At 33.0% G+C, this 1,126,818-nt stretch overlaps 17 protein-coding genes, 4 long non-coding RNA genes and 1 pseudogene across 38 annotated transcripts; 12 read left to right on the plus strand and 10 right to left on the minus strand.

Annotated features, from left to right (window-relative positions):
- Nucleotides 1–8,553: 8,553 nt before the first annotated feature.
- Nucleotides 8,554–746,808, plus strand: RapGAP1 (Rap GTPase activating protein 1). 5 transcript variants are annotated; one of them, XM_072520469.1, is made up of 8 exons: nucleotides 8,554–8,625; nucleotides 195,730–195,904; nucleotides 664,982–665,329; nucleotides 727,472–727,893; nucleotides 728,124–728,402; nucleotides 738,476–738,908; nucleotides 739,663–740,016; nucleotides 741,114–746,808. In XM_072520469.1, the coding sequence occupies exons 1-8, from the start codon at nucleotides 8,615–8,617 to the stop codon at nucleotides 741,252–741,254; spliced, it is 2,163 nt and encodes a 720-aa protein (XP_072376570.1). In that variant the 5' UTR covers nucleotides 8,554–8,614; the 3' UTR covers nucleotides 741,255–746,808. The 5 variants fall into 5 exon arrangements, with proteins under 5 accessions (XP_072376570.1, XP_072376569.1, XP_072376572.1 ...); XM_072520468.1 differs by lacking the exon at nucleotides 8,554–8,625 and adding an exon at nucleotides 26,208–26,674; XM_072520471.1 differs by lacking the exon at nucleotides 8,554–8,625 and adding an exon at nucleotides 135,584–135,601.
- LOC140432526 (enolase-like) lies at nucleotides 353,584–355,135 on the plus strand. The gene has a single exon (XM_072520473.1). It carries the CDS (start codon nucleotides 353,705–353,707, stop codon nucleotides 355,040–355,042), a length of 1,338 nt encoding a protein of 445 aa, XP_072376574.1. The 5' UTR covers nucleotides 353,584–353,704; the 3' UTR covers nucleotides 355,043–355,135.
- LOC140432528 (uncharacterized) lies at nucleotides 675,356–676,997 on the minus strand. Its single transcript, XR_011949812.1, has 2 exons — nucleotides 676,626–676,997; nucleotides 675,356–676,133 (listed from the first exon to the last, which is right to left on the minus strand). It is a non-coding gene; the product is annotated as an uncharacterized lncRNA (long non-coding RNA).
- Nucleotides 746,809–749,743: 2,935 nt separating the features above from the next.
- On the plus strand, nucleotides 749,744–757,857 carry LOC140432527 (ADP-ribose pyrophosphatase, mitochondrial). 4 transcript variants are annotated; one of them, XM_072520477.1, is made up of 4 exons: nucleotides 749,744–749,866; nucleotides 750,200–750,450; nucleotides 750,932–751,182; nucleotides 757,440–757,857. In XM_072520477.1, exons 2-4 carry the CDS (start codon nucleotides 750,204–750,206, stop codon nucleotides 757,788–757,790), a joined length of 849 nt encoding a protein of 282 aa, XP_072376578.1. In that variant the 5' UTR covers nucleotides 749,744–749,866; nucleotides 750,200–750,203; the 3' UTR covers nucleotides 757,791–757,857. The 4 variants fall into 4 exon arrangements, with proteins under 4 accessions (XP_072376578.1, XP_072376577.1, XP_072376575.1 ...); XM_072520476.1 differs by having other exon boundaries at nucleotides 749,753–749,866; nucleotides 750,190–750,450; XM_072520474.1 differs by having other exon boundaries at nucleotides 749,771–749,923; nucleotides 750,190–750,450.
- A 2,567-nt stretch (nucleotides 757,858–760,424) lies between these two features.
- Nucleotides 760,425–764,823, minus strand: LOC140441229 (uncharacterized). The gene is made up of 5 exons (XM_072531818.1): nucleotides 764,517–764,823; nucleotides 764,302–764,447; nucleotides 764,100–764,243; nucleotides 763,769–764,044; nucleotides 760,425–761,318 (listed from the first exon to the last, which is right to left on the minus strand). Exons 1-5 carry the CDS (start codon nucleotides 764,695–764,697, stop codon nucleotides 761,232–761,234), a joined length of 834 nt encoding a protein of 277 aa, XP_072387919.1. The 5' UTR covers nucleotides 764,698–764,823; the 3' UTR covers nucleotides 760,425–761,231.
- A 2,356-nt stretch (nucleotides 764,824–767,179) lies between these two features.
- LOC140432529 (uncharacterized) lies at nucleotides 767,180–821,730 on the plus strand. 4 transcript variants are annotated; one of them, XM_072520478.1, is made up of 9 exons: nucleotides 767,180–767,363; nucleotides 767,416–767,530; nucleotides 767,634–767,741; nucleotides 784,324–784,478; nucleotides 798,295–798,543; nucleotides 803,542–803,789; nucleotides 808,298–808,451; nucleotides 810,589–810,825; nucleotides 812,525–821,730. In XM_072520478.1, the coding sequence occupies exons 1-9, from the start codon at nucleotides 767,296–767,298 to the stop codon at nucleotides 812,742–812,744; spliced, it is 1,554 nt and encodes a 517-aa protein (XP_072376579.1). In that variant the 5' UTR covers nucleotides 767,180–767,295; the 3' UTR covers nucleotides 812,745–821,730. The 4 variants fall into 4 exon arrangements, with proteins under 4 accessions (XP_072376579.1, XP_072376580.1, XP_072376582.1 ...); XM_072520479.1 differs by lacking the exon at nucleotides 767,634–767,741; XM_072520481.1 differs by lacking the exon at nucleotides 798,295–798,543 and having other exon boundaries at nucleotides 767,181–767,363.
- Nucleotides 821,731–824,872: 3,142 nt separating this feature from the next.
- Nucleotides 824,873–828,134, minus strand: Trmt112 (tRNA methyltransferase subunit 11-2). The gene is made up of 2 exons (XM_072531830.1): nucleotides 827,923–828,134; nucleotides 824,873–825,244 (listed from the first exon to the last, which is right to left on the minus strand). The coding sequence occupies exons 1-2, from the start codon at nucleotides 827,998–828,000 to the stop codon at nucleotides 824,948–824,950; spliced, it is 375 nt and encodes a 124-aa protein (XP_072387931.1). The 5' UTR covers nucleotides 828,001–828,134; the 3' UTR covers nucleotides 824,873–824,947.
- A 1,644-nt stretch (nucleotides 828,135–829,778) lies between these two features.
- Nucleotides 829,779–837,648, minus strand: LOC140441243 (uncharacterized). The gene is made up of 2 exons (XM_072531843.1): nucleotides 837,151–837,648; nucleotides 829,779–831,705 (listed from the first exon to the last, which is right to left on the minus strand). The coding sequence occupies exons 1-2, from the start codon at nucleotides 837,383–837,385 to the stop codon at nucleotides 830,798–830,800; spliced, it is 1,143 nt and encodes a 380-aa protein (XP_072387944.1). The 5' UTR covers nucleotides 837,386–837,648; the 3' UTR covers nucleotides 829,779–830,797.
- Nucleotides 837,649–840,433: 2,785 nt separating this feature from the next.
- Nucleotides 840,434–887,661, plus strand: LOC140432530 (nose resistant to fluoxetine protein 6-like). The gene is made up of 13 exons (XM_072520482.1): nucleotides 840,434–840,585; nucleotides 844,636–844,716; nucleotides 856,038–856,189; nucleotides 858,064–858,302; nucleotides 860,773–860,870; nucleotides 863,496–863,689; nucleotides 863,847–864,022; nucleotides 871,499–871,664; nucleotides 873,733–873,926; nucleotides 875,929–876,076; nucleotides 881,110–881,290; nucleotides 886,250–886,392; nucleotides 887,369–887,661. The coding sequence occupies exons 1-13, from the start codon at nucleotides 840,564–840,566 to the stop codon at nucleotides 887,507–887,509; spliced, it is 1,935 nt and encodes a 644-aa protein (XP_072376583.1). The 5' UTR covers nucleotides 840,434–840,563; the 3' UTR covers nucleotides 887,510–887,661.
- LOC140442499 (cyclin-dependent kinase-like 4 pseudogene) lies at nucleotides 882,269–883,337 on the minus strand (annotated as a pseudogene).
- A 5,057-nt stretch (nucleotides 887,662–892,718) lies between the features above and the next one.
- On the plus strand, nucleotides 892,719–943,453 carry LOC140436326 (nose resistant to fluoxetine protein 6-like). The gene is made up of 12 exons (XM_072525045.1): nucleotides 892,719–892,956; nucleotides 897,763–897,914; nucleotides 901,725–901,960; nucleotides 903,916–904,022; nucleotides 910,944–911,137; nucleotides 911,393–911,562; nucleotides 918,873–919,041; nucleotides 923,160–923,353; nucleotides 923,409–923,556; nucleotides 934,363–934,552; nucleotides 940,636–940,778; nucleotides 943,343–943,453. Exons 1-12 carry the CDS (start codon nucleotides 892,893–892,895, stop codon nucleotides 943,451–943,453), a joined length of 1,878 nt encoding a protein of 625 aa, XP_072381146.1. The 5' UTR covers nucleotides 892,719–892,892.
- Nucleotides 943,454–946,758: 3,305 nt separating this feature from the next.
- On the plus strand, nucleotides 946,759–948,321 carry LOC140432531 (uncharacterized). The gene is made up of 2 exons (XM_072520483.1): nucleotides 946,759–947,007; nucleotides 947,336–948,321. The coding sequence occupies exons 1-2, from the start codon at nucleotides 946,863–946,865 to the stop codon at nucleotides 948,082–948,084; spliced, it is 894 nt and encodes a 297-aa protein (XP_072376584.1). The 5' UTR covers nucleotides 946,759–946,862; the 3' UTR covers nucleotides 948,085–948,321.
- Nucleotides 948,322–953,950: 5,629 nt separating this feature from the next.
- LOC140432532 (rab-like protein 3) lies at nucleotides 953,951–955,132 on the minus strand. The gene is made up of 2 exons (XM_072520484.1): nucleotides 954,561–955,132; nucleotides 953,951–954,420 (listed from the first exon to the last, which is right to left on the minus strand). Exons 1-2 carry the CDS (start codon nucleotides 955,012–955,014, stop codon nucleotides 954,158–954,160), a joined length of 717 nt encoding a protein of 238 aa, XP_072376585.1. The 5' UTR covers nucleotides 955,015–955,132; the 3' UTR covers nucleotides 953,951–954,157.
- Nucleotides 955,133–959,877: 4,745 nt separating this feature from the next.
- On the plus strand, nucleotides 959,878–977,529 carry LOC140432533 (uncharacterized). Of its 3 annotated transcripts, XM_072520487.1 has the most exons (3): nucleotides 959,878–960,273; nucleotides 964,096–964,752; nucleotides 972,930–973,499. In XM_072520487.1, the coding sequence occupies exons 1-3, from the start codon at nucleotides 960,039–960,041 to the stop codon at nucleotides 972,944–972,946; spliced, it is 909 nt and encodes a 302-aa protein (XP_072376588.1). In that variant the 5' UTR covers nucleotides 959,878–960,038; the 3' UTR covers nucleotides 972,947–973,499. The 3 variants fall into 3 exon arrangements, with proteins under 3 accessions (XP_072376588.1, XP_072376586.1, XP_072376587.1); XM_072520485.1 differs by lacking the exons at nucleotides 964,096–964,752; nucleotides 972,930–973,499 and adding an exon at nucleotides 974,820–977,529; XM_072520486.1 differs by lacking the exon at nucleotides 972,930–973,499 and having other exon boundaries at nucleotides 964,096–968,260.
- A 2,979-nt stretch (nucleotides 977,530–980,508) lies between these two features.
- Task7 (TWIK-related acid-sensitive K[+] channel 7) lies at nucleotides 980,509–992,064 on the minus strand. The gene is made up of 6 exons (XM_072520489.1): nucleotides 991,946–992,064; nucleotides 991,642–991,886; nucleotides 991,187–991,404; nucleotides 987,272–987,553; nucleotides 987,048–987,166; nucleotides 980,509–985,571 (listed from the first exon to the last, which is right to left on the minus strand). Exons 2-6 carry the CDS (start codon nucleotides 991,766–991,768, stop codon nucleotides 985,304–985,306), a joined length of 1,014 nt encoding a protein of 337 aa, XP_072376590.1. The 5' UTR covers nucleotides 991,769–991,886; nucleotides 991,946–992,064; the 3' UTR covers nucleotides 980,509–985,303.
- A 142-nt stretch (nucleotides 992,065–992,206) lies between these two features.
- Nucleotides 992,207–1,004,263, plus strand: mRpL37 (mitochondrial ribosomal protein L37). Its single transcript, XM_072520488.1, has 5 exons — nucleotides 992,207–992,565; nucleotides 992,944–993,282; nucleotides 997,895–998,181; nucleotides 1,000,288–1,000,457; nucleotides 1,003,984–1,004,263. The coding sequence occupies exons 1-5, from the start codon at nucleotides 992,390–992,392 to the stop codon at nucleotides 1,004,230–1,004,232; spliced, it is 1,221 nt and encodes a 406-aa protein (XP_072376589.1). The 5' UTR covers nucleotides 992,207–992,389; the 3' UTR covers nucleotides 1,004,233–1,004,263.
- A 7,948-nt stretch (nucleotides 1,004,264–1,012,211) lies between these two features.
- On the minus strand, nucleotides 1,012,212–1,046,894 carry Idi (Isopentenyl-diphosphate delta isomerase). Of its 6 annotated transcripts, none has more exons than XM_072520509.1 (3): nucleotides 1,037,661–1,037,683; nucleotides 1,036,394–1,036,680; nucleotides 1,012,212–1,014,692 (listed from the first exon to the last, which is right to left on the minus strand). In XM_072520509.1, exons 1-3 carry the CDS (start codon nucleotides 1,037,665–1,037,667, stop codon nucleotides 1,014,231–1,014,233), a joined length of 756 nt encoding a protein of 251 aa, XP_072376610.1. In that variant the 5' UTR covers nucleotides 1,037,668–1,037,683; the 3' UTR covers nucleotides 1,012,212–1,014,230. The 6 variants fall into 6 exon arrangements, with proteins under 6 accessions (XP_072376610.1, XP_072376605.1, XP_072376604.1 ...); XM_072520504.1 differs by lacking the exons at nucleotides 1,012,212–1,014,692; nucleotides 1,037,661–1,037,683 and adding exons at nucleotides 1,031,847–1,033,791; nucleotides 1,046,823–1,046,894; XM_072520503.1 differs by lacking the exon at nucleotides 1,012,212–1,014,692 and adding an exon at nucleotides 1,031,847–1,033,791 and having other exon boundaries at nucleotides 1,037,661–1,037,718.
- Nucleotides 1,034,951–1,036,084, plus strand: LOC140432546 (uncharacterized). The gene is made up of 2 exons (XR_011949815.1): nucleotides 1,034,951–1,035,392; nucleotides 1,035,842–1,036,084. It is a non-coding gene; the product is annotated as an uncharacterized lncRNA (long non-coding RNA).
- Nucleotides 1,046,895–1,052,180: 5,286 nt separating the features above from the next.
- On the minus strand, nucleotides 1,052,181–1,053,033 carry LOC140432537 (uncharacterized). Its single transcript, XR_011949813.1, has 2 exons — nucleotides 1,052,732–1,053,033; nucleotides 1,052,181–1,052,677 (listed from the first exon to the last, which is right to left on the minus strand). It is a non-coding gene; the product is annotated as an uncharacterized lncRNA (long non-coding RNA).
- Nucleotides 1,053,034–1,069,181: 16,148 nt separating this feature from the next.
- On the plus strand, nucleotides 1,069,182–1,071,736 carry LOC140432538 (uncharacterized). Its single transcript, XR_011949814.1, has 2 exons — nucleotides 1,069,182–1,069,387; nucleotides 1,069,767–1,071,736. It is a non-coding gene; the product is annotated as an uncharacterized lncRNA (long non-coding RNA).
- A 3,354-nt stretch (nucleotides 1,071,737–1,075,090) lies between these two features.
- Nucleotides 1,075,091–1,076,072, plus strand: RpS20 (ribosomal protein S20). Its single transcript, XM_072531855.1, has 2 exons — nucleotides 1,075,091–1,075,208; nucleotides 1,075,654–1,076,072. Exons 1-2 carry the CDS (start codon nucleotides 1,075,206–1,075,208, stop codon nucleotides 1,076,014–1,076,016), a joined length of 366 nt encoding a protein of 121 aa, XP_072387956.1. The 5' UTR covers nucleotides 1,075,091–1,075,205; the 3' UTR covers nucleotides 1,076,017–1,076,072.
- A 7,590-nt stretch (nucleotides 1,076,073–1,083,662) lies between these two features.
- On the minus strand, nucleotides 1,083,663–1,111,695 carry LOC140432539 (kinesin-like protein KIF23). The gene is made up of 3 exons (XM_072520490.1): nucleotides 1,110,571–1,111,695; nucleotides 1,095,898–1,096,900; nucleotides 1,083,663–1,087,925 (listed from the first exon to the last, which is right to left on the minus strand). Exons 1-3 carry the CDS (start codon nucleotides 1,111,617–1,111,619, stop codon nucleotides 1,087,719–1,087,721), a joined length of 2,259 nt encoding a protein of 752 aa, XP_072376591.1. The 5' UTR covers nucleotides 1,111,620–1,111,695; the 3' UTR covers nucleotides 1,083,663–1,087,718.
- Between the last annotated feature and the right edge of the window lie 15,123 nt (nucleotides 1,111,696–1,126,818).

Genomic DNA, 1,126,818 nt, shown 5'->3' on the forward strand with positions numbered 1-1,126,818 from the left:
ACATTAAAAAATAAAATTTATTAAGTCCACGTTTCGATTTCGATTTAACATTTATTTGTGTCAGCAGAAACGAATGTATATTTAGAAGAATTGTAGCGTCACTATTTTTGACTTTGATGCCGGTTATGTCGAAGATGGTTCGACATATCAAAACGCCGTTTTCAGATTTTGATTCAGGAGACAAAACTATATATGAATCCATTGATAGATCGTCCCCAATATTGCATAGGCGACAACGCACAAAGGAACATACTTTGCGGATGTAAAACGAAAGGTTTTCTTTGAAAATGATGAAAAAAACTTTTTACTATTACATATAAGTAATATCCAATTACGAAAAATAAGTACTGGAAAACTACATAGGTACAATGAGTAAAATGGGTTACAGTTTTTCATTTTTAAAATATTCCATTTTGTTTATGTAATTTCGAATAATTTCGTATCTTTTATTTATCATTGCTACTCATTTCCACATCAAAAGCTAGATCCATCTTCAACCGGATGGGGGCCTTCTTCAAGTGCCACAACCTCTCTCTTGCTGTAAAAGTAAGAATGCTGCGATGCTACGTCTAATCTGTTCTTTTTTATGGCGTTGAATCGTGGACCTTGAACGAAGATATGTGCAGAAAATTGGAACCATTTGAGATGTGGCTGTATAGGAGAATACTTAAAATCCCGTGGACTGACCTAGTCACCAATGAGGAGGTCCTCAGAAGAATAAAGAAGAACCGAGAGGTACTGACCACCATAAAATCTCGAAAGTTACAGTACTTTGGACATATTATGTGAAATGAATCCAGATATGCCCTTCTATAAGCCATCCTGCTAGGAAAAATATTTGGACAACGGTGTCCAGGAATTACATGATGGATTTTTCAGACCTGTCGAGGGTCCATCCAAAAATGCTTGTCTTGATGAGGTGACTGACTTATCAATCCATGTTTTTCATTTAGTATGACCGGCGTTAATCCAAGTCTCATCTAAATAATATATTTTACGATTGCCATTCCTATAATCTTTTATCTGCCTTAAAAATTCTCTTCTCCAGATTACAAGGTCATCTCTCTCTGTAAGCATACTGTTCCTGCCACGTTTTTCAAATTTGAATTGAAGTTTTTTCAAAAGCTTGTAAAAAGTAGTACGTTTGAAATCAGGTAGATTGGGTCTACGTTGACCTGTTGTAGAACTCTATCTATCGTGGGAATTTCATTTCTAAAAAAGAATTGATGCACTATTTTTCTTATCGCTCTAATAACTTTAAACACAGAACTATCCGATACTCCAACTTTATCGGCTATTTTTTTTCTCAACAGCGGACAATATTAACGCCAGATTTTCTTGTAACTCGTGTTTATACACGTTTACAATTATTTCTTTAACGTTTACGCTTAAATGGCCTTTTTTCAATCTCTTTTTGGGGGGAGTTAAAGGTATGTTTACGAGTTCATCGGCAAAATCCGTGTCCGACATATTAATTTGTTTTAGTGACTGTGTATACAAACCTGCAAAATATTATTTACAGGCTAATATTCTAATAAAATAATAGATAATAGATAGATAATAGATAATTGTTGTAGACGGTTGCGTCAAGCGTTGTTTATAAGAGAACGGTTCATGCTACACAAAAAATGCTTATAAACGCACCATAGAACAAAGGAAAATATTCAGCATCATTTGACATCGGATTGAGTATACATTCAATCAGCTATTTGGTTAACATACAAAGTATATAAGTACATAAGGAGAAAACATTTTTTTAAATAATTTCGTAGTAAAAACTTCTTGGAAAGGTAATGTAATAATCGAAAATGACAACTAGAATTTGTAAGTCTGTTCAGTAGGAACTTGTGTATCCTGTATAATTATTTTTTAAAATAACAAAGCATAAAAATTAAGATATCAAAGAAATAATAATACCGTACTCCCCCAACAAGAGTATTGAATTAGTATTTAAAAATTCCTAATTTCCAAAGAGTTTTTAAATTTATAAAGCAAGTCTCTAGAGACTAACTAAAAGCCAAAACCATGATCCCCAATCTACCTAACGTAATTAAAATTAATTCTCGTTCTTCGGTGTCCCATTCATTCTTTTATAAAATCTATGGAATATCCACGTGCGGGAGAACCCCTCAAATTCCATCGTAAAGAGCAAGAGGATCCTATTTGCCCATAATTCCGCATAGGGGAATTCGTAGGCACTCGCTAAAACTATTCTTTACGCAACTATAGAGATGAGACGGGCGCAACAAACGGTTACATATAAATACATACAGGTTATTCTTAAAATCGTTCATTTTTATATAACCCTATACTGTAAATATTTGTTTATAATTCTTTCATTTTTGTAAAAATTGGTTCACTGAATTAGGTCATCAGGACATAATTATAATCAGATTTTGATTGGCAGCGGAGTCAGCAGAAGTGTAGTTAAACCAAGCTCTCATATTGTTTAACCAGGAGATGCGTCTTCTTCCGCGACTCCTTCTACCCTGTATTCTTCCTTGTATCTAGTCTTGACTCCTTCTTCCCTGTAATCTAGTCATAGAAGGGGTTAAATGCTTTATCAATGGCAGTTTCTTATATTGAATTGGTTGTACTACTCCGATATCAGTGAGACCGTCAAAAATGTTTGACTAAGTCAAATATCAACTCTTTGGCTCTTGATATTCTGCATTTAATTCTGATCTGAGTGAAATTTGCTTTTTTTATCTGTAACTATAACAATTTGTTAAAACATTTAATATCCATTATATTAAAGGTTTTTGCTGCTGATTTTCAAAAATTGCTGCTGTACAAATTGCATATCTGTTTGCTAAACTAAAAAAGATTATTATTAAAACTAAATTGGAAACGACGGAATAAAAATAATTATCAATATTACAATTTCCACTAATAATATTAAACAAAGCATCAAACTTAACTACGTTATTAATTAAATCTGCCACTTTGATAGATTTTATTGTGCAGCCTTAATTTGAAAGGTTGATAATAACTAAGACTGCATTTTTGTGACACTACTAATAACTACCTTGTAGTAGTTATACACTGTACAACTACTACAATGTAGTTATTAGTGTTCTTTTACCGTTTCCGTAGATTTTCTAACCAGGGAAGTCTTCCTTTCTCGTATTGAACGGTATTTACCTATTTACTTTTATTCTTACCTTTCACATTGTTATAATTGATATTTTTAATGATAATATGTCTCAAAGCAGTAAGTAGTTTCAATTTTTTTAATTGGTTTGCTACATATGCATACCTACTCTCTCATCTGGACTGAGTTTGTATCTGTCTTGGAGGTTTTCTGCACGATCCGCATATTTGATTTTTCTAAGAATAATTAGTTACTGCATTATTTATATTTCTCTTCCAATAAATACCGAACTGAATCGACAAGATCACGCTACTCTAAAAATCCTTTCCTTATCGCTATATCTTCTATTATTTCATATTTTATTGTTATTATCGTGCTCTATCAATAATAAATCGACACGTCCAAATAAATATAAAATGTCATTTTTATAACAATTAATTATGACTTAATTCGATATAAATATAATCTTTAGACTTAGAAATAAAAATTTTAAATCCTTTTTATACAATAATAGATCTGTATGAATAATAATACGCACGTGAGCGCCCCTTCAAATATAGAGAATATAGTAGGAGATTATTTGAAGTCGCACATTATGACGAAACATAATCGAATGGAAGGAAATAAAAATTTTGAAAAACATAAATATAACAACTGAGAAAATTTTTTGTTAATGTCTCAGTCATCTTCATTATTCAATGGAATATTTACGATAACTGCTAGAAAAAGTTAAAAGCAAAAAGTTGTAAAAAGTGCTGATTCAACAGATCACAAAAAATAAAAATATGAAAATGAGATGAGTTTGCTTCTTCCTAATCTGAACAAAAGGCAATAAAAATCAAATTTAGATGTAAAGGCTGATAAGATAATGATCAACAAAATAAATAATTGAAAATAAAGTTAGTAAAATGGTTGTTTATAGCCAAGATGTATTTACTGGCAAGACTGTTTTGTCACATCACTCAGAGACATGTTTCTTGGCTCTTCAAATACATCAACGGTCTCTAACACTAAACTCCTTTTAAAATCAAGAGAAATATTACAAAATTTATACATAGACCTATATTGAAAAGAAAAAAAAAATAGCTTTAAAAAACAAATAATTTTGCATAAGTTTTTGTATGCGCTGAAGAAAAAATTATGTTACGTTTTCTCTGTTTTGCTGTATGCCTGTGAAAGTTGGACAATGGACTTTTGCAGGGCAAAATATCAGTTGGAAAATGCCAGAACTCGTGGCTGAAAGACCTGAGGAAATGGTTTGACCACTCCATTATCAAAGCTACTATAATTGCCATTTGGATTGCCAATCTTCGAAAGGACACGGACACAATAAGAAGAGAAGAAATAAAAAATACGAATGCAAATTGAAGTAAAACATTAAATTTCAATGTTGTTTTATGAAACCGAGTTGAAAGCATTAAACAAAATTAAGTATAAATCTTCTAAAAGGACTGGGAATAAAATTCCCATAGGTTTTTTAAATAATTGTATGGGGCTATTTGGGTTTTTTCTCCTCCATGCGAGTCTCATTTTTTTCTTATTCTGGTAAAACTACACACAACTCCACAAAGTTTATTAAAAAGATAAACCTGAAGAGTTTATTAAAAAGATAAACGATGCTTGTGTGTTATCAATGAAGCCTGAAATGAAGATACCTCATGGGTCAAAGTAATTTTGTATCGTTATTGAACATTACGTTTTCGGTAAATTAATATAATAATGTTTCGGACAATTTTTTGGAAATCATTATCATTATCAGCCCATAGTTGTCCACTGTTAAACATAGGGCTCCTCGAAAATCTTCCATTTAGATTTATCGTGCGCGGTTGCAATCCAGTTGGTACATATTTTCTTTATGTCGTCAGTCCATCTCGTGGATGGTTTTCCCTGGTTTCTTTTATCCACTCTCGGTCTCCACTCCAAGATTTTTTTGGTTCATCTATTATCTTTCACTCTAGCGATGTGTCGTGCCCATTTCCATTTAATTTTATCTCTCTCAACGTTATGTCCAACAATGATCTTTCCATTCTACTTTGCGTCAGTTGTAATTTTCGTGCAGATGTCTTTGTAACAGTAAGTGTCTGTGCGTCATATGTAAGAACCGGCAGGACACATTGATTAAAGGCTCTTCTTTTTAAGCTGATAGGTATATCACCTTTAAAAATATTATAAAGTCTTCCATATGCTGCCCATCCCATAGTTGTTCTCCTTAGCAGCTCAGTAGTTTGATTATATCTGCTAATTTTTACCATATGTACAAGGTATATGTAACTGACAACAACTTCAATTTCGACGTCTTCTACTTTTCTAACTAAAATTCGTCATCATTTTGTTTTTTGGTAATTAATATTCAGACGTACTTTACGTGCTGCATCGCTGAGTTCATTTAACATATCATTGGCAATTTTTAGGTCATCTGAAATCAGGACAATGTCATCTACGGATCGTAGATGACTAAGCATCTCACAATCAATATTTATTCCTTTATTTATCTCTTCCAGTGATTTCAAAGTATGTTCAAGTACAGTAATGAACAACTTAGGTGACATACTATCTCCCTGTCGAATACATCTCTGGATATGTATCCCTTTGGTAGGACCATGCAGATCTATAGTTTTTGTAGCATTGCTGTATATATTTTCTATTATGTTGGTATACCTATGATTAATTCGACACTCTTCCAATGCCTTTAGAAGTGCGTGTACTTCGATAAAATCAAACACTTTATGGAAGTAAAATCGGTAAGATAGTTTCGATAGTTTCACTTTATGGAAGTCTATAAACGTTAGATTTAGAGGTCTATCATTTCTTTTATGCACTGTGAAGCATGTTTCAAATTTTTTTAAAATATTCCCCTTAGAAAATTACTTTCGCGGCACCTATGTCTATATATTTTATTAGAAGCCTTAAAAATAACCCAAAAGCAACGAGCGATTCGTCATGCCTCTTTTTAACAACGAAATAATTCGCCAAATGTTCTCTGCTCTTTTTATTTATCATTTGTTAAATAGAAACCCTTCCTAGTAACAAAGAAATCAGTTTTCTATCTATCTATTGAAAACTGATTTCTACCTTCTAAGAAAAGCAAAGGTGATGGTTTTCGATGAAATTATAATTCCTGTCGGGAGGAAGTGGTTAGGTTAGAAAAATGACCACACTAGCCTTGTCATTTAAGTATCATTTTCGCGTGGCACTCTTCGGCCAAAACTCCCACTCTTTTTTTATCCTTAGTTTGTCTAAAATCAGAATTCGAATACATTTTCGAGTTGGTTCCTGTGGTAAGCGGTTTGTTTCCATCAAACGGCTTTAAGTGTATTTTCAATTCACCCTTATCTATATATCTTCACACGTTGCTTCCTATATTAACTATTTTCCCTGTTGTCATAAAGACGTCGTAAAATTCGAAGAAACGAAGTCACTTCTGTTTGCCGTTCGTCTCTACTATTCTTCTCTACTGTTAGTCTCTACTGTTCATCTCTACTATTTACTACTACGTTCATCTCTACCGTTCATCTGTACTATTTACTACTACCTGTACTGCTACCTGCATTACTACTGCGTGATCTTCTTGTTCTGCTGCTTCTCTTTCTTCCTTTTCTTTCTGCCTACATCAATCTGAGAGATTGCGGATTGAAACACCGTAATTCGTTACTGTACCTGAATCATCCACGCCTCTTGAGAAGTCCCAATGTACCTGTTGCAAGGGCGACGCGTCAAGTGTCTTTATTATTGAGACCGTTCTATGAAAGACGTCATAACCTGTGCCTACTGGATGCAACTTATATTACAGGGAAAGGTCTACGAAAAGAGGGGACCAGGAAGAAGAAGAATATCTTGGCTCCAGAACTTACGAAAATGGTTTTCCGTGACCACTTCAGGACTATTTCGAGCTGCGGTCAATAAAGTTGTATAAATAATTCAGAATTGCCATGCTAGTAGCCAACATCCGTAACGGATAGGCACCACAAGAAGAAGAACTGGCTGCCGGCTAAGCATAATGCAGATTATCCAATTGTGAGTACTGACATTTTTACCTATAAATGTCAATATATAAGTCAATAGAAGTTGATTTACGACTTCAGTTCAGTGACTTTGATTATTTATGGCTAACTCTAACCGAACGAACTATTATCAGTATAAAACTACAGTATAATATATACGTATAAATTACGAACAATTTGTTTTATGTGTAGGTTATATTTATGATAAATTTTATGCATAGATTTGAGGTGATCACGATCAAAAATTTAGTAAATGTTTACGTATTCTCAAGGCATAAAAATCACTTATTTAACGAATATTGATGTAGATACAATTATAAAATTCCTTGCTTTTTTTCCTATTCTTGAGAATACTGAATTATTCGTAATTATTTTTCAAGAAAGATATTTTTTGTTGTATTCAATAATAAACTGTACAATCACTTATCTCGTGCTAACTGTTCAGTATAAATTTATATTTTTGTGCATGGTGTATCTCTTTCAGGCATTGTTATTGATTTATATTACTATTTGATTTATTATATAAACAGTGTATATGTGTCGAAATATTAAATGTGTACCGCACAATCATAATACCTTTTCTCTCACGGTTTACTTTATTCTCGCGTGATTATCTTAACTGTACCTTACTTTTCTTGTTATCTTATTCTATATGTCTTAATGTTTCCGTTCTCTTATCTTCTAACCTCTCTTCTCTTTATCTTCTAACTTCTCTTCTCTTTATCTTCTAACTTCTCGTCCCTGTATCTTCAGTACGTCTCTAACTGATTCTTTATATTTGAGCTCTAATTAGAGCCCCGACCAAGAGACCTCTACCAGACTAAAGCCCGAGCCTAGTACCGTTCTTTGTGTAACCTCTAATCTGTCATTAAAGAGGGTACAACTGTAGGTGGTCATTTGTACCATAGTTAGAGCGAAAACCAGCCTGTTCTCTTGGCTGATACAGTTCAAGTTTTGTTTCCAATCGATTGGTTATTATTCTGGTGTACATGTTATTATGTTTGCTAGAAATATCTTATCGGTATATTATAAAAAAACAGTGATTTTTTGTCGCTGTATATCTACTACCTGATGCTGTTTCAAACATTGCTCATACTCGATTGATTGTTATTGTTATCATTAATTGTAATTGTGTTAGCCTATTATTTATTCATTATTTTTATTTGTGTATTTAATATAAACCACAATAAAAATTAAAATACTTTAATCAAATAATGCATTACTCAGATTTATTAAAGAATGTAATATTTGTTATGAATTAAATTAGCTATTTGCTGTCAGTTTATGATCAAGCGGAAGCAGGAATTTTTGCGGTTTGGTATACATTTCATGATAACGAACCTCAAGCTGACATAATGTCCTTATTGTTATTTCAGTCTGCTATAATCAACCTACGGATGCATAACCGCTAATGGTGTATTTTTATTTTTTTTATTAGGAATATACCCGTACAATAATTTCAGTATTTCACAAGTTTTTAAATTGAAGGTATTGTTTTAAATATGAAAGTTTTTCAATTATGAATAACAGGTAATTAAAAAGTTTTTTTACTTTTTTGTCTGGTGTTCTCTCACATCTTAGTTGTTAATCTGGCGTAACCTTTATTTTCTAGAACTTCTGTTATTTTTTGACATTCTGATAATGGATTATTAATATGATCAATGATTTAGCGATCTAGCTCGACTTCATTTACAGACCAACTTTATTGTAATCTTGTTCAAAATTAACTATTCTCTGGGCATTAATAATAAGTGCTGACATTAATATAGGGACAGATACGGTACCCAGATACAGTTCTAAAGTCTCTTTCTAGGTGAACGTTTACCTACGAGAGGAATGGGACAGAGGAAACACATAATCCAGGCTCTAGGAATATACCTGGTATACAGAAGATAAAATTGATAAACAGACGGGTCTAAAATAGTAGAAGGATCGGGTGTAGGAATCTACAGTAGTGGTGGAAATGTAAATAGTTCTATTCGATCAGGAAAATATACCTATTTACCTAAATACTAAATATTTTAGGCAGAAGTTTATGAAATCTTGCATTGTGCAAGAGAAATTAACATGGGGGCTTTCGAACTGGAATAGGATCAATATATGTCAGCTACAAAATATTTCGGTCCAGAGCAGTTGTGTATAGGCCAAAAAGTACTGTCTACTACCAGAAAAAGCCTGGAACGAATTAAACAGACCGCTAAAAGGACTGAAGTACTACATAAAACTAGCAAGAATTAGCTCAAAATTATAACACACTTTCTTCCAATGAGACTGTTTTATGAAGACTTGCAGACTATGTAGCTAGTAGAGAACCTGAAAAATTTAACCATATTTTATGACTGCGAGGCTGCTCATTCTGAAATCTGTAATGAAGATTATAAATAAATGTATGGTGAACAATAAGCCAATTAATAAATATAAGGTTGAATGCTCGAATAAATGAACTTTGATCAGATAAAAGGCATATATCGAGCACAGTTTAATTAAATCTTGCCCAAGTACTTTCGATCCCTAGATCATCTTCAGGGGCATCTGAAATAAGCCAAGAAACGTTTTTTATAACCAAAGAAATTGATTAACTTCGATAAAAACTCGAAGTTTTACGGTTGAAAAAAGGTTTTTTATATGATTAACGTTTATAGACTTACTTCGTCAATTGTGGCCTATCCGGCAAGAACAAGATGTCATAAACATATAATTGTACATTACACTACACTACAAATAGACAAACAAACACTTTAAAATAATTTAAGGAGGGCTACATTGCTTGAAGAAGTCGGAGACAGAATGGCTCCTGATCTAACGGAAATGTTGGGGTGACATGTGACAAATGACAACTTGGATGAGCAGTCACAATCATAGATATGTGATCTGCACCTTTTACAATTCTATGAAACTAAGTATTGACCAAAGGTCCAACTGACACTACTATAGGAGGTCACTGATGAAATATAAAATTATATAGAATATTTTTAAGTAGATTGAATAATCCAGATCTCACACTCAAACATGTCTGTAATAATTAAGGTGTTAGTTTGAGAGCAACTGAAATAGACGAAAAGTAAGAATGCAAGAAGCAGACTAAACAATATGTTAAACAGTGGGTGGTTGACTACAATAAAATGGTCTACCAAGCACTATCTGTAATATAGAAAGGAAGAGATCTGACTATGTAATTAAAATACTAATAATTGAAAATCAAAATGGAAAGCAAAATATATAAATGGGGTGTAATCCAAGTAGTTCAGTTGAACCCACAGTCAATGGTATAACTATAAAATTACTATGGATGTGCTCAGTGCAGGAAGTCTAAACAGTCGAGCTGGGTCCCCCACGAGGTGAAGCTGTAATAAAGTTTTTAAAAATAGGTTTAAATTTAGTACAATTTAAATTAATTTGAGTATTAAGACAGTGAGAGTTTTCATTCGTTTCCCTTGTAATCTCCAAATCTTCCAATAAATCCAACTCCATATAGTTTTTCTTTCTACTAATGTCATGTAAGATAGATGAACCAGTGTTGATGTTAAAATTGTGTTTACTGGATAATAAGTGTTGACCAAAACTTGAAGAGTTTGGTCTTTTCAAATGTTCTGAAACTCTAGTGGATAACTTTCTAATGGTTCTACCTACATAAGAGGCATCACAATCATCACATTTTAATTTGTAAATACCACTTTTGTCAAGTGTGTTCATCCTATCTTTGGTGTTGATTAAGAAGGAACCTAAGGTGTTGTGTGACTTGAAGGAAATTTTGATGTTATCGATTGTAGAAGTAAAAAGTTTAGATATTTTATTGGAAATGCTGCTAATGTAGGTGAAGGAGAAATATCTGGTGTTATTTGAAGCAGTAGGTTGAAGAAAACATTGTGATGAATATGCAAGCTTTTCTGCAATTTTTAGTTTAGCTCTATTTAGAAGCTTATAGATAATGTTAGGATCATAACCATTATTGAAAGCAATTTGTTTAAGAGTGTTAAGTTCTGAATTAAAATTATCATTAGAAAGTGGAAATTTGAGTAACCTATGAATGTAACTGTTGAAAGCAGCCATTTTATGTTGGGTTGGATGATTAGATGTATCATGTATAACATGATCTGTTTGGGTAGGTTTTCTGTAAATATTGTACTCTAAAGAATCTTTATTACGGGAAATAGTCATATCCAAGAAGTTCAACTTTTTATCAGATTCTGGTTCCAGAGTAAAAGAGATGTTGGGATGGAGGTTATTAAGATCATCCAGAATCTGTAAAGCATCATCTTGGGTTCCCTGTATGAGAGCTATACAATCATCAACATACCTTGACCAAAAAACTATTTTGTTGTTGTTGTTAACAAACTTCTGTTCTAAGCTGTCTAAGAAAATGTCAGCCAGAAAAGGTGATAGTGGAGATCCCATTGCTAAACCTGTTGGTTGTTTGTATATTTTTTGATTGAATTGAAAGAAGTCCTGATCCAGACAGAATTTAAGTATAGTTAAGATAGCATCTTTGTCTTTTGCTGATATGTTGCAATTGTCTAGAAGATTGTGTACTAAAGGTAATGTTTCATCTCTTGGTACAGAAGTAAACAGATTGGAAACATCAAAAGAAACTAAATAAAAACCCTCTTCTATCCTAATGTTATTTAACCGTTCTATTAGATCTAAAGAATTTTTGATGGAGAACTTAGGTTTAAAATTAGTGATAGACTGAATTGTGTTGTAAATAAACTCTGATAAAATAGAAACTGGAGTATTACAAAAACTTACTACCGGCCTTATGGGACAATTGTGTTTATGGATTTTAGGAAGTCCATATAACCTAGGTGTTATAGGATTAGATACAATTAACTTTCTGTTGTTATATTTAGTAATAGTATCATTAAACAATTTGACCATTGCTTTTGTTTTATTAATAAAGGTGTTAAGTGGATTTTTTTCCAAAACTACAAAACTGTTATCTGAAAGAAAAGATTCTACTTTCTCTATGTATTGAATTTGTTCTAAGATTACAACACAATTACCCTTATCAGCCTTGCTGAGTACAAGAGAATCTCTATCAATTTTTTGTTTAATTGATTTTAGCAAATCCTTTTGTTTTTTAAAATTATGGTGATTTCTATGAAAATTGCGTTTGTACTTACATTGTAAGTACAAACGCAATTTTTTTTTTTTTTGTTACTTCAACAACAACAATGTAAGTACAAACGCAATTTTCATAGAAATCACCATAATTTTAAAAAACAAAAGGATTTGCTAAAATCAATTAAACAAAAAATTGATAGAGATTCTCTTGTACTCAGCAAGGCTGATAAGGGTAATTGTGTTGTAATCTTAGAACAAATTCAATACATAGAGAAAGTAGAATCTTTTCTTTCAGATAACAGTTTTGTAGTTTTGGAAAAAAATCCACTTAACACCTTTATTAATAAAACAAAAGCAATGGTCAAATTGTTTAATGATACTATTACTAAATATAACAACAGAAAGTTAATTGTATCTAATCCTATAACACCTAGGTTATATGGACTTCCTAAAATCCATAAACACAATTGTCCCATAAGGCCGGTAGTAAGTTTTTGTAATACTCCAGTTTCTATTTTATCAGAGTTTATTTACAACACAATTCAGTCTATCACTAATTTTAAACCTAAGTTCTCCATCAAAAATTCTTTAGATCTAATAGAACGGTTAAATAACATTAGGATAGAAGAGGGTTTTTATTTAGTTTCTTTTGATGTTTCCAATCTGTTTACTTCTGTACCAAGAGATGAAACATTACCTTTAGTACACAATCTTCTAGACAATTGCAACATATCAGCAAAAGACAAAGATGCTATCTTAACTATACTTAAATTCTGTCTGGATCAGGACTTCTTTCAATTCAATCAAAAAATATACAAACAACCAACAGGTTTAGCAATGGGATCTCCACTATCACCTTTTCTGGCTGACATTTTCTTAGACAGCTTAGAACAGAAGTTTGTTAACAACAACAACAAAATAGTTTTTTGGTCAAGGTATGTTGATGATTGTATAGCTCTCATACAGGGAACCCAAGATGATGCTTTACAGATTCTGGATGATCTTAATAACCTCCATCCCAACATCTCTTTTACTCTGGAACCAGAATCTGATAAAAAGTTGAACTTCTTGGATATGACTATTTCCCGTAATAAAGATTCTTTAGAGTACAATATTTACAGAAAACCTACCCAAACAGATCATGTTATACATGATACATCTAATCATCCAACCCAACATAAAATGGCTGCTTTCAACAGTTACATTCATAGGTTACTCAAATTTCCACTTTCTAATGATAATTTTAATTCAGAACTTAACACTCTTAAACAAATTGCTTTCAATAATGGTTATGATCCTAACATTATCTATAAGCTTCTAAATAGAGCTAAACTAAAAATTGCAGAAAAGCTTGCATATTCATCACAATGTTTTCTTCAACCTACTGCTTCAAATAACACCAGATATTTCTCCTTCACCTACATTAGCAGCATTTCCAATAAAATATCTAAACTTTTTACTTCTACAATCGATAACATCAAAATTTCCTTCAAGTCACACAACACCTTAGGTTCCTTCTTAATCAACACCAAAGATAGGATGAACACACTTGACAAAAGTGGTATTTACAAATTAAAATGTGATGATTGTGATGCCTCTTATGTAGGTAGAACCATTAGAAAGTTATCCACTAGAGTTTCAGAACATTTGAAAAGACCAAACTCTTCAAGTTTTGGTCAACACTTATTATCCAGTAAACACAATTTTAACATCAACACTGGTTCATCTATCTTACATGACATTAGTAGAAAGAAAAACTATATGGAGTTGGATTTATTGGAAGATTTGGAGATTACAAGGGAAACGAATGAAAACTCTCACTGTCTTAATACTCAAATTAATTTAAATTGTACTAAATTTAAACCTATTTTTAAAAACTTTATTACAGCTTCACCTCGTGGGGGACCCAGCTCGACTGTTTAGACTTCCTGCACTGAGCACATCCATAGTAATTTTATAGTTATACCATTGACTGTGGGTTCAACTGAACTACTTGGATTACACCCCATTTATATATTTTGCTTTCCATTTTGATTTTCAATTATTAGTATTTTAATTACATAGTCAGATCTCTTCCTTTCTATATTACAGATAGTGCTTGGTAGACCATTTTATTGTAGTCAACCACCCACTGTTTAACATATTGTTTAGTCTGCTTCTTGCATTCTTACTTTTCGTCTATTTCAGTTGCTCTCAAACTAACACCTTAATTATTACAGACATGTTTGAGTGTGAGATCTGGATTATTCAATCTACTTAAAAATATTCTATATAATTTTATATTTCATCAGTGACCTCCTATAGTAGTGTCAGTTGGACCTTTGGTCAATACTTAGTTTCATAGAATTGTAAAAGGTGCAGATCACATATCTATGATTGTGACTGCTCATCCAAGTTGTCATTTGTCACATGTCACCCCAACATTTCCGTTAGATCAGGAGCCATTCTGTCTCCGACTTCTTCAAGCAATGTAGCCCTCCTTAAATTATTTTAAAGTGTTTGTTTGTCTATTTGTAGTGTAGTGTAATGTACAATTATATGTTTATGACATCTTGTTCTTGCCGGATAGGCCACAATTGACGAAGTAAGTCTATAAACGTTAATCATATAAAAAACCTTTTTTCAACCGTAAAACTTCGAGTTTTTATCGAAGTTAATCAATTTCTTTGGTTATAAAAAACGTTTCTTGGCTTATTTCAGATGCCCCTGAAGATGATCTAGGGATCGAAAGTACTTGGGCAAGATTTAATTAAACTGTGCTCGATATATGCCTTTTATCTGATCAAAATAAGCCAATTATTTAGCCAAGTATTTATCACTATCGTCTTCAGCTAGAATGGCGTGGTCGTCAGCGAAATGTATTGTGAATCTTCAATTTGGGATGCCCATATTGCAGCACTTTCTTTTCCACACTGAAAGCAATTCATTAAGATATATTTAAAGATTATAGGTGCTATACAGCAGCTTTGCTTTAGAATCTTACTAATAGCTGCTTTAGAGAAAATATGCTGTTCATACCGGATCTGCTTACAATAAAGTCATTTTGGTCTTCTACATCTATCATCTCTTTTTCAATTTTATATTTTATTATTTTTCCAGAGTCTTTAGAGTGAATTTATGACATTTTGGCACCCTGTACATTGAACAATTTTATCTCTTTTTTGTAGCTGTTGTTAATATGTGCTTTTGTCCTCTCTAGAGGTAAGTCATATCCTTTATAGAATAAGGTGAAAACATACGCTAGTTATTCCCGTAATAGTGGGCTGTGTTTTACTAATTTGTTTGCTATACCTTGTGGTCCTTATGCTTTTCCATTTTTTAGAATTCGTATTGGGTCTTCGACTTTTCGTACTATTATTTCATTATCTTCATCGTATTCCAATGTATATGTTGTTTTAATGATGTTAGTGAATTGCAGTCTTGTTTCATTCAGCAGTTGTAAGTAATGTTCGATCCAAGATTTTCTTTTGTTAAATCTATTCTACTTGCTTCTATTTTGTTTGTTCTCAGGTTTTTTACCCTTGTTCGGGTCTTCCCGGTGCTTCTCCAGATCTTGTTGACCCTATATATTTTTTTAACCCTTCGCATTTACTTTTCCAGGAAATATTTTTTGTTATAGTTATTAGATTTTTTACTTTTCTGTTTGATCTTGCATATGTTCGTCTATCATCTAGCTCATTTGTTTGCAGCCATTTTTGATATGCGTGGTTCTTGTTATGTACTGCTTTAGCGATGTCATTTGTACACCACAATATAGTATCCTTTTTTCCTTGAAACCGTTCGAGCACTTCATAATCTGCTTCATTGATTTTATTTATTATCTCTTGGTAACTATTCTGGGTCGAGGAGTAGATCAGGTTTGTTAATTTTTGGCTAAGCCGTAACTTAGATCGTACTCTTCTCCGATAACTTAGATCGAACTTAGCCGTAACTTAGTCGATACTGCAGCTAATATTTTGATATTTACCATATAGTGGTCAGTTCCGCACTCCGGTCCTCTTACTTAATACTTTTAAGTCTTATACTTTCAGTATAATCTTCTACTATTAATTTTTTCTTAGTTTTCGAATTTCTGGTAAATATTGCCTCTTCCAACAAATTATTTGATCTTTTTCTCTAAACACAAGTTTTTTCATCGTGCTTCTAACAACTGTTAAGTCTAATTCCTTAAAAATGTCCCACAATTTGTCTCTTGTAAGGTTTAGTAGAGTTTTTTCACTATTAATGTCTGCTAAAAGTTTGTCAAAGATCTTATTAAATTATTTGTTTTACAATATCGTCTATTTGCTTAGGTTTTCTTCCTGTAGACTTTTTCCATGCTTTTGTAATAGTTTTTTAATTTTGTTGTTTCAAAAGTCTACCTGCCTCAAAACATTCTTCCATCCTTCTCTGTCGAATGTCTGTCTTCTCCGTGTCCTTACTCCAATCTCCATTAAATCGTCCGGCATATCGTCCAGATACCTGAGTTTATTTAGGTCGCCCCCTTCTTCTTCTTTAGACAGGCCTATTTAGCATGGTTATTTTAGAAGGACCCTTTCATCCATTCGCCTAACGTGGCCCGCCCATTGAAGGCGGTTTAATATGATGCCTTTTCTACAGACCCTGTTCGTTAACTCCGCCAATATCAATACTTTTCTTTTAAAAATTCGTAGTAACTCTTCATCTCAGGTCATCATTGCTCATGTTTCCGATCCGTAGGTGAGCACTGGGCGTATTATTGACACATGTTTCGCTCTTAGTTGAGAACCTAAGCCAAAATAACATATCTTATTTCTTTGCAGTGTTTTTTTTTGCAGTCAACCAGTGATCCTAAGTAGCAGAACTCTTCCAGCGTTTCTATAGTTTCGTACTGCACCTCTAAGATATTATGTTGCATATATTTTGTTTTCTGTGAGTCAGAAGTCCGATGTTTTCTGCGGCATTTTTAATACGTGTGAAAGCTTCAACTGCTTTATTTCGGGTTCTTCCAATGCTCACGGTATCATCAGCATATGCCATTATTTGTATACTATGGGTCTATATCATACATATTAAGTTTATTCTCGAATCTCTCATAACCTTTTATAACGCTAGATTGAACAGCGTGCATGATAGCGCATCTCCCTGGCGCAGTAGTCTGTTAGTTGTAAATGGTTTTGAAATATCCCCTTGTGCTCGCACTTTACATTCAACTTTTTCTCATTGTCATTTTAATTAATTCTACCAATCCTTTTGGTATTCCAAATTCGAGCATATCCGAAAATTATTATTGAAGTTTGTCAACAGTATCGTACGCTGCCTTAAAATCTACGAAGATGTAATGGCAGTCTATGTCGTACTCCGTCGTTTTTTCTAATATTTTTCTGATGGATGATATGTGATCAATGATAGATAAGTGTTTTAAAAAGCCTGTTTGGTACGATTCTACTATATTGTCAGTATACTGTGCCAATCGTTTGTTAAGTATCAAGGACAACATTTTGTATGCCGTATTAAGAAGGAAAATCTCTCTAAAGTTGGAACAGTCAAGCACGTTTTCTTTTTTTGTGTATAGGGCATATAATTCCAGTATTCCAATCTTCTGGTAAAGCGCATTCTTGCCATACCTGTATTAATAGTTTGTGAACGAGGGTTACAAATGTTTGACGGCCACGTTTAAATATTTCTGCGAGTAGGTTATCTGCTCCGGGTGACTTGTTTCTGGCTAGAGACTAAATTGCTTTATTTATTTCTTCCAAAGTTAATCGTTGGTAGCTCAGTTTGCTCCTGTTCTAGTTCTAGTTCTATATCATCTCCACCTTCAGTTCTACTTTCTCCATTAAGTAGCGTACTAAAGTGTTCGTGCCACCTTTTCAGTACTTCTACTTGGTCGTTCAGAAGGATTCCATTATGATTCCATTATTGGTTCGCTTGTGGCTTGCAAACTTTTCTTTTTGTGGCAACCTGTTTGTAAAATTTCCTGTGTTGGTGTTCTCTATTTAATTTTTCCATTTCTTCGAACTCTTTATTGATTTGTTGCCGCTTATTCTGTTTGTGCTTTTGTTTTTCTTCTCTTCTCTTTACTCGATATTCTTCAATATTGCTCTTTGTCCTTCTGTTGATCATTTTCAGATATGCGTCATTCGTCTCTTTGGTTACTCGTTTACATTTGGGTACCTCACCCAACACATCATCTGCCGTCTTCTGCAGCGTGGTTTTTATAAACTCCCCATTTTTTGTAAAATTCAGTGGGATCTTCTTCACTTCTGGGATGTTCTGATAGTTTACGATCTAAGCATATTTGAAAATTTCTTACGACGTCAGTACACTTTAATTTATCAACATTATATTTTTATATATTTGAATTATAAATTCCTCCACCTCAAGCTTTTCTCCGTTGTAAGGATGTAGTGGTGTAATGTAATCTGTTTGACTATTTCTGTCCAATTATCTCTCTACTGTGCGTGTTATTTTGCTTCGGAGAATGAGTAACCAGTTATCTCCTTTATTTGGTCCGCCCATCGTACTTTAGATCTTCCTCTAGATCTTTACCCGCTACGTTACCTTCAACTATCATTCTCTCCATACCTTCTCTTCTTCTAGTTATATGTCCAAAATATCTCAGTATATTTTGCTTGATAGTTGTGATGAGTCTAGTTTTTATGTTAAGTACTGCTACAAAGAAGGATAGGTCTCACATTGGTAGATTGAATAACATTTTCAAGTCTGTTATCCTAGTTTGTTTAAAAAGAAAAGTTTTTAACCAGTGCGTTTTACCGGTTCTTACATATGGTGCAGAAACACTGACTCTGACAAAAAGAACAATAGATAAAATTAGAGTTACACAACGTGCTATGGAAAGATCAATATTAGGTATTACCATCAGAGATAAAGTACCAAACCTAGAAATAAGAAGAAGAACAGGAGTCACAGATGCAGTGGAAAAAATAGCCATGGCTAAATGGGCTTGGGCCGGACATGTTGCCAGATTAACAGATGATAGATTGACCAGAAAGATTCTGGAATGGCGACCAAGGCAAGAGGCATATCGAAGCAGAGGACGACCACCGACTAGATGGACGGATGATATCAAGCGCGTCACCACAAACTGGATGCAAGAAGCACAAGATAGGAATAGGTGGAAAATTTTACGGGAGGCCGACGTTCAGCAGTGGACAAATATAGGCTAACTGATAAAGTAATTAAATTACCTGACCAATTCGTAATCTGCTATGATTCTTATTTCTGCCTGGTTGTTTCTGATTCTGTCGATGATCATTACTTTGGTTTTCTGCACATTTATTTTCAAACCATATTCCGTACTAACCGTACCTAGTCTATTCAAAATTTGTTCCAGTTCTTCTGGTGATGACTCCAAAATGAGTCCGCTAGATGCAAAACTTTGTATTTACTGTATAAGTCAAACCGAGTTATTTGCAAAAAACTGATAAATTTAGCAAAAAACCTTAGACATAATAAATGGCACTTTTTTGTGATAGATAAATGCTTTATTAGGTAAAATATAATGATTTTTTTCTTAGAAAAGTTATTGGGTTTGCTAGAAAAGGAAGAAAAATTTGAAAATACCGAGTTTTGCAAGTGAACTATGTAAATACAGATTTATGCAACTGACATTTGCAAATACATGATAATAATCAACCATTAACGATATTAGTGGTTGTTATATTAGTCTGTTTTCTAAACCTAGTGTGTTAGGAATAAGGAAGAAAGCATGTGGAAGTAAACTTTTAGTGAAGTTTATTTTTATCCAAAGTACAAAAGGTATTACAAATTATAATATGTATATATTTATATTAATTCCTAAACTCTAAGTTCCTCTGGGTCCTCATCATCAATATGATCATTTTCTGCAGCACTCTCGTTATTATTTGCTTGTACGCCAGTATCTATAATTTTATAAAATTTGAGATCCGGCTGGTCTCTCCAATTTTCACCAAAATGGTTTCTAAGGAGAGTGCCTATGGACGATTTATCTCCTTTCATTGAACATCCAATCTGTTGTAACTTTGGTTTCAATAAAGAAATCTTTTTCACTTTTCGTATTATAGACTTGCTGAACCCTATGTCAGAACGATAAAATATTTCCCCCCTTACCGTAGCCATATAATCTTTGTCCTTAGAAAATATAAATCGTTTCGTTGCATTACATTTAAAATGCCACTGGGAAGGTTTTTTAACAACAACGTCACTCGTCTTTCTCCAGTCTGATATCTGCCAGTCTTTACCAAGTCTCAGCACCTTTGAGTGTTTTCCAATTATGTCTTCATATTCTTTTCTGTTTATTACAACGTTCTTCTTTTTTATCTTCCTTTCTATCATACCGAAAATCCTATCTGGTAGCAAAAAGGAATGACCAACAACAGGAAACGTAAACTCCACTTCCTTGATGTGACCAGGTGCTTCATAAACCAACCAGTAGATTATCATAGACATCATCGTACTATTTTTGTTCTGTCCACCACATCCATAAGCAAATAGGTGAACTTTTTCGATTTGATTTTTAAAGTTGAATTTTATGAGAGTATCATGTACAGCAGAGGCAACAGCATTTGAATCTTTTGGATGTTCAAACTCCAGCCACACATATGACGTCACATTTGCAGAAGAAAGATGGGATTTCGAATTTCCAGCCACGATGGTGAAATTATAAAAATTTATTTGCTGTGAGAAATAAGCCGCCTGGTCGGGAAGCTTTGGCAAAGAAAGATTTTTTTGACAATCAAAAGAAAATATTTGTATGTTATGATTTGATTCATTTTTTAACAAAGAATAAAAGGCTTTAGCTCTTAACGTATGAACTCTCTGCTCTGTTATAACCTTTAACTTTTCTTCTTCTGAATTTTCTTTTCTCAAAATTTCCTTCGCTCTGAGACATGCAGAACAAGCATCTACTAAGGGAGTGCCGAATGATATGTTGTAGTGTTCATTAACGTATGTTCGGAAATATGATAACTTTACGGAATGATGTATGACGTTGACAATACATTCTGTAAAGCTTTGTAAAATTCAGATCACATGGTAAATACAATCTACTCGATCGTCCTCTATTATAATGACTCTCTGCACCGTTCAAACGCCCCATAAATGTTTGGATAGATAATTTTATTGGATCAAATCTACCTTTTGTTGTATCTCCCCCTCTTCTCTCTTTTGGTATTTCACCCCGGATAACAAACGTTCTTACAACACGCTCTATTCTTTCAGAACTTAAATGAGTTATTCCAAGAAATGCTGTCTTGCATACTCTTAAAAGTCCACCCTCTACTGTAGGAACAAAATATTTAATTGAAATTCCATGTAGGTTTGTACCTGATCTCTTGGGCTTTTGACCTTCACAAAATTTCAGCAAAAAAATATCTTGTTTTATTTTGTCAGTTGTTGAATACAGATTATTATGGAAACGCTGAATGTCTCGCATCTTTAAATCTATACAACAATACACTTTCTTTGTATGGTTACAGGTGGGAAAACCGGGTAAATCCTTAGGTTTATGCCTAAAAATATTGACAATAAGTCTCAAACCTATCTAGTTAATTGTAGACACCTCTTACCTCTTAAGTTTCATTACATTTCGTTTCCATTTTTCTGTTTGTACAACTCGTTTTCTCCCTTTTCCTTTTTCACAAGGTCTAATATGCACATGAAGATCCATAATGTTAATTATTTGCAATAAACTTGGTGTTTTTAGTGCTCAAATAACAAACAGTGAAACCGGTAATGGCGAATGATGGAATAATTGACATGTGCACATGAGACGTGTCATGTGACTCAAACAATGTAAGCGATTAGCCAATTGCAATTACACAGTTATGCAACTGGAATAGGCTGACAAATACAGAGTTTTGCGTCTGATTCAAGATTTCTAATGCCTTTGTCTTAGTAAATACCTTACTTTGCTGCTGAATTTCTACATCAGCAGATAGCTATAACATGTGACAAATAACTGTCAGCTAAAACTCAATTTTTACAATTTTTGCAAATACAGAGTTTTGCATCTAGCGGACTCAAATAACAGTGTCATCAGCATAACGTAGGTTTTTGATTTTTCTTCCTCCTATCGTTGCTCCACCTTGCCATTCCTATGTAGTATAATTTGTCAATCTAAAAAATGAAAAGAGATCAATTTACCAAGTATCAGCGTTTTGCCATTTTTCTACGATTTTTAGTACTGTCTTCTTAGTTGTCGTAAAATATTAACATCATACCATGAAATCATAAAGCAAATGTTAAATATTATAGATAAAACCATAAAATAAAAAACATTACCGAGTAATCGTTTTCCTTTCTTTTTTTTTTTCTTTTAATATGTACATAAAAGACTCGTCAAAGCACTGTTGTTGATGTTAATAAATTCACACATTTTAAACAATTAAAATTAAGTTTTATAAACGATACTACATTTTTAAATAATATTGCTATTACTTATTTTTAATATCCAATTTTTTAATTATCGTTTTGATGTTATATTCTTATAACATCTTAGTTTTTAGTTACCATATAATGAAAATAGTCTATAATATGTATATTTTTTGTTTCAGGTAAGCCAATCCTCGTCTTTTATCAAAAACATCTAGTAAGTATTAAAACCATATAATGATCTGTAACAAAAAGAAAATACAATATTAAGTATTAAAACATTTTATTTATAATTACTATTTTTATTGGAAATGAGCCACAATTTAAGTTTAGAATAAGTTTATTTTTGACGTTTCGATTTCCACTTCGGAAATCGTTCTTAAAATACAAAACATTAATAAATTAAACAAATTTTGTTTCTATGTTACTTGGAGAAGAAAGAAAAATTCTTCTAATAATTTATTTTTATTTGACTCATTCATATTCATATTGACAATTCAGACATATATTATACATTTTAAAGTAAACGGCTTTAAACTGATATTGCCAATATTGTTGAGTTGCGTTCCTTGGACGACTTTATCATAAGATAGTTCATTCGATTACATTAAATCAACTTGAACTTGAGAATACCCGTTAGGAAACTCATAGCATGTAATTTGTCTTTAAAAAGACAACCACATTTAATGATGACAGTAAAATTATTCTGTTAGTGATTCTATAGAAAATCATGAGGAAAAAACCAGGAAAAAAACCTCATAATTCTATCCCGACATGGTAAGTATTTGGTCTTACATTTAATTTCCTCTCAATAAACACCAAACTCTGATTTTATATGTATGTTATTTATTAACATAAATGATGTATTCTCGATATGTTATTGACTTAATAATAGTGGTATTTTCTTATTATTGATTTACTCCTTTAGTATGGGTAACCAAATCCTACTGCATCGTTCCGATTCTTTGATTTTTCTCTGTTTCTTTAGGACTATATCTACTCAGGTAGGTATCTTTCCATTGAACCCTATGCTCCTTTTCCCATGCGTGTTTACATATTTGAGATCTATCAAATTCTCTATTTTTAATATAAGATTGACTTTTGACTAATTTAATGGTCTTGATGTTTCACCTACATAAAAATGATCGCATTCACAATGTGTTTTATAAATACAATTCTTTGTTCTTTCTTGTTCATTGTTATATACACGGAAGACTATACAAAAAAATAGGAGAAGATATAGATGACACCCAGTTTGACTTCAGAGAAGGACTAGGAACGAGGGGGGCCCTGTTCGCTTTTAACGTTCTCGCGCAAAGACGACTAGATATGAACCAGGATCTCTATGTCTGCTTTATAGATTATCAAAAGGCTTTTGATAGAGTACAACATCAGAAACTCGTAAAACTGTTAAAAGAAAAGAATGTGGATAGTCGAGATATACGCGTTATTTCAATCTGTACTGGAATCAAAAAGCAAAGGTTAGAATCGAAAATGTCGAAACAGAAACAATGGAAATCAAAAGAGGTGTTAGACAGGGTTGCGTGCTGTCCCCATTGTTATTCAATCTGTACAGCGAAGCTATTTTTAAGAAAGCAATATCAGAGGAACAACAGGGTATATCAATAAACGGAAAAATCTTAAACAACATAAGATTCGCAGACGACACCGCTGTTTTTGCAGACAGTCTAGAATCATTGCAACGCTTAGTAAATAGATTACATTAAGTCAGTATCAAATATGGACTACAAATGAACGTTAAGAAAACCAAGTTCATAATTATTTCTAAGCAACATACAGTAGGAAAGCTAGATATCGAGGGAAAACAAGTAGAAAGAGTGAATAACTACAAATATCTGAGAACCTGGGTAAATGAAAACAATGAGCAAGGTAGAGAAATAAGGACACGCATTGAAATTGCAAGACAAGCATTTATAAAAATGAAAACAATGTTTGTTAATCGAGACCTTCCTCTGGATCTGAGGATAAGAGCCTTAAGATGCTACGTGTTCTCGACTTTGTTGTATGGAATGGAAAGCTGGACACTAAAAGTTGATAATATAAAGAAGTTGGAATCATTTGAGATGTGGTGCTATAGAAGGATTTTGAAAATACCATGCACCCAACGAGTTACAAATGCAGAAGTGTTAAGAAGGCTACAAAAGGATTGCGAGGTCATAAAGCACATCAAAACAAGAAAGCTGGAATATTTAGGCCACATTACCAGAGGTGCGAAATATGAGATATTAAGGGTCATAATGCAAGGTAAAATCAAGGGTAAAAGATCCATAGGAAGACGAAGAATTTCGTGGCTGAGAAACCTAAGAGAATGGTATAGTTGCAGCTCAGTAGATCCTTTTAGAGCAGCCGCCAATAAGGTACGGATAGCTGTGATGATAGCCAACCTCCGATAGGAGAAGGAACTACAAGAAGAAGAAGTTCATTGTTAGGTTTAGTCTTAAATAAAATAGATCTCAATGTGTTTGTTGTTTTGAATGCTTTAACAATCCTAAGAGCTTTTCCTTTAATAACCCTAAATACAACAGTTTTTTCAAATTTGGTAGATTTTATGGCTTATTGAATAGAATTTATTTCTAAGGAATAGCCGGAACGACCTCAAAGACCTAAATTAAAACAGTTCTAGAGTGTGCTTAAATTCTACCTGAGAATATTAATAGTATCATGGATTAACCACTAATGAAAAAGTAGTAGAGAGATTGGCGACAAAAAGACAAGTGATCGATGATATCTAAAATAGGAATAGTGCAATAGTTAAGCGAAATCATTGAAGACGTACAAAATATATGTTTCTGCAGCAGATAATTTAAAAAAAATGTTGCGTGAGACTAAACACATAACCAGCGTAATTTAAGAGCTTGAAATGACGATTGAGTATTTATAAAAGACGAGGTAAAGGAAGCTGAAAAGTTCTATGAGACCAAATGACTTCTTTATATTACCTATTTAATAATTAAATTATTTCTTTAAAGAAATTATATATGTATTAAGAATATGACAAAGACAAAATACGTTATCAGAATAAAAAGTAGTTCGTACAACGTACCTGAAACTGGACTTAAGAGATTAAGCTGGTTAGGTGTTCTATTTTTTCGACAATATTATGCTCCGTGTAGGTATGGACCATCAACGTAGCAACTATTCAGAAACGGTAAGCATTCGAATTATTGGTGTATAGTGGGCGAGAATTCCGAAGAGATCCCGATCACAGTAAGCAGCAAACGACGAAGTCGTGCGATTAATGAATATGTTAATGAGAATTATACAAAACCATCAAAACAAAAAACCTGCAATATCTGTGAACCATTATCTGAAGAGCAATATATACTTTAAATATTATACATACAAGAAAATCTCCACGGTAGGTGAAATATATGAAGAAAGAATCCCATGCCTGCGTAACCTAGAAATATAGGTACATCAAACGCATAGGTATAAAAATCAAAACGATAATTTTCAGTTTCACAGTTTTGTGGTATAATTTTATAAAAGATTAACAATTGCATTTTAAAAAGTATTTTTAATGTCAATTTGGACATCCAAAGGGTTATATGTTCATTCAATCAACAACCTATCATTTCCAATTTTAACCACAACAAACACGCCCATCTCTAGCATTCGACGACATTAGATCTGCCACTGACTGCTGGCCCCTCGCTTGCCGATTCAGTAACAAACTTTTCAGTGTTGAAACAGACTCGGAGGAAGGAGGTTACGAGTCTTCCTCACGCGCCGATATCACACGTGCTGTCGTCTCGATCAAATCGATCTACTGTGGTATAAAGTGAACTTGATCTTTTGTTACTTGCTTGAAAAACATGTAAAAGCAATTAACGAGTTACAAAATGGTGGGAACCTAATCTGCATCTGAGAGAAACATTCTCATCCCTTATATTTAGGATTAACTTTAGTGCAAGTGTCCGGACCAAATATTTTAAAGGCTTATTGTGTGTAGTGCTGCGACTGTTTATCAATGACTTAAAACCATACAGGTTTTTATGTAGTCGTTAACTTAGTTCTTGCCGTCGATTTCTTGTGCAATATTTGTGTTGTGATATTAGTCGTAGTTTGAAGGGTTCTAGATGGGTCTGAAGATGAAATATTTTTCTTCTGGACACCGGGAATCTTACACATTGATAGTGAGAAAAAGGCACATGAAAAAAATGTAAGTAACATTCATTTGCATTGAAGTTAAAATGGTATTTATTTGTTATTATCAATAGTTGTATAGGTTTCACCGGTTTTATCAATTACGTAAGAGTTTCAACCATGTCTTAAGTACTTATTGTAAAATAAGAACTTCCATTAATCTATGGCCCAAACACTTAAAATGATGCTGAAAAGTATTTATTGTTCTATTTAAAAATCACTTATAAAAGGTACATAATTAAAAAGACCCTTTCGGGATACATCACAACAGAACGTTTCCGGGTAAAGAAGTCCAAAGTGTGTTGTTAAAGTTTAAGGATACGGTTATTTATTGTTTTTTCGTGTTTTTTCTTCATAATTTTTGAATAACTTATTTAATTTTCTAATAAGAGACAAATTTGCTTTGATTTGTTCGTCGAGGTTTTCGATTCTTTACCATTTTTATGAAGATACCATTTGAAAATTGGACCAACCAATGAGTTCAAATTTATTTGTCTATTACAAATATTTGCGATTGCATTTCTCTATGTTTATTAAAAAGTTCATGGGTTGATATTGATATAATACTTCCCTATTTTTAGCTACAATGCGAAGTTCCTCGTAGTTTTGCAGTCATGATGACCTTTGAAGTCCCAGCAGACAGCAGTTTTTATGCCCTATATTCTATATTTCTATTAGTAGTTGCTAAAATAAAGAAACAAAAATTACCAAATTAATTGTAGACTTTTGTGGTTTATGAAATAAATATTATCGAGGAACTAAGTATGTACAATCTGTTTTTTTCTTTGTATCCATATCTTCAGTTAACAGTTTTCAATGGGTAGATTTATAGCTTTTCTTTTTTTTTTTTTAATTATTCGCTTATATAACTAAGTCTCATGTACAGTGGAGGCGCAAGTGTAAAATTTGTTGGTTATCTATTAGTGTTAATGACCAAAAATCTATATTTTTCGCTATTTTAGAAAGCTTTGACGACCGAAAATCGTTGAAAACAATTCTTAAAAATTCAGGAGTTCATTTAAATTTTTGAAAAAAATTTCGGAAGACGTAAGACTTGCCAAAATAGACAGATGGATATTTTTCATTGTTTCTGACTTTGAACTCTTATGTGCTGCCCACTCATGACAACTTATCCATTGTCGCTGTAATCAAATAATTTTCTGGTTGAGTTTTTTAGTAAATAGTTTAATACCTACTTGATATACTTTAAGTTTGCGCATTTTGGAGACCCTAAGGAAATAGGTCTACAAACTTATTAGTTCACCATTATGTGAGTATTAAAACTAGGCTTATTTTCTTGTGGGTCATTCAGAATTATGCCTGTATTTTTTAATTTGTTAATTTTCATAGATTGCATTAAAGATAGCTAAGACCTTTATTTTGAATGTGAAGATTTGAAATTCGTCATTAAAAAAGCCTTTTTGTGTTCTGCTACACGTTTGTCAAAAGTTCTACCAGTTTGACCGATATAATCTTTTGGGCCGTCGCCACATTTACATTTGTATACACCACTGTGTAAGTGCTTTTTCTTTTATCTCTTGTTGTTCTTAATTTATTTGCCCTTTTTTATGTGTTTGGCTATTTTTATTAATATCTTGCCTGTGCACACACTATAAATTGAAAACCTGCTATGGCATGTTACACAGATTAATAGAAATTGTATGTCAAAAAACAACTTTGAGATAAAATAGAATATTATTAAGCAAATAGCAATAAACAATGGGTACGACGAACAAACAGTAAATAAAATTTGAAATCAAAAACTATATAAGAAAGCCCTGAAATTAGTATTTCCGCCACCAGAGAAAAAACCCAGTACCTTCTGCTCGAGCTCGATTACATATACAGGCGAGATATCAACAAAAATAGCCAAATACATAAACAAAAAAGGAATAACAGCAGCTTCTAGAACAAACATTAACTTTGACAAATATATTAAGCACTTACACAGTCGTGTATACAAACAATGTGGCGACTGCCCAAAAACTTACATCGGTCAAACTGGTAGAACTTTTAACAAACGTATAGCAGAGCATAAAATGGCTTTCAATAATACCTTCACCTCATCTTTAAGTCTTAAGCTATCTTTATTAGAATCTATGGAACTTATTACAACAATTTAAAAAAGACACACAAAATAGATCACTTGAGAAAAGCACTCTGTCGAAATAGCTATAGTGATATCTAACAAGTTAGAGCGTACTATGATGGCACACCTTAGTAGCATAGGACATGAGTTTACTTTACATAGAGAGCCTAAAGTTTATTATACCATAAAGAAATAAAAAAATGTCAATAACCAGATACATTTATTTCATACATAAATACATTTAAAACATTTGGGGCAAAAAAATTCCAAATAATTTTGAAATTGTCACTGGGTTATGACATTATCCTAACGATTATCAACTATGTCATAAAAAACTCGGTCACTAATAATTTTCTTTAATCCATTCTTTCTCGCCACCAAAAACTACACGGAAAACCACAATAAACCACTTTTTTTTCTATTATAGCTATCTGCATATCCAAACATTTCTCCTGTAAAAATCTCGATTAATTTGTACTTTGTAATATTTACCCCGGCTAGAAAATTCTGTTTTCCATTATTATTTTCGGCAACGTACCACCACCCTTTCGTTTTAGATAATTTTTTCCCCGATTGAATAGTTGAAGAACTGCTTGTCGTCTACTAAATTATAAATACCAACCATTTTCAAAAGTCTATTATAAAACACCTATATCCTATTTCAATAATATACAAATCTCCTTGCCACACAGCTCACTGTGACTGTACATTCTGTTAGTGTAACACTTTATTGGTGTTCTGCAAGTAATATATGTTGCGAGGTGTTCAAAGGTAGTTGCATCTCAGATCTAGCCGTGTGTTGTAGATAGAACGTACAAAATAGCCATATCATATCGGTTGTCTATCTAACAGTCCTATCTATTTAATCACACTTTTTAATTTTTCCAATTTTACTTTTATATCTTTGAAATTATTTTGGTTGTTCTTCAGCTCAGCAGCTCTTGTGTACCATCAGCCTACCAGTCACCCCTGTCTATGTGTATGTAGTTAGAAAATACATATTTTTTGCGCGCTCTTTTGATCACAAACGTTGTGTAGATTAGACTGTAGGCGTCTTTTCATTTCGTGCTTAATAATTTTATCAGTATTTTGTTTTAAAAAGATAACCTTTCTTATCACAAGTATCGTGTTTGTATATTTTCTTATTTTTCTTTTTCGGTTTTTCTCTTTGAATTACTTATCTGACTTCGCGATATTTTAAAACCGAATAAACTTTTCAAAAAGATTCTAATAATATTGAAAAAAAAACAAACCTACATATTAATACTTACTATAACAAAAATTTGTGAAGTAAACGATTGTAAAAGATAAAAGAATGAAGCCTCATAGGTAGAAGAAAGAGATCTAAAGCATTGTGGAGGAATAAAGTAACCTAATTCTTGTTAAAACTGGTTATGAGAGACGGAGAATGGAACCTACAAACATATGGGTTGAGCTATGGAAGTCATTGGATAAGATCTAAGAGAGTGATTATTCTTTATTTGAGAAAATAAATACATATACATTCACCTTTTATAAATACATTCATTCACCTTTAAATAAATACATTCACCTTTTATGACTACGGCACTGGGACTCTAAGGCTACGTTATCCCGAATAGAAATTGCAAAAATATTCGAAAAATTATGATTTCAGCAAAAGTAATTGAAGTACTTATGTAATTAACAGTTTACAACAGTTGTTTAAAAAGGAAACGATTTTATTGTCAATTCAGTATTTTATAAAAATGTTTAGTCCGTCGGAAGAACCTAGTATGTACGTCTCGAGGAGTTATGGGTGACAAATGTAAAAACATCTAATAAACCTATAACGAATATAAAAAACATAAAAAATTCTGGTTTGTGTAATAAGCTGGATCGGAGTGATGTAGATATAATTTGTCGTAAAATATATGCCATGTATGAGCAACAAATTTTATTTTAAAAATCCCGGGGCAAAGACTCAAAAAAGGTGACTAAAAAATAAAGTGTTGCCGTGACACGCTAAGAAAATGCCTTCTGCAAAACGGTTTAAAAGTGAAAAAATTAGTAAACGACAAGTTATTATAAAATCTGGCTATTTAAAAAGATTGAGGAATTTTTAATGAGAGTTCATAAATATAAAAAAGTAGAAGAATAAATTGTTTATCTGGATCAGACGTGATTTCATTCATACAAATGAAGTTGCAAATAAAATGATATATTGGTTTTGCGGCTCAATACACAACGAAAGCTCAATCAAAAAGTGGTAAACAATTATGATTATACACGCAGCAACAAAAAATGGTTTTATACCTAAGGCTTTAGCATTATTCTTTTGCATGTCCATCTTCTTTGCGAAGGTTGGCATTATCAATGATGTGCATACTTTCGAGACTACTGTATAAGATGGTTTTTGGTAATATTGACCATGTGCTGGGATTATTTAAACAGGAATGTATTGTCTTTACAGTCAGTAATGTTTTTTGTATGTCTTAACACGTCGGCATTGGTGATTCTGCGATTCAACCAAAGCTCAAAAGCTTATATTTTATTCATATTGTTAGTCTTTAGTATCCATGATTCTATGCCGTAGTACAGCACTGACACAATATATCGTCTATAAAATAGTTCCGGCTATGAGCACTGATCATCTCAGATTGTTAACTGGGCTTCCGTTAGTTTTAGTGACATATTCCTCCATTGCTTTATTCATAAAATCTTACGAATATTGAAAAGATTTAGCGAAAGCCGAAAACCCTGAAAATCTCCTCTCTTTATTTCTATATATTCAGTTTTGTTTTTTTATATCTATATGACTGCTTTAGCTTGATTATCCAAAGCTTACCTTTTAGCTTTATAATTCAATGCTTCGTCCGTATCATCCAAAAATATTAACGACTCCTTTGTTGACTGCCATGACGAGATCACGGCAGAATTGTTTGGGAATCATATATTTAGCCTTTCTATAAACCTATACCAAATATTACATTATCATCTATAATTCGTTATACACCTTTTTTCTCTTGATTTTTTTAAAGACTCTTCTTTTTGCCTTGGCTCAGTTTCTCAGTGAATTCAGTAATAAAGCAAATTATGCTGAATGGTTAATTTTAATTTATATGTTAATGCAAATCTTGACTTTTTGCTGTTCCTGTTAATCTTCATTACAAATTTAACGGCCACTTCAAGGGCATGATACTTGAGTAATTTCTTCAGTAAATAAGGAAGAGCTTCTTCTTAAGAACGGCGTTATTTTTTGAATTCGTTCGCAAAAATTTGTCGCGTTAATAATTTGTCGATTGAATCATTACGAGGAAAAACCGTGGAACTTCCATTATAGTTGAAAAGGCAATAATTATTACCAGCAGAAAAATGGTGATTAAGTAGGAACTCTCATTCAGAAAATTTCAAATTTAAATATCCATGACCTTACAGGCCAATAAAAACTCACCTCCATTATATGCATTATATGAAGCATTTAGGAACGCAATAGACTTCACTCCTACCGATTAAAGTGAAAATATATGAAAAATCGGTAAGATAGTTTCGAAACAAATTCAGATTTCTGCTTTAATCTGAACCTTCTATAAATGCAAGGTATAACAGACGTTGATAAAGATGTTAATAGAGACATGGGGAATCTAAAATTTGCATTCCACGACATGTCTATCAACTAAGCGGAAATCCTTAACGAATTGGTTTCTTGTACTCATACAGAGTAGATCCGAATAAAATGAAAAAGACAGCAAAGATTTGATTTCACGTACAAAGCGTCTATGTATCTGTTGATACGTATTTTGACTTAATAAGTCTCATCAGAACAGTTATTCATAGCCGTTCTTAGCATAGCGTGTTTTTCACGCCTTGTTATTTTTTGGGTTTTATAATAATGCATCTGCTGGCTTCTTTCTATGTATTTCTTTATGTATTCCAGTATTTTCCAAACCCAATTTTTTATTCTTTTTATATCTCATTATTTTCATATTTCCAACTTATTGTTATTGTAACATTATTGCGCGTTAATTTGTGTTTTACCCCAAATACTCTATCTATATACGAGGTTGCGTTCCTATTTTTCTATCTCTATTTATTAATATATGGTTTAATGTGCATATTTCTGAAGATAGCGTCATTATTATAATATAAACAGTCCTTGTTCCTACATACATAAACTAATTCCATTTTGTTTCGAGTAGATATTTGTTGTGTTAATTTTCAATCTATGCTTTTTTATTAACATTAGATAGTTAGAATAAGTACGTACTGTTCACTACAAAAGTGAAGGAAACTGAATATTTTCGAACATTGTTCAATAACAATTAGACCAAATCTCTTCCGCAAAAACTTTTATTTAAGTATGACTTCGCAAACAGAAATTGCAACGCGGTAAATGACCTAGATATCGTGTCGACATGTTTAAAGAAAACAAGCAGAAAGAGGATGTTACGTTAATAGCTGTTATAGAATTTAAATAAAAGTGTATTAAGTTGCTAAACTTTTAACAGCTGACAACAATTTTAGTCTTTAGATATAAACATCTGTATTTTCGCTTTTTTCATGTACAATAACACCAATTTTACTAATAATTTTAACTTTTACAGAATTTTGTAAACTTAATTTGGAATCAAGTAAGATTATATGAATATAGAGAAATGTTAGTGCTAAATGGGTTTTATTAATCAAGTCGAAACGCCAAGTTGTGATTTCCCTTAGATTTTATTTTCCTATTTAAAAGATATCACCACATAAAATTATCCCGATTTTTCTGACATAAAGTCAATGGCGCAACTTCAGCGCTTCTTTTCACTTCTCTGGTGAATTTAAAGACATTTTATTTCCATTTTCCGAATTTAGTTTTTAATAAAATACTGAAGCTATTGGACTCAAATGCTATAAAATTTTCTCTCCCATTTATAATTCCCATAAGCGAACAGTTTTTTATTACTTTAATAAAAGTATAAAATAATGTGTAAGGAAAATACATATCTTCCGTCGGACGCGGCTTGCAAAAAGGACAAAAGAAGAAAAATGGTTTTGATTAAAAAATTTTCCCTGGAGATGTAATTTTAATCCAACCATATTACTTACTTCTAAAAAGTCATCTATTCCCTTGACCCTGAATGAAAAATGATCTAGTTAAGTCATCAAGAAAGCTCACAAAAGCTGAATATATAATAAGAACACTTGTGAAAGTAAAGTACACACCACAAGGGCGGCTAATTTTTCTCACCATTAGACTATGCAAAAATCATTTCAAGTTCAACCACTTTAAAACCTGCGTGTGAAGGCAGGAGCAACCTGTAAACTAGATTAAGTGCATCGTTTTTATTGTGTGAACTTGGGGATGTTTCTAACGGTCAAATACGAACTTTCTAGCTAGATAATAAGATATTCGAGATGAGTGGAAAAGTGGGGACTATAATCGTTTGTATTATAAAGTATATTTGTATTCAACTGTGTAGAACTAATGGGCTTTAATACATAAAAAATAATATCTAGTTTGTTTGGAACTTGTTTAGAACTTTTAGAATGGAATTTAAAGCTATGTGTTTATTTTTATTATCTAGGCATTACAATTCATTTAAAAACATCAGATACGTCCTTTGTTCATTTCGTTTGTTGCTTTAATTTTTATTTCCAATAGTTTGTTTCTTTTTGTTAGACTTGGTTGACGCTCTGACTTGTTAATGAATTAGCTACTGAGCAGTTTGATCAAACAAACGAAGCAGATACGAGTTTTACTTATTTTAAGTATTGTTTATGAAACATATACTCTTGGTGGCTCTAATAATAACAAAAAATAATGCTACTCAGTTGCCAATATGATTATTAAACGTTGGATCGTAGACAGACAAATATGTGGTACATAAAAAGAAGAAAAGCAATGGAAATGAATTATTGGAGAAGATGTTGCCAACTCACTAGAAGAGATAAAGTAAGGAATACTGAAATCAGAGAGCGAATGGGCATAGACATTGACGTCCTGGAAACTACAGAATGCAAAAGGCTGAAATGGTATGGCCATGTAGAAAGGATGAATGATCAACGATGGCCAAAGAGAATGTTACAGTGGATCCCCACCAACCGCAGGAAAAAGGGAAGACCAAGAAGATCGTGGAGACAAGAAGTAAAAGGTGCAATGGAAGATAGGGGTCTACAAGTAGATGACTGGAACGATCGCAAGCGTTGGAAGCTAGGTTGCGAGAAACGGCGGCAGCTGTAATAAACTCGTTATATATATATATATATATATATATATATATATATATATATATATATATATATATATATATATAAAAGAAGAAAAAGATTAGCTACTTTGTTTACATGCTAAGAAATGAAAAATACTAGTTGTTGCGATTGGTTATACAAGGGATAGTTATATATAGTAGAAAAAAGAGAACCGGAGAGGATGCACGTTCTGGTTGAAAAATTTAAAGCAGTGAAGTGGAAAAACAACAATAGAATGGAAATAAAATGGGCTGTGACGATCGCCAGTATCCTTAAAGGACGAGTAACACTAAGAATATGTGGTAAAATATTTTTTACTAAGTGACCATCCACTCACTTTTAATAAACTCTTGTTTGTTTATTTATTTTTCTACTACATTTTAGAATAATTATTGTCTAACTAAGTGAAAAGAATAGTAAAAGGAAAGATAGGGGGAAAAAGAGGATTAGAAAGGAAAAGAATATCGTGGCTCAAGAATATACGACAATGGACAGGGCTAAATTTTGAACAGCTGAAGACCGAAGAGATTGCAATTGTAGTAGACAACCTTCATTGAGGAGGGGGGCATTTTAAGAAGAAGTTGCCTAACTGTTGTCATCGTCCTTCGCTCCTCCCATTTATAAATTGGTTTTTACCATCTGGATTATGGGTATGGTACCATGCTTCTTTCAAGTTCGTTAGCATGCTCCTCCGTCCAAGATTTTAAATTCACTATATCTTTTTCATCTTAAGCTTCTTGTTATTTTGATAATTCTGGATGTTAAAATCAATTTTTTATATAGGTATGTCTTATATATGTTTTTAAATATTAGTTTCTTATGATATATTGCACAGTTCTTTTGAAACCTTTTCTTTAACTTTGTATCTGACGCTTTTATAACACACAATTATATTCTGATTTTTTAGACTTACTTACTTAGGTATCTATAACATATTTTTCATACCGAATATTCTTTTTTAATTCTACTATAAAAAACTTGCAACATTTTTTTTTTCACGGTAAAATATTTTAAGTTTATAGTATGTACCTACTTCAAATTTTTTATTGAGTTTCTTACTTGGATTAAAGCGAATTAAGGCGAATCTGAGCATAGCGTCTTCTTATTTATGACCATTTCTTTATTGCCCATCCGATACGATCGTTATCAGCTTATCCCCTTTCAATCTGCACCAAACATTAATGCGATCGTTATTTTCTAACCACAACATAATAGCAGCTATGTTTTAGTGGGTAATTTTAAAATGCTTATATATCAGAAAATAAGCCTAAGTGGACATCATATATATTGACATAAAAGCGGCTACAAAAATAATTCAAGAGAGCTTTTAAAAGAATATTAGGTAAAACAAAAGAAAATATGGGATAAAAAGTTATTTAGAGATTACGTTTGTAGCCCAAAAGTTTTGTGTTTAGATAAAAAAGATTTTATTTTTCCAAAATACTTATTCCAATTTAACTCAGGCTCTATGCGTGAATATGAAATATAAAAAATTATTAAATATTATGTGTTTATGGGATTGAGCCACAATTATTGGTTGAGATTATGATGACAATCACATTTTTAATTAACTAACATTTGACGTTTCGATTTCCACTTTGGAAATCGTTCTCAAAAAACGTTTTTTTGTACAAATTATGTTAAAATGTGTATAACCAAAGATTTTGTTATTCGTTTTCTATTATATAACCAATAACAAAATCTTTGAATAAACACTTTAATGGCATTATACTTGAACAACTTTTTTATAAAAAGAAATATGTATTTTTGAAAAATAATTATTTATCTTTTATCACCTAATGTTCTTGGATTTCCACTAATCCATTATGGTTGCCTAGCTTTACTATAATGATAGTAAAGAGCACTTTAATATATGATCCCGAAGTTTGTTTTCTTTCCCAACACCATCATTACGCCCATGGTCCTAAAGGTTGGTCAAACCCTGGCAGGACTAGAGAGGTTCCGAGAAGGTCTAGGTTCTTCCAGGAATCCTCAGCTAAGCCTATTAGATCATTAGTAAATTCAGCTATTTAATCGCAACAAAACATTTTTTATCCATGTATTTGCCAACTGATTTTTTGCCTTACTTACTAATTAATGGTCGACATTAGTTCGATAGTGTTTATGTCACATTTTTTATTGCGTAAGTAAATATGTTCATATGTCCATTTTAGATTTGTGTTTATTACTTCAATAAATAGTTACAAAGTCATACCTATTCCTTTTCCTCCCACCAAAGAGAAATCAGTAAAAGACGGCATCTAATGATTAATTTCGACACAGTGTAAATATGTCTCTTTTAAAAATGATTTACCTTATATACTCTTGGAATTTTTATAGACTGGTAGTGAACCCGAAGGTGCGCCATTTGTATCGTACCAGTCAATGCCGATAGTGTGAGTGTGTGTGTAGTCACATGTGGTCGTCCATAATCGTAACTAAGTATAATTAGAAATGTCGAACAAGCACGTACGAGTTACGACCATTATAAAGCAATGATGTCTTCACACCTGGAATTCTATCGGTTTACGATGATTGTCTCGCACCAATAATTTCCCACGATAAACGATAATAGTACATCGGAATACAAAAGTAGGAAATACAAAACATTGGTATTTGAAAATAACTTACATTCGGTCTTTAAAAAGCTGAGTACATGTATTTTTGTTTATGTGAGTGTAACTTACAAGAAACGTGTTTACAAGATGGGTGTAAGTATATGTAATAACGAAAAATATATATCAGTAAATAATCAATAAAGCTAATTATATACAAAGTAGATTGTACTGATTTTGGAAAAAAAATTATATTGGTCACACATCCAATACCTTCACAGGAGAAATATTTTTCACAAAATCCGCAAGAAAAATAATTCATCAAACATTACAGCTTTAGCAAACCAATCTTTGTAAAGCATTCATTCTTTTGATTAGGAATATAGACATTGTCAGTATAACAGGCTGTTTAATAAGTTTTGCGGTTCGATAAGTATTTGGAGACGTATGTAGTAGTTACTGAAGTATTTTACATTTAATATTTATTTTTTACATAATATGGTTTGATTTAATTATATGTTAAAACTATTTAAAATCTATCTTCATATTTTTAATTTCCTTTCTACTTAGCCATAGGTTTTCAACTTCAGAGAAATACACTTGTTAATTGCCTTATGAATTGTATACGCAATTTGGTATCACGGCCGAAGGTAACAGTTTTAAATTCCTTATTTATCAGGGTATGCTTCCCCTCCTCGAGACCACCCTCAAGCGAGAATCCTTGATGGTGGTGGTCTTAGTACCTTTTATCCATAAACACACAGAATCAATTACTAGTTAACCAGAGGTCGAGATGAACACAACTACGCGCCTACTATAACTGCTTCTCGCAGTGGTATCACGTGTGTTCCTTCACGGCGTCGCGACGTCATCCACCGAATTGAGATACTGCCCTAGCTACAATTAAGTAATTCACGTTTAGGCAAATAGTAAGTGCTTTTCTTTGTACAGATAACATTTATGATTTACGCCAAGTGTTTTTTGATATTTTATAATTACATATATTCTATTCAATTATTTATTATTTTAATTAAATAACCAGCGATTTAAAAAAATCCTAATAAAAAAATAAGAGATCGTGTAGTGAATGAATTTTTATTTTTGGAAGGTTTAAAAGCAATGGAAATTTATGAACGAATGTTGAAAATGTATAAGGACTCTTCACCTTCAATTAGTACAGTAGAAAAATGACTTGCTGAATTTAAACGTACTCGTACAAGCCTTGAAGACGATCCACGTCAAGGACAAAAACATCAACAACACCAGAAATCTTGAAAAAAATACAGGAAAAATACGTATTGGAAAATCTTCGAGTGACTTACAGAGATTTCGTAGAAGCCCTAGGCATCTGATTGGGCAGTCTAAACAATATTTTGACTAAAGTATTAGATTTCAGGAAGCTTTGTTTACATTTTCATTCGCATTCGCTAACAATGGAACAAAAGCACATTTGAATGCGACTTTCTCAGCAACATTAAGAGCGTTTTCGAAAAGATAAAGTGGATTTTGTACGTCAATTCAACATTCTTGAATGAGATTTGCATCTAGAGAGCATTATCCTGAATCAAAATAAGTGTTAGCATCAGTTTTTTGAGATATGAAAAGAATTTTATTTGTGAAATAATTGCCTACTGGTAAAATAATAAATTCTGAATATTATTAAAACCTTTTAGATCAGCTTAAATGAAAAAATTTATGAAAGAGACCCGTTTTACAAAAGAAAGAAATCCTTTTTCATCAGGACAATGCACCGTGTCATATGAGCATTTTGACAATAGCTAAAATCCATGAATTTAAGTTAGAATTATAGGAGCATCCACCGTATTCACCAGATTTGGCCCCTAGCGACTTTCATCTGTTTCAATACCCAAAAAAAATTATGCTTGGAAAGCGTTTTTCATCAAATGATGAGATCATAAATTGGAATCTCATTTGAACAAGTCTATTGATGTTGTGTATATGTTGTGATGATGAATAATAGAGTGTATTTTAAACCATAAAATTGTGTTTTTCTTTTCAAACCGCTGAACAATGGAATAGCCTACTATGTATAATAGAATTTAGTAAGTTAGTCACTAGATATGTGCAGCTATATTCGTATCTTCGTTTATATTTTATCGATTATTTTGCGGAATCTCAATCCTGTCAATCATATCTGTTAGGTATTTTGATGTTTTATCGAATATATTTGTTGTTTATTTGTATGATTGTAGTTTTATTAGTTCTTAATACTTATAACATAGAGTTTATTAAAAATTACGAATTATTTCTTAACCCCTTAACGTACACATTAATTTTAAAGTTATGGTCAAAAAATGATCGAATTTTTTTTTTAGCGAAAATGTTTTGTTTTGGTTATAATTGAATAAAAAAAATATTTTCAGTGGCGTAGAACCTTTACTTTTCCTGGGGGGCTAGGCGAAATATTTATTTTTGTTTTCATACATACACTAATAATAAACACATTATATATGTATATGATCTTACTAAATTACTATAGATAATAGTGGCGCACTCTTTTTTGTATGCAAATCCATTGAAATTTAAAAATTTTGTGCAGAGGAAACACTGTGAATAGGTAAATAGTAGTATGATTGATATGAAAAATACAAATAATCTAAAATATTGACACACACAATATGGTATTTTAGATGAATTATAATGAAATTTAGTAAAACAAAGAATATACGCATTACTCTAACCTACCGATTATTATATGCAAAATTTACTTGCCAAACAGTATAATAATATGATGAAAATAGAGCACAAATTAGTTCAAACGCAAAAACAATAAATATCGACTTCAAACGACTTTACACCGGCAAGACAGAAGGCTTGTATAAAAACAAAAGTTCGACAATAATATCGGTTACCAATGGTGACGATTGCAAGTTATGAGATAATAAATATATTTTAAAGTAACTTAATACTGACTGAGTCATCTATTTTATAATAGAAAAATAATTTAGATATATGCTTACATAAACATAAATATGTCCCTTTATACAAATATCCGCTTCGCGCGAGAGCTTAAAAAATGTTGTGGGTAAAATAACTGGCGCCCGTGTCCCAGACGAGCGCGTACAAAATTACCAGTAAGGCGCGCCCGTGTCTGAGACGGGCACGTACGTTAAGGGGTTTTAATACTAAACCGATAAAACCAGAATTTTTATACAAAATTGTATTGAAAATTTACTGTTATGTAATACCATACACAAAATATAGATAAATATTTAATAATCCTTGATAAACCCTTGATAAGGTATTCCTGAAAATAATACACTGAAAACTAGACAAAAAACTAGAGGGAGATCTGGATGATAGCCAGTTCCGATTCAGAAAGAGAGTGGGCACGAAAGAAGCGCTTTTTGCTTTTAATGAGCTCGCACAAATATGTTTCAAGATGAATCAGGAGCTTTGTGTCTGCTTCATGATTTTCAGAACGTATTCGATAGAGTTCGACATCAGAAACTTGTAGGACTACTAAGAAAACATCATTTGGACAATCGAGCTATACATATTATAACTTAAAATTGAAAACGTCGAAACAGAAGATATAAAAATTAAAAGGGGGCTAGACAGGGATACGTATTCTCTCCATTGTTAAGGAATCCTTATCTCTAAGGAAGCATTATCTCGCAGAAATTCTTGGAAGCATTTGAAATGGCATTGAGACAGACAAAAGAATTGGGAAGTTATTCGAGCTATAAAATTGAGAACATTAGAATATTTAGGCCGTATTACCAGAGATGATAAGTATAAAGTACCAAGGCTTATCATACAGGGAACTTCTTTCTTCTTAGGGTGCCTGTCCATTTCGAACGTTGGCGATCATTCTGGCTATGATGACTTTGTTGGTTGCTATAAGGAATAGCTGTGTTGAGCTCTTTCTATAGCATGCTCTCAGGTTAGTAAGCCAGGATATTCTTCTTTGTCCTGGGCCCCTTTTACCTTCAATTTTACCATGCAAAATGCATTGGAGTAGCTCGTATCTGCCTTGATTTCTCATTATATGTCCCAAGTAATGCAGTTTACGGCCCTTGACGATGTTGACCAAATCTGCGGTTGTGTTCATCCTCCGCAGTACTTCTTCATTGGTGACTTTTTCTGTCCATGGTATCTTCAGAATCCTTCCGTGCCCATACAGGGAACGACCAAGAATAAAAGAAGCATAGGCTGAAAATGGATTTTCTGACTGAGAAACCTTCGATAGTGGTATATTTGCAGCTCAATAGACCTTTTTAGAGCGGTTGATGAAGATACCAATGGCTATTATGATAGCTCCCCTACGAAAGGGGAAGAAATCACAAAAAGGAGACTATTTAGTACTACAATTTGCTTTATCGTTATTTATATTTTTGTACTAAACGATAGATTGCCTAATTTTCTCTTTCACAGCACTATATTGGGTAAACAAGTCTTCCAAATATGGCGTAGCAGGTAGAATTCATTAGATTTGTTACTATGTTGTATTTAAATATACAAACAAACCGTACTTTAAGATCTAGTGAGCATTAAGTGGTACCAATAAATCTGAGCATTTCTGTGCATTGGGCAAATCAACTAGTTAGTTTCTCTGCTGAAACATTCTTACATTATATGGGTATAAAAAGACTGATATTAGCAATTTAAGCTTGAAACAGATGACTCAACCGTCACCTGTCATTTATACCGTTCTATTCTTTTAATATCTAACCTTAATCTAGTAAATTACTTTTTAACTTACATTTCTTTTACAGCAGTTGTTTTCTTTTCACCAAGAAAAAACTTTTCTTTAAGAATTGCTCTAGTATATGTTATTATCATTTATAAAAGCTGCAGTATCTGTAAGTTGTTATTAGATTGTTAATTATCTCTATCACGTTCCACAATTTTTACGACTAGAAACTGATTATGTGTATGGATATACGAAAAGTTGTCTCTCTCACAAGTTAATCTTGCGAATATGATTATAAACTTTTGTTAATTCTATCTCGACTGAATAAAAAATACTATTATACACATTGTTTAAACCAAATTTGCAATACTCTTTTCGGAGGTAAGTATATCGTCAGTGTTTAACACAGTGTACTAACTAGATATGCAGAATTGGTCAGAATTATTGAATCGTATTATTCAAAATATAATACAAATCAGTCAATAACCATATGAAGCCAAACCCTTTTATGTCTAAAAACATGGAACAGTAAACACTATTTGTACAAATAACATTCCGATATTTTTTTCAAACCAGTGCGTTCATTAGATACAAATTTGTTCATACGAAATAACAGGTTGATATTTTTTGGATATTGACAAATAAAACATTTACATAAAAAATTTAGACAATTGTAAAGGCCCCAATTCAGAGTCTTGAGTTGTGTGAAGTTTGTTTAGTGTTTTTTTTATTATTGAGGAAACACGGCTGCTTTCTTTTATTTTTTTAACTATAAAGATACTACGACTGAGGAAAAAGGGGATGAAGAGGGAAAAGACAAGATGGTCAAGAGAGTGAGCTTCTAAAAAGAAGCCAGTATTCCCACGTCTCGTTACTAAAAGAGGCGAACCAGATGACTGGCGCAATTATTTGCGAATGGACACCTCACCCTTTTGTCAATTGCTAGAGTTGGTAACACCATCCATATTGAAATAAGACACCTCATGAGAAAAGCCATTACACCCCATGAAAGACTCACAGCAACTCTCAGATATCTTACAACAGACCGCAGCGTCAAGGACTTGGAGTTCACAATCATAATATCCAAACCAGCGTTAAGCCAAATAATTCCTTAAACCTGTAATGCAATCTACTTGGTTTTAAAGCATAACTACTTAAAAACTTTTATACAATTCAATAAATTCCCCGAGTAAATCGTGGGTGCATTGCCGCAAATCTGACATTATTAAGCTTTTTTTGGGGAAAATGAAACGAACTGCAGTGGAACTAGTCATCAAATAAGTCAAGTTCGGACGACTGTCTGAATATGTATTTTCACGTAACGTTTTATCCTATCAGTTCTCGCAAAACTATGCTTCTCCCATCATTTCTACGATCTGACCTTGGATTTCATTTCGATTCGACAAGACGTACGTTTTGCTGTTTACATGCCACGTTTTATTGTATAGGATGTGTCCTATCCAACAAAACGTACAATAAGACGTAGCTTGAAAACGGGCCTTTAAAATGTACCTAATATCCATAGAGTTATTCTTTTAGAAAATAAACATTTTTTAATTTACAATAAAAATGTGATACTTACACCACATTAATTATTACTTTATGCAGTGTTCTTCTATTTGTCATTTTAGTCCATGATACTATAACAAACTATGTTTATTTTTAAATTTTTATTCATATATCGCATCATTTGATGGATGGTTGATTAAATTATATCTTCGACTTCGTCAGAAAGTGTAAGTCTCTTTTACTACAACACACAATTTTTGAAATCATCCGCCACTCCGTACTAAATTCTTAATTTTAATATTCACTGCGGCAATATTGTTTCAGTCTGTATTGTTCGTTCAGGAGTATCCCAAGTGACCAGAGCGCTAGTAATTTATGTTTTTGTTGTCTAAATTTTGACATCGTTTGGAAGTGGCTACACAACCAAGCTGGAGTATTCATGATACACTAAGTTATTCATCTGTTTCTTAGTTATAATAGACACAACTTTATTCTTCGCTTATTACTTGGTAGTTGTTTATTCATATTCTGGCAACTGTGCGTTAGTTTTGCAACCATATATTTTCTTTGCTAACTGTATTCTATATATGAACTTTTTTTTATTATATAATTTTTGTATAACTGAGACATTTTTTTAATTATAACATTCAATATTGGGACTGGACAATATTGAACGGGCTATATATTCAGTGCTTCTAAATTAATAATTCTTCAGATGTGATATTTAATACCATATTTCGAATTTCTCGATGGCATTTCTTCATATGTTTCTATCTTGACTCATACAAAATTTGTTTATTGATTTAGTATATCTTCCTTGGTGTTTACTTATCTTTTGCTACAGGCACTTTTTTGATATGTTTTTATACTGGGTAATTATTATTTCTGTGTAGAATTCTAAATAAACTTTAAATCTAATTATATTTATATGCTTTCTTATTTTGGTATTAATCAGTGCCCCTAAAACTTCCCTCAATATGTTTCTCACTATTTTGGTCATTTCACTTATACACCGAAGCATTTTTATTTCTTCAATATGCAACATTTAGTACAGTACGTAAGTTTCTGGTTTGTGGTTTATTGTAATAGACTTTTGATTTCATGTAACTCCACAGGAAAAAGTCTAGAGGTGATAGATCCAGCGACCTTGCTGGCCCTTTATAAAATTGTGTCTTTTAATTTAACTCTAGGAAAGGCAAGTATTTAAAAATTTAGGTAGGTCACGTACCTGATGCAAAGGTGCTCTTGCTGAAATCAGATAGTTTCATTAGGTAAATTTGGATTATTGACATATGAAAACATGTTTGCAAGGTCAGCTTTGTCAAATAATGTTCTCTTGTTAGATTGTCTTGGAAACGAAGGTCCAATGATTCTGTCATTGATAATCTCTGCCCGTACATTTACTTTTTGAGGATGTTGCGCGTGTGTCTCATACAATGTAGGTTCCCTTGGCTTCAATATCTGAAATTTTGACGATTCACTGTATCATGTAGAAAAAATGTAGCTTCATCGAAAATAAAATGTGGGTTTTGGTTACTTAAATATTGCTTATTTTAGAAAACTGCAGTCGGCTATCCTGTTCCTCTTCGTTTACTTCTGAATGTAGCTGAATTTTTGAGATTCTATTTTTTTTTGTTTTTTTTTTAATACGTAATACTGATCGTCGAGAAACTCCAGTATCTACTTCAATTTGTTCTGAATTACTGTGAGGATTATCATGTGGATACACAGTGAGGACTTTGGAATATGATTAACAGATTTTCTAAATTTTAAAAAATTCTGTTCTGTTTCACTTAGGTGAGCCATAATTTAATATTCGAAAGCAAAAAGGGTACTACTTAATTGCCTATTCGAGCATCGAAATCCCCCAATATTATCATCTTACCTCTGACTTGATCTACTACTTGTTATAATTGGTCATAAAACGTTTCCCTTGTTGTATGAGGCTTGTTATTTTCTGAGCCATATACTCCGATGATGTTCAGGTCATCCTTTTCTATATTTATCTTTGCTGTTACAATCCTTTCTGATATGTATTGACTTTGGTGTGATTTTGGTACCTTTAGTGTATCAGGAAGGCTACAACACCTTCTTCGGCCCTGTTTTCTTTTGCTACTCCACTGTAGATTAGTATGTATTCACCTAATTTTGATTGTCTTTTTCCTTTATTTTTTGTTTCCTGTAGAGCACAAATGTCTGTTTCTTTCTCTTTCAGCAATTGCGTTATTTCTTGGTCTCTTGAGTTCTGAGCGATCTGATATTCGAAGTAGTAATTCTCATCTGGATTTTGCATATTTTTCGCTTCTCCTTATTTCTTGCTGTGGTCGTCTTCTTTGTATCAATTTGGTTCATAGGCTGTACTTTGTTTCTATGAGCAGCATTCGCTTTTACGATTGGTAGCTTACTAACCTTCCCAATCACCCTCCACATTTTATCCGGGCTTGGAACCGGCTGTGGTAACCGCAGAGCTACTCAATCCACTCCGCAATCATCCCAGGCTGCCTGAATTAAACAATATGGAGAAATAAAAATATCGGGAAAGAAATGAAAGGCAGAATTTACAAAACAGTCATCAGACCAATAATGACATACGCAACAGAAATGCGACCTGGCACAGAGAGGACAAAAATGATCTTAGAAACAGCAGATACGAAAACACAAAAAAATTGAGGGTAAGGCACTATGAGACAAAGCTAGAACTACAGATATGCGACATAGATGCAAGGTGGAGAACATCAAAAACTGAGTAAGAAATAGAAGAGTAGAATGGAACGACAAGAGACGGTTCCACAATAGGAAGACGATCAGTAGGAAGACCACGAAAACGATAGAACGACAACTTACTAGAGGCACATTGAAATACAGACAGAGTCATAAAAAGAGGAAACTACATAAAAAGAAGAAGACAAAGAAGAAAGCACAAAGGACAAAATTGACAACTAAAACCAATGCTCAAAATTAAAAAAAATACAATAGATATGGTGCGGTTACCTTTATTTTTGCTGTTTTAAGTATTTACTTGAGAAAGTCATGGATTTAAGCATAATTGTAATTTGATTTAATTTAAATAAAATATTTTTTTCTTATACGTAGAAAATAAAACCCCTTTTAATTAGGTAAGGTGTCACATGGTATCCATTTCTATTAAAAAAAATTAATAACTGTATTATTCTTAACATCTTGACATTAAAATGACTGACTTAATTTCGTTCTTTTAGAGGACATATGAATCGCCTCAGTGATGCCATGTCGGACTAAGCTAAGATTCTTCGTTCTTTCCATCATAAGGATTTTGCCTTCTTTATTCTACGACCTTTTCTTAGTAAATTTTGGCAGAATAATCTAATACTGCTACCGACGTTCATCAATTTTCTTATAGGGAATTCCTTTCTGATTTTCACTGTTTTCCACTGATGGATCCCCTATACCGCAAGATTTTCAGATTTTTCTCGTATTATTTTCATGTATATACCTATCATTTTCATGTATATATTAAATAGAATATGAGACATTATTAATAAAAGAGGTATTTAGTTTTAACAGAGTACCCCATTTACCAAAATGTTATCTTTTCCGTTTGGACCCCTCTGTTCGCCGTCTCTGTATTCCCAGGCCCTACAGGCATTTGCATGCACTGACCGAGAGCAAATTCTATTCAGAGTGATTAATACAGTCGTTATTACGTAGTGGTTCTAACCAAAACTTACGCAACCTGTTGGGAGGACCCGTCCGCAAGACGTAATCGCCTTCAAGGGCTTTATTATTTTTTTTGTGGTCTGAATTTGTTTTGAGCAGTAAAGGTGGCATCGACCTTAGTAGTCCAGTAGAATTAATAAGATATTATCCAATCGAGTATGAACAGTTATTTACGCCGTGAGCTTAATGTCTTAAACGCCTATAGTTTTTATCCAATACTGATACGTATTAATCTAATCTAATTTAGTTATATATTCCATTTTACTCACAATCTGTCATTAGCAGTGAAGTTTCAAATAGTCATATCTATAATTGGATAAATTTGGAAGGAAATTTACACATGCTAGCCGAAAAAGTACTTTCATAGCTAGCAGGGAATGTAAAGTATAAGAACTCCATAGATTATTACTGATCATCGCAATGTGTTTTGATTCCCAGTTAATGCTAGTAAGTTCTTATTTAAAAATACTTTAATACAGTTGATTTATGTTTCAAATCCGTCAAATTCTATCTGTTTGTTATAATTCGGGTATCTTTGAATATTTTAACCATTTCAATATTGCATTTTTTCTTTTATATCTTATATTTTACGTAATTTAACCTTCATAATTTAACCTAATCAGTATTTTCAAATGCTTGCTTCTTTGGTAAATTTCTACCAATGAGAACTCCCGATTTCAAGTAGGGGATCTAAAAAACCTACGGCTAGTAGCTCCGTATCAATTAATTGAGACATTAGGAAAAACGTAGATGATATTGATTCAACAGTGGCACTATATATTTTATGATTATTTTTAATACGAGGGCCAATAATAGCAACCATAATACTATATACTTTAAGATTTATGGAAGGAGTCCATATTTAGATCAAATATTGCAGACTGACACATAGCAAAAATAGCTTGTAATTGTAAAAGTCGCTAGTAAATCGTGGATTTACTAGAGTAAACTACAATTTGAATATGTTTCAGATGAAAAAGTTATGGAAGATTTTTCAATATTTTATCTTGGATATCTCGGAAAGTGGGAGGCTGTTCAGCAAGTTTTACGGTTTGATAAGGAAAATACAATTCAGTATAGTCTCCCTAAATATTAATGCCCTTGTTTCATTTATGAATCTCATCCCTGAAGTGAGAATCTGGAAGGGCTGCAAAATACGCTTCCATAGCTGTTATAACATCATTATTTGATGAAAAACTCAATGGAAGTCGCTAGGGGTCAAATCTGGTGAATACGGTGGATGCTTCAACAATTTAATCTTTATTGCATGAATTCTAGCCATTGTCAAAATGCTCATACAACACATTGGTGCATGTGGTGCATTGTCCTGATGAAAAAGGATCTTTTTTTTCTGCAAACCCGGTTTTTTTCACAAGTTTTTTTCTTCAGCTGGTCTAAAAGGTTACAATAATATTCAGAATTTATTGTTTTACCAGATTGCAAGCAAGCCACAAACAAAATTCCTTTCGCATTCGAAAAAACTGATGCTTGCTTGGCCGACACGAACTTGTTTCGGAGCCAAAGAAACAAGTTTACACCACTATTTAGCCTGATGTTTTGATTCAGGATCATGGTGATACACATAAGTATTAACTATAGTGATGAATCGACTCTACTTTATCGACATCTACTGTATTCTTTCGAAAACGTTCTAAATGTAGCTGAGAAAGTCGCATTCGAATGGGTTTTTGTTCCATTGTTAGCGAATGCGGCTTCCATTACGACACAGCTTTCTGAAACTCAATATTTCAGTCAAAATATTGCTTACACTGTCCAATCAGATGCCTAGAGCTTCTACTAAGTCTCTTTCAGTCACTCGACGATTTTCCAATACGACATCCTGCATTTTTTCTACGATTTTTGGTGTTGTTGCTGTTTTTTGGACGTCCTTGACGTGGATCGCCTTCAAGGCTTGTACGACCACGTTTAAATTCATCAACCCTTCTTTCCACTGTACTAGTTGAAGGCGAAGACTCCATATAAACTTTTAACATTTATTCATAAATTTCTTTTGCTTTTATACCTTATAAAAATAAAAGGTAAATCAATGCACGATACTGTAAAAAAGTCACTGTAGTGTGACAAGTCGATAATAAATTTCTTGTAAACACAACATGAATGGATATATTGAACTGAAACTTCACATATGTTCATATTAGGAGTGTACCAACTTGAAAAATCGGATAACTTCGAATGTTCTGAAAATGTGGTATTTAAAAGTTGAAGATATCTGCAAAACAATAACGTAAATACATAAAGTTACCACTGTAAATACTGTTTTTTTTTTGGCAAATAACTTTGCAATCCAGCTGTCGTCAGCTGAAAATCGTGCAGGATATGTTTCTACAAAACTCTTAAAGATCCTGACTGAGCTAAGAAGGTAAATAGTAAAAATATTAAAATATTTTTAAATAACTTTCCCACGGAAATTTTAATATACATTAGATACATAGTGTCAAAATTACGCAGTTTTTTAAAGTAAAAATAAACATTAAGATTCATTACGACAGTCAAAAGAAAGTTCTTTTATCATTATTATTTGTGTGTTTATCGTGATCCTTTCTCTTCGCAGTATTAGAATATATTAAATAACCGGTTGTTTGTTTACAAAATCTGAATTATATCAGTATTTAATTCAGAGTTTGAATTAAGTAAGACGATTTCAACATAACTATAAATGCTCCTCAACAGTTATTGTAACGAAAGTAAAATTGTTTGATTAGATCTGGGCACGCCTGGTAATTATTTTACATAAATTGCATCACGTGGATCCTGATTTTTCGCAAAAGATGTAAATGTTAAGTAACTCAAAATGTAGGTAGGCAATCTCAGTGACTCCCATTCAATGGCGATTGACGATAATTATAAGCTTCAATTTTATGTCTTTTATTATTAATATACAAATTTGAAAGATTTACAAGTTACCTTGCGTGTCCAAGTTTAAGGTCAGGTATTTAAGCAATACGGTTATTATTTACATCTGTACTGTCAGTTTCCTCTCCGCTATTATGAAGATTATAATAGTTCGAAAATTATTTATTTGTATCAGTTTTGTCTTGAACTTACGTGAAATTAGTTCTTTTTTGCTAACCAGGTAATAATTTTCATTTTAGTGGAAGGTTGCTTTTCTAAAAGAACACTGTAATACAGAGCATTATCTATAACAATTAATGATAGCTCTTCTAAATTGGGAATTAATTGTTCACGTATCCATTTAGAAAATGTCATTGTTCATTTCTATATGATAATCAGCCACTTTAGATTTTGAGCTAAATAATAAACTTGCTTCAGTAACAAATCTTTTTGAAGAACCAGCGTGAACAAGTATAAAACGATTGCCATCATACCTTTATGGTTTACATATACTTGTAACTCTTTTGTCTTGCCAGGAAATTGTTTTCTTTAACTAAATATTGATTAGAAAATACCTTTAAATTCACATTGAAGAAATTGGTACTTTCTTTGTTGGTACATGCCGTACAGTGTGTTCCTTACTGCTATTTTTGATCCCTCAAATACATCGGTTGTCTTTTCAGATGAGGTCTACTTTTTCGTGGCTTTGAAAGGATATAATTATTATTTTCTTTCATTTTATAATTGTAGGACTGTCCGTCGTGATATTTTTAATGCAGCAGTTACTCTCTTATATAAAGGATTGTTCAATGATAAGTATTTTAATATACCAACATACATTTCAATATAATTAAATTACCTGTTAAACAGGTAAAAATGGCTCCAAAGGCCCTCTATTCATTTTTATTATTCGAAATATTCCAACAAATTTAAGTAATTGTGCTTGAGAATTTAATGGTTTACCAGACACACAATATTTCATATTACTTCGTTGACGGGGTTTTAGCCAGATTTAAATAACTAAATATAAATTTAGGGGTTAGAATTTTTTATTTCTCGTCATTAGCTAATAAATCAATACTTACCCTAATAAATCAAACCCAAAGGTAACGGTTATTCGTAATATAAAAATAATTCGTGAAAAATGTCATAATTGTGCAAAGATCCGGCGATGGACTGTACATAGGTGTGTCAGAAACGAAATAGATGTAAATAATGAAAATGATTCTCTGACTTACTTCAGTCCTTTTATTTCGCATTTCTCTTTTAGTTTGTGTAAAGTTGCAGTTTTGTACCACAAGTTTAATTTAATCGAAATTAAGTAACTATAAGAAATAATCCTTAAACATTGACCTACGTAATAAAGCTAAAATATACCTACTTTCAAAATAACATTTCAATAGACTTAATATTACTTAATTAATTACTTTAAAAAATCTTTTTAAAGTTCCCTCCGCCTGTGACTACTTGTTTTTTTTTTACAAAAAGATGTGTGGTCTCAAATTAGGAAGATACTTTTATTTTCTTACTGTTGACGTTCTAGCTATAAAAACAACACAGCCTTCACTCCTATTTAATAACAGTGCTGTCAATTTCCGCTGTCCTCTTAACCCGTAAATATAGTTTTAGATTAATTCATTTACAAAATATTTTAAATAGAATGTTGGATACAACTGCTTATTTAATTGTCAACCAGCGTGGGATCCGCCCAGGCTCATTGTACTAAAATGGTATTGACCCTGACAATTTTATCTGTTCTTGCATCCGGAAACCTTTCGGATTGTTTATATTATATATAAGATCTTCTTACAATTGCAATAGTATTTCTTGAAAATATTTTAACAAAAAGAAAACGCCATATCATATCATTTACATATCAGAGGATATAAATAAAGCGAAGCTATAGAACAAAAAACATTATTTTAAATTAATACTTTGAAAGTTTTTTTATTATTTAGGTTCTTAGCTTTTGTTGTGTAATTCAATTCAAAGTTTTCAATCTACTACTACTACTACTGCTACACGAATGTGTATAAAACAAGGACACGTTAAAATGTTAAAAAACTTTGATCTCGAGTAACTTTTTTATTTATGGCCTAGATTGTCATCATACAACTGCCTTAACCCTTTCAGTCGAATTTTTTTTTCAGGATCGGTATGGAATTTAGAACTTTTTTTGTTTAAAGCGTATAGTTTTGCAAAAATAAAAGTGATTGACATTCATTTTATCCTTCAGATCCTCTATTTTGTCCGGGACATATACGTCCCAGTCAGATTTTTTTGGAACATATATGTGGGACTATAATAACTCATCAGACACCAAATTGTTACTTTATTTTGGTAAAGAAAAATCGAAAATACAAATGAAATCTCGTATTTTGAAGGATAAAAGGACTAAAACAAAGATCAATATTTATTGTAAATGAAAAGTTGTGAAACATGTTTTGCACAAGGTACATTGCAACTCATAGTATGTGGTTCGTTTTTCTTTTTTCTGAGAAGAACATCGTTGACATCTTCTACGGTCTTTCCTTCGATAGGTAAATGATCTCCCACATTGAACATTTTTTTTGTTTCTTTGCTAGAGGACGTCCAAGTGAAGTCGAGGGTATTCTTTTAACAGCAGCATGGCCTCTTTCCAATGAAATAACTTCCTCAGCTACACTAATTATTAGAAAAGGCAAAAATAGTGTTTTTTTTTTCTTTTTAGATCATTGTGTAGTACATGACAATTTCCTACAGCCATCATCAGAAAGCGAAAAAATACTTTATTTCACCATTTGCTAGACTTTCTATTAAAGTCATACAAGCCCAAAATATGATCTGTTAGGTCCACACAGCCCATTTTCTTATTGAACAATTTGTCGAGAAGTTCAGAACATCGCACATTCATTTTAGAGCTATTCTTCAATTTTTGTTTTAAGTCTACTTGCTTATCTCCAAAGCAATTGCTTACTGCTAACAAGTCTTTAGTATATTACCATCTACAAACTATGGTGCCGTGGTTATTTACTCTGAATGCTAAGTCACCACTTCCCAACAAATTTAGGTACATCTACTCTCGTTGCAAATATTGTTCCAATTGTTGGATAAGATAAGACATCATCTTCGTCCCTATTGCTTTCTTCTTTCACTTTGGTCACTTATCATATGATTCTCTTCATCCATCTTATTGCCCTCAGAACCTAAATCTATTTCAAGATGCGCTCGTTCTACTTCTCCTTCGCATCCTCATGGATTGTAGTCTCCATTGGAGCCACTAGTCTCAAAAGGATTGACTTCTTCTGATTCTGTATCGCTGCGTCAATATCTTTTTACTCATCTAGAACAAAACAGGACTTTTGGGACACATATAACCCACCATAACACAAAATATTAGTTTTATTGAATATATTTACCTTTTTTGTAGGTAGCTTCACTTACAAAAACAAATTCGCAACAACAGTAACAGCGCACAACTGTCTCTGTGGTAATCATCAACAAAACTACATAAACACATTCCACAGATCAACATCACGGGAAAATACAGCGCGAAAATGGTTCGCAATATTGCCGCTTACACAAATTATGCTTTTAAAATTGTTATTTAAAGAGTCGGTTACGATAAAAATTCATGTAAAACGGTTCAGATTTAGTCCAAAAGACTTGATGATTTCATGACTGGGGTACATACGTCCCATCAGACTCGAAAGGATTAATGAATCGGTAGTTAATATGATTACAGACCAATTTGAGAGATTTTTCTGCAAAACTTCAGCGAAGTTGAGTTAAATACTAGAAGATCAGCTAGTGGTCCAAAGTAGCTTTTATGCCAGCGGTTGCAAAGACTGGCGTTGGTCTTTCGTCGCATCTGGCGTCAGAATCTTAATTGATATAATATCCAGTGGTAAGAAGTCATGTCTTCAGATAGTAAAAAGTGCGCTTGGAGGCAAACGCACTTAGAGAGTAACTTCAGCTTTTGTTTCGTCATAGAGGAAGCTAATGGTACTGACACAACTATCAATAAAATATCTTACTGTACTGATTGCTCTTGAAGATGGAGCACTGATAACAAAACTACATAAAATTAAGGTTGAATTAGAGAAATAGAGATGTGCAATAATTTGTCCCAGCAGTATATTTGAATGCTAATTCGTGGAATTCATCGGATAATGAAAATCATTCCAAGCAGAACTGGCAATCTTCGATATTAACAAATTTACATATTACAATAAAACAAAAACTTCCACAAAATTTATTATATCTTATCACTACAGCTGTTTCGGCGGAGTGCCTTTCTCAAGTGATCTATTTTTGGTACGTGTTTACAGTTTATAGTCTTTAACTGAATAGGTTGAGGATGGGAGAACTGTTGGTCTCAAGTTGGTCATTCAAAATAGTGTCTGTGTTTTTTAATTTGTTAATTTTCATAGATTCTCATAAAGATAGCTACCAGCTTTTAGAACAAACAACTTAGGCAAATTAATTAAAAACAACAAGAGCCAAAATAAAAAGCACTTACACAGTGATGTATACAAACTTAAATGTGGTGACTGCTCAAAAACTTACATAGGTCAAACTGGTAGAACTTTTGACAAACGTATAGCAGAACATAAAAGTATAGCAGGGCTTTCAATAAGAGAACAATAGATTCTACATACCCACTTCACCTTCTAGATCATAATCATTTTTAATGACGAATTTCAAATTCTTCACATCCAAAATAAAGGCCTTAAGTTATCTTTATTAGAATCTATGAAAATTAAAAAATTAAAACATAGACATAATTCTGAATGACCAACTTGAGACAAACAGTTCTCCCAAAATTTTGTGGAAATTTTGAAAACAAAGTTTTCAGTGTTTTATTGTTATATAAAATGAATTTCCATCAAGTAACGGTCGACTCCATCACTTAATTTGTATCCTATTATTTTTTGCTTCAAAGTTGTTTCATAATAATTAAATGTCTAAATGACTAAATTAAAAAACGTGAAAGGAAAGCACTGAAAGTTTCAAGATTTACTTTGGTTAATTTATATATTGGTATATTTTTGAAAAGCTTGTAAGTACCACTATTCCAGTCAGTACTTAAATATTATTTTTTCTAAAATAAAACATTTCATTTTTGAGATTGATACACTTAAATTTCATGTTGGCTTTCTTACATTATTTAATATTTCCAAATAATTTCTTGAAGATGGTCAGGTTATGAATTTTAGATAAAATATCTTCGCCTTTAAATAAGGGAAATGCCCTTTTGCTATCTAACGAGTTTTATTGAATCTGTAAAAGCACATCCAAAAGAAAATATTATTTCGAAGGAAGTAAATTCTTTTGCGTTTTCAAAGCATAAATCCCTCAAAACGGCGATTTTAGGCGTCCCATTCCGAAATGTCTTATGATAAAGCACCTTCTAACAGAAAAACACGACTCCTGCAACAGTGGCGTTTCTAGGTATACTCGTGGAAATATATTCGAATTAGGTGTTGTACATTTTTCTCCAAAAAATTGAAAGATCTAACAATTTAATTCTTATCTTTGAAATAATTTCGAAATTATTACATATCATTTATAATTAAATTATATTCAGATCTATTCTGTAACTTTTAGCAAATCGAATAGAAATGACCAAGTCGAATCGTAATTACCTGAAATCGGAATGTTGGATATCTATCGCGTCGTTTTTGTGTTTGGATTGGCATTCTGTAACTCACATCGTAATCGGTGTAAATCGAAAACGTGAACTTCTACTTGACGCGCTCAGAAGTTGGTGGCAACCCCGCACTAAAAAGAGAAATAAGTGTTCTGTGACGTTATTTTACTGGAAAGGTTAGTGCGCGCGAAAAATGTATCAAAAAAGAAGATTATATTTCAAGCTTGTCGTCAAGTAGTTTTGATTTGTTTTGGTTAAGTTTAAAAAGTTCGTTACAAGAATACAAAATGCCAAGCGGAACACCAAAGAAAAAGACATCTGCTGAGCAGTTAAATTATTTAGTAAACTTTATCTAAATAAATAACACCACAGACTAAAAAATGTCAGACTAAAAAAGTCAACAAATAAATGTCAAAACAAACGTCAAGACCAATTTCGATGTCGAAATTTGATCTCGACAGAGCTTGTCTACTCGAACTCAATTTCTACACAACATTCAGATAGTAGAGGTCGAGATAAGTTACAGAATACCGATTCCTACAATTCCGATCCGACTTGATGACCTCTATTCGATTTGACTCATTTCTATTCGATTTGTAGTTACAGAATAGGGCTGATTATTGTTTTTTTTTTTTGGGTTTATATGACTGCGAACGCTGAATCCATTCTCCAAAATGTATTATAATTAACTCGATAATTGGGAAAACAATGTTAACAATACATTAGTAGATGAGGTAATAGCACAATGTTTAAACTAATTTTCTCTGTATAAAAATATACTTAAATTTGTTCTACTTTTTACGTCCTTTATTAATACAACTTAACTTCGAATTTGATTTGAACACGGGTTTTTTCTATCATTTGAATAAAAAACCAATATCATATTTATTGCGTCGGTACTCCTTGGAAGCGGGCTGCAGGCTTGTAGTGATATAATAAGTAACTCAGGATAATGAAGATCATTTTACACAGTAACAAGGCATATACCCAACATAATATAGACTACAGCCAACCAAAAAGTTTATGTACAAAAGATATTGCTGTGTTGTGCTGATATGAGAACATTCAAGTCATTGGGATATCTTGATCTCCCTTCATGAAACCTAGATCTTTGAAAAGCGTCAGCACCTAAGGTAAGGTAGTCCCGGGGGGGGGGGGGGGTTAGCAATTATTACAGCTATTCTTATTTTTTAGGCTACCTCCCTTAACAACTCAATCGAGGTGTAGCCAATCACAATAATCACAATAACCATGAGGTTCTTTGTCTTCCTCGATCTCTTTTCCTCTTTTTTATTCTGCATGATCAGCTGAAGTAGGACATATGGGCGTGAACAGCTACTGACTTTGGCTTTGACTTTTTGTACAATTAGGGGTTTTCCATACATCTCCATTACCTCTTTATTTGTTCTTCTTCGCCAGTTTCCTTTTGCCGTCCTAATACCACCAAAAATCTTCCACAACATCTTTCTTTCCCAAATCTCGATTTTCTTTTTATCTTTCTTATTCATAGTCCAAGTCCCTTAGGCATACACTGCCACTGGCTGAATAACTGTTTCCTATTCTCGAATTTTTGCTGCCCTGCGTACATTTTTTGCTTTTAGAATATTGTTTAATCAGCCTATTGCTCTACTTCCTTTTAATAGTCTCTTTTCTATTTCTTTTTCTTCTTCTCATTTATTCGTTATTGTTACACCCAAATACTCAAACTGGCTGACATTTTTAATTTTGTAATCATTTTGTAATATATATATATACCCGGTATTTAGGCACCTCACCCTTCCGGTAGGGATCTATGGAGGAGTATCACTGAGCCGCAAGCCCTTATCTCTTGCCGTACTGCTCCAACATAGGCCGATCAGACACCAGCATATTCTAGTCTAAGCCGCAGATTCATTTAGAATTTTAAACTGCTGCGTTAGCGTTTTTGTTTTCTGTACACCGAGCTGGGAATCGAACCACTGAACCACTCGCAGTAAAGCGAGTGAGAACCGGCCGCCCAGCCCGCTTGGCTATCTGACCGGGCATATATACAACCCAAATTTTCTTGCTTCATCTTCAAAGTTCTTAAATATGTGTTTAAGTTCTTTTTTTGTTCTTGTAAAGAGGACTACATAATCTGCGTACGCTATACATTGCTGTTTATAGTGGAAAATAGTACCCTTAGTTTGGATCTTACTTTCTCTCATTATTGCCTCCAAGACAAAAATAAACAGATCAGTAGAAAGTGGATCCCCTTTTCTTAATCCTTTTGTGACCGAAAACAGATTTGACATACTTCCTTCTATGACCACTCTATTGTTTGTACTTGTTAGCCACATTTTCAATAATGTTATCAACTTTTTTGATATTCCTAAATTTTGTAGACCCTAATATAACTTTTCCCGATCGCTAGAGTCGTACGCCATTAAAATAAATTAAGAGCATGTGGAGTCCTAGGTTTTGTTCGTAACTGTAATTTTGTATCAATTTTAAGGTACATATTTGATCGACTGTCGATCTTCCTGCTCTAAACCCTCCTTGGTATTCACCTACTCTGTCATTCTCGTATTGTTTCAATCTATTACGTATGATCTTCGCTAATATTTTGTATACAACATCCAGTGACGCTATTCCTCTGTAATTTTTACAAAGATTTCTGTCACCTTTGTTATGTATTGGGCAAATTACGGCATTACTCCATCTCGCTGTCATTTCCTCCTTTCTCCACACTCTCAGTATCAGATTACATAGCTTTCTTTCCAGTGTGACCTCTCCTTCCTTTAAAATTTCCGCCAGGATTCCATTCTCCCCTGCGCTTTTACCGTTTTTAAGCCATTTTATTGTTTCCTTTATTTCCTGTTCTGTTGGTTCCTCTACGTACTCCTTATCATTATCCTCTGACTGGCCCATTGCCTCATCTGTTTTCATCCGTTCTTCATTATTTAGCAGTTCTTTAAAATATTGTGCCGATCTGTTTAATTTCTCTGCATTATTTCCAAGTAGCAGTCCTTCTTTATTCCTACACAACATTGTTTGCGTGTTATTTGTTTGTCTGTTTCTCTTCACTTCTTGATAGAAATTTTTTAGAATATAAAAAAAAACAATACGATCAAAAGCTGCAAGAGATATGAGTATCTTGGAACCTTATTAACGAATGTAACTACGAGTAGAAAAGATATGCAAAGAAGAATTGCTCGCTGAAACGATGCATGCAAATACTAAACTCATTGGCGTTGATAAATAGAATAAGTTTCAAAAACACAGGGAATTAAAAATAAAAAAATAAGGCTTTGTACAAATATTATAAAAACAACAAAGTCAAAAAATCTAAGGAAGTAAACTAAAATGAGGATAAGCGATGATCTATGGCCAATGAAAATACCAACCTTGCGCTACGAGAAAAAGGGAAAAGAGAAAGACCTCTAATTTAATGTAAAAAAGAAATGGATCTTGTTATGCTGGAGAGATAAAGAGAAAAGGGTGATTGGAAGGGTAAGAAAAGCTGGAAACTGAAATTTATGATTTCTCATATATTTTTTTATATATTTTATTTTATTAAAATAAATTTGCTTCTCAAAACTTCTAGAGCGTTTCCTAAGATCGGACATGGAAATGTAACTACTCGTATATTTCGAATTTTATAATGTATATAATAAAGATATTGTTACAAAAACGCATGTTAAATATCAAATATGATATATCATATTCTTATATATCAAATATATATCAAATAGAAAATAGTAGAAAAATAATAAAGACGATTGTGGCTTCCAATGTCAAAGTTGATAATCTAAATAAAAATAGTTGTATCTATATGTATGTATAGTCACATTCAGAGATTAAAGTATATTAAAAATACTGTGCCAAACGCGACAAAAATATAATTTAATTTATCAAAATAGCTTCTTTTTAAATACTGTTACATATTAGACATTAGCTGCCACTGCTTCCGCTGTATTCATAACCTAAGAGTCCATCTCAAACACAAGTAATATCTTTTTGTATCGTGTTCCTCCTGTGGAATATCTGAATAATTTAAAATAGATTTGAATAAATTAGAGTAAAATTCGATTCTTTTTGATTTCGTACGGAAAAGCGACCGCGCTCGAATACTGATGGTGTGTTTAGGGCTAAAAACCAGAATCCAGCCGTTTATTTTTGCAATTAACTGTTTGGAATTGATGGAGGAATTCGTTAATAAAAATTATTTCGTTCGAACATGTTTTATTCATATCGCGATATTTCTGTGTTTGTTTATGGAACTCTTTAATATTTTTAAAAACAACAACTGTCGTTTGACTGAAACGATAACACGAATAATTAAAATAGCATTTAAGGCGAGTAACTAGTATATAGGGTAAAACATACGTTCAGAGACTTGCCTAAAGTGTTTCTTCTAAAGGCTAATGAAGAACTAATATGTCTGTAATATATGTAGGTTAAAGGCTACAGTGATTGTCCAATAAGCATTGGAGTTTGATAAATGCGTAAGGCACTAATTTTTATTGAAAATCATATATTTAAAAAATACACTAAATACTAGACTAAAGCTCTTTATGACTCAGTGTCATTTATTGTTTAAAAATTTTAATATTTATAAAAAAAGTTTTATTCTTAGATTTTACAGTGATTGGTCTAATTCGTATAATAATTGGCATGGTAAAGTAGATAGTAATTGGCCACCACTAAGAGGCTAAGGTAATACCCTACAAATTTTTCTTATTTATGTACCCTACCTGCGTATTTTTTTATGTATTTTAATTTTCGTTAAAAAACCATTAACAATTATAAATAATTTTAGTTGTTAAACACTAATTTGGATTCAAAAATTTTTTAAATGCAAGAAATTCCAAACCAATTACAATGTTATCTTGTCAAAACAAACGTTGCACCAAAGTTCTTCATATCGGAGGATTTCATCTTATTTTTGGAAATACATTTTATTAACACACGTGTAGCATAGTCGAGTGTATATAGTTTTGTTCTTAAATGGATTAGGAGCAGATGGGTGATAACCATATTCGTGTTAATGATTCTTTTCGTATTATCTACTTCATCTTCACTGTTTCACTAATCAGTCTTCTTTTTGGTTTTTTCTGGCACAACAGTAAGATAACTTTCGATGTTTTCAGGGCTATCTTGAAAGTTTTTGGCAATGTTTCCGTTACGTTCAGTAAATCATCACCATCGGTTGCGTGTATTATTTTAGATACCTGATTGCTTGTACATCAATTAACAGTTACATTTAGAGAAAATTTCGTATCGGGGTCATTGTTTTCTATATCACCTGCTATGCTTGTGACATCTTCTGGATCTATATTATTTTTAAAAACAAGTTTAACGTTAGTATTGTTTGGTGATCCTTCTATATCATTATGTTTAGGCTTTCTTTTGATTGCTCCTTTTTTTTATTCGTTTGTTTTCCAAATCCATCTTTCTAGACCTGCTTCTTCTTCTGAAGTTAATACTGGGTTAGGTCCAAGAGAAACTTTATTATTAAATTTGACACTTTAAAACTGAACTGTTGGTCGAGGAATCTGATATAACTTAGAAGCTTCTCTTTTACTCATACCAACACCTGCACAGACCTTTGGCATGTTTTAACTGAAAAAACAGAATGGGATAGTGATTGGCCGCGTTGAAATTGAGTAATTATCCTATGGCTAACTACTGTTTACTCTTAGAGTATGTAAAGGTAACAGTAAGAATAATAATGTAATTTACAATTGCCCAATTTTATCTAAAACAAATTATATATGAAAACTTATTTTAAAAATTTATCACAGTAATTGGTCAACTGTTCAATCAAGAACTGTTTATATACCTAAATTATTGATAATAACTATTGGCATAATAAATTTGCGCGTTTTTTTATTATCTAAAAATGGTTGGTGCCTAAAATTTGATTAGTTTAACAACTATTGCCTAAATTATATCTATATCTAAAACGATTCAGTTTATAATGGATCAAAGACAAGTGTACAATCCTTAAAAAATTCGTAAGGACCTGTGAACAACTAAAATGGCGACAACAAGAAGTGACTACACCCTTTAAGCACTCTATTGTCACTGTAGCAATACGAAACTTTAGGTGAACATTAAACGACGTTTTTAAAATTATCTTTTAAATTTGATTTATTTCAGTATCAGCAGAGATTCTTAATATGTATAAATTTATGTTAACTTGGCCAATCACTATAGCATGGCCAACGACTGTATCATTTACCCTACGTTTGTAATATATGTATATCTCCTTTTGATGTTTATGTCTTAGTAACTCTTCGACTGCATCGCCTTTCTACCGTGAAAATTTAGGGCCATGACAGACGGAGCTTCCGGCACTACCTGTCTGTAGCGACTCATTCATCAAGATAGTTTAAATTAGGATTATACTGTTATCACGTTGTGCGAAAATTAACAATTTTGGTGATCAGGTTGCCCGAGCGTTAACCAAGAAGCTACTACACTCAGTAACCCTCGTCTGTCATATGTCACATCAGTTTCACTCCTAAATATTGGTCTGGCCATCTTTTATTGCGTTAAATACCTACCTAACAAAATTTTTGATTTTCCTAATTTTGATCATGTCCGGGTTTAACTGCAAAATGTATTTATAATATAAAATTTGCTTCTAAAACTTAAACGATTGATCTCAAGGCTCCATCCAATCATAAATAATGATTTGATAAATAAAATTGTTATCTAAAGTAATGTGTGTTTTCTTCATGCCATATTTAGTAATTGTATTCATCTTTGTAATTGTTTTGATTTTATCAAGCTTAAAAACACTTTGTATAACCCGCTTTTCTTAAAGAAAACAAATACAACGTCACTTTAGCATTATTTGTGTTCTCTAATATACGTATTTATTGTTTGATGAACTAGAACAACAAGAAATAAACGTAAACAACCCCAGCAAACGAGCTAGTAGTATTTGTTATTATAATGTCCCTCAAGCAGTTCTTATCTTTCTTGTTAATGCGATAACATAAGTTTCCGGAAGAGTTTCAACTTCTTGGATGACACACACTTAAACACAATGTGCATCTGTCTCATGATTATAGTTCTTTCTAGACTTCTTGCCTTCTGGTGTTCTACTTTTAGTCGAGCGGAACTTAAGGAATAATTGGATTTGTCTAGCAACTCTAGCACTGTAATTCAAATATTTTTAGTGAAATAGTTGGTAAATATACTTTACGTTTTCATATTCAACATTGATAATTAAATGGATATTGCAAAAGTTTCTATAAATAATATAGCATGACTAGAAAGTTTGTAAAATTAAAACAGATTCTTAATTAATTATTTTATTTAAGTAAAACTGGACTTAACATATAAAAAATTACTTATTTTTACAACTTTTACTCGCTAATGAATAATTGTATTTGTATTTGTATGGAGAGAAAGATGGCATTACAGGAAGAATCTTTTTGTCACAAAAAATAAATAATATATAATTTAAAATCAAAGATATCTACACATATCTACTTTCATTTGGACTTAAATCCGGAGGATTTGTTGGCTACGAAATGTTTGCTATCCTGGGTCCAATTAAGTTAATTGTTACTTTTGTAAACGAGGATTTCTGAGACTTAACTGTTAAGCCGCGTTTACACGATGACAATTGGCGAGACAATTGTCATTGGACAATTGTCATCACGTGGTTGCGGATTGTCGGAGGCCAGTCCAGTTGAACAAGAAGATTTTTATACGGGGCCAACTATTGCCATGGCAGTAGACAGCTAAAACATGGCCGACTGCTCGTCATCTCTGGTGTCCGTTGAGAGAACTGGCAAAAAACAAGACAGCACTACTGGCCTACACCGTTCACACGGCGCCAATTGTCGCGACAATTGAGATTTCGAGTGGTGGGGGCTCACTGGGCGCAGCTCATTGTCCTTAGTCTACTCCCAGAGACAATTGAATTTTGGGCCAATTGTGAGGGCAGTTGGCAAGGTAATTGGAATGAAGTGTTTAGACGAAGACAATAATTTCATGCCAGTCAGTTGTCTTCTGACAATTGTCTCGCCAATTGTCATCGTGTAAACGCGGTTTAAATGTAAGCTCTACCCAAAATCAGTGGTTTACCGTTTTCGATGCCAATAAAAATTCTGGTACTTTTGTGTACCAGATGTGTTAATGCGTGTCCGTAACTTCTATATTTCTTGAATTTACCAATATATTTGGCTAGTTTATTACATCTCCTTTGTATATGAAATAGTTTATGTACGTGTTTTGAAAGATGTATTATCAAGAAAGACATGTCCATTGCGTTCACTAAGCAATTATTGATTAACTATCGGGTTAGGTATATAGTTCTAAATTATTTTAATATTTATTTTAAAAAACTACATTTTAAAATTAAATTACAATGAAGACACAAATTAACTAAATAAAGAGATTTAACGCTTACTATAATAGAAACATAAATACCATAATAGAAATCGTATTTAAATTTATAGGCCCTTATTTAAAATTATTTACGCAAACATAAATAAAATAAAAGCTTTGATCTTTTTTACTCCTATTTAACTGCAGTAGCTATGGCATGACATGCTTTTATGGGGCATATAAATTCTATCCGCACCAGAAAAATTTATGATTGTTTCAGTTTTATCTAAATTCTTTGTAGCATGTTAGCTCTAGTTTTAACTTTTATGCCAACATTGTGAATTATAAAAACAGCTTCTACAAATTATTTACCTGGATAATATTTCAGGTATTCTTGATAGTCCAGTTTCTGAAAAATATTCACGTTTGAAAAGCGTCAGTAGAATTTATAAAGATGGAATATGAACATACTCCAAAACTTCGCTTTCGCAGACGACATGGTTCTAGCAACATAAAACAGTAACGTAAACAATAACATAAAGTAACGTAATTAAAAAAAAAGAGCTAAAAGACAACCAGAAGATTGAGGAAATCGACAAAAAAAGTCTAGAGGTCCACGGAACAATAACTGAACAAAAATTAACTGTTCTAACGAAAAACATGAATTGAGCTTTGCATAAAAATGATGAATGAGTCAATAAAAGAAGCAAAAGTACAAGATCATTAAACAATATGTCAAAATTCAAAGCCACCTCAAGGAAAATCAAAGAGAAGCTCTGTAGAACTGTCATAAGACCGGACACATTGTACAGATGTGGACTATAGACACTGAACAAAGATTTAAAAAAGAAGATTCAAAAATCGGAGTGGAAAATTTCCCGCTCATGCCAATTTTATCTTCTTCTTCCTATGCCGTCCCCATTAACGGAGGTTGCCGACCACATTTTTAAAAGCTTCTCTGTCTTTTGCAACGTGGAATAATTCGTCTACAGTCATGTTTGTCCAGTCTCAAATATTTCGCAGCCATGACTTCCTCTTTCTACCTATTCCCTTTTTGCCATCGACTCTACCCTGCATGATGACCTGCAGAAGACTATATTTATTATTTCTTAGTATGTGTCCAAGGTATGCAGTCTTGCGTACTTTTATCGTTCTCAACAATTTTTTGTCTCGACCCATCCTTCTCAGCACTTCCTCATTGGTGACCCTGGCAGTCCATGGAATTCTCAACATTCTCCGGTATATCCAAAGTTCAAAGGCTTCAATCTTTTTAACTATTTGCGCTTTTAGTGTCCATGTTTCTACCCCGTACAATAGTTGCGACCAGACGTAACATTCAACAAACCTCAGTCTCAGCGCAGTATTCAGATTTTTGTCACAGAACAATTGTTTGAATTTTAAGAACGCTGCCCTTGCCATTTCTATTCGTACCCGGATCTCATGGTCTGGATCTAATTCTGTGTTGATGTAAGCTCCCAGATATTTATATTTTGTCACTCTCTCTATTTGCTGTCCACCAAGAGTTAGTTGTTCATTATTTATTGGACTCCTTGATACTATCATAAATTTGGTCTTATCTGTGTTGATGTCAAGTCCCATTTGAATGCATTCACTATTTATTGCATGTAGTAAAGTTTGTAGTTCTTCGAGACTCTCAGCCATAATTACCGTGTTATCTGCAAATCTCATGGTGTTTATGATTTCTCCACCAATTCTTATTCCCTCTTTTCTTTCCCAAGGCTTTTCTGAATATGACCTGTGAGTACACGTTGAAAAGCGTCGGAGACAAGACGCATCCTTGCCTAACCCCTCTCGCAATCGTTATATTATTTGTTTCTATATCGTTCACCTTTACTACTGCTTTCTGGTTCCAGTATACAGCCTTAATAAACTCAATGTCTTTTTTGTCTAAATTGATGTTTTTTAATTCATCTATTAACTTCATATGCTGCACTCGGTCAAATGCCTTCCTAAAGTCTATGAAGCATACATATGCACTCTTGTTATATTCCCGACATTTCTGCAAGAGTACCGTCAACGCAAATAATGCTTCTCTTGTACCCATGCCTCCTCTGAAGCCAAACTGAGTTTCATCTATCTGCTCCTCACATTTCTTATAAATTCGGTTTTGAACAATTTTCAAGAGAATCTTTAAAGGGTGGCACATTAGGCTTATCAATCTATAGTCATTACATGATTTGGGATTGTTGTTTTTTGGTAGAGGTAAAATTATCGATTTAAGCCATTCTTCCGGGATGTTGCCCTCTACATATATGTGGTTGAGAATTCGGGTGAGTCTCTTTATATTACCGTCATCTAAGGCTTTTAACAGTTCAACTGGAATTTGATCAGGACCCAATTTTATGCAAACCATTATTTGCTGCTTCCAACCATCTCTTTCTTGATCGTCCTCTTCTCTCTCCCCATTTCCCTTTCATATAATATTCTTGTGATATTTCTTTTGTGACACTCATATCATGTGTCGTAGCCATCTAGCTCTTTGGACTCGTATTTTCACTAAAATCTTTGGTTTCCCATACATCCTAATTGCCTTCTTTTTTTTTGTCTCTTTCAAGTTTTCTCTCTCTTTTTTCTTCCAATGATTTTTCTTATAATCTTTTGTACCCAGATCTCTATCTCTTTGCCCCCTGCCGGTTTATAATCCATGGTACAATCGCATGTAATGCCGTTGATTGTATAATTTCAAAGTTGTGCAATTTTGCTGTCCTTGACACATTTTTTGCTTTTACTATCACATTTACTGATCCCACCGTTTTTCTTTTTCTTCATCTTTTATCTATTTCATATCATTTGCTTTCAATAGTCGCTTCTCTTTTTCTCTTTCTTAAATAATATTCTCTTTCGTCTTATATCCTCTTATGACCAACTTCCTTTATCTTTTCTTCTTTGTAACGATGTAGTGGCGTCATGTAATGTTTGACTATTTATGTCCACTTCTTTCTCTCCTATGCGTGTTGTTTTGCTTCGGAGAATGAGTAACCGGTCATGTCCTTTATTTAGTCCGACCATCGTACTGGAGATTTTCCACTGGATCTTTTACTCTCTACATTACCTTCAACTATCACCACTTCCTGCCTTCTCTTCTTCTAGTTATATGTCCAAAATATCTCAGTATATTTTGGTTGATAGTTGTGATCAGTCTAGTTTTTATGTTAAGTTCTGCTAGAATTGAGTTATTTGTGCGAGGGGCGGTCCATGGTATGCGCAACATTATATGGTAGACCCACAGTTTAAATGCCATTATACGCTTTGAATCGGCTTTTTTTATTGTCCAAGTTTCTCATAGTTTCTCAATTTGGCGATAGGAAATATCAATCTTTTGTGTTTTTTGTGATGTCAGTTGTCTTCAAAATTTTTGTGAGTTTGGCTGTTGCGGATCTGGCCATTGTGATGCGTAGACGGATCTCGTCTTCGCATCCTCCACTGTTAGTAATAACGGAGCCTAAGTAATTAAATTTCCTGACCACTTCGTCCTTCGTAACCTGCCATGTTTCTTATCTCTGCTTGGTTGTTTCTGATACTATCTATGTGTTGCGTTCTGCACATACGATGACCTCAATATAACAATTGGGGTCATCCTGAAGGGGGAGAGAAGATATTTTGTTCAATCTAGAACACGCTGGTTGCCCCCTTTTGGATTGGGTATGTATATTAAAATAAAAGAAATGAAAACAAGTGGACTGTATAAAACTCTATTTTAACACGAAGTAAAAGCAATCATAAATATACATAACCCAATATACCTACAATTATAAATAAAGAAGAATATAAACTTAAAAGAAGAAGAATATATGTAGTACAAACTTACACACAAAAAGAGAACCATAAACAAAACAAAACTGTCGATTGTATATATACCACGTTATAGATAGAAATAATATAAAAAAAATAAAAAATATGAATATATATGTCATATAAAAACAAATTATTAAACTCAATGCAAAGTATACTCATAATACACATTATGAGTTAATATTAGGTAATAAAATACACAACACTGTGATATATATACAAAAAGAATAGTGAAATTATTATAATATAAAAAATATACAAATCTACATAAAGGTAATGAAATGTTCTCAATCAAGTTCAATCGCGATCGCGGCACAACAGATAAAAGTTCGAAGCAAATATGACATCTATATACCAAGTAAACGTACTTGATATATGCAGCAACAAAATTATGGTGTATTGTAGCTTACCCCATAAATCACAGCACCAACCGCTATTACCAACGTCTTCATCGACGTACACCAGGAACCACAAAATTCATGCAACTTGTCTGCATCAAACCGACTTCCTCGGTCAAAGGACCGATGCAAAGTGTCGTAGGTACCTTTTACCCAAACGCCCATACACATGTGTGTGGTTTGAGAGATAAAACTCGACTCTGATTTTGACCGCAATGAAGTGTCTCGACGCGCTGATCTTAACTTCAAAAACACATATCCTTATCTGGCATATGGAACTCGCCCTGCTTATCTCGCAGATGGCTCGTCTTGGAATGTTTAGCCCTTAAAACTGCTGTGCCCTTGTACACGCAAATCTCGTTTAAATATACGGGGAGAATCGAAACTATTAAAATGTCTGTCAATTTATTACAAATGTTTATATATCGTTGCGAAACTGCAACATTCTCCCCGCGTTGGCATACGTGCCAATAAAACACAACTGTACTTTGCACTCCCGACGCACTGTACAAATTCCGAAACCGTAAACACTTCTTCGGTTACGAAACGAACGCCACACTTACAATCCTACAAAGCTATACATTTACAAAAGAGCACAAAGAACAATAACTTATACATACAACAATAAACTTATACAACAAACGATAATAGGTTACAAATACATAACTACATACTAAATATACATCACTACAATTATACAATTCTCAGTACTATACATAAAACGGATTTCCTCTCTTATAGGAAGTGCATTCCTCTATTATCCTAGGATACAATACATGAACTTGACGCCATCGAGATGTGACTACTCAAGCGAATCCTCAGGATATCATGGACGGACCAGTTAACCAACGGGACCGTATGAAAAAGAACGAGGAAAGAAAGAAAAGTGATGTATATCGTTAGAAGGCAACAATCAGGATGTCTCGGACACCTATGAGAGACGGCACTCAATATAAATACTACAAATAACCTTCTAATAGTTCTCGACAAGCAAGGAAATGGGAGAAGACAAATATCCTGGTTAACAAACCTAAGGAAATGGTTCTCCGCAACAACAACTAAGTTAAGGACAAACAAACAGAATATTTATAGCCCGAATGACCACTAAAATATTCGAAACGAATAAGCAGCAAAGACAAAAGAAATATCGTATGAATTATAACACTATCCCTAGATATTAGCAATCTACCTGGACAGACATAATCATGACGAAAATGTAAAATGAAGAAACTCTATTCTTTCATAAGCTTTATCCATAAAAGATAATTATGATAATTTAAACAACAATAAGCAAATTATATCAGGTTGAGACTCAGCTCCATCTCATAAAAAGGCAGTGAATGAGCTAGTAGTAGACTTAGTCAATTAGAATAAATCAGGCCTGTTTTTTTACATAAAAAGGCAATTTTGAAACGAACGAAAAACAAAGGTGGTGCGACTTCTAAGAATTCTTTGTACTTTAAAGAATTCGTACAATGTCAAAAGAAAATGTCTTAACTCTCCAAACATTAAAACCGTTATTTTTATAACGTGGCGCAAATACATGAACAAAGAATATGAATAAAGCTACGCAAGCTTTAAGCAAAAAGTATATCCCATAATCTATGGCAATAAAAAGAAATCTCGAACAGGTAACACAATGATAGATGGGACTCTCAACATTATAAAATGTGCAACAACTAAGTCCGAAATGATGTCTACAATTGGACGTACCTTGGAGCCTTACATGTCCCAATACGTGTATTTCAAACATCTTTAAAACAACTAGATTGTTCGAAGAAAGAAGAAAATGATGCTTTTGAGCATAAGGAATGGTATCATTCCTCAACATACCGCTAACTTTCGCACGGTGAATAATTTCCTCTGGAAATAAATTCCAAATATCCAACTGATTATCCGGATTGGTAATACCGGATGGCAACGATTCCAATATACGAGGAAACGAGAAACTTTTTAAGTCTTGAATAATAAGCAATTCTGCTTGCTTTTTAGGAACGTTTCTGATGAAACAAAATACAAATGCCTTTACTCGGCGTAAACGAGAAAGATAGGAGTACATTTTAAACATATGTACCCCGAATGCTAAATCTAGAGATGGGTGTAATGCCACTCTAGGAACTTTTGACCCAATTATGGTCGCAATATCTAAGGTAATAGCTTCTTTAAAATTGTCTCTGTCACGAGACGACAAGAATTTTGGCTCACAATGCCAAGATTTCGATCGATCAAGTGTATCGGGGTTAGCTCCCCGCGAATCTGTATTGGCAGCGTCATCAGACACCCCATCATGGAAGTCGTGCAAAGAAAAATCCTTGGGCAAGGATTGAATATTAGAATGGACCTGAGGTCCAGAGAGATGTATATTATTAAAGGAGAGCCCCGTAGAAGAACTCGCGTTTGTTTGAGCGTCACGAGTCTTGTAGGACTCTCTATCATTTACCACTGCAACAGGTGGAAGGGAATATGCAATACTGCTAAGGCCCGTAGGTAACGCCTTAGGGACAGTATCTACATGAGCTAAAGTCGAGGATAGCTGACCTGACGAACTAGGCGCCATCACACGAGGTATTTGAGACGTGGATGTCTCGAAAGAAGGTTGAGGTTGTGAAAAAGATGAGTCTTTTAACATATAATTTTGAGAAGATTTAACTACATTGAGTAGATGGCATAAATCTGAAATAAGTGTGGGAGGTCTTTCCCCCACATGTAACCTAGAAGAACAATGGGATGCACTACCTACTTTATAATACGTAAAGGATGAGAGGACGGGCTCCCATATTATAAGTGCCATTGCCTTACAAAACAAATCGTCTACAATGTTTCGATCCTCGCTATCTTCAGCGGAATCTACCAATAAGTTCTCGATTGCATCCTGTGCGCATTCATATTTATCATACTCAACCTGTAAATACTCACGACGAACTTTCAAAAGATAATCAATATCGACCAATGAAACATTTTCTGCAATCCAATTACAGTGACGAATAATTGCATTCTTTGCAGACCGTCTCTTGAATTTGAGGGTATCCATTGTTTAGACAAAAATGGAGCAGCTTATATTTAAAACTCACAAGACAAACAAGAAAAAGATTTTGAACGAGTAAAAGTAATTGTAAATCTCTGGATTTTTTAAAGAAACAAACCAAAGAGATATTTGTAATAGTCGAAAGCAGGTCTCTATAATAAGACAACTACAAAAAAAATAAAAAAGAACAGTCTCCACAGACCAGGTATCTTATCAAGGAAAAGATATATCCCAACATAAAACGATTACAATCTGTTACTAATGTCCCTACAATCAGGAAAAATTAAACAAAAAAATGGTTGTAATAACCGAAAATACTTTTTCCACCCTCACAAACACTAACGAATACAAAAGAAAAAATGTCTCTACAGACTGGGTATCTTTTTTCATAAAATAACTACCCCAATGTAAATGGTTATAGTAACCGTAATAAGGTCTCTAGCATAAGAAAACCCTAAACAAGTAAAAGTAAGAATGTCTTTCGGCAGACTGAGTATATGCTTAGACAAAAGAAATACTCCACTAAACGCACTATGAAAAAATCAGCAAGAAATGGGTATACAAACCCGAAAAAGGTCTCTGTCATAAGAGCACCTTTAAATAAAGTATATAAAAAGAAATAGTCTTTCGACAGACTAGTTATCTTTCAGTATAAAAGAAGTCTCAATGTAAGATGGTTATAAAAACCTTAAAAAGGTCTCTGTAAAAAGAGCACCTTGAAAATTAATTAATGTAAAGTACAAAATCGTCTTTTTGCAGACAACTGGATATCTTTTAGTATAAAAGATATACCGTAATGTAAAATGGGTATAACAACCGCAAAAAAGGCCTCTGTCAGAAGAGAACCTCAAAAAAGCAATGTAAAAAAAGAAATAGTCTTTCGGCAGACTAGGTATCGTCTTTCGGCAGACGAGTAGGTATCTTTTTACATAAAACAAATACCTGACTATATAGTTATGATAACCGCAAAAAGGTATACAGTAAATAAACCTTGTACAACGTAAAAAGTAAAATGTCTTTCGGCAGACTGGGCAACTTTTCAGATAAAAGAAAACCCGACTATACTATGGTTGTGATAACCGCAATAAGGTCTCTAGCATAAAAGAACCTCAATAAAGAAATAGTCTTTCGGCAGACTAGGTGTCGTCTTTCGGCAGACGATTGGGTATCTTTTCAGATAAAAGAAATACCCCAACTATGCTATGGTTGTGATAACCGCAATAAGGTCTCTAGCATAAGAGAACCTCGACAAAAAATAGTCTTTCAGCAGACTAGGTATCGTCTTTCGGCAGACGACTGGGTATCTTTTCAGATAAAAGAAATACCCCAACAAATAGTTATCACAACCGACTAGGCTCCTACCATAAGGAACCAGTGAGCAAGACAAATAAAATTGTTATCATAATTGATAAGGTCCCTACCATAAGGAAACCGTAAACAACGACATATTAACTAGTTATCATAACCAACAAGGCTCCTACCATAAGGAAACCGCAACTACACATGAAAAGAACATGGAAAAAAGGTATCTACTATCAGAGAACCCTAAACAAACAAAAAAACAGAAAAAGAAGAAGAAAATCCGGCTCGAAGGACCATTATGTTGCGTTCTGCACATACGATGACCTCAATATAACAATTGGGGTCATCCTGAAGGGGGAGAGAAGATATTTTGTTCAATCTAGAACACGCTGGTTGCCCCCTTTTGGATTGGGTATGTATATTAAAATAAAAGAAATGAAAACAAGTGGACTGTATAAAACTCTATTTTAACACGAAGTAAAAGCAATCATAAATATACATAACCCAATATACCTACAATTATAAATAAAGAAGAATATAAACTTAAAAGAAGAAGAATATATGTAGTACAAACTTACACACAAAAAGAGAACCATAAACAAAACAAAACTGTCGATTGTATATATACCACGTTATAGATAGAAATAATATAAAAAAAATAAAAAATATGAATATATATGTCATATAAAAACAAATTATTAAACTCAATGCAAAGTATACTCATAATACACATTATGAGTTAATATTAGGTAATAAAATACACAACACTGTGATATATATACAAAAAGAATAGTGAAATTATTATAATATAAAAAATATACAAATCTACATAAAGGTAATGAAATGTTCTCAATCAAGTTCAATCGCGATCGCGGCACAACAGATAAAAGTTCGAAGCAAATATGACATCTATATACCAAGTAAACGTACTTGATATATGCAGCAACAAAATTATGGTGTATTGTAGCTTACCCCATAAATCACAGCACCAACCGCTATTACCAACGTCTTCATCGACGTACACCACGAACCACAAAATTCATGCAACTTGTCTGCATCAAACCGACTTCCTCGGTCAAAGGACCGATGCAAAGTGTCGTAGGTACCTTTTACCCAAACGCCCATACACATGTGTGTGGTTTGAGAGATAAAACTCGACTCTGATTTTGACCGCAATGAAGTGTCTCGACGCGCTGATCTTAACTTCAAAAACACATATCCTTATCTGGCATATGGAACTCGCCCTGCTTATCTCGCAGATGGCTCGTCTTGGAATGTTTAGCCCTTAAAACTGCTGTGCCCTTGTACACGCAAATCTCGTTTAAATATACGGGGAGAATCGAAACTATTAAAATGTCTGTCAATTTATTACAAATGTTTATATATCGTTGCGAAACTGCAACACTATGATCATCACTTTGGTTTTCGGCATATTTTTTTCTGACCGTGCCTAGCCTATATTATGTCATTTACTAGTTCATTTTTATTCCATATGGTTTTGGTTAATATTGCTACTAGCTTATTTTAATTATATCTTCTTGCTGTAGAGTTTAGATATTCTTGATGCGATGAAAAAGAGGGCGTGAAAACAGGTTTCTGTCTGAAAAATATTAAATTTATGCCATACCAGTGATCTTCGAAAATAACTTTGTGTATCATGACAAATAGTCTTAAGTGCATCAACCGAAGCAGTCGAACAAAAGTCAAAGGGCCGTTTTCCCTTTGACACTATGAAATTGTCAATTTGGCGATAATAAGAAATGGTATGAACATTAGTGCCTATACATATAAATATATCTGCATTGAAAATAAGCGAAAGAAATAAGAAAAGTGTCGACGGACCGAAATTTTGAGGCGTTAAACGTATCGGACATCCGTAGTATGTTAATTTCCCTTCTACTAATTTAATTTGTAAGATCTGCTAGTTTTCTTAGAAATGCTTAATGAAAACTATCAAAAAGTGATGTATGCTTAGAGAAAAAATACATAGAGCGTTTTTGCAACTGGACTACTGTAACGTTATCGATCTTGTAGTAAATTTATAGTTCTCTGTTGTATTTTTTTCTTCTGTATGTAATAAATATTTTACATAGATTAGTGAATAGTGCTTTTAGCGTGTCTAGGAATTATAGTAATCATCTCATGGTACGGGTAATTGTATTTTCTTAAGTGAAAAATAAAATTGACCTTTAAAAAAAGTATAGGTTTAAAATTATATTTAATTAAATATGAGCTGTATATCGAGGTTATTACAACCACTTAACCTATTTATTTTAATACTGAAAAGAAATAAATTATAGAGAAAATCTCTGATCTAATGTGTTTTTAATATTTGAGCCTAATTTATAAGTTTTGGAAGATTCTTAATGATGTTTTTCGTGATATAAAATTATTGTGTGGTAAGCTTTAAATTATTACTAAATTAAACGTTAACAGTACACTTATAATGTATTTCTAGTTCACTCAATTTAGTATATTGTTTAAGCTTCTTTTATTCATTTCATAGTGGTTGTATTCTAGTTTTATAGAGACGCGAAAAGTGCAGAAAAATATCACACAATCGTAAAAAGATAACATCAAAACATCACGTTATTTTATTAGTATCAATTATCATTGTTTTAAATGAAATTTCACCTTTATTGAGTTCTAAATAATACACCGCAAATTCCTACATTTTTTAATCAAAGACCGGTCTATTCCACATTCAGCTTATAAATAAACATTTTTTTGTTTTAAAAAGCTTAAATGCTTTAAAAATATTTATCCACTACTGAAGCGGTGCACTTTTACAGTACCGACATTGTATTTTATTGGATATAAAAGACTTCATATAGTATTTTATTGCTGATAAAGTATACAGGTTTGGAGGCACCCGAATACCAAAGAAGTTTGCATTTGCCCGACTTTGATGTTCTTTGGCGCTTTTTATTCAGAATTAAAAATGTTAGTTATGTCTAGGTTTGATAAAAATGGAAAAATATTTGCGTTGTACGTTATATTATAAGTTTAAACAGGAGATTAAGAAATGTGTGCTATTATTTGAAATATTTTATTATTCCTTTAATTTACTTAGATAGTTTAGAAACTTTTATTTGTCCTTCACGTTTTCCTTGTTTTATTATGATAAATTTTGAGTGTTCATAGGGTCTTTTATAATTTAATTCATATCCATATCTTATAAATTTACTTGTTCCACGACTTTCCCTGTTCTACGACGATCCCTTTCCCTGAATGTCACCTCTAAAATTCTCAAACTCCAAATAAAAATAAGCTTTTACAAAACGGAAGAAAAGACTGAGAGGAATAAAACGAGAGAGTTCATGACGAGAAGAAAAACTTTCTTTCGTTCAAGTTTCAGGAACTACAAACAACTATCCCACACATTAAACAACATAAAGTTACTGGTCCAGAAGATATCACAATAGAACAGAAACCGTTTCGGGCCTACTACGAACCAATGGGTCTTAGACATGGACCAATATGCGGAGAGCTACAACTTTCCCAAACTTTGGAAAAAAACATTCTCCCAGTCTCGCTGTTATTCCACCTCTACAAAGTGTTCAAAAGGAAGAGAATTGCCCAGATTGTGGACGAAAATATTATCCGGGAACAAGTTGGTTTTAGACTTGAAAAGTCTGATTTGGACAACAAATAGGCACTGAAGCTTTCTTCATCAGAATCATCATTAACCGTCAGAAAATATAAGCCTCGACATACCACCTCACTAAAAACTTCCACTTGACAAGCTTAATCAATATCTTGTAAAACAGAAATTTGTTTGTATTAAGTTCTGCAAGGAAATAAGAGTCGGAAACCAAAAGAACAGAACTGTTTCACGCCAATGCAGTGTTTTGTCTTCTACAAGATAATGTTTATACCAATGACCAGCCAAATTTACCAACCACCAGAAGTTACAGTTATGCGGATGAAGCGGTGGTATCCAGTAGCCAAGCGAGAACTTCTAACGATATAGAAACTGAACTATCAGATCCTAGAATAGCTGTTCAGGTATTATGTTGTTAACCATCTTAAAGTGAAATCTGACAAAACAAAGATTTCTCTGTTTGTCCTGTTTAACAAAGAAACTAGAAGATAACTGAATGTAGCATGGTGTATAATTAGATTGGAGCACTGAAACTACCCTAGATAAAGCAGTGTTAAATTAGACAAGACACCCTCATTAAAAAAATATTTTCTGAGCGGAAAAACAAAGTAAGTGCGAGGAATAACATCAACCAAAAGTTAACATGCTTAAAAACGTAGCCCCAATGGCGTAGCCCCAAGTATTGAGAATGTCAGCTGAGGATGTATAATTACGTTTCTACTGTGACTCGCCTCAAATAAAGAAACAATCTTATACAACGGACTAAACGCAGTGCACTATGGAAAGAGAGAGTGTGCCAGATACAGTTATCCCCCCAGTAGTACCTAGATATCAATTGTCGTACACCAAGTGAAGCACTCACCAACAGACTAAGGTGAGGGTGTCAAACTGCAGTAGTAGGGCATGCTGTGGATGGCCGTCATGACTGTAGAACCCGATGGAGACTTCATCTAAGTTGATAGTTAATCTAAAAAATTCTGATCCAAGGTTGTTATGACTCTCAGTAATATTTAGTAGTGTAAAGCTTCTTGCTTTCCGAAATAGTTCGGAAAATCAAACACGCTCAAGGCCGGCATAATCGATTCAATAAAATACATGTTTTTAATAATTTTTTGAATTTTTTCCAAGTAACCATTGCATTGGCGCAACTTAACATCTAGTTGTCCTTGGTTAAAATCATGCAGTTATGGTGTCTTCTCTCACTGGCATTTCAGTTGGGAAAATTAGAAAGATCAATGGCCCTAGCACCTTGCAATGTTGTCATCGTATCTAACTGAGTACCTAACAAGTACCTAACGATTATTATGAATGCCAAGTATTATTTTATGAATAAGTAGTTATTAATAGTTAACGTATTTTTGAATTTTAACCCTGAAACGGACACACCGGACTCTGAGACCTTTAGTGTCACATTATGCTGAACTTTGGCAACCATGTTTGAGCTACGGTTCTCCCCTCCCAAATATGCTTCCACCAACTACCGAGGCGAGTAGCACGAGCAACCACGATTAGTATATGTTCTGCAACTAGGAACAAGTCGGTGTTTGAAAGTGCTCCGGTTTCACAGGCCGGGTATTTCGCATTACGCCAGTAATAGTAGCATCAGTATTTTCTTTTAAGAATTAAAATATAAAATTATGCATCCAAAATCAAAGTTAATGTTTCTATGTAGATATTTTTGAGCCGGGTTCCTGAGATCGGATGTTTCCTATTATATACTATAGACACATGTTTCTATTTAACAGCTAAGACTAACCTGGATGTCTAATATTGAGTCAAAGGCTTGTCAGATATCAAAAACGCTAAATTATAGAACTTGTTTTCCTGCACAAGTTTAGCGATTTGGTTGACGCTTCTTTAAACTTAGTAAATTAGTGTTTCCGAGAAGCCAACTGTTATGTCATATGTCAAAAACTCGGTTTCTTTGTTTATACTTTTAATAGTAATGATTTGAAAAGTTTATAGGTAGGAGTCTATTGAAATTTTTTTCTCGCATACTCATAAAGTTACAAAATCTGCATAATCTACTGCAGATACGGACCCGGAGTGTGACTTAAGAATATATCTAACGAAGTTTATCGACATATTGAACTTTCAATTAAATCATTTATAGTGTATAGTGGCATATTTGTAGAAGACACCTGGTAGAACAGGTATCAGTTACAGCTCTTCCGACTGCTCGGGGCGCAACGTGATACCAAAATCCAATAAAATATATCAAACGGTTTATCCAATTAGTAGGCCATAAAAATAAATCATGCTAATTCCCAATAATACAATGGAGAAAAAAAATTTATTACATAAGATTGTCTGAAACGAGTTCAACAATTTTGTATCAAAGCGCACGATTAGAAATTGTTTCTGCAAGGCATTCTTTTGTCTACCGACCGTGGAATTATTAATGCCATCAATCATATGCAATTAATATTCTGAAATAAATAGCTTTTTGTTGCAAGTGAAATCGTGAAATCGGTATCGAATGACCAGTAATAAGAAACTGTTTTTTATTCGAGAGATAACGCGTAGATAACGATAACGATGCTATTATTGTATACAAGGATGGTTTCCTTCGAGGTTTTGTAGAACGATAAAAATTGACAATTTACAATATAACTAATAATAAGTTTAAGTGTTTGTTAATTGGTAATATTTTAATAAACAGTTGCATTTGTTGAAAATAATAATACGAGTAGGTATAGCGAAGTTATTTGAAAAAATTAATAGACGGGTATCCGCTTGAATTGCTCAGATAACCTCGTTCAAATAGTTTCAAAAGGTATAAAAAAAGTAATTGAAATCATAGGCCCGATGATTGGGATAAAAATCCTAACCAATTATAATCAACCGACATACATAAAAACATATCTTCTTGTTCTAAGTTCAAGCCAGACTCTCTGGTATCTAGTCGTAAGGCCTTTGTGCCGTACCTTTTTTTTTTCATAAAACTCTAATAATCCGGTCAACTAAGATCAACAGTTTCCTTATTGGCAGTTTTAGGATCTCTTCTGGTTCAATCGTCAGTAGGCCAGTGAATTCTTGCCTCATATCTTGAACGACTATGTCCAGTCACCATTTCAGTGAACGTTTTAATCTCTCGATTATTGAGGTTCATCAAATTGTCCTAGAGTTTTTTTATCAATATTTATAAATATTTTCTTAGTCTGGATTTGCTCTTGAGTGGCTTTCCATTTTTTTTATGATTCCCTATCAGCCACTTCTGAATTGGTTTTTTGTAGCATCTTTAGTGATGCCACAGAATGGTTATGGGTCTACAAATCTGCTCGTTTATTCCCAGGTAAAACCATGTTAAAGACATTTTATTATCTTTTACCAGGTTGTTAAGGAGATCTTTGCAGTTCCTCATCAGTTTTGATTTGATAAGAGGGTTTTTTACTGCCTAAATGTTAATTCTTTTAGTTTTGGGCTCTTCATCCATGATTTCGTTAATGTAGGTCACGCAAAAACTTCAGCCTAGAACACATCATCATCCAGCCTCAAGAGTCCACTGCTGAACATAGGCCTCTTCTTCATGTTTCCAACCCCGTCTATCTTGCGCCGCTCTCATCCAGTCACTAGAACACAGTGGTATATTAATTGACCTAGGCTATAAGATTTATTATAATTATGTCTGCCCAAAACAGTGTTAAGTCCCAATAATATTTGGAACTTTTTGTTCTCGTTATGGTATAATTGTGTTAATCTTCTTAGTAAAGATTAGTTCTGGTGTCATCATATATGAGTTCATCATAAAAATGGAGTCCTGAAGTATAATCCCAGTAGTATTTGTGTGGCTGTTCAATACATAATTCAACCAAACTATTGTTTGCTTTAAACCTCAGGATAGTCATAAAGATTACCGCCGAAATATTATTATATAACTCCAGCGGAGAAAGACCTGTGATAGTCTCTAAACATGCCGTTCCTGTACTATTCAAGGCTCCTGTTAAATTTAGAAAGCGCTTGTCTTTATAGGGTAGTTATAGTGGTCGTTTAAGATTTCAAAACCGTCTTTCGTGTGTATAACCAACAGATTGATTACCTTTGGTTTCAAACCCTAGGTTTTACCAGAAAGTGTTGGTTATATTGTTAGGCCCCTAATTTAGTTTGAGAAGGGTTCACAGAGAGGTTGTCTTTGAGACACCAATTCTCCTGAGGGTGGAGTCCACCCTCAGGAGAATTGGTGTCTGAATAAACCTGAGGACACCCCTTAGTTGCCCTCAGGTTTATGGCACCTTGATACGTATCTGTGGATATTATTCTGCTCTGAAGCATCTGAATAATCCACTTGCATGTTGTGTTGTTGTTGCAACGCCTATGTTTAAAAATCCAACAAAGGTGTCTTTTTTTGCTGTAAACTTTTTTTGAGTTCCGACACCAGTTTGTGCAGGGCAGCTTCACCTGATTTCCCTTCTTGATACGCCCATTGCTGCTGGTGCAATGGGTTTTCACTAAGATTATTTTTCTTGATGTATTCATTTAAGATTTTTTCCATGGTTTTCAACATGAATTAAGATTTATGGACCTGTATGATTTTGCTACGGTGTAATCTGTTTTTCTGGTTTGGGAATAAACGTTACCCTTGCTCTTCTCCAAGATTTGGGAATATATTCTAGAGCATGGCTGGCTCTAAAAATATATACTTTTACTAGTAACATTTGAAATACGTAACTGATATGGCAGGAATATCATTTTGTTTGACGTTTATATTTCAATATTTGAAAGCGTCTGGGTGTTCTGGTCTTTTTAGTTAGCATTATTTAGCGACATTTAGGAAACAAAACGGTCTTGAAGTTGACACCACAAAGATATCTAACCTTTTGTAGCTAACAGCTGGTCTGTGAGACCGTTGATAATAATTATTTGCTATATTTTAAGAACTCTCGCACCGTCAGGCTTATTGTTCCTGGTAGCTGGTATCTTCAAGGCTAAAGTACATCTTTTCAGTATCACATAGACAGCGATAGAGCATTTACGCGTTTTAAGTTAGCAGTGCTAATTTGTATGTTAGCTTTTGTATTACTTACTTGTATTGGAGTATAAAAAATGTAACTTGGTTTTACATAATATACAGAACATGATACCAAGGTTGTTTATCAAAAATTTTTGATATCAACTCCTTGAAAGCCATGTGAAAAAGCGTCTAACATCTCCAGGACTTGCAAGAACAGAAAATGAATGAGATTTGTAATATTTTCGACACTTAGCAGGGTCCACACAATATTACATTTTTGGTAGATGTTTTTATTATCCAACATAAACGAAAAATAATTAATGTGTCTAGTGCACTTGACACGTATTTGTACTGAATGTGTGAAAAATAAGGAATAACTTTATTAACAAAAATTCAGTTTCAGGAAAGAGCTTTTATGTTTTATGTTACTTCCAAGGCTTTTACAAATATTTAGTAAATTTTCAGAGAAATTGTATTTTCCTTTTTACTTTTTTTCTTTTTGGTAAATTGTTATTGAATTTTATTAAAAATACCTAAAATATTGTTTTATTACTATATTAACAAAGAAACATTCTGGTTAATATCATTTTAGAAATAGATGTCACAATTTTGACATGTCGGTCCCTGAGACCCCAGTTACTTTCTATGTATGATTAGAACATTTATCTCCGGAAGGTTTAAAGTTCAAAGGCCTTTACTTTAAATTTTTACGATTCCGGATACCAAACTTTACTCATAATTTATAATGATAACAATAGTTATTTATTTTGTGCGCATTGTTTTCCCTCATATGGCATATGCTACGTAAATATGTATATTTCTACATAATAAATACGAAATTTTACTCTTACCATAGTAATATAGGTGTAGCATTTCATAATTACAGTCCAAAAAACAGGATTTTAATTTACTGCATTCTAAAAATAATTACTAGCTTTTTATCTCCTATAACAACCCCTTTTTGTTTTTAAGACCCATTTCAAGAAACCCTTGGGCAACAAGCAGAAACCCGACAACAATAAATTCCATCTGGCGGGAATCAATACCTGAGATTTAAATAATGCTGCTAAAGATTTTCACAACAATCAAAACGCCGTTAATTAAAGGACTTAATCACCCAATTAGGGCTTTTATCATCTAAATAATTTTAATTGACATTCGAAAGATTGTTCTGCCGTGATAATTGTACCTCCCGAGGTAGGACATAAAAGCCTTTCACGAGAATATAATAATAGTTATGCTAATTTGACGTCCTTAGGGAAAAATATTATGTGGTGTATTTTGTTTTGCAATAATGGGACATTTTTTACAAGTGCATGTAAAATAACGGTTATTGGTTAATATTTTTTAACACTTGCAGCTTATATCGCTTAATTTTTTTACGACTAAATTAAATCTAAAGAATCAATTACATTATTTTTAGTCATCTTCAAATATTTTAGTTTGCTCGTTATCTTATCATGTTTGTGCCCCATTTTGGACTACAAAGTTATCATCAACTGTTAAAACCACTTGTCATTTAGGTCCGTTTAACGACAAGCATGCTTATTTATAATAGCAGCGATATCGACTACTCCAATCGCTTCCGTAGAGATCATACTTGACCTCCTTTCATTACTTATATGGATGAAGAAGGCGCATAAGACTCTAGGAGGAGAAACAGGAGAACTGCAGGAGGAACGATACCGGGACCAAATGTAGAGAGATAATCAAAAATCATCCAGAGTTGGAAATGGTACCAGATATATCGAAGCCGTTTACCGTTTTCTTTCCAGGCAGGAACGAATGGAAGTCAAATAAAACAAATCTCATAATGGCAGATCAATGCTGGTACACAGAGGTCTCTAAAACCGATGAAGGAATTGGAAATAGAGTATATGGAAGGAAACCACGGCTAAGCCTTAGTGAAACCCTAGGTAAATACTTCACTGTCTTATGAACAGAACAGAAATTTACTATAGCGAATTGCCCGCAGGAACAGCAGGAACAGATCTATAAAAGTTATATCGAATAGCCAGGTGGTATTAAAGGCAACCTCACACTGTGCAAAAATTGGAGAGGAATAACCTTGCTTACTGTCATAAATAAAATTTTTGCGACCATCATACTGAAAAGAATAACAAACAAGGTTGAGTTTCGAGCTAATCAAGCAGGCTTTAGGCCAGAATCCTCCTGCATAGACCACATTAATACTGTGAGGGTAATAATGGAACAATCGGTTGAATGGAACACACCCCTATACATGGTTTTTGTTGATTTTGAACGTGCCTTTGATAGCTTGTCTCACGCTGCTCTATGAAAAATTTTAGAGCTAAGAAACATCCCGCAAAAAATAATTTCTATTATAAAGTCACTATATACTGATGCGAAATGCAGTGACGAATTCAACGTACTTACTGGAGTTAGACAGGGATGCGTGCTTTCTCCGTTTCTTTTTAACATAGCTATAGACTATGTTCTCTCCAAACTAGACTCCGACACAAGAGGGATACAATGGACGTTAACCACACGCCTAAGCGATCTAGAATACGCGGACGATATCTGTCTATTAGGTCAAAGGTTCCAAGATCTGGCTTACCAATTGGAAACACTTTTCACTGAAGCCAATAAAATAGGTTTGAAAATCAATATTAGTAAAACCAAGTCCATGAGAATAAAATAAAACAACACACTATTTACTATCGACAATATGCAGATTGAAAATGTGGAAAACTTTACGTATCTTGGAAGTGTCATAACAGAAAACGGAGGTACAGAAGACGATATTCGTATGAGGATACGAAAAGCTCACCAAGCTTTCAGCACGCTCAACCCTGTTTGGAGATTTGGCGAGTATACTACAAGGACAAAGATCCGAATATTCCGATCAAATGTCATGTCTGTTCTACTCTACGGATGTAAAACCTGGAAAGTGACAAACACCCTCACAGACAAACTGCAGGTCTTTGTTAACAAATGTCTACGAAGAATTGTTCGTATATTCTGGCCTAACACCATCAGAAACGACGATCTGCTACACCTGACCGAACAAAAGAGGGTACAAAATGAAATTAAGTCCAGAAAGTGGGGTTGGATCGGTCACACACTCCGAAAAAATAGTTGCAGTATCGCAAAGACTGCCCTAGAGTGGAATCCCCAAGGGAAAAGAAAAAGAGGTCGCCCAGTACAAACTTGGAGAAGATCCATCATGGACGAGATAAGAGGCCAAGGAAAGTCTTGGAATGAGGTGAAGGCCTTAGCGCAAAATAGAACCCGATGGCGCGTTTTCACTGAAGCTCTATGCTCCACTTAGGAGTTCAAGAACCTTATATATATATATATATATATATATATATATATATATATATATATATATATTAAAGGCACTGGAATTGAATCGAATTGAAAAGTAACAAAATAAGTTTACTCTGGGTGCCTGGACATACTGGTACTGAAGAAAATGAAAAAGCAAACCTACTTTCCAGAAGAGGACCAAAAAATATTGATAGGCCAAACCTGTCGTTGGAATAGCAAGAAGCACAGCCAAAAGAACGATATCGGACTGGATTAAACGGATGACATAACCACTGGTACGAACAAATGGATAATAAACATTCGAAAGCTTTTATATATGAACCTTCGAAGAAGAGATCTAAAGATCTACTAGGAATGAATAATAATAATCTGCAAATTATCGTAGGTCTCCTAACAGGACACTGTCGTCTTAAGAGAAATATGAATAAAATCGTGGTGACACAAAAGGCGGAACATTTTTTGTGCAACTGCCCAGGGTTGGATAGGATAAAGTTCAATACGTTTGACCATTACCGAGCATTAGGTCGAGTGGAAGGGTGGTTAAGCGTCCACTCATATTGAACCTAACCGAATGTAACCTTGGTTCGCTTAGTCCTTCTTGCCATTCAAATATCAATTTCGACACCAAAAATTAGCAGTCATTGATACTATTCTTGTCTTGCTCTTGTACGGATCAGGAATAAGGTTGCTCATCTTCCTATATTACTTTACACTGTATTTTACAGATTATTTCTTGCATGGCATTCTTTTTGTCTTTCTCTATCTCTGCAAACATTTCTGGGCGTTGATCTAATCAACAATTGTACTTCATTCCTTTTTATCATGGGAGATATCCATTTCCTCTCTCTTCTTGTAAGCTTTTTAACTTCTTCAGCTTCTTCTTCAGCCTGTTTGCATCCACTGATGGACAAAGGCCTCCCCATGAGTTCTCAAATCTTCTCTGTTTTGTGCTATTTGGTGCCAGTTTTCCCCACTTTTACTTTGATGTCGGCTATTCACCGTTTTTGTGATCTTCTCTACTACGACTGTGCTCACGTGGTCTCAAATGTACAGTGTTCATTTGTAATTCTTCCAATTATATCTTCATAACTCTGTAAGTGTCACGGTCTTCATTCCACAGGTCATAACTGGTAGAACATAACTGTTGAATACCCTTTTCTTTAAATTTATTGGTCATCTTTTTGTTGTTCAACACAACACTTAGTTTGCCAAGTTTGATCATATGACCTACGTATATATACTCTTCGGCCTTTTTTGATCTCACTTCCATCTAAGTCTGTTGTGATATTTCGATTTGACATCACTTTTGTTATATTTGAATTTATTTTTAAACCGGTTTTCGCAGATTCTTGTAGCAAGTTATCTAACCATACAGTATTATTATATTTAGTATTTCGTTTGTTTTCATTATGACTTAACAAATTTTATTTTAAAAATTGTTTCACCATAATTTTACACCAGCCATTTTTATATATTTGCATTAGCAGTAGCTATCAGCCACTTTTTTCATTGCTTTTTTTTTTTCATCAAATATCAATATTTCTTTTTTGTTTCTTTTCTAATGGTTATGTAATTTTAATATTTTGTATTCTTAAATAGATGGTGTTCCGTTTTTATTCCGTGATTTCTCTAACTCACGGGGCTGCATCAATTCATAATGTTTTAAAATTAATTTAAAACTATTTTTTTTCTTTTTTTCTTGGAGAGTGTGTGTAACAACTTTGTTGCTTGTGTGGTTGTAAGTCTGATAAAATTAAACTGCGGTTAGAAGTACATCAGTGACAAATAGAGGACTGATTATAAGGGGAATTCCTTGATAAATGTTATGAATATGACTAGTTCTTTTTATAAAAATATTAAAGAAAACATTTAGTTGTTGGTTTAGCTTTACCCGTTATTAGTAATTTGGTTAATGGTTTATTTTGAGTCTTATCTACTATATGGGTTTTTTTCTGCACTGTGTTTTTACGACTTTCCTTTTGTATGTTACTTGATGCATTAACAGTAACTTGTAATCATTTCGTTGATTATGTTTCTTTAACAACTATGTTTTGTTGCACTTTTTTTAATTCCTATTTTGTTTTAGAAAATCCTTAATTTCTCGTCATGTATTATCCTGAATTAGCAAGATATGTATTTGATATAGGTAAATTGCAAGTGATATATAATATTAACCAATAAAAGTCGGCGAAATTTTAAGTATCTGTGATAATATGCTTCGTTGACTACTAAAAAGAATATTGTCTTATAGAAGGCAATGGATTGTGTAAGTTGGATAAATTTTTGGTCCATTTTAATAGAAATGACTAGACCGATACACCTGGATACACTAATTAAAAATCTGTACTAGTTCAATGAGGCAACAGTACGCCTAGAATAGAAGTTTTTAAGCTAAGCAGGGAGAGGGGTTAGACAAGGATGCATTTTATCACCTGACTTATTCAATATTTATAGTTCACATGACATGAGAATGACTAAGAAGGATGGGTCGGTAGAGTAACGGTGGCTGGTAGAAAAATCTCCAATAAAATCTAGCCTGTGAATCTTCGAATGTGTTAAAAAATTTGTTTTAATCATTATTTTATGTAATTGACCAGGTTATTAAAATAATTAAGACAGATTTTGTTGCATAGCACACTTTCGATATTTAAATGCGTCCTGTTATATTTCCTAAAGAGAAGATCTCAAACTTTAACAAGAATTTTTAAGTATTGAGTTTGTATGTGGTTTGCAGTATCTTTTCTTCTCCTCCTCCTAAGTGCCTTATCTGTTGAGGTTGGCGATCAATATGGCAAATTTTTCTCTGTTCTGAGCTTTATGAATTAATTCATTTCCTTTTGTGTGGATCCATTCTATGATGTTCCGTAGCCAAGATTTTTTCTTTCGTCCTATGCCCCTTTTACCTTCAATCTTGCCTTCTAATATTACCTGGAGCTGCTCAAATTCCCTATGGCGCATTATGTGTCCTAGATATGACGTCTTTCTAATTTTGATAGCATTGACCAGATGAGGGCGTGTGTTCATTGCTCTCAGTACTTCTTCATTCGTAGTTCTGCTGGTCCAGCTTATTCTTAGCATTCGGCGGTACATCCAGATTTCAAATGAATTTAATTGGTTGACGTCATACTGTTTTAATGTCCAGGTCTCACAGCCATATAGTAATAGAGACCACACATAACACTTTAGTGTTCTCAATCTTATTGAGACTGATAGCTTCGGGTTACAGAGCATTTTACGCATATTCATAAAACCAGATCTTGCTATTTCAATGCGTCTGCTAATTTCTTTTGACTGGCCCAGTTGACTATTTAGTTCTCTGCCCAGGTATATGAAGCTTTGGGAACCTGAAGGGTGATACCATTTATTTGTATGTTAGGTGTAACTTGTTCATGGGGGTTTTTGTTGATCTTTTCTAATGAACTAAAATTTATAGATATTTCTCTGTATATCAATGGTACCAACATGCAGATCACATTAAAGATTATTTTTATGTGGCTGTAGGTCAATGCTACTTAAATAAGAGTTTTCGATATTATATAAATTAGGTGTGAAAAGATCAGCTAATTTTTAGGTGCTTACTGAGCTTTTCTAGGTTTTTTCGCTCTTGTCTTATGAGATAAACGTTTAGTAGCTAGGTATTTGGGTAGGCCATAGTTAGAATAGTTTGTGAGAATGATACGTGTTTTTATTTCTATTGATATATTGTTGTTTGGGTCAGCTGCTTTACATATACCCAATACCATTCTTTCTGGGAATGGAACTACTATCTACTACAGGTGTGTTACGGCTTCTTAGTTCTTGCCTTGGTGCTTCTGGTAATGGTCTATTAAATATAGTTGCTTTTTAGTACTATTCTCACTTTCATCAGTAACACTAAACTGTACCCACATTTTTATTCTATATCCTTAGTTACTAATAACAGCTACTGTAAGAGATGTAAAGGAATCTTGTAAGCAATATTTTATACTTTTTAATTTATTATTGTAAACCTGTTTCCTTGAGAGTCTTAGATTTTATCAAATATCATGTTTGAAATATAGCTTAAATTATAAAATAAATCATTTCTATAACATCTCGGCTTCCATTTCGAAAGCCATTTTTTTAGAAGTTCTGCATACTTTATCCCTCATATAATTTCTAATTCCTTTACTACGATTACCTCAAGTTTAACATTTAATCCCCTCACACTTTCTTTTTTAATTTCAAACTTCGCTGGTTCTCACAAAGGCAAAGGGTTAGCGAAGCCTCAAAAGGGGTGAAAGGACCACACAATGACCTGTAATTGTTGAGTTATGTATGAGAATGAGCTTTTGTAATCGCAGGGTCGTTGTACTTTCTTTGAGTTTGAGGAAAGTTGCAGCGAAATTACGATAGGAACACATACAGAAAGTTCCTACTGTATTATTTTCGTTTCCGTACAGGACCAGTTTTGGAAGTTCTTTTAAACTAAAGCGGGATGATTGCCAGGTATGAGTTTAATGATTGTGGGACAAGATATGTTTTCGTATGGTAATTTCGTAACATAAATACGTTGCTATAAATGTATATGTAATATGTCAAGAAAGGAGGTGAATAACCTAATATATAATATTTTGTTACAACCACTTCTCTATGTTCAATAAATTTAACAATATATTTAAAGTACCCATCCGATATTATGAAACAAACAATTATTTGTCTAAAACTTGTACTCTTATTAACTTAAAATTAAAGTTAAAATCACTAAAAGTTTTAATGAAATATCTTAAAGGTTGAGCACATGTAAAGGACCTGTTCAAGGGGCGAGTATAACACCGCGGTTTTATAACTCGTCGGGTCGGTGAAGCTCGCTAGTGTACCATTGCAATATTGCAATTTTATATATCGACGAGCCTGGCTCGCGGCTCGTTATGTTTATCATAGTTTTTACCTGGCTCGTCAAATAAAACCGCGTGTCGATCACGACCGGACAGCCTAGTCGGCAGTTTTTGCCAGATTTTTTTAGTTTTCGCGTTATAGGGCGTGAGACAATTCTTGCCTTTTTTCTATCCAATTTTTAATTCAAACTCTAGGGCGTTTTCGCTTCTTTTTTATTATTTCGCGGTATGATACAGCGTGATACACAACAACTGTAGACTTCCAGCAAGACATGTTACTACAATTCTCATTCAAACACGACTGTGTTGCTCGCTAGTTTATCAACACCAACGAGCCGCGAGTAAAACCGACGTTCTTTAAAACTGCGGTATAGATTCGTACGTCGATCACCCCCTTAAGGCTCGGGCACACACGACGCGATCTGCCGCGGCGGGCAGCGATCCAGCGATCGTTGAGGCGGTCTGCGATTGAGAAAATCACTTAAAAGGCGATATCATTGTGAGCAATCCAGTATACTGGTTCCTTTGTAGAGAATAGGTCGTTCTAGTTTCCATAGTTCTTAGCAAAGCGATAGGCGATTCTCTGTGAATGTGAAGCGATAAAGACTGGCTCGCTACGAAAGATCGTCCTTTATGTGACGGTGATGCAGGACAAGTAGAAGACCGCCGGCCTTGGTCAGATATCGCTGCTTGCGGCGACAAATCACGTCCACTGTTGGGCACACTTTGGCCTTAAGGGAAATATGCACCAATATTTCTTCTTAGCACCTTGTTATAGGAGCGCTAATGTCTTCGCTTTATGGTCGATCGGCCCAACCTGACAACGACACTACCATGGACTAAATTATACAAACGAGATTGCTGTCAGCGAGTCCACGTTATCCCAATGGCAAGCGTTGTTGGCGTGGCCGGTCATATTAGTAGCGCGCAGTTCACGCGTTGCACATAGCCAGAATCTAATTAAACGGGGCGTTGACAACGCGGCCAAAGTCATTTTAATGCGACGCAACTACTGCCACTTAGAAATTGGAAACTTGGAAAGTTACGCGCCACTGTTTTCCGCGTAATCCACCCATTAGCTCTCGTAGAATAGAACAGCACTCTAAAGCTAAGCGCGCACTGGCATGCGCGCAACAGATGATGAGTCATCGGTACGCCATGTCGGGATGTCCTGAAAATCATTCTTTCGGACTTTTAGAGGGCGGCGGAGAATCATCACAAGGAAAATCAATGTTAATGTTTTTTGAAAAATTATATATGTATATTATAATGCCTGATTATCAAAACTAAAGATTATTATTAAAAAACACCTTCTTCGACGACCTGACCTCATATTCAGGTAGAGTTATTTTACATTTTATTTATTTTATTTTTAACATTTCGTACATTTTAATTCATGTTCTTCTTTATTAATGCCGTAATATCCTTTATTACACTGTATAAAGCTTGTCAGTCTGTAGTAATTTGTCGCTTACATAAAATAATGTGCATATGCATTTTGCAATGAGCTCTCTACGAAATTCATGTTACAGCCATATGTTTTCGTGCCTTTTTATGGACCTGACACGAATACAAATACACACTCACGGGTCGTTCTGTCTCATCATTGATTTATTTTTCAGTTTTACTTTTTAAGTCCACATTCTACATTGCTGCATGTTAAAAAAGTAGGTATCTTAAAATTTAGAAACAGTGGATACACAGCGGTTCATCAAATAGTGAACTTAGTACTGTATTAAGTAACAAAAAGTTGTTTTATCATTATATATTTAGAGCTAATAGTAATAATAAACCAGTAAAATACTTTTTTACATTTTTTAAATGAAGGAACATCATCAGTAAATGGTTTTAACTGCGTCTTTTTAACTGCTATAGATTTTTACTTCAACCACTTCCCTATTTGATTCAATTATCAGTTAAAAAAGTTTATGGAGGTGGATAGTAAAGAACCATTACGTTCTTCTATGTTCATTTTCCCATGGATGTTAACATAAAATGCCAGTGGTTGGTGAGATATTAAACAATAATAATGTAAACATATCAAGAACAATAAGAGAAAGAGGACAAGAGGGATTTTAACCTTCTATTTTTAATTTTTTATAGTATATATTAACAAAAATAAAGTTCATAGCAATTTATCTTCTAGAATAATAAATATAATTGAGCAAATTTTGATTATGTAAAATAGAAATCATTTCAACTTATCATATATTTACTTTTTGACCTATTTTATACATTGAAATCAGTAAAAAGTGTGTTAACAGCTAAACATGATTATCGTGATAAAAGCGAATATGTCGGTGAAAATATTTTAGTAAATATTACATCGGATATCTTTGAACATTTAAATATGCATACAATTGGTTATTATGGTTTGCTTTCTAAGAATTAAGATAAGACCTTTTAAACAGGAAGAACATGTCAAACATAATATATATTTTGGATAAATAAAGTTACCAATATTTATGTTTTGTCAGAACAAATTATAATAATATTTTTAAATGAATTTGTAAAAATTGAGCCCAAAATTGAACTCTTTGAAAAATAGTTTAGACTATTTTGAAAAAAATGACTTTGCTTTAATATGTTTTAATATTTTATGTTATTAAAAAGTGATTAAGAATAAACATCTTATTTTCTTTTAATTATAAGTGTTATAAGTGTTTTATATCTATAATTCATTTACTATTTATTTATTTACATTTATGTGTTCCTGTAACTGTTTTGACTGATTATGTGTTTCGATTTTACGCAAACAGATTGTCACATAGTACTCTCAGTAGTTGGTACTTAACTTTTGCTTAAGTGATAATTTGTGCTCTGTACTCTCAAATGGTCATTTCTTATGTAAGTATCCATTGGTTAAATTAAATTAAATTGACATTTAGAGGCAGGCCCTAGAGCATTAGCCGGTGCTTTACGTGGTACAGAATAGTATGGTACTTCAGTTTGAGTACTATTCGTCCTTCTCGGTTCACTTCTCCAATGTGAAAACATGATAAGGCGCGACACAGCTCTGCTTTCGATGACCACTCTGACTTGACTCAAATATAATAAACAGGCAACCCTCTTTTTTGATCTGTATAGCAAATATAAAAATAGAACATTATTATTTGACTAATATCTTTCTGTATGTGCGTATGTGTGTATTTTTGGCACACCATAGTATCCATAGTTTTGGTACTCTTTTTTTCTTCGTGTTCATAGATTTTTCATTTGAAAATGTTTTCCACATTATTTATGTCTATAATATTTTTGTTTTTATGACGAATCACTAACAAGTACTCATTATTTTTGTGTACAAAAATATAGCATACGTTTCTAAATAAATGTAACCAAAATATTTTTACAATAAATGTAATTTCATTACAGTTTCGTTTCACAACATCAAAAAATCCGTTGATTATTTAATTTCTGTGAAATATAAACTTTCGGTTTAACAATAACGTCAGATCTAAACTTAATCAGAAATATCTTATCAGTTCCAACTCTATCATTTCAGTTCTAGGTAGTATCATAATTATTTGCTAACAGACTTAATAGTTATTATCTATAACAATATTACTAAATCTAATCTGAAATAAGCACAAATTATTATTGAATTAATAGTATCAATACTACCGTTACGAAAAGATACAAGCTCACACGGAATAGTTACGATAAACAAAATATTTTATGTTAAATATGTTTATACGGGGTATATTACATTTTACATTTTTCTTCATTGAGTAGGATAAGGATAGGATAGGTTTCTTTCATGATTATTGATGCATCTTTTCATTGTACTCTCTGCTCGTTATCTCTGGCATGTTTGCATAACTGAGATTTGTAGAATCTCTGTTCTTGTTTCATGCCCGTTTATCCTGACACTTAGTGGTCTTGCGGTTTGTCTCACATATAAATTGTTGCATTCACAGTGTATTTTATAGATGCAGTTTTTAAAACTTTCTTGTGTGTTGTTGATTGTCTTGATTGTTGTCTTGATTATTGTCATCTTTGAATACCTTCTTATGATTGTTTCTACATTGCTTATGGTGTTTTGTTACTTGTTTATAAATTACACGTAACAAACACAAAAACATTAAGAAAGATAAAAATAAGAAAAAGAAATGAGCTACTTTGGACACATACTAAGAAATGAAAAATATAAGTTAATGAGATTGGTTATACAATAGAAAGTGGAAGAAAAAGGAGGACCAGGGGGACAACGCATGTACTACTGGTTAAAAAATTTAAAGCAGTGGAGTGAAAAAACAACAATACTACTGCAGACAGAGTAGGAAAGTAGGGATGCAAATAGGCCATGACGATCGCCAATGTCCTTTAAGGAAGAGACACACAATGAAGAAAAGGATAAATTACAATGGGTTGTCATTTTTTGTCAAAACCTTGGTTAGCAGGTTTTTTTCTTCCTCAAATACATTTTTATTGAAGCCACTCTCTTAAAATTATTTGATTTTTTGTGTTAACGTTCTGGATTGAGTCGTCGTATTGCATATCCTGTGTCTTCTTTTGTGATTAACACACCCAAAAAGGACGTGAATTGTTGTTTTTTTTTTCATGGTGAACGGAACAATAGATTTTTATTTTCAGTTAAGTTATACAAAAATTACTTTTAGTTTAATTATTAATTGAATCAGTTTATTTATTTAGTATATTTTTATGTATCATCTGACTAACGATTTTATTTTTGTTCTAGGTAAGTTTTGAATCGATGGTCGAGAAATATTTGTAAGTTCTTTCACATAATAAATTTACACAAATTTATCTTTCTTATCAAATATATTAGGAAATAATTAGATCGGTTTAACAGAAATGTTAGTGAAACTATCCTGAAATCATGTCCTGGTGCAACAATCCTGAGTTGATCTGATGCTCAAATTTTGTTCCACTTCGCATCTGATCGACCGAGAGATGAATCTTTGGTTCATTTTGCAAAGCGGATTCATTAAGTGATGTCTAAATTTTTAAATTTTCAATTTTCTTACCTATTGTTTTGTTTTTGATTTTTTTTTGAGTGCCAACAATTGTACCTTGTATGAGTCTTTTACTTCTGTTTGTATTTCTTTATGTTGTTTCTGAATGAAATGGACAATTTTCCAATTGTTCTGTTATATAGATCCAGTTATTATTTAATTTGTACTCTCAAATTCATCTTTAAACAAATATTATACATAATATATTCTTGTTTTGTCCTGTTAAGTTTTAAACATTTTTTTAAGAGCCGTATCCACTGTTCCATTCTTTGTTTTAACGCCTTCTAATATTGTATTCGTTTTTTTTTCTATCAACTGCCTTATCATGGAAATTGCGTTTGTTTCTTCACGTATTCGTGTGTCAATTACTCTCTCCCATATTTTCATGGTGTGACTAAGTAGTTTTATGGTCCTCTAGTTTGTTGAACATCTCTTTATGAACCATTTTTTTGTACACATATCTTCTCTATTCCCCCTTTCTCGATTTGTCCCACCTTAATTGTATTAAATAAACCCCATAGTTTGTTTTTTACACTGATACTACGATACTGATTCTCTAGATATATTATCTGGTCTAACTGATTTACTTTTCTTAATTGTTTTGTATAGTTACTTAAACAAATTTCTTGTTTGTTATTTGGTTATCATTACTGTTACTTTGTCGGTCGCTGGTACTGACTTTCTGTTAAATTATTCGGTTAATAAATCCTTTTGTTTTTATTTATGCTAACCTACATGGTTCTTTAATATAATTGATTTATACGTTAACAAAAATTTACAATATGTGGTTAACTCTAGACAATTTCTGTACATTCTATAGCTAAGAGCAAAATAATGATATGAAATGAAATATGAGTCGTCAATGAATTACACTTTTTACAAAATCTGTACAAGTCGCTCATTGTCATCGCCATGTATAGAAACTCTTGACATTAACCGAAGCTATTAACTTAAATTCATTACGTCACATTAATAACTGGCCTTCATTAACAATGGCACAAATAAGAACGTTTGATAAGACAGTTACATAAATACGGTTTCCATTCATATTTGGGCGACATTCATGATAACAATACAGTTATTAATTATTTTGCATAACAAAACAACAATATAACTATGTTAAATATTGAATCAGATCCGGGTTCAATTGTGGAGAATAAAATAGTCAAAAATTAAACAAAATATTTGTAAAGATGTTACTTAATGCTTCTTCCTCTTTATTTTGTTCTCTAGTCTATTCCTTCTTCAGGTACATGCTTTACTGTGATGCATATTACCAGCTAGTTCGAGACCTATTAACAGGGTTTCCTAATGGTCAGCGGCTAGTAAGTTTGTTTTTAAGTTTATTCGCCGATTTGATGCCGTCCATTCCGCATATATTTCGCAGTTTTTAGTCTCTACAAATCTTGCCCGTTTTCATTTTAAAAGTTTTTATCCTTGTCTATCTTTTCTGCTCTCGTTTATGACCGCTATAATTGTTAGATGTGTAAATCCTCAAGTATTGAACTGCATTATTTGTTCAATGCTTTTGTTTAGTTACGATCTTCTGTGGCAAAGGATTTTTAGCGAATTCATGATCTTCTTTTGTCCTTAATATCTTTGTGCTGAACTTTTTGTTGTAAATAGCACTAGCGCTATAAAAGCGAGACTATTAATATTATTTCTATGGTCACATGTTTAAAATTACTCGATTAGATTGAACATCACAAGTGAAGACTTTGCTTGGTCAAAATATCATGAGTGTATTCGCTCGTTGACAAATAATAAACACATTCACTGCTTTGTCACTATAATATATAGGTATAATAAGTTTTTATTTTAACGATATACCATATCAATAGGTTAGGTTGGAGATAGAGAGAAAGAAAAGAGAGAGAGAGGGAGAGAGACAGTAAAGAGAGAGAGAGAGAGAGAGAGAGAGAGAGAGAGAGAGAGAGAGAGTAATTGATAAAGTATACGTAAAGATAACGAAATATCCGAAAATCAGTTTGGATTTATGCAAGGTAGATCAACATCTGCTAAAATCTGCTAAGAAACTGGAAACAACGCAATGCAAAGGGCAATGGAACAGTGGATCAGATTTACGAAAGATCGAGAAAGATGGAAGCAATTGGAAGAGACCTACATTCAGGAGTGGGTGGAAAATGGTTAACGAACAAGAAGATTACCGAATAACGTGGAAATAGATGAAGGTATACGCAGTAGAGTTAGAGCGGGATAGATGAAATGATAGCAGACCAATGGTGGTGTGTGACACAAATACTCACAGAACAGCATAAAATTAAGAATTTATATTTAGGAGTATCATCAAATGATGTCAAAATGAGAAATCATGGTTTAAGTCATGGGATGTTCAAAGTCGCAATGATATTCATCCAATACGGATGTACATCCTTTTTCAGCGTTCTATTAACAAATATGTTGCCAAATTGTTCGTGTCTCTCATAAAGCTATTCTTTCTTTCCCAGGAACATCATATGTTTCAACTGCTTTACCTTTCTGTATGTTTTTAAATACTTTGAAGTACTTAGGCACCTCGATTGTTATTTTGGCTATTACTGCTATTTTCTTTAATTCAACCAATTTCTTGTAAAATTCTTCAATTAGTATACTGCAAAAGTATTCTTTCATTTTCTTCTTGCTTTTTATGGTCCCAGTGTACAATTAAGGCATGTACATATGCGAAATTATTAAAATAATTTTACAGTTTTATGACTGTATCATAGGTGTGTTTCAAAATAATTAGGAGAGGTAATTAAATGTTATACAGACAATACCTAAATCAAGTTTATAAAATCGCTTACCAATATTACTGTTATATACACTGATTATGAGTTTTAATTTGTGTTTAGCGGATTAGCCGTAATTATTTACGTTAATAAAATTTAAATATTCATAAATCAAACTAAACTTCCTGTAATTTTAGCCTTCCTACGTATTGTTTTGTTACTGTGTCTTTTTGAACAGTCGTTCACTAATAGAGGATACAAGAGCATCTATCTTTTACGGGAACCAAAATAAGAAAGATCGAAAAAACACGTGTATTCTATAAGGGCACCAAAATCAGAGAGCGCGAAAAATACGTCTGTTGTCTACGGAAGCCAATATTCAACAGAAAGCGATTTTATTTTTCATTGTCCAAAAAAATCTGTGTTTCTTGAGAATGGGGTTAGTAGGAACTATTACTAAGGGTTGGATTAAGTGATGATTTTGATATTGAGGTTGCTAATTATGGAATGACACAGCGAAAAATAAATTGCTTTTTTGGCATGTGAAAAATTGAACGCTCAGTATATTTGTGTATATTCTAGTCAGCCGTACAACTATTCTAGTTTATTTTTATTCGTTTTCTTTAAGATCCACGTTTTGGATGCATATGTGGCTATGGGAAAAATGAGTGCCCTTACCAGCCTTAGTTTTGTGCATATTGTTATGCTAGAATTTTTCCAAATTGTTACCAGTTTCATCATAGCCGTTCTAGCAATAGTCAAACTTCTAGCTATCTCCTTGTCACACCCTCCGTCATTTGTTATTAGGGACCCCAGGTATATTTACTACTTAAAAAGATTATTCCGAGCTCTGTCTACTATCATGATCTTTGCCTTACTCCTATTTAGCTTTAGTCCATATGTTTTGCTTTTCTCTTTCAGACATCTCATTATGTCTTCCATTTCTTCTTGATTTGCCGCGATTAATATAATGTCATCAGCATATCTTAAGTTACTGATTTTTTGACCTTCTACTGATATTCCACCCTTCCCTCCTTCTAGTACCTTTCGCATAATGTGTTCGCTGTAGATATTAAACAGTGTTGGCGAGATTATTCATCCCTGCCTGACACCTGCCTTTGTTCTGAAATGATCCGAATGGATGTTGTTTATTTTTATTGTGCACTTATTATTTTCATATAGACTTCTAATTAGTTGAATTAAGTGGTGAGGTGTTCCCATTTTCGCTAGTATGGACCATAGCTGCTGCCATTTGACTTTATCGAAGTCCTTTGCGTAATCCACAAAGCACATAAGCATAGGAGTATTGAATTCACGAGTTTTTCTATTAGCTGTCTGACATTAAGGATATGTTCTCTTGTGCCTTTTTCAAGGACAAATCCCGCTTGTTCTTCTGATATCTGAGGCAATAGAAAAGCTTTTAGTCTTTCATGTATTACATGAAGTAGAACCTTGCTTGCATGGGATATTAGGGTTACCGTTCTGTAGTTGCTGCAATCTAGCGGAGTTCCTTTTTTGAATATAGGAATGAAAGTGGATGTTGTCCAGTTGTTGGGCCACTCTCCGGCTTCTCAAATTTTTTGCAGATCATATGCATAACATTTACTCCAACATCTCCAGTCTCTTTTAAAACTTCTGCGGTGATCTGGTCTGCACCAGGAGATTTTCTATTTTTTAACTTTTTGATTGCTTTTTCTACCTCTGACTTTAAAATGTTTGGTTTGGTTTAATATGCCATGCGGTAAATAAAAAATAAATTCTCCGCTATTGATACGTTTTTTGGTAAAACTCAAAATAACAGCTAAATTATTCAATAACTTACGATACCACGCGTATGACTCATTTAATTATTTTTTTTTTTGGCTGGAGTATAGATCTTGGTATCTAATATAGTGTATGAGTGATATATAGGGTATAAATAATTATGAGCAAGAGTAGTGGAAATAAGGAACAGATCATACAACTACATCGTCCTGATATAGTTCCAAATGCGACAGAAATAAGGAACATAAATAGACCGAAAACGGAGGAAAGTTATTCTAAAAGTTTAGCCGTTTACTTATATATAAAAAAATCTTTTAAGACTTTATTATTGCTGATTTACTGGCTATCTACTATACAATTACGTATAACTTGTATTAATAATTTGTGATTTGGTCCTGCCCTGCGCAATTTATATCAAGTACCCGGTTATTTTGTTGTGTACCATATTCATAAATCAAATTAAACTTCCTGTAATTTTAGTCTTCCTACGTATTGTTTTTTCATTGTCAAAAGATACCAGAGGACATTTTTGTTCTATCCAATTCATGGCAATATATACATACATGATGGTGGTTAGCTGTTCTGTACACTACAAAAAATAAGAACAGTTTAAATTACACATGATATGTCAGACTGCTCTTCCTATATACATAATAATTAAAATTATTGACAATTGTTTCGCCATGTAGATACATAAAGAGATAAAGTAAATTTTTATATGTCAAATATCTAATTAATATAGAGCCTTGCTTATAGAGTCATGTCATAACACTGTCTTTAGTCTCTTTATAAAGAGACTAAATAATAATAATAAATTTATAACTTTGTAGCTATAAATTTATCCTTCAACTGTTATCAATCCATCAATGAAATACTATTTTCACATAGAATATTAGAATGTTTAACAAATACGTATCGAATAAAAGTGGTTCATTCAGCTAGATTTTTGTTTCCTTCAGAGACTGGGCAAAATGTTTTAACCAGAAATAGTAAATCATAATATACCAACTCAATCATATATATATATATATATATATATATATATATATATATATATATATATATATATATATGTAATAAAGACTGGTTTATTTTAACACTCTACAATCCTACACGTTAATTTGATAATTTATGTTCTTTCTGAAATATTTTCTGCAAAGCTGTTTTGAGTTTTATGACACGTTTAAGAGACCCTGAAAACAAACAGTAGCTTTATTGATTTTTATATTGTACGAGCTATTGATAGATAAAGATTTTTCAAAGATATTATCGTAACAATAGCTAGAGCATAGACAAACTATGTAATGTTAATTAAGTGAGAACTGTAACATTAATTAAGTGCGAGAATTCTCCTTCAAATTTCTCATACATCCTCATTGACAGTTCTTATATTTTTCTTTCGACAGAAGCTGGCATAATGTCCTCTTCGGTGACAATTCTTACATACCACACTCTGTCCAGGATATCCTTGATTCCTCTGCATTTTCTCACATGTATTTTTTTAGGTTAGGACAGCTACTAATTTTAAGCACTTAATTTTTACCTGTGTGCGTGACTGACTCACTAGACTTCTGACACCATGTTAGTTTCGTAATACTTTGAATATTCTTCTTCTTCTTCTTCCTCTTTATAAGCAATTCTGCTTGTTCATTGGAGGATTATTACCTCTATGAAAGGTTGTCACTCCATCTTTTGCGCGTTCGTCCGATACTTCTTCTGCCGATTGGTGTTTTATCTCTTGCTATTTTGACGACACGGGTCTCCTCCATTCTGCTTATGTGGTTATTCCATTCTTTTTTTTTCTATTTTGTGTCTATTCGTTTATATAGTGTACGTTACATTTTCTTCTAATGTCTTTACTTCTCTTTTGATCTCTCAGCGTATTTCCTGCAATTCTTCTCAGTACTCTCATCTCTTTCCAGTAGTCTTTGCGTTGTGGATGTGTCGGGTCTTGTTTCTGAGGCATATGTCATTATTGGTCTTGCACTGGCTTTATAAATTCTTGATTTCATCTCAGTGTTAATGTGTCTGTTTCGTCATGTAGTGTTATTAAGGCATCCTGCCAGTCTATTTGCTTTTTGTACTTGATCTCTCACTTCTTTGTTCAGGTTTCCATAGCTATCTACCTATCTAATTAGCCTTCTTCGGTCCATCTTTGGACATAGGCCTCCCCAATCTTTTTCCATTCTTCTCTGTCTGTCGCTATAGTCATCCACCTAGAGCCCACGTGCTTCTTGATATCATCTGCTTATCTCATTGGGGACCTTCCTCTGCTTCGTTTATATTCCCACGGTCTCCAACTTATAAGAATTTTGTTCCATCGGTCTGCTTTTTGTCTTATATTGTGTCCGGCAAATCTCCATTTCAATTTTGCAACTTCTTGTCTAACATCCCTCACTTTTGTGTTCTCTCTTATCCACTCGTTTTTCTTTTTATCTATTAGTCTTATGTGCAACATTTTTCTTTCCATTGCTCTTTGGGTTTTTATGATTTTGTCCATGTTTGGTTTTGTAAATGTCCACATTTGGAAACCATAAGTGAGAACAGGGAACTATTGTTTTAGATTTCTGAGATGAGATTGTCATATTAAATTCTTTTGCTCTTATGTTAAATCTGTGGACCAGTCTTTGCAGACTATCTTCATCTTGGGCTATCAATATTGAGTCGTCAACCTAACAGAGTATTTTGATTTCTTTGTTTCCCATTGAACAAATTGAAGAGCGTGGGACTCAATGAATCCCCTTGTTTTATTCCGCTGCCTTTTTCTATAGGTTGTGTAAGTTGTCCATCTATTCTGACTTCCATTTTGTTATTTTGGTAGATGTTTTCGATAGTTTTTATAATATTTAAGGGAACTTCTCTATTATACAAAAGATGGATTACATCTTTGAGTCTTACTCTGCCAAACGCATTCTTTAGGTGAATCAGACACAGAAATGCTGGTCTATTATACTCTAGTGATTGCTAAGTAATTTGCTTTATAACGAATATTGCATCTGTATACGATTTTTCACTATAAAATTTTTACGATTACGAAAATTTTTACGATTTTTACGATAAAATCTGTATACGATTTTTCCCTGTTGTTCATCTGCTAAACTTAACCTCTGATTTATTAGCACTTGTAAAATTTTAGTTTTAAGTTTTAGCGTAGTATTTAATAAGTTTATACCTCTGTAGTTTTCTGGCTGTTTTTATCTCCTTTTTTGAATAGTAGAATTAGTTCGCTCGTTCTCCATTCTTCCGGTATTTTATTGTGTTTTATAATAATTTTATTATTCTGTTCTGTTCAAAACAAAGCAAGGAACAGAACAGAATGGCGGAAAATCCTAGAACAAGCCAGGACCCAGAAAGGGTTGTCGAGCTACTGATGATGATGATGAATAATTTTATTAATTAATGTTGTTAATTGTTCTGTCATTTGCAATATTATACATTCCTATTACTAAACTTAAATAACAGGTTTTTATTAAGATCCCTTTAGTACATGTGTTAATTATTATCATTGACATGATAATCAGTATATATGCATATGCCTGTACGCCTTAGACAACCAACGATGACCACATTGGTAGTTCAGATTGCCTAATAACATCATATAATAACAATTTGTAAGAATTATAAAGTCCTACATATTGGTAAGGCAGATTTAGCTTGTTCCCTTTTGTAAAATTTGTAAATGTAAAAGAAAATATATACAAAATATAAACATAATTAGGGTAATAAGAATAATTTTCCAATCTTCCAACCAAATATTAATATTATTTTTAGTTTAGTGTAGGTTTGTGTTCCCCTTTTCTCTGTAAATTATCATACATTTCCTTCCATTAAATGCAATTTATTGTTTTGTTATTTACTGAACCATTATTCTTAATAGTTTATATTCTACTTTCTATGATTTACAACTCTTGTTCATTAACCGCTAAACTAAATGTAATATAGGCAGATCTACTATGACATCGAAATTCTTTGTTAAGTAACCGACTAGAATGCGTTAATCTCTTTTCACAAAGAACATATAAATGTCAGTTATTGTTTCGTTTGATTTATTTGATGCTACTTTTACTAGCATCAATTTTTGCAGTGTACGAGTACGTACTTACCGCGAATGTCTTTGTTAGTTGTATGTATATTCTGATTTACGAGCAGTGTTACGAAAATTATTGGGAGAGAGTTGTTTATCCACATTAAAAAGACGCTTCCCACGCTTCTATAGATGAGAAATGATTAATAGACACTAAGTGGTATAACTGACTTGTGGACGCGTTACGGCTTGTCGAATGCTCTGACGAGAAACGTAAATATAGTACAGGTTATAAATCGAAGTATGTGTGTGTTGGATGGTGAAATGAATAAACAGTGGAGATTGGACAAAAAATAGCAATAATTATAGCAAGATAAAATATAAGACAGTTTTCTGTGATGATATATCCTGTAATGACAAAAGTGGAAAAATTGTCACGTCATCAAAGACGTGATGTCTCTTATACGTAACAGCTCTTAATACCTTGCGTATTTGTTTTTATTTTATTTATATTTTTCTCCTATAGGATAAATCTTTCTTTTTTTTATTTATATTAATGTGTCTCAGCAACAAAGGCCATTGACACGGTTACAAAAATAAGGATTACAATATATTTAAACAGAATTACAATGTGAACAATATGCTAAAAACAATATCTATATGGCGCAGTATAAATGACAGTCTTTGAGAAACATTATCACATAATAAAAGTTACTATTGTCTTTAAGAGTGGCTGTTAGGTCTTCATCCAGTGTGTGTAGTTTTCGAGTGTTGGTGTATGTGACAACAACACAGATATTGCAGATTTGGCACCAAGGAGGATTGCTTTGACTCGGTTTGATACTAAGGTAGTCATTGCAAGATTTAAAGTGTTGGATATTAGAATGAACGTAAATTATTCGTGTTAGAATATCTATCACATTAAAAAATTATATATCAAAAGTCTCCGAAACTAAAATAAATCGAAAGATTATGGAATATTAACAATTTGCGCATTCTCAGGTTTATCATATGGAAATACATACGATCTCCTTCCCATCTCGTCAGTTGGCCCACCTATAGAATTTGCAGTTTATGGTGATTACAAAAGAAAAATGTTAAAATGGATAAGAGAGCATAAACATATGGGATATCATACAATGGAGTGATGATTCCAGATTTAAAGTGTGTGTGCGGAGACAGCTGGAGTTGCGTTATTCGCAGGAAAAATAAGGCTTTTCATCCCGACTCTCTCAAGATAAAAGTCAAATTTCCTTCGAGTATCATAATCTGAAGCGGTTGGAACAGGTTTAGAGCAGAGGGTGCTAAGAATCCCCGGAAAAAATCAGGCTACTACAAAGAGAGGAAATTACTCTTAAATCAGGACACGTATTTTATTTTAGGGTGAAGAAAACACTTCAAATGGTGGAGTAGGATTCATTATACATAGAAAGCACACACAAAATCTAGTTAGAATTATCAGCATTAGCCCCAGGATTGTATATTTCATCTTCAAACTAAATGTAAGATATTACCCTTGAGGTAATCCAGACATATGCTCCAACGACTACCCACTTGGATGAAGAAATTGAAAAATTTTATAAAGACGTAGAAACAGCGTTACATGCCACACCAGCATATTACACAATAATTATGGGCGACTTTAATGCGAAAATGGGGTTTAAACAAGGTGTTGCAGACGTAGCAATGGGTAAGTATGGATACGGCGAAAGAAATGTACGAGGGCAAAGATTGCTGAAGTTCTGACACCAGGAAAATTTATTCATGATAAACTCTATTTTCAATAAAAAGCCTCAGCCTAAATGGACATGGATCAAGCCCAGATGGTAGTGTCAACAATGAAATAGATTATGTCATAACAAACAGAAAAGAAATAATCAAAGACATAGAAATACTCAACAAATTTTCAATAGAAATCGACCACAGATTATTCCGAGCTAAGATACTATTAAATGTCAATTTGGAAAGAACAAAGATGATCCTAAAAACAAGAAAAAAGAAAAGGGTTCCTCTAGAAAACAACGATCTGTATGAAGATACACTAATCATACATATACAACACTTGCAAGACGAAATAGAAGATGTAAATCAAGAAAATGATGGCATAATGAAGGCACTTAAAAGAAATGGAAAGGAACTGCTGCCCGACCGTTCCGACTCATAAAGAAAAACTAAGCCAAAATAACAAAGAGCTAATAGGTAAAAGAAGACAGCTGACGGAAAAATATGGCTCCAACTACATAACAATGAAGAAATGAAATAAAGATATCTACCGGTCAATCCGAAAAGACGCAAGAGAAAACAATACAAGAGAAATAACTAAAATAATTCAAGAAAACAAAAGTTTAAAAGTTTTGAGGCGAAATACGAACAACATAGGCAACAAAAATATGTACAAAATAAAAACAAAGATGGACACATTACTACTGATAGAACCAAAATCCTTGAGGTTGTCGAATCCTTTTATCGCGAAATGTATGAGAGCACCGACGAAAGGCAAGATCAGCCCCTGTCCAAAATCACAAACCAGGGATCAGAAATAATGCTAGAAATAACTCCATACGAAATCAAAACTGCACTTTTAGAAATGAAAAATAACAAATCCCCTGGCGATGACGGAGTAGTGATCGAAGCGATTAAACTAGGTGGCAATAAAATTATCCAGACTTGAACAAGCTTTTCACCGAATGCATCTACCAAGGAAAAACTCCTTCTCAATGGAATAATGCAGCCATTACTTTATTACAAAAGCAAGGAACATAACATATTTAAAAAACTACCGTCTTATCAGTTTGCTTTTACACATATATAAACTTTTCACAAAAATTATCAAAAAAAAAGACTGGACGCTAAATTAGACTTCTCCAGAGAACAAGCTCGATTTAGATCGGGATACAGCACTAACGACCATTTACTAGTGATAAAGAACCTATCAGGTTCTTTATCACTGAGAAGTCTGCAGAATACAACAAACCATTGGCACTGATATTTGTCGACTACGAGAAAGCATTCGATACCATAAGCCATCAGAAAATATTAAAAGCATTGAGAGAGTGACAAATAAACCAAGCTACACTAACATAATCAAATATATCTACCAAAATGTCACAGCTAGTTTAAGACTATCTGAACGAGAAACAAATAAATTCTGTATACAGCGAAGTCAGAATAGCCATGTTGATTGCCAACGTTCGGAACGGACAAGGCACATGAAGAAGAAGAAGAATACAGCGAGGAGTACGACAAGGCTATTCACGGCGCTTTTAGAACATACTGGAGAGAAGTTGTCATTTGAGATTTGCAGATGACATCGTCTTTATAGCCGATCGTATGGATGATGCAATAATAATGTTTGAAAAATTATTTCACGCTTCCTTGGAGGTCGGACTAAAGATTAATATGAGCAAGACGCAAATAATGACTAATCTGGTGCTAAATCGAAATATTGCTGTTGATGGAAGGGATATTGTGTAGACTTCATCGTATAAGTACCTAGGACATGAAATTCGGTTGGGCAGAGATAACCAGACATGTGAGCTCCCACGTCGGATAGGATTAACCTGGGCAGCGTTTGGTAAATTAAAATATGTATTTAAATCGGAACTACCCATATGCCTCAAAAGGAAAATCTTTGACCAATGTGTGTTAGCTGTACTCACTTATGGAGCGGAAACATTAACACTCACAAAAAAGGTAGTTAATAAGATTCACGTGACTCAGATGGCTATGGAGCGCCAGATGTTGGGTGTCTCTCTGAAAGACCAAATACCAAACGAAGAAATACGTCGTAGAACAAAAACAACAGACGCTATCGAAAAAATCGCGTCGTTAAAATGGAATTGGGCAGGACACGTCGCCAGATTATCAGTCAACCGATGGACAAACGGTATTTTAGAGTAGAGACCAAGGCAAGAAGCAATACGGAGTAGAGGACGCCCACCAACTAGATGAACTGACGACCTGAAGCGTGTTAGACAAATGGAAAGAGCTGAGGGAGACCTATGTCCAGCAGTGGACGCATATAGGTTGATGATGATCATGATCTGGGGCAGCATGTCGTCTAAAGGTGTGACAAGTTGTATTTTCTCAATGGGATTTTAAATACGGACAAAAAGTTGAAAATTTTAGAAGAATCTCATTTACCGATTTATGGAACAAAGTTTAAAATCAGCGGAAGATTTGTCAACAGGACGGTGAAGATTTTCATAACTCAAAAAATATTTTAAAATGGATTAAAATGAAGATTAAGGTGTAGCATTTCTGGAATCTGTTTCGAACAGTCTCGACTTGTCCCTGATAGAAAGTTTGTGGCGCGAAATAAAAAAGAGGAAACATTGAGGAAACATCCTGTCAGGTCCGTCCACAAATTGAAGTAAACATTTAAAAAATATGGAATTCATTTACATCAGAATTTTGCTAGAAATAGGTAAAAACTATGTTTCGAAGAATTTTGGATGTAATTAAAAATAAAGCGGATGCCATTTTTCAGTCAGAACTTTCACATTTTTGGTTAATATTACATTTTGTAAGCGTTTTTTTCTAATTTTGTTTAATTAATCGTTTTCAATCATTTGCAAAATATGTTCTATAATTATGGAAATCCAAAAATGTTATTTAATGAATTAAAACTGTTGAAGTGTACGCTGAACTTTTGTTCTCTAAAATTTAATTTTCCTTTCAATCTAACGTTGGCCCAACTGGTATGGAGGGGGCTCATAGGACGTGATTTTGGCAATACCAACTTTACTATGCTAAAATAATTTTATAAAAGCAGTTTTACACACGGATTGATAAAAGTTTTTCAACCATATGTTAATTCTCCAAATTCCCCATATTAGCTTAAACCGAAATAGACAACGCATAAAGCTTTTATTTATCCAACATCACAAAAAAGGTCTGTTTTATGCACGTTTAACTCGGAATTGCCTATTTGATATTCACAAGAGAAATTAGTGCTGAGCTTAATTTCTCTGGGGGCCTTTTTTGATTAAGCTAGTCTCCTGTGCAAAAAAAGTTTTATTCAATTCTGCACTTTATATTTCACGTGCCCTTGATGATAGCCCGCGTCGGTTGTAAAGTTTGCTGTTTAGTTTTTGCCATTACGAATTTATTTAATAACTTTTCCACGGGAATTTTATTCGAGTTTTATTTGGATTTTGTGGACGTATACGAATTTATTAGTTTATAAATTTGAATACTTTATTTTGTTCGGAACAACATTTGTAAAATATAATTCATCCTTTAGTTGAGTTTATTTAATAAATTGACTACGTTTTAATAAACAGAAGATTTCGTAACGCTATCAAAAGAATCGCAGCATATCCAGGTGCTGATATTGCATCCGATCATAATCCGGTAATAGCAGATGTGAGGTTAAAACTAGCAAAAATTAAGAGAACAAATACAAACACCGGCACGCCTATAAATACAAGAGAACTGATGAGAGACGAAAATCTGAATAAGAGTTATGCAAATCAAATTAATGAAAGAATGCGAATAATAGAACAAAATGATGATATCGAAGAGATAGTCAATGATATTAAAGGAACGATTCTGGCAGTAAACAGGGAAGTTAAAACACAGATCAGAAAGAGAAAGCATAACGAATGGATGACGGACGAAATTATGGATCTAATGGAAAAGCGAAGACAACATAAATAACAACGTAATCAAGACAAATACAAACAGATACACAGAGAAATTCGCCAGAAGGTTAAGAAAGTAAAAGAACGTTGGATGGTGGAAAGGTGCAACGAAATAGAACAATTGCAGGAAAAAGGAGATAGTTTTGGACTACATAAGAAGATCAAAGAAATATCGAATATATACAAAAGCCACCACAGAACAAGAATACGCAACGACAGAAACGAATACATATAGTCAGAAGAGGAGATAGCAATGACGTGGAAAGAATACGCAGAAAGACTTTTTAGTGACGAAAGACCAACACAACCAACGCGCAAACTTCCTTCCGAAAACGTATCAGGGCCATCAATAATGCGAAGTGAAATAGAATATGCAGTTAGAACCACAAAGATGCATAAAGCAACAGGTCCAGATGAAATTAATATAGCAGCAATAAAACTACTGGACGAGGAGAATATCGAAATCTTGGTAAAGCTGTTTAATAGAATTTATGATACTGGTTACATTCCGCGAGAATGTCTGCAGTCATCCTTTGTGATGATCCCAAAAACAGCTAATGCCACAAAATGCAATGAACACCGCTTAATCAGTTTAATGAGTCACTTCTCTTCCTTAGGATATTACACTCAAGAATGTACAAGATACTAGAAGAACTTCTGCGGGTCAACACAATTCGGTTTTAAGGAAGGACTAGGAACAAGAGAGGCAATTTTATGTTTGAACACCTTAATACAAAACTGTTTAGATCAACGAAAAGATGTCTACCTCACCTTCATCGACTACGAGAAGGCATTTGACAATGTTAAACATGATATCATGATGGAACTACTACATAGGGCCAACATTGACCAGAAGGAGATCAGAATTATTCAGAATCTATACTGGAATCAAATGGCAAAGGTGAGGATTGATCAAGACCAATATACGGATGAATTTGAAATCCGGAAAGGTGTCCGCCAAGGCTGCATACTTTCTCCGATGCTTTTTAATTTATATGTTGAAAATATATTTGCGGAAGCATTAGAAGACACGGAATTAGGCTTTAAGGTGAACGGCATACCAATTAGGAACCTACGCTATGCGGACGACACAGTGATTATAAATGATAATTTGGAAGATCAGCAGTTATTACTTGATAGGGTGAATAGGGTAGGTAAAAAACATGGCCTCAAAATCAACATTTTGAAAACGAAATATATGGTCATTAGCAGAAACCCTTCAGAAAACCCGATAATATGCATAGGTGATGATCGCATAAAACGCGTGAAAACTTTTAAATACCTTGGCACCACAATCAATGACCAATCGGATCCACAACAAGAGATAAAAACCCGAATACAAATGGCAAGACAAGCTTTTGTGAAATTCAGACCGCTCCTATGTAATCAAAACCTAAATTTCGAAATACGCTACAGAATGGTCAAGTGCTACATATGGTCCATCTTGCTTTATGGCATGGAAACGTGGACTTTGAAAAAACATCTCTCAACAAACTTGAAGCATTTGAAATGTGGTCATTGAGAAGAATGATGCGCATACCTTGGGTGGATAGAGTTCGAAACGATGACGTCCTTAAGAGAGCCGGCGTGGAAAGAGAACTCTTTGAATTAATTAAAAAACGCAAGATTGGTTACCTTGGGCACATATTGAGAGGAGCAAAATATGAAATACCACAGTTAATTCTACAAGGGAAGATCGAAGGTAGGAGAGGAGCCGGCCGCAAACAATTATCCTGGTTAAGGAATATTAAAGAATGGACAGGAATACACAATACAGGGGAGCTGTGTCACGCCGCCAAGAACAGAATTCTAGTAATGAGATAGTCGCCTACGCACTTTGGTGTATGGCATGTTAAGAAAAAGAAGAATAAATGGACTTTCAAGTTTGAACCGTCCGTTTTTAGGGTTACATTAACCAACCTTTCAATACATATAGAATTAACTGCTTGAGAATGAATACTCTCTTAAAATGGTAAAATATACGTGTGATTTTTAAAATACATATCTAAACGTGGACTAAGGTGGTTTGTTGGTCATAGTAACTCAAGCGATGTGTAATACCGCATGACAAGAAATTTAAAACTTTAATTGTAATAGAGAAGATCGTTGAATAGTACCTTAAGTACTTAACATACTAGAAGTGTAACTTTTATTCGTGATGTTTATCGACTGCCGCGATGAAATAGGTTGGTTTCTAGATTAAAAAGGAATATTCCTTTCTTTAGCTGCCCTCTCCATTACTGAAGATTTGTTATCAGTGCGGAAAGTTGATCTATTTCGTGTGCTGTTTTTAGCAGTGCTTGTGTATGCCTACATGTCTAATCAGTAGCAATTTTTATCAATGAACATTTTCTTCTTCCCGGGCCTATTTATCATTCAACATTTTTCTCTTTTTGGAACGTAGTAATTTTTCTCCTTAGAGTTTTCTATCTGTTATCATCATGTGTAACAATCTTTATTACTTTTTGCGTTCTATCCATGTGATCGTTATCATTTTACGCAATAACTACATTTCAAACGCTTTTTTTCCTCGTTGGGAAAAGAGTTTTTTTCATTCATTGGGAGGCTGATTTAGCACTTTCTATTTAACTTCATATATTAAACTCATGATCCAGATCGGTTTTTGGTCAGTAGGAGGTATTCAAACCTGGGCGCAAATATGCTATTTCCTATTGCCTTTACGTTAGCATAGCTTTGTGAAACATTATCGAATAAAATAGGGAATTTATAACGTGTTCATATACAGTAAACCTAGTAAAAAACTAAAGGGTGACCAGAGTTGTAAGTCTTTAAGGTTTCCGGAAGTAGTAACATTAAAGGTTGCTTGTTCTGACACCAGATCATCAATAGTGTACAATAATACAACCAAATACAAATGCAGTATTATATCCAGAACTACTATTGTAAGTATTTATTGCCCTGGCACTACTGCTGTGGCAGATAAGCTGCACTGAAAACTACCAAATGTATATCTTGGGATTTCGTAACAGATTGGAACTGCAAACAAGCCCTTAAGCAATTGACGCAGTACAGAAAAGTAACTTTGTCATGGGTACCAGCAAGTAACTACTGGTTGCTTCGATTACTCCTTCCATCGGACCGGAACCAGTATATATAGTGAAACCTTTGAAAATGGTAAAAGGAACTTATGTAACCTCCAGGAAAAATAGTCTATTTCAAAGGCAAGCCAAACGGTTATTACAACCTTCCATCCACGCAAAATCATCTCAGAGCTTTAGTAAACTGAATTCTGGCAAAATGGGGAGAGCAACTTTCAGTTTTTGCGAAAAATGTAGAATAAATGTAACTGCTGGACAACTGTTCGCAAAATTATCTTAGAGCTTTAGTATTGCGAAAAATGTAGAACAAATGTAACTGCTGGATAACTGTTCGCTTTCGCCACAAATAGCTGGAAATAGTCTTTTTTGATAAAAAAAAGGATGGACGAAACAGATGATGGTATGATGATTAGGATATTTTCTTGAATATTGATAAGTGTAATTTTTAATATTAACTTTAATAAAAAATCGTCTTTCTTTCTCATCCCTTTAATTATATATTAATTTGATATAATATACGATACTTTAAAAAATTTTTTTGATCAAAATTCCGCCCGAACATAAAATTTTGCTACGACAGTATTTATTCACGGTGGAGTTACCAAATTCAGACTTACCAAATTAAGTATTTCTTCTTAATAAAGCTTAAATAAAGCATGTACTTGGATTTAGCCTTGCTTGTAATCTGTTTTTTTTTGTTTATTTCTTCAACAAGAAATGAAATCCATTTTCTTATTTTTTCTCTTTAAGTTTCGAGTTTATTGGTTGAAATCCGTAACTTAAAGAACCTATTAATTCATAGCATGTACTATCTTCTATCTAATAAAACCTCAGCGCATTCTCAGTCCTCCCTACCTATCGTTACGACAGCTTATCTGTCAAACTCATCGAACTGAATTACCGTCATACCCATGCATCTACACGGTTATGAACAAAATCGTTTAGTTACCCTAATTAACTCGTGTATTTGACCGCAGATGTTGCCCCTTCGTTTTTTTTTCCAATGGGCTTCTGACCACGAGCCTGTTATGTAAGAATGGGAGGATGGTTCGTGAACAGTATTTTTTATGGGCGTTATTATCGTATATTCTGGGTTGCCAGACATGTGCTTGATGATGCAAGAGATGCAAATTTTTAACGGTGTTGCTAGCTGTATCGGTTTGTTTTTAAACTGTGTATAAAGTTTCCGATATACAATGAGGTAGATTTTTGCGTTTAAAATTATAAATCAATAGAAGAACAAATTGATTATTGCAAATCAATGTGTTCCTATCATGACAATGTAATTGAATGACGGCAAAATTTAGAGCAACTGTATAATATACATGCGAACTCGAGAGATAAGTACACAAGTATTAAACAAGTACAAAGAAAGTATAATACAATAAGATATAAAATAAGAAGCGTGCTTATCCAAAATTTCCTTTGCCTCCTTTCCCAATCTCTCTCTCTCTCCCTCTCTCCTTCTCTCATCCTCTCTCTACCTCTATCTCTCTCTCTCTCTCTCTCTCTCTCTTTCTCTCTCTCTCTCCCTCTCTCTCTCCCACCCACAACTTTTTTTTTCTTCAAATCTCTAAAATATTCAAACTTCTGGAACAAAGTATTGTGGCATAAATAAATTGATTTATTTAAAAGTTACGATAAGTTTTAGTTTTACTGGTAATGACGTCATGTTTATTGCTAATTTTTTCTTTAAAAATTTGTGTCCTGAACACTTTTATAGAATCTCATTTTAAAGCTTATTTTGATTTTAGCGCTTTCAAAAAGGTTTGCCTGTTGTTTTCTGCACATGCGATGACGTTTATATAACATATAAAGCCATCGGAAAGGGAAGATAATACCTATTTTCAATCTCGATGGTTTCTCCCTTTTGCATTGGGTATGTATATTCCCATAGAAAAATAAACGCAAGAGGACTATATGAAACTCTATTTAAAAACAAGTAAAATCAAAAGATAAATATATATAATCAAACATACATTCAAATATAATGAAACATAAATATACCTATCTACTTTAAATATTATGCGATACGAAAGCCAACATTTTAATTATAGTTGAAATGAGTTTAAAAAAATAAACGAATTAGCGTAAAAACACAGCTGTTCTGAAAACTAAATATTACGAGACGAATTGTGGATATCTATATCACACAAACCAAACCGCCCGTCTACAAAAGAAATTATGAGTATGCTAAAATATGATGCGGCAGGAAAGAACAATGACTTTAACAGCTGATTCCCGCATAAATATCAATGTAACGCAATTAGATGATTTTGTATATAAGACAAATAATATATTATAAACTATATATAGATACAAATGTCCAACAAAACTATATCTGTTATACAATGCAGCAAATACGTGCTTAAATAAACGTAAAATGTTTCATTAATAGCGAAAGATAAATGTTCCAAATACAGGTTAAAGTGTCTTAGTTCGCGGAGCAAGATTTAATAGGGTTCAATGCAGAAAACATGAATTTGTAGCAATTTTAATTATACAAATACACCCGTACTTAATGAGACAGCAATCAGTGTAATTGATGTATAATAGATTATGTACTTTACCACGTGGAGTAAAGGTAGCGAAATGCTAACATGTAGCAAATACCCCTGTCATCTTGGCAGGTCAGGAACAAAAGTATTGTTAATGTCGGAGCAGCCTCCACCCCTACTGGATGTAACGATTGTCTGTTACTCACTTATGGAACTCATCTTTGTTGGCTGAACAGCCTCCACCCCTACTGGCTGGATCGACTGTGTATAACTGACTGATACTGACTGAGCAGCCATTGAATCAAGAGTTGTTTTTTTCCAAGTTGACGCTACGTGTGGACGATAATTACCCAGCGATCTGCACTTTTAACGAAAGTCATTCATTTTTCTATCGTTCTTTGTTAACATACAAAAAAGAGTCTTTGGTCTGCAACAATGTGTTTCTTGTAATCGTTTATTATTCTATAGCATCTGTGTTTTTGTACGCGAAATCTTAGCTAAATATTCGGGGAGAATCAAAACTAATAAAAAGGCTGTTATTATTTTACCAATGTTTATATACAGTTGAAAAACTTCAACATTGCCCGATAAATTGCTCGTTTTTCAGACATTTAACGTTGAAGCTTCATTTCATGGACCTGTAACTCGCTCTATATTGTGTCTAGAACAATAACAAAAATAGAATTTCTTTATTTTTTTATAAACTTAATAAAAATGTTTTCCTGTATACAACGAAAGGTTTTTAAGTAATTCGAGAAAAACCTAAAATTTAATTACAAATAACTCAAAAAGTATTGGGCTCACAAAAAAAATGTACTCAAGATTTTTTGCTTAAAATTGTATTATCTATCATTTTCTGAGATTATTTTGACGTTTTAAATTTACATTCTTGTGACGGGGTGGCATTCACCCACAGGGGAGAAGCACATATCGTCACTATAGAACTTTTGTAATTTAATGTATTTTACAACTCATGTCAAAATTTCAAGTCAATCGGTGCAGTTTTAAAGAATTCGTAGCGGAAATTGCTCAGTCACTGGACTATGAGGATTGAATTCGTAGTCGGTGTCATTACTAGTGAAGTTCCAGTTAAATGATATTTAAAGGCGTTATTATAATTAACCTTAAATAAAGCTGATTGTTACAAGTGGACAGTTCTATGTTTAAATTTGAGAAAGTTGCTTGGTCTTTTCCCGCAATACCTATTTAAATCAAGTGGCAATAAAATAAAATATTTTATGGGATTTAATGTTTGATATGATTTTATAGCAAATATATTTTATTGCAACAGCCGGAATTTCAATACCTTTGGAACACAGTCTCGATAATATTAAAATTATAATGCGAATAAAAAATGAACTCGTACTGCTATCAACAAAAAATATAGAAACAACTTTTTTATGTGTGCCATCACACGTTGGAATCAAGGGAAACGAAGCAGTGGACCAACTTGCGAATAAAGTCAAACATGCTAATATGAAACGACCACAAAAGCTTCTATCAAAAAGCATATTACCAATTTATGGCAGAATAACTGGAATTCCACATCCAACCAATTAAGAAGATGTTAACCTTACTCCCACTCAAACGTAGTGAGCAATTAATAATCGACTGCAATTAGGACATACTATACTAACCCATATTCACTTAATAAATAAAGAACCTATCCACTTCCGTCACAACTGCAAGATCCCAATCACTGTTAAACATATCCTGTTAGAATGCAAAAGATACATCCACGAAAGAAGAAAAAATAACCTCACTACCAACATGAAGGATCTACTAAGCTGCCAGTTGAACCAAGTCCTGAAATATTTAAAAGACTTTATATATTTAATAAAATATATTTAAATTGTATGCATTGTAAGAAATTGAATACTTGTAATTTGTGTTTGTACTCCTTGCTAATAACTTACTGCTACAGTAGTTAATTTAATGATATGTTGCATGTATGTATATATTAAATTTAAAAAAATTATCCCTAGCAACTTTTCTATGATTCAGTCTTGACCTTAAACGCTTACTGTATAATTCGAGTACATATTAACTTATGAAGGATCGTGGGTTTTTAGTTTAATCGTTTTAGTACTGTTATTTACATTCCAGATTAATTCATGCAACTACCTTGATTTTGTGTTAAGGAAATATCATACGATTTCCAAGATAATCAAAATAACACAGTAATGCTTCAAATCATAGTTTTATAATAACTACTTCCATAAAGTGTACCCCACTTTTTATTATATTACCTGTTTTATGGTAACTTTTAACCAGGGCCTTGTAAAATCATAATTGAGACAGTTTATAATTACGGCATACTATCAAAAAATATTATCAATATTGTTGGGCGAACGGAAAACGCTGTAGGAGAGGCATTAAAAGAATCAGCTACAAAAATGGGTTTAAACTACAAATAAAACTCTACAAAACAATAATACGCCCAGTACTAACATATGGTTCAGAGACCTGGACTCTAACAAAAAATAATGAAAATATGTTAGGTTGGTTCGAAAGAAAAGTAGTAAGGCAAATTTATGGAGCAGTGAATGACAATTGAGTGTGGAGAAGACGATACAACTTCGAACTTTATAGAATATACCAGAAACCTGACATCGTAAAAAATATTAAGATAGGACGTCTGAGGTGGATGAGGCATGTAATGCGAATGGAACAAAATGACCCAGCTAGAAAAACGCTCCTTGATAGATCCACTCAGTTGCTATCATCAAGTCCTCGTAGACACTTCGTCTCAGGACCAGCAACTTCATGTAGAGTCATACGTCGCCATGTTACCATATCCACTGGTAACTCTAACATCATAAAATATAATACCAAATAATGTAAACCAAATTGTAGTAGATAAATTTTTTTTAAACGGGTTTTTACCCTGATATTTAGTGGCTCAAAACATGTACACCTAGACACTGATGATGGAACATAGTTTCCGAAAACGTTTTGTCTTCATGACATAGCCCGTTTGGGTTTTCAATTTATATATAACTCGTTTTCATCGTTCTTGGCGTGTGCCTGAAATAAGCTACTACGGAATTTTTAATATTCGTCTCTCTCTGATACACAGATGCGTAATTCAATTGTGCGAGTCACGTTCGTCATGGTAAAGTGCGATGAGAAGGGAATGAAGAGACCACTCACGTCTCCCAGTATAGTAGCAATAACACCAATACGTTTGGCCGATACGTTTGGCCGATACGGTGTCGGTGATAAGTTCGGCCTCTTTACGAATACAGATAGCTGGCAGTGACGTGTTTTTTTTTAGCATGTTACCCTGATCTGTGCAGGTTTGAAGTAGCTGATGAAATAGTTTTTATAAGTAAACAGTTTTTAATTAATTAATAGTTTGAGCTCTTACTGTGTGGAATTCTATTACATAAAATAATACTCATTGTTGTGGAATTGTTGGAATTTGTTACGAACAGTTTTACTTATTATTTTTTGTTGTGGATAACTAATTGTTCTCTTTAATAAAAAAAATGCCGGGAAAAACGATAACAGGAGAAATGCGACAATTTGTAGTTCATTTATTGGAGTATTTCAAAAAAGAAAAAGAAAACAACGGACCTTTGCTTTCGTTATCATCGGTACATGAACGAGTAGCGGACGCTTTGAAAATCAGTCTTCGCACAGTGACAAGAATAAAGAGTGAATACAAGACAGGGGCAGCTCTTACTACACCAGGAGAGTCACGTAATGTACAAAAAAAAAGACTAATGATGTCAGCGATACTATAAAAGGAGAGATTAGAAATGTACTGTATGGCATGAAAGCAAAAGGAGAGCACGTTACAATTAAAGTTCTAAATACACAATTAAGAAACAAGCATCTCTATGACGGTTCTGATACAAGTTTGTGGCGTCTTATGAAAAATTGTGGGTTTTCATACAAACTAGAAAATAGTAGACGAGTGCTATGTGAGAAACCATATATTGTCTCCAAATGACTGTATTTTTGAGGCATTATATGAGAAATTTCAAGAGAAGTCCAAGCCCACTTCAGTTCGTTTTTTTAGATGAAATATATTCCTAAAAGGGGCATATAAACGTACTTGGCAAGATGACTGTGTGAAAAGCATCAGAAAAGGACACGAAAATACAGGTAAACGCTTTGTTGTTTTACATGCCGGAAGTAGGCAAGGATTTGTTAAAGATGCTGGATTACTGTTTTCTACGAAATCGAAGAGTGCAGACTATCATGATTCTATGGATAAAGAGTCTTTTAAAAAGTGAGTCTCCGAAAAGCTGATACCAATGTTGGAGGAACCATCTCTAATTATTATGGATAATGCCTCATACCATAGCTCTTTAATAGGAAATTTACCGAATGCCAGTTGGAAAAAATCGGACTTACAAGAATGGTTACGAGCGAAAAAAATAATTTTTGACGACGATTCGGGCAAGACAGAGCTATTGAGTCTTTGTCGCCAGAATAAACCACAAAATACCAGGTACGTTATAGACGAGCTACTCCAAGAACATGGACGTGGAGATGAGACAGTGAAAAAAGTTTGGGGCGATGCATTAGCTGAGGCAACACCTGCAGTGTGGGCGAGTTGTGTTAACCATACTGAAAAATTAATTCAGGACGACTGGGCAAAAATGGTCACATATGATGAAAATGAAAGTAGGATTATCATCGATTTCGCGGAAGATTCCAATGATGAAGACAGTTCCAGTGAAGACGCTGACTGATTAGCTAATTAATCAAGGTCAGTACGTTGTAACAGTTTAGAATTCGCTACAGTGCTTAAAACTTAAAAAATTTGTATCATTTTTTAATTAAAGTAGGTTAAATAATTAACACTTTTTTGGGTATATTTCAAAATCCTTTTAAAATGTACTTCTCGTTATATCCTGTCCTATTGTACTGCAAGCTAGAAAAATACTTCTTCGCAATTTATACGTACAGTCTGTCCCAAACCCTTCTTTCCGTGCGTCACTAATTTTGACGTCATATAGGATTTTAAGAATGTCGAGAATTATTGCATGACATTTTAGTTAAATTTGACAGTTGCAGGATCGTAATCTCTCTTTTTCTAATCGAAAATAATTTAATAATTTTAATATTAGTCTTTGTTCTTTCTCGATATATTTCGGCATATTAAAAATATTTTTATGAAAATAACTACAAAATTAAATTTTCACTGTAAATTTTCATCGTGAAAGTACTGTCACGATCGAGACAATCTGCGTCAAATTATATTTATGCGCATCGTTGATTGGATATCTATTTAGCGTATTCTAAACTCCAACCAATTATACATCCGTAAGTAGAATTAGCTTTACGATAAATAATTTTCTAAGTTCTATGTATAATAATCACAGACTCACGTTTTTTTCTGTCACTTCTAGCTTAATGTGTTAGAGAGAATTCGATCAAATATGACGCACTGAAAGAAGGGTTTGTGACGAACTATATATTCCGTTATTAGAAATTTAATGAAAAATAATTTATAATTTTCTTTTGTAACTATTATTTCGTTTGACATGCTACATTTTGCTCCGCCACTGGAGGAGGTAAACGAATCGAGCTTAGACAAGGAAAGACAGATGAAACAACTTATTGCAAGTGTTTTTACACGCACACGCCAAGAACGATGACAACGATTATATACCTTTTATAAAGGATTTTTACTTAAATTTTTTGTGATACATGGTATACAGCCAGCTACAGGAACTTAGTTTCTTTGTGGATATATAACACTCTCCTTAGTACTTTAGCAGCTCTTACTTACAAAGTTGCAGAACATTTAGTGAGATACCCCAAGAAGATATCGGCCACTTCATCAGAATGATGTCTAGCCGTGTCAATGAGTGTTATAAGAAATCATGGATTTTTTGGATAATCATTTTACTATAATAGTACGGAACACTGAACATTTATAACAAAAATTTTTAAAATCCGATAAATATATGTATATATTTACCTATTTTGTCACAATTTCATGCCATTTCAAATTTTTCTTCCACTATTTCAATTAAAAGTTGTTTGTTTTAATAATCTGTAAATAATATATATCTCCTGGCCAGAAACTCATACTCTCTGGGCAAACTTTGATTTTATAATTATTTATTTTATAATGCAAATATATAATTCTGGTATTTGGTTTTGTTTGAGGGGAACGGAAATTGTTTATGGATTGGTGACGACAATTAGAACTGGATAATACGAATATTTTAGATTAAGTATAGTAATAAAGCTTGTTAATTGATTTATCGGACAATTAGTTTGGAGATACCCCTTATTACAATATTTCTACTTAACGTGATATTAACCCAGAAGGTATATTATCTTATGCTCGAAAGTAGGCTGAAGCATCCTCGCCTATATCAATTTGCTCACCTATAATTTCACTTTCGATAATAAATGGCCATGCAACCAGTAACATAAAGGTAGATATGTGTGTCAGCACGATGATATCGTCACGTTACTACGCCGTCGATCATTGGTATGGCATTCTTGTACGTAGAGCACCCTAATCAAAGTAAAGCGACCCATCATACACAGGGCGTTGCATTTGCATTACTCTGTACTATTAGCCTGTCACGATTCAGTCTAGATCGTGACACATAATTAGTTCTTCTTCGCCTGACTCGCTGCAGTGTTCCGATGATGAATTTGATGCGTTAGCGTTTGTGGAACGACGAGATTCTCTCATATTCTCATATTTTATTTTCTTGTCTTAAAATAATAAATCTCAAGTGGTATACGGAAGAAAATGCAGTTTACGTTACCCGGTGAATAGATTTGATATTAGCTACTTAAAATTGTTGGAAAAGAAAAAGTTTAATTAATAACGAACGAATATTAACCAAAGAGTAAAATCGTAGAAGGTATGTTTAAAATAAGTATTTAAAAAAATTCAATAAGAGAAACCAAAAACAAAGTTATCATATTATGTTCTGGTATAAAAGTCTTCTTTGTGTTTACAAAGAACGCGTTCTTCTTGACAGTAATATACTTGACTTGATGTTTTGGTTTGATGTATTTTTTTAAACTGCAATTTTATAATCTTTCTATCACGACATTATGTAAGAATTTTAATTAAGCGCTTTCTATGTTTAAATTGAAATAAAACAAAGTCCGTATGAGATATCATCTAAATTTTTTATTCGTTTGCAAGGTCTCTCGTCAACTGGAATTGACGAACAAGACTTGCGAATTATATCAGAACTATATTGGGACCAAACGCCATAATTGAAATCGAGCACACAACATCCGAAGATATACCTACGAATCCGACGAGGAGTGCGACAAGGTTGCGTCTTATCACCACTATTATTTATGCATCAGGTACGCTGATGATACCGTCCTAATAGCAAGCAAAACACAAGAACTACAAGATATAATAAATGCGGTAGTTCGTTATAGCGAAATGTTCGGTTTACATATAAATGTTTCCAAAACTAAAGGCAAGGCCAAGGGATAAATAATAGAACAGTAACTTCCATAAAATATTTGAGAGCAAATATCAACAGCCTTCTTCTTCTTTTTTGTTGGTTACGCGCCTGAATAGTTCAATTGAACTGCATCCAAACCATTCCCGGAGATTGCGTAGCCACGAGATTTTACGTCTTCCTACGCTTCTTCTGCCTTTGATTTTACCCTGCAATATATTCCTTAGTAGTTCGTATTTTTCACCTCTCATGATGTGTCCCAAGTATTCCAATTTCCTGATTTTTATGGAATTTAAAACTTTGCATTGTTTTCCTAGTTGTTCGAGAACTTGTTCGTTTATTTTGCGATCCATCCATGATATTTTCAAAATACGTCGGTAACACCACATTTCTAATGCTTCTAGGTTTTTAATGTTGGATTTTTTAAGTGTCCAAGCTTCAACCCCATACAAAAGGGTAGAGAAAATATAACATCGAAGCATTCTTATTCGGAGCGATATATTGATATCGCTCCGTCGATATCAATATATCGATATTATCTTATGCTCGAAAGTAGGCTGAAGCATCCTCGCCTATATCAATTTGCTCACCTATAATTTCACTTTCGATAATAAATGGCCATGCAACCAGTAACATAAAGGTAGATATGTGTGTCAGCACGATGATATCGTCACGTTACTACGCCGTCGATCATTGGTATGGCATTCTTGTACGTAGAGCACCCTAATCAAAGTAAAGCGACCCATCATACACAGGGCGTTGCATTTGCATTACTCTGTACTATTAGCCTGTCACGATTCAGTCTAGATCGTGACACATAATTAGTTCTTCTTCGCCTGACTCGCTGCAGTGTTCCGATGATGAATTTGATGCGTTAGCGTTTGTGGAACGACGAGATTCTCTCATATTCTCATATTTTATTTTCTTGTCTTAAAATAATAAATCTCAAGTGGTATACGGAAGAAAATGCAGTTTACGTTACCCGGTGAATAGATTTGATATTAGCTACTTAAAATTGTTGGAAAAGAAAAAGTTTAATTAATAACGAACGAATATTAACCAAAGAGTAAAATCGTAGAAGGTATGTTTAAAATAAGTATTTAAAAAAATTCAATAAGAGAAACCAAAAACAAAGTTATCATATTATGTTCTGGTATAAAAGTCTTCTTTGTGTTTACAAAGAACGCGTTCTTCTTGACAGTAATATACTTGACTTGATGTTTTGGTTTGATGTATTTTTTTAAACTGCAATTTTATAATCTTTCTATCACGACATTATGTAAGAATTTTAATTAAGCGCTTTCTATGTTTAAATTGAAATAAAACAAAGTCCGTATGAGATATCATCTAAATTTTTTATTCGTTTGCAAGGTCTCTCGTCAACTGGAATTGACGAACAAGACTTGCGAATTATATCAGAACTATATTGGGACCAAACGCCATAATTGAAATCGAGCACACAACATCCGAAGATATACCTACGAATCCGACGAGGAGTGCGACAAGGTTGCGTCTTATCACCACTATTATTTATGCATCAGGTACGCTGATGATACCGTCCTAATAGCAAGCAAAACACAAGAACTACAAGATATAATAAATGCGGTAGTTCGTTATAGCGAAATGTTCGGTTTACATATAAATGTTTCCAAAACTAAAGGCAAGGCCAAGGGATAAATAATAGAACAGTAACTTCCATAAAATATTTGAGAGCAAATATCAACAGCCTTCTTCTTCTTTTTTGTTGGTTACGCGCCTGAATAGTTCAATTGAACTGCATCCAAACCATTCCCGGAGATTGCGTAGCCACGAGATTTTACGTCTTCCTACGCTTCTTCTGCCTTTGATTTTACCCTGCAATATATTCCTTAGTAGTTCGTATTTTTCACCTCTCATGATGTGTCCCAAGTATTCCAATTTCCTGATTTTTATGGAATTTAAAACTTTGCATTGTTTTCCTAGTTGTTCGAGAACTTGTTCGTTTATTTTGCGATCCATCCATGATATTTTCAAAATACGTCGGTAACACCACATTTCTAATGCTTCTAGGTTTTTAATGTTGGATTTTTTAAGTGTCCAAGCTTCAACCCCATACAAAAGGGTAGAGAAAATATAACATCGAAGCATTCTTATTCGGAGCGATATATTGATATCGCGATTACAAAAAAGTTTTCTCATTCTATTAAAAGTTGACCATGCAATTTCAATGCAGCATCTTATTTCCTTTGTCTGATCAGTACCTTCTGTGATCTGTAAGATATTTGTTCAATTTCTGTATTATGTAGTACTAGCTTAACTTTCATGTTTTGTGCTTTTGTAAATATCATGAACTTGGTTTTCTTCACATTTATTTTTAGTCCATAATCGTTGCAATATATATTTAGTTGTTCAGCAAGGTGTTGCAGTTATTCTAGTGTTCCTGCCAGAAGGACGGTGTCGTCAGCATATCTTATGTTATTAAGTGGCTCACCGTTTATTATAAGGCCCTCACTGACTTCGGCAAGCGCTAATTCTGAGATGGCTTCACTGTATAAATTGAATAACAAAGGTGATAAAATACACCCTTGGCGGACCCCACGGCGAATCTGGATATCCTCGGTTAGTTCATTTTCAACTTTCACTTTTGCTGTTTGATTCCAATAGAGGTTACATATGATTCTAATGTCTCTACTGCCTATGTTTTTATTTAATAATATTTCTTTAAGCCGATTATGCTGCACTCTGTCAAATGTCTTTTCAAAATCAATGAAACAGGCATATACTTCCTGATTTAAATTTAAGCATCTCTGCGAAAAAACACTTACTGCAAACAGTGCATCTCGTGTTCCCAGTCCTTTCCTAAATCCCATTTGTGTATTACTTATGCCTTCATCTAATTTCTTATGTATTCTATTGTGAATTACTTTTAAAAACAATTTCAAGACATGACTCATTAAGGCTATGTTGCGATGTTCATTGCACTCCTTTGCATTGACTTTTTTGGGTAGCAGTATGAATGTTGATTGAAGCCATTCTTTAGGTAATATACCTGTTCTACAGCCAGTGTAACAGCCAATGTAACAAAAAAAAAAAGAAATTTTGTCAAGAATCGAACAAGCTAGGACTCATGAACATAAAATTTTTTTTTACAAAATCAGACTGGATTTGCTTGATATGCACTTCGCTTGTGCCGCTGGTTAATAATCAAACTCCGTGCGAAAACAAAACTGATTTTATTTTGAATTACACAATACAATATATAAACGCTTATTAAGTATTATGTCCGCTCGCTCTGAATGCTCTTTCACCGATCTCGTCTCGTATTTGAGTGCTGTCTGTCGTCTTTGGGGTGCCTTAAGGGACTCGCCTTATCTTCACATATGGCACAATATATCTCCCTACGCCACTATGTTGCCGGATTGTAAAAATGCATAAAATGAACTTGAATTAGATAGAGGCGTGAACATGGCCCCCGCCTTGGCAAACACTGCCAACAAAATCGTCTGCTAACGCTAAATGTTCAAATGTTTAAACTACACTTAGTCCGAAACGGGTAGCGGACACACCTTGGAAAAAGAACGAGTTATAATACCATTGTCTGTCTTTATCCTAAAAACTCTGGCTACACCATCACTGCCGCGTAAAAGTTCTATCACGCGACCTAACTTCCACCTTAATGGAGGTAAATTGTCCTCTTTCATGAGCACTAACGTGTTTTCCGCAACTTCACCGTTAGTAGTAGTCCATTTCGTGCGTTTTTGTAGTTCGGAGATGTATTCTTTGTTCCATCGTTCCCATATATGCTGAGAAAGCTGCTGAATATGCTGGAATTTTGAGAGCCGATTAACTGGAACATGACGCAAATCTGGATCTGGATTGGTAATAAGTGGTCTTCCGATGAGAAAATGTGCAGGAGTTAATGGGGAGAGATCATTTGGATCACAGGATAAAGGATGAATCGGTCGGGAATTTATTATAGCTTCAATCTGCACAAGCAACGAATAAAATTCCTCGAACGTTAAGTGCGCGTTTCCCAAAACCCTATGCAAATGATGCTTAACTGTTCTTACTCCGCTTTCCCACAGTCCGCCAAAATGTGGAGAATAGGGAGGTATGAAGGACCACGAAATATTATCCTTTAGCAAGGATTCTCTTATCGCGGGAGTGTGCTGCTCTAAAAATTTTCTTAACAATTTTAACTCCGAACTAGCTGCTATAAAATTGGTTCCATTGTCGGAAACCATCTTTTGAGGCTTGCCTCTTCGTGCAATAAATCTTTTAAAGGCCAACAGAAATGATTCCTTAGACAGTTCTGTAACTAATTCTAAATGTATGGCCTTCGTACAAAAACAAATAAAAAGACACATGTAACTCTTTATTAGTTTACAACCTCGACCCTTTCTATCGCGAATTAAGAAAGGGCCCGCATAATCTACACCTGTTACAATAAATGGTGGGCCACCTGCGAGACGCTGGGCAGGTAGGTCACCCATTATTGGCTGAATGGATTTAGATTTTAATCTAAAACATTTTACACATTTGTGTACGGTACGTCGCGCTAAATTTCTTCCTGATAACGGCCAGAAAGTTTCTCTTATAGTTGCAAGTAAAAGCTGAGGACCAGCATGCATAAGATCCTTATGAAAATGATTAAATATTAACGATGTAACTATATGATCTGCCGCTAAAATGATGGGATGTTTTTTGTCATACGTAAACTCGGAATGCTTTAAACGCCCGCCTACTCTCATGATGCCCTGATCATCAAGAAATGGAGATAAATTTATGAGTTTGCTGTTTTTATCTAAAGATCCCTTTTGGTTCAAATGCTTTATTTCATTAGAAAATGACTGTGATTGACACAGTTTTATAATACGATTAAATGCAGAATGTATCTCATCCAAAGAAAGGGGTTCAGAAGTTCTTTCCTTATTTTTACACATGCGGATGAATCTGAACACATACGCAGCGGTTCTTTTTAAACGTAAAATATTAGAGAAGCGCTCAAATGAAAATACTTCCGTATTCTGTGTTTCATCAAGTTTATTCGTAAAAACCTTTATGTTTTTCCTCGTTTCGCTTGTTTCAGTAGGGACAACTTGTAAATTTGGCCATTTATCTGAATCTTGCACGATCCACTCCGGTCCATGCCACCATAAGTTGCACTCCATTATTTTATCTGGTTCCACGCCTCTGGACACTAGATCTGCAGGATTATCCTTGCCTGGCACATGACGCCACTGCGCAAACGAAGTGGTTTCCTGGATCTCTGCTACGCGGTTACTAACAAACGTCTTCAATGCATTGGCTGCTGTTTTCAACCAACTAAGTACTATCGATGAATCTGTCCAGAGGTAACACGTATCGAATTGCACATTTAATGAATTTTTGACCTTATTGGTCAAACGCGATAAAATTACTGCTCCACAGAGCTCTAAACGCGGCAAGGTAACTGGCTTTAAGGGCGCAACCTTGCTTTTTGCACATAATAAGAATGAATACGACCTGCCTAACGAATCGGTAGATTTAATGAATATGCAAGCACCGTACGCCTTTTCTGAGGAGTCGCAAAATCCATGAAGTTCTAGTTTGACCTTACTAGAACATATAACATGCCGAGGTATTTTTAAATTGTTTAAGCTTCCTAATTTATTCCTAAACTGTAAATAATTATTTGCTAAATGCTCCGGTATGGGATCATCCCATGAAAGACGCTCGAGCCATAGTTGTTGTAACATAATTTTCGCTATGATGGTACACGCACTTAATAGACCCAAGGGATCAAAAATTTGAGCTATGTCCGATAATAAAGTTCGCTTTGTGATTATATGGCCTAGAGATGAACTTATGCTATAAAACAGAGTATCTGATTGTGGTGAGTACAATAATCCCAAAGTTTTCGCCTTCTCGTTTTCACCGAATTGAATAACGGAACCCGTAGTTGAATTATCCGGTATATCTCTTAATATTTCAGGATCATTTGAATAGAATTTACGCAATGTAAATCCTCCGCCTTTGAGGACCTCAAAAAGTTGTTTACATGCTTCGTGCGCTTTCTGTTTTGAATCAAAACCTGTCAAAAGGTCGTCCACATAAAAATCGGATTTAATAATGCTAGCAATGTTAGGATTTTTAGCTTCTTGCTCCTCTGCCAATGTCATTAGACATTTAATCGCTAAGTAAGAAGAGCATTTCATACCGTACGTAACTGTTTGTAACTGAAATATTTCAATCGGTTCTTCCGGATTATTTCGCCATAAGATACATTGTAAGGATTTTTGATCATCTGCAACCAATATCTGACGGTACATTTTTTCTATATCCGCACTAACTACATATAAGTGTGTTCTAAAACGCAATAAAATGGAGAGTAAATCATTTTGTAAGGTTGGTCCGGCCATTTGAATACTATTTAATGAAATGCCGTTTGTAGTTGGCGCACTACAATCGAACACAACGCGCAAACGTGTCGTCAAAGAATTTTCTTTTAAAACTGGATGATGTGGCATAAAATAAAATGTAGTATTTACCCTAAAGTCTGTTGCCGCTTCCGTAATTCTGCATAAACCTTTCATATGTCCTAATTCTTTATATTCCTGGATGAATTCGCTATAAAGAGTTTTAAGATTGGCATCTTTATTCAATTTACGCTCGAGATTTAAAAATATATTTTTTGCTTGACGAAATGAATCACCGAGTGAACTTATCGATTCCTTGAATGGCAATGATACTATGAATTTGCCTGTCGCGTCGCGTTTCACCGTATCTTCGAAATGTTTTTCGCATGCAATTTCTTCGCCCGAGCGTGCAGGTTTTCCATTGAAAACCTCTTCAAGTTCCCAGAACTTACTTAGCTGTTCTGTAACTTCGATTGTGTTTGTGAAATTACACTTAGTTATTCGCTTTTCTGATGCTTTGTTTTGGCTGATATACGGCCCTGCTATGATCCAGCCAAACATTGTTTCTTGCATGAATGGTTTATTTTTACCTAAACTAATTCTGTTTGCGCCCAGTATTTGCCAAAATAGATCACTTCCTATCAACAATTCGACCCTTTGTGGTTTATGAAAATAATTATCCGCTAATTTTAAATGTTTAGGTAACTGCAAATCGCTAATGTTTATTTCAGATGCCGGCACGCACCCCGTAATTTCTGGTATTACGAAACAATTTAAAGTTTTATGAAAAGTTATATCGCTACGCGACTGTATATTTATTTCGCATTTCAATCGAACGGGAGATGCAATATTATTTATGCCCATGACTGATATGTTCGCGCTTGTCGTTTTTAATCTAAGTTTATCGCATAAATTTTCGGTTATGAATGAGCTTTGTGAACCGCAATCTAACAAAGCTCGCACTATGTATGCCTTACCTTGGCCGTCAAAAATATTAACTAATACTGTGGACAGTATAGTTTGATCTGCAGCGCTAACTGCCGAGACTGACAAATTGGTAGTGTTTAAACTACCTTGTATATTATCTGCAGATTGTATATCGCTCGTGTTTTCTACCGGTTGATGAACTAAAGCTGCGTTCTGTTCGCTTGACCTATCTGGATGCAATAACGTATGGTGTTTTGACGCACATTTCTTGCATGTTGATTGTCTACACCGCTTATAGAAATGTCCAGGTTTAAGACAATTCGTGCAAAGATTGACCTGTCTTACTTCATCAAACCTGTCCCTTGATGAAAGTTTTGAAAATTCGCCGCATTGATAAATGTTGTGTTCCCCTTTGCAAATAGGGCAACACTGTGTATTATCCGATTTATTTAAAGTTCCCTGTGATGAATATAGACCGCGAATGTTATGTGAATATTTCGTATTCCGTGAATACGCGCCCGCCTGAGAAATATTTCGTGTATTTTGCTTTTCAGCTTGATTTACCTCAAGAGATTCTAAGAGGTCCGCCCTTGATTTTAAAAACGTTTTAAAATCATCAAAACTAGGAATTTCATTATGTGTCTTGCTATTCTCCCATGCGCGTAAAGTCGATGTATCGAACTTACAAGAAATAATATGAATAAGGAGTATGTCCCACGAATCAGTAGGTAGCCCTAGCTGCTTTAACGCGTATAAATGTTTCGAAAAAATGTCAACTAATTGCCGCAATTTATTAGATGACTCTTTATGTATTGGCTCTATATTAAATAAGGCATTAACATGATTGGAAATTAATAATCTCTTATTATCGTACCTTTCCCTAATTAATTTCCACGCAACTGCATAATTTTCGGCGGTAAACTCTAATGTTCGTATGACCTGCGCCGCACCGCCCTGTAATGAACTTCGTAAATAATGAAAACGCCTTATATTGTCTAAGTACTCATTTCTGTTAACTAAAGATTCAAAAAGATCTGCAAAATCTAACCAATTATTATAATTACCATCAAATTTTGGTAACTCGATAGGTTTAAGTTCAATACAATGCCCTGTATATGAATTCTTAGAGCGCTCACTTGCTTTATCGCTTTCTATACAAGCTACTTGTTGATTATCGCGAATGATTTTTCGCGCTACCGCTAATTGTGAATAATATTTGTTATAGAATTCTTCGCGCTCCGTATATTCATCCTCTAATAATTCAAATTGAACCGTATTTTCTATTTGCCCCTGAACTTCATCGAATTCGCCCTGTAAATGTTCTATATTATTTACCATTGCAATAGCCTGTAATACTTCTAAATCTGAAATCGTTTCACCCTTAGTTATTTTATCATTTAACGCTAATATAAATTTCGAAAATATTGTGAGTTTGCATTTAAAACCGCCCCTTTTTCGCTTTAAATTCTCCATAATTTTATAATGAATTATACAGTAAACAGAAACAGATTATAAATCGCTTGATATTCGACCCTAACGTTCTCAGAATTATCACATGTGCAGAATAAAGGTACAAAGACTGATAAATAAAAGGAAATGTGAAATGGATATGCTCACCAAAATATTGTATGTTTATTGTAACAGCCCTAGCCTCCTGGCGCCAAGGATATGCCTCAGGTCTTCACAGATTTTAAACCCACAGTTGTCCAATTATGTAACTGTCTTAAGAACAACGTTCGACAGTCTATAACGCGCTCGGGCCACTATGAATGCACTATTTCGCCCGCTAATTTGATGACACAAATATGAGTTCGGAATTCGGTGAATTTACACTGTTTCAACACAAGAATTTGATGATTCGGCTCGAATAGACCATGGATTTGCTTGATATGCACTTCGCTTGTGCCGCTGGTTAATAATCAAACTCCGTGCGAAAACAAAACTGATTTTATTTTGAATTACACAATACAATATATAAACGCTTATTAAGTATTATGTCCGCTCGCTCTGAATGCTCTTTCACCGATCTCGTCTCGTATTTGAGTGCTGTCTGTCGTCTTTGGGGTGCCTTAAGGGACTCGCCTTATCTTCACATATGGCACAATATATCTCCCTACGCCACTATGTTGCCGGATTGTAAAAATGCATAAAATGAACTTGAATTAGATAGAGGCGTGAACACAGACCTTAGTCTAGAGCTTAGAATTCGAATGATGAGATGTTACGTTTTCTCTGTTTTGCTGTATGGTTGTGAAAGTTGAACAATGGAATCTAAAACAAAAAAAAAAGAATAGATGCCTTTGAAATGTATATATACAGACGGATGCTGAGAATTCCATGGATACAACAAATCGTGAATACTAATGGTGAGGTGCTTCGACGCATGAGTAAACAAAAAGAATCACTCGGCATAATCAAAGAGAAAAATACAATACTTGGGTCATTTGTTGAGAGGTGAAAGATATGAATTACTCCAAATCATATTGGAAGGTAAGGTGTAGGGCAAAACAACAGTTGGAAGACGCCAGAACTCGTGGCTGAAAGACCTGAGATGTTTTGACCGATCATCCACAGAAATATTTCGTGCAGCAGTTTCCAAAGCTACAATTGCCATTTGGATCGCCTACCTTCGAAAGGAGACGGCGCAATAAGAAGAAGAAGGTATCTCGATGCCATTATGTATATAATATCATCATTATGAGCCCGTTATAATTCCACTGCAGGATATAGGCGTCCATTGTTGCACGGGCTTGTGTAGTAAGGATCCAATTTTTCATAATTATTGGCAAATCATCTAGCCATCGTGTTGTAGGTAGTCTTCAGCTCCTGGGTAAATTGAAATTTGTGCAGATGCAGGCCCATGTCACGCAAAATTGGCCAAGTTGTGGTTTATGAAAGGCTGAGATCTTTCAAACACCAGTGGTAGATTTCAATTGACTAGCTTACAATACAAAAGCCACGTGGCGACTGCAGGTAGATAGAGTCTTAGTACCGCAAATAGGCACCGAGGGAACGGCACTTGATGATTAGCCAATTACAGCAATTAAAGTAAAAATACGTTGCATGTTGAGCGACAGGTAATCTCAACCACAACGGCAGGACGTTTTGGTAACAGAACAACGGCAAACAGAATTGGCATTAAAGTCTACAATAATATTAGATAATTTATATTAGAGGAACAGTTACAAGATAGATAATATGAATACACAAACTTACCGACTAAGTCGGATCTTCTTGTGCAGGAGCTGAGACGAAAGTAAACTAGTCTTAAGTTAGTTCGATAGTAAGCGCTTAGATATCTGTCGATAACGGGAATTTAGGCTCTTGAATAGTAATGAAGTACTAACGGGAATTTAGGCTCTTGAAAACTTTAGTAATGAAGAAATCGAGACGTGACGCGCCCCAGGGTTTTCTTAGCCATAGGCGTAGCAAAAAAAGTTTTTGGAAGGAAATAATTGGGCGAAACGCACGGAACGTTGTTTTTTTTTTATATAAAAGCCATTTTTATAAAAAAAAATTTACTATTTGCACGTGTTGTTGTGTACTACGTATATCATGGTGATTTTGTAAAATGGAATAAATATATAACAGCCAATTTGTCAGATGTAGCTTCAACAGTATGGCCGTTACCAACTGCCACAGATCGAAAGCCTCTGTTGACAAACCCTATATATCTCTCTCTTCAATGGGGCTACAACCCAAATCGAACCTTGGCCTTCTCCAAACTATGCCTTCAACCTTGCCGGTCCCGCGCCGATCTTCTCCAGGTTCTCAAGTCTAACAAATTTTGCGCGTCCGCTCGCACTTCATCCTCCCAACTTTTCTCCGTGGCCTCTTTGAACAGTTGGTAAAGTTCATGGTTGTACCTAGATCTCTATACTCCGTTTTCGTTAATAGGTCCAAATATCTTTTTAGGACTTTCAAAGACTTACTGGTATTGGTCTGATACTCTATATATAATGGATTTTATTCTTGCTACTTGCTACTTGCTACTTGCTCTTGCTACTTGTTTTTTGCTGATGTTTTTTGTTATTTTTCCTTGTAAGATATATACATTTTCTAAAAGGTACTATATCATTTTTTCTTCCGATTATTTCCTCATTATTAAATCTAACTCAATTAATTTTCCATTATTTCCGGATTTATAGCGTTAATGCTATCCGGTCGAAATCAATAAATGAACTTCACTGAGCGATAAGTTTTCATCTCTTACCGTTTTCCTCATCCATCTGCAGACTCGATTTCACTCGTGATATTCAATTCAAAACAGCAGACATATTTTAGTTAACATTTCCAGACTGCTTAAATATCTGCTCAAGTATGCGTTTCTGAAGTTCAGTTTTTCTTTGACGTAAAGACCACTTCAGTATTTCACACTGTTTTCTTGGAGTTCGAACGATGTATTAGAGTCTGCACTCATAAAAACAGCCGAAAACAAAGTGATTTTATATACCACTAATCTACATTAATGGTAACCTCTAAAAGTAGATTGATTGTAAAATTTTTAATCTATTCTATATAGTTCAGGACACAATACATTTGTTAGCCTTACCTCCTACAACCAGTTGGAGCACTAACCTTTATAGTTGGTTCTTCGAGCGCTCTCGTAAGAGCTAAATTAAAATTTCACTTAATCCACACCCGCTGGCCTCCTATGACGCAATCCAATATACAATTACCCCAAGACAATCTACTTCTTCTGACCAAACTAGGAACACAATTGTCTCTAGTTGTTGAAGTAGTCATCACCCATTACACGTTTGACGGACAGGCGAGGAGTTTGAAAAGATAAAAGTGAGAATGAGCTTTTCAAAGATTTATTACGAAACATTTCTGCACGTCTGCGACTAGCAACGTTACTGGCCATAAATACTGTAATTAAGAATAATTGGAATGATTCAAAAACGGTAGGAGATCGAACTAATTAGTCGAAAGATAGGGAATGGACAAGATGAAACAGAATCGAATTGGCAGTGGAGTTGGATTATTTTTAAAGCAGGGTCGATGAACTTTAAAATTCTACATATTATTTTGTTAAAAATTTCTAAAATATTTTGAAAGAATTTTACAATTTATAATAAAATAGAAGCATATAAATATATGACAAAAATGGAAAACAAAAGGTCATAATTTAAGTATTAAATATTAATATTAATATTTATTTGGTTTAGTAGAAATATTTGCGTAAGTATTATGGTTTCAACATTTTGTTCGGAAGCTATTTTCTTGTGGCATGTTATGGCTTGTTATTATTTATTTTCTTTAATGAGAATAAACCACCGTTTTAAATTGAAAATACGTTTCGGACAAAATATTCTTAAGCTCAGTGAATCGACATTAAATACATCGTGTAATCTAATAAAATCTTATATTGGAAATATGGACAAAATGAGTTTAAGCTAAATGCTTATAAAATAAACGATATACCGTACTTCAACACACTATTGCCGCACACCCTATGTAGCAGTATTTATTTTTCTACTGTAGTCTACATTTTTTTTGGGCGGTCTTTATGAAACGGTGGAATTTTTCAAAGAAATTTGTATGTATGTTATAAACGTCATATTATTGCTTCTTTCTTCTAGTCTGACAATATTTATTTTTACGGCTTCATTTATACTACATTTCAAGAAGTTTGGACTATTTAGGATTATGGATGAAAGATTTGACTTAAACGGTCCACGTGGTAAGTATTTCCTGATAAAATAATAATAATATTCAAAATTTTTCTTAATGAGAAGATTAAACCATATTACAGTGTAGTCAAGAATTATAGCCATACTCATAATAACTGTCGTCGATATCTTCATTTGGATTGTTAATGATGACTGGGTTAGTCGCTTCGATACGATATTTACGCATCATCGTTTTTTTTTTCATAGCTAATGTTTATGTTGCTATAACAACTGTTTTGAGTAGATAAAGTATCACTTTAACCGCAAGGGTAGATAAAGTGACACTTTAACAGCAAGAGTAGATAAATTGTTTTAACTTTTTTTATTCAATAAAATTTACAAATTCAAACACATTAAGGATTAAAAACAACTGAAATTTTACAATTAACATTATTAGAAATATATATTTTTGTTTTTTAGAAAACTTTGTACACAAAACGCAACAATATTCTCCGCAAAAACCAAAACGTAACATTTGTTTGACATTTGTTGACAGAGTAATTCATATCCCTAGCAACGGAGCAACACAATTGCGATTTTTGTGCTAAAAATTACAATTTTCTTCGAAATTCTATTTTTCACCTGAACTTGAAGTCTTGCTATAGAAAAAAAGGTTATATTGCACACGACGAATATAAAATCGCATTATCTTCTCGAGCATAATTAGCGTCTCGACTGACGTCTCGACGCTAAAAATCGCTCTCGAAGATAAAGTACAATTTTATCGTCGTGTACAATAAATAACTATTATTTTAAGTACTGTCCATACTAAATGAAACTTTAGTATACCGTAAATATACTTTAATTCGGTTGCATAGAAACTTCTTAAAAGATAAAAATTAGATAATGTATTAGAACGTAAATTGTTGTCATACTTTTTAATTCATAAATATCGGAACTAGTAGTTAGCTAGGTTTTATCTGATAGTGTTCCACAAAAGCTTACATTAAAAACATAAATGATTTATTAACTTACACGCTGTCAGTGTGATTGATTGTTGCATTTTAAAAGTCAGTCGAATGTGAATTAGTGTGATTTTGATTAATGCTGTGTTTTAAGTAATCCAGGAAGTCAGTGAATGTAATTTCGGTTGACTTATCGCAAGTGACATCAATAAGTTGGTTCGTAATACTTTATAATTGGGGATTAAAGATGCAATCTATTGAAAATGCAACGATAATTTTATCTGTCTATTACGTTTAATGATATAATGAAGCATGTTTAGTTTCAAATGTTATGTTATTATTAATTCAACCAAAATTACGTACTTAGTTGTTTATTATTTTATTATAATTTGAGTAAATAAATTATTAAATATTTATCTTAATTAGTGAACTTAATTAAAGGCAATAAGGCAATACGAGAACTTTTAATCATGTCTCTAAGATTGACACCATTTAGACGTATCTGAATGCCTTATTGAGATTTAACTTAAAAAGAAATCAAGGAAGGTGTGTAACTAGTAGGATAAGAAGGTTGCAAGGAAGAAATAGTCGACAAGCGTGACTGCTCGGCAAAGACGACAATAATGGATTTAATAGGTTTGATTAATAGGAACATCGCAGATAATCAAGAAAATAAACAAACTAATACTTTTATTTCGGATATACGAGTACCCTAAATTTATTCTCTGTTGCATTACAGGATATCTAAACTTAAACAGACAGTTAACCAAACAACAATGCCATGATACACTAATCCTCGGTGTTCAATATACTCAATCAGCGCCACGGCTCGTAATCAAAACCTGTAAGAATTTTATTAACTCTCCAGTCCGATCCTCACAACTGTAAAACTGCATTTATAAATATGTAAGAAACATATTTCCACTTTCCGTTTCTCAAAATTTTATATGCCACACGGAATGCACACAAGAGGTGTGTATAAGTTGAAATAAAGAGGAATTTAACAACATATTCACTTAAAAAGAAGTTATTCTCAACTATAAATAATGCTTTACAAGGCGCAACTTGGCGCCCAGCGTAGGGGGCCAATGTGTAACAATCTATAAACCAATGTATAAGAGGGGAGTTTCTATCTATAACTTGAGTGCTACTTTCTCAACAATAAAATTGTCATATCAAGTATCGTTTTATATTTACACGATTACACGATTGAAGTGCCATTTTATTGTTGAACAATTAGCACCCAACATTCTTCTCTCTTCTTTTTATTCGTCGTTCTATTATTTTCGTGGTCTTCCTACTGATCGTTTTTCTATGGTGGAACCATCTCTTGTCGTCTTTACTACTCTATTTGTTGTCATTCGGCTTATACGATCGTTCCATTCTACTCTTCTATTTCGTAGCCATCATATTGATGCTACATCCCTTAGAGGGCCTCGACCTTCTCAAGATTTCTACGCCATTCTGTTCTGTTTCATGCTTGCATTTTCCAGTTGCCGACTCCGATCTTCTCGACATCTTGTGTTACCTCCTCCATCCACCTCAGCTTTGGTCTACTCCGTCTTCTCATTCCCACGGGTTGCGCTGTTTTTTTTTAGAAAAGAATCTTTTTTATCATGTTCGATTTAGGGGACCGGGCTACATGTCCTGCCCACTGCAGGCGGTTTCGCTTAATTATAGTGGTAATATCTTTACCACCAAACGTCTATTTCGTACCCAGTCCTTGATGTTCTCCACCTTGCATCTATGTCACATATCTGTACTTCGAGCTCTGTCCATAGTGTTTTACCATCAATAATTGTTCTAAGTGTTTTCATCTCTACTGTTTTTAACATCCCTTTTGTCCTCTCTGTATCAGGTCGTGTTTCTGCCGCATATGTTATTATTGGTCTGGTAACTGTTTTGTAAATTTTGCCTTTCATTTCTTTCCCGATATTTTTATTTCTCCTTCTTTTTTGCTCTATTCACTTGATCTTTCACTTCTGTTTCGAGCTTTTCGTAGCTACATAATGTGATTAAATTCCATCACTTGTTCTATTATCTGACCTTCCAGCTCCAATTTACCTCTTAGTAAATTTGCTGTGATGACCATGCATTTTGTCTTTTTTGGAGAGATCTTCACTTTGAGGGAGTAGTATTACGTCGTCTGCATAGCAGATTATTTTAAGTTGTTATTTTTCCCATTTGGTATCCTGTTTTAGTTCTTACTTTTTTTATTATTTCATCCATAATCAAGTTAAACAATAGAGGACTCAGGCAATCTCCCTGTCTTATCCCATTGTTAGCTTAAATAGGGTTAGTTAGTTCTTCTCTCTACTTTTATTTTTATTGTGTTGATTTGGTAGACATTTCGATCGTTTTGATTATTCCTAGAGGTATCTCTCTTGCGTACAATAAGTGGATAACGTCCTTTAATTTGATCTGATCAATTGCCTTATTAAAGTCCACGAAACATAAATATACCGGTTTAAAATCTAAAGTAGTCTGTAGCCCATGTTTCCTGCCGAATATTTTTCATTTTTATTAGTTTGTTCATCTCTTTTCTTTGTCCTCTGCTCATTCTCCATATTTCTTTTTCTGTTTCAGAAGTCGTGTTCCATTCCATCTGTTTTGATAAGCTCTGCCAGTGTTTCATTTTTATTTGTCTAACTAAAGTATTTGTTTCATTTCTGATTCGTTTATAGTGGTTGCGTGCCTGTTGTGTTTGTTGTGTTTTGTATTTTAAGAAGGCTTTCTTCTTTTCTTCACATTTTGTCTTCACATCATCTCTAAACCATGGGCTTTTCTTTTTTGATATGGTTGTGTTCGTTACTTTCCTCTCTCTAAGTGATTCTATTGCTGCGTTTATTATATAGCGCCCAATGTTATGGGTAGTAATTGCACTCTTATATATTGGTTGTTAGATTGTTACAAGGTAGAAATGACAGACCTGGTCCTATTAAAAGAAGAAGAACAAATTATATGACAGAACCCAGTACCACATATAACAAAATCTGTTCCAAATTCATGCAGGTGTAAAATGGAAAATATTATTGAACGTGTAAAGAGAACAAGAGGAGAGGAATGACCATATAGACAGAATGGCGAGTTAGGCGATTACTGAGATGACCACGAAATCTCTGGAATCATAATATGCCGGAAGCACAGTACAAAAACGGGCAGAATATTATATGTCCATATAAAAGAAGAAGGAGAATAAACCTTTCGCCGACGGACAGAGGGACAGCACAAAACTAAAGTATCATTTTTTTTTAATTTCTATTTTGATCCAATAACTTTAACTCCACATTTTATAACTATACGTACTTAATAGATATTGAAATGGAAGGCATCATCGTATTCCGTACATACATGACAAGACATAATTATTAATAAATCTTCGTTTACCGCAGATATTCCTACAATAACAATCATTATTAATAAACTCTCCTTCCTAACTTCGTTTAATATTAACAATAAACGATGACATAAAAATCGTCAATCACGACTTTCGCGTATTTGTCTCCGTATATTTTCTAGCCAGTTAGTTACGTGATCATAACATAACAAACAAGAAAATCGTTACCATTGTTTAGCAGTTGAATCCCGTTTCGTTTCGAAGGAGCCGATCATCATCGATTTATTACGGTTTTAATAATTGGCTATCTAAAAACAAAAGACGTGAGCGAAACAGGTGCTTGCCGTCCGGCGACGAAGAGAATTAAAGTGCTTGTACTGGATGTCCCAAACAATAAATAAATTAAGTACTTTCATTCTATTATAATCGTATTAAATTCATATTGACCACTTCTTTTAGAAATTTTTTATTACTCTACAAATGTCGCAGTTCTTTCATTACCGTCTGAATTATAGCATCTTTCAAGTTATACCCCATCATAAAGTTTAATAAGCTTGTTATATCTGAGCATCAATTTGGATTTATACAAGCAGATCAAAGACATACGTAACATTTTCATGCATTTTGGTATTTATTGATATTAAGTAAGTATGTGAGAGTATCTTGACTGGTCGGAATGATTCCTCGATAAAAAAGTAATTGCTGGTGAGTATGCCAAGATTATAATGTTAGGAGAGATATTTTTGATGGGCTCACAACTAATGTTAAGATAAATTTCATGTTTGTTTTATTTAATAAACACCAATAAGATGCTTAAGAATATTACAATTTGATCAAACAATATGATCAATAAGCAACTTTTTTAAGGACAAACTCACTAGTATCCCTTATGCTCTGTTAATTTATTGGACAAATAATAGCCTGTAGTATCACTTGCAATATACTGTGCTTTTCATTTAACTAACTCGAAAGGTTTCTTTCTCTTGAGTCTTCTAGCCAGATTCGTGTGGCAAGGAGCTGGATGGCCTCAACATTGACGTATTGAAAAAGTCGTTGTTCGTGACTCTTGGCAAATTGTTCAATGGTCTTATCAGAATCCGTTTGCACGTCCCTATGGAGGTCACTGTTCCTCTAGTTCCAAGGATCATTGACAATGCTTCTTACCGCTTTGTTTTGGAATCGCTGGATGATGCCTAAATCACTCTTACTAGCACAACCCTACAGCTGGATGCCATATGTTCATATAGCTTTAAAAATCTGTTTATACAAAAGTATTTTGTTGTAGACTGGCAGGTTAAATTGTCTTCCCAATACCTAATACATTTTTTTGTACTTGATGTTAAGCTGTTCTCTTTTTTTCACCTGGGACCTTCAGCGTACCCTAGCGTCTAATGTAATACCCAAATACCTTGCGGTATCGGCATATGGTATCTTGAGTATTATTACATTATCAGGACTGTTTTGTTTTTTCTTGTTTGTAAAATTAATGTGCACTGATTTCATTTCATTTAATTTAATTCAGCAGCATTTAGTCTAGTCCAGTTGTTAAGTCTGTTATAATAGGTTTGTAAATTTCTTGTTGCTTGTTCGTGATCTTCACCCACGGTCAACAGGGAAGTGTCATTCAGCAAAGGTAGCTATTGTGTTATGATATAATTCAGGGATATCACTAGTGTATAATAGGTACAGGATTGGTCCTATCACACTACCTTGTGGTTCACCAGCATTGATTTCTTTTAATTCCGAGTAGGCTCCTTCTTGCTTAACCCTAAAAATTATATCTGAAATATACACTCACGGGTACGAAAACGAAGCACTTGCATTTTTAAAATTAAAACTTAAAATTTTAATTCTCTTTAAACTTTTATTATTATACTAACGTAAACACAAACGAAAATTTAGAAAAAAAAAAAGTAAGTAAATGTTGTAACAAGATGACGCTCAATTCATGAAAACTTAAATTATGTGTCCGGACAAACTGATTTTAATAATGAATCTTTCCTCCACGCCTAAAATCAAATAAGAAATGTCCTGTTGAGGAATAAGTTCCCATTCCTGTAAAAGGGCTTCTTGTAACTGATTTAAGGTTAAAGGGGCACGAACACAACTTTGTATCTTGCGCCCAAGCATGTCCCAAATAATTTCGATTGGGTTTGCGTCTGGACTCAATGCTGGCCAATCCATTAGAGGAATGTGTACTTTATTTAAAAAATGTTGAGTGATTCTCGCACTGTGAGGCTTGGCATTATCATGCATCAGAACAAAGTCATTTCCAACAAAACCAGCATAAGGCACAAAAAATTCTTGGATAATTTCATCAATGTATCTGGCAGCTGTTATGGAGCCTCTCGGAAGGATCTACAATTCTGTACGTGCCTCTAGAGAAATTCCAGCCCACACCATAATTGAGCCCTTTTGATAGCCTATCCTAGGACTGAAGGTACATTGTGCAAAGCGCTCATGTGGTCTTCGCCACAATCTCTCTCTAAAACGTGCCTCCAATTATTTACAGCAAAATGAGTATGGTTTCTGGCAAACTGAAACCGCACAACTCAATGGCGCCAGAGAAGCTGTAGGCCTGTTGCAGGTCTGCGACGTCGTTAATTTGCTTCTCCAAGCATTCGTCTAATTGTTCGTTCATTTACGTTAGTATTCCGGACGTACTGAAGTTGATCGGTTCCAGGTCGTCTAGTGTAAGCTCCGGTTGCCGTGTAAGAAACGTTTAAAAATACGGTGCACAGTACTATTGGATATTTGATACTTTTGAGGAACATTTCGCTCACTTCTTCCGTCTTCAAGCAACGGAACAATAGCAGCCGCTGTTTCGGGATTTAGAACCATAATTAAATCAACGCAATTCAACTTCAAATTGTGTTTGACCCTTATTTCGATTTGACAGTTTACTTACATCAACATAAACTAAAGAATAACAATAGAATACCAACAGCTACCTTTGCACTTTTAAAAGTGATAAGAATAGTATATTCTTTATTTCTAATTTTTCATGCTTTTTTTTCGGATAAGCACTTAAGTTTTATTAAAAATTATTTAAAACAGTTTGTTTGGTTTGTGGTTACGTTATTATAATAATAAAAGTTTAAAGAAAATTAAAATTTTAAATTTTTAATTAAAAAATGTAAGTGTTCCGTTTTTCGTGCCGGTGAGTGTATGATTCCAATAATTCTGTGTATTTATTTAGCAAAGTCAAGGCAGCAAGGCAAACTTTCGAGTTGAACCGCGTCGATTATCATTTCGCCAAACTTTCGACATCCTCTTTAAAGTCTTCTTCAGGGCTTCCGAGGTCTCGGTCTCCCGAGTTCCCAGACACTACTAAACTGATCAATAACCAATGCACTTGTAATACACTAATAGTGTAAGATGTAGTCTTAGAAGTTATAAATAACAAATTATTCACTGATAATTTCAAAAAAACACTCACCAGTTATAAACATACTAGTCAACAACAATCTAGTTGAACAAGTGAAAAGGTTTAAGTATATAGGCTGTTGGATACATGAAACCTTAGACCAAGAACAAGAGGTTAAATGTAGAATAGAACAGGCAAGAAACACCTTCTTAAAGATGCGACAGTTACTCACTACCCGTAATCTTGATTTGTCCCTACGATACCGCATGATAAAGCGTTATGTATATAGTGTACTATTACACGGTGTGGAAGCTTGGACGTTAACAGTCAGCTCGTTACGACGTTTAGAGAGCTTTGAGATGGTATTTCGTCGTATGCTGAAAATTCCATGGACCGACCGCGTTAGAAATGAAGAAGTTTTAAGGCGTATGAATAGAGAACGTGAACTCACAGAAATTGTCAAGAAGCGTAAAACGTCTTATCTTGGACACATATTTAGACACGACAGGTATAACTTCCTTCAGCTTATTATAGAAGGGAAAATAGAAGGCAGACGCGGCCCTGGTAGACGACAAATGACCTGGCTGCGCAACATCAAAGATTGGACAGGATTAGACTTTCAAAGTTTAATAAGGAAAGCCCAAACTAGGGAAGACTTTGCAGAGGTCATCGCCAACCTTCGCTAAGAAGACGGCACCTAAAGAAGAAGATTCACTGATAATAGTATTTGCTGAAACGTTTTAATAACAGTAAAAATTTTTGATATTAACCTAATTTTTTATAAAAAAAATTAAGTTCTGGGTTGCAATAAAACAACTGTTGAGGGCTGTGTCTTTATCGTGAATAAAGAAGTGTCTATATAAATAGTTTTTTATTATTCAAGTTCACCGGATGGTACAATAAATATTTTGTACATAAAAACTTTTACCTAAAGGTATATGAAGCAACAAATATTATTTTACTTAAATTATGTCGAAGGCATTTTTCGGGACGCTCTGTATATATAGCTTGAGCAATCCTTGTGATATGTTCTATCAGTATCATAGTATCACAAAGTTATTAGTCGGGGCTGTATATCATTCCATCGGTAATTGGTCTATTGTTAGTTGGGATTCGGTCTTCTCTTTCTTTCGTAAAATAAAAAGCGATCGACTGAACGTATACCGTTATACGCTCGACAATTTCTGTCGACTAATCGATGACGAGCGAGACCCACATGATGCTGGTGACTCCTCAATCGTAACGTGATGCTTAATGGTTACTCGATTTGAGTATTTGTTCTTAATTGTTTGTCGATGCGAGGAGATTTGGAGACCACTTTGTATCCGTGGACAGTGAACTTAAGATCAAAGTGTCAGATAATTTAATGGGCTCATTTAGTTCGATCGAGTCCGGTTGGAAGACATGTGTCTCAAATTTGTGGCATGAATGAAAAAAAAAACGCTTTAAACTGTAGATTTTAGAGAATGAATTGGTGCATTGAAATGTTAAATAAGCTAACAACTAAGTCTCATATTACTCTATTTTTGTGGAATATTTAAACTTTCAGGATTCACCAGCAAAAATAATGTATCGTTTCACATTACAATTGAGCAATTAGGTTGTGTATTTTGTACATTCATCAATCAATTTTCTTACTATCATAGTCGAGACTATCAGTTATAATAAAATATTTTCATACTGAGAAATAAAAAATATGTGTTGATGCTATTGGTTACACAAGGAAAAGTGAAAAAAAAAAGAGGGCCGAGGAGACGATGATCGTCTCGGTTAAAAAAATTTAAGGCAGTGGAGTAGAATAACAACAATATAACTCTAGAACTTCTGCAGACAGAGTAAAATATGCCGTGATGAGCGCCAATGTCCATAAAAGATAAGGCACACGAAGAAGAAAAAGAAAGTCTTCTAACACGAACACTAAAAAACAATTTATAACATTTATTTATCTTACCGTGCAAATTTATATTTTAGACTGACTCCTACAGTCTAATTTATCTTTATATATAGTCGCTTCAGTAGTTTCAGAATCTCCTGAAGTCTCTCGACATCAGGCCAGAGGTATATCTCGATCGAACGCCGAAACGTTCGATTAAGGGCGTAGCATGGGTGCTCGCGTAACATTGCCTGTCTTTAACGGGTGGTTCCTCCTGGAACCTTGTCGAGACTGGAACTGGATGCTGGTATCCTTTCGATACTGGACCCTTTTACCACTCCCAAAGTTGGCAAGGCATAAAAGTGACAAGGGACAGTTTTCGCCTCGCCCGGTAACCATGCGGATTAAAACAGACTAGTACTTGGACTTCGGTGTCTTTAAAGATTTCCTCTACCATATTTCATACAACCTTCCAGTAAATCGGTGGGATTCTAGTTTTGGCATTGCTAATTCTTGAACGTTGGACTCCAGCACGTACTTACATAATTTAATATCACCTGCACGTGCTCCCAGACATCTTGGTAGGTGAGTTGGTCATGAGCAGAATCTTTTGTTAACGGATAGAAAACTTAATTTCAAAGTTTTTCCGGGAGCTGGTAGTTGGCATTGGAGTTCTGCAACTTGATCAAACTTCCTTCGAAAGATGGATGACAATCCTTGTGCGTTTCTAATACTGACCGGAATCTTGGATATTCAAAGCTTTTTTCCGGGAGCTGTTAGTTGGCATTGAAGTTCTGCAACTCAACCAAACTTCTTTCGAAAGATGGATGGCAATCCTTGTGCGTCTTTAATACTGGCCGGAATGGTATGGTCCAGTGAGTAGTCATCGGGAAGTACGAGTAGATGCTGTTTTTCTTTAGTAGTAACACCATATCTTGCTTTACTGGTACCTCCATAAATTCCTCAAACGTAAGGTGAGGTACTTCTTGGACTTTGTTTACTTCCACTTCTTCATCTACGTCATGGTCTTCTTCAATTGGCGCCAGCCTGTTATGGTGTACTATCGTTGACTTTTCTCTCGGAATCTTGTTTATTCGGTTGATGACATCGTCAGTTTTCTTCCTAATAAGGTACGGACCTTCCCAGAACTGCTGCAACTTGGGAGAACAACTCTTTCTCTTCTTTGGATTACAGAGCCAGACTTTTTCATTCTTTTTAAATCATTCCTTTTCAGCTTGGGTATCGTAACATTTTTCATTCCATGTATAGAATATAAAGTATTTTTAAGTAACATTTCATTATATACAGTAATTATCTCTAATAACTTTTTCTTTTCTAACCTTAATAAAGACCAAATTCCAGCTAAAATTGTGATCGTTAACGCTCCTTCTAACTCAAATATATTTTGCTTTATTTACTCCCTTATTTCGAAACTACCTCATTTCAGTTGATGTTCATACTAGTAAATAATGTGCAAACTTTTGAGGGTAATTTCTGCAGTACAAGAGATTTTACATGCGGACCGTTAGATAATCTAATAAGCTTATTTAGTTGGATTGAGTTTGTGTTGAAGGATCGTGCCTTGTCTATTTTATTGTCTGCTTGACTGTTTTATTCTGGAATTTTCGTTGTTCTATGAATTTGTCCAAATAACACGACTCCACTAGCTCTTTATTTCCACAAATACTTGGCAAAACATAATTTGTTTAACTTAGCAGAGTTTTTAAATATTAATTTTCACGGGTGTTTTTTCTTATACTTCTGATTTCGCATTTCTCTATGAAGCAACGTGATGGTCTATATGTACTACATATATGATGCGGTGAAGTAAGTGTCCCTCATCCCTACTATGTATTTTTAGCACATAAGCAAAGGCTTGGACAGATCGGTTTTTTTAGTATGCTATTGCATCAAAGTTTCGAACTCTGGAGGATATCTCTTCAGTTAACAGTCAACTTCCATTTTTTTAATTATAAAGTAATTATGTGACATCTCACTTAAAAGCTTTAAATAGAAAGCCTTTTAAAACAGATCTAATATTTACCTGACCAACATATGAATGGATTTTTGTTCGTTTCACTGAATTTTTTTAGATGGTAGAGGTGATTTTGTTTCAAATAGATAAATAAAAAATACTTCTAAAAAGTTAAAAAGTACAATTCAAATTTAATGAAGTAGAGTCAAGAAATCTTGGTGGTTACTTTATATGCCTCCGTTGACCAATCCCTTTTGCTGGACAAACAGTGGCTAGATAAGCTGGGCCCACAGCTGTATAGTGGAGCGTAGCTTCGTTTGACTGAAATTTTACGTTTTTAAAAAGTTTTTGTGAATGCATTGTAATTATATCATTAATTGCCAGCATAATCTCGGTCTTATTTAAATTACAGTTAATAAGTATTGGGTTTACAATATAGTTATCTAATATGCCTACCCAAACGTTTAGTTTGCTATAACTACTTGATCGTCCGCGAAGCTTATGTAAGGTTGTTTCGTCGTTTTATAGTATACCAATTCCACAACATGTCTCCCCCATTTCTTCATTGCTTTAGTGCCTCATTCAAGTAGATTTTGAAGCAACCTTGCCTTAGTCGCTTAATTACCCTAAAATTTACCCTTTTGATCAAAGACTGTTGTGGTATCGTTATATTTCTTTCACAAGTGTCATATTAATAAATGAAAAGACTGATAGGTTTCGTACACACTTATAATAAACGAAATAATGAAAAAGAAAAGAATTTTTGAAGTTTCTTAACTTTTATTTTCTATCTGAGCGCTTTTAGCATACAAAGCCATCTTCAGAACTATGGTAAAGTTTTTAAAAAGTACCACTACTTCACTTTAACCAATTTTGGTGGGAAAATCGACAATTTTCCTTTAAGCTATTTCTTTAGGTTAAGATATTTCTTTGAAAAACACACATAAAAGACTGTACACTGAACTCCATAGAAAACACATAAAAAATTTTGGTTATGGTATGGGTTGGAGTTGAAGCAGCAGGTAGAATCTATAGATTCTTGACTACTTGAAACTTGACCATAGCTCTGAAGATGGCTTTGTAAGCCAAAAGCGCTCAGCTAGGAAATAAATGTTTACACACTTCAAAAATACTTTTCTTTTCCATTTTTTGATTTGTAATATAAATGAGGTTTTTAGTACTTGTCATAGTCTACGAAGGGGAATTGTATCATAACCTCTCATCAAGTCCACAAATAATAGATGAGTTGGTCTACCCCTAGCCATTCTTTTTTTATTTTGTTGCGTTGAAGTGTAGATGTAATCGATACAAGATCATCCAACTCGAAATCCTGTTTGCTGTTCCAGTTCAAGTGATTCATATTCGTTTTCGACTAGGATTTTCATAATTTTTCTGTACAATCCACTAAGAGTGCTGTTGACTGAGATGCAGCAGTAGTCTTGCAGTTTGCTTTTTTCTTTTGTTTCTGGATCGTTGTAATCCATCCTTCTTCACAGCTTTCAATTATATCTCCGTTTTAGTTCTTGTCTATTAAAAGTTTTGTCAGCAGATTAACAAGCGTAGGTGTTGCACTTTTCAAAAGTTGAGCAGGAATTCCTTCTGATCCATAGGCTCTTTTATTTTTCGCGGTTTTTATAAGTTCCCCAGTTAGGCCATCTTCGATGTTAATGTTTTGGCTCATGAATATGGAATATTCTGGATATTTGTTGGAGATATTCTAGTCTGGACCGTAGTTCTAATGCTTAGTGACTTTTTAAAGTAGAATTTTGTATAGACTAACAAACAACTATAATATAGCAATTACAGGTAAGTTGTAAAACGCTACAGAAATGGCAGAGTATGAAAATTTTCCAAGACAGTTACGTAAATATTTGAAATTAAAAGTATTGATTAAATTATACATTTGTGAGTCATCAAACGAAGTTTTGAAACAGTAGAAAAATTGGAACACACGAGCTAAACTATACTAGTTGGACTACGAAATGGAGAAGGATGTTAAAAAAATATCAACAATCCTTAAGATCTGAGGACAAGAAATATAAAATATCCTATAAAGTAGCACAGGCTAGAGTAGGGAGACAGATATATCGTAAAAAATTAAATATAATAAAAGAGAAATTAAACAAAATAAATTTATGCCTTGCAGGACGTAACGCTGGAATCGCATAGCAAACATAGGAAATTTAAAGCAAAGAAAAATAAAGTAGTTTACCACAAATATAAATGAAAGTAGATGTATGACAACGACCAAATCGCCTCTGAGAATTACAGTTAATGAAGTAAAATAGATAGGCAAATTATAAAAACAAAAATCTTCTGGACCAGGAAACGTTCCAGCAAAATTAATCAAATGTGAACCGGAATCATTTTCCTATCATCTTATTCAACTCTTTCAAGTGTGTATTAATACATTAGAAATGTTTCTTCTTCTTCTTCTCGTAACACTACAACCCGGGGTGGGTTTTGGCTGACTGCACAACTTGCTTCCATCTTCAACGGTCGTCCATAATAGTTGGGTCAGTGGTCAGTCCCATTATTCTTAGATCTGACCATATATTGTCTCTCCATCGCATTTGTGGACGTCCTAAGGGTCTTCTTCGTGGCTTGCTTCTAATATGGGGGCTTCCTCCCATATTAATTTGGCAAGGCGGTTATTAGGGAGTCTATGGACATGGCCAGCCCATCTAAGACGTTGGGATTTAGTCTCTTGAACTATATCGCTCGCTCTATACATCTGCTTGACCTTAGCATTTGTTCTCATTCGGTAGTGGTTGCTATTAATGTCGTGATAAGGCCCAAAGATTCTTCTGAGGATTTTCCTCTCAAAACATCTAAGTTTTCTTTCGGTTTCTTTGGTCAGGATCCACGTCTCACACCCATACATGAGCACCGGTCTAATCACCGTTTTATATATTCTAATCTTTGATGTTCGTGTTAGGCTTTTAGATTTAATAGTATTGTGGAGGCTGTACAATTGTTTGCTGTTTGCTGCCTGAATTCTTCCTTTAATCTCTTCCGCGATATTGTTATCTGCAGTGATTGTTGCTCCGAGATATTTAAAACTCCACTCTTTCAAAGTTAGAAATGTTTGAAGAATGGAAACGTACATAGCATGGAAGTATACTTTTGTAGCAACGAAGTGAAAGTATGTACAGTATGAAACGCAAAAAAAATGACTGCTATAGCTAACGTATATCAAACCTTTCATTAAACAAGACACTTTTTGTGTTCAGCTCTTGATTGTGGGACATTTGTGCAAAACCCAGTCCTTTTATGTATACTATATATTCTCAGTACTTGTTTTACTCTGTACACCCACCTCATGACACTGAGCATTTCACAAGCGACATCTATAGCTGTATTTTCCATTTTGTATTTCCTTTAGATATGTATAACGGTTTCTTGACCCATTTTGCATTTACTACAGCATGATTTATCCATACTTCCTATAATTATTTAGGTTTTTTGTGGTTATTAGATTTGCTACAATATTTATAAACTATGTATTTTTGATTAAAAGTATCCATTTACAGTAATTGAAGACATGTGTCTTGATCTTCTTCTTCTACAGTCATTCCCTATCTTAGAGTCTCTATCAGAAGACTTGGTCGGTAATTTTTCAGATCTTCCGGATCGCCTTTTTGTATGTCATTATAACCAATGCTCTTCCTCATTGGTCTGGATATCTTCTTCTGTTAGGCGCCTATTAATTTTAGTTCAGGTGTGCATTCCTTTAATTATATAAATTGTATACTAAAGACTAATTGTCTAATTAATCAAATAGTTTAAATTATCTGTTTAAAGGTACTTGATTGTTTTCTAGGAATAAGGTACAATGTAAATATATTTCCTGTAATAGACGCTGTGTTTAAAATCAACTGGTATAATTACAAATGCATACATTTTTTTTTAAATTATGTATCGTAAATTTTAACATAATGTGACCTCCCACTTGAAAACAAAAAAAATGATACTCATCAAAAAATGTAATTAAGGACTTCTAAACCCACATCGGACGTGTCAAAACATGTGCACATGCCATTGCCACAAAACTCTACTTAGATATATGTCTATACTTTTATTTTTGAGCAAACGCAGACCGAGAGTATTCAAAAACATCTGTTGCCCTTATAGTAACGTCAAATTATATTTTTTTAAATAAAATTTTAGAAAAGGATTTCCTTAACAAAATTTATCTGTTGACATATTTTCAATTATTATTTCTATCAACAGTACATTTGGTATAATTTTTAGAAAATTTAGTTATTTTGCCTACATTCATTCAATAATAGTTTTATTTTTTAATGGTAAACAACCATTTTAATTTTACTATAGATAGTTTAAAGGATTATAAATCTTTCATTCTTGGTTGACTTGATCCTTTTCTTTTCCTCCTTTAAATGTCATATTCCTCTTAGAACATCAATGACTCATTTCATTATTCATACTTTTTATGTATGTACTAAAGCTCAGAATAGTGACTTTTTTCTTTTACCCTAGCTGCTTTACCCTTTCTTCCCTATTAGATACAATGTTTTTTTCATTACATAAACGGCATTTATGTAGCCTCCAATTAAACATTGCTTCGGAAAAAGTTATAAGAGAGTATGGGGAAGAGAAACCATTGATCTCCATAACCCAAGAACCAAAATGTGTTATAAAAACCGAAGCTTGATTGATGAAACATAGTCGGAATATTCTGATTCTTCTTGTTGATGGTTTCAATATCGTGTAAATATTTGATTTAATAAATGTATACCGGAAATCCACATTTATACAAGTTTCGTGTTTTACATCTGACATCAGTTCGTATCCATGTCTGAATATTATATAAATAATTACTGATGATATAGTAATAAAAAAAGCTGAACTTGTCTGCTTAGTTATGCATCTATATTTTTAATGCTCTTTCAATAAACATTTAATAACCAACTGAGCATAATAATACTCATCTTCAAATCTTCAGAAAAGAAGAAGGTCAGAAAATTACAGAAGAATATTACTACTAAACACAATTATTAAATTATTTCCCGCAATATTCAAAGATAAACTAAAAGAACCATGTTGGAAAAAGTATTTAGTATTTACTTAAATATTTGATTTTTTAATATTCTTAATATTTTAATATAATTATGACCTTATTTAAAAGCTACTTTCATATTTTTTTTATTCCCAAGAATTGGCATATTCAAACATTTGTCAAGTTCAGAGAACCACGTCGTTAATTATCTCGAAAGCACAAAACTTAAAAAAAAAACAAATTTGGTAATCAAAAATGGGTATGTTGACGTAATTTTGTACCAAAAACTCGAGATTAGGCTAATTTATACGGGAACGTCAAGTGTACCCATTCTGGAAAATATCCCCGGACCACCTAGGTAAGAGGATTTATCCCTACCGACAAAACCGAGCAAAAGTACCTCTACCTCCTATCTCCTACCACTACCAGCCAATTACACATTTTAACAAGGAGTAAACGTTTCTCTTATGAATTGATAATAGTTTATGAGTTATGCCAATCTATTTTTTTATTATTTACATTTTTATATTTTATTTCATTATTTACTATTTTAATTCATTAACCAGCTATTCTGATATTTTCTAGCTAAACAAACTAAAAGAAACTAATAGAAGGAGTAGTCGAGGAACAATAGCAGTAGGAGTCTTATCAAAGTGACAATTGGGTGACTATATCTAAGAGATGTAGTTTGTAGCAACAGATACCTTGTAGCAGTCAGTAAAGTTAAAATTTATAAGACTTGCATTAGACCCATTGATGCATAAAGAATGGAAACGGTAAAAGACACTAATAAAACCAAAAGTATACTTAGAAAAGAGGGCAAAGATAACGTCAATGGTATAGTCTCGTTAGAATAATGTAGGAGATAATTACTGAGACTTGCGCTAGAGAAAAAGCCAGTTGGCATATGCCTGCAAGGAAGGTTACCGAAGAGATGAATAATTGCAAGTTAGCAGTCCATCCTAAAATCAACGAACTTAAATAAAAACTATTTTCTCTAGGAAGCCTGAATATGGAAAGAAATTATGTTTATTATTATATGTTGAAAACAGCTGCAACTCATACATATTGTTAAAATATTGTTTAAAATTGTGTTATTTTTGTATATTTCATATTAATTTTATCAATACCGACACAATTTTCTCTTAATTGCTTGCGTGTCCAATTTTTTTATAATTTAATTTATCCGTACTATTACCGTAGGAGTTAAAATGAATGTTTCAATTCCATATGGCTCCGCGTGTTGAATTAAATTTCATTAACTTAGTTAAATGCATCCAACATCATCCATATTGCACTTGAATATATTAAAATTTATTTAAATTAATGCGCCGGGCGAACAAGAGGAATTTTTATTTGGGTTCGTTATAAAGTCAAATGAAATTTGGTCTTTTATTTGTAATGGGTAAGGTTTGATGGTATGGACGGAGGGTGGAAAGGTTTGAAGATGGAACGTGCTAGAAATTAAACGAGTTACATTTAAATATTGTAAAATTATTCAGCTCGTTTCGTTCTGCGTCGAAACATGTGTTACTGTTGGAAAGGTAAAGTAGGGACCAATTACCATTTGTTTAAACATGATGAGGATGAATTATAAGCACAGAATATTATGTACCTCCCTGCTTTTGTAATTATTCATTAACCCTAATTTCAGAGAATAATAATTATGTAAAGTTATCTTTAAATCCATAACGGCCTGTCCTAAATAATCTCTTTATTTTTCTTCACGTGTGCCTTTGTAGTTGTACATTGTCAAATAATTATAAACATTCTTACATTATGTACCTATTTATTTGGTGTAAGCGTATTTTTTATCATCCATAATTTCCTTTTGACATCTCCTCTGCTCGGTTGATAGAATTTGTTAAAATTTTAGTTTTACTACATTGATTATTTAAATTACTACATAGTTTTACTATATTGTTACTAAATTTAAATCGGACAATAGGAAAATACCAAAAAAAGTTATAAATGTTCGAAGTTTGGACTTTATTTATGCCAACGTCTGCATGTAGTAAACTACAAGTAGTAAACTTGATAAATATTTGAGATGTGGTTATATCGGGGACTAAGATTAATACAAAACCATTGAAACATGGAAATTAAAATCAGCGGATTGGGAAAAGTACACTAGTTTGATAACTGAACGAATGAAAGACTTCAAAATATTAGAAGATATAAACATTACAATAACAAATTTTAATGATATCCTAATAGATTCAGCCAGAGAAGCGATTAGAAAAACTAAAGCTACCACAAAAACACCTCTAACCATTTGGAATATCGAAATAGAAACTTCTTTGAAACAAACAAAACACTCCTTTAATATATTGAAGATATTTTATGCCCTCTCAATATACCGATTACACTAGACGAGTTAAACGAAAGCCTAGTCAATTCTAAAAAAAACTTCTTCAGGACCTGATAATATTCCAACAATATTTATTGAGAAACTACCTGAAACAGTATAGAAAATTTTAGTTGACATCTTTAACAATATTTACACAAATAAAACGTTTCCTTCATTATGGCGTCAAGCAAATATAATTCCTTTTTTAAAAATGAATAAGCCAAAAAACTTACCATCCTCCTATCGTCCAATATCTCTCACCAGTAACATTTGCAAAGCAATGGAGAGAATATTGAGTAAAAAACTGAAATGGCACTTAGAAAAGAAAAAACTTTTTACTCCAATACAAAGCGGATACCGTTCAGAAAGATCGACAGCTGATAACATTGTTGCACTAGAATCCGAAATTTATAAAGCATTTACAAATCAACAAAAAGTAATTGCAATATTTTTCGACATCAAAAAAGCTTTCGACACAACATGTAAGCATTATATTCTCAAAATTATGAAAAACTGGAAAATAGATGGTAACTTTCTCGCTTTCACCAAAAACTTTCTTCAAAATAGGTCCATACAAGTAAAAACGAATGGATTCATATCAACATCGAAATCACTCCATAATGGAATTCTTTAAGGATCGGCCTTAAGTCCACTATTATTCTTAATCGCAATAAATAATATAACAAACCACATAAAGCTTCCCGTAAAAGCTAATCTTTTTGCTGATGATCTAGTAATATATGTTAAAAGTAAAATTATAGAACTAGCTACGTAAATTTTACGAACATTAAACAGCTTAGAAATGTGGTCTTTAGAGACTTTTTCAACTGAGAAGACTAAAGTAGTAATGTTTGACAAAGGAAGAGCAGAATACAACTTAAACTTGTATCTAAATGGTCATTCTCTGAAACAAGTCCGCGAAATCATATTTTTGGATGTAATATTTGACTCACAACTCACATGGACTTCACATATCAACAATTTGATCAAATCCTGTTAACAAAGAATAAACTTACTAAGAGTTTTATCCAATCATAAATGGGGTTCAGATACTAAAATTCTTCTTTATTTATATCAGACATTAATAAGAAGCAAACTCGACTACGGATGCATCTGTTATGAAACAGCAAATAAAAATCAACTAAAAAAACTGGATGTTATTCAAACCACATCTCTACGACTAATCTTTGGAGCCTTTAGAACTACTCCAATAAGAAGCCTTCAAGTGCTAGCAGAAGAAATGCCACTATACCTCAGAAGACAATATATATCACTATGCTACCCTTCAAAAATTCTAAGCGCAAAGGATCATACCTTTCTCGCAAGTTTAATATCGGAAGAATCACTAGAACAATACACAAATTACACCACCAAGACAGTACCATTTTACGAATGAGTTAAAAGATTACCGTATTATATCAATCAAATCACCTTGGCACCCATAAAAATATACCAGACACCTCCCTAGACAGTTTCTTTACCTATAGTAGACGTCTCCTTACTTAATCATGATAAGTATTCACACATTTCTGCTGAGGTCAGGCTTCAGTATCATGCAAATTTACTCAAATATTCCACTTATAAATTGTTTTTTACTGACGCCTCCAGATTGCAACGGAGTAGCAGCTGCTAATGTATCAGAAAACGTAATTGCTACCACTAGATTAACTGACGGCTGTAGTGTTTATACCGCAGAGCTCCAAGCAATACTTGATGCACTAAATCATTGTAAAACCATAAATGAAAAACAAATACTAATATTATCAGATTCATTAAGTTCTTTACAGGCCATTAAACATGTTTATCCTACACACATGAATCTATTCCTAATTAAAGACGCGTTGCAACAGCTCCAATTTTCTGGGAAAACCACATCATTTATGTGGGTCCCATCCCATGTCAGAATAACTGGTAATGAGCTAGCAGACAAAACAGCGTTTGAAGCAATAAACAATGTGAACATTCCGACTACAACAGGTATACCAATATCAGATACTAAGACTTTATTCAAGACTCATGTGAATAAAATCTGGCAAGAAATATGGGATCAAACTAACACAAATCTTAAAAGCATCAACCCAGACGTATCTCCAAAAAATCTTCCTATCCCACCAAAACGAAAAGACCAGGTAATTATCAGCAGACTCCGACTTGGGCATACACGACTTAAGCACGGCTACATAATCTCCAAAGAACCACTACCAATGTGCCAAAGATGCCAAACACCTTTCACAGTCAACCATATAATAATAGAATGTCCAGAGTACACCTCAGCCAAGGCGATATTCAAGATACCCAACAGCCTGAAAGAAACACTGGTTACAAAATTCAATGAAGTTCTGTCTTTTTTAAATTACTGTAAACTCTATAATAAATTGTGATTTAGTTTTGTTACATTTACATACATTTTTTTGTAGGTAATGATATCTGAATGTTAATAAGTACTTTTAAAAAATCAGATAATATAACAGATACACAAAAATTCACTTGTTTTTGCACCAAAAATTTGCTTGTTTACGGTAGCAGTCGATAAAACAAACCGATTTATATGCTTCATTGATTCATTTTCATTGAAATTCTCAAAAATGATTGATGTTGCTAATTTTCTTTATATCAAATACATGGCCAGTCAAAACGCAAGTAGGTACATTATTTTCTCAGTAATTTTAAATAGAACACCCTGTATTTTATATCACTATCGAAAAGTACCATTACATTCTTCAATTTTTATTTAATATTCCCTTTGTCTAAAGTTATTAGGTTTTGAGATATTTTCATTTTTTATAGTTTATTTTTATGAACGAGAGAGTAATTAGCATAATTTTAACTGGTAGCTCCGACCACCCCATGGGCGTGCTCAAGATTAATTGAAAAATTACTTTGAATAATTGTAAAAAATAAATGAATTATTTCAGTGTTATAAAGTGTTATGTGTATGTAAACAAAAGTGACCTCTTTTATCACACACTATATTAGAACTGACTGGCCTACATTAAAAAGGGTTTTAAAAAATTCACATTTTTTTTAATTTTTGAAAATTACAAAAGAGAAAAACAGTTTTTAAAACCGTCTAAGGTATGTTAAATAGATGAATAAAAATATTAATATAAAACTTACAGCTACTTGTTACAAATCCAAATCAGATTCAGAAGATGAACTTTCAGAACCAAGATTTATAATAACTGGCTCGATCATTTTATCAGTAATATTGTCCAGCTTCCACATTTTTTCCTCTTCTTTAATAGTGTGATTTACTGCCTTTTCCCAGTTTTCAGGTTTTACATTATTTACGGCCTCCAAAAACAACTGTTTAACATCATGAATTTTAAAAGTGGTATTTTTTCTTGAAACTTCACTCTTTATCTGTGCCCATACTAGTTCAATCGGGTTTAATTCACAATGATATGGTGGGGATCTAAGTACTGTCATTCCACGATTTTTGGCAATTTCATCAATTTCGTATTTTTTAAATTTTTCTTTATGAAGGGCACACAACGAATAAAGTTCCTTTCTTATAGATCCGGGATGGTACGTAATATTTTTTGAACTCAGCCAATTCTGCAAGTCTTTTTTTAACCACTTGGTTGTGGGCAGTCCTTCTATAAGTCTGGAGTGATAACTTGCATTATCCATTACTATTACACAGTTCTTAGGAAGAAGATCTATCATTTGTTCGAACCATTCTTGAAAGACATCAGCGTTCATGTCTTCATGGTAGTCACCGGTACGAGTTGATTCAAAAGTTAATAAACCACCTTATCAGCCTGCGTCCCTTTCCTGATGGTGGGTTTAAACCAGTAGATAAGTTATTTACAAAAGCGTGCCTTTGACTTGTAACAGTTTCATCCTGCCAAAATTTATTTGGTGTATGACCCTCGTTGATCCATGTTTCATCAAGATAAAATATTTTTCTTTTTTGGTTTCTCATTTCCTTTATGGTTCTTAGAAAATGTCTTCTCCATATGACAATATCGCTTCTTTCTAATAAAATAGACTTTCTGGGATTCTTTTTCCAGCGGAAGCCTATTTCTTTTAAAAGTTTCCATAACGTACTTCGACTCATTTCTGGGTAATCCTTATCATCTCGAACTAAGACAAGAACTTTATCCAATGTTGGAAATTCTTGTCTAAAGAAGAATTCATGCACTTTCCGTCGAAGTCCTTCTTTAAAATGATATTCTATTTGAAATTTTGGTTTCCCTGGAGCATTACGTGGCATTTGAAAACTACCACATTTCTCTTCTTTAATAACTCTGTAAATCGTAGATTTCCCAACACCAAGTGTACTGCTAACTAACTCAACGGTCTCATCAACACTTTCACATAAACGTTTGTCTGTAAATGATTTAAAACAATTAAATATTAATGTTTTTTCATTAACTGTTAGAGGACCAATTTTTCGGCGTTTACACGGCACTTCCAAATTTTCCATAACACTATTATACACAATAAACTGCACCTTGCAACTGAAGTACCTACTTTTAGTGAACTGTTAAGAATTTTGAATACGCCACTTGGACCTTCCTATATACAAAATGGAAAAACCCACTATCACATTTTCTGTGGAATAAGTTTAGAAGGTAATTATCTAGTCAATTACTGTCGTAAATTCCTGGAATTAAAGAATTAAATGTTTGATTGTTGAAACCCTTACTTCGTGGAAGGAACTCATTTCAGATAAAATAAAACGTTTTATTTTATCTAAAGAATTAAACTTTATTTTGCAAATAGGTAGGTACTTATTAAACTTTTATTGGTTATATATAACCAATAAAATAAACATCTTACATTTCTTGCAAATTCATTAGTACCTGTTAACCTCCATCACTCCGACACTGGCAACCTTATTTAGGGATTACTAATCCTCACAACTATTGTATTCTATTCTGCTCCAACCTTTATACCTGGTGGTCATACTCAATTTAAAATTGTTTTCCTATATACTTCTGTAAACTTGTTGACAAATATCTGTTTTTCATTGAGTCACCCGTATCAACAGTTTAGGGATTTGCATACATAATTTATTGTTTTATTACTCTCTCATACATAAAAATACACTATAAAGCAAATTATTAATTAGGTAAAAAATTGTAAGTAAGCCTTTACTGAATTGCCTAAAACTGACAGTTCACCATAATTGTTTGTGTATAAACTTACTAAATAAAGATGAATTTTACTGTTAATAAAATGGTACTTAGATATGATCGTAAGAATTTATCATAAACTTTATACTCTTGTAATATGGAAGTGAAGAAGATAATGAATATAAAATAAAATGTAATTTGGTCTGCCACTATGTTATCGAACACTCTGTAATATTCCAGCTAATTTTGTAATATGAACCTCAAAGTTGCCTACAATTTGTGTTCAATCACCCTGTATTACAAAAGACTTAAAATAGCTTAGAGCGGTACTCGATCCTAAAAATAAAAACTTAAACCCTAACATCAATTAAGTATAAATATTTCTTAAGAAACCTAACTCTTTCTTAAGAAACTATTTTATGTCGTGTTAATTAAACATCCATTAAATGCCAATTGCCTTCTATAAAGCTTCCCAAAAATTACCGCTTTAGTAATAATATAAAATACCTTTACGGTTTGTTTGGAAAGATTCTAAATAATCACCTTTAAAGGTATTGTCATAATGTTATAAAGTTCCGTTATCGCCTAGAACCGACCGTTATCTGTCTATTTTTAAATATTCTAAATAATCTCTTTTAAAAGGATACCATTAAGGGTCACCTAAAGATAAGGGCTAAAAAGAATTCTGAATACCTCGGTCCAAATTCGGAAAGAGTACTTTTGCCCAGGAAATTTTTTTTGTATATAAAGACAGCCTACCGTTTCAATTCTTTTTGTTTTCGGTGTTGCAATCAAGATGTAAACGATGATTCTATGTGTGTTCCAGATCCCTTTCAGGGGAAAGATCTTTTTTGTACCTGTTGTGTCTTCTTATATTTTATTTTTGCATTTTCTTATCCACTTAGAGTCCAAGTTCATCCTAGTTCATCCTAGGATGGAGACCACATTCATCCTAGTTCATGGCGGTGCTCTTATCTCAGTTTAGACCACGGGCTTAGTCCAATCTCAATATTGGGTCGGTATTCCTAATACTTTGCGGAACTCTCCTCAATTAAAATGCTTTTACGGGAAATCTATGCGTGTCGGAGTATTTAAAGTGTCAGACTACCATGAAGTTGTTGTATTTCCCAACCTATTGTAAGTGCTTTTCTTTCATCAATTTCAAGAAAGCCATGTCAAGTGGTGTGCCGCCTTCATATTAAGAAATCTGGTTACTGATATAAGAGACTGCATGTAATTACAAAACCTACAAAAATTTAATTTAAAACCTTTTTTTTCATTGTTTTTATTGTCTGATGTTAGTTAATATTTTTGTGCAGTCACTATTTTAAATCGAAATGGATTAACTAAACAATAAATTTTGTGTTCTTTGCACTTATGTCACTTAATTTTCCCATTTGATTATATGTATTTTTATTTTTAACACATAGTTAATCTATTGCAAACAGAACTTCTTCTTCTTCTTCCTCTTTATAAGCAATTCTGCTTGTTTATTGGCAGATTATTACCTCTATGGAAGGTTGTCACTCCATCTTTTGCGTGGTCGTCCGATACTTCTTTTGCCGATTGGTGACTTATCTCTTACTATTTTGACGACACGGGTCTCCTCCATTCTGCTAATGTGGTTATTCTATTCTTTTTTCTATTTTGTGTCCATTCATTTATTTTCTGTACGTTACATTTTCTTCGAAGTCTTCACTTTTTTTGAACTCTCAGCGTATTGACTGTAATACTTCTCAGTACTCTCATCATCTCCGCCGTATCTAGTACTCTTTGTGTTGTGGCTATGTCGGGTCTTGTTTCAGAGGTATATGTCATTATCGGTCTTACAGTGGCCTTATAAATTCTTGACTTTATCTCAGTTTTAATGTATCTGTTTCGCCATATAGTGTTATTAAGGCATCCTGCCAGTCTATATACTTTTTGTACTTGATCTCTCACTTCTTCGTCCAGGTCTCCATAACTGCTCAGTGTAATTCTTAGATATTTTATTTCTATTACTTGTTCAATACTGATGCCATCAATTTCTATTTTACATCTGGTTGGTTCTTTGCGACTACTAATGTTTTAGTTTTCTGAGATGAGATTGTCATATTAAATTCTTTTGCTCTTATGTTAAATCTGTGGACCAGTCTTTGCAGACTATCTTCACCTTGGGCTATCAATATTGCGTCGTCTGCGTCTGCAACATAGTATTTTTATTTCTTTGTTTCACATTCTGTATTCTCTTCCTTTCTTAACGCTTTTGATGATTTCATCCATGATTAAATTGAAGAGCATGGGACTCAATGAGTCCCATTGTCTTATTCCGCTGTCTATTTCTATAGGTTCTGTAAGTTGCCCATCTATTCTGACTTCCATTTTGTTGTTTTGGTATGTGTTTTCGATAGTTTTTATAATATTTAGGGGAACTTCTCTATTATACAGAAGATGGATTACATCTTTGAGTCTTACTCTGTCAAACACTGTCTTTAGGTCAATCAGACACAGAAATGCTGGTCTATTATACTCTAGTAATTTCTCAGTAATTTGCTTTATAACGAATAAAAGAAATTAGGTCAGTTAGGACCGTTTTCATGTATTTATGCGTTTTTAATTTAAGACTTTTTTGTGTATATACCTTATGATATTTAATATTTTAAATAATATGTGCACTTTTCTATTTTTTTAATATCTCATTTCTATTTTTTGGGATTTAAATATTAAAAAACAGTGACGCACTTTTTGACAGTAGAGTTATTCTCTTCCCTGTTTATTTTATTGTTTTGTGTCTATCTTTATTGTGCTTCTTACCTCTATAAACGATACTACCAAGACGCAACGGTTCCTTCGAGTCACGTCATACGTATAATTATGACTGAACTAGCCAGGTATAAGAACTAGCTTTATCTCGTACTATCTCTTAGTATAATACGTCTTCCATCTTTTGCGTTATTTTGCTGTATTTCAAATAAATAAAATAATTTCAAATTTTAATATTTAATTATTGCAAAAAAAACCACATGTGGGATTCGAACCCTGAGCGTCTGCGTGAAAGTACGGTACTCTTACCATTAAACCACCAAGCTTCGATAATTCTTTAGTGACAAGATTGTATGCGACGTACCAAATCATAGTAAATATTATTCTTGATCAATAATGTAATTTTGGGTTAAAAATTACTACTAACTAAACTATTTTTACTTACATTTGCTTTATTGCCTTCAATAAGTTTTTACTTTATACGAAATTAAAAAAATGTTAATATTCGACGTCATACATATACTTATAAATAAAGTCAACTAGCTCATAAGCTAACATCCAAAGGCGGAAAACTATCGATAGTCCTAATGTAATGTAATGTAAATTATAGGTTTCTATGGATAACTTCCCACTTCTACTACTTTCATCTCTATTTATTTCACAACATATTATGTTTTCTATCTTTTGCGTTATTTTTCCGATTCTTAAGGCACTCATCACTGTATTTATGTACAAAAATAAAAGAGCTTATTTACAAAGCATAAAAACGAATTTGTCATCTTCATATATAATTTGGTAAACAGCAAACCCATTCCTCACTGTATATTCTTCCCCATTTTTTCCGCTTCACTGTATTCAAAGTTCGTCGTATTTAGCAGTTAGCAGATCATATAGACCGATAGCGACGGAAAAGGCATACCAGGCACGGGAGATCGCGGAAATAGAGGAACTCCGAATTGAATGTTATAGCACACGTCATCCATCCACCCGTTGTGCCTTGATATTTGTGTGCGTGTGTATCTATAGAACCTCACACATAAGGGCACAAGGGAGTGAACTACAAAGCACTTCTGGAATTTATATTGAAATCGGAAACGTATAGAGATGTGTGTTGACTGCGAAACCCTCAAAAATGTAATTCTATAAGGGATGAGTAATAATTCTTTCTAAAGAAAAGTCTATTGTTGTATTAAAGTTGTTTATGGTCTGTCGACTGGAAAATAATTTAATTCCTCAGCAAACTCTTCTTAGCTTAGTTTTATTTTATTATCTAGGCCACTTTTTATCGATGTTTTATACAGTTCGCTATAAAATATCTAATGTAAGGTTTTAGATAGCGAAAAAATATAAATTTCAGCATTATAAATCTTTTTTCCTTTAATTTCTGTTTTTCTTTGCAGTAGGTAGTTTTATTGCTTCTCAAATATCGGGATTAATTACTCTATCTACTGATATTTGACTGTATCAAATGAAAAAGTGTAACTGAACTGTTTTCAACCACAGTCATTTTCGAGAGAACGTTAACGGTTACTGTGTTAAAACGCCTTCGAAACTTAGAATAATGCTTTATTTTTTACGCACAAGTTTTACAGGATTTCCACCCTTTTTCGGTGATTCTTGTATTGGTTTTCACGGTTCTCTCGTCTTGTCCTCTACATATTTCATATATTACGTAATTACTTCCTTAGGTATTGTTCACAAATTAAGAATTTTTATTTCCTTAAAGTGGGATAGTTCCCGGGAATTGACTGTATGCAATAGTTGTTAAAAAACTTTTACATCGAAGTGCAAACTGTTGTTGTAGTTGGTATATATTTAAAAATTAAATCAAAAATCCAAATGGATTACAATAGTTGATTTTTTGTTCAGAACGAAAATTTTCATCTTCAGTGAACTTTAAAGTAATTGCGCTAATAATGGCATCTCTAAGTAGTGGGTGAGTTTAAATTGAAAACTACATACATACATAAAGTTGGCGATCAATACTGAAAGTCTTTAAAATTGAACACACTCCCCAGAACTCTTTCGTCCTTTAATAGCTATAAATCGACAACATTTCCGGATGTGGCAATATTATGTAAACTGTTTTCCGGCCAAAGCCACAATACCGACTGTTAAAAGGTATTCTACTAAATGGTTACCGGCTAAACAACATCAGATATGCAGATGACACCATAGTATTTGCGGACAACTTAGAAGACCTACAAGTTCTTATGAACAAAATCACGTATTACAGTCAACAATATGGACTCAATATAAACGTTAAAAAGACAAAGCTTATGATAATTAGCAAGAAAAGGATAACAGAAGGTCAACTCTACGTCAACCAATCCCCTGTAGAAAGAGTGACGCTCCACAACTACCTCGGCGCCATAATAAATGAAGAATGGACCAACAACCAGGAGATTAGAGCACGCATCGGAAAAGCTAGATCCACCTTCAATCGGATGGAGGCCTTCTTCAAGAGTCACAACCTCTCTCTTGATACAAAAGTAAGAATGCTGCGATGCTACGTCTTCTCTGTCCTTTTTATGGTGTTGAATCGTGGATCTTGAACGAAGATATGTGCAGAAAACTGGAAGCATTTGAGATATGGCTATATCGGAGAATGCTTAAGATCCCGTGGACTGACCGAGTCACAAATGAGGAGGTCCTCAGAAGAATGAATAAGAATCGAGAAGTACTGACCACCATCAAATCTCGAAAGTTACAGTTCTTCGGACTTATTATGCGAAATGAATCCAGATATACTTTCCTTCAAGCCATCCTGCAAGGAAAAATATTTGGAAAACGAGGTCCAGGAAGAAAAAGAACATCTTGGTTAAAGAACCTCAGAATCTGGTTCAATACAACATCTGTGCAGTTTTTCCACGCTGCTGCAGATAAGATAAAGATTGCCATGAGGATCGCCAACATTCGTAACGGATAGGCACATCAAGAAGAAGACGAAAAAGTTCGCATCATCGAATCGCAATCGCAAACTTTACACATTTCAAATACTGGGTGCCTCTAATCTTGCCGGCAAACATCTATATCATGTTACGTCTCACATACTTCCCTTTTGCCCTCAAGGGCGTCTGGTGTCTCAGCATTATTTAGTTAATATTTTACAGTGGCTTTACTAACGAAACATATTATGAAGAATACTTTAAGAATGACTTTCTACATTGAATACTTATATTAAGAATGACTTCCTACATTCGGTCATTCTGCTACGAATCCGACTCGGATTCTAACTGGTTCTGTATCCATGGCTTCATAGATTCAGCGCACGTTGATGTGCTCAGGGTCTTTATGGCATCCTGATTTTTTCACATCATATCTGTCATTTGGATTAACATCTACTATCACATATAGTCCTAGATATTTCTTCATCAGCTTGAGTCCACCACCAAACTGTCTTCTCTTAATTGCCACTAAGTCTCATTTTCTATACATTCTCGGCTTTTTTCTTCGTAAATCATACCTGCGCTTGTTGTCCTCGTGAATTTTGATTAAGTGACGTCTACTCTCGTTCCTTAACATCTCTCGATCTTCATCATATTTAAGTAGAATATTGTTTCTTAAGAGAAACTCATCGTAAGCTTCCGTAGCAAGTATTTGCTTTAGTCCTTGAATGTGATCATCAGCTTCTTGGGCCTGCATTACCCTGGTTCTTCTACTACTGATGTCTCATTTATTATCATTACTATAGGGTATCGACTGAGAGCGTCTACGGCGTCATCCTTGTTCCCTTTCTGTATTCTAGTTCGTATTGATAATCTTTCAGTAACAAAGCCCACCTCGCAACTCTGGTAGTTAAATCTTTTTTATTCATTTTCTTAGTAAATGCGGAATAATCCGTTACTATCTTAAATTTGATTTCGAGTAGATAGATACGAAATTTTTTCACGTCTTCAATTATAGCCAAAACTTCTAACTCATAACTTTTATACTTTTTCTTGGCTGTGCTTGTTTTCTTGCTCATATAATAAACTGGATGAAATTTATTATCCTCTCTTGATCTTTGTAGAAGACAAGCTCCACATCCATGACTGTTGGCATCTGTGTGTAAGTGATAAATTTCTAACACCGCACCGGCTGATTAGTTAACAACTCTTTAAGTTTCAAAAATGTGCTCCTTTCTTTTGATCCAAACTCAAAGGTTTGATTTTCTCTAAGTAGATCACTTAATGCTTTAGCTATCGTAGCATACAAATTGACGAAAGTATCCATCAGAACTAAAAATGACTGAATATGCTTAAAGTTCTTTGGTTCCTGGAATTTTTTTATGGCCACTGTTTTTTCATCTGATGGTTAAATTCTGCCGTCCTAAATAATATATCCAAAAAAAGTTACTCTTTTCTATAAGAATTGGCACTTTTTCTGGCATATAGTAAATTGCTATATTCTTGGATGTCAGCTCTCTAAGTGTGTAGCTAATAAATCTTTGGAACACTGCAGGACTATTACACATTCGGACACTTCAAAAATTCGTATTGTCCGTCTGGGGTGACAAATCCAGTGTATTTAATACTATCTTCCTCTGTGGGTACATGGAAAAATCCATTCTTGAGGTCTATTGTGCTAAAATATTTTGCGCCTTGTACCAATCCAATACGTCTTTTATTAAAGGTAATAGAAACCTATCAATTATTATATTCTGGTTACGTTTTCGGTAGTCACCGCAAACTCTGAGCTGTCCGTCTTTCTTTTTGATAAGTACAATTGGACTTGCAAAATCGGATGTAATAGGTCTAACTATTTTTTTTTTCTCGATCCCTTCCTCTGGTGAGGTTCATAATTTTTGACTAATTCTTTTATTTCCATTATAATATTTGGGTCTTTTATATGTTCCAGTTGTAGATTACCATTGTGTGTCGTCTCGTCTACTGCGATCCTCATTATCATATTATCTACTTCTTTTTTCCATACAATAATTCCATCTTCGGTTTTGGTAACCACCTCTGCTTGTTTTAATATATTGTTTCCAAGAATAACCTCAACGTGTAGTGATCCTTTTGGGATTACATGAAATAAAATATGAAAATCTTTGCCTTGAATTTCTACTATTTTGTTAAAATAACCTAAAGTTTTAACCTTAATACCTCCTAATCCATTTAACTCTACTATATTCTTCATAAGAAAGACGTTATATTAAGCATGGCTTACTACATGAATATAGATTAAACTGTCCGGGAACAGTATGTCCCTACTCGAAACATGCTCTCACATCAGTTTTTGTCTGCAATAGACCCTGCCAACTTAATTTTATATAATAACCTTATAACATAATAATTTATATAACATAACCTTATATTTTAATCAGCAATATTACAATTACTTGGTATCTGTGCATCTTAATAATACATCATTGGGTTGATTAAATTTATTCATTGGGATTATCTTATTTCTATCAGTTTTATATAAGTTTTATTAATATTTGATTAATCAATCTATTTATTATTATGATAATATGCATTCAAGTATTATTATTATTTAATATTGTAATGACCAATGGTTGCTTTATAATTGTGATGAATGAAATAATGATATTTTGATTTATTTTATCCAAATGATAAAACGATTTAAAAATACTAAATTAAAAAAAAATTATTGATTCGTCTCGGTACCGAAACAACTTTCGAAAAAGCGTGTATAGCAAACCGTTTGAGGGAAGTTTTCATTAATTTGCCACCCTATATGGGGTACGCGAAACTCTCTCTCTGATGGCTCTTCCAATTTCATTCGATAATTGAGGGGTATTTTAAAGTAAATTTGTGGGTATGTGTCCGACATGACAGGCGGGATAAAATCGGTGTTCAGAGCTGGCGACTATGAAATCCTGGATTCGGGGAGATTTATGATGGCATATGGGCATAAGGTTGGCGACACTTACTAAATCGTAATGAGGAACGATACGCTAGTTGAACTAAACGTGCAAAAATTGCTATCTATAATGCTTAAGTATAGCGCATTTAGTAGAATTAATTGCTTAAAGTTGATCCAAGTTTAAATTATTAATAAAACTTTTATATCCGTATATGATTTATTGAAATAAATGTGCAAGCAAGGCAATATAAATAAAAAATAAAGTATTAGTGTTACTGCTATGATATAAATTTCTATGAAGATTAGCTGTATTTATTGTTTAGAAGTCTTCTTCGATACAAGCGTTATATAAGTCCATAGACTCATAGTGTATTACCGCCATTGTCTACCATTATTTAAGAAAAGAACATTCTACTAGTAGTCCCGTCTTCTGTATATTGACCTATTTTTGAAATATTCTTTAGAATTATAGATCACAATCTTTCCATATATTTGCTATTAGCTCTTTCATTATACATCGCAAGTGTTCTAAATTTTATTCATCTCTAAAATATATATTTAGTATATTCATAGTACCTACAACACATGTGTGAATAAGTGAATGTATTCATTACTTTAGCTCAATCTTTACCTTATTTATACTATTCAAATAAAAGCCCAATATGGTATCACAATCAACTTACTTATTATTTTTTATAGAAAGTACAGTTTAATCTATTTAATAGCAACGTAAATATTTATGCAACTGTGCGATAGTTGTAAAGAGTACACAAAATACCGAATAAAAATGCATTTCCCCTTTACTTTCAATCGACAAAAATATCTAGCATCTGCTTTTATCAGTACGTCACTGAGTAAACCATTAATTTGGGTTGCTCTATCCGAGAAATCTGCTCATTACTGGTTATTTAGAAGCAGCTGGCTAGATATTGCGGAGTGCGTGTCGGCTATTTGCATTTTTTTAATAGAAGTCGCAGAAATTGCCCCCATAGTTTTAATAATGGGGCGTTTGGGGGTGTTTTCGGTTGACTTTATGATGGTTTAACGCATTATTTAAACCCTGCCGTGGAAAATGATCCTATTTATATATTTTCTAGAGCTATTATTTTACGTTTTGGTATAGCCTGCGCCGAAATTATGGGTAGTTATTTCGGGTAAATGGCTGACATTTTCTTTTTCCGCAAATGTCCCGGGAAAGTAATTTCAGTAGAGTTAATTTTAAGGTCTCGGCCCTTATTAAATAAACTTATAGTATAGTATTTCTTTATTTTTATAAGAGCGGTCTCATATTAGTTTGAAGGTTTTATTTTTTCTTTGTTTTTAATAAATATGTCTTAACACACACAAAATATGTATAAGAAAAATAAAGTTGTTGATATTGTTCAAGAAGTAAAATTAATAGAATAAACGAGGTTTTGAACTATACGAAATCTAGCTGACTAAGGCTGGCAGTAAGATTTCAGAGTCACCTTTACTGATATCAGAAATAAACAATGCCTTAAAAAACCGAAAGGCGCCAAGGAAAGCCAGCATTCTGAGATGTTAAAATTAATGAAACCCTAACATTTACGTCAGCTCAAAAACTTACATCGGTCAAACTGGTAGAACTTTTAACAAACGTATAGCAGAACATAAAAGGGCTTTCAATAATATAAAAACAGATTCTACATATTATGCACTTCACCTTCTACATTATAATCATTCTTTAATGGCGAATTTTGAATTCTTCACATCTAAAATAAAGGTCTTATGCTATCTTTATTAGAGCCTATAAAATTAACAAATTAAAAAATACAGACATAATTCTGAAGGACCAACTTGAGACAAACAGTTCTCCCTTCCTCAACATATTCAGTTAAATACTTTAAAGTGTCAACACATACCAAAAATAGATCACTTGAGAAAGGCACTGCCGAAACAGGTGCAGTGATAAGATATTATAATAAATTTTGTGGAAGTTTTGAAAACAAAGTTTTCAGTGGTCTATTGTTATATAAAATGAATTTCCATCACGTAATGGTCAAATCCATCACTTTTAAAATAAATCCAAATGGTAGTAAGACGGTATTTATATTATATTAGGAATATCTTGCAAAAGATCCTTCTTCAAGAAGTGATATCAATTTTGAAACTTACTAACAAAACTCTGTCACTATATACAACAATTTCTATGTTCATCACGTGTTCCACTCAATTAATTAGTCGCCGAGACAAAAAACAAGTTTATTGCTTTTATGAAATTATTCGTAGCAATTAAAGGATGTTCTTAAGTTTCACCTTTTATACGTTCAAGCTCTTTTATTGCCAGTTTTTATTTACTCTCCGCTTTTAAACCTATACCAAAAACCTTGAAAATAATCTCTTGAACTATTCTTTATATGAATAATTTATCAGCAGAGTTTTAGAAGAAAGTCGAACAAGTAACATACCTATATAACCATCACAGTAAATGTCAAAACAAGAAGAAATATGCGGGATGTTATATTTTATGATTCTCGTCTCTCTCTTTTTAATTCATTAAGAGTTTTAGACATATTTCGAACCCTGCTATGTAATTTGATATTTTGCTTGAGTTGAGTTTTGTATCTGTAAAAAGTAGTAAAAAGTTATATACTTGATTTTTTATGTATCCTCTCAATTTAAAAGAGGTTCTAAAATCAATATTAAACTACCACAGAGCAATCAGTATAAAAGTTTTATTAGTTTCTAAATTATTTTTATATGAATAACTAACTAAAAGTATTGTTTTCTAGATTATTACAAGATTTATGTCCTCATCATATTATCAATGAACAGATCTGTAACGGTCAATTAAATTTAGTTACAAATTTTTCCATGTTCTGCAATTTCCGTCCTAATTGAAGTTGTAACAAATCCGAAGTAACAAATCTAGTCGTGTACTTAGTACTAAAATCATTTAACCGAGTCCAGGTAAACTTATATACGCATTAAGAAACATAAACCCAGATCCTAAAAATATTACTCTAATCAAAAATCTATACTACAATCAAGCAGCGGTCGTAAAGGTAGAAGACAGGGATGTGTACTATCACCACAATTGTTTAACGTGTAGTTGCTGTATAGTGTAGAAAAGAACTAAACGTGTAAGAATAGGAAGGAACATTATTAATAACACAAGATTTGCAGACAATACTACAATTATGGCAGGAAATATAGAAGAGTGACACGTCCTTTCAAGTATCAATAACATACGAATAACTTAAAAAGAAAGTTAAACAATAGAGAGAGTAAGAAAGTATACATTAGAGAGAGTATACAGCTAGAGAAAGTAAATACGTATAAATAACTAGGAGCAATCATAAACTCCTAATTAGACCCAGATGAGGAGCTAAGATCAAGAATAGAAATAACCCCAAAAAGGATTTCTAAAATGTAACTCAATGTTCATAAATAACAAATTAAGTTTGGCCATTAGATTGCGGTTCGTAGAATGCTATGTTTGGTCGCAGCTGCTATATTTGGTAGTAACTTGGACGTTGAAATCCCAATCCATACAAAAATTAGAGGCATTCGAAATGTGGCTTATTTCTAAAATCACAAACGAAGAAGTATTAAGAGGCATTTGATACAATATAAAACTATAAGATAGTTGAAATAAAAAAAAACATTCTACCTGGGTCACATAGTTCAAAATGATAAACACTCTCTCTTACACTCTCCTACACAAGGAAGAATAGATGAAAGAAAAGATGTGGGAAGAAAAATGAAACCTTGACTTGTAACAATTTATATTTGCTTATAGGGGAGTAAAAGGGGGGACTAAACCATCACTGAGCTTGGAGATACAGTATGCAAATAAATTGAAACGTTTGCGAATGACTACTTGTGTTTTGGTTGAATATCAAAATACTTCTGAATCAAAAAATACTTTCAGAGATGTCCTGGGCAACATTAAACAAGAAGGTTCCTATAGAACTATTTACAATTAAAACGCCGACTGCTCATCTTCCGCTCAAAACCATGTCGGCCCTCGTAGCCCTAAGGATGCTGTTATCAAATCCCTTGACAAAGAAAATAGCTTTCAACAAAACGGTGAATAACTCACTAGACAAAGACTGTCACATAGAATTTCGAGCTCACATCACCTTCTTCTAACCAAAACTCATGGAATTAAGCGAAAATTAATAAAAAATGGTTTTTAAAACTCTCTACGATAACGATGTTTCTCCGTTCAGATCCTGAATTGTGCTCCTCTACCGCCACACACCCCGCGTCAATCGGGATTTCTATTTTGCGATGCTTTGGATTCGATATTGGACCTTAAAGCGCTGGGCCTTCAAATTTTTGTAGGAACTTATTTAAATTAAAACGGAGTTAAAACGAGGTCGAACTCGACATTTACGTAGTCAAGATTTTCCCCAGATGATTCGGCAAATACACTTGGATAAACAAACTTCAGGTCGCTGTGACGTACCAGTCAGTGGCGTTTAAGTAAACAACTTCAGATCACTGTTACGTACCAGCCAGGGGCGTATCAAATAAAATTTATGTATTTGATATTTAAATAAATAAATTATGCTACAGGCTGAGTAATATCAGGTATTGGACCAACCTCAATGTAGAACAACTATTTCACGTTGCAAAAGATAGGGGAAGCGTTTAAAGAAGTGATCGGAAACCTTTGTTAGAAGACGGCACGAAAAGAAGAAGTACTTAAACTTTTTATCTTGTTCAAATTATATTTAAGTATAGAAAAAAATAATGAGTTAAAAAATGTAATAATCAAAGTGCTATATTTATTATTATTATTATATTTATAAGCATTCATCTTTGATGCAGTAAAGGCCTATTACTCTGTCGGTTTGAAATATTAGCCGTGTCTATCTCGTCTTTCAAGTCGTAAAGACAGATGGTCCATTCAATTGGGAAGTTTGCGAAGTGTTATTTACAAATGTTACAAATTCATATTATATATTATATCGACTGGGGGTGTAAGTCAAGTACAATCTACAACTGTGACTTAGTCTCTCAATTACTACTACTACTATTCCTCCTAGGATTTTCACAGCTTTCACTGTATTCCTCTTTTCAGTTAATCCTTCTCTCCAGCTCTATCTTTCCTGCCAATCTGCATCTTGTAGGTTTCTTCTCAATTTAGGCTTATTTTCATTCCATTTATTGTGTACGACTGTGCTAATTCTCCAAGTATAAAACTAGTCATCTTCATCTTATTCGATAATAACTTAATTATTCCCGAAAGTTTGGAGTATAGATATTCCTCTCGTACTGTTATGCACATTTCTTCGCATTTTCTTTTCCATTGTGTTAAAGTTTTCTCTAGGAATAAGTTGAACAAATTGGGAGATATAGAGCAATAATCATTTGTCTTAAATCTTCTTCTTCTTGATGTGCCTATCCGTTACGAATGTTGGCGATCATCATGGCAATCTTTATCTTATGTGCAGCAGCGCGGAAAAGCTGCACAGATGTTGTATTGAACCAGATTCTGAGGTTCTTTAACCAAGATGTTCTTCTTCTTCCTGGACCTCGTTTTCCAAATATTTTTCCTTCCAGGATGGCTTGAAGGAGAGCATATCTGGATTCATTTCGCATAATATGTCATGTTCATTCTTCTGAGGACCTCCTCATTTGTGACTCAGTCAGTCCACGGGATCTTAAACATTTTCCGATATAGCAACATCTCAAATGCTTCCAGTTTTCTGCACATATCTTCGTTCAAGGTCCACGATTCAACACCATAATAAAGGACAGAGAAGACGTAGCATCGCAGCATTCTTACATTTATATCAAGAGAGAGGTTGTGATTCTTGAAGAAGGCCCTCATCCGATTGAACGTGGATCTAGCTTTTCCGATGCGTTGTCTAATCTCCTGGTTGTTGGTCCATTCTTCATTTATTATGGTGCCGAGGTAGTTGTAGTGCGTCACTCTTTCTAAAGTGGATTGGTTGACGTAGAGTTGACCTTCTGTTATTCTTTTCTTGCTAATTATCATAAGTTTTGTCTTCTTAACGTTTATATTGAGTCCATATTGTTGACTGTAATAAGTGATTTTGTTCATAAGAACTTGTAGGTCTTCTAAGTTGTCCGCAAATACTATGGTGTCATCTGCATATCTGATGTTGTTTAGCCGGTAACCATGTCTTTTTGGTAACCGACTTTGTCTTAAATGGGCTGTTTAATTTGTTTTTAAACTTAATGACTACTTTGTTTTCATTGTGGAGTGTTTCCCCTGCTTTTCTTAGTTTTTGTAGAACTTTTCTTGTATGGAAATTGTTCATTGCGTCCCCCAGTTCTAGGCAGTGAGCCATAGGCATTCTTGAGGTCTATTTCCAATTCTATACTGAATTAACAGGCATTAATTTCCTTAAACGGTAGAAAATTTTTAAGATAGTTACAGTTTATTATATTTTATGTTGCCACTATAGCTTATCAATATTAATTTTGAAAAGGGCCACAAAAAAATATTTTAAAGCTAACTAAAATTTAAAAAATACAGCAAAATATAATATTTTTCACAGATAAATGTCAAAAAGTTCGTAATAACCCATGTTGACACTCTCTCTGCATTCTGATAATCTTTCCACAACCATTATTGTATACCGACTTCGTCTGAATATCTTGTCTCCCCTGCCAGAAATCGGATACGAACTAGCAGTGCGGAAGCAGTAGAAATGTCTACAGATCTTTGAAAATATGAAAAGCCCTTCTGAATCGAATCTATTTCGATACAATGACGCTTTTCTGTGGGCATCACCGTAAAATCATAGCTAGATTTTATTAAGCGCAACAAAAGAGAGCAACGGAAGTAGAATCGGACTGGCTTGGATTTCGCATTACATTTAAATTTAGATAGAATAAATGTTTACTGAGGAAGACATTTACTGGTAAATTGACCGAAAATGAACATGAAGTAACAGACACGGATCAAATAAACATAACTGCAGTGAGTTAGTCAAAGATATTTTTCACCCAAACTGTTTAACGCAGATTGCAAGCAGCAGCAAACACAATGTATTTAAAATTAAAATCCAACAATTTAATAACAACATATTGATAGTTGCAAAATAATATTACACACAACGCAAAAGTCTAAGGATATTTTAATAATTTGACAATACCAATGACAGAAATTTTATAACCATATAAATTTGCTTATACTATAATTGTTGATACAGACACTCACTTCTTATCAAAAAAAAATTGTAAAACTGATAGCAATACGTGTTTTAGAATGTTTTTTATAAGGGACAAAAAAATCATTCTTGCTTATTAGGCGAGTTAAAGATATTGTCTTTTTACCATGCAACGACAACATTTAACGTTGGACGAGATGAATAGAGCCATGGGCCTCCTTCAAGCTGGTATGCGACTAACTCAAGTTGCTGACCAGCTGAATGTCTCCCAAAACGTCGTAAGTCGTTTGTGGCATCGGTTTAGAGACACTGGGAGTCCAGCCGAGCAACATCCAGGACGTAGTCGCTCAAGACCGATATTTAATTTTAAATGCCAGAAGGTAGCCAACCATCATAGCACCCGAGCTGGTTAATGAATTACAGCTTGCACATAATGTAACAATTAGCAGCAGTACTGTGAGGAATCGTCTCCATGAAGCCAATCATCGTAGTGGGCGACTACTGAGATGTCCACTTCTATCTAGAGGCAATCGCGCTGCAAGATTAATCTGGTGTCAAGAGTTTCAGAATTAAACTGACAATGGTTGGGCCACAGTTTTGTTTAGTGACTTTAGTGACGACTCTATATGGATTTCATCCAGATTCTCGTCGGACAAGAGTTTAAAGGCGACCCGAAAATGGAAAACGATTACGACATCTTCAAGAAGTGTATGCATACAGAGGTGGTACATTATTCGTATGGGGCGGAATCATGATTGACGGAAGAACTGACCTCATTTTCCCACGTGGCTTTCTCAAAAGTCAGCAATATTTGGACACTATTCTTGAACCTTTTGTGCGCCCGTTTACTGCTGCTGTTAAAGAGAAAATTTTTACTTTATGAATGATAACGCTCGACCACATGTTGCGCATATTGTAACAAACTGGTTGGATAACGAGGGTATTGATGTATTGCCGTGGCCAGTACAATCACCGGACTTGAATCTCATTGAGCATGTATGGGACATGCTCCAATGAAGAATTACTCCACATATGGGCAATATCTACAATGAGTTTCAATTAAATGAGCTTCTGAGAGAACAATGGACACAACTACCTCAAGCAGACATTAACAATGTGATTCGGAGCATGAACAGTAGATGTAGAGCTATGATAAACCAACGTGGTGGCCATACTTTATTTTAAGTTTATATTTCTTATTTTTGATATTTTATGGTGGTATGTGAAACATGGGTGATTTGCAATATTTTTTTTGCTCCAATTTTCTGTATTTTTTGCAATGTATGGTTTTTGACATATTAAACAACAATTTAAACTACAAATTTTTATTACTTTTTTTAAGTTGATTACAGATAACCAAAATACGTCTGTTTATAAAAATATCCCTAGACTTTTGCGTTGTGTGTATATAGAACAATACAAGAAAAAATAAGTTTGAGCATTTAGGAATACTTTAAAACGCATCTTGATTTTTGTTGATAGGACACTTAAATGAAGAGATATCGAATTTTTACCGTCGAGCTGATACAAATTTTATTGACCATTGATTTCGCGCGCGTAACTAACATTCAAAATCGACGGTCGCTTCAATCGTTGTTTCTTAGAGAACGGTTCATTGTACGGAAGAAGTGCTAATAAACAATATTGTTTAAAATTATCTTAGCTACATTTTTTATTTAAAACATTTTTGCTGCGGCGTGCAGATTATTAGTAAATCGATTTTTTGGGGTCTCAAAATCAATATTTTCGGCAAAATTCAGCTTGTTCGTATGATTTTAACGGTTCAACTCTCTGACGACTTAACTAATAATAAACTGTCATTAACCGGACATCCTTGTATACTTATAAGATTTTCTACACGATTAACGTGAGCGTTAACTGTCAGGTATACTGCGATTAATTTGTAGAAAACTGCATAATGCATAACTAAATTACTACATACTCAATTAAATAAAGGAAGCTGAATGATAAGTTTATTTTGAGTTCTTCTCTTTTTTTACAAATTAAAACTACCGATTTGTACTCTCATAGGGTTTGTTTATGTTAATTAATTCCGTTAATCATTTTAGGGGTCATTACTGATCTGAATACGTCCCTGAAACGACGTGAGAGTGGATTTGTTATAAGCGACCGGATCCTCGAGTGTCATTTTATTACCAAAGTGTCATTTTATTATGGCCATAAATATTATTCGAAATGGAAAAGCTATTGAGTTGAATAACATTTACAGATTTCGGAAAATGTAGGATTTATCATCTTTGTTTCATGTGGAGAACGAATAGGGATGTAGAAAGCAGTATTCAAGAGGGTGTTTTGTACCATTTGTATCATGTCTAAAGCAATTTATTAATAATACAGCTATATTAATATACTGAATAAATCATTGCGTTTATATAAAAATAATAAATTGTGTATGAATTTGGAGGAGTGTATACCTAGTATAATATTTTTTGTTCCCAGGTGAATGTATTAATTTGAAAATATCAATAATAAGGCGTGTCCAAAAACTGATTTTACGGTATTTAGTCTTTTCATTTAGACAAAAATTTGTAAAAATCAAGTCAATTAAATACTAAACCAAGTTTTTCGTTTTTTCCCATCTAAGAAAAAGGCCAAAGACTAGAAACTTATTCGTTTATGTATCAATCGTCTAACAGTCTCAAAGGATTTTTGAGGTTATGTGACAGTAATGTTGGATGAAACTGTATGTAAATCTTATTTCAGATTATTTATGTAAATTGTAAATAAAGTGTCGGCTGGTGATCTTAAAAAAAGGTACTAGATTGATAATGGTACATATTGTTTGTTTGGTACAATAATTGTGGACAGCTGGGACGAGTTGACAGTGGTTTGCGTACATCGGAAATCTTGCGGCATTGCCAGAATAAATTAAAATACATAATTTTGACAGGTGCAGAATTGACATTACATAAATTCAAGTAAATATTAAAAAGACATAATAATTTTTATTTTTTTTTTTGCCCCATTCCTCTCCTGGGTAAATACCCAATCGGAAAGGTACTTTAGGCCTGAATATGGGACCCATTTGGTCATAAATCATCTTACATTCGGTATCTCTAATTTCATTTATTATGTTGCTATGTCCTGATCTAACCGATACGTTGCTCATAACCGATACTGTACATATCCTTTTTTTTATCACACTTTTTAACGATATAACAGTGTTTTGTAGTGTTTTAAATGGTTTACTGGTTTTCATCATTTTCGCATATTGCGCAGTCACGAATACGGAAATGCAACTTTCTTTCCTTTTAATTTCTTTTCCTATTCTCTGTTGCACCTGTTAATTTCTAACTCAGTCATCTCATGAGGTTTTTGAGATTTGGTATCCCAAAATATTCCAGTTCTTTGTTGGTCTCTCATTGAGGGAAAAAGCAGAGGACAAAAAATATACTTCACAAAGGGAACTGCACTGCAAAGATGGCAAGATATTTTTAATGCCAAACGTCGATCATTTTATTATTTATGTATATTTGCTCTTTATTGTTGTTTCTTTTTGTAAATATTACCTTTTTTTTAAGTTATATGTACTGTGAGTTCTCTTTTTTTTAGGTTTGTTGGTTCTATAACGTATCTTCTGTAACGTAACTTCTTTTGTTGTGCTGTGATCTTTGCTAATGTAACTCCCTTATTCTGCATCTGATTTGATTAGATATTGAGTTTCATATAAATTGGGTTCTTCAGCCATCAAGTTTGTCAGATTTTGGTTTCCTACAGAATTGGTCCGTGTTGGATTAATGAGCTTACTAACGTTGCCGAGCAAATTATACCATGAAGGATAACATTTATATTGGCGTGACAATATTTCGTACCATGGCAAATATGAGAGGTGATAAAAATCTCCAACAATCAGAAGTAAATGGTATTGATGCATGAATTTTATGACATCTTGTGTCGTGAAGAAGAACCGCTAGCATTTTAGTCACTAATAACGCTATCATTACTAGATCAAATAATGGGGAATGATATTTAAATTATCAAAATCTTTATTACTCATATCTATTTTGATGATCATTTTTGCCTTGGACATTGATTCATTTTGCCTTCCAATTCATTTTCACTTAGGCCTCTCAGGGAAAAATATACATTTCACATAAATCTGAAACCTCTATGTGATAGGATGGTTTCTTTTCTTTAAGTTTACTATTTGACAATGTCTATAATATTCCTAGAAGAACCAATGGGTAAGTATGGATATAGAGAAAGAAATGGACGAGGGCAAAGATTGCTGTACCAGGAAAATTTATTCATGATGAACTCTTTTTCGATAAAAGCCTTAGCGTCAATACACATGGATCAGCCCAGATGGTAGTTTTAAAAATGAAAATAGATTATATCATAACAAATTCTGGATTACCCCAGAAAACAACGACCTGTATAAAGATACACTAACCAGACATATACAAGACTTGCAAGACATAATAGAAGATGTAGATCAAAAGAAACGGAAAGTGAGTGCTGCTCGATCGTTCTAACCCATAAAGAAAAACTTAAATAAAGATATCCACCGGTGAATCGGAAGAGACGAAAGAGAAAACAATACAAGAAATTACTAAAATAATTCAAGAAAACAAAATTTTTGAGGCGAAATACGAACAACATAGGCAACAAAAATATGTACAAAATAAGAAATAAAGATGGAAACATTACTACGGATAGAATCAAAATCCTTGAGGTTGTCGAATTCTTTTATCGCAAAATGTATAAAAGCACTGACGAAAAGCAATATCAGCCCCAGCCCAAAATCACAAACCAGGGATCAGAATTAATGCCAGAAATAATCCATATGAAATCAAAACGGCACTTTTAGAAATGAAAAATAACATTTTCTCCTGGCGATGACGGAGTAGTGATCGAGGCGATCAAACTAAGTGGAAGTAAAATTATCCAGGCTTTGGTCAAGTTTTTCACCGAATGCATCTACCAAGATAAAACTTCTTTTCAATGGAACAATGCAGTGATTATTTTATTACACAAACAAGGAGACATAACAGATCTAAAAAACTACAATCCTATCAGATTGCTCCCACACATATATAAACTTTTCACAAAGATTATTAAAAAAATACTGGGCGCTAATTTATACTTCTATAAGCCTAGAGAACAAGCTGGATTTAGATCAGGATACATCACTAACCACAACCTGCTAGTGGTAAAAACCTGGTAGAGAAGTCTGCAGAATACAACAACCCATCGGCATTGATATTCGTGAACTACGAGAAAGCATTCGATACTATAAGCCATCAGAAAGTGGTAAAAGCATTGCCAGAATGCCGATTAGAGCATCGCTACACTAACCTAATCAAATATATCTTTTAGAACATACTTGTAAGAAGAGAGATACGAACGAGCGTGATATCAACATAAATGGAGAGAATCTTAGTCATTTGAGATTTGCAGATGACATCGTCCTTATAGCTGATCGTATGGATGATTTGCATTGTATAAGTACTTGAACATGGGTTGGGTAGAGATAACCAGACACGTGAACTCCTACGTCGCATATGATATTTAAATCGGACCTACCCATGATTTCACGTGAATAAGATTCGCGTGACTCAGAGGGCTATGGAGCGTCAGATATTGGGTATCTCTCTGAGAGACCGAATCCCAAACGAAGAAATACGTCTTAGAATAAAAACAACAGACGCCATCGAAAAAATCGCGTCGCTAAAATGGAATTGGCCTGAACACGTTGCCAGATTATCAGACAACCAATGACCAAAACGTATTGTCGAGTGGAGACCAAGACAAGAAGCATTACGGAGCAGAGGTCGCCCACCAACCAGATGGACTGACGACCTGAAGCGTGTTAGCAGTAACTGGATGTGCGCACAAGACAGAGACAGATGGAAAGAGCTGAGAGAGGCCTTTGTGGATGAAGATGATGATGATATTCCTCATTTTGTCATAACATTTCCAAATTTAGTTTCTTCACATATGCAATTACTGTGTGTATCTTTATGTTGGTTATTATGAATTCTATTTTTTCCTACTTTAACGTTTTTATATCATTTACTTGTAACTCTACAGAAAATAGTACTGCTCTGGTAAAAATAATCTAATAATATTAAACATCACTTCTTATTTTATACTAAAACATAAATTTAACACATAAACAATAAAAATTTAAGTATTATAGTCTTTTTATAGCATCATTTTTTATAGTGAGTCTTATCTACTTTAAGTAATTTGTCGTAAACAAGTGTATGCTGGGCCACAGTTTTATGTAAGAGGTCATTCAGAATGTTATTGACTATATACATTTAAAATTAAACATTTTTAACAAGCTAAAGATAAAGTTACACATAAAATTAAAAAAAAGCTAAAAACGGAATGAATTTTTGATACATTAGTAAATAAAATGGAATTTTAATAACGAAAGATGGCCTTGTTGATATATCTTTAACAAAGCTCTTCTTGAATGAAAATATCATTTCCTCTTGTGGGCAATAACTTGTTGAAATATCTGTTGTAGCTGTAGTAATCCGAAAGGGAATATTTATGGTGTGAAATCAGATAATCTCGTCTATAATTTTCTGTTCTGGATTGTTTTTTAACTTTTTTTAACCCCATATTGCATGAACTTTAAATATTGACACTAAAAATCAATTCTTGTTTTGACATAGATTTACTGATAAATTTAAAAATTCCTCTAGACTAATTTTTTGAGAAATATGGAATATGTAAGCTGTAAGCAACATTAGTAGGCCAAACAAAGATATACTACTCTGGTAATAATAATAACGCAAATCACTGGAACGGAGTAACAATATTAGTTGACAAAACTACCCAGAAATTTGAAACTGGTTTCTTACCCATCTCGAAAAGAGTTATGATGGTAACACTAAAAACAGCTCAATCTAGAGTCAATATAATTCAAGTATATGCTCCCACAGCAGAAAAGTCGGATAAAGAGCTCGAACAGTTTTATAATGAATTAGAACAAGCTTTAGAAGTAACCAAGTCTAGAGACGTTACAATAGTCATGGGAGATCTAAATGCAAAAATCAGTAGAGGAAGTAAGGTGATTTTATTGGAAACTTTGGACTGGACACCCGTACCGAAAGAGGAGACAGATTGGCTCATTTGTTATTCGAATTTTAAGTTTATACTTACCAATTGTATATGAATTAATTATCTCACAATTCTATTAAAAAATTAAGGGAACTTTGTTTTTAGAAATAGTGTAAACTTACTAAAATTTGCAAGAATTTGTACCGCCCACATGTAACCAATGTATGACGACAACATTTGAAAACTTTTGCTTCGAAGACTTGGTTTGATGTACTGATATGGGGAGTTAAGCGATCATTTTAATAGAATATGTTTTTGACTACACAATATGCACTTTAAAATCACTAAAAGGTGAAAAATTAGTTTTCTAACTGAATTTAATTTCGGTGTTGTCTAAAAGCAACGCTATGCAATATAGAGTTAAACTCTTGTGAATGTTTAATATAGAATGTTTAATTAGAAATACTCTTTTAAATTGAAACAAACTTAGCAGAAAAATGAATTGATATTTTCGCCTCTTTAATTTCCTACTGTATTGTTTGACTTATTCTGCATTATATAATATAATACTTCAGAACATATTTGTATATATTTATTAATTTTTTATTTAAACAAATAAGTCCTTAAAGTCGCTTAGACCTACTATATACAGAATAAACTTTCTATTTAATTGTAGTGTTAGACAATGTAAAAATTTTTAAATACCTAATTTTCGCGTTTATTTTTTAGAAAAGCATGCCTGCAACCAAATACAATAAACCATAAATTTTAACGACACGTTATATTTACTTTCTTTTATTCAAACCTCCAAATTAAACATGATGCCATCAAACTAAACAACGTACTAAAAAATTATTTCCCGAGGACTAAACATCCGATCTCCATAATCTAATATTCCACGTCGTCGTACCCCATAATTTGCCTGGCAGTCGACCGATTGTTCTAAATTAGCATAGTTTCCTTCCTCGTGGCTAGTATAACTACCTCTACCTTCCTTCAAAGACTAATCAAATTTAGATCTCCTCGGAGCCGACTTACATAGAGATGATAGGTAATGATGTAACAAACTACTAGTTCGGTAGCCATACGTTTGCCGCACGGATATCTAGGCGAGGATGCTGATTTTGCTTAGAGATCAAGTTTATTTGCCAGCAGAAATTTATATAACTTGGGTAGTTAGACGGTGAACTTCTTATCATAATATTTTGCGTTAGAGCCGTGAGTACAAATTATACCGAACTTGTAGAAGAGTATTATCGGCATCTTTGCCGGGTTCTTGTTTACTTATTTATATTAAAATTACTGTATACTGTTGATATGATAAGATGTGTAGTTTTATATATTTTATACATTTTTTTATTTCCTTAGGTGCTTTACGATTAAATGTTAATTTTTGGTTCTAATACTGCTTAAACGGGAAGACCTAAAATTCGCGTAGTCTATAATTTTTATAAAAAATTTTAAAACTGCATATAAATCACAGAGGTTCTGAGCGGAGGATCCTCTTCTTTAAATTAAAATTTTCTGTGGATTAAGTTTTTGTATTAAAATATATAAATAACTTTCTCGATCATCCAATATTATTCCTAAAATGTATTTTCCATAAATATGGAAAGTTTGAATATACATGTGAACAATTTTCCAAATTTGTTCTTCTTTGTGTTCACTGTAAGTCACTGCTTTTATATTTAAGTATTTTAAACAACGGAATTTTCTTGTCCTGTTTTTTTTTATTACACGTTATATATTTTGTCTTTATCTATAATATTTTTTTAATAGTCTCTCCTTCAGCAACTGTCTCTTTTTCAATATTCATATTTTCTTGCTATTCAGTAGGTATAGTCAAAAAATATGGCATTATTTGTTGCTAAACTTCTTTACTTTTCAAGTTCAGATATTCGACACTGTATATTCGCTCTGTGCAGCTGAACAAGTATCGCCCTCTATTGGTTATTATATCATCACTATAAGTTTTAAACCATTGAAAACATTTATAAATCTGCAGTAATAAAATCAAAAATTTCTAATTAATCGTAAATATTGTCTGTATATTAATTATTTATATATAAATAACTTTATCGTAGTATTTATGAATTACAAATAGATTTGTTGACAGTTCAAAATTTGTATATTTTTACAAGCATATAAATTAGATTTACACATAATATTATAAACATTTTACTATAATAGCTTATTATGTACGCGTTTTTTTTTGTTTTGAACAATAATATAATAACAATTTCTTCTTCTTCTTCTTCAGCCTATATTCGTCCACTGCTGGACATAGGCCTCTTCCATTTACTTCCATTGATTTCTACTCTTGGCAATTTTCATCCACTGCTTGCCCGCGACTTGTTTGATATCATCTGCCCACCTCTTCTGTGGTCTGCCTACTCCTCGCATGTTCTCTCTTGGTCTCCAGTTTTTTAATCTCTGTGTCCATTTTTCGGGATATCGGCAATCTTTGTTCTTTTACGAATGTCGATATTTCGAATCCTGTCTCTCAAACTAATCCCTAGCATGGCCCTCTCCATCGCTCTTTAAATTGTACTGAGCTGCTCTAAGGTTTTCTTTGTTAAGGTCATGGTCTCCACAGGCTCCAGTCCATATGTAGTTACAGGCAAGATACATTTGTCATAAACTCTACGTTTTAGACACATTGGTATATCTTTATTCGTCAAGATAAAGCCGAAAGCTACCCAAGACAATTGTATGCGTCTTTTTATTTCGGCCATTTGGTTTTCTTTGCCGATTTTAGTGGTATGTCAAAGATATATATAGTGGTCTACATTTTCAAGACTGACGTTGTCAATAACAATATTAGTTTGTATATTACTCATTATTTTTGTTTTCTGAAGGTTCATTTTAAGACTATTTTATTTGACTGCTGATTTAATTCCTTGAGCATTTGCTCCAGTTCCTTGATGTCTGTACTAAATAATACTATGTCGTCCGTAAATCTCAAATTACTCAAACATACACCATCAATGCTTAGACCTTTTTGCTCCCAGTTGAGCTGTTTGAATACATTTTCCAATGCTAAGGTAAAAAGCTTTGGTGAAATAGTATCACCTTGTCTAATACCTTTACCAAGACTCATTTTTTCAGTTTTTTCATCTTCATTGATTTTGATGTGGAATGTGGCCTGTTCATAAATGTTTTTTATAAGTGTAGTGTACCGTGAGTCTATTCGAGCATCCCTCAGGGCTGACAAAAAGGACCAAGTTTCAATACTATCGAAAGCCTTGTGAAAGTCAATAAATGTCATATGTAGAGGTACATTATATTCTGTGGTTCTTTCTACCAGTGTTCTGTTGGTTTGTAAGTGATCGTTAGTACCAAACCCCTTTCTAAATCCCGCCTGTTCAACCGGTTGATATAAATCAAATTTTTGTGTTATGCGGTTGGTTTAGCAATTTGTATAAGTTTGACAACAAACTTATAGGTCTGTAATTTTCAATATTAGTAGTGTCTCCTTTCTTGTGTAAAAGTATTAGTAGTGTAAAAGTATTTCTTGTGTTAAAGTATAGTAATAACAATTTATATATTTTATATTTAATATACCAATTTATATAATGCAGAATTTATTCGTACTAAAAACGAATTTCAGTAATTATTTCAATATTGAATTTTTTGAGATCCTAATTCTAACCTCACTTTTGCAATTTTAAATGCAGATTTACTGTTGCAAATATATAAATTATATTTATATATTATTATAATAGTATTATTATTTTACGGAAAACTAGTTAATACGTTTTAACAATATATGGAATTTAATTTACAGTAATCATTACATAAAAGCTTTTTTCTATATAAATCAGACCTTATAGCTGCAATCCACAGTTCACATTAATGCTTATTATTATTTTGACTCGAAAATCAATAAAAAGTGCAGCCACTTTTACTGTTTTTGTAACAGTTTGCGATGCAACAAATATTACCTACTATAATTTTGAACAATTATAATATAATATAAAGTACAATTATAAATTATAAAAACCTTAGCTATGCTTGCCGTTATGCTATAGTAATTTACGTAACAAGTTCCGAAATTGATGTTTTACAAGACGAGTAGGAAGTTTCCAGGACGAGCCGTAGGCGAGTCTAAAAGGCGACAGTATATTTCATTGTATATTTCATTAAATATTCCAGTTATTATTTTTATTTGTTCTGCATCTAATAGTTCAACAGTTCTGCAGGAATTTCATCCAGTCCCGGTGCCTTTCCATCTTTCATTTGTCTTACGGCTGCCGTTATTTCTTCTGGTAGGATTTCGGGACCTGGATTTTCTTTAATGGTGGGCTCTTGTGTTGTTCTAAGGTCATGGAAAAGCTTCTCCAAGTATTCTTTCCATACTTTCTTTTTATCTTCTTTGGTTATGGCAAGATTGCCTTTATCATCTGTTATTTTTCCGCTGTTGCGTTTTCGGAACTCTCCAGCTACTTCCTTCACTTTTCGATGAACATTGAAGTTATCATATCGACTCTGATACTCCTCTATTTCTTGGCATTGTTCTGTTTTTTTTTCTCTTTGGCTTCTCTTATTTTTATTCTGACGATGGTATGTATTCTCTTATATTCTTGGAGATTTTCTTTGTTTTTTTTTCTCTGATACATAAGTTCAAGTATTTCATCGGTCATCCACGATTTTCGTTTCTCTGTATCTTTCTTCAGGTGTTGTTCTTTAATGTCACTCACTGTTTCTTGTATGATGGTCAGACTTTTCTCTATAGTTCCTGCATTTTTACATTTTAGCAGCTTTGTATTGAGGTTTTAACTCACCTTCAGTCGAACATTGGGATCTTTCAGTTTTCTAACATCGTACTTCTTCATCGACTTACTTGTAACCTTCTTCATTCTGACTTTGAAATCACCTACAACTGGTACATGATCAGAATTTATGTCTGTCCCCGGGTATGTTTTGACAGATGTACAGCTGTTTCTATACCTCTTATTTACTAGCATGTAATCAATCTCATTTCTTACAATCCCTCCCACAGAATCCTGTGGAAAATTCCAGGTGTACAGTTTTCTTGGGTGTAGCTTAAACCAGGTGTTCATTATTTCTAATTCATTTGCTTCCGCAAAAATCTCCAACGTATCTCCCCGATCGTTCCGGTTTCCTAGACCAAATGGTCCAACTGCAGATGATGTTTTGCTGGCCCCAACTTTGGCGTTGAAGTCACCCATGACAATTGTTAGGTCTTGCTTTTTCAACCTTTTCACGACTTGATTAATGCTATGGTATAGTTCTTCTATCTCTTCTTCTGTTCCTTCTGTTTTAGAAATTATATTGATGTCGATTGGTCTTGCTTTAAGTTGTATGAGCATCACTCTTGCTGAGATTGGGATGAAGTTGTCAACAGATTTTGCCACTTCTTTTATCAATATAATGCCGACACCCAGTTCATGTTTGCCGTTATCTGTTCCAGAATAGTAAACGCGGTGTGCCCGATATTTGCGGTTCCTGAACCTAGCCAACGCATTTCGCTTATTCCCAGAATATTTAATTTCATGTGCCATTTCTCTTATTGCATTATATAATGAATATATATATATGTACTTGTAACCATCAAGATTTAACTTTTAGGCGTTTGGCGCCAATATGTAACCTTCGAACGACCCACCAGAAACAATGGGTGCTAATGGGTAACAATATAACTCACAACTTTCTTTGGAAGCTAATTGTTAGGACTCATCTAGCTCAGTCTCTCAGGTGTGAGAATGTCTTATCTTAAAAGTAAATCTGAAACATGAGTTTGGCTGGGACAAATAAACTAAGATATTAACTAATCATATTTATTGTATATAAATAAAATATAAAATTGAAATTTTAATATTAAATTAAAAAACAGAGCAAATTTTGCCTACAACTTTACATAAAAATTTTAAAATGATACTTATGTCAAATATGACAAATATGTTTATCTTCAAGTAGTTAAACAGGAATGTAGAATGTAGTTGTTGGTTTCAAATGTAGCTAAATCTTGATACTTGCATATATGTATCAGGTGGCCATTGAGTTCTGAATAGCAGTTGCAGTTGTTATTGCATGTGTTTCAAAAAGTCCCTGTGTGGTAGACGAGGCTCAGGAAGTCTCACCCGTGTGGTTTGGATATGTCACCAAAAGGTGGACAAGAAAAAATTAATAGGGCCAAAATACCCAGAGAAGTATTAACGATATAAATATATTTTCAATAGAATCAATTTACAGCAATCAAAAGGCTTTCACAGAAGTCAAAAAGTAACCAATTAAAAAGAGAACATAATCGGTTCTGAATAAAGGAATAGAATATTAAGTGAAAATTAAAATTGAAATTTAGATTATGGCAGAATATTTAGTAAATAAAAAGTTGATCGAAGAGTTAAGAGCCAACTATTTGTAGAATAAAAATAGTAAAATAAAAGAGACAAGTTAATAAATGAATAAATTACTATTTAAATGGGAATAAGCCACAATTAAAGGTTAAAGTACGTTTATTGACGTTTCAATTTCCACTTCGGAAATCGTTCTTGAATGAATAAAATGAATAAAATCGAAAGAACTTGAAATAAAATAATTATGTAAAGAAAAATAACAAACATGTGACGTTTATAACGTTACATAAAAAATATCTTTAATACATTTGACGACAGGAGTGTTAACACTTTTTTTTGGATTTTTGTTGGATTCAAATGAACTCCCAATAGAGTTAGATTGTCTTATATAACTATACTAAATTAAAAATTGACCTTTCCATCTCCTCAAGGTAATCATATAAATCGCCAGTGTGTCATAAAGAGTCTATAAATTTTAATACCATACTATATATTCTCCGACTTTCCCCTTAAATCTATCAAAGGACGAAGGTTCAGGTGAATCGTTACTCACTTAGGGAGTTACCTGGATGCTCTAATATTTTCTGAAAACAATTTATTCCAAAATGATGTTTTTAAAAAATAAACTCGTGGGCGTTACCAAAAAGATATCGTAAAAGTAAGCTTCTTTTATATTTCTTTGCTCTAAGACAAGAGCAAGCTTCAATTTTAGATCCTGCATGACTTTAAAAAATACCAGAGATTCGATTTTAATTTTGGGTTATTTTACTATATGTTATGGTGTTTTGTATAAAACTTAATGAGGTCGCTGGTTAAATGATATTCGATAACTAATAATAACGAAAAATGAAATAATTTGTTTGTAAGTAAATTAGCGAAAAATAGCAAATGTTCGTAAATGGATATGTAAAATACAATGCAATTCAAATAACAATTGGCATATTTAATATCTTATTGTCAATTCTAAATGAGATTCACTTACCTTTTGTCTGTGGTTGGGCCTCGCTCGGAGTCTAAGGTCTAAGGGTAAAAATGGGATGCACACCCGATGCTGGTTTGCTTGCTTGTGTTCTTGACGAGAGGTTGGTGTGGAGTGGCCGATCATACGAAACAAAATATGTATGTACGCGAATCCATTGGGGTGGTTCTTCTGTTCTTAGGACCTCCGTGAATAGCCGTAAATTAAGCTTAAAGTGGCATTTTAAACTTTCTACACAAAGAATGGGTACGTTTCCTTAAGGACTCTGAAGTGTTTGGGTTGATAAATGTTTCCCAAAAACATGTTGTTTTCAAACAAGTGAATTCTCAGAACTTGACAATAATTAATCAGCCAATTTGAGTTCGAGAATTTAAAGGATGAACTAAAGCCATATTATACTTAGCTAATATACTATGATTAAATAAAAGATTTAAAACTAAATAAGGTCATATTCTGAATATTAAAAATAAAATATTTAAATGAGTCTTGACACTTTTCCAAACATATGGGTTATTTTTACATAATTTCGTGTTCGAAAAATTTAATTTTAGTTCCTAGCTCTACATAAACAGACTTCCTAGTTAAAATAAAAAAACAACCATTTTTAATGCCAAATTACTCCAACTCTTTACTCTCTTTATGGCTATGAACGAAAGTTGACCAACACGGCCGCTTATCCCCTGCCTCTGGCGTTCTATCGCTTAAACTCTTTGAAATGATACCGTTATAGCTCGCAGGTAAGTTGATCCTTAAATTACCCAAATGAATTTTTGGCTTGGCGAGGATCTGAAGGAAAGCACACAGCGCAACTAACCTAATTTATTGCTTTAATAAGACGCAATTTATGGAGGGTAATGTAATAAAGAGAGCTTCAGGGGGGTCCATTGATGCACGAACGTCGTCAAAATTATGTTGGAAAATTTTGAACACCTTCCATTATTGTGCTACACTTGAAAGTGCTTGTAGGCTTAATGGTTATTACCGTGCAATTTTGGGTAATTATTAAGGGGCAAAAATTATAAATAACAGCCACTTTTCTACGTCAGTTCAATAACACAAAAAAAAAACAAAAGCATTGAATATAAATATTTTAAGATTTTACCGTCATGTCTGCAATTGATTTGAATGGTGATTATTATATTTTAAATTATTTTTTAAAACGATTACAATATACCAAAACTAAATGTTCATTCTATTGATTTCTTCTCAGCTTAAATTTTTGCATTTTACTTCTTAATTGAAAGCTTTAACGAGAGAATTTTTTGTTTAGAAATAGGTCTCTTTTCGTTAATGCTCTTTACTGCTAAAATAAGTCTTTATATATTATATTAAAGTTTCAATCTTGATCTGTCGATTGTTTTTTCAGTAACAGATACTGATATACTGTTATCAACCTCCCCTGGCACTAATTACGTTTCAAAAATTAACCTTTCGCTCAACAATTACAACAAAAGTAAAACCAACCACCAAATCTTGAGACAATATTTCCTAAAGCTGATCAACAAAACTCATATTATGAGATTCTCCTTTCAGTTGCATCTATAACTGAGATATAAGTTGGATATTCTGTAACAGCTCCAAACAGTATTATTAAGAAGTTTCGCCTTCCACAAAAATAAAGACAAGATCACTGCAATATGTACCGACCTGATCTGTCCTTTATCAACTTGAATATAAAACTATATATTTCGAACATCCTTTAGTTCATACCATACATGAAGCAACAAATCGCCTCACTTCTATAACAAACAATGCATTCATTTGGACTCTTTCTCACGTTGGCATTTTAGGTAATGAGACTGCTGTAAAGAAAGTATTTACCACCAATTCAAACATCAAAATACCAACACTCCAACATACCAATTTCTCCTTCTTTCTCTTCTTCTTTTTATATAAAAACAGACTGTCCGTTTTTCAATGTGCCTCCAGTAAGTTGTCGTTCCATCGTTTTCGTGGTCTTCCTACTGATCGTCTTCCTATTGGGGAATCGTCTCATGCCGTCTTTACTACTCGATTTGTTGTCATTCGGCTTATATGATCATTTCATTCTACTCTTCTATTTCTTACCTAGTTCTTGATGTTCTCCACCTTGCATCTACGTCGTATATCTGTACTTCCAGCTCTGCCCCATAGTGTGTTTTCATTTCCGCTGTTTCTAACATCCTTGTTGTCCTCTCTGTGTCAGGTCTTGTTTCTGCCGCGTATGTCATTATTGGTCTGAGATTCTGCCTTTCGTTTCTTTCCCGATATTTTTATTTCACCATATTATTTCATTCAGGTAGCCTGTGGCTCTGTTTGATCTATTCACTTGATCTTCCACTCCCGTTTCCAGCTTTCCGTAGCTAGATAATGGGATGCCTAGATATTTTAAACATCACTTGTTCTATTATTTGACCTTCCAGCTCCAATTTACATCTTAGTAAATTTGCTGTTGTAATCATGCATTTTGTCTTTTTTGGGGAAATTAACATGTTAAATTTTCTAGCGGTTATATTAAATCGGTGCAGTATACGTTGTAATTCATCTTCACTTTGAGAGAGTAGTATTGTGTCGTCTGCATATCAGATTATTTTAAGTTGTTTTTTTGCCATTTTGTATCCTTTTTTAGTTTTTACTTTTTTTTATTATTTCATCCATTATTAGGTTGAACAATAGAGGACTCAGGGAATCTCCCTGTCTTATCCCATTGCCGACTTCGATAGGATCGGTTAGTTCTTTTTCTACTTTTACTTTTATTGTGTAGTTTTGGTAGATATTTTCGATCGTTTTGATTATTCCTAGAGGTATTTCTCTTGCATACCGTAAGTGGATGACGTCTTTTAATTTGACCCCTTTAAATGCCTTCTTAAGGTCCACGAAACATAGATATGCCGGTTTGTTGTATTCTAATGATTTCTCTTGGACTAAAACCTTGTTGTTCTTCTGCTAGTGTTATAATTTCAATTAGTTTATTTGTTATCACTTTGGTTGTTAATTTTAGTGTTGTGTTTAATAAATTAATTCCTCTGTAATTTTCCGGGTACGATATGTCTCCCTTTTTGAAGAGAGGTATTAGGATGCCTGATCTCCATTCTTGAGGAATTCTGTTTTGTTCTATTATTTTTTCAATTAGTTTTATTAGTTGTTTGGTCTGATCTGGTCCTCCGTACTTTAGGAATTCGGTATTCTGTCCTCTCCTGGTGATTTTCTATTTTTTAATTTCCTTAATGCTTCCTTTACCTCTTCCTATTACTAAGTAGTTCTATAATTTTTACCAATGATATTGCCAATGATATTACCAATGATATTCTTTCAACGTCAACATCAAGAATTATAGATTTTCCTTGATATACTTGAAAATGTATCAAATAGTCCATTACGGTATTCAGGTTCCATACCTTTTATCCAAACCGTATGGTTTCCCTCTTAGAAACTGTTGACAACGGTGTTTTCCGTAATATTTGACCATGCTATCTTTAAAAGATAAATCATTTTTGGCAACAAGATATTTACTAATCTTTTTTTTTATTTTATTTAGAAATGGTTTTTTTTTGAGAGCTTGTCACCCTAATCCATATTTTTATTGGAAGTGCAGAAACCTCAAAATCTGCTAGAACCGGTTGTGTCTCATAGCGTTGTATAAAAGTTCGTTTCTGTTATCAAGACCTTTCTTCCAACGTATGCGTTTACTACGAAGATTATTACAACCACTAAGAATGAGCATGTCAATAAAACATTTCATTTCCTCGAGTGTGACCCCTGGATCAGATACTTTTTTGTTTCCTGGATCAGATATTATTTCTTTATCGATAAACATCTCCTCAACAATCGATTTGTTTAGAAACAATGAGTAATTCATCATTATCATCATCATCATTATCGGTGCTACGACCCTATAGTAGAGCCTTGATCTTCCAAACTCTATTTCGCCAGTCAGCCTTATCCATTACCAACCAGTTTGCTGTATCTATTTTTCTAGAATCTTCATATAGACCATCCTTCTATTTATGTTTTGCCGTACCTCTCCGTCTACTTTCGATCGGTTGGCTGTGATATAAAGATTCGTCTAGTTTGTTCTGTTGCGATCTTGCTAGAAGTCCTGCCCATCTTAGTCTTCCTATATTTATGAGAGATATCACGTATTTACCAGCAGATATGTTTGTATTTGTGGTGTATGTCATGGTTAATAATAAGTAATTAACTTTAGCAAATTGTCTTTCATTATACGAAATCTTTTTGGTATGGAAATCCCACAGATCAGAAACTTTTCAGTATGGTATATGTGTTGGTGACATTAATGAATTCCAACTTTCCATCTCAAAGATTGTGTTGAAACTGGTCCGTAGAAATATACTGTTTTTGTTGCATTCCTCTAGCAATTTCATTTTCTGCATCAGCAAGTATAAGTAACTGACGTTTGCTCAAATGGTCAAAATTTCCGCCCTAGTCCGTAAGAGTATCTGGATTCAGTGGTGCTATATAAACTGTCTCTATGAAATAATCATTTATTTCGTCGTTTTCTCTAGAAGCAACATTAACTACTGCTTGCACTGTTAGTCATCTTTGAAGAATGGCATGAAGAAGGGCTCTCTGAAACAAAACATACGGCTTGTTAAAATGCCGTGTAATGAAACAAAGCCTTGTAACAAAAAGGAGAAGAAATTCTTCTTGGAAAATCGCTACTTAGCGTTACAATGGAACAAAAAAAATACTAGCCTAATAAACCTTCCATGTAAAAATATCAAGTTCAGTGTACATTCAAAACATTAACTGTATTTACTATATGTATATACTGCATATCTTACCTGTAATTGTACTATTTTTAACGTTTATTGATTTATTTTAATAGTTATTTATTGTAGAAGACGATAAAATTGTACTTTATCTTCTAGAGCGTTTTTTAGCGTCGAGACGTCAGACGAGACGCTAATTATGCTCGAGAAGATAATGCGATTTTATCGTCGTGTGCAATACAACATTTTTTTCTATAGCAAGACTTCAAGTTCAGGTGAAAAATAGAATTACAAAGAAAATTGTAATTTTTAGCACAAAAATCGCAATTGTGTTGTTCCGTTGAATTACTCTGTATCCAATATAAAATCAATCCAGTACCTCGAATCAAGTGTTTAAGCAAACGAGTACAAGTTGTGATGCTCCAAAAATAGATATTTCTAATAATGTTAATTGTAAAATTTCAGTTGTTTTTAATCCTTAATGTGTTTGAATTTGTAAATTTTATTGAATAAAAAAAAGTTAAAACATGTTGTCTACTCTTGCTGTTAAAGTGTCACTTTATCTACCCTTGCGGTTAAAGTGATACTTTATCTACTCAAAATATGATAATTATACTTACTTTTTATCGATGCAATACATAATTTTGGCGGTCTGTTTTTTGACGTATTTAAAGGAACACAATTTCGAAACGCACAAATAATAATAAATACTAAACAAACTATTTCGAACGGGAACGTTTCTTTACACGAATTGATTGTTTTTGAGCAAAAATTCATACCATTTGCGCCAGGACATCTGATTACATTGCGCCACTATATTGTTACATAAAAGTAACGCTAGGAGCTAATGGATTAATGGTTAAAATTTCAAAAAATATTTACCTTTACATTTGCTCCAGGTTTAAATGTTTTTTGTCCTAATAATGACCCAAATGCTGTACCCCCTGTATATTACACAGCTAATTTAATTGTCATGTAATCATCGCTGTATAACAAAAGGCCGATCACGAACCTTTCCCGTTGTCGACGCCGTCGTTTCAACTTCCTCGCGTAATCTTCAAAGGGACTGCTCCAACGATTAGTGCAGCGTCATAGACACTGATCGCTGAATACCATTAATTTCTAAAACAAATTCTAATCTCGGCAACATCCGATTATCGCTTCCTGGATCTCGTGAACGACTCGACCAACTTTATTTCCCTGCTCAGATCGAAGGTGGGATAACATCGGCTCTCGCAGAGCTGTCGTTCTATTTACAACTTTGCACTGTTGTACAAGGGTCAAGAGACTGTGAAATTTATGGCAAGGAATTCTTTTTAAGTCTACAGGGTGAAGAATTAATTTACTTTTAATATTCTATACAATTTACTGCATTATATAAAAAGATGTTTATCAGGGCAGCTCAGCTGATATTGGCTTTTAATTTTGTATTCAGTATATCTTAGCATTATTTTCTCGATTAGGATGTTAATATTTTTCCAGGGTTCTTATTGTCCTTGCCAAGTTGGTTTGCCATCTTTCTCTATTCTACATTGCTCAAATTGCACTCGGAAATTCCATAGTTTCTTCATTATGTCAGTCCATCTGGTTGATGATCGCCCCTTGCTTCTCTCCCGCTACGGTTTTCGCTGGACCATTAGTATCTCTATATTGTACACATAAATGATATGATCGAATAATATTAATATCCTTGTATATCCTTAATACAAAGGTAGGGATACGTTGTATCAAGAATTGATGAGTTTGTCCTTCTAGCTGTCCAAAGTATACAAAGCACTCTTCTCCACAATATTATAATATCTCAAATGTGTCAGTTCTTCTCATATCTACTATTTTGACGGTCCAAGTTTTGGAGGCATAACCGGATTTTGGGAAAACAAGACTTTTTACGAGATTTTTTTCGTACAGACGTGATTTCTATCAGATACGTTAACGGTTTAATCATATACAGGGTGGTCTTTAAGTAATTGTACAAAAAGAAACAGTAGATTTTACACTTGTTATTATGCAGCTGATTTATAAAATGCGATTATCTCGAAAACTGTTGAGTTTGAAAGTTATTAATAAGTATACCTTTTGCTATATATACCTCGCGCTAACTTGAAGGGCAAAAAAGTTAAGCGCAAATGTATGCCACATATGTGGCATATGTGGCGCCCTCTAGCAGCTACATCAAAGTGTGCATCAAATTATAATTTTTCATACTTAAGAGCACACAGTTGTAAATTTTTATACATAAATGTTCAAAAACATGAAAGTTATACCGAAAAATAAAATTTTAAATTTCCACTTTAAACACCCTGTATCTTTCTTAATATCAAGATTTTATTAAAGCAAGTTGGTATAAATCGTAATATTTTAAAATGTAGAATCTATTGTTTCTTTTTGTACAATTACTTAAGGACCACCTTGTATATAAAAAACATAAAAACCAAAGAAAAGACATCTACGAGTACGATGAGCTATAAATGATATGAACCTAAATAATAATATATAATATCGTTTTCGGAACATCTAAATAATGTCAGTAACTAAATTAATAACACATTACGAGAATTGATATGTTTTTTAATAACAATATTTACTCAGTGAAGTTTATTAATCACTTTTTTTTGTTTCAGGAGACAACAGAGCAATACAACCTGGCACGGTAGTCCCGTTTCGGGGGCTCAAAGTCCGAAAGCAACGCCTGAGAGGTTGAAGGGCACCACTCAAGATCTTTTCGAACTCCTCGAAAAAGCCCAAAGATCCAGAATCGACGACCAAAGATGTATGCTACCTGCGTATTTTAATCAGGTTTGTACATTTAATTTTAATAGAAAACCATAACAACACTTTTTTATTTTGTCGATCTAGTTTTTTTCATTGTGCTTGCATATAATTTGCAGGGTTATAATGTATACCTACAATCTTGTCGTAATTGATTATAAACATTTACGTTTGGGTGCCAATTCTGTAATGTCAATTTCATCTTCAAGAAATTATTTTTTGTGTTCCACCCTAGTTTCTTCATGTACAGCGTTTTCCGTTTTCCCAACAATATTGATATCATCAGCTTAGGTAAGGATTTGCACTGATATATTATATATTGAACCAATGGTTGTGATTTGTGACATACGTATTACTTTTTCCAGAGCCAGATTAACAGTATACAGGAGAGAGGGTCTCCCTGGCGCAGCTCGTTGTTTGTTTTATAAGATTCAGACAGTTTCCCCTGAATTCGTACTCCACATTCAACTTTTTCAAGAGTTAGTTTTGTTAAAGTTACCACCTGATTTGGTATTCCTAGCTCTTTCATTTTTCTTCTATTCACTGAGTAGTAAGCTACTTTGTAGTCTATAAATATATGATGAGTATCAATGCCATATTCCAGTGTTTTTTCTAAAATTTCGTTTAGGGTTGCAATCTGATGAATTGTCGGTTCCTCTGAAACCAGCCTGGTATTTTCCTACTATTCGTTCTGCATATGGTGCCACACGGTGACAGTATTCATTATCAAATTCAAAGATCTCTTCTTGTTTGTGTATGGTGTAAAGTATTTCAATATTCCAATCATTGGGGAGGGATTTTTGTGTCCATATTTCTTTTATAAGCTGCTGTAATGCCATTTTGGTATCGTGGTTACCTTCTTTATATAGTTTAGCTGGGAGATTATCTATTCCAGGTGATTTGTTTCTGACTAGTTTTTAACTGCATCTTTAACTTTAAGAATCGTTGGTGGTTATTCTCCCCTCTCGTCTGTTCCTCTTACCACATCTCTTTCTTTTGTTAGGTTGTCTTCTTCTTCCTCTATATTAAGTGCTTGGTTAAAGTATTCTATCCATCTATTTAATACATCTTTCCTTGTTGTTAATAGGTGGGCATTCTGACTTCTGCATTGTCTTATGGTTGCGTTGAATTCTTTTCCTTTAAGGTTAACTTTCTTATAGAATTCTCTGAATTCTTTCTCTCTGTTGAGGTTTTCTATATATTTAAGTTCCTTATTTAAGTGGTTTCGTTTCGTGTTCCTCTCAGATCTTTCATTGTTCAGCTATATCGGCTTTGAATGTAAGTTTTTGGTCCAGTATTACTTACATTATATTTTTGGTAGGTATGTTTTCGAGATGAATATCAGCTATCTTTTCTTTATATTTTTCTGCTCTCACTCCGACAGTCTGTCTTTCCCATTCATCATTTTCACAACCATACTCTTCACAAGGTTCTAATTGTTATCGCTACGGGCTACCGGGAAATAATTCAACCAGGCGCTCTTCTGTAATCCTCGTCTACTGCAAGGAAAATAGTTTACAGTTAATTATCAAAGAAAAACTGTAAATCAAACGCGAACCAATAGAAACAGGACATCTTGTCTTGAGGATAATGGACCAGACTCATTTGGGCTACAAAAACTTGCAAGAGTTGTTGAAAATAGATTTTACCAGTATTATTACCAATCACTATTGATGGGAAAATACTCAACTAAGAATGAACTTTGTCAACTCTAATTCAACAAGATAGTTTTTTGTGGAAACGTTTGTTACTCAAACACAAAAAATAACATTTTAAAAATTAGCTATGTTATTTTAAATTGAAGAACATTACATTTCTGGATTTATAATCTACTATTAACCACTACTAATTAAGGATATAATAATCTTCCGTATTTTTTATACGAACAACAGGATAAATTTGATAAAAAGGTGGTTCAACCAGTTCATTGCTTCCTGCATAAAACAAGTTTGACTTTATACTACTCATCGGTGAGCAATGTTGTCCTAATAAGTATTAATTATATTATGAAAGTATTGTAATTATAAAAAATAATGAATACTCGTTCAGGCAGGTGTAGTTTTAATTGATTTTAACACAATCAAATTATTACGTAACATCCTCGCGGTGTGTAGTTACCGAAGGCGAATTAAAGCTATTATTAACTATCAATAGCAATAAAAAGTTGATGGTGTTGGTAGTCTATTCGAAGAGGCCAGCTGGCGATGGAAACACGAGGTGTGGTTGCTTTATATTACTGTAGAATTATTAAGAATGCTCTAGATCTTCCTAAATATGTGTGACCTTTAGAAGGCTCAACATACGTATTGTCAATCCTTTACAAAATGTTAAATTTAGCAATACAATTGATTTGAATGTAGTACTACATACACTGATCAATACTCTTAACGGAATAACTTTTTTAATGTAGAAGCTAGCATAACAAACTTCTCTTGAGTGTTGAAACGGCATAAGCTATAGTCATTAATGCCCAGTGTGTACCTAAAGCAAAAAAAAATGAAATATGTTTTTAAAATACTATTAAGTATGCTGGTTTACTGGTTATGTAAACACCTCATGAATACGTTTTACAGAGAAATATGACTCCAAAACATGAGCTTCTTCTTATTCTTTTGTCCTTCTGTTGGATTACTTTAAGTCATCGTACGCCTACCGCTAGAGGGCTGTTAAATGATTTGAGAATCTCAAATTACACTAAGAAAGTCTGATTTAAAACTCAAAAGTCAAAATCTTCTAACGGATGATCACAAAATGGCGCGGCTGAGATTTGTAAAAAAGCATGTTGAACTGGAATCTTGTACTTTTCACAGATGAGTCTGTGTTTTGTGCGATGAATGATACCTACATGTTGTTTACAGTATAATAGACTATCTACTAGAGCAAGAAAATGATTATAACCTAGACGTTTATTCGTCTTTTAATAACCATAAAAAATCGTTTGATAGCGTTACCGATGGACAATTAAAAAAGCTGTGAGTAACTGCACAATAAAATCCTTATATAAACATGTCAAATCTATACTATAAATCGTTAATGTCAACTAAACTAAAAAAGAACAGAATATCTACTAATTATCTGAGAAGTAAGAGGTTTATGGTTATTATATTGTCAAATATCTTAGTAAGAAATGCGGTTAAAGATTATTATGATTTATTCCGAAATTAAAGAGCAAATTTAAAAGCTTAATTTACACCCAAAAATGTTTAAAATTTCATCAAATTTTTCGTTCTTTTTTTGTCTGGACACTAAATACCATAGTAGTTTCTATGTACGTTTTCTTAAATGGCACATATTTTGTTAAACTTTTTTTTAAAGACTGTAACCCAAGTGTTATATATTAGTCCAGTCGTCAGAGATTTGACCCCTAAAAATCATAAGAACAAGCTGAATTTTGCCGGGAATATCAATTTTGGGACCCCAAAACAGATGCAAAAAAGTTTACCACCGTGACCCCTGGGCTTCCCCATAAAACTCCCCTCGTAGAGTGAAAAAACTCAAAATAATCGTGATAAAATGAAAAAGACAGAAAAGATTTGATTTCACGTACAAAGCGTCTATGTATCTGTTGATATGTATTTCGACTTAATAAGTCTCATCAGAACAGTTATTCATAGCCGTTCTTAACGTGAAAAATAATCTTCTCTGTCTTATTAGGAAGCAACAATAAAATGGCTTCGCTATGGACGCAACAGCGACATCTGATAGAAAAATCGGTAAGATAGTTTCGAAACAAATTCAGATTTCTGCTTTAATCTGGAGCGTTCTAAAAATTGCAAGGCATAGCCAGACGTTGATAAAGATGTTAATAGAGACATGATGAATCTAAAATTTGCATTCCACGACATGTCTCCTCAACTAGGCAGAAACCCTTAACGAATTTGTTTCTTGTACTCATACAGAGTAGATCCGAATAAAATGAAAAAGACAGAAAAGATTTGATTTCACGTACAAAGCGTCTATGTATCTGTTGATACGTATTTCGACTTAATAAGTCTCATCAGAACAATTATTCATAGCCGTTCTTAACGTGAAAAATAATCTTCTCTGTCTTATTAGGAAGCAACAATAAAATGGCTTCGCTATGGACGCAACAGCGACATCTGATAGAAAAATCGGTAAGATAGTTTCGAAACAAATTTAGATTTCTGCAATCAAACATCCTCGAGCTGGATGAATTAGGGTGCATAAACAGTATTAACTGTGTCTTGGTGGGGGTTTGAGCATGACTCTTCATTTATTGCACCATTTTAGGATTGAGTTTAGGTACATCTGATCTTTATCGAATACAGATTGCTCTCCGAAGTGCCATAAGGAGGTCCTGTGAGAAACAGAGCACTGTTATCAGCATACAGGTTTATGTTATCGAATCGACTAATGGGCTGTGAAGAAACGGATGTTAACAGTTTGCGGCTTTGAGAAGAACTACTTATAGTGAATGTATGATTGTCCGAAATGGAATCGGCAGTCCAGCTTGGTGAAGTTTCACCTCTAAGAAGCCTTATAGAAAATCTACTGGAATTTTTCTATTTTCACTGTCTCATTAAACCTACATGAAGCCATAACATAGTGCATTATTTACAAATGTTGTGCAACGAATCATAATTGCGGAGATTTTAACGTAAAATCTATTTCTGTGTAAAAGTTCTATTGGACATGACAAGCGAGTTACATGCAATCTAGGAAAATTATAAACTGCGAATCTAGATCTTCCATAAACAAATTCAAAATTTCTTTATGGAACAAGATCTATATTTCGAAGAACCTACACAGATGAAGCTAAAAAACACAAAGACATAAAGGGTTTTTAGAGTTCTTTGACTTCTTGCTTAACACATAATTAATCTTATCACAACTTCCGCCGAAGAAATGAAGTACAAAAATTAAGTAGTGAAATCATATTGATTATTTTCACAAACGCGCTTCAAATATCTCATCTAAAACTTTGTCTAATTTTGTGGGAAACAAAGAAACCCATTAAAGACAACGTTACAGCAAAACACACAATCGTTTTAAGAAAACAAGAAAACGACTTGGTATATGACGAGAGAAATTTTTTTATGAAACTGAAAGGTAAATCGTATAAAATCGTCGTAAGATCAGCTACTATATTAAGCATCAAATGCGGGTACTTATTCAAAAGAAAGAAAAATAAAAAATGGGTCTTGAAGAAATAAAAATATTTAGATAGAAGAGTGGAGTGACATAACACTATGCCAAAATGAATGAGCATAGGTTAAGATGGTTAGGGCACATTGAGTGCCAAAATAATAATTTTTTATAAAAATAATTGCTAAATATCCCCTTCCTGGGAAAAGAAGAAGTAAACAGGACGTGGTGAGAGACGATTACACAAAACACGTAAACGTCAAATCAAGTTAAAACAAAACAGACTAATGCATCAGTAATAAAAAAAACCATCACCTAATGCCATTCATATCCATCGCTTATATTAAATCTCATCTCATAAATTATGTTAAATATTTGATTTATAATTCATCTTTCTTCTATCAATCATTATACCGTTGTAGCGATTAAGAAAATGCATGTTACTTGCTTATATTGCATTTCAGTTGGTTTGTTAATAACTTTCTACCCATGAGGAATTCCACTTTCATTAAGTGTTATCTAATTCCAACATTGATTTAGTGACTAATTTATGCGTATGAAGGTAGAGGTGGTCTATACAAATTTGGTAACTGTTCCAATTTTCATTACATATGTTTTAATCTTAAGATAATTTATGCTTTTTATCATATAACTAGCAATATAAACAATATATGCTCATTTTAGCTCTGAAATTGTAAAATCGAAATTAAATTCCGGTATAGTACTACTATACTACGGTATTGCGAGAGGGGTCAGGCAAGGATGCGTCTTGTCTCCGACGCTTTTCAACGTGTCCTCACAGGTCATATTTAGAAAAGCCTTATGGGAAAGAAAAGACGGAATAAGAATTGGTGGAGAAATCGTAAACACCATGAGATTTGCAGATGACACTGTAAGTATGGCTGAGAATATAGAAGAACTACAAACTTTACTAGATACAATAAAGAGTGAATGCATTCAAATGGGACCTGACATCAACACAGATAAGACCAAATTTATGATAGTATCAAGGAGTTCAATAAATAATGAACAACTAATCCTTGGTGGACAAATAGAGAAAGTGACAAAATATAAATATCGGGGAGCTTATATCAACACAGAATTAGATCCAGACCAAGAGATCAGGGTACGAATAGAAATGGCAAAGGCAACATTCTTAAAATTCAAGCAATTGTTCTGTGACAAAAATCTGAATACAGCGCTGAGACTGAGGTTTGTTGAATGTTACGTCTGATCCCAACTATTGTACGGGGTAGAAACATGGACGTTAAAGTGCAAATAGTTAAGAAGCTAGAAGCCTTTGAACTTTGGATATACCAGAGAATGTTGAGAATTCCATGGACTGCCAGGGTCACCAATGAGAAAGTGCTGAGAAGGATGGGTCGAGACAAAAAATTGTTGAAAACAATAAAAGAACGCAAGACTGCATATCTTGAACACATACTGAGGAATGATAAATATAGACTTCTGCAGGTCTTCATCCAGGGTAGAGTCGATGGCAAAAAGGGAATAGATAGAAAGAGGAAGTCATGGCTGCGAAATATTCGAGACTGGACAAACATGACTGTAGACGAATTATTCCACGTTGCAAAAGACAGAGAAACTTTTAAAAATGTGGTCGCTAATCTCCCTTAATGGGGACGGCATAGGAAGAAGAAGATAGTACTACCATCTTTCTAAAAGACTTATTATTATTTAGTTTAGAGGGGTACTATTGTTGGAGGTGTGAAGTTTCATAAACAACACGCGTTAACGCATCCATTAAGCTGGGATCTGATAAAACGTGGAGCGGCGTTCTTTACCGGCGAAGAGAAATCGAAAATACGTAATTAAAAAAGACAAATGTAAAGGCGGCAACCAACGTGGAATGCCGTTTTTACCCTGAATATTTATGGTTTACGATCCCTGAGATAGGGCAAAACTGTCTATTTGTGGCCAGCGCATCCAGTTCCGTCGTTTGTCTGTAAATTTACACGGTTCAAAGAAAGTTGGAAGCTGATGAACAGCACGTACTTATCCCTCCAACCCTTCCGACGTGACTAGGGACAGGTACGATTAGTATCGTGGTAATTTAACTGTGGAGTGGTCTAAGTTGTATTGGAATTTTTATCATTTTATATATTACCCAACTTATTAAAATTTTGACCGGCAACACTGGTGGACTAAAACCTTGATCTTTAGGGGAAACGCTTTATAGGGGTAGTTATCAAAAAGTAAATATTTATTAATTTTACACTAACATGGAGTGCCAACTGTGTTCTCTTTTCTTTTCACTAATGTCTATTTTCTGTTTCTCTTTTCTGACATGAACCAGCGAAGAGCATCTTTCCACGTTCTATGAAAAGCCGGCTTAAAATATCTCTACGTTTCGAAGGTTGTTATTTTGTTATCCTTGTTTTTGTTAGGGACAACGCCTACACTTCATATAGTAAAGTTATAAAATACTTAGAATTCCACCCTTTATTTTACTATGTAGATTGTAAAAAACAAATATGTTGAATTCGGCTAAAAATTTGAACATTCGCTGCTGTATATCTTGTTCTTTCACCACTTTGTTAGTTCACCATAGTGATACAATAATTGCTGGTATCAAGATAATTGGATGGAGACATAAAAATATCGGGAAAGAAATGAATGGCAGAATTTACAAAAACAGTCATCAGACCAATAATGACATACCCGGCAGAAACACGACCTGACATAGAGAGGACAAAAAGGATGTTAAAAATAGCAGACATTTTAACACTTAGAAAAATTGATAGTAAAACACTATGTGACATAGCTAGAAGTGCAGATATATGACGCAGATGCAAGGTGGAGAACATCAAGGACTGGGTAAGAAATATAAGAGTAGAATGGAACGATCATATAAGCCGAATGAAACAAATAGAGTAGTAAAGACGGCAAGAGACGGTCCTCCAATAGGAAGACGATCAGTAGGAAGATCACGTAAACGATGGAACGATAACTTACTGGAGGTACATTGAAAAATCAGAAAGAGTCTACATAAAAAGAAGAAGAAGAAAAGGATAATTGTAGGCCACATAGTTACCAAAGCAGACTTTTTACAGTAATCTTAAATAAATAATTTAGTCTCCTTGCAATCCAGATTTGATACCAAATGATTTATTGAAACTTAAAAGTAGAAAATGCTGACATTTCGTCTATTTCGAAGACATAAAGCGAAGTGTTTAAACAAGTTAATGTTATACAATGATTACTTTTTACAAAGAATATGAAATATCAATACATGTATGTCTGTATATTTAAAGTAGATTTTCATAGAAAACCATGTTCCTAATTTTTTAAGTATATTAAATTATATAATTATTTTATGATTTAATTTTTATTTTAACTAACTATAATATTTGATAACCGTAGTTTTTAGAATTTCCTTTTTTCATTGCTAACTTCGTTTCGGAAGATTCGCTATGTAACCGTTCCAAAAATGTTTTCCACCTCAATTCCATTAAAAGCATCCAACCAAAACAGTAGTACCCCATTAAATTAATGTTAAATAAATACGAAATTGTTAGATTAATATGTAAATCGAAGGTTTTGTTCTGCTTTTCATAAAAGATTAACAGCCTTTCCGTGTCTTTGGTCATGTTTATTTTTTGTGTTTCATTTGTTGATACAGTTGTCTGGAAATGAGCACCCCATGCCGTTTGTTACTGAAAATAGGATTAAAAATACATAACAACCGCTATGTGTGAATGAATTGAAAAACCGGAAATTACGTCAAAAACACAAAATCGAACATATTGAGGCATTGTTTTATGATTTAAATCAGTTGGTTTTTGAATCTTTTACACAATATTTTCGGACGAAAGTTATACCTAGTGTACTTTATAACAGTCAGTCATGTAAATAACCAAAGTAAGTTAAACAAAATTTAATTGTTCCTGCAGCTATTACTTTTTTGTTTTTTGCTTCAATATTTGTTTATACAAAATTACGACCGATATGATTTGTTTCTATACTTCTACAGTGATTGGTTTTGACCTTTGGCTTGTAATAATTTTAACGAGAGGTTTTCATCACTCTGTTTACCGAAAACCCACCCATACCAATCGTTACTTGTATGCAAACTCTCATTACCCACCTTTATAAATGAATTCAGTCTTAAATACCCTTGTCTACAGATCAATACCCTTTGATAAGGCAAGTAGATCCGCTGAGCTCTATTTTTTAAACAAGCCCTCATTCAAAATGATTACCGCAAAAATCACATCAATAAGAGCTTCCGCGTGCATCAATCTCCCATTCAATCTAAACCCTTCAACTCAGACTTTTCATACCAAAGCTTTTCTTCCTTATATCAAAAGTTTCACTGACAAAAGCGACAAAATCCTTAAATCAAGACATTGTATTAAAATCTTTAAATCAATACTTACATGTACTGCCTCAGTATATTGTTTGTTGAGAAGCTTTTTCGTGATCTGCCATGTGGCCATTTCGTGCCATTTCGTGGTCTACCCATCGCTGTGGAGATCTGCCTCGTTGGCGTTGATTCTGAGGCCTTCCTTGAACCACCAACCGCTCTATTTTGTGATCACTTTGAAGGATATGACTAAAGAACTTAAAAATTCTATAGTTAACACTACTAGAGAGGCGCTGATTGGGTTTAATTTCATTTACAACCAAGGGATTCGTGCGGCGAGCCGTCTATGGAATTCGAAGCAGTCATCCCCATGTTCACTTTCAAAAGCGTCCAGGCGTCGCGCGTCGTCTATGTTGACTGTCTATGTTTCGCATGCATAGTAAAATATGGAGAAGACCAGAGTTGAAACGAGACTCTTCTTGTTTGTCATAGTAATGTGACGATCACTCCATACCCCGTTTAGTCCAGTCATTGCTGCTCTTACTAGTTGTATGCGTCTTCGAATTTCGGGTTCAGAACTGCCTGTGTTGTTAATTAGAGCTCCAAGATATACCATAGAGGAGACTCTATGATCCCGCCATAATTTGGGTTTCAGGAAACTGTTGTTGGCAATCAATAACCATGATTGTGGGTTTGTTATAGTTAAAAGTTAATATCATCTTGATACGAGCCACATTATTGATTTTAAAAACACCAGAACCATAGCCTCCATATCCACTTCTATAAACCAAGAATTATCTAAAAAGCAACAGAGATTGAAAAACTGCCAACTTTTTGTAATAAAGAGATGTCGGCACCTGGTTACCTTTCACATGGACACAGACCTGTCCTATAGTCTGCTATCGTCTGCTTCACCTACCAATTCAAATCCATCCGTCAGGAATCTTCGCGCCAACCAGCATCCATACGCTACGTCAGTGAACCACGTCATCGTAGTCGGTATAAATGAACCGTCGCCGTCCCCAATAGCAGTACTGCAGCTATTAGTGAACATTGTAGTGTATGTCGTTCGTTTTTACTGAACTAAATACCATCCTGATACACGTTTTACCTCTGGATACATTAAATATTTGAGATACCGTGACCAATAGTCGATCTTTCTCCTAAAGAAACTATAATTGAAGCGAAGGATGAGGGATGATTTCACACGCAGGTCATCTGTGTCAAAAAAAATTACGATCCAAACCCGGAAAACGAATTATTGATAATTGATATCATTTTTCATTTTTTTTGTGTTGATATATTTTTCTTTACATATGCTCATATTGCAAAATTTGAGAAAGAATTTTGATGTCACAATTAATTTTGCCTTGCATTTTTTATTTCGAAACTTTCAAACTAAGATAATTCCTATATAAATGCATCGTAACTTTATACGGTAGTGAATGGCTTCAAATTTAAAGCGGAGGGAAGTTTGCCTGTTCTTCCAACGGGTTACCCGATACGGGATATTGTTTTACTGCTATGAAAAGGGACATATCTGTCTGTTGTATGCAGTTTCAGTATAGTATTAGGTAAGGATGATGTCTAGACTGAGATAAACGCACTGATAGTCAGATTGCTAAAGCCAATATGTATACCTCATGAAATATAAACATGAGTCAGACTAAACTTATTCAGTTTATATTATTCTGAAATTGTTTTCTTCTGGATTTTACTTATTATATATATATATATATATATATATATATATATATATATATATATATATATATATATATATATGTATATATATATATATATATATATATATATATATAATTTTCATAATATCAAACAAAGGAACAACGGAGGAAGATATAAAAAATAGACTAGGACAAACAAGAGACTGCATACGAAAATTGAACCCGGTACTATGGGATAAGAACATCAGCATGAAAACAAAGAAAAAAATATATAATACCATGACAAGAAGTATCCTCACTTATGGGTGTGAAAATTGGACAATAAATAAGAAAACCAAAAACAAAATAAGAGCAACAGAGATGGAATTTCTAAGGAGAAGCTGCAGAGTAACAAGAAGAGATAGGATAAATAACATGGAGATTAAGAGGAGAATGGGCATGAACTCCGACATAATAGACTACATCGAACAGAAGAGGTTAACCTGGTACGGACATGTCAGAAGAGCAGACCAAAATGGGTGGATAAATAGAATAACAGAGTGGAGCCCGATAGGAAGAAGAAAGAGAGGCAGACCCCGAAGATCTTTCAGAGATGAGGTGGACGAAGCAATGAGTAGAAGAAACCTACAGGAAGGGGACTGGCTAAACAGGAAAAATTGGAGAAAACGGTTGAGTGAAGGAATACAGTGAAAACTGTGGAAATCCTTGTATATATATATATATATATATATATATATATATATATATATATATATATATATATATATATATATATATATATATATATATATCGAAGACTGAACAAATAAGAGAAGGACTTTATTTATAAAATATTTTGGGAAAAAAACTTCTATTTGAGTGAAATATATTTCAACACACTAAATGCTAAAATGAATTATGAATTATCACAAATTTTACGTCGTTGATACAAAATTTCTGATGTTTCAGACATGCAAACATGAGTGGAAATATAAAACTAGACAAACACTGGGTCTAGATTCACTGATTTTGAGAAGCCAGACGTTAAAGTCCAGAAACCATTAGATAGTGTGCGTGTGATGATTTTGTAGGAAGTGCAAGGAAGCGGTGTGCTAGGTTCACTATTTCATTTAGTATGATGATGTATACGTCATTTACAAGTTATAGGGACATGGTGAGCAGGCCATTTATTCAGGATCTAAGAAAGTTTTTTCGTGCCAGGAACATTCTAATGAATGGAGAGTGGTTCCAACAAGACCTGTCATACCGCTTGACAGTCTATAATTATGCTGCAAGAAACCTTTCCATGACGAATCCTTTTCATCACATTCCTCCGATCTGACACCATCTGATGTTTACATCTGGTGAATTTGTTAAACGAGAAAATATTCAGCTGTCACAAATCTGTGGTCATATAAACAATGTCCACAGTGCAATAAAGCACATTTTGAACCATTTTCTTGTTATTCCAAAAGCTTAATAGTTTCTAGTACTGTATATTCTGGTGCATAATTCGCAATTAGGTGAGCTCCAAATTGTAATGTAACAGTGACGTCAAAGGGATTTTAATTAACTTCTGATGCGGTGAGTAGAGCATAGCGGTCTAGAATCGTAACATGGACCTAACCTAAAAATGACTCCATGATATTATATTGATTTTATGAGAAATATTAGCGGAAAAGCTCTACAGGAACGATATGAAACTTTAAATTGAAGTGTTTTTATTACATAACAATTAAATTGAAAAATTGAAGGATGTGATTTTATCGTAAATGTCGTTAAAACTTATTGGTCTGATCTAATCAAAATATGCTAATACCATTAGGAAAGCACAAATCTATCTATGTTAATCCCGTAATCCGATTATTAAAGTTCAATGCACGTAAAATATGATTAATAGAATATTTAATGGTGTATTCTATGAAAATAATGTGTTTGTACAAGAAATATTATACAAAGAGGCGTACTCTAAAGGTTTACTACCAAGTATCAGTCATGACTACAGAATTCGAAACTACAGCCTGTTGTGTTTTTTGTTTATAATTTGTTTACAATATTTATTTATTGTCTTTATGCATAATTTTTGTATAAGCCCGCTACTTTTACGATTCTTAGTCAAAACATACTTATTATAAATTAGTTCGTGGTATTTAAATACTGATCTACATATTGTTTAGATATACTGTCTATGTGTAGATATATAACGTATACATTATGGTCCTGCAATCAATTAAAGAGGGTAACTCATTCGCAAAACTCAAATGCTAGACCCGAAACTATTGAACAGCGGCGTAGATTCCAGCGGCGTCCTTATTTAGTTAATTTTTTAGGGATGAATTATTTTATTAAAAAATAGTTCCATTGTGATGTCTCTGTAGGTACCTTTGTTAAATATTTTACATCTTTATTCATAGGCACAACAATTATATCTACTATCGTAAAGAAAATATGTGCTGCGAATACGATTGTGAAGATCATATTACCATCGAATTCTTACATGTTTTCATATTACATTTTGGTTGATTGCTGAAAATTAAATGATTTGGTATTATTTAATATTTTATTGGGGATTAAATATTAAATAGGGCATAAACAAATTTAAGTTCTAATGTAGACAAAACATTTAAGTTGCCTTAAGATAGATGAATGATGATGCCATAAGAGGAAACGCCACTGAGTAAAGAATTAACGATTGTGATAATTTGTGACGACCAAATTTTAATTTGCTAAAACGTATCGTGAATACGTCTGTTATTACATCTGGTTCACTGTGCAGGACCGCATATTACAAATTAAAATGTAAGGGAGCTATTACAATGATGTGAAACCATACTTTTTTAAGGTTCCTATTAGTAAACGGCGTATTTGATTTGCAACTCGTATCATTAGTAGATTCTGTTACATGTATGCGTCACTCTCCTCTATTTCATGTTGTAGTAATAGGAAAAGTGGCTAATATTTTTAATGTTTAAACTGTAAACTTAAATAATAGTTCAATAAAACTGTTCTTAAACACTAGGGCCAACATACGAACCAGATTTGTTGAAACCTAAATAGTTATTTCTAGAAATTTAAACAAAATAGCCAAATCGTAATAATGTTGGTGGTAATTCCATTCATTGGATGAATGGTAAAACATTCAAACTGCAGTAGTAATAAAACAGCTATGAAAAACCTCTCCAATTTATACTAGAATGTGTTACGACACTGGCATACTAATGACTCCCTTATTTATTAGTTTAGTTTTAACTTTCACTATAAAATGTAGTGTAAATTATAAAATAAAGTGTTTGTTATAAATGACCATTCGCCGAAACGTTTGAACAATATTAAAAATGTTTTATTCTTTCCAGATCGATAAACCAAGAAACCAAGCTGACCAATAAATTTAATATTGAATATATTATTTATAAAAAATCTTCTTTCACCAGTAACGACAATTTGATGTCCGCTCGATGTTTAATTGAGGTCACGTTTTCGTTACGTTTTCCCGGATATTAAAATATGAAATTTACGAGCTTTTCACTGAAAAATAAATTACCAGGCGAGAGTAGCTTTTCATTAATTGTGATTTAATCCAACTGGCAATGATTTGCAGATGCTGATTTGGCATTAATCTTTCAGTTTTGCAGCCGCTGTTCACAAATTTACCGGCGAGTGTTACAACGGTTCCCGCTTGTCCAGGAACGTGCCAAGAAAGTCAACGAGCTCGATCATGTCAAGTAAAAATCGAGTAAGAGTTGCTATCTGAAATTTTTCCTTGACAGTGAATAAAAGAAAATTGAAAAGTGTATGACATCTATAACTAAATAGTTGATGAAGTCGACAAATAGTTGTAAAAAATCGATAATATAAAGAAGTTTTCAAAAAATTTATACCTTCTTGATGTTTTGCCTGAATTACCAAATATTGTGAACCGTCATATCTCTCGAAGAAACGATTCTCTGAATGAAAGGGCTTAAAACATGAAAAATGCTTCAGTTAAAGCAAACACTGGATTGTGGTAGAATTTTAAAAAATTAATACAAATATTAATATTAATTTTTTTAAATTGTACCACAATCCAGTGATTGCTTTAACTGAAGCATTTTTCATGTCTTAAGCCCTTTCATTCAGAGAATCTTTTCTTCGAGAGATATGAGAGATAAATTTTTAAGTGTTGGTGTAGATTTAAAAAGTCTCTATTCAATCCTGACGCTCTGGAGCGAGTGTGGAGGTCATGGTAATGTCGTCTATTGTTCGTCTCCAAAGATCTTTGTCCCTGGTCATTTCGTTTAACTCATGCATAGGTCTTTTGCATAATCCTATATTTTGGTCGATCCATCTTGTTGGGGATCTTCCTCGTGATCTTCAGGCTTCTACCTGTTTGGATAATAAGTCTTTCCATGTTTTCTTTGTCTGCTCCCATAACATGTCTAAAGTATTTTAATTATTAAAGATTGTTTTTGCTAGAAAGTCATTTGCTGACCTTTAGCTCATTTAAAATTGAATTATTTGTCCTGTGGTCGGTCCACGGAATTCGTAACGTTCTTCTCCAACAGAACATTTCAGTGAAGTCTATCTTTTTTCTTTCCGTCCGTATGTGAGTAATGGTAATATTAAGCAGATGATCAACCTCATTTTTAGAGTTCGTGAAATTTAAGAGTCCTTCCATATTTTGGCCATCTATGTTTTATTTCTTCTTGAAGTAACCCTGTGTTTGTAATTAATGATCCTAGATATAAGTATGAGCTCACAAACTCAAACCGGTCAATCGTAGTTATCCAGTATTATAATCTTTGTCTTTGATATATTTAACTGCAAACCAAATATTTGACTTCCGTTTTTAATCAGTCGAATTTTAGAGATCAATTTACTCTACTTGACTATTTGTAAGAAGGTACTTGACTATTTGTATATATTTGTCATCTTCAAAAAGTTGGTTATTTATTTTTCGCCATTTGAGATGTCTTTTTCCCATCCTTCAAGCGCTCTTCTCATAATATGGCTCTCTGTATATATTAAATAATTATGGAGACAGTATTGTGCGAAGATGGAGGTATATTTGTCCTTACACTTCGTCCTGATGCCTTTGTTTCGCGCACCAGTCATAGTTCGCTGGTTTTTCTCTTGGGGAACAAGTTTTGTCCTTAGGGAAATAGGTTCATGATCATCGGTGATTCGATAGACTGTGTTAAACTTTCTAAAGTGAGACTAGCGTGAACAGGAGCTTCGAGCTCACCTAATACTGGATTCGAACTAATCTCAACTTCCCCCTTGAATATCGCTGGGCCCATAACGAAAATGTCGAAACAGAAACAATAGAAATCAAAAGAGGTGTTAGACAGGGTTGCGTGCTGTCCCCATTGTTATTCAATCTGTACAGCGAAGCTATTTTTAAGGAAGCAATATCAGAGGAACAACAGGGTATATCAATAAACGGAAAAATCTTAAACAACATAAGATTCGCAGACGACACCGCTGTTTTTGCAGACAGTCTAGAAGCATTTCAACGCTTAGTAAATAGATTACATCATGTCAGTATCAAATATGGACTACAAATGAACGTTAAGAAAACCAAGTTCATGATTATTTCTAAGCAACATACAGTAGGAAGGCTAGATATCGAGGGAAAACAAGTAGAAAGAGTGAATAACTACAAATATCTGGGAACCTGGGTAAATGAAAACAATGACCAAGGTAGAGAAATAAGGACACGCATTGAAATTACAAGACAAGCATTTATAAAAATGAAAACAATGTTTGTCAATCGAGACCTTCCTCTAGATCTGAGGATAAAGGCCTTAAGATGCTACGTGTTCTCGACTTTGTTGTATGGAATGGAAAGCTGGACACTAAAAGTTGATAATATAAAGAAGTTGGAATCATTTGAGATGTGGTGCTATAGAAGGATTTTGAAAATCCCATGAACCCAACGCAGAAGTGTTAGGAAGGCTACAAAAGGATTGCGAGGTCATAAAGCACATCAAAATAAGAAAGCTGGAATATTTAGGCCACATTACCAGAGGTGCGAAATATCAGATATTAAGGCTAATAATGCAAGGTAAAATCAAGGGTAAAAGATCCATAGGAAGACGAAGAATTTCGTGGCTGTGAAACCTAAGAGAATGGTATAGTTGCAGCTCAGTAGATCTTTTTAGAGCAGCCGCCAATAAGGTACGGATAGCTGTGATGATACAAATAGTAGAGACATATTATTATCTGGGAACCTGGGTTGATGACAAAAATGATCAAAGCAGAGAAATCAAAGTCCGAATTGAAACTGCAAGGCAAGCATTTGTGAAAATGAAGACAATGCTTACCAACAGAGACCTTCAGTTGCATCTCAGATTGAGGGCTCTAAGATGTTACATATTTTCTATCTTATTATACGGAATGGAAGCTTGGACATTGAAGAAACAACACATAAGGAAAATAGAAGCGTTCGAAATGTGGTGTTACAGAAGAATATTAAAAATTCAGTGGGTTCAAAGGATTACCAATGCTGAGGTACTACGACGTCTAAATAAGGAGTTAGAAATTATGAACAGCATAAAAAGAAGAAAACTAGAATATTTGGGTCACATAACCAGAGGAGAAAAATATGAGCTGCTGAGAATTATTATGCAAGGAAGGATCCAAGGAAGAAGAAGCATAGGAAGAAGACGCATCTCCTGGCTGAAGAACCTTAGAGAATGGTCTAACTGTAGTTCACTACAACTTTTCAGAGCAGCAGCCAACAAAGTGACCATAGCCGTTATGATATCCAACTTCCGATAGGAGATGGAACTTTAAGAAGAAGAAGCTGTGATGATAGCCAACCTCCGATAGGAGAAGGAACTACAAGAAGAAGAAGGGCCCATAACGGTTTCTTAAAAGTAAGAAATCGCCCCCTTGACCCTTGACTTAAATGAAGGTCTGTTTCATTTCGCAGCTTTCAACTCTCCGCTCATTGGTAAAATTACCTGAGTAGGTTGCTTGCATTGCTGTTGGGATTTTTCGGATAACTGATAATTTGGAAATTACTAATAATCGTTTCATTGTTATGATTCTTTGACGACTTTAGAAGCTTATGTCTAGAAAGTTTTTCTGAATACAAGCTATCGGCGCCAGTACAGATTATTAAATGGTACGAAAGAATTTTATAAACAACAAATCTAAACCTTAAAACTAATATACAGTGTGATATGATAATATGATACAAAATGGAATAAAAATATTTAATGTTGTTGTTACTCAACAAGTATACATCCTTATCTGACACCTTGTTTTGAATGAAATTTTTTTATGTGTCAAGCACTTTCACTATTCCAGTAGTGTGTTCTTATAGGTAGTTCAGTTATAAGCGAAATTAAGTTTTGTGGTTCGCCTACTTTTTTTAATATCTGCCATAATAGTTGCCATTTGACACTGTCGAACGCTTTGCGATAATCTATAAAATAAACGTATAATGGGATATTGAATTTAGTAGATTTTTTTATTATTTGTGTTGGGTGTGGTAAATAGCGTGGTAAAGATCTGATAAAAGAAGCTTTGTAGAATCCTAATTTTTCTTTTTTCGTCTTCTTTTCTTAAAGGCGTATACTTTTCGAGGCATCGCTTTCTTCTTAAAATCCCCTCTCCTCAATAAAGGTTAGCTACTACAATTGCTGTACAATAAAATGACAAATATTTCGATGTTTCCTTCGCTGATTAATTTTAACATTTCTGGGTATATCCCATTTGGATCTCGGCTCATATTTATTTTAAGTTGTTTGATGGCATTTATAATTTCGGTTTTCAGAATTTCTTGTCCTTCTTTATTGTTTTTTTATCATTTTCATCATCTTCATGGTTTTTAAAAACTATTTTGATATAGTTTTCCTATTCGTTTATCTTCGGTCAATTCAGATGTATTGCCATCCGTGTTCAGCATGGTGTGTTTTGGCAGGCATCGTTTTGAAAAGCTTTATTTCATCAATAGTGTTCTTTGTGATTTCCGATTCAAGTATTTTTTTCTAATATATTCACTTTTGTTGTCTAGTCGATAATTTTCGCAAATGCATATAATATGCACTGTAATTCCTTTACGTCATTTGCAAAGATGACCATATCATCTGTATATTCAATGTAATTAATGATACTTTCGTTGTCTACAATACATTCCCAACTTTTGATATCTTCTTTTGAAATGTGACTTTGCGGTAGACGTTCCGTAATCAGATATAATACATTTAGCACGAAAGTTATTGGTATCACAACCATATCATCGAGATACGTAGAGACAAAGATTGGTAGTACTATTAAATTAAGTATATAATATTTATAATCTATCATCGTAATATGATATGTCATATTGAATATGTATTTTAAGCATTTATCCGAAAATAGAAACATGCAGCATACAGCTGTTCATCGAAAGAAAAATAGATGGCAAACACACTTCAAACAGAATATCTTGGTTAAAAACTTTAGGACGAGACGTATAAAATATACAGGTATATTTTCATATAAGTGGTCAATTTTCTCATGGTCTAAATACTACCCTGCGTGTGGTAAGAAATCCATCCTTGCAACGCATTGCACATATCAGTAATTATACTATACATGTCTGTTTATGGTCGCAATTTGTGTAACATTCTGTATCTAGAGGTGCTAAAATATGTGCCGTAATATCGCCTAACTATCTCTCGTTATCGCAGCTTGTCCTCCAAACGGCACAAGCATCCTATATAACAAATAGAGTGCCAAGCCATAATTATAGATAAGTCAAGGGTAGATATACAGCCGGATAATCTAGGACCTAACGAGTCTTCCAATTTAGTGTCACATTTGAATGTACGTATATATTTATTACCGATGCAATATCTGTTGCTGACATACAAAATGTACATTTCACTAACCCTTGAAATATGCCATATTGATGCTATAAACAAAATGTAATGAATGAAAAGCGGACAAATGTCATGGATCATTGATATCTAGAAAATATTCCAACAGAGATATTAGACCCAGAGTTGCAGACTATAAAAAAGATACTCGAATAAGTGAGACTTTGCACATTCGTCATTTAATTTATACAAATTAAATCACAAATAAGTGGTCGATGTGAGAATTGGTATATGCCAAATTAATCACTGCATTTATTAAATCTAACTAATCTTAGTTAATTAAACTATTAGTTTATATTTAAATTTGTAATTGTTTAAATAGAGTTGGATTTTTAGGATTAATTCAACCATTTATTGATTTTAAATTATTTATTAAATAACAAATTAAGGATAAAAAAAAATACCTTCAGTCATCGCACTAAACTCTCTGTACAAGTTCGACTAAATGCTTTCACTAAAACTAAATGAATAAGTACAAAAGACCCATCAGAGCTTTTACACAGCCGCTTAGGCGTAGGCCCTTATGGCAGGTCACATAGAGAGCACATCGCGGAACTTGAACATCGAGATCATGTGCAACAAACATGGGCTTGGTGTCCAGACCACTCGAATATCAAGCCGTTGAGGAGAACAAAATTTATTTTGCCAAATCGGCAACTGAGTGCACCGAGCTTACACAAAGTTACGACAGAGAGTCATCAACTTAGGTAGGTAACTTCTATAAGGTAAGATGGGGCAAGTGCGAACGAAAAAATTCATAGTTAATATTCATTTAACTACAAAAATTGCCTCTTTCAAATTAAGATTTTTTTAAACTTCTGTCATATAATTGTGATTATTAACCGACCAATTAAAACTATTTAGATAACAAAAATACATTACCTACCAAATTTGCCTATACATTTTTTTTCGCAAGTACATGTTACGCACTTGCCCCACTGATCCGGGGTAAGAGCAGAATGTGCCATTATTTTTGCTAATAACAATAAGTGTACCATACGGGGCTAGTGCAGAAATCCTACATATATGTAATTTTTATTCTTTATGCTTAACTTTAATAAAATATTAAGAAAAAAATGCTACGAAATATTTTTCAAGAGAGAGTCAAAACAATTTCAGATATTTTGACTGAAAAATATTTATTTAAAATAAAAACATAAACTAAACGTACCAGAATGAATAAATCCTGTTAACAGTAACAAAAAATAATAATAATTGGAAAAAATACTTATGCTATGCTTCAAACACTTCAGGTGCAGTCTCAAAAATATACTTTTCGTAATCAGCAGTTATTGATATTTTTGGAACAGGTAGTTTTGTTTCTATGTCCGACAGTAGAATAGTGCAGACATCGTTGGGTTTTAAAATAAAATGGCACTTATTTGTGAGCCTTTTCAAGCCTGTTACTTCGGCTTCATCACCATTGATCAGTTGTTTCACCAAACAAACATATTTGAACATTTTCTTTTTTCCAGGAAAATTTACTAATACAAAATCCCCAATTTGTATTTTGGTAAATGTAAGTTTGTCAGTAGGGTTTTTTTCATCAAACTCTTCCAAATCACTTTTGCTTAGCTCGTCAAATTCAACAATTCTGTTTTCGCTTGAATCACTGTACCAAGAACTATTATCATTTTCGGAACTGCTTTCAGCAATTTTTTTTTGTAAATCTTTTTAATTTTTTTTTCTGGTTTATATTTTTTTGTTGTATTTGAACTTAAAATTTTTTCAACATCGGCTCTTGTTATCACCTCTGCACCCAAGCACACGCGTTTTCTTTTCTTCGAATTAGAATTGTTTTCACGTTTGGTTGACCTCAATAACAACTCTTCAAATGAAACATCCAGAATCTTCTCAGTTTCTTGAAATGTTTGTATATCTGTCGAGCTGGAAGTTGACTGTGCTTCGACTGTGATTGGATTTTCATTATTTTTTGCTGATGTACTAGGCAAAGTTAAGTCAGGACCATCAAACCTAGCCACGTTACGGGTTTTTTGCCAACGTTGGAGAGCCACTGGGTCAAATAAATCTTGCTGAATAATATTCCTATTCAGCGGAACTATTCCTGCTTTAATGAAACCAGTCACTAATATTTCGGGCCTGGTTTCCTACCATATTTCTCCTATCATCTTGGAAAACATAACTTTTGTTACAGCGGCCCTGACATTTCTTCTCTGCCATTCAACAAGTTTAGCATCCCAACGGGTCTTCAGTGATTTAAATACACACAAATCTAAGGGCTGGAGTACATGACTGGTGTGAGGAGGAAGCTTAAGTATCGTAATATGGTTTTCAACAGCTATATTTATGACATCTGCTCCAAGATGACTCGCGTGTCCGTCGTAAATTACTAATACCGGTCGTTCTGAACCAATAAACTTTAAAAAAATGTTTTCAAAATAGTTTCTAAATACAGTTGTCTCCATCCACCCTTTAGGAGTGGCAGCGTAGGTAGTATCTAAAAACTCCGTGCCACGCGGAGCAGTCCACTGGTCCCAAACATGTTTACCTTTGAAGACAATAAGCGGAGGTGCTTTTTTGCCACTTGCGCTGCAGCACATAAGAACAGTTGTATTTTGTTTGCCAGGCCCACTAATAGTTCTTGTGGATGGAGCTCCCCTTTGTCCGACAATTTTTGTTTTTGACGGATCTGTGCAAAAACTGCTTTCATCCAAGTTCCAAATTTGCGACGGGCGTTCTTGTAAACCAAGTTCTTCTATAACGTTTTCAAGTAAATCAAAATAGTTGTAGATCAGGAATGGGTCAAGGTTTTTTTTTCTAGCAAATTCAACACTCTGGGGTTTTTTAATAGAGAGGTTATGTCTACGCTTGAAATTAAGAAACCAATCTTCTCCTGGTTTACCATCTTTAAACAATGTCTTAATGTTATTCTCTTTGACGAAGTCAGCTACAACCTGCAACACTTCTTTTCTAGAAAGGCCAAAACCCCATTTTTCCATAGTACGAAGGCCATTTGCTAGTTTTTCTTCTTCCTGTTCTTCCATAGCTGGAACTTTTTTGTCCTCTCCTACCTTTAAGGTGATCATGGAGAGTACTTGTTGGAATTGTGTACACTTCAGTAGCTCGGTATAAAGTCATTTGCCCAGATTTAATTGCCGACAGTGCAATTTTTAAACTCTCTTTCGTATATCCTTTGCCCCTGCTACTTCTGCGAATGTAATTTCTCACCATGGTGGAACTAAAAGCATAAAGAAAAACTGTGTGAGATTTGGGGCAAGTGCGTAATATGTGCCGCTCTTACCCCACAATTTTATCCGCACTAGCCCCGACTTTAAAAATACGTGGGGCAAGAGCGGTACAACAATAAAAACTGTCAAAAAGTAAATATTTAAAAAATATATTATGTTTATCATAAACTATTGTGCCTAAGATACTTACCTACCAAAAATAATATAAAGATGTTCACAGATTCGGTAGATATAAATGGATTAATTTTTATCAGTGACCTTGCTCGAGAAGTTGCAAAACACAAGTGACACTACCGTACCTATAACATCAGTGAAACGTAATAAAGCAGCTCGCTGTTGTTAAAGACTGTTGTCACGGGTATTAAAGATACCAAATAATAGATGGCAGCCCATATTTCAACAGTGATAGGTTTTTATGATAATGTTCTGCACTTGCCCCGATAATGTACTTGCCCTATCTTACCTTATAGAGTCAGTAATGTAAATAGAAAGAAAAGCCGATATGTGTGCTACTCCTACAAATAGGTGGCCTAACTACAGTCATAAGAAACAGAGGGTGTTCAAGATCATAAGAGGGTGAAGTAACTTTCAAGATCATAAGCCACACGTAAGTCATACGTTGGGTAAGGGTGAAGAAAAAGCCTGGGAGTCAGATAGGTACCACTACACAGTGAGGTGAGACCGGTTTGTTCTTCGGACACGTGGATGGCACTGTACAATGGTATACACATGTTTCTAGGGGTAGGGTTGATCACTATGTGTGTATGTGTGTGTGGACGCACCAAACCTTTAGAATTTGTATGATGTAAGTTTAAACTCGTCCAATGCAATGTAGCAAGGCTAACATCAATCAGTGAAGTGTGCAAATTAGTCAAATCAGTTATTAGTTTTTAATTTAAGATAAACCTTTGGGAACATCTAGGACATAAATGTAGTAGATTTGGTTATACACAAAATGTTGGTTAATCGTAGGATTAGGTGCGTAAAATTATTTAGTTTATATATAATTAAAAATATAAACATAGCCAAAATATCACAGACTTACTTATAAAATTAATTGGAATATCTTAAATATTCTTAATCTAGACACCCTTTGTATTCCTAATTTGCTTTTTGGCTTTCAAGTTTTTTGTACATCATAATCCACTTGTTGCCCTTGATAATTACAGCTCATTTCTTGCCATTGTCGAGAAAGGGTCGACGTCACTGACAGACGCGTTTAAGACATCATTAAACACGTTTTGACTCCAAAAAGCACCTTAATGAATTACATTGTAGTCTGTGTATTATTAAAAATTAACTTTTTGCATACCACGACAAAAATGCTTAATCACGACAGTTAATTTGTTTTACTCTATACGCGAGTCATTACACGGCCACTTAAAACCAGAATTTTTTGTTGCGGGTCGAAAATACAGCCGTCAATGTCGTTTATGGAGATAAAGGTCAAAAACTCTTGACGGACTTTTTAAGAGATGCGTTCAATTTTGTATCCCTCTGGAATTTTTTTAAAATATTGAGCCTTGTTCTAATGCGATCGACAGCTAACACGAAAAGAACACATATATAATATTTATAATATTTTACACTTGGTTGCCATTTCAGTTATTTTGCATATCATAAATATCAATACGTGACATTTACAGTCCATCTAATTTACAAACCGTTGCACGTCATCGGCGTCATAGCCCGTGACGTCACATGATACCAACACGAAATATTTAGGCGGTAGGTGTGTTCTTTTTTAGAATCACTTTGCCGATTACACTGGCATTACAGCCACTAGACATATTTTATTATATACGCGTAGAACTAATATTTAAAGATTTCTATTAATGTTAACTTAAAGAAATAGACAACAATATGTTTCATTTAATTTGTATAAATGCATTATAAAGCGTTTTTATGAAGAACATTTGTTCGGAACACACTGTAACTGTAATCGAACGAAGGTGAAATTTTGGCATAAATTGGTAATACTTATTTGACAGTTGCGGTGTTGACACTTTTTGTACTTTATTATTTTAAATTTTAAAGTGAATACCTCTTGTTTTATATTTTTACCTATTTAATAAAATCTGTTCTTTTTAGAACAAAATTAGTGTGTTTTATTTCAAAAATGTCACGTAAGAATTTAAATAGTCGTTGTAAAGAGTATAATAATAATTATGTGACCTATTTGATTTAAAATGGATTCAGGATTTTTTTATACTTTGGCAATTATGTCAACTTCGATCTCTGACGTAGATAATGACGTGCAACGGTTTGTAAATTAGATGGACTGTATATCATTATGGCTGTGCATATAATCGTTGTTTATAAACGGATAAACTAAATCTACAAAAATTTGAAGACAAAGATTGTAAACAAGTTAGAATATTGTATAAATATGTGTCTGTAGTGTTCAAGTTGCTAAAATTCCAACCAGCGTTATTTTTATCTAATTGGGTTTTTTATGGCTGATATAAAGCGCCAAAAATAGAAAAATGAGTAATGTACGATGATTGATGTTTGTAATTACTGAACAGCTTGTTCCAAATTTTCCGATTCTTTGTTTAATGTTGTAACATGTAGTTCTCTATCTGTCCCTTTGTAGCTTCATTTCTCTTCGTGGGTCATTGCAGCCCAAACAATTTACCTCCATCTATTTCGGAACATCATATCGTCTCTCCAATCTTGTATTCCCACGATATTTAAATCTTTTAAGATGTTATTCCTTCGTCAGAAGGGGTCTGCCCAAGATCTCTTGCCGATTGGCTTCTCCTCCCATATCCGCTTAATCATCTTAGTTTGGCTGGCTTTGGTTTTATCACTTTGAATATTAAAACTTTTACGAGCAAATTCGTAGATTTTTTCCACTGTTTCTTGCAAATTTTGTATGTACGTCAGGGATGAACGTTCTTTTTGGCAGGAAGGCAATCTTCCGAAGATAAGACATTGAGCAAGCTTCATTTCTCTTCCGGTGATCATCGGCGCTGGAAAATAACCAATCACTTTATGTTCGGAACTATAGATAAAATTTTGTCCTTAATAAGAATGTAACTCTAAAAGATTTCATGTCTTGATACGACGTGTGTTATGAATGCTTCTGCTATTTTAGACGCTTCTTGATTAGAAAGAGGTGCAATTTCTTGCCATTTTGAAAAATACTCCATTGCGACTATTATGTACCTACCTGTTTTCTCTCTCTGTCGTCAAAAGTGGATCGAAAATATCAACTACAAGTCGTTCAAAAGACTGTCCGAACATATGCTGTTCCATTTTACCACAGGCTCTTGTTTTAGCACCTTTTTTAGTGTGACATAAATCGCATTTTTTACATCAATCGTCTACATGTCGACGATAATTGATCCAGTTAAATCTGGCAAGGGTTCTTTTGACTCCAAAATGTCCTCCAGGAAGGCTGCGATGACGTTCGTGCAACACACTCGATGTGTTGCAAGATGTCACACTAATAGTGTGACGGGCTTCTTGATATCGACCTAGGCGACCTACTGACTTTGCTTCTTGTTTCCTTGCCTGGGATCGAGTTCTTCAATTATTTTACAAATTTCTCATTCTTCTACAAATAAAGCATCTTCTGTTTTCAGTTTGTGGTTCCATAAGTGTTCCTGATGAGAGTTCAATAACTAGAAACACGTGTACAACAATGGTGAAGTTCGAATTGAAAATAAATGCAATTGACTACATTCATTTCAATGTCTTTTCTTTACGTAAAGTGTGCAAAAGATGCTGTTTTTTAAGAGTAAACTGTAGATGTATTGTCGGAATTAGAGGTTATTCCTCACGTCGTCCAATTGCCTGCAGTAAGCTTAAATTTGCCGTTGACTTAATTCTCTATCGAAGAGAGGTCTTTTGACTTCTTATTGCTTCGTATAGATGTCGCTGCTAGCGACACTCAGGCGTGTTATGTTACTATATCGAATATATATTAAATATCTTATCTCCCTCTTCAACTCGTTTATTTTAAATTTATTTTAAAAATAAAACAAATTCAAGGTACCTCCATCAGCTGACAGGTACACCTTCAATTTTTTAAATAGTACAGGGGGTCATATGAAGATTTATTTAAAAGAGTGTCGAAATCTGATTTAAAAGATATATGAACTAATCATTTTTGCTTATTTATTAACTGATTAGATAGTAGTTTTTTGTTTTTTTTTTCTTCTCCATTTACGACAATCAGCCTTTATGGACCGTTTTTACCTGTACTATTTTACTTTATGTACTTGGCCTATTATTTGTTTCTTAAAATACTGTTAAAAATATATTAATATTGTCTAAAATGGAACTGAGCTGTAAGACCTGGCCTGTTTTAGCATCGATACAAATAGTGTTTCTTTCGAAATGACCAACCTTCTGATTTTTAACAACCTTTTATACTGAACACACAAAATTAATTAAACGATACAAGTATCTACCGAAACTGAATAAAGGAAAATGAATAGCGTGCGCGTTCGTCTACGTTATTCGAAACCTAATAGACATTTTCAATTGGCTCCTTCGACCAAGACCATCTACTTTGTTCCCTATTCTACGGTCTGTTGACTATTCGTCCCGTCTTAAAGCCGTCACACAAGGAGATCAAAATACAAGGGATTTACAAGAAATAATGTTTGTGCTTGGAAAATGCTTTACTTAAACAGAAAGGTATACTATAATATTGAATTACAAAGAAAATCATAAATACTTTTATTAATTATCCCATAACCTTTTGCTGAAGTTTTTTTCATAGAAACAACTAAGGCATATTTAAATAAACTGGCCCTATGAACTGCACTACCAATATACTGAAACGTATTTAAAGTATTTCTCTTCAAAATATGTACAGTAAAACTTCTGCTAACGGGCACCTCTCCATAACGAAACAATTCTGCTGAACGGACAGTTTTAATAATATATATTAATTTCATATGTGGATAAATAGAAAGACCCCTCCGAACAACGGACCCTCTTCACAACGACTCCTATCAAAATTTGCCTTCGGTTTTTCTAAGAAATTATTACCTGCCAACAACGGCCAGTTAGGTAGAGATAGTTCAAACACTCCTGACCATGGAGCTGCGCGAAGGCGGAGTCAAATTCACGTAAAGGCAGAAAAGTTCTATTGTAAGTGGAATTATACAGTGCATATTACAATGCGTTTCGCATGGAAGTGGGGACTAAACCAAATTTTGTCTACTGCGCCGTGGTCAGGAGTGCTTGCACTATCTCTAAAGGAGATTAAAAGATTAAAATTGGAAATTTTGGCTGTGAAAATCCAAATATGTATTAAAGAATTGCTAGGAAAAGTGAATAAAATTGCTACTAGTATTATGTTTTTTTTTAATAAATGATGAAGAAAGGATATAATGTAATTACTGTATGGTATTTTTTATTCTAAAAATAATTAATTACATTTTTTTAATAAAAAGTGGATTTAGCTATAGGGTGGGGTAACTTTGCTCCACCTCATAAAAGCAGGAAATTTTGTATGGTAACATATAGTTGAAGCAAAGTTAATGGGTTGCTTATATTAACCTGGCTCCATAGATACTATTTGAGCAAAAAAAAAACTAAAAAGAAGGCAGCGTTATTTATTTGAAAATAATAAACAATAATGTGTTAATAATTATAACGTGCACTTAATTCAGAAATCGTAAAAGTTCCCCTTTTAGAAACTTGTTTTAGAGTAGTAATACAGCCTAGTACATCAGTCCATAGGTAAGTCAGTTCATCGTTTTTTGAAGGCCACTTCCAAAGTTTGAGAGATTTTTCCATTGCGCTAATGGTGACTGTTTTATCATCAAAAGCCATAATGCGCCCGGGGTATAGGTGGCTTTCGTAAGAAGACGCTACAAAACGTCCCACTTTTCGAACAACACTTTCAAAATTATTATGTTTTTCTTTGTCTTCTAAAAAATTTACAAATTCATTTTCAACTTTTTTCTCCCTGGCAAGCTCTTCAAAGTCTACATCGTCCGATGAATTGTCATCAAATACCATCTCTTTAGCTCTAAAGTGAACAATATTTGATTCCTCATTGGAAGATTCGTCAGGAGTTATTGGTTGCTTATTGGTATTCATGCCAGAGGTTCATTCTTTCATATCTGCATCGTTGTCTGCACAAACATTTTTTCCAGCTGTAACATTAATTTTTTTTTGCGGTGGAACGACAGTTGCGTCGCATTTTCGTGGTATTCGGCTGAGCACTTCCTCAACATTCAGGGGAAATATTCCGCATTTTCGAAACTCTGCCTCTAAATTAGATTTGATTTGTGGACCAAGCAAGTCCATCACTTTTGACAACAATGGAGGAAAGTGTTGCTTTTGTATATTAATGTTGTGGATGCTATCTTCAGTACTTTTTCAATCTGACAAAATTTTTCGCCAGGCTATTTTTAGGGACCGAAAGAAAACCACGTCTAGAGGTTGCGTCACATGTGTACTGTTTGGAGGCAGACAAATTAAATGAATGTCGTTTTCACGACAGTGCATGTACTGTAATATGTGAAGAGAGGTCGTCTCATAGTAATACCTTTTTACCATTCAGCTTCCTAAACCTAGGTACCAACTGGAATTCAAGCCAATCTGCAAAAATATTTGCATCGAACCATTCTGAGCTGCTGGCGTTGTAACGACATCCTTTTGGTCCATTCTCAGCCCAAGTAGTCGACATTTTAGCAGCCCGGTAAACAACATAGGGCGGTAAAAGTTCACCTTCGCCGTTTCCACAGAACATAATTGACACAGAACATAATTAGTTCTGGATACCTTGTGGCAACCTCTCTTGACAATGACTTTCTTTTTGCCGGGATCATCAGTGAGATTAGTTTTATCACAATTCCATATATTTGTTGGAGAAACGGCGTTCATCCAGCAAATATATGAAACTAACTAACTCCATTGCCAGATTTTCGAAAAAGCTTCTCAATATATTTTTATCAACTCCTGCTCGTACACAAATTTTTTGATCCAACACCCTTCAAAGAAATTATCCTTGAAAATTTTGGCATCTCTGACCAAAACGGTGACTCACAACGGTTTTAATAATTTTTGATAGTGTTTCTCAGTTCCCTTGCGTTAATAAGGAACCCATACTCTCCCATATAAATCAGGCAATTGACAAATTGGTTATCGCTTAAACTTAAGTTTTATAAGTACCCAAACTTATCAAACGTGCAACCAAGTTCTTAGGAAATAAGCAATAGATAATTATAAAAATGACTTGCATCGTATCAGTTAGCTTCAAACCTATTTAAAGCTAAGTTCCCCACTGAGGAAAAATACGCGCGACTGTGATATGTGCAAAATTTAAGGCTGGAAGCGTCTTCTCGTTGAAATTTTCCAAGATATTTATAGATAGTCTTAGACTTCCCAATGTAACCCGGTATGAGTCGCATTCGCAATCTCTTTTTGTTTGGTCTTTTCGATGACTCACTTCGGCCGTATGCGTTCATGAATGTCGTTCACATCTATCGGAAAGAAAAGTAAAAGACGAAAGACGACTGAAAAAAAAATCTCCGGGTCCTTCTTCGTCATAATTTTTATTTGCTCGAGGCGCTCCGATCGGTATCTGATCAGTTGCGATCGCGGTGAACCGGTGATCCGTACAATTTTGCGATTTCGTCAGAGCACGTTTTTTGTATTTTAAAGAATTGTTCGGAAGATATTATTAAATGTTTTACCTTGGGAATAATAGAGAATTCGATTGGAGATTAGAGGCAAAGGTAATACTTTTAATTTGTAGCTTTTAAGTAACTGTAAATTATTGCTACGCTGTGAAAATTTATATCGAAAGGTGAGTTTGTAGATATCGTGTTTCAGGTGATTTAGTGATTATTTAATTATTGTTTGCTAGTCCCATTTTAAACAGTTATTTGTATAATTACAGGTATCTCGATTTTTAAACTTCTTACGGCGCCATCTATATAACTAAAGGTTAGCTAAACATTGGCATATTGTTCTCCATATGTATCTGTTTGTGTCAATATACAAAATTTCTTCCCTGATCATTATTTAATCTGTTCATCTTTGGTCTTTGAGTCAGTCGAATACCTAATACTTTTTATGCTCAAATATATTTAAATTACATTTCACATTTTATTCTTTCTTATTAACATAGTTACTAATTAATAATTAGGTACTATTACTATGTCTCTGTATGTTATTGATTTATAAATACCCTTTTGTATGTTCCTACCTGTTATAATGATTGATATGCGTCTGCAATTAAATTTTTTGTTTTCTGATTAATTATTAGTAATAATAATTATCTTATTTTTAGAATTACTTTTTTGAGGAAAGAAGTCTTTTTCTGATAGTTGCAAAGATTTTAATGCCCAATCATTTCTTCTGCTTTTTCCTTTCGTTGTGTTTTCTCAGTGGAAAGTCTTTGTTATTATTTTTGTTCTGTATAATTTGTCTCATAGGGTCTTCTAGAAGTAATTTTAATTGTCCTACTCTTGGCATAATATTCCAGTATTCAATCCATTTCTTTAAACAATTACTGCTACTGATTCCATAGATCGGTTCATGCCCATCAAAAATGATTATGTTACTTATAATTATGTTGTACTATATTCTAGCTTGTTGTGCTGTATTTTCTTAGCCAATTCATGATAGAATATTAGATTTTCATAAGCATATTTTCATTAATATATTTTCTATTCAGTTTTCTAGTAAAAGTAGAAATTAAAAGTGTTATAAGAAAAAGTAGTACCTTTGTAAAGAGTTTGTTTCTCCAAATTATATGATTAAAATAGTCTCACTTCTCGTTTATTGCTTCCTCCGTGGTACTTTATTTACTATTTCCTTTATATACTTGCTTGTGTTCTATCTTCGAATGACTTTAACTGAATGTGCAGATTCTCGCTTCGTCTTTTGGCAGCCCTGTCATAATATTGTAATATTTTTATTAATCTAATTTATTGTCTTTATTTATTATCAAAGGTTCTACATTTATAACACTTACAAGTTTATTTAAAGTCTTTATTTGTACAATATAACTAATTTATTTCACACTAATAATTGTATAATTTATTTACATTTATTACAATACGTGCCTTACATTAAAAAAAAACTCGACGCGATGTTATTTTTGAGACTATAATTGGTTTCAAATGAGTGTAGAGTAATAAATCATGAAGTGTCATAAAATTTGCCTGAATTTCGGTGTCGTCATGGGCGTAGGCAAATGGACGGATGTCAACTTCGTCGTCAAAAATTGATGTACCTCAAAATATCATATTTTGGATATTTTGTGATAACCAATTTTATTTAATTTTTCGATTAACTTATTCTTCAAACTCGTATTCCATTATATGGTCATTAAAGCTAATTACATTTTTATTTATAAAAACAAATTCACTTCCCTACTGAACGAATAAATTATAATCCCTCGTTTATTTTATTATTATCATTCGACATTCGACATTCGAGTTAGTAATTGTTACTACACCAATTAAACGTACAGTAATATTGTGATATAGAAATAGTGAAAAAGTTATAAAATGGCGACATTTACTCCAAAGAAAAGAGGTGTAAAAAATTCTCCGCTATCTGTTAGTGAAAAAGTTATAATTTTAAATGTATATGATTGCATAAAACACGATCACCCTAGTTTGTCTGTGCAAGAAAGTGTTGAGCGATGTGCCCGAATGACTGGAATTGGACAGTCCACGATTTTTAAATTATTGCGAGAAAGAAAGATATCAGGCCAGTTAAGTCCATGCAAGAGAAAATCAGGAAGACCAATAAAAATCTTAGGTGAAGACACCAAACGTGACATTCGAAGAAAAGTTCATTCGTTTTATTTTAAAAAGGAAATACCCACCCTTGACAAAATACTAATGGAGATAAGCCAAGATAACGATATTCCTTTGATATCCAGAAAACTTTTATGGAAAACTTTAAAAAGTATGAATTTTTCCTGGGAAAAGCACAATCGAAAGGCACTATTACTGGAAAGTGATGAAATCATTTGCTGGAGACGAAAATATTTGAGAACTATAAAACAGTACCGCAGAGAGCACAAGAAAATTTTTTATCTTGATGAGACGTGGATAAACGAAGGTTATATAGTCCAAAAAATGTGGCAAGATAAAAATGTAACAAGTGCTCGCCAAGCTTTCATAGAAGGCCTTTCGACGGGTATTAAAGTGCCTTCGGGAAAAGGGAAGAGGCTTATAATTGCTCACATTGGAAGCGAAGAAGGATTTTTAAAAGAAGGTTTGTTAAGCTTTGAGTCGTGTCGGACGGGAGATTATCATGAGGACATGAATTCGGATGTCTTCGAAGACTACTTCGGGGAAATGTTAAAATTTCTTCCAGCTGATTCGGTCGTGGTTATGGATAATGCAAGCTACCATTCAAGGCGCATAGAGAAGGTACCAACTTCAGCTTGGAGAAAGCAAGAAATTATTAACTGGCTGTCAAATAAAGGTATTCAGTTTGAGACGAATTCAATAAAGAAGGAACTACTAGCCGTAGTAAAACAACATAAATCTCGCTTCATAAAATATGCCGTAGAAGATGTAGCAGAAAAGTATAAAGTAACTGTGCTACGCCTACCGCCATATCATTGCGAATTAAATCCCATAGAACTTATATGGGCACAAGTTAAAGGATATGTTGCAAGGCACAATACCACATTTAAAATGAAAGATGTCAAGGTATTGTTTGATCAAGCCATTATGGAAATCACATCAGAAAACTGGCAAAAAGCAATCCAGCATGTTTTAAAAGAGGAAGATAAAATGTGGGAACTGGACAACTTGGTCGATCAGGTGGTTGACCCTATAATTATAACACCAGGGGATGATGACAGTTCTTCGGATGAAGACTATAGTGATGTAGAATTGTAATAACGTATCCAGTAAAGTTTTTGTAGTTTTTGTGAATAAATTGATTTAAACTCCCCACAAGTGTTTCAATATGTAAAGTTCATTCGTGTGTGTTTGTGAGTATTTCCCGATTTCGGTTCGTATATATTTTATTGTTACATTTTATATTTTTTTAATAACACTGTTCTGCTGTATTACATTTTTATTTCCTTTAATATGATTTTTAAGAATGCATATTCTTTTGTCAATTAACCCACTAGCGCGCCTCTGGCTCAGTGTTTATCTGTCGATAACAATGGACTAATCCCTTAAAACAGGGTGATACCTACCTGCTCTTTATGAAACGACAGAATTTTGCAATGCGGACGGAATTTATTGACGGATTATTGACGGATTACCCTGTAGCGCTTTTGAATACTTCATGAGATTTTATTACTCTACACTCATTAGAAATAGATTATAACTGTCCTCAACAAAATTCCCTCTTTAAATATAAAATGCCGTTAATCGAGAATGCCTTCGAATTCGGACGGCGACCCTCTCGACTATTCAGGTTGACAAAACAGGTCTTTCAGTTGAGTGGCGAAATTACTAGAATAGAATAGAATTAGAAATAATGTATTTACAGTTTTATGCGTTATAATATTTATCGTAACAATATCATCTGATTAATAACAATATTGAATTATCTGTTTAAATTTTTTGACACTTCTCGTTTTAAAATAATTTCATGTAATAGTTATTTATGTATCAAGGGCATTAAGTAGATGTTTATGCCCGAGGGCGACTGTCTTAAAAACTCGAGGGCATATGGTGCGAGTGTTTGTAAGTCTCCCGAGGGATACACATCTATTAATGCGCATGGTGTATACAAACTTTTATGTAGTATATACTAGTTTGTTATCGTATTCACAATCTAAAATTTTTCAAAATTCAGAAAATTTATCATAGTAGATTGAGAGGGAGCAATACCATCGTTAGGATGAAACATATAATGAGTGAAAATGTCAGATCTATCTATCACCAGATCGTCCCAGAATTGCCAATTTTATGTGAATTCTACTAAATAATGTTATGATATTATAATAATTTAATTCCATATTTCGTAACTTTAATAATAAATGTTATTAAGAGGATATCAATTTTTTTCTCTTTATGCCTGTACGGGCCACAAAGTATACTATGTATACTATTATCATTAAATTTACCAGCAAATAATATTTATTTATATTTTATTATTAATATTTAGTCTGAATTTGACAGGTTTGTCATAAGAAAGCAACGTATGATTTGTTAATATGTTACAAGGTGCTCGTTAAGTAAAAGTACGAGTATTATATCTGATTTAGAAGATCCCACGCGTTGCGTATTCCTTTGAATATTTTGTGTAATGCAAAAACTGTAACCGAAGGATTGTTGCCTACCTAAAGTCTGTAGCATTTTCGTTTCATCGCGTATATAATAAAACACCGAAAAAGGTTTTTAATCTTTTTGTGTCTCTAAGATTGATAATGTAAACATTTGTAGACTGTTTATAATAATTATAATTGCTTTTTCGATTGATCTTGATTCCGCCTAGATTTTTACGCTGGTAATAAACAAAAAATTTTCCGCTGATACGGGGAAGAGAACGATTTTTGAGGTTATTACTACTTAATGAACTGGCTGCAAAAGCAGTCGATTTCATTGTTGAAGCCATGGAGAATTTTGTCGTCGGAAATTCGTTAGTGTAGCAGTCGGAGAGAACTAATTGGGGTCTGAACGAAAAAACATCCTTTTCGGATATAAGAAAATTTAATTTTAATTTAAAACTATGGTTTATATCATCCAAGCAAACCGCAGTTTGTATTAAAGGAAAAAGATTATGATAAACGGCCTAAATTGTGTGTTATTAGAGGTCTCATTTCTTTTATTTCATAAATTCTAATGAAACAGGCGTTTGTTCTCAAAAATTCATTGGATTGTCAGTGCGTTGTAGATTAACTATTGATGTATAGATAAATTATAAATTAATAGGAAATTCAAAAAAATTAAAAACAATAAACATGTTATCAATAATATGATTTAATAATAGTATGACTCCAAAGTTACGCATAGAATTTCAACATTCATAAAATTCCAACATTCCATTTAAAATAAGAAAGCTTACAGCGATGTTCAATCTGAACAAAGAAATATTTATTAAAAAAAATAATAAATTAAAAGGAGGAGCATCTGTTACCTTCCCTCCTGGTCAAAATTTTCAGGAATATACGACAATAAAATATTGAAAACGTCTAATTGAAGGAAAAACTACATGATATATTGTTTTCACGTTCAGAGCGTTTGTGAATAGCCGCTCTGAAGATTCCTTTTAGGATGAAATACGTATAAGCGGATACACAAACGCACTGTACGTGAAATAAAATCTTAACTGTCTTTCCTTTTATTTCGGTATACTCTTTATGAGTACTAGAAACCAATTCGCTAAGGATTTTTGCTTAGTTGAGGAGATATGTTGTGGAATGCAATTTTAGATTCCCCATGTCTCTAATTACATCTTTATCAACGTCTGTTTTGCATTAAAGCAGAAATCTGAATTTGGTTTCGACAATTAGAAATCTTCGGATTTCGTTTTCTTGACTTCTAATTGAACTGTATAGTATAGCGTCTGAAACAATTTGAACGGGAGAAATTCGAAATCAATAGAAATTTTAGGTAAAACAATTTGTAAATACAAAAAATGCTTAGAAAAAAATATAAATATTCAATTTGTCTTTATAATTTTATTATAAAAATATATTGACTCATGTAGAAAATATAATTTAAGTTAGCTTTGCGCGAAAGAGGGGAACTTAACTGGCCACGGGATACAGGAGTGGACACGGGACGAGACAGAGAAAATAGCTGCGGGACGGGACAAGAGCCTATCCCGCGTCTTGCTGTCCTGCGTGAAACCCTAATTTTCTCCTTTTTTTTTATTTATGTTTACTCTTTTGGTTCCTAGCGCATCACGTGCTGTTAATAATACATTCGTTTCTAGTTTTTCCTCTTGTGTGGAAGTTGCGTAGATTGAACAACTAACCATTGGTATTACTGGTTTCAGCTTGAATAAATAAGTGGTTCTCAGTAACTTACCCGGAGTAAAAAAGGAGACAAACTTCCACAACCGTAAAATCGTCAATGAGGATCTGTTTTGCTTCCAGAGTTTCTCTTCATATCGTTTATGGGTTTATACTGTGTAATATTTGAGATAGAACATCAACATATTCATTAGGATATGTAGTATCACTATAGTTAACCTAGAATGCATTTATTAGATAGTGTCGTAAAATGAAATATTTAAAACAAAACATAGTTGATAGTATATAATTTTTAACCATTTTATAACATTTTTTTTTAGAAATACCAAGATTATATCATTGTAGTTACCTTTACATAATTTTATAAATTTATGTTCTCAAAGTAGAACAGCATCTTTAAATAATGACAATTTACCATGACCGTAACAATGTAGATAGTTTACAGCATCTTTTCTCCGGCGGTTGTTTGGATTTATCTTTGTTAAAGGGGTGATAATGCGTCCACTTTTATGAAATTGCACCTTTTGTATCAGATCGTATGGTTCTTGTCGCCACTATCAATTTTGATCGATACTTGGTGGAAACAGTTTTAACGCTTTAATAATATATAATCGATATGAGTGAAATAGTGGTAGTACAGAAAAAATATAAATTTTATTTTTATATTATTTTTCTTTGGATTTAAGTTTTAAAGATTTAAAAAATAATTTAAATCTTGTATTTATAGGCAGTCCTTGAGAGAGCAAATGCTGCTCGCGAGCTGCTTGATAACATCAAATGTAGAAAGATGGCCTATTTTGAACACGTAATAAGGGGAGACCGATATAATATTCTTCAACCTATTATGATGGGTAAAATCGAAGGACGCAGAGGAATTGGTAGAAAGCAGGCCTCTTGGTTGAAGAATATTAGGGAGTGGACAGGAATGAGGAAAGCTGAGCAACTCTTTAGAATAGCTCAAGATAGAAACAGTTTCGCCATGTTAATGGCCAACGTCAAGGGGACTTGATAGGGCACGTTAAGAAGAAGATTTATATGGGATTAAACCACAATTGACTGTAATGAAAATTACATTTTCAATTTTTTTTTTACATTTTGACAAGAGACTACCAAGGAAGAACACTACCATCCCACTACAGCAGGACACCGCTCCTGTACTGAGTCACAAAATATACAAAAAAAGTACCCCTCAAACCAATTTGCAGCTGCGTGGATTCTCCTTGCCTCAAGCTGTCAAAGTTCCTTCTAGATTTAATACCACGATTAGCACATAACACGAACAATTGTGTAAACTTGCAACATTTTCTGCAAAAACTAGCAGAAATAAATTACAATCTAAACAATATTTGGTAAGTCAATCAAATTCACCATGGAAGAGAAATCAACAACTCACTACATTTTCTAGATGTGTTAAGTACAAATGAGGATAGGGTAGGTATGTAATAAAAGCCTACAGAAAATCAACCCACACCAATAGATAATTACATTATCACTCACACCAAAACATAAATATTAAAACCGAAACCATCAAATATGATAGATAGAGCCCAAAACACCTTCTCCAACAAAAATGCATAATGTACCAGTTGTGAAGCTTTTATGGGACTTTGATGGCTGCCCTCATTGACTGGATAATGAAAGTTTTGGATCTCCTATCATCTTCTTCATCTAATGTGAGTAAAATAATACCAACTAAAGCATACATTTTACATTGATGGGCTTCTGATATTATTCTAACTTTGTCATTAACAGCCCAATGTTTTTGGTGGGTATGTACAGATCCGCTCCACACTGTAGAGAAACAAAGCGAAAGGACGACGTGTGTAGAACAGTTATTTGATCTCCTCAACTGATTTCATTTGGCTCGGGTATTATTATGTCTTAAGGATACTTTTTATTTTGTGTCATGACAGTTTAAAAGATGGACTATTTAATTGCACTTTCAGGTATTTTGTTTCAAACGAATGTTCCAAGGGACTACTCTCTCCAAGTTATGTTAAGCTTCACAACAAACACATCGGTTCTTGACGAGATGAATAAAAATAAATATGAGTGTAAAGAGACGCGTCTCTCCACCCTCATTTACAAGGATATGAAGATTTTTTACGAGAAGCTTCTATACTGGCGTTTTGTATTTTTTTCTCCACAGTAAAATGCTGAGGCGAGCTTCATGGAACTATCGCCACAAGATGCATCGTCACATCACGAGTAGCTTTACAAAATAGCGGTTCTTCACATCGATTCACTACTCCCGATCAATTCGTTTCTATTTATCATATATTTATTATAAGCAGATTTAAAATAATATAATAACAGATTTTTATACTAGCAGGTTTTACTAACAAAATACAGAAATTAAATGAAAAGTAAAAAATTAAAAGATTATATGTCAATAAAAGATTCGATTTGCAACGATCGTCAAAATTTAAAAGTCATAAATGCCATGCGATTATTAACAACTTGGAATCGTCTGTTTAAACTTTAAACACACTTCTCGTTTTAAAATAATTTCATATAAATGCAATTAGTATTTTTTAACATATTATTTATTTTATATACCTAATAATTTATTTTACTGTCATGATATTTATTTACATTTTATTATAATTTAATATTTCGTTTGAATTTGACAGGTCTAATAGAACTAAATAACGTATGTACAAAAAAGGTGTACATTATGTGAAATTATGAATATAATTTCAGTATATTAGGACTGTATTACATAAGGCTGGTTCAAATAAATTACAATGTGTAGTAAAGGGTTATACAGATTATAGCAAATCAAGTCATTAAACGTCTTACCAATACTTCTGTTGCACACACACTCGCGGTATTTATAGGTTTTCACTAGCGGTTGTTCTTCATACGGGGAAATTGTCCGGGTTACCGGTTTCTGAACACGTGTGAACACTGATATCACGAGATAGAGCACATTTGCGTCTGTATACGATTTAAAACAGTATTTGCGGTATTTGTCGCGTAACTTAAAGTGGGTGAAAGGGAGAATGTCTGTTGTTACCAGCAGTCAACAGTAGAGGGAATACCACTGTTGCTAACGATAGTCAACAGGGAATAGAGAGAGTCTGTTCCCAGCGATAGATAACAGGCAAGAGCGTCTTTTTCGTTTGCTATCTTACAAGCTATTTCGAATTAGGTGGGAAGTATTATCAAGGGTTGGACTTGGTTAAAAATTTTATAATTGAGTTGAAGAATGATAGGATGTAATACAGCGAAAAATGAAATGGTTTTTCGCATGTGAAAAATTGAACAACGCATGCTTTGATAATACGTCTACAGGTGGCGTTAGGAGCAAAACTAATAGTTCATTAAAGTATTTGAATATAATACAATTTATTAAAATTATAAATAATATTTTTTTTTATTAACTCCAATTTAAAAAATTATAATCTACCCAAAAATAAAGAATAGTAAGTAATTTGTTTGTTTCAGTGTAGGAGCCTCGTTCAATGGAGAGTTCCTTCTCTTTATTTAGCAACTGTAAATGTTACTCATTTATTATGAGTAGTCTTATTAAAAAGTATTTAAGTTAAAAGGAATAAAATTATAAAACACAATCACAACTACATATCAGATAATTAAGATAGAATTTAAAATACAGTTGGTTTTGCTTAAACATTAAATCTGTTTGGTAGATCATTTGGTTTAAAACGTTTCAGCCTACGCACTTCAATATTGTCATAGAATAACTGCTTCGCGAGTACATTGGGATGTACTTTTCTCCGTTCACCATATTTGACACTGTAACTTGCTACAACTTCTTTTACCGAAGGCTCTTCCAGCTCTTCCCTCTTTCTCTATAGAGGAGGATGTACCATACCATGGAGCATTTACTATAAACCTTAACACTTTATTCTAAATTGTATGTGTAAATTTAATACCCAGTTGTTTTCTTTTGGCAAAGATGTGCTTCTGCTTATCAAGATTGATACCTAAGTATTTTGTGACATTTGCCTTACTTAATTGCTTGCCATTAAGTGTGACTGGAACCTTGTTTCACCTTGTTTCATTGTGAAGGTTGCATGTGTTAACTTGGTCTCATTTGCTCTAATTATGAAAGAAAGGATATGGCAATTGTTTCTTTATCTTATAAAGTAGACCTTCATGCCAAACCTTATCGAAGGCTTGACTGACGTCTAAGAAGGAAGCGTTAACTTTCCAGCGCGTAGAAGATCTTTTTTACTATTCTGTGGACCTGTTCGATTGCCCCATGTTTTAATCTGAAGCCGAATTGGGGGTCCGGAATAAGTCTAGTTTTTTTCTATTTTATATATTGATAAGATTGATTGGAATCAATCTGATCAATAAAATCTTTTTGAATACCTTTGATAGAATCGGCAACAAACGTATAGGTCTATAGGATTTTAGGTTTTCTGGTTTTTTTTTCAGGTTCTGGTGTTAGTATCATCTGTGAAATTTTCCATTGTCTCGGAAAGTAGCCTGTTTTGATGATGGCGTTGAAAATTTTCTGCTAATATTTGTATCCTTTTATTGTACATTCTTGCAATAGCTTGGCTGTTATCAGATTAAACCCTGGGAGTTTTTTGGTTTTATAGTTTTCATGAAAATGAAAAAATAATAAGTTAATGAAATTACTTTATTCAATTTTAAAAATGTTATTTAGCTTTTAAAAATATAGAAAACATAGTATACTCGTTTTCATCGTTCTTGGCGTGTTCCGGAAATAAGCTACTACGGAATTTTTAATATTTGTCTCTCTCTGATACACAGATGCGTAATTCAATTGTGCGAGTCACGTTCGTCATGGTAAAGTGCGATGAGAAGGGAATGAAGAGACCACTCACGTCTCCCAGTATTGTAGCAATAACACCGATGCGTTTGGCCGATACGGTGTCGTTGATAAGTTCGGCCTCTTTACGAATACAGATAGCTGGCAGTGACGTGTTTTTTTTTAACATGTTACCCTGATCTGTGCAGGTTTGAAGTAGCTGATGAAATAGTTTTTATAAGTAAACAGTTTTTAATTAATTAATAGTTTGAGCTCTTACTGTGTGGAATTCCATTACATAAAATAATACTCTCGACACCTTAAAAATTCCAGTTTATTATAAATTAACTCTCTCTCTTCCGATACCCATTGCAATAATGACTTGTGGCATTGTTCTTGAATGAGCTGGCTAATAGGTTTATAATTGTAGCAATTACCATTGATATTTTATGTTGTTTTAGTCGATTTTAGTCAGTCATTGTTGGAATTTGTTCCGAACAGTTTTACTTATTATTTTTTGTTGTGAATAACTAATTGTTCTATTTAATAAAAAAAATGCCGGGAAAAACGATAACAGGAGAAATGCGACAATGTCTAGTTCATTTATTGGAGTATTTTAAAAAAGAAAAAGAAAACAACGGAACTTTGCTTTCGTTATCATGGGTACATGAACGAGTAGCGGACGCTTTGAAAATCAGTCTTTGCACAGTGACAAGAATAAAGAGTGAATACAAGACAGGGGCAGCTCTTACTACACCAGGAGAGTCACGTAATGTACAAAAAAAAAAGACTAACGATGTCAGCGATACTATAAAAGGAGAGATTAGAAATGTACTGTATGGCATGAAAGCAAAAGGAGAGCACGTTACAATTAAAGTTCTAAATACACAATTAAGAAACAAGCATCTCTATGATGGTTCTGATACAAGTTTGTGGCGTCTTATGATAAATTGTGGGTTTTCATACAAACTAGAAAATAGTAGACGAGTGCTATGTGAGAAACCATGTATTGTCTCCAAACGACTGTATTTTCTGAGGCATTATATGAGAAATTTTTTGAGTCCAAGCCCATTTCAGTTCGTTTTTTTAGATGAAACATGGATATTCCTAAAAGGGGCATATAAACGTACTTGACAAGATGACTGTGTGAAAAGCATCAGAAAAGGACACGAAAATACAGGTAAACGCTTTGTTGTTTTACATGCCGGAAGTAGGCAAGGATTTGTTAAAGATGCTGGATTACTGTTTTCTACGAAATCGAAGAGTGCAGACTATCATGATTCTATGGATAAAGAGTCTTTTAAAAAGTGGGTCTCTGAAAAGCTGATACCAATGTTGGAGGAATCATCTCTAATTATTGTGTATAATGCCTCATACCATAGCTCTTTAATAGAAAAGTTACCGAATGCCAGTTGGAAAAAATCGGACTTACAAGAATGGTTACGAGCGAAAAAAATAATTTTTGACGACGATTCGGGCAAGACAGAGCTATTGAGTCTTTGTCGCCAGAATAAACCACAAAATACCAGGTACGTTATAGACGAGCTACTCCAAGAACATGGGCATCAGGTTTTGAGATTGCCTCCATATCACTGTCAATATAATCCGATTGAGTTGGTCTGGGGCATTTCTAAACAATACTATGATCGTCATATTGGAGAACATGGACGTGGAGATGAAACAGTGAAAAAAGTTTGGGGCGATGCATTAGCTGAGGCAACACCTGCAGTGTGGGCGAGTTGTGTTAACCATACTGAAAAATTAATTCAGGACGACTGGGCAAAAATTGTCACATATGATGAAAATGAAAGTAGGATTATCATCGATTTGGCGGAAAATTCCAATTATGATGACAGTTCCAGTGAAGACGCTGACTGACGCTGAAGGTCAGTACGTTGTAACAGTTCAGAATTCGCTACAGTGCTTAAAACTTAAAAAATCTGTATCATTTTTTAATTAAAATCGGTTAAATAATTAACACTTTTTTGGGTATACCTATTTCAAAATCGTTTTAAAATGTACTTTTCGTTATATCCTGTCCTATTGTACTGCAAGCTAGAAAAATACTTCTTCGCAATTTATACGTATAAGTATTCCGTTATTAGAAAATTAATGAAAAATAATTTATAATTTTCTTTTATAACTATTATTTCGTTTGACATCCTACATTTTGCTTCGCCACTGGAGGAGGTAAACGAATCGAGCTTAGACAAGGAAAGACAGATGAAACAACTTATTGCAAGTGTTTTTACATGCACACGCCAAGAACGATGAAAACGATTTTACAAAGCTTCGCTCTAGTCTACTGTACCGTCTACTGTAACATCTTTATTTTTTTTTGTAATATCACTCATACCGACATGGAGCCGCTAATGGTCCTAGAAATTTGGTCTTACTAGATGGACTGACATAGTGAGGAAACTACTGAAAATAAACTTTGTCAGTCCAGTATGAACAATTTGATATAGAAAATGATGGAAAGCTAGTGTCAAAAGTTCAAAAAATCAATTTTACCTATCAGTGAAATGTTTGTTTATGCAAAATAATGCTGCTCTTCACTTTGTTTTCATTAATAGTTGTATAATACTTCATTTAGCCATAAATAAACACATTCGTATTTTACCAACCCCCAAGCAAAATTTTTCATATAAACGGTAATTAAACTTCTTTAAAGTATCTACTTCTTACTGTGCCGTACTCAATTTTGAGCGTACACAGCTCCTCTGAAATCTGCTTCTTTAAAACCGTCAAATATTTGAAGTATCAGTATCAGAAGGAAAATTACCCTTTCACCTGAATGTGGAGTAAGTGTAGAATAAACTTTTTTTAATTGCAAACACGTATATAGCTGTGGTTATAAACGTTTCTAAACCCCCATATTACTTTAATTTGTTAAATAAGACAAATTGCTCTTGTCTGTTTATATTTAGTGCTTCCCGGAACCTTATTATATAAAAATCAGTCAAAGTTAACGTTATTACGCTTGAGGTAGTTCTATCATTACTATCCCGACCTCCGCATCATTATAACTATATTTTTCCGTGCAACGCAGCAAGCCGTTCTTCGATCCCGCTTCACTGAGTCTGACGTAAGAATTTCAATTATACATCACTCATTTTATTCTTAATAGAATACTAGCACAAGAATTTGCAATTTTATTGAGTAGGTAACCAGTACAAGTAGGAGCTGCACAAAGTGGGTGTTTCGCATAAATTATAAGATGGAGTAAACATATCCTTGAATAAAAAGCGCGTTTGCATAAAACTTCTCGTGTTTCATTAACATATTGTTACATAAATTGCAAAATGTGCATCTCGATATAAATTCGCTTAGTTCCAGTAAAATCATCAAAAATTAACTAGAATAATGGACCTAAGGCATCGCAAAACATTTTCTGTGGAAAATACTTATTATTAAATAATTTTTATCTCATCTAGTCATCAATGAAAAATAAAAAAAAATAGTCTAAATACTTGAGTGTGTTTATGTTTATTTTAAAGTGAAGCTTGTATACTAGCGTTGTATTACTTTTTTTCTATAGTAGAATGCCGAGGAGATCGTCACGGAAGTAGCGCCACTACACGGAGTCACGGGATAGAGCCATGAAATAGCGTATTTCGTGACTCTACTTCTACTATAGAAGCGTCCTGTCAAGGCGCTGTAAACAGTTGGAAGAGTCCATTTACACGACAAAGGGAGTACATTATACAACATATAAACTTTTTTAACTTTAATAAAATCTATATTAAGGATATTAAATAACAATGGTTGCATGTAATTCTTAAATAATATTTTTGAAGCAAAGCGTCTATACTAGCGTTGTATTACTTTTTTTCTACAGTAAAATGCAAAGGAACTAGCGCTACAAGATAGCGTCGTCACGGGTAACGTCATAGAATAGCGTTTCTTGACATCGATTCACTACTCTCGATCAATTCGTTTCTAGTCATCATATATTTACCATAAGCAGGTTTAAATTAAAAACTTCATGAAAAATAACTAACAAAATATAGACATTCAATCAGAAGTTAAAAATTAAAAGAATATCTGTTAATTAAAGATTTGATTCGTAACGATTGTCAAACTTTAATACAAGTTATAAATATTATCTGATTAATAACAACATTGAATCATCTGTTTAAATTCTTATAGTAATTCTCGTTTTAAAATAATTTTATATAAATACAATTATTATTTTTAAACATATTATTTAGTTTATATAATATATTTACTATCAAATGATATTTATTTATATTTCATTATTAATATTTGGTCTGAATTTGACAAGTTTATCATAAGTAAGTAACGAATGATTTGTTATTATGTTACCAGGTGCTGTTAGGAGCAAACATAATAATTTATTGGATTTATAAAAATATAAAAAATAAATAAATAATAAAATTACTTTATTTAATTTTAAATATATTATTTAAATTTTAAAAATATTTTTTAATATAACTTGTTATTTTTAAAAATCTTATTTAGTTTATAATAATCAAATTTACTATCACATGATAGTAATTTATATTTTCATAATTTCATATAAATATAATGTCATATAAATACATGTTTGATTTTTACAATTATCAGTTCGACTATTGTATTATAGTACGATAAAATAAGTTCAATTAAAGAGTTAAAGAATTTAGTAAAACATTTTCATATTTTTTATACAGTCACAGCGAAAGAGTTTATTTGTGTACCTATCGAGGGGGTGGCCGTGAGGTATATAAAATGACATGACCATAATTTGTTATTTTAATTTTTGAAATGTTTCGTATTTTTTTGTACAGAAAACGTAAAAAAAATCTTACTAACGAATGCGTTCTGCATCCAAAGTTGAACATTCATAAAAAAATCCACTAAAAATTGATGAATGGTCAATGGCAGTAATTTATTTTGTGATTGTTTTAATGTGACCTACTCTTTTATACATATTTTAGTATTTCCTTACAATATCTTTAAATATTTTTGGCAAAAGCTTTCTTAAAACCTTGTAATATATCGTATTCCAGTCGCGTAGTTTTATCTTATAAATCCCAACCTTTTGTATATACCTATTATTTACACAATATCTCAAGCGCCAACTCTAGGCGTCAGTCAATCTATCATCGGTATAACAAAAACAATTTGAAGCAAACTTTTTCTATACACATACCTGATTTATTTTCGAATTTACAAAACGGCAAAACCGTAGAAAAATAGTAAAAATTCTCCCCTCGGTTAAAATTACTATAAAAGGCTCGATTTTTCCCAGACACAATGAGAATTATCTTGGACTCTTAGTTAATAAAAATTATATCTGCTCCTCAGTAGGACATATCGTTCGACGCTCTCTGCGCATATCAACTTGTATTTCTTAGTTACGACCATCATATCGCTGTTCTTAGTTAATAAAACCATATCTCGCCTTAGCTACAACACACACAATTAAATACTTGCTGACGTAGCAAATATTGTTTAAACTCAGTTTAAAAAAAAACATCTTTATAACAATTTTTGTAAAAATCAATTGTGCTCAAATAAAATAAAAGTACTCACAGTCTACAATATTTCTTCAACATCGAACTATCGAACTATACTTTACTTCTACGAAGATCTACACAACAAGCTCTTTTTAGCTCTTAATACCTCCATTTTACGGTCTACGTATTACCATCACAATATAGAAAGTTATGTGCCTTCTTAAAACATTAAAATAATACATACGAAACAAAAAATTAAAAGCTTGATTTTATTTTTGTATGACTTTATTATGAAACAACGTGTTTTTTTAAATAAAATTTGGTGGTTGTGTTATGTGATGTTGAGGATTGCTGATTTTTGATGTGACCAAGGCCACAATTTCTTTGTGTTCAGTTAAATAAGTATGTTTGGGAAAGTATTTAGTATTTATTTACATATTTTACATTTAATATTTTCATTACTGTATTATAATATATTATCTTGTTTAATTATATATTCTAACTACTTATTTACTTACCTACGTAAAAGATTACAGTATCTTATTTTTCTTCTATTCAGTAAACTCTGATTGTCAAACTGGCTAAGGTAATCTGTTTTTAAGTTCAAAGAAATTCACTTATTGTTGGGAATGTCAAATTTATGCGAAATTGTATACGCAATTTGGTATCAAGGCTGGGCGACTGTTTTAAAACTCTGATTTATGTGGGTTCGCTTCCTGTGGCCAACCCTTAGAATTTTTCGGTGCGGATTTTTATCCTTACAAATGCTTACAAAGAGATCGAAACGAGTCATCATATCTATAATCCAGTTTATCGGAGACGCGCTGTTTTCTTTTCACCAAGGGGCTCAGCCAGTATTTAATAATACACCATACTTAAACGATAAGTGTTTTTTCTTTGTATTGATAACAATAATGAGTTACGCCAGGTATTTTCGTAATATTTCAATTAATGGCTAATTTATTCACAATCAAAATATTGCATTTTTTTTCGTTATTATTCTAATGATTTAACCGGCGACCTCAATACGTTTTACAGAAAACAGAGTATGCACACTAAATTTTGTTGTTTCAAGGATCAGTGAATCAAATCTACAAGGAATGCGCTAACTAAAAATATATTTTTTGTCTAAAATTTCGGCTTCCAAATGGGATCCCATTTGAAAAATTTCTTTTTCTTTTAATTATAAAAATCATCTGGTTATTAAAAATATCCGATACACATGAACATATTTTTATTTTAGAAAAAGTTTTTTAGTAACTTCTAGAAATAAAATTATTTGATTATTATTATTTATTATTATTTGATATTTAATAGCTTTAATTTAAAACATTGCACATATTAACATTTTCCTATTTAAGGCTGCATACGCACTTTAATAGTCCTAAGTGTCTCTATTAAAAATGTACACTGGAATTTGATAGCCCAATAAACAACAATTAACTGTTTCTTCACAACAAGTCTGCGAGACGCCTCAGTATAATCGAGAAATTACCCATAAATCACTTTTAGTTGAGATGAGTGCCGTCTTTAATTTCCAAGTTGACCAAGAACCAACCAGCTAGTTCGCGACAAGATTTAATTGACATTTATGCAGCTTGAACGCAATTAAATTTTGAACTCTAGAGATGTCTCGTCACTTAAAAGTGACAGCGTCTCCGAAAATATTGAACAATGATTCTTTTACATTAAGTTTAATATTGTGCAAGCAAAAGTTCTTGTTTAGATCGAAAAAGAATTTGAATTTCTTCACTTTTGAATAACAATATCCTTAATATTTGTTTGTAAGAATTTCAATTGAATCGGTGTAAACAAAAGCGGTGTAAGTCATGAAAACCATTTTTGCGGAAAACTGGAAAAAACTGTATAACTCTTAAAAAAATTTAAGAGTGTTTTTGACACTTTTAGATATAATATAAGATATTCCTGAGTACAAAATAATGTGTATGATATAAATATTCAAGTTTTGTCGACTTAGAACTTTTTTGTTTACATTTATAAAATGATGCAAAAAACCTTCATTTTGTTTAACAAAATATATTTAACCCAAAAAAATACAATTTTAAGTAAAAATTTAAAATACAAACATTCATAAATTTTTTGAATGCTTCAGAATGCCATGTTTCTTCCTATTTAATGTGACGTTCATCTTCTCCAGCATTGAGATTATCAGTTGTTGTCCACTCCATTAATTCGTAATAAAAATGTCTGACACTATCAGCAACTATTAGGTCTATAGGTTAACAGCTTAACAATATCTTGGAGCTTCAGTTTTTTAAGTGGTACTTTACCGGATGGATAACAAAGTATTGTGGGAAATTCAATTGATTGATTACTGACTTGAAGAAAGTTTATAGGTTTGTTCCGATAACGTCCATCGAGGAGCAGAATGTGGATCTGATCACCATTTGCTTAAAGCGTCACTACTATTTACATTTAAAGGAAGCCAACGACAAAATGAAAACGAAAGTTCAATGATACTGCAAGACATTTCAACAAAGAGATATAATCTACAAGGTTTTGAAAATGAGTCTACCCAGTTTCTGTATCGAATGAGGTTGAATCTGAAATTGCACGATGTTTGTTACTCCTCACCAATTAATACGTACAACGAAATTATGGAAGCTCTTGATGAAGCTGCAATGGAAGCTATTGGAGAAGTGGATAGCAAAAAAAATAGAAATGAATGGTCGAATAAAGAAATAGAAGATCTTGTGGGGAAGAAGAAGAATATGTATAACAAATGGCTAGCAATAAAGGACCCTTACTATCGACAACAGTACAAAGGCTTAAACAAAGAAGTAAAAAAAGAGGTAAATAAAGCCAAAAATGAGATGTGGAATAAAGCCTGCGATAACGTAGAAAATTTTATGGGTACAGCAAGAAGTAAAGAAGCCTGGAAAACAATTAGAGGTAGTAGAACAGATAGAAAAGAATGCAGTAGGTTAACTCTAATAGCCCCAGAATTATGGGTCGAATATTATGAACAAATGCTGACAGAAGATCGAACAGAATTCCAAGATATTGGCTACCAAAAATATGATATTTCCTACCGCGAAGAAACTGAAATAACACCAGAAGAAATTAAAAAACACGCCAACGCTATAAACAATGGAAAGGCTCCAGGACCTGGCCCTGACAAACTATTTCAGCTATTGGCTTATACTTTAATTTATTCCTGAGAGGAGAAGAGCTACCCCCAGAATGGAAAACTGCATATATCAGCAATCTATACCAAAATAAAGGCGACAGAAAAGATTGTAAGAACTACCGAGGGCTTAGTGTAACTAACTCCATCTGTAGAGTCTACGGGAAGATAATTAAAAGCCGAATTGAAAATTGCTGGGAAGACGCTGAAGATCAGAGTGGCTTTCGTACTGGTCGTTCTTGTATAGACAATGTGTTCTGCCTAAAACAAACAATAGAAAAGCGTTTGGAACATAATATGGAGACACACATGGTATTTATTGATCTTCAAAAAGCGTATGACAGTGTCCCATTAGCCAAGCTATGGCAGGTGCTAGAAGACAAGAATATTTCACCGATTTACATTAATGCTGTAAGGGAGTTGTACGATGATATGACGAGTGTAATAAAGAATGGACAAAAAGTGACAAAAAAGATAAAAGTGACCAAACGACTTTGGGCCAAGCCAAGGCTGCTGCATTGCACCTACACTCTTTAAGATTTATTTTGTGGGGGTTTTGGATATTTGGAAAAGAAAATGTGAACCTATGGGTGTTAAAATTGGAGACCATACACTGTACAGCTTGCATTTTGCTGATGACCAAGTAATACTTGCAGAAGATCAAGATGATATCCACTACATGTTACGAAAAATAAATGAAGAATATACTAAGTGGGGCTTATCAAATAATCCATCAAAAACAGAGTTCGTAGTAGTGGGAGGTGAAGGAAAGCACTTAGAACTAGGAAGCAAACAAATTCAAAATACTGATAGCTATAAATATCTCGGTGTAAACATTACAAACAATGGTCGGAATACAAAAGAAATAGCTACTAGAATTGGTCAAGGAAATTCAGCAATACGTCAACTGAATAGTATACTTTGGAATAACCACATCACCCGAAACACAAAAATTAGGATATACAAAAGTATCATAGAAAGCATTGCTACATATGGTTCAGAGCTTTGGGTAATAAATAAAAATAACGCATCCAAAAAATACAATTTTATGTAAAAGTTTTAAATACAAACATTCATAAATTTTTTGAATGCTTCAGAATGCCATGTTTCTTCCTATTTAATGTGACGTTCATCTTCTCCAGCATTGAGATTATCAGTTGTTGTCCACTCCATTAATTCATAATAAAAATGTCTGACACTATCAGGTATATAGGGTAACAGCTTAACAATATCTTGGAGCTTCAGTTTTTTAAGTGTTACTTTACCGGATGGATAACAAAGTATTGTGGGAAATTCAATTGATTGATTGCTGACTTGAAGGAAGTTTATAGGTTTGTTCCGATAACCCATCAATAAAATACCTACAAACAATCACACCTTTAGCTGTTTCATAAGTAAAGTGCACTAAGTAACTTGTGCCAAAAGATATCTTATCCTTATCCTCTTGTTTCCGTCTTTTTATAGTAGGTTGGCCGCCAATGGCTAAAAGCAAGGGCTAAAAACACTTTGTTTAATGTATGGTTCTTATTTTGACCTCCACAGTTATCCGAATAAATGTGGAATTCCGTAAACTGAGGAGGGGCAGAGTTTAAATAATTGTATGCAAAGGATCAAACCTCATCTGGATTTTTTCTGGCGGCCCCTTTGTGGTATAGATAAATATGAGACTTACTGCTTTTTACATCGTGAATGCAAAACACATTTACTGTTAGTTGTCTTAAATAGAAGATTTCCTGTCCTGGAATCATAGGCAGTGGAATATTTTGCATGTAATCAAAAGCTATTGCTAGCAATATACCAAATGTTCAATTTTACTAGTTTCTTCAATTTCTACAAAATTTCAATTATGGGTCCAATGAAAACTTTCCAACTGGTATTTTGGAAAATCTATAAGTAAATACCTAACTCTGAGTGGAACATTACAGTTGTTACATAAAGATGGGTTAGTATGACCATGGAAAAGTTGGCCATATTCTATGCCGAACGATAAGACGAAATAGAGTAACTACTTGTTAAGTTCTGTTGGGGATTTGATATTTCCATAGATTTATAGATGTTTGTACTTTCTGAAGTTTCGATGTTGAAATGTTCAACTGTTATTGCCACAAATTTTTGACCTTTACTTTAACAAATGATTTTAAACCATTTGGCACTACATTCCTCACTTCCGTCGCGTTCACTAGTTCTTTCTTGTTGGGCTATGCGATCCGTTGCTTCATTTACTGGGAGGCCAGTGTGTGAAGAAACCCATATAAATTATACAGTATGATTGTTCTTTTTATATAGCTGGTAGTATTTTTTAATTAAAAGTGCAATTGGATGTATCGTATAAGCGTTGGTTAACGGTTACTAAAGTTAATATGAGTAAAGGATTGATAGATGGCGTGTAGTTAGCCTGTATGTATACTGCTTAGAAATGGTAGTTTATACTCAAGTGTAATGTTTGGAGTAACAACAGCTGTCCCAAATCCAGTATGTAATGGATTTGACCGTTACTTGATGGAAGTTCATTATATCAAGCAATAAAACACTAAAAGCTTTTGTTTTTAACTGCTTGCTTCAACCGTTTGCTTTCATACTGACACGACTATACACAATTCATCATCCCATCCTATACAACATAAATTGGCAACAAACAACAACTTAGTAAGTATATTAAGAACAACAAGAGCCAAAAGAAAAAGCACTTACAAGTGGGGTATACAAACTTACATGTGGCGACTGCCCAAAAACTTACATCGGTCAAACAGGTAGAACCTTTAACAAACGGATAGCAGAGCACAAAAGGGCTTTCAATTATAGAAAAATAGATTCTACTTCGCACTTCACTACACATTATTAGAATCTATGGAAAATAACAAATTTAAAAATACAGATATAATTCTGAATTACCAGCTTGAGACAAACAGTTCTCCTCTCCTCAACTTATTTAGTTAAAGACTATAAAGTGTTGGACGCATAACAAAAATAGCTCAGTTGAGAAAAATCACTGCCGAAATAGCTGTAGTGATAATTAATTATAATAAAAATTTGTGGAAGTGTTGAAAACAAAAGTTTTTAGTGTTTTATTGCCAAATCCAGTAGTTGTTTTGGAGCATACCGTATTTTCTGAAAATATTTAGGATATTTCAGATTACGGAATGCTTATTGTTCAAGGTGGCAGAGCCGTCGGTCGTAGAATGGTGGTTTTACGTTCCTATTCTTAGTGAATATTTTATTTCGAGTTGGATTTTTCTGATTGGAATAAGCCGAAACTTTCAATTAAGCTCTTGCGGCTGTAGTTAATGCCGTGGGTTAAATAATTTCAAGTAAGTTGATTAAAGGATGATTTTTTGACAGATGAATATATTATGTGTCCATAATCAATTTGAATCGATCGAATATTTTATAAATATGGATTGATCAGCTATAGTTCTTTTCATAGTTTTTATTAGAAAGAGTTTTCATGTTGTTTATTATCTTATAGGTAAAAAAAATTTAAATAACAAATAAAAAATTTAAATAAATTTCTTAGTACGGATATGTCTTATGTGACGTTGTCAAAAATCTACACTGTAGTTTATGAAGAATGATGTAGTGATTAGTAAAACAAGAAAAATGAAAAAAAAAACACAATATTATTTGAGTTCTGGAAATGCCTACTGATGCTGTGTGATCATGTAAAAAGAATTAAAGAAAACATATAGCCCAGAAAGATATTAGAATGAGTGGCACCACTAAGATGCAAGAGAGGAAAGACAAGCAGGAGCAGAAGGAATAATATTCAAGAAATTATAGACGTGAGGTAATTAAATGAAAATTTCAAACTACTGCTTCAATAATTGATTTCTAACATTCGGAGCCTTATTTATATTAATTAATATTCGTTTAATTATTTTACCTACCTCTACCTATAAAGTACTTACATTATGTACTTACTCACCAAAGTACAAATCTGAACGTAAATGTAGGGTAATAAAATACGATCGTAAATATTTTTAATACTAAAGATCTTTATAAGGATACAACCGGTCGTTTCATTCAGAAAGTTGTAAAATATATTTTAATAAAAGTTTAATAGGCAAAGTACATAAATACTATCCATATTTTTTTGTGAATTTCTATTTATGTAATTTTGAATAGACCAATCTAGTTACTAGAAAATAAGAATTTTTGCGTCATAACTGTATAGACGGGTTTGACATTTGAACTATATTCATTCGATGATATTGAAAAATATTTTTTGTAATACTAAAAACTGATTTTTTTAAAATTTAATAAGAGTATTAGCAAAAATTGTTGATATATACAATTTATTACTGTTTATAATAGATACTATTTATTATAATAATTATATTTTAAACAAATAAATAAAAAAATGTATCAATAAAAGCGACTTAAGAAATGGTTTGTAACGGGTGTTTTTTTAGGGGTATAGAAATGTAAGTTAGCAACACTGTTTTAACTGTCGGCTATTTTGACAGCTGTCAAGTGATTTATGTTAAGTTTGGTTTGGAATTTCAACATGAATAGACTTGGCGCCTGAACAACGCTTCCAAATTGTGCAAATTTATTTTTAAAATCATGGTTAAGTTCGAAATACGTATCGCGCACTACGTCCATTTTATGATCAACATAGTCCACCAGAGCAATTAAATCCATTAACCATAGAACGTTTTCGCACCACGTTTACTCTAAATGATAATGCGCATCCATGGAGACGTCGAAAGGTCTTGATTTGCGTGCTTACAAAATCCAACTCGTTCAGGAATTGAAGCTACATGATCATCTAGCAGTTCGTAGATGCGGTGGGCCCAAAACAAGATTGCTGTTGATCCCGATTTTCATAAACGAATTTTGTTTAGCGATGAAGTTCATTTTTGGTTGAATAGCTAGTCAACAAACAAAACTGCCAAATTTAGAGAGACGATAATCTTGTATATTGAGTGTATAGTGAGAAACCATTACATCTAGAAAAACTGCCTGTTTGGTGTGCATTATGGGCTGGTAGAATCATTGGTCCGTATTTCTTCAAAAACGATGCTGTCCAGAAGGTTACAGTCAATGAAGACTGCTTTAAAGCCATGATTACCGACTTTTTCATTCCTAAACAATGAAGTGACCTCCAAGATTGTGTGATTTAACACCGCTAGACTATTTTCTGTAGATATATGTGAAGTCGCTAGTCTACGCCGATAAGCCTGAAACGATTGACCACTTGGAAGACAACAATCGCCGTGTTATTGCCGATATACAGCCATAAATGTTGTAAAAAGTAATCGAAAATTGGACCTCCAGATTAGACTACTTCAGAGCCAGCCGTTGCAGTCATATGTTAGAAATCATATATATATTATAATGTCAAAAGATTAACTTTCAAATAGTCAATTTCATGTTAATTTATAAAAATCATCTTTATTTTATTCCATTTCAAAGTTCTATACCTCTAAAAAAAACATCCTTTACATCCCGGAGTTATTAGCTGCTTTGTTTTGAATGATTTTGCAATGCAAAATGCGATAAATGTTAACGAACTAATAAGTTGAAGTTGCTATATGCGATACCCAAATATATATAAAAATGCTTTAGTTACTTGTCCATAAAGGTAGAACTTGTGGATTTTTTAAGCGGCTATGACCATGAAGATATCTGCGCGTCGGCTCGTCTAAAATTATGAAAGTTTGTACTTTCTGTAATTTCTTAGTTATTCGTTAAGAAACTCTTCTACAAAATATCGTTTTAATAAGATAGGTAAGCTTTTGTCATTTTACGGAACTTGGGGAAAGATGTTACAGATTTAAGTTATAAAGGGAGATGGTTGTATAATTTTTTTGCCGAATATAATATACATAGATTCCTTTACTAACTCAGTGGACGGGATCGGTAAATACACATCAAAGGTTCGGTTTGTGGTAGAGTAGTCAAGATTAGGTCTTGCTGGCAAAAAATGTAGGTTTTTACGAAATAAGCAAACAGTTTCTAAAATATATAAATAGTAAAGGAGTAAAGGGAATGATCTGGCTGTTATTAAGAAGCTATGGTTGAAGAGCTCCTTTATAGGATAATGTTACTGCCTTATCCACGTTAAAAGGAAGCAAATTAGAGTCGGACCAGGTTTTTATTTTATGTAGATGTAGATCAGAAGTTACAGTTGCATGAAAAGTTTGAATATTAAGAGTTCCTTCAGGTGATAATGGTATCACATCAGCTAAAAGAAAAATTTTAATTTAAATTTTCCATCGATTATTAAATGAATGATGTCATTTATGAAGTTAGAGAAAAGTAGAGGACCCAATATTAAACCTTGTGGTACTCCACGTACAATGCTTTTGTGACTAGACTCAGTATCATTTGCTCTAACTACATAGTTGTTTCCCAAGTGATATTTAATCCAATTAAAAAAAACCTTGAATTCCTTATAAATTTAGTTTCTTTATTAAAATGTCGTGATTTACACAATCAAAAGCTTTGGAACTGTCACAAAAAAACAGTAGCAGTGTAAAGATTAATAGTTACCGGCGTTACCGCATCGCCTTCGATAATATTTGATCGTAGATGAACGAATAAGTGTAGACTACGGTCTACAAACCCGGAAATGAAAAAAATTGTTAGAGATACATCATTCAAAGCGGAGTTTTATAAGGATAAACAAAAACAAAAAGGATAATGATCAATCAAACTTCAATAAATGTTTATATTTGTTGTTATCGTACGTAATTCAACTTAACCAATGAATATAACATGAACATATAGTTTGCGAACAATACCCACTACTCTTTTATCAAACAGTCTCGGTAAAAGTATAAGCCGTCTTGTAAGTAAACAGAGACAGTAAATTTTCCGCAATCTGAAATAACGAGTTAAATTGTCAATATTTATGACAAACAACCCGTATTCAGCTGTACATTCGATATCGAAACAAGACGTAATTCTGTCGATTTTCGCCCACGTCGTTCCCATATGTGTAAAGGATTTTTTCTTTGTGACGGTAATAAAAATGGGTCATGACGGGCGTGGGAAGAAAAGAAAGGAACAGTAATGGTGTGCCGCCGCTCAAGCCGTAAGAAGATTAAATGTTGTACACTGGAAAAGCTTTTGGCAGTTTGTATCTAAACTCACCAAATGATTTGACAGGACTGAAAACTCGTTATAGTTGGGAAATCACTTAGTTAAGTCCATGCTTATATTCGTTGATCGTTATTTGTCTGTATTGAATTATATGTACATCAAGTATACCATGTTTAATTTATGATATGTATTTTTATGTTAAATTTACATTGTGTTTGTGGAATTTTAATTTTGACAATTTTATTTAAAATATTTGTTTTTTTGTTGACATTATTCGCTTTAGTGGTCATTTATTCGCTTGGTCCCATTATACCCACTCAAATATCTATTGATGATGATAATATTCCCGTCCGAATTTTCTGGTTTATTACAATTATCGTAATTATTAGATTTGTTAATATTAGTATTATATGGGGCTTCATTTGTCAATGATTTAGATATCAGCAGATCCGCGAAAGCATGTTTTTATTGTATTATTAATTATTAATTGGCAAATTTTACTTTCTCTCTAAGATGCGTAAACAAAGAACGGCTACCGTACGTGAGCAAGATAGTAGATAAAAGTTTTAGTTATTTAAATATTTCCAAATGAATTCATGGAAATTCGGTTAGTTACAAAAAACTCGTTTTAACCTATTAAGGTTATTAGCGGAACAATAACAGTTAATTAGAGTTTGTTTAGTAAATTATATATAGTAAATATATATATATATATATATATATATATATATATATTGTGACAATTAGGGTTTATAGAAAATAATTTATAAGTATATACTACATAATATTAGATATTTGGTTGTTTTAAATAAGTTATATACTAGAGAATTTAATAAGAATATATTTATGTGAGGGCATTTTTAAGAAATTAGCATATAATAATTGTAAAAAGTTGTATTTTAGTAATTATAATGTGGTAGATATATGTAAGTGAGCCATGTGCTTAGGCAACACACTATACCCTCCATTCCTAAGTGTCATTTTAAGAATTTTACGAATATAAGTGGGGTTATATTGTTTGAAATGTGTATTTTATTAAATTAGAGTGTTAGTTACTAATTTGAATGTTTATTCTGATCTGAAAAGCCTAAATGTCAACAAAATTATCAATGAACATTAACGAATTCTCCAGAGTGCAGAGTGTGACTGTGTTTATGTTGGAACATTCTGGAATAATGATTATGGCGGTGGATCGAACAGATATTTTTTTCGAGAACATCTATATAGAAGTTAATAGAACGAATGGAACATGATCTCTTACCAGATGGTTCTGGAATATCAAAAAGGATATAAATACCCGTGATTTGGATTCAAGATGGAAGTTTTTAGTCTGAAGTCAAGCAGTCAAGCAGTTTTTAGTCTGAAGTCAAGCAGTTTTAAGTTTTTTAGTCAGAAGTCAAGCAGTTTATTATGAAAGTTAGTAGAAGATAGACACAATTAATTAGTGAAGTCAATTGTTCACAGTTTTAGTAAGTCAGTCAAGCAGTTTTATAAGAAATATGAAAGTTAGTTGGAGATAGTCCAATTGTTTAATAGTGAGTTAAATGAAGATTAAAAATGATGCATATATTTAATGCACATTTATAATTATACACAAATAATTATTGAAGATTATAAAAGTATATTAGAAGAATATTGGATGGACATTGGAAGGAATTAAAATTATATTATGATTGGAGATTAGTATAAATCAACTTATAATAATTGGATATTGGTATATTGAAAAGAAGAATAAATATAAATGGTGTTTGGTTGGTGGTGTATAAATGCTGGTGCAGAAAACTATATCTTAAATTGGTAGACGCTGATAATTGGAAAAAGTAATTTCACAAAAAACAAGGATAACTGAAGTACGAAGACATTCAGTGGTGATTAGAATCTATATAGTGGAAAACAGTTCATTTAGGCATTCAGTGAAAGAAAGGTACAAAATTTTGTTAATATAATTTAGTTAATGTCATAACAATTTCAATTTTGAAGATAGTTTGTTTAAATTTTACATTGTCTATAGAATTTAATTAGTTTTATAAGAGTATCAATTTAAAGATAGTTTATTTTAAATTTACATTGGCTAGGTTAGATATATATGTGTGTTTCATAATAGTTATAATAAAGATAATTTAAAAAAGTACTTACAAGCTAATTCTTTGAGAACCGCGATAAAAACCCTATATATTATATTATTAAAAATACTCATTGCTCATCATTCAAACAAAAAAACACATCATAACAATATATATATATATATATATATATATATATATATATATATATATATATATATATATATTACAGGATCCAACTTGTAAATACAATACATTTTGGAGACGGCTTTCGCCGTATTCCCGTTCTCCTCCGCCAATCCTCCCGGTCCAAGGCATGCTCGTCCTACAAACTCTCGATTCCATCGCTCCTCTAATTCCTTCATTCCATGAACGTCGAGATTTACCTCTATTTCTTCTTCCAGGGGCTTCCATCTGTGAAGTTTTTGGGGTCAGCGTTCGTCAGGCATCCTCAATAGGTGTCCAAACCATTTTAAACCTCTTCTTTCTATTCTGTCAATGACCGTTTCTGTAGCATTCATATTATTTATTATAAATTCGTTAGTCTTCCTTTCCAGCCTTGATGTTCTAGCACTTCTTCTCAAATAATCCATTTCAGAGCCATAACAAAGAACTGATTCAACCATGGTTTGCCCTATTCTTTTTTTGTTCCTTTACAATTTGACATACCTGATTAATTCGGTGTTTAATTTCGGTTTCTCCCAAGCCATTCTTATCAATGAGTGCACCTAAATATTTAAATGTTTCCACTTGTTTGATTTCCACGTCTATCAACACTTCCAACCTTGCATCTGAATTGGTAACTAAATATTCTGTTTTCTTTATGCTGACTTGTAACCCTCATTTAACATGTTCTCTGTATAGACGCTTTATCATAAATTCGAGATCAAATGAATCTTGAGCTAGGACGACTTGGTCATCCGCAAAGTTCAGGAAGAACAGTCATTTCCTATGGAGATTCCCATTCCCTGGCAGTGGTTTTTCCAATTTTGAACGACTGCCTCAATATCTAAATTAAACAGTAAGGGTGACATACTGCATCCTTGTCTTAATGATTTAGTTACTTTTATCGGCTCTGATAGTCTATTTCCGATTTTTAGGTAAGTAGTGTTATCCCTGTATACTTCTGTGATTATTCCTAAAAGGTATTGACTAATGCTGAGTTGTTGTAAAGCTTGCCACAATTTAAGTCTTGGAACTGTATCATACGCCCTTTTTAGGTCGATGAAGGCTAGATGTACTTCGGTACCAACCGCTATTCTTTTTTCTATTAATTGTTGGAGTATAAACAAGTTATCAATGCAAGATCTACCAGGCGTAAATTCACTTTGGTCTTCGCTAATTAGATGTCCTACATCATCTTATCATCATCCCACAAACAATCTCCCGAAAGTAGGTAGGGCACTTAATCCTCTGTAGTAGTTAGGAGCTTTTCGATTACACTTTTTAAAGATAGACACTTGGTGAGCGGTTTTCCATTCAGATGGTACTTAGAAGTAGTAAATTAAAGTCTCTTAAAAACAAAAGTAGGTTATCTATAGCCTTTTTTGAATTTAAATTATCTTTAAGATTGTTTAATAAATGGTATTTAATTCTGTGATGATTAAAATTTTCGCACTTTTGCACTAGCACATGTTTTACCGTAAAGGGTGAACTTCAAACATCACAAATTAGGCGTTCTTCTTTTTTAAACATATCCAAGTCGTAAACGGAAAAGAATTATTTGGTTTCGTTTGGATACCTCGGGTGGTTGCCATGGTCCAATCTTATTTTTTATCTCCTGAAGCTTTGATGGTGTGGATTTCCATACATTGTTCCGGTTCTTGAACACGTGCTGTATGAAGTAGCTTTTTAGATCCATACTTACAGATTGGGGTGATATGGGGATACTGTTGTCGTTTATAGCTTCTTTGTTATTTTTGTCTGCTGCTTCGTTACCCGTTATTCCAACATGTGATGGGACCCAGAGAAACTTGATGCTTGTATCTTTAGTATGCAATTTATTTAGTTCTTCCTTTATTAGTAAATCTAATGGAACCTGCGTGTATATTTTCCTGATTTTTAGTTTTAGACGCATCTGCATAGTATACTGTGTAATCGGAATGGGAGTTAATTAGATCTTTGAAGAGTTGTATGATTAAGATTAAAGTTGGTGCTATTTTTTTGGAATTGTAATAGGCTCCAATTAACAGTAGGAATTTTTATAAACCAAAGTGAAGATAAAGATAGATTTTTGGGTTACGGATTTTGTTTTAAGAATTCTATAATATATTTTAATTTACATGTTTTCATACAAAGTAACATTTAACAAACACATTTTTACAAGCAAAATGAAATTCCTGTAGTTGGCTGTACACCACGAATTACAAAAGTTTTATTTAAAAATCCTTTAAAAAAGGTATATAAATAAAAAAGACCCTTTCGGGCTACATCACAGAACGTTTTCGGACTAAAAAGTTTATCATCAGTGTAATTTTTTGTTGGTTTATTTCTTCGAGTAAAAATTACCGTCTTTATCTCCAGATTTCTTAAGTTCTTCTGCCAGTATTATCTAAATTAAATAATGAATAAAATACATTTATTCTTAACCGAACAATTACAAAAAATACTAGTTTATTTTAAATTTTTATAATACATTTCTTAGTGTATAGACGTGTATATTATTATTTAAATTGTATCAAACAGGTGATTTGCATGACCTTGGCCAATTCTTCGACGATGGAAACTAAATCAGTCTTTTTATGTATTTTTTTTAACAGACACATATTATAGTTATATAAAAAGTAGTTTATTCCAGCAAAAAAAACAATTATGAACAAAATGAGGCAAAAAATGCAAAAAGTATATCTATATTAAAACTAGTGCATAACCAGAATATTGTATAAATACCAGAATGATTCAGTCTTCACTTCAAGTACTGTTTCAAAAATATTATTATCAACTAAGGCTATGCTTATAGTGGACGAACAGACATTCTGACGAATACGAATGATTTTTCAGAAACGGGTGAAAGTGAATGCAAATTCTGACGAAAAATGTTAATCTTCACAGTTTCATTGTAAATTTTCAAGATGAACAATATTAATACATTAGAGACTGATAATTACTTTCAGGAGAGTGCTTTGTTAAAATTTTTGTTTACAACGGATGGAGGGAAATATGTCAATAAATTATTTTCCACAAGTGAAATGAACGGATAATTCCACTCTTCATTTCAAGAGCTAACAGAAGAGCAAAATAAGTTTACAGAATATTTCAGAAATGTTAGCAGAAACATTTGACTATATTCTAGCAGATAACATGGAAATTATTACAAAGCAGTCAAACGTCAAATGTCTGGAAATGTATATCAGCAGAAGAAAGACTAGGTATAACACTAAGATACAAATTTAGTTTATTGGAATGTTAAAACAAACAAAATCATTGCCAAAACACGGATCACAAATACTAAAGATTACGGTCTATGATGCTATATCGAAAAAAATGATGCTGTATTGTCAAGCTGTTCTTATGAAGCTCTACTTGGTCTAGATGAAGTTGAAAAGACTGTATATATTGGTGACGGGTTATTAAGGATTATAGTGTATTATTGGTATTATCCCGTGGAAGGACTTTTAAAATACGATAAATGGCGTGAACCTGAACTTGGAGTAAACTTATCATAAAATGATAGTCAGCATCTTCTACACTTTTGTCTGCAATCGTAGACGCTTCCTATTTTCACATGAATTCTTCTTTTATTTTTTGTTCAGTATACAAAAGGTTTTAAATTGCAATTAATTTAATTGCTTCAGATCGTTTCGTTTGAGGTGTGATGTTTAAAGAGTCAGTTTTTGTTTCTGTTATCGGCTTAATACTTTCGTCATGTTTTAAAATTATGTCATCATCCATATCGTCTTCACCAACAGATTCAAATTCTTCATCGTCGGCTTCACGTTGAGTTTTTGTTTCTACAGTGGAGTCCCAGTAATCCGAAATAATTGGTACCGAACCTATTTCGGATTACCGAATTTTTCGTTTTAAACAGATTTTCTTAAAACACTCTTTTAATAAAAAACCTATCATTAAATACAGTACTTTCGTTTTAAACACAATAAGAGCCTATGATAATAAGAAAGAAGTAATGAACCCTTTGGTAGAAGCAAAAGTCTGGCTGCTAAGGAAGAACTAACCGCTCCAAGTTTTAACATCAGCAAAAAATGGGTAACAATTTTAGCATGTTGCAATGCTGCAGGTACTCACAAACTACCTATTAAATTTATTGGAAAGTCGGCCAAACCAAGGGCATTTAAAAACATGAATGTCAGTTCTCTACCTGTGTACTACAGGAATTCCACAAAAGCTTGGATGAACGCACATATTTTTAACGAATGGTTTAAAAACCAATTCGTTTCAGAGGCTTGCCAACCCTTGCTCTACTTGTCATCGACATTGCAACGTCTCATCCGTCAAATGGTAAATTAGTTTGTGGAGATATAAAAGCTGTTTTCCTACCACCAAACGTTACCCCGCTCATACATCCAATGGACCAGCACATTTTGTAGCATGTGAAATTGTTATACAGAAAAGCAGCACTTAAGCCGACTAATCAGTGATAAAGATAAATTACTGTTACTATTAGGACAACCCAAGAACATAGATATAAAAGATATTATTTACTGGCTTGGAAATCTGTGAATGAGAAGGTTATAAGAAACTCCTGGAAAAAAATTTGGCCATGCCTTACTTACGAAGAAATGCCAGATCTAGAGGCTAAAGAAACCAATGTGTTAAAAGACTGTGTGCAAAATATTCCTGGCTTTGAAGGGGCGAATAACAATGATGTAGAAGAATGGGTGCAAATCAGCAAAGCAATGAAATGGTTACAGAAGAACCTTTAAAACCCTATAATGAAAGTGATGAGGACGAACATATCAAGAGCAAACAGCACGTAACCTAAACAGCCGCTGTGTGGGCTAAAGCAAAGAAATTTAACTGATGTTTTCAAAAAAAAAAAGTAAAATTTGAAAGGTTTATTACAGTTAAGTACTTAAAATAATATTTTATTGTCATTTTTAGATATATAAAGTAGTGGTTCTTAGGATAACTCCATATTTATTTTCCACAAATCTATTGCCAAATTCTGTTTCGGATCAAGCGGATTTTCGGATTACCGAAGTTTGGATTAGCGGGACTCTACTAAATAAGCATTTATTTTTAAAGACCAAAGTTAGTAATTTTTCAATATCTATTTCTGAACAGGGTGGATGAATACAAGATAGCGAGACAAGCACTTGAATACCAACCTGAAGGGAAAAGAAAGAAAGGAATATCAGACCACAGCTGGAAAAGAACTTTAATCAGAGAACACGAAAAGTCAAAAACAAGCAACAAACGGGAGACCAAAAATAGAATAGAAGCAATCTTACACTTTTGGCCAAGAAACGCACAAGCGCCAAATACTCCAAAAGAAGTAATGACACTAAAGAGAGAGATAGAGAGAGAAAGAGAGAGCGGAAGAGAGAGAGAAAGAGTTATTATTATAATTATAGTTAGTTATTATAATTATAATTTATTTTCATATTTGTTTAATGGTAAGCAGATATCCAAGGTATTTTATGTTTAAAGGCCTAGCAATATATTATATTGTTTATCTATGTAACTTTGCTAGATTTTCGATACTTCCAACAAGTCCATAATTTATATACCAATTTTTATTACAATTTTTTCCTTCCATACCTAGATAATTGTTGAAAGCTTTATAATAAATTTCTGTTTATATTTCAGTGTGTGTACGGCTCCCATCAGATACAATTCTTTGTTATATAATATACATAATTTATTATGCATTGATGAGTTTAAATACCACATAAATTCACAAAAGTCCAAAAAAATCGAATAAGCGATTAGTTTTTTGCAAACGAGATATACTGCTCTTGTATAATATAAAAACGAAAATGTATAAATATTACGTAAAAACTGATGTAATGACCTAAAACAGTCGTTGAATTATGAATATTCAAAATATTTAGATCATTCTAAACTATATTCTTATAACTTTTAATTTAAAAACAGTTTGATATAATATTTCAAATCAGTTTTTCTAGTCTCAATAATATCCTTGGATTAGCCTATCTCAGTCTATCCTCGTCCGCGACCATCTGGAGCTGGTTTTTTAAAATGTCACAAACGGTATTAATTTCCTTAATTTGTTTACGTAAATGTGTATTTTGTTGGTGTCAACCTTGTTCTACTTTATGAAACGTATTATTTATCAAAATATGATGCTATAAAACAGTCTAAAACTCGGAAATCGAAGGTCTGGTAACTAATATATATTATTTTCTTTTTCAGTTAAATGTGTAGATATTGTAACAAAGTATAATTTTTCGTAAGGACATCAAATAAAAAGTTTAATTGATGTGAAATTAATTAAATTGTGAAAAGAAATAAAATAAGACTTACTCCTCAAACTAATCCAGGATAGTTTGAACTATGTTATACAAATCACTAATTAATAATTCTTGTACCGGCATCATTTAATTTACTAGGTACCGTTAGACCTGAAGGTGCATAGCAAATTGTAGTATGCGAAAACGGTCGTTGGTGGTATAATTAAATTGATTGTGAGTAAGTCTTATTATTTCTTTTCACCTATTTGAAATGGACTCACACAGGCAACACATTCATAATTAAATTGTATTTCTAATTAGCCTTCTTTGGTCCATCTTTGGACATAGGCCTCCCCAATCCTTTTCCATTCTTTTCTGTCTGTCGCTACGGTCATTTGGGGCCTTTCTCTGCTTCGTTTATATTCCCATGGTATCCAACTTATAGGAATTTTGTTCTATTGGTCTTCTTTTTGTGTTATATTGTGTCCGGCAAATCTCCATTTCAATTTTGCAACTTCTTGTCTCCCCTCAACATCCCTCACTTTTGTTTTCTCTCTTATCCACTCGTTTCTCTTTTTATCCATTAGTCTTTGTCTTTCCATTGCTCTTTGGGTTTTTATGATTTTGTCCATGTTTGCTTTTGTAAAAGTCCACGTTTGGGAACCATAAGTGAGAACAGGGAGTACGCATTGATTGTATACTTTGGTCTTAAGATGCTGTGGATATCTTTTTATTTTTAAAAATGTAGCTTAGTTTGCCAAATGCCGCCCATGCCAGTCTAACTCGTCTTTTTATCTCTGCTGTTTGGTTTTCTTTGTTAAGTTTTATAGTTTGACCCAGATATATATAATTCTGAACTTGTAATTAAATTGTAATGGAATTAAAATATTTGAACAATAATATGTACAACTCAAAATTAAAGCTTTTTAAGTAAAATTTTTATATTCGTATATTATGAAAGTTTCAAACTCATCTACGATCTTCCCTTTCCTCTGTTAAATTCAGTTGACTATGAATATAATATCTGCTTATTTCATACCCATAATTTTATCGATTGGTATGCTGCAAATTTTATAGTTATCCCACATGACACATCTTCTCTTCTTGTGGTGAATATATAGATATTGGTGATCAACATGGAAATTTTTAATTTGTCTACAGCTGCTCGAAAGAGGCCTACGATCATTATATTGAACTAAGTTCTTATGTTATGGAATAAGGAAATCCGCCATCCTTCCGGACTTCGTTTACCAGACCCAAAACCCCTTCAATAACAAACTGAAGTAAACCAAATCTCCCAATGATTCTTATAATAGGTCTAAAGTAGTTTCCGTGTTTTGTCGTGATAGGCACTCCACGTTCTTTTCCCGTTCTGAAAACTTCAGAATTCGTCACTCGATCGACCTATGAGATCCGCAGTTTTCGTCTGTAGCACCACGTATCACATAATTTTAATATTTAGCTTTATTTATACTATTAAAAGATACGTTATAGAATTATAGTTGAGGATATATCAGCAAAAAATTGTATTTATTAACTTTGTCAGACCACCTCTAAAACCTAAAACAGACCATTCTAAAAGTCTGTCTTCGTTTACACTACGGCATGAGATATTTCGTATAGAGAGAGGAAAAGAGACAGGGAGATAGAGGGAGAGAGAGGGAGAGAGAGACAGATAAGAGGTACTGGTCTAGATAGAGAGAAAGAAACGCCCTAAGCACTCTTTACAAGTGCGAATTTTGCTTACATGCTATTGTTGTTTTTTTCATACCATTTTAATTGGATATGCTGTTATATTTTTCTATTTTAAATAGTTTTAAATAAAATAAATCGTTCCCAAGACGAAGAACTCCATGGTTTTGTATGGAAGTGAAGGAAAAATGTAAAAAAAAAAGAAAAAAGCTTACTTGAAAGGCATGTCAACCAAAACATAAGAGGCATACCATAATTACAAGACGTAAAATAGAAATTGATGGCAATTACACTGTCCAGCTGTGGAGACCTGTACAAAGAAGTGAGAGATCAAGTACAAAAAGCAAATGGACTGGCAGGATGCCTTAATAACAGTATATGGCGAAACAGACACATTAATACTAAGATGAAGTCAAGAATATAAAGCCAGTGTAAGACCAATAATGACATATGCCTCAGAAATAAGAAACAACACAGCCGCAACGCAAAGTCAATTGAAAACGGCAGAGATGAGAGTACTGAGGAGATTTACAGGAAATACGCTAAGAGATCGAAAGAGAAGTGAAGAAATTAGAAAAAAATGTAACGTATAGTGTATAAATGAATGAACACAAAATAAGAAAAAGAATGGAATAGCCACATAAGCAAAATGGAGGAGACCCGTGTCGTCAAAATAGCAAGAGATAAGTCACCAATCGGCAAAAAAGTATCGGACAACCGCGGACAACCTTCCATAGAGGTATTAATCCGCCAATGAACAAGTAGAATTGCTTATAAAGAGGAAGAAGAAGGAGAAGAAATATATATATGAATGTAAAAGTTTAGACCACCGAAGACCACCAAACATCTCCTAACTGTTTTCCCTTCATGTGATAGCCTACAAAGTGTAAGTAGTGGACATACATATATATTTTCTTTTTGCTTAGCTTTTTCCTTATCGCGTTTATAATATAAGATAATAAATGAAGAATTCAAATATTTCCCGATCGTGTTCAACAGTCTCTGTGCAAATTGATCTGCATTCTTCATAAATGCCTTGTTAACTTTATTTTAATTTAATCTTTCTATCGATTTCCATTGTCCGATACACCTCTCCTACTATGATACTGCACATGGAAATATTGCCTTACTGATGAATAAGAGTGATGATAAGATCTGAGCTGTATCCATATTTGTTAATTTGGACCTTCTATTTATTTATGTGTAAAGAAATTATTAGTTTAAAATTAACAAAATTGTGTTAAAATATATCGGTTAGCATTTAGCTAGCATAAAATCTAATAAATTATTCATTCTAATTTTGTAATTAGCTGCCTTAATTTGAATCAATAAAAATGTCACCTTGCCGTTCCTTTGTAAAAAAAATATTAATGACAGGACTAATCTTCTTAAAATAAAAAAGATTTTACTGTCTGGTAATTAATTTGAATCGTTATGTTGAGGTCATTTCACCCACATGAGGATGTGATTGGCAAAATTTATAAAATAAAGTTTTAATCAACTGACTAATTAATTTTGTTAATTAAGTTGTATTTGCCCATGCTCCCAATGGACCCAATGTACTGAATATATCATGATATCACGTAAATAGTATATTTTCCTGTTTTTATTTAAAACAAATCTGGACACCTATCAAACAAGATGAACTAAACATGTTGATGTTTATTTAACTATGTGTTAAAATCATCAGATAAAATCAGAGAATAATTATTACATTTTGTCGTTGTGTGTAAGAACAAGAAAAACCAGTAGCCTGAGAAAACCTGTAATTGAGCGCATCTTAAAAGCGTGTAAGTCTTGCAATCATAGATTTGAACGCTCGAACTTTTTGGCGTAGATAATAATTATTTGTTTCAAATACCTCGTCTGAAAGAAAACGATCTTATGATTTTATTAAGTTAAAGTTGAATCTACTTAGAATTATACCTGTTTTTTTAGATTTTAAATTGTTTAGTTTTGATTTTCCAATTTCATTGTACACACTAGATAAACTTCCACACACTAGATACAATTTTAATTTCCATAACAGTTTGCTCGATGTTGGACATGTTTTTTCTTATTTTATAGTACCTCACTATAAAATCTGCAGTTTTATATATCAGTAATGAATTGTATATGGGACTCTAAAGCTTGTATCAATCAACTCAATATACACTAAAGTTTATTAAGATGAATTAGATTGTCACCATCTCGGTCTTTTTGCTTCAGTTCTGTTGTTTTTATGATACTGTAGACGTACTTTAACCGTATATAAAACTCGAATTCCAATTTAGTCTGATTTTATTACCATTTCAAAAGTTACGTAGGATACCGAGAATAAGGTAAACTGTCTCATTAGTTGGAAGAATTAACGAAAATAGCTATTTTAATTGGGTGCATTGAGTACAGCCGTGTTTGGACATCGTACCAAAAACACTGAGCACAATTATGACATGTCTCGTGTAACAATTTTACGAGACCGTATTTTGTTTTATGTAAAGCACGTAAAGAAGAAAAATATTTTGTTTTCTATAGTATTGTTAGGTTAAAAAGTCTAAAGAGATCTTGTTAAATAACTATAATAAATAAATTAAATAACAAAAAAGGATCACTACGTTCATAGTTAGTCAAACTCACATTTGTGCATACATTTAGAATTAGGAGAATACATTGATAGTAGGTTGCCAGTCAAAAAGTGTCCGCAAATATTTTTAATTTAATTAATAGTAGTTATTTTTAACAAAAAATTTATTTCGTTCATTTATTTTTTAAATAAAATACGCTGCTCACGACGTGTATGCATATTTTTTATATCAAATTACAGCAATTTTTTTCTTAATATAATGTAAGTTTGCCGGAGAAAAAATATCGCAAATTAGGGTCGCCAGCTGTTAAAAACGCGAGGTGTCAAAGATATGCAAATTAAGCAACAAATTAAAACACTTCACCATTGTATTTAGGTATATAAAAACATATAGTTAAAACTTTTACAAGTGTCGTCAAAATGTATACAGTAGCATAACGTTTTCGATCTAATCAGATCATCTTCAGTGCCTTATGTAGTTGAAGCTAACAATGAATTTGTGGCTATGACATCCATATATGGGTTTTCATCTTTCCAAAATTAAATTATATGGTGACTCTAGGTCGATGACATTGGATAAAATTTAATACTTGAGGGGCTACATGTCTCCCTGCTCGGTTTTTAACACGTGGTTCTTGTCAGTTAAAACGACACAGACCAACAGAGTTTCAACTACATAAGGCACTGAAGATGATATGATTACATCGAAAACATTATGTTACTGTATAAATTTTGACGACATTTGTAAAAGTTTTAACTATATGTTTTTATATACCTAAATACAATGGTGAAGTGTTTTAATTTGTTGCTTAATTTGCATATCTTTGACACCTCGCGTTTTTAACAGCTGGCGACCCTAATTTGCGATATTTTTTCTCCGGCAAACTTACATTATATTAAGAAAAAAAATTGCTGTAATTTGACATAAAAAATATGCATACACGTCGTGAGCAGCGTATTTTATTTAAAAAATAAATGAACGAAATAAATTTTTTGTTAAAAATAATTACTATTAATTGAATTAAAAATATTTTCGGCCACTTTTTGACTGGCAACCTATTATCAATGTATTCTCCTAATTCTAAATGTATGTACAAATGGGAGTTTGATTAACTATGAACGTAGTGATCCTTTTTTGTTATTTAATTTATTTATTATAGTTTTAGCTATATGTTTTTATATACCTAAATACAATGCTGAGGTGTTTTACCTTCTGTATGGTTTTTTTAAACGATGGTATACAGCCAACTACTGGGATTTTCCCATTAATTTTTATACCTATAGTATTTAAAATCCAATAGCTATCTTTCATTGTTTATATATTGTTTATAAATAAAAATTGTCGTTTATTCTTTTGCATATTTTGTTTATTACATTGTTATCACCAAATTTATCAAAATCAGTTATTAGATACCTGTATCAACGAGTGACGTGGGAAAATCGTTAGTTTCCTGATCTAAAAAATTTTTTGCAAATTTGCAAAATTTTTAGAACCAAAAATTACTTTGCAAAGGAATTGTAATTATTAACTATACAAAGAAAACAAAGTAAAAGATATCGTTTAGCATATAAAAAAATAAAAGTCCGGCTATTACACGGCCAAGTGCACATGAAAAAATTCGGTAAAAACAATATGTAGATAGAGACCACAAAGACCAAAAAATTTTTCGGTTTTGTTCGTTTTCAATTGATATTTCTTCTCCGTATTTGGGACTAACCGCAATGAATGATCCTGCACTGACAAAGAGTAATGAATTTGTATAGAAATTTAGGCAAACTTAGTTTGGATAACGTTAAAGGGGGGAGGTATCATCGAATAATTCGCGACGAGACTTGATAAGATTAGTTGTTGCCTGTTAGATATTTAGTGGATATAACAACCCATATCAAGATGTCTACCTGTTTCAGATATGGTGTAACAGTTCGTCAACTCTATTTGTGTTTACGTAGATTAATTACGACGTTTAATTTAATTCCGGAAGGTAATTTCCGTCCTGGTATACAGGTTGTCTTAGAGTTTATGTTTCATATTCTAGATTACTGTAAACATAATTAGATGTTTTTGTGCTGCTTGGCAAAATGCTACAACTTTTGAACACAACAGTTGAATCTAAATATCTAGCAAGAATGAGACACAAAGTCCAAGTAAATATACTATGGTGAAAGTGCCAATAAACCGAAGATTTTGCACACAAAATATACTGACCGAAAAGACAAAGCAGTAACTTGTTAAAAACAGCTGAAAGGGACTTGGTAAATAATTATCTTATTAATCTGAAAGCAGGGCAAAGTCTGTTTCTTGTGAACCCAATAAATCCATGATTTTAATTTAATTGCCTGTTGTTCCGTCTCATTATAATTCACTTTATGTTATTGTCGATTTTATTTTATTATTTTTGATTCATATCGGTAATTCTTAAAGTTTGGGTAAATTAGCTTCCAGAAATCTATTGAAATATTAAAATGTTTGTCAGTTTTACATATTTCTGTTGAAAGTTTGTCGATTAAACCCTCTCTTTAGAAAGTAGGTACCCGGCAAATCCGTCGGCTATTGTTGCCGCAGCCGCTGCGTCTGTAGATGGTTCTGATAAGGACAATATCAATAAATTTGTAATGTACGTTATTTCCAAAAGTTAAAATTTTATAGTTTTAAGAAACGACCTCCCCTCCCCTGGGGCTTGTGTTAGACGTTTTGTAATGAATTTTTAGTAGTAGCATTCGACACTCAGTTCTGTAAACATGTAAAGTTAAGCAATAAATAGTTCTATGCAAAATGTCGTCGTAGATTATTTTAATTTAATAAAATAATATTTTATAGCAAATATATCCCAAGAAAAACTATCGTCGTTACACCTGTCGTTAAAAAACTGTACAAATGAGTGAAAAATGGTCTAAATAACAAACAGTTTGTAGATTTTCTAATAAAAATATTTTAACTGAAATATTAACTTACTTTTGTGAATAAAATATTTGGAATAAAGTTGATAAACATAAATTCTAGGAATGAATCAGAGCTTGATCTTATCGTTGTTTATATTTTAAAATAACTAAATACAAAAGGAATAATGAAACTGAGTTACCTAATCAGTTGTTAAGATAATTAAAAAAAAAAATTATATTCGCCAAAAATCTAAAGATTATTTTGAAATTAAGTTATGCTAATAAAAATATTGTCAGTCAATACGATTCTATATCTAAAATTTCATACATTTTAATTTAGATCATACATGTACTAGTATTTGTATCTATAGTGTAGTAATATCTATAGAATTAGTATACACATATCTATAAATGATACTATGGTAAATCAGAAATAAAAAAAGAATAAATCCATCCCAATAACTTTTATTAAATATTTTCTTTTTGTTATAGGTATGAAACACATCATTACTTTTACGTTAAATAGGTAAGCTATTACATTTATATAGATTTTAAAATACAAAAAATTATATTTATAGCAAAGTGCATGATGATGAAACGGGTTCTTCAAATTTTGGTGGATGCGATTATCCTTCACCATATTTTAGAAATTATAAGAATTCAAAGTGAATAAACTCATACAAGCCGATTAAAAAACTGCACTAGTTTTCGCATTCGAAACTATTCAATCTATACGAAAAGTATGAAAAATACAAAGAAATATATTGTTTAGTTTTCTATTTTCCATACTTCCATTGTCATCATCCATCAAGAACTGTTCCATTTTGCATGTTATAAATAGGGTTTTACGTGTATAGGATTGCTTCATTAAATGTGCATTCTAGATGTCTTTTGTCTTTCAAATATTCACGTGCTTTGCATTCTCCAAGGAGGAAGTTGTTTCCTGCCAATGAGAGGCCGGCAATATCCCCTGCTGTTTGCATGTCATATCAGTCAATTAAGTTGTTTTATCTAGTTTTAGCATAACTTGCTTTCTTGGTGGAAACTTTTTAAAACTTTGATCGTGGCTTAGAAAGAAATGATCTACTTCATCCAATGTTCTTTATCTCTTTTGCTCGATTTTGATTTTCAGGTATTCCAGGATGTTCTCACTGTCATCAGGTTGTTCCGCATTGTTGGGTTTACTTTTTTTCTTTTTGCAAGATACAACATTTTCCATAGGACCTCATGGACCTATTCCTATTTGCTACTTCTTTAGTTTATTTCCTCTGTCAATTGCTGGATTGTCGGTTTTGGTATTTCTAGTTCTTTCAGTGCCTCAAATATCTTTTTATTTTGACAAAAAGTGGAATATTGTATAGTTTCATGTTTACGAAACAACGTTTGTATTCAAGGAGTGCAAAAAAGGTAAAACTGAAACTTTTCTAAGCGACTTACTACTTTTAGATCTCTCTTCATATTCTTTTGTCTCTTTATGTAAATATTATAAATTATTAATACCCATTATAAATTATTGTATTTTGAAAATATTCTATAGCTGAGTTATCATCTATCGGACGAATATTAAAGGTGACCAAGAAGCATAAGCGATGGCACCACACACTAAAATCGCAACAATGCGGAGCATGTACTGTAAAATTGTAAAAATAAAACTGTAAAATTCGTCTTTCTACGCTGTCTCATGATCCTGGCTCGGCCATTATTTATACCTAAACAGAATCGAGATTTATTACTAAAGACTAAAGTTTTCTCCAACTCGTCCTAGTTTTTCTCCGAACAATTCTATGCCCCACCATTCCTTTTCCTCCAAAACACATATACTCTCTTTTCGACCTACTGACCTTAACTCCTTTTTCTTTAATATCCCTTCTCCAATCCTCTAACTTCTTCTATAACATGTCTTTGCTCTCCTCTACCTATACGATCATATCAGCAACGAGCATTGATCAAGGAAACTCCCCCTTACTTTCTCTGTCAGTACAACCGTAACAAGATTACAAAGCACGTGGTGTTCATGTGTATCAAGGTATAAAAAAATGCTTATTAAAAGCTTAAAACTGTTATTTTAAAGGAGATCTTTTTCGGAATTGAGTCATTCCATCATCAGTTTAATAAAAAGTTGTTAAAAACATTGTTTGGCCACAGAAAAACATTGGAAGGACATCAGTAACAAAAACAATCCTTTATCGACTTACAAAATGTAAGTCGATAAAATCTCACCAGCTCTGGGGGTCATGTAAGATGCCCCCATTTTTTAGTTTTTATTAATTAACGAAGTTAACAGTCTATTGCATTTACCTTTGTAAATTCCATGAGGATTGTTGGTTGGTGATGATTGGTGGCTTTCGACCAGTAACTTACCGTATCTTTGTCCTCAAGCTCTTCCAGCATTCTACTCTTAATGATTTGCAATATACCTGCTAGTGGAGAATCATTCTCTTAGAGCGTCAACGTTAGGTGACGATGCCCAATACCTTAACACAGTATCTAAACTTCTGCGAACCTTTTGCTAGGCCTAAGAGAAGTTTGACTTCTCTTAGGCCAACTATCCGCTCACTATCAAACTCATTCTTTTGTTGGACATTTGTCTAGATATTGTTAACGACTTTCAAAAACTCCAAAAACCGCCCACCGCTAAATTTTGATCGGTACTTAATTTAAAAACTAAAAATTTATTGTTTTTGCCCAGATAAGCAAATTTTATTAAAATATAATAATTTATAATGAGTGTTCGGATTTTGTCACTTAGTATATTAATAAAATTTTAAAAATTACTTAACTGTGTTTATTGTCTAATATTATCTAATAAAAAATAATATTCAATAATAACCTGATACAAAATGTAGGTTACTTTGTCTCCGAAGAGTTTTGGTCGGTAGATCCTATGCATAATTCATTGAACTTTAACACAAGACGTAATAAAAGAACCTTCCAATCGTAAACCAGAATGTACTTGCAGCATCTTATTATATTTTCGAAATGGAAAGGCAACCGTATGCGCACTTTATAATTCCATATTCAATGAAATGAAATAAAAAAAGTGGACATGTAACGATAATGAACAAGTAAAGGTCAGCCTTCGTAACTCATGCAATATTAACGTAACCGGTCGCCCACCACCAGCGCTCCGTCTGAAGAAAAGAAAATGAATTAAAGTTTTATTAGAAGTGGATAATCGCCCAATCAACGTAAAATAAATTGAAATATGTTTTCATCGTTCATTTTATTTACTTTGGCAAATTAAATTATATCCTTATTGTGTAAATCATTTGCATCGTGAATGCTTCGGTTTTTATTCGATTTCTTTACTGCATTGGAATTAATTAATTCAATGTTTTATCATATCTTTGGTGTAGTACATTAAAGGTGTTAACGATAAGTTAAAAAAATAGTGTGAAAGCTAATGTAGAAGACAAAAAATAGCATTAAAAATGACAGGTCTAGTAATAAGAGAATTTAATCTAAAAAAGTATATTGCATTTACAGATTTAGTCGAGGCAATGAAGCACAAAAATCGGCTCAACCTTCGAAAATCGGCGCGGTAAGACGCATTGAGATACAGTTTGGTATATTCGATTCGTGAGAGCTTCATCCAGTTTTGTAAACTAATGCGATCATGAAGAAATCAAAAATTGCATTTGGAAAACGCATTTTCTAGAGTTGCAAATTTAAAAAAATTTTAACGCGGCAAATATTAAATAAAATACGTCCAGTTTTGCTACTAGGGAATTTTAGGGGTCGCTGAACACGAATATCATGACGGCGGAGGTCTTCGATCTACCTGGTGCCCAGGGTGGACAGTACATACCTCGTCTTTGGGAGTTTTATGCAGATTCCATACAAAATCATTCGAAACTCGTTTTTCGGGGGTTTTCGAAGTTGCTGAACACGAATATCATTTCAGCGACGATGCAAAACGCAATAAAAATTTGATAAATATACGTAAAAAATTTTTAAAAAAATTATTTAAAAAAATTATAAAAAAAAACAAACAACCATTCATTATTTATCGAATCACAATGTTATGTGTTGTCGGTAATTAAGCGAAAACTTTATCTTATGTTTTATTTATCTTACACGTAATAAGGTTAATATGCAAAAAAATTATACTAGTTTGTTTTATTTAATAAATAACTTTAACAATATAAAAACAAATGCGTCAAAATGTGCACGTGAGCGTTTATACTATTGCTGTATACAATGAAAGTAGGTAAAGAACCCCTTACCTGAAGTAGCTTAAAAGTAGTATCAGTGCTACCAACTTTTTTAAAGGCAGTGCTACCAATTTTACTATAAAAAAGAGGGTCAATTTAAAAAAAATCCAGTTTTTTTTAAATAAGAGTACACGTAATCTACAAGATTAATCAGCATTATTTCTAGGTCACCTGGTCCATCCTAGCTTTTTTTGACATAAAATGCCCACTTTTTTGTTGTGGCTACACAGCACAGCATTGACTCCGCTTTTCACTAACTGCTCACGTCCTTGTGGTAGCTACAATGCACAACACTATCTAAGCCCTGCACAACCTCACACATTACACAACCTCAAACGGTTCAGTCCTCTTGAGCCTTCGAATCTGGGGTTGGTTGACAAGAAGCTGAAGTGCCTCATGGTTAAGATGCTTGTGCAGCCTCTCTTCATATCTCCTGGCGACTTTCTTAATTTCATTTGGAATAGATTCGACTTTAAAGTCTCTAAACGTAAATCGTCATTCCGAACTTACCAAGGAGCACCTACAATATTCCTTAGTATTCGGTGTTGGGGCGTTTCTAAATTTCTATAATTACTTTTTTTGATACATCCCCATAATTGTAGGCCTTAGGTCCACACCGGTTTCAATATCTGTTTGTAAATCAGTACTTTGTTCTGGATGAAAAGTTGAGAGTACCTACCTATCAGCCAATACATATTTTTGTACTTTATCTTCAACTGTTCAGTTTTCTTTTTAACATGCATTTAAACCAAGGTATTTCGCTGTTTTCTTATTAGGAAAAATGCTGCTGTTTAAGATAATTGGAAGATAATTCATTTTCTTGTTAGAAAAGTTAATATAAACTGATTTCTGTTCATTATACTGTATACGCCATTCTTTTGACCAGTTTTCTATGCCATTAGTTGCATTTTGTAGGTTAACCGTAAATTTTTCTATAGTTGCTTGTATTGTCAGAACTGCTGTATCATCAGCAAATGAGGCTACTCGAATGTTTTCTCTCTCAGTAATACCAGATTTATACAAAAGGTATAGTGCTTTCCATTTATCTCTAAATGTTCGCTGGTGTAGGTATGACTACAATATTTCAACGAGTTGCATAGGAAATATTTTCTTTAGCTTCATTAACAGACCGTCGTGCCACACTTTGTCAAATGCTTTTGCGATATCCAGGAATACTGCTGAACAAATTTTGTCTTCTTCCAATGCTTTTTCTATTTCAATTATTATTCGATGAATCTGGTCAACTGTGGAGTGTTTATTACAAAATCCTAATTGGTGTGTCGGAATAGTATTTTTTGCTCAATTATATGGTTCATTCTTCGTAGTAGCAATTTTTCAAACACCTTTGAGATTATAGATCGTAAGAAGATTGGCCTGTATGATGTTAATTCATTCCAGTAAGCACAATTTTTAACTTGAATTTTTGGTAGGTGCCTTGTTGAAGAAACACATTTCCAAGAAGTGGCGACAAAAGTAGAGTATTAAATGACGATAGAGAAAAGAATATTAAAACTTGATTGATAGGTTGCTAGAGGTCCAGGGAAGAAATCTATTGAATTTTGGATTAATACTGTCAAACGAAAACTGCGGAAACTATGACTCTAACCAAGACTACGCTTTCAAAATTGAGAGTGGCACAGAGACGAATGGAACGATCTATACTGGGAGTGACGTTGCGGGACCGAATAAGAAACGAAGATCTGCGAAGAAGGACGAGTATTGCTGATGTTGTGCGAGAATACATGACTCACGATGGACGAGTAAAATAACACATTGGAGGCCAAGAGCAGACAAACATATTAGAGGAAGACCACCTACACGTTGGGCTGACGACATCAGGCGTATCACGAAAAATTGGCAACAAAATCGCAAAGAATGGAGGAGTTTAAGGGAGGCCTATGTCCAGCAGTGGACGTGATAAATGAAGGCTTGATGATGATGATGACTGTCAAACGCCTTCGAAGTTACCGATATAAGATTAAAGGGTTTCGTCACATTCAAGAGATCTATCGGATTCTTCACTATTCCGTTGTATCGGTCTGTTTGTCGTAGATGTAAATTGATAGGGTTATTGTAAATAAAATAAATATTGGCCAATTTATAAACACTTTCAGGTTAAGTAATTATCAAATCTAAAATGTAAGTTTCATTAATAAAATAATATTTAACGTATTAAAACAAAGTTGAAATAATTAAACCAAAAAAAATAATGGTAGACGGAGCATTACCCACTACATCTTTTATTTGCAATTATACTGATCTTGAGAAACCCACTTCTGGGAATCAGCGGGAGAATTAAATTTATTGTCTCGTTTTTTCTTTCTTTTGTTTTTTCCTTTTGCTATCCGATACTGTCACAACCGATTGGAAGTTAAATTGGACAGGTTGTGCAGATAACGCTATGAAGGATAAATTTTAGGCTTTTAAAGTAAAGGATAACGTTATACAATTAGACAAGTAAAAGAAATTTATGGAAAAAGCAAATATTGTGACGAGTTAAAAAAACTTTATTTATTGGTATAGTGAAAATAAAAATTTCCTTGTTTCGAGTTTAAAATCAATTATACAGTGTTGATATTTTCAAATATATTACGAATCTATTTCGTGTAGTATACAGTCGAGTAAGTCAAAAACGTATGTACGGTACATTCCAATTTGTATGTACTTGTTTTCTTCGTTATTTGTATGCAAGTTTAGTCCAAAAGCAATTATGTAAATTGTGGATAATTTCATAAATATGATAATCATCATCATCCAGTCCCATTTTCACATCCATTGTTGGATATAGGCCTCCTCCAAACGTCTCCAGTTCTCTCTATCTCTAGCTGCTGCAATCCAATTTGTTTCTATTCTCCTTAGGTCGTCGGTCCATCGGGTGGGTGGTCTGCCTCGACTTAGCTTGTCGGCTCTTGGTCTCCACTCCAATAATCTCTTCGTCCATCTTCCGTCTTCCATTCCAGCAACATGTCCAGCCCACCTCCACTTTTGTTTATTGATTCGCAGTATAATATCGTCTACACCAGTTCGTCGGCGTATCTCCTCATTTCTCACGCGATCTTTCAAGGTCAGGCCCAGCATTGATCTCTTCATTCGCCATTGTGTTACCCTCAGTTTTTCGGCAGTAGCTTTCGTTAAAGTTAGGGTCTCTGCTCCGTAGGTCAAGACTGGTAAGATGCATTGGTTAAATGCCTTCCTTTTCAGGTGAATTGGGGTATTTGTTTTAAAAATGTCTCTCATCCTTCCATATGCCGCCCATCCCAACGTGATTCGTCTATTTAGCTCGCAGGTTTGATTGTCTCTGGTTATTCTGATTTCATGACCCAAGTATGTGTATTTATCGATTAATTCTACCTTGTTGTTATGGATCTGTATCTCTTCGCTGGGATCCATATTGGTCATCATTTTGGTTTTCTCGAAATTTATCTCCAACCCAGTTTCTTGTAGTATGTAATTCAGTTCTTGGAGCATGTCTTTGATCTCTCCCAGATTATCTGACAGAAGCACGATATCGTCCGCAAAACGTAGATGGTTTAATCTTTCTCCATCGATGGATATTCCTTTCTGTTGCCATGTTAGTCTTTTAAATGCATACTCAAGAACGGTAATGAACAGCTTTGGTGCCATGGTATCACCTTGTCTGACTCCCCTTTTTATCTTTATTTTATTAGTTGCTGAATGTAGACTTATAGTTGTTGTGGCATTTTCATATATATTTTTAACTATATTACAATATCTGTGGTCGACCCTGCTGTGCTCTTAAGATGGACGGTAATTCCACTGTATCAAACGCCTTTTTAAAGTCTACAAATATCAATGCCAAGGGACGGTTATATTCGTTAGTTTAAATATGATAAAGACCCCATAAAATACGTTGTAGAGACTTACAAGCAGGTCTAGAAAATGGGAAACATAAAGCTCAAACACTACAGAAGTTTGTAACAAAAGTTACTCATCATATTTTCAGTGCTTAGTTAAATCGTTAAAGCTTCTCATTTAGTCTTTTTGATGAAGTCCGACAGCCTCGAAAGTGGTCTTTGGTCTAGAATTTCTGTGTAGTTTTATGTTTCGTGTACTTTTGTTAAGCCTGCAATCGTTCCTTTCTGGAAACACGGTTTCTGTATTTCTGGTGTGGCCAAAATTTAAGCATTTGTATGCAGCCTTGACATGCTTCAAATTACCTGGAAGACCTTGACGCTATCAACAATTTCTGTGAAAAATGCTTGCAGCACTGATATCTTCCATGTAAGTGACACCCAACCTACTTATCTCTTGCCTTTTAAACGAACTATTATCATCCCTATTTCCTGTGCTTCTTAAAATGGTATGCTTGGGTTTAGTGCTTGAGCATTTAGCATTTTGCTTTGAGATTTTGTCCATCAAGGATGCTACCTTTGCTTAATTTGATTGACATATCTCCAGAAGCTTAGGCGGTCACATCTTATACCCCTAATGTTCCAACCTCCACAACCATTTTAATATTGCAACAATAAAAAAGTTCAACGTGTTAAAGAATGACTTTAGGTAGTAATAAGACGATCGTACACAGTAACATTAGGAAGGCCTCGTTGCTCATTCTCGGAGGAGTCATTAGAGACGGGTAAGGATATGAATAGGAGATATATAATTAAGTCATTACTCAAACCAAACTATTAATATTAACCTGCTTACCTATAGAAAGCAAAGAATAGTCAATAAAATAAAAAGAAATTAGCCATAAACTTAAAAAAAATTTATTTATTCAATATTATAAAAAAAGAGGCGTATACTGACAACAATAATCTAATCACTAAATAAATTGCGGTGCTCGGTTAAATCCAAAATAAACGATTCTTCAAAAAGTAAATTAATCGTTACCTAAAATTTCAAAATTGGTAAATAAGGAATAGTGACCACAATTTTGTCAACCTTTTTGGTATGTACGTAACATTTAACTATAAATTACACATAAGATAAAAACGAATTTCACTAAACCGTAATCGGTGTATGATCTGCTCTACTGCTAACTTCGCCTCATTTTCGTCTACAATGTAGACAGTATATTCATATGACATAGGGTCTCTAGAGGATTAAAGGGTTTTAGACCTTAATAATCGAGTTTTACAATACTTTAAGTTGTATATGATTCATTTTGCTACTCACTACTTTACTACCGAAGCAGACTCGTGAACGACTATGAAAATCATTTCTAACTTACTAGACTTTTTCTTAACGTGATTTATACTCCTGCTGTACCATTATCTTTAAAATTTCACTAAAATAATATATATGTAATATTTGTCACCTACCTATATGGTACATTTCCGTGATAGATAGGTCTTCTAGGAAAGCTAGAAAGCTGTCGCGTCGTTTCGAAAAATTTAAATATAATTGACTTCAATTCTTTTTCTTGGGGACTATGTTCCTAGGGAACTTATGCAACCACCTTCTTCTTCTTCTTCTGCTTCCTCAGCTTTTCCCTTTTCAGGGGACGCTATTCCTTACTCTTCGTCGCCACATATTTCTGTCCGTCGGGTCTTCTTCACCTAAACCTTTTTTTCTCAAGTTCTCTGCTACACATTCCTTCCATCTTTTTCTAGGTTTTTCTTTATATCACCTTCCATCAACTTCTAACAGCTCTATCCTTCCTCCCATATACTTGACATAACCAAACCATTGCAGTCTTTGTTCTCGAATATTTTTTGAGGCTGTAGTCACCCTGGCTCTTTCTCTTATCAAGTCCTTCCTGATCTTTTACCTTCTAGTCTTACCCAACATCCATCTTAACATTTTCGTATGCAACCACCATGCTTAGAATATTCCTATATCGATCTCGATCTTGAGTTACGTATTGGTCCACTGTCGTAAATTTCTCAACCAGGAGATTTTCTTGGACCTTATCCATTTCTGTCCTTTAATTTTACCATTCATAATTAGCCGAAGGAACCAATATCTTGGTCCCCTGATTATATATCGAAGATATTCTAGTTTACGTCTCAACCACATGACTTCAATAGTAACTAAATTGTTAACACATCTTTAACTTTGATATTAAATATTTTGAAATAAAATTTAAAACAAAATTTATAGTACATTAACGAATAAATATATTCTTTTTTCTCTAACGTAACAGTTGGAAGGTACTTTTAAATTGTAAGAAAGGTAATTTAATTATAAAAGACTTTTATCAACGTATAACGACTCATTAAAATGTTATTATCAAACTCTTAATCTTAAAAGAATCTCCCGATTTTTAATTTTTCTGATTTCTTATCGTTTCTCTTCGCTTCGTCTTCAATTGGCCGAGATCAATTAAGCGATTAGAAGTTAAGTTTTAATTGCATTTTTTCTTGGTAGGTATTTTCAATAAAAATTCCTCAATTCGTAGGGCAAATTTATATTCGAACGCGTATTTCTTCTTAGTATGATACGGTCACAGTAAAAAGGAGTTGACTTCTACAGCGTCGTAGTTTGAGTTACTATTAAAAGGATTATTAAATTTGAATTTTTTTTCCAGAATAGAATATATGAAATTTTTACTGCTTGTGCAACCGATTTCTTCTTCTTTATGTACTATGTCCAATATTATGCTTATATAAATATCATATCAATCTCGCAAGTGCTTTAACCATGAAGTCTTTCTTCGTCCTAGATCGTGTTTGGCTGCTATTTTTCCTTGCATAATATTTTGTAGCAATCTATATTTGAGGTATCTCATTACTTGTCCGAAATACTCCGGCTTCCTCTTCTTCGTGCTTTTTATAATCTCGTTGGTATTGCTGAGACGTTCTCTTATTATGAAGTTTTAAATCTTCTCTACCCAAGAAACTTTCAAAATTCTTCTATAGCATTATTTAGCATACCACATTTCCAAAACTTCAAGGCGTTTGAGATCACTTTTATGCACAGTCTAAGACTCAACACCATAAAGTAAGACCGAGAACATAATAATTGTTTCTCTGCTACATAATTTCCCTTTTGAAAGCTGCTTTGGCCTACTCAATATAAAATAAATGGTCCCTTTAGTTGTAAATAAATCACGAAATTCCTGCATAAAATGAAATCGGGAAAGGCTCCTGGCTTTAATGGCATTCATGATGAATTTCTAAAGGTGCAGATTTACGAGACAAAGGTTACAATATTTCAAAGTTTTTCTCCAACATTCTTTTAACACTTTACAGACTTTCTGAAAGATTATATAATAGGATTAACCAAACGATTCTCTAACACATAGCTAGGAACAAGCAGAGCTAGTACCAAGCAGAATTTCTACAAAATCGAAGCTACGCAGACCAAGTACTCGCGTTGACTAACCATGTGGAAATTGGATTTCAAAAACATTTAAAAAACATCTAGTGTTTTCATTAGTTGATTTGCTGTAAACGATACTGTGTGGTGACAAGGAGTAATATATAAATGAATTCGTGTTATTGCACCAAAAAATATTACTAATGATATCAATTCCATGTGATCCAACACATAGTTTTAAGTTATGGGTGACAAAACTAGTACTCAAATAATAATAAACTGAATAATGGCCTCCCACAAAGATCGGTGGTCATTTCCTGCTCCTCAGTCTTTACCTAGTTATGATACGCAGATGACTGGGAGCTTTCTGCAAACCATAATTAATTAGAGACTAGAGTTGATGGCTTCATTTATAAATAAATTGAACAGCAAAGGGTTCAATGAGTATTCATAAGCTGTTCGTCAATTCTCACTTCTATCTTGTTGTTTCCATATATTTTTTAATTGTTTTAATGATGTCCAGAGGAATTTCTCTATTATACAAAAGACGAATTATAGCTTTGAATCTTACTCTTTCATATGTATTCTTCGAGTCGATCAAACGTAAAAATGCGTGTTTATTATACTCTAATAATTACTTTCTTTATAACGAATACTGCATTTATACACGATTTTCCCGTACGAAAACCTTGTTGTCAATCTTATAATTGTGTCCCCCGATTTGTTCGCGTAGACTGTCTTTATTGCCTAGTGACAAACACAGATGTACTTTAAGTTGTTTTTATTAACTTTCAGTTCAAGTCTGTTAAAAGTCTGCAAAACGCAGACGCCAAGTTTTGAGGCATTTCAGTTTTGTGTTACGATGGCAGCGGACGTTAAATAATTAGTTTTTTTTAATACGGTTGTGTGGCACTCGCATGTTGCGGTAAGTCTTATCCAATTTTTTTATTGTTTAATTATAAAATATATGAAGATTTTTTATCTTTCTAGAATTTTACTACTGGGCATTTAAGAAGCCGCCCTCGTTATCATTTCATCAATCCTGCTGCTTGATGAGAACGGATCCCGATCTTTTTGAGGTCGTACCGGTTTTTTTGCGTTAGAACACATAGTCCTTTGATTTGAATAATTTTAATTCACCTACTGGCTTATTAAAAGTGAGTGCGTAAATATTTGATTCAGGCATTTTATGTTACAGTTTTATGTTTGATTAAAGATACATTTATATAATTCATTTTATGACTTAATTCTTATTTATTTTGATTATTAAGACGTTACATATTTATGTTGAGAAATTTATAAGTATGAATTATAATTTTTATTTAAGAATATTACGATTAATTTGTAATGTGTTATCTTCGAACCCAAAAAGCTTTTTTTCAGTTAACAAATTGTGGTCTTAGCCCTTGAAATTTAAAGTTTCAAGAAATTAATTTTTTTTGTATTGTCGTTTTATTTTGATTGTATCGAGAATCGCAATTTATTGAGATATTAGATCATTGATGTCGTATGTCTTTTTTTATAGTAATAAATAAATGCATTTTTTTAAGTTTATAATTTTTTTTTGATGATTTTATTTGATTGACGATATCATTTTTGGCATTATATAGGTAATCATGCCAATTTTAATATTTTTGTTTATGTAATGATTTGGTAGATTTGGTATCTTTTATGGAGAATCCTTTATAATTCTTTGGTTAAGATTTATTGACGCTCGTCTTCACAGTTTAGCTGTATTCACTATTTGTTGGTTTTTTTTTAGTGAAACTGTTGTCTATCCGATATTTATCTATTATCGATCTAGTATTCCTATTCTTACCAACCCAATGATGCTTCAGAGAATGAGCAACGAGTTTTTCGTAAAATATCTTTCTACGACATCACTTCTTTGTCCACCTTAATCTTTTTTATCATTACAATATCTCATTTTTATGTGTAATTTTTTTATTCTTTAGCCTCTGAACTGTTTTTTACACTTCTTATGTGTTTATATTAACTTCTTTGTTTGTGGTACTTTCTGATGTTTTTGTTTCTAAGCGAAATTATTAATTTGCATGCAGCTTCTTTAGATATTCAGTCGCTTTATCGTTTTCTATGTGTTTCGTCAGGTGTATTAGCTATGTCACCTCGGTTCATTGACCTCTTACAAAATACCATGTTTCTTTTTGTAGAAAATTAATATTTTCGTTTGATGTATTGAAGCTTTTTTTAGCAATTGCAACTTTTTCTCTACACCACTGGTTTTTGCAACAGAAAAAGAGTAATAAAATGTGAAATATGATTGGGCCGTCGTGCGTCCAGCTAGATATTAAGAGGCCGTATTTATTGATGGGTTTCGATTAATTTTATAGGCGTATAAGCAATATCTTCAGACGAATTAATTTTGCGAGTGTTTTTCTGCATTATGGGGTCATTATTCTCCCATAAACGATTATCTAAATAAAATCTATTCAAATACATTTTATTAGGTCAATCCAATTTTATTACTAGTGATTGCGTACTCGGTCAATGTGTATTGCTATCTGGTGTTTCTAATAAAATTTTAATTAGTATTGTAGTGAGTTTACTGTAGTTTAATTTTTACTACCGTGGTTTGTTTTTAATTCATTTACCATTTTAAAAACGATTACAAGAACATGAAATATACAGCGTATCTGGGTCTCTCATGAAAATAGGCATACAAGCAATATATAAGCACGACCACAACAGAACAATCCTCCTAGACGAATCCTGTTATAGATAGATATAGATTTGATTGATTTTAAATCAGTTCTCTGGCCTTTACAGAATGCATTCTGATATATCTTGTATGTACAACTTATATCTATTTTCTAGTTGTAGACGTATAGGTAGCACAAAATTTAAGATAGAGGACTGGCGTGAATGATAATTCTAGGAAAAATGGTGCGAAAAACTGGCTACGATTGTCAAATATTAGACTAGATCACGAAGAAGACCTGTTAAGGTCGAGGTCTTGGTGTGGAACTACAGCACCACTGGTAAAAGCTAAAAGCTTTTGAAACAAATAAGCCTAATAACCTGTCCTAAAAACAGACTAAGGAGAAACCTGTAATGGATAGTAAATTTAGTGTGTATAAATTGAACATTTAAATATTTTATTGTTTTTTCGGGCGTGACAACTGAATCTAAAATAAATTAAAAATAATAATCAACTTTATACTCTTAATTAATTAAAATCACTTCAAATTGTATCTGGCCTACTTCAAACAACATCGACTATATACTATTAAGTTTACATTGGCATCAGATCTAGTTCAGTTAATAAGAGACCAATGCAGAAGCATTCTGTTGATGAGATCACTTCACTGTTCAAACCGGTTGTGTAGAATGTAAAATAAACATTAGTAATACGTATATACATTTTGCTATTGCCTCTTCTGATTATCCGGTTGAAAATCCACGGGATAAGGCATATCGTCTCCGGGAATACAAGCGGATAGCGTATATTTAAGCAGCACGGTGTACATAAGAGGATTCTGCCGACTAGAGGCGCATCTCCCCTGAACTAGTACTTCAATAGGAACAATATGGAAGTGGGAATCAAACGAGTCGATAGATTATCTCGAATTCATTATTAACAAAAATATGAACACATATTAAGTCAATTTTGACGATGATTATTTTCATCGTGTCGATTTTGTATGGTTGAATGAAACTTAACATAAATAAGCTGCTTCGAGGCTCGAATGATAATTATATACACAAGAATGTCACAAAAATATTGATCATAAATTATTAGATTACTATATTTAGGGATGAAAATAAGTCGATTTAGCCAAATTTACCTATATAAAAAAATGCAGCCACAAAAACTTTACGGGATGTTACAAAATAAAACAAATTTTTTTGTTGCTCCAAAATGGTTTAGGTTTTTTTATGAGTATAATATTGGATTAAAAACGGGAAGTTATTGAAATGAAATACTTATTTTACAACTTCTTTTGTCTTTTAGTATTTGTTTGTAAAATCGTAAATGTATAAGATACTTTTTTAAACGACAAGCTAAAATAATGCAATATTATTGTTCACAAATATCAAATTTATTATTTGGGTAGGCAAATTGTTGTTGTGTTCTCTATCTTGGCAGTGGTTTGACAGTTATTGTGAACGAAAATTTTGTTTGAATTAATTTGATTGAAAATAAATATTACACTTTTTCTGAAATGGCAGATATGCACTTAGTCTTAGGTAAGAATAACAACTATGGAAATATTAATTGTGGCTACCTTTTTCTTCATTTTTTAATCAGGTGAATGTCAGGGAAATGGTGCGGCAGCAACAAGGCGTAATTTAGATAAGTACCATAATAGAAATTTTCCCGACAGGCGCGTATTCCTAGCAATTGATCGCCATTTAAGAGAAACTGGGACTTAAAAAAAACTTGTGCGTAGTAACAGTGGTCGTGCAAAAAACCGTGCAAATAATAATGCTATTCTAGACTGTATTGATGAGCACCCAGAAACAAACATGGAAGTGATAGCTGTTGAATTAGGAATATGTTGTAGGAAAGTGTAAAGAACGGTTAAGGAACAGTTGGTACTCACCTCTTCCATGTAACAACAGTTCAAGAATTAATTCCACAAGACCATCACAAACATATAAGATTTTGTGATTGATTTTTAGAAGCAAATAGACGGGACATAAACTTTATCAAGAATATTTTATTCACCGACGAAGCAACCTTTACAGAAAATGTAAATTGTACAATGGTAGTTGTCAGTAATTATTTAGTAGGACCAGTATTTATTCCTTTAATGTAAACGGAGAAAATTATTTATCATTTTTACAAAACGATATGTCTCTCTACTTGGAAAATGTACCGTTAGCGATGGGACAAAGTATGTGGTTTTTGCAGGATGGTGCTCCACACCATTATAGCGACAAGTTTAAAGCATTTCTATTTCAACAATATCCAGCACGTAGGTTAGGAAGAGGACCCGATGCACCAACTAAATAGGCACCGCGCGGTCCAGCTTAATCCAATGGATTTTTGTTTTTGGGATTTTGAAAGATTATGTTTATTCCGTGGAAATAATAGTGCAGAACAAATAAGGAACCGAAGTTTCGAATTTAAAAATCGAAAAAATATATTTTTGTTACCTTGGTTTTATTGGCAATGGTACACTATAATATAATATAAAAAGTTTTAAGTCCAAGTTTGTAGTTTTTTTATTAAAATCATTAAAGTAAATGTGGCGGCTGCAGCTCAGCGGCAAAGATACTGGCATATCAAGCGAAACGCAGGCTTCTCGGCACCGACAACGAAATTTTTAATTTCTAAAAATTATACGAATTGTCACCGTCTTTCGGTGTACACGTAATCGACACTAGTTACCTAAAACAGTGTTGTGGCTAAACTGTTACCTGAAACATGGCTAAAAATGCCGTATGAAATCCCCTGTGGGAGTTTTTTGCCTTATGAGGCGCGGTCCCCTGCGAATTGGGGTTGCTCTCTGGGTATTCTTAGAACCGATTAGAACAGTACGAAATTATTATTGTTATTATTATTATAAGTAAATGAATTTAAAAAATCGGAGCAGAGTTTAACGGAGTTCCTAATTAAAAGCCTTTAACAAATATCTAGTGCCATTATATCGTCATTTAGAATTATTTAGATTAATTTAGCTTTCGTAGGGTAAACAGTAGAGGTATCTACCACTAGAAACTATAGCCATTGACTTTATTACTTCGCCTTGAAATTATTAGGCAATTGAAGAACGAATTAAAATATTTCCAAGCAAGGAATCACTACCAAGGAAACAAATCATTAAATGGAACAATTTAGCCCAACTCTACTTCAGACGCATATGATAAACGAGCAAAGGGAATAACACGAATATAAAAATTTTATTAAAAATTTATATGTTTTGAATTGTGGTATATTCTTATGTCGTCATGTATTCACATGTTCGGTACGCGGCAGAAACGAAGCGTCAACGTTTATTTCGTTTTATTTTTATATAAAACGGATCTCGTACTGCAAACGGATATTGGGGGAGAATAAAAAAAGATATAATATTAAAGATAATGTCAAAAATACAAACGAATTAAAGTCATATAAAAAAAATATGTACAAACTGCATTGGAGGCCACCCAGTAGCTCCAGTGTTAGTTTGTAACAAGGTTAGAGCTATGCAAATATTGGTTGCCAGTGGTTCATAGAATAATTAGTTTGGTTATATTTTAATCTTTTTTTTTATTTTGATGTGGCATCTCTAATAAAATTGGCAATCATCAAGGAAATACGCATCTTGGATGTTACTGCCGAAATAGTTCAATGGGGCCAAACCACACACTCAAATTATTTAACTTCGAGATATGTCTTCTCGTCAATAGCATTTTAATAGTCTTTAAAGGCATTGTGATGTTTCTACCACAGAGAGCTTTCTTCATATTTTGAAGAATTTTGTTAAATTTCTTTTTGTGCTTGTCCCATTCTTAATACTTTCAGCTATTAGGACTGTATCATCTGCAAACCGTATGTTGTTGCAGCAGATCCTTGTCTCATTTGATAATTCATTTCCTTTCTTAAATACAGCTTTCTGAGTGTAATAGAAGTTGTTATTAATTTGGATGTCATTGGAATGATAGGTATATTGGTTGATTGACATTCATACATTTTGTATAAGTATGTTTATGGCAAATAGCGAGTATCTCGTTCCCATCGCATTTCTAAATCCAAATTGGGTTTCGCTAATATTTTCCTAAAATATTTCATAGATTCCTTCAGGAATATTTTTAGTGTGTGGCTCATTAAATTGATTGTTCGATAATCTTGACATTCCTTTGCATTTTATTTTATGTGGCAATGCTATAAAAGTAGATATCAGCCAGTGTTTAGGAATAATTCGTGTACTGTATAATGTATTCTATAAATGAAGCAAGTCCCAATATTTTGCTCTTATTTTAGTTTTATTATCTTTACTAGTATTTAATCGGGGCACACGACATTGTTGGTTTTTGTTAGTTTTATGGCTTTTAGATCTTCTTCCTTCGTTATATCTTGTACACTTGGTACAAGACTTGGTGAAACGAAGATACAAGTGGTTGTATCTTCGTTTTGTACTAATTTTGGTATTTTGTCTAGGAATAGCTCTTGGATATACTTCTGCATCTCTTCAATCTGTCGCTAGCGTCTAGTGGAGTTTTTTCATTCTTGTCCAGCAATATGTTATTTCTTTTTCTAATGATCATGCCATTTAATTCAATGATTTTTTAGGACCATTTAGGTGATCGTATTTTGCTGTTAACTACTCTATCTTTTTGCATTTTTTTCAGACCCTTTCCTTTTTGCTTTTCTTATTTTTCCTCTTTATATAGTGTTATATGCTTAGGTGCCCTTTTTGTAGATTCTTGTTCTTTTCTATGTGTTCTAGAATGTCATTTGTTATCCATCCATGTTTACTCTGAGTTTTTTTAAGTTGTCTCACATGGGTGCACTAGATCATCCTTTATATATATCCTTTATATAAGTTAAGTTAATGCTAAATCTTCCTATTACTGAATTGTGGTCCGATCTTATATCAGCGTATGAAGTTTTTGTATCTCTTGTTAATGAGCAGGTACTCAATTTGTTTTCATATATGTAATATTATTTTGCTTGTCGGCTGGAGATATCCATGTATATAGTCTTCCATCGGGTAGGTCTTAGTAGATGTTCGTTACTGCAAATTCTGTCTCTTGGAAAAATTGAGCTACTTTTCTCCGCTTTCATTCTGAGTTGCTAGTCTAAAATTTTCAATTAAATTTACCTTTCCTTCCTTTTCCAATTTTTGCATCTAAATCACCCATAACTATTGTGGCATCTCTCGTTTTGGTTGTGTCTAATGTTTGTTCTACTTTGTTCTAAAATTTCTCGAGTTCGTCATCTTTGGATGCAGTGGGTGCGATTACTTGAACGATATTTTTCTTCGTTTGATCTGTTATTAATGTTACCGGTATCACTCTCTCCGAGATTAGCAGACATCCAATCACATATTTTTAGACAGATTTATCAATTCATGTTGCTACTACGTTCCAGTGTTTCTTGTTGTTATATTTTGTAATTGTTATTAACTGTTTCTCCTTAACTGGGCCGTCTACTTTCGCCCAGTATGTTGATGTTGTCTCTGCATTTCTTGAACAACGTTATGGACTCTTCCTGATTCATATATAAACCTAACGTTCCATGTTCCTAATTTTATCTTACATTTTCTTTTGTGTTTGTTACGTGAGATGCTGTTCCCCGTATTTTTATCACAAGAGTTTTGCTGGATAACAACATGGGGGACCTTTAATATAATAAATAAACTGTAAATAGCTGCAAAATAAGTTTTTACTTCATATCAATCTGTATAACAAGTTTGATACAAATAGACTGCATAGCCTCCGAGATTTAAATTTTTTGGCGAACAGACAGACCAACAAAAATATCATTACATTTTACTTTATAGACAGACGTATCTACCGATAAAATATCTGAAACTATGTATCTTTTAAAGTCTTAAATACTATATCAAAGATTATAATATTGTACCACTGTAGCTGCATTTAGAAGAAATAACCGTTTTTTAAATTGCTCCCCTTTCGCGTTGCGAAATGAGAGTTTAGTAAAGTTGTCGTGTTGAACCGAGTCTTTTTTACTGCAATTTTCTTTTCTTCTTGGCGGTCCCAGTGCGATTTATCGACAATTTTCTTTCGTCGAATTGTCGAGAACCGTCACTTATTTTTGTTTATTTTTCGTTCCTTTGATATTAATGAGAAATTTTGAGCCCTTAATCTTGAAAGGAAGAAAAAATTGTAATAAAACTTTGTTTCGCTATTTTAAAGGAGACGCGGATTTTATAAGAATTTTAAATTAAAGAAAAATTCGATAATTTCATCGTGTGATGTTTTATTTTGAAAAGTGTGCTTTAATTGTATTGCCGAAAGAAAATACCATTTTTTTTTTAATTTATATCTACTGCTTTTTTACAATCTTTTTATATTTTCACCTATAGAATTTTTCGTATAAAAATGAGTGCACGTCATTCAAGATTTACGACGTCAAAACCCCACAGCGTTGCCAAAACATCAGAATAGGTGAGGAATTTTTAAAATGTCAACTTTTTTAAGATACAATACACTAGTCAATTGGATTTTTAAAATGAAGAAAATAATCACATTTTAAAAATTTCTTTTTTCACTTGTCAATAATGTGGAAACGAGATACGGATTTAATCCATATTATAAAAGATCACATAAAAATGTATATATAGTTTTAAATACATTTACAATACTAGTGAGGCAGTAAATAAATCAATAACTTTTATTATGTAATATTGCATCTAAATTTGGGAGAATTCAGTGTAACATTAAAAAGGACAGGGAAGCCTGTGTGATAAAAAGGAAAAAGAAAATGGTATATAAAAGAAAGATTGAGTATTGTTAAATGATTTGATAGAATTGTGAGAATGTAAAGCGGACAGAAAGCTCAACTGATTTATAAAATGTCAGGAATGGATTCGATAACATTCGCGAGAACCTAATCGAATTGCATTATGAAGAGACTCTCCAAAAAAAGTGAAGTGTGCACCAAAAGCAAGAAAATATTCGGTCTCGAATTATCAACTACCATTTTTGAATTATCTCAACTTTAAAAATAAACTCTTCTTCTTCTTCTTCAAGTGCCCTGTCCGTTGCGAACGTTGGCTATTAACATGGCAATTCTGATCTTATTTGCGGCGCTTCTGAATAGTTCGACCGATGTGAGCCCGAACCACTTCCTCAGATTTTGGAGCCACGAGTGTCTTCTCCTGCCTGGCCCTCGCTTACTGTCTATTTTTCCCTGGACAATCAATTGCAGTAGACGGTACTTATCGTGTCTCAATATGTGGCCTAGATATTCAAACTTTCTTTGTTTAATTGTATTCACGATTTCTTTCTCCTTTCCGATTCTTTGGATTACCTCTGTGTTGGTGACATGTTCGGTCCAGGATATACGAAGAATGCGTCGGTACACCCACATTTCGAATGCTTCTAGTTTTCTCGTGAGCGTCTCCGTCAGCGTCCAGGCCTCCACACCATACAGTAAGATCGGAAAAATGTAGCATTTAACTAGACGTAGTTTTAGGGGAAGAGACAAATCCCTGCTTATGAGGAGCTTTTTCATATTGCTAAATGCTGCTCTAGCTCGTTCTATTCTCGCCTTAATTTCTGTGGCCTGTTCCCATTTTGCATTTACGTTGGTGCCAAGGTACACATAAGATTCTACATGGTCAATTAGTATGTTACTTATCCGTAACTGTCGAGCAGGTTGTTGCTTTTTGCTTAACAGCATCCACTTTGTCTTCTTGAAGTTGAGGCTCAGGCCGTATTCCTCACTAACTGAATAAACTCTTTCCATTACCTGCTGTAATTCGTCTATGGTACTGGCAAGGATCACCGTGTCGTCGGCATATCTTATATTGTTTGTTAACTCGCCGTTTATTTTTATGCCCTCATTTGCATTTTCCATACATTTATTAAATATTTCTTCGGAATAAATATTGAATAGGAGTGGGGATAATATACAACCCTGACGGACACCTCTTTTGATCTGCACACTTTTAGTGAGTTCGTTGCCAATTTTTGCTCTTGCTGTTTGACCCCAGTATAGGTTTGCCACAATTCGAATGTCCTTGTCGTCAATACCTGTCTTTCGCAGATTATCTATCAATTGTTCATGATTGACATTGTCAAATGCTTTTCTAAAATCCACAAAGCACAAATACACGTCCTTATCAACGTCTCTACACCGCTGTATAAGCACCTGGAGAGCGAAAATTGCTTCTCTAGTTCCAAGTGCTTTCCGAAAGCCAAACTGCGATCTATCAATATTTGACTCACATTTATCATATATTCTTCTATGAATGATCTTAGTGAACGCTTTAGTGACATGATTAATCAAGCTTATAAGCCGGTAGTCATCACAGATCTGGGCCTTTGGTTTCTTCGGGATTGTAATAAATGTTGACTGCAGCCAGTTCTCCGGGATTTTACCGCTATTATATATGTTGTTAAAAAGTTCAACTAGATTATCAAGGAACTGTTTGTCTGATTTAAATAGGATCTTTAATATTTCGCAGGGTACATTGTCCGGACCTGCTGTCTTATTGTTTTTTAGTGCTGCAATGGCATCTTTCATCTCCGATTTAAGGATTGAAGGTCCTGTTTCTCCTTCTCCATATAGGTGATCATCAGTCCTGTCAGATGCAAATAATTTTTCTATGTATGATTTCCATGTTTCTAAGATCGTTGATGGCTCCGAGATAAGATTTCCATCGCCATCTTTTTATGCTGTTGGGTGACTTATTGAATTTCCTCTTGTTTGTCATTGATTTTATTTTTTTGTGCATATTGTAACTGTCGTATTTTCGTTCGTATTGTTCTATTTCCCTGCATTCGTTGGAAAACCATTTTTCTTTGGCTTCTCGAATTTTCGTTCTTATGATTTTGTGGATCTGCTGGTATTTTTCTTCATTTTTATTCTTGAATTTACGTCTTTCATCCATCATATCCATTATCTCATCAGACATCCATTCGTTCTTCTTTCGTCTGTCACGCTTTAATAGAGTCGCGCATGTTGTTTGGATTGCTTCCCTCGATTTATCCCATCTCTCTATTATGTCCGACGTGTTCTCGTTAATGTCGTTTATTTTCTTTCCTAGTTGTTCTCGTACTTTTATTTCGGTTTTTGGGTTAGTGAGTTTCTTAATATCAATTGTGTTTAAATTAGATCTTTTCTCGAGCCGTTTTACTCTCATGACCATTCTGCATACCAACAGATTGTGGTCCGTAAGAACATCGGCACCTGGGTACGTTTTTGATGATTTTATCATGTTTTTATATCTTGTTGGTACTGCTATATAATCTATCTGATTCCTTATGATGTTGTCAGGTGAGTCAGCGGGGGATTTCCATGTGTAAAGTCGACGTTTGGGGAGCTTGAAGAGTGTATTACTTAATAGCAGGTTATATTCCTGGCAGAAGCATATAAGTCTATCACCTCTATCGTTTCTCTCTCCTAGGCCGAAGTTACCCACGATCTCATTCACCTTGCCTCTGCCAACCTTTGCGTTAAAATCTCCCATCACTATTGTTACTTCATGTTTTTTTGTCATTTTCATCAGGCTTCCCAGTTGTTCATAGAATTCTTCGCTGGTTACCTCATCTTTATCTGCCGTTGGCGCGTATACCTGTAATATGTTAATATTCACCGGTGTTGCTTGAATTTGTAAAAGCATTATTCTATCTGAATGGGGAGTGAAAGATTTTACTGCCGAATTAATACGTGGGGCAACTATTATTGCGGTGCCGTTTCTGTGATGTGTTGTGTCGTTTCCAGCATAGTAAACTTTATATCCAAGTATATCGCATTGTCCAGAGTTTTGCCAGTGTGTTTCACTAATTCCCAATATATCAATTTTTAATCTTTTCATCTCTTTTACAATGTTATGAGTTTTGCCGCTCTCGTACATACTTCGTACATTCCAAGTTCCAATCCTTAGGTGTTGAGGACTTGCTTCCTTTTTTTAAAATAAACTAAAATGTTTAAACTTATTTTTCAATATTCGCATTATCCAGACACATCCACAAGGTAAAGAAAATCCACACATAATATACATTAATTATAAAAAATATAATTATTTATTTATTAACGGTTACCACCCAATTACATAGAATAATATATAATAATATTCTTCAATCACATAGAATAAAGTCAAGGTATATTCCCCTACCATTTAGAATATTCAGTTCATTGGCGAACGTTTAACAAAATTACACTTATGAAACTTGACTGTAACATTTGAAAATAACGGAGTAAATCTGGAAGGAATATTAAAATCAATTAAAGGCAACAGGTTATTCAATAAATCAGTCAGCCTCAATAAATTCAGTTAATTTTGGAATGAAGTAATTTATGAAGAAACTTAGTATCTTAGACTTCCCGTCTATCACAACAACATCTGCATACATTAAATACCAAGGATCTCCCCTTGAAGTTCAGCTGTTTTCTGATCCAGCGTGAATGAGAGTAAATACAGACTTACCACAGAACTCTGATAAAGCCCTACTTTTACAGTTTCTTTCTCTTTTACTCTAAGTTTTGTGTATGTATTTATAAATACAATTTATTAATATATAGTATATTGTGAATCAAATTGTGTAAGAAATCAAAACATAAACAAAATTCGTACTCTAAAAAGCAGCAACACTGTAAACAATTTTACCAAACGCTGAACGAACTGTCATTGAAATTTAAAGTATTCTCGTATTTGTAGGGTACGATTGTCTAATCCATTTAATTAAAATTATAATTTTGTGGAGTATTAAACTTAAACAGTTATTTCATATGTAATATTCATATTCAATTGTTTTTCGACCTCAGAGAACACAAAATATGTGAAAAAAAATTATGTTTTTCATTCAGTTTGTATTTTGTATTTTTTAGCGCAATATTTATTCCACGATTCTTGATACGGTTCTGTATACTGCTAAAATTAAATCATTCTTGTTTTTATCGTTAAGAGGATTATTATTTTAATTAATCCTTTAATATTTATGTAATTAGCTTTATCTCTTTTGTTTCATTATTTATAATAGAACAGTATTACTCCTCGCATAAACCCGACTTTGATATCAAAGTATAATAAAGTTTCTTTTACGTTTTCCATTTTATTTATTTCCAAAAAGTAAATACGTTGTTAATTATTACAACATCAAACAAGATACACAGTGTAATACTCTCTTTTTCATGTTGTTTCATACTAATTGTAAGCGTCATTAAATCAACTTTAACCAAAAAAGTTTATTACAAAGCTTTTCTTAGTGAAGCTCTTAGAGGTATGTTTTAATTACGATGATTCGCTTAAATTTTACTTGTGAAACAGTGTGTAAAAGAGATAATATAAAAGGGCAAGTCTAGCGGTTGGACTAGCATACACAACTATATCTGTGCATGATCAAAAAAATGGAAAGGAAGAAAGACATCTGAACCAACGGCAGAGGTAAGAGTAAAAGATGCTGGAAGTTGAAGCTAGAAAAGTAGGTCAGACTGTATGGGTTAAAATGCGTGAGTCAGACTGTGGGGAAGGAGGAAATGCCCGTTTAGGAGTGATGCCTTACTAGGAGTGATGAGGGTTTCTACGCGCTACCTAGAACGAGAGAGGGAGCCTCCTTGCTGATGAATGGAGTGTGGATGTGGAGGAATAGAGAATGAATAAATGAAGGTAGTGCTTCGGAAGTGATGCCGACCTTACAGCGGCCATTCCGCTTCTAGATCGCTGGATGACTGAGGAGGGTCTGGTGTAGCAGGTAGGCGTTCGGCGTAGACTTGGCGACGAGAGTGCATTTTAAAGTACCTCGGGAACGAACGCCGGGAGTACGAAGAACGAATCCTGCACTAAGGTCAGTCAGGCGGCGTCCTGGACTGAGATATCTTTAGAAGATTGCAGACCCCCCTCTATAAAGACGAAAAAAAGTTCATTTTATGAATATTGAAGCAGTAGGTCCATAATTGCCGCCTGTAATAACAAATTCCTGCGGTAAAGTCTTCATCAGATCGAAACAGATTGCCGAAGCGTTTTCTTTTTTTTTTTATCATTTCAGTGTCTTTTTAAAGAAAACCTAGCACTCTTCGCCTTCTTTTGATGAAGTTCTTTTTTAGTTTCGAGTTGTTTACCTACTTGATTCACTATTGGCTGCCTTTATTTTGATTTCAAATAAATCACACTTCTTACAACAGTCACAAATTGGTGGATGAAAGTGTGAATTATATTCCTTGTTAACATTTCTCCGAAAATAAAATAGGATAGGAGATTCTGTTTTTCACCTTTATATAACTCGTACATTTACTCTTCTTGTAACTTCTTCATCGAAATTAATATCAACAGAATAAATATATTTTACAATAATTAAAAGTCACAGTGACAATTTACCAAAAGATATCAATATCAAAAGAGAAAAATATCAATCAAGAATGATTTCTAGCTGTCAGCAGCACAGTGGACTAATCGCGCATAGTCCACTTTGCTTCTCTAAGATCCTATCAAATATGGAGTTCCAAAACTACTTTAGTGCAGCCATCTAGTAACAAATTGCACTCATAGCCTCAAATATAGTTGTAGCAGATCTTATACATAGGACAAATAGGGCATAACTTACAAAAATCCTGTACGTATATTCACTAATTATTTTCAATAATTCTATACCTAAAGAAAACAAAATTGTTTAGAAAAATGTCCTATAAGAAAAATAACAATCATGAGTTTGTTAGAAAAAAAAACAAACAAAACAAAAACTACATAAAAAAGCTCTGAAATTAGTCTTTCCACCAACAGAGAAAAAACCCAATACTTTCTGCTCGATTGCATATACAGGCAAGATGGCAACAGGCAACACATAAAAAAGAAAAAAATAACGCCAGAACATTGCTTAATGGCGTGCCCTCCAAGTAAAGACTTGGCCGGACCCTGAGCTACCTGGCCTTTCGGCATACGCTCGTTAGTGAAACCTCTGCCCCTACGAGTCAGACACCAAAGTGAAGGTGCCACGGGGCGCATACCAAAAACGTCCCGTGGGTCCCCCCGTGGGGGTACCCCGTAGGGTTACCACGACACGTCTACTATACGCGACCCGCGGGGGCTCCACCTTCCCCGTAGTACCTGTGTTGTGAGTACCTTGCCTACCCGTTACTCCCACACTACGGGCGGGTAGGTTCGGCAGGCGGAGGAATTTCCACCTCACACGTAGACAGGTCGCCGCCGAGGATCTCTCCTCTACCACTCTTGGATCTCCTGGTGGGTACGTGCCGGGGCACCCACACCACGCCTGACCGAAGTCAGGAGAGGTATATACGGGCCCAGCTCGTTCAACCTCACCAGGCTCTTTTGGAATGGGAGTAGAGTGGTCACACGAGAGTCTCGTCTCGGATACTAGGAATGTAGACCGGTGACCGTGTCGCCGAAGCGACCGTGTGCGTTTCTACCAACCCGACACCTCAAGCGACGGCTCTCCACCTCCCTATTCCTACCCATTAGTCGCCTCTTACGACAGGCAGGGCTTTCTGACCCCGGTCGTATTCCTATCTCTGCGAGACCGGACGGAGAACGCCAGAACAAATAACAACTTAAGGAAATATATTAAGAATAACAAGAGCCAAAAGGAAAAGCACTTACACAGTGGGGTATACAAACTTACATGTGGCGACTGCCCAAAAACTTACATCGGTCAAACGGGTAGAATTTTAAACAAACGGATAGCAAAACACAAAAGGGCTTTCACTAATAGAAAAACAGGTCCTACTTACCCGCTCCACCTTCTAGATCATAATCGTTCTTTTAATAACCAATTTCTAATTTTTCACATTTAAAATAAAAACCTTAAGTTGGATGACCAACTTAAGACACACAGTTCTCGCCTTCTCAACTTATTCAGTCAAAGACTATAAAGTGTTAAACGCATAGCAAAAATAGTTCACTTGAGAAAGGCACTCTGCCAAAACCGCTGTAGTGATAATAAATTATAAAAAAAATTGTGGAAGTGTTGAAAACAAAAGTTTTCAGTGTTTTATTGCTTGATAAAATGAACTTATATCAAGTAACGGCCGAATCCATCACATATTTTAATTTTTAGTATTAATACCCACTGTAACATATCAGAGAAAACCCGTTGTTTTGTTATTGATAAGTATAATTAGCCAAAAAATTTTTTTCCCGTATTCTGTACCTTCTAAGGATATAGGAAAAATTTTTAATCAAAAAAATAAAAAATTGGGCAGTGTAGGGTTAAAAAGTTAGATAAATATTTGCCTTCAAATGATGACGTCATTGAATCACTGACTTATTAAAATGAGGATTTTATAATAAATCAATAATAAAAGGTTGAATTTGGAGAATATACTGTTGAACGTTATTGTAAAGTTTAAGCGATTTTTTTTAAATTAACCGTAATAAAAATATTATACAGCATTTAGATAAAATGAAAATACACTGAATTTCCATTGGATAATTCAAAATTATTACCCGCTAAATCATTATGATAGCGCACGCTGCTCCTCTATTATTTTTCCCTCCTCTCCCAGAAGAAAACAGTACAAACGACATTCTTTTATTTTATATCCACCACGAACACAAAACTAATGGCCAATTCCGATGAATTACTGCCAAAAAAGTTGCGTCCAAAACCGGAAAAGAAGCGAAAAGGTGCAAACAATTTAATTATTGGTCCGATGTCTTGATTTATTCGACCGAAAGAAAATTAATATACTTAAGTGGTAAGTTCGCATCTTGGGAATCCAAAGCGAAAAACTTGGGGCATAAGTCTGAAAGAATTATTACGATGGCTCCTTGAGGTAGATAAATGGAAGCCTCCCTTGGCTCTATGTGTACGGAAATTTTCTGTTTTAGGAATATGTGTGGTTTATAGTACAGTGACTTGATTTGTATTTTACAAAGAGGATAAAATGTCATATAAATAAAAAACTTTTAAATCATTGTCGTACACTATTCATTCTCTTATTCTTTTTTGTTATTCCTGTTGCGGTTTTGTCCTCCCTACTTCTTTCCTGATAATGGTTTTTTTTCTTTTGTTCCATTTGCAGTTAAAAACTCAAAGTTGGATATCTTCTTGTCTGCACTTTTGGTTAGATGAGAAATGAACAGTGCTAAACTTAATGTCACTGTTATTGTTAATGGCATTCTTAGTTCGCTTGATATGACACATCTCGAGAAACAACGTATTTTTATAATTAGTTAACAATTGCAATAATTTCAAGTTGTCATAATCAAACTCGTGGTCTGTTTTTATAAAGTGTTCGACAACAGCGCGTGTTGTTTCTTATTTGACAGTCACTTTTGTGCTAAGTGATTTGCAGTTTCAATCACTGACCGGTTTGTCTAATATCCCTGGCAACCTAACACTGTTATTGATATATGACAACATGATTGATAACATAAAGAAAAATAAAGAAAATAACTATATATACGGGGTGGTGAATCATCAAACGGGCCATCGGAAACTCAATGGGAAATTCTAAATTGTTGAATTCCTGCTTCCCTAATTATTTTACACCAAAAGTCAAGAAAAACTGTTTGTAGAGTACTGAAATATGTATCGAAAACAAATGTTAAAATTGTTCTACGAATTAAACGTATTCCAAAATTTTGCAAGAATATAATACATTTTTCAGACCACCCCTTAAAGTCAGGCCAGACACGTTGCAAGAATGTGTATGACATGTTGCGTTTGTTCATATTGATGCTTCTGATATTTGACAATATTTGAATTGTCAATATTTTTATTTTCTGATTAAATTATAAACAGCAAATTTTCACAAATACTACTACTACTAGTGAACAATAAATAGTACTTTGTCAACAATAAATTATATTGTTTACAAAAAGTTAATAAAATGTACTCAGTTCACGAAATACCGCAATAATGTCGTATTCAGGCAATAGTGCGAGCACTGCCAGATCTTTATTTAACGGAAGATATTATAATACACTTTATTCTTCTTCTTCTTCTTCTTTTTGGCTTTTATTTTACTGAATAATCAGCCAGTACATTTGTTTTGTTAATTTTTGGGCCACTGTCGTGAGTTTGAGAATATATCTCATGCCCTATTATTAATTATCAGTGAATATACTTAATATAGACATTTTATCTACATATTATCTATATTTTATTTATGTCTCTATTGTAATTGGTTTAGATGTTTAGAATGTTTAGATGTTTAGATGTTTAGAAGAAAGAAGAAGAAGAAAGAATATATGTCTATGACTACGCCAGTTTGCTGTCAAATTATAAGCTTTATCATTTTTAAGTTGAACAAATCACCAATTAAAATTTCTACAAGAGATTTCTAAAAAAGAAAATCTATTTTCTTATATTATTCCTGTGATAACTAAAAACTCACTATACCACTGGGTCTGTCACCTGTCTATGTAATAAAAATTAAATTAAAGTTAATTATTAAAGCTATAGCATTTGTTTATATTAATAATGATTTTACAAATAACAAGAACAAGCTGTCGAAACATTGACACCAGTGAAGAAGAGGGAGGCTAACATTGTGTAGATTTTTGTTTTGTTGATGGAACATGTTGATTTTATAAATGTTTTAGATAGACATTACTGATATTTTATACATTATATAAATAACAATATACGCAGCGACTTACTTGTTTTGTGGCCGTTACAGTTACCTTTTCTCGCCGAAAGGACAAAAAGCCTCCCAACTAAATTTCAAAAAGTTAAACCAGAATCTAGATTCTGGATTTATGGATGTTATACATGTTTTAAGTGATATTGGATTTTATGGAGGCAGAGGCAGGTGGAGAGTGGGATTTATGTTATTGCGTTGCGTTTTTCCACTTGGAAAGTACGGGGGTTCCACTGAGATGGAAAGTAAAGAGCAAAGTTATGTGCTGGTGAATTTACAATGAATCTTAGGGACGGAGAAGTGTACGATATAAAATTTTGATTCATTTAAGTGCGCGATATGAAGACGGCGAAAAGTTTATATTGTTTCACTTGGAAGCTACTTCAAAGAAAAAGGGGGAAATATATTGATATTTTAACCTATAAAACAAAAGTGTTTACGCGAAGAGGTAATGGAACCTAATGACAAAATGGTATAATGACAAAACATGGTATATTTTGTTCAAAAAATTATTTTATATGTAATTTTTAAAATTCTCACAATAACTTTTCGCTAATCAGCTTCTCTATCGTTCTCTTTCTCTCTCTCTCTCTCTATCTCTCTATCTCTCTCTCTCTCTCTCTCTCTCTCTCTCTCTCTCTCTCTCTCTCTCTCTCTCTCTCTCTCTCTCTCTTTCTCTCTCTCTCTCTCTCTCTCTCTCTCTCTCTCGATGTTGCCTAACTCTGCTAATAGATAGTTTTTCAATTAGTTTATTGTAACTATCTTGGACATGATGATTATTTTGACGTCCAAATCAAACTAATCTTGATTTGTTTATAATTTGTTTTAATATTTAGGGATTCTCCAGTATTCACTGCCTTCCATCGCTAAACCGTTTCCATCTCTCTCTGTTGTCCCATTCTTCATCGTTTAGCTTGATTGCTCTTACTCATGGCGTCGTCTACTTTGTTCCTCCAGGATCTTCGAGGTCGTCCTCTTTTCCTCCTTCCTATGTGGCTCCATTCGGTTATTCCCTTTATCCATCTGCTGTCGCTAGTTCTTCTTACATGTCCATAACACTTTAGTGTTTTTTGTTTTATATATGTTACTATGTCTGTTTCTATTGATGTTCTTTGTTTTATTTCATCATTACTCCTCCTATCCATTCTTGTTAATCTGCAGTATCTTCGCAGGCATTCCATCTCTGTTGCTACTATCTTACTGATAGTAGCAACTTGCCTTTTATAGCTTGCTGTATCTTTTCTCGCAGTATCTTCCCATATAATCTTCCTATTGATGATATTACGCTTATTTATTCTGTAGTTTTCGCATTGTTTTCTATCTCCTTTCTTAAATATAGATGCCATATGTCCTCCCTTTATGGCTTTCTTCCATTCTTGTTAATCTGCAGTATATTCGCAGGCATTCCATCTCTGTTGCTACTATCTTACTGATTTTGCCTTTTATAGCTTGCTCTATCTTTTCTCGCAGTATCTTCCCATATAATCTTCCTATTGATGATATTACGCTTATATATTCTGTAGTTTTCGCATCGTTTTCTATCTGCTTTCTTAAATATAGATGTCATATATGCCTCCGTCCATTCCTTTGGGAGCTGTTCTCCATTTATGGCTTTCTGAAATATCTATTTCATTATCCGGTGTTATTTTTTTAAGCCGTACTTTATAAGCTCACGTGAGATGCCTCCAGGTCCCGGTGCTTTCTTATTTTTGATTGCTTTTATGGCCGTTCTCATTTTCCTATCTGTTATTTCTATTTCTTATTGTGGGGATCTTCTTCGCCTGTTTTCGTTTCCAATGAATTGTGGTCTTTGTTCTGTTAACAGTTTCTTGTAATAGTCCTTCCATTCTTTGTCCTCTATATTTCCCAATTTAATTTTTACTTTTGAGTTTTGTTTCAATCCTCTCAGTACTTTCCATGACTCCGAAGTTCTTGTACCTCCTATGTATATTTCAATATTTAAGCAGGTTCTTTCCCATTCTTCATTCTTTTGTTGTGTTATTTGATTTTTTACTTCTCTATATTCTTTATAAACTTCATCGTTGTTTGTAGTCAGCCATTTTTGTGTATAGTTATTTTTTTTAATTATTCTTTTTGTTGGTTAATTTATTTCATAATAGTGCTGTTTATTTGTTATAATATAACAAATAAACAGCACTATTATGAAATAAACATATTATGTTCTTTCTCTCCAAGGTCTTCGAATGCTGCTTGTTTTATACTCACCTTTATATGCTTGTATATTTCTTCGATGGTATCTGGATTCTATTAATTTTTGGTCTAGACGTTGTTTGTATAGTTCTTTTATTGATTGTTATTGGAGTAGTTCTATATTGTATTATTTTTCTCTTATAGTGTTCAACGGTCTTTCTGTAGAGGGGTCTTGTTATATTTCCAATTAATGCCCATTTTTGCTGTCAGTAGTTTATGGTCAGTTCCACATTCTACACCTCTTCTGAATCTCACATCTTTTATCTTTATTGTGGTATCTTCTTTGACTATTACGTAGTCTATTATCGATTTTAGCTTTCGTGTTTCTTGCGTCCATGTATATTTATGAATAATTATAATCTGTCAACTAATAATAGTTTATATAGTTTAAAAAATGTTTAGACTAGCTACCCCTTTTGTACATGTGGTTAAAAGAGTTCAATGCAATTTAGTTGACAATAGTATGTTGGTAAATAAGGACCATACGATTAAGAGACGATTCCAACAACAAAATACTTGCCAACCGTTGGAATTTGTCACGTTAATCTTCCTGGCCTTTAAAATGGATAGTAAAAATAGGATAATTTTTCCGATTTTTGGCAATTGCTGTATATTCGATTAACATAATATTTTTGCGTTAATCAAATTTCGAGTTTCCTCATTTGCCGTATGTAGTATTATAAGAATTAGACATTTATGAAAACCAATAATAATTTTTAGTCAGCTTTTGTTATATATATTTTCAGGTTCGATATATACTTTGTTTACCTCGCTATAGTGCCCATTTTAAATACATTATACAAATAGGTTAGTCCAATTTTTTATTCGGTACGGCCAACACTGGCGAATATATAATTTAACGGAATAGATTTTTAATGATGGATGGACCGCGTCACTAACACGCAAGTACTCCAAACTTTAGACAAAAGATGCGAAATTCTAAATGAGATAAAAACTAGAAAGATGGAATACTTGGGGCACATTGTGAGAGGTGAAAAGTACGAACTTTTAAGAAATATCATGCAGGGCAAAATTAAGGGCAAAAGAAGTGTGGGAAGAAGAAAAATATCGTGGCTTCGTAATCTACGTGAATGGTTCGGGTGTAGTTCGATTGAACTTTTTAGGCGCGCTGCTAACAAAGTCGCAGTGGCCATGATGATTTCCAATCTCCGTTAGGAGTGGCACGAGAAGAAGAAGAAGATTTTTAATATAATAGTTTTTGTATTGTTTGTTGTTCAAATGTATCATTTATTGTTAATAATGACAAATAAAACAATATATTATTATTTTTATTCACTCTAAAATAAGTATGTTTAGTCCAATATAATTCAAAATGTATTTATTCATAGTTATTAACAATTTTTTCATTATTTCCTGTTCATTTTGATAGCCGAAATTGAGTAATCGGAAACTGGATCGTGCGTAAATTAGCGAATGACAGGATTAGCGTGAATCTGCGGGATTTTCATTTATTTTTCGGGAAAAAGTAAATTAACAGTGGATTTAGTCTTTATGAATAATTACGAATTTCGCTTTAATTGTGATTTATTCAAATAATTCTGGCAGATATTTATTGGTGTAATAAAGCGGAAATTGTTTAGTCTGTGTACATGCTGGGTTATTTAAAATGTTATCAAAAAATTTATAAATATATCAACTAATTGTTATACTGAACAGTTATATTTAAGTAGGAAATGTTCGAGAAAGGTTTTATGTGCCAGTAAAATCATTATCATTAAATACCAGTAAAGTTCTCATATTTTCGATGTTCTACAAATACTCAAGGAAATAAGTTTTTCTCATTTTGTCTATTAAGAAATAGAAAAACCTTCAAAATGGTATATTCTAAAATTTTTAAAATTAATTTGTTGCTCTAAAAACCGCAAAAGAAAGCAAAATTATGTAAAACCGTTAATTGTTTAAAAAAAACTTTTATAAAAATCAACTTACACTTTTAAAGCGGAGACTTTGTGCTTAACAACCTCTCAAAATTTCAGCTCGATCCACCAGTTTGAAAGTTTCTGAAGTTGTTTATCCCAGAGGTAATTTTTTTGTAATATTTACAAAATATTTTACAGAAATCAAATTAGACAAGGCGAAAAGCTCAGATTCGTTCGGAAAAATATCCCCATAAATTTTTTTTGCATATTCACTTTCATGAGATACCCTAAAATATGGTTCAAGAGGTCGCCCAGGCGAAAAATTGTTCAAATTTTTTTACATTTTAAATAAAAAATTTTAAAACAATTTTTTTTTTATTTTTTTGATCATTTTGAAAAAAATAAGTTTCTTGTAGTTTTTCTGTAAACTTGATCGTATTCGAGGAATAAATAATTTAAAACAGTGCAAAATTAAGATTTTCAAGGCTCAAAAACACAGGTAAAAAACATTATTTTTGATTCACCAAGACCCTTGAAACTTATTTTCCGATATCTCATAAAAGTGATCTCATGGAAATATTTTTCCGAACGCATCCGAGCTTTGTCTAAATGCACTATTTATTTGATTATAATAATTACTATATAATACTCAATGTATGTACTGAATTTACCATTACACTGTCTAGCTTCTACGTAGTAGGCAACCGACACGACGTTGCGATCGACACTCTACATTACAGAACTCCACAATGCGTGCTACTGACCATCATATATATTTTCGTTGTTTCAAAAGAGATGGCGCTCTACGTCTAGAGGACTAGAAAATTTACGAAATTAATATTGTATGATATTAAGTCTTCCATTTTATATCCAATATTTTATTTTAAATTAATAAAATTATATAATCAAAAAATATTAATTGGCATTAAAATAATATAAAATAATATACACCAGCTAATATAAGTGACAATGTTTATCAAATTATAATTCTTGTAATTTGTCAATTTCAATTATTATTTATTCATAGAATTATAAACAAAACTTTACTTAAAAAATAATATAAATTTTCTTTTATCCACGTGTTTCTTAGAGGCTTATATTTTGAAATTCCAGATTACCACAAATTCTATTTTTATTTTGGTTTGATCTGCTTTGGATTCAATAAAAGCTGATGTTGGTGATGTACATACACACAACCAAATTTATATAAAGAATATTTATTTTCGGTAAACTCTTGAAATGATTAATTTAAACCACTTGTTGTAAGGTTAATAACATAAAAAATTTCTATCTGAAACGAGTTGTTTTTATTTTATTTTGTTTCTTTTTTAGTAGTCAGTGTAACCACCCCTAACCCTTATGTAAGCTTCAATTTGCGTGGGCATGCTATATTTTGTTGTGGCAGGTTGTTCCATTCTTCAAAAACAGCTTGTACTAGCATTGTAGTGATTTGTGGATTCTGCCGGTAAGGCGTAATTCGTCTTTTAAGCATATCTCACAATTGCTCTATAGGGTTAAGGTCGGGTGAGCAAGCAGGTCACTCCAGAACGGTGATATCTTCAGCTTCAAAGAAGTCTATAATCACTCTGCTGGTATGTGGAGGTGCATTATCATGCATGAAAATTAATTTTTCCCCCATTGGACCTCTCCAGAGCCTAACTACAGGTTATAAACCTAAATCAACATACCTACGAGCTGTTAAAGGTAGTTGGATGAAAATTAAAAAAGTTTTTTTACTGATCATAATGCCTCCTCGGAACATGACACTTCCTCCTTTATATTTGTGATCAGATCTGGTAATTTCCGTTTTTGCTTGTCTTCCCCGCTCTCTAAGTATACGAACTCGTCGATCATCTGATTTTTCACAAATCCTCGTTTCGACTCAAAATAGCACATTTTGCCAATTTCTAATGTTCCAATTCTTTTTGTTAAAGGCACCAATTTAAGCGATCAATATTGAGCTATCTCGATAACTCGGAAACCCGTAACTGTCTACGGGTCCTGTAGTCTAGTCCTTAGATGCGAAGTCTTGTTCTTATCATTTCAGCTGAAATACTTACACCTGTAGCTTCCAAAAGTTGCCTTTAGAGCTGTGGGTAAGAAATTGTCGAGTCTCTTTTAGCTAATTGGCCAATGAAACAATCATGGCGAGCCATTGTTACTTTTTGACCACTTTGTCTTAGTCTATTCTTAAGCGTTATTAATTCCTGATACCTAGCACAAATTTTTGACACCCTTGTTACGCCAACCACTGCCGCTATGTCCCTCTGAGACATTCCTTGTTCCACAAGACCAATAATCTTTTCCCTTTGCACCTGCGTTAATCCCACATAAGGCATACATATTTTCGTTTTTGAGCGCAAAAGTATGTTTATTTATTTTCGTTTAATGTACAACTAAAGAAAATAATCTATAACGTACCGAGCTGTGTTATCTAATTGTTTTATCGGTTTATTAATTTTCAATAAAAACCTTTATTCCTCGAAACAATAACAAGTTTTTTCAAAAGAAATAATTATTGGTTTGAAATACATAGTGATTCCATATAAGTTTGCTTGTGTGCCTATGTAAGCTCAAAAATTTTCACTTCAAAATTGATAAGGTATATAAGTTCTAAAAAATAAATATAAAATAATGTTCTAGATAACAAATAACAAAAAGGAGAAATAATTTTTAGAGAATAAACACTTGAGCGAAATGTAGAAATCTCAATAATGATTAACTAGTTAATTTCTGTTATGTACAAGTCTGTATATACATTACAGAAATTAATATCAAACTCACCTGGCTTCCGGGTTAAACCGCGTCGATTTTCACTACACGGATCTTTCAACATCATCTCTGATGTCTTCTTCAGTTCTTCCGGGGTATCCCAGTCCCTGAGATCTAGATCTCTTCACTACAGTGTTCATCACTAGTGAACTCAAGAAACATAGCTAACAATGTTAAATGCTCTGCAACATCTTAGATAACAAACAAATCACAAAACCATAAATATCTGATTGATGAACTTACCCAATCTTACAAGTTGTTAGGATTGTAAGAATGAAGAACTTGCCATATATGTTGCTCTGTTTCTTTCGTTCCTATTTGGAATTCTTCTCTGAAAATTTAGTTGCAGAAGTGGAGAAGTTTACTAGAATGTTAATTATTTGAGTTTCTCATATTTATAAATACAGTGCATTTCAATGTACCCAATACATTAGATAGCGGCATAAATTTTTAAAATGGGGAACTATATCATTGATGGATTCTTAACGAAAGCATGCTCGATTAACATTCACTTTATAAATAAAATGCTGAAAACTGTTGTTTCCTATATCTTCGGAAAATTTTAATTATTAAACTATATTTGTTTCGGCATTATCTTACGTTTTTCTAGCGAGAAACATGCATTAAGAGTTATATTTTACAGAAATTTAGAAAACATTACATCCCTGAATTTTTTTAGTTGTTTTCCATCTACATTTGAGATCTCGTTACACTTTGCTCTGTTGTATTTTCTTCTGTTTTACAACTTTAGCCAACTCATTTCTTTTTCGTTTAATTTCTGCTATTTTTAAAGAAATGTATCTAAATCTTATGGCTGAAAACTAAGAACCTACAACTTTACGATTATTGTTTAGTTTATTTCAGTACACTCCAAAATTTCATTTGTATTCATAGACAGCATTGTAGTTCTCCAGATTCTACACATTTTGATTTAATCTATACTTGCCATTATTAAGTTAATATTACATACATGTTTTCTTCGTTTTAAGTGTAAGTAAACAGTAAAAAAATTGTGAAGATGGGTGAGATTTTCTTTGTAAATACTTTATTTTAAAAGAAAGGAAAGAAATCTAAATGCGCTATATTATATAGATTCTATATATCTACATTCCTTGTATCGGCATCATTAAGTAACCTGTCTTAAGTGCTGACGACGAACAACAAATTTTAGTGTTGGAAACTGGTTGTTTAGGGTAAATTGAATTGATTGTGAGAAAGCCTAATATTTATTTCTTTAACCGTCTTAAAATGGACTCACATGTCCAACCGATTCATTACTTTAGGTTTTCTTTATACCTAATTTTATTTTGCGATAATTTCTCTTCATCTATATTACCTATTGTAGGTATTTTTTTGTATGAACTTGTTATTTGTCGTTGCCATCTGAAAATATTTTTTTTATCACACCATATTGACTTACAAAAAAAGAACACAATACTTTAGTTCTCTATTTGTATTTACGAATCAATTCGAAGTAATTTTTTCTTATAATAACTCTGTTATTGAAAGGTTAAAGCGTTTAAAGTAAACTTCTGCGTCTAGACAGGGCTTTAAATTGAATAGGATATTTAACGATAATTTCCCAAAGAAGAATCAACAATTAGCGTCTACTGAAAACAAATTATACAGCAAAATACCATTTTCTACATTATCATAAACAAATATTAGTTTAATGGAAGGGTGTCGATCGAATTCAAATTTGTTCACTGAATCGAATGTCTATGTACGGAGTGTCTTCTAAATAGAGTGAATAGCTGAGAGTATTTGGTTACTATTTGGTATTATTTACTGTTTGTATTGGGAATTTAACCACAACTTTAGTTTAAAATACGTTTAGTGTAAAAATGTGGAATGCTTCACAATTTTGCGTGTTGTCATTGCGTTAAGCGTTCCACATTTTTAAAATAAACGTATTTTAAATCTATATTGCGTGCAATTCCCTACAATATTAAAATGGCAGAAGAAAATAGCTTCCGAATCATATAAAAATAGTTTAAATTAAAATTTCTTAGTACGAATCTTAGTAAAATTTTGGCATTTTAGCAATTTAATATTCCTTGAATAACATTAAAAATGGATAATCTCCCGACAATGTAATAAACTTGATCTATGAGAGACAAATGAACACCCCGAAAGATTAACATAATTGGCATTATACAGCAAGATTGGCTCACCTACACGTCATAATGAACCAAACTAAGAAACCGAACGCCACACGCACTAGTGAGTATCAGACGATGAGTTTACTTATCCATATATTAAAATTGTTTCTTAAGGTTACATATACACCACCGACAGTAGGCCAACCTTAAAAAAGACATCGGAGATATCTTATTTAGAGACAAGCGTTTGACACACAACATATTTACACAATGATGCTTAAATGTAAATCAGAATATCACAGCAACAGAGTGACACAATGATTTGCTAAATCTGTTTTTTTTTGGTAACCGTCTGTTGTTAACTAATCTGGACTTCGTGTAACCTTCTGGCGCAGCTCTAGTGTTAGGGTTTTCAGGTCGCTCAAGTCGTCCTATCATGACTTAACTACCACTTACGTAGCCGTGACCGACGGCTACATAATGTGCTACGATTTATGTACCTTCAGAAGAACGCTGGTGACTCTATATCAGAAATTGGACATTTTCTGGTGTCAGTGTTGTGGATCGAATCCGAGCCCTCCGGTTTGGTAAGCCGGTACCATAGCCACTGAGCTACGGCCGCCATATTATGTTGAATTAATATTCTTCTTCTTATAGGGAACTTTGGCGACTAACATGCTTATAACAATCTTTTATTGGTGTAGATCTTACACTACGTGTAATTGGTCTACTGTTTAACCTGTCCACTGTCGCAAATTTCTCAACCAGAAGAGTTTCTTCCGACTAAGACGATAATATAGAAGATTGGATGATATAGACATTAATATCAACAAAACTAATGTCAGGATACTCAGATGACACGGTACTTTCTGCTTCTAATGAGGAACTACTTTATAACCGTAGCATTCGATCAATCTGGGCTAAAACAGAACACTTCGAAGTTTAAATTTATGGTTGTCATTAAAACAAAGCTACAGCGAATAATGATAGGAACGTATGAAATGCAGCTAGAAATAGTAAACATCATATATTGTGTACTGCATATTTTCCACATTGCCATATGAAGTGTATAACCAGATTCTTGCAAAGACACTATTCAAAAAATTGCAAGCCTTTGCTTGTATTATGAGGTTTTTGAAAAAACCTCATAATACTATACCGATATTGAAAGTATTTGATCGTGTATTTGGTTTACCTTCAATAAACACCAAATTCCGATTTTATATGTTTGTTATTTAAAAAACATCAATGATGTATCCTCTATATGTTACTGACTTACCAATACTGGTATTTTCTTTTTAATAACTTCCTCTTTCAATATGGCTAACCAGATCCTACTACATTCTGCCGAGGAATTCGCGACACAATTGGTCTCATTTAGCATAATTAGAGCTGCTTCTTTGATTTTTCTCTTTTTACCATCCGATTCTTTTAGGACTATATTTGAATCATTCCATTGAACCCTATGTTCATTATCCCATGCGTGTTTACATATTTGAGATTTATCAAATTCTCTATTTTTAATATAGGATTGATGTTCACTTATTCTAACATTTAATGGCCTTGATGTTTCACCTAAATAAAACTGATCGCATTCACAAGGTATTTTATAAATGCAATTCCTTAAAACTAAATAACTAATAAACAAGATTCGAAATCTAGAATATTTCGGTCATGTGATTAGATTTTCAGAGACTTATAGTAAGCTAAAAAACTTACTTAATTTACCTAATTAAACACATTATAGAACCAACAATTCTATAATTTAGGTATATTGATTTTTACTTATAAAGGACTAACTGGGATGTACAGATTTACTTCAGGTATTTTTCTTTTTTCGCTCAATTCCTTCATTTCCCTTTAATTTTTAAAATTAAATCACAATTCATATAAATAATTCTACTGTTCATAACTTTTTGTACTTTACCGCCAACCCCTTTGGATAATACAGGTAACACTAACCGATTTTCCCGTATGTCAGGACATAATCAGAAATCTAGAATTTGAAACAGTGCTGAACAAACAAAACGATATACACACATACATAATAAAGAGGAAGTTGATAAACTTCATAAAGTTGCCACTCCCATATCTGTTGTTGTTACCCCATACTCTCCAAAATAGGCCAGAATAAAATCATTAACTCCAAAAATCTTACAATATATATTACGTATAAAAAATTAGTGCGAAATTGGTTAAAAACTGTAATACTAATCGATAAGAAAGGTTTCATCTAAAAAAATAATATACAAATATCAAATAAATAATATAAATATGTAGGAAATACATTGTGCAGATTTATCCAGCTTACACAATCAAGGTTTTTGAAGATAGTACTTGAAAAATGACCAATAATATATGATCTTCCAAAATTCCAATCCAAACACTCAATTTTTGTGGATACTGCTGACACACAAGCACACTAAAATGCTTATTTTCCTGAAACCAATAACGTACAACCTATGGATTGCGATCCTTGTGAATTATAAAGGAGGACTCGTCTGTAAACAAAATATTCTTCAAAAAATTATTATTTTCATTGCGTTTCTCCATCAGAATTTTCACAGAATTCCATCCGTGTAAAATGATAATCAGGAAATATTTCTTGAGTGGTCTGCACTTTTAAACAATGGTAGTTGTTTCTTTTCAAAATATTACTCTTTGTTTTTCCCTCACTGCTTTGACCCTGTATGTATACAATCACAAGAAACGCTGCCAAGAACCGTTCGGGAGAAAGCACAAGTACAAGTAAGAGACGTTACTACCTGACTTGACGGAAATCCACTAACAGTTCATATATCTTCCGCGGAAATCATTTACTGCTGGTACCAATGAAGAATTATTCACACAACTGGATTGAAACTGTGAAGGTTTATTATTAGCAGGCAGCTGCAACTGTGAAGAAATATTGCGTGAAATGGCTGGGTCTTCATAGATATCTGCGATTGAGACGAAATATCATTGTGTAAACTAGTCTCATAAATCACTTTTTCTATATTTAGTCGGAGCTATCTATACAGGGTGGTCCTTAAGTAATTGTACAAATGAAAACCGTAAATTCTACACCTTAAAATATTACGATTTAAGCTAACTTGCTTTAATAAAATATTGATATTAAGCAAGATACAGGGTGTTAAAGTGGAAATTTAAAATTCTATTTTTCGCTATAACTTTTACGTTTGTAAATATTTTTGGACAAAAATTTATAATTGGATGCTTTAAAGCAGGATAAATTATAATTTTATACAAACTTTAATTTAACTGATAGAGGGCGCCACATATGCCACATGTGTGGCATAGATTTGCGCTTAACTTTTTTGCTCTTTAAGTTAGCTCTATTTGTGTTAAAAGATATTAAAGATACATTATTTTTACAAGGAAAAGGTATACTTGTTAGTAACCTCAAAATTTAACCATTTTCGAGATATTAGCATTTTATAAGTCAGCTGCATAATAATTCTTAGTTGTAATATTTGGCGGTAAAGCACTGAATACCTGTAGATAAGCATAATTCATAGTTTATTCGTATTACAACTCAAAGATGATAATGTAACATTACAAAATTTTTGTTATGGCTGCTAAATGTCTTATAGTTGCCGTGTCCGTATTCAGACGTTGGCCGTCATCATGTTTACAATTTCCTTTTTCTATCGCTTCTTAAGTTTCTATACCTACTGGCGTTGTATTACTTTTTCCCTATTGTAAAATGCTGAAAACCCAAAATATGTGGTTTATGGAAGATGGTACACCACCACATTCTAGAGAGAAGGTAGTGAGAACATACAAATATAACTGTTCTGAACGTTGGATTGTGGCATTCATATTCCTTGGCAATGTGGTAAGATATTGATATAATTATTTAATTTATAAAAAATCCCAAAAGAATACTTATTATTCATTATGTAAATTGTTTACCCATTTTTATTAGGACAATTAGAAACTAAAGCCCAGGTATTAAATAACACATATGTGTCTTGTTTCATAATACTTTTGCTACCAATATAACCTTAAAGACTCAGCATTTTTACAAAAACATTATCGTTGGCCTAATAACCGATATTGTTATAAATATAGTAAACGCACAGGTAATTTAGTTCAGCATAATATTAGTTCGTTAGTTAATCATAATAAACCATTTGTTCGAGATGTAATTATAGTTACTCGTAAGCTGTAACGTAATCATATAAATAAGTAATGTCATCGATAGGTTATTCCGTATTTATATGTTTCCGTGTTATTCCAATGAATCAGATACATCACAGTTTAATACATTATTTAACCTCTGCGACAAATAAGATATAGTTCCATAATATACCATAAGGTTTGGATATGTATCCAAAAGAATATATTCATCCATTATACATTATAGCCACCACGTAGCCCAGAATTTAATCCGCTTGATTTTGGTGTATGGTCCGTATTAAAACAACGTGTCTATAAGAATCCCATTAACATTCGCAACCAACTAAAATGTTTGATGTAAAATCCTATTATTCTGTTTTTGTAAAATCCTATTATTAATTATCCTGCTGATATATTTAATATTTATTTTATTTAATATTTCGTTAACTATTATTATCTTTAGTTAAAGATATTTTATACCAAAATTTAGATTTATTAATGTTTTTGTCTATTTTTCCTTCGTTGCCTGGAGTAATTGCCTTAAATCAGAATTATGCAGCTGATTTGTAAAATGCGATTATCACGAAAACTGTTATGTTTTGAAGATATTAAAAAGTATACCTTTTTTTTTGTTAAAATAATCTATCTATCATATTTTTTGTCACAAATACAGGTAACTTAAAGAGCAAAAAAGTTAAGTACAAATTTATGCCACACATGTGGCATATGTGGCGCCCTCTATCAGTTACATCAAAGTGTGCATCAAATTATAATTTGTCATATTTAAAAGTACCCAGTTGTAAATTTTTATGCATAAATCTTTACAAACATGAAAGTCATAGCGAAAAATAGAATTTTAAATTTCCTCTTTAACACCTTGTATCTTTCTTAATATCAACATTTTATTAAAGCAATTTGGCTTAAATCGTAATATTTTAAAGTGTAGAATTTACGGTTTTCGTTTGTACAATTACTTAAGGACCACCCTGTATATGTGGCTCGGAAGTACGAATGGATCTATTTCGTTATCTCGTTGATTGGTTGTATTAATATGTGCAACAAATTTCAAAATAATATTTTTTTATTAATTTTAAAATTGTTGTTTACTAACACTTGTTATAAATTCCTCGATTATGTATGTCTTCTGTAAACATTACTGTGTTTGGGCTGGCATAAAACTCCTGTTCCGTTTAAATGTACCAGTTTTCGAACTGCTGATAAAATATGGTCCAATCTGCACTTCGTGCAAAACACAAAGTTTCGATAAAAATTTGTTTGCTGTTATGTACATCAACCATTTTATGAGAATGTATAACAGAAATGTTTTGTTTCGAATATTCTAAACATAGATATCTTGAGCAAGGGGACTGGCTATATTGAAAAGTAACTATGTCGTTCCATATGTTTTATGTCGTAAATTATTATTTTCCCAATACTTTCTTGGGACAAACAATCATCGAATTTGTACTGGGTTCAAGAAAAAAGAACGTTTTGCATAATATGTTGAACGCTCTGTTTCGCTCGTTTAGTCACTTCTTTGCATCTCTCCGACGACGCCTCCCTGTTTACACCCCCTTTGTACCCTTTTTCGGGTGGCACGTAGCCAAATCCATTCGCTTTCTTGTTAGGTATATCAACTTTACTTACCCTTTTCGCTTATCAAGAAATATCTGTGGAGACCTAGGAGTAGTCTCGGGGATACTAAACAAGATATGAGATCAGGAGCGGAGATAGAAATTGTGGAAATTCTAAGAAAATTCGGATGGTTTTTTTATTAATCCTTGTTTAACTTTAAACAATGTTTAATTTATATAACATAAATATTATATTAGAATCATTTTATTCGTTTCATTAAGAATTTGCCTTATATTTTTAAATAACATAAATCTAATAGTTTTGCATGTAGATTCTGTATGTAGATTTTTTATAAAAGTTTTTACCGGTTCCTCTATTGTTCATCTTTTATTTACGTTTTTATGTTATTCAATTAGTTAGATTTGACCAAATGACCAATAAATCGTTTAGTTGTAACCTTAATCACTAAAAATATTCTAAAACTAAGAACCCATTATATGGCGGGCTTAGATCTTGGTATAGGTCTTCTGTGTTGGTTCTATGTAAAGTAAGGAAAGCTGGGCGTTGTTTAGATTATTTATTCCAAAAACTTTTCTGCTTTATCATGGATTTGTTATAAGTCTAACAAAGATTTATGTAAATAAAGATAAAAATTCTTCTTCACATGACATATCAGAATTGTTCGACGTCACCATTGCGAAGGCTTCTTGATCTTCCGCCACGTGGAATATTTGTCCTGCATTTGATATTTATAATTGATATTGACCATTGACAATTGATTGATGTTTAACCAAGAAACCAGTTTTCTCCCTACACCTTTACAGCCTTCTATTTTATTGCACCGTTTAGACATTTTATTATGAATTTAATTTGTTTATAAATTGTTATTTAAAATAGAGTTTATGGTTGAAATTAATATTTTTCATTATTTAGATATGGATACCCAATATTAGGCTCATGATAAGAGTAGACAGAACGAGTCTGTTGCGAGTGGCATGCGCCTACAGAACTGTATCTTTGGCGGCCTTGTGGACTATCACGGGTTGTGTTCCTCTGCAAGTGTTAGCACTAGAAAGGAGACATCTCTGCGAGAAAAGAGAGCATTTGATAACAGCCATAAAAAAAGAAGCGAGGGAAATATCAATGGAAAGATGGCAGGAAGTGTGGTAAAACAAGGAAGATGTTGCCAAGTGGACCAAAATGCTGATTCCGAGCCTAAAGATATGGATAGATTGTCTGTTTTAGGGCGTATCTTCATAGGTTCAGAAAGACAGATACAGATAAATTGCTATACTGCGAATATTCCGACACTGTTACTCACACAATGCTGGAGTGTAATAGATATACATTGGAGAGAAACTGAATGTATAGAGAAATAGGTATGAACTCTGTGAATGTGAGAGAGATGATCGTGAAGATGACGGGAAGTAAGGAGGGATCGAATATTATTGTTGTTCTCAATTAAATCTGAATAGTAATTAAAAAGAAAAAAGAAGAAGAGAAACACCAACCGAAATAACGACAGAGATAAGATCTAGATAAAAGAAGGGAGTGTTCCAAAAATATCGTCAGCCTTCAACGGCCATCCCACTTTCGGAGTACGGTACGTGCGACAGTCACATCGAGTTAAAATCTAAGGAGAAGCTATGAGCATATTAACGTGTATATTAAAAACGGCGTAGGTAGGCGTGGCTAACGATGATACCAATATGGCGGTGGGATCATGGCCGGACTCAATAATATTAAAACTACTATTAAAATATGACTAGTTATTCAGAAGATTTAATCATAATCTAAAAAAGTGCAATACATTTCTAATAAACTATGATTTATTTATCCCGCGGTAAACACTAAAAACACGATATATTATACATAAAGATAAATTAATACAGTCAAATACTATTAATTTATTCTCTGAAGTACGGGCCATTACTTTGTTTACATATTTGTATAATAAATTGTAGAACGTTATTCCTGAAGATTTTTTATTAACATTGCTTCTGCTACTTCCACTAAGTTGAGAACAAGAAACCATTATTATGCACTATCACAATATATTATTACAGTTATAGTTTACAGTTACAGGTTACAGTTATAAAAGTATTATAAAACTAAAAATATTCGAAAAACAACAAACGTAAACAAACATATACGATCTGTTAAAAGTGTCAAAACAATCTTAACAATATGGCCGAAGTGAGGTCGTTTTTAGTCACGTGATGCCCTCTCCAAAGATTCTAACTCGATGGACAGTCAACTGCACACAAGTAGGGGAGGGTGGTTTTAGTTGGTAGGCAGGATATCAGATACCTGAATCTTTGGCCCTGCTATCTTTAGTGCTTTAAATTAAACTAGAACCCAAATTTTATGGACTCAAAATGGAAATAAAATAAAAAAATTTCGATGTCCAACCAAGCCAGCCTCCCACCAGGAAAATTCTAAGTGCGCCACTGCATTCAGGCCCGGTATGACATTTCCTAAAAAATGAATTTGTTTCTGCAAAAGATATTTTAAGTATTAGCAGTCACGTAGTTCAAATTGGCACAGTGAGTTCTATTTTCTGCCATCCAATGTAGATGGCCTAGGTATTTGTCTACGACAAAAAATTTCTGTCTTTTGAGTTTGTCTTTCTATCACTATCTGATGAGCTCCAATAAAACGAAAAATGTCGATGCACAAACTTTTAGACGGTACAGAGTGGGTTCTGAAACTGTTTTCTTGGTGGCATATTTAAGTTTACTATTGATATTAAACCACAATTTATTGTAATAAGAATTACATTTTAAATAAGTGATGATAATTACATTTTACATTTGTTTTTAATTATTCGCTTATTTACCAATTCGGAAATCGTTTTCAAAGGTCTTTTTTAATTAAGAGATTATGTTAACCTGTAATATTAATCGATTGGGGCTTTTTGGCAACCAATGCAGGTTGACATAATTCCTTTTAAAGTCAAAAACGAATGTAAAATGTATTTCTCGTTAAAATTAATTGTGGTTTGATCCCATATAAACAAAAAAAGGTATATTCATGATTTCTACAAGCGCAATACGCCGTCCTATAAAGAGAATTATTATACAATTGATTTTAAATATCCGATTGATAATTCAATAGTTCCTGCTTATAGTAAAATGCACGCCACTGTGAGATAAATAAAGGCATGTTTCGCGTTCGGACCCTTTTACTTTTATTTTGTCGTGTCGATTTCTTGCTTTGAAACGATGTACACACGATAACGGCGGGGACTGCGAAGTAGCTGATGCGTAAATTCTTGGAAGGGTAACAGAGAAAGGGTTTAAGGGACAAGGAGAGCGACACGTGTTCCACCAAATGGATTATGCGATAATGAGAGTGGAAGGTGCGCTTCAAAAGCGGTTGAAATAAAACTACAGGATGTCTTGAGGGGCTTCGCGAAATGTGACGTGTGAGACGAGATATTATATTTTTTTGGTTTCGGTGTATTGGTTTCAATAAAGTTAGAAAGGTGGCATGCAGGAGTAAAGTGACCTTTGTGAAAATGATCACACAATGATACCAACAAATTAAAAGTGTTAGGATTTCATCCTAAATTCGTATATACTACCGAATCGAGGATCTTGAAAACAAGTGTCTCCAAAAGTTAAAAAACAATTGAGAACGATCGAATGAATGTCATTTCATTAAAAATCAAGTTATAACCGAAATAAGAAGATGAAATTTGGTGCCACCATAGTGTGGTTGTTGGTCTCTCTCTCTCTCTCTCTATCTATCTATCTCTCTCTCCCTCTCTATCTCTCTCTCCCTCTCTATCTCTCTCTCTCTATCTCTCTCTCTATCTCTCTCTCTATCTCTCTCTTTCTCTCTCTCTCTCTCTTTCTCTCTCTCTCAAATATTTTTTTCAAATTAATTGTAAAGTACGTAACTTTTGCGATACCACAAAAAGATTTTTTTTAGAGAAAATATTTCAGGGTAAAAATAGCAAGGGTAGTATTGTTGTTTTTTTTTTTCACAAAAAAAATAAAAAATCTGCATTTCTTATCATAACTTCTTTAGTTCATATGCTAGAGAGTTCGTCAAAGTTAAAGTGTCCGTTTTTCTAGGTGGAATTTAAAATTTTTCGTTAAATACGAAATTTTCGCCTTCAGCGAGTTTTAACTCAGTTGTATTAGGCTTACAGCGAAAATAGAAAAACCTCTTTGATTTTTTTATATCCTAAATTTGATCATTTAACAGTTGTTTCGATAAAATGTAAAGTTTTTGAGTTATTCGTGAAAAATTGATTGAAAACAAGAAAAATTTAAATTCTACATCACGAATAAGTGTTGATTTTTCGAAAAAAAACTTTATAGAACGTTGTTTTTACACGTTTGTTGAACTTTTTTTTGTAAATAGAGATTAATTACAAAATGTCATTAAAATCGAGGCGTGTTGATTAGTCAGGAGCCAGGGGGGGCTTCAGGGGGACTTTATGACCGCTCGGAACCTTAACGTATTTTTATGTTTTTTGTGTGTCGATTCAATTTTTCGAGAGTACCAGGCTAAAAATAGGTCAGATAATTTATTATTAACAAATTAATTCTTTAAATAATTGTATCTCATAAAATATTAGAGATATTTAATTTTAACAAAATGAAATTTATTCCTTTTGAAAAAATGAACAAAATGGCGTTTGGTAAACTCATGATTCGATCGTTAGAACCGGAAATATAACAAATTAAAAACAATTGCAAAATAGGCATTCGAAGGGCTTTTCCAAGTATAACATAGCTTTTATATGTGCGATTAAATTTCAAAACCCCTCATTTTAAAGGTAGTTGTTTCAGCTTTAAAAAAACTTATTATTATCTTTATTGATAAAAAAGTTGATCATGATATCAATTAAACATTATACATTTCACTAAAAAGTTGCGAAATCATTTGTTTATAAGAGATTAAAACAAAATTAAGCTATAATCTGGCTAATGGAAGTTATAGAACACTAAAAATCATATTAAGCTGCTTTGTAAATGTTTCTATGTTAATGTTTGATCAAGATATGAAACTTTTAATAACGCGCTCTGAGGCGTACGTTCAGATCGCTGCGAATGCGGGTGCGCGTAAATCAATTTTCAATATCTCGTCAAAAAATTCATATAGAAACATTTACGAAAGCTTAAAATGTTCGTTTTGAATTGTTGTATAGTTACCAACAAGTTTTTATTCGCTGCGAGTTGACCGTGCGAATCACAGCGCGTTATTAAAAGTTCCATATTTTGGTCAAAAATTATTAACATAGAAACATTTTTATCAAAGCTTAAAATGTTCATTTTGAGTTGTTCTGTAACTTTGATTAACCAGATTAGCCAAGTTTATAGCTTAATTTTGTTTAAATCTGTTATAAACAAATTAATTCGCAACTTTCGTGAAATTTTTAATGTTTAGTTGTTATAACTTTTTGGTTAATAAATATAAAGTAATTTTGTAAAGTTTTTTTAAAGCTGAAACAAATACCTTTAAAATTAAAAGAAAAGTGCCATTGAATCGAATTTTCAATTTTGTTACACAAAATTAATTTAAATATATCTAATGATTTAGGAGATACAATCGTCTAAACAATTAAATTGTTAATAACAAATTATCTGACATGTTTTCAGCCTGCTGATACCGTCTAAAAATTGAATCTACGCACCAAAAAATGTCAAGTTACCGAGGGGACATAAATGTGCATACTCAAACCCCCCCTGGCTCCTAGAGTAGATGGAAATCGGATATTATACCATATTTGTGCCATGATATACTGAACTATTATTATTTATCAATAATTGGGTCATTTCTTGTAATGAAAGTCATAAAAATAAAATACTTTTCTTTCGCCTCAAACTGGTAGTTTTTCAATACTAATTGGTTCAGAATTATAATTTCTAATGTTTTAACTGACATATAATTTAATGTTAGTCATTAATTTGCTAATGCTCATTAATACTGATATTAATTTAATTTTATTATTGCAAAAAAATTTATTTAATAATGAGCGTACTTCAGGTAGAGAAAGCAATGAGCAGATGGTTACTATCGATAGCGACAGTTTTACTCTTGTTCTTCTAAATGATATATTTTCAGGAAAAGTCGTACAACATTCACTTTAAGTTTTAAAATGTTGGTATGTCTTATTCATTCTCTTGCTTGCTCTTGAGTTATTAGAAAAGTTATTTATTTCAATGATTTATCATCTAGACAGTTCTAGGTAAATTATATGTATACATTTGATTTGTTTAGTAATTTTAATGGTCTTATTTGACTTTAATGACAGTATTGATGATGGTTCAATTCGTTGTAAGTTTTGTAACCTTATTCAATATTTTCTTTTCTTTAAATTTTACTTTGGTTTTATAGTATTTGTTGTGATTTCTCAACAAAGTATTTCGTCGTCCAACTTGTAAAATTTTTTACAATTTTAAAATATTGTAATTTTCAAATCCACTCCGTACGAATATCATATAGACTTATTATGTTTAATACTATTTAAATTTACATTTACAAAACCATTGCTAAAATATGGAGCAAAAACGTGGTCACTTCACAAAATGACCAAGAATGGAGTTAAACATTTCGAGTTAAAACTCCTAAGAAAAATATATACATAGAGGAATAAAAGAAAAAGGCCCAAGCAATTTGATTAACCCAGTCTGAGAGACTTGCACACCCCTTAGAATGATATTCGGGTGTTACAATTCATTGGAGCGAGGTGTATTGATTCGTGTTTTTAGAAACCACTCCATCGCGCTCCAATGCTTCAGGCCATCTCTTTTCCCCCTATAGTACTCTGATGCGCGATAGGGGCTCACTATCAGCCAAATGCTTTTCGTGTGGAAGTCCTGGGTACAAGAACTCCAACACGGTATCCTAACCCGATTAATGCAGGCTAACGTGAGAGGCTCTTTTCCTGATTTCTGTAGTGATGTGGGCCCTTCGTGTCCAGGTTTTGGGGTTTTGTTAATTTTTTTGCATGGCTGTCGCCGTTTTGTTAGTATTTTTTTCTTTTCTTTCTTTTTTAATATGATTGCTTAAGTCTTCTCTGAATTGATTGCTATTTTCCATTGGATACACCATTCTTCAATGTAATCCAATGCTGTCTGTAGATTCTTGACCGCTACTTCTAAGTTTCTGTGTTTGGTCGCAATCGCTGTGTCGTCTGCATAAAGGCTGAGTAATGTTCTTGGGATTCTTGGAACATCTGCGGTAAAGACAAAGGCATGTGGCGCAGGGGTTACAACTTTAAGTTGTATAAAAGTTTTGGTTAACCTGACGTTGTAAAATGTATTACGGTAGCACGCCTTAGATGGATAAGACATGTAATTAGTCGATTGAAAAGTGCAACAGTCAGAAAAGTTTTTGACCGAAGAGGACCGATAGGATAACGAGCCAAAGGAATACCGAGACTTAGGTACAATTAGAGAATTATTTAAAATCTATTTACTAACCAAAATACCAAATTAATTTTTCAATGGACGACGATCAGAAAAATGAGAACCCAGACGAAGAAGAAGAAGAGTTTTGAAGCGTATATAAAAAACTGTGAATATGAATGTATTAAATGATAATAAATATTAGCAATTTTTATGTTATACTTGTGGGAGTATAAAAATACTACACCGATTAGCCGCGTCATGTTTATTGGACTTTGTATTTCTTTTTAATCTTTATTTTCTTAAAACAATATCCATGTAGTGCCACTATATATTAATGACCATATATTTTATTTTATAACATCTTTAGTGGCTCGTACCCTCTGGTTTAATCTTCTTAAAAGGGTTCGGTCCATTAGTAAAAAAATAAAGTGGTCTTGAAAGGGTTAATCTTGCATGCGAGTTCAAGGGGACACAAGAATTATATTTATTCGAGGTTTAGTCATAACATTTAGACTGTTTACTGTCGCTCCCCCAGTAGGAAAACCTTTAGATAAAAACGGGTTAAGTTAAAATCGTTAGTATACCACTAAAAGTAATTAAGATTTAAATCTTTCTTTTATAGCTGAACAATATTACTTATACGAATACTAGGATATTATTTGAAACTCTTTATTATAAATAATTATAGATTATATTGGGCCGTAATTATTTTTATTATTCTTATATTACTCATTTTATTTTTCTTTGACAGACATGCACTTGACTCAAAGATTGTTATTATTATTAACATTATAACACAATGCAGTATCTTATAAGTTTACAAAATTATTTGGGAACTGTCATAAGGGACCAACTAGATCCAGACCTAGAAATAAAACTCAGAATAGCAGTGACTAAAAGTACTTTTATCAAAATGAAGAAATTTCTTTGCAATAATTATCTCAGTTTAGAAATAAGACAAAGAATAGTTAAGTGCTATATTTGGTCTATACTTATGTAACGAGCAGAATTGCAGACATTAAAAGTATCAAGCATAAACAGAATTGAAGTATTGAAAATGTGGATTCATATACGGATACTGAAGATACTTTGGACAGCAAAAAAACTAATGAGGGCGTACTAGGGAGAGTCAACAAGATAAAGAATTGTTAAAGGACTTCTGCTTTTCATTTCTTTGTGACCTTAGAACCTGATGCCCACTTGACTGTAAACCTGCAATTTAGAATACGTCCCATTTATGTGTAACAAAGATCCTTGTTTATACATTTTTATCAATGTGACTTTAGCATGGTGTTTCTTGTTAATTATTATTTCATAATTTTTATAGCTCTTTTTATAACACTACTCGCGACATTGTAATACATTGCAAGCTGACAATGACTCTTCTAATTTCATGAAAACAAAGGATCTCGCGGCTCATTCGAGAAAAAAATATATTTCTTTCATTGCCTAAAAAACCAACAAAGGTTAATAAGACTTGAAAAGAAACAATAAAGCCACTGATTAATACTTTCTTGTGAAAAGCACCAGGCGGGCGGAAATCCTGCATTTTTTAACATTTCCCCTTCTCGAGTTCCACGTGCTTCCGAAGTTCAACTCTTCCGGACTGCAATTTCCTTTGTTGTCCGATGCCCTTATTATTATGAGGGTCGTGCGTCGTTGAAATAAGAAAACGTAAGGCATATCAGGTAACTGGGTTTTCTAAAGGAAAGTCTACCTACTTTGAGAGCAAAGGGTTAAATTTCAAGGTCACGATTTAGAGGCGTAGTTTTTAAAGTTTATTTTAAATATTAGTAGTCTGAGAAAATGCTGCAAAGTACCCTGACAAAAATTGGATTGACAGAACTTAAATATTATTTCATAAAACCAAACACTTTTTTTTCTTCTGTTTTGTATATAATTTTGTGGACAGTTGTTTTGTGATTTTGTAGTACATATCTGCCTTGCCTATATGTATGGGTCTTTTAAGGTCTTTTAATTAAGATTTACTTCTTTACAATGGCATCATGTTAAGTTTTGGATATATGCGATAAGATAATAATAATAATAATAATAATATCCATCCATCCACACAGTGCAGTAAAGAGAACAACATTACCGAGATATCAAAGAGGAAGAGGACTTATGGACATAGGTGAGCAACTAGATAAACAGATTGCTAATTCAAAACTTATTTTCAGCTGCAGTAGATGATGCAATGCCGCTTAAACTGAGGGACCAAGAAATACGCATAAACCACCTGACTAAGCAGGAAAAAATGCGCACCTGGATGATTAAACCTCTGCATGGGCGACATCTCAATAAGATCAGCCAAGAATATGTCGATAATACAGCGTCGAACTATTGGTTGACATCAGGAAAGATGTTTCCCGAGACTGAGGGTTTCCTACTTGCCATTAAGGATCAAGTCCAAGACAAATGCCGATGTGGATTCCAAACCCAAGAAACCATGAAACATTTTACCGAGGGCTGCCAGGCGTTTGTCGGTACTGATTATAAAGAACGCCATGACGCAGTAGGAAAGATTATCCACCAAGAACTAGCTGACAAACTGGGGACTTCTCCAAACCGACCATCTTCCTTACTATCAATACGTCCCTGACAGAATACTTGAAAATGATAACTACTAGCTATACTGGGACCGCACTGTGCTCACACACCAACCACTGGTACATAGTGGACCGGATCTTATACTAGTCAATAAACTTACTAGGCAAACAACACTTATTGATTTAGCGATACCTAACGCCATTAATTTTTGGGAGATACTCCAGCATACCAAGTCACCTAGGGCTCGATAATACGGAAAGAGTCCCACCAGAGCTTAATCCTTTTGATACATAATTTAACTTGATATATTGATGATACATTAGCCTCATTCTGTTATTTCTAGTACTCGTCGTGCCACAGAATATTTTGGTTTTTTTTTTGTGTGAGGCTGGCTGTCTTACAACATGCTAAATGTAAAAATTAACAGAAAACCCCAAAACTGACTCATCATACGGCAAGATTTGTACTGCGCCTGTTTGCCCCCCCAATTCCAGAGATGTAATGCATGGTACAGTAAGAAAAATGTTGAATAGGTGATAACTCAAAGTACCTGCAAACTCTGTAGATTTGGAAACAAAAATATATGCAATAGAAAGGGACTCAGAAATTATTGATTCTTCTGAGTCTACAAATAATAATATAAAAGAATGAGCAGAGAAACGAACTTGGTGATAGACTGTGTCTATTGCCAACATAGGTTTCATGGACCTAAATCGGGGGCCTAAAGCCTAACCTTCAGAATTCTAAGGCAGTTTTGGCAGAACTTTCAGTTGCTGTCTGCTTAGCATAAGAGCGTTCGGGATACTAAGCTAAGTTAAAGCTCTGTTAATTGTTGAGGCTATATGCCTAAGAGGGAGGAACTAAAAACAAAACTCGAAGGTTATAAGGGAGAAAAAAAAAGAGAGAATCAGTAATTTTACGTATGTGCAAGTTCCGTTTTGTTGAAAGAAGAAAATGACTACGAAAAGAAAGAAATAAGTGCTATAAAAATATGTTATTAAAGAAATTAATAGGAACAAAAAGAAGCAGCTTAAAAGAGGAGAACGGAAAATGCTAACGAATATTTTGAGTGCGACAAAAAAAAAGAAAGGCTGATAAAGAAGGAAAAACCAGGAAGTCTAATCTATAGTATAAACTCTAAAAAATCACAACATATAGTCACAAATAATTTGATGGTTGAGGCACATCCAACGTATGACAGGACAGGGGATATAGTTATATAGGAAGCCATCTACGGTTCACCCTTGAACAATATTATCGTTTTCATTCTTTACGTAGAGAAAGAAATTAAAATGAAAGTTAAAGATTGCATTTCATTTCCATACGAATTATTCTACACGTGTTTCGAGTTATTCAACTTCTCATCAGGAACACTTGTGGAAGTTCAAACTGAAACGAACTGCAGTCTAGTATTTGGCCATTATAATTAAAATAACAGTCTGGTACGCTAGCAGCTGCATCTATAAGAAGTAACAAGAAGTCGGGAGAACTCTCTTTAGCAAATTAGGTGCTAGGAATATCCTTTTTACTCCAACATGCATCTCCCGACTACCAAAGGTATTGGTACTTACAAATACTGTTAACATTAACTTCTGCACTATCATCAATCAGCATACATGGTATCGCTACTGCTACCCGCTTTTAAAACACTTTTGAAACAAAAATTACTTTTTAATTCACGCTATTTAATTTTCTTCTGCCGTTAAAATTCACCAGAATTCAATCTCTTTTTTCTTCAGAGGTTATTCTTTTTACGAACAAGAAACTGCCTTTTTCTCCCCTTTCAAAACCCCATCAAACATACAAATACCCCTACCATCTATATTTTCAACCAATAATCTTTTAGTTTTTCAAACAACAAACAGAATTCCCAGTTTCTGAGAAATCCATTAAATTTATATTTTTCTTGTTTTCGATACACATCCAACAATAGAATCTGTATAAATTACTTTCTCAAACTTCGATTCGACAAGACAAGACAATAGCTTAATACGGTTAATCGCTGTTTTATAATCCCCATATCGTTAACAACGATTTTTTATAGAACATTTAATTCTACCTATTTTAAATTTCACAATTTAGTATGTAGACGTCGAAAATAAGTTTATTTCACTTTCAACACAAATAAAACCTTATATGAATATAATTTCATTCTATAATTTTTAATATAAATATTTTCATAACAATATAAAGAAATGATGAAAAAAATATGACAAAAATTAAAAAAGGTCTATTTTTGATTTAATTAAAATTTTAAGATTATTTTTCTAGATTTTTTACATTCTGATGCGAAGAATAAAGAAATCAATCTTTTTCTACTATAGATCCCCGTATATTAATTCATACCAGTCGCAACCTTGACAAACCCTATATACTTTCTAATAAGTTCACATATACCGCTGACAGAAATCGCTTATCGATGTCTGTTCCTTGGATAATGGAAAAATAAGCAGATGCCACCTGGTGAAAAATGATGTGACAACTTGATGATGATTCGTCATATTTCATGCGAAACCCAATAGATATCCATCATACTTTGTTCAATTTCCTCGGATTTAAGTCATTCTGTACGAAAGATGTACACAGATTGGAAATCACATTTTCAATTTTCGAAGTTTTATAAATGACTTCTCGGTATGACAAATTGAGATCACAGGGTTTATTGAAAAAAGAATTTTTAGCAAAAAGACGGGTTAGATAATGGAATAAACTGTAAGGAATTTTAGATGCTTCATATCTCAGTAAAATGTTGAGAAAATATGCGGAAGAAATTCTTTAAGATTCTACTACAATGCAAGAATCGTTTAAAAATGAATACATATAGTTATTTCAAACTTTAGTATTCGGTTGATAGATTAGAATAAAAATAATAATCATCTATCTATATAAAAGGCTAGGATGACAAGTCACACGAATAATACGAAAAATATTGGTTGCTGTAATTAAAAGATAAGATTTAGTAAACAAAATAATTTAAAGCTTTATGTTAGTTTAGATTTTAAACACCTAGCGCACTTAGGAAAGAAATTTGAACTACCAACTGACATGAATAATGTTATCTGGCAGATAAAATGTAAAATATTTATCTGCCAAATAAAATACAGAATAAGAAATTATCTGGAAGATAAATTGTGTTTATTATTATATTGTAGGTTATCCCGAAATCAAAAATATAACCTAAATATTGTTGTTTAATGTGGGTGAGAGATATGGATCCGGTATTAGAAGATTTAATGAAATCGAAGAAGATAAAAAGACCAGTCCTTTCATGAAAAAAGTTTATTATTTTAAAAATAATTTTTAGTTCTTTTGAAAACAAACGCTGAAAAGAATTACGCTGCTTTATGTATGTAGATCGATTTCATAAGACGACTTTTGTTGCGTCATACTTAATCTTTCTATTACTATCTTCTTCTTAATACCTTTAATAAACTTATTACAATTATAAATAAATATTAGTTTTCGTGTTTTTTGGTATGTCAAAATATTTAAATTTGTATATATTCATGTTTTATTAGAATTTGTTTATTTTTTATTGATTTTACTGAATTTTAATTAGAGTTTCATATAGTCCTCTTCCTTATTATTTCTCTATTGTAATATAGATACCCACGATGAAAGGGAAAAATCAACGAGTTCTAGATTGAACGTATATATTTATTCTCCCTTTCTGATGGCCTCATATGTTATATAGAGCTCATCGTATGTGCAGAAAGTATAGTACATCCACTAATAATTTTCCAACATAAACATGCCTCATTCTGGTATTAAAGAGACCGCCTTTCAAATCAAGGTTGTCAGACATATTTCCTAAAATTCCTAAGGTTATATTTAAAAAATATTCTCTATTCTCTATTCGTTATTATTCAATTGCTAGTCAACGAACGACACTCTTAAAAAATGATATGAACATATTCTCAAAAAATATATCTATAAATTAATTAACTAGGTACTAATATTTACATGGACTCTTCACTAATGAATTAAAGCAACCGTGAACGTTGTATATATTACTTATGCTCTAAGTAATTTTCGAATATCGGCAACATTGTAGTCTGGAGAGAATTTGGACCTTCGATCTATCTTGACATTGCCATGTTGGTGAATTTAGCGGTAATACTCTTATAGATATAATGATCGACTTTTAAGAAATCAGACAACTTTTAAGAATCCAAGTTCTCAAAAACGGTTACAAGAATTGTATTATTTTTTTCCAAATTTCATTGATTTTATACCTTACCTGGAAACATGAAAAATTGCAGATATATTAATATGTTATATTAAAGTTACATTCAGTAATTTTAAACTCATGCATTATGGCAACAGCGAAGCGCAAAGCGATAAATCGTAATGAACACCTGTTTGTCTGGCTATGTGACACCCTAAAATATTCCTTTTTGCAACCAGATATCACAGGCGGAGGCATTATATTTTTCTAGAATGGCATTTTGGAGACCATTTGAAACGAATGATCAAGATGCATCAACTTCTGTGTTATCAATAAATAATGACAATTATTTTAATGACAGCCCGGAATTAAAAAATAAAGATTTGCACGTACAATCCCAAAGAATAGTTTTAAATATGTATGAGTGTTTGAAAAAAGAAAATATTGGGATGGCTGATAATGCAATTGTTTCGAAAATTCATATATTAACAAAAATCGGGTATAAGACGATATATACAATTAATAAATTATGCACTTTTACAGATCATTCCTTAAAACGAAAGCGACCAAATAAAAAATTGGGTAGGATTGACACTGCTGCAAAAGACGTTATTCAGCTTACAATTTTTACAAAGAAAATAGAGTGCCTACTTTAGAACTGATTCGTGAAAAATTGAGAGATTTCCCTGAATATAATTATACATCTTTGGAAACACTGCGCGAGATTTTGATAAGTTGTGGATTTAAATATAAGAAATTAGATAATCGAATGGTAATAATGGAATCTCGGCGTATTCAAACAGAATTCAAATGAGTATAATTCAAACAGAAACATAATCTATTTAGACGAAACCTGGTTCGATACGCATGATGTTGTCAAGTACGGCTGGGTTGACAACACAAACAAGTGTGCGTTAAATACACCGTGTTCACGAGGAAAACGTGTTATTATTCTTCATGCCGGAAGCAAAGATGGTTTTGTATCTAATGCATTGCTATTGTCGGCCAAAAATATAACAAAGTCTTCTGCCGATTATCATGAAGATATGACAGCCGATTTATTTGAAAAGTGGTTTGTTGAACAACTCTTGCCCAATATTCCGCCGAATTCAGTGATTGTTATGGATAATGCGTCGTATCATTCCCGCATATTAAATAAAATACCTAATAATAACACGAAAAAGGACGAAATTTTAAAATTTATGCAACTTAAAAACATCACTGTTCCTAAAAAGATTCCAGTAAAGAAAGAATTAATTAGAATGATCAGAAGTCGGAATTTTAAAAACGAATACGTTATTGACACCATTTGCAGCAGGCACGGCCATACTCTTTTGCGATTACCCCCATACTATTGCATTTTTAATCCAATTGAAATGGTTTGGGGTACCGTAAAAAAACGATTGCGAACATATAATCAGTCACCAACATTAAGCGCAGTGGCCATTGAGAATATTCGAGAAGTAATTAGTGGCATTAATAGCGATGTGTGGAAAAATTGCGAAGCTCATGTTTTAAAAATATCACCTTTTTCTGCTACGGAAAATATTGCCCCGATTTCTCACCAAAATCAATGTTGAGACTTTAGTTTAGATACTTTTGAATCTCAAAAATACTCATTTACATATTTTTCAAGCCTCGAAAATGCATATTAGGTATCGCATTTTTCGGATTTTAAATCGCCTTTATCTGCAAAACTATTAACTTTTGAGAAAAATGACATAGATCTTATTTAAAGTCACCCAAAAACCTAAAAAATATTTCTTGGAGCACAAAAGGTGATATTTTGAATTTGTTTAAACAATTTCTGCCCAAAAATTGAGAAATTTTCCTGAATATAATTATGTAAAAATTAATAAAAATTATATAATTTTTCTTAAAATATGCGTTTGATGAACTGATCCCTTTTCTTAATTTCCACGCCAATGGTCGGCATTGGCATCAAAGAATCTCAAAAGCCGACGCTTGGCAAATTGACATTGGAAAAAGTATAACAGTTTCTGCATTTCAAAACGTCATCTCCTCATCTCAAGAACATCTCAATATAATAATTCTAATCACTAACACTTCATATATATATGCGTACGTGCTTGCATTTCCTAAAGATCGATTTTGTACAAGATAACAAATATATCTTTTATACTTCGAGTTTTTATTCGTCGTATACAAACCTTAGAAAATGCTCGTTCGAAAGCCCTCCCTCTACAATATTTATCAAATGTGCAACCCCTTTATTCTTTAACCGCAAAAAGTACAGTTTTGTCGGGTAGCGGCACTGGAAGATCATATATAATCCCTAATCACCCCTTTCCAAAGAAGAAGTGTGTTTAAAATTGCACGCCAACCGTTTTGTCGTTTACTTAATAACTCTAAAAGCGAGGAGCGCACCTTCACCCCATGAAATATTCACGTACATTGCCAGCTTGTGTTGGTTACTCCTCATAAGGATTTCATGTATTTAGAGAGCACATGGGACAAGCGAAGATACTGTGCTCGCTGTTTTTTTTTTGTTTGTTTTTATTTTGCAAAAGTCAGAGTTGCTGAATGTTAATAGAACCCAGAGTGTAGTAAATTTTGTTTACGGAATTTTTTAATACTAAATGATAAAAAAATTCAAAGTCGAGTGTAGTATTTGATTTTATGTAATCTTTTGGGAGTACCATTGAATTTCTATGCTTGGAAACATAAAAATGTAAAACTTATGAAGCAAGATATAATATAAATAGCAAAAAAATTTATTCCAGTTCACGATTGTAGCGTTTTAAAAGCACCAATTAAACATTATTACTAAAATTTTAAATTATTTTTTACTAAAAAATTACCAACATTAATAAAAAATTATGGTAATGGGGTTTTATATATTATTTGAAATATTTTAATGTTGATTGGTAATCGCTTATTGGTAATATCATCTGCGTTTATATTTGTTGTAGTTCTTCCTCTAAATACCATTTTCTCAGACACTACCAAATATTCCTCTTAAGATTCGTCGTTCAAATACGAGTAAAAGGTCTTCATGTAATTCAGAGATGGCCCATTTAAAATGTATAGAACTATAACAATGACTGAATTCCATTCCCAGGCAATGGTTCCCTATATGAAGCTATACCGCCTCATCTTCGACGAATTGGCGTTTATACATGCGAGTACAAAACCAACCAATATACCAAGTTATTGAGGAAGCCAACATTAATCTACTCCATTTCATGAAACCGACAGCAAAACAGCAAGAACTAATGTACAAAAAGTTTAACATAACCAGCCCATGGTCGTGGGAATAGACTGCTCTGAAAAATATGGACATGAACCACATTATCGATGTTATAAGGAATACCAAATCATATTTAACTTTACTTATACAGTGATGAGGGTCTTACCACCCGGCTTTTTAACGTAAGAGATAGAAAACACAGTTACCTTGTAAAATAAAAAGAGATAAAACTCGTAGAGGTGAGAAATAATCGATAGAAACCTATAATTTACATTACATTACATTACCACTATCGATAGTCTCACACCTTTAGACGTTAGCTTCGAGCTAAATCACCTCGGTCATAATTATTATGTGTAACGTCGTATGTGTGACGTATTTCCATTTTTTAATTTCTCATAAAGTAAAAACTGATTGACCACAATAAAGCAAAAATGTGAATAAAATAATTTAATTAATAGTGATTATTTAATCTAAAGTTTTAAATTATTAACCAAGAATAATTTCTACTATAATTTGAACAGCAGCAGAACAATAACCCAAACTGTCACTAAATAATTATAAAAGTCTGGTGGATCAGACTTCAAGGCACGATGTTCTCATCCAGGCGCTCAGGGTTCGAATCCAACATGGAGGTTTTACTTTTTTAAAAATTAAAATTTGAAATTATGCAGATATTATATCGTTTTGCTTTAAATCACTAAACATTTATTTCAGTCTTTATTAGAAGTGTTTATAGTAAAACATGAAAATCTTATTGAAAAAACAATGTACTTTCGAAAATAAAGTAAAAATTCTTCAAACATAAAAGAACGTTCTAAATAAATGTACTTACAAAAAATGTTTAAATAGGTAGAAATTCTATAAAAATATTATAAATAAACGTATTTTATTCTAATGAAATGTATTTACAAAAAATGTTCGAATAAGCCTCCATTAGCAGCAGAACAGTAACCCAATCCATTATAAAAGTTTCGTCTAACATTATTTAATGTTTCTGGACTAATACCTCTCATTGAATCAAAGATCTTTTCTCTTAATTCTTGGGGAGAATTAGGCCTATCGTCTTCAATTCCATATAGTTTGGACTTGATATATCCCCACATAAAAAAATCACAAGGTGCAAGATCAGGTGATCTTGCAGGCCAAAAAATATCTCCGTGACCACTAATCAATTGATTATGAAAAGTCGCACTGAGATATTCACTGACGATGCGAGAATTATGTGCAGGACAACCATCGTGTTGAAACCATATGGAATCGAAAGGTATTGCTAAATTACGAAGGGTTGGGACAAATTGATTTTGCAGAAGTTTATAGGGACCATGTCTTTTCAAAATTTTACCTACTCTAAATCTTGAAATTCCATATTGTTCTCCGAGACGAGATGTTGATTGGATAGGATTTTGCTCAATACTTGCACAAATCAAAGTGTTCCTTAGTTCCAAATCTGGATTTACCTCCTTTCGTCTACGAACTCCTCTTGGAGCGAACACTGATCCATAAGTAAAAAAAAATACGGATAATAGACTGAATTGTTGATCGTGCTGGAGCCGGCCTATTTGGAAACATATTTTCAAATTGTTCTCTAATCATATGGTCTGATAATCCATTCACATGCCAGACAACAATTTGCACTTTTTCCTCGACCGTTAAAACCATTTTTACGAATTGTTTTTTCAATAAAAAGTTTCTGTTTACCGTGCAAAAACACTTCTCGATATGTTATTATTTAATGGCTGAAGGCTTGATGATTTGGTTAGCTGTAAAGCAGGTAGCTGTTCGCGCGCATCCATTCGTATAATTATGACTGAAGTCAAATAGCCACGTCTAAAACTAGTTTATCTCGTACTATCTCACAACTTAATCTATCTTCTATCCTTTCCGCTATTTTGCCTGGTGGTAAGACACTCATCACTGTATAGAGGATAGTCAGCATCTTATTAACACATTAACCTTAGTATTACTGTATATACCAGAAAAACGAAAATATCGATACTGACACAGTACAAGTGTCAATGTTTTTGACAAAATCAGCCGCAGCATCAGACAAAATATCAGAAACAAATAATTACAGAGAATGGACTTTATTTATTTATTTAATGTATGGAATACAATAAGAACACATAATTAAAAACAATAGAAAATGGTAAATGGAGTATTACAAACGAACATCTTATATATTAATATAATCTAAAACATTTTTGGTTGCATTCAGGAACTCGTCAAAAACTCAAGGAAACCGCCTTTGGGGGCATTCTTTAACAATGTGTAAGGTTTCAGCATATCTACCACTGCTTGTTCTTATTCTGTTCAGCGTTGTCCATGTATTGCAGTGAAGTTTAAATCCTGGTTATTTATGATCGATACAGGCCATTTGGTGTACTTCCGGTGGTAAGTCGCTCTCTCTCTATCTTCTCCAGGCGTTAGGTAAGGCTGAAATGTTCCTAATGTAAGGAGGTGGCTTTTAACAATGGAGAATATCTTTAGCGCAATCTATTCATTTCAATATCAAACTTGTATACTTGTACAGAATGTAAAGCCAAGAGTTCAGTGTCTAATTGTACCTGAGATCATTCGCATTGAGCTATACCGAGAAAGCATATTCAGCTGCCGAGTATACAAGTCAGAGAGCGGATAATCTGAGTACGGAGGTTAAGGAATCTCATGTAGTGCCACATAGCTTTTGGATTATATTATTTTTTGTTTTTAGTTTTGCTGCCATTCTTTGTAGGTGTTTTTTAAAACTTAAAGTTCTGTCAAAAGATACTTCAAGATATTTTTGTGTTAAGTTATGAGTAATTAGTCTGTTTTCAAAGTGGAGTTTTCAAACGGAGAGTTTTTTGTTATCTTGGACATTATTTAGATGGAAGTAGCACACTCCGGTTGCATTAGGCCGTATTCTCCATTTGCGGAAGTATTCCCCCATAATGGCAAGGTCATCCGTAAGTATTGTTTCTGTAACATTCCTATTGATATGTCTTGCTGCAATGTTCCAGTCGTCAGCGGAGCCAAATTTCTGCGAAATGTCCTTTGGTGGGTCCACGATGTATAAATCGGCAGTATATTGCTAAGCTTCAGTTGCACACTTTTAAAATTGCCCATTGTGACTTAAAAGGGTCTGTCGATGAGAATGCTATATCAATGAGTTTAGTTATTTTTTGACACTGAATGGCATGGAGTAGTGTTCAGATTACTTCTTATCTTCAAACGATATCATTTGCTGCTAATAGGTCAATGAAAGCGACAAATTTTTGAGATGTTTTTGAAAAACTGCTTCAATATGTGTTGTTAGAGTTAGGATCTGATCTGTGTAACTGCGGTTGGGTTTGCACCCCGCTTGCTCAATGGGTATAAATTCAAATATGTTTCTACTAATTCTGTTGTAGATTAAGCGTTCCAACAGTTTATATATACAGCCCTGCAGTACCTGCTCAGCAGGTCGGTAATATTTTAAGGCTGATCTTCTGTCTTTCGTGGTTTTAATATGGCTAAAATGAACGTCGTTTTAAGTGAGTGGGGAATTTCTCCTGATTGTAAGATATCTGTATAGAAATCAGCTAGCCATTTCCTAGTATATTTGCCACAGTGAAGTAAAAATTTTGAATTGTAGGTGGGCATGCAGACTTTAGTATTTTTAGTTCTTGTTTTACTTTTGTGGTGTGGTCACGATCTCTAGGTGCTCTTAAGGTTGCTACAATGTGAGAGGCAACTTTGTTGGGAACGATTGGTACTTTGGCTATAGTTGTATGTCTGCTACTAACAAGTTTTCTAAGTAAGTGATTTGCCACAATTATAGCCTATCTTTATTAATGCAGAATACTCCTTAAACAGAACAAATCTTTTCATATTAATTTTCATATCCTTTGGTTCTTAAATTTTATAAAATGTAATTTTCCAATGAACATCTGAGAAGGTCTTTATCTTCTAGAAATGAAGTTTGCGGTTATTTTCGTATTTACATAAATGCTGTATGTACCATACTATCATAAAATTATTAACACTTATTATTATATGATTATAGGTATATATTATTAATAATTCAATTTTACCCTAGCTATTGTTAACGTTATTTAATCTGTGTAAATTTAATCATTAGATTATTCTAATTTTTGTCAATGATATGGTCTGTATGTTCTCGTGGTCTATACAACATCTACCGTACTATCGGCAAACCCATAGAAGGCGTCAAATACCGTACTCTTGTACTTTTTCCCATGCGTACCTACACAACCATTAAGTATCATCATAGAGATAAATAAAGAATGGGCGATGGGGGCCTTCGTCACGGAGTGATGCCACCCTTCGGTGCCAGCGACTCCACCGCCTACCGGAAGGCTGAAAGGCGGATGTGACTTTCTCGGTCCGATGAACGCGTGCTTGCACGTTAACGGATAATCGTCTTGTATATTTTGTGAGAACATGACGGTCTTATATGTATTCCTAATACAGTTATATGCTTTTCCTTTGACGACGATTAAGTCTTTTGTCGTACACGTTGGAGAAAAGAGTTAATTAGTGATAAAGACAAAGACTGTCGAGGTTTACTTTGTTAAGTTATTTGGAAAATAGGCTGCATAAAAGGGTGATTATGTTGAACAACGATTGCAATATGATTTTTAATCATGAGAATATTTCTTTAAGGAGAAATATGTTTTTGCATTGTATTAACTAGTATTCTCATTACGTGCCCCAGCCAGCGTATTCGGTAAGCTTTTCTAACCCCGGGTATATTATTTTTTTTTTGGACAGCTCTCTAAGTTCTTTAAATAATTACCGATATTTAAATACGCTCTTTGAGATTTACTTAATAGGGTAATTTCTAATGAATGTGTATTGATATTATATTAAAAAAATTAGCTTTAATTTCATATAAAAAAAAACATGCATATACGTCATTAGCAGCGTATTTTATTTAAAAAATTAATAAATTTTCGTTCAAAAATTAATTACCATTCATTCAATTAAAACTATTTGCGGCCACTTTTTGACTTCCACCCTGTTATCAATGTATTCCCCACTCTTAAAATGTATGTAAGAATGTGAATGTGATTGACTACGTTATGAACGTAGTGGTCTGCAGTGGGATTCCGTACTAATAGGCATTTTTAATTCGAATCAATATTGTAATTGCACCATAAAATCAGAACTTGCAACTTGTATAATAAACTATATTTTGTTGGAAGTCAATGCAAAAATATATTCTTGTCCTTATTTAATAATAAGATCCTTATTAGTTGTTTACGTCGATTTTGCTTCTCAGATTATTAATCTCTTTGATCTGATGATGAGTAAATCATTAGTCCTTTTATCAAGGTGATCTCTCGATTACCTATCTGTATTACACAGCTTACTATCTGATATATTTTATTGTTGTTTTGTTTCTGCTTTTTTCTAACCTGTCCATGTATAATTGAACCGTTCTTTTTAGTCTTTCAAAAATAAGTTTTTGTTATGATTGTTCTGGGACAATTTTGCTTACGGTTATTTATACTTCTTATATTCACATTGAGTTTTGTTGGTGGAAATAGTAAAATTAAAGTGCCTGCCTATCTGGAGAAGACTAGGTATATCGTTTAGCAGTGCTTTTGAACTTTAGTAGCATAACTTGCTCATAAACTGATCAGATATTATATTTCTTTTCCGTTGAGCTACAAACAAAAAAATAAGCAAACATTTGGATGTTGTCAAGAATGTTACCATAACTATACTTTAAGCTGCAGTGTTTATATCACCGAAGCATGTCTTGACTTTAAATAAAAGTTACATAGAAACTTTAATAAAAATTTCTAACGCTGATAATGGATATAATCGGCAAAAGCCATAATGGCATTTTATTTTCAGTTCGAAAAGGCCGCTACGTAATGCAATTTCAAGTGGATATCTATCCCATTTGATTTCAATTTATCCGAGGAATATTCAATTTCCTCTGTACAGCAGCTTCTAGAAGGAGCATCAGACTTATAATCACGAAACAGTGCTGAGCTTTGCAATTTAAATTACTGAACCGCATAAACTGGTCCGGTAATTAGTAACCGCCCCCGTTCTATCGTACCAAGACTAATCGAGTTAAGACTCTGGATAATGAGAATTTTCCGAAAATATATCTTAGAAAATTATCTGATAAGGATAAAGGGTTTTATTAATAATATCTCCAACGATGCTAATCCACGAATTTGAAACTTAAATAACGGTAAGAAAATTGGATAAGTATGGGGATATAACGCCAATGTTGTGCATCTGTTTTCTGTTGCGTGTATTCCGACAATCATTAATAACTCACTTAACAGAAATCAGCAGTCAATATGGATTGGAACATTAAGTAATATCAAGTTTAAACAAAATACGAATTACAAACTTATAGTATATGTAATAATACGATTACTCTTTTAGTAGGTTTAAATTTTAGCAATTTATCAATAATTTAATATTTGAAACGGCAGTTACCGAATGAGCCCAAAAATTATTATTTTAATAATAAATTAATTGATTAGATATATTGACCATTCGTTAACCATAATATCGTAATTAAATTTATTTTTGGGTATGTACTCCGCTTTGTTTACAAAACATGGTGGATATAATTATTTGGCAGTTTGTTTAAGGGACATTTTACGTAAAATTATTTACATGAATGAATATAACGGTTCAGTTACCTATTAATTTCTTCTGACGCCCTATAATATACACATCGAAATATGTGTATCAGTAAAACTAGAAAAAACCCTCTAAATTTTGAATTTCCATTCACTTCTTTACGTCATTTGAATTATAGCTATAAACCATAAAAATTGTTGGTCAGATAGTTAAGCAGGCTGGGCGGCCGGCTTCTCATTCGCTTCACTGCGAGTGGTTCAGTGGACGTGGGTTCGGTCCCCAGCTCGGTGTACAGAAAAACAAAAAGTCTAACGCAGCAGTTTAAAATTCTAGATGAATCTGCGGCTTAGACTAGAATATGCTGGTGTCTGATCGGCCTATGGTGGAGCAGTACGGCAAGAGATAAGGGCTTGCGGCTCGGTGATACTCCTCGATAGATCCCTACCGGAAGGGCGTGACGCCTAAAATACCGGGTATATATATTTATATATATATATATATATATATATATATATATATATATATATAACCATAAATAATATACTTAGTGTAACGTAAATTGGACCCTTAAGATCTAAGCTGGGAATAAATATAAAAAAATTCGTCTCTGCAGTGATAATTCACACAACCTTAGATCTCAGACAGCATCTGCTCGCGATCTCTTGGATTTCGACGTCGCAGACGATTATTTCAGCCTAGAGGAATATGCCAGCGGCATTTGAAATTTGTAAACAGACATTTATTGTTCCTACTTGTTAGACGCAGTTCTAAAAACATTATTCGGGGCAATTAAAACTGGATGAGTAAAACACTCATAGTATGTCTTCCCGTTCGAAATTCAAGTGCTGCTTCTTCGAAGAATTGTAATACGTAGATTAAAACTTATATGGCATAGAAGTGCGCGAAGATACCAACAAAACGAAACAGATTGTAAGGGTTGCCGAAATGAAAACCCTAAGAACAATAGTGGGCAAAACAAGAAGAGACAGGGTGAGAAATACATACGTATACGTCAGAGAGCAGTGCAAAATTCAAGATATTGTAAGATGGGGAAGGCAGCGTAAGAGGATGTGGTACAATCATGTAAGACAAATGCCCTAGAAAACAACCCGCCCGGTTCAAGTCCTCCCAGAAGACTACCTAAAAGATGGAGGGATAGTTGGCAATCTACCTCCCAGGAAATTAACCAGAGGCAGCTTCAGAATTAAACAGATCGAAAGATCTCCAAGAAATAGAAGAAGAAGAAAATTAAAACTTTATACGGAATGGAATTTGAAATACGTGAATTAAAACTTCGCAGAGAACGGAATTTAAAAATGCTACAATATTGTTTTAGTTCGGAACTTACTTTCCGATTTTCTTGTCTGATGAGTGAAGTGTTCCGGGAAAATTAGGGGTAATACGCTCCAGAACCAACGAAGTCACAGAGGAAAACCGTGTTATACTCGGCTTAATAAAGTGATACCCAAAGTTTGGAGAGAGTATTTACCATAAACTTTTTTACCGAGATTTACCATAAACCTCTTAATATGACAAACGATTAGAAAAAGTTACTGTAATTTCATCCGTAAAAGTACTAACATTAAGTAATAATTTTTCACGATACAATGTTATATTGATCCAGATTGTTTAAGATACCTCCACATTGTCGTCAACTACTACATCGTCTATTTTTTTCATTATATTGCTCGATGTCTGATTTTGCAAATAATTCCTTTGTTGCTATAGTCAAAGCCACAGTTAGAATGCAGTGTTGTTCTTACAGCGCGCAGAGATGACGCTCATGTCGTTAGGTGTGTAGTAGTTTGGCGATAGACTAAGAAATCAGGACCGTACGCGCTTCGTTTCAAAAATATTTACCCATTAATTTAACTGAGATAAATAAGAGAAAAAACAAATTAATTTTATAAAAAATGCCTGTATACATAAAATATTTAATATCTCGTAAATACTTATATACATATATATAAAACAAAATGCAAGTAGTTTAACCTATATGACACGCTAAATATATATACCTAAAATGCACAAGAAGACTATAACTCAAATGTACTGTATGTCCATTACTAAAAAAACAAATGAGCATTCAATCTGAGATATTTCTCGTTAATTAATACTATTCGTAATCCTCATCCTTTGAATCATCTCCTATATTAATTATCACCGGTTCGGTATCTTCCTGCAAATTGTCCACCCCAAACATTTTTTCTTCTACTTTCTTTACATGGGCCACTTAATTATGATACTGCTCTTTAGATACGCGTTGGTAGCTTCTTTTATCAACCGTTCTATCGTTTTTTCTTTAAAGTCGACGTTATTTGAAGCTACATACCGTTTCACTTGACTCTGTACCATGCTCGCAGTTTAAAATTTTTTATAAAAAAATAGGCGAAACTACATTATGGTTGGCATCAGGAGAGAAAATGATGCCAATCATTCTCTCTCCTGATGCCAACCATAATGTAGCTTCTTCTATTTTTTTTTTATTTTAAACTGTTTGTCCTTGTGTAGTGTAGTGTAATGTACAATTTTATGTTTATAACATTCCATGATTGTTGGATAGGCCAAAATTGACGACATTACCCTAAAGATGCTCTAATTAGCGAAAGTACTTGGGCAAGATTTAATTAATAAACTGTGCTCGATATCTGCATTTTATTTCATCAAAGTTCATTTATTCCAGCATTCAACTTTTTATCAATTTTATTGAAAAGTAACAAGAATTTTAGATAATTATTCTCTATTAAATCCTTATTATAGTATTCAAGCCAAAACATATCTATGAGAATATCTGTTGAGGATGACCATTCGTGGTTCAATCACTTCAAAAGTGTAGAATGCCAATACGTTTCTTTTTCCTGGCATTTTGGTGATTATTCGCTGTAGCACTGCCCACAATTATAATTGTTTTACTTTTCTTTCAGTTGATAAATGTAAATATATGTATGGTTCCAGATTTCGTGTTTTATATTTCCGTGTAAAAATATAAAGTTGCCTTTTTTAAAGTATAAACTACTATAAGATCAATACTACTCAATGTATTTGTTGTTACTGTTGCTTAACATTTTACTTTAAGAAGATATATGAGCGATATCCACTTAATAATTAAAGTGTTGTGTTATTATAAATAACAATTAGTGAACTTATTGGAGAAAATCTGTAAGTAATTTTAATCTAATTAGATACTTACTTCACAACAAGTTCATATTGTTTATATTACCTGATGTTATTAACAAACGAAAATGGATGATGTTAATAGTCCAGGGCCGTCGAGGCCCCAAATGTTATTGACATCACATAAAACTTCTTCATAATCTGCAGCGTTAATTAATTCAACTCCAAAATTCCCATCCAAGAAACAAGCTATTTTATATAATGCTCTGGAAAATGCCAAACTTGAGGAATATCTACTTGCACTGGGAAACATTATAGAACCAAGATATATTATTTTTTCATCACGAATTTCAAATCACCGTATTTGTATTTACCTAGCTAGTGAAGAATTAGTAGAAACTGTCATGAATGCTGACAACGGAAGAATAACCATCAATCAACAAATAATTTATGCTCGACGCTTAATTACACCAAATGAAAGATTACTAATCTCTAATGTTTGCCCTAGTATTCCTCACACTTTCATAGAATCTGAACTTAAAAAGTTAGGCCTCAATTTATTAACTCCAATTAATTTTTTACGAATAGGTACAACAAACCCAGAATATAGACATATACTAAGCTTTCGAAGACATACATTTATCTCTCCTTTAGAAGGTACATTAATTCCTCCCTCAATTGTCATAAACCACGAACAAACATCTTATCGTATTTTCTTATCTTTAGAAAAACAGATGTGTTACTATTGTAAACAATCTGACCATTTTGTAGCAAATTGTCCATCCTGTACAAATCCAAATCAAAACTTAACAACAACAGTGCCAACTACTACTATAAATACAGTAGTTAATACTCTTCCACATGACGTCCCGACCACATCAGCCTCTTCAGCGAATACCTTATCCTTACAATCCTCGACTATACCTTCTTCATTAACTACACCAATATTAACTGCATCCCAAATATCACCCTCAACATCACTCCCAAGCTCTCAAACTACATGCACAGATACAAATATAACAACTACCCAATTATCAACAACACCTAATGTTTCACAACCTCATACATCAATCCCAAACTCTTCTTCAACACTAGCATGCCCTATCAATAGCATATCAATAGATACAACTGATACACTTGAAATAACTAATACACCTATTAAAGAAGTAAACACAGCTAAGCGCAGCCTTGATGAAATTTTATCCCCACCTTTACAAGAACCTAAAGAAAATTTCACAAAACCAATACAAAAACTTAAAAAATCCAAAACTATTGATAATTCTGAGACTATTGCTAACAGTATGGAACCCGTAAAAGATTTTATTACTAATAAACTTATAACACCGATATTAAATTTTGAACAACTAACTGATTTTTTTGAAAATGCTTTAGGATCTCCAGATAAATTGAGTCTATCTAAAACTTATACAGAAGACACGTTAGGCTTACTTAATCTGTTAAAAGAGATCTATCCTCACATTATATCAAAAAAAAATGAAATCGCGATGTACTAAAATAATTAATTCAATTACTCGACAACTAAAACCTCAGCTCGATAGCGACTCCTCCATAGAACCTTCTACATAAGCTCACGTTCAAGTCTATTTTACAGTGGAATTTGAACGGTTATTATACCCGTTTAGAAATGTTACAATTAATAATTGCTCAAAATTCACCTTCTATAATTTGTCTACAAGAAACTCATTTTAAAAATAACAAAATTCATAATTTGAGAAATTATACAAGCGTATCTAAAATTAGGCAAAATCAAGAACATGCCAGTGGTGGAGTTTCAATTTTTATCGAGAATTCCTATGAATATTGCAGTATTCCTCTAATAACAAATCTAGAGGCTGTAGCGGTGTGCTTAGTAGGTCCACTAAAAGTTAACATCTGCAGTCTTTACATCGCACCTAATTCTGATCCAAGTATAGCAGATATTTCTAATCTTTTATGTCAGATTCCTACACCTCGAATTATACTGGGAGATTTTAATGCACATAATTCATTATGGGGCTCAAAAAAATTGACAAAAATGGGAAGAAAAATAGAAAATATCCTAAATAATCTTAATTTAAATCTACTTAATGACGGCAGGAATACTCGATATAATGCTGCAACAGGAGAGTTTTCAGCAATTGATTTGTCAATTTGTGAACCAAACTTGCAACCTAGTTTATCGTGGGACACTTTACCTGATCTATATGGAAGTGATCACTTTCCCATCTTAGTTGACAATCTGTTGTACCATAAGCACAATACACACATCACCAAATGGTCCTTAAATAAAGCCAACTGGACACTGTTCTCAACATTGATCTCTTCATCAGCTATGAATCTTAGAAAAATGTTAGACTCAGAACAAGATATTGACGAGAAAACATTATTTTTCAATAAAGTCATCATTGATGCAGCGAATAAATCCATTGGAAAAACAGCTATTCATCCAAAACATTCACCTGTACCGTGGTGGAACGATGCGTGCAAACAGGCAATAAGGAAATCTAAATCGGCTTTTAATAGATATAAACGATATAAAACTACTGAAAATCATTTAGAATTTAAAAGAATAAGAGCTAAATGTAGATTTATTATTAAAAAAAGCAAGCAAGAGTCATGGCAAAAGTTTGTTTCAGAAATCAATAGATCTACTCCAATTGGTCAAATCTGGAACATGATTAGAAGTATATCTGGAAAAAATTCACAACACTCTATAAAGTACTTAATAAAAGACAATCAGACATTTACGTCCGAATGCAATATATCTGAAATAATGGCAAATCAATATTGTACCGCTTCTAGTGATGAAAACTATTCAGTAGAATTCTTAAATAAAAAACGATTTGAAGAAAATAAAGGAATACCAATAATCAATGACACTTCACCAATAAACAATCCTATAAGCTTGACTGAACTTATTGAAACTCTTAACTCCGTTAGAAATACTAGTCCAGGACCAGATAATATACCTGTGCTTTTTCTACAGAACCTACCACTAGTAGGCCAAGAACTATTATTGCAACTATTCAATTTTATATGGATTAATAAGGTATTCCCACACATATGGCACTCATCAATCATAGTTCCAATACACAAACCAGGTAAACTTAAATTTGAAGCAGAATCCTATAGACCAATCTCTCTCACGAATGCAATGTGTAAGTTGCTAGAAAAGATCATTGCTAATCGACTCATGTGGTATATTGAACATAAACATCTTATTATACCCGAACAAAGTGGATTTAGGAAAAATAGATCAACATTAGATAACTTAATATCATTGGAATCAGAAATTCATGAAGCATTTATATGTAATCAAGAATGTTTAGCCATATTCTTTGATGTAAAAAAGGCTTTTGATACAGTATGGCGCTACCATATTTTAACCACACTCCACAATTGGAAGATTCACGGTAACATGTTTGCTTTTATTTCAAAATTTCTACGGGAACGATATTTCCAAGTTCGAATCAATAACCATTTGTCTGAATCTAAATTACAGAAAAATGGAATTCCACAGGGCTCGAATCTAAGCGTAGCACTATTTTTAATTGCTATTAACAATGTTGTGTCGGACTGCAATCGCACAATTAAAACTTTTTTGTATGCTGATGATCTGGTAATTCTAGCAAGAAATAAAAACATATTATCGGCTCATAATCGTATTTCTGCAGCTCTTAAGTCGATAGAATCGTGGTCTAACAATATTGGGCTCCAGTTTTCCAACACAAAAACAAAAGCTATACATTTTTCACGAAAATCAAATCCACAAAAGCTCCCAAATCTATTTTTAAACAATTCTCCTATAGAATATACAAAAGAAATAAAATTCCTAGGGATGCAACTGGACAAAATTAAGTTGGACAAGTCATATACACTCGCTAAGAGTATCGTGCCAAGCTGGACTAAACATTATGAAATCTGTGTCACATAAAAATTGAGGAGCAGATTTTCCAACTCTAATAAATTTATATAGAGCTTTAATTAGATCAAAACTGGACTACGGATGTCTTGTGTATAACACCGCAAACCAAGCATTGCTTAAAACTTTGGATACTCTTCAGAGTTCAGCCGTTAGACTTGCTCTAGGAGCATATTGCACCAGTCCTGTGGACAGTCTACTCTGTGAAGCTGGAGAGCCACCCTTAAACCTAAGAAGAAAATACTTAACTCTATCGTATGTCTCGAGTATAAAATCTAACCCAAAAAATCCAGCTCTTCATCATGCTGTTGCTAACAGGTTCCAGGAGGTCTATCGAAAAAGAAATAGGGGTCCTTTACCTTTCTATGAACGAGCTAATAGATACTTATTCGATTTTAATATTGAACTACCTCCCATTTATCCTATCTGTGAAATAAATTTATGTTTTCCTTGGGTTGTTCCCTCTCCGCTTTGTAACCTTAAACTTACAGCATATAACAAAAATAACGTGATACCAAATTTTTTTAAAACTCACTTTCTCCATGTTCTTACACAGTACAAAAATTACCATTTTATATACACAGACGCATCTAAGACCATAAATGGAGTAGGAGCATGCTTTGTGACATCCCATGAACATTCCATCTATAAATTGTCTCCTAAGACAAGTATTTTTACAGCAGAACTACATATTTGCCATCAATAAGGCCCTAACCTATATTCTAGAAAAAAAACTTCCCAAATCTCTTATAATATCTGATTCACTTAGTTGTCTGACATCAATTTCTCAGATTTATCCCTCTCATCCAACATTGCAGCAGATTAAGTTAATTTTATACCGTATATACCAAAACAATTTGACAGTAGAGTTCCTCTGGGTACCGTCACACGTTGGAATAGATGGTAACGAAAAGGCAGATAGTCTAGCTAGGTCCGCAGTAACCAATACAACCGCATCAGTGGAAAATCTAACGGTGCATTTGGATTTAAAACCTTACTTAAAATCAAAATTGTACGATGTTTGGCAAAACCAATGGAATAGAAGCACCACTAAATTGATAGAAATAAAATCTTCCGTCCTTCCATGGAACTCCTGGCCTTCAAAGCGACAACATCAAGTCCTATTAACACGTCTCAGATTAGGACACACTTCTACTACACATGAATACTTGTTGAAGAAAGAAGAGGAACCAGTGTGTTTTGTTTGTGAATGTAAAGTGACAGTGAAGCACATTTTGATTGAGTGTCCAATATACTCAGTGGAAAGAATATATCATCATTTTCCAAAAACATTAAAAGAACTTTTAGGAGAATCTAAATACGTAGCTGACTTGATAGAATTCTTGAAAACTATAAACCTTTTCAATAAAATTTAATACAATACATTAATAATTAAAATATATATTGTATACATTATTATGTAATTGATATTTTGTATATGCCTATGTATGTCTTTATCACTTTTGTATAACCCTAAGTGGTTGAAGCAAAATGCTGTCAATGATCAAAATAATTTAGAATTAAAATATCTTGTCACTCTACCTTTGATGTCCAGATAATTTTTCATGCGCAAAAGTTATGTAGAAAGATGTTTCGAGGCTGCTGCGTTTAAACTATGATTGTAGATTTTAATTAAATGGACAGTACAAATTATTATAACAATTATTGTTTTTTTTTCAGGTACGTCATTTACTATTGTCAGTGATAGAAAAATATTTTAGTAAGTATAACAAATTTGATTACATCATTACAGTATAACAATTTTTATTGCATTAATCACTCCATATTTTTAAAAATTAAATAAAAACAATTTTGTCAACCAAATAGTCTAACTAAATATCAGAATTTTGTAAGCGTGTAACGTGTCTTCACTTTACAATTTATTTATTTTGTGATTAACTTGAGACATCCTATGTAGTCACCTATTTCTCTTTGAAATAATATTCACGATATTATTTTTATGACCGATTTGCGAAATTTCTGCAAAAATAAAAAAATTCTTATTTTGAACTAATCTAAAATAATCTGTTTTAAAGATGTTGCCGTAATGCCGTAAATAGCACCATTGCCGTTATGTTCATCCTATGTCCAAGTTGCCATTTTACGTCTGCAGCAAGATGTATCACTACTCTGTTTGTCAAGAGACCCTTTTATTATTGATATTACAGGCCCAAGTTGACCAGTTTCGTCATCAATATCATTCTTAGTTACGACTTGTATTTTGCAAATCTTATAAATTACGATCACTATTAAGATTCAATAATGTCAGAGGACTAATCTGACATTTCCTGTCAACCCTAATCTGATGGTTAGCGATGAACAATTTGTGGACATCTTTCAATATGAGACTGAGTAATACATATTATATTGTAAACAGGTACTGACATAGATTTAATTTTTTATATTCAATATAACATTACGTTTAGTTCTTATAGCCTTCTTTCTTCTTCTAGTGCCCACTTTACTAATAAAGGTTGGCTATAACCATTGCAAATTCGTCTCTATCTTCTGCTGTTTTTAAGAGCGTCTATGTTTTTAGCCTAGTCCAATCTATGTCCTGTCTTATGTGTCGTCTACCAGAACCCCTTTTTCCTTCGATTTTACCCTTTATAATCAGTTCTTATAGATACTAAATTTATATTATTTACGTATGTCATTTAATTGATATTTTATTTGTAGTCTCTAAATTTTGATCATGATTAAAGGCGAAATTCTTTAAAAATCTGCAAAAATATGTGTCATTATACTTGCATGCAAAGTTTCATGAATAACGTCTTTTTTGTTTCAATATTAGTTGATTTAATACCTTTTAGTTTATGAATATTTAATTTGTCTCTCCTTTTTCCGATCTCCTTTTACTTTTATTGAATATTCTTTCTTTAAACCGTGCCATAAACAAATAGTGATTTACTCCACTGGAAGACCCAGCATCTAAAAGATTGGGCCAGTAACTTTTATATTAAAATTAGGCGTTCTAATTATCATCATCATCAGTGGTGCTACAGCTCTAGTTGAGCCTTGACCTTCCCCAGTCTATTTCGCCAGTCGTTTCTGTTCATCGCCAACCGTTGCCAATTTGCCGCGCCGATTTTCCTTGCTTCCTCGTCCACACCGTCCCTCCATCTCAGTCGTGGTCTGCCTCTACTCCTATTTCCCACTGGGACCGATAATAGAGTTCGTCTGGGTGGGTAATTTTCATTTGCTCTTGACACATGTCCAGCCCATCTAAGCCTACCTATTTTTATGAAGGATATTACATCTCTACCATTTACTATTTTTTTATACTTCTCGTACAATTCGAAATTATATCGCCTTCTCCAAATACCATTCTCACAGAATGCGCCCATTATTCTTCTTAGTATCTTCCTTTCGAAGACGAGCAGAAGATTTGCGTCTGTTTTGGAGATGGTCCATGTTTCTGACCCATATTCTAATTATCACCATATCTAATAATATATACAGATCCTGCACACTAGTGTTGTCACCAAAAAGTATCATCTCTATATCTTAATTTGTTAATTGTAGCTCAATTGACAATCATCCTTATGTCTTCGATGATATCATTAAAGATAAATTTAAAGTTTTTAATGAACATCAACCGGATATAACTGTATAATACTATTTGTTGAATTAATTTATATTACTTCCAATGTCCGTTGTATTTTTTGTATTTATTCATCATTCTTAGTGATATTTATTTTTAGAGATTTTATTACTCTCTAATTGCTGTAGTTTGATTTTTATTGGTGCTGTTAATTATTCTTAATTTTTTATTCTATTAAATAATTCTAAAAACTATGTTTCCTATTTATTTTACCCCATTTTGTGGTATACTACTTTCTCCTTCTCATATTGAGGAAGAACTCGAAAGAGATAAATAAGAAACACCGTTCACAATCTCTCCAAACACCTTCCACCTACCTCGAGGATAAATTTTAACGGAACAAGGTCCGGAAATAGTTCGTCGTTTTCTAAATATCCCCTTTTGTGACATTTCCTCTAAAATGTGAGACATTTGTGCCGTTGTACAACACGGTCGTAGATAGGTTTCCTTCGCATTTTTTCCGCAAACTTTCACACGCTAATAGCTGTTATAGCTCTCGTACGCTTTGTACAGCCGAAGGGTATGTACGAATCGAGTTAGTGCGCAGAATAGAGCGGTTTTTTAACGGAAATGTTTTCACAAATCAGATTAAATAAAAATGAATAGAAAACTAGAGTTCCTTTTTTTTAGAATATGCCGTTGGTGATGTTGTGTGGTAATCTATATGTACAAACAGATTAGAGCAGAAATTAAAATAAATAAAAACTTATTTTTCAAACTTATTTACGTCTTTTATTATCTATTTGAAGTAATATTTTTTGGTGAGTACTAAAGATTTCCTGAATCATTACAGTTAAGATGTATTTTATCTTTCTTTTTTCCTGATCGTAAATTTTTAATAATACTATAGGTGAATTTCCTTTGTTTCTCGCTTTAGGATTAATAATATACTTTAATATAGTTCAATCCATTCGGTGAATTGCCATTTTCAATACACTTGATTTTTACTGTTTTATAATTGAATCTACATTACGGAAAGTTAAAATTAAAATGATACTCGGGGCAGGTGAAGTATTATTCCTAAACAGAAACACTTTGATTATGTGCACTTTTAAACATATGTTTAATGTGCCAGTGTCATCTTGCCCGATTTTTGTGTTTTTTTTTGGTTTTTTGTAGGTTACCTAAGAGAAAAATCATAAATTAGTACAATGTTTATATTATAATATTGAAAAAATATAATATAAAGTTTGTCCACTTAAAGCAACTATTCGTTGCGGTTGTCCACGAGTTTTTTCGAGCTACGAACTGTCTTCTTAGTGTGTTGTTATGTTATTTTTGTATGTTTTCTCTCTGGTGTTTTGTTTTCTTTCTGGTGTTTTGTTATTTTCTCTCTATTATATGTTTGGTGTTATTCGATTATTTGTTGTTTCGGTCTTTTGTGCTTCCATCTGTGGAAAGCTTCATACCTCATCATCTCTGGCATTATGTGACTTGGATGGTTCTCTATCTCTGCGAACTTTGTTCTTGCTTTATCTTTCATCGTGTCTGTCACTCTGATTTGTTGCAATTGAAGAGGAATTTTTCTGCGACGTATCTTGGTACGTTGGCTGCTTCTCCTAGGCTGCAGTTGTCTGCCGCTATTTTCTTTTTGTATGTATTGCATATGTGTCCCCATGCGAGATATGCATATGTTAGTATAGGAAGGATTATACTATTTATTAGTCTTAACTTCGTTTTCATTCTTAGTTTACTTTTCCTTCCTGCTAGGTCTCTTATTGACGCTTTGACCATGTTGGCTTTTTGTACTGTGGCGTCTACGTGTTTACTGAACGTGAAGCCTTTGTCCATAATTACTCCGAGGTATTTCGTTTCGCTTTTCCACTCGACGGGATTGTTTTGTACAGTCACTTGTTCTTCTGGTTGCTGGTGCCTCTTTTTCAAAAGTACAGCCTGCGTCTTTTCGAAGTTTAAAGCTATTTTCCATTTTAAACTCCATTCTTCTATGTTGTCTAACGCTGTTTGTAGATTATTTACCGCTCTGTCTATGTTTCTATGTTTGGCCGCTATCGCTGTGTCGTCGGCATATAGACAGTAATATACCTGGTGTTCTAGGTATGTTTGTTGTGTATATTGTGTACAATAGAGGTGACAGTACCGCTCCCTGTGGTACTCCAGCCTCCGGGTTTCCGAGTTTGGACAGGACTTGTCATATTCGCACTCTGAAACTACGATTGCTCAAGTACGAAGAGATTAGTCTTGTCATTGCTCCACTGTAAGCGTAACCTCTCATTTTATAAATCAGTCTTTTATGCCAGACTCTGTCGAAAGCTTTGCTTACGTCTAGGAAGGCAGCTCCTGTGTATTGTTTGTCGTTAAATTCAGCTGCTATGTACTCTCTTAATCTGAGTACTTGTAGCTCACTGGAGTGCTCCGATCTTAAGCCAAATTGTGCTTCGGGTATCATATCTAGTCTACCTGTTTCAGCTTGGAGTCTGCTGAGTAATAAAAAGAATTGAGAAAGTGGGCCTCTTTTATACGTGGATAATGTACCGTTAATGTCCCGCAGTAGGTTTAGTAACGGGACTTTTTTGCCATTTCGACAACACGTTTAAAGGAATTATTTAGAATATTTGCAAACAAACCGTAACAGCATTTTATAATAATACTAAAGTGTTTGACCGTAGGTAGTCAAAATATAGCGGAAACATGGCATAAAATAATTTCTTGAGAAATACTTTCTTGAGCAAAAATAAAGATATATACTGATAATCCAGTCGTCAAACACCAAAATGCCACCCAACCTATAAAAATCATACGAACAAGCTAAATTTTGCTGAGAATGTCAATTTTGGGACCCAAAAAAATATGCAAAAATGTTTACCACTCCTACCCGGGCTTCCTCCTAAAACCATCCTCGTAGGGAGGGGAAAACGGAAAAAAATCGTATTACCAAGAATCTGTAGGCCGTAGAAAAAAATATTTCAAATGAAAAATGTAGATCAGATAGTTTTGAACAAAAATGTTTATTAACACTTTTTGTGTAGATTGAAACCGTTCTCTTAGAAACAACGCTTAAAGCGATCGACGGTTTTGAATGTCAGTTACGCGGGCGAAATCAATGTGATATCAATTTTGTATTAACTCGACGGTGAAAATTCAATATCTTTTGATCAGTGTCCTATCGAGAAAAATCAAACTGCATTTTAAAAGTGAAGAATGCAGCTTTTGTGTGTAATTTTTGTATTTTGCCGTAAAGAAAGTTATTGAAAAAGTGTTGAATAAAATAGCGCATTGAGTGATTTTTGCCATTTTTTTACGATTCTCATGAGATCAATAAAGTTTATTACTTTCATTGACCGGTCACTACGGAATTTCCGTTGTTAGAGCTGAATCTTCGAAACTTATAGTATGAAATTTCGGTTTTGAGTTTTGGCAACAAATGTGAGGTATTTGAAATATGACTAAAAAACGAGTTTAAACTTTCATATCACAAACGATTCAAAATGTTTAAAATTGCTTTTTTCAATTTCGCAAGTACATTTTTTAGAATTACACAACTTCAGTTACAAATACCAGTTAATACCGTATTGATGGAAGCATTTTCTATGACATGCGATCATTTGTGATGTGAAAGTTTAAAATCTGTGTTTTTAGGCATTTTTCAAATGCCTTATATTTGTTACCAAAACTCAAATTCAAAATTTTATATTATAGGTTTTAAAGATTGGACTTTATTAATAGAAATTCCTCTATAACCGGTTAATGGAGTTAATAAATTTTATTGATCTCAGGAGCATCGTAAAAAATGTCAAAAATCCCGCAACGTTTATTTATTGAACAGATTCCTAGAAACTGGTCTATATTTTTTATTTGAAACATTTTTTTTTCGGCGTACAGGTTCTGGGTAAATCGGTTTCCCCCCTGTGTAGGGGGTTTTAGGGGAAAGCCGTGGGGTTGGAATAGTAAACTTTTTTGTATATCTTTTGTTGTCCCAAAATTGACATTCTCAGCAAAATTCAGCCTGTTCGTATGATTTTTAGTTGTGAAATCTCTGACGGCAGGACTATGAGTTTTATACGAAATTTAAAATAAAACAATTTAGAAAAAACATAACGTATCGGCTTTTCGACACGTAGTAAATGGTGTAATCTAAATGGTCTTAAATACTAAAACCTAAAGTTTATTGTAACTAATCGATGCCTATTGCGTAAATGGTACTACATATAGTTTTAGACATATAAGGACGTCTAAAATGTACTATTGCCCGAATATAAATAAGAAATATCGTCATAACATAAGCTGTTGAGTCGAATAACAGTGTGCATATAATTTTAATTGAAAAATTAGAATTTAAAAGCTATTCGGGAGTAAAAACTTATACTACAGCTATTTTTACTTATACATCAATGTAAATGTAATAAAAAAGTTTTTACATTATCTTTTTGGCTATTTAGAAAGGGGAAACCAGCACATGACGATTATTATGCCAATTTGTTGCTACAACTCAGCCACAAGGGTCTCACTTGGTCAAGAAAAAAGCATATTTACTATCAAGATAAAGAATTCGACCCAGCTTTGTGATCTGTCTTCAAATCCGAACAAATTCCTGGGTGATAAGAAATTTATATCTTTGCAACTACCGTATTGTAACTAATTCGAGGACTTGAATATCGTAGCAATTTCGAATATTGCCAGACTAAGTATGTTAAACAAGCTAATAAAAATTATATTGTAAAATAAAACGATATTTGAAAACTTGAGTTTTTGTTGTTAGACCACAATTACCATTGTAACAAACCTCAACCACAACCAAACTTATAGCGGTAACTACGTATATTAAGTTTGTAACCTCTAAGTACATAAAAATTTAACGAGTTTTAAATTTAAACTGTCAATAATGATTGTCAGTATAATTTTTTTATATAAAAGTTTTGATTGTCTAATAAGCCTTTAATGTCAAATAAGTGTCAAAATTTATGTAATCATTTCGCAAGATTCTAAATACTTCCATACTAATATAAAATCAATACCAAATATCGTAAGCCTATAAATATGTCATGTCAAAAGAAGGTATCCGGAGAAAACAAAAATATACAAAGTATTTTTGCAAGAAGCATTTTTGACTCAAGAGGTAATCCAACAGTAGAAGTAGACCTTAAAACAAATCTAGGTTTATTTAGAGCTGCAGTACCTTCGGGAGCTAGTACAGGTGTCCACGAGGCTCTTGAACTTAGAGATGAAATTAAAAACCTCTACCATGGTAAAAGTGTTTTTCAAGCAATTGAGAATATTAACGATATAATAGCTCCCGCTCTTTTGGAAAAGGATTTTGACGTTTTGGAACAGGAGACAATTGATAAATTTATGATAGCATTAGATGGAACAGAAAACAAATCAAAATTGGGTGCGAATGCTATTTTAGGTGTTTCACTTGCTATTTGCAAAGCTGGAGCCGCTAAAAAAGGAGTTCCGCTTTACAAGCATATTGCTCATCTAGCAGGTAATCGCTCCATAATCCTACCGGTTCCTGCCTTTAATGTTATTAATGGTGGATCTCATGCTGGAAATAAACTAGCGATGCAAGAATTTATGATACTTCCAACAGGTGCGTCGTCTTTTTCTGAAGCTATGAGAATGGGTAGCGAAGTATACCACCACCTTAAGAAAGTTATCAAAGATAAATTTGGTCTCGACGCTACTGCAGTTGGGGATGAAGGAGGCTTTGCTCCAAATATTCCTAGTGCAGAAGATGCTTTATCACTGATAACAGCGGCCATAGACAAAGCAGGTTATACTGGAAAAATAGAAATAGGCATGGATGTAGCAGCTTCCGAATTTTACAAAGATGGTCTTTATGATCTTGATTTTAAGAACCCCAACTCTGATAAAAGCCAATGGATAAACCGTGATGAACTATTAAATATATATCAATCTTTTATAGGGAAATTTCCTATAGTTTCCATAGAAGATCCCTTCGACCAGGATGATTTTGAAGCTTGGAAATCAATGACTGGAAGTGTTCAAATACAGGTTGTAGGAGACGACCTCACTGTTACTAATCCAAAAAGAATCCAAATGGCCGTAGACGCAAAAGCCTGCAACTGTCTCTTACTAAAAGTCAATCAAATAGGAACAGTAACTGAATCCATCGAGGCACATAAACTAGCAAAATCAAACGGTTGGGGCACTATGGTATCTCACAGATCGGGAGAAACCGAAGATACGTTCATCGCTGATCTTGTTGTGGGTTTATCCACTGGACAAATCAAAACTGGAGCTCCCTGTAGATCAGAACGTTTAGCTAAATATAATCAATTGCTACGTATTGAAGAAGAATTGTGTGTTTCTGCAACATATGCAGGAAGAAATTTTAGGAACCCTTGTGTGTAGTGCAAATCACTACTGCTTTTTAAATTCCAATATTTGAATTTACTATATTTATATAACAATTTTTGATTCAAATAAAAATTTTTTGTTATACGATGACATGTCTAATAGGTTTCTGCCGTTCGGGACAGTTTTTAAAAACAATTTAGTTCAATAAAAATTACTTCGTACTATTAAAACTTCGCATTGCAAGAATTAAAATATTTATTCGACTTTCTTACACAAAAGCAGACTTTTTGAAAGTATTTTTAAAATTTCTAATACTCGTGGTATAAAAGTTCCATCTTGGAAATATTCATGATTATATTTGGGCTCAACATAGTTTTTAAATATTCTAATGGTTTCTTCTTCAATATTTCTATTAGAAATTTGAATGTAAAATCGTTTTCTATTAGAAAATATTACATTATTACAATATTACAATTTGATGATCAAAATTATTAATGGGTTTTTCGGAAATTTGCATGCCTAGTATAGGGTCTTCAATACTAGTATGAATGGTTTTCGGTCATCGTCACTCTCATTAACATATTTATTTTCTTCTCTATTTTTGTGAGTAGCATTTTCTTCAATGTAATATTCTTCAACATTTACCATCATAGAAGCGTTGTCGTCATCATTAATTTCTGTGAATTTGTCATTGCTTTTTTCCCTGTATTTAATGAATTCGTTACAATGAATTTCGATTCCAGCTAGAGAATCTACATTTGCATTACAGCTGCCTTTTTTATATTCGATTTTGTAATCAAATGCATCAAGTTTTAAGCGCCATCTTACTATACGCGAGTTTGGTTCTTTAAGTGGCATAAGCCTTATGTGTGCAAAGGCTTATGATCTGACTAAATTTTAAAACTTTTACAAAATAAATAAGACCTAAAATACTTGCTTGTTCATACGATAGCAAGAAGTTCTCTCTATGCTACTATAATTTGGCTTAGATTTAATTAAGGTCCTCGAAGCATAGGCAACGGGCTTATCTTGACTTACTATTTGTGATAAAACTACACCTAATGCTACATTGCTTGCATCTGTGGTTATGCAAATGAGGAAGAACAAGTCCTTAAAATATATGAAAGCAAGCTGTAAATTTGATTAATCTAGCCTACAAGAGTATTGTAAAAAGGACTTCATTTAATAACAAATAGATATACGAAGCTAAGTAGATTTCCGAAACCAAATTTCTCGAAATTTTCTGACTTTATTTCATACTTTACACATTATTTCGTTTGCAGTATTTTTGCATTTCCCAGTCCAAAACGTTTTACTATTTCTATAGACATTCAAATATACGAAATTAAACACTTTAGATCTGATAACATACACCAGCCACACAATTTTATTTTTTGTGCAATGATTTATAGATAAAAAGACTAAAACCGCCCATGTGGAAAAATTTCCCTTTAATTCCGCGATTCTCCACGGCGCGAACAATGGAATGGATCTTATTCAAATTCAAATGCAGAGAGAAAGCCATTCAATAATCAGATATGCATGATATATACATGTATATGCAGAGTCATCTACAAGTACCTATATACGGCCATGCGAACGGCTTCAATAGTGTATTACGGCAATGTTGTGGCTAATCTCCCGCTGACGAACTTTAATTGAATGTAAATATATAGTGTTCAGTGGGGTGAGTGGATGGGGACACAAGTTAAATTAAAACTCTAGATAATATCTTTATATTATATATCGACAGACACTAAATAAAATATGAGTTATTTTCACAAATGCCCCTACAAATTATCACAAACAAGATGATGCTTTTTATTTATTACTATATAGTTTATTACTATTGATAGTAGACATTGTCTACGAATTACGAATATTTTGCGTTAAAAATCGAAATATCGGTTTACTTCCAAGAAATATAGTACTTATTATCACTTCTGCAACTTGCATTCGTTGTTCTTCTTTCTTTTAACCCTTGCATGACGAACCTTTTATTAGAAACAGCAAGGATCAAGGCGGGTTAAAAAATGTCCACATATATATTAATCAAAAACGTACTTATTTATCAAATATAATTTAAAAATAAAACTTTTACAAATAAAAAAGTATTCCTTATGGAATAGTTAAAAAATAAGAATTTATAATTTACCCGGAGTCTTTGGCTTCAGTTGAATTGGCATTCATTGGCAGGATACACAAACATTTGACTTCTTGCTGTGCTTACCGAATACATACTTCTGGCATTTTGAACAACTATGGTTGTTTTTGCCAACTTATTGTTCTTGTCTCTTCTAAATTTTGCTAATTTGCAACACGAATGGCATCGTCCCTTGCAAAAACAAACGACGACAATTGCTTTTATTTTCATTGCAATTTGGAAAATTAAGAATAAATAGAGATTACGCATTGATAGCTGTAATATCCGATAAAGAAAAAAAACTGAGAGTGGTCATCTTTGTGTCGACCGCTTCGACGTGTATTTTCTCGCCGTCTGGTCTAAAGTCTCAACACTTCCCTTAGTCTCATTATAAAAAATATTGATATTTGATTTTTTAATGTATTCGTATATTACACCATCAGAATGCTGGGTTGATAGAAAGAAAAGTATTTTTGAATGCTTCTGACGTGTTACATAAGAAAGAAGAGTAACTGGTGAGTTTCCGAACATGAATACAATTGAAGACCTTTGGGACCAGAAGGGGACATGCCACCAAACAATATTTTGGAGAAAACATAATTTTAAACTTATTTTCAAATCCTGAAATCCAATTTTTACATTTTTCTCGGAAGTAAGGTCCACAATCGTTTGGAAATATGGTATTAAATACACAATAAAAGTAACACAAATGTTTGCTTTGCTTTTGCTTTTATTACTGCTTTAACGGTTTTTGAACATTTTTCGAAAAATTATGACGCTTATCCCCTTTTGTATAAAAAAATATATTGTAAAAAATAAACAATAATGTATAATGTATAAAATGTAACAATAAAAAATTCAGTTGTCAATATTTTCAATATCTGAAAAGTCGTCCAAAAGTTCAATGTCTTTCAATGGTTCATTATCAGCATCTGGTAGAATCTGTCGGAAAGCACCAATTTCTTCATAAAATTTGGGTGGGAAATATTTTCAATCTCTTTTTTTAGTGGAATAGACCCACTGTATTTTGATTTCAAATCCTTGGAAAGTAAAATTGACTTCCTCAAACCTTTCTTTTCAATATTAACTGCCTTATAGCCTTCATTTACAAGATGTTTAATATACATTATGTTAGGTTGTTCAGATAAAAACTTGAGGCTTAATATTTTGGAAAAGTTAACTTTTTCTTTGTCATCTGTATGGCTTTTTTTCGTAATCTCGCTTTGTAATTTTTTAAAAGAAAAAAAAAAAGATTGTTTCAGTACAACCACCTCAAGGTAGTTTGTTCTTCTACATTTTCGTACCAATCGTCTTGAGTATACACTTGTTTTAATCGATGACGCTTATACTTTTCAATTGCTGCGAAATCACGGTCACTTGGTAATCTTGTATATCCTACTACCAAGTATTTGTGCTCAATAGAAGTGAAAATGCATTCTATAGTAACTGTTGCCATAAAAAAATTAGAGGGCAATTTTTGTTTTGGCTGCTGCAAGTATCTGTGTACAGTATAAGCTTATCAGTAGTGTGTTTATTAGTTTGAAAGTGTTTATATAAAATGCTGGCAATATCATCGCTACCTCGCTTGGCAATATTTTCTGGCCACATGTACATGTAGGCCTTTCCACTAATACAATCATGGATGCCGAGGTTATAAACCCATGCCTTTCTTGAACAGAACGCTGCTCCCACTGTTAAATTTGGCACTGGCATAGCCTGTTGTAGGCCAAAGCTGATAACCATTGCATTTCCGGTAGCTTTAGCCTCCTCTGTGTCCTGTTTCATTAGATCCTACATGGCCTGGGCACGTCTTTGATGTAACTCCAAATCAATTTTCAATGTATTTGCAATTTCTTTGTCAGCTTCATTATTAATTCATATATTCATTGCATTACATACTTTACAGGTATCGCTCTTAGGTAACTTAAAACCTATATTAAACTCGGAGCAGAATATGCGCCTATATTTATCTTGGGTTACTGTCACAAAATTATTTTGGCGGCACCCCTCAAGATAATAATCATGGTATAAACTAGAAATTGACAGAACTTAATATAGGTAGGCTTTTGTTGGGTTTTTGCCTGCTGTAGTGACTTGTGTATTTTGGTATTAAATTAATATTCTATCTAACATTTTCACAGTGTTCTTCTGGTATTTTCTTCTTATTGTTGTCATGCCTACCTCTTTCATCTGACTTTGGACGCAGATGACCATCTCGTTCGATGGTTTGTAGAATAGCTGGATTAGTAGGAAAAAATAACCTACCCACCACTTAGATAATTTGGGATCTAGGCTATTCTAAAAACTAGGCTTCCAGGAATCTGGAAGGGTGTACAGCCTTAAAAGAGTTCGAAAACCCGACTGGCTAGTAACTGCACAGGTGCACGGAATCAAGGATCCCAACCGACCAGAGCTTGAATATGGCGCACACTGCCAATCGGGTACACCTTGTACAATCAGCAGTCACTATTCGTCAAATCAGAGTACGCACTCTAAAAAGTGCTCGTATTTCTGATCCAACGAATATGGATTCCCAGCTCTACCAACGAGGAGGTTTGTACTAGGATGATTTTATGTAGTAAGGATGAAACACGACGTTCACCCAAACGCAAATAAAACTGAAGGTCGCTTAACAAGAGGTTTGGATAACTCGAGTCGCACACTCTTCAGCCAATTACGCCTGGCGAACGACGGGCCAAGCAAAACCACAATTGCAGAACCAATTTGGAGTAGAAGCACCTGCTTTATTTTGGTCAACCATTCTTTCAATACTTTTTTATTGAAATACCGTGTATGGCAAGAAACTCTTTCTTACAAATTTCAATTTCATCTCCTTTTATTTTGACTCTATATTTAACGGAAACATTTCTGGATGAATAAACTCGTTTTGTTTTCTTTGGGTAACTTCTCTTCTTTGGAATTACTTTCATAGTTGGGAATAGGTAACTACTTTTCATAATTACCCAGGTTTCAAAAGGCATTAAATATATCATTTTACTTGTTCGCCAAAAACTGTCTACACTGTTTTGTGCAACCGCAAGGTGCACCTAATTTTTTTGGTTCTATAATTGTCTTCCCTTTTGTATTTATATATTCACAACCTAGATTTCTTTTAGTTTTGCGCTTAATTTTTTTATTTCGTTGGGTATATATGTGTCTCCATCTAGAAGGCGCCTTCTTTTCTGTAGTTGGCAAGACACCTCGAGAAGTCTGTGGGGTATAAACCTTTTCATTTTCCTGCAATAAAATAGGTATTTTACTAAAAAGGGATAAGCCACAAAAACCTTTAACACAATCCTAATATTTTTAGGTTTGAAACATATAACATAAGGGGACAAGCCACACATTTAATGAACTTACTGTTCCTATGTTTATATTTTCTGAATCGCTGCTACTTCCGGACACTGTGTCGTCTTTTTCATCTTCGCTTTCATTTAAAAATGGTACTTGGTCACACATGCACGAGAGTGTTACGCCGCCATTTTGATTTCTACTGTGGCTTATCTTCTTCTGTTGCAATATAACGTAATGGTGACATAACGGGACTTACTACAGCGGCGCCATCCATGAGAAAACAGCTGAAATTTTCTGTTTGGGACATTAATATGGTTTTAAAGTGTGCGACTTCTACTTTAACTCATTTTTGACGACATTGTGGCTTGCCCCTTCTGGTTCCAAGGTCTTCAAGTGTCTTCCTTCCGTTTTCTTAAGGACATCCGGTATATGCCTGCGATTTTGTTGGATAGTGCCAACTAAAGTCAGACCGAAATCTTTGTAGAAAGCTCTACAGCAGTGTAATATCTGTCCGTCGTTACGTTACGTCTAGAGTTTCGAATCGGAGACAGCAATCTTTTTACTATTCCCTGTGGACCCCTAGATGCTGGTGTGCTGCCTTCATATTTTCCTGCATACGTAAAACGTAACGAGTTGAACAATCTGCAAGTATTCGTATAAGAACACCATAATAACCAAACTTTTCCTATATGAACCCTTTGAACGGACATCTGTCCCGAAATACAGATAACATTTCGTCTGTTACGACGTTTATACCTGGTGTAAAATATTTCAAAAATGTATCGTTCAGCAAATCAAACATTTTACGTAAGGCTGCAAACTTGTCTGCTGTTTCCTCTCAGCTCTGGTGGTTTTATCGTCAAATCTTAAAATTTTTTGTCACTTCTCGGAATCTGTTTCGACTAATCGGGGCAATATACGATGATCTACGGAATTTTTTAGATCACAAATCGTGGTAATCTAAGTTGGTGTCATCGTTAGCTCCCATCAAATCCCTTCAATCCCTTCAAATGAAAATACCAAGTAAAGCTAAAATCTCGGTATCATCTGTTTTTTGAACAGCTGCAATATATTTTCTACTTGCCTTTGTGTCGAAGTCCTGGTTGCTCAAGAAAAATGTTTGGTACAGCTCGCCACATAGGGCGTGGTTGGTGGGCTAAGTAGATTCTTCCTGACTTTGATTTGTATACATGTGGCGTATCACAGTTTTCGTCTTCAATGTCGTCATCTTCGTTGAATACTTCCATATGGTCTTGGTTTTCACTCAGATCTGAGTCACTGTTGCCTCAAAATCAGAGAGTTTTGCCACCACTTCTTCTAATTATTTTTACGTTAAATGTTTATTCATTTTTAGTTTTCTTTTCACATACACACTATAACGAAAAATGATCTAAACTGTGCTAAACCAACGGCTAAACAAAACAGAAGCGCGAGACAACAACCTAACAACAATTGTATGTAATGCAATGTTGTGGATACTTTTTACCCACCCTTGGTCCTTCTAGGCTTAATCATTCAACATTGATTGTTGCTCTCCGCGATAGCCGGTCGTACAGCGATCTTATTGAATCTACTATAATAATAACTACTCAGGTAGAAAATATGCATTTCACCTTATATTAATTGAATACATTTTGTAAAGACAATAAATAAAGCAATTCAATTGATACGTTTTGACAACAAAATAGTCAATTTATTTTCTTATTAACTGTATTTCGTCTTCTGTGTAGTCTTTTTCTTTTTCCTCCTTTTGTACTATTAGAACTCTGGTCTGTTAATTTTTCAACATATCTTCAAGTCTCCTTCCTAACAATATATTATTGTCTATCATCTTCACAATGATTTTTCCACACGTTCCTTGACCCTTGACCATTAATCAATCTCTCGGTAAATTCATTAATTGTTAGTAGCTTATATAGTAGTTAATATAGTTATACTATATTCTACTTACTCAATCGAAACATTAGCCACAATGTTATGAAATACCATAGATGGAAGCTCAGAATCGACTTGTCTCCCGATATACGAAATACCAAGGGGCAATAATTGACGTTTATGTTACCGTAAACGGCGTTTAATGAACTGGTAGTTTAACTGTCGAGTATTGGCCATTGACTACCGTCCGAGAGCCACTTTAGCTACATGCAGGTAATAAATAGATGGTTCGAAATTTTGGAGTGGAGATACACTGGAAAGTGCCCTATTAAACTGTCAGGTGAGTAGCTATACGCGATAGAGGAGGAGACATCGCTTGACTGTTGCAATATTGTATTAATTTCCAAGCGCGTCATTGGTTTCATAGAGCAGGTGATTACACTGCACATAAATTGATGGTAAAAATAACAATTAAAAATAAAATTAGAGATGTTTGAATGTAAACGATATTGTATGATACAAACAGCTGCAAGTTTAAAGAAAAGAATTAAAGATTCTTACAAAAAAAAAGTTGTACAATTTTTCCCTAGTATTTTTGTTAGATTTAATTCTTTTGATCAAATTAGTTAATGTTGTATTCTAAGTTAATGTATAAGTTATATATGTCTCAGTTTGCCAGTAAATGACCGTTTTGGAGTATAATTTTTTGATTTGCTTGAAAATTTGGATTTAGGTTCCTCTTACCCTCTTCACTTCACTTTTGGACTTGAGCCCAGGGCTGCTTTTGTTTGGAGGTGAAAGCCACCCGTTCTCGAGGGTGGGTGGAAAACAAACGTTCAAAATAAATCTGGAAATTGGTAAATTGACTAAATTTAAACAACTTTTGTTCCATACAGTTTTTTCACTAAATCAACACTTTTTGAGTTATTTGCGAGTGAAAATGATTATCTTTTAAAATAAAACACGTTTTCAGACGTTTTTTCGCAAATAACTCGAACAGTAAGTATTTTATCGACAAAAATATTCTTGGCAAAAATGTAGCTCATAAAAAACAAAAAAAAATGGTGTACTTATGAAGTCTGTACGCCCAATAGACTTAGAGTTGTAGCTCATCAAAGGTGGGTTCTTATTTGTCAAATTCCAAATCGAATATTTCAACGTGAAATAATTAAGAAATGAAGCACTTATCGGGAAAAACTGATCAAAACTTTTTGAAAGTGTTTAAACAAAGCTTTATTTTTTGCCGTCATCTCTTTTATTGAGATAATTTGGCCTTTTCTCAATTTTTAGAGCTTCTCGGATAATTCTTAGTTCTGGAGTTTTCTCTTATCTTTCGGAACATTATATACATTTTTTTTTCATATTATTTTTTTATGTATCTCCGTATTAGGTATTTTTCCATTGCTTAGATTAATTATTGCTAAATACCATTGTATATGAGGCAATTTATTTAATATTCTGGTCGTAACAAATTAAATCAAGAATTTTTGTATAAATTTGTATAAATTGAATGGATTACACAAAAACTAAAATTTGTATACTATGACACATAAAACACTTTTGTTTTAGTAACAGTGAAATGAATACACTAAAAAATTTAAATGATTCATTTTCATATCAACACCTTTAACCTTATATGATCATATTTCGTTCATAGGAAGCTAGTTCATTCCTAAAACTAACTTTAAAACAAAGGTATTTTTGCAAGCCTACTGGAGGAATGTTAAATATTTAATCTTCCAATGAATAATTTTAGATTCCACAGCTGTCTCTAGTCTGATTCAAATCTGCTTTATTTTGATAAAATGAACGGAAAATCAAATTGTTTATCCTCTCGTCCCTCTTTCTCTGTCGCATTCTGTTTAGGCCGTCAAACGGCACGTCGAACAGCGGGTAAGCGGGTATGCTTCGGCCGGCGATGGAACGGCCAGCAGGTGCAGGGTGTTTATCGGAAACGGCATGTGCCGAGACCTGACTCTAGGCCAGATGTCTGCCCCCGCGCAACCATCATTCGGTATTTTGGGGCCATATAATTATATCTAGATGAGCACATTGAGGATGTTCGAGATTTTGGGTCATTTCTACGAATGAGTCTAATGAAAAACATCAAACGGAAGACGAATGTTGGGAATGGTTAATTCTTTGAACTAAAGAAGATGGGATGAGATTAACTATGGTATACATTAATAAGTGTACAGGTTGTGCTCTTTTAAACATTTATAAGACAAAATGTATAACACACAGAATTTAAAGTCGTAAAAATATTTGTAATTTTCTTGTAATTTGAGGTGTTTTTCTTTCAGTTTTCAATGTTGAAGAGCCATGACTTGCTACAAGCATATTGTAATATTGTGTTTATCATATTGTGAAAGTACAAGCTGAATATAGCCGCAAATGTCAACCATAAAATAAAATATTTCGGTTTGGTAGTGTTGGGATGTTTTTATAATGCATATGTTGTATTCTTCAAATATAAAGAGAGAAAGCTTTTAAAAGGTACATTTTGATTAAACTATTTTATGAATTCTGCAATTTTTAATTTATATGAAACAATAACGAGTAAATATTTGTCTTTATCGAGATTAATTGCAAACATCTATTGCAATCTGCAACCGCTGATTTGACGATTGCCAAATCTATGTTGCCAAAAAATGTTTCTAATAATTAACTGCAATTAATCTCTAAAGAAACAAATATTTATTCATTCTTGTTTTATATAAATCAAAAATTACAGAATTTATAACATAATATAATCAAAATGTACTTTTCTAAAGTTTTATATCTTTATATTTTAAGCATACAACATATACATTATAAAAACATGCCAACACTGCTAAACCGAAATTTTTTGTTCCTTCTTTGACATTTGCGGCTGTAATCAGCTTGTATTTTCTTTCGGTAAACTCAACCGATTATACACATGTACCCTAAATGTGTCTGTCCTCCATATACCACCAGGTTATAATACAGTATTGCCCAAAATAAACAGTACTGAAACTGAAACATAGATATCTCTTTGTGCGCGCTGTCATATTTAAATTAACTAGTATAGACCTGTCAAGTAATCCTTAAACAATTAATTATTAAGGCCTAATTGTTAAAAATGGTGTTAAGTACAGAGGGGAAAGTGTTTCTTGTGAAGCATTATTTTCGCTCATACGAATCGGCCGACGTAATAGTGCAAGTCTGCAATACGTGTGTGATGAATTCACACAACGGTTTAATAAACGTTCTCCAAGTAATGCTGTAATTTTGAAGGTTTTTGAAAAGTTTAGAAATACGGGTAATGTATTGTGCCAACGAAAAAGAAACTCAGGGCGTCCCAGGACAGTTGACAACAACGATAACCATGAACGTGAATGAACGTGAAATTGTAACACCCGAATATCATTCTAAGCCCCCTTTCAGACGAGGATACTGTATCCGAGATACGCGTATCCGAGACGCAGATATTACATAGACTCATAGACTACATACATAGACTAATATGGTAAGAAATAAATATGTTTTTATTATAAATACATAGGTATTTTGTTTCATACGTATATAGTTTAGTTTTAAAAGTTTGCTAATTGAAATTTTGATTATTTAATGAATATAAAACTACATTATTGTGAAAGGAATACGGTCATTTTTTTAGGGCGAGGTAAACAATTTACAAATTGGAGATAAGTACATAGATTTATTTTAAATTTAAGTCATAGACTTTAACTTTAACTTAAAGTCATAGTAAGCCGTTTTTTGACGAAATACTTTTACGCATAGTTGTGTCTTTTTTACTCAATTGAATTTCTAAAATTTTATGAAGTTCTTCAAACGACTTCACAGACATTCGAAAATAATTAAAAAACTTCGATGGATCTTGCAATAAATCTTGATACAGCAAGTTATACGTTCCCTTGGTTTCTCTTAATTCTACAATAGGATGAACCCACAAATTACGTCGTCTTTTCAGTTTCTTTTTCTTTTTATTTAATATGTACCACAGCATAACATACTCTTCTACATCCATAATCCAAAAATATATCCGCACTGCACTGCTACTATTTTCATACTGACGAGCATGCCCGTGAATCCGATACAGTAGCCATCGAAAATTCTGTATCTCGCATACAGTATCTCGCATAAAGTATCCTCGTCTGAAAACCCTCTAAGTGGTGTGCAAGTCTTTCAGACTGGGTTAATCAAATTGCTTGCAAACTTAATCAAGAAAATATTAAATATTCAAAAAACATTTCACAATTTATCATAGTCACAGCTAACTTATCAAAATAAAATTCATGTTTAATATACAATATTGGATATTGGATAATAATGCATATGGAAGAAAATATGTCTATACTTTTCGTATATGTAAATATTTAGAAAAACGTAAATTGCATTTCGACCGTCCTAAATATATAAATATAAACGTTTTTCACCTCATAAACTAGCTTTTATGTTGTTTGAATAGGCGTTTTAGGTAATGTTTTCAACACACCACGTGGATAAATGAATGTTCATTTATCAATAGGCATTCTAACCTAGCTGTCCTTTATCCGAATATATTTTTAAATTAAATTATTCTCTCAACACAAAAAAAATTAACTGTAAACAAACACATTTATCGTTCGTTAGGCGCAATACAAAATTCAATTACCGGAAGGTGCCAACTCAATTTCTCAAACTCATGCATCATCACCTTATAAAGCATCCTCTCTTCTCTCGGCTCACCTCGTCTTTTAACTCCAGCATAGCTTGCTCACTGCAATGCATCAACTTTAGAGCTTAGTCGGTCGTTGTTTTAAAAATAAAATTTAAATTTGTGTACAGATGGTGTTTACTATTTTATATAGGGAGGAACCAACATGACTCACGTCTATCGGTTGTGTACTATTGCAGACAGTAAATGATTTATTAAAAAGTCTTTCAAGCTGAAGCTCTCCCTTTATCTTTACTACTTGGTCGATTTGAATATGTTATGTTACATTCTTTTTGTCATAATCTGTGGCATAAAGGATAAAGATTGAGTCTTTGGTTACCCATCTTTAAAAAGTCGGCTGTTCTTGATTGCTCTATTCTTGATCGAATTTCTTAATTATAAGAATATCGAAGCAAATATCGAAGATAATCCCTCAAAAGAAGCGCTGCCCCGTTATGAAATATCCTAACGTTCCTGTTGAATGTAGGACCACACGCAAAGAACGTTATTCCCCTCTTTGATTATTTCTTTCTATAAAAAGCAATAGTTCTTGATTTAATTTAATTTCCCATTGAGCATTGCGATGTAGTTGAAGTCGATGTGTCTCCAGACTCCTGGTCAAGGCTAAGCTATTATTTTCTCATTTAATTAGGGACCAACGACGGTCCACATATATTTCTATGTGGGCCAGAAGGTAATATTGATCTCCGGTATATTCCAATGTGGGTCCGAAGTTAATGTAGTCCAATTTGGGTCTTCGGTATATTCCAAAGCCAGTCTTCGATATATTCCTAAGTATGATTCAAAGTCAATTCACCGTTAGTCCGACATAATCTTGAGTATGGCAATCGAGTTTCTTTCTGGTGAATATGGAGTCACTGGTGTATCCAGGAATTGGCTACACAGGAGGCCAACGTCTTGTTAACTGCTTTCCAGCTCATATGTGTTACTCACTTTTAAGAACTACCTAGACCATAATCTAGCAGTACTGAGCAACGAAGCCTTCAAGCCTATCGTATACCGGTGCCCTAAGATTAATTCTTCATAATGTAGATCAGTTTAATACGGAACACTGTGCGCCTATTAAATACTAGCGACGCAACGTACTAGATTTCATTGTTTGCATTCGAGATTACACAGTTGCCATTTTACTACTATCGATAAACATAAAAATAGTAAATTATTCAACAAAATAATAAATTTTTATAAAACAACGACTTAATGCAGCCAAAGATCTACGGTCACTGACTTATTTTATGAGAACTAAAGAAATTCATTTGGTTAACTATTATAGTTGGATACTCTATATTATAAACCATCTTATTTAGCAGATTTTGTCTCACCGTGTAAAGCGCATGTATAATTTTACGTAGGGACATGACATTTATTTCTGTCTACTAATCTATTTACGAAAATATCGCTTTCTCCAGTGATCCGTTCTGGAATTCGGAAATGTAGTGCGTTCTATTAAAAGTGAATATTTTAAATTCTGTTTTAGTGTCCCTTGTGAAACCAGGAATATTTAATTTCATGTTTTATAGCCAGCTTTAAATAGAAGGAAACTACTTTAGAATGGTAAACATATTTTGTATTTCTTCATTATAGAACCACCAAAACATTTTATCACGATTTTTAGTACAGATATTATAGAATACGCCTTTTTTTTAATCAATCATTTAACATAATCATTAGAGTATATCAGGGGTGTATCCTATCATCGCTGCTTTTTAACACTTATTCGAAACATATTTTCAAAGAAGATCTAGAAGATTATGATGAAGGTATCATCTATTGGGAACGTCTTACTAATATGAGACATGGAGATGATACAGTTTGTTTTCTCACACAATTTGGAATATATAACCATTAATGATGATATGAACCAGAGTTACAAAGATTAAATAAGAATAATGAAAAAGGTATCGAATGTAGACGAAAGAATACAGAATATAAAGAAAAATTAATACAAGAAATAGAAGAAAGATTTCAGAAAAATGAAATATGGTCGTTTTATTAAGAAGTTAAAAAAACTTAAAGGGAATACCAGAATGACAATTCATACATAAAAAAAAAGAAGATAAACACTCACTAGTCAAAAAGAATCAGTGATGGGTATATGGGAGAGGTATTTTAGTGAACTAATGAAAGGGCGAAATACAGATGAGAATGAAAATTTCCGTATAGAGGATGATGTCATAATAATAGAACTGCCTAATGAAGGAGAGAATAAAAGAAAGTATAATCAATGGGCTCAAAATAACAAAACGCCATGAGAAAACGAAATAGCTGCGAAAATGCTGAAGAATGTAGGGAAAGAACTACAAAAAAGGATTTATAGCCTTATCAAGAGGATATGGGAAGAGGAAAATATGCATAAAGACTGAAACAAAGCTGTATTATGCCCCATATACAAAAAGAGGATAGATTGACATGTGACAATTACAGATTGTTGCTTTGTTCGATACTTGGTACAAGGTTTTAGCCAGGATGCTAAGGTAGATACTTCAGATCAGATTTTTATACTAAAATAAGTCTACGTGCTATGAACACAAGGTAATCCTTTATGCGTTGTTCATAGATTTTAAACAAGCGTATGATAGGATAAGAAGGAATAAAATGTATAAACCACTGAGCTCCTTGGGCATACCCGCAAAACTGGTTAGGTTAGTGAGAATCACTCTGAATAACACACGAAATCATGGAGAGTATAGAGAGGTTTCTGATCTAATGAGCTGAATGACGAATTGCAGTGAACAGAGGTATTAGACAAGGAAATCTATTATCTACGGTGCTTTTTAATTTCGTATTAAAACAATAATTAGAAATAGCCTAGTTATAATCGAGTTAAAACAACCGGATCTTCTTCAACAATGAACATTAATGTCTGGCCTTCGCTGGTGATCTTACTATTCTACCGAAAACAAGAAAATAATTAATAAAAATTATAAAAAGATTAGAAAAGGAGTTAAAATATTTTGACCTAGAAATAAACCAAAAAAACTTAAGATATATAATATTCGAGAATACAGAGCAAAAAGGAAAAGAACAATTTACTTTCATATCTAATGAATCGAGGAAATATAATTTTGATAGAATAGTCCATTTTACTTATCTGGGGGTTATTATGGAATATGCAAGAATGGGAGCTGAATGCCAAATTGGCAAAGTGAAATAAAAAGATGGGAAGTTACTGATGAAATTCAATATTCAATATATATAACGGTAATAAAACCCACAGTGACGTATGATAGTGAAGTGTTGACAACGAAAAAAGCAAATACGGAGAAATTGGAAAGACGGGAAAGGAAAATGCTCAGAGGTATAATACAGAGGCAAAAACACAATGGATAGTTGGGTTTGATGAACAAACAGGGGAAATATATAACGAACCAAGCATCAGTTGCTTCATAAAGGCACAGGGAGTAAGGTGATGAGGCAAGTGATGAGAATGGTAATCATAAAACGGGCCCAATCACAAAAAGAAGGAAAGGATGACCCATACAAAGATGGTTTGGTAGCGTACACGAAGATCTCAGAAAAGGGAGAATTGATTGTTGGGAACAAAGAGCAACAAACAGGGATGAATGAAGAAGAATATTAAATCAATTTAGTAGGCAAGGAGCATGATTGAACAAGAAGCCACCCTACGTGATACAAGTTTTGTTATATATAAGTATTAAATTAATTGTATTTTAGCCCTAGGGCTTTAATCAGTGGTGATTGGAACTTAACAGTAAAATGGCAAAGTATATATTTATTAGTAAACGACCAATATCAAACGCACAATTAAGGCCCTACACATTAAAAGGGTTGAAACTTAACACGTAAAATAGAAGTCGATTATGAGAAATGAACAGCTATATAAACTGCTGCAGTTAATTTTATCCAAAAAAGTTTAACGCACAAGGGAACCAGGAAGGGAAGCAAAAAGTATACACTGTGTATGATGATATAGAAAATCTTTGTGTTTGCATATCTTTTTTAGGGAGAAAACAGATAATTTACTTGTACTCTACGTCAATTTTATGCTTATATAGTGACATAAAACTATACTCTGTGAAAAAATGACCCTTCCATACTTTACATTTATTCTGTCTCTCGACCTTATTGCCGTATATCTTTATATGTTTGTGCTACTCTTTGGTTTCAGTGTTACTTTGTACGATCTTTCTTCTTACTTGTAATAGTTCTCTGTCATTTTTATATCATTCTTGTATAATAAATTCCTCTTTATCAAACTATTTTTGATATTAAATGTTCGTTAATATTTAAATCTCATAACTATATTTCTACGAATAAATACTAACTTAATATTACCTTAGCATGTAACAATGAATTATAATATAGGGGCAAAATTTGTCCAGTGTCATTATACAATCTATACCCAAAATATTATTTATACCTGAGTTATCCCGTCCCAAGGTCAATGGAGTGGCGCCAATTGTTTTTGTTTTAACGGTCCAAGCCCCAAATGTGCTGCACAATGGCTAGATTAAATAAGCAATTCCTACTAAATCCTCTCTCGAAACAATACACTTTTCTTATTCTTATACCTGGGAGTGGGAACGAAACAGATATAATAGGTATATAATATACATTATATATGTTTTTTCGATTAAATTACAAACTGGCAATAACGTTGTAGAACATTGTTAGAGTTACATATGGTCAGTATTAACTTCCATATGTATATGTTCACCTAAAAAGTGGTTATCGGCAAATGCAGTGTCATGACCACTATGGATCTTTAAAAATCATGTTGGCATATTCATTAAAATAGTTTTTTGACAACCATGTTAAATCGGGAAACAGTCGATTTGCTCTACAGTCTTAGATTTTTAATATTGTTCTGAAGCTATTTTCTTGTAGCACCTTAATGCAATTTACTATTTTTATACTAATAAGCTACAATTTTACTTTAAAATGAAGTTTATTTGACGTATCGATTTCCAACAACTACTTACTTTTATTTCCCTTCTTTGTTTTAGCATTATTTTGGTTTTTTCAGACAGTTTACTATGTTCATTTTGTTGTTGCGGCCCTCCGATTTCTTTGACACTATTAAGGATGATTTCCATTAATTGAGAGCTGCCGATTTCATCATTTTGTTCTTTGGTAGTGATCTGAGTTTTCTTTTAGATTGTTAATATTTATACCGGTTGCTGTTGGTTTTAACACAGATCGCTGCCTGTTTGAAATGTATTTATTACAATGACATATTTTATTGTAGCAATCTTGTTGTTTAGAATAGAGTCAATTTCGTTCTCAGTGGTTCCATTTGGTGCTAACCAAGTCCATTTTCTGTCTGTTTGATTTTTTCTTAAAGAATGTATTTGCAATTGGCATGTTTTGGTAGTGTGCAAACTGAACCAGTCTTTCTCCCCTTTCATTTCTCTCACCGATTCCATACTTTTGTACGACTTTTTACTTGTCTTTTCGTTCTCAGTGGTTCCATTTGGTGCTAACCAAGTCCATTTTCTGTCTGTTTGATTTTTTCTTAAAGAATGTATTTGCAATTGGCATGTTTTGGTAGTGTGCAAACTGAACCAGTCTTTCTCCCCTTTCATTTCTCTCACCGATTCCATACTTTTGTACGACTTGTTACTTGTCTTGTTTCTCTTTCCTACTTTCTCATTAAAGTCATAACTAAATACTTAAAGTGATTTTTATTGTTATTTAACTTTTCGTGTATGTTACTGTAGAGTTCCTCTATTTCTTCGTCAGTGTGAGTAATTGTTGGGGCGTATATTTGTATAATTTGTATATTCTATATATTTGATAGTTGTAACGTAATAGCTAACTATCCGAGGTACTAGTTATTTCTACTACTCTTCGTTTCCATTTTTTGTTGATTAAGAATCCAATACCGCCTGTTCTGCTCGTTGATGTGCCTCGGTAGTAGAATGTGTTTCCTGACTCTAATTCCAATAGTTCTTCATCTTTTTGTCTTACTTCGCTGATTCCTATAACGTTCTATTTTATATTTTCAGTTTCTTTTTCCAGTGCTACAAGTCTGGATTGATTTGATAGCCAGCGGCAGTTATAGGTCGCTATATAAAGCATTGTTATTTTATTTGGGTAGCGCTTTAACTCCGCAGATTTCAGGGTTATTTGCGCCTACGGAGAATGAGGGCCATGATTTAAGCGCGTAGGCGCAAAATTTCGGGCCAATGCTTTTTAAATGCAATCATTTTTTTCGAATCCTGAGAAAACTAATAAATATTTTTGAAAATTTTAAACGCAGAATGAAAGATTGCATTATTACCGAGGGCCGAAAGTCCCTTAGAATAAACAAAAAGTTTTTTTGAATGAGGTATTTGAAATTAAAAATCACACTAAATTTTCTCTCTTTTTTCACCCTTGTAACTTATTAAAATAAACATTATAGAACTTTTCAGGGACTTTCGGCCCTCAGTAATAATATATTCTTGCATTCTGCGTTTAAATTTTTCAAAAATACTTATTAGTTTTTTTAGGATTCGAAAAAAATAAATGCATTTAAAAAGCATTGGCCCGAAATTTTGCGCCTACGCTCTTAAATGTCTCGTTCATGTTAGGGGTTGTGAGGCGTACTTTACCACGCTGGTAAGCTACGCCTCAATCCTCATGTCTTAATCCTCATTTCTCTAACGCCAGAACTTGAGAACGACTTTACCGATTTATCTTTTTTTATAGCTTTCTAATAATTTGTGGGAGGCTCCTACGAAAAGAAAATTGCTCAGAAAATTAAAACATTTCCGAAAACGTCACAATTATGTAAATGCTATTCAAATCCCATTCATTTTTTGACTCAAATAGCTAAGACAGGACAACGTCTGTCGGGTCAGCCAATAAAGATTATAAAATTAATGTTTTAGTTAGGTTCTAGCAAAATGTAGAAAATAATTTTGTCATTAATCTTATTTTTACCTAGACATTTCAGGAGTAAACGAGTCAATTTATGTATGTATTATTGACTATTACTTCTACAAAAAATATATAATTACAATTATCACTATTTCATTATAATACCCCCAAAAACATTTACAAACCATCCCTGTGTACTACTGCTTGAGCTTAAAGACCTCTTCGATAAGTTGAAAAGTGGCCATACCAAATATTATTTGTTTATACGTCCGAAACTCTACAAATGCTCTTAACCTGTCAAGTATCGAGTTTCCTTATTGCTAAATAGCACTTATAACCAGATTGTTCTCCTCTTTTATCTCGATGTGTCGTTAACGCTCTTGCCGCCTCGCTAAGAACATCCGGTTTATAGTTACATTTTACTTTTCAGAAAATGAAAGTAAGTGGGAGTCAATCGAAATAAATGAAAACTGTTTTTCTTTTAAATGTATACTGCCTATTTATTACACGATTGAATAAAATTGTATTTATGATCGTATTTAACTATTTGGGTTCGGTAATCAAATCTTACTGTGTGAATACAAGAAATCAATTCGCCAAGTATTTTTACTTAAATGAGGAGATATGTAGAATGCAATTTTTAGATCCTCCGTATTTCTATTACGTCTTTAGCATCGCATGTTTTGCTATGCAAATTTATAGAAGGCACAGATCATCCAAATCGAACCCATTTTAATGTTGCTTCCTTTGACGGAAAAGATTTGTTTTCACGTTTAGAGCTTCTGTACCAGTTGCTCTGATGAGTCCTGTTAGGATGAAATACTTATAAGCGAATATACAGAGGCCCTATACGTGAAATCAAATCTTAACTCTCCTTTCTTGAGCTTTCTTGAGCGCCAACTATTTTTAGAATAAAAATACAATTGAAATAAAATAATTATTGAAAATGAACAAACATGTGACGTTTATAAGGTTACAAGCTGTCTACATCTCCATAGAGATATCATCTGACTGAACTACTAACTTCATTTTGCTTTATTTATTGAAGTGTTTCATTAGGCTATGGCTTCTACAGAAGATTGTTACTTCAACACTTACGCGGTTGACCAATACTTCTTTTACCACTTGGTGATTTGCCCGTTGCTATTTTAGCGACTCTTGTGTCCTCCATTCTCCGTAAGTGATTATTCCATTCTTTTTTCCCAGTTCCCAGTTTCCCAGTTTTCCCAAATCAATATATTACAAGGAAAATCAGCACTTTTCCTTGAAATAAAATGTTGATGTAATAGTTTATTATTAATCAATATCTATTTTTCAAAAATTTAATATATCTTTATAAAAAGATAAAACTACAAAAACATTAGTGTTATTGAACTTTAAATACTCATCATGGATGTTAAGTGTCTCTAACTCGATTATTAACAATACCGAAATATATTTGTACCATTACGGTACTTGCTTGGTAGTAAAAAACAATCATTAGATAATACTTTATTTCATGGGTACCTATTGTTCAATCGATACAGTTATGCTTTGATAAAGACTTATTTCAGGAGAAGAGTCCCTTGGATAACTGAAATATTCCACCAAAAAACCAAACATTGTAAACATGCTTGGATATTATTTATGTATTTATGCATTACGTCACAAACTCTCAAAAATTTATTTCTAAAAGGATTTAATTTTAATATTGTTCTGAAGCTATTTTCTTGTGGCATTTTAAATTAATTACTATTTAAATGGGAATAAGCCACAATTAAAGGTTAAAATACGTTTATTGACGTTTCAATTTCCACTTTTTCGAGAACGATTTCCGAAGTGGAAATTGAAACGTCAATAAACGTATTTTAACCTTTAATTGTGGCTTATTCCCATTTAAATAGTAATGGGTTTAATTTTCCTTTATGTTTTTGTCAATGTTCAACAAAGTTCAATAATACGATTGATAGTTTGTAAGAATTTTTCGTCACTCACTTTTTATTATGTGATTTTTGGCCAACTGTTTCGTTGGCATTCTTCTTGTTTTCAACTGTCCCATAATACAGGGTGGCGCACCGAAAACGAAACAGATGCATTTACTGGCAGATGATTCCTTTTTAAAAAAAAACGCTTGGACCCGTCGATTTTGTTATCGATGGGGAAACAAAATTGGCATAAAATCGCATTAACATTTGCAGCCCCCTAAGCGGGGGTGGCACCATCCCTAAAATCTTAAATGGAAAGGGGGGTCGAATGATCCATCATTTAAAAGGTTTTTCAACTCCCTTTACAATGATGTAAAATTCATGTACTTCAATTTAGTAGTTTTGGAGATTTATTGATTTAAAGTTTAAATACATCATCGTAAGAGGAGATCAATACATAGCAGCAAAGTTGTTAAAAAATAAAGAATGAACTGACCTGTCAGCCGAGTAAATGTTGAAAATGACCACCATTACTTTCCATGCAATAATAAAGATTTTGCTGAAAACGTTGCCGGACATTTTGCAATATTTGAGGAGTAATTTGATGGCATTCATTCACAATTCTTTGTCGTAAATCTTCTAAGGATGTTGGCTGAGTAGCATAGATTTTGCTTTTTAAGTAACGCCACAAAAAGAAATCCAAAGGTGATAAATCTGGCGATCTTGGGGGCCATTCAACGGCACCTCTTCTACCAATCCATTGACCTGGAAAGGTCTGATCTAAATAATGCCGAACTCTTAATGCGTAATGTGGTGGGGCACCATCCTGTTGGAACATCAACATATTCTCAACGTATCGACCATCATTCTGATTTTCAATTATATTTGTTAGCGCAGGATCTATGGCATTTTGCAGTAATTCCAAATACATTTCACCAGTCAAATTTCCAGGTAAGAAAAAAGGACCAACCAAATGATCGCCAAAAATGCCAGCCCAAACATTTAATTTTTTGGCTGCTGTGTGTGTACCTCATGGTAAATTCTGGGATTAGAGTCCGACCAATATCGACAATTATGACGATTTACTTCGCCATTTAAAATAAAAGGAACATTCGTCGGAAAAGCAAATGTTAAATAAAAATTGTTCATCGTTTGTAATTCGTTCACTCATAACTTCACAAAATTCTAATCGCTTATCAAAATCGTCTTCATTAAGTTCTTGTACAAGGTGAATTTTATACGGATGAAAATTATGGGCCTTTAGAATCCGTTGGATAGTACGTCGACTAACACCACACGAAGTTTGCAATTTGCGGGTACTTAATGTAGGATCTACAATAACTTGCCCTAAAACCCCCACTTCTGTTGCTTCGTTCCTTATAGGATTTTCAATATTACGTTTTTTATTGGCGACTGATCCAATTTCCCGAAATTTAGCTACAAGTTCTAGAACATATTTTCGGTGCACATTATTGTTCTCATGTCGCTCATTAAAAATTTGTGCTGTTCTATTAGCGCACTGATTATTTCCGAAAAATATTTCAATAATTTCTACCCTTTCTGCCGTGGAATATACCATGGTTAATTTATGTATAAAGCAATAAATGATATTTTAACAACAAAGATTGGTCAAATCAATCGCAAACTAATATACTATTTCCTATTTAAAATAAGTACGTGGCATTCTCTACTTATCTTTCTTCAAGAAACAACTTTTTTTGTCACAAAGGACACTTCAATTGCTATTTTTATTATTAATAAACCATGGGCGTAGTAAATAAAAGCATTTACTTATCAATAAAATGCTTTTACTCAAATTTCTTCTGAAAGAAGTACAAACTAATTTGATGTACCTATTAAAGTCTACTTTCAACTTTAAATCAATAAATCTCCAAAACTACTGAATTGAATACATGAATTTTACATCATTATAAAGGAAGTTGAAAGACCTTTCAAATAATGGATCATTCGACCCCCTTTTCATTTAAGATTTTAGGGATGATGCCACCACCGCTTAAGGGGCTGCAAATGTTTAAAGTGATTTTATGCCAATCAAAAAAGGAATCATCTGCCAGTAAATGCCTCTGTTTCGTTTTCGGTGGGCCACACTGTATAACTGCTTGTTAACATGCAGTTTCATATAATGGGAATGGTATATATTATAAGTTTCAAAAGGATTTTGTAGATCTTCAACCAACAACCTGAATGATTTTTTGTATATATTTTGGGACTAAGTTTGTTACGTGATTCTTGGTTATTAATTACCATATCGATACAGACAATATATTGGACAGTATCCTATACATTTTTGGAGATTCTGCATATTTGCATATTCTACATAGACGATATGAGAGGGAGCAATGTCTAGTGAGAGCACCATTGATTACCCCGAGTTGAGTTTTCTGAAGCTCTAAGAGTATTTTTGTGTAGCGAGTAGACAGTTGTAAGTTTATTTTCCGAGTAGGCTACACTAAGTTCCTTTTTCCATTTCTTTTAGATAACGAAGAATGGTTCTACTTAAATAAAATTAGTACCAGCACCTTGTTTAGCAAGACAATTAGCACATTCTTTATTATCTTCCTAAAGTCTAGTCGCACACCTATAATAAAATTACTTTATCATGCTTAGCTAGCTGTTTAAGACACTGTTTGCATTTCAAAGCTCTCTATCGTACTCTATCAATCCTCACAACTTAAGCCTTCCCCATTTTCTTTCATAGTATTCTATAATTTTACAGACAAATTGTACGTTTGAATCAACGTAATGCCAGCTTTAAAGTACTTTACAGACAGCTAGTTTTGAAATATATGAGGTACAACAAAACGATAACAAACAAAGTCACTATATAGTGACGTTTTAACTATTTTAAAAATATCTAGATGTTTTCGTCTGCACCAAGTTTCGAACTCGTACCTTCTACGTGACGAAACGGAGTGCAAAAAGAAAGTTAACGCAGTTGTAAGATTTTTTTAATTCAGTAAACGAGAATAAGTAGCTGAAAAATATGAACGTTTATAGCTTCCTATTACTTATTATAGGATAGAAACTATGCAAGAGCTAAACTCCACTTATGAGAAAAACCTTGTAAGAAATTTTATAAAATTGTTAAATTTGAAAAGAAGGATGCCACTAGCGTAGGCGATAAAGAATATTTTCGCAAAAATGAATCACGAAGCACTACAAAGTTGGATGGAAAGCACTTGGTGCTGTTGATCATTTCAATAGAAATGGCAAATAATTTCTTCAGTTTAAACTTAAAAAGTGACATGAGAGTTACTGTCCAATTCCATAAAATCCAGCTTGTACCCGTTAGTGTCGGAGAACGAAAAATTTTAATGATGCATTTAAAAAATATCTTTGTTGGAATTTTTTTAGGTAAGGTGTATGAAACTATCTTAATGCGATGTTGGGAATTTTTATTGAAAGCAATAAAATGCGTTATGGTCAAATCGACTCTCAAGTGTATTCGTTTGTTATCTGACAAATTTGGAGGACTTCGGATAAAAAGTAATTACAAATATTACAGAGAGAACATTGACACCGAACATTGACAATGCAATAAGTTTAGAAAATAAGAAAAATTATTGAATTTAATTATTGTGTATGTTTAAAAATGTATTTTATTTTTTTATTAAAATCTACAGCTTAATTAATATTGGGACAATTTTAATAATTATCATACATAATGTAGCCAACAAGAAAGTGAGGAAGAACGAATGCAACATATCGAATATTCCTCCCCAAAAAATACAAGTCTTGTTTCAAGTATTAGATTCAAAAATACAGTAGACCTTGTCGCAGGCCTCTAGTTATTTTAAAGCTGTCAGAGACATGATCTTTTATTATAACTTTACTTTTGGTTTCATTCAGAAGGGAGTTAGTTAATCGTATTATTTTATCTGAAAAGTCAAAATATTTTAATGTGTCGATCCAGTTTTATATGTTTATTGTGTCATATGCTTGTCGAAAATCAATGTTACATAAACGGACTGGTGAGACCTGACAGATTATTTAGCGGTATATCTCGAATGTATATTATTTTTTTTTTCATAAAAAATGTGTAGATATTCAATACCTAACCTCAAAAGGTACCTATTTTTACTAAAACAATTTTTAATTGAAGGTGATTACTTGGCAACATCGCACTCAACGAAGCTCTTAACGATAACTTTTCAACGAAATCATATTCCACTTATCAATTTTGCAGAGGCGTACCAAAAAAATTTTTAATTATTTAAAAAGGTAAAAGAAAAAAGAAATTCATGATTCATGATTTTAATTATTTATTTAAACACATACGTAATTACCTAAAAATTAAATCTAAGACCGATATAATTATTAAATTATCATATGTCTTTTGACAGGTATCTTATAGTTGTCTAACAAATTAAAGTAAAATTTTATTCTTATTAGAGAGTACCTAATACAGATATTCAAAAAACAGGAAACTTTGAAAAATACTTATTTTTTTATTAGGCTAAACAATCTGAAATTTTAACATACAATCTAGTCATTACACATCATTCTCTATTTATAGAATTGCTGTGTGCTGTAAATGTTATATTTGTTTTTTTTAACTTAATTTGAAAGTTTCCTTATGTTTATTTGTTTATATAAATATAAAAATATATTATGAAGTTCATATAAATTAAAATGAAGTAAGCTAAACTATTATGATGTAAATGCGTGTATATAGTAGTGCATTTGTTTATTTCAGTAAATTCTCGAAATATGAAATGAAGATGGCACTAAATACTAAAGAGTTAATAGCTTTGTTAGAAGAAGACTCAAATTGTGAAAATGCTGACTCACTTAATGTGGTTTATTTGCCGCCGAGATTAGATTAGAAAATTTCTGATGTAGAAGACATTGATGGTAATATTATTTGTGAAGAATCAATAAAATCGGATATTGCAGGTACATATGAAATTCAAGTGATTGGGAATTCTGACGATTCTGATTATGATATTCCTCTGAACCACAGATAAAACGTTCAAAGAAAAAACCAGGCAAAAATAGTAAATCCAAATTTGTCTAAAGTTGTAACAACAGATACTCCTTCGTGCTCAGTAGTAATTCAACATCAGTCTGATTGATATTTAGACAATATAAAAGCCAACCATGGCTGCAAGTCATATATTGAAGTTTTTTTCATCTTTTTTGATAAAAAAGTAATTGACAACATTCTATATTTTACAAATATTTATGCATCGCAGAATAACCGTCACGATTTTGAAATGAATAACAATAGAAAAAAAATTATTAGCATAATGTATAATAGAACAACAAGGTTTTACAAGAGGGCGGTCTATAACAGATGCAGTATTCATAATAAAACAAATAAAAGAAAAAGTCATAGAGTTCGGCATGCCAGCGTATATTTGCTTCATTGATCTGACGAAGGCGTTTGACAGGGTTCACCTGGGAGACATTCTAAATATATTAATAGAAAACAAAACACCGACCAACATAACAAAGATAGTCCATGACCTAAATAACAACAATGTAACCAAAGTTAGAGCAGGAGACCAATTCACTGCAAATATTCCAACACCTGGAGGAATTAGACAAGTCGACAGTTTAAGCCCCTTCTTGTTTAACCTACTCATGGGCAAAATTATAAACAAAGTAACATCTCTCAATCTCGGATACATAATGGGCAACAAAAGAATTGGTATGGTGTGTTACGCAGATGATGCAGCAATTATTGCCGAATCAGAAGATGATTTTTAGAGACAGCTCTTTCGGTTCTTTCAAATAAGCCGCCAACTAAATATGACCATTTCTACCAACAAAACTAAATGTATGACAATAGCAAAAGATCCGCTCAGATGTAAGTTAGTGGTTGAGAACAACTCCATAGAACAGGTGATGCAATTTAGATATCAGATGCATAGATATATCAAGCAGATACGACCCAGTAAAGAACCTAAGGAGTCAGATCAACAAAGCATCCGCATTATCGGGATGTCTGCGGGAGATAGTCTGGTCAAATCCGTATATGCGCACAGATAGTAAAATTAGAATCTACAAGACTTGTATACGACCCACCATGACATATGGCATAGAAGTGCGCGAAAATACCAACAAAACGAAACAGATGCTAAGGGTTGCCGAGATGAAAACCCTTAGAACAATAGTGGGCAAAACAAGAAGAGACAGGGTGAGAAATACAAACGTTAGAGAGCAGTGCAAAATTCAAGATATTATAAGATGAAGAAGGCAGCGTAAAGGGATGTGGTACAGTCATGTAAGACGAATGGATGAGAATAGACTCCCAAAAATTGCACTAGAAAACAACCCGCCCGGTTCAAGACCTCCAGGAAGACCACCTAAAAGATGGAGGGATAGTTGGCAATCTACCTCCCAGGAAATTAACCAGAGTCAGCTTCAGAATTAAACAGATCGAAACATCTCCAAGAAGTAGAAGAAAAAGAAGAAGAAGTATAATATCTGGTTCACACTCTGCTTCAAGTTGATATGCATTGGTCAAAGGATGAGGATAAAAAAGTGCACATAATAAGAGAAAGCATGAGCCAACATTTATAATTTATAATAGTGAAGAAATCGCTACATCAGTGTTAAACTTAGTACATGGACGTCAATCTAAACTTGCTTCACCAGATGAAACCAGAAGAGACGATAGTGCAAGAATGTAGGATGTGCAAAAGTAATACTATTTATTTATTTAAAAGGTGTAGAATGCATCCGAATGTTTTGAAAATTTTCACTTTAAAATTTAATTACATTTAAGATACAATTATGTTCCTTTATTAAAAATTGTACTGTTTTCCTTGAAAATGAGAAAAAAAATCTTTTTGGTTGTAAATTAGTCTTAATTTATGTGTTTTTAATCCAATCTAATAAATTAATTGTCAAATTTCTCTTTGTATATTGAGCGGCCGTTAATGGGTTAATACTATATAAATAATAAACTTGCCTTAAATTTACTTTACTTACCTCAAAACTAAAATAATAAACTAAAATATCATATTTCTCTCATTCCCATTCTTTCTAACTATACACTAGTGAATCGCACCAATTTATATTGTTACGGGGGCAAATTTTATAAAACTTATCTTACTTTTATACTTATTTACATGGGCGAAGCATACACAATAAAAATGACCCCGGTAAGAATTTACTGCTGACCTTTACGCTACCGTTTAGTTTAATTTGTAGATTAGTCACCTTTAATTGAAAATTGTCCGACTATAGAATATCACGCAATTTTGGCAAATAGTTCAAGTTCAAAAAAAGAGTTTTACCCGGACTGATACGCCCCACCCGTTCAACAGAGGGTTAAATATTATATTAGGTATGCCACAATATGATGTTAGATATACCACAAGAAAGTAGTAGTAGTTTCAGAACCATCCTAAACTTGTCTAGAGGTACTATAAAATTAAGAAGAGAAATGGAAGACTAAAATAAAAAGGAGACTCATAAGAACTAAAGAGACTTAAATTCGATAAAAACAAATTTGGTGTTCAACAACACATATTTCCTATTTAATTATTTTTTTATAATAATAAAAAATAGATATATCATTAAAGTTTTATTAATCTAACCACCAATTATTAGCATCGAAAGTGTTTCATCTTACTAAAAAAACTCGTTACATTTTTCTAAGTTGTTTGCATATCTATTTCGTTTTCTTGCTAGTTACGTGATCGTAAGTAATGATAGCCCTAATATTTCTCATTTGCATCAGATACTTTACTATTGTTGTTTGTAAATTAAAAGATTATAATAACTGGTCTAAGATAATTCTGTTATTTTTCACAAATGACCTTTTACAAACAAAACCAAGCACCTTGGTCTAAATAAGAACTATCAGTTTTCCCAGCATTGTTATCCAACTGAATCTTTTGTGGCCTCACTTAACAAAATAAGAAAGACAATGATTTTTAATGAAATTCATATTTGTTTATACAACTAAAAATACCAAAGACAATGGTTTATAGTAATAGGGTAGTAATACTTCTTGTTTAATTGAAAACGTTCTCGCGAAGATTACGAAACTGGGTTACGCACTTGATTAATGACCGTTCCCACAGATATTTCATAAAATTATTATGTTCTGCTTGGTTTCGTCTGTTATTTAAAAATTACTTACCGTAAAAGATACATAGATATTATATTTCAGAAGATATTTTTGTTATTTCTCTCCGAATTCACAGAAACGTAGCATCACGCCTTGTGAAGTTTATAATATTGTGTGAAAGGAAGCAACCTTAAACTGTGAGATAATCATCAGCTTGATATTATAGTTTGGTTTGTTTTATAAACGTATTCCATGTAGTCCAACGAAATAAACTAATACAGTAAAAGAAATTTAAATATGTGTTTCGAAAATTTCTTTTACTTCACTCTATACAGATTGAACCAATTTAAAACGGAACATACAATTTAATATATGTCTGTTTGAACTGCATTTGAAATAGTGGACCAATATAAAACTTGGACAAAAATAAATACATACCCGGTGATAGACATTGTATAAAATATCGTTCAACTATCTGTCTCCTTTAAAGGAAGAGGAGCTTGCCTAATAGTCGGAGAGATAGAGCCGAAATTTTGAACTGATCAGTAATATGACATTTCTCTATTGGAATATATTCATTGTAACTGGGTTAAGACTTTGCCTTACAGGCGGACGTCCCTCGTGGTACAGGGGGTGGCTATACAGGGATTAAGTTGAAATTTTTTTCGGAAAAATTAACGATCGATAATATGGCTGAAAATTTGCCCAGAGTAAGATCTTGGTATAACTAGACGAAATCCCAAAGGGCGGTCGCGAGAGTGGATACATAAGGGGTGGCGGACAGGGGTGAAGTTGCAATTTTTTGGGGAAAAATTAACGATAAGTAATATGTCCGCCATTTTCATGGCTTATTATTTAGCCCCTAAAAACTCTAAATCCAAAAGGGCGGACAGCTGGATTGGTACAGAGAGCCACAAAACGGGGTCAAATGTACCACTTGCCTGCGCATTTTAGGTCTCGGTAACAATTTTCAAACTGATTTTATTATGATATTTTTATACCGATTGATTTGAAAATTTGTATGCTCACTTCTGTTACTATTCTGAGAAGCGTCAAGTAGAGTTTTCCTCAAAATTTTCCAAAAAAATTTCCGTAAATGAAAATTTTCGTAATTTTTTAAGGTAAAATCTAATTTGTAGAATCCTTTCAATTTTCTGTAAGTTATACCATGATTTTTTTCCAAAAATTTTCAAACAATTTTTCCGATAAGAACAAAAAATTTAGAAAAACTTCGTCATTTTTCTCACTCTCATTGATGTTATCACATTCATCATCTTCGTCACTTTCACTTTCAATAATATCACATTCATTATCTGCTTCATTTTCAATCACTACTTCTCGAACTGATTCTGGCATCTGAGGTCCACTAAACCATTTGAATTTATATGTTTCATCTTCAAACTCCCAACCATGTTCTTCAACAGTCAATTCTGTTGGTACTTTTTTATGAGCATTTGTCCAAATATTTGAAATATAATGAGCTCGCAGTAGATGTTGGTGTAATTCATCTTGACATGGTGGTAAGCTTGAAGCATCGAAATTTTTTAGTTTTTTTTTTAAGGCTCGTTCACATCATGCAACTTATACTGCCGGTTAAATAGTAAAAATCTGACATCGTTTACTTTTCTTTTTGGAATTGTTCTCGTCAGTCCTGTTCCATATAAGTGACTAAGGTTTCAAAAACTTCATTACAATCGAAGTCAGTTTCACCAAGTTGAATAAAAGAATCTTGATACTTATTACATTTAGCGCATGCGTCTAGAATTACTGATCTAAATGAACGCGCATCATTATTATTTTAATATTTTAAAATAATAATGATGCAAAATTAATGTCCAAACAGCATTTGTAAAATTATAATTAACTAATGAAAAAAAATTCAATCAATTTGAAACTTAAAAAAAATATTAAAAATATCACAAATTAAATTTCAAAACTTAAAAAATTGATAATTCCACTATTAAATTGATTTTTATTAATAATTATTTGTAAAATGTTAAAGGAATTCTACAAATTGAATTTTACCTATTGATAAATAGAAATAATATATTTTGTATTTGATTATTAATGTAATAATAAATCAAATTTTTCTTATATCTGAACAATCATTATTTATGCAATATAAATTTAAAAACCTTTTTATTGTAATAAAAAATAAGTAAAATTACTATTTGTTATACCAAAAATATTTAATAGTTAACATTATAAATTCGGCTCTATCTCTTGGACTATAAGGAAGCGATAAGTGGTTTGACAGCATAATAACTGCTTGTTTAGTTAGTTTTTTCAGTGATTCTAGGCAACCTATTTGGGTGGAGTTTTGACTTGTTCTTGAATGAGTTCCGAATCCAGTAGCCCGCTGAAGTATTGGATTTTTATAATATAATTATTTGAAAACCTTTTGTTGGCCAACCACCTAGAGCGGAGTTGAGCCGAAATACATTGATTTCGTATGTTCCGTTTTAAATTCGTTCAATCTGTATATAATAATAGTCTTATATCCACGTCAGAGCAGGTGGACTGTAGTAGGGTAGTTTGTTAAAAAAGATAACGGGGCCAGTTATAATAGGCTTCAGCTGTTTATTATTATCCTTTGTTTCACCCAAAATATCCGTTTTATGCAGACTGCTATACGAGTATCTTCAAACATTTGTTTAAAATACTGATATTTTCGTGGGTGCCAGAGATCAAATCCGGACCTACCGAATGATAGACAAACACGAGTATCGTGTTAAAATATATATATATATATATATATATATATATATATATATATATATATATATATATATATATATATATATATATATATATATTGTGCAAATATGCAAATATATTCACGGCCGAGCGATAGGCCATTAGGAATAAATGAGTGTGCTGGTCCCAATCTCTCTGATGTTCTGATACAAATTTGGACAGGTGTTTACCCATCGTTCCGTTCATCCTCTCGACCATTCCATCTGATTGAGAATGCAGGGGTGGTTCTGATCTTATTGACAATTGACATCAATCAATTGACAAACGTTTTGGAAGATTGTTGACTAAAAGTTTCGCAATTGGTCGGACTGGATCTCCAAGGAAACACCAAATCGGCTGAAGAATTCTTTAACAAGTACCTCAACAACGGTAGCATCTTCTTGATTTGGTATCGCATAGGCCTCAGTCCATTTCGTAAAATAATCCATGGCTACCTGGATATATTTATTGCCATTATCTGTTTCTGGAAATGGATCTGCAATGTCGATTGCTACTCGTTCTCTAGGACCACCAACATTGTACTGTTTTATGGGTGCCCTCTTTTTACCAACTGGACCATTAATGGTTGCACACAGTTTACATTTCCGGCACCATCTTCTTACATCATCTTCACAGTTCACCCAATCGACTCATTCTCGAACCTTTTGCAGAGTCTTCGTAATACCAAAATGTCCACCTGATGCACCGTCATGCAACTGACGCAATACTTCTAACACTTTACTTTTAGTTTCAATCAACTGAAACTTAGATTCTGTACGATCATCGTTCTCATAGGTTCTATACAGAAGATCATCTTTTAGTACTAGGCAATTCCATTCCGTAAGACTTTACTTCTGGACTACATGCACTAATGTTTTGCCAAGTAGGTCTCTCACTTCGATGCATCCAGTTCAATACTCTTTTTATACATGGATCATCTGCTTGGGCGTCTTGTAACTGTTGAGGCTGCCATTGATCATTAACGACGGTGGTTCGTCTCACGGGGCAAAGTCGTCCCTCTTATTTAAGACTGTGATTACAATTTGCACTGCATGCCCTTCTTAACTGAGCAACTGTACCTCGGGATAAGCCAACCGCACCATACGAGCAACATCTGCTTCAAATTCTTGCAAATTTTCACTTGCTCGTTAAATTCTACTTCTTAGTTGTGCCTTGTAGACTTGTTGTAGATGGGCATCTCCGTAACGTTTGTCTAGTCGAGTGAACAAGGTCTGGTAATAATTTTCTTGGCACTTAAGAATCTATCTTAGGCTACCACCTCGTAAAGCAGCAATCAAGGAACTATCCTTTTTTTGTTCTGTCCAATGATTGGCTGTCGCAATAGCTTCAAATTGTCTAAGGTATATGCACCAAGAAGACTTCCCATCAAATGGTGGCAATTTGAATCTCATATGATGTGTCGTTTTGTCTCTCGGTGATTCTTCTTTCATTGCAGGATCTAAAACTACTGCATTAACTAGTGGTAGAACTTTCGTATCGGTTACCATGCTCTCTAACTGTTCTTCTCTTCTACCTTATCGAATGTTCTAGAAACTTCTTCAAATTTGTCGTTGTTCTTTCTAGAAGTTTCTTCCATCATTTGAGAAACATTTTCAAATTTCTCGTCGAATCTTCTAGAAACATTTTCGAATTTATCATCAATTATTAGAGAAACATTTTTAAATATGACATCATTTTTTTTAGAACTTTCTTCGATCATTTGAGAACCATTTTCGAATTTTCCATAAATTAGTTTCGTTAAAACAGCTTCTTCTGCTGATTGAAACTGAATGTTTTGAATGTCTGTGGGTCATCTTCATTTTTGTTGAGAACATCCTTCAGTCGCTCTTGGAGGATCTTCTTGGACCCGCTGCAGTCTTCATCGCGTTCTCACGCCTTCTCGCGTGCTCACACAACTGTTTTATTGAAAAATTGATCTTACGGTTAGGAACTGCAATTGTTTCTTTTCATAAGACCTTTTATTTTGTAAGATAAGTTTTATTGGGATATATGGTAAATAATATCTCATTTAAAAGTCATTTTCGACGATATAGGTTTAAAAGTAAATATTTTAGTGTATTTTTATTATTCTACAGTTTGCTTAGTATATAAATTTAGTCAGTATTTAGCTAAAAATAAGTTGTAAGTAGAATATTTTTCTATTATAATTCTTTGTTACAGGTATGCTTCTCAGAGTATAATTGGTATATACTACAACTACAAACACTATAATATTCTCCTGTAAGTAGAAAAATTGTTCTTTCAAGTTTTGTTTATGATATTCTTTGCCTGGTCGTTGGTTATGATGATCACAAAGTTATGAGGTAGATAATGCATTTTGTATTTTACGAATGACGGCAAAAATTTCGAACTACATTTAAATTAAATTGATAAACCAAATAATATTTGAATTTTATGTTAAATTGAGTTATTTTTATGTGATATAAGTGTATACTTTGCTATAAATTTACAAATCAACAACAATTATAGGTACTGCATTGATTTTCTTATCATTATTATTTTGTACATTTATTTCAAAGTTATGGAAATCCCCTTGTAGATGGAAAATTTAATATCTCGTCTTTACCGACCATTAAGACCTTCGAACAAAAAACCACACGAAAATGAATATCTCTTAGAATTTACATCGACATCTCAAAAATCCCCAGACGTATTGTCTCGATTTGTTCTCGGTTCATTCTCGACTTTGCAACTTCATCTCTCTGTTACATTTTCACTCTTTTCATACCAAGACAAAGGCCTAATCAAGAAACGAATTTTCAGCCAAAGGAATAAAATGCCTCATCTCCATTATTAAAATACTCTTCTCCACGGACTGTTCAATAGTTCCGCCGACTGTAATCAGGGTAGGTAACTGGTAGTGAAAAAACTGAAAAACGAAAAAGAAATATTTCCTTGGATGTCAAGTTTAAAAGATAAATTGACTTTTCTACAGAAGGGATATCATTTAATAATTTAATTTTTGTTAATCTGCGCGAGACCTCAGAGTAAAAATATAATTAGTGTTGGTTTCCACCAATAGTTAGAAAAGTAGAAACTTAAGCCAGAAAATGAAAATAACAATATACAAATCCCTTATACTGCCAGTGTTGACATATGGATCGAAAACATTGACCATCTCCAAGACAGACAAACGGTATTTGGAAGAGTAGATGCAACTATGAGATATACCACAAATACAAACAGATATCTGATGGTAAAGACGTGATATCTCTCATAACAATAGGAGTACTAATACGGGCAGGACATCTAGAAAGATCTCAGCATAACAACTTTCCTAGACGAATCTTCATGTCACAGCCGGTGGGAAATAGATGGACAGGTAGGCCAAAACTTAGATGGAAGGATGGTGTAGACAGAGATTCTAGAAAAATATATGCAGCAAACTGACAACGGTTGACAATGGATAGAGCTGACTGGCGAAATCGACTTAAGAAGGTCGAGATTTTTTCTATAGGCTGTAGTACCAATGATGATAATAAGACGTTTTTCAATTACTGGCACCACGAAGATAGATATGTTTGCTGATGATTTAATATAGAATCTTGAATCTTGATTCTATATAGAATATAGAATCTTTCTCTTGTTTAAAAGTCATGTCCTTTTTTTTTCAAGCCCTTCTCTCTATTCGGATTGCCGAATATAGGCCTCTCCTAAGTCTTGCCACTCATCTCTGTTGTTTGTGAGATGTTTCCACATTGGTCCTGCAGTTCATTTAATATCGTCGCTCCAGCGCATTTGCGGTCTTCCTCGTGGTCTTTTGGCTTCATATGGCCGACAATTCCCGATTTCTTTATTCAATCAGCCATCCTTAAGACGTTCGTTATGTCCAGCCCATTTCCATTTCAGTTTAGCTGCCTGTTCGACAGCATCTTTTACTTTTGTTCTATTACGAATGTCTTCATTGGTTTTATGGTCTTTGAGTGAGATACCCAGCATCTGTCGTTCCATAGCTCTCGGAGTTTTTCTGATCTTCTCCATGTTTATTTTAGTGAATGTCCAGGATTAAGCTCCATATGTAAGTACAGGTAGGATACAGGAATTAAACAGTTTGGTAGCAGTCTTTGAGGTATATTTTTATTTTAAAGTACGTATAAGAGTCTTCCGAATGCTGTCCATCCCATTTTTACACGTTTGCTTATTTCGGTAGTCTGATTTTCTTTGTTTACCTTGACATTTTGACCCAAATATGTATATTCATCTATGTGTTCTATCTCTGTCCCTTGGATGTTTATCATAGGTTTGTAATCTTTGTTTGACATTAGACATTTCATAAGACATGTCCTTCTTGAACCTTGATAATTAATTGCAATGTCTTCTTTTAATCTACTGCTGATACGAATAGCGGCAGTTTTCTTCTTTTTTTCGGAAGTCGTTTATTAAAAACCAGCCGTACTACAGTCAATTTGCTAGTAATAAATCTTCCATTTATTCATGATAACCATTCTGGAATTATGTATTAGCTTGTACAGGTCTAGTGGATTGGTACCGGATATTTTTGTAGTCACTTGGTCTCCTGAAGGATTTGACGCGTGTGATTTAGTGCTTTTATTTTAAAAAATAAAGTTGTTTGTTTTAAAAAAAACTTCGATCTCTTAGAACACCTCTCAGAATAAGATTAATCAATTAGGTGTAAGAGCTTGTACAACATATAGAGTAAATCTTTGCTTTGTGTAAATCAGAAACTTTTTCAATATAAAGTAAAAGGGAAAAGTAAAGATTTCTGGTGTATAATAATATATTTTATTAAAAATATTTCAAATGTATCCAAAATGATTACAAAACTTCAAAACATTTTTGGTCTAGTCGGACAATCATCAGTGAAAAGCCTGAAAGTATATTTTCACTTTAAAATGTCACAAACATAAGGTAAAATGACATAAGCATAAGCTATTTCATACCTACATCACTAACAAATAACCCTCATTTACCAAGCCTGTCCATACAGACACTGAGAACTTTTTCATTCCATACATACATTTAACCATCACCTAAGAAGGTACTGCAACTTTATCGAAATATACAGACACACTCAGATATCTGGACCTTATGGGTGTATTTGAGTTGCTTATAATAATTGTATATATAATAATAACCAATTAATATTAATTGTTTCAATAATCAAAATTAATAATTATTTTTCTGTCTGTCTGTCTGTCTGTTTTTTTTTTGTTTTTAAACATGACTGCTTGAGTTTTTTCTGAGTTGATGGCTATTTTCCATTGGATACTCCATTCTTCTATGTTATCCAATGCTGTATGTAAGTTGTTTACAGCTGCATCAATGTTTCTGTGTTTAGCCGCAATTGCTGTGTCATCTGCATAAAGACTGAGAAGTGTTCCTGGTGTTCTTGGAACATCGGCGGTGTATATTGTATACAGTAGAGGTGACAGGGCCGCTCCCTGTGGCACTCCGGCCTCTGGAGTTCCGTGCTCGGACAGGACTTGTCCTACCCGAACGCTAAACATCCGGCCACCCAAGTACAATGAGATTAGTCCTGTCATGGCTCCGCTGTATCTATAGCTTCCCATTTTGTAAGTCAGTCCTTCATGCCAGACTCTGTCGACGGCTTTGCTTACGCCTAGGAAGGCTGCTCCTATATACTCGTTGTCGTTGAATCCAGCTGTTATGTACTCTGTCAGTCGGAGTACTTGTAGTTTGCTGGAGTGTTCTGCTCGGAATCCAAACTCAAATTCAGGATTATACATTGATTCTATTCAAGCAATTAACTTGCTTTTGGTAGCTAATAATATAATTTTCACAATTAAATTTAGTTTAGTTCACCTAACTAACTTAATTTTCATTCACTTTAATTTTAAATATTATAACACTATTATTTTTTTTTTTTTAATTTATTACACACAATTTCCTATTGGGCTATTGTTTGATTGGTCCCCAAAAATCCACTTTCCGTTGTCTTGAGGACCTGTCAATCTTAACAAAAAATTTTACTTCCTTTCCGACCTATTCAGTTGGCTGGTTCTTATGGTAATAGTAATTACGTAGCTAGTTTTAAATGTAAGTATTTTCCACATGTTTTGTAATTTAATAGTCCAAATTTTATCTTATGTTTGTAACATTTAAAAGTGGAAATATACTTTCAGGTTTTTCATTGATGTCATCAAACTGAACCGAAAACGTTTTAAAGTTTTGTAATCCTTTTGGATAGATTTTAAATATTTTTAATCAAATATAGCATTCTACACCAGAAGAAATCTTTACTTCTGCTTCTAGGTAACTTTTTTTCATTATATTAATTTAATATGATGTAAAATATTTCGTTTATTTAATAGCCTAAAAGGTTCTGAAACAATTTTTTTGTGGAATGTTTTTTCATTTGTACAATAAGATCAAACTAGCAAAAATGTCTGGCATAAATCTTGTTACTCTCTTTATACATGCTGCAGCTCGAGTGCCCTCTTTGTCATAAGCACTTCACTAATAATTAAAAAGCAATGTTTCAAAATAAAATAACCCAAAATTTTCATCGGCCACTTGAATGTAAGCACTTTAAAAGTAATAGTTTTTACTTGTGTTTTTGAGCTCTAAAAAGCGGCATTTTTCGTTTTTTTTTTCTGTTTTAAATTGTTATCGAAAACGATCATCTTTAGAAAAAATATTGCACGTGATTTTTTTGTTCGGCATGTTGTTCCCTTTGTTCTCTTTTATTCAGAAAACAAAAAAATGTAGATTTTTACGATTTGTTTAAATAAATTAGGACCACTTCTTTTACCTTATTCCGGAGTGCCTCACGAAAGTGATTATTCAAACATATCTCATGGGAATATTTTTTCGAACGAACCCGAGTTTTTCGCCTGGTCTATTTAATTATAGTTCCCTGCAGTGAAATATAAATGTAAACTTTTTTCACTACGTTTCTATTTATTATTAAATTTTTCTGCTTTTTATTACATAAAGGTTGTGTCCTAAAAAGCAACAATAAAAATTACCGGTTTAGTCTGTATACCCAAGCGGCCTTCGTTTATTACTTGATTTGTCAATATATGCAATGATTCTAGTGTCATAATTGGAGTATTAATTACATGTTTACAATCTGTAAACTACAAATCTTGAACTTCGATGAACCCATCATTCAAATCTCCGAACTACCTTGTTTTCTAAACACTCATAAATTTTTACACTCGAAAAGTTTAAAAGCTCCGAATTTCAGCGATTTTCTCCGAAGCTTGCTGTTCCACTTGCTGCACGGCCTGCGATTGGCGGCTCGAACTCGAGGTAAGGCGCACTCCACTTTGCGAACCGCGCTCGCTGTTCAAATGTTCAGTTTGTTATTCGGCTTGGTTGTGTGTTAGCTGTAAGCGAAGGGGTTGTTGGATGTGCGCTCTTTCTTACGTCAGTTATTTCTGTTTGAGAATTAAAAAGCCTCGTGTTTTGCCAAACAATTACCGACTACGTGATTATGTGACTTTTTAGGCTAGTTTCTAAGCAGTGACACACTTTTTGTATGTTTTTCAAGGTGTGAGTGTTAAGTGAAGGAACTGTCTAACCTTGAAACTTGTTTATATTTGTTTGGTACTAATGAGTTGTGATCTTGTGGGGATGTAGACGTGCATTTCGGTATTTTAAGAATCTTAAAAAAGGGTCTTGATGAGGACTCTATCGGAGACGGACAGGAACACCATACCGAGGGGGTGGGTGAGACAGGCCGTTATGGGGGTGCTCAGGTGGAAGGACGTACCACCGCCGCCACCTGTCAGGACAGACACTTTACATAAAGGCATCATGTTACAGGTAATGCTATCTTCTTTTTGGTTTGTCTGTAATATCTAGACATTGTTTAAACCTAAGAAAGACAGTAAACAAAAAGTAAACCAGCTCTATTAAAGTTCTTAGACGTTCAGAATTGAATTGAAATAATTGATAAACATAAGAAATAAACGTAAATATTTTCATTAAACGAATTTGCTAAAAATCGCGTCATATGATCCTAATATCCATATTGGTTTATTGAGAAGGATATTATATTCTTTGAAATTATAATCCTCTAACTAGTGATTATTAGGGAAAGATTCTTAGAATTCAAATGCGATGGCAACATCTGTAAATCTTTAGTATCAAATTTCCCAGTTTTAAGAAATTGGGATTTGTATACCTGCTGGGGATTATTCTTTTATTTTTATACTGGATGCAAACAACAATAACAACATGAATTGGTCTTTTCCAAAGAGTCAATTTATTATTAGTCATAGAATTTTATATTATTATACATATTATATTTACAGTTTATTAGATAGTATTAGTGATTTAAAAAGTAGATTTTGTTAAATTAAACTACTTCCTGTCTTAAGTCCGCCGAAACGTCTTTAAATTTTTTGATTAATTCACAAAAAGTTAACTAAACACCTACAAGCAAATAGCTTATTTATTATGTATGAAGAAAAAAAAACTATAGATTATTAAATTCATGAAAACTTTTAAACGTTCACACTATTTGAAAATGTTTTCAGTTTTCTTTGATGGTTAAAATTTGTTAAAATCTTCATTTTAGATTTTTGAACCAATTTCAACCAATCAGTATGTTTATTTTTTCAGTGGTTAATTGTTTATAATTTCTTATTTTATTTAATTTATATTATTTTTAATTTAATGTAAGTAGCTACCTACCTAGAAATTTTTTACTTTTGCAATTTTAGTCTGAAATTTTCAATTGAAGGTACTGATATTTTATTAACAATGATTTAAAATCATCAATCCACCTGAGTTTGGATTTCTACATTTGTGTTTGTCACATATTGCACAGTGGTTATACATATCTAGGTCCGAACAAAATACATTTCAAACTACAAAAAGTACGTTCAGAAAAACATAACTTAATGTTGTAGTGATCCCGTTTAATTTAATATAACGAAGTTACAATTCGGAAAACTAATCGAAATGCTTAGAAAATAACATTTAGATGATCGAGATATAAAGATAATAGTCAATTTTTACTGACAGTATTATCAGAGGAATGTCAAAACGGATACAAATCCGTATGTGGAGTCCAACAAAGCTACGTACTATTACTCTTGTTCGGCTTGTATTTTGAAAAAGTCTTCCAGCAAGAGTTATATGAAAGACAACAGTATAGTACCCTTCTTAACGAGTTGTGAAAAAAATTAGATACTGAACATTCTATAGAACACACTGGAAGTCTTCTAAAAACTTTTAAACTACGTGATAAACAAGAGTAGATAAGTGATACTGAATGAAATTGAACTTCTAGCAGACAAAGAAACGTATTAGGTGTTTTGGAATGTGACAGATAACCCCTAGAACGCACTTGGCGGCACACGCAAGTGATAATGCCTGGAATAGAACCAGCTCGAGCTAATTTGATAAAACTAAAGACTGTATATTCAGAATCATAATGAGTGTGTTTGTACTCTAAATTGCAACACCAACTATGTCAGTATAAAACAAGGATTACGTCAGGGATGCCTCCTGTCTCCGCTTCTCTTTAACGTTTATGTGGAACATATTATTAAGGAATCTCTAGAAGAACGCACAGAGGGTGCCAAAATCTACGTAATTATCATCAATAATCAAAGATACTAAGGTACTGACTGAATCGAAAGAACATCTACAAATACTAATTAATGTCCTGTCGTAATCAAGTGCCAGAATGGAACTAGAGACAAACTCCTCAAAAACTAAAACTCTAGTTTTTGACTGTGGAACTTACGAGTAAAAAAGCGCTAAAATAGTTATCGACAATACTAACATCCCAAACGTTCACAGCTATATATATCTAGGAAGAGAAATAAACACTAAGCTGGACGACTTTAAAATATTATGAGACGTATTGAAGTCGCCAGGACCTATTTGGACAGGTAAGATTTCGGACACTAAAATGCTACGTTTGGTCCTTACTGCTGTATGGATGTGAAACGTGGAAAACTAAGTTGTAAGATTTAAAAAGGCTTAAAGCGTTTGAAATGTGGCTCTACAGACGTACGCTAAGAATCAGCTGGACCAGTAGAAAGACCAGAAGAAAATGTATACCCAGCCCCACAACTAGTCCAAACTGTTAAGATGAGAAAAAGGGCTTGGTCATATCATCCGCCATACTGAGTATGAGCAGTTACAACTAATCTTGGAGGGAATGATAGATGGAAGAAGAAGTATAGGTTGAAAGAAGTGAGAATATAAATGTTGAGAAGAGCGCCTACGGAAATAATCTAATAGACGCAGCCCAAGACAGAAATGAATTTGTCGTCATGGTTGTCAACCCCAACAGAGATGGTATATAGGAGGAGGATATATGTAGCAGCGATATCAATTTACCTTTAAAACCTCGCTTTCTCAGAAGTTTAGATTTCCAAACACAGAAGTGTTACACCGACTAAACACAAAAGTCCTCAACAAAAGTTATACCGATCATCATTATATCGTTCTTTCGGAAATATGTATACTACGAAATACCAACTGCATCAGCTTGTTATACAGGATAAAGATTGATGCTAAAAAGGATTCCGGTTACCGCAAAACTTCTTGTCTAAAGAACTTACGACAATCATATTGAAAACAACACAACAATACTTTGTAGAAAGTCTGTGCACAAAGTCCAAATAGCGCTAATGATCGACAACCAAGAAGAATTTATTGAGTTTGAACCCAAAGTACATTGTGAATAGTTTTATTTCTGTTTCAAATATTTGAAAATATTTCGTCATTTTGTTAGTAATTAAAAGGATATTGGAAATATAAATATGTCTGATACATTGATATGAAACTGAGTTGCATTTTTGAAAATCGTACTCATCATAAAACATCTCATTATCATTTCAAAACGTAGGTCTGACTATTGAGATTTTGTCTTCTAATGACAGTGCAACTTTAAAATCACTTAAGAGGTCTATTAGAAAAGAAACTAATCAAGAAACAAATCGAAGAGATACCAGGCATATTCGCAAATGACTGAAATGTGATGAAATCTCAACAATTCGAAAGGAAAAAAACACCACAATCTCTATTAAGCAAAACTTATGCAATTATTAATATCGATACTTGTCATTTACATAATGTAAATAGCATTTTACAAATAAAAGTTGAATGTTTATATATTAATTAAATGTTTTTGCAGTTCAAAGGTGTTTATATTACGATATGTACATATATACTACGTGCACCTGTGTAACTGTTATGGTTCAAAAATGCAAAATAATACATCATAATTTTATGTGTATTTCAGATATTTTCAATTTAAATTCATGTTTAAAGAATTTTTATGTATGAGAGATGAAAATACTCATTACGTTTATATATATATATATATATATATATATATATATATATATATATATATATATATATATATATATATATATATATATATATATATATATATATATATATATATTATAGAGCCTTCAACTCCCATTCGTCTTCTTTTTTTATTTATTGTAATTCTCTCTGCATAACTGACCGTTATATTTCCGTTTTTTCCCTATTTCGTGACTCCATAGTATGCCGTGTTCAAAGAGCCTATCGTTCTTCTATCTTGCGTTTATCTTCTAGTTATTTTTTGATCATCTTTTTCAGTCAAGTTGAAAACCACATGTGTAATGGTCACAGGACATAATTATTTTATTATCTTCTAATTTGATGTTTGTTATATCGTATTATATCTATTGGTAGATACTAAGTTTTTGCTGTAATAATTGCTCATATCGTTTAACCTTTTATATATATATATATATATATATATATATATATATATATATATATATATATATATATATGATTAAAAAAATTTAAAGGCCCCTCCACCACGACAACCTTTCACGGCTCTCGGAGTGGCTCTTTGTACTTAAAAAAAGTTTTTTGCTCTTTGTATTTACTACTTTTCTCCCGCTGATGTTTTGGGTATGAATTCATTAGAATCATGATCATCGTTGTCTAATTTTCTGGTTTTTGTTTTTGGTCATTTTTTCCGTTCCATTAACGATAGGTGGTCAATTGACCGCAGAATATTGAATTCCTACCTGTCTCATTATATTTTGATAATAAAGCATAACATATTTTAGATATAGAATGGTTTTGCTTTACTACTATATTGTATAATTCCAGTATGTGATGAAAGTAAGAAGAGATTTTTGTTTCAAGTTTTCAGTCTAAATATGTCGAAGAGTATTTTTCTGTGACACAGGATAAAACTGTCTCTACACTTGCCAATATTTACATAGTTTTTAAAACTAAATAAAACTACTTTAAATGCACCTATAAAATGTTATTTACCTCAACTTATGCCCCGAATAAGGCTTAGAGATAGGAAATCGCAATACGATAAAAGTTAGAGATGAGCTAATCAGGAAGAACTGACGAAAGATGGAGAAAAGAGGTAAGAAAATAAAAAATAAAATCCCAAAGCAAGATGTAGATAGATCAGAAACAGAGCTAGCGGAATTCGTTGAATAAGCAGAAATTTAATTGAAAACGTGTTTTATTTAAAATAGGGATTTTAAATAAAAGAGAACGATTTCCGAAGTGGAAATTGAAACGTCAATAAACGTACTTTAACCTTTAATTGTGGCTTATTTCCATTCAAATAGTAATTAATTTAAAATGCCACAAGAAACTAGCTTCAGAACAATATTAAAATAGGAATATTTAAATGCTAAAAATCAGCTCTCGACGTAACAATAATTCGTAACAAAAATAATTCCAATATACCTAAATAAATTCAACTCTGCATTGCAATTTAGAAATTGTTTGGAATATATCATTGTCATTTCAATCAATTACTATTTAAGTTTATTGTTTTTGATATAAAAAATATTTGTGTCCGTATTGTCTCCGTAAGTTCTAATTCCACCGGAAGTTGTATCAGTGATTCCCTTTTGATTACTGCAAAAGAACAAATTCAGTTGTCGAGTCGTTTTTGTTATTATTAAAGTTTTTGCACAACCATATCGTATGATTATATTGTTACAAAACTTGTTTCAGCGTTACACGTGTGTGGATCAATATGTTTTGCTTCAAATAATTATTATAATAAAATGTTACAAATAATTCTATATAAAATTGTTATTGGTATATTCAGTGAGGAGAAACTTCAATTATGCAGTCCAATTGTTTTATTTTTTGTTATATTTAGACACGAGTAGTTGATTTAATGAAAATAGGGTTTCTATAATTTTCTCGGTGTTAGCGTTATTGGCTCAGAAGATTTTCTATATATGAAACTCGAAGATCCCTGTTTGCTTCGTTGCTATCGAAGCTTTTCATAAAAACTCTAAGCTTTATGGTCAGAAATATATGATTATTATAAATAATAATAATATGGTATGGAATTTTTGCCGGAGAGATCCTTTCTGATTGTTCTGGCACCAATTGCATCTTTAACCTCAAGTAAGCTAGTAACTTTTAAGTAGCTAGTGTCAATGCAAACTAGCCCATGAGGACCGACGGCTTTACTTGCCCTTCAAAGAACAATAACGGCTCGTATCATTTTTAAAAATGAAAATATCGTTGTTGGTGTCGAGGATCGAACTCGTACCCTCTGGCTTAAGCTGGAATCCAACGGAACGTGGAGTGCCAGTTTTCGCCCAAATACGGTTGGCACGCGGTTGGACGGGACTCTTCACGCCGACCGTAGATGGCCAACTCTGCCCTATTTAACAGCGCGTGAACTAGCAAGATTAGAGCGAAGTGTGGCACTCAGCTTACCAGCTGCAGCAGAATATATTTATCCATTAGTAGGTAAATATATTTCGCATCATCTTTTAACAAGTGATGTATATTCTCAGTAGCAAACAAAAAATTGTTTTATTTTCCGATAGCTGATCAATGAAGCAGTAATCTACAGATTTCAAATTAGAGTTTGATTTATTGTTCATTGAATTTATGATAATTTATTACTATGATTTTAAGTTATAAAAATAAAAGCTATGACAGTGAAAATAAACCGTTTATAAAAGTATAAAACATAAAGCAAACTCGGGAACTAAAAACCCATTCTGATAATAAAAAACAACAAAACGATGATAGTGCATATAGCAAACATTAGTGTTTATCACAACCATATTGACTAATTGTTACATTTTTAACCTTTACCGATAACAAAATAGCTGGCTTCGAGTAGGAAATCTTGTGATGCAAGCAGGTCAAGAGCGTAGGACCTTGGGGACTTCTTATCCACTTTTTAATACTACACGCTCTGGGTTAACAGTGGCATATAGACTGTCCCGATTTATTAGAATATATTGGAAAACTTCAGTAGTTGTTTTAATATTTGGCACTTTGAAACTTGAATAATAATTGATAATATTTAATAAAAATTATGTTACAACCAAAAGAGAAGTATATAAATAAAAAAAACATATTACGGCTTATTTATAGGTCGTAAAATTTGTATGTAAAGTTTTTTTTTGTTTTCCAAGGATTTTTTCTAGACTAGTCTTTATTTATTTTTCTGAAGCTATTTTCTTGTGGCATTTTAAATTAATTACCATTTAAATGGGAATAAGCCACAATTAAAGGTTAAAATACGTTTATTGACGTTTCAATTTCCACTTCGGAAATCGTTCTCAAAATACAAACATTACTAATGTGAGAGTGAGAGATAATTTGAGAGAGACAGAGAAGAATAAGAGGTTCTACATGTCAATTATTCGCCCAGTTTTTACATATAGAAGTAAAACGTGGACTTTAAATCAGCGGGAAATAAATAAGCTGCTGGTATTTGAAAGGAAGGTTTTTTCTCAGAATGATATTTTGTCCTGAAAGTGATGAATTGACGGGAGAGTGGAGAAGGCGTCGCAATGCTGAATTGATGACTCTATGGTACTGAAAACATCGTCAGATATAAAAAAAGCTAACTTGATAAGATGGGCTGGTCATGTGGTAAGATCAGAGGAAGACAGAGTACTAAAGACAGTGTTTTTGAGAGACCAGACGGTAGAAGATCAGTAAGCAGTCCCAGAAAAAGATGTAAGGATGATGTTAAAGTCGATTTGTCTAGGATCAGAGTACAACAATGGGTAATGGAAGCGCAAGATCGTAGAAGAAGGGGTTATAATAGGCGCGGCTAAGACTCGCCCTGAGTTGCAAAGCCAGTCAAGCAGAAGGAGAAAAAGGGAGTTACAAATTCCAATTAATTATGTGCACAAAACGCTTAAAAAGTAAACAAAATATATTCTATTAAACTTTTACAAACATTTACATTGCAATTCGACTCAAGCTTTCTTTAATTTCCTTCCTCACCCTGTAAAGCTAGGAGGAATGTAATAGAAAGGAGTATATACATATTTTTTTGTGTTTTGATGATGAATTACTGTGTTCGTCTTTTCTATTTACAACTTGCACAGTTTTTTCTATAAAACTATTCAGTTCCCAGATTTTTTAAAGAGCTTTATGTGGTATTGTGCTTATCACAGAATCTTTTACATAAGCCCATACAAATTCAATACGGTTTAATTCGCAGTGGTAGGGAGGAAATCGAAGTTTTAGAATGTTTAGAAACCAATATTTCTGTACATTCACAATTCCCAATAACTCTTTTTTCAACCCATCTTTCTCAACCAGTATTTGTACTTTTTTCCAAGCCTATTTTCAAATTTTTTTGAATGGTAAGAGGCATTTTTCAAAACGTTTACAAAATCTGTTACAATTAGCTTATTTGCTCAATATATTCGTCAATAATATTCAGTATTTATTTCTTTGTGTTAATCAGCTGTGTTACCTCCTGTACTACCGATATGGGTATTATTTTTTTACTTTAACAGAGCGCTGCTTTTGTTCTCGTAGGTAGTCCATCTAAAATGCTTAAAACCTACTTTTATTCAAATTTTACCAAGCTTACCTCTCTTTATTTCAGGAATATCTTCATTCACTGCATTCAAAATTTTATATTTCTTTATTAAAATAGAAGAAAAGTTATTCGTTGATAATTTTTTTAAGCCTTACTGGAGATGGATTTGGTTGCTTTACGATTTCACCTTTTCTTCCACATATCAGCCCGTAGGTGCTCAAATTTTCAATTCCGGTAATCTTAAACATATTTCCATTGTATAGTCGACACAATTTGCAAGAATTTAAATACATTTAAATAAAAAATTATGTTGGTTTATAAATAAGGCACATTTAGTTTAAGTAGTTTTAAGTTTAGTTTTGGTAAGGCAAGTTTACATGGAATGATTGCCGGAAGAGTTTCAATTTTTAACACTATAGACGTTTATTATTTACAATGACACGAATTAGACTATTTTCCCGGCAAAAAGAAAATGTTCTCGGGAGGAGTGCTTAGCAAAGCGATATTTAGATAATTACAGAATAGGGAGGGGATGGAAATTTCAAATTAATTAGCCGTATCTATTAAGAATAGCAATAGCCTTGAAAAATCTGTATCTGGGGCTTTGCTATAAATAAAGGATCTGTTTTCCGAGAATAATAAATAATACTTTCTCATTTAACGGTTTTAATCGTCTAGTTTTGCCATATTCAATTGAAATTAGGACAATAGTCTGTTCTGTACCCCTACTTCTTCTTTAAATACTTCTGCAGTATTTGTAGGTTATTTGGCAGAAATCTAACCAGTTTTTATAAGTATTTTATTTTGGCACTTTTCTATTGAAATAATCAATTTATTATTGAGTTTTGAAGTTGAGCATATTATTCGTAAACATTAATAAACCGTACTTCTATAAATAGAATAAATTTGACGAATAGCCTCTTGATTACTTTAATTCTCTGCCTCATTAAATTCAAATAAATAAAGGTTAATGGGAGTTTTTGTTAGTTTGCCATTTTCCTGATCCATTTAACAACAATACCATGATGTGTTTTGTTGTTATATAGAAAGTGGTTAAAACATGAATTCCAGACTTACTACCAAAAAACTTATCATAAGTTAAAATACTAATTACAACTTTACGACTTATTAATATTGACAATTCAGATATATTATACATTTTAAAGGATTATAGATGACCTTAAAATTATATTGTCAATTTTTTGAGTTGCGTTCCTGGGACTACTTTATTGAAAGATAGTTTATTCGATTACATGAAATCAACTTTAAGAATACTCGTCAGAAAAATCATAGCATGTCATTTGTCTTTAAAAAGACAACCGCATGCAATGATGACAGTAAAATTCTCCGGTTAGTGATCCCATAGTAAATCATGAGAAAAAACTAGAAAAAAATAGTTTGGTTCATAGTAGGTATCATGAGCTGTTTTCTTTTTTTTATCCACCATACTTTCCTTTTACCTCGGACCAAATTGGTCCTAAATTTTTACTTAGATTATATTAATTGCAAAGGCTCATTTCTTAATAACATCACCTAACTATTTAATTTTCTAGTCTTGTCAGTATAAATAATCCTTTCAAAAATTTTCAGGTGTTTACTCAGTAGATCAGAAAGTTGACTTTAATGCTACAATACCCGTTTAAAATGTTAAAGAATCGGTGTCAGAAACCAATATTCAAGTAATAGTCCAATCGTCAGAGATTTGGCCCTTAAAAACCATACGATCAAGCTGAATTTTGCCGAAAATATCAATTTTGGGACCCCAAAAAGGTTTACCACTTTAACCTCTGGCTTCCCCCTAAAACCCCCCTCGTCGGGGGGTTAAAAACGCAAAAAATCGATTTAAAAAGAGTACGCCGTAGAAAAAAAAATTCAAATAAAAAATGTAGCTGGTATAATTTTGAACAAAAATGTTTATTAGCACTTCTTGCGTAGAATCTCTCAAAAACAACGCTTGAAGCGACTGGCGATTTTGAATTTTAGTTCCGCGCACGATCGACGGTAAAAAATTGATATCGTTTGATCAAAGTGTCCTATCGACAAAAATCAAAATGCGTTTTAAAGGTGAAGAGTGCAGCTTTCGTATGAATCTTTTGTATTTTGCCGCAAATGAACTCAGTTTCTATAAAATTGTTCGATAAAGAAACTTTGCATTCTTGCCATTTTTTACGATTCTTCTAAGACCAATAAAATTTATTAGTTTCATTTACCGGTCGTTATTAGTAGTTGTAGTGAAATTTCCATTCATATAGACCAGTCTTCAAAACCTAAAACAGGAAAATTCGATTTTGATTTTGGCAACAAATATGAGGTATTTGAATTATGACTAAAAACGCAGAATTTAAACTTTTACATTACAGATGCACGTCACGGGAAATGCCTCCAAGAAGACGGTTTTGCGTGTAATTTATATCAGAAGTTAAGTACTTTTGAAAAACGTACTAGTGTAATTCAAAAAGATCAGTTTTAAACGATTTGGATCGTTGCGTTTTTTAAGCATATTTCAAATGCCTCAAATTTGTTGCCAAAACTAAAATTTCATGCTATTAGTTACTAGGTTCTAGTTATGGAAACTTAATCGTGGTCGGTCAATGAAAGTAATACATCATATTGATCTCATGAGAATCATAAGAAATGACAAAAATAGCGACACGCTTATTTATTTAATACCTTTATAAAAACTGAGTTCATTTGCGGCAAAATACAAAAAATACATACAAGATATTGAATTTTTACCGTCGAGCTGATACAAATTTTATTGATCATTGATTTTGCGCGCGTAAGTGACATTCAAAATCGCTGATTGCTTCAATCGTTGTTTCTGAGAGAACCATTCATTCGACCTTTTCATCTCTTTACGTGGGGGGTTTTAGGGAAAAGCCAAGAGGTAAAAATGGTAAACTTTTTTGCATCTTTTTTAGTGTCTTAAAATTGACATTTTCGGCAAAATTCAGCTTGTTTTATGATTTTTGGAGGTTCAGTGGCATTTTCGTCTCTGACGACTGGGGTATAAGGGAATTCTCTTCAAGAAACTTTTTAGATAATTAAAAAAACGTTCTTTTTATTCTACAAATATATTTAGGTTCTCCTACGTTATCGATCCATAATTTACGGTTCTTTCCTTCTTCTTTCTTGGTGCTTCCATCTTTGTATTATTTTTACAGCGTGGTCGTCTAGCATACTTTATCAACATCCAAGCCAATTTGACCTTTGTGACTTGAAAATCTACCTAACTAAAAGATGCTCGTATAAATAATAGTTGCGAATAAAAATAAAGTCTGATAAATATGAACTAAAAAAGCTGCTTTAAAAATTAAACAAACGACATAAAGTGCAAAACGACTTTTGATAACAATCATCATTATCACACACTACAAGAAACACATACATGTTTTGCATTTCCGGTAAAAATATCGGTATTTTCTATTCCTGCCATCATGCCATCATCACAATAACGCCTGACCATTGAAACACAAAAAAGGTAGTTCGTGCTCCATCCTTTGCTGTATTCATCCAACAGTCAAACGACATATTTTCATAATGCGAATTTTCATTAGTCGAAGAAGCCTCTGCACGTGTAAACGCTGGTGTTGGAAGAATAATATTCATAGAAAGTTTTCTAATAAAATGTATTTGTAAAATTTAACTGTTAGTGTTATTATATAATATTATTATACCTCTGCAATCATAAAAACTATAACGTCACTACCCATTACGATGCCACAGGAAGAATTTTTAATTTAATACTGGACGATAACGCGCCTCCATTAGTTGGGCGTCGATTTTATAGTACGAAAACGGCTATTGAAGGTTTAATTAACATCTTCCTAAAAAGTATGAACCTAAAAACACAAAATACATTTTGTCTCAAAATTTATAACCCGTTATATAAACGACAATTATTGTTTCATTAAAAAATGTGGTGCATTCATTAGGATTTGTTTTGTTTGAATACAAACAAAGTAACAAATCTGCTACGGTCTAATACAAGCTCTGAATAGCAGAAAAGTGAAGGTTATTGTGCCCACGCCTTGCTATCTAGATTTAAAAAAACTCCATTGCACAATAAATAACTAGTCACGTCAAAAATTTTAAACGAAGAACATAAAAAAAACTTGGAATGAGAGAAAGCACAATAATAATTTTTCGCCAGATGGAGGTTCATTGACTGCATTTGTAAGGTAACTGAATTATTCCATTTAAGGAGATTCAATTAAAAAAGTTCCATATACACTCAGAAAAAACTGTAAGATAATTAAAAAGGAAACTGTTTTGAATCGATTTATTCCATATTTTAGAAAAATGTACTTTCACCGTATTTGATAACGTGGCTTTTCTGTTGAAGATAGGTACTAAAATAATAAAATCACTTAGTGGTTTTGGATATATGCCAAATACGGTTTATAAGCAGGACATTTTACAGCTATTGTCATACTTTAGAGTCCTCGTTGAAATTTGCTTCATGTTCTTTTCTGTCTTTTATATAAACTGCTACTCGTTATTTCTGCTGAGTTTTACTATATCTCAGACTTCAAACTAACTTTCCGAACTTTTTACTTTATATCGAAGTGTGACATAAATTTAAATTTTAACATTTTTTGATTTAAATAGGTACTTTAATGTTAGAAGATAATTTATATTTACTTATATTTTACAAAAACACTATTTATTTACGATTACCATTAGACAATAAGCTTCTGCTACATGAAATTCTCACCAAACTTGGTGTTGTTGATGTTAATGTTATTATTCAAAAACTTATCCTGCAAATAGATGCTTAATGCTAATATAAAATCAAATTTTGCAAAGTAGTAATATAATATAATAATAAATATCAAAGACGCCTTGGAAAGATGAATTAGAACTAGAGAAAACAAACGGGAAAGGGGCAATCAGCAAAACCATCTGCAGCAAAATCTGCGACCAAATCTTCGTCATACAGGCCGATCCCTCTATTACCCATATGATCGAAGGTATTTGAAAAGCTACATTTAAAAAGGTTGAAACCAATAATTAAAGAGAAACAAAATGGTACTTCTGTAAAAGTAGCGTAAATGAAGGGGCAGAAATGAGGATAAAATAATGAAGTTTCAAAACTCAGATTCATGAATGAACCAACCTTGACATGTATTATCGTGCATATCGACAACGTGCATGTAATCACTTTGGAAGGCAATCCATCCATCCAATGGCGCTACAGCCCAAATCGGGCCTTGGCCTCCTTCAACAGGCTTCTCCAACCATCTCTATTTACCGCTGTTCTTTTCCATGAACGCGTTCCCAGGCAGTTCCTGGCATCCTCATCGACTTCATCTTCCCATCTCTTTTTAGGTCTTCCAACAGGTCTTTTTCCCTGCATTCTTGCATTTAATAATTTTCTTTGGAAGGCAATACGGAAATTAAATCGCCCTTAATTAAACAACCCTCGTATTCAAATATGTAATGGAACATGGACTAGGAGCAACAAAGAAAAAGCCGAAGCGTTTGCTGATCACCTGGTAAATGTGTTCTAGCAAAACACTCCAGACAATAACAACCTTGACATAACAAACGAGACAGAACAGTTTTTGGAATCATCTTATAAACTTAACTATTCGTAAAAAAATTCGCTAGCAAACAAGTTCACTAGAAGTTCAGAATTGAACCTCAAAAAGTGTCCTGAGTACGACCTGATTAGAACGGACTATTACCCCATTCCATGGAAAGTAGCACAAATTATTGTAAATCCAGGTAAACCTACAGAAGACAATAAGTTATATAGACCTATTAGCTTACTGCCTATGATGTCAAAGGTTTTTGAAAAACTATTGTTGTATAGGTTACAACAAATTCTTGCACAACGCCAACTATTACCTAACCACCAGTTTGGATTTAGACAACAACATGCCATCACTGAGCAAATACATAGACTCTGTAATTGTATACATGCAGTTCTAGAAACAAGGAAAAACTGCCCACTGGCCTTTTTGGATCTTTCTCAAGCCTTTGATAGAGTTTGGCACACTGTTCTACTCTACAAACTTCTCAAGAGAAATCCTTCCCTTAAATTATTTCTTTATCCTTAAATCCTATATCCATGACCAGCATTTCATAGTACGACATTACGATTAGTACACAAGTCTAAATCCAATCAAATCAGGGGTTTTCTGTCTGATAGATACAACCGATCTACCTAGGAGCAACGATATCATCTTAACAACGTACGCAGACGACAAATCAATTTTCGCTTCACAACCAAACCCCAACATTGCTTCCCAGCTACTACAAGTCAATCTTAACAAAATACAAATTTTGCTGAGACAGTGGAGAATAAAAGTAAACGAGAGCAAGTCAATCCATATAACATTCACTAATAGAAAAAACGCATGTCCACAAGTTTTAGTTTATAATCAGTCACAAAGCCAGTATGGACTTATGGGATCCAGCTGTGGGGATCAGCGTCTAGGTCTAATGTAGATGTCTTAAAGAGGTTTCAATCAAGTCCTGCGCATTATTAAAAATTGCACCATGGCACTATAGCAAAACGGTAATGAACTGATGTACCTAATATGTTTATTACGCATGAGTTTCAAGTCAAGACTTTTAAATAATACATCACAAATTGCTCCCAAAAAAATGCCATGTGGCTTGAAAACTATCCTATGATATGAAAAGCTGAACAATTTTGTTGGTTATACATTCTTTTAACAAAATTGTTAAATAATCTTTTTTGCGAACGATTTCTTGAGTGGAAATCGAAACATCAAATTTTTTGTAGTAAAAAATTTAATTATCATTACAATCAATTGTGACATCTAATATAAACACAATGCCAAATGCAAGAATGTCACAAGAATACAATTTCAGAACCTTATTTAAGGTAATTTTGGTTACCTACATGCCAAATTAAAATACTTATGTCTTCTATAACTCCTACATACGGTATTAATGTTTAAAAGCTATACAAGCTTTGCGTAATACATACAAAAACATAAATTTGTTAAAAATGTTTTTTAGTACATTATAAAATTTTTAGGTCCCCGATACGCTGCTACGTGTGTGCAGTGAACGTCCGGGTTGAGTGATATATATCTCTCTAATTTGCGACTTCGATTATCTACTGGTCACCGTTGTCATGTTTTATGAGCTACTTTAACAAGTCCTTTATTCTATGACTATTTGACTGTATGTGATTTATTAATTATAGAAGATGATAAATTATCTATAATCACAACCTGGCAACAGTGTTGTCGTTAAAACTCAATGTTCATTTCTCAGAATTCAGTGCCTAGAATATTGAAACTTTTCTTTAACTTTTAAGGATTCTTTATACATATATTCTCTCTGTACTTTTCGCTACAAACAGTTAAAAAGTTGTGGCAATCCACTTTGGATGCCATTTTTTTTTCGTTAACATATCTTTATTTTCGATTATGGATGATCACATATTAAGGACCATACATTAAATACAAATGCATCCCAATATAATATTTTAGTTGTAACGGGATCAAATACTTCCTACTGCATTATAACATCTAATGACAAGTTAATCCTGAGCGTTATCGCAGAAGCTGGATTGTATCAATATTCGTATCTCCCATTTCGAATTATACGTCCATCTGAAATAGAACCCGGGATTAATTTTTATTTATTTTTAACAAATTTCCGGATGGCTTTCGTGTTATCAAGAATAAATAAACGGAAATTTTTATTTTTTATTTATTTATTTAATACTTGAAATTACCTATGATATAAAATCAATATCAAAAAGTTTAAAAAATGGGAATAAAAATCTTACATACTAAAAATATAAGAAGACCCAATTCAGCAATACCAATATACATATCACAAAGCAATAGATCTTTTTAAGTAAGTTAAAGTTATATTGAAAATAACAAACATTGTGGTAAGGTAGAGCTTGATGGGGAACATTAAAGTTAATCTGGCTTTACAGGTTTGGACAAGCAATAAATCCATGTATGTCTTATATATAAATATAGCTCCTGACATATCACGACGGTTCTTGAGTGAGGGTAAAGATAATTGTTGTTCGATACGGGAATAATCATGATTTTCATTAGTAGTGTGGATATGGTAAGCACAATATCTCAGAAATTTATTCTGGACTCTTTCTATGGTATCAATATTGTTCTGAAAATAGGGCGACCAAATAACTGAACAGTATTTCAAAATAGTTCGAACTAAGCAACAATCTTGTTGAATCAATGGAAAAATACTTGCAATTCCTAGTAAAGAAACCAAGAAGTTTCGTTGCCTTTATTGAAATAGTTTATGTCGTCACAGAAAGTAAGCTTCTCATCAAAAATTACACCCAAATCCCGAATAGAAGAAACATAATTCAGTGGCTGATTATTAAAAAAAATATTTAATATACTTAGCTTGTTTCAATTCTTTGACTTTACGAGAAAAACTTATGAAACAACATGTTTTACATTTAAGTGGAGTTTGTTCTGATTGCACCAATGTTGTAGTCTCTCTAAGTCATCTTGCAACAAGGCTTGATCTTTTAAGCGATCTATAACTTTCCAAAATTTCAAGTCATCTGCCAACATCAGAAAATAGAACATTTTCTAATTAGGAAACAGGAAGTGATGTCGTTAACGAAGATATTAAAAAGAAGTGGAGAAGTGTGGCCTCCTTGAGGAACTCAAGATGTTACTGAGATACTGTCAGGCAGATGACAACCTATCTTGACTCTTTGACTCCTACCAGATGTAGAGTTTTTAATTCAGCAAACCTGACAAGAACGCTTACATTCATTAATTTGCCCAAAAGTATTTGGTGTTCTACACGATCAAATGATTCGGAAAAATCTGTGTATATTGCATCTAACCGTTTACGGTCTTCCATTTGAGATAATATATCAGATTAATAGCATACCAAGTTTGCTGCAGTGGATTTTTTGCTATGAAAACCATGTTTGATTGAGGTATTAAGCCTTTACATAACCAAGAAAGTTGCTCTGCTATAAGACAGTTGAAGAGCTTAGAGATTGCAGTTGTATACAAATGCTACGACAATTTTCAATGTTGTGTTTCTGACCATTTTTAAATATAGGAACAACATAACTTTCTTTCCATGAAGAAGGAAACATAGAGGTTTCCAGAGAACTATTAAACAATATAACAAACGGCTGCAGACACACTTTTTAATAAAAAATTAGACATTCTATCTGGGCCAGCAGTATTGGCAGCTCATTTATGCCATTAAAAATATCGGTCATGGTAATCTTAGAAGGACAAATATTTGTACTAAAGTTGCTATTTAATATGCATGTAAATGGATGGATATGTACGTAAAATATACACAAAAATACACAGTTTGGAAGAAGTTCATAAATAAATTAGCTAAGTCTTGACCATTTGTATAATAATATATTAGATTATACATTTTATACAAATAACATTTGTGTAAACTTTTTGCATTCTTTTTAATGTTAGACTTTTCTTTTTTAGTCTATTTTTCATGTTTATATATATATATATATATATATATATATATATATATATATATATTTAACTTAAATTTTATATTGTATGTTTGGTAGTACATTGTAAAAAATTGTGATATATTAAGGTCAAACTCTTCTTGTAGGAATGTGATATTTTAACTCGCTTTACTTTGCCTTTTTTAACCTTTTTCACTAATAATTTTATTCAAAAAACATACAGAACCTACTATAGTTATTTTTCTTTTAAAAAAAGAGGTTAGTCTTTGTATGTGGGTATATTTTATTTTATAAAAACCCTTAAAAGGGCAACATTACAAGCACGAACGTTTTCGGAACAACTGTTCCATCATCAGGTTAAAATGCAGGTTAACATGCCTGAGCCACCAAAATATTTGGGTAAAAACCCTTTAAATTGAAAAATGTTACCGAAGAATGTACATGATGTTTATAATATTATATGATGTTTAATATTTTAATTAGATTTTACTTCAGGTAACATACACCCATGCTTAAGTGAGTTCCAGTGTCCGGAGAGTAAACCTCTTCAAACGGACTACGGTTGGCAACTGATTGATCAATCAGTTGCCAACCGTAGTCCGTTTGAAGAGGTTTACTCTCCGGACACTGGAACTCACTTAAGCATGGGTGTATGTTACCTGAAGTAAAATCTAATTAAAATATTAAACATCATATAATATTATAAACATCATGTACATTCTTCGGTAACATTTTTCAATTTAAAGGGTTTTTACCCAAATATTTTGGTGGCTCAGGCATGTTAACCTGCATTTTAACCTGATGATGGAACAGTTGTTCCGAAAACGTTCGTGCTTGTAATGTTGCCCTTTTAAGGGTTTTTATAAAATAAAATATACCCACATACAAAGACTAACCTCTTTTGTTATACGTGGTATACAGCCAGCTACAGGAATTATTTTCCTTGTGGATTTTTCTTTTATTTTTCCCACCATTTTTCCACATTTTTATGGAATATAATATTTTTATTTCCTGTGGAGCATTTTTATATTAACGCGTACTAGACTAACCAGGCACTTGACTACATTTAACAAAATTGTTACATTATGCTTAGAAGTTTAAGTACGCCACCGACACCAATTCAAATTTTGTAACACATATTGGTTTTAAATATTTATACAGCAAATATCTCTACTAATGTAAATTACAAATGCAAATGACATAAGTAACTCAAGTATGTTGCGATGTTTCGAAAGACGATGAACAGTTATGTCTCCTACAATAAACATACATACCTTGAATTGGTGGGTTAAATGCGAGTTAATGGGAACAATGTGCATTGTGTTGAAGCGACAACCTTTTAAACTGTTGAAAAATGTTTTTTTGTTGAATATTTGTGGTAAAATTATAAAAGTAGAATCGAAATAATCACATATTTTGAGGATACGTAAAGACAATATAATATAGAGGCGGCATCATCGAGTGCTTTAATTTTTCAATGAGAATTTATAGATATTCGTATTCAAATATAAATAAAAGAAACATAAAACTGTAGTTATAATAAATTAATTAATTTTGTGGAAGTTTTCACAAGCGTTGAACAAAAGTTTGTGGTTTTCAAAATGTACCTGAAACAAGCATCAAAATATGGAAAAGGAAATGTGAGAAATCCAACTAAAGAACAGTAAAACTTTTGTTTGTTTGTACTTTGTTTCGCATGCGATATGATCGAACAGGACCACAGTGAACTACATAAAAAACATGATAAAGAACTCATAGAAGAATGCAGTAAATGAGGACTGAAGAAAAACATAAATAGAACCGAAACTTTGTACAACTGGATCTTATACTACAAAGTGGAAAACGCATCAGCCACCGTATACATAGCTACATAGAGAGTAATGTCGTTGTTAAATGGAATCCTCAGAATAGTCCAGAAGAGAGCGGATAATAAACAACTGTATTGGACAGATAATAAAGGTAAGACACAGTATCGTAGACGATTTTAAAGAAGAATAAGATATAGATATATATAGGTGGCGACTGGGTATCCAAAGACATTGTGGAACGTTTCAAAATCGAATTATATATGTTTGATAAAACCACGTTGTTAAAAATGTAAAGATATAAGAATTATTGACAAAATTGTTCGTATCTTACGAATTTATGCTGTAATTATACGGTCAATATCAAAAATTGGAAGTTATCTTACCAATGAAATATCTATAAATATAAAACTAAATCAAGTTCAAACAAAAAAAGTAAAACCATTCGTGTAAGCTCCTAGTTCTCGTATTTCCGCTCGCGTTTGTTTTTACAATTTCCTTTTCGAATTTAAGGAAACCATAAAATCAATGTTGTATCAACCAACATCCTGTATTTACAGAATCATCCATCACCGGACAATCACATTAGTTGATTTACTGATACAGCTTTAGTTGAAATTGGAAATTATGTGTCTAACCGAAATCGAATTAAAATATGCTCGAATAATACAGTTACAGAATTTTTCATGGTATTAAGCGATGCTGAGGATGTAAATAATCAGAAATGTATTTAAAATGCATCAATTTTACAACCAATAATTAGTATTCTGCTACCAAAAAGTATATGTCATATATTACACTAATTAAAGTTTAATTTAATTGTTTGTGGACGCAACAATTGTTACAAAAAACTACAACATGTTGTAAGTCGACCATATCTAACTATGTAAACACCTTAGCTACTACTCAACACTATCGATATTTATTACAGGATCAGATATGATTCCAAAGGTTATGCTTATATGGATTTGTGGAATGGCAAAATAGAATAAAAGTTATTACCAATTAATGACAAAAAAAGGAAGTGTGGGAAGAAGACGAAGATAATGACATGAGTACCACTCATTAGCTCAAGGTAGGTATCAAATGAAAGCCCTCAAGTAGTAGATCGATTTTGGCGTATCTCCATTTGCAAGTGAGGTTTCCTGCCTAATCGAAAAAAAGCTTAGGGAATTAACCTAAAAAAATGACAGAACCTCGATTAGCACTTTTGTACTTCACTATGCGATACCAGAAAGAAATATGTGTAACTTTGACTTACAACAAATATTAAATAACATTGTTTAATACATTTTAGTTATAGTATTAGGGGCTTAATTTTCAGCAGTGAAATTGTTTATACTATTAAAATTATAAATGATATAAGCAGTGAAACTTTATAGAAATCGTAAACCACACGGAAACTGCGCCATGTCGCCTGTATACGAAGAAAACTGATATTTGCCTAAATAAATGCAAAAACGTGGTACACTTACTACAAGATTAGAGATATCAGAAAAAAGTAAACCACTCAGTTTTTACGAGAATTAAATGATTGAATTCGGCGATGATTTCTAATTTAAATTCAAAAATGGCTACTTTTAAAGGAAATTGTTTTCCCCAAATTTGTGTTTTCCAGAAATATTTATCTAGCGCATAGTTGGAAGTTTTGTCCTTTTGATTTGAATTTTAGCAATCAAATATTATATTTATTTATGTATAATTCACCACAATTGTGCACAAAGCGGCATGGCAATCTACACTACAAACTAAACGCAAACCAACATGTACCACAAATGTTCCCCTGCACATTCGGCAACTCATTGATGAAAAACTTCATGCGAGGAGAACCTGGCAAAGATCTAGAAACAACATAGATCAAACAACGAAACCTTCAAACATTACGTTACAAACCATACAGCAAATGGCCAGACATTATGGAACGCCACTAAGAAGCTTAAGAAATCATACACAACTATCTCTCCCATCTGTAAATTAAATTGTAAATGGGCTCGTTTTAACAAAGAGAAAGCGGACGTCTTTGCTGAATAACTTCCTCGCAATACTTACTATGCTAACAGTTTTATTTAATCGAATGCTAAGCTTATCATATTTTCCAAAAATATGGAAATTTGCTGAAATCATTATGATCCTTAAGCAAGGAAAAGAGTCCAATGAAGTAACATCTTGTCGACCCATCAGCCGACTCCCAACCTTAAGTAAAGTTTTTGAAAGACTGCTGCTACAAAGGATATACGCAGATCACGAATTTCTATTATTACTACCAAACATCCGTTTGGTTTTTCGGAAAATCATTACACTGCCCAACAAGTCCATCGAATGATGAATGAAATATCAAAAAGTCTTGAAGAAAAGAAATACTGCAACGCTGTATTCTTAGATATCTTACAAGCATATGACAAAGTCTGGCATAGAGGTCTGCTTTACAAAGTAAAAATAGCACTATCCGGTAACTATTTTCTCCTAGTCAAATCCTACACATCAAATAGATATTATTTGTAAAATACAATGACCAATAATCCAACCTCTGTCCTAATAACTCCGGAGTCCCCAGGGTATTATTCCCACGGTGCTGCTTTTCTCACTCTACATAGCCGATATACCACAGACTAATAATACTACAATCGCTTCCTTTGCTGACGACGTAGCAGCAGCGACTAGCTGTAAGCGAAGATCCCATACACGCCTCATAAGACCTGCAACATCAACTCAGTAATTAGTACACAAAATGGCGAACAAAAGTAAACAAAACAAAATCAACTCAAATATCTTTTACCAGTCGCCACAACAAATACCCACCAGTAAGAATGGACAATGTAAAAATACCAACAGTAACAGACGCTAGATACTTTGGCCTCCATCTTGACCAACGTCTCACTTGGAAGAAACATATCCAGACCAAAAGAAGACAGCTGGACTTATATGCGGGAAATTCCGACAAATGTATTGGCCCCCTAGACCAAAATCAAAACTCAACATCCAAAACAAAATTCTTCTATACAAAGCCATACTCAAACCTATCGGGTACTACGGACTATCATGGCATTTCGCACTTTCGATACCGCTACTCTAAAGAGGTCAACAGCTCTCAAATTGTTTAACCAACTACACCTATAGGACTGTGCAAAGCCAACGTCGCTGAATATCATCCAAAGATTTCAGTCTAATGTGCTAAGATCGATAGTGCGACTACGACTACGAATTAAAGATTAAATTCATCAGAGAAGAAATCCATCGAGCCACCGAGCCACAAAATGAACGTACCATTCACTAGGAAAACGAACTAGTAGGGGAATTATTCAACAATGGTCTAGCCACAAGGAGACTAGATAGAATCTGGCCCCAAGACCTACTTCAAAACTAAACAAGAATAGAATAAGGTGAGACATCATCGAATGTCTCCCTTTCACGCCCAAAACCAGTAACACATTTACTTAATACTCTGTAATAATGTAGATTGTAAATAAACATAGTTTATTGTTATAATTAATATAAAAAAAATTGTTTATATTAATATAGCAGTAGCAGATTTGTTTCAAACTGGTAATAAAAATGCGTGCAGTAACCCCATTCAAATAATCATAATTACTGTTAAAGTAATTTGATTGTTTGTTCAAATTGAAGATCTCGGTGATAATCTCAATTCTCGAAGGAAATTACCGTTTTTATTTATCATAGTACCTTTTTGATTTATTTGGTGTACCTCGTCAGCATCACTAGTTGAAATTGGAAATTATGTAACCGAAATCGAATTAAAATATGTTCGAAATAATACGGTTAGCACTTGTTTTTATTAATATAAAGTGGATTGGATTTTAATTGTCAATTACTTGGTCTGTATAGACACATACCCACTCACATGCACACAAATTTCGGCCGTTGTTTGATTTGAAACAACCACTCCATATTGAAATCGTGCATTAAATACCGCATTTTAAGCCCAGTTTGTTTATAAAACAATAGGGATTGATTAGGAGTTTATTTCGGCAGCTAATGCTGATTTGAACTTTTCGACATTATGCTCTGTGATGACCTCATGCGAACGATAAGTCGAATATAATAAATAAATGAATTTATATAATATAATATTAGTATTTATTGGGTTTAGGTTCCAAGTAATATTAAGTTTGAAACTAGATTTTATTGTGCCATTGATATCAACGTTTCGGCAGGTAACCCTTGCCTTTGTCAAGATTCTAAAATGTACAAGATTGAGAATAAAAAGTTATTGTAAAATATATAAAAAAACTCAACAAAACGCAAAGCGAGAGTAAAAATTGATATCTAATATCTCATGGTTTACTGTCATTAATATATAATTATTTTTACATGGGCATATCATTGGTGTTTTACCTGAATTTCTAAAAACTTCCACTGTAGATTACGGAACATGAGTCCTGCTGCAAACAGAAGAGCTTTTATCATCGCTTATAAATTTTATCAACTGAAAGGGCTGATGTTATTGGAGGAATCACATATTAAAATATTTTCAGAATAAATAATAATTTTCATCTAAAATCACATTTTATATCTGCGTTTGTGAATTTTTATCATCTTGTATCATTAATAAACGCACAGTATATTAAACTTTGATCAAATGAAAGGCAAATATCGAGCATAGTTTTTTAAAACGGCGAAACTACATGTTGATTGGCATCAGGGGAGAGACATTCTCTCTCCTGATGCCAAGAGAGAATCATTCAAGAGAATCATTCTCTCTCCTGATGCCAATCAACATGTAGCTTCGCCGTTTTAAAAAAAATTTAAACTGTTTGTCCTTATGTCGTGTAGTGTTAATGTACAATTTTATGTTTATGACATTCTCAAAGATTATTGGATAGGGCAAATTTGACGAAATGCCCCTGAAGATGATCTAGGAATCGAAAGTACTTGGGCAAGATTTAATTAATAAACTGTGCTCGATATCTGCCTTTCATTTGATCAAAGTTCATTTATTCGAGCATTCAACCTTATATCACTGCACAGTATATTATTCTTCTGAAAATAGAATATTCCGCTGTCTTAACCACTCCTTCACTTCGTGTTTTCTGCACCTCATAGTGGGACATTTTTTTAACTTGGTCATTGTGATATGGTGCGTTGAGAGATAAGATTGATTAAGATCTGAGTGCAAAGACAAAATAAGGAATCAAGACTTAAGGAAAAGAACAGGTATCAGTGATGTCGAACGTATAGACAAGCTGAAATGGAATTGGGCAGGTCACATAGCGAGACTGAAAGACACAAGATGGATCAGAAAACTAATTGACTGGTGCCCAAGAGAAGACAAACGCAGCAGAGGACGACCACCAACACGCTGGATGGACGACATTGGATGAATATCCAAGAAATGGCAACAAGAAGCACAGAACCGTGAAGAGTGGCGAAAAATGGGAGAGACCTATGTCCAGCAGTGGACAGAAGAGGTTGCATGATGATGATAATGATGAATCAATTTTTTATAATTATTATAGTTCATTTCGCTGTAAGAATCTTCAGAGGTACCAGATTTAAATTGTAAACATGCTTTTTTAATGAAACCCATATCGCCGCCCGCGTGAACAATAATCAGCCTCTACCCTTTGGGCATTGGCTTGTGTAAACCTTTGTTGGTCTCCCCAGTTTTTGTAATGGGTATGAGAGGAATGGATATAAGTTTTACTCATATAATTTATAAGCCGATTTTCTTCCCTTTATTCCTAAGAAAAATTTTCCGAAGCACTTGTATATCAGCTTTTTCTACTAGAATTTTCCTGTTATTATTTGCTTTAATTCATCAAATCTTACATCCTTCTTTTCAAAATTTCATGTGACATTTTGGGATAGATTTCAGACTGATTTTTTACCACTTCTCGCTTCATGAAAGCAATTACATTGACTGCTACCTCCCGTATTGTTCCACATCCCATGTTAATAATTTAAAAACTCAAATCAATTACAATAATAGCTCTTCCAACACAGGCAAAAGAAAAAACAATATTGTTTTTCGTAAACTGTACAAACAACTCGCTTTCAACGAAGTTTTATTTGACAAGTAGTTCATAAGGACTCAATACCTCCGGAGGTCTGGTTTAGTACTAAGGTCTGTTATAATAAAATTTACTAACTTTAAATTTTTTTTAACTCTATTCTGCTTATAAAAGCAAGCTTTCTTAATTATGAAGAACCTGCACAGATTTCCGATTAAACAGTTGTACATTTGTTGTTAAAGATACACTAAACAGTTCCCAATATACCTCTAAGATAAACGTGAGAAATTTCGTATTCATTGGGTTACTGGCAATCTTATGATTGTCGATATGATCATCATCTGTGAGAAATACTAATACTGGTTATTTGTAGCGAATATAATTTGAGTAAGCGGCAGAGTTCATGTTAAAATAAAAATAGTAATACCATTTTGGTTTATAGTATGTGATTTTGTGACATAAAGGTATGAAAAATATACAATTTTGTTATTATATTAATATACAATGTTGACTACTTCCTAGTGTTTCTGTAACATTAAGTTTTATAATTTATCTATTCTGTATATTAGCTGTACATCGTGGATGGTTCCGCCAATTTAAGTAGTATCCAATTTAAGATCCTTCCCAAGGGTAAGGACAGCTTTTGTATTAATAGGAAATTTCTTGAGCTTTAAGTTCAGGTTCTTTTTCTTCTTTGTGTGCCGTGCTTGTATTCAAGCGTTGGCTATCGTCATATTGACAAGCTGATGAAATGATTCTCGGTCGGCAGCTAGATAAAACAGTTCCTCGACCGTTCGACCTGTCCATTGTCTAATGTTACGCAGCCAGGACAGTTGTTTTCTTCCGACTCAGCGTTTTCCTTCGATTTTGCCCTGAATGATTAACCGAAGTAAGCGATATTTAGGTCCTCTCATTATATGACCGAAGTATTGGACCTTTCTCATTTTGATGATGTTGATCAATGTTCGCTCTCTGTCCACGGGATTCTGAGCATGCGACGGTAACACCATAACTCAAACGCTTCTAATTTGTTAAGATTTTTTATTTTTGTTGTCCAGGTTTCACATCCATAGAACAAAGTGGACCAGACGTAGCACTTCAATACTCTTAGACGTGTGGTCAACGACAGACTTCTAGTGCATAATACAGAACGCCAGTTAATAAAGTTTTTCCGTGCGAGTTCTATTCTGGTCAAAATTTCCTCGTCACTTTCAACCCTGCAGTCAATCCAGCTACCCAGATATCTAAAGTGTTCCACCCTTTCCAGGATTTTGTTATCTAATCTTAGTACTGAGTCTTCGATATTAATTTTTCCGACCACCATCCATTTTGTTTTTTTTTTTGCGTTGATTGTTAAGCCCTTTTTAGTGCATTCGTTGTTTACAGGGTTTGAAGATCTTCTAGACTCTCTGCCATTATTGCGGTGTCATCGGCGTATCTGATGTTGTTAATAATTTCACCACCGATCTTAACACCTTCGCATCGATTATTTAACGCTATTTCAAAAACTGGTTCAGTGTAGGCATTAAACAACATCGGTGACATAACACATTCCTGTCTGATACCACGCTTAACAGAAACTTTAGCTGAAACCTCTTGGTCCACCTTAACACAAGCGGTCTGATTGTAGTAAAGATTTTTAAGCAATCTAATGTCATACGTGTCCAGACCAACTGAGTCTAAGCATAGAAAATAATAATGTATGTGGTACTCTATCAAAGGCTTTTTCGAAATCTATAAACTCAATGCTCTTTTGTAAGAGTATTTGCATGCAAAAAAGAGCTTCTCGAGTACCCATACCGTTTCGGATAGTAAGTTCAGGTTGCGTTTAAAAATTTTATTAATACACAAAAAGTACACGTGTTTTTCTGTTATTCATATTTCAGTGACCAATATGAAATTTGCGCAATTAAACAACTGGAAGAAAATGTCTGGCGAAGATGCAAAATTAGTTAAAATAGCAAATTTAGCATGGTTGCCCATTTGGGTCATACCAACATCAATGCTCTTGATCGATATGTCCTGCCTAAGCGTCTTTTCTCACGTCTTTTTTGGTCTTTCCCCTTACTCCTTCTAGGACTTTGCAAATTACCACTTCTTCGCATTGGGTGGTTAATTAATTAATAAAGATAATTTAAAAAATAATCTCTATATTCAGTCTTTCGTATTATTGTGTAAATTGAAACTTAACTTGAAAGTGCCATCACTTGAATTTGCTGACAATACATATAAGGAAAAACTACTTACAATAGCTTTGAGCTGTACAATAAAATGAAAGTTGACCTTCTGTGTAATCAACTCTTGAATACACGGGGGGCTTCATACTTAGCTGAGGGGAAACTTATATTTGGATTAACTCGGGAATACGTTTGGAGCTAACTTAAGATTTACTTAATTTCCCGATTATCTGATCCATCCAGTGAGAATAGATAAGGACTAAGCACTGAACCCTGATGCAATACGACTTTCAGATGAAACACTTTAGTCTTTCCCACACCTATCCTAATACAATCTTCACGTATTCACCGGAAACTTCTTTCTTATTAAACGTATACCACAAAACCCATCGAGAAACTCTGTCATAGGCTTTTCCAAGATCAGTGAATTACAAGATTTTCGTATATTCCTCAACTGACCTGATTTATGTGTTCTGTTCTCCTAATGGTATTTAAATTTCACATTTTTAACATTTTACGTTATTGTTTTTCTTCTTTCATTCTAGACTCCCTCCTTAAGAACTTACAAGACACCTCTCATTAAATTTGATGCTGGGATCAAACAACATATACTTAATGGGGTATTGTCTTACCTTTCATGCCGATATGTGTTACATATATTGTACTTGTCCTGATTATGAGGTGGAAATTGTAAATCTTGAAACGGGTGTTATCAACATTCAGTAAACAGATTGTCAATAAAGAATTTCTTCCTTCTTTTTTGTCTGAGTGTAACAAATCTTTATCGGCAACGCAATATCACACCGGGAAAAAATGTAGATAATCATTATTGTTTGTAATTTCTTAATAAAAAATGATTAAGCTATACAATCTACCTAGCATACCAAAGAAATTAACGAATAATTTGGTATTGTAACGAAAATTAAACTCACGGTTCTTATTTACATTGATTTTTGAACAAGTTGTACAAATCCTACATCTATTGTACAAACTATTCCTTAATAACTACCCGTAAAAATTACTTCGAACAAGTTCTAATCAACGTAAGTCATTCCATCGAGAATATTTAATACGTCTCGCCCAGGTTCAATCTCTAACTTAAATAGATTTTTGTTAAATAAATGTTTTGTTAGGTTTTTAACAAATGTAGGAATGGATGCCTTTGCTTATTTTTACTGTAGGTACCTACGTTCTCATTAATGTTTGAAGTAAATTGTTAGCCAAGAAATTATGAATTTCTTCCCAAATTCGTTATTTGGAATATTGCCTAAGGGCCCTGTTATACGAGAGCGAATGTCGTCGTGTTAGTAGCGCCGCGTTTGCGTCGGTCCAACCGGACAATGACACTACCTTGGAATAAATTATACGAACGACATTGCCTCGGCGAGTCAACGTTATCCCGACGGAAAGCGTTATTAGCTCGATCGGTCACATTAGTATCGCGCGTTGCACATACGTAGTGCTGACAACGCGGATAAAGCGATCTCAACGCGACGCAACTATAGTCACCTATAACTTGGAAATTATGCGACCGGTTTTCCGTGTTATCAACGCGACGGCACTAGCGCTTGTATAACAGCTCCCTAATTAGCTTATAGTCATAATATGCTCTTTCAAGGAATTATTTCATCCTTTAAAATTATGAAAAGGTAAATTTTCAAATGGGAAAATACCACTGCTCCTCCTTCTAGTATTAAGTAATTTAATTACCTGATTTGTTTAAACCACGATTTTTATAGATATATAAAACTATACTAATGCATAAACTCACCCTTATTTAATACTGAAAAGTACAAAAGCCGCCACAATCACTCGTTCTATCGATAGAGCTTCAATTTGGAATTTTGAAGTGTAAGAGAAAAATTGCACATATTGTTGCGGTGTCTTTTGTTTTTATCGATTCGGTATGATAAATTAAATTTCGCTGCAACTTTTTCAAATTCTAGACATGTCGCCGTAGTTGCAGGGAGTGGAGGTAGATAATAGAATTATGGCCGAAGATCGATATTCAATAATATGAGCATTATAGTATCCCATTTGCGTCGAACTTTGGAACGGATAACCTCCATTGTCCTTATTAAACTGTATATTAACGTCAGAAACAATGAAAACTGCAGTATAGACAATACTCACTAGTGCAAGGCAGGACAAATGCGAAAAATGATTGTGTGGAATGAAGGGAGGTAACTTTACGGAAGCGCAATCCATAGTACGGTTTACGAGTAAAGCACGACTTACTATTTATAAAATTTTATAAGGTAGATAAACGAACATAAATATGCAATAAATACTAATTGGAGATTTTTACAGTTTTTTAATTCTAATATATGAAAACTGTTTCTATTTGTCATTCACACGAATGATTTTTTTATCAGATAATAATCAAAATATTTAAAAAAATTAATTTTATACCAATTTAATACTAACTAAAAAATTAAACAATGATATCCGCGATAAAAAATTGCAACAGATGCCATAGGAGTAAACCAAAATTATTTTAAATGATCAATTGTCTCCACATGTCAGTCTATTTTCTAAATAGGTAGGTAAAAAAAGACTTACAATTGGTGTTTTGGCTAAAACTTAATGAGGTTGCTGGTTAAATGATTAGAATAATAACTAAGAAAAATGCAATATTTTGATTGTGAATAAATTAGCAATTAAGCCTAATTTAAATATCCCAAAAATAGTTGGCCTAACTCATTGCTGTTATCTGTATAAAGAAAAAAAGAGTTAATCGTAGCAAGCAGTAGAAGAGTAGCATCTGCGCGTCGTGACTCAAGGGACGCACTGGTCAAACTAGAGGAGATGTTTACATCGCGATGCCTCCATTCAATTTGTTTGTTAGCATTTGTAAAGATAAAAATTCGCAACCTACAAATTCTAAGGGGTGGTCACAGAAAGCGAACCCTCATACATCAGAGTTTTAGAACGGTCGCCCAGCTTTGATACCATATAACAGATTCGCATGTGTTAGCCAGTTTGACAATGAAAATTTACCTTATAAAATAAAAATAATATACTGTAATCTTTTAAAGTAAATAAGTAGATAAAACATATAATTAAACAAGATCATATTATAATACAGTAATAAAAATATTAATAACAAACAAATATGTCGGAACTATAGAGGAATATCGTTAATAAATACAACGTACAAAATTATATCCATAATACTGTCTAGAAGGCTAACTCTATACGCAAAGCGGATTCAGACCGGAAAGGTCGACCATAGACCAGATATTCGTCCTACGCCAGGTGTTGGAAAAAAACTGGGAATTCAACCGCGATGTACACCAAATCTTCGTGGACTTTAAACAAGCTTACGATGCTGTTAGCAGAGAAGCATTGTGGGAGACTATGGTAGAAATAGGAGTACCTGGAAAGCTGGTACGATTAGCGCAGGTGAGCACAGAAATTGCTTCTGCACGGATCAGAATTGGCAGCACCACGTCGGAAGAATTCCTCATTGACACCGGGCTTAGACAAGGAGATCCTCTCGCCCCCCTGCTATTTAATTTTGCACTGAAACATGCGCTAAGGAAAGCTCAACCACAACTGACAAACGGATTTGCCGCCCAAGGATCAAAAATACTATTGGCGTTTGCGGATGACGTGGACACAATTGCACAATCCACCAGAAATGCAAAAGAAGTTTTCACCCTATTCGAAAACGGAGCCAAGGAAGTTGGTCTGAAGGTCAACGAGGACAAGACCAAGTACATGTTGGTTACGAAGAACCCAAGACCAAGGGTTAGACAAAACGTAACAATCAATGAATACAACTTTGAAGTCGTCAAAGAATTTAAGTACCTGGGAGCGATCATAACATCTGGAAATATATATGAAAAGGACGTGGCAGCCAGGATCATTGCAGGAAACAGGACATATTACTCTTTAATGACCGTATTTAAATCAAAAATACTCTCAATACCAGCAAAAATAAGAGTGTACAAGACAATAATTCGTCCCACAATAACGTATGGAAGCGAGACATGGACTCAGAACCAGCGGGAAACGACAAAATTACTGGTACTGGAAAGAAAGATATTGCGGACTATCTATGGGCCTTGCAGAGACGAGAGAACAGGAGAATAGAGAAGAAGACACAATGATGAACTCCACACAGTATATGGAGATGAAAACATAGTACGCTACATTAAAGCAAACCGAATAAGAAGGGCGGGCCACGTACTAAGATCGAGTCACGAAAGACTTGGTCGCACAAGAAAGAGATGGAAGGACGCAGTATCCAGTGATCTACGCAAAATGGGAATACAGCAATGGGAAATAGCTGCTCAGGACCGACAACAATGGAGGGAAATAGTAAACGTGGCCAATACTCACATAGAGTTGTAGAGCCAAATGATGATGATGAATAAAAATATTGAATGTAAAATATATAAATAAATACTAAATACTTTCCCAAACAATTGGTTTTATTATACATTGAACAACCGGTCTCGCAGCTCTACAATTTCCAAGCCATCGTCAGGAGCCCGACTAAGTCGTCTTGTAAGTTTTGGTCGATTCTTTTCTTATTTATTTATAAAATTATTTTATTCTGTATTTTTTCTAATTTCCTGAATCCTTTATATTTAATAATTTCATATTCTGGTGGTCCTAATATCTACAGTTATTCCATTCCATAATCGCCTTGTAAAGGTATCACTTCTCTTTCGTCCTGTTAACGATTCATTTTAATTTCTCCGCTTTTTTATATTCTGTTTTAATGACTCCTTTGATTTTATTGGACATCTTTATTTATTACCATTGTGGTGGTCTTAGTAGTATTTTGCCTTCCCAGTTCTTCTTCAGGATATGTCTTCTTCTTTTCTCTAACCACTTTCTTATTTCCTGTACATGATCTTAAGATCTTATTTTTTACTTCAATTCTAACAATAATCCTCAATTTTACGCTTACTTTCACGTACGGTTGAAAATGTTTCCAAAAGTGCTATAGGCCTCCAATGCATTTTAATCATTTCAGTTCCGAGATTGCAAGTCGTTGTTCTATTTGGTCTTTACAAATATTATTAGTATTAAGTGATCAAAAAAAAAACAAGGGAAGACTATTAGTTGCAGACCAAATCTAAAGAGGTTACCAGTATCAATGATTATATAACATAAAAGTTTATAACTATTGTAGACTGTACATGTACACCTAGTGTATAGTTGTAAGGGTGTTTAGTATATTCTATGTAGCAAGAGCTATGTCAATATCGTTGATTCGTATCTCTTCTGTGTTTTGTTTATTGGGCGTGTTGAATAAAGGGCGAAAGGATGCTCAATGCATGGAGGCAGGACGTGATGGTATCACTGTATAAAGATAAAGGGACATTCAGCACTGTAAGATTTATAGAGAAAATTTGAAAGAGAACTGGAGAGTTGAGGAGGAAGACATCGGTAGAAGAAAAACAGTTTGGGTTTATGCCAGGAAAGACAACTGATACCCTGCTTGATTTGAGACAGTTGGAAATGTATGGACAGGGGAACGGGTTCCTGAGAAGTATGTAAGGCTCGTGAAGGATATGTATAATGGAGCGTACACCAAAGTAAAGGACTTCTGTCGGATTGATCGAAAGTTTTCCAGTGACGGTTGAGTCCTTATCTGTTTAATCTTGTTATGGATGTACTGACAGAGAAGGTAAGGGAATATATAGGTTGGTTGGTTTAACTGGAAGCGAATACAGGATACTCCGTGGTCCAGTAGTCGTAGAATGCTAGAAGAAAAGATATATAAGAGTATGGTGAGGCCTGCGTTGGTGTACTGTGAAGTGTGTCCCATAAACAGGGTTAGGGAAAAAAAGAAGGCCGTAGCTAAAATGACAATGTTATGGTGGATGTTGGGTAAGACACGATGGACAAAAATGAGTGGGGAATAAGAGTAAAGGACGATATGTCCTGAAAATAGGAAAGCTGAGGAAGAAGAATGGAGAATTGTACGCGCTTATCTTGAAAAGTGGTATAGCTCTAAGGGATTATATATTTGTGGAGTTTAATTTAATCCTAGTTGCTGTATAAATATGATGGTTGTCGTCCATAGTAACTATATGTCAGTAATAGTAACAAGTTCTTTAAAAATAAACTTTAAAAATATGTTTTGTGAGCCACATTGTATATTTATGTTAAACATTATCGAAAGTAATTATGACGTTCAGGTTAGGATATATGTGGTTATTTATATCTTTATTATTGTTACAGCTTATGAATATTTATAACGTAGTCGGCAATATGTAATTTTACTTAAACCGGTATTGAAGGATTTTTTCGACATTTACACTACTACAAGTGGTTTTACACCATGAAATATTAATCGTGTAGTTCGTTAACACTACAAATGTTTATATATTGTTCGCTATAAACTAAAAAAATACAACATATAAATATATAAAGTTTTGTCGAAGAGCAGAAACTTCTTATCATTTTTGGAGTAGACATTTTTCCTTCTCTTCTTGTGTTATCATTTCAAAACCCTTGTAATTAATAACTCTCTTAGTGAATTATACATACAACAAAACAGCTGCATTTAAAAAATCACATAGGCTATTTAATAAAACATATATAGTACATTCTCTATACAGTCTACACCTAATTGATAACTTTACTTGGGCTCTGTCCCACACTGGTCTGTAAATAACGAAGAAGCTGATTATGCTCATGAAGCAATACAAGTTAGTTTTTTACTCGACACATTGCACATTCATCATATTTCTATTTAAAACTCATTAAAATATGAAAATTCTTTTTTCCGATAATTGCATGCAAAATACCCACTAATTGTGAAATCAGCGTGTTTTCTGAATTTTTTATCGAACTCATTAAAACCTAATCTGCTTTTTACAGCGATATAATTTTTATATATGCATTCATTGGGATTTTTCGTCTGGATGGAAAAACATCCGATACCCACATGTTATTCCGTCAAAAGCCAATTCAAATAGAGTAATAATCGTGGTGTCAATAGTCACTAATTTGCTGGATTTTTCAAAAAGCGAACATATTTGAAAATTTGTTCGCCTATCGGTCTTTAGCCTCGTGTTTTGATTGAATAATAATTTGATTTCTGGTCGCTAGCAATCTGCGACAGGGTTTGATTTTTTCAAATATGTAAATTAAACTTTCAGTATGACCAAAAACATGTAATTGTCTGTAGAGGCCTACACAATATGTTTGACAATCTACAATTTTTGTTTGAAACTCTTTCCTTCTGACTGTTTTTATCAAATATTTCATTGGAAATGGTAGATCACAGCTATAAAATGAACTTCTTTATTGTATGTTTCGGCTACCTGATTTAAGATGGTTTTAAAATCAAAAAGCAGAAAATTTCTTTAACTGAAAAGTTGTATTTTAACAAATAGAAATACCAAAATTAATAAAATATAGACGAACGTATAACTTGCAACAGTGTTTATATAATAATTTAATACATTCGCTAAAAAATTTTTTTAAAACAGGAATAAAAAATGTATTTACTTAAATCACCAATATTTTTTGTTGTTGAATTTTTGCTTCTTGTGTTCCCTTTTTTGTACTAACACTAGATATGTGGACTCTACTGTAATTTGGGTACTATGTCCGTTCTTCTTGTCCAAGATAGTGCTTTTTTATCTGCCTATTTCTAGTCCAATATTTTTAGCCCCACTTTTCAGTTGTGTACATACATTGAAACCCATTATTACTTAAGTTAAATATATTATTTTACGAATTGTTAAGAAGACTGGACTGATGAGCCACAATAGATCTCTTAGGTCGAATGGAAGGGCGGTTAAGCACTCACTTACATTGAAACTAAACTTCACTTAATTGATGAATTGTCTATAAGTTTCTCATATTTTTCAAGCCGGGTTTAATCTTGATAACATTGGTAATGAGTTTTGTCGCCATAGTGGTCTGAAGTTTACACTCTTCTTCACCTTGGTTCTTTGTTTTACTAGAGCCATTGCTGCTGTCTTTACCAAAAGTATTTACTCTGAGTCTACAAGTTATATCATTTTTATTCCTTCCATTTAGTTCTAATCTTTTAGCGACTGTATAAACTTAGGTTGGGGGCAAATCTAATACATCTCTAATACTATACGGCATTTGTTTAGGTAATTTTTGAATTTTTAAACGAGAATAATGTTTCTTTATAACTCCAGTCATCAGAGAAAATGTTACTGATCCTCTAAAAAGCATACGATTAACCAAGAATCTGTAGGCCGTAGAAAAAATGTTTCAAACAAGAATTGTAGCTGGGATAATTTTGAATAAAAATGTTCTTAGCACTTTTTCTGTAGAATGAACCGTTATTTCAAAACAACGCTTAAAGCGACCTGCGAAGTAAATTTTTTTAATACAATTTGTAGTAACCCGACGGTAAAAATTCGATATCCTTTGATCAACATATCCTATCGACAAAAACCAACACGCATTTTAAAGGTTAAGAAGGCAGCTTTCGTAAAAAATTTTTGTATTTTGTCGCAAATGAAGTCAGTTTCTGTAAAGCTGTAAAGCTGAAATATATAAATGTTACCCGATTTTTGCGATTTTTACTATTCTCGTGAGATCAATAAAATTTATTACTTCCATTGACTGTTCACTATGGAATTTTTATTATTGGAGCCTAATTTTCAAAACATTTAGCATGAAATTGTGATTTTGAGTTTGGCAAGAAATATGAGGCATTTGAAATATGCCAAAAAACGCTGAATTTAAACTTTTACATTACATATTATCTAAATGTTTAAAATTCCTTTTTTTCGATTGCACAGGTACGTTTTTCTAAACTACACAAATTCAGCTAGAAATTCCAGCCAATGCCGTCTTCGTGGAAACATTTTCCGCAATGTGAGCGTTTGTAATGAGCGTTTAGCGTTTTTAAGCATATTCAAACGTCTCATAGTGGTTGCCAAAACTCAAAATCGAAATTTTATATGTTTTGAAGATTAGGCTCCTTAGCTCCATTAGCTCAATGTAAGTTTTACAGCGATGGCAAAAATCGTGCAACTTTTATTTAGTTACCGCCTTTATAGAAACTGACTTCATTAGAGGCAAAAAACAAAAATTGTATACACTACAATTGTATATACTGCTGCACTCCTCACCTCTATAAACGCATTTTGATTTTTGTCGATAGAGCACTCTGATTTTTTCAAAAGATATCGATCAAAAGGTATCGAAAAATTCTAATGAAGAAGAATTATTACACATCTTGCTAGAAAGTTACAGTGAGATAGATGAGTTGAACCGACCAATGTTTCTTACAAACCTAGTGGATACTGTTCCCAAAATAAAAAAAATAAAATAAAAAAAGAGTTTTCTCATTATACCATTGCCAAGCTTGTGTGTTTGAACATCTTTTACAATGTTCCTGGTGCAACTAACTACCTTTATCTTATACCCGGTTATTTCACAATAATTATGATAATAATTACTAATAATTCGATAAAAATGAAACGAGGAAATACTACAAATCCTTAAATATTAGCCGTCGAGAATTTAAACCACGATTAAAAATTTGTAAAGACACTAACGGTGAAATTCTACATGATAAAAACTCAGTTCTTAACAGATGGGCACAACATTTCAGCGAACATCTAAATATAAACGATATTGAAGGAGAGTACAATATAGAAAATGAACAAAATATACAACGTCAACTACACAGTGAAGACCCAACAAGAAGAGAAGTGTCAGATGCGATCCTAAAACTCAAAGACAATAAAGCCCCAGGAATCGATGACATCTGTTCGGAAATGTATAAAAAAGGTGGTGATCAACTTTTTGCAGCAATCCATAAACTAATAGTACTTATATGGCAGAATGAATGGGTACCAGAAGAGTGGCTGAAGGGAATAATATGTCCATTGCATAAAAAGGGGGATCAACTGGAGTGTAAGAACTATAGAGGCATTACTCTGTTAGCATCTGCGTATAAGATCTTCGGCAATGTATTATCTGAAAGACTTAAACATTTTACAAAGGATATTGTTGGTCAATATCAATGCGGATTTACTGCTGGAAAGTCAACTACACATCAAATTCAAGCACATAGGCAGATTCTAGAAAAGTCATTAGAATATAACATAGAAACACACCATCTCTTCATTGACTTCAAAGCAGCCTATGACAGTGTGAAAAGAACTGCATTATATAATGCAATGATAGACTTTGGGATCCCACCTAAGTTAGTTAGGTTGTCCCAACTAACAATGCAAAACGTAAGCTCATGCGTTAGAATTGAAGGAGAAAACTCTACGTTCTTTGACATTAATAATGGTCTAAGACAGGGGGACGCGTTGACGTGTTTCCTCTTTAATATTGCCTTGGAAAAGGCAATCAGACAATTAAATATTAGAATGAATGGAACTATTTTTAAAAGATCGACGCAAATTCTCGCATTCGCTGACGATATAGTTATAGTGGGCAGAAGTATGAGAGACATGGTGCAGTGTTTTACAAGGCTTGCGGACGCAGCAAGTGAATTAGGACTTGTGGTAAACGAGGAAAAAACCAAATATATGTTGGTTTCTAAAAACCCTCGAAATATCCAACAAAGAATTCAAATTAACAACCATACCTTTGAGCAAGTCAAAGAATTTACATATCTTGGATCGCTAGTAAACGCAACAAACACGACAAGCGACGAAATAAAAAGACGCATAGCAATAGCAAACAGAACTGTTCACGGCCTCCAGAGACATTTAAAAAATAAAAATATAAAACGTGCACTAAAGCTTAATATATACAGGACCTTAATAAGACCAGTTTTGATATATGGGGCTGAAACGTGGATCTTATCTCAAAATGATAAAAGACTTCTTGGTATTTTTGAGAAAAAAATTCTTAGAAAGATTTTTGGGGCCGTAAATGAAAATGGGCTATGGCGTCGAAGATACAACTTTGAACTGTATCAGTTATACACCGATCCAGATATTGTGAAATTCGTTAAAGTGCAGAGACTTAGATGGGCTGGACACATTGCTAGGATGTCAGATCACGAATACACGAAGAGATTAACATTTTCAAAACCAGAGGGCACAAGAAGCAGAGGACGACCACGAATGAGATGGATTGATGATGTGGAAGAAGACCTACAGATTCTAGGGGTTAGAAGATGGAGGGAAGTTGCCAGGAATCGACAGGAGTGGCGACTTCTTTGTGAGCAGGCCAAGATCCACAACGGATTGTCGAGCCACTTATGATGATGATGAATTACTAATAAACATTTATTAATTATCTTATAGGAGTTTTATTAATAAATAAGTTTCAGTTCAGAGTATAAGTCTCAGGATCGACCATCTGCACGCAACGCGCAACGTGTTGGGTAACTGACATTTAAAATCACCGGTCGCTTCAAGCGTTATTTCTGAGAGAATGGTTCATTGTATACAAAAAGTGCTAATAAACATTTTTGTTCAAAATTATCTCACCTACCTACATTTCTGGTTTGAAACAGTTTTTGCTACGGCGTACAAATTCTTGGTAAATCTATGTTTTCCGTCCCTCCACCCTACGAGGGAGGTTTTAGGGCGAAGCTCGGGGGTAGGAATGGCATACTTTTTTGCGTTTTTTTTAAAGTACCAAAATTGACATTTTTGATAGTAAATTCAGCTTATTTGTATGATTTTTAGAGGTCAAATCTCTGACGACTGGACTATATGTACAGTTGAGTCTAATATAGCTGTAATAATATATGTTTAGTTAATATATGTAGAGCCGTATTGTTTAAACCTTTAAGGACCCTAAATGTCCTTCTTGAAATTGTTTCGCTTACTCTTTATCTGCTTGTAAGATCCTAGAGGCTTGAACGTAAGTTTCTGTTGGTCAATAGGACAAAGATTACTAAAGTTACGCTTCCGGTCAACTTGGACAGAGGAAGATAGTCTTGAAACTTGGTATATAATTCCATTAGAACATACGAATACAAGGTGTATCAAATTTGGGGTCAAAAGGTACAGAATTTACAAAAAACTGGTCCAATATCGTGGAATAACATTATATCCATAGACATGTAAGTGACTAATATTTTATAGGTTAAAAAGTTGGTTCGCACTTAATTCTCTATCGTCCCTTAGGTATTCCATTCTATCGGTTTATTTTCTTCGTAAAATGTGTTTTTTATTGGCCTTTTTACAAATACAGTTCGTTTTGATATTTTATGTAACTGAAGGTCCAATTGATATGAAAGCTTTCTGAGATCTTGACTAAATCATTTTTGCAACTTTTCTTCTCTTTTAATATTAATATTTCGAAATGATTTCGCAATACACGAATAAATTTCTAACGAAAAGTGAAAAGACATAATTTACTTGATACTCCAACAGAATCTACAAACTCACTGCAAACACAAATTGATTTTAAAAATATAAAGTCCAGAATTTTAATTTTTCTCCACTTCTTCGTTGCGTTTCCAAATATCCATTAAGCTTAAAAAACGTAATCCTAGATTTATGTTTAACGCCCTAAAGCTATTAATTTTAATAGCTTCGCTACTTAACTGCATCGTTGCATATTTTCCTCGCTAAAAGAAGTAAAACCACTCTTATGACGTCATTTTTGGCTCATTATAAACTACGGTCCAAAAGACTACTGATATTCACTGACTAAAATGCCTTTACTTACAAATCCTTGCAGGAAGTCATTATTGAGTTTACATATACATATTTATGTATACGATATACCTTATGTTTTGATCTAGAATGTAGATGAAAGACGGTAAAAAATGCATAAGGTTAAATGTTGACTGTAAAAATGAATTAAGAACTTACTTAAAAAACGTTACATGAGTTGCCACAAAAACTATGATCCTTTATGTCAATGTTATTTCAATTTAATAATTACAAATCATTTTAATAATATTTTAACCTCTTCATAATCAATTTAACTACAAATTAAAGAGACTGTAACATCCCCATAAAATTAAAATGTCTTCGATCGTTGAACTATAACAATACACCCGATGTCATAAATTTTTCATCACCGTTCAGATGCAATAATCTGGACTAACTGAAGAGAGAAACCGGCAAATAAAATATCATATGATGTCAAGAAGGCACTAAAAAAAGCTGCTCCCGAGATATGGTCCATTTAAATGTAATATAACTGATAAAATAATTGATCTAAATATCTAATAAAAAAAATAGTTAAATTAACGTGAAAGAAAGAAATAAAATAAATGTACGGTGGTTTAAAAGTCAGTGGAAGGAATAATTAATATTTAAACAAAAAAGAAGAATTAGACAGTTACAACATTGTTGAAATAGGTCATGTATTGAACGTGTAAATGGAAAGTGTTCATAATTGTGTCAAATGTTTCGGAATGTTCGGAATGTTCGGATAAAATATCTAGAAAGGAGTAACATTGTTTAAAGCAGCATCCTAGTATAGAAGAAGAAATGCTGATGTGATCTATCTTATAGCAAAATTAACTAAAGCGAGTGGAATAAATTTCGATAAGTGAAAAGTAATGGTGTAAATAAAATGGGTATTATCAGTATTTTTGAGATGCGTTCCGGAAAAATTTTATTAAAGGATTTTTCGATTGATTACATGAAATCACTTTTTTAAATACCAACATTAAGTTAATAACTGTTTATGTAGGAAATATAGATATAGCTGGTTAATTAAAACCGTAAACAAAAATGAAATGTATATGGGAGTAAATATACCAACAGTCAATTGGCGACACGATTATCAGCACAAAGAATTTATTTAACTAACCACTTACCCTTTATTGTTGTAATTATCGTTGTGTACGAACTGATTAAATATGAAATGCATTTTTGTGGTGTCAGCCGTAGTAAAAAAAAATAATGTTTCGCGTACACTCTCTCAAAAATACGCGAGTTTTTGCCTCTCTTGCAAGAGGTAAAGATTTCATGTCAAGAAAGTCTTATCGAATAAAAAGCCAAAAACACTTGCGAGTTTGTTGATAATGTTAAAATATATGATTAGGGGCAAAGTTAATGATGTTTCCAACACACGTGTTTAATGTTTTAATTTTATATAATTTCTTTTCTTCAAAATTGTATCCAAAAATATTAGGATTTTGTGTAGATTATGAGAGTAAAGAATATGTAAAACTGAATACTTACTGTGTTGGGGTAGCTGAATAATATTTTGGACTGTTTTTTCTACTGATGGTCTTTTTAAAGACCAATTACATAAAATCATTTTTTTTTTCTGTCATATTTGGCCAAATGGAACTACTACAGGAAATAGGAATACCAGAAACAATAATAAATCTGATGAAAGAACTCTTCAGTTGTACAGAAAGCCAAGTCCTACATAAAAATCATAACGTCTGATCCAATAGCTGTGCTAAATTGAGTAAAAAAGTCTGTGTTTTATCCTCCCTATTATTCAACATTGTACTAAACTCTGTTGTAACAACGTAGATTATATATGTCTCTTAGCATATACAAAACAGGACATGTCATTCCTAGTCGACAAATTACAAGAAGAATCAAAGAAGGTTGGTCTAGAAATAAACATCAACAAAACCAAAGAAATGCCATTTGGCTCCAGGAACAACCTATATTATGATCAACAACCAACAAATTGAGAGAGGGGTGGAATTAGTATATCTAAGCAGCATAATTGACCGTAACGGTGGTACAGATCATTTCCCGTAATAGCAGAAGGTGGACGTTAAAAGTTTTCTATGCTTTGTTAAACGTTTGTGCAATTAACTCCCTAGTGATTTATAAAATGAACATTAATGATTATAAATTAAAGCGTCACCATTATTTTGAAAAATCTTGGCATGCCACTGATAGTAGCTGAGTATAAGGAATAAAGGCAATAAGATCCGCGGCTACCGAGAATATTGCGCGGGGACCAAGCAATAAACCTTCAGATTGTGATGAAGCTTTGCCTAAACGTCAAATGACGCATAAATATGTGTGATTTGTCCCAAAACAAAATATAAAAAGAATCACTACGTGTCTTATATTTGCAGGAATTTTTTTTGTTTGGCACCTTTCAAATGTGATATTTGCGTTAACGAGTTAAGTAGTCAATTACTGTACAAAATTGTGCTTGTGTTTATATTAATGTTATGTGTTATGTTTATTTTCAATATAAATGTTTTGTTTTTTGTTGAAAGGTCTGGACAAGGTCTGTTTAAGTTGCTATTTTTTTTTTTAATTTAATGGCCGATTTTCGGCCATTAGCACGAGGCACCGTGGATACAATTATAAATGTACAATTACATTATTATATACTATAGTTATATATTATTTAATAAGTTTTCTAGCTTCAGGAACTGGATAGCTGTGATGACTTGGCTCTGGTTCGATAATATATCTGTGATGTCGCCCTCCATGCCCAGTTCTTGGCGTCGTTTATTGTAGTGAGGGCGGTCCACAAGGATGTGTAGAACGCTTAGTGGAGATTGGCAATAGTGACAGATTGGCTTAGGTGCAGAATTCATTAGGTGACCATGTGTTCATCTGGTGTGACCGATACGCAATCTTCTAGCAACAACCATCTCATTTCTAGTTTTACCAGGGATAACGAACCGCTCAATCGTATGATCTATTTGGTGTAAAAATGTAGTGGATTGGTTCCAATGATTCTGCCAGTAATTTCGTACGAGTTTCTTTATACTAGTTTTTAGGTCACTGGCAATTTGTATATTACGTGGTGTACAATTGGATACAGCAGCTTCTTTGGCAAAGCGATCGGCGTTGTCGTTACCCATAATCCCGATGTGGGAGGGAATCCATATGATAGTGATATGGATGTCGTGGATGATAAGATTTTGGTAAATATCATGGATTTTTTCTAGAAGAGGGTGATTAGTAAATAGATTATTGATGGACTGGATAGAGGCAAGGGAGTCTGTACAGATGGCAATATGTTGATTGGGTGCTGTACAGAGTTTGAAGGCTTGGTAAATAGCATACAGTTGTTGCTATTTTTGTTATTTTGGAAATGTGCACTAAATTTTATCTAGTTTTACAATTTTTTTGAATTTGTTTATTAATACACCTAATAAAAAATATAAGTTTTTAGTACAAATACTCAATTATTGTTTTGTGAGACGTATTGTACCATGTCGTACCCCACCACACCAACGCAGCGTTAATTAGTGGGTACAATAGTAATGGAATTTATAATTTGCTGTGTTTGTTATATGTGATATTGTCCGATATCATTAATTAACCTCCAAAAAAAAAACAGCAAGATTTTTGGAACTCGAAATATTTTTATATTTGCAAACCAAAGGAATAGATCAGATTTTTAATATTATATGCATTTTTAACAGCACCCCATAATACATACGTTAAGTTTGTAACGCTAAATCGAGGTTCAGTTGATTATATCTGCAACATTCTTAACAATATACAATAATTCACTTCATTGAAACTTGTTTATTCTACTTACTCACATTGTGAAAGGATCTAAACGAGACTTGACATTTTAAAGTAATCGAAATTAATCCGATCAGGCCCTGACCGTTATGCAGATCGAATGTTTCTGTCTGATATTTGACAACGGTTAATACAAACTCATTCAGCCTCAATTCCAATACTGTTAATAACCTTGGGGGCGTGGTGTTGTGGTGAAATATATTTTTCCATTCACTTTTTAAAACACTGATTATGAACTGATTTATATTCCACACGCATTCGAGACCAACATGGACTATTTTTTTATGAAATGAATTCTCTCCAAACAGTATTTTGTAGCATATTATTTGTGTTTTATGAAACCACCTACAGAAACAATAATTGGAAAGATAATATATTATTCTGTTGCGGAGATAGCCACATATTTCACTTCGGTTTTTGTTCATACATAGCTTCTTTTAACTGTCTCGATTACGTATGTATTTTGTTGCACATCGAGTGTGTTTTATGTGGAATTTCGAGGTGTAGGTTTTATTCACTAGTGTTATTAAAACTCGAAATTGCGAATATTGTCAAAACTAAATAAACGATTTGTCTGTCGATTGAAGTGAATTCTTCCAAAACATGTGAAATACTTGTGAAACATGTGAAATAATTAGGAGGTGTTGATAAAGCATTGCTAAGACTAAAGCATAGTATACAATTTTTGCTTCCTCTTCTGTTAAGCATTATTTAAGCGTTGTATAATCTGTATTTTATAGGAAATTACCGATCTTCGTGAAAATTATTCCGGTAAACGTTTTATTCGTCTCATTTTGAACTCATTTGTAGGAATCTCCTGTGGATTTTTTTTGTTGAAATAACTTTCCTTTATTCGCATTAGTTATCACGGGAATTGAACCAGTTGTTCAGCGTTGAGTTAGATCGCTCCTGTGGGTCGAAATTTTACAAATTCTTATCTAGTGCTTATTGTTGATGGTGGCTGAAACTTTTACCAAACTTTTCTTGCGGTGTAAACACCAAATTCGGTTTATTCGAATGTCTTATAAAAATGAACTGTAGTTTTGTCGATCATAAACGATTTATTGCGTGATTTTTACCATTGGCTACTAAATATATTAATACTCTCAGTATTTATAAACTATAAAGAAACATTTTTGCTAAGGCGGTTTTTCGAGGAACTGCTTTGATAACAAACTGAATGTTTGTTTGAGTTCTTCTTGATATATATGTGTTAGTTACCCAGGCGGCGTCTTTTGACACCGCGTCTCATCTTTGCTCATCATATATTTGCTTCTTTTTTCTCTGAAAATACATTGTAGATAATTTATTTTAGTACCAATTGTTCATTTACATTCTAAATTAATTGCCAAATTGCACAAATTAAACTTGTGAATCAAAATAGATAGTTCCAATGTTATCATACTCTTTTAAAATTGTCGATTGAGTCTATGAGGATAGTTTTATTGAAACGTATTTTAATTTTTTCAGGTAAGCTGAGTTTAAGAAGTAAAAATGAATTACCGTAAGTAATAGTAGTATATTTTTTGCTTTTGTTAATACTGGTTTTGAATATAGATATTATATCATCTAAAAATTTGAATATGAAACCGGTAACTTAAAAACATTCGTTTTTAGAGGGGGAGAATGTTTGGAAAAGTATTTTTTTTTACTTTTTAAAAAGCGCCATTTTTAAAATATGGCTGCCCGAGCGGCGGAGATACAAGTTGGCAAAGTTGATATTCGAAAAGAACTTACCGAAATCTATAAAATTTCTAATTTTCAAAACTCCTGGAAATCTTTTCGGGTAAAACTACCAAATTACTGAACTATCTCCCATTTTGAAAATTTTAGAACTTAACTACGGATTAAATATTGTGTTAAAACCGTTTACGTGAAACGGTATAGTGAACTGTTGCCTATATTATAACAACTACAAATAGTTCTTCAATATAATAATTACAAAAGGTTAAATAAAAGATTATTCCTCGATCTTGTGTGCAGAATTACGAGTTTGTTTAGAAAGAATAGCCCACTAGGTTTCTATATCTTTGTATTCTCGATAATAGCGGTCACGATATTCGGAACTGCAACACTTTTGCCTCAGCTTAAGAACAAAATGTTCTATTGACACAAATCTCGAGTGAATCAGCGCCTGTGTGTAGAAAGTTTTATTCAAATAACATGTTATTAATTTATACCTACCTGATATAGACGTCACATGCGTCACAAACGACACACGTTTTTTGTTGTTTATTTTTAGTTGGAATGAAGGTATGTATAATCAAGCAGATGGCAGCGGGAACTAATAAAGCGTTAATTGGATTAAAATTGGGTGTTTGGATAAAATTAGAACCACAATACCTAAATAAAGACATCTGGAATAGTTTCTCTTTGACTATTTTTATGTTAAAACTAACTATTTTTTACAAAGTAATGCAGTATTAATTGGCAATCATAGTTAAAAATATATCCATGAAGAAAAACTATGAGCTAGGGAAAGTTCATTTAAGAATTAAAATAAATCTAATTAATAAAAGCGAATAATTAAATGTGCTGGTAAGAGAAATTAATGTCAAGACAAAAAGTGGACAAAGCAAAGTGGAACAATTGGATGGATGAAAAGATTAAATGGGCCTGCTCACTAATTTCGTAGCAAATCTACATTCTAAAATGAATCTTCTTTCAAGAACAATGCAAAATACATGTAATTCATATAGTCTAAAGACTAAACAACGGTAACTTTAAAGCAAGTGCGTTATATTTACATTATTGGTAATAATATAGTGCATATTTCTAGACAACAATTAACTTCCATCCAACGAAAAAGTCGGAGTTCACAATAAATAAATGTAGTACTAAATATGTGTAAATTGTTGAAATCAATATTCTCACTTTTTACTTTTAGATATTTTACATGTCTTTAGGTACTAAAGATATACATATTTTATGTACTATATAGACATTAGAGCTAAATGGAGCTGCTTTTCTACCGATTTACAGTTCTAGAACTTCTCAAGGATATCGTCAATGTATCGCTGTATCTTGATATATGATTTATTCTGTAAAGTGATAAAGGGTGAGTGTGTAGCTAGTCAATACCGACCGGTAATGGTGGATACGGAGATATAGGAGATAAAGGTAGGACACCAGAAAGTTAAGTGGTGGAAGTTAAAGGATAAGGATTTGGCAATAGTCTTTAAGAGTAGAGTGCTGGACGAGCTTGAGGAAAAAGATAGCCAGATAGGAAGCCAACAGTAAAGTTGTGGTGCAAGTGGTAGAGGAAGTTCTCTGAAATCTGGTAAAGGACCTCCTAAAGACAAAGAAACTTGGTGGTGGAACGATGAGGTGCAACAGAAGGTTATTGAGAAGAAAGGAGCTAGAAAGAGGTATGGCAGATCTACTAAAAGAGAGGAAGATAAGGATATATACAAGGTGGCAAAAAGAGAAGCAAAGCGCGCTGTATCTACTGCTAAGAAAAGATCATCTGCACAGCTGTATGAAGAGTTGGGAGAGGATGAAAAGGTTATACAGCATTGCTAAAGCAAGGGACAACTCAGCAGATTAAGAGTGTGGATGGAATAGTGTTAAGAACCGATTTTGAACTACAGCAAAGACGTATTGAGTACTTGAGTAAGTTGCTAAAGTAACGATATACAAGAGTGTAGTGAGACCTGCGTTGGTGTACAGCGGTGAAGTGTGGCCTATAAAGAAGATCCAGGGAAAGAAAATGGAAGTAGCTGAAATGAAAATGTTATGGTAGATGTTGGGTAAGACTAGAAGGGACAGGATCTGAAACGACTTGATTGGGGAAAGAGCCGGGATGACTGCAGTCTCATAAAAGATTCAAGAACAAAAACTGCAATGGTTTGGTCATGTCAGACGTAGAGATGAAAACTATGTGGGACTATGAAGGACTGTATCCTATGAAGGATACAGCTCTATCCTCTATATCTATCTATATCCTATGAAGGATAGAGCTGTTAAAAGTTGATGGAATAAAAGTTAAAAGAAATCCGAGGAAAAGGTGGAAGGACTGTGTGGCACAGGACTTGAAAGAGAAAGGTTTAGGTGAAGAAGAGTCGATGGACAGAAATGAGTGGCGACGAATAGTAAGGAACAGCGACTCTTAAAAAGCTTGATAAGAGAAAAACTGCGGAAGAAGAAGAATATGTTAAGGAAGATTGGGGAAAAGCTTCATTATTGTTCTACTTATTTGTTGGTTACAATTTGTTCTATCCTTTTCTTGTCAATATTCATCACTATATTAATATGGTATGTAGTGCAAGCTTTTTATTGCCTTTGTTTCGGCTGACTCGGTCAAAAACTTTTTCGAAGTAGATGAAAGCTATATGGCTATCAAGGTTTTGAATTTGCTTCGTTTTTCTATGAATCGTTTAATTATAAATATGTTATCACTGCATGAGCGCCTTCTTCGGAATCTATTTTGTTCTTCTTGGATAATTAGTTAGTTAATTTATTGTTTAGGATTTTTGCGTAGAATTTGTAAGCGATAGTTAGTAAATTAATACCTCTTTAGATTCTGCAGATTATACTCGAAAAAATGTTAATATTTTTAAAAACCTGCAACTATTATGTAGCTATTTATAGTAGTAGAACAATATAACTATTCCACGCATTTAGATTGAAGGTATCTAAAAGATTTAAACAATGATGTATTTAATTTAAACAAATAATTGCACATACGTAATGACAGATATCAATGTATTTTTTCTATTAGTAATTTGGTATGTAGCGGTTTAATATGAACATCGGAATTTGATGGAATGACGCCATTTCATTATAAAATATACTTGCTTATTTGGAAATAATAATTACAACTATAATAGTATTTAAGCGGTATTATAAGCCGCAAGGCATAGTTCTAAATACGGATATACAAAATACAAATTTAGTTTCATTATTTAGTTGACTATTGTTTTTGATGCGTATTAAAACTTATAAGTATCTATACATTTGTTATCAGTTCCTCCAAAATCTGTTACAAATATAACTTCATCGGAGAAATAGTTTTGCAGTATAATGTAAAACATTTATAACACCCATTGTACAATATTAAATTTTAAAAATATTTTGTACAGTTATACAGGGTAGAAAAATTACGAAATGACTGAAACAACTTACAGGGGTAAATCAATTAATAATGTGTTAATGCACCTCTTTGGATGCGCTTGGGCTCTCTTGGGTTTAGATGGTCAATTTTCCCTGGACATCTCGTTCCATGCCCTAATTATCTTTTCCCGAAATGCTCCCAAAGTTGAGGAGGATGCTCTAAATTAAGAAGTCTCTGACCCATGATGTCCCACACGTATTGAATTGGCGATAAATCTGGACATCTTTGAGGTCAATCGCAAAAATAAAAATTGGATGTTGGATCGTATGAACGTAGGTTATGAGATGTGGCTTAAGAATTTCTTCTTCGTATCGGTGAGCTGTCATGTTCCCTCTGACGAAGACTAGAGATGACCTTGAAAGATAAGCGATGGTACTCTACACTATAACCCCAACAGTGCGGTGCACATGCCATTCGATAATAAGCTGTGGATTTCATCTTTCACCACGTCGTCTTCTGACCCTGGCTTGGCCATTATGCATCCCTAAACAGAATCTACAGTCATCACTAAAAAAAAACCACTGTCATAACTGTATTAAATACTTATGAGAATTAACAATTATTTAATGTTTATAGGTACTGGTATTATTTTTTTATGTCGAAATACGTTAAATGTAAATTTATCAATTAATTTCATAATCTGTGTATACGGTACCTGTGACGGTGAATGAATGCTTCTTCTTCTTACCAGTGAACTGGACTAATTGGACAGCCTCTGTTTATACTGGGGATGGGTGTTCAGACGTCAAAAGATTCGTGTCTCTTAAGTATGCCAGGGACGGTGTCTCCAGGACCGTATTAATTCTTAATACACAAATAAAAATATGTGTGGAAGGACGGAATAACCACACATAGTTGTACTACTTAGTAGAATGTATAATTCGCCGCTATGACCAGTAAACGATAGGAGGTTACATCCGCTGTGGGAAGCATTACTCAATTCAGAGAGCAGAGGAGTCCAACGTGCAAAAGTTAGCCATGCCAAAGCTAGAGTGCCGGATTTGAGGGTTGTCCGAAATTTGGTGGTACTAGACTGTTGCAATCTGCATGGTTACTGGGGCGGAGCGAAAACCGCCCCTTGCCACTTTTATACAACTGGTAGTTCTAAAGGAGGGTCCAGTTGCCAATACTAGCATTTAGTTTCAGTCCCGACAAGTTTCCAGGAGGAACCATTTCTTAAGGAGGGGGCAATGTAATGCAGGGCCTTATCACATTGAATAAACCAGGAAGAACATCAACATTCATAATCATTTCACCTCTGGCTGCTCAGATAGATGTTTCGATGAAGTAGAAAGTAACTTTTTAACCTGTCTGCAGGAACTGGTAGAATACTACAACGATAATTCCTTAAGACCCTGAGAAAACTTAAGTATGTACTTACCATCTAAAGAAACCTTAAGATAGAAGAAAGTAGAGGATTGCACAGAACCAAAATACTTATGGAGGATAATTTGAGTTCACCATACAAAAGCAAAAAATTTCTTCTAGACACAAAATTCTAACAAATTGGAATATAGCTGTTTTTTTTTCGTTACTTGCCGAATAGTCGCTTTAGATCAAATACATAGAACTAAAGCAAGAACAAAGAAAATCTTTGATGCAATTTTTTTGTCCCCCATAGGTTTTTTGACGTGACAACGTCTTAAATTAGGTTGTGGCTCGGAGTCATTTAAGAAAAAGTGTAACGCCCGCTCACGTCTGTTACAGTGAGTCACCGAACGAGAGAGAGGCCCGCCGGACCGGCGAATGCCTTACGTCTCTCTCCCACTCAAACATGATCGGTCCGCTGCGCGCGGCACTAGAGAATTAGGCGCGTTGAATCGCTAAAGTTGAAAATCGTTGAAAGTATCGTCAGCTGTGTCTGTAGTGAAAATGTGGAGTGCTTACAGTGTCCTATTTTAGGGGGAACCACCAGTATCAGATATAATTTTAGGAAATTACCTAGGGACCTATATTCTTTTATAATATTGCTATGGATTTATCCATTTAATATTGAGCAATGATTGTAAACATTCTTTATAGTTTAAACTTCAATGAAAATTATTAACTGTGTCTAAAGACATATATGATATGAGGTATTTTACCCAAGAGTATTAAGTATAATGAATATACATAAAAACATAATTTTGTTTTCTTAGGATTTAACATTTTGTCAGCACATTGTCTCAAATTCACACTTAAATCAATATGTTTTTACTATTAGGTCTGTTGAATGTTTGTTCTTTACACAAAATTTAGTCTATACTTCATATTTATTAAAGGCGGTAAAATATACATTACAATTCAGTTGTTTATAAACCACTTTCAAAGCATAAAGAACCTTTTAAGCTTTGTTTATATTATTTTGTGTATATTAATTGAGTTAATTGGAGTAGCCCACTTTGATACAAAAATACAGTCAATTTATGGATATTTCAAGGTGACAATCTAAAAAAAGCTGATTTCCTCCCATGCATTTTATTAGAAACACTTGAAATTTAAAAAAAATTTAAAAATCGTAAGATGTAAGACCTTAATCGTGAGATCGTGAGATCGTGAGATTTGTCTTCAATTCGTGAGTAGATTCGTCATTTACAACAACTACAACAATAAAGGTAAATAATTGTACACTAATATTTCATTATCGTAAACTATGATTGATTGATTAATTGTTAGATTGACACAAAAGTTGAGAAACTGAGTTTATAGCGGCAATTCCTTGTTCCTATTGTGCAATTTAATAATATTCATATCAATAAATATTCTACCGAGAAAAAGACGTTGTCACGTAAAATCTTCGCCCGTAAAACCGACTTTACAGGCAACCGATTTTTTTTTTGTTTTTTTTTATGGCCTTGGCATAGCTAATTGACCAGACTATTTTTTGTAATTTGTATTCACAGAAAATACAATCAGAGTTCGAGTTAGTACTAAATGTAAGTTTGAATTTTTTTTTTTAATTTTATTTTTATTTATTATTTTTTTTTATTTCCTTATATTACTTTTTCATATTGTATGTAATATGTATATATATTTTTTATTTTGTTTTGGTCATCTTTTGTAATAATTTTATTTTACATTTTTATTTTTTTTTTTTGTTTTTTTTTTATATTAAAAGGTTTATTACATGATTGGTATGTTCGCAAATTGCTTACAAGTTTCATCTTAAATCTATGGTTAGTACATTATATTGTTTAAAGTTTATATTTACAATTTCTTATTAACTGATAAATACAATTAAAGATTTCTACGTTTCCAGAGAAAATTAATTCATTTATGTGAAATGGGAAACAGACATTACGTTTTCGTAAGTTTTCATATAAACATGTAATATTTCCTTGTTGGTTTACACATTCTAATAAAATATGTGTTAAGTCTCCATATTTACCACAAGTACAGTTTGGAGTGTCTGCTAAATTCATTTTGTACATTCTTGAAGGTGTTCGAGCATGATTTGACCTTAGCCTATTAATAGTTTTAATAAAACTTCTGTTGGACTCTGAATGAAACCAACTTTTTTTGAGAAGTGTGGGTTGCCAATATTTAAAGGATGACTGACTTTCGGATTCCGTATAATTGGCTTGCCATTTTAATTTGAGCCCATGTTTATTATATACATCTATATCTGACACCGATAGAATATTGTTGTCTATGGTTTCTCCGCTTGATAATGCTTCTTTTGCCAAAGCATCTGCTATTATATTACCCTTTATTCCAGAATGGCCTTTGATCCATGCGATAATAACTTCTCCTCCGAGCTTTGAAACCTCGTAGTACAATTTTAAAATCTCTATATCAAGATGAGTCAATTGCTTGGATTTATTTGTTACACATAATCTTTCTACTGCACTTTTACTGCCTTTAAATATTACACAGTTCTTCATTTCCTTTGTCAAAGCGTGAGAAAGAGCAAACTTTAAACCCAGCATTTCGGATGTGTAGATGGTGACTTCATCAGGTAACCCCCCTTAGGTTGGAAAATAGGTATAGACAGACTGCTAGTGCTGCTGCGTCATATTTGAGTTTGTACACATCTATGCATGCCTGATAATGATAGCAAACGAGCTTGAAATGGCCATAGATAGTATGCTGGTGTTTACCGATTTAAATGCAAAGACTGACAAATGCTCCTATGACATACACTGTCTTAAATACAACTAAGCTACAAAAAGCTTTTGTGGAATATACAATTTCATCACTGAAAATAATTTAACATTCAGTTATAATTTCAACTGCAAAAACAGTTAAGAATTTCCCTAACCTAATTTCGGTTTATTTTATAACTGTGGTGGTGTTATATTATTTTCTACCTTTACAAATATGATACAAATAAAACTTTTTGGTGTAAGTTAGGATTGAAAAGAAATCTTCTAGAATACATTAAACGTACTTCGTTTCAACTTAATGGTGGCCCTTAAATTGATGCAATTTTAATTCATCGAAGCGCTTCTTTCAAACTAGATCTCCCACATATTTTCGTGCAATCTTAAAAAAATGTAAATTCTTGAAAAATGCTCACATGAAACTGTTAGGTGAGTGACCTCCATTTGAACTATTGTAAAGTTCAGAAAGTCGAGTTTGTGCATGAGTTCTTTGTTTTCTCAATAATTTCGGTCACGATATTTTGTTACTTGGTTTCGCGCGTTAGCCATATTTACCACAAAATAGAGGTGAACCGGTTCAAAAATAATCGTTTATTAGGAACGGTACCACTGAGTCGAAGAAATTGATTCTGATTGTGTGAAATTTATGCTGTCCGAAACTTTCTTTGAATGCGCCGATTATAAGTCGAGCAAACATTTCGTTTATCGCTCGGAACTCCGACTAGGAAATGAGGAACGTCCTTAGAAAAATTAATTATGTTATTTGAGATATGGTTGCAAATTTATTGTACAAAAAATAATCGCAAGATTTGACAACAGTAAAAGCTCGGTCGAAAATAGCGAACACAGATTGCTGCAATCTGTAGTATAATAGTTAGTAGTCTAGACCGGAAATAATGAAATGAATGATAAACGAATTAAAGTAACAAGTTTCGAACGAATAGTCAATACCAGGGAAATAGATTATGAAACGGAAACTTTAAGCCGAGTAATATTAACATAAATTTTTTAAAAGAGTTAACGTCTTTGAGAATAGTGGACTTTAGCCAGTCCCCTTCCTGTAGGAAGGGGACTGGCTAAACAGGAAAAATTGGAGAAAACGGTTGAGTGAAGGAATACAGTGAAAACTGTGGAAATCCTTGTATATGTAAGAATAGTGGACTAAGCCTTGTATAATTTGTTGTTAATTGCTGTGTAAAGAAGTAACAAAATGATAATCGAAATAAATTAATTGATTTGAACCGAAGACCAAGAATCGAATCACTAAAACAAACGGTTTAGTCCATTTATTTGACAGAAACAGTAACATTATGCATGTCCATGATACATCCAAAGGAAATAATATAAAACAAAACTAAAAGCTTCTTGTAAAAAGACGACGCGACGATGCGGTGATTACATTCTATGATGTTATTGTTTATAACAAATAAAAATTAGTCATCAGATTATTTAAAATAGTTTTTTTTATAAAATTCTTCATATAACCAATTTTATCATCTATTTTAATAGCTTCCAAAAACCTCAAAACCACACGATTAACCAAGGATAAAGGAATTATTATCATCACCACATGACAGTAGTAGGAAGTCGGCTCCTCTTATCGTATCCTTGACCAGCATTCTGTGATTTCAATAGCATTAAATTAATTACATAAACTACTCAGATTGTTTATACAAATTGTCGTCGATGTTGCTTCTTTAAATAAACAAGTTGGCTTTGCTTTGCCTCGTACGGGACGACATTGACATAGAAAGAAAATTAATGTGAACTGGTGAAAGATGGTAATATTTTTAGAAAGATTTTATTTGCGTTTTCCTCACTTGTGCTTGTTCATTGGATATGACCTAATTATTAAATGAGAATTATATAAAAATGATTTTGGTATTATAGATCAAATAGGTGATAGATCAACTGTTTGATCAAAGGTAAAAGTGATTTGATTTTCACCCATATTGGCTGAGATAAAGAATTTGTAGATCGAGTTTTGTTCCATGAAAGACTACCATGAAAAAATGACTGTTTTTTTTTTCGATGATTATTTTGGTAAATGGTTACATTTCCTGTCGATCGAGTCTGTCCTAGTGATTTAAAATGCCAGTTACCATTTAAGATTAAAGGAATCATTACCCAAGAGTAGCTGGAAAAAAGAGCTGTTAGATTGATTAATAGGCAAAGAAATAATGTTCGAAGAAGGAATACTCAAAAAAGAGCTTCTACAGATAAATTACATTCACCAAAATATAAGAAGTAAACTGTAGATGCAGTAGTAAAAGAACGTGGAGTTATGTTGTTGCGATTATCACCTTATTGCGAACTTTATTAATCATATTGAACTAATCTGGGCTCAAATAAACAGATATGTGACAAGAAATAATACCACATTTAAACTTGAATAAAATATAAATGTACTTTCTGACCATGGAAGAGATCACATTTTTTTCTATTCTCGTATTGCTATTGATTTTGAAAAAATGTCTTTCTTCAGAAGTTTTATTCAAAAATCCTTTATGAAAGTTTTATAATTATTAAAAAGACTCTTTCGGACTACATCACAGAACGTTTTCGGACTAACAAGCCCATCATCAGTATATTTACTAGGTGTATATGAGTCAAGCCACTAAATATTTGGGTCAAAGCTGGTGTGTTGTTAAAGTTTTTAACAGAGACCCTGCATGGTAACATAAGAGTCCCAATTGGGGAGACAACGTCTCAGTATGGCCTTTAGATGGCAACTGATAGTTGTCATTTTCAGGTAAAGTTGGCAAAACTCTTTGTAACCCTTCTTCGGAATGATCGGAATTCATATCTTCGTAGTAGTCACTATTGTTCTTAGACTCGAACAAGAGCAATTCACTTTCATCAAACCCATCTTTAGAACCGATATGTAACTCAATAAGTCTTTTTCCTGTTTCAGTCATGTAGATAGACCTTTTACACACGTTTGCCGAGCACTGGTAATTGATATATCAGTCTAAACATTGCCATCAATATGGCCAGCGTTGACACAACTCTCATCTAGGTAGAAGATACTTCGATTTTTCCAGTTATATTGCTTTATACATCGCAAGTATCAACGCCTCCAAGATATTATCTCATTTTTCTCCTTTAACACCTATTTCGGATATGATTTATTCACAGTATTCAACTTTTTATATTTTTTAACATTAAAAATCATACTCACCGAAAATTAATTAATTTCAATACTTTTTCAAAAGTAGTCTTCTTTAGGATAGAGAAAGCAAGATCTGCATTTCAAAGAATGGCTAAGCTATTTAAATGCCATGATTTATCTTCTTCTTTACGTGCCTCATCCCTAAGGACATTGGCGATCATTATGGCCCATTTGACTCTATCTGCAGCCGTTCTGAAAACTTCTATTGAAGTTTTCCCACTCTATTGTCTCAGATTCTTCAGCCAGGACGTGCGTCTTCTCCCCGGTCCCCTTTTGTCTTCCACCTTCCCTTGTATAACCAGCCGCATCAATTCGTATTTCTAGTTTCTTAGTAGGAGAAAAATTAATTTGCTTTTATCATATTGCGCACACCGTTGCAAATCCATTCGTCTACATACTACATACCATATCTCTTAATCTTGAACCGTGCATCCTCATTGGTTAGTTTTACAAAATCACTAGCGAATATTGGCTAACGAGAACAATTTTTTACCAAAAGCGGTGTCCGTATTTTTAATTAGTCGTTTTATGTTAGTCGTTTGTTAATGAACCTGCTTTGAACATTTAGATCGTTACTTGGCAAGTGCATCGCTGATATCCATAATATCATAAACAACGTACAAAACAAAGTTTGTAATTTTTTTGTATTTTAAAATTTTTATCACAATCTGTAAGAAAAACCAAGATTAACAGGAATTTTGTTTTTATACAACACATAATCAATTACATTCAAAAAATATTAAAGAACTGTTAAAAAAATATTAAGAAAAAACATTTTTGGATTTCTGGAACAAGTTAAATTCTTTAATATGCACATGATTATGGTTTTCTTCGTTAATACATTCATAATATATTTTAATAATTTTAATAAATTGGTACAATATGTATACTTCCCCTGAATTAATAAATTTATCATCATCTCTAAATTACTTGCGTCAGTCTAATTAAAATAAACCACAGGAGAATAGAATTTGTTCACTGTTGTTTATTTTCCTTGTATCGAGTTTGAAGGATATTTACCGTTTGTAATTTTGATTTTAATAGAATATTAGTAAAGTTTATGTGGTTTTTGTTAAAATAATCAACAAGAATCAAGTCATACACAGATGTCGGTCTACACACAAGGTTACCAAGTAAATATTTTTGCAATTAAACACAACATAATTGTTTCCAGACCAGCCTTAATGTTGATTTAGTATCCTGTTTGTATATTCGGAAAAACGTTTTCTTTGTTTTGTTGCCCTCTGTAGGTTATTATCGTCAATACTTGTTTCTGGGTTGTTTCGAATGATCAATGAAGTTAAAAATGCAACTGTATTCAAGTAGGACCAAAAAAATGATCTAATAATTCATTATTGATTTAATAAATGTGTTTTGTTTTTTTTCTTGGACATTATACTTCCATTCAGGTGAGCAATAAATACTAGTTTTGTAGAAAGTACTTTCACGTTTTTTTATTTATTTTTGTAGGTTGACATATATAATTATGCTTTTAATTGATTATCATTTCTACATTTTGACTGCATTTTAGTTTAATTTCACCTTTCGGTTATTATTATAAACTTAATTTTTTTAAACTTTTTGGGCATAAAACCACTATTTCAGGTTGGTACATATTTATTGCTTTAATTTAAACTTACTAACAGTGAGTTTTAAAAGCTTCTATATTCTTTTCAACTGTCCAATATTGTATAGTTTCGGCACCAATACGATTTCGACATAATATTACCCATCGTGACTTCTTTATCTTTTCGTAATAACTGTGACTTGGAGACTTCTTGCTACAAATACTTCTCTTGAGAATTCTTTCAGTTTCATAATTAATTCCCTAATTAAATATGATGAGTAAGGTCTTGAGTCTTTATCCCTTCTATTAACAAATGGTTTTAGTGTCGTATTTTATTATTATACGTAGAATTTGGTTTTTGATTTTTGAAAGAAAAATGGAAAATTCTCACAATTTCAAATTTTTTTCGTAAGAATGTTGGTAAATCTACACTTTCTTTCTTCTAAAGCTGAGATCTCACAGAACGTGGAGCGGCGTTCTTCCTCGGTGAAGAGAAACAGAAAATATGTAACACAGCACGTACTTAACCCTACTGCCCTTCTGACGCAGCTTAGGTCTGATACGGTTTGTGTAGTGTAATTTTACTATAAAGTGGTTTAACGAAGTTCTGTTAGAATTTTTATCATTGCGTAAATTACCCAACTTAAACCAACTAAAATTTTTACCGCCATCACCAGTGGCCCACAAGATATAAAACTAAGCTAAACCCTCGATCTCTAGGGGACACGCTCCATTGGGGTAGTTATCACAAAGTAAATATTTATTAAAATCATAGTAACGTGGCAGGCCAACCCTATTTCGAGCTGCTGTGAATAAAATAAGATGGGTCAATGTGATCGCCAACATCAGTAGAAAATAGACACCTTTAGAAGAAGATAAAAATACAATTCTTCTGATTGTGTTTGTTTCTATAATTAATGCTTTTCAACCCAGTATCGGGCTACGGATACAGCTGTTAAATTTCTAAGTCCTAGGTCATTGCAGGCGGTTGACTATGATGAGTACTTCAATGACACAAGTCCAAAGCTGGGGAGAGAAGCAAAGTACTTTGGAGTAATACTTGACCGGAGACTTAATTGGAATTAGCACATAGAACGAATAATCAAGAGGCAGGATATATCAACATCATAAATGGACTTGCGATACCTTGTGGATGAAGACTACTGACCATATGGAGGATATATGTAGCTCCTTTCCTGGTGGACGTAATATATGTGTCCAAATGTAGGTCGTTTTCTATAGATCCAAAGTACCTTTCTTAATGAAAATCTGTCCAGGGAGGGATGGGGAAGGTCGAGTACAGAAATTTATAGTATTGGTGGAAATATAACCAATTCTATTCTACTAGGAGAATATGCCTTTTTATTGTAGGCAGAGATTTATAAAATCTTGCATTGTGCATTAGAAATAAAGTATGTTTTTAAGCAGACCAATGTATGCGCAGAGAGTCGAGCGGAAATGAGAATCTCAGAAACTAGGTAGTCTCTAGGTAAGTGTGGGAATGCCAAGAGAAATCGATAGACTGGCGGAGCATAACAGTTTCACAGTGGTATTGGTGACAGGTCATTAGCAAATATAATTTAACGAAAAAGCTGATGAATTGGCTAAAATGATCAACTAGAAAATACTTCTGTCCAGAGCCAGCCTTGCCAAATAGCACTGTGCGCGACCAGAAAAAGCATTACATCATAACTCCCACTGGGTCTAGCACGTGGAAAACTGTGTATTGGATGGACATAATAAGCTTTCTTATTGAACATGCGTCAGTCAAGGGACAGCTGCATACAATGAGGCTACTTCATGGAGACTTAAAATGCAAACTTAAGGGCATGTAACCTGAAAAAGTCAACCATATTTATCATGATTCCGAGGCTCTAGATTGTAGGCTTTAAACTCTTTTTGGAGCAACTAAGTTATTGAAGACATATGGTACCTATCCACTAGACCTGTACAAGGAGGTTTCCATAAATTTGGAATGGATATTATGAATAAATGCAAGATGTGCAATACGAAAATTGACTGCACTACCTCTGACGGCTACGATGACGATAGACGGCTTCCAGGAAAGGAAAAATATGATTGACATCAGTTTGGACATCAGGAAAATATGATTCAGAGTTTGCAAGAAGTACAGAAATGTTTCCTACTTTGAATTTTCCCATATTCGCAGAGTTTCAATCTTTGCATGCCGTTTAATCAGATTATATTTCACGAGACAACGCTGGTGCATATGCGGTTGAGAATTTGCCACGTTCTCCAATCTGGTGCAATCTTCAGTCCGTGCGGCAATCCAGATGCAAGGAGAACATTCATGAGTTCGATTTCAATGCTTCTCTTTATTTATGTCGGCTGGTTCCTGGTGGTTCGTTCTTTAAGATGGCATAGTGGATGTATTTCATTTTCTCTTTATATTGGATGAATTATAGGCGCTCTTTTGGCTTTTTAAAATCAGCTGTCATACAGCTGCTTTACAGTAAGGATAAGGTAGTCGATTCATATAGTTTCATTTAATGCAGTGAAGACTTCTCGTACCTGTCTAGACGTACTCCCTGTACTGCAGGTATATTCTCCCACAGAGAAGCATAAGGATTAGGCTGTTGAATTAAGGAATTTTGTGTTTGCACCACATTTACTATCTGAATTTGCGAGGGGAGTTGTTTCTCGTCATACCTTTTTGTTTTGTATTTTTTCAGTGACGTTTTTATTTTATATTTGGCTAATATTTGTTGTTTAGGACGACCACAAGATAGTTTAGATATGTTGGTAGTAAATTTCTAAAAAAGTTCTTAGCGGGGAGTGCTTTGGCTCGTCGTTTATGTACAAGTAGAAAGCATACGTATTACATGAAATGAAAATAACTGACCTGCGTAAAATCCAAGTGTGTGAAACCATGAAATAGCCTTGTTATCATGGTCTCATTTTACTTAACTTGTATTTAATTTTTATTATTTTATTTCGTTTTATTTCCATTGATTTAATATGATTAATGTTAAAATCACACGAAAAACGCATATTTCTTTATTAAGAAAATATTTCCCACTCTACATATATGTTTTCCGCCGCTCAACCACCGGGTGTTCAGTAAAGCATATTCATAAAAAATCCGGAATCCCCGAAGGCGGTATTTCCAGATGTGAGTCCGGTCATCAAATCGAGAACGCGAGCAAGGCGCAGGCAGTCGTTTTAAAAGGACCAAAACAACACAAACGTAAAATCGAGAGAGAAAAACAATGTCCTCAAAACATCCGCGAAACGTGTGAAGCATTTGCGATGGACCTTTCGGAGTCGCCTTTATTTTAAAACACACTGGCGTGTCTACAAACTTGAATTATGGCTCGTTAAAGGCGTTTAACTATGTACAAGTACTGTAAATCTTGGTTGCAGGTCCTGCATTTAACTGGTATTTTTAAAACTATAAAAAGTATTAAGTACATAGTATTTTGACGTATCAATAATATTTTAGACACTCAAATATTTTTTAAATTATACTCACTTATTTCTACATTTATTTTTTGATTCATTTATAATTAATTATGATTAGTGATATAACAGTACATTTATTATTGTTTTATTAATATTAACAATATTTGTTTTCCTTATTGAAGCATTAAGCCTTGGAAGATTTGATTCTTCGAACCTGAATTATTTCTTCCAGTTCATTGTACAAATCGTTGTTGGAATCTTTATTTCGTCTAGGAGGAGGTTTTTAAGTTCAACTGTTGATAGCGACATCCTGTTTAAATGCAGAATTTCTTCTTAGGAGACTAAAATTAATCGAGTGTGTAAATTTCGATTTCCTCTCTGATGATACGTGGATAGTAGTGTGACTTACTCATTACCTATGTTTCTTTAAGTCAAAATTGATGGTTCTCGTGTGTGATGGGCTGATGTGGTCTTGAGCACAGCTCCTCTTGTGTTCAGTTAAACGAGTATTCATTGTACGCTTTGTTGGTCCAATATACACCGAATCAAAATTATAAGAAATACTTACGAATTTCTAAAATGGACAACGATTTTCTGGGATATTTCGTCGACCTTATACTTTCTTGTACCGTTTTCTTGAATATGACATCGTGTTCTTATAAGATTTGGTCGATTCGATCTGGTAACATTTTTAATACATGGTAAGAAAACTTTTTTTGTCCAAGAATGTCCAAGTTTTTCATACAAACTTCTAAAGCATGAAAAAATATTTTAGAAATTTAAAAGTTTACCTTCCCTATAACTCAGATCATAAAAGAGTCATCCCCATAACGGATTGAACACAATGGCATTTTATCGGATAGTTGTAAAACTTGTTCGAATTTTTTTTATGGGAAAATATGTAATAACCTGGCTTACCAAACATTGAATTTCGTTCATGCAACACTGTTAGTCTGTTCGTAACTCTGGAAATTAAGAAATCCTACTGGAAGTAAAGAATGGTTTTTCTACTCAAGAAACAATTTCAGATCACGGCTTGTAAACCCCGATTATAACGTATAATTACAAAACATCGGTCGTAAAAGCCTACATTCCTTTATTGTAAAGTTTTTAATTTTTAGTCTGGAAAAACTCTTCATTACTATACATTACAAATTTCAAATATCTAAGCGGTTGTTTTACTGGAAAACTGAAGTGATACTTTGAGGAATGAGATTCTGTGTTTACGAAGCATATTCAAAACAAAATTACGGGAATAACCTGGGCAAAGAATTTAAGTAATAACTGTAATATTGATCGCTGACATATATTCTGTAAAAAAGAAGCCGGTGCTCAACCATTCGACTATCCTTATGGTAACCGCTTTATTTAGCAAATAATGTTTTCATATAACACTCTCATTTTTTTATATATGTCAAGTTCTCTTCGGAAATTGAAAATTTTCGGAAGACTCTCATACGTACTTAAAAATAAAAATATACCTCAAAGACTGCTAACCAAAGTATCTAATTCCTGTATCCTACCTGTACTTACATTGGAGCTCAAACCTGGAGATTCACTAAAATAAACATGGAGAAGATCAGAAAAACTCAGAGAGCTATGGAACGACAGATGCTGGGTATCTCACTCAAAGACCATAAAACCAATGAAGATATTCGTAATAAAACAAAAGTAAAAGATGCTGTCGAACCGGCAGCTAAACTGAAATGGAAATGGGCTGGACATAACGAACGTCTTACGGATGGCCGATGGAATAAAGAATTCGGGAATTGGCGGCCATATGAAGCCAAAGCACCACGAGGAAGACCGCAAATGCACTGGAGCGACGATATTAAAAGAACTGTAGGGTTAATGTGGAAACGTCTACAAACAACAGAGGAGATGAATGGCGAGAATTAGGAGAGGCCTATATTCGGCAATCTGAATAGAGAGAAGGGCGAAGAAAATTCAATATATATATATATATATATATATATATATATATATATATATATATATATATATATATATATATATATACTTATATATGTATATGATGTGATATTGATAAAATAAATTAATATATACCACATAACAATACACCAAAATATATAAATCGCATTATGTGAAAACACAAGTAAATAACTCCAGGCATTCGTTGTGTTCTATTCTGATTAAACTTAGGGAATGGAATTTGGAATATAGTTAATTAAATGCTCCAATTTTGTCGAAATGTTGTAAATCACCGGCACAACGGCTGCATTTGGCAATTTCGATATAACGGACACTTGATAGTGTTTACATTGACATAAAACGCTCTGTTTGGTATATATAAATTAATTATCCGAATAGCAAAATTGGTCTCTACAATGTCACTCTTGCTCTAAATGGAACTATTGAATCGATATTTGATCAAAACTATAAACAATAACCCTAGTGTTAAAGTGTTCTCCTTCGTCATGATATTTTAAATACGGCGCCGTTGTCTCAGGCTTGAACTTCATTTATATAATTTAATCAACCACTTTTCTTTCTTCCCTTTGCATATCGGCCTCAGTTCTAATACCATCATTTTGTGCCATGCTTTTTGGGCGCTCTATCTGTCTGGTCGTCCGGATTTAGTGATTCATCCAAAACTGCAACTGATTCGAGAAAACTGATAAGGTTACAGTATTAATAGTTACGGAGTGAAGGGGGGAGTTTATATATAAAATTAAATTAATTTCAATCAAAATTAAATATATGTCCGGTTTTAAAACACTAAGACATAATGTATACTAGTCTTTTTAGCGTTTTATCCCTTTTCTACTTAAGTCTTGTTTTTTTTTAATCTGCATTTCTCAAGGACAATTAAAAAAAAAATTCGGTCTTCGACACGAATTATCTTTTATTTTAATCTTTTGTCTAACCCTTTCAAGTGGTTGAATCGTTTTTCCTTTGTCAGCAGTTTGTTTATATTCGTTTTATCGAAGTAGTGAAATTTTTTTTTCGTAAAACTTCAAAAAACGGTATTCAGAAAGTAGGGCGCTAGGGTGGGTGATGTGCTGCCGTGTATGTACGGCATCAGCATGGTGTATTTGTGGATCGTAACGTACATGAACGATACTAGTAAGCAACATGGACAATGTAGAACGTACTATTACGATTATAGCTCTTTAAAGATGTAAATACTAGTACAAAAATGTACGGTGACACATCATGAACGATGAATATTAATTTGGGTAATAGTACGGCGCTCGCTCATCAAAGCTGCAAATGAAAATCGTACTTTTACGGCAACAGTATCGAAAGGGTTAACTTACTGCTTTTCTGATGTAAATATCGCTAAAATTCATATTAAAGAAAGTACCTGACCCAGCAAATTCCACAGCGAATACAAATGGCATTAGGTGATAGAAAACTTTGAATTTTTGAACTGGTTTTGCCCTTTATTTTTGTCCTATATAGTTGAGATAATTCAAATTAGATTTGGTTCACAATTAAAAATTCTTCAGAGGTACCTACATAAATACCTGTCATTGTAGCAATAAGTTCCTGCACTTTCCTTATAGGCCAGTAAATGAACATGAAATAAGGCGATACTCTGTAATTTTCCTTGTCACCACTGAATTGCATGAAAATTTGTATTTAGGCACCTCTTACCCTCCACTTAACTTTTGGACTTGATTTGTATAAAGCCTAAATTAAAGCGGGTAATTGATTCGAATCATGTTTTTATGAAGTGAATAAATATCAATTAATATTAAACAATATAATTTAAGATTTTATCACAGTTTAACCCCTAAATCAAACCCCCTACATTAGTTATAATTAAAACAGTATCATAGAATACCTTGTCTCCACTGATTTGCATGGAAATTTGGATTTAGATTATACTCACCCTCCACTTTAAAATTGGACTTGAGTCTTTGGTTGCTTTTTATTTTTTTAGGGGTTTCTTTTTATTTACGACCCCTATTAGAAACAAATCATGTAATCGTAAATTCAAGCAAATTGGAAATATTTAATTGTACATTGACAATAAATTTAGATTTCTTTACTGTTTTACAATTTTTTCCCACATAATTTTTATTCTTATAAAAAACACTCCTTCTTTCTTCTTTTAATGGGACTACAACCCTTTGTGAGTCTTCGCCTGCTTAACAATGTTCTTCCATTCTGCCCTGTCGGATGCTTCGCCACTGCCTGATGTTCATGGTTTTAAGATCCCTCTCTACGTCGTCTATCCGTCTTTTAGAGGGCCTTCCTCTTGTTCTGTTTCCTTGGGGCTTCGATCTCTGGACTACTTTTACAGCTCGATTATCTGGCATTCTTTCTAGGTGACCAAGTCAGTTTAGTCTTTGTGCCTTTACAATGATCGCTGCATTGGGTTGGTCCACATATCTTCCTTAGAATTTTGCGCTCAAATATTCTCAGTTGATTTTCATCAGTGGTTGAGAGGGTCCACGTTTCACATCCATATGTGACCACCCATTGCGAAGAAATTCGAATAGTTACCGTATTTTTTTTTCATTGACACTTTAAGTACAATAATTTTTTTAATTAAAATATGAAATATTTATTTTATTTCAACTTAAAAAAACATCCTTTATTCGTTTGTAAGGATGGATGAAAGTAAAAAAAAAACAAAACGTTCAGAAAAGCAAAAACTATATTTTTTTAGTCCATACGATTTTTTGTATCACTAATACTTTTTAAGTTATTTTGAAACAATTACATAAACAATTTAGCTACCTTTAATTATAAATCTAACAGATATTTTTTTTATAGGTACGTAAAGGTGTTCAGTTACATAAAGGTAAAATATGGGTAAGTTAACAACACAACAGTCTTAAATGTGGGTATTTCTAAAACATTAATAATTTTACATATTATCAGGTTATTACTATTCATTTATTTACTTATATAATTATATGTCATCTGGTATCTTACTTAAAACAAAACCATTGCGATGTTCCATAAATTGTGTAATATATGTTTACCACATGTTTTTGAATGCAATAGTTATTTTGAAATTATTTTCCGCATACTCAGTAGCAAAATTTAACAAAAATTACACGACAAATTAGTCGACACTTTGTTACAAAATTATTTACAAAACTATATAAAAAATATTTAAATTTTCTTTGTTTATGGTCCGGTATCATGGGTACCTTCTTGTATGCATGAAAGGGTAGATTGTTGAAAATTATTCTATCTTATGTGTGCTGTGTGCTTTTGATTCTTCAAGCGCGAAAAGCTATTTGTTTATTGCTTGCTAACTTAATGAAAAAGAAAATTTCTTCCATTTTTTTTCAATAGTAAATTGTCAAAATAGGTTCGAGCGTTCTATTTATGTGCAGCTTTTAGAGAAATATGCACTATGTAAAATGTGATGAGGACTAAAAGTTAGACTAAAACTTCTATTTTTCGACTTAAAATTGTCCTGCGAGTAATATTGAAACCATTTCCGAATTACAAATTTTTCATCACTTTTAATCACTTCGAAACGTACATTTGAAAATGCATTTTTCTTGTTTAATAATGAAATTTTTATTTCAACATCATCACTTTAGTTCACAAAATTTCGTAACGCTCTTATGAATCGAATGCAATCGAAGTTTCATTGAGGTCCTTCCAACTGTAAACAATTGATAGGTTTATTACTTCATTGCTTCGTCTATATTGTAACATTTTACTTGCTACAGCACATTTGATATTTCTGGGCTGTATAATATACTATTTAATAATGAATAAATAATATACAACCTTCTTAAATGAGCAATCTAGTTATTGTGACAATCACAATCATATAGATATGTATGGGACATACATTTTGAGAAAAATTTAACTTTAAATTTCCAGTCGATCTTGGGGTCTGGCATAATGTCAAACAAATGATGGTTTTATTAATACATTAATATTTAAAAATAAATTTCTCAGGGTGGGATGTCAACACAATACGTCGACCCAATTTTAAGAGAAGTTTTGGATTGTGGAAGTTTTATACCCAAAGATGTACACCGAATATGCTTAAGTTTATTAACATCCCTCATTTTCCTAAATCTTATTTTGCCAATACTGCGCTACTTCGATAACCCTTTCTTTGGCTACGATTAAGTCCAGGAGAATGCATTTTTCCTCAAGAATGTACAAACTAAGTGCTGAGGGTTCAATATTTTCCCACAGTTACATCTGTTCCACGTAACATTTCCCACTGTTTCCCACTGTTACATCACGTAAGGCTTTTATGACCAGGAAACCAGTTTTATGCAACAGAAACCTGTCGATGAATATTCGTAAGAAGGTCCTGAAATGTTATGTGTGGTCCATTCTATTGTATGGTTGTGAGACATGGACGTTAAAAACCACAATGCTAAACAAGTTAGAAGCATTCGAATTGTGGTGCTATTTACGAATCCTAAAGATATCGTGGGTTTCGCACACTTCCAGTGAAGATGTTCTTCAAATGATCAATTCAGAACGCCTGCTTATAAACACCATAAAGAGGAGAAAAACAGAATACTTCGGCCATATAATTAGAGGACCTAAATACCATCTACTTCGCCTTATAATACAAGGAAAAGTGGAAGGAAAGAGATGGATTGGTCGAAAGAAACTTTCATGGCTGCGTAATATTAGACAATGGTGTGGTTCCACAGTAGAAGAATTATTTCGCGCAGCAGCCGACAGAGAAATGCTTTAAATTTGGCTTTCATCATAACATGTTGGTTCTAAGCCAATTTAGAGATTTCTTGACTAAAGTATTATTAATGGCTTCTCGTGCTTAATTACCCTGTTTGAGAGTAAACTGCAGCCAGTTTTTCTTTGAGATCGAGACCACCAAAAAACAAAGTTCCCTTTCAAAGTTGAAGGCGAGGCTGTTAAGCAGTGGTTTTAATTCAGCCGTGGAACTCATGAAAACTTCTACGAGATTTCATTCTCGTTGGATATCTTGTTTGGTGTGGAATAATTTCCGGTCTCTTCTTTGCAATTTCAGAAACAGCGGTGCATGTGGACAAAGCGGAACCAAATTCAAACTGCTAGTTTGAATTTGGTTTCGACAAAGTCTCTGCTGAGGTCTTTAGCATACCTGGAGCTTTCCAAGTTGTTCCAGTTAACTTTCGAATTATGATATTTTTTGAGAAAATGTATCTATGTATGTATCAAATTTTTTGTATTTTGGGAGTGACTTAAATATAAGAGCTCGATTCCAGTCTTACATCAAGATATTTTGGTTTTTTGCTGTGATCTAATAGCTCACATTCCCATGTATGTTCAACTTATTATAGCATACCGGTTGTTCACTTGGTAAACGCACACTTGGCTTTTTGAAGGGTTTGGATTTAGAAAGTTATTATTATAGTACTCTATTATAGCCGACATGTTCTTTTCTACTCGTAATATTTTCCCCGGACAACCAATACCGTATCATCAGAACAGGTAAAGCATCTCGTTCCAGGGTGGCTTGGCTTGGCAAGTCGTTTATATACATGTTATATAGGAGGGGTTCCAATACTCTTCCATGAGGAAGAATCTTTTTTATTCTTCCAACGACTTTTCTTTGATTGCAAGGTAATGTAGAACGGACGTTTTGAAAAATGTATTAATTAAGCACCTTAATCTGAAATCCCTTGTCATATTGTACACTTTTACCAGCAATCTTTGATGTTAAAAAGTATCAGAAGCAACTGTTATTCACTGTAGTTCGTTTTTAAGAAGTGTAAAATTTAAGTGTACAATAATAGAAAACGAAAACTTTTGTCCAATTTTTTTGAAGGAATGTTTCAATTAAAAAATTTAAGTTCACGAGAAATCATGCCAACATATATCATCTGCGAGTTGTTTGAAAATGGAAAACAGACCGTATAATTACCAATCATAAGCGTATAATTACGAAAGAAACTGGGCTTAAAAAATGTATGAAAGCTATGTACATTGCGAGTAATTGCTAGGAAATACACCGTATGTGGAGATAAATATTATGATAAATCATAAAAAGTTAATAATAATTTGAAAACATGTAGTGGTTGTAGGCGGTAGAAAGTTGTCATGAATCATTTATTTGATTCTATTCTTTTACAGTGGGTGAGACTTTTAAACGTTATTGAGTGAATCTTTCATAAAAAAGGTTGGACGTGGGGTTTAAATAATAATAAATTTAGGTGAAGAAAATTATAAATGACACCTAGACTGGTGTTTTGGCGTGAGGTATAGAATTATAGTTGTGACCTTTTTCAAAGATTATTGATTAAAAAAATTATATGTTGCACTTGTGGGAGTGCCAACTACGTCTATCATGTGTTATTAATGTGACGATACCAGTTTATTTGTTTTTCTTTTTTTTTTCATTATTATTTGTTGGTTTCTTATTTCTGTATCTTCGTTTTTATTCTACTCCGCGTTTTGTTTTTCGGCTATCTGTTTATAACATAACATTAAATTCAAACCGTTAGTTTGAATTAAATCAACAGTGACTAGAACGAATAGTGAAGTATAATAATAATAAAATGAATACAGTCCGCTTTTCAACATGAGATTCCATCACTATAGTTTATTTATAGGAAGGTGTTGCTAGCCCTTTGCTTAACTCTCCTTTATTAGGACTTGGGATCGGTAGTGGGAAAGTCGAGCTACTAGATCCACCCAGCGGGCATCACAGGCGAAGTTAGGATGTAGCGGGTAATGATAGGTACAAACAACATAGGTTGTATAGGGGCTAGTGATGCGGAGAGACGTACGATGCTCAGATGATTGTTGCTCCTAACTGGAAAACCCGAGTCCAGAATAGAACGGTATGGGACAGGAGATTTGAAAATGTCGAGGTCCTCTGCGTTAGCGTCGACCCAACCAGACAATGACACTACCATGAAGTAAATTATACGAACGACATTGCCGTCGACGAGTCCGTGTTGTCTCGACGTCAAACGTTGCTAGCGCGACCGATCGCGTTAGGACCCTGTTATACGAGTGCTAATGTCCTCGCGGCAGCAGCGCCGCGTTAGCGTCAGCCCAACCGGACGATGGCACTACCATGGAGTAAATTATACGAACGGCAATGTCGTCGACGAGTCTGCCTTATATCTAGCGCTAACAATGCGGACAAAGTGATCTCAACGCGGCCCAACGACAATTACGTATAACTTGCAAATTATGAGCCTTATTGTCATCAACGCGACCTAACAGCTCCCTAGGATGAAGTACCAAAATAATAATAAATATAGCTATTCTGAGAGTTCCTGTTTTATAAATATATAGAACTATTATGTGTATTAATATTTCCAATAATTCGGTTTCAAATAAACAATTTGGTATGAATGGAATGTAGTACAGTTGTATTGTTTTAAATTAAATTACAATTTACGTTTATATCGATCATTTGAATTAAAATAATTCGCAAATCTGTGTGATTTTATAAAATTTAAAGTGCTACACTGTTTGAAACGCAAGTCAGAGGTAACTTCAATAATCCATACGTTTTTCAAATATTACATAAAATTATGAACTTCAATATGTAAACAGAAGAAAAAACGGAAGAGAATCATTAACATGTGTAAGAGATGTAGAATCAGGAATTTAAGAATATGCACGGGGACATAAAATTTGGCTGTAACCGAAGTTTTAATGAAGAAACTTAAAACTTTTTCAATGTGGTGTTACAGGCAGAGTTCTCGGACCTTCTGGATATTATATTATTACAAATATCGAAGTCTTACAGAGAATGAAGAAAGAATACGAAACTAATAACAATAAAATTAAAGAAACCAACATGTTTTTGACCATGTTATGAAAAATAATATAGTCTGTTACAAGTAATAGTTCAGGGAAAACTCAATCTCCAAATTAAGTGTGTCTTGGAGCTGTAAATAAAGGGAGAATTACCATTTTGGTCAACTACGTCCGAAACTTACCACAAAAGGAGAACTTATACAGCGATTGAAAGAGGATGTACTGATAGGAAAATTGAAGTAAAATATGGAAAAGAAAACGACAGATAAAAAGCTTGATTAAATTAGTATTAACATAATCCTTCTTTTCAACACACTTACCATATAACTTAATCACTGAGTCGCGTGAAAAAGGGTCGCTTTAAAATGTTAACAAATTTCGATCTTACGTAATTTTTTATTTATACATGTTTAGTTTTGATGATATTTTTCTAGACAACCAAAAGGGAATTTCTTCTAGATTAATTCATATCATTGAAACTTCCAAATAAAGCCTGATTTACACACGTAGACATAAGGAAAGGCGAAATTATGTTTCTATTATCTAGGTTTAAGACGGTAAAATATAGCTTTTGCATGTCACTCAATTCTCTCCCTCTATGCAATTTCTGCATACCTGCAGACCCTGCGGCATGTTATTCCACTAACCTCGAAGTAAATTTTTTCTTAGATAGTCTTTCACGTCCAATACGTTTACCTAGAGATTTTCAGACATTCTTAACATATTTTATAGCAGGGAAGCAGGGTATTTCTCTATTTCAACTGTAATAAGATATTATGTAACACACAATGTGGTTTTGCTTTGTCTTACATGAGAATAAGTTCCATTGATATTTCTGCTACCTATTAGTCCCCGTCTATACCTAAGGCCGGATCTAAAAGTACACTCTATAAATATTTCGCCCGTTCATCTCCATACGCACTTTTTATCTCCAGAAAATGCATACAAAATGTAATTCATCCGTGATAACGTATTGCCACTAGGCATCATGTCAGCCAAGATCAATCTTGCCACCTGATGCAGTCTAAGCACTTTAGACAACTAGCTGGTGTACAAGCCTTTAACCCTAATTTGTTTAACCATCAATGTACCGTACTTATTTCTGTTACTTGAACTTTGTGAAGTTAATTTTTGATCTGCACTAATGTTAAGTATCAATGTCGTAGACACTCAAACAAATAACCTTGCTCAGCATCCGAATCTTATATTTTCTACCTCTTACAGACGTTAGTTCATTGCAGCCAGTGTCCAGACATTCAAAAACTTTATTCACTGTAGGTTGGTTTAAATTAATAGTAACATAATTTTGTATTTTCTCGTATAATCAAAATTTGTTGGTAATATAAATGAGATGTTTTTATGCATCTGAATGTATATTATTTAATAATATTGTCATTGAACCGACGCATGTTCATGATAAGAGAAACGCCATGAATACCTTTTTCGCTTTTTTTACTTCCATAATATCATTTATATACAACAATAAGTACTAGAGAGTATCACATTTTCTAATTATAATTAACACAACGAGAAAAAGTGAATATATTTTATATGTACTTAAATCTAAGTGATTATCATTTAATGGTAGATTGTGTTGTCAATGAAAACAATAGCAAGCATCCTTCAAGTTGCCATCGGGTGAAAAGAAAAAAGTGTTCAATAGAAATTCGTTTAGAGAACAATATGATTTCAAACAAAGCAACATATTATTTACTTAATTATATAATAAAACAATATGTCATCAGTTTCAGTGAAGTATAAAAACATTATAAAACAGTAACTTGGGTTTTTAAATACCTGTGTTTCATTGCTAATACTCTAAAATTTGAGCAGTAACGGCAACACATCGTGCTAGTTGATATACTTATAGTATGAATAGACTTTCAATAGCGCCTACAAAGTTATGAATGTATGTTTTCTTATTTTTATCTTGTTCATACATAAATTTTCTTAAACTTAATAACAATTGAGAGCACTATTGTGACGGTCTTCTGCAGTGCTCCGTGTTAAAATGACTCTTTTTTTAAAAAAGTGATAGCACGAGTTAAGTGGAATTTGAAGAATTGATTTTTTTTTATAACGTATATTCATCAATATATTAGTTATAAACATTCTACTAATAAGCGTCTTTGGGGTTCGAAATATGAATTGACTTTAGAGTCAATGTCAGTCCAATGACTGGACCTCTGGTATGGAACAAACATGACATTCCGATAATATACTATATACATACACTTCACATTTACAAGTAATACAAAGTTAATGCATACATCCAAATATACGATCTAAAAGAACCATGGAATAGTAAACCAAAAAGTAAAAGATACAATTATTGTCCATAGTAATCCACAAAGGCTAGTCTGGGAAAGGACACCCGAAGGATTATATATAAAATTTCAACTCAAAAACTTACATTACACAAAACTACATAGATCAATTAAAGTGAGTAGATGACTTTTTTAAATTTCAGATTTTCTTTGTGTTTTTATATATTATGTACACCATCAATTCCTTTTTAATTAAATTATTTTAATTTAATTTAATAATCAAGTGTCTGAAATTTATTTTCGCTACCTATATAAACTGCTTCTGATATGAACACACAAAAAATACCAAGACCTAATTTTCAATACGCCCCAATGGACAACCCTTTTCTGCTCTTTTGACGTAAAGTCGATTTTCGGTACCATCAGCCGTCGATGAACATTTTTCAGAAACCTCGCCGATATTTTTATACCGTCCTTAACGCCCCAAATGCCATCACATCTCCATCAGTGCAAGTGGATAACCGGCAGTTGTTTATTTTTATCCCCGGATTCCATGATGACATATTAGGATTTACGTATCACTTCGTGAACGAGGCAAATGAAATCCCTGGTGTGTGCTTATATATGGGGGTGTTTGTATTTCAAGGGTGACGATTTACTAACAAGACAAGTAGTTGAACAAATTTATAATTAATGATTTAGGATGTTAAAAAATAAACAAAATTACTGATGTTTAGAAATGATAGTAAAAGTTATTAAAAAACACCGGAAATGAAGTAAAAGCTAATAAAGAAGTAAAGGATCTTCTTCTTGTAGTGCCTTCTCCTATCGAAGATCGGTAACAATTTTGGCAAATTTTTCTGTATTTGAAAGTAGCAGGACACATTTGCCGGCTTTGCCTGTATGAGTGACTGTCTGACTGTATGACTGAAGACATAGGGCATACAGAAGTAACGTTATAGCAGTTTTGATACCAATTCATACACGGAAAGTTTGACGAATTGTGCTCCTTTCGCAGTTTATTTATATATTCGGCGCGGCGTCTCAATTCATCAAAGCAGTAGCAAAGCTCTTGCTGAAATCTGTAAATCTTTTACACATTTCGTACAGCTCAAAACGACAGAAAACGACAGTCGTTTTCGTTTAAGGCTACCAAAATAGGTGGCGCTTTTTGCAGCTACCGCTGGAGAAGAACAAGGTTGCACTTGCCATTGTCAAGTCAGGTAGTAACGCATATTGCTGGTGCTTGAAGTAAACTGACTCTCCAAGCAAGCAATTTGATTAAAGCCAGCCTATGAGAAATGTTCACCCCTAAGAATTACGTTCGGGTGTAACAATTCATTGGAGCGAGGTGTGTTAACTAGAGTAAATACAGGAGTCACCCCACCGCACTCCAATGCTCTAGACCATCCCTTTCCCCCCTATAGCACTCTGACCTGTCCGTGTGTAGGTAGAAGGGGTTCTACTAGTCGATCTTGTTATCTGATGTATTTTAAAATTATTCTTTAATACCGTTTTTTATGTTGTTGGAAGTCTGTGAGCATCACCTCTTTAGTTTAGACTGTTTGGTTGGTCTGTCCGATGTACGATTTTTCAGTCCCCATATGGAATCTTGTATACTCCTTGATTTTTTAACTATATTTGAACTCTCTCTATTTTTTCTGTTGAACCCGTTACATATTGGCTTAAAACCAATACATACTTTCTCAAACCAAAATTATTCCACGCGTAGTCAAACCCTAAAAACCACAGAAAACACACATAGCTCCGGCGGAAATATTGAGTGTAACATAATTAACCTCTACGGGAAGGAAATTCTACGTGATATCAGACGAAAAACTACTGTCGAAGCGAAGTAAGTTGTTATGCAACCTTACGTTTTTAGAACGTTGCTGTGACAAAAACACTATACCGATTTCTATGAAGCTGAATTTCCACAAAAACAACTACAAAACCAAAAACATCTTAAGAAAGGCAAGCCTAGCGCTTATTAGAGAAGCGATCCATGAAACCAGACGAGACAACGACAAAATAAATTCAGACTCATATTACATATGCATATACAATTCAAAAATATTCAACAGCATCTTCGACTTCTCTGTTAACACATTACAATATAAACATAGCTCTGAGGAAGCTGGTTGACTTAAAAACGGGATTCCTAAGATTTTTAAAACTAAAAATTGTAGGTACTTGGATCGAAGTTCCTAAAGTCATAATAGGTCTAAAAGACAGCATAGTATATAACAATAAGTCAAGGTAAAAATCTCACCAAATAATATTAATTTGAAATGATCATTATAAATACCTATCTTCCCCTTCTTCATTAGTTGCTCTCTCTCCTACCGAAGGGTATCTGTGAATATGTATCTAGACATTTGAAATGTCCTATTAGACTAGGCGGGATCTGTAGAAATTCAGACCATAATGGACATTTTCCATAGGAAGCTATTTTTTTGCTGGAATCCCTTCAGGATGTGCCCAATATCGATAATCACGATATGCGCCAGTCGCAAACCCTGTGCTAAATTTTTTATTTAACAAAATCTGAAAACAATTGAAAATTTCTCATTTTTTTGCTCCTATATTTGTTTATAATTCGGAAAATATTGATCATAGAGAAAAAATTATAAGAAGTTAAAAGTTTCGTTATTTAATTTTACACAATATTTCGTTAGCTAGAAATTGAAAATTTAATGTTTATTGTTGAAAAAATAGCAATAATTGGAAAAAAAGTAGAAAAAAATTAAGTTTACCCTTTAAATGTTTTAGACTTTCTAAACTTGACTTACAAGCTCCATATTCCGCATAGAAGAGTTTTTTAATATGTTTAAAACGTGTACTAAATTTTGTTAAGATCGGTCGGATAGGTTTTGCATAATAATTTTGCAACACAGCCTACTGGAAAAAAATCTTAAATTTTCAAATTTATAGTAGGCCCTAAATAAGACTCTCAGATAGTTGCAATTTTTTTATGTATAAAGGAAGGCTCAAACTTTCAAACGCTTTTTGTAAAATTCAAATCGGTTCACTATGAGAGCCTAGAAATTTTTTTAAAGTTTTAAACATTTTTAGGCTTATAAACAAATTGAATAACTTTACGAGCTTTAAACATATCAATTTCAAAATTTATACACTTAAAGAACATTAAAAGACGCTTCTTTAAAAAAAATACCCTCGTCTTGTCAAGTACTTTTTATATGAAAAGTTTTACGTAATGCGCTTCATGGCAACATCCATAAAAAAGACAAATAAAATCATTATTCAGAAATATTAGTTGCAAATGTAAAAAACTTTGTACAAAAACATGCAGTTGTATCAAACATGGTCTCAAATGTTCTGACTATTGTCTTCACTGCAATGCTCAGACATGTAAAAATATTGAACACAGTAAAATATTGGAAGAAGTTGAACAATATATGTATAAGGAGTCGATGGATTCCTTAGATTTTCTAGAGACACAAGATAAAGCTACAGATGAAGGAGAAGAAACATTAAATTTACAGATCGAGGATGAAGATATTGAAATGGAAAGTGAAGGTTTTGAGGAAGAAATAAGACCTGACGATTCTTGTCCTTCCAAAAAAAGAAGAAGTCTATAAAAAAATTATTGAAGATTTAGTCAAAATAAAGTTTATTTATGAAAAAAAAATTCTTTTTTCGTTCGCCTTTGTTTTACCAATTTAAATTATTTATTAACAATTTATAAATACATATTTGTTAACTAAAAGTAACAATTTACTTCAATGTATAAATTGCAAGCTCAAAAAAAATGCATGAAGAAAAAATGCAATTACTTGTTTAACATACAATTGTTTATTGCAAATTTCCCAATTTGCAATTAGAAATGGTATTTGAAAATATGACATTTGAAATCCTTGTCGTCCAAGACATCGATTCAAAAAAAAAGAGCAAAATGGGTTTACAAGAAGCCGAGATAATGCAATTTTTAGCGCGCGCTATGATTTTAAACTCGCTGATTCACATTTCGAGTGAATGTCCCCCACCTCATGCATTCCGAGCAACATTTTACGCGAAAACGGTTTTTTATTTGTCTTTTTTATGGATGTTGCCATGAGGCGCATTACGTAAAACTTTTCATATAAAAAGTACTTGACGAGACGAGGGTATTTGTTTAAAAACGAGCCCTCTATCACTTATGGTTAAACATCAAATGTATGCCTTTGACCTTCAATATCTCGGCAACCAGTAAGCCGAATGTATCTTTTTTTTAAAGAATCGTCTTTTAATGTTCTTTAAGTGTATAAATTTTGAAATTGATATGTTTAAAGCTCGTAAAGATATTCAATTTGTTTATAAGCCTGATATATATAAAAAATGTTTAAAACTTTAAAAAAATTTCTAGGCTCTCTTAGTAAACCAATTTAAATCTTACAAAAAGCGTTTGAAAGTTTAAGCCTTCCTTTATGTGTAAAAAAATTTGCAACTATCTGAGGGCCTTATTTAGGGCCTACTATAAATTTGAAAATTTGCGATTTTTTTACAGCAGGCTGGGTTGCAAAATTATTATGCAAAACCTATCTGACCGATCTTTTTCGAAAATTTTACACACATTTTAAACATATTAAAGAGTTTTTCTAGGCGGAATATGGAGCTTGTAAGTCAAGTTTAGAAAATCGAAAACATTTAAAGGATTAACTTCATTTTTTGTACTTTTTTTCCAATTATTGCTATTTTTCAACAATCAACATTAAATTTTGAATTTCTAGCTAACGAAATATTGTGTAAAATTAAATAACGAAACTTTTAATTTGTTATAATTTTTTTCTCTAGGATCAAGATTTTCCGAATTATAAACGAAAATAGGAGCAAAAAAATGAGAAATTTTCAATTGTTTTCAGATTTTGTTAAATAAAAAATTTAGCACAGGGTTTGCGACTGGCGCATATCGTGATTATCGATATTGGACACATCCTGAAGGGATTCCAGCAAAAAAATAGCTTCCTATGGAAAATGTCCAATCCAAAACAGATCCCGCCTAGACTATATATCCTTTAACCAGAAGTACGTTATTCTTCTCTTCCTCTGAACCCGCTTTCGCTTAATCTTGTTCTGTATTATGCAACGTGGAAATTTCGTATTTCTCTACTGATCAATTAGTTGATGAATAATCTATCTTCTTATTTTAATAATGCTTTTGAGTTCTCTATTTCCATCATTTTCATCATTTTTAACAAACACTGTCACTCATTTTGCGTTGTTAACAAAATCTTAGCATTCTTCCACATTTATAAGGCTTTCAATAGTCTCGTACTATTTATATTTATACTGAGAATCATGTATCAAATAATGTTTAGTAGCATTTTCGTTTGCTGAAAGGCTAATCTGGATTTTATATTAGCTGTCGCAATTCAACCTTATGATCAAGATTGGTTAATATTGCATAAGCAGACAAGTTATTGAAACTTGGGTAAGAAATCTATTTGCTTATTGTACAAAAAGATTCTTAGAATTATCCCTATCTTCGATTTACCATCTTCTTTATATTGTGTATGATTGATTTTCTAATTGCTTATTTTCTTTTTTGTTCTTTTCAGTAATTATACATATTTGTTTTTTATCAAGAAAAAATAGTCACCTTCTACCAATACGTTTAGCAAAAGTAGTACTAGGAATTCGTTGTCACGAGTATAAATTACTAAACAACTTTTTTACTTAATTTTATTTGTAAACTGTGCTTGTCGGGATACAAAACTTCAACCCATGAATCCACCGGTGCGTGATAAAATAAAAGTCGTTTTTGGTACTTAACCCAACACCTGCTTACACATCCGCTGCAATAGCCACCCCCGTGTTATTCTTGTTAATGGAATTCACGAGACAACAATAACCGTTTCCTGTGACCTAAAAATACCAAATTTTTTGTGACAGCCAGTACCACTTGAAGAATGGTAAATCTACTAATTTTCACATGCAACAGGTAATAATCTAGTGCAAATATAGGTGTATTTTATTTTTGAAATTTCAACGTTTAAGAAAAGTTTATTTTTTGTTATGCTAAATAGCATATGCGAGGAAACGTAGGTGCATGGTCTTTACACTGCGTGGGAAACGAAAAGGGTGGTTGTGTACAACTTTATATCAGTTTTGTCGATCTCAATCCTGAAACACTATACTGTGAATTATCCTTCGTTACCCTTTATTATTAAAAACTTTTATATTTCGTACACGAAAAAAACTTGTGCCCCTACAAAACATTGTATCCTATATACAACGTTTCCGTTGATTATAACTAACTCAGAGGTTCTTAGAGGTAAATTCGACCTTCACCAAAAATTTAAACAAATCTACAAAAAATTCTTAACCACTTCGAGGTCGAGCATAGCTAACTAGCCACAACTAATAAACATAATAATTCTAATTAACAATAAAATAGCAAAAACTAAATAAAAATCATATAATGCTGTCGAGAATTTTGTGAAAGTGTTCGGTAATCTGAAGATTCCGATCAGATCTAGCTCTGTTATAACTTCCGCAGATCCACAGAGATTTAAGCTAGGTAGTTGTATGTCCACTGACCAGACTACACGTTGGATGATCTTGTAATTAGACGTAGGTGCTCCAGTATTATCCAGCGATAATAGAAATGCTTTATGCTCTCCTGGAAGGCCTGAACAGATAAACAAGTATGGAAAACAAATACGTACTCACAATTTATTCTGAATGATAGCTCAGAAATCCGTTATTAAATTAAAAATAAAATTCCAAACTAAAAAATAATTGAATTAAAATATATATTATCTATAAGTGAACTCTAGAGTAACTTTTGCGAAAGCGCAATACCTATAAAAAATATTAAAAGCAATATAAAAACCAGATTCACTTGTTCGACCCAAAGAATGCAAGTTAAAACCATGAGAGAAGATATATCTTTATCTTCATGTGAAAGGGACCTTTTGAGAGATTAGATATTGTTGATGATTGTGATATGTAAAGCAAGGCGGCATCATAACCAGTCTCGTTGTTCTGATTACTATACACGAAGATCTACCAAACTGCACACTGTCTACTGCCAAACAGACGGTGCATCTACCTATAGCCTCTGCGCTATCTCCGGCTGTACAAACCTCTACATGTAATATTTTGAGAACGAAGCACTTAATCTCTCAACCACAATAGGTAAATTTAAAACCAAAAATATGAATGCGTTAGATGAACCACATTTAGTCACATGGAAAATCCTAACTCCCCAATATTCAAGAGCACCTAAATTGCATCCAAAATAGAATTCAATTCATATTGGAACTAAAGTCGAACAACCAATTCATTCAATTCAAAACAACATTTAGGTGAAACTAAACCAACCCAGATAGATGTATAAATGTCATCTATAAGTGTCATATTTATTCATCGCAAATACAAGGAGTTGCCAAGACCCTCGTCACAAGATGCTTAACGACTAAATCATGACTCTAACAAAAATAGGCAAACATAAAGTACACTTTTAATCAAATTTTCTACAATCAAAACACAGAAAATATTCAAAAACTTTCATCTCATACATCAGGCAGATACAGACATAATTGTATTGTTTTAACGCTAAGCAATCCAAAGGACATCTTTCCGTTAGAAAATCCAGCAGTCTACAGCATATTCTACGAAAATTGTGACCAAAAATACATAGGACAAGTCAACCGATGAATATCTGCTTGACTCAATGAACACAAGCTAGTAAGATTTAAGAAACCCAGCCTTACACACACGAACACACCCCCAACACAAAATAGACCTTCTTTTTCATGTTTCTAGACAGTCTCTGGGTCATCTAAAAAGTCTGGAGATAGTTTGTACTAATTGGTAATTCAGTTTTAACCTCATATAAAGTAGCCTATTACTAGCATTTCAAAAAAAATCTTAGTATATTAATATTATCGTATGTTTGCAGATTTATATATAGATACAGGATAAAGAATGAATGGTACATTAATATAGAATTCAGTTTTTTAAATTCGCAAGTAATATGTATTCTGGTTTTAAAAAAAGAATGATCTTAACACGATATATTGAATACGTGACTGCTCAAAAACACAGTTCTTTTAAAATTGACGCAAAGCGCTAGCTTTTAAAAGAATTTACAAGAAGCATTTTCGCATTTTTCCTCTTTTACTTCTTACATCAAACTTTAGTTACTTTGAAATCCGGCGTGACATTCGATTTTCCCTCTTGCCATGGTATCAAAATAGGATTAATTTTATGGTCATTATTTTTCCTTTGAAGTAATTTGTGTACCGAGGATTTTTTCCTTTACTACATTTATTAATTCCTTTAATATTATAATCCTATAAAGTATGAAGCTGTAATTTGTAAAAGTACGGGATTCTTTTGTAGACGAATTAAGAATTACTTCATTAATTAAAATAGTGAATAATATAATTTTAGTTGTGCAACGTAAAGAAGTAAGGAGAGTATCATATTTTGATTTCAAAGCGTCTTTTGACATATCGCAATCAGAAATTTTATATTATTTGTAAAGCCGAAGTAAATACGCCTCAAAGTACGGTTTTCTCTACCTTTGATTGCTTTCACATCAAATACCACAAAGTTAGTTTGAATTATAAGGTTTGTGTAGATGTAACTGCTTACTACTAGCTGTTGTGTTCAATTTAGTTCTATCAACTACCTCAATTCACTCGTGAAACAGACATACAAACATACAAATCTTAGTAAGGCCAGAATAAAAAAACTGTACCGCACCAAAGGACCAAGTTTCGTGGTCTCCAGTGTTACCAGATAGAAAGACTTTTCCCGTTTAGCATTTCATAACACATAGTGCAAAACATCCGAAAAACCTGTAAACTAAAGCTGCAAGACTATGATTGTGTCTAAATATATATGTGTCTAGATATATATGTGTCTAAATTTCGTTATTCTATTAAGTAAAACCTAAATCACACTGTACATACATTTAAATTTTTATAAATATATTCTAAAATAGCTTACTACGCATTCAATGCAACTTATGCTACGCCGATAATAAAAGCATATCGCTTACCGAGATAATATCTTTTTATAAACATTTAGAAGTTCTACCGAAGATGTATTTAAAATAATATGTGTGTTATGATCATTTTGTAAATTCTCTGTACGAAAACAACCGTTAGCTATAACAAATTCATTGAATCTTCTTACACGTCTACGGCTTGTCTACTATCGCGTATTGTTTCGTTAAATATCCAATCTGCTCTGTTTTACTAACTTGTCGCCGATTAAGAAATATTCTAATGTTCCCATCGAAAACAGACCATACGAAAAAAATAACTGTACCCCTCTTTAAATATTTCTTTTTATAAAAAGGAATATTTCTTAATTTAAATTCATTTCCCAACGATGTAGTCGATAGTGTTACGTTTCCAGACCCCTGACAAAGGGTAAGTCTAGTATTTCTTTATTTTTTGTTGTTTTCTTTTTGCCTATTTTTGACTTTGTATTTTCTTATTTAATTAGGGTCCCAAGTATGATCCGAAGTACAATCTAATCTTAATCCAAAATTTATATCGGTCCAATGTTAATCCAACGACGGTCTCATTATTTTCCAATTTGGATCTTCGGTTTATTCCGAAGAAAATTCACCGCTGGTCCGACATAATCTTAAGTAGTCTCGTCTAGTCCCGATGCAGTCTAGTTCCCCCTGCTGAACATGGAGCCTTCAGAAATTGGCTATACAGGAAGCCAACACAACGCCATAAATTTTTCTTTTGAAGAGCTGTTCTCTTCCCTGTTTCCTTTATGTTGTTATATATTTATTCTTTCTGGTGTTACTGACCTCTAAGAATGACCCCGCCCATAATCTACCAGTACTGAGCAACGCAACCTTCGACCCTATTATGTACCGGTGTCCTCAGATTAATTTTTCATAATCTAGATCACCTTAGCATGATACAGTCTGTAGAATATTATTGGTATTGCTGGTTTTTTATCTGGATTTTATTGAATTTAGTATTCAGCCACCTGTCATAAATTTTACATTTAAGTTTTACATTTCTAAGAGCTTTTGCCTGAAAAACTGACGTTACAATTATAAATAGACCAAAATGTGATACATAAAGAACAATCTCCCAATAAGTTTGTTGACTAAAAATATATCTTGTGGATTTTTATATTAAAACTATATCACCCGTATTCTCTAGAACTGTTAAAGTGTTCAGAATTAATGTATAAAACAATACATAAACTGAATAATATGTATTTATGGGGTTGTGTTGTTCATCCACATTTAAATAAATATTTTGGATAATTAGTTTTAATTCCAACAAATTTAATTTTTCACAAATTTTAATTTAATTTAAATTCCATTTAATTTCTTACCGATTTAGAAGGTTCTATTCAAATCGAATTGATTCATGTTAAGTTCGTTTTTACGCCTCATATATGCTGATGAACGAAACTAACACTCCAATAAAAACCGTATGCATTTACCCCCTATGATCTATTCTTTCATTCTGAATGGCGTTCGCGCCATATTAATAGGTCTCTGGCTTTTAAACTGCAATGGCTGAAAATCGAAAGAAAAACATAGTTTTTTCGGTCTATTTGTTTCATCCAACGGTTGCTTCCCACACGGACTTTCATTTCTACCATTAACAGATACGTTTTGTAATTTACTTTTAAAATCCAACAAATGATTGAACAGGTTTGTGGATGTCGGTAAAAGGAAGAAAATAACTTTAAATACTTAACTAATACTATATACAAAAAGGGACAATATGACTTTGGTGGTAAACTGAACAAGTGTGAATCATCAGTACAATAATATATTGATATTTAAATGAAAACAACTAAAAAATAAATCAAAACTAACAAACTCAAGCAAGAACGCTATATTTGCAAAATGCTAATTTGGCCAGTGTTCTTATGTCACCTCGGGGGAACAAATTAGGGTCTAACCACCTTCTGATATCCCCGGGTGCTCTGTAGAGGGCTTCGAATATCGCAGTCGAGAGCTCCTATACCCAAGTCCATTTACTGGGTATGGACTTTTATCTTCGGTGTCTTGCCTTGAAAAAGGCAAGATATGTCTTACATGACAATTTCTTCGTCGAAATAAAAACACCAAGTTAAGTTGAAACAATTCTCAGCCACAGAGTATGGAAAATAAATGCAGGAAGCAGAGCCCCGAGAGCACTAAGCTCTCGGAGTGCCTGTGAGGAACTGACCTGGCTGACCTGAAATGCGCCAATATTTATATGCGCTGTTCGAGCGATAAATATGGATTTCCAGGTCAAGAGCCAATGGGAAAATTCGAGGCGGGGCGATGCGAGAGACTTGGATTCTGAAGACTGATACGGTCAATCGCCTAGAGGCTTTTGAGATATGGTTGCATAGAGGAATGCTCCGAATACTCTGGACAGCGATGCATATCATCGCTGTCCAGAGTATTCGGTCAGAGTCATACAAAGTCATGTTAAATAGAGCAAGTGCTGTTTGTGAATTATTAAATAAGACAAACACACCTAGGGCATGTTCTTAGAAAAAAGCGATACAGGACAAGAGAGGAGAAATATTGGAAGGAAGCTGATGTCATGGCTCAAGAACATTAGGTTAGCAGAACCTCATATGGCACCAAAAGAAGAAGAAACAACAACGATAAAAACGAGACAAATTATATAAAACAAAGTGTATAGACAAATTGCATTATTTTAGATTTATCCTTAAGTCATTGCTTTCTTACCTTATTATTATTTTGTTTTGGAACAATTTATGTATAATGTATAATGTATTCCGTCAATTATATTTGCTCTTTTTTTCTCTTTTCAGTGGTTTGCATAATTTAAATGTGTACATGTATTTGATATAACTGTTACTTATCACTATTTGCATTTTACGAGCCTTCTGTTAATTTTGGTATTATTTCTTCATGTCTCCAACTAGAAGTGTGTAGCTTATTTATTTTCCAGTTTCATCATCATCATCAACCTGTATGCGTCCACTGCTGGACATAGGTGTCCCTCAGCTCTTTCCATCTGTCTCTGTCTTGTGCGGCTTGCATCCAGTTACTGCTAACACGCTCCAGGTTGTCAGTCCATCTGTTTCGTGTGGGCCTCCTCTGCTCCGTAGTGTTTGTTGTCTTGTTTTCTACTCGATAATACGTTTTGTCCATCGGTTGTATGATAATCTGGTGTGTAAATGCTTTTAACATTTTTTGATGGCTTATGGTATCAAATGCTTTCTCGTATTCCACGAATATCAGTGCTAATGGTTTGTTCTATTTTGCAGACTTCTCTGTCAGGTTCGTTATCACTAGTAAGTGATCATTAGTGCTATATCCCGATCTAAATCCAGCTTGTTCTCTAGGCTGATAGAAGTCTAATTTAGCGTTCAGTCTTTTTTTGTTAATTTTTGTGGAAAGTTTATATATGTTAGAGCAAACTGATAGGACGATAGGTAGTTTTTTAGATCTGCTGTCTCTTGTTCCATTAAGAAGGAGTTGTTCCTTGTTAGATGCATTTGGTGAAAAACTTGACCAAAGCCTTAATAATTCTATTTCCACCTAGTTTGATCGCCTCGATCACTACTACTCCATCATCGCCAGGGGATTTATGATTTTTTATTTATAAAAGTGCCGTTTTGATTTGGTACGGAGTTATTTCTGGCATTAATTCTGACCCCTGGTTTGTGATTTTGGGCAGGGGCTGATCTTGTCTTTTGTCGGTGCTCTCATAGATTTCGCGATGTATGAGAAAACATCGAAAACTTGAGGTTGTCGACACCTTTTATTCAAGACACTGGGTTTTCCAGTTTATTGAATACTAAATTAAAAGATAATAAATTTGCAAAATGCACCAAAGACTTTTTTATCAGAGAAAAATTGCAACCTAAAAAATTTAACAGGTGATAAAAACCAATATACTTCAGTGCGTTTTCGATTTTGTGTTTGGGACATTGCTAAATATCTGTTAGGTCTGCTTGCCATTATGCTAATTTCAGTACTGATTTCAGAACTAAAAATATTAGTTGCGCGAGTCGATTTAGTATGAAAAATGTGTGTTTGTGTTTGCAACTATCTTAATTTTAATTAGCATATAGGAATGCGATCTACCAATTTTGTATTGATAACCTACCAATAAAGTTTGTTTTATGATTAGAGTAAACAAAATATACAGGTAAATAATAACTGTGAAAAAGAAGCTACGATTATGTGCAGTATCTTTAATTGTAATAATGATACTAGCAATAAAGAAAAAAAAAACATATGCTTCTTAAAAAAAGCGTATATGGTGAAAAAAAAATCGGTTGCCTGTAAAGTCGGTTTTACGGGCGAAGATTTTACGTGACAACGTCTTTTTTATATATTATTTTATATATTATATATTATTATATTATTATATTATTATTTTATATATTATTTATATTTTATATATTATATTTTTATATATTATTTTATATATTATTTATTTTATATTATATTATTGATCTTATTATTTTCTACAAAATTTATTTGAAAATTTTTTCGATATATCAATTAGTTGCGGAGATATCGATCATTGAGGTTATTGTTTGCTACCAGTATTTTATATATTTATTTTTTTTCAGTTATAAAAAATTACTATTTCCAATTGTGTCTACCAAGTATGGTCACATGTATTTGCCTACATATTAAATAATAATAAGTACAGATAATGTTATGTGACGTTCACTTCTGATTATATATATTTTAATATTTTTAATTTTAAAGAATCAATTTGAAAATCAAAACACTTATTCAGATCGAAGGTTCAAATTTTTGCTAAATAAATTTGAAATTAATTAAAATTTGTAAATGTAAATGGTAAAGTTGAAAATTAAAACATTTACTAAAATTGGAATTTGAAATTCTTGCTAAACACAGTTAAATTCTAACTCCGCGCGTGGTGATTGGTCGGTTTAGTTCGTTTGTTTGGTCGCCCTGTTTTGACAGGTTAGAAGTTATAATTTGTTATTTTAAATGTTTGACTAGCAATACGCGCTGTTTCTTCTCAATCGACTGAATTACGATTGATTGCAGAGTGATTTAAACTAATAATTTACTTAACACTATCAACATTTGTCAATAGTATGACATAACCTATAAACTCAGTTTCTCAACTTTTGTGTCAATCTAACAATTAATCAATCAATCATAGTTTACGATATAATGAAATATTAGTGTACAATTATTTACCTTTATTGTTGTAGTTGTTGTAAATGACGAATCTAAGCACTCCACATTTTCACTACAGACACAGCTGACGATACTTTCAACGATTTTCAACTTTAGCGATTCAACGCGCCTAATTCTCTAGTGCCGCGCGCAGCGGACCGATCATGTTTGAGTGGGAGAGAGACGCAAGGCATTCGCCGGTCCGGCGGGCCTCTCTCTCGTTCGGCGACTCACTGTAACAGACGTGAGCGGCCGTTACACTTTTTCTTAAATGACTCCGAGCCACAACCTAATTTAAGACGTTGTCACGTCAAAAATCGATCGAGAGAAGAGGGTTAGGCAAAGGAATATTAAATATGTTGAATGAAGAATTATTAATAAAAGACCCTTTGTAAATTCAGTACTGAATTTAGCATAATGGCATAATTTAGCATACCTTACACAAATTTTCATGCTACCGCAAATACTACTGAAAATTTTCTATCCGATCTCTGTCAATAAACTGTGATATAGGTATATTATAGTGTTGCTTATTTGCTGCGTTGCAATGTTCATTTCTTGGACTTCCAACCGTATCTAAACTTATCACAGGTTTCAATAGGATTTAGTGAAGTTGTACTACAACGATTAGATATATCTGTAATGGTTTTTACTTCTTTAAATACTGCTTGGATTATATAATTTTTTTATATGGTTTTCAGTACTATCTTATCTACCTGCCAATTTTTTTGCCTGTGCATACCTTCTATAATACACTTTAAACATTTAATAGACCAAATTTAAAAAATTAAAATATCTGCTTATGTATCGTGCCCTCTTTGTATCGATTGTTGGACACGGGCTGCCAGATTTCGTTCACTGGTTTCTTTCTAATTAAATAAATTGCAGTACGGGTATCCAGTAATGATTCGTCGCCAAAGCCGCGTTTCTTGTGGAATAGTGTGTACCGGGTTGACTATTGTCTACAAATTGCGTATATAAAGTTGACATTTGGATTGCTTGATTTTATGTTAAGCTCAATTTCTTCTAAACGAACATATACTCAAGCAAAAGTTTTGGGACTATTTTATAACTAAAAAGTTAGGTAGATTAAAATGCACAAAGATGACATAGCTATAGTATTCCCTCTACCCATTTCAGTTAGAAAGAACACATAGAAATTTCTTTAGATTGTTAAATAATTTTGGGGGAAGACGAATGCGAGAGCATATTAAGAATGTTGCCTAATAAATTAATTTGTGTATCTAATATTTATTAATTTTTTAATAACTTCAATTAAGGTTTCAATTTTAAATTCAACCACCTCTAATATATCTTATTAATAACGTAATATAAAAAGCTAATTATTACTATTAATAATACATATAAGACATTGATTATTTTCCCTTTTATAGCAAATACGGTAATGGCAAGTTGTTACACAACCTAACGGATTATACAAGGACATGAGAGCAACTTGTATCTAACAGGATTAAGAATAGTTTTTTTAGATAGTATTATATCAACGAATAATCAGCTATTATATAATCAAGTAACACATTGATTTATTTATAAAATAAGTTTTTATTTGATAGGACCCGTTCAGATGGAATAGTTGTTTAGACCTCTGAAATCAAGGTTTTACTGGAATTTTTTATAGAACGGCCATGAACCTTCTGCCTCTTCCGATCCTTAATTTTCCCCCCCTCTCTTTGTAATCCCAACATCTTGTGATTATTGTCCCATATATTCTTTTAACGTTTTCCCCTTCGGTATTTTATCATTATGAGTTCGCTGTTTTCGTCCTCTACAGAACTATATTCTCCTAGTCATCTTCTCTGAGGTCTCTATCTATCATAAAATTTCCTATGTACGTTTTCCATCTTATAGCACATCTTCCTCTCCGTCTTCCTCCCGATGTGTCCCAGGCCAATATTCTTCTCGACCACCTTTACTCTGGTATTCTTTTTATATGCCCTTTGTATATGCAGCGCTTTATTTTTTAACTTTTTTGTAATTTAGCATTTTACTTCCATTCTGTTTTATATTTTGTTGTTATTATTCTATCCTTTCTGGTGATTTGTAGACATATTCTCATAAAGTCAAATTCAACTGTTCTTATTTTATTTCGTATTGTTATTGTCATTGACCATACTTCCGCCCCATATAGAGTAATATTCTTCACTATGCTGTGAAAGATCTTTTTTTAGTACTGTAGAGTACTGTCATGGCTTGTTTCCCCGTGCTTATTATTGACAACCAATACTTAAAAGCCTTACAACTCTTAATAATCTCTTCTTCTAAACTTAAGTTTAAATCTGGAACCTCGAATCTAATACATAAGTATTCGGTCTTACACAGTGGCAGCCGTAGCTCAGTGGGTGTGTTACTGGCTTAACAAGCTGGAGGGCCCGGGTTCGAATCCTGGCACCGACAAAATTTTCAATTTCTAATTTAACTGAGCTGCCACCGTGCTTCGGAGAGCACGTAAAGCCATCGGTCCCGGCTACGAAAGTAGTCGTTAAGTCATGTTAGGGGCGCTTGCGCGACCTGAAAACCCTAACACTAGACCTTAGCCAGAAGGTTACATGAACTTACTTTTTCGGTCTTACACATATTTATCTTGAGTCTCCATAGCTCATATTCTTCCTTTAATTTCCTTATCATATATTCCACGTCCTCCCTGTCTTATGCAAAAGTGATTTGGTCATCTGCAAAAAAGTGAATATAATATTTTTTCTTGTACTGGTTGTTGCAGTTTCGCAGCTGTATCTAAACAGTGGTTAAATATTAATATTAATTTGTAACCCTTTATATTTCACTATATTTGAATGTAGATAGATTTATGTATATTTGTCTTTTGCTTTTATTTATTTCTAAATAGAGTTTTATATAGTCTGCTCGCTTGATATTTTTTATGGTAATAATACATAACCAATGCGAAAGGGAGAACGCACCGAGTTCGAGATTGAACATAATAAATATTCTCTTCCCTTTCTGATGGCTTTATATGTTATATAAAGGCCATCTTATATACAGAAAGCAACATTGTTATGTCCATTGTTCCGCATTTTCTATACCATCTTTCAATTTCTTTACCATAAAACTTTTGATGGACTTATTTCATTTGAGTCCAGTATTACCTATTTTAATATTGTAAGAATGCATTATTTTCCTGATTTATCCAGCATACATTATCGAGGGCGATGTGGAAACAGTTGGGGCTGTCTGTTGTCATACTACGTTGGTACATAAGAGCTATAAATCGAGGAGGAAAGCAAGCCATTGACTGTTGCTAGAAATATTTGCTTGCTTTGCTATATAATAAATATTGAATATAAACAATGGTTATACCTTCAACAAATAAAAAAAATCATATCAAATCCTGAATTTTTCCATTAGCATAGTCGATAAATATTCAGCAAAAGGAAAACTTTTAAAAGGAACTAAACACTGTCGGTTTTCCTGTTTTGCGGGTAAATACGAAGCAGTAATAAAAAAAAGCCGTTAAAGTTTAGTGCTCCTTACTGCGGACATCTAACATATTTTCGTCTAAATTACTACTTTATGGCGTATATAGAATAAAGTTTCTACTTCCTATCAACAAATTAATATCACGGAAGCCATAAAACACCCATCGGCATTATATTGCTCCTTAATAAAATACAACTTGAATGTTAAGTGATAGATCTGATTAATAAATAATAAGGACGGCGGCGCAAGTAAACGAGTAGTAAATATGAAGCCGATTTAAAACACACTTTCTTAAGTTTACTGCTATTTAGATAAATAGATCGGATTAAATAATGATTAGGGAAGTGTTTAATTCGTCGCTGAGCTCGTTCAGCTTACAACTGTAATAGTATATAAAAAATCGGATCCTACTGCTTTTTTTAGTTTGAATTTTGGGATTTCTTTCACTTAGTGCACTAATTTTATCTAAAACCAACAACTCTTATCTAGAAATTTTAATATTGTACACAAAACAAAAATACGTTTTGAATTGCTTACAGCCAGGATAATAAAGTCTTTCTAAGACGAATCGTTTGTTTTGATCTCATTTTTTTTATCCAATTAAGAGCGTGAAGAATCTTACATTTGGATTGAAGACTCTTCATCATCCAGTCTGGTCCTTCGAGCACGACATGAACCAACGACCTATGGATATCGCATTATATGCAGTGTCTTCTGTAGCTTACAGCAGCTTGAAGAGTCTTCTTGAATCCAAACGAATTTAAAATGTATTGAAAGTAATGAACAATTATTACAGTTACATTACATACATTATTACAGATAGCGCTGTGGCTGTTAGCGCCTTAAAAATACGAGTGGCTTCGAAAATATAATATAATTCTTAACAATAATACAATAATTCCCCAATCTCTTAAGGAATTAATCTAAAATGATTAACAATCTAATATTATTAAAATGCCTTGCGTTAACAGGTGGAAGTTCGTAGCACCTGTGATAAAATATGATAAAATGATGAATTATACAAAAATGATGAATTACTCAAATACATTACACGTTTCAACTGTTCAACTTTAATAAAAAGAAAAAATCCGAAGAAACTGTAAAGAGAATGAAAATGGTGATATCAGCGGAGGAGATTTAGTGGACGAACCCTGGTACAACAGATATAAAATATGGTGGCTTGAATTGGGCCTGTAAAACTTTTTATCTTTTATAATACTTATCACATGTCCAGCAACTTCTTTATACTCTTGTCATTTTTCTAACGACTTTCCCGCTTGTTAATCTCTTTGTTGACTGTTAACAACTTATTTTGTCTTTTCTGGATCTTAGTGGTTTTTCTGACTTTTAGGGAAGGCGGCGTTCTGCATCCTATAAGATCAATTGTGTCCCTTTTCCTGCCTTCTGTGGTTAGAACAGCTCACGCAGTCCTCTTATTCTAAGGAAGTTTGGTATATTTAGAAGTTTTATGTTAGGTAAATTCCTAGAGAAGAGGCAGTCCCCTGTAGTGTTTGCCTTGCCTCCGGACCCTTTCCTTTTATATCTAACTATATTATATCAATAAGTAATTTTTTTTGTTTAAAATAGTTTTACAGGTTAACAATTAAAAACAAAATAATGATACGTTGATACGTTTAAAATTTAAATGAACAATTAAACAAAAATTTTCCTTCCCTGTTTCTTAAGTAATTTATTAAACAATCTAAAATGAATGAGTCACTCGGATATTGTGTTTCGTCATTCGTATTTTTTGCTCATGGCTAAAATACTTTCACAAAATTAATTGTTTAAAAGATACCTTGTGTTTTAAACGAAACTAGACTATTTTGCTCTAGTTTTGAAGTTAGGTCGTGGTATAAAATTTCTGTTTAGAAGAATATGATTATTTTTCGTTTTATGATAAATTTTGAAATCATGATTTTATGGATGTTCTACTTTTAATGTTAATGTATTAAAAAGCTACAATAAAAATACGATACAATAAAATAGAGTTTTGCATCAATGTGAGCAAAAAAGATATCTTGCAATTTTTTTCTAAGGTTGATCGTTTTCGAGTTAGAAACAATTTAAAATTAAAAGAAACCCAAAAATGACGATTTTCAAAGCTCAGAAACACAAGTAACAAATATTATTTTTGAGACCTTTAAGTGTCTACAAGTTAAAACCTTTTTTTATCAGTTCCTAGTGAGTTTTTTTTGGGCTTGTTTTACCCCAAAACATTGTATTTGTAGTTTTAAATGAAGCCCTATAACAGGGCAGGTGCTTGGACTGCCACGCGTTTGGACTACAAATTATTATATTAAGTAAATGCAACTTGTCGCGTTCTCGGCGCTTTTGTAATTTTTGAATATAACCCAGTACCTTCTTCTTCTTCAGTGCCTTATCCGGTCCGGATATTGGCGATCATCAAGGCTATCATGGTTTTGTTGACTGCTCTGCGAAACAGCTCCGCTGAGGTCATCCCAAACCAGTGTCGGAGATTTTTCAACCACGAGATACGACGGCGTCCCGGTCCTCTTCTGCCAAATACTTTACCCTGCATAACAAGTTGAAGAATTCGATATTTTTCTTCGTTCCGCATCACGTGGCCGAGGTACTCAAGCTTACGTTGTTTAATTAAATTAAGCACTTCTTTTTCTTTTGTCATGCGCTGTAGGACCTCAACGTTGGTGACATGGTCCACATAAGATATTTTTAGTATCCTTCTGTATATCCACATCTCGAAGGCTTCGATTCGTTTTTCAGTGGCTTGCGTCAGTGTCCAGGCTTCAACTCCATATAGTAATACTGGAAGAACGTAGCACCTCACTATCCGCATCTTGGTTCCCAAACTGAGATCACTGCAGCACAGCAAGGATCTCAACTTAATAAATGTAGACCGTGCCATTTCAATTCTGGATCTAATCTCTTGAGCGTAGTCCCATTGTACGTTGAGGGTAGTTCCAAGGTAAGTGAATCTGTCGACTCTCTGGATCTCTTCGCTACCTGCCATTAGTGCCCCGGGATCTAAATTTGTACGGCTGACAACCATGAATTTAGTTTTCTTAATATTAAGGTTCAGTCCGTATGATACGCTCACAGTTCGCACTCGGTCTAGTAAGGCCTGCAGATCGTTTAGGCTGGTTGCTAGTAACACAGTGTCATCGGCGTAGTGGATATTATTGATGTATTCACCGTTCACTCGGATTCCCATGTCTAGGTTTGTGAGGGCTTCATTAAAAATCTCCTCAGAGTATATATTGAAAAGAGTCGGCGATAGCACACATCCTTGCCTTACTCCTCGCATGATCTTCACTTGGTCGGTCAGTTGGTCTTCGACCTTGACTTGAACACGCTGGTTCCAGTATAAATTCATGATGATCCGAATGTCCTTCTCATCCAATCCTACTCTTTGTAGTGCGGTGACCATCTTCTGGTGCTGACAACGGTCAAATGCCTTTGCGTAGTCAATAAAACAAATATAGACATCACAACTGACATCGCGGCATCTCTGAAGTAGGACTTGTAAGGTGTAACCCAGTACCGAATTGTATAAAAGATTTGGATTTAGGTTCTACTTACCCCCCACTTTACTTTTGGACTTGTGCCGTTAGTTGCTTTTTATTTTTAGGTGTTAAAACTACTCCTATTATAAAAAAATCGTATAATTTTAAATTAAAGCGGGTAATTTGATGGATGAATAAAAGTATGGCTGTGCCTTAAATCACATTATGTATATCTTACAATGCTCCAGTATACATAGGCATTCTGATATCTCCTAAAATATGGTTTTTCACTCATAACTCGGTTAGTTTTTAAGCTACGAATTAACTAAAAAAACAGGTTTTCTTAAGGGTTTAGCTTAAGTTTTGTAAGATTATTTAATTTATTTTTTTAAACCCTTATTTTTAAGTGGGTTATAGTTAAAAGAGTTTGAACGAGTCTCTAATCATGAGTGTATGCAAACTTTGAACAGCCATATCTTAACTAATTTTTGTCTTATAGAAAAACAAAAAAAATATGTTCAGAACAGAAAAACCGATATTTTTTACTCCTCAAGATTTTTTGTATCACTAATACTTTTTAAGTTATTTTGAAAAAAAAGCCATTTTTTTAGGTAAAAACAGTATTCTAAAACTGCGAGATGTTGTGTATTTAATGAAGTACAGACTAACAAAACATAACTGTTTATTTACTTATAAAACGGTTACATATAAATTCAATTAATTATAGCAGCGTGGACATTCAGCGCTGCTCATCGACATAACAAAACCTCACCCAAATCTGTCTAATTTTTCCGAAGTGTCTACTGTTCCGATGCAGGATTAATATACAACACGAGAGACAAATGTGGGCTCGATTTATTATATACATAAAAAATCGGGCATTTTATATTTATTTTTTAATGGAATATTAGATGTGATATTGTGCAAACACAAAATATTTTTATCGTCCTGACTTAACACGAATATTATTTACTCGCCACTACAAAAGCATCCTCTGAACCACTTGTACGTATGAAAATCAAATTGAATGTTCAAAAGACCTTTGATAAAGTCGTCGAATATATTTAAAATGTAGTTGTGGTGTAACTAAAGGAGAGTGCAAGTTTGCATGTACTTTACTTTGTTGTACACAAACACCGACTTCAAAGTTTATCCGACAGGCCAAAACATGTCTAAAGAATATTCCGACATCAGAAAATTGATGTTACTGGTCCCGACATTTAATATATGCGACGGAAATAGTTCCCTCATTGTAGCAAACTTTCAACCGGGGTTCGACAAATTATTATTGGATGGTTCAAAACTTTTGTACCTTTTGTGAGCAAACGTAGAATTACTTATAATAGAAACGGATTACAAAAGTTTTGAGACGCTTTGTAGCAGTTAGATCAAATATTAACACTCTGAAGGTACATATAAACTGAATATTTTATAGATTAAAACGCATTACCGATACCAATAGTAGTTTTTCAAAATTGTTTTTTTTTTATTTTAAAGTATTGGATTATCGTAGGGTAGACCTTGAAATAAAAATTTCATCGATTGGTAGTTTAGTGACTGTAGTTATACAAAACAATTCAAAATAAACAACATAACCTAACTTAATTATAATTTTCTGATTTTTTTAAAACACAAGTTTAAATTTTAAAAGGACAACTAAAAAACGTACAATCTCTCTAGGGCCTTTACTTTTGTAAAATATACAGGAGAGCTATGTATCTAAAGGAGCTAATAAAAAAAAGAAGGTCATTTAAATTTCATTTGTCAATTTTTGGTTTATTTTAAGTCTTTTCAAAAGTTCTTAAGCATAAGAAAACCTCCAAAATAAATTAGTATAACAAATTACTTACTTTAGAATCAACTTTTTTATTGTTGCTGAAACAGTGACTACCTTTAAGAATGAATTTATTCAAATAACTTCTAATACACTTTCGGTCGAATCTCAAAAATTCAATCATAAAATTGTAAAACAATTATTGGTACATTTATAAGAAGAAATTGAACAAAATTGCTTTTTTAATAGACATAATTCTTCACCCATTTCGAGTTACGTCCCAGAACAGGTGGTCGTTGAATGTTTGGGGATGCATTGTAGGATCATATGTTATTGGACCTTACTTCTTCGACCGAACGGTTACTGACAATGAGTATCATACGTTTTAAACAGACGAATTGCCTTGCTTGTTAGAGCATATTCCCTTGGGACTTAAACGAAACATGTCACGATCTGTAGGACTAACTCCACTGAAATATTTGTTTTTTGGATACATTAAGAATATAGTACACAATAACGAACCCGGAATAATATGTAAATTTGTAAACAAAGTGCCTTTGCCAACGTTGGACCTCAAATGCTACAAGATGTTCGACAGTCCTTTATCAACAATATACGACTGTGTCTTGAATATAATGGGCAACATTTTGAACATTTATTAACATAGTTAATCATGCATTTATGAATATACAGTACGTTCAACCAATTTGAACCTCTAAACGATTAATGGAATTCGCAGTAAACTTTTGGTTGTAGTAAAAGGCACGGTAAACTGCACTGGAGTTCTCCATAATCTTTTTAATTATTTACTTTGTTTAGAATATTTTTGTCTGTATTATCAGTTAAAGTTAATTTGTAAAAAATGAGGAGCAAAAATTCAAATGGAATTTGAAATATTATTGTTTATTTGGCTAATAAGGAATGTATAAATATAATGGTTAAGCTTATTATTAATAATAAGGTTAATAATGGTTAACCTCATTAATTTTTCACATTTATTTACAGTTTTGGCCCATATTTCTGAAGTTGCAGTTTTAAGAGCTTCTTGCTACATTTTCCTAACTGCATCGTCATTGTATCCACTGCATCCAACGTGATTATCATAATACGTTTTACATATACCCTAGATGTGTTCGATGGGATTAAACTGGCAGTAATACTGCGGTAACCGTAGTACTTGATGTCCATAACTTGATACAATTTGGTGAACTATATAAACTGTTGGTTTTTCATTACTTTTCGAAATTTCCAGTAACTCTGATTTGAAGGCGTATTCCGAAAAATTGATATTATTTTAAACTAACCAATTTTTTATGCTCGGTACGTTTCACGACTGTTTTGTTTGTTTCTCCAAAATCTCCGAATGGTAAGGTGCATTATCTAAAACTATAACTGATGGTTCACTCTGACTAGGTAGCAGTTTCTCCTCAAGCCATTTAACAAACATATTTTCATGGTAATTAGCAGATTTTGATTTTGAAGAAAAAATCAAATCTGCGTTTTTTATAAAGCCTTCTTTCCCTCCTGCATGAAGAATGATGTGTGTTTTGCTTTCGTTATCTGTGTGTTTTATTGATTTTATGCTGTCGTCTTGCCAAATTCTTTGAATTCCACCATTTGCAAAATATCAATCTCTCATCTAAGTATACGAATGCTGAATTTTCAGATTTAAGTCTAGCATATTCTCTCAAAAATTTAATTCTTTTGTAAACCACACTACTCTTTTCGCATAAAAATAACCTATTATTTTCTTTTTTGAATTTAAATCCTAAATCTCTCAACACTTTCCAAAGGCTAGTCATCTTAATTTCAGAAACTTGTCTTTCTCTTATTTTGGCCAGTAAAGTATCTAAACTGACATGTTGATTGTTTTCACGCATTCGATGCAAAATATTGCGATTTTCAAATTTTTCTCCATCAGGTAGGTCAATGCTCCTAAAATGTTTACGAGTTGTTTTCTTGTCTTCGTGATACTCAGTCACAGTAAGATCTTCTTGAGAATCTCTGACAGTCTTGATTACAGTTTTTAGCTTATTTTCACTTATCCCGAGTGCGTCACAAACGCGTTGATTTATACATAATAATGACTTGAAAGGTCCACCATTGTCTCTTTTCGTGGTAAAGTATTTATGCACATTTGCAATTAACTCATCAATATCCAACTTACGTCTAGGCATCATGGTCACTTGAAACTTGATGTTTATTAAAAAGTTTAGATTGTTATTATTATTATTTTATCAATTTACTAATGTTTATATTTTGAGAACGATTTCCGAAGTGGAAATTGAAACGTCAGTAAACGTACTTTAACCTTTAATTGTGGCTTATTCCCATTTAAATATTAACTACTTTAATATGTCACAAGAAAACAGCTTCAGAACAATATTAAGTTTAGAAATGGTTGGAAATCGTACATAAACAAATTAAAATGTTTCCCACAATTATTTTATTTTTAGTACAAGTATTTTCAGTTAAAAATAAAAAGTTAAATATATTTACCAAAACCCTAACTTTAACCCGTAATTGCAGACGTCTCAAAAACGGTACACTTTAAGACATATGGTCAATCTAACCAACACTATTTAAATTGACAAAATGTTCTAGTTTACTCCGAAGTATTTTTTTAACGAAAATTAAAAGTGATATTTTAGTACTTTGTATATCTACTTTGAATATAAATTATCCTAAGCACTAGTAGTATTTGTTTCAAAACAAAGTTATTAAACAAGTAGGTGAAAGAAATTTACGTTAAATAATATTATGCAAGAATACTATTTATTAAATAAAAATATGCAAAATTAAGAACAACGGGTTAATGACACATATATTTATTTTATACCTAAAATTTAGCAAAGTTTAACATATTTTGATTTAGTTTATAAAATTACATAGATTATAATATTGTTCTTAGTTATATTTTAGTAGGTGCACAAAATTTATTAATAAAAAATCTGTAAAAACATAAAATCTATAGTTCTTCTCTAAATATCTTCAAAACAAAATATGCTAGGTATGTACAATGTAAAATGTAATAAAAGGTTGAAATATTTTCTATAAAATACAAGGGTGTTCCATTTAAGCAAACTGAGAAAATGTATTATAAAATAGTGATCGCAATGTATATTGTATGGTTAGATGTTAAAGATAATTATTTAAAAATGACACTACACTACAAAAAATTTTACATGTGATTAACGTTTTTAATACCTTGGAAACCAAATCCACAGTCCTTTAAATATTACTATTTTTTTCAATAAAAGTGTAAATATTTTAAAAATTATTAAAAAATGTATTTAAAAATGGTTTAATATACAAGGTGTTTTATGTAAAAAAAAACAAAACTTTGGTCCATTCCATTGTTCTGACTGACTCTGTATCGAAAATAATTTGAAATTAAACATCTTTGATATACATCAGTTTTGTTATTAACATTTTTATATACTCCATAGTTTAGCCATGACAAAAGAAAACCAGAGGATAGGAGCACTTTATATAATAAAATGATTTTTTTATCTATCTTTATATAATTTTATAAAGGGCCAACTACATAAATATAATTTTAATTTCCGTTTTAATGAAGAAAATATCTAGCATATTTAGAGACGAGCTTGGAACTAGATTATTCCCCAGCTTTGATAATTAGATAAGTTCTTAAATCTTACTCTAACAAAGTTTCCGAACGCTCGTTTTAATTAGTTACAAAACTATGGCCGAATAACTTCTATTACATATGCACCGCAAGTAATGAGAATTTGTTAGCTTTATCAGATTTCAAATTTATCCTCGTAGACCAGTGAATGAATATAATAAATTGTCAAAATAAGCGTAAAATAACTCTCAAAGAGCCAATAAGTTTTTTAATTACTACGATTACTAATTAAATGTGCCCCTTTAGGTCAATATCCATATATTATACAGTACACAAAAACCGATAATATCATTGTAGCAAATTCGCAGCGATGCCGATGTAAGAAAAAGAAGTTAAATTGTTAAATTAAATATGAGTTAAAAATGACAAAGGTGACCTAGAATTTATGGCTAAAAGTTTCTTTGAAGAATACAAAGAATGTAGTCTATACTCGAATCGGTCAAAAACACAATACCATGCATTGGGTGCCCAACAGTAAATCTAATCGTATTAGACCATCCTTAATTAGCTACAGGAAAAATTACCTTTGGAAACAAAATTAGGAAATACAATTAGTAATATCAAAACCAATGTAGATATAAAATACGGTACGATAGTAACAGCATTGAAACCTATAAACTCTGGCGTACCTCAAGGTAGTGTGCTTGGTCCACTCTTATATCTATTATACACGGCCGACCTACCCACTTCTGATCAGTGTTCCTTGGCAACATTTGGTGATTACATTGACATCCTCTCGTCGCACACAAATTCGATCGAAACATCTAGAAGGTTACAAGTCCACTTAAACACCATTCAGATGTGGTTAAGAAAATTGCGAATCAAGGTTAATGAAAGTAAATCAAACCATGTAACTTTTACAACTAAACGTCTGATATGTCCACCTGTACAACTAAACAATCAAGATATACCGCAATCCGATAATGCAAAATACCTTGGTATTCTTCTTGATAGACGACTTACTTGGAGAAACCACATCTTCAATAAATAAAAACAACTCGGAGTAAAATTAAGATAACTTTCCTGGCTACTTGGAAGAAGATCTGAACTATCACTTGAAAATAAATTATTAGTGAATCCATCTGGCCCTATAGCATTCAACTGTGGGGGTGTGTAAGCGAATCCAATATTAAAATTCTGAAGAGGTTCCAATCGAAGGTCCTTAGGCAGATTGTTAATGCACCATACTACGTCCCTAATGAAGTCATATTTCGTAATCTCTCAGTAAGTGTTGTGCGCGAATAAATAAAAAAATATAATGATAGGTATTTAAAGCGGTTAGAAATTCACCCAAATTCTAGTGTGTTAAACCTACCGGACAAAAGCAGGGAAGTGAGAAGACTTAACAGACACAACCCCTTGGACTTACCAGATAGATTTTCATAAGTAAATTCATAAAGCAATTCTTACATCTTACCAAAACAGAAAACTGGAGAAACTACAAAAAGAAGTAAAAAGGCTATCGAATAAAGCAAAAGAATCGGAGAAGTGGAATCATACAGGAAAACTCATTACTGAATATAATAAACAGATAAGGAGAGCGAAATAAACAGATAAGGAGAGCAGAACAGAAAAGGGAGTATTGCAGGAGGTTTTGCCAGAATATTTCTAGTGCCAGCGCTAGAATCCACAAGATTATTTCCAAGGATTCGGCACAGGCTTACTTAAAAGAACTGATGAACCGTTGCCAAATCTAAAAAGGAAACTACTTCCCATGTTCAACAATTATTATTGAGCAGACTCGGCCTGAAAACCTAGAACGGCCTAAACGTTCTAGGAAAGAAGACTGAAAATTCTCTGCAATAAACGTCAAACCGGAGAATGTGAAGTGGGCCATAAACCAAATTCTCTCTATGATGCAGCAATTCAAAAGGAATACACTCTACCTTTTGCGACTGGATCAAAGCAATGCTGGAAAAAAAATCTGGTTCTAACAGACCTGCAAGGCGACAGGAGAGCAGATTTTGGCCAAAACATTTAACAGATGCCCACAGGGAGGAGTGTTAACCCTCTTGGTAAATTCTTCATCAATACAGGAACTTAGTATTATAAATTTGGAATATCAGGACATAACAATAACAGAAATAAATAATAAGTCCCAGAAACCCTATAAACATAAGTTAACATGAAATTTGATAAATGTCTTGTTTAATTCTTCTCAAAATTAGTCGTTTCAAGCGTTTCAGACAGTTTTTCATGCAACTTAGATCTTATTTTTAAAACTGAGAACTGTAGGTAACTTTCATCTATCATCCATCATTCGAACCATGGACGTATAAATTTTTTTTTAATACAATTAGATTGTTTCTACTATTATATATATTATATTATAAGTTGCAAAAGAATTTCTCAGTTCCTCTGAATGAAGTATCTTAAAGAACGCAATGATTTGTTTGTATAAAGAGTGTTAAAATGCAAATTTTGTGTGTTCCAGTTCCTACACTATTCATAAATTTCCATTTGGGTTATCAAACAGGAAGATAAATATTTATGTTTCTTCATTTCAAATAAACTCACAAAGCAAAAAATTAGGTTGTCTCTATTTTTAATTTAATTAGAACTGTAAATTTTCTAACAGTGAATTTTAATTAGTATCAGTTCTAGATTATTTGCTTATTTATTCGTGTAAGGGTATTAGATGAAACAACAGTAATTATTTAAAAATTTATTTTACAATTACTTATCTTATTATTTTCTTTTGAAAACAGTAAAATAATTTCATGCAGTTGCTTTTAGTTCCGTTAGGTCATCAAATAGAGGAAGTTTGAATGTATTTAGAACTTTAGATTGTAAGGTTTAGAAAATGCCATCTGTGTGACCTCCTCTATAACATATAAAGCCATCAGAAAGGAAGGGATTATATATGTTCAATCTTCAACTCGGTGGTTTCTACCTTTCGCATTGTGTATGTATATTACCAATAGAAAAATAATAAGCCAGTAGACTATGTAAAATTCTATTGAGAGACAAGTAAAATCAGAATACAAATATACATAAATATACATATGTACATTCAAATACAATAAAATATAAATAGCTACAAATTTAAATATTATGTGATACAAAACCGATACGACAACCAATATTGAATGAGTTTACAAAAGGTAAACGAATTTCCGTAAAAACACAGCTCTTTTGAAAACTAAATGTTATGAGACGAGTTGATCATATATAATATATCACACAACCCAAACCGCGAGTCTACAAAGGAAATTTTGAATATGCTAAATATGATACAAGAAAGAACAATGACTTTAACAGCTGATTTCTACTTAAATATATTACAACGAAATATAATGATTTGAAACAAAATGCAATCGAGAGGGAAATAATTATATTATATGCAGTTTAAATGTAATATTTATAAACACATGTTAATAACAATTATCAACAAGTAAAATGTTCAAAACACAGTTCAATTAAAAGGTTCAAAATCGCTACATAATATGAAATAATTTAGCACCAAGTAAACGTACTTGATCTATGCAGCAACAAGATATGGTGTATTATACTTTACCCCAATGAAATGATAGCACCAACCGCTATCGAAAAATCTTAACGACATACAGGAACCTCAAAAATTATTGATGATGGAGCAGCCTCCACCCCTATTGGATGGAACGACTGATGGTGACTGAATGCTTGACGGTAACTGACTGTCACGGCCGTTGGGCCCAGAGTTGTTTTGTACAAGCAAACGCTAGGTGTGGGCGATAAATACCCAGCGATCTGCAATACTGTGAAATCTAATAATTTTATAATAAGAGCTCCAGTTTTTGGTTAACACCCAAATAAATTCTTGTGTAAATTTGAACTTTGAAAGCATGGAGATGCAGATCTTTAGTAAGTATACGGCCGTAGACAGCTTCGTGAAATTTGCAATTCTTGACCACGACGCCGAATTAATGTTCCTGGATTTTCACCAACACTCTCACCCACTGCTTCGATATTGACATTTGAGCGGTTTGTTTTTGAAAGACCAGTGTGTTTATCATCACCAACTGATCCATTCTCGCTGAATTTTTCAAATAATCTCTTCAGTTAAAGAAGTTGAGTCAATATTCCTACCATATTTTGTACGATATTTTCGAACTGTGGTCACCAAACTTTCATTATTTTTAAAATATTGTTCAACACAGAAAAAACGTTGTTCTCTCGTATAACGCTCCATTTTTACTAACCCTAAGCTGTCAGCTGTCAAACTATTTGTTTTCTTTTGTTGCCAACATTTTACTGCGCAACTGGCGGCAAATTCAAATCTTACGTGAATATATATATATATATATATATATATATATATATATATATATATATATATATATATATATATATATATATATATATCATCATCAGATAATATGAATATTTCGTTATGTATTATTCAAAGCTATTGTTCTAAAAATACACAAAAAGTTATGTTTTGTGTACCTATGTGATTTTTGCTCGGCTACTGCTGGCTGGGGCCTTTTGTACTTCGTTAATGAAAAGCTCGAGTAATCCATTAGAAGTTCGTTTAGGAAGTAAACTTTTGTATAATTATTACAAAACCTCCAAGATAAAAAGAATTATTCTAAATGAGTTAGCGAAGCAGACTTTCAATTGTCACGTTCTTCGCGTTTTGTCAATAACAGGTGAGTCACTCTATTCAACAGGTAACAAGTAAAATGAAATACTTTTTAGTTCCCGCCCTACCTCCCTTCGAACAAACAATTGACTGTGCCTTAACAACGAAGCATTGTTTGTATTCGTTTTGAAGCGTTCACCTGAAGGTGTTTCTGTAGCAAAAAAGAGTGCGCGAATGATTATGGAAATGAGGCCACAAGATATACAACAAGAGGCTAGGTCTGTGTTTGGAATTTATTGTACGGTAATCCTTTCATCGAATTTGAAGTATTATATACACTGAAACACAGGTTCTTTAGTATTGTTCTTTTTTAATACATAATATTTTAATTGGTGATGTTGGAACGGTACATTACAAATAATTTAATTACAGATGCATTATTATCATTCTTGTTACCTGTATCGTTAACGATCGTTTTTTTTTTATGTCCCACCGTCCCACCAAAACCGTCCGTTTTCCCGTCGCCACGTACAGATTAAATACCCCTACGGACTTATCCTTGATACCCCAGACATTGGAACATTAGATCATTTGTCATATCTGGACACCAATTGTAATAGAAATCATTTGAACAGTACACTTGAGGAAAAATAAGACGGTGGATGTACAACAAACAAAAACAAAAATAGCTAAGCATGTAGGGACCATACCAAAATTGTTGTAATGTCCGTATTTAATAGCGGAATGTATCTAAATGTGCCGATGCAAATTACAGAATTTAATCATTGTTTGAAAAATAATCTACTATAATCAATTGCCGGAAAATGAGGTCCAGATCGAAATTGAGTTGTTCCTTGAAATCTAGACCGATATTTCGAAAATCCTCGACATTGAACATCCTGACTCCGAAATCTTTGAAACTGGTACCCTAAAACATCAACTGATTTATTTCCAACCCCCGCAAATAAAGTGTTATAGCCAATAGATCACCAACGTACGATAATTGGACTCAGTACTATGTAGATGAAAAAATTGTTTAACTTTCATTACAGAAGAAAGGTTCGTCCATACAATGTATCATAAGACAGGTCCGGTGTACTTTTGTTTAAGCTAGTCTGATGAGACTAGATGGCGCATTCGATGGAAGTGCCATGTAACATGTAACATATTTCGTCCAATTAATGCTAAGCGCGCACTGGGTCAGGACGGTACAGTACGGACGCTATGTACGCTCCACACAGTTTTAGATGGATGCGCCGACTGATTCAGTCAGTATAGGGCGGAAGGTCGGTAGGAAACGCTCTGGCATTAGTAAAGTATTCTGGATTAAGCAAATTGAGTAGTTCAGCGTAGTTTTACACCAACATAATTAGCTTACAGACCTTCACCATTATCAATCACTTAAACAATTCAACTGAAACGGCCGAAAATCTATACTGATCACTGCGCTCTCTACCAGAAGAGCTGATAAGTCATTGGTACGACGACGTGGCGGGTTGTCCTAAAAATCTTTCTTTCTGACTTTTCGAGGACCTCAGAGAGTGCGGATGGATCGTCCTGTTCCGACCGTGACGTCCAAGTGCGCGCATCACAAGAGAATTCAATGCTAATGTTTTTTGAAAAATTCCGTTCGTACCGTCCGACCGTTCCGTCCCGACCCAGTGCGGGCTAAGCTTTTAAGTGACTCATCAGCTGTTCTGGAAGAGCGCGCTTTGATCGGTACGGATGTTACGCCGTTTCAGTTGAATTGTTTAAGTGATTGATAATGGTGGATGTCTGTAAACTCATTATGTTGGTGGAAAACTACCCTGAACTGTAAAATTTGTTTCATCCGGAATACTTTCCTTATACCAGAGTGGTTCCTACCGACCGTCCGCCCAGTACTGCTACGGGCCATATCAGTGCGTCCAGCACCCTCAAAATGTGCGGAGCGTATGTACCGTCCCGACCCAGTAAGCGCTTCTCTTGGAAAATAAATACCTGGTGGTAGAAAGCATATAGAACAAAGAGTATCTATAACGTTGCAGCTGCAATATAAGTATCTGATATTTCGTGCTATGGAAGAATGCTTACAGAATGTTATAGGACTAACATTATTGAATTTATTAAAAACAAAAACCGTTAAAATTAGTGTAAATTTATATTTATATATACCCGGTATTTAGGCGTTCGACGCCCTTCCGGTAGGGATCTATGGAGGAGTATCACCTAGCCGCAAGCCCTTATCTCTTGCCGTACTGCTCCACCATAGGCCGATCAGATACCAGCATATTCTAGACTAAGCCGCAGATTCATTTTAGAATTTTAAACTGCTGCGTTAGCCTTTTTGTTTTCTGTACACCGAGCTGGGGATTGAACTGACATCTCTCGCATTGAATCGAAGGAGAAGCCAGCCGCCCAGCCCGCTTGGCTAATCCGATCGACTAAATTTATATATCTGTTATAAAAATTAAGGAAAATTGACTATCTAGATCTAGAATGTTCCTATCTAGAATAGAAAAAGAAACGGAAGAGATGCATATCCAAAGATAATTTCACATGTATTTCGGTAAGATGGAGTGTCAAAGTAAGAGATCAAAGAGGATTATAAAATTCTCATTTTTGTTTTTGTAAACAAATGATATGACGTAAGCTGTACATACATGCTAAAATGTATTCGACGAAATTACTCCAATATTTCTTAAATAAATCACTTAGCTTGAAGGATTTCTGCCATCAACATTGTAGTCTAAAATGTCTACTCTATATGTAATGAAAACCATTTTTATTTTACTAACATGCCATAAAATTGTATACCTTTAAATTTTTCATGTATTCAGGAGTTATGATAAATCGATTGAAATATATTAACTCCCAACTTTTATTAATACTCTTACTTTATGTACGGGGACTATTCTAAAAATGTTAAGTGATAGAACTTATCACTTTATGAAGATACGTTTTATAAAAACGTTTTATTGGAAATCTAAAAATGATTATGATAATGGTTCTTCTGATAGTTTGTGTTAATTTTAATTTACCACTTTCGCCACCCAAAAAATATGAGCTTGATTTTGTGGTAAACGTAGCATACAAAATAATGTCAGAATTTATATTAACACAGGCAAAACACAAAACAAACGCACAATGTCCCAAATCCCTCCATCAGCTACGACATCTACAGAGGAACCTATTTTCATAAAATCCACAAGGAAGATGAAATTCCAGTAGTTAGCTGTATACCATAAATCATAAAAACGTTTATTTAAAAAAACCTTTATAAAAGGTATTTATATTCTCAAATTGCCTTTTCGGATTACATCACTGAACATTTTCGGATTAATAAATCCATCATCAGTGTAGTTACCTAAAATAAGTGTCAACACTTTAATTAAAGCAAACATAAATATGAAATTTTGACCAAGGTTAAAGATCACTTATATACCAGGTATACATGAGGGACGCTACTTAATATGTGAGTAAAAACCCTTTAAATGATGTTAACTTTATTGATATATAATAACGGATTGATTACGGCTGTCGCCGCTTCTCCGCCCCCAATTTCCATCTTTTTCTGTCTATGCAGTTGCCTCTTCTAAGTCTCTTGCCGCCATTGCTTCATCAATATCGTTGCGCCAACTTCTCCTTGGTCGTCCTCTCTTTCTTCTTTCAGGAGGGATTCATTCCAGTATTCTTCTAGGCCATCTGTACTCTGGCATTCTTTTAACATGTCCGAATCAGATTAATTGGTTTCTTTCTACGTCATCAATGATATTTCGCTCCATTTTCATTTCGTTTCGTATTTGTTCGTTTCTAACTCTCTCCAGTTTCGATCTACCGCAGCTTCATCTCAGATAATCCATTTCTGTCGTCATAAGTTTGTTTCTATTAGCTTTGGTGACGTCCCATACTTCCGAACCGTAAAGTGTAATACTTTGGACTATACTACCGTAAATGTGTTTTTTGGTTTCTCTTCGAATTGTTTTTTGTCATAGAAGAGTGTTTAACGCACGGGTTGCTGCTCTGCCCTTGTTTATTGTTTCCCTGATTTCACCTGCGCTATTTTCCTTGTTGTTGAAAATGACCCCCAAATATTTGCAGGATTGCACGCCTTTAATTTTGTCGTCTTCCAAGACTAGGTCACATATTTCATCTGTTCCCACTGAGAGATATTCACATTTCACATTTTGTCATATTCATGTTTAGACCTACCACCTCATATTCTTCTTGCAGTTTTCTTACCATACAACTATCTTCGGCAATTACTACCTGGTCATCCGCAAAGAAAAGTGTATAGAGCGTGTATTCTTTCACCGTTATTCCCATGTTTCTACATTTTTGTACCCATTTCACTAAGGATCTGTCCAAATAGATTTTAAATAAGGTGGGTGACAGACAGCAGCCTTGTCTTAGTCCCTTTGTTGTTTGAAAAGGAGAGCTATCTTTATTGATAATTAATATATATTTGTTGTTAAATTTAATGATGTTGTAGTTTTAATTTCATAACACCAAAAAATAAAGAGAAGAAAGTCAAATCAGATTAATATATCAAAACAAAAACAGTAGAAGAAATGCTAAGTTACACTAAAACATTATTTGATAACCCAAACTCCAATACCCTGTAACATACGAGCAGTTATTAGATTTTTTGAAAATTGTGAGGGCTCCCAGACCTGTTGAGTATCGCCAAAATTTATACAGCAGAAACAGCAGGGGTCATAATATCTAATAACTAAAATATACCCCTAAGACCGAAAAATTAAAGGAAAATGCACTCGAATAAGAAATAAAATATTAAAGTAAATCAACCCGGACCTTTAAACAGATTATTCAAGATCGACCTTCAAAACTAGATGAAAAATCTGGATTATTTTTGTTGCCCAAGATTAAAAATTGTTGCAGTGCAAAGGATTTTCTGGCATTAAGAACTCATTTAATATTAATTGTAAAAAATATGCCTTCTTTTCGGTGTTTTTATCAATTGAATTGAAAGAATAAACTTTTTCTTCTTTAAGTTCCTTCTTCTATCGAAGGTTGGAAATCATGATGGCTATGCGGACTCTGTTGATTGCCGCTCTAAAAAGAATAAACAATTGGACTTAATGGTGACATTTCAAAATCCTGTTATTTAGAGAATACTCCTCGTATATGAATATTACAGAGCAACTGCTCGATATTGATGTTTTTGTAATCGGCTACGAAGGGAGCTCTACATGAAGTGTAGTTGAATTATTTATTAACGTACACGTCCAATGCCGTAACAGGTAGTTAAACTGCGATTTCTAAAGTTGTATTAAACTAGGATATGTCTGATTAGATATTCGAAATAAGGATGAATACGTTCCTCAAACTTTACAGTCACCAATTAAATGCAAAAGTACAACAGAGACATATAGGTTGAACAAAATTTTAATGTTTTGTGAACAAAACTTTTATTTAAAAAACCTTTATAAAAGGTATAAAGCGAAAGTGTCTCTATGGGTGTTCGATAGCAACTCAGTTGCTCAGTTTTTGATCTTATGATAACTGCTAAGTCGTCTATAAAGACTATAACTTGCTGTAAACAAAGTCTTGAGATCTCTCCCTCTATTAAGTCTTTATTTTGTGTTTTATTTAATGTTAGTTTAAGTGTCGAGTCGGTCTATAGTTCTGTCATAAACTCTTATAATTCCTTGTCACATACGTCCGATTGCGGCCGTGTGCGTTAGTGAAGTCAAAGTCAGTCTCTTTACCGTCGAAATATTCCACGAACTGATTCTATCGATGCAGAGGTGGCCTTCGAGAATTTACGCAGTTCTCGTCGCTCGATAGGCTGTTTTCGAGGATATTTTGTTCTTATTATACAAGCTTTCTGTATTAGTATTGGCGATTCTACGTATAAGTGCGAATTTTTCTAAGCGATAATTATTAATGGAATTAGTAATGGTGATATTTGTAATTAAGTGGGTTTTTAAGTTAAATAAAGTTAGTTAAGTTGTGCCTCACTTAATCTCTGAACCCACAGAACAACGTAAAAATATACATAGTATAATACATATACAGCACAGTACATTACATATACATAGCAGTACATTGTAGTATCTTCTACTGCTCTGTATTTCTCTGTATATGTGAACAAAACATCTATGAAATCTTAGTTCAGAATAAACACTTGAGGTTTTTTCCTCATTGGCTTACAAACATATCATGATTGTCATTTAGTGTTTATTTTTACTCAGGACTCATTTTACTTGTAGACACTTGTAGTTTCTTATTCTTAGTGGGCGGTCACAACGAGGCGCCGACCCTCGTTCCGACCATAGGATTGTACCATATTATCGATCGCTAGGTAAAATAAATGCATTATTTAAAATGCGAGCGTTCACTGTCACTACTATACTCTAGGCGAAGATACGATGCGATGGTCTCCGTTATGAACGTACCCTTAGATATTCCAATAAAGGTTTAATAAACTGCCAATCAAAAGAGATTTTGTCTTTGTAAAATATTAAGAAAAAATTAATAGAAAGTATAAAGTATGTATTCTCATTATATTTCATTCTTTACGTTTATTGTATATTAACTCTTTTATTTAATTTTTTCAAAGATATATTTTATATTTATATTATACTTTTTATTTTCAGGTATGTTCTTGGATATTTAATATCACGCATTACGTAAGTAACTATTCATTTTCATAATAAACTAAGTAGAGTGTGTCGTCGGATAAAATTTCATCTCTGAAAAGAGTATTAAATATCGTTTTACATGTATTATCTAAATACCCACATATTTCTTCGTACACCTGCTCACAGCCGTAGCCTGGAAAGCGTGTGGTTTTTGACGCAACACAACATTTTTGTAAAAAGAAATATTGTGGCAAGACTTTTTTTACTAAAACCTGTTTATGTTATGGGTCATCTAAATTTAAGTTGTCACAATTGTGCATAGTTTTATCTAATGATCAAAATAGTAGAGTAGTGTAGTAAGTTTTAGGAACGACAAAAAAAATTCAGTTTAGATATGGTATATCAGTCCGGACAAAACGTTATAATCGTGTAAAATATAAAAATTCATTTTATGGCGTACGTATTTGTTCAAAGTTACATTGGTTCTCATAAGAATTGAAATAGCAAAGCTGATGGATTCTACCAATAGTATTCCTTTACAAAATATTCATCATATTTATAAAACGTATATCGTTTTAATGCCGTTCAGTGTTAATTCTAATAACAGTACTCTTTGTAGACTTAAGGCTTGGACACACCTGTCATACAGCCTTGCGATCCGACTACGATTACACAGCCGGACTCTATGACAGGGGAATTGACTGCGTTTTGGGAAAGACGGAGGCTACACCTATCAGTCGCGTGAAGAATCCTACTCCCACTCTCTGTTGTCGTCTCCGACACAGATTATACACCGACATTGCCGACTATTTATATTCTTTTTAAAATTTTCTGTTTATTTGGTACACCTTAAATTTATAAAATTAGTTTACATAAATGGAATAGAAAAAGATTTTATGTGGAAGCCGCTTATAAAATAAAAATGTTTAAAATTTTTTTCTAATTTCTAAAATATAATTTTACTTATTTTACCTGGAGAGGGTAAAATCACTACAAAAAACCTTGCTTTCTTCCTAAACTGAGGTAAAAGCAGAATATTAGAAATATAAACCTAACCAGTATCTTATTTAGTCCAGCAGTATAAAATAATAATAATACTATCTTACCTTAAAAATACTGTTAAACGGTGCTCTTCTAACATATGGGCCTTGCCTGGACAAAGTATCTTTTGAAGTTCAGTTCCAACTCATTGAACGTGTAGATCGGCATTCTGAAGTATTAAAAAAATTTAATCGCGCTATCCAACAGATGAGATAAAAGTATAACAAACTCTCCTTATTCTTGTTTTTTTTTTCAAGCATTATGTATGTATGTACCCAATATTTACGTTCACTACTCTCTATCAACAATTTTTTTGTTATTAGGGCTTTTTCATTCACAAAATAGCTAAATCTACGGTTATTGAAACGTTGCAACATTACGCGCAGAGTACCTTCCACGATCGACTGACAAGATAGACTATGTTCGGAAGGCTGAATGAAAGGTGTGTCCAACTGTAAAAGCCTTTATGTGCTACATTCGCATTAACTCTCTATCAGTTGTTATAAGGACACTAGTCGCTTTGTAGTCACCATGTAACTGGTCTCGTTGGTTTCACTTATGGAGTATGCATACAAAATATTCTGAAGCTGCCTCTGGTTAATTTCCTGGGAGGTAGATTGCTAACTATCTCTCCATCTTTTAAGTGGTCTTCCGGGAGGTCTTGAACCGGGCGGGTTGTTTTCTAGGGCAATTTTTGGGAGTCTATTCTCATCCATTCGTCTTACATGATTGTACCACATCCTCTTACGCTGCTTTCCCCATCTTACAATATCTTGAATTTTGCACTGCTCTCTGACGTTTGTATTTCTCACCCTGACTCTTCTTGTTTTGCCCACTATTGTTCTTAGGGTTTTCATTTCGGCAACCCTTAGCATCTGTTTCGTTTTGTTGGTATCTTCGCGCACTTCTATGCCATATGTCATGATCGGTCGTATGCAAGTCTTGTAGATTCTAATTTTACTATCTGTGTGCATATACGAATTTGACCAGACTATCTCCCGCAGACATCCCGACAATGCGGATGCTTTGCTGATCTGACTCCTTAGGTCCTTTACTGGGTCGTGTGTGCTGGATATATCTATGCCCAGATATCTGAATTGCATCACCTGTTCGACGGGGTTGTTCTCAACCACTAACTTACATCTGAGCGAATCTTTTGCTATTGTCGTACATTTAGTTTTGTTGGTAGAAATGGTCACATTTAGTTGGCGGCTTATTTGAAAGAACTGAAAAAGCTGTCTCTGAAGATCATCTTCTGATTCGGCAATAATTGCTGCATCATCTGCGTAACACACCATACCAATTCTTTTGTTGCCCATTCTGTATCTGAGATTGAGAGATGTTACTTTGTTTATAATTTTGCCCATGAGTAGGTTAAACAAGAAGGGGTTTAAACTGTCGCCTTGTCTAATTCCTCCCGGTGTTGGAATATTTTCAGTGGATTGGTCTCCTACTCTAATTTTGGTTACATTATTGTTATTTAGGTTATGGACTATCTTTGTTATGTTGGTCGGTGTTTTATTTTCTAATATATTTAGAATGTCTCCCAGGTGAACCCTGTCAAACGCCTTCGTCAGATCAATGAAGCAAATATACGCTGGCATGCCGAACTCTATAGCTGTTTCTTTTATTTGTTTTATTATGAATACTGCATCTGTTATCGACCGCCCTCTTGTAAAACCTTGTTGTTCTTCAGCCTTTCCAATTTGTCCTTAAGAATACTCGTGAAAAGTTTTTTCGTTGTATTTAAGATGGTTATTCCTCTGTAAGTTCTTTTTTAAATATGGGGATTGTGATGCTCTTATGCCATTCCATTTTTTGATATTTATTGATATATCCTGCTGGTTTAGGAGGTCTTCACTGATATTTTCATCATTGCCGCTTTTATCGCGGCCGTAACTTAGTCACTATGTTACTCGATTAACAAGCTGAAGGGCCAAGTTTCTATTCCCGGTACAGACACCAGAAATTTTTCAATTTCTAGTTTAAATGAGCCGCCACCGTGGAGCTGCCACCACTTCGGAGGACACGTAAAGCCGTCGGTCCCGGCTACGAAAGTAGTCGTTAAGTCATGTTAGGGGCGCTTGCGCGACCTGAAAGCCTTGACACTAGACCTTAGCCAGAAGGTTACACGAGCTTTATTTTTTACTGTCCTTTAAAGTACCGTAATAAGGAAGTTTCTCACAGGGGTTATTTGTTTTATTTAACACTTTATATAAATATACAACAATCATATAGAAAACATCATTTTGTCTTATGTATTTTTGTATAGTAACAATAAAATTGGATACATAATAATAGAGAATGACTTCTTGGCAATGACTTTTACAAATTTCTCATTTTTGAGATTTTTTTGGAGAATAGTCTTTTGGATAGTCCATTTTTTTATGTTACGTAAAGAAGCCATTTGTCGTTTTCCAGTAAAACGTCTGACATCTTCTCGATATCGTAGAGTCAGATATTTCGCATGGCGAGAATTTTCATATTTTTAAGAGATGTTTCTGGTCTGTTCTGTTCTATATTTGATTTCTTTTCTTGATCTGGATCTAAAATTTTCTGGTAAAAATCCTAGGTATTTATACTTATGAACTTGAATATTGTTCATCTTCTCTCACTACTCTATTTTACAAAGTTTGCAGTTTTTGTTTTCTTCTAACAACCAGTACACATTATACAAGTTAACTTTTATACCTTCTTCTCCTTGAGTGTCAAATATAAATTGAGTAATACTGATGAGAGTCTAGTCTTGCCTAACTCCCTTTTGAGTAAATACAATTTTAATATTTTCCATTTCTGTTCTAACAATAACGTTTTTGTTTTTGAGCAAATATATAAGTAATTAGCTGTTCTCCAGTATTACAGAATGAAACAGATAAACCACAGTCCTACAGACTTAATAGTAAGTAACGATTCAATCTGAAATGTTACGTACAGATAAAACATTAAATAATGTTTTTCTTTGTTTTCGTTGTGGTAATTTTCCATATCTTCATAAAAAAGTTGTTTTATTCAGTTTTCCAAGAAAAATTTAAGACAGTTAAATTTTAATTTATTACTTGCTACGTTTACCGGAAAATGAGACGTTTTATAGTCAAATTTAAATAGTTATACAGTTTTAAGACCGAAATTACTTAGTTTTGAAAAGTTTTACGCTTGCGAACATTTTTATGAAAATCTCTTGTTTGCAAAGTTTTCAGGTATTGAGGATGCTAGTACGCTGCTGTGTTATTTGTTCAGGTTAGCGAAAGAGGTTTACGATTGGAAAACAACAATCGTAATAAAAAAGAACTTTTTGACCTAATCATAAACGTAAAAGTTTTTTGAAGCAGGCAATTTTTCTTGATATTAAAAGAATAATTATAAAGCTAGAAAATTAAAATGCATGTATTTTCCATAGAAAAATGCAAAATACAGCAAGCTAGGTAAACTGAGATTGCATGGGCATGAAAACTAATTTTCCCTCATAGACAGGATTCCGCGATATTTAGATTAGATTCTGTAGCATGTGCAGGTAATCACCAAAATATTCGTCAGATACATAATTCCGTGTTAAACAGGTTCCGGTTCCTTCAAATTTCAGCGTATCTTATTGTAGGTTAATTCCAGAATTTCAACAATTTTTACCTCTCTTTAATGTCCTATCGTGTTGTATATGTGGACACCTTTTACTGAACTTCTTAGGGGTGTCCATCTCAATCTTCTAATTTATTCTGTAGATAAACGGAATATACGGTATGATTCGCCTTAAAAAAATGGCGATCGAAACATATTTTACCTTTGTTTTTTTAGCAAACAGATACGTCGAACTACTTCTATAATGTTCTTTATTTCTTCACTTACGATGTTTTACATTTCTTTGGTGCACACCAACTGTAAGAATATTTGGTTGCATATGATACCCACAATATTCTAATGCCATGGCCGTATTCGTCGCCAATCTTCTTTCAAGTGTATATTCAAATTTTAATTGCATTATTGTGAAAGAAATGTAAATGTAAATAACTAAGATTTTTATGAACTTTCCTATTTAGTCAACATTAATCAATGAACAATTTTAGTAGGGAATTATATTTACGAAACTTTAAAATAGGGACAAATTCTCTTATCTCATAGCACTTAGGATATAGCAATTAATTTTAGAAATATTAATATGTACCGTCACTGCATTGTGCTCTGGTTTTCACTTGTAAGTAACTTAACTAAAAGACTTTATTTCCTTGATTCGCCTAACCAAATTCTTCTTGTCCAGAACTAGATATCAAATTTTTCAATAGTTTTTTGAACAGTGTCCGTTTCCAAACTGGATTGAAAAATTTGTAGATCCTTCCTGAAAGATAACACACAATTTTTATGCCGTATGGATGTATGATATATAAGTATTATTTTCACTAATTTTCACTAACAAGTAAGTATTAACTCTTCTTGTTTGGCTTGTAAAAATAATGTGTACTGAATTCGTATTTTTAACATAATTCTCCAGCAATTAGTCCACTTAATTTTGTTAACACAGGTCTGCAGTTTCCTTGTTGCTTCTTTATAATCATCAGTTACAGCCAGCATGGCCATATCACAAGCAAATGTGGCTGTTGTGTTATCTACTGATTTTGAGATATCACTAGGGTATAATTTATACAGGTTGGTCCTAAAACACTACATTGTGTTACTCCTGCATTAAATTTTTTTATGCATGCATAGTATTTACCTACAGAAAGACTAGGAAACTGAGGTGGAAGATCAAGTGAATAGAGTAAACAGAGCCGCAGACTGCCTGAATGAACCAGTATGGAAAATAAAAATATCGGGAAAGAAATGAGAGGCAGAATTTACAAAACAATCTAATCTATTTATCTATCTAATTAGCCTTCTTCGGTCCATCTTTGGACATAGGCCTCCCCAATCCTTTTCCATTCTTCTGTGTCAGTCGCTATAGTCATCTACCTAGAGCCCACGTGCTTCTTGATATCATCTGCCCATCTCATTTGGGACCTTCCTCTGCTTCGTTTATATTCCCACGGTCTCCAACTTATAAGAATTTTGTTCCATCGGTCTTCTTTTTGTCTTATATTGTGTCCTGCAAATTTCCATTTCAATTTTGCAACTTCTTGTCTAACATCCCTCACTTTTGTTTTCTCTCTTATCCACTCGTTTCTCTTTTTATCCATTAATATTATGTGCAACATTTGTCTTTACATTGCTCTTTGGGTTTTTATGATTTTGTCCATGTTTGCTTTTGTAAATGTCCACGTTTGGGAACCATAGGTGAGAACAGGGAGTACGCATTGATTGTATACTTTAGTCTTAAGATGCTGTGGATATCTTTTGTTTTTAAGAATGTAGCTTAGTTTGCCAGATGCCGCCCATGCCAGTCTAACTCGTCTTTTTATCTCTGCTGTTTGGTTTTCTTTGTTAAGTTTTATAATTTGACCCAGATATATATAATCCTGAACTTGTTCTATTTCATCTTGTCCGATCCTCATTGTGATGTCTTCATCTGTATTTGTTATGATTTTGGTCTTGCTGAAAATTCATCTTAAGGCCTATCTTTCCAGCTTCTACGTCCAGTTCTTTCATCATTTCAAATAATTCAAAACAAAATCATTTCAAAATAAAACAATCATCATACCAATAATAACATACGCGGCAGAAACATGACATGACACAGGGAGGACAAAAAGAATGTTAGAAACAGCAGAGATGAAACACTTAGAAAAATTGATGGCAAGATACTATGGGACAGAGCTAGAAGTACAGATATACGACATAGATGCAAGGTGGAGGACATCAAGAACTGGGTAAGAAATAGAAGAGTAGAATGGAACGATCCTATAAGCCGAATGACAACAAATAGAGTAGTAAAGACGGCAAGAGATGGTTCCCCAATAGGAAGACGATCAGTAGGAAGACCACGAAAACGATGGAACGACAACTTGATGGCGGCACATTGAAAAACAGACAGAGTCGTGTCTACATAAAAAGAAGAAGAAGAAGAAGAATCATATTAAGTACTATGCCACACTTTAGCAAAAGCTCGAACCATTTAATGGAACACCGCCACGTAAACTTTTTTCCTTCTGGTGATCTGTCTATTATGTCCGTTCCTATATATGTACTTGAGTTATAGTAGAATTGCTTTTTGTCTTTGCTCTGTGCCATGTATCCCATGGACACATGGATCAACTTTGGAAATAAGGAGCGCAGTAGTCGCAGAGCAAATCTCACGTCTCATAGTGTTGTAAAACACGCGGCTGTCTAGGGATTTGCCTATTGAGCATGATGTGTGTGAGTGTGTATCATTTTCAAACAAAAAATCCATAGTTAATTAGTTCTATGTTTTCAGTTGATCTGTGGGTGTTTATTTGGTTATCCACACGCCGAAGATTACGAGGAAAATCCCTAACAAGATAGATCAATCAAATTACAGGAATATACAAAAGATCCATGCATGAGTTTAATTAAATAATCAGAGACAATGATCTTTAGAGACGGACAATACACGACATCACTATGACCAATAAACTCCCTCAAGGTGGTCAGGATTGAAGAGAGAGATTTGGTTATACCTTAATACCTTACTTCTTCCTCAGCTCTTGCCTTTTCAAGGGTCGCTGTTTCTTACTCTTCTACACCACTCATGTCTGTCCATGGTGGCTTCTTCATTTTAACTTTTCTCTCCCAAGTCCTGTACTACACAATCCTTCCATCTGCTACTTGGTTTTCCTCTATCTCTCTCCCCCTCAACTTCTAGCAGATTTCTTCTTCTTCCACATAGTTCTCGTTTCTACGTCCTACGTGCCCAAATCATTGCACCTTAATACCTTGATTATAGTTATGGTAGATCGGGGCAAGGACCATTTATGAACACTTCAGACACTTAGACCTCCTAAGGCGAGTTCACCCCTATCATGCGAACTATGCCCATAAGGAACTGTTCTTCGACGTTTTTAGTGACCAGGCTGTTCCGGACTTCCATATCTGCTAGACTCAGCAGAGTCTTCAAATCTGAACTCTTCCGAACGGCTAATCCTTTAGTAACGTCGTGGTCTCACAGAAAGCCATAAGTCTGTTTAAGGGTATCTCCTTTATTTGGATCGGCTGCATAAAGGCCGAATCCAGGATCAGATGGACCAGTGCCGGTACTTCCAGATGACATGTGAGGAGGTTTCACCTTAATACCTTACGGACGTTCGCTAAGCCATTGGAGGACGCCTTGTCAGAGATGATAATTATCGTTCCTAGTCTGTTTTTTTTGGGAGTCCTACTCAGTACAGAGTTCTCCCTTATATTCTTAGACCTGGACGGAGAGTATACAGCTCATATAGTTAGTATCTCAAATGATAAAGTTAACAAAATTTTAACTGAAGAATTAAAAATAAAAAAATGCTCGGGGCACTGGTACGCTTGCTCACGCCATAATAAAAAAAGGAATCATAGGCGCCAATATTAAATCTGTTACAAAAACTGAAAATACTCAAAACAATGAGATCACAAAGGGATTTTATAGAAATATCTTGGTCGACTGCTTATAAAATGTACAGAAAGCTGCACTTAATTACAAATCTGGCCAAAATTGAGGAAATTTATGAATATATTCTCGTATTGAAGTAAAATATAAAACAAGCCTCACATGAACTGAATTTTATTTAGTATGAAAAATTAATCAGAAGTCAACTTATAATTCAAATATGGTTTCATTCTTTTTTAATCATCAAAGAGAAATTGAAAATATTTTTATAAAATTATTGACATAAATCTCAAAGTTATTTCAAATGTTTTTAATGAAATTTTTTGTTGGTTTACTTTAACAAAACGCGGCGGATACAAAATATCGGCGGATATAATGGAATGTTGTAAATTTTAATCTAACCGCATTTTTGTACAAAGCTGTGTTTAAGAGGAACAATCACGACACAGTTTCAATAAAGCAGAATTTATGACTAACGACAAGTTATTTACGAAATCGTGTTGTATTTATTGATAATTAAAATTGTGGAAAAAGCTCTGCTTAATATACACAATGTGTTTGTTACCTATATTTAATACAAGACCTAAAAACACAATATTTATTTCAGGATTACAGGAGAAATATTTTGATTTCTAATTTGGTAGGAGTCTGAAAGGATATAACGAGTAACAGTAAACAGTAAAAACAACAAATGATTTGTCGGTTTATGTGAAAGAGTTAAATTAAACATTAAAAGAAACACTAACGAAATGAACAAATAAGTACTGCCTAAAACAGCAAAAGGGGAATAAAATGCCACTACTACACAAAGACATTGCATTTCAATAATTTGCAAAAGAGAATTGCATCAAACAATTCAACAACACAAAAGCTTGAAAAGTCTTAGATAAAAACTAAACAAATATAAAAAATAAATTAGAAAATTAAAAAACTAAAAAGCGGAACAAAATCAAATGGAATCATCGCAATAGCCATAATTATATTAATATCCGACGAGACAAAAAACGAGACGAGAAATTGTTAATTAGTTCAAAAATGAATAAAATGAGTAAAGTGAGTAGAGTAGAAAGTTCGTTTAGAAAAAATATAAAACTTGTTTAACTTATGTCTATATGACAACATAATCCGAAGTGAAATAACGTTTTCATGATCTTAATCTACAAAAGGGAATCTACGAAAATAAATAGCTCTATAGGTATACTGTAATAGTTATTTTAACTTATTTCTGGTTTTCTAAATCATTAAAAAATGACCAATTTAGAACGTTGATTTATTTAAAGTACAGATATATTTATTAGACTAAACTCCTAAAATATAATTGCTCTTATAATATATGTAGTCCACCTCATTCTTCTAAATGTTTTTAGAATTTAGTGGAATTATCGTTCTCTCTCAAAGTAATCGCTTACAGACAAGAGAACAAATTCAACATCTATGAACCATTCTCAAGGAGATCTTCTTCTTCTTAAGGTGCCGTGCATTTCTGCGTAGGCGTCCACCGTACATCGTCTTGTCAGGTGAGATGTTAAATAGTCAGGATTAAATAGTTCAGTTTTTATCAGCATTGCGAAGCCTTTCATAGCTGAGGATTCCTGTCCATTGTCGAATATTGCGCAGCCAGGACATTTTGTTACGTCCCAGACCTCTCCTACCCTCTATCTTCTCTTCGAGTATCAGTTGCTGAAAAGTATATCTTTCTCCTCGTAATATGTGTCCCAAGTATGCAGTCTTCTTACTTTTTACATAACTAAAAAGTTCCCTATCCTGTAAGCCCGCTCTTCTGAGTACTTCCTCATTTCTGACCCTGTCCGTCCATGATATTCTAAGCATTCGACGCAGGCACCACATTTCAAACACTTCAAGTTTGTTAATGGAACTGGCCTTTAACGTCCATGCTCTCATTCCGTACAAGAGAACAGGCCACACGTAACACTTAAGCATCTTGTATCGGAGGTTGAGGTCTAATTTGCGATCAGTCAGAAACTTACTAAGCCTCAAAAAAGCATTTCTGGCTTGTTCAACTCTGCTCTTTATTTCATTCTCGGGGTCCCAACCCTCGTTCAGCAAACAACCCAAGTATTTAAATTGCCTGAACTGTTCGATTTTTTCTCCAGAGACATATATCTTTGCGTTGGGGTAATTATTTCTCGTTAGGAGATCTTAAGTAACTATTTAGATTACATTGCACCTATACAGATGTGCCAAACTTAATAACATAACATGTACAACCAGTGCTTAGTTTGTCCAAAAAATGAAGATTAAAAAAGCATTTACTCTGAAAATAATCAATCCAGCATCTTTTCCGCTACAGCATGTGCTTTATATAAAGCCCTTGAATGGTCTTCTGAAAACCAGTGGAAAAAAATTGTCGTGTGTACTGATTCATTATTAGCCCTTTCGATACTGTTGCCGTAAAAGAGCGATTTTCATTTTCAGCTTTGATGAGCGAGCGCCGTACTATTACACAAATTAATCTCCATCGTTCAGGTTCTGTCACCATACATTTTTAATTATTTACATTTTTGGAGAGCTATAATCGTAATAGTACGTTCTACATTGTCCATCTTGCTTACTAGTATCGTTCATGTACGTTACGATCCGCAAATACACCATATTGATGCCGTACATACACGGCAGCACATCACTCACCCTAGCGTCGTACTTTCTGAATACCGTTTTTTTAAGTTTTACGAAAAAAAATGCCACTACTTCCATAAAACGAATATAAACAAACTGCCAACAAACGAAAAACGAATCAACCACTTCAATATAAAGAATGTAAATTACTGAGTGGCTGTCTCGATCGCGAAATGTAAAATTTTCCCGGCGCCGTATATGAGCAACGCGCAACCGATACTTGGCTCGTAGCGAAAGGGTTAGTATTAAATGCATTACAAAACTTTAAAGTCACAATTAACAGCAATATATTCCTATTAAAAATTTTTCAACAGTTACTAAAATTTTCAGCCTCGTCATATCATGTTAAATTCGTATGATTTAAGGGACATTTAGACGTATTGGATAATAGTATTGCGGATTCAATAGCTAAAAATCCACTAAAGCACCCATATATATATTGATTGAAGAATTTAACACATGTGATCTCATTGGAGATGTGAAACAGCATATTAAATTTAAATGGATGGACGTTGGATTCAGTTCGGTGAAACTACAAGCACTAATTTGTTTATTTAAATTACAACCAACAGTAGCTGCGAACCAATTTTACAAAGTTGTTGCACTAAGTAGAAATACAGTGTCGACCATCCTAAGATTAAAAGTAGATCATGGATGTTTTCCGAAGCATCTTTTTAATCACATATTCTTTAACTGTCCCTTATATCTCAATACAAGTACGTGGCTGCTTCAAGAATTGCTAATGGCAGGATAATACAAAAATGTTTAAATGGTATTTCTGCAAAAAATTAAATTGGTGTGAAGGTGTGAATGAAAAATTTGATCGTTTGAATGGATATTTCCTTTGTATGAGTATCTATTTGTTGCCCACATATCTAACCGTGGTTTATGTCTTGTGTGTTATAAGTCGCTTTGATCAACTTCTGAGCGTGAAAAGTCTCCTCCCTGTACAATTCTGAATGAATGAATACTAATATTTGTATGTAATTACGTGGCTAAAGGTTCTATACAAAAAAAATTACAAATATATAAAGTTACAATAGAATCTTCATTACTAGCAAAGCATATTGAACAGCTAAAAGTAAAAAACACTGGGGACCGGTTCCACACCATCGTTGGGGAACAACTGAGAACCATAAAGCTAAAGGAAATGTAGATGGAGGCTGGACAAAACTTAGGACATATTACACGCTACTACAGAAAAAATATTCATAAAAGAAAGAAAATATTAAAGGAATGACTAATAGGACAAAGTGTTCAGAGAGGTGAGAAAGAAAAATTATTATCAAGCGCACTAGGAAAACGATAGACTAGAATATCAGGTCAAGCGAAAAAAAGACACAAATGAAAAAAGAAAATTGCCGGGAAATATACCATCATAACTACAAAAAGTAGCAGGAGACCAATACATGTGTTGCGTTCTGCACATACGATGACCTCAATATAACAATTGGGGTCATCCTGAAGGGGGAGAGAAGATATTTTGTTCAATCTAGAACTCGCTGGTTTCCCCCTTTCGGATTGGGTATGTATATTCAAATAAAGAAAAGAAATGAAACCAGTGGACTGTATAAAACTCTATTTTTAACAAGAGGTGAAATTAAATGTAAATACACATAACCCAATATACAACTATAAATAAGGAAGAATAAAAACTTAAAAGAAGAAGAATATATGTAGTACAAACTTACACACAAAAAGAGAACCATAAACAAAACAAAACTGTCGATTGTATATATACCACGTTATAGATAGAAATAATATAAAAAAAAATAAAAAAATATGAATATATATGTCATATAAAAACAAATTATTAAACTCAATGCAAAAGTATACTCATAATACACATTATGAGTTAATATTAGGTAATAAAATACACAACACTGTGATATATATACAAAAAGAATAGTGAAATTATTATAATATGAAAAATATACAAATCTACATAAAGGTAATGAAATGTTCTCAATCAAGTTCAATCGCGATCGCGGCACAACTGATAAAAAGTTCGAAGCAAATATGACATCTATATACCAAGTAAACGTACTTGATATATGCAGCAACAAAATTATGGTGTATTGTAGCTTACCCCATAAATCACAGCACCAACCGCTATTCTGTCGATATAACGACGTCTTCATCGACGTACACCAGGAACCACAAAATTCATAATTGCAACTTTTTTACATCAAACCGACTTCCTCGGTTAAAGGACCGATGGCAAGTGTCTTAAGGTACTCCCCAAACGCACACACATGTGTGTGGTTTGAGAGATAAAACTCGACTCTTCCTATTCTTATCTCAAATTTGTATCATTTTGCAGATGGCCCGTCTCGTAATATGTAGTTTTTAACACAGATGCACAATTGTACACGAAATCTTGATATACGGGGAGAATCAAAACTACCACAAAGTCTGTTAATGTTATATAAATGTTTATATATCGTTGCGAAACTGCAACATTCTCCCCGCGTTGGCATACGTGCCAATAAAAATAACTGTACTTTGTACTCGCGACGCACTGTACAAATTCCGAAACACTTCTTCGGTTTCAAAACGAACGACACACTTACAATACTACAAAGCTTTACATTAACAAAAGAGCACAAAGAACAATAACTTATACATACGATAATAGGTTACAAATACATACAACAATAAACTTATACAACAAACGATAATAGAATAGAAATACATAACTACATACTAAATATACATCACTACAATTATACAATTATCAGTACTATACATAAAACAGATTTCCTCTCTTATAGGAAGTGCATTCCTCTATTATCCTAGGATACAATACATGAACTTGACGCCATCGAGATGTGACTACTCAAGCGAATCCTCAGGATATCATGGACGGACCAGTTAACCAACGGGACCGTATGAAAAAGAGCGAGGAAAGAAAGAAAAGTGATGTATATGATTAGAAGGCAACAATCAGAAAGTCTCGGACACATGATGAGAGACGTCACTCAATACAAATCCTACAAATAACCTTCTTATAGTACTCGAAAAGCAAGGAAATGGGAGAAGACAAATATCCTGGTTAACAAACCTAAGGAAATGGTTCTCCGCAACAACAACTAAGTTAAGGACAAACAAACAGAATATTTATAGCCCGAATGACCACTAAAATATTCGAAACGAATAAGCAGCAAAGGCAAAAGAAATATCGTATGAATTATAACACTATCCCTAGATATTAGCAATCTACCTGGACAGACATAATCATGACGAATATGCGAAAATGCAAAACGAAGAAACTATATTCTTCCATAAGCTTTATCCATAAAATATAATTATGATAATTTGAAAAGCAATTAGCAAATTATATCTCAGGTTGAGTAGAGTGGAGTAGTAGACTTAGTCAATTAGAATAAATCAAAATTGCGATAAAGAAATAAAGAGAATAGATAAAATACGAACATTTATGCTATTCAATAAACAATGCTTTCTATACATAATAAGGCAATTTTGAAACGAACGAAAAACAAAGGTGGTGCGACTTCTAAGAATTCTTTGTACTTTAAAGAATTCGTACAATGTCAAAAGAAAATGTCTTAACTCTCCAAACATTAAAACCGTTATTTTTATAACGTGGCGCAAATACATGAACAAATAAAGCTACGCAAGCTTTAAGCAAAAATATATCCCATAATCTATGGCAATAAAAAGAAATCTCAAACAGGTAACACAATGATGGATGGGACTCTCAACATTATAAAATGTGCAACAACTAAGTCCGAAATGATCTCTACAATTGGACGTACTTTGGGGCCCTACATGGCCCAACTGTACGTGTGTTTTAAACATCTTTAAACCAACTAGATTGTTCGAAGAAACAAGAAAAGGATGCTTTTTAGCATAAGGAATGGTAGCATTCCTCAACATACCGCTAAATGTCGTACGGTGAATAATTTCCTCTGGAAATAAATTCGGAATATCCAACTGATTATCCGGATTGGCAATACCGGATGGCAACGATTCCAATATACGAGGAAACGAGAGACTTTTTAAGTCTTGAACAATAAGCAATTCAGCTTTCTTTTTACGAACGTTTCTGATAAAACAAAACACAAATGCCTTTACTCGGCGTAAACGAGAAAGATAGGAGTATATTTTAAACATATGTGCCCCGAATGTTAAATCTAGAGATGGATGTAATACCACTCTAGTAACTTTTGACCCAATCATGGTCGCAATATCTAAGTTTTTATCTTCTTTAGAATTGCCTCTGTCACGAGACGACAAGAATTTTGGCTCACAATGCCAAGATTTCGATCGAGCCAGTGTATCGGGGTTAGCTCCCCGCGAAGCTGTATCGGCAGCGTCATCGTCAGACACCCCATCATGTAAGTCGTGCAAAGAAAAATCCTTTGGCAAGGATTGAATATTAGGATGGACCTGAGGCTCAGAGAGATGTACATCATTAAAGGATAGCCCCGTAGAAGAACTCGCGCCTGTATCAGCGTCACGAATCTTGTAGGACTCACTATCTTTTACCACTGCAACATGTGGAACGGAATATGCAATACTGCTAAGGCCCGTAGGTAACGCCTTAGGGACAGTATCTATATGAGCTAAAGTCGAGGATAGCTGACCTGACGAACTAGGCGCCATCACACGAGGTGTTTGAGACGTGGATGTCTCGAAAGAAGGTTGAGGTTTTGAAAAAGATGAGTCTTTTGACATATGATTTTGAGAAGATTTAACTACATTGAGTAGATGGCATAAATCTGAAATAAGTGTGGGAGGTCTTTCCCCCACATGTAACCTAGAAGAACAATGGGATGCACTACCTACTTTATAATACGTAAAGGATGAGAGGACGGGCTCCCATATTATAAGTCCCATTGCCTTACAAAACAAATCGTCTACAATGTTTCGATCCTCGCTATCTTCAGCGGAATCTACCAATAAGTTCTCGATTGCATCCTGTGCGCATTCATATTTATCATACTCAACCTGTAAATACTCACGACGAACTTTCAAAAGATAATCAATATCGACCAATGAAACATTTTCTGCAATCCAATTACAGTGACGAATAATTGCATTCTTTGCAGACCGTCTCTTGAATTTGAGGGTGTCCATTGTTTAGACAAAAATGGAGCAGCTTATATTTAAAACTCACAAGACAAACAAAAGATTGTGAATGAGTAAGGGTAATTGTAAATCCCTGGATTTTTTACAGAAACAAACCAAAGAGATACTTGTATTAGTCGAAATAGGTTTCTACAATAAGACAACCACAAACAAAATAAAAAAAAGAACAGTCTCCACAGACCAGGTATCTTATCAAGGAAAAGATATATCCCAACATAAAACGATTACAATCTGTTAGGTACTTATGTCCCTACAATCAGGAAAAATTAAACAAAAAAATGGTTGTAATAACCGAAAATACTTTTTCCACCCTCACAAACACTAACGAATACAAAAGAAGAAATGTCTCTACAGACTGGGTATCTTTTTTCATAAAATAAATACCCCAATGTAAATGGTTATACTAACCGTAATAAGGTCTCTAGCATAAGAAAACCCTAAACAAGTAAAAGTAAGAATGTCTTTCAGCAGACTGAGTATATGCTTAGACAAAAGAAATACTCCACTAAAAGCACTATCAAAAAATCAGCAAGAAATGGGTATAAAAACCTGAAAAAGGTCTCTGTCATAAGAGCACCTTGAATAATGTATATAAAAAAGAAATAGTCTTTCGACAGACTAGTTATCTTTCAGTATAAAAGACGTCTCAATACAAAATGGTTATAAAAACCGTAAAAAGGTCTCTGTAAAAAGAGCACCTTGAAAATTAATGTAAAGTACAAACTCGTCTTTCTGCAGACAACTGGATATCTTTTAGTATAAAAGATATACCGTAATGTAAATGGGTATAACAACCGCAAAAAAGGCCTCTGTTAGAAGAGAACCTCGAGAAAGCAATGTGTAAAAAAAACGAAATATGCAATAAATGGTTATAACAACCGCAAAAAGAAGGTCTCTGTCAGAAGAGCACCTGGAACAAAAAATGTAAAGAAGAAATAGTCTTTCGGCAGACTAGGTATCGTCTTTCGGCAGACGAGTAGGTATCTTTTTACATAAAAGAAATACCCGACTATATAGTTATGATAACCGCAAAAAGGTATACAGTAAATAAACCTTGTACAACGTAAAAAGTAAAATGTCTTTCGGCAGACTGGGCAACTTTTCAGATAAAAGAAAACCCGACTATACTATGGTTGTGATAACCGCAATAAGGTCTCCAGCATAAGAGAACCTCGACAACGAAATAGTCTTTCGACAGACTAGGTATCGTCTTTCGGCAGACGACTGGGTATCTTTTCCAGATAAAACAAATACCCCAACATACTATGGTTGTGATAACCGCAATAAGGTCTCTAGCATAAGAGAACCTCGACAAAGAAATAGTCTTTCAGCAGACTAGGTATCGTCTTTCGGCAGACGACTGGGTATCTTTTCCAAATAAAAGAAATACCCCAACAAATAGTTATCACAACCAACTAGGCTCCTACCATAAGGAACCCGTGAGCAAGACAAATAAAATGGTTATCATAATTGATAAGGTCCCTACCATAAGGAAACCGTAAGCAACGACATATTAGCTGGTTATCATAACCGACAAGGCTCCTACCACAAGGAAACCGCAACTACACATGAAAAAGAACATGGAAAATAGGTATCTACTATCAGAGAACCCTAAACAAACAAAAAACAGAAAAAGAAGAAGAAGATCCGGCTCGAAGGACCATTATGTTGCGTTCTGCACATACGATGACCTCAATATAACAATTGGGGTCATCCTGAAGGGGGAGAGAAGATATTTTGTTCAATCTAGAACTCGCTGGTTTCCCCCTTTCGGATTGGGTATGTATATTCAAATAAAGAAAAGAAATGAAACCAGTGGACTGTATAAAACTCTATTTTTAACAAGAGGTGAAATTAAATGTAAATACACATAACCCAATATACAACTATAAATAAGGAAGAATAAAAACTTAAAAGAAGAAGAATATATGTAGTACAAACTTACACACAAAAAGAGAACCATAAACAAAACAAAACTGTCGATTGTATATATACCACGTTATAGATAGAAATAATATAAAAAAAAATAAAAAAATATGAATATATATGTCATATAAAAACAAATTATTAAACTCAATGCAAAAGTATACTCATAATACACATTATGAGTTAATATTAGGTAATAAAATACACAACACTGTGATATATATACAAAAAGAATAGTGAAATTATTATAATATGAAAAATATACAAATCTACATAAAGGTAATGAAATGTTCTCAATCAAGTTCAATCGCGATCGCGGCACAACTGATAAAAAGTTCGAAGCAAATATGACATCTATATACCAAGTAAACGTACTTGATATATGCAGCAACAAAATTATGGTGTATTGTAGCTTACCCCATAAATCACAGCACCAACCGCTATTCTGTCGATATAACGACGTCTTCATCGACGTACACCAGGAACCACAAAATTCATAATTGCAACTTTTTTACATCAAACCGACTTCCTCGGTTAAAGGACCGATGGCAAGTGTCTTAAGGTACTCCCCAAACGCACACACATGTGTGTGGTTTGAGAGATAAAACTCGACTCTTCCTATTCTTATCTCAAATTTGTATCATTTTGCAGATGGCCCGTCTCGTAATATGTAGTTTTTAACACAGATGCACAATTGTACACGAAATCTTGATATACGGGGAGAATCAAAACTACCACAAAGTCTGTTAATGTTATATAAATGTTTATATATCGTTGCGAAACTGCAACAACATGGTCTATCTGAAATTAAAAAAAGGATGACGAAATGTTAGTATGTTTTAAAAGAAAGCTATTGCATATAAACTGGGTAGCATAAATGATGGCGACTGGAGAAAAAGCACTCACTTCGAATTGTGCCAGATATGCAGAGAACCTAACATTGTACAATTAACCAAACTAAACTGCCTAAGACGGCTAGGCAATGTAATTTGGATGAAAGAAACCCAAAAAAAACACTGTTGACACTGGTGGCGGTAGCTAACTTGAAGGAAAAAAGAAAAGTAGCCATTGCCAGGAGGGAAAAACGTGCTAATATAAAGAAGAATGGAAGAACGTTCTTGGGTAGAGCAGGTAGAACAATGGGCTGCAGAGCCAGAAAATAAGAAACGATGCTGGTAAAACCAATAGCTTTGGTTTTACCAGCATTCAGTACATAGACTAATGATATAATCTAGACAAATGGCACAATAATCTACCACAATATCTCACATCCATAAAGCTACAGAAGTCTGCTTTTTCACTTAAAATAATTTCTTTTCAACTTTTGAAAGTACAACAATTTTCAGTGGCAAATCTGTTTTCAGTTGAAACGGTTGAAAAAAGATAGAACCTCAAAATTATTTATTTATCTGAAATATGACGCAAAATTTGGTTAGCTAATATAGAAGTATTTTACTATTATATTCAAATCAAAAAAATGCCATTTGCGTACACTTGAGCTCCATAATGATTAAGAGTACGCATGTAGTATTTAAGATTACGCATCAGAACGAATCTAGCAATGATATAAAACAAAGGGACCGATACTTTCATATGCTGAACAAGTCTGATCCCTTACAAATCCCAGACTAGATCCAACTATCATCAAACGACGCTTTGTTCTGCTACAATAGGTATATTGAGAGTTTGGTTAGAGCTCGTCGATGGTTGGCGGTTGTTATTAACGTACAATGTAAGTTTTGTTTTCACTTTTAGCTGTCTTGCTACTTTTTCTTTTATATTTTCTTTTAACTTTATCTCTTGAGCTCTTTCTCGCAATCTTGCAGATTCTTTTTTCTGTTTTTTACGTTTTTTTTTCCATTTTAGTGCTCTTTTTAAATTCTTTTGTTATTTTCTCATGCCACCTTTTGGAAGTGGTTAAATAGAATTCATACCAAAAATTGATTTATTTTCGACCAAGAATCCCTTTCTGCCAAGGATCTGTTAAAACCTCCTTGAAGCGTCCAAGCAATACTCTTGTGGTACCTTATAACAAACACAATTGACTTTAAAAAATAATATATCATAAAATATAATATAATACGCCTCCTACCCGCATCTTTTAAAAATTTCCATAAGGTGCATTCATTATCCCAAAGCCCCTTGCAAACTTCTCTATAACTCTTCCATCTTGTAATGTAATAATAATTTAACTAACTAATCGTTTAAAAACTGTATGAGTTTAAGGATACGTTCATAACGGAGACCATCGCAATCCTCACCTAGAGCATAGCAGTGACAGTGAACGCTTGCATTTAAAATAATGCATTTATTTTACCTATCGATCGATAATAGATACGATCCTATGGTCGGAGCGAGGGTCGGCGCCTCGTTGTGAGCGCCCACTAATAATACCTAAAAATTCTATTATAATTAATAAATCAAAAATGTTTTACACTTTGCAAAAAAAGGATAAGTAATTTCCATGAGGCTAAGAATACACAATGATGGAAACAGTATGCAGGACTGCGTATTCACAGGACAGTTTATCTGTTAGTTAATAATTTAAATCCGCTTACTCTTAACCAACTGCGAACCCTTACCCTATATTATCACCCCATCTGTATTGGAAATAATATGAAAATAGTTTTCCATTCATCACCAAAATCTTATTAAAAATATGATGTTCAAACTTAATTACTTATTTATCTCGTATTTCCAATTTAAGATCATTCGTAACAAAAGTTTCATATTCGTCATTGTAAAGGGAATCTCCGTCGTTCTAGTTGTTTTATGCAATCCCTCGGGCTGCGACTGGCGTATGTGGACGTCTTGAATTTAATAAAAATTCTATCAAAGTCCCCATATAAGATTGTTTACGCAGACAATGGCAATAATAAAGAATTCAATTTCGAGGACATATTTCCAAGGAAACGATATTGCTATTAAATGTGTAAAAACGATGATTTTAGAACTTTGGCATTCAATAGGTTCCATAAGTTTTTTAGGTGAAGCAAGTTTTCAAATATGTGCAGCGGAACATTTTTGAATGTTTTTAAATAAATAAGTTTTAAATTAATATAATTAGGATATCTTTATGTATGTAACCTTCACGAACGATTATACTCTCTAAATATTTTTTATTGTAATTAAGCATATCTTGTTCGATTTCTTGTTATAAAAAGTAATTATTAAATTATATTTTAATCAAAAATATAAAACGCTTTAAGTAGTCAACAAGGAACACGTGTGTATATGTATGTGTGTATATGTGTGTACGTCAGCTTAATACCCAATTAACAATTTTTTATGTTCTCTCATCTTAACTTCCTTATATAGAGGATCTCTAGGCGGAAACAAAACAACGTTATGAGGCATTGCGTTAAAATTTGGTTTTTAATTCCGCCATTCCCCCCCTGCAAGGATAAGAACCACAACAAATTTTTAAATGGCACTGGAGTTCGAGGAAAATGTTGTTTTAAAGTGCTTGCAATTCTCTTTACAATAGTCCTTGGACTTTAAAATTTCGTAGAGATATATATTTTAAAATTTAAGTTACTTATCTGAAGCATAAAGCTTATAGTATACAAGGTATACTACACTATACATCCTGATGACAATGCAGTAAAAGTAGGCAGCGCAATGATAAATAAAGATATAATTCGACATTATGAGGAGCTAAAATAAACCACTCAAACTCAAAATTAATTCCGAAATTACTGTAAGCTCAATTTATAGTCATTTTAAGCATTCCATTAAAAAAAGGTAGGGTATTCTCGTAGCTCCTTTACCTGTTATACACATACGACATACCTGAACTAGAAAATGATACTATTTCTGCCTTTCCAAATGATACTGTTTTCCTAGCAGTAGCTAATACCATCAAAGAATCAGCAGAAAAAAAGGTTGTCAATAAATAAAATCGATAATTGGACTAAAAAATGGAGAATCAAACTAAATGAATCTAAATCAAATCACGTTAATTTTACAAATAGAAAATTAAAAATATTCCAATTAGAATAAATGTTGCCCAAATACCACGTGCATCTTCCGCAAAATACTTAGGTATCACACTTGATGCAAGATTTCGTTGGAAAGTCCATATCAAAAAGAAAAGGGAGGAACTAGGTATCCGTAACCCGTACAAGAAAATGTATTGGTTGATAGGAAGAAATACAGCATTATTCATACATAACAAACAAATGTTGAACAAACAAATACTGAGATTAGTATGGACTTACGGTTGCCAACTCTGGGCCTGTGCAAATTTAAGTAATATGCAGATCATCCAGAGATTCCAGAATAAGGTATTAAGGAACATGGTTGATGCTCCTTGGTACATCAGAAATGTCGACCTTTGCAAGAACCTTGAGATGGAAGATGTAGATAAAGTTATCAAGAAGATGATAGGTAGTCATCAACAATGACTCCATAGTCATGTTAACGTAAAAGCCACCCAGCTCCTCAATATTACTGGATTAGAAAGAAGACTCAAACGAAGAAAACCATCTAGTTTAAAAGCGGAGCATAGTGTTATGCTCTGCTTTTAAACAGTTTCCGCTTTACCGACCTGTTATGTCATTCGAGCCACATGACCATCCTAGTTTCATTTCAGTGTTGCTATTTTCTCTATAGCATCAGCCACTCCTGATGGATCAACACCAGCAATAAACACTGATTAAAAGTTTTTCTTTTCAGATATATTGCGAAGTCGGGACGATTTGAAAACATGGTTCAACTTTCTGAAAGCTGACCAAGTCAGTTTTATACGAAAAGACACAGAAATGAACAAAAAGATAGATGGGTAAAATTACCAAAGATAAGATAAGATAGGGAACAGGGCGCCACTTATTTTTTTGGGGTTTAAGGAGAAAATTAAGAAACCTTAGAAAAGAAAAGAGATAAGGAAAGATATTTAGGTTCAGAGATCAAACCCAAGAAAAGATATCACAATTAATTATTGAATAAATTTGGTCAACAGTCTACATAAACAAAAAATAAATATACAAGATATTACACTTACTTACCTACGAAACTTAAGCCTGATCTTTCTACTGGTCAAAGGTATAGTTATATTTAAAGGTAAAAAGCAAATATATCAGGGAACTTTGTTAGGAGTCGACAAATAAAATACATACACAAAACAATAACAATATATTAAACAACAACAAAATTACGACGCTGCTGAATGCAACACAAGTAATAAAAATACACAAACAACTATGAAATGGTGGTAGGTATACATATAAAAAAATAGCAGAAATATAATTAGAAAATACCTTTACAAAGATATAAGTATAACACAATCATGCACAAATAAAGTTTGGGCGTATCTCGAGATATTACAGCAAAAATGAATAAAAAATTATAACAAACACAAAAGATAACAAAAATTAATAAAAATTAAATTTACAAAAATACAGAAAGATTACAGAAATGAAAACATAAAAATTTATCCAAACCGCACTTGGTTAAGTCGATTATTTGGTTCGTAACAAAAAAAATATAGAATGTTCTTTAATTGACTGCAAAATTCAGTAGCTACTCTCAACTACATTTGAAGACATGTATGAATTTGAGATACGTCCAGATAATGGAAGATGATATGATGCTATACCATGTTACTTGCCCAGATAGGTGGAGATATTAAAATTATGTCAACTTACAGTAATTCCTGGTGACTGCTGCTTTAAGTCACTGAAGTTAATACTGTACTGGTATTAAACACTGAATTTATTTAGCTTAAAGGTGCTTTACAACTATACTTAAACTAATATAGTGTAAGATAAAAAAACTCTAATAAGCAAGTGTATACACACTTATAAAGAAAATGCACAGAGACGGTAAGGTAGCAGATACGATAATGTGAACTAAGCGTCTTAACTCGACGAATGCCCACCGATAAGTGACTTGGTTCCTCTAAAATTTTACCAAGCTACCCAAGAAAAGGTGAGGGTATCTTCCCCCCAAAAATGATAGGCCAGCCTGTATCTATTTCTAAGAAGATAAGGTTCTAATTAACATTGAACATAACGGTATACTTCTACCTACAAACGTGATGGAATATCAAATCTCCTAGATTAGGTTTTTCCCGAAAAACATTACAACGGGCGTTCGACGACAATTACCGAATTTACGACAAAGGACCCGGAAAAGGATTAACTAAGGATTCGCCAGACCGGCGTCTTTAAATAAATACTTAGGTAGATTCTTCAGTCATATTCCGGTAGTTTTCCAATAAAAATTTCTGATCGTAAACACGACCATCAGCGTATCCTCCACATGGGTAAAAGGAATTAAAATAATTAATATTTTAATTATATAAAAAAATGTTACAATTTTCTAATTTTTTGTATAACAAATCTCGTAACCTAGGTATTTATAGGTCATTAACTGGTCTAGGGATCTTGTTCCTACGTACATGTTTTCACCGACTACAAGATTTGTCATAATCTGAGTTTTAGACATGTTTAGGTCTTTTTAATTACTCTTATAAAGAGAAAAATTTACAATAAATATTATTTAAAACTAATTCAGTATTATGTAATTGTTTTAATAATTTTAATAGTTTAACTCAAAAAGTTCAACTCAAAAAGTTTCATACAAAAGTTGCTACAGTCTTCAAACAAGAACAAGTAACTTCATTCTTGCAGCAACTGTAAAAAAGACATGAAAAATGAAAAAAATCATATATCATTGCACAAACTCACCAGAAAAGTCTGAATGTATTTTTATTTCCGAGATCTTAAAATTGAAATACAGTTTGATCGTATGAAAGGAAAAAGTCAATTTATCACGACTTGCGGCAATGAGAAATAAAAACATCGCATAGAGCAAACGGTGAGAGATCGACAAGAACTAAATTGGTTTTAAAGATGTTTTAAGGCTTTTTTATTGAGTCTACGAATACACGTATTTTTATTTCACATCAGTATCTACTGCACTCGAAAATATTACAGGAAGAGCAATTACATAAATACGAAAGGAGGGAAAAATTGCATGGACGTTTAAAATGTGTATAAAAGATCCTTTGATAGCGTAGCGATGAGAGAATCTGTATGATACAGTAAACAATACCACAACCACAGTTTTCCACCGTGTTTAAGCTTTACCAGTGCCACTCCATCCTTGTCAGGGACTTTATTATTTTTGTTTTCCTTTTGAAACCTCTTTATTTCTGATTTATTTATTTCAGCTTGGAGTTCAAGTTTATATTTTTCGTTTTCCTTTTAAGTTGTTTTTGTATTTCTTCTTTTTTTTATATATCGCGCAGGAGTAAGATTAAATTGTTACTATGATTTTGTCTTTCATACCTATTGGGTTTTTCTAATTTCCTCCTTTGTTTTTAGGAAGATGTATTAAGTTAGATGTACTCAACTGACTTCCCTTATCCTTCTTTATCAAATTGTTTCTCCTCTCCTTTATCTTTGAGTCAATTATCTGATACACAGGTATTTTACTTTTGGATCTTTTTGCTACTAATTTTACTACGTTTTTCATTATTGTTGTTAATGTGTCGATGACTTCATTTACATATCTGTTATTAGAGTTCATTTATTGCTTGACTTATTCATTTATTCTTCTTCTGGTCTAGAAGGTGAAGTGCGTATGTATAATCTGTTTTTCTATTATTGAAAACCCTTTTATGTTCTGCTATACGTTCGATAAAAGTTCTACTAGTTTGACCGATGTAAGTTTTTGGGCAGTCGGCACATTTAAGTTTGTATACACCACTGTGTAAGTGCTTTTTCTTTTGGCTCTTGTTGTTTTGAATATATTTGCCCAAGTTGTTGTTTGTTCTAAAAGCTGGTGTTATTCCTTTCTTTTTTATTTGTTTGGCTATTTTTGTTGATATAATGCCTGTATATGTAATCGCGTTTTTTCTCTGGTAGTGGAAATACTAATTTGAAACCAAAAGTTTTCAGTGTTTTATTGTTGTATAAAATGAATTTACATCAAGTAACGGTCGAATCCATCACTTTTATGGTTTGTCAGTTTTTGGAATTTCAGTTATTCCTTAGTTCTTAGTAGCTCAAAAAGTTTTTTAAGTGTACGGTATCAGTATATCTAAATCTATGAAACGGGCAATTCGATTTTTGGATTTTTACTTTTCTATTAGCTGTTATAGTGCAATAATTATGTTTTCTGTATCAGACTGCCACACGATTTTTAACACTTTAGCATTTTATCTCACTATATTATGTTTCTTCTTTATATCACTCGGCCGTGTAACCGTTTTTGGTAAATTAAAGTTATAATAAAGTTTTCTAATAAAGTTATTTCTTTGTACATTACATACTCTCAATTGCGGTCTAGCTTTAGCAAATAATATTGTTCGTTATTGGTTATAATCCTTCCTACATCGCATCGGTCACTTTATCTGTTTTAAAATGCATTGGAATCGATATTTTAAATATTGCTAACAAAGTGTAAAGGTTATTAGTCTCGTTATATTAGTATATCCTCTTTTATTTTGTTTTATAATTAATAAAGTTTCCACGTCGAGCCACAAAACGCTTCCTTATTAAAATGTTAATTAATTATCCTTATGAACAGTAAATAACCTGTAATATAAAGAAATTCTAAGTACCAGTACTGGAGTTGATAAATATGGCTTTATTTATTACCGGAGTGAATAATACGTTCAACGGAATTAAGTGTTTGGATAATAATTCCGTCACAATTTATATAATTTATAAGGTATGAATTATTTGCTTTGCATTTAAATGTTTCCTGGGCATATTATACGACCTTCAGTGTTGTTTACCTCATGTGACAACCGGTGAAGTACGAATTTTGAACTTCTTTGTGTGTGATCTTCATTGACTTGTTGTTAATAGAAATTTATAGGATTCTCAAATTTATTGTGATGGAATAGATCAGGTACAGGAGGACGTTAAGAGTCAGTGTAATAGTCTATCACATAAAAGTATGATTCAGTTTGAGGCAAGATATTTTACTGCTAAAAGTTAAATAATACATACTCGCATCTAGTTATCTTGTTCTCTTTATCTATTTACGTCGTCGCACGTACATTTGTATCTCAGGTCCAACTATTGTAACATTTTTTTATATAATTAAAATATTAATTATTTTTATTCCTTTTACCCCCGTGCTGATGGTCGTGTTTACGATCAGCAATTTTTATTGGGAAACTACCGAAATATGACTGAAGAATCTACCTACGTATTTATTTAAAGACGCCGGTTTGGCTAATCCTTAGTTAATCCTTTTCCGAGTTCTTTTTCATAAATTCGGTAATTGTCGTCGAACGCCCGTTGTAATGTTTTTCAGGAAAAACCTAATCTAGGAGATTTTATATTTCATCACGTTTGTAGCTAGAAGGGTACCGTTATGTTCGATGTTAGACCTTTTTACCTTCTTAGAAATACATACAAGTGGCCTATGATTTTTGAGTGGGAGATATCCCTTCTTCCTTTTTTTGTAGTTGGGTAAATTTTTGCAAGAAAGTTTTACTTCTCGGTGGGCACTCGTAGAGAAAAAAAGTTACTTTTGGTGGGACAGTCCTTGCGTAAGGACTAGATCTTACTGTATCTCTATTATCGTACCGTTCTCTGTGCATTTTCTTTATAAGTGTGTATACACTTGTTTATTTGAGTTTTTTTTCTTATACTATATTAGATTAAATATAGTTATAAAGTACCTTTAATGTTAATAAATTCAGTGTTTAATACAAGTATAGTATTAACTTCAGTGAATTAATGCAGCAGTCGTCAGGAATTACCGTAAGTTACTATAATCTTAGTTCTCCACTTATCTGGGCGTATCTAACGATCACACATGTCTTCAAATGTAGTTGAGAGTAGCTACTGAATTTTACAGTCAATATTCATTCAATAAGTAATAATTATGAACATTTAAGTCTCAGTTCATCATTAAATAATAGTACGAGATAGCTAATCGACTTAACCAAGTGCGGTTTGGTTAAATTTTTATGTTTTCATTTCAGTAACCTTTCTGTATTTTTGTAAACTTAGATTTTATTAATTTTTGTTATCTTTTGTGTTTGTTATAATTTGTATTCAATTTTTTTTTGCTGTAATATCTCGAGATACGCCAAAACTTTATTTGTGCATGAGTGTATTATATATCTTTGTAAAGGTATTTTCTAATTATATTTCTGCTTATTTTTATATGTATACCACCATTTCATAGTTGTTGGTGTATTTTTATTACTTGTGTTGCATTCAGCAGCGTCATAATTTTGTTGTTGAATATATTGTTATTGTTTTATGTATGTATTTTATTTGTCGACTCCTAACAAAGTTTCCTGATATAACCATAACTCTGAATATTTACTTATTATATTAAATTATTATTATACTTTTGACCAGAAGAAAGATCAGGGTGATTAAGTTTTGTAGGTAAGTAGGTATAATACCTACTAGGTAGGTATAATATACTTGTTATTTGTTTCTGCAGAGTGTTAACTAAATTTATTTAATAATTAACAGTTGATATCTTTTCTTGGGTTTGATCTCTGAACCTAAATATCTTTCCTTATCTCTTTTCTTTTCTAAGGTTTCTTAATTTTCTCCTTAAACCCCTAAAAATTAAGTGGCGCCCTGTTCTCTATCTTATCTTATCTTTGGTAATTTTACCCATCTATCTTTTTGTTTATTTCTGTATCTTTTCCAATATCTCTTATCGTATCTTTACTTATTTCGTCCGTTGGACCCTTTCCTGGTTCCAAAAGCTAGTTTCGAACCCACGACTCGCTCTCCACCAACCATCTGGCTGCCGTCCGCAGTGTCTCCATTGATGACCTTTCTAGCACCTTCCAAAAAAGGATTCCGAGGTTACACTATTAGACCAGGGAACTAGCGATTTTCCCATGACACTCGTTGATACAGTTGATACTCGTAACAACTGCTTTTGATAAATTTGATAATAGCAAGTAATAAACAAAATGTGCAAAAGATTAAAGGTCATTTTTTACTTATAAACAATATATAAACAATATAAGATCGCTATTTAATTTTAAATACTAAAGGTAAAGATCGGTAAATAATATGGAAAAGTGGCACAATTTTACTGAAAAAGTGTAGAAAATTCTTTAAAATCAGGGTTTATACAATTATGTTTGTTAATGTATTGCTTAACTATTGCAAAAATAGCTTCAAAAGTCGATTTTTTGAAAATTATTAATAAGTTTTCTAAAAATGCACAAAAAACTTCGATTTCGTTTGAGAATAAGGACAATATCACAAATATTCAGCTTTAAAAATTTCAAGAAGTTTCACTTAATAGTTATTGCAAAATTAAAGTCTTTAAAAGAAAAGCGATTTTACTATTTAAAAAACTGAATTGTTAAACTTAAATTTATAAAAGTCGCAATATCTCCGGTTCAAATCAACAAAAATTGATGATTTTTTTAATTTGGTGTACCTCGTGGCATAGCTCATAAAAATCAAGTTTATTTTTAAAGATGTTAACAACAGTTGCCGATATGGTGTCTTGATCAAAATTATTCCATATATTAAATATTCTTTTTGGCAACAAGTTCACCCTGGACCTTGCAGTAGTTTGTTCCCTCTTTAATTTGTAACGATGGCCTCTTAATCTTTCGTCTTGATTTAAAGTGAATATGATGTTTAGGTTTCCAAAATTATGTTTAAGAATACGGAAGACCATAATTAGGTCACGTCGAATCTCGTAAGATGAGCCATGGATAGTCTATCTTCATAGTTAGGTCTTATACGGCCGTATGCCAGTCTTGTGGCTTTACGCTGAACAATTTGAAGTAGGATTTTATCGCGACTGAGATCTGGATTCCACACTGGCCCGGCAAACTCAAGAATAGGTCTAACGTATATTGACTAAAGTTTACTAACAGAAGTTAAAGATATACAAAAAATTGACACTGATGATGGAATATGGATTCCGAAAACGTTTTGTCTTTATGACATAGCCCGATTGGGTTTTTTAATTATATACATTTTATAAAGGATTTTAATAAATTTTTTGTGATACATGGTATACAGCCAACTACAGGAATTTAGTTTCCTTGTGGATTTTAAAGATATACGTGTAAATCATTTACGGATCAAAAACAGTTTCGAGTTTGCATGTTTACACACCGACACTATGTGATCAGACCAACTTAAGTCACTATTAATTATCACTCCGAGATCGTTGTGGGAGGTTACCGAGTTTAAGGGATGTTCATTAATAAAGTACGGCAGTGATGGGTTATTTTTGCCGATATGTAAAACAACGCATTTTTCAATGTTAAGCGGAAGTAACCATTTTGAGGACCATTTGAATATTGCATCAAGATCGTGTTGAAGAACATGTTGGTTAATAGTTGGATTTACATATAATTTCGTTTCATCAGCGTAAATGGAAACCTTACTGGATACAATGAGCGGAAGATCACTAGTGTAGACACAAAAAAGTAGCGGTCCAAGTACTGATCCTTGTGGGACTCCACTCTTGACTGGCTTATCTAGTGAGTGGTCTCCCCCAACACAAACCCTGAAGTATATGTCTCATAGAAAATCATAAATCCAAATTTTTAACTTTACGCGGATACCATAGTGATCTAATTTAGCTAGGAATCGACGTTTTAGAACACGGTCGAAACCTTTGGAGAAGTCTAAGTAGACTACAAGACTACATCGACAGGATGCCGATTGTTTAAAGATAATGACCAATCATTTACACAATTAAGTAAGTTTGTGATCGTTGAACGACCTTTGATAAAGCCGTGGTGTTGGTGAGGGATGACATTTTCTTGAAGAAGAAAGTCAAACATAGCTTCCGAAATAATTGATTCCATGACCTTGCCGACAATAGGAACCAGGCTGTTTAGACGATAATTATTTTAATCAAGTTTATTTTCCTTCTTGAATATAGGAGTAACCGAAGCCAATTTCCAGGACGAGGGGAGAGAACCTTGATTAAAAGAAGCATTTATTATTAGAGATATAAGGATGTCTACAGATTCTGCACATTGTTTGAGGAAAAAGGAGGTGAGTCCGTTTAATCCAGGTGATGAATTATTACGTAGTTTCCATAAATGGTGTTTAATTGTATCCGGTGTGAACGATATATTGTGTATAAAAACCTGAGAAAAGAATAACGATAAACATTCCGAAGATTCGTTATTCGAAGAACATAAAGATCCTTCAGATTTTAAAGTAATGGCATAAAGCCTTTTGAAGATAAAGATGTGCGAATGTACCGATAAACTTTTTTACCATTACCACTTGCAATAATAGATTCTACAAATTCTGTTCTTAACTTTAGCTATATTGCTTGACTAGGTTAGAAAAATTATGGTGGGCGAGGAAATCATCAATGGAACCATGAAGTTTATATCTTCGCCAAAGCTTTCGCTTATGTCGAATTAACTGGGTAGCTGAGAGGTTAATCCAAGGTTTTAGTCGATTTCTGTATAGCTGCCGGTCGGTTGCATGATCAGAAATTGTTGTAATAGCAGTGTGAAGAAAAGAGTCCTACATTGACAATGGATCAGAATGATTAAGAAAAATAGATTGCCAGTTTAACTGGGATAAAACTGAATTTAGATTAAAGAAATCAGTAGTGGCATACGTTATAAAATTATTTTTGCAAGACGGTGTTAAACTAAATTGAATGTGAGCAGTAATAAGCGAGTGGTCAGAGAGACCCACAGGAGAGGACACAAGTGTAGAAATTAATTGATCGTCATTTATGAAAAATAAGTCTAAAATTGAAGGATTATTGTTGGCTCTAAACCTTGTGTAATATATATTAGTAGAATAGGTTATCAAATAATAAGCAACTTAAATATTATTTATGTATTATAGTTATAAATACTTAAAATATCTTTTAACAATAAATTTTGGATAAAATTTCGGCAGTGTGTTATTATATACATTATACCACGATCCTTTTATTATACCCTGGTATAATCAAAGCTGTTGTATTAAGGCGGCATCGTCAAATAAGTCCCCCCTACCCCATAATAGCGACTGTAAGTTCAGCGGAAGCTGCTATATTGTGCTGAAGGTTCACCTGTAGAACCCTGAAGTCACTCTTTTCTGAGTCATCTTCTGGGCCATCTCGTTTTGCCATCTCTTTTTGCCATCTCGATTGTATTTCTACAAGTTAAGCGAAATGCTCCCAGACACGATACTGCGCCCATACCATGCCAAGTCTATAATCTTCCAGAGTTGGCCAGCTCTCTGACTAGTTAAGTTATGAGTTATGACAGTTAGTAAATGCCTTAATGATATCAGCTAATTTTTCCTACAAAAGTTATCGCATATTTCATTCTTTCTATATATAACTTTCATCGTAGCCGATAAATTTGTACGATCGACATGTTATTTTATCACACGATTAAACTTTGATTTCGTTTACTTCAGATTAATCTTCTAATGACAGATTGCAAGGCCATCTATCTTTTCCAAAAATAACTAATAAATACATCAACTACGAAACAGATAAACAAGAAAAGACGGATAGATAGTCGCGTATAGTTGGAACTTAAATAGAAGCTTGTTGAAAAACTAGTCATAAATTTTGTATTCGGATGTATCGAAGGCTATTAAAAGTTCTGTTACGACGAATTGGATAAACAATAGGAAATACTGGAAGAAATCTGACGAATAAATATTATTGGTTTAGTAAAATATTTACAGATTTATAATCTTGTTTGCTGTTGACTTTTGAGTATACATTTTCAAACAAAAAATTCAACAAAAAAGTTTTCGAAAGTAAAATAAAAGATTGTGAAATATTGTGTTGTTTGATCGAGTTTTTCTTTGCGTTATTATAGATACTAAAAACCAAAGCATAGGTAAACTGAAATGTTCTGAAATCGCTTAAATGAACTTCTCTGTAAATTATACACAAGTAACTCAACTTGTTTCGATTGAATATCTAGACCTACCCCAACAAAAAAGTCGGCATGACATTAATGTGGACTAAAGTTTAAAGTTAACATTAAAATTGAGGGACTTTAGAATACAAATAATACTAACTGGGAAGGTTTGCTCACGCGACATAGTACAAAAACGCAAACCACTTGCGTGAATAAAAGTAATTATTTCGAAATTCCAAATTTACTTCATCTAAGAGGTTTCCATTTCCCGAGAATTATTACTTTTTCCTTGTATTTTTGTAGAGTTTATTTCAAAACTTACTATGTACCGGAATTATCGTGAGAAAAGTTTGACAGTAATTGGTTAACTTTATACATTTCGAAGATTTATAATAACTTTACAGCAAAGTTACAAAACGATATACTTGGGTAATGTGTATTTGATGTCTTAATTTAAAGATGTAGGATTTTTTGTTTTCAGCCTTTATTTATTGTTCTCCTAACTTTTTTCTATTTTAATTAAAAAAGTAATATATTTCTTAATTGAAAAATAAAATAATGAATTTCCTGATGTTATTTAATCTCGAGTCTATCATTATCTCTTTGTTTCGTAACTTTTTTATATTCTTTTGGAATCCTATTAAAACCGCGCCATAGTTTGTGCTTAACTTCAAAGTTAAATGTGCAAGAGAAAATATAGAGGGATACTAAAACTTTTTTTTAAGTATACGTTGTAGAAGAAAACCTGAGAGTTTAATGTAACCGTTAAAAATTCGACAAAAAAATAATTTGCTTGAAAAATCTTGTAACATAGTTTCCCATATTCCCATTTCTATATATATATATATATATATATATATATATATATATATATATATATATATATATATATAAATATTCGAATTCCGCAGTCCGCTGTTCCCAGTCCGAACTGTCTAGTAATTATTTTTTTGCGTTAGTTACTTTTTGACAGACTAGAAGTGGCTGGAAATTACTATACAACCAAGCGCACGTACTCATAGAAAATATTAATAGTAAACAAACTAAATAGTAAATAAAATAGAACTTTAAGAATTACCGACAATCAATATTTATTTATTTGCACCGTATAATAAATAGTTATGTTAAATTATAACAACAGAAATATATTTTTTAAATATATCCTACCAACAATTGTATGGGTTTAGTATACACTTTCAGTATTTATAATAATTCTCCTTTTTTCAATGAAAAAAGTCTGTAATAAAAGTTTATTTAAGCTGTTAATACTGTGATCTAGGAACTTTTGTGTTGTAGGTTTCCAGCTATGAATCTGTCAAAATATGCCCGAGCTGAGCGAATGGACCTTAATAATGTTAATATACTAGTTTGTACACAAACTACAGGTATAATACAGTAATAGTATACCTGATTTTATTTGGAAACATGATTATTTCTCTTATTTGACATGCCACAGAGATTTAATGTATATCACAGAACTCGACTCATTGTAGTAGGAGAAAGAGTGGGGCAATCATTGAGCATTGATATACCACAATTAGAATATCCTATCAGGATCATTAAGGGGGACTCCGGAATAAATGGAATCATCACTATTAATATAATATATGCATATGATACTGTGATATTAGCTGAATCAAAAGAACTAGATGGGCTTGGAAATTAATTCTTCCAAACAAACATTATATTCAATAAAACTGCTCAAAAGCAAACTAAAACCAAAACGTAGCCTGCATCACCATTGAGAAAATACAGAGGTGAATTGAAATAGGAGGATGCGTTAAATGCTCATAAACCAAAAATTAATCAGATTAGGTCCCTAGTACTATACGAATGCGAACCATGGAAACCGAATCAAGATGACATGTGTATGTACCGAGACATATTGTAAATAAGCTGGACCAACAGCGCTAACGAATAGGTAATAAATTCCATGAAGACAGTTCGTATCTAGTGCAACTAGTAAATTAAAAAAAAAATCATGACTTGGACACGTAATGTGCCATAAAAACAAACAACTTAACTCAACAAGCCCAAGATAGAAACAATTGTCAGTTTGGTCGCCAAGCCCAATCGTGGAAGCACTTAGGAGGAGGAGAATATAGTGAAGAACGTTTAAATAAAAGATTCAAACTGTATATATGATATAAAAGGATACAAAAGATTATATAAAAAAGCTTCTATAAAAAAAAACGGAAAAAATCTTTGCCTCTAAAAGAAGGTTAGCAATGAAAATTTAGTTAGAGTGAAAAATTCCTCTAGGATTATCCAACACAAGATTCTGTTGTCTGCCTATTGATGTTTTTCTATGTTTGGTCCCATTCTAAAGCCCATGATGTAGCGCAGAACATTTTCTATGGTTGCCTCCTTATAACGGATTCCGTTTTCTGATTATGGATTTTTTTCTGTGACTATCTTCTTCAATAATAAGTATGTATTGTAAGCTGTTCTTGCTATTTTTGAACATCAAGTCTCAACCAGAGACCCTTTTGCCCTTTGTTACTTTTCAATTTTATTGCTCTATTCTTGTTCTACCTCTGGATAGTAGTATTCTTTGCATGCATATGACGTGAACCATCTCCATAGATCTTTGCGTGTTCCCTTAAATAATTAACTCATTAAATCAAAATACACTGAATACCGTCCTGAGTTGCTGTACCCTTGTCTTTTCCTTGATTTTTGGGATTAACCTATTAACCTATAACCTCTAGGAACTTTAAGTACCAACTCCATAAGCTGATGGATACTCCATAACTGTAAACTCGAAAAGAAAATAAATAAATCCTTGCAAGATTACTAATCTTAAACTTCTTATTATCACCATGTACGATATCGTGAGATTAACTAGGGTAAAATAGATGTGGGTTACGTCAGCCAATAGAACTCTCATTTTAAATTGAAATGTGTGTAATAATGTATATAAGTATCTCATTATAGTTTTACATTCGGTTGTAGAATTACAGTACTGCAACAATTAATGTTGTATATGGTGTAGTTATCAGACTACGTGCTGGAAATAATCGTTACGTTTACTAAACACATTTTTGTTTCCGCCGCAAAAAGACAGGCACTGAAATTTATATGCAATAGTATTCTGAGGAATTTGAAATGCATCCCAAATATAAATTAATAGACCAGGAGCACGCCAAGAATTAAAACACTTAAAAAAACGGGTGTGACAGTCCTGTGGGACTGCCGGTGGAAGTTACACTTCTATACACGCATTCGCCGTGACAAATTTATTTGGGAGTCAATCTGCACAATCATTACATATGTAATGCTATAGGTAAGACATAGCAGAAGAAGAAACAGAATTAATAACAACTTATTAACAATTAATAAACAACTTTTGACCTGTAATAGGAGTATAATAAATGAAGGATTGAATCAATATTTTGATGAAAATGTATATTTTTATTTTCATATATGTATGAAAGGAGTTGAATGCAAAAATTTTTTTACACATACTCTGCAGTAAAATTCATTATTTATTTTTTTATTAATATAATAATACAATACAAATTAAAATGCAATATTCATAAGTATTTCAAAATGACAATAATATACATAAAAAAATACACTACAATACAATGCAACATAATTCAATATAATAATACAATACAAATTAAAACGCAATATTCATAAGTATTTAAAGATGACAATAATATACATAACTTTTCTACTTACGCATATATGTTTAATTTACCATATAATAATATTAATAAAAAAGTCCTTCCCGACTGGGAATCGAACCCCGGTCTCCAGCGTGACAGGCGGGGATACTGACTACTATACTACCGAGGACATGACACAAACGTATTTCAAAATTGACAGTTCTGGATCATACAGTGATTTATTGAGATTATTATTTTGAAATACAAAAGACTAATATAATTATGAACATTTAATAAATAATACAAAACATATCACACAAATAATAATATTAATAAATATTTTATTATATATTTAATATATGTATATATATCTTTATATAATACATATAATATTAAATTATATATACAAAAGGAACATTTTTATATTCGAGAGAGGAAGAGAGAGAAGATATATCTTCTGTCGCTCTCTTACTCATTATCTTACATATGTAATGATTTCACAGATTCACTCCCATACAAATTACCAACGTGGAGCGCGCGTATAGAAGTATAACTTCAAAAATTGATATTTAATTAATTTGTGTATACACATCCATTATATTTACGACTTTACAACGTTTGATATATTGCTATTCTCAGTCGCCATTCGTTAATGTCATTCCAAGTATCTTCTATGCCAGTATCAGGCCCCTGGTGCCTGTTATTTCTTTGTCGATTCTACATATGCAACTTTTTTTGGGTCGTCCTCGTCTTCTATTTCTAGATAAGTAACTGAACCATAGAAGTTGTTTGTAGATTATATCATCTTTTTATTGCATGCTTTATAATATCTCTTATTCTGATATTCGTGATTTTTCCATTCTTGGTTTCCTGCTGCCCTCCTTCAACGGTCCATTTCAGTACCTTCTAACCTTTCCTTTGTTCAGTCTTTTAATAATCATTAAATGTACGCAATAATTGAACTGTATGCAATAACATTTCTGGTCTTTTATTATTGCGTCTGGGTTCCTAATACACATGTACTTAGTTTTTTCAAATTTAGCTCTAATCCATATCAATATTACCTTTACTAGCCATTAATGGTTCAATAAATTGTCTTGCTATATCTATATATAATTTCTAATATTTTCATTGTGGGACAATACAATTCTACTCCATTTTTTTTGTATATATATATATATATATATATATATATATATATATATATATATGGGGCTCCATTCGGTTATTCTCTTTATCCATCTGCTCTAGCTAGTTCTTCTTACATGTCCATACCACTTTAGTCTTTTTGGTCTATATATGTTAGTATATGTGTTTCTATTGATGTTCTTTGCTTTATTTCGACATTATTTCTCCTGTCCATTCTTGTTACTCTGCAGCATCTTCGCAGGCATTCCTTCTCTGTTGCTATTATCTTACTGCTGTTTTTCTTGGTTATAATCCAATTTTCAGCCTCATATGTCATAATACTTCGCACTTATGTTTGATAAATCTGTGTTTTGTCTTCATATTTAGGTGTCTATCCCACCATACTGAGTTAAGGTGTCGGATTTCTGTTCTTGTTTGTCCTAATCTTTGCTTCATTTCTTCCTCTGTTGTTGCCTTTTTCGTAATTATAAACCCCAAGTATTTGAATTTTTCCTTTCCTTTGATTGATCAATCTGTAGATCTTCTGTTTTTTTCACTTGCAGATAGGTACTCTGTTTTCACGAGGTTAATATCTAGGCCAGCCTTGGTATATTCTTCTTGTAGTTTCTTCATCATGTAACTGAGGTCTTCTTGGTCTTGTGCAATTACTACTTCATCGCAAAGCTTAACTTATATAGGTATTCGTTTCGTACCGGTACTCCCATGCCTTCGTATTTTCTTTTCCATGTAGTCAAGGCTTTCTCTAAGTATATTTTGAATAGGGTTGGAGATGTGGAACAACCCTGCAGGAGCCCTTTTGTTGTGGTGAAGTCTCCTATGATTCTTGTTCCCATTTTAATGTACACTTTATTTTCTTTATACAGAGCTTTTGTAGCTTCTATGAGTTCCGTCTTTCATAAATTTCCGAATTCAAAATTTGTACATTGCCTCCCATAGTTCTGACCTTGGTACAGAGTAATACGCCTTTGTCAGGTCCACAAATGTCAAATGTATCTAATTTTTGGTTTTTTCTTTTCCAACTTCTTTGTTCCAGTTTGTATACATATGCGGTATATGCATAATCTTCCTATTGATGATATTACGCTTATTCCTCTGTAGTTTTCCATTCGTTTTATATCTCCTTTCTTAAATATAGATATCATATATGACTCCGTCCATTCCCTTGGGAGCTGTTCTCCATTTCGGCTTTCTGAAATATCCATTTTATCATCCGGTGTAATTTTTTTGAGCCGTACTTTAAAGCTCAGGTGAGATGCCTCCAGCTCCCGGTGCTTTCTTATTTTTGATTGCTTTTATGGCCGTTCTCATTTCCCTATCTGTTATTTTTACTTCTTGTTGTGGGGATATGCTTCGTATTCGGCTGTTTACTTTTCCAATGAATTGTGGTCTTTGTTCTGTTAACAGTTCCTTGTAGTAGTCCTTTCATTCTTTGTCCTGTATATTTCCCAATTTAATTGTTTCTTTTGAGTTTTGTTTCCATCCTCTCAGTACTTTCCATGACTCCGAAGTTCTTGTACCTCATATGTATGTTTCAATATTTAAGCAGGTTCTTTCCCATTCTTCATTCTTTTGTTGTGTTATTTGTTTTTTTACTGCTCTATTTTTTTCTCTATATTCTTTATAAACTTCATCTTTGTTTGTAGTCAGCCATTTTCTGTATAGTTGCTTTTTTTCTTCAATTATTCTTTTTGTTGGTTCATTTATTTCATAATAGTGCTGTTTATTTGCTATTGTTCTCTCTCTCCAAGGGCTTCGAATGCTGCTTGTTTTATAGTCGCCTTTATATGCTCGTATATTTCTTCGATGTTCCCGTTTCTGATTATTCAATCTCTTATTGATTGTTCTTGAAGTAGTTCTGTATTGTATTTTTTCTCTCTTATAGTGTTCAACGGTTCTTCTCTATAGGGGGTCTTGTTATGTTTTTTTGTCCATTAATTAATTGTTTAAGTTCTTTAGTGAGCGTAAAGGCAATACTGATTCATTGTCCTGTTTTATCTTAAATTTTGAGTCATCGTTTATCGTTTTAACAGTTTTTATTATTTGAGTGTTAATATTAGTTGTTTCTAGCGCTTTCCACAGCTTTCAATTTGTTTGAACTTTTCCAGCTAAATATTATGTTCACTGTATTGGTGACTGCAATACCTCGATAGGTATCACATTTATTTGTACATCCTTTCTTAAATATAGTCGTTAAGTACATTTTATTTCAACGCTTGAAGAACTTCTTGTTTGTTTATACAGGTTTGACATAGTTTTTTCAAGTGGGCGAATACTTTGTTACTTGCTATTTTTATTAAATCTCCCCGTATGACTCCAAGACCAGGTGATTTATATATATATATATATATATATATATATATATATATATATATATATATATATATATATATATATATATATATATATATATATTATTAATTAAATATTTTCAAAATATAAAAAAGTATAAGATATGCACATCAACAATCTGGTGTAAAAACACTTATCGGATATCCCGTATATTTCAATTACTAATTGAACTTGTATGTATCTTACATAACTGATAACTATTTGATTACGAGATTAGATCATTACACTGTGTGGGTTTGTTGTTCTCTTTGGTGCCAGTTTAATTGTTTTTGAACCAGTAAAACAAACCGTTAAATACGTTAATTAGGTAAATATTTAAAGACAACTAACTTTAATTGAATGCATCAAAGATTGCATCATTTATGAGTTCTGATTAAAGGGATCAAACGGCGCCAAAAATATACTTATATTTTTATATCTACGTGTGAAGACGTCTTTCCAATTTTCGCAATACATTGATGTTTAAGCATAGTCAAAAGTTGGGGCAATTTGTCAAAATAAACTTTAACTTTTTCAATAACATTGCTTACTTACAGTACGTCTAACTCTTTTAGAGCTTAGCTTGTAGAGGTATTTTGGCACTTTTGAAGCCATGTAGCTTCTGGGCATTTGTTTAGTCATACACAGATCCCAATTCAGCCTCTTCTAAGGGAACGCTTTTTAAGATTTTCTCTTAAATCTTGTATAAGATTAGTATCTCAATCAGCCTATAGGTCACGCTCAAGAGAGATATAGGACGGTAACTGGCAGCCTCATCTTCAGGTTCACCAGGTTTTAAAAAAGTTTTTATATTTTATGGACGAGATCGTTTTCTAGAACACATTAAAAAAATTCTAACCACCGTTTAGCGAAAGGGCCGCTGTGCTGTGGATCAAAAATTAATTCTGAACTTTGTCAAGGACTTTCACAGTTTTCACACATATCGTTGGTATCCATATCATCCAATTTAGGACAAAGAAAGTTGATAATCATCGATCTATAGCGCTCGACGTTGACGGTTATGACCTGGCTTACTCTTAAAGAAATATGGACCCATGACGCCGCCAACCTAAAATTCACAGCTGTGCATCTGGATTGGCATCCTCCCAAGTTCGACAATTCTGTTTGTTGACGTACACATTCATTCAAAAATGGGCCTCATCGATGAAGATGATTTTTCGATAAAAATTAGGGTCAGTTTCCAATTGTTCCAGATTCCTTTTCCAGCAAACACACATCGCTGTCTGTGCTCATTTATCTTCAGCTCCTAGTCGAATTTTGTACAGGTGCAGGTCCACGCTACAAAATTTGCCAAGTTGTGCTCTGTGAAATGCACAGTTCTTGTGAGTTACGTGAAATCGAAGGTCTCGGATTCGTCTGAACATTCTCACGGACAGTGCCAATGTTTCGATAAACCTTGTCGACGTACAGACACCCGCCTACGGGTGTTAGTTGATTGTCTACTAAACTAGTGAACTCATTTTTATCCACCAACCTGCGAATAGTACTAGCGATAGGACAATTATGGGAACCATAAAATGGACAAAGCGCTCTTAATGTTATAAGAAGAGAAAACCCCTTTTTGGTACACATTTACACAACACTTTTACCATTTGCATGTGTTGTACGCTATATTCATCCATGGTGACTTCACAAAACAGATTAAAGCTTTGTGCAGCAAAGTGACAACCAATTTTTAAGATGAAGCTTCAACATTATAGTTGCTACCAACTGTCAAACTTAAGAAGTTCTCATCGGAAGACCTCATAGAACACAATTCCCAAGATGGAATCCCAGTCAGATATATAATATGCATTATTATTTATACTCTATCATTATATAAGTCTTCCGTTTCCCCTGAAATATTTAACAGGATAAAATATTAAAATTATACATTAATATTATAGTGGAAGCTACAGGCTTTGGAAAAAGCGTTCGAAATATCCTTCTCTTAATAACCGCCATCAAATATTACACAATACTAATCCGAATAGCTCGGAAAGGAAGGAAACGATTTAAAATTTTAAACCTCTAACAAATGATCACCTTACGGTGCCGTTTTTATATAAAAATCCGAAATTGTTTACTTTGAATTATGCAAAATGGGGCGGAAGTGAAGTAATAATACATTTAATTTTGTAATTTGCATATCTCTGATAAACTTTCTAAGTTAATAATAATTATTATCGTCGAAGTTCAATAATCGCAGTTAAATACCAACGGATTTTAAAACATTACATAAGATATTCGCAAGTTTTAGGCCAGTTCCTGTAATATACTTATTTTATTAAGTGTTACAGTGAGCTTAAAAAAATCTTGCCAAAGTCGTGAAACTTTTGACCTCTCCTATAATAATATATTAAAACATTCAACCTTTCTATTCTGTTTAAAATTATTGCATTATTGTATCATTCGTTGACTCCTGATCTTTGAGTTGTTTGTGTTGTATAATTTCCTGAATTTAGGAAAAATACATAATGCATTTTATCCTCATTTAGCTTCTTTAAATTGATCTGTATCTTTATGTAATCAAATATCGTTTTAAAGATTTGGCTGTTATTTTTAGTTGAGTCATATGTTTGAGTTAGTCTTATTTGAGCTTATAGATCTTTTCACGCTGCGACCAGAATAATATTTTGGTATTAAAAGATCCTCTACAGTCTACATCTATGTTTTAGTCCAAAAAATGTAGACTACTGTTTAAATTGTTAAATAAAATTGATTAGTCGCTGGTTAATCGTGGTGGTAAATAATTGATCGTTAGGGTGAAGAAATAACTTGTTGACGAAATCGCTTGACACGTTCTTTATTATGCTCTTACGGCAACACATGTAAACATACTGCCTGTATAAACTTTCAACGGCTTTGTCTAGGCCTTACAAGGTTGCCGTCTTGCAAATTAAAACTTATGGCTAAGAATTTTCATTTAAGTACATAAAATAAAATATTTTTAAACAAATTCAAACAACTACTAAGAAAGCGTATGGTTTTTCATAGAACTGCCTTTATTTGATTTCTTCTCTTTGGTTGGTGTTTTTACTTTGGGATTTTGCGGAAGTCGTAACTGCGGATGAAGATGATGCAATTTTAGGTGCTGACTTCTTTTCAAATTTCTTCGCCTTGGCCGGCCTTTTCTCTGTCTTTGATGCGGCTTTTTAAGCTTTACTTTCTTTACAGATTTTGCCTTTTCGCTGGTAGCAGAACGTTTGGCAGCGACGGCAGTTTTTTTCGGTTTGGTTGTTCCTCTAGCTTTCTTTCGTTCTTCTAAACTACGCTTTGCAGGTCCAGAAGATAACGATGAGTACTAGGCTTGGCAGATCAAGGATATGACGATGAGGACTAATCTTTGCAGATTAAGTAGATCACGATGAAGTAGATGCTAACTAGAATGATCCTGGCGCTCCTTTTCCTTTTGTGTTCATTAACGATTACCTAGTAGCAATAGCAGCTTTTTAAATATTTTTTGATGAATGGTGCAGCTTTTTCCGCATCTACTTTGTTGCCCAACATTTATATGTCCATTATGTGACTACAGACTATTATTTTGCCAATAAATTTGCCATGTACTAAGATGACCAGATCATCTGTAAAGTCCATGCTGTCTCTGAATATAGCCATCAACCCATGCATAGTAAAATGTCTAACACTTAATGTATTTATTTTGCAATTCCTCTTTATTCGCTTATCTTTTAGAGAGTGTACAAGCTACATATTTATACAGTAAATTAAATTTTTTTTAGTGTCTTTAAATTATCTTGTGTCTCGTGTCTATAAATTTATTTACTGTATATTTTTCGTATTTTTTCGTCATCATTACTCTTTTCGAAACACGTGTTCTGGATATTAATTCTAAGATAGACTTTGGTATAACTCATAACATATAGCTTCCGTAATTTGAAACAAATAATTTTAGTAAAGGTTGCAGAGGCAACATTTACTGGATATTACTATTCAAGCCACATTTTTACTATTAAGCTTCCTCTAACGCTGGCCTAATGTTAATGAGAATATACATCATAGGTGAAAGGCAGATTTGTAGTTGTACTTAGAGTTAATCGTTTGTTATATAGAAAGCAACAAATATGATTGATAAACAACAAAGATTTCAATATAAGGTTATGGGAAATGGAATAAAAAACACCATATGTTACATATTACGCGGTGCATCATCTGCTGTTGGGAAATAATCGAATTAGGGCCGCTTCCGGCACGATTAAGTCAAAAAAGTTAATTGTGTGAATTGTTTGTTTTTCTGACATTTTTTTTATTGTTTTAATGAAGTATCTTGTTACGTTGTTAGTTACACATCATGGTTATATATTGATTCAATTATAATATTTACAGTTACCGTAAACGGTGTATATGAGATACTTAAAGTTCAATAAACGAGACGAGAGAGACATTACATAATTTCTTATTAAAGTCGTATATAAAGGTATTGATATATATATATATATATATATATATATATATATATATATATATATATATATATATATATATATATATATATATATATATATATATATGGCATGTCTCACAACAAGGAAAAAAACACAAAACAATACAGGTATATCGATGAAGGGCAACCGTAAATACGTATTGATGGCTACTTTCCAAAGAATTTTTGGGTAGGTAACGATGTAGTGTTTTGTTTATTCTTTTGTATGGTTATTTTGTGTGCAATAATTCGTCTATCTAAATGCTGTCGCTTCTGTCCAATATATGTTGGATTACAATCCTTACAATTTAGTTTATAACTAGGTACATCTAATTGACTGTATTAACTTTGAATGTTGAAAAATATTTATTGGACGTTTTTATGAATATATGTCCAACATTTATGTTATCTAGAACTAGATAGCATTTTTGACTATTATGGTAATGATATATAGGTAGTTATTTTGTGTATTGGTGGTACTATTGTTGCTGTTTTTTTGAGGTAATGCTATGTAAGCTATTGATGTTTTAAAATGTTGATAAATTTTTATTGGCAAATCTTCTTTTTTAATAAGAGGATTTTAAGTCTTTATACATATAACTGTATAACTTATATATAACTTTCTACGTTTTGCATCGTTATTTTCAAATCGACCGTGTTAATAGAATCACTCTGTCATTTCCGAACATCTCTCATTCTCATCAATAGGACATACCCATCCGTCAATAGTCATCATAATGACGGCTGGCAAATTATCATTCGCTCAACAATCACCGTTGATGAATTCTCACGGTAATTTCCCTCCTATCACGATTTTCTTCAATTAACCATTCAGATTCAATCAATTAAGACTGATTCAGTGGGTTCTACAACCCTTCGCTTTTGGTCTCGGCCCCGTTTAGTCCAGCTGCTTTTTAAACAAAAACCATTCAATTCAGCATTCACACGAATGCAATCGTCAATGAAATCGGGTTGATATACCACTTCGGATGTAAATCGGCATTTTTTAAATCAAATTATGTCTTAACGTAACGCTTAGATATTACGACTACTAAGCAAGAAACTTCTATATTCTTTTTTTTCTGCTAATATTATCGTACTTGATTAAGGATAAAACTATGTCCAGATAGAAATATCAACTTGTCTTAGTTTTTCGTTATTAAAACCGTTAAAACCTTTTAAAATTACAAACACTTGGTTTTCGCTAGCAACGAGAAAATTATATATACAAGGAAGTCCTAAAAAGTCGAATTTTGAAAATGTGGTTCGAAGTGAGATACAATCTATATTTATAAATAAGAGATCTACTGTAGCTGTATCTATGAGCATCGTACTATCAGTGTAACTTAAAAAAACTATTTACTTAAGTAGACAAACAATCTAGGCCATTCTGTTCGTGTCGGACGAGGTTGGGAGTGGTTCTTTCTAAATTCATACACAATCTGTTTGTATGATCTACAAAATGAAAATGAAATGGTGCCATTCCTTAAAAGTTTACTCTAGTAAGGAAACGAGCTCAGACAAAGAAATAAAATGAAAAATTTAAAACATAGCTTACCTTTATTATTTTGTAACGAACAAAAAGTTAATAAAAAAGTTATTAAAATATTATACGTTAAACAGTTACGTCATTCAAGAAATAAACATATGTGTTTCATATATTAAATTACAAATAAGAAGAGCTTATACGAAATTAAAAGTAAAATCATGTCGTAAAAAAACAAACATTTTATATCTTGACATTAGATTATGAATGAGAAATACTTATACGAAAATAAAATAACTATAAATACTTTATCCCAAATTTCGAAATTCGTTCACATAAAAAATATATTTGTATATTATGTAGAATGTAGATATTTGTTTTAATTAAAAGATCTATAATAAATCACTTCAGTTCATAGATATTCTTTACTTTTCAATAAAAAAATATATAATGGGTACAACCTGAATTATCCAAATGCTTGTATGGCTTGTAGAAAGCATATAATTTTTACCAACTAGGTACTCAGGCTGGGATTTCAGAACGTTGAATCTATCGGTAGCAGAAATATAATATCCACCATAAAAATATATAGGATTTGGCTGCTAAGCAAACGGGATATACTTCGAATTGTTGATTTTAGAACACATACCGTAAATCCATAGCTATTTAGATGACCTCGGGCCAATAAACATAGTTCTGGCAAATATTAGGGCTCCCGGCAAGGGTCTAAAATAAATATTTATTTGAAAATATTAAAGAGAAAAGCATTTTTTCGGCTTACCTCGTCAAGAGACCACTCAAACAGAATTTCGTCCTGTCTGTTGGACGTTCAAAGAGAGGAAGGGAGATGATTGGCGAGGAGTTTACGAACGCTCCAATTTTGAGGCGGCCTAGGTGGGAATCATTAGGACTACAGTTTGATCCTTCGGGTGATCCTATATGCTTCCGCACTCGGCGGATAGATGGCGTGAGCAATATTAATTTGAATATTTACTAGGAATTATAATAATAAATTTTTTGAAACTTTTGAAAGGGTAACATCAGGAGCTGATGCAGTGATGAGTAAGAGCATACGTTGTAGACTTCAGGTTATTAGTAGAGCTTGGTGAACAGAACCAATAAATATTTTGGTTGAATTAAGACTTTTTCGAGTACTGCAATTTGTTGACAACAAAGGTTCAGTCCAGCTCCATTTCTTCATTCGAATGAGTTAACTTACTCTCATTTGTAACGGCATTTAATATGACTTCGAAATCTTTATGAATTCTGAGTTTTCTGAGTTTTTACACTTAAACCATTAAAATCTCCAGATGTCCAGTGAGGTCATTGTTTTAAATACTGAACCTGTGTTAGCTTACCCCCCTTATTACCTCCTAACACTGCAGGGATACAAATAAACTCATCACCCCCTTTATCTTGCACGTCTATCATCCAGTTCTATTTAGACCAGCGCTTCTCTTGTCTTCCCTGGGTCTCACTTTGGCAGTCACTTGGGTTATTGAATTGATCGATGATATTGAGTTGACTGAATTGATCGAGAGCAGTGAATCGATGTGAAGAACCGTCATTTTATGACGCTACCCGTGACGACGCCATCTTGTGGTGCTAGTTTCGTGACGACGTCATCTTGTGGCGCTAGTTCCGTGATGCTCTCCTCAGCATTTTACTATAGAGAAGAAAGTAGTACAACGCCATTAAAAAAGCTTCGCTTCAAAAACACTGTTGTATTTTTTGTTTCATGACACATTCTTGAAATGAATCGCTATCAAGTAACCGCCAATTCATAAACATTACTTACTCTGTTATTTGAAGAATATCTACAGTTCTTTATATTTCTTTACATTTGATCTTTAGTTTGCCAAAAATAAATAAATAAAATATCTTATTCTAAAGAATAGAAGATCCAAATCTTACAAATTAGATGTTATAAATATAGTAAGTGACCGGTGTAGAGATTAAGCCACCTGATTACTATCCCCGTTGATATGTTTGCCTGTTGCTCTCGAAATACGATAGAGACTTTCGAAATGAACGATTGAAAACACGAGCAAAAGGCGTAAAATAAATAACGGCGTCGCCTTATATTCCGTCGTTTTTCTCTCAATTACAAGTTTATGGCGTTTGTTTTAAGGGATAAAGTAAAAGAATAGATCTCGTTTCGAACTCTCTTTACTTAGTGTACGATTGTAGTCAGTTTAAATTTAATTAAACACTTTAATTAAAAAATCTTTAATCTTGCTTGAAAATAATACGGCTCAACTTACAGTTACGGAAATCAAATATCGAAAAGATATTTTCTGAGATAAGTAAACTAATTTTTAGCAATATAAACAATAAAATAACTTGATAATCCGATATATACGTTATTCTAATACTATTCCAAATCGCAATACATTTCTATTAGAGTGCCCTCCTGCTAAAATATTATCTTTGGCTTCTTTCTCTATTTTCATTTTTGGGTAAACTGGATTATTCATTGCTTAAACATGGCCGTAGCATCTTGACTTAAAAGTGATTTCTGTAGTTTTACATGAGACTACTTTACATGGAACTCTTTTTGGAACTCTCTATTTTTACTGATTTTTGTAGTTTTGTTTCCTATAATAATTGTAATTTCCGGTAGTCCTTCCGTCTATCCATTCATCTGCCCATGTGTTTGTCCATGCTTCCCTCCGTCCGTCCGTCCATCACTCCGTTCGTCCATCCGTTCATCCATCTGTCCGCCCATCCGTTCGTCCATCCGTCCGTCGTTTTGTTCATCCTTCCCTCCGTCCTTTTGTCCGACCTTCCGTACGTCATTCTGTCACTCCTTTCATCCTGAGAGGACGCAGAGATAAATGACTTTTCTGACTCTGTAAATAGGTCTGAATGGCCCCAATCAAGTTCCTATACTTTAGTATATTAAGACAGACCTGGTAGAACTTACTGTTAACTTACTGTTAATAATCTTTATACAATAGTTTTGAGCATAGGCAATAGTAAGCAGGCCTAACTTTATCGGTGGTTTGTGTAGACTTGCTAAGTATAGCAGACTCCGGTACAACAGGTATAGAACGACGGCTCTCAGAGAAGAAAAACATACTACCGTCACATGCATATTAAAGGCAATGTGTTAAAATATATAGAATAGAACTTACCAAGCGGATGAATCAGCTCTTTTCATTATAATCTTACCTAATGCATCATTCATTTTGAGAACGCCATGTTCGTATATGACACTCTATATTACAACAACCCGCACTGTTCGTAATTTCGTACATATTCTTTTGAATTTGTTATTTCAGCTGCCACCTAACGTTTTGTGTATATTTTAAGAAATGCAAACTTTTGTTAAAAAAACCTTAAAGTAGCTTTAGAATTTTCTGTATATAATTAACAACTAACTTAATTGGCGAGTGCATGCATTTTCTACAATGTAAAACTTGAGGAGAATTTTAAATTCCCTTTTTCTCGTTCTAACCTTCTAATTAACGAAGTAATATCAAAAGATGTATTTTAATCCATGTTGCAAACTATAACAGGCTTTAGAAAGGAGTGGGACTTAAAAGTTTTTAATTACCAGGAACTCTCTTTTTTCATCTAATCAATTAAAATAATTACGTAAATTTTTCAACCGTGTCTACTCGTAAAAATTCCTTTAGTTAAATACACTTTAAAAGGCCATATATAGAAAAATTTTATACCTAACATGAAAATATTTTTATCTGTGTCTTTTTTGTTTTAAATAATAACTAGCGGACCAACTCGACATCGAGTTTTGATGTAAGTTTTGCTGATATTTAAGAGCGGCGGAGTCTAACGATCCATCGTTTCCGTCGCCTGGTGTAAATGTTCCAAAAATCCTAAAAATAAACTGTATCGACTATTAATTAAATTGAAAATCGATACAGTAGTTTTTTAGGATTTTCAAAAAGATTTACATTAGGAAACGGAAACAATATGATTGTTAGACTCCGCCCCTCTTAAATAAAAAACGGAAGTAAAACCGGAAGTAACTTTTTTTTTTGCATATTTTAGATTGTAAAATGCCACGTTTAAGAAAAAGAAGTCGGTTTGAGAATTCTAACTAACTAACTAACTAAATTTATATTTAAGTATTATTTAAATTTAAAAAATACAGAAAACAGTATGATGCTCTGCGCTAGTCTACACTACCGCCTACTGTTCCTCTTTTTTGAGAATACTCCACAATTTTACTTTATAATAAGTTTATTTTTTATTTATTTATTTAAAATAAACCTAATTTAAACTAAAATTGTGGCTTATTCCCAACAAAATTAATAATATATTTCTAACTAATAAATTAAAAACAAAGTAATGCTTACCTCATTAATTAATTCTTCAAGTATTAAACTCACACACGCTGCACTTGTTGGAAACAGAATACTTTCTAACTGAACATAAAAATAAAAAAATACCAACTCATCAGATAGTGTAAAACAGACCCCATAAATTAAAATCGGAGACAGGAGGATCCCGAATTTTGAGTGGTCATTATCGTTATTCCTTAAGTGGAAACACTTGTTGGTGCATTCCAGCATTCGAGAATTGACGCGTTGTTGCATTGTGTATAATATTGAATTCCTACAAATTGTACAAAGTGTAGACGAGTTGATTCTAAAAGGAGAAAAAATGGAATAAGCACATAAGTATGGAGAATGGAGGACAGTTATAAAAATAGACATTTTCCTTAAAGATATCAATCCGCCAATGAACAAGCAGATGTTTTATATAGAGATGAAGAAGACGAATAAATGCTTAGTGACATAATGCGGATTTTGGGGCAAGTATTGAGCCAGTGAAATTCTATAAGAGCGTTTCTGGTGTTTTACAAAATCCTAAACTTCCTGCTTTAATTAAAGGGCAATATGTGGTGTAAAGACCCCTCGATTGAGTGCCTATGACAGAAAGTCCTAGTCTGATTTTGGAAGAAGTGACCGAGCTATAAGAGACCCTTTTTTATTAAAACTCTGTATCAACAACTTTGTCACACAATCTATGTATTTCTGCATTCGTTCTTGGTTGTTACCATATACCTACTCATTTATATATTTTTGGTTTTCTGATCTTTTTTTAATGTTTATAATATTCTTTTACTATAGGCACATCTATTAATTTTATGAATGCCCAGCTAAACCTGTCGAATGATTGAAGGAAAGGAGATTTCACTTGACAATAATAATTTGGCAGGAAGAACTGCCGAATAAGGAAGAACTGCCGAAACAATGAAATTTCCCTCTTATTTGTCCTATCTATAAAAAAGGAGACAAACCGGAGTGCCAAAACTATAGAGGTATAGCACTATTAGAAACAGTCTATAAAATATTTGCAAAACTTATTAGAAGATTAGTAAAATATGATAACAAAGTGAGTGAAGAATACCAGAATACCAACTAATGATAAAATAAGTATGTTAAAATTAATACAAAATAACAGCTACGAACAACTACATTATGCTATTTATCGATTTTAAACAAGCATATGACTCCCTAAATCGAACGATGCTATATGAGACCATAAGAACATTAGAAACAATGGAAGGAAGCTTTTCAAGACAGTTCACAATTAATAGAGGTTCAAAACAAGGGGATCCTCTATCAACGAATTTATTCAACCTAGTATTAGAACAAATCACAAGAAGATCAAATATTAGCACAAACAGGACTATTTTCAATAGCAGGGAACAGTGCATAGCGTACGCGGATGATGTGATACTAGCGAGAACAAAAAAAACATCTAGAAAAATTTTTCCAGAAATTTGAAGAAGAAGCGAAAAAATACGGATTAATAATAAACATATAGGAAACATAAGAAGAGACATAACAAATAATAACAAATATATCAAAATGAAAGGAGCAGAACTGTCTATAGTTTTGAAAAAGACCAGAATTTGAATACATAGGAGTAACCATAAGGAACCCGGGAAAAGAAGAAAAAGAGATAGACAAAAGATTAAGGAAGGGAAGCAGAGCGATAGCGTCACTAAATTCATTACTGAAATCAAAAAATGTGTCAAGAACAGCTAAACTGCGAATCTACGAGACAATAATCAGACCCACAGTGATGTATGCAAGTCAAACGTGGATTATGAACTAGCAGGAAGAAAAAAAAGTAGCGATCTGTGAAAGAAAGATGCTCAAAAGAATCTTAGCAGAAGTAAAGACGGCAGAGAATATTTGGAAAGGGTGAACAAATAAAGAAATAATGAGGATGTATGGAAAAACAGCAATTACGGCAAAAATATGAGCCCAAAAGAGCTAGATGGCTTGGTCATATTATACGAATGCCAGAGAATCACAATGTTAAAACAATACTGAAGGAGGGAGAAATGAGAAAAAAAGAAGAGTACGTCCAAAGAAGAAATGGTTGGAAGCAATAAAACAAGATTTGTCAGAAATAGGCTTCAGAAATTGGAGAGAGAAAGCAAGGGACCGAAAAAAATGGAGGGAAATAACCAAAATTTTAGAAGCCAGGGGCGTACAAAGCCTAAAGCGCTATTTTATATAGATTCTTGGTTGTTATTGTAAGTCCGCTTTCTTCTAAAAGTTTTTTATAGTTTCCTTCTTGAAATTATTAATATTCATTTTGTATATTTTTGATTTTCTGATCTTTTTTTAATTTTTACAATATTCTTTTACTGCCTGCACGTCTATTGATTTTATGAATGCCCGGCTAAACCTTAGTTTTTTCTCCATGTTTATTCTAGATTAGTACACCCACATAAAAAAAAATTCTACTTCGTTTTGTTCTTATGAACGAATAACTACGTGAAACCATTGTCACTGTTTCGAACCTCTCTGGGCACGGGTAATGTTTCTTTAAATAAAAAGAAAATCCTAAACAAATTCTTATGTCTGCGTGAATGGTACTCGTGCGACAGATACAATAGTTTAGATATTAACGACTTGTAAAATCAATAAAGCCGACTTAACACAGTAATAATGCATATATTCAACATATACACTATACAAAGCACAACTCACAAAAGATCTCTATAGAAATACTACTCGTAGTATCCTACTTAGATAAAGAAAAGTTGAAATTATGTATATTATAATAGATTGTAGATTATAAAGTAAAACAAAACGTCGAACGCCTAGAAAACGATGAAGAGACAATGATAAATGATGACTCGAAATGAGATGTTGTAAGAGATCCACCAACCAACGCACCAGCGTAAATTTGTGTTCCTTTTCTTTTTTTTTCAATCTTTTTAGTTGCGTATATTACATCATAATAAAACAATTTTGAGAATTTCTAACAAAAATTTTTTCCAGTAAATTAACGCTTAAACGAACCTTGAGATATTTAAATTTTCACTTTCTACTTTACCAGTAAGAGTTCATGATCATGGCTGTTTTTGTAATGGTAGAGAAATTGCGCGGACTTCCTTCATTTAATACGGAAAGTGAATAATAAAATGCACCGATTTGTCGTTACCAGTAAAAGTTTATAAAAAAATTCACGTAAAGGTACGTTGTAATGATCATTCTAGCTGTACTTTCACAAGACAGCATGTAAAAAATTATCGCATAGTTTGTTGAACTACTTAAATCGCATTAATTAGTTAGACTTTAATTTTAAATGGAATACAAAACGATTTGAGAATGTATTTGTGGTACTTTATGTAATATATTACATTATGGCAACATAAGTGCATCGTTGTTTTGATCGATCACACGATTTTTTTTGTAATCGGTATTATATTTAAATATTTAAATTAGTGAAGTCGATTTCGAAAGAAATAAATTGTTTTTGGCGTTGGGTTGGTCCCGCAAAAACCGGGTTCTCCAAAATCATCTTAATGCTATTCTCAGCGACTATTGATACATCTGGAACTGGTGACTTTACAAAGGTGTTATGTCATTTTTTTTCTGAAAAACTTCACTTTAAAATCCCCGCTCATATTCTTTTCTTTCATAACAAGCCCAACGTAGAACTTACTATTATGGCTGTTTAATTTATATTCCACTAGTACATAATCATTGTTAATGGGTGACCTATCCGGATCTATTAATTTGTCTTCATTAAGAATGAACATGTCTTCAATGGAGTCCAAGTCGTCATAAGTCTCAAAATAATTGACTACATCTTCTTCAGTTGAAGACTGAACGTCTTCGATTTTTTTTGGATTTCTTCGTAGTGTCCTTATTAAAGTGGGTTATTTTCCGTTTCCATTTCTCTTTTTACTCTTTTTACCGCCGTTTTATTGGCAATTGCAGTAATTTCTGGAGTACTGGTTGCTATCATACTTTTTCCTCTTGCTCGACCGTTTCTATTGTTTTTCCTACTCCCTGCCTTGGAAAATCCTCTAAAATCTTCAGGTTTTTTACAGGACCTTCTAGGTCCGCATAAGGAAATTTTTACATTACTGATGGTAGTAGAAGTACTGGGGCCTTGAGAGTTGTTATTGAAACTTGAGGAGTTGGCATCTGCATCGATTTCCATTGTTGAGTTGTTGATTTTTTCAGCAGGAGCATCGCCTGACCGTGGATCCTCTTTTACCTGACAAGTAGCTGGCAAGTTCACCATTGGTCGATCGGTAACGTAATTGCATAAATAATCGTCATCGGTGAAAACATGTCTGTCATATGGGTAAATTAATTTTAAGAAAACAGGGTTTTCTTAAAAGGCGCAGTGATGTTTGATGGAGCATTATTCCTCTCTCGTGAGCAATCTTTACAAAACCAGCAACATTGTAAATATTTGCTGTCTGCCCAGGATGCTGCATCATCCAAGTATCTATTACATCATTGTAATACGTTTTGAATGGCTTAAACACTCCAACGTCTAACGGTTGCAATTTATTGGTGGAATGTGGTGGAAAAGTTAACATAATCACTCCATTTTCTTTGCGCAAATTAAGTGCCTCCAATGATAAATGACTTTCGTGATTGTCGTATAATATCAGAGTGGGCCATTGCATGCTGCTTTTTGAATGGTGGATGAAATGATTAATAACTTCAACAAATAAACAGAAGTAATCCAGCCTGGTGGATTTGCCAAACCAAGAGTATCAGTGGGGACTTCCTGCACCATGTGAGGCTTAAAGCGTACACGTGGAAATATCATGACGGGGGCATACAGTTGCCGCTCTCTGAGATGAAACAACAGGTTGTCACACTAGTACCCTTCTCACCACTAGTGCACTTGCTGACCTTCTTAGCTCCGTTTTCGGCAAATATTTTTTGAGGCTTCTGAACTGTGCATGTGCCTGTTTCGTCCAGATTAAATACTCGTGTTTTATCTGCAAAGTAAGGATTTTTGCATACTGCTTGCAAATTGTCAAAAAACACTTCTACATTTGCCCTTGTGAAAGAAGTATTCTAGCTCGCGACAAACTACATCCCCGTTCTTTGACTGAGCGATGGATTTCTTTTCAAAAACCCATAGAACCAATCTTGTCCTTACCGATTTGTTGGCGTCCCATAAAATTGGATATTTATTTTATTTCGGCACTCTGCCGAAAGAATTGTAGTGATAAAATATTATAATAAATTTTGTGGAAGTTTTGAAAAAATTTGTTAAAACTCTTAAATTTTACTAAGAGTGTAGTTGAATGTAGTGTTGAAAACATTGTTAAACCGACAAAAATTAACTAATGGTGTTAAGCAGAAGACCATGGATGATTTGTGTGAATAATCATTGAAGTTTATAAACAGCGAAATTAAACAAACTGCCACTGAAACTCTTATTGTAGAAGATGTACATTTGATTAGAAAAAATATTTATGCTGGCAGAAAATAACTTCTTCCCAAAATTCTGAAGAGCGTGCAGGAAGTACATGACTCATTGACTCCGTGGAACAGACAACCAATCAAAAAGTTCAGTTTTTATTTAAAAATGATCCGGTACTAAAATTTGTTGCTTTTTCTTGTGTATCCAACTTAACATTTTTAAGTACATTTAAAGAAGTTTATGTTGATGAAACTTTTAAATACTGCACAAAATTTGTTACTCAACTATTTACAGTTCACGGACTCAAAAATGGTCACTATGTGCCGTTGGCATTCTTTTCAAATAAGTTAGCAAATTCATTTGTATATATATTCAGGAATTCTACAGTATTCACTGCCTTCCCTCGCTCAACCGTTTCCATCTCTCTCTGTTGTTCCATTCTCCATCGTTTAGGCCTCTCTTACTCATGGCGTCGTCTACTTCGTTCCTCCAGGATTTTCGGGGTCGTCCTCTTTTCCTCCTTCCTATGGGGCTCCATTTGGTTATTCTCTTTATCTATCTGCTGTCACTAGTTTCTTTTTTGTTGTATGTATGTTAGTATGTCTGTTTCTATTGATGTTCTTTGCTTTATTTCGTCATTACTTCTCCTATCCATTCTTGTTACTCTACAGCATCTTCGCAGGCATTCCATCTCTGTTGCTACTATCTTACTACTATTTTTCTTGTTTATGATCCAATTTTCAGCCCCATATGTCATAATACTTCGCACTAATGTTTTATAAATCTGTGTTTTTGTCTTCATATTTAGGTGTCTATCCCACCATACTGAGTTAAGTTGTCGGATTGCTGTTCTTGTTTGTCCTAATCTTTGTGTAATTTCTTCCTCTGTTGTTGCCTTTTTCGTAATTATAAACCCCAAGTATTTGAATTTATCCTTTCCTTTGATTGTTACGTTGTCATCAATCTGTAGATCTTCTATGTCTTCTTCACTTGTAGATTAGATAGTTTTCATCAAATGTGAAATTCAGATGTGACTACCTTAAATCATTTAAAGGTGGAGTGTCAAGAATTGAACCTAAATTTTAGCTGATCCATCTGAACAATCGTGGTGGAGAAAAGTTTAAAAATACTGGCTACTGAGTATTCAAAGGACAATGACGTTGGGTAATACTTAAGATATATTTTTGGTCTACCTTTCCTAGATCCTTTACACGTAGCGTAGGAGTGTTTTGCTTTAGATTTTAGTGAGATATATACCAGCACAACAATTTGCTGACTACTTGGTAGACAACTATATTTCTGAAGAGGCAGACTTATGTGGGCGGAAAACAGTTCATCACTTGAGCTTACATCCAATGCCTGTGAAAGTTTCCATTCTAAATTTAATTCGTTGTTATGTATGGCATATGTAATACACATTTAGACAAACAGAGAGTAAAATATAGACTAAGGAATAAGAAATATGGTGATAACAGAATGCAAACGAATGGAAAATCCCATCGCATAACAATTTATTAAAAAACGGAAGTAATCTAGTCAATAATAGAAAAATATCTATCAAACGTGGTTTCGAGAAAACCTTTAATGTATAAAATCAGAATATGTGAAATATTCATAAGTTTTTATTTATATTTTTTTATTACAGGTATGTACCACAACATCTTGGTAGATGATACTACTAACGAGTAAGTAATTTTTTAAACTACAAACTATAGAACTATAGGATTAAACTATAAACAATTTCAAAGCAACATTTTTTTAGTTAAATTACACATGTTCATTATCTTTTACAAAGCCATACCAAAATAAAAACAATCACATCGAAAATATTTAGTGGGGTGTGTCAATGATAAGGTTATTGATTTTTAGTTACTAATCTGATACCAGTATTTAATCTGCTTGACAACATAAGAGTGATCCTAACTATACCTTACATACTAATTACAAAATTATTAAATTTAGTTAAAACTGTACATAGATAATAACGGTATAATTAATTGAATATATAAATATTCTGAGAAATTAAGGCACTCAATATTACGCAAAAATTTAATATATGTAGTTAATCATCCCTAAAATGAGATCCGCACAAGCAGAACACGAGAACTGTTATTTCACCGTATTTTCTCATGATAATTTTACTGTATGCAGGTATATTAAAAGCCTTATCATATATTTTACTTAATTGACGATAAATTAAAGCTAGTAAAAGATGCCTATGTTGTTCTAGTCTATATTTTTAAAGGTGTTTTTGAATCTTCAAACTCTAAGTACGTACTAAGGTATTAACAAAGACAAAAAATATCTAAACCTTGATACGGGATATCAAGATATGTTTTTAACTAAAAAAAGTAACTTTATAAAAGTCGCAAAGAGCAGAAGAATGTAAAAAACAGTATAATTTCTAACATAGGGGACAAACAAAATCCCAAATCACTGTTAGTGTGGTTTAATCATCATAAAAGGTTTATATTTAACTTTAGGTATAATCACGTTGTTTGAAATTAAGAACCAAAAAAAAAAGTTACCAACGTATTCACGTGTGACTACTTAAACGGCTCACAAGAAAAGAGAACTCAAGAAGTCGTTGCAATTCAAAGTGTTAATGATTTTTTGACATCGTCAAACAATCACGAAATGATATCTCATTTGACTTCAAAAAATAAGGCGATAATTTCAAAATTTATAACATCTTGATACCAACACATTACTTGATACCAACAACTCACATTACTCGCTAGTAATGTGAGTTGACAAAATTAATATTGTTTGCATGCTTCATACATCTCTATCATTGAATTAAATATCACCATAACAATAGTAGATGATAACACAATTTGTCTAAAAAGTAAACACAAAGGATTCAAGAAAATAAACCATAGTAACTACTCTGTGGTTCACTATACCAATCAAATCAATGCCATTACAATACATACATCAAAATCCTTTTGTTTTCTTCTCCAATTTTGTGACTTATATATAACCCTTCCACAAGTATCCTTGTGAACTACATTTCTATTTTTATTTCAATTCACGGTATTACCCCTTTTTTCGATGTATATATATTTAATAGATGAGTTCTAACTTCCAGTATTTTCTGTTGAAGCAATCATCAGTTGTTAACTATCCAGTGGTAATTACATCTTCGACATCTTCTCTCTAGTATTGTCTTGGTCCAACTCTTTTTCTTCTAGAGTGCGGAGTCCACTTTTCTATTCTTTTTGGCCATATTTTCGGACATTCTCTGCAGGTGACCGTATGAGTTTAGTATTTTGGTTTCAATTGTGTCAATGTAATTTCAATTTCTCTCCGAATATCTTCGTTTTTCACCCTATCAAGTCTAGTGATTTGGCAACAGCGTCTCCAAGATTTTTTGTTTCTTTAATTTGTATCATAGAATTCAGAGCCGTACAACCCAATACTTTCTATTACTGTTTTATAAATTTGTCGTTTATTTTCTTTTGTTATTTTATTATTCCACAATAGTTCGTGTAGCTGTCTAATGGCTGATCTTGCTTGGCCAATCCTAGAATGTATTTCTTCGTTACTTCCTGCCTTTGATGTTATTTGGACCTTCAAGTATTTAACAGTTTCAGTTGATTTTGTAGACTCTATAAGACGCTAGTCTTTTTGGTAATGCAGCTATCGGGAAAACCATCACAATAAAACACCTAAGGTGGATGGGCCACGTTATGCGGATGGATGAAAGTGATCATTTTAAAATAACCATGCTAAATAGCCCGGTCGAAAGAAGAAGGGGGCGGCCTAAACTCAGGTAGCTGGAAGATGTGCGGAACGATTTAAGGGAGACTGGAGTAGGCGGATGGAGAAGATAAAACACTCGGCAGGGAAGGATGGAAGAATGTTTTCACAAAGGGCTGTAGCGCCAACTGATGATGATGAGTTGATTTTATAGTTCCCATTTCAATCTGCAGGCTTTCTGGATTTTCCAGTTTTCTAAGCACTCGTATATCAGTCTATATCACTCTTGTTTGCCGCTATAAAGGTTTGGTCGTCAGCGAAATGTATCAATCTTCCGTTTTCGATTGGAAGGGCAATATTACAGCACTTCTTTCTCCACACTAAGAGCGCCTCATTTAGATATATTTTGAAGAGTGAAGGTACTATTCAGCAGCCTTGCTCTAGGCTCTTGCTAATAGGAATTTCTCTGGTTAATTTGTTTACAATTTTAATTATACCATCATATTTTTGTAAAGCTGTACTGCTTTTATATTTTTTTATTCCTTGTTTTTCCGTTGCTTCCCACAGCATTGAAAGTGATACACTGTCTTATTTTTTTGTCAGATCTGTAAAAACTATATGAGTTAAAAAGTTTTGGGCTAATTTTTTCTCAATAACCAGCTTTTGAGGCAATATGCCGTCTATAATATGATATGCCTGCACAAAGGCCATTTTGTTCTTCTACATCTATCTGTCATGTCTTTTTCAAATTTTATTTTTTATTATTTTTACATAGACTCTTTAGAGTGAGAGTATACATGTGTAGAGAGTGAGTGAATTCGGACATCGAATTCAGGATTTGGCTATTTAGACACTGGCATGGGGATTTATAATTTGTATCTACGTCATACCTATTACCAATTCGTCTACGCAGAAATCCCTTCTTGATTTCCTAATACTCCATACTAGAGTAAAATGTAAAATATAAAGCATCGAATTCAGGATTCGGCCCAAATCTGTGTTTTGCGTGCGATGTAAACGATGTTAAATCGTTTTTCAGAATGTGTCAGTATTATATTTAAGTGGATTAGTTTCCAGTGAGACCTTCAAACACTGATTTCAAATGACAGAAGCTGCAAACATGCGGCACAAAACAGAGGTTATGTTGGTTGGTTGTCATTTAGGTGTAGTGGTCGCGGTCGATACTGTACATTTTGATCTGTACTGACCATATATTGGTCAGTACCGCACTCCGGTCTCTTAAGTCTTCTACTTGTATGTTTGTTTCTTGTTTTGTAATAACATAATCTACAATTGATTTGGTGTTTCTCGTTGGTTGGACTCATCTATATTAATGTTGGTAGAAGGCGTTTAAGATTTTTAGAGAATGCTAGTCTCAGAATTGGATTAACTGTTTTACATTTTCATTTGTTTGGTCCCGTATTTTCTTACGACTTTGTCATTTGATTTTTTTCGCTCCCTTCCCAAGAAAAAAAAATGGATAGAATAAAGAATATCAACAATAAGTTAAATAATTATGGAGCCAACAATTTAATATTACCTTTAGGTGTAAATTTTTTTTATATATTATGACTCACATGTTAGCTCTATTGTCTTGCTTGCAGTCTAGTAGCATAGTGAATTACAAACAGAGCGGATCCACTAAACATATTTACCAAACAAATATAACCAGCTACAATTAACCGATTTTAGAAAGAAAATTCATTGTACCATAAATTCCTGACCTACCTCTGTGTTGTTTAAATAATAAATTGGCCCTTTTAGGGCATCTCTCGGTATTTACCCATTCTCTCCTTGGCTCAGCGAATCCGTATTATTTATATGAACACTTACAGCATCTGGGAGCTCCTCTCAAAATATTTACACACCTATACCCAAATTCGCAAGAAAGTAGCTCGTCTGTGTCAATAATTCAACAGAAGTTAAGTGAAAAGATGAATAAACGTGAGATAGGAGAGAATTTGAATATTTTTGATACTTTTATTTCTCGAGAGAGAGTTTTTACCACCTATATATAATATTTTATCCTTGAAACTGGAAAAATGTCTGTACTTTTTATCGTCACAAACAGCATCCTCAAAGTATTAGTGTCAGTTTAATTTCTCAGCATATTTCTCAGAAAGAATATTGAGAGTTTAGGGTTAAAAAAACTGAATATGATACACTGATTTAGTAAGGTTTCTAAAACTGTTTTCTTTTGTTTGAAACTGTAGTCTGTTTGATGTTTCGATTTCCACTCAAGAAAGATTATTTTAAAAAATAGTGAGGTGTATTTTTATAACTGAAAATTGTTTGGTTTATATTTTTCAAACATAACGGGTGACTCACTTTACCCTCAATCTTTTAGGTACATAGCAATGCTTTGTTACAAACAAAACCTGTTGTTACAACACCTATTTTAACTAGATAATAATTTTTACAAACAAAATTTCGGACTAGCCATTAACTTATCCTTCTTCTCTATTCTTCTTCTTAACGGGCCCCATCCCTAAGGACATTGGCGATCATCATGGCCCATTTGACGTTATCTGCAGCCTTCTGAAAAGTTCTATTGACGTTTTCGCACTACATTGTCTCAGATTCTTCAGCCAGGACGTGCATCTTCTCCTCGGTCCTATTTTGCCTTTCACTTTCCTTTGTATGACCAGCCGCATCAATTCGTATTTCTCGTTTCTTAGTATGTGACCAAAGTAGCTAATTTTTCTTTTCTTTATAGGGTTGAGTATTTCTTTATATTTTTTCATTCTTCGTAGCGTTTCCGCATTTGTTATGTGTTGTGTCCAAGATATTTTTCACATTCTTCAACAAACACCACATTTCAGAGGTAATGAGTTTTTTCTCTGTCGTCTCTATAATTGTCTAGGCATCAACTCCATATAACTGCCAAAGAACACGTAGCATCTCAATACTCTAGTTCTAATTTCGATGTTGACTTTTCCATTGCATAATATTGCTTTCATCTTATTAAAAGCACTTCTAGCTATCTCAATACGCCGTTTTATTTCCGTACTTCTATCCCATTCTACATTTAGTTCGCAAAATGAGTACTGATATCTGTGCACCCTGCCTAAAAGTTTTCCTTTAGCATAAACACTGTCTTCCTCAATCTTGTTCTTGCTTACCACCATGATTTTTGTTTTATTTGTATTCAGTGCCATTCCATACCTTTCGCAGTTTTGGGTAATGCGATCAACCAAGATCTGTAGTTCTTCTCTGCTGTCCGCAGTGAGTATTATGTCATCTGCGTATCTAAGATTATTCAGAAGTGCTCCGTTAATAAATATGCCTTCATTGGCGTCTTCTAATGCCTCTTTAAAAATTCTTCTGAATACATATTAAAAAGTAAAGGGGAAAGCACACATCCTTGTCTTACTTCATGATTTATAGGTATTTCTTTCGATTTTTGTTGGTCTATTCGTATTATAGCTTTCTGATATCGGTATAGATTGGCAATGATTCTCACGTAGTCGTCATCTAATTCTGTGTTCTGCAGTATTTTTGCCATTCTTCGGTGTTGTACTTTGTCGAAAGCTTTTTCGAAGTCGACTAGACATATGAATACGTCGCAATTGACATCCCGACATCGTTCGATTAGTGTTTGTACAGTAAATAATGCTTCTCTGGTGCCAAAGCCTTTTCTAAATCTCAATTGGTTTTCAGCTATTCTATCATCTAGGTTTTTATAGATACGTTCGTGTATCACTCGTAAGAACACTTTTAGAATATGGTTCATCAAGCTTATTGTCCTGTGCTCTTCATACTATATTGCGTTTGATTTTTTGGGTATTGGAATAAATATCGATATTAACCATTCTTTCGGAATCTCTCTTGTATAATAAATGTCATTAAATAATTCTATTAGTGTGCCCATATGATTTTTTGTTAATATTCTTAAGATTTCTGTAGGTATTTCATCTGGTCCCATGGCATTTTTTATACGTTTTAGCGCTTTCTCAATTTCCTCTTTGATGATTGGTGGCCCATTTCTTCCTCTTGGTTCAATGACCTCAATTTTCTCGTCGTCTTCGAATAGCTCTTTTATATATTCTTCCCACCTGTTTATTTTATCTGTACATTCCGTTATCTTGTTATTTTTATCCATGATATTTCCGATACCCTTCTTCTTGTATATGCCAGCTGTCTCTTTGATTTTCCGGTGTATGTTAAAACTGTCATGTTGTTTATCTAACCTTTCTATTTATTCACACTTTTCTGATAACCACAGTTCCTTAGCTTCTTTGATTTTCTGTTTTATTATTTTATTAATTTTTTTGTACTGATGTTCATTTTTATTCTTTTTTCCATTATCAGTTCTTTTATCTCTTGTATGATCCATTGTTTATTTTTAGATGATGTGTTTTCTTGAAGTTTTTGTTTTGTGATATTTCTTAAGATCTCCTAAGATAAAAAATATAAAATAAAAATAATATAAGAAGTTTACTACTCACAAAACAGCTCATCAAAAAAGTATATTTTGACTATAAAATCGATTTGTATGTCTCCTGAAAAATTTAGGTTTTGTGACTTATCTGGATTTGAATGTTTGCTTCTAAAATATTCTTGATATTTGTTATTCAAGAATCTCCATTTCTGCAATTCTCCCGCACTAACTCATTCGTACTACAAAATTAAAATTCACGTAAACGTTAAAGCAACTTTACTTTAAATTTGTATATTTACTTGTTCTATCTACCTCTCGGTAGTAAGTTTGAAATGAATTTCAGAGCTACATCCAGATGCTAACCCAGTTAATATTTTCCTCGCAATAAAACGAAGTTGCATTGTACTCGAACAAACATGTCGAGAAACTTTTTCCGAGGAAAAACAGAAGTATGACTTCGACCAACAATAATCCCAAATGGCTTATCGTCCTCAAAATATGAAACGAAACGAGAAAAGAAGGAGATAATAGTTACGATTGAAGCAAACTGAACAATTATACGAGGACCGTTTGGCTCGAGAGTTTCATAATTTGCTGTTATTGTAAGAACACTACAAATTTTAACAGGCAACTAGAGAGCTCGCTGCTAGATTATATCATAGATTTTATCAATTTTCTTTAGTGGCTTTTCGCCAGGCCAATGAAAGCTTAATTGAAATTTTAAAGGGTAGCACACTAGAGCTCTTAAATTTTATACGGTTGTGCATTTACAATTATAATAAAATTTTATTTTCAATTAGGATAAACGTAAAAGGTTTGTATTTCAGAGGTATCTTCTTCATTGTGAATCTATTCTAAAAACCAAAACCACCCACTTTTCTAACATTAAATACATAAAATTTTAAAATCGAATTTTTGAAAGTAGTATTACATAATATATTGGATTTTGTATTTAATTTCCAACCAATTAATACAAAATTGTGTACAGGCAGAAAACTGGAAGTGGTGTTATTATGATAGTTAAAAATATCTCCGGTGTATTTTTTATAATGTATTATAGTATATCAGCAGTCTAACGATTCATAAGGACCTACACCTTTGCTTTGTAAGAGATGAAATATAACTTGCAGCCACCAAACATGTAACGATAACTCCGTTATCGCTTGCCAACAGCTAGCCCTCTCCCCGTGTCTCCGCTCTACCACCAACAACCGACCGCTACGATGTGCGCTGGAGATAGAACACAAATTGGCACCCGATTAAAAGTAAAAGGTCGCTTCATCCAGAAGCACAGGCGACACAGGATAAGTAAGTAGGGCCACGACAGATAAGTCGTGGATATATCGCTTGTCCAAAGATGAATTATAGCACGAAGCCAAAAGGGTCGGCTTAGATTCCAAAGGATTTAAAGAGCAACCGAATAGGAACCGCATAGCAGCCTCCCATTTAGGAACTGCAAAAACCATTTTCCAAATAACGCAAAAATACTACTGGCCTAAGATGTTTGATCATAGTTGCGTAACTTGAGGGAATGGTACGGATGCAAATCAATTGAACTATTCAGAGCAGCAGCATCTAAGATCAGAATAGCCATGATGATTGCCAACCTCCGTCGCGGAGATGGCACGTGAAGAAGAAGAAGAAGATGTTTGAACAAATAGCACACTATGTTAGAATCTGTGAAAATGCCTTCAGTATAAACCATCTTAGGTGCAACCAGCAGGAAAAATGCAACCATCCACTGTAGAAGAGCCTTGACATAGTGTCTCAATTGATTTAATGCGACCATTTCGAAGACAAGGCGAAGAAAAAGGGAACATTTTCGGGATACTATTTCAAGACCGGTTTATAAAATGGGTTATCGACGAACCGATAAACACCTTTGAAATCTTTACACCATGAAAAATTGTATGCTATGTTTTTTCCAGTGAGAAGAGGGTGTAACGATAACACTGCCGAACGGCGTCATTGCTTGACTTTCTGTGTGCCTGCACGCCCATTAACAACTGACCACTACCATCGAAACACCTGCCAAAAATTTAAAAATTTAAAATGCCGAGAAAAATGACAACTAAGTTCGATCCGAAATATTGTTTTGGCAAGAATTTCTACCCCGTTCTCTGAGTACTAATCAGAGACCACCATCCTTTTCTGTTTCTGCGATCGAGTATTTATCGATCGCTTTCGTCCTACACGTCGCCGGGCAAAGTATTGATCAGCCGCTTCCCGGTCTGTGGTATTGACTAAAGATCTTCATATGCCCTACCCATCCGAACGCCGTTAGCTTTTATTTTCCGATCACCGGCATCAACATCAAGGACCACAACCTGTTTGTATTGTTTACGTGGATTCGTTTTATTATTTTACATATTGTATTTTTTTGCTATTTATTTCAATATATTTTTATTTCTGATGTATGGTCTGGAGTCTGGTGTCAAAATAGAGCTACCCGTCACAAACGTGATGCCGCCCAAAAAACCATGATAACGAAAAACGACTCCAGCGAACTTGGCCATAAGACTACAACAGTGAAATATACTTATAAAGTAAAACATAAATGCATGTATGCTTAAACCACTTCAGGTTTAAGCAAACAGCTACCTTACTTGAAAACTATATGTGGAAGTTGATTGTAAATAAACAAATAAACAGTAAAAATGTATACTTAGAAACAATTGTATTACAACACTAACCAGTACTTCAGTATTTTTTGAGCAAGATGTATTTTCGAAATGGACGACTCGTATTTAATATGTCATTTTACAAATATAAAGCATCTTTACGTATTTTCCATGTCTTCCTCTACTTAAAAAAACTATATTCGGTGGATTTCTTAAATTAATTTTAGTAGGAACATTCTTATATTATTTGATTGCAACTGCTTTGAATGTCGTGAAACATACAATAGGTCTCGATAAAGTAAAAAGCAAGAACAAACATTTTGAGATATAATAATTACACCTGCTTCAATACCGTGAAGTTATTTAACCCAGTTATGACACACACAGTATAATAAAGATTTTCAATTATCACTAAGTTATTATGGTTCAACTAGATTATTAGTGCCAATTATCAGTTAACAATGTTTTTTGCACCAATAACGATAAATAATATGTCAATATAAGCAAGCACTTTGGGCTACACTGAGCAAATAGAGTAGGTATCTATCTGTTTTTCTATTTACCTGATGTCACATCGAACTGTTGTTTTCCTAGTTAAATGCTAGCGGTCTAAAAAGCGAAAATACACTAGACACGGTCTGTAAGATAGGTACGAACAGTTATCATAAGAAAAAGCAGTTTACGAGTATACTGATTCTGTCGTAAAGTCTCTAACTTCGCAAATGTTGACCTAGTAAATTGTGTCGGTATTAAGAAGAGGTTATAGTGCGGTGAATTTACTGTCGGGTTTATGACCCTACGTTTACGGCCTATTCCGAAGGAGTTTCTTCTGCTCTCTTGTTTTAAATAATCAATTAGTTATGGAGCTTATTTCCTACACTAGAAATCAAACTATGGAATTAACAACATTGAGCTAGCAAAATATAAACAAATAGAAAAAACTATAGTTAATAAAATATATAAACTATAGTTAATAAAGAAAGCCAGTTTAGCAAGAAGAATATATCTGGGGCCTGGTTTACTAAGGGTGGATGTCACAAAACAAAAATTTTACAGGTGAGCCCAAAAACCATGTTTTAAAAGATACTATGTACATTTTACCAAAGTCTTTGTCAGGAAATACTACATTATTGTATCGAAACTAACACTATATTCTCAAGGATAAAGCTAACATACAAATGAAATGGAAAAAATTAACACAAGCTACAAAAAAAATGGCGACGGACATGCGGCTTTTGCACTTTAAAAAATACGGAAGTCCTATCAAATAACTTCAATATATTTTATGAAACATTTTATAATGAAATAAACATACTAAACTGACAAACAAAACATAAACTTAAAGAAAAATTAAAGGAACTGGTTAATGATTTTCTTCACTCTCCTTGCTCTGGCCATGAGAAAAATTTCCACAGTATTCTCTTGGTATCTGAATAGAATATCCATTGTAGAAGATCTTACAGTGACCGATATTTCTGTGTGAAAATATGTCTCAGACTATTTAATAAAACAGAAATAGTGTCAGGAATAACCCAGACCTTTCGGGATTGTCTAATAAGGCTCACTTTTTAGAAAACGGCATCATGAAAACTAGTTTTGTAATTTACGACTCCTGGAAGCTCCTTTATAAATTGCAAATGGACAACTTTCTGGATCTTGTTGGCTTATGTTTATGTATATTATCAGGTGAAGACATGGATGTATCCATGTTTCTTAAAAATTTCTCTCCTGTGGACAAAGTATTAAGAAACATTATTTTATACACAGAGATTATTTCATTTCTTAGTATCATCTGTAAAACGATATTCGTAACTAAGCTTCCGTCGCTCTTGTCTAGTATTTCTTATTTCTTGGGCGGTTTCTAAAAATAGGAGCAGAATTTACTGAGAGCAACAATTTGTTTTCGCCGATCCTAACTGTGTAAGGCCCATAATTTGCTATAAATTTTGCTACGATCAACCGCACTCAGTTTATCATAGCATTTTTTTCTGCAGTGACACGGTGGTTTTGTGTCTTCTTTTCAACAGCATGACCTCTGCGATTAACATATTTCTCTCCCGCCAGTCTCTGTTTTTTTCTTAAGTTCTTTTCCCATTGTTCTGGTTCACATTTCCGTTTCCTGGATTTAATTTTTTCAGACTATTTGCTACGTCTTCCTATTCAATTTCATTATTATCTATTTCTTTGTTGCCCACTTTCTCATTGCTCATTTTCTGAAACAAATTTCGAACTGCTTTGTTTTTTCTGTCATTCATAAAACTTGCCATCTTCTTCTCCACTGGGATAATAGTTTTGATCAGTCTCATTATCAGAAGAAAATGGTTCACTGTCAGAAAAACGAAGTACATTTTCTGAATCACACTGTACAATACTGTACATGTTCGAAGCAGTAGTTCCTCCAAAAGCGTTACCCAAAAACACAGTTAAGGTTAAACAAAATTTTTCATTCTCGACAAAAACTCCTTCAATAATTCTAATTTTGCGCTACTACTATTACATTTATTTTAGTCGTATTTTATTTAATTTATTGTTTAAAAATCCAATTTCTCTGAAAACAAAAATTGTTACGAAACCATACAAGAATCATAACAAAATCCAGATCATCGATATATTTTTCTTTTGTATATAATTTACTTTTACTTAACAATATTGCCAACAAAAACTAGAAATTTAATCACATATATTTTCCTCAAATTTATATACAAGCTATAATTATAAATAAATAAAGCTCTGCTCGTAACGGGGTTACGCAAACACAATCTGAAAAATAGCAAAAAACTTTTGTTATATAACACAATACTGAGAAAATATCTCAAGAGTTAACAAGCTGTAGGTAAACAGTAGTTGACTACTTTGTTCTAGATTTCTCTCGAATTAAATAGCAATTTGTTTGTACCAATTGGCGAATTTGTTGCTTGATTGATGTGAAGTGAACACAAATAATCAGACAATAGGATATTTTCGAAGAAAAAAGAGAAATGAAGGAATTGAGTTTCGGTTTTATGTTAAAACCAATTTGTAAATAAAATAGTGAAAATATTTTCAAATATTTTTGTTAAAGATTTAAAGCATGTGGCCCTCACTCCCTCTAAGGGTAAAATTTACGCATGCTAGATGCCTACGGTATCAAAAGGATCGAGCTCTGGGTGGACTCTTGTGTTATCGAGACCTAGTTTACATGGTAGCGTATTTTCTACAAATTTTCTGAAGTTCGTGCACCGTTTTTTGCATGGTCTTATAAATATGTTCACTAAGATCCAACTGTTCGATGTTCTCTATAAAGCTCTTCGTGATGATACCAGTAGTTGAGTCCTTTATATCCGTATAGTCAGATAAGTAATCGTTGTGTCTGCTTTATTTGTCCACTAATACCAATGTGACCTATTATGTGCTACTGATTGGTCACTCTATTCTCTGACCTATTATGCACCACTGGTTGTGCACTTTGGTCATATTGTTTAGCTCTGTTCGTGTTCGTGGACCATCCATTTCGTCATGGAAAGCAGAAGCTTTTAAGCCTGTAGTCAGGTCACGAACAAATGCATCTCTATGCGGTTTAATGGACGTGTCTACCTATTCTTTTGATATGTTGTGGCCTATGTTTACCTAGGACTCGTCTAAATAGACGATATTGAATGAATCGTAGGTAACGACGACGCCATGAAATTATCTCAATTAAAATCAACTTTCTACACCGTTTTTCAAACTTAAAACTCGATAACGCACAACAAACGATATGGCGTGCTTCTTGAAAAATTGGAGAATGCTTCGCAGCGTTTACTGTAGCCAAAACAGATTAGATTGTCGGTGATTTATTTCCCCGAAAGAATTTTTCGGGTATTCTACGAATACCGCTTTCTTCTGTCTCATCGTATTTATTTTTACGAGATGATACAATTTTACCGATTTCAGGCTTTTTCTTCAGTTGTTGGTGACCAGCATGTATACTCCTGGCGTACTTTGTAAATACTACTTTCAGAAATACCACTCATTTCGAACACAAGCGTTATTATATTTGATAATGAATCATTACTACGGCGATCCAAATGATAGTTCGTAAGATTAATGATTATCTGCTTTTATGAAACACTGAAATCTAGCCTGCGTTTCTGTGGAACAATTAGGTACATGCGGCATTACTAAATTTATCTAAACTCGTAAAAAATTACACAACCGACACTATAGAAATAATCGCAATTTTGAAAGTTACTGCAACTCTAACTAAATTTATCTAAACTCGTAAAAAATTACACAACCGACACTATAGAAATAATCGCAATTTTTAAAGTTACTGCAACTCTATAGATTGTAACACTAATCAGATCATTATGGAACACGTTATAAAGTATGTTTTCTAATAATAATAATTATGAACCTATTAAAATCCCATTATTCATTATGGCACTCATTAAAAAAAATGTTTACTATCCATGTAATTACTCAAATTCCATTTCTTCTAATATGTATATACTAAAAATCTAATTTTGTGACTGAATTGTTGAGAATCTCTGATTGTATGTTTTTCATACGGTTGCTGCCGTGAAGAGCGGCAATGTTGTTAAAAAAATTCTTATTTAGTTTGCATGGTCCTATCCTTCCGACACTTATGCCAACGAACCCTAGCGATGAACAGGAAAATGAGTTTGAACATAAATAGCAAAATAAAAAATAAGAATATGTACCTAAATATTGCGACATGGAATGTTCGAGGAGTATACGAGGAGGGAGCATTAATTAACCTAATAGAAGAACTAAAAAAATATAAAATACACATCTTAGCACTACAGGAAACACATTTAACTGGAAACAACGTCGAAAAGATTGGCCCATACACGTTTTATACAAGTGGAGGCAATAATAGAATTTTGGAGTGGGTTTTCTGGTACATGAAGACGTGGAGCAGGTAAAACGATTCGTAGTAAAATCTGACAGAATGTGTGCAATTAGAATTAAAGTAAAAAATAACATGATATCGTTGATAAATATACATGCTCCAACAGAAGAAAAAGAAGAAGAAGTGAAAGATGAATTCTATGAAGAATTAGAGTCATTGTGTGAAGAAATGCCCAGACAAGACACTAAAATTATTATAGGCGACGCCAATGCAAAGGTCGGAAGAGAAGATATATATAAAAACATAACAGGGGGTGAAAGTAAACATTTGAATACAAATGATAATGGACAGAGATTAATCACATTCGCAATTGAAAACAGGATGAAGATAATGAGTACCCATTTTAGGAGAAAAAATATATATAAAGGAACGTGGAAAATTCCGGGGTCAAATGGAACTAATCAAATAGACCACATCTTAATACAAGAGAAGTTTGCGAATTTAATAACAAATGTGAAAACGTGCAGAGGGGCTGACGTAGACTCAGATCATTTTTTGGTTAGAGTTAATATGAGAGAAGCAATAATTAAAAGGCATAAACGGAAAAAGAAAGTGCAACGTAAATTTAACTTTGAAAAACTGCGAAAATTTGAGGTAAAGCAGGACTATCAAAAGGATATACAAGAAACCTACGCTAAACAACATAGTACTACTGTGAGTAACATACAACAAAAGTTCTTGAAAATGACAAACACTATAAAGGAAGCTACGTCGAAGAACATACCAAGAGCAAAAAGATTTAGAAAAAACCACTGGTTCAATGACGAATGCAGAACACAGTTAAAAAAAAGATCAGATTTGAGATTAAAAAGTTTACGTTCGCAAAAACAAGACGACCTAGAAAGGTATGCCGTACAACGAAAAAAAGTAAAGAGAATCCTAAGGGAGCGGAAACGAAAGTATATGGAGAATAAAATTAAGCGCATTGAAGAAAATTACAAGAAAAATGAAATAAAAAATTTTTATAAAGAAGTAAAATACATTAAAACTGGGTACCAGGGAAGAACGATGAATGTAAAAGATAAGCAAGGAAACCTGATAGTGGATGAAGACCAAATATGTGAAAGGTGGAAAGAATATTTCGAAGAGATACTAAATGACGAAGTGACTACTGAAGAAAATTGTTATGTTCCTAGACCTCAAATAGTAATAGAAGAAATACCAAAGCCCACAAGAGAAGAAATTGAAGAAATAATAAAAGATATGAAAAACCAAAAAAGTCCCGGGGAGAGCGGCATTGTGTCAGAGAACATAAAATATGGAGGAGAGGTCTTAAAAACAAACTTGGTGAGCTAATACTAGAAGTATGGGATGCCGAAGAAATGCCTCAAGAATGGAATAAGTCGATTATAATTCCTATACACAAAAAGGGAGATAGAACTGAATGCACAAACTATAGAGGAATATCCTTATTAGAAGTAATGTATAAAGTACCCGCCATACTAATTAAAAAACGATTAGAAATATATATAGAGAAGAATCTAGGAGAATACCAGGGAGGATTTCGGAAAGGAAGAGCAACAACCGATCAAATTTTTATGCTAAAACAAATCCTGACCAATTGCTATGAATACAACATTTCAGCACAAGTACTTACTTTTTATTGATTACAAAGCTGCCTACGATACAATAAACAGAAACAAAATAATAGAAACACTAAAAGAATTCCAAGTGCCAGAAAAAATAATAAGATTAGTAAAAATGACAATTAGACAAACCATTTGTGCTGTGAGATGCAACGGTACAGTCTCAGAAGAATTCGAAGTAAAAAAAGGTGTTCGCCAAGGAGACCCGTTATCTACATTGCTATTCAATATAGTTCTAGAAAAAATTGTAAGGATTAGTGGAATAAATAGGTCCGGTACTATTTTATACAAGGAGCACCAATTCTTAGCATACGCTGATGATGTGGTTCTCATTGCAAGAAATGGAAAAGAACTATCAAATATAACAAAAAGACTGATTCGGGAAAGCTCTAAAATGGGACTGAAAGTTAATATTAATAAATCGAAGTACATGGAGATCTCGAGCAAAAAAGGAATAAGCACCAGGGGATCCTTTAAATTGGAGGTGGAGAATGGATCAGTTGTAGAATTCGAGAAGGTGGATGAATATATGTACTTAGGTACTCTTATTGATCAGACATGTAAAGAAGAAACTGAAATCAACCTGAGACTGACCAAGAGCAACAGGTGTGCTGGAGCCATGAGCAAAATAATTAAGGCCAAAGATATATCTCGTAATACAAAAATAAGAGTATACAAAACTATAATTAGACCCACAATGCTATACGCTGCTGGACTATGAACAAAACCGTACAGAACACATTGGAAGCATGGGAAAGAAAGATACTTCGCAGAATATTTGGTGGAAAAGTAGTAGAAGGAGAATGGAGAAGACGAACTAATGCAGAAGTGTATCAGTTGTATGCTAAACCTACAATAACAAATGTTGTGAAAAAACGTAGACTAGAATGGCTCGGCCATCTAGAAAGAATGCAAGGTAATAGACTAGTCAAGAATATTGCTTGGAGAGTACCTGAGGGCAAAAAAAAGAGAGGAAGACCAAGAAAGAAATGGAGAGATGCAGTGATGGAAGATGTCAGAGAGATGGGAATCAGAGATTGGAAGCTGTTAGCTAAGAATAGAAAACGATGGGAATTTATCCATCCAGCAATGGGCCTAAAAGGCCTGTTAACGCTGTACATACATACATCCTTCCGACACTGCATCGTATGTCTGAACTACGCAATAGGTAATAAGGTAGTAAGAAAGGCTTCTGTGGAACATTATGTATATTGTTGTCGAGCGTTTACTTTTATACCTGTCGGTGCTCCTTTCAATGTTTACTGGATTATTTCTTTAGAATACGTTCTTTAGAGGATACACAACCCTATCTGACACCTTCAGTCTTTATTTTTTCTGAAAATGGGTTTTTTTACTTTATTAGCACAACTTTCTGATTATAATAGGGGTGCCTGATGATTTGGATAGCTCATATATACTTATTTTTCTTAGTAATAATTGAATTAACATAACTTGTACATTTTATTAAAAATATTGTAGATCATTAGTATAAAAAATTAATAAAAGAAATGTTTAATAATTCAATAATATTTTTTTAACATTCCATCTTTTTTTTCTACTAGCCTTTATAGAGATTTGTCTCTTCCATTTATTCCATCCATTCACTGTAATAAAAAAGCTGTGTACTAATTCCTCTCATAAAGTCTAAAGGGCGCCTATAAACCTTCATTTCCTGTTGAGGGCTAATCTACGCATCACGTTAATTCATCCAAAATATAACCAGTGAAAGGAAGGACATTATAGGCCAGTTTTAAAATATTATATTTAATAGGCGCTTACTTTTGGCAGCACGCTCTTTACTTTTTCGTTTTTTTTGTTTGCATCGATTTTTCGTTTTGTTTGTAACGTATTTCTTTGGTTTTTCGATGTCTTCTTTTCCTGAAAGCGTGCAGAAACTACTAATATTAATCTTGTGCTCATTTTGCATTTCCAGCACCATTTTTTTCTGTAAGGGCTGCTCTTTAGCGGCTGGACATAGTTTATTCACTTTACCTATGTTGTAGAGATGTTTCCTCAGTTGACAGTGTCCAGTTATCATTTCTGCGAATGTGTTCAGCCCTCGTTTACTAAGATTCACTAGACTAGCCGAAAGCCTTATTAATTTTATTTATGATTTTCTTCAAGTGTTGTTTCCTGTAGAGCTTTTTATTTCTTGTTATTACTATTGTATCCATTTTTGAATTTCTAACGGAATCTTGCGTGGTCTACAGATTGGTTTTGGTCTGGACCTTCAAAGATTTTTCTTGAACTTTGATTTGTCGGAGAATCTGCTAGTTTGTTCCCTTCGACTCATTTATGCCGTTACATCCATGTTAGAAACGCTTGATTCTCGAGTGCCAGTTAATTAAGGACATCCTTAGTTTTTTACCAGCTTGTGATTTGGTAAGGGGATTCTTTATAGCTAATATAATCTTGTCTATCAGTAAACACATTTTGTAATTTCAGCCTGTAGTCTTCTAATGATTTCATCGGTGACGGCTATCAGCAGCGATTGTCCCAAACAATGTAGAGTTTTGTCCGAAACTATAGTATTTGCTGAATTTAGTTGACTATAGTACATTCATTTAGCAAATTCCCATCTGTAAATATGAGCACGTGTTGATATTCGCCGTCTCATTCGTCAAGAGGCTATTAAATATAATTTATTACCTAAAGCCAGACAGATTCTCATGTTACAGATCCAAACTTGCCAGCATTTTAAATTCAAATTGTATCGTGTTGATTTTTAAGTTAATATATTGTGTTACATTTATGTTATAGTTATTGTTAAGTTATTTACTGGTCGTGTTATTTTTTAGAGTTTAGTTTAATGGTGATATAATTAATTAAATTTCAAGAAATTCTTACACTAACAGTTTCAAAAGTAAATATTTTAAAAAATCATATGATACACATCAGTACGACCCTGTTTGGCTTTCACGTGCGTCTATTGACAATTGGGAATTTGTAAAATGAATACGGTTTATCGTAGGACCTTTCTATATAAATCGTTACCATAGTTTCGCCACCTTTCCAATATTTCGCCAGTATCGGGCTTACCTTCCTTGTTGATTCTAAATAACACCCTTAATGGGCATATAGTATCGGATCACTTTTTAAAAACTACCTATCACTTGTCTTGAAGGTCTTGTCATTTCAAAATAATTTTTACTTCATTCTGTCAACAGTTGGATTTGGCCACTAAGGGTATAAGGTCCCCTTTTTGAGCTGATAATTTGTACGTTCCCTTAAAAAATGGTATCCCTTATCCTTAAGTATTACTCACATTTTTAATTTAACGTTCACAATTTTACCCTTTTGTTTTCATTTTTAAGTAGTTATACTTATTTGTAGGTTTTTCACTGATGATGATCTGATGGAATCCAAAAAAGTTATAAATATATTTTGGATAATTGTAAGATTTTAATAAAAACTTTATAACATTTTACAAAGGAAGTTTTTACTTCATTGTAAGTTTTTTTTTCTGCCTATTTTAGTTTATAAACATTTCCTGAACAAGCCTAAGCAAAAAGGAAGTGCAAACACTATAAAGATCGGCAAATTAATTCATACAAATAAATACTTCTTTAGAAATATCAGTCACGTAACACGTAACTACTAAGCATTCAGCTCTCGGTGACTCATTTTGCATTTGAATGGAAAAACCTTGGACGAGGGTTTGTTTGTATCGCTTGTCGCTGCTAAGAAACCACATAACTGCTTATACGGCGTCCGGTTCTAGGCAAGTGAAAAAAAAGTAAATAAACAAAAATAAGATATGGGGTTTTAAAATTCTATCGGTAAACTAAGTCTTCTTGCATAATAATTTGAATCAGTGAGAAGAGAAAGTGGACATGTCACAAAAATCAAGTTAGCGGTAAATAAGAAAAAACTTCCTCTATTGAAAACTATCTGGTATCTAACACAATTTTAATTACCACTATGTAGAGAAATCCACCACTGATAAATATTGATACAAAATTTAGTGAAGGCATTTATAAGAGAAGAAATATTTTTTTATTGGACATATCCGGTTTTTACATATTATTATTTTGGGATTTGATATAAACAACACAACACAAAATACCAAGATAAAAAGGAGTAAGTCAAAGTTCGTCATATTCATCTTCACCTTCTGCATTTGGCCATGTAAATAAGAAATCATAGATATCTTGGATCCAGAAATGTTCCCATCCAAGTAGGCTGCAAATTTAAATAGATGTTCTGATTTCTTTTTTAATCGGAACTCTGATTTGAGGATAGGCTAAGTTGACAGGCAGTGACTTTACTTTGGTGCTTGTAGAAACATTAAATGTATGGTCAGCAATTCCATCAATAAATTCAGGAGCAACAATTTGATATTTTGCATGCAAGTTACAAGAAAAGGGCATGAACTTGCTGATGCTCTTTGGGAATATACCTACCTAGTGACCCTTGTGATAAAACATTTCTTTTTTAATATCTCATCCACCAGGACTTATAATCTTTGATAATCATTCTCGATCAGATGGACAGTGAAATTTCTTTTAGTACTAGCAGTTATAATGAGTTCTACAGACTCTTTTAATATGTAAATCCTATCAGCCTTCCTTACTGTTCTCTTTTCTACAGCAAAGTTATGGTCACAAGGCATGCACGAGTGACCACCAATAGGGTAGTTTGGTTCACCCTTTCAAATCTTCTGAGGTCTATTAAGGCTCTAGTAACCCCTAAAACTGTGTGGTTTTTGATTTGACCTTCAGCTCCATCAGAGAAAACGTGAAAGTGTTTCACTTTCTCAAACACATACGTTTTAATATAATCCATTATGAAGGAACACACCTCGTTAGAGCTCTTTTTGTCCAACCCTTTGTGATATACGTAGAAGTAGCTTTTACGGGTTTTAAGATCATGTATTTTAAACACACTGACTGTCAGTTGAGCCAGGTAAAATGTATCTTGGATAGGTGTTACTGGTAGAAATAGATTTTGCATATAGTCAATGCATATTCCTCCTACTGACGAATCCACTTTGGTCTTACTGATTTATTTTAGCAAAAACTTTTTAGATCTATGTACATGCACCATATTTTCAGCTATTGCTACCCTCTTAGCACTATCATTCAAATCTTGGGACTTTATTATTTTTAGATCTATTTCTTCGCTTGCTCTAGGTGTCAATCTGAGGCCTAGCAAAGCGTAACTGATAGAAGCTCTATCAACCGACTTACAGCAGACTTAAAAATGCAGATTCACAAACAGAATAAACTTCTGTACTTGTCACTCTGTACGAAAATGAGTGTTTGTGTGGTTTTCTCCTGTTATCTCCAGTGGTCTAGGACGCCGTTGGGCAACTGTCAATATTTTAATAAGGGACTAAAGTAAAGTTTGTGTAACCTTCTGGCTAAGGTCTAGTGTTACGGTTTTCAGGTCGCGCAAGCGCCCCTAACATGACTTAACGACTACTTTCGTAGCCGGGACCGACGGCTTTACGTGCCCTCCGAAGTACGGTGGCAGCTCAGTTAAATTAGAAATTGAAATTTTTGTCGGTGCCGGGATTTGAACCCGGGCCCTCCAGCTAGTTAAGCCAGTAACATAGCCGCTCAGCTACGGCTGCCACAATAAGGGACTGAATATAAGCGTCTTGAGCATTTTTGTTGTCTAATTTATAAAATTTTGTAAAAATCTCTTCTATACATTCACGAGGAATCGCAAGAAAGAATTTCTTCTTACATCTAAAATGTACTCGTAATAAGTCTGATGAGAATTAAATGTTTAACCAAATTTGAGGTTAATAAAATCATACCGGCATGGTTCTCCGATGGTTTAGCTTGGAATAGTACTACTTTTATAATCAGTATACTCTTATCCAGATTGTCTTGTTTTTTTTATTAACAACCTTCCATCACTCTGGATTTCGCCTTTTTTTTACTTTTTAATTCGAGATTCTCATCTTGTACACCTTCCATAGTGATGAATGACAAATGTATATTGGGACGAATATACGTAGTATTCATAGATAAAATTACACCTAGATTGGTAACAGGGATAGTCAAGATCAAATCACGTTCGGATTTCGCTCCCATTCGTTTGGTGGCACTGCTAGTCTAGTTCCTGCGCGGAGGGAGTGTGCTGTGGTCAATTCAAAGTTGAGTTTAGACAAAAACGGCGCCATATTTGTATTTGTTTTATTTTTTATAATTTATTTTATAATTTAAAATTTTTTATATAAGTAGTGCAAAAAGGTACAATTTTAGACGATTTTTTATTATGGCATCGAACACATTATATGGAATACCAATGGAAAAACGAAGAAATGAACAAAGAAGAAGATGTTGTGTTCCAGATTGCATGGATACTACTAGCAAGCATTACCGTTTTCCAAGTCCACGAAATTATATGGATATGTTTGATAAATGGGTGAGTGCTTTTAAGAGTCCTAAATTGTAAATTTATGCGACTAAAATTGTAGTAAAATGCCTTTTGCAGAATTAGACTTTTATTCACCTAAAACTTGACATAAGAATGACAAAACAATTATTTAAATACTGACCAGTTGTTGTCAGACATTCAACATTAAGAAAACTAAATTATACTACACTTGGCTTGTATTATTAATATTTCTTGTAACACATATAACATTTCTTGTAACATTTTTATAAATAAAGGTTTTATTCTATATTTTATTTTTTAATTTTTTTAATCACTTTGACATTTTAATGTAATGGAAAATAAATATAGTCTCAACATAACAAGAAAACCCAAAAAGTATACGAAAAATCGATTTTCCTTTACTTTAAAATGAGTTCACAATCCTAGGCAATATTACTAAACTTTTGAATTTAGCGCCATGTATATATAGTTACACTCCCGGTCACTAGGTGATGCGCCAATTATTGTTTTATTCGTTAACACGGAAGTTTCAATAATTTAAAAAAAAATGCCTATTTATGGACATATTCGCTTTCTACTCTCACCGATTCATTTAAGGGCGGTGTTAATACAGAATATCATCAACTTATATGTTTCGTTGTACAGCTTCCTTCTCCGAGAAATACTAAACGCCTTCTTCTTCTTGTGCTTTTTATATTAGACCCTAGGCGTCTTGTTGTCTGATCTAAAGACTTAGACGTAGACGTATTTGACGGTATGTTTTGTATTTTGAGGACGATTTCCGAAAAGGAAATCGAAACGTCAAAATAAACTCTTGAGTCTTATTCCCAATAAAAAGGGGAAATCGTAAGAAGTCACAATAAAAAAGCTTCAGAATAATAGCCACACTAATTTACAGTACCATTCCTACTGTATATAAAATATTTTACATAAATAAAAGTCCCTATTTTACTCTAAATTGCTGATTTTATATTTTTTATTTGGTAGGCTTTGTTTGGCCTATACATTTACTTGGCAATGAATGCATTAAGGTTTCCCAGCTATTGTTTGCAGGTGTTGAAATAAGCAAAATCTCATTTAATCCTATTACATTAACGGTATTTTTATTCAAACTAAAAATAATAAATAGGCTTATATCAATCCTCTCTTCGCTCTTTTGTGATTTTATAGGACGCGCCATGGGTAACAGCTAAATGGCGTCTTTTACATAATCCTCTTTTTATTTAATTCCAAATCGTCAAGACAACTTAATGCTCTTGCCAACTCGGCAGTATTTACTAGAATAATCCACTAGTCGTTCGCCGCAGTTGTAAATTCAACAAAAGAACAATAAGTTTCGAATAGAGGCATATAAAAGCTACGTTTTCTCACCAAATCCTCGGGTTGTTCTCTCGCTTCATTCGGATAATTAACGGTCTTGTATTTATGCTATTTATGCCTTTCCACGAAAGCAGAAGGCATTGAAGTTTAAATTTTTTAGCAATATTTTTTATTTCGGTATTTCAATGTTAAGTTTTTGTCCTAGTCTTGAAAATGTTGTGCTGTTTAAGAAATATAGTAACATTTCTTATTATTGCCACACGTGTACAGTTTCATTATAGAGTTTTAATACGTTACCTCTTTTCATGCAACTTTCCTCACTCATATCTCTAGATACATGAGATTTATTCTCATATATTTCTTTTTTTTGACCGTGACTTTTTGGAAGAGTCATATGTGGATAGGTCTCAAAATTTCGCTATCCTCTTAAATGGCTTATTCAGGAACATATGAGTTTAACTTAAGTACTCAACTTACCCAGAGGCGAAAAACGTTAACGTGTCCAAAGGTGAAACGCAAATCTACGTTTGACCATCCAGGGATTGAAGTTTCACCTTTGCAGACGTTGAGTGATTGAGTTAGTACTCATATTAAATTGAGAAGAAAAATTCAAGTAAATAAAACTTCCACGTCCTAAAACTTATAACTAGATAACGATAATAAAAATGGATTATAATGAATATAAAAGCTTCCAAGGAAGCGATTATCATTCTGAAGGAGGTGTACTTTAAACTACACTGATTTTTTAATCGATGAACTACTGTAGAACTTTTATTATTAAACAAATCGATATAGCTGCTTCCACAGTGATTATTTTTTTGCATTATTAAGTATAGATGTGAAATTTATTTTTTATTCCTGACCACTTTTTTTTATTTGACTGTAGGTCGTGTTTTGCATCCTAAACATTGCACGAATACAGATAGTCAAAAATCTTTGAAAATGCATTACATTTGTTGTAGTTACTCAAATAAAATCTGATCAAATAAATTAGGATCTAAAGTAGAGCAAGATATAATCGTGGAAAACCCCCTTTTCTACTTTGAACCAGTGCCAAGTTAACGAAACTGTAATAAAATAAAGCAGAACAACCTCTTTGATATTAGTCGCCGTCGTCGAAGACTTCCTACATTTCTAATGTTTATTTATATGTTGCAAGAGATGTGTTTCAACTCACTTAACTAGGTTAATCTATTGTTATTTCGTGTTTGTAATAAAATTTGCTGATTCGTTTAAGTTATTACTTAAAAATATGCTGAGTACTTCCTTATGCTGCCCACGTTTTTGTTAATTTCAACAAAAAAATGTAAACGACATGCGATCTTGAAAATAAAACAAAACTTAATAGATGAAGAAATTGTCGTACAATATGCCAATATCCTTCGAATGAATTGAAAAAAAAATTGAAGTTGAATATTAGTTACTTATATAACAAAATCAGAATATATTAATAGCATCACTAGTTTTTTTTTAATTTTTCAAAATTCAAAATTTGATTATTTACATAAAATGTGAAATTGGTACCAGACCACACCAGTGTCGTTAATAAAATGGTAACAATAATTTTTGTGTTAATTCAATTAGTCAGTTTAACGAAAGTAAGCATAAATCATACAATAACTTTTTATATACATGTCAACTGAATTTTCAAAGGAAAAGTAATGTTCAATGAAGCCCGATTCATTTTCCTTAGAATGGCCTCTTAACCTGGGATGGCTAGCATATCTAATAGACCACTATTCTACCAGGTATTACCTGCCTATAACAGACCAAATTGCCAATGCCCAACAATGTTATGGAAAAAGATTACATTTTACATTATTTAATTATTTAATTACATTAGGACAATTCACTAATCGAAAAAAGGTATTTCACCAACATCATTGACACGAGGCTATGCTTGAAGAATAATTTCCTTATCATATTGGTTTTCTCAGCACAAAATTAGTAAGATTTGGATCATGATAAAAGAAAACATTTAAAAAATATTGTATTGTTGCAGGTGACAAAATACTGATAGCAAGAGAAACGGAATATAGAGAAAGCAAGAAAAATTTAAACGACCAAAAAATTTATTTAATTAAAACAAAATAGACGATATTATCCAGAAAGAATAAAAATATCGGTAATGAATAAGGTGAATAAAAATGCATACTCATGAGAAAAATAGAGATGCTCTGTTTAAAATGTTTGAAATTAAAATTATAATAATATTTTTTATGCTGAAAATGAGAGAAGAATATAATATACAAAGACACTAGAAAATATTTGACAAATTTAAAGAATAAAATTCCGATTAAGTACGTAAAAACTTTATTTACTTTATTATAAAATACATAATTACAAAAATTAACAAATAAGATATTAGTGTAAGCATCTGTTTAAGAAGATTAAAATCTATCAACAAATCAGTTATAGAAGTAATGTGGATAGTTCACTCTTCTTCCCTTCTTTTTCTTCTTTTTATATAGACATGGCTCTGTTTTTCAGTGTGCCTCCAGTAAGTTGTCGTGTCATCGTTTTCGTGGTTTTTATACAGATCACCTTCCTATTGGGGCCCGTTTTTTGCCGTCTTGACTAATCCAATTGTTGTTATTCGGCTTATAATATGATCCGTTCTGTTATACTCTTCCATTTCTTTCCCAGTCCTTGATGTTCTCCATCTTGCCTCTTCGTCGTATATCTGTACTTCTTGCTCTGTCACATAGTGTTTTACCATCAATGTTTCTAAGTGTTTTCATCTTTGCGGTTTCTAACATCCTCTTTGTCCTCTGTGTGCCAGGTCGTGTTTTTGTCGCGTATGTCATTATTGGTCTGATGACTGTTTTGTAAATTCTGCCTTTCATTTATTTCCCGATATTTTCATTTCTCCATATTGTTTCATTCAGGCAATCTACGGCTAGGTTTGCTCTATTCACTTAATCTCCCACTTCTGTCTCGAGCTTTCCGTAGCTAGATAATGTGATGCCTAGATATTTAAACTCCATCACTTGTTCTATTATCTGACCTTCCAGCTTCAATTTAAATCTTAGTAAATTTGTTGTTATAACCATGCATTTTGTCTTTTTCGGGGAAATTAACAGGTTAAATTTTCTGGCGGTTATATTAAATTGGTTCAGCATAAGCTGTAAATCATCTTCACTTTGAGATAATAACATTGCGTCGTCTGCATAGCAGAGCATTTTAAGTCGTTTTTCTCGCATTTGGTATCCTTTTTAGTTCTTTTTTTTTATTATTTCATCCATAATCAGGTTAAACAATAGAGGACTCATGGAATCTCCCTGTCTTATCCAATAGGGTCAGTTAGTTCTTCTTTTACTTTTACTTTTATTGTGTTGTTTTGGTGGATATTTTTGATCTTTTTGATTATTCCTAGAGATATCTCTCTTGTATGCGATAAGTGGATAACGTCATTTAATTTGACCCGGTTAAGTGCCTTCTTAAGGTCTACGAAAGATAGATATGCCGGTTTGTTGTATTCTAATGATTTCTCTTGTACTTATCTCTTTATGAATATAGAGTCGGTGCATGATCTTTCCAACCTAAAACCTTGTTCTTCTGCTACTGTTATAATTTCTTCCAGTTTATTTGTTATCACTTTGGTTGTTAATTTTAGTGTTGTGTTTCACATTTCAAATTAATTCCTAAACTGCATCTAAGAAATTCAAAATACCCAGACATTATTGTCTATCGCAGAGATTTTCCTGTATCCCCCATAATTACGATAATAAGTGTTTATTTTTCGTAACTACTTTTAGTTTTGTGTATATGTATTTGATTTTACCTCGTATAAAAATATAATTTAAACTGGAATTTTCTATTTACCCCAAATAATTTTTTGATCTAAAGTCTCTCTTTAAAATTAAGCAAAGCCCCGAATATTCCCTGTGAGAAAATTCTTAGAAAAAGTTCTTGGCCTTTTTCCATTCATTTCAATTGGAGCGATCAAAGTTAACAAGTAATTAAAGTTTCAAAATGTTTAATAACGTAGAACTCTCAGCTTCAATACAAAGTTCATCTAACAAGTTTTGGGGAAGTTGTAAGGAGAAATAGTCGATTTTCTTCATCTTACTTACCTTTTTGCCCTCTTTATTCGTAGTACAGTTGGATTTTTCGGTGCAATAGTAAGTGATTATTTCCAACTAAAATAAAAAGTATATTTCATACAGAGTAACTTATTGTGCCAGGGCCAAACTATGACACTTTTTTCTTTCTTTGAGGCTGATTTGATAGTAATAGGTTGAAGACAAACTCGAAGGCAGAAAGAGACAGAAAGACCAGTATACGTAGGCCAATCCACGAATATTAAACTTGATGTTACCTACGTATATCATATTGTTGCCAGAGCTCAAAATTTTAGACATAAAGAACATTATTATTTAAGTGCATTCAGGTATTTATATGAGTGGTCTTCTGGTTAAGGCCATGTTTAAATCCACAATGTTAACAGCTACTATTTAGGTGTTTTTACTACATAATGGCGAACTGTGGGAAGTGGTTCAAAACTCTCGGATCTGGGTTACTTAAAACGGTTTACGTAAAACAAAATCAAAAAGGAAGTAGACTATAAAAAATAAATTGTATTAAATGAAAATGCCACATTATTTCTTTAGGTATCTTTTATTTATAATTAACTGGAAGATAAGGAAAACTCAGAGGATCCTAGATGTTAACGAAATTATTTATGATAACTAGGAACAATATTTTTCAGTTTTTCTGAACAATTATATAGAAAATAAACAATTACACTTACCTCGTATAATCTTTCTGTACACTTACATGAATTATTTATTTATCATCTAAGAAAAGGTAAGACTTGAAAGAGTAATAAATACAATATTGCTACCTAATAACAAAGTTTATTGCTGATATGATGAAAAATTCAGTTAGATAAAGGTTAATACAACATATTAACAAAATGTCCAATAAAACGAATTAGGTTTTTAAACAAATATCTTTAAAATCAAGTACCTTAATATTTGAGTAAAGTAGTGTTGTTTTATATTAAATGATGTCCAAATTAAATAGGAAAATTGGACAAAAATGGCTCAACATTACCTCAGTTATTAGCATATCATGATATGTAGTTATAAAAACTTATTGTTTATTAAAATATACGTACAAATATAAACAACAAAGTATCACTAGAGTGCTGAATATAAAAAAAATTAAAATACCCAACTTTAATGTACTAAAGGATTTTTTTAACACTTCTACTAAACACTGACAACTTTTTTATTTGTTCTTGAAGAAGGGCAATAGCTGTACCATCTACCTCCACAGAAAATTTCAGCATACAGTAAACTGTTTCGTCAGAAAATTGTTATAAAATAATAAAAGGACTTACGGTTAGTCCTTACAGACTACACACCACATACAAACTAGACTGCAGCAAAACATTCTACACCATAACCAAATGTAAAACGACCAATCAAAAAGATAATGTTGAAAAAATAGAAGTAAATCTCACTTTCTTACGGCATACTGATAATTCTTTAAAATGCTGGCACAGATAATTTTCTAGACCTACCTGGGCCAGTTGATCTTTTTTACTTCTACGTACCTGTCTTTCTAGTACAAAAGCACCCGATATTTGAGACCCTCGAGTACCCGAACCCAAGTGACCAAAATCTTTTTGGTTCTTTTCCCCAGTGGCTCTGCGTGTTGAATTTCGATTTTACTATAGTAAAACAATTTTCAGTTGAAGGTGACTCATCCACAAATTGAACGGAGAGCTAACGGCAAAAATGCTAAATTTCAGAAGTAAACCTTTACCGGCACTTACCGGGGTTATTTTTATTGTGTATGCTTTGCCAATGTGGATAAGTGAAGAGTAAGATTGTTCCATAAAATTTCCCCCCGTAACAATATACCTTCTGCATACCGGTGCGATTCGCGAGCACTGAATAGTTAAACAAGTTCGTTGAATACTTTAAAACATCGGTAAACATCAACACTTCGCTGGTCTATATATTTATGTCCTTGGAAAGAGTGTGTTTAAATTCAAATATGGTTATATAAATTAATCAATACATTTTTCCTCCCCTGTATTCATCCGATCCTTAATAGTACCGCTGAGGCTCGGGAATACATCTCGCTAAAGACAGAAGAGCGTAAGTCGTTGAGAAGAAAAGACGCAACCCGCTAGTGACCGAGGCATTTATATTGAATTCGTTTTGTTCGTTGTTTCGTAAAGTAGTGCAAATCATGGTAATTAGCGGTAAGTTCTTCACCTAGTTTTACCTCAACTTTTAAATTGTTTTTTGATTGTTTATTGCAACCATTTAAATTTTGATAATTATTTGCACCTATGAGTTAAAGTTCATTTATCTTGCCAGAGCTATCGAAGGAATAGTTCGCGTTAATTTAATTACTATTAATTCGTAATAGTACATTATTTGTTGAATCCCCACAGAGTGAGAATGGATAAAATAGTTTATTCGTTCGGATTCTTCATCATCTAGTGTCGATATCTGCATAGGCGTGGTGTGTTCTGTTTCTTGTGAAAAGCAGAGTGTCTGTAGAGTATATGAAAATTTAAAAAATACATTTCGTACAGTGGAAGCTGTAGCTTAGTGTTTATTTATAACGGAAGTATCCTCGTCTACAATTGAACACATTGTACATGAAAAAGGTAACTGGGATTGTGCAAGCTCCAAAAGTACATTGGACCAGTACCAGAAAAATTTTATACACACTACTATTCATTCTTTCTTTTTTGAGAATAAGGCGCCAACCTTTGAATCCATTAGGACAAAGGTAATGGTGAATGATCTCATTCCAAAAATGAGCAAATTTGTGGACGCTTTATCAACACAGTTACGAGGACCAACGGGTAAGGGCAACGACTGATTGTCTCCCATATAGGTAGTGAGAGTGACTTTTTAGACGATACTGTACTAATCTTTTTTTCCAAAAAAACGGGTGATTATCACGAAGGCATGGAAGCCTAACGCTTTAAAAAATGGTTTGAATCCCTTCTTTCACGAGTCGAGCCAAATTCGGTAATAGTGATGGATAACGCTTTTTATCACAGCCGATTAGTAGAACATCTGCCAACTATGGCTAACAGAAAAGCAGACATGCAGAGTTTGAGCTTATAAGTGTCATTAGATACGTGACAGATATCGACAGCATGTTGTAGATACAATGGCTCGTGCTAAATGCATCACCATTTTGAGAATTACTTTACATACCCCAAAATATTCGTTCCGAGCATAAGGTGACGATATTGTACTACATAATTTTCTCACTTCCTTTTTAATCTTGCCTAGTTCTGATTTTTTTTCTGTCCTGTTCTTATTGGTAATTTTTAATTCGAGTACAATGTTTGACAAATTGTATTCTTGTCTATCTAATCCAATTTCTTATAAGAATAAAATTAATATAATCATATAGTGTTGTTAACTCAATCAACTGTCCTTTTTTAATCTATGAAGAAAGCATATGCCTCTTTTATCATGTCCATACATTTTTGAAATATATAGTAAAACCTCCGTTAACCGAAATAATTGGGGGGGGGGGGCGTTTCGGATAACAAGAATTTCGGTTAAAAGGTGATTTCGTAATGTTTTCTAATAAGTAAATACAGAATAAAGTAATACAATTAAGGAAAATGAACAAGTTTAACATGCTTTTTTAAAGAAATATTCTATTTTCTTTTGCGTTTTTGTCTGACAACGATGTTTTGCAGCTATATCTCTCCATCGTTCATTTGCAGAACGTCATGAGTTTGCCTCATGCGATTGTTCGACGAAACGTAAAGCAATCTGACAAGGACAAAACTTTATGCAATGACAACAAAAATTAAGAACCTAGTCGTGTCCCTAACTAATTAGGCCTACTGTATAAAATTCTTACCTCTAAGGCATTGAAAATCATTGAAGGCAGCATGATACCGCCGACCGCGAGTCGGCGGTCTGTGCTGCCTGTTGTCTGTTAAGTCGTCATCTTCGTCGTCTGATACGCTCAGGTTGTCTGGATGAAGAACCATATCAATGATGTCCTGGTCGATGAATTCACTTTCTGAGTCATCGGCTGCTAACTACTCACGTATCTCTTCTTGGTTATTTTCGTCAGCTCCCGGCAAAATTTTTTATTATAAATGTTTAATTTTTTCTGTCAATTCTTTACCATTACCTTCTTCAGGATCGTCAATCAAAATCCCATCAAAAAGTTTGTTCCAGCATTTGAAGATTTGATCTTGGCCCATGACTCAGCACACCAATAAACAACATGTTTCATTGTTAAAGATTTGAGAATCAACAGTTTTGGATTCATTTGTCTTCTGTAATAACAGATGTCTTAAGAATGTTCCTCTATAATGTCTGTTGAATGTCTCTATTACTCCCTGGTCTAACGGCTGAATTAAGCTCGTGACATTCGGTGGCAAAAATCTGACAATTGTCACCATTTTGTAGATTTTGACGGTGGGTTGGCGCATTGTCAACAAGCAACAATGCTTTGATGGGAACGTTTTTTGATTTTAAAAAGGATTTTACACTTGAGACGAATTCATGTTAGAACCATTCTGAAAATAAAGTGGTCGGCATCCATTAGCTTTTTTGGTCTCTATAAAAAGCTGGAAGTGCTTTTTGGGAAATATCTTTTAGAGCTCTTGGTTTTTTTGATTTTCAAACACACATAGGCATCAATCGGTGAGTACTTTTTATTGACGAAATTATTGAAACAGCCGTTTCGGTTAAACGAGGTTTCGGTTAAAAAGGTTTCGGTTAAGGGAGGTTTTACTGTAGTTGATTCGCTAGATGATGCTTATCTTCAGAAAAATAAAATTTATTATTTTAGAATAATATATTTAAAAGCAATAATCCGTGACATCAAATTTTTTGTAAAAAATATTACTGAAACATAGTATAAGGCTTTCAGCAAGAAGTGAAACTATTTCAGTTTAAAATTATTCCTCAGAAAATTACCCGCGATATTACACACTTGTCTGAACTAAACGAATCTCATTATTTTCCGCGTATACCTGAATGTAGCAAGTCACCGTAAAATTAAGTTATTTTTTTATGTTATCATCTATTATAGCAATGCTTTCTAAAAGCTACCTGCTTGTTATTACTCTGGTTAATAATGTGGAAGATAAGAGCTACTCAAGAGGAATAGCTAAGGTCCTATAAAGTTTTACGATAGTACACACAGATACGGGCGACCGGCATTAGTCCAAACAATATATCTTTGTATCAAATTACTGTTATTTTTTTGGTGATGAACGTTTTAGATAAAATGTTAATGTTTTTACTTGGACGCACAATAACGAGGAATGCGACTAATGATAATTGTGATTTTGAAACAAAGCAATTTTTCTGTATATTGCCGTTTAAACATTATAATAAAGATCAAAAGATATCAACGGATACAGAAACAGCAATAATAATAATAACGAAATAATGCAAAATATAAAATAATATACGCAAAATATGCAAAAAAATGTAGTCTCTTTTGAAAGTAGTACGTCGCTTGTTTCTGCTTCTTGAGTGGAAAACGTGTTTCTTTATTTTATATTGCACTTTAAGCAGCATCAGTTTTTCAGCGAATAGCGCGTCGTTCTGGTCCTTTAGCTATTCTAGAAGCTTATTCACGTGACACAAGGCCGCTTAATTAGTTACTCGTTCACTAGGTACAAGCTCCTCTTCTTCATCACTTTCCCCGTTTTCTCCTCGGCATTTTCTTAAGATGTCTTTATCCATTAAATGCTCAAATTTCCAGTCCTAACCTCTCTTGCAAGTTTGCTGCGTCCACATTCTCTCCACCAGGTACTGAGTTCATTAAACTTGTAAGGACAGGCAGTTCATTTTCATCTTCTCCAACTTCTAGTTCGACACAATATTCGATGTTTGGTAACAGTTTTCTCCATGAGTCTACAATTGTTGAAGACTTTACTTCTTCAATTTTTGAGCGAAGCAACTTTGTTCTGTAATTTCTCTTCATAGAGCAAAGACGCCTTGGGCCATAGGTTGAACTAACGCAATCATGTTTGGGGGCAAAAATTTGGCCAATATTTTTCCGTCAGCAGACTTAAGTATGTGCGTTTCAGCATGTGAGGGGCGTTGTCAATCAACAACACAGCTTTGCAAATTGTTTGTTTTTAAATGTTTTTTGACTTCTGATACAAATTTGACTTCGAACCACTCTTGAAATATTTTTTATCCGTCCACCCTTTCCTTTGGTTGAATTAATCAACAAGTAGTTTTTCTGCTCTACTGCCCTTAAAAGATCCAGGTTTTTTTGCCTTGCCAATCACCGTCAACTTCAATTTGTGATTTTCTGTAGCGTTGCCGCAAGACATAATCGTGATCCGTTCTGGATTTATGGTCCCTGCTTTACCTTCACTTGCAAATGCTAGCGTCCGAGTTGGAAGGCATTTCCACAGGAGGCCCGATTCATCTGCGTTATAAATTTGTTCGTAGCTCAGATCATTTGAAGAAAGGAACTCTTCGAATTTACTTTTAAATTCCTCAGCCCCCTGTTGGTCACTGCTGAGCTTCTCTCCATGAAGTCCTATCTCCTGTATCTCATGGCGTTGCTTAAAGCGAGTCAACCAACCAGATGGTGCATCAAAATCCCCTTCTAAGCCCAAAACGTCAAGAAACTGTTTTGCTTTTACAGCAATTATTGGATCTGATATGGGTGTACCCATGTTACGAACTTGGGCTATCCATTCTAACAACGCCATAATTAATGCAAATGAAAGAAGTGTGTCCTTTTGTTTTAAAATGTCTCGCACTGTCGACTTACCTATACCGTACTGAAGACACATAAGTTTACGAGAAGCACTTTTTTCAATTTTACGCATGAGTTCTGACTTTTTAATCATCAACACAACTTTTTTTCTTTTCTCGGACATGATAACAAAACGACAAAAAAATGCAGTGTTTGCAATGCAATGTTGTCATTCTTTTACATTTCCATATCTGGCACATTCCACAAACGAAACTCTCACCAGCAAAATTGGAGTATACTCTCAAATGAATCCACTATAATAATTGGGGACTTTTATTTGATATATATCTTGACTTTGAATGCGACTGTATATTATATTATAAGTACCGTATAAATACATTTTTTGTCCGATAACTTCCAGTGCCATAAACAAAATTAACGTAATGTAAACCTAGCTATTATTCTAATAAAAACCTTTATTTTTAACTAAAATATTCGCTTAATTAGAGAAAAGCTTATCCTCGTACTAGCACCGTAATCCTTTCCGTGCCCGTCTGCTATTATCATACGGGACATTGGATGTCTGAAATCTTGTTAACACTCCAATTTATGCACATTGTTGCGGGCAATTTTGTGCCGACAATTATCTAACAAAATGATAAACGCATCGGAATACTATCGTTGATTATTGTGGAAAACCGCCCGCCCTCGATGCTGACAATTGTTTTAAGCCGTGATACTGATAGACCGAGAAAGATGACACAGTATACTTGAATGAGATAGTTAATACCCATAGTTATATAAAGACAATATAAAATAACAATGTAGGAGAAATTTGTAGGAACAACAGATCATAACCGAAGAATATTTTGAATTAGAACAAAATGTTTATGTCACTTGTGGTCTACTGCAGTGTATTTATTAAATTTTTATAGGATTGTTATTGTTCAATGTGAAAAATAGACCAGTCAGGATCTGTTTAGGGTTGGTTTTAGTAAGCCTGACCTTAGATTATTGTATCTGGAAATGGAGATCAAATCAGTGTAGGTACTTGACCGAAATGGTAGGAAGCAGGTTACGGTAATCACACAATAAGCAAGCATAATAATAAATCCAAAGGGTGGTAGAGGAAAATAATTGTATAATCAAGCCTCATACTTTGAAACTGCGATTTCTGTTGAAAAAAAAATTGAAACAATTGTGACTTAAAATTGTAAATAAATGTCTACCAGGTCTGGGTTCCAAACACCAAAATAACAAAAAAGCAAAAATGGATACTGGATCACACCATTATCGTACCATTTGTTGAATACAGCTTCCTCACAAAAATTATGTTTGGGCATTGTGACAACTCAAGAAAAAACACACGTCTCAGACTATAGCTACTCCAGCCCAAAGAAACATAGTCAATCATCAATTATTTTAAGACTTTAATGGAGAGCTAATTAATTAGACTAAGGAGACTTGGGTCAGCGCCTTAGCAACATCACCGGTATCATCACTAGGATGATTCATGGGAGATGATCTCACCTGGGTTGACAGCTCTCTAAGTATCTTGTTAACTGTCCAAACAACTACGTATGTAAGTGAATGAAAGGGGTACATGATCTAAAGCCAAGCGTTTCCAAGAATTTGGCGACGTTTTGGATAACAGAAATGAACCATAATCGATAATCAAATCTGTTCTACCTCATTTTTAATCTGCAAAGTTAAACGCATAAATTAAGACCATCAATAACTTGTTAATATCACAATAAAAATTGAAAATATACTAAATAACATTCCACTTCTTTTTTTCTGCTCATTTTAACACGGTGATTAAAGCATAACTATTGCGACATATTTATCGGTCAAACTAACACTTAAACGTGTATTGTTGACTAGCTTTATTGCAAAAATTATAGTGTGAACGTGACAATCACTGTGTAATACCGATGTAGTCTGCATGCAGGTGTTAATATTAACTTCTGCATGTTTTGGCTGTTATAAATTCGCACCTTCCACTTGATCTTTGTTTGAACGAATCGATTTGATTTACTGCCAAGAATTCTGTGTTGGGTTTTGATGGGCTGATTAACTTCAGTTACATACGTCTAGAAAACCGTGTGTTGGTGCCGGTGTTGCGGATCAATTCAATTACTAGACTGGCTGAATAATTTCCGGTTTGGCGTGTAAGCTCACCTGACACCAATGAATTTTTGATAGGTTTGTAACATAAGAACGGATGTCACTAAATCTTTGTTTCAAAGGAAATGATTGTGATTGATAAATTAAGAAAACTTTTTGGAGATATTCTACAAATTGAGTTTAAATGTATTATTATATATTAATAGATATTTAATTAAGAATCAACCTTGCTACTTTGTTTATTGATGTAGAGTTCACACGTTTCTGATTGTCTGCTTGTCTATAGTACATTTGAAAATTATTGAAAGCATAAATTTTATAGCAAAGGTCTAATTACAGGTCTGGTCAATGCAGAACCGTACGATACGTGCGATACCTTCTTATCTGAATTTTCACTCGACTTTAGTATGACCACCCCGACAAAGCTCAAATAAAATACATCATAAAATATAACTGAGCAAACCCTAAAGGATTAAGCAATAACTGAACACCTCAGTGATAGAGAACAAAAAATTACTTTAATATAAAAAAAAAACTAAAATGTCAATATTACGTACCCACATTAATTTTTATAAAAATACTAAAGATTGGTTTATGATTTATGTTATATTGGGTTTTGTCTCACGTGCACTAAAATTTTTGCTAGCGATAATTTTCAAATGTACTATAACATGGTCGTAGTGTGTATTTTCTTGTCTATATTTTATCTATGTTACGTTCTCATTCTTAGTAGAGCACTAGCTTAGTAATAGGACGTTTGCTCTATAAATATTGTATATCACCCCTATTTATAATGTGGGGTTCAATTGCTACTTCTTTGTCTTGAATTTAACCTATTTATTTCAGATGATCAGATTCTACCATGGATTCTACCATGTATGATAAGTTTAATGAGCCATTTGCTTAAGGTGTTTCTTCGCATCCTTCACACAAGAATGTTCAGACAGCTGGAAGATCTAAGCGGTGAGACACAATTTGGTTTCAAGAGCGGACTGGGTACACGTGAAGCAGCGTTCTGCTTGAATACGCTTGTACAAAATGCTACACGACGCTAACATTGACGAGAAAGATATAAGAGTTATCCAGAATCTCTATTGGAATCAAAAAGCACGAGTGAGACTGAACAAATCAACCAACACAGAAGAATTTGAAATTTGAAGAGGGGTGCGACAGGGCTGTATTTTTTCTCCTATGCTCTTCAATTTCTATGTGGGGAACATTTTTGCAGAGGCACTGGAAGGCCCTGAGTGTGGAATAAAGGTAAACGGGTTCCCGATAAATAACATTCGTTACGCCGACGACACCGCGATAATAACAGACAACGAACATGATATGTAGTTGATGTTAAATAAAATAAACACCGTAGGAAAAATTTATGGCTTGAAGATAACTGTTGGAAAAACTAAATGCATGGCAATAAGAAAAAACGCACTTTTAAGAATACAACGGCAAGTAGTTAATGCTCCAATCGATCAAGTGAAAACATTTAAATACTTGGGAATGATGATGAATGACCAATGGGATCCTCAAGAAGAAATAAAATGCCGTACCGAACAAGCAAGACAAGCTTTTATCAAATTTAAACCGCTTCTATGTAACCGCAATCTTTCCTTCAATCTCCGCTACAGGTTGGTTAAATGCTATGTATGGTCCATATTGTTATACGGCATGGAACCATGGACGTTAAGAGTACCTTCCATTAATAAGTTGGAGACCTTTGAAATGTGGACGTTGCGAAGAATGTTCCGCATACCATGGACAGATAGGATGAGAAACGAGGAAGTCTTAAGAAAGGCAAATACTGGAGAGAACTACTCAATTTGATCAAGGTACGAAAAATTGGATACCTCGGCCATATTCTGAGAGGAAAAAAATACGCAATCCCTCAATACTTGGGAATGATGATGAATGACCAATGGGATCCTCAAGAAGAAATAAAATGCCGTACCGAACAAGCAAGACAAGCTTTTATCAAATTTAAACCGCTACTATGTAACCGCAATCTTTCCTTCAATCTCCGCTACAGGTTGGTTAAATGCTATGTATGGTCCATATTGTTATACGGCATGGAACCATGGACGTTAAGAGTACCTTCCATTAATAAGTTGGAGACCTTTGAAATGTGGACGTTGCGAAGAATGTTCCGCATACCATGGACAGATAGGATGAGAAACGAGGAAGTCTTAAGAAAGGCAAATACTGAGAGAGAACTACTCAATTTGATCAAGGTACGAAAAATTGGATACCTCGGCCATATTCTGAGAGGAAAAAAATACGCAATCCCTCAACTAATCATACAGGGAAAGATTGAAGAGAGGAGTAGGTCGCAAACAAATGTCGTGGCTACGGAACATAAAGAACTGGACAGACATAAATAACACTGGCGATCTTTTGCATGCCGCAAAAGACAGACGTCTTGCCTAAGTCCTTAAAATGTGTGAGTAACAGTGTCGGAATAGGGTTCTGGGGGGGGGGGTTAACCCCCCAAAACCCCCACTGGGTGCGCCACTGTGTCTAACATAGAGTCTTGTGTATGATGGAAATGTTGGTGACTACCTGCATATTGATAAATCCTAAGCTCGAAAATCGTTTTAGGATCATACAATTATTCTATTTTACCTGGGTTCAAGTGTAATATTAGAATAACGGCATAACTCGCACAAAAACTGACGAAAAAGTGTATACACGGTGCAGCCAAGCTATCATAATGGATATTATTCTTTTCCAGTGTGTTTTGATTTAATTTTGGGTTGATTCGGCGTCCCTGAGCTCTTCATTTTCATTTAATGGTCTCTTGCTAATTCTAGGTAGTTATTTATGATCCGTAATTGCATTATGCAGAATACCTTATAATTTTATTGATACTTCAATGGAATTCGATTATACTATTATAGTCTAAACTGCAACAATATTTACATAGTTTCCTCCTTTTTCTCCGTTTTATTACCTTTGAGTTTACATAATTTTACTAATCATTGACTGATTCTTAGATCAATTACTTAGTAAAAGTTGTCCGCAGAGTATTGCCTGGTCTATTGTTTAACCCAGATGATGTGATGGAATTTTTAACTTTCGACCGGTCGCTTCCTGGTGACGCGACTCATTCAATATGGTTTGGTCGGCATTGTACATTGCACCGGACACGAACTGCAATATTGAGGAAGCAATTTGGTCAGACGATGTTTTTTTTTTCTCTCACACAAATAGTTATTTCGTGTTTGCAAGTTTTTTGCGATAACAACGGATCGCCTATATTATTATATAAGCCGATGTGCTCTAAATAAAAAACAATACTCTAAATAATTCTAACACTACATTTTTATTTATAAAACGCTGTTCTATAAGTGCTGCGGTTCGATAAAAGAGGACGTTGCTACTAGCCTAATTTTTTTTATGTTATTACACTATTTATATGAATGTACGTGAAGTTTCATTTCTATCTGTCAAGACATTTTTTGCGTACAAGCCGTTTGGTATCGACTTGTCAGAGTATATTATTACAATGGAAAAAATCAAGAATCGTGCAAGGAATAAATTTTTATTTTTGGAAGGATTAAAGGAAAAAGCAAAGGAAATTTATGAACGAATTTTGAATGTGTATAACGACTCTTCGCCTTCAACTAGTAAAGTAGAAATATGGATCACTGAATTTAAATGTGACCGTACAAGCTTTGAAGACTATGTAGGTCAGGGACATCCAAAAATAACAACAACACCAGAAATCGTAGAAAAAATACAGGATATCGTATTGGAAAATCGGCTAGTGACGGAAAGAGATTTAATAGAAACCCTAGGCATCTCATTGGGCAGTGTATAACTTGTAGACCACTATATGGACGTGCACTGAGGATGACATGACTGTACATGCTTGAGTATCTCTTGTAGATCAGATTCTCTATCCAAACTATCACTCTTCTTGTATCGGGGTAGACACAAAACCTAGCTTTATCTGTAAATAACACAGAACTTTATTCCTGTAAGCCCCAAGGCACATGTTGTGCGCACCTTTGTGAATCCACGATTTTCATGACAACATGGGAAACCTCAATGGATGTCTGTCGACGATCCTCACACACAGTTGCTGTGGGTATTTTCTGAGACACCGCAGAGTTCACGTGCAATTATATGCACATTTAGACGAGCTAATCCTACCACATACCGATCCTGTCGAGGTAGTTGCACGTTGACGACCTTCATGTCTTTCAACGACATTATTAAATTGTTCATGTCGACGCCACAATCGCGAAATCACGCTCCGAGAGGCATCAAAATGACGTGCAACATCAGCTTGTGAAAGACCAGCCTTAATCATATTCACTGCACTTACCATATGAACATGTATTAATTGCCGGCGCTCCATGACTATTGTTGCATTTAATAATCTTGTTTTAATACAATTTTAAAGTAAATACAGACTATCTTTAGCAATTAATTGTACGAATTTTAGATGCTGCGCTGTCACTTCTGCCTGATCGAATGGTATACAGGGAATATCCATAAATTACGTCGTAGTGAAGATTGAGGGGCGGCTTTGCTTATTACGATGGTAGACGACAGGATACGGGGAGGTGGGCAGTGTATATCCGACGTCATTTGGTGTGTTTAAGTTTGTCGCTATTGTCTCATCATCAGCAAGTGGTTGGTTAAAGAAAAAGACTTCTAAATTTATTAATTTATACACGGCCTCATAGAAACTCAGAAACCAAGAGTTCCTTCAAAATTAAAAAAAAACACGTCAATTTGTATTGGGAGGGGGGCGAATTTTCATGCAAAAGTCTTACGCTCAAATGTAACCCTCTACTGTCCCGCATCAACCCCCCGTTTTTTTTTTTAGCAAGTGTAGTCGAGTAGCACATCATTTGAAAGGTATTTTTTTTTCTCTACAGCACACTATATATTTTTTTTAATTGTTGGAAAAACTTTGAAGATCATTTTGGATTTAACTAATTTATTGGTTGAACACAGTAATAATAAAAAACATAAAATTTCAATAAATTAACCAATTAAATGTTCGAAACGACCTCATGTGACCTTCTCCAGGCGGAGTGGCGTATATTTTTTATTTTAGGTATTCCCACAAAAAAAACTCCGAATTCGAAAGATCCGGTGATCTGGCCGGCCACTCTATTGGACCCCTTCTACTAATCCAACGCCCTGAAAAACGTCGATTCAAAAATTTTCTTACGCGTATATCATAATGTGGGGATGCTCCGTTTTGTTGGAAAGTCAGTTCATCCTCTAAAAGATTATTATCAGATTCCAATGTGTCACTGATGAGCGAATCAATAACGTCTTCTAACAAATTTAAATAATATGTTCTGTTGAGATTTCCTTCAAGAAATAACGGTCCAATAACGTGATTCCCTAAATTGCCAACCCATACATTTAATTTCTGAAGTGTTTGTGCATGTATATCCATGTATAAATGAGGATTACTGTTACTCTAATAACGACAATTATGTATATTTACTTCACCATTTACATTAAAGTATACTCGCCGGAAAAACACTTATTGTACAATCGATGTTGGTTGTTATTTAAGGTTTCACTAAATTCTTCACAAAATTGAAGCCGATGATCAGGATCATCTTCGTTTCATTGAAGAAGTAATCGTATTTTGTAAAGGTGAAATTTATTGGATTTTATAATTCAATAAACACTAGATGCTGATACACCGGATGCATGAGATAGTTGTCGATGCATGGTTGTCGATGAGATAGCTGATACGACTGTCGATTATCCTTTTGTAAATGACCCAATACCGCCACTTCAACTGCTTCATTTCGCACTCGACGGTATACTTCGTGCTTTGTGTTGTTAACGTCACCTACAGCTTTAAACTTATCAGTTATAAATGTTTAACGTAGTGGTGACTTAACGTTTTTTTTTTTTTGGTGAGATCCTTGCCGTAGCCTTAGCACACTGATTATTTCCGTAGTATAGCTTAACTGATTCTATTCTTTCTTCACTAGAATATCCCATTTTTGTAAACATTAATATATATCTCTGATTAATCAGTCGTTGACAAATCTCAAATCAAAGGTAACTTGATAAACACAAAAAAATTTGTATGAAAAAGTGATATTTTTAGAAAAAGAAAAGAAAACATCTTCAACACAGTGGCGTGTTGATATCGATTTGCAAGTTGATTGAATTATTGTATTGGAGGTCACTAAGAACATTTAATTAGTTAATTTGGTGAAATTTTATGTTTTTCTTATTATTACTGATATTCAACCAATAAATTAGTTAAATCCAAAATTACCTTCAAATTTATTACGTAAATTAAAAAAAATAAAGTGTCGTGTTTCGTGTCGAGAAAAAAATTACTTTTCAAATGATGTGCCACTTGACCACATTTGCTATTTAAAAAAACTCGGGAGTTGGTGCGGGGCAGTAGGGGTTACATTTAAGGGCATAAGTTTTGCATAAAAATTCGTAACCCCCCTAATACAAATTGACGTGTTTTCTTAACTTTCAAGTTTCTGGAGGGGGGTCAAATTTTTGTTGGAACACACTGATATGTATGCTATAATGTTAAATACGTATATATTTCTTGACTAAATACTATGTTCATATTTTTTTTATTAAATTAAATTACTTTTAAGTGAATTATTAAACTTAATTACTTGTTCTTTGCACAAATTAATGCACTTCTTAACTTTGGTTTAATTATTTCATCATAGAGAAATCATATTAGACTGAAAAATATTGATGTAGATATAAGAATTTTTAGATGTATTTTTCTACATTTAACAACGAGAATGATATAAAATAATAATTATATTCTCATCTGACATAACTTGTGTCAATATGAGGCAAATATTTGCGAACATAAAACTTCATAAGCATTAGGACAACATTGTCTATTTGTCAGTTGTGAAAAATTGCATTTTCGTCGTAAATATCCTTGACTACAATATACCCTATCACCATATATTTTTCAACATTTTTTTGTTCAATTTTTCTGACGAAAATTAATTTTTTGTAAGTACATTTTTGTTGATAGGTTAGTTGCAAAAAATTGCATGTTTGATGTCGCATCGTTTTACTGCAGTAATCTTGTAATGAACTATTGATTTTAAACAAAAAAAAAGCTGAGTAAAAAATGCTGAAACAGGTTAGCACAGAAACAGATCATCTCCTTTTTTGAAATATCGGCCAACTGGTCGAGTACAAGCAACGGGCCGTCATCTCACTGAACAACTTGTACTTGTAATGTACGAACGGTATATACAGACTAAAAAGTATTGAATTCTTAGAATAAGAAGAAAAAAAAACGCAGACGAGACGATTCGAACACGATGGATGAATAGATGGTTTTGCTTATTGCCATTATTGGACACGAATCATTTAAAAGATACACGTACCGGACGGGGACAAACCGTCTTCCTTTCTGTTATTCAGCACGAACAACCAGAGGCGGCACACAAAAGGATACTAGATAAAAATCAAAATAACCGAATCTTACAGAAGCATCTGAGATTTTCAAAATCTATTTTGTAGAGCTAGTATTTTTTTATGATTCATACAGCAACAATTGGATATTGGATATTCCCCTGTATAGGTATGAAAATATGATGGCAAGACACGGTCATATGGGACATAATGCATCTAAAGGGGATTAATATTCATATGGCCCGAGATACAAATGTGGAGAAATGTATTCCAAGAAGCCGACCACGCATAAGAGTAAATCTAAATAAAATGCTATAATAATAGCATTATAAATAGCTATTTGGCGGCATTGAAATTAATTAAATGATTCTAATATGCCCTAATGAGTTTTCTATAGTAAGTATAGTATATATTATAATATTATTTGGCTCGTCCTCTATATTTCATGCATAATTGCCTAATTCGTTGTCAATATTCTTGTACTAGTGGTTGAAGAATTGGGATAAAACTTAGAGATCGTGAATTCTAAACTTGACGCAATGAGAAACAAATATCTTCTTTGTCGAATTGGTACGACAAAAAAACTGTTTTTGATTGAATTGATTGTAAAATGGCAATGTCGAATTTACTTTTCTGCCTGAAAAAGGTATTATTATAGCACTATCCAGCAACAACTTCAGGTCTACCTAAAAGCAGACAATCAAAAATAGTTAAAAGATTTATAAGCAATTTGCAAAAGTCTAATTTATTAGATTAATTAAGATCAAAATACGCTGAGAGATTGAAAGAGAAGTGAAGACATTAGAAGAAAATGTAACGTACAGTGTATAAATGAATGGACACAAAATAGAAAAAAAGAATGGAATAACCACATAAGCAGAATGGAGGAGACTCGTGTCGTCAAAATAGCAAGAGATAAGTCACCAATCGGCAGAAGTATCGGACGACCGCCAATGAACAAGCAGAATTGCTTATAAAGAGGAAGAAGAAGAATTAAGATCAATACATTGAGATCTATTCTGTTCAAAACCAAGCTTAACAACACATAAGGGAGGTGAAAGAACTGCAGCTATAGAATACCCTGTGAATGAACCACAAGACCGCGAAGTGTCACGATAAACGAGCACGAAACATACATCAAGAACAGAGACTTCGACAGATCACAGATATGCAAACATGCCTAGGATAATGAGCACAGAGTACAATAGAAAGATGTATCAAAAGTAATGAAACACTGACAAACAAAAGAGGAAAATCAAAGAAGCAGTCGTATCTCACTTAATGAAGAAAAATGTGTAGCAAACCCGTAAGCAGCATGTCGCAGGCTCTGGTTGCCAATACTAAAAGAAGAAGTCGTGTGAAGTAAGAAATATATTGATTTAGCCGTCGTACAGCAATTAGAATGGAAAATCTTCTTATTTTGCTTTGTTAACAAACTTTACACATTGGATAGATGTAAATACGTTTATTAATAACTTTTTACCAAATTCTAATAAATAATTATTGTAGGACCGATGATGTACACAAGTTGGAATAATTATCTACCTTGCATCCCCCTGCATTCCAGCTTTATAATCTAGTATGTAGGTTATTGTTATATAAACATTTTCTATGTAGTCATTAAGATTTTAGGTTCTAAGATAGATAAACATATTATTTTTTATGATAAAGGGAGTTGTTTCAAAAATATTTCTGTTCTCCTTATAAGAAGCGTATATGCCTTACAGTCAGCAGCAAGAATACAGGTCATAGACACATTATCTATACATACAAATATACAACACATAAACACACAACAAATCAGAATTTGATATCAGCCCAAGGTGAAACAACTCAAAACATGGCTATATGCCAGCAACATCAAAACAAATATAAAATATAATTTTCATTGCAATCAATTGTGGCTTAGTCACATATAAACATAATATTTAACTTAGGCATGCCACAAGAAAACAGTTTCAGAACCTCCTGGTAGCTACCGTGATTCTATCATTAATAATTTAAATTTTTTCGTGCACTCTCGTATTAAAGTTAGAATTATTTCGACTGTTCCTTAACTTAGGCAATTACGTACATTATATTGGCATGGAGGGGAGGCTACTCTATGGAAAAAAAATTCCTGTTTCTAGCCCAAGAACATATTCCAGTCTACTTACTATATAAAAGCTGTTGTAATTTGCAAATGTATTGTTTTTATTTATTTTCCAATTGTTTACATTTTTTCATGATTGACTCACGAAAAGTATAAAAATTTCTCGATTGCGGTCTGTTCTTAACCAGTTTAGTGTAATTGAAAACGTATATATCTACAAAACATCAGACAAAAAGTGGGGAAACTAATATTTTAACAGCCACATTCATAATCGGCGAAGTGAATATGGAGGTTTTTTTAGCTTCCATTTCCTAAATAGATCGTATATTTTCAGCACAAATCGAAATAACTTCCTCATATATCTCGAAATATAAAAAATCACACCGCCGAAGTTTGATGCGATTGCTTCTAGCTCGGTTTTTTCTTCTATCGCTCCAGAAAATTTGATTTACATGAGTGTTTTGTTCCGCATTACAAGTAGACTATAGTTGTGAGAGCTTTTTATGTGCTTTACATTTTAATTTGAAGTTTTAGACAAGGAAATCCTTTGTTTATTTGAAAAGCTCTTTCTGTTTTATACAATACATACATACTTATTATAATAATTCAATAATCTGCCCGTAGGACCAGCACTACGTTTATTGTTACACTATTACAGTATAGTTCACTACTCAGAGATTTTACTTTAAAAATCATACGAACAAACCTAATTTTGCTTCTCTTTTTGCGTCCCCAAAATAGATGCAAAAAAGTTTGCCACTCTTACCCACGAGTTTTCCTCTAAAACCCCGTGTTGCAACGGAAAACATTAATTTGCCAAGAATCTGTACGCCTCGCCGTAAAAAAAAAATTTCAAACAAAAAATGTAGATGAGATAAGTTTAAACAAAAATATTAATTAGCACTTTTTGTGTATAATAAATCGTTCTCTCGGAAACAACGCTTGAAGCGACCGACGATTTTGAATTTCAGTTACTCGTGCGAAATCAATTTTTTATTCGATACCTTTTGATCAGAGTGTCCTATAAAAATTAGCATAAAATGTCGTTTGAAAGAGTGCACCTTTCATATGCAATTTTTGCATTTTACCACAAATGAAGTCAGTTTCTATAAAGCTGTTAAATAAATTAATAAATGTTGCACGATTTTTGCCCTTTTATACGATTCTCATGAGATCAATAAAATGTATCACTTTCATTGTCCGGTCGCTGAGGAATTTTTGCAATTGTGCAATTCTTAGAAGGCACAGATTAAAGCAAAAATCTGAATTTGGTTTCGAAAATTAGTTTACGGATTTTAATATCAAAGGTCGCTATTTGCGTCCATACGAAGCCATGTTAGAGTTGCTTCCTAAGACAGACGAGATTTATTTTCACGTTCAGAGCGACTGTGAATAGCCGTTCTGAAGAGCCCTTTTAGGGCGAAATATGTATAAGCGCATACATAGACGCACTATACGTGAAATCAAATCTTAACTGTCTTTTTCCTTTTAAACTAAGAAGGTATAAATAGTAATACTTTTTGATTTTAGAATTACTACAAAAATTAGGATTAGAAAAACCTATTTACAAATTTTTATTTGTAAAATTCCTTTCACCAAATAAACATGATTATATATTATTGTATATTAGTTAATAAAATAATAATTAATTATATCTTTTTTGTTGTAGGTATGTGGATCAAAGAACACCTTATCGGTTTAAGTGAGTACAAATGCTACGTATAATATGCATTCTCTATTCCTATTTTATAGTAATCAAGTGTTGCATTTTTAATGCCTAATTACTCAAAAAATAATTATTTTTGAGTAATTAACATGTTGAGACCATCTCTTCAGTGGTAAGAAGACATTTCTTTCTCGAACCCGTATTATACCTTTTGAGTTTCTAAAAATTTACCGATAATAAAAAAATAAAGAGCAAAAAAAGCAAAAAACATTTGACTAAACAAATTGCTTATCAGTATCAGTAACACTTTCATCAGTAAAATTTAGTAGGGTTCAGGTTACCGATATTGAAAGAAGTTAAAAAGAAAACAAGAACATTGGTAAGTGAATACAAAAAAAAACAAACATATTTTTCATTCTTCTTAGTAGCCAAAATGCCTGTTCAATCTTCGGTATTTCCTGAATAGTTATGCCAGCGTTTCTTAGGTCTTCCAGTGTTTCTTACTATTGTTCTATATTCTATACTGTTCTATATCTTGTTCTTCTACTGTGCTTACTATTCTGTTTTGCGCCATTCTATCAATATGTTTATTCCATTCTATTCTTCCTTTTGGTACCTCTCACTTAACTTGAACTATTTTGCTGTGTCTCCGAATATCTTCCATGTTTTGTAAATTATCCTTCTTATAATTTTCATCTATGTTGTTACCATTATTCGCTTTCGCAAAAGAAATAGATTCAGATCCATATTATTTCTTAGCACACCCAAGGTCTTTATTAGATATTCTTTTGTCATCCTTTCATACATTCTTGTTTGGAAACTACAATGTATGCACAGTAGTGGAAAGTATGGGTAAGAGACCTGCCTTTTTTGCCTTCGAGCTAACCCTATCTGATAATATAATCCTTTTAAATAGAGTAGGCCTCGTACATTTAAAATAGTTTTGTCTCTTGTTAATCTGTGTTAAATATTTTACCGTTAACAATTATTAATTTTACATTACTAAATTCTGACTACTACACAATCTCAGTAACAATATTTAATAATTTTTTGGCACAATACCTACACCAATAGTTATTTTCATATTTTTGGGTTGTTCTTTTGTTAAAATACAAGCGATTTGAATGCACCGGTTAAGTTAAAAAACGCCACCATCCCACTTCATCTTATTTTTAATGACAACAAATTTGAAAAGTTGTCGAGATGTCTTTAATTATTAGTCATAGTAACCACACCGACTGTAATTATTTGTCTAAAATTTATTTATAGTTGATTATGCAGTCACTATTCCAACACAGACACCCACAAAGAACAGATCGTATCTTTGATTGTTGAGCAGGACTGTAGGTGTTCGAATAATAAATAAACAATTGATAGAGAATATTAATTTATATTTATTTCTTTAATTATAGTTGTAATCGTTGACCGTTGCATTATGCATCTATAAAGAGTTAATGGTTGAATGTTAATTAGAATATTGTAGCATTGTATGTGCACAATGTTTGTTAAACGATAGTTTAACTTGATTATTTGGATATAAACATGGATTACAATCGAGTTATTTTTATAAAATTCAAAATATTTACATAAAAAAATAAAATAAAAATAATAGAACTAAAAATATTGGTTATGAAGCCACTTTACAGCGAATCTCTTAAAATCCAGCTCATTTTACGTTATGTTTTGTAATATACATAACGCTATTAACTGAGCCGCGACCGTGCTTCGGGAGGCCCGTAAAGTCGTTAGTCTCGGTTACATGAGTAGTCGTTAACACTAAAAATCTTAGCCAAAATGTTACACAAATGGAAGATGTACAAGTAATGTTGCTATGCCGGTTCTACCCAACAGTTCATAATTATCCGGTAGATGGCTATTTTATTGTTTAATCCAAATTAATTTACTTATAGCGACCTCTGTTCCGCGCTGCAATAAGCAAAGTGAAGATAGCCGTGATGATCGCCAACGTCCGGAACGGATAGGCACTTTAAGAAGAAGATAGCGACCTCTATCGAACGAAGGATGACTCTGTGTTCTCATGCGCCGTTGTTGCTCTTGGAATCTACATTATGAACTGTCATAGGTTAGCTATTATCAGCTTTTATTTAATTTACGTCAATTTACTTCATTTTTACGTCAAGGGACAAAAACGTCTCCTGGTCTTGATGGCATCCACAGATGTCTCAAAAAACTTCCAGAGGGTATCATAATGCAGCTGCTTACCAACATAATCAATGTATGTCTAATGTTGAGTTACTTTCCTACCCCCTGGAAAGTAGCTAACACAATCATGAAACATAAACCAGGGAAACTCAAAACCAGCGCAAAATCCTACAGACCAATATTGCTCTTAAACACGCTAGGTAAAGTCTACGGGATGATCTTTAAGGAAAGAATTATAGAATTCCTCTTTCATCCACTTTCATTTCAGAATCTAACAACGAACATCACCAGTTCGCCATAGGCATCTTTCTTGACGTTCAGAAGGCTTCCGATCAAGTCTGGCTTGCCGGACTGATCGAAAATCTCCACCGTACAGGACTGCCTATTTACTCCACTAGCTAAGTACCACACGGCTCAATTTTAGCTCCGAGATTATACACAATCTATAGTGACATCCTCCACCTCTTGAACAGGTCAGAAACTATCTTGGTTTATGCCGATGACACGGCATTACTTTCCGCTGGTACCCTTAGAGGAACGCAGGCACACACGTCTGTATTCGATAGAGCACAATTACAATTAAACAAAGTAGTAAACTGGTGCAACAGATGGAGGGTTACCTTGAACCCATCCAAAACACAAGTCATCTTATTTAGGTCACCCTACACCATAATAGAAGAAGAGAACCGGATAACTCTCCAAAGAGAAAGGCTAGATTATATTCCTTCGATATTCCATTAAAATCGGAAACCTAATACTTCCATCAAATATCGCAGACAAAATAAACTGCAAGCCAAAAACGCTAATCTAAGAGCCGTTTCTATTGTATATTGGCATGATTGTCTTTCAACTTTCCTTCCTGTCATAAAAAAAATACTAACCTAATTGAGAAGCTACCTCTGCCTCTCCGCTCCGCTAGCAGCATACTGCCACTCTTCCCCATTCTACTTACGTTTACTACCATCCAAAACTCCCCTTAAAAAAAGGGAGACTCCTCTTTGAAGAGGCATACCGCCTAAGCAAGGTTAATACATACATTGAAGGAGGATTACCTTATATTGGTATAAGATTATTATAGATCGGTCGGAGACCATGACATTCAAGCGAACAAGAGGAAGTTCACAATGGGATAGACCGGTTTAAAAAGATGGATATAACCTGAGATAGAGAGATCTATGTCTAACATTAGATATCTTATGTGTATAATATACCCAAAGACCCAAACGAAAATAATAGCTCACAATTTGATACTTATCCTTAGTAGATAAAGTAATTCAGTAGCTAACAATACCAATAAATTTTAACCGATAAAAAGGAGCCACTCTCTACGATTTTGTGGAATACTATTATGATTCTAAAAAAAAATTTAATTTACAAATTGTTTTTTATGACCTCGACCATGACTGATTACCACGGATGCATTATACAAAAAATTCAGTCGTACATATCGTATTTCCGGACATATCTATTGTTAGTTTCATAAATCATAATATATGGTAGATGTCAAGGGTATAGAATTATTATTGCATCTGGAAATATAGGTGTAAAAGCGTTGATATATTTAGGTATAAAAATGTAACGATAGCAATGAATCTATTTGTTGTTTAAGTTCAAAATTGCATGCAAATGATACCAAAATAAAGTGGAAAATTGCTGAAAAGTAAATAAATGGCTTGTGACTGATATTGTAATAACCACTGTAAATGGATATAACAATTTATAAACTGAAAAAATAAAGTACAAACAAAAAATGAAATTGTTTAGGATATATTTTGCCATTTTTCTAGAAATAGGAAAAAGCAATAAAAAAAATTACAGAGTACTATATAGATTTTTTAGGAACACTTTTGCCTAAAAATTTTAAAACTTCCAATATTGTTTATGGTGCAGCTTTCTTGTTCATTTGGCAGTGACAATCAATCTCAAATTAAGTTATGGGATTTGTTAATATTCTGTCTTAATGATATCCACTTTACTATTTTGATTGGGAATAAACTACAATTTTACTTAAAAATGAGTTTGTTTGACGTTTTGATTTCCACTTGGGAAATCATAAATAAACTTTTCTTAATAAATAAAATTTTAAATGCAAAAGAAATAGAATTTCTTTTGTGTTTTGTTGTCTGATTCGTTTTGCGTTATTTCAATTTTGTTAACTGGATCATCCACTCGTCATAAAAGGGTATCATTATATGTAAATGTATTATTTAAGTTTAATTGAACACAATGGAATATGAAGCATGAAAATGCTTCGTATGGTGTCAATTCATTCTAGATGTTGGCAATCATCGTGGCTGCTATCTTGACTTTGTATGTTGTAGCATGAAAGAGCTCAGTAGTAGTGGTGCTATACGATTTCCTTCCTTAAATCTTGCACCCAGGAATTATTCTTTGGGGTTCATTAGATATTGAACCCCGTAAACTGGGTTCTCATGTATCTTTTCATAAGTTTCTTACTTATTCCATTCAAAAACCGAATCCTTCGTAATCGTAAGCGGTACGTTTAAGGATACTGTGAAACAAAACTCACAATAGATATGCATTCATTCAGCGGATAACAAAAACAAACGAATTTAGATTAAGTTTAGTTATCCGGAAGCAAACCCTGTTAGTGGTGGGGCAGATTTTTCTGAAAACCATTAAACCAAAATGGGTGTGACGTAGTTCAAGCAGTGCCTTATTTCCAGAGTGGCAAGTGGCTTTAAAAGAAAATTTGCTTAAATCTTGCAGCCAGGAATTCTTCCGGGGCCCTTTTTGTCATTTACCTTCCCATGGAGAATTAACTGGAAAAGGCCGTAACGTTTATAATTTTTTTTGCAATATGCTTCAGATGTTCTAACTTATGAGTTTTCATCGTTATCAGAATTTCCAATTTCTACCCCATTGTGCGCAGGACTAAACTTTAGATGGATATAAGAGTTGCTAGATACATATCTTATAAAATCATATCTCAGAATTTTAACCCGGTATGTACGAGGGTTGTCTTTTTAGTTTTGCATATAGCCATAAAGAAACAAAATATATAGACTTAGAGTACTTTATTGCTTTTCAAAATATGTCCCACCAAGATCGATACACTTTTGCATATTTAATCCAATTGGTGAAACAGTTATTCCAGTCTTGAGTTGACACCTGCAAAATTACTGTTTTAAAGGCATTGATGGCTTCTTTTGGCGACTGAAATCGCTGCCCATGCATTGACTTCTTGATCTTTGGGAACGTGAAGAAGTCGTTGGGACTTAGGTCAGGGCTCTACGGTGGATGGTTTAACAATTCGATGTTTTGAAGCTCCCAAAAACTCTATTGTCTTTTGGACAATGTCCTGTTGTAGGATGATTCGTCGTTGTGTGTTGCTTTGTTAGAGTTTCGCGATAACTTCTGGTAAACAAACGGTTATATGCCAATTAGAAGTAACCGTTCTTCAATCTTCTAAAGCAATTGTTGACCAGATTTTGCTGGTTTTTTCCTCATCGTGAAACACCCACACAGCGGATTGCCGTTTTTTTCGTAGAAGTAAATAATTAATCGCCACTAACAACACTATAAATGTTTTTTTAAGCTTTCTTTCGACACCAATTGATGCGAACCGCTTTTTGTTCTTGTGTGAGTAAATGAGGGATCCAACGGGAAACCAACTTTGTAACACCGAGTTTTTCATGTAAGATCTTTTGGATCGTGGTCTTTGAAATGCCCAAAGATTCCTCTATCTCCCGGTATGCTAAACGGCAGTGATCCTTAATTAGCTGACGGACCGCGTCAATGTTTTGCTGTGTGACTGCTGTTTTGGGTGGACCTGGTCTGGATTCGTCGCTGAGACTGGGACTGGAGCAACCCCCTTAAAATTTGCAATACCAGCGGAAAATAGTTGACTGGTGTGATGATGTAGTCCCAAACACAGAAACCATTTCAGCTAGACATTGCTGTTGGGATAATCCTCTCCGAAAATTCTAAAAAATTATTTCTTGAGAATGTTTTTGGCTAATTTCAAAAATTCACTGTATCTACACGACTTGTTGTATCGCAATGAAACTCTGATTTATGTCAAAAGATTGAGGTTACATTTTTGTCGGAAGGTTTTATTGGTAACGCCCTCTAAACGATTATATGCAAAACTAAAAAGACAAACCTCCTACATTATTCATATTTTTCAAACTCATTCACTATACTTATATAATTAATTGCAATTAAAGAAGTTTAACCTAATTTTTATTTATTCATTACAATTACCCTAGAAGCTTTTTGCAATTCGTCGTTTTTTATCAAAACAAAGTTTTGCTATACTCCCATAATTTGCTTTAAACTTCAGAAACAACATAACGTATGGGCCAGAGCACATACTTTCTCGTAATGACGAAAAGAAAATAAAAAAAAAAACAAGTTGTCGAGTTCCCAACAATCTGACAAACTACCTAATTTTTTGCATCGGAAAACTCTGGTAACACAGCTTGTAATTTATGTCATTCATTAGCCCCAAAGTTGATGATAAATGTTTACCAGTACTTTTTAGGAACGGATTAAACTGGGTGTTGGGGGTTTTATTAAAAGATCTCATTATGAACTTTTTTTACGGAAAACACGATGAGAAGAGCTTATTATTACTTTTTTAGGTGACGAGGGTGGGCGACATCTCAAATTTAATAAACTTAATAAAAAAGCACCAGAGTGATTGTAAAATCGAGTGAAAAGTGGTTGGCTTTATGATGTTTTAATAACCGGTAATAAAGGGTGCCAAATTTTAGGCTGAATATACAGGAATTGAATAATAAATGAAAATAAAGATGGCTATAAAAAAGTTATTTTCATCAAGGATTTTTTAATTATGAATGTATGGGTATTACAAAGCTTATTTATTTATATGCAACAACTCTTTCATGTCAACAGTGTTTAGTCGTACATATTAAAGCTATAATTTAATGCAATATACATTGCCATACAGGTTTATAGAATACTAACACGTTACAGTTTATGAAATTGGTGTATTGTTTTTAATGCACTGGGACTTCTGGGAAATTGTTGAAATTTTGAGAGCTATATAAGATATGTTACAATGTCATAAAACTGGTGAACCCTAAGTATTTGACGATAGTTCTTTTTTAATTAAATATTTTTAAGTAATACTTGTTTATTCCAAAAATCCTAGCAGATGTGTATAGTGGAATGTTCATATTCTTCTGAGTTCTTATATACATATTTCAATTTTGACTCTGGCTCTTCATCTTTCTTTATTCATTCTGGTTTTCTAGTACTCTACTCACAAAATTTTATCTATTAGTTTCTCCAATCCACCTGCCGATCGTGTTCTACCTCCCTTTCCCTCTGATTTTCCAATATTTTTAACCTTTCCATATTGTTGGCATGCGTGATCTGACCAAATAATAGTTATACGACAAAATAATGTTAATATCCTTGTAAATACGAAGGCTAACACCAACTAGTTATCATAAATTATAACTCAATACTTAACTAAACTAAACTATCGAATTATGTGGAGCCATTCTACTCTACTAGACGCAAATTTCTTCCAATGTGTCTCATGAGGTCCTGGACGCAATTCAAATCAATTTCTCAATTGTGTATTGTTGAAGCCAGTTTTGGGTATCTTTTGAGTAATGGCATGATTCTATGTCTGGCCAAAACATAATCTTTTCATTAGCATAATGTTCGTAGACAAACTGAAGCCATTTGGAAAGGAAGTTATCAATATAGCTCTTAACTATTCAAAGCTGCTCCCCTCACTCGGACAAAAGTTCGGGATCAAACTTAATGTTTCCCTTCATTTCAAAATTACTCAAAGTTAAATACTCTCTGTCATGTGCAATAATGATTTTTTCATTAGCAAAGTATACCCGTCTCAGTTGACCACAGCATCTTGGTATACAAGGGAGTTGCGCTTGAGGGTATTGAGATTATTTGGAGCACATACATCTCTTTTGTTATTTAAGGCCATTCCTTCTCAATTCCAATGGTATCGTACTCTTAGAAGATCTGTATTGACGAGCCAGTCTTATCAATCTCTCTTCTCACCAATATCTTTGTCCTCTGTGTTCCAGTTTTTGGGAGATTTAGAGATGGTGTTCCCTGTTCCCACTCCACTATTGTTCTATGAATGCTTCTGTGTAAAATGTTTTAATTTTGAAATATTCGACAGATTTCAGCTTTGGTTTCCCGCCCAAACAACTTGTAGATACTTTTTCTTATTTCTAATTTATAGGTTATCTTTGAGCGAAAACTTCAAAATAAATAAATCTCAACTGTCAGTAAGCAAAGCAAACAAACTTTTGTTTCCAAAGGCAGCTTGATATTATTTTCTTTTTCTTACAATTAAAGACAATGAATTTTGTGCCAAAACTTTATGACATACATCATTAAAAAGATTCGTCTATTATACATCTCAAATTCTTTCATTCTTCTTATATGTGATATTCTAATGGTCCAGGTTTCAGAGGAATAATTGTATATTGAGAAAAGAAAGTGTTCATAAGTAATGTATGGTTTTCAACCAGCTTGAAACATACTTGTCAAAACGTTCAGGTAATGTGTTCGGTACTGAAACAACTCTCTACTTTGTAGCGAATTGGTATGCTGATTTTTTATTACACATATTGTTTAGTTACCTTTAGGATCATATCTACACTTTCTTTGGATATGAGATATAAGCTATTTGAATATTTGTTTTCTGTTCGTTTTACTTGCATTGTTCTAATCGTTTTGATGAAGGCATCTTTTGCGTGTACCTATAATTCTTTTGCTGTCAAGATCTTATCTTCGTCAACATTGTTTTTCAAAACATAGTATGCAGGTGATACATTTTTTATTATTGTTCTTTTTACTGCACCAAGTGTGTGGTCGCTATTCTATCATCTAAACTTGGATCAGATTTAGGGTCAATTAAGGTTAAGTTATTTTATTAATTGTTGTGTGCAATATTTCACTATCTATTATTATTTTTTGGTGTTTTAAAAGCGGTCTAAAATAATAACAATAAATCTTAAATCATAAAAACCATTCTTATTCTTTAATAAGAATATTTCATATGTTTAACCTATTTATGGTAGATTTTTTAAATAAATATATTTAATAACAGCTCTTGCTGATCTGATTACGTTAAAAGTGTAACTTACATTATGCGGTAATATTCTACTAAAGTATTATTTCTGTAACGTGTTGTAACAGTCCATGAAGCAACTTGAAGGTGAGTAATTTGCTCAAGGTTAGAATGTACGTAATTTTTCGCTAGAAAGAGTACATTGAATAGGTAGATATATCACTTTCTTGATCCATTACTCTACGGCCGTATATACACTGATAAAAATAATGATAAAGAACTGTAAAGATTACTCAATAGTTCATGTGCATTGTGTGTTGTGTAAACTAAATATTTATTTTTAAATGGGCGGTAAAAATATTGTGATGTTAGCCTAAAGCTCTTTTTTGAGTAAAATTAAAGTCTATCATTAAAATAATGCGTTCATACGCCAAGAAAGGAAATTGTAAATCAAATTGGAAATTTAATTACATTTGCTTCAAAAATGGAAACGATATGGACAGATATACAAGTTACTCAAAATACACAAATAAAAAACAATATTCATTTTTTATTTGTGTATTTGTTTACTAACAAAAATTCTGAAATTGAGCTACAAAGAACCATCTGCATAATTATATCTAATGTGTAAGAATTTTATTCCGAAAATAAATTGAATTTTGTAACTTCCCTTTACGAACATATCTTTTAAAGTATCCAAACAAGTTAACTACAACTTACTACCTGTTTGCCATCATTTAATTACAAAAAATCATAAATTCTGTCGCCTTGGTATATTTTACGTATACCACAAAACTTTGTCGATTAACTGAGGGAATATTTGGACAGAGCCATTGACAGAAACATGCAACACAAAAATTCCTACCACTCATTATTAATGTCTGAAATAAACTTACTGTTGCAGATTACTTTAAATGCAAAAAGGAGAATAATCATAAATAATAGAAGTACATATTCATTAATATCTATTAAAAACTTTCCATTTATAAATACTTATCTATAATCGACCAAAACATTTCGAAAATAAACATTTAATTCTTTGTTTTGTTTTTTAATTGGCGAAGTTGTATTGTGTTGATAAACTGCACATGTTTTACTTTTATGTTACAATAATTAAATATTGGCTATGCACATATGTGCATGATTAATAACTTCCAGCCGCTTCCAGTCGAAGTAAAGATTTGCAAAATGAATTACGAGATTTACTAGACAATCGGGACTGCGTTTTGGGAATACAGTATATAAAAATTTCGTCTCTATTAACTTCTTTTACCTAAATAATCTATCGGGTAGGCTACGATCCATTTGTGCCATACGTCTGTTCGTCTAACAAGTTAGTGCAGCCAAAACTACAACAGATAAAAGTTTGGATTAAAAGTTCCAGTGCCAGATCTCTTTAACTTTTTTTCGTTTTTATTTTTTATTTTTATCTAAATAATTTAATATCTTAAATCTGAAGGAATAAACTATGATAGCTAGAACAATTATTTTGGCAAGGACTCCTTACCAATAAAACAAAAAACGAATCAAAATGATATTATTTTACTTTTGGTGATTAGTAAATGATAAGTAAATTTTTCGATGACGACTGTTGTGACGATCGCGTCGCTAAAATTAAATTGGGCTGGACACGTCGCCAGATTATCAAACAACCGATGGACAAAACGTTTTGTCGAGTGGAGACCAAGACAAGAAGCAATACGCCCACCAACTAGATGGACTGACGACCTGAAGCGTGTTAGCAATAACTGGATGCAAGCCGCACAAGACAGGGGCATAGCTGTGCTTTATGCCCTCCAATTAAAATTGGCAGGACCCTGGTCTACCTGGCCTTTCGGCATACGACCGTTAGCGCATCCACTGCCCCTACGAGTCCGACACCAAAATGAAGGTGGCGCGTTGCATACGCATCGCGGGGCTCCACCTCCCCCGTAGTACCTGTGTTGCGATTACCTCACCCATCCGTTATCCCTTCCCATGGGTGGACAGGTGACGCAGGCAGAGGAATTTCCACCTCGCACGTAGACAGGTCGCCGCCGAGGATCTCTCGATTGGTGATGTAAGGCCAAAAGAGGTGTATACGGGCCCAGCTCGTTCAACCTCGCCTGGTTCTCTTGGAATGAGAGTAAAGTGGTCCCACGAGAGTCTCGTCTCGGATACTAGGAATGTAGACCGGTGACCGTGACGCCTAAGCGCCTCGAGTGCGTTTCTGCAGATCCGACACCTCAAGCAACGGCTCTCCACCTCTCAATTCCTACCCATTAGTCGCCTCTTACGACAGGCAGGGCCTTCTGACCTCGGCCGTATTCTTATCTCCGCGAGCCGAACGGAGGCACAATACAGGGGTAGATGGAAAGAGCTGAGGGAGACCCATGTCCAGCAGTGGACACGTAGTTGATGATGATGATGTAAATTACCTAGCTCTGTGTTGGGCGAACTAGTTATATCAATAAATAAACTTTTGTAAAATTGTCATTCTCATTTTCTTACAACTTACAGTCGCATGCATTGTTTATGTACTTACTGTTCAAACTGTTCGTTACTTTATCCACCTACTTTTTTTTAAATTTTTGTAATATATTGATATGTCACGAGCATAGCAAAACCACTAGAGATTATTTGCAATCCCCCGGCATATCCATTGGAAATTGGAAAGGGCTATTAACAATAATAGCTATCTACTGTCCACCACGGCATAATATAAACAAACAAAAATTCACTCAGTTCTTTGCTAAACATACATACTGGAGATCTAGACTTTTTCTCCAAAAGGAAGACCACTTTACATGTGTATGCAACACAACAATCTTAAAAACATATCCACGGGTGAACCTACCGACAGAAATAAAATACCAAGTCTGGTAGATTTTGGTGTCAACATGGGTTTACTAATTACTTGAGGGCTTCTTCTTGTTATGATCTGTCTTCTCACCATTCTCCTGTTTTAATTGAAGTAAGTTGAGAAATCCTTTACAGAACACCTCTGCTACATTAACTAACAAATCCACAAACTGAGAACAATTCAGAGAATTACTAACTAATATATTAGAATTAAATATCTTATTAAAAACAAACCTGGAAATTTACAATGCCACGGGATTCCTTAAGCAATCCATACAAAAATCTGCATGGAAATCAACGTCAATCAAGGAAATAAACCGCCCTACTCATGAACTACCCAATAAAATCAAACAAAATATTGTTGAGAAACGAATATTAAAACGTAGGTGGCAGCTTACGAGAGCACTACAAGACAAGACCAGTCTGAATAGAGCTACAGCACAAAAGCGTTATTAAATAACCACAAAAAGAATAGTATACATTCTTATCTCAGACATGTTTTTCCAATAGAAGCTACCGAGTATTCCCTCTGAAAAGCAACCAGGCAAATAGAACGTTCCAAATTCTCGAACACTCCAATCCTCACTGAAGATGGTGCATAAGCAAAAAGCAATAGAGTCGAAATTTTCGCTGAACATCTTAAAACGATTTTCCAGCCTTTTCCTGCAGTTGAACGTACTAATATAGATAATAAAATCCAAATTTATCTAGAATCTCCCTATCAACTTGAATATCCTCTAAAAAAATTCACATTGAAGGAAGTCAATATTATTCACACTAACTTAAACCCCAAAAAGTCCTCAGGGTATGACCCAATTACCATAAGAATCTTAAATTATCAAGAAAAGCCCTACTTTATCTTATACAACTGCATAACGCCTTGTTAAGAACAGGAAATTTTTCTCTAGGTTGGAAATTAGCTCAAACAATATTAATTCCAAAACCCGAAAAATCCTTGCAGGAAATAAAGTCCTACAGACCTATTAGCCTGCTCTCTATTATGTCTTAAATATTGGAAAAACTGCTGTTATCCGCTACCACTGAACTAATTCACAGGGTTTACCAACAAATACGCCAATCACTGGAAAACAGAAAATATTACTCTGGAATCTTCTTAGCCATCTACCAGGCATTTTACAAAGTCTAACATAATGGCCTTTTATACAAAATCAGAAAATTCCTTCCCAACAATTACTTCCAAATCCTAAGGTCCTACCTGCAAGACCGACATTACCTTGTAAAACATCACGATGAGTATGTAGACTTTACCCAATTATGGCTGGAATCCCTTAACGCAGTGTTCTGGAATCAGTGCTGTACCTGATATTCACTCCGGAGTTAGTTACATCACCAGAAGTCATAACAGCTACTTATGCAGATGACACTGCAGTAATCTCTTCTCATGAAGATCCAGCCGTAGCATCACACAGAGTGCAGCCTAACCTAAACGCAATACAAACATGGCTAAAAATGTGGCGTCTAAGAGCCAACGAGACAAAATCTGCGCAGGTAACATTTACAAACCGTAAGGGAAACTGTCTCCCTTGCGGTATTATTAAACGGTCAACCTCTGCCACAGACAGACAACATAAAATACTTGGGAATGCATTTCGATCGCAGGCTCACATTGGAGAAAACATATATTTACCAAGCAAAACAGCAGTGCCTTAAACCTAAAAGACCGAAAGTTAAACCTGTCAACCGACAACAAAATTTTAACGTATAAAGTTATTTTAAAACCCATTTTAATCGCAGAAGCCCAATAGAATCTAGAGGCAGAAGCCCAACCAAACCCTAAGACGTAAGTGATACTATTCCAGTGCCAAGAATACAGAGGAAGTTTTCTACGAGACATTTTTTCTTTAATAATATTAATACATACTGTTAAATATTGTCAGACAATTTACTTATTGTAATTATATTACTGATTATAAATATATTAGGATGTTAAAAATTGTTATGGAATAAAACGAAAGGATTTTTATCGTGGTTGTTAATACAGATAAAAAAGATATAGAGCTTTACAAATTTGTAAATGTAACGTGGAATATAAGGAACGACGATCCATACCAATATTTTGGGCGCCTCATTTAAAAAAGAAATTAACAAAGTAACAGAAGAACACAAAGCTGCCAATCATACATCGCATCATAACTACTAAATTTTATAGACGCCAGAATATCCAGTCTACTTTAGGATACTAAAAAGTCCTGAAGTAAGAGAAGTTTTTTTTTTCCAAATCCAATTTCAGAAAATACGTAAGGGTAATTTATGTACATTCAAAACAATCATTTTTCTGAACTATAATTTTTAAAAAGTAAACTGTTACTTAAGCAAAACATTTTTTATCAGTGTAAATTCAGAAAGCACTTGCTTTACATGCCATGCCAATTTTAAAGATGTGGTGACATGACAAGTTGAAAATAAATAACACTTCTCGTTGTGTCTGGACGAATAAATAAAAAAGCAAAGAAAACTGAAGATAAAAACTCTACAGACATGCAAAAATAACATCGTCAAAAAGAAAAAAAAGAACAGTATTTGAAGGTCATTACACAATAGATACTCGTAAGATACGGTTCGGTGAGATAAAAAGAAGAAGCTATTTAATTACAACCTCTGAGGGATAGGATGGTGGCAACGTCTCCCACAGTTTATTTGTCTTTTTAAAGAACTATAAACCTTAAAATAATTAACAAAATATTTATCAGCTCTTTAAAAATTCTTAAATTTAACTTTTCCTAATGGTTCCATCTTTTCCACGGTTCCTTCTTCCACATGTCTGCCAATCGAGCATATTTTTAACGCACCTGTATTTATATTTATATTCTTTAAAAATAGTTTAAAAACAACAAAACAATATGAAATATAAAAACTTCAAACTATATTCATTAGAATAGCTGTTGAAGCTAATTTTATAACCCTCAGCTAATATCGTTCAAAGTGTGCTGATGACGGCAACTCCTTTTTTACTAAATACGTAAAGTTAAGGTACGTCAAACGCCGTCAGTGATTTAATTCAAAATATACTTACCTTAAAAAAATATTTGCAATTTAGAAAAGAAAATTAAAGGTGCAAAAGGACAATGGTAAACCTATTTATTGCCCTCGTTTAGCATCATTCTCTTTGCCTTTATCCCTATGCGGAGCCATCTTCCCTAATTACATTTATCAATAAGCTTCTATCTTGGATCATACTATATCTATCCCCCCACAGATAGATCCTGCCTAAGAGTCCTCCACAGGTATTATTTGGTCTTTCCCATACTCTTTCCAGAAACTTTCAACACATAATGTCTTCATATTGGGTAATTATCATTTTGGCATTGAACATCGCTTGACCATTTTAACCTATGCTTATTTTTAGGATCAATTGTTTAGGGGTCAACCCTAGATTTCTCGTAATACATCCATTTCTAATTGTATCCTTTATTATCAATTTCACTCATCCACTAAGCATTTTCACATCTGCCACATGCAGTGTTGTACGTCATAGTTAGTGTTATGGCAGTTTTTTAGTTTCATTGTAATCTTTGTGTTACATAACACATAAGTCACCTCCTCTCTTTTCATCCATCCTGCTCTAATTCTATTGCATTTATGCCCATCTATGTCACCACCTGTGTAATGTGTAATGTACTTAAAACTATTATTTTTTACCATATCCCCAACCTTGTCATCTTATTTGCAGTATAAACTCCATCTTTGATTGAATATGATATAAACTAAGTTTTGGTTCTACTTGCTTTAGGCGGCAATGTCCAATAAACGCCGTACGCCTCGTACAGCGTTACGCCATACGTCGCATCTCATCTGTATACTTAAGATGGTAGTCTTGAATAAAGGCAGTACGCCGCGTACAGCATTACGCCATTAGTCGCGTCAGTATGCTTAATACAATAAATAATGAACAAAATGGACACCAAATTGTATTATATGCATATAAATACAAAGAATACTGAAATGATAATGATAAGTCGACCTTTTGTAGTTGCAGATAAACAACGAAACTGTATTAATTATAATTTCTATATTCTAATAGCCTATTTCGTATGTATATTATTTCATAAACTAACAAATACAGTATCCACGGTGGACAAACCTAAACTAGACATTACAACTTCTCCACTTTCATGAAATTTTGCGAATATTTCAATGCGTTTACCATCGAACAGCTGGGAAGACCCTAATAGCATATAATTCGGGAAGTGTTCAAACAATAATAATTTGTCACAACCTACATAATCGAATATATATCATTTCTACTACACTGACTGTACTATGAGCAAAATTTGAACAGTTCCTCTAAGGAGAGTTAGGTCATTAAAGCGTTGTAGTCTCCTTTCCTCGAGTTCCAAAACTATTCCTGGCTCTAAAAGGAGGCGACCAACGAAACTGGAGCTCGGCTTTTAGTTATCTCCCGTTCGGGCGTAATTAACAATAGTTTAGTGTCCTTTATGGTCGTTCAAAATCCGGAAAATGTCACAGATATGCCAGTGCGCCGGGGTCGATATTGGTTTTGCAATTAATAAAACCAGACGATTCCAAGTAATTAAATCGGATTTGGATTTAGATATAAAATGAATTAACTGTATACATTTGGGTCGTATACAGAGAGTTCCTAATTGGTTCGTGTTAACTTGAAAGAAAAAGAAAATTATGTAGTAAGTTTAATTATGTAAAAACTATAAAGCTCTAGATAAGCTTTATATATTGTTTTTTTACGTATATTATAATACACTTAAAAATAACTGTAGCTAGTCCGCTGAATTTGTAAAATATTAAACAGTCCATCTCTTAAGTCGGCCTATACCCATATTTTTTTCTGAACCATAAAACTTAAATTAATGACTACAATTGACTGCACATTTTTTTTATATTTTAGTAACGTAATCATTTAAAATGGTAGATGGGCGCCTTTCTGCAAAACTATTGAAATATGTCAAGTAATACCTCAATCGAAAGCTCTTGCATATTCCTAGATGTTTGTAGGAATTTTCTTACTCCGTGTCGACAGTTTAATATTCACTGTCAAAATAAATGTATACACTACCCTTAATGATATGTTAATCTTCAGCTTTGATGGACAATTGAACAAAGTAATGTATTAATGGCGTCCATCCACCATTTTGATTTAAGTCACTAGAATATCATAAAAACAATCTACAGGTGTACTTTTCAAAAATTTGTTATAAAAAAATTATATCTAAAAAACAACCCTTCAAAAACAAAAGGAGTTGTGTAGACAAATAAACGAAAGCTCAATAATTTAGGTGAGCTCAGATTATTTGGGAAGAAACTAGTTAGAACCAATGCCAAATATAGCATAACCATAATCAATAGCTAAATATCTGGAGGTGACTTTAAATTCTAAACTCACTTGAAATGCACATATTAATAGTATTCTTAACAGTGTTATATATATTCCGGAATTACAGAAGGTTTGTAGGTAAAAACTGAGGGTTGAAACCAAACATATAATTGTTTTGTTATCATAATTCAATCTTGTCAATAACAGTGACATCATCACATGAAATTTGAAGTCAAACTTCCATACCATACGTTGTGGAAAGTCCCAATTAAGTAGTTCATTTGCCCAACTATAGAATTTTTTTTAAAAATTATAAATCCACTCCGTCCGAATATTTTATAGAAATTATTACCCGTTCCAAAGCAACCCCAATCTGTTATCGCGTAGATTAATAACTTTTAGTTACCTGAAATCCATTATCGTGTCGACAGTGCAAAAATCTCTCTCAATTCTCCACGCGGTAATACGGCAAACAAATTTGCGTTTCTAAAACCTCATTTAAACCTATAACGTAAGCAAACTATTTACTTAAGTACACAAACAATCTAGGCTTTTCTGCTCGTGTCGGAAGAGGTTGGGAGTGGTTCTTCCTAAATTCATATACAATCGGTTTGTATGATCTTTAAAATTAAAATGAATTGGGCGCCATTCCTTAATAGTTTACTCTTGTAAGGAAACGAGCTCAGACAAAGAAATAAAAAAAAATTTAAAATAAAACTAACCTTTTAATATTTTATAACGACCAAAAAGTTATTAAAAGATTCTACGTTAAATAGTTACGTCATCCCAGAAAAGAAATAAACAAGTCTGTGTTTACGGTATTAAATTACAAATGAGAAGTACTTACTTCTCATAAAAAAACTAAAATTAAAATCATATCAGAAAACAAACATTTTATATCTTGGCATTAGATTATGAATGAGAAATATATGAAAATAAAATTATACTTTATGCCAAATTTCGAAATTCGTTCACATAAAAAAATATATATATTTGTAAATTAGGTAGAATGTAGATATTTATTGTAATTAAAAGATCAATAATAAATCAATTCACTGTTATTTAGTTCATAGATAATCTTCACTGTTCGATAAGAAAATATAAAATTGGTACAACCTGAATTATCCAAACGCTTGTGTGGCTTGTAGAAAGGAATAATTTTTACCAACTAGGTACTCAGGCTAGGATTTCAGAACGTTGAATATATCGGCAGCAGAAACATAATATCCACCATAAAAATATATAGGATTGGGCGGCTAAGCAAACGGGATATTCTTCGAATTGTTAGTTTCAGAACACATACCATAAATTCATAGCTATTTAGATAACCTCGGGTTTAAAATAAATATTTATTTCAAAATATCTAAGAGAAAAGGAATTTTTCGGCTTACCTCGTCAAGAGACCACTCAAACAAAATTTTTGTCCTGTTTGATGGACCTACAAAGAGAGAAAGGGAAATGAATGGCGAAGAGTTTACGAACGCTCCAATTTGGAGACGGCCAAGGTCGGAACCATTAGGACTACAGTTTGATTCTTGGAGTAGGTTAGATGCTTCCGCGCCCGGCGGATAGATGGCGTGAACGTTATTTTGAATATTTACTCGGAATTATAATAATACATTTTTTGAAACGGTTACAAACATTGTGAAAACGCAATTGTATGCAATATAGCAAATACATATAAATTCTAGTTTTTCTTAGTGTAATAACTACGCAAAACTACTCGATAAATTTGTTTCTTGTTCTTGTTTCAAATAAAAATATTAGAACTATAAGTGCATATTTTTATTCTGATGCGAGGGTTCGTAAACTAGCAACCTATGCAAATACAGTATAGTCATCCTCTCGTTGAAGTTTAATTATAACTATATACTATTATTACTCCACCATATATTATATACCACTATGTAGGTATTTTCAGTGTTATGAAATGAAGTATAAACCGAAATATGTTTCGGTTTATTTTATACACTTTGGTTATAGATTGGAAACAAGAAGAAAAACACCTGAAAAGCTATCAACACAAATACTAGAATTGAGAAAACAGGGAGAAAACAGGCTGGGAGAAGAATAAAACTTGTCGACCTACTTGAATAGTTGGAAAAAATAACAAAAAAGGATTGAAGAAATGAAGACATACTATGTATAAACGAAGAGAAAATTAAGCAACCATAATTTCATCCCCAGAATTAAAATTACATAGCTGATTGATACGATAACAACTGATGATTGACCGATATAAACCAAAATTTTTCTAAAAAATACTTTTAAAATGAGATACACGTGATAAAAGATCGAGAAAATTTGATTTAAATATTCATCTCAAGTTCAAGGAGATATAAGTATACCAGAATATCTAGGGAATATCATTTTGTGTAAAAAAGTGAATTATAATACTTTATTTGATAGAACTCGTAAAAATATAAAAGATATCACAATCTGACTAGAATACCAAGCAATATTTTTCTTTCCGAAATACATCTGGTACAAAAGCTCATATATTTTGCATACAAATTTGAAAATTTCATAGAATCACGTTTAAAGCCAGGGAAAAACGCGAATAAGTGACCCGTAAGTTTATATATTTTGAATATATAATGGAGTATAACAGCACCTTGATGGACTATTTCACATTCTTTGCACTAAAACACAGCTGGGTTTCTCTATTTCGAATTCTGAGACGAAGCCTTTTAGTTCGCGTTTTAGAAGCTATTATAGTAGACTTCAATTTCGGTCGGGAAAAAACGATGTTATGTACTTCGTTCTCGACGCTAAAATTTTATTTTAAGCATGAATGGTGGCTAGACGGTGAGAAATGCGTGGTAAATAGAGTAAGTACATGTTCGTGCCTTCATTTTTGAAATATATATAACATTACCTCAGTCAAAAATATATACAGTGAACGGCTAAATTATGGAATATTAACATTATTTCGAGAACCGTCGAGTTTTGAGGGAAATCCCGAAACAGGTCGATTTTTGTTATAAAATACCCATCTTATAACGTACATGGAGTAGGGACGACGTCACCGGTGTGGGTGTAGTGACATAACCGTTAATTTTTTTAAATAGAAATTGGTATAATGCGACACCTCATTTAAACGAGAATTTAATTCTCTATTTAACGACATTACATTTTTAACTAAAATATTTTTTAAGGGTACAAAAACAATTTTTTTTAATTTAAATTCAACTAAATTGCAACTAATGATTTAATTCATAATGTACTTTAAAGTAACCAAATTATGTATAACAATTATTTTAAATTAAATGTTCGAAATGCCATCCATCGGTTCCTGCCATGACTTTCTGAAGTAAATACTTCTGAAGTATTTACTTACTAAGCAAAAATAAGTAAAAATAATAATGGACACAAAAAGTTATCTCATAAACACTGAAACTTTTTGTCAAATGTTAATTCAAGCAAGTGATAGTGGCATACTCACTGTAATATTTATTGAATGTTTTGATTTTGTGAATTGTCATCAGTTGTCAATTGTAATTTTTACTTTCACTTTTGAATACTAAATTATGGCTCACCTAAATGAAACACAACGCATAGAAATATTAATTCTTAGCGGATGCGGAGATAAAAAAGAACACCGAACGAGGTATGCAATTTATTCAACGCAAAATATCCAGACAGACCCATCAGCCAATCAACAGTACGTAAAATAGTCCGAAAATTTGGAGAAACTGGGCACCTTAAACATATTCCAAACGCTGGGCGTCCTAAAATTGAAGACAATGTGAAACTTGATATTTTATTAAATGTACATGACAATACTCACAGTAGTTCAACACAAATGGGTGAATATGCTGGAGTTACCCAACGATCGGTATTACGTATTTAAAAAAAAAGAAAAATACCATCCCTACAAAATTCAACTACATCAGGAATTAAACGACGACGATCCCGATCGCCGGCTTCAATGTTCTGAAATTATGCAGGATTTATGTATCCGCAATCCACATTTCATCAATCAAATCCTTTTTTCCGATGAAGCCACATTTTTTATACATAGTACCGTGAATCGTTAAAATTGCAGATATTGGAGTCAGGATAACCCACATTGGATGACTGAGTCACACACGCAATATCCTCAGAAAGTAAATGTATGGGCAGGGATCATTAATGACAGAATCATTGGCCCTTTTTTTTAGAAGATCTTACAGGAGAACGTTATTTAACTTTTTTGAGAAATCAACTTATACCTGTCCTTGCTAACATGTATCCCAATGCCAATAATCCAAATTTACCTAGTGAAAATATCTGGTTTCAACAAGATGGAGCCCCTTCGTATTACGCACGTGAAGTACGTCAATTTTTAAATTATTGCTTTCCCAGGAGGTGGATCGGAAGACGAGGTTTTATAGAGTGGCCAGCAAGGTCGCCAGATCTAACACCTCTAGACTTTTTCCTGTGGGGTTACATAAAATCAAAAGTTTGTGTCAATAGACCCCAAAACTTACAGGACATGAAAGATAGAATTAGGCATGAAATGAGTCTAATTACTCCAGAAGTCATCCGCACTGTACTTGACGAATGTGTCCGTAGATTCGTATATTGTCAAGAAACTGATGGATGGCATTTCGAACATTTAATTTAAAATAATTATTATGTATAATTTGGTTACTTTAAAGTACATTATTAATTAAATCATTAGTTGTAATTTAGTTGAATTTAAATTAAAAAAATGTTTTTGTGTCCTTAAAAAAATATTTTAGTTAAAAATGTAATGTCGTTAAAAAGAGAATTTAATTCTCGTTTAAATGAGGTGTCGCATTATATCGATTTCTATTTAAAAAAATTAACGATTACGTCACTACACCTACACCGGTGTATACTATGTATCATCCCTACTCCATGTACGTTATAACAAGGGTATTTTGTAAAAAAAATCGACGTGTTTCGGGATTTCCCTCAAAACTCGACGGTTCTCTAAATCATGATAATATTCCATAATTCAGCCGTTCACTGTATGTGAAATTGTGAAAAGTCATCAACGAAGATTATCATCTATAAGATTAACGATTCCAATTAAAGTAGATTATTTCCAGTAATTATTGTCGGCTGTATACCATATATCATAAAAGATTTTAATTAAACGATTTTATAAAAGGTGTATTTATTTAAAACAAACCTTACAGGCTGTATCACAGAACGTTTTCTGACTAAATAGGTCATATTCAATGCCGATACCTAAAATAAATATCATCATCATCATTCTAGCTTTACAGCCCTGCGTAGATCCTAGCCTCCTTAAGAATTCCTCCCCAGTAGTCCTTATCCATCGCTTTCCTTCGCCAAGCACGTATTCCTATATTTCTCATTTCATTCATTGATGTTATCAAGGAACCATGTTCGTGGTCTTCTTTTCTTCTCTGACCAATGGGTCTATAAAGGAATCTAGCTGGGTCATTTTGTTCCATCCGCATTACAGGCCCTATCTACCGTAGACGCCTCATCTTATCATATTTTATGATATCTGTTTCCTGGTATATTCTATAAAGTTTGGAGTTGTATCGTCTTCTCCACACTCCATTGTCATTCACCGCTCTTATAGATTCTTAAATTCTGAAATTTAGCTTTTCACGTTTTTCTTAATTAAAGTGGTTATACTTATTTTAGGTAGCAGCACTGAAGATGGACTATCTAGTTCGAAAATGTTCTATGATTTGGCCCATAAGGGTTCTTTTACATAAATGTACCATTTATAAAGGATTTTTTAATAAAAATAAGGAAAAAAGTTACAGATACTATTTTGAAAAAATCAATGAAAATAAATATTCTATTCTCTATTAAACAATAAAACAAATAGTTGCTAGGCTGCTAGTTGCCCTGGAATATACCATTATATATAAATTAGGCTATGATCATATTCTAAATGAAGATATTAGACGGAGGATATAAAGTGTTTATAATATAATAAACAATACATATAGAATCTAAACAGGTGCTTTGGCACGGATACGTGATCAAGATCTAAGACCAAGAGGAAAACGCACAAGTATGCATGAAAAAATAAATGCAGTGTGCATTTAGTAACTTACGAATCAAACTCTTTTTATCTAAGAGCAGAGGCGTACGAACTTATCACTTTATAGCCACATAAAATTATTAGACCCTTCAAGATCTAGCAAACTGATCACCGTCATTCTTTGGAGATCCGTAAACTTACCACCGCAGATTGGTAAACTCACAACCAGCATTTTTAACCCAAGGCGGTGGTTTCTTATCCGAAAGATTACCTGTTACATTTCTTCTTTACTTATTAATCTATTAAAGTCAGAAATTATTTCAAGCAAATTCCTTAAAAGCTCTCAAATTGCTTAAATTTAAAATAATTAGAAAGCTCTCACTGAATATGAGTTGGAAACTCGGATTTGACAGGATAAAGCTGGGCGATATGACGGAGATGGAAGGTATTTTATAGATGTAATGATAATTTTTGTATATTTGTAGAGATGTTTAGAATGATTATAGCTCAACTATTAAAATAATTTTAAACTTTTATAAGAAGCGTTATAAATAATCTTTCAGAACGTTAGAAAGTCAGTTCACTGCGAATATCCTGTGCTCTCGACTCGACCTTAGACTCCAGAGTCATAAATTACAGTCATTACTCTAAAATTAATTACTAATCCACTATTCAAAGGGGTGTGCCTGCAGAGTTGACCTTTTCCTCCTACTCTTTCTGTCTTTTTCCAGCGCGCGTAAATTGACCCTCGCACGGGAAAACGAAATAACAGACGGTCTTCGCGTCATACAACCAAAGTCGACTTGACGAATGGCAAAAAATTAGTGATATGTAGTGTGTTTCGCATTACCACTGGCAGGTAATGGAATTAATTGCGGGAAGATATTTTGTCGTCTCTAATTTGATTTCGTTGCAAACCGAACAACACTTTAATTAATCACTAGCGCCAATTATGCTGGGTAATTACCGTAGCCATCGATGTACCGTGAATAAAAATTTGTACATATATATTTGTTCTTTATTATCCAATTACCCGGGAATGTTTTTGGTCATATAAGAGAAAATTTGTTGAAGCAAGGGATGAAGTAACAATTTAATGTATCTGTTATTATTGACAGAGGTTCACAAGTACACTAAAAAAACGCGTAATTCTGATCCAACAAAAATTAACAAAACAGTTAAATAAAATTAGTATCTATTATCTACACAATATGGCAAACTTAAGAACGTAATAAAAGAAGTGGTAGAAAAAATATAGGGTGCTGGATACAAATATGATAACTCTTACCTCTAACTTAGAAATATCTTAAACACTAACGGTTCCAAAAGTACAATAATGTAAAGTACATTAAATGAGAGAAAACAAAACAAAATTCTAGAACTAAAATACTACTTACTCTTTCAAAATAAGTATTTGTGCGCTATTGTCCAGATATCACTGTGGTGCAAAGTAGGTGGAGGTAAGGGTTCCAAACAACTATGAGAGAACCAAAACTTCTTAATTACTGGTTTACACAAAAATGATATTTTAGGACACTTCTTCTTCTTATTGCGCCGTCTCCTTTCGAAGGTTGGCGATCCAAATTGCAATTGTAGCTTTGGAAACTGCTGCACGAAAAATTTCTGTGGATGAGCGGTCAAACCGTCTGCTCAGGTCTTTCAGCCATGAGTTCTTGAGTCTTCCAACTGATCTTTTACCCTGAACTTTACTTTCCAATATGATTTGTAGTAATTCATATCATTCACCTCTCAATACCAGACCAAAGTATTGTATTTTTCTCTCTTTAATTATACTAAGTAATTCTTTTTGTTTATTTATGCGCCGTTGCTTGTAATGAAGTACCTCACCATTGGTAACTTTTTGTCTCCAAGGAATTCTCAGCATCCGTCTGTATATATACATTTCAAAGGCATCTATTCTTTTTTCTGTTTCAGAGTCCATTGTCCAACTTTTACAACCATACAGCAAAACAGAAAAAACGTAACATCTGATCATTCGAATTCTGAGCTCTAGACTAAGGTCTGATCTTGTAAAAAATGTTTTCATTATCATGAGTGTTTTCCTTGTTTGTTAGATTCTTGATAGGATTTCTTATTTTAGATTACACTGGCTGTTGATATTTGCTCCCAAATATTTTATGGAAGTTACCTTTTCTATTATTTGTACCTTGGCATATAAATGTACGTTTGTTGGTATCTTTGAAAATACTAGAATTTTAGTTTTGGAAACATTTAGATGTAAACCAAACACTTCGCTAGGACGAACTACCGCATTTATTATATTTTGTAGTTCTTGTGCGTTGCTTGCTATTAGGAGGGTATTATCAGCGTACCTGATGTTGTCTATGCTGGTTCCGTTAATCTTGATTCCACCTTGAACCTCGTATAATGCTTTTCTAAATATAAATTCCGAATAAAGATTAAATAATAGTGGTGATAAGACCCAACCTAGTCGCACTCCTCGTCTGATTCGTATATTTTCGGATGTTGTGTGCTCTATTTCAACTGTTGCCGTTTGGCGCCAATATAGTTCTATAGTTCCAAGATAATTCACAAGTCTTGTTCGTAAATTCCACTTTTTCGAATTTTTATCATCTTTTGAGGGTTAACGAGACTTTTAGGACACTAAATTTGGGACACTAAAAAACAATTTTTTTTTTATCCCACCAGTGAAGTAAATTCTTGATGGATCTGGAGAGTACTACATATTATATAAGCGGAAGAAAGCATTGACAGACATTGATGGCGTCGAAACTGAGGATGTTGTTTCTTGTTCGTCTTAATTCAGTCTTCCGTTTAATCGATATAATACTTTTAGTTTATACTACCTAGTTTTCGAGTCATCTCTGGTGGTCAATTCAAAACACTGTCATCAAAGGTGGAGTTAAAACTTTTATTCCCAAATAAAAATATGAGACTTCCTCATACAAAAATTTAATTTAGGATATTATTGTCCGGTGTAAATAAGTGTTTTATGCTTAATAGTGTTTTGATAATGAAGTAGCAACGACTGTCAAAATCAATAAGCAGTAATAAAACAATGGAAAGAGGTGGAATCCCTTTCACACTGTAACTCTTGAAGATCTCAATCAGATAAGAGGAGAAAAGAAACAAGCTAGATGTTAACTAATCCATATATGAGCGGAATATTCCATATATTTTTATTCACTTTATTCCCCCATGAGCTTCGTAGTCTACCTCTTCATTTTCTTCCTAAATGGGCTTCATTCCAGATTTTTAATGCTCATCTCGATTGATCTATTTTTCTTACATATCCATAACAAATTAGACGTTTTTCTTCTATGTAGCTCAGTATGTTTTGTTCTACCGTAATCCTTAGTTTTATCTCTTTATTTTTAATATGATCCAGTCTTGTTAATCAACAGCTTCTTCTAAGAAGCAATGGGTTAACTATGAATGTATTAAAAGTTTAAATTCAGCGTTTTGTAGGCATATTTCAAATGCCTCATTTTTTGGCAAATCTTAAAATCGAAATTTCATGTTATATATTTAAAGATTATGCTCCAACTATAGAAATTTCATAGCGACCGATCAATGGAAGTGATAAATTTTACTGATCTCATGAGAGTCGTAAAAAATGGTAAAAATCGTAAAACGTTTATTTCTTTAACACTTTTATAAAAACTGACCTCTTTTGCAGTAAAATGCAAAATTTTTATACGAAAGCTGCTCTTTTCACCTTTAAAATACATTTTAATTTGTGTCAATAAACACTGATCAAAAGATATCGAATTTTTACCGTCGAGTTAATAAAAAATTTATTTAAAATCGATTTTACGAGGATAACTGACATTGAAAGTCGCTGGTCGCTTCAGTTTATTCTACAAAAAAGTGCTAATACACATTTTTGTTTAAAATTATCACAGTTACATTTTCCTCCCCTATGGGGTGGGGTTTGAGGGGGAAGCAGGGGGTAGAAGTGGTAAACTTTTTTGCATCTTTTTTGGAGTCCCAAAATTGATATTCTCAGCAAAATTTAGCTTGTTCGTATGATTTTTAGAGGTCAAATCTTTGACGACTGGACTAATCATAATGTTGCAGTAATTACTATTTACTATTACTATTAAAGTACATTTATTGACGTTTCAATTTCCACTTCGGAAATCGTTCTAAATAATGTTGAAGCATTCGATTTTTCTCTACCAAGCTGTAATATATAATGTTCAGTATAGAAAAATTAGTTCAAATTGCAGATAGGCCTAAAAACAAATTAAAATTATTTTTTTTTAAATGTAATATTTGATTCTGAAAATATGGAAATACTTTTTTATTTTAACCAATAAAAACATTACCAATATATTTTTAAATAAATAAAACTATTTAAATTGACTTTTAGACCTTTACAAAATATTTTATCAGTTTTTATATTGTAAAATTCTCTGTATAATGGAAAAATAAACAGATATACTGTATCGCATTTTTTATATACGGAATGCATAATCATTTTATTTTTAGCACGTGCATATTCTGCCGTTTCTGCGTGGGTTATTTTATATAGTAGGTTGTTAAACTCGTTTATTTTGGCTGAATTTATAGTATTTTTTTGTTTGTTTTTGAGTTTTGAGCTCTCAGCAAAGCAAAAGCAAAAAAATCGGTTGCCTGTAAAGTCGGTTTTACGGGCGAAGATTTTACGTGACAACGTCTTTTTCTCGGTAGAATATTTATTGATATTATATAATATATATGATATTATTAAATTGCACAATAGGAACAAGGAATTGAATGAAAATAAGAATTGCACAAATTTTAACTATAGAAATATATTTTGTTTACTAAAACATTGTACATGTAAACTTAAACTTAACTAATTTCTATTTGAGTGATTTTGTCGAGGATAGGACGATGATAGGAGAAATATGAAATCTAATTCTCTAGTGCTGCGCGCGCAGCGGACCGATCATGTTTGAGTGGGAGAGAGACGCAAGGCATTCGCCGGTCCGGCGGGCCTCTCTCTCGTTCGGTGACTCATCGTAACAGACGTGAGCGGGCGTTACACTTTTTCATGAGTGACTCCGAGCCACAACCTAATTTAAGACGTTGTCACGTCAAAACAAAAATGATTGATATTACTTCCTCACAGATAGATGACACTTGGCAGTATTCAGATCTAAAATACATAATTTTTCGGAAGAGTGGATTAGTCTTTGGCTAATAATGTGCAAATTACATATACAGATTACAACTTTGTGGTTTGTGAATTGATTGTTTAATGGGAATTGACCCACATCATCTTTCAGCACCAGCCAAGCAATATCAGCTTCATAATAAGGAATTAAAAAATGGACACTAATGATGATAGTGCAATAGGGCACAACTAGAGAAACGATTCAATATCTTAGATATTTTTTATTGCACAATAATAAGCGGGAATGCTGAAATCGCATCTTAAATTATAAATAATTTTATTTAGATACGGATTCATGACGTGAAAAAAAACTCTAAAATCATATAACAGAAAAGTTTGAAGATAATAACAACTCACTCCAAATGTTGTGCCAAGTTTTGTTTTGGTGTTTAGACTAGAACAACATTTTTTGTAACTACCATTTTTCAGTTAAAACATTTGTAATACAAATATAAGTCATAAATAAAATAATCTTTATTGTGTATAACTGAAATATAAAAAAAATTTATAATATAAAGATGAGAAGTACAGATGAGTACAATTTAAATATCACCCACAAGATAAACAAATATTTTCAAAACTGAGATGATAATAGAGAAAATAGGGGAGATTCGCGGAATCCTGTATCTAGCATTAGATATTATAGTCGACTGGCCGGATTTGTGTGATAAAATCAATATGAAGAGTATTTCAATTGTGAATTATTAAATTATTAAAAAATTCTTGAAATATCAATCTCTTAAATCTCTTATAGCCTTCACGATCGCCGCTTATGTAAATTTGAACAAGAAATTCGATTCTTGCTGGATAGATAATTCGGAGGATAACAAATACTACACAATTCTCTCAAGGATACTTTGGGGGAAGTTTGTTTAGTTTTATTGATGAAAATTAATGAAGGTAAGGTCATCAAGGGCTGCTCGTGACCCAGAACCGATGGACTATGGTGTAACTCATTAGACCAGGTAATGAGGTAATTCTAGTTTCGAATTAATCGGTAGTACTTTATAAAGTGTCTGAAAATTATGTTTTTGTACACAATACTAATTTGTGTTTTTCTTAATATGAGTTTATTACTAGATTTTTAAACTATGCCGCCCAAATATAAACAAAAATATGTGTTACGTAATTTATCAGACTCTGGTCTGATTACATACCGTAGCAAAAAAGTACAAAAAGAAAGACATTGATAAAAAGATAATAGATTATATGAGTCCGCTAGATGCAAAACTTTGTATTTACTGTATAAGTCAAACTGAGTTATTTGCAAAAAACTGATAAATTTTGCAAAAAACCTTAGACATAATAAATGGCACTTTTTTGTGATAGATAAATGCTTTATTAGGTAAAATATAATGATTCTTTTCTTAGAAAAGTTATTGGGTTTGCTAGAAAAGGAAGAAAAATTTGAAAATACCGAGTTTTGCAAGTGAACTATGTAAATACAGATTTATGCAACTAACATTTGCAAATACATGATAATAGTCAACCATGAACAATATTAGTGGTTTTTATTTTAGTCTTTTTTTCTAAACCTAGTGTGTTAGGAATAAGGAAGAAAGCATGTGGAAGTAAACTTTTAGTGAAGTTTATTTTTATCCAAAGTACAAAAGGTATTACAAATTATAATATGTATATATTTATATTAATTCCTAAACTCTAAGTTCCTCTGGGTCCTCATCATCAATATGATCATTTTCTGCAGCACTCTCGTTATTATTTGCTTGTACGCCAGTATCTATAATTTTATAAAATTTGAGATCCGGCTGGTCTCTCCAATTTTCACCAAAATGGTTTCTAAGGAGAGTGCCTATGGACGATTTATCTCCTTTCAATGAACATCCAATCTGTTGTAACTTTGGTTTCAATAAAGAAATCTTTTTCCCTTTTCTTATTATAGACTTGCTGAACCCTATGTCAGAACGATAAAATATTTCCCCCCTTACCGTAGCCATATAATCTTTGTCCTTAGAAAATATAAATCGTTTCGTTGCATTACATTTAAAATGCCACTGGGAAGGTTTTTTAACAACAACGTCACTCGTCTTTCTCCAGTCTGATATCTGCCAGTCTTTACCAAGTCTCAGCACCTTTGAGTGTTTTCCAATTATGTCTTCATATTCTTTTCTGTTTATTACAACGTTCTTCTTTTTTATCTCCCTTTCTATCATACCGAAAATCTATCTGGTGGCAAAAAGGAATGACCAACAACAGGAAACGTAAACTCCACTTCCTTGATGTGACCAGGTACTTCATAAACCAACCAGTAGATTATCATAGACATCACCGTGCTATTTTTGTTCTGTCCACCACATCCATCTGCAAATAGGTAAACTTTTTCGATTTGATTTTTAAAGTTGAATTTTATGAGAGTATCATGTACAGCAGAGGCAACAGCATTTGAATCTTTCGGATGTTCAAACTCCAGCTACACATATGACGTCACATTTACAGAAGAAAGATGGGATTTCGAATTTCCAGCCACGATGGTGAAATTATAAAAATTTATTTGCTGTGAGAAATAAGCCGCCTGGTCGGGAAGCTTTGGCAAAGAAAGATTTTTTTGACAATCAAAAGAAAATATTTGTATGTTATGATTTGATTCATTTTTTAACAAAGAATAAAAGGCCTTAGCTCTTAACGTATGAACTCTCTGCTCTGTTATAACCTTTAACTTTTCTTCTTCTGAATTTTCTTTTCTCAAAATTTCCTTCGCTCTGAGACACGCAGAACAAGCATCTACTAAGGGAGTGCCGAATGATATGTTGTAGTGTTCATTAACGTATGTTCGGAAATATGATAACTTTACGGAATGATGTGGATGGCGTTGACAATACATTCTGTAAAGCTTTGTAAAATTCAGATCACATGGTAAATACAATCTAGTCGATCGTCCTCTATTATAATGACTCTCTGCACCTTTCAAACGCCCCATAAATGTTTGGATAGATAATTTTATTGGATCAAATCTACCTTTTGTTGTATCTCCCCCTCTTCTCTCTTTTGGTATTTCACCCCGGATAACAAACGTTCTTACAACACGCTCTATTCTTTCAGAACTTAAATGAGTTATTCCAAGAAATGCTGTCTTGCATACTCTTAAAAGTCCACCCTCTACTGTAGGAACAAAATATTTAATTGAAATTCCATGTAGGTTCGTACCTGATCTCTTGGGCTTTTGACCTTCACAAAATTTCAGCAAAAAAATATCTTGTTTTATTTTGTCAGTTGTTGAATACAGATTATTATGGAAACGCTGAATGTCTCGCATCTTTAAATCTATACAACAATACACTTTCTTTGTATGGTTACAGGTGGGAAAACCGGGTAAATCCTTAGGTTTATGCCTAAAAATATTGACAATAAGTCCCAAACCTATCTAGTTAATTGTAGACACCTCTTACCTCTTAAGTTTCATTACATTTCGTTTCCATTTTTCTGTTTGTACAACTCGTTTTCTCCCTTTTCCTTTTTCACAAGGTCTAATATGCACATGAAGATCCATAATGTTAATTATTTGCAATAAACTTGGTGTTTTTAGTACTCAAATAACAAACAGTGAAACCGGTAATGGCGAATGATGGAATAATTGACATGTGCACATGAGACGTGTCATGTGACTCAAACAATGTAAGCGATTGGCCAATTGCAATTACACAGTTATGCAACTGGCATAGGCTGACAAATACAGAGTTTTGCGTCTGATTCAAGATTTCTAATGCCTTTTTCTTAGTAAATACCTTACTTTGCTGCTGAATTTCTACATCAGCAGATAGCTATAACATGTGACAAATAACTGTCAGCTAAAACTCAATTTTTACAATTTTTGCAAATAGAGTTTTGCATCTAGCGGACTCATATATGCTCGGAGAAAAGGTTTCCGCGGTTAAATAACCGCGTAATTATATTAATCTTAATTGTAGGTTTATTTTGTGATAATATCTAATATCAATTTTTTAAATATTTTATTTAATTTTTTGTTTTTTGAAAAGATGTTAGTTGTACAGTTATTTCTTCGTATATATTATGTTCCTTCGTTTTATCCTTCCTATTATATTCTTTCGGTTTTTTTCGTTTCGGTAGCCGTTTGTTAGAACCGGTCGTAGTGCAACCAATTTGGCTTAGTGTTCATTTTCCATTCATGTAACCTTCTGGCTTACGTTTTAGTGTTACGACGATTTACGTAGCCCAGACCGACGACTTTACATGCTTTCAGAAGCACGGTCGCAGCGCACTTAAATTAGAAATTGTAATGAAAAGTTTGTGTGTCAGAAACACCAGAAATTCTTTCGGTTTTATATAAAATAAAAAATATCATAAAAATAAAAATGTATATTGCCTTAACTAAATATTTACATTTCAAAAATATGTTATACTTCTGATTGTCTTCATTCTTCTGGGCCATCGTTCCGCTTCTGCATCGCTTACTTCTTTGTGCTGCATCCTCTTCGGTTATCTTCTCTATATGCTGCTGGGCTCTTGGACATCTGTTTCTGTAGGTACTATTTTCGCACCGTACCTACGTCCCTGCTTGACTGCCTTCAGCAACTATCTGACTAGACCCTGACTAGATGACCCTCAATAAATCCTGAGTTTGTCGATGTATCCTCCACACCTTGTTTCTGGGGAAAATATCTCTGGAATGGTGTTAGAAATTTCTGGTCCTCCTCATGACATCCACCCTCAGTGGTGTGTACTGGAGCCTTTCTTGCATGGTTGAATTTATGACTGTTCCTTGCCACGGCGATCCTTCTAATGATTCGGTAGCATGCCGCCTATTTTCTTTTAAAATTTCTTTGTTGGTCAGTGCTATGGAACTTGTAAAGTTTTTTGTTTTAAAATTTAAATGGAAAATTCCCAGTAGTTGGCTGTATACCATTAAAAAATATACCGATACCATTTTACAAAGAAAGTTCTTTTTCTGTTGTAAGTTTCTATTTCTAGATATTTGTCCAAGTCTTCACTCTGGATCCTGTTTTCTCTCATTCCTATTTCTTCTCCAAGTGGTTCGTAAAGATGATGTATTAAGTCTTGTCAGTATTGATTTTTATCTGTCGTTGTCTGTGGAGTCTGCGATTCTCTCCAGGTGGTTCCCTAACCTCTCGATTATTCTTCTGTTGTTTTTTTTCTGCAGTATAGATCGCTCTGTCGTCTGTGGAGAGGGCTGTGTTTATTCTGGCTTCAGTGGGTAAATCTGAAACAAGAATGTTATATCGTAAGTTAGTCAAAGGGTACAGGGAAGAACGGCAATAATCCATTTAGATTGATTTCGAGCAAATTGAAAATTAAGATTTGTTGACTTATTATAAATTCAAAATTAAAAAAAAAATAATCACAAACAATATTTTTGAGTAAATAATATATTTTTTATTAAAAAAAATAGTGAAAATTAGCTTTTATTAAAAATAAATGATGCAACAAATATTGTCTCTTATATCCTCTGTATACATAATATTGGAAGTAATTCTAAAGTAATATCTGATACATTTTTTCTGAGTATATATTGCAGTTCCTTTGAGACCACACTCGTTGCTGTCGACCTAAAAACAATCCGGAACATGTTGATAAAATTATCGGCGAAAGACCTCTTTAAGTCTCACACTTCGACCCTTTTTTTATGACCTGCGTTGTAATTTATGTCCTTCTAAAATGTTTCTTAACAAAAAGGAGGCGACAATAAAGCACAGAAACAAGGAGACTTCTGGGCTTTATTGTGACAAGTGCACTGAGAACTAGGACGTTTTCGAGCATATGGTCATTGCACGGATAAATAAGGGTATTTTCTTAACAATAGAGTAAGTTGTTAACTTGGACGTTAGCGAAACGACCACACGCAAGTTTGTTTTGTCCTACTGTGACTTGAATTAATTCCCCTGTGTAAAATGTGTTATTAAGAAGTTTGAATGTATCGTGTTTCCCAAAGATTTCAAATACATTGGTTATACATGTGTTTCCAAAATAATCTTAAAATGTCGGCGATCTACAAAGAGTATTATTATTATAATGAAATAGTTCAACTATATTTAATAAAATTTAATGTATTCTAAATTTTAGTAAGTTTTCTAGTAATAATTAAAAATTTTAAACGTTTAAATTCCCATAAAAAATGTTTTTGATAAATACAGATACACTAGTATCTTTCTTTTATGTCATTTACCAGTGCCCTAGATATATTTTTTCTATATCAAAAACCATCCTCCTCCTCCTAAGTGCCTTTTCTGTTGACGTTAGCGATCGATATGGCAAATTTCTCTCTGTTCTGGGCTTGATGAATTAATTCATTTCCTCTTGTGTGGGTCCAATCCAATACAAAAACCATCGACCAATCGAAAAAATCGTCTTTGAGATTAGGAGCCAAGGGCCATGAAATAAGCCTTCCTCCTTTTGGATGCTTAGACACTCCCACACAAGTAATTCAAAATAAATGTAAACATAACCTTAAACTTTAGAAGCGGAGCTTCCATACTGGCGTTGTATTACTTTTTCTTTATAGTAAAATGCTGAAGCTAGAGTCAGGGAAGTAGCGACACGACACGGCGTCACGGAAGTAGCGCCACGAAATAAGCTTTTGTGGCGTTAACGAGGGGGATCCGTTATACAGGGATATTAACTAACAGCGATTTTGTGTAATTCTTAAATATTTTTGAAAAATTTAGATAGTAATTAAAAAAATAATAAATAAATAATAAAATTACTTTAATATAAATATTATTCAAACTTTAAAAATACAAAAAACATAGTATGAAGCTTCGCGCTAGTCTACAAGTGCCGCCTAGCTATTTTAGAAATGTTTCAATTTCTGATCTAACTGAGCTGCCACCGTGCTTCGAAGGCACGAAAATTTAGTGGTTAACACTAAAACCTAAACCAGAAGGTTACATGAATGGAAGATCTACTATAAGCCAATTAAAATATTGATGCAAAATAAGCAATCATAAAAGAATTATTAACCATTCATCAAACGACCATATATTTCTATCTATTATATTTGAATGTGGAGACAAATTGGAAAGACAATTAACTTAATAAACTTAATTTAAAGTATCACAATATCAATAGTGCAGCAATTGTCTGACTAACTCGTCCAAATAGTTGATAGCAATATCTCCCTGATATAGTATATGGTCAAATCAGTATTGGAAGATTGTCCTAAATAAAATTTTTGGCATTCATAAGGTATTTTATAACCACAGTTTTTTGTTCTTTATTGTTTGCAAAGCTACAATAACTCTTTTTTAAATAAACCTTCTGCTGTCACTACTATTTCTTGGTTATTAGCCAATCCAAGAGCTTTTGCTTCTTTAATCTTGAATGGTAACTGGCATTGCGGCATAATAAATATATTATTTAACTAAAATATTGCTGAAAAACATCAGCAGTCATTTCTTTATGGTAGTCGTTCGTAGAATTTAAAATAAAATCTAGCAAGCCTCCAACAACAAATCCTTTATCTCCTCGGCGTTAAACCTCTCCTCTAGTTAAACAGCGACCTTTACCATTTGGAAATTTCAAGCCCATAGACAAACCTTTTATAAATGCCTGACGAGCATATGTAACCAGTTTATCTTGCCAAACTTTTTGTACAAAATGCTCTTCATTTATCTATGGTTCATGTAAATAAAACTATTTTTGCCTTCTCTCCTCAATTTTCGAATTTTCCTTAAATATTGCCTCCTCCAACAAATAATTTCTCTATGAACGCATATTTTCTATTATTAATTATAAAGTTTTCTACAATTTATCTCTTTCAATATTTGGCAAAGATTCGTCTTTATTAATGTCTACTAAAAGTTTATGAAAAGTAGGAATCTTTTTTTGTTAATAAAATGAATGAACTTTTCTTCGAATAGATTGTTTCACAGTATCGTCTATATGAATGGATAATTCTAAGATTGGCGAATGGATTTAGTGTCCGCAGTCATATAAACCCAAACAAACAACAATATGAATGGATTTTCTCCATGTTGACGTTTTAGGTGTTTCTGTAATACTTTCTTTTCCTACTCTTTCGTTGCTTTAAAAGTCTATAAATAGTTGCTTCTCCAACTCAGGTCATATCTGAATACTTAGAGACTATACTCCGATTAGTACTTGTAAAATGTTCATGTACAAGAGCATCATGTACATTTAACACTGAAGTTTTCATTGGCACGGTTAAATAACACTTTAATTTTACATGGGTAAAGTTAGAGGTGTGTAACATTTTTACTACACAAGTTCACATATTAATATCGCTTTTTATTATAGAACTAACAATTCTGCGTGTTATCATAGTACTTTAAAAACACAACCTATTACTCTTAACTAAAATGATTCACAATCTGAAAAGCAGGTTCTGCCGCTTGGAAATTTTAATCCTTTCTAAGAAAGTTTATGTCATCCTTTCTAAAAAAGGGCTTTCGTGCTTATATCATTTTTTGATTAAAGTGGCTACAAAATTTAAGTCAAGAATTGAAATAAATTGGTATGTTTAAAAATTTTAGGTAGAACCCCACACATTTTCAGAACAATGCTAAATATTTTATTTTAGAAAATCTCCTTCACTGTTTTATGATGGTATATTGAGCGTCTTAGAATTCTTTACTCTTAAATTAATATTTTTGTTAATTTCTTATTCTACTCACTAATTATTATAATTTTTTTTCTCATTGTTAACACTCATTTTCTCACAATATCGAATTCATGAAGTAATTTTTTTACGTGATAACTCTTTGAATCTGATTTTGTGGTACATAAATAGATCAAAGGAGTCTCGTTGTCTAATAAGTAATTCCTTATTCATTTGGTAGCTATTTTTGTCGTTAGATTAGATTATTGTTCTTGTAGTTAATTAGGATTTTTTTCCTTGAGCATCATTAGTATGACTGACTCATTGTTTAGGGTATAGTCAATTATAAATTTACTTACTTAAGATACACAGAAACCTCAGTTTTTTCTTCATTTCGTTTTATTGATTATTTATGTCTGATCGAGGCACATGTCCCGTCTCTTTAGAAATATGCTTTGGCTTTTTTGTATTATTTTTTGATTGACTGCCGAGATCTAAACGCAAAGCAAAGCATTATCGATCGTTTGGTGGAAGCCGCAAAGATAGTAACAAAACTGCGCTCTAGTGTGACGGCAACACAACAATAAAAACCGTGATGTATCGATTTGGCATATCCATTAAGCCGTGTATAATGAAATTATCGTTCAAATGCCAAGGTCGCGATCTATTTTCCGATGGCGGCGCCTTCAATCTTTACATGCTATCTTGGCGTTTTATGGATCTGATGTGTGTGAACGGAACCGTGACAGAACTCGGTTTACGACATTATCTTGTCACTTGATTTTTCTGGTTAATAATTGCGAAATGTCAATGTAATATAGTACCTGTACTGTTCGAACGATACTTATCTGCACTAGAAACAATCAATTACAATTCATAAAGCATAATTGTTTCGTCAATAATACATATTGAGGGTGTTAGAACATATATGTAGGATTTTAATTTACTGTTCTATGAACTAAACTTGTAAATGTTCGAGTAATGGTGATCAATCACTCTCCTAGATACAGTTTACAAAGTACGATGTACATCCTGAAAGTCAGAACACTACTAAAAAGTAATATTCTAATCTGTAGCCATTTTTTTCTGAAAGCCGTAGATTCTGCGCTTACTGTACTTCAGCCAGTTGACTGATTGTACATCTTCAATTTGATTGATTTGGGATCAATACAGAGTCCGCAATCGTGGGCGCCTCTCTGCTCATTCTCATTATATTTTTATTTCTGAATTCAGAAGTCATTCATTTCTGAGTCTTCTTCTATGTCATGTGTGTTTGTCTTATTTTCACGAGTTCGCACGAAATGCTGTCAGGTACGACAGTGTGCCCATACCGTGCCAAGACTATAGAGTTCACCAGCTCTCTGATGCATCGCTTAAGAAACACTGTTTCCCATATGCCATGCATCCCTTGGGAATGATTGTATTACACCTCGGGATTGGAAAGTGCAGTAGTGGCAGAACAAATCTCACCATATGATAATTCGTATGATGTGGCTGTTTGGTGAATTAGGTACCAATTAAGGACGGTGTAGATACGTATGAGTGTATGTGTATTTTGTATGTGTGTGTGCGTTTTTGTGTGTAAGTGTGTCATGTTTAATCAAAAAATCTACAGTAAATGGCATATAATGAGAACTTCTCCACCCAGTAGACTCTGTCTTGTGTGAAAACGAACTCAGACACACAGACTGGCAAGGAATTTGTGGCCTTAACATGATCAGTTTCATTGGAAGTGAGACAAAATTTTTGGAATGTTTCCGAAAGAACAGATGACCACTTATTCATTTGTGAAGTTAGACAACACGTCTAATGAAGATAAAAGAAGTTCTTCAGAAGATATATAAATAAATAGTGTATGCATAACATTTTTGTGTGTATATAGGATTGAATATTAGTTTACTACTACTCATAGGTTTGATCACTGGTCACTGGACTGTCCTCTTTAAATATAACTCCCAAATAAGTGAACTCATTGACCTTCTCAAATTCATAAATTTTATCATCTTTTGTTGGTATCATCAAATTTTCTTCTCCCTTATCTTGGCTCTTCCCCATAATTATGTATTTTTATTTTCTTAATGTTAATTTCCTGCCCATATTCCTTCCTTCCCTTTCTAAATTTTTAAATACCCTCATCTATTGTCTCTTTCGCTTAGCCAGTAACGTTAAATCATCCGACTCGGAATTGGTGCTGCATGCTGATTGTTCCATTTTTTTTTCTAAATCACTGTTTCTTATTATCGTTTCCAGAAGTAAATTGAAAAACTGTTACAATGAAGTAAAAAAACTTATTGGTATACAGTGATGAGTCCCTTAAGAACCGGCAAAATAACGCAAAAGATAGAAAACATAATACGTTGTGAAATAAAAAGAGATGAAAGTAGTAGAGGTGGGAAATTATCGATAGAAACCTCTAATTTACATTACATTACATTAGGACTATCGATAGTTTCCCACCTTTAGACGTTAGCTTATGAGCTAGTTGACTTCAGTCATAATATTACAAGTATGACGTCGAACATTAACATTTTTTAAATTTCGCATAAAGTAAAAACTGATTGAAGGCAATAAAGCAAATGTAAGTAAACAGTTTAATTAGTAGTAATTTGATAATTAATTCTGTGTTGACGAATACAGAATAACAAGCTATGATAATTCTGTATTGAGAAGAGTGTATGCGACGTCTCAAATCACAGTTTATTATTGATCAATACTTTAATTTTGGATAAAAACATACTCGTACTTAAACTGTTTTTACTTACATTACATTCAGAGTAATACGTGATACGTATTACTCTGACTGAAGTCAACCAGCTCATAAGCTAACGTCTAAAGGTGGGAAACTTTCGATAGATCTAATGTAATGTAAAGTAAATTATAGGTTTATATCGATAATTTCTCACCTCTACTACTTGCATCTCTTTTTATTTCACAACGTATTATGTTTTCTATCTTTGCGTTATTTTGCCGGTTCTTAAGGCACTCATCCCTGTATTAAAAAAATATAATGAAAAGATTAAAACGTATTACAATTTTTTAAAACGGTTTCAGTCATATCAGCCAATCATCAGTAAGAACCTGAAAGTAAGTAATTCCACTTAATATAATGCAGAAAAAGTGATTAAAATTTTGACTGTCAAACTAAAACATGTCGTTTTGCTTACTTACTTAAGTACATAAAAATCTCTTCAACAAACGGTATAAAATTATTTAAATTACATTTTAAAGGCTAAAATTAAAGCGACACAATGCCGATGTTATTAGATTTAACTAAAAGGGAACATGTCGGATCTTACTCGAAACACTACCTACGTGTGAGTGTGACAGTAATCAACAGCCAACTGATTGAAGGAACAGGAAATGAAATTAACTGTTCAAATGACAAAGAAATTAAGACGAGGTTAATAGGTTGTTTTTAGACAGTAAATAAAATTAAAGACCCTTTTATGGGTAATGTTTGAACCAGCTTAGGTTTGTTTTGTTTTTCATTTCATTAAAGTTAAAATTGTGATTTTGTGGAATCAAAAAAATGATTTGGTAACTTACAGGTATCGGTGTCTACACCGATTTATATCACTCTATTTAAAACGCTCTATTTTTACATATCCAAGATGTATTTACAGATATTTATAACCAATTTAAGAGTATAATTAGTGTTACGTAACGACTTTAGTTCTTCCAATAAGACTTCAATTCTCATACGCAAATAAAAATGTAGGTGGAAAAAAACAATACGTTTTTTTCTCTACTTGAACTTGCAGAAAACACTTCCTTTGTTATGTTGACATAGTTTTTGTATAGGTTCTTGTAAAGGCATAATTATTATTTTTTAATTTACTTTACTCGTATCTCGCCGTCGACCATAATTATAGGTAAGTAGGTAATAAAGATCGTCTTTTGTGCGTAACATCTGTTTGAAAAATGAATCAATAATCTCCACTTATCCAGTAAATTAAGTAGAAAACGTGGTCGATGCCGCTGTCGACGTATATAAATCGGATTAACAGTTATACCGTAGGTACACATCGATTGTTGAGTATTGGACGTAAGTAAGTCAATCGGACATGGATGACGACATGATGAACTTGCTCTCTCCAACTTGATCAGTGGTGGAGACAAGGACTGTTGTACGTGATAATGAATGTTCTTATTAGACTTTTTTACGTACGTCTCCTTTATTATAGACAACAAATATTGTAAGGATTAAGAAGGTGTTTTATTCGAAAACTTGTAGTGTGTGTCCGTTACTAGGTTATATTAGAAATATTAAAATTAGCGGAAAATACTCTTTACAAATTATGCACTTTTATTTCAGAATTGGAGTGGTTTTCTTCTTAAACAATGATGATCCTTTGATGTAAGGAAAAAAAGCTTTCGTATGATGAGGGTCTGAGTCTTTGAGTTGAGATTGAGTGTTAGATTGATGTCTGTGGATGTTCCTATTGATGTGATTTTCGCAGAAGTGTCACTGACAAAATTCCAAATCAAGAGGAATAAAGATCATATTTACCCCCCAACAAAAACATTCATTCCTTGTCCGATCAATCAAAGACAACATTCCAAATGAACAACATGGAGTTTATGAAATTCTTTGTGTAGACTGCCCCCGATCCTATATAGGCCAAACAAATCGTAGAAACCAAAATAGGATTTATGAACATTTCATTTCAGTTCGCAATTCCGATTTAATTTCAGCTCTAGGTCAACACCATCTTCATACAAGTCACAAAATTGATTTTGAAAACTCCAGAACCATAGCCCCTATCCACATCTGTAAACCAAGAATTATCCAAGAAGCCATAGAAATTGAAAAAAGACCAAATTGTCTCAAAAAAAGAGATGACAGCATACGGTTACCTTCGACATGAAGACCTCTCATAAAGAAAACATCGTCCACCCCAATAGTCACATTTATAGTTTTTTTTAACTAGAATAATTAACAAATAATATGATATCAATAATATTGAAAAATAAACTGACATACATATTCAGATGTCAGTTGTCAGACCAAATTGTCTCAATAAAAGAGATGACAGCATAAGGTTACCTCTCATAAAGAAAATATCATCCGCTCCACCCTTTAATCTAGATCCTACTGTCAGAAATGTTAGCGCCAACCCCCACGCCAATACCCGCGTCAATCTTCGCGCTAATCCCCACGCTAACCCCGTCCCAACCTCCAACCAAACCACGTCACCATCAACGGTATAAATAAACCGTAGTCTGTTATATATATATATATATATATATATATATATATATATATATATTAAAATCCTATATATATATATATATATATATATATATATATATATATATATATATATATGTCGTCGGAGAACAATTTGTTAACCTCAACAGTGTAATGTCATCATTTCTATCTTCCAATAGTCACATTTATGATTTTTTTAAAACTAGATTAATTAACAAATAATTTGATATCAATAATATGGAAAAATAAACTGACATACATATTCAGATGTAGTTAGTCCGACGGACATAGCCTGTCGAACGCTCCTGTATTGACACATTTTAGCCCACGCTTCCTAACTTGATTTCATCTAATGATCGATTTTATAATTTCTAAAATATTTAATGAACATCATGCTATTGGGTATGTAAATGACGTGGTTATTTAAATCAATAACGATGAGTCATCGAATAGTTTTATTGTTTCTTAAAAATATGGTGTGAAATTTTATTATTTTATAAATTACTACCACTACGATGGAGACTACTATTATATTGCACCCTGGTGTATCCGTTCCAAATAGAGTTTTTTTAATATTACTTATTTTATTATCGATTTATTATTTATTTTGTTATTGAAGTGCAACTAGCTATATTTATTTTGTTTATCTTTCTTACTCGACGAAAATGTTAGAGCCTTACAAAATGATGGCGATTTATATGGGTAAATTGTTGATGTATAATACTCGTGGAATATAAATATTCCTTACATCGACCTATAGGCTTTATTAGCTTGACTTTACAGTTTACTTTAATCGGTAATATTGGTCACCTGGATGGTGCGCGTCGCCTCGATTCAATTCAGTCCTGTCTCAAAGTCTTTCTGATGGAACTTTAAAGTTAAAACTCGAGAGACTCTAATTGAATCGAAATGCAACCATCTATATTTATTTTGATTATTTATCTTCTCTTAATTTTTATTAAGATTAAAAGCTTTGGTCCTCTATACTTCGTTCAATTTCAAGATAAGCGAGAGGTAAACAGATTCAGACACGTGATTAGTGGGTGTGTCGTTTCGACGCAGCTCTTCATTGGTTAGCACTTAATTTCTAACCAATGACAAGCTATGACGATACGACACACCCACAAGTCACGTGTCTCAATCTTTTTACCTCCAGCGTGTCTTGAAATTGGAGGAAGTATAGTCTATTCTTAATTTGGTGTTATCGAGAAGCCAGATAACATTGACTTAATTGACAATTAAGTCAGTAAAAATTTACAAATTTACATCATAAATTGACAAATGAATAATTCGTTAAAAGGGTCCACTTGAATATTCTGATGAGAGGATATTCTTGAATATTCTGTCAGAGGAAATAATAGGTGAATATCGAGGTGATTAAATGGGCGTTCAGTTAAATGATAAACAAAAGAAGTAAAAGTAATTAAACATAGTACGCTAACGAAAAAGTTAGTTGAACTTTAGAAACAATTTTGAACGATTTTAAGGTACTTGTCCGAAGAGCTGAAGGGCTCTCTTAAGGCTTATTATTGAAAATGGAGTTAAGCATGACAATATCTTTGCAAACTTACTTTTTATTATAACTTTAGATCTAATCATCAGGAAATTAAATTTGACCATCTTTATCCGATATTACCCGATCTGTTCAAATATACCTATTTGTGATTGCTATTATCTTAATAAGTCATACCAAAAACATGTTGAGAGAAAACACTGAGATAAGTAGCTTCTAAACGTGGTCTAAATTAACGAAAGGAGAACAAATTATATGAAGTGCAGAAATATGCGAATATGCGTCCAGCTTTTTCTACTTAAAATAATACCAAGGTAAGAGTGATGGTAAAGACGGTCCAGGTCGTCACTTTGCTTTTTGGCAGACGAATTATTCCAAATGCTTTTACCCCTGCTAATATTTAAGGAAGACAAATAGTTGAATCTGAGTCTAACTAAGAATTTATAAAAGAATTATGAGACCCACAGTTACATATTCTAGCGAAATAGGGACTCTGTGAAGCTCTGATCAAAACCAATTATACATTTTTGAATTCAAGCACAAAACTATCACCAAAGGTATTTAATCGAACCCATTACAACAGAGATAAGTGCCAAATTAAAATGAACCACCAGGTAGACGAAATAATGCGGAGCATAGATATCGGTAGATTTGTAAAGTCAGAAAGGTAAAACGGGCCTAGATATTTAGAAACAATGCCAGATAGAAACTTTTTAAAAATAATTTAAAGATGAAAGTTCCAAGGAAGAAAAACCAGGAGATGGCCCGTAGAGGATGGATGGATGATGTACAGGAATATCTTAAAATCTGAAAATCCAGAATATAAACTAATTAACAGGGCAGAAAGAAACAATATTAAACAGTAGGCATCCCAAAAGACATATGAAATATGTCATACATCCCATATCCTACATGAAATTTTGGGCATGAAAAAGCTGTCGGCGCCATTTGCTCACTCCGGACAACAAGCGCAACCGTGGGACATTTCAGACGAGTGTTTGACTTTATTTAAGTGTAATATATTTAAGTGTTATTTAAGTGGATGATGGCCATCATTTTCTAGGATTCACAAGGGGTGATCTACATCGACTACCTGGAGAAAGGCAAACAGTTACAGGGCTTTACTACGCCGAAATATTTGACCGATTCGACTTACAGAAAAAACGACCCCATTTAGCGAAGAAAAAAAGGCTCTTCCACCATGACAACGCACCGGCTTATACCTCTACCGTCTCCATGGTGAAATTGGTCTAACTGGGTTACGAACTGTTACCCCACCCACCGTATTCTCCAGATTTGGCCCCGTGCGACTCCTTTTTGTTTCAAAACTTGAAAAAGGCACTCGCCGGGCAGAAATTGAAGTCGAATGAGGCATCGCCCCGGAAGCTTACTTTGCAGACCTCGAGAAAACGTATTTTTAAGACAGGTTAAAGAAGTTGGAACATCGCTGGGTCAAGTGTATCGTTGAGAGATAAATAAGGAGACTATGTTGAATAAATCGCCACTTTCTAAAATTTTGGTTTGTCTTTTGTAGGCAAGTACTTATCGGACCGACCTAGTACCTCGCAACAGTGAATTGTAACACCTATATGTCAATTATTTTCAAAGGGGTGTGCATGTGCATGTCTCACAGGCTGGGTTCGATTCTATTGCTTGCTTGCTTGCGTACAGGTTATTGCAAAACAGCTTACAGCTTGCTTATAAAATCAGACGATGCATATGCATTTCAGTTTGAAAATCAAGCGTTCATTCAGTGATAAATTTGTTAAAAAACAGTAATTGATAAGAAAAGGAATAAATTAACTTTATTAGAGACAATGTAAGTTAATAGAATAATAATCTAACCTTGACACAAAGATTACTTCGCCAACATGTTTACAGTAAAATAGCTATTACATTTTTTTTATGAAAATTTGGGGAATATTATAATCCGTCAACCTCTTTAATTTGTGAAGTTTATAGTTAACTAGCTTTTTTATGTATTCTTCATATTCTGCTTCAGTCGTTAATATTACATTTAGAGTTACACCCTTACAGCTGTTAAGTTCACATTGTCTTCCCTTGTATTCCTAATTTCAAAAAATACCTAATCTGATCAGCAAATTTATTTAAGAATATAATATTTTTTTATACGTTAAAAAAGGGTTATTTTCAAATAAGGTTAAGTAAAGTTTTACACCCTTTAGGAAAAAATCCACTAATATATTTTCTTCGACCCAGTTTCTCCTTTCCCTTCAAAAATATCCCGAGAAATTTATTAGGGCAACCGATTCGCCGGTGTTACTACTTATCATCTTACAACAGAGGAACATTACTGTAATGGATCCGTCTGAGCATATTTCTACTATTAATCAGCAACCCTTCCTATATCGGTTCCCGCCCGCCGCCATTTCCGTCCCCCCGACCCCAGGCTGTTACCGCACGGAAAGTTAGCCGGTTATGTGTCAGCAGGTGTGTACAGGTGAAAAATGGTAATCCATACCCAGTATTGAGGCTTTTATGGAACAAAAAAAGCTTACGAAGTAGTTGATGGCTTAGTCATAAACTCTTCATCACGGAGGAGTCGTAGTACGGGTGGTAAAGTTGTAATACAGGTTTTTTTAACTTAGTATTATATAAAGTATTTTATGAAAATTTGTTAGTTATAATTAATCAGTTATCATCATCATTATCCATTTATCACGTCCACTGCTGGATATATGCCTTCCTTAAACTCCTCGATTGTTTGTTGCCAAGTTTTGGTGCTACGCCTGATGTCGTCAGCCCAACGTGTAGTTGGTCTTCCTCTACTACATTTATCTGCTCTTGGCCTCCAATTTCTAATTTTGCTTATCCATCGTGAGTCGTGCATTCTCGCTACATGGCATGCCCAGTTCCATTTCAGTTCCACTATACGATCCACAACATCAGCAATACTCGTTCTTCTTAGCAGATTTTCGTTTTTGATTCTATCCCGCAACGTCATTCTCAGCATAAACCGTTCCATTCGTCTCTGTGCCATTCCCCAATTTCGAAGCCGTAATCTAAAGTAATTCGTCTTTGGTTTTCGCATGTTTGGTTATCCCCTTTGATTCTTATTTCATAACGTAAACAGTAAACACGTATATTTCTCCACCAGTTCTACCACTTTGTCTTGAATAGTTAAATGGTTATTGGGGACCATATTTGTCATAAACTTAGTTTTGGTCAAGTTCATTCTGAGGCCCACCTTCGAACATGCAGTCTAATTCATTTAACATATCGGTGGCTTCTCCTAAATTACCTGTGATAAAGACAATGTCATCTGCGAAACGGAGATGATTAAGCTTTTCACCGTCTATTGTTACTCTTCTGTGGTCGTCCCAATTGACCATCTTAAAGGCATACTCTAATGCCGTTATGAATAATTTCGGTGACAGTGTATCTCCTTGCCTTATCACACGTTTTATTTTTATTGGTCGGGTTTTATCGTGCATCTTAACAGTCATAGTTGCATTGTTGTAAATATTATAAATAAGTTCACTAAGGTCAATCAAGATGTCATTTATTGCTTCTATAAGGCTGTATATTTCGATCGTGTCGAACGCTTTATAAAAATCTATGAAAGTGAGGACAAGAGGTTTGTTGTATTCTATAGATTTTTAAATGAGTGTCTTTACTGTATGGAGGTGATCATTGGTACAATAATTTGAACGGAATCCTGCCTGCTATCTCGGTTGGTAGAAATTTAATTTTTTCTCCAATCTTGATGTCACTAACCTAGTGAAGAGCTTATATATGTAGTTCAACAGGTTAATAAGTCTATAATTTTCTAGGTAATTAATCAGTAATGACAAGAAAATTATTGTGAAAGTAGCATTGAGGATACAAAACTTTAAAAAATGTTTAACAAATATTCAACTTCCTCCAGGGCCATTTAACTAGATGAGGAACTTGGCTTGATGTTTTTGTTTATTATGCTAATAATTTTCAAAGCGTTCTTTTAACTTTTTCTAAAAACAACAAGACTTTATATACAAATGGATCCAGTTATATCTTCAAAATTCAAATTCGCTTATATTACAAGTGTAGACATAGAGAGGAGCTTCTTCAAATATAAATATCTTCTATAGTAGTTTCGCAATCGCCATGGTATAATAAAATTGAAGAAGTAAGCAGTTTCAGTTGTGGGTACCTATATTATACAGTGTATAAAAAATGAGCATTTAAAAATATTTGTTGCGAATAGGCTATGGTATTATTTCGATATCTACTTTCGGTTGTTTGTTATAAATCTATAAAAGTGACTATTATACCAGTCGCCTCAACTCTATCCAGATGAATGGGTATGGGTGCAAGTACCATAACCAAAACTTTTACCTAATGTGTTTTTTGGGAAGTATTTTAATGTGCTCTCTTTTTAGTGACTTTTTTTCGAAAGTTTTTAAATTTTGAGAAAAATTATATATATATATATATATATATATATATATATATATATATATATATATATATATATATATATATATATATATATATATATATATATGTATGCAATTATTATTTTTTTAATTGATTATGAATATAAAACTTTTTCCTACTCCTTCCTAAATAACGTGTATAAACTTTGTTTAGTTGTAATGAATATCCATATTTCTTTGTGAAATCCTTATTTAATAATTAGAGTTACTTCTTATACGTATATATATATATATATATATATATATATATATATATATATATATATATATATATATATATATATAATAAACAAGAATCAGTTTAAGAGCACGAACTGGACAAATTCGATTGTTACAATTTAATAGTAGATACAATTTAATTTGACGTGCTTTTATCACCCGGACTAACCGCCGAGTATATGACCCAGTTCTGCGGGAGACAAAATGAGAGTGGTTTAATACGTATACCTAATATACGGAAATGAAAAACCAGTGAAAGACAAGAATAGAACAAGTATAGAACTTTATTCGATTCTGGATGCTGCCACAAAAGGTATTTAGGAATTTCGAACAAGTTGAGCGAAACAGAATTTAATCAAAACTATGGGGCAAACAAATAACCTTTGATATAAACAGTAAGATGAATGAAGGTAATCAAGAGAGAGTTTCATATGAATTGAAGATCTTTTCAATGAATGTTAGTCTTTCAATAATAAATGTTAGTTTTTAATATTAGTGTCCTGCTTTAAGTTTCTTTTTTTAACGGATATTACTTTTACTTTATTATTACACATACACAGAGTTTCATCCATTTACAGTTATATATATATATATATATATATATATATATATATATATATATATATATATATATATTATTTTAGAGGATATATATATATATATATATATATATATATATATATATATATTGTTGTGAATTTATTAATTGTTAAGTCTTTAATTTATAATGTCTTGTTCTTATCTTAATTCATTAAAAAGCACAATGATTGATATTTATTTATTTTCACTAAACATACATAATTTATTAAAAAGCGAACGTAACATTTTATCGCGAGCGCGTCGTCCGAATTAACTGTCCCTTCCAAATAAAGTTCCGTTATTATATACCAGTGCCGTTATCTCGAAAAATCCAAAACCTTCGATGGCGAAACGGTAAAGGCAAACTGGATTTCCCTCGCACTGGTTCTGGAAGGTCGCTCAGGTAAATCGAGGCCTCTCGTAATCTCTACAACATATTAGAATAAAAACATGTTTTAAAGGTTAAAAACTATGACTCATATTTTTACGTAACATTGCCCCCCTCTCAAAAGATGGTTCCTCCTGGAACCTTGTTGGGACTAGAACTGGAACGGTATGCTGGTATCGGCAACTGGACCCTCTTTTACAACTTCCAGTTGTATAAAAATGACAAGGGACGGTTTTCTCTCCGCACCAGTAACTATGCGGATTGCAACAGACTAACACCTGGACTTCGGTGTCTTTAAAGATCTCCTCCACCATATTTCGGATAACTCTCCAATCTAATTGGCGGCACTCCAACTTTGGCATGGCTAACTTTTGCACGTCGGACTCTAGTACGTGCCCTCTCAATTGAAGTAAGGCTTCCCATACATCTCGGTAGGTAGGTTGGTCACGGGCAGTGTCTTTTGTTACCAGGTAGAAAAGGTAACGTGATGCATCTTGGAGTTTCAAGGTTTTACCGGGAGCTGGCACTTGGCATTGAAGTTCTGCAACTCGACCAAACTTCCTTCGAAAGACGGATGCCAACCCTGGTGCGTCTTTGATACTGGCCGGGATGGTAAGGGCCAGCGAGTAGTCATCGGGGAGCGCGAGTAGATCTTGCTTTTCTTCAGTGGTAACACCATGTCTCGCTTTACCGGTACCTCCATAGGCACCCATGAATTCCTCAAACGTGAGGTCAGACACATCTTGGACTTGGTTTACTTCCACTTCTTCATCTACGTCGTGGTCACCTTCGAAAGATGCCAACCGGTTATGGTGTACTATCATCGGTTTTCCCCTCGGAATCTTGCTTATTCGGTAGATGACATCGTTGATCTTCTCCATGATGAGGTATGGACCTTCCCAAAACTGCTGCAATTTGGGAGAACAACCTTTTCGCTTCTTGGGATTATACAGCCATACTTTGTCGTTCTTCTTAAAGCAACCCTTTTCGGCTTGTGTATCGTACCGTTTCTTCATTCGGTCGCTAGCGATCTGAAGGTGGGAACGGACCAACTCATGTACATCGTCCATTCTTCTTCGTAATTCGATCACATAATCTTCACCTGCTACATCTTCTCCAGGTCGACACCCAAATTCTAGATCACAAGGTAGTCGCATTTCGCGTCCGAATAGGACTCTGGCTGGTGTCTGGCCCGTTGATTCGTTAACAGCAGATCTGTAGGCCATTGTGAAGAACGGAAGGTATTGGTCCCAGTCTCGCTGATGATCGGACACCATCTTTGTTAAATACTTGCCAACTGTCCTATTCATTCGTTCTACCATACCATCCGATTGCGGATGATACGCGGTAGTTCTTGTTTTCTTCATGCCTAGTCTATCACATATTCCTTGGAATAGATCACTTTCGAAGTTCCTGCCTTGGTCACTATGGATCTCCAAAGGCACTCCAAATCGGCTGATATATTCTTGGATCAACTTATCTGCAACGGTGGCGGCCTTCTGGTCTGGAAGTGCGTAAATCTCGACCCACTTAGTGAAGTAATCCATTACTACCAACATGTACTTGCCCCCATTTTCACTTTCTGGAAATGGCCCTGCAATGTCCAAAGCTATTCTTTCAAACGGGCTTCCAACATTATGTTGTCTCATAGGAGCTCTCCTTTTCCGGTGAGGCCCGTTACTCGTAGCACAAATAGTACATTTCTTACACCAGTCTTTTACGTCGTCGGAACTGTTCATCCAATAAAACCGTTCCCGAATTCGCTGAAGGGTTTTCCTTACACCAAAATGCCCTCCCGATGGACTGTCGTGTAACTGACGAAGTACTTCGGCTATTCTGCTCTTTGGGATCACCAACTGTCTTCTCTTCTCTGAACCGTCATCATTTTCCAGGACTCGTTTGAGCAAGCCATCTTCGATGATAAATGAGTCCCACTGGGCCCAATACGTCTTAACTACTGAGCATAGGTTTGATATTTCCTGCCAAGGTGGTCGACGGTTTTCCTCTTTCCATTTTCGGATTTTCTGTATAACTGTATCTCTCTCTTGTTCTTCCCTTATCTTAGTAGGCGTCCAGTCGTCGTTGACAATCGTCGTTCTTAGCACTGCTGCTTCCTTGGATTCCGTTTTGTTGCAGTGGGAACACTCTGCTGGGCATGGCCTTCTGGAAAGAGAATCAGCGTTTCTGTGGCTAACTCCGGCCCGGTGCTCAATCTTAAAATCGTATTCTTGGAGTCGTTCGATCCACCTGGCTATCTGACCCTCTGGATTCTTAAACTGCATCAACCACTTAAGGGCGGCATGGTCGGTTCGGATTAGAAACTTTCTGCCATAGAGATATTGATAGAAGTGCTCTACTGATTTCACTACTGCCAGAAGTTCTCTTCTCGTGACGCAATAATTCCGTTCTGGTTTTGAAAGAACTTTACTAAAATATCCGAGGACTCGTTCCTGTCCTCCTTGAATCTGAGACAGCACTCCTCCAATTCCCACATTACTTGCATCCGTATCTAAGATGAACTCTCCTTCTGGCAGTGGATACCCCAAAATTGGTGCTGTTATTAAATGCTTTTTCAACGTTTCAAAGGCATTTTGGCAGTCTATATCCCAGCGGTATTCTCTTGATTCCTCTGTAAGTCGCGTTAATGGCTTAGCGATATCTGCAAACTTCTTAATAAACCTCCGGTAGTAAGTACATAGTCCAAGAAAACTTCTCACTTGATGTTTGTCAGTTGGTTTTGGCCATTCCTTAATGGAATCGATTTTTCCCTTATCCACGGCCACTCCTTCTTTACTGACTATATGACCCAGATAATTGACTTTACCTTGAAATAGCTGGCACTTCTTGGGGTTTAGCATCAATTGGGCAGCTTTAAGTCGATTAAAAACGTTTTCTAAATTCCTCAAATGATCTTCAGACGATTATGTCATCTAAATAAACCAGGCATGTTTTCCAAGATAACCCTCTCAACACATTTTCCATAAGCCTCTCAAATGTCGCAGGAGCATTACAGAGTCCAAATGGCATAACGTTGAATTGCCACAATCCAGATCCTGTGGTGAAGGCTGTCTTTTCTTTATCTACTGGGTCCATTTCTACCTGCCAGTATCCAGACTTCAAATCCAAAGTAGAAAACAATTTACTTCCAGCCAATGTGTCCAATGTGTCATCGATCCGAGGCAGAGGATAACTATCTTTCTTGGTAACGTTGTTCAGCAAACGGTAATCCACACAGAACCTCGTCGTTCCGTCTTTCTTCTTAACCAGGACCACCGGAGAGACCCATGGGCTCGTAGAAGGTTCTATCACCCCGTCTTTCTTCATTTCCTGAACAATCGTTTCAGCTTCCTCTCTTTTCGCCTGTGGTAATCGTCGAGCTGTTTGACGAATTGGCTTAGCATTACCAGTATCAATTTTATGCTTAACAACCGTAGTTCTTCCCGTCTTTCCTCCTTTCGGTACGAAAATATCACGATACTGCCGAAGAAATTCCCTTAATTTCCTTTTCTCCATCTGATTTAGAGACTGTCCTGCAACTGCAACCATTTGGTCGAATTTATCGTTGGAATTATCAGATGTTGTCGCCTGACGGATTATGGATGTCACAGGTACACAAGTTCCTACTTTTGTCTCTTTCTTTATGGTCACTGGGTAGTCGTTGACATTGATAAGTCTCACAGGAATTTCTTTAGCCGAAGTCACCAATTCCTTTCCAATTATGATTCCACGGCCAACCTCATCGTCGTGGTTCCAAGGCTCCATCATAACAGGTCTCCCTTCGTCTACAATTCCCTGTAGTCGCGCTACTATGATCGTTTCGCTTCTCGCAGGCACGACTGTATCTTCTGTAATGGCTGCTTGCACAGTGTTGTCATTATGTGGATGGAGAAATACCTCCTCGTTGCCAACTTTGATTACCTTATTCTTAAAATCCAATTGGAATCCATGCATATTCATTACGTCCATTCCTAATATAACATCCTCTTCGATGTCAGCAACTATAACAGTATGGACAAACTTTTCTGCCCCAATTCCCAATTGTACCTGGATTTCTCCATGAATGTTGGCATTTTCACCTGTAGCGGTCCGAAGTCGTAACCTCGTTGGTAACAGTTTCTTTCGGCTGTTTATAACTGTCGGGCGTATAATGGTTCTGGTCGCTCCGGTATCCACCAACAACGTATGTCTTTTACCATTTATTTCTCCATCTACATATACACTATCTTCACGACATTTCAAAGAAGCTATTAGTATAAGAGGGTCTTTGGAAAAGTTCCGGGTCGAAGCTGCTCCCCTAAAGCCGACTCGTTCTGGTTTTTCCGATGGTGAGTTTCTTGATTTTATGGTCTTCGTTTTCTTGCATGTCATGCTTTTTATCAAATTAAAGAGCTGGTCAAGTTTATCTTCATCTCCTTCCTCTTTTACAGTCCTAACTTTACTGTACCCGCCAGAGGCCTGCGTAGCTGACTCGTATTCGAGGGCGGCGGATAAGACATCAACCAGCGTCTTGTGACGAGCTAATCGTAGTGTTCTCTGCATTTCATGATCACGAAGACCATCAATAAACGTTTGAACGGCCAATTTTTCCATCATGTCTTCGGGAGCTGTTGGATAAGCATATCGTACTAATCTGGCAATATCTACCTCATATTCTTGAAGAGCCTCCTCTTTCTTCTGTCTACGATTTTTAAGCTGTGACTGATATACATGCTCCAAATGTTCGTGGCCATATCGCATATTTAACCTCTTCTTCAGTTGTTCGAAATCATCGGTCTCCTCTACGGCTATGGTCTGAAGCGCATCTAAGGCATCTCCTCGAAGAGCGATAGTCAGGTTTACAGCCTTTTCTTTTTCAGACCATCCATTTGCTCTTGCGGCTGATTCGAACTGTTTCATGTAGTTGTTCCATGATGATTTTCCGTCGAAAGTTGGGACTTTAACATGAATAGAACCTCCACTTCCTTCAAATTTCGGCCGTGTCTCCACCTTAAATTTCGTCTCGTCTTCTTTTATCTCCACTGTAATCGGATTGTTACCTCTCTCTGCTGTCCCTGTTTCTTCCATCTTCCTTTCCATCTCTTTAATCTTTTCTTCGAAGGCTAACATATCGGCAGCAACTTGGTTTTTTAACGAAGATATTCTATCGTCCAGGGCAGACATCTCAGAAGTGACTTTAGAGATTTCCGAAGAGATGTTAGCAGAGACTTTGCTTTCCAGCGAAGAAATCTCGTTAGAAACTTTGTCTTCCAACGAAGCGATGTCGCCGGAAACTTTGGCTACATCACCAGAAACCTTGGCTACATCAGAAGAAACTTTCGAAATCGACGAGAGGACAGCATCTTCAAATATATAAGTCTCTGGATCTAGTCCTTCTTCTAGCAAAGCGTTCTTTAGTCGTTGGACTAACTCAGCCTTTTTTCCGGTAGAAGCTAATTCTCTGTCTTCGAGATGTCTTCTTAAATTAGTCACTGTCAGCTCATAAATCGTAGCCATTTTCACAATTTATTTTATATTCACTTGTATTATTATTATAAGTCTAATTTATGTTCGATCTCACTCTGACACCATTTGTTGTGAATTTATTAATTGTTAAGTCTTTAATTTATAATGTCTTGTTCTTATCTTAATTCATTAAAAAGCACAATGATTGATATTTATTTATTTTCACTAAACATACATAATTTATTAAAAAGCGAACGTAACATTTTATCGCGAGCGCGTCGTCCGAATTAACTGTCCCTTCCAAATAAAGTTCCGTTATTATATACCAGTGCCGTTATCTCGAAAAATCCAAAACCTTCGATGGCGAAACGGTAAAGGCAAACTGGATTTCCCTCGCACTGGTTCTGGAAGGTCGCTCAGGTAAATCGAGGCCTCTCGTAATCTCTACAACATATTAGAATAAAAACATGTTTTAAAGGTTAAAAACTATGACTCATATTTTTACGTAACAATATATATATATATATATATATATATATATATATATATATATATATATATATTCTGTTATAATTGTATTTCTTTATTTTTTTGTTTATTCATAATATATTTACATATTTTTTTATTTTACAGCCACCTCCCGCCTCAAGACAACAAAGTCAAACATCAGAAGCGAAAGATGACCGGTTATCCACTAACAACAACATTAAAATATCACCAATACCAACACCTGCATTGCAAACACCTCCCGCATCCCCACAACAACCTACACAGTCGAAGAGGCTACTGCAAGAGATCCTTTCTCGGCCGAGACCTTACCCCATGATCGCTGTACCTCCCAAAGGGTATTGGGTCGATGGAACGGATCACGAGGAACAGTTTGATCACAGAGGAATGCCAATCATTCCGCATCCCAATTGGAGGGCAAAAATTGAGACGGACGATACGGCGAAGTGTTACCGAAGGTTTTTCGTTGGAAGGGTGAGTTTTGATCCATTTTTATCGGCGCCAGAATGAAAATAGCAATCTTACTTGGTTTTATTTATAGGGTAAATTTTGATTATTCCTGACTATATTATACCATTCCCATTATTAACTTACTTTTGAAAACATGTTCGACTTCTAAAAGCGGAATGTGCGAGCAAATAGCAATCTCTTTCATTGATATCTTTTTTATAGTAAGAATTGTATTAACAAAATTGGTATTAATTTGACCAAGAGGAATTCTAATAAGGATATTAGTTTTATGAATATTTGCAAACTTTGCAGTAAGTATAGTATTTGCCTTAGTCACTTTACAGTCACCATTTGACTGGTCTTTTAGATTTTGCATTTCACATTCGGTAATTATATTCGATTGATGAGTTGAAATAAACTACATATTTCAATTTTATACGAAGCTTGAAACTTTCTTTAGTTGCTTATGTGTGTTGGTTATTCAAAGGATATTGCGGCGAGCTGCAAATCTTTGAATATCATCAATTAATTTTAGATAAAGTATATGTTGAAGTGGCTCTGTTTCATTGAATCCTCGTACTTAATCGTACTTAACATACAGGCAACCTCATGCATTGTGTATTCTAATTTACCTCATTTTCCTCTGGATTTCATAAAATTGGGGTGTAATCCTAAGCCCGCTTGCCACTTGTAGTGGCTTGTTTAAAAGTGTTGTAGTGGTTTGTTTTTAAAGTTCAGACGATGGTCCAACCATATTTAGATCTTTCAATACATGAACTTCTTAGAAAAACTACTGCTTTTCGGATTTGACTGAACAAGTTTACCATTGGACAACCACCGAGTAAAAGTGCGTGAGGTAGCAGACATACTCCTAGCGTCCATTGTGTAATATTCTCAAGCCCCCAAGTTTTTAATTAGCATTGAAATGTATACAAGTATATATGGGTATATCACAAAAACTATATCATCAGCATATAAATTATTATTTACTTTCACTGAATTTATTGTTATTACTTCTTGCATTTCTTTTAAGATCATTAAAAAAGGACTTTAAAAACCATAGGAGAAAGGACACAACCTTGTGGCACCCATTTTTGTATTGCAGCCACTTGAAATAATTCACATTCAACTTTTATATTGACTTTTTGCTTCCACCAGAGAGTTTTGATAATTCTTGTACTATTTTTATCTAAGCCTGGGTTGTTCAATATTTCTATTAGAGTGTTTTGACGATCTTAATCGAAACCTTTTGCCAAACTACAAAACATTCCTTTTTGCTGAACCAAACATTTTTTTTGCTATTAGTTGAAAGCAAAACATGCCTTTTCTGATTCTAAATTGCTTATGTCCTAAAACTTCATCGCAGTTTCTATAACTAGTATTTTGTATAATTTTGAGTATTTTCAAGACGTCGCTCAGCAGGAATATTAGTCAGCATTTATCACATGGTTTGAGATTTCTACATTTTGTTATTGGAAAATTGAATATTTTAACCAGTTTTGTGGTAAGATGCCCGTGCTGTAGATTTTTTCTGGGCAGAGGAGGTAGAGCAATAACTTAGTATTTTTTTCATAAGTTTATATTTCACTTTGCATTAAATCAGGACCAGATCTGTAGTATTTTGAAGTTGCTAATTGCAACATAATTCTCTTAACAATAAACAATATTTCTGGTCTGTTATCTCTACTGTCTGAATAATGAGAAATCTACACATATGTTTCTTCAATATATTAAGTATGTTTTAAGGTAAACGACGAATATTTGTGCCTGTTAAATGTTTGAGATCTCTTTACCACTTTGGATCATGGTATTTTTTTTGTGAGCTCTTCAATTTGTTTCCATTGCTGTTCTATCCAATTCTCTTTCGCAGTCAATATTTTTGTTCTTTGTTGATCATTAATTATCTGATCTCCCATCTTTCTTTCATTTAATTCGTCGTGCGAACTTTCAATAAAATTGATTACACGAATTGTACTTCCTATACCTATTTTAATTACATCTTACTACTATTATCTATTGAATCACTATTATCTAAACTATCTACTTTCTACTTTAACACTATTATCTTGTTATAATGTGAACATCATTTTTTAATTTAAGAATTGGAAATGAAAAAGTATTGTACAATTTGGTAACGATAGAAAAAAAAATACTGAATCATTTGAGTGTTTTTTGCGAACTTTTGGTACATTTTCTCCATAAACTATAGGAATTTTTGCTGCGTTTTACTAAGCATTGATAACAGTTGTGTCCACCAATAAATTCACAAAATCGAAGAAGAGTATAAGTGAACATTATAGATCAAGGTTCACCGCTACCAAACAGGCAGAAATAGAGTTTCTGAGGAAAGTTATGAAATAGCTGGACCTCCCGTATAATTCTGAGGTAACCCTGCTGTAAATAACTGTTGCAAGGGCTTGCCTTTATTTACCTACAATGAAGTAATTGTTTATTTGCAATATAGTCTGAATAAGATGTTGATTATTTAGATTATTGCGTAAAACTAAATTTTTTTGACTAATGGAACTTGAATTCTCTTTACTGTCACGTAGTTATCGAACAATTCTCGACTAAAACAGCCTCGATATAAAAATATCCATTAACACTTTGTATCTGAAATATTTCGAAGACTTGAAACGACCCGATTTTTCAAGAACGTTTACCACCAAGGTAGTCGGCTTATCATTTGACAAATAACAAGATTAAATCGTAAAGCCTGCTTTACGATTTCGGCATGTATGCAAAGAGAAAAGGATTTGTCGAAACCGCGAAGAGCCTCCTACCTCGCCTCGTAATGTGTACTAAAATGTGTGGAGTTGTGTAATCCTAAGTAGGAATAATATTACGAAGATGGATACACCCATATGGCTTAAGTTTTACGAGATATTTAAAATGCACATGGAGATAAGCTTAAATCTTCATCATAAATAAATATTTCAGAACTGTGTTGATTTTTAATGACGATCTTTTTTTAATACTCTGGGTGTCTTTCGTTGTGTGCGATCAAAATTATGAATGCGAATTGCTAGATACATTCGGCTAAATACATTTTGTTGTCTTTAATTATACAAATTTTTTAATTGCTGTACTTTGCATTTTTATGTTACAATTTTAGAAAGTTAGTTTTTCTTTCTTAATACGGACATTGAAAATGCAGGTTTTTTATTCATAATAGATGTCTCTATCATATTTGTAGATGTTTGCAGTACATGCTTACAACAGTTTAGGAGCAATTGATTTTTTAAACTGTAATTTGTGTTTACATCGTTTTTACACCTACGCGCCTTGTGATGTAACTTCTGTCTAGACTTAATATTTTTGAAATTTTCCTGATTTTCATTTTTTAAACGTATAACCAATATGTTGTATGTTATAACCATAAATACGTATTAGCCATTGTATTCTGGTTTCATTTTTTTTTATTATTTTTTTGATATCATGGCATTGAAAAAGGTGCACAAAAATTGCATTCGAATGATTATATTATGACGTGTAAGCAGTTCTATCTTTTTTTTTATAAACACATCCAAAAAAACTTGCAACAATTCGAGATAAGAATTGTCCAACAAGTGCGTCTCTAACTACTATAATGTCAGTAAATTTGTCACTCTTCAAAAAATAGTGCATATTTCCTGATGACATGTTGGTTTTATTCACTACAAGGTGGACGAAAAGTCGCTTTACCGAAAACAATTTAAAACAAAATACAATTTTATAAATATAATTTATTTCAACAAATGTTCAAAATGTTTACCTTCTTGTTCAATACATATATTACAGCGTTTGATGACTAAATTACAAACTGCTATGCACAAACCTGCTTGTGTGTGCAATGAAAGGATCTCGGCTTCGATGTAATCCTTTAATTTTTCTAATGTTTTTGGCTTTCGCTTGAAAGCTGCATCTTTTATTATGCCCCACAAAGAAAAACCGCATGGTGTTAAGTCACACGACCTTGGAGGCCAGTTAATTGTTTCAGGTCGTCCGATCCAGTCCTCAAATGTATTGTTTAAAAAATCTCTTACTTGTAAACCTTGTGGTGGTGCTCCATCTTGCTGCCAGATGAAAGAAATGTGTTCATAAGTTGGATTATTTTGCAATTCTGGAATCACCATCTCCCTTAACATGTCAAGGTATTTTTCAGCTGTTACTGTCCCGTCAAAAAAATAAGGTCCTACAGTCACTCCATTCCAAATTCCTGCCCAAACTTTAACAGCTGCAAGATTTAACTCTTCTTATAAAACCGCGTGGGGATTGCTGTCACTCTAATAAATAGAATTATGTCAATTAATCCTGCCATTTAACTTAAATTTGGCTTTATCTGTCCACAAAATCCGATCGGCAAAATGATTTTCAACCTCAGACCGAATTACGAACGATTCTGAAAATTCCACTCTCCTGTCCAAATCATCTTTATGTGAAACATGCAGAAGTCGTGGGCGGTACGATTGCAATTTTAACTCCCTCATTATGTCTTATTAAAAACAAAAGATATCCACAGCATCTTAAGACCAAAGTATACAATCAATGGACATTTACAAAAGCAAACATGGACAAAATCATAAAAACCCAAAGAGCAATGGAAAGACAGATGTTGTACATAAGACTAATGGATAAAAAGAGAAACGAGTGGATAAGAGAGAAAACAAAAGTGAGGGATGTTAGACAAGAAGTTGCAAAATTGAAATGGAGATTTGCCGGACACAATATAAGACAAAAAGAAGACCGATGGTCTATAAGGACCGATGGAATATAACGAAGCAGAGGAAGGCCCCAAATGAGATGGGCAGATGATATCAAGAAGCACGTGGGCTCTAAGTGGATGACTATAGCGACAGACAGAGAAGAATGGAAAAGGATTGGGGAGGCCTATATCCAAAGATGGACCGAAGAAGGCTAATTAGATAGATAGATAGATTATGTCTTGAAGACTTGACCGAGGCATGTCCAGTTTTAAAGCCCGTCTTCTGGTAGATACAAGTTATAAATATATTTTAATATTTTAATAAACCAAGAAGGAAAATAAACGTTGTGACAAATAATTACTACAGCAGCTATTCGTTGGTAAAATCTTTTACACAAAGGATTTACTTTCTAGGGCACCAGGATAAAAATAGGAAGGAAACTCTGCCTGCATTCCCTTTATAGATGATTCAAATAAACAAAAAAAAAATAATAATATTTTTATTATTATTTAATAAGAAGCCTTCAATAAGAAGTAAATTACTCTTATAAAAGTAAACACACACTTATTTTTATAATTCTTTATTGTAATTATTGTATTGACTAAACTCGTATTTTAGTTGTTGCTCGTTTCTCTAATTTTTCCCCAGCTTCCAGAAATGCAATTGTCCATAATCGCCTTCAATTCCACGAAACTTCAATTAACGGAAACAAACGTGGCCGTGATCCACGGAAGTTTTACCAAATTTCCCGGAGGTTTTTCCGACGTTATCTTAGTGTGCCACAGGCGGCATCCGGCGGAACAAATCGTCTCAGATTCAAAACGTCTCCAGAGATTTTCGGGATTTGTGGATTTCGGGCGCGTCTTATTTGTCCGACTGGTCGGCAAAAATCGTTTTTATTCATTTTAGAGTTCTTAGTCGCTCTACTGCTCATGTGAATAATGTACTATCATCGAAGTTGGATTTATTAGAGAACAAAATATATTTTCAAAAAGTAAAAGACGTCTAGTGAGTATAAGTAGTGGATAGTGGTTGCTGAAGTAGTTATTCATAGGTTGCTTCATCGTTGTACTCCAAACTGTTTGACTACCTGTAAGCATTTAAACTCCAGATGAATAAAAACTATATTTTCTAAAAGAAAACACGAACTTTTACAGTTCAAAGTGGCCCCATTATATTCTTGTATACTTCTTATATACTAAAGTATAATAAGATGAAATTAGGGATTAGTATATATATATATATATATATATATATATATATATATATATATATATATATGTATAATTGTTATGGTTTATAATGTCTTTTATTATCTGCCGATTTCCAGTCGCTATCAGGTTCTATCATTCCACAGATCATCCCCTAGGTATATGTCTCTTAGTTCCTTATCGATTGCTTATCAACAGCTTTTCCTTCGTCTTAGTCTTTTGGAAACCACAGGAAACACCAGAAATTACCAGAAATGAAGAACTTAATACATATAAATGTACAGGAAAATCGGAAAATACTTGAAAATCTGAAAATAGTTGAAAATCTGAAAAATCATAAAATCTGAGAACAGAAAAGCAGCAGGTAAAGACGGGATACCAAACGAATTACTGAAATATTGTGGAGAAGCAACGACAGAACAATTAACAACATTAATTAACAAAATTCTAAATCACACTAAAATACCGGAAGAATGGAAAACGAGCGGACTAATTCTACTATTCAAAAAAGGAAATAAAAACAGCTAGAATACTACGCTAAAACTTACAACTAAAATTTTACAAGTGCTAATAAATCAGAGGATAAGTTCAACAGAGTTTTTGTAGTGGAAGATGGCGTTGGCGTGGATTTCGTAAAGAAAGCGTTTGACAGAGTAAGACTCAAAGATGTAATCCATTTTCTGTATAATAGAGAAGTTCCCCTAAATATTATAAAAACTATCGAAAACATCTACCAAAACAACAAAATGGAAGTCATAATAGATAGACAACTTACAGAACCTGTAAAAATAGGCAGCGGAATCAGGCAAGGGGATTCATTGAGCCCCATGCTCTTTATTTAATCATGGATGAAATCATTAAAAACATTAACAAAGGAAGAGGAATTCTATTACGCCGACGACGCAATATTGATAGCCCAAGATGAAGATAGTCTGCAAAGACTAGTCCATAGATTTAATATAATGGCAAAAGAATTAAATATGACAATATCATCTCAGAAAACTAAAACAATAGTAGTCAGCAAAGAACCAAACAGATATAAAATAGAATGAATGGACACAAAACAGAAAAAAAGAGTGGAATAACCACATAAGCAGAATGGAGGAGACCCGTGTCGTCAAAATAGTAAGAGATAAGTCACCAATCGGCAGAAGAAGTATCGGACGACCGCGCAAAAGATGGAATGACAACCTTCCATAGAGGTATTAATGCGCCAATGAACAAGCAGAATTGCTTATAAAGAGGAAGAAGAAGAAGAAGTGTTGTGTAGTTTAGTGGTATGCTCATGCCTATGTTGGTATATTTTTTCTTTCATTTTCTTTTTTTAGACACATCTTGAATATCGTTGGCAATATACACAATATCTGTCTCAACTCTTCTGTACAGGCGTTACTTGACTACATAATACGTATTTGTTTGCTGTGGTATTCTTATTCAATAGCTTGAGTGGGCTTCATATTTATATTTATTTCCTGTAATGCCTTCTACAGATTGCATATGAATACTGTACATTTTTGTAAGGTCAACAATATCAGATCTTCTTATTGTGAATAACCCCGTGTTCGAATATATGAGGTAGGAAAAAGATATGGTGTATTTTCGATCTGTCTGCCTGAAATCCAGCTTGTTCTCCAGCTTGCAGTGGCTGGTAATCCAGTTCTATTTCGAGTATAGCCATCTGAAATTTCTCTCTGTTAATGCATCAGTGAAAAAATTATCTGTGTCATCATCGTCTTTCGCCCGTACTTTGGGAGTTTTGAGGGTATGTTTCCTTTTTCTTTTTCTTAGCCTTCTCTCGTCAATTTTTGAACATAGGCCTCTCCCAACTCCTTCCATAGATCTCTCTCCTGACCAGCATACTTCCAATTTGTTCCGGCTATTCTTTTTATGTCGTCCACCCATCTCGTCTGTGGTCGTCCACCGCTGTAATGTCTCCAATGTTGTATTGTGGCGTTCCAACGTTTGAGTTTGACGTTCCTCTTTTTATCTGACAGTCGTATACCTAACATTGCTCTTTCCATTGTCATTTCTGTTGTGGTTAGTTTATTCATATTTGCTTTGGTTAGAGTCCAGGTTTGACATCCATATGTCATGATAGGAAGAATGCATTGGTTGAACACTTTGCTCCTTAAGTATTGAGGTATTTTGCGGTTCTTCAGCATCCAACTGAGTTTTCAAAATCATGCCCATGCTGGTTTTGCTCTTCTAGTGATTTATTGTTTTTATTTTTGTCATATTCATTTTAAGGCCGGCCTATTAGGAGCTTTCTGCAAGTTCCTTCATCATTATTTGTAATTCTTCGAATGTTCCCGCTATATTCACGATGTCGTCAGCGATCTGAGGTGGTTTAACTTGTTGCCATTAACGTTGCTGACATATGTTGACTAATTTATAGCTTTAAAGACGTCTTCTAGGGCTACATTAGAAAGCTTTGAAGATATTACGTCGCCTTTTCTAACTCCTCTCTTAATGGGGATGGGCTTTGCATTTTCGTCTAGTTGTTAAGCAACAATGAAAAAGCAACTATAGTTGCTTTTTCATATGTATTATGTATTAGTTGCCTATATCTCGAATATATTCAACAATTATTAATAGCCTATTCTACAGCCCACATCTCGACACTATCAAATGGCTTTTCATAGCCTAAGAAGGTAAGAAATATGAGTAGTTGGTACCCATTTGCCTTCTCTATCAGCGTTCTCATTGTCAGCAGATGGTCTGATGTGTTTCCTTTGCGAAAGCCAACCTGTTCAACCGGTTGGTAATTATCCATTTTGTAAGTTAATGTATATTTCCTTAACCGAGAGATTTTCCGTTTTTTTTATTATATTTTATATTCTTAGCAATTGTGTACTGTTCTTGTTTGGATAATATCTTTATCTAGAAATGAACCTTGTAGAAAGGGCAGTTTTGTAAAAAAATATATTTACTTTATTGAGGGTTCACTACAATGCCTAAATTTTTTCGTTTAAATTTCACTGATAAAGCACCAGCCGGCAAGACTTTTTACAACTGGTTTGCATAATTTTGCGAATTCGTAATGAATCTAGTGAAGGTCGACCAAAATCAGTCGTGAAGGAGATAGTCTAAGATTGTCATTTGCATATTGGAGACAACAATACATTTAATTTTGCATTGACATTTAATTTCAAGTGGTTTATCATATATCAAGAATATCAAATCTCGTCTTTCGACACTTAGTGTTAACTAGTAACTAGAACAGTAAACATATTCTTCATCACACATAGGTAATAGCTGGTAACTAAATATTTCAACATAGATGAGTGGAAAAGACTATTCGTAGAAATATAAATTTAAACGAGTTTATAACTAAAAATAAGAAATGAAATTTAAGAAAAAGATATACATATGGTTTTTAACGTTCTTCGCACTCTTTCGATACTCAATTGCCACTGTCCTTTGTCCGCTCACTAATCGTTTTTCGACTCTCTCTCTCACATTTACGACTTAGATCTTTCAATACAGTTTTTTCTTGGTCGTTCTGTTTTTCTATGTCCTCTAGATTTCCCCATCAGGAATTATTCGTCTCGGTCGTCCTGCGAATCTTCTCCACAGTCTTAAAACTCTTTCTGTCTTAGTACTTTTTCCGGATTTTTCTTTTTGTGGCCACATCTCAAGTGACTATACCCTAAATAACCATAATGTATATTGTTTTTTTTCTTTTGAAATGTTTTGGTCCAAATTATATTGTTCCCTTGATAGTGTAACAAAAATGAGGAATGTGGGGCAAAAATGTGCAGTGTAGAAATAGGGTAAACTCTAAAATGTACCTTTATACACCAACGAACTAATATTTGGAATAACAGAAGATGGAAGAGATTAGATAGAAATAAATTATGTAAAGGAAATAAATAAAGGGTATATATGAATTTTAAAATATAATAAAATTAATGCTGGCTAGCGACTATGCAGGAGAATGACCACTCGACACTCAAAGAGGGATTCAGCCAATTTGCATGCCCTACAGAGACCGTAAGATATAAGAACGAATGACAAGAAAACCACCAAGAAATAAACAGATGAAAGATAAAGTTGCTCTACTGAATGTTTGGGCGCCAGGAAGTTAAATGTTTTCTTCCGAGATATCTTGTATTGCTGAAATATGAAAGATAGGGACTAATTGAAATATTGAATTGTTTTAACCCAACTTTAATAAATACCAATTTTATGTACAGACTATTTTAAACACTTATATATGACCCATCACCTCTTATGTACAATTAACTTATCTATATTTACAGTAAAATCCCAGAATGTAATGATAAACAATTTCCCCCCCTAAAGTACCTATTAATGTTAAATTTTGACAGAGGTTATACTCAATAATTATGTATAAATAATATAAAATAAAATATAAGATAATATAAATATAAAATACTACTCACTAATATAATAGTTTAGTTTTCGTTTAATAAATGTTTAAGTTTGAAATTAAATGAACCTCTCCGGATAAGTGTGCACACGATAACCTGATGAAGAGAGATTCAAGGGAGAGTCAAAATCTCATCCCTTGGTAGACAATAAATAATTTAATTAAATTGTACTGACTATTGTTTTAGGAAAATTGAATGTAATTATTATTAAGGATATAAAAGTTAAAACCTTGAAGAGGATGTAATGTTATTAAAGATATTTAAATAAGAAACAAAAAAATAAAACTAAGTTCTTCCAGCCGGTTTCCGTAGGTTTCCCTGGAAGGTCCTCTGGTGAAGAACTAGCTGCAGGTGGGTAAATTTACTCCAAACCTGGGTTCCATATAAAAAAAAGGAGGTACTTTAAACCAAGTCCATTAAATTCTTCTTAAAAAAAAAACCATAAACTTAAAATTCTTCTTCCCCTTGTCTTAATAAATTTTCCATACAAAAAAAAATAATTATTCTTCCCTGACTTGCACTGGAATCCGTAAGTAGGCTAAAAAAACAGTTGTGTAAAAGTCCTTTGTTCATACAAGAAAGTAAAGAAAAACCAAGAAGGTCAACAGGTTGCTTTAAATTAAAATAAAAACTATATTGTTTTTCTGTAAAAAATAACCTTGGGATGGTATGACAATGTTTTATAGGATATATTAAATAGATAGGTTTTCAGAAAGCATGGTCTATATATATTATAGAATAGAAAAAAAAGGAAATATTAGCCGGTTTAACGGTATGGAATTGAAATAGATAATTGTTGGTTTTCATCTTTGGAAAGAAATAAAGTTTGAGATAATGATAAAATCTAATACTTGTAATATATTTAGGTATTAATGAAATAAGTGAAATAGGACATATATAAGATAGAATAGATAGCTAGATAGCTAAGAATATATATCGAGAGCGGATTAAAATAGATTTGAATTTCACTAACAATGGCGGATGATATGACATGTTTTTACACATAATTTATTTATAACTTTAAACTTACCGGCTGAGGTGGTCCAAAATTAAAGTACTTTCCCAAAAAAACTAAATAACAAATGGCTTCTTCCAACACAACAGCTTTTCCACAAAAAAAAATAAAAAATAAACTTAAACCCAATTCATGAAAATGGCACCTACAGCCGCCTTGAACAAACGATGTTCACTCCACGAGACCCCAGCAACAAGTGATTTCACAAGCTGTCGGTTGAATGTATTTTCAGAATTTCACCGCTGAGGGCGCAGTTTAATGCCAACCTCAGAAAATAATATTCACTGGGAGTTATTTAAATATTTGGTTTAAGAATATTTCAAAAATGAATTTAATTTATAATTAAATTAAAGGATTCCAGTGACAAAAAGGTAAATGGTTCTTTAAGTAACGGACTCGTTACAATAGATATTGCTTTATTTTTGTCACATTGTTGTAGGTAATAAAGGTTTTCTCATAAAATATTTAATTTTTTAGTGCTATATCAAATATATGAGAAAACAAAAAAAATACCTAAAATTATTTTCTATTAGAATATCGAAAAATGACCGGTATTCGAGGTTATCTAATAATGACTCTAAATTGTTCTAATTGGAGTACTAGTTCATATAATTTTGTTTATTCTACAGTTTTATTTTGAAATGAATGTTTTAATTAAAGCATTTATACAACATTTCAATGCAAGGTCACGTTACGGAACAAATTCTGTTTTTATATTAATAATAAACGAGTTTGTCGCAAGAAAAACTTATTTAATATGACTTAAACAATTCTTACTCCTTTGTATTAAATATTTTTGATGAAGAAATTGCTAGTGTTGTATTTGAAGAGGTATAAAAAATGTTTACACTGTAGAAACTTGATCTCTGTGAGATAATTTCTGAGAAACCCTGCATAGAGCTAGACCTTTTGTATGCAAATGAGACCGCCATCCAGATCGCTTTTTTTTGGATGGACAAGATTTGATTTGACAAAGTTAAAAACGCAAAAGTTAAAGGCGCAAAATTTTTACGGGCCATGCATTCATTTTTTTCGAACCCTGAGAAAACTAATAAGTATTTTTGAAAAAATTTAAACGCAGAATGAAAGAATACATTATTACTGAGGGCCGAAAGTCACTGAAAACTTCTATAATGCTTATTTTAATAAGTTACAAGGGTGAAAAAAAAAGAGGAAATGTAGTGTGATTTTTAATTTCAAATATCTCATTCAAAAAAACTTTTTGTTTGTTCTAAGGAAATTCTAAGGACTTTCAGGCCTCGGAAATAATGTAATCTTTCATTCTCCGTTTAAATTTTTCAAAAATATTTGTTAGTTTTGTCAGGATTCGAAAAATATGAATGCATTTAAAAAGCATTGGCCCGAAATTTCGCGCCTACGTTCTTAAGTAAAGTAAATGTGAAATTATTGAAGTAAAACATTCAAGAAGAAATACAAATTAGAGTATTTAGGTAATAAAATGAATCCGTTTAAACAAAAGATATCCGACAAAAATTAAAGATAAAATAGTAAAACATATAGGTATGGATATCTTACAAATACTATAAATAATTGTTATCAATGCTTAAGTTTATTTTTTTTTAAATGTGGCTGTAGTTATTTTACTTATTTATGTACGTAACATGACAGGAAATATATCGAGTGAGTCGACAGATTCAGAGACCTCGGAACTATCCCTAACTTTCAATGGTACCACGCTGAAGAAATTAGGTGCAGGATCGAAATTGCACGATCCACATTTATCAAGATGAGATCCTAACTGTGCTGCAGTAACCTGAGTTAATAGACCAAGATGCGAATAGTGAGGTGCTACGTTCTCTCAGTAGTACTATATGGTGTCGAAGGGTAAAGTATTTGGCAAAAGGGGACTAGGACGTGTATCTCACCGCTGAAAAACCTCCGACAATGGTTTGGAATGACCTCGGTCAACTGTTTCGAAGAGCGGTCAACAAAATCATTATAGCTATCGGGAGGATCGCTAACACCCGAACCGGATAAGGCACTGAAAAAGAAGAAGAACATGACGCCAAGTAACGTTCTAATAGATGAAGTCAACATTTTTTATTTTCTAAAGAAAGTTAAAAACAATTGGACCATCTTCCAGAAATTAGTTGTGATATTTTATTCTTGTGAATCTTTTACATATATCTTAGGCTATGTGGTATTTATTTACATTTATTATAAATTCCTTTTGTAGGAGTCACCATCCTTAAGGAAAAAGGCTCTTTCTATGGTCTGCTTTGATTACTTTTTTTGTCGCTTTTACTTTTTATACTTTTGACGTTGGCTTTTTTTATATTTTGATTAAATCACTACGAATCCTTTTTTCATGATTTTTGTCAAATTTTACCCTTTTACACATTTTCTTAACATTATTGTGTATTTTCTTAACATTATTGTGTAGTTAAAATCAACAATGAAGGCAACATACCACAGGATTGGCTGAGTCGCTCCAATACCAAAGAAGACTAAACCTACGAAATGTGGCGAATTTAGATTTATTAGTCTGATGTGTCACGCACTTTCGATTCTTTTGCGAATAATTCAAAACCTCTCACTCCGTTTATTCGAAAGCCAAATCCCTGATGAACAGTTTGGCTTAGGAAATGGCTTAGGAACCAGATATGCTTATGCGTGTTCTCTTAGTTCTACGTGAACTACGAAAAAGCATTTGATCCAGTTTAACATGACCTACTTTTTAAATGAATGGAAATGACAGGATTGGATAACTATGATTTAAGACTACTAAAATATCTATATTATAACCAAGTAGCATCTATCGAAAATGGACACGGTTGCACCAAGAAAGTGCCCATACAAACAACGTGAAGTACGACAGGGCTTTGTATTATCGGCAAATATTTTTAATATATATTTCGAGGAAATATTCAAGGAAGCCGTGGATGGCAGACAAGAAGGAATAAAAATTGGTGGAGAAACAATTAATAACTTCAGATATGCTGATGATACAGCGATTCTTACAGAAAGTGTAGAGGACCTTCAAACACTACTAAACTTGATAAATGAAGCAAGCCGTCGGAAAGGTCTGAAAATTAATAGTAAAGAAAACAAAATGGATGACAGTTGGCAAAATAAATATAGGTCAATAGCAAATTTAGATAGATGGGCAGAAACTAAAAAGTGTTGTGTCATTTTAAAAAAATATCTAGGCAGCTGGTTAAAGACAAATGCAGACTCTGATAATATCTCAGGAGATAATAACATGGATTGAAATATTACGTAAACCATTTCTGACATGGAAACGACTTCTGTAGAGAGAAATATGTCATTAAATCTTCGTAAAATGGTTTTGAGATGTTTATGGTCCTATTTTATGGCTGCAAGCCATGAGCTCTAAAAGTAACAATGTTGAACAAATTATAATGCTTTGAAATGTGGTGTTACCACCGGATTCTAAGAATATCGTACACACTTCCAACGAGAGTATTATCAGAATAATGGACATTGAACGTCAGCTGCTGAAACCGTATGTAAAGAGAAGAAAAACGTAGAGTATTTTGGATACATGATTACAGGTTTCAAATACCATTTACTTTGCCTTATCATACAGGGAAAAGGGGAAGGCAAAAGACGGATAGGTCATTAAAAGCTATCTATATTACGCAATCTTGGACAATGGTGCGAGATGACATCAGACTAAGAACTATTTCGCACAGCAGCTGATAGAGAAACGTTCCAAGAACTTATAACATGATGCTGTTCTAATAACGGACTAAGCATAAATACAACAAAGATAAAGTTACTTTTGGTTAGTAAACAAGACCTCGGTGCTATACAACTAATTGTCAATAATGAACGGATAACAAAAGTTAACCATTTTAAATACGTAGGATGTTGGATAAACGAGACACTAAATCCGGATGAAGAAATTAGAACTCGTATAGAAATTGCAAGAGGATCATTTATGAAACTTAGATCAATTCTGAGCAATTCTCAGCTGAACTTACAGCTGAGAATTAAGTTCCTAAAATGTTATGTGTATCCTGTATTACTGTATGGATGTGAAACCTGGATTATGAAGGTTAACATGATGAATAATTAGAAACCTTCGAGATCTGGTTATATCGTAGAATGCTCAGAATATCATGGGTTCAACACATTTCAAACAGAGAAGTTTTGGACAGAGTAGGTCAAGGTGAAGGCGACTTAATAACGATGATAAAAAAGAGAAAACTCGAATGTCTGGGGTATATAACGAGAGGAAGCAGATACAGGATAATGCAGTTGATACTCAACGGAAAGATCGACGGAAAAAGAGGAATTGGTAGGAAGAAATACTCATAGCTCCGAAACCTTCGTCAATAGACTGGCTTATCAGCAAACGAATTATTACATGCCGCGCAAGATCGAGAACGATATCTGCAAATCGTCATGGAAGCTACCCACGCCTAAAACTTGGGCACGGTACTCAAAGACAACGTTTGATTATAGACATAGTACTTAAAGGGGAAGATATTGTTCATAAACCATAAGATTATTTGTGGTTTAAACGTTTGAATGGTCTTCTTCTTGTTCTTCTTTTTATATAGACATGATGACTCTATCTGTTTTTCAATGTGCTTACAGTAAGTTGTCGTTCCATCGTTTTCGTGGTCTTCCCACTGATCGTCTTCCTATTGGGGAACCATCTCTTGACGTCTTTACTACTCTATTTGTTGTCATTCGGCTTATATGATCGTTCCATTCTACTCTTCTATTTCTTACACAGTTCTTGATGTTCTCCACCTTGCATCTACGTCGTATATCTGTACTTCTAGCTCTGTCCCATAGTGTCTTACCGTCAATTTTTCTAAGTGTTGTTATCTCTGCTGTTTCTAACATCCTTTTTGTCCTCTCTGTGTCATGTCTTGTTTCTGCCGCGTATGTTATTATTGGTCTGATGACTGTTTTGTAAATTCTGTCTTTCGTTTCTTTCCCGATATTTTTATTTCTCCATATTGTTTCATTTAGGCAGCCTGCGCTCTGTTTGCTCTATTCACTTGATCTTCCACTTCGTTTTCGAGGTTTCCGTAGCTAGATAATGTGAATGTAACGTTTGAATGGTAAATGTATATATTTTTAGTAATTTAAACTTAATGTTAAATCCTGTTTTTGATAAATGATTCATTACTATCATGTCACCAATACTAATAATATTTGTAATAAAATTATTGGATAAAAATAGCACCCTTTATAAGATCCCGTTTTTCTTAACTGAGTTTAATATAAAGGAAGAATCAATATCGAAGTTCAAGTCTCGCTTAGAATACGTCCTTACGGAAATTCCAGAAAATGAGTGAATTAGACATCCGAAATTTAAAGACATATCTTGAGATATCTTGAAATCTAAATTAAAAGTATTGTCTGTTGTACGCCAATGACAAAAAGTTCTCCACGGTTTGCGGTGAAGGGCTTGGCAAAGATTTTACCGAGATAGCATTATGGTATAATTGTGTATGTGGGAAGATGCAAGATTTATTCTATTATTAGCTTTCTGTGTTTTGTTCGCGGTCTCGTAACTTTGCCTTCTCTGGACACGAAAGATGCAAACAACGAAAACAACCAACTTTTTGTCCTCTTCTTTTCTTCGGTGCCACGGCGGAAACGTCATAGGCGTCGGAGAAAATACAACATTCAATTATTGGATATGTCAAAGATGGAAAAGCTCGAAGGAATTTAATTGAATAGAAAGTTGACAGATGAAAAATGATAAAAATACGAGGGAGATTGATATGTTTTCGAGTGAAAATGGAAAAATGTGTTAATATAAAAATAAAAATTGTTTCGGGCGAATTTGAAAAACAATACAAACCTAGCGGAAAATTTCTCAAGGCCAATGAATTTCAAGTTGATTTTTTTATTTCATATGATTTTTATGGCTCACTGACTCTATTCAGCTTTTTGTACCGTTATGCCAGTGATTATCGCATAATCGTACAAAATTGCTTGACATTACCTTAACAAGGTATTTTAAAGAAGTTATCAATGTTGTCATTACAAGTTGAATAATCGTAAACAATCAAATTTGTTGTAGAAACAATAATATTTCGTGAGAAAACTTCAGTAGTATTAAAACACTAATTGATTCCCAACAATGGCGACTAATAACGGTACTGAATTATAATTAACTAATGAAACTATGAGAATTCCATTATTTCCTTTCTTATTCACAATAAATGTTTCGTATTCAGCCTTATAATGAAATAGAAAATTGAATAAAACAATTAAATCTGTTATGATTGCACACGCAAGTCACGTATATTATGCGTGTGTAGACTTTTCCTACCCAATTGGTTTTACATCATTGATTGGCTGTTTAAATTTATCTTGTGATGACTATACTTGTTTTCTTGTGCGTTCATTATTTATTATCTTCAATACTTTCAGCTGTGCTTACGGTGTCTTTTGTGTACCTTATAAAGGTGACATAGCTTCATCATCCAGCCTTAAAAGTCCACTTCTGAACATAGGTGTCTTCGTCGTATTTTCAAGCTCATCCATCTTGCGCCACTCTCATTCAGTTTTTATTTTGTCTTCTTAAATCGTCAGCCCATCGTGTAGGTGGTCGACCGACGCTTATCTTGTCTTCCCTTGATCTTCATTCCAATAACCTCTTTGTCCATCGCCCATCCGTCATTCTAGCTATGTGTCCTGCCCATCTCCATTTTAGTCTGGCTATCCTAACCTTGATTTTTCTTCGGATCTCTTCGCTTTTTATTTTGTCTCGCAGAGTTATTCCTAACATGTATCGCTCCATTATTCTCTGTGTAACTCTTAGTTTGGTAGACGAGGTAAGTGTTTCTGCTCCGTATGTCAACACTAGGAAGGCGCATTGATCAAATACTTTTCTCTTCGGGAATGTAGGCAGCTCACTTTTAAAAGTTTCTTTCAGTTTTCCATATGCTGCTCACCCATGACCAACTCTCTTCAGTCATGGTCTGATTATCCCGATATAGCTTCAGTTAATGTTAATTCCTTTTTTCATATTCTCAAGCCAGTGACTTGACTGCCCAAAAAATTTGTTTTGAATAATATATTGAATATATGAGAAGAAATTAGCCAATAACCTACCATATTGGCCTTTGCCGATTCCAGCCTGGAGGTAAAACGCCAACATTGCAGGAAAAAAAAAACTTGAAAGTTCGCGTAAGAAGATGCGCTAAACCACTAAATTAAGACTATCATTTATCAGGATCACAGAGAAGTGCCTATCAGTTATCAATAAATCAGAATAACTCAGCTAGCCATGTGCCGGTCAACGTTGGGACTAACACTAAGACATGAAGTCTTAGTGGACCGGGACACGTTGCTACAATCAATAACGCTAGGCTATTAAACCAGATTTGATGCATATAAAGATAGATATAGACCTCGAGAGTAATGTGCACGGCTGCCATTGAGAGTATTTCAACTGGATGTATATTTTGTATATTTGAAGATATCAGGAGCTGTGGAAACGACTCACGGAAGCCTTTGTCCATCAATGAAATAGTAGATGTGAGATGATGATGGTAGATTCGTATCAACTGACTTATTTAAAGGAATTTTGCACGTTACTAAACTAATTAGGATATTATAGACAATTGGTAGGCAATTTTATGACACCATAGTTTTCTCAAAATATAAACACTGTCACTGGAATGGAATACCAGAGTGATCATGATCATCCCAGTACACAAAAAGACATATCAACGTCAATGCAAAAATTATTGGGCAATAACATTGCTGAATGTATCCTACAAGATACTATGAAATATCGTATATTAGAGACAAAGACCATATATGGAACAAATAAGAATCAAACAAACAAACCAGATCCTAGAAAAAAAAACTAGTAAGTTCAATATAGACAAACGCCATCTTTTCATTGATTCTAGAGGTGCTATGATGATAACATCAAAAGAAAATTTCTGATCCAAACACTGAAAGAGTTTAGTAATGTAATACAGCTCATTGCAAAGTAAAATAAACATTTAGTATTACAAGTACGTAGCAAAATTCGAATTCAAAACAAACCAACAGATACAATCCATGTTAGAAATTGCCTACGACAAGGATATGCCTTATCCTGTATACTATTTAACATCACATTAGAGAAAATAGTCTGAGATTCAAAAGTCAGCCCGAGAGAGACAATAATAATAAAAAGTGTGTAAATATTAGCGTTTTCAGATAACGTCGATGTCACATGTAGTCATAGCAATTTCGGAATATTTTGGAAAAAAAAGAACTGTAACAAAAGATTGAAATATTGGTATTTTGAAATAATTTACATAAAAAAATCAAATTTGTATTAATAATAAGACGTATATAAAAGATATCTCCAATATATATACGTGAATGCACCATTGGCAGATATGTTAAATACGAGCCTGAACTAATCGTAGCTTCAAGTGATTTTGTTAGAAAGCCAAGTTATAAATATTGGGGAAATCTGCAATCAAAATATCAATGTGTATCAATTGTACGGCCTAACGTTTTCGTGAATGGTTATTCACTTTTTCAGGGCTGAAATAAAGAAAGTATCAGTTATCCATAATTTATCCTATGCAAAATATTAGTTGTATTACCAATACGCTGAATTGTAGAGCTAAGGCCTTCCAAGTTACAAAGGATATGTAAAAAAGCAAATAACTTTTTGTTGGAAAGAAAAAAACCAACACAACACTGTACCCAGGAATATATGGCTTGGTAACGATCTGTTGAAGTCTATCTCAAGGAACCAATTTCACAAATGCATACGATAAACATTTTGTACTAGATGTTTAATTTTTCATTTATTTTAAAAACTAATGAATAGTTTGAATATGTAGTTGTTTTAAAAGCTCGGTATTATACTGAACGCATGCTCAAGGAATAGGTAAAAAAAATCTAATTCTCTATAGATAGACGTACCAGTACTCCGTTGAGTGTGAACGAAAGGTATTGTTAAAAGTATTATTCAAATTTGTTTTCTGTATATACATATTACGTATGAATGTACTGCAATTAGTGTCATATTTCATAATTTCATTTCTTTTTTTTAAGTAATGAAATTGTCAACTATACTGGCGACCAAAAGTTATTTTAATATAATGAGGAATATTGGATCTTGTTAGTGTATTCTACCTCGTAATTATCATTAATTCTATGCATTCTCAATTAGGTTGGAGTCATGTAAGCTCGATATATGGGTTGTATCTGATCGGAGTAAGAGATGGTATATTATATTACTCAGATTCTTAATATCACCTTTAACATTGATAGCTGTTTAACTAATGCACAACGGTCTTAAGGCGTAAATCACTTTTGTGGAAAGTGATCCTAGATTTGGGAAGTTGAGAAGTTTGACCAATATACGATCTATCACATGAAGAATAGGGAATGCGGTATACAATATTACTAACCTTATCTTTTTGTTTTATCCTTAATTTTTGAAAAAATTAGAAAAAGTTCGGTTAGTGAACCCTCCTATTAAAAAACGCATTACTGCCTAATTAGTATAAATACAGCATGGGAACTAAAATAAAAATGATGGTATTAACTAATTCAACTAGGAGAATTTCATTATTTTGTTAATTTTGTATTCCACCATAGAATGAAATGGAAAATTAAATAAAATCATGAAATCTATTATTGTTTCACATGCAAGTCACGTATAGGCTTATGCGTACAGCACATCCGATTTAATAAATATTTAATTTATGTGCGAGATAATCGGCACGAGTAGAGGACAATTACACCTTGGAGTCAAATTAACGTTAATATAATATTGGATGTGTCAGAGAGCCGCTGTTGGTCGTAATTATTATATAAACCACATCTGGCGAGCTGAGTTTTAATGTATCTATATAAATTTGATCAATGCTAATGCTGTCATTGTTTGCTTTTACAAAGCGGAAATCACTAGCAAATATTTTAAAAGTAATATTTTCTATAGAATAATTAATGATATTGGTGCTCTTTAATAGTGGGATCGGTCAAATTAATAATTAAAGAAATATAATGTGAAGATCCGGAATATACTATCAATAAAAGTGGTTCACATCTGAGCTAAATTAAAAGGTTAGCAATCTCAGCTTAGAAGTAGGTATATACAAATTTTTCACAGAACTAGACTCTACAGGCCGTAGAAAAAATGGTTTTTAATCCGTTTAATGGCGATATTTAAGATTTTATATCGTATGGAAAAATTTAACGTAAATTGGGACATAAATTATTCTTTTATCTTTGGATTATCTGATCAAAAGACATTGTAAAAATATTATTTTAAACCATAAATTTTATGGTATTCTGTTGCTGCGAAATGATTAAACTAATCGTATGCTGTGCTGCACTGTTTACTGACAATTATATATTTTATCTTCGTGTGGTGATGTACTAGTTAAATTTTCCTATTTTAGGTTATACTGATTTTAATCCCATTGAAAACATGTCCTTTGCTTCCTACTCTCTCCAGGAACTTAACTCGCCCATCAATGGCTATTCGTAATAGATTTCTTCCTCGGCGATTATCGCCTGAGAGAAACTTACATTAACCATCTTAATCTATGCTCTTTACTGGTATCCTAGTCTAGTCCCAAAATATTCAGATCCAAGTATTTTTTGTTACCATGCATTCATATATATATACAAGGATTTCCACACTTTTCACTGTATTCCTTCACTCAACCGTTTTCTCCAATTTTTCCTGTTTAGCCAGTCCCCTTCCTTTAGGTTTCTTCTACTCATTGCTTCGTCCACCTCATCTCTGAAAGATCTTCGGGGTCTGCCTCTCTTTCTTCTTCCTATCGGGCTCCACTCTGTTATTCTATTTATCCACCGATTTTGGTCTGCTCTTCTGACATGTCCGTACCAGGTTAACCTCTTCTGTTCGATGTAGTCTATTATGTCGGAGTTCATGCCCATTCTCCTCTTAATCTCCATGTTATTTATCCTATCTCTTCTTGTTACTCTGCAGCTTCTCATTAGAAATTCCATCTCTGTTGCTCTTATTTTGTTTTTGGTTTTCTTATTTATTGTCCAATTTTCACACCCATAAGTGAGGATACTTCTTGTAATGGTATTATATATTTTTTTCTTTGTTTTCATGCTGATGTTCTTATCCCATAGTACCGGGTTCAATTTTCGTATGCAGTCTCTTGTTTGTCCTAGTCTATTTTTTATATCTTCCTCCGTTGTTCCTTTGTTTGATATTATGAAACCTAAATACTTATACTTGTCTGTTCCTTTGATTTGTTTACCTTCGTCTATTTCCAGCTGTTTTATTTCTGTATTCTCCGTTGTTAGGTATTCAGTTTTCTTTAGGTTTATTTCCATCCCATTCTTTGTATATTCCTGCTCCAGTTTTCTCATCATAAAACTGAGGTCATCCTCGTCTTGTGCGATCACTATTTGGTCGTCGGCAAAACTTAGCGTATATAGATATTCGTTCCTTACTGGTATACCCATTCCTTCGCACTTTCTTTTCCATGGTTTCAGGGTTTTTTCCAGGAATATTTTGAACAGGGTGGGGGATGTGGAGCAACCCTGTAGTAGTCCCTTTGTCGTCTTAAATGGACTGCATATTCTATTGCCCGTTTTGATAGCTACTTCGTTATTCTTGTAGAGTGCTTTTACCGCGTTTATTAATCTTCGTGGAACTTCGATGTTTTCCATTGCTTCCCATAGCTTGGTTCTAGGTATTGAGTCATATGCCTTCTTAAGATCAACAAAAGCCAGATGGACGGATCTATTTTTGGCCATTCTTTTTTCTATTAGTTGTTCGACCGTGTAAATGTGATCTAAGCATGCTTTCCCCGCTGTGAAACCTGCCTGGTCTTCTCCGATTTTATCTTGTACATATATTTCTAATTTTTCCTTTATGGTCTTTCCATACAGTCTGCCTATAGACGATATAATGCTGATTCCCCGATAGTTTTCGCAGTTTTTTCTATTTCCTTTCTTGTATATTGATGTCATATATGCTTGGGTCCATTCTGCCGGTAAGTCTTCTCCATTCAGTGCTCTCTCAAACATTTTATGTATCATACGGAATAACTTTTCCGATCCGTTTTTTATCAATTCATTTGGTATTCCGCCGGGACCTTCTGCTTTTTTGTTCTTTAGAGTTTTGATCGTTCTTTTTACCTCTGCTAGGCTTAATTCGATTTCGTCATGTGTGTAGATTTCTATTCCGTCTATTTCTGATTGTTTGAATTCGGGGCGGTCTTCGGTTAGCAATTTTTTATAGTATTCTTGCCATTCGTTTTCTTTGATTTGACCGATCTTGATTTTCTCTGTCTTATTTCTTTGGAGCGATTTTAAGATACGCCATGACTCTGAATTTCTCGTTCCTCCTATGTGCTGTTCTATCTCTGTGCATGTTTTTTCCCATCTTTCATTTTTTTCATTTGCTACTTTTCTTTTCACTTCTTTATTTTTTTTTTCTGTATAGTTCCAAGTCCTCATAGTTTTTTGTGTTCAGGTATTTTATATGAAGTTCTTTTTTCTCTTTTATGCATGTTAGTGTGTCTTCGGTTAATTTCGTAGTTTGGTAGGTGTATTTTTGGTCCGCTTCTCCAAGAGCTTCTAGGGCTACTGTCTTCATGCAGGTTTTTATGTGTTCGTATGTTTGTTCTAATGATTCATACCGAAACTCTTCTAGCTTTTGGTCCAATCTTCGCTTATATAGGTCTTTTATTGAGTCTTCTTCTAATAAATTGATTTTGAATTTATTTTCTTGTGTTGAGCACGTATTGACAGGTGTAGCCGGAGCCGTAACTTGGTCAGACTCTCCCTGGGTCGGTTTCTGTTGGGTCCATATGAAGGGGAATTCCATCCAAGCGATTACTAGTTTGTGATCTGTACCGCATTCTGCGCCTCGCTTTACTCTCACGTCTTTTATTTTTATCGAGCTTTCGTGGTTTACTATAACATAATCAATAATAGACGTCAATTTTCTTGTTTCTTGTGTCCAAGTGTATTTGTGTATGTCTTTATGTTTGTAGAAGCCGTTTGTGATCTTTAAGTTGTTTATTTCGCATAGCTCAATCAATCTCTCCCCGTTATCGTTCATTATATCTTCTCCAAATCTACCAACTGTTCTGTCGTTTTCTTTTCTTCCTGTTCTTCCATTTAGGTCACCGGCGATAATTATTTCTTGGTTCTTCTTTCTCTTTTCGATTTCTTCTTGCAGTTGTTCTATGAATTGTTCTTTTTCTGCAATTGAGCTGTCTTCTGTTGGACCGTATACTGCTAGTAAGATAATTTGTCTTCCGTATACTTTTAAGTTAAGCTTGGCAATTCTTTCGTTTATTGGTTCCCAGTTTCCGATTGCGTGTTCCCATTTCTTTTTCAGTATAATTGCAATTCCTGCTTTTGCCCTTTCTTTCTTATCTATTCCGCTCCAACAGTGAATGACTTCTCCCATTTTTTCGGTACCGTTTTTTTTCTTTTTTGTCTCAGTCATTATCATTATATCTAGTTTCATTCTTTCGAATTCCGCTATTACCTCTTTGTCTTTTGTTCGCCATCCTTGTACGTTCCATGTGCCGAGTGCGAGTTTTCTCTGGCTTTTCTTTCTTTTTGTTGTTGTTGTTTGGTTGAGTTTTGAAGCTGGGCTTCTTTCACTTAAAGCAAAACTGCCCCCCCCCCGTATCCGATGGGGCTCCATCGGATATTTTGATGTAGGCAACATATTTTTGTTGCTCTTCTTTATTTTATGAACTATTATGACTACTCTAGTAATTCCACTACAGTCCACTATTCTATATTATACGTATAGTCTAATGTTGGTTTGTGACTTCAATGATGTGTTATTCCATTATCTGGGTAACCGCTCACTATCAAAATTGGAGGATGCGCCTACACATTTATCCTTCAATAGAGTAGTTTCTTCTGACACATATCTTGACCTTGAGTAATGACTATCTTTACAAAAGTATTAGTATTATATAATTTTATTTTATACCTTCCAAATTGTTGTTTGTTATTCTCAACATATTAGATTAAATTTTATGTGGTGAAAAATCAGTCCATTGGCCGAGAATAATTGGGCCATCATTCAAGCAATAACAACTGATAAACAAAAATATAAATTTTTACTATGCGCGATAACAAAATATAAAATTCAAACAATCACTTATGTTTTAGTATTCCCGTACAGATTTGTTCTTTTCTGACCGACTTTAACATAATCGTGTCGAAATTCCAGGCACGTTTTCATAAACACTATAAAATATAAACATAACATGAAATAAATTGATACGCTCTTCGAGGATTTTCAGCAATGTACGGGAGAGTACAACAAAAGGGGAAAGACACATTTGTGCTATAATTTGGAGCCGCATTGGATACGGGAAGAGCTCGTAAGGGGCACTGGAGCGTTGTGACGTCGACCGACGGGGGATAAACGAAGCTCAGGCCCCGTCTTGCTTCCTTCCGAGACTTCTGGGAAAAGGCAGATACCCGCAGGATATGAAATTTCTTTATGGCCGACTCTGAAACGTATCAGCTGTCTGCGAGGTCAGTTCCATTTACTATGAAAGATGTTGAGCGAATCCGCTATTTATTCTAGGTGAATAGCTTTAGAGTAAAAAAATCAAATGGATTTTTTTTTGTATTTTAAAAAGCTAGTTATTACAATTTTATAATTAATCCGGAACGAATTTTCTGTAAGTAAATAATCAAGTATTTAACCCGATAACCGGTGAGGTGCAATTTCAGTTACATTGATCTTGATGTCAAGTCCCACGGACTCTTTTTTAAAAAATAAAAAAAGATTTAGGTGTTTGAAAAAATTTCACTGAAATAAGTTACAACTGAACTTTAACTAGAACAACTGAACAACTAGAACTTTATTCGCTCATAGGTATTCGCTCCGTGCGTGGCTGACGCGACACCTACCGCCTTCATCTGACTGTTTTGGACCTACCAATTTTCAGGTTAAACATATGACATATGTTTGACATTGTTAAATACAGGCGAAAATGACAATTATTAATAATTAACTTTTTAATTATATTTTTTTCAGTTTATGTACAAAATAAATGTAGTATTAAAAACTGGGTTTCTCAAAATTCATCATAATATATCTTTTTAACCCCAAACGGAAAAGAAAGGGAAAAATCTAGTAGGTACTGGCAAATCATGTTTTTCACGTGAAAGAGCATATAATTAAAAACAGTTATAGTAAAAGGTATGATATAAAAGCTAAAGTTATCATCCACTCTGCAGTTAGCTTGAAGCCTTATAAAATATCATTTAAGGTAAAATATTTAAATATTTCCTATTTCAATTGCATAAAAATGAGATTATGTGATATTTACTTTTTCATATTAATAGCACGGATCCATCTTTTTCTTTTCTCTAATTTATATGCAATCTTTGGGAACCTATAAAAACTACACTTACTATTTTTGTTATTATTAGCACAATTAAATACGCAACATGTATTTGCACACATTTTTGATAAAATTTATGCGTAAAAAGATTCCATGATTCCAATTTTGTCATATTTCGCCGCTACGCACGCTGGCATCGTTTCAAGGTACCCCTACCATGGTCACGCACGGAGCGAATATAAGTATTACATTAAAAAGTTATTACTTTCACTTGAAGGTCGATATTCATGTTCTTCTTCGATATCATTGCCTAATGGATTAGCTTTTTTTGATGTACAAAATTAAAAATAACAGGTTTTATACAAAAATCTTTAATTTTATAACAATTACAAAAGTTAGCAATGGTGTGGTGGAGTCACTGAGACTCTGATTTCTAATTTGAACGTTTTCACAGTACCCTAGCTGAATACCCACTGACTACCAATAGTCCAATAACTACCAATAGTGACTTGAACGTAAATGTGCTTGGGCAAGATTTAAGGTCACCAGAAAAAAGTTACAGCTTCTAATGTACTAGGAGTCTGCGTGACCCCAGCTCACTGGTTACGGGTTAATATTACCAGACTGGAAAACCAACAGTTAGGAAAATCGGGCATAATAATAAATATAATACTACAGGAATAACTGAAACCGTGGTCTGCGCTAATTTGAAGAATGAAAAACTTCCTGTTGGATATTGGGAAAAGGCTCTAGATTAGGAGCTTCATAGAAGGAAGATATGTATAAGAACAGGATTATTTCTACGATTAATTGTTTTTATTTACTTTTTAATCAGTTCATTGTTTATCAAGCACAAGGAATTTTAATTAGGTAGTATACCGGCAGTATATAAAATAAACTTGTTGCCTAAGATTTTTCAACTTCTGAATGTTTTTAATAAAAATTCCATTATGTTTTAAATCACGAGTGCTGCGAAAATAAAGATAACCATTTCAACTCGTGCCTTTTATGACTGCTGCATTCAAATTTATAAATAAAATTTTTGCATTAGTATTTCTTAAGAAATTTAATTCAGCATATGTTTCTAGTTTGCTCCCTATTTTCCGAGAATGCTGTGCAATTGTATTGAAATCCAATATGCTGTTTCATAAATATTATAAATGGGTATGCTTGGTGAAATGAGTCATAATTTATGCGACAAAGGTGACGAAAATTGGAAATTGAATATTAAAGGCTGTATATAAAGGAAGAGTAATCTACAATTAACATATTCGCCAAAATGAAACAAAACGGAATGTTAAAGATTATGTTTTTACGGGATTACGCCACAATTGATTGTAATGAAAATTACACTTTCTTTATAATTGTTATAATAATTTTTAAAAAAATAATCTTTTTGAAAACGATTTTCAGAGTGGAAATCGAAACGTCAAACAATTGTAAAATATAATTTTCATTAAAATCAGCTATGGCTTAACACCTTATAGACTACAAGTCCGTGGGACATTTTTAATGGTTCATTTGACCCAGCATGAATCACATATAAATCAATACTACAATATGTAGGGAAACATGTTCAACAGTGAACCATTTTTTTTGAAAGCTCAAAAAATAGGTAAAATTAAAATTTAAAATACATTTTTTGCGTTTAAATTACAGAATAGAGTTTCTAAATTATTGTTTTAAAGTGTATTTTTAATTTTAACAATTTATGTAATAGATTAGTCTTTGTTAAATGTCATTTGATTGACTGTGGACCAGGGGTGGTCCACAATGAACCATGAACAATTTTACAGTGAACCATTTAATTTATTAGTGAACCAACCATGTAATAATCAAAAACAAGTGGGAAAAAGTATACGATTTTTATTTAGTTAATGTTTTATTACAAAAATGGTGCTTATTAAATAAACAAATTTGAAAAACTTAGTAGCTTATATTAGACATAAAGCATAGAGAGTTAAAAACTTAACGAATGCTCAGCAAGGACACATAATCCCTTGAACAGAAACGTTTCTTGTCTACTTCCAATCCAAGCACTTTTGGATGTTTAAAAATATACTTAATATCTGAAATTTTTACATTTGCTAGATCGGCTTCAATGGGAATTGTAAACTTTTGTTTTTCTCTTCTCATCAATATCTTGTAAAATTTTTGCTACGTAATAAACAGACAGTTTATTTGTAGTAAAGTGTACCAACACAAAATCATCTTTAGGATTTCGTGAAAGAGGAGCAAAGTTTTCATCCAAAATTTCCAAGTCATCATCATCACCAGTCATCATCAGAAGAGCTATCAGAAATAAATTCTTCAGATTCGTTTGTGTCTGAATTAGATTTTCTTTTACGCTTATTTGGTTTTGCAATGCAGCTTTGGTTCTTGTATTAGCAGAATCTGCAAAAATCTGTCTTTTTGCAGTTTCTTTTTTAGCTTTTGCGTTAGCCCGTTCTAAAGCTATTGCATCCTTTACCGGTGTATCTGTTGCTATAACGCTTTTTCTAACATTTCTACGTTTTCTCTTTTCATCACGAGGACCTGCTTTTAAAGGTGGTCATCAGGCTACTAGAACCTTTCTGTGGATGCCGTTTGGAAACAATCTGGTTTTTCGTTTCACCGATTTTTCGTTTAAAGTAAACCTTCCTTGACAATACAATAGTGAACAGAGAAAGTTACTAACGCGATACGTCAAATGCAACAGCCTCTATTTTCAAATAGGTCACATATATGTGCAAGAACGATACTAACTGTACTAACACTTGATGTTCTTCTCAATCTAAAGTCTGAAATTTTCAATATAAATTAATCGTATTAAGAATTTGGCATGTTTTGCATAAAGCTGTGTACCTATTATATTCCAAACGGAAATCCAAAAAGCACCCAAAGAACGTAAGTTATGAAAACTTGAATACCTTATACAACAATATATATAACTTATAAAATGTCATTTGCATTCTTTACCACATGTAGTTTTTGCTTCTTGTTCGTTATTAGTTTCCACAAACATTAGAAATTACCACAATGTATGTGGTTGACAAAGTTTTACCGTACGCTCACAGATTATTATTGTGAGAATACTCTCAACACACGTTTTGTGTTTTTTTTTATTTAAGTGGCATGTACGGCCACAATAACAACATTTCCAAGCCAAGTGAAATCGTGCGAGACCGAATGAATTCAATTTCATTTTTCAAGAGCAACACTTTCGTTTTTACTTCTTTTTTTACTTCTTTCTTTACATCGTGCTCAGGGGCTATGCCATAACAACTTGGATGCACTTAATTTGATTTCGATTAGATTGCAAACAGCATGAGTTTACATGAAATACATGAAGCACGATTCTAGGAAAATAGCTTCATTCTATCAAATGAAATTAATTTTTTTTTGTACTGCGACTAATACCACCTTTTTAAAAAGAAAGTAGAGGCTTGATCGATTGTAATGCATCTTATACACAAAATTGTTATTATTGAATTGAAAGAAAATCAGCGAACAGCATCTCATAAGTGGTTTTGATTCTTCTTCGCACAAGTATTAGTGTAACAAATAATGGGCCTGCGTTGGTGCCAATATAACAAATTTGATTTGAGGTTCGATATAACAACTACTACCACTATCATATTATTGATGACCACTATTATTTTTTCTACCTAATAACTGAACGGGTCAATCTTACCCCATAGTGCTTGAGTTACCCTCGCATTGTGGATATTATAAAAAGGATGCGCTTCGCTGCACTATGCAGCTCCTATGTGTTTTTTTTAACTAATATTTTCCCGGATACTAGATCACTAAAAAGCTCTCATTGAATTGCCTACAATATCGCCAAGATCTAACAACATTTTCGAGCTTTTTTTCTTATGGAATCATTTAATAGTGTTAGCTATTAACTGAAAACATAAAGGAAAAGTAAAAACAATAAAAGTGGAACATACCTTAGAAATTACAAGGTAAGAAAGAAAGGAAACCAAAACAGTCCATAAAACTTCTAGAGAAGACAAATTAAAGATGATCTCTAAGAGAAATTTTTTCTTATATTCGACAAATGCGTAGTGCAAATGATCATCCTTCGCCAATAGATTTTAAATATAGAATAAGGTGGTATATTTTAGAAAACATTCGGCGGCGATCTTTACAGAATGTCGCAATACTATTGAAACTAGTGAATCCTGCGTAAGTAACAGCTCAATAGAAAGTCCTCAATTGCCAAGCGATATTTCGGCGTCAGAAGATATTTGCTTGACACAAAAAATGCTGTCTAATTTGATAGAAAAAACTGAAAGTTCTAAAGAATCTCAGTCTGAAGAGGACAAAATACTTCAAAATACATTTATAGAAGTTCACTACTTGGAGGAGGATCATATAATTGACGATGGCGTTTTGAAAGTCGCAGACAATTATGAGGTAAAAGAAAAAATTCATCGAGACTCTTTGAAGTATGTTGGTGGTGTTGTTGCATACAAATTCAAACGTAAATATAGTTTAGGAAACCCTACAAGAACTTATGAGACATATATGGAACCAGATACAGATAGTCTCTAGAGATTCTCTTTTGTACCCAAACGAAGAATTGTGGGAAGGTACACTAAAAATGGAATCATTGTTTTATACTATCCATGAAAGCTCTTTATCAAAAAAACCTAAAATCTTCAACAGCTGGCACAGAAAACTTTAGCTCAGCCTGAGAATACCATGATACCATGATACCATTTGAGGTACTCCTATGTCTCAGTAAGACACGCACATAAACATTATGAGAAATGAACAGACAGATTAGTTTCAGTAACTATTAAAAAAACTATCAAAAATATGTCAAAATTTGTTAACTTTAAGAAATAAATTTTAATAATGTAGTATACTTTGTTCAAAATACACAACTTTGGAAATATTCCAGTAATGAATCCGACCATCGAAATATGTATAAAATAGAATTAATTTTTATGCTTTTAATTGAAAAGACATTATTATATTCCTACATTAATATGAATATACACACTTTATGTAGCGAATCGTCGAAAAAAGTTTTTTTATTTTCAATAATCAGAAAACCTATACCCCAGAAAAAATAAAAACATTGTACACTACACCATAATATCATCTTATAATATGAAGTGCCAAATATGCATGCTTATATATATTTGATTGCCTATATATTTGATATTAACCGACTAACAGGGCAAGCGTTAGCTAATAGAAATTTTGCTTATCGTGGGACAGATACATATTCTTCTTCTTTGTCAACCATTATCCATCCACTCCTACCATGTAGGTCTCTCCCAATTGCTTCCATCTTTCTCTATCTTGCGCCAATCTAATCCACTGTTTGCCTGCCACTGTTCTTATGTCATCTACCCATCTTTTTTGAGGTCTCCCCATGCTTCTTGTTGTCGTCCTTGGTCTCCATTCTAGAATTCTCCGTGTCCACCTGTTGTCATTATATCGGGCTACGTGACCTGCCCAGCGCCATTTTATTCCAAGCATGATTCGTTCCATTGCTCATTGCGTTGTTTCTAATTTTTTAGCAGATTTTTTGGTAAGGGCTACTGTCTCCAAGCGTTAAGTACAAACTGGTAGTATGCATGTGTTATACACCCTTTTCTTTAAGTTTACAGGAATGGAGGTGTTTTTCAAGATATATGCTAATTTGCCGAAAGCGCCCCATGCCAGTTGTATTCTTCTTTTAATTTCACATCTTGATTTGGTTTTCCTAGTTTGATAACATGACCTAGATATACATAATGTTCAACATTTTCTATGGTATGATTTTGTATTGTTATATTTGTCTGGTCTCGGCTCAGTATTTTTGTTTTGCTGTAGTTCATTTTTAAGCCTACCGCTCCTGAAACTGCATTTAATTGTTGTAACATATCATTTAGTTCTTAGATATTATCGGCTATTAAAACTATGTCATCTGCGAATCGCAAGTGGTTTAAGTATGATCCGTCGACGTTGATACCCTTATTGTTCCATTCTAGTTTCTTAAAAATGTCTTCTAGAGCAAGGGTAAATAGTTTGGGAGAGATGGTGTCTCCTTGTCTTACTCCCCGTTGTAGTCTTATGGGATTAGTTTTTGTGCATTCGTCCAGCTTTATCTGCATGGTGGTATTTTCATATATGTTTTTAATTATGTTAGCGTATCTTGAATCTAGATCAGCATTTTCTAGAGATTCAAGCACTGCCCATAATTCGATGGAATCGAATGCTTTATGGAAATCGACGAACGCCATATGAATTTGAACATTATACTCGGTGAATTTTTCTATCAGCGTTTTTACGGTGTGCAAGTGGTCTATGGTACTAAAATGTTTTCTGAATCCAGCCTGCTCGATAGGTTGATACATATTTAAAAATGCCGAAACAGAAGTCATTTTACCAAATGAACCGATTATGTTTACGTGTTACTAAATGAAAACATTAAGTTTAAAGTCAGATCTATAATAATCTGGGAAAATTCTCATATACAGAGTATATAGCGTAATAAATTTCAGAAATAATTTTATATCCCTTAATAAAAAATGCAGTAAACAGTCAGCCACGTTTGTTGTTATAACAAATGCAATCGGGCGCGTCATGTACAGATGTTTTAGTTTGTAAAAAATATTTTATAACCGGATGCTATGCATGTACATTATTTTTATTTGTGCAGTCATTATGAATTACGACAGAACGAGACAATGGAACATTACTTTTTGTTGTAGATACAAGAATTGTTATTTTTCGTACGCCTTAATCAAAGAGCTTTTGGAATATTAATTTGCCAGTAAAATTAGCCTGTCATGAAGACGGCAAATAAACCAGACAATTATTGTTAAACTCTTTATTATAAATATATTATTAGAAAATTAGGATTAAACAACTAATATAAATGAGTTTTTCCTGATTTTCCTCACGATTTACACTATAGTTACTAACAGGTTTTCATGATTAAATATGCTGAATGTCACATTAACTATCTTCCAGAAATAGCGTACTTTGAATGTATTGAAAATACTAAATCAAATTGCATTGTTTATTTGTGCGCCTGTCGTGACTCTCTCTCTCCGAGAATTGGTGCAGGCAAAATTGCAACAGATTTAGAAAAATTCCTGTAAACGTATGCGAAACCAACATAAACAGTTATTTAACGGAAATTAAGAAATTTTCGCCTCTAGGTAAACTAAAAAACATAACAAGTCTTTGAAATAGTAAATAGGAAACTAATGTAGCGATACTCTTACATCATTGGGAAGATTTTAGTCATGAGATCGAGAACTACAACTGCAAACATGAAAGAATGTATGAAATGAAGAATGATGAAGGAAGAATTTCGAAATGCCCAACCATATATCCAATTTTAGAATCAAATAGATCAATACGGTGTGAGTCTTCGCGATAAATTAATCGAAAGAACCTGAACAGGGCGACAATCATTTAGGTTGAAGTGAAGATACCGCAATGATATACGACAAATATGACAACTGTATCGAAGCTGTATGGAGTACATTCCTCAAATTGTCAATTTTTTTTAATCTATATGTTTAACTTGTTCGTACATAATAAACGTAATATCTCTAAACATGGAGGTATTATAAATCGTATGGAAGCATTTGAGATGTAAGAGAGGGAATTCCGAACAGATTACTAAATTAAATATTCCAAATACAAAGTTTTGGTCAGCATAAGACAACATAGATCGAAGAAAAATATCATTGTTGCGTAACATTAAATACTGTTACTGTACACTCGTAAGTGTTTCCACTAGCTGAAATAGGTTTTAAAGCATTACAACATAGGCACCATTCGATAAAATAAGTCTAGAAGAAAAGAGATAGAATTACAAAAATTTTGCTGTACCAAAGCAAAAAACATTCCAAACAACTCAACCAAACATTTTTAAAGACCGCTATGTGCGACAGTCTTATGTTTGTATGAATAAATCACTATTAGTCCAGTCGTCAGAAATTTGACCCCTAAAAATCATACGAACAAGCTGAATTTTGTCGAGAATCTCAATTTTGGGCCCCAAAAAAGATGCAAAAAAGTTTACCACTTTTACGTCGGGCTTCCCTCTAAAATTCACTTATTGAGGGGTGAAAACGGAAAAAATTGATTTACGAAGAATCTATACGCCGTAGAAAAAAAATGTGTGAAGTAAAAAATGTAGCTTAGATAATTTTGAACAAAAATGTTTATTAGCACTTTTGTCTAGAATGAACCGTTCTCTCAGAAACAACGCTCGAAGCAACCGGCGATTTTGAATGTCAGTTGCACGCGCGAAATCAAAGTTAAATAAAATTTGTATCAACTCGTCGGTAAAAATTCGATATCTTTTGATCAGAGAATCAAACATACGTTTTATAGGTGAAGAGTGCAGATTTCGTACGCAGTTTTTGTATTTTGCCTCGAATGAAGTCAGTTTCTATAAATCTGTTCAATAAATAAATGTTGCGCAATTTTTGCCATTTTTTACGATTCCCCTGATATCAATAAAATTTATCACTTTCATTGACCGGTCGTAGTGAAATTTTCATTTTTAGAGACCAGTCTTCAACACCTATAATATAAAATTTCAATTTTAAACAAAAAAGGCTAAGGACTAAAAGACTAAAAAATGCAGAATTTAAACTTTTACATTACAAACGATCGCACGTCATGGGAAATGCCTTCAAGAAGACGATTTTGGGTGCAATTTGTAGCAAGTTAATTACTTTTGAAAAACGTAGTAGTGTAATTGAAAAATTGAAAAAACTGCTAATGCAGTTTTAAATGTTTTAGATCGTTTGTAATGTGAGAGATTAAATTCAACGTGTTTAAGCATGTTTTAAATACTTCACATTTGTTGCCAACTCAAAACTAAAATTTTGGTTATAGGTTTTGAAGATTAGACTCTAGTAATCAAAACTCCATAGTAGCCACTCAATGAAAGGGATAAATTGTATTGATCTCATGAGAATTATCTTTACCTTTAAAACGCATCTTGATTTTTGTCAATTGGACACTTTGATCAAAAGATATCGAGTTTTTACCGTCGAGCAGATACAAATTTTATTGAACATTAATTTCGCTCGCTGGTTGACATTGAAAATCGCTTGTTTCTGAGAGAACGGTTCATTCTACGCAAAAAGTGCTAATAAACATTTTTGTTCAAAATTACCTTAGCTACATTTTCTATTTAAAACATTTTATTCTGTGGCGTACAAATTCTTTGTAAATCGATTTTTTTCCGTTTTCCCGCTCTCGAGATGGGGTTTTAGGGGAATGACCGGAGGTAAAAGTAATGAACTTTTTTGACGTCCTAAAAGTGACATTCTCTGCAAAATTTAGCCTGTTTGTATGATTTTTAGAGGTTCAGTGGTATATTCGTCTCTGACGAACTGGAATATATGAAGGAGATTTCATCAGTTATATTATAGAAAATATTTAAAACGACTCCGAAAAATATTGTATTTCCTATTTACAATTAAAAAATCTACTTTCCTTCTTAGTACGCCAGTTAATGTTTTCAAATGGATAATTACATAATAGCTAAATAATTAATATCCACGCGTGAAGACACTATCTTTACAGATCATAAACTACAATATAATGATTCTTTGCTAATTAACAAGTGTCAAAAAAGTAATTAAACGCAGACCATTTTAATCTCATCTTCTTATATGCTTCTTCATTTTACAAATGCATCTTTTAATGAAATGACATGATGGTATTTAACATTTCCAAACAAGAATAGCTCTTTTTGTGTATTCGTATCAACTTTCACGTATTTTTAGTCAAGGATGATAGACATCTAATTTAAGAACGAATGACTTTAGATTCCTTAACCACAAGAATCCTAGTTTTTCTTTCGAAAACATTTGTGAGTGTCACACGGATTTCATGTAAAGGAAATACGATTATTTCACTGGTTAAAACTATTTCTTTGATGTTTTTCCAGTTAATCAGAGAGAGTCCAGTGCGTGTCACTGTAGTAAAAAACTTTTGTTTTAATTTTATACATTTTATTTTGCAACTATATCTAAATTGGAAGAAACTAGTGAAGTACATATAACTTTACGCATTTATATGTTTATCATCATTTTTAGTACAAATTTTAAACAAGTTTTTTGCAATATATTACAATGAAACATTTTGTGCTTGAGATATTAGATGAGATCCAAAACGGCAACAGTTATTCTACCAGAATGATGTTTACATACTTGATTGATTCTAATTGGTTGGAACACAGGCAGGTTAGGGAAAGACTGTTTTTATTATAGAACAAATTATCGGAAAACGAATATAATTTAACCTAAAAATGCATATTATATTTTGAAGAAGACTTCGACCTACACAAACTATTTTAAATTAGGGAAAAAAGGATACCAGATTAGCATTTTGTGCATGTATTGAAATAATTATATGCTGTATCTGGTTTTACTTTTACAGTTGTACTAGGTGGCACCAATATTTCTACTAGGCTTTTCTCTTTTTCTTGTACTGCTTGACATATTTCTTTACCTGTTCTAATTTGCTTTGTTTCTTCGATCCCTTTAAACCAAGAATTTTAATCTTCTTGATTTGTCTCGAATTCTCTTTTTGATAAATTTTGAAAGCAATAGGCAATATAAAGATGTATTAAATAGATGGGTGGAATACTTTAATCAGACACTTAATATATAGTAAAGACGGAAGAGGTGAGGTAAGGAGAACAGACGAGAGAGAAGAGGAACCACCAACGATCCTTGAAGTTAAAGATGCAGTTAAAAAACTAGCCAGAATCGAATCACCCGGAATAGATAATCTCCCAGCTGAACTATATAAAGAAGGTGGCCACGATACCATAATGGCATTAAAGCAGTTTATAAAAGAAATATGGACACAGAAATCCCTCCCCAATGATTGAAATATTGAAATACTTTGCGCCATATACAAAAAAGGAGATATCTTTAAATGCTCTAACCACAGAGGAATTACGCTTTTAAATGCAGCGTATAAAATATTTTCCACAGTACTATGTCACCGTATGGCACCATATGCAGAACGGTTAGTAGGAAAATACCAGGCTGGTTTCAGATTTGGTAAATCGACAATTCATCAGATTGCTACCCTGGAACAAATTTAAGAAAAACACTGGAATATGACATTGATACTCATCAATCAGTTGGTAAATTTAACAAAACTAACTCTTGAAAAAGTTAAATGTAGAGTACGAATTCAGGGGGAACTTTCTGAACCTTTTAAAACATATAACGGGCTGCGCCAGGAAGACCCTCTCTTCTGTATACTGTTCAATCTGGCTCTGGAAAAAATAATACGTATGTTAGAAATCACAACCATTGGTTTAATATATAATAAATCAGTGCAAATCCTCGCCTATGCTGATAATATCAATATTGTTGGAAGAACTTCTGATTCTATTTTATTCTCTTCTCGACTTAATGCGCTCGCTTCTTTAGAGGACACTAGAGGTTTTGCCGGACAATAATAGTTTTCAAAACAGACCACTCTCGCCTGCATTTTAAATTTGGTCAGAAGAAGACCCAGTTCTTCTACTTTGTCTTTAAAATGTCGGATAAATGGTTGCACTGCAGATTCGTTACTTGACAATTTTTCACCCGGTGTAGTTAATAGGCCAATATTAAATCGATTTTTAAATTTATCGAGCCACCCAAGTTTGGCACGAAAATCATCTTTCCTTTTAATTATTTTTCTAAAAATTCAATTGCTTTTGCTTCCAGAATTTATCCAGATCGAGGAATGTATTTAAAACGCTCTTGCATGAACTACATGCAGAGAGCGTTTTACCTTTGGAAATTCTTAATGATTTACGCTTTCCTGGTCCATATTCCATTGTTTTTACTCCGCTATCTTTGTTTTTAATAACCTGTATAGTTCCATATTCTTTTGCCAATTTGTACATGTTTTATCTTTCAAAGCTAGAGTCTTGTGTTTCCGCATACTTGACGTTTGTAACTACAATATATATACCAAAATTGACAAATTTTTTGTTTCAATTATATAGGATACAATTATTTTGTTCTCAGGGTATAAAATACCCAGTGAGTGCAACAATGACTATGTGGGAGCAACCGCAAGACCATTAAGTGTCAGGATAAACGAGCATGAAACATACATCAAAAACAGGGACTTCGACAAATTAGAGATATGCAAACATGCCTGGGACAATGAATATGAACACATTTTACAACGGAAAGATGAATCAGTAATTATGAAAGAAACAGACATGGAAAAGAGAAAAATCAAAGAAACAGTCTTCATCCTAATCAATGAAGAACAATGTGTAGCAAACCCATCAGCAGAATATATCAGGCTTTGGTAGCCGATACTGGAAGAAGAAGTCAACAACAAGAATATACCAACAATAGCGGATTAAGAAACTCTGAGACACTCGTCTTCAATAATACAGAATACATAGGCAACACACAACACACATACACAATAATCGAACACTCTCTCACACACAAACGTTTATTATAGCACATATTAATAATGCAGAACACTTAGAATAATCAGAATTTGAAGTTTCGTAAGGCAAAAAATCCACCCTGGTATCTTTTCGCTGCCAAGTGTATCAATTTGTTAATTTTGTGAAATTACATAACCCCGTAAACAACTTTGGCGATTATACATTCTTTTCAACAAAATTCTAAATAATCTTTTTTGAACACGATTTCCGGAGTGGAAATCAAAACGTCAAATTTTTGTAGTTAAAAACAATCAATTAAGGCTTAACTTCATAAAACACAATATTTAACTTGGACATGCCACAAGAAAACAGTTTATAATTTTGTCAAGATGCATATTATAATAACATAGCCATAAACAAATCGTTTGAATCCGGTTCTGAACTTGAGAACGGATGTGGAAATAGGTACTTTATGGTTGGTTCTGAAATTGTTTTTTCTGGTGTTTTTGTTTCCAGTATCTTTCTTTTGTAGCTCAGGCGTGAAGTCGAGAATAGTCGGAAATGATTAAAAGTTTGAGAAAAGTACCGTTTAGTTTACAATGATTTAAGGGGCAATGCGATAGATGAAAACTTTCGAACGAGGACATGAACTTTAATTCAAGAACTTTTATTACTTTTGAATAAAAAATGCGAAGAAATATTTTACACACATATCAAAAAGTTAAATTATAAAATGATCTCTGTAATTTGAATAACTCGTCTAAACATACGTGTCTATCACACAAAGACATAGAAAGTTAATACCAAAATATTTTGAATTTTCTAATATCCATTAATTTAATAAAAGCTGTATTGCACCACTATACAAAAATCTAGTTTTTGTTAACTCTAAACAAATAATTTCAATCAAGAACTTAAGCTAAATTTTCCACAATATGTAAAAATCTGAAATTGTTGTAATATAAAGAAGAAAAAAAGGCAAAATTAATTGAAAGCTACAAGAATTACGTATGCGCACGATAAACCAGAAATAAGTGTTGGATTCGATAGTTACTTGATGGAAATTCATTCTATATAACAATAAAACACTTAAAACTTTTGTTTTTAAAACTTCCACAAAAACTATTAAAATATCTTATCACTACAGCTGTTTCGACAGAGTGTCTGTTGAGAAATGCACTTTGTCGAAACAGCTGTAGTAAAGATATAAGATATTTTAGTAAATTTTGTGAAAGTTTTGAAAACAAAAGTTTTCAGTGTTTTATTGTTATTTAACCAGAAATAACTTCCAAATTGATAGATTGCTTAAACAAATACAACAGAGATATCTGCAGTGTTTTGGACACATTGCTAGAAGAACAGGTACGATGGAAAAACTGATAGTCGAGGTTAGAGTTGAAGGAAAGAGACGTAGAGGAAAATCTCCGAGCCGTTGGGTACATCAAACAAAAATATTGATTAACCAAGGGTTACATGAAGCCGAACAACTAGCCCAGGACAGGGAAGGATAGAAAGAAATCGTGAAAAAACTGTAGTCTGATGGTGTCACCACATCCCAAAAGGGATTAGGACTGAGGAGGAGGAGATTCAACAAAATCCACATTCCCTATTTATTTAGCGATGTTGATCTTATGTAGGCATATATATAGTCTTTGATGCATTTGTTAAAAGAAATATCTCCCTAAAACTGATTAGATCAATTAACCTAACGTAGATTGTAGATTTCAAAAGGGTCGTTTGGTCTCATAGACATTTTCAAACTGCGGCCTGAATAATCTCTTGTGTATTTCTTATATTTCTGTTTTAGTCCAAAAGATCTAAACTATTCTAAACTGTTAAGAAATCATATTATTCTTATTGGTACTACGTTTGTTGCGCAAAGACCTGTTCCAAGTGTTTGTGTTGTTGGTGAACAATAGACAAGACAGTCGGCTATTTGGTCTGCATTTTATCAGGTGTTCTGTCCACTTTGTCCATGTTATCCCGGCACCGATACAATTTTCAATTTCTAATTTAACTGAGCTGCCACCGTACTTCGGAGGGCACGTAAAGCCATCGGTTCCGGCTACGAAAGTAGTCGTTGTCATGTTAGGGGCGCTTGCGCGACCTGAAAACCCTAACACTAGACCTTAGCCAGAAGGTTACACGAACGTTACTTTTTGTCCATGTTAAAGAGATGATATGTGAATGAGCAGTATCCAGTTTAAAAATTTTATTTAAAAAATTCTAAGATATTGACTAAGAGTTTAATTTAACTACACCAGAATTTAACTTCTTCTATCACAGAATTTACAGAGGTCCAAGAAGACCTAAATATAAATTTGTCAAAATGCTATACAGCAGATAATCATTTATCAATATCTTCCTTTAATTTCAGTAATTGCACCATTTCTAATATTAATGTTTACTATAATAAAACTACCACTAAGGAAACTTTGAATAAAGTCAATGAAAGCTGAAAAAATTGTTGTTTATCGTTAAGTAAATAAATATTTAAACTAAGATATCTTTATTTCTGACAAGTACGGTCGACGGAAAAGTTTTGTAACGAACTCGTGAATTAAAATGGCGATTAACAATCTCGAACATTAACGCGCTCGCTTCGCTCACGCGTTAAAATATCTCAGTTGTTAATCGCCCTTATTAATACACTTGTTGGTTAAATAACTATATGCAAGCAATGTATGTTGTGTTGCCTATAATGAAATCGTTCATTAATAGACAAGCATTCATTAATAGGTGTCATTAATCAATGATTTTGAGAGTGCTAAAATTGATCATAAATGGACGGTCGACGAAAAATAACTATTAATAAAGGAATTGTTTAAATAAATTTTTTTTGCGATTCATGATATATAGCCAACCACAGGAATTCAGATTCCTTGTGGACTTAAAGTTTAGTTTTTCGATGCTATAACAGTATTAACTAAAATATCTAACGGAACTATTATTATATAACTAATCTTCGATTGGAGACGATGTTTTGTCACTGTTTTAAAAATAAATACGAAAACTTCAAGTATATAAGTGTTTAGTACATCCCTGTTCTACCTAAATATAAGTGTCAAAACCACATCGGACTATTGTTTTTCTTGCGAATGGGAAACTTCTCACACAACTAACAAGAACAATGCAAACGCTACAAAAGTACTCACCTATTAATTAATGTAAAGGTATTACCGCTGATGATACATTTTCTCTGGCCGTCACTCATTAACTTTTTCTACGACTTGGGACATTTACATACAATAAAAAATTAACAGCCGATAAACGATCTAAAAGCGGTAATTGCACTCACTGAGGAACTGTAAAGTGTTGTTTACCTTTCCTCTACGAAAAGTCGGAACAAACATTTTATAGATATGTTAAGAGTCTCAGTAAAATAAGATAATAGGGCGGCAATATTAAAGTGAAGTTTTAACAAGGCTAAAAAACTAGAACGAGAAACCTTGTCATTTCCTTACCATGTTTAGTATAAGATTAGCACATGGATTAACGTGGTTTAGATAATAGGTTATGTCAAAGAAGGAATATAAGAATGTTCAATCACAAATTAATCCATTAATTTGTAATCTCACATTATTCTTAACTTCTTAACCTTTTATAGTTTCACCATGTATAATTGAAACATTGTGAAACATATCGAATAATACAGTATAGCCCAAAATAAACAGTACTGAACTTGTAATTATTATTTTATTGTTTTAAAAAATACATATTATTGACACTTTATAATATGTTCTTAATGAGCTCCTCCTCTCTCAAGACAGACTTCATACCGATACTCCAGATTTCTCGTAATGCTATGGAATAAAGGTTGCCTTAAGTCCGCGAAGAAGACTCTAACGGCATCCTTTAACTCATTAATGGTTTGTGGTGCCCGTCTACGGCTGTGGTGGCTACGACAAAATTGACGTAGATCAGGGTTAAAGCGTGTTAAAATTTGTATGTACCTTTGTTGATTAAGTGTGACTTGCCTATCATTTTCTTCGATAAAGTATGGACCAATGATTCCGTGTCCCGAAACTGCACACCAGGCACTTACTTTTGCGCTATGTAAAGAAACTTCTTGAACTTCATCTGGTCTGGCATAGCCCAGAAATCGATTTGTGCGACGATTTACATGGCCTGACAAATGAAAATGTGCTTCGTCTGAAAACCATACATTTTTCAAAAATTCAGGATTTTCATACTATAATGCAAGAATTCTGGCACAATATTTCACTTTACTGTGATAATTCCTGGGATGTAATTGTTGATGTACCTGAATCACATACGAAAATGCACCCAGCTCCTGCAGGATTCCAAGATGCAACGCTGTTCTTGTCTGGCTGGCTTTCGGATTTTCCAAGATTCGCTCAAAAACACGTTCATGGTTATCGTTGTGGTTAACTGTCCTTTTCGTTGGCACAATACATTACCTGTATTTCTAAACTTTTCAACAACCTTTAAAATTAGATCACACACGTATTGCAGACTTGCACTATTACGTCGGCCGATTCCGTTTGAGCGAAAATACTGCTCGACAAGAAACACTTTCTCCTCTGTACTTTACACCATTTTTAACAATTAGGCCTTAATAATTAATTGTTTAAGGATTACTTGACAGGTCTATACTAGTTAATTTGAATATGACAGCGCGCACAAAGAGACATCTATGTTTCAGTTTCAGTACTGTTTATTTTGGGCAATACTGTATTTTAATAATTAGAGTCCATTCTCCATTCAACCTACAAACCTGCACTTAATAAATTGCTAAATAATATATTTTCTAATTGAACTTCCTAAGTGTTGCAATAACGGCCTAGATTGAATGGTATTGTAAGCTCATAGTTCAAAGTTCGTTAGTATGATAGAAGCATTAACCACTGTGCTGAGGTATACATTATTTGTGAAATTATAAATTGGGGATTTGAGCTCATTTGAGCGCAGTCTATTATAGAAAGTTACCTAACCAACAACTAGATTGTAATTATCAGTAGCTGTCAATAAAACTATAATTTTTACTCCACACTTCAACCATTTATTTACCATCGTCGATCGAGAATAATCGGAGAAAAGGGCATTAGAAAACAATTCGATCCTATTATTTACATCGAATTGTCCAAGAAACTATCAAAAGATCACTGGATATTGGTTAAATATTAAATATAAAGAAATTATCAACGTACCAAAATGGAAATTTAAAGAATATAAATGAATTTATGAGCAGAAACATCAGCTTTAAATAGATAAAAGATGCAGAAAAAACATTCCCTTTTATTGAAGTAAAAACTGGCATGACAGAAAGGAGTTGCCAACTGGCAAATATATTTTGTCGCTTGGAGTAGGTCACAGACATCATAGACATTTTATATATGTCTATGGTGTAGAATAGACTGGATATAATGATACAGGAAATGTACAGAGAGTTAAGCGCCTAAACTACTTTTAGAATAAAAATAGTAAAACAAAGCAGAAAGTGAATAAATGAATAAAATCAACAGAAATTGGAATACAATAATCATTTAAAGAAATATAACAAACATGTGACGTTTATAATGTTACATCCTCATTTTTTATTTTGGTGATCATTGCTGTTATTTCAACTGGTTCTTTATCAAATTCTCCGTTTAATAAACTGTCGAAAGTATTTTCCATCGTTTTTAATATACTTTTTGTGGACTCACATCTTATTATGTTCGTCTAAGATACATTTAATCTAATTACTATTTTTATTTGTATTGTACTACATCCTTTTCGCCTGTATATTTTAAGAAGATCCGCTCCCGAATAGTTGGTAACCGACAAACAAAATGTAATTTAAATTCGCTTATGAAAATTGAGTTTCCAGTTGAATTAAATTAATGAAATATATAGTCGTAGTAATGTAAATAATGTGTGTAATAATTATGTGTATTTAGAATTGCTTCGTTTACAGAACCTGTAGAAATATCTTCTACATGTAAATAATATCTTCTGCACTTAATACAGAAACGCAAATTTTATTATTAAAAACCGTTACATTATTGCTCCGTTACACTTTAAAAAGAAACATTTAGAAAATCTCAGAAAAATGTACGATGTATTTGTTCAAAAATTAATTCTACATATCTTACCAAAAGAATTACATGCTCTATGTACACTGTATCAATTGCAAGAATTTCCTGAACTAACTCTTATTACCTGTCACGAAAACAGAAACATATGACGTTATCTATTTTAGCCATTTCCAGGACAAGTTCATTGAATTCGATTAAATCGAGCAGGCTTGCCCTACTATGGGATAAGTCAGAGTTTATATAGAGTGGTCCGATGTAGTAACATCTAATACAACGGAAAAATGTGAAGGAATTCACAGACAATTTGAAATGTAATTCTTCGACAGCCAGAAGATCTGTATGTTTTTATGGTATGTAATATCAAATTGTTCTATATCTATTTTAGACTACTATTATCAATATTGGATCATCAGAGGGGCAGATACAATAAGGCGTTAGAGTCTCTATTCGGAAAAGAAAATCTAGTCAGATATATAAAGGCCAATAGACTCAGATGGGCAGGACATGTGATACGCAGTAACGACAATCGCCTTATAAATAATGTGTTCTGGGAAAGGCCAGAGGGAAGGTCTGTAGGGCGGCCTAGAAAAAGGTGGAAAGATGCATTCAAAGAAGATCTAGAGAAAATGGGAGTGCGACAATGGGAATTACTGGCACAGGACCGACAAACATGGAAGGCAATAGTAAACGTGGCAAAGACTCACCAAGAGTTATAGCGTCATTGATGATGATGACGATGAGTAGTAGAAAACAGAATCTGGTTTGTCCTGGTCGAACAATCAAAGCAAGCTGATCATAACTGAAATGTACTATACGTACAGTACTTAAAAATCAAATAAGCATTAAATCTAAGATATTTTCTATTTAAATCGTCTAAATCGTCATCCTCTGAAACATCTAATATATTAATTATTACCGGTTCAATATCTTCCTGCAAATTGTCCACCACAAACATTTTTTCTTCTACTTTCTTGACGTGGTTCACATAATTATGCCACTGCTCTTTAGATACGCATTCGTAAGCTTCTTTTGTCAACCGTTCTACCGTTTTTTATTTAACATATTTATTGCGGACATATTTGTCTCCAATTGTTTCAATTTTGTACGTGTCGTACTCGTCTCTATATGCCATATGAGTATGGCATTAATACTCATCACCTGTTTGTTGATTTTAGATGTGCCTATGATAGTGTTGAAAGAAACGCACTGTACAAGGCAATGATAGAATTCAGCATACCAGTACACTTGGTAAAATTGGTGAAAGCGACCCTCTCAAGAGTCGAGTGTAAAGTTAGAGTGCAGAACGGAGTTTCCAGGATGTTCCAGTCTCAGATAGGACTTAGACTAGGAGACAGCCTATCATGCCTTCTATTCAATATTGCACTAGAGAAAGCGAAAAGAGAATCTGGAATAACAACCAGAAGAACTATTATTAATCTCAGCGTACAATTACTAGCGTACGCCGATGACATCGACATTATTGCAAGAAGAAAGGCGGACGTGGTCGAATCATTCAAGGCGCTTGAAGCAGCAACAAAAAGAATGAGACTAGAGGGTAACACTAGTAAGACAAAGTATATGAAAGTATCAAATTATATACAAGCAGCACAACCCGAAGATCTAACGATCGGAACATATACTTTCGAAGGAGTAAGAGAGTTTATATACCTAGGCTCACAAATTAATCAGAATAATGCAGTAAGTGCAGAAATTAATAGACGGATATATCTGGCAAATAGAGCCTATTATGGATTAAAAAAAATTTTAACAACAAGCCTAGTTACAAAAAGAACGAAACTAGTGATATACAGAACTCTTATCAAGCCCATCCTCACCTACGCGTCGGAAACATGGACGATGACAAAGAGCGATTAAGAAGCTTTGAACGTAAAATACTCTGACATATCTATGGAAGAGTACAGAAGAGCGGATTATGGCGTAGACGCTATAATTTCGAACTTTACCGCCTGTATGACAAACGTGATATTATTAGGTCCATCCAAATAAACCGACTGCGGTGGTTAGGTCACATAGAGAGAATGAATGAGATGGACCCGCCAAAACATATTTATAACCAAAGAATAGAGTGAGAAGGAGAGGCAGACCCAGAGTACGATTTAAGGATCAGGTAAAGGAAGACTTGAGAATGTTGGGAGTACGAAACTGGAAAGCCAAGACGAAGAATAGGAGAGAATGGAGACTTATCCTTGAGCAGGCCAAGACCCACCATGGGTTGTGGAGCCAATGATGATGATGATGACACACTTTTAAAGTACTTTTCTTTTTAATTAATTTATTTACATATTAGTATTGTTTTTAATGTCATCTGTAGCAATTCTGGGCCCTGATTCTATTTCATTTCGATGTCGAAATTTAAAAGCGACTACGCCATGACAGTCGCAGTCGCTAGCGATTCTCATTCATTTCGATTGTAGTTAAAACTGGGGATATTTACTTTATCATTTTGACACTGCTGAAAATTTGGGTTGGCCCTGTTGTTTATTGGCTGCACTACGCTTGTTGAATGTTTGTTTTGTTTACGTTACGTGAACGTCTTTTTTTTTCTTGTTTGAGTTGTTAAATCATAAATATTGGCCATTCTCAATTATATTTTGAATTGAAAGAAAAGATGGCAAGAAAAAAAAGGCGATGTGGGAGATCCTTAAGTTATAACCACTAAGATTTGACTTAGTGGTTATATTCTAATATATTTTTAAATTTACTGCAGCTTAGTAATACTAACCCTAAACATTTTGGGTATCCTAGAGGCATAAATACCTTCTTCCAAATATGGTTCTAATACCCTTGTTAAATAATTTGCAGCTTGTTTATTAAGCCGGAATTGCTGCCTAAATTGAGCATCACTTAGTGAAAAAGAATTTTGAGTATCCCGTAACATTCTTCTTATCCTCCGTTATGAACGTTGGATATCTAACCTCTCTAATTCCTCCAAAACTAGCAAATGTCCGTAAAACACAGCCATATTGATACTTTTTGCCTCAGTTTTCCTTGCAAGGATCAAAACACCGTCTACTTAAACTGAACCTAAGTTCACTTCTCCCAGTCCAGTCAGTCATGTCAGATTAATTTCGACTCGAAATGAAATTTCAACCACTTTCTTGTGGTTGAAATTAATTTCGATAAGTCGAAAACTAGTGACGTCGTTTGGTTAGTTCAGCTGAAATCCACAAGGTTCGCAAAGTCGCATTTCGACGTCGCCATATTAATTTCGACATGTTTTGAGTCGAAATCTCAATTAGAATCAGGACCCTGAATATTTTAACTCGTAAATACAAAGTGTATTACTCGTTTTCTGAGCATACTGAAAATGTTCACCTATTCGGCAGCTAACGGTAATCCAGGAAAATAATACTAATTTTCCAGCATATTTTGAGAAATTTGTTTTATACATTTATCATCCACACGTTAAATTTCCAATAAAATATTCTAGAATTAAGGCACATTTAACACGGTGAAGCAATACTGAAGTTTGTAACTGATTTATCAAAAGATGATATAATTTTTTAAATTTCATTATCGAATGGCTAAAGGATCGATATTAGAAAGTTAATGAAAACAATATGTTCACTCTGTACATAAGCCAAACACATCCACACAGTCAGACACAATGGGATAGGCAGGCAGACGGGCACGACATCCTCGCCATATCGGCGCGTCCATAGCGCCAGCCAGCCAACATTTTTCCTAAACTTTCTCGCCCACGCCCCAACCCAAAAGTTTATTATTATTCCTGTCTATTGTTATTAGAGAACATAATAGAATTAAGGAGGTCACCGTATGGTATAGGTTCGCGAAGATATTTATGTACCTTTGAATAACTTAAATCTGGGGACAATAAAGACTTTAAACGTCGTAGTCAGGAAAGCAATTCGAATTTTATTGGTTTAGTGCTTAGGTGTATATCTTTTCCGTCCGCTATTTGCTTTTTAACTGCTTCCAGTATTTTAACGGTGCTTTTATTTATATTACTGTATTTATCAGGATAAATAACGTATGATACTCAGTTTCTTTTTGACATACTAATTATTCTGCAGTTCTCCATCGCGTTGTTGATAATCTGTTTCTTATTTTGTAGCTTGATAGTGCAATTCTGGCGTACGAATGGATGTTTTTAATTATTTTAGTCATAATTATTCATTATTTTCAATTTGGTTTCTCGCTTAAGTACAGCAAACGCCAACTATGGTATAATTTCATTGCGTAAATTTGAATAGGACCCATTTTATCGTCATTACTTAAGTAAATCGTGAAAATGACACAGTAACGACCACAAATCTGTCTAATTAACAGGTAACACTAACACTTCACAGCAGTACCTAACACCTCACTGATGCACTACTAAATGATTGCTGAGCTCCCGATTATATTTACGGGCAGACACGAATTGAGGACCAAAATGAAATTTTAAGTAAGGGTTTACTTTTATACCTGAAAAAATCGCACGAATTGAGGACCAAGACTTCAAGAAGGTATAAAATGTTATTAAAAGTACGAATCCCAATAATCGTAGATATTTATTGCTTATTTAAGAAACAATATTTTAAACATAAAAGCGTTACACATCTTTACATTTAATATTTATAAAAATAAAGGAGGTACACATATTTACATTTAATATTTATACTTTATGAAAACATGATGCAAATTTTACAAAATCTATTCGTCTCAACAAGCCGTTATTATATTCTGACAATTTAGAAGTTAACATGTTTAATCTTCGCCTAACAATTTTGTTCTTACATTTAACAGGCTCCTTAACGCTTTGAATACGAATGTAAGTATCTGTTTAAAAATTGTTCAAAACGTTTACAAATAAATACAACGAAGGGTGCATCGAATAGAAATTTGAATTAAATCGAGAGTGAAAGGACTCGCATGCATTTGTAGAATTTTCTGTAGTTACAGCTGCTTCAGCCCAAAGTGTTGGTGGAAATAAAGAACTTTCACCACCATAATTGTCTATTAAATAGTCCGCAAAATCTACCGCAGCTTTATGCAGATGATTTGGCTGAAATTCAGCCAAATCAAAAGCAAAACATTCTCCAACCTCCTCTGGTTTTAAAAAAGATAGTCCAAAAAGACACCTCAGCCACTTTCCACTTTCACTGTTTCCATCTTGATATTCTTTATCCAAGCCTAAACTCTGTATTTTCCTGTACCAAGCTTGACCAAGATGAAACCTGCATCCAACGATCTTTGTGGTGGGCCATTGTGCAGAAATTGCTTTATGAATAGATAATTCATAATCAGCTACAATAATTTTTGGAGCAAATATTAAATTAGAATTGCGACACTTTTCTTTAAGAATAACAAAAAGTTTTTCATATGTTGACATAAGTTTATTCGGTAATAAGCAAAAGGCCACAGGTATATAATGTCCGTTTTCTACGACATGAAGTGTGAACAATTGTAAAAAATATTTCGTACAATATCGAAAAGTTCCATCAAGATACACTTTGTCACAATTACACATAAATTTTAAATTTGTGTCACACGAAAATACCACAATATTGTTAATATGATCAGTAGCCAAGAGAAACGGTTCATTTTTTATTGTTTTTAAATTTAATGTTTGTAAAATATCTAACGCATCGGAAATACAGGTTGGTAAACGCGGTTGGATTTGACGTCTCTTGTAATACATATTATTTCTTACGTAGGTAATGTCTTTTCTTGTCAAAGAATTCATACCATCACTGTTTTCCCTTATTACAGAATGGATAATTTTTGTTGGCCGCCGTGTGATATCTTCTATGGCTTTCCGTTTGCTTGCCGTACTCAAAATTTGTCTTTGTATTTAATTTCTTTATATCATTTTCATGATTATGCACTGTTTCTTTTCGGGAAACTGTATTATCTACACCTAGCGTAAACAATTTTGCGTTACATTTATTTACCGTACATGTCCAAAACTTTTCACCACTTTTAAGCACTTTTTTTTCACGATACTTATAATCATCCAACACAAGTAACCAGTTTCCCTTTTCACTTAAGATCATTTTAATTTCACTCATTTTGACCACCTTTCAAGACAGCTCAAAATAAACTAAATCTAAAATAATATTTTATTCCAATTCGAGAACACCGAAATCTCATTCGGTCCTCAATTCGGTGCACTTATTTTTTCTGTTCAGGTAGCCTTCCTCAATTCGAGAACACCGATATTTACCGGTCGGAAGAGGGAAGAGTTCCAGTGACTTTGCGAAAACGTTTTCATTCATTGCTGTATTTCTGTTTTGAGGCTTTGTTTTGTAATGTAATGTATTGATGTGTATTTGAGTTGTTTTTTAAATTTGAAATGATTGCATACATAAACATATTTTTCCAAATCTTGAAATATTCTAGATTCAAACGTCATGTCAGTTGTCAAATCTAAAAACTTTTCTTTCTATTTTATTTAATTCATTGGGATATGATAATTTATTATTCTTTACATTTTTATCGATTTTTTATTAGTCCATAGTAAGAACAACTCAATTGCCATGTCTATAAAAAGGTTTTTTTTATATGAATATATTTTAACGGTCTGGCACACAAAAGACGGTAAGGTTGTGTTATGTAGTGTGTAGTCTCCGGCAATTTACATTTAAGTCTGCTAAGCTAACCGTAATTAACATACTTTGTAATTCAAATAAATATATTAGTGTTCCAACTTAATTAGTGAAGTCTCAGAAATAAGTAAGTAGTTTTAACTGAATTTTAGGATCGGTCTCAAGCGTAAATTCTATATTTATTCTCAATCAATGTATATTTATTATGGCATATACTGCGTTTCAACTGAATTAGAGCAGTAGTATCTGTATATGAAATCTATACGAGAATAAAATAAATAAAAAAGACTTTACTCACAATTTGCTTAAGTTTAAGCGACCAGTTTCGTGGTCTGACATATTATACACCACATATTAGTCCGTAGGTCCACAACTAAACAGCTAAAACAGCAAGTAGTGATATCAAAATTATTTTTTTGTGTTTACGAAATTTTCGGATTAGATGGGTTAGAGATTAGGATCTTGACTCATTAAATAAAATTTATTCTGCACTCAAAAATATTTTTTTTTTATTAGAAGTCCTCATGTCCTCAATAAATGTAAATTGAGAAATAAAAGAATTCCCAGATATCCGAGTTTAACGATACAACGTAAAGTTGATATATATTTAAATGAGAAAGAGAACGATAATAATAGTCTTTAGGAAATTTGTTAATTTCTCTGTTTACTGATGTCAAGATTTTGTACTTTTTATTTAGATGGACCTATGGAGGGAGTTCTCCAATGCTTTACTAGTTGACTGTAGTGTACCAAGATTTAGTGCAAAACTTAATAATGAATATGCTTCACAGCTATTAATATTACACAATTGATAATTTGAAATACAGGGATTTGAATTTTTTTATAAATGTATACAGATTCGGCAAATTTTCAACTACCGTATACGTTATTCAGTATGTGGAACAAAGATAACACTTAATTGTTTGAATAGAAGTGAGAGGCAGTCATCATCTCGACGGAGTAGGTATGACTTTTAAACAGTGTTGCTATTATTTCTGTTACATATTTCCTTCTACATTTTAGTCCGATGCATGAGTCTAAAATAATATTTAAATCCACTACAGTTCATTGTAGAATAAAAATTAATATTGTCACAAAAAAATTCAAATAAAGTAGCCACGTAATTGTTATTTTCTAATCGATTTTATCAATTACTTTATTAGTTAACAAAGAACAGTGATTTAAGTAATTTATGTGTGGCAACAAAGCATTATTCCCCTGAAGAGTTTGAAATTTTAAGCAACGCCTTCTTTTACAGTGCGAAGCGGCATAAAATACACCGATGACCGACAGTAATTATCGGACGTTGATGGGGTGTAGTTCTTTGCATAAAATTATTTCGTCGCCAACTTTCCGTCAGTAAATCTTTAAGAAAAACTCAAACACTTATAGGAATTCGAGTTTGAAATGTAATATTTTTGTAGATTTTTAGCTCTGGTAGCTAGGAAATAAAACAATAATTAACTTAACAAACATTAACTAAATATAAATATTATTTTTATAAGAAAAAAACCAATCAAAAAAATTATTCTAAATAATTAAAATTAAAGGCATTTTTAAAAAATCTCTAACCAATTAAATGTTCAAACAAACCACCATTTTAAGCTAAACAAAATCCGAATCTATCAATTAAAGCAAGTCTCATTGCATTTAGCTGATTTGGTTGTACTCGACTACAAAGTTGAACAATTTTTTCTTACAATTCTGCTAAATTGGTGGCTCGTTCGAAATCATGCCGATATAATTTTGATTTTAGCATTCCTAAGAAATAAAATACCAAAGGTGCTAAATCTGGTGATCTAGGGGGCCATTTTATTGTTCCTCGTGTAGAAATTATTCGTCCAGGAAATGTTTGTTCCAAATAATTTGTAACTTCGATTGCATTATGTGCTGGGCAACCATCCTGTTGAAACCAAACATCATCGAAGTTGACCGCAAGGTTTCGAACAGCTGGAATAATCTGATTGCGTAATAAATCTAGATACTTTCGCCCATTCAGATTTCCCGTAATAAAAAATGGACCAATTATATTATCGTTATAAATGCCAGTCCACACATTTAATTTCTTTGGGAATTGTGTTTTCACAGCAATACTCAAATGTTTCTTTTCCCTAGACCAATAGCGGACGACAGATGGATTATGACGTTTATGGATTGTGAATGAAGATTCATCGGAAAACATTTTTTAAAAAGTTATTGTTTTTAAAAAGCAGCAATAAATAACTTTATTATTTCTACAATAGAATGGTTCCCATAATACCATTTCACCATTTGAATCTTTTCTTTTTGAAAATACAGTAGAACCTCGATAGGTCAAACCTCAATAAATTAAAAACCTCTATAACTTCAAAAAATTATATGTTCCCTTCCCATCGGAGCCCAAAACCTCTACAACTTAAAATACACAATCTCGATAACTTAAATAAATAATATCAATATTGGCCCTCAGTAACTTAAAGAAATGTTTTCACAATCCCTATAACATAAAATTGTTTACCAATGACAGCTGAACAGCTTACTGTATCATAAGTTTTGATCACTGTTCTAGAAACATCGATTTAGGTACTGTGTGATACCTTGCTTAAAATGAGTTCAAAAAGAAAATTAACAACGCTAACATATGCTGATAAATTAAAAGCTATAGAAGCAGTGAAAAATGGATTCAAAAGAAAAGAAGTTGCGGCTCTGTTTGGAATACACGAGAGTACATTATCAATCATCATAAAAAAAGAAACCGAACTATTGAAAAAACAAGAATCAGGAGACAAAAATTGCCGAATTCCCTAATTTGGAACAGTGTTTGTTTACGTGGTTAAAACAAAATCGAAACAAAAACATCAGTATCAGTGGACCCATACTGAAAGAAAAGGCTATAGAGTTCGCTAATTCACTAAAAATTGATAATTTTAAAGCCAGCAATGGCTGGTTAGAGAATTTCAATAAACGAATGATTTAGCCTTAAAAAAACGTGCGGCGAAAGTACGAGCGTAAGCAAATCAGTCTGCCAAGAATGGAAATCTGACTTGCATAATTTAGTGAATAATTATGATCCCAATGATGTTTTTAATGCTGATGAAATTGGCTGTTTTTTAAATGTCTTCCCGAAAAAACATTAACATTCAAAAATAAAAAATGTCATGGAGAAAAACACAGCAAGGAACGACTTACGATTCTGCTTTGTGCAAATTCTAAGGGCACAGAAAAACTCAAACCTTTAATTATATAGGTAAGTCAAAAAAACCTCGGTGTTTTGCAGGTTTAAAATCACTACCCATGGATTATGAAGCCAATAAAAAAGCATGGATGACAGCAGAACTTTTTAAAAAATGGCTGAATAATAGATTAGCAAAGGGCAACTTGAAATAGAAAAATTGTTCTGTTCATTGACAACTGAACAGCACACGGAGGCATACCACCATTAAAGGCAATCAAAGTACAATTTCTTCCACCAAACACAACATCACAACTTCAACCTTTGGATCAGAGTATCATTAAAAATTTTAAAACATTATACAGAAAAGAAGTTGTTAGAAGAATGATAGCTGATATGGAGCAAAATACGATTTCTTCTATCAATGTTCTTCAAGTAATGAGGATAATGAACAAAACATGGCAAAACGTAACACTCCTCACAGTGAAAAACTGCTTTAGAACCTGTGGTTTTTCTTCAGAACCTCAAGAAATCATTTTGAAGAGGAAGATAATAATGATCCTGAATAATGGAATAACAACATGCACTGTATTTAAAGTTATAAAGACGATGAATTTAATGACGACCCACAAACTTCATCTAAGAGCATATCAATCAACGAAGCAAGAGTGCTATAACGACTGTACGATCATTTATAGAGCAGTGTAGAAACATAAAAGATAACGTATTTTCTTCTCTATGTTATTTAAAATCAAATCGATTTAGAATCTATGAATTGTTTAAATCAAAAGAAAATCTCAGACTTTTTTTAGTAGACTATACCTTTAATTATTGCTTTAACTTTTTGTAACGAATATAATAAATGAATGTAGTGTATAATAAATGCCTATATTTTAATGAACTTCTGACCTATATTAATCCATCACAACATAGACCCTTGATAACTTAAAACCTGCATAACTTAAAATATTTGGTTTTTCCCTTGGAATTTAACTTATCGGGGCTCTACTACTGTATACGCTTGGCATGTTAATTATTTGTTTTCAACCTTTTACCACGACAGCTAAAAATCAAAGAAATAGACCTTACCTTATTGACCTTAAACCTGCTGTACAGATAAGGACCGCCTATTCTTTTGAGGGGAAGTCGTAGAGGGGGCAAATAGTTTATACTATTTGTCTGTCTACTGAAGTGCGATATTTATTTAGCTCACGCTGTTGTCGCATCTCAATTTCTCAATTCAGTATTCTTTGTTAATTAATGAAGTAATGATATAATCGTTTAAAAAATAATACTTACATGATTACTTCATGTAAGGTTTGTTGGGGCAATATTAATTTTCATTCTACAATGAACTGTAGTGGATTTAAACATTATGTTACACTCATGTATCCGACTAATGTTTTAGAAGGAGTTATCTTACAGAAATTTCGCAACACTGTTTAAAAATTAGACTCGCTACTCCAAGTGCGTGGACTGTGTCTCACTCGTATTCAAACAATTAAGTGTTATCTTTGTTCCACATACTGAATAACGTATACGGTAGTTGAAAATTTGCCGAATCGGTATACGTTCATTTCTGACTAGCTGAACCCACAGACCTCCTGTCTTAGCTCAGTGGCGGCTCGTGACCTCAGTACGCGGGTAGGCGCGACACATATACCTTCATTATAAGCCGTTTAAAGAGCCGGCCATTACACTTGCACCATCGTGTAATGAGCAATCAATTTATTTTTGTAATCATATCACTCAAGAACGTTTGTAATTAAACTATATAGAGCATCTGCAGATCTATTTTCGCTAATATCAAAAAACCTCTTTCTGTTATCTGACCAATTTTGTTAACAAAACGGATTGTTAAAATACACTTTGATTTTTCGGTTATATCAGTAATATCGTCCTCTAGTATAGAAAAAAATTTTTCTTCAATAATTTTTCTTGAAATTTCATTTTTTATATACATAATCAGCAAGACAATCTATTAAATCGTTTTGTATTTTTTTTTGACAAACCCGTGAACACCATTTCTGTTTTTTACTATGATCCTGGATTTCCTGATTGCGATTAACTGCAAAATTAAAAATTTCTTTAAAATTACCCATATTTGAAGAATTATGGCTCTCATCCCGACCGCAAAATGTAAGTTCTTGTTTTGCTAAAATAATCGTAACATCAATTTAAATATGAAATTAAAATTCTATTTTTTTTTTAATGAACTTCTTCATTAAAGTCCAGCTAAAGCACTGTCAATTGTTTGCTTATTTTTTTCTAACCCTTTTAAACCTAAACAATTATTAAAATAATGTTCTTTCGAAGATTTATTTTTTTTTGACACTAGCTGATAAATTTTTTAATTCTGAATATCCCTTACTCACCCAAACATGTTGCTTCACATTTGAAAGCGGTAGATAAGGCCAACAAAAAAGTGAATCTCTAAAATTACTACCGCATCATACCATATTGTTTTAAACGATCTCGAAAATGGTCGATTATCCTTCTTATCTGTGGATAAAATTTGGAAATTTGGCAAAGGAATGCCCATTGCAATAATTTCTGATCTTTCTTGATTTTGGTGCCTTAAAAAAAGCGTTTCAATCAAACTGCAGATTAATCGTTAAAAAATATTCATAGCCCGAAGCCCGCCGGGGGCGATCGAATTCATCGCCTATAAAAACGATAAAATCACTGACTAGCCGTGAAACCGTGTTGCTCCTGGGTAAGCGTAAGACAGAGAGATGGATAGACGTTTTATTCTCTTTTAAGGCGAAAATTTGAGGCGCCTCTCAACTGCTACTAGGAACGCAAAATATTATTACTTCGGAGAGAATATAAAAAAATAGCTCTTTTATTTTAAATAGGTATTATATCAAAATTTATAAATCACAATTTTGAAATAAGTAATTTATAATAATAAATAATTTATTATTGTACATTTGAAGAGGTTAGGCGGCGGCTACCTTGCCTACTCCGACAAGCCGCCCCTGTCTTAGCTATATTATTTAAAAAATGAATAGAATCTGGCGCGTTTACCGAAAATAGTATATAACATCAAAATTGAACTTGGCTACTGACGCAACACAATACATAGGCTTTATATTTCAATGCCTTTGCAACTTGGACGCAATACAACTTTTTTACATTGTTGTTTTTAAATTGTTGATTTCGATTCCATCGATTCTGTTCGTTTTAAGCTTCGCGTTGCTTGTCAGTTTGACGTGATCGTATATATTTTTTCAGCATTGCGTATTCTATTACTCAAGTTGCTATGTCCAATTGGTGGCATTTTTAAGAATAAAAGTTCAACTAAAATAAAAAATTGACTTCCTTAGTGTTTGGGTATAACCATGTATACCACGTGTGAGTCTCTTAAGATTTACCAAAAATCTATTTTAAATTAAATTTTTAATAGAGGCGTACATTTCTTGTTAACTCCTGTTTATAATTTATTTTTGAAAAACCCTTCTCAAAACACTCATTGAACAAACTTTAAACAGGATAATCGTTCCCATTCAATGAACAGTGAGATCAAGAAATTGTACAGTAGCTTGTGGCTGATCACAATAGTGACGAATGATGTGTTTACTAGTGTGTTTAAATTTACATTTTCTTAAAAAATGATCGTTACGTTTAGAGTTGATTTCACGTTTCACCACAGAAATAGTTTTTTTAATAACTCAAAACTAGAATTTCTGACTCGTGTTGTTTCTAAAATAAAGATACTTCAAATTTAATATTCCTTTGAATTTTCTGTTCAATAGATTCGTTATATTGTATTAAAAATATATATATATTTTTTTTCATCTTACAATAATAAAAATACTTGTTACTTTTGTGAAGTCTTGCGGATGTAATTCACGCTTTATATTTTTTTATCGCAAACTCTTCTTTATCTACTTTCGAAATTATTTCGATTACTAGTCTTCTTTTTCCTTTAATGTTTGATGTTGTTCATCATGTAAAAATCTCTAGAGGTATATACACTTCCACAAACACTGGCGTTTCCTGTAAATATGTATTAATGATTCATTACTAACAGGTCGGATTCTATACGCTGGATATTGACATCGTGTACCACCTAATATCAGTAGTGCTTGAAGTATACAGAATGTCTACATTCACTGTTTTCAATGCTATTGAAATATAGATAAAATCGTGCCTCAAAGATTTTGCACAAACAAGACTAAAGTTTAATCGTTGGTAAACTCCAACTTATTCAAATTAATTAATTCAATTTTGGCTATGTTGTGATGTCTTAAAATTTATAAAAAGGTGTCGATGTTGAAGTTCTTGAAGTTCTGAATCAAAATCTGTAGTGGTTGAGGCTGAAAAGTCAATTTTTCTTGTGACATTTCGACCTCAGTCTTCTTAGGCTATCTAGCGGCGGTCTAGTTGCACCTACATTGTTTACAAGGCGGTGGACTATCACGGGTTGCGTTCCTCCACATGTGTTAGCAGTAGAAAGAAGACATATCTATGAGAAAAGAAAGCATTTAATTACAGCCATAAGAAAAGAAGAAAGGGAAAGATTAATGGAAAGATGGCAGGAAGAGTGGAACAGCACGGAATATGTTGCCCAGTGGACTAAGATGTTGATCCCGCGCCTGAGGGACTGGGTGGACTGTGGATACAGGCGACTGGCTTACTTCCTACGTAAGTGCTCAGAGAACACATGTGTTTTAGGGCGTATCTTCATAAGTTCAGAAAGACAGATATAGACAAATGTCTACTGTGAATACTGCGACACTATTACTCACACAATGATGGATTGTAATAGATGGACAGTGGAGAGAAACAGAATTTATAGAGAAATAGGTATGAACCCTGTGACTGTGAGAGAGATGATCGCGAAGATGTAAGGAGGGATGGAATAGTGAACACAATTACACCCGAGTAGTCGTTAAGGAGGATCTTCTAGGGGAAATGGGCTCGGATGTACTCCTCTACCCTGAATTCAACACACGCCAGCCACCCCTAGAGATGGATTAACCTGGTACGGTTTTCAGAAAATTTCCACCCTCAGAAAAAGAAAAAAATGCTAGGGTCCTGGTTCCTGTCTGTCGTAAGAGCGACTAATGGCATGGAATAAGAGATGGTGAGCCGTCGACTGAGGTGTCGAGACCGCAGAAACGCACGCAAGACGCGATCTGTCTTACTTTAATGAAAAATACAGTAACGTGGCCGTCTTTGAGGTGTAGGTAGTTGGTAAGGAGCTGCTAGAAACTAGACGAGACCACAAGACGTAATGGTCATCGGTTAGCGCTGTTAGTATCGGAGACGACCTCACGTGGGACCACTCTGCTCTTATTACCCATAATCTCTGCCGGAACTCAATGCGTCTAGCCCCAAGCAGGACGTGCCGTTCCGTGAAGATGCATGGTAGGGGAGTAGGTTCGGTTATCTGTTCAACGTACGAGGCCAGGACCTTATTCCTAACTGCGTTCACTAGTTAAGCATATCAGGATAATGGGCAAGTATTTGTAATTGTTCCCAGTGTATACTGCAGTAGGGTGGAACGGCTGGTTCGCTAGCAAGTTAAAAGTACTCAAGCTGACTGCCACCGCCTCCTAAAAAAGACTTACCCCAGACACCCTGGTTCATTTTTTCATTAAAATTGTTGAAAATGTTCAAAGATGCTTACATTTTAGACTTCTATTTATTTGAATCATTTATAGATTCACCACGTCTTTTCTAGCACTATCATCACTACTGTATTTATCTTTCACAGGTGATAAATATTGTTCATTCGACATTTTCAAAATTACAAGGAATTAATACTATATAAATATGTCTTTTACAAAATGAAATATTGACATGTTTTATAACGGACTCTCCTCATCGAATAAATGGACTCTTCCAACTATGTATTTCGTGTATGTCTTTTCTAGCACTATCATCACTACTGTATTTATCTTTCACAGGTGATAAATATTGTTCATTCGACATTTTCAAAATTACAAGGAATTAATACTATATAAATATGTCTTTTACAAAATGAAATATTGACATGTTTTATAACGGACTCTCCTCATCGAATAAATGGACTCTTCCAACTATGTATTTCGTGTAGCTAATTAAATGAAATGTTTACATGTTGTATACCGAACTTTCCTTTTTCGAGTATATTAAATCTTCCAGCTATTTTGTGTCGTGACGATCTGATTTTTCGTGTCGTGACGATCTGCATTTTACTATAGAGAAAAATTAATACAACGCTAGTATAAAAGCTTCGCTTCAAAATCCAAAACAATAAATGTTTACAAAGATTAACAGTGTGCTTAAATGTACTTAGGTGTCAGAGCACCTTTTTGTCAGTAAGGTAAAACATCTAATGTGACAAATCAGACCGACTGTCAGGCTTAACACAACATTCCTTTTTCGATATGTCTATTACCTTCACTTGGTGCTTGAAAATATTTTGTGATAATATACTACTTCTAAATTACGATAACGATAACAAGTGGTTATTGTCAGAATTGTTGATTAACTGCACTAATCTACTTAATAATATCTTTAAGTAGAATTAACCACAATTATCATTCAAGATAATAAATAATATTAACAAATGTCACAAGAAAAAAACTTCAGAATAAAGTTACAATATATGTAGTAATATAAAAGAAACTAGCGAAAAATATATTATTTAAGAGGTACAAGAATTTCAGTCGTTAACCTGAAATGGAAACATTTAGTCTACGTACATCACCACAATCCTCGTATTACAGGCTTCATAACTTCATCACATATAAATAACTACTAGCAATGCCTTTGTCGCAGTTTGTATTAATGAATCGAGGAATAATGGTTAACAGCTCCATCTATTCATTAGTGAGTGATGATATACTTCACAAATATCTGAAATTTGAATGAAGTCGCTCCCAATGAGCATATACTGTAATTTATATATCTGTCAGTTTAATGATATGGATGTTGTACTTTACACTGTTTCACTATTCTAGTAAGAACGCGGTGGTTCATTAAATATGTGTGATGACTATTCTAAGAGCGGAAAATATGGAAAAAAAACTGTGATTTTGGTGCAAGTTTCGTTATTTAAGGAACGTATTTTGTAATTGTTTAGATAGCCATTATATTCTATAATGTTTTAAGCCACGTAATCGGATGACTTCCATATTTATTTGCTTTATTTCTCTTATAATCACCTGTGGAAGGCATATCGCTTTGCTTGTCATAAAACAGCGTGAAGTTAGTGCAATAAAGTATTAACTAATATTTTACTGTTAGTACTGAGTATATAAACTGTAGTTTTAATTGTAGCAAACTGTTTTTAATTTCAGTTACTTACATTTTGCTTGTTTTCTTCTGGCTCCTACTACTTTATAAATTCTAGCTTCATATAATCGAAAGTTGATTGATTATTTGACAATGAAGTTAAATATGATATTTTTGTTTCAGGAACACTCCTCTCTAATCGGAAACGACGAGAATCATGGCCCAGTACTTCTATCGATCAAAACCGAAAACGTAGCCAACCAGGAACATACCCGGATCCTCTTGAGGTTGCGTTCCGGTACCATGCATGAAATAGTACCATCTTCGTGTCTCGGTTCCAGTCCCTCGCCCGCCAAAATGGCTAAACTTCTCAACGAGCAATTGAACGTTGAAAACTTCGTACCTGTTCTTCACCCCAAAGCCTCTCAACTCATAGCCAACTATGACGAGCACGTTCTAGTGACGAATTTCAAGTTCGGAGTGCTATATCAGCAGTTTGGCCAAACTGACGAGGAGGACTTATTCTGTAATAGTGTTACCACGCCGGCGTTTGACGATTTTTTGTCGTTGTTGGGACAACGAATACAGCTCAAAGATCACAAAGGGTAAGATTACATTTTTGTAAAAGAATTTCATTCCGTTTGTCCTTTTCCTATTTCATATTTTCCTATTCTCTATTTTACTTTGTACTACTCTTTCCGTTTATCTCCATGCCCAACTCCAGGCCCTCTCATTCCTAACCTCTTCTTCTTTTGTCTATTTGTTTATTTCCTTGATTGTTATACTGTACCATTTTTGTTGTTATTTTTTATATTAAATATTTGTTTGGTTTCAGTTACCGAGGTGGTCTGGACATCCAAAACGGTCACACGGGAGACACGGCTGTTTATGAAGTATTTAGAGAAAGAGAGATAATGTTTCATGTTTCAACACTTTTACCTTTTACCGAAAATGACCCTCAGCAATTGCAAAGAAAAAGACATATCGGCAATGATATTGTGGCGATAGTTTTCCAAGAAGATAACACACCTTTCACTCCTGACATGATCGCGTCGCATTTTTTGCATACGTTCATAGTAGTGCAAGTTATTGACCCCAACTCCTCAAATACTAGGTAAGTTTTAGTAATTTTATAAATTTATCAGCCTCTAAAAAGTATATAGTATTGTTACGATATTGCTACGCCACAGATAGAATATACACGATCGACGATCGAGTTGCAGGTACGGCGCTCTAGCGGCATCGAGAAATTTCTATTGAAATCCGGAACGTTGAAGCACACAGTATAAATAACAGCGATTACAATTTAAGAGTCAGTCGATAATATAAATTTGTACGGTTAAGTAAATAAATGTTATAAATTTGGTGTCAGAAGTGAGATATTTAAATAAATTCTGTGAAAATGGTTACGAGAATTATTGATTTAAAAGTAAAGATTTACGACGTGAATTGGAAGATAGAAAATTAAATTATTTTGGGGAAAAGGATGAATTCGTCCAATGGCTAAAGGACGCCCTGCAAGATGAGGGTTTTGTCCAGAAACGTATGTGTTTGAGAAGAGGAATGCTGCTGTGATTTCGTCGATTACATCGTTAGAAAATAAAGTTTCTCGTGGTATTTCGAGAGTTTCTTCTGATATTGCCAAAGTTTCTACGGACATGTTTCTTTCGAAAATAAAGTTTCTAGCGGTATTTCTTCTCTGGAAAGCAAAGCTTGCTCTGATATTTCCAAAGTTTCTACGGACATTAGAGAGATTAGTTTCTGCTAACATCCCTTTGGAAATCTCTAACGTTGCTTCTGAAATGTCTTCTCTTGACGATAAAATATCTTCTTTGGAAAACAAAGTTGATGCCGATATTTCGTCTATTGAAGAAAAGATAAAAGGGAAGCACTTAAAGAGGCATTTAATCAGAGCACCAATATTAGGGTATCCACTTCCAGAAGGAGAGTTTCTTGAAGATGACAGGAATGAGTCCTTGGAGATTTTACTAGAGGGCTTTCAAAATTTGAGCGATATTGTTGCGTCACGAGAAGAGATTTTCTAGCAGTAGTGAAATGAGTAGAAGGTCAGCTAGCCAGGTGGATTGGACGACTCCAAGAATACGATTTTAACATTGAGCCTCGAGCCGTAGGAACAGGAACGCTGATTCTCTCTCTAGAAGACCATGCTCAGCAGAGTGTTCGCATGGAAACAGAATCCAAGGAAACAGCAGTGCTAAGAACAACGGTAGTCAATGACGAGTGGACGCCTACTAAAACCAAAGAAGCGAAAGGCTCGTTCTCCCAAGTTACAGCAGCTCTGGGAGAGCTGCTACCTTATTAGAGAGAAGATTAACGATGTCATCTACCAAATGAGAAAGATTCCGATAATTCCGATACACTATAACCGACTGGCGTCATTCGAAGGAGACCACGACGTAGATGAAGAATTGAAAGTAAACCAAGTCCAAGAAGCACCTGACCTTCTTAACCGTTTAGAATAAGTAGTAATCTATTTACATCACACAATAAGTGCTTGGTCTGACATATAGATGACGCTATTAATAACAGACCTCAAGACGTATCCAGGAAAATACTGTAACAGCAACAGCCAATTTCTATCAGCTCTTTTAGTGAGGAAAAATACAAGAAAAATAACTAACGGTACTAAATGGTATATCAGAGAGAAACTAAACCATGGATACAAGAGAGAAACCGACTAAAGACAACAGGACTAAGCATGATATTAAAGAAATGCCTACAAAGTACTGGATATAAAGATGAAACGGTTTTGGTCCAAAGACAAAAACTGACAAAAACAAAAAATCTCCTGGAGGACTTGCCTAGAATTCAGACAAATTTTTGAGTAGTAAACTACAAAAAAGAAACGGGTAATATAAAAAGGTAAAAAAAGGAATGAAATGTTTAGCAGAATTACTAAAAATATAGCAATTTAATATCACATTTAGATCGTAACACATGCCATAATGAACACGAAGATGCAAAGGTAGTTTTTCACCGAAAATAAAAACAAATTAAATACTTTCTACCTACGTCTATGTGTTCGGCAACTCTTTAGATGTATCGTTCAGCAAAGCAGAAAACCACGAAAACCAAACATGTATACCGTACCATTCAATTGACCCAGTTTCTTTTAAAAATGCAATTTTTTAAACGAAAGATAAAATCAGTATTCCGCATACGAACCGAAAGGTATATTTAAAAGGCAAATTAAGCTCACTACCACTTGGCGAAATAACTCATGGACTAATTTTCTGCTTCTTTACTTTCCTACTCAGACAGTCGACTTTCTGATCGTATTTAAATCTATGCACCGAAAACAGAGCCGGTCTGAGGGCTTATTAAAATGGTTTTAAATCAATTAACAACTGTAGATATTTCTACTATAGATATTATACGCAATATGTTCTAAGACTCTGGAGAATATACTAAACTGTATATATCTATTAGGTTATTTAAATTATATAGGTAAAGTTAAACCGTATTTTTGAATTTTATAGCAGCTTTACTTGAGTCAGCCTATTCCACACAAGACTTTTACACTTTTCTTATTTGTCTTCTTTACAGCTATAGTTTCCAAGGATTGACGTGTGTTTATTTTGTCTTTTTTTAAATTATATTAGGTATAGACATGTTTTGTATGCATTATCTGGCTTTTTGTTGTCTACGTACATACGTATCTAGTAAATGCGTGACGGTTGATACTGGTGTGCTGGTAAGACGTTGAGCCGTCGGTCTTAATGGGTATAATGAGTTGATTTTGGGGGGTGCTTATATAAAATTGGATTTAGTCTGCTAATTTTTACTTATCGTGTAATAAAGTCATTTGATTGAAGTTGTCTTGTACTGCTTTTGAGTTTCCTTGTTGAAAGTCTTTTTTTTTCTGTTTAATTCGCTTATTTCTTCTGCTAAATTTTTAATATTGATATTGAGATTCTTGATTGTCAATTTCTGTTCTTTTGTGAGGGCGATAGCTCCTTTTACTTCTCCTGTTTCGTTCTGAACCTTTTCAGATGGTTGGACGTTATATGCGGAGAGGGTGTTGTAGGATTTACATATTGTGTAGATTTTGTATTTTCAGCTCATCACATTCTTCTTTTATGGTGGAAACCACTAAAAACTTGAATGACCAAATTATTCATAGGAGGCTACACCTCACAATAAATCTTAAAGAAATAAAGGACTTTTGTAAATCACTAAAGAAAGAGAAAGCGTCTTCTTCTTCTTGTAGTGCCTATCCGTTTCGGATGTAGCAACCTTCATTGCAATCTATACTTTGCAAACTGCTGTTCTGAAAGATTTGTGGTTGTTGTGTTAAACCACGTACATAGATTCTTCAGCCAGAAAATCCTTTGCCTTCCTGGACCTCATTTTTCCTTTACTTTTCGCTGTAAAATTAGTTTCTGCAATCCGTATATTTTGCTGCTCCTCATCATGTGACCGATGTATTCGATTTTGGCTGTTTTTATTGTGGTTAAGCGTCAGGTCTAGGAAATCTAGTAACAGGAGGGGCAAAAGTAATCACCCTATTGAAAAATAGGGTGCGCCAAATGTCAATTTGCAGAATACAAACGACTGTGGAACGAATACGACGACTGTGGACGGCGTCCACAGAACTACAGAATCTACAGAGCCATGATTACCGACTTATTTTTATGGGGGTTTTTGAAGTCACGGGTTTACGTCAACAAGCCTTAGACTCTTAAAGCCCTTAAGGAAAATATTTGCCAGAAGTGTGAGAACCTGTCGCCCAAAGTTCTGGCAAGAGTGATGGAAAATGCCATAAAACGGGCCAGTATGGTCATCAACTCTGGCGGCATCATAAAGTGACGATTACTTTGCCGATATAATTTTCTCGAGTTAAATTCTAATGGTTTAAATAAACAAATTTCACAAGCAGAACCAAAAGTTTTCATTAAAAAAAATTACAGCTAACGAACATCGGATGATTACTTTTCCCCCACATTGTAGAAGAACTAATAAAAACAGAACAAATAAGCTATACTTTCTGTTGAAAGATCTCTTTCAGATTTGTATCGATAAACCGGAGGTCCCAGAAGAATGAAAAATATCTTTTATACCGACAATAGACAAAAGTGGGACGATCACCAATTGGCCAATTGTTTACACTGACACAATTAATAGAAAAAAAATTAGCATATAATCAAAAACTAATCTATTTATAAATATTCTGGGATGGGGAAGAAAATAACAAAGGATGGGACACTATGGCCTTTAAAAGCAGCGGAAAAATCAAGACGACAAATAAAAAAATCAGACAAATTATTGAGGTAAGACATCACAAATGCAATACGAACCAAACACTTAATACGTTATGGACATGTACAAAGAATGCCCAATTAAAGAATTCCACCAAAATGAGGAAGACCACGGAAAAGTTGGAAAGAAGGCGTTGACAAAGAGATATGACAGAGTGGCTTGAAAGATGGCATGTAGAAAAACAGAGAGAAATGGAGATTAGGAATCGCAAGACGTCGCGTCGGTACACGTTTTGATGCGATCACATAGTAATTAATATTGAAAGAAGACAAATTAAAATAATGCAGTTAGTCACTGGTGATGAATATATCCTTCGATAAAGAAAATATAGGTAATACGCATAAAATAACGACAAGATATAAAGATATATTTACAGTTACAGAAAATACTAGTTACAAAAGTAAACTTATAGAGGTAGAGTTAATAGTCAAATTGTTAAGATTTCTTATGTCACACTGGTTCAGTCGGGTTAGACGAAAAAGAGGCATGCGAGCTACCCCAAATTTTATTATTCTTACCTGTAGGATGGCTCAATGGTAGTGTAAATTTAAATCGCGACTGAATTCCTCCTCCGCGTTGGCTGCCATCTTGTCTGCCGTTGGCCCATTAGAAAGATATGCAGGGACTGCTTTGTGTCAGTTTTCTCTGTCGTACTCGGGAAACGTGATTTTATGGCAGCAGTCAGTCTATGTATATGGTATAAAGTTATCCCGTTATTAACCTTAGTAGTTAATGCGGTTAACTAAAGTAAAATAAAAATAAACTAACCTCAAAATAGACAAATAATGTCTTCCAAGAATCTTCTTAATAATCTTGTCCCTTTAATCTCCATAATAATCAATATATAAATAATCTAAATAATGTTATTATTTGTAAATATTTCTCCAAAACATGTAGAGTATTATTCAATATCCTTATATATTGTATCAAATGTGTATAGTCGTTATGTAGTAATGTCCAATTATTTTAGGAAGTTCTTTTAATATAAAAAAAGGAAATGCTAATTTGTGTCATTTTTTAGAGAGAGCAATGATGACCATCTTGCGTGTCTGTGTTTTTATACGCACGTAATTAATTGTTTTCTTTATTCCGGACCTGGAAGCAGTCCTATTTCCAATTTTAGTCGACGGTTTAACTTTTCATTGCCTTAACGGCACGAGATTCGTGTTTCCATCACAATAAAGGCGGAGTTGAAAACCGAAACGTCGGTCGTTTGGCTAAGGAAACAAGAAAAAAACATTCTCGAAATAAAATCAAAATCGATAAATGCATTATAGCATGTTGGTATAGGATTTGCGGAGACGAATGGGTGGATGTATATGCAATAGTGTGCATGCGATGTTTTTCGAATGCGGAAATAAGGTCACAAATTTTCAGGGAAAACCTCTTCGCTTGCGTGTTTCGAGCTCAAGGAAAATTGTAGGTATACTAAGCTGTACCTTCGCTTGTTTTGTGCATCAGATATTTCTTTTTATTTACAAGCTTATTCCAAAATCAAGATTAAAGTCGAGGACGAGGCCCTCAAACGCGGAGTATACTAATGAATATTTATACAGAAACCTGCGAAAAGTAGTTCACTATTTTTATATCTGAAAGTCTATGTAATACATAGTCGTAAGGCGTAGGAAGCCTATATACTATAATAAAACATTTTTTTTATGTTTAGTATCCATTTAACAAAATTTTTGTACGTCCGCATTCCCCATTTTATATCCTTTTCTTTATGCACTTCCATTATTATATGATTCACAATAATATTAAATAGTAATGGGCCTAGCGAATCTTCTTGTCTGGTACCACTGTATACTTTAATGGGTTTTGTAAATTCATCGTTTACTCGCTCCTTAATTGTGTTTTGTCTATTAACGTCTTTAATTCTTCTATTGACATACTATATTCAAATTAAGTTTTACGCAAATCCTCGTTGCACAGCAAATTCCATAATATCCTCTATTAAAGGTTTTTCATAAGCGTACTAAACACAGGAATTTAATCATTGAACTATTTTTGCCTGTATTTTGACAATTTTATATCTAGCAATGGTCAATTTTCGTTTTTAAATGGAGTTTTATCGTATCTAAATAAATAATGTTAGCCTGCTCATAAGAAGAACTGGAACTGAGAAGAACTCGTGAACTAACAAGCTGGACACGATGAGCAGGGAATATGGCCAAGATGAACGCTGGTAAAAGCTGGTTGTCAGATTCGGATTCTCTGGCTAAAACTGTCTGACTCCGAGCGGCGGGTAGGATATGGCCATTGTGAACGTTGGTTTTCTGCGCCGACAGTGTAGAGCGTTTACTGATCAATGTAGCATGAAACTTACAAGAGAATAGGCTGCAGCTCTTTTGCTGCTTAATGACAATGTTTTAACGAAGTTAAAACCAATCAGAAGGGAAACACATCCAATTAATAAGTTAAGACATATTTACGGCTAGAACAAACACCTTTATCCGTAATTTCTTGACGACAAAAACCGATTTTTCGAATATTTCAGAATGAATCCGCACACCTTTTATTTTATTTTATCAAAAATTGAACACAGACTTACAGAACAAAGAACACGTGCGAATAATTATTCGATATCCATCATGAATCACACCTTAAACTAATAAAAATCAACACTCATCAGCGTCAGGTTGTCAGTGCGCTAGTGCATTTTGGCCAGGCAGGCCTAAATATATAGGATTATTTGCACACAGACTCGGCGAGGATCGGCGATGACTGCCTGACGCCTGACTCTGAAAACCAGAGTTCTTCTTGGACGAACCTTTATGCTGAACAATAAAAAACCCAAATCATGATAATAGGCCGACAAACATCAGTATACAGTGTCAGATTATGCTGACCAAGTTTTGAAGCTCGTTATACTAATATTACATTGATTAAAGTAAAGTTTGCATTTTTGAAAAATGGAAAATTGTATTTTGAATAAAATGTACCTATATAATAAAATGCATATATTATTGACACTACATATCGATGCATGCGCAATGCTTTTATTTTATCTTTAATACCTCGCATTTTTAACAGCTGGCAACTCTACTTTGCGACCATTTTTTTCAGGCAACCTTATATTATCATATTAAAGGGCTAAGTAATCCACTCAAGACATTTAGAGCTGTTAGAATTTCTGCTTTAATCATTCGAAGAATACCAAAAGAAGCCGGGTTGGCTAATAGAGACGCTGCCACTGTATCGTTGCTTACCGTAGTTCACAGATCACACAGATTAAAATTCGCCGTTGATTATGCACAACGAATTTTATTCACATCTGAAAGCAGGATAAGTCTAAATTTTCCAAACGGTGATTAAAGTAGAAAGGTTTTGGTGATTGCTCTATTGAGAAATAGAGGGAACCGATTGGAGAGAACAACGGTTCTAAGGAGCAATTTGTATTAACAAATACACATAACTAGTCCCCAGACATGCGTGGTTCATGAATGCAGATTTATATCTGCGATAGATTAGAAAATATCACTTTATGCGTCATTTATAGAATATGCATTCATTTTGACGCAAATCATACAAAGCCCAACATAGAAAGACCTGTGTTTGCTTACCCAAATGAGAGCAATATTTACATCTTAGAGCGACCACCGCGAAGTCCACGTTTGAATCCAATTTATCACCTTTGAGATGTCGTGAATAAACCAGTTCGTCCTTCCCAATGAGCTTACTGTTCTGTTAGGAAACAAGATTACCCAACCAACTATCCAGATCTTGGTAATAAACTTACGTGAATTTTTTTAATTGGATTTTTTCAAGTTCAAAGATGTTTTAACTTCTGCATGTTTGGTACAAAAATCTCTAATATTTATAGTTATATATTATTTCATTTTATTTAATTTACACTAATTGGTTCACTAAAAGTAAAAAATTTCAATAACTAAATTTAGGAAATCTCATAACATAAAATTTTATTAGCAGGACATTTCCTTGTTTCCAGACAAATACATTCGAGAATTCTTTTAAAAACAACGTCATTTTTCGTTCTTTTTTGTAATCTCCAATGATATATTACCCCGGATATCAGTAAACACGTAGAGAAACAATCTCATTTTTTTGTTTCCTGAAATAAAGTAGGCTGAAGAGCTGAAAGTAACAAAAAAGAGGAAAATGAAACATTTCAAGAGCAGTCATGACGTCGCCGGATAGACATAACGGTACTCGAAAAAAACGTTGAATAGGAAACAGTCGTCTAATTTGAACCACTTTTACAATCCTCATAGGAGAGGGAAACGATACGAAAAAGTAGTATATCTTTTAAAATAGGGGCAAATGATAATGGTTTGAAAAAATTAAATGTACTCGAAACAAAATGCCAAATTATGACAGTTAAAATACATTACAAAAATTTTTATTTTATTTTATTAGCATTTACAGGATCTGTAGAATTAAAATTAATATTTTTTAAAGAATACTCGTATCTTTAGACGTTCGTAAACGCACATCCACCGAGACGACAAAGGGACTTTCCCTATTATGATTAACTTGATTTTAGCAATATATGTATAACCAAGAGACAATTTCAAGTGAGATAGTTGGAAATGGAAACGTCGTGTTTGAATACGGAAATGCCAATTCTATAATATGGAAGTAAATGTTGACATAGTCGTTTAAATACAAGTTGTAGGCTAACTAAACGTTAGTTTACAGGAATATTAACCAAACAGAGGCGATATGTGTGTATATTGTTGTTTTGAACGAATTATGGAGTGATTTGCTAATGAACCAGTGGCATCTATTATGTTTACCACCTCCTAATTTAATGTCCCGCGCAGTTTTAATTCACGAATACAATCAATTTTCTACACAATTACTAATGAATTACTCGTTTCCCTTCTATTTTTCCTTGTAAAATTAATTGCAGCAACCCATATCTCTCGCTGTGGTTAATAACTCTTTTCCTTTTGACATTCTTGATCAAACGTCCTGGTTAGTAACGTGGTCGGTATAGGATATCTAGTTCTATTATAGTCTATATTAATAGCTGTATTCTGTAAGAATAGTTTAAGCAAAATGCTCATCAGTCTAATAGTTTGACAGTCAGTATACTCTTTTACACTCGTCTTTTTTGGTAATAAACTGGTCATCGCGAAAAAAAAATTAAATCGTTAAAATAATCCTTCCTGATTTCGGGTGATTACTCACCCCCCACTCAAGGAATTCATAATAAATGTAAATAAATACTAAATAACTTGTAACATTATATGGGAGAGTTATTTGTCAGTTATATAATAAAATTCATAAACAAGGTCGTTTAACGTAAAATCTCATTTGTCTGTATGTGGTATATTTAAGCCGTATATTTGTGCCGTCTCAAAACTCCGAATAGCTATGATGATTGCCGACCTCCGCCGTGGAGATGGCACTTGAAGAAGAAGAAGAAAGTATATTTAACTATTTTTAAAAGTTCTAAACCATTTGAGAATCTTGCAAAATGAACTAAAACATAATTTATATTCAGCAAATGATTTTTACATTTATCACTAAGAACTAGAACACAACTACTTTAATTTATATCATTTATTTATAATATTTATTTCGGACTAAAAACTCGACTTCATATTCAAAACTAACTGTGTAACTTAAATAAAAGGGTCCTCTATATTTATACTAAACAACCGTTATACTAGAATTCCGGCGATTCCCTCCGAACAGACGAGAAGGTCACCCGGACTGGTTTTTCATCCGACTTTCTTCTGGAAACTTCGAATCGTAAGAGACCCGTCGGTTATTATCTGGGGTTTCTGCCGGCTGGTGTATGATCTATAAAAGACTTGAATGAGAAAGGATGTTTACAGTTTAGATATTATGCGTCATTATTTATCGTAACATTAATATTGTTTTGCAGTTGAATTTCACTTCTGTACCTAACTCTATAACAATTATTTTCTTTTTTAGATACAAAGTTAGCGTAACAGCCCGCGACGATGTTCCGTTCTTCGGACCAACTCTCCCAACCCCTGCCATCTTTAAGCACGGACCAGAGTTCAAAGAATTTCTCCTAACCAAATTAATAAATGCGGAAAACGCTTGTTACAAAGCAGATAAATTTGCTAAACTGGAGCTGCGCACCCGCACTTCCCTCCTCCAGACACTTACTGAGGAGCTGAAGCTAAAAACCACCGAATTTTTAGGTGGCAATGCCAATTTGACTCCTGGAACTCCCAAGAGCGACTCCGGCCCTGGATCGAGGTTCATCGATACCGTCAAGAAAGCATGGAGCGCTAGGGTGAAGACCAGTCAGAGCGTAGATAACAACTTGAGTACCAATGGGCATGAAAAATTGTCCAAGAAGGGTTCTCAGCCTACCATTTCAGAGTCGACACCGTCGGTAGGTATTTACACAACATCCGTTTAGCATACATATATTTAAGTAATCCTTCTAGTAGCACAATTTCGTAATAATTTAATTGTTGAAAGTAATTATTTAGTTATGTTAGCAAAATATGTATTCTTTTAGTATATCGTTTTAAGGATATACATGCTTGTAATGGAAACTTATTGGTAGTAATACGGTCTAGCCTCTTGGCACCTCGACCTAATACCTTTTGTATAATACATTAGTCTACTTGAAATCTAGAATGCCAATATGTCTAACAAAGTTAATCATTTCTAGAGGCATGTTTATCTTTAAGGATTCACTTCAGAATTTCATTTTCATGAACTTCGCCCATTTACAGAATAAAACTATACTGTGATACAGAATATTCTCTACCGTTTCATTTCAATTTTCGGAGAAACGACAGTTCTCAGTATCTGATTTACTGATCTTATTAATGAGGTAAGATTTCAGTAGGCAGTGCCAGTGAGAAGATCTATTAAAACTTATTGGATTCATTGTAAACTCTTTTTTAAAATCAATAAATTACGCCAATGACCCTATGAGGTTGAGGCATAAATAAATAAAAAAAAATCAATAAATTATTGCTAGCTTTAAATCAGACACTACTTCCAAACGAAATAATAGTATGTACATCTAAGTGTGTATGTAAGTTTCCTTTTCATCTTAAATTTATTTTGTATAGTATACTGAATATTATGTACTATTTTGTTTACTCAATATTTAAGCAATGCACACTTTTTAGAGCGGCCGGTCCATCTCAAAAACATCGATGAACTCCAACGGCAAGAAGAGTAGTAGCCCGACGTCATCAACAACTTCATCGCCGGACCTGACGGCGCACGCACATGCTAGACCAGCCTTGTCCGTAGCCAGTGACGACTCATCGCTCACCAGCGAAGATCTGGAACATCTGGCTGGAGGATATATTGATAGTGATACTGGTCTTGAAAGTATGTCCAGTGCAGAAACAGCCGCGAAAGCTTGTAGTGTATGCCAAGACAGACCTGGAAGCACGTCTGGACCTACCACTGAAACTCTTATGCAAGAAGTAGTACAGTTGAAATGCGACAAGTTGGATTTATTAAGACAGAATGTGGTAAGTGGTTGCAAAACTTATTCTTTATTTGGGGGTTATACAGTTTATTTCTTCTTTAATGTCTTATTATATTTATATAAAGTATAATGTGCTTAGGATCAGAAATATATACTAACTAAGGGGATTAGAAGTATATCTTCTTTTGTAACTATGTATATTCAAACAAAACACAGTCTGCGTCGAAATAGGATGTGACACTCAACATCTAAATCTCAATAAATACGAATATGCTATCGAAATGACATTTCTTAATGTTTCCCTGTCAAAAGCAAAGTAGGACGTCCTTGGTAGAATATCCATGTGGATATCCCGGTGGAATAATCATAAAATAATAAAAACGGAGTCTCTTATGAAAAAAAGGAGAAAGATTTTTTGACAAAAATTAAAAGAAGAATTCAAAAATGATTTTTAATTTGAAAAATCTCAGTGGCGTACCATGTTTTCTGTGAAAAAATTAAGACCATTACCCGTATGCGCGCCAATGATGAATATAAAATTCCTAGTTATATGTCAAAAAATGCACAATAATCAACTCTTACAACCCACGAAATTACATTGCATATCTCAACCAGTTTCAGGGCAATAAATAAATCGTAAGTTTGTAAGAAAAATTTCAACACCCCGTATCTCGGAAAAGGAAGCATTTGCAGACATAGGTTTATATAGCAAATTGTTATTTTTTGTGCAGAATCACTTCTGCAACGCAACTGTTAGTTGCGCATATGGGTACTAAATCTCTGTATATTTTACAAATAGTATTATTCAAAAGGAGAAAGTTTGAAAAACCGAGACTTTAAACCTCTATAACTCAGAAACAGTTGATTTCTGAGTCTTGGCGCAATGAAAACTTTGATCAGCATGACCGAAGCTACCTCTCTGCAAAGTTTCAACAAATTTAACTGAAACCACTTTTACATAAAAAAAAGTACCGGGATCATTTGAGGAACAATTCTAGAACACAATGCACAATTCGGGAAAAATTATAAAGTAAATGTATTAAACAAATTTTTATCACATGAATGTAAATATACAAGATGATGGGGAAAGAAGTAGTATTGTGATATTATATTCTCACTTATGTTTTTTTTTGTTTACAGAGTTGTCAGAGGGATCTAAAAAGATTGCGTGAAAAGGAATTAGGTCTTCAAGGAGACCTAGCCCAGGCTACCAAGGAAATTTTGAGGTTACGGGAACTACTGAAGGATTACAGCCCCAATGGCGACAGATCTCCAATGTAAATGTTATTATTTCTGTTCTTATAGCCTCAAAACTTACTGTAAACTCTTCTAGAAGCCATTTTCTTTTCTTTCCCTTAAAATTATTTCTTTTTCAGTTTTCCATTTTATTTTGAGTTTATATAGACTGTCTCACTTTCAGAATTCCACAATATACAAACTTACGACACTCTGTTTAGTTTATATATTTCTACAGAATATAGTCTAGAGACATAGATGTCAAAGTGTCAATTAGATGTCCGCACACTCTATACACAGTTGTCTCACTTTAAACAACTAGTACTAGTCCTTTTAGAATAAATAATTCTGTATATTTTTTTTAAACGTTCTAAAAATAAAAATAATTTCCAAACATTAAAAAAACGAATACTTGCTGCGAAAGGTGCATGTTATATTTTATGAAAAAATATACCTACAGTTTATTATAGAGGTAAATATATCTACTACTACTTATACTATTAATAATAAATCCACGCTCGCGCAAGCGTTAATTTGTGTTATACAGCTTCTGATTTATTATTGATATTTTATATATGTACCTCCAATACTTCTAGTTGAATAGGACTATGGTTTAACAAGAACTTTCATGTTTCCAGACATTTTCACAACGTATTTGCAACTCTAGATTATTCCTAAAGTGGGACTGACTGTCATAAAAAAATTACAATAATATATTCACATCACATAAAGATTCATATTTCCGTTAATACAACAATTTCTTTTTGTTTTGTGATATTTTTATACACTTATGAACTTGTATTACTTTTTCTTTTGAGGATTTTTATTTTTAGTTTTTAAATAATTTATTTGATGTACAATTATTATGTATATTATTATGAAAATACAAAGTTTACCAGCTACCCTAGGCGATTAAGGTTGGTAGTTCCCATGTTGGATTTTTTTGGAGTGAAAACGTTTAAAAAGTTAAATATGACAAGTAGACTTGTATTGTTTTGAGTCTTTATTGATGCATCTATATTCGCTACATTTCTCGTATATTTTCAATATATTTTAGTTTAACAATCCTCCTATGTTCCATGATAATTAATGTTATCAAATCTTTATTGTACCGTCTTCTAACGAAGGTTGGCGTTCACTTCTTTAAACGCTTCCCTATCTTTTGCAACGTGAAATATCTGTCCAACCTTGAGGTTAGTCCAATCTGGTATATTCTTCCCTCTAATCTTCTGAAGTGTAGAATAGAGTATTTATCGTTTCGAAATATGTGGCCCAGATACGATGTTTTTCTTATTTTATATTTATAAGCTTTCTGCCCTGTCAAATTCGTCTTAACACTTCTTAGTTTAAGACTTTTGCCTTATCAAATACGCCTGCGTTTCTCATTACATTATTTAGCAGGTATCGTAACTACTTTTTCAGCTAAATAAATCAAAAAGCTTTGTTGATTTATTATTACTATGTTGTAACGTGTCTTCGGATGCAAATTACTACGTATCCTAGTTGATGTTCCAGAATGATCTCGTTATTTTCATTGTAACTACGTGCACAATGGAAAGTTTTCATCCACTCCATCTTCATGTGTCTTGTGCTAAGATAATTTACGCAAATTTGTTTTGATTGATAAATTCTCTTCTGATATTTTGCTATCGTTGAAGCTTCATCCGAATCCGATAGGCGCGTGCGTAGTACTGCAGCGGTACAACTCTCTTCCTACTCTCTCTACGGCTACTTTTCGATCCTTTAGGTAATGAATATGACGTCAAAAAGATCTTATTGCTTTTGGAGTGACATGCAAAATGTTTTCGTGAAGTTTAAAGTTATGGGTGACATATTTCATTTCGAATATCATGTTTCAAAACAAGTTACATTTACTTTGTCATTAATGCCTGTGAAAGAAGACTCTGTTTATTTAGTAAAATTTAAACAAATTCCAACCCATTGCAGAGTGAAACCTGTCTCCTAGGGTAATCATAATTATACCAAAGTTAACATTCCCCAAAAATTCTGTTTCAGAAAAATTATTTACTAGGTGTATATAACAAAGTATTTATTAGATATTAAGTTTTTTGTATTTAGAAAAGAGAATAACGAGAAAAACCTAGTTTGTGCATATATTGTTATAGATTCTTTATTTTTACTTTGTTCTTGCGTTTTTTTAAGTTTGTACAACGGGATTACTTCATTTCACTGGTATTTATAGTATTTAGTTTATTCTTAAATATTATCTACTTAAAATATTGCTTATTTGCTACTTTATTTAACACATTTCTTGAAAAGTTCACCGTAATCATAAATAGAGTTTAGAAAAGTTTTATCATGATAACACGGATGTACACAAATATTGACAAAACATAAATAAACTAAAAAAAGTTATACAGTTATCGAGATATAATATGGGCGACAATATTGTCAGGGTTATTGGAAAATTCCCATTTTAACCCATAATACATAACTTAAATGCTGAATTCGAATCCGCTATCAGTTTTTCTGTATGTTACAGTTTTGGCTACACTAATCCAGAAAACATACATACAATTCTATTTTTTTTTAATTAAATTAATTTTTTTAATTGATATTTTGATCCAATATTCATGGACAGACATAAATATTGTAGTATAATTGAAGCGCCTGAGATCATCACCACAATTAAATAAACTTTGGCTTTACAATATTGTAAATTAAGAATATCAGCGAAATGAAGGAAACTCAAAACTGCAATATGTATTACTAATGTTAGGATGAATGTATCTTGTAGGTTGTGTACATAAGTTTCACACTTGCTTTCTATTTACCAGTTCGTCTTAGAGAAAAATGTTTTGTTAACTAAAAAACATTTATGAAAATGTGTGTTGTGTCTGAAAATTCAGACTTAGAATTTTATTATACCTGCTAGAATTTTCAGATGTTGAAAGTGCGGGACGTTTTTGAGTTGCACAATATACCAATATTTGGTTGAATGTAACTTTTTTGGTTATGAACCTAATTAAACAAAAATGCTTATAAATATTTATAATAAAAATATCGTTTGTCTATGGTATTATTATCGTTTCAATGCTTTTTCATACTGTCGTACTCATAAATCATACTATAACTATACTACTATATAATTATACTACTCTCTTTTCAGCTGGATCAATTATCTCAAATATTTTTCAAATTAATATTATTTCATGATCTTTGTTCCGAATCAATGCTGATGTCTGTTGTATGCTGATGAATCAATGAGTTGATACTGTTAACAGGTACACTACGGATCCAGAGTTCATTTTATCAAATTTTTGTCAATAAACTTTAATACATTTACACGCATTGATCTTTTTATCGTAAATCCGTTGACGTCATTCAATTTGACATTGTCATAGTCCTTTTCATCACATTTTTCTTTTGTGCGCATGCGGCAGTATCAGCCATTTTTTCGTACTAATTTTTTGTAAACAAGCATAGGTATGTAGATAAATATACAGTAACGAAAACACAAGGTTATTATTAACCTTATTATATGCAATAACAAGAAATAATGAAGAACGTATTGTTAAGTTTTAATACAGAATATACTGCTCCTTCGCAAAATGCTTGACTTGATAGGAAGAAACGTATAGCAATGTTGGGGTGTTTTAATGAATGACAAACCAATTAATTGGTTTCAATACATTTACCTGGTAGCAGCATACATTAAAGGGTTCAGATCAGATTCAACACAACTCAAACTATGACAAATAAAGCTTTTATTCTAAAAGACATAGTTTTCATATTTGCTGGATTAATCTACAGATATGTACTGTAGTTTCTTCAGTTAGAATATGCGTTAACGTCTGTTGATGTTGCCAATACCCTGGTGTTGCCCTTAATAACTTTTTAAATACATATCTGGTAAAAACATACTATGAAACCAGCATCGATACACATCAGTAGTTTCACATTATTAATTGATAACCTACTGATCATGGGTGATATGATTTTGACTATGATATTCTACCGACATAGTGCGGATCCCTCAATTTCTGAATTAAGAGAACACGTCAACTTATGCATCCAAAGAAATTGTTTCATTATAGGTAATCTCCTCTGTTGTTGACATATTTCATCCACCGATGTTCAGATACCGCTCTTCTCTCTCTGTGGTGTTCTGAAAATACTACAGAATACTTGTCTGCAACCGCAATGGCTTTTTGACTGAACAAAAAACACTGACAAGTACAGAAGGTTTTCAATTTTGGGAATAAATGGAAGTCTGAGGAGACTAAATCCGTGGAATAGGCTGGATTTTCCAGATCCGCATGGTGCAGATTCCTCAATTTCTCAATTGCCAAAAAACTTTGTCGAAATACATTGTCATGATGGAAAATGATTTTTTTTGTGTCATATCTTTTTTCATAAATAGTTGTGTTCTGAAGTTGAAAGTAATAGTTATAGTTTTATCCGGCGCAAGCAGACGATTAGCAAAATTCCTTATATATGGCAAAATTTGTCGATGATTTCCAGATTGGTTACAGTTTTTAGTCTTAAAACTTGGTCGCCCACCATTCCTTGTCACTATGATGAAAGTTGAAGCGTCGTAATACACATGTACAAACCACAAATCAGTCAGTATTAAAAATTAAACTACATTTTTTACGAAAAATTCAATTTACCCTTTTTATTTAATTTTCAACACCAAGCCCAACCTAAATACTTCAAACGACTGCCTATAATCAACTATTGCTTAAACGTGTACCAATGTAGGGGATAAATCATTTTGAGTACCCTTGAGATCTCTGACATGGACAAACAACTTGTCAGATCGTCATAGTACATCACTGTACCTAGACATATTTCATACTTCTCTATTACTTAAAATCGTATGAGTACCTGTATCTCTCTGTCAATAAATCTCTAAATCTCGCATATTCATTACTGAGATAACTAAACATTTACTTTAGTGTATGGCAATATTTTGATTTCCAAATAAATGTCCTTCCACAGCGATAAAATATCTGAAAATTCGGGCAAAAATACTAACAAATATTTTTGAGATATGAGTATTCTTTAAAATATAAAACAAAACGAATTTCAACGACTATTCAAGAACTAATTTAACCTGTAGAAGCTTCTATTTCCATTTAAGAATGTACACCATAGATTACGATTAAACATGAATTTTCTGTTCTGTATACGTTGATTTTGTATTACTTGGAAATCTGTAAGGATGTAATAGTTTATCTATAGGTGTTATAGATTTTAAAATATAGGATTTGGATATCCAATTACTAAATAAAATATAATTATCATTTGTCGATTTTTGTAATTCCTCTAAATCGCTTTTTATTTCCGTTCAACTAAACTAACACCTATGCATTGATATATTTATTTTTAAAACCTAAATAAACTGATTTTGTTTACGCTGTGCAAGTATTTTTATCCGAACTTGAATAGTTGAACAGTTTTGTAATTAAAATTAACTTTTTTATTTAGAAGGATGCTTCTATTATTACTTAAGATTGCAATAAACATAAGTGTTCTTTTGTACAAGTTATTTAACTGTTTTTATGTACCTTGATTTTTGTCTTAATGGCGATACTTTTGCTGCATCAAAACCTAATAAATATGTATGTCATGATTTGTTTTTTATTCTCTGTAACCTTTTTTAGACATAGAAAGCAGAAAACTAGTTAAAATTAAAACTTCTTTAGCGACATTGTGCACTTTTTGGATGGAAAAAAAAATGGAAAATTAAATATGCGACCTTCACCGCTACGCAAACTGATCACGAAGTCAAACAGCTCGAGAATCGCTCGACGGATCGTGACGTATGAGGTCTGTTGGAAAAGGGAGATGATAAATAGTACAATGACGGAAAAAACAAACATGGCGGTATTTCCAAAAGGATATTACATCATATCTATGTTGCTACTAGTCCGATTGGAGCGTGTAATACGTTAAATGAAAGAGGAGAGGATAAAGATTATACTAAGATAGAAAAAACAAACAAAGACGACTACCAAAAGGGCACTACACAGCATCTTCACTATTAATGAACGTATAGTTACATACGAGATATCACAGGACACTATGGATGAAAATAGATTTACTATAAGACAAATCCTGATTTATTGACTTAAAGGCCTCTGGCTGAGTACAAAATAAATAACTGATCGAATCCTAACATGCGACATAGCAAATGAAAGGAGAGGATATAACGAGTATATTAAGATCGAAAAAACAAATAATGCGACTACTAAAAGGACACTACACAGCATCTTCGTTATTAATGAACTTATAGTTACATACGAGACTTCATAGGGCACTATGGATGAACATAGATTTACTATAAGACAATGTTACATTTACTGATTTATTGACTTGTAGCATGATCTTTTTACTTTAACTATCGAATATTCAAGTATATAAAAATTATTTGATACGCCCTTGGGCGGTACATAACAGTGATCTGAAGTTACTTAAATGCTCCTGGCTAATACGACACAGCGACCTGAAGTTTTTTTACCCAAATGTATTTAAGGAGTCATCTAAAAAAAATATTAACTGCGTAATGGTCGATTTCGACTTCGGTTTAATTGCGTTATAATTTAAATAAGTTCACACAAAGGGAGAAATCCGGATTGTGTAGCGGTCAAGAGAACGAAGCGGGGTCTGAACGGCGAAACATCATTCTCGGAGAGTTTAGAAAAGCTGTAGTTTGGCTTAATTTCATGAGTTTTGGTTAGAAAAAGGTGATTTAAGCTCAAAATGATATGTGGCAGTCTTTGTAAAGTGAGATAATCACCGGTTTGTTGCTGTATTCTGTGACAGACAATTTAATAACAGCGTCATGAAGACCCAATAAGCCGTTTTAAGTAGAAAATAGACAGCCGAGTTTTAAGGAAACACATATTGTTATCATCCAGGATAAACGGAAGCCCGAAGGCAAGTTAAACGGTTTTTTAAGGAACGTTCATTAGAAGCATTATAGAGCTTATTTAAATCTCGTAGAAGAGAGGAAATTTCTGTAGTAAATTTTTAAGCTTCCACTAAAGGGTCAGAATTACCGAAAGAGTTCTCAAAAAAAAAACAATTAGTTGCGTTTCTTGAAAGGAGAATGAGGTGTCAGTTTCAGCCCATAAATTGTGAATGGTAGAGCGAGTTATGTTGCTTATTATTTGTTGTTCAGGTACTTGTGATTTGGATTTTTTGGATAATTGAATTTGAATAATTTGTGATGTAATCGCTTCAGAAGGAGCTAGAGTATTGGGATCGGGAAAACTAAGGGTCTTTGGTAAGATAGGGGGTGGAGTTTCCATGAATGAGGTCTTTTGTCATCAGGTTTCGGTGACTGCGTAGATATGAAGGTGGTAGGAAGGTTCTGAAAGTCATCAGTAAAATTCTACACATTGTTAGCGATACTATCAAGATGAGGAATGTGGGAAATATGATACGACAGATTTTTCATTTGGTTGGGAGGATATAGGACTGGATATATTGGGACAGGTGCGTGACTCGGCTGTCGACAAAGGAAGCATTCCTTTGTCGACAGCCGAAGTTGTCTGTTGATATAAATATTCTACGCGGGATATTTTCATGAACAATGAGAACCGAAGTTTGTAGGGAGAAGTCTTCCCGTTCCGGATTTATATAAGTTACACTTCGAAAGCTCATAACGTGAGCATATGCGTCGTCAGTTGTACCGCATTTGACATGAGTGAGAGCTATAATGGCTAAATTAAATTTAATCCAAGATCAGAGGGAGCTTTTTCAACAACAGAATATGGGATAGAAGGGCTGACATTAGACACTAAACTTCTTTTTGCAATGGAGATAAGTCTGCGTATGAGGATAACTTGAGAGTTAATTGTAATACTTGGAGCAGTTTTTAAAAGATTATCAACTTACTCAGAGGAAGATAGATATATACAGATACCAAAACATTTTTCAGCGTAACAATTGTGCTGATTGCCTTAATATAATTAAAAATAACAGTGTTGGGAGCGGGGGCATTATGATAGCTTGATCACGTGAAGGAGTAGGGGGTGGCTATTGAAAGAGTAGCAGCTGCATAAGATCGTTGAGTTTTGCTTGTGGAAGGAGATCGGTTTTGGAGTGGTAGTAAAGAGGTAGATTAAGATGTATTTTTAGAGATGGAATCAGGGGTTACGAAAGATTGATTAAACATATTGCGATTCTGGATGCCAAAATCGCAACACTTGGAAATAAAAGATATTTATTTTATAGAGATTATACCAATATTTACTCGACAAAAGTTTACTTACTATTGGCCTATTAATGTTTCTTGTCACTAAACAAAACAAAAACATACGCCAATCGCCAAATTAATAAAAACATGTATTATTGGACTTCCAAATAAAACACTGCCAACTTGTGAATGACTTCATATTTTTAATTTCTCCCTTTCTTCTGAAACTTTACGTCTTTTTTTAATCCTTCATAAGCATCATCTAGTCTAGTCGGCAATAATTTGTTAACAGTCTTCAACTTAAATTTGTTGACAGTCTTCAACTTAAATGATCCCAAAACCGGTCCTGCAACACGGAATTTTAAATTTGCATTCATGACAGTGACAGTGACATATTTAAAAATAAACATATACATATAGGTTAGGTTCCCACTAAATTTAAACTGATTTTAAAAAACTTAGTTTAATAAAAGTAATAGGTAGGAAGGTAGGTGTTACACTGCTTTGCCTAATAAGTAACAAATAAACTATTGTGATTATTTCGGTAAGAATTAAAAAAATGTGCTATTTCCATAATTATAACAGTATTATCTGCACTATTATTCAAAATGGATAATAATAATAATAGAACAGAAGTAGTTGACGCCGCTAATTTAACTAATATAAAATAGTGGTTTATGGCAAACCTTCATCATTCATACAATATTAACATAAAATTTCTTGTAAATATTCAATAAATAGTTGATAGTTGAGTACAAAATATGAAGAAAACATGTTTAATTCATTTTTACTTCATTTTAATGTTTATAGCGGATTACAGGTTCATGTTATTAAAAAGAATGGTTCACATAAAATGCAGAGACATATTCTATCCACTTAGCGAGGTTAAGAGATTCCAAATAAAAGATGAACAAGTTCCTTGGTCAGTCACTCTTAATGAATATGATCCACCTGAATACAATTCAAAAGTTCTCATTAATAAACCTTGGGCGGATCCCCCTCTTAACGATAGCCTTTTTAATCCAAAGTGGAATCAATTAGATGGAAAAATTAACAGGCAAAGCCATACAGGTTTGTTGGAGAATTTTTTAGCTTTTTTAACTAATTAATTTAAAATGTTGTTATGATTGTCTACTAATCCAATAAAATGATGTTGTATAAGAAACAATTTTGCACATATTACTCACTTTGTTAATCCATTTGTTAAATATTAGTAGAATAAGTTACGGGAATTATTAATGCATGAAACATTTTTATATCTGTATGCTCTATTCCTGTTGATGAGATTTCATGAAAATCAGAGGTGATTCTGCCCACATTGAATTTTAAATATTTAATATTTTAAATTTCTTTAATTTACAGACATATATGAATAGGATTTTCAAATCTGCCAATATCATATTTATTCTGTCAATCTGGTCTGGATTTGAAATTATACTAAAATATAAATAGATCACAAATTTTTGCCGCTGTCTAGTAGTACATTTATCAGAAAGAAAAGATACGCTGAAAGAAGGGTTCTTGTTCATAGACAGGAATTTTCGTTTTTCAGGTACGTACAACATTGTTGATGGCAGACCACTAAATCCAGAAGGAAGAACAGGAATTAAAGGAAGGGGAGTTCTAGGTAAATGGGGACCAAATCATGCAGCAGATCCTGTTGTTACAAGGTGGAAAATGGATAACAACTTAAAAGTCATAAACAACACTACAAATTTACCCATTCTTCAGTTCTGTGCAATTCAAAGAAAAGATAGTAAACAATGGGCTATACCAGGAGGGATGGTGGATCCAGGAGAAAAAGTAAGCTTAATAAAATTTTCCTATAATTTTTTTTCTTTAAATTGTTTTAAATGTGTAGAAAGATAGATAGATGTCTGAAAAATAGAGAAGCATGAAGTTTCCGGTTTTTGCCCAGTTGTTATTTCATTTTAATGATGAAAATAACATACCAAATCATATATGGCTCGATAACACAAAGAGTCCCCTAAAACTCAATTCTTTTGATACATACAAAAAATGTGCAAAATTTGAAAACACTTTGAAAACACTTAACATACATACGTAGGCGGTCCGATAAGTACTTAGCCTCACCGCCCGATAGCGCCACTGTCGCAAGAGAAATTTACTATCATGTAATATGACTTGTAGTTTTGTTTTGACTGCATGTAGAAACGGGCGTGTCCGCGAAAATCCAGGATCTCGTATTGGCAGGTCGCTAAAGAAAGGTATGCCAGACAGCTGAGATGGTAGGCATCTCAAAAGACCGTGTGGGTCAGGTCGCTAAAGAAAGGTATGCCAGACAGCTGAGATGGTAGGCATCTCAAAAGACCGTGTGGGTCATATCCTGCATCAAATTTTGGTCATGAGTAAGTGTCGGCGTGTTGGTGGCCGCGTTTGCTCACTCTGGTCAACAAGCTCAACCTTAAGACCACTTCAGAGCAGTGTATAAGCGTAATTCGAAGGAGTTCCTGCGCCATTTTGTAATCGTCAACGAAACATGGCCACCATTATCTTGGATTTACAAGGTGTGATCTATATCTACTACCTAGAGAAGAGGAGGACGGTCACAGGGCTCTACCATGCCGAATTGTTGGACCGATTCGACGCCTAATTGCAGAAGAAAAAAGTGCTCTCTCACCATGACAACAAGTTCTTTTTGTTTCCAAACATAAAAAGGCACTGCCCGGCAAAAATTTAAGTTGAATGAGGAGTTTAAGGTCGAATTTCTCCAAAATTTTCGTTGTTCTTTTATAGACTAAGTACTTATCGGACCGAGCTAGTACTTTAATTAGCGGTTTAGATGCTTTAGAGTCGATTAATTTCTAGTATTTTGTACTTCCTGCGCCTTGTATTATTCTTCCTTTCAATAATAATTATTATTTGTGTTAGCCTCTAATCAGTCCCTCTGCTAGGGTATAAGGTGCCCGCCTGTAAAACTAGGATTGACGCCCTCCGGTTTTTTAAGATTCAATTATATTTACCTAATCTTTTGGCAATCGTACAAAATTTAGTATTTAACTAAACGAAAATAATAACTTCAAAACCTCAATATTATGCTTGTGCAGTAGTGTGAAACTGCAATGCACTACAGCATACTTACCAAATATAATTGTATGTTAATTGTTAAGCTGACAAACTTATCTGTATTACTAATCATATTCTTCTTCTTCAAGTGCCCTGTCTGTTGCGAATGTTGGCTATTAACATGGCAATTCTGATCTTGTTTGCGGCGCTTCTGAATAGTTCGACCGATGTGAGCCCGAACCACTTCCTCAGATTTTGGAGCCACGAGTGTCTTCTCCTGCCTGGCCCTCGCTTACTGTCTATTTTTCCCTGGACAATCAATTTCAGTAGACGGTACTTATCGTGTCTCAATATGTGGCCTAGATATTCAAGCTTTCTTTGTTTAATTGTATTCACGATTTCTTTCTCCTTTCCGATTCTTTGGATTACCTCTATGTTGGTGACATGTTCGGTCCAGGATATACGAAGAATGAGTCGGTACACCCACATTTCGAATGCTTCTAGTTTTCTCGTTAGCGTCTCCGTCAGCGTCCAGGCTTCCACACCATACAGTAAGATCGGAAAAATGTAGCATTGAACTAGACGTAGTTTTAGGGGAAGAGACAAATTCCTGCTTATGAGGAGCTTTTTCATATTGCTAAATGCTGCTCTAGCTCGTTCTATTCTCGCCTTAATTTCTGTGCCTGTTCCCATTTTGTATTTACGTTGGTGCCAAGGTACACATAAGATTCTACATGGTCAATTAGTATGTTACTTATCCGTAACTGTCGAGCAGGCTCTTGCTTCCTGCTTATCAGCATCCACTTTGTCTTCTTGAAGTTGAGGCTCAGGCCGTATTCCTCACTAACTGAATAAACTCTTTCCATTACCTGCTGTAATTCGTCTATGGTACTGGCAAGGATCACCGTGTCGTCGGCATATCTTATATTGTTCGTTAACTCACCGTTTATTTTTATGCCTTCATTTGCATTTTCCATACATTTGTTAAATATTTCTTCGGAATAAATATTGAATAGGAGTGGGGATAATATACACCCCTGACGAACACCTCTTTTGATCTGTACACTTTCAGTGAGTTAGTTGCCAATTTTTTGCTCTTGCTGTTTGACCCCAGTATAGGTTTGCCACAATTCGAATGTCCTTGTCGTCAATACCTGTCTTTCGCAGAATATCTATCAATTGTTCATGATTGACATTGTCAAATGCTTTTCTAAAATCCACAAAGCACAAATACACGTCCTTATCAACGTCTCTACACCGCTGTATAAGCACCTGGAAAGCGAAAATTGTTTCTCTAGTTCCAGGTGCTTTCCGAAAGCCAAACTGCGATCCATCAATATTTGACTCACATTTATCATATATTCTTCTATGAATGATCTTAGTGAACGCTTTAGTAACATGATTGATCAAGCTTATAAGCCGGTAGTCATCACAGATCTGGGCATTTGGTTTCTTCGGGATTGTAATAAATGTTGACTGCAGCCAGTTCTCCGGGATTTTACCGCTATTATATATGTTGTTAAAAAGTTTAACTAGATTATCAAGGAACTGTTTGTCTGATTTACATAGGATCTTTAATATTTCGCAGGGTACATTGTCCGGACCTGCTGACTTATTGTTTTTTAGTGCTGCAATGGCATCTTCTATCTCCGATTTAAGGATTGAAGGTCATGTTTCTCCTTCTCCATATAGGTGATCATCAGTCCTGTCAGATGCAAATAATTTTTCTATGTATGATTTCCATGTTTCTAAGATCGTTGATGGCTCCGAGATAAGATTTCCATCGCCATCTTTTATGCTGTTGGGTGACTTATTGAATTTTCTCTTGTTTGTCATTGATTTTATTTTTTTGTGCATATTGTAACTGTCTTATTTTCGTTCGTATTGTTCTATTTCCCTGCATTCGTTGGAAAACCATTTTTCTTTGGCTTCTCGAATTTTCGTTCTTATGATTTTGTGGATCTGCTGGTATTTTTATTCTTGAATTTACGTCTTTCATCCATCATATCCATTATCTCATCAGACATCCATTCTTTCTTCTTCGGTCTGTCACGCTTTAATAGAGTCGCGCATGTTGTTTGGATTGCTTCCCTCGATTTATCCCATCTCTCTATTATATCCGACGTGTTTTCGTTAATGTAGTTTATTTTTTTTCCTAGTTGTTCTCGTACTTTTATTTCGGTTTCTGGGTTAGTGAGTTTCTTAATAGCAATTGTGTTTAAATTAGATCTTTTCTCGAGCCGTTTTACTCTCATGACTAATCATATAGAATACAAAATTGACAAAGCTCCTGATAAACTAAAAATTGTATGTAAAATGTTGCTGACTGCTGATACAAACTTTTAAACAACTTCGATTTGAAGAAAATATACGAAACATTTCAAATAAGTGCAAAGTTGTTTGTTTTGCATGCAAAAATAATATATTTACCAATAAATTCTATTACAACACGGTAGGAATTCTGTGCTTTACGTTTGGGATGCAAAAATAACACACAGATTAGCGTATTATGACTGCAACTTAAACCACATTTAAAAAATTAATTTTTCTATTCTACTATTTTGTATAACATTTACAGAAAAAAAGCTCATTTTGGCGCCCCCGAAACAAAAGCGCCCGTCTGCAGTGCATTCCTTAAAGGCCTGTTATCGCCGGCCCTGCCTCTAATGATATACCTTTCCATTATTATTTTTCTAAGCTTAAATTAAATTTTAACTTGAAAGTTACATATTTTTGAGACTTTAAATGGTTCTCTCACAGTTTTTGGTAGACAATTGTAGAAACGTTAGTATTCCATGCACATTTCACATTGTCGATGATCTTGTAAAAACCAAAACAACTAAGTCTAAACTAATTTACCAATGTAGAGTTAGTATTTTTAAAGTGTCCTTAAAAATTATCATTAAACTTATTTAAAAGTATAGGTTTTATATAACGGAAAAGTACTAACGGTAAATTTATATCTTGTAGATTATTTAAAAATAGGCCTTATCAGCAAATCTGACTGACGATAATTTTATAAAAGAAAATAAGTTTATAAAGTTTAAATATAAGTAGTGATTTGTCTAAATCCCTACTAACAGGAAACCACGTGTTTTATATAAATTATTTAACTGGCCCACTTGTATCACAACGTTTGTCACGCAAGGATTTTGTAATTTACGTTTATTTTTATTTGCTGCTTCCTTTTGGTCCCTTTTACCTGTTCTTCTTCTTCTATTTCCATGACCAGTATTGATCGGTGGATATTACGCTACCTACCACATTGGTTATCATGGCTTTATTTACAGCTACTCTAATTAATTACGTAGACTAAGTCTATTGGTTCATCTGTGTAAGAAACTCCCCATTTCTAACTCTGCCGTCTAGTTTATCTTTAATATTTTTATATATTATTCACAGCTCGTGTAAATGCAGCTACTTAGCGTTCATGCCTCTACTTACATAGTAAGTAGTGGAAATATTTAACAAACTGTCATTCTAACCTGATGATCAACACCAAGATGCCTGTAGGACGTTGCAACCATCAAACAACCCATCAGAAACGGTGGGTGCCAATGGGTAATAAATGTAATAATATAACTACCTCCGAAAGTTGGAAGCCAATGTAGAACAATCAGCTAATTGTTAGGCCTTGTCTAGCTCATTTTCTCAGATGTGAGGACGTCTTATCTTAGAAGTAAATCAGAAAAATGAGTTTGGCTAGGACAAATAAACTAAGATATTAACTAAGCTTATTTTTTATACATAAAAAATATAAAATTCAAATTATATATATATATATATATATATATATATATATATATATATATATATATATATATATATATATATATATATATATATATATATATATAAATTTGCGAAAAAAAAAAATGCTTCATGTAAGGTAAATAAGATTATTTCACTCGATTAAATGATAATTTAAATTGCTTAAACAAGACTTTTTAACTGAAACAAGTGCCTGGTCAGTAACGAGTATTCACCCCTCTAGCTCTTATTACTGCTTGAATCATTCTCCGCATCCTTGCAAATAAATTTTGGACATATCCTTGGGGAATTCCATTCCATTCATTATGTGTAGCAAGCCGAAGATATCTACCCGTAGTTTGAAGGGGATTTCTTGTCGTATGCGGCGTTTTAGCTGATCCCACATGTGCTCCATTTGATTGAAATCCGGGCTAAATGTGGTCTAATCTTCGAATTTTTACCCCATCAAGATAGTTACTCACTATGACAACAGCATGTGGTCGTGCATTAACATGAATCTGTCATATCCAATGTAACCAACATATGTCAAAACATGATCTTGTAGGATGTTTTGAATGTAAGAGTCACCAGTCATCCATTCAATCAATACTTCCACAAGTACGGTTCACTTCCACTACCAACTAATACCTCCCCAAAGCATTACGCCACTGCCTCTAAAACTAACGGTCTGGGCCAGATTCCAGGTGGAGAATCGTTATCCAACTTTTCTGTAGACGTGGTATCGACCATCTTTCTTCCATAATAGGATTCTGGTCTGATCAGTGAAAAGAACATTTTTCCAGTTGTCAATATTTAACGGAATATGTTTCAAATTCTAAACGAATTTGAAATATGATTTTTAAGAAGATGTGAAAAGGGCTCCTAGGCTTTAGGTTTGCTTCTTTTAATCTTCGTCTATTTTTAAACTTACATTAACTTGTCTTACACTCTTAACTCTTACATTAACATTTAGTAGCTCTTTTTCCGAGGAGCATCAAAGTCAATAAGCGATTTCGTGTAGAATTAATAAACAAAAAATACATCTTGAGCGTCCTTGACCAGGATTACGTATAAAATTTCCCGTCTCGTGGTACCTTCATAAATATTCGAAACTGTAGATTAACTTCTTCTGAGACGTCGTGCGATGTCTTCTTGTGTATATCCGTCCTCGTACTACAAAAAAATGAAAAATTCCAAAATATTCGATATTTTTGTCCATGAGTTTATTTTTTTCGATAGCTCTATATAAACTTATGATCAGAATTTAAATTATAGTATTTTAGGTGAACGAGACACTCCAAAGAGAATTTCAAGAAGAAGCCCTAAACAGCCTACAAACATCTAAAGAACAAGCAGAAAGAGATGCTCAAATAATAAAAGATTTTTTTAAAACTGGCGTAGAAATATATAAAGGGTATGTGGATGACCCTAGAAATACTGATAATTCATGGATGGAAACAGTGGTTTACAATTTCCATGACGATGACGGTCGCCATGTTGGAAAGTTTAATTTGACAGCGGGTGATGATGCGCAAAATGTTACGTGGATGGATGTCGATAGAAATATAGATTTGTACGCAAGTCATTCCAATTTTATTAAAGCCGTTGTGGATAAATTAGGAAGTCACTGGTGAGATATTTATGCCATAAAATAAGAATCAATCATATGTATTTTCTACACAATAAAGATATTTTCTTTAACTTTTAGTTGTTATTTATAAACCTTCTTTAAACAATCATATTAAAGAGTTCAATAAACAACAAAATTCGTAAATAAGAAGCACCTAAAGAAATATACCCAATAAAGAAGGCAAAACATCTCATCTGAGTTTCATTAGTAAAATCATGATAATATTAAATAATTATACATTTAATGCCAGCATAAAGCTTTATTCTACGTTAATAATTAACAATAAAGCAGGTTAAAAAAATTACGATAGGCCAGAAAAAGGAAAATTAACCCGACGCCGATTTGGTGAGGTATCACATGCTTCAGTGAGTTTAAAATGTGTGCCAATAATTTGATCTGCAAATTAGCGCCACCTGCGGTTCAGTATCTTTTGTTAAAAACTTGAATCCTGTCTCTCAGTTAGTTTAGGAATATAATTTGTAAAAAAGCTCTTTGTTCTATTACTCTAAAAATGAGTGCGTTTTTTTTTAAGCTGTAAAATGAGATTTTTTAAATACTCAAGTACGGATTTTGCAATGTTTGTCAATATTAGTTGCTATTGTTTTAAGTTTGTTATATTTAGAAATATAAATTAGGAAATATATTGGCACTCATTGTTTTAGATTATCTAATAGAAAACACCACAATCAACCTCTCATTTATACTAACCTTCCTATACAAATTTGCCGATGACATTATCTGTGCCGTACCAAACGGTCTCGACACCATCTTGAATATGTTTAACTCTTTTAATGACGGTTCAATTTACTGTTAAGTAAATAGCATCTAGAAACTAACAATAGCGTATCTTTCTTGGACACTAAAGTAATCCCCACGGAAGACAATCATATAATACTAGCTTGGTACCAAAAACCTACTACATCAAACATATTTCTAAACTTTGCTTTCAACCACCCAAAAAACCAGAAATACACTACAGTTCTTGCTATGAAAAATAAAATACTCCATACATATGACGACCGGTTTATAAGTAACAATCAAAGCAAATTATTTGATATATTTATTAACAACAGTTATCCGAGGACACTCCGTAAACAATTAATTTACAACTCCCTCTATTATGGTGGACCATTAGATAGATATGCTCCACAAGACTTTGAATACAAAAGATTTCCATTCATTGGTAACTTGATGAATAAAATCTTGCTTGTTTTTTTCTTCTCTTATCTGACGGAGATCTTCAAGAGTTACAGTGTGAAGGGGATTCCACCCTTTTTCATTGTTTTATCACTGCTTATTGAGTTTGACAGTCGTTGCTCCTCATGGATGCTAATATAACAAAATTTATATTTTGAACAGTTAACCAATCTGTCGTTCTCCTGGCGTAATGGCATGATGCTAGTTCGGGCCAAAATATGATTTCATCATTGGGGTGATGAGTATTAATAAATTGAACAAGCTTTGTAAGCCACCTGTCAACGTAATTGTCAGCATTTAGAGCTTCACCGCTAACACGCTCAACAAACGGCTGTGAAACACCGTACCAAAATTTCACTTTTCCCTTAAATCTAACTTCGTCCGGTGCATCTTGTACATTGCGTGTATAAAATCCTCCGTTGCCCTTCATTTCAAAATTGGATAAAGTAAAATACTTTTCATCATCAATCTCAATAATGAGAATTTTACCAGGAAAATGAATACGTCTCAATGCACAGCAACATCTAGGAATTTTTTCTAACTGGGCTGGTGTGTACTTAGGAGCTTTTTTTTCTTTTACTTATATCATTTTAAATTATTTCTAGAAATTGTTCTACTTACAGTCATTCTTGAAACATTGTATCTTCTGTCAACATTTCGCAAAGACTTTCCTAATTGGTTCTCGATACTCTTAAATTAATCTGTTCCCGAGCAGGAGTTAAAACTCTTGGTCTTCCACTTTTGGGAAAATTAAGGCATGGTATACCATTTTCGTACTCTTTAATTGTAATAAAATACTTTGATGAATATTAAGTTTGTACGACATCTTAATGAACCGTATTTGTCAAAACTGACATTGTTTATATCGTTTAAGTTGTTTACTAACTTTGGTTTCCAAAGGCAACTTGACCAATGCTTCCTACCAATAATACTTTTAAATCTAAAATTTTCCGAAAACTTACATATTTATAATCCATAACGACACCGCTTCGTTTATCCTTTTCGTACATATATTATAATAATAATCAACTAAAAAAAATATTTGCTCATTGAGGCACTTTTTTCTTTATATTCTATTTCTTTTTTTTTTCAACAACTATACTTTCTTTTTTATCTTAATGATGCATTCACATGTGTTTTAACATGCTGGTTTACAATAAGAAAATGGCTGGTACAGACGAATTGGCACACAAAAATCTAGATGAAAAGGTTTATTCATGCAGTACTGTTGATCTCATTATTGTTTATATTCTTATATTTCTTTACACATACATGTAATATACATACATACACACTACGACTATATTAACATTTTTAGCACTCAGTTTGTCTCCTTTTGCGACTCAGATCATTATTTCTTGTTCTGCATGTCTTTCTTCTATTCACACTCCCAAATAGGCCATCCACTTCACTCTTTCAAATATGTAGTCAAAAAAAGTAATGTTTTTAAAAACTTTTATTATTCAACAATATTTACATAATTAAAATTATCAAATACTTTTATTAGTATTTTTAAAACTAGAGCAAGTTTTCTGTCTGGTACAGTCTAACTATTTTGCAAAATATTAGCGGCAACAAATTATCAACACAGTAAATTTAACAAAATATCACCGCACCTGGGAAGGATAAACGCATTATTTCTATTCCAGTAACAAACTGAAAATTTTGCATACACCAAACTATAGATCTTTACTTGATATGTGACAGCCAATGTTCTGACACAAAACTTCGAAAAAATAATCTACAGACTTGACCCGTATGTTTGAAGAAGTTTCAAATCTGTTTGGTTGTATTAGACTAATGTAGAAGGTAAGTTCATACTTTATAATTAATTCTTCTCTGTCCTGTCTCAGATTTGAGGAGTCAAAAATAAGTTGTATACCGAATCAATGAAAAAATACTACAATGAACTATGTAATAAAATACACAAAAAAGATATTAAAAGTATCTAATGCCAGCGATTTTATTTTAAAAAGCAATAAAGTCAAATTAATGAAAAATATTTATTATAAATGTTATCAGACATTATTGGAATATATCGGCATGCAAACTTCTCCTCAATACCCAAGTATAAGAAGTTTCATCATTCCTAAAATGTACACTTCATTAAGAGAAAGAAATTCAACAATTCTGCATAGACGCTAGTTATAATCTATGTATATGATATATGTGATGATATTAAAATCTTTCTATTCAGTATCGACTGTATCCTAGACATATTTATATCTACTTAAATATTAGCAATAAATTAAGTTCCTTTGTATGTTGTATATCCAAATGGACTCAGCAATAGAGGAATATGGTGAGATTCAGTACAACCAGCGTTAAAGATAATCTGGAATAAGAATGATAAAAATGAGAAAAAGATCATGTTTAGTCAAAATTAATTTTAAAAATTACTATTTACTAATTTAAATTGTAACATGTGAAATTATACAAGGAAAAAAAGTATATAGCTGTTCTACAAGTCCCAAGCACCTGCATAATAGCCAAAAGAAATATCAAAACATTAGCATTGATGAATCTCTGTTCCACAGACTTAATGACAGTAAAGGAAAAGGTCATAGAGGGAGGAGGTATAAAGGAGTTCTCTGATTAGCATACCTCCTTTATGATGATCCAGAACAGCTACCATCAAGGGAGCTGGAACAGCTAGTGGGAGATGCCACGAAAAATGAACTGCAATTAATCATTGGCTGTGAGGCAAATGCATACCATCTGACTTGGGGCAGTACAAACACCAAACTGTTAAAAAATGGCATGTTGTCTTAGATGAGGTGTCTTGTTCAGACCATTAAGACATTTTGAAATAACAGGCAATGAGCATATCAAGGAAACTTATCGTAATCCTCGTAAAACAAATTGGGATGCATATCAAGCAAACCTGGAATATTGTTTAGGTAAGATTAAAGGGATTATAAGGCATACATTGGACGTAGACATGGCCGCCGAACAATTTCAAGAGGTTCTCATGTTAGCGTTTGAAGATAACTGCCTGGAGATAGTGAGGAATTTCAACAGGAAAGTAACCTGGTGGAATGGCACTCTTTCAAATCAAAGGACAGAAGGTAGACAAAAATGTAATTCATTTGTTTTACCAGTAGTTGTTATTTCAAAACAAGATTAAATAGTACCCGTAAAGCTTGAAAACTTTCACACAGAGTATTCATGAAAAGTTACTGTTATATATTTCAAAAATAATTCAGGAATCCATTTAGTTGTTATTAACAGATTATAGATGAAAAATTTCAGCGAAATAGAAAATTTCAAAATTTAGTAAAGTTTCCTTAAGTACTTTTTGAAACAAAGCAATTGTTCAATGAAATAATTTCGAAAAGAGTAAAAAGTTTAGTGAAAAGTCTTAAGAAAATTGAAATTTTTGGTTGGATATATTTTGAAAATTTTTTAAAAAGTTTCGTAAATTTTTGGGCAGTTAGTATACTAAAAAGTTATGTGACGGTTTTTCGTTGCGCTGGAACAAACCTATTTTTAATTCAGTTATAAAATTTTATTTACATATAATAAAAAAATAAATACCTTTATTATTGAAAATTTCATTCTTTTTTGAGTTTTAAAATTTAACAATTTAATACATTAAAACGAAAGATTCAATTATAAAAAAAAAATAAAAATAGGACAGCACGCAAATCAATGACATCCAAATTTTATTAAGCGAGGATGCATAAGTTAAATAGCTCCTTTTGTACTCTTTTTCCATTCCCCTAACTATATCTTTCAAAATATGCTAATGCAAGGGCCATGGTTTGAGTTTATGCAATCACCCTTTTCAGGAGTGTTTTGAAGTATAATAACCTTGACCAAATCACCCATTTGAAACATCCTTCTACATGTGTCGATATTCTTTGTGTAGGTAATGTTAAAAAATTTGAATCTTTAAAGTGATTTTTTTGAAGAACGCCTATATTCTGAAAATATGTTCAAAAAATGTATATTTTCATATTTTGACACAGTAAAAATATTTTTCTAAAAGTTACATTCCAATGGATTTAATATTTATAATCCAATTGTATTTATTTCAATGAATTTCCAACTTTCAAACAAATCTACAGTGAGTCATTACTCAAACAATTTTAAAAGCAAGGGAACTATGGTGCCTTTAGGTAAAAAACACACTTATTCTGTTTGGTATTTGTTTATCAACTGACTCAAAGATGGCGTCACCAAACACAAAATAAAAAAAAAAACAAACAATATTAACATTTACAAAAGATTTACGAGAGATTTACAAAATTTTTATCATTGGATCAGAAACATAGATTTGCTAATACCAGTGGGAGATCTAGATATTTGCCTTGGGAGGGAAACAGCCAACTTGGTGGGTTGGCTAGAATACCCAGAATACTAGTAGTAGAAATAATAAAAATATAATGAAAAATGATTTCTTAGTAAGTATATAATTATCATGACAAGTTAATAAACAGGTAAAAAAAAACAAGTGACCAAATACACTTACTTGGAGACAAGCATAAATTATCAATAGTACCATTTTAACAAAATAATCTAATCAGAATGCCTTTGATTTATGGCATTATAGGTAGGGACTGAGAAACTTATGAGTGAACTAGATACAAAAGAGGAATGATGTGGAAGGCAATGATCACTAGCACTTATTTGTCAGCTTCAATGAATCTATTTTACATTTATTTTGGGCACAAAATCTACCAAAATTGTTCTTTATATCAAGTACACCAGTATTTTAAAGAATAGAAAAAACCTAAAATGAGTAGTAGTAATTTTGAGACATGAATAGTTACTGATACTTACTTCAATAAATGGATAAATTGTTTCTTGTTTTCTGGCTTCAAAATATCTATCAACATCATAATGTAATTTGTATCTTCCATTCGTAAAATCAGCTCTATCAATAAACTCTGAGAATTTTCCAATACTATTTGTTATTCCCTCATTAACAAAAGTCCATCTTCCATCAATAAGCTTATATAGACTCACTTGAAGTCCCGAAATTGGTTTTCCTTTCGTTGTGTCCATCACTTGAGTGGATATAGGAGGTTTTTCAGGAAGTATTCTTGTTTCGGAGTTCTGAAATTTTTTATTCAAAGTTTACATTTTTTTAAATTGTTTAACAAATGCTTACTTGATCTGCAATAGATTCAGTCATTGGTTTTAGTTCTCGAGGTTTCTCATCATCTTCTTCTTCTAACTCAGACTCTTCATTTGAGAGATCTTTATCATCTTCATTGCCTGATATTGATTCTTTCATGTTTATTGCTATTTTACTCTAAAAAATATCAACATAATGTTTAAAGTAATATATAAATTTTATATTGAATTCCTACCTTTCTAGCACTATGTAATTGGGCAGCCTTTTGATGTCTTATAGTGCAAGTATGCTTTAAAAGACTATTCATATGGGCATGTAAGTTCTTGTGACAATATGTACAGTAAGCTCTTGTAGGCTCACCTTCTACCCCCCTCAGCCATCCTATTAAATACAAAATACAATATACATTTATTAAGTGCTAACATTATATACAAATTATTTATTACTTACCTTTAAAATCGGGCATATGCTCCCAAGCCGGCCGATATGTTTGTTTATAATATTTTCCCCTAGAATGTACTGAAACTGTTGGTTTTGTGGAAGATGTTGGTAATATAACAGGAATAAAATATTCTGTGTCTTGCTGGTTAACTTTATTAATTTCCACAACTTCAACTTCTTCTGTTTCCATTTGTTTATAGCCAACAAAATTATAAAAAAAATTAAAAATTACTAAATAGGGGAACTACTTCAGTCGGGATTTTGGTTTTTCAACTAGTAATAGTGGTAAACAATAGCTAAGATGGCGATGATTTCGATTCATGACAGTTATGACGTCGTGATTGTAACAGTGAACCAGCAGGTGAACCAGTGTATGTATCGTATGATGAATCACTCAAGTTTTGACCACAGAACACATAATAATGTTTTCATCAAAATCAAATTCCGCCCATCTTCATGTTTTTTGTCATGTCGACTTTAAAGACAGTTTTACATTATGCTATTTTCATGCTAGGCAAGAGCCATGCAAGACAGATCATGGAACTGCGCATGCCCACGGGCTATTTCCATGCAATTCCTGTGCTAGACAAAAAATTAGAACATGTTCTATTTTTCATGCTATTTTCTTGCAATTTATCGTTAAAATTCATGTTGCCAACATAACAATTTATAATAGATTACAGAATAAAATATAACCTTATCTCTATCTTTAGCGTATATCATAAATTACCCTACACACAATGGGAATAAATTGAGAGATATCTGATTCTGATACTCTAAAATTGTACATTAGAGATCGAAACGTTTCACCAGTTGCCAGATACCTTAAAGTTAGAATTAATTTTGTCCTTGATGGAATGCACTGGCGAAAATTGGTATCTCTTTTCTGAATTAAGGGATTAATTTTTTCCAGGAGCTTAAGGAAAGTGGACTCGTTCATTCGAAGAAAGTTTTTAAAACTTTGAAGGTCTCTAGCATCCAAGAACTCTTGGGGTAACTTCAAATTTCCCAGTCCTGCATTCAACCAAGGTTTGACCCAGCATTTTCTAGGTTTTCTTTTTTTATTATTTTTCATGATTGTTGCTACAACAGCAATATTCAACAATAACAATGTTTTCTTTTCTTTGGTTGACATCCTTCACCCTTTTAATAACCATAAATAGTGTCTATTTATTTATTATATTATTTATTTTAGTACTTAATTATATTTATTTAAAATAAAATAACCTCAAATTGATAAATATTTTCTCTGTTGGCAACAATGAAAGTGGGATCTAAAATTGCACAGAAATATCTCTGATGTAAAAAGGTCAAGCTAGGCAAGAGATGTGCCATGCAAGACGGACTTGCATAGCATGAGACTTGCATAGCCTAGATGTAAAGCTGCCTTAAGGCAACTGGTGAAACGTTTCGATCTCTAATGTACAATTTTAGAGTATCAGAATCAGATATCTCTCAATTTATTCCCATTGTGTGTAGGGTAATTTATGATATACGCTAAAGATAGAGATAAGGTTATATTTTATTCTGTAATCTATTATAAATTGTTATGTTGGCAACATGAATTTTAACGATAAATTGCAAGAAAATAGCATGAAAAATAGAACATGTTCTAATTTTTTGTCTAGCACAGGAATTGCATGGAAATAGCCCGTGGGCATGCGCAGTTCCATGATCTGTCTTGCATGGCTCTTGCCTAGCATGAAAATAGCATAATGTAAAACTGTCTTTACACTGCTGTACGCAGTTGTTACCGGCGTATTATTATTAAAAGTCGGGAAGCCAATGCAATCAAAGATTTATTTTCCATTATAATAGTTTAAAAATCTAATAGTTGATACCTATACTGTGTCTAATATCTCTATGACCATAAACAAAAAGAAAAATCAATAAAACCTCACTCATTGTCACTCTAATCATAAGTCATAACTTATCATGCAGTGTAAACACGATTTTTTAAAACATCATAGAAACGAGGAATCATAACAAATCTCATGTGATATTGTCATATGATAAAATCATGTAGTGTAAAGTCTACTTAATGGTATTTCAAAAACTAATTCGAATATTATTCTGTTCTATTTTCAGAACATATAATGTTTATAGAAGTAAAATTGGAATAAGAATGTAGTTATTTAAAAAATAACGCTACATTTAATAATAAACTTATTTCAGAAATTTTATATTTGACCTTCTGTTTTAAAAACCATAATATTAGAAAGGAGGTTACTGTCTATACAAGCAACGAATGCATATAATAACGCTTTTAGTAGTAGTGCGCAGTGCAGTCGGTCGGTCGCATATAATGGCCCACGCAGTATATACTCACATGGCTTGGAGGCGTGAGTGGCATAAGAGATTATGCCGTTTTCCGTCATGACATAAGAGTCAGTCTTACTTCCAAGGTGCGTCAATAAACAATGTAATAATAATATTTTTTAGTTTCATAAAAGTTTAATTAAACATTTTTTAAATAATGAGAAACTTCTGTATTGTGTAAATCCATTATATTTAAGTGTCAAGATTTGATTTATTAAAGACAAATAAAACATCAAAAAGAAATGTTTATTTTTTTACAGATTTATTTCCTCAATTTCCTTTGGGATTTGAAAATAACGATAATTCCCATCTCTAACAAAGAGAAATTTGAATTTGACAGTGATCATGTTGTCAATTATATCATTTGACATTTCAAAAATCAATAATAAACATAAGATCTGTTTCTAATAAGTCATTTTAATTTAACTAGGAAAACGATAATCTTAGTACACTAATTTAATTATTCACAATGGCAGAGCTACAAAATCCTTTACCTCCTGGATGGGACAGTAAGAGAGATCATATATCTGGAAAATAGTAAGGAAAGTAAAAGTTTAGTTGACAGAATCCTTAATTAATTATTTTCTAGCTATTACATCAACCATTATACCAAAACAACTACATGGGAGGACCCTAGAATAAGACATAGGCATTTGCATACAGCTACAAAACAATATACTGCAGCTGAGTATATACCACTACAGGTGATTTTTGCATGTTAATATTTTAGATTCGCTTATTTATATATTTAACCATACTGCCTTTCTCACATGCTGCTGTTGGAATTTGTTTTTGTTAAAATTCTAGCACGGAACCCCAGAGTCACGAAGAAATTATGTGTATCCTCGCCAGACCTCCCCTATACCAGCATTTCAAATGCCAACACATATGAGTCCCAAGAGTGTTCCCCTGCAGGTATTTGTCCACTTGTACATAAGAGCACCTCCATTCTGAAAGTCTTGGAACAATGTTAAACAAAGACATTGCATTTACATTTAAATTAATAGTTGCTAATTTGTTAAAGGATTTATTATAACCCCCATGGGAAACTCAAACCAAATAACAATTATTGAACAGACAAATGGAAGAAGGGGGTCAGTTGCTGAGTTTTGAGATGAGTTCCAAAGTTAAATGTTCATAATTTAGTATCTTAAATGGAAATTAATCACAATTTTAGTTTAAAATACACAGCAAACATTGTCTTATATATTTGGATTATGTTCTGTTCTTTTACTATCTTTTTTGGAATATTAACCCCTTTAACAGGCCAAATCATAAAAATTATCTGTTGAAGTTGATATATTTTTTTTTCAAGTAAATATAGGCAATAATAACTTTTTTAAATTCTCTGCTAAAAATCTTGTCTAGAATAAGTGCTAGGTGAGAAATAGTGAAGACCAACTACAGATGGTCTTGTCGGGTTATGAGTAAAAAATAATTTTGGTAGATGTTTATTATAAAACAAGATATATTAAAAAAAATGAGTATATAACATGTTATTTGTGATGGTGGTAATCCCAAAAACAATTTTTATCGACTGTGCCACTTAAATGGAGGTCACATTTGAAACAAACAAGCTGTGTATCAGATTTTTTACACAGCTTACATCTCTTTATGCCTTTTCGATCAACCCAAACTGGAAAATCAAAACCGTCGACCTACATTTCATTTTGCCTTGAAAGAAACAAGGCCAGATGCTATCTCTTCACGGAATTCTGGAAGAGATAGAAGCCTTTCCTCTTCGCAACAGTCACTGGAATTATTTGCATTCTCGGCACATATACGTTTATATAGTATGAATGCATTTGTGGCCGCGAATGCATGTGAGCATTATATTCACGTATGATTTGTGGACAATCAACTTTGATGTGTTTCCTTTACTTTCTGTGATACCAAGGTACTTTTGCTATTTGTTGATTTGGAGTGATTCTTATAAAAGGTTCAATGCCAACATATGTCGATGCCAGACAGACACATGTGTTATCCTTCCATAACACAGTGCTGACATTGATCCATGGCATACATAACTTGAGGTCATGTATTCTATGGAAAACCCCCTACTTTCTTTATTTACTTCACTATCAGTCGGCATCTATCTCTTAAACAGAGGAATGTTAAAAATCTTGAAAGCTTTGAGATGTGGTGCTACCACCATATACTAAAAATAAGTTGAGTGGATAAAATTATAAATAAAGAGCTAATATGCAGAATAAATAACGATCCAGAAGTTATACTGAATATAAAAAAGAGAAAACTTGAATACTTAGGCCACCTGATGAGCGGACAAAAGTACACATTCCTACAAAATATAATGCAAGGAAAAATCCAAGGACGCAGAAATCCAGGCCGTAGAAGAATATCCTGGTTGAGAAATTTAAGAGAGTGTAAGAGTGTAAGAGAGGCACTCAAAGAAGAAGATCGGTCGGCAGTTTACACGCTGGTAAACGATTAGCTACTTACAAATAATAAATTAAAACATGTATCATTTTGAATAATAAAAACTACTGAAAATTTAATTACCTCTTACTGTGCCTAAACTATAAATTCCTCTTGCACGTATATACCAAAAGAGGAAGCGAAGTATAGAAGTTATCTTATCAAAATACAAGATGTGATGCACGAAATTAGGAATCGTTTGTGATAAATGAACCACAACATTTGATGTTGCTCCTAGGTCTGGTGTACCAGGCAAGACTAGATTATCTCCAACACCATCTGTTCTTAATGGCAATAAATCGTTTCGATGTCATACAGTTTTGATTTGGCACAAAAGCATTGTTTCACCTAATAATTATCTATGTTGGGATAGCGATATATAGACATGTCCAGCGTTATACCAATGTAATGTCTTATTTCGTCTGAAGTTGTGCTGAATGTTGTATTTATATTTTTTTCCAAAGCACAACGGTTTGTCTCTTCAGCAATAAGTTTAACGATATCGTTGTTAAAAAAATAATTAAATAATTGCACCGGTGTTTGAAGCTGTTGGACTGACCTAGGAAGGGATGAATCGCCACGAAAATTCACCTCATTTGCATGTAAACGCATTGAGCGATTACACCACGTCAATTTGGAAAGCTCTTTCGAGTTTTTTGATATTATATTGAGAGCTGTAATAAAAAAGACAATATACCTAACGTATAAAAATGTTTTCTATATAATCTTACCTCCTCCAGTAAAGCCACCATCCTTATGTTGAATTAATGGCCCAATACCTTCAAGAGTTGGCAATGGAGATCGAGCTCTTTTGGCTGGTTTAAAACATGCATTTGTAGAAGTGGATGTAGATGGTTCTTGTACTTCAAATTTTTCGGTCGCTACATCATCCAAAACTAATGTTAAGGAAGCTGCTGGTTGATCAACATTGCTAATATCTATTGACAAATTTATATCATTTACAAATGCATCAGCTGTCTCAGCTTCAACCATTTCCTGAATGCATTCGTCAATATCTTGTGATTTAGCCTCTGATACCTCGGATAGGCTGTAAGGCTTTTCAGGCTCAATACTGTCATCAACATAGTCGGGATCCACAATACTATCGTCACTACTATAAGTGCTATCGTCGATTTCAACGGAATCAATAAAGTCGAATAATTGTTCATCAGACAATTCTTCCAAATTGATTTTGTTCTTATGGTTACGATTTAGACGATGCATCTATCACAGAAAAGAAAAATAATAGAACAACAGGAAAATAAGCGTGTTCCTACGCACAAAAAGATAACAAAATTTCATACCGAGGGCAATATTTTTTATCCGTAAACCGACAAGACCATCTTGAGACTGTCTTGGTATTTTTGTTTATAAAGCCTATTTACCCAAAAGTTTTTACTAAAAGCTTATTATATTACTGAGACAGGAAATATAATCTACTTACCATAAAATTGTCAAGTTGATCACTTTGATCTAAACGTGTTTTTTGACGATTTAAAAATAATGTTTATGAAGAAATAATTTTCAGTTTTTCAGTGCCACTTTATGGGATGTTAGCACTTGACTAACGATAATTTAATCGCGATTCCAGAATGTGTTTAGTTGTATCGAATAAAGTCAAGAAAGGTCTTTTAAAGGTGAATGTCGTTACTGTGGCAGCAAAAAACATGGTATAAGTTTTATAAGCTAAAATGCAAAGACCGTGTGAAGACGGTCTTGCCTGTTAGAGTGTTAATATATAGAATATTAAAAATTTATATAGTCATTTTTAAAGTATTTGCTTTTGTCCGCAAGCTTACATGTTGACAAAAGCTCCCCCAGCTCTCAGTATACATGGTGACTACATCCATTAGTCTTCCATAATTATATTTCTGTTTCAAATTAAAAAAAAACTTTTCATCAATTATGTTTATTTTAGTTAATAAAGCAAACTAGCAAAATCTAAACAGCAATTTTGTTATGTGAAAGAAGCTGAACAAATCTTACAGGACATTTTGCATTTAGGCTGACTCCTTAAGTCTCCTTACTATCTTGACAAAATTTAGATGAAGCATATTGCTAACTGAACCTCCACACTCGAGGAAAAAACAAGTAGAACTGTCATTGTTTTATTACTATTCACTTAAAATTACCACGAATTAGCATTATAAATTACAAAAGTTTGAAAGAAAAATAATGTTAAAGACCAAAGTTAAAATATATAACATTTTTTTTCTTTGAGTTGATATAAAAACTTTATTGATTTAGTTTTTGTAGAAAAATGTTTCTGAAACTTTCTGAAATATAACTTAAACAGGAAAGAAACATGAAAAAATCTTTTATCAAACAAATACAATATATATGTTCTTATTTACAATCCTTTTATGTATAGAATTTTTAAGAAATATTGTTACCATTATATCCAAGACTTTTATATTATCACTTTTTGTTGGTTTATGAGTAACTGTAAATATTTAGACACACATATGGCGTATATAAACAATTAAACATTTAGTTCAAACTGCATTTTTAAGAGAAGTGTTACCAATTGTTAATTGGTTTATAAATATCTAAACTTATTGCTTCAATAATAGGGAAAACTATATGACTACTATTGCTCAACATAATGTGAGTAAATATTTGTACCTAATATAGTTTTAAAATTACAGGCACTAAGTTCCCAGAAATGTGAAACCAAAGTAAACTGTGGAATAACAGATAATACAAATATAATAAAACATTCTACAATCAATAATTACTAAATAATCTAAGAATACAATAATATTTAGTCTTTACAAGTCATACAGGACACCATTGCATAAATCGTGGCTCTTGTGAAAACTAGAAAAGAACAGTTGATCAATGTTTACAAAAGCCTACTTCTTAAAATGAAACTCAATACTTCCGTTTTTATCGGAGGCATACATTTGTCATTGGCATCATTATTAAATAATTAAAACTTTAATTAACTCTTCAAAATTAATTCAACAAAATGTTGAATCCAAACCATTATATCACTATTAAATTTGAAGTATGTAAGCAACTGATTACATTTTCATTTTCTTATGTTTCATATATTGTCAACTCCAGTTTGAGGGCATATTTTTCATCTATTGAAAATGCATTGCAGAAGATATCAATGTCTTCTAAAGGTAGTTCCTTTCTATAATGTTCTATAATTTTTTCTTTGAAGCAATTTTACACCAGATAGAGGATTTTTACAAGCAAAACGATAATTAATTTGCTCTTCGACTCCCGTGATTCTTGCATATTTTCTGTTACAGAGGGTAGCCTGTTTCTGATGTTAACAACTATTTTTTCAAAACTGCCAATAGTATATTGTCATTTCACAGTTAATTTCAATTTTCTGCGGTTGTTTAAATAATGTGTCAACATGTGACATTATTTTTTGAAAGAAATCCAACCGGTACTGCAATATAGGATCATTAAACTGTTTGACAAAAACAATGGCTTGAACTGTTTTTATCGTGTTATATATTTTAGGATTTTCAGACTCAATATTATAAAAACATTCCAGGAAGCTGTCTCAATTTTTAAATACAGTTTTATCGTTTTAGACTGAAAATTCCATCGTGTTACCAAAAAATATACAGACACACATTCGCTCATGTATTTTCCTGCAAAAAAAACTCGAAAGAATTAAAGTTAGTTTCATAAATTCACACACCCCATTGTCATTTTTGTCAAAACTTCAATTTAACTTCATCATCATAAAACGATTATGTGGTACCTATCTATGCATAATACTTAAGGCTGTTTTATCGGTGCATCAAAACCTAGGGACAGTGTTTTCTCTGTTATTTACTGACAAAATGTCTTGAAATTTGGACACGTTATTCTAAATTATGTTGCCTTTAAACTGATGGTTTTACTTTTTTTATTTTTTTGAAACTTCTGTTGAAAAATTGGAATATACTGTTTAATGTTCTATTATAACCAAACTTTTTACGCCCATCACTCGAAAGAGTTTTTTTTTCTGTAATCGTTGATTTTTGTTTCACCTTTCTGTGTCCAGTAATAATCGAGAAAAGCGTGTTCCAACTTTAAAGAAAATTGCTAAAAAATACTGAAATCTAATAGTGAAACGTGTTACTCATCATTGGGCTTAGTTTCATCGTTATCGCCTTCGTGACGTCAAATCTCATGAACGTACGGTCAGTTAGTTCGTGTTAAAACTAATTTGAATGGAGAATAATGTATTTGTTGTCATTAAACTACCCGTCGGCCGGCGGCACTGAGTAAAGATGGTCTCGCATAAGCAGTGTAGAAAAGTAAGTGATACGCCCATTTCAAATCGCAGTTGGCTTGAACTGCTAAAACAGCCTTAACCAATAGAATACTAAGTTTTATCTCGAGGCAGGTTTTTGAGCGCCCACATAATCTGCTAAGATCCGCGTCTGTATAGCGTGTGTTTCGATAAGATTCTAGTTACTGTGTGTCGTTTCCATGAAATGAATAATAATGAAGTTTCAATAGAAAAGTATGAGTATGAAAAATGAAAATATGAAATACAATTAATTGTTTATACATCATTTTTTTAGGGAGGTTAACATCCCGTAGCCCTCATCCTTGTCTAAAATATTTTGTATATCTAGTTAAGACCCAACATTACTCTGAAAAGTCACCATCATTTCTGATTACTTAGTGCCTGCAATGTTGAAATTATATTTTAGTGGAGCTGATGACATTCTAAAATCTTTTTGTTACCAGTAAGTGTCAGATAGTTCCAAATTAACATTGTGATTTTGTTTTTGTTTCGATAGTAGCATATGGTAGACATCATAAATTTAAACACATATACACAAATTTCAATATCAGTTTTCATTAATAGCTATATAGTAATTAGCTTAAAATATTTATTCGGGAGTTTTATTGGCATACACTAAATTTGGTGACTTTTGTGGTATAGTATTTATTACTATTACATATGGTATATGAGCCTTTATCGTGCTTTATGTGTTCCTTGCAGAAATATCATTGCAGATTGGCTTTTTAGCATTCATATTATTGTTGTCTTGTTTAGCATAGAAGTGTTGTTAAGGAAACAATACCATTTTAAAAATGTCAATAAATAAATTGGTCATAAAATTTTTTGATCGGTACAATTAGCTATTATTTGATGGAAATTCATATTAACAAAGTATATGATCATAAACACGCGATTTTTGATTTTCATTTCACTTCACATTTTTGATATTACCTTAATATGTTTTAGTAAAAATGATCTTTGCCAATAGGTTTTATCATAATTCGAGCCTTGTACTCCCTCAGCAAACCTCTCCATTCGTTATGGCCTGTAGCTATTTTACTCCACGATCGACTGCCAAGGAGATTAATCCACATCATCCTCCCATCGCTTTCTCGGTCTTCCAATAGGTTTCTTTCCCTGCATTCTTGCATCCAACAGTTTTTTGGAAACCTGTTTTCTTTCATCCTAAATACATGGCCTGCAATTGAAGACGTTGTAGGCGGACATACTAAGAAAAGGTGGTTCTTTATAAATATGTATTATACATTTCATAATTGTATCTGATTCGCCACCTGTTGTTCTCAGTACCTTTCTTTGAAAGACGTCCATGCAGTTTACAGATTTTTGAGTCAATACCCAAGTTTCATATCCATAGCTTACTATCGGTCAGATTATGGTCTTGTAGATTCGTATCTTAGGATTTATACCTTATTTTATTGATATAATAATAAATATTGTCTTCTCTTAATTTGGCAAGAATATTGAAAAATTCCCTTTGTAATTCATATGTATATAATGAAAAACTTCTACCTTTCGATTTAAGGTAAACAAATTCTTTAATCATGTATAGATTTGCTTTCTTTCGGATTTCATGCTTTCTGTCTGTTTTTCTTGCAACTATAGAATCCCATGTCTCCTTTGGCCTTTCTCGTTTTTGTTTTTCATTTGAATTTTAGCCCCCATACCTGTTTGACTGCCATCAGGTGTACAATTTCTTAGGTATCTCCTATAGTACTCTTTCCACTTTCACGTTTACAAATGTTCATAAAAATAAATTCAAACTGTAGAAGTTCTATGTAAAAATTAATAACAATAATTTTAATTTTCCTTCATTTCGTATTATCAAGAACTGGACCAAGGTAAGTTGATCTATATTCTAACATTTTTATGGAAGTAAACGTTTGAGCTCTGTATGCTATTACTAATTTCACAAGCATACGAAGAAGAATGAATGAAGATATTTATTTAATGAATTGTAACATCAGTAGATGTAGCAAAGAACACAAAGGCGTACCTTATATTGTGTAAAATAAAATCATTATATCATCGAAAAGAAGAACAGTTTGTAATATGTCGTACTATTTTTTAAATTTGTAAATTGTTACTTTACTAATGTGTTATTTTTTTTCAGTAGTCTTTATATCCAAAAGGTTTTGCGAAATAAAGGTATTTTATTGAAATCCTTCGACTATCTAAGTCGTTCGGAGAAAGATGTACATATTTATATTATAAAGTGTCGATCTAGAGCGTATAATCATGCTTTTCTAAAAAATGCAGTTAAATGCTGTACAAATACTTTATATTACCGGAGTTCGTTCCTTTTTAGGTCAGATTGTCTACCTATCTGTCTGATAGGTCAATCAATGAGAGCAAAAATAGGATATTACCTCCGATTTCTATCTTAATGTATCGATTTTGATGAAATTTTGGAAATAGTCTCTACTTACCTTCTTATTCAAATTCTACCCTATGCCGATATATGCTTAATATTTTTAGGGGTGAAAACTACTCCTTATTGCCAAAATTGAATAAAACTAGTTGTAACGTAAATCAAAGTACTTTTTAGGCTTTAATAGCGTTTGATGAAGTTGAATAAAGGACTTTTTATATTTTAAGACATTATTTTGGGTCAATGTTATTTTTCTTTTTTCCGTTTTTTCCAACCTTAAAACAACCCCTATCTTTATAAAATAAAAAAATAAAATAATATAATTTATTTATATGTTTATTCACATGACATTGATGCTTTTTGTCATTTACAATTTTTTGTCATTTGTAATTTTACTTCCCTTAAAAAAAATTATACAAAAGATGCATAGAAAAAAATCTAAAAAAATTTAGACATTAAAGAAAAAGTGTCATGTCACTCTCAAATTATTCTAATCTACATCACTGTCGCTATATGCTCCAAAATTGAAAAAAATATGTTTGGTTTTTTTGCAATTACTCCGTTCATTTGAAATATCCATTCAAAAACCATTTTAATGAAATAAGGATTATAAAACCATATTGATCACATCAATTCTAAATCTTTAGTTTCAAGAGTTAAAGCGCACAACAAAGGTGATGCTCGCGCTACCAACCTAAATGCTAACGCACCAAGCCAAAGTAGTGATATCTCTGACAGATTTTATACTACAGTAATGAAAAAAATTTTTGTCCAAAAAAACCACATTTTTATACTGAATCATTAGTATTAGAATATTCCAATCGTTGGGGAGGGATTTCTGTATCCATATTTCTTTTATTAGCTGCTGTAGTGCCATTAAGTATTTGCTCTATATTAAGTACCAGGTTAAAATATTCCACACATTATTGATTCAATATATCTTTTTTCATTGTTCTCTGCCTTGAATTATTCTTTGTCTCTGTTAAGTTTTCTATATATTTCAATTCCTTATTTAAATAGTTTCGTTTCTTTCTGTTGTGTATCCTTTATACAAAGTTACATTGTAAAATGTAATTTTTATTATAATTAATTGTGATTTAATCCCATATAAATGCAATATTGAACAGATATAATACCAAAAGAATGGCTCCAATCGCCATTTATACTGCTTCAAAAAAAGCCAATGCAAAGGAGTGCAATGAACATTCCACCATAGCCATAATGAGCCATGCCTTGAAATTGTTTTTAAAAGTAATTTCCAATAGAATCCATGAGAAATTAGACGAAGCCATAAGTAATGGGATTTAAGTAATAATACAAATGGGATTTAGTAAAGGCCTGGTAAAACTGGATGCACTGTTGGCAGTGAATGTTCTTTCGCAGAGATGTCTAGATATGAATCAGAAAGTATATGCATGTATCATTAATTTTGAGAAGGCATTTGACAGAGTGCAGCATAATCGTCTTAAATAAATTTTGTTAAATAAAACCATAGACAGTAGAGACATTAGAATTATATGTAACCTCTATTAGAATCAAACAGCGAAAGTGAAAGTTGAAAATGAACTGACTGAGGATATACACCCAGAGGCCCGGTGGAGTTCCCACTAGATCAGCACTCTAGGGAACTCAATTCTCTCTTGTGGCATACGCTGTTTTATATCATCGTAGGTCTTCCATCTCCACTTGCGCGCGTTGATTGAAGAGGAACTTTTGGTTATATGACACATAGAATTCCCCTCTATGTGTTGACTTTTATTGTAGCTATAATATGTGGAATGGGATTTTGTTCATGACATTTCCTGCAGTGCCAAAACATTTACTATGTACGTGTTTGCTATGCCTAATAAAGCTGCGAGTGCTTTAACTCGCTACACGGTTCGGGTATTCCATGTTCGTAATGTCAAATACTTTTTGCGTTTGCAGAGTCGTCGTTGTAAGGCCCGTCCAGCTAATAGTTCCTGAAGTTTCGTAACATATGAGTTTTTACCAACCTCAACCTGGAGGGCCAAGGAATCTTCTATTAGAGTTATCATACTTAATTCTGTTTTGGTTCGAGGGTGGTATTTTATTTACCCTGGGCACACTTATGATGGGAACTCCATACGGATATATTCTGTTATATATAAAATAAGGAATATTCTAAGTTATAGTTTGTTAAGGTATAAATTCTTGTTAGACGATAGTCATTGTATATTTGGGTTTTTGGGATCGGAATATATAAAACCATAAAATTTGAGTATCTCATACCAATGTATGACCAATTTCGTCTTTCGCTTTCGATCATTCTGACAGCCATTCTTTGATTTCGTTATCTCTGTATATGCATCTAAAATATATTTTAAACTAGAAACACAGATACTATTTTTAAACCAACCGTTTACACTTGTCGGTTGTTTAATGAGAACAGGAGCCGATTCCAGGATTGAACGATGATTAACAATGATTTGTTTTTACCGATTTTACGATCATACTTGCGTACACTTATCAATATAATACAGTAAATATATAAAAATGTTTTTACTACACAACTGTTTAATCGGATGATCGAAAAATAAATCTGGCACACTCAGTTTATAATATATCAACTAAGTATACCCTTTCATAGAAACTATAGGGGAATAACCCTCCTTAATACAGCATACAAAATATTTTCGAGTATTTTATATGGTCGCCTGAGTGCATAGTCAGAGGAGCTTCTTGGCGAATATCAAAGTGGTTTTAGGCCTGGTCGATCAACAACAGACCATATCTTTGTGCTAAGGCAAATACTGGAAAAAACCAATGAATTCAATATCGACACATACCAACTTTTCGTAGATTTTAAATCGGCCTATGATAGTGTCCTAAGAAATAAATTGTATGAAGCCATGGATGAATTTCTACATCCCCGATAAACTGATAAGATTGGTTAAGGCTACAAGGCGTAAAGTTGTTTGCGAAGACGAAATACAGGGCGAACAATCACAGGCATTTGAAACGCATGTTGGGCTGCGACAGGGAGATGTGCAGGCGTGTCTCCTTTCCAACATAGCTCTGGAAAAGGCGGTCAGGGATGCCCAAATAGACAACAGAGGAAACATTTTTAATAAATCATCCCAAATTTTGGCATATGCAGATGATGTTGACCTAGTTGTCCGCACAACACGCAAGCTAGAAGAAATGTATACCACCTTGTCAAACGCCTCAAAAAATATGGGCCTGTAAGTAAATGAGGAGAAAACTAAGATAATGGCATCAACACCACACAATAGAGCCAGAAACATCGGCCACCAATTCACGGTTGATAACTCTACCTTTAAAGTGGTGGACAAATTCACATACTTAGGCTCCCTGATCACCAAGGAGAACGTCATGACGGAAGAAATCAAGCGAAGAATAATCCTAGCAAACAAATGCTATTTTGGACTGAGTAGATATATGAGAAGCAGAAACTTAAGCCAAAAAACAAAAATAACCATATACAAAACCCTTACACAACCAGTGTTGACATATGAGTCGGAGACATGGACCATTTCCAAGGCAGATGAAAATCTCCTGCTTATATTTTAACGAAGGATCCTGAGAAGAATATTCGGTGGCATCTGTGAAAATAGTGTTTGGAGAAGGAGGTACAACTACGAGATATATCACAGATATAAACATATATTTGGTGGTAAAGACGTAGTATCCTTTATAAAAATAGGAAGACTAAGATGGGCAGGACATCTGGCAAGATCACAGCAGAACAACCCTCCTAGAAGAATCCCTATGTCACAACCTGTGGGAAGTAGAAGTAGGGGTAGGCCAAAACTCAGATGGAGGGATGGTGTAGATGAGGATCGTAGACAAATAGGCGCAGCAAACTGGCAACAGTTGGCAATGGATAGAACTGACTGGCGTTATAGATTTGGGAAGGTCGAGGCTCTTTTATAGGGCTGTAGCACCAATGATGATTATAGTCTTTCATTTAGAAATGTGTACGTTATTTTATCTTACTCTTTTTTATATTTTGTATAACATACCCCCTTAGCTTTATATATTGCTATTTACGAATAATTGATGAATTAATAGAATAGAATAGAAATATGCTTTATTGTCACTGAAAATTATTGAACAATTTTATGGACAAAGCTAAAAAAAATCAGTCAAAAAGTACAAAAAGTATAAAAAGTATAAAACAAAAACAAATATAATAAAAAAACAGAACAATACAATTTTAAATTAGTAAAATTATTGTATCACTTAAATAATTTGTACAGACAACAACAAATGAGACAAATTGTAGCCACTGCTTGGGACACCCAAATGTAATTATAAACAATATTAATTTTGTTTCTTTGTTATACATTAAGAAACTCGTCAACTGAATAATATGGACTTTCAGAGAGATAGATTTTTGTCATCTTACGAAACTTAATGAAAGATGTTGCGGATTTAATTTCTCTTTTAAGGTGATTATAAAGTTTTTTTGCACTATATAGAATGTCTGATGGGAAACATTGTCTGACAAAAAATTATTTACAAAAGAAAGTAATTGTAGTACTCTGACGTTTGGAACGAACTCGGTAAATATATTAGAGCTTTTTGTGTTTCATTAGATGTTAAATGTGTTTCAGTAGTTCGTATTGTCTTTAGTTTCTTTTATTTTAACAGCAAAAAAGGATAATAATCATTTTAAATGTTGTCGTAAAGTTGACCTCAATATAATAATATATAATAATGTGTAATATATATATTAATATGTAAAAGAGTACTATTAAAAATGAATACATAATTTTGGAGTGTATATACATCTGCTTATATGTTCGAAGTAAAACTTCTTCTATATCTATTATTTTATTGACTGATGCTTTAGATAGATTATTTGTTGTTATGGAAAATCATTTCCTAAGGTTTTTAATCATTCTATTCTTCTTCCAATTCTTCACTTTCAGAATACTTTGGCTTGGAGGATTATTTTGAGTAATCTATATTTAGTGCAGTTTCTCATTATGTATCCAAGATATTCTAACTTTTCCCTTTTAACGATGAACACCACTTCTCTTTCTTTCCGATATCGTTAGGACCTTTATAGCAACATCTCAAAGGCTTCAAGCTTTTTCTCAATTGCTTCAGTTTCCATCGATTCAATGCCATAGTGTAGTATTGTGAAGATATAACTCCATAGGAGCTTTACTTCGATGTCCAGATTAAGGTTGTGTCCGTCTTTATTCTACTTTTTATCTCCTCTGCCTGTAAGTGATCCCATTGTTCATTTACTATGATTTCAAGATAGGTTAATTGTTTTACTCGGTCCACAATTTTATTTTTGTCGATGACCATAAATTTAGTTTTTGATATAGGTATTTATTTCTAGTCTAAATATTTTCTTCTTCTCTATGTGCCGTCTTCTACCGAAGGTTGGCGACCATCAATCGATAGGTTTCTCTGTTTTGTGCCGCATGTATTATGTTCGCAGCTTCTAGTATTTGGAACCATTCCCTCAAGTTTCTCAGCCAGGATTTCTTCTTTCTGCCCAAACCTCTTCTGCCTTCAATCTTGCCTTCCACGATAAGCTGTAGCAGACTGTACTTATCATTACGGAACATATGGCCCAGGTATGACGCTTTCCTCCTTTTAACAGTTGTTAACAATTCCACCTCTTTACCCATTCGTCTTAATACCTCTGTGTTGGTCACTCTGTCTGTAAAAGGTATTCTCAGTATGCGTCGATACAGCCACATGTCTAGAGCCGCTAACTTCTTTATAGTTGCTGCTGTTAACGTCCACCCTTCAACTCCGTAAAGTAGCGTAGAGAGTACGTAGCATTTCGGGGCGCGCCATCGGAGGTTAACGCTTAGGTGGCGGTTGCTTAAGAGCTTTCTCATTTTGATGAATTTGGATCTTGCTATTTCAATTCGGATCTTAATCTCTACGTCTGGGTCCCACTTATCATTTACTGTATATCCCAGATATTTAAATCGATGTACTCTTTCAATACGTTCGGCTTCAATATTCAGGTCGATATGTTGAATGTTCTTTTTACTGATCACCATAAATTTAGTTTTCTTTCTATTGATCTTCAGTCCAAATTGGTTGCCAGTTGTATTTACTCTATTTAGCATCATCTGTAAATCTTCGATGTTCTCATGCGATTCATCTGCATATCGAAAATTACTTATTGGTACGCCATTAATCTTGATGCCCTCGTTGTACTCTTCCAGTGCCTCTAGAAATATTTGTTCCGTGTACAGGTTGAAAAGCAGTGGCGAAAGAATACAGCCCTGTCTAACCCCTCTCGAAATGGTTACGTTTTCACTCACCATATGTCCATTCTTCATGTGGGCTGTTTGATTCCAATATAGATTTTTTATAATCTGGATGTCCTTAGTGTCAAGTCCTATTAGATGTAATAGTTCTATGAGTTTGTCATGTTTGATAGTATCGAATGCTTTCTCATAGACGATAAAACAGGCGTAAACATATTTCTGTTGATCCAGACATTTTTGAATCAAGACTTGTATTGCAAAGAGCGGCTCTCGAGTTCCAAAACCGCATCTAAAACCGAACTGTGTTTTACTTATGCTGTGTTCTAATTTTGCTCCTATTCTGGAATGGATAATACGCAAGAATACTTTAAGGGTGACTCATTAAACTTATAAGGCGATATGCACTACACGTCTTAGAATTCGATTTCTTGGGAAGGGGCACAAATGTATTTTTCAACCATTCCGATGGAATTTGACCAGTATCGTATATCTTATTAAACAGATCCAGTACTACATTCAGGTTGTTTTCGTTAAAAACTTTTAAAAATTCGACTGGTATTTCATCGCATCCTGTTGCTTTCCCATCTTTCGTTTGATCTATAGCTTTTATCACCTCACTTTTCAATATTTTTGGTCCATTCAGATCAAGAGTGTTCGTAGAACTATGACGATAATCCGGAAACAAATCTTTTATGTAATTTGCCCAAGTCCGTAACTGTTCTTCTTTATCTACAATAAGTTTGTTGTTCTCGTCTATTAACCTACCAAACTGTTTTTTCTTGTAAGTATAAGTAATCTCCTTGATTTTTTTATGCATAATAAAACTATCATGTCTGCGTTCTAGCTCTTCTATCTCTTGACATTTTTCTTGTAACCATTTCTCTTTAGATTCTTTTATCTTTCTGCTAACAGTTCTATCCAGTTCTTTATATTGTTCGGGATTATTCTTATTTTCCCTCCTTCTGTCCATATAGTGTAATATTTCATCTGTCATCCATTCGTTCTTCTTCTTCCTCTCGTAGTCACCAACGACTTCTTTCGCACCGTTGCACATAGCGCCCCTTAAGTTGATCCAGTCTCTTTCAATATCATCAGTATTGGTTGTTAAAGCAACATTACTATTAATGCTATTTGTAAGCTTGACTTTTATCTCGGGGTTTCTAAGTTGATCCATATCTAATCTTTTGTTATTCTGTTTCTGGATTAAGGTTTTTAGTCTGACTCGTAATTGGGCTACAAGAGGATTATGATCAGAGTTTATATCAGCTGCAGGATATGTTTTGGTTGATATTATTGCGTTACGGAATCGTTTGTTAATTGTTATAAAGTCTATCTGATTTCTAACGATGTACCCAGTCCTGTCCTGTGGTGACCACCAAGTGTACAATCTTCTTAATGGTAAATTAAACCAAGTATTAGTGATAATTAAGTTTTTCTATTGGCAAAACTGTATTAGTCGATCACCTCGCTCATTTCTTGTTCCCAACCCATACTTGCCAACTACTTCACTGACTTCGCCTTTTCCTACTTTGGAGTTAAAATCCCCCATTACCATGGTTATGTCTTGTTTCTTTAGGTTTTTTTATGATTTCGTCTAATTGTTCGTAAAACTCTTCAACTTCTTCATCAGTACTCTCAGATGTGAGAGCATAAACCTGAATTATATTTTTCTCGTATTTCCGTCAATAATTCAGTAAAGTGTTCGATCCACTATTTGTCAAATATGCTATTTATTAGCACTTTACTTTTATCATTCGTCCATATGCTTTTTAGACTCTTTCCAGGCTTCACAGCTTTTAGTACCCCCAATGAGGTTATCTGTTCTTCTGTTCTTCTTCTTGAGTACTTCTTGTTTAACTCTTTTATTCATTTGCTTGTATGCTTCTAATATTAGGGAATACAGGATTTTATATGTTGATATTTTTCTTCTGTAGATCTGTTTTCTTTGACAAGTTTTTGTTTCAACCTACAAGAATAAATGAAATGCGTACTTACATTATGTAGACTATACAAGTTATACTTAATACTCTCGATGTTATTTAAAAAAAAGTGTAAATAAAAGAAAATATCATTCTTAATGTTACCTTAATCAGTAAATCTGAGGGAACAAAAATGAAACGTTTTGCTGTTAAAATTAAGAAACTGTTGCGGTAAATATATATGAATACAACCACTTATCAGTCCATTTTCTAGGACATGAAACCTAAAGCTAGCCCTTTGACGGTAAGGTCCGCTAAGGTCCAAGACAGTACCTTTATGCCAGTAGATCCAGATGAAGTACTCGTCGGCAAAATATCTGGCATGTTTCCCACTGTGACAGAAACTCATATCAAGATGCTGATCAAAAAGTAAGCTGCTAATATATTTACCAATAGATACATACATAATAACAAGTTTTAAAAATACGATGAAATATTCTCATTTTATTAAGTAGGGTCTTTATTGCAGAAAATTGTTTTCATTTTTATAAAAGCATTTCTTGCTTCTATCCTGACCCTTATTTCTGTTATTTGATCATACCTACACACACAATTTGTAGAAACCCCAGCTCCAAGTGACATGTGTGTTCCAGTGAATCAGTGGGACGCACATCTCCGAAGATCAAATCGATCACACTCCTTAATGGAGCGGTACCTATCTGATCACCAAGCTATAACCAACCACCCCTCCCCCTCTCAGGACATAACGAATGGGAAAGGCTTTTGTACTATGCGTTACTTTGGATGCCCTGGGTAATGGGACGTCCTCTCTTTTACTTTGTGTGGTTAGGCCCCCTAATTTTAGGGGTAATGGATTGAAGAATTTGGTATACCACTTCTGGAATGGATTTCGACTTGTCCTCGATAAAAACTTTGTGACGCGAAATTAAAAAAAGTATTGCGGAAACATCCTGCTAGGTCCGTCAATGAATTGAAGGAAAAATTGAAAGAAATATGGGATTCATTTACACTTAAATTTTGTCAGAACTTGGTAAAAACTATGCCTTGAAGGCGATGTCACTCGCCTTCATTTTTAATTTGTTCTTATTCTGTTTAATTCATTGTTTTCATGAAGTTAACACATATTTTCTATAATTATGGAAATTGAAAAATATTCGATGCATTAAAACTTTTAAAATTTATGCTGGACTTTTGTTTTTGTTTTCTAATATTTAATTTTCTTTTCAATATAACTTTGAGTCAACTGATATGGGAGTTCGTAGTCCCTTAAAAAATCATCCCTCTAATTTTGGAGTTCTGCAATATTATATTAAATACATGCTTAGCAGAAAGAGAATAATCATCGTATGTTTACTGTATTATTAGGGAAGTATAATGAACGGAATTAAGAATCATTTTTATCCCATTTACCGGTAACTGATAGAATTTTACAACAAACGGTCTTTGGAATGAAATATGTTATGTTAATACTCTATACTGACTGACTGCTAGGAATCGATCTCTTCAATTTGTATTCATCTATTAATAATTATGTCGTTAATGAGGAGTCATTTCCACAAATTTCGCTATAATCGTTGTTCTTGCCGCCTTCGAGCCTACCCTGCGCTATTTACCAACAGATTCCACCGCGAGAGAACGCTCTCGCCGTCAAGAGGGAGAAGGCATCAAGCTCACAAGTTTGGTTTTTTATAATTTTTTTTTGTTGAGGGTGTAAAAATCTTCTAAAGGCGTGTGTCGGATTCAGAGTAAAAGGCCCGAGTGCATTTCCTCTCTTGGAAGTCGTGACCTCGGGTGCGTTCATAATGATCTGCCTACCAACTAAAACCACCCTAAGCTACACACGCGCGGCTAGTGTTGTTTAGACGATTCTAACAATTATAATACACGATTATTAAATTACATGTGGTGTCTTTATATCTTTTGATAATAACACTACTCTACGAGTTACAAATTCGATACCAAAAGTGCAATCTTTGCAAACATGTCATAACTTCTTGTTATGTGTGTCAAACATTTTGGAGTGATAATAACTTTCTGAGCTTTATTCAGTAGCATTCGTTGCCAAGCATTTAATATGGGTCATCCCCGTAATTTGAAGTTATTTTTATAAATTTAATTTTTTTTGGGTTGTAACATCGTTGAATAACTAATTGCTTCAAGCAAGTTGTTGTTTCGATAAGAGTTTGACAAACAAGAGGCCCATTATCAGCATAGTTTTCTTATTTGTATACATTATGTATATAAAGTTTTGGTATTTATTGCATAGCGATTTCGAAATAAAAATGGTCAATTCTTGTTAAATATCCTGCATATTAGGAATATGTGAGCCGTTTAAGTCATAACTTCGTGAATGTGCTGGTTACTTTTTCTTTGCTATAATTTGAAACAACGTGGCTATACTATGCTAGCTAAAGATAAATATAAACCTTTTTTTGACAATGATTAAACCACAATATCAGTGTTTTGGGATTCTGTTTGGCTTTCATGTTGGCGAAAGCTGTTCTTTTACATAAATTTTTGATACTTCTGTTCTTTACAACTTTTTAAAAAACTTTCTGTTGTTTTTTCTTATCTTCTTTTCTGTTCTGCAAATTCGTATAAACTGATGTATGGATTCATCTACCAAACGTCTTCAATAAAGATGAAGTAGCAAGATCCTTTTGTTTTCTTCTCCAATTTTGTGACTGATAACACAATCCCACAAGTATCATTGTGCACTACATATTATTGTATATATATATATATATATATATATATATATATATATATATATATCTAAAACAAATTAAACTACAAACTAACTTTCTCTTGTAGTTGGCATTCATGGCATTAAGGGTTATTTGTATTTTTTTATTGGTTGGTATTCTAATCTATTTATAATTTACCAAAATTCATTTTTTTGAATAAATAATTTTTTCAAATAATTTTTTAAAAGAATTCAAACAGAAGGAGAAACATTTATCAGATCAAAAAAAAAATGTTATGTTTTATAAATACGTTTTGCAGCAACTTCGTTAACAAAGCTAATTTTATTTGGTGAGTTACTACTTTTTTACAATTATTCGTTCATCTTTATCAGATGATTTATATTTTTATTTTAGCTCTTGAAAATAATTGTAATAGTTTAAATAATATTAAATGATTCTTAATTTTCGTTCTCTATAAAATACAACAATTTTTGAGTTAACTGGACATATTTTACTAAATTATCAAGTTGTTATTTAAAAATTAGGAGTACTATTTTAACTCTCGTTGAAAAAGGTTTTAATAAGCATTGCACATTAATGCTTTGTAAATTAGCAGATTTGGGCTTTTCATTTTACAAAAAAATAACTTTCAAGCTTTTAACCATTTAACACGATTCTAGGCATTTTCCACAATCAATTATTATCAATTACTTGATTAAAAGTTATATGTGATTTTATGACCTCTAAAGACAGTCGATATGTATTATATACAATAACCTAAATGTACATAAGTTAACCAAATCGTTCACAATAATCATTTGTTAGAAATTTCGATCTCTTAAAAGGCAGTGTTGCTATATTTCATTAAACCATTAACGCCTAAAAAGAAACTAGCGTGGAAAAAATGATAAACGGTACAAAATTCTGATGTTTGGGTTACATTTATTACATATATTCAAAAAAATATATATATTTTTTTCAAAAACATTTTGAAATACAAGGGCGTTCTCAAATGGGGACGTTAGGTATTTGTATGGTATTTTTCAAAACATCCTTTTTCAATACACATTGTTTTTTCACACTTTTTGCATGTCTACCTTGCCTTCATATGACACACACAACACTTTAACTGTTTTTCCAGTTTTCCCGGAAAATGAAAACCTTCGGTGACTTCAATGCTGGAACCAGCTTTTCTTTTTCTTTGTGTCCTTGAAGTGACACCATCTCTCAAATAACTACGTACTATATGACGACGGAATTCTAACTGATCCATCACATTTTCAGCAGAAATTTGATGAAGTTTCCAGACATTAGTCATAATCATGTCAAGAAAGTACGTAAATAAAACTCACCACCACTTTTTACCTTTTATGCTTATTCGATATAATGATATGCACTGGTCATGCGCATCTACTTCACCCATTCCAGAATTGTAGGAAGCAAACAATTTTGGCTGTACTACATTTTCTTTTGATTTTGATGCTCTGGACCACCGTTTTACCTGACCTAATGGTTCAATGGTATCATAATTGGATAACATAGAACAAACACTATTGTCATACCATTTCACACACAAAATTTCATTAGCTTTGTCGAATCTATAATCATATGTACCTCTTGCCATTTTCTTCATTAGCTTAGACTCCATTACTGGACATTCTTGCACACGATTTTCTCTTAGAGTTCCTGTGGCCTTTATGTTTTTTTGTTTCAGGTATGTCATGACCTAATGGTTCAATGGTATCATAATTGGATAACATAGAACAAACACTATTGTCATACCATTTCACACACAAAATTTCATTAGCTTTGTCGAATCTATAATCATATGTACCTCTTGCCATTTTCTTCATTAGCTTAGACTCCATTACTGGACATTCTTGCACACGATTTTCTCTTAGAGTTCCTGTGGTCTTTATGTTTTTTTGTTTTAGGTATGTCATTAGTTGATATGTCGTGAAATAATTATCGAAAACAATTTCATTTCTAAATGGTTTGGGCAGGTATTTCAAAAGATTAATTACTACTTTAGCTCCAAATGATATTCCTTTAGTATCATCAGTATCATTTGGTTTTTGTCCATAATAAACGTCAAAATCATAACAATATCCAGTGTAACCAGTTATCGTCAAATTCTTATATCCAAATCTGACTCGCTTCCCTCTAAATAATTATTTTGCTGGGTTATGGCCGAAATATTTCACCATGGATTCGTCTATCTTCTTCTTTAGATGCAAATCCACTAATGGATGTTAGCGATCACATTTTCCATTAATTCTCTATTTCTTGCAATATGTATCAGAGATTGTATGTCGTTAATCCCTGTCCATTGCCTTATGTTTCGGAGCCAGGACATTTTCTTGCGTCCCATTCCTCTCTTGCCTTCAATTTTACCCTCGATTATAAGTTGGAGGAACTGGTATTTTTCATTTCGCATGATGTGACCTAGATACGCCGTTTTCCTTTTCTTGATGGTTTCGAAAAGTTGGCGTTCTTGGTTTATTCTTTTAAGGACATCTATATTTGTGATTTTCGCTGTCCATGGTATTTTTAGGATACGGCGATAGAGCCACATTTCGAAAGCTTCTAATCTGTTTATATCCCTCGTTTTGAGTGTCCAGCCCTCTACGCCATATAGCAGCACTGACCACACGTAGCACTTAGTAAACCTTAGTCTCAGTTGAAGATCGAACTCTGAACAAGTCAGTACCTTCTTGAATTTTACGAAAGCTTGTCGAGCTTGCTCAATGCGACATTTTACTTCCCTGTCCGATGCCCAGTCTTCAAAAAGCCACGATCCCAGGTATTTAAATTTACTCACTCTTTCAATGGACTTAGTATTCAGTGTTATGGTGGAGTTTTCAAGTGCATCCAAGTTTCTGGAGATGATCATAAATTTGGTTTTTTTGGTATTAATCTCTAATCCCATTCGCTTACTGTATTCTCCGATTATAGTGACAAGTTGTTGAAGATCGACTATGTTGTCACAAATTAAGACACCATCATCAGCATATCGTATGTTGTTGATCAGTACTCCATTCACTTTGATTCCCATCTTTGCATACTCCAGAGACTCTTGAAATATGGCTTCCGAATAAATGTTAAATAAAAGAGGGGAAAGCACACATCCCTGTCGAACGCCCCTTCTTATATGTATGGGTTTGGATATAGAATTGTCTATTTTTAACTGTGCCGTTTGATGCCAGTACAAGTTTTCAATGCATCTTATGTCTTTTTGGTCTATATCAACTTTCTTGAGGATCTGCATTAACTTGTGGTGTTGGACACGATCAAACGCTTTTTGGTAATCTAAAAAGCATAGGAACACATCCTTCTTCTGATCGTAACAATTTTGGACCAGCACCTGTGTTGCTACTATTGCTTCTCGTGTTCCTAAACCTTGCCTAAACCCGAACTGGGAGTCACTGATGTCCCATTCACATTTTTTGTATACTCTTTGATGTAGTATTTTTAAGAATATCTTTAAAGTGTGACTCATCAGGCTAATGAGTCTGTGATCCTCACATCTTTTTGCATTGACTTTCTTGGGCAGGGGAATAAAGGTAGAGCGTAACCACTGTTGAGGATAGCAGCCAGTTTCATAAATTAAGTTAAATATTTTGTGTAGTGCTGAAATTCCCCTTTCATCCAGTAATTTGAGTATTTCTGACGGGATTTCATCTGGTCCAGGTGCCTTATTGTTTTTTGAATTGAATATTGCCTTTTCTATCTCCTCTTTGGTGATTGAAGGGCCAGTCAGCTGGTCGTCTGTATAAACTTCACTCATGGGTCTTTCGTCATGGAAGAGCTCCTGGATATAATTTTCCCATATATCAATTTTTTCCTTTTCACCCAGCACTATCTGGTTATCCTGATTAACTATGGTGGTTGGTCTTCGTTTTCTGTATATTCCAGCAGTCTCCTTAAGCTTTTTATGTAAATTACGGTCGTCGTGCTGTCGTTGTAAATGTTCTAGATCGATACATTGTTGCTTAAGCCATTCATTTTTTGCTATTCTTATTTTTGCTTTTATTTGCCTGTCTATGGGTATATCTTTATGGAAACATCCCCACTGGCAGAATTTTTCTATAATTTTATCTGCTAATGGTCTAATTTTGTACATACGATCTTTAGAATCGCCTATTTTGGCATTATCTGCTAGATAAACAAACTTTTTTATTTCTAAGTACCTGTCTCTGCTCATAGTGCTGTAAACACAGGAAACTCCTAGGTCCTCATCTAATGACCAGTATAACCTATCTTGTGGTAATCTATTATACCCAGTTAGATATAATATTGCCCAAAAAGTTTTCATTTCGTTTGGAGATATTGTAAAAGAGTGATTATTTTTTTGCCGTGCGTATAAAATTGACTGATCACAAGTGTATGTAATAATTTCTTCAGTAAGTAATTTTTTAAAAATTTGAATTGGTGATAAATTCCTCAAATCTTCTTTAACGTTTTTCTTCTCCTCTTCAAATGATATATTTACTGTTGTAGTAGTAGATTGAAAATCGGTTTTTACCCACTTGGGTTTTAAAAAATTAGTATATTCCTTCGATTGTCCACCCAAAACTTCATCAGAAGTTCTTACATCTTCTGGTTCATCATGAGACTTAAGAGAGGTTTCTATAGTTCCAGGAATTTCATTTGGAATGTAATTCGGATCTTCTAGAATATCATCATCATGTTCTTCATTATCTGTCAGTTCATCCAAATTTGGTGGCAGAACACACAAATCAAGACCTCTAGTTGTTCATTTTCCTCATTATTAGCTTCTTCCAAGGCTTGTTCCAATTTTTGGAAGGTTTTAGAGTCATAAAATATTGTAGGATCCATAGTGATCTAAAAAGAAGCAAATACACGAATTAGGCATACCTTTTTGTGCCTAACGTCCTGGCTGTTAAATACTATTAAATATAAAATAAATTTATTATGGTGAATACTTACATTTAGAATAGTCCGTGGACTTCTAATTTCCAGTATAACACTTATAAAATATAATTTTTTTCTTGATGAAAAAATGTTTTTTATTCTGCAACTACACCTCTTTTGAAACTCGTTATAACACGAAGCTCTATATAATCACATCTGGTTGTATTTAAAGCGAACTCAAGCCAGTTACTGACAAAGCTATTTATCTCGATAAGGGAAAACTAATAGCCCAAAACATTTTAAAATCCAATATAATGTTTATTTTTATAGGCGTCCTCAAATAAGTACTACCGGCGTTAATGGGTTAAGTTCAATAAAATTTTAAAAATGTTGGTACATATTATAAATAAGAGGTTCTGAAACTATTTCTTTGTGCCATGTTTAAGTTAAATATTGTACTTGTATGGGATTAAACCACATTTTATACATCAAAAACAGAGTCTTCGACAGATCATCAATACGATGGAAAGATGCATCAATAGTCATGAAAGAAACAGAGAGCAAAAAGAGAAAAATAAAAGAAGCACTCTGAAGAAAAACATGTAACAAACCCATCAGCAGAATGGATCTTTACCAATACTGAAAGAAGAAGTCAGCGATAAGAATATACCAACATTATTGGGTTAATAGATCAGAGACACATCGTGTACGATTATACATAATTCCTTGGTCCCCAACTTTGAGAGCTGTTATTGCCTTAAAAATTGCAGAAAATATCACGTTCAAGAAGTGTCACCAAACACTTTTTTTTTATTTTTTATTTGAAAATCAAATCTATTCGTGTTAATTACTTGTTCTTAAATTATGCTTATTATTTTTAAAATTACTTTTTCTCAAAAACGTTACAAATATGTTTTACGCAAATTAATTGTTATATATACATTGAACATATTATTAATTTTACTATTAATTAAGAATAAGGTTAAATAAAGAATTCACAAATTAACGAAATGTATTTTTATGACCTATGCCACGAGGTACTCCAAATTAAAACACCATTATTAGTTGATTGGAACCGGAGATATTGCCACTTTTATAAATTTGCATTTATGAATAGTAAGTTTTTGAAATTGGCCTCAATACCTCAATGGCCTCGTAGGACATTGAGGCATTTTAAATGTTTATAAGCTAAAAATCACAGTACTATCGTAAACTCATTTTGCATTATTTATCATAATTTTTTTAATCGTTAAATGATTTAATTTGATAAAATAAGCCTTTCTCTCCAATTTGGTGCTTTCAGAATTCGTGTAGATCTAATAGTTCACGCATAATAACGTTGTAGATAAAAGGTTTCTGGGATAAACAATTTCAATTTTACAATAACTGTTATGTGAAACTTCTTGAAATTTTTACAGTTGAGTATATTGTCCCAATTATTACGCGAAATTAAAGTTTGTTGTGCATTTTTAGAAAAGTTATTAATCATTTTAAAAAAATCGACTTTTGAAGCTATTTTTGCAATAATTAAGGAACAAATTAACCAAAATAACTTTACAAACTCTCATTTTAGGGGATTTAAAGGAAAAAAACTGCATCAGTTTATGACTCACCTCGCATTTAACATTTAAAACTATTTGATTAAACCTTTGTCCAAAAAGGTTTTTAAATTTAATAATATATTCTAAAATTCTAAAGCTTTTAAGGACTAAGATAAATAGTAGCTACAAACAAACAGTATCTTCCATACATTTTTAAGAAAACAGGTTCTTGTATTGACAATAATTTCAGTACTATCTTATTACCAATATTTCAATTTAGAAATTGTATATAATACATATTCAAATATCACGAAACACATACTGTTTCATGAACTCTTGAGTAGTAATATGCATTGTGTAGAACATGCCTAAAATAGTCTTTCGAGCAAACTATGTACATGATCACCGATCTTCCGATTTCATCCGGTTTAAAAAGATGCTTGTTAACGAATAACCAACTATGACTGGGATTCTTTTGTAGGTTTTGTGAATCGTACGATATGTGGTATTCAATTGCTATTCAATTTTATCTCGGTCATAGTGAAAAGAGATGCTTAAAAAATTGATTCCAAAGTGCATAATAAAATTTGAAAAATGTAACAATGTATTAATACCGATGAAAACTATTTTGAAAAAAAGAAAATCTGTTTCCAATGTTAAATATTTGATTTTGATATTTACCAAATGATGAATTATTTTCACATGTGAGTACAGAAAGAAAATTGATTTTATCATACAATTGGTTTTATGATACCTTGGACGACCAGTTTCGGAAATTTTCATTCCATCGTCAGGTCTTCGATTAAGGTTACTTAACCACTAAAAAAATATTATAATTGCTTTAGGTTAAAAATTATAAATTATGCCAATACTGTTATACAGTGTGGGAACCACTTATGGAATAAAATTGTTTGCGTCCTTATTATAGAAAATAATAAAAAAACTCTGGGACACGTTAACTTTTAAATTTAAATGTGCGCTTTTTAAACATAAATTTAAATGTACAGGGTGATCCACGCAAGTCTGGCATAGTCCATAATCCTTATTTTTAATGAAACACCCTGTATATTTTTAAGTTTTTAAAAGATTCTTAACAACCTGATTTCAACGAACTATACCATGTAGGGTCTATAATGAATAATACAAGGTGAAATTTTGAAATTAATAATTTATCACGTGTTATGGTATTATTTTAAATTAGCTAAATACAGACAATACACTTCTACTCTGAGTGTCAGTATATTGGGGAAAATGTCTATTTAGTAACCGTGTTAACATTTTTTGTCATGAATAGGTAATCTGTTAATTAAACTAAATCGGTAAATAATGCGGATTGTTATCAATCAGTTGTTGGTGTGTTGATATTTTACATTAAAATAATAAATTTCTAATTAAAAGCTAATTTCTTGCAGAAATAAAAATGAAATATTTAACTGAGACCTACCGAATTGAGATTTAATGATGATCGGTTACGGGGAGAATTGTAGAAGTCAAGTTGAAGTAGCAAACTTATTTAATCAGAGGTATCCTCAGTTGCCTAATATTGCACAATGTACTGTGTCTAAAATTTATACACAATTCAGAGAACTTGGACATGTCAAACCATTAAGAAGAAAACCGAATTTCATTGAAGATGAGGTGAAAGTGGATATTTTGTGTCGCAGAGAATCCAACGTCAAGTTCACGTCAAATTGCACGTCAAAATAATGTGAGTCACACAACTGTCCTAAGGTGTCTCCATGAAGAAAACCTTCATCCATATAAATTGACTTTTGTGCAGGAGCTACCAAGACGATCCAGATCGTAGAATTGATTTCTGCGAAAGAATGATGGATAAAATTAATACAAATGAAATAGCTCTTGGCACAATTCTTTTTTCTGATGAATCAACATTTACTTTGAACGGAGAGGTAAATCGACAAAACTGTAGATATTGGTCAGCGGAGAATCCTCGTTGGATGCGTGAGACACACACTCAGTATCCTCAATAGTTAAATGTCTGGGCAGGTATTATAGGAGATCATATTATTGGTCTATAATTGTAGATGGTAATTTGACAGCGGAAAAATATTTAAGAATGCTAAGAGACGATTTTCTTCCTCAGTTAGCTAACTTATATCCCAGTCCAATAGATCCGACCCTACCGCATGAAACTGTGTCTGGTTTCAGCAGAACGGTGCAACACCCCATTATGCTTTAATGGTGAGAAATTACTTGAATGAAATCTTTTTCAATAAATGGATTGGACGAAGGGGTAATATTGAGTGGCCAGCTAGGTCGCCAGATCTTACGCCTTTGGATTATTTTCTTTGGTGTTATCTCAAGAACAAAGTATATGCAACACAACCAACTAGCATTGAAGACTTCAAAGAAAGGATAACTACAGAAATACGGAATATTTCACCTCAAACTTTAAACAAGGGACGAGTTTTATAGGAGACATTGGTATTGCCAACAACAAGGTGGAGAACATTTTCAGCATTTATTTGAATGTAATCCAATCAATCCGCTATATTATCTCTCCACCGGAGACGCCCTCGTCTCCGGTGGCGAGATAATATAGCAGGAGATCTAAACACTATGGGCGTGGAGAATTGGATGGAGGTTGCTCAAGACATCAAACAGTGGAGGCATGTTGTCGAGTCGGCTAAAACCCACGAAGGGTTGTAACGCCACGGAGTAAGTAAGTAAGTAATCCAATCAATTACCTCGGGTATTCTATGAATTGTCTTGAAGAAAATTATACTTAATTTCAAAATTTCACCTTGTATTATTCATAATAGACCCTACATGATATATTTCGTTGAGATCAGGTTGTTAAGGAGCTTTTAAAAACATAAAAATATACAGTGTGTTTAATTTAAAATACAGATTATGGACTATGCCAGACTTGCGTGGATCACCCAGTACATTCAAAATTATGTTTAAAAAGCGCACATTTAAATGTAAAAGTTAAGGTATCTCAACGTTTTATATTATTTTCTAAAATAAGGACACAAACAATTTTATTCCATAAGTGGTTTCCATCATCATTTTGGCTTTACAACCCTGTGTGGGTCCTAGCCTCCCCAAGAATTTTTCTCCAGTCGTCCCTATCCATCGCCTTCCTCCGCCAAGCACGTATTTCCATATTTCTCATATCTTGGTCTATGTTATCTAGGAATCTTGTTCTGGGTCTTCCTCTTCTTCTTTGACCAATAGGTCTATCAAGGAGCGTTTTTCTAGCTGGGTCGGTTTGCTCCATCCGCATTACATGGCCTACCCACCTCAGACGTCCTATCTTTATGTGTTTTACGATATCTGGTTCCTGGTATATCCTATAGAGTTCGAAGTTGTATCGTCTTCTCCAGACACCATTTTCATTTACCGCTCCATAGATGCGCCTTAGTATTTTTCTTTCGAAACATCCTAACATGTTTTCATTGCTTTTTGTTAAAGTCCAGGTTTCTGAACCATATGTTAGGACTGGGTGTATTATTGTTTTGTAGAGTTTTACTTTTGTATTTCTTGATATAACTGTAGATTTAAAAAGGAGATTAAGCCCAAAATAGCATCTATTAGCCGTGCAAATTCTGCGGTTTATCTCTGCGGTAGTGTCATTTTCAGTATTGACGAGCGTTCCCAGGTATACAAATTCGTTAACTGCTTCGATGACGTCATTTTCTATAACGAGTGGCCGTAGTGTTTGTGGTTGCGTACCTATTTTCATGTATTTTGTTTTGTTGGTGTTTATTATTAAACCCATTTTTGTAGCCGCTTCCTTTAATGCTACGTACGCCTCTCGTGCTGCGTTTTCCGTTCTCCCAACAATATTGATATCATCAGCTAAGTGGTTTCCACTCTGTATAAATACTAGTGCATAGTATATTAGAAGTATTTTGTAAGTGTACGTGTAATACACTCAGACCATTTAAATAAATTTCAATATAAACCTAACGGCTGGCGGAATATGGGCTGAAAAGTCCAAGGTACAATAAAACCAATTGTAAGTAAGTATATTCTCTTCTTTTCTAACCTATTTAGATATTTGTCAAGTTGAAAACGAGCGTTTTAAAGCATCTTTTTAGATGGTAATTTTGCTGATTTTTTTATGGAAACATATTTATATGTAGATTTATATTCGATTTAATATTACCAAGAAAAGGAATAATCTATCAAATATTAAGAATCTATAGATATCAGAGTCTGCAAAAATATCCAATAAAATAAAAAACTGAAAAAATAAATCAAAATGTCCTAGGGGAAAAGGTTCTAATACATATTTAGTACTTATGTTTTAGAACGTGCCCTAGACAATTAATGGTTTAATAATAAATCAAAAAGGAGATTTATATTCAGTGATTTAAAACAAATATCCAAGTCAAAAACACATTCAATAAATTAGCTAATTAAAACAGATTCTAAACACTTTAAGTTTTCGGTTTTCTTACGATCCTCTACATTATTGATTGTTAATTGCCTATTGACTTTTAATCAGTAATATGTTTAATAAATATATAGGTAGTCTTATACGGTAGAATAAATATATATTATCTTAAGAGGGTCTTGAATAGCAATCAATATACTTTAGCCTTAAATATGCACATTTCTACAAAACTGCTCTGATTCTCTAAGACACTTCCTTAAAATTGCTTCAGCGAATGCTGCTATAGCGGAAAACCCGCTACCGTTTCTAGTGCTTTGGAGAGAGCAAGTAGATGTTTCTTTACGCTTAGACCAGCTCTTACACACATATTCTAACTACTTATAGGTTCTCGTGAGCCTCTTCACATCTGATATTTAAGTTCAGGATCCTCTTATACTATATATTCTTAAAAGAACAGAGTTTTCCTTTTCATGTGTAATAGTAACATCTCATAAATTTTCCATTCATTACTAAATCAAAAGAAAAAACCATTAATAATAATTCCATAGATCCTATTGCTGAGATAGATTATACACTAGTAATTTATATGCATGATATACATTGTATCAAGCATGTGAATTCCTGAATGAATTTATTCATGGGTAATTTGTTGTAAAAATATAAAATCGTACCAAATTCACTCAATCTTTTTTCGTTTTGACAAATTTGCTCGAAAGCTTTACTAACTATCATGGCTTTTATTTTCCCATTTCTAGGTATCACAGTCGCGAGGCACTCGTAATAAGCGCCTTGCAGGTCGAAAAGAATCCCATTACAACGCCGGGGCCATATGCGACTCCGCCTGCCCAACGCAACATCCAAGCGACCCCTCCACTGGGGTTCCGCGTTAATTCAAGAGGGGGCAGCCCCATATGTCGAGCCGGAACCGCTCCGGGGGGCTCCCCTGCGAGCGCGGGCTTTCGTAGTTCGCCTAGACCGCATTCATCGCCCAAATTAAAATTAAGGTCCTTAAGTTCTATGGCCCAGAAGTTATTCAAGAATTTTTTAGTATAGATTAGAAAATATTCCGTCTACTGTTAATACAAGATCCCACTGCAGGATCACTACGTTCATAACGAAGTTAATCAAACTTGCATTTTTACATACATTTAAAATTAGGAGGATACATTGATAATAGGTTGCCAGTCAAAAAGTGGTCACAAATAATTTTAATTGAATTAATAGTAATTAATTTTTGAACAAAAATTTTATTTCGTTCATTTATATTTTAAATAAAATACGTTGCTTTTGACATATGTATGTTTTCTTATATAAAATTAAATCTAACTTTTCTCTTAATATGTTGAAATAAGGTTGCCTGAGGAAAAATGGTCGCAAATTAGGGTTACCAGTTAGGCCAGCTGTTACAGTTACAAACATTTTTTCCATTCTTCCACAGGAAATGTTTAAAAAAATTCATCCGATAACTGATGTACTGACCATTAGTCTATATTGCTGGCTCCCACATAGGATTTCAAAGCTGCCAAAACCATTTCAATAGGTTGCAAATCGGGATGGAATGGTGGGAGCTAAATACATCATACCCTTGTGCTCGTATAATTTATCGATTACATATTTTACATAACGAAGTTTATGCAATTTTATTATGTTATACCGATCAGGCTTCAACATAGAAGCAGTATGCGGAATATTTTTTTATCGAATTCATTCCTGCATAACACACTTTTTCGATGAGGATGTGGGACATTTATCTTCCTGTGTATTATGGTATAATGCATTATCCAAGACTATTACACTATTTGGAGGAAACTCACTTAAACGTTGTTCTTCCAATCATTTTTTAAAATGTGTAAAGTTCATGTCATCATGATAGTTTCCAGATTTTGACGTCGACTTCCACCTCAAATAAGATCCAGGAACAAAACCTTTTGCATTTCTTGTCCCAACAATAATTAAACGTTGCCCTTGACATGGGTTTTCTAAGTCCATTATTACTGGTGTCAAACCAATTGGTTTTGGAAATATGACTCGTTAATAAATAAGTCTCGTCAGTAAACACTATTATAGTTATATATTATTATATATCTATCGTCGCATGGTTCAAAAACTTACATAACTGACATTTCAAACCAGTAGCGTTGCGCGCTGGCTGTCTTTTACTGTAATTTAGTGGCTCAAAACATGTACACCTAGTAAGTATTAAAGACATTTTGTATTAACCTTGGTAAAAATTTAAATTTCATGTTGTCTTTAATTAAAGTGGTTATATACTTTTAGGACATACTGATGATGGAATATAGATTCCGAAAACGTTTTGCGATATAGCCCGATCGGGTGATTTAATTATATACCTTTTATAAATGATTTTAAATAAATTTTTTGTGATACATGGTATACAGCCAGCTACAGGAACTTAGTTTCCTTGTGGATTTGAAAAGAATGTCAGATATTTAGGCTGTAAAAGTAATCCGGAGATCAAAACCCCAAGGAAATAACAAGAGGAAGGCCCCGTAAAAGGTGGATAGACGATGTAGAGGAAGATCTTAAAACCATGAACATCAGGCAATAGAGAAGGAAAGTATCTGACAGGACAGAATGGAAGAACGTTGTTAAGTCGGCCCGTTATTAAGACCCACAAAGGGTTGTAGCGCCATTAGAAGAAGAAGAAGAAGAACGCTTGGTGAGAAGTAGAGAGTTCATACTTGCCGAACCTTATAATGTAGATAGAATGTAACAAGAGAATCGTATGTTTTCTTTGGGTGGTTTCGTTCAGAATAATATTGGACTCAATATGTTTGTTTTGGAAGTTATTTCGGTTGATATACATAACACTCATTCCAACAGTTATATGCAGTACAATGCACGTGGTTCATAAAATTATCGATCACATTCTAATATCCAAATAAAATTCTTGAATAATTTCTAAAGTAGTTTAGACGACATCTATGATCATAGTAGTCCCTAAAATCCTGCATGTTGCTTATTGCATTGTATGCTTGCTTTTATTAATTTGTTTTATAAATTTTAATAAAATAGAAGAAATTACCAATTTATCAAACGAACAGTAATTTAAAAATATATCGTTAGTTTTTATATTTCAGATATAGAAATAGTCTATATGTGTTATTCGATTAAAGCTAGCAAATATCAATTTTTTTGGGAAAGCCTGCGGTAACGTAATGAAATTTCGTTATATATATATATATATATATATATATATATATATATATATATATATATATAAATATATATATATATATATATATAATAGTATACGCTAAACTAGTGATTACAAGGGTATATTGAGCTAATACGGCTTTGGGCGTCCACTTGAGGTGGACTGTAGAGTATTTTTGTAAAATACATCTCACGCTACGGATTTATTTTGTTTTAATATTCCACTGATCGGAAAACCGATCAGAAAAGCAATTCTGTTAGTAATTGAGCAAAATAATATAAAACCCTAATAAGACCGGTACCCACATATGGCTCAGAAACCTGGACACTTACTAAAAGAGAGGAAACGTTGTTAGCCACCTTCGAAAGAAAAATCTTGCGACACATATATAAGAGCACAAAAGAAAACGGAATATGGCGAAGACGATACAACTCTGAACTATACAAAATATACCAGGATCCGGATATTATAACATTCATCAAAATAGGACGGCTGCATTGGATAGGACATGTAGAAAGAATGGAAGAAGGCGAAATACCAAACAAAATATTCAAACAGATGCCAGTAGGAAAAAGAACAAGAGGAAGACCGAAACTGAGATACTTAGAACAAATAGAAAATGATATAACAACCTTAAAAATAAAAAACTGGAGAAAAAAAGCACGAAACAGATCGGAATGGAGAAGAATCCTAGAACAGGCCAAGACCCAAAAAGGGTTGTCGAGCCAGTGATGATGATGATGAATATCAAAATAATCTATCGGATGTTTATTTTAGAAAACCAAAAAAGAAATTTTTCCAAACTAAAAATACATTGTAAATAAAGGATGACAAAGCACGTTCAATTTTTAATTACAAGTTCTTCCAAATTAGTAGCCATATCATGACCATAAATGATGATTTAACATGTTCCCATAAGAAAAAATCATTGGGTGACAATGCCGGTGATCTCATTGGCCACAAGATAGTTCCTTGTCTTCCGCGTATTAACCGATTTGGAAGGTAATATCTAAATATTACCGTACCAAAGCGTTGTTATGTGAATGTCACCCGCCTTATTGAAACTAGATGTCATTGAATCTGTTACCAGCAATTCTACGAATTTACGGAACAATTTACTGCCTTTGGTAGGTCCAAATACTTTGCTTCAGATAGGTTTTCGTTTATAAAAAATGGTCCAATCATATTATCTTCCAATATTCCACCCCATTTAACTTTCGAAGATACTGAGTTCGTACTTAAAAAAAAAAGATGTAGGTTTTCCCAGCCAATAACCTACGTAAGTTAATTCTCATTAATTATTAATAGAAATATTGATTCATCCGTAAAGACATTATCGTTGAGAGAATCTTCGTTACGGTTAGCCCTTTCCATTATTGCTTTACAAAACGCAATGCGTTGCATATTATCCTCGGGAAATATCCCATGAGTTTTTTTGTATGATCGATAACAATTTTTCTTCAACATTTTTCCAACTATAGTCAAACTTGTGTCTACTAATTCAGCAACTTGATTGCAGGACACTGTAAGATTTTCATCGATACACGCACAAATTATCACTTCTTTCTGCTCCCAAGCTTTATCAAAAAGAGGCTCACGGATTTGCGAGGGATAACGCATCCCTTCCTTTTAAAATTCATTATAACACTCTAGTTCATGAATTTGTGAAAGTGTATTACCTTAGTAATGCCATTTGACAATTTGAACTTTCTGCGTAACTGAATAAACCATAAATTAAACTGTATTTTTCTTAAAAAAACAATTTGGCTACCAACATGCTTCCACAAGCAGTCAGTCTCAAATAAAACGCCGCATAAACTGTAAGCCACGGCTGACGTCCACATATGAGAACGGTCCTAACTAGCTCAATGCGTCAAATAGGTCTATCGCAAGTATGCTTATATATGTCTAGTCTTCAAAACGAGAACATTTACACAGAACAGAACATAAAAAAAATAAAAGGACAAATTCTGATGGAAAGACGTAATACTGACGTTCAAATTAGTGTACCAGAAAAAAATTGGTAATAAAAAATATTCTGTTGAATGGAAATTGTTCAAAACAGAGAGAAATGCATAAAAAAAGAAGAGACCTCTACATAATGAGATATGTTTATGGTGGAATGATGGATATGTATATCATACAAATCATAAACTTAATTATTGAATTGCCGGTTACTTGATGGAAATTTATTAGTAGCGCCACAACACTATAATTTCCACAGAAGATGTATTGAATTTGACATGTTTCACTGAAACATCAGTGTCTTCAGATGTAAAATAATTTTAACCACCACTAAAGACATACTAATGATGAACCAGAAAAAAATACTCTGCCTCATCAACGAGTAATGTTGGGAGGTTTTGTTTATTATGTCTAATGGGTATTTAGTCAGGTAAAAATGGTAATAAGTTTTAAGTTAAGTAGGCTGTTTGCATAAGGAAGTGGTTACTTTAAAATAATTTTTTTCTGAAGAAGCTGACATATTTAGCTCAACATATTAAGTTGACTATATTCTTAGCACGCTTACCCAAGGTTAAGCAAACTATTGTAACTTAGATTTGTAACTTAGATTTTAGTTTATAGTTAAAATGTAGTTTATCTAGTTTATATTACATATTTAGAGTTATGTATTCATTTGAATACATAGCAAACATTATTAGTAAAACAATAAAAATAATATTAAAACAACGTAAGTGTTGTGTGAATTTCTTCTATTTTTATGCTTTATTTTTTTACACCTTAGATTTGATGTATTTTACCGTATTAGTAAAAAATCTACTTATCTTCATTACAACCCCGATCTAATGGCAAATAGTTGCAGGTATATGAAATCGATTTTTCCACGGGCCGACGAGATGATCATTCTGGACGTGCTGCAAGGTAACGAAAACAATATTCAAAAAGCTTCAGATGTCCTCAAAGAGATGGGTTTTGAACGAAAAGATACAGTTAAGGTTGCACAGCAGAAATTGGACGCCAAAAAGGAACAAGAGAGAAAGGAACAGGAACAAGAAGTTACGGTGGCCGTTGTCCAACCACGTGTAAAGACAAGCGAAGAAAAGCAAAGAGGTAGTTTGATTAATCTTTTCTTTACGTTATTTATATTATAGTATTTTGTAGTTACGATCCAAATGATGCCACAATTTTGTTTTTTTTTACCAATATTTTCTCACTTATGTGTACTTATGTGTTTTCTCTTCGTTCATGCTATATATATATATATATATATATATATATATATATATATATATATATATATATATTGTTTCTTGATTTGTTAACTAGCAATCTGTTGTCCTTTTTCTGGTCTGGATCCTATGATTTTTTAATTTTCTTTTTCCAGATCCAAATGTCTTCTGAATATTTTTTCTCATTATTTGTTGTGCTAATGTTTTCTAATATGGCGACTGGATATATTCCTATATTTAAATTTTAATATCTTTAGCTTTGTTTTTTTTTATTATTAACCAGTAGGGGAATAATCACTTCTTGTTAGAAACATATATATGTATTTCTTTTTTTTATTCATCATCATCATCTTTGGCTCGACAATCCTCTGTGGATCTTGGCCTGCTCTAAGATTCGTCGCCATTCTGTTCGGTTTCTGGTAACATATGGCCATCTTCTGATTTTTAATATCCGTAAGTCGGTTTCAACTCCATCTAACCACCTAATTTGCGGTCGGCCTTTGCTTCTTCTTCCTACAGTTATGTGTCCAGCCCATCTAAGTCGCTGTGTTTAAATGAACGTTATGACATCTGGCTCATCAAAGAGCTGATACAATTCAAAATTATATCTTCTGCGCCACTGCCCTTTATCGTTTATAGCTCAAAATATTTTGCGGAGTATTTTACGCTCAAATATTCCCAAAAGTCTTTCATCTTTCTGCGTTAGAGTCCATGTTTCTGCTCCATATGTGAGGACCGGCCTCAGCAATGTTTTGTATATAATAATTTTAGTTCTTCTTTGAATATTTCTTGAGTGGAAATACTTTTGGAGTCCATGCCCTATTTGTAAGATTTATTCGTCTTTTGTGAAATTCTCATGACCGTCAAAACTAAAAAGTTGGAATATCTAGGACATGTAATGAGAAATCAAGAACGTTACGGTCTTCTCCAGCTGATTCTCCAAGGGAAAGTAAATGGTAAGAGAGGACCGGGAAGAAGACGCATTTCCTGGCTTCAAAATTTACGAAAGTGGTATAACACGACTACCACTGAACTGTTCCGCGCTGCAATAAACAAAGTAAAGATAGCCGTGATGATCGCCAACATCCGGAACGGATAGGCACTTTAAGAAGAAGAAGATTCGTCTTTTGATTTCTTCGCTTGTTTTATTGGTAGCAGTCAATAGCGACCCAAGGTATGTGAAGTTGTCAACACGTCCAAAGGTATGACTTCCAAAGACTGTTTCTCGTTCCTCATTTGCTATCGGATCCTTTGTAACCAACATGTACTTGGTTTTGTCTTCGTTGATGACTAGACCGACCTGTTTCGCCGCTGTTTCCAATTCTAGGAGATATTGCTCAACATCTTGCTTGCTACGCCCTATTATGTCAATGTCATCAGCATATGCTAAGACTTGTATCGATCTATTGTAAATAGTACCGCCGTCCCTAATTAGTGTATCTCGAACTGCCTTTTCTAAGGCAATATTAAATAGGAGGCAAGCCAGCATCCCCTTGTCTGAGTCCATCCTTTATCTCAAAGGATCTAGAATTCTCTCCCTGTATTCTAACAATGCTTCTAAGTTAGACATTGTCGTTCTCGTTAGTCGGATAAGTTTCTCTGGTATACCAAACTCATGCATTGATTGGTATAGCACTGTTTTCTTGACACTGTCGTATGCGGCCTTAGAATAGATGATGGGTTTTAATATTGAATTCTAATGTTTTCTCGAGAATCTGTCTTATTGAATGAATCTGGTCAATTGTTGATTTTTCTGGAGTGAATCCAGCTTGATATTTACCAATTATGCCCACTGTGTAAAGTTGCAGCCTTTCGTAGAGAATGTTTGCTAATATTTTGTAATATTTGTGTTTCCTTCTACATCCTTACAGCTCCTTATTCTTGGCTTAAACTCTTTGCGCATTTTGTTTAGATTTCTGTAGAACTTTCGAGTTTCATTTTGATTTCTTAGCCATTCTGTACTTTCCAACTGCTTTTGCTCAAATTGTCTTTTTTTTTCTTCTATGTAATCGTTTTTCTTCTCTTCTTAGGGTCCGGTATTCTTCCTTTGCTCTTCTTGTGCATCCAGCTTGATTTGTCTTTAGGTATGCCCTGTTTTTGTTATCTGTTGCTTCTGGGCACTCCTTGTCAAACCATTCGTTTTCTTTAACTGGTTTGGTTTTCCCCAATATTTTTGTTGCTTTCTCAGTTATTATGTTTTTACATTTTGTCCACAGTTCCTCTACATTTTCCCCCACCTCCAGGTTCTCCATTTCCTCGTCCATTTGTCTCCTATTCTCTCTCGCAACGGTTTCAATGCGCAGATTATCAACATTAATTCTGTCTTGTTTCGTGTGTTTATCTTTCTTTAGGTTTGATATTCTCCCTCCGATTTTTGCCATTACAAGAAAGTGGTCACTGTCAATGTTTGGGCCTCGGTAGCTTCTGACGTCTATGAGATCGGAAGAGTGCCTTGCATCTATCAGGATGTGATCTATCTGGTTAATGGTTTCGTTGTCAGGGGATTTCCATGTTCCTTTGTGTATCATTTTATGGGGAAATCTTGTTCCTCCTACTATCATGTTTTTAGTACTTGCAAAGTTTATTAGTCTCAACCCGTTATCATTTGACTCTTCATGTAAGCTCTCATGTCCTGTAGTTGGCTGGAAAAATTGCTCTTTGCCAATTTTTGCATTAAGGTCCCCAGCAATGATTTTCGCGTCATAACGTGGACATCGATCATATTCTTTGTCTAAGGTGTCATAGAATTCATCTTTTTCATTATCCTCCTTTTCTTCCGTAGGTGCGTGTACACTAAGTAAGCTATAATTAAAGAATTTTCCTTTAAGGCGTAGATAACATATTCTGTTGTTTATGGGTTTAAAGTTAAGGACTAATTGTTTTGCTTTTTTACTGACTAGAAAACCACTGCCAAACTCGTGTCGGGTGCTATGTCCGCTATAGTATATATTGTAGTCTCTTTTCTCGATAATTCCTGAACCAGTCCATCTCATCTCTTGAATCGCTACTACATCGGCTTTCATTTTATCAAGTTCTTGTGTTAGCAGTATAAGAGCACCTGGGGCATAAAGGGTTCGTACATTCCATGTGCATATCCGTAAATCGTTATTCCATTGTGGTTTGCTAGGTCGTCGTGAACTAAACACTCCGGCTTTTCCACTTTGTGCTTTCATAACAATGAGTTTTTTTAAGGGAAGAGGTCGTTAACCTTTTGCCCAACCCCCTAATCTTCGAAGGACCATTTCTCACACTCTCGTTTGCCCTGACTCTTCTTCCCACTGGGGTTGGTTACCACAATCTTCCACAGAGTTGCTCAGGTTACCAGGGTTCACCGCGTGGAGGTGAGAGTTGGAATTGAGTAGGAGAGGCTAGTGACGCTAACAGGATGCAGCGTCATATTTTACGCTTCACTACCCCATTTGAACCCCAAATCTTTTTTTTTATTGTTACATTGCATGTTTACAATCTACTGTATACACAGAGTAATAAGTAAATAGTCTGTAAGTAAATTAACGCGAGTTAGGTACCATCTATTGACGGTTCTCTAAGTATTATTGCGGTAGGTCTTCTAGCCATACCCTCTTCAGTCTTCTTTCGGCAAGTGGTTGGGTGAATAAATTATTTATTAATTCGTTGTTGTGATCAGTGGTGCGATTTTTATATTTTATTGAGTGATTCTTTATTATGTCCTTAAGTAATGGGATGTCCAGATCATTGTGAAGTGTTTGGTTAGATACATACCACGGAGCTTTACTTATAATACGAAGTATTTTGGATTGGAATGTTTGAAGTATCTTCGTATTTGAAGGTTTACTACAGCCCCATAGTTCTATTCCATATGACCAAAATGGTATAAGTATAGCTTTGTACAGAAGCAGTTTATTTTCAAAAGATAACTGAGACCTTTTGTTAAATAGCCAGTTCATATTTTTTAGTTTAAGATCTAGTTGTTTCCGTTTAGTTTTAATGTTCGTTGTCCATGTAAGTTTTTCATCCATGTGCAGTCCCAAGATATGTTTTTCTGAAATTTAATTTACTAAAGATGTTTCATTCCTCCTTAGCTACTGAATATTGAAAAGAACCTTACGTACCACCGCCCTTACCTCATAATTTTTGTAATTTACAGTAAGTACTTTATGACTCCGTTGAAGGTCTATTGTATTTGAAATTCCATTTCGTAATTATTTCTGTTTTGAATTATTCCTTAGTTTCACTTTTCAAAATTTGTTTAAATAGATTAGTAAATGGGTCCAAAACATGCCTTAAACAGTTCGTAATATTCATATTATTTGGATGATATATTTCACTGGTAGTTTTTATTGAATCAATGATAAATTATTATTTTTATAAAGCTGTGTTGAATATGTGTTAACTCATATAATGTTTTAGTAAAAGCATCGTTGCAAGAAAAGTACAAGGATGTTGCTGAACACCTAATATGTATAGCCCTAGAGAGTGTAAATTTTGACGAAGAAAGAGCAAATCAAATTTTACAAATTATGATTCAGGAAGATAGCAAATCCTCCAATGCCGATAAGAAAGGGTAAGTTTTTTGGAAATAAAGAGAATAAAAATAGTTAAAATCTCTCAAGCAGAGTTCAAGTTATTTTAAGTCTAGCTCCTTAACCGCTTAGATATCACAACTGTAAGTAGGATGCCTTATAATACACAATATCGAGCTATAAATATAAATATAAATTTCCGAAAATAAAAATTCATTGGAAGTTTTATGCACTGTTTCATGTTGTATACTCAACATCTTTCATTTTTAAAACAAAAATGACCATTCCTTAATAAATAGCATAACTTATTTAATTAGAACGCCAGAGAAGAAAATAGTGTCATATCGAAACGAATTACAAACAATAAAAATTACGAGTGAGCTTGAACAAAATTGTCTAATATCGGGTATTATGCCCTAAAACATCAATAACCGTTTGCATACGATTTGGAAGGGAAAGCAACAAATTTTGAATAAAAACTTAAGGAATATGTTCATATTCTTCACGAAGCATGATTGGAAGTTCTGCAAGACTTTCTGGCTGACCTGGTTTACGTTGAAGTTTATCCCAAAGATGTTCGACGATATTCAGGTCAGGGCTTCAGGTTGGCCATTCTAGAGTAATAATTCCTACTTCCCCCAAGTAATTTGTTACGATTCTTGCAGTATGCGGTCGTGCATTATCATGCATAAAGACGAAATTGTCCCCAATAAGTGGACCAAATGGAACTACTGCTTTTGCCAAAACATCCTCTATATACCGGTGAGCATTCAGGGGCCATTGATAAAAATAAGTTCCAAACCATGACACCACCACTGCCAAACTTCTCTGGGACATACAAGCTTGTGCATATCTTTCATTTCTCCGTCTCCAAACCCTCTGTCGGCCATCGTCAGACTTCACAGAACCGTGATTCATCAGTAAAGAGAATTCAGCTCCAATCCTGTAAATCCCAGTGTTGATGTTCTCGAGTAAAAATTAATCGATTTTTATTCTCTGGGTTCTAATTCGGGAACAATAACCGGACTTTTTGCCATTAGTCCTCTTTCATTGAGGCGTCTTCGAACCTTTCTCTCTTTCCGGTTCATATTCTATTTAGTGTAACATCAGTACTTAGACAAGGAGATCCCTTATCACCGTTACTATTACATTTGGCCTTATAATATGCAATAAAAACAATATCGTCTGAGCTGACAGGGGGATTCGCGAATCGACGATCAAAATTATTGTTGGCCTTTACTGATGATCTAGATGCAGTACTCATTCTGCAAAAGACGTGAGAGAGGTGTTTTCACAACTCGAGGAAGAAACAGGTAGTCTGGGTCTTCCAATAAATGAAGACAAGACGAAATACATGCTGGTAACCAAAAATCCTAGACCAAAAGTTAGACAGAACATAACTATTAATGACCACAACCTCGAAATAGTAAAAGAGTTTAAATATCTGGGGGGAGCGGTAATCAAAGATAGCTGCGGGGAATACAGCATTATACTCGCTATCGTCATTATTAAGATTTAAGCTGCTAAAAAGGAAATCTAAATTAAGACTATACAAGTCAATTATTCCTTCAGTTTGTATATATATATATATATATATATATATATATATATATATATATATATATATATATATATATATATGGAAGTGAAACATTAGAGTCTACATCAGCGGGAAATAAATAAGCTGCTGGTGTTTGAAAGGAAGGTTCTCAGAATGATATTTGGCCCTCAAAGAGATGAATTGACAGTAGAGTGGAGAAGACGCCGCAATGCTGAATTGTTGACTCTCTATGGTATTGAAAACATCGTCAGACATATAAAAGCTAACCGGATAAGATGGACATGTCATGTGGTAAGATCAGAGAAAGGTAGAGTGCTAAAGACAATGTTTTTTGAGAGACCAGATGATAGAAGATCAGTAGGCCGTCCCAGAAAAAGATGGAAGGATGATGTTGAAGCTGATTTATCTAAGATTAGGGTATAACAATGGGAAATGGAAGCGCAACATCATAAAAGATGGAGGACTATAGCGGATGCGGTGAAGACTCATCCCGAGTTGTAAAGGCAGTCAAGAAAAAGAAGAAGAAGAAACATTCATGTATAAATCCTATGTTGTAGCTTATCATTCTTTATGCAATTGTCACATTTGTAATTAATATTAAATTATTGTTTTTTTAGCGAAGACACAGTGGATCTTCTTAGTCAACCTTCCACTTCCAGTGCTACTCTTAATATTCCAGTCTCACAAAGTAGGCAGTCTTTGAAGTCATTACTGAAAAGCGAAAAAGAGCTCGATAAGAACAGCTATTCCCGAGTTGTAGAAGAAGATGAAGGAACATATAAATCTACCAACTTGTGTAATACCAGAGGCCCCAATCCCGAGTATGTAAAAGGAGCAAACGAGCAACTACTGTTGTAAGTATTTGAATGTAATCAGGGCCGATCCTTCTCTAGAGAATGTTTCATATTTTTATTAATACGTAACGATGACATTAACTCATCTACCTGTCTCAGAATAAAAACGCTAATAAAAATAGATATAAAGATTAAAACGCAAAAGTTTATTTGTTTTGGCCAACCCGGTTATAATAGTGAAAAAATATTTTACCAAGATAATAAAAAAAAACAAAATAAAACCTTTTAAATAAAAATAGACATATTTTGACTGCCTAAAAAGTATATTACAGAAATCAATATTTTAATGATGGCGCGCCATCGCTTTTTCTCCCGATTCTTCTTCTTCTTTTTATGTAGACATGATTCTGAATGTTTTTCAATATGCCTCCAGTAAGTTGTCGTTCCATCGTTTTCGTCTTCCTACTGATCGTCTTTCTATTGGGGAACTGTCTCTTGCCGTTTACTACTCTATTTGTTGTCATTCGGCTTATATGATCGTTCCATTCTACTCTTCTATTTCTTACCCAGTGTTTTCATCTCTGCTGTTTCTAATATCCTTTTTGTCCTCTCAGTATCAGGTCGTGTTTCTGCCGCGTATGTCATTATTGGTCTGATGACTGTTTTGTAAATTCTGCCTTTCATTTCTCTCCCGTTATTTTTATTTCTCCATATTGTTTCATTCAGGCAGCCTGTGGCTGTGTTTGCTGTATTCACTTGATCTTCCATTTTTGTTTCGAGTTTCCGTGGCTAGATAATGTGATGCCTAGATATCTCCATCACTCCATCCATCACTTGTTCTATTATCTTTTTTGGGGAATTAACATGTTAAATTTGAACGTTTAATTAAATAATTATAGCTGATGAGTAAACTGTTTTGAATTATGACTTTATTAAATTTAACATTTACTTAATTTTATGTACGTTACATTTGATAAAGTTTCCTATTAATGTTGCAAATTTCGTTTTTATTTAGTTTTTTTGCATTATGAAAAAAAATTCAAGTTGACACTTTCCATTCAAGTAGGCATAACGTTTAGTTTTTAAATGGTGTAACACTTTTAATAAACTGGCATATCTTCACGAGATATAGGTATTATGGAAAAAAATCATGGATGCCTGAATTCTCCACCGAAATACGTGTCTAATGATGTGCAGCACATGGTATATTCTGTATTTAAAATTAAAGGCTTGTGATATTGGAAGGTAGAGGTTTGATAAGTGGCAGATATCTACATCGTTAAAAGACATTTGCAATAAAAATCGACCTACTTCAGCATTTTTACAAAATCCACTGAATTTTGACAAATATCAGGGTGGACTCTTGATTGACCATCTCTATCTTGGGTCATACCGAACACTTTACCGACAGGTCCTGCCGAAGCGTCTCCTGGATGATTAACGTCTCAATTGGCATCAATTGGTGTCACCCCTAAACTTCCCCTAATATACTAATTGTTAATTTTATCCTTTTTGTTACTCCAATCCATCCATATAGGCGTTCTAATATTCTTCTAAATTGTATTAGGACCTCCTTTCATGTTCCAACACATATTTTCTACTATTTTGCCCTGCTTTTTACTATTATATAATTGACGAAATCCAAAATACAATAAAAATGTGTATAAAAACAATATACATTAACAACAATAAAACAATATAGCAACACATGATCAAAATAATCAAGTTCTACTTATTTTTAACAATTTTTCCATTTTAGGGAAGATTATGTTAAGTGGCAAGGTCCGAATTCCACATTTATTAAAGGATCCCAGAAACTAGCCCAAGGACCAAATTCGTCCTTATTGACAGAAAGAAGTTACAAGGCCTGCGGACCCAATCGAAATCTTATAAAAGGCCCTCAGTGTGGTCTAGCCAAAGGAAGTATATTTTCGCAATTTCAAACAGCAGTCGTCGTTGGAGAATCCCGCGGTGAATAACATTACAGATGTTGCATTTTGTAAATCTTTTAACATTTCAGGATTTTACTAGTCTCATTCTTAATTTTTGTGTTCACTTTACCCTTAGGGGCCAAGTAATCTTAGTCCCTCAGATTAAATGCAGAATATATTAGTTAGTATCCGTTATGATCGACACAAACTTAACCTGCTCTGATAATAATATTAATAATATGTTTATTAAGTGTTCGTTGCTGCTCATACATACAAGATAAAAATATGTAAACAAGTATTCTTTAATCGTTTTACAAGACACATTCCACACTCAACTTTTATCCGACCGACCGTAAACTATGGTCTTCAAATTCTTTAGTTACATATAATATTTGTATTTAATTTTTTTTAACTTCGAAAAAAATATGCGTCCCATATGTATGAGGTACTGCAAGGGAGAGAGACATTTATAACTTTAAGAAACAGGTATGAATAGTTGTCAGCAATCGATACCTGGAATTTTGTTACCACCTTGTGATTAAAAAAAGTCTTAAAATGGATTACAACTACAAAAAAGCTCCAAACACGAATATGTCTGTTTATTTGTTTAAGCGATTCAACTTTAGACAAACTTGTGTAAAATGTAATTAAATGATGTTGATAACCGGTTTTTCACAAAACCGAAAGGAAATTTTGTCTTCCAGTCATTCAAATACAAGAAGTATGTACTGTCACTAGACTTCAGGCCAGAGGGTACCCTATTGAAAACGCTATTTTTGATGATGATGAATTGTAATAAAAGTAGGAGAAGATAAAAAAGGAATTAGCGATAAACTGGAGTAATTTTCAAAACACAAAACAGCACTAATGCTGCAGAAGAGACGGAAATTAATATACTGAACATTATATTAAATTCATTTATTTCTAACTTTATTTGCTCACTTAAACGGTGCTTAAATATGGATAACCTGAAAATCAAACACAAAATTATCGGTTTTTACAGATTATTCCACAAATTACATGTCAAATCACTTGAACTTAATCAGAAAAAAGGAATGATATGGAATACTAAAGAATATATCGAGAATGACTGATAAACGAAAATATAAACGCGTATAAAAGTCTGATTCTTATTTTCAGCTTCTCCGTTGTAGGTTTTCGATTAACATGACAATCGTAGCTTCTAAACTAAAATATGCACCAACATCTCTAGCTTGCTTTCTTTGACATTAAATATAATTTCCATTTTTTCCTATTTCTCTGTAGCACTTGTTGGTTGTTGTCAACTGAAATTTTTAAACTGAAATTACTAATAGACTATTCACTTCGAAATGCGTCTACTAGCCCGCTATGCCATTAAGTCAGACACTTTCTACGTTTTTTCATTATTTTACCATTTTATGTTTTCCATGTTTAATAAATTTTTTTTATATGGCATGCTCTTTCCCGATTTATTATATGGACATGGCAACACTGCTAAACACCAATTTTTCGTTCTGTCATGCATCATTTGTAGCTATCTTGTACCGCAACGTATTCTGGACAATGTCCCAATATACAACTGTAACAGTTTCTAAAAGAAAAGGCAAACAAACGTATCTCAGACTAGAAATTTTAAAATGCAAATGAAAAAAATTAAAATTATCATTTATTGGCCCACATAAAATAAGTTGATAGAGCCCCGAATAAAACATACTGGATAGCAACCGAATAGTAGTAGGATAGTCCTTTACTCGACATTATATACAAAAAGGCAAGTGTCTTACTTCTCAAAGAATGGTTGAACAGCTGCTGAATATATAAAAAAGTATTAAACAAACCTTCAAAGAACGCCACCCGTTATACAACACAGAAACCAACCATTAACGGCTAAAATCTAGACAGCTTCCTGCATCGTGTGTCTGCCGACATTCCAAAAAACTATACTACTCTAGAAAAGAGAATTTTTATGCTCCTTCAGAACGTCATCACACATATTAAAATGATCGTAAACATTTTATAAGCGGTGTATATTTGTTTACACAAACTTATCCATGTTTTGAACTATATTTGCTGAAATTTAAATTGTAATATTTCATTATTTTTAAGTTTTGTTTAAGGGTTAAAAATATGTTGGAAATTACTTATGGGTGTTATATTTGGATGCATTTTTGCCGAAACTTTTGACTTCTGGTTGATAAAATAAGGTTGATAAACCGTATGCAATATTTTGGGGATGATTTTTGAACTTATTATTAATGTTTAGGGAAGATATTATAACGTTTTTTTATTACTAAAAGGTTAAGTTTTCAGATACTAAATAATATTCGGGCTGCTATAATCGTGACGTCACACGAGATTGGTGGATCTATAATGAATATAAACCTATACTATTATCGGCATAAAATTGGATACCGTTAAATACTGCAAAATGATCTCTGCTATACAAAAATCGGATGGACATTAGTGTTAAGGGCATAGGCGCAAAATGTCGCTTGCCAAAATGTTCAATGTATTTACATGTATTAATTTTTTTCGAATCCTGAGAAAACTAATAAGTATATTAGAAAAAATTAAACGTAGAATGAAAGATTACGTTATTACCGAGGGCCGAAAGTCCCTGAAAACATCTATAATGTTTATTTTAATAAATTACAGGAGTGAAAAGAAAAGAGAAAATTTTGTGTGACTTTTAATTTCAAATATATAATTCAAAATAAACTTTTTGGTTATTCGAAGGGACTTCCGGCCCTCGGTAATAATGCAATCTTTTCTGCGTTTAAATTTTTCAAAAATACTATTCGTTTTCTCAGGATTCGAAAAAAATACGTATAAAACATTTTGACAGGCGACATTTTGCGTCTACTGTGTTTGGAACGTTTCGTAAGTTCCCCTTCTCGTATGGTTCACACTTTAGTAGTCCTTTTACAGTAAAAACTTTTAATTTAATTTAATAAGCATTTTAATTTTCGATCGAAAATATTCGAATAAACATTTTTTTTGTTAAACGAACAATATATATTTTTTTAATTAACCAAAGATAGATCGAATATTTTCTAACGTTTTCGACATATTTTGAATATTTTTCAATGTTGTTAAAGGTTGTCAAAGGAAAACAATGGATATTGACAGGTGTTATTAAATCTATGTTTGTAAATTAATGTTTAGAAAAAGATAAGTGTAATTAACAAACTAAATGTTATTTGTTGTTAATGTTAGATAAGACGCATGAAACATGATAAATCAAATATCCATAATTTTCCGTCCCTCACTTATTCGTGTTAATATTATATTGTATGCCAGAATTTAAAAGACAATCTTTAATTTTTTGTTATCAGGTATGGCACAGTTACAGCTATAAACATATTATATACAATTATTTTATTATAAATTTGAGCAGTTCTAGAAAATACAGCAAATGTCATTTGCGGTTAGGTACACAAAATGTCGTATTTTTGTGTCGAATTATCGGATTCCTTCGAATGACGCAGCATTCGTTCAGTGGCGTATCTATTATTGCTAAGTATCGAGATATTAGTTACTGCTGTGTTAGTTACATCGAGCAAAAAGACAAAAGAGGGAATGTAAAGGTAGTGGGGGCAAAAATATTGTTAGACAGGAAGTGCCATCTTGAGAGGCCACATTAAACAAGGAAAGAGAGACTCTTTCCTTGTTTAAGAAATCAAATTTAGTTGGGTTATGTTATTGCTGATGTTATTGTTTGTCCCAACTGTCACATGAAAGGTTACTTGTATTTTCTATTGAAGTTTTTTAAATAAATAGATAAATTAGAACACCTACACCACTGAATGATTATTGTGAAGTGTCATGAAATTTAAATTTGACGCATTCGCATTTCCGGATATGTCCGCCATCAGAGGCCACTTTTTTGGTCTCCTTTTCATAACGATTAGATTCCCTCTTTTGTCTTTTTGCTCGATGGTTAGTTAGTATACCTGTTATTCAGACAGACTTCTGCCCGCCACTGTTTCATTGCCACCTACTCGACGCACCATAATTGACGTTTGTAGTGTTTCTATATTTAATAAATCTCGTTTAGTATTGAGCTGGATCATTACATTAATATTGGGAATATTACAGAAAACAACTAGTATTAACATCGGGAATACATCAGAAAGAAGAAGAGATATACAAAAAGGAAGGCCGGGAAATGTGAATCTTCTTCTTCAAGTGCCATCTCCGCGGCGGAGGTCGGCAATCATCATAGCTATTCGGACGAAAAGTTCATTTGATGTACATCCGTACCACTCTCTCAGGTTGCACAGTCATGACATTCTACGCCTCCCTATGCTTCTCTTTCCTTGGATCTTTCCCTGCATAATCAGTTGGAGCAAGGTGTATTTCTCTCCACGTGTAATATGTCCGAGATATTCCAATTTTCTTGTTTTTATTGAATTTAAAATTTCCATTTCTTTGTTCATCCTTCCCAGAACCTCTTTGTTTGTGACGTGTTCTGTCCATGATATTTTCAGAATTCTTCTGTACACCCACAGCTCAAATGATTCCAGTTTTTTCATTGATGTCGCATTCAAGGTCCAGGATTCCATTCCATAAAATAAAGTCGAAAAAACATAGCACCTCGCCAACCTAACTCTTAGTTCCAGTTTTAAATCCCTGGTACATAGAACTCTTCTCATTTTGTTGAAATTTGCTCTAGCCTTTTCTATTCTTATTTTTATCTCCTGATTGTAATCATTTGTGGAGTTAATCATTGTTCCCAGGTATGCATATTTGTCCACTTGTTCGACGTTGGTTTCGTTTATTAGAAGATTCTCGTTATTTCTTTGAGTTTTCGATATTCTCATAAATTTCGTCTTCTTGACATTCATTGTTAGACCATACTCTTTTCCATACTCTGCTATTCTGGTCACCAGTCTCTGAAGATCTTCAATGTTTTCGGCTAAGATCACAGTGTCGTCCGCATATCTAATGTTGTCAATGGGAACTCCATTTACCTTTATTCCAGCTGTTTCAGTGGAATATGAATAGTTTCAGTGAAATGTGAATAGATTTATACAATCATGGAAATTATAGGAACAGCTCAAAACCAACTGTGATTACAAGGGTAAGCCGTAAACCGTGTTGATTTTTTGGCTATCGCTGCAAATACTAACATTAATTTTCTTGATTCTTTGAATAGGCCTAGTGATCTTTTGACTGCTTCCAAGTAAGTGTAATCGGTTACTGATATTGGCTGTATATCGAAAGTAAGTTGTGTATTGGGACCATTTAATGATAATGCCCTTAGTCTATTTCATGCTTTGTTGCCTCTTGAAAGGTCGTTGTTGACATTAGTGCATCGAAATAGTTACGCAATCTTGTTTCAGGTTATCTTTTTTATTTTTCCTGACTGAACCCACTTTTCAAGTCCATCTGTCTTAGGTCGTCCTCTGTTTCGACCATTTTCCAAATTTCTAAAGACGAAACGCCCAAACGTTCACGTGTTAATGTTGATTTTCAGACCCGTCTCCTTCAATCCTCGTACATTTATCGCTAGGTTAAAGTTGTCCCTTCAGCCCAGCCTTTTTTGAGCCTCAATCAAGTCTATTATGGCCTTAGGTAACACTTTTATAAAGTTGTAGTAGTCTAGATAATGCTCAAATGTATTGAGTCTTAGCCTATCAAACCCTGAGCAGTTGCACAGAACGTGTTCCACTGCCTGGTATTAAGCCTGACAAAATCTGAAATTCGTACTTTCTGTCAAGCCGAAAGGTTTTGGGCCAATAAATGTTTCTTTTTCCTCTTTTCTTTTTTTAAAGGCCCGCTTTTCATTCCGTTTAATACCAGTATGTCCAGATATTCAGAATAAACTTACTTTGCTATTTTTTTTTTTCGCGAATCATATTCTGAAGACAATTCCAAACAGAGTCAATTCGATCCGATTCCAGTGTCGACATCGTTAAGACTACCCTACTAGTGCGCAATACGTAATCATAGGTCTGACTACAATCAAATATAGCCAGTACATCTGGATTCCAAACCTTATGATTTCCCATGTAAATGACCAACGTTGTAAAAATAATTTGTTTTTAATTATCTAATCGTCTTTGTTAATATATAGTGGTAAACACGCTCAAATATATAATTTGAAAAATGTGCTCGGCTATATAAATGTTATGGAAATTTATAATCCGTGTTTTATTTATAGATATGACAAAACTACCCATATTTATATTGTGCCATACTATTAAGGTTATTACTCTTTAATATTGCTTTTTATAGCTTATAAACAAATGTGCAATGTAGTGTTCATATTCAGTTAATATTTGTTCTGTTGGCGTTATTAGTTGTAGTGTTATTAGCAGATTAATTAAGCGTTAACAATATTTTTTATCGATATTGTATGTTTATGTCATTGTCCGATATAATTTTGGTTTTGTAATGCTAGTAATTTGCCATTTTGATTCTAAATTTAATATTAAGATGTATGAAGGCCTAGAAGTATGGATCGAAATGCTAAAACTTGACAAAGTAATCGCTTGGGTAAGTTGGACAAGACACATTCGACATACTTTGTTTATTTATTTAATTTTCAAACAATATACCGTATTTTTGATACTTTTGTCAAATTGATCTCAAGTTCAATAGGATTCTTCCTTTAGCCACGAGGAACCTATGTACTAAGCCTTTAGGAGCGTTATCATACAGATAAGCAGATAACGACACAATTTCAATAAGAATCTGGGTCGGGCTGATAACCTTCAAATATCTAAAGAGGGATAGGACAGTTATTTGTCTCTGTTCTTCATGCGGAAGTCATCGTCTCTAAATTTGGCCAACGATAAGTGTTTTTATACAATTAGTTCATCGTGCGAGTAGTATTCCTCTGATATTTTTACCAATTACTTTTAACAGTATTCTTACATCAGATTCTCGTATTCAGTTACTCTTCACATTCTTGAATATATTTCTTTTCTCGCGCATATTTTGATTTTGATTTCTTGAAATTTCTGCAATTTATGTGGCGATAGAATATATCAGCGTTTGTATAAGTTTTCTTTTTCTTCTTCTTCAAGTGTCTTGTTCTCATAAAACGATGACAACTACTTGCGTGATCTTCACTTTTTACTGCTGCTCGGAATAGTGATCTGATGATCCAACTTCATACCATTGACGCAGATTATTGCATATTATATACCACGTTTGCCCTCGATTATCAACTGCAGCAGGTTAGTTGTCATTTCTCACAACGTATCCAATATATTCTACTTTTATTTTCTTGATTGTGTTAACATTTTCGGTTCGTACATGCAATTGACTCAATAACTCAATTGAGAAATACTTCTTGTACTTATGTCGTCCAAGATTTCACTAAAAATAAATTTAGAGTGTAATCTGAACACTAAGGGCGACAGTACACAACCCTGTCGTACTTCCCCCTAAGATACGTAGGTCTTCTGATATATTTGCATCAATTTGAACTGAAGCAACCTTGTTCCAATACAAGTTAGCAATCCAGCAATTATTCGAATACCTCTTCCATTTAGACAGACTTTCTTGAGTAGTTCCATAAGCTTGTCATATTTCACTGTATTAAAAGCTTTTTTATAATCAATTTTCTTAGAGTTCCACATTAGATGAAAGTCTTCTTCTTTCTTCTTGACTTTAAGCTAGTTGCCTTTTTTCTACCTATCGATTCGGCCTTTTTCGGAAGTGACCCAAGCTTCTGTCTTCTTCCTTGTATGGATTCGCTTCTTTGTGCATCTAGGAGTGACTTTACAGCTATTCTATGAAGTATTTTGATTTCTATTGTTTGCAATAATTTGTTTCTGAAGAAAAGTCCTAAAATTGTGAATAAAAATATCTCGTTCTTGTAAGGAAAATGCAAATAAACCATTCAAATAAATAAAGCAGACTTACATGATGGGACTGACAAAATCTTCAAAAAACTGAAGTAATTGTAATTAGAAAATCCGATAAAAACTTTGGCATTGACCTAAATATAGCCCAATTAGACGAAGTTCGTAAATTTAGATACTTAGGAATAGTACTAAATGATAAGTGGAATTCAGATATATAAACAAAAACACGAATAGAGAAAGGTAGAACCATATACGATAAATGGAAGCAGATTATATATAACCGAAAACTAAGCTTAGACATCCGAATTAGAGTTATTAAATACCACGTTTGGTCAATCCTGTATGGAGTTGAAGACTGGACATTAAAATTAAATACCAGGAGACGGCTAAAGGCCTTTTAAATATGACTTTATCGCAGAAAGCTTAAAATATTATGAAGACAACACCTGACGGATCGAACAGTATGAAACTATATAAAAAGAGTTAGAACTTTAAACGATTAAGAAAAAAAGAAGACTTCGTACCGAGGCCATATAATGAGAAATAACTAATATAACCTGCTACGAATAATAATTCAAGGGAATATAGAAGACCGAAGGAGAATAGGTAGAAGAACAATGTCATGGCTTCGCAATATCAGAGCTTGGACGGGCATGTACGTTCAACAATTACTAAGAGCGGTGCAGAATGGAGAATATTTTAACGTAGTGATCGTAAATCTCTAATAATGGAATGCACTAGAAGAAGAAGACCTCTTCCTTTTTATATTATATTCGACTAAGTTCATGCTCTTTGCAATACTTCCATATTTTCGCTTTATTTCCAACAGGCTCTTGTTTTTTTCTGTGAGCTTTAATCTTTATCTATTAATATTTGTTTGATGTTCTAATGACAACGATTGTTAATAATTTTTAAAGTTTATATGTCCACTTATCCTCGCGATAATTATGCTGGACAGATTTTCAGTATCTTCCGAAATAGTTTGGTAAGAACTGAAATGAGACTGTGGGGAACTACGGAATGCCGCCCATCGTTTTTAATCTATCTTTTTCACCCTTCATCTACAAATCGTAGTGTATACTCCCTGAATAGTACATTTTCGAATCCATAGGCATATTTTTACTGCAACTATTTTTATAAAACGTGCAAATATTTCAAATGTATATTTGTTGTAGATTAAATGTTGAAAAGATGTCAATATGGTTATTACTTAATAAAGTGTTTTCGTTCTGTTTGGTGTTTTAATTTTATAAGAATAGTAATATAATAAGCTGATTTGAAAATTTAGGAAAAAATTAGAAGTGCTGAAAAAAAAGAAAGAATTAACATAGGCTAAACCGTATTCATTTTACAAATTCCCAATTGTCAATAGAAGCACGTGAAAGCCAAACAGGGTCGTACGGATGTGTATCATATGATTTTTAAAAATATTTACTTTTGAAACTGTTAGTGTAAGAATTTCTTGAAATTTAATAATTATATCACAATTAAACTAAACTCTAAAATATAACACGACCAGTAAATAACTTAACAATAACTATAACACAATATATTAACTTAAAAATCAACACGATACAATTTGAATTTAAAATGCTGGCAAGTTTGGATCTGTAACATGAGAATCTGTCTGGCTTAAGGCAATAAATTATATTTAATAGCCTCTTGACGAATGAGACGGCGAATATCAACACGTGCTCATATTTACAGATGGGAATTTGTTAAATGAATGTACTTTAGCTCCAATTTTATATTGGATGTAACAATCCATGATAAGGCCTACCCTGACGTATGCGGCCATTGTGGTGGCCCCGGGCTAGACTGGTTTCAGCTAAGGCCCAGCTGACTCACCTCCAGCAGTTGGAATCTCAGGAGCCATGAGGACCACTCCTGTAGCGGCTCTTAAGGCTTTGCTGGAATACTTTAACCAGGCACTTAATATAGAGGAAGAAGAAGAAAACCTGGAAGATGAAAGATATGAGGTAAGGGAAACATACGAGAGGGAAGAGGAACCACCAACGATTCTTAAAGTGAAAGATGCAGTTAAAAAACTAGCATAGATAATCTCCTAGCTGAACTATATCAAGAAGGTGGCCATGATACCATAATGGCATTACAGTTGCTTATAAAAGAAATATGGACACAGAAATCCCTCCCCAATGATTGGAATACTTTGCACCATACACAAAAAAGGAGATATCTTTGAATGCTCTAACCACAGAGGTATTATGCTTCTAAGTGTAGCGTATAAAATATTTTCCACAGTACTATGTCATCGTATGGCACCATATGCAGAACGGATAGAAGAAAAATACCAGGCTGGTTTCAGAGGTGGTAAATCGGCAATTCATTAGATTGCAACCCTGAAACAAATTTTGGTTGGAAAAAACACGAATGAATATGGTATTGATATTCATCACATTTATAGACTACAAAGCAGCCTACGATCTGTGAATAGAAGAGAAATGTTCAAAGCAATGGAAGAGCTAGAAATACCAAATCAGTTGGTAAATTTAACAAAACTAACTCTTGAAAAAGTTGAATGTACAGTACGAATTCAGGGATAACTGTCTGAACCTTTTAAAACAAATAACGGGCTGCGCCAGGGAGACCCTCTCTCCTGTATACTGTTCAATCTGGCTGGAAAAAGTAATACGTATGTCACAAATCACAACCACTGGTTCAATATATAGTAAATCAATGCAAATCCTGGCCTATGCTGATGATATCAATATTGTTGGGAGAACGGAAAACGCTGTACGAGAGGCGTATGTAGCATTAAAAGAATCAGCTACAAAAATGGGTTTAATAATAAACACCAAGAAAACGAAGTACATATATGAAAATAAGCACGCAACCATAAATACTACGACCACTTGTTATAGAAAACAACGTTATCGAAGCAGTGAACGAATTTGTATACCTGGGAGCGCCCCTTAACACTGAAAATAATACTACCGCAGAATTTGCACGGAACAGATACTATTTTGGGTTCAACCTCCTCCTTAAATCCACAATTATATCGAGAAATACAAAAATAAAAGTCTACAAAACAGTAATACGCCCAGTCCTAACATATGGTTCAGAGACCTGGACTCGCAACAAAAAATAATGAAAACATGTTAGGATGTTTCGAAAGAAAAGTACTAAGGCGAATTTATAGAGCAATGAATGACAATGGAGTGTGGAGAAGACGATACAACTTCGAACTTTATAGAATATACCAGGAATCTGATATCGTAAAACATATTAAGATAGGATATCTGAGGTGGATAGGGCATGTAATGCGGATGGAACAAAATGACCCAGCTAGAAAAACGCTCCTTGATAGACCCATTGGTCAGAGAAGAAGAGGAAAACCTAGAACAAGGTTCCTTGATAACATCGATGAAGACATGAGAAATATGGGAATACTTGCTTGGCGGAGAAAGGCGATGGATAGGGACGACATTGTGACATCTGGAGACAGGCCCTCAATTTTTGTCCTGTGCTCTCTATGGTACAGGACAACATGGCCCCCCAATTTGAGTTCTTATCCTCCTTGATTCAATTTCCTGATCGGGGATGGATGGAACGAGAAACTGCAATGATCCGTCGAAGAAGGCTCATCTGGTTCACGGATGGTTCCAGAATAGACGAGCGGGCAGGTGTCCAGGAGATAATAGATAGGGCTTGCTCAGGGAGGGCCATCTCCATAGGCTCTGACAGTCAAACAAAACTACTGCAACCAGCGTAGGCACTGGCCTACCAGAGGTGGCAGATCCTGGGTTCAATCTTTATGCAACCGAGCCAAATGAGGAAGTTATCCTTAAGTAGACTTGTGGTTTTCTGTGAGATCACAAGGTTATTAAAGGATTAGACGTACAGAATGGCAGGAAGTGCTCTGACTTTGGGCCCCTGCTCATTACTGCAGATATGGGAGCCAGGAACAACCTGGGCCCCAGAAACGCTGAAAACTAGGTCGTTATGGGCCTATTCCGTATGATAGGGGTGATACAATGGAATTATCTTAGGAGGTCTAAGTATGTGTTCATAACGAGGCGCCGATCCTCGTTCGGACCATAGGATGGTATTATATTATTACATTATTTTAAATGCGAGCGTTCACTGTCAATGCTATGCTCTAGGCGAGGATACCATGCCATGGTCTCCATAATGAACGCACCCTAAGTATCTGAAGGGCTCATAAATGGGTCCTGCCCTGATCTACCATAGCCATAGGCTAGAACGTAATTTAAATAAATAAAGTATACAAAGTCAGTTCTGATATAAGAATATTAGAAATAAGAATTATTTTTTTCTAAAGATGTTTAATATATTTCAATTACTTTTATTTTTTCTAAGATATTCTTTCAAATCAAATAATAACACACAATACATGATGAAGTAATTATTTAATTGATAACAATTATAAAAGTCTGCGTTATAAAAAAATATTAAAATAATATATAACTAAATTTCATCCTCATTCAGAAGCATATTTGGAATACCATTATTAATAGGAAACTTCCGACCTGTTTCCGGACATATCATTTCTCCACTGACAATATCTACTTCCAGAAGGACTTTATGGACCTTTTTCAAAAATTCTTCATCATCTTTGAAATTTTCTATTATTTGTTCAGGAAGATCTTCCAGTTTTCCCACACTTTTCGCTGCTTCATATAATACAGGCCAATCTAATCTAGGAATCATGTTTGACACAAACTCCGGATTAAATTCTACTTCAGATACTTTTACTTCTTGTGCCTGCAATACAAATAAATGTCAGTTGTCTAAAATCAATAGAGCCTAGTCAAATAGAAGTGAGAATTACCCCTCCCTTTTTCCTAAACGAAGTAATTAATGAAATAAAAGAACAGATCCAAAAAAAGGACCCAGATATAACTTAATCACTGGTGAACTACTAAAAAATCTGCTTCATAACATTGTAGTAAAAAGGAGTATTCTTCTGAAGCTATTTTCTTATGGTATCTTAATATAATTACTATTTTTCTTGGGAATTTAAGTTTAAAAAAGTTTATTGAAGTTTCAATTTTCACTTCAGAAATCTTATTTTTTTTCCTGGGCCTGCGTTATAAAAAGATCTCCGTTGTCATACAAGCTTAAACAAATTCAGAAAACGATTTCCGAAGTGGAAATTTAAATGTCAATAAACTTATTTCAACCTTACATTGTGGCTTATTACCAAGAAAAATACTAATTACATAAAGTATCCCCATAAAGACCTATATCCATCTATACCTATTTCTACTAGTGGAAGCTGTTCAAGAAAATCCTGCTAATATGTATGACATTAGTAATTAAAGAGAAAAAACTGATTCCAAATCATCAAATTGGCTTCAGAAACAAACATTTAACAATTTAATCAACTACACAAAATTCCTAACATCATTGTGAAATCAAAAGAAAAAAAAGTCTATAAACTTCTTAGATGTAGATCAGGTATTTGACAAAGTATGGCATGAAGATTTAATTAACATTTATTAAGTCCTATATCCTGTGTCTATTATAAATGTAACATATTTGAGATAAAAACAATACCATAGCCATCTTTACAGATGATAGTGCCATCCTAGCAGTATGCAACTTCAGTAAAGAAGCAACAGAAAAACTACAATTATAATAAATAAAAACTATGATTGTATGTGTCCTATTCCCCCCCAAATAAAAATATTTTTCATTAACACAAATATAGACAAATAACTACATGTATATAAAACCAAAAGTTATAATTATATATTCTAAATAACTACACTTGTAACTGTAAGATGTTTTATAAAAATTGTATTTACTACACACTCTACTACCACTAAATGTCGATTTATATGTTCTCCGTCATTTTTCGACTTCAAAATACCTCTTCGACCAGTTGTTCCATGGGTTTTCTTCTATGTTCATATCTCGCCTCATTTTTGTATTTCCTCTGGTCATTGTTCATCCATTCTTTGTATATGTCCGAACAATATAAGTAGTTTAGATGATATTTCATGTGTTATCATTTGTTTAATTCCCATTCTGATCTTCTCCAAAAATCCATTTCCATTGCTCTACAGTGTTGCTGTTCTTTCTTTCAGTGGCCATACCACACAGCTCTATAGAGTGGTACATTTCACTATAGTCGCATATATCCTTTTTATTTTCTTTCTCCAATGGCTTTGTCTAATGTTCCAACATGTCAAATATTGATACCTAGATATTTGTAGTAGTAGCAATATTTTATCATGGTTCAAGTAATGATAAAGTTATTAATTGAAAAAAATCACAAGAAAAAAAAGTAAAATAAAGACTAAGAACATAAAATAAAATTCAATTGGAATAAGTGTTCAATATGTCCTCCATTTTCACAAATACACAAGTCTATTCTTTTTCTAAAGAATCCATTAATCTTTCATCTTTAAAGTGATGTTGAATTCTGTCTTGATTTACCTCTGTAGCATAGACCTGTGATTTTGAAAGGCAGCCCCAGAAGGGGGTTTAGATTTTCTTAACTATTATAATTTTAGTTAAAAAATGATTTAATTAGTTAATAACAAAAGTTAATAAAATTATTTACAAACTCATCTGAAATCTTAAATTTTCAATTTGGTCACATTAATAATATAATAGGAATATAAAAAAGAATGTGCAACGTTACTTATTAATCATTAAACTATTTTAATGCACAATCAAACAAGAAGTAATGGATTTTTCTTTTCAAAAAGAACTGAATCAAATGAAAACTGACCCTCATCTCTTACTATGTAGTTACAAAAGGCAGATCTATAATTTTTATAATTTTTTTTCTTCATTACCATACTAAAGAAACTGCTAATACATGTTTATAGCCATCCTCCTTCTAAGTATATTCTCTGTTGAGGTTGGCAATCAATATGGCAAATTTCTCTGTGTTCTGGGCTTGATGAATTAATTCATTTCCTCTTGTGTGGGTCGAATCTTTGATGTTTCGTAGCTAAGCTTTTTTCTTTCATCCTATGCCCCTTTTATCTTTAATCTTTATTCTAATATTACTTGGAGTTGCTCAAATTATGGCGCATTATGTGTCCTAGATATGACGTCTTTCTAATTTTGATAGTATTGACCAGATGAGGGTGTGTGTTCATTGCTCTCAGTACTTCTTCATTCATAGTTCTAGTGGTCCAGCTTATTCTTAGCATTCAGCAGTACAGCCGGTACTTTATAGCCATAAGTATCTAATACTTTAATTTCACTAAGTATCACATTGCTGTTAGTGTTTCAAGCAAGTCCAGTAAATTCAATTCCTATCATTAAGTTCTGTCGGGATTAATTATTTGTTGATTGAGAATTTTGTGCCCCCTGGACACTGCCTCACTTGCTTACCGCCTGTATTCAGTTCTGAATATGATGATAGCATAAAATGGTTTTTTAAGGGTAATAGCAAGTAATAATTATAGTTTCATACTTACATTTATTTTTAAAGGGTACCCAACACTTACTCCCTTCATACATTTGGAGGTAAGCATATTGTGAGTAAGAAGTTTCATTTTTGAAATTATATTACCTTCTTTTAATTGAAAGGATTAATATTTAACGATACTAACTTAAATTAAAAGTTGTTTAAATTAAACTGTTTTTAAACGTATAACCTCAATTTTTCTTCTTTTATTTTACTTACTGACTATGGTGACTATTCTATGTGTCATTGTCATTTAAGCACGTTTATAGCCTTTGCCTTATGGACCTACACCCATTTATCAACTAATTTAATTTCAATTTCACACTCATCAGAGAATAATAAACAATAAAAAACAAACACAGAATCTCACGTTATAGTAATAAGTGGTCTGTGACTACTACTATTGCTACTTTCTCCTCAACTGAATACATTTTTAATCAACTTTATTGTTTTTTAAACAATAAATCACAAAATAGAAATTTTGGCAATTCAAATAATATCAGAAACATCATAATGACCAAACGCAACATGTCATACACATTCTTGCACAGCATGTGGCCTGACTTTAAGGGGTGGCCTGAAAAATGCATCATATTCTTGCAAAATTTTGGAATACGTTTAATTCGTAGAACAATTTTAACATTTGTTTTCGATACATATTTCAGTCCTCTACAAATAGTTTTTCTTGACTTTTGGTGTAAAATAATTAGGGAAGCAGGAATTCAACAATTTAGAATTTTCCACTGGGTTTCCTATGGCCCGTTTAACGATTCACCACCCTATATGTTGTAGTTGTTATATGTTTATTTTTACAAGTATCACAACAGAATCCAGCACTGCACTGAACTGAATTTTTAAATTCGCACAAAAATAAAGTACCACTATATGAACGACAAGAAAACAGTCTGAATTATCAAATAATTTATATCTTTGAATCACAGAGTGCTCATAATACTACAGAATAAATAACAATCAGAATGACCACTCTCAGATGCCGCCTTTGAAGTTTGTCAGCATGCGATCGCCATATTTTAAACGGAAACATAGACTCGAATTGAGAAATTTGTGACAAGCTATAACAGAACTGTAATTTAAATTTTTAGAAATTAATAATTTAGTACATTTGAAATAATTTAATATATTCTTCAACTAAAAGTACGAATAAAATAGCACATATTATGTCTATAGTTGCCGTAAATAAATTGAACCGGGTTAATTTTTCTATGCACACCAGATAAAATGTCACTGAACAGCACTGGTTCCGTCTGCGCATACTTATTTTTTCAAGCAGAGTGGGCATTCTGATTGTTTATTATTCTGTGATAATATTTCATTTTTCTTATTTCAGAAATATAAAATTGTAAGATGGTGTTAAATAAGCTGTTGTTCTTAGGTCACAATATTAATAGTGTAAAATACTAGGATTTACAACAATATTTAATAAAAAAAAACATTATTTTTCAAAAAAAAAATCCTTGGGGTTTGTTATTGTGCAACTTGAGAAGAATTATTATAATAACTTTAGTAGATATTTTATATCCATTTTTTAACCCATGTTATGCAAGTATTAAAACAATTAAATGGGGAGGTACTGGGTTCTCGGGATACAGTTTCGTATTGAATCTGAATGTCAGTAAGGTCAATATTTGATAAAACAATTAAATACTATATCTGATTTTACTTTTACAGTTGTAGTTTTGCTGTTTAATCAGTCTCTTCAAACCAAAAATTTAAATTTTCACCTCGAATTCTCTTCCTGATAAATTTTGAAACCAATCTGTAATAGATAATTTTCAGTATTACATTTTTCTGTTTCATGCAACACATCATGATGATTGGATTAAGTCATTCACAGGGAGGCGCGGTACGAAGGATATCAGGATTATTGGATGTTTCGGTTTATAGAAGTGCCGGATTAGCGAGATTCTACTGTACTTATTTTAAAATAAACCAATTTCCTATAGTTATCACATTTATTTATCATTATTTTACATTACATATTTATATTATATTACAAAAGTAGTCTCTGTCCTAACATAAAAAAGGTTTTTGAACATGTCATAATATACTGACTCTGCTTATGAGATTAAAAGTGCTGAAGTACATTTTCTACACACACACACGCACCCAGAAAAGCAAATTCTGATTTAAATAATACACCAATATCCATATTTACTCTAATAAAAACGAGGTCAAAGATATAGTTGCACAGCACATTAAAAAAAACTGAAAGCCATACTATGTCCCTTACAATAAATCAAATGAGAGAACCAAAGGTAAAAAATAATGAACAAAAAAGCCAATCACTAAGTATAGTTGGAAGACTGGTAATTTTGATTTTCCCAAGTTACCAAATTGCTTTTTCAAAAATATATTTCCTCTAATAGTTGAACAACGTGGCAGAGAGTGATGTCTTAGTATTTAGAAAAATATATTATTATAGAACATCAGTGTTTCTGTGAAAACAGAAATAAACACTGAATGAACCTAAATTCAAACAAGTGTTTCCAAAATAGTTAAGGAAAGAAAGGTATCACATGAATCTTTTCCGAGAAGTGAAAAAAAAAAAAATGAAATCGGGTACTATCAATGACCGAAAATACAAAATTTGATATGATCAAAGTAAAAAGTAGAACTATAAGTATAGTTTCAAATCATAAGCTGTGTCAAACTCATTATAATAAATTTCACACTTAACTGTTTAAAACAAATTTGACGCTTGTTAAGTTTTTCTCCAGTCTGAATTCTGAAACGTTTTTTTAAATTACTTGTAGTAGTAAACTGCTACAAATAAGTTTTAAATTTGAAATTTTTTCTCCAGTATGAACTTTCATGTGTTTAGTTGAACAATCTGTGTGACCAAACTGTTTAAAACAAATTTCACACTACTGAAGTTTTTCTTCAGTGTGAGTTTTCATATGTCTTTTGAAATTACTTGTAGTAGTAAACTGCTTTAAACAAGTTTCACACTTGTGAGGTTTTTCTCCAGTGTGTACTCTCAAATGTATTTTCAAACTACCTGCTTGACTAAATTGTTTAAAACAAATTTCACACTTGTGAAGTTTTTCTCCAGTGTGAGTTCTCAAATGTCTTTTCAAATCACTTGTAGTACTAAACTGCTTTAAACAAGTTTCACATGTGTAAGGTTTTTCTCCACGGTGTATTCCCAAATGCGTCTTTAAGTGACCTGTTGTAGAAAACGGCTTTAAACAAATTTCACACTTGTAAGGTTGTATTCCAGCGTGCACTCTCAAATGTGTTTTCAGATTATCTGCTTCACTAAACTGTTTAAGACAAATTTCACACTTGTGCAGTTTTTCTCCAGTGTGAGTTCTCAAATGTCTTTTCCAATTACTTGTAAACTGCTTAAAACAAATTTCACACTTAAAAGGTTTTTCTCCAGTGTGCACTCTCATATGGGCTTTCAAATAATCTGCTGCACTAAACTGTTTAAAACAAATTTTACATGTATGAAGTTTTTCTTCAGTGTGAGTTCTCAAATGTCTTTTCAAATGGCCTGTAATAATAAACTGCTTTAAACAAATTTCACACTTGTAAGGTTTTTCTCTAGTGTGTACTCTCAAATGTGTTTTCAAATCATTTGCAGTAGTAAACTGCTTTAAACATGTTTTACACTTGTGAAGTTTTTCTCCAGTGTGGATTTTTATTTGTTCAGTCGCATCTTGCGTAATATTTAATATTTTTTCTTCAGGGTTTTGACCTGTATATTTTCCTTTATGGGATGAAAGTGAAGTTTCCATAATGTTCATTTGGTTCTCGTCTTGGGGACAACCTAAAATACAAACCAACTATAAACATTTTACTGGAATAGAGAAATGATTGCAGACACAAAGGAATATAATAAACTACATTCATTTTACATATTCCCAATTGTCAACAGGCGCACGTGAAAGCCAAACAGGGTCGTACTGAGGTGTATCATATGATTTTTAAAAATTTTTACTTTTGAAACTATTGGTGTAAGAATTTCTTGAAATTTAAACATTAAATCACACTTAAACTCTAACAAATAACACGACCAGTAAATAACTTAACAATAACTATAACATATAACACACAATAAACTTAAAAACCAACACGCTACAATTTAAACAGACTGGCAGTTTGGATTTGTAACATGAGAATCCGTCTGGCTTAAGGCAATAAATTATATTTAATATCCTCTTGACGAATGAGAAGGCGAATATCAACATGTGCGTGTGTTTACAAATGGGAATTTGCTAAACGAATGTACTTTATTAAAATTAAATTAAAGCCCAAATTAACCTTTCTAAGTTTATTCCTCCATACTCCATTATATCGTATTTCTTATAGCTTAATGCCAGTTGGCAACCTAAATGTCTACTATTGTTTTGCTCTTATTATGTTAAAAAATTACCAGGCTATTAATTAGAAATAACACCTTGTCAGACTATTTAACATCTATTGATACAATTGAATCGAATAGAATTGAATAAAATATCCAATTGAATCTAATCTAATATAGAATAGAATCCAATAGAATACCCAATCTAATCAAATATGAATTGAATTAATGAATGAATTGAATGAATATATTAACATTGAATCAAATCGAATTAAATCTCAAATCGAATCGCAACAAATATCAGATTGAATATCGAATTGAATCAAATCAATCAATCGAATTGAATCGAAATAAACTAAAATAGAATAAATAAATTAAAAACCATCGCTACCTGCTTAGACGATAAGAAAGCTATATGTCCCCTCCTGACACTCACGGATTGCCACATCCCACTTTTATTTATTTTTATTTTATATCTCATCTATAAAATATTTACTTTTCAAAATTTTCAAAAAAATAATGGGAATTATCTCCAGGCCAACAGAAAGTAAAAAGGTTGCACATTACTGGCCGCTGCACAAAAATATTAGAACTTCAGTAAACTGAGAGAGACTATCTAGATAACAGAAAATCGCAGCAGCAACATAATCTTTATTTAAGTCCAAGTATAGTTTTTCCATGAATTCAAAGATGGCAGAGGAATAACCTTAGCAAATTTTAAAAATCACTAAAGTGACCTGTTGAAAAAGATGTGTTAATTGTCTCTGCTAAAACTCTGAGAACCTTATCAGGAAGATGGGATACAACTGCAGCCATAGGATTTTTAATACTTTGTATATGTTTTATTTCAGCTGAGTTAGTAGGAAGAAAATAAATGGAATCTGCAATGTTTATTCCACTTAGAAAATGTATTGGATCAGAAGAATTCATTTTTCCAGCGCGAGGTCTGGACTTATCTATCAGTAATATTTATTCAGCTCACTAAGGTCTAAGTCTAGATCAACAGTTTGAGGGACTTTATCTCTAAGATTATAATTATATGCCAAGACTCTTTCTGTTTGTTATTTGCATCTTCCATTCTAGATTTACAGATATACATTTAGCTAATTTAGTAACCTTCCTATAGATGGACTTATATTACATAAAAAATTTATTATTGCATATTATATGTTTTTTACTGTAGTTTAATGATTGTAGTTTTTGTTGCAAATTTTAGTTCCTTTAGTAACCCAAGTTTTTTTATTTTTAGATTTAAGAATTGTTTTTTGAAATGCCAAATTGAACATCTTCATGAGAGTGTGATGAAATTGATGAAGCAAACCAGGAGAGCAAAAAGTATTATGCCAAGTGTACATGAGTACATAATTTGATCACTCAGGAAAAATACGATAAGAAATCACTCTGTACACAGCCAGATCTGAATGAAGATTAGTACAAATATAATCCAGCATGCGGTTATCAGTGGTTGGTTTGGTAACCAGCATTCCCATATTAAAACTATTAACCCTTTCGATACTGTTTGACATACAAGTATGATTTTCATTTGCAGCTTTGATGAGCGAGCACCGTACAATTCCGCAAATTAATCTCCATCATTCAGGTTCTGTCACCATAAATTTTTAAGTATTTGCATATTTGAAGAGCTATAATCGTAATAGTATGTTCTACATTGTCCATTTCGCTCACTTGCATTGTTCATATACGTCACGATCTGCAAATACACAATACTGATGCTGTACATATACAAAAGCATATCACCCACCCTAGCGCCGTACTTGTTTATGAATAGTGGCTTTTGAAGTTTTTTTTGTAATAAGGGAAAGAAAAACTATATATTGTAAATAACTAAACGAAAAACGATTCAACTACTTCAATAGAATAAATATAAACTACTACTGAGCATACTGAGCAACCGTGTCGATCAGGAAGTGAAAATTTTCCCAGCACTATATACGAGCTGTGTGCAACCAATACACTACCCGTAGCGAAAGGGTTAAGTAAATTTATAATGGTGATAACGTGGCCGAATGAATGGGTACCAGAAGAGTGGCTGAAGGGAATAATATGTCCGTTGCATAAAAATGGTGATCAACTGGAGTGTAAGAACTATAGAAGCATTACTCTGTTAGCATCTGCCTATAAAATCTTTGGCAATGTATTATTTGAAAGACTTAAACACTTTACAAAGGATATTGTTGGTCAATATCAATGCGGATTTACTGCTGGATAATCAACTACACATCTGATTCAAGCACATAGGCAGATTCTAGAAAAGTCACTAGAATATAACATAGAAACACACCATCTATTCATTGACTTCAAAGCAGCCTATGACAGTGTGAAAAGAACTGCATTGTATAATGCAATGATAGACTTTGGGATCCCACCTAAGTTTATTTATTTATTTATTTAGTTAAGTTGACAAAACTAACAATACAAAACGTAAGCTCATGCATTAGAATTGAAGGAGAAAACTCTACGTTCTTTGACATTAATAATGGTATAAGACAGGGGACGCGTTGGCGTGTCTGCTCTTTAATATTGCCTTGGAAAAGGCAATCAGACAATTAAATATTAGAATGAATGGAACTATTTTTAATAGATCAACGCAAATTCTCGCATTCGCTGACGATATAGTTATAGTAGGCAGAAGTATGAGAGACATGGTGCAGTGTTTAAAAAGGCTTGCGGACGTAGCAAGTGAATTAGGACTTGTGGTAAACGAGGAAAACCTTATCTCAAAATGATAAAAGACTTCTTGGTATTTTTGAGAGAAAAATTCTTGGGAAAGATTTTTGGGACCGTAAATGAAAGGCGTCGAAGATACAACTGTGAACTATATCTGTTATACACCGATCCAGATATTGTGAAATTCGTTAAAGTGCAGAGACTTAGATGGCTGGACACATTGCTAGGATGTCAGATCACAAATACACGAAGAGATTAACACTTTCAAAACCAGGGCACAAGAAGCAGAGGATGACCACAAATAAGATGAATTGATGATGTGGAAGAAGACCTATAGATTCTAAGGGTTAGAAGATGGAGGGAAGTTGCCAGGAATCGACAGGAGTTGTGACTTCTTTGTGAGCACGCCAAGATCCACAACAGATTGTCGAGTTACTTATGATGATGAATAACGTGGCTATGTAATGAATCCAGATAATCAATATAGTCACCTGTCAAGATAATAAAAGCATACTGTGGAACTTTTTCAAGCAAGGATTCCAATCTGTGAAAGAATAACTGAATAATAGACTTAGAGGGTCTGTACATAACAATGAAAAAAAGTATTAAGCTTCTTACTGAAAGTAATGGAGAATTCAAATTCAGATTTAATGTAGAGGCGGTTAAATTTCTTGTACTCAACAAAATTGATTTATACTGAAACAGCTTATTAATTAGAATCAATGTTCCTCCATGTATGCTTTCAGATCTACAACATTTAGATATTAAGAAGTAATTGTTAATACAAGACAGTGTTTCTAGAGGATATAACCAGTGCTTACTTAAAAGCACAAAATCTGGCCAATCACTTTCGCTAAGAAACACTTACTGTTCATCAACTTTACTTATTGCATACAGAATATAATGTATAAAATAATGTAAAATTTATTACTGATATTAGATTTAGATATACTGGTCCCCAGTTTATCACCACACTGACAATATTATTTGTCATTTTTGTGCCCTATATTGCCAAAGATTATATTTGATCTTGGTTGGGAGATACTAATTCCTTTCTTATCTGGGAAGGCTTTCAAACACTCAGATATCATCATTTTAAAATAGAGAATTCTACCAGTAGTTGCAACACTAGCCAGAACTTTACATAGACAATTAGCAATTTTTAACAATCTAAAACTGACACATATTTTTCTGCTAGAAATATTTACATAAATACACTTGGAATACAAGAGGTCAATGAGCCTTTCTACATAATCCCATTCTTCTTCTTCATGTACCATGTCGTTTCAGAATGTTGGTTAACATCATAGCTATCTTAATTTTATTCATTGCCACCCTAAATAGCATGTATCAATACCATACCAATCTTGCAAGTTCTTTAACCATGAAGTATTTCTTTGTCCTGAATTGCATTTGCCTATTTTCCCTTGCATACTTTGTAGTATGGGACCTTTTATTACATGTCCAAAGACATGTAATAAGAGTCCATCTACATCATAATGTACATCTTCTTGCTGAGAGATTCAAGTATTGTAGAGTTTTTGAATCTTCTCCACCCAAGAAACTTTTAAAATTCTTTTATAGCACAGTTCAAAAGCCTCAAAGTGATTTTTATCACTTTTATTCACAGTCCAAGACTGGACACCATAAAGTAAGACTGAAAACATGTAGCAGTGAAGTAGATAGATCCACAAAGCCAATTTTAGGTCTCTGTTATATAATACCTTGGACATCTTTCTAAAAGTTGCTCTGGTATGCTCAATTTGCTGGATTTAATTTCATCTTGACTCTCTGTCTTAAATTTAACTGATATCCAAGGTAAACAATTAAATAAACTTTCGTAAGTTTGGTACTATTTACATATATAGCTGGTTTTATATTCTGTTGTTTACTTAGTCTGTAAGGGATGTCTAAATTAATAAACACTATATAATTTGTTTGTAGAAAAAAAGCACAAAACAGATCAGAATGGAGAAGAATCCTGGAACAGGCCAAGACCCAAAAAGGGTTGTCGAGCCAGTGATGATGATATAATTTGTTTTTGTTTAACAAAATATTCTTTACAACATATTCAATCTCTATACATAATTAATTCATTAAACATTTAAAATCAACTATTTTTTTAAAACTAATTCTTGTGCATTTGGTAATAATAAATAAACATTCTCAACATCAAATTAATTTGTTATTATGTTATTGCACTAATCAGTGTTATTTACTTACTTTCTTCATTTGTTGTTTGCTTTTCTTCAAATAGTGTAAATTTATATTCATCGTGTTCTATGTCATTGTTGATCGGAAATTCAATTAAGCCTAAATGGTCTAAATCATCAAATCCATCGTAGATACTTTCTGTCTTGGGTTCTTTCTTGATATTAATTTTGAAGTCATCTAAAGTACCATTACACGCCTCATGTATTTTATTAGTAACCTCACTAGCTTCTTGTTTTATTTCCATATTATTGATTTTATGTAGGTATAACGATAATTTCAGTTTTATCTTTACAGCCAAAAAACAAAATCACTGTATAAATCCATTTTAAGAGAAACATAAAAAACAATGCTTTAAAACCATTTACCTTATTACTTTTGAATGTATATGTAAATTTATCTAATTTCAAATTTGGTATGTTTGTCTTAATTAATATTATACGATATTATCAAAGAATATAGACTCCTTAATATAAAAAAGAATAGACTCATTCATATTCGCGATAGCCAATTCCGACAGGGGGCGCTCAAGATTTCAAAGATGGACGATACGATCACCGATCCGATCACTCGATCACTTCGGGAAAATGGGGAAAACAAATCATTTTGTCATTTGATCTCGAAGCTATAAAACGTTTAATATAAATCATTTCCGATAAAAAGATATCGAATTTTTACAATCGAATTGATAAAAATTTTATTTAAAATTGCCTTCGCGCGCGTAGCCGCCTCGCTTCAAGCGATATTTTTGAGGATCAGTTTATTTTTCACAAAAATGCCGGTCAACTTTGACCGGTTGTGTCACAGGAACCACTACTCGTAATTCAACGTTTTTTCTTGTATAAGAAACGTTTTGCCAATTATTTTTCAACGCCGTCTCCTGAATATAATTTAATCTGATGGGTACCGAGCTATTCTATTTGTTTATAAGCCAAAAATTGTTTATAATTTTAAAACATTCGTGGGACAGTCCAAATAATTCGATTTCAATTCCATAAAGTACGTTAGATAGTCTAGGTGTGTCTTTATAAGTAAAACACTTGGTAAACTAGATTTTTTAAAAATTCAATTTAAAAAGGCACTATCAAAGTACACATAAGGTGCGGACGAAACCATCTTACTTAATATATATAGAGCTTTAATCCGCTCAAAACTGGACTACGGCAGCTTTATATACATGTCTGCATCAAAATCTGACTTGAAGCTACTGAACTTTGTGCATAACACTTCTATTCGTCTTTGCTTAGGCGCTTTCAAATCTAGTCCCATAGACATCTTTTACTGCGAGGCTAATGAACCACCTCTCTGGATTCGACGAGAGTATCCTCTTCAATCTACTTTGCTTCCGTGTCTGCAAATCCATCCAATCCAGTCTACCATTTAATTACTTCAACATCGTCTGTGGAGACTCCGCAAAGGATTCAATCAATAATAGATATCCAGAAATTAACTCTAAGAAAAACCATTGACCTTACTAAAACATATCCCTTCCCAATCCCGGATACTCCGCCTTGGAATAGACCAATCCCACACTCAATCACTTCTCTATTAGAATACAGTAAACATGAAACCTTAAACCTTCTTATAAGGCAACACTTCGAAAAAATCATAAGCAAGAACCAATTCCAAAAAATTCTGTATACAGATGCCTCCAAAAGTGAAGCAGGCGTTGGATGTGCCGTTACCACATATGATGAAATAATAAAATCATCTTTTTTACCGAATTTATGCAGCGTATACACTGGAGAACTTTATGCGATACTAGAAGCTTTTAAAAAACTAAAAACAGACGATAAAAACCAAGCAATATGCACAAACTCCCTGTCGTCACTACACACGATAAAAAGTCTATACTCTCAGCATCCATTAGTTCAAGAAATCCATAGGATTTACAGTGCACTCGCTTTTCAAGGTGTAAATGTCACGATCATCTGGCTACCATCCCATATCGGCATCCCCGGTAATGAAAAAGCAGACGAAGTAGCCAAGCAAGCTTCTTGTGTAAACAGTCAATCCTCAAAAGCTCAACATATTCAAATCCGTAATGACCTAAAGCAAATATTCAAGCAACAACAATATCATACCTGGCAGCCCACTGGAACACAACCAAGAGTGCATTACATGAGATCCGGCAGACTGTTGAAAAATTTGAACTTCCAACAATCTCTAGTAATGAAAAAGATGTCATCCGAAGATTAAGAATAGGACATACCCGATTCACACATGAATACTTAATGAAGTCCGAGCCGAAGCCCAATTGCCAAATCTGCTCAAGTTTATTAGCTGTTAAATATCCTGATCGAGTGTTCCCGGTACGCAAAACATAGAATGCAACATAAACTTAAGTCAAATATCAAAGACGTTCTAAACCCACCCGATCGAGTCTTTAACCTAATTGGTTTCTTGAAAGACATTCAGTTGTTCAACAGAATATGAACCCTTGTTTTCCATGTAGTTTACCTTTAACTTATAACTTAGTGATAAAACTGTTGTATTATTTAGTCATAGGTTTTAAGCTTATAGATTAACTGTTGTAGCAATTAGTAACATGTGCTTTTTGTAATTATTGTATACAATATTGTTTATGTCAATGGTCTTTGCAGCCGAGACATATTAATTAAAAAAAAAAAATTAAAAAAAAAATTTAAATTGCAAAATTATTATCGAAATCCATTAACTAGATTTTAATGAAAATTGGTGTGCTATTTTATTATATTACGAAATTTTTCAGACAAATGATCAAGGTCTTAAGTGCAATCTAAGTGGTTGAAGAACGTTGAATAAGAAAATGCTTGTTTCCATCTCTTTTTTTTTTGTATTTAATGCTATTTTGCAGGAAGGGCAATAAATTAAAATATTTTAACTAACCTTATCTTATATAAAATTCAATTGTCGCTATATTATTTTGTTACGACTTTGCTCCAAAATGAAAGTTATAAGCACGGAAAGTAGAAAAAAATCGATGTTTTTAGTAATTTTTAAATCTTTTTGGTACAATTCACCTGGTATGGTCTTACCATATTTCTATATTTACCCTCACACTCAAAAGATATTTACTCTCACACTCAAAAAAATCTCCTTGCTGCTACAGTCTTCAAATATTAAAAAATCAGTGTATGTATCACACCGTTTGGTATATTTAAGAACAAAATTGTGTCATAGTAATATAATAAATCACACGAAAGGTAATAATAAATATCGCATGCCTATCTAAACTCGTTTGCTCTTTAACCCCTAAATATAGTTTAGAAGGAATTGATAAAGTTATCAATATTACAATATTATGATAGAAATATATTTTTAAAGAATTTCTTGAAGTGAAAGGTTGTAGGTTATTTAAAGTAATTAGTAAGTTACTAAATTAAGTAGTTGTAATGTTAACAATCACTACAAGAGAAGGTCAAGAATAATTCAATAATAAATAAATGGTGATTTTTAAAAGTAGAGGTAAGATTTTAATGCTGTTTATAAAGTTATAGTACCACGTTATAGTACTATTAGTAACTAGCTAATAAATAAAATTTTGAATTATCTTTAAAAATCGTAAACTGGATTAATGGATATGTTTTCACGGCCAAGGTTTGGATCGGCTTTTAAGAGGGATCAAAATTAAGTAATTATAAGCACACATTAAAAAAATCTAATACTTTATTGTTTATTAAGTTTTCTTCTATTCCTTGTTCATTAAGATCTGAAAATTGTGGGTTTATTATTAAAATGTACTTGGTTTTTTCCTTCATGGTTGTTCTTTTGCCAATGCAAAGGCACTACAAGAAGAAGAAGGTTGTTCTTTTACTTTAATTTCTTTCAGAATTTTTGTTTATTTAATTTTCTGAAATATCTTTGAGTAGAAATAGTACTATGTTTTTTCTTCTTATTCGGTATATTTTTTTTATAACTTGATACATGTATCATGTTATCATGAGTTATCATAAGTTGATATGCCGATATTCCTCCATTTTTTTCGACCTTGAACATAACAAACAAAAATTAAGGCTTTTTTATACTTTGAAAAAAGTGCTTCTGATTTTTCTCTTCATTTGCAATCTACAGGGTGAGTTTTAAGTATGGAACGCCTTAATTATCTTGGAAACGGCTTGTACGATTTTTATAGATTTTGGTGTGTAAGAAAGAGTCTTGTGATTAAAACTAAAGAAAAAAATAGTGCCACCACCCGAAACGGGAGTAATTATGTCTTTTCTGCGAAATTACAAAAATTGAATAAGCGAAATAATAATGATTTTGGAGTGTAAAAATGTCGCGAATTAAAATTACTGTAGAATCTGTTTAAAAGCACCTACAAATGTAAACTTTCATCAAAATCGGTCCTGCCGGTTCGGAGAAGGAAGGCAACAACATGCGGTGTCCCCCAGCGGTCATCCATTCAACTAGTAACCGCGCCCGACATTGCATGACTTCGGTGATCTAACGAAAACCGGTATATTCATTGTTGCTATTGCCCAATCTACCAATACTGATAGTGGTACTGACCACCATCAAATCTCGAAAGTTACAGTTCTTCCGACATATCATGCGAAATGAATCCAGATATGCTCTCCTTCAAGCCATCCTGCAAGGAAAAATATTTGAAAAACGAGGTCCAGGAAGAAAAAGAACATCTTGGTTAAAGAACCTCAGAATCTGGTTCAATACAACATCTGTGCAGCTTTTCCGCGCTGCTGCAGATAAGATAAAGATTGCCATGATGATCGCCAACATTCGTAACGGATAGGCACATCAAGAAGAAGACTAATACTGACTGATTATTTTGATCATCCTAGTTTGCTTTGTTAGTCATAGTATGGCGTCATCTATTAGTTATATTGCGATTTAAAAAAGAGAAAAATTGTATTTGAAGTATTCCGTACAATTTTTTGAAAATTATCTTTTACATAAACCTTCTCCTGATAATAACACATACAAAAAAAAAAAGAATTATCTAATTTGGTGCAGTTCGTAGACGTGAAGTTAAACGTGACTTTATGTTCAAATGAACTACAACTGTAAAGGTAAAGTCGTATAAAACATTCTTTATAAGAGTCTAATGTAACTGTTTATACGGGAAATAAATTCGTTTCTTCTACTATTTTCTCACCTATTAGACCTTCCTACGATTTTAAATAAATATTTCAAAACGAAAATTAGCTGCAGGTGTGGATGATATATGCAGTGAACAAATAAAGCATCTAGGCCAAGGAGCAAAAAACTGGATCTTGCAATTTTATAACACGTGCTGCAAAACCTACGAAATTCCAAAATCATGGAGGAAATCTAAATGTAATAGCCTAGTTAAAACCACAAAAGGACCCAGAAAACCCCAGAAGCTACAGACTTATTTTGCTGTTGTGTCACTTTTTCAAACTATACGAGAGATTCATACTCGCCAGAATAGAAAAAAATATCGACAAGCAGCTCATTCCACAGCAAGGAGGATTCAGACCCGGCAAATCTTGCCCCGGTCAAGTCCTCGCACTAACAGAACACATTGAAGAGGGCTTTGAAGAAAAACTTCAGGGAAGAATAACAGGGGCTGCTTTCGTAGATTTGACAGAATGTCGTAGATTTGACAGAATGTCGTAGATTTGCTCCGCAAATTATACGACATTCTCAATAACCACCATCTGGGTAAGGTCGTATATTGCTTACTGCAAAACAGACGTTTTTTCGTTATGCTGGAGGGTAAACTAAGTAGGTGGGGAGTTCAAAAAAATGGCCTCACACAGGGAAGTATTTTAGCACCAATGCTCTTCAATATATACACAAACGACCAACCTACGCCGACCGAAACCAAGCACTTCCTATATGCTGACGATCTTGCAATATGTTCTCAAGGAAATAGTTTTGAAGAAGTGGAGGAGAAATTCGAAACTGCCTTAAAACAATGACAGCGTACTACCTGCAGAATTCCCTGAGACCCAGATACCAAAATTACATACTAGCGTAATAGAGAAAAAGATCCTTTGCCTTTTTTTCTCAGCAAGATGATATGGTTTTTTGTAACAATATTAAAGGACTGTTAGAAACATTGGATGTATCGGAGTATACACCAGATCACTGACGTCTTTTTATCGACAGTTCCAAACGAAGTTTAAAGTGTGCCCTTCTACATAATGGCAACAAATATGAAAGTATACCAATTGGGTACTCTACAAAAATGAAAGAAGAATATAAAACAATATCGCTGATGGTAAAAAACATTAAGTATGATCAACATCAGTGGGCGATCTGTGTTGATTTTAAGATGTGGAACTTTCTCCTGGGATAACAAGGTGGCTATACAAAATATCCTTGTTTCCTATGTCTTTGAGATAGCAGGACTAAGGACCAACACTGGAGTAGAAGAAAATGGTGTTCTAGAGATGCTTTAGTTCAAGGAGAAGCTAACGTAGTTAACGAAGCATTGGTTGACCGAGAGAAAATAATATTACCATATTAAACTAGGGCCAATGAAACAATTTGTAAAGGCCCTAGACCAGAATCGTCCTTGTTTTGAATACTTGCCCAGCAAATTCCCTGCACTTAGTAAAGAAAAATTGAAAGCCGGAATATTTCCTGGGCCTCAGATACGACAACTTATAAAAGATTCTCATTTTACAGAATCAACGACTGAAATTGAATGTAATGCATGGTGCTCTTTTGTGAAAATTGTGGCAAATTTTCTTAGAAACAATAAATCCAATAAATCGGAAAATTACCGAGATATAGTGGAAAAAATGCTCAACAATTTTAACAAATACGGTTGTCATATGAGTATTAAAATTCATTACCTCCACAGCCACTTAGACCGTTTCCTAGAAAATCTTGGTGACCTTAGTGAGGAACAAAGGGTTACAAAGACTTCCACTAAGATATCAAAGCGATGGAAGAGAGGTATTAGGGGAGATGGTACACTCACATGATGGCGGATTACTGCTGAAGTCTTTAAAGGGACCGTCCTTTTAAAGCCTTTGCAAGAAAACCCTATAAAAGGAAGTTTTTAGGTAACGCCCAATAACAGATTTATGCTGCGATGCTGGTTAGGTTAGGTAAAAAAAATTCCGACAGCAAACTGTGTGTTTACCAGTGTAATAGTACAATTATTCAATCAATGTGACATGAAAAATGATCAATTTTATCAGTTATGAAGTCTAAAAAATAATGAATGTAAAAAAAATATTTTATTATTTTTATTTTGGCGGCCTCAAAATTTGGCGCCCAGGGTAGTCGCCCGGTTTGCCAGCCCCTTTATCCGACGCTGGTAACAGTAAATATACGATACATTTTTGACATCTTTTTAGTTAAGACTTATACGTTATAACAAAGAAATTGCTTAATATACTTAATTTACCTTTTATAAACCTTAATTTTTTTGGACATTAAAAGTAATTAACAGTACTTATACTTGATTTTATGTTGTGATTATTAAATTTAATTAAAATAATAATAACACTAACGCTTTGTTAAGAATATTATTTATATTTACATGAGTGTTGTTTAATGGATTGTTTCTCTTTACAGGTATAATCATGAACACTAAATTATACTATATTGTGGCCTGCCTTGCAAATTATTTTTTATTATGTTCCACCGCAGTACCGGGTAAGCATTTTTCTTATAGTTATGTATATTAATAAATCTGTCTATTACATGGGAAACAAAAACAAAATGTTTTTTTGCATGAAATTTTTTAACTAATTTAAATATTTGGTAGTCACTGAATTGAACACCGAAATCAAAATTATTCTGAAAGCTCTAGTTTTTTTGCAATGTAATATTTTATGATATATCTTGTTCTTCTTTTTTAAGTGCCATCTTCCTTTGATGTACATCCGTACCATTCTTTCAGTTTGCGCAGCCATGATTTTCTACGTCTACCTATGCTTCTCTTTCCTTGGATCTTTCTCTTAATAATCAGTTAGAGCAAGTTGTATCTCTCTCTAAGTGTAATATGTCCGAGATATTCCATTTCTTTTTGTTTTTATTGTATTTAAAATTTCCATTTCTTTATTCATCCTTCTCAGAACCTATTTGTTTGTGACGATATTTACAGAATTCTTCTCTACGCCCACAACTCTAATGATTCCAGTTTTTTCATTGATGTCGCATCCAAGGTTCAAGTTTCCATTCCAAAAATAAAACAAATTCGAGAAAACGTATCACCTCGTCAACCTAATTCTTAAGGTTCTGACACACAGAACGCGATCTGTCGCGGCAAGCAGCGATCCAGCGATCGTCGTAGAGATCTGCGATATTGAGACGTCACATAGGACGCGATATCTTTGTGAGCGATACAGTATACTGGTTAAGCGCATTCGTGGATACTGGGTTAACTAACAGAAGGTTAGCCAATACTGCAATTCAAGTTCGTGAACAATTTGCTGACCACTTTTACAGAAGATGAACTAAAAAATATAAAACTAAATTTATTTAGGTTACTTCCAGTTTTACCTAAAATTAATTACTTAAATTTTAATGTAGTTATGATTATAATATTAAAATAATTAGGTATACTTCAAAAGTATACTTTCACAAATAAATTATTTCTCTAAAATTAAAGCAATAATTACTTTTAATATTACATGCTTCTGCCTTTACGTACTTTTTCTCGATTTCTTCACTCATTTTGCCAAACTGATCGCACGATCAATCTGTAATTTTGTACAACTGTATCGCCCGGCGAAGCGATCCAGATTGGACTGCGACAGATCGCGCTCTGTGGGACGAGGATAACGCAATACTATAGATCAGCGGTCGGGGAACATTTTTAATCATTACCCCAAAATATTTTTGTGTAAGTTGATATTACCCCATGGCGAAGAGCAAGAAAAAACGAAATCGCCTCTTTTTAGCATCTTTCATGTTATAGCCCCCATGATAATTTTGAAAAAAAAACAATAATTAAAAATTTAATTTAAACATCATTTATTCAATTTATCAATGTAATACCTAGTAATCCATAACTTTCACCCCCACAGAAAATATAAGTAAATGATAATTTCTTGTTATTTTGTCATACAAGAAAAATATCATATGAATTACAAAATAACGAGAAATTATCATTTGCTTATATTTTCTGTGGGGGCGAATTTTCATGGGAGAGGTTTCATGTTCGATACAATTGCTTCAAAATTGGGACTTGGTGTAAGAGCGATTTGAACACAGTCTTCAGCGTTTTATCGATTTCTGTTCTTCGTTTTTATGTTCATTAGAGTGGAAAAGCCTTGTTCGCACAAATATGTTCAAATGGCAACAATTTTTTAACCGCATCTTCATGTACAATGTTGAAAGCCTTTGCAGCTTTTGACATCCAAAAAGATAACAGATTTGGTTTACTCTTAAATTGAATATTAGATCTCGAAGTTCAAGAATTGCTTCTGCTAAACCTGAAGGTTCTTCTGGTATCATAGCAATTTCACATGTAAAAGGATCTGCAACGCAACTGAGAGTAAGTGTATCAAGATCTGGAAAGTAATCTGAAAACCGCTTTCTGAGTTTGATAAGATGTCTTACAATTGTATCCTTGATGTCAGCAAAAGTAATATTTTCGCAATCTTCCAAAAACAAAGCTAACCTTGAAAAAGTAGCTGTCTTGTTCGGTTCTACTTTCTGCCTCCAATATTGCAGCTTTAACCCAAACGCTGACACTATTTCTCTCGCTGAAATGATATTAATATTCTTTCCTTGCAATTCTTTGTTTAATATATTTATACTATCAAAAATGCCCACTAAATATGCGAGATATGCAACCCAGGAAGAGTTTTTAACTTATCTGCGAGAATATTTTTTTAATTAACCAATAAAATTTAGACTTCAGTTTTGAGAGTCCATACTCGATTTAGTACATTTCCGCGAGAAAGCCACCTTACTTTTGTATAATAAAGTAGGTCCGTATATTCAGCTTCACCGTCCTGACATAATTCACGAAATAGCCGCGTGTTTAGTGCATGTCCCTTGATAAAATTTACAATCTTGATGACATTATGCATGACAGCTTCCAGTGTAGGTTCTAAATATTTGACCATAAGGGCCTGGCGATGGATCATACAGTGAGTAACTTCAATATTTGGGTTATTTTTTTTACAAAAGCCGAAACACCATTAATATGATCCAGCATAGCTGGAGTTCCATGCAAAGATTCAGAAATACAGTTTTCCCATTTTAAACTTTGCGCATTGAAATATTCATTTACTTTATTGTAGACATCAATTCCACGAGATCTCAACTCGAGAGGAGAACAAAACAGCAATTCCTCTTCAAAATTATCTACACCTATGTAGCGAACATATACCATTAGCTGTAAATTGCTACGAAAATCAGTTGTCTCATCAAGCTGAATACCAAAATATTTAGCCTGTTTAATACGAAAATAACCTGTTCCTTTACATTTTCTGTTAATATAGAAATTTGTTCTTTCACAATTTTCGCAGACAAGGGCACTGAATTCAGTTTCTTTGCTTATTTTTGACCACACATAATCTCTGCCATTTTTACAGCAGCTGGTTTAACCAAATCTTCACCAATAGTGTATGGTTTCTTATTTCGTGCAATCAATCAGGCTACTTCAGAGCTAGCCCTTGATGCTGGACGCCGATCAAATGTACCAAACAAGTTGCTATTCAATATTTGTCTTTTAACAGGTATTTCTAAATTTGCAAAGTATTCTCGCAGTTTGGAAGACAGGTGTGAATGCAAATTATCTAAATTGTAAATGTTTCTTCTATTGACTTTTTTTGAAAGATTCTGAAGTCAGTACCTTTACACATACAACACACTCTGGTTTCATTGTACCATTGTCTTCTATTTATGTAAAGCCGTAATTAAGGAATTCGTCTTGGTATGTTCTTTTTCTATTTGCTTCCATCTTAAGGGAGACAGAAAATAATAGTTGTAAAATACTTGAATTAAATTTTTAAATTGCGGCTTACCTTGATCGATATATCGATGATTAATGATAAAATGGTGATCTTGTCAGCAACTAATTAGTAAAAACTCGCTCTCTGACTCGTCAATGTATTTGTATCTTGACGGCATAGCACGAACTGAGCAGGTAGTCGGGGCCGGGACTGTGCTTTACTACGCAAAGATATAACTCGAGAACACTCTAGTGGTGGAGAGTAAGATGGCGTGGCCTGCATATGTCGCTTAATTGTTAAGTAATACTAACAGGTTTATAAAATAGCAAATTAAAAATATATACTTTTTACTCACAAAAGTTTTATTTTTACCCCCAAAAATTTAATTTTTACCCCATTTGGGGTAATTTACCCCGGTTCCCCGACCGCTGCTATAGATGATCATGATCATACCATCTGTTATGATCATCTATGGTGATACTGTGTAACACAAGTAGATCTCTCATCGCTCTCGGTCAGATATCGCTGCCCGCCGCGACAGATCGCATTCTATGTGTCCGAGGCTTAAGGCTCAGGCACACAGAACGCGATTTATTCTGATTTTAATTTCCTGGAAGCAATCTTTAGCACGCGCTGGTTCGGGACGGCACGGTCGGATGGTACGCATGGAAGTTTTCAAAATACATTAGCATTGATTTCCCTTGTGATGCGAATACTTGGACGTCATGGCCAGATCAGGACGATCCGCACTCTCCGTTGTCATCGAAAAGTTCAAGAGAAAGATTTTCAAAACATCCCGACATGACGTACCGATGACTTATCATCTGTTCTGGTAGAGCGCTCAGTAATCGGTACGGACTTTCCACCATTTCAGTTGAGTTGCTCAAGTGATTGATATAATGAATGTCTGTAAACTAATTCCTAAATAGTTCCTAAAAACGCTCCTAAATAGATCCATTGGCCAGAGAAGAAGAGGATGACCCAGGAAAAGATTCCTTGAAGACATGAGGAATATAGAAATACGTGCTTGGAGGAATAAGGCGATGTATAGGGACAACTGGAGCGGAATTTTTGAGGACGCTAGGAACCACGCAGAGTTTTGAAGCCAGAATGGTGATGATGATAATTTTCTTTTTTTTATGTTACTTTTTGCACTAAATTTGAAAGCAGCTTATATTTCCAAAACACTTAAAGACATGGATAAGGCCATTGTACATGAGATATTTCTAGAATTTTCGAGGAATTCAAAAATTGAATAATATATTGTTGTGAATTTATTAATTGTTATGTCTTTAATTTATAATGTCTTTATCAAAAGGTTCTTATCTAAATTTATTAAAAAGCACAATAACTGATATTAATTTATTTATCACTAAAAATACATAATTTATTAAAAGGCGAACGTGACATTATATATCGCGGGCGCGAATCTTCTTTATTAACTGTTTTCAAAATAAAAGTTCCCTCATATTTATACGAAAACAGCTGCTCTAGAACTCCATGGATGTTGACCTCAATTGACCTGGTTTCGCCTCGAATGGACAGGCCTAATTCCGGAAGATTCGAATGGAACCAGTTTTTTATTACTTGGAGTTTATGCCAGCTGGTCGAAAGGTCTCGTATAATCTAAAACATATTAGTGAATAAAAACATGTTTACAGGTTAAAACTATGACTCATATTTTTACGTAACAATATGAAGTGTATTGTGTAAGTGAAATGAGAAAGTTGCTATTAGCCACTGTAACTTGACACACTTTGTATGAAAATTTTTTATATAATATATTTAATAAAATGGTATTTTTTATAAAAATACCAATCGACTTGTCCAAGCTTGTTTTTGAACATGCTACCATTTATTTATTATCAGATATTTGACTGTTCTACTCTGTATAGTAAAATTTTACTTCGTAATGATAAGTGCTTTTGAGTGACAATATAATCACACCCATTACCAACATTACAATGTAAATAATGATCACGAAAGTACAATAATACCATGTATCTATTTATCTGCATATGTACGATGTGGTTTAATATTCCAGTCGTCAGAGAGTTGTCCCCTAAACAGCATACGAACCAGCTGAATTTTGCACAGAATATTAATTTTGGGACCCCAAAAAGATGCAAAAAAGTTTACCACTTTTACCCCCTGGCTTCCCCCTAAACCCTGCCCTCCCCAGCAAATGGGTAAAAACACAAAAAAAATCGATTTAGCAAGAATCTGTACACCATAGAAAAAAATGTTTCAAATAAAAATGTAGCTAAGATAATTTTAAACAAAAATATTTAAAAGCGTTTATTTCTGTAGAATGAACCGTTCTCTTAGAAACAACAACGCTTGAAGCGACCGTCGATTTTGCATGTCAGTTATTTGCGCGAAATCAATGTTCAATCAAATTTGTATCAGCTAGACGGTAAAAATTCGGCATCTTTTGATCGAAATGTCCTATCGACAGAAATCAAGATGCGTTTTAAAGGCAAAGAGTGCTGCTTTCGTATGCAGTTTTTTGTATTTTTTACATGTTTGTTTAAAATTATTTCAGCTACATTTTTTATTTGAAAAATGTTTTTCTACGGTGTACAGGTTCTTGGTAAATTGATCTTTTTATATTTTTTTGCGTTTTTACCCCCCTACGAGGGGGTTTTAAGGGGATGCCCGGAGGTAAAAGTGGTAAACTTTTTTGCCTCTTTTTTTGGGTCTTAAAATTAATATGCTCGGCAAAATTCAGCTTGTTTTAATGATTTTTAGAGGTTCAGTGGCATTTTCGTCTCTGACAACTGGAGTATAATCAGAACATATAAAATATAAATTAAACTATTCCGGGATGTTGTTAATGAAATAGAGAAATAAAAACTTTCTACTTAGCATAAAATCAAGGAGAGACTATACTTTTTTCCTATATTACTATATAGGAAAAAAGATGAAGGAAACCAGAGAGTATCATAAATTAAATAAATTTGTTTATGTTTAACACTTTAGCGTCACAACAAATACTTTTTGTAGTTAGTGAAGTTAACCTTTTTATAAGTAGTGAAGATCGTTAAAGAGATAAAAATCATAAAGAGCTCAGATAGTCACATATTCGTCTGACCTGTTAACCCTCTAAGGACGAAATTTCCAAAATTTTAAAAATTCTTCCGAAAAAATGTTTAAATTCAATTTAAATCAATAATTATGTGTATGGCATATTAATATTTAATTTTTATCATTATTTTGGCAAAAAAAATTTGAAAACTTTAAATGTTATATTATAATTTTAATGCAGATATTTATTGGTGCAAAAACATCATTTTTGAATGGTATGACAAATTTTAATTATGATGAAAATCGTAAAATAATTCGAATTTTTATTAATACATAAGTACACGTTGTACTTCTCACAATATTGCACAGGAACTGCTTTACAACCAGGTTTTCGACATCGTCCTCTTTTATCTTTCACAACGGACCAATGTCCTATTTCATCCGGCCGAATCTCTTTTTAAGCAATCATTTTTGTAGCTGCACTTTTGTGTTCTTTTGCTGCATGAAGATCATCAATAGAGCTACTGCTGGGCCGTCTTAATTTTTTGGTAACTGTCAGTGTCTTTCCTTGCTTCATTAGGCTTTCGGCTATGCGACTCTTAAACTCAAACAGAGACAGTTCGTTTTTCTTTGGAACACTAAAATCATTGCAGTCACGTCTATATAAAAGCCAACAATTTACAACTGCCATATCCATAAAATGGAATAAAAAACGATGGTAATATTTCTTCGATCTAATTGTGAAGCTGTATAGACCTATTAGTGAGTTCATAAGATCTACTCCGCCCATGAATTTATTGTAAGTTCTAATTGCTGTGGGGCACTGAACATCTACAGTATCTTTTCTTGTTTTATCCCATCTTTTAATTGTATCAAGAGGTTTGGCAAAGGAAAATTTGGAGATGAGCAATACTGCACGAGAGTCTGCAAGATACAATATCAGTTTTCAACTCTATTTCCTGAAACGATCCGCGTCCTCTTGTTTTCAGGATTTTGTTTGACATTAAAGGACACCTAGGAAGACGGTTTGAGCGGACTGTTCCTAGACAATATATTTTCTTTTGAACTATCTCATTCAAAAGAGGTATCGATAAAAACCAATTATCGATATAAAGAAGATGATTGCCTTGTTGAATGCTTCTACAGAGTGTTACAACAATGTTGTCGTTGTATGCAACTCCACTGGAGCCAGCCAACACATACATTTTGTAGCTCCATTTGTGAGGCTTTTTTGGCATGTACTGTTTTAGACCGGAATGACCCTTGAAAGGAACCATTTGCTCAAATGTTCTACTAAGGGTCTACTCTTGTACGGTTTATCTAAGTTTGACGGATCAATTTTGGTATTATCGGAGAAATGTATACGTTTTTTTATCGTTTCCCATCTGTCTCGACTCATTATTCCACGAACTGTAGTAATATCAAATTGAGAACTTCAATATAATCGAGTTTTTGCTAGTTTGATCAAAGACATATAAAATATTGTACCCATAAATTGTTCTAGCTCTTTTATTGTCAACCACAGAGGTTTATTGGGATTTGTTTGAACAGCAAATAAATTTGATTGGTAAGTAATCAAATTTAGAAAGTCATCGTCGAAAAATTTTCTAAAATAGTCTATGGGGTTTTTTATAGAAGTAGCTTTTGGTAACCTGTAGTTCCACATTGGAGTAACACTGTCGGTATTGTTTTTTTCTGTTATATCGGTATATTCGTTCTTATTGTGCGTACATTGTTCTTTTATTATTTCTTCACCACTATTACTAAGGTCTTCCTCAATTTCAAAACCAGAGTCCTCTCCTATTACCCATTCATCACTTTCATTTTCAGAATCAGAAACACTTACATCACTATCACTTGATATGTCAATGACTTGATGCCGTTTTCGTCCATAAAACACAGCTGAATCCATTTTGAACTATTTTAGTTACTTGAATCTATAACGCCGAACGTAACGAAATCGTAACGTTTACAACATGTGTTCAATGTGTTTGTTTACTGTTTATAGTGACAAGCATGAACTATCCATATACTACACAGAACTTTGTCCAGCCAACTTGTATCCTAATCTGTTTCGAGAAGCATGTGGTTGAAAAATTGGCCGGAGTGTGTCGCAGTGACTGTTTCAGTATGAGGCGTAATATTACGAATTCGTAACTTTTGGCATCGATGAGATTAGGTTAATAGTTTGCAACAAATCGCTTTTGATTGGAAGGTTACGAAAACGTCACACTCATCCTTAGAGGGTTAAAACTACCACTTCGATATATCGCCCCCAAAACGAGTTCCTTGCGAACGAAACCTCGCCACAGTATACTTATTGCTTAAAAAGAATAAGCAATATACTGTGACCTCGCGTACAACGTCAATAATTTGCAATCTACTTTTTCATCTCGTCATATAATTCAATCGGAGGCTATTTAGTACAGAAAAATTAACTGGAAGAGCAAGGAGTGGACTTATGACACTTTGTAAAACAAATTTAACTCATATTTAATTGAAACGTCGCCATGGCGGATTTTCTGTCTTGTTAGTCTTCTAACACACAAATTTATCATCTGCAATGATTGTTAGAGCCTAATATTTAAAATCTATAACATAAAATTTCGATTTTGAGTTTTGGCAACAAAAATGAGGCATTTAACATATGCCTGAAAAAACGTATAATTTAAATTTTTACAGTACAAAAATGATCGCACGTCACAAGGAAGAAATGCATTTACGAAGACGGTGTTGAGTGGAATTTGTAGCTGAAGCTATGTTTTTTCGAAAAACATACTTATGTAATTAAAAGAAGCTGCTTTATACGTTTTACATCGTTTGTAACGCGATAGTTTAAATTAAGCGTTTTTAAGCATATTTCAAATGCCTCATATTTGTTGCCAAAACTCAAAATCGAAATTCCATTAGAGGGTCAGTGGCATTTTCATCTTTGACGGCTGGTGTATAATTAGAATAATAAAATTCAAATTATATAAGGGAAAATATTGATGTAATATACTTTCATTATTAGTACATCTGTAGGTAAAAGTATTCAGATTAAATGATATAAAAATATATCTTTTAAACTATTAATTTAAATTATTTACTTTTCCTATATTATCAAAACTAAAGTACACTTACATTTGTAGAGCCAACGCGTGAGTTTGTTTCGACTGATCTAATCAAGATTTTTTTTTAAATAATATTATGCTATATTTTGTCTTAGTGACAAAATTTAGTTTTGTCTTATATATATATATATATATATATATACCCGGTATTTAGGCGTTCCACGCCCTTCCGGTAGGGATCTATGGAGGAGTATCACCTAGCCGCAAGCCCTTATCTCTTGCCGTACTGCTCCACCATAGGCCGATCAGATACCAGCATATTCTAGACTAAGCCGCAGATTCATTTTAGAATTTTAAACTACTGCGTTAGCCTTTTTGTTTGCTATTCACCGAGCCGGGGATTTGAACTGACATCTCTCGCATTGAAGCGAAGGAGAAGCCAGCCGCCCAGCCCGCTTGGCTATCCGATCGACAGTTTTGTCTTATACCTGACAATACTACTAATACTGACAATTTCGGCTTTTTAGACAAATGTTTTCTAAAACTTCTATAAAACTGGTCCGGTTTCAGCTTTATAGAAAAGAGGCAGGTCATTATATGACACTAGATAGACTAAGAAACTGACGATGCAGGGTGTTTGTCCTTACACCTCGTCCTGATGCCTTTGTTTTGCGCACCAGTCATAGGTCGCTAGTATTTCCCTTGGGGAACAAGTTTTGTACTTAGGGAAATAGGTTCACTTTTCTATACTTTTTTTGAAGGACTAACACTAGAAAACTGGGACAAATGAAAGTTTCGCAAATAACGTTTTAACAAGTCTATTTAAACAATTAAATCTACGTATTTTGGACGCCGATAACTTGCCTATGACAGCTGATTTACGAAATTTAGTCGTCTTGAATTTATATGCAGAAAAAACTAGAGAACTTGTTAGTGATGCGATAGACACGAGTTGAGTAAAATTATTAATATTGTGACTGTGTTAAGCTTTCTGAAGTGCGACTAACGCGAACAGGAGCTTCGAGCTCACCCAATGCTGGAATAGAAGTGATTTCAATTCGCCGCCTTGAATAACGCTGGGCCCATAACGGTCCAGTGTAATGTGTCAAAACTGACACATTACATTGAGTATAATTCACCTTTTCACACAACAAATTTGCCGGTTTCTTAACGCCGACACACCGCGTGTTGTCTCTTAAGAAGTTCTCCCAAACCTTATTAACTGCACATAAAACTTCACACTGCTACTATAATACACATTTTCCCATAATAAAAAAAGAAAAACGAAAAGATATTTACGAATTTGAAGAAAAATTCGGACCAACATTGAAACCAACTGCCTCTGACAGCGGTCTCACTGAGAGTGATGTAATTCTCTTCCCCGCAATACTTTCTCAGCAATTTAAGTGGATGTTTATTTGAAGCGCAATATTAAGCGGAAACGATAAAAGAAAATACCAAAGAAATACGAGTCCGTGATATATAAACAAACTTTAAAATGTGTTTATTATCAACTCCAGCGATGCGAAAGGATTGAAAATACTTTTTCGGTGTTTTAACACATACGAAATCACTTTCAATACATACGAAAGAAAATAAAAATGCTACAAAGTAGCGTAGGAAGACCGTAACAAAGATGGTACGACGATTTAAAAAGAACAGCGAAACTAAATTGGTACCGACTAGCCTACCGGTAACGGAAGAGATAGGGAACGACTAAAGAAGAACAAGAAGTTTTTGTTAGGATTATTTATCATTTGCGTATTGGATAAAAAAATGTATTGTTCTGAAGCTATTTTCTTGTGGCATTTTAAATTAGATACTATTTTAATTTATTAATGTTTGTATTTTGAGAACGATCTTCAAAATGGAGATTGAAACGGCAATGAACTTATTTTAACCTTCAGTTGTGGCTTATTCCCAATAAAATAGTATCTAAAAAAATGTACCTGTCAATTATTTCTAAATGTTTTGAATTGTGTTTTAGATGAAGAATATGGATTGATGCCAGATATATTTCAAGTTGAAGATTTTGATTCGTGTATGATGTTAAAAGATAAAGCTCTCTACTGTGAAATAACATATGAATTCACACCCATAAACCCGAACAATCCTCCTGCTATGTGGAAGACTATAAAGGTAAGTTGCTGAAAAAAATTATTATGGCACTAATATTATCTAATTTGCTTACAATAATGACTAAAAAGTTTATTTCTTTAAAAGTTTATATCTCGCTTGCTACGCGTATTATGTCAATGTCATCGCTAGGATTTATCATCATCATCATCTGTAGCTCGACAATCCTCTGTGGATCCTGGCCTGCTCTAAGATTAGTAGCCATTCTGTTCAGTTTCTGGCATGCCATCTTCCGATCTCTAGAATCACTAACTCAATCTCAACTCCATCTAACCACCTAATTTGCGGCCGACCTCTGCCTTTTCTCCCTATAGGTGTTCCTGTCGTTAGCTTTTTAGCAATCATGTTGTCAGGCATTCATATCATGTGTATGGTCCATCTAAGTCGCCGTGTTTTAATGAAAGGTACGACATTTGCTTCCCAAAAGAGTTAGTATAATTCGAAACTAAATCTTTTGCGCCGCTGCCCTTGATCGTTTATGCTCGATCCATTATAAATAGTTCTGATGTCTTTAATTCTTACTCTTCGTACTCTAATTCTCTATTCTAATTCGTACTCTAATGAAAAAGACTGTTCGAGGCAATATTAAATAGGAGGCAAGCCAGGACATCCCGAGATCCCCTTGTCTAAGTCTATTCTTTATCTCAAAAGTTCTAGAATTCTTTCCCTATGTCCTAACACTTATTGTTAAGTTAGACATTGTCATTCTTGTTAATTAAATAAGTTTTTCTGATATACCAAACTCACGTATTGATTGGTATAGTACTATTCTATTGACACTCTCGTACGTGGCCTTGAAGTCGACGAATTTCTCGAGAATCTGTCTTATTGAATGAATCTGGTCAATTGTTGATTTTTCTGGGGTGAATCCGGTCTGGTATTTTCCTATTATGCCTATTTATATTTCCTATTATCCTAACTTGTAGCCTTTTATAGGCTACAAAATATGTACTAATATTTTTTAAGCTGTTTTTAAGCTAACAGGGTTATACATACTTCTATAGTTGTCACACTGGGGCCTTTTTATGTAACTGACATATCACTCCTTGAGACCATTCACATAGCATGGTCTCATTTTTCCAGACAAGATATAAAGTGTATGCAGTGTCTTTAGCAGGACGTCGCCACTATTCTTGTAGAGCTCATTGCGAATTTGATCAGTTCCTGGTGGTTTATTATTCCTTAAACTTTTTAATAGCTTGGGCAACCTCCTCAATGGTAGGTGGTCTTTCGTTTGGTTTGAATAGATCACAATCATTTCGATTTGTTATAAATAAAATATAATAAAGACAGTAAATTAGATATAATACATAAAATAAATTGTAAAGTTCTGTGTAGAGAAAAATTGTTTCTCATTAATTGCGTCAATATTTTGTATAATTGTATTTTGTATATCACTATAATTCCTACATTCTGTAATAAGGTCCTTTTTTATAAATTGGACAAGTGCCCCAAGTTTCTTATTATACAAATATTTTTTGATAGTTAGTACATATTTATAATTTCTTTTTTTAATGGTTTCTCCTTTTTGTTTCGGTTGTATTTGTGGATTTTGGTGCCCGACAGTCTCAAAATCTCTGGTTAATCCTTCCAGTTTATCATATATTACATCTATCAATTGCCTCTCTTCATCTTTGTGGTATCATATGTTAACGTTATTTGAGTTCTTTATCTTTTATTTTTCTGTACAGTACTTTTTACTCTACAAGAAAATATATTGACAAACCTCTTAAATGTTTAACAGATACACTAATTTATCAGTTTGATGAATTTGGAGATAACTAAATTTTAAACAACACGTAAATGACAGTAGGAGTTTTCAACTATTACTTTATTTTGAATGTTCTTAAATTTTCTAGAAAGATTTTATTTTTTAGGAAATTAGTTCTTCAGAATTACATTATCGACATGACCTTTTACGCCTCTTTGTATGTGTCGCAAAATCCTGTCCAATGGCAAAAATATCCAATTCTACCAATGAAGAGTTAAGAAAAGACTTAAATGAGTGTATCGATGAAAGGCATAGAAGTTTGGGATTTAAAGGAATTGTAAAGATTAATGCTTGCAAAAGGAAAAATCCTGTATATGAAGTGGATACCGGAGACTGGCTGTTTGCGTAAGTAATAAGTAATAAGTTGTTATTAGTAATTAGGCGAACTAGTCGTAGTTCAGAATAGTTGGAGGTATAAATCAGTAATATTTTTGTAGTATTGATTGAAGAAATAGTTCTACAAACATAGATCTCCCTATGACTGCCACAATATGAAAGTAAGAAGAGTAGTACAGGCAAAAAAAGGTAGCAAAAAGAACTTGTGACAATTAAAAAAAAACAGGGAAACATAACAAGTGGCGATGTTTAATATTAACAATTTCCTGTTGAAACTCCTCTTTAAATTGAAATATATTTACCTAACCAACTAAATTTCCCAATAAATATATTAGATTTAAGCTTCCACACTATAGTCGGGACTTATTTCCCACCGCCTGATATACGTATACGGTTACCATGGAAACGACACTCACTCACAATTATTTTTCGAACTGGCTACTACAGGTATTGTGCAGCTGTTATTCGGATGCTCAGGACGCAGCTCGGAGAGAATATTTACCATTCGATTGGTTAAGTATATGCTTAGACAAGTACAGTCTAAAGATATTTCTACACTGTTGCATTTTTTCTTTTAGTCTCGTTATTGTGATTATATGATATTAAATTTGATTTTGTTGTGATTTTACGTTTTGTATTTGTATATTCTGTCTAAATTATTTTAGTTTTTCTCATTTTATGCAAAAGTTCTTTTCAGAACTCTGTTAAAATTAAAAACTGTAAAGGGAAAGTAATAAAAAGGGAAGGTAATAATTGTGATATAAAAAAGTAGATATACCTAAATTAGTGTTATTTAATATTATAGCATTGAGTTTAAGAACAAATTATCCGGACGGGCCATTTTTAATTACATTAGTACATTTTTCAGAACAATTTATCTTTTGCTACAAATTACACTTAAAACCATCTTCTTGGAGGTATTTCCCGTGACGTGCGATTGTTTGTAATGCAAAAGTTTAAATCTGCGTTTTTTAGTCATATTTCAAATGCCTTATATTCGTTGCTATAACTTAAATAAAAAATTTCATGTTATAGGTGTTGTAGATTTGTCTCTAAAAATCGAAATTTCACTATGACAGATTAATTAAAGTGATAAATTTGATTGATCTCATGAGAATGTGAGATCCGGATAGGAAAAAATATTCATGACCAGTTGTGGTCGTAAAAATGATAACTTTTATATATTGAGAGGAGGAGAATTGGCGGCAACATAATATCGAAGCAACAACCGAAAGAAAACAAATCGAAAAGAAACAATCTTTATCAGGCGTCTTAACGAAAAACGGACGAGACAAAAAACTTGTTTTATGTGAGCTCAGATATATCGGAAATAAATAGATTATATTTTTGTGCTTTATTAATAATTGTTATATCTCTCAATCCCAATAATCCCTCATTAACAAAAATAATGAGGGAATATTGGTGATGTTAAGACTTTAACACTATTTTAAAAGACACCCGAAAAATGAATTACACAGACTTACAACAGTGTAATGTCTTCCGGCAATGTGTACCTCAAAGATCTAAAGAAAACTCCCTTTTATACGTACAAAAATGCTGACCTGTGTCTCTTTTTTACTGCACATAGATAAATAGCTCACTTTAAGCTTTGTGCACAGACAGAGAGGGATTATTTTTATCTAGTTTTACGATCTAATTGTACAATTATACCTGTTCATAGGGAGATACAGTCACAGCTGCTCTCAACTGGTAACAATAGAGTCAGTCAAAATATAACAATAAAATAAAACATTCCGAACAGGAACGTACTCCAAGCCCTTTCTCATCTAAAACAGGTTTTAGAAACACACCCATAACATCACCACACACTCTAGAAAACCGAAGACAATGAGGCATACTTACACAAACAACGAGAACTAATCAACACCATCAAAAAACGGAATGTCCAATACTGCAGTCATATAATGAGTGGCCTAAATATCGCTGACTGATTAATTGTTTAGGGCAAAATAGAAAGAAAGCGCTAGGTATTCTGGCTGCGTAACATTGGACAGGTTCAGGAATTGTTTCAGGTAGCTACTGACGGAGAAGTATTTCGGTAGATTGTTAACATGATGATGGCCAACGTTTGAAAACAAGCATGGCCCAAAAATAAGAAAATTCTGTCTTGGTACAGGCAGCAGGCGTGAGTTGTCAATATAAATATTAAAAATGCTAAAATACGTGATACTAAATGGTTTTACTATACTGATATACTATATCAGTTAAGTTCAAAATATTGCAATAATATGTTTATAAGACTATTCGTATCAGTTTTATAATTGATGAAATACTATGCTTTATTTATAGGTTACATTTTGGAAATACTCCATTGGTAATTTTTTATCATTTGTAAAACTTTAATCTCATCGTAATCACATTGGTTATTGTTAATACATATATTTTATAATACCTGTACGCCATACCTGTTTAAACAAATTTTTTTATTTTTATTTCCTACAATGCGCTTATATTTCAGAATCGCTTTCTTCTCTTACATGGGTTTTGTTTTTCTATGCACAATGGTGGAATACAAAAAGAGCGATGACGAAGGATTTTATAAAAATACTTCCGCCGGTGAGTATTTTTTTTTCTATTGTGTAATAGATATAATAATTTATTAATATTAGGTATAATAATTAATTATTATAATTTATTAATTAATTATTAATTAATTATTAATAGGTATAATAATAATACTTAATACACAACAGTTCTTCGCAACTTCGAGATTGCTTCTACTTGCAAATTTTAAGCTGATGATAATATATTAGTACAGCATTTAAAGTAGCTTTACATCTAGGCCTAACTTAACCTAACCTAACCTAACGTAATCTAGGCTATAAAAGTCTTATCCTATACAACTACCTTCTTGCATTGCATATCGCTTGCTTAGACGACCCGTTTACATCACAGCTATTATTAGATACCACTTTAACTGTTGTCAACAGAACAAATATATCAAACATCAACTTTAGATATTTTACTTGGAAATTCCAGGCCAATATTAAATGTATTCAGATATAAATCACAAATTATTACATCCAATAAATGACACTTACACTTAACAATAAAGTTAAGTTTTATTCTAAACTATAAATTTTGTTATAGTGACAACATGAATTTTGACAACAAATTGCATGTAATTTTAAAATTGTTCTAATTTTTCGTCTAGCACTTTAAATCGAGTGGACATGCACAGTTGCATAATCTATCTTGCATACCTCTTGCATGGCATTAAAATTGCATAATGTAAAAATATCTATACATTAATATTCCTGATAAAACTAATGTAGGTTAATAACAAAGGATAGGCCACTCAAAAGAGCCCACCCAGATATTTGGCAATATTCATTGGATTTAGAGAAAATCCTGAAATAGGTCAACTTTTATTCCAAAAAGGCCATCTTTTGCCGATATAGACATACGTCAGTTGTCAACCCCCTCCTTTGCAATACATATATTTTAAATAGGGAATGGACCATGCGTGACACGTCATCACACAGGTATTTCGCTGGAGAATTCAGGCATCCATGATTTTTCTTTTCATATTAACTCTGTTTTTGTGAAAGAGTATCAATTTAATAAAAGTGTTACACCTTTTAAAAATTAAACGTAACGGCTGTTTTGCTAGTATTAATGACAAATTTGTTCCTTTATGTCCAAAAACTACATTGAAAGAAATTCGCAAAAAGTTTAGTTAATTGAATGGTTGTTGGTATAAGCGTTTAATAGTGCAATTAACAATTCAATAAGTATTTCTTGAATTCGTTCGAACTGATCTCATCATCCAACCTCATAAGTCCACTGCTGAACATAGACCTCTTCCTCGTGTTTCTAACTCCGTCTACTTTGCGCTGCACATCGATGGCCATTTTTAAATATTGTTTCCTGCATATTTATTTTTATTTTTCTGATCATTTCTTCCAATATCAGATTAAAAACAGTTTTTGACAGTGGGTCTCCTTGTCGGAGTCCTTCCCTTGTCTTAAATTATTTAATTTATGACCCTTCCATGCTATTTCTTTGATTGTGTTATTCATAGTCATTTTTATCATCCTGACGATGTTACTTGATACGTCTCTCTTTTTCATTAGTTCATATATCTATTGTCTCCCTACTCTATCGTAGGCCTGCTTAAAGTCGACAAACAGGCCATATACTACTGTTTTACGTTCGTACTACGTAGTCTGGATTTTTCTTAGTGATATTTGCCTAATATCTTTTCCGTTTATTTATTTAGCTTTTTTCTTATGATTTGAGTCAAGATTTTGTAAACTACTTCTAGCAAAGCAATGCCTTTATAGTTTTCAGATCTCATTTGTCAACTTGTTTGTGTATTGAGCATATCCTTGCTATGGATCAACTCTCTATTTCCCATAAGCTTTTTATCAGATTATGTACCTCTTTATGTAGCCTTTTCCCTCCTTTATCATTTTCGCTGATATTTCTGTTATTCCTGGGCTTTTATTGTAGGTATTTCTATTACTATGTGATCATCTTCAATTTCATGGATTGATTGCCTATTTCGTTTTTGTTTAACAGTTGTGTAACGTAAATTGGCTCATTTCTCATTATTTCCCCTGGTTTATTTAGTAATATTTCTTCATCATTTTTCATTTATTGGTTATTTTTCTGATATCGCCTTTTAATTGTTCTTATTTCCCGGCAAAAGATCTTATTTCCTTTTTTGGATTTTTTCTTCTATCTCTTTGAGTTTGTTTTCCTTGGTTTTGCATGTAATCTTTATAATTTTCCCCAATTCTCTGCATTCTTGTATGCTACTGTCACTATTGAATGTATGTGTTAAATTTTTTATTCTTATTTTTATAATTGTTTCTGTTACTTTTTGGCATTTCTCATTATAAAATTCTTTTGTTTTGTATTTTTTATTAATTTTCTTTCGTAGTAAACTTTAACACATTAAAAATAATTTTTCGTCCTGGGGATTCTAAAAATGTATTTTTCGCCAAAATTTCCATTTTAATTCCAAAATGTACTCTGCAGTCAATTTAATGTTGGGAACTCGATTTCTTCCGCTTGAGGGTCAGAGAAGAAATGAATTATCTAATAATATAAATTTGGTCAACGCGCAATAAGCCACTTCTCGCTTGTCACACTATAGTCGAAATACGGCATAACGAGAGGAACTTTGTACAATAAATTCATCATAATATTGTTATCATGTTTGACTTTTTTTAGCTGGAAAAATTATACTTTCCTTTTCAATTATGAGCAACTGGAATAAATTGAAAACTGTTCCCACGGGACCAAAATTCGAAAGATTAAGACCAGTGCAGGGATTAAGGGTTTATCTATCAATTTTGGTAATTCTTGTTCATACAGGCCTTAGTCAAGTCGCTATTCCCGTTACCAATCCAAAATTTATGGAGAATGTAAGTATAAAATTTTTATAATTTCTTTTATTTAACAAAATTTCAAAGAGATTTTAGTCATTCAACAACTCATTTAAATTGATATAACTTATAAATTATTAAATTTTATTAAATAAAGAAGAGGAAGTCCATTGATTATTGGCATAATTTGTTGCAGATAAACGACTATCCAGATTTTCTAAATGAAATTCCAAAGAGAGGAATTTTTTTGTTATCTTTTTTCTTCTTGATGTCAGCTTGGATGGTAATTATGCCCCTATTAGCGAAAAGAGACCAAAATGAAGATTTAAGTGTTAAATTTGTTATTCATTCTATCATAAAAAGATACATTAGGTAAGAATTAATTCAGAGAATTTGCTTGAAAAATCTATTTTATTTAATATGAAAACTACAAATTTTCATATAACTAATCCTCCCATAAACATTGATACAAGTGTATAGGCGGCTTGAAAGGCTGTACTTTGGTTGCCCCTAGCAAATTGGATTTCTTGGGCCCATAAACCACACTATATTACCAAATAAAGTGACTCTGCACCTGCACATAAATCCAAAATTACTGCACAGAGGCGCTAGACAGTCATGTACACGAATTTATTAGTATGAACATTGACCGACAGCCAGCCCAGAATTCTCTTAGCTGCAAATTGTAGTCAGTTTTAAAGGGCATGGTCTTTTAAAGGACGTCTTTTAGACGTCACCATAATTATTTTAGGAATGATGTATTACGGGAGTGCCACGGGTCCCTTTTTGGAGATCCCCTGGCAGTTCACTGCACCTAGTGCAAGATCCATGTTTGTGGTTTACTAAATGGGGTCGAAGATCAGATTGACCTTATTATTTTGACCAACCAGGAGACAACTGTGACAGAGTCTCACAATGTGACAATTTATGTTCTGTGACTTATTCTCAGGGAGTATATTAAACAGGTCAAGCAGAATGTTGAGTTGGATTAGGGTTTTCATGTCGGTAGTGAGGTCGTAGCGAGGGATGTTTAGCTCAACCGTAACAGATTGGATTTTTGTTGGATTTTTGGGAAGTTCTTTTCGTCTAAGACATTTTGGGGAATATTTTGGGTATTTATACCCGTAATTTGGCTATATAGCGTGTTTTGGGGTTGGGTATGCACTGAACTTGTGGTATTTGCCACAATTTGAGTAGCAGCATTGAGTTTGAGCAGCATTTGCTGCAACATCTTAGGGTAGCACGAATTAAGTTAGTGTAGTGTGGCCAATGTAAGCTCTGGTCGTATTTGCTTTCTGAAACTCAGTAAGTAATTTGATATATTTTTAATGATTTCATCCGACTTTTGCGATTTGTTTGAAGTTTTTTTACAGGTATATTCTGTAAGGTTAGAATTTTGACTGGTTCTTGATGGTAGATTTGCCAATCGCGTTTCTTAGGTTTTTCTGGATTTCCTTGGAATTAATGAAGTGGAGGATGCGGATGTATGCGATACTGTGTGATAAGACTTTGCTTGTATCGATTGTATTTTGTACTACTTCTCGGGAGTTTATTATTTTATAAAAGGATTTTGATTACAAAGGTTGAGTGGAACATCTTAAATAAGATATTCAAAGACTCTAAGCTTGTTTCTGGGATTTTAACTTTGGGATTTGCTCTGGGTTTGTTTACAGCTGATTCAAATATGGTGGATTGTCTGGGAGATGTTGCAGTGTATTCGCCGCAGAAGTTGAAAAATCAGTGTTTTAACTGGATTTTTTTTTTGTTGTTATGGGCTGTTTGGTGGAGAACAGCCATCACTGAGGGCTTGGTATTGATCAAGGGCCAGATTTGTTGGATCATGGACCATATTTGGCCTATGTATTATTTGATTATGAGCTTCAAGAAGTAATTCAGAATAATTTGGTTCCTTTTTACTTCCTGTGGTTTATATACAGCAAACTTTCTTTAATATGGAAAGTTTGGCGATTCCGGATTAGAGGATAAATATCTGGAAATGCGCTGTTTGCATACATGCATAAATCATATACCTACATAAGTAGAAGAAGACGGAGAAGCTACTATACTATACAAGTCAGTATACATATTAAAAAAAAACAAATGATTATTGGTGACTCACGCAAACTCGGTCTTACCTCTATATAAGCATATGTTTTGCAGAACGGTAAATAAAACTGTCAAGGGTCAACGTTTGTGAATTTCTGAATTTTGGTTCGATTTGCAATTTACACATTTGGCCTTAACACCACAAAGTCGTGTCGTGCAAATAAGATGCCGGATTAGAGGAATTTTTCTATATATGAGGCTTTTATTATGTATGTGCCATTAGATGGCAAAGTAGATTCAACAGTGGTTGTAGGACAATATACGCTTATCAGGTCTATATTTATACATTTTAAAAGAAAGATGAAGAAAACAGTTTTTTAATGAGAAAGTTGTATCGTACTAAATATATATAAATATATATATATTGTTATGCTATTTAAATTGTATTATATTGCTTACTTAGGAAAAATCCTGTCTATATTTATTAAATGAACTAATCTCCAATTAATCACAATAAATCAGCATTAATTAATTACAATCTCAGGCTATTTAAATTGTACGATTTACCTTTGATCGTGGATTCAAAATATTTTCCAATTGGCGTCCTAATCGGGATAGGTAATATGACCTGAATAAAATACATAGAATTTCAACTGAACTATATGTGAGATGTCCTTTATTTTAATGAAATTTTATACAACAATCAATCCTGTAATATTTGCAATATACTAACTTTAAATATATGAGAAGTTGTTTTCTATCATGGACCCAAATGTTATTTTACATTGATTTTTAATATGTGTTATAACTAAGCTCTTTTTATAATTCCTTTTTTTTTAGTGATCGCAAAATTAACTGTCTCTATTATTTATTCAATTTACTTAATTAATAAATGAAAATCACACTCCGGCTCTAATGAAATTTGACTGACCTTTCCTTCTCTGCCGTTGCAATTCTATGGCCACGCCACAACAAAAAAATCCTTTCTCTGCTTCTGCTCCTATTGTGGTCCAGATGACGTACACCTTTCTCCTATCTGTCCTTGTATCTCCAAATGTTTCCGGCTTCGTCTGCTATTAATATTCTTAGGCCCTTTGGTTTTCTATCTCTCTGTACCCCGTTCCTCACACTGGTCAGCTTTTCCACCGCAAATAAACACACCCGGTAAATTACGTCTTCGGGACTTCAAACAAACACAAATCACAAAGCTCCTTCCTTCTTGGACGACGAAAACTGACTAACTAACCTTTTTTTCTCTCTCCTATCTCATAGCCAAAACCAAACCTCCTTGCATTCAAAATTTGACCAATAAAAATCATCCACCTCTTGTGAGTATATCGTTACCACCCAACTCTCTCTATAAAACGTCATTCGGGTAATTCCAGAAAACAAATCTTCTTTAATTATTCTAACTAAATCTATCTACTTTACAAATATTTCTTACTAATAGCTACAAACGATACCTGTTTCTCAATTCAATGTCTTTTGTTAATAAACTTTTACCGATATAATCTTTCGGGGAGAAAACCACCGCAAATCCCGGTCCATTGTTCAACACTTTCTATATACACTTTTATTCCGGGTAAAACCATTTCACAATAACCGACTTATTTAAATTTCTTATCGATAATATTTGAAAGTCTTGTCTCTGAGGCCTAATGAACAATTCTTCGAACAACTTAAAATACATATTTTGTCTTATACAGGATGTTTGAAAATTCATATGCCCGTGTCTTTATGAAATATCAATAATTTTAATTTTTATTTAAGTAATAAAATTTGTATATCGGTTTTTTATTGCTTATGGACATTCAAAAGTACAACAAATCCCCGCCTTTGTAATCGATAAAATTTATCAATTTATGCAACTAAATTTTCTCGAGGCAAAATAAACGCACTTCCTGTATGCTATCTGTACTTATGCTACGTATTATCCTATCCTACTATCTACTTTATACAAATTTAAATCTTCATTCGTGATATTTATATACATCATGGATATTATAAATACCTCTGATCTTTTCAGAATCCATATGTTTCAACTCATAGCTGTTTACTCCATCTTCGTTGTTTACTATGTATGGCCCTTCGAAAACAGGCATCAATTTTGCGCAAATACCGGTCTGAAGATTTGACACTCTTAATGCTCTTACCATTACTTTGTCACCCTTTTGGAAAGTTACTGGTCTTCGTTTCCTATTATGACCCTGTCTCTGGATGTATTTCTCATTGCTTCTTCTTAATCTCCTCTGAACGGTTTCTATAACCTGTCGATACTCTCTTTGTTCTGGATCTTCCCACGGTCTTATCGGCATGACGCCTTTCATGATGTATTCTGGTGTTTCTTTCGTTATTAGTGAGCGCCTTCTTGAAAACACGCCTGTTGTTCTTCTGTGTTTTCTCTCCCGTCATCTTCTCTCTCATATTCATTTTCTTCTCTTTGCATATTATTTATTTCTCTTCTGTTCTCTTTTGGTCTATCATTCCCGTATCGATTACCGCGAGATTCCTGTTCATTCCGTGGGTTATTGTATCTGTTTCCTTGGTATGGGCGGTTATTTCTACTCTGATTTTCCCGATCCCTGTTTTCATTCCATCTCTGGGTTCTGGGTTCATAATTCTCTCTTCCGTTCGGTCTATTTTCATATCCCCGTCTAGGTATGAATTCTCGTCTTGTATAATCTCTTCTAAAATTTTGACCTCTATCTCTATATTCTTGGTTTTCTCTTTGTCTATAATTTTCTTGCGGTCTTCTTTCTCTTCTTTCATGCCTATGTGATTCTCTCATTTGCAAAAATTGACATAAGCTGTCAATGTCCTTGTAATTTTGGAGATTTATGTGGTCTTCCAAGGTATCTTCAAAATGTCGCGATATCAACTCTACCAATTGTTCTGATGAATAATTATATTGCAAATGTTTTGCATTATTATAGAGTTGTAATGCGTACATCTTTTCTGATACGCCCATCCTCTCATGGTATTTTCCATTTTGTAACTCTTTATTTACTTGTAGTTGCTGGATTTTTCCCCAGAAATAATTTAAGAATCTTCTCTCAAAATCTTGCCAATTGTCCAATTCTTCTTCCTTGCTGACAAACCAAAGATTTGCCTCTTCTGTGAGATGGTTTCTGATGGTTTCCTTTGCTGTTGCAAACGGTCCTATGTATTTGACTTTTTCCTTTAGGTTATTTATAAAAGGCACTGGGTGTATTTTCCTTATATCCCCGCCAAATCGTACTTTTACGTCTTCTGTGCTATGTACGATGACTTCCTTTCTTTCTACTCCTCTTATCTCCATCTCTGCAATTTGTTTAAATCTCCTTTCCGTTTCTTTCCGGTCTTCTTGTAGCGCATTTTCAAATTTTATTTCTATCTGTTCTAATTCCCTTTTTTGCATACTCTGAATATCCTTCATTTTAGTTTCGATTTCTTCTCTCTGCAATTCTATTTTCCTCTCTGTTTCTTCCCTACTTCTTTCTAAACAGACTTTTATTTCGTTTTCATATTTGTCCATACGCGTTTCCATTTTTTGTTCCATTTTTCTTTGGTTTTCTTCCAAATTGTCCAATTTTTGTTCCGTTCTTTGTTGTGATTCATCCATTATGTGTTTTGTTTCCAGTTGATTTTTATCCATTTTTTGTGACGATTCTTGTATTTGTTGTGTCTGTATTTGCATCATAGCTAATAATTTTTCTAACATCCCTGTTTCTTTTCTTTCCTCCATTATTGTAGCATTTCCTTCATTATCCGATCCTTCATCAATAATTGTTTCCTCTTCTATCTTATCCTCTTTCCTTTCTTGCGTTTTGCTTTGACTCCTTGTGGCCGACATGTTCGTTAGATTATTTATCCCCGCCAAATATGAAACTTTGAAATTTGTGCAATAATTTCCCCGCCAAATATAAAATTCTACTGGTCTGTTGCAACAAACGGGACTTTTCCTGTTCAAATGTAATAACTCTTGAGTACGAGTATCAAATTTCAATATCCCACAAATAAATCAAATGGTAAAATATCAAATGTCAAAATCAATCAAATCATTCAAGTATGGTAAAATTATCAAATTTAAATATCACACAAATAAATCAATTATGGTAACCTATAAATTGTCAATATCACGAATAAATCAATTATGGTAAATTGTATCTTAAAAAAAATATATAATCTTTATGTCCTCAATTTTTACATAATATTTTACTTTATCCCCGGCATATAAACTTTCAAATATCTGCTCGTCTACTCCTATCCTTTCAAATTTGCCAACTAGAAATATTTTTCAAAGCTTTACACGTTGGGGGCCATTTTTGTTATGCTATTTAAATTGTATTATATTGCTTACTTAGGAAAAATCCTGTCTATATTTATTAAATGAACTAATCTCCAATTAATCACAATAAATCAGCATTAATTAATTACAATCTCAGGCTATTTAAATTGTACGATTTACCTTTGATCGTGGATTCAAAATATTTTCCAATTGGCGTCCTAATCGGGATAGGTAATATGACCTGAATAAAATACATAGAATTTCAACTGAACTATATGTGAGATGTCCTTTATTTTAATGAAATTTTATACAACAATCAATCCTGTAATATTTGCAATATACTAACTTTAAATATATGAGAAGTTGTTTTCTATCATGGACCCAAATGTTATTTTACATTGATTTTTAATATGTGTTATAACTAAGCTCTTTTTATAATTCCTTTTTTTTTAGTGATCGCAAAATTAACTGTCTCTATTATTTATTCAATTTACTTAATTAATAAATGAAAATCACACTCCGGCTCTAATGAAATTTGACTGACCTTTCCTTCTCTGCCGTTGCAATTCTATGGCCACGCCACAACAAAAAAATCCTTTCTCTGCTTCTGCTCCTATTGTGGTCCAGATGACGTACACCTTTCTCCTATCTGTCCTTGTATCTCCAAATGTTTCCGGCTTCGTCTGCTATTAATATTCTTAGGCCCTTTGGTTTTCTATCTCTCTGTACCCCGTTCCTCACACTGGTCAGCTTTTCCACCGCAAATAAACACACCCGGTAAATTACGTCTTCGGGACTTCAAACAAACACAAATCACAAAGCTCCTTCCTTCTTGGACGACGAAAACTGACTAACTAACCTTTTTTTCTCTCTCCTATCTCATAGCCAAAACCAAACCTCCTTGCATTCAAAATTTGACCAATAAAAATCATCCACCTCTTGTGAGTATATCGTTACCACCCAACTCTCTCTATAAAACGTCATTCGGGTAATTCCAGAAAACAAATCTTCTTTAATTATTCTAACTAAATCTATCTACTTTACAAATATTTCTTACTAATAGCTACAAACGATACCTGTTTCTCAATTCAATGTCTTTTGTTAATAAACTTTTACCGATATAATCTTTCGGGGAGAAAACCACCGCAAATCCCGGTCCATTGTTCAACACTTTCTATATACACTTTTATTCCGGGTAAAACCATTTCACAATAACCGACTTATTTAAATTTCTTATCGATAATATTTGAAAGTCTTGTCTCTGAGGCCTAATGAACAATTCTTCGAACAACTTAAAATACATATTTTGTCTTATACAGGATGTTTGAAAATTCATATGCCCGTGTCTTTATGAAATATCAATAATTTTAATTTTTATTTAAGTAATAAAATTTGTATATCGGTTTTTTATTGCTTATGGACATTCAAAAGTACAACAATATATATATATATATATATATATATATATATATATATATATATATATATATATATATATATATATATATATATATATTCTTAAATTTATTTTTTAGATTATTGCCCACCGTCGCTATCATAGTTGGTTTTTACGCAACTTGGTTCAGACATATTCCGTTCGGTCCATTTTTTAGGGGCATGTGCGGGGAAAGCGAACGATGCAGAAAAAATTGGTGGCCAATATTTTTATTCATTCAAAACCATTATGATCGTTATTTCATGGTAAGTTTTAAATAATTTTCTTTTAAAAAGCAGAAAAAAATTTTTTGTGTAGTAGCCCATAGATACAAGTAATAAGAACACTAACAGAAAAATCAAACGAATACAACATAACACTCTAGATAACTATGGTAGATTACAAGAAGGCATTTGACTCCATAGAAATTTGGGCCATCCTTAAACAATAGAATGGATGACCGATATATAAAAATCATTACGTATATATACAGTGTGTTCCAACGAAAATTTAAGAAAACACGTCAATTTGTATTTGAAGGGGGACGAATTTTTATACAAAATTCACGACCTTAAATGTAACACCCTACTACCCGCATCAACCCCCAATTTTTTTAAATAACAAGTGTAGTCGAGTGGCACATCATTTAAAAGGTAATTTTTTTCTCTACACGACACTTTTTTTTTATTTATATAATAGCTTTAAAGATAATTTTGGATTTAACTAATTTATTGATTGAATTTCAGTAATAACAAGAAAAACATAAAATTTTACCAAAGTAACAATTTTACCAAAACAACCTGCAAATTGATATCAACACGCCACTGTGTTGAAGATTCTTTTTTTTTTCGCCACTAATTGTCTAAGTTGCCGGCCAGATCACCGGATCTTACGCTTTTGGATTTTTTTTTGTGGGGATACCTAAATTCAAAAATGTGGCCACTCGGCCTGCAGATCTTGCAGAATTGCGAGAAAGAATTGTGACGTTTTTTATTTTACTGATGTTCAACCAATAAATTAGTTAAATGCAAAATTATCTTCAAATTTATTTCGTAAATTAAGAAAAATAGAGTATCGAGTAAAGAAAACAAAAAATACCATTCAAATGGTGTGCCACTCGACCACACTTTCTATTTTAAAAAATCTGGAGGTTGATGAGGGGCGGTAGGGGGTTACATTTGAACATGCATGAATTTTGCATAAAAATTCATCCCCCTCCCAATACAAATGGACGTGTTTTTTTAAATTTTGAGAAAACTCTTGATGGGGGTGAATTTCTGGGGGGTCAAATTTTCGTTGGAACACACTGTATATGACAATGCAACATCGCAAGTAAAAACAAAAAAAAATAGAAAAATAAAACTGCAGAGAGGGGTTAGACAAAGAGATTCTATCTCACCCAAGCTATTTACTGTAGCTCTAGAAGATATATGAAAACCTGAATCACCTGAGATTTACCTATGATGTTGCGTTAATAGCAAAAGGCAGAGAAGAATTGCAGGAAATGCTATTAGACCTAAATACAAAATCAAAAGAAATAGGACTAAAAATAAATCTAGCAAAAACTAAATATCTAACAAACAAAATAACTGTATACGAGAGGAGAAATATAAAAGAAAATTCATAGATAATCACAATGTCATAATAACAAATACAGGAAATGAAAAGAGAGAAATATATAAAGGATAATAAAAGACAGCAGAGCACTGGAATCAAAGCCAAAGAATGTTTCATCGGACAAAGAATAATTGTAGGGCAATCAAAATTGTTTATGTAATTATTGTAATTGTTTAGAGCAGCAAGCTCAAAAATAAAAATAGCCATTATGATTGCCAACCTCCGTAGGGAGCTGGCACTCTAAGGAGAAGAATCAAAATTGGAGCATATGAAACAATAATTCGACTAAGAGTATTGTACGCAAGTGGACCATGGAAGACTAAGGTTTGAGGGAATAACGCTTTATGGAAACTCTGCAGATTTATAAATGTAACGGAAAGTCAATGAAGGACATGAACAAACATCAGATAATACAAAAAATTTAGAAAAAAATTTAGAAAAAAAAAAAGAAATACTTTAAAATATCACAGGCGAGAAAAAAATAGGAGGTCAAGAAAAATATGCATAGACGTAATATAAAGAGATATCGAAAAATGGTAATAGTAGACCAGAGAGAATAATTGAAAGACCGAAAAAAGTGGAACAAAGAACATACAAGCGATGGGCTTGTAGTAATTTAACACATATATTTTCTCTATTATTAATTATTTATTTTTTCGTATTAAAATATATGTTTTATAGATATATGTATCATAAATCTTTCATTAATTGTTGTAGTGCCATATTGTCAGCTGGTATTTGGCAGTAGAAATGCAGTATTATATCATTACCTTGTTTTTATTTATATTTATTTTAAAAAGAAAGATCAGTATTCCTTTAACAGTTGGAGTACTTCTTACACTAAACGTAATATGGGATTTTTTGGACCATTGGAGACACGGTTATCCATCAACACTGTCGGGAAGGCCAGAGTAAGTAAAATCTAGAAAGTTATTGAAAGTTATAGTTATTTAGGTAGCTCTATATTATTATACTCTAATACTACTGATAAAAGAAGATATTTTTTTATGAGTTTCTAGTTAATTATATATTTTAATTGATTTTCAGTAACAAGCTTCCCATAATAGGTCTGTACCGTTATGAGGCATTTACATTACTCGCAAACAAACAATTAATGTTTAACCCAGCCTGAGAGACTTGCCCACCCCTTAAGAATGATATTCGGGTGATACAATTCATTGGGGCGAGGAGGACTAACTTGCGTAAATAGTAATCACTCCACCCCACCCCAATGCTCCAGACCATCCACTTTCCCACCCACGGATAGCACTTTGATGCTCTGTAAAGTGCTTATCATGTGGGAGTCCTGGGTACAAGGACTCCCACACAAAATCCTACCTCGAGCAATGCAGGCCAGTGTAAGACGCTCTATTTCTGCCATCTCTAATAACTTCGATCATCGATCTTTATTGCTTGCTCGGGCCTCGAGTCCCCATCCTGGCCTAGGCTCAGTTCGGTAACTCGGCGCTCGAGGATGAGGGCTTCTCTTGGCTATTTTTGGGTTCTGTTAGTGTTTTTTGTGGCTTGTACCGTTTGTTAGTGTTTTATTATGATTTTTTTTTGGTAGCCTAAGCCGTTTTTTGTATTTTTTTTTGTAGATCTTTTTGATGGCTGTCTGAAACATAAAACATAAAATCAATATTACTAAATACACTGCGATGCCAAAGATGACCCCGTTATCTTCTTTTAATAAAGCTACGATTATCTAGACTTTATTATATGTTTGCTAATATTTGCTGTTCGGGTCTTCTGTGCTTCCATCTATGGCACACATGATACCTTAATATCTCTCTCAGGATCCGCTTTGTATGATCTTCTAGCTCAGCGAATTTTGTTCTGGCTTATTCCTCCATCATATCCAGTACCCTTATTTGTTTTAGGTCTTTGAATAGCAACCGTTCAGCTACGTATCTGGACACGTTTGCAGCTTTTATAAGGCAGTTATTGTGAGGTGCTTGAATCTCCTTTTTGTTTATATGACTTGTGTGTCCCCATGCAAGAGATGTATATGTAGTTATTAGTTGTATGATGCTATTTATCAGTCTTAATTTTGTTTTCATGGCTAATTAGCTACTTCTTAGTGTGAGTCCCTATCAAATATGAATTTGCCATAATAATCATAGATCATTGCGATCTATGATTATTATGACAAATTTATATTTGATGAAGTAGAACATTTCAGTCTTTCTTTTTGCATTCATTTTGTTTTTTTTTCTTTTCTACCTATGGTTTTCGTACATCTATCTTTTCTTATATTATCATTTACACCTACCATTACTCCTTTTTTACCCTTATTCCTATTTCTTTTATATTTTTTGTCATTGCCCACGTCTTGCATTCATAAGATACTATTGGACTGATAATAGTTTTGAAGATCCTGATTTTTGATCTTCAGTGTGTGTTTTTGGAGCGAGTGAAAAATAAGCTTTGTTTTCATTTACTATTCTTCTTTGAGTATCTGGTTCTTCTGTCCCATTCGTACATAATGCAATTACCAGATAAATGAAACTATCTACAATTTCAATATCGTCCATTAATTCAACTATGCGCCTGTTTCCTTTAGCTCTTGGCTGTGTTAGCTTATTTGTCTCTTGAATATTTATTTTAAGTCCGATCTCTTTTGCACCTGTTTGTGAATATATTTTTGCTGCCTCTTCCGTTTTGCGAGGCATAATGCTGATGTCATTGGTATAGGCGGTTATTTAAAATAAAGATTTTCAGAGATAGAGAGTGAGACTAAGAAAGTGAAAACTAAATCTTGTGATGTAGCTCTCTCCTATTTCCTTTATCTCAATTTAATATGTTCTAATTTCACTTACCTTGAAGTTTCATTTTCTCTCATCTTGTTTCTAATTTCTGTTTTATTGCTTTAACTTGAATTTAACTTTCTGAATTGATATTTTTTGTTTTTAGGGAAATTTACGCTATAGTTTTCAACCAAAAACCACAATGGCATGACCATTTTGCAAATTACCATGGAAACGCATCAGGATATATTTTGGGATTGGGATTCGGATATGTCTTCTATACATATAGCAACAAACGGATATTTGACACGCAGGTAATACTCTCCGAAAATATTTATCAAAATTTAACAAAAGAACACAAGCATTTTGCAATAGTAGTTACAAGATTATTATGGTCATTTTCCCAACTTTCTTCCCTTTTTCTTTTATAAAATTGGTTATTTCCTGGTATCCACATTAATACCAATTGATTTGCATAGGTTTTAACACTATACCATGCGTAACCTTTTTTGGATGTTGCTAGAAAAGTCACCAATGGATATAATGCGAACGGCAGCCAGATGGTTGGTGGAGAGCGAGTCGTGGGTTTAAAACTAGCTTTTGGGATCGGTGTGTTGTATAACAGAAGAAATTATCAAAAATAAGATAAGAGAGGATAGATAAATAGATCGATAGAGAAATAGATAAAGAGAAATGTATGGAAGGATACCATAGAAAAGTAGATAAAGATAGACTTAACTTTTTATAAATAAACGGGGAAGATAATAAAACTAAGGTATCCAAGAAATGTAATAAACAACAAACTATATTCTGAAGGCCAAATATGTATAAGAACATGGAAGTTTAAGTATCGGTTAAACGTTGTCACCACACTATATAAATAAATGCAAAATATGTTCGGTGGAAATAGTCCACTCACTTACCTATAAAACTGATATAACAAAGCAAATGCTTAAATCTAATATGTAATCAGGGAATGTAATATGTAATGCGTTAGTTAAACAAAAACAATATATTGAACAACAATTCAACAAATGGTTGAATGCATCGAAAAATACAAAAAATGTAGCAACAATTAACACCTGGTTGGCTACATATAAAAATTAACAATAAATCGATAAAAAAATACCTTAAAAATACGCAATATATAGAAAATACATGTAAACGTAAATCGATCAGTAAAGAGGAATGCTGTTAATTAAAAATTCAATAAAGGAGAAAACAATTTACACTGTTTACTGTCTGGACTAATCTAGAGATAAAGAAAACTTTAAATTTAATAATGCAAATGAAATAATACTATTGAAAATTTAATTATTATGTTTCGCACTGTTTTTAATGAAATAAATGTTCTTACTAAATGTTAAAAATGTTCCTAAATGTTAAATGTGCTGATTGGCTGAAAATTGGTGTATAACTAGAGATGACTCTAGAAGGAATCCGGTAGCAGCATTAATTACTTTAGAAGACAGGTGAAAAAGATAGCTTGTGCATCACCAAAGATTTAGCAATCTCTTTGCTTTTTATGGGAATTTAAAGGTAAGACAGCTGTATATCGAGGGTTCAAAGACAGTACCTCGTAAGTAACAAGTAGCTAATTTTACAGGATGAACAAAAAACTATTTAAGAGTTGATAAGATGTAGTTACTTTTTGAAATCTTTTAAATTTATTGTATTTTAAACTTGATGATTTTGTAAGCAAAATAAAAAAAAGTATGAAGCAAAATTTAAAAAAAATTAAGTCACTTACGAGGTATTGTCTGGTTTTGTGTGTTACATACGAGATAATGTTCATTTCTTTAATGGTTAATATAATACACCGTGTTTGTATTATCGTTGTCATTAGGAAAATTAAAGACAAGAGTCTCTCATTCTTCAAGTTTGTATTTATTTAATAATAAATAGATAAATACATACTTACCTAAATAAAAACTATATAAAACAGAAAAGGAAAAAAAGCAAATATTAGTTTATTCTGATTGTTAAAATCTAAAAAACAAGGTAACAACATCCTAAAATTATGGCAATGAGGAACAAATCATGCACTAGTATTAATAATATGAACATTAATTAAGATTAAGACTTATACGCCAACAAATCATAAAAATACCGACAGTCTTTAGACTGATTTGATTATCTGTAGGTGATCATACTTTGTTTTTGAAATTGCTGGTCTATTTTGAAACAATGGGGGATATTTAATAATGGAAAAATCAACATTTTTTGGTCTAGTTGGGATTTCTTCAAAGGAATCTTCAAAATTGATTTTAAATAATATTTATCCATTAGTATATCTTAAAACACGAATATCTGTAACTGTATTACCACCAACTAATTTACTAGGTCTAATAAAGTTGTATTTCATAAGATTTTTGTCGCCAAAATTTAGGAAAAAGGTGTAATCAAGATTTACTACTGTAAATGGATTTTTATGCCTAGTTTCCTTTGTTAACCTTAAATACTCACTAGGAAGATAAATTTCCCTATTTTTTAGGACTGTTTCAATAGAGCTGTGTACTGAATCACACTCCATTTGCGTGTGACCTTTTTCTAAAAATTGTTGGTCAATAATGACATTGTATTTTTCAGATAAGAAAAGCAAAATATTAGACATTACACTGTTCCGGTTTTGGGCAGTACACCCATCAGAATAGATAGTTATGGGAAGTTTGTGTGATGAGTTCAGAAAATGTTCTTCCAAATAATGTTTCAGAAAAGATGCGTAAGTGGAAGCCTGACCCTCTGCCTCTGTCTCGTTGTACCAATAGCAATTAGCTTGACTACTAGCCAAATTATAGATAGTATAATTATGGCAGCAAAGTTTAGTTTTATAGTAGAGTGCATTGGCCGGTAATTGAGGAGATAGTTTCACTGACTGAACATCCATCGTAATAACAAAAAGTTTTCCTTCAATAGCCTCCTTTTTGTCACGTTCTTTATCACTTCTAGCTCGATATTTTCTGATTATGTGGTCATTATATTCTTTTTCAGATAAATTTCCATTTTTAAATTTAAAACAACTGTCACATTGGTCTTTGCGTGGATGAAAAATAGACAACTTCATTGTGTCCATCATAGTTCTTAAACAAGTGTGAGTTAATGGTGTCTTTCCATTTTCTGTACAAAATTTGCAGTAAGCCCCATACAAATCTGAAACAGACTCAAACACTTGCTCCAGATAAAGGCTATCGGTGTCTTTGCGACAGTAATGGGGTGGCAGTTTGTTGAGATTGTTCAGAAAACTACTTAAAAATTCTTGATCTTAATAAATCCTAAATATTTTTTCCCACGCATTCTTAGCATTTTGTTCTTTTCCTTCTTATTTTCGCCTTTTTGTTTTTTCTTGTTCTTTGGTTTATTGATTTCTTGATCTGTTGCGTTTAATGCGTCACGTTCAATCTCGAAACTTAAGCTAGAATTTGTGTTAGATCTTTCATCGTCCATTTCTGGCTCGCTCATAACTTTCGTCACCGTATCCTCTTTTTCTTGATTAGTAGATTCAGCTAAAGTATTATTTTCATTTTGAGAATTTTGTTGGCTAATGTCGATCAGTTCATTGTTGGTACTTTTTTCCATAACATTTTGTAGACTTGTATGATTATTTTCTAAAGAATTTTCTATAATACTATTATTTTCCAGCAAGTCTAATGTCTCGTGTATATTCTCCAAGTAACTAAAACTGTCATCAAAAACCACAGTAGCGTTGTTAATTATGTCTTCCATTTCTTTTGGAGAAAGAACTGGTGCAATAGACTGAGCATTATCTATTTCCAATAAAACCGAATTAGAAAGGGTATTTAATTTTTTCTGCGCTTGATGACAGTCACTCTCTGGATCAATATTCTCGGTCTCGTCAATTTTTAATATCTTGATATGTTCGTTTAGATGGTGAAGATATTGTTTCACCTGTTTTAACTTTAACTAACCGCATCATTTTCTTAGTACGACTGGAAAATGGCATTACGCTTTTTAAGTGCAGTAACTCGGTAACTGTATTGAAGGCTGGATCTCGTAGGTGACACCTGTAAATGAAGTAAGTTTTTAGTGAAATAGTAATTAACATAAACAAAAAACTGCTTTATCTAATAAACTTAGTACCATTTACCAGAATAAATAAATTTTATTTTAATAAAATCTCTGTTTTACCTTTAAACACGATAGCGTCGAGCAACACAACAATAATGGCCACCGAAACTTGATTTTTAAGTGCAGTAACTCGTAACTGTACGAAAGACAGGACCTCGTAAGTGACATCTATTTACGGTGCACTTACGAGTTAACGTTCCATTACAGTTTTCTACCTAAGGCCTGACGTATTTGGTTCGTTAGAACTGTCAATAGATGGATCTGTATGTCCTAAACTAGATTTTATGACAAAACAAATTTTAATAAAAATGTCACTTACGAGGTACTGTCTTTGAACCCTCGATATACTTATGTACAGTTGTCTTGTAGATCTGCGCTATTAAAATCACACTGACTTTAAACTTTTTATACTATACTTGATTGTATTAGTATGGAGCAAATTAGATTACCAACAATTAAAGGAAGTAATAGATATAGATAGATTTAATCTAATTAGCTTAGATTAAAGTACTTTCTAAGATATAGTTGCTGACAACACTTCAAGAAATTTACGGTGTTTTCGTTTCCTCAAAAATTTAAGAAATCTCCCTTTCTCTCATTTCTGCAAAAGACACAGACAGAAACTTTCTGCTCTCAAATTTATTGATAAAAAATACGTTGTACTTTGAATTACTTAGAAAAAGTATTCTAAAACTTTTATTAGGACCAACTCTATTGAGGATATATGGCGGGACGAACCTTAAGTGTTGATCGCGCAAAGGGTTGAATTTTTGTATTCAAGCAGATTAATTTAAACTACAGTTACGCCTTTAATAAGGCTATTTAATAGAGTACAAGACGCTATTGCCAGAACACAGATACCGCTAGTGGCGTATCGGTTGTTTAAAGAAGGAAATAAAAAAATAAAAAAGTAAACTAAAAAAAAATGTTACAACATTAAAAATACCACTTTGTAACTAATGACCTTCATTTTTTAGTTTGATAAATATAACAAATTATTTTGTTTAATTGAGAATTTAATTTTTACAATCAAACTTTTATTTTTGATAAATTAAACCTTTTGAAATTTTATTCAAGGAACAAGTATATACCTCATTATCGGGGTGTAATAATATATTTATAAGATGTAAAAGTAAATTCCAAATTTTATTTTTCGTAGAATAAAAATATTGTACACAATTTCAATAACCAAATACATTTCTCCATATATTTATATTATTGAACTATTATTTATAAAATTTTATTAATGCCATATTTTTAGTGGAAAAAAATAGTTTGGGTTATTCTTTCATTTGGTCCCGTTCTATTAACCACCAATTTGCCATTATACTACAACGTGGATGCCACTCCTGCTCACTCTGCAGTATGGGTAGCTTTAACAAAACCCTTATTTTCACTAGGAATGGGATTTATGGTTTTAGGACTTGCTGAAGGATTAGGAGGTAATAGACAATTAAAGTTAACATACTTAAACGTATCTTCTAACATTTAATCACGTACAGGGATTGTGGGATAACTAAATATTAAAATAAGTAAAGCGTATAATGTCTGCAATGCTGTAAATCCATTAAATAAAGAGTTATGAGTTGCGTTTCGATTCAATTCGAGTCTCTCACCATTCTTCTATAAGTGTTTCAAGGTTTACCTTTCATCAGGAAGACTTGTGAGAAGACTGAATTGGATCGGTTTGGATTAAAATAATATAATACCAAAGTATGCAATTAGCGAACTCTTAACTAGGAAAAGTTGTGACTGTTACATTACAAATCCAATGACAGACATGTGTAGTGATAAAAAGGAAGTAACACGACTTTCTTATTAACCTTTAATCGGTAACATGCAGACTGTGAGACTGTTGAATTTAAAATAATCATATTTTAAACTAAAGTTTTGGTTTATTCCAAATAAGAATAGTTGATTAAAATTTCTCAGTATCTAATAACGGAGATGTCTCGAAAGACGTGACTATTTATTTCTCGATGAATTAAATACCTACTTATTACCTGCTTTTCACAATTATACTGTGACGTATTATTAAACTACAAATATATTTAGTTTTAATTCAGTATGTGAGACTGCACGATTCGATTTATATTAGAAAATATTTTTGTGTGTCCTGGGCACATATGTGGTTACTCACATATTTTACGTCAATGTTTTAAATGTAATAAAAAAATACACACCATATGAAGAAATATTTATATGCTCAATATCATAAAACGGTCTGCAATACTCCATATTTTTGTTTTGTGGATTAAAGTATGTTATTTAGTTTATTGAAATGAAAATGAAAAAGCATCCAAACATTATTATTTTTTTCACATTTAATATGTTTCAAATCAAGTTTAAATAAATATGTAAAGATGACGGCAAAATTTAGCATACTAACAATTTTTTATTTTTGATAAACTTTAACAACTTTAATGTAACACGTTCAATCTTTGCGCAGTTTCATCCAAAGTCATTAAGTATTTGTCGTTGAAATTCTCGTTTACTGTGCCATCTCCGTTACTGAGTTTTCTCTTCATTGTGCCTCTGTAAGCGAAAACCTCCACTTCGAGTCTCTGCTTGGTTTCCTTATCAGCTCGTCCCTCTTATCCGTCGACATAAGTATCTCAGTCTTGTACTTCCTCAAGAGTGGATTATTCAGTTTGACGTTAACCTTCTCTCTCAAAGCTGGTAAGAACCTCTGTGGGAACATATCGTGGGCGAAGAAGCTGTGCTTCAAGAGCTCGTCAGCCGCTAGTCGCTGCTGAGGGTCCATCTTCATGCAACTCTCTAGGAATTCTGTAGTAAGTGTTGGCCAGGATTAGAAGTGTTTGTACAAGCCAATGCTATCTTCTGTAGGAAATTTGACTATTGTTCTAAGCTTAGAGCTCTTTGATAGTAAATGCTGGTGTCTAGAGCATGGTTTTTCCATCATTTTGATAATCAAATAAAATTGATCAATATCACTGTGTCCGGGAAACAGTGGATCTCCCGTTGTCATCTCGACGAACATGCATCCAATCGACCATATATCTATTTGAGTACTATAATGGTGTTTGGCTACAAGAAGCTCAGGAGTTCGGTACCATTGCGTAGTTACATACTCAGTACAAGCCTCTCTCGTAGAACTGATTAATCTTGCAAAACCGAAATCACATAATTTAACAATACCTTGTGAAGATACTAGGACATTTTCAGGTTTCACATCTGTTTGTACGAGGTGATTGTTATGACAGTAATTAATTCCACTGGTTTCCTGGTTTGCCTACACCTTTCTTCGCCCAATCCTCCCGGTATCTTATCCAGTTCATCCAATACGGTACCTTCTAAATATTAAACTACCAAGTGAAACCGTTTTTCGTACCAAAATACCTCTATCATCGCTACCAGATTTTCATGTTTCAGTCTCTTAAGCATTTGAATTTCCCTAACAGCCATTTTTTTGATTGTGACATCTTCTTCACTCTCCAGAAATTTCTTAATAGCTACAATTTGATCGAGTTATATGAAATTCTGTATATTAACACTTTTACACTGACATTTTCATCTAAATAGGTAATCGGTAAAAAATGTTATGTTATCATTGATTATATTCTTATTATGTAAAAATTTATCTCTTATTATTAACAACTTTACCTTTTTTTTAATTTATATTTTTAGTATAAGAGCCACTAACGATATTGTTTGTACATATCTAGCATATAATACACTCATGGACAAAAATATCGAATATTTTGGAATTTTCCAACTTTTTTTTGTAGTCACTATTATTTCAAAATAATTTTAGATTACTGATAATACTCATATAGTAGGCTGATGTACTCACTGGTTTGAAATATTTTGATGTTTATTTTGACATTTATTCAGTGGTTAGTATCATTCGTACATTTTATCATAAAAATACTTCTTCACATAAAGGAAAAATCATACTAATTCGGTTATTTTTAGTTTAATTTATTAAGTTTAATTAAATATTGTTTTGATTTAACTAAGTTTAAAACAAGTATCCCACCAATTCGACACTGCGATGAAGTCCAAGTTGCACATATTGTAATTTTGTACGAGGAATGATATGCCCAAAAAGGTATCGCACGAGGTCTCAGCAGAACTGAATCTATAGTTTCGAATACTCTAAAAAGGTACCGCGAAACAGGAAATTTTGTACGAAGTCCTAGTCAAGGACGCCCAAGGTGCACAACCGCAATCGATGACCGTTTTTTGGTTCTTAATTCTACACGAAATCGTTAATTGACATCGATGCAGCTCAGAAATGAGCTATTAAATGTTTGACAAGTTAATGTGAATTCACAAACAGTTAGACGAAGATCAGAAGAAGCAAACTTAAAGCCCAGACGCCCCGCCAAAGTTCCACCTCTTCTCTAAAATCATAAAGCTCGTCGTTTGGAATTTGCAAGAACACATATTTAGTGGAATATCGACAACTGGAAAAACGTTCTTTTCACTGATGAGACTAGAATCCTATTATAGAAGCCAGATGGTCAAAACTACGTCTACAGAAGCGTTGGAGAACGATTCGCCAGCTGCAGTCTCGCCCAGACCGTTAGTTTTGGAGTTGATGGCATAATTCTTTGGGAAGGTATTATTTGGGAGGTACGTACCGCACTTGTGGAAGTGATTGAACGGATGGCTGGTGATTCTTACGTTTAAAACATACTGCAAGATCATGTTTTGTCATATGTTGGTTACATGGGATATGAAAGATTCACGTTAATGCATGATAATGCTCTACCACATGCCGCTGCCATAGTAAGTAATTATCTTGATGAGGTCCAAATTCGAAGATTGGATTGGCCACCGTCTAGCCCGGATTTAAATCCAATAGAGCACATGTGGGATCACCTAAAACGCTGCATACGACAAAGAAATCCCGTTTCAAATACGATAGAGCAGCTTCGGCTTACTGCACAGGATAAATGGAATGAAATGTCCCAAGGATATCTCCAAAATTTACTTGCAATCATGCGGCGAAAGATGCAAGCAGTAATAAGAGCTAGAGGGGGGGAATACTCGTTACTGATCATGCACTTCTTTCAGTTTAAACCACTTGTTTAACAATTTAAATTATCATTTAAGTTTATAGTAAAATAACCTTATTTACCTAATATTAAACATTTATTTTTTTCACAATTTTCTCCGCATAAAAACTTAAAATTGTTCATTAAACATTGTTAAAATAAACTCTATTTTACAATAAACGACCTGATTGACCAGAATTTATTTTGAAAAAAAAAAAAATTGAAAATTCCAAAATATTCGATATTTTTGTCCATGAGTGTATAAAAAATTCTTATGATTTCGTTTCTATGACTTTCTAATACACTATTAAGTAATATTAAATATTCTTACGGTTATGCTCAAAAAAATCCATTGTCTGATATAGGAACACACTACAAATAGTGAAATGATCAAATACACTTATAAATTTATATATATATATATATATATATATATATATATATATATATATATACGTTCATCCGTAATCCGTATATATAAGTCCGTTCTATCCGGCTATTCTTCTCCATCTCTAAGGTCTCGTCTTTCCATGGCCTCGTCCACTTCACCCCTCCATGATCTTTGGGGTCTGCCTCTTTTTCCCTTTCCCATTGGGCTCCAATCCACGTTGTACAATCTGCAGTCCTCACTTGTCCATACCAAATTAAACGCTTTTCTTCAACGCAGCTTAGTATCTCTTATTCTACTGATATTTTTCTTTATATCTCTCTCCTCTCATTTAGAATACGATCCAGTCCTGATACTTTACAGCTTCTTGCTTTTTTTATAAACTCCATTTCATTTGCCACAATTTTTGGACCAGTTTCGTTTGTTTATTACCCAATTCTCTTCTCCATAAGTCATTATGGAGAAGAGAAGGGTACGTTACTACGTACCAAAATGTTATATATTCTCTTTCGTTGTATTGCTGGTAATCTGTCTAACCCATAGTATCCCGTTCATTTGTTTGATACATGTTCTTGTCTGTGCTAATCTGTTGGTTATCTCTTACTTAGTGATTCCATTCTTTACAAGTATTTGAATTTTTCAGTGCCGTTAATTTCCCTATCTTGGTTCATTTCCAAGTATTTCACTGGTTCATGTTCTATTGTTAAGTATTCGGTCTTTTATAGGTTTATTTCCAGTATATTTTTTATGTATTGCCCTTCTAGTTTTCGGAGCATATTATATGATAGATCTATCCTATAAATAAAGTGTATTATTCATGATACGATATTTAAATATTTACTTTTAATGCAAGATATAAAAAAAAAACTTTAAATTTTAATTAAAATGCAAAATCAGGTTACATGTCTTTATGTCAATTTCTACACGCATTTTTAATTTAAGATCATGTATTTAATAATATATTTTTATCAATAATTTTGTGCTTTTAGGTCCTCTAAGATCAATTTTAAATTGGGGCCCATTGTACGTTTTAGGAAAATTATCTTTTTGCTTATATATTGGACATTCAGTATATCAAAATATAAGAATAGGAATTATGAGAACACCTGAATATCCAAGCTACTTTAATTTGGTAAGATAGAATAACTTATTAATATAAATATTTTTCTTATTAAATCCTTTTGACGATCCTGCTCGTTCCCTTTATATTTTTTTGTGTCATCTGAAGAGTTACTCATTTGTTAGTAATTCTCAGTGCCATGTCTTTTTCTCCTGTATCTATTTTATTCACAAGAGTTAAGACGAAATGCTATAAGACACCTATTCTGTGTCAAGTTTATAATCATTCAGAGTTCGTCAGCTCTGGGGAATCGCTTAGGAAATACTTTTCTCTCTGTACCATGTTATAAGCTTATAGGCACAATGGTGTTATACCTCTGGATGGGAGAACATAGTAGTCGCAGCAGAAATCTTACCGTATGATAAACTAGTTTTGCTGCAGATATCTAGTGATTTTCTTATTAAGCATATTGTAGGTGTGCTTGTTGTGCTTGCATCCATGTGTATTTTGTGTTTGTGTATTGTGTTTGTAAAAATAAGAACTTACCCATCTAGTCTGTCTTGTACGAAGTTGTACTCACTAGCTCACTAGAGCAAGGGGAGCTCTCTCCCCACACAGTTTCTGACCGTGTTGATTATTGCTGAAAGCTTGAAAAATAACACCTATAAAAACATTTAAGGCAAGTCTGCTATATGCAAGATAAAAATATTTTATATTCCTTAAATTACTTCCTTTATATAAGTTAGATATCATAAATGTCATGCTCCACTTTAAAATACTGTATGCCTGCTATAAAAATTGGGCCTGCTATAAGATGTAAGCTGAGCTATAACAATATGTCATACATAAAACAGTTAGTCTTTTTTCTCGTGAATATTCATACGGATGTCATACTATTTTCTTATTTAGGAAAAATATTTAATGTTGGTAGTTCTAAGGTTTTATATTTTTGTCATTAGCAGTGTAGAATGGATTTAGTAACAAAAACATTGATAAAACTTTCCAAATTTCCACTATTTCCAAAATTAACATTAAAATTAATTTTTAGGTTAAGTTGCTGTCTTCGGATGTATTAATAGGTTTCCTAGGTGCACTCTGGTTAAGTCTGTTCTTCGAAATGCCTTTCAATGAACTTGTCAACAGACTATCGAAGGGAAGTAAAAGGCCTGTCGAGAAAAAGGAAAATTAAACGATGAAATATATATTCTATGTGGAATAAAGAATAAATTTGCAAACAACAAGAATCATCATAAGGATTGCTTATATCAGTGTTCACTCCAACTCATATTGAAAATTTGTACTTATGTAGTCAATAAGAAAAATACATTTTTTAAAACAAAACCCAACTGTAATTTCGTTTTCTTATTTTAAACAATTTTTTAGGAAGGTAAACCACATTAGACAAATTCCAATCAAATATGAACAGTAGAGAGCAATCCAATTGCTCTCGAGCTACAAGCAGTTACAAAAGCTGGTCAAATACAAAGTAGGAATTACAAAAAAGCATATGTCAATCAATATACAGAAATATATATGAAATATTGTTACGATAAATATGACTCATGCCTAAACTGTAAAAATATTTTTCTAACAAGTATTTTTTAGTAGGGTCCCCTCCGATAAAACCTGTCTGGGTTACATGGTGTTCGAGAACGTTCATCAAGGGTCACCGACCGAATTCTAGAGAACTCCAGAACAACTGTTAATAAATATATAGTGTTTCAAAAAGGGTATGTCATAAATTTAATCATGCATTCCGGGGACAAAAATAAAATGATTGAATCTAACTTACCTTAGTACAAAAGTGTACACAAAAAAAGTTACAGCCCTTTGAAGTTACAAAATAAAAATAGTTTTTGTGCGTTATCTCCTAAACTACTTGACATTTTGTAATAAAAATGAACACGTTACTTTCTTCTTCTGAAAGCATTTTTCATAAAAAAGAAACAACACAATCTAAGCGCACAGAAAATGTTTAAGGGGGGTGTGCAGCCCTAAATCCGACCAAACTTTTGAGTACGTTCAAATCAAATGAATTTTGTGACATTATTAGTTTAACACATTATTTTTAAAACTTTTTTGCCTTTTATCACTTTTTCGAAAAACTAGTTTTTTCCTAGTTGGCAATAAAATTACAATTAGTTTCTACGGATACAATAATTACAAACTGTTCCGTCAATAATGGTCAATAATTTGAAGCTATCATTTATTGTGTGAATAAGATTAATATTAAAAATTTTGATATTACAATGGCCTACACATTTCCGGAAATGGCAGATATGCATCTAACTTTGGGTAAGTTGGATCAGATTAAATTACGATTTCAATAAACTATCGGGAATATCGTAGGTGAATGTCAAGGAAATAGTGCAGCAACCGCAAGGCGTTATGCAGTAAAATACCCCAATCGAAATACACCCGATAGACGATTATTTCTGACCATTGATCGTCGTTTACGGGAAACGGGTACATTCCAACCGCAAGTTGCTGGCAATAGTGGTTGTCCAATAATGGATGCAACTGATGAAGACATTTTAGAAATCATTGAAGAAGTCCCTGGAACAAGTACAAATGTAATAGCTGCTCAACTAAATGTTCCTCACGTAAGGGTTTGGAGGCGTTTGAAGGATCAGCTGCTTAAACCCTATCACTTAGCAATGGTTCAAGAGTTATTGGTTGAAGATTATCCTAAAAGGATTGGATTTTGCGATTGGTTGTTAATGGAAAACACTTTGGAATGAAAACACTGGAAATGTTAATTTTATTAGAAATCTAGACTCATCACCAAAGGACTTTCAAAGTTAATGTTTGGGCAGAAATTGTGGATAACAATCTAATAGGCCCAGTATTTCTTCCCAACAATATGGTGTTCCCAACAAATTAAATGGTGATACTTATTTGCAGTTCTTGGCAAACGATTTACAAGAGTATTTGGAAGAAGTGAATATTGCAATAAGGCAAAATATATGGTTTCTACAAGATGGCGCTCCACCGCATTACACTAATGAAGTCCGGGAATACCTTTGCAGGCAGTATCCTGGACGGTGGATTGGAAGGGGTCGTGACGCACCTATTTCTTGGCCATCCAGAAGTCCAGATCTTAACCCATGGACTTTTGCTTTTGGGGTTTTATAAAAGAGAAAGTATATTCTGTAACAATAGAGGACGAACAACAATTGAGGGTTAGAATAATTGAAGCTGCAAATAAATTTCGTCAGAAAAATATGATTTTTCAGTGCATTCGGTTTTCCTTATTAAAACGATACATATGACTCTAAAATTTTTTTTTTCAGTATGCTCAGTACATTTCCGCCATTGCTCCTCATTGACTTGGTTTAGTGCATCTTGCCAGAGTTGTAAAACGCTGGCTTCGTCGGTGGTCTTACATGCATGTTTATCATAGTAGTTTTTAGTGATGCTCCACACCAATTCAATTGGATAGTACTGGCAGTGATATGGTGGTAGTATTAGGACCTCATGACCATATTTTAGTGCCATTTGGTCAACGACAAATTTTTTCTCAGTAATGTGTTCTTTGCACTTATTTATTAATCCAGCTTTTAAAACTAGATGTTCGTGTTCTACATTTTTCTCCGACAGCCACTTTCTTAAGTCTTCTTTTTTCCAGCTGCTTGTGGGAAACTTTTCCTCCTCTCTGGTGTGATACGAAGCATTGTCTAAGACTATTAAAGACGGATTTTCCAGATTTTTTAATAATTTTTCCTCAAACCAATGTTCAAAAATATCGGCGTCCATATTTCCGTGGTAATCATCAGTTTTTTTTGTCGAAGAAAATATAAGACTAGCATTGGGTATAAAACCTTCCGTATTTCCTGCATGCAATATAATATATCTTTTGTCATTACTCGCACTATTACTCGAATAGCATTTGGTAGAATCATCTTGCCAGGATGATTTGGTATTTTCGCAAAAATCCATGTTTCGTCAAGAAACACAAATTGTCTGGCAAATTCGGAATTCCTGTTTTTTAAATAGTTTCTTATAAATTTCTATGTTTTTCCAACAACATTGGACAGCTCGCACAACACTTTACGATTATTGGTTTTTTTGTATCTAAAACCCATAGCTTTTAATACTTTTGATAAACTGGTCAAACCCATATCACAAAGTTCTCTGTCCTTTATTTTTTGAATAAGTGTCTTTCTTGTAACGTGTTCTTTTGCTTTGTACATGTCATAAATGATATTTCTGATTGAGATTTTAATACCTTGTGGCAAGTCGAGGGTTTTCGGATGCAACGAATCCTTTTATTTTCCTTTCTTAATTCCTCCTCACTCATTTTGCGAACTCTTTGCAAGGTCCGTTCTGAAATTCCACAAGCTGCACTTGTCCTTTGTTGAACTGCCAGTACTGATGTAATTGGTTCCATGTTGATTTTTTCTAAAGTAAAATAATTTTCCACTTTCCACACAATTTGACGTTCACTCGCAGATAAAAACTTATATTTAGGTGTTCTATCGTTTTCTTGTACGTTATCCATTGTCACTATTGAAAACCGGCGATCGTTGAATAGTAATAGCCAGATTTTTCGGAGCTCTCTGAATATATACAGGAGGGGGCGGGGCCTCGGTGGCAGGGTGCGTCGGTCATTGGCCGATGAGTCCCGTCAATGGAGAGCCTCGACTCCGCAGACTGTTTACTATTTTTGCAAATATAACAACTAAAATTATCCAGTTATGCGACCGCAAGGAATGGATGCACTCCTCGAGACAATTTTATTTGAAATAAAATTATAAAAGTTTTTTCAATAAATTATCATCACAAAGCATTCAATTTGCGTTTTTTCACGATTTATAAAAAAATTGTTTTGGTAGCGCTGATTTATCCTCAAGTACTACAGCCGATCAGTAGGAGGTTCGGTACCACAAAGCAGGTAGAAAATAGAAAGCATAACAGCGTGGCTGTAACTAGAGTCATAAATTATTTTTCTGGCGTTAATCCGAAATACGACAGGGTAAAACGACTTCACTATAGAACATTTTATAATAAATAAAGATAATAAATTAGATTTATAATAATAGTTCAATATAAAGAGAAGACGGTAGCTTTAATATTAATAAAAAAGGAAAAGAAACGACTGAAAATTAATTGTAGAATTTTTTGAAAATTTTGGACAAGACTCAATCTCCTTAATCCACAATTATATCGAGAAATACAAAAATGAAACTATACCAAAACAATAATACTCTCAGTCCTAACATATGGTTCAGTGGCCTGAACTCCAAAAAATAATGAAAACATATTGGGATGTTTCGAAAGAAAAGTACTAAGAAGACGATACAACTTCGAACATTATAGGATATACCAGGAACCAGATATCGTAAAACACATAAAGATAGGACGTCTGAGGTGGATAAGGCATGGAATGCGAGTGGAACAAAATGACCCAGCTAGAAAAACGCTCCTTGATAGACCCATTGGTCAGAGAACAAGAGGATGACCCAGAACATCGATGAAGACATGAGAGGCGGTGGATAGGGAAGACTGGAGCGAAATTCTTGAGAAGGCTAGGACCCATGCAGGGTTGTAAAGCCAGAATGATGATGATAAAGAAGATGTCCTGAAATGGTATAAGGAAATTCTAGAAAATCAAGAAGATGATACTGATAATGAAGGTGAGGTAATGGAAAAAGAATACGATTGTCTAGAATATGGTACAGCCTCTATATTTGAGAAGCTTTTTTTTTATAAATAAATAAAAGTGTTTTTGTAAAGTGGTGTTTTATTTTCGACATTTAGGTATTTACTTATTTATCAAAATGACATAAACTCAACCAAAGGTTAAGCAAAACGAAATAAATACATTCATATGGAGCAAAATGCTATAAATACACACAATGTTTAAGCAAACAGATAAATCCAATAAAATGAAAGCTTTAAAAATTGGACACAAAACTCCAACTTTTTCAGAAATAATGGTATTAATAAATTTTTATAGTCAATAAAATATTTACTTTTAACTAGACTTAATTTAATTAGTTTTTTGTCGATAATTAAAAATCGGATATTTTGGATTTAATTCGTTTTGCTCAGTTGCTCCTCCAGTCTTGATATTGATCATTTTGCTGAAAATTGAATACATTTCGATAAAACGCTTATTAATCGTATAAACTATGAAATTATTTCAAACGACAGCAAACAAAATTAAATAGTCCTATTGATAACGATCTAAAATAGGTAGGTACCTAAATATCGCTAGAAGATGAAATAATTTTAATAGAACATGTAAAATTTTATCATTGCCATTATTATAATTTTCACAAACATTTTACACGTACAGTTTTGCAATTTTTTCTGGTTATAATTTATTAAATAATGGTTTGGAATACAAAATAGACAAACACTGGAACATTGTAATAAACAAACTAAGCCTTATAAGTATAAAAACGATTTGAATTTCGAAATACAGCATCATACCGAGTAAGTTGACATTGATTACATAGAAAAATGGTGGTGATGGAATAGTACCCTAGATTTTGTTCTAGTGCTGGTTAACAATGACACTCTTCAGAATTATGTTGTTACGCTAGATCTACAAACATAAAATTATAATGTTATTTCAAATTGTTATTTTGATAGTTTCTTCAAATATTTTTGTGAGTTGCCGAATAACAGGTAAGATCTTAATTATTTAATTAAAATTAAATTTTTTCTGAACTATACAACAAAAAAAAAACAAATACGTAACTTGCTAATGTTTCAAATTATGATGTTTTTATAAAATAAAATTTTCTATAAAAGTTTTTTTTAATAATTTAAATTATGTATACTAATAAGTCATAAATATACGAAATGCACGGTGCGTCAGGGACATAACGACATAAGCAAAAATTAGCCGTTTAGAGCTTCGGAATAGTCAGGTATTTGACAAGTTTATTCGTTAATATATTAGTCCAGGCAGGATATGTCGAAAAGCGTACCATAATGGATATTTTCCATAGGAGTCTATTTTTTTGCTGGAATCACTTCAGGATATACCGTGTATCAATAATCTTTCTATGCGCCAGTCGCAAACCTTGTGCTTAATGTTTTATTTAATAAAATCTAAAAGAAAATCCTAATTTTTTTCTAAATCCTACTATATTTTAAGAATTGGGAAAAAAATTGAAAAATGGGAGCTTTCTTAGACATAACTTACAGACTTCATATTCCACTCTGAAAAACCTTATAAGACTGAAATGTGTACTTAATTTCGTTAGGATCAGTTTAACAATTTTGCAGTCCACGGTCTGCAAAAAGCTGGCCCCAAAATAGCAAGTTTGAACTTGGCTGTACCGTACTAATATACGTATTGACGGTTGCCTTCCATCGATATACCTATTTTGTTTTTTGTTTTCCTGTTTTGCGAGATATGCCATTACATTTTACCTTTATTTTTCACTTGCATTAACCTTTTCTATTTATTTTAAAGGTTTTAACGTTGGTATTCATTTTCTCAGGTAGCTGTAGCTTCTTCCGTGGTTATTGTTAGTTGTTGCCCTAGAAACAACCAGGGTCTTCTAACTTTATTGTCATAAATTGGTCGCATTGCTCCCGTGTGATTCTTTCCCAAGTTAAGATGCTATATATATATATATATATATATATATATATATATATATATATATATATATATATATATAGATATATATATATATACATAGATATATATATATATATATATATATATATATATATAAATATATATATATATATATATATATATATATATATATATATATATATATATATATATATATATATATATATACAGCCATTTTGAGTCTTAGCACCACTTATCAATATCAGTTTTATGCTATATTTTTGTGGCTTATTTGGTATATACATCCGGAACTTGCACCGGTTCCTAAACCCGATTAACATCTCATCAATGCATGCATTTTTCCCAATGGTAAATACATCTTGACAATTAATTTTCAAAAACATTTAAAAAATGTCATTAATATGAGCCCTTAGTATTTCTTTTAATCTTTCTTTCCTAGATGTATCATCATCAAACCTCAAGCAATTTATCAAAACACTAAATCGTTTTCCGCTCATCTTCTTCTTCTTAAAGTGCCTATCCGTTCCGGATGTTGGCGATCATCACGGCTATCTTTACTTTGTTTATTGCAGCGCGGAACAGTTCAGTGGTAGTCGTGTTATACCACTTTCGTAAATTTTGAAGCCAGGAAATGCGTCTTCTTCCGGTCCTCTCTTACCATTTACCTTCCCTTGGAGAATCAGCTGGAGAAGGCCGTAACGTTCTTGATTTCTCGTTACATGTCCTAGATATTCCAACTTTTTAGTTTTGACGGTCATGAGAATTTCACATTCTTTCCCCATTCTACGCAGGACCTCCACATTAGTAACTCTGTCAACCCAGGGTATACGTAAGATGCGCCTATAACACCACATTTCGAAAACTTCGAGCCGATTCATAAATGCAACAGTCAGTCTCCACGCTTCCATTCCGTAGAGCAGAACTGTGAGCAGAAGTGAGCACTGTTCCGCTCATCTTCTTCTTAAAGTGCCTATCCGTTCCGGATGTTGGCGATCATCACGGCTATCTTTACTTTGTTTATTGCAGCGCGGAACAGTTCAGTGGTAGTCGTGTTATACCACTTTCGTAAATTTTGAAGCCAGGAAATGCGTCTTCTTCCCGGTCCTCTCTTACCATTTACTTTCCCTTGGGGAATCAGCTGGAGTTCCGCTCATAACAGTCCTAAAAATCTCTCTTCCGGTTCCATCTGTAGTAAACGTGGCATCAATATCCTCATCATTAGATTTATAGATCGCGATATATTAGTAGGCCCATCAAAGCTTGTATTTCAGTACTATCCGTATCTTTCAAATCTGTTCGTGTCTCTACAGCAAACCTTGTTCGAATTTCTGCAATATTTATATTTGCATACTGCACTATAGTATTTATCATAGCTTCAGAGATGAGAAGATTCCATGTATCTTCTGGAGTGATGTCATCTCCTAGAGTACGAGCATGACCTTTTAATCCTGGTAGGGTTATGACTAATATTATGTTGTGGAGTTCGCACATTCAGGTTCATTTACCGCTCACTTTTGTCGATCTTTCCCATAATAGTACTTTTTTCCAATTTGATCCTCATTCTCTTGGTATAATTCTTCATCAATATTTTCATTATTTGAAAAAGATTGTTCATTATTATCACTTTCACTTGAAGGTCGATATTCTTGTTCTTCTTCGATATCATATCCATCTACTATATCAGATAAGTAAGATTCTTCCTCATTATACCATCTTAAAACAGTACTTTCAAACTTATTGTCTAATGGATGAATTTTTTTTTATGTACTAGGAACCAAATCTATCTAAAAATAACAGGTGTTACACAAAAATCTTTAATTTTATAAGAACTACAAAACTTACGTTAACGGTGAGGTGGAGTCACTGAGACTCTGATTTCTAATTTGGACATGTTCACAGTACCCTAGCTGAATACCCACTAAATACTAATAACTACCAATAGTGACTTGAAGGTACATGAGTGATTCTCTTATGCAAAAATTCCAATTCAAAACAGATCCCATCTGGACTATATACCTATAGTAAGCAAACCTCTACTTTTTCTACAGAAGTTTTGACGTCATTTTTTAGTTATTAACAATTTAGTGCAAAAATGAAATTTTCTGATTTTTGTTTACCACTAACACATTATATATTTATACTTAAATATAAACATTTTATCTGTTAAGAAATAGGAAAACCTTCAAATGGCGTATTCTATATGTTTTAAATTAATTTAATACTCAATTAATAGAAAAATAAGGCAAAATAGTTAAATGTTTATAAAGTTCCATAGGGGGGTTTTGTAGTGCTTAAAAACACTCAAAATTTCAGTTCGATGCATGAATTACTTTAAAAATTATTCAAATCGTTTATCTCAGATGTCATTCTTTAAAATAACACAAGACTTAAAATAATAAATATACAGTAATTTTACGGGTACCATATGAAAGGCAAGACTTTTAATGTGCACTAAAAAACATTTAAAAAAAAACAAAAATCGATTTGAAAAGTTGCTGTTATGCAACTTAATATCTCTGTTAATAATCTCATTCAAATATAAGTCCCCTTACATTATTAATCTACTTGTGTAAATTATCTCTAATAGTTTGGTATCTACTGTCTCCCGGAAAGTTTTTGTTCAGTACTGAATATGAAAGGAGTTTTCGGAGGGTAGGTACTTTTGTCGAAGTGGAGACAACATTAACTGAACCTTGAAAACAATGAAAACCTACTACCAATCCAAATATCTCAATTCAAATCCAGGAAAAACTCCAGTTTGCAACGGTGAGGAGAAGCTCTTGAATACAGTGTGTCCCCTAAATAACTTGTGCTTACAATGGATCGCACATTGGTATTCAAACAGCATTGTTTGAAATTAAAAGGTAAAGTAACAGTCATAAATAATATTCTCCAAAAACTTGTTAACCAAAAGTAGGGTGTACATCTTTTCGCAACTGCGAAATTAGCTGCACCAATATCCTAAGCTCCAGTACATACTAGACACGTAGACGTAGCTAATAACGAGATTGGAAAGAAAGATACAAATCGAAGACCTTGGACATTCACTCCATGGCCAACAGCCTACAAGACCCAAGACTCAAATCAAGGAAAAGCTTTGTGGTCAGATTAATTCATCTACATGATCCATTAGAAATAACTCGTCTCGGCAAATGGAAACAGCTAGTCGTCATCAACATCTAAAGCCTCAGAAAAAATTTTCGCCTCGTAGATAGTTACTTCCTTATGCTATGTGGAGAACTGCCAATCGCCTGCGAGTTAAACTGTTTAAGTGTAAAACCAATATGGGAAAGGGGAGACTATTATATGCTAACACAGATACCCAAAATAAATGTGGCGCACTGATAAATATAGCAGATCTGCTTAGCTGTTCTCTCTCGATGAAACCCTGCACAAAGCTATATCTTTTACATGCAAATTACACCGTCAAAACCACTATTGTTTGTATGAACAAGATTTGATTTGTCAGAACTAGATAAGTAAAGTAGTTTCCAAGAGGTAAGAATAACGAATGTTGTTAAAATGCTAAGATGGATAAATGGAATTACTGAAAAGGATACAATTAAAAATGGAATATATTAAAGAAAGTCTAGTTGAGCACCAATTGATGCAAAAGTGGAATAGGCTGGGTTAATATTGTTGCTAACGATCGAGCAGGAAGAATCGCTGAGTCTCAATTTCCTAAAAAAAGTAGAAGAGGAAGACTAAAAGCATTGTAGAAAGCTCTTAGAGGAATATATCTATCAAGATGATTAATATTACTATGAACCAAGGTAGAATGGTAAAAAGAAATTCAATATTCAGAAATTCAAGTCAGCCCTGCATAGGGATAAATACAATTCATCTGTCAATGTATCTTATATTGTGTTAAATTTCAGATGGAGAATATGCCTTAATGCCAACATTATTTCACTTAGATGACTATGATGAATGTATGTTACTAAAGAAGAAGGCGCTATATTGTACCTTTAGATTTGAACTACAATCTCTTTCAACAGACAATGTTTCAGATATATGGATTGTACTTAAAGTAAGTAAAATTTTAAACTTTGTGTATCTCTTGAATTACTTTTTGTACATTTTTATTTCTTTCTTGTTTTATCTGATCACAGCATCTGATTGGTTACTGTCGCATCGTTCATGTTCACGTCTTCGATGTATTTCTGCCAAAGCCCACTAGTAAAGTACATGTCTTAGTCAATTCAGTCTTAGTTGTGATTATTATCTGATTTATCATAACTGGATTAAATTTGGGCAGGTGCAATAATTTGTTGACATGCATGTAATTAAATAGTTCTATGTGTGTTTGTTTTTTTTGGTTTGGAAATACTTTTACGTTTCATCAGGACTAGATATACTGCCTGGTATGTCGGACTCGTATGTTACAATACCAACTAAAACCCGTCCCCTTCTTCTGACTCTGTTTCCCCCACGGAACGACCGAAGTTTACGGGGGAGGATCTAGCTATTGCTTTTTCTTCATGTAGTTGAAGTCATTGCTTCTTTTTTTCAAACCGTCTCTATTTTCAGCTCATCTCCTTTCAATTTGGCGAAGATTCTGGAGGATTTCCATCGCGAATGTGCTGATTGCATCCAAAGCTACCTTCGATGAAAGCATTTCTTCTACTCTAGTCGAATTTTCTGTTTAATAACTACCTCTAGAGTATTACGCAGCAAGTTGACGAAGACACACGAAGAAAACGTGCTCTGTATCTTCACTGATCCCGAGACAGGATGGGCACTCTAGAGAATCGTCATGTTTAAACCGATAAAGTTATGCTTGAAAACAGCCATGTCCTGAGAGCATCTGCGTCAGATAGTAGTTGATCTCACCATGTTTTCGATTCAGCCAAGTATTCATCTATGGTATAAGACAATGCGTTTACCTGTCGTTGTTGCGAAATCCCACTGTAGTTGGCATCGATGCATTCTGTTTTGCTGTTTTCTTCGTCTAAGTTCATCTCGGCACAATGTAATTGTAGTTGACCTTATTTGTCGATAAAGGGTCTTACTTTCTTCGGCTAGCACTCCAATAAGTAGCATCCCGGCTATGACGTATAGCGTTCTCAGATACGGTGCGGAATGCGCTGGCAACTTTTAGAGAACTCAGACGATATACTGATGCGACCTTCCTCCGTGATTCCTGGGTTCCGAAGGCGTCAGCCCAAATTAATATATATATATATATATATATATATATATATATATATATATATATATATATATATATATATATATATATATATATATATATATATATCTTTAGGGATTCTACAGTATTCACTGCCTTCCCTCGTCAACCGTTTCCATCTCTCTCTGTCCATTTCTCCTATCCATTCTTGTTACTCAGCAGCATCTTCGCAGGCATTCCATCTCTGTTGCTACTATCTTACTGCCAAATTAATATTCCGTATGTTAATACTGACGTGACTACTGACGACAATAACGTACTCCTGCTTTGTTTTGGACTTTTGGGCGACCTACATTCGGCATTAGCAGTGACAAGGCTGCTTTTACTACTGACGTTTTAGTACTGATATGCTCCACTTGCTGCTTGAAGCTGAGTCTGGCATCAATCAGCACTCCCAAGTACCGAAGGAATGGTTGTGATGTAAGTTCATGTTCTGCAATGCTCAGTGTTTGTGTAAAACTTGAGGTCGCTGGTTAAATGAATTTATAATAATAATGGAAGAAAAAATGCAATATTTTGACTTTAAAGTCAAATATTTAAATTTAAAGTCAACTATTTAAATAAATTAGCGAAAATAGCAAATATTAATTGTGAATAAATTACGAAAATTAGATGGCTTTTGCTCAATGCTGTTATCTGTACAAAGCATAAACTTACCATTTCAAATATTGGTGAATAAATCATTCAAGCAGGCAGTAGAATAGTACCATGTCACGACGTTAAGGGACGCCCAGCGCCGAGACTCAAAGAAGGACCGATATAAACTGGGTGCGTTTCGTTCGCTCTCTCGGTACGAAGTGTTGTCTTGAGATGGTCAGAAAACCCTCTGACCGTTCTCAGCTGGTCTATGGGGTAAGAGAGTCAAGTGCACTCCCATAAATCATGACGCTTTTTGAATGGCGATAATCTAACTTAATGATCACTGAAATATGATACTTTCCAGCGGTTTGTGTGCTGGCAACATAATTATTTCCACAACAACAAAAGAAGTCAAATTCTTTGAACTTAATAACAGACTAAATGTGTTTACGCCAGTTTAACAATGAGATTTTACTGAATAACAGGAAATAATATCTTTTAAAGCAAATAAGTAGCTTGAATAGGCCAATAAATAAGACCATATTGTAGTATCGTAAAAGAAAAATATTAAATGTAAAATATGAAAATATATTACATACTTTCCCAAACACTCAGCGGCAGATTCTCTCGAAGATGATGCCGAACACAAGATTTATTTTTTTTATCTTTGCGACGATTACCACAGCCACGTCATCGGCGTATTCCACGAACCTAGCATCTCTCGTTAATTCTAACTTTAGCCATCCATCATACATAGTATGATATGAATACGAGTCCTGTGCTACTCCTCCTTAGATATGCCGGTACCCCCATTTCGGTTAAAGCGCGGATAATGCAATTCCAGTTGACGGAGTTGAAAGCATTTTTGATGTCCAATACTTCTTCGTACCTCTCTTCCATCTGGTCCCTGCGATCGCCTCCTTAACCGTCTTAACGAGTGTGTGTGTGTGTGTGTGCGTGTGTGTGCGTGTGTGTGTGTGTGTGTGTGTGTGTGTGTGTTGGTCATTTGGGATTAGCTAATAATTATACAATAAGAATGCTGTTAACCAATATGTGCCTTTGTATGGATCAGTCAACCTGATTCCGTTTATTTTAACATGAAATGGCATAATTGGTTTACTCAAATAGATTCATTGTCGGAAACATACAACACAAAAATTTTTACCACACCTTATTAATATCCACAAGGAAACTAAGTTCCTGTAGCTGGCTGTATACCATGTATCACAAAAAAAATTTATTTCAAATTTTTAGTAAAAGGTATAAATAAAACACCCAAACGGGCTAAATCACAATACAAAACGTTTTCGAAATCTAAATTCCATCATCAGTGTAACCTGAAAGTAATTAACCACTTTAATTAAAAAGAACGTAAAATTTAAAATGTTGACTAAGGTTATGCAAAATGTGGTTAATACTTACAAAGTGCACATGCTATGAGCCACTATATATTTTACCTTATATATTTTACCCATATTCTCACCCATATATTTTAGTGGCTCATAGCATGTGCACTTTGTAAGTATTAACCACATTTTGCATAACCTTAGTCAACATCTTACGTTCTTTTTAATTAAAGTGGTTAATTACTTTCAGGTTACACTGATGATGGAATTTACATTCCGAAAACGTTTTGTATTGTGATTTAGCCCGTTTGGGTGTTTTATTTATACCTTTTACTAAAAATTTGAAATAAATTTTTTTTTATTAATAGCTGAAATAAACTTACAGTTGCAGAAACTAAAAAAGAAAAATGATTGTCGATACTGGAAGTGTATATTTATTAAATTTCATTAGAAATTTGTAAAAAACCAATCTATAAATGATTAAATCAATCAAAAATAAAGATTTAAAACTTTGTTTTAATTAATGCGGTTTTATTGCGTTGATAAACTGCATATGAATAATAATTTACTTTAAGCTAGAATTATTATTATTGCCCAAGCCAAAATTTGTACAACGTAGAAAAGAATTAATTACTAAATTTACTATCCATTATATATTATAATTGTTTGAATAAATCCGAAATATTTTTTAATACTTTATTCAAATTATTATTTTTTCTTTTAGAATGTTAGTTCAGATCCGAGAAACTACCGACACGATCATTTAAGACATGGAATTTGTGTACCAAAGACTTGTAACAATATAACAGGTTCTAAAAACCTTACGAAGCTACAAGAAAACATTGAAACTTGCTACAACAACAAGTACAAAGAAAGTGGATTGAAAGGATTTGTTCATAATTTAAATTGTAATACAAACGTATCCAAATATCAGTACGACTTTTACGATATTCTTATTGGGTAGGTTTTAAATTGATTTATGTCCCAAGTTATACAGCTAACTGCAAAGAGTAATATTTGTGTTTTAAATAAGGCACTTTTTCTTCTTCTTTAGGTACCGTGTCCGTATTCAGACGTTGGCCATCATCATGGCCATGGTTCTCTATCGGTTGCTGCGCGAAATCCATCTCTTTTCCTTCACTTTTCCTTTTATCATAAGGCGAAGTAAATGGTATTAGGGTCCTCTAATTATATGGCCGAAGTATTTTGTTCTTCTTCCCTTTATGATGTTTGTGAGCAAGCGTTCTGAATTCATCGTTTTAAGAACATCTTCATTGGAAGTGTGCCAAATCCATGATATTTTTAGGATCCATTTAATTTAGGATCGATAGCACCACAATTCGTATGCTTCTATTTTATTAAGCATTGTGGTTTTTAATGTCCATGTCTCACAACCATATAACAGGATAGACCACATATAACATTTTAGGACTTTCTTGCGAATATGTATCGACAGGTTTCTGTTACATAAAACTGGTTTCCAGGCCATAAAAGGATTACTTATATTTCGATCCTGGTTACTACCTCTTCATCAAAGTCACAATTTATATTTAACCAGCTGCCGAGGTATTTAAAATGGTTTACGCGTTCTATCTCATCTCCAATTTGTTTTTTAAATGTTAATTTTAAGGCCTCTCTGATAACTTGCTTCACTGACTAGATGTACTAATGTTTCGAGATTTTGTAAATTTTCTGCAAGAATGTCTGTATCGTCAGCATATCTGATGTTGTTGATTACTTCTCTGCCTAGTCTTACTCCCTCTTGTCTATCATCCAAAACCTTCCTAAAGATTTCTTCATTAGAAAGAGTGGGTGACAAAACACAATCCTGTCGTACTCCACGTTTGATGGGTAGTTTTTCAGTACGACTATCTCCAATTTGGATAGAGACTACTTGATTGTAATATAAGTATTTTAGCAGTCTTATATCGTAGTGGTCATGTCCTGCCGCCCGCAGGCAATTGAAAAGTGTATCGTGTTGTACTCGATCGAATGCCTTCTCGAAGTCTATGAAACAAACATAAACGTTCTTTCGGAACTCACAGCTTTTATGTAAGAGAACGTGCATACAAAATAGTGTCCCCCTAGTTCCTATATCATTTCTGAATCCAAACTGCTTATTACCCATTCTACTTTCACATGGAAGGAATACTCGGTTTTATATCATTCGTAAAAGTATCTTAAGTTTGTGGCTTATCAAACTGGTTGGTCTAAAATCGCTCCATTTGGTGGGCCTGCTTTTCTTTGGTAATGTTATGAACAGTGGCTTCAACCAAGCATCTGGTGTTATTCCTTCGTTGTAAATTTTGTTAAAGAGGGTAGTCATGTAAGTAAGGTTTTCCTCGTCCAAAAGTTTAAGTATCTCAAAAGAAATCTGATCTGGTCCAGGTGCTTTATTATTTTTGGCTTTCTGTATCGCTTTTTTGACTTCTAATTTCAGTATATTGGGACCTCTGTCTAACTGTTTGTTACAGGTAGTATGTGTACGTGTATCATTTTCTCGAGAAGCATCGTCAATAAGGTCAGTGACGTATCTTTCCCATTCCTTGCACTCTTGTTTGTGATATCAAATTTTTCCGTCTGCATTTTTAAGTACGTGAGTATTTTTCAGTTTCCCAATTCCTGAGGTATATTTAAGTTTCTTGTGAAGGTTGAAATATTGTCGTGTATTTTTTTGAAGGTCTTCTATTTTTATACAAAAATTCATGAGCGAAGATTATTCGGATTAAGTGGTTTACTACTCCTCCTTAGCTCTCTTATTTGAAGTCGATTGTCAAGGAGTTGAAGTACTTCTGTTTTACTGAAGTATTACAGATTTGACTATTTTTAGATGATATTATCATCTACATCATCATATTATCATCAGATATTAGATATAATTTTATTGATTTTTAACGACAAATTTGTATTTTCAGGGTCATTTTTATCAGCTATACCTTATTAATAATTCTATCTTCGTTTTATGAAGGAATTGCTAGATATCAGAAAAAGGCTATCTATGAAAAAATATTTAGTTCCACTGGTAAGTTTTAATAAAGTCCTAAATTTGATTTAGTTTAAGATTTATATGTGTGATATCTATACGTATGCAACAGTAGCGATGTTAGAATATGCATATTATACAGGGTGTTATATAACTAAAGAACGTTACGGCAACTGGTGAAATAAAAATAAATTAATTAACACAAAAATATCTTAGTCACACATTGTCCGCAATTACCTATAGAGCGTTCCACGTTAAGAAAATAACATTGCGGAGATAGGACCATGGACGATAGAAGCGCAGCGATGCCAGGGCGAACACAAGCACGATTCAGGGTTGTATTATTTGTATTTTCGTTTCCACAGACATGAATTAAAATTAATGTTTTTTAACGTAATTGACCAAAAATGCCAATTCGAAAAAATAGAAGAAAAGTAGGGAAAATGATTTTAATTAAATAAATAGTATTTACAAAAGATAATTTTATTTTATATTATTTTAATTATAGTAACGACAGTTTATTTTTTTATATTTATTTTTCGGTGAGAATGCCATATGCCATTAATCATGGAAATCTTAGCTAAATCATGCATTTTGTCGCCTATTAAGGATAAGCAATTAAACGGACCACTTTGCATATATCTAATTACTAATTGCAACTTAAAGAATACGGTGTGTGTATGTCAGCGATTTTATGTCGTTCTCTGACTACATAATGATAATAAGGCTTTGCGGTTCTTTAGTAGCTATTGTGACTTTACAGTTAAATGTTAATTGAAAATGGAAATTCAAAAATTAAGCCAAGGGAATATCTTGGACATCCGTGCAAATCAAATTATTTTAAATGTATTTAATTATCATCTAAATTTAAGAGGTGGTGAAAGTGTTAGAAGTTTAACCGATAAAGTAAGTGCTATGACGGGAGTAAGTTTTAGTACTATTTCTAAAATACGCAAAGAAACTGCGAAAGGGGGACTAAGGCCCATAGAAAACGTACCAAAAGTAGAGTGAACAGCAGAAAGTTCACTTACGATGCAGTAGTTCGTACGCAGCTACGTGCCATCGTGCATGGTTTTTTCTTTAAAAATTTACCGCCGAGATTCAACAAAGTTTTTGCACTGGTTAAAAAAGACATAATATTTAGCAAACATGCCACGCACAACAATGTGGAGAATACTCCATGAAATGAACTTTGTTTTTTGCAAACGAGGAGTAAAGTCGGCCCGATATTCTAAAATGTAGGCATCAGTATTTGCGTGAGATAAAAAAATTTCATTCTCAAGGATACACCGTCGTTTATTTGGACAAAACTTGAGTGAATGTTGGACATAGTGTTTCCAAAGAATGGAAGAACCTCTCAGTAACTTCAACCAGGCATGCGTTTGTTAAGGGGTTGTCAACAAGCCTAAAACAGCCGACACAACGAGGCTTCCGATTTGTTATAATGCATGCGGGTAGCGAATTGGGCTTTGTAGAAGGTGTTGCTTTTTGTTTTTTAGCTAAAAAAACTCTAATCTAAGCTGCTTCCTAATCTTCCAGAGAAAACTGTTGTGGTGATGGACAACGCTTCGTACCATTCAAGGAGAGAAGAAGTAATTCCGATACAAGCCTTCAATAAAGATCAAATTAAGACATGGTTGCTAGAGAAAAATATCTTTTTTGAAGATTATTTAAAATTAAAGCTCATGGAAGTTGTAAATACATACAAAGAAAAATATATAAAAAGACATATTGCCTCACTCAACACAGAGTTTAAGACCGCCGCTATGGAACAATTAATAAGAAATGCACACTACTGTAAACTTTCTATTAAGGAAGAGCAAAAATTTTGGGTTATTGACGGGTTGATAGACGATATTGATCCTGTGGTAATAAATGTGACGGATGACAGTGACAGTAATGAAAGTGATAGCGATGATAGAGAAGATGAGAATGATGTTAATATGCAGTGAGTAAATTATGTGATACTGTGCAAATCGGCGGACACAAAGTGCCAAATCCGAAAAGTCTGTAAATAATAGTCCGGCAAAAGTGAAAATTAGGTAATAGTGAGAAGAATTTCATATAATATAACTCTGACATTGAACTCGGAAGTAGGAGACCGAACTTTGGACTATATATATATATATATATATATATATATATATATATATATATATATATATATACATATATATATATATATATATATATATATATATATATATATACATATATATATATATATATATATATATATATATATATATATATATATATATATATATATATGGCAACAGACATAGAAAGGAAACAACTTATATGGTATGGCCATGTTCAAAGAATGCCAGAAACAAGACTACCAAAAATCGCCATGAAATGGATACCACCAAATCGTAAGAAACGAGGAAGACCAAAAAGAACATGGAAGGAGGGAATAACAAAGGCAATGAGCTCCCGAGACTTGACCGAAGAACAATGGAATGATAGAAATTCGTGGAAATTAGGCATCGGACAACGACGCAAGACGTTTTGAAACCGATATATATATATATATATATATATATATATATATATATATATATATATATATATATATACATATATATTTATATATATATATATACATATACATATACATATATATTTATATATATATATATATATATATATATATATATATATATATATATATATATATATATAAATGAATTGACACTAACTAGAAAAAAGAATGAAATATCCACATAAGCAGAATGGGGGAGACACGTGTGGTCAAAATAGCAAGAAATAAATTATTAATCGGTAGAAGAAGTATCGGCCGACCGCGCAAAAAGATGGACTGACAACCTTCCATAGAGGTATCAATCCGCCAATGAACAAGCATGATTGCTTATAAAGAGGAAGAAGAATAAGAAGATAACAAAAATATAAGTTTGATACGCCGAAATTTATTGGGACACTCTGTATATTTCAAAATAATTTTAAAATATAGCTTTTATCAATTTACAAAGTAATAATAATTTAAAATTTCTAAAAATTTTTACTTTTTCGCTGTAATCTTCCGTTCCGTTAGTGGTGATTCACCTTTTATACAAGGAAAATAAAATAATGCTTGATAGAAGTTGTGTTGCGTTGCATAAAGTTGGTGTGACGATTCAACACAAGTTGTAGTATGTTGCATAAATCGGTTTTTAGCGGTAAAGATCAAAGAATAATATGAAACAAAGTGAAACATTTGTCAACATTGCTTCGATGTGGACGGATTGTTGCAAATTGAGTGGCTAGACAGTAGACAGGCCGCGCCTCGTGTTCTGTTTAGTATTTTATTATAAAATGTGCCTGTTCGTGTATTTAGGTTTTAGTGATGGCGTTTAAGTGGACTTCGGGGAATTGTTTAAATTTAATTGACAGTTATAGACAAAATCCATGTATTGGAATCCTAAAAATGTTAAATATAAATGCAGAGAATCAAAAAATGATGCATATAATGCAGTTTATTCAGCTGTATCTCAGGAAGAGGCAAAAAGAAAGATCCGTAACTTGGTGGCTCAGTTTTATAGAGAGCAAAAAAAATATCGCAGCATGAAAAAATCTGGAGCAGTCGCTCACTTTCATTCCAAGTGGTTTGCCTACGATGCATTAGTATTTCTTAGAGACAAAAACAAAGTCCGCCCATACAAGGAAAGTGAAGTTGAGAACGTGGTAAGTAAACACACAATGTTTTTAGATATTAACTTTTCTATTAAATAGGTAGTTTCAATTTATACATGAATTATAATTTAATAATTATTCTGCCACGGCACTATCCCCAAAGGTGTAACGAAAAAATCTGCAAACTCTTGCCTAATATCTTTTGCTTCAGTTGATGAGTTTCGTGCAACTTTCTTGTATGAAGTAAACGTATTACTCTGAGTTTCTCTTCTCCACGATCCTTCTAAAACACGTTCTGTATCTTTATCTTGACCGTCATATGTACTTGGGGGATTGTAGGAATTTTTAGATCTTGAACTATTCCTTAAAAAATTATACAAGTAAATGCAAACCATAACAACAACTTCTGCAGTTTCTGGTTCTAAAAGTAATGGTTTTCTAAATATTCTAAAAATCAAAGATAACATTCCAAAAACATTTTCTGATATTCTTCTAGCTCTACTGAGACGGTAATTAAATATCCTTTTGGGAGACTCTTTGCCCTGAGCCCCAGGGTAGGGTAAATTTGGTAATAATGGGAAGGATTATCCCCTAAAATTACGTGAGGGACTGATTTCTCACGTCCTGGTAAAGAGCTATATTCTAGAAGGTTGAGTTTGCAGCGAGTTAATAGTTTTTGAATAATGTATTTTCGAAAACTCCTCCATTAGATATTCTCTCTTGGGAGCCTACATAAAAAATCAGTAATTGGTATCCATTACGCCTAACAGAACGATGCTAAAAAACGTTTTGTAATTGACAAAATCACTTCCACTGTTTTTGGTGCTTGTATTGCAATATGCTTGCCATCCATGACGCCTGCACATTTTGAAAAATTCCAAAGAATACTGAAACCATTAGTAATTGTTTCCCATTCTTGAGCAGTTTTAGGCATCTGAAATACAAAGATATCGATTACTTATGCTAAAAATGTAGATCACTGTAATATTAGGTGTTTTCCTATTTTGTAGTGTGTAGTGTAGTGTAGTGTTTAAATTTTATACAATGTATTTTTCTTTTCAGGATGATCTTAATGACTATTCCTCCGAAATTGATTTAGATGATTCACAAGTAAGAGATTGTGATGAGGGTGGAAATGAGACCCAAGAATTTCAAGATGCAGAAAATGGCAACCAAGGTATGAAAGACTTATCTAACGATGGTTCTCAAAAGCCATCAACATCTAACGTTGCTTGTGACGAGCCTTCGGCATCTAACAAAGCCTCTCAAGAGCCTCGTAAGGAAACCGTAGAAAATCCGAACAGCACAAATCTTGATGAATTTAAACACCCTAATAAAACTAGTGCCACACAAACACTTAAAAGAAAAACCGATGTTAACGCTCGAAAAGAAGAGGCATATAAAATAATTCAAGACATACAAAATAAACGACAGCGAGACAAATTCGATGTATTGGGAGAACATATGGAGTGTAAAATTAGGGATTTGAATACCACCTGCGCACAAAATATTGTAGAACATTTTATAAGTAATATTTTGTTCGATGCAAGTATGGGTAAATATGATTATGAAATGCCACAATCAACTAATACATATGAGCCAAATTTATCAATGCAACCTTTCACGAGACCACAATCACATTCATCGTATTGTAGCACACCAGCTACATCACCAGCGGAGGCATACATACAAAACTCTTCAGACTCCTCTACTGCTTTTGGTTCTTGCAACATTATCGCAGAGGCATTTCAATTAAGTAACATGTAAAATTTCTAAATTTATCGATAAAAAAAGTACAATAAAGTTTACTTACCTTAACTTGGTCTTTAATTGCGTTTACTAGCGCAGCACGTACTTCTAGTACTATCTTTGAGATAGCTTGTTTCGCAATCTTAAATAAATACAATAAGCTGCTGTAGGAATTTCCAGTTGCCAGAAAGCGCAATGTTACAGCTAATCGTTCTTGTGCAGGTATAGCCTTTCCACAGTTAGTATCTGCTTTTCTTACCACTGGTGTAATTTTTTCCAGCAAAAATTCTATATCTGAACTATTCATGCGCAAAAAACTTATGAAGCACCCATCAGTTCGAAGTTCTAATAAAACTTCATCTTTCTTTAAATCCGATAATAATTCCTTTCCTCCATATCCTTCCCTTTTCTTCAAACTTGGACGGACCCAAAATTCACGCTTCCGTTTTCGTGAATCACCATACAAAATTAGAAAGCACGCGGTAGCAATTAATAAGTTTTTCTCCATCATGTCACAAAACCACAGCAGTGTGGACAGAATGTTGTACTCAACTGAATTTGTGATTCGACAAGTTCAAACATTCATTAACATTGTTACACTAGTGAGAACGGTTTGTTTTGTGTCAAAAGTTTAATGAATTAAACATTTAGCAACTTATTGCAACATAAAATTGCTACAAGTTGCCAAATGTTGCTCCAGTGTGGACGCGCCTTTAGGAAACATTGTAAAATCGAACAATAAATAAAATACATCAAACACTTACATCTTTTACGCAGATTTGATCTTTATATAAGCATTATTACGCACATATTTAGATACTTAATTACCTTAGAGGTTGAAGTAACCAATTCATGAAATACAAAAAATAATTAAGTAGAACTACACCACCCCCTAAGTCATAAGTGCCGTAACAGGCCTAATATATGAAACTAAGAAAAAAATTATACAGTATTAATAGTTATTTATTGTATAAGACGATAAAATTGTACTTTATCTTCGAGAGCGTTTTTTAGCGTCGAGACGTCAATCGAGACGCTAATTATGCTCGAGAAGATAATGCGATTTTATCGTCGTGTGCAATACAACATTTTTTTCTATAGCAAGATTTCAAGTTCAGGTGAAAAATAGAATTTCAAAGAAAATTGTAATTTTTAGCACAAAAATCGCAATTGTGTTGCTCCGTTGCTAGGGATATGAATTACTCGGTATCCAATATAAAATCAATCCAATACCTCGCATCAAGTGTTTAAGCAAACGAGTACGAGTTGTGATGCTCCAAAAATAGATATTTCTAATAATGTTAATTATAAAATTTCAGTTGTTTTTAATCCTTAATGTAATTTGTAAATTTTATTGAATAAAAAAAGTTAAAACATTTTATCTACTCTTGCTGTTAAAGTGTCACTTTATCTACCCTTGCGCTTAAAGTGATACTTTATCTACTCAAAACAGTTGTTATAGCAACACTTTAACATTAGCTATGGAAAAAAGTAATATACAGTATTATTGTTACACCTTTTCATGTTGCATAGGTACCTAGCTAATATTTTAGAAAGAAATTAAAAATGTCTTTCTAGGAGGAAAAATTATAGCAGCTTTTTCTATTCCAAAGAATTGGCATCGCTTGAAAGCCCCAAACAAAAATGAAGACGCTGAAAAGCTCAGATCAATAAATGGGATTAGATTTTATACTATGATTTGTGTCATTCTTGCTCATACAATTATGGTAACTTTTGCGGGACCAGTGGCTAATCCGCAATATACAGAACAAGTAGGTATACTTTAAAAATTTCATTTACAATATTCCAATCTTAACACTAATTCTACCAAGATTTATATGCAAAAGTAACTATATTTTAACTATTTAGATTTAAATCTATATGAAATAGTTATTTATGTACCAAGTGCACTAAGTAGATGTTTATGCCCGAGGGCGACTTTCTTACAAACACGAGGGCCTCTGTCCCTAGTATTCCATGTAAAAGCATTTAAAAAATTTTATCGATATATTAATTTTTTATTTTAGCTAACGGACAATACTCTAAATATGTTTTTGGCAAATGGAAACTATGCAGTTCAAACATTTTTCCTAATATCTGGTTGGTTACTTAGTTATCATTTTTTTGACATGATGAAAGATCATAAAGTGTTTCATTTAAAAAACGTATTATTAGGCATAATTAATAGATACATCAGGTGAGTAAAAGAAACTAAATACAGTATACTCTCTCTATAACGAACACGGTTATTACGAGGTTTCGCTTATAACGAGATACATTAGATGTCCCGTGAAATTTCTATTGAACTATAACCGTCTATAGCGAGGCAAATTTGGTTATAACGAGAGAAAATAAGATCCAAAAACGTGTTTTTTATGTTTTTGTTCCGGTCGTGGCCATAAATAAATACCTTTTCAAACAGCCCCTCAATAAACTTAACTGCAGCCCGCAATAAACTTCCTTACAATGAATAAATACAACTGTTTCACATCTTTAGAAAAAATATGATAGAATAATACTGGACCATTTAAAGCAGTTAAAAATGACAGAGTTCTTAAAATTGCAGAAGCAATAGTTTATGTTATCCTTGAAAATACGCTTTATACATTATGTAGTTGGAAACAAATATAAGTACAGATTCTTTGTTTTAACGTATATCATTGATAATAAAAGTAAACAACTCTTATGTTTTAATATATTTCATTGACAATAAAAGTAAATAACTTTTTTTCAAAAACGCCATTCAAACAATATTTATTAGCATCTTATATTTCTCCGAATGGCTTCACTATAGGAAGTTAATGGTTTAGAAAACTACAGATTCATATGTATGCACAGTATTATTATTGTCTTATATAACGAGATCGGCTTATAACGAGGTAATTAGTCTGTCATTTCAGTTCTCGTTATAGAGGGAGTCTACTGTATATATAAATAAGTGAAACTAAATTAGTAAGCAATAGATAAAGTTAACAGTTAAAATTAATAATCGGCTACTTAAATTTCTTTTAATTCCTTTTATTCTAAATAGCTTTTTGGCATTATGGCACGATAGTACCACAATGTTTATTGGGAACAATCGAAACGGAAATTCTCCACATACTAACAAGCTACACATAAAGTGACAGAAAACGGAATGAAGATATTCCTATAAATATGCCTATATAAAAAATTAAAAATATTCTTCTAGCCAGAGATAAGAAATATATGTGAGGCAGACGATATTAAAGGTTGGGTGCTAAACAGCAAAAACGGGTAAAAATTAACAAAAATAAGAAAGAAGAATGGCGAGAATCTTCCTCTTCTTTCTTAGCAACTCTAAGTGGCCGCGTTTACCATTTTCCTTCACTCTTGCCGGTCTTGTGCAGCTATCTCCCATTGTTGTGCCCTCATCTTATGTACGTAGATAATTTTTTTTTGTTGCATTTTTCTATCATTTTCTTGGTCGACCCACTAACCTTCTTCCATCGGGTCTTTCCCATAGAATTAAAATAAATTTCATGGCGAGAATCTTCTTCTTCTTCTTGTGGTCTGCTCGATTGTTCTGACCATTCAGTAACTTTTTCCCATCGGCTGCAAAACAATATTCTCCGATATACCCAGATTTCAAAGGCTTCAAGTTTTCTTAGAAGTGTGTCTGTTAAAGTCCAACCTTCGACACCATATAAAAGACTAGAGAACACATAACATCTTACTAATCTAATTTTCTTCTTTCTTCTTAGAGTGCCATATCCCTACGGAACGTCGGCGACTACCATGCTTATAATATTTTTATACTGATCTCGGTCTTGCGCTACGTGTACTAATTGGTCCGCTGTCAAACCTGTCCACTGCCGCAAATTCCTCAACCAAAAGAGTTTCTTCCGTCTTATCCATTTCTTTCCTTCGATTTTACCGTTGAAAATTAGCCGAAGGAACTCATATCTTGGTCCTCTGATTATATGTCCAAGATATTCTAGTTTACGCCTCTTAATAATATTTAATAGAGTTCGTTGATGTCCCATTCTTCGAAGAACTTCTTCGTTTCTAGTTCTGCTAGTCCATGGAATTTTTAGTATCCTTATTCATGATATCGGCGTTTAAAGTCCAAGTTTCACATCCATACAAAAGTACAGACCACGCGTAACATCTTGTAAACTTTTCACGGATTTCCAGATTTAATGAGTTATTGGATAATAGAGGCTTGAATTTTTGAAATGAGTTTCTTGCCTGTTCAATTCTACATCGAATTTCGAAGGATGGATCTAGATTTTGGGTAATCCAACATCCAAGGTATTTGAATCTCTGAACTCTCTGCAGCGGTTGTTGGTTTAATATCAGGTGGGTTGCGCCGATATCCACTTTACTGGTCACTATGTATTTAAATCTAATTTTCAGTCTCAAAGAAATATTGTTTCCACGTAAGATTTTATTCATCTTAAAACTGCAGCTCTGGCCTTTTCTATACGACCTATTTTAATTTATTTGCTCATGTCTCAGTTAGCATTTAGATTACAACCAAAATAGGCGATACTGTTGGTTCTCTCCAGTTGTTCTCCATAAACTGTTATCGCTTCTTTTGTATTGACATTTTACTGACAATCATTACCTTTGTCTTTGTGGTGTTTAGCTGCAGTCCAAATACATCACACGTTGTGGTAATCAGATGTTATAGCTTTTCGTAAATATTTGCAATTAACACCGTGTCATCCGCATACCTCAAATTATGTTGATATCATTAATTTTGATACCACATTGAACACTATCCAATGCTTTATTGAAAACGAACTCCAAATCTATGTTAAATATTAGTAGTATTATAAATATTCAGAATTATCCTGGTCAATCCTGATGTTTGCACGTTGATGCCAGTAAATATTTTTAATGATAATTCTTTATTATCAATATCTATCTTCTAAAGAATGGATATCATTTCAGTATGTTTTAGTCGATCAAAGGCCTTCTCAAAGTCAGTAAAACTGCGTCTGTGTACCATAACCTGAATACTAAATAGTGCTTCTCTGGTTAAAAGGTTATTGCGGAACCTAAACTGCGTGTCACTAAGTTGTTCTATTTTTTTGGTACATCCTTGAGTGCAGAATTTAAAGAAATATCTTTAAAACATGGCTCATCAAACTGGTGGTTCGGTAGTCACTACATCTTTTCGCATTTGCTTTTTTAGGTATTGTCACAAAAGCCGACAGCAACCAATGTGATGGTATATAGCCAGGTTTATAAATTTTTCTTAAAAAGATCAGGGAAAGATCTTTTACTTGAACTTTCGAAGAGCTTTATTATGTCACTCGGTATTTCATCCGGACCCGTTGTTTTTCTGGTCTTTGCTAATCTTATTGCTCGTTCAATTTCATTCATAGTTATGTCAGGTCCTGTCACCACTTTAATTTTAAGATCGTGCTTTTCATCATTAAGTAGTTTCTGAATGAATTCTTTCCATCTATCTATTTTATCCAAATCAGTCATAATCAGTTTGCCGTCTCTTTCAACGATATTATGTGCATGTTTGTATTACTGACCCGTAACTTTTTTATTTTTTTATACATACTAAATGTATCATGTTTTCCCTGTAACTCTTCAATTTCCAAACATTTATTTTCGTAGTATGTTTCTTTTGCAGTTCGTATTTAGTCCTTATCTCCTCATTAATTCGTTTATATATTTCGACGTTTTGATTCTTAAATTTGCGTCTTTTGTCCATTGGATTCAAAATCTCATCGTTCATCACTGTTGCCTTTTACGATTGTTATCTTTTAAATTTGGAGTTAAACTGCTTATAACCGCTTTGATTTGGTTCCAATGAACCTCGATGGATTTTTGTTGTTTGCTATTCTCAAAATTGCTCTCTTGATTGTTTGCAATCACCTGAATGGAGAGAATCACTCGAGATAAATCGCCAAAGGGACGAAGAAGTATAGGCAGAAGCCGAAAAGAAAAAAGTGGAATGATAATCTGAACGTTGAGGCAGGTGGATGAAATTTAAATAGACGATTCGTCTAGAATAAAGACGGAAGAAGAATAGGATGATGAAAAATTAAGGGAATTAAAATATGGAATAAGAATAGTAAAAATTGATTGGAATCAGCACATAAATCCGCATGACAGAGAGCAGAACAGTACAAATAGCAAAAAACAAATCACCAACTGCAAGATCACGGAAAGATAGACAGAAAATCTATGAAAGCGAGAAATAATTCGAAGAATAACCCTATTAGACTTAGTAAGAGAGACATCCCACACTTTATTTCTTAATTAAGACAGCCTAATAATAATTTACGACGACACCGTTCTGATCGCAGAAACACTTGAAGAGCTACAGACATTGGTGAATAAGATAACAGACTGCAGCAAAGAATACGGACTATCTTTGAACATAAAGAAAACTAAATTTATGGTAATATCGAAATCAACACAAAATGTCCAAAATTTATATTTACACAATGAAATTATCGATCGAGTTAGCAAATACAAATATTTAGGCACTTTTATAAATGAAGACAACGATAGCTCAGCAGAAATCAAAATAAGAATAGAAAAAGCCAGATCCATATTCACTAAAATGAAGAGAGTGTTCTGCGGAAGAGATTTGAGCCTTGAAATGAAACTTCGCCTGATGAGATGTTACGTACTTTCTGTGGTGTTCTACGGAATGGAGTCATGGACGTTGAAAAAGATTGATACCAATAAATTAGAGGCATTTGAACTGTATATCTATCGCAGAATCCTGAGAATATCATGGACCGAGAGAGTCACAAATGTCGGGGTCTTGAGAAGAATGAATAAAGAAAAGGAAGTCATATTTACGATCAAAAAACGAAAACTGCAATACTTGGGACACATTACAAGAGGCGAAAGATATGAACTGCTTCGAATAATTATTCAAGGGAAAATAGCAGGAAAAAGGTCCATAGGAAGAAGACGAAACTCCTGGCTAAAGAATCTACGGGTATGGTATAGCTGTAGCAGCAACGAATTGTTTCGGTCAGCAGTTTCGAAAATACGTATAGCCTTGATGATCGCCAACCTTCGGAACGAAGATGGCACTTGAGGAAGAAGAAGAAGAATAATAATTTAGTAAGTTGAAAAGATGGCAAGAAATATTTCGTTAGGGAGTGTTACAAATTTGTGTGCATACGTAAATACTTAGTTTAACATTTCTTTGCAGAAGAAGCTAAAGTACAAAGAAACAGTGTTGTGTTTTTATGTTTTGTTTTATTATTAAACATGATTTTCCATTAAGTCACCGAAAATTCCATAAATAAATAAATAATTTTACAAAGGGATGGTAACTTTATTTTTGTATAACTGTTTATATATTTTTAATGTTTTTCGTATTCCTTCTTTAGAGTTTGTATTTAGTTTCATGAAAATTCCATAAATAAATAAAAACTTATTACTTAGAGACGGTAACTCTATATTTGTATAACTGTTTATAGAGTGTGTAAAAGCCAAACGGAATAAATTCATTATTTAGGTTACTGTACATATTTATAAAAAATCAAGAAACACGTCAAATTTAAATTATAACTTGACATTCTTTAACGTAAAAATGCAACCTCTACCTTCAACCCCTTTTAAATGATAGGTACAACCCCCAATTTTTAAAATAGGAAGTATAGGCTTGTGATATATCGTTTGAAAGGTCTTTTCATTCTCCATTCAAAAATGTTGTCGCTTTCAAGTTTATTAAGATCAATTAAGATAAAATAAATTAAAATCATGTGGTTACCGAAATTCGCTAAAATATACTCAAAACTTATTTCCCGTTTAGGTCTTGATAATGAGAAAGTGAACAAAAACCATAGCAATGTGGTTTTTAGATGGTAACCATTAAAAAACTTTAAAGAATTTCCGTGGCAACGTTATTTTAACATGCATTAGTAAATTGTTTTATTTAAGTTGTCAGTATTTTAGTTTAAGTAAAAAGTTCGTTCAATTAAATTCTGAAAAATGGTTAGATTAACGGAAATGCATAAAATAACAGTTTTACAAATGATTGGTTACGGAGATAACACCCGAACACAACAGGAAGTAACTCGCCTATTTCATGAGAAATTTCCTAATTTACCGCCTATATCCCAAGAAACAATAAGTAAAATAGAGAAGCAGTTTCGCGAGTTTGGTCATGTAAGGCAGATAAAAAAAGCAGCTGCCAATGCACTGAGTGATGAACTCAAATTAGATGTGTTGCTTGAGTTTCAGGAAAATCCACATACATCGAGTAGACAGGCATCCACTACATTCAATGCTAGCCATACATCGATAGTAAACATATTAAAAGAAAATAAATTGCATCCCTATAAGATGATACCTACTCAGGAGCTCATGGAAGACGATTTTGATAGGAGAACTTTTTTTTGTGAGCAAATGATGGACATGTTGGATAACAATATTATCCAATTAGAAGATGTTATGTTTTCTGATGAGTGTACTTTTTCACTTAACGGTCATGCTAATCGGCAAAATTGCCGCTACTGGGCCACGGAAAATCCTCACTGGATGAGAGAAGAACACACTCAATACCCTCAAAAGGTTAATGTTTGGGCAGGGATTGTAGGAAACAATATTATTGGTCCCTTTTTCATTGAGGGCAACTTGAATGGCAACAATTATTTGGCACTACTTCAAAATGATGTCATTCCAACGTTGGCAAATTTATATCCTGATCCAGGAAACCCTCAAGTTTCAGCGAATACGATATGGTTTCAGCAGGATGAAGCACCACCACATTACCAACTTAATGTCCGGCAGTACCTCGATACAATATTTCCCAATCGGTGGATAGGGAGGCGAGGATCGATTGAATGGCCAGCGCGATCACCTGATCTTACATTATTAGATTTCTTTTTATGGGGATATGTGAAGAGCCATGTGTACAAAACTAAACCTTCTGATTTAAATGACTTAAAAGAACGAATAACGCTTGTGATTAGGTCGATCACGCCTGTTATGTTAAATAATGTTAGAAGACAGTTTTATTTGAGATTAGGATGTTGCCAAGACGTTCGCGATGAACATTTTGAACATCTACTTCATTAACATTCATAGTTCTTTTCGTGTTCTACATTTTATTACGTTTTGCATTACATTTTAGTTTTTGATTGTATTGTAGCGAATTTCGGTAACCACATGATTTTAATTTATTTTATCTTAATTAATCTTAATAAACTTGAAAGCGAAACATTTTTGAATGGAGAATGAAAAGACCTTTCAAACGATATATCACAAGCCTATACTTCCTATTTTAAAAATTGGGGTTGGTACCTGTCATTCTAAGGGGGTTGAAGGTAGGGGTTGCATTTTCACGTTAAAGAATGTCAAGTTATAATTTAAATTTGACGTGTTTCGGGATTTTTTATAAATATGTACAGTAACCTAAATAATGAATTTATTCCATTTGGCTTTTACACACTGTATAATAATATGTATGTGTTTTCGTATTCATTAGACTATCTTTTTAGTTTTTAGTTTTGCAAAAGATGCTGATTATTATTATTAAACTGTGTTTTATAGACTGACACCAACATTAATAGCAGTGATAGCACTCCAAAGTACTTGGCTGATCTATGTAGGTCAAGGACCTAGTTGGGACAATATTGTTGGTGAAGAATATAAAAATTGCCGCCAAAACTGGTGGACTAATATTTTATACATTAACAACTATGTCAACAAAAACAATATGGTAAGGTAAACATTGTTCAGATTTTGATTAGGTTAATATGTACCCTTATAAACGTTTTGTTTCTTCTAAGTTCTTCTTCTTTTTATGTAGACATAACTTTCTCTGTTTTTATATGTGTCTCCAGTAAGTTGTCGTTCCATCGTTTTCGTAGTCTTCCTACTGATTCTCTTCCAATTGGGAAATGGTATCTCGCCGACTACTGATACATCATTTCACTGCGTTCATCGCCGTCTCAAGCATGCCCGCACATTTGTAATTCCTCGAAGTCTCCGCTCTTGATGCATTCCCACGGTGTTTTATAGATGCAGTTTTTTATCTTTCTTGTGTCTTGTTCGGTTTGGTTTTGGACAGGATAGATCTCAGTGTGTTGGATTTTTGGAATGTTGTTGTGATATTTTACTTGTTTCCTATTCTCTTCAATTTTTCTAATAAGCCCTTTACATATGGTATTGTTGTCATCTTTGAGTTCCTTCTTGTGAGCGTTTCTGGATTGCTTGTGATGTTTTGTTGTTTTCTTTCTTCAATCTGTGGAATTCCTTGTTTATAAATGACAATGGATAGTCATTTTTAGTTTAAGTAAGTTTTAGTTTGACAATAGATAGTTCCATTGTAAATTTAATTGATTCTTCTTTATTGTTGATGTTCAACGTCAAAGACTAGTTAATTAAAAATGTGATTTTCATTACAATCAATAATTGTGGCTTAATCCATATAAACATAATATTAAAATTAGACATGTCACAAAAAAGTAGTTTCAGAACCTTTCTAACACAGATAATGTTTACTTAAAAAAATAGTGATTAGTTGAGAGTGCCACTAGTTTCCATAAAGACTCCACTACCGAATAATAACGCGGTTAAATGCCTGGGAATTTAATTTGCAAAGATGTAGATATTCCGCAAAAATGTGGATATTCCGCGGCATTCTCAAAATTCGAGGGACCGACCATGTTAGAAACGAAGAGGTTTTAAGGCTTATGAGTAGAGATCGTGAACTTATAGAACTTTTTAAAAAACGGGAGACATCTTGTCATGGACACTTATTCAGACACTAGAGACATAACTTTTGTTCAGCTGATAATAGAAGGAAATATAGAAGGAAAGCGTGGTCCTGACAGACGATAAATTACCTGGCTGCATAACATCAAGGATTGGGCAGGACTAGACCCTCAAACCCTAATAAGAAAAGCACAGAATAGAGATAAATTTGCAGAAGTCATCGCCAACCTCCATTAAAGACGGGACCTTAAGAAGAAGATTAAATTTAACTGGGGCAAAGACATTTGGAAAAAAATTCTTCACCTCATCTTAAGTTATGGTTTGTTAGAGCAGTGAGCGACGCATACCTTACAGTCAGTCGAACGCCGCGCACGTTCGTCAACATCAAAGAAATGATGATAACGGTTTGTAGGTTCTGCTTAGTTGTGCGCGCGCAGAGTGATAGCAGTGTACGTCGACGACTCGACGGTGTGCGCTGGAATCAATTACGATTTGATTTGGACGCAAACGTTCAGCTGAGCTCACAGCATACACATTTATACCGAAATTATTATTGTATTTTCATAATATAGTTATAAGTAATGGATGTTGACAAGAGCTATGACCTTGTAAATAACAGGTAAACTTGTGTGCTGCATCGGCATGACTCATAACTCTTGTCAAAATCCATTACCTCTATTATTATTGTAATAATTCTTTAATATATCTATATTATCTATATTAATATATATATATATATATATATATATATATATATATATATATATATATATATCTATATATAATAAATTTTTGGAAAGTCTGAAATATTCTCGAAATTTTTCCTAGTTTTGAAACAATCTTTGTTTGGCTGTTAATTTAAAAGCCCCTTCTGGATTAAGACATGAAAAAATAAATTTCGTTTACATTTTTATTTTTTTTTTTTTATTTAGATTTGACATTATCAACTCTCCTTCTCCCTACTCTTCTTGGAGTAATAAAATTATTGCGTTAAGTATGCGAGAATTCATTTTTCTAAACGTACAATCTTTTAGAGAACAAATGTAAAACTAATTTTTAAAATTGTTTTATACGCAACAGAATATAATGCGAACTAATCTAACAAACCGACTCACCCAAAACTGTACAACTGTCGGGTACAACAGATTCTGCTGTAATTTAGTATTGTGTCATTCGTCCATTTTACAAGGACCGAATCAATCAGTGACCGACTCTGAAAACGATCGAATCATTTCAATCGTTCGTTCGTTTCAATACTTTTCGTTGCCGTTTAAAACAAATAACAAGTAACCGATTGATTGAGCCGAATCGACTGAAAACCGGTAGTATTGCCTACCGTATTTCATATAAATATGTGTATTCACCTTCATTGTCCTTCATACGTTTATGTTAGTGCGAGTAGGGCTTAGATTATATTCTAGAAGAAATGCCTGTTGGAGAAGCTAGAATTTATTATGTTTTAGTTTTTAGGTTCTTAGTGTAACTCAGAAAAAATTATAAATTTATATGGAAATATGTGCTGCATCCAAATATAAATATTTATTGTCGTTGTGCAAATTTTAATTTTGCGATATTTTATGATTGTAACTACCTAATAACTATTAACAACACAAGCGAAAGCAATCACTTGGGGCCGATAAAATATTTTCCAACTCCAATACTTCCGGTCTGTAGTTAATTCGCTGCCTTGCACACAATTCTTAATTCAATAAGTAGTATTTTCAATCATTCAAACGAACGCAATCATTCAGCCGCGTGGCATATTATATGAGAGTATTGGCTGTGCGATTTTGTTTTGGTTCAATCTCGATCGGTGCAGTCGGCGGTCAATCAATAGATTTTTGTCACCATACGATTCGATCGTTATGAACTAGCGGGATTCGGTCGTTCAATACTTTAAAGTGATTGAATCAAAACAAACGAATCAATCGCAATTGATACAACACTAATGTGTATGCCATGCGCTGCACACTGTTCTAACAAACCGTATTACAGGAATATGTATTGGTACATGAGACGGAAATTAAATCTTAGGCTGCAGAACAAACTTTTAATTTATAAATGTATTTTAAAATTAATGTATCTATATGTAGCAGTGCAGCTCAAATCAGGGGTACAACAAGTAATACCAATATACAAAGACTTCAAATATTTCATTTCAGTACTTCAAAACACTGAGCCAGATCGGCAATGCCCTTTGGTATGTTACGAGCCGAAGTTTACACCACGATTTGCAGGTTGCAGTTGCTATTTCTGCTATAAGCAATGCACATAAGACCAGACTATATTGCCATCCAAATCCGCTCATCATTTCAAATGAAAATATTAAGAAGATCAGACCCTTTGGACCTCGAATAAATCTCAAGAAACAAAGTAATGTCATAATGTGGTGAAATAATAGTTTTTAAACCGGTGTGTGTCTTTACTTTTAGCTTTTCTCATATTTTTTAAACTGACAATACTGGCATTTGTGTTTATCTATGTTAAATATGTCTGGTTATACTTATAACTAATTGTTACGTCAAGGAAGTCATAAATTATAGTTATACAGTTAAAATATAGTTCATTCGTTTACCAAATTTCCATCAGTAAACATAAGCACGTATTGATATTCGCCGTCTCATTCGTCAAGAGGCTATTAAATATAATTTATTACCTTAAGCGAGTCAGATTCTCATGTTACAGATCCCAACTCGCCAGCATTTTAAATTCAAATTGTATCGTGTTGATTTTTAAGTTAATATACTGTGTTATATTTATATTATAGTTATTTTTAAGTTATTTACTGGTCGTGTTATTTTTTAGAGTTTAGTTTAATTGTGATATAATGATTAAATTTCAAGAAATTCTTACACTAACAGTTTCAAAAGTAAATATTTTTAAAAATCATATGATACATAGGTCGTACATCAGTACGACCCTGTTTGGCTTACACGTGGTTCTTATGACGATTGGGAATTTATAAAATGAATACGGTTTAGTACATATTTGTTCCTTAGAATGCTTTCTTGCTTTTTATCTTACGCACTCAAACAAAAGCTCACAGTTGTTGCTATATTTGACAAGCCGTACACTTATTTTTTTTGTGTAAGTTATATAATTTTAAATTTATTTTTTTAGTGTCTTATACAAACTTGGTATATAGCTGCTGATACCCAACTTTACATATTTTCTTTGATATTACTTACATTTGTATGGAAGTATGAGAGCAAAGTTAAGTACATTTTAGGAATTACTATAGCTATTGGGCTCCTAATACCTGGATTAATAGCTTTCTTTAAAAACCACGAGATTATAATTCGTCAATATCCAGAGTAAGATTATAAGGTTATATTTTAGATTTACGAATTTATATCCTTCCTATTTTAGGATTCTTTACGACATGAAAGGAGTCAAGCAGGCGGCATGGCACGATTTGTATAGTTCGGGGTACTCTAATATTACTGGTTATACTATTGGCCTAACATTTGGCTATATTTTCTACAAATATAAAGACAAAGTTGTTAATGTAAATAAGGTAATTATAACAAAATGTGTTTATAATATAAATATAAATTCTAATTATAGTTCTAATTCATTATAATCTAATTATAATATAAATTCTAATTTAAGTTTGTCATTGAATCTAGAGACTAATCAAGTATTAAAACTTTCTTTAATAGACCGTGCTTTGTGCTGTTAGTCAAAACAAAATCACCTTGATTATTTTCCATCTTTTAACACTGTAGATAAATATTTTTAATGAAAATGATTTTCATTCCATAATATTTAACAAAATGGAAAAACAGTACTTTGAAGAAGAACGCCCAATTTGTGATAAGTGCAGTTCAGCCCTTATATAGTAAATATTGTAACGAAATAGCCCATCTCCGATACGTCATAATTCTTAGAAGGAAAGATCTAGAGAACTCAATAATTGGCATTTCAATACCGTCCGTCTTCAATGCGCTTTCGATGAGACGAACTAGAGGTGGGACTACTCCAGAATATTCTCGAACATAATACTTTTGGTATATATATGTAACGATGTTAGAAGTAAGGTGGAGTTGATAAGAGAGTACCGAACTGTAAACTTATAAATAAATATATTTATATAAATTCGAACCGCTCGTTTTATTTAATCTCGCTACAGTTGGTGTCCGGTGTGAGATTTGAAAATAAATTCAGCAGTGACTTTTGAAAAAGACTTTTGAACTTTAAAAAAAAAGTATTATTCGTCGGGAACATCCGCGTAGTTCGGTAGTGCTCTTTGTACGAAAGAACATTTAAAAAGTACGTGTGTGCCTGACCAAAGATGCTGCTAGTAGAACTTTCAGTAAAACAGTTGCGTGAGCAACTAGTAGAACGCGATGAAGACTGCAGCGGGTCCAAGAAGATACTCCAAGAACGACTGAAAACTGTCCTCAACAAGAATGGAGAAGACCCAGAGACATTCCAGTTCCAGTCAGCGGAAGAAGCAGTTTTAACGAAAATAAAAAATGTGTCGCAAATGGTTAAAGAAAATTCTACAAAAAATGGTAGTAAATTTGAAAACGTCTCACAAATGATAGAAGAAACTTCTAAGAAAATTGAAGAATCTTCTAAAAAAAATGATGATAAATTCGAGAACGTTTCCAAAAGATTCGATGAAACGTCTCAAATTATTAAAGAAGTAGTTAGACAAAACGACGAGACTTCACAAATAATTAAAGAAATATGTATTCAGAGCAATGAGAAATTTGAAGAAATCTCTAAAACATTTGATAAAGTAGAAGAGAAGATCAAACAGTTAGAGAGCATGATAACTAATACAAAAGTGCTACCACCAGTTAATACAGTAGCCTTAGATCCGGTAGTGAAAGAAGAATCACCTAGAGACGAAACGACACATAATATGAGATTCAAATTGCCACCATTTGATGGAAAGTCTTCCTGGTCCATATACCTTAGACAATTTGAAGCTATTGCGACAGCCAATCATTGGACAGAACAAGAAGAAGCTGTTTACTTAACTGCTGCTTTACGAGGTGATGCTGCGGATATCCTAAGATCGATTCCTAAGGGTCAAGAAAAATGTTACCAGAACTTGTTTACTCGACTAGACAAACTTTACGGAGATGCCCATCTACAACAAGTCTACAAGGCGCAACTAAGAAGTAGAATTCAACGAGCAAGTGAAAATTTGCAAGAATTTGAAGCAGATGCTGCTTGTATAGCGCTGTTGGCCTATCCAGAGGCACCAGACAACATATTGGAATAAATTGCTGTAGATACCTTCATCAGTGGGTTGAGAGACAGTGAACTACAGAAAGCTTTACGACTAGCAAGACCGAAAGTTTTAGATGAAGCACTCGCCATTGCATTGGAACACGAGAGAACTAGTCGAGCTTTCACGGAGCTATCAAGTACGAACCTCTGAAGAGAGCGACGTACAAAACGATAAACGTCTGGAGGAAATCGTACGGAAAGTAGTTCGTAACATGATGCCGAAGAGACGTGAACCCAGATGTTGGAATGGTAACGACGTAGGTCACATTCATCGTAAATTGCAAGAAGATGATACAACAGTCGGAAAACTAGAACGGGTCGACACCAAGGGTCAACTGCCGACCTCGAGAAACACAGCTCCTATAGTAACTGTTTACATTCCGTCCTCCGGTGGAATTCATAGCTTGTACATCGAGAGTCGTATCAATAATATATGTAGATCGTTTTTGGTGAATACAGGTGCAACAAGAACTATTGCACGTCCAGAAGTTGTACGAGGCCATCTTAAATTATCGCCTACAACAGTAAAGCTTAGAACAGCAACTGGTGAGATAATTAATACATATGGCGAGGCTAATATGTCAGTATCCATTGTCCAGACCACAGTGAAATATAGAGTATTAATTGCAGAGATCTCCGACGAGTTTATATTGGGGATGGATTTACTTAGGAAAGTTGGGGCTGTATTGAATGTCAAAGATGGAGTTCTCGAGATCAGTGGTGAAGAGTTGCCATTTCATGAAGAAAAAGAAGATGTTATCAGCTTAATAAGTACTTGTGACGTAACAATACCCGGTAATAGTGAGAAAATTTTGATGACCAGACCTGATGGTTACTGCCGAGAGGGAAGTTTAAGCATGGTCGAAGATGTAAACAATGCTGAGTTCCTAACGGCAAAAGCTTTGGTGAGAATTCGAGATGTCGTTCCTGTAAGAGTTATGAACTAAAAGGGAACTGATATTAAGTTAAGTAAAAGAACTTTGATCTGACAGTGTGTTCCCGTGGCTTCGATTTGTTCTACGAATACTAATGAGAAACCATCGAAATCTAAGTATCCAAAGGAGCTTGTTGAGATGGTGATTAAAACGTGCCAAGATCTTGATGATAAATGAACTAAAAAAGTGAAGTCTATGCTGGTAGAATTTCAAGATGTTTTTGCCATTGATAAGAATGATAAGGGCAAAACAAGCTTAGTAAAGCATAAAATTAATACCGGAGACGCTCAGCCAATCAGACAACAACCTAGACGACTTCCATTTGCGAAAAGAGATGAAGCCGAAGGCATCATCAAAGATATGAACAAACAAGGAGTAATTGAACCATCAAACAGTCCATGGACAGCACCAGTAGTGCTGGTAAAGAAGAAAGATGGTTCAACGCGTTTTTGTATTGACTACCGACAGCTCAATGCGGTAACTAAAAAAGATAGTTATCCTTTGCCCAGAATAGACGATACTTTGGATACACTTTCTGGTTCTCGTTGGTTCTCTACACTCGATCTGAAAAGTGGATATTGGCAAGTAGACATGGAGCCAGCCGATCGTGAAAAAACCGCATTCTCGATAGGATCACTTTGGCAGTTCACAGTTATGCCCTTTGGTTTATGTAATGCCCCGGCCACATTTGAAATATTAATGGAGGCAGTATTAAGAGGTATAACATGGAAAACATGCCTGGTTTATTTGGATGATGTAATTGTAGTTGGAAGATCCTTCGATGAACATGCCAATAATCTCACAGAAGTCTTTCAACGATTGCGGGCAGCGAATTTGAAGTTAAGTCCAAAGAAATGACACTTGTTTCGACGAGAAGTGAAGTACTTGGGACATATTGTAGCAAGTCATGGTGTAATAGCTGATCCTGAAAAACTTGCAGCAATTAAGGATTGGCCAGTACCAAGAGATAAACACGAAATTAGAAGTTTTCTTGGCCTATGTACATATTAGCGACGTTTTGTCAAAGGATTTGCCAACATCTCCAAGCCATTAACAAAGTTGACAGAAGAAGGCAAAGAATATACATGGAGCGAAGAGTGTCAAAGAGCTTTCGAACACTTACAAATGGCTCTGACCACCGCACCGATTTTAAGCTACCCTAGACAGGCAGGAAAATTTGTGTTGGACACCGATGCAAGCAACAGTGCAATAGAAGCTGTTCTCTCCCAAATCCAAGATGGACAGGAGAAAGTCATCGCTTACTTTAGCAAAGTCTTGACGAAACCAAAAAGATACTATTGCGTTACCAGGAGAGAATTGCTAGGCGTAGTAAAGGCTTGCGAGTATTTCCATAAATACTCATTTGGCAGAAAGTTTCTTCTTCGCACGGATCACGCTGCTCTAAAATGGCTCCTACAATTCCGTAATCCAGAGGGCCAGATAGCAAGATGGTTAGAACGATTACAAGAAAATGATTACGAGATCGAACCCAGGGCTGGCAGAGTTCATTCAAATGCTGATGCCCTTTCGAGACGGCCGTGCAGTGCAAATTGTAATCACTGTCTTAAATTAGAAGAACGACTTTGCTCCGTGAGACGAACCACCGTCATTAATGATCAATGGCAGCCTCAACAGCTACAAGACGCTCAAGCAGATAATCCATGTATAAAAAGAATATTGGATTGGATGCGTCGAAGTAAAAGACCTTCTTGGCAAGACATTAGTGCATGTAGCCCCGAAGTCAAATGTTACTGGAGTCAATGGAATTGTCTAGTGCTAAAAGATGATCTTTTGTATAGAACCTTTGAGAACGATGATGGGACAGAAACTAAGCTTCAGTTGATTGTACCTAAAAGTAAAGTGTCATAAGTATTGCGTCAGTTGCATGACGGTGCATCAGGTAGACACTTTGGTATTACGAAGAACCATTGCAAAAGGTTCGAGAACGGTTATATTGGGTGAACTGTAAAGATGATGTAAGAAGATGGTGCCGAAAATGTGAACTGTGTGCAACCAGTAATGGTCCAGTTGGTAAAAAGAGGGCACCCATGAAACAGTACAATGTTGGTAGTCCTATGGAACGAGTAGCACTCGACATTGCAGGTCCACTTCCAGAGACAAATGATGGAAATAAATATATTTTGGTAGCCATGGATTATTTTACGAAATGGACTGAGACCTATGCGATACCAAATCAAGAAGCTGCTACCGTTGCAGAGGTACTTGTTAAAGAATTCTTTAGCCGATTTGGTGTTCCCTTGGAGATCCACTCCGACCAAGGGCGAAACTTCGAATCAACCCTTTTCCAAAACGTTTGTAAATTGATTGGTGTCAATTAGACCAGACCGATATCCCTACATCCTCAATCAGATGGAATGGTCGAGAGAATGAACCGAACGATGGGTAAACACCTGTCCAAAGTTGTATCAGAACATCAAAGAGATTGGGACCAGCATATTCATTTATTCCTAATGGCCTACCGCTCGGCAGTGAATGAAACTACAGGCCAGACTCCAACCTGCCTGATGTTAGGTCGTGAAGTTCGTTTGCCCTGCGACCTAGAGTTTGGCTGCAGACCTTCCGAAGAACATGTTGCAAGCGAAGATTATGTCGATCGCCTGAAGTTAAGAATGAACAATATTCATGAACTTGCCCGACAACACATCCAGTTAGCCAGTGACAGAATGAAAGATCAATATGATTCTCGATGCAAGAATGAAAGCTATGAAGTAGGTGATCTTGTTTGGCTTTGTAATCCACAACGTCGTCGTGGCTTGTCTCCTAAACTGCAAAGACAATGGGAAGGTCCGTATGAAATTAAAAAGAGAATAAATGACGTAATATACCGAATTAAGCAGTTGCCGAAAGATAAACCAAAAGTAGTTCACATAAATCGTCTTGCACCATATGCTGGCTCCAATGAAACAGAAGAAGCACGAACCCTTCAACATGAGATCAAAGATAACCGGCGACCAAGCTTTAATGAATTTATGTCAAATTACGCCGACAGAAAGAGTGCTAGATTTGGCGTGACGACAGAAGTTCAGCAAGATCTTTTTAGTGTTCCGCATAACGTCTCTCTAGCCCACTGTGTTGCCCAAGATCTTGAGATGACTAAAGGAATCTCATCTGTATTCTATAGGAAGTTCGGTCGTTTGGACGAGTTAATAAACCAGCAGCCTAAAGTTGAAAGAGTACTGAGATTAGAAGATAGTCCTTGATCTTTGCTGTATATGGTGACCAGGAAGTCGTATACAGACAGAGCAAGCTACGAGGATATATGGCGCGCTCTAACTAATTTGAAGAAAATCGTGTGCAATTATGACATCAAGAATTTGGCCTTACCCAAGATAGGCCATGCACTAGAAAATCTGGACTGGAAGATTGTCAGAAGCATGCTTGAAGTGATTTTCCGAGAAACCGGCGTACAAATTACTTTGTGTTGTATTAACCCGAAGAGATGGTGTCCTTCAAAGTCTGTAGACTGTTATTTCTTCTTGAGGGGTTTATGCAGAGCTGGAGAACTCTGTAGATTCCGCCATCCTGGTCCTACATCTGATGTTGCTGATCGGGATGCTCAGATCTAAGAGGGAAGCAGTCTAACGAAATAGCCCATCTCCGATACGTCATAATTCTTAGAAGGAAAGATCTAGAGAACTCAATAATTGGCATTTTAATACCGTCCGTCTTCAATGCGCTTTCGATGAGACGAATTAGAGGTGGGACTACTCCAGAATATTCTCGATCATAATACTTTTGGTATAAATATGTAATGATGTTAGGATTAGAGTGGAGTTGATAAGAGAGTACCGAACTGTAAACTTATAAATAAATATATTTATATAAATTCGAACCGCTCGTTTTATTTAATCTCGCTACAATATAGTAAAACTTGTGTTGGTGGAACAGTGCGAAAAGTTCAATTGTCACAGAATTAAATAACGTTTACCCAACACTGTTAAAGATATTTTCAATTTAAATAACACTATCGATAACCCAGAAATTTGTAACTGGCTTCTTATCCATCTTGGATAGAGTTATGATGGTAACACTAAAAACAGCTCAATCTAGAGTCAATATAATTCAAGTATATGCTCCCACAGTAGAAAAGTCGGATGAAGAGCTCGAACAGTTTTATAATGAATAACAACAAGCTTTAGAAGTAACCAAGTCTAGAGACGTTACAATAGTCATGGGAGATCTAAATGCAAAAAATCGGTAGAGGAAGTCAAGGTGATTTTATTGGAAACTTTGGACTGGGCACCCGTAACGAGAGAGGAGACAGATTGGCTCAATTCTGCCAAGAGACCGATTTTATTGTCGCGAATACTTATTATGATCTGCCGCCCAGGAGACTCTATACATGGAAATCTCCAGCAGACAACCAACATAACGTCATCAGAAACCAAATTGACTACCTTCTCATCTGCAAACGATACCGAAATTCCATAAAATCAGTAAAATCATACCCCGGAGCTGATGTGAAATCAGATCACAACCCAGTTGTAGGAAGGTTTAGAATTAATCTAAAAAAGCTTGTGGCTAAAACTAAAGTAGAGAGGATACAAGTATCCCGTTTGAGAAATCCATCAACAAAAGAGCAAATCAAAGTAAAAATTAAAGAAGAGCTCACCAAAATAGAAATTATTCCTACTGAAGATACGAACAGGAAATGGCATATGTTAAAAGATGCTCTTATACGCACATATGAGACAATACTAACACCTAAGCTGATCAAGAACAAAAATGAATGGATGACTGATGAGATTCTGGATCTCATGGAAGCAAGGAGATCTTATAAAACCAAAGACAAACCAAAGAAATAAGGAGAAAGATCAGAGATGCAAAGGAAAGATGGTATAGTGACAGATGCGAAGAGATTGAGCAGTTCGTAGAAAAACATGATAACTTATACCTTCATAAAAGAATTAGGGAAATAACAGGCACTAATATTGAGAAAAAATCAAACATACTGCTGGATAAAAACGGCAAAATAATTATAGACATCGGTGAAAGGCTTAAAAGATAGCAGGAATATATTCAAGAGCTATTTAAAGACGAACCGACTGAGATAGTACTAGAGCATGAAAAGTTCGACAACGGCCCAGACATAACGGAAGATGAGGTATTAGAGGCGATAAAGCGAACAAAGAACAACAAGGCAACAGGTCCTAACGAAATACCTGTAGACATAATACGGTTAATAGAAGAACAGCAAATTGGAATATTGGTCGACTTATTCAATACAATATACAGTACAGGAATCATTCCCAGAGATTGGCTGATGTCAACATTCATAACACTACCAAAAAAACCAAATGCAAATGAATGCCAAGACCACCGGATAATAAGTTTAATGACTCATACGCTCAAAATATTTTTAAAAATTATACACCGGAGAATACACAACAAACTTGAGCAGGACATAAGTGACACACAATTTAGATTTAGAAATGCACTGGGAACGAGGGAAGCCCTGTTCGCTGTGAATGTACTTGTGCAAAGGTGCATGGATATTAATCAGCCAGTATATATGTGTTTCTTGGATTACAACAAAGCCTTCGATAAGGTCAGACATAACCGCTTTATCAAATTACTTGAAAAGAAAAACTTAGATATGAGAGATATCAGGATTATTAGCGCTATCTATTATAATCAGATCGCTGTGGTAAAAGAAAACAACGTCTTTTCAAATGAAATACAGATTGAGAGGGGCGTCAGGTAGGGCTGTGTCCTGTCTCCTACTCTGTTCAATTTGTATTCAGAGGAAATAATCCAGGAAGCACTAGATATGGGAATAAAAGTAAATGGCCGACCAATCAATAATATACGGTTTAACGACGACACTATTTTATTAGCGGAATGTCTTGAGGATTTAAAACAAATGGTTGACAGAATGGTAGAAATCAGTGAAGAAAACGGACTGTCCCTAAACTCAAAAAGACATAATTTATGGTAATTACAAAAGCCCAAAACAGCGCCAAGAAAACATAACAATACATGGAGAAGAAATTAAAAAAGTTGAAAAATATAAATATCTGGGTACAATAATTAACGAAAATAATGAGTACATAGAAGAGATTAAGGCAAGAATAGGACAAGCAAGAAATTCTTTCAACAAACTGAAGAAAGTACTCTGCAGCAGGGACATTTCAATTTCTTTAAAGATAAGACTTCTGAGATGCTACGTGTTCTCCGTATTATTTTATGGGTTGGAGGCTTGGACATTAAAGAAAGATGTTTCGGACAGATTAGAAGCCTTCGAGTTATGGGCCTACAGAAGGATATTAAGAATAAGTTGGGTGGATAGAGTCATGAATGTGTTGAGAAGAATGGGAAAAGATAAAGAGGTTTTAAATACAATTAAAGTCAGAAAACTGCAATATCTGGGACATGTCATGAGGGCGAGCATTATAACTTGTTGCAATTAATAATGCATGGAAGAATACAGGATAGAAGGAGTCGCGGAAGAAGACGCATCTCCTGGTTAAACAATTTGAGAGCTTGGTTTAACTGCACTTCTGCTGACCTCTTTAGAGCAGCGGTATCAAAAGTGCGAATTGCCATGATGGTTGCCAACCTTCTTAGAGGAGATGGCACATGAAGAAGAATATCGATAACCTAGTTTTTTTTTAAACTTTAATCTACTAAGCAAACTAAGCAGCGTATTTTTGCGTATTAGTGCGTATTTTTCGGCATGAACCCAAGTTTTCAATGATTGCACAGTGGTCCGAGAATAAATGTATTTAACTTATTGACTTATATCAGAATAAGAATCCGCTTATTCTGGGATATGAAAGACCGTGATCATTTTCGAAATAACTTAAAAGATGATGCATGGCGCGAAATAGGTGAGAATGGACATGCCACCAGAAGATTGTAAGCCGAAAATAATAACTCTATCGTCATCGTTTAGGCGAGAAAAGAAAAAGGTCTCCATAGGGACCGGTAAAATAGGAAAGGGTGAGTTGAATAAAACAGAAATTCTGAAAGCATAAATTTTATTTCACCAAATTGTGTTCATTAAAAATGAATAAAATAACTATATTCATTTCTACACAAACAAATATGTTACTTCGCACAAGTTGGTTCGTCGCTTTCCATGGATCGCGATGAGTTCGCTATAAACATATTTTCAACGAACTATAAGCTGTTCGCGGACAGTTCACGAACAGTTCGGCTCGCATATGTGTACCCTTATTAACATCACTTATCAATTTTTACTTGAATAGACCAATTCATAATCATAAAACTTACTTATTCAATTTCGGACCTGTCAGACGATGTTTCTCCTTCACTGAAATCTGGATCAGAATCTGAACCTTGAAATGGCACAAACTTAATCGGCACAAGTACACTGACTTCAGTTAACAAGTTTTAAATACACTGAATAAAATTGATGTCACGTAACAGCTTGTTGGCGCTTTCAGTCAGCGACTTCTATGTGTTACAGTGTGAATTAGTAGAAGTATGCAATCTGTAATATCAGCACCTAACAAGTTATTCATGCAGACATCAGAAAATTTTAGATTTTGTCACTTAACATGTTTTACGACCGGGCGCTTCAGATGTCTATATAACTAAATAATTAAGTAGTCTACTCTTGATACCGGCGATTTGGCATTCAAATTGTACTTTAAAATGTTAATCTAGAACGTGGTTATAAAACGTATCGAAAAGTAAAAAAAAAGCGTAAAAAAAAGTTGATAACACCCGAGCTGCATATTACAGCCCAGACGCGCGATAATATTTTTTACTTGTGTTTTTGAGCCTTGAAAATCGTCATTTTTCGTTTTTTTTTTCAGAATTAAATTGTTTATAACTCGAAAACTATGAACTTTAGAAATAAATGGAATCAGACCTTTTTGTACAGAATGATCCAAAAAAATTGTCCAAAACGAAAAAGTTGATTTTTACTATTTGCTTAAAAAAATTGTTTAAATAATATTCTGGATTGTGTCATGAAAATGATTTTCCTAAAATATCTCATTGGAATATTTTTCCGGACACTACCGAGTTTTTCGCCTTGTCTATATCAGATTTTTACATTTTTGTTCTTTGGTCTATCTAAATAACTTTCGCTTCAAAAATGTGGACATTAAAAATGCAATAAAGTTCTAAATTAAAAAAAATGCTTTTAGTTTCACATTGTACTATGGTGGATATTTACTCTCGGAACGTGTAACTTTGTGGTGTTAATAGCTACACAAATGTACAGTCCAAGTTACAAAAGTTCCGCTATAGCATCCGCCTTCTACTGGGCGTTAGGCAAAAATGTATTTGCTTTGGGAATAGCTGTTACGATCTATGGTTTTACCAGGAAAGTGGGATGTAAGTAGAACAAATTTAATTTGTACTAACAAGCACATACTAACAATGCACATTTTTTTCATATATCATCATACTGGATGAATTAAAAAAAGTAAAATTCGTGTAACCTTCTGGCTAAGATCTACTGTTAGGGTTTTCAGGTTGCACATGCGCCCCTAAAATGATAACGACCACTTACATAGCCGTTACCGATGGATTTGCCTGCCCTCGGGGGGAGGTTGAACAATTAGTAAGCACACCGGTTAACGTAATATCTAAAATTTTCTATTGATGTCCGTTAGCGGCTGAACTAGTCGATTTGCCCGACCATCTTTCACGGTCCAACAACTCAATTAATTGTAATTCGGGCCTTTAGCCTGAAGCTTCGAACCCAACGTTGATTAACGATATCCTAAACATGACCAACGTCCTGTGGCGGTATGTGTGGTCGAAGGACCAAATGTTTGTCCTCAATCAAAGAATTTATAATGTTTTTCTTATTGACCAGAGAATAAATTTGGATGGAAGAGGTATGTGAAATGCTTTGTTTCTGGACAAAGGCGAGAGAAAATTAAAACATGGAATTAAAATATGAGTTAATATATTGAGTAATAACTGCTGACAGTGTTGCCCAATTTAAGAAATTAGTTTTCTAACAGTTGTATTTTTGTCATTATTTGCTATTTTTTGTTGCATTACCAAATGTATTCTGCAGTAAATATTTATACCGCTAGCTTTTATATGCAGTTATACTACACTTGGATCTCTTTGTCAAAAATGTCAAACACTTATATTATCTGTCAAGGAACAAAAATTGGATCAACGTTTCGTTTACCCTTCAGTATTTGCTGTTTATTAATTTCATTAATTTCTCTAGGCTTTACACAGCTCCGAAGTTGAATACTTAGAAGAATATGATAAAAACAAACCATTAGGCCATTTTTTTATTGTATAATTTTTTATTTATATAATTTTAATATTTTGTTAATATTTTTATTGTATTATTAGTTTATTATCGACCTTTTTCCCGGCCACTATGAGGTAGAGTCTGGAGACGGGTTAAGTGGTATCCGCATTAGGCCTAATTCACTGACAATTTTCAGGCGAGATAATATTGAACATAATTATTATATATTTAAAAAGTTGTTATTCAGCTATTATTTCTTCATTTTCTTTGATGGTCTAAACAGCACTTCAAGATCTAATTCTGTATTGAAGGTGAATGTTCGCGAAAGAATGGAAGTTAGAATTGTCACTACAGGTTTCACCAGAACAATTAAGGCACACTGCAGAGCATTTGAGGCATACTTTTCGGCAACCACACATATTTTCACAGTTTACTTTCCAAATTGTTCCATGCTTTTTCCAGTCCCAAATTTTAGGATTGCAGTGATTCTTGGTGATAAACTCTAACACTGTGGATACGAGCTGCATCTTGTGTTGGCGAAAGCGCTAATAAGTTAACTGTAATATTGGTTATGGAAGTTAAATAAGAAATTAAAAATTTTGTCAGTTCCGGGAAACGAATGGTGGCTCTCGAGCTTGTTAAGTCAGCAACATAGACACTGAGCTACGCGCTGAATGAATAGAAAACTACAGTTTGACTGTCAATGTTGAGTGAACATTTGACTCTATATATATATATGACTGTATATAAACAAAACGGCTTTTCAACATATACCATTGTAAACGCTCATAATTCTCAAGAAAGAATTAAGGATCCAACAGAAGATGAAAAACCGATTGAAAAAGCCATTCTACCATATGTAAAGGGTACAACAGACAAAATAGGGAGAGTGCTAAGAAAACACAAAATAGAAACTATATTTAATACCAACAGACAAATTAATTTCAACAATATTACCATCCGTCAAAACAAAAATATTATTAGAAAATCAAGAAGTATACGAGATTCCATGTGGGGACTGTGAAAAATCGTACATCGGACAGACCAACCGAAGAGTCAATGATAGACAAAAAGAACATCGAAATGCCATCGAAAGGAGGGAAAAACGTTGTCCCTTGCATATCATGTCTCAAACACAGGACATACAATAAACCTGAACCAAACTACGATGCTAGCTAACATTGAAATTAAAAGAAAACGCGAAATCAGAGAATCAATAGAAATAGAAAAAAAATCTAACAGTCTAAACTAAAGAGAGGATGCTCAAAGGTTTCCAACAACATGGAAAACGGTATTAAAGAAAAAGTCAAAAATACATCAGACCACAAGACCGACTAGTAGGACCCCGCCTACCTACACACGGACAGGATCAATCACAAGAAGCTTTGCCAAGGACTTTTCGAGAGAAGCGCCCCTCGATCAGCTATAAAAGTAAACGCATCGACCAGGAGTCACTTAACTTCAAGCACCAGCAAGAAAACGCTATTAACTGACTTGACAATGGCAAGTGCGACCTTGCCAAAACGTCGTCAAAATAATGGTTTTCATCAAAACCAAAATTATTCAACGCGGAGTCAAACCCGGAAAACCACAGAAAGCGTATGTAGCTCCCGCGGAAATTTCAAGTGTAACATAATTAATATCTACGAGGAGGAAATTCTACGAGATATCAGAAGACACGAAAAACTACGATCAAAGCAAAGAAGTTGTTATGCAACCTTACGTTTTTAGAACGCTGTCGTGACGAAAACATTATACCGACTTGTATGAAGCTTAGTTTCCACAAAAATAACTACGAAACCAAAAACATCTTAAGAAGGGCAAGTCTAGCGCTTATTAGAGAAGCGATCTATGATACCAGACATCACAGTCAGAGTCATTACAGTTGCATCTTAAGCTAAATAATACAATTCATCTGACACTGTGGAATTTTTTTGATAAACTTACAAACTTCCGAGCAGAAACAGACTCTGGCTACAACAGCGGCCAAAGAAGAACGAAAAACCACAAACAGAAACAAACAAGTTAGTTTATAACTTTTCAAATCTGACATTGGATGAAGCCATGAATAGTTGTCTTTCAAAACGTTTCAATTTTGCTGTTGTACCTGCACGAATTCCCGTAGAAAATATCATTACCGAGGTTGAGACTACTATTACTAATCTCCCAGCAGAAACAGCCGAGATTATACGCCAAGATATATTAAAAATATTAAGAATATGAAAACCATCAAAAAAGACGACGAAGAAAAAGACGCCTTACATAATTTAAAGAACAACAAAGAAATCATTGTGCTTCCATCTGAACAAGGCAATGCCAAGGTAGTAATGAATATTCAAGACTACGATACGACATATTAAAGAATCTCGTCGGACCCTACAACATATCTAGAAAAAGTAACAAAAGCCTAGATCAAAGCCTCATACATCAAGAAAGAACATCAGTTACATCTCATACCTAGAGAGAAGTCGTGAAGACGTCCAAAACTTTACGGCCTACCCAAGGTACACAAATCAGGATTACCATTGCGACCAATACATAGTTAGTTGTAGAAGATCTCCTCTACAACCACTGACAAAATTTCTGGCTGAACTGCTACAACCATATGCAGAAGAAACGGATTCTTACGTCAAGAATGCAAGCCACTTCATCGAACGTATAAAAGATGTGACTCTTGAGACGGGACATTTGTTAGTCAGCTTCGATGTGGTTTCACTTTTCACGAATGCTCCTATAGATAAATCATTATAAATTATAAACAGAAAGTATCCAATATCACAGGATACCCTCAATCTAACAAAGCACTGCTTATATAACACATTTCATCTATAAGAAGCAAAGATATGAACAAGTTGAAGAAGCACCGATGGGTTCACCACTGTCACCGATAATAGCAAGCAATAATAGCATCTGTTTATGCAAGAAATAGAACAGCGAACAATAGAAACAGCCGAACACAAACCCAAACTTTGGCTTTTATAACATAATAAAATTAATAAAAAAAATAAACTCATGTGGTCGTTTAATTTCAATTGAATTGGTACAGTTGCTGATCCTGTAAATTTTTGTAAGTAAAACAAAATGGAAAGGTGATCACGAAGTTTTTAACAAGAGAGGAAAAAACTATAGTTTTTATACTGCAGTAAATATTCTGGTAGTTTCTATTTTGTTCGTGTGTAGTTAGTGCATTGAAAATATTATTTTTTATCATGGAACGATGTCATTTAATTTTGGACGAGATGAATAGAGCTGTAGGCCTCCTTGAAGGTGGCATGCTTCAAACTAAAATAGCTGAGCGCATGGAAGTCTCCCAAAATGTTATAAGTCGATTGTGGCGGCTTTTTTGTGATGCTGGGAGTCCAGCCAAACGTCATCCAAGACGTGAGTGCGCTACAACTGCAACTCAAGACCGATTTTTAGTGTTAACCGCTAGAAGACAACCAACAATTTTGGTTAGCGACTTGCAGCGGGCATACATGGTAACCACATGCTGTGAGAAATGAAACCAATCTCCACAGTCGAAGGCTATTGAGATGTCCACTCTTTTCCAGAGGCAGTCATGCTGCAAAATTAGAGTGTTTTCAAGAATATCAAAACAGGGATACAAATTATTGGGCTACAGTTTTATTCTTCGACCAATCTTGATTTGAATTTTATCCAGTCGAGTAAGAATGTGAAGACGATCTGGAAATGTAGAACACTTAAGACATGTCCAGAAAGTTTACATATACAGAGGTCGTACAGTATTCATAACATTTTTCCAGACCGTTTTCTTGCAGCTCACTGATCAGCAGTACCTCGATACCTTTCTTCAACCTATCGTTCATTCGTTTGCTGGTGCTGTTGATCCCAAAGCAATCCCCCGACTCAAATCCCATCCAGCATGTATGGGACATGTTTTAACGAAGAATTACTCCATATATGGGTAATATATACACGCCATTTCGTTTCCGAGAGCGTCTGATAGAAGAATGGGCAAACGTACCTCAACAGGACGCCATACTTGGTATTAATTTAGTCTTTTTTTTATTACGACCATACTTTGTGATAATCTAAATTTTTTTAATTATACTTAAAGGCATTCTCGGTATTTTTGACATTTCAACAAATTTTGTTGTACCTATATTAAATATTACTAATCACTATAAATCGATTATTATTTATCCAAAAAAATTCAAGAAGATATTATGTCTTTCTAAAAATATCCCTAGACTTTTCCGATGTGTGTATTTGTACAAATATATTAACTTGCAACTCACTGTCGATAATTATTAAGTAAAACATCCAAGTAGGCAAACATTTAGTATCCATATATTTTCATATACTTAATAAATAAATAATTGTCATAGGCCTAAAAAGCCTATTGCGTACTGTTAAAAAAATATAACTAATTCATAGGAACGAGTTTATGGTGTATTGTTAGAATTCTGCAAAATTCATCAATTAAAACTTTATAGATAATATTAATAAATGTTTCAATACAAGATTCATAGATGGTGCGGTAATAAGTTCCAAGCAAAATTAAAACTGTTTACGTTAAGTACAGCGCAAAATAATTTATTTATTGTCCATTAGTGATTGGACCCTTTGGTCACATTGTCTGCCACTACGATAATAGTAGTACCCAACCCGTCAATCTGAACTTGAAATCATCTCGAATTTATTGAGATGACGTACTGTTTGAGGCGAGTACTGTTTATCCCAGTGTTAGTATTAGATAAACCGTACTGGGACGGAGTCCGCATTCCTTGGGTAGTAGGGGAAGAGTTAATTCGAAGTTGCTACCGAAACCGGTGTGTTGTATGTCTAGACAGGGATAACATGCCGAGAATCACTGGTTGGCTACTGCTGGAGTTGCAGATTTTGTGACCAAATGAAGTTTAATACAAATAAATTTCATTACTCCCGTATTTTTATGATTTTATTTCCGATTATGGAGGAGAAACATCAGATAGGGTTATGTTACGAAACTAAATTTACATATAGTATAGAAAAATGTTGAAGGTATAACAAAAACAAGTATTGTAATAAAAAATTAGAAATTCAGTATAGAATAAATAACAAATAATAATACAGTATTATATTATTATTTGTTATTTGATAAAACGTCTTCGTTTTAATCATATTAAAACAGCAATACATATTAAACACCTTTACAATTGAGTTTCACGCCCTGTACATTTAAATCTATTTTCAGGGTTTGCAAGATGGATTTGTGAATGGAAAGCTATTAGTGTAATGGGCAGATTAACTTATAGTACTTACATTGCACATTCGAGCGTAATAAGAGTACGAGGAGGTTTAATTAGATCACCTCTCTTTGTCAATGACTATTTGCTGGTAAGTTCTTTTATATATACATACCTATAGGATGAGTAAACTTTTCGTAAATTACTTAAGTTGCTGCCGTCCTACTGCAATAAATTTTCCAGCTTTGAAAGCTGTGACAAGTTCACTCAAATTATGAATATTATGAGAGACAGCTAAGAAACATTTAAAGTGAGTTCGAAAGACTCTTCTCTCGTTAAAAAAAAACTGAAAAAAATTCGAAAATTACAGAAAATTCGAAAATGGAAAGAAAAAAACCGTCGATATCAAGCCTACGCTCAGTGGTTAAGACGTATTGGTTTAGTGGGGCTCCTTTATCATGCAAGACAGCTTGCTTACATGAGTACTGGAAAATGATGATGGTTTAGAGAAGAGAACACAACTGGTGATTCCAAAGAGCAGAATAGCCGAAGTACTTCGTCAGTTATACTACATTCCACGAATATACGACTGTTTTAAATTCGTTTTAAGGTATCGATTTAACTGGTCCAATGTGCTGAATTGTACAATAGTAAATTCTCTCCATTTTTAAAGTACTGTTATGACAGATATAAACCTTAGATGTAAATATGAAGTGATGATATAAATATAGAGTTGATAGTTTATAAAACAGTAGTTGTAATTCAGATTTTGAAGTACATAATTACTATCAATAAGTTTAATATTGTATACAAGTTGGTTTTTAAATTAAGTGATTTAAACGAAGTAACTTACTTTTCATTAAGTCTTTGTATGCATAAAAGCACTTATTACCGCTAAGAATCCGTGCTTGTATTTCTTGACTGATGTTGTTGTTATCATTTATTATTTAGCCTAGGTAGGGAAAAGTGGAGGCATATTTGTAGGTATGGTTGTCTACTTTCAGATTCTCATGTTCATTCGATTTTGTGCACTCCATATATTTTGTTTTGCTTTCATTTATATATAGACCAAACGTAGCAGCTTCTCGTTTAGTTCTATAACTTTTTCGCTTAATACCCTTTTGTTGCGGCATATTATGGCAACATCATCCGCATTTGCGCGTATTTTCATAGATCTTGTATTAATACAGCCGTTTATATCCAGTTTTCTAACAACAGCTTCTAAAGTTAGATTAAAAAGTGTTGTTGATAAGGCCCTTGTCTAACTCCATTTTCAATATCAAAAGCCTGCATCATATCTCCATCTATTCTCACCATAGCTTTGGAACCCTCCAGAGTCATTCGTATAAGTTTAATTAACTTATGGTACGAAGTGTAACAATACTTACGTGATTAAATAGTGTAATTTATTTAGTCGAATATTCGATTAGTATTAAAAACACCAAACTTACTTATTCTCTTATTCTCTAATTTTCTTTCTTTTGGCGCATTTTACATATTGTCCCACGGATTTCAAATTTGCAACCTTCGGGAAGATCTATAGTCTTTGGTTGTCGGCGAGATTTATATTGTGCGACATTTTGTTCACTTTGTCCACTTTTTTTGCTTTTTGCAAAACCGACTTTAGTTTTGTTTCAGTAATACAGAGTGCATCACACACACACACACACGATTATGTACGGACTGAATTGGTCGCAAAGGGCCCCCGTTGGTTTTCTCAGCAGTAAAATAAGAAAGTACATTAAATATAAAGTTGTCTACATCTAAAACACGTCTCAGCATTTTTGGCTTCAATAAACAAATACACTACACTAAACTCTTTCTTAAAGGACACCTCTCTTCACCGGACATCTCTATACGGACGGTTTTTAAAACTAAAATCAGTCGGCAATATATGAAACTGTACGTAAATTAAAGCTGGTATGTTATACCCGTTACTTTCGGAACTTTTAAGAGTACAGCCACTCAAACAATCCACCCAAACAAATATTGAAAACTAACAAAGTGAAATATTAGATTCTTTTTCTGGTTTCTGAACCATCGTTCTGCCAATTTCTTTTCATTTATATTAAAAATAGTATATTTCTTTTTATTAGAGTTGTAGTACCTAATAAAGTAATAAAATAGTGTAATATCAAAGAAACCCGGCACGCCTCTTTGGTGTTTACACCGAAAACCAACCCAAATGTCTGATGAACACATTTGGCTTCTTAGACGTCATTGTATTTATTTGTAGGAGCTTTTGGGTAAAAATTTTTGTTATTTTTGGAATAAATTTCACAATAAATTGTGTGTCTATATGTTATGTCCAACATCTATTAACTGAAATAATTTTAGTTTATATGTCATACTAACAGTAGATCCTTTTTATTGGAACAATAATTAGACCAATTTACTTTCATACTTCTACTTGCACAGTAAAATATTCGTTGTCGCAATAATCCAAAACAGTCGTGTATTCGTGGAATAACCTATACACGACAGTCGATCAGGAGGACATTTCGGCGTAAAGAAAATCCCTTAGAGAATTCGGGAACGGTTTTATTGAATGCATAGTTTCTACGATGTAAAGGACTTCGAGTATCGGACCTTACCGAAAAAAAGGCTCCTATGAGACAATACAATGTTGGAAGTCTGAGCACCCTTGATTTAAACCAAGGTACAGGGTATTATTGTACAAAATATTTTTAACTATAAAATTTTATTATTTTTTAGTTGATGACAGCCTTGGGTGATATTACTCTCTCTTATTTAGTTGGCACAGTGGTTTGTTTAATGTTCGAGATGCCCATATCTGCTTTACAAAAATTAATACTGCCTAAATGAATAAAATGACGATTACTGACTTTATGGGAAACCTTTTTAAAATCGATGAATAATAAAAAAGTCAGTAAATAATAAAAGTTTTTGTCATATTTGGCATAAATAATTTATAAGATATTGTTTTTTTTTTAAATTACAAATAAAGTATTGAAATCAGTCGTTTTTTAAATAATTTCCTGGTCAGGTTATGAGTAAATATTTATTAGTCGCCAATAAAATACATTGTAAATACAGGGTAAAATATAAAAAAACTGTACATCTACTTCGTATAGAGACCTCTATAAGAAAAGTAAAATGTTCAATAAGTCTCATAATTGTTGTATGTTGAGTTGTACTAAGTTGTACCTACTACTGCTACCTAAATAACTAATTTATTGAAACTAAAAAAATTTAAAATGCCGATTTTAAGAAATTTATGAGAATGGGACATTTTATAAATCAAAATCTAATGCAATCAAAGTACACCTAAAAATAATTACCAGCAAAGTAAGCGTACTGTAATGTTATAAACGTCACATGTCTAATAATTTTGTTAAATAATTATTTTATTGTCAAACTTAATGTGAATTTTGGGATTCTCCCCGAAAAATATTAATTTTTGGCGGTTTTCTGAAGATAATTGTAATTGTGCTAACTAATTATTAATCTTCTTGAAATTTTGTATATTTAAATTGAGTATTGGTAAATAAATAAATTTTTATTTATCCAGTCAATGTGCAATTAAAGTGAGAAGTGAAGAGAAAATGTTTCCAACAGGGAACGGACCAGGATCAACTGATTTTTCAGTACCCTTCAGTGCAGTTTCCAACTGTAATGCAGAACGAGCCTACATCTAATACATCCTTATTACCAAGTAAGTCAAATAAATACTCAAGATCCACCCGTGTGCTCAAATCAACCAACAGTCAACCAAAAGATACCTTTTGATAATTATGAGCAACAATATCAGGTACAGCCAGTAGTTGCCCAGCAAATCAACTTTTCACATTCTACATCAAACTCTCAAGCTAACTTAAACTTAAAAAACAATCCAGAAACACAGAATGAATATGATTCGATGTCAGATGAAGAACATGAAGACTCTCAAAATAATAAACACTCATGGCAAACAATAAGATCAAAAAGAAAAAGGCTTAAACGTCAAGATTCAAGAGAACAACAAGCTCCAATTACACTCTCAAATAGGTTTCAGCCACTTCCAAAGTGGCGGGAAAACTCCGTAAATGATACGAATAAAAATCCACCAATCTCAAAACCCCCACCAATTTTTATATATGGCGTGAATGACTATAGTAAAATGATTAATAATTTAGCTCAAGCAGTAGAAGTAGAAACTTACTTCACTAAAGCCTTAACAAACAACATAATAAAAATTTTACCAAAGACACCTGAATCCTACAGAAAACTAATACATTACGTACGAGAGGAAAATATCGTCCACCATACATACCAACCTAAGGAAGACAGAGCATACAGAGCAGTTATTCGAGATCTACATCACTCTTTTCCAATAGATGAAATAAAAGCGGAAATCCAGAAAAAGGATCATAAGGTAAGGAACGTTACAAATGTCAGACACAGATTGAGCCGTGAACCATTACCATTATTTGTTGTGGACCTCGAGCCTCAAACGAACAACAAAGAAATATTTAAACTACAGTATATACAACATTGTAAAATAAGGGTTGAACCACCGAGAATTAAAAGAAATATACCACAATGTAGACGATGTCAAGAATATGGTCACACTAAAACGTACTGTGCAAAACCATATAATTGCGTACAATGCGCTGGATCACACAACACAAAGGACTGCAAGAAACCAAAAAATACGCCAGCAACTTGCACTAACTGCAATGGAGATCATCCTTTCAATTACAGAGGATGTTCTGTTTACCTTGAACTACTAAATGTCAGATATCATGACAAATCAAAACAAATCACAGCTTAAAATCCTGTCAACAATTATTCCAATGTAAATATACACAAAGAACGGTTATTAAGATACCTTACTATACTGTGTATTATGCAAACCATCCAGATGAAGGAGCACATGCAGGTTCTGCCGTTATTATTAAATCAAAAATTAAACACTATGCAGTCCAACCTTATATTACGGAAAAAATTCAAGCAGCAATCATTAAAATCGAAACAAACACCTCCCTCAGTGTATCATCAGTCTACAGCCCATCTAGACATCCAATTTCAAGCGAAGAGTATCATGATTCCATACAAACTCTTGGATCCATATTCATAGCAGCAGGAGACTGGAATGCCAAACACACCACATGGGGTTCCAGATTAATCACGCCTAAAGGTCGAGCATTAATGAATATCATCCAACAAAATAACTTAAGATACTTATCTACGGGAGAACCCACATACTGGTCTATGTCAACAAAATTCCAGATTTGGTAGAATTTACTGTAACAAAAGGGATATCTGACATCCATAGTGCAATAGAGTCAAACTTCGATTTAACGTCAGATCACAGTACAATAATAATAACTTTAAGTACACACATAATATGAAGAACACCACCACCCAAATTCACAACTAAAGAAACAAACTGGGATGTTTTCCAAAATTCTGTAATTACAAAAATTAGACTAGATATTAGGATAAAAGAAAACGAAGATGTAGAGAAAGCAGTACACTATTTAACAACAGTTTTACAAACATCAGGATGGGAAGCAACACCACAGAGCCAAAGAAGTGTGCAAGAAAACCATAAAATCCCCCTTCATATAAGAGAACTGGTAGCAGAAAAAAGAAGAGCTCGACGCATATGGCAACAAACGAGAAATCCACTAAATAAAACGTACCTTAACAGGATAAGTCATAGACTAAATAGAGCATAACGTGAAGAAAAAAACGACTCTTTCCAGTTTTATGTTTCGAGTTATCGTAGAGTTTTTATAACATCTATAAAAAAAACCCTACAAATTGTTTTTGTAAGTATGAACCCTGTTGGTTTGTTTACTTATATTCTAAAATCTTTTTTATTTGTAGTGAACTGATGATGCTTTTAAAAATAAAAGCGAAACGTATTCGAATAAATCAATAAAGTAGTTGACGACTTTTATTTATATATATATATATATATATATATATATATATATATATATATATATATATATATATATATATATATATATATATATATATATGAGAAAATAGAAAAATAAAGATAGAAAATTGTAGCAAATCATGTTTTGAAATGTTTTAAAAAGCAAAGTATCTTGTGTTGCCTATCTTACATTATTAGTTGTCAAAATGTCAATGTCAAGAGCAGTGGGTGTTTTTGATCTTGACAGTAGTAACAAATTCCAATGTAAATAAGGATAATAAATAATACATTTAATTTTGGAATAAAAGTTTAATTGTATTAAAAATTTATTTTAAAACACCAATGGAGCCTACAACTTTTTGCGGTGCTTGTGACACCCACGTTTGGTATGAAAATCATGAACTGAAAGCAGGGGAACAAATTAAACTTTTTGGTATTGATGGTGAAGATACACGAACGGTTTGGTTAGATATGAGGAATTGTTCAGGTAAGAATTTTTACATATGAATTGTTAATGCATAATTAGATAATGCTATGTTCAAAAAAACTATCTACAAAGTATATTCATGTTGCCATCAACACCCCTAGTAGTGTTAAAACCAGACTTTTTTTCTTTAAAGTAATTCCAAAAGATTTTTATTTTACATTGTTAATAACAAATGAAACAAACATATATGTCTCCACTTAAACAGATTTTTCTTTTTAAAATTACTTACACAAACTGTGAAACATACTAAAATCTATAGATAAATTTTATATGTCATTTTTTTCTGATGTATAAATTTTTATCAAATTAATTTAAACACTATTTACAGGTACCTTGGATTCAGCCTCATTTTCATTGCTACCAAGCATTGAATACCTCAGCTTGACTAAATGCAACATAGAAAGTTGTTCTGGAGCATTTTCAGAGTTAGAAAAACTGACTTCATTGGACTTCAACAAAACTTCTTTTCCTCTTGAATCAGAAACATTCAAAGATAATAAGGGAGTAACAAATTTATATCTAAATGGTATAGAAAATCCAAAATCTTCATGTTTTCAGCATTTAGATAAATTAGAAACTCTGACATTTGAATCATGTACTTTTGATGTCATAAATTCTGATATACTTGCAGGCTTGATTTCATTGAAAAATTTAACATTAGAACATTGTACAATAGGCTCTATTGATGTTGATGCACTTTGTAATTTAAAAAGTCTAGAAGGTATCAATATTAGAGACAGTGAGATATCTGAAGTAAACTTGGATACTTTTGCTAAACTAGAAAATATTAAATTTCTTTCACTCCATCATAACAATATTCAATCTGATTTAAACTACAATGTTTTTGAGCAACTTAAAACACTTGATACGATTCACTTTGATACTAGTATATATTATACATTAAATTTTGATAATTTTCCATCTTTACGCAATGTTAGAATTGGATACAAAGATGATGGAGATGAACCAGATGTAGAAGAATTAATTGCAAGATTAAATGCTAAAAATATAAAAACTGAATATATTTTTTGTGGAACAGTAGATTGTGACAGTGATGATATTGAAGAATGCTGCTGAATGTATTAGAATATTCTAATTTGATGGAAAAATTGAACCAGGCAGAATTTTTCTTGAGTGAAATCAAAAAGAATGCAGAAGTATTCACTAACACATATTTATTGGAACCTTGAAATTAATTGAAGGCTTTTAGAATACCAAAAAATTACAGTAGATAGCATATATATGCATTGCAAAAAGTCTATGAGCACCAAAGCACTAGAATATAAAAAGAAGTAATATATTTTAAACACATGATTAGAATTTTTTTAATACACATTATTACTGCGCCCAAAAAATAATTTAGTATTATTTTAGGCACTTTATTTCATTTACAGAAATAATTTCAAATTTTAGTGTTTTCCATTCAATTTAAAAAAAATCAAAACTTTGAATCAGATTTGCGTGGAGTTTTAGTGCAAATACTGATTCATACCTAGGACAAGACCAAAACTTTGTTATTATTTTGTATTTAAGTCTCCATAGATTATGATATCATTTATAATGTCATTCTAACTAATGTATTATTGGAAGATCTCTAAAAGAATAAGCAAATGAATACTTAACCATATCTGGAATCATTAGTAGTAAACAAATAATAAACAGACTACATTAGTGCCCAGCACAGAGCTGTAACTAGAAGATTTATTGGGAAGAAGCAACAATTAGTTTGCCACCCAGGGTACATGCTTCCATGCTCTGCCCTAGTTCAGGGTCTGGTTCTGCAAACCATTAATTACAATGATATGTTAAAAAATTGTATATTATAAGTATGCACACCACAAATTTACTGATAATTATTTGCAATAATTCAAATATTTCAATTCTCAAAATATATAAAGCTTTAATTTTTTTTAGTTAGATATAGCAATTTATAATATAATCAATTGTTACAAATAAATTAATCAAAAATATTACATGTTGATATATTTTCTGGCCCTTTCTTTAGTGCATATAGAGGGTATTTCAAATCCAGTGGTGAGCACTTCCATTAAATAGTTATATATCGAGTAGACAATAGAATATCTATGATAAGAGCTATGCAATGGAGTTGCAATATTAAACAATTTGAAAAGATTCTTTTTTATTTGAAACTACACTAATTACAAGTGTTACTTACTTAAATAATATATGGAGTTTGATTTTACACAGATTGTTTTATCTGTACCAAACTTTTAAGTCAAATCAACAGCTTAGTAAAAATATTCAGTACTGACAGTGTTAAAATATGAACATTTGTGATCGTTTTTTCAAAATATTATACAGCAGATGGGTTAAAAATTTAACAGAAGGTATAATATCGTCTTTAATTGATAGTCTATGAAGTTTGACAAAAGTTGCCAAATTTTTAATTTAGTATTGTTTACCTTTAAACTGTAATTATAAATTCATTATGAATTTTTAATTCCGTATCGGTTACCTTAAAACCGTAATTATAAAGTCAATATGAATGACTTCTTGACTACTCATTCAGGACATACAAAGAACTGATAAGAATTATTTCAGAGAATTTCTTGTCACTGGATTTTAAATGAGTTCGTAATTTAGTCTCAAAAAGAAAGGTGCTAACACCTCTATTAGAACTATTTTATAAAATAGAGATGGTTAAGTGTAATACGAGTAAACAGATCAGATTGATACCAGAATCTAAAGGAATAATATACAACATATTTAAATATAGGTATAAAAATACTATATCCTGAAGATAATCAAACCAATATTAAGTGACGTTTGAGCAAAGCTACTGGAGTATCATTACATACAGTAGAAAGGATCATTCAACAGGCGAATATGTTAACAAACACAGAGTCAAATAATTCACTAAAATTTCCATTTACAACACTTAGTACCATTCACGGTTTTCATGAGACTGAACGTTGTCGTGTATCATTGAAACTTTTGCAAAAAGGGTTTGAAGATGTATACGAGTGGACTGGAAGTGTGAGTTCTCTCTACAGAATTGTGATTAAAATGGAAGAAAACGGAAGGTAATCGACGTTTATTAATGAAATGGAGTAATATTCGTGCTCTGCGCATTATTTGGAAAAAATTTAATATTACAGAAGTGAAGGCAAGTCAATTATATATGTTGATGAAACCTTACATGCAGAACACACTACGCCAAATAGCTGGACAGATGACAGTGGCAAAGGATTGTTCAAAAACATTTCAAAAGGAAGTAGGTTGGTTATTGTACATGATGGTGGTAAGATGGGTTTCATACAGAACGCCCTTTTAATTTTTAAATTGGCAGCCAAGGTAGGAGATTATCCTGTTGATATGAATTCAAATATTACGAAAAATGGATGAAAGAATAGTTAATCCCCAATTTACCTGTAGGATCTGTTGTTGTTACTGATAATGCGTCATACATAATGTACAAATTATGCACCCACATTATGCACATACCTGGGATCGTGGCTTTTTGAAGACGGCATCGGACAGGGAAGTAAAATGTCGCATTGAGCAAGCTCGACAAGCTTTCGTAAAATTCAAGAAGGTACTGACTTGTTCAGAGTTCGATCTTCAACTGAGACTAAGGTTTACTAAGTGCTACGTGTGGTCAGTGCTGCTATATGGCGTAGAGGGCTGGACACTCAAAACGAGGGATATAAACAGATTAGAAGCTTTCGAAATGTGGCTCTATCGCCGTATCCTAAAAATACCATGGACAGCGAAAATCACAAATATAGATGTCCTTAAAAGAATAAACCAAGAACGACAACTTTTCGAAACCATCAAGAAAAGGAAAACGGCGTATCTAGGTCACATCATGCGAAATGAAAAATACCAGTTCCTCCAACTTATAATCGAGGGTAAAATTGAAGGCAAGAGAGGAATGGGACGCAAGAAAATGTCCTGGCTCCGAAACATAAGGCAATGGACAGGAATTAACGACATACAATCTCTGATACATATTGCAAGAAATAGAGAATTAATGGAAAATGTGATCGCTAACATCCATTAGTGGATTTGCATCTAAAGAAGAAGAAGATTATGCACATAAAGCGTCCACCAGCAATTCTAAAAAACGGATATGATATCTTGGTTGATAGAAAAAAAAATTACAATTTGTAACGTTATTGTTACAACCGCAATTATATGAAATCGTCAAACGACACAAACAAGATCATATTCAATATTAATTTGAGAAAGGTCTTCACGAATGTGGACATGTTTTTTTAATAAAACATTCGTCATATCTTCCAGACTTGAACCCTATAGAAATGGTTTAGGCGCAAATAAACAATGGAGTTGCAAAACAAAATGTTTATTTTAAGTTAGAAAACGTAAAAGTGTTGGTGGAACAGGAATTTGCTACAGTAACTGTAGAAAATTGGAAGAAAGTGTGTGCACATGTTGTCAAGTTTGAAGATAAGTATTTGGAAAATGAATGTCGCGTAGATGCAATTACTGAAGAATTGAGGATTGATTTAAATGATTCTAGCGGCGACGACAGTGCATCTGATTATGAAAGTGAATAACATAAACGCTATCATGTATATAAATATAAGTTTTCAAAACTTTCGAGTATGTATGTTTTAAAGTTAAAAAAATTTTTGTAATTACTATTTATTAATATTGTAATACGTATCTACGGTTTCACATACAAATATGATGTAAAACAATATTACCAAATATAATCTAATATTATTGTTTAATATATTTTATTTACCTATCTTTAACAATTTGATTTAAATCATAAGTACTTATTTTTTGGAACGCCACTGCTTTAGCTGTTAGTTCAGGCTTTACTGTTCCGAGAAATTTCCGCCACTACATTTGAAATACCCTCTATCTTTTGTACTAGAAGAATCCATTTCTGAGGTTCTATAAGTTAACTAGAGCCGGAAACATCACAATTCAACAAGGTATTCAAACTTCTTTTATAATAATGAATGCATACATTTTCAGAGTGCATTTTTTAATAGTCATTTATATTCAAAATATTAATTCAATAATATAGGTAAATTTACAAAAAGAATATATGACAACATTATATAACATTCAAATTATTTATCCTTGTCAATAATTTAAAGGTAAAATGCTTCTTGAAAACATCTTTTCAACATTTGACATTCATATTTATTTCATATACTTATAAGATCACCTAAAGAAGAACAACACATATTAAATGTTTTCAGATCACTTAAAGAACAACAAATATTAAATATTTTCAATCCCAGATATCTGTTAATACCTAACTATAATGTTTCTTGGGAGGTACGAGATTTCTTAATTTACTTGCATCCCACATTGCATTAATGTACTTATTTATTTCTCACGTGGTCCCTTATAATTTTGTCTAGTACACTTCGTACATATTCATTTTTCTGCAATATATCATATATCTGGAATATAATAGTAATAAATCTAATGCAGGTCTTGTAGGTATATTCCTACTTTCAAGGTCGTACAAGAGCTATAATTACATTCAACATATTTAGTGGGTAAGCCAAGAAATTAATGAAGGAACCCTTGAAAAAGAAAAATCTGCTGGCTAAAGAACCTGAAGATGACATAGTTTTAAAGAAAAACTACAAAGCTTTCCCATGCCTTGGAAAAGTACCAATAAAGTAAGATTAGCTATCCGTTCTTGTGTAAGACTGTGGGTCTGGGCTCACCAGTAAACTACTAAAGTCCAACATGGCTCGTGTCAATTGATACAAGAGATCTGCGGGTATATAAAAGCCAAATAAAAGGTATGTCGGGTGTTGATCGCGAGCTTACATATAGCAGGCCTAGGACTTGTATGTATAATAGTCAATGGATGGTGTACAACCTATCCTAGTGCCAAAATTGGATCTTACTAAGTACCTAGAATCAGCAAATTCTGTGGGAGCAGGTGTTTGTTCTTTTTAATGTTAAGTAGTAAAGGGAGAATAACAACACATCTTTACTTAACGAAGTCTATGTTTATTTTAATTTGTTAATCAAATGTAAAGTGGATTATTCAAATCACTGTACTGCTAATTCAGCAGAGTATGGACTTAATAATTGTGACACTTTACATTTAAAAATATAAACAATTAATACATTTTTGTATAATACACAATATTGACTAAAATAAATATTTTATATTATTTAATGCTAATCTACCATTTACTGAATTTTTCCAAATACTTCCCATCATTGCATTACAATATGTGTTCAACTAAAAGTGGTATGAAAAAAACCAAACAATATAAAATTAACGCCTAACACATAAAAGCAAAATTACATAGTAAAACAAAAATTGAATGAAGATTTAACTAAAATGGGTCTAAAAAATACAGATGACATACAATCTTATTGAAAACACATGGAATGAACTTAAAATTCCAGCAATAAAAGTTACAGTCGAGAATTAAGAAAACAAAATTGTGTTGAAATCATTGGAGAACACAAAAATCCTACACCTAAGTAGTGAAAGGAGATGTGAGAATAAAAAAAACAAGACAGTTAATAAACAAATAAAACGAAAAAAAATCTCAAAGAGGATATTATGGAAAAGTAATTTAAAGAAATTGAGGAGCTCAATTAAAAAGGACATGAGGCTAAATTGAACTCAATTCTAAACTCGTTTACAAGTACTGCAGAATTTTATTGACATTGATGGTGAATTTATCAGTGATTTAGGTGAAAATTTGAAGGAATGGAAAAGGTGTATTTAACATACATTCTATCAGGACAAGCAGATCATTCAGCATTCATGCAGTAGATGTTTGACCAGAAATATTGCATTATGCAATTAGACAACTAAATGGCAATAAAGTTACACATTCTTGATAGTGGAGAATACAGGTAAAGACATTAATATTCCTTTTAACAATCCACATACAATCCAAGAAGAATATGATAGGATTATAACCTTTTCTGATGCCTTATTTACAAAATAACAGTATAGTTTAAATAAATAAACAAATGTACTTTATTTATATATACTATTACATAATATATTATACAAAACAATATAAATATGAAGTTGTTACTAGCATCTTATAATTAGAGTATTTCTTCTTCATTAACTGGACATGTGATTTCCAAAAACATGCATGTATTTTTAGTTTTTGTATTAACCTAACAAGAGTTATTTTAAATATTTCACTATAAGCTAGTCTTGATGAGGAGAATAAAATTTTGTAGACAAAATCGGTGAAATAGGATCTCCAAATCTTTCTGTGAATGAATCTTTGTGGCTCTTGGATCTCATTTCAATGGCTTTATCATAAAATCTTGATAATTTGACAGCATTAGAAGTACCTGCTGCTAAATATCGGGTTTGTCTACAGTCCATTAAAATTTCATCACATCCTAAATGGCTAGCCATGTGTTCAATACGAGTTTTGCGATCATCAACCTGATCCAATTTGGTTCCTAAAATTGAATAATTTATATTATAATGTGTATATAAAGAATATATAACTAAACTGGATTATACAAGCAAAAGAACAAAAGTAATTGAAATATAAACAGTAAAAAAACAATTTTCATGCCAGAAATTTTGAAAAACTTACCTATTACAATATAAGGTATGGATGTATTTCCTATAAAGCTCTCTTGGTCGAAATCGTCGCCTAATAACCCTGGCAAAACAGGATTTGTTACACTATTAGAATCTTTTCTTTCCCTTCTATTTACACTAATTTCTCTAACCCATTTGTGTAAATTTTTTTCCGATTTTCGGTTTGTCAGATCATGTACTAGTATGGCACCATGAAAAGGATTGTAAAATACAGGCCGTGCGTTTCTATGTGAATGGCTACCCCCTATATCCCAAAATTCAACAAAAAACGTCTTTTGGTCCTTCATGCCCTCTTTATATTCATGTAACTTCACATCTACTGAACAACCAACAGTCCAACTAGGTGATCGAAGGGGTTCATTATGAGCTGCCAAATGAACGAAAGATGTTTTACCAACGCCAGAATCGCCTAATACTAGAATTCTAACCCTGTCTATGACGGACATTTTGTTGAAAATTCGGTAAATATTATGATGTTATAACAATAAACTTTAAACTTATTGTTTTATCTCAGCAAATAACCGCGCATTCTACGTGTCAACCGTCAATATTGTGATAATTGTGAGATTGAGACTTGAGACTGTCACAATTTCTTCTTTTCACTCCTGACTCCTGGTTTTGTTTTGTTACAACTTCGTTTACACATTCATCCACCTATTATCCAACAGAAAGAAACATCACCAATTCACCAGTTGTCAGATTGCAACAGATCGAAAGAGACAAATGTTTACTCGTTATTGTTTTATATAAATTAAAAATTGCAAAATTCATAAAATAATATAATCAAAATGTACTTTTTAGCTTCCCCCCTTTGTATTTGAATATAATAAATAATAATAAATATAAATTAGTTATGACATTTAATATTTTAGATTGGAACATTAACGGTTTTTTAACAATAGGTAAACAAGATCTGTGTTTCTTAAAGAAATTAATATCATTCTTTTAAATGAAACTCATTTGAAATCTTCGCAACAGTTCTATATTCCAAATTTTTACTGCTTTAAAATATCATCATCTAACAATCCGAATAGTAATCGTCTTGCTGATCTTTTGGAGGAAGATAACGTGTGCTTTCTCAACACAGGAGAAGCGACAAGAATTTCACCTCCTGATTCTAACAGTGTTCCCCACGTGGCGATAGCTTCTCTAGGTTTAGCTGCAGACTGTCTTTGGGAAGTCTTTCCAGAGATAGGAGCTAGCGATCATTTTCCATTTGTTATGTGTTATGGGCAAGATAGAACCAACACCCAAATAAATGACCCTCTTTAAGGTCTCAGTATCTTTAATGTGAAAAAAGCCAATTGGGAGCAATTTAATCTATACATTTAGTCTAATATTCACAATATTTCTGATCACTTATACACAGATTTTCAGAACCTGTTATTAGATGCAGCAAATAGGTTCATCGTTAAGAAAGCGTTTTAGATTTTCTAAACCTCAAATACCTTGGTGGGATAAAGAGTGTTCAACTTTGATTAAATCAAAGAGGGAAGCAGTTAGGAAGTTTAAACAATAACCATCTTTAGAGAACTTTATTAGTTTTAAAAAGATTAGGGCACATTATAAAAAGGAACTTAAGTCCAAAAAGAAAAAATCATTTACCATGTTTTGCTCCACAATCTCTCCTGATACCCCAATATCAGTAATGTGGAGGAAAGTGAGAAATTTCCATAGGGCCTAAGCCACAATTAAAGGTACGTTTATTGACGTTTCAATTTCCACTTCGGAAATCGTTCTCAAAATACAAACAGTAAATTAAACAATTTTTTTCCATAGGGCCTTCTCTAAAATCTCAGTCAGAACTCCCAGCAATTCTTCATTAGGGGAGGAAATGCTTATCTCATTGATTCTACCTGTTTTTGAGTAGGTACGTTACATCTCACCCAGTGAAATCTAATACCATCGAGTGTGAACCCTTTTCTTTAAACGAGATTTCATTGGCTTTATCTGATTATATATATCATATATAATCAGATATACATCTGATTATATCTGATTATTTATAAGATAGTCTTCCGGGTCAGGAAAGTATAACATTTTCTATGTTGCAACATCTTCCAGAGTCAGCAATCAACCATTCTATCCTCATGCGTCAGTAAACTTTTAGAGGACATGATAAAAATAAGGTTAGATTAGTATGTAGAACATCATCTGATCCTATCGCCTTTCCAAACAGGTTTTCGTAAAGGTAGAGAGGTGTCTGAAAACATTATCCATTTAGTTAATAAAATTTCAATTAATATTTCAAAAAGGAAGCCAGCGGCCGCTGTTATCTTAGACATTTCTTCAGCATATGATAAAGTATCTATTACCCAATTATTAGACGCTCTTGAAGATCTCAATTTGCCATTGTTACTTATTGAGTTGATTAAACATATATTTACAAATCGTGCGGTATTCGTCCGAGCTCCTATTTCTTTTAATCTATTGGGGCCAAAAACAGCTAATGTTGGTCTATCCCAAGGTTCTCCTTTGAGTCCAGTATTATTCAACATCGTCATTAACATAATCTCATCTTGTATGCCTGAGGATATCCTAATTACTCAATATGCGGATGATGTTGCTCTCTATTTTTCCGACTGCAGCTGGTTAGAAGTGGTGGAAAAATTAAATGACACAGTAGAGAATATATCTGGAAAACTTCTTGGTATGGGAATGTGTTTGTCATCTAGCAAAAGTCAAGCGATTTTTTTTTATAGAAATTTCTAGGAGTTATTTTAGATAGTTCCCTTTCTTGGAAAAGCCAAATTGAAAAGATGACGTTGAGGGCATCCAGTGGAGTCAATATAATTCGGTGCCTGTGTCGAACATGGAGCACATCCTGCTACTTTACTTATTTTATATAAGATCTATATTAGACCTTACTTACAAAACTGGATAAAGTACGTACAATATAGAGCTCTCAGAGTGGTCGGGAGATTTATGAGGTCCTCTCAAGTTCATATTATTTTGTCGGAATGTGGGGAAACACCGTTAGATCTTAGAAGGATTTGGCTAGAATCTAAATTTATATTAAAGGTGGTTGCATATGACAACCCAATCTATTTTTCAATAGAGCAATTTCATATAGTATTTCTGAATTACTTTAGTTTCTGGAGAAGAAAATACTTCCCGCCAATACTGGCTGCTTTCCAGAATACGCTTCATGAGATTCATGAGGTGGCACATAACTTCTTATTTCCTTGTCACTTATTCCCGCTTGATTCTCAGATTTCTCCTATGGTTTATGAAACTCTAAACCTAGGGAAAGAAGGTAACCAAGCTAAGTTTGTGTCATGGTACCTTGATAACTAGTCTGAATATAAACTTATCTTCACAGATGGATCCAAAGATGAACAAGGTAATGTGGGCAGTGGTATATATCTTAATGAAACAGAATGATTTTGAAAAAAGCCTTATTTCTAGTGATTCAAAAAGTGCTCTGGAGAAAATTACAAGACCAAGTTATACGGCTGCAGCAGACACATAAACTCTTCAATTAAAACAAAAACTTGGTCAACTCCATGAACAAAATAAAGAAATTAATTTCGCATGAATTCCAAGTCACACCGGGAGAGTGGTTAATGATAGAGCTGATTATCTTGCTAAACTTGGAAGAAAGCTACCTGTTACTGAAAAACCAAAGGCTTCCTTTAAAGATTTTCAAACTAAATATAAGGAAAACCTATAGATCAGTTGGAAAAATCGGTTCCAACAAATAGGACAGGTAAAAGGAATTACATATTGTACAAATGTTACGGTTCCATCACAGACCATACATACTCATACATACATACATACAGAGTATGTATGGTTTGTGGGTTCCATACAAAAAGAAAAAGACCTGGTTTACAAGGTTTCCCAACCTGTGGAGAGGCATAATTGCAGCGTTCCGGTTCATTTATTTGGATCAGAGATTTGGATTGAAAGTGATCAATACAAATCTGTGTTCATGTGGCAGTTTAGGCACCTTATAGCATTTGTTGTTGGAATATATCAAATGGAATCACAGTTACTTAGAAGTGAATTTCAAGGTGATCCAACATTTATCGATGCATGTGTTGTTCAAAAACTTAAACTCAAAGACACTGCTTGCAGTGCAAAAGTTTTTAGCATCAACAAGGTCTCAAGTGTAGTTCGTTAATGTACATTATAATATTTAATCTGCTTGCTTGGATTGCATATGCTTAGTGCGGTTTGGTGCAGTAGTATAGGACTAGAACAATAGAACTTTGGAACTTATGTGAAAGAACTTTTGAACACTTGACTTTAATTTATTTTTTTTCCTTTAACTATTGTTGCAGGTTCAGGAGCAATGAGCTTAAGCCCAGATGTACCCCCAGCCCAGAGGTACGGCTCTTGAACATTCAGTATAAATACACAGCTCCTGGTCGAATAGCCCTGGTAACTAAGGCCAAGCAAATGAAACTTGTACTTTCCGTCGGTAAATCAAAAATCAAAGAATATTTTCATCATCATATTCATTATTCATCATAACCATAAAAAAACCATATATCATAACATAAATTTGGGTATTTCCCCCCATTTTTGGGGTAATTTCAAAGGGTCTGGGGGAATTTTTATAAGCTGAAATGGATGGGGGATTTTTTGGGGGGAAAAATTGTGGCGGATTTTAGGGGATCATCATTAATTAAATTTGCGAATGTAGATAGAACTGACTAGAAAAGGCTTTCGTACATTAATGAATAATATAGATATCTGGTTTTTTCAGTAAATACCTTTAAGGTATCCAAAAAAATGTACTTATCTAAATATTTTACAAAAATATAGGCCTTTAGTTTTGAAATATAGATAATTTTGTCCTACAGACCACCGTTGTGTGGTCATGTAAGTTTTAGAAATATGTACTTCCATATATCGGCTGTGGATTAAAGTCACGTTGGATGCAGAATATAGCCAAAATGGAAGGCTAAGAAATTTGGGAATTATTGAGTTAATAAAAGAACAAGTGGGATTCTGTGCCCCGTCGTTTTAATTCTACACATAATCAATGGCGTCCGATTTTGTAATCTTGTTTTTTAAATTTAATTTTAATTTTTATATAAGTGACATCACTGGTGACATCAGTTTTTATAAATCGTGAAGTAAAATTATTCTCATTGTTTAAGTATAAATAGTATAAAAAAATATAGTACAGTCTGTTCCAGTCTACAGTCTTTTCAAATTTATAAAAATTGTAATTATGCGACAAAATTTTAAGTTTGGGGGATTTGAGCTTAAATTTGGGGGAATTTCAGTTCCTAAGTGAGGGATTTAGAAAATTGCGTCTGGCAACTCTGCTTCGACTTCATGTGGCATCTGGTCTGGGCATCACTGAATTTGACATAACGTTAAATCAATGCGTCTGTCTATATCACATCTATATTATTTGATATAAGTAATTAAATCAAAGAATATATTTAATTTAAGTACTCTGATTTCGCTTTTGAGTCTAAAATGATTAAAATACGTAAAATCAATTGATTAAATGGAAGTAAAACAAGAACTTAGTGAGGAGACATGTAAAATAGAAACAGAGCATAATGACATGAATGATGCTCTTGTCGATGGTTTTAAATGTGAAATTAAGGAGGAATTCAATAGCCAAAGTATATGTGACACCTATAATTATGTAGACTTTAAGAAATTTCCGATAAATTCTGAGGTAGAACAGGATGATGATAAACTTAACCTATTTAAAGGGGACCAAAAAACTGAAAAAGGTAAGCAAATATTTCGGTGCTTATACCATCTTTCCTACTATCAAAGAATATAGACGCATACTACTATTATTAATATATTTCTTTTTCTGTCAATATATTGTCCTATTGATCTTACAGTTTAATTTAAATATGAACTTTTTACAAGGTATATAAGAGACAAACGTTGCGTGATGTTCAATAGTTCCTTAAAATAATGCACAAACGTCAAATTGGGCAAAATCATTGTATGTCAAACTAAGTGAACTCGAACTCAACTCAAATACTGTTTCGCACATTTTGTCCACATTCAAAGCCTCGTCCCTGTTTTAGTTGTGCAGTTTTCATTATAAAATATACAAGGAGATATTTCGCAGGTTTTGTAGTAAAAATTACCATTTGTACTACTAAGTTAATGTAACTTGATTTATGATTCTAAATTACTACTTTAAATTTGTAAAAATTTAAAGCGCAGAGAATTGGAAATTAATTGTTATAATTAAAATGATGGATTACAGCATAACTTAGCCATGAACTGGAAATGGGAATTCTCTCCTTTTACTTCTTTTTTTCTTAGTTTTTATATATTTTCAATAAATCTTTTCCATGGACATAATATTATTACTAAGTAATTTATATAATATAATATATTTAGTAATTAATTATATTATTTACTCTTATAATTTACTTTCAAAAATAAATATCAAAATTATTTACAATTGCCCAAGTATTTTAAATGAAATCCCAAGAGATTAGAACTTTTAACAAAAGGAAATTGTTATTGTGTGTTCCTTAAAATTAGAATAAATTATTTTACTATTTAGTAAAGTATGGATTGGATTCCATTTATTCAATTAATAAAGAGATTGGCGAAATTGAATGGATTGGTTTGGCAGTCTTTAATATGGACTACTTTTTCTTCTTTTTATGTAGTCATGTCTGTTTGTCTTTGTGCTTCCAGTAAGTTGTAGTTCCATTGATTTCATGGTTTTTCTGCTGATTGTCATGCTATTGGGGAACTGTCTTTTGTTGTCGTATAGTTAGTACTTAGTATTCTATTTGTTAACATTCTGCTTATATGAGCATTTAGCATTCCATTCTTCTCTTCTCTTTCTTACTCAGTCCTTGATATTCTCCACTTTGCATATCTGTCATATGTTTGTACTTCTAGCTCTGTCCCATAATGTCTTACCATCAATTTTTTTTAAGTGTCTTCATCTCTACTGTTGCTAAGATTCTTTTTGTTCTCTCTATATCAGATTGTGCCACATGTCATTATTGGTCTGAAAACTGTTTTTTTTTTAATTCTGTCTTTCATTTCTTTGCTGATATTTGTATTCATCCATATTGTTTCATTCAACCATCCTGTGGCTCTTGTTACTCTATTCTTTTGATCATCCACTTCTGTTTTAAGTTTTCTGTAGCTATAAAGTATGATGCGCATATGATGTTTAAACTCCATCACTTTTGTTCTATCTGTTCCTCCAGCTCAAATTTACATCTGTTGTAGATTTGCTGTTACAACCATGCATTGTGCCTTTTTTCGCGAAATTATATTAATTCTTTTGGCAGTTATATAAAGTTGGTGAAGCATACATTGTAAACTTTACTTTGAGAGATTAGTATTGCATTGTCTGCATAGCAAGTTGTTTTTCTACAATTTGGTATTCTCTTTAACATCCATAAACTACTTTGTGTAGAAGAGGGAGGGGGACTTTGCTTATTAGGATGGTATACAATAGGGAGGAGGGGGCATGAGTGTACATCTCACATCATGTGGTGTATTTCAATTTGTCGTTGTTGTCTCTATAAATATAATGTTGTGATACATTAATAAATGGGTCATGACTCGCAATTGCTATGTCAGCATGAGGAAAGGCCTTAACTGTAAATGATGCTTTATGACAAAGGGGAGGGTTGTCATTAAAAAGTCCAAATTTTTTATGACATAGTTTATGGATGTTTCATATATTATGCCAGTTTGTTGTATTCTAGTGATTTCTCTCGCACTTGCCTCATTATCAATAGAGCATAGGTGCATGATCTTCCTGATCTAATACCTTGTTATTCTTCTGTAATTGTTAAAATTTCATTCAGTTTATTTGTTATCACTGTGGTTGTTAATTTTAGTGTACTATTATTTTTTTATTTAGTTTTAATAGCTATTTGATCAGATCTGGTCTTCTGTATTGTAGGAGTTCATTCATTCAGGCCTCTCCTGATGTTTTTCTATCTATTAATTTTCTTAATGTTTTCTTTATCTCTCCCTCCTCAATGTGTATTCTTCAATTTTTCATCACTTCTGGTGTTGGCAGTTCATTATCATTACCTTAAGTAAATAATAATCATAATATACTGTATACTAAATATAGCCAGAGGAAAGGTTTAGCCTGGAGGTTTCGATATGCAAGATAGCCAAAACATTGGGGCAATGGGTGAAAATGATATTTACAATTATCTCGGAGTACAGCAAGCACGAAATATTGACTATAAACTAATGAAAACAGAACTAACTTCTGAGTTTGTGCATAAGACTGCTTCTGATAGTGAGATTTGATAGTTGAGTTTTTGATAATTTTGTGGAATAGACAAGCAGTATGTAAAAGTCTTCTCTTTTTCATGCTAAACTATTTAACATGTTTTAATTTGTGGGAAATAGGCTGGTGTCTTGTTACATCACAGATCAGACTAGGACACGAATTTTGAACCAGCTGAATTCTTCTTCTGTCATCTGAACTAATAAAGGCCAGATAAATCCAAGCTTTCACGCAGTATTCTTTTTACTTTGCTTATATATGGATCCATATAAATAGGGATCAAAAATAGTTTCTCCTTTTCCTTCTGAATGTGTCTCGTTTTATGAGAAGTTCATCTCTTTCCTTTGTCCCCTATAATCCCTTATAATCTAGATTTTTCAGTGTGTTTGTTAATCCTCAGTGAATTCCTCTATTAGAGTTTACCTTTGTTAGAACAGAGTCCACTACAATGTTGAATAGTAGGGGAGATAAAACATTTTCCATGTGTGTGTGTCAATCCGTTTAGCAAAGATATTAAGTCAGATGTTGCTGTGTAGGACTTGACTTTCTTTCTCATTGTAGATTTCTTTGATGAGTTTTTTTGGTATTCTTACTTCCTGTAGTGCTTTTCATACGACCATATATGTGGTGTATGACCTATTACTTGTAATTATTCATAAAATAAAATGTTTCCCTTAACGGTTGTGTCTTGTTTTATTCTGAACCATATACTCAGATCATGTTAGGTCTTCTTTTTCCATTTGTATTTGTTGTTATAATCCTTTCTGATAAATACTGACACTCTGATGTGATTTTGGTATCTTTGGTGTATTAGTAAGGCTAAACCTTCATTGACCCTGTTTTCTTTTGCTGCCTGGCGGTAGATTACCTAATTTTGATTGTCATTTTACTTTTTTTTGTATCCTAGAAAGAGAGAGCGCATATATATTTGTTTCTCTTTCAGCACTAGGTTATATGTTGGTCTCTTGTGTTGAACCATCTAATGTTCCATGTGGTAATTATCTAGGTTTTAGAAATTTTTCTCTCGTTCCTATTTCTTGGGGTCGTCTTCACACTATCAATCCGGTTCGGAGGCTTTACATTGTCTCTTTGAACAATATACATTTTTACAATTCGTAGGTTGCTAATCTTGCACATCATTCTCTGCATTTTATCCGGGCTTGTCAACGGCTGTGGTAAGCCAGAAACATAGACGCCTAAAACATATTTATTATATTTATTATTTGCTGGGATTTTGTTGCATGTTACTTTATTATACTTTACTATATTTCCTTTGTAGTAAAATATTTATAGTTAGTTTATCTTTTAGGTTGTATTCTGAAGGAGATCGGAATAAAAAATGTGGAGAGGGAAAGGGAAGGAAGGGACGAAGTAAAAACAATAGATAAAAATATAAAACTTCAGACTGGACAGGGACCTTACAAATGTGAAATTTGTTTGAAGCAGTTTTCTCGAACAAATACTTTAAAAAAACATTTGATGATACACACTGAAGAAAAAGCTTACAAGTGTGAAATTTGTTTAAAACAGTTTACAAAAGCGTTTGAATTCAAAAGACATTTAAAAAGAGTGCACAGTAGCGAAAAACCTTACAAGTGCATTACTTGTTTCAAACAGTTTACATATGCTTGTAATTTGAAATCACATTTGAGAATACACACTGGAGAAAAACCGTATCAGTGTAGAATTTGTTTTAATCGGTTTGCTATTAAAGAATCTTTAAGTCAACACATGAGAGTTCACCCTGGAGAAAAACCATACAAGTGTGAAATTTGTTTTAAGCAGTTTACACAAGCAGGTAATTTGAAAACGCATTTGATAGTTCACACTGGAATGAAACCGTACAAGTGTGAAACTTGTTTTAAGCCCTTCGCTCTTAAACTATTTTTAACTCACCACATGAGAGTTCACTCTGTAGAAAAACCATACAAGTGTGAAATTTGTTTTAAGCAGTTTACACAAGCAGGTAATTTGAAAACGCATTTGATAGTTCACACTGGAATGAAACCGTACAAGTGTGAAACTTGTTTTAAGCCCTTCGCTCTTAAACTATTTTTAACTCACCACATGAGAGTTCACTCTGTAGAAAAACCTTAGAAGTGTGAAATTTGTTTAAAGCAATTTACTATAATAAGTTATTTAAAGAAACATTTGAGCGTGCACGCCAGAGAAAAAGCTTACAACAAGATTTGTTTTAGCCAATTTTCTCAAAAGAACAATTTGGCATATCATTTGCAAACACACACTGGAGAAAAACCGTACAAGTGTGAAATTTTTTTTAAACAGTTTACAGCAGCATGTAATTTGACACATTTGAACACATTTAAGAGTCCACACTAGAGAAAAACCATATAAGTGTGGAACTTGTTTTAATCAGTTCGCTCTTAAAGAATCCTGAAATCAACACATGAGAGTTCACACTGGAGAAAAACCATACAAGTGTGAAATTTGTTTTAAACAGTATACACAAGCATATAATTTAAAAACACATTTGAGAGTTCACACTGGAGAAAAACTATTTAAATGTGAAATTTGTTTGAAGCAGTTCACAATTAAAAAATTTTTAACTCGACACATGAAAGTTCACACTGTATAAATACCTTACAAGTGTGAAATTTACTATAAGTTATTTGAAGAAAAATTTGAGCGTGCACGCCAGAGAAGAACCTTACAAGAGCAAGATTTGTTTTAGTCCATTTTCTTAAAAGAACAGTTTGGCAGATCATTTGCAAACACGCACTGGAGAAAAGCTGTACAGGGTGTTCCAAATTGGTATGTTTTACAGGGTATACCAAAAACTAGAGGAGATAGAAAAAAAGTAGTTAAGAAGTCATGACTTCTTTTTTCGTTAAAGTAACGATTACCTAATCAAATCATCAATCGCTCCCAACATTAGCGACATACAGAGTGATTATTGAAAAATGTCGAAAACGACAGGGTTATAAGAAAAATTTTAAAAAACTTTTGATGGATATATTATGGAAGCGTTCAGTGGCGTACGAAAATTTTTTTAGAGACTCTCACTAAGGAAATATAATACTAACTTATGTTTTTTTGTATGGGGCACCCTATATATTTTAACATTTTTTGTTTGCATTATTTTACCTGATAAGAGATATTGTATATCTGTTTTCAATCGTTGGAGCTACTCTGCAAATAAATTCTTTATTTGACATCACGTTCTAAACACTTATAGAAACAAAAAATTAATTTTACGAAAATATTAAGATTATAATAAACATAAAAACAACAATAATACACAAAGGAACAACTAGTATTCATTTTACAAAAATTTAAATTTAAAAATGCCCCGTTTGAGTAAATGCATTGGCTTTATTTTTCTAAATGCTTCATGCTGCTTTGAAATTATTCTTCCTTAGTATTAAAGCCAGTTTTATAAATACTGTTTTTTTAAAATCGCCAGATAAAAAAATTAGGAGGATTTAGTTCTGGTGAACAAGAACCATAAGTTCCAATCCACCGATTATGAAATTTTTCATTTAAATTATTTCCAAGGAATTCGGCATTATGGGTAGCTGCTCCATCTTGTTAAAACAAAAAAATGTATTCTTCTCGACCAAATATGTATATGACCTATATATCCGACAGAAGTTAGTTTATCATCAAATACAAGATAAACTAATTATTATGCTTAACAAAACAATGTTAAAACCGAATTTCTCTTACTTCCTGATCCCCTGAACTAAGTTAAGATTTGAGTCGTTCCAATATAGTTCATTGTGTCAGTTAAATATTCTTGCACTGGATATGCGAGCTTCATAGCTAAATATTACCTTCACTATTACCTATTACCTTTTAGTATAACCTACTCTACGAAATGAATATTTTTACAAGATGTAACAATATGTTATTTTAGATAAAAAAAAAACGCAATTTACGGAAATCTAAACGTCCAAATAAACTTATTTTAAAGTAAAATTGTGGCTTATTCCCAATAAAACTTGTAAATTTTAATAAGATGTCATAAGAAAATAGCTTCAAAACAATAATAAAAGAAAAAGACAATAATATATCGGATTTAAAAATTATAAATACAAACTAAAAATGTAATAAAATACAGTGTGTAATACAGTGTGTGTAATAATTTCGTGACAATTTTATTTATAAAATATGGAAACGATACTTAAAAAATAATAATTTACGTTGAACCAACAATTAGGAGTAATGAAATGCGCTAGGCTTTCACGGCCATCGTCTAACTTGTTAAACTGTTTGTTCGGGCTGTTAGGCCGTTGTCTTCTGAGATTAGTTCTCGACGTTTGGCCAACACTAGGGGTTGGCATATTCTGGAGATGTTACTGGTTCGCTTGTAAGCTGAAGCGGAAGCATCTCCAGAAGATGTCAACCCCTACTGTTGGTGAAACGTCGAGAACTAATCTCAGAAGACAACGGCCTAACAGCCCGAACAAACTGTTTAACAAATGATGTAGGAGTATTTACTTTACTTTCTAGCTAGGTAGGTACTGATTTTATTTTTGCTAAATAAAACTGCCAAGGAATTAATATCCTCATAATAAAATGTTAAAATGCATTAAAATTACTGTTGCGAGTGTTTTATTTTTAAGTGATATTAATAACATAATGTCAACTATAAACATATTATCTGCATAGTAGCTTCAAAAACTGAAAATAGATATATAATATGTCATATCAGGTGAATAATAATTAAAAATGTAAACAAAAAATGTCAAAGTGTATAGGGTTTTCCATAAAAAAAAACATAAGTTGGTATTATACTTCTTTAGTCCCTCTAACAAAATTTTCGTACGCCACTGAACGCTTTCACAACATTTCTATCAAAAGTTCTTCTAAAATTTTTCTTAATAAAGAAGATTTTTAACCCTGTTGTTTTCGACATTTTTCAATAATCGCCCTGTATCTCGCTACTGTGAGGAGCTATTGATGATTTCATTGGGCAATCATTACTTTAACGAAAAAAGAAATCATGACATCATAACTACTTTTTTTCTATCTCCTCTAGTTTTCAGTATACCCTGCAAAACATACCACTTTGGGACACCTGTCCAAATATGCAACTTGTTTTAAACAGTTAGAGCATCGTTTACATTGAGCAGACATTTGACAGTTCACACAGGAGAAATGCCATACAAGTGTGAAATTTGTTTAACAGTTTACTCAAGCCGGTACTTAAACACATTTTAGAACAAACACTAGGAAACAACCTTAGATGAGAGCAACATAATATATTAATGTATTATACCTACACAATGAAGTATGAAATTTGTTTGAAGCACATTACTCGAGCCGTTACTTTGAAAACACATTTCAGAACACACACTAGAGAAAAATCTTACAAGTGCATTACTTGCTTCAAGCAGTTTACAGATGCTTCTAATTTGTTTTAATACAAGTGAGAAATTTGTGTTAAGACATATTCTCAGCAAGGTCATTTGAAAAAACAAAAAATTTCATTGTTTTCATTTCCAGTTACACACTGGAAAAAAAACCTAGTAATTTATTTTGGATAGTTTAGCCAAGGAGATAATTTGAAAACACATTCGAGAGGGCACACCAGTGTTAGCAACTATGGAGAGTTGGATTATTTTGCCAGGAAAATATAATAGATGAGAAAAATAATCGTCGAATTCAATTTTATCGCATTACATAATATTTAATGATTAGTAATTGTTTTTATGAAACTGTTGAATTGTAAGTTCAATTTAAAATCAATAAATTATTGAAAATATGATTATAGACTCGTGATTGGTTTATTGGTTTAGATAAAAGTTTCAAATATACAATAATTAATGTATTTGAGTTTTTACCGATACACAAGTAATACAAACACAAAATATTAAGTATATAGTTCAAAATCGAAGTTTTATGCATATATACAGGGTGGTCCTTAAGTAATTGTACAAAAAGAAACAGTAGATTATAAACTTTAAAATATTACGATTTAAGCCAAATTGCTTTAATAAAATGTTGATATTAAGAAAGATACAGGGTGTTAAAGCGTAAATTTAAAATTTTATTTTTCGCTATAACTTTCATGTTTGTAAACATTTATGTATAAACATTTACCACTGGGTTTTTTAAGTTACCTGTATTTGTGATAAAAAATATTAAAGATACAATATTTTAACAAAAAAAATCGGTTGCCTGTAAAGTCGGTTTTACGGGCGAAGATTTTACGTGACAACGTCTTTTTCTCGGTAGAATATTTATTGATATGAGTATTATTAAATTGCACAATAGGAACAAGGAATTGAATGAAAATAAGAATTGCACAAATTTTAACTATAGAAATATATTTTGTTTACTAAAACATTGTACATGTAAACTTAAACTTAACTAATTTCTATTTGAGTGATTTTGTTGAGGATAGGACGATGATAGGAGAAATATGAAATGAAAGGAAGTGTTTCTGCTGTAATGTGTCTTGAACGCCAAGAACGCTCGAGAAAGACAGAGACACAAGCACGCACCGATTCAACGCGCCTAATTCTCTAGTGCTGCGCGCGCAGCGGACCGATCATGTTTGAGTGGGAGAGAGACGCAAAGCATTCGCCGGGCCTCTCTCTCGTTCGGTGACTCATCGTAACAGACGTGAGCGGGCGTTACACTTTTTCATGAATGACTCCGAGCCACAACCTAATTTAAGACGTTGTCACGTCAAAAAAGGTATACTTTTTAATAACTTCAAAACTCAACAGTTTTTGAGATAATCGCATTTTACAAATCAGCTGCATAATTCTAATTTAAGGCAATTACTCCAGGCAACCAAGGAAAAATAGACAAAATCATTAATAATTCTGAACTTTGGTATAAAATACTTTTAACTAAAGTTAATAGTTAACGAAATATTTAATAAAATAAATATATTAGCAAGATAATTAATAATAGGATTTGACAAAATAACAGAATAATAGGATTTTACAACAAACATTTTACGTTTTATGTTAAATTAAAGTCATAATCAAAACATTTTGTTTACAAACCAAATTAAGAAATAGTTAAACTAAATAACAACTTTTTGTTAAAGTAAGTGTTCGATATGTCCACCATTTTCTTTAATTCATTTGTCAATATATTCCATAAAAGATCGTCTCATATTAAATAGCATCATTGGTTCTAAAGAAACTGCTGCAGTATTTATTTCTTCCCATAGTTGGTTGCGAATGTTTATGGGATTCTTATAAACACGTTGATTTAATGCCCCATACACCAAAATCAAGCGGATTAATTTCTGGGCTACGTGGTGGCTATAATGTATAATGGATGAATATATTCTTTTGGCTACATATCCAAACCTTATGGTATATTGTGGAACTTCATCTTATTTTTCGCACAGGTTAAATAATGTATTAAACTGTGATATATCTCGTTCATTGGTTACTTATATAGACACGGAATAACCTATCGATGACATTACTTGTTTATATGATTACGTTACAGCTTACGAGTAACTATAAATTACATCTTGAACAAATGGACTATTATAATTTACTAACGAACTAATATTATGCTGAACTAAATTGCCTGTGTGTTTACTGTGTAATGAATAATAAGTATTATTTTGGGGTTTTTTATGAATTAAATAATTATATTAATATCTTACCACATTGCCAAGGAATATGACTACCACGACCAATTCAAAGTTCATAAAAAAATGTATTTAAGTATGTCTCACTGCCTTCTCTCTAGAATGTGGAGGTATACCATCTTGCATAAACCACATATTTTGGGTTTCCAGTATTTTACAATAGAAAAAAAGTAATACAACGCCAGTATAGAAACTTAAGAAGCGATAGAAAAGGGAAATTGTAAACATAATGACGGCCAACGTCTGAATACGGACACGGTACCTAAAGAAGATGAAGAATCTTTTCTCCAATAAGACATTTAGCAGTCTTAACAAAGCATTTTGTGATGTAACATTATCATCTTTAAGTTGTTTTAATAAGAATAAACTATGAATTATGCTTATCTACAGATATTCAGTGCTATTTTGAGGTTACTAACAAGTATACCTTTTCTTTGTAAAAATAATGCATCTTTAATATTCTTTAACACGAATAAAGCTAACTTAAAGAGCAAAAAAGTTAAGCGCAAATTTATGCCACACATGTGACATATGTGGCGCCCTCTATTAGTTACATTAAAATGTGTATACAATTATAATTTATCATACTTAAAAGCATTTAATTGTAAATTTTTGTTTAAAAATATTTACAAACGTAAAAGTTACAGCGAAAAATAAAATTTTTAATTTCCACTTTAACACCCTGTATCTTTCTTAATATCAACATTTTATTAAAGCAAGTTGGCTTAAATCGTAATATTTTAAAGTGCAGAATCTATGGTTTCTGTTTGTACAATTACTTAAGGACCACCCTGTATATATATATATATATATATATATATATATATATATATATATTTATATATATATATATATATATATATATATATATATATATACATACAATATGTATATACCGGAGAAAAGCATTATACGTGTTAAATTTTTGATTTTTTGAAGCATTTTGCTCAGAAAGCTCATTTGAAAACACATTATGTATGTAAAACATCTTTAATAGATACTAAAGATACTTTAATTAAAGGTTTCACCCTGATACAGCACGCAATTTTTTGAAGCAAAGCTTCTATACTGACGTTATCTTACTTTTTTTTTTTTCTACAGTAAAATGCTGAGGCGACCGTTATGGAACTAGCGCAACAAGACGACGTTGTCACGGGTAGCATCATAGAATAGCTGTTCTTGCCATCCATGCATGAAACTGCATGAAAAATAACTAACAAAATAAAGGCATTAAATGAGAAATAAAAAATTAAAAGAATATCTGTCAATAAAAGCTACGTAACGATTGTTAAAATGTGAAAGTCATAAATAACAATATTCTCGCCTAACTTAGTATCGCCCTAAAATTAAATAATGTATCTAAGTTCAATAAACTCCTCTTTCGAGTCTGTTAATCTGGTAATCTTTGGGTAATGAAATTAATGCGATCGAGGTGTCAACAGCGACTTTACCATTTCCAACATCTAACAACTGCTATACTCCATTCGCTTAGCTCGGGCATATTTTGACAGATTCATTGTCGGAAACCTACAACACAACAATTCCTATTTCTCAGTATTAATAGCTCAAGTATCCTACTATTGCAGACTTCTTTCTTTAAAAAAAGAAGAATTATTCTAAATAGTGGAAGTGTATACTAAACTCATCAATTTTTGGGTAGTATATATTTAAAAAATATATTTTAATTGTTATAATTTAACATAACTATTTATTATATGGTGCAGATAAATAAATATTGATTGTCGGTAATTCGCAAAGTTCTATTTCATTTACTATTTAGTTTGTTTACTATTAATATTGGCTATGAGTACGTGTGCTTGGTTGTATAGTAATTTCCAGCCACTTTTAGTCTGTCAAAAAGTAACTAACTTCGCAAAAAAATAATTACTAAATTCACTAGACAGTTCGGACTGGGAATAGCGAACCGAGTATAACATCGTCCGCAGCAGTTAATTAGGGAATAATTATTAAATAAGAAACATGTTTAATGGTAATTTCAAGGCAAAATTTGCAATTCGTGCGCCTTCCAATAAAAATGCAGATATTCCACATTAAGCCAATGCTAGAGCTACTGCGATCTGATCCTTGCAAATAACAATACAATTAGTAATGTTTTTCTATTTATTCCCAGCATCAAGTAGTTCCATTATATTCAATGTTCGCAGCTTCTTTCAAAGTATCGTACGTAATCCTTTGTTGTTGATTCAATTGTAGAAAATTTGTGTGAACTATTTCGACAAATTAACATCAAATATTAATGATGCGTCATAAATTTTCTTTGAAAGATATATTAAGCTACATAAAAGAACAGTGTCTTGATAATAAACTAAAATAAAAAAAAAATAAAAGACAGACCAAATGACAGACTAAACAATTGAATTAGCATACTGCGGGTCTGTTAATATTTTTTAAATCTAAGTTTTAATTTTATTATATTTAATTTTATTCTACTTTGTTTCATTTTATTTTAATTTGATTCTATTATTTTTTATCGTATTCTATTCTATTTTACTGTATTTTATTTTAATTTTATTTTATTGTAATTTAATTTACAGAGTTATTGAAACCGTAAGATGACAGCCGTCTTTAGTACAAAATAAAGAAAGTTATTGCTGGCATCAGAATATAGACACGGGAATAGAGATGGAACAGGCCAATCAACACTCGGTTCGGCGAGGAACTTTTAGCGACTAATCAGTACTCAGTCACAGGAAAGAATATTTCTGTCTCAGATCAATACTCCAAGACCTTGTACGGAACTGTCACTAGATCAACACTCTAGCAAAAGCGGTTGGCCTTCAGTCAATACCCTAGGGCCAGTGGAGTTGTTATCAGATCAATACTCTCATGGAACTCCGGACGGGTGGCCTCCAGTCAATACCCAGAGGACCACTGGAGTTCCCACTAGATCACTACTATAGCGGAACTCGACTCTCTCTTGTGGCGTACGCTGTTTCGTAGGCCTTAAATCTCCTCTAGCGCACATCGGTGGGATGCGCTGACGGGACGGAGGCGATACACATCGTTACAATATATGCGTCTATATTCTTTGCTAACATGTTAAAGAAATCTTTTATTTTGACAAATGATATTACATCTTTTTGTATAAAATAAAAATGCCTATAAATACCTATAAGATCCCATTTTTTATTTATATAAGTAATCGTAGATTAAAATTTAAAATAAGATCATTGAAAAAAGTAAAACGTTGAATTTAATTAAATTGTTATTTAAGGAATACTATAATCCATAATACTCATCTTATAATATCGAAGAACCATTTGATATGACTGACCGAAAATAGTTTGTCCTTTTCGTTCTAAATGTGTCCCATTTTTTATTAGGTTATCTTTTTCCGCTGATCATTCTCTATATTTCTCTCTAATTTTCTGGTTGTTGATGACAATAGGTTGGTTTTTTCTGATAGAAAAATGGCATTGTTTTGGTTTTGATAATTTACCAATCTTCTTTGTTTCTTCTTGTAATCTTTTTACTTTAAGTTTCATATCCTGTTTTGTATGTGCTAAGAGACATTATTGGCATAATCTAGATCTTCCAATCTGTTTATTAATCTCTAGTGTTAAATTCGTCTATTAGAGTTTACTCTTTGTTAAAACGGAGTCCAATGCAATGTTGAATAGCAGGGGAGATAAAACACCGCAATATATTACTCAATTTAGCATATCAATTGGGTCAGGCGTTATGCTGTTGTGTAGGACTTGGCTTTCTGTATCACTGTAGAGTTCTTTGATGATTATTATTTTTTGAGGTATTCTTACTGCTTGTTGTGCTTTTCATATGTGTGAGTTTCTGGTCGTAATTCTTAATAAAATCTTTCCCTTAGTGGTTGGGGCTTGTTATTTTCTGGGATGTATCCTTCGGTGATGTTCAGGTCTTCCTTATCCATTCTTATTTTTGTTATAATCCTTTCTGATACATACTGATCCTGTTGTGGTTTTGATATTTTTGACTACTTTTTCTTTGACCCTGTATATATATATATATATATATATATATATATATATATATATATATATATATATATATATATATATATATATATATATATATATATTAAATATTTGTTTCCCCTTCCGCACTTGGTTATTTCTTTGCTCTCGTGTTGAGCGATCTAATGTTCCATGCGGTAATTCTCATCTAGGTTTTAGATATTTTTCTCTTTTCCATATTTCTTGTTGTGGTCATCTTCACATTATCAGTCCATGGGGAATGGCTGTGGTAATCACAGAGCTACTCGATCCACCCTGCAATTACCCCAGACAGTGTTTACTAAGGACTGCCAAAGGCTCCTTTAAAATAAGGTCCCACCTTACAAATCTACAAGACAGAAACATAGACGAGTAAAATTATTTATTTTATTGGCTAGAATTTTGTTGCATATATTTTCTTCCTAGCAAAATGTTTATAGTTATTTTGTCTTTTAGGTTGTATGCAGGAGGAGAACAAAATAAAAATTATGGAAACATCTTTTGAACATTCATCACATAAAGGACACTATTTGGGGAAAACGAAAGGAAACGACGAAGTAAAAACAATAGATGAATATATAAATGTTCAAACTGGACCGGGACCTTACAAATGTGAAATTTGTTTAAAGCAGTTTTCTCGAACAAGTAATTTAAAACAACATTTGATGATACACACTGGAGAAAGATCTTACAAGTGTGAAATTTGTTTTAAACAGTTTAGAGAAGCGTTTAGATTAAAAAGACATTTGAGAGTGCACACCAGAGAAAAGTGTGACATTTCTTTTAAGCAGTTTATACATAAAACATCTTTGGATGAACATACAAAAGTTCACACTGGAGAAAAACCGTACCGATGTGAAACTAGTTCTAAGCAGTTCGGTCTTAAAGAATCTTTAAATCAACACACGAGAATTCACACTGGAGAAAACCCATACAAGTGTGAATTTTGTTTTAAACAGTTTACAAAAGCATGTAATTTGAAAACACATTTGAGAGTGCACACTGGAGAAAAACCGTACAAGTGTGAAACTTGTTTTAAACAGTTTAGTGAAGAAGGTAGTTTGAAAATACATTATTTGAGAGTGCATAAGGCAGAAAAACCTTACAAGTGTGAAATTTGTTTAAGGCAATTTACTACAACAAGTTATTTGAATAGACATTTAAACGTGCACACCAAAGAAATACCTTACAAGTGCGAGATTTGTTTTAGACAATTTTCTCAAAAAGACAGTTTGAAATATCATTTGCAAACACACACTGGAGAAAAACCGTACAAGTGTGAAACTTGTTTTAAAGAGTTTAGAGCATCGTTTACATTAAAAAGACATTTGAGAGTGCATACTGGAGAAAAACCATTTAAGTGTGAAATTTGTTTTAAGCAATTCGCTTTTAAAGAGTCTTTAAAGAATCAACACATGAAAGTTCACACTGGAGAAAAACCATTTAAGTGTGAAATTTGTTTAAAACAGTTCGGTTTTAAAGAATCTTTAAAAGAACACATGAGAGTTCACACTGGAGAAAAACCATACAAGTGTGAAATTTGTTTTAAACAGTTTACAACAGCATGTACTGTGAAAAATCATTTGAGAGTCCACACTGGAGAAAAACCATACAAGTGTGAAATTTGTTTTAAGCAGTTCGCTTTTCAAGCATCTTTCAATGAACACGTGAGAGTCCACACTGGAGAAAAACCATACGAGTGTGAAATTTGTTTTAAACAGTTTACACAAGCGTATAATTTAAAAGCACATTTGAGAGTTCACTCTGGGGAAAAACCATTCAAGTGTGAAATTTGTTTTAAACAGTTTACAACAGCATGTAATGTGAAAAAACATTTGAGTGTCCACATTGGAGAAAAACCATAAACTGTTAAATTTGTTTTAAGCAGTTCACTTTTAAAGAAGCTGTAAAAGAAGTGCATTTCAAGCATCTTTCAATGAACACTGGAGAAAAATGATAGTGTGAACAGGGTACCTTTCTGTATGCATGGAAGGGTGGATAGTTCTTCTTCTTGCAGTACCGTCTACTATCGGAGGTTGGCTACCATCACAGCAATCTTCACTTTGTTGGCTGCAGCTCTGAACAACCGTATTGAACTGCACCCATACCACTCCCTTAAATTTCGCAACCAGGAAATCCTCCTACGTCCCACATTTCTCTTTCCCGAGATTTTTCCTTGGATTATGAGTCTAAGCAGAGAGTACTTTTCTCCTCTCATTATGTGGCCCAGATATTCCAGTTTTTTTGTTTGTATGGTTTTTTATGACTTCGCATTCCTTCCCCATCTTCAGCAGAACATCTTGATTTGTTACTCTTTCTGTCCATGGTATTTTCCACATTCTCCTGTAACACCACATCTCGAATGCCTCAATGTTTTTGATGTTTATCTTTTTCAGTGTCCAGGCTTCCATGCCGTACAGCAGAACGGAGAAAACATAGCACCTTAACATTCTCGTTCTTAAGTTTATATTTATGTCCCGGCTGCATAGGAACTTTTTCATTTTGACAAACGATTGTCTCGCTATCTCTATTCGCCTCTTGATTTCTCTTGTCTGGTCATTAGTAACAGTGAAGCAAACCCCTAAATATTTGTAGGACGTAACTCTTTCAACTGGCTGATTATTTATGGTTAAATTCACATTGGTGTATAGCTTCTTTGTTACAATCATGAATTTAGTCTTTTTGATGTTCAGTTTTAGACCATATTTTTTAGTATGGGTGTTTATGTTTTCCATCAAAAACTGTAAATTTGCTAGGTTATCTGTTACTATTAGCGTGTCATCAGCGTATCGTGTATTGTTAATTAACTCTCCGTTAATGTTCATACCAATGTTTTGCTCTAGGAGCGCTTCCTCACATATTGTTTCGCTATATATATTGAATAATAGTGGAGAAAGCACACAACCCTGACGCACACCTCGACGAATCTCAATTTCTTCGGTTAACTCATTATCAAATTTGATTTTTGCTGATACAGCTTTTGGTGTCTGACTTTATCGAAGGCCTTCTCAAAATCTATGAAACCTACGTAGAGGTCTTAGTGGATAGTTGAAAACTTGAAATTCTATATTATGTAAAGTTTTTCGCTGAATACGAATATGTAGGTCCCCCATTTTAACAAGTGGTACCAATTTTTATAAGTAAATTTTTAAATTTGAATATTTTAATTTACAGCTAAAGTTAAAGCCACGTACGAAGACGCTTTGCCAATTAATGCTGATAACTTTAATACTAGTAGACCACGTAAGCGAAGATATCTTTATGTATAACATTTTACTGCTCTGTTGTGTCAATCAGTGCTGCTCAACAAGTTTTGGATTTATTTTATTAAGAGAACCTACGGAATATAATACGTCGTATTTATACAGTTAGTTTATTAACAAACATGTTTGAATGATTTTTGTTTAATTTTTTGTGACGTATAATGTAGGTTTACCAATGAATCAAAGTTATGCCTTTGCAATAACGTAATATTGTTATTAGAAAAACAAGGTTCCATCCACACATGTACAATGGGGCTACTTGCAAATTAAAATATTCAAATTTGAAAATTTCTTTTTAAAAAAATTGGTACCACTTTTTGAGGTAGAGGAACTATATATTCGAATTCGGCGAAAAGCGAGCAGAAGAAGCGAGTTTGTTTTGTTAAATTTGCTAACCGATTTGGTACTCCTAGTTGTAGGCTGCTTTGTAGTCTATAAATATGTGATGAGTACTTGTGCCATATTCCAGTGCTTTTTCTAAAATTTGTCTCAGGTGCAATCTGGTGAATTGCAATTCGATTTACCCCCTCTGAAACCAGCCTGGTATTTTACTACTATTCGTTCTGCATATGGTGCCATAGTATTGTGGAAAATATTTGATATGCTGCATTTAGAAGCGTGATTACTCTATGTATACAGTAAGCGCCACGCAACTAGACACACGGTTACCTAATTGCTTGGCTTATTTGATCCACTGGGCTAATCCGGCCCGCTCTCACATGTGACTTCAGCCGTCGTCGATCACAGATAGCGGCGCATGGCATTTCATTTATGACTGATTTCTGCGGAGAATCAAGTGGGTAGCGAAACTATTCAGAATTGTTTTTCCATTCAAAAAAATACATTTTTAATTATGGAATAGCTGCGGAAAAAGTTCAAATTGTCAAATGGTATTACCAAGGTAATACGCTTCGACAAATTCAGGAATTATTTGCCGGTGCATTTGAAGACCGTCCAACTCCTGCATTAAAAACGGTATCGTTTGTAGTAAATAATTTTGAAAGGCAGGGATGCGTCAACCCTCGCAGTCACAAGCGTGATGCTGTTTTTGATGAAAATCAGTAACAGAAAGAAGTGATGATTTGTGCGTGTGTCAATGAAAATCCTACAATGTCCTGCAATGAAGTTACTGAGGTAGTAGGCACAAGTGCTACTACAGTTAGAAGAGTTTTGAAGAAAAATGGTTATCGATCATATAAAATCAAAAAAGGCATGAAATATTTCCTGAGGACAATATTCGACGCATTGGAGTTTTGTGAAACGGTAATGGAAAAGGCTAACCATAATTTTCTCAACAATATTGTTTTTGCGGATGAATCAACATTTCCAGTACTAAACCGTCATAATTCATTCCGCGTACGTTATTGGTCTCCGGAAAATCTACATCGTTTTTTCGAAATGCGAACACAGTATCCCCGAAAGTTAAACGTATGGGGTGGAATTTTGGGAGATAATATGATTGGACCATTCTTTATAGACGGAAACCTAACTGGAGCTAAGTATTTGGACCTACTACAGCAGCAAATTGTTCCGGAAATTCGTAGAATCGCTGGCGACAGATTTGATAACATCTGGTTCCAACATGACGGGTGCCCTGCACATAACAATGCTTTGGTGCGGCGATATTTAGATATTACCTTCCCAAATCGTCTAATATGCGGAAGACAAAGAACTATCTTGTGGCCAGCGAGATCACTGAAACTGTCACCCAATGATTTTTTCTTATGGGGACACGTCAAATCATCCATTTATGGTCATGACAGAGCTACTAATTTGGAAGAACTTAAATTAAAAATTGAACGTGCGTTCCAAAATATTAGTCCTAACACGCTTACTAATGTACGGTCAAGTTTTTATGACCGTTTGGGTTACTGCCTTGGCCAGGAGGGTGGACTTTATGAGCATGTTTTGTAAATATTTTGTTTGTATATTTTATTTATATTTATGTATTATTTTATATTTCTTGAATTATATTTTTAGTTTGGAAGAATTTCGTTGTTTTTGTTTCAAAAAATAACTTATCAGAAAGCTCATTTTCATATTTTTTTGATTAATTACTTGTAATGTAGTATAAAATAAATCACCTCGAAAATATGTTTTTTTTATTAAAATAGTATAAAGTACACATATTTTACAATACAAACTTTTGAAGTATCATTAATATTTGACGCCTTTTGTAAAGTTACAATAATTATATTAAATTAGAATTGTTTTTGTGATAGGTTTTAGGAGTAAAATAATATCAAAACAAAATATATTCATAGCACTCATTTTTTTTACAAATACTCGACCTGCATTGAACTGAATTAAACTAACTAAACAAGTTTTGCTAGTCTCATTTTTTACTTTTCTCACCTGTCCCCTTTTCGGCATAAACAGTGCAAGTGTTTCCGCCCAGGATTGTATCAGCTCAATGTGTCCGTATGTCTACTAGCATGGCGGGTACAGTATATATATATATATATATATATATATATATATATATATATATATATATATATATATATATATATATATAAACAGGGATATTTAGATACTAGATCAATAAAATAGTCACTTTCTTCGTTTGTCCAATACTTCCATGTCGTCCAACTTCACGACGGCACTATCTGCAGTACTGTGTGCCGTCAAGCGGCACAGCTACTGACGTTTTGTCTGGCAGCAGCTGCAGTCAGATGTCGGAATCAGTCTCATACAAATTGATACTGCAAAGTTATGACGTCTGTCGCGGCGGCATCTGCAGTTGGTGTCTGCCGTCGCGTCGTTGTCGGAATCATACCTTAAGTACTAATATGTTGATTTCATTTATTCATCTCGTTGTAGGTCAACCCCAGATTCTTTATGAAATTGTAATATCCAAATAGTTTGTAATTAAACAATAGTTGACACATTTCCATTTATTGCTAACCAAAAAATTTACAATGTGTATTATTTATTAGAATTATATACCTTTATAAGATTATCACAAATCATAACAGAACTACATCTAACATTACGTGAATAATAGAACATCCCGTACAATATTTAAATATGAAATCAGGTTAAAAGTTTGGCTCCAGTTTAAATATGTCTGTCTTGTGTTCATCTTATTGAAAACTTATGTTAATCTGAATATCTAATCCCTATAAAAGTGTATAGAATAAGCCGCTATATCTACTATAATAGCAGTAGTTTAGATATATTTTAAGAAAAACTTGCTTTGAGGTTTTAATCCAATGTTGGTGTTTGATGATCAAGCATTGCAGAAACTTAGCAAAAAAACTCTAGCACTATTTTTGAGTAGGGGTTTCAGCATCCTGCATTAAGTTAGTAACAAAATTGAAGGTTATCATCACAGACTGTATTTTCCACTATTGGACTGACCTCCACAAATACATGATGCAGGTCATTCTTCAGTCTTGCGTATATTAGATTTAATTAAGAATTAAATGAAGATGACTATGACAATAGATTACAGTTTAGTGAGGTAATAATGAATAAAATTGTAACTGATGAGAACTTCGTTAACAAGATATGTTTTGCCGACGAAGCAATATTTACACTGTGTGGGAATGTAAATCGACACAATTTAAGGTATCCACACTGGATACGTGAAAATACTCAAAGGCCACAAAGACTAAATGTATCGCCGGGTATAGTGGATACTCAGTTGATTGGGCCATTTTTTATAGAAGGAATTTTAACAAGTGATAATTATAAAATGCTACTTAGAAATGAAATTGTATCTGCCCTGAAAAACAAGTTTGGAACCAATTTTTATAAGATATGGTTTCAGCAAGACAGACCTCGAACTCATTATGGTGTAAATATTCGGCGTTATGGATTGAGAAATGTCTGATGAAGATTAGGTAGTATTGAATGGCCTCCTCGTTCACCCGATTTGAATCCTAAAGATTATTCTTAATGGTAATAACTGAAAAGTAAAATTTATGAAACTAAACCAGCAGAGTTAAGGCAAAGAATGATCGATAAATCCACATTAATTTCTAGAGAAACATGGAGATTACTTTAGCAATGTAGTAAACTTTTAATTATTATGTTTAAATTTAGTTGTACATAGTTTGAATCAAAAAGTTTATTGAGACGATTAAGCTTTTCTATGGTTTTGTTTTATCTTTTTAATATGTTTTTGACTACATAAAATCGAAAGTACTGTATAGGATTGAAGTGGAGATTTAAATAAAGGTACAATGTGTTGTATTTAAAAAACCAAAGTGACTAATGATAAAAAAATGGTAAATCTGGAAAGGTTACAAACATCACAATTGAACTGTGAAGTAATAAATATATTATAAATTATTATATTTTTAGTGTTAGTGCAAATGACTTAAAATGTAAATGTTTAAAATTGACATGTTAAAACACTGTAAATTAAAAAAGACTAAATAAAATCATTACAATAGCTTTAGTCTATTCGGAGCCAGTATGAGACTCTGCTTTCCATCTTTGTTGAGGGCTCAGTTCCCTCTATGCATGATTGACCAGTTTTCATTGTACTCCACCAGGTGTTCAGTGCCTGTACACCAATGCCCAGGTCCGTCTCCAAAATCTCATTATACAGAACATTCCAAAGCAATGGCCCCAGGACGGAATCCTGCGACATTCATAAATTTGATGGTTTACCAACACATGAGCATGTAATATATAACTGACTATGTGAGACATGGATTCTCTATCTTATTATCTTATCGCGACTGCTAATCGAACAGGGAATAGAAGCCTTTGGAATGTTATTGTGGTATCTGATGGTATCATTGGTATACGTGATAACAGGACGATTTCTTCTTTAAATTTTCCGATCAAAACGGTTTCTTCAGTAATATTTTTGGTGATTTGTTGTATAGTCTGGGTGAGTTCAAATTGTGTAGCAGAATAATTGGTGAACCAATTTTTAACCGAAGATTGTATGGTGGTATCTTTAGCAATACTGTCAATTTATTTAAATGACCTCATATCACCCGGTAACTACTCTTAAATCTGGAAGTTGATTTCGTTGATTTTTCGAAGCCAAAATCGCACGCTCAATAAGCACGTTATGGTTTAAATAATTATTCAGTATGGTCGGGAAAAAACTTTCAATTAATTCTTGTTTTATCTCTACAAAAGTGCCGAAATTATCTGGAAGAAATCATGGAATAAATTATAGTATTAAAGTAATGTTGAAAATTGAAACAAAATAAATTACCAATCTCGATCTAAGTAAACTGTAAATAATTTACCGCCATCTATTGAAAAGTAATGGAACTCAAAAGTAATTACAACCCCCATTGTTCCAAAAATCTTGAATTTAGAATTAAAAATAATTAGGACCATTTATCGAGATTAAAAATATCCTGAGGATTAAGTGTCCTACCTACTTTCGGGAGATTTTTTGGAAAGATAATAAATGGAAAAACACAAGATGATGTAGGACATCTAATTAGCGAAGACCAAAATCGATTTACGCCTAGTAGATCTTGCACTGATAACTTGTTTATACTCCAACAAGTAATAGAAAAAAGAATAGCGGTTGCGAAGTACATCTAGCCTTCATCGAACTAGAAAATGCGTATGATACAGTTCCAAGACTTAAATTGTGGCAAGCTTTACAACAACTCTGCATTAGTCAATACGTTTTAGGAATAATCAAATAAGTATACAGGGATAACACTACTCACCTAAAAATCGGAAATAGACTATCAGAGCCAATAAAAGTAACTAAAGTACTAAGACAAGAATGCAGTATGTCACCCTTACTGTTTAATTTATATATTGAGGCAGCCCTCCAAAACTGGAAAAATCACTGCCAATGAATCGGAATCCCCATAGGAAATGACGTACTGTTCTCCCTGAACTTTGCGGTTGACCAAGTTGCTCTAGCTTAAGATGCTTACGATCTAGAATTTATGATAAAGCGTCTATACAGAGAATATGTAAAATGGGGGTTACAAGTCAGTATGAAGAAAACAGAATATTTAGTTATCAATTCAGATGCAAGGTTTGAAGTGTTGATAGACGAAGACGTGTAAATCAAACAAGTGGAAAAATTTTAATATTTAGGTCCACTCATTGCTAAGAACGGCTTGGGAGAAACCGAAATTAAACACCAAATTAATCAGGGACGTAAAATTGTAGGATGTCTGAACTCCTTATGATGGGATCGCTCAGATCCCCAAACAGATCAGATTTCCAAAAGGAACAAAAAAAGAATAGGGCAAATTATGGTTGAATCAGTTCTTTGTTATGGCTCTGAAGTATGGACAATTAATGCAGACCTGAAGAGAAGATTGTTGGCAGTTAAAATGGATTATTTGAGAAGAAGTACTAGAACATCAAGGCTGGAAAGGAAGACCAACGAATCTATAAGAAATAACATGAATGCTAGAGAAACGGTCATTGACATAATAGAAAGAAGAGGTTTAAAATGGTTTGGACATCTATTGAGAATGTCTGACGAACGTTGGCCCCAAAAACTTCACAGATGGAAGCCCCCTGGAAGAAGAAAAATAGATAGACCTCGACGCTCATGGAGTGAAGGAATTAGAAGAGCGATGGAATTCAGAGAGAGGAGCATGCGTTGGACCGTGAGGATTGGCTGAAGAGAACGGGAATACGGCGATAGCCGTTTTCAAAATGTATTATATTTAGAAGTTAGATCCTGTAATATATATATATATATATATATATATATATATATATATATATATATATATATATATATATATATATATATAAATATATCCTTATCTTTTAAGTTGGACCAAACAATGGATCGTTGGATCTAATAAAAGTGATAGCCAAATAAGTCTTTTTATTGAAAAAAAAATATGTAACGAAATATGTGATAAGAGATCCACTCACCAGCACTCTGTGTATGGTTGGAATGGTATCGGTGGTCGCATTAACTCATGTCGTAAGTAACGTAATAAATCATTGTTGCTTGATAAGGATCAAAATAATATTTTACGCCAGAAATGGTCGGAGTTTGTAAAAATTTAATATAATTAAAATAATGTTAATACCCAGACTTTGTTACCAATTTTAAACGAAATAAAATAAATTTTGTTATTGTAGCCATCCGTTTTTTTTATTATCGTCAGCAAAAAGTTTAATATTAAAGTCGTATATTTTCATTTTCGGTTGTTTTAGATAGTGGAGTATTTTTATTAATTAGCTATAAACTATGCCTCAAAGACGTTTAGTCCATTGTCCAAATGCACCAGATTGTGAGGTGAATCAACAAAGGGTTAACGCAACGTAAAGTAACTTGGTAGCGAACGAGTTAAGTGTTGTATGCCAATTATCTCGTTATTTTGGATTTTGTAGAACACAATTTTGTTCCTTTTTTTCAATAAATTGTTTTTATTGTTAAAGACTTTATTTTTGCTTTTGGACTTTTGGTTATTTATAACTCAATATATATATATATATATATATATATATATATATATATATATATATATATATATATATATATAGGATTTGTTTTACTGGTGTAACTTATAACCTGTTTTCTTAAATACTTGTATTTAACTTTGATTTAGCGGAAAGAGTAGGTGGCGTGTAGAAATATTTTACATGTAAATAGTACCGATATTGATTGTATCTTTGTAACAGTTTGGTAATAAATTGCAAAATGTAAAAATTGTAAAAATTCGGTTTAGGTAGAAATATAAGAAATCTGTTTCTTTAAAAATGTCACACTGAAGCTCTTTTGATTTTTAAATTCGAGTTTAAAACTGTATGAGAAGGATAATAACTTCCGTCCAGTAGCAACTCTTCGTTTTCGCCGTGATTCAGCCCCAAGCAATTGCACGAACATACCGACATTTGATCTATTTCTCCCTCTGCTATCAACGGGTGAAGTAGTTTTCCGTTTACTGCCATAACATCTCCATCGAGTGTAAGAACGTGGTGGGACGAGGACTGTAGATCTTGTTCATCCCGTTTGACATCTTCGGCGTTCCTAAAAGAGTAAAATAGAAATAGTGGGCGATGATACAGTTGAAACAACGTCTCGAAAAGTTTTGTAGTAATCACAACAAAATAATAACAAATTGGTTCAAGCTGAGTATATGATTGTAATAGATGTGAATGATGGAGTTGGAACTAGTGTAACGGCAATAGCTAGTATAGGAAGAAGCATACAGAACAGTCTTTGCCGAGGCGCTGGAGTCATCACCGGGTGTATTCCGATGCACGTGCCAGTGAAGGAAAGAGGAAGAATATAAGAGAGAAGAAATGAAGACATAGCAACGGAACTTTTAAAAAAGAAAAAAGGGAGAGGTCCATATTGGTGTGGTAAGAGGCATGGGAAGAAGGGTGGCGCAGTGGACGAAATTGCTGATTCCTAATCTGAGAAGATGGATATACTGCGGGCATCGCCGTTCACTTCCTGACGCAGATGCTCACAGGACATGGTTGCTCCAGAGCATACTTTACAAATTTGGAAAGGCATAAAATGACAAATGTCTGTACTGTGAAATATTGGACACTGTGTCAAACATTCTATTGGTATGCGATAGATGGATAGACCAGAGGAGCCTGCTTGAGTAAGAGCTTGGAAGTAGGGTACACTCAGTCACGGAACTAGTGGAGGAGATACTTAGTTCGTCAGATTCGTGGAGAGTAGTTCAGAGATATGTGAAGAGAACATTGGAAAGAAAGAAACAAGAAGAAAGGCGTCCCGAAAGGAAACAGGGTCCCAGAAGCAAGCAAGAAGATAAGGCAGAATTAGAAGTGGCGAGATTGAACATGAACAGGGAAAAAGAGAGGGAGAGTCAGTCGTAGTGCGAGAGTGCGTGAGAATTGTGGCGGGTGAATGCCGTGCCAACATTGCGTCCCAATCAGGGCGGTCCGTCCGATAATTCACCGTTGAGGAGGATGTTTTTTAGCAGGTAGGTGGCCACGTTGGGAGAATCCTGCATAACCAATGCCGGAAGGCGGTTCTGTCCACCTTGTCGGACCGAGATATGATTCGAACATTTGGACCAATCCCCCTCATCAGAGACGAAAAACAAAAGGATAGGAAGAAGTGATAAGGGATGGTGTCCGAGCAACCCCTGCGTGCGGTCTCGGATATCATAGTGGCCACGCGGGGAGAATCCTGCATAACCGATGCCGGAAGGCGGTTCTGTCCACCTTCTAAGACCGAGGTATGATTAGAACATTTGGACCACTCTCCCTCATAAGGGAGGAAAAAAAAGGATAGGAAGAAGTGATACATTTCATGTGATGCATATGGGCGCAGTGCTTATTTATTCTTTTTAGTGGTGGATCAGCTAGAAGGATAATTCCAAGATAATCTGCTTGGTATTTAATGTATGCTGATGTGTTTTACTAGAAAAAAACTGAGAGGAAATTAGAGTAAAGACCGAAAAAGTTTTGTTTTTAGTAATAATACAGAATTATAGAGTAATATACACAATGATATAATACTTACATTGTCATGAAACGAAGAACTAGTAAATTAATACTAGCAGCAACAACAGCCAAGCCGAAGAGTATAAATACTAAACTTAGAGCAACATATCCAGGTCTTTCTATAAGGGCATTATCATTCTAAAACAAATATACGATGAAATAAGCTACACAATGAATCATAAAATATAATATAACCACAAAATTGACCAGAAATAAAATACATTCAACTTGTTTTCTGCCTACCTGTAATGCTACATAGTCTCCAAAACCGATAGTGGTTAATGTTACAAAACAGTAGTAAAAACTATCGAAATAAGTCCAACCTTCATAACGGGAAAAAACAGCTGCACCAGTTGTGATAATAATGGAAGAGAGCATACCAGTAGCAAACATTAAATTCATTTCGGTGGCTTCTATCCTTTGGCAACTTAAATACTTTTTGATTTGTCTGATGACGATGGAAGCGAACTTGTTAAGCCTCTCACCGATGCTCTGGAACATAACAAGGCCAAGGGGAATACCGACCTAAAAATAAATATTACAGAATGATAAATTATTATATGTTACATAAGGAGACGAAAAAGACAAAAACATTGAAAAAACAAATAAAAAAAAGTATGAAAAACGCAGCAACGATTAAAAATACGAATAATAGCCACAAGACTGAGGTCTCCAAACTTGATTACTTAGCTGAGTCCTTACCTACTAGTTGAATAAGGTCAAGGTAGGTCAAGGAGCACAAATATAACCAAAGCCGTCTTATCAGTTTCTTCGAATTTTGCTCTTCAGGTAATAAGTTAAATTTCTCTAGGAAAAAAATAAATAAAGGAAAGAGTTTTATGGCCAAAAGTTATTATTCCGCTTTTTTTTGTTAGAAAAAAGCCTTCGTGGAACATAAAAGATATTATTAAACAAGAATTTAACAATAGAATAAAGAACATCAAAGTTACTGAAATTTGCGCAAACAATGATTATAAAAGTAACCTAATCAAGAAAAGTAAATGAGTGACATGAGATATCTTGAAATTGATAAGACAAGATCGATTTATTAAATAAAATGAAACAGAATATTTACATCTACAACGGAAAATTCAGAGAGATATAAAATTAACCAAAGAAAAATGGACGAGAGAAAGGTGCGATGAAATTGAGGATTCATATCTAAAAACTCCCCAAATGTTTTTCGCATACCATCATTCATTCATTCATTCCAGTATCTTTTTTCCCTTTATGAATTTCTTTTTCTAGTTCTTTATTGAATGTTTTTACTGTTGCTCTACAACATCTCTGGTACCTTTCCTTCTTAACTCAATATATCTTTTCCTTATCCGCTCTATATTATCTGTTCCCCTAAATGGGTAACTACTTGTTCAAAAAAGCTTGTGGGTAGCACCCTCTGGCAAGTTCTTTAATCTTTTCGTAGCCTTCTGTGAAGTTGTTAGGGTTATCGTTCACTGCTCTTTTTCCGTTTAGTACTTGTTTATATATTTAATAATTCTGCCTTTTCTTTTATCTTGAGTATAATCTGTTTGTGAAAAATCATCTCCGGAAAAATCGAGATATCAGTCAACCGGTCTTATTCTATCGACCCATGCTAAAGTCACTGCAAAAAGTTAAATAACGCAATGACTTTTTATGCAATAAATTCACATACGATGGTTGATATGTCATCGAATGCCATAGTCTGTGGACTAGTACGCATTTCGATGCGCATCGCCCCGCCTCGAATTTTCCCATTGGCTCTTGACCTGGAAATCCCTATTTATCGCTCGAACAGCGCATATAAATATTGGCGATTTTCAGGTCAACCAGGTCAGTCCCTCACGGGCTCTGCTTCCTGCATTTATTTACCATTCTCTGGCTGAGAATTGTTTCAACTTTAAGTGGTGGTGTAAGAAATATCTTGCCTTTTTCAAGGCAAGACACCGAAGATAAATATTTTCCAAGTCCATAACCCGAAAATGGACTTAAGTAGGGGAGCTCTCGACAGTATATTCGAAGCCCTCTACAGAGCACCCGGAGACAACAAGGTGGTTAGACCCTTATTTGTTCCCCCGAGGTGACAGATATACACTAAAAACTAGACAACTCTTCTTTGACTCCATATTCTATAATTTTTTTTTGACTTATTGCGTCAGAAAGGACATACTCTAAATCAGGCTGGATCGGGCAAGTAAGCCGTAAGGCGGGTACACATATGCGAGCAGAACTGTTCTCGAACCGTTTGTGAACGCTATATTCGTTAATGTGTACGGCAGAAAAAACCGCTTGCGTACTGTTTCATCGTGACTCGTCGCGAACCAAATTGTTGCGGTTTATTCCACGACTTCAAAGGAAGCTCGTCTTTCAGTTTGGACGGCGCTTACTAGACGCAGCGAACATTTTTATTGTCTCATCAAATCGACATTGTGTGAATGACGTGTTCCTTTCTAGAGAGACGTGAGAAAACAGTAAACTGATTATTGTACATATTTTTATTTTTGTTAAACAAGCAAAAACAGAAACATAAATCAGTACCCAAATTATAAATAAAATGAATCATTTCGCGAAGTGTGTTCGTTGTTGGTTTGTCGCTTTCCATGGATCGAGATAAGTATGTGATCAGTACGATGTAGAATATTTTTCAAGGATCTGTACGCGTACGGTACGTATACCGTTTGGCTCGCATATGTGTACCCACCTTTACGCTATGCTCAGCAGAATAAGTAAATCTTTGCTTATTCATTAAATTTGCTTTAAAATGTAATGTTTTCTACTTTATATCGAGTATTAATATTAGGTAAATATCGATTTCTGAAAGATTTTTAGTCAGTAAATAATTTAAAAATTATAAGCAGATATAGAAAATGAAACAATTGAATAGATAAGTTCAAGCGCCAGCTACAAATTTACCAGGTAGGTACGTATACTCGGCGTTAGTGCGAGGGAGACACAACATATAGTGGTAGTTGCGGTACACGTCAAGGCATTCAAAGCAGCTAATTCATGTCTTGTCAAAACTTGGATGTTACATTAGGCTGCAGTCACAGTAGCGCGAAACTCAGCTGTTTGTATACCTACTTGGTTTAGATGCAAGAAGTTTATTATTTTTAATTTTTTTGAAAGTTTGTTGATCTTAAAATTTTCAAAGTAAAGTCAAACGTAAGTGTCAAAGTTGTGGTTACACTGTCGCCGTCGCAAGGAAAATTAATTCAAGGAAGCGAAGCGATATCCATGTGTGTTTCATTCTTGCATATGATCTGGATTTCACACATGCTATACTTATCCAAAGTACAACAAATTTGATACTGAGAGTGGGTTTACTCCGGTGATTGGGTTTAATCGCGAATTGAGGAAGGATATGAGGAATTTACTCCTGTTTACTAGATACATTAAAGGGAGTCAGGAAAAATTAGAGGAAGTCAGAAAAAATTGAGTGACTGTACATGGCAAAATCACTAGTTGTATAAATATATAGATTTTGACCCTATATTTTTAGATAATTAAATCCTTAATTTTAATCCCTCTATCTTTTATTCCGACTTTTGTCAATGGTCCTTGACTGTCCCACAGAAAATAAATAGAAGAGAATTGCTTGAACCTAGCAAAATTATTATATATGGTTTTACATCCACATACAGTTTACTGCATAGTTACTTGTTTATACAGAATTCTTGGGCCACATATAGTCAGCACTTTTCATTGAAGCAAATTTGTCAACTCCTAGATGCTTAAATTTACTGCAAAATAATGATATCATTAAAATTTAGAACTTATATAAAAAAACTACCAAAATATTTGAGATTAATAACACCATTGTTCTGAAGCTATTTTCTTGTGGCATTTTAAATTAATTACTATTTAACTGGGAATAAGCCACAATTAAAGGTTAAAATACGTTTATTGACGTTTCAATTTCCACTTCGGAAATCGTTCTCAAAATACAAACATTATTATTATAATATAATAACACCATTATTGCTATTGCTGCAAACATGAAATATTATTTTAAGATTAGTTAGATATTTTGTCAGTATAGATGAGCTGACATTTTTAAACAGTTCACTATACTATAACAGCTAGAATTGATATAACCACCTAATAAAATATTTTTTGAATAAATAATAATAATATATATGTATTTTATTATCAATTCATCTTGTATTTGTTATGTCTCACCACAGCATATCCTATGCAAAACGCTTTCCCTCCTGAAGTGACTGGTGTTGAGTGGCCATAGCCTATCATCGCCAAAACTACAGTGGCAAAATAAAAAGCTCCTGCAAATTTCCATTGTGGTCCTGCTTTGTGTGGTTTATATTCAATAATAACCAGTTCAATCATACGATAATCTTCCTCAGATATATTATATTTTCTTTTTAGTGCATTTGATGATACTAAAATAATAAAAGTGCATGGTAGTAAATCAACTTTTGTATGAGGAATATAAAATATATATACTTAATAAATATGAGTGATGAAATACTACTATCCAAAATGTATACATAACACTGTATTTTGTTTTGAATCCACAGAATCTGGCCTATAGGTTATTTAAAACTACCTAGATATCCCCTATATACAGTTACATGCATGTTTACCAACGAAATACACTGTATGTATTAAATATTTACCTTTAAGCAATCCGTCTCGCCTTTCTTCTTCCTTTGATTCTAAAGCATCAAATACAGCTGCTCCTATCAATAAATAAGTAAAGGTGCAAACAACTAAAGACAAGGTACGTACATTTTGCCTTTTCATAGCCAAAAGGGCTCACTTTATAGTTTACAATTTAACGTTTTTATATTGAACTAGACACGAGTATGCCATTCCAATACATATTTCTGCTCCTTTGTAAAATAACTGATTTGATTAATCTCTGAAATTAAAAATAATAAAAATTTATTATAAATATAATACATAAGATTAACTATTTACCTGTTAAAATATTTGTAGAGTTTATGTTTTTACATATAACTAAGATTTATCAGGGATATCCAGATTTGTTTTCCTTTCTTATTTAGCTTTTTAAATCATTACGCGTTCGGACAATATCGGATAAACCCGTTTAATTATTTTCTTCTCTCACGAAGAGTATTGAGTTTACTATTTTCATGGTTTTAACAAAATGATAATAAAATCAATTTATCGCAGATATTTCAGTTAAAATTTGCTTTCGGAAATCAACTTCAGAAAAAACGTAAAACTATTTAATATTATATTTGAAATAAACTAATCTACGCGGAATGCAAGAGGAGTGATCGATAACATTTTAAGACAAGACACCATTGTACTAGAAGAAATAAAAGTTAACCTCACTAATTTTTTTTTAGAAATTTATAGATTTAAAATAATATTTAGGAAATTTAGGATCACTTAAAGATGAGGAAAAGCCCTGTATTATTACGGCAACACATTGGTTGGCATTTTTATAAACATTGGGTTATCCAAGGAAAACGTAAACCTTTGGATACTGGTGCTGAAAGAATTCTTAAGAGCAAAAAGATTCCTGTATATGATTCCAAAGACTTCCTAATCGAGAAGAGAGAATTTGAGAAGTATGTACTTATTTTATTTATTTAAATTAGTAGTCAGTCTAAGTAAAATCCGTTAGCAGAACACACAAACAGATCTCTGTGATTCATGTAGTTGAATCATCTTGATTCCAGAAAAAATATAGTCAAAATGATATCAACTGTGCTACCTATAAGAAATAAATAGACAGCATGTCCGATTATAGTTTAGGTGAATAGATGAGTGACACTCTCCCTCTGTATACCACTAGTAGTAGAGCTTTTATCTTGAATATAGTATCATCAAGAACACTTTGTGCCAAATTTTACCTCTACAAATTTTTATCATTTGAATCTTTACAGAGAAATTATATTTTATTAATAGTTTCAACCAAAGTTAATTGTTTTTTTTTTATTTTTTAGAGTTGAAGTAATAGGTTTTAGGGATCGACCTAAACCTTTAGATGAAACACATCCAGAATGGAATGAAAAACCTTTATTATCATATAGGGACAATAGTGTTTTATTGGAAGGGCTTGATCAAGCTAAAATTATAACAAATACAGTACAACTTCATGAAGGACTTCCAGATAGTTTTGAAATTAAAAATTTGCCCAAAGAAGTTGATAAAGCATCTAAAGATATAATTTTTGATTCACATTTATTTGATGCTGAACAGAAGAAATTGCCTAAAATTAAAAATCCTGCCAAACCTGCATGGAATTTTCCTAGGCTATATGGCGTTACTCAAGAAAGAAGAAAGTAAGATATACTACTACATGTCTACTAAGATTGTTTAAATTATTAGCTTTAGAATATATATGTCCATTTGGCATATTAGCAATTATTTAAATTAACCATTATTCCACCCATATTATTGTTCTATATTGTTCTATACACTTTTTCTTCTAAGTATGACCTAACAAAGGTCAGGTATCATTCTGGCTATTTTATTTTATCCACTGGTGCTCTAAATAGTGAATTGGAAGTGGTGCCTAATTGAACTGCATTAAAACCACTCCATCAAATTTCTTAACCATGACAGAATTTTTCCTTCTATTTTTTCTTATATTATTACATCTATTAACTCATATTTCTAACCTCATATCATAAACCATGCTTACACTATGATATAAATACTATGACACTGGTTGTTCAGTATATATAAGTACAGTGGAAATTTAAACATATATAAATACAGATCTATCATAAAAAATCTGTTCTATGTAATTTCAATTTTTTATTTGCTTCGCACACATAAAAAGTCACTCATGAGTGTTCTTGGCTATCATAATTTCTAAAGTTGTAAAAATGGCATCCACCATACTGCTATTCATTTTTCTATAATAATGTTTTAATTACTTTTTATACTATCTATAAATGTACCTAATTAGGCGTAAACATCCAGATTTAATCATAGTCACTAAGTTTTTTTTTTATATTTCTACCTATCCTACACGATACACAGACTACCGGTATGTTCTTGCGCATGAAAGGCGAATGCGTGACGTCATATGGGAACCTTAATTTTCATTCGGCAATGCTAAATCAAGCTGTAATATTGTTCGAATTTTAAAATTATGTACCTATCATCGCTTTTTAAATAAAAAATTGTATTTTATATTCTTTTTACTGCCATTTTCCAATATGCATTTTATTTAAACATGAATTTCCATTGAAAAATAAAGATTTTATCTTTTGTCCAATATACATTTACCATAATATATTAAAAAAATAAAACAAAATTAATATAAACATTCACTCTACTTGTGGGTGTGTAAAAATGTTTCACATAAAATTGTGTTTATTTACTGTTATTCTAAATTGTTGAAAAAAATTTGACTAAAAATAAAAACTATTATAAAAATTCCAAATCAATTAAGAAGTTTTAAGTTCTAGATAAAATACTTAGAACCAATTACTTGATGACTTTCAAATTTTATTTACAAAGTAGAAAAAGGTTGATTTCAAGTTAAACCAGGTTAGGAATCTAAAAATTTAAAGTGAGAAAATTTTATTAGACTTTGATATACCTACATATGTATATACATATTTATATATATATATATATATATATATATATATATATATATATATGTATATTATATATATACATATGTAGGTATATCAAAGTCTAATAAAATTTATTTATTTATATTTATAAATATATATATATATATATATATATATATATATATATATATATATATATTTATATATATATATATATATATATATATATATATATATATATATATATATATATATATATATTTATATATATTTATATATATGTATATATGCCATTTTATTATACAAAAAAAAATAAATCAGCTTAGGTTATACTTATCTTTTCTCGTGGCTTCTAGTATCTCTTAGTTGTTCCTTATCGGGATAAAATAGGAAAAGGAAATAAATAGAAATAACATAAATAAACAAATACAAATATCTTTTATTATCAAAAGAAATAATATGAAGATTTATCAAATAAATTCCATGGGCTTAACTGTCCCAATAAAAATTGTACCACATAAAATAATTTTAATTTACCAAATATTTATTGGTTTGTTTTTTTTATAACATTGATAAAACAACATAAACAAGAAATTTGGATATTCGTAAAATAGTTACACTTCCTAAGAACATTTTGAAATATTGGAACCTTTGTTCATATGTTTTTGTATTCAAAAAAATATAAAATTCTGAGTATTATAAAAAGAAACTTTTTAAATTTATTAAACAATATTAATAATTATCCTTTGACGTAAAAAAACTTTTATAAAATTTATGGTATTTTAAAATAGCGATAATTTTTGATCTTCTGATGGTATAGAGTCTCTAATTTGAAACATACAAAAATTCTGTCACATCCCAAGCATCGCTTCTAAACATCTTTCTTTGAAAATGATAATGGTTTTATTTTATACTTTCTAAATACAATAACTACCTGGTGACTTTGGCCTTTCGAGCGAAATAAAACAAAAGGCTTTTAAAATATAATATCTACAAGTACCGGGAAACAATTGTCTATTCACATTTAAGTAGGTACTTTACTAATGTTTTTCAGTCCTTCAGGGTAAAACTCATTATGGATAAACCCACTGCTTAAAACTAACATAACAAATATTTACAAATCGATGTATAGGGCGTTGCAAATTTATGTACCCGCGTTCTATAACAAAATAAAATTTTTATTCTATCTTTAATTGATAAAATGAAACACATTTTAAAATTAGAAAATTTAGATATCTTTTTGTCAAGTGCTCTCTGGCAGTTTTTAAAACTTATTTTTCTGTTAATATCCCTCATTCTAATATATGTTCGTGTTCTGCACATGCATAATATTACTTCAAATGGTATTGAGGTGTTGGGCAGTGACGCTAATGTTTTTTCAGCCAAACGTTTATATTCTTTGATTATAGTCTCGGTTTTAATAAACTACTAACTTAAATTAAAAATACAAAGTATTAGATAAGTACTAATAAACAACAATTTGCAACTAAAATAATATTGAATTCTTAATATTTTAAAACGCCACCAAGTACGAATTAATGTATCAAAACTCACAGAACAAACAAGGAGCAAATGGAGCAAATAAATTTTAGGTTCCCGCGTGACGTAGCTGCGCGGCCGAAGCAAATTTAGCGACGACAATCGGCATACCGTTTAGTCTGTGTATCGTGCCTATCCTATAGTAATTTTAGATATACTTTACTTTATACTTTGTGTCATCTTTCTGAAACTTGTTATGATTCTGCTATTTTTTTTCAATGGTATCTTTTGTAAATGAACTTGTTTGTGATGTGTCAGGTAAAATCAGTAGAATATATTGATTTCTTTATTATAATATACTGATAATATTTTCTTGTCATTGGTATATAAGATAGTTTGTTTAATGGTAGTTTTGCAGTTTGTCACAACTATACAATCTCTTGATTTTTCTACATACTACAAATATGAGATATTGTGCTTGGTGTGTCATGACTTTCAGTTGTGCAACTGGATAATCCACGCAGAATGAAGAAAGATTGGGAAGGTCAAAGACCCTTTAAAGACTGTATAGCACCATGATAATGATTGTCATGACTTTCATGTAATTAGTGAATTTAGAGCACTATTAGGCTGAAGTCCCATAAATGTTCTAATGGATTCATGTTGGACTACAAGGGGGCCAATCAGTGTGTAGGTAGTCCATGATGATTCGCACAGTATATGGATGCATATTATTCTACATTCATAAGACATTATCCCCATCAAAAGTGGCATAGGGAACAACATTGTCCTCCAGACAAAGTCATATGTTTTTGTCTACTGTTAGAGTTCCATGTTCAATGAAAATTAATTTGGTGTGTCCGTTGGAAGAAATACCTGCCCATACCATAACACCTCTGCCACCAAATGGCGTTCTGAGTGAAATACAGCAAGGTGCAAATCATTCTCCAGATCTCCTCCATACACATTCGTCTGGAGATCGTAAGCAAAAACGGGACTCGTCAATAAACATTACAACACTCCATTGCTGAACAGTCCAGTCTCTATGAGCATTCGTAAATCTTATCTTGTTAGCACAATGAGCTGCTGTTAATTTTGAGCATGCTACTGGCTTATGAGAACTTTAACCACTTTCATGCAGGACTCTTCTTACAGTTTGTGCAGAAATATGTGTTCATTGAGTTTCTAACAAACAACTAGCGAGAACATTTGAGGTTAAAGAATGTTTCCGTAATGCCGAAATCTCTAAAAATCAGGCTGATCTCTGCATCTTTTTCTGCCTGATCCTGGTCTTTTAGTGTATTTTCAGTCGGACGATACTTGATTTGCAATATAATGTAGACTGTGACTATGTTCATGTAATGCCACAACTTTTGCATTATTTTAGGGAGTCATACTAACAGGATTTGAAAACATTAATGAACAATGATCTGAATTTATTTGTCGTGAAACTTATTGTAAATGCAATAAAAAATGCAAAAAATCTGTGGCTAGTAAACAAGATAAAGTATCATTTTTTGCCAAATGTCAAAATTTTCTTTCTATGATGACGCGATCGTTTAAAAACAGTAAAAGAACATTTTTTATTGTTATGAATGAACATTTTTGATTATTAATGTTTATTTCCTTTTCATTAAAATCGCTATACACTGACAAAATTTAAAAAATACACAAAATGCAAGTGTCCATGCATATATATATATATATATATATATATATATATATATATATATATATATATATATATATATATATATATATATATATATATATATATATATATATATATATATATTTGATATTGCTTGCTATATTTTCCTGAAGAAGTGTGAATTATAAATTTATATCACCTCTTTTTAAATATAAATATTTTTTGTTTTAGTAAATTGATAACCCATAGATTAATGAAGCTTTTAGAATCTATTAATGATCGTCAATTAGTAAAACAAAGATATATATTTGAAGATCTTTTATTTTCATTTCCATTTCAAAGAAATGAAAACTTAATACAATTGGAACTTTCTGGAGATTTTGTACTTACTTCAGAAAAACCTTTGTCACCCATAACGAACTCTGCTACAGAACACTTAAAATTACCAAACATTAATCCTGTTGATCCTTTAATTACATTGAATAAGGAGAATATATACAAAATAAGAGATATATATCGTAAGTATTGAAATTCAGTAATAATATTTAATCTTTGTTTTTAATAGCACATTAGTATTTTCCTGTGGACATAGGTTAGGTTACATTAGGTTGTCTGTAAACAAAAATATTTACCTATACTATTTAAATATAATTAAATAATTACATACAGTAATGCAGTTCATTTTAAATTCAGAAGACACGATTTGGAAATAATTATTAAAAAAAGATAAGTATGGTTTCATAAAAGATATAAATGGACTACCTCTAACCAGCACTATTAGGCTGAAGAGACAGACAGTGTTCTAATATTTGGCAATGTTGTGGATTCTTCCAAAATAATCCATTCAATTCATAAAACAAATTTTTCATAATAATCGAAAAAAAAAAAAATGAAAATAACCACTGGATTTAATTGTTTGTTGATTCAATGGCCTACAGGGTGCATCATTAAGAACTGGACGTACAATAACTGAAGATTATCATCTTCTTCCTCTTTATAAGCAATTCTGCTTGTTCATTGGCGGATTAATATCTCTATGAAAGGTTGTCATTGGTAACTTATCTCTCGCTATTTTGACGACACGGCTCTTCTCCATTCTGCTTATGTGGTTATTCCATTACATATTAAATCTGTGGACCAGTCTTTGCAGACTATCTTCATCTTGAGCTATCAATATTACGTCGTCCGCGTAACAGAGTATTTTTATTTCTTTGTTTCCCATTTTAAATCCTCTTCCTTTGTTAACGATTTTGATGATTTCATCCATGATCAAATTGAAGAGCATGGGACTCAATGAATCCCCTTATCTTATTCCGCTGCCTATTTCTATAGGTTCTGTAAGTTGTCCATCTATTCTGACTTCCATTTTGTTGTTTTTGTAGATGTTTTCGATAGTTTTTATTATATTTAGGGGAACTTCTTTATTATACAGAAGATGGATTACATCTTTGAGTCTTACTCTGTCAAAAGCTTTCTTTAGGTCAATCAGACACAGAAATGCTGGTCTATTATGCTCTAGTGATTTCTCAGTAATTGGCTTTATAACGAATATTGCATCTGTACACGATCTTCCACTACGAAAACCCTGTTGTTCATCTGCTAAACTTATCTTCTGATTTATTAGCACTTGTAAAATTTTAGTTGTAAGTTTTAGCGTAGTATTTAACAAGTTAACATACCTCTGCAGTTTACTCTGTTTTTTTATCTCAATATTGTTCTGAAGCTATTTTCTTGTGGCATTTTAAAGTAATTACTATTTAAATGGGAATAAGCCATAATCAAAGGTTAAAGTACGTTTATTGACGTTCCAATTTCCACTTCGGAAATCGTTCTCAAAATACAAACATTAGTAAATTAAACAAATTTTGTTTTTTTGTTACTTGGTGAAAAATTCTTCTAATAATTTAAATTTATCTGACTCATTTATATTGACAATTCAGACATATATTATACATTTTAAAGTAGACGACTTTAAAATGATATTGCCAATATTGCTGAGTTATGCTCCTGGGACGACTTTACTTATAAGATAGTTCATTCGATTACATGAAATCAACTTCAACTTGAGAATGTCCATCAGAAAACAATCATAGCATGTAATTCGTCTTTAAAAAGACAAACACATGCTATGATGACAGTAAAATTCTTCTGTTAGTGATTCCATAGTAAATTATGAGGGAAAAACCAGGAAAAAAACCTCATAATACTATCCCGATATGGTAAGTATTTGGTGGTGCATTTAATTTACCTTCAATAAACACAAAATTCTGATTTTATATGTTTGTTATTAAAAAAAATATCTCCTTTTTTGAATAGTAGAATTAGTTCGCTCGTTCTCCATTCTTCCGGTATATATATTTCAATAAAAATATAGGTAAAATGTACAATAAAATGTTACCTAAGCTCATTTTGTTGAAAGTCATTTTGAAGCAGAGAATCCTCAGCTATTTTATTTCCCATTCTTAACGCTACATCCTATCAGATATATTTCTAGTATTACATTTTTGCAAGATTAATAACTAGTTTACCAAGTTCAAACAACATATTTACACAATAAAACCTTATTTTTAATGTTTTTGTGAGATTATGACAAACGAAAATGTTTCAATTTTTCTAATTTTTAGCCATAAAGCCAACTGTTAGGGCTTCACATCCACATACAGTGTTTATATATTTTGACAGAGAATCCGTTAAAAATTTATATGAAGAAGAGGTGACAGAAAATCAGATTTTTGGTAGATCACTCCTGAAAACCTTTGCCGCAGCAGGAAGTTATGCGAGACAGAGATATGGGGTATGTATAGAACAAGTAAAATGTATTTAGGAGAAAAATAAATCGAAAAGATCAAATTAACTTTCTGGTTTAGAAAATTTTTCTTTTATTGAAATGCTTTCACATTTCAACATTATAACCGTCAAGTATACTTAGTCTATTATTGACAGAGTTTTTCAGTTTCTAGATAACAGTCACCTGATTGTCAAATTGTCTATGTAATGATACTGAAAAAAATCTACTGAAAGTGACTAACTTTTTATTTCTTGATCTTAATAAGTCCAAACAACAATTCACAGAAAGTGGAAGCTTATATGGATAAAACTGAAAATAAATAAGCTAATGGCTTCACAAAGTGATGAACATTGCCTTTCTTATCAGAGAAACTAGCTGTTGGCAAACAAGAGGTATCATACTGTAAGTCTATATATTTGTTAGATAACAATCCTTTAAAATCTCACTGGCTGAAAACAAGTATAGTCGCCTCGTATTTGTTGATCAGTCCACGTGGACCAAGAGCCAATGAAAACATCGGATATCGCTATTATAACAAATCATAATGCGTTATCTTGTATCGGCAGATTTGTGCATCCTTCGGGTAAGATATAACTATATTTGCCTGAGCGACCGAAACCATAAAGTAGTTTATCAGAAAAAATCACGTTTTGACCACTCAGTGGTTTAGACTTAAGTAGACAGGTATATTTTATTTTTAAACCAGCGAAATCAGATTTTGCGAACCAAGTATATTTTTAGTATAACCATAACTACTACAGCGTTCAGTTAAATTCAAATAGAGAACTGCAAGTGAGTTTGGTTGTGACTTCATCAGTGTTCTTTCTAAACTTCTTTTACCATTTTACGAAGACACTTTTAATATGTGGCGTCCGCAGTATGATAATAATTCTGCAGTTGAAGAGCCAGTGGAACTCTCTAATCAATTGGAAAATTTAAAAAGCTGTGTAGTAAAACGTAAGCGACATGTTCAATACCTCTCTGATGAAAAAACAGAGTGTTTAAAACAACCTGCTACAATATTATAGGAGAAACATCTTCTTTTAGACAGAGGAGAAAGGATTGAGGCAAATTCAGACAAATAGAACCGCAATTGAGCCTAAAACCAGAACAAGATACAAAATGTATGCTGCCAATATTTTTCCAACTATTGAAAGTCTTCGAGTGAATTGGTTCCAAAAGACATTCTCTCATATTCAGCAACAATACTTCGGTTATTTCTTAAAGCCAATCATTTTAAGTACAAAACTATAGACAAGCGCCAAACACTAATGAAAAGTACTAGAATAATTTTTTAATAAACAATTATATCAGACAGATAACTGAGTATCGAAAAATGAAACGAAATATTGATTATTCAGATGAGACCTGGTATGATACTCATGACAGTGTGAAAAAAAGTTGGACGAATAATAACAAAAAGTGTTCTAATTCAGCACCGCCCAATAAAGTACAGATAATTATAATTTTACACTGCGATGGATAAAATGGATGGATCGATGATGTATTATTAATATATGCAAAAAAAATAAAGATGCGCCTCTAGATTATCATGAGTATACGGAAAGTTCAATTTTTGAATCATGGTTTGAAAATCTCTTCTTCCGAAATTACCTAAATATAGTGTGATTGTCATGGACAACACATCATACCATTCAAGATTAATGAAAAATATTCCAAATATTCATTATCCTCATGCCTCCATTTATCACGTCCACTGCTGAACATAGGCCTCCCCTAAACCAGTTCATTCTTTGCGATTTTGTGCACTTTGTTGACAATTTTTCGTGATACGCCTGATGTCATCAGCCCAACGTGTAGCTGGTCTTCCTCTACTACGTTTGTCTGCTCTTGGCCTCCAAATATTACTTGGAATAAATTACAAATTCAGGAATTTTTATTTGAGGAAGATTTGTATTTTGAGGAGTCATATAATAAAAAGCAATTGTTGGAGGTTGCTCATAGTAGAAAGTATCAGAAGGGATATGTTGTTGATAACTGTGCTCACAGTAATGTGCAAACCGTGCTTAGACTTCCTCTTTATTATTCTACATTGAACACAATAGAGTTAATATGGGCTCAACTTAAAGAAAATATCAGGAGAGGAAACGTGGCTCCTAAATTTTCGTCTACTGTTCTCCAGTTAATTAGAAGAGAACTTAAAAAGATCACAGCAAACAACTGGAAAGGTGTAATCAAATGTGTAATCGGAGTGGAAAATGACTATGTTAACTATTTACCAGCGTTAACCAAACCAACAATAAATTTAGAAGATACGAGTGATACTAGTGATAACAGTGACTCTGAGTAGATTAGCAAGTGCTTAATTCTAATTAGGTGTTAGTTGAAACCTTTATTTTTATTGTAATTGTAGATTACTACTAAAGTACTGGTTACGTTATTATAAAATACCTGCTAGGTATATATATAAAAAAAAAATAAAAGTTTTAGACCTCTTACCCATTTTAAAATTATGGTGGTACTAAGTCTTCTCTAACACGGTGTCAAACTAAAGTTGTGGTTCTTTAATAGAACACCCTGTATTTAATTTAAAAAATGAATTCTCTATTTTTCCTGATTACAATAACATAAAAGTTATCGGGGATCAAATAGGAAGTTTTAATACTTATGAGCATTTGTGTTAATCAAACGTAAATATTTGATCATACTATTTAATTTGTATGGGATAATTACTGTTATTAACAATTTTTTATATAGGGTATTATTATTTTACAATAAGTTTTGTTCAGTCGAATAGATTAGTGTTATTACTACCTAGTTATATAAGAAGTTGATAACACCCATATATTTTATTTAAACTTTTTGGTAAAAACAAATAACTCAAAAAACTAAAATAACTTTTATTTAATTTAAAATTAGATATCGACGCTACTGTTCAGTAGAATATCATAATGGTCACTCTAACACTGTTGCCAATTTGCTAGTGTCTTACACGCTCTTGTTACCGTAAATTTTCCAACCAAAATAACGTGCCTACTATAATGTCCAAGAAAAAGTTCAATATTGTCTATGAATGGTAAAAAGGTACCAAATGATCCTTGTGCTCAATTGAGTGTATCGTCAACATATGGGTTTTAGCATTAATGATGATAGTGCTCAGGTTTCGAAGTCTTCCGTGATGATATTAGCAAAAATACTGAAGAGTGAGGAGCATCATTGACTTACCTTAGAATTAATTTTGAAACATGAAATAACTCTTTATACATGTAATTTTTAATGAGAGGTAATTGATATTGTAGATTATTGCGTTTAGATTCTAGAATAATTAGATATACCCAATAGATAGACCCAATTTCGATCCTAGGATGTCATTATCTCCATACATATCACAAAATTTACTTTTTAGTGGTGACACTATTGTAACATCTTCGTCTACATTTTTAATAGATTTGTAGGGTACACCGGCTGCTGAGTGCTGCTCACTCGTCAACTTTATTGACCGTAGTAAACTTCTACTTTGCTTCATAATTATTTATTTGAAATAAATGTTCTAATATTCTTTTCTTTACAGAAGGACGCAACAATTTTAAAGAATCCAGTAACTGTGCAATGTGTTCAAACAGATGGCCGACTCTTTCATTTAGGTGTGCTGCAACTCAATACTTTAGATTTAAGTAATACAAGCGTCAAGAATGTTTGGTATCAAACACCATTGCAATATCTGTTTGAAACCTGCAGATATAAATCGGGAAAACCAGTTCTAGAAGGTTATAATAACCAGATCATAAAACAGTTGAATTGTATGTATAACAATATGTAAACTTTATTATTAAATAGTTTTTTTAATGTTTTATTAGTTATTGATTACATCCTTTAAATGAACAACTCTTCAGTGGTCACTTACCCTTATTCGCTCTTAACATGCCTCTTATTGAAAGCATAGCTCACTGACGGAGCGGTGGATCACACAGAGGTAGGGGTAAACCCCTCTCCAAATTCGAAATCCATGATCTCGTCGTATGCCAGATTCCACAGCACCGGGCCAAGGGCGGCCACTTGGGCACCCCAGCAGTATCGTCTACAATCATGCACCATAATTTTCCTCTCGCGACAGATAATCCGAGATGATATTTATCAAATATGCCGGACAGTTCCTCGCCGCTAGAGGACTCAGCACAAAGTATTAAAAGCGTTTCTGACGTCGAAGAGGAGTAGAAATGCCCACTTGTTGCGGTCTCTCCTCTCGTGCACCGCCCGGAATACCCCCATCACCGCATCTACTGTACTGTTACCCTTGCAAAATCCATACTGCCTTGAGGACAATCCCCAGACCTCTCAATCACCCCTTCGATTCTTTCACGCAACATCCTCTCGTACAGCTTGCTTATACTCGAAAGAAGACAAATAGGCCGATACTTTCCAGCCGCTTTAGGTAGGAGTGCGAGCCCCGAGATTTTCCAAGGTTTCGGAAACAGCTGCGCCTCAGGCGGTATTCCGTCTATACAGGGAGCCTTGCGCAACTTAAGGGGACTCCACCGCCGACGCAAGTTCCTCTGGGGAGAAGGGCATACCTCGCTCCGCATTCAAGTCCATCCACAAGCCCCTGGCGGAAATAAATTCTCGGATAGCCTCGAGTTTCTCGTTCAGCAGCATGTCGTACGGTCGACACGCTTTGGTTGCTTTATTACGATTTGATAACCCTCTCCCCAGAGGTACTCGTCCAACTTGCTACATAGATCCCTCCAGTGCCTCTTCTTCACGGCTCGGAGGATCGTCCTCTTTCGAGCTTTGTACTCTCACTCGCTGTTTCTCCCTGTCTTCGACTTCTCATCCGTACTAGGTTGTTCCCGGACGCCTTCCACCTCCTAGTGCACTATCAACTCATATACGATCAGTCAACCTAGAGGTTTCCTTGGTTCCTCGACACGCTCGCCAAGGACCCTCTTGCGGGGATCTCCGCCCCGGCTATCGTAAAGCCAATCAACCTAAGGTTTGTACCAGTGTAATCTGCCAACACAGCCTAATCTTACACGCATTATGCTTTCAGCGCAGGTGACATCGATGTATGTTCCGGATCACCTCTCACAAGGTCCAGGCCTGTATTCAACACAAGGTCAAGAGCCCCCACATATTCCATCATCACTTGCCCTCGGGTGTCGGCGAACCTCTAGCCGCGGATTTCGCGTCAAAGTTGCCGAGCACCACGCATCCGTTCCTACTCTCTTTTCTCACCTCTTTCATTTAACGTATGTATTGTGTTAGTTACTTTCCATGTAATTTTTAATTTAAACCTGCTTAGAATAAATATATGATCACTAGAAACGAATTGATCGAGAGTATTGAGTCTATGTGAAGCTACTGCTATTTTGTGACGCTACCCGTGACAACGTCATCTTGTGCCACAAGTTCCGTGACGCTCGCATTAGGATTTTACTATATAGAGAAAAAAAGTAATATAACGTAAGTGTAGGAGCTTCACATCAATGAATTAAATTAATTAAAAACCATAGCTTCCTGCTTAGACGATAAGAAAGCTATGCTTTCACTCCTCGGTTACTCCCGGATTGCCACATCCCGTTTTTTTTTTTTTTCTATAATAAAAACAAAAATATATAAATACAAATTTATTTAATTTCAAAAATAATTTCTCAAAACAATATTTAATGCAAAATATAATTATAAATATAACAGCAAAACTAAATTACTACCGCATTCTGCAAAACCATTTCTGCCTGTGTACCCCGAGAATTTTGTGCTGAAAGAATAACTTTGCATTTCTAAAGTTTTGAGATTTCCTTGAAAATGACCATCAAATATTGGTTTTACATTATTTGATTTTTCTGTTGTTGAAAAACATGTTTGTATCAATAAATATTATCCCAAAGTTGTAAATAACGTTTTTGACTTATATGGGACCACATTTGTCATATTCCATAAATCGCACAAATTCTGTATACAGCACATAGCTTGTAGGCCTCGTTGGTACATTCCCATGGATATTTAATACTAAATAAACACCAACGGCTCGATACGTATCGGAATAAATGTTGGTCCCATAGGGCTAACATGGCCTTTTAATGCAAAACTTGCGTTGGTCCCATGGACCAACCTGGCCTATTGAAGCAACATCAGCGATGGTCCCATTGGACCAACATGGCAGGGAACGTGTTAAATAATTTTACTGGTACCTACAACATCAACACACTGTAAATATTATTGTATAGGTATTGTATAGTATTATTTATTAATCACTAATGATATTAAAAGAATTTATTAAGCTACTTTAAATGTAGCTGTAATTCTGCACAAACATTTTAAAGCAAAACTAACATTTTAAATGTGATGGATTCGACCGTTACTTGATGGAAATTAATTTTATATAACAATAAAACACTGAAAATTTTGTTTTCGAAACTTCCACAAAATTTATTATAATATTTTATCACTACAGCTGTTTCGGCAGAGTGCCTTTTTCAAATGATCTATCTTTGGATGTGTTTACAATTTAAAGTCTTTAACGAAATAGGTTGAGTAGGGGAGAATTGTTTGTCTCAAGTTGGTCATTCAGAATTATGTCTGTGTTTTTTAATTTGATAATTTCCATAGATTCTAATAAAGTTAGCTTAAGGCCTTTATGTTGGATGTGAATAATTAAATGTTCTAACAGTTTGACCGATGTAAGTTTTTTGACAGTCGCCACATTTAAGTTTGTATACACCATTGTGTAAGTGCTTTTTATTTTGGCTGTTTTTGTTTTTAATATATTTGCCTAAAATGTTGTTTATTCTAAAAGATGGTGTTATTCCTTTCTTTATTATGTGTTTGGCTATTTTTGTTGTTATTTTGCCTGTATATGTAATCGAGCAGAAAGTACTGGGTTTTTTCTCTGGTGGTGGAAATACTAATTTCAGGGCTTTCTTGTGTAGTTTTTGATTGAAAATTTTATTAATTATTTGTCCGTTGTACCCATTGTTTACTGCTGTTTGCTTAATAATATTTAATTTTGTCTCAAAGTTGTATTTTGACATCGGAATTTCTATTAATCTATGTATCATGCCATGATAGGCTGCCAGTTTATGTTGTGTAGGATGGGATGATGAATTGTGTATAGTCGTGTCAGTATGGGTAGGTTTATGAAATACGGAGAACTCATGTTTATTTTTAAGTCTGATGATTTTTAAATCTAAAAAATTAATGGATTGATTTTGTTCTGTTTCTAATGTAAATTCAATATGACTATGGAGTGAATTAATATGCGACAAAAATTGATCACGTTGTCTGTTTGTTAACATCCTGTAAAACATACCAGTACATCGTCTACGTATCTCCACCAATATAAAAACTGTTTGAATACGGGATGTTTTGAAGTATTTGTCTCTAGATGATCCATAAAAATATCTGATAGCAATGGGCTTAGAGGAGCTTACCCATTATTAAGTCCTGTACTGTTAGTTGTATATATTTGATTATTAAATTCAAAGTAGTCCCGATTTATGCAAATTTCTAGAAGATGTAAAATTTCAGATGTAATGATTGGATTTGTACAATAATGGCCTAAAAGGTTTTTTACTAGAACAAAATTTTCTGTAGGAAGAATACTAGGATAAAGATTTTTTACGTCAAATGAAATTAATCTGTTGTATTGTATTCTACTGTATTTTCTATTGTATTTTTTACGGTAAATTTAGGTGAAAATTTAGTATGTTCTAAAATATTGTGTAAAAGTTTTTTTGAAAGTTTATATGACGGAGCTGTATAAAAAGAAACTACAGGTCTTATTGGGTGATCAGGTTTGTGTAGTTTAATAAATGAGTATAATTTAATAGGCTGTGGATTCATGATGTTGAGATATTTCTCTTCTATTGAATTTAATATTGATTTTGAATTGTCTAACGCTAGATTAATTTGTTTTTGATAATTTTCTGTCGGATCTGTATTTACCGTTTCAATATTTTGATTATTTAAAAATTCTATTGTTTTGTTATTATATTCTATTTTATCTATAGCAATAATAGTGTTACCTGCTTTTGTAAACACTATGTTGTTTTCTACTGATTTATTTTTAATTGAAATGGCTGTTTGATTCTCTTTGTAACAGGACTTTTTAGTTTCACTACACACATCGGTAATAGATTTTGCAATGATACTTTTTTCGATATTGTTGGCAGTTTAATGCTACTTCAGATTCTACACCTACATATTCTAAAGTTTTCTGATTATTATGTTGAGGCAAGTTGTGTTTAAATCCTTTCTCTAAAAGTTGTATCTCGCTATTACTGAATTTAGTATCTGTTAAATTTATAAATCTATTGAAAAAATTATGGTTCGAAAAACTTTTTGTATAATGAACATTGTGCTTTTTACTATTGCAAATTAGATTATTTAGTTTTTTACATTGTGTATTGAATTTTTTATCTATTATATTATCTACACTTCTCCAAGAAATTAACGCACCACTTTGAAATATTAAAATATTTTATTAGCGTTAATAAAAATTTTCATTGTAATGTTATATTTTGCAAGCCCCTTTTATATGCTATTCGTACACTCTATATTTATTGACTGTGTTTTATCGCTATAGTTTTTTTTTGCAACAAAACAAAAAGAAGCAAAAAATGTACTAATTCTATAAATATACCAATTTTCAAGTGTTCACGAATTTTATTCGGCTACTGCTTAATTGTTGATTATTGTTAATTGTGTTTATTATGGAGCGTCAATCACGTAATTTAACCCGAGATGAATGTGCCCAAGCAGTGATACTGTCGGAAGAAGGTTGGAGTTACCGAAGAATTGGTCATCGGTTAATTGGTCCCACACATCCGTCTCACGGGTGTTAGAAAGATTCCTCGAAACAGGGGATCATACTCGCAGACCAGGGCAAGGACGAAACCGGGTAACTATACCTATTCAAGATCGATTTTTAAGAATTTCTGCTCTTCGACAACGTTTTGTAACACATCGTAGTCTACAAATTTAACTTCGAGACGTGCATTCTATACAAATTAGTACTGAAACTGTTTGACAGCAACTTAGGGAATACAACCGAACACCTAGGATTGCCACTCGAGGTCTTCTATTAACTGCAGAGCATCGAAGGGGGAGACTACATTTTGCCAGAGACACGTTAATTGGTTAGAGGCTGACTGGGAACGAGTGCTATTTACTGATGAATCCCGATTTTGTTTGTACAATAACGACAGACGTGTTCGTGTGTTGCGACGACCCAACGAATGATATGCTCAGTGTAACATCTCACACACCACATTTTTTGGTGGAGGATCCGTTATTGTGTGGGGTGGTATTTCTTTGACCCCACGTACGGACCTAGTGGTCATACAAAATGGAACTGTTACAGCTGAAAGGTACATATTGGAGATCCTGGAGCAACATTTAGTACCATTCGCTCCCTATATCGGAGAAAATTTCTTACTAATGCAAGATAATGCCAGACCTCACGCTGCACAGATCGTCAGAAATTATCTAGAAGAGGTAGAAATTAACACTATGGAATGTTATAGCTATAGGCTAGCACATAGTCCGGATTTAAATCCGATTGAAAATCTCTGGAATATCCTTGGTAGGCGATTAAGAGCGACACCGATCCAACCAAACAACTTACAGGAAGTGGGAGAGAGGCTGATCCAGATTTGGAGAGAACTAGACCAAAATGAAATACGGCAATTAATTTTAAGTATGGGCCAACGATGTGAGGCTGTTATACGTAGTAGAGGTGGAAACACTCGTTAAGACTTTTTTCATATTTTAGTTTACGTTTATTATCATTATTTTTTTAGAATTTTCCGTTTTATTTTTTTTTCTCTTGTACTTCAACATTTTCTGATGATTAGACAAATTGTTATAATTACCAATAAAATGTAAAATAAATCTGGTGAAGTTGTATTTTTTATTCTTTGCCTGTTTACAAATAAAATTGATTTATTGAAGTGGTGCGTTAATTTCTTGGAGAAGTGTATTTTAATTCTCAAGTTAGAATCTAGGAGGTCAAATTCTATATTATTTACTCTATAATTTAATTCTGAATGACATACCTTAAGATAAACAGCTATGATATCCCTTTTTTTTGTATTGGTTTCTTCTATCATCTTTCATGCATATGGTCTTGCCGTGATGTATCCATTTTTGTGTCGCTGGGCTAAGGTTCTTCGTTTTTAATTGTATGTATTTCGGAAACACTTTATTTTGCAGACACATATTAAAAAACCAGATGTTTTGTGTAGCAATTCTACGTTTCAAAAGTAATCTTGAAAACAATATGGTCAAAACTTACTTACTTGATGTAAATTCATTTTATATAATAATAAATCACTGAAAACTTTGTTTTCAAAACTTCCCTCCTCAACCTATTTCGTTAATGACTTTAAATTGTAAACACATCCAAAAATAAATCACTTGAGAAAGGCAATCTGCCGAAACAGCTGTAGTGATAAGATATAATAAATCTTGTGGCAGTTTTGAAAACAAAATTTTCAGTGTTTTATTGTTACATACTAACATTGTATATACTATTTATTTGATAACGTCAAATTTTATAATATAATCCGTGATCGGAGCAGTAGCCACTTTCTGTCACTTGCTATTGCGCGGAGTAAATGTCCGACTTATTTAGTATGCTTTAAAAATGATGACGAACGGGTAAAGAACCATGGACTTAACTGTATAACTTCTTCGCCAAAGTTCAAATTAAAAATATCGCTTTAAAATATGATGGATCTGATGAACATATCATTTATGAGCGAACAATAAAACAGTATGTAATATTATTTAAAAATACTCATTTATTTAATAATTAACATTTAAAAAACACGTTTATTCCTTTTTCATCTAGAAACGGAGATATTCCAATTATGAGATATTAAAAATATCTTTTGTTAATTATATTAATTAGAATCTTAATTGTACTTGGTATCTCCAAATCTTAAAAATTATACAACTATTTAGAAAAACAACAACAATGTGTTTACTAAAATTATTTCTTTTAACAATAAAATGATGATTTCTTAAGTTCAAAATGTTTAAATTAAATATCAAATTTATTTAAACATTATGGTTTTGATAAAAAGATTATACGTATTATGATATACAAAATATGAATACGCGTTTAAAAGCTGCCGGTGGATGATCGTAGAAATATGTACATGTTAAAGGTACGCGCACACTTGACCGAACCGTCCGGCAATGGAACGCACCAGGAGGATCGGTAATTTAATGTCTTTGTGTAGTCAAATGAATCAGCACGCAGTTTACGGAAACATAACACGTTTCAGCGCAAAAGTTTCTAAATGTTGTATTTTTTTGTAAGATCAGTTTTTATAATAGATTAGAGTTCTTGATAAAAGTCGTAAATCGTAAATCATTCTGAAGTATTGATAGTGAAAATTTGTCTTGGTGATTGATAAATTATTAAATAAAGAAACAAATTTACTTTCCATGTTCCGCTTTTTACAAATTTCATGCACCGATTTATCACGCTTTCGTTTTGGAAGTTTTAAGGAATAAACAGATTGCTGCGATTTAATAGGTGCATCGACGACACGATTTATCTCGCAATATAAGCGACAGCGTTTTTTCATGTCATGAACACATTGCTGCGATAAGTCGCTGTGACGACGACGTGTTTTGTCTCATTGATCACATTGAACCGACGACTACAGCATAGTCTGGAATGGATTCTTCAGAATCGGAGAAAGATTTGACTTTGCTGGTTTCAGCCTGACGTTTTCCAGAAAATTGTTTTATCAAGCCTGCATATGATAGAAACAATAAATCTGTTGAGTCTTTTTCTGCTTTCAAAATAAATAGAGTCAACTGAAGTTGCTGGTTTCGTATTTAGTACATTTCTCACTTTTCGTGAGCAATAGAGGTAGCAAACATTAGACATTAGCATAAGTAGCAAACTCTTTATTTTTTGTAGGTAACGGTACTTCAAATAGATCACCAAGTTTACTCTCTTCGTTATCCGAAACATCTACACCATCATCTTTCTCAGTTACAGACTCTACTTGAGTCGTAACTTACGGCACATTTGAAGAGAATTTCGCAAAAAGCAAGAAAGGTTGGAACATTTTTTATACTTTCAGCCCATTACCATGTTTTATGTTGTGCAGCTTGCCCAGTTCTTGTTTTGATTACTCTTAAGTATTGCACATAAGAATCACGTAAACTTATCCACCTTCTGTTCAGTTCCTCTTCAGCTGCTACAATTATAAATGAAGTATGTGAAGCTATACGTAAAAGATTACAGCCGACAACATCTTCTTGAACCGACAACAGAAATATGGCACAAATCAGCTGAAGATTTTCTAAACATGTGGCAATTTCCAATCTGCATCGGTAGTTTGGATGGAAAACATGTAACTATAAAATGCCCTGGAAAAACCGGGTCAAACTATTTTTGTTATTTGAAAAAATTCTCAATAGTACTGATGGCTAGTGTTGATGCCAATTACAAATTTATATGAATTAATGTAGGAGGTTACGGGAAAACTAGCGACGGAGGCTTATTTGAAAATTCAAACATGGGCCAGAGATTTGAGTCAGGTTTAATGAATGTTCCTGAAGATAAAAATCTTCCTTGGCAACTAGAACTTTGTTTACACGTTTTGATTTGAGATGAGGCCTTTGCTTTGAAATCTTTTTTAATGTGACCTTTTCCCTACAAACAATCTAGAAAGGACAGACGAAAAGAAAATTATAATACTCGTTTATGCCGAGCTAGACGTGTGGTCCAAAGTGCGTTTGGTATTTTAGCTCAAAAATGGCGAGTATTTTTTAGGCCAATTGAGGCAAAAGTTGAAACGATAATTTCAATTGTTAAAACTTATTGCATTTTGCATAATTTTGTTTTCAACAGAAGAAAACTTTTTGAACTGAAGAAGACAGTAAATAAAAACTCCAAATATTAATAATTAAAGTGAATATATAAAAATATGTATAAAAAATAATTAAAGTGAATAAAAACTCTTAAATTAAAATACTTACGGGATTTTTTCATCTCTTGGCCAATTTTATCCCATAATTTATCCCTCTTTCTGATGTTTTTATAATATAATCCTCGTGTGGCAAATCATAAAGTTTAGCATATTTTTTTACCAATTCTATTAATTTCTCTGTTGGAACCATTCTCAATTCGCAATTCTAGAGAGAAAACGCAGCGGCCGCGTTAACAGAATATAACGCAGAACTAACGTTGTCGCTGCGAGATATCGTCGCACCAATGTGTTGGTTCTCGTTAATCGCCGTGGCCGTTCGTCTCGCGAAAATTTCGCATGGCGATGTTGTCGTCGACGCTCGACGCACCGATTAATCGCAGCAATATGTTCGTACCTTAATTGGTTATATCTCTCCCTCACGCTACAAACTAACAATAATAATTTTTGAATCTATCTTTCAAGAAATATGTAAATCCAGAGAATAAGGTGACGTCATTTTGCCGCTAAATGTACTTCGGGGTGTCGCTGACCGGTTAGGTAAAGCACGCGCGTACCTTCACACAGTTGGTATATCTCGTCGCCATTTTTACTTTATGAAAACTGTGATAGTATATTTTATTTGCTTTTTAATGTTTCTAAATCGTAAAACTTCGGATTGGAAGATCGGATAAGACTTATTAGATATATAAATTACAGATTTTGCTTTGCAGTATTAGTAACAAACTTACTTGCTTTTTTTAAATACATGTCAGATCTAATCTGAATAAAATACTGTTTGAAATAGTTTAAAGCTACAAGAAATAAATGCCATAAAATTTTAAAATTCAACAAAATGCCACACAAAATTATTCAAATTTATATTTATCTACGCTTTTAATTGAAGTATTTTCTCATAGTTCTTAAATTCATCTAGATTTTCTAAATTATCCCACCAAAGCTTAAGTCGGTGTTTTAAAATAAGCTGAAACCATGGAGTTAAAGGACCGTTTAGAGTATGAATGTACTCGTCCAATTCCGTTCTGGGAACAAAGCTAATTTCTGATATTTCGTTCGGATTCGGTTTGATTTTAACATCAGCTTGTATGAAAATCACATAATCTATTTCGTGTTCGCCCCATTTGCCGTTCCCTTCGTCCTTGTAGTGAATTCTAGTGATGTAATTGAGACTGTCGAGTGGTAGGCTTTCAAGTGGAATGCCAAGTTCGTAATTTAGTCGGCGTACAGCTGCTCTCTTTATTCCAGTGGCATTTTCCTCTTCGGCTTCTAATGGAAAGTCCGCTATTGGATGACTGCAGCAAGAGTTGGTGTAAAAATCTGGATAGGTAATCTAAAAAATATAATCATGTGATGAAAGTAAATCGTTTGCGTGATATGCATTTTGATATTAAGTAATAATATGAAAACCAATTTAATAACTTCGTAAAACCATGTGTTAAGAGTTACTGACTGAGATTATTTACTGACACAACAGTAACAAAATAGTTATAATGTAGAGCGCAAAGCTGACTTTGGTTCTTACTGTTCACTCCAAGGCGGACAAGGAATTCAATATGCGAAGCTCAAGCATCTTAAACTTTTTCACGATGCAAAACAGTAGCCTACCTTTTTTCCGCTAGATGGCAAAAAGGTTACAATCCAGATATAACATTTATACCCACCAAAGACGACTGCCATAACCATGCCACCAGGAAAGTTCTTGACAATTTCCCAAAATCGCAACATAGGCCAGTAATAACAACTATGGTATGGGCATTACTATTCCCATTATAAATTCAATTCTTCTGCCTACATGAACTTCGTCGTAAAGCAAACTCGGATAAGTATCAAGCCCAATTGGAGAATGATAACAGACATATTGAGATTAAAGTAGAAAACTACGAACAATTTACCAAACTAAGAATTATCTGTGCTAAAAAACACAATCCACGCTTTCTAACCAAATCCTAAATTCCAAGCTAGACCGAAGAATGTAAAGACCTGTTCGATCAATACGAGCAAACCAGAGACTCAGGCGTAAGTGAAAAACTTCTAGAGTCTTTAAATTCTGCAAGAACTACTAGGTAGAGAGAAACTCTCGAAAACCTTAAATTCACGCATAGCAGTGGCACTGCCTAGAAACTACTCAGAAAACTGGAAACAAGCCCTAATATCCCGACAACTAACTCTTCATCACCAAACCCAGAAGATATAACGAAACGCATTACCTGGTTCTCCAAACCAGCCATAGAAAAAGTTCATAAAAGAGAAGTACGATATTAGCTCAAAAAGAATCAAAACGGCACATCAGCAAAGCCTGCCAATTATGAGGCAATAATTAAGCCGCAGGAGTTTGACAAAATATTTCCCGAGTTCATAAAATACACTGTTCCAAAAGCCTCAAAAGTTGCTCCTAGATTTCTTCAACCAGATAATGACAACGCAAAAGCTCCCTAAACTATTCCAGCAAAGCAAAGTAACCTGCAAATTAGGCAAAGACACTTCACTACCAGAGAGTTAGAGACCAATCGCCAGAAGTGTCTGCTTTAAGGTTTTTGAGAGGATAATCTACGTGAGGCTTTTGCAATCTGTCAGCGGAAATATTTCCGTAGAACAAGCTGGATTTATGTTAGGAAGAAACTGCAGTGATTAAGTTCTTTCACTAACAACATTTATTGAAAATGGCGTCCAAAAGAAAACAAAAACGGCAGTAACTTTCATTGATCTAACTTGAGCTTACGACACGGTATGGAAAGAAGGCCTACTACTTAAATTGTACTAGATGGTATCATGCCAATCATTTAATAACCTAGTAAATCAAATGCAGTGCGACAGATTATTTCAAATTCAAATTATAATGGAAAAACTAGAAAATTCAAAAGTTTAAAGAATGACTTACCCCAAGGGTCAGTTCTAGCGCCGCTCTTGTTTAATATTTACACCTCAGACGCTCTCACTAGAACCTCACGCAAATTTATGTATGCAGATGACATGGTTTTAGGTATACAAGAAACATGGAGAACGCCCAAGATATTGTAGAAGGCGACATAAACATAATTAACACATATTTTAAAAAATGAAGCCTTCGACCAAATCTATGGACAGAAGTTGCAGCTTTCCATCTAAATAGCCACGAAGTAAACCACAGGCTAAACATAGAATATTAACAGAATAGAGATAATTGACAGCTTTATAGAAACTGACTTCATTTGCGGCAAAATACAAAGATTGCAAACGAAAGCTGCACTCATTTTGATTTTCGACGATAGGATACTCTGATCCAACGATATCGAATTTTTACTGTCGAGATGATGATTTTACTTGGTCGCTTCAAGCATTGTTTATGAGAGAACCGTTCATTCTACAGAAAAAGTGCTAATAAACATTGTTGTTCAAACGTATCTTAGATACATTTCTTGTTTGAAATATTTTTTTCTACGGCGTACAGTGGTAAATCGATGTTTTCAGCTCCCCCTACTAAGAGGGGGTTTTAGGGAGAAGCTCGGGGATAGGAACGGCAAACTTTTATGCATATTTTCTGGGGTCCAAAATTAACATTTTCAACAAAATTCAGCTTGTTCGTATGATTTTTAGAGGTTAAGTGGCATTTTCGTCTCTGAGAACTGGAGTATCTGTATTTTAGACAAATTTATGCAATCTTGCACTGTGCAAAAGAAATTAACATGGAGCTTTCGAACTTAAGGGAATTAATATATGCACATATAGCTAAGCGGCCAAGAAGTTCTTAGGAGCAATAAAAACCGACTCTAGGCTAGTGGGAATGCCAAACAGCTTCCCAGTACGGATTTCAGGTGACCAAGGATACGGCAATAAAAGAACTGATGAACTTGCCAGAAAAACGTCAGCTACAAAATCTTCGGTCCAGAACTGGCTCGGACCAGTACCAAAAAGCACCATCCGAGACCGGAAAAAAGCAATTACTTAAGCTGCAGATTGTGTAGCAGAGAACCTGGAACAGTCAACCATATCTTGTATGACTACAAGGCATTAGATAGCAACAAACACTTTTCGGAAACTGTCTTCATAAACATATAGTACCCATCTTCTAGATTTGTGCAAGCTAGTACATGATTCCATGGAATGGGTATGATGGGGTATAACGGAATATCATAAACGGAAGAGAGATGTATAATAAGTTTATTGGCTGAAATATGACCGATTTATAACAGACAACCTCAAAAAAAAAACTGAAAACAAAGCAGAGATCATAATGGAGGAAAATATTGGAAAAATCCAAAATCCACAAATGGTTGTCGAGCTAATGCTATCTTTACTTTATTTGGAAGTAATTCTGAACGCGTTTATTTTTCATTTGCTGGTTCAATCTACTTAAATGATTCAAAAGGGTCTTAATAAAGATTTTTTGTAAATCTAACCAAAAGTATGAGCAAGTTACGTTACTTTTTGCAGATACTATATTTTTGTACGTAAAATTTTTGCTCAAAATCTAAAATAGCTGATTGTCATAGAGAAATGAACATTGAAATTTTCACTAAATGGATAAGTGAACAATGAATAACCAATTTAGAAGATCCATCATTCATTGTGATGGATGGAAATGATTACCTGGTTGACAATAAACAACATCGAGTATGATGCAAAACTCACAAAACCTAAATTATTACAAATTGCAAAAATGAACAGATAAGAGAATGTGTACCTATATAATTTATGAGCTATTAAAAGAACACTGCCATTGTCGCCAATAGCAAAATCCGCGCTTTACTATTGGATAAATTGCAAACCTAATTGCAGTCAATAGTACTGTCCGAAATTAATCATTGGCTGTTGTGCAGTCTCCAATAGCAGAGCGCTTAGTAGCGATGGCCTACTTAGAATCAGTATAAATATAGGTGCACAACGGCCAATAATTGGTTCTGATCTGAACAGGGCTTCGCAGAACCAGCATAATATTGGCAATAGAGACCTTCTGGTTGAAGGAAGTCCCTAAGCGGACCTAGAAAAATTTCCAATATTTTATTTTTAGGGACTAAAATATTTGTGTAATAAATTAACTAGAATATTTTTCCCAATTTTACAGGCCTCATCGACTAAACTTCAATTATTCGCTTTGTGTTTAAACTTTTATGTAGTTTTATTGTTGTTTATTCCCGATCTACACCTAGTATGCATTATTAACCACTTTTCAGAGAAATCGACTTAGGATATTTTTCCCATATTTTTCGAGTCTCATCGACTTTTCGTTTTTTTTTTGTTTGGTTTATTAGGCGTAATAATTAAATTTTCTCTTTCAAGTTCTTAACTATAAGACTAATAAACCTAGTTATCTTTCAGATTCTTAATTTTAGTTAATAATTAACCTTACTTATTGCATATAAACATAAAAAGGTATGTTTCCATTTAGCCTTAGACATCATATACCCCTATATGTCCACGGATCGAGATCCCTATCTTCTCAGGTCCTCCCAGGCAATGGATAGTGCGACTGGACCACCTTCCCTCATTCCCGAGGGTTCAGCCCAGCGACACCATGAACTGTTGATACTACCTCCTTTATCCACCATTATCAAAGCTATTGAAATAATTTGGGCAAACTGCTAGTCATATACACATCAAAATAATCTAGGGGACAACTGTGTACCCCGGAGGTAAAGGACACTATGTCCATTTTTATCGAAATTTAGATTATTGCACTTTTGAATATAACTTTTCTGGCTCTACACATAGGTAAACCATACTATGTCCAGAGACAATTTTACGGCAAGTTACCGACTTTTTAATAAACACCAAGTCCACTTCCAGTCAGAGGTAAACAACACCATGTGGACTTGGTGTTGTTTACCTCTACTGTATGTGTGCACCGTCATTTACCATCCGGACATAGTGTTATGTACCCTTGTACACTTCCCGTCTGGGAAATAAAACTGGTACACTTTTTTTCCCAATGTAAACCAGTATTCAGACTGGACACAATGGTTCGTGAAACAATTAATTGTTGCCATCACAGATAACAGAATCGCACTAAATCTAAATAAAAAAATAACGTTCAAAAATGTATTCAGATAAATATTATTTTTATCATTAACAACAAAAAAAATTTAATAACCAGAGAGACGGTTGAGTTAATGTCCAAAATGTTTGAAGAATTTTTTAATAATGGAGATATGACAAAATACTATTATCTCAACAGTTTCGAATTATAATACATATATTTAAATTCCACACTTGTTCACTGTAAAAGTTATTTATTTTGTATTAATTTCAAATTAAATTTTTAATTTTTCCAGTGTGTCTTATTTATTCTAGTATGCCACAACTCAATACAGTTTTGTGCTACACTTTACGAGAAACGAATGACAGCTCTCGATTTGAAATTAAACATAATAATTTAAGGTCATGTCTAAATTTTTTATTATTTAACATTATTTTTGAATTAAAATATTTTCATAAATTATAATAAAACACGATTCAAAACCTACTTTTAGCTGGTTTGATATAATATATTCGTTGTTCTGGCAACGTTGCCTAAGAAATAAGAATGATGTATGTGACAAGATCAACTTACACAGTCATGAACTAAAATCATGGAAGTGGACGAAAATGATAATTTATTTGGAGATGAAAATTCGGATATTGATAAAATCTATGAGCCTCTAAGTGGTGAAAGCTCAGAATCGGACGACAATGATATGAGACGTATAAGTAAACCAGCGAAAACAAAGATAAAAGAGAAAGCTATTATTACTCCTACGACTAGTGGGGCAATAACAAAAAATCTTCTTTAGGACGATTTATCCCTAAGCAGTGATGCAGGCAATTTCAATGAACATAATGAAGTTATTTTAGAAGAAGAGAAAAGTGTTAAAAGAAAGGTACAAAATATAACTAAGTGCGAACAAAAAGGTAAAAAACGTGTAGTAAATGAACAAAATTGGGCCTGTAATGTTCGCAAACGAAAAATAGCTGGTGGGAAAGAGGAGCTCAGTAAAAGAGGCAAAAACATGCCTGCAAAAATGTTAAAGCCTCTTTGCATGTGTCGCATGAAATGCTCTGAAAGATTGCCAGAATACGAAAGACAAACAATTTTCAACTCATACTGGACTGATACAAACGTTTCAGATGTTAAAAAAGCAATTTATCTTCTCATGTGTCGACATCCAACCTACTCTTCGATCAAGAAAAAAAGACCTAAATTCTACCAAATCTAAAAATAATACACTACACTACCATTTTACAGTGAACAATCAGCGATTGAAGGTGTGCAAGGTTATGTTTTTAAACACACTTTGTATATCTAATTTAGTAGTAGTAAATATGTTGAAAAAAATTGAGCCAGGAGGTTTAATAAAAGCTGATCAAAGAGGTAGACACACGCCAATCAATAAAACTCCTACCGAAACCATAAATGGTATACATCAACATATTAAATCATTCCCAAAGTACGAGAGTCATTATTCCAGAGAAAGGAGTAAGAGAGATTATCTGGGCACAGAACTTATAATAGAAAAGATGTATCAACTATACATTGATGAATGCAATGAAAGACATGTAGATCCAAAGCTCAGAGCAAAAAAAATGGTTGTACTCAGATATTTTTAATAAAGACTTCAAGTTGTCGTTTAAACCACCCGAAAGAGACATTTGCGATACATGCAGTACATTCACCGCTCAATTGAAAAATAATCTTACTGTAGATGAACTAACCAGTGTACAGGCTGATCATGATGCTCACCTAATTGAATCTACAACTCGAAACTTGAATCTGATAACTTAAAACAATTGGACTTTATAATGGCTAAAGAGTCACCAAAATACAAAGTACTATCTGGTGATTTGCAAAAATGTTTGCCTTCACCACTAACAAACAATTGTATTAGTTTCTACAAAAGGAAGCTTTGGACTTTAAATTTTACATTTTATGATGCCAGTGATTCTTTTGTACAATGTATGATGTGGGACGAATCGAAAGGGGCCCGAGGTACAAATGAAATTGCCTCGTCAATTTTGAAATGGTCTGACAATACAATTCCAGGTAGTCAAGTAGAGGACATCACTCTTTGGAACGATAATTGCTGTGGGCAAAATAAAAATATAAGTATTATATTGTGCTATTTTTGGATACTGCATACGTACCCTCAAATAAAGACGATCACTCAAAAGTTTTTACTGAAAGGGCACACACATATGGAAGCAGACAGTGTTCATGCTTTAATCGAAAGAAAAAGAAAGAAACTCTCCAATTTGACCATTTTAACACCATGGGTCTGGCAACAACTAGTTAGGCAAACATCAGGTAAATACACAGTGCACAATAGGAACTTGCAGATTTCAAAAACTTCAAAACGCTGTTTGATAAGAAATTGTCACCTAATGCTCCTTTCGTAAGTGGAAAAAAGAATGTTAATAAAGACCCTGTTCTACTGTCAACATGTGTTTTCCTACAAGTCCGACAAGAACACATTGGAAAGCTCTTTTATAAGACCGATTTCAATAATCAAAATATGTATGAAGTGGACTTCATGAGGTATCGAAGACAGCAAGTAACGTTTCTAGCCCAATTAAATCAAGTCTCAGTAATCCCATTACCAATCTCAAAACAAAAGTACAATGACTTAATTGCACTACTGCCTTTTGTTCCGTCAGTTTGTCATGAGTTTTATCAAAATTTAACACATAGCGATGTAGCCACAAACGATTACCCACAAGAAGATGAAGATGATATGGAGCATCTTTAACAATTTTGAAACTTGTCGTATATAATTTTACTTAATTATTATAACATTATAATATTTACCTCTGATAAAATAATAATATAGGCTGTTTAATGTGTTTGTATTGTTTATTTCGTAGATACCTTAACATGCAATGCCACTTTATTTAAAAAAGTTGTTAGAGGTAAACAACTTTATGTCCAACTACACATTTTTAAAAAAATTTTAAAGAATGAACGGTAAACTTCAGGTATATAACACTTCATGGAAGGAAAAACGATTATACACACCACACAATAATAATATATTAATCTTGGTTAAATATAAAAAACATTTGAGTATTTACTGATTACAAATTTAAAAAAATTTGAAACTGCTCTCCTGAAAAAGTAAGAAAATGGACATAGTGTCCTTTACCTCCGAGGTACCGAACTATATTAATAGCTTTAAATCAATGTTAGCTGCAAATACAAAAATTAATTTATGTTTCTTTTGTTGTTTTGTCGATTATTTAGCCAACTTGGATGGTAATGCTGATAAGAATGGCTGTAAAAAATTTAACAAAACTTCAATATGCGTTTTTTGTCTATAAGATAAAAATTAATATTTCTTTATTGGTACATACTTGATTTTTGATGTCTATGTGGATTTTTATTTAATTTACTAAGATTTTTATTTAGTTTTCCAATTGACAATAATGGAGACACATGATTTAAATCGCGAAACTCAGTGGCATGATATTGGGATGCTTCAAGCTAGCAGAAGTCAAAGAGACGTTGCTGAGGTCCTCCACACGAACACAAGTGTCATTAATCATTTGCGGTTAAGGTCTCAAGATACTGGTGATGTTACTGTACGTCATACAGGCTCTACAAGGATAACCGACCATATTGAAGACCGTTTTATTAGGTTGCAGGTTTTGCGAGATCGCACTGAAACTGCATAACAATTACAAATGAGGCTGCAAGAGACCAAGTCTTTGCAAGTGGCCACACTATTAGAAATAGACTTCATGAAGTAAAATTAAATGCTCGAAGACCTGCTATTTAATGATCGAAGGCGTGCTAATTGAAGGCATGCTAAGAGTGCCTGTGTTATGTAGACGAAATCATGCTCATCGACTTCAGTGCGCACAAGAACACGCAAATTGGGTTAAACGTGAGTGGCCTTCTACTTTATTCACAGATGATTTGCACCCGATACAAGACGGACAAGAATTTGGAGACGATCTGGCAATGCTGAACGATTGGCCACCGTGCAGAAGGTTCATAGACAGCAAGATAGCAGTATAATGGTATGGGGTGGCATCACTCTTGGTGGAAGAACCAATTACGTTTATCTGGAACGGTTTCTAAACGCAACAAACTACCACAATATTTTTCTCGAGCCAATTGTTGTACCCTTTGCACAACAAGCTGGTCCTTTTTTTCATTAGCGCACGACAATGCGCGTTCGCATATAGCCAGGGTCGTGTGAACATTCCTCGAAGATAATGAAATTGAGGTTTTGCCATAGCCTGCACAATCGCCGGATTTAAACCCAAATGAGCATGTATGGGACATATTGGGCGAACAAGACTTGCGTTCAATACAAGACAGCAACTGTTTGAGGGTCTTTCAATGGAGTGGAACAGAAGAATGCAGCAAGACATTGACCATCTGCTCATGAGTTTGCGTTACAGATGTAGGACAGTAATCAACAACCGTAGAGGTCATACACTATACTAACTTAACCCACAGACTACTTTGTTGGGGGTTGAGGGGCAACAAATTAGTTTTTATTTTTTTTTGTTACCATTTTTTGACTTATGATGTTTTCTTTTAATTTTTTTAAGAGCTATTGCGATAATTCTGAGAAAGAAAGTTTATTTTATATTCGGGACACTCGTTTATAACTTTTGATTGAAAATATTTGAAATCCTTCTGTAATCTCGCATTTTGTTTTTGTCCCCTAGATTATGTATTACAATAAGTATATCAATAGAGGTGGACAATATGATAGTGCTGTTATAAATGTGGAAAGAGGCACTAAACAAATGTAACACAGATATTTGGGAAAAATGTGTGAGACATCCTCAAGAAATATGGTTGGCATTAACATTCAACCAATCATAATAGACACTGGTAAGGTAGTTCAGATTCTGACAGTAGAGAAATCTTAAATTTATGATTATACACCATACTTAAATAAATATTTAAAATAAATTGTTTTTTTACCCAGCTCAAAATTTTATATTTTTCTATTTATTTTACATCGGCCCTTTTTCTGAATTTTGTTGTGTTAATTTTTGTATGAATTGTACCCGTTGTGAGGCTCAAAGATCTTAGATCTTGAATCCATCAATCTCCTTAGCAGTAGTACAATCATCATCATCATCAGTGGCATTACAGCTCGTTATGAGCCAAAGCCTTGTTCAGAACAATCTTCCATTCGCTCCTGTCTTTGGCAACTCTTCACCATGCTTTAATTCCGATGGATTTTAGATCATCCTCTATGTTATCTTGATACCTAAGTTTTGGTCTTCCTCTGGTTCGTCTTCTCACTGGTCCTCTTCGGTCGAAAATTTTTCTGATCGTTGCATCTTCATCTCGCCTAATTACATGTCCTATTCATCGAAGGCGTGCTAATTTAATACATTTTACGTCAGGTTCCCCAAAACTTCTGTATAACTCAAAGTTGTAGCGCCTACGCCACAAACCCTGTTCTTGTACTTTTCCATATATTTTCCTTGGAATTTTTCTCTCGAAACGTTTAAGCAATTCTTGGTCGTTCTGTGTAAGTGACCACGTTTCTGACCCGTATATTAACACTGGCCTTATTAGTGTTTTATATATGGAAACTTTAATTTTTCTGGGTAGTTTTTGGGCCATCTGTTTCCTCAAGTCATAATAGCACTTATTAGCAAGCACTATTCTTCTTTTAACTTCCTCGCTGACATTGTTGTCTCTGGTTAGCAGCGAGCCCAGGTAGAAGACGAAGGTGTCCACACCTTCTAGTTCCAGATCATCAATTAATGAGCTAGGTATCTGGCTGCCAGATCTAGTACAATACATATAGTTGGTTTTCTGTGCGTTTATTTTTAATCCAATTCTCAGTGCAGACGCCCTTAATGATCGAAATGCTTCGATCAAAGATTCTGTGGACTTAGCAATAATGTCTATGTCATCTGCATATCCGACCACTTGTACAGATTTATTAAAGATGGTGCCATTCGTATTAATATGGCACTCTCGAATTACTTTTTCTAGTACAAGGTTAAATAAGAGACACGACAGTCCATCTCCTTGTAGTAAAATCAAAGCCATTAATAAATTCTGAAAACCATAGTTAAAATACTGAATAAACAGAATGACCAAGACGATGCAGCCGTGAGGTAGAATGCTATTCAGTTTTTTAGATCATAACTCATATTTTTGCTTATATTCAATGAAAACACTTTATTTCTGATTACTACGGTTTAAATATTTATGTTAAATGTATACCCAGTTTTCAAAATGCAATAAATAGAATAAAAAAGAAGTATAAAGACGTTCATCGTAATTTTAACCATTTTCTAATTCTTATAAGCGACGTAAGTTTGGCTTACATGTTTTGGTTTTATTCCTTTAATATGAATGATGAAAATTTGCAAAGATCCAGCGGACCTACTTTATATTACTATCTATACAGCCTCATTTTTTACTAAACAGTACAAAAAATTTCTCGTAGGTCCATTTTATGACAGCAAATACCAGTTTGTTTGCAAGTGATTAAGCATTAATTAGCAAACAACGATCTAAAAATAAATATATAATTACTCATTAAACATTAATTTAAGTTATTTCTAAAAACTTTTTCTGGATGAATAAAAACCTGATTTAACGAGCCGTTTACTAGCGGTAATGATTAATAGATTCGACCAGTACAAATAATAAGTCAGTAATAACTACATAATATTTATATAAACGTAGATCTTGCTACAATCTCCCTAGTATCCATCTAAACATATATTAAGGAACCAATAATAGATTATAATATATACGTGTTGAAAAACGTTACCAGAATTATGAGTTTTGAAAAGGAGTTTTTAAAAATTATTTTATTTACTTTTTGAAAATACAAGTTTACAAAAGTTAACAAACAAAAGTTATGAAGCAAAAGTTTACCAGACAAAAGTTTATTAGCAAAAGTTAAGTAGCAAAAGTTATATTAATTGAAATGTCCCTCTATTTATAATATTGTATTGCGTAGTTTCTATTGTCCTACAATGTGCAGATTCTGTGGAATCCAGTGGCGTAACTCCTCCCTCACTGAGTCCGAAAAATAACGGAGTTATTTTTGGGATGTTGGTTTGTGTAATCTTCTTCAATGCCGGAATCTTCTTGTAATTCTATATCATGCTCGTTCCGTTGTTTTGATCTTCTTTGTTTAATAATATACAGAATGATCAAGATTAGAATAACTGCTATGACTGAGGTGGTCACCAATGGAGTCGTATGCAAAGGAATATTTGTTCCTCTAATTTTTACTAATTGTTTGGCCATATTATTAATTGCGTAAAGATTTTCAAAGTCAATTTTGGTAATATTATGGCTCTGTAATTTTTGTATATTTTCTGTGGAAAAATATTTTATTTTTGGTAAAAGTAGAGCTTTCCCTCTATGAATTTTGATATTGTTATTGAATTTCAGTTGATTGATTATCACTTCACAATCTTCTGGTATACTGATGAGAGATGGACTGTGTACTTCGAAAATTTGGTCCCTCTTGCACTTTGATTGGACTCGTTCTGATGTCGATGGCATTATCAATACGTCATTATTAGTTACTTGTTCGATAATGGATTCTTGAAGAGTGACTTCTGTGGTAAAACATTGGGTTGAACTTTGACCGTTGAGGAAACGCAAGGTGCAATTGTCTTGTAGTATGGTATCTTCTTTGCAATAATATGTTTCTTCTAAAATGGGACATTCTTCTTTTTGTAGGTGCGTCTCGTCAGAGGTTCGTGCCAAATAAGAGTATGTGGGAGTGAACATCTTGTTCTTTTGAATTATTGGGTAAATATGGTAAAAATCAAGGACAGTTAGTTTTAGGATAGGAATGTGAGTAGCAAAGATGAATTTTGAACTTGAAAAGGTTACTTGTGTCCCTAATAGCATGTAATATGTTAAAATATTTATAAATTTTGGAATTTGAGAAGGTTGGTAAATACTGTGCAAATATTTAATCATATCCTGAATTTCCTGACTCGAAATATTTGAACTATGTAATGTGTTTAATTTTGAAAACATAATTCCATTTGCTATATTTTCAATAAAATCCGTTCCTATGCATAGTTGCACTATGACCAAATCCCTAATGAAGACCATGGTGTCTACGAGATACCCTGTTCCAGTTGCCCACGTACATACATCGGACAGACAAACCGACGAATCCATAACCGTATTTACGAACATTCTATATCTGTCAAACATTCCGATACTACTTCAGCCCTAGCCCAACATCATATTCAAACAGGCCACAAAATAGATTTCGAAAAAGCAAAAACCATCGCCCCCATCCGCTCCTTAAAATCGAGAATCGTTCGTGAAGCTATCGAAATCGAAAAAAGGCCTAACAGCTTGAACACGCGAAACGATTGCCGGCAACATGGCGACCCCTGCTTCAGCGACCTCCCGCCCACACCGCTCATGCCACGTCAGTTCAGACCACGTCAGCGCATACCGTTCCCGCGCATACAGCGAGTATAAAAGCAGCCACACAGGGTAAGACCGGTTGTCACTCGACACTGAGGAGTAGGTAGATTGAGACCTCAGTGCCGAGAGACAGTTCTTGCAATACAGAACACGATACTGGTACGTCTCGAGTGAGGGGAGTAGGCAGATTGAGACCCCGAACTCGAACCGAACCGTATCACTCTTGATAATGGCTCCAAAATGGGTGCCGAAACGTCGAGTAATAAATTCTCAACGCGGTTCTTCCCGAGAACTAAGTAATTTTCATATATATATATATATATATATATATATATATATATATATATATATATATATATATACATATATATATATATATATATTATATATATATACATATATATATATATATATATATATATATATATATATATATATATATATATATATATATATATATTGATGTTCTTTGCTTTATTTCGTCATTACTTCTCCTATCCATTCTTGTTATTCTGCAGCATCTTCGCGGGCATTCGTAATTTTCGCATCGTTTTCTATCTCTTTTCTTAAATGTAGATGTTATATATGCCTCCGTCCATTCCTTTGGGAGCTGTTCCCCATATCCATTTTATCATCAAGTGTAATTTTTTTGAGCCGTACTTTATAAGCTCAGGTGCGATGCCTCGAGGTCCTGTTGCTTTCTTATTTTTGATTGCATTTATGGTCGTTCTCATTTCCCTATTTGTTATTTCTATTTCTTGTTGTGGGGATCTGCTTCATCTTCGCCTGTTTTCTTTTCCAATGAATTGTGGTCTTTGTTATGTTAACAGTTCCTTGTAATAGTCCTTCCATTCTTTGTCCTGTATATTTCCCAATTTAATTTTTTCTTTTGAGTTTTGTTTCAATCCTCTCAGTAATTTCCATGACTCCGAAGTTCTTGTACCTCCTATGTATGTTTCAATATTTTTAAGCAGGTTCTTTCCCATTCTTCATTCTTTTGTTGTGTTATTTGTTTTTTCACTTCTCTATATTTTTCTCTATATTTTTTATAAACTTCATCGTTGTTTGTAGTTAGCCATTTTCTGTATAGTTGCTTTTTTTCTTCAATTATTCTTTTTGTTGGTTCATTTATTTCATAATAGTGCTGTTTATTTGCTATATGTTCTTTCTCTCCAAGGACTTCGAATGCTCCTCTTTTTTATAGTCGCCTTTATATGCTCGTATATTTCTTCGATGTTGCCGTATCTGAATTCTATTAATTTTTGGTCTACACGTTGCTTGTATTGAATGTTCTTGGAGTAGTTCTATATTGTATTGTTTTTCTCTTATAGTATTCAACGGTTCTTCTGCTTGTTATGTTTCCAATTAATGCCCATTTTTGTTGTCAGTAGTTTATGGTCAGTTCCACATTCTGTACCTCTTCTGACTCTCACATATTTTATCTTTATTGTGGTGTCTTGTTTGACTATTACGTAGTCTATTATCGATTTCAGCTTACGTTTTTCTTGCATTCATTTATATGAATATTAATATTTTTATGTCTGAAGAATCCGTTGGTGATTTTTAGGTTGTTTAGTTCACATAATTCAATCAGACGTAATTGATATCAATTATCTCTTAGAAATAGAGCCATTTCGGTTCATGCCGAAAGTGAAGTTCAGTGCTTTATTTACTATTAAAAATACTAAATATTTTATTATATTTTTTGTCCTATATTTTTTATACATTTTAGTTGAATAACATTTTTTATTTCTAATAGACCAATAAGTACAAAGTATCTGTTTATATAAATGTATAATTTATTTTGAATAGGTCATTATTCACACATCAACACCTAATTATGTAAACAAGTTATACTGATAACATATTGTCATATATGTTATCTCTAGAAGCGTTAAAATAATCTCAATCTAGTGTATTAAAGATCTTTTTTTGAGAAAAAAATTTGATGAAATTGGTCGAAAAATTTCTAAAGACAAATGACAGTTAGGCATAACTTTTTTTCTTTGGTCAAAGTGTGTGGTTTATTCCTCTTCCTATTTTATTATAAAATAAAAATAAATATTTAAAATATCTTGGAGTCAGGAACAAGTTTCTACATAATTGATTTATATCGCGAAAGAAGCTGTTTATGTAATGTGAAGCACCCACATTATCATAAAAAATACTTTCAATCTTTTTATTTTCATTGTGGATAAGAAAAATTATAATCGTATTCATATCATAAGAGAAAATTTTGCCGGCAATATTTTCGACTGGTATAAAAGTTTGTTGCCTGGCAATTTTCGAGAATTAAATTTTTATAAGCGAAAATTGTCAAAAGGCAACATTGGGAACTCGAAGGTTCAGCCTCATTTGTTGTTCTGATATTTTCGATCAACTTGGTGGTGAACGGAATCCAGCTGCAGATATGATTTTAGATACCTAGCATTTGAGTGACCAGTTAATTTAATTAACTCCTGTTCAGAAATACCTTGCTTGAACAAGGCTAACACAGCACAAGATCGATGAGAATGGTTTGTTATTTTATGTTTTTTGGGTCTATTCCAATGTTTTCAGCTGACATTTTTATCCACTTAGATACGGTGTTGATTCCAAGTGGACAGTTTTTGAACCAAGATCCATCCTTCCAGTTGAGGTGAACGGTATCAAAGACTCTGTCTGATAAAATCTTTGGTCCCCTTTTTTCCATTAATTTAAAAAAATAATCTAACTGGGCATAAATTTTCGTTTGATGAATTTCTTACCAGCCATTTGCTGCTTGCCAAACTTTTCGAACCGCCTTGATCTGTTTTGAAAAAAACGCTGTTGTATTCAATTCGGCCCGTAAATTCTCCCATAACATCAAATTCCTTCTGGAAAAAGTGAATCTTGCAGTTTACGGTCTCATTGCCTCTCCAAACAAGTTCAAATGAGCACAGGAGAAAAACCTATTTTTGTGCTCCATCGGGGGTTTCCTCGTCGTAGCTTTGGAAGATTTTTAATAGTTCTTCAGTGGATAATGCTTTTGTGGAATTGAGTTTTCTTTTTTCTTGAACACTTTGAAGCTGCCTATGCTTGGTATCTCTGGCCAATCTTGCAGATTTGAAAGATATATCTGTGAAAGTGTCGATTTGTATGCCGTACTCCGTAAAAATATTTTTCTTTTGTCATTTTTGTTGTAGTATTCCACATTGACTTTACAGACCACTCTTTATAGGCTTCGTCATTGCCTTTTTTCATGTTAAAGGCATAATTCTCTAGAATTTTAGCTAGTTCCGTTATGCTAGTACATCATCATCATCAGTTGGCGCTACAGCCCTTCGTGAGCCTTGGCCTGCTTCAAAACATTCTTCCATCCTTCCCTATCGAGTGTCTGTCTTCTCCAGCCCCTCACTCCAATCTCCCTGTACATCGTCCAGATATCTGAGTTTAGGTCGCCCCCTTCTTCTTCTTCCGACCGGCCTGTTTAGCATAATTATTTTAGTGGGATCACTCTCATCCATCCGCATAACGTGGCCCACCCACCTTAGGCGGTTTATTTTGATGGTCTTCACAATATCTGCATCACCAAAAAGTCTATAGAGTTCAAAGTTATATCGCCTTCTCCACAGACCCTGTTCGTTTACTCCGCCATATATGGTCCTCAATACTTTTCTTTCAAAGACTCGCAGTAACTCTTCATCTCGGGTCGTCATTGCCCATGTTTCCGATCCGTATGTGAGCACTGTATTGTTTTATAAAGTTTGCACTTTGTTGCTATTGACTAGTACATCTTTCATGCGTAAAATTTCTCACCCGTAGGAACTCCGAAAATTGGGTCCAAATAGAGCTTCTGGACCTCTGCGTGTTCAATGGGACATTTTCCGAAATAAATTTTTTGATTTCTTCACCTGAATGGCATCCAAATCTTGATTTTTCGTCTGGATTCAATATATCTGCCCAAAATTGATTACGCCTTAATGACGTTTGTCAAACTGACAACAAAAGAATTACCAGACATCTTGGTGACGGATCTGTCATAATTTTGTCGCTGAGTAATCATGGAGTTTTGTCAGTAGGAAACGTGGAGGGCTATGACGTTTTATCATCAATAGTCTAGTGAAATAGTCGAAAATAAAAAAGTGCGGAAGGGGGGGGGGGGGTTATTTAACCGATATTTAGAACAATGCATTTTTCAATGTTAAGCGGAACTAACCATTCTGATGACCATTTTAATATTGTGCCAAGATCGTGTTGTTATTGCCATCAGTTCTATTTCCTTTCTTTAATCCTTGAATCTAGGAGTAACCGAAGCCAATTTCCAGGACGAGGGGAGAGAAGCATTCATTACTAGAAATATAGGGATACCTACAAATTCTGCAGATTGTTTACGGAAAAAGGAGGTTCGTCCGTCTATTCCAGGTGATAAATTATTGCGTAGTTTCCGTAAATTTTGTTCAATTGCCTCCGGTGTGAAAAATATGTTATCAAGAGTTACAAGGGGACGTGGCTACATTATTTGATGAACTGTATCGTTAGGTTCATTTGTAAAAATCCGAGACAAAAATAATGATAAACATTCCGAGGATTCATTAGTCGAAGAATATAAAGACCTGTCAGCTTTTTAAAGTTATGGCATACATACCTTAGAAGATAAAGATGTGCGAATGTACCGATAATTTTTTTACTATTACCACTGCAATGATAGATTCTACAAATTCTGCTCTTAGTTTTAGCAATGATTGTTTGACTCGGTTGAAAAAAATACGGTGAGCGAGAAAATCATCAAGGGAACTACTGAGTTTATATATTCGCCACAGCTTTCACGTATGTCGAATTAAGTGTATAGTTAAGAGGTTAATCCAATGTTTAAATCAAGTTCTGTATAGTTGCGGTTCAGTTGTATGATCAGAAATATTTGTAATAGCAATATGAAGAAAAATGTTCCACATTAACGAGATAGATCTGAACGATTAAGAAAAATAGATTGCCAGTCTATCTGGGATCAAACAGAATTAACATTAAAGAAATCAGTAGTGGCATAAGTTACGAAATTATTTTTGCAAAGCGGTGTTCAACTAAATTGAATGTGAGCAGTAATAAGCAAGTGGTCAGAAAGACCCACAGGAGAGGACACCTAAAGACTAGAAGTTATTTGTGAAAAATAAGTCTAAATTGAATGATGATTGTTGGCTCTAAACCTTGTAGGTTCATTTATTGTGAGACTTTTATTCTTTATTTAGTGAGATTCAATCATTTTGATTTGTTGTTGAAAGAAAAGTATTCTCTGAATAACCCATTATTTAGTGAAATTGTAATATTGAAGATACTTTTATGGAATTTAAGATAAGCAGGAGCCCACAAGTAATGTCTAGCTCACTTCTAAGATAAATGCAATATAGAACAAATAATGATAATGTCACTTTGACCATAGATCTACAAATCCACTGTTTAGATCAGTGAACAAGGTAAAAACTAATATGATAGCTGCAAATCTTAAAGAGTATATCACACATAAAGTTAAGAATTGGATATTTTATTTAGACTCCAAAATTACAAAGAAGTGTTGGATTAGTTTATTAATTAGATAAGATTAATAATTACTATTATTAATCTACCTTTAGTCTTATATGTTTTATTGATCACAACAAACTGGAAGTTTCTGAATTCTGTTATGTTCTACAATTTCATCAAGTTTATGTAAATGATCCCACCACAGCTTTAATCTATGTTTTAAAATTGCTTGGAACCAAGGAGTAAATTGGCCAATCAAAGTAGGTAGATGCTGATCAAGGGCATTTCTAGGCACAAAACTAATTTCTGAAACTTCATCTGAATTAGGCTTAAGACCGGGTTTAATTTTAATATCTATATGTAAAAATAATATATAGCATATTTCATGATCGCCCCATTTTCCATCCCCTTCATCTTTATGATACATTCTTGTTATATAGACAAATTTTTCTAATGGAATCGTTTCTTTTTCTATGCCTAATTCATAATGCAGTCTCCTTATAGCAGCTCTTTTTACACCAAATGCATTATTTTCTTCATTTTCACCTGGACAATCTGCTATAGGGTGTTCACAACACGAATTTGTGTAGTGTTCAGGATAACGAATCTAAAAGTATTAAGGTGTTTTATACAACAATATTTATATGAATCTTTTAACCGATATTATAAAAAACTATATTATGTAATTATAAATTAAAATTAAAATTAAATTTAAAAAAAATTATTCATAATGGCATTAGAGTATGCCATTAAGATGGTCAATTGGGACCACAGAGGAGTAACAATAGAAGGCGAAAAACTTAACCATCTCCGTTTCGCAGATGACATTGTCCTTATCACAGATGATTTAGGAGAAGCCACTGATATGTTAAATGAATTGGACTTTCCATGTTCGAAAGTCTGCCTCATAATGAATTTGTCCAAAACTAAGTTTATGACAAATATGGTCCCCAATAACCTTTTAACTATTCAAAACAAAGTGGTAGAACTGGTGAAGAAATATATGTATTTGGGCTACGAAATAAGAATTAGCAGGGACAACCAAACATGCAAAATCCAAAGACGAGTTACTTTAGCGTGGGCAGCCTTTGGAAAACTGCGAGACACACTTAGGGCCAACATACCAATTAGCCTCAAAAGAAAAGTATTTGACCAATGCGTATTACCGGTCATTGCGACTTGGACCAATGCGAATCGGGCAGGCCATGTAGAGAGAATGCATGACTCACGATGGACAAGTAAAATTACACATTGGAGGCCAAGAGCAGTCAAACGTAGTAGAGAAAGACCACCTACACGTTGGGCTGATGACATCAGGCATATCATGAAAAATTGACAAAAAAGAGCACAAAATTGCAAAGAATGGAGGAGTTTAAGGGAGGCCTATGTCCAGCAGTGGATGTGATAAATGAAGGCTGGATGATGATGATATTATGTAATAAAGAAGCAAAATAACCTAGTACATAGCAAATTACAGCAATTTCACAGGAAAATGTGTCAAAACTCTTTAAGGTTCAAGTACAATTTTAATTGGATCAATGATCCAAGAATGTTGAATTAAAATATAATATTGCCATAGTTTATTTGTATGTATAATACAAAATCAAACATTAGGTTTCAAGTGCTGATCATATATTTTTTCACATATTTTGGATTACATATTAAGTGGCATACTTTGCAGAGTTTATCTTTAAAGTATTGTTTTGTGATTGAATGAATGAATTAAAAAAAAGAAGCTGAAAGTTTTGACATAAGTATGAATGAATTTTTACTTCATATTTTTTAGCATATCTTCATTAAAACACAAAACAATACTATAAAGTTAAACTGTGCAAAATTTCAGCAAAATTAGTCAATTCATTCTCCAGAAATTGTGCCTACAGCATAGAAAAACAAAGTTTCAAGAAAAACGCGTTTAAATATTTCAAACTGAACAATTACTTCAAATTTGATGTGAATACTCTTCAAGTACTATACTTTCCTATGGAATAAAAATAAATGAATTAAATTTTTTTGAAACTATAACACCTACGTAACCCTTGCTGCTCCTTCATTAAATTAGTAGGTACTGAAGAAGCAAAAATTTTTTCTAAATAGATCACCCTTAATACAACACCTACTCCAGAAGAAACCATCCTAACCAGAAACTGATAATCTATAATGATCATAAATAATCTTCCTCTATTCCTGAATAAATTATCTACAAAGGTACTGAAATATTGAAATGGCCCCATCAAGAATTTTAAAAATATTCTAACCACTTTTGTATTTGTAAAATATAGTGCATATCAACAAAGATAATACTAAATAACCAAGACAGTAAGCCATATTATTTATTTTTTGCAAGTTGTTTAGTTCTAGTTTTTGTCTTTTGTTGTATTTTCTTATATTTCTTATCCACCACTTTTCTTGACAATTCCAGCACATTTTTTTGTAATGTACATTCTAATATATCCTACATATATTATTTAATATGATCCTTTCATGCCAATGCTTAGATTTTTCACATGAAAACACAAAATCAATAGTAAGGTCAAAATATTACAAACACTGACTCAGTGACAAATGTCAACTTTCCATAGTAAAATAATAATTAACAAAAATTTCTTTCAGTATAAGTCATGGACATAATAATAACAATAAACTGTTTTTCTTAGTTTCTCACAAACAAGATCCTAATCTTGTGACCCTAGAAGGTCAAGTTTTGCATTACAAGCCAGTTAAAAACATTAGAAACATAATATATTCATAAATATTCTCAAATTAGTAAAAGAAAAGTTTTCCTGGAATTTAAGTACACCACACAAAAACTGCAATTAATTTGGTTTAAAAATTGGTCAGTCCCATTTTTCAATATTATATACTAAAATGAAAAAGTTAAAGATAAAGTTATATTACTAGATGAAAATAAAGAAAAAAGTAAATTTCACGAAGTAACAGTGCTAACTGAATTTACATTAAGTCAATAGAATATGGACTGAATTTTTATATATATTTTTTATCAAACGTTTTCTCTATTTTATTTTTTTAAGTAAACCAATGCATAATATCATAATATGCATATTGTAGTGCTTCTTATTATCATGCAGAAAAAAGTTGTTGCTCTCAGGCTCTCCAAATAGTGGTAACAAAAAGCAATAAATCTTGCTCGACTTTTAAAGATTATGTTGTTATTGAACATGGGCCTGTATCAAAAATACTGTACTTACCTTTGATGAAGACCTCTTCTGCAAGAGCAGATCTCCTTTCTTATTGAATAAAAATACACTAAATGCTCTGTGCAAAGGTATGTCCCCATTTTTTTGTACCAAATGACATTCCTTTTTGCTTGCTTGGCCAATAATATTGTCATTAACATCTACTAGGTAACATTGCTCCTTCAAAGAAGCTTCTTGTGTAGGATCTATTTCTTTTGCTTTGATTAAAGATGTAGCAATTGATCTATTTAAATTACGCTGTACTGAGGATCTAATAACAGAAAACATTGTTGTTCCAACTAAAAAAAAATAAATATAATTTAAGAAACAGTTCTCACCACAGACGCATATGCGTCTATATTCTTTGATAAAAGTATTATGTATTTCACTTTGTTATTTCACGAGTGTCTATGTATTAGCTTCTAATTACAACCAACGAATAGCTATATTCGTTAATACAACTTTCCTTTGACACCTTTATTATAGGATGTTAAAAATAATATTATAACTTTAATAAATAGTAATCTAAATTTTGATTTTGTGTATAAGAAATTTGGGATTAACTTCGACCTTACCCAAGCCAGGAAAAAAGTTATGACACTTTAATAAGTTTTTATAGAACTGTTTAGAATGTGAATATAAATTTAAATAATCTACAAATTGTAAAAATAAAAGTCATAACAATATTAGAATGACATTAACCTACAAAATCGGATACAGTCGGATATTTTAAATATTTCAACCACAGGTCATCAAATTCCAACGACTTGTCAAATTTCAGTCAAAAACTTGATAAAACTCCATTCGCTTAGCTCGGGCACATTTTGACAGATTCATTGTCGGAAACGTACAACACAACAATTCCTACTTCTCAGTATTAATAGCTCAAGTATGCTACTATTGCAAACTTCTTTCTTAAAAAAAAAGAAGAATTATTTAAATAGTGGAAGTGTATACTAAACCCATCAAATTTTGGATAGTATTAAAAAATATATTTTAGTTGTTATAATTTAACATAATTATTTATTATATGGGTATTTGTTTACATTAGTGAGGGTAAAAATGCGAATTTTTGTTGGACTTAGCCTGAAAAATAGAAAAAAGGCAAAATTTTCATGTTTACGTCTACGGAAATATACAAAAAGTGAAAAAATGTAACAAAAATTGAAAAAAAAATCATAAAAAGTATGGGAAATCAAAAATTAACAAGAGAAAAATGTTATCAAAAGACGAAATAGCCTTAGTAGTTACATAAAATTTATAAATCAATTGTAAATACCAATCATTTTCCCCGTTAAATTATCCAAAAATATAAAATATTGTAAAATGGCCAAAATTTATTTATTTGGAAAAACAAGTCAAGTTTCGGAGTAAATATATTGAATTTAAATTTTAATAAGAGACTCCATATGACTTAATATTGTTTTTTTTTGCCGAGTAAATATATTGAATTTAAGTTTTAATAATAGTATACTACATATGAGTTAATATTGTCTTTTTGCGGAGTAAATATATTAAATTTTTAAGTTTTAATAAAAGTGTACCACATATGACTTAATATTGCTTTTTGTGGAGTAAATATATTGAAATTAAGTTTTAAACACTGTTGCCAGGTTGCAGAATTAGTGTTTTTGTAAAAATCATTATTGAGTATTAAATAACAAAATAAAACCTAATCTAAACTAATCCAATCACATCTAAAACTTTAAATTAAAAAAGAAGTTAATAACTAATGCATCCAACAAAATACAACATAAAACGAAATACTCGGAAATATTTCTGCAAAACTCGTTACCAGTATAGTATATTAAGTAAGTATAAGATTAAAAGATTGGGACAATTGAGATTTCCAAATATTTGAATAAAGCTTTTGAAATATTTGTTACTAATATTTTATTCCTATCTTATTTGTTTGACATTACAAGTTATGTACTCCTGTCAGGTCAGCTAAATATTTAAAACTGTTGATGTTGCCAGGGTAACTTTAAAACACACGCGTTTTTGAAAGTTGAATTTAAACACGCTACGGCGTACTTTAAATAAGCAAAATGAGGTACCAATAAAAAAAACAAATTAAAACCTAATCTTAATTAATATAATCACATCTAACTATGTAAATTAATAAAGAAGTTAATAACTAATGCATCCAACTAAATACAACATAAAACGAAATAAACTATAATCTATATGTAATAACATAAGTGAATAACAAATGAAATACAGTTATACGAATCCCTTAGAAACAGAAAACGGAAATGATACTCATTATCATTATTTATTATTATACTTGAGAAGCTTGAGAAATAATATTTTCACAATAAACAATATATTTAAAAAGTGTGGCAACATTGGATCAAGAAGTATGTACTACGCACACGCACATCATTGACAGCAGCTGTAATGGCGGCGGCATCTTGAAATTTATGTCAAAATATCAGTTTTTTAAATGCGAAATACAGAAAAACTATAGCTCAGCGTAAAAAAATGTATAGATTGAAAAGTGAATAAAAAATAAAACATAATCCACTGTCCAAATTTCAGACAAATCCGACTATCCTCACTAATGTAAGTAATTACCATTATATGGTGCAGATAAATAAATATTGATTGTCGGTACTTGGCAAAGTTCTATTTTATTTACTATTTAGTTTGGTTACTATTAATATTGGCTATGATTACGTGTGCTTGGTTGTATAGTAATTTCCAGCCACTTTTAGTCTGTCAAAAAGTAACTAACTTCGCAAAAAATAATTAGGGGAAATGTGCCTATGATGGACCCCTTAAGGAAAAAGCTCCATAATAATTTTAATTATTTATTTAGCAGGCTTTAAATATGACCACATAACGTCTTGTTATTCATAGCACACTACCACCTAGCATTGAAACTTCCGTGTTAAGGAATAAAACAATGATTGGCGCATCACCTAGTGATCGGGCGCGTAACTATATATACATGGCGCTAAATTCAGAAGTTTAGTAATATTACCTAGGATTGTGAACTCATTTTAAAGTAAAGGAAAATCGATATAATCCTAAAATAACAAGAAAAATGCTTATCCTATACGATAATAAATATTTTTCGTATACTTTTTGGGTTTTCTTGTTATGTTGGGACTATATTTATTTTCCAGTACATTAAAATGCCAAAGTGGTTAAAAAAATTAAAGAATAAAATATAGAATAAAATCTTTATTTATAAAAATGTTACAAGAAATGTTATATGTGTTACAAGAAATATTAATAATACAAGCCACGTGTAGTATAATTTAGTTTTCTTAATGTTGTGACAAGAACTGGTCAGTATTTAAATAATTGTTTTGTCATTCTTATCAAGTTTTATGTGAATAAAAGTCTAATTCTGCAAAAGACATTTTACTACAATTTTATTCGCATAAATTTACAATGGGGAAGTACTTTAGACCAGATAAACTAGAGGCTGATCCAAACTGTCAAACTTCCACCAAAGAATTCAAACATTGGTAAGTATATAACATTCAAGAATTTTTTAGAAAGCAATGAATCTAAAGATAAATCCCTAGAAGATAAAGATAAGTACATGCTTTTAAAAAATTAATCTACGATTACATAAGCGAAGCAATCAATCTGGAAAACCAATTGCTTTTTTCACACATACCCTCACAGATTCTGAATGAAAACATTATGCAATTGAAAAAAAAGCAAATGAGTTGAAGTATTAAAAAAAAATGCAGACATTATCTGGTAGAAAAGCAATTCTAACCAATTACAGATTAAATCACTATTTGGTTTATATAGAATGACGGTATATATCAAATCTAACAAGGAGAACTAGCTTTACTTCACAAGAATTTATTAATTATCTACACTCTAAAGGAATATATTCAAGTAGAACAACACCATATAATCATGAAGGAAATGGTTAAGTCAAAAATACAATGAGTTATATGGAAATTGGTGAATCTAGCATAGAAAACCAAAAATTTAGAATTCACTTAATGGAAAACTGCTTTACACACTAGAGAATTCCACTACTAAATAAATACCAGATGAGACAGAAAATTTACCTTACAATCATAATATAAGTTCCAGAAAAATATTCTGGTTATCAACAAAATTATGATTTTGATTAGATTAGCAAAATATTGCTTCTTGCAAAAAGAAAACCCAAGAATGAGGAATAACCGAATGATAGCAAATAGAAAAAACGAACAAAAAAAAAGAACAATGGATAAGGTAAATAATTTATTTCTAAGGTATGCTTAAAGTTTTCACCCAGAATGTAAGCTTTGCTAAAACCTGATATAGTAACTTTATTTGCTCAGTATAAACTCCAAACAACAGAGGATAATAATGTTTTTATGCCTGAAATGACAAACACAATTACAATCAACAGATTTTTTCACCAGTATGTCACCTTAAGATCAGTCATCCCATCCCTATCATCAACAGAATAGGAAAGATCCCTGTCGACACATTCAAATTTATTTATTCATAACTCTGAACGCCTTACCACTGTCTGTGTGGATGCAGGCTAATATACGGGACAAGCCGATTAAATGTTACAACTTACAATATACAAAATAGTGGTTAAGTACACAGTATTTTACGATAATAAAATTAAATAATGTGAAATAAAAATATATTATGTACACAAACACATGCATGTACACACACACACACACACACACACACACACACACACACACACACATATATACATATATATATATATATATATATATATATATATATATATATATATATATATATATATATATATATATATATATATATATATATATATATATATAAAATTAAACATGTAATTACATTTTAAAACCTATAAACCCAACAGTTAGTTCTATGATTCTAAAATCCAGCACAATAAAGGTGGAAAAATAACATAACAAAAATAAAAAAATATGTAAAGTATTACCTAGTTACAATAAAAACATGAAGTATTTTACACAGTTAAGTTTCCAAACTCTATGGTACCAGTAACTCTTCTACTAATATTTATATATTTATTGAGGGACATATTAAATATTTACATTTAGGTTGTTTAACAAAGATAAGTATCTATTCAGTGGGCTATTAGCACCATAGGTTGTTCTACAAAATGGAACATTAAAAGTACATAGATGAGGCAAACCATGGTAATATGGTACTCTAAGACCAATCTCACTCACAAGAGAGGGACAGATCCATCCTCACACTTAAAGCAGGCAAGCTCATATACCTCTCCATGATAGTTGATGATAGTGTAGTCATGGTCTGCTAATCTAATCCAACTTTGAAAGGCGCACACCTGTAGAAATTTATGCCGAACCCTCTCTAAGGTGATGCTTTTTAAGATAGTTGTTGAACCACTACCTACAAATAATTCAAATACTAAGCTAAGTAAGACTGGTTTTATAATATATAATTTTAGGTTAAATTTATAAACTAATTTGTAAAAGGTCAGATATAATGTGAATAAAAATATAGGTCAGTGGTATAATAGTTCTTACCTGGTCCTGGTAAAAACAAACTCGGAAGGCTGTTCTCGTAATACCGCTATTTCCAACATTGACTATATCTTCCTCTTTAAAATGACTAGCGCATACACGAAATTTGTTATAAATAGTTTCTTTTGCAGCATTCTCTAATTAGGGCTCTTAACAGCATTCACCCATTTATCAAACATATCCATATAATGTCCTGGACTTAAAAAACGGTATCGCTTGCCAGTAGTATCCATGCAATCTGGAACACATCTTTTTTTGTTCCTGTTCTTCGTCTCTACATTGTTATTCCATGTAATGTGTTCGATTCCATAATAAAAAATCGTCGAAAATTGTACGATTTTGCACTATTTATATAAAAAAATTTAAATTATAAAATAAATTATAAGAAATAAAACAAATACAAATATGGCGCCGTATTTGTCTAAACTCAACTTTGACTTGATCACAGCACACTCCCTCCGCGCAGGAACGAGACTAGCAGCGCCACCAAACGAATGGGCGCCTAATCCGAACATGATTTGACCTTGGCTATCCCTGTTACCAATCTAGGTGTAATTTTATCTATGTTGTTATTTGTATAATATGCAAATGTTTCAAATTTTGATAAAAATTAAGATGACAAAAGTTATTCATAGTTTACTAAAATCCTGTTAAGGGTCCATCATGGGCATATATGCGCTCATGATGGACCCTTTGATACGCCCATGATGGACCCGTTGCATTTTGTGTAAAATAAGTAAATACCAAATTATTTTATTAAACCAAAAGATATTCTAAACGATAAATAATATTACAAATAGGTATTTTTAAGAAAAAAGTTACATGCACAATTCACACACAAATTGTTTACGTCCAGGATTTACATCTGCACATTTATTGTGACACCAATTCTTACACACTTGACAACTAATCCTTTTTTCTTTGGATTGTGAATGCGAAAATAGTTCGTTACAGTAAATGCAAGCTGCATCGTTCGAGTCGTCTTCTTCAAAAGAAGATTCACAATCGTCTTCAGAACTGTTTGTAGTTGAAACACGAACTTGCCTTTTCACTTTTCTTGCGTCTTGTTTTCTTTTTTTGCTTCTTTTCCTGCAATTTTTTGTTTTATATCATCAATTTCTGGCGTTGAATTTAAATATCCTGTTTTACCCCGTTTTCTACCCCTTTTCTGAGTTACTTTAGATACTCCAGCTAAAGGAGGAGGACAAATATCTTCGACCGAGAGGTTTAGGTCTAACGATGATGTTGATTTCTGATCAGTGAATTTTGATAAACCTTCAATCGAAGAAACATGTTGGTTCCGATGTTCCGGTAGTGAGTTCTCGTCAGAACATCCTGGTAGTGGGTTTGTTTCATAATTTTCTCTATCTGTTCTTATAGACGAAAAAATTGCCAGTCCTCGAAGACATCTGAATTGAACGGTTCTATTCCTGACTTTTTAAATGCATTTATTGCATTTGATGGAAGAGCACTTCTTAAATATGCTCTATTAAAGATACTGGCTACTTTAAATTGGGTAACTGTTTTACCTGGATTCTGTCGCAGCCATAATTGAATTTCTTGGCCGTAGTAAGTTTGAAGTGGTGCAAAAAATCCTACGTCCAAGGGTTGAACGTGATGAGAGCAGTGAGCAGGAAAACAAAACATAATAATACCGTTTTCTTTTGCAAACTGGAGAGCTTCAAAACTTTTATGACTACTATGACCATCGGGTAACAACAAAACTTGGTTGGTTTTAGAAGCCTTTGAATACCTTAAAAAATGTTGCAGCCAGAGACAGAAAATGTCGGAAGTCATCCATCCTTTTTCTTGAGCGAAGGCTACACTTCCAGTAGGTGCATCGATCATAAGTTCGTCTATCTTTCTCTGTCAAGGAAAAATCAAAGCAGGAGGAACATATGTTCCAATTGCATTCATTGCACATACGACCGTAACATGTAGACCGCGCTCTGCACTACTTAAAGCACCAAATTGTTTGCGACCTTTACTAGCATAAATCTTCTGCGATCTCTTTTGCACAGTCATCAAACCGGACTATTCCATGTTATAAATGTTTTCCGGTGGAAACTGAAACTCGTCTAATATATGTGCTAATACTGTAAAATAGGCACATATATTTGGTTTATTAAAAGCTTGAGCCTTTGCCAACAAAGTATACTGTATCCAGAAATTTAGTGTCTCATTATAAAAGTTATTTTAATAACAGCTGTAAAACTGAATAATCCCTTGTAAATACTCTATTGTTGTATAATTATCACAGCTACCAAAGCTGCCAGGACCGGCATAATAGCCAAGCATAGCACAACTGTATATAGGTATATATAATCAGATCAAATATTATCATTGAAGCATAATGTCAAAAAACTCTTTTTATAAACATACAAATTTTCCATAATTATTGTTATTAATCATTATTTTAAGTCTCAACGAAGAAAATGTTTTGTGTGTGTTTTGTGTTTTATTGGCACTAGTTTTCACACTTTCCAGTCAATTTCACAATGATTTTTTTAGACTATAACTTATCACTAACTCAGGGGAGTACTGTGTAGTGTCTGTGTTAAGTAAATGTCTTGTTACTTTAGTAAAGTCGACTTCATTGTCTTTACAAAGAGACGCTAATTGTATCTTAACGTCTGAGGTCCCTTCGGTGAGTACCGATTTACTCGTTTTAAAAGGTTCATATTTATTCATGTTGACTTGTTATGTTTAAGTTTTCCGTTTCATGTCTGAAAAAGTTGGCAAAAAATGTGAAATATTCTTTATTAATAATTTTACGAAAAAAAATTATTCCTCATTAAAGGTTATGCATCACATAGAAATCATTAACAGATAATCTTATACAATATTAAGTGGTAGATAGGAAAAATCAAAATTATTAATTAATACTGAAGAGGAAAGTGATTTTAAATTTAGATATGCAAGAAAATGTAATTTTTAAATGTTTGTAGCTATTAAAAATTATGTCCAAGTTTAGATTCATGGCCTTCTAATAATTAAATAATACATTTAAAGTAAAAAGTAATTAAAAAAATACTTTTGGATTTGTTGATTTTGTATATTGAATAAGGTAAATTAGAAATAAAATTAAAAATTAATGCACCTACTGATACATCATTAAAAGGCCATGAATCTAAATTTAAAAATAATTTTTAAATCCTATAACCAAATTAAAATAACATTTTATGCTGCACCTAAATTTAAAAGCACTTCACTTTTAAGCATAAATCAATATTTTTGATTTTCGGTGTATACCACTTAAACTTTTATAAATTTGATTATTGATTATTGATTTCTATGAAATGCAGAAATGTTTATGAAGAATAGTTTTTTTCATGAAATTAATAATAAAGAAATTTCCCGTTTGTTGCCAACTTTTTCAGACATACTTTATACCTTACTAACAATTAAAACACTTCTTTCTTTGCATGAAGTATAAAATATAATCATACTTAGCTATATGTATATATCTACATTAATTCATTTTAATTTTCACTTCACCTTTTTATTATTTCACTTGCAATGTTTTTAACAAAACAAAAATTGTTTATGACTTTCAAAATTTGGATATATTTAATAAAGAATCGAGACAGAAAATATAATAATTAGTTAATTCTAATACTCTATCAGTTTATGTATTTTTTCCCTTAATTATCTAGATATTTATTTAAATTAAATATGTAATGTAAATGACAAATAAAATATAAAATTCGTTAAGCCGGCCCTTTTTACTATTTACCTGAAGAGGCAAATCCCTTTATGGCTTCGACTTTATCAGCGGGATACTTTTAAATTCTGCATAAGTCAGTTCTTATAATTGTGAATGAAGTATATTTTCTGGAGTTCGTAATGATATTCCAAGATTTCGCTTTAAAAAGACTCTGACCCATTTCCAGCCTGCCATCTTGGTTTCCTTATTAAAACTGTGGCTAATATTGTTTCTTTCAGCTACTTCGTATACAAGTTTTCGTTTAATCTTTACTGGTCAGGCCAAAAAAACGAGCTTCCATGGTGATAATATGGTCAGCAATTTCCTTTTCAATAGCAGTGGAAAATACTGGTCTTCGTTCTCCCAAATCACCTTTGGTACTTCCTTGTTGCTTATTAAAGCGCCTTTTCAAAGACGTTTTTGGAACGTTAAATGTTTTCGCTGCCAGCTTAAAGCCCATAGCTTTTTCTTGTATGCTTTTTACAGCTTTCTGCATGTTACTCTCATTCCACTGTTGCCCATCCCTGTAAAATGTATTATGTTAATCGGTAAGTAGCAACTTATTTCCTTTTTCCTATGATGGACCCCTAGTCCGTCATAGGTAACGACAGAGGGGTCCATCATAGGCAAATAGACAAGACAGTAAATATAATTATGTTACTTTTGTTTTGACCATTCTAACCTAAAACAAAGTATGGTATTTGACAAAGAAAGTGTAGTCATTTTATACAAAACAAAAGCAATACTTAGCTTAACGTATGTTACCAGTAAAGTATTACTTACCAAAAAATTTTATTACATCAGCAACGCCAAATTTTAATTTTATTTCACAAATTTACTGTTATAACCGCCAAGGGTCTGAAACTTTGCAAATACTAAACTACAAACTTCGTGTGCAAGTTGCAACCGGCGATGTGCATGTAACAGCGCCATATTTGAAATTACAGCAGGGGGTCCATCATAGGCAGGGGTCCAACATAGGCACACTTCCCCTACTAAATTCACTAGACAGTTCGGACTGGGAATAGCGAACCGAGTATATATATTTTTGTTGGTCTGAAAAATAAAAAAAAAGGCAAAATTTTCATGTTTACGTCTACGGAAACATACAAAAAGTGAAAAAATGTAATAAAAATTGAAAAAAATTCATAAAAAGTATAGGAAATCAAAAATTAACCAGAGAAAAATGTTATCAAAATACGAAATAGCCTTAGTAGTTACATAAAATTTATAAATCAATCGTAAATACCAATCATTTTCCCCGTTAATTTATCCAAAAATATGAAATATTGTAAAATGGTCAAAATTCATTTATTTCGAAAAACAAGTCAAGCGCGTTTGCACACAATATACAATATTCTGCGCAAATTCAATGTTGCCACATATACACAGTTTTTTGCTAAATTTTTAAGTTTTAATAAAAGTGTACCACCATCGAGTTAGAATTTATGGAGAAGCTATGAGCATGTTAACGTGTGTATTAAAAACGGCGTAGGTAGGCGTGGCTAACGATGATACCAATATGGCGGTGGGATCATGGCTGGACTCGATAATATTAAAACTACTATAAAATATGACTAGTTATTCAGAAGATTTAATCATAATTTTAAAAAGTGCAATACATTTTTAATAAACTATGATTTATTTATCCCGCGGTAAACACTAAAAACACGATATATTATACATAAAGATAAATTAATACAATCAAATACTATTAATTTATTCTTTGAAGTACGGGCTATTACTTTGTTTACATATTTGTATACTAACCTGTATAACGATATTCCTGTAGATTTTTTATTAACATTGCTTCTGCTACTGCAACTACGTTTAGAACAAGAAACCATTATTATGCACTATCACAATATATTATTACAGTTTCTATAAAAGTATTATAAAACTAAACATATTCGAAAAACAACAAATGTAAACAAACATATACGATCTGTCAAAAGTGTCAAAACAATCTTAACAATATGGTCGAAGTGAGGTCGTTTTTAAACTCGGTTCGCTATTCCCAGTCCTAACTGTCTAGTGAATTTAGTAATTATTTTTTTGCGAAGTTAGTTACTTTTTGACAGACTAAAAGTGGCTGGAAATTACTATACAACCAAGCACACGTACTCATAGCCAATATTAATAGTAAACAAACTAAATAGTTAATAAAATAGAACTTTGCGAATTATCGACAATAAATATTTATTTATCTGCACCATATAATAAATATTTATGTTAAATTATAACAACTAAAATATATTTTTTAAAATATATACTTCCTAAAATTTGATGTGTTTAGTATACACTTCCACTATTTAGAATAATTCTTCTTTTTTTAAACAAAGTAGTATCAATAGTAGGATACTTTAGCTATTAATACTGAGAAGTAGGAATTGTTGTGTTGTAGGTTTCCGACAATGAATCTGTCAAAATATGCCCGAGTTAAGCGAATGAAGTTTAGTCACGTGATGCCTTCTCCATAGATTCTAACTCGATGTTGAGAATCTTGAGAATTCATATTTTCACAATAAACAATAAATTAAAAAAGTGTGGCAACATTGGATCAAGAAGTATGTATTACGCACACGCACATCATTGACAGCAGCTGTAATGGCGGAGGCATCTTGAAATTTATGTCACAATATCAATTTTTTAAATGCGAAATACAGAAAAACTATAGCTTAGCGTAAAAAAAATGTATAGATTGAAAAGTGAATAAAAAATAAAACATAATCCACTGTCCAAATTTCAGACTAATCCGACTATCCTCACTAATGTAAGTAATTATCACCAACTTAAATTAAAATTACTAAGAATAAATGCAAACGAAAGTTAAAGGTAATAAAAAAAATAAAATAAAATTGAAAGCTTGTAAACGAACGGAAGATCTGTCATTGCTTTTGACAGAATTGACATTGCGGAATTAAGCTTCATTTGATTATTTTATTTGTGACACCCCGAGATTGTGTTAAAATAAATGATTGGTTAAAGTCTTTGAGAGAGATAGGCTGTCATTTCTCTTTATTAACTCGTTTGGGTTAAAGTGATGGGGGAATGATCCAAGGTCATCCATATAAGTTTCTGGGGCATGGCCCACTTTTATTGAAAGTATAAGTACAATAGGCGCATCTCGTTCGTGCAGACGGAATCAGCCATGTTTTAGTCGGAACCAGTGCAGTTCAGTGACATTTTATCTTGTGTGCATAGAAAAATTAACCAGGTTTAATTTATTTACTTCAACTATAGACATAATATGCACTATTTTATTCGTACTTTTAGTTGAAGAATAGATTAAATTATTTCAAATGTACTAAATTATTAATCTCTAAAAATTTAAATTACAGTGCTGTCGTAGCTTATCACAAATTTCTTAATTCAAGTCTGTTTCCGTCTAAAACATGGCGTTCGCGTTTTGACTAACTTCAAAGGCGGTATCTGAGAGTGGGTATTCTGATTGTTATTTATTCTGTGGCCTTGGTTTGTTTATTTCTAGTGCATCTTGATTGTGATTTTAGTACAATCCATTGAGTTAGTATCTATGGAGCAGCTATGGGCATATTAACGTATACTTTATCTAATTTACTTACCCTTGCACGTCATCCGCGTCATAGCCCGTGAGGTCACATGATACCAACACGAAATATTTAGGCGGTAGGTGTGTTCTTTTTTAGAATCACTTTGCCGAGTACACTAGCATTATAGCCACTAGACGTATTTTATTAAATACGGGTAGAATAATATTTGAAGATTTCTATTAATGTAAAATTAAAGAAATACACAATAATATGTTTCATTTAATTTGTATAAATGGGCGCGTTCAGCAGGCGGAGCTGCTCCACAACTGTTGAGTAAATGTCTGCAAAATGAAACCGCTACCGCTCCGCTACTTCCGGAGCGGTCTGTCAAATTTGGTAGCGTAAAAATGTATCGCTACCTCCATCCAACATGTTGAGAGAAATGTCATTCATGACATTTCTGTACTAAAATTGAGGGTTAGGTGTTTGTTTGTTTTGTTTTTACGTTTTTACTTCCAGCCATATATTACTTTATTATATGGACATATCCATTGAATTTATTTAACTTGTTTAGAGGTATTTCTTGATTGGATTTCTAATTCCTTTCCAGCTGTTTCCTAATAACAAAAAGGTGATCCATTATTTATCTTTACAATTTAATGACTGTTTGGTTCCATTCCTTCATGTTTTGTTCATACTTTCTTTTCACTTCATATATTAGCTATTAAAAATGTTTACGTCGAAATTGATCATTACTTATAGTTAATGTTATCTAAAAAGAAAACTCTGAAAACTTTTGTTTTCTACATCTCTATAACTTTTATTATAATTTCTTCCCACTACAGCTATTTCAGCATTTTGTCTTTCTCAATTGACAAACAAATGTCTGCTTTACACTTTATAGTCTCTGAACAAATAAAGGAGGGGAAAGCTGTATGTCTCAAATTGGTCATTCAGAATTATATCTGTATATTTTAATACATCTCACTGCCATGAGAAGCATAATGTGATACACGGGTAATACGATTTTACAGCCGCGAGAATCAAATATCGAATACACACGCATTTGTAATGCTCACACATCACAAATTATGAAAGCTCTGAGAAGCAATTGTGGTCTCTCATATCAAAGTATCATTAATGCAGTTTAAACGTAGACGGCTGTAAGCAACAGAAACTATATTTGGCCTCTGAAATATGTGAACCAATGTTTGATTCTCACAGCCTGAAAAGTGGGTTACTGATAAAAACTACTTAAGTCAACTATTATATATTTATTTTTTAACGAAAACTATTATTTAAATACATTGTTATTTTAATAAGAAATTAACAAAAACTTTATATATTAAAAAAATATTGTTTTCATTACACTATTTAGTTTCTCTTGTTTTTTTTTAACTCATTTTCACAGTATAAAGAATTGCATAGAGTACACAGTGAAATCAACAAACACCTACGGGCTAACAGTTGGAAATAAATAATATTCATTTAGAGCAAAATTGTATTTTTCTGTAAAATGGCCTATATTGTGGAAATGGACATATAATTGTAATAAACGATATTACATTGATAAACACAGTCGCATGAATCATATGGACTTGTTTTTGTGTGAATCGGCATGTGATGCACACTGCTGTAATATACGATATCAGTCAACAAGGCTGCGTGAATCATATAGTGATTCTCACCTCTAACTAACACAAATTAAGGTTTTTTTTTAAAGAAATGTGTAGATATATACTTAGATTTTAATTTTGTGTGTATATAGAGTTAAAAAGATATACAGCCAGAAGGGTCCTTTTTTTTCACTATGTTGCAGTGTGAGGGTTCATAAATTTCTTAATATAAGGATTTGAAATTGTTCACTAAATGAATTATTATGATATAAAAGGTGAAGTGTGCATGTAGACTCTGTTTTTTGTTGTTGAAAGCTCTTTTGTGTTCTGGTATACATTTGTTTAAGGTTCTACCAGTTTAACAGATGTAATATTGTATGTTGGGTTTTTGATTAAGTTTGTTATACCCCACTGTATAAATGTTTTTTTATGTTGGCTCTGGTGCTTATTATATTTGCTTAAGTAATTGTTTGTTCTGAAAGCTGGTGTTATTCCTCTCTGTTTCTGGTTTTTTAGTTCTGTTGTTATCATGCCTATAGATGTAATTATTGTTTCAATTCGTTGATGGTTTTATTACTTACATATCAAAGTCTTTCTTTCAGGCACTATATAGCTTTCCTTATTTAGATGATAATTGTGTGTAATGTTTAATCTAATTGTCAACTATCTAATATGTTGTTTCCAAGTAAGTGAAAATTTACTATATATTTACTGACGATTTAAAATGCTTTAAAATAAACAAATGCCAGGCCGAAGTCTGCAAAAGGATATTGATCGCCTCTAAGTGGAGCACACAAAATGGTATTTGGATGCGTCAAAATGTCATAGTTTTCATTTGCACCTTCCTCATCCCCCAATAATATTCGAATATAGTAAACACAATTTAACCATATATTCTACTTTTGAAACCAAGGATCTAGGTGTGAACCTTGACTCTAACTATAAATCACACATTTCCACAACAATACAGAAATCTATGAAGCTACTTGGATTTGTGAAGAGAACCATCAAAGATTTTTCTTACATCTCTGCTATTTGATCTCCTTCTCCATGGTTAGATCCCTTTTCATTTACTGGTCTACAGTTTTGTCCCCCTATTACATTGCATCTAAACTGAAACTTAAGACTGTCCAATTTTCTGTCATGCCATTGTATGGATGCATGTATACTGTGAATATGTTGCATTAGAATGTATACTGAACTTCTCTTGAGGTATATAGAAATCAAAGAGACTTAATAGTTCTATTTAAAATTATCAACAGCCTGTGCACCTGCTTCAAACTTCTCTCCAAAATATTTGTTTATTATTCTCCAATATTGCAACTAGGTATGTGCAGACTTTTTATATTCTTTTCATAGATTCAATTACTCTTATAACAGCTTTACTCCCAGAACTCTTCTATTAGCTAACTCTTCAAAGAAGCTCCAAATTTTTAATCTATCAGTTTTCCCCTTCAAAAGTGATAATTCTGATCCAACTTTGTAATACTTTCGACTTCAGCTTTTGTATTGTGTTTAGTGTTACATTATCTGCATGCATTAGATAACTTAATACCATTATACCTTGTGACTTTTTCTGAATTGATTTGTTATCTTATTTTGTGACTGTATATGTTATTTTTTTTTTGTAATCATACTATTCATATATTCTTCTTCCAAATCAGTTTATTGTATTAACTACATTTATAGCACTGTAAATAATACTTGTAAAATGTTGTAAATAAAATGATATATTTTTAGTAGCTTTTGTTTTATTAAAATTAATTATTTTACAGAGGAAAGTGTGTTTATAAGCCAAATAAGAAAAGTTTGTAAATATAACATAAATATTAATGAACCAAAATATATACAAGTATCATCATTCTATTTGCCTTTTCGCCACATTAATAGATGTTCCACTTTTTATCTAAAGGAATTGTAGGGTATTGAATTGAAATGGGTATAACTCCTAAATTTCCTAGTTGCTGAGTAATTACCTAAAATATTTATATGTAGTTTTCAAAGAACTAATAATCTTTACTAAAACCTACTTCATCACATTCCCTACTCATGCGAAAATGCTTTACAAAAAGATCTCCCATATATTATTGGTGAATGGTTTCCTCATAAAAATTTTGATTAGGAGGCACTTGAGCTCTCTCAACATTATTTAGCTCTAATTCTTCATTTTTTGTGTCAACTGATCCACAACATTTCCAATTAGCTGGATATTATTTTCCTCGTCCGCAAGTTCTTCCACTAATACTCTAATTATGTCATTCCTTTCTATATTCCTATTATATGAATGTGACGTAAAGTTAAATAATATTTAAAAGTCAAGCTAAATTGGTAATCTACTCAGTGTTGCCAACCTTCTTTTAAGCTTTTTCCCTCAACTTGCCTTAAAAATTCCCACTTTTATGAAAAAATTCCCTCCCGTTTACAAAATGGGTTTTATAACAGAAATATAAGAATGTGTATATTAAGCCACGTTATGTTCAGCAAAAAAACACTTAATTTTATTTCGGCGCCTTTCACGGCATTTTGGTGTTTTAAAGAAGTATTACCAGTTGCCAAAAACGAGGAAATACTTGAAATAATATATAGCAGTCATTTTTTTAAATGTTTCTTACCTGCAGCATGTTTTGCAGTTTTCACTTTTGTTACATAAAATGCATTACACACTTTCCACATACATTTTTTATTATTATGTGGCAAAGCCTTAACCCAGATTTTAAAAGAAGGATCTTCTAACCACTTAACATTAAATGTTTTTTCTCTAAATTTGGTTATTTTATTTTTTTTATTGGATAACTACTACCACTATCACTAAATACACTACTGTTATTATTGTCATTAATTTTTGTTATACTTACACTCTGCTCTAAACTCCAATAATTATTAAGAAGTAACACTTTATACAGAAAGCACAGTATATTTCTTAAAAAGAATTATACTGTGCAGAAAGTACCAAATACGACAAATTCGGTGGGTTTCCCACTTCCACTATAATACAATATTTATTCAAACAACCATAATTGAAATTTTATTTAAGTACCTAATAAATAAAGACGAAATTATTGGGACAAGTTCTACGTCAGCATTAATTAAGTTTTATTATATTTTGATTTAGGGAATAGGTACCTAAAGATCCTAATATTTATATAAAAGTATAGTGATCTGGTTGTGAAATGATTACCCAACCATCATATATTTTAATTTTTGACACTAAGTGCTTGAGATTCTTGAGAGTTATGATTACCGAATGATGTTTTGTTATGATTAAGAATACCGAAATAGGAGAACCTTATGGAACATTTCAATTACTACCAGGGGGTAAAGATATGTTTAATTCTTTTCAAATATTCTTTTGAATTTTTTTAAAACATATTTTACAATTTGCACTGGAGTAAATATTCCCTTTTGAGTTAATTTTTTTTCTTTTTCCCTTTTGAGTCAAAAATTCCCGCAAAAAGGGAAATTTCCCTCCGGTTGGCAACACTGAATCTACTGACAAACGTAAACAAAGAACAAAAATATTTAATTTTTAAAATGACAAATTATTTGACAGATAAGGTAGCGGTAGCGGAATCCAGCAGGTTTTGACTTATGACATTTGGTCCAGCGCTAACCGATGGATTCGGAAGTAGCGGAGCGGTAAACTCCATTCGCTTAGCTCGGGCATATTTTGACAGATTCATTGACGGAAACCTACAACACAACAATTCCTACTTCTCAGTATTAATAGCTCAAGTATACTACAATTGCAGACATCTTTCTTTAAAAAAAAAGAAGAATTATTCTAAATAGTGGAAGTGTATACTAAACCCATCAAATTTTGGGTAGTATATATTTAAAAAATATATTTTAGTCGTTATAATTTAACATAACCATTTATTATATGGTGCAGATAAATAAATATCAATTGTCGGTAATTCGCAAAGTTCTATTTTATTTACTATTTAGTTTGTTTACTATTAATATTGGCTGTGAGTACGTGTGCTTGGTTGTATAGTAATTTCCAGCCACTTTTAGTCTGTCAAAAAGTAACTAACTTCGCAAAAAAATAATTACTAAATTCACTAGACAGTTCGGACTGGGAATAGCGAACCGAGTTTAGCTGCTCCGTCTGCTGAACGCGCCCAATGCATTATACAGTCTGTCCCAAACCCTTCTTTCAGTGCGTCACTAATTTTGACATAACATAGGATTTTAAGAATGTGGAGAATTATTGCATGTCATTTCAGTTAAATTTGACAGTTGCAGGATCGTAATCCCTCTTTTTCTAACTGAAAATAATTTAATAATTTTAATATTAGTCTTTGTTCTTTCTCGATATATCTCTGCATATTTAAAATATTTTTATGACAATAAATACAAAATTAAAATTTCACTGTAAAATGTCTGATAATACTAACCTGGAATGACAATTATTTTATCAGTTGACGTTGTGAAAGTACTGTCAAGATCGAGACCTTCTGCGTCAAATTATATTTATGCGCATCATCGATTGGATATCTATTTAGCGTATTCTAAACTCCAACCAATTATACACCCGTAAGTAGAATTAGCTTTACGATAAATAATTTTCTAAGTTCTATGTATAATAATCACAGACTCACGTTTTTTTCTGTCACTTCTAGCTTGATGTGTTAGAGAGAATTCGATCAACTATAACGCATTGAAAGAAGGGTTTGGGACGAACTATAAAGCGTTTTTATGAAGAACATTTGTTCGGAACACACTGTAACTGTAATCGAACGAAGGTGATATTTTGGCATAAATTGGTAACACTTATTTGACAGTTGCGGTGTTGACACTTTTTGTATTTTATTATTTTGAATTTTAAAGTGAATACCTCTTGTTTTATATTTTTACCTATTTAATAAAATCTGTTCTTTTTAGAACAAAATTAGTGTGTTTTACTTCAATAATTTGTGTTTCTATTTATTTACATAAAATATTAATTTGTTTTGTTGTATAATCCACTTTTGCAATAATTATTTTACCTATTTGATTTAAAATGGATTCAGGATTTTTTTATACTTTGGCAACTATGTCAACTTCGATCTCTGTCAATGATAATGACGTGCAACGGTAAGTAAATTAGATGGACTGTGTATTAAAACCGGCGTCAATAGGTGTGGCTAACGATCATACCAATACGGCGGTGGGATCAGGGCTAGACTCCATAATAATAAACTCGGTTCGCTATTCCCAGTCCGAACTGTCTAGTGAATTTAGTAATTATTTTTTTGCGAAGTTAGTTACTTTTTGACAGACTAAAAGTGGCTGGAAATTACTATACAACCAAGCAAAGGTACTCATAGCCAATATTAATAGTAAACAAACTAAATAGTAAATAAAATAGAACTTTGCGAATTACCTACAATCAATATTTATTTATCTGCACCATATAATAAATAGTTATGTTAAATTATAACAACTAAAATATATTTTTTAAATATATACTACCCAAAATTTGATGGGTTTAGTATACACTTCCACTATTTAGACTAATTCTTCTTTTTTTTTAAAGAAAGAAGTCTGCAATAGTAGCATACTTGAGCTATTAATACTGAGAAGTAGGAATTGTTGTGTTGCAGGTTTCCGACAATGAATCTGTCAAAATGTGCCCGAGCTAAGCGAATGGAGTTTATTAAAACTACTATACAAATATGACTAGTTATTCAGAAGATTTAATCATAATCTAAACAGGTGCAATACATTTTAAATAAACTATGATTTATTTATTTATCCCGCGGTAAACACTAACAACACGACATATTTTACATAAAGATAAAGTTGTATCTGAAAGAGATAATAATATAAATATTTTAAAGGGTAAAATGAATATACAGTATGAAATAAAAAAAATACGTTCGTTTTACAACTTATATATTTGATAACTACAAATTAACTGATACTTAAAAATCAAGTTCAATTAACGAAGTTAGAAAAGTTATTATTAAAAAAATAAAATTGAATATCTGCCGAAGATCACAATGGAAATACTGTGTAGAAATAAAATAATGATGTTGCAATAGTTAATAAGAATAAATTACCTGTGTGATCTAAGCTATTGGATCAGCAGTGTCTTTCAAACGAATAGAAGAAAGTGAAGTTCTATCAATATCTTATTCTAAAAAATGTTTTGAACATAAAACACTAATTTATTTGGTTTCTTTTGGAAACCTAAAAATACAATTACCTATATGCAGTATTAAGTATTAATAACAAATTTATATTTTAAATAAAAAAGATGATTATTGAACTAAAAAATATTATAAACAGCTTACAAATTGATTATTATTATCTTTATATTCATTACTTATATTTTATTGGAAGTGGATGTTTTAATTGCTATTTTGGAAATTTTAAAAAATATTCAATAATGACTGAAAAATGAATCGAGAAACTTTTCTAAGTAACTGTAAGATTTTTTATGAATACATACTATTAATTTATTATCTGAAGTACGGGCCATTACTTTGTTTACATATTTGTATACTAACCTGTGGAACGTTATTCCTTAAGATTTTTTATTAACATTGCTTCTGTTACTGCAACTACGTTGAGAACAAGAAACCATTATTATGCACTATCACAATACAATATTACAGTTTCTATAAAAGTATTATAAAACTAAAAATATTCGAAAAACAACAAACGTAAACAATCATACATGATATGTCAAAACGATCATAACAATATGGCCGAAGTGAGGTCGTTTTAGTCATTGTCATCCTTTTGTCACAAATTTCTCAATCCGAGTCTACGTTTTCGTTTAAAATATGGCGATAGCGTGCTGACACACTTCAACGGGGGCATCTGAGAGTGGGCATTCTGATTGGTATTTATTCTGTGGTTATATGGAGTACGTCGAAATTAGCTCGTTACATGTGAGACAAATTTTGGCTTAAATGTGACGAATAACGTAAAGATGTTTATGTGGCTTTCATCGATTACGAAAAGGCTCTTGATAAGCTACTGCATGGAACGCTTTAAACATGTTTAGAACCAAAGGCATCGATGGTAGAAACCTACGTATTATAGAAAAGCTGTATTGGAAACAGTCGTACGAGCCGATGAATGTTACATTCAAATAGGCATCAGACTCCGCTGTTACTTACTTTATATATATATATATATATATATATACAGTATACTCCCTCTATAACGAACACGGTTATTACGAGGTTTCGCTTATAACGAGATACATTAGATGTCCCGTGAAATTTCTATTTAACTATAACCGTCTATAGCGAGGCAAAATTGGTTATAACGAGAGTAAATAAGATCCAAAAACGTGTTTTTTACGTTTTTAGTCTGGTCGTGGCTATAAATAAATACCTTTTCAAACAGCCCCTCAATAAACTTAACTGCAGCCTGCAATAAACTTCTTTACAATGAATAAATACAACTGTTTCACATCTTTAGAAAATATATAATAGAATGATATTGAACCATTTAAAGCAGTTAAAAATAACAGAGTTCTTAAAATTGCAGAAGCAATAGTTTATGTTATCCTTGAAAATACGATTTATACATTATGTAGTTGGAAAAAAATATAAGTACAGCTTTTTTGTTTTAACGTATATCATTGAGAATAAAAGTAAACAACTCTTTTATGTTTTAATAAATATATTTCATTGACAATAAAAGTAATTAACTTTTTTTCAAAAACGCCATTCAAACAATATTTATTAGCATCTTATATTGCTCCGAATGGCTTCACTATAGGAAGTTAATGGTTTAGAAAACCACAGATTCATATGCATGCACAATATTATGATTGTCTGATATAACGAGATCGGCTTATAACGAGGTAATTAGTCTGTCATTTCAGTTCTCGTTATAGAGGGAGTCTACTGTATATATATATATATATATATATATATATATATATATATATATATATATATATATATATATATATATATATATATATATATATATATATACACACTAGAACAGGAATCTCGTGAGAAGGCGGAGTTTCCAGTGCGCAAAGAGAGAAAGTGGGCCAGAAAAGGATGGAATTTCCCCGAACATTAAAATCCCCGTTAGATATTAAATTAAAATTAATTCCCCGTTAGATATAAAAAATTTGCAATCTTGTCAATTTGTGGATAATCACAGTAATATTGGGTATTTTTAGTAAGTTATCTAAAAAAAAATAAAAACGGGTGTGTCAGTCCAGTGGGACTGCCGGTAGAAGTTATACTTCTATATACGCGTTCGCCGTTAAAAATTTATATAGGAGTCAATCTGCACAATCATTACATATGTAATGCTATAGGTAAGAGAGAGCAGAAAGAGAAAAAGAATTAGTTATATAGGTATATGGTGCATCGTTTGCTGTATATAAACATTTGACCTGTAATAGGAGTACCTATAGTAAATGAAGGATTGTATCAATATTTTAATGAAAATATATATTTTTATTTTTATATATGTATAAAAGGAGTTGAATGCAAAGAAAAAATTTTACACATACTCTGCAGTAAAATTCATTGTTTATTTTGTTATTAATATAAACATTACAATACAATAGATACACTGTACAATATAAATTAAAATGTAATATTCATAAGTATTTAAAACTGCCAATATACATAACTTACTTTACGAAGATAAAAATAAAAAACCAACAACTCGGATTATGTTGTAAATTTTCATTTTATTTTAAAATTTATGTTTTTTGCGTATATTACATATATTTAATAAGATTAACGTGAGGTTTTTAAATATTTCAAAAATAAAAAAGGAAATTCATAATTGGGATTCGAACTCACAACCACCAGCGTATGAACCAAACACGTAAAGGATTTGCCAATTAGACATGACACTAACGGATTTCAAAATTGACAGTTCTCGGTAAAACAGTGATTAGTTTGAAATACAAAAGCCTAAAATAATTATAAACGTTTAATTTTAAATAATACAAAACATATCACATAAATAATAATATTAATACATATTATATATATATATATATATATATATATATATATATATATATATATATATATATATATATATATATATAATATATAATATATACAAAAGGAACATTTTTATTCTCGAGAGAGGAAGAGAGAGAAAATATATCTTCTGTCTCTCTCTTACTCATTATCTTACATATGTAATGGTTTCACAGATTCACTCTCATGCAAATTTCCAACGCCGACCGTGCGTACAGAAGTATAACTTCAAAAAATTACCTTCAAACAATTGATATAACTTAATAACTAAAAGAATAAGGGAATGATTTTTGACCAGGTATGATATACAGTTTGTCCCAAAAATTTTAAGATCGGCATAGAAGGATAACAAAAATAACAATATGATTAAAATATAATATTTACCTAACAATAAATAATTATGTCATAACAGTACGATTAAGAGACTTTCATTTTAAAAGATTCTACTTGGCAAACTTCATTGTTTCATTAGTATTATTTCAAAATAAATATTTAAATAAGGAATAATTATATGATTCTTACTATCATTTTATTTTAATATGAAAGTAACACATTCAAAGACGCACAGCCAAAGCAATTGAACACAAACAATCGATACTAAATATATCGTATAACAACGATGAGTTAAACACTGAGATTGCAAAAACTGTTTGCATGTTTTAAATAGGTAACATTTTTGCCTATTGACCATTTACCTAAAAAATGTAATTCCCACTAAGATATTAAATAATACCAGATTATTTAATTTTCAACTATCAACAAAAATGTAATATATGATGACAAGTATGAATTTGATGGTAATGCAATCTCCACCGCAGTACATATTTCTTAGTCGATAAGAGTGTTTAGATAACATGACTCATTTTCAATTTTTATTTTTATTTATCCGCATCAACCGCTAGGGTTATTAGCGGTAGGTTTATGATACAAATAGAGAAAATAAGATACATTTTAAAATTCTTGACAACAATTTTGTTCTGGCAAATCAATAACTTTAATTATTTGGTAAACCTACATTATGTCACAAAATATAAATAAAAATCATTAAAACTTGTTTGTTAATAAATTCTGAGAATCTGTAAATTGTACTTTCGGAAACACCTTTCGCTGCTGCCACACGCTCTTTTATGCGATGATGAGGTAATGTGCAACATTCTTAAGCTTACTTTTCCATAAAGGCCAACACATTAGCAATTATTTCTCGACTTTGACTATTACCAGCCCGACCGGATAATTTGCTCTTAAACCCCATGCTATAATATTAAATAACACTAATTTAGGTATATCTACATTTTTATTTTACAATTATTTCCTCACTTTTACAGTTTTTAATTTTAACAGTGTTCTTAAAAGAACTTTTGCATAAAATGAATAAACCTAAAATAATTAACAGAATACACAAATACAAAACGTAAAATCACAACAAAATAAAATTTATTTGTTTCATATTAAATACTGCAAGAGAAAACTGCTTCAAACAAATTTCACATTTGGTTTTCTTCACTGTGCACTTTCAAATTTATTTTCAAAATATTTTTGCTATAAAACTGCTTAAAACAAATTTCACACTTTTAAGATTTTTCTCCAGTGTGCACTCTCAAATGTTTTTTCAAATTACTTGTTTGACTAAATTGCTTAAAACAAATTTCACACTTATAAGATTTTTCTCCAGTGTGCACTCTCATATGCGTTTTCAAACTACCTGCTACACTAAATTGCTTAAAACAAATTTCACATTTGTAACATTTTTCTCCAGTGTGCACTCTCAAATGTGTTTTCAAATTACCTGTGTGACTAAATTGCTTAAAACAAATTTCACACTTGTAAGATTTTTCTCCAGTGTGCACTCTCATATGCGTTTTCAAACTACCTGCTACACTAAATTGCTTAAAACAAATTTCACATTTGTAACATTTTTCTCCAGTGTGCACTCTTAAGTGTGTTTTCAATGCATCTGCCCGAGAAAACTGCTTAAAACAAATTTCACACTTGTAAGGTTTTTCTCCAGTGTGCACTCTCATATGCGTTTTCAAATAACCTGCTACACTAAATTGCTTAAAACAAATTTCACACTTATAACGTTTTTCTGCAGTGTGTGTTGTTAAATGCTGTTTCAATTCGGCTGTTGTAGTAAACTGCTTTAAACAAATTTCACACTTGTAAGTATGAGTTCTCAAATGTTTTTTAAAGTTACTTGTATGATTAAACTGCTTAAAACAAATTTCACATTTGTAACATTTTTCTCCAGTGTGCACTCTTAAGTGTGGTTTCAATGCATCTGCCCGAGAAAACTGCTTAAAACAAATTTCACACTTGTAAGGTTTTTCTCCAGTGTGCACTCTCATATGCGTTTTCAAACTACCTGCTACACTAAATTGCTTAAAACAAATTTCACATTTGTAACATTTTTCTCCAGTGTGCACTCTTAAGTGTGTTTTCAATGCATCTGCCCGAGAAAACTGCTTAAAACAAATTTCACACTTGTAAGGTTTTTCTCCAGTGTGCACTCTCATATGCGTTTTCAAATAACTTGCTACACTAAATTGGTTAAAACAAATTTCACACTTATAACGTTTTTCTCCAGTGTGTATTGTTAAATGCTGTTTCAATTCGGCTGTTGTAGTAAACTGCTTTAAACAAATTTCACACTTGTAAGGTTTTTCTCCAGTATGAGTTCTCAAATGTTTTTTAAAGTTACTTGTATGATTAAACTGCTTAAAACAAATTTCACATTTGTAACATTTTTCTCCAGTGTGCACTCTTAAGTGTGATTTCAATGAACTGGCCTGAGAAAACTGCTTAAAACAAATTTCACACTTATAAGATTTTTCTCCAGAGTGCACTCTCAAATGTGTTTTCAAATTACCTGCTTCACTAAATTGCTTAAAACAAATTTCACACTTATAAGATTTTTCTAGTTTTTCTAGAGTGTGCACTCCCAAATGTACTTTCAACTGTTCTGCTCGACTAAATTGCTTAAAACAAATTTCACACTTATAAGATTTTTCTCCAGTGTGTACTCTCAAATGTCTTTTCAAATGACCTGTTTGACTAAATTGCTTAAAACAAATTTCACACTTTTAAGGTTTTTTCCCAGAATGTACTCTCAAATGTCTTTTCAAAAAACATTTGTAAAAAAACTGTTTAAAACAAATTTCGCAATTGTAAGGTCTTTGTCCAGCCGTAATTTTCATCGTTTTATTTAATGTTTTTCCTTCAGAGTTTTGACTCATATAATTTTCTTCGTAAGATGAATCTCCAATAATTAGTGTCTCCATATTTTCCATTTTTTGTTCATCTTGGATATAACCTAAAATACAAACCACATGATATAAATATTTTTGAGTATAAGGGAAAATTAATGCAATAATCAAATTAGAGCATTATATAGTTCAAGATAGCAGAAGTAGTAAATGATATAAATATGTTTTAGAAATCTATGTTTTCTGTATGTGTAATGGTATCACCCAATCGTGGATGTAAGAATAAAAATTAATGCTAATTTTCATCGTCGAGGGTGGTTTAAAATTCCATCAACAGGAGGAATCCAAGGTAATGTGGTACAGGTCAAAGTGATTGGGTCTGAAATCAAGTCATCCATCTAATACTGTAATAATCCATTTCCATTTGTTCTATATTTTTATGCGATGATTAGGTATTCACCTTCTTCAGCTTCCCTTTTCATAAAGGATAACACATTAGCAATTATTTTTCAAATTTGACTATTACCAGCCCGTCCGGATAATTTGCTCTTAAACTCCATGCTATAATATTAAATAACCCTAATTTAGGGCAGTAGTTTTTAATCTGTTATGGCATGCACGCCACTGTGTGTGTTTTTATCTCAATATTTAGACTACATCGGAGATAATAAAAACCCACGATGATAATTTCGAGGGGTCAGCGATATGTTCAAGAACTATGAGAGGTTTTAAGAAATAGTTTGTATTCATTAAGATTAAGTCAGTATAGTTTTATACCATAAGGTGTTAACAACTAAATAAACTTGTGCATTTCATTCAAAGTTCCGTTACTTAATTCTCCAACGAACACATCATTTCATACAGAATAAAAATAGCGTAGTCAGTAGAATTTCCAATTAGAAAAAGTAAAGCCTTTTTTAAATCGATTTTGATCGTTAATTGGGAAATTGGAGAATTAGTGACTTATACTCTGAATTCAATAGGATTGTCAGGGCAGACATTTTGTAGTTCGTTAACAGTCGGTGGTAAGCGGCTATATACCTATTTATTTCTTTATTAGCACACAAATCCACTTCTCAAGTATCAGTTTTGCCGGTTATATATGTTGGAAGTCCGAATTAGAGAAGGTAGAGTCGCCTAATTTATTATTTAGTACCGCTTGCAGCTTATCCGTGTCATTGAGGTATACCCTAAGTGCCCATAGAGAGACAGGCGGACACCGTTATTTCTTTTCGAAAGTAATATTCTAATGCAATACGGCAACATTGTGAAAACTCACCCATAAATAACCATTAAAATCAGGTGCCTGGTAGTATTTCATGAGCGTACCGTCGGGTAACATCATGGCATCAAAACCAACGTGCACTACAACTGTTAATAAACAAAATAAAAAAAGGTGGTTATCTGTGAGAGAAAAGCAAATGATAAAATCGGTTTTTGAGGAATTGCATAGAAGATATCAAAATATAGCTATGGGATGTTGGCACCTCATTGATCAAATTTCGTAAAAATAATTATACTATCTGAATGGTCACGTTTTGGTCACAAATGGTCAGTTGGTTTCAGCTTTTGGTCAGTTCTGGTTTTTATTAAGGATTGAAAATTTTCAAGGATAAAAAAAGATGTTGGAATCTCATTGAACGAAATCTATAAAACAAATGACTGTATTCGATAGAGATTAAAACGCTGACAAATGGTCAGATATATTGAGCATTTGGTCAGTTTGTTTTTGCGGTGAAAATAATTATTAAAGTTGCAACAATCATAGCACGCAAGCGCAGTCCATTAAAAATTTTAAAAATACCAGGATTGCAGTTCCTTGTAACATTTTAAAAATACTAGAACATAAATAGACAAAACTGTCTATTTATGGCTGGCGGGTGCTATCCCGTTGTTTGTCGGTAAATGGATTCAGTTCAAAAACATCGGAAGCTCAGGCACCGCATATCCAAACCGTGTCGTCATAATTACTATGGAGTGGTCCAACGAAGTTGTGTTGGAATTTTTATTATTCTATAAATTTCCCCACTTAAATAAAATTTTTACCACCAACACTGATGGCGTACAACAGAGTTAACCCTCGATACCGACCATCGGAATGGTCCGACTACATTTTGGGATATGTCGAATGCATTTACCAAAAAGCAAATATTTACTAATTTCACAGCAATGTGGGGTGCCAACCGTTGTCTCTTTTCTGATCGCTAATATCGATTTTCTGTTTCTCAATGCCGAAGCGAAGAGTATCATTCTATGAGCTATCTGATTTGGGCTTAAGACACTCCTGTTATGATATGAATAATCACAACTATCCAACCTAACGTAAGAGAATCTAGGAAGACTTTAGCTAATGTAAATTTTTAACTGAAAATCCAAGTAGAAAACAGTCGCAGAACACTTGAATCTCAACACAGTATGTCGCAGGACACTTGATTTCAAGGATCTTTAATAACTCTTCGGAATTTTCTTAATTACAACTGTTGTGAATTTGTGCGTCTAATGATTGATTGCATAAAAATCAAATCAGATTTAAGAATCACAAATTGGATATTCTACAAAAATATAACAATGATATAAGACGAGAAAATCTAATTTTTAGACGCGAAAACGGTGTATATTTGAGAGCAGGTGTATTAAGATGCATATTTGCCAAACCTATCAGCCAAGTTAATCCCGTTGGAATATGTTAGAATTAATCGCGTCCCAATATCCAAGACGAAGAAATATATTACAATTCGTATTATCCCTAACAACTGTTACACTGTCTTCTTCTTCTTCTTAACATGTCATACACCAAAGTGCGTAGGCGACTATCTCATTACTAGAATTCTGTTCTTGGCGGCGTGACACAGCTCGCCTGTATTGTGTATTCCTGTCCATTCTTTAATATTCCTTAACCAGGATAATTGTTTGCGGCCGGCTCCTCTCCTACCTTCGATCTTCCCTTGTAGGATTAACTGTGGTATTTCATATTTTGCTCCTCTCAATATGTGCCCAAGGTAACCAATCTTGCGTTTTTTAATTAATTTAAAGGGTTCTCTTTCCACGCCGGCTCTCTTAAGGACGTCATCGTTTCGAACTCTATCCACCCAAGGTATGCGCATCATTCTTCTTAATGACCACATTTCAAATGCTTCAAGTTTGTTGATAGATGTTTTTTGTAAACTAATACAGTAATGCAGATAAACTTCGATTAAACCATGTATATCAAAAACAAAATGAATATACCGAATTTAAGAATATTAAAACTAACTTAAATTTGAATAATTTTTCCTACTCTACTGGGCAAATCTTAGACGTTAACAATAAGAGTATTTTATATCTATACGATGAGAATGACAGAAATGTAAATCATTTCGAAATTATCAATGATAATTTTCCCACTGTTGGTGACTCGGATTTTGAAAAAATATTAAAGTTATATAACGAAAATCGTAGTAGAGAGATTACTATAGTTAAAATTAAGCCACACCATTGCCTTGAGAATTTTAATACTTTGAAAAAACTAGTATTAGTTGAAAATAAAACTTATTTTGAAAGTAATATTTATTATAAAATGCTCAGTTTCCTTTATCCCGACGTTAACTTTATAATTTGTAAAAATATCGTTACTATGCCGCCTGTAGAAAATAGGCAAAGGATAATTTTCGAATATCACAACGACCCGAGTAATTATCACAAAGGGATTAATGAAACTGCAGACAAAATTCGACAACTTTATAAATGGAAAAATATGTATAGAGAAATAACCGAATTTATTAGTTTATGCCCTACTTGTCAACTCTCGAAATTTGATCGTAGGAATCGTACTCAAGGTTTAAATATAAGGCATTCTCCGGAGAAACCATTTGAGGCTTTATCTGTAGATCTGTTCTTTTTTGATAAACAATAAATGCTCACCGTTATAGATAATATAATAAAACTTGGCAAGAGTATATTTTAACTGATAAAAACCAAGAAACAATAATTAGTAACTTAAAAAATTATTTTTCGCTTTTTGGCATTCCTAAGATGATTATGTCAAATCACGAGGGTAAATTTAATAATAAAAAGGTGCAAAGTTTTATTAATTCATTGAATATTGAATGGCACCTTATTTCGTCTGAGTACCATGCCTCTAACGGTATAATTGAGCGTTTCCATGCAACCGAAACAGATACTTTGCGAAGCTATCTTTTAGAACATAACCAGTGCGACTTAGAAGATGCACTTTTAGTCGCTATACACTCATATAATTCTATAAGTAAACATCATTCAACATCCACTGCCCTCCATAGTTTAATATTTCCATATAAAAATGATAGAGAATTTGATGAAATTTCGTATAATAATCAGTTAGAAAATATCAGGGAAAAACAATGTGATCAAATGAAAAAGCAAAAGAACCATTTTGATAACTTAAAAACGAGCAAATTAGAAGTAAAGTATAAAGTTGGAGATAAGATTCTCTTAAAAAGATCAAGAAATCCAAATACACCAAAATCGGTATTAAATACAGGACCATATGTTCTTGTAGTCAATGAAACCAATAAAACTCTAAAAATTATCAGAGTATGTCCAGAGAGGCTCTTCACTACAAGCCAAAACTTCGAAGCTGCAAAAGAAGCCCTTCTTGAACACCCCAGCTTCAGTCTTCAAGAGGGAGGTGTTATGTGTTATGGCGAGCAAGCCACTGTGTGTGTTTTTATCTCAAAATTTAGACTACATCAGAGATGACAAACACCCACTCTGATAATTTCGAGGTGTCAGCGATATGTTCAAGGACTATGAGAGGTTTTAAGAAATAGTTTGTATTCATTAAGTCAGTATAGTTTTATACCATAAGCTGTTAACAACTAAATAAACTTGTGCATTCCAGAGTTTCGTTACTTAATTCTCCAACAAACACACATCATTTCATACAGAATAAAAGTAAAAGTTATCTACTTTTTTATTCTACAATTATTTTCTTACTTTTACAGTTTTTAATTTTAACAGTGTTATTAAAAGAACTTTTGCATAAAATGAGCAAAACTAAAATAATTAAAACAAAATACACAAATACAAAACGTAAAATCACAACAAAATCAAATTTAAATAACGCGAGTAAAAGAAACAATGCAACAGTGAAAAATATCCAGCATGTCACTGCATAACACTTACTGCAAGAATGGCTTCTGAACTGATCAATAATCTTAGAAATTCTGATGGCACTGTTATTTTATGAGACAGTCTCCAAGGCATTCAAGAGTTATTGCATAGAACAGTGCTCCGAATGCTCTGGACTATGATGCAGACAAACAACGCTGTGTTAAATAAAGCAAATGCCGTTCGCGATTTGCTGAAAACTATTAAAATAAGAAAAATTTCATCCTAAGGTATGTTCTTAGAGGAGACTGGTACAGAATCCTTCAGGTTATCATAAAAGATAAAATCAAGGGCCACAGAGGAATTGGAAGAAAGCAGATATCATGGCTTAAGAACATTCACAAATTAACAGAAATATGCTGTGCTGAACAACTATTCTGATTAGCAGAATACTGTGAATAACACATCAATTTAATTGCCAACATTAGGAGGACTTAATGTCACACAGAAAGAAGAAAATACATGAAGTAGAAGTAAGATTGGGAACTGCTAGAATTAAGGAATTGGCAAAAAGAATTTAAGGTTTGCATTCTTCTATGTAGTTTAAAGTCATAGGCTCTCAAATTATTTAAAAGACATTTATCCAGTGTGTAAACTCATTATTAAGTTTTATATTAAATACTTAAAAAGAAAACTGTTAAAACAAATCACATTTGGTTTTCTTCACTGTGCACTTTCAAATGTATTTTCAATATATTTTTGCTAGAAAACTACTTAAAACAAATTTCACACTTTTAAGATTTTTCTCCAGTATGTGTTCTCAAATGTTTTTTCCAACTACTTCTAGTAACAAACTGTTTTAAACAAATTTCACATGTGTAAGGTTTTTCCCCAGTATGCACTCTCAAATGTGTTTTTAAATTATATGCTTCACTAAATTGCTTAGAACAAATTTCACACTCATAAGGTTTTTCTCCAGTATGTGTTCTCAAATGTTTTTTCCAACTACTTCTAGTAATAAACTGTTTTAAACAAATTTCACATGTGTAAGGTTTTTCCCCAGTATGCACTCTTAAATGTGTTTTTAATGTACTTGCTTCACTAAATTGTTTTAAACAAATTTCACACTTATAAGGTTTTTCTCCAGTATGAGTTCTCAAATGTTTTTTCAAGTCACTTGTAGTATTAAACTGCTTAAAACAAATTTCACACTTGTAAGACACACTTGTAAGACTAAGCGTCTATATTCTTTGCATGTTGTGTTCCTGGTTGTAAGGACCACACAAGCAGTAGATTTCGTTTTCCAAATCCGAAAAATGAAATGGACACGTTGGAATGGTTGAAAGTAATTAAGAGAGGAGTATTAAACAATTATACACCTCTTACTGTTTACAATAAATTTCCTGTTTGCTCTAGACATTTTACAGACGAAGATTTTTACCAGCAATAGGTAAGCACTGTACCTCATAGCAAATGTTTGTTAGCAAACTTAAATTAGATAATATTTTGTATGTTTAAACTGTTATTGTTTAAATTAATGTTAATCCTATCATATGAATCTTACTTATATATTTTAAAATCATCAAAACTTATAAATCTAATTGTACTTAATTGTATTCCGCAAATATGACTTTGATTTTTAATATAAGTATTATGAATATTAATTGTAGTTAATTATTATAAATTTTGATGGGCCTTCTGGGCAACATATTATTTGGGTTCATTTCTGATGATGATAAAGATCAAGATATCTAGTACTTGTTTATTTATTAGTCCAACAGATTTATTTATTGGTTATGTTCTGTTAAAATATTGTATTTAAATTTCAGGCTCTCAGAATGCAGCAGATATTGAAGAAGAAGAAACTCAAACTATAAGGTTTATTGACGTACATGGTAATATCAAATATTCTATATTCTTTGGTAATATATTATAAAAATATGTCTTTACATTTTTCATTCAGTAAGTGTGCCAGATGCTATAACCACTTTCAAAGCTTTGCTTATAAATAATTTTATATCTTTTCATTCACCTGAAAGCAATTGTGAAAATGATGTTAGTGAGGGAGCATTAGATGCATTAGGTTTTTTTTAACAGGTGAGGTATTACCAGGTTGTAAACCTTTGGCACCTGAAGTGAATGTTTCACTTCCTCTTTCAGTTTCAAATGTTATGAGAACTCAGGTGGGAAGGTGTACTGTAACCTATGTTGCAGGATATGTAGCAAAGAAAGTATTGAAGGTTTCCTGTGAGCAATGTAAATATAATATGTTATTTAGAGTAAAGAAAGAGGATACAGATTTCATTGAAATTGAATTGTTTAAATTTTTCACCATTCAACTGTAAAATCCATTCAAATACAGGTATAAATATATGTAAATTTATTGTTAGACTTTCTCTGTATATGTGGTGTAAAAGTGTAAATGCAATTGTAAATGGCAGAGACCAGAAGTTTATTAACTTACTTAAAAATAAACCAGACTACACTATGATAGATCCTATGAAATTAGTAGCTCACAGAAAATATGAAAGTAGGAGAAAACAATTTTGTAAGTACAGGTCATAAGTGTAATTCAATTATTTCCAGTATAAAACTGTACAATTTGTATGTTATTCATTCTTGTTTACAGTTTCATATTTCCATTTTGTTGTAAACAAATAAAATTGTGTTTTCTATTTACTGGACTCATATGGAATCTTTAAAATTCTTTTTATTGTTTTACATATATCTTCATCATCAAACATTTTCCATCTGCTCCTGAATCTAGGTCTTTCACAATTGCTTTCATCTGTATCTACCTTGTCTTATAGAACAAGGGTGAACAGTTTGGGAGAAATGCTATGTCCTTGTCTCGCTCCCCATTGTAGTACATAGTTACATATTTTACTTTAATTATACATAATCACATATTTTCCTTTTATTATACATAGTTACATATTTTACTTTAATTATACTTAGTTACAAATTCATGAAATTCAAAGAAATTGCATATAATTTGTGAACACTGTGTATTTAAAAATTCTCCTTTGATGTAAGTTCTGGAAAGAATGTTACTTACTCTTTGTTTACAAAGGTTTTCAAAACATTTTAATTGTAAATGAATGAGATATTTCACTCGCCATTGTAGTACATAGGTACATATTTTACTTTAATTATACATGGGCACATATTTTACTCATAAACATAGTTTATTTTTTATTTATATATGTTTGTGTGTAAAATACATTAGATACATAATAAATCTCTAACATATACACACACACACACACACACACACACACACACATATATATATATATATATATATATATATATATATATATATATATATATATATATATATACACAAACATACAAATAGCATAGCAAGACTAAAGAGCCTCATGCTGCTCTGCACTATTCAGTAAATATATAGATGAAACTAGCCTCCCATAGCACATCAGCGTGGTATGGGGGGGAGGGTGAGGAAAGCCTGGGGAGCATTGGGGCTCGAAGGAGTGGTCCCTAATTTACTAGGACCAATCTTTCTCACCTCAATGAATTGTATGCCTGAATGTCCATATGGGTATGCAAGTCTCCGCAGGTAGGGCTTACTTATTTCGGTTGCTGCTTGTGTGTAATTCCATATATCATTTTGCAGGTTGCAGTGAATAGATGGTTAAGTTCAGAATGGAGCCTAGTTTCGTGGATACAGGTGAAGACCACCACAATGGCAGTGATGACGATCTTTATAATTTATTATATCTCTGTGATTCCTCAAATTTTATAAATTACAGAAATAAATAAATTTTTAAGAATATCTGTTTTTTATGTTGATGTTTTAATGTAATGGAAAACAGATATAGTCACAAAATAATAAATAAAAACTTTTCCTGTGCCAAAACATATGTCTCTATCTGATATGTTATACATTTATGGTATACAAAATTGCATAAGTGTATACTACATTTTTGGACAGAGAATATATTTTGGCATAGAATAAGTTTTTATTTATTATTTTATGACTATATTTGTTTTCTATATAATATTCGGAACATTTTGAATTTCCCGCCTAAAATTCAGAAATTTATTTTTTGAATTTCCCGCCTAAAATTCAGTATATCCTTTTTGAATTTCCCGCCTTAAATTCAGAACCTACATTTTGAATTTGCCGCTAAATTTTTAGTTCCCGATTCCGAACTTATTTGGCGCTAGAAACTCTCTCCCCACTTTTTCTCCGGCACTTACCTTACTAGGGGGGGTATATACTATGTCCCAAACCCTTCTTTCAGTGCGTCATAGTTGATCGAATTCTCTCTAACACATTAAGCTAGAAGTGACAGAAAAAAACGTGAGTCTGTGATTATTATACATAGAACTTAGAAAATTATTTATCGTAAAGCTAATTCACTTACGGATGTATAATTGGTTGGAGTTTAGAATACGCTAAATAGATTTCCAATCAATGATGCGCATACATATAATTTGACGCAGAAGGTCTCGATCTTGACAGTACTTTCACAACGTCAACTGATAAAATAATTGTCATTCCAGGTTAGTATTATCAGACATTTTACAGTGAAAATTTAATTTTGTATTTATTGTCATAAAAATATTTTAGATATGCCGAGATATATCGAGAAAGAACAAAGACTAATATTAAAATTATTAAATTATTTTCAATTAGAAAAAGAGGGATTACGATCATGCAACTGTCAAATTTAACTAAAATGACATGCAATAATTCTCGACATTCTTAAAATCCTATATTATGTCAAAATTAGTGACGCACTGAAAGAAGGGTTTGGGACAGACCATAGTATCATGAATTGTACCATAGAATAACCGAACACACATCAATCAAAATTGAATATTTTTTATTATTGATAGTTGATAAGCTTAAAAAGTCCATTTGGTGTTGAACAAAGACTGAGATAATTTCTATCACTTCCTTTTTGTCAACATAAAAAACGGCAATACCTATTTGACTAGGCAATACCTAGGCAATATTTGACTATGACAGCAATTTCATTGCTGTCATATGTCTTATTCGTTGTTCTATGATTCGTTCTGTTCCTATTTTCACCTTCACCACATACTCCACCACCATGGTACAATGAATACACAAGGTATGATACATAATGTTCCAAAATCGGTTCGCTTTAGCGCATGACGTAGTCAAGATCGCTTATTCCCGCAACATTTGAATGTAGTTGTATAGGAAAGACTTTTAATTTTAAGTTTTTTTTATATAATTTGGCTAATTTAATTATAGTAATTATAAAGAGATGATAAAATTATGTTATTATAATATTTATCCTTTATAAAACATAGATATCCTTTATAAGACAAGTTTTAATTATCTTTTATTACACGTAGGTACAGGTTAATTAACTTATACTCCAGAGTTCGATATTTCAGATGTTTAAAAAGATACAGAAAAGTGGTAATGGAGGTACACAAAATTTGTACGTATATATATCTACTGAACTAAACACAAAATCAAAATAAATAATGACAAAGTCAACTTTATTTATATCGAATGAGCTAGCTGGCCATCGAATATGAGTGTAGTGAGGGCACACAATATTGCACAACATTTAAAATGACATTTTTGTAATATTCACACATAAAATTATCTTGGTATTGTTTATAATAATGATAACATTGTATATTTTAATAATGATAACATGATTTAACAAAGAAAAATATGTTATTTTGGAAGATGCTAAATTGATTTCCTCCGAAACAGTTCTTATTGCAAATTGCATAGCAGGCTGAGGCTAATTTCTTACTTAACAAATCGATATGAAAAAACCATTAAGGTTTCATGACTAATAATTAATAAAAATAAAGATTTAGACTTACGTCGTTGACCTAGAAGTAGTAAGAAGCTGCTCAACATACTTTTTGGACTCTCTGTGTTCGCCTCCTTGTACGCGTTTCTTTTGGTTGGTTAAAAGGGTAGCCGATGTTGATTTAGGCAAATAAAGACTAGGTACTGCCTCAGGTTTGAGTTTTAGACCCTTTTTAGAAACGTAATTTAAAAGTTCCTGTTGTAGATTTCTTTGGTAATCTTCAGTTTTAAAATGTGTATAACAAATTCTTGCAGTATTACAATTAAAATTATCCTATCTACAACAAGATATAATCCACAGTTTTCTGGTCACGCTATCTTTAGGAAATGTATGAAACCTAAAGATTTTATCTTCATTGTCACTATTGCAACAAGCAATTGCACAGCGTACTTTGAAAAAGGTACAAAACCAGATATACAATGGCAAGTAACTACTATGTATTATACAGTATAAATAAATAGTAACTAAACACCATTTGTATAAAGACACATATATAAGCATATATCAAAATTATTTTTCTATTATAAAATAGATGACTCAGTCAGTATTAAGATACTTTAAAATATATTTATTATCTCATAACTTGCAATTTGCAATAGTCACCATTGATAACCGATATTATTGTTGAACTTTTGTTTTTATACAAGCTTTCTGTCTTGCCGGTGTAAAGTCGTCTGAAGTCGATATTTATTGTGTTTTGCGTTTGAACTAATTTGTGTCTTATTTTCATATTATTATATTGTTTGATAAGTAAATTTTGCATATAATAATCGGTAGGTTATAGTAATGTGTATATTTTTTATTTTACTAAATTTCATTATAACTCATCTAAAAAACCATATTGAATTGTAAAACAGATTTTTCTCTATTGTACTCTATTTTTTTTTATTTCAGTAAAACTGCTTGGAAGTGAGTGACCGTGAATCAGAATAAGCAAATCTACTACTATTTACCTATTCACAGTATTTCCTCTGCAGAAAATTTTTAAATTTCAAGGGATTTGCATACAAAAAGAGTATTTATATTATTAGTATATGTATGAAAACAAAAATAAATATTTTGTCTGAATCTCTAAGAGAAGTACCTAAAGGTTTTACGCTACTGAAAATATATTTTTTATTCAATTATAACCAAAACAAAACATTTAAAAAAAAATTAGATCACTTTTTAACCATAATTTCAAAATTAATGTGTAGGTACGTTAAGCTGTAATAATGGGTTCGAGGTGGTTCAGGCGATCTTAACTACGTCACACTCCTGGGCCAGCTGTCAAATGTCATGCGCAATATCATACCTTGTGTATTCATTGTACCATGCTCCACCACCAAAGTTTCTTTTTGATTTTGTTGTTGAAAGAAGTGTGTGCTTCTGGTTCAGCGCTGGTCAATTATCCAATCTTAAATTGATTACCTCGACCAGAAATATTTTAAAATGGTGAGTGTATTACACACTATCTATAACGGTTAGATTTTATTATTATTTTATGTATTTATGTTAAAAACATTTCTTTTACGGTTGAGGTTATGTGAGCACATGTTTAATAATTATTGTTTTAATATTTATTTATACATACACACTAAACTAGCTTCTCTTAAAGTTTTGAGGAAGGTATACTCCTAAATTTTAACACAAAAGTGTTAAATGTGCTTTCTTAATTACTTTTCAATAGTCTAGATTTGAAGAAGTTGATCTGAATCAACTCTATTGCACTGAAATTTTTTATTTTGCAACCACACGTACATTTTACTTTTGACATCTGTTGAACAATTCAAAGGTTAAAAACATAAGGATAAGTGGAAATTGTCCAGAAAGTCTTTTTTCATTCATATCATAAAATTTCAGTTAGGGATCATTAAGTCTAAAAAATTATTTGTTTCAGGCATCGGTTGAGAAAGCTAACCCTGAAAAACCTGGACAGGAATCTGCCCCAATCCACCACATTAGGATTACTTTGACTTCTCGCAATGTTCGTTCATTGGAAAAAGTATGTTCAGACCTAATTGATGCTGCCAAAAGGCAGAAACTTAAAGTAAAGGGACCAGTACGTATGCCAACCAAGATCCTAAGAATTACCACCCGTAAGACACCTTGTGGTGAAGGTTCCAAAACTTGGGATAGATTCCAAATGAGAATTCATAAGAGGGTTATCGACTTACATTCCCCATCAGAAATTGTCAAACAAATCACTTCTATCAACATTGAACCTGGTGTAGAAGTTGAAGTTACAATTGCAGATGCTTAAATATATTTTTCTAAGATACAAAATGTTACTTTCTAAGTAATAAAAAGTGTTCTTAATGTAAGTGTTTTATTTACAAAAAAAAAAACATTACTTTTTCCTTTTTCTTAGGCACATTACCAGATTGGTAAGTAAGTTCCTATTCCCTTTAACAAAATAAGTGCAAGAAATGACACCCACAAACAAGGTTTTGGAGTGAAATGAATGACAGGAAAAGTAGACGATATAGGTCAAGGAACAGATATACCATAAAAGACAGAAACGTAGGAATAGTGTGGTAAGAAATAAAGGAAGTTCTTGAGGTGATACAGAAGTTAAAATTAAGCTTATACTGAATCATGTATTAACTCGTTCACTGCTCATGGCTCGGATCTGAGTCAGCTGTGTTTATCTTTGTATGCTCATAACTCAGATTTGAGTAGATGGGTGTCCTGAATTAAGATGCGTCAGTATTCTTTTAGCGCTTGAGTAAGAATGTTGTATTCTGATGAGCGTGTTTGTTTACCCGTGGATGTGGATGAACAACCCTTCAGGAATTAAGAAACCTAAAAACAATTGACGGGGAAGTATACTATAATATATATTCTATCTCATAAATATATTAAATTTCATATCACTCACTATAGTAATGAGTGAGCGATATGAGATATAATGTAGATTATAGTATAGCTCTCTGTCAGTAATAAGCTTTAGGAATATTTTATTGTTTGTAGTATATTATGTAATTTACTATTTTATTTGGGAATAAAGTCACAATTTAGGTTTGACATTAAATTTATTGGACGTTTTTAATTCCACTTCCGAAATCTTTATCAAAATACAAAACATTGAAAAATTAAACAAATTTTCTTTTTGTTGCTTGGTAAAAAAATTCTAATAATTTAATTTTATCTGGGAGGACTTTATTGTAAGATAGTTCATTCAATTACATGAAATCAACTTTTTAAGAATATTCGTCAGAATTTAATTTTAAACCTAAATTGTTGCTTTATTCCCAAATAAAATGGTAAATATTTTATTGTTGTACATATGATGAAATATTTACTGAAATGGATGATATTAATCAAAGTATGGCTGATATAGGAGAAGAAAACACTGCTGAACATTGGACAAATGAGGTTTTGGAAATGCAGAGATTTCCTGTTACCAGAAATAACGGACTTTTGATAGATCCTCCAGAAAACTCTAAACCATTAGACTATTTTCGAATGATATTCAATGAGTTTTTGAATATGGTGGTAGATGAAACCAATTATTATGCTGAACAAACATTTATGTCCGAAGTTAGTGCTCGGGAACATAGCCGGATTTCTAGATGGAAACCGCTTTCCATACCAGAATTTTTGGATTAATTTTCCATACTGGTACCATACGCGTGTCAAAATTGGAAGATTACTCAAAAACAGATCCATTATTTAACCTGAAATGTTTTTCCCAAAACATGAACAGAGATCGTTTGCTGCTAATCTTGAGAGGCTTACACTTTCTACATGGTACCATGAAAGGGCAAACTTGGCTTTAAGCAGTATCTTAAGCAGAAAAAGAATAAATTCGGCATCAAACTGTATATTATAACAGAACTTTCTGGTATTATCCAAAACATCGTAGTCTACACAGGCGCTTCGGACCCGGCAATAGGAGAAAAAGGACATTCCACCAAGGTAGTATTGGAAGTAGCGAAAAGATTAAGATAATAGGTAGGTACCTATAATTTGAATAAGCTGGTTTTGCCGATATTGACTTTCTAATTACTAATTTGCATAACAGTCAGATATTGTACCTGGTCACATTGCCTTTGAATATTAGAGAGAGAGAGAAATTTATTGTTTTTAAAATGAGATTACATTATTTATAAAACACATGGTATAGTACAAACAAGACACAAGATACAATAAAATACTAATTACAAAATTTCCATAATTAGAAAAACAAATATATCAATTAGCGCAACTACCCTCAAAAAATTCCTCTATACATTTAGATAATACAAACTTCTTGATTGCTCTTCGGAATACAAAAATATTGCTTCAGGATCTTATATCGAGTGGTAGGTGATTAAACACTTTCTTAACAGTGTAAATACTTAAATGATTTTTTAATTAATGTAGAAGAGGGCATTGGAAGTGGAATAAAATAATTTAGACAAGTGTTATAAGCGGAATCCGTCCAAATATCCTCTTTGTTTTTTAAAAAATTAAGCACGCTGATTCAAGGATATACATGCAAGGAAGTGTTAAGATACCACGTTTATGGAACAGAGGCCTGCATGATGTACCAAACTTGACCTTGCATAAATATCTTAGTGCTCTCTTTTGTAGCATAAAATGTCTACTGAAATAATGCAGCTACCCCAAAAGGCAATACCGTATTTCAAATTAGATTCAATCAGGGCCACATAAACACTTTTTGCAATCTTGAAATCTTAATGGTGAGCAACTGATTTGACCGCAAAACAACCCGATGATATATTTTTGCTTAAACATACAGTGTGTTGCTCAAATTTAAGTTTATTATCAATATAGAGACCTAAAAATTTGTTTACGGTGTCAGAACAAATGCCTTCATTGCCCAGAGTCATATTGTTTAGATCATTCGTAAAAAAAAATTAATTTGGTTTTTGAAAAATTAAATGTCAAATGATGCACCAGTCTAAGATTTTTAGCATATCACTACTAATAATCGTGTTTAGTAGGGGAGAGTTGCCCAAAATGGGGACCCCATCACATTTTGTGACATAAAATGAAAATATGTAATAAATAAAATATTTTACACAATTATGTAGTCAAAGTGTGTCTTCAGGTACCAGAAAACAGATATTGAGTATTTAACAAAAATTACGTAAGGATAGAAATAGACATTTTTGAAAATGTGCAATTACCTCGTTTTTCAAGAAGGGGTGGGTAAAATGGGGTACATGGAAATCTTAGGTTATTTTTTATAAACATGTAATGAAGTATTGAACAATATTATACAGTAGGTTCAGTATGACAATATGAACAGTATTAAAAAATAAAAATCAAACTATAAACAAAAATCGCATATAAAAGTGTCATCATCATCTTCACAGCTTGAACAAGCTTCATGTGCCCAGCCATCATATTTGCTGCACCGAATCCAACCTTCCTGATCGAAAGTTTTTGTACATCTCGTTGTAAAAAATGCAAGCTTCTTCGTCTTCTTCTTCCCCGTCTTCATTAGAGGACGTATCAGAATCTTCAGCCTGACACTTTTTATTTTTACCCTTATTTTGGATAGACAAACCATTGTTTTGTTTCATTTTCTTGGGCAGTAGCAGGACTGGTTCTCTAGTCTTTCTTTTCTTTAATAGATTATCACTGGAAGTCGCATATTTTTTATTTTTGTTGAAAAGGTCTTTTTTGTGTTTACCTTTACTGTTTCTTTTAAAACAGATATCGGTGACATTCCTTGAATATCTGGCATTTCCTCTTCGACCTCATACATTTTCCAAAGCAGATGTAGTTGGAACTTCCGTTGAAATTGGTTTGTCTTTATTTGTTGTTAAATATGCCTCAAAATCAAGTATATCAAACACCTGCCTATCAACAGGATATATGCCAGTGGCTCTAAAACCACTAAGAGCATTTGAAACAGTTGCTGCTTTTAAGTACGCTTTCCCAAATGGGGTTGCAATGTCATACAATGTTATAAGACGACCCGGATTACTGATCAAAAAATCTTCGCAAGCTCGTGAGTATGCTGTTTTCAGAGGTCCATATATTGACACATCCAATGGTTGCATACGATGACTGGTATGCGGTAGGAAACCAAGTAATGTGATTTTTCCGGCATAGCGTAATGACTTCCACAGAAACGTGACTGGTGTGATTATCCTAACACAGGTTTGTTTTCGCTTGGACAAGCGTGATGAATGAAATGTTCCAAATATTTAACAAAATTTTCAGAAGTCATCCATCCAGAAGGATAAGCTACTGCCATGGTCCCTTCGGACACTCCATTTTTAAGAGCTGGTTGCATTTTTACTGTTGGAGATATTAGGAACGGTGGTATAAAATTTCCAACGGCATTCATGCCACAAACAGCAGTCACGTTAACTCCTCTTTCTGCCGAAGAAATTTTCACAACTCGACGGTTGCCTCTTGGGGTTAATATTTTAGGATCGTTGGTAGGTACTGAAGAAAAACCGGTTTCATCAATATTGTAAATTTGATTAGCAGAATATGAATATTTTTGATGCAATTCTTTGTATACCTTAAAGAAAGTTTCCACATTAACTTTATTAAAAGCTATTAATCTAGCAGCGAAAGTTGCTTCTGGTTTACGGAGAGATTGATTAAATTTCTTCATAAAGGATTGAGACAAAGTCTTTACCAACCATTTTCTTTGTAGTATTAAATCTATCAGCAAGACCGCAATGAACGGCAAAGTCGAAAGCAATTTTTCTAAACTGATCCGTGGTTAATCCAAATGCCCGTTTATCTATATCTATCACATATTTTTCAAGTTGATTTAGTTGTTCTTCATTAAATGTTGGTTTAAAGCGGCCAGCATTTTCAGGAAAATTCTGAAATATAAAAGCTGACTTTTAAAAATGAAAATAACTAGGATACATAAGTTACCTTAGTGAATATATAGCGCAACCACTTTGCAAACTTAATAAATTTATCAGTAGAACAGGGTGTTTTTCCACATAGCTTGAAAATAGGAGTTGTAACTCCAATATTTAAGAGTGGAGATAATTCAGTTTTAGATAAGTACAGGCTAGTTACAGTTCCTACTATTTTGGGCAAAATTTATGAGAAATGTGTATACAAAAGAATGTATAGTTTCCTTAGTAAATACAATATATTATGTTCCAACCAACACGTATTTCTACCTGAAGATCAACAGAGAGTGCTACCACTAAATTGCTTAGTTTCATTCACATCGCACTGGATCGGAGAGATTTTGTGAGAGCACTTTTCTTTGATCTCTCAAAAGCAGTTGATACCATAAACGTAAGTGTTGCTATAGAGAAGTTAAAAAATCTTGGTTTTAGGGGTCAGTTCTCATTATGGCTGTTATCTTATTTACATTCTAGGAAGATCCTCGTTAAACTTAGTGACTCACGATCACATTATGGTGATATTGATAATGGGGTTCCTCAGGGTTCAATATTGGGGCCATTACCTAATATTCCTATGCTATATTAATGATATGCCCACATATGTCAGTTCAAATAACAATTTATGTATGCAGATGACACAACTATTGCTACATCTGCTTCAAGTGCCGAGGAATTAACTGTTCAACTGTTATATCAGAGGATTTTACAGAGTGGTGTAAAAAAAATGCTTTGATTGTTAATGCTAAAAAAACCACAAGCATGCAATTCTACTATAGATCAAATTCAAGTTACCAGTTTTCTATAAAAGTAAATGATAGCCTGGTTCATTCTACAACTTCCACCAAACTTTTAGGTTTGTATCTTGATAGTAACATGAGCTGGGAATCTCAAATTATTCATGTTTGCAAAAGAATAAATAGTAGTTATCACGCAATATTGCAATTAAAAAGTTTCCTTAAAAACGAACAGTTATTGAATGTTTATTATGCAATTGTTTATTCTCACTTGGCCTTTAATATAAATCTTTGGGGTAGTGCTGTGAATGCTGCAAGAGTGTTTGTCTCTCAGAAAAGGATAATTCGGTTAATTTTTAATTTACCATATAGGCATTCATGTCGACAATATTTTAAAAAATACAACATTTTAACAGTACCTTCTATATATATTTTTAAATGTATACTACATATAAAAGCCAGTATAACTTCTTTTCATTTAAACTCTGATTATCACCAGTACTCAACTAGGCAAAATGACTTCATCGGAGTACCAAAACATAATACAACACGATTTGAAAAATCCCAGTATTATATTGGTATAAGACTTTTCAATCATCTTTCCAACAGTATTAAATCTGAAACGAATTTAAATAAATTTCGAAGTAAATTAAAATGTTTTCTATTGCAAAATTGTTTCTACAGTGTAAGTGAATATCTGGGTGATGTGAATAATTAATCCTATGTACTTTTTATCTTGTAATTCTGAAATTTTGATGTTTTATAAGTATTTTATATTTTTTATTCGACTTATTCTATATCATGTAAATGATCTTTCAGGATGAATAAATTATTATTATTATTATTATTATTATTATAAAGGTCAATAGACTAAACCGATACCAACTCATCCAGCAGATGTGCCAAAGCGTTTGGACAAGATGGAAAACTGAATACATTACCCAGCTACAAGTCAAGGGACGCTGGAAGAAAAATAAAGATTCTCTCACAGACGGAGCCTTAGTCCTTATAAAGGACGACAACACCAATCCAACCAATTGGCAACTAGGCCGAATAATCAGTGTACATCAAAGGACAATATTGTTCGAGTAGCGTCAATTAAAACTTCCACTGGCATCATCAAACGTGAATTCAACAAAATATGCCCACTCCCTCTAGATGATTGAAAGAAGCCTTTCAATGTGGGGAGCATGTTCGAGCAATTTGTGTAGCGCCATCTCTGATGTGTGTTGCCCTTCACTCCTCCACCGAACGAGTAAAAAAACCAGTCAAGGGACACAGCAGTGACCAGTTCATCTCTAGAAATTAAGTGTGACAGACGTAAATAGTTTTATTTTGTATAACCAGTTTTTCTTTCAATATTGTCATCAAACCACGTCTATTAATTATTTATTAATCATTAAGAATTCAATTCAGTTCTTTCCAAGCACAGCGGTTGATTTCAGAGAAAATGCGCTAGTGTTGCCCCTCCTTGCTCTGGGGGGTCGTGTTTGGTGTCATTCCATAGATTTTTGAATATATTCATTTCATTTGTCTTTAATAGAACAAAATCTAACATTCCCACTGAACATAAAGTTGATAAAATCAAATCACTTGCTTTTCAAGTGATTGGAATTAAATTTTAAAGCCACTATTTGAGGCCAACTACGTTCGTCGCTTACTTATCGCAATTACTTATCAGTCTTTATATACTTCATCTAATTTACATACCATTGCACGTCATCGGCGTCATAGCCCGTGACGTCACATTATACCAACACGAAATATTTAGGCGATAGGTGTGTTCTTTTTTAGAATCACTTTGCCGAGTACACTGGCATTACAGCCACTAGACATATTTTATTATATACGCGTAGAACTGATATTTAAAGATTTCTATTAATGTTAACTTAAAGAAATAGACAACAATATGTTTCATTTAATTTGTATAAATGCATTATAAAGCGTTTTTATGAAGAACATTTGTTCGGAACACACTGTAACTGTAATCGAACGAAGCTGAAATTTTGGCATAAATTGGTAACACTTATTTGACAGTTGCGGTGTTGACACTTTTTGTACTTTATTATTTTAAATTTTAAAGTGAATACCTCTTGTTTTATGTCTTGAATATTTTTACCCATTTAATAAAATCTGTTCTTATTAGAACAAAATTAGTGTGTTTTATTTCAAAAATATCACGTAAAAATTTAAATTCGTTGTAGAGTATAATAATAATTATGTGACCTATTTGATTTAAAATGGAATCAGGATTTTTTTATACTTTGGCAACTATGTTAACTTCGATGTCTGACGTAGATAATGACGTGCAACGGTTTGTAAATTAGATGGACTGTATATGGTTTTTAATTTACTCAATGTAGGTGATAAATGGAATAAGTCATTCAAAACTAAAGAAAAATGTATATATGTAATTGATTTTCTATAAGATATATGTAATACATTAAATCACGGTAAGTTACAAAATTTTATTAAAGGGTGCTTCATCATGTAGGAATCACTCCGTTTTTACGTTTTTCTGAAAAGTTGCTGTTTTTCATTTATGTGTTTCTTTCGGGGCTTATTCCCCTGAGTATATGATGTAAAAATAAAAAATTACAGTAAATATAAAAGCTGTTTAATATACACGACTAGCAACTTCTAATAAATAAAAAATATAAGATATGAACAACGGTTCATCTAAGCATCAACAAAAATAAAAGCCATAACATATAAAAATTTAAATATCCCTATTCATCTACAAAAAGACAATATATTGAGACTAGTCTTAGATTAAAATTAATGAACCAAAATATACAAAAAGATCTCTTTCAATAACTGTTTTAAGTTAGGTATATGTTACATTGCACTGTCTGAAATAACACATACTTGGAATCTTTCAAAATATTTCTCCAATTTTAAATTTTCAAGATTTGTATTATTATATTCTATGATTATTCTTTATCTTGAGTGTTTTAATGGTTCTCATTTATATAAAGAATGTCAAAGACATACTGAAACATGTAACTACAATAAAATGGAGAAAGATAGGCCATGCAAGAACACCATACGACAGATGGACTGGAACAATATTAGAATGGTGACCACGGGTAGACCGTAAAGCACCACCTCCACATGTTCCGACTCTGAGCAACGTGGCCTCGTTCATTTTGTGAGCCTCAAACACTGTCCATCGTTTGATATGTTACAGTACTCAGACGATGCAAACTAGATGGGATGGTTAGTAAGACACATCACAGAACCTTATTTGGAGCTTGAAGAACATGCGAAAGAACTAGGTCTAGTCGTTAACGTGCATAAAAATAGACAGAGGAGACAATAGGTAGAGGGATAATACTTGCTAACAGTATACTTCTCTCCGTTGCAGTTGTTTGGATCCAAAGACAATTAAAGTTCAAAACATATAAAATCATCATAATGACCAAAAGGCACATATGGCGCAGAAACATGGACCGTGACAGTAAAAACAATAAACCATATTAGTAATTTTCAAAAATAGATATTGAGCAGGCTGTTGGGACTCATCATTTACGACAATGATATGTGAAGAATAAGGTTCAACCACGAGTTATATCAATATTACAAAGAACCCTCTATAGCAAATTATGAACAAATACTTAGATTGCGCATATAACAATGAATAATGACAGAACGCTTGGTGGAACTATGGTGGGACATCGGCCAATAGGAAGATTAATGAAGAGGTGGATAGACGAAGTGAGAACCAATGCTTGAGGGATATTGAGGGTGGATAACTGGAGGGAAATAGCCGAGAAAAGGGGTTCTTGGAGGCGGATACTTGGGGAGGTCAAGGCCCGATTTTGGCTGTAGTGACATTGGACAGAGGGCGAATGTTCTTATTTGGTATAATAGCAGATCTTAGACATAATTACTCGCGTCAACTATGGGTAATATTGGCCACTATTATCCGTTTTAATAATTTTATTTGTGATTCAAAATTGTCATTACAATTTGAAAAACTGCTTACGGAACATTGCCCCATTGTATCCTTATCTCTATATCTGTAATATCATATATACCATTTTTCAAAGTAAAAACGTTGCACGCCAGAATTTATATAAAGTGACGTCACTTATATTTAAAATTTCCAGAACGTCAACATTAGAGTTCAAATTTCCCTAACACAGCTAATAATACGAAACCCATACGGAACTGCTCGATCTTTCATAGGCGTCAACATGGTATAATAATCAGAAAAATGTAATCATCATTATATTGGGAGTTTTAGAATTATATTGCTTAAATAACCAAAAACATTTGTTATTATTATTAATATAAATTTTATGAAATAACTCTGCAAGTCTAATATTCCACAAAATAATAATTTTAATTAAATATATTAGACAATTGTACGCAACTGATATGGGAATACTTCAAATTTTAATGACAGTTTAGCGTGTGGCAAAATTGTTTAAAGTGTTGCCGCTTTTTTAGAGTAAGAATTTTGTTTATGTTTTGATTTCTTACACAGTTTGATCATATATTATATATTAATAAATTGTATTTATAAATACATATTAATTTTAGATTAATAGCTTTAAAAACTAATTATTGTTGTGTATTGTGATTGTGCTATGCAAAAACAATTAAATAGTCTGTAGAAAGCTGATAAACTTTCATATAAGATAGATTATTTTGAACAAGAAATAATGGCGGGATGTTTTTACTATTAATGCTCTAAAAGAGGTAAGTTTAAAATTTAGAATATATAATTTTATTAAAATGTGTTCTTATGTATTTTAGTGTGTTGCAGTAGTCTTAAAACTAAGTGTATTTACTGTTAATATAATAGTTTGACAAATAGTTGACATTTTAAAAATTCTTCACTAACTATTCTAATGTTTTGGCAACGCTGAGGGGTTCTGACGTCGTCTTGAATGATGTGCAATCATTTTTATATGAAAAACTGTATATATAACTATAGCTATAATCGATATGTATGATGTAGCCCGATCTTATATAGATCAAACAAATCGTAGAATCCAAAATAGTATTTATGAACAATTAATGCACATACAGTCTTAAATTGAAATGAATTTGCTGGGAAAATACTAAACAAATGGTTAAACTTGCCTACTGTTATGGCAGAGTAACATTAGAATTTTTATTCACGGCAAATTAAGTACAATAAAATGAGTCTTATAGGTATTTGCAAGTTTGTATTATTAGAAATTTATTTTAAAAGCACCCTAGTGTAAAATACGACTATCATTTAATAGATTGGACCTGTTTTTCTAGTATAAGATCATTATATCATAAATTGTTGCGTTGTAATATTGGAATAAGACAAAATTTCGAAACCGTAACTTCAGTATTAAATTGATTCAATTTTAAGATAAGATTATTTGATATATTTTGGTTGGAATATTTTGATTTGGTTAAAATATAAAGCTATGTAACAAGGTTTAAATATTCATTTATCACTTATTATATCCTAAGGTTATATTAATAAATGCATGTAGTATTTTCTAAAATCTTCGCTGTTATTATATATTATATTTATTTATTATATTTACTGTTTAAAATAAGAACGTAGAAATTGAAGTAAGAAAAAATAAAAAATATAGTAGAACTGCTATATTTTGTACGAATATCGACATGAATGAAATTAATGATCGACCCTATTTTTAATAAACAAAGACCAAAGTCCAAAAAGGTAGCTTTTACGTGTAGCATTTTTTGATTTTATTAGAACCAATTTTTGTATTGATAAACCATTGTGTTACGAAAATATGGTTAATTTAATTTTTTACAAGTTCAAATCATTCAATCAGTAATTATACCATTCTTATGAGTATCAATACCTTGACGTTAAGTAAGGATATCTGGAAATACAAATAAAGAGACAATAAAGATTGAAAAGTACCCAGACAATACCTATAATTGTTTCTACTACTGGAGTCATTCCGAAAAACCTCGTAGAAAACATAAAAATGCTGGGTCTGAATGAACATCTCTATAAAACCATGCAGAAAGCTGTACTACTCTCGACGTCTAGATGGGTACGAACATTTTTGAGAGATACTAGTAGGGTCACCTAGAGCTCCATAACACGGAAAGAGTCCCATCAGAGCTATATTCTTTTGATACCGTAGGTATCTGGGATCAGTGACTTTTCCCCTTAGAGGGAGTGAGAGCCGTATGGCTAAATCTGATAAGAATAATAACTTAATAAAAACGAAGATTCGCAAAGCGTCGATAATTCTAAACTGGTCTAACTAAATTACAGTTATAATAATATTAGTGCAAAATTAATGAAGTTTTGTGAAACTAACATTGACTAACACAATCAGTGATATTTTAGAAAATACTACTATACCGTTTCACAGTCTACAATCGATCACATTAAAATATTTTAAAGTCTTTTACTCTACTTGAGAAGGAACTTTATTTTGCTTTGGATTTACAGTTTTATTGGGGCTATTATTTATTAGTACTATTCCAATTTCTGTCTTTTTTGTTAAGGCACGATGTTTGTTACTTACGTCTTCCAATACCAAATTAGATTTGCGTTTTCTAGATGACGGGTAAGTCGTTTCTAGAAATGATTCAACGGTTCCTTTTTCCCGAATCTAAAAATATATACATACTGTTATAATAATGCGTTACTATGTCTATGTATAGCGTACTACGTACACTATCACAAAATAAAAAAGAACTTAAAAAAAAAAAGGTATTAAACATTCTTTGCGCAAGCAATGTAGCGATGATACATGATACCACAAAATTGTTTAGATTTATACAAATTTGCAATTTTATGCTTTACTTCCATAAGATCTATAGTAAGAACATATATAATTATGTTTTATTTTCTCAACAAAATATGGGCATCATTCAATATTTTTTACTAACAATAAAAATAAAGAAAATCTATTTTCGTTGGGAATAAACCACAATTTAAGTTTAAAATAAGTTTATTTTTGAAGTTTCGATTTCCACATCGGAAATAGTTCTGAAAATACAAAACATTACTAAAATAAACAAATTTTGTTTTTGTGAAAAATTCTTCTAATAATTCAATTTTATCTGACTCATCCATATTGGCAATTCAGACATATATTATACATTTTAAAGTAGACAACTTTAAAATGATATTGCCAATATTGCTGAGTTGAGTTCCTGGGACGACTTTATTGTAAGATAGTTCATTCGATTACATGAAATCAACTTTAACTTTGGAATACCTGTCAGAAAAATCCTAGCATGTGATTCGTCTTTAAAAAGACAACCACATGAAATGATGACAGTAAAATTCTCCTATTAGTGATTACATATTAAATCATGAGGGAAATTCAGGAAAATATATATCCCACGACAGGGATGCTTTGGAGCCTTTTTAAACCCATCTGAATGGTATACATCATAGTATCTAGTTCACGATGGAGGTGGAAACTGATTTATCCCTATTATTTCTCGACGTTATAATAAAGAAAAACCAATCCCAAGGTTTTCATCACTCTGTTTCAATAAAGATAATATTTAGACTACAAACAAAAACTTTCATCTCTTGTCCGATTAATCAAAGACAACATTTCAAATGAACAGCACGGAGTTTATGAAATTCCTTGTGCAGACTGCTCCCGATCTTATATAGACCAAACAAATCGTAGAATCCAAAATAGTATTTATGAACATTTCATTTCAGTTCGCAATTCCGATTTAATTTCAGCTCTAGGTCAACACCATCTTTATACAGGTCGCAAAATTGATTTTGAAAACTCCAGAACCATAGCCCCCATCCGCTTATATAAACCGAAAATTTTCCGAAAAGCCATAGAAATTGAAAAAAGGCCAAATTGTCTCAATAAAAGAGATGTCGGCAGCCGGTTACCTTCGACATGAAGACCTCTCATAAAGAAAATATCATCCGCTCCACCTTTTAGTCAAAATCTTGTCGTCAGTAGCAGTCATGCATTGATTAGTGCTCAGTCTAGTAGTGTCTGGGGGCTCGGGAGACTGAGACCTCGGAAGCCCTGAAGAAGACATCAGATAAGATGTCGCAAAAGCTCGGCGCAAGGACAACCGAGAAACGGCACTGAATTCTCAATTTGCCTACTCCTCAGTGTCGAGTGATGGCCGGTCTTACCCTGTGTAGCTTAAGATTACACACTAACAGATTCAACGAAAAAGCACCGACCAGAATCTTCACAAAAAACAAATATGAAAAGTCAAAATTCCATCGTCCTATGCCTAGGTCCACTTCTTAGGACTCCTATGTTTAATTCTTATAGTATTTTCATAAGTAATATTTATCGAAAAACAACTACCATTAGCGTTAAAAATAGAAGAACGCAAACACACAGACACTTTTATAGCAGAAAGGGCATACGTTTTAAAAAATTTAACAAAAATCGGCCCTCGGATTGCATGCAGTTACAAAAACGAAGTTCTGGCAGTCAACCTGTTAAAACATGAAATTGACAGTATCATACAGAATGTCAACGAAAACCATGTGAAAGAATTAGACATTCAGAAGGCATCCGGTGCTTTTAACTTGGAATTTCTCGATGAAATGACTAATGTTTACCAGGACTTACAAAATGTTGTTGTTAAGATGGGATCTAAGATTAATTTGCTGCATAGTTTGCTTATTAACTGCCATTTTGATTCTGTATTCGACAATCCAGGTAAATTATTTCCAAATTCATATTATATGTAGTTAATAATTGATGAATACAATCAGGAACGATATACTGTAAAGGCATTTTGTTTGCTAGTACCTACACGTTTTTCTGTCAAAATTAAATAGACAATGGCATTTTAAAAAAGGCAATATGTATTTAAGCTACTTAGCTAAAGTAGCCATTTTTGTACTCTCCGTATGCGCGGGAACGGTATGCGCCGAAACGGTCTGAGCGGGATGGGTTGGGGTGGTAGGTTGCTGAAGCAGCGGTCACCATGTTGCCGGAATTATGGTTTATCTGTTATCTATCCTATGTATGTATAATAGACTCGCGATTATCCGAGTCCCGACTAACCGAGCCTCTGGATTAACCGAAGTAGTAATTGAATAGAACAAATTATGTAATAAATTAGCTTGTAGAGGGAGATCAAGTATATTCAAGTAAACTGCCTACCCATCATGTACAGGAATCAACGTAGTACGTGGATGAATTTCCAAATTTTTAAAAATTGGTTTTTTGATGAGTTAGTTTGCGTTGTTGAGGAATACTTAAAAAAGAAAAACCTACTAAGAAAAGTTTTTCTTTTTTTGGACAACGCGCCATCTCATCCAGATGCAAGTTCGTTGGCTAGCGTTGACAAAAGGTGTTTTCTTGCCACCAAACGTCGCATCACTCATTCATAGTGTGGACCAAGGAGTTTTAGAGGCTATGAAACGGAGCTATTGTCGAAGGCTTCTCCAATTGTTGTTGACCTGGTTGGATGAAGGAATGACTGTGACAGCAGCCCTTAAAAAGATCACCGTTAAGGATGTGTCTTACTGGATAGCTTCAGCGTGGGATGATGTGAAAGAAATTACTTTGCAAAAGTCATGGCGAAATCTTTTTCAAATTGAAGCGAAAAGTGATGGAAAAGATAACAATAACTGTATTGCTGAAATAGTAGACCTCGCTAATCAGTTACCAGAGGAACTGCCGATAAATGATGAAGACGTCAACGAGTGGATTATGCAAGATCAGCAAACGGAACTGACTGATGATGCAATCATCATTTGGCTCTAAAAAATGAACCAAGGATTATTTTGACATAAAACAAAAAACACAATACTTAGGAGACATGGTTGCAACCGAAAAATGAGGTTTTACAAACATTCACAAATGGAATTATTCCACAGGATGTTTCAAAGTTAGGATAATAAAACCAAGTTTTAATTAACCCCGTACAATAAGTCAAATATAAAATTTTATCAAAAAACTGACTATCCCAAATTGAACTTTATACATTTATTCACAGTGTGCTAAAAAAATCATCAACATTGGGCTGAAAATAAAAAAACTGAAATACTTTGAATTTGACCAAAATTTCCTCCGTTGCGTTCTTTTGCATCTCAGTATATATATATATATATATATATATATATATATATATATATATATATATAAAACTCAAATATTTGGGTGTGTAGCGGAAGATAGGATAAAGAAGTACTCTTTTTAGTCTACCAAGCTTTCGCAAATCTTTATTTGCATCATCAAGAAGTTCAGCATCTATCAGGTATACTATTACCTTTACATTGTTATCATTTAAGATCTAACGTTCTATCGTTTTAAGTTGGCAGTAACGAATTCACAACCAATTCTTTTGTTTCTGATAAGAATATTTATAACCTAAATTTTATTTTGTGACTAAGTACATGTTCTGTAATTATTTTAACATAATTTTATTTAAATGTTGATGTATATGTGCTTTAAAGTATTTTAAATATGTGTTTGTTAAAGAACGTTTTTTAAAAACAATTTTGGATAGTTTTCGCCATGATACTATAACAAACAAGGTATGCTCACTTGCCGTTCCAATTTTAATCGACTTTGCGCATGACGTCATAGCGAGACAAAGCCAGGGGACTTGTGTGGATCTTATTTTAACGATGCATCATATGGCAACGTTGTTCCATTACTGTAATGAACAACTTCGAAACTTAAACAATTAACGGTAAGTATACCTCGATGCCATATCTTGCACTAAGAAGTCATAACAAGTTACTTTCTGTGAAAACGTGGTTTGAAAATTAATTAAAGAAATATATAAATCTTCGATTTGATTGTGAGTATTACAAACAAAATAGATATTGCTACAAAACATAAATTAAATATAAAAGACCGGTAAAATGTAAATAATTTGAAATATAAGGAAAAGCAGGTCATACTTCAGACTTATGAATATCATTTAGACATTTATTTTACAATCTTCGTGATTTTTCTCTTGCGGATATTATAATTATCTTTAATATTTTTATTTAGAATTAGTATTTTAAAATACATTTTACATATAAAAAAAGTAATTTTACATCTTCGCAACATTTACATATTTTGCAGCTTCTATTAGGTTTTTTAAATAATTTTTAGTTATTTTTAATTTGTTTCCATTATAACTACTAAAAATATGTTCAAGTTCACTACATTTAGTTACAAATTCCAGTGTTGGTTTGAGTAAACTACCCTCAGAAACGTGGTTTACTCAACTAACCGATTTATTGTTAGCGTCCGGAATATATCCAAGTATTTCTTTTTTTTTGTAACTTAAATGCAATGAAACCGGCTAAATTTTCCAATCAATCCCATTTCAGGTCTTTTATATTCGGAATTAATAAAATCTTGATGACTGTCAATTAAATCTTCAGGGTTAATTTCTGTATCACGACTAGGAATGTTTAGCGAGGAAAAGATCTCTTCAGTGACAATTCCATAATTAATTATACTATTAGTAGTAATATTCCACTATAGTTTTTTTTTTAACAATAGTCAGCTTCTGTAAAATGTTTTGATCATATTCTCGCGGTTTCTACATTAAATTTGTCTCGCTGAAAACACTTGAAGACCCATACTTTACGCATTTGTTTGTCTCTAGGAAACACAAAAAAACGACACTTCGAAAAAGATTTACTTTTTTTATTATAATTGTTTAAACAACCCACCACTGCGCAATACATTATGGCAACCAAATAATTAGTCTTCTTTATAAAGTAGTAGTAAACACAGTAAACTGAATGTTTTCACTACAAAATTTATATACCAATATAATATACAAAGTCTTTACTACATCAATGAATAAATAAAAATCTCATTCACTACGTTTTGAACCACACAGGATAGCAACAGAGAGAGCATTTAACTTGGCATCATTAAAGTTGTCTCAGGTTTACGTCACAGGTGTGCGAGAGAGATGCAAGAACATGCGCGTTGACTTATCTTGTTAGTTATAGTATCATGAGTTTTCGCCATCATTTGTAGGGGTCAAATGAGTTGCTCATTTCATTTGATAAACATCACGACAACTAACCTCAATTAGTGTAAGATGCAAAATAATTCTTTTTCTGTATTTTGTACTAATTTTGTTTATTGTAGCACCCTGATGATGCAAATAAAGATTTGCGAAAGCTTGGTAGACTAAAAAGAGTACTTCTTTGTCCTATCTTCCGCTGCACACCCAAATATTTGAGTTTTGTATTCTATTTGATCAGCGTTGATTACAAGCGTTTATCGCTTTTTTAGTATATATATATATATATATATATATATATATATATATATATATATATATATATATATATATATATATATATATATATATATATATATATATATATATATATATATATATATATATATATATATTTCAAAAGCGAACGAAAAAAGTTACAGGCTATTTAGGTTACTTTTTTCATTTTAATTGATTGTATAATCAATTATATAATTTGAAATAATAAAAAAAATAATGAATTTAATAAAACAAAAGATTACGTACGTCATTTGAATCGTAACTGTTAACCCTAGAACAACAACTTGAAAGTAGGATTACGATACTAACAACGTGGCGTCGTATATGACTCCAAAAGAACTGGCCGGAAAGCAAAACAAAAGTACATTATTTTTTAAATAAAGTGTTTTTTTTGGTTATAAACATATATATTCATAAATTTTATACAAAAATGTTTTTGCATAAATAACAAATGAGAAACTTAAAATAAAACTGTGGTACTTTTAACCTAATCGATTAACCTTGGGTAAACCTTTACGTGTTAAGTTCAAAGCTACCATACATTTCAAACCTTAAAAAAAACTTTTTTTTGCACATAGTAACAAAAAACACCACTATGTTACTAGCAAAGTTTTTTAATATTCTAACTCTACAATTCTAAGTAACGGTAAGATCAATAATGTTTTAATAGATAATATATGGTAGCTAATTATAATTTATTCTCTTTCAGCCCTGAAGAAGCCAAATTAATTCTCTTTGGCGAAAACGTTCGGCGAAACAATTGATACACATCAGAGTCTTTCTTGCAGATTTCCCCAATATTTAAGAGTTTACTATATACATATATATATATATATATATATATATATATATATATATATATATATATATATCACTTGTAAGATACAGTACATATTGTGTTAGAATTGAATATTGTGAACAACGGACTTCTTTTCCCACGAAAGGCTTAGCTGAACACGGCATATGTGTGACATGTCTTGGCATCACACATTGTTACTATTTTGAGCCCATATTTGTCAGGTTTATTAGGAATGTACATTTTAAATGGACATCTACCTCTAAAACCTAACAAACTTTTATCAATGGTGACATATTCGGACGGGGTGTACATCTGTCTACACCGGTCCTCGAAGATGTTCCAAACTTCTCTAATAGCAGAAAATTTGTCTGTTGACTTTCTTGTTAATCTTGTGGTTTTATCATCAAACCTAAGGCATGATATTAAAAATTCAAAACGATTTTTGCACATCCTAGCTCTAAAAACAGGCGGACCAAACTGCTTAGAACATAAATCGTTAGTCGTAAGATTTGAAGATTTCGAGACACCACTGAGATAAAGCAATCCTAATAAAGCGTGAATTTCAACGAGGTTTGTTGGTTGAAGGTAACGTTGTTCGGAACGAAAGCGAGTTTTTTTAATGTCTATTTCACAATTTGTGTATGTCACAACAAATTTTTATAAGGTCGTCTGTAAAAAATAACTGCCACAATTTGTCTATATTCTTTTTATCTGCTTCCTCTGCTCTGCTCCCTTTTTCCCAGGAAGATGAGTAATTAAATTGTAGCGAGATGTTCTTGTATTCTTAGAATGAAAAGGGTTTAGATACCATTTGATTTGTGACCGTTCTTTGAATAAATTGTTGTGTTATGTTGCGGACTATATTTACTTGTAGTTGGTTCTGGACTTTCTACCGCTTCTTCGGCCAAAATTTCTGAATTACGTGCATCAAATTCATCTTCCACGTGATCTTCAGTTTCCTACAAATCTTCAGTCTCGTTTTCCTCGCTCTCAATACATGTCACCATCGTCAGTGTCGTCCAAAAGCAACTTTTCAAGTTCATCATGAGTTAAAGGCTGCTTTCTATTATAAAGATTCTTTATGTTGGGGTTGTACTGGTATTTACCTAGTCAAATACAAAATATCTCTTAGTTTTTAGCAAAATAATAAAATAAAAAAATTACCTGATAAAAATTTATTTTTCACGTAAATAACAACGTGGCGTCGTATACGACAAATCGCTCAGATTTCACAACTTCAAAAAATTATTTGCACGTACCCGCTTGCCTGCGTGATCGTTGTCACTGAACTAAAAGGTATAGGAAATAAAAGCAATGTACGTACAGAAGGGCGTGAGGCGTGAATACACAGCATTACATTTTTCACCGGTCATCGGCGACGCCACGTTGTTGTTCTAGGGTTAAACGCGAAATTTAAATAATCTTTGAGTTTTCTGAAATTTTTCAATTTTCGGTGCATTTTCTTTCCATAAGAAACCGGTAAAGTCGTTCTCGAGTTATGGCGTGACATAAGGATTCATTTTTGTATAATAAATTAAAAATATTCTAAAAATGTAAAATATTACCTCATCGACAGATCTAGATCTGCGTCTTGGAACGTATTCATCCGGTGGAGTAATAATTATTTGTGGGGTGGTATATAAACAAGACGGAGGAGAAGTATTCATGAGTTCCAATTTTTCATGACCAGAAAAATTTTCTGTTTCCAAAGCTTTCCTAACATTATTCAACACAGCTTCTTTGATTAACAGCGAGTGACTAAGTACGTTTCTCTGTTGTTTGAGCTTTTTGTCGAGTTCCTGTTTCATTGTGTCAGTAACTAGAGCCATTTTTTCTTTGTCATTTTTCTTTTCTAAAATGTTTTGATTGATTTTCCTCTGTTTCTCGTCTAGTCGATTCTGTATTGTTTGAATAATAGTCTCAAATTCTTTGTTAGTTTGTAGAACTTTTTTCTTTTCTGCATCTAATTGCATTATTTTGGTCTCCAAATTTCTGGTTTTAGATTTTTGTCTTTGAAGAAGTATTTTATAATTATTGATTTCAGTTGAGGTATGCAAATTTTCTTCAAAAACATCAACCAAGCATTTTCTAAATTCTTTACTTTTATTAAAAATTTTGGTATCTAGGTCTTTGGTTTTGGAATTATCATCTAACAATGCTTTCAACACGTTATTTATAGCAGTACCACAATCATCGACGTTGTTTAAATCAAATTTGAACACAGGAAAGTCTTGCGTTGCCTTGATTGGCCTTTTTTTAACAATGACTTTTCTGACACTTTTTTGAACACTTTTTGGTTCCGTTCTAAGGATTTTTATATCTTGAGTAATTTCCGCAAATTTCATCACATGTAAGTTTTCTTCCAAATTATCTATAGCAGGATTCACACAGACTACCATTTGGACACTACCAACTCCTTCAAAATAGTTTTTGAATAAATGTGTTAATCTGCTATCACGATATGGGACTAGTTTAATAGAACCTCTGTTCAGTTGATTTTCTCGAAGTATTTCCAAACAAGTTCTAAGTGTCATAAGAGAATTGTTTATACTACTAGCTTCTTTTAACCTAAAAAGTATGTCAAAGAGTTAATAAAAACAAGATAAAAATGAATGAATAAATTGTTAGATATGTGTGCTGTCCACGGGATTCTGAGCATGCTTAATATTTAAAGTGTTCCATCCTTTCCAGGAGTTTGTTATCTAATTTTAGTTGTAGTATATATATATATATATATATATATATATATATATATATATATATATATATATATTGATACGATTAGGGTTTATAGAAAATAATTTATAAGTTATATACTACATAATATTAGATATTTGGTTGTTTTAAATAAGTTATATACTAGAGAATTTAATAAAAATTATTTATGTGAGGGTATTTTAAGAAATTAGCATATAATAATTGTAAAAAGTTGTATTTTAATGTTGTAAATAGATTTAAGTGAGCCATGTGCATAGGCAACCAAAAATACTCTCGAAGTGACAGATAGAAATTAAGAATTATAAGAAATATAAGTGGGGTTATATTGTTTGAAATGTGGATTTTATTAAATTAGAGTGTTAGTTACTAATTTGAATGTTTATTCTGATCTGAAAAGCCTAAATGTCAACAAAATTATCAATGGAACATTAACGAATTCTCCAGAGTGCAGAGTGTGACCATTGTTTACGGTCGAACATTCTGGAATAATGATTATGGCGGTGGATCGAACAGATATTTTTTCGAGAACATCTATATAGAAGTTAATAGAACGAATGGAACATGATCTCTTACCAGATGATTCTAGAGGATCCAAAAAGATATAAATACCCGTGATTTGGATTCAAGAGGAAGTTTTTAGTCAGAAGTCAAGCAGTTTATTATGAAAGTTAGTAGATTAGTCAATTGTTCACAGTTTTAGTAAGTCAGTCAAGCAGTTTAATAAGAAATATGAAAGTTAGTTGGAGATAGTCCAATTGTTTAATATAGTGAGTTAAATGAAGATTAAAAATTATGCATATATTTAATGCACATTTAAAATTATACACAAATAATTATTGAAGTTTATAAAAGTATATTAGAAGAATATTGGATGGACATTGGAAGGAATTAAAATTATATTATGATTGGAGATTAGTATAAATCAACTTATAATAATTGGATATTGGTATATTGAAAAGAAGAATAAATATAAATGGTGTTTGCTGGTTTGGTTGGTGGTGTATAAATGCTGGTGAAGAAAACTATATCTTATATTGGTAGAAGCTGATAATTGGAAAAAGTAATTTCACAAAAAACAAGGATAACTGAAGTACGAAGACATTCAGTGGTGATTAGAATCTATATAGTGGAAAACAGTTCATTTAGGCATTCAGTGAAAGAAAGGTACAAAATTTTGTTAATATAATTTAGTTAGTGTTATAACAATTTCAATTTTGAAGATAGTTTGTTTAAATTTAACATTGTCTATAGAATTTAATTAGTTTTATAAGAACATCAATTTAAAGATAGTTTATTTTAAATTTACATTGGCTAGGTTAGATATATATGTGTGTTTCATAATAGTTATAATAAAGATAATTTAAAAAAGTACTTACAAGCTAATTCTTTGAGAACCGCGATAAAAACCCTATATATTATATTATTAAAAATACTCATTGCTCATCATTCAAACAAAAAACACATCATAATAATTTGGCGCCCAACGTGGGGCTCTCTATTTAAAAGAATTAGTTTGGGAAGATAAGTGCTCTCATATAATTAAATTAATTATCAGTAGAAAGAAAAAGTATAGATTTTAATTTTAATTATATTTGAACAAGTAAAGTCTCAAAATGTCTCAAGGAAAGAAAGGTACAAGAAGCAAAAAGAATGAAGAAGATGTGGAAGTAGAAACACAACCTATACAAGAGGAGAGTTTAGTTCAAGTTCCACAAGATACTGCAGAAATGAATCCAGAAAGAGAGGAAAATGTCAATATGGCAGCTTTGATGTCATTAATGATGCAGATGAACAAGACAATAGAAGAGAATTCAAAAGAAGTCAAAGAAGACATGAAAAAAATGGAACAGAAAATGGAAGAGAATACGAAGAAAATGGAAGAGAATACGAAAAAAATGGAAGAGAACACGAAAAAAATGGAAGAGAATTATAGAAAATTAGAAAAGAAAATAGAAGATAATAATAAAAAAATTGTAAAGCAAATAGAAAAACAAATGGATAAAAAACTTGAAGCTGCAGAGAAAAAAGTAGCAAATGAAATAAAAATTATACGGAATGATTACAAGAAAAGGATAGAAAATGAGAGGACAGAAGTAAAGAGGATTATTCAAGATAATAAGATAGATATAGAACAGAAAATAGAGTTACAGAAATGTAACTTAGAAGTAAAAATTAACGAAGACAGGAGAAACACAGAAGAAAAATTAGACGATATACAACAAAATATCCAAATAAATAGTAATCAAATAAGAAATGTGGAACAGAGAATAGATGATATTTCACAAATGAGAGACATAGGGAGACCTTACTTAAATTTAACAAATGAGACTGGGATTAAATTCTCTGGTAATATAAAAAATTTGCATCCTAGAGTATACATAAATAGTTTAAAACATAAATTAAGATTGGTGAATAATATTAATGATATTAAAGATTATATTAGAATGACATTAAATGACAATGCAGCAACTTGGTTTGCTAGTATTGAGAATGATTTAGATAATTTTCAAACATTTGAAAATAAATTTTTAAATTATTATTGGGGTGAATTAGAGCAAGCCAAGTTTAGAGAAATTCTATATTTTGGAAAGTATAATCAAAATTTAAAATCAAATATGGTAGATTATGCATTGAAATTGATAACAGTTGCAAAATATTTAGAACCACCACTTAGAGAGGATGAAACAGTCTTAAATGTATCTAGACATTTTGATGCTGATGTTGTGCAAACCGTAACTGTACAAAATATTCAAACAATAGATAGTTTTATTAATTTTATTCAAAGAATACAAAGAGGCAATATGACAAGTAATAATAACAACAAAAAAAACAATAATAACTTTCAATATAATAAAAATGATAATCAACAATATAGACAATCATATAACAATAATACTAGGTATGGTAATAATTTACAAAACTTTAATAATAATAACAGTAATCAAATTAGACAAAATTGTAATAACAATACTAGTTATAATAGACAACATTTTAATAACAGTACTAATAATAATAGACAAGATTTTAACAATAGAAGCTGCGAAGACAGGGAACGAAATAGTACAAGGCAAGAAAATGTGAGTAGAAGTCATAGTAGGGAAAGACATAGGACATCAGATCCAAGTGGTCAGATACAATCTGACAATTCTAATAATCAAAATTTTGTGCAGTAAACTTTCTGAATTACAGGTTAGGCCATTGCTATTATGAAAAACCTTCTGAATTTATTTCTTTAGATGAAGAGAAAATTATTGAATCTATTAATTTAATTTATATAAATGCTTTGGCCAAAAATAAAATGATTAAAATTATGATAGATACTGGTTCAGAAAGTACATTAGTCTCGGAGAATTTTATTTTTAATACATTAAAACTATCAGATATAATAAAGATTCCAAAAATTAAAATTATTGGTGCAAATAATAAGAAGTTGGGTGAAATTGATAAACTAGCCAATTTTAAAATTAATATTCTTAATAAAGAAATTAATATGCAAGGATTTATTGTCAAGGATTTATGTGTTGATATATTAATGGGAAATGATGAATTGGAAAAGAAGAAAGTAAAGATAGATTTTGAAGAAAAAATGGTAACTTTGGAAGGGCAAATAATTAAATTTATGCAGAAAGATGAGGTAGAAGAAGGAATAAGAGTTGATAGGATATTATTAAAAGAAAATAATGATGTTTATGAAGAAGAAATGTATTTTGATGATAGGGAAATGTCCCAAAAGAATGTAAAGAATAATTATTGTAGTGAATATTTAAGGAATGGAAATTTTAAGCAGATGGATGCCTACGAGGCGGAGTGCGTAAAATTGGAAGCAAGGAATAATGAGTACATAATGAAGAATAATTTTATTTGTAAAGAAGAAGATATGATAAAAGTTTTAAATTGCCCTGAAGAATATAAATCAATAGTCATTTCCATATTGCAGCAACACAAGGGACTTGTCAATAAAGAAAATAGAATTGCACAAAATTATATCCATAGTATAAAAGTTAAAGAAGAAAAAGATTTTAAAACAAAATCATACCCAATACCATATAAATACAGAGAAGAAGTAAACAAAACAATTAATAATATGTTAGAAGATGGAATCATTGAGAAGGCAGATACACGTTTTATCAACCCTATAGTAGTAGTGCGTAAAAGATCAGGTGAAATCAGGTTATGTTTGGATGCAAGGAATATTAACAAGATCACTGAAAAGCAATTTGAAGCACCAATGAGTATAGATGGAATACTAGGAAGAATTACAGAAATGTCATTTTTCACTAAAATTGATTTACAGCATAGCTTTTGGTTAATACCTCTAGAACGAAAAAGTAGACAGTATACAGGATTTCAGATAGATGGAGTAGTATATCAATTCAAAGTACTACCATTTGGACTTCAATCATCTTGCAGTGTTCTATGTAGATGTCTTCATGATATTTTGGATCAATATGAACATTTTGTAATTCACTATATTGGTGATATATTAATTGTTTCTAAAACGGCTGAAGATCATGAGAAACACCTAAAAATTATAATAAACAGATTAGATAAAGTTGGACTTAAAATAAATCAAGAAAAATGTACATTTTTTCAAAAAGTAGTGATATATCTAGGTTATAAACTTAATACTAACAGCTTACTGATATATCCATTTTATTCAATAGACTTGATTTGTTAAATAGATGGTAGATTTCATTATTTTGAATCAATTTGACATCATACTTGTTGAATTTTGTATATATGGAAATTAATTTGTACCCTAAAAATCATAATTTGGGGTTAGACACAAAATTGATACTATAATTGCTATAAAAATGTCTTTCTAATATAATAAAGTGAAAAAAAACTTACCAATTTATATTGATGAAAGTTATTTTGAATGGAAATAATTCCTAGATTTTGTCTATAAACAAACAGAACACCATATCGATTATATTTTTAATTAAGGTTATATTTTATTCTCTGATATCGCATCCATTGCCCCATTTGACATGACAGTTTGACCATAGAATAGCCGAACTGTGCTCCGTTGTTCTCTGCTTTGACATAGACAGCGAACAGGGATGTATTTAACACATTTTAAATAATAAAAAAAAAATTGAATTATTAATTTATTAAATTTAATAAGGTATGAGAAAATTAATATTTAAAAAAATAATAAGTAAATTATTTATTTTAAATATTATTTTGGGGTATTGATACGATTAGGGTTTATAGAAAATAATTTATAAGTTATATACTACATAATATTAGATATTTGGTTGTTTTAAATAAGTTATATACTAGAGAATTTAATAAAAATTATTTATGTGAGGGTATTTTAAGAAATTAGCATATAATAATTGTAAAAAGTTGTATTTTAATGTTGTAAATAGATTTAAGTGAGCCATGTGCATAGGCAACCAAAAATACTCTCGAAGTGACAGATAGAAATTAAGAATTATAAGAAATATAAGTGGGGTTATATTGTTTGAAATGTGGATTTTATTAAATTAGAGTGTTAGTTACTAATTTGAATGTTTATTCTGATCTGAAAAGCCTAAATGTCAACAAAATTATCAATGGAACATTAACGAATTCTCCAGAGTGCAGAGTGTGACCATTGTTTACGGTCGAACATTCTGGAATAATGATTATGGCGGTGGATCGAACAGATATTTTTTCGAGAACATCTATATAGAAGTTAATAGAACGAATGGAACATGATCTCTTACCAGATGATTCTAGAGGATCCAAAAAGATATAAATACCCGTGATTTGGATTCAAGAGGAAGTTTTTAGTCAGAAGTCAAGCAGTTTATTATGAAAGTTAGTAGATTAGTCAATTGTTCACAGTTTTAGTAAGTCAGTCAAGCAGTTTAATAAGAAATATGAAAGTTAGTTGGAGATAGTCCAATTGTTTAATATAGTGAGTTAAATGAAGATTAAAAATTATGCATATATTTAATGCACATTTATAATTATACACAAATAATTATTGAAGTTTATAAAAGTATATTAGAAGAATATTGGATGGACATTGGAAGGAATTAAATTATATTATGATTGGAGATTAGTATAAATCAACTTATAATAATTGGATATTGGTATATTGAAAAGAAGAATAAATATAAATGGTGTTTGCTGGTTTGGTTGGTGGTGTATAAATGCTGGTGAAGAAAACTATATCTTATATTGGTAGAAGCTGATAATTGGAAAAAGTAATTTCACAAAAAACAAGGATAACTGAAGTACGAAGACATTCAGTGGTGATTAGAATCTATATAGTGGAAAACAGTTCATTTAGGCATTCAGTGAAAGAAAGGTACAAAATTTTGTTAATATAATTTAGTTAGTGTTATAACAATTTCAATTTTGAAGATAGTTTGTTTAAATTTAACATTGTCTATAGAATTTAATTAGTTTTATAAGAACATCAATTTAAAGATAGTTTATTTTAAATTTACATTGGCTAGGTTAGATATATATGTGTGTTTCATAATAGTTATAATAAAGATAATTTAAAAAAGTACTTACAAGCTAATTCTTTGAGAACCGCGATAAAAACCCTATATATTATATTATTAAAAATACTCATTGCTCATCATTCAAACAAAAAACACATCATAACAATATATATATATATATATATATATATATATATATATATATATATATATATATATATATATATATACAGTAAAACCTCTGTTAACCGAAATAATTGGGGGGAGGCCGTTTCGGATAACAAGAATTTCGGTTAAAAATAACATTGTGTTTTACAGTATTCTTGGTCAAAGTACTGGTAATAAAAAATGCTATGAGGTGATTTCATAATGTTTTCTGATAAGTAAATACAGAATAAAGTAATAAAATTAAGGAAAATGAACAAGTTTAACATGCTTCTTTAAAGAAATTTTTTATTTTCTTTTGCGTTTTCGTTTGACAACGATGTTTTGCAGCTATATCTCTCCATCGTTCATTTTGCAGAACGTCATGAATTTGCCTCATTCGATTGTTCGACGAAACGTAAAGCAAATCTGAAAAGGACAAAACTTTATGCAATGACAACAAAAATTAAGAACCTAATCGTGTCCCTAACTAATTAGGCCTACTATATAAAATTCTTACCACAAGAACCATATCAGTGATGTCCTGGTCGATGAATTCACTTTCTGAATCATCGGCTGCTAATCACTCACGTATCTCTTCTTGGTTAATTTCGTCACATCCCGGCAAATTTTTTATTAAAGGTTTAATTTCTTCTGTCGTTTTTTACCATTTTCTTCTTCAGGATCGTCAATAAGAATCCAATCAAAAGGTTTGTTCCAGCATTTTTCCAAAGGTTTGAGAATTTCGGGAACACTTTTAGATTCATTCGTCTCCTGTAATAACAGATGTCTTAAGAATGCTCCTCTGTAATGTCTCTTGAATATTTCTATTACTCCCTGGTCTAGCGACTGAATTAAGGTGACATTCTGTGGCAAAAATCTGACAACTGTCACTATTTTGTATATTTTGAGGGTGAGTTGGCGCATTGTCAACAAGCAACATTTCGTTGACGGGAAGGTTTTTTGATTTAAAAAGGATTTTACACTTAGGACGAATTCATTTTCGAACCATTCTAAAAATAAAGTGGTCGACATCCATGAGCTTCTTTGGCTTCTATAAAAAACTGGAAGTGCTTTTTCGGAAATATCTTTCAGAGCTCTTTGTTTTTTTGATTTCCCAACACACATAGGCAGCAATCGGTGAGGGAAATTAATGGAATTGTTACGTTTTGCGATAAAAATTTACTTATTATTGACGAAATTATTGAAACTATCAGCCGTTTCGGTTAAGGGAGGTTTTACTGTATATATATATATATATATATATATATATATATATATATATATATATATATATATATATATATATATATATATATATATATATATATATATAAAGAAAAGAAATTTAATCTTTGCAGATTAGTTAAATAGTAAACTCTTAAATATTGGGGAAATCTGCAAGAAATACTCTAATGTGTATCAATTGTTTCGCCGAACGTTTTCGCCAAAGAGAATTAATTTGGCTTCTTCAGGGCTGAAAGAGAATAAATTATAATTAGCTACCATATATTATCTATTAAAACATTATTGATCTTACCGTAACTTAGAATTGTAGAGTTGGTAGCTAATTATAATTTATTCTCTTTCAGCCCTGAAGAAGCCAAATTAATTCTCTTTGGCGAAAACGTTCGGCGAAACAATTGATACACATTAGAGTATTTCTTGCAGATTTCCCCAATATTTAAGAGTTTACTATATATATATATATATATATATATATATATATATATATATATATATATATATATATATATATATTCAGTAATTTTCCAGGTTTGACTCTGCATTGAATAATTTTGGTTTTGACAAACACCATTTTTTTGACGACGTTTCGGCAAGGTCGCACTTCCCATTGTCAAGTCAGGTAGTGGCCAAAATAATGGTTTTTGTCAAAACCAAAATTATTCAGCAGCAGCAAAAATATTTCCACAGGAGCTAGCGAAAATTAGTGAAGATGGGGACTATTGCGCCGACCAAGTATTTAACGCTGATGAAACGGGACTGTATTGGAAAAACATGCCTAACCGTACTTACATCGGAAAGATGAAAAACCTGCAAGTGGACATAAAGCAAGTAAAGATCGAGTAACATTATTACATACTTTGTAGCAATACATCAGGAGATAGGATGTTTAAACCGCTCTTAATAAATAATTTTCTTGGATCACGTGCTTTAAAAGGCAAAGATTTACTTTATAAGTAAATCAAGAAAAAGCAGTTGATGTTAGAAAATTGATTCTTCTTCTTCTTTAAGTTCCATCTTTTATAGAAAGTTGGAAATCATCATGGTTATGCGGACTCTGTTGACTGCCGCTCTAAAAAGTTCTGTACTACTGCATTCAAACCATTCCCTTAAGTTCTTAAGCCAGGATATTCTTAGTCTTCCCACATTTCGCTTTCCTCGGATTTTGCCTTGCATAATAAGTTGTAATAATGCGTATTTTTGTTCTCTCATCACATGTCCTAAGTACTCAAGTTTTCGTCTTTTGATAGTTAATATTATTTCCGCCTCATTTCCTATCCTTCTAGTTACTTAAACGCTTGACGTTCTTTGAATCCATGATATTCGTAGGATTCTTCTGTAATACCAAAATTCAAAGGCGGCCAACTTATTCAGATGGACTTGTTTTAGTGTGCACGCTTCCAAGCCATAAAGAAGAGTAGAGAACACGTAACATCGAAGCATTCTCAGGCGTAGTTCTAACCTTATATCCCGACAACAAAGAGTTTCTTTCCCGACAACAAAGAGTTTCTTTGTTGTCGGGAAAGAAAGTTGATAGAAAAATATTATTTAAACTGGAAGAGTATTGAAGAATTAAGCTATTTTAAACACGTTTTAGAGTTTTAGAACGAGACAATTTTGAAACACATCCACCTGCAGACGAAGTTCATAAATAATTAGTTTACTTGGATACGAATAGAAATATGGACCAGTTTTTTTTTTAAGATTTTGTACGAATTCCTTTCAGCTATTCGAAGTAATTTAGCCTATTTCTCTTTTGTTTTTGTTTTGGTTTTATGTAATTTTAGAAGGAGTAAAAAGAACTGATAGAATCAGAAATGAAGAAATAAGAGAAAGACTGAAAATCAAACCGATACTCGAGTCAATCAAAGAGAAAAAATTGGCATGGTTCGGACATCTAACCCGGATGGACAATAATAGACAAGTTAAAAGAGTGTGGGACGCCAAACCAATAGGGAAGAACAGAAGAGGAAGACCCATTAAAGAATGGAACAGTGACATCTCGCAGATACTACAGAGTAAGGGTAAGACTTGGCAGGAAGCAACACAGATGGCATCCAATAGGAAGGAATGGAGAAAGTTCGTTAAGAGCTAGGACACCTCAGAAGACCGTCAAATAGTGTAATGTAATGAATTGTATTTTAAACGGCCCAACACCGAAAGGTACAAATGGGTCTACTGATTAAGTAAGTAAGTTTATGTAATTTTAGAAGATTAAGGAACATATCCCTACTTTTTCAATTTTTATGCAATTTTTTTATATACGATTTTCTGTGGAACATATCCACCACACAAAAAGAGACCTTACTGTATATATACAGTGTAGGTAAAAGTTTATGGTCGGTATGGTAAAATTTAACAGGATATCTAACACAGATATAAAATCATATTTTTAGCGAATAGACAAAGATAATAATCATATTTTCCTTTGGTCTCCCCTCTCTATTTCTCATTGACACCCATTGCCCATTAGTGAGACGACTAATTCCGATCAGAGATATTTTACAACTCTGGTTCCGATCCTAATATAGCTAAGAAACTAGAGGTGGGTCGTTGACATTTTTATAGGAACCGTTTTTCGTAAACTGTAACTAGTTGATTGTTTACCAGTAGTTTCAAATAAGCAAGTACACAAACAAACATATTGGCTATTATCGTTTATGTGTATAAGTATTGAAGTGAAAGAAACTAACGAAGGATATATTTTTTATAACTTGAAAAATAAATTAAAAAATACAAATAGTACCTACATTTACATTACACATTATTACACTTTTCTTGTTAACCGTGTTCTTCTTTTATTTAAAATTAAACCAGATTTTGAACATGTGTTCACAAGGAACAGATTTTGTTACAATACTACAATATTTTATGAATATAGTGGTTAAGTTAGGATATACATGGCGATGGTTTTTCCAGCACGGTAATGGACGGTTCCAATCTCCGTTCGAAATTTTTTGTGGACATATACATGTCGACTTCTTTTATATCTCTCGATACAGGTGTATGTTTAGATGAGTCATGTCCAATTAATTCATCAAAAATGCACCATGGACTTAAGTCATCTTTATCATTTTCTTTTTCTTGTACTGGTTGATTTTCAATAGTACAATCTTCTTTTTCTTTTTTTATAGAAGTAACCAGCTTCTTAACTCTTTCTTTTGTTTTTTATAACTAGGTATTCTGATTAATGAATGAGTTTCGATTTACGATTGATCTGCATTTTCGATTTCAAATCTTTATTGATAGTTCGTCAAAGGATTTATTTATTAACACGTAACACGGTTAACAAGAAGTAAAGTAAAAAAACTTACGTTTTTAAATGTCAATTTAGACGACTCGCGATTTAATAATAACGTGTAATGTAAATGTAAGTACGATTTACTATTTTGTATTGTTTAGTTTATTTTTCAAGTTATAATAAATATATCCTTCATTAGTTTATTTCACTTCAATAAATATACACATAAACGATAATAGCCATTATGTTTGTTTATGTAGGTACTCTCTTACTTGAAACTACTGTTAAACAATCATAGTTATTGTTTACAAAAATCGGTTTAGTTGCGTTAAGAGCGTAGGCGCAAAATTTCGGGCCAATGCTGTTTAAATGTATTCATTTTTTTTGAATCCTGAGAAAACAAATATTAAACAAATAACAAATATTTTTGAAAAACTTAAACGCAGAATGAAAGGTGACATTATTGCCGAGGGCCGAAAGTCCCTTAGAATAAACAAAAAGTTTTTTTGAATGAGATATTTGAAATTCAAAATCACACTAAATTTTCTCCTTTTTCACCCCTGTAACTTATTAAAATAAACATTATAGAAGTTTTCAGAGACTTTCGGCCCTCGTAGTTTTCTCAAAATTCGAAAAAAGAATGCATTTAAAAAGCATTGGCCCGAAATTTTGCGCCTACGCTCTTAACGATAAAAACGTCAAAGACCCACCTCTATTCGTTCGTTACCTGTGTCCCTACTTTGATTCGGTGCTTTGACTACGCAACATGAGACGTTGCCAAATAATTTTGTATGAAGGTTTATTTATTGTGGCGTTATATGCATTTTATTATTTTTATTGGAAATAAGGCACAATGTGACTTTAAAATAAGCTTATTTTGATGTTTAGATTTTTAATTTGGAAATCGTACTTAAAATACGAATCATTATTAATTTTATTTACATAAAACAATTTCTGAAGTGGAAATCAAAATGTTATATTACACTTATTGTAAAGTAAAATTGTGGCATATTCCCAATAAAAAACAGTAAGCTGCCATTTAAATCCATTTCACCCAAATTTGATTATCTTAGAACATTGTTCAATTGCTAAAAAGACAACAGGTCAAATAAAACCAATAAGTTTGGCAACGTTGAACTTCCCCTTTTTTATTATATCCACTCATGCAAGCTCGGCGATTTAAAGGGCGGACCTAATATACCTCTCTCTTTTTAAACAGGTGTTTCCCACTCCATCTCACGTAAGGTCCATACCGACCATAAACTTTTACCTATACTGTATATATATATATATATATATATATATATATATATATATATATATATACATATAATATAACATATAATAGATGAAATTATAATATATCCACATACTTTATTAGCCACAAGATATCCAGATGACCACAACCTATTAAAAATTTAACAAATTTTGGTTGCTTTCAACAAAAAGTTAAAAAAGTGAAGCTCACATTTTTTTTGTTTGTTTAATTCCACATATACCAACTTGTAATAAGTATTCAAAATTTTCTCCTGAACTTCAAGTGTTCCAGCATTTAGAGAGGCATCATTTATCAACACTAAGTTCACAACCTTCCTTCCACAACACCTAGAGGTGTTATGTCTGGTGATTGAGGTAGCCACCAAAAAGGAACATTGTTAGCTATCCAGCTATCTTTAAATGTCTCATCTAAAAATTGGTATACCAATTTGGAACAATGAGCAAAGGAGCTCCATTGTGAATAAAAAATAGTTTTCTAAATTCTTGTTGTGATAAACAATCTAAATAATTGGTTTAATGTTGAGATATCTTTCACCTAAAAAGTAGTTATTATAAAATAAAACATTCTAAAATTATTTAACCACAATTTCTAATGGCTTAAGTTATTGTCACAAAAGTAGAGAGCTACAATCTGATTGTTTCTGATCACACAAAAGACATTAAACTCAAATTGCTCCTGAAACCACATACACTTGTTAAATGTTGATTTACTTCACTTCAATAATGTGACTTGTGCTTATTAAACATTTTGTTTTTTGTAAATTTTGATTCGTCACACCATATAATATTCTTCAGAAATTCATTATCTTGTTGTTGTTCACTTCCAGTGTAACCGGAAGTGGCATATCTGCAAAAATATTTTCTGCAAGTTTTTCATAACTTGTAATCTCCATAAACTAATGTTCACAAATATTGTGTAAATAGTTTCCAATATATAGATAGTATAAGCTCATTGTGAAACACCTTGTATAATCTGGATGAAATGCATTTATACAAGAGATTTATGTTTTATGATAAATAAAACTTTTTTGAAACCAAAAATTGTTGTTCACTTCCAGATCTAGAACTTTTCAGATTATTAACCAAGGTATATACATAATAAATCTTATATTTAGTTGTTGACTGAAGAATACAGTAAAATATTTTATTTAAAAATAAACACTTACCTGGCACCAGTATTTTGAGTCCTATTACTCCTTTCAGAACCTGCTAAATCAGTGAGACTCAAATTGGATACAACTATATTCCTTTCTTGATCTACTGGAGTTACTCCACCATTGGAATTATTTATGTTTTCTAACTGTACAATTCTTAAATTAAAAACAGAATGACTCCTGCTGGATTCTGAATTAAGATTTGTATAAGCTATTTTCTTTTTCTTCTGACCTGTTACCAGCAACTCAAAGGCTTCTTGTGCAGACTTAACTTCTAGTTCAACTACTCCATTAACATACATATTGTGATTCAAATCTTCTCTCAAGATTTTATTCTGTAGAATTTTTCCTGTACTACAATCATCCAAAAGATCATATACATTATTGTTGTATATTTCTATATAAGAAATAAATACAGCATACTGACGACTTGTGTTTAAATTTGAAATTTTTGTACCATCATTGTGAAAAAGTGAGAATTCCAAATTATCAGCTTTTTTTCCCTTTTTAGAAATCTTCATTGACATCTTATTTTCTAACATCTGTTCCTTCTTTGCTTCATCTTCGGATTGCACCTCAAAGCTATTAAGTTTATCAGTTTTGATTAAATATTTATTGGTCTGCAATCCTTCAATTGAGTTAAATATAGTATTAATAGACCTAGGTATTATTCCCGGATTATTTTGATCACCTGTTAACGTGTAAGTTTTACCAGACCCTGTTACTCCATATGCAAATAAGAGACCATTTTTTCCATTTAATAAATCTTCTATAACTGGGTAGCCAATGTGATCAAATACTTCTTTTTGAGTGGAATGTGATGGGAAGATATGTTTAAATTTATAAAATGTATTTTTTCGAATGCCTTTAGACTCATTCGAAATACATAATTCTTGTGTAGACATAATTTCTATACATGTGTTTGAATCAACATTATTATGAGGAATTAGTCTAGAATAAACTTTTACAGGATCTTTTTCTACATCAGAACCGGAAGACAATGTTGTTATTCGTTTCTTTGGTGTTTTAGGCGTATACTTATATTTTGAAGGAGTAAACATTGTATAACTTACTTTAAAAACATCTATTTTAATAATTTTTTGTTTAACTGTTATCACATCAGAATAACCTCTTTAAATTTTTGAATTTTTGACACAGAACAGGAATACGTTTTTGACCAATAAAATTTATGTCTATCTTCTGTTTTATTAATGGTCCTATTTCCACTGTTAAATCAGCCAGGTTTGCTGTTTGAAGAGAGGGAAATTCAGAAAATGTAAATAGTTTATAAACCAAATAAATAAATAAAAAAGACTACCCAGCAAATAAATTTAGTTTAGTTCAAAATTTAATAGTTTATGTGCGTGTTAAATTATTTTTTTGTCAAAACAATTTAAGACAAAATTCAAATTAACTGAATCGATAAATAATTTACTTTCCCTCCTAGTTTTAACTCAATTGACTAACCTAAGTCTAAAATCTAAAATCTAAGTGCTGACTTAAATTAGTCCGTTGTAAAATTTTGTACTTAGCTTTGGTCTAATTTTATAAACACCTCATTTATCAGTAGATGTGGTTAAAAAAAATTATGTATTTTAATCTAATTCAAAGTATTGTAAACAATTTACATCTGTTTTTTTATATAATACAATACATGCGAAAGTACTACCTACATATTAATCTCCCAGAAACTAGAAAATTCTATCAGAATCAAAACAAAACGCGAAAAGAGTTTATAGAAAAGATTATATCAGAGTTTATTAAAAGAAATTGCAAAAGCTTAATAAAGTATTACACGAAACGTTCACTGAAATTTGGAATCAGACACAGATACCAGGTGGATGGCGTCTAAGAATTATAGTTGCTGGACTTAAAGCTAATTAAGCTTTGAAAAGAAATAAATTAGTCATATGGAGAATCTCTGTATCAAGAATATTTTAATTGATTAAGGTTCCTCCAAATAAGGACTTCCGAACTTTGACAGTTGGTAGCAGCCATACTGTTGAAGCTACATCTGTCAAATTCAGTGTGATTTTTTTAGTCCGCTTTTCCAAATGGAAAAAATGGACAATAGCGTACAACCACCAACCAACACCCGTATCTCGACGAAACGCAAGATCTGTTGAAAAAATCGCCATTGTGTGTGCAGGAGCTGAAGGTAAATGACTATGGACAACGAAGTATATGTGTGCTAAATGGGCTATGGAGCAGTTGAAAATTGACACCAATTTTCATCGAAAAGTTATCTTCAGCGATGAGGGCCATGTTTGCATGAATAGGTACATCAACAAATTTGAATTTGTCGAATTTGGGATATCAATCCAGATGGTATCCAAGAGCGTTCCCGAGACAGTCACTATTTGGCGTGATTTAGGGCTTGCGACGTCATCGATCCATATTTCCTTAAGAATGAAACAATGAACAACCAAGAAACTCATGGAATATTGGACTTCTACCGAGGCTACTTCTGGAAGGTACCAAGCTTTCTTGTCGGGATTTTCTTAAGTCTCAGATCTATTTATTCTGATTTATGCGCCAGAGTTATGAAAAATTGGATATTTCGGATGCGTGTCACCCAACGAAGCCTCGGCGAACATTAGGACGACGTTATATTCCATGCATAATAGCATAGTCATTTAAAGGAATAAAACAATTTGAAGATATCTTACACACAGTTTGTTTAATTTCAATTTAAAAATAGGAAGGGTTTGATCAAATACCCTATAGAAATTAACATACTTAAATGTTAATTAAGATTATTAAGCTGTCAAAAATCGGCTGCAACATTGTAATTAATCATGAAGCTGTTATGCTTTAGGTTTTTATTTAGCGAATATATAATAGAAAGAATTCTCTTTCTCACTCCAACTTGTACTATTTCTACATAAGGTTCTCTTTGTTAGACAATACTTACTTCCTTTTTAACTTCTGGGCAATAATTATCGTTTAACGGTGAGCTATACATCACACGGAATTTACGTAAAAAGTTATCGAGATAGTTATCTGCAAGAGTTATTTTAACTTAACGCAAAGCGTTAAAAATAACTTTGGTGATACATCATAGGGCTAAATAAATATATAGTAATAGAATAGACATACATCACTTGCCAAACCATTGTCGTTGCGCGTTAAGGTGGGTACACATATGCGAGCCGAACGGTATACGTACAGTACGCGTACAGATCCTTGAAAAATATTCTACATCGTACTAATCGCATACTTATCTCGATCCATGGAAAGCGACAAACCAACAACGAACACACATGTGCGAAATGATTCATTTTATTTATAATTTGGGTACTGATTTATGTTCCTGTTTTTGCTTGTTTAACAAAAATAAAATTATGTACAGTAATCATCGACGTATAAATAAAGATTTTATCTTTATTTATACGTCCATGACAATAATCAGTTTACTGTTTTCTCACGTCTCTCTAGGAAGGAACACGTCATTCACACAATGTCGATTTGATGACACAATAAAAATGTTCGCTGCGTCTAGTAAGCGCCGTCCAAACTGAAAGCCGAGCTTCCTTTGAAGTCGTGAAATAAACCGCAACAATTTGGTTCGCGACGAGTCACGATGAAACAGTACGCAAGCGGTTTTTTCTGCCGTACACATTAACGAATATAGCGTTCACAAACGGTTCGCGAACAGTTCTGCTCGCAAATGTGTACCCGCCTTTAGGTAGGCATCAGACTGCCCGACCGACCACGACCAACCGTCCGACGGCGAACAACCAACTTTTGTTGTATTTGTATTGTATTTTTATTTTTAAACTCACATTACTCGTTCGTTTTCCATCGACCGACCGTCAAAACGTTAAAAGAGTGTAACAACATAACCACATTTTTGTAATATTATTTTATCGGGCTTTTTGTAGAAAATTGAATTATGAATAAAATTAGCAGCGATAATCCTACTGATAAGTTGTTTATCACTTATTTGATGTGGAGACGTTTTCGTAGGCGTAGGACAGTTTGGGTGTGTGACATTTTTTTAAAAAGACACCAACAAGGAGAATTCTTTGTGTTATATCCCATTCTATTAAATGATTCTATTAAAGTTCAAAATTATTATAGCATGAGCAAGCCCAAATTTTATAAGTTAATTATAAGTTTTGAAATGCCAATGGTCAATGAAATTGCTCAGAACAGTATAAATAAATGCGAAATGTTCCATATTCATCGACCAAACGATTAAAAATTCCAACAAGTCCGAATTTCAAAACTGGACGATCGCGATCGGTCGCTGTAAGTGATGGACGGTCCACCAGTCTGACTCTGCGCATACATTTTCATAGACTCGTAATGTTGGTCGATCGTGGACGGTCGGTCTGGTCGAGCAGTCTGATTCCTCCCTTAATTATATTTTACTTGATCTTTGATATCTCGGGTTTTTAACAGTTAACAACCTTAATTTTCGACCATTTTTTCTCAAATCATATTTGAAAGATTAGCTTTAATTTGGTACAAAAAACATGCACATACGTCATGAGCAGCGTATTTTTTTTTTAAATGAACGAAATAAAATATTTGTCAAAGACTAATTACCATTAATTGAATTAAACTACTTGCAGTTGTTGACTGGCAACCTATTATCAATGTATTCTCTTACTTTTAAATGTATGGAAAAATGTGAGTTTGATGAACTACGTTATGAACGTAGTGATCCTGGAGTGGGATCATTAGTCTCTTTATTAATCATTTAACTTGCTTATTGGTCATCACCTTTCACTGTAGGTTATTATCTTTTGAGATTTATGGAGACACCATACGTAAACGCTCTCCATAAACTTAAAACTTTATGGAGAGCGTTTACGTATGTTGCTTGATTATAAAGGATTTTATCATTAACAGAACGTGTAGATGCTCTACAAAACTTAAACGTATCGATCCTTTTTTAATCTATGTTACACATGTATACAGTTCAGAAGCTAGACCTCCATGAGATCTAAGCATTTTAATGGTCTCTATTGTAGTAATCAAGTTGCACTAGAAGAAGCACCGTGGAAATGCACCATGTCTAAAACGCATAAGTAAAATTTTTATCTTTTATATATATATATATATATATATATATATATATATATATATATATATATATATAGTCGAGGTGTTCAAGTGAGTTAAAGGATTGTACTAATCTGTTCGTGAATTCCTGCGAATTTGGTAGCGGTCTTGTGAACGGTATCTATTTCGCTAGTATCACGCAGTATGGGTAATGGTCAGCACTTTACATTAAAATCGTGGTATAATCTGGATATTATTCTTACAGGCCCTGTCTCCTAACTGTATGTTTTTAGTTTATACGTCTTTCTTATTATATTTTTTCTTCTTTCTGGCATCGACTTTCCAGTGTGGTTGTGTATCATCGAGGTAACTCATCTGCAGCAGCGAATTTAAATATTGTGTCGCTTTGAACTTTCGGAATTACCTTAGTATATAAGTATCCACGTTCACGTTTGCTAGACACTCTCGCTCTAATGTAGAGTGTTTTTTAAAGGACTCTTAAATTTAATAAAATTCTCGAAATTGTTCAGTTTTAATTTTTGTTTTTATTTGTTTTTTCTTTTGAAATAAATTACAAAATGTTATAATGCCAAAGTTACAATTAGAAAATAAACTTGACTAGAAAAATCAATAGACTCGATAGTCAATATTCTACCAAACATTAAATACTTACAAATCTATTTTTATACACAACAGACTTGACGTATTGTATAAGGAAATTAACACAAATTACTTTTAGCCCATACATATATTGCGTTAAAAATCCGTAGATAATGGTACTAAAATAGTTAAAATTTATCTATTTTTATTAGGAAGCACAGAAATTTTTTCAAAGATCAAAGTTTTTGTGTACTAAAATTAGCCTTACTTTGAATTGAACAATTAAACGAGCTGTTACTAAGTTGTCGTCTTCTTTTTTAAGTATGTTTGCAAGACAATCAACAATCAGTAATATTGTAAACACTAAAGTAATACATTACAGCAATCAACAACAAGATGCAAAAAATTTAAGACTAAAAAGTACACACAGTATAAATCGTCATTACTAAACATCACTGATAACAGTTGGCAAATACTACATAAACTGTGTAAAGAGTGAAAATGACACAAAGGCGTAGTCGCTTTGATAACTATTGTCAAGAAAAACACAGTTTACCAAATTATAATAATATACTTTGAATTGACTAGGTTAAAAATTTAAGTATAATTTGGATACAGAAATAAGAATCGCCTTAAAAATATATTTTAAAATAGTTGTCAGTATAAAGATAGGCTCATGGATGAAGCAAATCACAGTCATAGCTTCGATCGCATAGAGATTTATAGACCTAACTTGCTCCAAAACTTATGAATATTTACTTACTAAAATTTTTTGAGACTACTCATATATTAGCATTAAAAAATAATTATCAGGTATTTTTGACGTGAACTAAAAACCAATTCTACGGATTTTTTATGCTTTGGGGCTATGTTTATTATAGAATAGATGTAATAAGTATTAAAAAGATATATTGACCATAATGATATTTGTGCACGAAAATTTGAATGTAAAATTTGAGCATATACATTTTGATTACAGCTATTAAATTAACAAAACAATGTATCCCAAAAGCCTAACGTCTAAAAATTCACAACATATTTTTGAATTCGAAATAATAGTGAAATCTGAAATGGGGCTTGACGCAATAATTAATCTGTACGTTTTTAATCTGAATCATGTTAGTAAGTGTTCTTTTGAATTTAAGTTTAATTTTTTGGCTTCAGAAGTAGGTATACAGTGATTATTGGTTATGAACGTCAGTGATTTTTGTTTGGTAGCACTCTTCAATGTTATTAGTTTTAGATGTCAATTGGCCATATTAGGAAACAATAAAATAAAATTCCTTAATTACATGGCATAATCAATATCCTATTTAGCAAATACTAAAATTTCATTCACAAATCATTAAGATTTTGTTCTGAAGCTATTTTCTTGTAACATTTTAATATAATTTACAATTTTTGTTAGGAATTAACAATTCTACTTCAAAACACATTACTTTGACGACTTCTACTTCGGAAATCATTCTCAAAATGTAAATTAAAGTTCTGTTTTGTTACTTGGTAATATAAATTAGAAGAATTTTTTATATGACCAAGTAACAAAACAAAATTTTTATTTTGGGAAGGATTTCTGAAGTGAAACTCAAAACGTCAAGGTAAACGTGATTTGAAATGGAATTGTGGTTGATTCCCAATAAAAATAATAAATAAATCAAGATTATTTTTATGTCAACGAACAATAGATCAATACAATTATAAAGCTTTTTATGTACCACAGTGGCGGTATAAAAGACCTTTAAAAAGGATCATAGGATCTCCAAAATTTAGAAATAATTGTTACACCATAAGTTAACGATAAATAAAATAAAAACGACTAATTTGTATCTACTAGAGAAGAAACGTTGAACAAACTATAGGAGTTGTCATAAAGTAAAGCTTGTGGTGTATTATTGGTTGCATAGTTAATAGGAATAGTTAGAATAATTATTATAATCTGTCAAGAGGTTTGGCAATTTTGGAGAGTATTATTAATTTTTTCATCAAAACTGACACGGAGATGGAAGTTATTTGTCAACGTCAGTATATTATGGGATTTCACTCTTTATAAAACATCCGATGATGAGTAAATCAAATCATTAAATATGTATCATGATTATTTTTTTTCCAATTTAAAACATCGTATGTTTTAATTTTTTATTGCATCAAAAACCACTTCTTTTTAATAAACACCACAATTTTATAGCAAACAGGTGTAAATTAGAGATTGAACATTGTTACAAAGTACAGGTCATTTGTAGAATAACTTTAAACACGTACTGATTTTATTATACGATCAAGCGAGTTAATTTTAGTATCCTAACAAATTTAAATGTATACCAACTTACTACGACACAAATCTTACTAAAATCTTTACGGGTACGTAATGAAACCTAACAGTCATTTCTAAAAAATGACCTTGTTTGATGTTGAATAGCTTTGCAACCCAACTCACCTCTATTGAACCAGTTTGCTACAAGATACTATAGATTGAATATTACAAAATAAAAAATTATTCAATCAGTAAATTGTATGTTAATTTCCGTCTAAATAGTTTTTTATATGCCAAGTTACTTATTTTGTTAGCTAAAATGGATGATTGTATACTGATAACTTGATTTTAACGTCAGATTATTGTTTTGATGGGAAAATAAAAGTAAAGAGGATGGAGAGATACAAAATATGTCTTAGGAATGTATCACTTAAAAATGCAAGTAAAATTATTATGTTTACAAAAATTAGTTTAGGAAGTTTGGTCGGCACATATACCACCAAACAATAAAAAGTCTTGTACAACGAGCCGATCCACAAAATGGTTCAGTACACAAACTAAGAACTCACTAGATGAACACTTTGTATTGTATGTATATTTGAACTTTCGTGGATGGCTTTCGACCGTTTACTGTTCGACTTTTGTGTGTTTCGCTCGTTTTCCTAAACCTAACAAAAATACATAAGACTATCCTACGAAATGGTACTGAAGCTACTTTTTTTTACTGTAAAGCGCCATATATTTTTATGTACACATTAAATGTATAGTTTATAATTCAGGTCCTTGCCACGCAGTTCATGGAATCTCTGAGACGTATTAATTTCTTATAAAACTAGCCAAACAAATTCAAACACCAAGGAAAGCTATATTTTGTAATGTATGATCAAATACCACAATTTTTTGTGTACTATATTATACAAAATCCTCTAATAAGACACACTTGTAGGAGTGAATAATCCCACTTTATTTAATCACCATGTAGGAATAATTTTAAAAACAAGAGCCAACGAAATAGGATTATGGACAGTAAAGTTTCCTGATTTTTCACATTTGTACAAACCCTTTTTCAACCTTTAGTGAATCTTTAGATCACTTCTTTAATCTTTGCTAGATTTTTGACCCAATTTTTAATACTATAAAATTGGAATAAATTTAGATTCATCTATGGTGACGGTTAACACAAGTACAATAATCTATAATAACTACGAGAATCAAAGGCACCAAGATCAATTATGTAACTCTATAAGCACACATCTAGGACCAAGATCATTTTAAACGAACAGAAACAAGAAGTAAGAGATATGAATTTGTATGAGGCAGAAACGATCGAGTGGTTGAATGGAGATTCAGATTTCAAAAAAAGCCACCTTTAATCCTGCAGGGGATCCGCTAATCCCAGGATTGACTGCGGGAAAGGTAAGTATTGCAGATAGGTAAAACTGGACTATTGTTCGGAGCTGCTGCAGAAATTAAGAAACAATAATAGCTGGTGGAAACCCCCTTGTTCTATACTGGGTAGTTAAGTCGGTGGCTGATAAACAAGTGCTCAATCTCTTAACTCTATTAACTTTTTTAATGTAATATCTACAAGTGACGAATAGTGGATAATAGATAGGTACACTATGACAGTCGGTCATGTAATGTTAATAGCCAATGCAATAGATTCCTTTGACCTACTGGTAGCAGCTGGCGGATAATATCCTTCGACGTAATGTGTCGTCAATATAAATATATCATTCTCATTCTTACACATATAAGAAAGGTAACAAAGGTACTTCTCCCTTTAATACATTGATTTTCTTATGAGGAGTAGAATCCCTCTAGAACATCTACTAATATGAACCAAGAATCTAACACTTAGAAAAACTGCAACTATACTCCATAGGGCTTACTTGTTGGAATAGCAACAGATACATGCTTTAAGAATAAAAAAAAAACCTAATGGTAAAAACCAAGAGTTAACCGTACTGCTAAGAGTTTTAAATTGCATTTGTATATAGTATAGAATAATAAGAAATAAATAAATAGAATAATAAGTTGACACGGTTGAAATGGACTACCTAAGAAGAGCTTGCCGTATATCAAGAGTAGAACGTATACCTAATTCTGAAATTAGAAGAAAAACAGATAGAGTACATACAACTTCTGAAAGAATAGAAACTAGACAGTTAATATGGTATGGACACGTACAGAGGATGGACGACAACAGATGGCCAAAAAGAGCTATGGAATACAATCCAAGTAATAGAAGGAAACGAGGAAGACCAGCCAAGTCTTGGATACAAGGTGTTATGGAAACCATGAAAGATAGAGCCATTGATGAAGACACCTGGAGAGATAGAAAAAGATGGCGATCGAAATGCGGGAAGCGGCAGAAGCTGTAGGATCCCCGCTTATATATATATATATATATATATATATATATATATATATATATATATATATATATAGAATAATAAGAAAAACATGATTGGGTCATTTGTGTTATTGAAATGTTTTAAAGAATTCCAAAACATGGAAAAAATCTCATGAAATAAAGGAAGAGAATTTTCCTGACTCGAGGACATACAATACTTTAAGTAAACCTTCCTGAAAGAAACATAATACTGATCGGCGAATTATCGTAGATTCTCAAACGGGACACTGTCACTTAAGGGGCACATAAACAAAATCGAACTAGAAAGTGCGAATTGCAGATTCTATCAGGTCAAAGACGAGAGGCGTAACACGTTCTGTACAACAACCCAGGGTTTGATAGGATAGAGCTCAATACATTTGAGCATTATCAAGTCGGGTACTATGACTTCGTAGAAGAGTCACCAAAGACCTTAATAGTCTTTGTTAAAAATGTTGTGCTGAAAGGACAACTTTAACCTAGAGATGAGCCACAATAGACCTCTTTCTTATAGATCGAGTGGAAGGATGGTTAAGCGCCCACTCATATTGAACATAACCTAACCTAACCTAACCTAGAATTACTGTAATCAATACGATTAATCAGATCTTATCAACTCATCAGACTAATAGGTGTCAGTGAGTCTCCGCATAATTTAATAATAATTCTTGTATTGAATAGAAATTAGAAGTGACCTAGAACACTCACGATAAAATATTATGTGTAACAATTTAGTTACGAGTTTTAAATATTAATTCACATTTTAAATTCAATGACAAGGGTTTGCCACATAAAATCTGTAAAGTATTTAAAGACATATCAATATTGACATTTAAATATAGATTTCGTCCAAATAGGAGAAAGAGAGTCACATAAATGTAATCATAGTTTAAGATCAAAAAGAATAGAGAAATAAAGACAATGCATAAATCCAAAAGTAGCGGTTCCAGGGACAAAATAATACACTTAATACAACAATTAACCGAGAACAACACTGAGGTGTTTGGTTTTGGCATTTTAACTCGAGTTATGTCCATATAAACATAATTTAACTGAATGTTTGACATATTACAAGTGCTCCAACATTTCCCAATACGAATCAAAGTTCTTACGAGTAAAGTGGCCAGGATCCGTAACATTATATCTCTATCAATAAATTAATGTCCTCGGATGTTCTTAACTTCTGAACAAGTCCTTTTCATACTGTATAATAACTTGGTACAACCTTAATTTATATCATTATACAGTACATAAAAAATAATTATTAACGCACAAGTAGGCAATACAATTAGAACAATTACAGATAAAAATATTTTATTTTTATAATAATTACAACTGAAAAAAGTATCTAGACAGGAACTTTCGGTAAAAACTTGTCGATTTATAATTGTTTAGTTCTACTACAAGTATCAAATCCTCCCTGAGGTTACTCTTAAAGATCGACATTTAATTAATGCAAAAATATTCTAAAAATGTTAATACATAAATAAATTATACACTTTTATTATAACGACATTACATTATACGATTCTGATACTTGGTTGTGAAATAAAAAAGTTCCATTGTTGTAGTCACGTAATTTTATACTGTATATTATCGGAAACTAAGAAGCTAATGAAACTTACTACATGAAATAGAATTTGATAAGATGTAACTGCAAAACTGATGAATTCTACGAATCTACAATAGATTTTATTAAGCCTTCTATCTAAAATGGTTAACATTAACATTCAACAATTATTTTTGGCTCGATACAACAGTTCCGAGTGAGAATAGAATCCCAAAAGCAATAAAAGTTCAAAGTGGGTATTGTTCTGTAAAGTTAGGGAAAATGGAAGGCGAACGAAACCAGATAACATTCACAAATTATAAGATTTAAGTACAGAAAAAGTAATTTATGGCGAGGTGCGCGAAATGCCGTATTTTCTAACTAGTGCTACTAAATGAATCCCACTGCCGCTAAAATCGGTTTCTTCTGACTACATTTGTATATTTCCTTATACATACTATATCCTGAAAGGATCTCCTCGGCAAAAATGCCATACAATATTATTAGCATTATTAAAGCTGATAGCTAAATCAGACATTTTTCTCTTTAATATGATGACTAAAGCAGTACTTTAATCCCTAGAATTGTCCCTTAATGCAATACCACCATTTTTTGGTTATCTTCATATGTCCCTTGACACCATCTTTTTTACGTTATCATAATGATTGAAGAGTATTTTGAAAAATTACTGATGGCTATTCAATGGTGTACTTTATAATTTGTAATTTAGCAGATTTGGTAATAAAAATCAGTCATTAATTGATTTTAACTTCTCATCAAATTGATGATTTTCAATATCATCTAGAGCACATTTGATATTGAAATATTGATAGCTCATCTAAAAACTACAGTACAGAGTAGTTTTTAGATGAGCTATTCTTTTCCAAGACTTTTATATCTTTTATCTTTCAGAACAGTGTCCTGTTTTCTAAATTAAGAATGTAAGTATTCAAATCCCATTGTTTTGCCATACTTTCCATATACATACCCAGTAATCTTTCTTAACCATTCGTTTACAGGCTTGCTTCTTTAAAACATCTGATTTCCCCGTCTCAGTTTTCCTTACGTATTCTAGAATATTCATTTCATTATCCTCTCCTCTGCAATTTATTTTCTGTAATTGCTGCTGTTTCAATACAAAAAAATAATTAAATAAAATCACGATGATTCAAAAGTCACAATTAACTACCGTTCCTTGCTAACGTCGATAATTGTGATCAGTGACCAGTAGATTTATATCAGTTAACTATTTCGTCAGCGTCATACAAAACGTGTTTATATAATAAATATTATAATATTCACGGTGAACGCAACGGTCACGGTGACTAACATCTGGTAATTTAACAACGGTGAATTTTAAGAACGGTGGAGTAAGTAGTACAGGTTGCCTGAGTGAAAATGACAAGTTCCGAGTTAAACAGTAAGCAGACTGTTTTTTTACGAAACGAATTTCCGTAGGCATTTTATATTACTATCGACTGATATTTCAATTTTTAAAATAATGACGTTAAACGTATTGAATATTTGTTTTCTTTCATAAAAACTATCTTACTTACTTACTTACTTAGTCCTAAGCCTTTCTACCGTTAGGTGTAAGGCTGAAAAACTATCTTAAAAGTTTATAAAATTGTTTTTAAAATTCTAGAGTTAATTTTACGTTTTATTTAAAGAGGAAGTGTTGTCAAGAAAGTTTTATAGTGGTTTAAATGGATTACTTTATTGTTAGTATTGTAAATTTATTATTATAAGTCTAATCATCTACTTGTAGTTGCCTTAGTGAAACATATTCAACATCAGCAATATGTTTTTGTAGTACTACCTAATACAGAGTGATCTCGATCGTGTTGGTAGTTTACGATTGGTGTGACCATCTGTAACTGTATATAAAAGAACGGTGATCACCGTTTAAAATCACCGTTATTAAAAAATCACCATTATTAAAAAATCACAGTCACTGATCACGGCGTGATTTAAATATAACCACATTCACTATCACTAATAGGAACCATATATCAAATATAAGATCTGCAATGAATATTTGATCAACAAATGTGTAGTTCAAACGAATTTTCGACGAATACTATCACTACTCCGTCCTGAAAAACCGCCAGTTATTAGTGCACTTCAAAACCAATCTAAAGACACAGTATCTGTAATTAGAATCAACTAAGAAGTCTGGTATAGATGGATGAACCAAATAACAAACTGATCAATACAATAAAGAGATGCAATCTGTAATACTTCGGACACATGAGATACTCTGAAAAATATGAACTTATGCATCTTTACATTCGTGGAAAGATCCAAGGTAAACGTGGTCCTAGTAGAAGAAGAACATCATGGCTAAGCAATCAAGATAATGATACGGAAAATCAACTACATCGTGATTTAGAACTGCTGTCAATAAAGTGACGACAGTGAATATGGTAGCCAACATGATATCCAATAATCAATAACGGTCATGGAACTAAGGGAAGAAGTTTTGTAATTAGAATGGATTAGATCCGTATTGTATGTACATAGTAAATTATAGAACACGTAATTAACATTCTTTACACAAAGTCATCTGAAAATAATCAACAAAAAAATTAATAAAATATGTAGCTGAAAGAAATCGATATTAAAACTAGAAAAGATATATTTTTTTTTTCGCTTAAGGTTGATATACTAGACTTTTGTGATTTATCCAGAATACGGTTTCTTTTTTTTTATTGCTTATACGTGGTAATTCAAACGATATGACAAAGTATTTTTATGCATTGGTTATCGCAAATTGAGGAGGCTCTAATAGCCATACCTACCTTTTATCCAGAATGTAGCATTCATAAGAACACTGTCACTATAAAACAATTTCCTACTTACTAATGATATAAATGTCATTTTACTACCTTAAGATGAATTGTTTGAGCAAGTATCAAACTTTGATATCAAATAGTTTGATAAATAGTTATTGACTTGATTCTAAATCATACAAATTCATGTCATTTACTGGACACTTGAATTTTAACGTAAGATTTTGCTATAAATACGTTAATATGTTCAAGCTTGGTACTAATTATTTTTAATATTTTGAACACTGCAAACCGCACTTAGGTACCACGCTATAATATTAAAAGACAATTTTCAAATTCTCAGGTCAGATTATCACTTTTACAAAGAAGAAATAAGTTAATGGTTCAAGAAACCTGTTTATGTTGCATTTGTTATGGTTTCTCTCTATGGCTTTAATTTATTGAATAAAAATAAAAAAATTTGATCGGTTTTTCTCTCGGTTTTTGCGGTTTTTCTCTCCAAGATTAGATCAGCCAAAACTGAAACAGAAAAACTGATGACGGATTCAAATGAGGCGTTAAAAATTATGTGGTGTAAAGTTATAAAGGAGCACTATGGAGGAAGTTCTCACTTCTGGTTCTGAGAAAATTTAAAAAAAAACTATTAGGCAATTACTTAAAACAGGATACAAGTAAGAAAAAAAACATATGCTTCTTCATATTTATTAACAGAAAGTAACTATATGAAGCAGTATATAGGTAAAAAATATGTATTCTACAAATAGATATTTCTACGAATATATCGAGTAACATAGCTTATTTAAATGTTTTTTTTCAGTCAATATGTCAATCAACGACACAAATTTCAACAATAAAGTAAAAATTTCCAATTTTATCATTTTTCTTCTCGTAATTTTTATTGCTGAATAGATATTCGTTAGTAGTTCTCTGTATCTGTTACAGAATTGGACCGCACAAAACTAGACTGAATTGTGTTTTACGATCCAACAAGCCAAACGGTTTACTTTCTCGGTACAATACAGTAAAACTCCAATTCTTTTATTTTGCAACACTATTTTATTGCAAAACTGGATATTTAAAATCAAGTAACTAGTCCAGATCTTTTTATCTTTTTTGGAAAGAAGCTAGTCATTTTAATAACTTAGTCATTTTAATAATTGCAGAAACAGCAATGAATATTCTTACTTGGATGTAATATAATTATTGCATTTTGAGCAATTAAAAATGGAGGCAGACTGCTATTGAACAATTTATTCTTTATAATTACAAAGAACAAACAAATTTTGTTGATATTTGAGTTTGGATGTAGTGTGTATGATGTTCATATTTTGAAATAGTTGCTTAGTTGATAATTCTGAGGATAATGTGTGTATCCTCAGTATAATATCAAATTATTGTGTTAAACAGATTTTATTGGGAAACTGACTTGAGAATGTAAAATATAAATAGCATGGTACGTATCTTGAAAGCGATTTCTTAAGATTTGCGATATGAATCAAACAAAGTTTGGTAAAATCATAGAAATTTCCTGTTTATTACTTTATTCAGTATACAAAGATTTTGCCTATATAATTAATAAATAAAGTCATCTGCATGCTATTTTGAGCTGAAAGTATTAATTTTGGTTCTGGTGTATACTCATATAGGTACATATTTGTAA

The sequence above is a fragment of the Diabrotica undecimpunctata genome, chromosome 1, assembly GCF_040954645.1.
Source record: "Diabrotica undecimpunctata isolate CICGRU chromosome 1, icDiaUnde3, whole genome shotgun sequence".
Taxonomy (NCBI): domain Eukaryota; kingdom Metazoa; phylum Arthropoda; class Insecta; order Coleoptera; family Chrysomelidae; genus Diabrotica; species Diabrotica undecimpunctata.

What these genes read in the sequence shown, in the direction of transcription:
- RapGAP1 (XM_072520468.1), top strand. Translation starts at nt 26,592, where the DNA reads ATGGGTCTGAAGATGAAATATTTTTCTTCTGGACACCGGGAATCTTAC. An exon ending in TACCTGCGTATTTTAATCAG is followed by an intron (nt 195,905 to 664,981) that starts GTTTGTACATTT and finishes TTTATTTTACAG; the next exon opens with CCACCTCCCGCCTCAAGACA. An exon ending in GAAGGTTTTTCGTTGGAAGG is followed by an intron (nt 665,330 to 727,471) that starts GTGAGTTTTGAT and finishes TTTTTGTTTCAG; the next exon opens with GAACACTCCTCTCTAATCGG.
- LOC140432526 (XM_072520473.1), top strand. Translation starts at nt 353,705, where the DNA reads ATGTCATGTCAAAAGAAGGTATCCGGAGAAAACAAAAATATACAAAGT.
- LOC140432527 (XM_072520477.1), top strand. Translation starts at nt 750,204, where the DNA reads ATGTTATTAAAAAGAATGGTTCACATAAAATGCAGAGACATATTCTAT. An exon ending in TAACAGGCAAAGCCATACAG is followed by an intron (nt 750,451 to 750,931) that starts GTTTGTTGGAGA and finishes TTCGTTTTTCAG; the next exon opens with GTACGTACAACATTGTTGAT. An exon ending in TGGTGGATCCAGGAGAAAAA is followed by an intron (nt 751,183 to 757,439) that starts GTAAGCTTAATA and finishes ATAGTATTTTAG; the next exon opens with GTGAACGAGACACTCCAAAG.
- LOC140441229 (XM_072531818.1), bottom strand. Translation starts at nt 764,697, where the DNA reads ATGGAAACAGAAGAAGTTGAAGTTGTGGAAATTAATAAAGTTAACCAG. An exon ending in GCATATGCCCGATTTTAAAG is followed by an intron (nt 764,448 to 764,516) that starts GTAAGTAATAAA and finishes TGTATTTAATAG; the next exon opens with GATGGCTGAGGGGGGTAGAA. An exon ending in CAATTTATCCATTTATTGAA is followed by an intron (nt 761,319 to 763,768) that starts GTAAGTATCAGT and finishes TTCTTATTCCAG; the next exon opens with ATTATCTTTAACGCTGGTTG.
- LOC140432529 (XM_072520478.1), top strand. Translation starts at nt 767,296, where the DNA reads ATGGCAGAGCTACAAAATCCTTTACCTCCTGGATGGGACAGTAAGAGA. An exon ending in CCAAGAGTGTTCCCCTGCAG is followed by an intron (nt 767,742 to 784,323) that starts GTATTTGTCCAC and finishes TCCATTTTCTAG; the next exon opens with GACATGAAACCTAAAGCTAG. An exon ending in AAGCGAAGAAAAGCAAAGAG is followed by an intron (nt 803,790 to 808,297) that starts GTAGTTTGATTA and finishes ATAATGTTTTAG; the next exon opens with TAAAAGCATCGTTGCAAGAA.
- Trmt112 (XM_072531830.1), bottom strand. Translation starts at nt 828,000, where the DNA reads ATGAAACTTCTTACTCACAATATGCTTACCTCCAAATGTATGAAGGGA. An exon ending in GGTACCCTTTAAAAATAAAT is followed by an intron (nt 825,245 to 827,922) that starts GTAAGTATGAAA and finishes TTTGTATTGCAG; the next exon opens with GCACAAGAAGTAAAAGTATC.
- LOC140441243 (XM_072531843.1), bottom strand. Translation starts at nt 837,385, where the DNA reads ATGGAAATAAAACAAGAAGCTAGTGAGGTTACTAATAAAATACATGAG. An exon ending in GCAAACAACAAATGAAGAAA is followed by an intron (nt 831,706 to 837,150) that starts GTAAGTAAATAA and finishes TTTGTATTTTAG; the next exon opens with GTTGTCCCCAAGACGAGAAC.
- LOC140432530 (XM_072520482.1), top strand. Translation starts at nt 840,564, where the DNA reads ATGGTGATTTTTAAAAGTAGAG. An exon ending in ACCGGAGACTGGCTGTTTGC is followed by an intron (nt 858,303 to 860,772) that starts GTAAGTAATAAG and finishes CTTATATTTCAG; the next exon opens with AATCGCTTTCTTCTCTTACA. An exon ending in ATTATGATCGTTATTTCATG is followed by an intron (nt 871,665 to 873,732) that starts GTAAGTTTTAAA and finishes TAATTGTTGTAG; the next exon opens with TGCCATATTGTCAGCTGGTA.
- LOC140436326 (XM_072525045.1), top strand. Translation starts at nt 892,893, where the DNA reads ATGTTATTTCAAATTGTTATTTTGATAGTTTCTTCAAATATTTTTGTG. An exon ending in TGTGAGTTGCCGAATAACAG is followed by an intron (nt 892,957 to 897,762) that starts GTAAGATCTTAA and finishes GTTAAATTTCAG; the next exon opens with ATGGAGAATATGCCTTAATG. An exon ending in ATATATGGATTGTACTTAAA is followed by an intron (nt 897,915 to 901,724) that starts GTAAGTAAAATT and finishes TTTTTCTTTTAG; the next exon opens with AATGTTAGTTCAGATCCGAG.
- LOC140432531 (XM_072520483.1), top strand. Translation starts at nt 946,863, where the DNA reads ATGGAGCCTACAACTTTTTGCGGTGCTTGTGACACCCACGTTTGGTAT. An exon ending in AGATATGAGGAATTGTTCAG is followed by an intron (nt 947,008 to 947,335) that starts GTAAGAATTTTT and finishes CACTATTTACAG; the next exon opens with GTACCTTGGATTCAGCCTCA.
- LOC140432532 (XM_072520484.1), bottom strand. Translation starts at nt 955,014, where the DNA reads ATGTCCGTCATAGACAGGGTTAGAATTCTAGTATTAGGCGATTCTGGC. An exon ending in CATACCTTATATTGTAATAG is followed by an intron (nt 954,421 to 954,560) that starts GTAAGTTTTTCA and finishes ATTCAATTTTAG; the next exon opens with GAACCAAATTGGATCAGGTT.
- LOC140432533 (XM_072520485.1), top strand. Translation starts at nt 960,039, where the DNA reads ATGGAAGTAAAACAAGAACTTAGTGAGGAGACATGTAAAATAGAAACA. An exon ending in GGACCAAAAAACTGAAAAAG is followed by an intron (nt 960,274 to 974,819) that starts GTAAGCAAATAT and finishes TTTGTCTTTTAG; the next exon opens with GTTGTATGCAGGAGGAGAAC.
- Task7 (XM_072520489.1), bottom strand. Translation starts at nt 991,768, where the DNA reads ATGAAAAGGCAAAATGTACGTACCTTGTCTTTAGTTGTTTGCACCTTT. An exon ending in TTTGCATAGGATATGCTGTG is followed by an intron (nt 987,554 to 991,186) that starts GTGAGACATAAC and finishes ATTTATTTTTAG; the next exon opens with GTCGGTATTCCCCTTGGCCT. An exon ending in GTTCTTCGTTTCATGACAAT is followed by an intron (nt 985,572 to 987,047) that starts GTAAGTATTATA and finishes TTACTCTTTTAG; the next exon opens with GAACGCCGAAGATGTCAAAC.
- mRpL37 (XM_072520488.1), top strand. Translation starts at nt 992,390, where the DNA reads ATGAGGAAAAGCCCTGTATTATTACGGCAACACATTGGTTGGCATTTT. An exon ending in GTTACTCAAGAAAGAAGAAA is followed by an intron (nt 993,283 to 997,894) that starts GTAAGATATACT and finishes TTTTTGTTTTAG; the next exon opens with TAAATTGATAACCCATAGAT. An exon ending in ATGCGAGACAGAGATATGGG is followed by an intron (nt 1,000,458 to 1,003,983) that starts GTATGTATAGAA and finishes TTTTCTTTACAG; the next exon opens with AAGGACGCAACAATTTTAAA.
- Idi (XM_072520504.1), bottom strand. An exon ending in AGAAGAGGTCTTCATCAAAG is followed by an intron (nt 1,033,792 to 1,036,393) that starts GTAAGTACAGTA and finishes TAATACTTTTAG; the next exon opens with ATTCGTTATCCTGAACACTA.
- LOC140432539 (XM_072520490.1), bottom strand. Translation starts at nt 1,111,619, where the DNA reads ATGTTTACTCCTTCAAAATATAAGTATACGCCTAAAACACCAAAGAAA. An exon ending in ACTCAAAATACTGGTGCCAG is followed by an intron (nt 1,096,901 to 1,110,570) that starts GTAAGTGTTTAT and finishes CATACTTTTTAG; the next exon opens with GTTAAAAGAAGCTAGTAGTA. An exon ending in GATCTAGATCTGTCGATGAG is followed by an intron (nt 1,087,926 to 1,095,897) that starts GTAATATTTTAC and finishes ATATATTTTTAG; the next exon opens with ATTCGGGAAAAAGGAACCGT.